The following is a 1153433-nucleotide window of genomic DNA, read 5'->3' as shown; positions in this document are numbered from 1 at the left end:
TTGGACTCTAATCTAGGTTTACAGTTTCATGCATCCATCCACATATCTCTCCACTCAGTGGCAAATGTTATATATGAACTACTTACTATGTGCTAAATGGTGTTTTAGGTCAATGGTTCTCAAACTGTGGGTGGTGACCAGTTTGGCAGAATTGAATGACCTTTCAAAGGGGTCACTTAAGACCACTGAAAAACATAGATATTTACGTTGCAATTCATAACAGTAGCAGAATTACAGTTATGAAGTAGCAATAAAACAATGTTAGGGTTGGGGATCACCACAATGTGAAGAACTGTATTAAAGGGTTGAAGTATTAGAAAGGTTGAGAACCACTGCTCTAGGTAGAGATAATTAGTCACCAACCAGGATGGGCACCCTTTCTGCCTCCACTAGGCTGCTAAACTTTACTTTCTTCTCCCTGCTAATAATTTGAAAGTGAAACAAAAGCTCACCATACTTAACATAATCATGTCCCCAAATGAAGTAAAATTTGAATTCAAACCTATTGAACACCTTGTTCACCCTTATGTAAATATTGTAAGCTCTTAGAGTCTTTCTTTTCTTTTTTTTTTTAGAATTAATTTTTTATTATGTATTTTCCTCATATACATTTCCAATGCTATCCAAAAAGTCCCAAATACACCCCCCCACTCCCCTACCCACCCACTCCCACTTTTTGGCCCTGGCGTTCCCCTGTACTGGGGCATATAAAGTTTGCAAGTCCAATGGGCCTCTCTTTCCAGTGATGGCCGACTAGGCCATCTTTTGATACATATGCAGCTAGAGTCAAGAGCTCTGGGGTACTGGTTAGTTCATAATGTTGTTCCACCTATAGGGTTTCAGATCCCTTTAGCTCCTTGGGTACTTTCCTTAGAGTCTTTCTTGATCTAGAAAAAAAAATGTGATCCAAAACTTCTTCATATGGGTATCATGAGATGTGTAGAGAGCCTGGCTTGTAGGAAGTGCTAAGCTACAGTAATAGTGACATCATTAGCATGAACAGTGAGACTTATTAATAAGGGAACTAAGATGTTCCCTTTAGACCACTGTCTTTAGTTCACAGATGATTTTTCGGCACAAAAGATGTCTATCTTAATTTGACCCAGACTTGCCTGATTTACCACCCTTGTACTGTTAGGACCCTCATAGGATATGATACCCAGTAAGCTATTCTGTGGTAGTTTTCTTTGGCTGCTATAACTAATTGTCACAAATCTAGTGGCTAAACATAGATAGTTTGTCTTCCTGTGCTGGAGGTACAAAGTCTAAGCTCTATTTCCCTGGGTGAAAAATCAAGGTGTTGGAAAGACTGTGTTCCTAATGCAAGCTCTAGAAGAGAATCCAATGCATGCCTCTGTCAGGTTCAAGAGGCCTCCTGCATCCCTTGGTTCATAGACACTTACTGCATCATTAAACTCGAGTATCCCACATCTTCATGTCTCTTCTGAACTCTTTTTTTTTTCTTTTCTTTCTCCACTTTGATGGACCCTTGTGGTTTCATTGGATCCCTTTGGATAATCTAGGTATTATCTCCTTGTTTCAAAGCCACCTTATTTATAATCATAACTCTTACCATAGCTCCAGGTTTCCCTTGTTATATAACCCAGCACACTCAGAGATTCTGGAAATTTGGCTCCGACAATTCACTTTAGGTCCCTCTCTTCATCTGTGCATTCTCGTTATCAACCCTAACTTTGACTCTGGTCCTCACCCTGGAACCAGCACCCATGCAAGAGGCATGAGGAAATTTTTCCCAAGGGACACACCAGGTTCCCAGAGCATGGACCAAAGGGCATGATCCCCAAGCAGTCTGCCCTGGTACCCTACCTCCCAGTGTTGTCATTTCCTATGCATGAGTATCCTATCATCTTTTCCTGTTTGCTCACCAGAACACGAACAGCTCATCATGGCCTGAAAGGACCTGCCTGTCTCCGGTTGGCCACTTGGGATCCTTGCCTTCAACACTTGTCAATATTGTAGCAATGGGCACAAATGGCTATTCTCCTTTTAAAAAAACAAAAACAAAAACAAAAACAAAAAAAAAAACTCCACCACAAAAGTCCTTAAAGGCAAGGTCTTAATGTCAACAACGTGAATCAAGGCTACTAATAATATGATCTCAGAAATGTTTCTGAGTCACAAATATCCATGTTTCATCTATAAAACCAGGTTAATATTTAGTCAAAGGACTGTCATGAAGATTAAATGGCTTAGTGTATAGCTCTAGTCTAATCATTAACGTAAGTGTTTAACTAATAAGATCTATATAGCAGGTATCAGCAAACTTTCTCTATTAAAAGCTAAATAGTGAAAATTTACTCTATACTCTGTACAGTGTGTGTTGTAGAGATTCCACTTTGCCTTGTGTTTGGAGACAGCAATGGCCATAAGTGATTTGTTTGACCAAGAAGTGGTAACACCCTTACAATTAGGAACTTCTAACACTAGGTCACAAAACTCTCCAGGCTTCTTAACAGCTTCCTGGAGTGGTCATTCTGTGTATGAGCAAACCAGCCTTCAGCCAGCATTAACTGATCCTGGCCCATCACATGAGAGAAGAAGCCAGCTGTAAAGGGGTCCTTCCAGCCCAGCTGCAATGCACAGTGCTATCTAGAGTGAAGATAAACTAGCCACTAAGGCTCTTCCTCACTCTGACCAAAATAAAATGTTTTTAATTCCATAAGTATTGAGACTAGCTGGCCACACAGCCATCCATAAACAAATCCCAAGAACTCTGAATTTAACTGTGAAAGCAGAGACATCATCTTCTGTGCTCATGAGTGTTTCTGGAACATTTCTCAACAATAAGAGATAATCGATAGATACTTGTTGAGTGAATGAATGGATGATACACTGGTAAATGAATACAAATGTCTAGACGTCTATCCCTTCTCCCTGTGCCTGGCCAATCTTCCTTGTAGATTTTAGTCCTCTGCTTAAATGTTGCTTTCTCCAAAAAAGATTGTATCTACCCACAAATTAGAAGAGATTCTTCAATTTTGACTTTTCTTTTCATTATACTAACTCCTTGCATAAATCATACAGTTATTACTCTAAACAACTGTTCTCCTCACTCCCCTTGAGAACATGAGCTTCCTAAGGGCAACATGTGCAAAGTGTTTGTGTGTGTGTGTGTGTGTGTGTGTGTGTGTGTGTTGGGGGTATGGATGTCATTGTTCACTGCAAGTACATCACTTAGGCCCTTGATAAATGACATTGGAGAAATAACAGAGGCTGCCTTTCAACAAAGAACACATCTAGAAATTTCAATGAATTTGTGCAAACCCAGACCAGAGATCATATGTCATCATTATTTATAATATGCAGGGCCTTTTTCCCTGTCTTTTTCCCCCTTTGTTGGACTGCTTGACAGAGCTTCCTGTTGGCTCATGCCCCAAATGTCCACACAGCTGCAGGCTAAGCAGTGACTTATTCTGAGAGGCAGCTTCCTGTCACGTGGGAAACTGGGAAATTGATTTTTTTTTCCACAGCAGAACAGTCTCAACGGATTTACCGCCCACTTTGCTCGTGGGGGTGGGCTCCATGGTCCTCACTCTTGAGTCTCTCCAGCTCTACAGCCCAGCTGGCCTCTTCCACTGTGGAAAAGACTCTGACTAGAAAGAGCTCATGCCTGCTCCAGGGGGTGTGACAAGGAAGAGAAACCTTGGTGGGGCTTTCGATTTGGGAGCCTTGGAAAAGACGCCCTGAATGCTAGTAAGGAGTCGGAAAAAAAACACTAACATGGTGCACCCCTGGGTTAAAATAAAGGAGCACTCTTATATTCATTTATATTTCTCTCTCCAGCAGCTAATTGCCTAGCTTCTGCCCTCCACCCAGGGATGGAGCTGCTGTATTGTTGGTATTAGGGAACTAATTTAATCACCTCGGGATGGAGGGCCCTAGATCTGCCACTTAATGCTTCTCATCTAGTCACTCAACATACCTGAGCCTACATTTCCTCACTGTGGGATGGCAGTAGTGTGTTCCTGTTAGTGCAGTTGTGGGATCCAGAAGACATCGGGGATGGTAACATATACCATGAGCATTCACTATGTGTACTGTCGCCCATTTCTTACCCACAGCGATAGATTTTAAGAGACCCAATAGTTGCTTGAAACAGAAAGTACTGGACCCTGAATAAGGTGTATTTTCCATATGTGTAACACTGTTCTACTGAGTTCCAGAGTTAACCTGTGCTGCATTCCATGCCCTGGTGTCTCTTATGACGAGGGGAAAGTGATTACTTCAACAAAAGCATTGCTATACCATACAGGCGAACCTAAAATCCAGCCACTCATTGACTGAAAGGCAGATGGCATGTACAGTTTGGATACACCAGACAAAGGAACAGTCAATTCCCTATGTCAGGCAGGACTAGATGCCCGACTCAGGACACTATAGGACATTAGTAGCTTTTTTGTTTAGTTTAGTTTTGGGTTTTGGTCACATTTCTCAAAGTGGTTCACAGTTTAAAGCTTGTGAATGTTTATATCTGAAATTTCAGAGTTAGTATTTCCAGACCTTGGTTGACCAGATGGCTAAAACCCCAACAAGCAAAGTAAAGGGTATAAGGAAACTGGTATGTTTAATTCTCACAACTTGTTTCTGAGACTTACTTATCTTTCCCATCTTATATCAGTGAGGAAACGAAGGATGCACACAGGCTGAGCCAGCATGGTCTCCCCTCACTGGTGTGAGGACAAAGTTCTTAGGATTGTCTTTTACCTTAGAGATTCAGGGCTCAGACTCAAGAGTCCAGCTTCTAGCCTTTCTCTGGACACTCACTTGTTAGCCTGACATGCAGCTTTGTGAATGTGAAAATCTTCCAGGAAGCATTTTAGTCATCAAAATAGTTGTCTTAGCTAGGAGGCCGGAGCCATGGAGCTATGGGACAGTACAGTACTCATAGAGCATTCACTACAAGAAGCTTAGTAGGCCCCACACAGCTGCCTGTTAGCCTGTCCCCCGAAGAGGACCAAGAAGTGGCTGGGTGGGCCTTGCTGCCACCCACAGATGGGTGTATCCCTGTGGTGGGAGGAGAATCAGAAAGTCTATGAAGTGAAATTGTCCCTAAACGTCAGAAGGAATCCTGACTACTTGTTCTCTAGATGAGTGGGTCGGGCCACATAAGAAAGCTGGCCACGTAGCCTATCTGAAAGTCACCAAACAGCATTCCTCTATGGTTTCTGCCTCAGGTTCTTCTTGAGTTCCTGTCCTGGTGTCCCTCAGTGGTAGACTGTAAGTTAAAACAGGCCCTTTCTGGTCCTAAGTTGCTTTTGTTAAGTTTTGTTACAGCAACAGAAAGGAAAATAGAACATAGGCTTTTCCTGTGTATCAAGATAGGTGAACAAACAGATATGCAGGTGAATATAGGTTTTTAAATTTTTCAATCATAATTGGTGTTGACAGCAGACTGTATAAATCACTTGCAACATTCTTTTTCTCAACAACTCAGTTTATTAGTCTCTATATTTTCCTTTTAACTGCTGCAAAGTATTCTGTCACATGCCATAATTTATTCAGCCATTCCCTTGTAATTAGACGCTTACATAATTCATATGTCTTCACTATTATAATGTTACAATGTGCTTGGTTTTGCACATTTGTTTCTTGCATGTTCTTTATCTATGAAAGACAATTGGTCAAACTAGAATGACTGAAGTGCTGAGTCAAAAAAAAAGTATTTTTATGTCAACTTTTAATTTAGAAAGAAAATCTGACCACCTACTGGTCATTTTTAAAAGGTAATTTTCTCTCAAACCAGCAGAATATGAAAAAAAAACCATAATCTTTAGCACCCCAGGTTCTCAAACCACATCATGAGAGTGACCTCCTGTGTCTGAGATAGTCCCTAGGCTTGGGCATCCCTGAGCATAACTCTTGTGCCTGGCTCCAGGGTGAGAAAGAGGCACCTGGCACGTGTTCCTTCCTCACTGCATCTGGAAGCCACAACAAGCTCACCAAAGGAGGTAGATCTGGGTTTCTGCCCTCAGTTAGGGCCTTCCCATTTGAGGATTCTGACTCCTAGGCCACATGGTCAGTCACCTCTGCAGTCCCATTTCCAGCTGTGTGTCTTGATGCTGACTTGTGCTTCTTGGCCATCTCTTGGATGACAGCAGGAGGGAAGGGGAGAGAGGGAAGAAGGGGAGTCGACTGGTTCATTCCAGGTGGGCAGCTTCTAGAAGGTTCCCAGGCCTGTCTTGCCCTAGAAAAAGAACCAGAAAGAGAATGTATTGGTTTGTAAGGATTTTCCACCCTCATACGTATGTATGCTGCATATGACTGCTCACTCCTAGGCCAAGATCAGACAGATAGAATGCAGGATTTAGAGACAGAAATTACCTCACTTGGAGTTTTGCAAACACATTTTATCCTTTTCTGTCCCCTCTGCCAGCTTAGATACTAGTAAAGGCTGTGTTTGGAAATACAAGAATCAGAAAGGTTTCTGGCATGTGTCCATCCTTAACTCCAGGCGGGTCTCTGTCTCATCTCTGTGGTTCTCAAAGACAGTCCACTACACTGTCTTCTCCCCCACTCTCCCACACATCAGGAGCACACAGAGCCCTGCCCATCCATCCTGTTGAAATGCCCCTCCCTATGCAAAGGACCCCTAAGCGGGAATCCTGGGCTCATTACTTGAACAGTTGGAGAACAGGAGGACACTTTTGTCTTTCCTCTGAAAGACATGCTACACAGGGTACTTACAGATGTGTTTTATCAGAGATTCTTGAGCTGGCTCAGACAATTTTCAGGAAATATATATATATTTTTTTTAATTTTTCTGAACCATAGTCACACTTGAGGAGTTGCCCAGAACTGCTTGGGCTGCAGTTCACTGATCTAACTAAAGCTACCAGCACTACCAATGTCAGTTCACTAGGAAGACTCTGCATTAGAGCCAGCATTACACACAGGGGAAAGGAAGAAGTGAGAGAGGAAGAGGATGGTGGGGGGAGGGGAAAGAACCTGAAAGGAAGGACACAGCCATTGCTGTTGAGGAACATGGTGGTTCCAGTGGGAACTGACAGATGGGTACAAGGTTCCAGCCTTCTCTGGAGGTCCCTCTAAAAAGCTGCTTTAAATAACCTAGGGCTGGGGAGATGGGTCAATGGATAAGAGAGCTTGCTGTGCAAACATGAGGACCAGAATTCGGATCCCCAGCCCCGTGTAAAAGCTGTATTATGGCTGCCAGTGCCAATGAGGCCTGCATGGTGGGAGGAGGAGTTGGAGACAGGTGGATCCTGGGAGTCCACTGGCCAGCCAGCCTAGTCAAATCAGTAAGCTTCAGGTCCAGTGAGGGACTCTGTGTGGAGGGAATAATGTTGAAAGCAATACAAGATATACAATATCCACTGGCCTCCACAGATACATATATGTATGAACATGAATACACCCTACACACGCACACACAAACACACACACACACACACACACATGCACACATACACATACATGCTCATGCAAACATACAGTCCCACTCACTTGCATATACACAGGCACAGACCCATGTGTCCATGACCTTGCATATTAAATATCCTACTGTCCCTCAAAATAACTAGCTGTCTGTGTGCATGGGACACTTGTTTTCCATTAATAATTGAATGTTAATTTCATTTACTTGCCCTACCTCCCTGCTCCAAGATTACTGTTACACAGCAGCATTGTCGGACAGAGCTCGGAAGGCTTGTCTTCTAGCATTTCTTATCCAATGTTCATAGAGACTTCCTGTGTTAACAATATACTCTCATGTTGTCCCTAAATTGATAGCTTTATGGTGAGAAGCCCTCTCTAATAGCTGCATATATTTTAGAGCTAATGAAAGCTTACCTAGAGTTTTTCTTTCCTGCCTTCTGTCTCCTTGGTGCCACCGCACAAGTATTACCATCCCCCAACCCATGGGCCTCCTCCTAAATGCCCTCACTTACTTCCTAGTAGTAGTATTTATCATGTTTTCTTTTCTTTTTTCTTTTCTATTTTTTTAAAGATTTATCTATTTTATTTATATGAGTACACTGCAGCTGTCTTCAGACATACTAGAAGAGGGCATCAGATCCTATCATAGATGGTTGTGAGCCACCATGGTTGCTGGGAATTGAACTCAGGACCTTTGGAAGAGCAGTCAGTGCTCTTAACTGCTGGGCCATCTCTCCAGCCCTTATCCCATTTTCAAAACCAGTAAAACTTATCACTCTTCTCCTCAGCTAGAGGCCCTTCCCCTGTCCATTGCACAGGATATACTGATGATAGGGAAGCAGAAGTATCATGGGTTCGACCGCAGAGTAGGTCAACTGCTAGTGTGGCAGTACAGAAGGGTCCCCATTCATGACACAAGCAGAAAAGATATGTGAAATACTATCAGTCCAGTATGACTCAGAGGTTGAGAATCTCTGCTCTAAACTACCAGCAGCAAGCAGACATGGATGGTGCATTATTTATGTCTCTTGTTGCAAGACCTGCTGAGCACGAAGCAGGTTCACCTCAGCCTGCCTCACCACCAGCTGTTCTCTCTGTGACATGCGAAGTCATTCCCCTCCTTCATCACTGTGGTTACCCTGTCCTTGGGGGTGTCGCCTAAAGAAAACTCAAGCCTGGCGTCCAATACCCGACTGTTCTCCAGATAATGTCACAGGGAGGTGTTATCAATATCTAAACATGTGATCAAATAAAATAACCCCAGTGAGTCAAAGAGTCATGTTTCCTATGTAAACCCCCATCCATGGACTCGATGCCATCTGCCCTGGCTCTGCTTTGGCTCAATGCGTTGATGCAATCCTGTTTCACAAAATATTAGAAAGATTTCCTTAGGGGCTAGAGAGATGCCTCAACAGTTAAGAGCACTCGATGCTATTGCAGAGGATGTGTGGTCAGTTCCCAGCACCCAGATCTGATAGCTCCAGCTCCAGCGGGGATGGTGCCATCTACTGGCTTCTACAGCACCTCCATGCACTCGGTGCAAATGAACTCAAAAAGGCACAGGCACGCATGCATATAAAATCAATAAGCCTTTTTTTCTTTTTAAAGTGTTGTTTAGAGTGAACAGACCATCTTTGTTATATGGAGAGAGAGCTTAGTGACTGGACATGATTGCAGGATGTATGTGATCTCTGACCATTTGTGTGGATGAGCAGACATGAAGCTGAGCTGCTGATTTTCTTCTCGGGCCCCTTGGGACAGATCCTTGGTGGAGATCTGTTTCTTTAGTCTGGGAATAACCTGTGGCCACGGAACAGAGTTTCAGTCAAAGAAAACTGGTTTGAACAAAGCTAAAGTGTGGAAGACATAAGCATTGGCAGATTACCACACAGACCTTCTAAATAAAAACCAGTACTCCACTGAAATATCAGAAGAGATTCCTGATGAAATCAGAATGGTTTTACCTCGTTGTCTTAGTTAGGGTTTCACTGCTGTGAACAGACACCATGACCAAGGCAAGTCTTATAAAGGACAACATTTAATTGGGCCTGGCTTACAGGTTCAGTCCATTATCATCAAGGTGGGGGCATGGCAGTATCCAGGCAGGCAAGGCACAGTCAGAGCTGAGAGTTCTACATCTTCATCCAAAGGCTGCTAGTGGAAGACTGACTTCCATGTAACTAGGGTGAGGATCTTATGCCTACACCCACAGTGACACACCCATTCTAACCAGGTCACACCTATTCCAACAAGGCCATACCTCCAGATGGTGCCACTCCCTGGTCCAAGGATATACAAACCATCATACTCTTCAAATGGCAAAACCCCAATACAGCCAGCTTGTCTGAGTTTTTCTGCTCCTCTCCTCATCGGCATCTGGTGGGATTTTAGGTGTGTACTTATTTAAATAACCCAGTCTGGAATCCACAAAAATATCAGATTTCTACCTTTTTCCTAGTGCTTGACTCTTTTAACCTACTGAGTGAACTTTTCATGGCTCTCTCTCTCTCTCTCTCTCTCTCTCTCTCTCTCTCTCTCTCTGTGTGTGTGTGTGTGTGTGTGTGTGTGTGTGTGTGTGTGTGTGTGTTTGTGTGTGTGCATGTGTATTAGGAGCCTTGTATGAGCAATAGCTATGTTGGGGACAAGTAAGAATCTAGCCCTCTACATACTAAATGTCCCAGTCAGTACAGTGACTAGGGAGAGAAATGCCTTCATTTCTGACCAGGAAATTAAAGATCTACTCAAGAGTTCCCTTCCTGCATCCTCACTGTTGGGTATTACTCAGAGTCCTGAGGCTTCTACATTTACATTGCTTCCAATTCCCCCAAACATACTGAAGATAATTCTTCAGCTATCTCCCTCTGGCTCACATAATCAGAACACGTCACTCTTGCTAGACCCCTCCCTGCAGCCAGCATGATACGCTGTTTCTTCTACCTTTAATAATGGCAGTGACAACATATGAATATCCCTCAGGCAGTCCACAGCCCATTTCCCTGTACGCAGAGACTCCTCCCATGCCCATCCCCAATGCCTTAAGTCCACTCTGGCCATGTTTCCTTCCTTCCAAAGGGCTCCCTCATTAATGTCACTGAACCCCACATGGCCTAGCCTAGTTTTTAGGTCTTGACTTCAACACCAACTTTTAGGACATCACTCTGTCCTGTGTCTATTCCTTCTCTTTCTATAAAATTGGAGCACAACAGGATGCCATTTTCACCTTTAGTTTCCCCTGTGATGACCTCATTGGGCCCCAGCTTTAATCTCATACTGACATCTCCAAGCAACGTATCTCCAGTCCAGAACTCTCTCTTGAGCCCTGGACTCATCAACGATGGAAAGTTTACTTCTCCGCTTAAATAATGTGACATCATGTAGATGCTTTCTTTTTGCTTTTTTTTTCTTTAATTAATTCATTAGGTCCAAACTGAATTCTTGCTTTCCCCACTACTTATTCTGTCTCTAGCTAACCTGGTAAACTCTTATGAATCCCTATTTCAGTCAACAGAATCCCACACATCTCTTATACTTCATTCTAACATTTGTATCAGCAAAAGGAGGGCCAGCGTGCAGCCTCTCCAGTACCACTTCCCTTCCCTAGGTCAGACTCTTCAGGATTGCTGGCTACCCTGCTTCCACACTTACTCTTGGTGAGATCTGTCCTTAGCACAACTGCCACATCAAGCCATATATAAATGCATATCAGATCCTGGAACTCCTATGATCCACAGTGAAAGCTGAGGTCCCATGTAAGTCAACTATCCCATCTGTTACTGCTCACCCCTGCACCGTGCTCTCCTTCCATCCCACAGCAAGCTTCTGGCCTTCTTGTTCTGCCTCAGTGACACTAGACACACTTCCACCTCAGATGCTTTGCAGTGGGTTTCTGAGGCCCGAGAGACACCATAAATATCCACAGGTATTTGCTTCTACAGATATTTGGGGCAAAGTGTAAACTATGGTGGACCTCATTTAAAACTGAAGTTCACTTTGGAGGTTCTCTATCTCATAATATTGGATCATGGTTTTTTGGTTTTTTAAAAATCATTGTTTCTTCTATCTGTGTGTGTGTGTGTAAACAGATATAGATATATACATATATATAAAATATATATAAACAGATATAGATATATACATACACACATATATAGATATACACACACATATATATAAACAGATATATACATATATAAACAGATATAGATATATACATACACACGTGTGTATATATATATATACACACACACACACACATATATATGTGTGTGTGTGTATCTCTCTCTCTCTCTCTCTCTCTCTCTCTCTCTCTCTGTGTGTGTGTGTGTGTGTGTGTGTGTGTTTACCCTATGGGTGCTTTGTGTATATTATGGTTTCCAGTTTAGTGTTTTTATGGGATTCCTAAGTGTGTGAAAGAGTGGGCCTTTGTGTCTATATCTGTTTCTTGTCCCTTTTCTTGGGCTCTTTTCCTTCTCTTTGTTTGTTTTGTCCTTTTCTGAAGTGTTAGTTTTTTATTCTGTTTTATTATAGCTTGTTTTATTATATCCCTTAGAAGCCTGTATTTCTAATGAGAAACAGAAAGGGGGTGGATCCGGGTGGGAGAGGAGGTGGGGAGAAACTGGGAGGGGTAAATGGAGGAAAAAGATAGCCAGGGTATATTATATGAGAAAAAAATCTATTTCCAATGAAAGCAGAAATGTTTTAATATTTAAAACATGAAACTCACTTTTACAAACACTCTTGATCACCCTTATCTTGTTATTCTTTATCCAAGTTTTCTGGATAAACCATACAAATATATATATATATAAATACAAATTTTCAGGATTTATTGGTGGTTTTCAGTCTCTCAGCAACCTAGAATATAAATCCCTATCAATTGTGCTTATTTCATATTCCACGTGCCCAGTTCAGTGCCCAGCTCCTCCAACGTGCCTAATAAATACTGATTTCTATTCTACCACCTATTCTACTACCTATCAACTATTCTCACTGTATATGTTGTAACCATCTTCTACCATTGATCATTTTAAATTCCAGTATGAGTACATCCTCCCTACGTGTCTGCACGACACATCAAATCCGCAATCACACCAGGGTCGTGGTGTCTCTGTGGATGCAGCCATGGCTGGGATGCTCTGTATGACTGAAAAGATCTGCACTTGGTTTCACAAGTTACCTTGATCATGGCATCTCTTCACAATGGTAGAAAAGTAACTCAGACAGGAGTCTTATAATGAGAAGGAGGCAGAGCTACGGGCATCTGCCCACAGCTTCTAGTTCTGGAGGTGAACGGGGCAGTAAACTGTGGGAGAAGGGAGGCCTCTGAAAGCTAAGAGCAGCCCTGATCAGAAAACTTGAAAGGGAGCACCCCGCAATGCTGGCAACTGAACTACACCAGCACCTGGAGGATGCTGGAAGAAGATTCTCTCCCAGACAAATACAATAACTTTATTTATTTATTTTAGACCTTATGCATGTTATAGCAGAGAAAGCTACCCTAGCCTGGGCTTCTGGTTAGCAGAGATGTGGGATAGGATGGTGTATTGATGACCAGAAGCGTGGAGAGCTACCATCTATCCAGATAGCATTCATACACGTGTGCCTGCTCATGATGCTGTTAGAAAGAAATTGTGTCATAAATTATAGAGATATCTTAATTTCATTTGAAGACTAGTTTCCGTGGGAATGTGTTGTTTTTATTATAAAATTTCAAAGATAAAGAATGGGCCAAAAAATTCATTTACCTTCCATCTAAACTTAACAAGTGTAGATGGCTTCCCATCTCCAATTCAAATCTTTTTTTAGAGTCGAGCAGACAAGAATGCCCCATAGCACTGCTACCATGCATGACTTCTCTCCTCTGCTCTTCCCCACAGGGAACCACCAACCAGCATGTGAGGAATCCTTTCTGTGAGCTCACTACATGTTGGCCCCACCAGGAGCAGGCATATACCATATAGTTCCTGCATCAATGTCATACTGTGTAATACAGTGTGCCTTTCATTTTATGATCTGTCCTTTTCCACTCCGTTTTCTAGTATTTATTCACATTGTTATATATAGACCTGACCTATCTCACTGGATAACTACATGCATACGCCATGGCCCATCTGCAGCAAGTGTGTTGATATGTAAGTTTGTGTGGTAGAAACATAAGGGCCAGCCAGAAAATAGTGCTAATAGTTGAGTCTCTGAAGAGGTGAGCAGGGTTATGAAAGCTCTGCCTAAGCCTAATCGAAGTGGATTAATGCCGCCATCACAGGGGTAGGTTCATAATTTGCTGTGTTATAAAAGTCAATTCAGCTCCCTCTCACTCTTTTGCCCACCCAGGTACTGATACTGAGTAAATGATGCAGGAAAAGATGCTTTGCAAACATGGGCCCATCACCTTGGACCTCCAGGCCTCCAGAACTGTGACAAAATTAGTCTTTTATTCATCTATGACCAGGTCCCAGGTATTACACTAGAGCAACACCAGTGATCAATGGCAGCATGTTTCTGAGGGTTTTGCTGTTACAAACACTGCTGTCTGGAGCTCTCTTACATATGTATTATGTCTAAGAAGAAAAAAGAATGTACATAATTATGCTCACAAATATTTATGTGTTTTATAATATATGCATGCACATTCAGGTATGCATTAGCATCTATCTACGAGAAAGCTTTTGTCATAAGGCTAAGCACTCCCATGTTCTCTTGCTGTAGCCGGCTGCTCTCAGGGTGTTCCCCTCCCACACCTAGCAGGGGTACAACAGAGCTCCCCACAAACAGGCGCCTATCTGCTGTGTCTGAAATTACTCTTGTAATTATAATTTCCTAATTCTTAATAAAATTGACCATCTTCCAATAACTGCACTGCGCCATCAAGTTCCCCTCCTCCAAAGACAGCTTTTGTAAGTTGTTCACGTTTTAAAGGGGGTGTGTAGTCCTTGTCTAGGGGTAGTCTTTGTCTAGGGGTAGTCTTTGTCTAGGGGTAGTCTTTGTCTAGGGGTAGTCTTTGTCTAGGGGTAGTCTTTGTCTAGGGGTAGTCCTTGTCTAGGGGTAGTCTTTGTCTAGGGGTAGTCTTTGTCTAGGGGGTAGTCTTTGTCTAGGTCGTTTGCAAGGAGTTGTTGAAACAGGTTATTTTCTTATTAGAAGGTTTCCAAATGTCTCCTCCCAGTGGATGGTTTGCTGGTTTGGTTTTATTCAGAAAATACAGAAGTGAACTTAATGGTCAATTCTATGAGTCTTCCTTCTTCATGGTTCCTGGATCTTGCCTAAGATCACAAAGGAAAACAGGAGCCATGTTTACAGACAAGCTGCTTCCCTGTACTCTACTCTGGTAAGAACCCTCTATAGCTATTTGTACAGTGAGTTTCTGTGTGGGCATTGCAGTCAATAAATTGGGGGGGGGGAATAAACAAAACCACTGGTAATGTAAATTCCAACTACTTTGATAATTCTCCAACTCTCCAATCAAAATAACTCTCATGGAGAAAGCAGAAGACAAGACATGCTGGCAAGGGTATGGGAAAGAGGAACCCAAAATCACCATTGGGAGGAGTTAGAAATGAGTGCAGCCACTTGGGAAATCCATATGGAGATTCCTCATATGACCCGAAAATAGAGCTACCATACCATCTAACTGTAATGACCTCGGTTATTTTCCTGATATACTCTAAATACACATACCACAGAGCTATTTCAACATGCACTGTTGAATGGATAGAACTGGCCTAGCTATCCACAAACATCTAGAGTGGATGAAGACCTAAGATACATATGCACTATAGAATCCTGTGCAGCTGTAAGGACACCATGATGTTTGAGAAAACTGAATAGACAGGTCCAAAAATCACCGCACCAAGTGAAATGAGCCAGTCCCAGAAAGAAGCATCATGTTTCTTCTCATATGCACAACTTAGGTTTGAAATGTCATTTTACATGTGTGCGTGTTTACATGTGTGTATTTGTAAGAAAGAAGGTGACAAAGTGGATCATGAGTGAGAAGAGATTTTACAGGTGAGGGGAAATCGAAGGGACACTGGGACTGCTGATGTGGAGACTGCAGAGGGACGAGAGGGACAAAAGCTGGAAGAAGGTCAAAGCTGGAGGAGGTTGAATGAGAACCAAGCCTAATGGCAGATATGCATGAAGATGTCATGATGAAACACACTTCTTTCCATGCTAATGAAAAAAAACCTAATTTTAAAATGTTTACCAGTTAAAACTGGAACTTAGTGAATGGTTATTGGTGCCTGGCATAACACAGTGATATTATATGAATGAATGGAATCTACTTTGAGGAGATGATTAAAAACACTAAATATTATTGCATTTTCTCAACATTCATATCCACCAAAGCAAAAAGAGAGGATAAATTGCATTAACGCCTAAGAGAAAACTCGAGAATAAGCATACTGTGGTACATGGCTTTTGTTTGCTGATGGAAGAGTGCCACCCAGGAGCGTGGACCGTACTACCCGCATTCCTAGGTAACATATGAAGTGCCCTCTCACAAGCAGGTAGAACAGCGGCTGCCGAGGCTGAGAATGGTGGGAAGAGAAGGGAGGAGAGAGGTTAGTCAGTGGGTCCTGAATTACAGTGGATAGCAGCAGAGTTCTGGTGTGCAGTGGGCTGACTCTCATCAGTGATAAGACACTGTATGTCTCTAGAAGATAGGAACCTGATGTCTGTTATTTACTATATACAGAGGCAGATATGTTTATCCCTATTTAAACAATATAAAATACCTATGTCTATCATAGCATTACCTGGTACACATTAGGATGCACAATTTTTTTTTCTATGAGTTGAAATATTTATTTTAAGAAAGAAATATTAGCAACCTGCTAGAAGGCACTTGTGATCGGCTGAAGGCACAAAGGACTCAGGGACAGGTCAGGGAGGGCTTGTCTTAGGAAGACTCTGGGGGCAAACACAGAAGTGGATGCTCACAGTCAGCTAATGGATGGATCATAGGGCTCCCAATGGAGGAGCTAGAGAAAGTAGCCAAGGAGCTAAAGGGATCTGCAACCCTATAGGTGGAACAACATTATGAACTAACCAGTACCCCGGAGCTCTTGACTCTAGCTGCATATATATCAAAAGATGGCCTAGTCGGCCATCACTGGAAAGAGAGGCCCATTGGACTTGCAAACTTTATACGCCCCAGTACAGGGGAACACCAGGGCCAAAAAGGGAGAGTGGGTGGGCAGGGGAGTGGGGGTGGGTGGATATGGGGGACTTTTGGTATAGCATTGGAAATGTAAATGAGCTAAATACCTAATTAAAAAAAAAAAAGGAAGACTCTGGGGTATCTACTGAAACAAAAGCAATGTTATCCTGGTCCTGTGTCAAGTCACAGACCCCTCAGCTGCGAGAGTGAGTGAGCAAGACCTCTGATTGGTGCTCCAGCATCTGCTGGGCCATGAGCTCTTCCTGTCCTTTCTCCTCAAAGTCAGCAGAGTCCCTGCCCTCTCTGTCCTTCACAGGAACAATAGACTGCTATTTGGCGACCTCAACTCGTGTTCTCTATACTTTGTCACATGTATTCACTCTCCTATGTAAAAGGGACATACACAACTGCCCCCAGCCTTTCCCGCCCTCAACCCTGTATCTGTGAACAGAGTTCTGTTCACACCAGGAAGGAAATTACCTTATTTGTCCCGAAGGCTAGATAGCCCAGATTCTCTGAGATGTTTTCTTTTGAAATGACATATCCTCAGAGATATGTTCCCATCTCTAGCAAAAGTACAAGAAAAGGGGGAATAAAACATCTCTTTATTAAGTCGACTTTCCCCCCAAGCTCCTCCTCCTCTCGGTGACATTTCCCTCCTTCCTGTATTACTTTTGCTTTTCGGTCAGTATTACAGTTCCCATCTCCATTGCCTCTGTAAGGGCTCCTTGGCTATGCCTCACTTCTTTTTTTTTTTTATTTTTTTATTTTATTTTATTTAACTTGCTCAAGTTTAAAACGATCCTGTTTCTTAAACAGTTTGCGTGCATGATAACATGTTTCCAGGCTCACTGCCACTGGCCATCACCCAGATTTCTGGACTTAAGGCATGTGCCTTCAAGAATGTGCAGAACTATTCTGAGCACAGACAAAGAATTCAAAACCTTCTCCCGAGAACAGCATGCGGAGTGCTTTTTCATACCTGCTCAGCTCAGAAGTCGAGGGAAGCGTTTCCTTTAAGCAGTAAGAACGTTAAAACTAAACATTCAGCCAGAGGTCACCAAGCCCCGCCCTGGAGTATGCATTGGCATAACTTCCACTGTGGGTCAATCGGTGGAAGTTTCCCCAGGAAGTCTTTGTTTCATGGGAAGTGAACTGTGTAAAAAGAACTCGCTGATCCCCACCACCCCCCACCCCCACCCCCTGATTATGAAAAGCCTCTAAGCTCAGCTCCAAAAAGCAAAGTGGCATTGTAGAGTTGAGAGCCTCCTCTCAGGGAAACAGACCTGCGCCTTTTACAGTCTGCTTTCAAGTAGAGAGGAAATAGATTAGCTACTCTCAAGGTCCACGCAGGCAGGCTGTAATGAAGGAGGAAGGATTTGTGAGACAGTAAGGGAGATTGAAGCTTAAGGACTGGCAGACACAGGAAGACAATTCCATCCCCAGTGTGGCAGAGAAAGGTGCTATGAGTGCTTTCCTATAAGAGCTGGAGCTTACAGCAGGACATGGAGACTGAGGGTGCTGGGAAGATAGAGGAAGCAGGCACAAAATCTCTAGCAGCTCCCCAGGTCTTCTGACCAAACCTAGCCAGCGGAGCTAGGAAGTCAGAGAGCCAGAGGGAGCAGCCCACGGGACCGCGAGTGGGGTCGACGGAAAGTAACTCGCGCTAGGCTGATAGTTTGAAATATGCTGTTCAGACTGTTTTCAAAGATGCTCTGGTCTGATTCAGCTCATCAGACTGTGGGTGTCAGTAGGGAGTGGCACATGGTTTGATGTACTGCGAAGAGGAATTTGGATTTCGGAAGGGTCTGGACCTGCTATGACATACAGCTGGGATCCATGAGCGAGAAAATGTCTGGCCTGACGGATGGAGACACATAAAGTGTTTGTGCTGGAGGAAATTGCCCCAGCTGTGTGGAGATAGGAAAAATGAGCCCAATGATGAATTTCTCCCCTGCCTTGTCTGTTTCTCCTCCCTCTGTCGTCCCTCCTTTCCTTTCACAACAAGATGCCATCTAATCAATTAAATGCAACAGCGAACATAGCAAACCCCACCCTCACCCCACCCCTCCCCACCTTGGAGCACCTATAGGCACCGAAAGGAATAAATAAATAAATCAAACACCACCAGCAATAACAACAGCAAAAACATGATCTGAGAAGGGAACACAAGTCATGAAGCAACAAACCCAAGGCAGGATAATGGGTGTGAGGTAAAGAAGGAAAAGGGATGGACTTAGCCTTTAACTAGAAACTTGGAAGACCTCTCTGATTGGCCCTGTTTGGTTTCAATATGAAGTGTCACAATCAAACACAGAGTCATTTGGGGAGGTTCTTGGACCTTTGGGAGAAGTTCTAGCTGGAAGAAACAGGTCCCTGAGTGGGTCCTCGGATGTATCTAGTCTTCCTCTTTCATACAGACCCATCTATCTCTACTTCCTATGTACCAAGAAGTGAAGAACAGCCTTGGCTGCACGCTACCACGTCCAGGATGCTCTGCCTAAGCATGCAGGCTAAGCAAGCATGGACAGAACCTCTGAAACCAGGAGTCAAAATAAATTCCCCTCCCTCCAAATTATCCTTTCCATATTTAGTCAGAGGGGTGGGAAAAGCAGTTACTAAAGGTGGCATGTGGCTTTGACATGAGGACTTAAGGACAGAGCACCTTTTAACAGTGGCTGTGGGCTGCCTGGCTGACCTTAAGGACCTCCAGGAAACGAGCCCTGGAGGAACAGGACGTGAAGGGCCCAGATGAGGTACCTGGGCAAGGCAGAGCTCAGGGACTGAGGGCTAGGTCTGCCAGAAGATAAGGTCAGTGGTCAACTTGGGCCAGGCAAGGAGACTTGTGGGTTTTGAGAAACTATGTGCTTTGTTCTCAGGGAGATGGGAAGCCTTTGGAGGCTGCCAGGCAGATCAGAGTTCTGATGCAACTTCAGTTTTCACAAGATCCTTTTGGCTCAGAGCGAGATTAAACCAAGAGAGGGGGTAGGTATTAGTCAAGCTTGTGCTTGTCATGGCCTAATACCCAAGGAGAAAACCTACCTGGCATAAGGATTTATTTGGGTTCACAATTTCAATCAGGACAGAAAAAGCATGAGAGAATAGAGCAGCTCCCGCCACAGTGGCCAGCAAACAGAGAAGGAAGGGCAGAACACAGAAAGGTCTAAGATATACCTCCAGACATGCAACCAACTAAACTACACTCCCTGCGTTTCACCATCCCAGAGCAATGCCATCACACAATGCAGCTTTGGAGAGATTGATTTATTCATCTTATTGGAGCCCTCATGATATAAGTATTTCTAGAAATACTGTTGCAGACACTCCCAGAGGTGAGCTTCACTGAGTTTGCAACTGTGTCTCAGGCTAATCAAGTCCTGGAGATTAACTACAACAGTAAGCAAGACCAGCAACAGGGAGAGCAGTGAGGAGGACTTTGAGCCATGAGGAGGACATGGTGATGGCTGGGGTGCAGGGGATGTGTGTCAGGATGAACGCTTGGATTGTGGACATTCTTGAGCCTAAAGGCAGGACCGGTGTGGAGGGAGGACAGAGGGCAGCAAGACAGGAGGGAGGACAGAGGGCAGCGAGACAGGATGGAGCCAAGGTTTTTAGCTTGAGTAGTATGGAAGACAAAACTGACAAACTGACATCCCTGAGCTAAAAAGGAAGCTTGGTGGAATAAGGGATTAACAGGTCTTAGATGATGAGCTTGTAGAGTTTTAAATGCCTATTAAATGCCTGTGTAAAATACAAATGCAAGTGTGTGTGTGTGTGTGTGTGTGTGTGTGTGTGTGTGTGTGTTGTATATGTGAGTATGAAATTCATAAGACAAAGACTTTGAGGTACAAGTATGGAGATGGCATTTAAGCCATGGGAGGAGGCAGAGCAACATTAAAAAATAAAAGACAAAAGAAAAAGAGAGGGGGAAAAATGGAACTTAGCACTAATCCCTATTTATTCATTTTATTGTTTGTTCTGTTTTTAGTTTCTGATTGTTTGTTTGTCTCTTTGTTTCTTTTACACAGATTCTTGCTATGCACCCTATTTGGAATTAAACTTAGGATTGTCCTGCCTCAGCCTGCAAGCTTGTGTCCACACACTCATGTCCCCTGTTGTGGCTAACATTTTTCAGTGTTAAAAACTTTACATACATTGTGGAACTCCGGAAGAAAGTTAGTACTTTCCCAGTTTTGTGCATAATAGAATCAAATTCAGAGGGAGGATTTTCTTTTTCCTGCTCAAGCTGTTCACTGATGAATGGCAAAACTGGAGGACATGCCCAGTGTTTTGACCCTAGAGGAAGAAGAAGAGCTGGACCCTCAGGATAGGCGGTTGCAGATTTGGCTATGCTGTTCTCCAGCCATGCTGCTTCTGCCATTGGAAGGCCTCCATTGCCATGCAGAAGCACCTAACATCACATGGGAACAAGGAGTGTCCAGGTGTTAAGCACCCAACTGGTTGCCAAATGTGATCTCATTTCTTCCTCTAACAGTGAGCTACTGGATCTAACTCAGCAGCCAGGCTTCTCTCTTTGTTAGTGCGTTATCTGATGCTTGGTATAACACCTACTAACAGTAGCTGTTCTTTGTGGGCTGCCTGACTAAAAGGCCACTGTAGCTTAAGGAGAATGTCTTGGTGTGGCAGAGAATGATAAGTGGGGCCAAATCCTTGTGGCAGAAATTGCAAATTAAGTTTCCTTCTTGGAAGACAACCAGGACAGACAGCTACCCTGTTATATCTGTGCCACAATTGTCTGGGGGGATTAATTACAAGTAAGAACATGAGCTAAGAGGTATCCCTTGTCTGTCCACCCTGGAGGTCATGCTCAGGGTTGAGCTCTCTCACAGCATGGCTTTCTCTTTCCCTGAAAAAAGCAGCATTTTGCTGTTAGTATTCCTATTCAGGCAACACACAGCATGGCTTTGGCTTTCTACCACCAGTCTTCAGAGATGCGGCAGAATCACAGACTGAATCCTTTCAAAGAGCTATCTGGATAAACAGACTATCCATGCTCTGTTATAAAAGAGGTGGCCATCAGCCATCTTATAGAGGTCAAAGGATAGCACTGTACCAAAATATGAAAGGACGCACACCTCAGAATGCCCAGCTCGCCAAGACCAGTTATATAATCTGTAATCTCCCAAGTTAATAGAATATGATGGATGGGAGGGTTCAGTCTATAGCCAGACAGGTTTGAGTCTGAATCCTACCTGTGGTGCTCCTTTTTGGGGTGTTTGGGCAAGATGTTAATGTCCTTGAAATGTCATCATCCATTTGTCTAAAGTGGTTCCCAGTTCTCAAGGCTTCTACAATAACAGAAACAGAATAGACATGGAATCAAGACAGGAACTAGGACTCAATGGTACCTGATAAATGATGCAGCTAGTGCTACTGCTGATAGTGATGGGTGATGATAATGAGGACAGTGATGATGATAATGAAGATGGTGGTGGTGGTGGTGGTGGTGATGATGATGATGTGATGGTGGTAATGATCCTGTATTCCAAGATTACTGCTGAGCCCAGGTCTCTGGAGGATATAAACTAGAAGTCTGAGAAAGAGTCCCTGTTTCAAAGAAAGTTCGGCAAGGCAAATATAAACTAAAATGTTTGAATAACAACTCAACTGTTGTTATATTAACAATGATAGTGTTTATTTTTCAATGTTTGTTATGTGCCAGGAATAATCACAATAGTTTGTATACAATTCATTTAACCCTCACAACATTTCTTTGAAGAACAGAGTATAATTAGCTTCGTGTCAGATTAGAAAGTCGAGGCTCAGAAAGTTTAAGTATCTAATGCAAGGTTATCCGGCTGGAAAAACGAATTCAGGGATCTGTACCCAGAGCCTTCCCACTGTGAGCCTAAGCTCAGCATCATTGTCCTGCATCTCTGGGCAGGATGTCCCTGATGTACGTAAGCAGCCATTCCAAGGAAGGCCAGGGTGTTCTGAGATAGGTGGCTACAGAAGGCTTGGGCTTACGGTTCTTGCGACAAATTCACACCAATTTCTTGAAGCAGATTTGTGATGTGAATGAGCGTGTGCACAAAACATTTAGTTCTTCACCTATCATCTTTCTGCATTTGAGATTAGGAGTTTGACTATAAAAAATTCTAAACAGCTTTGTAGAGACTTCAGTAGGGGAGTGCTCACCTAACATTAACAAGGTCCCAGATTCAACCCTTAGCACCACAAACAAATCCAGACTTATACTTTTTGAACAAGTTGATGCTCTACGAATACCGGATTGTGTGCCAGCTTTTTTCAATGGGCTGGAACAGCTGCTGTTTCTAGCTCAGGTGTGAGTTCTTAAGTTTTTCCAGTTTCCATAACTCCCCTTTCCCTGTAACACCATGTGTTTGCAAACATCTTGTTTGACTCCTATAAATACATGAAAAGTGACCTTCTGCTGAGGCTCAGATATAGGAGAAGGGTGCAATTCCAGTAGTACGTAACAAAACAGAATATGTTAGCCAACAAACACCACAGCAAAGGAAACAGTACCTAGACCTCCTATAGGCTAGGTATTCTTGATACATGGAGATCAGTCTGCTGCTATATATCAAGAGTCTGCTCTTCCATCATTTGCTACAGCCCCTACCACCAGCCATAACCTCCATATCAACCATAGCTTGAATCATCAGCCTAAGCTCTGCTATCAACACCACCTCTACCATCAACACAACCTCTGCCATCAACACAACCTCTGCCATCAACACAACCTCTACCATCAACACAACCTCTACCATCAACACAACCTCTGCCATCAACACAACCTCTGCCATCAACACAACCTTTACCATCAACACAACCTCTGCCATCAACACAACCTCTGCCATCAACACAACCTCTACCATTAACACAACCTGTGCCATCAACACAACCAACTTCTATCATCACCATCAGTCATGGACTCTACTACCAGTCATGGCTTCTGCCACCAGCCACAACCTTCTTCACTAGTCATGGGATCCACATCCAGCTACGGCTTCCATCATCCACAGCCTTTATCATGCACAGCCTCCATTATCAAAAATGGCCTCCATTATCAACCACAGCTGCCACCATCAAACATGGGCTTTACCATCCGCCATGGCCCCTGCCTACCTGCCTGTTCTCTTTCCTCCGCCTCACTTGCTATTGATCTTTAATTCCATTCTCTTTCTTTCCCAACAGTATCCTCCCCAACTCTCTTGACAGTTTTACTGTGGGCTTTCTCCTAGAATCTGTCTAGGATCGTTAGTTTTTTGTCCATCTTCTGAGGCTTCTTTCTTGCAACTACATGTGGCTCTTGAGGGTTAGCCAGCAAGTCACCCCTTAAGCCTTTTCTTGAAAAGATTAGGGCTGGATGAGTGGGCACAAAACAGAGAGAGGAAAGCATGTTGTCTAGGCTTTAGTTTCCAATTTCCAAGGCACAGTCAGACCTCCTGATTTCATCCTTGAAGCAGCTCAGTTAAGTGGGCAGGAGAAAAGTAAGACGTTCGTCTTCAGAGAGGGCTTCAGCTCAGGAGTGGACGTGTTTTTTCAAGGCTCAGGAGTCAGTGGTCAAGAGAATATGGGTTTGTGTCCAGCCTGATTCAAGATGAATCACCAAATCTCCCCATTGGCCCAAGACAGCTCTCATATAAGCCCAGGAGGCTTCTCTGTTTGTCATAGAATTCTGCTCTAGGAGAGCCCAAAACACGTTGTGGGTGCCAAGGGCCTTCTCATTAAATGGTCACACCTCACTGTTTTCCTTTCTTTTCTTCCACCAACAGCTGCTGAGGTAGCACTATGATAACTTGGCCACAGGATAGTGTCCAATGATAAGGACAGGGGAAGGTCACTCAAATGTTGTGACACCTCCTTATATTTATGTAACTCTTGACTTTCAGTGTCCCTTCCTTGGTAATCCTGTGTACTGAAATCATACCATTTTAGAGGTGGCATACAGCTGGGAAAAGGTGAGGCTAAGACTTAAAGCCAAGTCTGAACACATTGGGTAGGATGCTCACTTCACTCTGGTACTGCTAGTCCCTAGCAGCACCTTAGACATGGCCTGTGTTCGAGAAAGCTTACTGGACATAAAGTAGCACAACACTTGCCTCTCTAAATGACTAAAGCATCCATCAGTATTTCTCCATTGCAGACAGAAACATGGCTTCTTGGGATTCGCTCAGTGAAATCCAGGGGTACCTGGAATTAATCTCCATGTCTTCCCCCTAAAGGATCACATGAAGGTGGAGAGGAAGGAAGCACCTCTGAGAGGGGGACAACTGCAACGTTTTTAATTCTTAGATTTGATGACATTGTTCCTTGTCTAAGAAAAATCTAAGTGGAAAATGTTTTTCCCCCACCAACTTCAAACTGAATTCCAGGCCTGAAGTCCTGTAATAGACAGGTGATAGTGAAGAAAGTTATACAACCCACTTGGGTCCCTTTTCCTCAAGTAAGACAACAACTCTGCCCAACGAGTTCACAGCAAACTCCCTTCTGGTTTGTAATCTGTTGTGTCACAAAGGTGTGATCCATGGGGAGAAGTTTGATAGGAAAAATTTGACCTGGCGCGGTTCAATATCAATATAAAAGATAGTGTGAGTGCAGCCAAAGCCTGCTTCACAGTTTGGATGAGTCCTGTGGGCTGCCTGACAGCCCACATCTCTCACTTGGAGCAGTCCAAGAGGACCAGCTGCCTGCTACTGCTCTAGTCTGCTTGCTTTACCCTCCACAGCGCCAGGCCTGAGTCAGGTCTGGAAAGGGCCAGGTGGATGCTGGCAAGTTGCAGAGGGCTGTGAGGCCACTGGGCTCCTCTCCATTCTTGGCCTTCCAGCCTTTCCTTTGTGCAATCACATTTTCACCTCTGTCAGAAGTCAAAGACACATCATGGGGAAATGCTGATTGGAGTAACACAGAAAAGCATGCATGCAGAAGTCAGGAGTGTGTGTGTGTATATGTGTGTGTGTGTGTGTGTTATATGTGTGTGTTGCATGTGTAATGTATATTAATATATGTGTGTGTATTATATATATGTGTGTGAAATATATAGACATCCATCACATATATATTTTACTCTCAAGCCTACTGTCTCTGTTCTCCTCCCTTTCTTTCTTCTCCTCCCTCTCCCAACTCTCTGCTGTACATGTGTGGAGTCAGAAGTTAACCTCAGGTGTTGTTCATCAGTGGCCATTAACCTTGCTTTTGAGACAGGTTCTCTCACTGGAACCTGGGGATCACTAGGCTGACTGGCAAATAAACTCCACAGATCTCCCTGCCTCTGCTTCCCTAGGACTGGGATTCAAGTGCATGCCACTGGGATCTGCTTTGATGTGGGTTTGAATTCAAGACTCTCTCGTGCTTGGGAGGCAAGCGCTTTTTGGCTAAGCCATCTTCTCAACCCCATCCTCCCCACACCTGTTTCTTTTTCCTTCTTTGTGGTCCATGAGCAGCACCTACAGCTTTGTCAGAAATGCAGATTCTCAGGTCCCACCCCAGACCCACTGACTGTCTCTAGGTGAGATCCCACTCTGCAGGAAAGTCTGGTTCAGAAGAGTCTGAGCAGCTCTAGTTTTAGTACTGTCTTCTTCCCACTGAGTAGTGTTCTGACTCTCCTGAGCTCTCTGCCTTCCAATCACTACGTATATGGACAAAGATCCAACAATCACACCAATAAGCATAGCCCTCAAGGTATAACGTACAAAAACAGTCATAGTGGCTTATGTCTGTCATTCCAGCATCTTAGAGATGAAACATGATAAAAAATCATGACTTCAAGGCCAGCCTGCACTACATGAGAGCCAGCCTGTGTTACATGAGATCATGTCTCAAACAAACAAAAAAAAATTAAAATAAAATGAAAAATAAATAAAAATAAGTAGCACGTATTAAAACACAATAAATTATCATAAGAAATGACACCTTCTGAGGATTCAGCTTTAAATGGTCCATAAGCCACCCTCCAGGGAACGTGGACTCTGCTGTCAGATGGCTCTGAGTTCAGGTCAGGAGCTGCGCGAGCGCACAGCTTTGGGATACTCAGAAGCAGGAAGGAAAAGATCTGTTACAGGTGTGCCGTGAAGATGAGGTGACATAATGCATGTGAGGTCCTCTGAGGCACCCAGAAGACATCTGTGTCCCCCTCTCTTACCCACCCACGATAAATCACAACAAAAATGACACTCCTCCACTTCAATGCCCCCCTCTTTTTCTCTCCCAAGGCTTTGTCAAGGGGGATCTACTGAGATCCACCCAGCGCCAAGCTTTCTCTTGACCCGCAGTCTGGGCAAGATGGCCAGCCTCTAACCTCAGGTTTTCTACCTTACTTTGAGACTGGATCTCTCATCAGACCTTCGGTTCACCATTTCAGTTAGACTGGCTAGGCAAAGAGCCACCAGAATCTACATACCTCTGCCCACAGCGCTAGGGCTACAGAGATGTATTGCCATGCCAACCTTCTACATAGTTGCTGGAGGTACAAGCCGGTGTCCTCGTGCTCCCGGAGCAAGCGCTTTGCCCGCTGATTCGCATCCCCGGCACTTAAGAAGCATCTTTAACACTGCACAATCCTATATTCATATGTTGATTGGATATTTACAAGCTGAAGGAGGATGGTAGGAAGACATCAAAAGTCTTTTTCCACAATTAAGCTGTTGGGCTTGTATGAAAGCAGAAAACCTAGTATGTGACACAAAAGCACTGCAATCCCTAACATGCAATAGAGTCACACCTTATCTGAAGTACTTAAGAAGAAAGCCCAGCGACACACAGAGAGCATAGTGTTTGTGCTCTTACGTTCAGAACTCAGGCTGCAGTGACGTCACAGGCTATGCTGCCAGTCACACCTCAGATTCATGCGCATTATATATATATATGTGTGTGTGTGTGTGTGTGTGTGTGTGTGTGTGTGTGTTCAGAAACCTTTTATTGATGCTATTTTTACAATTCTCAAGTTAATTTGAGAAACTGAGGCCTCAGCAAAGCAATCTTTAAAGATGTACTGTTCCAGTGTATGGCAGGAATTTAAACATTTACTTACTTCCTAACAGGTCTTATCCCGGGCTAGTAAATGGTGTGTTTGCACACTGAGAGGAAATGACTACTCTCTTCGCTCTCAGTGTGAAGATGATGGTCTGAGGCTAAAATCCAATAGGCTGAACGCATGGAGACCTTGCTGCTGTGCTCATAGCCACCAAACCTCCAACCTATAATTGAGTCTCCCAAGAAGCCCTTTCCTAAGGAGAAAATCTCTGGAACAATAGAAAGCAGAGCATCTAAGCCTTGGCAGTTTTATCCCCTCAGCTGCACCATGAATCAGGTGATAATCGATTCCATCCAAGTCCTGATACAACTCAGAGGGGGAGAAAGATGTTTGTGTTGGGAAGAGTGATTTCTAGAAGCCCTGAGGATGTAGTGAAGACAAATACAGACAGAAACTCTGAGGGTTTATATGATAAATCTAACCAGTAAGAAGTAGTGAGTTTCTGGATTTCACAATAGAAAATGCTGCGATTGATTAGTCATGTCTGTCCCGTTCACAGACGATAGACATGGGATCCATGTGTCAAGCATCCATGATCTCTTCTCTATATAGTAGGATCCTGGGTAACATTGGCGATGCTATTAAATGTATTATCTAACTAAACTTGGGGAAATATTTACCAGTCATAAATTACATGAAATCACTGCAGTCTGAGAGGATTCCCCCAGTTCCTGTGCAAATGTCATTGGTTTTTCAGTTCTTCTGTCCCTGGAGATACGTTCCTTCCCTGACTTGATTTAAAAAAAAAAAAAAAAACTTTTAAAAAAGAAATCTTTCAGTATATGAAATAAGAGCATATATTTGGAAAGTAGATTTTCTTGTAAACAGAAATCGGTGTTGCTTGGGAAAACATAAGTCTTTTTAGCCAATATAATCACAAAAATGTTAAAAAGAATTTTTATTTAATTTTTGTAATGGAAGCATGTTTTTTTTCTTTCTGTCTGTCTGGTTTTTGTTGTTTTTGTTTTGTTTTGATTTGTGGTAGTGGTAGTAGTTGGTTGATTGCTTTTTGTGAGACACAGAGAAATCACACAAGCACGTGGCTAAATGAAACAATCCAACAACAGACACACACTAACTCACTATATGATCTGTACAATTCCACTTAGGGAAACACAAAATCTCAGTTTATTACAGTGAGTTGAACCATCCCATTACCTTTGGGTAGATTGGGCATTGATCTGGGTGACTGGGAACAGTTTCTAACTGATTTCCCTTAAAGTTTGGGCCTATGGGGCTGGTGAGATGGCTCAGCCATTAAGAGCACTGACTGCTTTTCCAAAGGTCCCGAGTTCAAATCCCAGCAACCACATGGTGGCTCACAACAATCTGTAATGAGGTCTGACGCCCTCTTCTGGTGTGTCTGAAGACAGCTATGGTGTACTTACATATAATAAATAAATCTTAAAAAAAAAAAAAAGCTTGGGCCTATATAGTGATGGCAGGCAGAGCCATGACTGGAAAGGCACAGGGCAGCTTCAAGGTGCTGCCTAAGTATAACACATAGACACAGACAAAGCACTTTACAAGAAACCTTTCTTTGACTTCTCATTTGTCCCATTAAAGTTGTTCTTGTTATAACCTCACTTTTTGTGTGACGTGTCTGAGGATCCCTCCAACAGTTAGGGAATAGAAAAGCTGGAATTCCAGACAGAGAGGAAGAGACTGAGACACAGAAAGAGACAGAGACAGAGGGAGAAGAGAGAGAGAGAGAGAGAGAGAGAGAGAGAGAGAGAGAGAGAGAGAGCTCTGGTACCTGGTCACACATAAACTCACAAGGTTCACTCAGGCTGGCACTCCTCTCAGGCCCTTGGAAGAATGCTGAGAACTGCTTATCCCTTCCCAGGCTGTCAATCTGCAGGGTTGAGAAGGCTGGCTTTGTTTGCCTTGGATCTCAGGGAATACTGTTGCTGGCACTCTCCAGATTCCCTGTAACTGGAACAGTGATGTAATGGTTTTCAACCAGGGTAGAAAACAGCACTGACCGAGAGCAGTGTATGAGATCTCCCTGTGTCACTCTGGCCTCAGACAGGCCCCTTGGTAGTTCTGCAATAGTCTCTCACACAGTCCTTCACACCTCCTCTCTTAGCTCCTGGAGACTGCACTATTCCAGAACCCCAGGACTGAAAAATACCAGTATTTGATTTTGCCTCTCATCAAAAACATGGGGTTGTTTACCACTCTCAGATGTTTCCTTGTTTGGGGCTGGAGATAGGTTGGGGTGATCCTCCAGATCTCTTCGGGGAGATCTGCCAGAGTTTCTAAGGCCCCTGCTGCTGAGTGACAGATTTCTATCATTTCATCAAGATTGTCCATGAGCCTGTGGAAACAGGAGCCAATCGGGTTTTGGAGACACGGAAGTATCACTATGTTCCCAATCAGAGGCCTCTTTCCACACAGGTAGAGAAGCAGGAACTGGGGTCAGGAACACCTTCAGAAAGGCGTAAGTTTGCAGGGAAACACAACCACTGAGAGCAGAGCTAGGGCTCCAGTTACTGACCTGGCTGGATGTATGTTTCCATACTTCCTCTGTGTTCAAGAATGAGACTGCTTACTGCTCTTCCGAGTAAAAATGCATCCAATTCCCAGTGAAAATCTTAATATTACCAGAAAACACCAAGATTCAAAGATTCAAAAAACATGGCTCACTGCATAAGGGAAGGAGTGGAAGGAGAGAATAGACTCTTGCAAATTTTCCTCTGACCTCCACAAATGTGTCATGGTGTGTACAGGCTCACACACACACACTAAATATGTAAATAATCAGTGTTCTTAAACTTTAAAAGAATAAGAAAATAAATGGTTCTCTGCATTTAGATTCTAAAGGGCCACACTCAACATTTCTCTGCTCACTAATTATCTGGGAATCAGCTGTGAGCAAGAAGCCTTCTTGCTTTTCGCAAGTCAGAGACTATAAGTGTTTGTACTTCAACTTCTATATATAATTATATATCTATCCTAGTTTCGTTTTCTGTTTCTGGGATGATTAAAAAAGGAACAAAAGCAACTTGGCAAGAAAAGTGTTTATTTGGCTTACATGTCCCAATCACAGTACATCATAATGAGAAGCCAAGGGAGGGACTCTAGGCAGGAACACAAAGGCAGGAACTGGAGCAGAGACCATTGAGGAAAGCTGCTTAATGACTCGCTCTCTCTGGCTCATTCACCTGGCTTTCTTATGCATCCTGGGATCACCTGCGCAGGAGTAGCACCACCCACAGTGGGCTGGGTCCTCTTTCATCAATCTTTAATCAAGAAGATGCCTACAGAACATTCTGATGGAAGCATTTTCTCAGTTGAGGTCCCCTCTTCCCAGGTGACCCTACCTTGTGACAAGTTGACGAAAACAAACCAACCAACAAACAAACCAATGAGCACAAAATCTAGCATCCATTGGGTCCTTGGGTCCCTATTATTTACTGAGCATATTCGAGCCATTTTACATATATTATCTTAACAATCTGCATACTTATCCAGGGAGATTTCTCTTTTTTCTAGGCAGGAAAACAAATCAAAAAGTAACTCCCCTTCAGCCCCACAATTAATAAGTGGAACAAGTAGAATAAAAATCAGAAAATATTATTCCATAACTTGTTCTTGGCTGATTAATATGTCTATGTAAAGCAATTTTAAAAGGCCAGAACCCAATATCAATAAAATTTTGTTATTCGAGTGGAAGAGAGTCAATTGCCTGGTAATATTTGGTAATATTTATTATTCACACTTGCTAGAAATTACTTTCTGCATCCCTCTCTCCCCCTCTCTGAATCTCTTGATTCTGTGTGACATGTATAGAAGATTCTGATCAAGTACCTGAAGCCTTTACAGAACAGGTGTGCTGGAGTGGGGCACCCCAGGGAGACTGTGGGATGAAATTCCATAGTCTCTGTCTCCCAGGACAACACAAGAGATAGAGGTGAATCCTCACTGCTGGGATTAGACAGCTCCTCAGGCAGGAAGGCCTTTCAGTGACATTGCCTGGTATTTATGAATAGGAAGGTGGTAAACCAGGGTTTGTAGTGATGGTGCTGGCCCTGTGAGAACAATGTGTGCTTAGGGAACAAATATGTTGCATAATCACCAGCCCTGTGAAGGTTAAATGCACAAAAATACCTGCTTCGAAGAAGGCTTGATGTCAGCTCAGATGCTCTGACAAGCTACCAGTCTCCTGGGCTGTAGAGTTTCTTGCCTCTGCTATTATCTTGCTGGGGACTAAGCAATCACATTTTTATTTCAATGGCTTCTTTTATTCCTTTGTCAGTAAACTCATCTCCAATCAAGAACGAAGGCTTAAAGGGAAGAAAGAATCAAATGTTCATTTGGGAGCAGGGAAATCATGTCACTTGAGTCAGATGGAGTAGGGAAAATAATAGCCATCCCCATTTTACAGACAAGAACACTAAAGCTGGAAGAAGTCAAAGAGTTTGTCAAGTTCAGTCTTCCAGGAAGTGGTCTGATAGTCAAAAGGAAACTGGTTTTAAAAAAATGGAGTGAACTTGCTGGTCCAAAGATAAATGCAGATAAAATAAGAAGAATGGACTGGGAAAGGCCTTCATTTTTTTGAATAATCCCCTTGCTTTTCATAAAATAGCTCTGATACCTTGTTTAGTCGCGTAATGTGTGCAAACCAAAGTAATACCTCCAATAGGTCAATGTGGTTAGGTCATGTTTGTTAGCTGTATTTTACTCTGCTTGCAACAGGAAGCCATTGAGAGGTTTTTTGGCAGAGACTGACCTGATGTGATGCGTGTGTGGCTAGCTCTGGGTACTGAGGGATAATGGGTTGAGTGTCTGTCTTCCCGATGGGACAGTAGGCACTGTTCTTATTTGCTATTTATTCACTTGTAACTGTCTGTGTCCATTCAAATTTCAGCTCCACGACACTAAAGACCTTTAGCTTTTCACAACTGTGTCACCAGTGGCTGGAACAGGATCTGGCCTGGAACAGGCTCCTAGTAAATATTGATTGAATGAATGTGTGATTGAGTTAATAAAAGAAGAAAGGAAGGAAGGAGACAAATGAACAGGAAGTAAAGTGAGTGCTTGTCAAAAAAAAAAAGAGTATGCCATGAAAATGTGCTGAGGGGGTCATTTGGAGAGAGAAGGCTATAGCTTAAAGGGACATGTCATTAGACTGGGAACACCTTTCTGACATAAAACTGTTGGGGCTTGCTGGTAGTGGGGCTGAAGGAATGAAGTATATCAGGTCCACAGGCTGACTTCATCCCTCAGCACTCCACTGTGAACAATCTGGTTCTCCAGGAGAAGTGTACCACTGTTTTCCCAATCCCTGGCTGGTTTTCAGCATAGAAAAGATGCAGATTCCCAGGCATGGTTTTCTAGACAACATTCTTGGTGGACTTGCTTGGCAGCAGGCAAGCAGGCCATAATGACTTCTTCAGCACTTCTCTCATTGTCTGATAGTTCTATCAGGTTTCCATGACACCCCAACAGTCAGTTTCATCAACTCTCACAAACATGACAGGTCAGGGGGAAGAGGAAAGTCTTTTCCTGCACATGAATGAATGTATTCCCTCTACATAGGTCCATACACATGCACACACACACATACACACACACATACATGTACATATACATGTGCACACACATATATGCATGCCCATGCACACACATATACACATGCATACACATATATGCATGCACATGTGCACATATACACACATGCACATACACATACACACATACACACAATATATGCATACACATGAACACATATACACATACACATGCACACATGCATACACACATATATGCATGCACACACATGCACATACATACATATGCACACACATGCACATTCACACACGTGCATACACAATAAACATGCATACACAATACACATGCACATATACATGAAAATACACATGCACATACAAAAGCACATACATATACATGCACACACACATGCAACATACACATGTTGCTTCAAGCATGGTGCACAGAGGTTCACAACCACAAACTGACTTGCCCACTTGCACTATAATCACTTTGCAAACATAGAGATTTTTGAGAACCATTTAATTAATATTTGTGAAGAATAATTTCTAATTTAAGTGTTTTGCTCTAGAGTCAAAACTTTTGTTCTCTTGAGACTAGTTGTTAAATAGGTAGAGCATCTTATTTACAAGTTATAAATTAAAGTTATTGTCCTCAAAGACTTGTTGTGTCAAAAGCTGTACCAGAAGAGACAGCATTCGCACATATGTATGATACATACACTTCCCTTTTTTCGATGTCCTTGTTCTGAATTTGTTGACAAACCAACCCCCTTGAACTTCCCCGGTGACAGGCTTTCTTCAGGATTTCCATGTTGTTGACATGAATATTTCAGCTGAGTTCACAGAGAATTCATGTATATATTTTGGGAAGTCTGCACTCTCTAGATTTAAGACATATTTTTCTGTGTTACAGTGAATTATTGGTTCCCTCCCATGGTACCTCAAGGATGTATGTCATTGTCAACATGTCCAAATCACAAAGTTATGCCTCATGGTCCCAGTCATGCCAGGCATCCTCCCCTGCCTGTGGCACACGGGCTTTCCTTGGGTGAGTGTGTCTCTAGATGGTGGATGACTCCTTCAAATCAACTTAGACGCTGTGATCTTCTCAGGCCAACAGCTTCCTAAAGGAAGTCATCGCCACATAAAAAATAAAAAATCTTACTCATCAAAATTATTTGTTATTCAAATAAAAGGATGAGCATGCAGTGGCATTTTTTTAAACCCAAAATGTTTTTGGGGGGGTGGGTGGGTCCATAGACAACCTCATGACTCACTGTACAGCACAGTAGCTTCTACTGAGTTTCTCATTTCTCTTCATAGGCATGAACTTCCTGTAGTTACAAAAGGGCAGAAAAATGCAAACAAAGCACATCTGGGATCTCAGAGGTCCAGCTGGGAATTTTGTATCTTCTTTCCAGTGCTGGCAGCGGTCATATGCACTCGAGTGTGTGGTCATATGCACGTGAGTGTGTCAGCTTCACAAAGAGCTCAGTGAAGGAACACTGTGACCTAACCCTCACAAGGGTGAGCCCCCTTGGAAATGGTACTGTTAGCAAAGTGCTTACTGTGCAAACCTGAAGACCTGATTTTGAGTCGAAGCACTGGTGTGAAAAAGCCAGATGTGATAGTGACCTTATAAACTAGAGCTAGTGAACTGGACGCAGGCCGGTCTGCAAGGTTCACAGACCAGCTAGCATGGCTTAATGGTGAGCCCCAGGCCAGTGAGAGACTCTGTCTCAAAAAAGAAGATGAGGGTTCATGACATGGCTCAGCAGGTAAGGGCGTTTGGGGACATACCTGAATACCTACCTCCAGTTCAGTCAACAAAACCCACATGACGGGAGGAGAAAATCAGCTAGAAGTTGTCTTCTGACCTTCACATGTACAGTGTCTCACACACACACACACACACACACACACACTCACACTCACACATACACACACACGCACACATACACACATGCCTGCACACACACAAGGAGCAGGGACATGAATGTGTCTTTTAATGTCTGTGTGTGATTAATGAGATAAAGAATATATCTGCTTATCCTTAGAATTCTTTACCCTGGTCCACTTCCGTGTATTTCTTATTGTGGGTTTCAGGGCCCTGAAGCCCAGTTCTCCTCTTTCCCACTTTCAGCTTCAATTCTTTGATCTTCTCTCTCTGCAGTCCAGCTGCCTGTCTTTTTTTTTTTTTTTCAATTCTTTGACATTTAATTCTCTCCCCCCATCCAGTGCTTGACAATTCACACATACACACATGTACACACACACACACACACACACACACACACACACATGCACACACATATACAAGAGTTCCAACTCCATAACCCATAACTTACCAGCACCCATAACTCATCTTCACACACCCACTCATTCCCAGCTAACCCCTAGACCCTCAAAGCCAGCCCTGACTATCACAGTTGCCTCTAACCTGCAGGTTAGGTCTGATCCTCTCCAATTTTGTCTGGAACACTCTCATGGAATGTACTCTTTTAATTCTTTTCTCTCTGAGCGTTTGACTTCGCTGGCAATCATATAGTCACTTGGGTAATTCCTTATTAAAGGTAGTCCCCACCCTACTTTTTGTAAGCCCTCTGAGAGCAGAGACTGGATATGGTTTTGTTCTCATTGTATTCTCAGCTTCACATAGGAGCCTGGACCATAATTGAAATAAATATTGGCTGGGTGGATGAATTAATGCATGCATGAGTGAATCACTTGACTGGCCAGATACGTCTGAGTGTATGTGTCCATACATTTTTCCATGTGTGGCTTTCAGGGAAATACCAATGTTACTTGCCAGCATGCACAGTAGGTTTTTATTACTATTATTTTTATTGTTGTTGTTTTGGATGTTTTTGTTTTTGTTTCTAATTCAGGCTGCCCTGAAAGCAGAGAGGAGAATAGCATTCTTCAGATGAATCAGTGTCTTTGCTAATTCTGCTTAAGGAATTCATTCAGTGACATAAACGTTATAAGTGATTCATGGGCCTCCGGTTAGCAGTCAAGGAGGAAAATTGTATTTATGTAATTTACAGATATCATATAAACACCGTGTCTTGTTATCTGCATGCCCGTGTTCCTTACATCTTAATCACAGAAGCAACAATTGCTCCTAATACCACTAACAAGTTTCCAACGTGCCAAAGATAAATTGCTCACTAAACAAATGTTTAAACACATTAGCGGTGACCCACTGAGTGTTACGATGCACACCCTGCCACCCAGCAGCCGCCTTCCTTCATGTTCACCTTGCTGTTCGTCTCCCGCAGTGAAACAGCCTGTGGTATTTGGGACTAATCCAAATAGATAGGAGGAAGCAGGAAAACACACACATGGAAACTTAAGGAGATGCAATACTGGAAGGTCCCATCACTCACTGCTGACTAGTACTACACAGCTGGGATTGCATTGTTGATCATGTACCAGATAATTCAAATAGCTGCAGAGTGGAGAAAGGTTGATAAAAAACATATGGGGAGTCTCAGATCTTAAAACAGTCAAGATCATACACCAAGACCAGATTGGAGTTCTAACAGTGCCCGGTATATGTCCACCCAGAAGCCAGCTTCAGGAGAGATGAGTACGGCATAATCCTGATGATAAAGTTATAATTCAATATAGAGACAAAGGCCTTTAAGAATTACTTTATCTTTTGGTATTACAAAATCTATGCTGTTCTTGCCTAGAGTGCCAAATTCATGGAACATATGTTTTGTGATTCCTGAGCAAGGATATCTTACTGAGATATATTCATGAGTTCTAGGGGAATTGGTATCAATCATACACACTATAGGCATTCATTCTAAGATGTCTGACTTAAAATAACTCATTTTCTAAAGCCTGAACTATTTTACATGGACTTTCTACCATAAGAATAATTCTCTACATTTATCTTTTTTTAAATGTCATATATCCTCTTTGGATTGTATATCTATATATCTGTATGTATATCTTTATGAATGAATCAATATAGAGGTCACTATATTATAGAAGGGATACTTACAGATCTTCTTCTCCTGTCTGTAAAATAAGCCTCTCTCTGGGGATGCACAGTGCTCAGAATTTAATGCACGTGCTTTTGTTTTGACATCAATAGGATCTTGCCATGTCTGCCCTTCTTCAGCCTGCTTCAGGTGTCCTTAAGGCATGTTATTAAATATGTCTTTATAGAAGGTGCATGAATTGTATACAGAAATTACCACACTCTTTTTCTCAGTCAAGTCAACCTACAAATACTTAAAATGCAATATTTTACAAACAATCAGTGGAAAATGTATCTCCAGAGTACCACTCGTGAATATCTATCCCATGATGGTGGGTATTTAATCCTTAGGGTACATGGGAATTCCTTTAACCCATCTCCTGTGCAGGGACATTTTATCTTTTTCTCTACTTTCTTATATTGCTAGAACTATATAGAAGAGAGCCTTCTACTTTGCCTCCAAATGGGATCTAGTGTGGCAGACTAAGATTCTCAGCAGCTTCTACCTCTGAAGTGTGAGGAGCGTACTTGAACTTTGCAATCTGGAGCAACTGTGTCAGGAAAGTTTTAGACAGAATCAGAATTGGAATCTTTTTGTAAGAAATTTTCCATCAGAAACTTACTAAAGGTCTGTGTCTGCTCCTGCTGAGTGGCCTCCTCTTTCCAGCCACACCCTCCCCAGGAGGAGGCAGATGGTTGACGGACTCTTCCTGTCTGTATGTTGTGATGAGTGCTCCAGAAGCTTTACATGGCTAGGCATCCCTCCACCTTGACACAGAAAATAACACCATATGCAAGTTCCCCAGAGAAGAAATGAGGATTCCCCTCCACGTTCGTCAAAAACAAAAGTGAAGAAATAATGAACTTCTAAAAATAACTTCTTAAAATCATGCAGTCGCCAAGCCTTCTTAGCTGGCATCTCTTCCCATTTGATGATCAGTGACAGGCTTGGTCAGAATTCAACGTCCTATCTCTAGGATGAAGCTGTGCTTGTCTAGAATATTAATATTTGTCATCTTACTTCATATACCCTTTATGTAATGCATTTATTAATGCTTGCAATATGATGGGCACTATGCCACCCATAAGTACTCAGATACCAAGACAAATATGACCTTTTATGCTCCCCCCCAAATATTCTGCATAGACCAATGATTTTTTAGCTTTTATTAATTACTTTTGTTACTGTTATAAAATATCTGACAAGGAACAACTAAAGTGGGAAAGGATGGTCTTTGGCTCACAGTTTAGAAAGATATACTTCAACGTGACAGGGAAGACATATTTGTGGCAATAGAATCATGTAGACGGGACTCTTCCTATGGAAAACGACCAGAAAACAGAGAACAGGCTATTCTGATGTTCTTTCCCTTCTTCATTTAGCTTGGTACCTTAGCCTATGCAACAGTATTGCCCTCACTCAGGTTAAGTCTTCCTTCCTCAGGTAAACCTTTCTAAATATGCCCTCATAGACAAGCCTAGAAGTGTGTCTCCTAGGTGATCCCAAATCCAGCCAAGTTGACAGTGAAACAGATCCTGTTAGAACATGAAAGCTAAAGAACTGAAGAAAGTGTACATGTACATAAAACATACACACAAATGTTAGTTAGCTTACCTGGTAACCAAAATTGGAACCCAAGCACTCATTTTCCTGGGTTTAAATTCCTGATAGTAAAAAATGATCAGTGGAAGAGTTAGATATTGCTAATGAAGACTAGTATCATACCTACACACTTATGGCCCTCTCCCCTTGTTTTATGAACTGGTTTGCATATAGACATCCTTCTATCTGCTGTGCCAGACAGGGCAATAGCATCAGAGGTATTGTGACATCCAAGGCCACTCAACTGGAAGCCCACACAACTTGGACAGGAATCAAGTCTAGGGCATGTGCCATATTTATCCAAAAGGGATGGATGACTAACATGAACTGCCATGGGCAATTTTCAAAATACTAATGTCAATCAAATAGCGATGAAAAAGTTTAGTCAAACTAAAAGTTTAGTCCAGATATTGTTATTTTAGACTCTCTCTCTCTCTCTCTCTCTCTCTCTCTCTCTCCCTCCCTCCCCCTCCCTCCCGCCCCTCCCCCCTGTCTCCATATTCTTCTTCAGTAAGTTCTCCCAATTAACCCACATACTGCCAGAAAATAGAGACTCCAGGAAGGACCCTAGTGCTGTACTTCCATTTTTATTTTCACTTGCTCAGTGCTTAGCAAATGGCCTGGCACACTGTCAGCATTTGTTGTCTGTTATGTGAATGAAGGTTCCCTGTACAAAGAGATTGGAGAGATTGGCTCCCACTAAGTGTGTTCCTCTGATCTTGTTGTGCCTTCAGTGGTGATTTTCAGGACAGAAAAAGTATCATTGGTTCATCAAAACATCACTCATTGCTTATCCTGTATGTGTTCTCCCTCCCCCTCCCCTTCTTAACTATGATACTTGATAAGTGGAACCAAGCTGGATTGAGTCTAGTTTAAACATCTAACACTAAGCAGTCTTTCACTTCTCGTAGTGAAAAAAAAATTTCCATCTTGTATGCCAAGCTAGAAGAAATCTTAAGCAATAATTTAATTATTTAAATTAGTTGCAGGTTTTTTTTTAAGCTGAAAATTTATTTGAAAAAAAAATAAGAAAAAGGCCAAACTGTAACTTACTGCCCACCCCAAGCCAAATAACAACTTTGGAAAGCAATGTGGTTGCTAAAGCAATAAATGAATGGTTTAGCCCCTCCTGGGTCTTGGAAACTGTACCCACCCTTGCCAGGAAGGAATAAAAAAATATATCTGTATTTCATTTAACTGTATTGAGCTCCCTAAGGGCAGAGTCTATTCCTGATCCATCTTTGTATTCTAGAAGGTTCTCTGGCATGTGATGAATGCTCAGTAAGTTATTATTGAATTAAATTGGGGTTTTCCAAATTTATACATATCTGTATGTTTATGCATGTACATATGATACGAATATTCCAAGCTATGCCTCATAACTTTTTACATACAAACTATAAAAAAACACAATACTATTAATTTGTGTGTGACCGCAGTTAGAACTGTGTAACAGAATTCTATCTAGAACATGTCTAAGTCGGGTAAAGTCACCCTGTGTAGGGTAATACCAGTTCTTTATAGTACTGTCTTTGAAATATTTTCCTAAATAAATTGGTAAAATTCTCTACTATGTTGTACAACTAATGTATACTTCATCCTTAACCCAGTACTGGAGACTGTTATTTAGACTTAGCCAGAAACTTCCACTATACTATATATTTCCTTCTCAGCCAAAGTGGGTATCTGATGCCTTATGTTGGGTAAGGTTCTACATTGTAAAAGTACCTGCTATGTATGACTTCCTCCTGCACTCCTGTTGGTTGGGTGGACAATTCACATCCACAGTGGCTGGCAAAGTAGAAATGGCTTACATAATGATGCTGAAGGAAGGTATAGTGGGACACTTGCAGTCAAGTCTTACAAAGTCGTTGTTTGTTTTCAAAGAAATGGTTGTGAAAGCCAAAGACAGAGGTCACCAGGTAGTTGGGGACTTATGAATATTATGTGGAAATATAGGAAATGTCCCTGTGGCCCGGCCCGAAAAGATGACTTGTAGTTGGTAGCCATGGCCTGAATTGAGGCTGGATGTAGGGGAATTAAGACACCAGCAGAACAATCGTGAAATCACATCTGAGGGTTAGACTTTACTGAGACAGCTCAGTTAAAATAGGATATTCAGGAATGTATTCACTACTCAACATGTAGGGTTATTACCCTTCCTAGAACTGGAAACATCTTGTCACGTCAGGAGAAACTAACAAGTTCGGAAGTTTCTTTCCCATCTTCTAATCTAAACTGCCTGTGCAACAAAGAAGGTTGAAGATGCAGGGGGAATATGGGCCATTTAATCCTCCACCCACAATGGCACCACTTTCTCCATGACCCCATCGCCCCATTTGGAAAGAGAATCCCACGGGCTCTCAGAAAGGAAGCCATGTCTCCTCCACATCTCTGTAGACCCACACTGGCTGCACTCAAGTGCAGTCCTTCTGTCCAGCAGCACCCAGTGTAGCGCACTGGCACTTAATAAATATGTAGCACTTTATCTAAGAAGGGCTTTTAAGGAAAAGCTTGGAAGTGGCTGCCTCGTCTTTGAGCAACTGCTTGAGGGACTTTCATTTTGCAAAACTTGAATGGACTTCCTAATAGACTATTCCAAGTGTTACGTGGTATTCTTTCAAGGTTAGTTTCAAAGGCATAGGCTCCAGAGTGCAGCTAGCTACCTTAAAAAGAGAGGCTAGGGGGCTGGAGAGATGGCTCCACAGTTAAGAGCCTTGGTTGCTCATGCAGAGAACTAGAGTTTAGTTCCCAGCACCTACATCTGGTAACTCCGAATCCCCAGGGACTCCAGGTCCAGAGGATTGGGTGTCCTCTTCTTCTGGTCTCTGCTGTCAACACATCACACACTCACACACACATAAAAATAAAACAAAATATTTTTTAAATAAGTGAACAACTCAATTTTAATTGAAAAAAATGAGAAAAGTTCACCTGTGTGTTCAACAAGTGTCTGAATTTATATCATGTACTCCATTTTATACAGAAACCAGGAGAACAGAGTTGAGAAGAGGTCAGCAAACTTCTATGGTGGCTACATTCTGGGAACTGAAAACATAAACAAAGTCATATGACATAGGAAATGTCATGAGTATACAGAAAGAGAAACTAAGACAGGAATATAATAATGAGCGATGCTACTCTACAAAGAGTAAGGTGATATCTCAGAAGAGATGACACTCAAGGAAATGCTCAAAACGAATGCTAGTACATGCCTAGAATCAGCAGTGGAGAGTGGCTGATGGCTGAAAAGGAAATGCAAAGGCCCCAAGACCTGAGCACAGACATGGACCAACAACAAGAAAGCCATTATGTTTGGATGAGCAGAGAGGAAAGTCTGAGATACTGAGGTCAGAAGTCAGTAGGAAGTCAGAGCTGCCAGGCTCTGCAGGCCATCTGATGGTGGAAAGTTACTGGAAGCCTCTGAGTAAGGCACGGCAAGGTGAAGCTTGGAATGAGACACCCCTAAACCACACAGAAACCTTTCAAGTAAAGAGTTCTGTTTTGAGTCAAAGTAGACTAGATATGTAGACTGTCTTGGCTTAGCACACCTAAAGATGCTGCGTGCACACACACATACACACACACACACACACACACACACACACACACACACACACCCATGCATGTTGAGCTGGCAGAAATATAAAGGAATTCCTTAAAGGCTAAAAATATAACTCCAGAGGGGTGAGTTTGCTAGAGTGGTGTTTATGAGAGGATTGTTGTGCCGACTGACCAAGATAGACTCCGGAGTTTAGAACTTCTTTCCCCTCACATACAGAAAGAAAACCCAAAGATCTAAGCAGGATATCACACAAGAGACACCTCGTAAAGTCACAGTGCTCATAGTTCATAGTTAACACCTCATTGGTAAGGAAGACAGAGAGGAAAAGCAGGACAAAGAAGGACACTCCTGAAGAAGGACAGTGGAAACAAAGGCCTGCTTTGGTCAGGTACTACATGAGAAAACAATAGTTAAGTCTAACAACCAGTTCATTAGAGTTACAGAAAGAGCAGAGCAAATGAAAGTGGAAATATTGGAAGAGCAAAATGTTTTAGAATTTTCCAAAGTTCATGAAAACATTAATAATATTCAAATCATAAAGCCCTGTGTAGAGAAAGCAAAGGCGAAGGAGAAGGAGATGGAGACAGAGACGGAGACGGAGAAGAAGGAAGAAGAAGAAGAAGAAGAAGGAGGAGGAGGAGGAGGAGGAGGAGGAGGCAAGAAAGAGAAAGAGAGAGAGAGAGAGAGAGAGAGAGAGAAAGAAAGAAAGAAAGAAAGAAAGAAAGAAAGAAAGAAAGAAAGAAAGAAAGAAAGAAAGAAAATAAGAACTGAACTGAACACATGGCTCAGTTGGCAAAGCACTTCCACTTAGCCTGACAACTTGAGTTGAGTCCCTAAGACATGGTGGAAGGAGAGTATTAACCTCTACAACACTGTCCTCTGACCCTCACCCACCAGGGCACACACATACACTAAAACAAAACAAATAAAATGGAAATAATTAAAAAACAAAAAGAAGGAACAAATTAAAAGAAATAAGCCCAACACAGGCATACCAAATAGCAGACCTCAAAGAGAAAAGGTCTAATTTCCGTCATTTCAAGCATCAAAAGACAGAGCTGAATTCTTTGATAGCGATCCATGCACTATTGCCGCTGATCAGAATGGAAATGTGACCCTTAAAAAACTAGGGAAAGCTCTGAATCATCCAGCTATACTTCTACTTCAGTGGCTAGAGAAATAAAGTAAAACTGAATGAAGATAGTAAACATTTAAGATTCCTCCACACACACTGCCCACTAACATTTGGGGAAGTTCTAACTACAACCACCAAGGATTCTAAGATGAACTATACCCCATCTCCTTACAAACAATACAGACCCTCCCTAGCACCACCCCTTCATCTCTAGAATCCCAGGGTGGGATGGAGGTGAATGGTTGATTTCTGGATTGCACTGCACTGGTTAAAACATTTATTTGCAACCAGCTTGTATACCACAGAGCAAGCAAGCTCATCTAGACATGCAGAAGGCAGTTCTAATAGTTCCCAGTGCTGTACCTCTGTCTACACTGTTAAAAAAGGAGTGATGCTCCACTCCAAGTTTTAAGGAAATGTGCAATAGCCAGAGGAGCACTGGTCATGCAGCGCTCAGAGAGTAAGTTTCCCAAACCTTCGGCACCTCGTATTGCTCATCTTCAAGGAGGAGATGGTCATGAAATCATGTCTCTCCTCTCAAAGAGAACGAGAAATAGTTTACTCTTGAGCCAAATATGAGTGACATAGTCCAGGAACACAGATTCCCAAGGGCAAGTTCCCATATGGGCACAGTTTCATGAAGCATTCTCAGTAATGGAGCAAAGAAAATAATAATTTAAGGTTCCTTTTAAACCATTCGTGGAAACATCAGATAGGCAAAGTATGGCAAAGCCGGGTAATATCTGCTACAGGTCTCAGAGGCTATCTGATGACACTCTTAGCCTTTAGCTTGCTACAAACCAGTGCTGTTTGTCCATTCAAAGAAGGATTTATTTATCTCACAGCCACAAGGGGTCACACACAGAGGTGGGTAGTAATTGACTGTTGGGGGGTGGGGTGGGTGGAGACTAAACAGAGCCCAAGTTAATATTTATCTGCAACATTCTAATTCTATACAGCTCTGGTCAATGAGCCTTGTAGAATATTTAAGATACATGTGGTTTACCGTTCCACTAGACTTCCCTTCATGTGATAATGGCATTCACCCTGTCTACCTCATTGGCTAGCCCTGAGGGGCGATAGCAAAAGGATTCTGCTCCAAGGTCATGTTTATTACTGAGTAACTACCACAAACTGGCTAAGCATGTCCATATTTCACGTGCTTGAACCATCTGAACATCTGTTTTTTTACTCAAAGAGAGCCAGCACTTGTAAGGCATACTGTCTTTGAGGATAGCACTGGTTTTAAAAGTACTAAGAATAATCCATCAATGAAATTTATCATCTTCCTTCATTATCTTTCAAAATTGCTCCAAAATCTACTTAAAAAAAGATAAAACTATAAACACAACCAGTGCCATTAAATTCAATAACTGCACCTGTCCTGGTTACAATTCTTGCTGGCAATGTTTTACATGAGCAAATTCCTCACTTTTGTCCATGGCATACCCAAGGCTCAACTATACTGAAGGAGCTTGTGGGACCTTGGCTCACGAAAGTTATCAACACTAAACACAAGTGTGAGGTAGGTGGTGTCTGTCCTCTACAATCTCTTCAACTTCCTGTCTACAGGAGATGGAAATGATCCCCCATGTCTCTGTGATAGTTTTCCATCATTCAGACTGTGAACTGAAGTAAAATTAAAATAAGGCTAAGGATGTGCGTTTACTAATGTGAAGAGATCCATTACATGGTTAGATAGATAGATAGATAGATAGATAGATAGATAGATAGATAGATAGATAGATAGATAGATGGATAGATAGATAGATAGATCAATCCTGTTATTAAGCAGTGGTGTGATGTGATCTCAGGCGTGGAACAACAGATGTGAGCTCCAATTATCACCCAGCTTTGTCGGAATGAAAGCAACCTAGGGCTGTGCTTAAGTCATAAATATTAGCATTAGAGTAACAAGGATTCAAACTCATTCTCTGCCTGTATGCATCACCTTGGAACCTTGGACAGATTGCTTAATTGTTTTGCCTCATTTCCATTTTTATTTATTTATTTATTTATTTATTTATTCATATAAATAATAGATGGTAGTATGACATTATCATACATGTCTACCATTGTACTTTATTCATATTCCCCCACAAGCTTCCCTCTCTTTTTTTTTGTTTGGTTTTTTTTTGTTGTTTGTTTTTTCGAGACAGGGTTTCTCTGTGTAGCCCTGGCTGTCCTGGAACTTACTTTGTAGACCAGGCTGGCTTCAAACTCAGAAATCCACCTGCCTCTGCCTCCCAAGTGCTGGGATTAAAGGCGTGTGCCACCACTCCCAGCAAGCTTCCCTCTCTTGTCTCCTTCTCCTGTCCTACCAGTCCCAGTCCTCTCCTTCCTCACGTTCTGCTTTAAGGATGTGTGTGTGTGTGTTTATGAGTGTATAGTGAGTGCATGTGTGTGCTTGTGTGTGTATTTAATCATAATCTTTATATGGAAGAAATATGTGCTATTTCTACTATGAATCTGGCTATCTTCACTTGACATGATAATCTCCAGTTTCACACACATACATATGTGAAAAATATATATGCTATATATACACATATATATGCATATATATGTATACACACACACACACACATGAGTGGGAAAGCTAAACCATAGTGTTTTAGAATCTTCTATATTGATTTCCATAGTGACTGGAATACTTTGTTTTTCCATCAGCAGCAATAAAGGCTACTTTTCCCCCAAAGTCTTGCCAGCTGGGAAACGGCTGATACAAGATGGAATTTCAATGTTGTTTTAATTTGAATTTCCCTGATGGGTAGAGCTGTTGAACATTTTAAATTTATTTACTAGCTAATTGTATTTCTCCTTTTGAGAACTATCTAATCCATTTGTCCACTTATTAATTGGATTGGGTGGGGGTGTTTGATTTTACTTGAGGTCTCTATTCTACATAATAACCCTATACTCAATGTATAGCTAGCAAATATTTGCTCCCATTTGGCAGGCTGTCTCTTCACTGTTGCACTGTCTTCTTATACTATTGTAATTCACTTCCTGAAGTCATGAAAGTTAAGTGAATAATGGAAATAAATGTTCTGAATATCTCCCGGCCCACAGAAAGTAATCCAGAATTGACAGGCAATTTTACTGTCCTATAGACACAAAATGTCAGAGGCCATCATCTCTGAGTAGAAAGAGAAAGAGAGAAACATGGATACTATTTTGCAATGTTTCCAAAATTATGTGAAACTCTCATATCTCATCACTGAACTTCCTTATGCTGGCTAATTTTATGTCAACTTGACACAAACTATAGTCATACGAGAGGAGAGAACCTTGAGAAAATGCTTTTGTAAGATCAAGCTGCAGCTAAGCCCCTAGGGCATTTTCTTAATTAGTGACTGATAGGGGAGGGGCCGGTGCATTGTGGGACCATCCCTGGGCTGGTGGTCCTGAGTGCTATAAGAAAGCACCTGAGCAAGCCATAAGGTGTGAGCCAGTAAGCTGCACTCCTCCATGGCCTCTACATCAGCTCCTGCCTCAATGTCCCTGTCCACTTCCTATCCTGACTTCCTCCAGTGATGTACTAGGCTGTGGAAGTGTAAACCAAATAAATCCTCTCCTCTCCATCTTGCTTTTGGACATAGGGTTTCATTCTAGAAACAGCAATCCTTACTAAGTCATTCTGTTTTTGCAGGAGGCACTAGTTTTTGAGGGCCACTGTAGCGGTGAATAGTCAAACCACTCTGAGCACCTGACACCCATCAGACTTCTCTGGATTCGTGAATCACTCTCTCTCTCTCTCTCTCTCTCTCTCTCTCTCTCTCTCTCTCTCTCATACACACACACACACACACACACACACACACACACACACACACACACACACGGCAGCTTAATTTCAACATGCCTAACTTGCTGGGCACCCCAAACTCCCCTAAGCTAGCATACCCCTCTGGAATTCCTGAGTCAATAGTTTGCTTCTAAGTCAATGTTTTATCTTTGCTGCCTTGTTATTTTCTGGGCACCCCCCCCCCATGGGGCTGCTTTCCCTTTACCCTACATGGCTGGATGATTTCTCTCCTGCAGCTCTTAAATCTGATCTCTCTGCTTCGTGGCAATTCTCCTGTTCACCTTCTTCCTCGGTCCCTTGCCCTCATGATCTAAAAGTCCCACCTCCATCTCCCTGCCCAGCCATTGGCTGTAAGGTAATCCTTTATTACCGATCAAAGCCAGCTGGGAGAAGTGACCCTCAGCATTTGGACATGCAGATTCCCATGTGACTTTGGGAACCGAATTAAGACAAACCTTTAAGATCCCATCCCCAACAGGTCACAATCTGCCCTATGTAGCTGGGTAAGAATCTGATTTGTTCTTTCTCACTGCTACTTCTACAACTCACACGTGGGTCCTGAACATTGCTGTTCCCTCTGGAATTGAAGCCATGTGTTGCTTCCAACACTCCACAACTCTAAGTAAAATTGCAATAAATATCGCCATGTAGTCTCCCTCAAAAGGCAAGCAAGAGGTTATCTAACATACACGTCTGTAGTAGAATTGCTGAGTTGTATATCAGACATATCTATTGTCTTCATTTCCCTAGGCAGTACCAGATGCTCTTCTTACATCTCCACCAGCATGTGAAAGAAGGACTTCCTCTCCCATCTCTCAAACATTTGCCAGCCTGGTGAGTGTAGTGGGCAAACTCATCGTTTTAACATACGCTTCTCAAAGTGCTTAGGACATAAGCATCTCTTCTCTTAGTGTAGTTGTAATTTCAGGTTCTTTTCAGTCCACTTTGTTTCCTTTTTCTTTTCCTCTATTAGGAGTTCTGCCTTTCTCTATTCATTTGAAGGGTTTTGTTTTGTTGTTGTTCCTGAAACTTCCGTGGATTTAAGGCAGTTATAGTTTTCCACACATTGTTGTCAGTGTAACGCACTTGTCTGTAGTGCCTTCCATGACAGGACAAGATAATGTTCATGAACTCTGTGCCATCAGCACCTTGCTTTATGACTTATGCTTTCTGAAACTGTTGGAAGAGCTTTTCCCTGACCTTAGGTCACCATTGCTGTCTTTACATCACCAAGTCATCATCCTACCTCATGTTCTGCTGAGTGTGCCGTTGTGCACACTTGGTCTTCAATCCACACGAAGTCCACAATCATCTGAGCAGCAACAATCCAATTTGGTGAATGGACAATGAGCCAGTTGTCCCAGTGTTGCTGCAGGATGATGGTGTGAGGCACACTCTTTGTCACACTTAAGCGTCCATCTATACAGAAAAGTGTGAGTTCTCTGTTCTGTCTTGTTCTTCCCAGTTGTCTTTAGTTTGTCTAGGTGGATGCTCTATTTTGGTGGATATGGTACTCCTGTTTGCCACTAATTTTGGTGTTACACCTTTGATAGATATATTCATATCTAATAAGGTAAGATTTCCTTCTAGTTGTGTTTATAACTCGTTCATAGACTATTTTTACTTCAATAAAAATTTAAGTATGTTTTTTTCTCCATTTTTTATTAGGTATTTAACTCATTTACATTTCCAATGCTATACCAAAAGTCCCCCATATCCACCCACCCCCACTCCCCTGCCCACCCACTCCCCCTTTTTGGCCCTGGTGTTCCCCTGTACTGGGGCATATAAAGTTTGCAAGTCCACTGGGCCTCTCTTTCCTGTGATGGCCGACTAGGCCATCTTTTGATATATATGCAGCTAGAGTCAAGAGCTCCGGGGTACTGGTTAGTTCATAATGTTGTTCCACCTATAGGGTTGCAGATCCCTTTAGCTCCTTGGCTACTTTCTCTAGCTCCTCCATTGGGAGCCCTATGATCCATCCATTAGCTGACTGTGAGCATCCACTTCTGTGTTTGCTAGGCCCCGGCATAGTCTCACAAGAGACAGCTACATCTGGGTCCTTTCAATAAAATCTTGCTAGTGTATGCAATGGTGTCAGCGTTTGGATGCTGATTATGGGGTGGATCCCTGGATATGGCAGTCTCTACATGGTCCATCCTTTCATCTCAGCTCCAAACTTTGTCTCTGTAACTCCTTCCATGGGTGTTTTGTTCCCAAATCTAAGGAGGGGCATAGTGTCCACACTTCAGTCTTCATTCTTCTTGAGTTTCATGTGTTTAGCAAATTATATCTTATATCTTGGGTATCCTAGGTTTGGGGCTAATATCCACTTATCAGTGAATACATATTGTGTGAGTTTCTTTGTGAATGTGTTACCTCACTCAGGATGATGCCCTCCAGGTCCATCCATTTGGCTAGGAATTTCATAAATTCATTCTTTTTAATAGCTGAGTAGTACTCCATTGTGTAGATGTACCACATTTTCTGTATCCATTCCTCTGTTGAGGGGCATCTAGGTTCTTTCCAGCTTCTGGCTATTATAAATAAGGCTGCTATGAACATAGTGGAGCATGTGTCCTTCTTACCTGTTGGGGCATCTTCTGGATATATGCCCAGGAGAGGTATTGCTGGATCCTCCGGTAGTACTATGTCCAGTTTTCTGAGGAACCACCAGACTGATTTCCAGAGTGGTTGTACAAGCCTGCACTCCCACCAACAATGGAGGAGTGTTCCTCTTTCTCCACATCCACGCCAGCATCTGCTGTCACCTGAATTTTTGATCTTAGCCATTCTGACTGGTGTGAGGTGGAATCTCAGGGTTGTTTTGATTTGCATTTCCCTGATGATTAAGGATGTTGAACATTTTTTCAGGTGCTTCTCTGCCATTCGGTATTCCTCAGGTGAGAATTCTTTGTTCAGTTCTGAGCCCCATTTTTTAATGGGGTTATTTGATTTTCTGAAGTCCACCTTCTTGAGTTCTTTATATATGTTGGATATTAGTCCCCTATCTGATTTAGGATAGGTAAAGATCCTTTCCCAATCTGTTGGTGGTCTTTTTGTCTTACTGACTGTGTCTTTTGCCTTGCAGAAACTTTGGAGTTTCATTAGGTCCCATTTGTCAATTCTCGATCTTACAGTACAAGCCATTGCTGTTCTGTTCAGGAATTTTTCCCCTGTGCCCATATCTTCAAGGCTTTTCCCCACTTTCTCCTCTATAAGTTTCAGTGTCTCTGGTTTTATGTGAAGTTCCTTGATCCACTTAGATTTGACCTTAGTACAAGGAGATAAGTATGGATCGATTCACATTCTTCTACACGATAACAACCAGTTGTGCCAGCACCAATTGTTGAAAATGCTGTCTTTCTTCCACTGGATGGTTTTAGCTCCCTTGTCGAAGATCAAGTGACCATAGGTGTGTGGGTTCATTTCTGGGTCTTCAATTCTATTCCATTGGTCTACTTGTCTGTCTCTATACCAGTACCATGCAGTTTTTATCACAATTGCTCTGTAGTAAAGCTTTAGGTCTGGCATGGTGATTCCGCCAGAAGTTCTTTTATCCTTGAGAAGACTTTTTGCTATCCTAGGTTTTTTGTTATTCCAGACAAATTTGCAAATTGCTCCTTCCAATTCGTTGAAGAATTGAGTTGGAATTTTGATGGGGATTGCATTGAATCTGTAGATTGCTTTTGGCAAGATAGCCATTTTTACAATGTTGATCCTGCCAATCCATGAGCATGGGAGATCTTTCCATCTTCTGAGATCTTCCTTAATTTCTTTCTTCAGAGATTTGAAGTTTTTATCATACAGATCTTTCACTTCCTTAGTTAGAGTCACGCCAAGATATTTTATATTATTTGTGACTATTGAGAAGGGTGTTGTTTCCCTAATTTCTTTCTCAGCCTGTTTATTCTTTGTATAGAGAAAGGCCATTGCCTTTTTTGAGTTATTTTTATATCCAGCTACTTCACCGAAGCTGTTTATCAGGTTTAGGAGTTCTCTGGTAGAATTTTTAGGGTCACTTATATATACTATCATATCATCTGCAAAAAGTGATATTTTGACTTCCTCTTTTCCAATTTGTATCCCCTTGATCTCCTTTTGTTGTCGAATTGCTCTGGCTAATACTTCAAGTACTATGTTGAAAAGGTAGGGAGAAAGTGGGCAGCCTTGTCTAGTCCCTGATTTTAGTGGGATTGCTTCCAGTTTCTCTCCATTTACTTTAATGTTGGCTACTGGTTTGCTGTAGATTGCTTTTATCATGTTTAGGTATGGGCCTTGAATTCCTCATCTTTCCAAAACTTTTATCATGAATGGGTGTTGGATCTTGTCAAATGCTTTTTCTGCATCTAACGAGATGATCATGTGGTTTTTGTCTTTGAGTTTGTTTATATAATGGATTACATTGATGGATTTTCGTATATTAAACCATCCCTGCATCCCTGGAATAAAACCTACTTGGTCAGGATGGATGATTGCTTTAATGTGTTCTTGGATTCGGTTAGCGAGAATTTTATTGAGGATTTTTGCATCGATATTCATAAGAGAAATTGGTCTGAAGTTCTCTATCTTTGTTGGATCTTTCTGTGGTTTAGGTATCAGAGTAATAGTGGCTTCATAAAATGAGTTGGGTAGAGTACCTTCTACTTCTATTTTGTGAAATAGTTTGTGCAGAATTGGAATTAGATCTTCTTTGAAGGTCTGATAGAACTCTGCACTAAACCCATCTGGTCCTGGGCTTTTTTTGGTTGGGAGACTATTAATAACTGCTTCTATTTCTTTAGGTGATATGGGACTCTTTAGATGGTCAACTTGATCCTGATTCAACTTTGGTACCTGGTATCTGTCCAGAAATTTGTCCATTTCGTCCAGGTTTTCCAGTTTTGTTGAGTATAGCCTTTTGTAGAAGGATCTGATGGTGTTTTGGATTTCTTCAGGATCTGTTGTTATGTCTCCCTTTTCATTTCTGATTTTGTTAATTAGGATTTTGTCCCTGTGCCCTTTAGTGAGTCTAGCTAAGGGTTTATCTATCTTGTTGATTTTCTCAAAGAACCAACTCCTCGTTTGGTTAATTCTTTGAATAGTTCTTCTTGTTTCCAGTTGGTTGATTTCACCCCTGAGTTTGATTATTTCCTGCAGTCTACTCCTCTTGGGTGAATTTGCTTCCTTTTTTTCTAGGGCTTTTAGATGTGTTGTCAAGCTGCTAGTATGTGCTGTCTCCCGTTTCTTCTTGGAGGCACTTAGAGCTATGAGTTTCCCTCTTAGAAATGCTTTCATTGTGTCCCATAGGTTTGGGTACGTTGTGGCTTCATTTTCATTAAACTCTAAAAAGTCTTTAATTTCCTTCTTTATTCCTTCCTTGACCAAGGTATCATTGAGAAGAGTGTTATTCAGTTTCCACGTGAATGTTGGCTTTCCATTATTTATGTTGTTATTGAAGATCAGTCTTAGGCCATGGTGGTCTGATAGGATACATGGGACAATTTCAATATTTTTGTATCTATTGAGGCCTGTTTTGTGACCAATTATATGGTCAATTTTGGAGAAGGTCCCGTGAGGTGCTGAGAAGAAGGTATATCCTTTTGTTTTAGGATAAAATGTTCTGTAGATATCTGTCAGGTCCATTTGTTTCATAACTTCTGTTAGTTTCACTGTGTCCCTGTTTAGTTTCTGTTTCCACGATCTGTCCTTTGAAGAAAGTGGTGTGTTGAAGTCTCCCACTATTATTGTGTGAGGTGCAATGTATGCTTTGAGCTTTACTAAAGTGTCTCTAATGAATGTGGCTGCCCTTGCATTTGGTGCGTAGATATTCAGAATTGAGAGTTCCTCTTGGAGGATTTTACCTTTGATGAGTATGAAGTGTCCCTCCTTGTCTTTTTTGATAACTTTGGGTTGGAAGTCGATTTTATCCGATATTAAAATGGCTACTCCAGCTTGTTTCTTCAGTCCATTTGCTTGGAAAATTGTTTTCCAGCCTTTCACTCTGAGGTAGTGTCTGTCTTTTTCCCTGAGATGGGTTTCCTGTAAGCAGCAGAATGTTGGGTCCTGTTTGTGTAGCCAGTCTGTTAGTCTATGTCTTTTTATTGGGGAATTGAGTCCATTGATATTAAGAGATATTAAGGAAAAGTAATTGTTGCTCCCTTTTATTTTTGTTGTTAGAGTTGGCGTTCTGTTCTTGTGGCTGTCTTCTTTTTGGTTTGTTGAATGATTACTTTCTTGGTTGTTCTAGGGCGTGATTTCCGTCCTTGTATTGCTTCTTTTCTGTTACTATCCTTTGAAGGGCTGGATTCGTGGAAAGATATTGTGTGAATTTGGTTTTGTCGTGGAATACTTTGGTTTCTCCATCTATGGTAATTGAGAGTTTGGCCGGGTATAGTAGCCTGGGCTGGCATTTGTGTTCTCTTAGTGTCTGTATAACATCTGTCCAGGCTCTTCTGGCTTTCATAGTCTCTGGTGAAAAGTCTGGTGTAATTCTGATAGGCCTTCCTTTATATGTTACTTGACCTTTCTCCCTTACTGCTTTTAATATTCTATCTTTATTTAGTGCATTTGTTGTTCTGATTATTATGTGTCGGGAGGAATTTCTTTTCTGGTCCAGTCTATTTGGAGTTCTGTAGGCTTCTTGTATGATCATGGGCATCTCTTTTTTTATGTTTGGGAAGTTTTCTTCTATTATTTTGTTGAAGATATTAGCTGGCCCTTTAAGTTGAAAATCTTCATTCTCATCAATTCCTATTATCCGTAGGTTTGGTCTTCTCATTGTGTCCTGGATTACCTGGATGTTTTGAGTTAGGATCCTTTTGCATTTTGTATTTTCTTTGACTGTTGTGTCGATGTTCTCTATGGAATCTTCTGCACCTGAGATTCTCTCTTCCATTTCTTGTATTCTGTTGCTGATGCTCGCATCTATGGTTCCAGATCTCTTTCCTAGGGTTTCTATCTCCAGCGTTGCCTCGCTTTGGGTTTTCTTTATTGTGTCTACTTCCCCTTTTAGTTCTAGTATGGTTTTGTTCATTTCCATCACCTGTTTGGATGTGTTTTCCTGTTTTTCTTTAATGATTTCTACCTGTTTGGCTGTGTTTTCCTGCTTTTCTTTAAGGGCCTGTAACTCTTTAGCAGTGCTCTCCTGTAATTCTTTAAGTGACTTATGAAAGTCCTTCTTGATGTCCTCTATCATCATCATGAGAAATGTTTTTAAATCTGGGTCTAGATTTTCGGTTGTGTTGGGTTGCCCAGGACTAGGTGGGGTGGGAGTGCTGAGTTCTGATGATGGTGAGTGGTCTTGATTTCTGTTAGTAGGATTCTTACGTTTGCCTTTCGCCATCTGGTAATCTCTGAAGCTAGCTGTTTTAGTTGTCACTGTTAAGAGCTTGTTCTTCAGGTGACTCTGTTAGCCTCTATAAGCAGACCTGGAGGGTAGCACTCTCCTTAGTTTCAGTGGGCAGAGTATTCTCTGCAGGCAAGCTCTCTTCTTGCAAGGCAGGTAACCAGATATCTGGTGTTCGAACCAGACTCCTGGCAGAAATTGTGTTCCACTCACTAGAGGTCTTAGGATCACGTGTGGAATCCTGTGTGGGCCCTTGCGGGTGTCAGGCGACTCAGCTGGCAAGGTAGCCCGGGGCTCGAGTCGAGCAGAAGGGACTTGTGCCCCAGATCAGGCCCGGGTAGCCTGCTTCCCTATGTACCGCAGTCTCAGGTTCCGCACGATTGGATTGGGGCAGGCGCTGTGTTCCACTCACCAGAGGTCTTAGGATCCCGTGGGGAGTCCCGTGTGGGCCCTTGCGGGTTGGGCAAGACTCTGCTGGCAAGGTAGCCCGGGGCTCGAGTCTCGAGTCGAGCGGAAGGGACTTGTGCCCCAGATCAGGCCCGGGTAGCCTGCTTCCCTATGTACCCCAGTCTCAAGTTCCGCGCGATTGGATTGGGGCAGGCGCTGTGTTCCACTCACCAGAGGTCTTAGGATCCCGTGGGGAGTCCCGTGTGGGCCCTTGCAGGTGTTGGGCAAGACTCTGCTGGCAAGGTAGCCTGGGGCTCGAGTCTTAAGTATGTTTTTATCATAGTCTTTTAAGACTATGAGCAAGGGGATTGGGAAACATCTTAGTCATAGAGTGTCCGCTGAGCATGGATAAGATCCTGGGTTTGTTCCTGTGGTGGTTTGGATAGGTATGGCCCCACTAGACTCCTGTGTTTGAATGCTTTACCCATGGGAAGTGACATTATTAGGAAATGTGGCCTTGTTGGAGGAAGTGTGGCCTTGTTGGAGGATGTATGTCACTGGAGGAGGGCTTTGAGGTCATATATGGTCAAGGTTTGTGGCACATAGATGCCTGCAGATAAAGATGCAGAATTCTCAGATCCTTCTCCAGCACCATATCTGCCTGCATGCCATGCTTCTTGCCATGATGATAATGAACCAAACTTCTGAAACTATAAGCCAGCCCCAATTAAATCTTGTCCCTTATAAGAGTTGCCATGATCCTGGTGTCTCTTCACAGCAATGAAATCCTAACCAAGACAGTTCCTAGCATTAAACATAAAAGAATCTGAATAGAAGTCTTTTTTATTGTATCCTAACTCATTTATAGATTAAATAGGATAATTTATTTTCCCTATATAACATTATCTCATCTAAAAGGAAATTGCTATGTTCTATTTTGGATATCTTTCATTATTATTTTAAAGGCTTTTTTCTTTGACTATACTGCTCACCTTTTTAGTAATATAATGTGTTCCTGTATATTTAATAGGTTTCATGCCAATAGGAATAGTGACTATTCTTTCTGATTGGCTACTGCTAATGCTTTTTAAAAAAAAAAACATTGACTTTGTATGTAATACTTTTTCTTAGTTTTTTTACTGCTTCTAATACAGGGACTTAGGTTTTCTGGGTTGCTGAACAAATGTATATAAGAAGATTCCCTCTGTCTATATTAGTTAGCTCACTCTAGCGTATGCTGAGATGACAAGGAGGTCCCTACACTTGGTGATGGACAACAGACCTCTCTCACTCACATAACGTATTGGATAGACACTGGCTGCAATTCTTCTCGTGTTCCTGTGTTTTTCCTCACCCTGGTATATAAGCTGAAGACACAGCCCCAGTCAAGAAGACATAGTTCCCATAGCAGGGGAAAGCCCTGAGAGCCTGTGAATCTACACTACAAGCTGCTGAGGCCGCCGCTGCTCAGAACTGGAACACTGCCACTTCTGTTCCAGCCCATTGCCCAAAACAACCCGGTGGTTAATCCTAGAGAAAACCAGGTAAAAAGTGTCCTCTTCCCATCGGACAGCTCTCCAAGACACAATACAATGGACAGACAAGTGGAAGCTTGCAGAGATGCTGGGTGACTCAGTGCCAGGAGAGCATGCCCCCCCCCCCTTAACCTTTAATTTATCAGTCATCCCTTCTGTTCTAAAAGACTTCTCATGGCAGCTGGAAATGACCTCTCATGACAGCTGGAAGCATGCCTTTTCTCTTAAAGGGAACTATACTAAAGGATTAAGCATAAACATTTGGTTGAAATAAACTCTATCAAGTAAAAGAACATAGCTTCAAATAGCCCAGTATTAAGTAAAAGAATTCTATCTCCCCAAGAGTATTGAATATGCTTTTTTGTTGAGACTAATGAAATTTTGGTCTTGGTTGATTAAAGTCCTATCATTTTTCTTTCCTTCAGGTAGTTAATGCACGGACACACTCATAAGTCTCTGTCATACTAGCCTATCTCTTCCAGTTGAAGTAGGTTTTTTTTTTATCACCCTACTATTTGATTTGTGGTTTTTGGATGCATAATGTTAAACAAATTGGCCTATTATTGTCCTTCACAAGTAATCCTTTATCTAATTTTAGGATTCATAAAATAACTCTTATTGCACATAAAATGTTTGTGTGGATTTTTGCCTTTTCATAATCTCCAAAGCAATTTAAATTAGGTAGAAATCAAAGGGGTTGAAATGATGGCTTCTAGGGAGGTTAAGAGTGCTTACCGCTCCTACACAGGACTCAGCTTAGGTTCCCAGCACCCACATAGCAGCACACAATGATCCATAGCTCCAGTTCCAGAGGATCCCACCACCCTCTTCTCACCTCCAGACACCAGGTGTGCTTGTGGTACACAGATATACATGCAGCAGAACACTCACACATAGAAAATAAAACTTTAGAACATACCAAAATAGAGTTAAGATAAAATTTAATAGCCCTGGGCAGTTAGGAAGTTTTAAGATCACTAGAGTTCTTGTAGAAAGGTACCAAGTCTTTGTGGTTTTAAGTTATTTAGTTTACACTGATGTAGTCACCTTATCTATGGAATTGTGCCGGTTTGGCATTTAATCTTTTGTCCTGTGAATTTATCCAATTTAACAATGTCTTTGAACTTACTTCTGTGACTTTCAGGGGCCTTCCAAGGGCAAATCATAAGAGCATAAGGTACATTGTACGTGGCCCTCAAGCTCCTTGTATACTGTCAATTTTTCATACACAGTAGTAATTAGCAGTAGCACCTGGCATTTATCCACTGCCAGTGGGGTTAAGGGCAGTCTCCGCACCTCCTATTGTCTCTGTCTTTTCTGTTTTATGACAATGTTAGATTGCACTGGCGGCGTAATCTAGAACAACTTAATTCTTGCTCTATACCAAAATGCACCTATAAAAGTTACCTGGTTTCCAATGCCGGTGCCCTGTTGAGATCTGGAGACACTTTAGCTTTCCTGACTGTGAAAGGCATTCGAAAACAAGCACAGACTTCCAGGTACACTAACCATCTGGACATGGCCCGGAAGCTCCCTGTGGGCTTTCAACGTTTTATAAATGATAACAATTAATAGGCACTCTCTGGCCGCTGGGATTTCTATCCATTTACTGTCTATCAAAGGGCATTTTAATCCAGCCCTCTCTGGTACATTGTTTTTATTTGCAACTGGACTCTTGGAACTTGAGCTGTTTGCTCTGCTGGCCATTCCGCTGCCTCCCCCCCCCCCCCCCCGCAAGCAAGCGTGGTTTCTGTTAAGTGTGTACATGTGGCTAAAGGCCTTGGAAATGTACTTTTTGAGAGAAAGGGTTTTTTTTTTTTCTTGGTATTTTGTCAGTGGTGCCTTATTCCTGCTCGGTGTCTAGTGCGTGTCGTGTGTGGGCCCCGAGGATTCGGTGGGGCTGTTTTCTTTTGAGAAAGCTGTCAGACCACACAAATTAAATCCAGTAATTGAATAGACACAGTCAAACAAGTTCAGCTAGTTCACATACATTTTCAAACAAATGAGAGGGGGACACGGGCAAGGGTGTGTTGGGCGAGGTTGGCAGGCTTCTCTCCTTTCTGATAAGTGTCTTTAGCTCTCCGGGGGAATGAATAGCAAACATGCTTCAGGTGGCTGTAAGATTCAATTTAGTTAGCGTATTAGTTGGAGGCACTCAACACAGACTCTGGAATGGTAAATAGAGACCATAAGCCAGCTTCATTTGAACACAGACACGGTCTTGACCAGCACTTCAAAGCATCCTGTTTCCCTAAGACCATCATTCCTCCAGGAAGAGAGATACGATACGGTGCCATTGACTCAAATCCCTGTCCATAGGCATTCTGGGGGTTCACTCTGGGGTTTCCAGTTTTTTACTACCCAAACACTACAGCAACATCCTCTGTGCCCCTTAAGAGCTTCAAAGCAGTCAGATCTGACCTTTCCTTTTACTCAGAAACTGCCTCTCCCAGCCCCCGAGACCAAGTCTTGGCCAGGGCTTGCTCTGCAGGCTGCTTCTGTATTCCCACTGTCTCCCTTAGCCTCCCCTGCCAGGCTGACCAAGCTGGAGCAGATGCCACCCAAGCCGTAAGAACTGGCTGCGATGCCAAAGGCAACGGCAGTGAGGCACCGTCATCCTGAAGGCACGCGGCCGGTCAGGACTCTCAGTTAAGGTGACTGAGGAAGTGTGCCAGGAAACTGTGGACTGTTCGGTGGAGACAGACAATGCCCAGTCCCTTGGTCCTCACTGTTTCAGCAATGGGCCACTAACAGGGAGGCCTTGATTAGCAGAGAGGCCTGTACATTCTCTCAAGCTTCACTTGGCTCTGTTACACTGTTGTGGGTTTTTCTGCTGAGCTCAATGACACTGTGGCCAGATCAGCTGAGCTATGATTTAGCCAGACTATTTGGATTAGCTAAATTCCTAAAACCAGCCATTTCTAGCCAGGTGTTTTACATTGTAAGGGCAGATTAAAATTTCCCCTTGACATTCGCTTGAGCTTGCCCAGTTCCCACTGGGTATAGGAATCAAAAGTAGCTAAGCCTACCCAAGCCTGAAACTGGGTGCCATGTAACACTTTATCACCCTGAAGCCTAAGAATTGTCATGCCCGTTTTACAGCTAGACCTACTGAGGCAAATTCCCTAAAGTCGCTTACCCAGTCAGAAACCACACTGAAATCCAACCCCAAGTTCATGGTAATACATAATGATGTCCTTTCTTCTTCAACCCTTGTCTACATCTACTCACCCAAGCCACTGAAGCTCAGAGCGCACCCACCCAGCCTGGTAGTCCTATCAAGCAAACATCTGAGCAAGCAGCTGGCCATAGACGTGAGTGTAAGGAATGGTGTTGAGGACAGTGACGAGAACAGCTGCCATTCACGGAGCAAGCACTCTGTGCCAAGTATTGTGCATTTTTGGGTGCTCCAGATGTGGCTCGGCTGGTAGAGTGCTCATCTACCGTGTACAAAGCCCTGGGTTCAATCCTCCGGACAGCATGAACCAGGTGTGGTGGCACAAGCCTGTAATCCCAGCATCCCATTCTTCAAGTGGAGACAAGGAGGGTCATAAGTTCAAAGTTATTCTTGTCATTTTGTGTGCTACACGGGACCTGGTCTCAAAAACTGAAAAAGAAAGAAAGGAAGGAAGGAGAGGAAGGGAAAGAGAGAAGGAAGGAGGGAGGGAGGGAAGAGAAAGGAGAGAGACAGAGACAGAGAGATCCCGACAATGCAATTGTGCACAGCTCCCCTAAGCTTTGGCCTCAGGGCTCTGACCACAAATTTTGTACTGCTAACACATAAAAGTCCTGCTCAACCATGGCCTCCTAAACAGCTTGCTTCATCTAATGGGGACCTGGTAAAAGAAACTGACATTGGGAATTCTCAGATACATAGATTCTGCCTGTGAGGCTTAGAAGTCCTCAGACACTTTAAGTTAATCATTACCTGCCATACTTCGTCTGGGCTGTTTCTTGTCAGCAAGCAGATGCAGATGCTGAGACACAATTCCTCTCTGCCTTACATCATATTATTTTATTATTATGAAGCCATAACTAATAAATGGGTTCTATTGCTAGGAGACAGCCATTTTTACTGAGTTGAAGATTATATAGATGCCTGACCTAAATCATCTGGAGAATTTCCTGTCTTGTCAATAATTTATCATCAGATTCCCATCCAGTTCGCTCAGATGTAAGTTATGGCACAGATGATTCTGTGTCCCCTGACGGATTGAAGAAGACCAAGGCAGAGCTGAACTCTGTACAAGGCTCACAGACTCCCCAAACCTGAATTTTTATCTTTACCTTCCTGACAGGAAGAGAGCTGCCTGCTTCTCTCTTCACTACCAAAGGTCAGTGTTACAGTGGTGTGGGCCTGCTGTGTGCCAGTCTACACGGGAGCCAAGCTGGCAGCAATAGCACATCCGAGTGCCACGGCATTTCTGCTTCAACTGACAGCAGGCTTTATGTAAGAGAGACAGCAGATTCTTGCTAGCAAAGACACAGTTCACCCCGACTCTTTTCTTTCTACAGTTGATGCAAGAACCTGTTATTGATCCAGTAAGTATCACTTTTCATTCAAGAAAACAGAACACACACACACACATACACACACACACACTATTGCAAAGAATTGATGGCTGACATTCTGGAAGTTGAGTAGTCTTAAAGTCTACTATTTACAATCTGAACACCCAGATAAGTAAATGGTATTGCTTTCCTCTAAATTCAAAGGCCCAAGCACAAGGAGAATAAATTGTGTCCATTCAAGTCCAAGTCTGAAGGCTTACAAAGTGAAAACCCAAAGGCATAAACTCTAGTCTAGTCTGAAAGAGCAGGAAGCTGGCACACCAGCCTAGTTGCCTAGGAAAGGAAAACTCTTCCTCCTTCTACCTTTTCTTTTTATACAGGTATTCAACTGAATTGGCTATGCTCCTCACAGTGGGTGGGGCAAGCTACTCTCCTCTGCCTATAATTAAAACCCTAGTGTCCTCCAGAAATTCTCACAGGCTCACCCAAACATTTAGTCAGCTACCTGGGCCCGCCATGGTCCTGTCAAGTCCACACATTAAAATCAACCTGCACAGTCATTTCAGCTCTCCATCTTCCTAGTGAGGCAGCATTTTCTAAGTCTGCCTTTTGCTGACCAGTCCCATATCTTCTTGCTGCTGCAGGCATGGATAAAGAGGAGGAGGAGAAAAGGTCAAGTTCACAGGGAACCCCACAACACATGCTTTCTACCTGTCAGGAAGTCACTGTGTGGGTTTGAATGTTGAAGGCTCAAAAGCACACTGTGTTAAGAGACATGTTGACTTTGCTTGGCCCAATCTTACCTGAACAGCCAACTCTTTTTGAGGACTGTTTGTTTCCATGAGTTACAGCATGCTCCTGCTGCATGCATTAAGAAGCTGGTCAGGGGAGACATCTGCCTGTTGTCTTGCTAGGTCTCTTCGCAACTTTTAAATAAATATATGAAATGTATGTAAACCAATTTTGGAAGCAGTCTTGAAAAGTTGCTTTCATAGTGAGCTTTGTCCATTTGTCTATTCCTTGTAAAAGTTTGGGTAAAGCTGTCTTGGGACTAAGATATTGTGCTAATGGAATCTTTTAGCATCCTCTTGGCCTCTGGCCACTACATTCATCAAGTCATTTACCCTTGAGACAATGACCACTTGAGGAAAGGTGGCTTTATAGAATAATGATAATCCCTCTACAGAAAGAGCCCGCGTGCCATAGAGTAAATTCCATCCGATTAACTATCCTATCTGTCACGTTCAGTTCAAAGTCCTCAGTGCCTACAACATCTGGCCCATATAGGTGATCTACAAATAATACTTTCAGAAGGAACACGTGGATGAACGGAAGTGTCTGTGGGGAAGAGACCATTCTGCTGACTCTCAATCTATGTAAAATTCCTCATGGCCCTCTTCTGACATATGAGCTTAGAAGCAGAACAATACTCCACAGACTACAAAGTAAAAGTGTTTACTACCTCTGTGGCCAGTTCCCCCTTCCATTGAGTCACTGTTGGGACAATACACTGACAAAAGAATAGGACTAATCATTTGACCGTGTCTAGCTAGGACCAAGCTGTGGGGTCAACTCTACCTGCCAGTTCATTTTACTTACTTGCGAAGGATGGTAGAATATTCCTTTACTCTCTCCCTGAAATTTGGGTTAAAATAGTACCAGATGCCCACTTAGACATTGGACACATGTTCTAACCTACATTTAGCAAACGAGGTTTAGCTAAGACTTAATTTTCTTTTAAGAGTTGGAAGTAGAAAACAAGACTCTGGGTGGGAAATATCAAGTCAAGTCTTGGTCATCAAACCCTAGGACTTGTGTAAGAAGAAGACTGAGAGGAAATGACTCTGATCACTTTCTGAGAAAGGCTGTTCACAGCCTGTGTTTTCTGTCTGCAAATCAAATGTCCTTTATGTGTGCCAATGTCTTTATTCCAACAATCCCTTGTTACTTTCAAACTTTCCTTTCCAGTTCTTATGCCTGCTCTACTTTTGCAGTCATAATTATGGGGGTGGGGGAGGTTTGTTCCAAGAACAATCAGAAAACAACACAACCTATCAAATAACCACAATCATCATCATAAATCACCACTACCATTATTATTACCCTTTAAGGTTTGGATGGATGGCAAAGATCATGGTGGTTTTAAAAGAAGGAATTCTAGCAAGTCTAAAGTCTTTGAGCAACACCAATGTTAAGTTGAAACTTAAAAAAAAAAATTACATTGTCTGTCTTTTACCAAATCTACTTCATAGCTCAAGCAAATAAGCTTGCAGGCACTTTTTTGGAACAACTTAAATGGCAAGTTTGAAATCAAATGCTTTTGACACAATAGCAATTTTGATGAGTGAACTGCCGATGAATATACCATATGGATGAATTCCTCTTAAAGAGCATGTGGGTGTATTTAAGGAGAAGACATCTGGGGCAAAACATGTTCAAACTCTTTCAAAAGCCCAGACTTTCACCTCCCCCCCCCAAAAAAAAATTCATTTGAGGTAAGTCCAGATACCCTGAACCTCTACAATATCCAAGTCTACAAGCATAGGGAAGACTAGAGAGAAGAAACCCTTAAAATTCAGTATCAGGGTAGGTGGCCATGTGAGGCCACCCTGCTCATTTCTAGCAGTCCACCATAGTTCTAGAACATTCTTCAGCCACACAACTTTACTCATGTATGTTGAGTTATGATCAGACCTTGTATCATGAGCTGCTATAGAGCCATGTTTCTCTGACTTCAAAATGTAGCCTACTGCTACAATTTGAGCTTAAACGTGAGACTGTATGAATAGTTCTTAACAGTCTTGCAGGTTTTGATTCAATGCCTTAGAGTGCTGAGTTGTTGTAGTTCATGTAAACCCTCTCTGTGTAGTATAACACTTGGAGGGTTCCAGTGTTTTCAAGGTTTAATTGGTTAGTAGTGGCATTCTAAGGAAGGCTCAGATCTGCTCTGATAGCACCATGCCTTCCCTACCATACCACAGCCAGACCTGCAACCATCCAGTCTGAACCAGTTTTTGAGATTGAGCCCATTAGAAGGTCTGTGCTTACTGTTCCTTCATCTCATTCACCAGTGGGCAGTCAAAATCATCACTTTTAGTGCCAATTTCTCTTGATTAAGGTCTACTCTGGAGCTCCTGCCTGATACCAAGCCTGTCTCTGTCATCTAAAAGCTGTCTTCCCAGACTCTAAGTAAGTGTCCTCTACCATTAGCCAGATCACTTTCCCCAAGGTCCCACCCACCCTCTCCTTAACCATCATCATAAGCTTGTTGCTCATAGGATAAATGGGAACAGACTGTGGCTCAACTGTGTTCTAGCTGAAAATAAAATCAAAACAAATCAAGAAAGGATCAAGCTTCACAGAAGAGTGGAAAAGTAATGAAGCATGAACTCTAGTTGCTATTGATGCCAGCTAGGTAGAAAATGCGGAACATGCTTCCTAGAGCAGATTACAGTAATCAACAGCAAAGGAACAGCTTCTTCCTCTGTGTATCCCAGCGGAGAGTCTCAGCCAGCCATGTGTTAGTGAGACCAGTGAGGTGGCTCTTCCTCTCTCCTGTCCCAGTACCAACCTGATTTTGTTTGACACTTCTAAGTATATCTACACACTCTCAATTTAGCAAAAGCTAGGCACATCCTAGACCATCCACACCCAGGTGCTGAGCATCCCTTCCATGCATGTGACCCTTAATTAGTACACGCTAAGTGAATCAATAGGAGATTGAAATCTTTCAGTATTTCCTACTGTTTCCTCCTTGGAAGTGTGAGGGAGCTCCCACCATAGATTTTTCACAAAAAGCCATTTTGTTAGCAAGTGAACAAGATGCTAGGCCTACAAAATGTCATTCTCTGAGGTTGGTCTTACTTTGAAAGCAAAACCAAAAGTTAATGATTTCTAGATTCCTGTATAAGATGTAAGCATGTATGTGTGTGTGTGTGTGTGTGTGTGTGTGTGTGTGTGTGTGCGCGCACGCGCACGCATGACTGCACACCCACACCCACATGAGGGGTGGTAGAAGAAGTTTATAGAGAAAATTATTTTGTTCAATAACAAGAATGGATTTGCATGCAGGGCTATTCATGTTGTTCCTTTAATGCTTCTCATAGAGTGGGGGTTTTTGTTTTTGTTTCTGTTTTTTCCTTTTTGAACCACATAACTTGTGTGGAGAAGACTTGTCAACTATCTATGGAATCAACGAGGAATAAAGTAACTCCCACCAAAAATTAAAACACCAGAATAATTCTGCTGTCAAGAAACCAGCAAAGCTCTATCTCCAACAAACAACTGCCTAACCTTCTTTTGTACATCCCAAAGAAATAGTATCTGGTTCCAAAAAGCAGGAGAGTAAACTGAAGGATTTCTCCCCCATTTGCCTTTCAAACAAAAGATATAATGCACGTAGGGCCAGTGAAATGGGTCAGTGAGTCAACGTTCTTGTTGCCATGCCTCACAACCTAGGTCAGTCTCTGGAACCCAGAAGTGGAAGGACAGAACCGATTGAGTAAGTCAATGTAATGAAGGATGTATTGCAAGGTCAAATGTAACGTGGGAAGCACAGTCTGGTAAGATCATTGTAAGTAAGTCACTTTGAACATCATATGTACTTTTTCATGTTCCTGGAGCTTTCAGTGGAGGAGACATTACAGTAACTAAAAACATACTTGAATCTCCTGGCTAAGAGCACAGCCTAGGAGTTAGGCAGACCTCAGTTTGACTTTGTTCTGTCTCTTCCTTCCTGTATTTCCTGAACTTTCTCCATGCCTCAACTTCTTTTGTGGCAAATAGGTTATTGACAACTTCTATTTCACAGGGTAGTGATAAAATTTATGGAATTGCTCAAGGGGAACACTCACACAGTGCCTAGCACAGAAAATAATAAAGTAAAAATGTACTGCTAGAGCCATGTTGCTTGCAGTGCATCATGCAATGAATCCAAGAGGAAATGATTTCCACAGAAATTAGTGCATTCGATAGAAACCATATCAAAGGGTCTTATCCATGAGAAGAACATAGCTATTCCATGGAAGTATTCAATGAGCAACTCCAGTAGCTAATTACAAGTCAGTTGGGATGAAATAAAGACAAATATGTAGGTGGCTATATTGGTGTACTGTCAGTGTGGTTTAGGAGGGTGGAATGAGGCAGAAAAGAGGCAAGACAAGTCTCTCTGTAGAGAGACTCCAGCTCCCTGCACACAAATAGCCTCTGGAAATTTTCATGGTTCCACCAAAAAGCTGGCTCAAAGTCCTGAGAAGGTAATGAATTGTATGATTCTGCATCTGCCCTTTGCCCTTTGGTAGCAGCCCTGAACTTGAGACTCTCCAAGGTGCTGAGACTGGCTCTCCAAAGTCAAGCTCTTCCCCTAATAATAATACAACGCCCTGGTGTTGGTGTCTTTCACTAGAGATCCTGCAGAACTCACAGGGCACATGTGCTGCTCATGTGGTCCCAGGCCTATTGAGGGAATAATGGCACAAAGTGCTGAGCACTCAGAAAGGTGTCTGGGTGGAGTATTGGTGGAGATCAAGAAAGCTGAAGCCAGTCCTGACAAGGGTCTTTGTAATGAAAATGTCTATGGCATAAGAATAAGGTTAGGAAGGCAGTAGGCTCCTGTTGGCTGAAATTCCAGTGGAGAGGAGAGCATGGGCGAATGGCCTGTGGGGATGGAGTGGGGCATAGCTGAGGGGTTCCAAGATGGTTTGTGGCACTGCAGCAGGCAGAACGCACTCTGTGCTGGGGCCTGGGACAAGAGGGCCGCTTAGGAGTATTAGCTCTTGAAATCTGAACCGCAATCACAGAAGCCAGGGCTATAGTTCACTTTGTTTCACTAGTGGGAAAGTTCAGAATTAGAGGCATTAGGATTCAGGATATGAAGTTCTGAGCCCACAGCCGCACAGCCTGTGTGTGAGTTGGGAGTCCCACTCAGCAGTCTGACTGCTAATGATGCAGATTCGACTTCCCAAAGGCTCAGTCTAGGCTCGCCTCCACAAACAGCTGACCATGAGCTCTAAGACACGGAACTGGAAAGAACGTTAGAGCAGAGATTTGTTTACGGTTTTCCTGAAGTAAGACTTATAACAGCAATAATAATTTTTTAAAAAGGGGGGATAGAGAGATGTCTTAGCAGTTAAGAACACGAATACTTCTCTTGCAGGGGACCCAACACTGTTTCTTAACAGCCACAGAGGGTAATTCACAATCACCTACAATTCCATCTCCTGGGGGACCTGGTACCTCTGGCCTCGGCAAGCATACATGCACACACATACACATACACAGAGAGACAGAGACAAAGACAGAGACAGAGAGACAGAGAGGAAGAGAGAGAGAGAGACAGTGACAGAGAGACAGAAAGAGACAGAGAGACACAGAGAGATGTATATACACATACATGTACACCTACATACACTTTCAAAAATAACTAAAACTAAATGTTCATTATTTATTTATTTATTTATTTATTTATTTATTTTGGTTTTTAGAGAGAAGGTTTCTCTGTTGTAGCCCTGGATGTCCTGGAACTCACCATGTAGACCATCCTAGCCACAGAGATCTGCCTGCCTCTGCTTCCCAGCTTCTGAGATTAAAGGTGCACAGCGCCACTGCCCGGAAAATCTAAATTTTTAAAAGGCAAGAAATCCACCCAACCATATCTCTGAGTTCTGAAAGACAATGACCACAGGTGTTTACAGCGTTTTCACAAAGGACTTTACATCCACTGTCTCCCATTTCTCACAAGACCTTAAGAATATTTTTTAAATTCTGCAGGTAGAAAAGTGTTCCACCTAAGAAGAGTGCTTATCTTGGATTTAGGCAAACTTTTTGGATTGTATCTAATGTCAGAATACTATCCAAACATCAAGAGAAGGAGTCTCTTGTTCTGTTGTTACTTTTGTCATTTGAGTGTTTTATACAATATAAATTTATCAGCCAGGCAGTGGTGGCACATGCCTTTAATCCCAGCACTTGGGAGGCAGAGGCAGGTGGATTTCTGAGTTTGAGGTCATCCTGGTTTACAAAGTGAGTTCCAGGACAACCAGGGCTGTACAGAGAAACCCTGTCTTGAAAAACCCAAACAAACAAACAAACAAACAAATACATTTATCTTTCTTTCCCAATCTCCAACTCCTCCCAGATCCTTCTCAATGCCTTACCCATACAACGTCATATTCTTTCTCTATACAGACAGACAGACAGACAGACAGACAGACAGACAGACAGATAGACAAAGGAAGAATACAAAAACTAAAAACCATGGAGTCTGATTTGTGGTGGCCAACTACTCCAGAGCATGGAGCCTCCCTGGTGTGTGTTAGTATACCCAGTGTCAGTTCCCTGAAGAAGTGGCTTTCCCGCTCTGAGAAGGTATCATTGGAGACAAGCCACCTGGCCGGAGTGGATCTTTGTGCCCACTTCCTCTACTCTGTTCTGGGATTTTGTCTAGCGTGAGCTTGCTGCCAGGACTTCATGAGATTATATGTGCATGTTACATCTGGAAAATGCTATTTCCTTACAATCTTTTGCCACCTTTGGCTGTTGCCAAGACGATTGGTTGCTTTCCACAAACAGACAGCAAGGTCTCTTTACTGAAGAGAACGCCCACATTACTCATTAAACATGGAGAAGCTGGGCTGGTGCCCACATAGAGACTTCACCCCTATGTTCTAGTGTCTTTTATACAGAAAGGTATTCTGCATTGCTACCAAAACAGAAATGTAAACAGCCAGTCAGCCATAAACCCTTTGATCTACCGTGGTCCTGCCTGCGAGATATGATAAGGCAACAGTAGCACAAACCAGTACAAGTAACCAAACCATAACTGTTTGACTTAAGGCCCACTACACAAGATAGAAACCCATATTCAAAACTACTTGGTTAACCAAAAACAAAACAAAACAACAACAACAACAAAAAACCAGAGACTAGATATCCCATGGACCTAGGGTAAAATCAAATAATACTAATCTTTAAAGGAAGGGAGAATGTAGTGATAAAATGACTCTTAATATTCTGCTAAGATCAGCCACTTTTTTGAATAATTAAGTGAATGATTCTGTCATGGTTTGTATCTTACATTTATCATCAAAATGAGAAAAGTCTCTGCCTCCAATAAGAAGCCATGAGAATTAATATTACACATCTATGACCAAAGAGTCTGATAACCTCAAAAAGCTACTCTCATCTGTGTTCCTTACAGCATTGTCTACACAGAAGAATCCATGTCCATGTTGAATAAATGTGTGAACAAAAATTAACTATTTGTTAATTTTGAGATGTGGCATATATACACAGAGTATATTATCCAACCTGGAAAGGAAAGAAAATTCTGACACATGCTCTAATATGAGTAGACCCTGGCAAATTGTATTTGATTCTAAAAAGCCAGTCAGGAGATTAACTACATGATTCCACATACAGAAGGTAGCTACGTAGACAAATTCAAACAGATAGACATGGGATGATGGTTGCTAAGAGATGGGGACAGCAAAGGATGGGGAGCTGTGTCTGATGTATTCAGAGTTGCGGATACAGAGAATAACATTCTGGAGATGGATTGCAGTGTCCATCACAGAACAACACATAGAACATGCTTAATATCACTGCACCTGTGCTAGAAACTGTTGACAGTAGAATGTCATGGGGTGTGTGTGCTTTACCATTGTTTAAAAGGAATTTTCAGAGTGCGTTCATTTAGTTTAGTAGCGGAGCATTCGCCTAGAATGTACAAGGTTCTAGCTTTGATTCCCAGCACCACAGAGAGATAACTTAATGCGAAAATTAAGACATTTCAGACAAAAAATAATTTGAATTACTACGGCATGATTATAACATTAATGAAATAAAAATGTTTTTAAAGTATTTTCCACATGTTAGTATTTTAAGGTAAGTAAGCAACATATAAGGACTATTCACATAAATTGTATTATGTATTTAGATAAATCTAACATCTAGTTACAAATCCCAAATAGTAATTACAATAATATATTAATAATATGAACATATAATATTATCATTATATTATATAAAATTATATACCATATATCCTAATATACAATAATAAATAACTTACTACCAGCATAACAAACACCTGATATAAACAAATTAAAAGGTAGAAATGTTAGTTTGGCTCATGTTTCATGTCAGGGTTACTTGGCCAAACAAAAGGCTCTCACTGTGTGGCTCAGGCTGGGCTCTAAGTCAGGTCCCACTTCTGCTCCCACTTCTGCCTCCCACGGTCTGGTACTACAGATATGTACAAGAACACCCAGATTTCCCCATCTTCCATGAAGACAGAGAGGTGGACCACTAGAACACTTTTACAGAAGGCCAGACAGCTGATAATCATCAATTTAAACATTGAACCTTAGAGGTCTATGTGCCTCCCAAGACTCTGCAAGGCTGTAGATGTTCATGTTGACCTTTGAAGAACTGACTGGCCCCTATAGAAATGGTGTCTTGCTACACCTGGCTTTACCTGTCTTATGCACAGTGAAGGCCATTGTCTCAGCCCCCTAGGGACATGTCTAACAGGACAGAGGCAGCCAGGGATCTAAGCAGATACTCACCAACTACCTGAACACATCCCAGCTGGAATCATTTCTTATCTAGGAAACTAGTCTAAAGCTGGATTAGGAGCCTGGGCTCCTAAAGAGTCTCAAACACAAAACATTTACTAGCAACCTTCATGCTGGCCCATCTTGACAGCCACTAGCCCAGTCTTCAGACAAAGAACTGTGGGAAAAGTGCAGGCAGATTGCTCTCATGGCTAAATCTGAAAAGCCAAAACCAGACAACGAAGACAACGGGGCTAAGATAAAGGATTTGTCTGAGTAATAGCAGCCATAACTAACATGTAGTGAGAGCTGCCACATGCCAGGCAGAGTACTAATGAATCTTGATATTTTATTTCACTCCACTCACTCAGCCCTACAAAGAAAATACTTCCATTTAATACATAGATACAAGGCCACCAATGTACAGAAAGAAGAAAGAGAAAGAGGAAGAGAGGGAGGGAGAGCGGAGGGAAGGAGAGAGGGAGAGAGAAGAGGAGAAGGAAGGGATGGGCTAAGGGACACATTGAGAAGACTAAGAAAGAATAAGTAAACACTAAACTCCTTCTGGAAGATTTCAACGTATGTTACATATATTCAGAAAAATGCCATGACGAAGCCCATTGTTTTATATTATTTATATATGATAATCATGTGTAAAGAGACCAGCAACAAGAAATCTCCTAAGGATCTAAAATACTATGGATGAGGAACTGACTGGTCAACTTCGTTTGAAATAATAGAAATAGTCTGGACACTAATTTGTTTCTTGTTCTGGAAACTCAGACTAAAATGGCTAAATTTTAGTCATCTCCAAATTCTACACATGCATACATGCACAGACATGCATGCACATGTGCACATGCACATACACACACACTGGGGAGAGGAGAGGGAGGGAGAGGGAAGGAGAGGGAGGGAGAGGGTGAGGGAGGGAAGGAGAGAGAGAGAGAGAGAAAGGAGAGAGAGAGAGTTTGTTTTTTTCATTTATAGCTTCTTGGGAGCGATGGAAAATTTGGCAATCCTATTAACCATAGTTTACAATAAAATGTCACTAAATGGGTGTTTTATATGCCCTTTGTTTCTCATTATCCTTGGAAGATTATCAAGAGTTGAATGAAACTAATACTTTGGGATTTCACCCTCTCACTACCAGAACCCGGAGCCTCTCCAAGGCTAACAGCTGGAAATGACTTGTTCATGCTGTGGGTGTGCTGGGGACTAAGCTTCGTGGAATGTCCTCTGGGCCACAGAAGCCCCTCAACAGCTCTCCAGCGCAGACACAACCCCGTGCTTCCATTTCAGAAGTAGCTGAGGCTCGCTGCGGTTATGTAACTTCCTCGAGCAGTGAAGCAGAGGAGTCAGACTTGGAAACCAGGCAGCTGTGCTCTGGCGTTCCCCTCATCGCTGCTAGCTAAGCACTGAGCTGAGTAAACTTAGAACACACAGGGAGAGAAATCTCAACTTTCAATCAGATGAACCAGTCCCTTGGTGTGAAAATCGAATAATGTGATTTGGCTAGTTGTTTTCAGTGGTATTACAGACAATCCCTCAGGAGGACAACATCCCTCACTTATCAGGGTGGTCTGACCTTCACCCAGAAAGCTCAGATGAGGAGCAGCTGAGATGCCAGGCTATTACCAAGTAGGCACTGCATCCACTTAATCATTCTACATTGGCAGGGCACACTGAACACACAGGCCACCTCATGGGTCAGGTCACATCCACACGGCTGATGCACTTAATCTCTCCAAAGACTCTGGCCAGCTAACTGACCTGTGATAGAACTGTAGGCTGTATCCTTCAGGACTATTATTTAATTCTCACAGAACCCTGTAAGGCAAGCACATTATTGCTTCTGCTCACAGAGCAGTAATCAGAGATTTGATTGGCTTAGTATAGCTGGGATTCATACCAGCTCTATTTGTTGACCCTGGAGGCTTCTCTCTCAAGCAATATGTGAGAGTCTGCAGAAAAATATAGACATGGTTACTGTCTTAGCCATCATCCCACTCCTGCATATAGACATACAGGATTCTAAGTCAACATAACACAGAGATGCATACGTCGTTGGTATTAGGCTATTAAAGCAACATTGCTCACAACGGCCACATTATGGAATCAGCTTAGGGGTCTGTCAACAAATGGATGGATGCAGACAATGCAGTTTGCAACCACCGTGGAATTTTATTCATGTGTGGTTTGAAGGCAATTGGATGCACCTGGAGAGCATCTCCCTAAGTCAGAAACAAGTCAGATTCAGAAAGATACGTGTAAAATGTTTTCTCTCACTTATGGATACTAGATCTTACATAAATTTATAAACTTTCAATGTGAGGCTTCACATCTTTAGAATGGCTCTTTTAAGAGCATAGACATTCATCGAGATGTATAGACATTGGGTATGGTTAATTTGGGTGCGTGATGTTTATTTTATTCACAAGGATTTTATCAGCAAGTTAATTTTTTTAAAAAAAGAACTGTTATAATTGTTATAACTCAATACAACACAAAATTTAAAAAAAAACAGTTCAACTTCAACAACTAAGCAAAGAATTTAGATAAACATTTCTTCAAATAAGGTATAGAAATATAAACACATGAACAGCTATTTAACATCACCTTGCAGTATGCACATTAAAATCAGAATCATGCCTTTAGGGTGGCTATAATGGATATGATAGTTTAAACTCGCTTACATCATGGAGGGTACATAATTAACATAGACAGCTATCAAAAATAGTTTGACAATTCTTCACAATGGCAAACACAGAAGTACCATGTGATTGAGTAGTTTCATTTCTCAGTATCTGCCTAACAGAAATAAATACATCACACACACACACACACACACACACACACACACACACACACACACGAGCATTTATTTAAAGAGCATCATGTTTGATAGGTAAGAGTGGAAGTGATCTAAATGCCACCAACTGATGGAGGGATATTACTCATAGATAAAAATAAATAAAGTACTGGTGCATCTGAAAACATTAATGAAGCTGAAAGCATTACACTAAGTCAAAGAGACCAGTCACAAGCCCATTTTGAATGACGCCAGTTGTGTGAGTGAATCCAGAACAAACTAACCCACAGTCAGATTAATGCTTATGTGAGTTGGAGCAAGAGGGAGGGTAGCTATGGCAAGTGGCCTCTTGTGGGCACGGAGTTACTTTAGGACAATGGAAATGTTATAACATAAATGGTGAGGGTTAACAATTCTGTGAGCATACTGTGAGCATTCAATTTAATTGCATGCTTTCAATGAGTAGATTTTTATAGTGTGTGGTAAATCAAGATAAGACTATAAAAATTTTATATGAACTAGAACTGACATTACAAGCTTTCAGTTTTCTGGAACTGCATTAATTGAGGACCTCCCATACTGGTTTTGCCTCCAGAAGAAGAGTTCTCATGGTGGAGGTTTTTCTAAACCTCGCCCCACAGAGAAAGGGCATAATGTGTATGTACACAATCAAGCAACAACACAACTCTGCATCCATAGTCCTCATAGACATAAGTCCTCCTAGTGATCTCTGAATCACTCAAAGATTAAAATCATTTCCTTCTATAGAACATTGCACACACAGACACACACATACACATGTATTCATGGCACATGCACACACAGAGGCAGAGGTGGGGGTTGAATCTGAGCCGAAAGCTTGAGGTAAATTTTCTTCTGAGTCCAAACTAAAGAGAACAACAAAAATGCAACAGTAAAGCTAACCCAAGAATTCTAGTTATGTGGCCTTCCCCAAAGTCACGGCACCATCATTTAGAGGATCTGGCTGCAGTGTGAGGAATTTATGTTACACAAAATCTTGGGAGCATTGCTGAACAATGGGCTATTGAAAAAAATATGTAAGCCCTCAATCTCTCTCTTCTCTCTCTCCCTCCCTCCCTCCCAACCTCCCTCCCTCCCCCTACAGATTTTTATCTGTGAATCCAAACTATGATAGACTGGGTCTTCTCATGAAGCAAGACAGCTAATGAGATTTTTTTTTAATTCCCTCCATTCCTATTACCTATAATATTTAATGATTTCTCTTCAATTCTGTTGACTCTGGCAATCCTTCCTCTGTTTTACTGTTGCTTATTTTTAGCTTAATAACCTCCTCATTCTATGCATCATCTCTCTGGAAATTTCGGGGAATAGCCATGTAAGAGAAATGCACTCTTTGAATGTAGAACAGTACATTCTGTGTAGACTTTTCTATTATGTCCCATTTGTTCTGCTTGGACATCACTGGCTGAACTCAATGGCAAACTGAAAGGACCACAATGTTTTCCATTTGCTGGGGACAGCTTATTTAGCAGATCTATAATAGTGTTTATTTTCTTTACCATTAGACATCACTTGGTGTGTTTGCACCCCAAACCAACTCAGAGTATCTGCCTACCAAATCTGAATTTCACATCACAGTAAAAAAAAAAAAAAAAGTGAACAGCTCAATATTCTGCTTTGTGTTTTAAGTCTTTTCTTAACCGTAAAGAGGAATTAAATTATTCACACATCTCTGGCCACCAAAATTTTCAGGATTATTATTTTTAGTACCAACTTTAAGTTGTCTCATAGAATAATAAGAGTAATAATAGTAGGTAATGATTAGAATAGACCAGACACTATTAAATAGTAGTAAGTAGCAAATAGAAAAAGATAGATGCTTGATTGATGAATGGATGATGAAAGATAGATAGATAGATAGACAGACAGATAGATAGATATAGGTAGGTAGATGATAGGTAGATAGATAGATAGATAGATAGATGATAGATATTATAGATAGATAGATAGATAGATAGATAGATAGATAGATAGATAGACAGATAGACAGATAGACAGACAGATAGATATAGGTAGGTAGATGATAGGTAGATAGATAGATAGATAGATAGATAGATAGATAGATAGATAGACAGATAGACAGACAGATAGATATAGGTAGGTAGATGATAGGTAGATAGATAGATAGATAGATAGACAGATAGACAGATAGACAGATAGATATAGGTAGGTAGGTAGGTAGGTAGATAGATAGATAGATAGATAGATGATAGACAGACAGATAAAATTAGTTTGTCTAACCCAAACAGTGACCCTAAGAAATAGGTATTATCATCCTCAACTTACAGATTAAGAAACTAAGGTACAAAGAGCTTAAGAAACTTATCCAAGAGCACACAACTTGTAAGTGACATGACCAGGAATTTAAATCAAGAATCTGGTTCCCAAGCCATAAACTAAGGTGCCATGTAGCTGGGGTTTAATGACCTCTTTCGTGATTAACTGGAGGACACAGGACAATGAATGAAACTGATGACAGAAAAATTCCATGCACTCATGCCTATACATCTTTCCCAGGCATGGGAACTTCAGAAAGCTTCCCAAGCCTCTGAGAATGAAAAGGCCATTGTTCCACCGTCCTTCCTCCCTGCTTCTCACCTACCTCCTCCTAGATGGAAAGGTAGAGAAGCTCATTGACACCAAGATGTTTATGGAGAGAAGCGTGCACTTGTAAAGCTAGCCTGTTCCCAGGAGCCCAGACATCAGTCTGTAACACATAAGATCAATGAATCTCTGATTCATCACAAGCATATGAGTAAAACACGATTCTGATGATTAAACAGATATGGGAGGCATATCTTCAGGAAATGGTAGTTTGGAACTCAGTTCTAATATTGCTTTTTAAATCTTATCTGCTCCTGGTTTTGGCTTAAGGTTGGGGAGTGTGATTAAAGTTGGGCTTCATTAATTACTTTAAAACTCTTTCTGTAGTTTCCTGATCATTAATCAGACAAATTAATCAGGCTGCCCTTCCTTGGCTTCTGAGTCAGACTCAATACTCACAGGTGCAAAACATTTACCCATTTGGAATGTGGAGACATGGCACTATTCTTTGTTCAGCGATCATGGCTTCCTGGGTTCTTAGAATTTCGGTCGGTAGCAACAGGTCCCCACAGAACAGTGCACTGACATGTCTAGAAAGTGAAGATGAGGTCAGCTGAGGTAACTGCCGTCAGGTGAGAGGAACAAACATCTAGCGAGCTTACTCACCGGTTGGGAAATACTAGCCTGGTTTTCAAGGGCCAAGGAAGCCAGTTTGTAGACATTTGCACATTAAATTGTCCCAACAGCACCCTGAGGGTGCCTAATAATCTTTAGTAAAGTGAGAGAAAGCAGAGCCAAGATTTGAGTCAAATTGTTAACCATCTCACCTGCCTGTTTAACCATTGCCACATACCCAATTAAACATACATTAAACAGAACCTTTTGTCTGGAAAATACCTTTCTAAAAGCAGTCTAATCCATTCCAGCATGCTCAATAGGCGTTTTATCAGTACAGATCCAAAAGTATTTCTCTCAGACCCAGATTCTCTCCTAGTTGAGTTTTAGGAATGGAGTTTCATTTGTCAAATAGCCCCCTCAAATGTAGATAAAGGATTATAGGCAACAATTCTAACAGAAGTGACCCTAAGTTAGCTTATGTTTGTGTTGATGTGTTTTGCTGAGACACCATTATGCTTGAGTCATACATGCTGATTGTGGATGTTGCATAGTGTATCTGATCTCCATCTCAGGGACGTCACCCCATTCAACCACCTGGGTGACCTGAGCTAGGCAGATGGAGAGAGACTATTGCTCCCAGCGTCACAGAATGAGAACTGAGGCTTTGGCTGCGAAGTACCCTAGTGAGTCTTGGAAGGCACTTGCTTGATATCTGTATCCATAGTGTTCTCCTTATTTCCTCTTTAATTAGAATTTTTATTCTAAGTATATAGTCACCACTAAAGAGCGAGTTTCGTTATGACATTTGGAACATAATGAATCCCTGTTCTTGTCCCGATTCTATGCAGCTTTCCATGCATCTGTAGTCTTATTTATGTGTGCAAGAGTTAGGTAGTTATCAATCTTTCATATAGATTTTGGAATCTCAAGACAGGCCATTTTGACAGATAAACAACGAGGATGGTCAGCGTATTGCATACTATAATCTCAAGTTTTAAAATCCTTTGCAGGTACAAGAACGTGTGTGGCATTTCAGAATGCAAATTTTAGAAAATGACTCACAAACAAGAAAGCAGACTGATAACCTGTTTCCAACCAATGAAATACTGCACATCGGTCAAGATAGCCTTGTGCTAACAGCATAACTGAAGCACAAGAAGAAAAGAAGCAGATTTTCAAGCCTGCCTTTTATATAAAAATTTGTGTAGATGCTTATACAAATTATAGAAATATATGAAACTGCTCTAGTATTGCAAAAAATACATTTTAAAAGTAGGAAAACAGTAGTAGCTAAATTCAGACCATAATAATCTCCCCTTATCCCTACAGAATATGTTCTAGGACCTTCACTGAATGCCTAAAGCTACAGATTTATTGAACTCTATATCTTCCAGGTGTTTTTTTTTTCCTAAGCACACATACTAAAGGTAAAGTTTAATTCATAAATTAGGCACAGTAATACCACAGTTTCAGATAACTCAGGAGCCTTTCCAGAAAACACGAAGCTTCACCAGGGACTGATGGCATACTGACAGCATCCAACATGCAGGTGCATGCAAATCAACACTGGTGCCTGAGCAGAGGAAGGTGAGAGCACACAGTAGGGCTGCACAGGAGAGAGACAGCAAACCACCACGCAGCATCTTTCACTCTTTGCTAATACCTTGGGCTGCCTGAGTACAGAATGTGGGGTGTGCTGCTGCAAACTAGAAAGGGCAAATCGAGGTTGACCAGGAGAGAAGGGAAGCGGAGGCCCCTGAGATGTTTCTGTGGAATCAAGGTTTGTCCCCCATGTTCTACCCTAACGCAGAAGCAATTTCAGGAGTTAGCCATGGGGACAGATTGAGTGTAGGCCAGCGAAGAAAGCTTCCCTCATCCTAGTCCTGCGAAGGAATTACTCGGGCAGCTTGCCACGCTGGAAGTATTTTATCATTTGTCATAGGTGAGTTACACAACTCAGTTAGTGATTATATGACCAGCATAGCTGCTCTGCACGCAGGGAAGGCTCAAGGTTGTTTCTTGTTCCTGCACTTTGGTTTAAATGGAATCGGATTCATTCGTTCCTCATCTTGGTGTTAAAAAAGAAAGAAAGCATAAATGCTGTCCTCTCTCCCATTTATGTAAAAAGCTGCCATCCGGCTCACTCAGCGTGTGCTGGGGCTCCTGTGTCTAACCTTGGTCCAGTGTTTAGATTTATAAAGTGTGAGATCATTGTCAGTTTCATTTATCTCTGTTATTAAATTTACTGGGCCTCCTCCAAATGACATTATATCTTCTTATCTAATTCAAATAAATGTCTTACTCATAGCTGGGATGGAGATGGTGAAATCTCATCGTTAACTCAATAATTGAGATAATCTCATTGTTTTGTTTTCCTAATGGAATCTTGATTTGATTCTTCGTGCCTGAAATTCTACTCGGTGTCTTCAAACTTCTCTTTAAACTGCTATTCTTGAGAGCCCTACGGTTTCTGAAAGAATGGGTTCATCCTGCTATGTCTTCAGCAAGCACCTATGGCTTGGATTTTAGAATGATGCTTTATGCTTATGGTTAAGACAAAGTGTTCTAAGGAAAACCTGTAACCTCCAATGGAATGATGCTGGTGTATATCAATCACCCCAGAGCAGGTCTCACATCCAGGAGAATTGACCAACAAACAATAAACTCCATAGTTGGTTCTTGATGTTGCTATCTACCCCTACCTGCCCCCTTTATTTCTTTTTGTTTCAGGGTGATATATTTTGTTTTTTAAGGTTTAGAGCATTTTGTTGTACTTTTTGTTGTTGTTGTTGTTGTTTGTTTGGTTTTGTTTTTGTTTTTGAGAAAGAACTTAATGTTGGGTGGGTAAGAATATGATCAAACTATATTTAAATTTAAAAATTGTTTTATTACTCAAAACAATTTTTAAATTAAAAATAAAAGAAAGAGGCCGGGCATGGTGGCGCACGCCTTTAATTCCAGCACTTGGGAAGCAGAGGCAGGCGGATTTCTGAATTTGAGGCTAGCCTGGTCTACAAAGTGAGTTCCAGGACAGCCAGGGCTATACAGAGAAACCCTGTCTCGAAAAACCAAAATAAATAAATAAATAAATAGATAAATAAATAAATGTAAGACTAATTTGGTTAATTAGAGCCACGGGATCATAGGGTTAACCTCTGTTACATGTTAAATTTCATAAAAGAAACTGGAGGTTTAAAAAAAAAAAAAAGAACTAACTCTCCTAATGATGTAGAGGATAAAGGGTTAGTAGGTTTGAGTCTAAGTCCCGTGGTGATTTGACCTCGGTTTTCACATCACTAAAATGGGCATCATTAACCATGGCTCTGTAAAGATACGAAATTTAGTTGAGATTTTCTTCACTCTCAATTTAGGCCAGGTGCTCTATAGTAACCATTCTGATCTTAACTAAGTAAAGGACTATCTATTTAACTTGATTGTACATAGCGATTTATCATTTAAAGATTCAGACCCAGGACATGGGGAAATAGTTCAATCCGACAGGTGCTTGCCAAGCAAGCCTGAAGATCTGAGTTCAAGCCCCAGAAGCCACATTAAAAAACAGAGCCTAGTGTAGTGGCATTCCCATAACTCCATCGCTGCAGAGGTGGAGAGTAGTGGTTCACTGGCCAGCCACCCTACCCTACTCAGTAAATCCCAGGCCAGTGAGAGATGCTGTCTCAAAATAACAGTAGGCAATAGCCAAGTTATCCTCTGACCTCCATAGGCACAGTTGTGCATATATGTACACCCACACTCATGTAAACACACACACACACACATACACACACAAAGACAGACAGACACAGACACACACATTTGAATCAAGTCTGTAAAAGATATTTTTCTTTCTGCTTTACTGCCATTCTGCACCTAGAATATTTGTGTCTGACTCATTAGCCTTTATCTATGTCTCTTATAGTACAAACCAATCTCTAAATTAATTTTGCTTGATTTGGTTCCATTTTCTTGGTGCCCTTTTTTTTTAGATCTCAGGGATGGGTTTCTGGATCTAGGTGAGGCAGTTGACTGTCCCCAGTAGTTGTTTCAAGTGAGCATACCAAAAGAGAGCATTTGACGTTCCCAACCAAAGCAGATAGCAGTCCTGGTAACCAAGAGCAACAGCCTGTGTGGCTAGACAAGACCAAGATGATGGAATGAAACAGCCATGGCAACTAACCCCAGCAACCTGAGCTCCGTTGGATTGGGAGCTTTAGAGAGTTTTCTCTCTGTCTGAAAAGATCTTCACCGTATTCTCTCTTCTCAAGATTAAACCCAATCCATCTCAGCTTGGATCACCTTCTCCAAGGGACCTCTGACCCTGCCAAGTAGCTCTGAATCTGCTATGCATTCCCTTAGCACTCTCAGCTAGTCCTTCTCAGATGGGTCAATCACTGCTCTGGCACGTGTGGACCTTGTCATTATTTGGTTAAAGAACACCAGCCTTCCAACAACACAGTAGAGACTTCAATTACTACCATATATGAACCATGGGCAATTGCATAAACTGCGAACTGCTTGCTTTGTGGTCCACGAGTTGTCTCATAAGAACAAAAACAAAAATACCAGAACAAAAACAAAAAAAAATTCATAGCATGATCAGTTAATTATCAATGACATCCCTTTTTCCAATGTCTGCTGATGACCTGTCATACACAGGGCACAATATAGAGATCATATTGCCCTCCTCTCAGAAATAAGCCCACATGATATTTTATAGATACAGAAAACTGAAAGAAAATAGCTATAAAAGATGAAAATACAGACAAGGAAGGAGAAATCAAATCAAACTGGAGTTGGAGAAGTGGCTAACAGAGTGTAGACCTCATTCACCGCTGGAAACAATTTGCCTGTGCAGTCAGACAAACTCAGTGAAGGCAAATTCAGGAGCAAGAATGTGCAACGTGAGTACGAGAAAATAGGTGGTGATGTCTTAGAAGGTGGGATGTATCTGAGTTTGGTTTCTATTGCTGTGACAAACATGACCAAAACAAAGTGGGGAAGAAAAGATATGTTTCAGAGTACAGTTATAGCCCACAGTGAAGGAAGTCAGGGCAGGAACCTGGGGTCAGGAACTGAAGTGGAGGCCACATGGAGGAACACTGCTTACTGACTTGTTCCTCGTGACTTGGTCAGATTGCTCTCTTATATACTCTAGGACCACATGCCAGGAGTGGCACTGCCCACAGTGGGCTGAGCCCTCCCACATCAGTCATTCATCACGAGAATGTGCCGCAAACTTGCCTATAGACCATCTTAATGGGAACATTTTTTCAGTTAAAATTCTCTCTTCTAAGAAGATCTTGCTTATGTCAAATTGACCTTAAAAATAAAATGTAAATAAATAAATAAATAAATAAATAAATAAATAAATAAATAAAAAGAGCAAACAGAAAACACTAGGGGCTGATCCTAGCTTAGAGGAGACCATTGCCAGTATGTAGAAATAATACTTGTTCCATGTTTTAAGTGACATGAATGTTCAAATGACTGTTCATAAGTGTTGTACACTAATACCCAGTATTTCTAATGTTCTAAGTTGCTGTGCACTAACTCAATGAGCCTTCCTATATCTTCATTTCCCCCTGCATTTACTGCTGACAATAAGAGATTTTTCCAAAGGTCGCAGAACAACTGTGGTTTTCCCAATTACAGTGGTCACTATAATGCTCACAGTTGTTTTTGTGGTCCTGAGCCACTGTGCAAAGTGAGAAATGCCTTATACTGACTATCAGGTAATTGCCTGGAACATAGTACCTAGCTACTACATGTTTTCATAAGAAATAATTTCATGTTTGAATGTGAGTGAGTGAGTGAGTGAGTGAGTGAGTGAGTGAGCGAGTAGATGGATAGATGGATGGATGGAGGGATGGAGGGATGGATGGATAAAATCTACATGGATTTTGCCTATGTTAAAATACTAGAGATGAATATTTTTATTTTTCCTGATCAATATAATTTGCCACAGCTCATCCATCATCTGAGGGCAAGGTACATATAGACCCACTCTGTGCCCAAATTAATCTAATAGCCATTATAACAGCCCGAAAGTCAAAGTCAGCTCCTTGGCCATCAAGTCAGTTCTGAACTTAACAACTGGATATTCCAGGCCAGCCCCAGATCCAGCTGGTCACACCCAGTACGAATGCTTTTGCAGTCTGGAACTAGGAGAGGAATTCAGATACTCCAAGTCTTCAACTATAGCTATTGAGCATAGGGGTTATCTTAAATAAATGAAATTTACTACATCTTTGCTCCAGCTTTTATACTGTTTCATCCACTCTAGATTTCTTAGAACTGTTAATAAATATACAGATTCTATGCTCATTTTCCACAATAAAGAATAGCAAAGTAGCCAAGAGGTCAACATTACCATGGCAATTTTTCAGACTCCATGAAGGGATTTTCAAAGTAGTTGAATACATTCCTCTTCTATTATTTACTACATACTTTTTATCACAATAATAGTTTTGGAAATGTTTTCAGGAAGACACAACACAAAGAGGCCAGTAGTCTCTGGCCATACTACCTTGAACATTCCTGATTTTGCTGAAGCTAAACAGGGTCATGCCTGGTGGACACTTAGATGAGAGACAAAGAGGACAGTATTCCCACAACTTGGAGGTATCAGATAGCCAATCTCATTAAGACATCCCCAGGAAATACCCAAAAAGCCAACTTATTTTTCTCTTTTTCCTGGACTACTTCTCTAAAGGAGTTTTAAAAAATTGAATAGCCTCTTTCCAAAGACCTTTAGTAACTGCTCCTTCCATGGGTGTATTGAAGTTTTTATTCAGATATGTTGTTCATGGAGATCCCTGATGGTCTGATAGGAAGTAGCAATGTTATCACTGAAATATCTCAATGTTTAGTTCTAATCATGTAGCCTAGAGTTTGGTTGGGAGTTCTCAATCTTCCTTTTTTTAAAAAAATGGCATTTATTCACTTAACCCTTACTGCATTCCTCAACCTTTTCTGGGAATCTAGATCAATTGTGAGAGTCGAATACATGTCTAGACTGACGGGAAATTCAGACAATGCACAGGGGAGCAAGGACATATCTAGCATTAAGCTCATACCATGTTCCATTAACATACCAGAGGAACAAAAGGAGATCTCAGAGAAACCGTTGCTCAAAAGAAGGGACCAAGAGAGAAGAGACATCCTCCCACTCAGCAAAAACATAATGGGGGAGACACTGGAAATGTGTGCTTGCATGTATGGACAGCTGCAACCCATTCCAGAGCAAAGTAGAAGATTGCCATGGTCAGCGTTAACTGTCAACTTGACACAAACCTAGAGTCACCTGGGGAGTGGGAACCTCAGCTGAAGAATTGCTCAGATTACATTGGCCTGTTTCCATGTCTGTGAGGCATTTTTTAAATTGCTAGTAGAAGTAAGAGGATGACACAGCCCATTGTGGGCTGAGTTGTCCCCAGGCAGATGGGTCTGCCCTGTGGAAAGAGATAGACACAGAGGGAGCCACTCAGTAGGCAGCAGTACTCCATGGTCTCTGCTTCAGTTCCTACCTCAAGGTTCCTGCATGAGTTTCTGCCCTGACTATCCATAGTCATGGACTTAGACAGAGAAATGTAAGCTACATAAACCCTCTCCACTTCCAAGGTCCTTTCTGGTCATGGTATTTATCACAGCACTAGAAAGCAAACTAGGACAGGAATAAATCTGACACTACAGCTGATGGTCTGTGGGAAAAGACACAGGAAGAATGCCACTAGGGAGACCAGGAAGGGTCCTCCAACCCCATCTGCCTCCTGCTTGCAACAGGCCTGGACCACAGTCCCGGTTTACATCCAAGTCTCTGTCTCTACACATCTCTGCCCTTGGTTCTTAGTTGCTGCTGAACCCCTCCTCCAGATGCTCTCTCTGAAAATGACTAGAATGGTGCAGTTTCCTCCCTCTTTGTCTACTGCTCTGCAGCAGGGGAGTGTCTACAAGCATGAGGCTCTACATGGAAAGGGGCTCCCTGGGGAAGTCTTGCTGAGTGGACTTGAATGAGGACAGGGTCCTTTCATTGGATCTATTTTCTCTTGCTGTTTCAGGCTTTCAAAAGCATCACACTATCATGCCTTTTTTTTTTTTTTTTTTTTTTTTTTTTTAGTTTGTTAAAGCACATAATTGAGAAAACATATGTCTTGGTTTCTGTTCTTTTGCTGTGAAAGAGACACCATGATCAAGGCAACTATTATAAAATACAGCATTTGATTTGGGGATTGCTTACAGTTTCATAGAGAAACCTCAAAGCCTACCCCTATTGACACACATCCTCCAGTAAGGCCACACCTCCTAACCCTTCTCAAACAGTACCACTCATTGGGGGCCAAACATTCAAATGTGTGAGCCCATGGGTGGGGAGGGGGGTGGACATTCTCATTAAAACCACCACAGCATACCATTTGAACTATACCAAGAAACCACTCCCCATATATCACCATGTTATACAATAAAGATCATAACAAAGCCATGGTGGATCATACTTGTAATCCTAACACTCTCGAGACTTAAGGCAGGAAGGTTGTTATGACTTTGAAGCCAGCCTGGGCTACCAACCTCCAAGCCAACCTAGACTACAGCAATCATAAGCAACAGAACCCCCTTAGCTATATATAGGAAAACTCCCTTTTTGCACGTGTATATGTGTAGCTACATTTATGTGGGCGGGTGCGTGTGCATAAATGTACAAGTGCATATGGAAGCCAGAGGTAATGCCGTGTGTTTTCTTTACCTCTCTACACTCCACATGTTTAACCAGAGTCTTTCATTTGAACCCATAGCTTGCCAAGTAGGCTAGACTTGATAGACTAAATTTTGTGCTTATTGCACGTTGTGATGCTCACTCAGAATTTATGTGGGTGCTGAGAATTCCAACTCCAGGCCTTGCACTTGCTCAGCAAGCATGCAGCCCACTGAACTATCCCCCCAGGCCCCTAGAATATTTTTAAATAATTAAGTATAAGACTTTTTTGACTATTGAGTCCAGCTGTTTGAATACATGGCCTTTCTAATATTTCTACTTTTTTTTTACCGCCAGGTTCAGAGACTAGGTTAAGATGGTATATCTAAATTATATTTCCTTCTGAACCTCAATTTTTTTTTATTAGTTAAAGAATCATGGCAGCATTATCCCTCATAGGACTACTAGGAGAACTAAGATTGTATAGCTGGATTTGCATACATTGCATCATTGTAGGTGCTCACATTTAGGGCATCACCTTATGAAGATAAAATGCTAACTCTCATATATACATCATATATATATATGTATATATATATATATACATATATATACATACACATATATCAGCATATTTTGTGTGTGTGTATGTGTGTGTGTGTGTGTATTCTATGACTCATGCTTTTTTTTTTTACCACTAGAACAAATTCTTCCATCAATTAGGACCCTTTAAGGATAGAGTCTTTGTGCTAGGGTAATTCTTTTCAGCTTAATGGCGAATTATGAATTATATATATTAGCGAACAATGTATATACTGCAGGTGGATCCTTCCTCCATGGACTGCATAGCTCCACTGACTGAGAAGCAAACGCAAAGTCAGGTGGAGCCCAGCAGTTTTACTATTAAAAAAAGATTCCACAGAAGTGGTGTTGGCTTTGATGGAACTCATGGCACATAGCTTTATTTATTTACTGTCTGGGCAGGAGACACTTTTATATTCATTACTCTAAATATTTATGATCTCAACATAAAGGACCTAATCCTAAACATTGCATGTTTGACACCAGTTTAAGATGTGTGTATATATGTTTTGGGCTTCTTAATGTACTTCTCAAGTGCTGGCACGGTCCAGCCTCTGTGCTCGAGGTTGGCTAGGGATGATCTCATCTAGCCCTCAGCCATACATTGCCTACTACTTCTACTTTACAACAACACATAGGATTGGAGCTGGGAAGATAGTTCCCAAGCTTTCCCATCTTCTGGGATGGTGGCAGAGCCAGGACACAGGACCAAATCTCTGTTGTCTTGACCACAGTCTCCACAGAAGAAGCTGCACCACCTTACCCTATTAGATGTAGTAGGCGAGAACACAGACCCCCCCAGGGAAGCCACATCACCTCTTGCTGCCTCTGTTTTTCACTGGTTAGATGAGGACAATATAATCTCTCCTACTCTGTGCAGCAGTGGGTGAATTAAATGAGATAATACATGGAAAGCAAGCACATAGAACCAGCAGAGATCCACGCACCCTCAAGGAAGCTGATCTAACCCCCCGCTCAAACATCATACCTAACTTTCTGGGAAAGAATTTTCCTGGCAGCTCTGGTCTGTTTGTAGCCAAGGTCATGTTCCCTAATCAGCTCCACCCCTTTGTCTTGGCTTTCTCACATGGAAAGGAGATTTTTCATTCTCATTACAGCTTCCTTTCTCAGTATCGTTTGATTCCTTGCCAAATAATAAATAAATAAATAAATAAATAAATAAATAAATAAATAAATAAATAAAATTCATATCTCCCTCCCTCAGGTTCTGTTAATCGGGGCTAAATAATGCAGCAGATCTCCAGAATCACATGATGCTCTGTTCCCAGCCTTCCTTTCATAGAAATGAACTCGTAAGGAAATCTCATCAGATGGGATCACATCACCACTGCGGCCACACCCTGTGAAGGCCACACACCATGCAACTACCACACTTCCTCTCCTGGAAGCCTATCTCTGCCTTTCCTACTCTGCCCATCCTACTGCCCTTCCAAACGTCTTCTCATTTAATCCATGCATCCCCTGGTGAAGATGTAGTTAGAAAATAAGCTGGATAAACACACTCCCTGGAGGGAAACCATGGCTCTGTCAATTACTGTTGGGATGACCATCTTCTTCCAGGAAAGTTCCTTTGTCTTAACACTACTTGAGTCTCAAACTTAAACCACCACTAACTTAGCATATACCTAGTTCAATAAAGCATTCCTACTGTTGCATTAAACTGGTAGTGAGTTCTGGTTCTGAAAGGTGAAGCAAGTCACCCAAGGTTCCACAGGCCAAGAGTTGCGGAGCTGGGGCTGGGACCACAGTCTTTCACATCATCTTGTCCATCACACACGTGCACCACGTGTTCAGTAGTCAACTGAGCATGATTAGGACATGGGGGGTCCCTCTAAATGGACCCCACCACCACCACCACCAAGAGCACTTTAAACAAATTTTCACTCTAGACCTGACCTCAACTGAACCTCCTCTGGAAAAGCATAGGGATAAGGATACTAACAGAACGAAGCATGGCTTGTGATGGCGCAAGGCCGAATGCAACAAAAGTGCCCATCCACTAAGGTCAAGGGCACCCGCACTGTGGTGTCTATGCAATAAACTAGTGAAATAGTGTGTGTGTGTGTTGAGATGCTACCCCCAAGCTAGAGAAAAAGGAAAGAACAGAAACCATAGTTCTGCACAGATCTGGAATCCAGCAGCAGCAGCATCGCTCTCCCCCTCCCCCCTCCCCATCCCCCAGCGTCATGGGCAGAAGGAATAAGATTGCTATACTTACCTGTTTTGATTGTTTAAATCTCTAACCTAGACGATTTCCAGTTTAAAAAAAATACAAAAAAAATGGTATATGCAGCCCTAAACAAATTAATGTTTTGTTTGTGTACCATTTTTCTACTTTTTTAATATTTTAGGAAGTCATCAAACTAGCAAATATTCACAGGTTAGTGGAGAGTAGTCAGGCTTATTCTAAAAGGTCTTCCCTAGTAAGCAGAATAGGCAACAACAAAGCAACTCTGAGTTCTGAGGAACTAGAGACCTAACCCAGGTCTCTCACCAGTCCCCAGCGTGGGCTTCCAGTCTGTCTCTTCATCCCTGAAGTGGAGTAACACTATCTAGCTCGAAGGTTGGAGTATTTATCAAATGAGATTTTAAAAAACAAACAGCACATAGTAAATGTTCAGTGACAGGGCTTTTGGAGTTGTTAGTGCCAAAGCCAAGGCCCTGGGAAGCAAACAATTAGAGAGCTAAATGATAGGGAAAAGTCGAGGAGGAAAGGAGGTGGATTCAGTGTGGGAAGAGATAAAAACAGGTTCGGGGGGACCTCCAAAGTTCATCATTGCAGTACTGGCCCAAGGCTTTGGTTTAAACAAGGGAAAGACTACAACCAAGCAGTCCTGGCCAAAGTGTGGTCCAGCCTATCATTGTCTAGACTCAAGCCTCGCCTGCAAGGTAGCCTGACAAGCTATCAGGACTCTATGAAACCTCTTTTAAGGAGACAAGTTTCTCCTATGGCTGGCACAGGGCTTCTTCAGCCTTTTATTTCTCCCAGCACTGGATTCCTGAGGACCGTTGTTTCAATTGTCTGGTAGCCAAAGGGAGGGGCACAAATTGTCTCTGTAGAGTATCTTCCCTCCTGGCAGGAGGGTGAGTGCAGCTATGTACACAAATAGGTGGGTGGGACAGAGAAATAAGATGCCACTGAAGGGTTAAGCCTGTCACTCTCCCTTTTCTCCCTCTCTCTTCCAAGGGAATAACCTCCATCTGTTGACAACACACCCTAGCAACAACAGTGCCACCAAGCTTTGCGCACACACACTTGGGCCCAGAGTCTGATCTGGTGACTTAAGGAAAGTTTAAACAATCTAGGTCTTTAAAAAAGAAAAAAAGAAACATCACAGAAGTGGAAGCAGAAAGACTATGAGCCAGAGGACCAGGAAAGCTACGGTGAGATTCTGTCTCCTAGAAACAGCAAGGATGCCCCAACAATATGGCTGCCCAAACAAGACCTGAACAAGTACTACACTTGGTAGTGATACTAATGTGGAAGGTAGAAATCTCATGTGGCCCCCCATCCCTAGTCAAAGAACTACAGACAACTCAGAAATGCAGAGAGCAGGAGAAATTGTTCTCCTCAGAGATGAGCTGCTGAATTTATTATCCAATACCAAGTGGTCAACCTTGAAACTATATACATACAAGTGACACAAAATGAATGCGGCAGGCAGTACTTATAGTTTTAGGTATATGAATTCAATTTATATAATTTAATATGTAAATAATTGATGTACACACACATACATACACACATATGGCTATAAACTTAAGAGAGACTGAGGGGGTATGTAGGAGGGATTAATGGATGGGAGGAAATGGAAAAACTGATATAATGATGTGATTATATTTTTAATACAAAATGGCTCTGATACCATAATACCCAGCATGGATTATGGGGGACTATAACAAACACCCACAGTCTCTGCCCCAAGAAGCACAGGAATGAACCTCCGTGTTCCTTGCCCAAAATTCCCTTGTCACTGAACGATACAGTTAACATGGCCTTTACTCTGCCTGCTCTCCTTCTTCATTCTCGCATCTCACTCACTCTTGCTTTCTCTTAATAATTATCTGATTCAAGCTATCATCCCTAGCAGGATCTTTCAACCCAAACTTCAACTCCGCTTCCACATGTCCAGCCCAGGGTTGGTGGGTAACTGAGGTGAAGTGGTTGGCACAGCCCTTTCTACCAAACAAAGCATTTCTCTAATTTCTCACCCTGATTTGGATCTACCACATGTAAAGCAAAGATCTGGAGAGTCAGGTAAAGTTTACGCTTTTTTTTTTCTTTTTAATTAAAAAAAAAAGTTGTTGTGCCACTTAAATTAACACAGACCTCTGTGAGCTTCCCTCTGCGTGTGGAGACACGACCCTTTTTAAAGCTGTATTAAAAAATAGAATTGGCAAAGGCATTGACTCCTGTTTGAGCTTGCCAGAAAGGTTGGAAATGAGCATGCTTCTTCCTGCCTCTCTTGGCTACGTTCCCTGTTAGAAGCTGGTAGAGACAGAATCCTTCTCTTCCTCAACTTTCCCTTGAGCTGTGTATATGTGGAGTAAGGGGTGGGGTGTCAGAAAAGCATACCCCCGCCTCCCAACCCCTCACTCCCCCACCTTTCACAATCAAGGAGATGATGATGTAGAAATATCATGCACTGGCAATAAACTCTGGGAGCTCCTGATCAGGTTCCCATGGTGTTGTCTAATCCTTAATCATCCCTCTTGGCATACTTCCCATTGCTACTGCTTGCATAAAGTTGGAAGTGGCTAATTGCTTCAATCTGTATTTCTGTATGGCCATGCTTAATGCAAACCCCACTGGGACCCCCTTTAAGACCAGTTTGACCTAATAGGCTATTTTCCTTGCTTCCAAGAAGTCTCTTCTATCTCTCCTTATAATTCTAAAATCTTCCTAGTCCCAAGTGGACAGTCAACAACAAGGGACATATTTAAATATGTCTGTGGATAAACTCCGTGTTAGTTACCATATCCCTTAATGGGCTCATCAGTGGGGTTATTGTCACAAGCGGGACTGTGGAATTCTATGGATCCTATGGAAACTGCCTTACCCATTGGTTCTCCTTGAACACTATTCTAACAACAGAGTGCAATGATTATTCTTCAAAGCTTTAATACCAAAAAAATAAAAAGTACCAGATCATTTTAGCTGATTTAAATTAAAGTGTGAGGGCTCTTGGAGTTGAAAACATGTCACTCAACTGTGGGCTCCAAGGTGCACTGTACTCTTCAAGAATTAAAGCAAACCATTTTCTCAAATTATTTTACTAAAGCAGAAACCCTGGAAAACACCAGATAAAGACACAGAGAAGAACTCTGAGGTATCCTCTGTTGCAAGAGAAGTCTTGCTTGGCCTGACATTTTTGACTCTAGTGTAGATGGTGAGACCATTCAAGAAAATAGCTCCCAAATCTCCAGGGTCTTCAGGAAGAAAAATGACATAATTCACAACATCCCAATAGTGTGCTGTATTGCTTGGCTCCTACAGGGCAGTGGTAAAAAATCATGACCAAAAGCAACTGGGGGAGGAAACAGGTTATAGTCCATTATCAAGGGAGACTGGGGCAGGAGTTCAAGCAGAAACCTGGAAGCAGGAACCTAGAGGCAGGAAGTGAAGCAAAAATCATAAGAGGGGCCGGGATTACTAGCTGTTCTCCACAACTCGCTCAGCCTGCTTTCTTATACATTTGCCCAAATAGTATACTACCACCTTCTTCGACTTGATTTTTTAAACATGAGTTTACGGTATTTGAGACTTATGTGTGTTCTGTCTAACCCCTTTGGTAAGCATTGCTTTGACTGTTTCAGCACAGTTCATTTACCAATTAATGAGCTCCTGGTTCAGTGAGAAATCCTGTTTCAAGACATAAGGTGGACAGGGACAGAGGAATTCCCCTGGTAGCAGTCCCTGGCCTACACACACATACACATACACACACACACACACACACACACACACACAGGAATACATGAATGCATAAATATACCACACACATGTGTTTTAAGATGCTGCAATGAGTCAGGGCAATATCCACTTTTGCACACCTGAAAGAATTTCTCTGAAGCATAAGCCCAGAGGTAAGACTTGCTTAGTCAAATGTCCTCCTGTGCTTTCTAATTTTACAAACCATTGCCAAATGGCTCTTCAAAATGGCTTGTCAGTTATCCACCTACCACACTGCTTTAGTGTTCCAGCCCTCCAGATCCCCGTCAATCTTTGGCACTGTCAGACATTTCGGTTTTGCCAGTCACCTCAGTGTGAAATGACACCTTTGTCACTTTAATTTGTGTGCCCTTAATGACTTATGAGATTGATGGAACACTGTCAGATGATTTTAGCTGTTTTTTCCCCTATTCATTCCCTGTTGATATTTTCTGCCATTTCGGGTGTATTTATTGCCTTTTCTCATCATTCATATCTATCTGTGTCCTATATTTTCTCCCAAACAGATTAAGCATGACTAATGAAGAGTGATAGATAGCCTGCTCATTCATTAAATTAATAGCTGCCTCTCATTCATTAAATTAGTATTCACCGACTTCCTTATATTTGCCAGACATTGTGGAAGCATTGGTCACACAAGGCAAGGGCTCTAGCAATGTCGTTACGATGTTTTTAATTTTTTTCACCACTTAAGTTAATAATTTTCTAATGATAAATTTTAATAATTTTAGCTGTCTATACTAAGCCTGTCTATACTCAAGAACAAAGAGTGAATATATATCACATAGGGGAAGCCATGCTCAAACATCATGAAGGCTTCCCCCATCATGAGACTTGTTCTAAGATGGAAAGGTGGATGTCTGATCCCTGGAGTACACAAAACTATAGCCATATTGACAGCCGGCAGCCTGTTGTGCCGAATCATGTCAAGAGTTGCCCTAGGTACATTCTCCCCTACTTCTCGAATATTAAACATGGAAGGTGTCTTTCTACGTACACTTTTTTAAAAATCCCTCATAATTATGTGTAAAATATGTGTGAAAATATGTGTAGAAGCTTCCCATCTCTCCGTCGGATGCTTTTGATATTAAATGCATCTATACTTGTTCATCAAATGTCACGCATAAGCTGGCTTTCCCATGCCTGCAGTCAGCTTCTTACTTCCTCCTCAGCGTTTACATTACGTAACCCTCCACACAGTGACAGAATGGACTCGGGCTTACTGCGTGCTGATGACTGAATGTGTTGCGCCATAACGCTCAGGGGTGAAAATGGAGAAATCTTTGTTTCCTGTCCCAACTCCTCTATATAGAACAATAGTGCTGTTCCAAAGTCAATCCCGCCAGTGTATGTGCATCAGAAGACTTGGAAGCCTAATGGTTAGAGTCGAGGCACTGACAGCCGAAAGAGACCTCCCCACTTGTCTAGATCAGAATCTTGATGTTAGGCAGTACTAAAGAGTCACAGAGAGCTCTCTTTTACTCTCTGAGTATCTGTCTGAGGTGTACACCCCAGTGATATTCCACGTATACCCCCATGGCACTGTGACACTGTGCTAAAGCTAGAGCCCTAGCACGCTGTGTGACAGTCTCAACCTCCCAGGACAAAGTGATTATTAGAAAGAAGGACCTTGTGTACAGAGACCTAAGACAGTATGGCACACATGTGTAAGAGCCAGAATCTGTAACAGAGGGGCCCAGAATAATGCTCTGAGCTCTGGTTTTCATGGCTCAGTGGATGGCAATGACCGAAAGATCCTGGGGATGAGATACAGGATCATAGAACGGGACAGATGCCTGTAGAGCAGAGAGCTGAGACGGTGATGCGCACATTCGTGAGTCACTTGAAAATAGGCTGGAAATGAGAAGAGAGTGCCTGGGGACATCTTTGCAGAAAGGCTAATATTTAGTGTAGAAAAGGATGCCCTAACAAGAATGTGGGAAAGAGCAGGTGGGGAGAAGGGACCGAAGCAGAGAAGAGGTAAAGGGGCTGGATTGGCAGCCAAAAGGACACACCAGCAGCTGTCACAGAGGGGAGGCTCTTGGCTTTCCTACAAGATAACTGGGGAGATTTAGAGAGAAGGGACTGAGGCTGTTCCCAGAGGAATGGGGGGGGGGGGGGTAGCTCCAACATTGAGAGGAGGCGACAGGCAGCTGGAAACGGATCAGCACTATCCAAAAACTAAAATTAAACAATGTCCCGGGGGTCAGAGGACGACATGTGTCAAAGCAGAGATTTCCTACACGGGTAACCTGCTGGAAGAGGACATGGGAGAGGAAGCTCCGGCCAGAAGGACCCTGAATGTTTGGCAAAGAACCTGGCTTTCCCTCTCCAACAGAAGAGTCATCTGTGGTTTCCAAGCCTAAGACTGGCTGTGTAAAGCCAAGAGAGAGGTTTAGTAGCTATGGGAGAGACCATCGTTCCCAGTAACTAGGTGGGGATGCTTCAGAAAGCATCCAAGCTGCTATTCAGCTGCAAGGGACAAAAACACACAGACCAGGCGGCTCTGTTGCACCATCCGTGCAAGTCCTGGGTGGGAAATCCTCTGAGACTGACGCTATGCAGAGCTGTTCCGGTCACAGGGAAAGCATCCGAGAAGAAGGGCTGGAAAGTAGAGCTGCTAAGCAGAAAGGAAGCGAGTGCGCTTTACTCCTGCGGTTTCCTCTTGGTCTGTTGCACAGACTGCGCCTTGCCAGGCAAGAGGAGAGAAGCTAAGCCACGTTCACTCTGTGTGCAAGGCCCAGGTTCATCGCGGGAGCATGAAGCTTGCTCTTACCCCAGAAGACATTGCCTTCTCTCTGCATCTGCCCCAGGGATTCACAGCTGTATCTTTTAGAAACCTGTGATCCTGACTCCTCTTTTCCCCCACCTTCTGACTCTGGCAGAGAAATAAAAGCAAGACAAGGAAGAGTGGGGGACCTTTCCTAAGATTTTGCTCAACAGGGGTGTCAGAGAGGACTGGAGACAAAGTCCCGAGCTGGTAGCAGACAAAAAGATGAGGAGCTTCCCAAGTGACAATAAAGGCAACGTTCCCTCTGTCATTTATCAGCCAATACAGTACTCCCCCAATGAATGACCCAGACCTGTTCCTACTCTCACAGATCGAGCTTTCGTTCGGTCTAGTGGTAAAGATAAGACATAGTGAGCAACCACTCAGGGTTTGTAATTTACACTGAGTTATCAGTATGAAGCACAGCACCAGGAATAAACACAGGCTTGCCCATACGGACAATCAGAGGGCATCGATCCTTAAAGAAATATAAACCTGTAGGACGACTTAAAAAGTCATCTAGGAAGGCAGGAGGCATCAGGGATGTCCTGGGGGTGGGGGAAAAACAACCCAGGAAAGCCATAGAAAAAGACTTGGGTCTTTGTTCTGAAATCAGTGGGCAGCCACAGAGCACTTCAAAGCAAGGAGTAGCTAGTGAGACCAGATGCTGTTTGAACAGCTAAACAAGCAGTATTGCAGTGAGTGTTGTCTACAAGTGAGAAGCACTTCCTCATCCTCCCATCCCTGGGGTTTGTCCATGACCTTGGCTCGGTACTTTTCCTCGGGTCAATGGATCACTTGGCTGCTGCCAAAGGAGGAGAAAGAGGCAGCCGGCAGATGTTCTCTGGAACAGTGGCCAACAGAATACTGCTCTCAGGCGGCTGGCATGCATTTAGAAACGTGGGAGTCAGATAAGGGCATCTTGGAACTGTTTGGAGGTTATTCCAGCCTACTTAAGAAAGATATGCATATCGGGGAGTGCCCAAGATACTCTGTGCAGTGGAAAAAGCCAGGGAGAAAAAGCAAGGGAGATGGGATCCACTGCCCTGGGATCTCTGTGTGTTTATATCTTGTAGGTCTATATGAATGCATGCATTTGCATGGACGAGAAGCCTGAAAATCAACAGTGAAACTGCTAACATCTATTTTTAAAATTATTTTATTTTACTTCTTGCCTTAGTGAGTTTGCGAAACGTTTCCAGTAAACTCATGGCAGTTGGCAAGTGGAAAAGAAGATGGCCTCTGTTGTGGTCCTAAATACCTGGCCTGGGACTAGTCTGCCCCGCAGTCTTTATACTATCAAACTCCCTTGTTCGGCATAGGCATGCATAGCCTCATGTGATCTAAGCAGGAAGATTCAATTCTTACGACCCTGTTTTCTCTTGGATAACAGCTGTGTTTCTTAGGGTCACAAACTCTAGCAGAAGAGAGACCTGAGAAAGGACCCATTTGATCATCTCATCAGTGCATTGGCAATTATTGAGTGGCTCTCTCTGACTAGTCTGGGACTCAGACAACCAGAGAGACAGGTTCTTGGACGCAGAATGAACCTTTGACGTCGTTTAAACCTAAGGCTTATATATTTTGTAATCGAATGAGAAAGCTAATCTTCTATGCATAGCTAATCTTCTAATGAGTTTATGTTGCCATAGTCCATTGGATCTGAAGGTCAGGGTGGAGCTTGAAGGCTAATCAAAGCAGTCATCCATGAACTATAACTCCCATAACCTTGTAGCCAGCACAGCTGCCTTGGCACTTGGGATTTCCTCTACCTGTGGCATAGGAAAATTCAGAATTATCTCTTGATATATTTGTGAGGACACTTCCATAAAGATATAGCTGGTAAAACTGATATGAGCCAAAAAAAAAAAGGTATTCACATAACAGAAAAATCTAGGGCAGAACTAGGCCTCACCAACCTGACCGAGTCACATGCCCACCCCTGAACAGTGACTACCCTGGAAAGGATAGAAGGCATAAATTAGCAAGGTCTAAGGCAGTTACAAGCCCGTGAAGTCTGCAGAAGGAAGTGACTTCCCCTGAATGCTCACATTAAAGGAAGACTAGGAATGGCTCCCCAAAAGGAAGGAAGATATTGTTACCATTAGATAAAGGGTGAGTGGCCACCTGACACAAAGAGCAGACACCTAGGAAGCCAAGGAATTACTTAGGGTCACTAATGCATCTACTTCTAGCTGTGTCATGGAGGCATCGCCGTATGAAACTGCAGACCTTTGGGAGCAAAAGGAACAGACTACTGTTCTCCTGGGCTCTATTCACAGATCTGTTCTCCACAGAGCTCCCAAAGCTCTCTAGCTAAAATGTAAATCAAGCCACCGCTCATATGAGGAGCCCATCACTACAGCCTGCTGCCTTTCCCACAGCCTGCCACCCCCATAGCCTGAAGGATCAAATGCAAGGCCCTAAGTGGCACACAAGGCCCTCTGTGTGCTTTTGCAACTCCCTCTCCCTGGCTTTGCATTCACCCTACCAACTCAAGAGTTCCCAAGCAAGATAGAGCTCCCACTCATGCATTCATCAGGGTGAGTCCACTCATTAGGTCTTTCCTCATGCTTTTCCCTAATACAGCCCTTGCTTTTGCTCATGCACTATTTTATTTATCTGTCTGTCTGTCTGTCTGTTTGGTTTTATACAAGGTTTCATTATGTAGCTCTGGCTTTCCTGGAACTCACTGCATAGACCAGGCTAGCCTATAATCACAGAAATCTACCTGTGTCTGGGATTAAGGGCATATGCCACCACTCTGGGATTCTTGCAGTATTTATGTTGTTACTTCCTTTACCACTCCCGGTCTGATATCATCTCCAAGAAATGCTCTCCTGAGCCATGACCTTCTCTGGGCACCATAATGCCATAAACACTTATCTGTATTTACCCTTAAAATATCCCAATTACTGTTGTGCAAGTACAATCCCAGAGAACAATCATAGTAAGAATTACTTCTTAATTACATGTGCTGCCACAGGTGCCAACACACCTTCTCATTGAATGATTATTGAACTAAACAATTTTGGATCCAGTGCTCTCGTATGTAGAACAGGGCCATTGAACTACAGATGCTAAGACACTCCTAGTTATGGAAGGCCGTGGAAAGAACCATCTTATCATCAGCCAGCGACATCAGAAGAGAAGGAGACATAAAGAAAGTCAATTATGACTTGGAGGGCAGAACATAAGTTCAGACTAGGTCCCAGAAAAAGGGATGATACACTGGCCAAAGGGATATACCATAAATGGCATGTTTAGAATGGTGTGAGGTTAGCAATGTGTCAAAACAAACAAGGTGACAAAAATAGGTTTATTTTATCTCTCAGGGTAAAATAATCACAAGGATGACCTGGGCCCTTGCAGATGCCATATCCAGTATGCACTGGCCACAGAGACGGAGAGCTCTACAGTGACGTCATATCCCTCCAGACCATGAATACCGTGAATATTAGCTAGGGGTCTTCACTCACATAAATGCTATCACCAGCTTGCTTGGATTCTTGTGCTGTTCTTCTCATATTTGGTAGAGAGGGGATGTGTGTGGCCAGTGGAAAACACACTCATAAAATAGCCCTTCACCATTGCTGGGCAGCCTGGCTTCTCCATTTTGGGGGAACAAAATTGTATGTCAGTTACTTAAGGAGGGAAGAATGTAAATTAATTTTTTATGAAAAATCACTTATTTTAGGACAAAGTCTAATTAAGAGCTTTCAAAAATCCATTTGTATTGAATAAAATTAATTCTCTCTGATCTATCTGGTTGACTTCCTAAGGCTTCGGAGAGAGCTTGTTTTCAAGGGCATTATGTCATCATTTGCGTTCCTGGTCTTTGTTTTTGTTTTTTTAAACTCTAAAGAGTTTGTGCCAAAAGACGTATTTTGTCTCATGAGTGGAGTTTGCTAATACAGATGTCCTTTGCTTCATTAAATGCATTCATTTCACTTCAGCCTAGATGATGGCTGCCTGTCGTCTCTTCTAACTCGGGCATCCTGACAATTTCTTGTCGAAAATTAAAGTAATAGTCTTTCTGCGCCTGAATTGATTCTGCCCAGGTCTTGTTTCAGAAATAATAACAAAGAGAAATAATAGCCAGGGAGGCCTTGGGCTTCACAGATCCCTGCGTCGCTGGCTGGCTGGGAGCCATGATGTGAAAGTAGAGCATTTTCTTCTCTCCTCTCCATCTCTCACATGGAAGAGCAGTCACTTGAGCTCTGTCACTGGCTCTTGCGATTTTGTTGTTGCTGTTGAAAATAAATCAGTTCAGGGACTGGTAATTAAATCACCTGCTTATTACCCACCCAGACCCTACCCCTGCCGTAAAATTCACTCCAAACCAGAAACCTTTTTACCCATGGGTCTGAGAGGCAGAGTCAAGGAAACCCTAGGGTCAGCTCTTAAGATCGAAGGGAACTCTTGGAGAAGGCAAATCAAGCAAAATGGAGGTGGTGCAAGGAGCACCCATCTGTAGCAACCGAGCCCCTGTCTTCACAAGTCAGTTCTATCTGGTCCCGTGTACCAACGTGTGAGCCCAGATGCTTTCATACTCTCCAAATAGCTTCCCAGTCCTCCTCTCTGTCTGTCTCTCTTCTCCATAATGTAGCACAAAGTAATTGGCCTAGCGTGCTGGACAGAATAAGCAAGCATATGTGAGGAACGAAGTCTACATCCATCTGTACCCTTAGCCCCTCAAACAAAACCCTGTCAGCCAGTTACTTGCTTGTTGGCTAGATGACATTAGGAAGATGGAGTCCCATCGGGATGATGTACAGGCCTCTACTCTAATTAGAGAGATTCAGCCCTAAAGTTGGGCATCTGGTCTTCCAAGGCTATGTCATTCCTTTTGTTTTTTAGCCTTGTTATCTTGGCCTGAAGCATCAGATTTAGGGTTAAGATTTGGGAGGACAACATTTTGTGAACCCAGACTGCCACTATCCAGTTCTATGGTTGAGAAAGTTCCTTAAATCTTGGGGGTCTCAGGCTTCAAGCATATACATTTTCCTTCAAAGTCTCTGTCAATTGCAACTTTCTGGACTCTTTGATCTCCCTTGAATGTCTTCTCATATCCCAGAACTCTGTGATTAGTCCTTTTAAATACTTCTCAAAAGAAAGCTAAAACTGCATTAAGTGGAGATTTCTTTTTCCCTCTTTGATGACACATGCTTCCATGACAGCATCCATAGGAAATACATGATGGTATTATCAGGCTCTGACAACTACAATGTTCCCACTTTGGAGAACACAGGGTTGCTGCCGCCCCATGGGCATGCTTTGGAAATACCAGCCTGAACATATCCTTTTTCTAGTCTCACCCTGACCCTGGGCAAATTTATATATAGGAGAGCAGGGCAGGGCTTTGCCACCCAAAGAAAAAATAATATTTCCAATCTCATCTCTCTAGCTACCCTAGAAACCTTAATTAAGGTAGACCCAAGCTGTTCACTAAAATAGCTACTATTTTATCATGTAGCTCTCACATAGTGGATATGTGGATAAGTGGATAATGCATACTAAAGAACAGCTTTCAAAGACAGCATGAAAAGAAAGCGTGGACTTCGTCTTGAAAGGGTAATGTCGTGGATACATTTGATTTATATAAAATACATCACTAAAGCTAATGTCATCATCCTATTCGAGTCTACTAGCAACTATAAAATGACGTACACAGTACACACTGAGACCAAAGACACAGAGGTTTCTCCCACTACCAGCTGGTGGCAGCAACTGGAGGCACTTTATCACCATAGCTGCGCTTGCCATGAGAACCTGGATCAATAAGAAGTAGGCCTGAGGAGTGAGTCCTCCTCTGGATTGACTTTAAATGGTGACATTTCCTTGCACTAGGCAGAGAAGGGAGGCCCAACACCCAAAAAGGATAAAAGTGTTTCTCAAAGCCAAGTTACATAATTTCTTTCTTCTTCTTCTTCTTCTTCTTCTTTTTTTTTTTTTTTTTTTTTTTTTTTTTTTTTGAGTTTGACAAATTCACACTGATTTCAGCACCAGGAACTCTGCCAGCTTGGCAGTTCTATTCTGAGTTTTCTCTCTGATCTGAGGTACAAAGTTCCTGGACTGTGTAAGTTTTCCTTCCTGCTACAGGACTTCTGACCTGCTTGGAAAGGTTACAGTCGAGAACTTAAAAAACCAATGCAGTGAGATTGCAGGATAATGTAGGAGAAAGTTTGTCCAAGAGAAAACAAAACAGACCCAAAACAGCCCAGCCAGCATTTACACAAACCGAATATAAATAAATAAATAAATAAATAAATAAATAAATAAATAAATGCAAGCTTCCTTCTGCAAACTTCCTCCTAGGGGGCAATGTTCCACTCAGACACAAATTCCAACACCCTCTCTGCTTTATCTTATCAGGTGACCCAGCTTCCACTTCGGCAGCCTCCTCCTGCCTCTCCTCCTACTGTTCACCCTTGTACACGGAGCCAATCTCCTTGGCTCAGCAGCAACCTGTTTCTCTTCCTGAGACCTACTTAAATGTCAGGCCCTTGAATAGGCTTCTGACACGGTAATATGTGAATGGCTTGCTATGCTTCCGGGTTACCTGCAACTGTCGGTGCTCCTGTTGGTGGAGCTTATAGAACCCCTGACCTGTCTTAGGTAGTGGGCGAGTGTGAGAATCACCAAGGGGATGAGCAAATAAGTGTTTTGCCACTACCATCTCTGTATACAAACTGCAATTATTTTTAACAACCAATTCAAACCACTTTTCATTCCCTAAGATGGAAAAAAAAGGTCTTTGGTTTTGAACTTTGAGCCTGTAGAGGGGAGTTAAGCCCTCTGAAGACAGAGATGAGATGTGTTTATCCATGTTTACTTTGTGCTTAGTTATATTTGCTAGCAAGTGCTCAGAAGACAAGATATGGGGTAATCTAATGGTGTCAGTGACCGATGAACCATCTTGGATTCTTGATCAATTAGTTTCTTGAACACATTACTTTTATATTCTGTTATGTAGACCCTTGTTATAAATAGCATGCAGTTTTAGTTTTGAGGGGTGATAAATGTATTTATATAACTGTGGTGGTTTGAATATGCTTGGCCCATGGAAAGTGACACTATTAGGAAGTATGGACCTGTTGAAGTAGGTGTGGCCTTGTTGGATAAAGTGTGTCACTTTGGGTATGGGCTTTGAGGCCCTCCTTCTAGCTGCCTGGAATCCAGACTTCCCCTGTTTGCCTTCATAACAAGGTGTAGAACACACAGTTCCTCTGGCACCATGCCTGCCCAGATGCTAGCATACTTTTCACCATGATGATAATGGACTGGACTTCTAAACAATTAAATGTTATCCTTTATAAGAGTTGCCTTGGTCATGATGTCTCTTTTCAGCAATGGAAACCCTAACAAAGACAATAACTAATGGAATAAAAGAGTAAAATCAACTAGCTCAGATGGAGATGGAAGCTATGTCAGAGAATTTCTGAATAACCTAGAACAACCTGCTAAGAGTAGATACTGGCCATAGTGGGCTATTAGGAGATATGGACCTACATTTCCCACATTAATAAATAATCAAGAAAATGTGTGCTAGACTTAACTACAGGCCAATCTAATGGAGGCAATTCCTTAGTTAATGTTCCCTCTTCTTACAACCCTAGCTTGTGTCAACTTGTCACAAAACTAACCAGTACAAGAAGTATGCCCTAAACATTTGGTGACAAGGAATAACACTTTGATGTGAAGTAGAAAATGGCACATTATCAAAATAGTCCCCTAATCAGACAGTGGAGAGGACAGTTCACTGTTGGTAAGGAGCGTACTCTCTTTAGCAAAGAAGGATTGGTGGGATAGATCATGACAACACTGCTTTCTGCCCACTCCATTCTTGAATATACAATTCAGAGACATACTTCATGTGAAAAACCTAAATGAATGATGGAAATAGTTTTCATTCCAGAAGCATCAAAAATCAAGCACAGAACTGCATGTTTCTGCAAAGAGACCACACTAGCAGATTCTCCAAAACGTTCATTCCTTAAGAACATACACAGGCAGGAGGGAAGAGCAATGCACAGGGGCCTGAGGTACAACCACTTTCCTGACTCTCCAGTGGGTCAGCAGGGTCCACAGAAGGTCATGACATGTTTATGGGCTTCTGAGCTATTTGGGTCCTTCTAGCATATTTTGAAACCTAAAAATTTGAAAGAAAAGCTGTTTCACAGAATGGAAATTTGTGCCCTTAAAGGGACTTGGAGCCAGAGTTATGATGACTTAAAATACTTGTTTTGCAAAGAACAGCATATTTTCCCTAAATTAACAAATCCTTGCCAGCATTGCTCTAAAGTTATCCTAGAAAGTAAGAAAAAAACGTGGGGGGAGGACCCATTCTTACCAAGTAGGCGTCACTAAACCTGAAGACATCTTCAGCTCATTAATATAGCATGAAAATTGGAGAGAACTTTTGAGTATTTTGCGTTTGTCCTTTTCCACAGAAAGCGCCTCATCACTATCATCACCATCAAAGCATATTTAGTAACAGTTAGGGATACTACAGAGTAAATAGTTAAAAGCACAACTGCTCTACCTCAGCATCCAACCGGACTTCTACTCATTAGCACCTTGACTGTGGGCAAGTTAGTTAAGCCCTCTGAGAATCAGCACAACAATGCTATCTCCCAGCTTCATAGAGTTCATGTGATACTTAGATAAGCTGTGATAGATAAATGGCCATAAACTAACTTGGGGAGAAAAGGTTTATTTCACCCTATAGCATATAGCTCATTATAAAGGAAAGTCAGGGCAAGAACTCAAAGCAGGAACCTACAGGCAGGAACTAAAGCAGAGATCGTTAAGGTTTCCTGCTTACTGACTTGCTCTTCATGGCTTACTCATTCTGCTTTCTTCTACAACCCAGGACCACCTACCTGCCCAAGAGTGGCACCACCTACAAAAGAATGGCCCCGACCATATTTACTGTTAATCAAGAAAATTGACTACAGGCCAATCTGATGGAGGCATTTTCTCAAGGGAAGTTCCCTCTTCTCAAATGATCCTGGCTCCTCTTACACTGACAACAAAGCAGACAGTGTGTGCAATGTAACTGTAAAGCTTGTATTTGACTTTTTATTGTCATTGTCACTGCCAGCATCATCATCACAGAAATAAATACTTTATAAAGTTGATCATTTGAGGTGGAGCCAACATGTTTATTTACTTTTCTTTTGAGGGGAAAACTCCATCCTGTTTAGGAGAATAAAGAACTAAATAAGCTAATGTAGGCGGAGGGGAGGAGAAGGAGGAGAGGAAGATGAAGGGGAAGGGGAGGGGAAAAGATAGAAGAAGGAGGAAGCAGAAGAGGAGGGGAGAAGAGGAAGAGGAAGAGGAAGAGGAGGAGGAGGAGGAGAGGGGGAGGGGGAGGGGGAGAGGGAGGGGGAGGGGGGGAGGGGGAGGGGGAGGGGGAGGCGGAGGCGGAGGCGGAGGCGGAGGCGGAGGCGGAGGCGGAGGAGAAAGAGGAGTCAGAAACAAGCAGATGCAATGGATTCACACCGGTAATGAGTTTGCTCTCCTCTAAGCCTTAAACTCGAAAGATCCCATCTTATCAACATTTCCTTTACTGTTTTCGGGGTTTTACTTGTAAAACTCTACTTGAATTCCTTCAATTATAATTCATTTTTACCAGGCTGTCTGATGCTTTTAATCTCAGCACTCAGGTAGCAAAAGCAGGCATCTCTGTGAGTTCAAGGCCAGCCTGGCTTTCATAGTGAAACTCTCTCAAAAACAATTACAGTTCTAAGAGTCAGGTTTAATGCTATTTAACCAGGAGACTTAGTTTAAAAAGTGAGTTTTCTGAGTATAGGAAGTAAGAGAAGGATGGAGGGATAGGGATTGAGAGAGGAAGGGAGGGAGAAAGGAAAGGACAGAGGAAGGGAAGAGGAAAAAAGGGAAAGAAGGAAGAGGGGAGTAGGGAAGGAAAGAGGAATAGATGGATGGAGGGAGCCACAGAGGGAGGAAAGAGGCAGGGGGAATTTCTTCCACAGATGTACTTCTAAAAAGATTGTTACTAGAAAACAGGCTTCCTGTGGGACAACCTTTGGCAGCAGAAGATGAACCAGGCCTCCCTGCTAAGCCAATCTGGAACAGGTGCAATGACTGACAGCCCAGGCCCTGTTAACTGAGTTCTTTGTTCCCTGGGATTTCTCAGAACCTCAACACAGTATGAGGGAGCTTCAAATAAACCCTGAGCACAGAAAGCAGACAGAAAGCCTAGTTATCCAACTCTAAAGTGTCGCTTTTAAGCTTGGTTTGGCCCAGTTTACCCTTGGAAAGAGTGCGTGGGGTTATAAAAGAGGTTCTTCTGCACTGCTCTCTCTCCACGGTTAAGTTTATGTATGTTTGTCTTAAACGCACATGATGGAATGAGACTGGAGTTCTAGTAGAACTTTTTTAATAGTTCAGCCACTCCAGATTAAATTGTCAAGACTTTTTTGTATAGAAATTATCAGTATGTAATTGCAGAATGCTACCTCAGCATCATTGACTCTTTACTCACAGAGAAAAGCTGTTAAATACAGAGCTTCAGCCCCAACCCAGACACCCTGAGCTCAGACTTCTAGAGTGGAGGTTGTAGGAAGAGTTCTATATACTCACAAGACCCCAGCTAACAGTAAAGCGCAGTCATGTTTTGACTCTTGCCTAGATGACTTTGATGAGACAGTGGTTCTGTCTCCCAGAACTCTAAACGGGAAGAGGCATGGTAGACATAGGAAGAGGTGAGGGATGCTACATGTATCCCCTTACTCATCACATTCCAAGACTGACATCTGCACATGTGCAAATGGGTCAGCAAACATTTGTTGAGTGCCTGGGAGGTGTGCTAGGTGGCTGGCACAAAGCAGAAGAGTCCTCAAGCCTGCCCAGCTGTAATGTGTGTTTTATGGTGTCATTAAGGAAGTACAGTGCGGGCACGAGGGGGTGGGGGGAAGGCACTGACTCTGCTGGGAGAAGAGTGGGGCAGCACAGAGGACTGTACATAGGATGGAACCCAGAACTACTTCTTGATACAGAAAGTTGAGGGAGGACTGTTCAAAGGTAGTGAGATTCTTGGAAATTTTTGATATCTTTCCAAAATGACTAAAAGCTCTTGGAATCTTGACATTCTCAAGTGTAAAATGGAAAGATTCTATTTCCAACTGAGAGGATATAGGCTTCATATTCTGGAATGAGAAACCACATTAGTGCATAAACCTTGGTTTCTCTTTTTTTAGTACTCATTTCCTTTTCATGTATGTGTGTATGTATGTCCACCACATATGCACAGGAATCTGTGGGGGCCAGAAGAGGGCAGTGGATGCCTCAGGACTGAACTTACAGGTGGTTGTTTAGTGACCTTGTGGGTGCTACAAATCGCATCCTCAAGAGCAGGAAGCATTCTTAACCATTACGACGTCGTCTTAGCTCCTAGGTCTTGGTTTCTAAAGAAAATTCTCCAATAAAAAGGCCAGGGCTCTCAGGAGAAACAGGTCATCCTAGGATTGAGATAATGATATGCAAGATGAATCTGCTAAAGACACACCAAAATCAAAGTTAATATTTTCCTATGACCAAAATTCTAATAGTTTCAATAAAGTAGTATAAAATATTCCAAGCTATGAAATATCTTTCACAACCCATGCATATCTAAATAATGAGATAGTAAACAAGTGAAGAAAGACAATGCTCCCATGCAGAACTGTAAATAGTTCATGCTATCAAAGAGATAAATCCACACTTCTAAGAATGGCTATACCTAGGGACTTTCAAAGACAAATAGGTCATGGTAGCTATAGGTAAGTCAACCAATGATCTTCACTAATATCACCAGTGAAGATCCATGTTGGAAGTACTGATGGCAGCTGTGTGGTAAAAGAACCCTCTCTGTCGTCTGCCTAAAATATATGACCTAATTATGAACACGAGGAAAGCAGTAGTCAAGTCCTGAGGGATGGTCTACAAAAGACCTCGCCAACTCTCAAAATTGTGAAAGAAGAAGATGTCTGAAAACTGTCACAGCCAAGCGATGTCCAAGTAGACATGACAACTAAATGCAATATGACTTTCAAGATCTACTTCTGGAATGGAGAAGGAACACTAGGTAAAGAAACAAGAAAAATGTATGAACTTCTGCCAATGTTAGTTGTGCATGTTGAATTATTAATATGTCAAATGTACCATATTAATGTAACTATTGATATTATATCAATATTGTTTGTATTTATTAATAATATTGATATATGATAATGATATTGTAACAGGGGAGACTAGGAATAGAGTGCTTGGAACTCTTACAGTAATGTTTAATGTAAACATTCTAGAACTACAAGTTTATTTTCTAAAATGATCATACCTGCTTCATTGCCTTTCATGGTTACCATTAGTGACATGTGTGTAAATGTACCTTCTAAACTATGATGTGTACCTCAAATGTAAGAGATTAAGGGCTGCCTTAATTTAGGGGGCTGGAGATATAGCTAGGTGGGTAGGTGCTTGTTTGCCTAGCATGCATGAAGTCCTTGGTTCACTTCCTAGCACTCTTCAAACGGAGTACCAAGGATACCACTTGTGATCCCAGCACTCAACACTCGGGAGGCAAGATTAGGAGGATCAGAAGTCAAGACTATCCTCAGCTATCTAAAGAGTTTGAGGCCAGCCTGGAATAAATGAGACTTTGGAAGAAAAAAAAACAGAAATAATTAATTTTATTCACTTGCTAAAGATTTATTATCTTTTTAATTGTGTGTATATGGGTGTGGGTATGGGTGAGGGCAGATGTCCCCAGAGTATGGAAGGCAGCATCATATCCCCTGGACTTAGAGGGGGTTATGAGCCACACAATGTGTATGTTCTGACCTGAACCCTTGACCGCTGCAGGAACAGTATGGGCTCCTCTCTGAACCTAAATATTTTTATTCAAATACTTTTTTTTGTTTCTAAGTTTTTAGTTTACTAAATTTTATTTAAATATTTGAATCATCCATCATATGAAATCAGTATATATCATCTATGACCTGACAATTGTGTGACCCCAAAACTTTCCTAGGGTTTTGGATTTGACTCTGAAGATAATGAGCAATTAAAATTGCTCAGCAGAAAATCAACCTGATTAGAGCTGAGATTTAGGCTGAAGGCTAGAATCATAGAAGCCAGGACTATCTGGGAAGAGATGCTAAGACAGGGCAGAGAGGAGAAGAAAGAATCAAAGGACAACCCTTGAGTCCCTGCTCACAAGGGTGAATTCTTTCCTTGTTATCCAAATCAGGAGCTTGCAACTTAGACTTTCTAATGATAATGTCAGCTTGATATCATTTTAATATTTTTGCAACTATTTATTTATTTGCTATAAGTCTAGGTAAATACACATGCATGTGCCACAGGGCATATATGGTCAGAAGACAACTCTCAATAGTTGGGTCCTGGCCATCAAATTGAGGTCATTAGGCGTGACAATCGCCTTTACATTCTGTGGTGTCTCCCTGGTTTTCATCTTACTGCTTTTAAGAACAATTCACTGATTGAATAAGCATTCATAATGCTTTTCAGCTTATTAAATCACTTACAAATACATAAACCACACAGATCCTCCTTGCTCATTCAATGTATCTGTTTGATTTTGAAGTTTTATCCATGTCATGGCAAGCTAGCACAAGTTAGTGAGTGATTGCTTGCCTCCGTATCCCTTTCTATATCACGGACATCTAGTGGGTCTCTTCAACATTCCTCAAGAAAGTTATCACACATAGTGAAATACATACATTTCTCCTTATATTCATCCTTATATTTATACTTCTTATCCCCATGAGAAGCACTAGATCATTACTAACCTGATCATTTGGGCATGTCTTTCTCCAGTAACCTCCCTCATGCATAAAGGCATCTCTTCTGGTCTCTGGGTATTTTATCCTAATACACAGTGCATATGCAGCAAGTATTAGACATTCTTAACATCACTGCCATGCCAGTTTCTCCAAATTGGCAGTCCGAATGAACTGGGTCTACTCAGTTTCAGCTGCCCTGGAAGACCACCATTTGGAATGCTCTCTAATGGTCTGCCAAAGTTAATTCTAGTGCTCTCCAGAAAGCCCACTTTTTATGTCACATTATCTCAAATATACCCTCTAACTTTCTTTCATCAAAGTCTTTTTAGCTGGCTCCTGTGTGGCATTGACAGACAAACTGACAGTAATTTGATGCTGGGAATATGACTCAAGGTTTTACTGGGCCCTGCTGTTACTTTCTTAGAGGTGACCTTAGTTACTTTTCCACTGCTGTGATAAAATGCCATTGCCACAACAGCCTATAAAAGGAAGCATCGGTGTAGGGTTTGTGATTCCAGAAGCATAAGAGTCCCTCATCATCATGGTGGGAAAATGTGGCAGCTAGTACCAGTCATGGCAGCAGGAACAGTTGAGAGCTAGAATCTTGATCCATAAGTAGGAAACACAGAGACACAGAAATCTGAGAGACAGAAAGACTGAGAGAACTAGAATTAATGTGAATCGTTTAAAACTTCAAAGTCCACCCCTAGTAACTCACTTCCTCCAGCAAGGACATACCTCCTAAGCTTCACCAAACAGCCACCAACTAGGGACCAACAATTTAAAGGTCCCAACTATGGGATACATTTCATTGAAACAATCACAGAAGCTGTGAGCAGCTGAAGGCAAAGCCCTATCCTAGACCTCCTCATGGGGCTTGGGCTCCAGCTGGACCCCACTGGAAGCTGATTGTGATGATGAGACGTCTGGAAAGCATTGCTTCTCCCTGGGGTCCACAGTTTCTGGTGGAGCTCATCTGGGTAAACCTGATGACATGAGCCACTCCTAACAACCTTGTGTGTTTTTACAACAGCTGAAGCTATTTTCTTCCCTACTCCACCATTCCAGGAATCTATCTGTAGACTTTTGAAGACAAGAACCATCTAATAATGAGTGATTTCACTGTTCTATTTTTGGCACCTAGGAAGATTTTTTTTTTTTTTAGGTCACTGCTACAGGGAAGTTCTCAAGTGCAAGTTTGGAAGTGCCAGCCTTTGACAATCATCATCTTGCCCTTCTAGAGCAAAGGGATTCACCAGCAGGAACCAGGCTGAAGGCAGGATGAAAGTTTCGCTACCTTTCCTATAAAATGGGCCCTAGGGTGTGTGCCCAAGATTCCTGTGATAAGAACTCAAGAAGTCAAATGCAAAAACTGATAAGTGATTGTCCGTCTCCACGTGTCCCCCTGCTCAGCCCACATACTCCTTCCCTTTCTTTGACTTGACTGTCCCCACATTAGTCCCTGAAACCCAGACTTCTCCCTCAGATCTGCCTGCCACCTCCTCCTCCTTCTTCTTCTCCTCCTCCTCCTCCTCCTTCTTCTTCATGCTCACGAGCTTCCTAGAAATCCTCTGGACTTTCATCTACCCAGGGCCGGCATTCCTACCCTGTTACTGCACTTCCTCCTACAGTCTAGAGTCAGCTCCTACTAACCCATGTTCAGTGACTGAGACTTACTGGGTTCTTCATTTACACTGCTCCTTCTGCTTGGCTATTCCTTCTCCTGATCTTCACCAAGATGCCTGCCAGTCCCCACCTAGGGTGGAGAGCCTTGAGTACACAGTGTATCCTATGCTGAATCATCCTGTATCGCCCTCCAATGTGGTTTTCTTATGTTTCCTAGAAGCTGCACCTAGCTATACTCTTAGCCAGGTACTGTCTTCAATCCACGATTAATCAGATGCAGTGTAACAGAGGCTAAGAGCACAGATTCTCAGAACCAGATTGCCTAGGGCTGTTTCTGGGATGGGGCACTTCCTATATTTGAAGTAGAGCAAGCTCCTTGCCTCTTCATCTCCTTATCTGTGAATTTCAGAGAATAAAACCTGAGATTTTCAAAACTTAAATATCTATCGCTAAGTGAGAGAAGCCTCTCTGAAAGATTATATACCATAAGATTTCAACCATATCCCATTCTGGAAAAAAAGCAACTGTTGAGAGATCCAAAAGATCATCACTTTCTAGAGACTAGAACAGGGCAGTAAAGATGCTCTGCTTGATACTGTAGAGGTATACATATCATTATACATACTTTCAAGAACATACAATGTGCCAAGAGTGCATCCTAGAGTAAATTGCAGACTCTGGGTAATTATGACATTTCAAGGTATGTAATTCACCACTCTGGCAACAGAAGTTGACAAAGGAAGATACTAGACCCAAGGATATATAAAATATAGCTGTACTTTCCTGCCAAATGTGCTGTGAAACTCAAACTACTTAAAAAAATGAATTGTAATAAATGAAACACTCTGTGTGATGATTTGAAAATTTGTATATAAGTACTTTGATGCCCTTTCCTTCAAAAATTACAGGCTAACTCTCTTCCCCTATGCTTGCTGACCTCCTTCTGAGCTCCTTCTGGTCAACAGACTGTCACAGAGGTGACACTGCAAATTCCTGCTTCCCATTTTCTTTTGAATCACTCACTTACCAGTGGCTATGTTTGAGAGAATAAGCAACACTATGCAGAGGCCCCTGTGACAAGAAAATAAGCCATTCAGGAGATAACTAATGCAGATTAAATGAGATATTTGTATGGAGTTCTAAGGTGGGTGAATAATAATAAAGTCATAGCTTTTGATGTTGTTTTGAAATATTTTAAACATACAGGAAAGCTGATGTTTAATATCCATAACCTTGATGCTTATCTCTATCAATAATAGATTAACATGTATGCCTCATATTGTAAAGTTTACAGTATTTATTTACTGGGTGTTTACATGCGTGCCTGTGCATGCGCATGAGTATAAGGGTGGGCATGGGCCAGCTTGCAGGAGTCAGTTCTCTCCTCCTACCATGTTGGTCCCCAGGATCAAACTCAGGTTTTAAGGTTTAGCAGCAAGCACGTTTGTGTTACCTGAAGCATCTCACCAACTCTACATTTTTTAGAGGTTTTAGAAACTAAATGTTACATACAGATAGAGCTAAAGCCCTATGTATCCTTCCCACATCCCATTTCTACTGTGTCTTCATAGCAGTCAATAAAATCCTAGATTTTAACCTACATTTTTAAATTTTTAGTTCATATTCTAAAATTTTATTTAAGTGGTATAATCCAGTCTTCAATCCTTTTTGAGTTGCATTTTTCCAACACTGGTATGTATTTAATATCTCTCAATGTTGGAATAGGTAATTTGAGCTAGCTCATATTCACCATTATGTCAGATTTGCATTATTAAATATTTATTAATTTTTTCATCCCACTCTCTGGAAGCATTTATATTGAGTTCAAGGTCAGAGACACGAGACAACTCAAAGATCTGTTCATAGAGGAAGTATATAGCAGAAGTATAAACAAACGGACATGATTAGGCTAAAGTCCCATAGAAGATACAGGGAAACAGGACTTCAAAAGAGATTAGAGTAGTCTCACTGGCCAGTTAGTGTGGGCTGCTGTGTTCTTTCCATTTGCTTTCTTCAGACTTATCTGTGCAAAGACATCTATTGCAGGAGTTTCTTCTGGGGATGTCTGCTCTTGCCTCACTGTCCAGTAAGGCAACCTACGACTAAGTTTTGACCAATCTCGGTACACTTCTTGGTGCACCATGATTAACTCAGGGAAGAGCATGTGACCAAAGCTCAGCCAATCAGAATCTAGCCATTTTCCCACAGGGAAAATAATGGAAGTTGAGAGTCTGCGGAAAAACACCTCTTCCGTCCTGTAGGGAGTGTAAGCGGGCTCAGAGGGAGCAGCAGTAACAAGCAGAAATTACAAAAGCAAAAGAAAGTGCAGAGAGAAGCATCCTTTGATCGCCTACCTCTCTCACTTAAGAAACTGCCATTTTCTTTTTTTTATAAGCTGATATAGCCATTTTATATAATTATTTATTTATTTTGTTTTTGATTTTTTTTATTAGATATTTTCTTTATTTACATTTCAAATGCTATCCCAAAAGTTCCCTATACCCTCCCCCTGCCCTGCTCCCCTACCCACACACTCCCACTTCTTGGCCCTGGCGTTCCCCGGTACTGGGGCATATAACGTTTGCAATACCAAGGGGCCTCTCTTCCCAATGATGGCCGACTAGGCCATCTTCTGCTACATATGCAGCTAGAGACACGAGTTCTGGGGGTACTGGTTAGTTCATATTGTTGTTCCTCCTATAGGGTTGCAGACCCCTTCAGCTCCTTGGGTACTGTCTCTAGCTCCTCCATTGGGGGCCATGTGTTCCATCTTATAGATGACTGGGAGCATAAGGAGTTACAGAGACAAAGTTTGGAGCTAAGACGAAAGGATGAACCATCCCGAGACTACCCCACCCGGGAATCCATCCCATAATCAGCCACCAAACCCAGACACTATTGCATATGCCAGCAAGATTTTGCTGAAGGGACCCTGATATAGCTGTCTCGTATGAGGCTATGCCAATGCCTGGCAAATACAGAAGTGGAAAACGCCATTTTCAATGCGTTTTCGTCTTAAGCCAGTCTGGCTTGTTTTTCTATAACTTGCAAAGGTCTTCCTCTAAGCTCATCCTCCTTCATAGTGGGCTACAGCTGCACGCCAGAGATCCCAAGTGAGTGTGTAATTGGAAATGATCATTTATCTCAGCAAAACCATAAAAATGCCTCTAACCTAAGCTTAATGAAGGGACTGAGGTTTGCTCTGCTCAAACCTTTAACGTGCTAACCTGCTTGAGGTTACCATACCATACCCTAACCTGTCATCCATGCTTCCAATAATTAGTCAGCATGGCTCTTATGTCAGGTAGATGCTATATTGCAACAAGAGTATCAAAGGCATGGTGGGAGTAGGAGTTTTCTAGGTATTTAGTATGAGATAGTATAATATTAATTCTCAATAGATGGCCACTAATAAACTATGCATTCTAGTTCCCAGAGGAAAGGCTGAAGAGTGAATAGGGGAGTTAAATGAATAATTTTAAAATATTTGATTAGGCCAATGGGAAACAGGAAAGAATAACTAGAGGAAGACAGAGAGAAAGACACAGGGAAAAAAGAATGACAAGATAATAGATGTACTCACAGTCTTCTCAACAATTACGCAAAAAACAAATAGGTGGGGCATTGAAAAGGCAGTGATTTTTTTTAAAGCAGCTATAAGTAAAACTGGTCTGCAAAACATATGCTTTACTCATAGGATAGTGTTAAAAGCACAACAGTTAGAAAAAAAACTACTGTGTAAGTCATGTACTTAAGGAAGTAAGTGTGGCTGAAGTCATGTCAGAGATGATTCAACAGGGTGTGCTATCAGGGAGAAGGTCAGGTATTTCAAAAAGACTAAAGGGCCTTCTCTCCAAGAGGACACAGCAAGTTTAAAATAAGTTTAAAATGAAGGAATCGAATGCTTCTAGAAGTAAAGAAAAATTGAGCAAATTTATAATTAAAGTTGGAAATCATCTAAGCTCCCTCTCAGTAATTGACAAAACATGTAGGCAAGCAGACAGCAATGGATAGAAGAAATCATTATATAGAATATTCAAACACAATTAATCACCTTGACCTATACAATACTTATAGACAAGATGAACCATTGCAGAAATATATTCTTTTCAGGTGTGTATGGTAGAGATGTTACACAGGGATATAACCTACACTGTTCAATATAATTGCAAAAGATTGAAACCATTCATAACATATTCCCTGTTACAATGGAATCAAATTAGAACTCAATGGCCAACAATAGCTAGAAGATCCTAAAGTATTTTAGAACTAAGCAGTGCTTTTTTAAGTAACACATGGAATAAGGAAGACATTATAGAGGAAATTAGGAACCATTCCAAAATAAAGATGGTGAAAATGTAACTAAAGCAGCAGAGAATAGAATTCATGAATTTAAATGTTTACATTAGCATTAAAAAGCTTAAAAATGAGCAATCTATTTCTACCTTAAGAAGCCATAATGAGGGTCTGGGGAGGAGGATCAGTGTTAACCCTGGGGTTCACAAGAGCAAAACCAGTCCCTCAATTTTGAGCCAAATTTGAAGGAAGCTTTAATTAAATACTTACCAGAAAAAACATGGGCTCTGGACAGGTCCACCCCTGGGTTTCCAGTGAGTGGTAATACATGTTGTAGGGGAATTTTAAGGACAGAAATATGAAGCCACCACATTTCCCATGTAACATTGTTATTTTCCAAGAACTACAACTCCCAGCATTCCAGGAAGTTACTTGTTTTGGGGGCAGGTGGGGCTTACTGATTAACTTTGGCTCTTACATCATGTGCGTGAAGCATGAAGGAACATGAAGAAGATTCTGAGGCATGAAAACCTGAATTCCATGCCCAGAGCCCACATAGAATTTAGTAGTGGTGGAGTGATTATAGTCCTTGTTTAGGGGAGGCAGGGATAGATGAATCAACAGAAATCATTGGGCAGCCAAAATAGCTTAGTTGGCAAGCTTCAAGCCAATGAGAGATACTGTCTCAAAAAATGAGGTGGGCAGCTTCTGATGATTGACACTGGAGTTTAACCTCTGGCCTCTACAAGCACATACTTCCTTGCATATGTGGACCCTATACTTCCAAATACCACTAGGTATGATGGCCTAAGCTTGTCATCCTAGTTTCAGGCCAGTGTGAGCTACACAGCAAGACTTTGTCTCAAAACGCAGAGCAAACTAGAAACAACAAAACCTTTTTAAAATCAGCAGCTGGAAGGTAAATAAATAGCTTTTAAAACACTCTGCCTATATTCTGAGTCCTCTGAAAACAGAGACAAGCTTAGGAGTTCAAGTCCAGTCTAGGCTTTAAAAGAAGAACACAAAGCTAGCCTGGGCTGCCCAACATCCTATCTCAAAGTTAAACAACAAGCAAGTTATGAAAGAAAACCAAAATGAGATGAGCAAAATTCAAAGATATGCATGATAGCACGCTAGTGCCCGTGTGAAGATCAGAGTACAACTTAAGGTAGTTGGTTCTCTACCTGTGGGGTCAGAAGTCAGGTTTTCGGGCTTGGTGGCAAATGCCTTTATCTTCTGAGCCATCCTCTGCCCTCTTTTTTTTTTTAATATTTTTTATTATTATGCATTTTCCTCAATTACATTTAGAATGCTATCCTAAAAATCCCCCATACCCTCCCCCCCACTTCCCTACCCACCCATTCCCATTTTTTGGCCCTGGCGTTCCCCTGTACTGGGGCATATAAAGTTTGCAAGTCCAATGGGCCTCTCTTTCCAGTGATGGCCGACTAAGCCATCTTCTGATACATATGCAGCTAGAGACACGAGCTCTGGGGGTACTGGTTAGTTCATAATGTTGTTGCACCTACAGGGTTGCAGATATCTTTAGCTCCTTGGATACTTTCTCTAGCTCCTCCATTGGGGGCCCTGTGCTCCATCCAATAGCTGACTGTGAGCATCTACTTATGTGTTTGCTAGGCCCCGGCCTAGTCTCACAAGAGACAGCTATATCAGGGTCCTTTCAGCACAATCTTGCTAGTGTATGCAATGGTGTCAGCATTTGGATGCTGATTATGGGGTGGATCCCTGGATATGGCAGTCTCTACATGGTCCATCCTTTCGTCTCAGCTCCAAACTTTGTCTCTGTAACTCCTTCCATGGGTGATTGTTTCCAATTCTAAAAAGGGACAAAGTGTCCACACTTTGGTCTTCATTCTTCTTCAGTTTCATGTGTTTTGCAAATTGTATCTTATACGTCTTCCAGACAGATGACAAACATGCAGCCATACAATCGTTGCCAACTACAACACAGAATAATTACTCTCAGGATTCCTGTAGAATTTTCTTGTAGCTCGCACAAGGAAATCGCATCTTTGTTAATGTGGTCCTGATGCTTTTGGGATTCATTCTCCTTTAGGGTTTGTTTGTTTGTTTGTTTGTTTGTTATTAAGTAAGATTCTGTTATATGGCATGCTAGTGTTTTTGTTGTTTGTTGATATTTTTCTTTCTGTCAACTTGATGCAAACTAGAGTCACCTGACAAGAAAGAGTATCGATTGAGGAGTTGTTTCTCTCAACTCTGTTCTCTCGGCCTAGGAACGCAGCCGAGGGATATTTTCTTAATTAATGATTGATATGGGTAGGCCCAGCCCATTGTCGGTGGTGCCAACCTTGTGCGAGAAGTTCCAGGCTGTATAAGAAAGCAATCTAATCAAATGATGGGAAGCAAGATAATAAAGTGGTATTCGTCTGTGGCCTTTGCCTCTGTGCCCGCCTCTGAGTTCCTACCTTTGGCTTCCCTCCATGACGGACTGGAATCTGTAAGTGAACTGAACCCTTTCCGCCTACTAATTGAATTAGGTCAGTATTTTAACACATTAGTAGAGGAGCAAACTAGGGCAATGGATGTCCAACAATTTGCTCATCCAGTCACAGGTGGTAAACATTAGTCTTGGGTTTAAGCCTTATGAATAATACGCTATGAACATTTTCATACAGGCTATCATTTCGGTAACTCGTTTGGTTTTATTGCCTTGTCTTGTCTAAAATGTCTTTAAAACCTTGAACAAAGTAACACTACTATTTCTCAATGTAATGGTCTATCAAAAATGTTGTCTTATATGGATACATATTTTATTATGTTAATGAAAATAACATATTTTTAAGTTATACATAGTTACATAAGGTCATTTTTTCACAAATATACCTTGAATATATTCCCCTACCCTTACCATGAAAAAACAGGCCATATTAGTTGGGGTTCTCTAAAGGAATAGAACCAATAGAATGTGTTATATACATACATACAGACATACATACATACATACAGACAGACAGACAGACATGAAATGTATTTATTGAAGTGACTTATAGCCTCTGGTCTGGTTAATCCAACAGTGGCTGTCTCTAGATGGAAAGGCCAAAATCTAGTAATTGTTCCATCCACAAGGCTGGGTATTTCAGCTGGTCTTCAGTCTACCTTACACTCCTGAAGAAGTAGGTCCAAATACCAGAAAAGCATGTCTCAGCTACAGGATAGATGAACTTGCCAGTGAGAGTGAGGAGAAGCAGGAAAAAGAAGTTTCCTTTTGCCGTGTCCTTTTCTATGGGTGGCCACCAGATAGGATGGCCCAGATTTAGGGTGAGTCTCCCACCTCAAATGATCCAGTCAAGAAATTCCTCATAAGCACGCCCAGCCATTTGGGTTTTAGTTGATTCCAGATGTAGTCAAGTTGACAATCAAGGCTGGCATCACACAGGCATTCATGTGGATCTGTGCCGATTTTCTGTTTGCTTAATTACCCAGGAGTGGTACTGTTAGATTGCATAGTAAGCTTTGTTAAGCTTTATAAGAAGTGAACACTCTTCCAAAATGGGGGTGTCAGTTTGCATTCCCATCAGTAATATCTCCCAGTCCAGATGAGCCTAGTCCTTGCTAATATTTGAGATTTTCAGCTCATAAAATTGTCATGCTAGTATGTAATTGCATCTTATTTTTTTGTGTGTTTCCTAATGAATAGTGATGGTGAGTTTTTCAAATTGCCATATTTATCAAAACAAAGGGCTTATTTTATAAAAATCTTAATAAAACTGATAAAATACTAGAAAGACTATTAAATAACAAAGAGAATATAAACCACCAATATCAAGGATGAAAGATAATATAGCATTATATTAAAATGAAGATGGGAAAATACACAACTCTATGCCAATAGTATTTGATGTCTTGTTTTAACTGGACAAATTCTCCATGTAGCTTATACAAACTGACATGGGCAAAATAGAAGATGAGAATGTTATCTAGGTACAGCAACTCAAGCCTGTGATCCCAGCATTTTGGAGGTAGAGGCAAGAGGAACAGCCATTCAGGGTCATCCTTGGCTACATAGTAAGTCTGGGTTCAACCTGTGTTGCCTGAGATACATCTACTGGAAAAAAAAATATGATTACAACTTCTAGAAAAGCCAGTCAAACTGGGTAAGAAAAATCATAAAGGTAGATTGCTGGGATGAAAAGGGCCTGTACTGGCAGTTGGAACCTTTGAATTGTCTCCGACAAGTGGCTAGCCATTTCTGGATCCGCAAGCAGGTAAATGGGAGTGTCTGTTTCCCAACAACCTTACCAGAGAATCAGTGATGGGGCACTTTTGTTCTTCCCAGGACGATATGAAGAAAGCAGCAACTCAGTGTAGCTCTTCCTCAGAGTGAAGCCGAGACTCTCACGTTTCGGTGTGATTGACAGCCCTCTCACGGCCACTTCTGCTGGGCTTTCGATGTTTTCTCCTCAGAGTCAGTCATCCTCACATACCAGAGACGTAAACACATTCTAACATGAATCAGTGACTAGGATGTTTTTCTGGAGTATTGTTTATACTTACCTCCACATGCACTCGTTACGGTGCAAAGCTGTTAGAAATGTTTAGATTTTATTAAGCCTTCATGAATTCTAGATTCTGAGGCATTTCAGTTTTATTGTTGTTTTTATTGCTTGTTTTTTGGTTTTGTTTTGAATTGGATACAAAATTGTAAGCTAGATCACATTTCAAAAAGATGGACGATTTCCATTTAATATCTGAACTTTTAGGAGTACTGAGAGACAGGTGTGGCGATTTGAATTGAGCCTGATTTAACTGACACATTTTGGATGCTTGGGAAAGCTCTGGGTCCTCTCCGGGGATCACCCTCTTCTCCTTGTACCATGGATGCTGGGGTCCTGAACTCAGGTCTGCAAGGTTGTGTGGCAAACTATGATGAATGAGTCATTTCCCTGCCCCCAAGGTTGTCTTATGCTTCTATCCCTTTTGTTTTCCAGTCAAAATAATATTTATAATCCGATAGTTGCCCAGAGCACTTGTTAGCCTTCTGTTATAATGCTGCCGCCACCCCCACCAGAACTGTTTAAGAAGTCCAAATGAGACTGTGCCTTATTTTAAGAAGCACAGACAGACAGACCCACCCACGGCCCTGCTCGGTGAAGATAGTGGGTAGACAGTATGGGGGAAGGAGAGTGTGACTCTCTTTAGCACTCAAAATAATTGACATGGAGCGAGACGTGAAGATGACAGACTTTCGTCCTTTCAGTGTAACTGGGGTAAATTATATATACCAGTCAGAAAACCCGGTGTGACATTACCATGTGACCCAAAGTTCCATCTTTTTTTCCATATGAAAGAGGGACAATAATGTGGCAATAGCCAGAAAACCTTCCAGAGAAATCAAGAATAGGGCATATTGTCTGGGGCTCCTGGATTCCATCCAGAAGAAATTTGACACTAACAGCAGAAAGAGAAATAACTTAAAAGTCATCCAAGCCTAGAGTGAAAGTTAACTGACATAATCTTCCCTCTCTTATAAGTGAGAAAGAGAAAAGAAGGCCAGCAGTAGCAGGAGACAAAAGGGTTCTGAGGTCTTGAAGTATGTTTAGCTGAAAGCAATGGGGGAGCTCCAGGATGCTCTGCGCTGTCCGGAGCACATGCTCCCTGGACCACTCATTGATCCTGCCCCTGGGTACACACGCTCCACACTGAAAGAAAGAACACTCCAACCTGCCTCACCCTCACCCACCGTTCTCTATCCCCATCTCACTGACACAGGACCTTGTCACAGTCCCCAGACTGTGCCCCCTCCGCCCCCCATCACATCCATCACATGCCTTCAACAGGCATCTGTGGGATTGTGAGTTGAGTCCCTTCCTCTGTGCAGGGCTATAAGCTCCACGAGGCAGAAATTGTCTCTCGAATTCCTCACTGCGCATGTTCCTGCCTGGTGACGCTTTAGGGAGCGATTCTGGGATGACTTCATCGGAGGAGCCTTGTCTCTGCTTAGAGAGAGCACGCTTGAAGAGAAGGCTGAAGCGAAGGCCTGGACACAGAAGGAATGAATTGTCTAATTGCCGTTGCCGAGTCTTAAGAGACACCATAAGTCTGCGAGCAGAAGTGAGGCGCGATTAAATCCAAAACTCGAAGCAGGAACACTTTTCTTCCCAGTGTGTCTTGGGATGCTTGGGAACAAAAATGGAGAATTGTCGGTTATCTATATGTGTCCCCACAACCCAGAGCAAAGAGAAAGAAGTGTGAATGACCGCGTCGTATGAGTAGAATTGTCTTAAAGCAAAATAATGCTCAAAGTCTTGGAAGGGAGCCTCTAAAGTAAAGGTTTACATTAACCTCGTTTCATATTTCTTACAGTTTACAGGAATTTGTTTCCATCTTGTCCATGCCCATCTGTTTGACGCTAACTTCACAGCCTGCAAAACATAGCTACACCATTCCAATTTGTTCTGAAAACAGAACCCTGGCTGATATTTTATTAACTGTGGTATAAAAATCATTTTTAAATACCCATTTTTTAAATTTCTGATGTTCTATAGTCTTTTTGGGAGTGAGAGAAGTGATTATTAGAGAATATCGTGTTCAAATAAATAAGTAAGGCCCGTCCCTTGCTTCAGTGACCCTACAACTTGTATATGTGGTTTAGAAATCTTGCCTGTTTCAAAGGTCTAATTCTTATATTTTTGTAGTATAAATATAAAATTATATATCATAAAATTATATATAAAAATATATGTACAGAAAGAAAGAATTTCCATATTATAATGACAGAATATAGCTTTAAAGCCACATTTCATGGACCAAGTAATTCTTTGTTGAGAACAATCCTGTTCGAGGGAGGATGTGAGCAACACACGCCCATTCCTCCCACCTCACCCCTGCCTCTACTCACCACAGCCAGTAGCAGCCACCTAGCCCGTTTATAACCACACAGAAAATGACTCCAGGCATTATCAAATATCCCTGATGGCCACGGGTTCAGAGGGAGGTAAAGGTAATAGCCGGTCTGTTTTCCTCACAACCTCCAGCAAAGGCATCCCTCAGCAAATTAAAGTTTGTTATCTTCTTGGTCGTTTACTGTTCCACTTACCAGTGTAGTATCATTACACCCTTTTGGATGGGTAGAGAGAAACCATGATGTACTGGTGGTAACATGGGACAGAAAATGGTCTCTCTGAAGTTCCCAGAGGATCCCTCCCCACCCGGAGGAGTGTACAATCACAAGGCTATCGGCAATCCTATCAGCAGACTGTCCCTCTTACTACTGTGACCAACCAGGGCTCCCAAGTTTCTCAATCACATAATAAGGATATAATACTTGCCTTTGAAGTTAATGATTAATTGGTAAAATAAATAAATAAATCAAAATTTTGTTTCTCATACATGACAGAATCAAACCACTTTTTGATGTGTTGCTTTTTCCTGACAAAATGGCTTTGTCCTTAAACAAGGGGAGACAAACATAATGAAGCATGTCTGAAGGGCTGGTCTTTAAATGCTAACCAGCCGAAGCTCAAAGCAATTATCTCCACTTACCAGCCATGAAGTGGATGGACAAAGGGGCACATAATCTCCATGTTCTAGGTTCTTCATCAATAAAATGAAAGAAGCCCTCTTATATAGAGAATTGTGAGAATTCAATTACAGAATATATGCAAGGCACTTTGTACAGAGCACAGCCTGGGCTAAGTACCCATAATCATCTGTTACTGCTGTTACCATTGTTACTGAATAGAGAAAACTCATGCAATGTAAGGTCATTGAAAGAGACCTCAGAAACAGGTTTGCCTTTAATGTCTCTAACCCTGTCTTAAGCAGAAACTTCTACTTCTATTGCTTTGTTCAGAGGCAATAGTACCATGGAGAGGTGTTTGAAAATATTGCCTTTTCATCCAAGGCTCCGGGACAAGAGCTCTGCTGTAGTCATGCCCATAGTCAAAGCACCCATCACACGGCATGGCTAACCAGGATGGTCTTTCTCATGCTTGATGGATGGAATGACTGAGAATCACAATGGAGCAGCTCCAGACTCTGCAGGAAGAAGCAGAGGCAATCTGAATCAGGCACAGTCATAGAGCTTAGGGGCTCCTCAAACCAGTGCCAAGATCCAAGCAAGACTCATGAAAAACAGGTCAGAAAACTCTACCCATCCTTTTGGTCCTCCATGATTTTTCCAGAGTTATAGGGTAATTAATTAACTCTCAACATTAAGAAAACCAACGTTGTAAGCATGATACTAAATGGCAGCTGACACAGCTTTAGTCTGGAAGAGCTGGAAGGAACCAGCAACACGTATGGAAATAGAGAGCATGGCACCATTGATCCACAACTACAATGATGCACATCTCGCAAAGCACCAACTGGGAGACTACCAGATCAGTCAGAGAAGAAATGGCTTCCTTCCTTTGTTTGGTTTTTCTGATGAGGTCTCATTATGAATCCCAGGCTGGCCTCAAACTCACTGCCCTCATGCCTCAGTCTCCCCAGTGATGGGACTGTAAGCATGTGCTTCCCTCCTTGGCTTGAGAACTCATTTCTGCCTGTGAGATGCTCATCAGCAATGGAGGCTGGTGAATGGTCCCAAGGGAAATGGACTGGGTAAAGAACAGTCCTGGGAGTCTCAGATATCAGATTGCCTGGGTCCCTGAGGACCTAAATCTCATTTAGGTATATGACAGTTTAGATGCCATCATACAAATAGGCAATGACCACCATGACTACTCTTGATAAAGAATGTTTAATGGGTTGAGGGGTGGTTCAGCCAGGGAAGTTCCTGCTTTGTAAGCACATGGACCTGATTTCTATCCCCAGAGCCCACATTAAAAAAAAAAAATGGAGCATGGGGAATGGCTTGTCATCCCATCTCTTTAGAAGCTGAGAAAGGTGGATCCCACTAGCCTATTTAGCAAGTTCTAGGCAGTGATGTGTGCTTGCTCATTCACTCATCTATCTATCTATCTATCTATCTATCTATCTATCTATCTATCCATCTATCTCTATGTGTGTGTCTGTTTCCCTCACATACACAAATACAATGTCTGTGTCTGTTTTTCTCTCTCACACACAGATATACTCTCTGCCTCTGTCTCTCTCTTTATGTGTGTCTCTCTCTCACACACACATTAACATACAGAAAGAGAGAGAGAAAGAGAGAGAGAGACTTTCTTTTTAAATCTCAACTGAAATCTTCAGATGAGAAAGCCCACATTTTATGTTCCTTCAGCTTTAGAAGACAGACAATTGCCCTCCCTGGTTATTCCAGGTGTTTGTTACTGCAAGAAGAAGCAAAGACACCAACATCACTCTGCATCACTCAAGGCCTAACTCTTCAGAGAGCATCTCTAAAGGACTTGCTAACTGGCTGGAAGTGCTTCTAGCCTCTGGGTACCTATCATTGGTCTGGCCTTTGGTGCCATTAATAGCAGCATCCCACGTGTGATCCAAGAGTGATCCAAATTACAGTACACCCAACTTCTCTTCCTTTAATTTACTGTTAGGGAGAGGCTGAAGAATCTGAAACATTCAGAGAAAGAGATGGAACAAACGTATGACTGAAGGGAAAGCCAAAGGGGCCAAAGGAAGATTGAGAAGGAAACCTTTAAAAATGGGGAGGATGTTGGCGTCATTAACAGTAAATATAAAATGAAATTCCAAAATGTGCATTATTTACTCCTCCAGTGGACAATAGCTGAGGAATTTTTAATAAAAGGTCTGGAACAGTTTACACACAGAGATATGCATGGCTTTGTGGCTTTTATCATATGGATTTCAGAGTTTTCTAGTTCCCTCTTGGCATACTCATAAAAACAAGTATAAATTGAACTCCCCTTTAATAATCCTCATGGTATGATATTTCACAATAGATTCAATTCTTTGTTTCCCACCCCATACTTATTTACCACAGAATACCATTGCCTTTATGTTAGTCTTCCCTCTGGAGGGAAAGCAGGTCTAAAATACAAAGCTAGCCCTCTCTACAGACATCCTGTAATTAGCTGGGCCTTTCATCTTTTTATGGTGTGATTCCCTCTGCAGAAGCAGTAAAGTTCTCTTTTCTCAGTGGTATTTTTGCCAAATGTTTCCACCAAAAAGAATCTGTGAAGTTTTTCCTGCACTTCTGGCAGAGATGAGTTCATCTGTAATGATGGGTAGACACCCCTCCCCTTTAATTAAGCTAATTAATTGCCTACCAGCTTCTTCATGAGGTGCACCTATTGTCTTTATGTCCCACTCAGCCATTTGTGGCTTCAAGAAGAGTCATGTTCTGTTTCTATTCACACTCACTACATATTTTCTACCCAATAAACTCCAAATAAATATTTCAGCAATTCAAGAAAACTCAATCACAGCCAGACTTGCATGGAACACTCTTGCTATGTCCCCAGTTTATTTGTCTTACACTTATGTGTGATTCAGGGATTATTCTGTGGCTAAGTGGTTTTCTGTAAGCCTGAGCAGACAAGCATTGTGCCTGTATTTTGTTTGCGAATCCCAGTATTTGAGATTTGCTGCAGAATGTTTTCATGTTTTAAATATATATATTTTCTTATGATCTTACATAACTTTGTCCACATAGATTTTGTATGCCTTAGAGGGTCTGATCCATCTCTTAGCTGAGAGTTAAAACGAAACAAAAACTGAGAGGAAAGAATTTACCTTAACCTTGTCTATAGCCAAACAACTTAGGACAACCCTACACTTAATATATATGTGTGTGTGTGTATATATATATATATATATATATATATATATATATATATATATATGCATGTGTGTGTATGTGTGTTTAAAAACACACTAATGCACACACATACACACATATCCATTCTGTCTTCTATATCTGTTGGTTACAGATGTAAAATTTGAGATAAAACCAGAACTTAGGTCAAGGAAGATAACTTAGCCAGTAAAGCAGAACTTATTAAAAACAAACAAACAAAAACTAGGTTTATCAGTGCAGATATGTATCTCTAGTGCTATGGGAGGGAGCTAAGACTGGCAGATCTTGTTGGCCATGCAGGATAGCCAAAATGGGAAGCTTCAGATAGAATGAGGGTTCCTGTCTCAAAACAGAGGTGGAGAAGCTGGGAAAACAGCTAAGAATGTGTTGTGGTTTGAATGAGAACAGCCCTCCATAGGCTCATATGTTTGAAGAGAGTGATCCAGCTGCTATTCGTCAAGTTGATCGCTGTGCACATGAGGGCTGAGAAGGCACAGTGGCAGGAGTGTGAAGCTACAGTTCACATGAAGTCCTCGCTCAGGGAGGAGTGAGCAGCAAAAGCCCTTGCTCAGCTTGCTTTCCCTTTTCACGAAGTCCTCCTGATGGCAGCCCGCTGAATGGTGCCTCTGCATTTAGAATGGCTCTCCGCAGTGCAGTTAACTTGATCTAGATGAGCTTCCACGGACATGCTCACAGCGTGTTTCTGTGGTGATCCTAGCTCCTGTCAAGTTGACGAGCAAATACCACAGCAGCCGCACGTAGCACGAAACTTGTTATATCTGGTGAAAACCGCCAGGTTTAGTGACCACCTGACTTGGGGGAAAATTAGGGCACAGGGAAGAGACAAGTCACAGATGAGTCTTCAAACTTACGTTACTAGACATGTCTACTGCTCTGCAGTATCCAACTGACCTCCTCTTCCTAAACACCAGAAATACTACATTTCCTACCCAACTTCAGAGAGATTGGCACTAAGGTGAAACTCAGGAGATCCTAAGGCAGAAGTATAAGAAGCCATGTGTTCTTAAAATGAATCACTCAGTGGTTGGGAATGTTGTTTAGTGCTAGAGTGCTTGCCTAGCATACACAAGTCCTGGGCTCAAACCCTACCATCAGGGGCCAAAGACATATCACTCCAGGGACAACCCTACAATCCTACGACACACAGGGCAAAAGCCTCATTGGATTTGATGCTCTGAGTATACACTTACTTTGAAAAGCTCACCCTGGTCTCAACCTCAAGTGAGGTCATGTGACAAGGCCTGGCTGGTGAGCTCTAGATATCAGGAATACAGCAGAGCCAGGACTCTATTCTCTGGGCTCTAGGTCTCTGCTATAGAAATCAAGGCAGCTGGATGGCAGGGATCAGTGGGTATCTCTGCAGTCTCCCTGGAGATATCACATGATTAAGACAGAAAAAGATGTTGTATGGAGACTGACAGCCTCTGAAAAATCACCTAATCTGCTCCCTCTTATCCTTGTTATTGCTGTTGCTATTGCTGTTATAGAATTATGCCCATCAAAATCAATCACTACCTCTCTGTTGACCCAGAAGGGTTTGCTGTACAATCTGAACAGCATCCTGGTTGATTATGAGTGGGAGCGGGCTCCCTGGGAAGTGTTGTGCTGACAGAGATTATCTTCCTGTCCCCAGAGCCTAGTCCATGGTCTGGATATACTATCGGTATTCAATGGATTTTGTGGATTAAGCAAGAGTATTTGGTCTACAAGTTATAAGAAAATTTCTGCCAAGTAAAAACTATAAGCCAGTGGAAAGCCAAAAAAAAAAAAAAAAAAAAAAAAAAAAAAAAAAAAAAAGCTCCTATTTTCTCCCGTGTCTCTCTGAATCTCTCAGTCTTTCGGTGCCTGCATCCGCTGGGTTGTCATGGTTACCTCTCATCATCTTTGGAATATTATTAGACGCTGACCCACATTGTATCAAAACTGTACATAGACCTTGATGTGTGTTTGCCTCCCCTACCATTCCAACTGTTGTTCTCTTTTCTGGCCTGCCTCCCTCGTTCTACTGTATTTAAATTTATAAAAGACTTTACAGCATGGCTATTCACCAGAATGAGAGCTCATTCTACATTGTACTAACTCAGTGAGATTTCAAAAGAGCTGGACTCAAACTGAGAATAAGTTAGAAACTTCTTTTCTTACCAATGCACATGAGATTATAAATTTTTTTTAAAAGACCAAGATCTCATTATATAGACTAAACTGGCCACAGATCTACAGAGATCATCCTGCCTACGCCTCCCGAGCTCTGGGTTTAAAGGTGTGTACCACCATGCCGGGCTACACTTCTTTCTAAGTATGTGGGTATGGGCAGTATGCAGGGTTGGACTCTGCATTCTGAAAACTTCTTTCACTTTGCTTAGCTTTCATTATCATTCTCATTGGTCCGCCTAGTGATTGATCTCTCCCTGTTAGGCTCTCTGCTACAAGATCCTCTTGAGAGAGGTGTTGTTACCAGACCTATTTTGCAGATAAGAGCAGAGAGGTTTGGTGGAGGGTGCAGAAGATATGCAAGAACACTAAGGTTAAATACCAAAGCTAAGATGCAGCCCTGTGTGCGTCCTTTCCCATGGTATCATGAGAGAGTGGTGGGGGTTATCTCAAAGGTAGCCCAACTTCTTCCGGTTTCAACGTAGACACTCAAATAAAAGCAGTATTACATTACCAGTGGTCTGAGCAGTTCAGGACTCGGGAGAAAAGAGGAAAATTGGTAAGCTAGTCTGATGAAATCTGGATTGCATAAAACCTTACTCTGAAAAATTACCTCCCCAGACAGACAGGAAGAATGAGGCCAAGTGTTCTACAGGATGAGATTGTGACTATAGGTTATAGAGGCCTGCTAATAAGCTAATTATCCTGATAAGGTTATTACAAAATACATTCAAGTATTGAGTGATCATGCCGAATGCTATAGATGAGTGTAATTATCAACTCTTGGTTTCCAAGAAAAAAAGTTTTAAAGCAACTCCCAATTTCTTTATAGCCTAGAAATTTAAGATGACTGAGATATGTTTTAGGATCACGTAATACATTATTTGGCAAAATGGCTTAGTGAGAGAAAATGTTTCTAAACTCACTTTTAAATGTGTGATAAGATTAAAAGTTAAGGAAAAGGATATGTAAATTTTCAGGCTAGTTTGAAGTATCATACTTTGCTAAAAATAATAAATTTTCTTTCAAAAATTACCTTTTGAGTCTTTTTTATCCCAAGTTCAAAGGCAGCCTGGACTACATTATAAGACCCTGTTTCATAAGGTGACTGGTGCAGGGAGCGAGAAGGAAGGAGGAAGAAGGGACGGCAGAGGAGAGGGGTCAGAGAAGGACCGTCTCCAGTGGGATCTCTTTCATTGTTGAGTTTGGGGTCTTTGTTGCCCGTTTCTCCCCTTTGTAGTGAATTACCTAAGCACGCTTTTGTGCATTCCCTACCAAAGTATATATGTATACATAAAGCATTTGTCATGGTTTTCTGCACTTATGGAATGTTGAGGTTTTAAATTTTTCATTGATTATCAACATTTTCCCAATTTAGAGAGACAGCTTTGATGCCCTAGGAATCAGGAAGGACTTTGTATGTCATAACTTGTTTCACAAATTCATTTCATGCAGTGAGAAGGCAAGGAACTCATGAGGCAACCTGCAGAAAACTTGTTGTTTGATTCTGGCCATCATTGAGTAATAGCCATGAGCTGATTTGGCTACTTTCCATACAAGGCCGAAAAGCACCTTATCAGCACTCGCATCAGGTTGCAATGCCTGGCTGGTCAGAATGGTGTTAATGTCAGCCCATAAAACCACTGCCTGTTGAAATGTCAAGTGACTTGCGCTGAGTGGAAGAACAGGAGAAGGTAGAAAGCTGGGAAGGAGATAGGAGAAGGGAGGAAGCAATGGGGTGCAGGGAGAGATTTATAAGGGTGGGCTAAGAAGGTGGCTGTGGTCAGGATGTAAAGTGACTAACAAAAATAAATTATTAGAAGAAAACTTATAATGAGAAAAGGAAAGAATAAAATTTTAAAAAGAGAAAAAGCCAAGAAGAAAGAGAAAGATGTGGGTAAATGTATGGTTAAAAAAAAAGGAGGGGGGAAAGGAGAAAAAAGATACAAGCAATGTAAAATATAATTTTTAAATAAATGAAGCCCATTAACGGATGAAGAGGTCACACATATACAATGGAGTGTTATTTAGCTATAACAAGAATGAAACTAAGACGTTACAGGAAAATGGTTAGAACCAGAGATCGTGTTACATGAGCAAGGCTATATTCAAAAGGTCAAATCCTTCATGATTTCTCTCATACGCAGAATCTGGATGTAAACACAAATATCCGTCATGACATGAAAGTATGAGGGGAATGATGTGCGCTAGCAAATACAACCGGAGAGCAATAGTAATTTATAACAGAAGACGTATCCCAAAGGAAGGTCGGGTAGCTCCAGCAAAGGCTGACAGCCTCGGCAGTTCTGATGCTGTTTCCTCGGTACTGTTTTCCTGGCCTGTCTGGACCTCAGAGTCAAACGAGATGGCAGGTCTTCATAGATGACCATGCCCATCACTGAGTGATGGAAGGACGAGCCTAGGAAGGAAAGCCGGTGGGAGTTATCTAAAGTCAAACGGGAAATCCTCCAGCCCTGGGAAGCACGATGCTTCTGCCAATGCCCTGAACACAGCAAAGGTCCACCTGGCATGGTTTAATGTGCTCCTTATTCTTTCAGCCAGGCGGGAGGACTGAGCCTGGCTGGGCTCAGATTTCTGTTCAGCACCTTGATTCCTTATTATCCTACAACAAGTAAAAAGCTCCTTTGCCCCGATTTACTGCTTATTGTCTTATTTTCTATTTTGCTTTGGCAGTGGGGGCCTGGCTTCATTCTGCTCCCTTATCCTGAATGACACTCAGCGTTATCAGCTCAGCTGTTTAGCATTAGTGCCAATGAGGCTGGAGCAAGTGGGCTCATCCATTCAGTCAACCACACTCATTGAGCTACCCACACAGCAGAACTGTTTTGGGTGTTGTACACACAACAACACAGATAAAAAAAAAAAGCCTGCCCTTGAGAGTTTGGGCTCTAGCAGGTGTGGAGGACAGAGGAGAGTAAGTAAAATAATGTTGACAAAGCATTAACCGTTCAGGTAAGGTCTATGGAGAGAAAACAGAGTAAGGAAACAGAGCAAGAGCTCACAGGGCTATAAGAGGAACCTCGTCAGTGGTGTGCACAGAACGTTATGTAGGACAATCTCTCTGATGACACAGGGCTTAAGCAAAGGCATGGGAGGTGATTGTAAGAGATAAAAAGATGGCTGAGAGATTGTGTGGACAAAGGAACTGGGGACAGTCTCAGGGACAGACACAGAGTGAGGGGAGGCTCAGAGGAGGAGGAGGGTGTCCAGACCTTGCAGGGCCAGGTGGGCAGACTTTTTTTATGAGGACTTTGGCTCTAAGTGAGAAGTGCAAAGCCTCCTTTTACCCCGGAATGAATTTTAGGTCATCTCACTGACCACAGAGTGGAGCAGAACACTTTCAAGGACGTGGGTAGGAGCATGGCTGACACTATATGTCTGTGGCCTAGGAAAGAGATAATGATTGGCCGTGGTAATAGTAATGAAGGGAACATGTCATAGTTCTGGGTGTTATCTTCAAGTCAGAGATGACAGGATTCACCAATGTGGGAGATAAGAACAGAGGAACAGGGCAATTCTAAGACCTTTAGTCTAAATGATTGGAAGGATGCAGGAGGGAAGTGAAACAGGCAGCATGAGAAACATGGTTATATGTTTGTTAGAAGTGGAGATGAGCAAGCGGGATATCCTGAGTTGCCCGCTGGGATCCAGAAAGTTAAAAGTGTCCAGTTGGGTAGGTGACTTTAAAGTTCAGAAGTGGCAGTCAGTTTAGTGATGCACATGTCAGATTTTGGTGTAGAAATTATATCTAAAACCTAAAGTTGTGGTGTTTATGGAAAAATGAAATGTCCCAAGGGGCTAAGGGGCTCCCACACTATGATTGGAAGAGATGAGGACCTAGAGGGGGACACCTACAAGCCGTAGCTTCTTTTATGATTCTGAACATGACAGTCCTGGACCACCATAGCAGCATCTCCAGGAGACTAAAAAAATGTAACGTATCTGGCCTCATTCCAGCCACACTGACGTGGAGGTCCAGGAACGAGCCCTGCAGGATGCTTTGGAACAAACTCTTCCTGTGATGCTGAAGCATGGTGAAGTCTGAGGTCCACTGGGCTCATGAGGCAGGAGACAGGCCAAAGTGCAAGAGAAGCCAGGGAAGCAACATTCCTAGGGGGCTAAATCAGCACTGTGACGAGCAGGCTGGGATGAGGCACATGCACCGCCCATTGGCTGAATCCCATGGTGTTAACCAATCCAATGGTTCTGCTAAAAACCAGTTTGGATGGAAGACAAAGAAGAGCCATTAGTGGGTGGGTTGGTTTGTTGGTTGGTTGGTTGGTTTTGAGGCAAGATCTTTCTATTTAGTTCTAGAAGGCCTGGAACTCTATATAGACCAGGTTGGCCTCAAACAGAAATCTACCTGCCTCTTCCTCTTCAGTGCTAGGATTAAAGATGTGCACCGCCATGTCTGGTCCCTAAGGCTAGTTTTTAATACATTCAAGGAAGAATTTAAGTTGAGCAATCAGAAACTATAAAAATAATAGGTCTTACCATAGGCTTGATTCTCAAGTAAGTCTGATCATCTTCATCCTGTCTTATATTTAAATGAACTACCAATGCTCATTACAAATTTCTCTACCTTCACCACCCCAGGTCAGCTGTATTTACAGGTCAACTTGTCAATCTAAGTTCTCTGCAGCTGGGACTCATGGAGTCCGTTCTGCCTTCTTGACAGGAGTGTGGGCATCCCAGACTGAGTTTAGGGCTGCAGTCACAGGTAGATTTCTGTTGCAATTATTTGATCATCCTTTACAATGGTTCCCAGGAGTTCACATAGCTTCCAACAGCGCATATGAAAGCCTGTTGTTACCTTTAAGCCTGTAGAGAACCGTAGATGAGGAGAAGGAATGATCAGACTGACAGATGAAATATGAGAAAGATAAATGTGGGCAGAGTCTAGAGCTGGGGAGGGGGCAATCAAGCGAGAGGGAGAATGAGAAAAGATATGAAATGGCCAAGCACTAAATAATTATTATGGGTTAGATAGTGAAAAATAAATGCAAGGACACAGTCACTGGACAGGGTAGAAGAACGTGATGAATCTGAGGAGATTAATCAGGCCTCCTTGAACTGTCAAGGAAAGATATTCATTGAGACGGAGGCTGTGGTGTTCATTCCCCTGACGATGATTAATAGAAGCTAAGGTCAGAGTTAGCATTCATTCTTTTTGAGAGAAAGAATGTCAACAAGAAAACACATAACGTAAAAAGCCTCCGAAGAAAACTCAAGTTCAATGGACACAGATTCAGGGAATAGTTAAGCTACTTTGGAGCATGGAGAGGGAGGACAGCTGTCTAAATGGATTGTTCTGCAGAGTGAGGAGAGACAAGTGCAGGACGATGCCTTTAGCTACTTATCGCTTTAAGACTTATGTAACTTGTATTTCTTCTCCGTCTGCTGCAGCTCTGAGGAACACATCTAACAGAAAGTGGAAAGTCAGGCAATTGAAAAGAACCAAAAGCAAAGAGGAAATAATGGCAAGAAAATAAAGCCCGAGGCAGAATTAATATACACCTTCCATATACTGCCCTGATAGGGGGAAAAAACAAACAAACAAACAAGGTCAAATAGACAGTCTGTAGTCACTGGAGAGAATCTGTTAACTGGCCTCTCATCTTTCTATCCAGCAAGCACAGAAAAACAAAAATGACTACTGCTAAAAGTCTACTTTCTAGAAACCAACACGGAACATTTTAGGATGTTAACATTAAAGTCTAAAAAAGTTCTGTTCAGCAGAGCCTCATGATATGGGCAAGGACTTTGCCAATAATCTGTCAGCAAACATAGCATCTGCTTTCTTAAAGTCACACTCTTCTGTTCTTCCTAACTTGCAAGTAATCTCCATTTCTCAAGCAACAATCCCCACTTGATCCTGATAACCTTTTATTTCATAGTAAACTCTTGAAAACAGTTGCACATGTACCAGAAAATGATGCTTGACACCATGGAAATGATTTGACACAGCAGTTACTTTGTCTCCACCAGTTACACCTTTCTATAGAGTTCCCATAGAGGCTTTATGTAAAGCACTGGGGTGTTTTTGTTTGTTTGTTTGTTTTAACAGCTCTACCATTTAATCAGCCTAGAGAATGATCTAGAAACCAGTCTATCTGAAGGATTCTACTGAGTTTAGAATTTAGTATAACAGGAGAGAGTGGGTGAGACCCTTCTGATGGGGCCCTGAAGCCAAGAGCATTGGCTCAGCTCTGAGTGCCCAAGCCATTGCACACTGCTGTGTTGGCATGGCGTTTCTGCAGGCCATTGGTACTCTTACTGTTTTGGCCATGTAATTCATCGCTCACTATTCAACTGTGACAGGTGTGCTTAAAATGACATACCTGTTCACAGCCTATATGGTGACCAGGACCCTGAACTAACTTGGACCTTATGTCAGAAGCAACAAAAGACATACTAATATTTTCTTGATTTTCAAATTGGTAAGTTAAATTGTCTACCCTTGCGTAGATTCTCTTCAGGCAAATGAGGAAGTGCCAGTTAAAGGTAGTGTGTAAAATCAAAACAAAAATTAAACTGGCACCTGCGTGATGAACAAAAATTATAATCAATGGTACAACTGTCTGAAGTCATTTTCATTTCCTTCCATGAAGTGGGCAGAGTTGTGGGGCTAACTCTCTTCTCTCCTCCCTTTCCCTCTCGGTCCTCCCCCCCCCAACCCCCATGTCTCTCTCTCTCTCTCTCTCTCTCTCTCTCTCTCTCTCTCTCTCTCTCTCTGTTTTGGTTCCTTCTTGCTCTTTTTAGGGCCTGCACAGACCCACGGGTAGCCACTGATCACTCTCACTTCTGCTGAGGAAATGACAGCATGCTTCTCTAAATGGTGGAACGAAAGAGAAAACAGATGTTCTGATACCAAATGGTCAGACTTTGGAGGGTTAGCAGTATTCTCAGGACCAGTAGGACCTAGAATATCTGAGTCTGAAGAGCACTGGGGAGTCACTGGGGGGTGGGTCAGAAGACTAAGACAAGAAAAAGGGAGGTGGGCGGATGTCTGTGTGTTATCTGCTCTGCTGATCCCTCTCGTGCATGATGCAACACCTGACTTTAACCCTCTTGCTATGGTTTCTATTTGGGTCTGACTTGGGGACTATCTGCTGAATCAGTATCTCTGAGCAGAACCAAGAAATTCACCCCCAAAGAGGAGTCACTGTATTAGTCAGGGTCTCTGAACAAAGTTAGACCCAAGAAACAGAATCCTCTGGTCTGAAATGGTCTCTTGTGTGAAATTCTCTGCTTTGTACGCAAAGGAAAGAACATGCCGGTAGGAGCCTGCTCGTCAAACGAGGTGTGAATCTAGCTTCTTCTAGAAAAAGCAGCCTGCGTCACATCGAAGCCAGATTTGGTTCTTTGCTCTGAGAGCGGTTAGGCTAGTGGAGGGCAGGCTTCCGTGACAACTGGTACAGGGACAGGTGCAGTGTGGGTCCCACAGATATGAACTCTGATAAATCGTGCATGAGCTACTCTGCGTAAGAATGGAGAAGAGAGCAGCCCAGCTCCCACCCTCCTGGGGTTCCCATCGCAGCCTGATCATCTGCAGCCTTCTCAGCCAGGAAGATGTTTCAGATCCTGCTTCGTTAGAGTGTCTGGGAGGAAGGTAAGTGGTACTTTGATTCCCATTCTGCAGCTGGGTAATGTGGATTCCAACAAAATTAGATGAGGGTCACACAGAGGTCAGAGCATCTGAAAAAAATTATCACAAGATTTTTGATGCGCACTGAACAGTTTAAACTGAGAAGTGAAGAAGACTTTTTTTTTGTCGGCTTATCTAAAAGGAAATGTGCCGCTCTGAATATCTCAGTTTCATTTATTCAGCAAGTATGTAGTGAGTGCTACCATAGGCAATAAAAACAGCAAACAAAATAAGGACTAATGAGGCATGTATACGTGTGTGTGTGTGTGTGTGTGTGTGTGTGTGTGTGTGTGTGTGTGTATGCCTGTGTATGTGTCTCTGTGTATGTCTGTGTGTGTCTATGTGTATTTATGTGTGTGTGTGTGTGTGATGTGACATGTTAGGTAAAAAGTACCTTGAACAAAACCAAAACACAGCAGAGAACTAGAAAGGAATAGAGGTGCCTTGTGTAGGTAGGCAACTATTGGGCAGAACTCTAAATAAAGGAGCAGACTGTGTAGTTGTCCAGGGACCCCAAAGAACATCAAGTGCCAGGCTGTGAGATGTGCAGGGGCAATGAAAGTTTGAAGAACAGCAACATAGGCACTAAAGCAGAGAAACAGGGCAGAGATGAGATACAGGGACAAAGAGTTAGCTGGGAGAGGGACAACCCTGGCTGTGGCAGCAGGAGAGCTGGGGTATCACTGATGGGTTTATGTCCAGGGCCACTTAGGATCTCCTGGGATCTCTCTGGCTGGAGGCAAGGCTCAGTGTATCCACATGAGCATGCCAACAAAAGAGCTATCTAGCTGAGGCTGGCATCTGAAGGAGAGATGGATGGGGGCTGTTTTGTTTTGTTTTAACTTGTTCTAAAGTTTGTTTCCATTATCCCTTTCTACCTTCATAGCATTGGAAAATGGTGAAAAAATTACTAGTCATATATAGTGAAATGTAATCACAGAGTAGTAGACTGTTTTGTTTTGGTTTGGTTTGTTTTTCATGTCAGTTCAAACCACCTTCCTGATATCTGAGATGGATCTTCCTAGTTATGAGCTAGTTAACGTGGATCTGAAAAACAGCAGGTAGTCAAATATGTGCATGTCCCAAAATGTGTTCCTGTAGTTGGATTAGCTCATAGAAATTACAGTTGACTGGATTTTATTGATCCTCCTTTCTGAACTTGTAGTAATTCATTCCTCTTCCTTAGGCCCATCGTGAATAAGAATTTCCCTCTCCAATGCCCCAAGTATTTTATTTAAAAATCATAATTATATGAGAGTCTACAAAGTATGCTTGGGCTGGTTTTGGTAAATCCCTTTGATACATAAACTTCTTTTTTTAAAAATCGTTTTTCCATGATTCTATGAATCTCATGGCATTCTCATGCATCTCTATCAAATGGCAGAGGTCCAGTGATGGAGAGAGTGAAGACAGATAGCCAAGAGACTGAGCGGGGGTTGAAGGGAGGCAAACAGAGTTCCCAATCAGACCATTTAGCTGATCTTTAAGTCCATGATTGGACATGTGTTATCCCAGAACAATTGTTATAGACAAAGGCCCTATCTTCCTCAGTCATGGCTTTACACACAAGATAAGATGACATCTATATTTGCTGCTGGTTCACCAGCTACTATCTAAGATCTGGGCCCACTAGGATTTCCCATCTTCCATGTGTCTGCTATGTCAGCAGTGATGGTTCCCCTCTGACTTCCTCCAAAAGATGTGTTGAATGAGACTATAAGCTTGAGGCCAAACGACTTGAGGCTTATTAATAATGGCCTGAGTCATTTGTGCTGCCTTTGACATATATTATTAACAGATTCCAGGAAGTTCCCTTGCCTCCCCTCAGTGGCCTTTCACAATTAGCCTTTCTACTAAAGCACAGTGAACCCAAGGCCTCCTCCTCCGACGGAAACTGAATCCAGCGACTGTCAGTCGCTCGTCATCTTTAGTGAATTTATGTACCACACATCTGCCGTTCTAGCTCACATGGGAGAAAGGGAAGACTAAATATGCATGAGAGGCCATAGTCGAGTGACGGCAGATGGAGAGGATCCCCAGAGCAGGCGCCTCCATACGTGGTAAACACTAGTTTGGGGTGTTTCTTGACTCTAAGAAAAAATGAAATCCTTGCAAGGCAGACCCTTGGAATCATTATAGCCAGTAGCCACAGAAGTGAAATTACTTAAAGAAAAGCATTGAGCCCATGAAGCATTATATGATTTTAATAACCTCTGGCCAGAGTTGTTTAAATAATCTCTTCCAAAACACCTCACACTTTACCAGTTATATGTGTCCCTGTGTCACCCCAGCCTTTAACAAATTCTTTTCCCTTAAGTATTTCTGGAAATGCCCAGGGGTGCTAAAGATGTGGCTGGAAATAATTCCAACGAGTGTCCTCAGCAAAGCAGGAATCCACGGGTCCAGGCTCATGTGCTTCCACTAAGACAGCACTCAGGACTAGAAGTCTGTCCCCATTTCTGTAGAGTCACTGCTACCAGGAAGTCCTGCAAGACTTGAGCTGATGAATTCAGAATGCCTGCCGAATGTCTGTGTTAGAGCCTCGCATCACCTCCTTGCAAGGCAGCATGAGACAGAGCCCATGGCGCTGCCCTTGAGAGGCAGGTGTGCTCGATCTCAGGTGCCTTGGTAGCTCACAGACCTCCCTCAAACGTTCCCATCTCTATCCATGGACTGTGGCCAGACTCCAGAGTCCTCCTCTGTTCTGTTCTTGCTGCTGTCATCCCCACCTCAGGGACAGCTAATCCAACTATTACTCAAAGCTAAGTGTCATTCCTGGAAGCCACTCTAAGCACCCCACTGAAAAGCTGTGTGAACCCCAGTGCCACTATCTCATATAACCTATCATCCTTACGAATCATACATACCCTATCTCAAGGCTGAGGAGTCAACCCTTTCTCAAGTGCTCCCAGGATAGCCGAGTCCAGACAAGCTCTAGTCTCAGCCTGGAGATGGTCACCCTGCTGTTGGATGATGTCAGCCTTTCTTACTGGAATTGCACTGCCCATTTGTATCTGCTCCATGGCATGCTCCTTTCCATCAGTCCTCCATTTGGGAGCACCCCGGTTTTTCCTACAATGATTTTCAATTTGCCAGTGAAGAGCATTTCAGTCTTTCTCTGGAGAGTCCTAAGCCCTACTGGACCGATTTCTCTTTGTTTCTCTCTGTCTGTCTGTCTGTCTGTCTCTCTCTCTCTCTCTCTCTCTCTCTCTCTCTCTCTCTCTCTCAAACACACAAATAAATAATAATATATAAATAAATATTTAAATTATGTCAAAAGTGGGGACATCTTGTTAGTAGTTGAATATAAAGGCTCAAACCCAACCTGAGCAGGCCCTTACTGTTGATGCAGACACCAACATATAGTATACCAACATCTTGCTCTAAAAGCATTTGTCTAAATCTGTGATGGCTGCCACTACACCACAGACCAGGCTCTCGAACAACATATTTCTCTGATACTGTCCTCTGGTCCCATTATGAGTTAGGGCTGCAACCTAGGGATGTAGAAGAAGCTGCAGATCCTTAGTCTATAGCAACATGCATCATGAAAGCTTTCTTCGTAGAGAGGTAACATACTCTTGAGAAGAGAAAGATTGCTTGAGTTTGGGATTTTAAAGTTAGTCAGAGTGACAAAGTGAGACCTTCTCAGAGGGGTGGGGGAGGAAAAAGAATGAAGAGGTTGAAGAAGGAAGGATGAAGATAAGAAGAAGGGAGAGCTAAGGTTATATTAGGAGAAGGTTTTTTTTTAAAAAAGTAAAAACAAATGTAGAGGAAAATAACAATCCACCATCATCCTCCCTTCTCTAGTTAAAATTTTGAGTTTTCTGTAAATTTATTTACTATAAATTAACACAGAGTAGGAAACAGAACATAATATAAAAGTGTAAAAATCACAGACATAACTAAAAGAAAGTTGGCTTCATCGTGTGTACATATGTAAGTACATATTCATACATATAAATATGCAGACTTATCATTTTTCTGTAAGGATAAGATAGACTTAACTGCCCTTTAGTGAGATAATGGTGAGTTTCTCTTCAATGTTTATTATTATTATTATTATTATTTTATTGCTATACTTCTTCTTTTTCCCTTTAATACATATTTCTCAGTAGAAAGTCTTTCTAAGAGAGCTTTTGTGTGTGATTGACAGATATGATACATGTGTATCATAGAACATCCATGATAGACAGTGTACTGTGATTTAACACTGAATCATGGATGCTCCATTACAAAGAAATTACCTATGGCTCCATTTCACCTCTGTTTTGCAATAGGAAGAGTGGAGAGAGACACAACCCCTGATAGTCTTCTGCCTCACAAATGTAACGTTTCCATAACACTGGCAAATTTCTTGACTTTTCATGCCTCAATTTACAAGTCTGGAAAATGAGGATTCTCTTGCCTATTTAATAAGCTGTAAACTTCCAACCAAGGATGAGGCATTAGCTTAACCATATGATGGAGATCCATTACTAAGGCAAATTAATCAGTGCTATGTTATCAGAACTACTGTTTAATCCTAGAACTATCCTCACTATTATGGCCATACATCTTGGACAAATGACATCACTTCTCTTTTCCTTAGTTTTCTCATCTATAATGTAGATGAGAAGTGCTTCCCTCCTCAGTGAGCATCAGATAGGACAGTGGGAGTGCCATGTGCAGGCTGCAGTCATTGCCATTCCTTATGATTAGGAAGTGGATTGGGTACATCGGATGGCTGAGAGTCATTGGCTTTCCATTGCATGTTCTCTAAGAACTGTGGTAGGAGAATGTCTGCAGCATGTAGGTGTAAGAGCCATCAAAGACACAGAAGTCACCTTAGCCAAAATGCCAAATCAAAGTAGTCAGGGTTTGACAAAATGTGTGCTCCAAAGTCACAAGCCCTTGGAACAAGGAGTGTGTTCCAAGCTACTTTGATGGTCATAGGAGTATGATCGTCAAAATGGTTAGGGAATTGAGGGTTTCAATGCACACACCCCTAAACACACACATATACATGCACACACACACATACATACATACATACATACATACATACATACATACATACACATAAACATACACACACCCTTACACACACATACCAACATCGCTTCTATTTTACAGCCAAAATTCTTAGCTGATGAACAAAGCCATTCCTTCTTGGACCCTCAACCAGACCTCATTTCCTGGGTTTCATTAAATGTTACCATGTGCTCACATTGTGGGCCATATGGTTTCTGTCTCTATGGCCTAGCTCTGCCATTTCAGTGTGAAAGCAGCCACCTGAGATGCATAAATGTATGAGTGTGCTGTGTCCTAATAAAGTTTTAAAAATCTTGGCTGTGGTTTGCCAACTCCTGGATGAGAGCATGGTAAGCCAAGGGTTGCACAATGAAGCTGAAAGACAGACAGACAGGAGCCAATCAGGAGGCATTGTGGGATCAGAGCACTACTTCAATTTTACCCCTAGAACCTGAAGAAGTCTGAGGAGCATTTTAGAAAGGAGTGTGACTCAGTGTCGAAAACTCAGCCTTGGAGATCCAACCTGCAGCTTTTGCACACTGCATGGCCATTTTTTGTCCCTTCCTGTGTGGAGTCCCCTCCTAAAGTTCATGAGATACAAGCCTGCAGGGGTGTCACAAGGTAACATTTGTCATTTTGGTGAGCTTGCCATGGCTGAGACTTTCATCCACAGCTTAGCAGACTAGGAACCCCAATCTGTGCATCCTTGTTCTCTGCCAGACTTATACTCCAAATCCAAGTGACTCCAAGTGCTGGGATTAAAGGCGTGCGCCACCACCATCCGGCTATACTCTCTTTCTTTAATTATGAACAGGACTTAGCTATAGTTTTGACTTAATAGTCTTACTAATTGACTTAATTACTAAGTCCAACTTACTAATTCTCTCTTTAATTTATTTTATAATTAGTGGGTGGAGCTTTATTATGACACTTCATAAATAGATAGATATAGATATATATTATTGTACTTTGCTCAAGTGATCCTTATGAAAAACACAGATGCCAAATGGGAGTAGTCTATTTTCTTATCTATAACATAAAGTCCTTAGAGAAGCACTAAAAGCAACTATGGTGGTTAGTGTTTATTATTATTTGTATTACCAAGCACAGTATAAATCTATCTATGCAATTACTTTGTTAAACCTTTAATTAATTAAGACTATTAAGTCAAAACTATAGCTAAGTCCTGTTCATAATTAAAGAAAGAGAGTATAGACGGACGGTGGTGGCACATGCCTTTAATCCCAGCACTTGGGAGGCAGAGGCAGGTAGATTTCTGAGTTCAAGGCCAGCCTGGTCTACAAAGTGAGTTCCAGGACAGCCAGGGCTACACAGAGAAACCCTGTCTTGAAAAAAGAAAGAAAGAGTGGGGGGGAGGGAGGGCAGGCAGGTGAGAGAGAGAGAGAGAGAGAGAGAGAGAGAGAGGGAGAGGGAGAGAGAGAGGGAGAGAAAGAAAGAAGAAAGAAGAAAGAAAGAAAGAAAGAAAGAAAGAAAGAAAGAAAGAAAGAAAGAAAGAAAGAAAGGAAAGAGAAAGAAAGAAAGAAAGAAAGAAAGAAAGAAAGAAAGAAAGAAAGAAAGAAAGAAAGAAAGAAAGAAAGAAAGAAAGAAAGAATATAACTTCATTTGGAACACAAAGCTACTGAGTGGTTGAAATAAGAGCTGAACTCTTACAGTATAAACCAGAGTCTAACACTTAACTAGTATAACATAGCATCTTATAAGAAAAAGTTAAAGCAGCAGGAGATGTAGGGAGAAGGCAGGTGAATCCCTTTCAAATATCTTGAGGACATAGTCTGATATATACATTTCTGCTATGAGTGGCATGCCTGCCGATCATTGGCTCATAATGTCCTTTAGTTACAATGCTTTCCACTGCCATATTGACCCTAACTTTCTCACTAACAAGAGGCATCCCAGACAGTTGGGTATGTAGCTCCATGGCAGAGGATATGCCTAGCCAGCATACACAAGACTCTGCATTCAAACCAAGCACTGCACAGGGACAAAAAGAGGAATTCCCAGATTCTATAACCTCCCATCTGGTGCTGGAAGGTAACTAGAATCATGCAGTATGTGGTCATTTATGTTTGGCTTTATCCACTTAGACCAGTGGTTCTCAACCTTCCTTGTGTTGTGGCCCTTTAATACAGATGTATGCTGACCCCTAACCATAAAATTATTTTTGTTGCTACCTCATAAATGTAATTTTGCTATGGTTATGGATTCTAGGGTAAATATGTGATATGCGGGACATCTGCTATGTGATGTATAAAAGGGTTGAGACCCACAGATTGAGAGCTGCCGACTTAGAACTTAAAGACAAGACGTCTCTGCATACCCTGGTTGGCACATCTTCCCTTTCTGTGGATCCACAGCATCTTGCTATGCAGACCACACTTGTTTTCTCCTGCATCACCTGACAGGCATTTACATTATAACCATTTGACTAATAGGGATAACATCATTGGAAACGTTCAAGTATAGCATTTTGTTTAGAAATGTAGAACTTCACTCAAGAGACTTCCTTTTTATATTTTTCTTTAATTGGTTTTTGAAATTTTTATATATGAGTACTGTATATATGCCATTTCCACACCTCCCTCCCTCTCCTTTCTGACATTTCCTATTCTCACTCAGATTCATGACTTCTTTAATTATTATTACATAGATATATAATCATACACACATATACACTATGCTGGCTGGTCTTATGTCAATTTGACATAAGCTAAAATTATCTGAAAGCAGGGAGACTCAATGGAGAAAATGCCTCCATAAGATCCAACTATAAGGCAATTTTTTAAAATTAGCAATTGATAAGGGAGGGGTCAGCCCATTGTGGGTGGTATCATCCCTGGGAAATCAGGCTAAGCAAGCCATGAAGAGCAAGGCAGTAAGCAGCACCCCTCCATGGCCTCGGCATCAGCTCCTGTCTCCAGCCTCCTGCCCTACTTGAGTTCCTGTCCTGACTTCCTTCAATGATGAACAATGATATGGAAGCCAAACAAACCCTTTCCTCCTCGATTTGCTTTTGGCCATGGCATTCCATCACAACAATAGAAACCCTAAGACACATACATATAAATTGCCGTCGAGTTCATTTGGTGTTGTGTGTATGCTTGTGTGTTTAGGGCTGATCACTTATGATTAGATAACCCAGCAGTGGCCTAGTTCCTGGAGGAGAATGATTCTTCCTCTCTCAGCAGCCACTGATTGCCTGTAGCTCTTCATCTAGACGTGAGGGCATTCAAGAGTTCTGCCATCTATGCTGACAGGTCAGTTAGTCTTTGTTATTGTGAAGATCTTGTTTGAGTAACCAAATTGTTGAGATTTTAAGGATGCAACTTTCCTGTCATGTATGAAAATTGATATCTCACAGCAGCTATCCTGATCCCCTTGGGTTTTATAATCTTTTAACCTCCCTCTTCCATAGTGTTCTCTGAGCCTTCAGTGTAGGGGCTTTGTTATAGATGTACCAATGGACTTTATTACAGATGTACCAATTGGGTTTGGAACCCAATGATCATTTGTCTTTGTAATTTGATTTAGGTTTAGATTTCTGTAATGCTCTCCATCTGCTTCAAAAGTAGGGTTTTTTGATGAGTGGTGAGTGCTACACTTATTTGTGGATATAAAAATATGTATTTGGAATGCAGTTAGAAATTACAGCGGCTTAAAAAAGAGGCAGTAGTATATCATCCTCTAGGGTTTATGACCTCACCAGCTATGGGTAGTTGGACAGGTTTATAATACCAGACATGAATTCCCTCCCATTGAGCAGGCATTGAGTCCAATTAGACAGTTGTTGGTTACCCCAACATATAAATGCCACTATTGTTCCCTTGGGTCATCGTTGTGGTTGGTAGGCTTTGCATCTAGGTAGGACTATTAATTGTTCTCATCTTGGAAGCTTGCATAGCACCTTATGATACTATGAGAGCTAGTCCTCAAGGAAGAAGCTTCCAGGTCAGGTCCAGCTCAATTCCTCCAAGTCTTGTTTATGAGGTCTATGTGTCTTCAGTAGTGGTGCTTTACCTTCGAGTTCTGGGAGGCAACAAAGGGCAACGGCACTAACCCACAGTGTTCTGGAGTTTCTCAAACTCTTCTAAAGATCATATACTAAGTCTATGCTTAACTCTTTAAGGGGATTGCAACATGTACTCCATAAGACTGAGCAATTTTGGAACTCAATTATCACTGTGGTAGGGTTATGTTTCTCCATATCCTCACCAATGCATTACATTCCTTTTCTAAAATTATGCCTAGCCTAGTAGAAATAGAATAATATCTCTTGTAGTCACAGCTAGTAAGGTTATACATTCTTTAACATGTTTAAATTCTTTTAAGTAATTTATTTCCTTTAGGGAACTCTATGCAAGCCATTTGTTGTCATTTTATTATTGAGTAGCAACAATTCTTTATATATAATAGATCTGTGCTGCATCAGATATATGATTTGCAATAGTTCCCTCAATCTGTTAGCCAACATTTTATTTTCTTCATGATATCTTTGGAAATAGAAAAGATTTTTAATTTTGATAAAATTTAGTTTGGCTATTCCTTTGATTGCCTATGCTTGATATCAGCTCTAACCATTATATGATCCAAGATCAAAGAGACTTGCCCATATGTTTTCTCATAAAGATTTTATAATTTCACCTGTTCAATTAAGTCTACAATCCACTTTGAATTTACTTTAGAGTATTTTATTTTCCATGTGTTTGTCCAATTATCCTAGCACTGTTTGTTGAGAAAGATTGTATGTCTTTGCATTTTGGTGAAAAATCAGTTGATCTAAGACTTATGTTTCAGGACTCTTTATTCTGTTTTTCATCTAAACATCTGTTCTTATGCCACACAATTTCGATCAGTGTAGCTTTGTAGTAATTTTTAAAGTTGGTAAGTATGAGTTCTCCAATTTTTCCTCTTCAAAAATTATTTTATTGTTTTGATTTAACAACACCGTAAGTCATTAAGTCAAGAAATGAAGCTGCAACTTAATAAAAGAAAGCCATGTTAAGAAGTCCCTGGGACCTCTGAGTGGTGTGTAGTGCTTTCTTTTGTGGAATTGATTGGTTTCCTCTCCCTTCCAGCTCTGAAAGCCAAACTAGCTTCTCTTTCAGAGTCATCTTACAAATGAGGATGGGACAAGAGACCGGTAAATACTTGGTCACATATCTAGTGAATGTCTTCTGCAGTTTGGTTTCTCAGATGTGTTCTTAGATAGTAAATCACACTACCTCGGATAAAGATTCCTGGACTCTGCCCTTAGGCTGGAGGTTGGAGGTGAGCTTGGATAGCTGCATTTTAAACAAACTCTCAGGTGATCTGAATGGAAATCAGTGTTTAAAGGATGGCCATGCAAAGTAGCATAAATGTTAAAGCAAAGCAGGGGAGAGGGAAGGCCTTGGGATCATGGCATGCTTTGGGAAAAATGATAGTGACATAAAGAGAAGACAGTACTGGTAAATGGGAAGGGAGGGGGAGAAAAATACACGGTATTGACTCCTAACAACGAGGCAGGGCTGACTAGCCATCAGTGACACTTCAGCTCCCTACTGTGGCCTTCCTGGCCTCACCTGCAATCATGTCACCTGCCCTGAAGGAACATGACCTTCTTCCTAGCTAATATCACTCCTACAGTTTAGAAGAAGATGAGAGTCCTATGGGGAAGTCAATGATCTCTCAAAGCAAACAAGCAAGACTCAAGAGTAACAGCTGACAGTGTTCTGTATCAGGACTGCTCGTACTAATCCCATCTTCCAACAACCCCAGGGATATAAAATATTTGTACAGGCCAAACATTTGTTGACATGAAATCATAAAGAAAATTTTAGTTCCCTGTATACACACACTTTTGGAATTTATTAAAGTAAGCATATTTGCATGTTAATGAGTATATTTGTTTTTACATAAATAATTCAACCTTAGATGAATATTTGATACTGTCACTATAGAGCATCTTCAATTTTCAGAGGTTATCAATATTTGGATTTTACAATCATCAGTGCTGGGAGCACCACTTGTATAAACATGTAACACAAACTATGTTTAGCACCACTTCAGAAATTGTTGGAAATCCTTTCCCGATCCCAAGCTGAAACTCACTGGATACTTTCTGTGAAGTTCAAACAAATAGTGCAAATAGCAAGCTTGAAATCTAAATATATAGAATATGACCCAAAATTAGACTGATTGGATCTTTACATGCTGAGACATTTTGGTAGGTAGGTAGACATTTTGGTAAAAGTCTTTGTTCTAATTAGATGATTATATTACTATAAGAGAAAACTTGGATAATAGAGACAAGCTGATGTATCATGCACCATAGTCTCCACTCTTTACCAGGATGTTTTAGGTAATACTGTTGGCCTCATGTGTGGTATGTTCAGAAGCAAGGCTGTGGTGAAGTCATGAGACGCAATGTGGCCAGCATGCTGCATGGATTCATTGGAAACTTGATATTGAGGTTTTGGTCTTCAAGCATTCAGAAATCTTCCACTGATGCTGAATTTTCAGGGCCACCCATTTAGTTATGGCCCTGAGTTAGAGCCCGGCATGGCTGCACGCTCCTGTAACCCAGCACTGTGGGTGACAGAGGCAAGAGGATCCTTGAGGCTTGCTAAACACTCTTTTAGCGCCAGATTCAGTATGTTACCATCTCAAAGGAGTGAAGTCAATAGTGACAGAGTAGGGAATGTGGCCCCTGCAGGTTTTGTACAGGTACCCATATTCATTCAAGGCACACACACTTACATCCATTCTTTTAACAAGACAAGACCATTTGAAAAACTGTACCAAAAACTCTAGAAAACTTTCTTTTCCAAAGGAGATGGTAAAGTGGGTAAAATGCCCAAAGGAAATACTTTTGCAGGTAAATGAAGACACACTCTTGATAGTTCTTGTTCCTTGATGATTGTTGGAAAATAAGCAGGGAACGGGTTATTTTCAGGGCAGGACTCAACCTCAGCACTGGCTGGCACTTGAATGGATAATTCTTGATTGTAATGGACCATCCTGTGCACAATGGGACACCTAGCAGCATCCCTGCTATATTAGTCACTTTTTTGTCTCCATAATAAAATTCCATGACAGACTATAAGCGACTTTGGAAAGGAAAGGGTTTACATTCAGGCCACACTTAGTAACTGAGAGAAGTCAGGGCAGGAACTCAAGGCAGGACCTTGGAGGCAAGAAGTGAAGCAGCGGCCACGAAGGAGTGCTACATACTGACTTGGTTCTCCTGTTTCCCTATGCTTTCTATACAACTCAAGGCCTCCTCCCAGGGTTGGTACCCCCCAATACTAGCTAAGAAAATGCCCCACCGGTTGGTCTATAGGCCAAACTTGTTTTCTCAGTTGTGGTTCCCTCTTCTCAAATAACTCTAGCTGTGTCAAATTGGAAGCTGGAGATGGGGGGTGGGGGTGGGGGGATGTGCACACAAGCAGCAAGCACTTTTCTGCTGAGTCACCTTCCACTTTTCTGCTGAGTCGTCTCACACTTTTCTGAGTCATCCATACTTTTCTGCTGAATCATTTTGCTAAGTCATTTTTTTTCTTTCTGTTTTCTTTTTAACTCATACTGCTTCAAGTCCTTTGGTGTTATTAGAAATATTTCTAGGAACTAATGAAATAGTTCCATCGTTAAGAGTTCTTGCAGAGGATTCAGATTCAGTTACCAGAATCCACATGGCCACTCTGAATTGCCAGTCACTTCAGTTTCAGGCAATCTAGCACTATCTTCTCTGTGAGTACTTGCACAAACAGAGATACAAGCAAGTACACACACACACACACACACCACAATCTCTAAATACAATGAAGTATGCTACCAAGGTATAAATATGTCCTTGTCCTTGAAAGAAAGAAAAAACGACAACAGGTCTGGTGAAAACAAACTGGTAATACTTCTATTGTTACTTTAACAAGTTATTGCTGAGTACCCTGCTAACATCATCATATATAATCTCATTGACTGGTCACAACAGCCTGAAAGAGAATCCGGACCTTCTGCCTGTTATAACTGATGAGGAAGCTGAGATAACTAGGTGAAGGTCATACCCAGAGAAATATGCTTCCTTCTAGTTGTGCTCTCATTCAAGCCAGCGCCGTGGGAAATAGTCTGCCTCTCTGTATGAGGTCCCTACCTTTAGCTTCAGACTGTGGTTGCTCCTCTCCATTCAGTGGGGAATGGTCATCTCCTCAATGTCTTCTGTCTTCCTCCTCCCACCCAAGGGTTTCTATCATAGCCGTCTTTATTACCTCCTCATCTCCTTGTTTCTCTGATCACTCTATTCTGAGATGGCCTCAAGAAGAGGAACGCACTTTACTTATCTTCATCTTCAGTGCCTTCATGGAGGCAAACAGTAGGAAGTCATGGGGTGCCAGCCAAAGCCTTGCAGCCAGTGGAAGGAAAGGGAGGCATCATTACAGTTGGTTCTTTGCATCAATGAGTTCTGAACCTGTGGACTCAACTAAACGTGCACCAAGGAAAATAATGGTGTCTAGGAGCACAGGTGACTGTTCAGTTGTAAAATGCTTGCTTGCTTGTGCTTAGGAAGCACCAGTTTAATCCCTTAGAACTCATGTCAAAGAGCTGCGCATAGAGCCTATAACCCCAGCATGAGAGAGGAAACAAGCCTAGCTGAATTGGCCAATTCCATGGTTAGTGGGAGACCCTTTCTCAAAAAATAAGGAAGACACTCACTGTTGACATCTAGATTCCACACACATGTGCACATGTACATATATACACAAACATACACATACACACATGTACATGTACACCTATACCTGTACAAACTTGTACACATATATACACACAAAGAAAAAAACAGTGCCAAACATACATATTGTTTTGTTGCTGTTCCCTAAGCAGTGTCTTATAACAATCATATAGTTTTCCCATTGAGTTTTATAGTAGTACTTTATAGAAAGGACTTAAACATTTTATACATTTGGGGATCCACAGAGAGCCCTGGGGCCCATGTCCAATGGATGCAGAAGGGTAACCATACCTCTAGACGGGTTAAGGGCAGTGAGGGGGGAAATACCACAGACCTAAGCACAAGAGAAAAGTCAACCAACACAAGGAAGAAGCATGACTTAGGATCATACAGCTGAGAGGAGAGGCAGAAGAAGCACAGAGCACTGACTTCACATCTAGTGCAGGGTCTGCTCCACTGTACAGACTTGGACATTGCAGTTAAAGCTTTTGAGTGCACTGATAAAAGTAAACAAGTAAATTTGAGGATGAAAATGTCACCGGCAATAAATTCATTCTAGGTAAACAGTGGTGTCTGAAGAGATATCCCTATGTATCATGTGTAAACCATTTGATGAGGAATTAGAAAGGTTTTTGTTGTTGTTGTTGTTCATTTTAGACCTTTAGCAAGTCAGTGAGACTCCAGACAAATCATTTCATCCTCTGTGCGTTTCCTTCTTTTAGCTGTAGCATTCTGTCCAACCTGTGCTTTTGAAATACCTGTCTTTATTTATTTATATCATGCTCAGGTGGATAGTGGAATCTATAGTCTTGGTAGGTTTCATAATGATCAAACTGCACAGAGATGTACCATGTATTGCTTGTAGAGTTACAGGACCCTATGGTTGTGATAGGCCTGGAAATCATATAGGGAAAATTAAAATACCCAGTCAGTGTCTAGTTTTCTTTTACAGAATCCTCAGCAGGTACTCAATAGCTTTGCTGCACAGCCCATGATATGAAGAGAGCAGCTTTAGTGTGAAGGATGTCATACACATGGGGACTTATCTAAGATATGTGGTGCTAGACATTGTACATCTTGTAGGAATAAGAGTGGCTTTGCTCTTCATTGCTCAGGGCCAGCATCTGCTAAAGGCTTTGAAAGGAATATCTTATTTATTCTGTTGCAAGTATCTTTTAAGACAAATATTCTTGCTATATTTCTCAGATAAGGAAACAAAAGACTCAAAGAAGTTAAACGATTTGTCAAGGATACATGTCTACTAGAATACATAGTCTGGAGTCTTCAGATCTAGTTGGAGCTGTTCATAAGCAAATAAATATTGAATGACTATAACTACCTTATCACCCATACCATATGCTTCTATTACAGATATAAGGAAATGTAAAGTTTATGTAAATAAAATATGAATGGTGTTTGCATAGAGATTGCAGATAGAATTAAACTGTGGAATTGATTTTCATATCAGAGAAGATTTCAGGCTTTGGTTTGAAGTAAACAAATGCTGCTATTTTATTATGTAATTCCAGTAGATCAAATCAACAGATAAACTGTAAGTTAATGTATTATCAAGTCTTCGGTAAACAAAGCAATAAACCATAAATTCGGGAATGACACATGCAAAAGAATAATAACTTAAGGGTTTTACACTGAAGTTAAAGAATCCATTAGCTTGGATTACCATGGTTCTGTTTCTCCTTTTGCATTTGAAACATGCCCCTAATGGAGGAGTGTTTCCCATATGATTTCTTGATAAAAGTGAAACTTTGAGGCAAATGTAGCCAGAATCAGAAAAGTAACTTCAGAATGAAAGCTCCCCATTTGTACACATTCTAAAAAAAAAAAAAAAAAAGGGAGTTTACCCAGCTCAGCCAATTAATCATTAAGAGGAAACTCTATACAACCTGAGGTCATCTTAGATGCCCAGTAACCTTGGCCCACCTCTCTGCTCCAGTGCGAGTGGAAGGCTTGTGTTCTACACCATTGGTTCTGCAAACAGCGCTTGGTTAGAGGTAAAAAGTCAGACCTAACTCCGATTGGCTGCAGCAAAACAAAAATTGCTTAAAGGAAGAAAAATAGAAGAAAAAGGAGGAAGGTAAATGGGAGAGAAAAAAAGGGGAAGCATATAATTGTTCCTAATTGAAGTATGTGACATTCACTGTCATCCAGAGATATCTAGCCCCAGTATTTATTTAAACTAGATGATAAAGATTCTATCTGTCTTCCAGATTTCCCTTTCTTCTCTCTCTTGTTCTATTTTATTTCAATGGTGTCTCTAAGTGGTAGACTCCAGCTATTCTAAGACTGCATTCTCTTTTGTTTTTATTTTTGTTTTACTTTTTTAAAAAGATAAGTTTCTAAGCACTCCCAGAAGGCCTAGAATAAAGGCACATTTGCCTCCTACCCTGTACCTATCTCTGCACTAATGTCCCGAGAAGCCAAGTCTGGCCTCCTCACATGGTGAGAGATGGTTATAGTACCTCAAACACATGGAGTTATGATGGAATGAAGTTATGCTGCTTTATTTTACAATGAAGAGTTTTGGATCAGATACCATATGTGGAAAGTTGACTCTTGGCACGAAAACAATGCCATCCCATCATGTGGCAATGGCACCATGGCAGGTTCAAGTTTGCTCAGGAGAACCATTACGCTGTTCTTAAAGAATCCCTTGTGGGTTTCCTCTCCAAACTCAATAAACTAATTTTCTGGAACTTATTTTTACTATAAGGATGGATTTAGCAAAGGCATGGCTGAAGCAGATATAAGGATATTCAGGTAGAACTTATTTCTTATAACCATTTATAGGTCTATTAACTGGAGTTTTGCAAGACTATCTATCCAAAGGAAGATTTGAGTAGCAACAACAACAACAAAAGCTGGGATAACCAGCTTTTCTGTAAGTGTGGCACACTGGGTATTTAGTCAGTGCATGAGCCACGTACTAGTTATTGACTACAAAAGTACTTACATAACGATGTAAATGTGTAAATACAAGGATATTCATCTGAGTATAGCTTGCAATACTGAAAGCTTGGAAATAATTTAAATATGCAGTAATGATGCATTGTAATGCACTATGCCACAATTACCTAAAAATATTGACATAAAACCCCAAGACATTTAATGAAGTTAAAAAAAATGCATGCAATAAAACTTCACTTTTCTTTCAAAGATAAACAGGTTAACCAGGCAAACATTCCTGCTAGGCAAACCTGGTGAACGGAGCTCAATATCCCTCATCTACCCATATAAATATGGGAAAGAACCACTTCACAGAGTTTCACACACACCCACACACCCATACACACACACACACACCTCTATCATGGCACATATGCCTACACTTACACATTTTACACACATATACACACAATAATATTTTGAATTACTACTAAACTGTGGGGGTAAATATGTATAAACTTGTGACCAGACAAAAGGCCCAAGGAAGTACTAACTACACCTTATGTCTGTAAATGGGACTAGAGGTAGGGGGGGGAAATTCATGTATCATCCTCTTCTGCATGTCTGGGCTCTTAGAATAAGTTTGTATCATTTACTAGTACATATTACTTTAAATTTTTTAAAGACAGAAATGGCATCTAAAGTGACAGTTCGTCCTTCTAATGCCACAAACATGAAGGGTACTACTTTGTTTAGGTGCCTATCATCTTCATTTTAGAACATCTTTTGACAGTTGTTACTTTCATAACTCACACCATCAACCCCACTCTCCATTTCCTCCACAGATCAACTCTAGCAAAAGCTTATGAGAGAAAAGATGTTGCATATCACTTGTAATAAAAAAATATCAATTTTATAAAGCAGATATGGATCTACTAATACAGCAGCCAGAACAGAAGAGCTATTCAGTCACCTATCTTATCTCCTCACACATATAATATATTCTCCTACCATTTCCAGAGAGTATTTGAGCCATTTCTTAATAAAGATAATTTATATAGGTAGATAAGTGATAGACAGAGAGAGAGACAGACAGACAGATTTACAGATACATGTTATATAAATAACCTTGTAGGAGGACTATAACTGAGTCTCTACCCACTAATCACAGGAGGCTCTTGGTCTGATGAACAGAAATACGTGTGATGAACTCACACTGAGAGGTAAAATAGAAAAGGAAAATTAGGGCCAAAGAAGGAAGAATAAAAATATGCTGGACATCATTCAATAACTATTTGCTGATGATAATTATAGGGATGGAAAACCCATCAAGCCTATGGAGCTAAAATTAATCAGCAAGTATTCACAGACTGCCTCCTGCTTCTATTACTGGTTCTGGCTTCCTGCCTGTCTACTACCAAGGCTGGAGACATTTGCATGACATTCAACTTATCAAGACAGAAAGAGCAGAATGGGCTGGCCGAGTCTCACAGTAGCCGTCTGCACCCCTCATGTTTGTTGAAACCATCTTCAATCAAGACACATTCTTTATGTAGAAGACTATAAAGCTAGTTTAAAACATCACTAGATGTCTTGAAGAAAGCCCAGTTAAATGGAAGCACTATTCTCTAAAAGTAATAGTTCATTTGTGTACTATCTGAAGTTTCAAAGTATAAATAACATCTGATTTCTACTAAAGTCAGGATGGAACTAGTAGCACTTGTAAGCACAACTTTACTTAATTTTTAGGGGTTTATTTCCATTGTGACAAACATTTTAGGTAAAATGTCAAGTGTGGTGTTTATGTCACTGTTACATTTTGATAAGTAACTGTCACTGCAAAGATGAACCTCTGGTGATTTCTGCATGTCCCGCATCCTTTTTACTCCAATTTTAATAGTCCCAGTCATTATCAGACGCCTCTGTTTGATTCCCTGTCTGTCTGTCTATCTGTCTGTCTGTTTGGGTCATGGGTCTTGGTTCATGGGGCCCAACAAAACAATAAAGTCTCTTTTCAGGAAGAGGACAAAGGAGATCATTGCCAGAGAGGAGAACTCGTCTCTGCTGGAGGACATATTCATATAGGTAGAGAATCCTTTCCCAAGAATAAAACTACAATAGGGAAATAAAGCTAAGAGATAGAATTCAAGCCCTTTTGACATGATGTAAGTTCTTGACTCACATCTAGCCATGCTTGAATACATATAACTCTTGCTTTAACAGTTGGGTATCATATTGTATATGTATATGTATATGTATATGATGTATATGTATATGTGTATGTGTATATGTATATGTATATGTATATGTATATGTATATGTATATGTATATGTATATGTATATGATGTATATGTGTATGTGTATGTGTATGTGTATGTGTATGTGTATGTGTATGTGTATGTATATGTATATGATGTATATGTATCATCGATTACTAGTGGCAATCTTCTATTATGAATGTTTCTCCTTGAGAAATGACCAAACCATTTGAATGAGATCCATCACTCAAATCAGTGACATCTTCAGGCAGCCCTACCTGGCCTCCATTTCTTTTTTGTTTGTTTTGGTTTTGGTTTTGGTTTTGGTTTTGGTTTTGGTTTTGGTTTTGGTTTTGGTTTTGGTTTTGGTTTTGGTTTTGGTTTTGGTTTTGGTTTTGGTTTTGGTTTTGGTTTTTTGAGACAGGGTTTCTCTGAATAGCCCTGGCTGTCCTGGAACTCACTCTGTAGACCAGGCTGGCCTCGAACTCAGAAATTTGCCTGCCTCTGCCTCCCAAGTGCTGGGATTAAAGGTGTGTGCCACCACGCCCGGCCACTCCCTCCATTTCTGTGTTCACACCAACTCTCCTACCTCTGACATTCAGGTGACTTCTTGCATATCATAGTGCCCATGTAACCACTGCAATGTTCCTCCAAGTTCATAATGCAGGATAACAACTTGTCAATCTCTCTACCTCCATTTCCTCAAAAATAGGGATTATATTACAATCTTTTAAATTGATGCGTATTTACATACTTGGGTTTTGTAGACATAATAATTGAAAAATTTGTTACTTTGTTGATGGAATGAATGCAAGCATGAATGGAAGAGAAAATTAGCTGAGAAAGCCCCTTCCATCTATAAGATTAGTTGGAAAGAAATTTAATTATGCATTGTTGAAGATGAAGCTTTGGTCTTAGATGTGATAGGAAAGTGCTCTCCCACTCCATTACTCCCATGCCCTGGCCTTCTTCCACTAATATTCTGTGAGTTAGTGAAGCCACCTATAAAGTATCTAATGATCAAAAAACTGAAGTGAACAAAGGAACATATCCAAAGGGAATCTTCAAGCTGTCAGCCCTTGCTGAAGCTCTTTCTTAGGAGTTCTTTTGTGGAACATTTATATGTCTTAAAATATCATAAAGTTAGCAAATATCTTTAAATATGCTAAAATGAAAACAAACAGCTCATAATATGGAATACGGTTTAGTTATAATGAATCAACCAGGGAGCATCATGACAGCCTGCCCTGTTTGCTGATAACCGTGAGGTACAATACCCAGGTGACTTATGGTAGGCTCTACTTATTTGCTCTGTGTCAGATAGTTAAGAAAAGCTTGGAATAACTACAAGCAGCTTAAAGATGTAGCACTATCTGTGGACTCCAGGGGGATTGAGACTTTACAGTTAAAGCGAGCCAATGCTAGACCATAGCTTTGAAACAGGATCAAGACATGGGGTGAATTAATAACTCCTCAATACATGCAGAAATCAATGAATTTCTAGATGAGAAAGAAAATACCTAAGTATGTGAACCCCAGTTTGGACACAATGAGCTTCCCTTTTCTACCCATATGTTATAACAATTTGACAACGAAGAAACAAACCCTTCTCTATGTGCTTCTGAAACCCCAGAACTTGCAATGTTTTTCCTATTGCTTGCCGCCCTTGGACTTCTTTTCTATGCCATCTACCACTGGCTCTTCTTAGACTTTGACAGACAGCACCTGTCCCATCCCCCAGCATAAACTGTTCCTCTGTTTTTTTTTTCTTTTATAAAAATAAATTTGTATACAGTATATTCTGATTATCGTTTCCTCTTGCCCAATTCCTCTGAGTCCCTCCCCAACTCCATTCCCAACCAGATGTTTGTGTTTATAGTGACTGGTCTGCCCTCTGTTCATCTTGCAAAGGTTTTCCTATCTTAGCCATTCCAGTCTGTTTTCACTTCCATTGCCATTTAGGTGAGAGGGGGAAATCTATTTTTATAAACTCATTGAAATAAATTTGCATCACACAATTTATAATACATAAGGTATAGAATAACCTTTAAGAGTAACTTCTGTATGGCCAACTGATTTTCAAAGAATGATTTCAATAATCTTTCCCCTGCTTGTTTTGACGGCCATCCTATGGTTCAATACAACATCTTTGGTAAAGTCAGTCTACAAATAAACATTTAGTTAATATTCAGCTCAGCAAAACAGGCAGATACTGTTAAACTTCTAACCTGATTTTTGGCTGATATTTTCTTGCTAGTGAAAAAAGTGCCAACAGTGAAGCAACAAAGCTTTAAGACTAAAACCCTCCATGAATATGAACCAGGGAATGGTTTTTAAGTACTGGAAAAATAATTATTCATAAAATTGCATATTTTGAAATTTCATCTTCATTATCAAAATCCCCATTAGCACTGACATCTGGATATCAATAAAAACAAAGAGCTGGTTTATGGTTTTTCCAATTTTTATGGTACAAAAAACTTGACCATGGTTGATTTCAAACTACCAAGATAACTTGAATAACTTTTGAATGCAGAGGCTAGGAGTTAATATGCTTCTTTTTTTTTTAACATATCAGAAGATTCCCATTATATAACAAACATATCAAATAATAGTGAAATAATCAGAAAGTAAACCTCTCCTGAGTATTTAACATTGCTGTTGAAATGTTTAGCTGTAAGTTTGTAAATTATTTGTAATAACGAGGATGATTAGTAACTAACAAAATCTTTGAAAAATTAACAGGCAGCTTTTGCAAGCTTGTATAGCTACCACTGATACAAGTTGACACCCCCTTGCCTAAAACTCCATTGCCCTGTGCACTGGATATCACATGACACAAATAAAGAGGGGTAAAGATAACTGGTACTTTTGTTGCAACTTACTGATGATGCAAAACGTATGTATGCCTCTCCTGTTTTCTGAATAATTCTCAAAGTTAGTAGTCTTCTTTTCAACCCTACTTCCTGTGAGATGCATGGGTAGATATTACCTCCTGCTACAAACTGAAAGATTAAAGGACCAACCGAAGTCCATTCAAGTGTATAAACTGTGTTGGGTTTCAAATGCAGACCTTAGGTTGAAAATTAAGCAATAGGATAGAAAAAAATCTAATATTGATGCTATTTTATGAAGTGTAGCAAAATATCCTTTGCACCACTTTAGAATGTGATGTGAAGAACTTACAGATTCGGCTGCCCCTTTAGAAGCCTGCATCTGCCTGTCCATGTGTTAAAGTGCCCCCTCACATGTGTCTCTTTTTAACACTCATGCTTAAATATAGTTTAAGACACTTTAGTAAAGCTCAGCTTTGCTTTTACAAGAAACAAAATGTGTATAAATATGACCTCCAATTTAGCTTCAAATAAAATGAATACATACATTAACTAAGTAAAGGAGGTGTAAGATCTAAAACGGAAGCAGTGCCTCTCAAAACTGAGCTGAGCAACGCCACCAACAAACGGGGCAGACTGAGACACCATCTACCAGAGGAGCATGGGAGAGAAGAGATTAAATCAGAAAAGGAAGAAAGCTAATGACATAATGGCCAGCCACAAATGCCACAAATGACAAACAGTGTACGTAATAATCGCTGCAATTATTCTGTGTGCTTGCTCCAGTGTCTCCAAACACTGAAAACATTAGATCTCTGCTTATGGCTACATGTATCTAATATGTCAGCTGGTGTTTTACCTCCTCTTTAATCCCTTATTGCTTCAAGCAAGTTCTTCTAATAGAGAGGATTTAACCAGGACAAACACCAATGGTTAATAGACAGAAAGAGAAGCTGGTATTTTAAGTTGTTTATGACGAAAGAAAAGAAAAGGGCAAAACAATAAAAAAAAAAAATACAGGGAAGGGAAGATGTAGCATCCTCATGCCACATTTTCAAATTTCCATGTTAACTCTAGAAAAAGAAACATATACCATAGCAGAGCTGATTCTAACAGCTTGAAATATTTGTGTGAATTTTTTATAACAAACATGTCTTCTGTAAATAGAAATATTAAAGCACACAGAAATGGGACATTCTAGTTTATCTGGGCTTCCTTTGAACCCCTTATGTGTTTCTCAAAGTCACAATGTTCAAGAGGCATTTACTAGCTATGATGGCTTCAGGTAGTTCGGACAGTGAACAAGAAAAGTTGTGTCGGATTACCATATAGCTAATATTTTCAAAACTATTCATTAACAAGAAAGCATATTTATATTTAACATCATAGAGTTAATGGAATGGGTACAAAACAAAAAAAAATGCAAGCTGAGCCATGAAAAATGATCATAGCTGGAGGAAAATAAATTTTAAAGAAGTGTCTCTTTGTAAGAGAACTCACATGATAACCAGTAGCACAGGTGGGCCTGGAATTGCTATGTAGAGTCTTTCCGTGAATAAGATCTTTTCCAACAAAAGTCACATCAATTCATCCCAATAAGTCCAAGTTCTGTAGTCTTGGTGAAAGACTAAGCACTGGTGGCCAGCAGTGGTGAACACAGAGCCAAGGTTCCTCCAGACATTTCTCTGGCTACCAGCTGAGCTCTCCAGGCTCTTGTGTTTTCCCTCATGTGTGTTTTCATATTAAGGATGAGACATGAGTATGAAAAGAAGCCATTCTTCTATACAACCTAAATGGAAAGATGCTACAAGTGATTTCAGTCAAGCAGTGTGCATGGAAGATGCTTCAAAAGATGAGAAAGAATCACAAACAAGAAGAAATCTAGTTTGTTCTGTAAGTGCTTTTGATATCTTTTTCTACTTTTTTGAAGAACCAGAGAAATTTGACATTAAAATGACTAATAATTATTAGGGGAATTTGAAATTAAATGACTAATAGTTCTTAATGATAATTGAGTATATAATATGCCTCATGAATTAATATACTTCATATATAGCAAACTTGATTAATCTTTGTAATTTAAGTTGCTATTATTTTATTCTCACTTTACAAGTGGTCATAACTAACGTATAGTGAGTTACAGAGCTTGTTCAACATTACCCTATATAGATACTGGCATTAGTCCCAATACACTGTGAGAATATACCACCCAGGAAAAATGAAATAGCACTCATAAAAATGTTAGACCTTTATTCTAAGGTGAGGCAACTAAACGTTCACTGATGGATTTTAGGTTTTAGAAAACAAAGTTTTCAAGTTATCCATCTTGATGGTTCTCTTGCTTTCAGTATTAAATAAATAACCTTATTAAGTTTAACAAAAGACTAATCACCACTTCTAGAAGGCTTTGCCTTCTATAAAGGGCAGACAGAAGATGATGGACTTAGCAGCAAAATTGGACTTGTTTCACTGCAATAGAGAGCCCCTGTATATGCTGGGTCAGGATCCTCATATGATTTGATTGATGGTTTTGAGGGGGATCACCTGACCCTTTTGTTATTGGGTTATTTCAATGAGAATGAAGATAATTAAACAGATGAGCAGAAATGAAAATATCAAAACATTAAGCGATATATAAATGCTTTCCTTATTCTTCACTCTTGTCTTTCTTCCTTTATTGCTGCTGCTTCTGCTTCTTCCTTCTCCTTCTTCTCTTCTTCTTGTTCTCCTCTCCTCTGTCTCTGTCTCTGTCATCTCTCTCTGTCTCTCTCTGTGTCTCTCTCTGTCTCTCTCTCTCTCTCTCTCTCTCTCTCTCTCTCTCTCTGTGTGTGTGTGTGTGTGTGTGTGTGTGTGTGAGGGGTGGGGGGTGCATGTATCTGTGGGATCACATGGAGACCAAAGGAGGATTTTGGGTGTCCTGCTCTATCACTATCTTATTCCCTTAACAGGGTCTCTCATTGTATCTTGAGCTTAGGTAGAGACCAGCAAGCCCCAGTGAGTTTTCCTGTCTCTGTGTAAGGGGGTGGGGTGGGGTGGGGAAAATTACAAGCACCTGATGCCATAACAGAATTTTTATGTGGGTTCTGTTTGAGCAGAAAGCATTTTACTTTCTGAGCAATCTTTGCAGTCCAAATGCTACAGAAATGTAAATTGTGATTTGGTTGCAGCTCAGGCTTATTAATATTTTGTTTGTCTTAGGACATAATAGTCAATACATATTCATCAATTCACTCAATTAACACCCACTGAGCATCAATTATACACTGCATAAGAAGTGTTGAATAGGAAGTCTCTGTCTTTCAGTCTTATATTCTAGTAGGGAGAAAGAATATAACAAAAGTTCACACAACAAATGGACTACCATTCTAACATGTTACCAAATTGTGCAGGATATTGTAAAATTATAATGTGTTCTAGTTGTTTACGGGTAAAGTTTGGAAATTAAAATCCACACGGATAAGCATAAAAAATCTTGAGTAGCATTCATAAACTTTGTGTTAAGTCATTTAGCCAATTCAACCTCAAGTAATATTATGCCCAGATGATTAATTGACTCAGCATTATTATCATAACTCTGTAAAATATTACCTTAAGGCTGGTATATATGGGCTTCTGTTCCAGGGACTTAACATAATGAAAAGGATAGATCAGGTTTTTGCTAGATAGAGTCTGAATATATCAGTTTTATTCCTATCTCCTCTTATGAGATAATAAAATACATTCTCTCTGAGGTAGGGATTTATACTGTCTCTTACCTTGTAATAATACTAACTTCCTAGAGTTATTGATGAGTAAGTACCATGTTAATGAGTTAAGAGTAATGTATAAAAATATTGAATAGTGTCTGGTGGACAGATGCTTAATAGTTATTAACTATAATAAGAATCGTGTTATCAAAATCTTAAACTTCATCTGTGTACAATGGACATTTCTCTGTTTTAAAAAAAAACTATTTAATTTCTTTGAAATTCAGTGCTTAAATTCCATGAGTGCTTAAGTCTTTCAAGAATTCATAATGCCCCTTCATGTAAATTATGGGATCCATGAGGAAAATCTCTCTTAACATTACTGGATTCCATCCTTAACCCTGAGGAGCTATGTGACATTGGATCAAGTTCTGTAAGTTCCAGTTCCTCATGCTGAAAAATCAAGTCGGACTAACATGTCGGACAGTTTTATGTCAACTTGATACAAGTTAAGGTAAGTTAAGTGAAAGAAACCTCAGTTAAGAAAAATGCCTCCAAGCCCATTGTGGATGGTGCTTTCCCTGAGCTGATGATCCTGGGGTCTATAAGAAAGAAGGCAGAGCAAACCAGTAAGCAATATTCCTTCATGGCTTCAGGATTAGCTCCTGCCTCCAAATTCCTGCTGTTTGAAGTCGTGTCCTTACTACTTTTAATAATGAACTGTTTATATGGAACTGTGAATGAAATAAACCCTTTCCTCCCCATGTTGCTCTTGGTTATGGTGTTTCATCACCTCAATAGTAACCTTGACTAAGACAACTAGCGACATAGTTCATTGGCCTAGTGAGTACTTTCCTAGAATATAGGATCCCCAGTACTTCCCAAGAAGTATAATAAAATATCTATTTTATTCAACACTTCCAGCAAACTGAGCAGAAGAGTCAATGAATGTTAAGCAAATTATTTTCATAATTATTTTTCTTACTGTGTAGATATGATTAGTTGTTGAGAGTTTAGGCTAATTTTTAAAGCAGTATGGATTAAAGCATGAGATGTTTTTCTGTTGAACTAATAGACTAAGGCATAGTTAGGCCACTAAAGAGAAAAAACTGGAAAAATTCCTATTTCTGTTCAATTTAAAATATTTGGAACTGAAATTTAAAACTTAAAATGAAGTATTCTTCTACATTAAGAATTACTAGGCATGCAAAAAAAAGGAAAAGGAAAAATATTAAGTAGGAATTCTTGTAAAATCATAAATTATTCAAAAATAAAAGAACACCTACCATTTACAACTCAAACATGCAAGAAAAAAATGAAGTAGATTCTTTTGATGAGTAATTCAGTTACTTAGGTCTGTGGTGTGAAAGTATACATAAAAATGATATATGTGCACAATTCTTAGTTCCTTTTAAAAAGTGATCATCTTCAAGGGTAAGTATGAGTTTTATTTAGAATTGAGTATCCCCCAACACGCACAAATACAAAAGAATCTCTTTGAAGTCTGGGGACCAAATTCAGAAGATATCTCATCCCAGTAGTTGAGAAATTAGCCAGCAAGGAAAGCCAAGTCATAGGTCTAAGTTCTCAATGTTCACTATGAACCTGGTTGACTTGGTTCTCTCTTCTTAAAAGGTTTATTGTTTGTTTGTTTGTTTGTTTGTTTCCTTTCTTTCTTTTTTGTTTTCAACACTAAGTGGTTCAAGGGCTCTTCATAACTCCTCTCCTGGAGAAGGAGGTCCGCACTGGGATGGGTTTTCCTTCTTGAGGTGTCAAGCTTCGGCTCCTTTGCCAAGATGGCGGCCCTGGCTCCCATGGAGGTAGCGATTGTGCAGCACCTCTGGCCCAGGGGCCGTCTTACAGCCACGGCCTACCCGCGCAAAGCGGAAGACACATTGGGCAGCCTTTACATTTTCCATCCAAGAAAGGGCGCCTCGGTTTTGAAGCTAAAGAGCACCTCTGCCAAAATGGTGACCGTGTGGCGTCACTGCTCTTTACCAAGATGGCGGCGAGAGACTTCCGGCACGCGCTTCCCCAATCAGAGATCTCCAAGAGGTCAGGCAGAGGAGACCGCCCTCGGAGTCCAAGTGCTGCGCGATCGGCTGGGGGAGAGAATGGGGTGGAGCCACGGCAGCCTCAGCTCCGATCAGAAGTGCCAAGCGCTGGCACCTGTGGGGGAGCAAAAGTTACTTCCTCGCACCCCAAAGCAACACCATAACACCTTACTCCCCAACCCCCAGGCCCCTAAACCGTAGCGTGCGGCGCGAGGTAGGGGGCACGGTCCCAGAGTCGCCCCAGTCTGCCCAAAGGGGCGGGCAGCTTAGGGGCAGGTCCCGCGCGGCGGCTGCACTGTCACCCCCACGCCCCTCTCCTGTCCTAGGGGGACCGGCCACGTGTTTCTCTTGGAGACCCGGGGCTCGCCCTGGGAACAGCTGGAGGGAGCTAAACGCTGACGTTGTAAAGATGCGTGTTTTGTTTTATTTGGAGGGGCAGAGGGGTCCCTGGAACTCAGAAAGAAGGCAGAGCGAGGCACTGAGCCTGGAGCAGCAAATGTCAAGATTTGGGGGAGGGGCCTCCGCGGGGAGCTTGGATGCTGGCCCCGAAGGGGGTGGAAGGAGAGGTCAGGAGTTTGGGGTAAGAGGAGGGCGGACTTCGCCAGCAACTTACTATTCCGTCTGCAACTTGCTTCTAGGCCTGCACACACCCCCTCCCGCCCCGCAAGGCTTCCTTAATCACAATTTTTTTCTTTTTTCTTTTTTTTTCTTTTTTTTTTTTAAGTGCAAAGAAACCCAGCTCGCTAAGAGGGTTTTGCATTCGCCGTGCAACTTCCTCCGAATGTGAGCGCGCTGGCAGGCAGGGAGGGAGCGGTGGGGGGGGGGGGGGGAGGTTTGAACTTGGCAGGCGGCGCCTCCTGCTGCCGCCGCCGCCGCTGCTGCCGCCTCCTCTCAGACTCGGGGAAGAGGGTGGGGGACGATCGGGGCGCGGGGGAGGGTGGGTTCTGCTTTGCAACTTCTCCCGGTGGCGAGCGAGCGCGCGCGCAGCGGCGGCGGCGGCAGCGGCGGCGGCTGCAGACGGGGCCGCCCAGACGATGCGGGGGTGGGGGACCTGGCAGCACGCGAGTCCCCCCCCGGGCTCACAGTATGTATGCGCTGACCCTCTGCTCTGCCCTCCCGTCCCCTCCCCAAGCCTCCCCCCACCCCGAGGGCGTGTCTGCCGTCCTGTCCCGAGAGCGGCCAGGGCTCTGCGGCACCGTTTCCGTGCCATCCCGTAGCCCCTCTGCTAGAGTGACACACTTCGCGCAACTCGGCAGTTGGCGGACGCGGACCACCCCTGCGGCTCTGCCGGCTGGCTGTCACCCCCTCGGGGGCTCTGGCGGCAGACCCACGGGGCGGGCTCCCGAGCGGTTCCAAGCCGCGGAGCTGGGCGGGGGCGGGAAGGAGCCAGGGAGAAGAGAAACTAAAGAAACTCGCTTTCCCTCCCAGGCCAGGTCGGCAGCCGCTGCCGCACTTTTTTTTTTTCTCGTCCCTCGGGTGGGGAAAAAAGGCCAAGAAGCCGCGCGCGCCCCGGCGGTGGCGATGCCCGGAGCCGCGCGGGCTTGCAGGCGCCGTCGGGGCCGGGGCTGGCGGGGCCCGCGCGCTGGGCGAGAAGAGGGCGAGGGCCGAGGGCGCCCTTGCAGTTGCCGACAGTCGCCAACAGGTTGCACCGTTCCCCGCGGCCGCCGCGCGGCCCCTCGGGCGGGGAGCGGCCGGGGGGTGGAGTGGGAGCGCGTGTGTGCGAGTGTGTGCGCGCCGTGGCGCCGCCTCCGCCCGCCCCTCGCTCGGTCCCGCTCGCCTGCCGCGGCCGGGCGGCCCTTTCGCGTGTCCGCGCTCCCCCCCCTTCCCCTCCGCCTCCTCCATTTTGCGAGCTCGGAGTCAGTGCCTGGAGCCCGAGTCGCCGCCCGCCCGTCGGGGACGGATTCTAAGTGGGTGGAACAAGACGCCGCAGCCGGGCGGCGCGGCGCCGGGACGGGAGAACGCGCGCGGGGAGACGGGAGCGGCGCGGGGGCCCGGCTTGTCAGCCGGGAACGGGTGACTTTCCGCGCTAGGGGCTCTCCCCTCCCCCATGGAAAAGAGGGGGCGACTGTTGACTTCCTTCTCCGTGACACGCGCGCCTCCCGCGTCCGCACGCCGACTTGTTTATCTGGCTGCGGTGGGAGCCGCAGGCGGGCGGGCGAGCGCGCCGGTGCTGAGGTGAGCGGGGGCTGGGCGAGCGGGCGCCCGCGCTGAGGTGAGCCGGACTGGGCGCGCTCCCCGAGGGGCTCGGCAGCCGGGGCGGCGGGACTTGGCAAACTTTTGCCAGCCCGGGCTTGGGGGCGGGGGAGGGGGGGTGGAGGCTGGCGAGGGCAGGGTGACGGTGACGAAAGGGCCTCGGCGGTGACAGCGCTGGCGCTTCCTCTCCCCGCACCGCCATCCCTGGCCCAGCGCGCTGCCCCGCCGCGGAGCCTCGAGCGCCCTGGCGGGAGTCTGGCGTCCTTTTCGGTTTTGCTTTTTTTTTTTTTTTTTTCCTTGTCGCAAGCCCTCCGGTCTCCGCTGTCCTCGGGGCCGCCAGGACAGCCAGCTTTTTCCCCCTGGGGGAAGGCAGAGGGGCGGCTGCGACCCGCGGTCTCAGGGCGCGCGGCTGCGGGCTGCGGGCTTGTGGGGTGGATTCGGGGCTCGCTGCCTGCAGCCCAGACTTCGCCCGCCCGGCCTTATCTGCTAGAAGTGGGCGTGCCGCAGAGAACTCAACAGGTCTGGACACATTTCTCCCTTCACCTCGCACCTTTCTCCCTCCTTCTCCCCCAACCCCACCCCCGGACAACTTGGGCACTAGCTTTGGGGCATGATTTCGAACCTGACTTTTCTGAGTGGTACCCTTTTAGAAAGAGACCCTCCCTAGCCACAGTTTTTTGATGCAGCGATTTTTTTTTTTTTTTTTTTTTAACAAGTGCTACTTTGACGTTTGAGGTTGCAGGCTCAGGAATTGCGGCCTTACCACTTAAGACCCTGGGCATGGTTCGTGTGACTAATGTCACAGGGTTATTTACAGTTTTAAATGGGGGATAAATGTCGCTTAAGGGAGCATCTTGTTTTATGAAGTGTTGTTATGGTTTCAGGCTGGAAGGGGCAGCTGTCAAAAAAGCGGGTGTGAAAATTCATTAAGGTCATTTGATAACTAATGTTTAGAGACCGTTCTCAGAGGCATAGGACCCCGGTTCTGAGAGACAAGTCCTGTACAGGGAAGAAGCCTATGGCAGGTCCCAGCCCTCTCTCCACCTTCCTCAAATTCCCCTTCCAGAGAAGAAGGTCATACTTAGTGTCTTGGTACAGGAAAAATTTACCATTTTATGGGAGGGGATTCCAAATATATTTGTCGTAGTCTTTGCTAGCCTCTCAAAACATTTTGATTATTAATAATATACTAGCAGTCTGGAGGAATAAATAAAGGTTTAAAACTGCAGAGAAAATTATTCTGAGCATTTTCTTGAATGGGTTTTATTTGACTTTATATGTGATTCTACAGTCCAGTTTTTCTGTTTTTCCTGGTATTTACATATTTGGAAAGAGAAATCTTCAACTTATAGATAAAATATTTTGTATTGAGCATATTAAACAAATTTTTAAAAAAGGAATATAACTCAGTAAATCTTCGTGTTAGGAATTTTGATAAGCTCTGTTCTATTAAACTATTTAAATACGTTAAAATTGTAGGGAAGAAGCCAGTACACACTCTACTCTGCTTTTAAGGATGCACATTTTAGTCTGTATATAATATATATTATTTCTTATATCCCAAGTTTGAAGGTAGGTGATACTAGACAGGCATATTTAGTTGAAAATGGAGTTTCAGAGTAAGAGCTTTTCCCTAGCCCTGCAAGACAAGCAGCCCAGCACTGCTTTTTTTTTTTTTCCAATAAAATGTGCATAATTCTTCAAGGTTGTACCTTGAAAGGTTTAGATGTGTGGGGATTGGCACAGGTGAAATTGTGAATCATGAGGTGTGTAAACAATTATAGTATAGCATTTATCAAACGGTTTATGTAGTGGTTTCCAGAGAGGAATCTCTCAATTGAAAGGGGTTGGAAATTTAAGGATCACGCCTTTAAAAAAAAAAAAAAAAGTTAAATACTTTGACGTAAATTTGAACCTTTGCAATAATCACAAATAACAAATTACAACCTCCATGCTTACCAAATGTGTACATTTAGCGAGTGGCAGGATAAACAGCCAAGTTTAAATCGGTCGACCGGGCAGATGAGCTGCTTTGTGGATGGGAGCAGGGAGGATATAGCTTTATTTTAGAAGATAGGAACTATTCTTCTGATAATGAAGACTTTGGTTTGGGAGTTACCTAAAGGGTTTATTTAATAGGCTGTCTCTTACTAATCGGATCAGAGATAATGTGGTTTTATAGCTTATTATGTCCTTTTTTTTTTTTTTTGTAGTTAATATTTGCCAATGGACTCCAAAGAATCCTTAGCTCCCCCTGGTAGAGACGAAGTCCCCAGCAGTTTGCTTGGCCGGGGGAGGGGAAGCGTGATGGACTTGTATAAAACCCTGAGGGGTGGAGCTACAGTCAAGGTTTCTGCGTCTTCACCCTCAGTGGCTGCTGCTTCTCAGGCAGATTCCAAGCAGCAGAGGATTCTCCTTGATTTTTCAAAAGGCTCAGCAAGCAATGCGCAGCAGCAGCAGCAGCAGCAGCAGCAGCAGCAGCAGCAGCAGCAGCAGCAGCCGCAGCCAGATTTATCCAAAGCCGTTTCACTGTCCATGGGACTGTATATGGGAGAGACCGAAACAAAAGTGATGGGGAATGACTTGGGCTACCCACAGCAGGGCCAGCTTGGCCTCTCCTCTGGGGAAACAGACTTTCGGCTTCTGGAAGAAAGCATTGCAAACCTCAATAGGTCGACCAGCCGTCCAGAGAACCCCAAGAGTTCAACACCTGCAGCTGGGTGTGCTACCCCGACAGAGAAGGAGTTTCCCCAGACTCACTCTGATCCATCTTCAGAACAGCAAAATAGAAAAAGCCAGCCTGGCACCAACGGTGGCAGTGTGAAATTGTATACCACAGACCAAAGCACCTTTGACATCTTGCAGGATTTGGAGTTTTCTGCCGGGTCCCCAGGTAAAGAGACAAACGAGAGTCCTTGGAGGTCAGACCTGTTGATAGATGAAAACTTGCTTTCTCCTTTGGCGGGAGAAGATGATCCATTCCTTCTGGAAGGGGACGTGAATGAGGATTGCAAGCCTCTTATTTTACCGGACACTAAACCTAAAATTCAGGATACTGGAGATACAATCTTATCAAGCCCCAGCAGTGTGGCACTGCCCCAAGTGAAAACAGAGAAAGATGATTTCATTGAGCTTTGCACCCCTGGGGTAATTAAGCAAGAGAAACTGGGCCCGGTTTATTGCCAGGCAAGCTTTTCTGGGACAAATATAATTGGGAATAAAATGTCTGCCATTTCTGTTCATGGCGTGAGTACCTCTGGAGGACAGATGTACCACTATGACATGAATACAGCATCCCTTTCTCAGCAGCAGGATCAGAAGCCTGTTTTTAATGTCATTCCACCAATTCCTGTTGGTTCTGAAAACTGGAATAGGTGCCAAGGGTCTGGAGAGGACAACCTGACTTCCTTGGGGGCTATGAACTTCGCAGGCCGCTCAGTGTTTTCTAATGGATATTCAAGGTAAGTCAGCACTTTGCTGTTTCTTAAGAATGATACATTTAAGATAGTTTGATAAACTTCATTCTTTTATCAGTGCGTACTTTTTTCTATACTATTTGTATACTTTTGCAAATAACTCAGTACAAATGGTCTTTTGAATGTATAGGCATGTTAGAAACTGGAAAGGACTCGTCACTGCAAAAGCCCTTTGGGTGTTTGGTTAAATAGTAATCGTTTCTCGTTGGTCAGTGTTAAAGATTTCATTTGACAACTAAATCAGAATTGCTCACTCACAAGTATCTGTTAAAGTAACATTTATCATCTACAAGTATCCAAAGTCAAACTAGTATGAAATCAAGAAAATAAGATGTCTAGTCATAGAATACATTTATTGCACATATTAATTTAGCTGTTTTAGAATATATTATTGCAAGAAAATGCTTGAAGTGTTACCTTTCAATGAGAGGGTTAAGAACTGGAAGTAGTAACACTGAGTATTCAATCTGAACGGTCTGTGTTTTGAAACTGTTAGAGCATTTCAGTGTGTAGGGACCTAGACCATAGTGTCAGAGTAGTCTACAGCAGACAGTTGGTGACTGCTCCTTTGCCTCTGTAAAGGAGCTGGTGCTCCATGCGTTCGAAAGCTCCTGCAGATGCTCTAGTAGGTAATTCATGATTAGAATTTTCAGGATTCAGTTAGCAAGTACCATATATGTCTCTCTTCATTTTTCTCAGTCAGTTATGAAGGATACTGATATTTCTGCCTGACCTCACAAAGGTCCGTTAGAATCGAGTTACTGGGAAAACAAAAAACAAAACAAACAAACAAACAAACAAACAAAAATGTGTAAGTTAAGATAAATGGGCTGGTCGGCTTAGGTTCTTCCTGTCCCCTCATGTTCATGTTATATAAATGTTGGCTTATATATCTATTTTAGGTGTGATAAAAAAGAAAACGTGGATTGTAGTGATATAAGACAGATTAATCACTAGGGTTTTTGTTTTGTTTTTGTAGAAAGCAGTCCTTTAAAGCCTTGTATGTAATCCCATCAACTGTTTCCTATTAGTGATGCTCACTGTTCCTATTAATCAGTCACTTGAGAAGACTGTACTTAAAATTCATAAGAAATGATTTCAATGCAGCCTATCACTGATCTATATCCTTATAACTCTTTAAAATTCCCTTTTTCTGAAGGCTTCCCAGACACTAACAAACAAAAAGGTATCTCTTTACTCCACACATAGAAAGCTTTTATTAGAAAAAATTAACTTTAGACTATGATCTATTTTTCTAAATAGTTTAATTGTATCTTATCAAGAGGAAGGAAAAATCACCTTTTCTTTTATGTATCCTAAGAGACGGGAAGTTAATATTTATATTGCCTATTAGTAGTGACTACTAATTTATTTATTACTCAATAATTAATTGCCCCTTATTTGGGAGAAAACGATTGCAACACTTTAACTTTCTGAATTAGGGATTTAAAATACTCCCAGTAAGGAAATTTAAATACTTTCTTATTGCATAAACTGTGTTTTAAAAATGTTAAGAAACAGGCTGTGCTTTAAAATTTCCAATCTTAAATTTTTGACAGTAGATTTCATGTGGTTGACTTTCATAAAGGAATAGTTAAAATTGACTTGATTATCTATAGGGAGCTGTTAAATTGATTTATAAACATGTGATTACACAAGGACAAATAATACATTTAGAAAATTTCTTGCCCTGAAAACCATCATAAAACTTCACTTTTTATTATAAGAAAAAAATAGTGGAACCCAAACTTAACTTGCATGCACTATGAATTTTCATTAAGACTTATAAAATCTGGGATATGAACAATAAGTCTTAGCCTTAGATCATTAAATAATGATAATGCTTTAACTTTTACACTTAATGACATATAAAATGTTCATGTTGGTGTTGGGCCTCTGCTCTTACAGAGATAGGCATGGCCATGTCAGTGTGGCACTGTCATGTCCAGGAAATGATTAATTTCATACTGACAGATGATTTGGATTTTAATCACTAGTGTCTCTTCACCAGGCAGAATACCTTAACGGGACTGTGGGCGGTGCTTGCAAGTTTTACACTTAGCACTGAGAACTTCTATTACCCAGAACAAAGCTTTACCCAAATAAATTGAGACAATGTTTCCTTTCTGAGCATTATTGAATTCTTCTATTGTTTCCAGGCAGCAGCCCTGGCAGAACTGAAATTGGTTGCTCTCTATATATGATGCACGGTAGTTGCCAAACATTAGCTATGATCAGTGACCCTGAGTCACCAGCCACTAAGTCAACATGCTGCATGAGGCCACAGCTTGACTGAATGCGCTCTGACTTCAGGCAGAGAACCAGGAACGCCACTAGGAACATCGCTTGGAAGTTTTAAAGAAGGCATACATTTTAATTTGAATTCTTAAATATTTTCTCCCTAGAATGTCAATAAAAACCACTTCATATTATATTCGAGGGAGAAGGCAATTTCTACAGATATGTCAGTATACCATGACATTAGGTTAGCATATTAAAGTTAGGAATATCATGACTAAGAATTTTGTTTTGTCTTGTTTTTAAGGTTTAAGTTCATTGGTGGTAAAACAAGGTAATAGTTATTGATTGTCAGGTCTAATCTTAGTAAAATGAACTTCCAAGTCTAATGGTGCAAATTAAAATTCAGTGAGCTTAACATAAGCATAATTGAAGCAGACACACTTCTGTGTAATTTGATTTCCTTCCACCGTGTTTCGCCTCTGCATTAGTAGTGTACATTGCAGAAGATAAGCAGGGAGAACTAAAGGGTTGTCAGTGGGATTAGAGCTTTTGGGTATGCTGTTGACATTTTGTTTGCAAGTTGACTCTTTCCTGAAATGTTGGGTGACTAGAGAAAAAATAATACTGCAAGATGGCCCTCTAAACCCAGTGTCCATGGAGGTAGGGCTTCGGTGAGTGGTATTTAATGAGGACACTAACACTTGAGTCACTTTGGACATCCCTCATTATTGGTCAGATCTGCATCAAGTTTTATAAAAGTAATGAGATTGAAAAATTATAGCAAACATGATTTTCCCCTCTCTCATTTTGCTTATCAATCACGGGCTAGATGTTTTCTGAGACAGGGTGTAAAGGAAAGAGTGAAACTAGCCTTTTCCTTTGAGAGGTACTTGTTTAATGAGTGACCCTGTTCCTTGCCCACTAAAAATTCCGACAGTGGGTGTTCAGTGGTGTTTTGAGTTTACTGTCTCTTGATATCCATTTAATGATTTCTGGATGTGATTAGCTTTTGAGCATACACTTATTTGCTTATATATTGTTACCTTTATGGTAGAATTGCTTCCTCTTTTAAAAGATCAGTATGATTGATTTTAACAGAAATGTAAGCTATTGTGTACTCAGGTGTGTCACATTAGTATTGGAATGACTAAAACAGAGATAGGGAGTAAGCCTTTAGTCAGCGCTTAATGAAATTCTTATAATGTTTCTTTGGCTAATCCTTGTATTTTTTTTTTGATTAACAATTTAACTTGTGTTCATAACGTTATTTTGTCTTTCGTCTATATGTGTCTGTAAATGAATTTGACCATTTTCCATGTATTACTGAATGTTTATGAATTTTGTGACCTGTTCTGAAATATACTTTGTACAAATGAGGATGCAACGCAGGTTGTAGGAGATGGACCAACAGGAAGAGAAAGCTCACATTAGAAGCCTCTAAGATTTGCTGAGGAGAGAGATTGCATTAAGTGGTATTTTTTCCATGGGTGTCAGTGTGAAAGGCTAAGTGTTAAATTCTTGGTGAGTTATGTAAGTCTCAGTGCACTCTAGCCTGGTTAGATTAGGAAGCCTTCATTTAGATTTCGGTTAGGTCTGCAGCATAATTCTTCAAATACATTTTTCTCTTTACTAGTTGTACATATTTAATTCTTACGAGGTTTTGGGCTCTATGGTGTGACGACTCAGGTCATGTTGAGTAGTGTTTACTGTTTTGAAGCCATCTTGGTAATATTTTGGTCAAAAGTAAGTTAATATAATAAGTATTTGTTTCTGTAGTTCTGAGGTGCGCAGAATATAACTTGGCTAATCCCATTGTATAAAGAATTTTTAAGGAATGTGTTGTTGGAGTAAGCTACAACCAGAAAAAAAAAATCACTCCTTGACTTTACAGAAGAGATTGATTATTTCTGTCTGTAGCTTCATTTAGCCAGCTGCTCTCATTTCTCCTACCTTGGTTTTATATTTGTCAAGTTCTCCTAAGGGGAACTTATATTTTAAAACAAATCTCTAAAGTGTTTCCGTACTCTCTTTTGAGTTATGTGATCACTTCTGTATTTGGGTGTAACCTTTAAAGATTAAATTTTTTTATACATTACAAGGTTAAATGAAGCCAGTGGAGTCAACCCCTCTCCAGTAGGGGAGGGACAAAGAGAGAAGCAACAGAGACCTGTAATAGAGGGAGAAAGAAAATTTCAAGGACAATTACAGAAACCCATTTGGATCAACTGTTGCTTTTCTAATGTTAAAAGCTATGTGCACTATCAGGAATGACAGCAACGGTGCTTTCTTGTGAGGGCTAAGAGTGACGGAAAAACGAACGCTTCTAGTTATCTTCTTTCTTGTGATGTTATCACCAAAATAAGGGCAAAATGCACAGTATACTTTGATGCCAAGATTAATTTCATATTTTTCCCATTTTAAGTGGTTATTAAAGAGAATGTGATGACTTGAACTTAACATAATCACTGTGCCTTATGTTGCTACAACCAACCATTTCACAGGCCATTGTGTATTTTTACATATAAACGTGCCTTAGGCTGCTACAGCGTCTTCCTATTTCATAGTGTACTTTTACTTTGAAATATCTCTTTATAAACTATCAACTGACTGTGGAGTATAACTCTTTCCTTGTGTTATAGGTTTTTCTTTTAGTATATTGAGTAAATTAGGCCAATGTCAACATAAATGATTGGATTCTGTAAGTACTAGATAGCCACTTAAACTATTTGTATTGCAGTAGAATCCTTAAAAACAGTTATTTTAAATGAAAGGGTGTCATCCTTTAACTTACTCTCTGAGCCAATTTAAATATTAATAGCCTATTTTGGTTGAGCTATGTGCTTAAACATACTTATTTAGAGTAACCCAGCTATTAATTTTAAGTACTTTAGAATACTTTTTTCATTTTAGCAAGCTTCAGCAAGATTTATAGTGTCTGCGAGGCAATGTGTTTAATAAGGAACTTCTTACTTTAGATGTTTTTTCCATTCATATATAGAGGCACAATATATATACATATTGTGTGTGTGTGTGTGCGCGTGTGTGTGTGTGTGTGTGTGTGTGTGAGTGTGTGTAAGGAGAGGAGAAAGGTTGAATTACATGACTTACATAGCTTACATTAATTATTATTTATATATTATTTTGCCTTGAATTTTTATTTTTTGTTAGTAATTTGAGTTTAATAAATGTGTAATATTTGAAACTTGCAAACTTAAAGCTTATTATGTTTACTTTTAAAATAATAAATTAGCCTTTATTCTAGTTTATTTCATAAGTTTCCAAAATAATATTTAGCCATGGCTATTATGAAAGTATATTTGATAGCCAAATTTTGAAAGCTATTGTGAAATGATATCCAGTTTAGTACATGATTTATTATTTTATGTTGGGGCAATGCAGCGACTTATGACCTTATGATTGTCACATGAACATTAATGCTTTACTGGTTTGCTATGGCCACTTTTATGTTGTCATATTTTTATGTTTTGTTTTATAATTGGGATTTCAACCTTCCTTCATTTTAATTCATAAAATGTGGTTCCTTTTCCCCTACATCTCTTCCAAATAATCTGATCTAGATAATCGTAACAGTAATTGTAGGAAAAACAAAAACAACCTGGGCTCTAAGGCTAAACTGAACCAATTTATGATTCTGGGTAACAGTGTGCTTTGAAATCAAAGATACTTTCTCTGTCAAAATTTATTGAAACACCATTGCGTCTGTGTGTCTGTATAAAAATTTGCAATTCTCTTATTAAACTGATAGGCCATGGTATATTAAAGACCATTTCTTGACATTTTCTTGTATAGTATCAAGTACAAAACAATGAACTTAGAGTTGAACTTTGATTAGATAGGGCTTAAAATCTTATTTTTGATAGCACATAATATGTAAATGTTATAGTTGGACCCAAGAAGTGGGCCCTTGAAATCTCAAAGCTTGTTTTATGTGTTAGGTAAGAAATCATCTATTCCCATTCCCACACTTTCCAATGAGAAATTGAGACCATGGCAGTACTTAGGAAAGAACACATACTTCATTAGCTGTGTAGCCAGCTGGAACCACCCTATTGGCAGCTATTTAAACCTTAGCATCTAGGGCTCTTCCAGGGTCTAAAAACAATCAGTAATTGACATAATACTGAATAATAATAATAATAATAAGCAGGTAGTTCATAAAAGTCACTGATCCTTTCTTCCTAGTGTTAGTAGGTTCTCTAGTGATTGAACACTAATTACATGGCAGCACTATGTTACATATGCTATGCTACATACACTATATAACATACACTATATTATATACACTATGCTACATATAATATACTCCATGCACTATGCTACATACACTATGCTACAGTTCATGTTATACACATCTCGTACTTTCATGTCATGTGATGTCTTAATTCTTTGACACGCTTTATTCTGCTTATCACATTAAGTGTCTGAGTCTGTCAGCTCCATGTAGGACAAAAGCAGCTGTTACCTGAGTTTTACAACTGAGAAGTTTAAGACATTTAAAGAAAAAAACAGGAAACCGTAATGCTGATCTGAAAGGAATTAATTACTATTTTTACTATTTGATGTTTTGAAATCCCTCAACAATCTTTAACACTAATTGTTCAACAGTGAGTGTGTGTGTGTGTGTGTGTGTGTGTGTGAATGAGAGAGATGACCAGGCCTCTGAGATATATAGATATAGATGTATAGATATATATATTCACTTAGTGATTGCTCTAAGTTTCATTTAGAATACCCAGCATTCCTAATGGATAGAATATGTAGGCGCCAGGCGCCAGGCTGTCAATGATTCAGCAGGCCGAGGGCTTCTGCGCAAGCCTGGTGACCTAGGTTTGGTGGCAGAAGCCACGTAACCGTGGAAAATGAGAATCTATTCCATAAAGTCTTCCCCTGACTTTCATAGGTATGCTGTGGCAAACCCCATAACATGTACATATACATACACAATAAAAATGATAATACTTAAAACATAAAAGAATTTGTAGATGCAAGTTTACTCTGAAAATTTAAAAAATAAATTACTAAGATGCAAGGTGGTAGTTTCAAAGCTCTGGCAGTTCTGTTCAGCCAAAAGCAGGACATCTCTCATTTGCTAATAATAGTTCAAGAGTCTGCATCTCTGGTGTAGGTATTGTCTACTAAAAAAACGTTACTGGAAACTTTTTTATGCCTACTATGTGCAGTTTTCCCAAATTGGGTCATGACTCCATTTCATTTACACTACTATCTTTTTAAAACTCAGATAATTATCTTAATATTAATTTTTTTCAAGATATTTTTTCTCTTTTTGTAGGGGAGTACCTCTATCAGTAACCCTATTCCATGGATTTTATTACACATTAGATATACTATCTAAATTTAGTAGCTATACTGATAATCCACATTGCTGATAAACATGAGACTATCCCCTCTCTATTTTTACTGTCTGATACTCTTAGGTAATCATGCATGCAAGGATAGTTTGTTAATTAAGAAGCTTCCAATTTTTAAGAATAATAAATACTAATACTTTTTCTAGGTGCATAAGTTTGGAAGGATTATGTAACTTGTTTAAAGACATTGACCAACTTTTTCTTTGATGGTGAAAAAGCTGCACTAAGGGCTGGAGAGAAGGCTTATTAGTTAAGGGTAGTTACTGCTCCTGCAGAGGGCCTGAGTTCTGTTCCCAGCACATACGTTATGCAGCTCACTACTGCCTGTAACTCCAGTTTCAGTGGGATCTGACACCTTTGGTATCTTTAGGCATCTTCACAGATGTGTACCTACCCAGGTATATGAATGTATGTATGTATGTATGTATGTATGTACATATACATAAACACAAATGTACATATATTCATGTATATGTGTGTTTTCATTGTGTGGTCAAGTATGGAAAATAATTAAATGGCAGTTTAAATAGATACATACGTTATTATAAACCTGATTTTGCAAATAGAAACATAGAAAATGTTTAATTAGAGCATTATATGAAACATGTCATCTGAATCCCAGCTGGGTTTATGAAGGACAAAATAGGAGAGTAGAATAGAGTTTTTAAAAATATTTCCCCCAAATAGAAAAACCCAGAATAAATGTTTGCTTTCTGAGCCCCCACCTTGAGAGGCTGTGTTGTTGCCACTCTTATTTTGAAGCCATCTTGAGACACCTTGTAAACCATAAGAAGAAGACAGACTTAGTGAACTGTAGTACTATACTAATATTCTTAACCAGAAAATGTTATTTCTCTGTTTGATTACTTATGTGTAAACTTTCAGAAATTTAACCAGCCTCAGGTTATAATATTTGTTTCTGTTGAGGATTATTTATGAGATCAGCTAGGGTGTTCCCTTCCCTCCTCTTCCTTGTCCCCCTCTCCCTTTTCCTCTATAAAACAGGCTATTGTGCAGCACAGGCTGCCCCCAAACCTTAACCTTCCACATGCCAGGCATACAGCCCTTCATAGCAGAGGCCGTTTGAATGTGCTTCCCTTCGACCCTCAAGCAGATGGTGCTCTGTGGTTAAGTCCCAGTGTGTGCTTTCTTTTAAGTTATAAAGGAATTTAAGTAAACAGCTTATATACTTCTTTTTTTAGTATCGTGCAGAAAAAGTAAAGATTACTTACTTCTAAGCCTGATTTTTTTCTCTCTCTCTCTCTCTCTCTCATGTTTATTTTATGTTCAAGAAAGAAGGCCTATCTTTGGCTTCAACTTGAAAGGAATTTGGTGACTGCAGATATGGAGTAAATACAGTGTGAATTCCTACAGTAATTTTCAAAGTATTCGAGGTCCTTATTCCAGCTTCTCCATGTCCTAGAGAATTACCCATTTGTCACTACAGCCAACAGTTCCAGTTCACTGAAGTTATTTATACTAGCAGTCTCAAGTCATAGGATCAATGGGAAATTCAAATAGTTACTACTTTTAGTCCTCAAAATGTAAAAAGGAAACTTAGCTTCTACTGACAGCCACTTAGGAACTGAACAGTCTTCATCCCGAGTCCCACGTGCATTTATTCTCCTGTCTGTTGTTGGCAGCAGGTTACGATGGGTAGAAGCTGGCCTTTGAGACCATGGCGCATGCTGCAGCAAACAGGTAGCGTGTCTTTTGTGGGATCATTGTGTTAGGACTGAAATTCTTTTGACTGAATTTCTTTATTGAGAATAGTCGAAGAACTGTTTTTATATCTATATTTAAAACCATCTAGTTTCTTAAATTCTTATTATTCTTCCCCAAACTGTCAGATTTCAGTGGCTGAGAAAGAGGGACAAAGAGCCACCATCATGATAGGGCAGTATTAAAGTCTCTGGGCACTAGAGCCTCATATAAGCTAAGGAGGAATGTTGTTAAAAAAGAGGGGAAAAATGCATAGTAATTCTTAGGATTAACTTACTGATGACAAATGACCACTTGAACAATAGCATCATTAGACAGAGAGCCATGGTACTCTAATAAGGAAGCCAAAAGGAAAAATTAGAAAGCCACGGGGCGGGGGGCGGGAGAAAGAAAATGAAAAATTTAAATTTCTGTCTGGTGACTGGCTGTGTTTCTTTTCTGTACGCTTCAGCTTCTGTATGGACATGGAGACATCCCTAAGAAGCCTAGTGATGTCATTATGTTTGTAAAAGGAAGAGCTACAAAGACATTCTAGGAAGCAGTTCTGGAGAAGGGTGGCTGGGAGGGCACTGGAGCATCACAGAGGTCTTCCAGCTGCAGCTGTAGTGTGGAAGGCCTGCTGAGCTGGGTGCTGGGCACGAGTGAGGTAGCGATCAGAGCCTGCTGGAGAGCAGAGAGGGCAACTTTCATACCTCTTCCTCCTTCCTTCCAATTTGCTTTTTAAGTGTTTGCCCGAAGAAGGCTTACACCCTTGCTGGAGATGGAGCATGTGGTGAAGGGTTTGTGGAGATGAATCAGGAATGAAGGTCCATTCAGTTACTGGGAGTAAGAAGAGAGTCAGAAGGCTTGCTAGAAAGAGGATGAAAACTCAAAACTGACCCATTTATTAAGAGTGAGCAAAGGACAGACTTAAATCATCGTTAGATAAAGGAGTATGACTGCACTTGCTACCCTAACTCTGTGCATGCAAGACCATGCTATGTTTCCTTGCCTAGGACTGATTTTTCTTATACCTATGTGGGGGTGTCTACGTATTTTCTGAGAGGAATATGGTTGTCAGTGTAGGTCCCCTGGCACATGGTCTACGCCTGGAGAACTTTTATCTGAAATACTTTCCCCAAATATCCACGTATTTCCCTGTCCTTCTTTATTTAGGTCACACTTCCATGTCACTTGCATAAGTGGGACCTCTGTCTCTATCTCAAATTGTACATCTTCCACACCTCATTTTGTCCGCTTTGGTGTATTTAGGAACCTTATGTCCTCTCCATTACAGGTTTGCTCCACTCCTAAATCCCACCATCGAAAGAGTAGGACAGAGATGCTGAGTGTGTGAAGGAGCAAACTTGGCTCAGAAATCAGGAAGAAGGCTCAGACTTTAGTCTAAGAAAACCAGTCTTAAGACAGTAGTTGATGCAAATAGACAGAACATACATATGGTTTTAATTGTTGTCTGCTTCTAAATTTACTCTAAAGCTTTAAATAGGATTGATCCTTGCAGTTTCTTAACAAGTTAGGGCAATAAAAGCTTGTAGATGATGTTTTTGAGGGCGTTTGGTTGTTTTGTTTGTTTGTTTCCTCCACTATATAATCTTCTGCTCTAGAACTTTACATTTATTATTCTTTTAAAATTTCATAAATGTATGCAATACATCTTAATCATATTTGACCCCATTCTGTCTCTCTACCACTTCCTGGCTCCTTTCCCCAATGCATCCCCCAGTTCTCTGCTTTATAAAAGCAGCCATGTCCAAGAAGAGATTCCCATATGCATATGGCTACCAGGATTTATTATTCTAGCAGATAAGCCAAAAAAAAGTACTCATTTATATCAACTTACCTAGAAAGGTAGGCAAGAAACAATGGTTTGTTTTGTTGTTTTAGATAGTTTATAACACTGAATATTCTAGAAGAGGAGGAGTGGCCCATTTTCTCTCAATTGCCAAATTGTCTTTCTTCAACTTATGGGTGTTTTGGGTTTGATTTATTATACAATAGTATCATCAACTTAAAAGGTTATTAGAAGGGTCTATCTTCTAAGTATTTCAGATAACTGTCTAATTTGGCAAAGACAGACAATGATGATGAGAATAATAATAATAATAATGCCAAGCCACATAGGGTTTAACTATTGAAAGAGAATTAGATGAGGTCTTTTAAGAGTGAACTTCTCTAGAGTTGAAGGAAAAGATGGGAATAGACCAAGGACAGGGCTTTAGAGGGCATCCAGAATGAAGCTACAAAAAACACTCAGTGAATATCTGGAGAATTAAGAGATAAAAATCTTAAAATGGGACGAGGAGAAAGTATTTCATGATATTGTATCAACTTGGGCTAAAGACATAACAGAGTTTGATAGTTAAATGTGTGATGGTGTCCTTAAAACATACAAATGTCCTCAAAAATTAAGTCCTAAATGCATCAGCAAAGCAAATGGTTAGTTTATTGTCTACAATACCTTTTAATTTGAAATATAGGTTAAAACATCTCATAGAAAATACCATTTGTCTGACACACGCCATGAGGCCGTGAAAAGTGAGATGCATTAGAAGTAAGGGCAAAAGCTAGGATCCCGAAGACAATAGATGGTGATGTGCATGTTGGTGCGTAAAGGTTCTTCATTATCAGTATGCCCAGAACACTCATCACTAAAGAGTGTTCCATCCCTATTGTGTAGAACATGGGGTAGAAACATGGGATTCCAGCTGGAGGAAACCTAGACCTGGCACAATTAGTATCATATTGCACATCAGACTTCCTTGGTTTGAATCTTTTAAGACCTATGTGACCTTGATCAAATTTACAATCTATAAACCTCAGTTCCTTCACTTTTGATATGGACACAAGGAGACACTGCTGTTGAATGGCACTTACACAGCACCCATGAGACATTAGCACTCATTCTTAGTGATGTTGCTTCAGACTGGAGAGCTTCTTACGGCTTAAATGCTACATGGAGGTCTGTTTGGCCACAGCACCAAGCGAGTCTGTCTTAAGATGGGTTCATTATGATTTTCAGAGTAATTATTATACTTAAGTAACGGTAGCCTTCACTTCTGGTAGTGTTATCAGATGTATGTTTTGACTTACATATGAAGGGGAACTAAAAAAAATGTATGTGTGATAGATGTTAAAAGGAGCACTTCCTGTCAGGCTCTGTTTAACCCCTTCCATCTTCCCACTCAGCCACATGAGCTGTAGAGAGTCACTCACAAGTACAAGCTTGTTTCTTTCTTCTCCATGTTACAATTTAAATAGCACTTTTACAAGTTTACAAATAAGGTTTGGCCATTCCCTCCCTCTCCCTTTCCTCCCTCATTCTACTTTAGTGAAGAGATTGAGATTAGATTTTAGGATAAACATTGTTGCGAAGTGCCTACTTGGTGGGCTAAACACTGCTGTAGAGCGCCCTTTGGTGGGAGGCGGGGAGGAAGGAAGGAGACGGATTCTGGAACTTTTGTCTCGCTGAATAAAACGTAGTGCGCCAGAAACTGTGCTTGGAACAGAATGAGAGCAGGCAGCTTTGGGATGGTAGCACACAACCACTTGTGTGTCAGTTTTAATGGATCCAGTTTCTACAACTAAAATTTATGAGAAAGGTTAGGGGTTTGTGTCAGATAAGCACACCAGTGACCAGACATGCTAAAACATAGGGAGCCCCTCCAAAGGATTCTACTAGTCCTAAATGAAAATAAAGGAACAGAAGTGGGGAAAGAGATGTACTCAGCAGGCTGGGTAAGGCAAATAGTGTTTGCTTTGGCAGCAATGGCAAAGGTAAATGCTAAGGTTTAAGTTGCAAGGACTTCCTGCCGTCTGTAGACCACTCACTGTTGAACCTTTCAGTGATAACTCTAAAAGGGTTCGTTACACTAGATCATGGAGAGAGGGGAGACAGGTGAATCATGTGGTTTCTGCTTCCCTACCAGCTTCTCTTCTACTTTTAGGGTAACTTTTTGAAGTGTCCTTAGATGATGAAAAAACACACTCGACTTTGTCTGTCTGTCAGTCTGCTTATTTTGATTAACCTCTGTTCTCTAGTTCTATCAGCTTTTCTGGAAATGACATGATCGTATTTTTCTTATACCTGAATAATGCTCCATTATGGAGATACACCTTATGCCATATCCATTCATCTGTTGATGGACACCTAAGCCAATCCCACAGCTCTGCTGTCCTGAATTGGACAACACTACACTGAAGTGGGAAAGCATCTCTTCTTCCATCCACAGTCGTGATGTTCATTGTATAAATACCCAGGAGTGTGGTTTGATCAAGTGTCATTTTACCTTGGGGAGATATGCATACTCTTTTACTGGTTTATACTCGCACCAATCTTACAGAAGGATGCCCCCTTTCCCACATCTTTTTGAGTTAACAGCCATTCTGAATTTCAGTATCGTTTTAATTTTGATTTTCCTGCTGGTTAAATACATTGAGCATTTTTTTTAAATGTTGAAACCATTCGTACTGTGGAGTGGTGACTGTTGATGTGGTTATTTCTGGCTATTACTTTGCTCTTTTGATATTAGGCTTTTCTGAGATCTTCATATAGCCTGAATTTTAATCCTTTGTCATACAAATGGTTGGCAAAGATTTTTCTCTCATGCTGTGAGCTCTCTCTACTTAGTTGATTGTTTCCTAGGCTGGGCATAGCCTTTTGAAGTTTTGTAATCGAATTCTTCAATTCCTTTGTTTCCTGTGCTACTGAGTCCTATTCAGGAATAGCCTCAGTTGAACTTTTGAAATATTGTCCCTATCTGTGCTTCTAGTAGTTTCAAATTTTGGAGGTTTACATTGAGGTATTTAATCTATTTTGAGTTGATTTTTTTTATATAGGGTGTGCAATAATGTGTAGTTGTAGTAGTCTTCCTGCCTGTGCCTATCCAGTGTCCCTAGCACCACTTGTTAGAGAATCTTTTCTCCTGACTCTGTTCCTGAGTCTGTTTTTAGCACTTTGATAGGAATCCATTGGCTGGAGCAAGTTGGATTTATTCCTGGGTCCTCTGTTGTATTCCTTTCATCTGTGGGGTTGTTTGTTTGTTTGTTTGTTGTTTTGTTTTGTTTTGTTTTGTAGCAGTGCTGTACTGTTCTTGTTACTGTGGCCTATATAATTTATTTTGAAATTAACTATGTGATATCTGTATCATTATATTTATTGATTAATGATCAATATTGCTTTAGTAGTCCTGTGTCTCTCTCTCTCACACACACACACACACCTGAAATTCCAACACTCAGAAGAAGCCCATTAAAACTTTGAAGCCAGCTTGATTGTAAAGGTACTATTTTTACCTTCTTAGTTGGGTTTATTCTGAATTTCATTCACTTATATTCTCTCTTCTCCTTCCTTCTTCCCCCTTCCTTCCTTCATTTCTTCCTGTGTCAGCTATTCCTTATTTTGTCCGCTAGATCAAATTTCTTCCTCAGCAAATTTATTATTGGTATATAGGAAAAATACTGGGTTTTGTTTCCTGTTGCTTTGATGAATTTGTGTATTGGCTGCAAGAGCCTCTTAGAGTCTCTAGAGTCTTCCAGGTATGTAAGCAGGGAAGCTTAACTCCCTTCTTATGTATACCCATGTCCTTTTTCTAGCTCAATGGGTATAGCTAAAATTCCAAGTACTTCACTGAATGAAAGTGATGAGACTGGCCACCCCCGTCTTGGTCCTAATTTTAGGGGAAAGTTTTTCTATATTTCTCCATTCAGCAAGATGTTGGCTATGGATTTGTCATGCATAGTCATTATTTCTGTCCTATGACTTTCCTGTGTCATATTTAGTTTTCTACTGTAAAGGGTGTTGATTTTATCAAAGGCCTTTCTGCATTTGTTAATGACTATATGCATTTTATTCTTGATTATATTTATGTTCTGTATTGTCTTTATTTGTGTGTGTTAAACAATTCTTATGTTCCTGGAATAAAACCAAGTTGACATGGTATTTGATCATTTTAATGTGCTGTTGAATTCACTTTGCAGTTATTTTATTAGAGGTTTTTGTAGGTGGTTCAGAAAGAGTAGTTTATAAAGTTTTGTTCTGTCTCAACAGGTTGGTTGCAGAGTAGCACTTGCTTCATAGTGTGAGGTTTGAGAAGGGTTAGTGGTCTCATTTCTGGACTCAGTCGATGAGCACTGACATTTGGTTCTTTGTAGGAGTCTGGTGTATCTTAGCAGAAACTCCAAGTAGGCGGGAGCTTTTCACTCTTAGGTGATTGTACTCTGTTCTCGTTGCTTATTGTTGTACTACTTATATCTTTATATCTTCTTGGCTCTATGTTATTAGGTCATATGTACCTAGAAAATCAACCATTTCTTTAAGATTTCCCAATCTATTCATGTATACTTTTCCAAAACATTTTCTAATAATGCTGGTATTTGTTGTTACATTTTTATTTTTGTCTCTACATTTTTAAGTGTCTTTCAGTGAGGTTGCCTCAAGGATTGTTAAGGGTTGTCTTTTGGGGGAGGTGGGGGCGCGTGGAGCTCTAAATCTTTTCTCTAGATTCATTTTATTGTTCTAAAAGGTGTGTGTCGGTGTGTGCACACATGTGCGTCTAGGTCTGCGCTCGTGAGTGCTAGGCATCAGATTCCTCTGGAGCTGGAGGTAACGGCGGCTTCGAGCTGCCCAGCACGGGCGCTGGGCATCACACTCAGGTCTTCTGCAAGAACGCTGTACGTCCTTAATCACCCACTGTGCCGCCAGCCCTGAGACTCAACCTTGTTTCAGGTTTGCTTTGGATTATTCTCTCGGGTTCTACCTCTTGTATTGATGCACTCATCTTATAATGTCTTTCCTTTTTATTGATTTTGAGTTGTTTGTCCATATTTTGGGAGACTTTGTGATGTGTTATCAAATTATTTTCATATCTGTATCCTTAATGTATGACATACGTAGCTATAAACTTTCCTCTGTGCCGTTCTTATAATGTCCCACATGGCATTCTGGAATGTTACATTTCTAGTATGCAAACATTTTCCTCTTGTCTCCAGTGCCCCTCTGATCAAACGTAGACTGTAGTCCCCCATGCTTGTCATTTGCCCTTCTCCTTTAGTGTCTGAGACAGGGTGTCTCAGCAAAGCTGAAGGAACTCACTGTTTCACCTGAGCTGGCTGGCCAGTGAGCTCACTCCTCTTCACCAGGGTTGTGAGGTTACAGTTACCCATGTGCTACCTGCCATGCTGAGTACCTCAGACAGTTCTGGGGGGTCGGACTCGGGTGTTCATGGTTGTATACCAGGCCTCTTACCAACTGAGTCATCTACCTGACTCTTTCCTGGTGTTCTTTATGTGAAATAATAATTCTCTTCTCTCATTTCAAATCGAAGGGATCTATTTAGTACTTGTTGGAGGGCAGATCTATAAATAATATATCTTGTAGTACCTGAATTAGAATATTTGAATCCCCTTTAGTTTTCAAGTGTAGCATTGCTGGGTACAGAGGTCTTTGACATTTCATTCTTTCCATACTTTATTTTTTTTCTGTTACATTACTCTTTCTTTCTTTCAAATAGTATTTATTGTTTTACCCCAGCTGTCTTCTCTGAGACTCTGCTGCTCAGAAATCATGTATGATGAATTAACTTCTCTTGCCTTCAGGATTCTCTGTCTGTAGATCTGATCGTTGAATTATGCTGTGCCTAAGTGCAGATCTTTTAAAATCTGACATATTTGGAGTTCTTTGGGTGTTTGAGCGTCTCTCATTCCATGTGGGGTTGTTCTGCTGATGTTGCATGTTAAGATATTTACATGTTCCCTCTCTTCATGACGTTATATTTATGTGTCTGCAGTCATAAGTGATGACATCCCACAGACCTCTCAAACTGTTGAGTGCTTTCCAGACCCTCTGGCAGCATACTGTCAAAGGAGCTATCCGCAGGCTCGCTGGTTCTCTCCTCTCCTGTTCTAGCTTTAACATTTCTATCCCATTCTATTTCATCTCTTCTAACTCTGTATTCATATTTTCAATATAGGGAGATATCAATTTTATATTTCAGTTCTTTAGACATGGTTTTCTTTATGCCAGTGTGTATATTTGAAATACTTAGCGCATAAGCTTTCCAAAGCAGTATTTCTCTGTTGATTTCTTGATGTCCTGTTCATTGTCTAGCCTTTGTTTTTCACATCTTTTATTTTTATTGTTATTGAAATGAGACATTTTAATATGGATTCATCCCTAAACTGAAATCCAAAATCTTAATATTTTTTTTTTGAGTGCTAACATGATAGTTTTGGATTCTGGAGTATTCAGATTTCATGTTTCTGTTTTAGAGGTTTTGAGCCAGCACAGCTCTATACGTGTTTCAAAGCTTAGAAAAGGAAACTCAGTAAGGGTCCCTCTGCTTGTAGTGTAGTAATGGCAGTCGGCAGTTGACATGCTTTCCTCCCTCTCCTGCACTAGTTCTTGATAAGCATTACAGACAGTGTTTAGTGTCTGTTCTCAGTTCCTCTATAAAGCTTATATTCGTGTACATTGTAAGTATCCTGACATCCCTCCCTTCGCCCTCCCTTCCCCCTCTCCCCTCCCTCCCCCTCTCTCTCTCCATATATGTGTGTGTGTATACATATACATACATACACATATACATACACATATACATATAAATACACACATATGCATGGATACATATATATATATACATACATACACATACATATTTTAAACTTTGTGCTCATCTAATAGTTGAACAGAAATTTCATTAAATGCATAGGAGCAAAGCAACAGCTTCCAGTGTGTCGAGAGGTCCTGTGTTGCAGAAAGCAACACTTTCTGCTTTGCCCTGCTTTGAGGGCTTTGGGTTCTCGCAGTCAATAGGGATCCATAGCTTAGGCCTATCCAGGCCTTGCTGGCTGTTTCCCACAGCTCTACTCATGCTTACGGCCTCCTAGATCTCTAGGAATATGCTCATCCTCTTTAAAGCCGGACTCTCCAGCTTTTTTCCGAGGGCATTATCTAGTTTATTTACTATTCCTTGCAGCTGCAACTGTCACCTCAGGGTGCACAAACTAAGACATGTCAATAAATGTCCTCAGTAGCTCTCCTGTCCAAGTATAGCAAGCTACATCAAGCCAGTTTTATGGTAAGCAAAATAAAGAGAATCCTTTTGAGGGGATCTAAACAAAGTATAGGAGGAATTCTGTGCCTCTGTGTTATACTGAAGACTTTGGGGAAAGGCGCATTCATTCCCTGCCAGTCACAAGCATTGTAAGCAGGTGCCATGTTTATAGGAGCAGGAAATTTCTTTGGGATTTAATCAAGATTCTTCCTTTTCTAGAAAATAACTTGGAGAAAGCTTCCAGAAATACATCTTTTATTCCATTTTCTTTTGTGACTCTTTTAAGATGTAAAGGTGTCTAGCCTGTGGTGTTGTCAGACTGTGGGTTTAACTGAAGCACATCTGAGTTTAAAGTACAATATTCTGTTCACTGCCCGGCAAAGTGTCCGTCCAGATTTGCCTTTCAACCTGGTCGTCGTACTTTACCCCTGTTCCGCGTGTAGGCCATGTTGCTTTAGACTGCTGGGTTTTGCTTTGTTTCTGGTTCACTAGAGTTCAGGATGAACGTTTTCAGGTCTCCTACAGCGGTGGCTTTCAGCCTGTGGTGGAGAGGAGTGGCCACAGGCCATGTGTTTCTGTTATCTCACTTGCAAATAGCTGTGAAGAGTCCCTGGGAGGCTCCAGAGAACCTTGGAACATGTATAGGTGGATTGCTCAGCTTTCACTAAGTATTCTAGGGAGCGTTCGGACATCTAGGTGATTAGAAATGCTTCTTATTGTCTTATTAAAAGTGTTATTCTATGTGGCAGCAAACATTTTGGGTTAAGCTTCATTTTAGTGAACTGGTCAACAAAGGAAGCTGAAAGTTTGAGACTTAAGTCTGGCCTTGTGGCTTCAAACAGAAAGCTCACAAATGTAAAACCTACCTGGGCTATAGAGAAAATTCAGGGACAGCCTGGGCTACTGCCTCTCAAAAAATTAAAGCATTAAGGGCTTAAGCAGTAGTAGAATGCTTACTTAGCATGGATAAGGCACTTACTTTAATCCTGAGAACCAAAGAAGAAATTGGAGACTATCATGTTTGTTCAAAAGAGGGTTTACTGTGTATATTTGAGGTTTATAACAGTGTTAGCAATACTCATAGAAAATAAAATGGTTACTATCTTCTATCATATATAACATTGTATGTCACAATGGCAATAAAATCTGCATTAAACAAAAATCTAATAAATAAAATCTTGATATAGACTTCATGTACACATTTCTTAACTTGTTTGTTCTTTTGTGTCCTTTGACCACCCCCTCCATTGCCCTTACTCCCTTGTATATCTTTGAAACCTCTTTCTTTTCATCATGTGATCCTGTAAAGTTTTAATTTTTGCATCTGCTTATTTTATTTAGCATACTGTCTTCTTGGCCCACCTGTGATGTATCCATTAACATCCTCTTTTGTGTGGCTAAATGGAGGTCTGGGAGTGTATAGTAGATTTTCTTTATCCATTTATCGTTGATGGGCATTGTGATGCTGCAGGGACATCTTTACAAAGGGTTAATTCCATCACCCAGAAATTATTGCTGGGTTTTACAGAAGCTGTGTGTGTAACATTAGAAACCTCCATACTGTTTTTCATGTACCTATGCCAATCTACACCCTGACCTGCTAAGAGGTCCTTTTCTATACATGGTCACCAATATTTGCCTATTTCTAGTCTGTTTTGTCCTGTTTTCCTTTCCTGTCTTTTCTCTTCTCTTCTCCATTCCACCCCAATTTTGAGATTAGATCTCATTCCATAGCCCAGGCTGATTTAAACTCTGCAATCCTTCTGCTTCTCAAGAGAATTATGTCCTTTGTGGGAGAGGGCTTTACTTAGTCTTTGCTCATTGTTGGAACTGGGTTGTTTGTTTTACTATTGAGTTGTCAAGATTTCTTTCTAAGATGACACATTTCTCCCTTCCCTTTCTTGCCTCCCAACCCCTCCCCACTGTCCTTCGAATCCATGCCTATTTTTCCTTTGTTATCGCATGTATACGTGCATATACATATTTTTTCCTAAATATCTGTTCAGCACCACTTTGTGTGCTTTTCTCCAGGAAGGCTATCTCTATCTACCATACCCAGATTTACTCAGTTGCAGATACTTTTTTTGTATGGTTGAGGCCTCATGGGCTTTTCTCTGTCCACTTTGGCATGTCCATTGGTACAGTTTTGGCTCAGCTCATGTTCAGGCAGTCTTCCTGGTGAAGCTTTGTGGGGGTAGTTTCTGACATTACTAGGAGACAGCCCCATAGCAAACCCTGTGACCCTCTGGCTCATACACAGTTCTGTAGCCCCCTCCTCCACAGCGTTCCCTGAGCCTTAGGTGTGGGAGTGTTTTGTAGATGAATCCACTGGGACTAGGCTCCATAACACTGCATTTTAATTGGTGGGGGTTTTCTGCAGTGGTTTCTGTCAGCTACAGAGAGAAGTGTCTTTGGGGCAAAGACAATACTTATCTGTGAGTAGAAGGACATATACTTAGTAGGGACTATGTTGATTTGGATTTTATAATTGGTATGTCTTCACCATATATGTGATTTGCAAATATTTTTTACTAGTCTGTGGGCTGCCTCTTGTTTTCCCCTGTATTTTATAAACTTAAGTTTAGTGGAGTTAAATTTATGTGCTTTTGCTTTTATAATATGAACATTTGATGATATATTCAAGGAATAACTACAAAGACCAATGTCAAAGACTTTTACCTCCATATTCTTTATTAGTTTATGGTTTCTGATCATAGGACTTTTGTCCTATTTTAACTTTACTTTTATCTATCATGTAAAGGTACATCTAAAATTCCTTTTCCCCCCACATGCATTCCCAGGTCTTGTTTATATCTCTTTATTGCCACTGTCAAAAGTCCATTTCCTTCTAGTCCATTGCCCTATTTTGTCAGTGAGCATCCGTTTTGTCTCAGTGCTATATTGTTTTAACTGTGTCTGTGCAGTGTAGTATTCAACCAGGAAGCTTCTAACTTAGTTTCTTAGTATTGATTTAGGTGTGCATTGTTTCTCCGTATGAAATTTGGGGTTATTGTCTTCTATATGTCTTTGGCTACCACAATAGGAATTTTGATCAACTGCCCTAAATCTTTATTGATTGCACCCCATCCATGAACATACTCAGTGTTCGCATTGTCTCTTTTATCTGTCCTCAATGATTTATAGTTTCCAGTGTGTACATTTTAATTTCATTGGTTAAATGTATTCCTATTTTTTTAACTATAAATATCATTTTGCTTTTTTTTTAATTGGGCTGATACTTTAGTTTAAAAAGTGGTATAGATTTTTTTATATGCTTAAAAAAAAGCAAGTTTCAGAACTTGCTTTATATAGTGTTATAGCACTCACCTCTATGATGTCTGTCTTCTTCTGATCTGTCTACTAATGGAACGATCAGGAGTTTCACTAGATACGATTAAGGGGGTGGGGGCAGGAATCTCTGGTAAAGAGAATTTGTATAGCACAAGTGTTTTTAAATGTCTATTAAAAGAGTCAGTAAGAGCTGGAGAGGTGGCTCTGTGGTTAAAAGCACTGCATGCTCTTCAAGAAGGTTCAATTTCCAACACTCGCATGGCAGCTCACAACCATCTGTAATTCTAGTTCCATCGGTTCTGACGTACTCTTCTGGCCTTTGTGGGTACCAGGCTCACAGACACAAACACACAAGCAAAACATCCATACACATAAACAAAATTTTTAAAAAGTTTTTAAATATCAGCAAAAAGTTTGAGAGGATTAATAAAAAGATAGGACAAAATGTAAATGTGTAAATATTTCTTCCCGTGAGGTGATGAGGTGGTGTTGCTAGCAAGAGGTACAGCTCCACCGCTCAGTATGGCGCATGAACACAAGCACCCTCAACAGGAGATGGCTCCGCTGTGTGCAGAGGACAGCACTGCTCATTTTGCTTGGTCAGATGTTTGGTCAACACAGCATCTGCTGGTTTCTGTTACAGGTCTTGAGGTTGTAGTCAGCCATTAACCAAGGTTTCAGAGTCAGTTTTGATTCTGAAAGTCTTAACTGTCAACAGAAGCTGGGGACCTGGAGAAGGTGAGAGAGAGGGCCTAAGAATGCCTTAGAGACTTGATCACTATACTACTTATAAGAGAGGGTTGCATTATGATGGAACTGTGAAAGTGTATATTCCTCCAGTGAAGTTAACTAAGATATCAGCCCAGCATTTTCTGCTCTGTTGAGTGTTAGGAATGCTATTTCCGAGGTGGCATTCTGCAAAACTATAAAAGGAAAAGTGTGGGTGGTGAGAGAAGAATGGGGGCACGACATCCCCGTTTGTAGTTTAGGAGATGGGGTTAAGTTGCCTTTCAATAATTCAGTTAAATCTGAGGATTATAGAACTTTTATAAAATTGTTTAGAATTTTGTACTTATTAAATAAAATACTTATCTTTCAAATTTATCCAATTTTAGCTTTTCATGCTGACATTCTCAATTTTATAGACAGTATATTCTTTTATTCAACTACCAAAGTGATTTTTTTTATTGTGTAAAACTGAAAAGTAGACACTAAAAGTGTATGTAAATAAATGGAATTACTGCTATAATTATTATATTTACTGAGTCAAATTTCAGTTTCCTTTGTGCAAATTCAAGTATAGCATTTGTGTCGACAAGCCACTTTGCTTTCCTGTCGCAAATACACTAATAACACATTATAGATAGAAAACTTCCATCTCAGGGGATGAATAATAGACGCTTCTGTAGCCCTTGGCTCTGAGGACGCACCTCTGCTGTTGTAGGAGGATTTTAATTTTATTATTTTATGTGTTTGGATATTTTGCCTGCATGTGTGCCTATGCACCACTTGCATGCTTAGTACCCAAGGAGACCAGAAGCGAACATTGGATCCTCTAGAACTAGAGTTAGAAACAGTTGTGAGCTCTTATATGGGTGCCGGGGCCCAAACCCAAGTCCTCTGGAAGGGTATCCAGTGCTCTTCACACTGAGCTACCTCTCCAGTCCTGCCGTGGAAGTATTTTTTTCCCATCTTGTTTATAAATTAAAGCTTTTTTCAGGGTAATAAATGTTGTACCTACCCAATTACTAACTCTTGGAAACTGATCAAAGTCTAATTTAAATTTTATAACATAGTGACAATTTAGAAATAACCCATGAGTTGTGGGTTACAATTAATCTCAGCAATTTAGGTGTGTATTTATTTTTAAGCTCTTAAAAGGAATGGGCTAGGAATCTATTTCAGTGGTGGCATGCAGGCTTGCCTAGTATGTACAGCATTGGAGTCCATCCTGGCTGGGGTCAGGAGTGGTAAAGGAAAGAGAAAATGAAGAAGAGGAATGGGGGAAAGGAAAGATGAAAGTTTAACCTAAATGTGATAATTAACTATAAGCTTTTTCAGAAAACAACTACCTAGAAAATAGTTTACTATAATTTAGTAATAAACAGACCACATTCGCATGTAATCTCTATTTGAAAGAAACAAATCAAAAGTAAAGGCAGAAAAAGAAACAGCAATCCAAGTACCGCAGAGCCTGAGCCATAAGACCACTGAAGAGAATTCACGAAGAAACATGCTCAGGGCAGGGCAGCCGAGATACCCACTAGCTCTGATGGGCTCAAAAACTAAAACTTAGCAGCCTCGGGTTGCTGATAGAGTAATTTGCTTTGCCAGTTGAACTTGGTTATTAAATATAACTGTTTATGTACGACAACAGAAATATCATGGTTTGTTTATAGTACAGTAAGAGGTGTATAAGTTCCTAAAATCTACTGGAAATTTGACTAGGAAAAAATAAATAAGGAAGAAGCTGGAAAAGTTAAATAGTACAGAGTAGTGCTTTCTGCCTGTCTTCATTAGGAGGCTGAGAGGGCTTCAGGTTTTAGAAGGATCTTCCTTTTTCTACAGAACACGACCATGACGTCTGTCATTTCTGTAGTTCCTCGCCTTTTCACTGCATACATGTGGCTTGAAATCATTTTCATTCCTAATATTTGTTGGTTTGCTCATAGGATTATAGGAGACAAGTTATAGTTTAAAGTTGTCCTATAGTATAATAGATAAAGAGTTTTTATTACCTGTTACCCCTGAATTAAACTAGACAATGAGGGATGGAAAAGGCTCTAAAGGGCTTAACACCAATCACCATAGCTCTTGGGCATAGACTCAAGGCACTGGTTGTTTTTCTTACCTACTTCTATTTTGATAATCAGAGCTTTTCTGTTTTCTACATACTCTGCTCTTTGGTTTTGTACTATTGTGTTTATGCTAAGTACTATTAAGAACAATTTCAATTAAATTATTTAAAGTTAAAATCTATTTTAAGGTAGATGTGTGGTCTTTAAAAAGTATAGTTAAAATTTACTTAAAATGCAGAAAAATAACCATTCTACTGTTGAGCACATCTTAGGATTGTTTATTAAAAATCACTTTAAAATGCTAGGTTATAAAAGGTGGATTCAAAGATTTTGGAGTTTTCAAAATAATACCTACAAAGTTTAATAAAGCTCCTTTTTCTGTTAGTCTATTTTGGAAAGCATTCAGACTGTGCCTGTAAGTACTGCTTCTCTGTGATGGTTGGAGGCAGGGAGTAAACAGCCTACTGTAAATGGGCCCCATGCCAGCTGGCTCCAGGCAGCCTCAAGCTTGTGACTTACAGTCAGGGTTAGGAAAATGCTTTTTAACTTGTTCATTTCCGTTTCTGTTAAATGTGGGAGGGAAGGCACATCATTTATTAAATACCATGCAAGATCTTGTAAAGCTTACATGTCTTAAAAGTTATCAGTAATATCACTGAATCTGAAACCCTTTAACAGGAAAATTTGGAGTTTTTAGAATCTATTTAACCTTCTCCTTGTTGAATGTACTTGGGGTCATATTTGGGACTTCTTTGACCTGTTGTCAATATATTCAGTTTACTGCCTAGTAGTATTTTGGGGTGAAATTGTATGGTATTTAAGAAATGAGGACTTTTTTCATTTTGTTTGTGTGATAAAAAGCTAATTTAAAATAATTATTTTCTTATTTAAAAGAGGAAAATGCTCAATTTGTTTTCAAAGACACATCACACCTACATCTTAGTTTAGAGCTGATAAACCACTTTAACTACCTAACTAGCTGAGTATCACTCCCATGATGGAAAAATGGAAGCGAAGATTCTGGATAGGTTTTTGTTCTTGTTGAAAAGCTAGTCAAAAAATAATTCTTTTCTTGAATATTCTGTCAATTATTTTGCAACTTGGGAAACATTTAAGTATCATGTAACCAAATTATTGACTCAATTTTCTAAGATTGCTGTAGATATTTATTTACAGGAATAGGAAGTAAGGGTTTGTGTGTGTGTGTGTGTGTGTGTGTGTGTGTGTTTACTTGAAAAATGGAGAGTGAAATTTTTCAACATTGAAATTTCCAAATATATGAAACTTGAAATCTAAGAAAGCACTTTGTTTTAACAATAAGATTTTAAACATGATGTAATATAGTAATTTCCATTATAGCTCTTTTACTTTTAAATACTTTATTCCATGCAGTAAAACTCTAAAAGACCAGGTTGGATTATTAGAAGCAATTAAAGCACCATGAGTTAGTGTACTTTTCAGTGACTCTAAACTAACACAGTTTCTAGATGTGCATGAAGTGTACCGGGTTTTAGATGGTTGGTTTTTTCTGCTTGGTTTAAAACTATGGAAACAATTTTTAGAGGACATGGTATCTTCTAGTAAGCTGTTTATTTCTGCTTTCTGAACTAATATTTGCAAGTTTTCTTGGGTGGTATAACTCCTATTTCCCCTTGGGAGGGCAGCAGAAATGTATGGAATATAGGTTAAAATTTGGATTATTGGTTGTCATTTCATATGCTAATGTATTATTTATTAAAATTAGAATCGGTGGTGATGTAAATGATTCTAAGAAACTAGTAGACAAAGTAAGGACATAAATGAAGGTATTGAGCATGAGTGACTTAAACTAATTAATTCTGACAGAGACACTAACTAGACATTATTTTGGTAGTCTGTGCCCAAGTACTTAGCATATAAAGTACATGTTTGTCACCCCTAAGTGTGCGAAAGACCATGGTGAGTGCAAAGTGGATTCTACAGCTAGTCACCAATTCAGTCTTCCTCACTAGCTACAGGACTTCCCAGGGCAGAGTTTGGGAGACTGGCTCCCAGAAAGCCCTCATAATGTTCTGAGACCAAGATCTGAAAAGAAGATCTATGACAACAGTGGTCTGTACTGTTTATTTTGTGGCTTTAAAGAACATTTTGATAAAAAACAAACATGAGAAGTTAAGATTTCTAAAATATGAATGAAAGTAACTTTTCCCTAATTGAGAACATGATAAATTGTAATTAGTAAAGAAAAAGTCTCTTGGCATTGTTTTATAAACCAATAAAATGCATCAGGGATAGCTAATTCTTGTTGTTTCATGAAGTTCTAGGTTCACTAGGGTAAAATTTCAAAGTATCAGTCTTAGCAAGATAGTTTGTTTCTTTATAGTTGTTACAAGTGATCCTAGGAGTCCTTTGCAACTGTCTGCCATAGAGAGTAATTCAGAACCAAGAAACAGTAGTGGGGACAGGAGCTTCTTAGCTAAGTGTACTCTGTCATCAGAGCTTGATAACAAGTTATGTAACATACACATGATTATGCAAAATACTGGAAAGCAGTAGTAAACTAACAACACTAAAGTCGTGGAATATGTTATATGACTACATAACATATCTTTCTTGGCCTGTGACCTTTATCACCTCTCAGATTTGCTAGAGGCCTCTAATCTGTCTGCTGTTAACCTGCCTTGAGTATGACAGTTGTGAAACTGGGAAGTCAAGGGACTGGCTAGTTCAGTGTAGTATGTTAGAATACTCTCTTCTAACTAGGAAGCACCACACACTTCCAAGATGGCTATTGCTTTAAAAGAAAAGGTATGTGTGCCTTTTTCCTCTTTCTTGTCATTGTACTTTGCTGAGAATTGAGAACCAGTGGTAATAGGGTGGAAATGTTTTCTGTAACAGATTATTATTATGAAATCCATTATTAAAGTCTTAAAACACCTCCCCCTTTGTTAGCCACATGTTTCACAGCACAACAAGGAATATATTTTTATGGCAGATTTTTCTCTTAGATGTTGTTGATATAGTACTAGACTAAATAAAGACCCAGATCGTAAGAAAATGGTTCTCATCTGAGTGCCCATAATTTACATCTTGGCTCTTTAAATGTGGTTAATTTTTTAAAGCCATTATTTCGAGGCAGACTTTTGAATTGCAGACCATATGAAGGACTTGAAGATTGAGATAAGTAATGAGGCAGGGGTTAAATATCAGGTAGAGGGGTTGGATTTTACCAACACTGTTAGACCTTAGGAGCCATATAAAATCATCTAACAGAACTGAGGGCACTGCTGTTAGTGTTACAAACAGCAGTGCTCTGGTCATACCTGTATGCATGGATAGCAAGGGTTCAGAATAAAGACCTCACTGAAGTTGAGAGGGATGGTATACATATTATAAAGGCAGCAAAGAATGATTATGCTTCTGAGCTAGGCTGTCTTGCTCCATACTGTACCTTATAAATACTACTCTGGCAGTTAGATATAGGATAAACTATGTTTGGAGGGAGGTGACTATACCACACTTTAGAGGTAAGAGTGACTGCCAGACTGCCTAAGATCTGATAAGAAACAAGGCGAGAATGAGCTAAAGTGGCCACAAAAGAAATGGGGAGCAGTTTCAGAAAGCTTTAGGAGGCAGTTGGTTAGAGCACCGTTGGTTTCTATCTTTACTCATTGACTGGCTTTTCAAAAATTACTACTCACCTGCTTGTCTCTAAATTCAGTGACACTCTCTGGTGACCTACTATGCAGAAGTTCCATGCTATATACCAGTGTCCTGTTTATAAAGATTTCTTTCTAAGGTTTTTGTGGTTCAAATCTCTCGGGCTCCTTTCTGTTAGTTCCTTTGTTCTTCCGTGTTTGCAGAGCTCTTTCCCAGACCCTCTTCTCATTCCATTCCTCCTCCTGATAAATACCATCAGTTGCTTTATCTAGTGTCTCAAATCTAGTCTCTAACCTCCTGACCTATATGTATAACTACCTACTGGTATCTTATCTTACTGACAGGCCTCTCAAACTCAATATGTCCAAAATGCATTTCCTACTTATGGTATATTCTAGTTCCTTTTGCTCCTTTATCCAGTACCTGAGAAGGTGCATTATGTCTTGTTAGTCCCCTGCCCGAGGCTGAAATCTAGACAATACTCAAGTTGCCTTTTCTCCTCCCTGCCTATAGTTTTTAAGATGTGAATAAATCCTTCATGAAGTGTGTGTGTGTGTGTGTGTGTGTGTGTGTGTGTGTGTGTGTGTGTGTGTGTGTGTGCATGCATGGGGTGGGGGTGGGGGTATCAAACCCAAGGCCTTACAAAGGAAAGGAAAACTTTCTACAACTGAGATACACTCCTTCATTCCCACTTTCTGTCTCAATTGGTCCTACGTTAAGGCAGGCTCCAATGATTTTTAAGTGGATTACTGAGACATCTTGACTGGCATCCTTCCCATCTTCAGTGTGCTCCCTATTCTGTACTATAGCTTTCAAGCATGCAGATGAGATCAGATCACTACTGCTCGTAAGGAACAATTCAACTGCCCTTACTGCCCCTAGGGTAGTTGGACACTTTTATGTGGCTTGTAAGATATTGCCTTAATTAGGTTTATCTTGCTGAGATAAAGACCTTGATCAAAAACAACATGGGGAGGAAAGGGTTTATTTGACCTTAAGGTTGTGCTCTATAAAGAAGGGAAGTCATGGCAGGAACTCAAGGCAGAAACTAAAGCAGAAGCCATGGAGGTGTGCTGCTGATGGGTTGTTCCCTCTGGCTTGCTCACATTGCCTTTTTAAATAACCCAAGACCACCTGCTCAGGGTGGCACCACTCATAGTGTGCTAGGTAGGCCCTTTCATATCAAATCCTACAGGCAGTCTGATGGAGGCATTTCCAATTGAGGTTCCTTCTTCCTAGGTATCTCTCTTTGTTGGGGAGGGGGAGACTATCCAAAAATCAAAACATGACAAGTGTCATGATTTGGTAAGATTTTTATTAGATATTTTTTTCATTCCTCCTCCTCCTTTTCTTCTTACTCCTCCTCACTCTTCTTTTTGTATTTGGTTTTACCATAGCTCTCTGGTTCTTAGTTACACAAGCAGCATCAGGTAAAGGTCGAATCAGACATAGGATAGTTACTGCCACAAGGTGTGTGCCATCATTGTCCTAGCATATTAGATACATAAGCTAAACTTCTTTTAATTCTTTCTTTCCTGCTGCAGTGCTTTTTCATAATACCAATCTTTAGACTTAGTACTTGGCCTCCAACCATCTTTCCTTTCCATTCCTTCTTCATTCTCCAAAACCTAACTAAACTATCCCATCTTCAAGCAAGACCATTTCTGATGCCCTTCTCTGTCCCATCACAACACTTGGCAGTCACCTGTCCTAGCCTTTATCTCACTGTTTTACAGCTAAAGAAAAACAGGGAGTGTAAGAGCCTGTGACCTCACAGCTCCAATTGCACAGTGACTGGGAATTTGCATAAAATGTCTCCAAGGATGGGATGCACGGGGAGGGAATGCTTGGGGTTCTGTTTTCTATCAACCATCCAGTGAGCAGTCAGGGAAAATACTTATTAATGCATAAAATTTTTCTGTATAATAAAACCATTTTAAATTGTCAGCAGAAGAAATTTGGTTTTTTCTTGTGTATTTGTTTGCAGCGTGAGAACTGGAACTGAGAGCCTTCTACACACTAGGCAAGTACTCTAACCACTCAGCTACAGCCTGAGCCCGTCAGAGGATTTCATATTTTATTTAAGCTATCGCTATTTTAACAAAAAGGACATGTTTACAAAATCTTTGTTGAGTGAAGAGCCAGTTAAATAAATAAATGAACACATGAAAATGTTCTTGGAAAGATGGAAGAAAACGTCTAGCAAAGTTTTCTTTTAGAGTTAAATGTACTACTTTCTTAAAAGTATTTTTAAAAAGAAATAAAATTTGATGTAAAACTCCCAAAGGAAGAGCAGGGGAGATGGCTCAAGGTAGGACTGTTGGTACAAACATGAGGACTTGAGTCTAGAGCCAGCTGGTTGTGGTCCTGCATGTGCATGTAACCGCAGTGCTGTGGTGGGCAGAGGTGGGAGATCACTAGGGTTTAATGGCTACTAACCTAACACAGGTTCAGTGAGAGACCCCGACTCAAGGAAATAAGGTGGAACATGATAGAACAGGACATTTGATATCTTCCTTTAGTCTCAGCACATGCATGGGCCTGCATGCCCCCTCCCCATATATACCATGCATACACACATTAAAAATAATAATATCAAAGTCAAACCCCTACTAAAAGCAACTTGGGAAGGAAGGTGTTTATTCCACCTTATACTTGCAGCCCACACTGAGGGAAGTCAGGGCAGGGCAGGGCAGGACCCTGGAGCTGATGCAGAGATCATGGCTTCTGCTTACTCCCTTGTCCCTCTTGGCTTACTCAGCCTGCATTCATATAGAACCCAGGACCACCAGAGGGGGCACCAACCACAGTGAGCAGGGCCCTCCCATAGCAGTCATCAGGGAAGCAGTGCTGCCCAGTGCCAGTCTTAACTGAGGTTTCCTTTCCCCAAAGGCAGAACTTGATTTGGGTTGATATAAAACTGGCCTCTCATTTCACTAATGCTCTCAGAGTTTTGTACAATCGCCCTAGATATTGTGTGTCTGCACTCGCACATTTATAAGATAGCTACCTGCAGATGAAGGACTCATTCTACCTACATGTTTTATTTATTACGCTCTCTAACTTCCGCCTATGTAGTATTTTTGTGGTGATTCCTCATGGAACTGCAACTAAGCTATATCCAGAGTTGGCAGGCTATAGTCTCAGATCCATCTGGCCCTTAAATTACCATGAACTAATGATTTTTTTAAGGTTTATAAAATACAACAAGGAAGGAATGGCATAAGGCTCCAGAACCTCCTGAGAAGTCTTTTGCTGACAGATGTGGATTGATTGAGCTCTATACCATCTTTATGTAGGTGTCTAACATTGCTTTCACGTTAGCTGTGTAGTTGATTTTCATTATCCATGGTAATTAGATTCTAAATGTGGGAGTAAGTATACAAGAAAGACATTTATAGTATGAGAGTCTGAATATAGGACGGCAGTACCTCTCTTTTCTCTTTGGAATGAACTTTTCAGTAAAGTTAAATTTTTATCACTGTGTGCTTATCTGCAGATAGTCAGGATGACACTGCATTTTGGGCATTACAAATAAATTTTAACAAATAAGAAAACTTAAAAATATAAAGTCAAGGTTTAATTAAAATAAGTTGTAATCACTGTGTTAGTATCTAAAAGTAAAATTGCCACACCTTAAGAACTTGTGGTCCTCTCTCCTTTTGTGTGTGTGTGTGTGTGTGTGTGTGTGTGAGACAGTCTCGTCTCATGTACCTCTTACACTAGCTTCAAACTCACTATGTAGCTGAGGTTGCACTTGTATTCCTGATGCTCTGGCAGGCACTTACCAACGACCTGGCTTCAACCTTATCCTGCTTTTTAATAATTGAGTGGTATAGTTTATACTTTCAGTGGGCACTTATCTTAAAATTATTAGAGCTCTAAAGTATGCTAGCAGAGAGGTTAGCTGATGCATGAGAAAAAGTCAACAGGTAATCTGGCAACCAGGCACTGTAATCCCAGGAATCAAGAGACACTTTGAGAGTTCAACGCTTGCCTGGGCTAGTGAGAGACTCTTGAAAACACCATTAAAGGAAAACGTTTTTAACTGGAATGGTTAAGAAACCTTGAAAGCCCAGACATGAAGTGAATAATAAAGAACCACATGTTTAATAACGCTCGTGTTACCCATGGTAGGGCATGAGGCTTCAGACACGCAGTCAGCAGTGGGGAAGTGTTTAAAAGGCCTCACCTGGGTGTGTGCTTAAAACAAGGCTCTTCTGAAAGGTAGACAGTGGAGCTGTACTGCTAACTGAAGGACTTTATTTTCTAAAACAAAAAAAGTTTGAGAAATTGCATACAAGCAACATGTTAGCTCTGTCAAATATACAGTTACCTACCTGAATTTATTAATGTCTTTTCACAGTAATGATTTGTCTTTGAGGTTTAGTCTAAATTTCTAAATGGAAATGTATTTAGGGAGAATAGCTTTTTGAAGCTGTTCCCTCAGTACCAAGTATGGAATGCCAGCAGCTGTTGGCTCTTGTTTGTTTGTATAATAAAATGAATTTCCAGAAGAGTCACTGTGTATCCTCTAATAGATATTAGAAATGACACTTAGCATAATGGTATTTAAAAGTAAAGAAAACTATTAGCCCTTTGTCACTGTGATACTCTTTAAAATAATTATCAGAGTTGGAACTTCAAACTTAGGGCACTGGTTTAAGGTGTGAGTTTGCAGGTGCAAATGTTAAGTGTTTTTAAAATAGAAGTAAGGGGGAGATGTGACATCACCTCTAGTTTCAGTTCTTCTAAATCTTCAGGGTAAGACTGTAGAGAGGGAGTCCTCTGCTCTTAGCTTCCCTTGCTCAAGATGGTAGCCACATGCAGCTGGCAGCTCATCATTTGATTGCCTTAGGATCAAGGGATGCTATAGGGCATCCTGCTTTGCTGACCAAAACTCATGTTAACTGTGGAGGAAAAAAGGGAATGCCATACAGTTGGGCAATTAATCACCAAATGCAAGGGTGAATGCACTGAGTAGAGAAATGTAATCAGAGATGCTAGGAATAATGAAGTGAAATAGCAGGTGGATTACTGAAAGGTGTCTGTGGACCTGATGCAGTCAATCCCTTCAAACCTCAGTGACTGTTCCCAGAACTAGGACAGAAGCAATTGCAGTCAACATGAAAGTACCACAGTCCCCCAAAAAGCCAAAGAAATCTTAAACGGAAAAGAAGATAGTACTGAGGTACAACAAAGTACCTCACTCCAAATTATATACAGGGCCAACGTAGCAAACTGTCACTATACTGGTATGAAAACAAAAACTGTGGACCAGTGAACCGGAGTATCAAGAAATAAACTGATAGTAGCATAGCTGTCTATAGTCTTCTGATGCACATGGGGCCAAAACATACACTGAAGAAAATAGCCTAACAAGTTAAAACTTTACATCTGCATGAAAAAAGGCTGAGGCTTGATTTTACCTCTCACCCTGTGCAAACTCAAAGTGGATCCAAAACTGGACAGAAACTTTGGACCTGCTATAAGAAAACACAGAGGGAGACATGGGAAGATAGATGCAGTGGCAAGGACTCGTTCAGCCTGCTTACCCAGGACCACTTGCCAATGAGGGACACTGCCCACAGTGAGCTAGAGAGCTAGAGCCATCCACATAATCAAAAAATACCCCATCGGCTTGCCCACAGGCCAATTTGGTGGAAGTATTTTTCTCAGTTGAAGTATCCTCTTCCCCAAATGATTGAGGCTTGTGTCAAATTGATATAAAACTAGCCGGCACATCCAAGAAGTAATAGCAAAAACTAGCCATTGCATGAAATTAGAATGCAGAATAGGAAAGAAATCAGTCTTCAGCATGAAGAGACAGCCTACAGAGTAGGAGGAGGTCTTCACCAGCTAGTCACCAGAGATTATAATCCAGAATATAGAAAGAATTAACCATCAGGAAACAATATCTGAAAAGTGAGTTACAGTGCAAGTGGCCAGTGGATCCATGAAAAGGAAATGTCCAACATCTGAAGACATACGAGGAAAAGACAACATACTTCAGCCAGGAGGACTACCATCAAAAAGACAAGCATTCCTTTATTTTTGTGGTGCCTGCTAGGGTTGGCTGTGACAAGATGAAGCTAAGTATCTCTCTCCCAGAACTGGCTGTCAGAAACTCATTGAAATGGATGATGAACGCAACAAGCTTCATACTTCCTCTGAGAAGCAAGCACATGGCCACAGAAGTAGATCCTTGGTGAAGAGGAAAGGGCTCTGAGGTCTGAATGGGTGGGATTGACAAAAAAGATTTTCCTGTGAATCAAGTCATCCTGACCAGAGCATAGCATGCCTGTTGTAACTAATTACTTACCCCATCCCTATCTCTCTCACAAACTTCCTCCTCCATCTCCCTCCCCTTCTCCCCTGAAAGGGTAGAGGCCCCTCTGTGTGTCCCCCCACCCTGTCAATATCAAGTTTCTGCAGGGCAAGGCGCATTCTCCTACTGAGGCCAGACAAGGCAGCCTAGTTAGGGTAGCAGATTCCACAGACAGGGACAGCCCCTGCTCCAGTTGTTGGGGGACCCACATGGAGACCAAGCTACACATCTGCTACATATGTGTGGGGAATCTAGGTCCAGCCCGTGCATGCTGAGTATGGAGCACTCTTGTTATAGGCTAAGAAGAACTGGAGAAAGGAAACACAAGTCTACTTACGAATGCACTCAGTGGCCCCAAAAGAACTAGCAGAACCTGAAAGATTTTCAGTCCCTCTAAAGAAAATGATCTTCCCTAGTTTGCAGTATTAGACCTGGAACTCCCAAGAGAAGCCCATAAGCAAAGATTAAGTCCAAGACCAAAGCACCCAAGAACTAGTGTCCTGTCACTCCACATGTCCTGTAACACAAGCATGGACAAATTGCTATGTAGAAACAATACAATAATAAAACTGAGGAAGAGGCTATAGAATATGTTAAACTTTTAGCCAAAAGAATGAAGAAAGCCAAAGAATACAGGAACATATATCCAAGAGGCATAGACTGTCCTCACAGCTTCTACTCCTTAGTCTGAGTCTAGCCAAAAATTAGTCTTTATTTTAAACAATTGAACCTTGAAAAAAGTAAAATCCAGCAACATGTCTACTGTGTTCCTTGTAGTCAAGAACAGAGTCCCTCCTTAGCATCCATGTGAAACAAAAGGCAAGCCTGTGCCTGTGATCTCAGGGCTACAGAGGTAGATACAGGACAGCTCTGGGACTGGCTGGTCATACAGCTTAGCCAACTGGTGAGTCCGAAATCCATTGAGAGACCTGTCTCAAAAATAAACTGAGAAGTGATTGAGGAAGACGCCCAACTCAGTGTATGTGTATCTGTTTGTATACAGTGTTCCCACAGCAAATAGTGGCAAGGATGGCAGGTAGTTATATTTTGGTGATTATTCTGAGGTGCAGTAATATTTATTTCTTTTAAAATGCTTTGCTAATTTTTTTAGAATTCCATATAGTGTGTTTTGATCACCCCACCCACTCCTCCCTCTAAGTCCTCTGAGATTCACCCCTCTCAGTTAGTTAACCACTAGAACAGCCCTCAGTGCACACTCACAGGAGTCAGTCAGTGTACAATAAAGATGCCTACAAGCCCATGTTTGTTTTGGCACTGCTCAAAATAGTCAAGTCATGAAATCACTCATTAGTGGAAGGAAAAAGAATATGAAGTATATATATTCTTTGACTATGCACAGCCACTAAAAAATAAAATTGTTAAGCAAAATAAACCATACTTGGAAAAGCAAATGTCATGATGAAACCCATTATTTTGTGTCATTAATACATATGAGTTACAATTTATATAAAAATATTTTAAAGTCTGCAACTTGAAAAATGTTACAAATTATTTCCCCTTTTATAACATGAGATTTTGAACTTTATACTATTTATCTTGGTAAAACAATTAAACCATAATTATTACAAAATATTTTTATATCTTTGAACATGTAAATATTTAAGTAATATCATCTGTTGAGAACGGAAACTGCTTGTTATAAAGAACTTCACTCTCTAGAAAGTTATAAATCATAGCCTATATTATAAATCATAGAAACCAATCACATTCAAAGGCACCCTCTTAATGCTCCTGTAGAAACACTAGAAATCCACTTTCAACAGCCAGGTAACATGTCCCTGGAAAGCAGTCTTACTTGATTATCTGAATCTAAATGTTTTCTGTTCATGAAGAAATATGTCATTCCAAATATTACTCTGAACACTGAATGACTGCAGGATTTATTTTCACAATAGTTTTCCTGTGAGTGTTGGAAATTTTACATCTCATCGTTTTGATTTTGGTAGTAAACTCTGTTTATTATTTATTATTATTTTTACTTATTCACTTTGCATCTTGCTCACTGCTCCCTCCTGGTCACCACCTCCCACAACCCTTCACCCAACACCTCCTCTCCTCTGTGTACCCTCCCCCAGGTATCCCCTCAACCCTGGTACCTCAAGTCTAGGCACATTCTCTCCCACTGGGGCCAGACAACAAATCCCACATATGGGCAACAGCTTTTGGGATAGCTCCTGTTCCAGTTTAGGACCCACATGAAGACCAAGCTGCACATCTACTAAATATGTGAGGGGACCTAGGTCCAGCTCATATATGTTTTTTGGTTGGTGGTTCAGTCTCTAAGAGCCCCAAGGGTCCAGGTTAGTTGGCTCTGTTGGTCTTCCTGTGAAGTTCCTATTGACTTCAGGGCCTGCAATCCTTTCTCTTATTCTTTCATAAGAGTCCCTGAGCTCCATCCAGTGTTTGGCTGTGGCTGTCTACATCTTTCTGCATTAGCTGCTGGGTGGAGCCTCTCAGGACAACGTGCTTCTATCTGCAAGCATAACAGAGCATCATTAATAGTGTCAGGGATTGTTGCTTGCACATGAGATGGGTTTTAAGTTGGGCTAATTATTGGTTAGCCATTCCCTCAGTCTCTGCTCCATCCCCTGTGCCTGCATTTCTTGCACACAGGATACATTTTGGGTCAAAAGTTTTGTGATTGGATTGGTGTCTCTATCATTCCACTGGGGTTCCTGTCTAGCTACAGAGGGTGGCCTCTTGAGGTTTCCTATCCCCAATGCTGTGAGTCACAGCTAAGGTGACCCTCACTGATTCTTGGGTACCTTCCTTACCCCAGGTCTCTGTCTAGTTCTGGATGTGTGTTCTACCTCCTCACCCCTACCAGTTGCAGATTTCCATTCATTCTGATGGCCATCTCTCCTGTCCCTCCCCATACCTGATTCTGACCCCATCCCCTCCCCACCCAGCCCCCTCACTCCATCTATCTCTTATGACTATTTTATTCCTCCTTCTAAGTGAAATCCAAGCATCCTTGTGTCTATAGAGTGCCGTATGGTTATCCTGTATTTTATGGCTGATATCCACTTATAAGTGAATACATACCATGCATGACCTTTTGAGACTGGCTTACCTCACTCAGAATTATGTTCTCAAGTTCCAAACATTTGCCTAAGATTCCATCTTACACCCATCAGAATGGCTAAGATTAAAAACCCAAGAGACAGTACATGCTGGCAAGGATGTGGAAAAGAGGAACATTCCTCCATTGATGGTGAGAGTAAAAACTCTTACAGCCATTCTGGAAATCAATTTGACACTTTCTCAGAAAACTGGGAATAGTTATACCTCAAGACCCAGATATACCACTCCTGGGCATATACCCAAAAGGCATTCTACCGTCCCATAAAGACACCTGCTCAACTCTGTTCATAGCAACTTTATTCATAATAGCCAGAAACTGGGAACCACCTAGATATCCTTCAACTGAAGAATGGATAAAGAAAATGTGGTACATCTATACTATTCAGCAGTTAAAAACAAAGACATGGATTTTGTAGGCAAATGGATGGAACTTGAAAAATACCATCCTGTTGACATATTTTAAGACTTCATTTTAGCCTGGTGTGATGGTATATGCCTTTAATCCCAGCACTTAGGAGGCAAAGGTAGTCAAATCTCTGTGAGTTAAAGGCCAGCCTTGTCTCCTGTAAGTAAGGAGAGTCTGTCACCCTCTCTCCCTTCCCCTTCCCTCCCATCCCCTCCCCTTCCCTTCTCCTCCCCCCTCCCTCACCCCCCCCTCTCTCTCTCTCTCTCTCTCTCTCTCTCTCTCTCACACACACACACACACACACACACACACACACACACACACACACAACTGGGATTGAACAGTTGGTTTTTTTCTCTCTTAATCCAAAGAATGTCCATATTTAGAAAAATTTTGATTGTCTACATTTATAGATTGTGCTAGTGTCTGATTATTAGTCCCCTTTCTTTCATAGTGTATATAACTTACCATTTCCTTATATCTTCTATAATGAACTGCAGGGGCTTCATAAAACCAGACTCTTGGTCTTCCTACTTATACTACAGTCCTAAGTCACAGCATGTTTCTTGGCTTCTGATTCAGAGCTTGATCTGTTTTCCTTGTATCTTTGCTCAGGATTTCTGATTCCGTCCTAAACAGTTTGAGGGATCTTTTCGTTGTTACTGTTTTGGTAATGTAATGTCATAAAACCTTTACTTGCTATTTCCAATTTCTCTTCGAATGTGATTATCAGATATACGTCCATGGTAACTTTTATACCCATATGACAGCAACATGGAGAATGCAGTAGAAGGCAACAAACCCCTGGGCCGTAGGTCTCTTGTCAGGAGCTACCAAGTTGTGCTTGGACCACTGCAACTTGGTTACTAATCTTTTCTTTGGCCCCAAAGTGGCGATATTAATATAACCCATTCTCAAAGATAATATCAGGGTACGATAATGAAGTCACTGATGCAGAGAGCATCTATACGCTGCTAGCACACCAGGTTAGAGCTGGCATCAATTAATTTTCAGGTCAGGTGAAATAACTAAAAGGAAAATACTTAAAGATTCTTAAGGCATAGTATATTTCTGCCTACCTGGTCTCTTTGTTGTCCCTGCTGTTTTGAGCGTGTCTGTACTTTTGAACATGGCATCAGTGAGAGCACTCATGACTCAACCATTGCACCATCCTAGACAAACATCAGTTGGATGTGTGCCAGGATACGTGATAAAATACAGTTCCCCTGCTTCTTCATTTTCTTTGCTATGAAACTCTGCTGAAGTTCAGCCCATAGCACTATATTTTATTTGACTTCATAGTGAACATTGAAGACATTTGCCCTATTTATTGTAAACTAAATAATTCTATATTCTTCAACAATTTGGTTTTGTCTTTCCTAACAATTCTACTTTTTGAATATTCAAGAATATTTAATAGCATGTTAGTATTGAATAATGCCATCATAATTTCAACTCTTTGGTTAGAAATATACAGTACAGGGTACATACTCTATTAGAACAGTCTGCAGTTGGAAGACTTACTCTTTTTTAAAAGAGATAAGATTTGTGGTATTTGTGAGTCTTGTATATAGATGTCTCTTAAAAAGACTAGTGGTGAATAGTTATTTTTATATTATTATTGACATTCATGTTAAAAAGTACTCAGTGTAAAGCTTTGCAAGTTAAAGAACATTTCTAATTATTGAGTTAACAGAGTCAGCCAAGTCTTAGGTAAAGCAAAGTTGAGAATAAGTCAGTTTACTTCCTTTAGCATTGCAGCATCCCCTTGCTCATTGAAGATGTAACTTGCTTAATACATCCTGAGTCTTTCCCTTCACCCAGGAGTACAACTTGAACTTCCTATGTCATGGGCCTCCACTGTTGCTGCTTGTATTTTCATAGAAAAAGCTCTTGAGTTTCCTGGCTGCACAGGGGGGTATGGATGGGTGAGTGACAAAAGGAGAACTTCCGGTTTTGCAACAGAGACTGAAGAAAAAGAAACACTCATCTGGGAGAATAGAAAACATGTAGGGAAAAGGAAACTTCCCTCAAACTATCACTTCTATGTTTAGACATAAAAACAGTATTCATCAAATAATAATAGTGTGTTGCTTTTTAGAGAAACCTTCAGAGACTGCAACTAAGACCTTGGAAATTGCAAGGCAGTGACACAATTGAAAATCTTAATAGAACAAGTGAAACAGAAAAATAAGATGACCCAGAAATAAAACAAATAGGAAAGAATATAGGAAAATAAGACCAGTCTGAGAATTCAAAAAAGAAAATGAAAAAAAAAGACTTAAAACAATAGAAGGAAGGAAGTCATAAAAACGAGGGTAGAAAGGATAATGAGGAGATTTTCTGCTTATTTATTTTGAATTTTTAAAATTAAGTGAAGTCCAATATGGTGGTGACATGCCTTTAATCTCAGTTCTTGGGAGGCAGGCAGGTGCAACATAATGGTACACTGTCTCAGATAAATAAATACCACAAACAAGACAAAAGGCTACTACTAATAAAGGATATTATGAACCAAAACATTTTTACATAAGAATATTTAAGAAGCTTGGAGTTTTGGGATTCCTAGCTAGAGCAAGAAACAGCACATTACCAATACACTGGAGGGTTCTAGAGTGACTATAAGACATCATCACACTCTGCTCTTTCTCTATAAAAATAACCACTACCCTGACAAATATGACAAATATACCCACACTATTTACATACTTAAACCTTTGTCCCTGGATTTCATATAAATAGTTGTATGTGAATCTTATGGATGCAATGTCATTTTTTGTTTTCTTTGTCTTAACACTGCATACTATGGTGGTTGATCCTGCAAGGATAGAACTTTATCCTCAGAGGTAGAACATGTAGATGCTTAGATATCTATTCCACAATTGTGAGCTTTGCCTAGTTTCCAGTTTTTGAGTCTACAGTGAAAAATGCTGCTGCCAGCATCCTTAAATGTTTTGTGATACATGGCTACTTGTCCATTGATGGAGGTGCTGAATAACCAGACTTAACAAGATAATGTCAGACTGTCTTCCAAACTGAATGGACTTCTTAACTTGCTTCCTCCTCATTGTTTCTTTTCTACCAAGGTTCTAGGTATACAAGAGACATTCAGTGTGGATTAAGTTTGAGACTTCATAATTACAAGTGAAGTTGAATAACTTTTTCCCTCTTGTTTATTAGCTATTTAGAGTCCCTGTGTTATAAGTTTATATATGTGTTGTGTTGTTTGCTTGGGTTTGTTTGGGATAGGAGAAAAAGTGTCCATTTTTCAAGTGAGTCTTCTATTCTTTTATTTGAAATCCACATTTGACTTAACCTAAAGATATTTCTATGTGGTTGGAGTGCTTTCTTTCCCTTAGACACAGCTTACTTATTTTTGTCTGCTCACAGGTCCCTTTTAGGGTAAATATATTTTACTGAACGTTTGAATTTTTCAGGTAAGACTTGGACCTTTTTTCAAAAAGAGTTGTAACCCAGCCTACCATTTCTCTAAATAGAAGCCTGTAAATGTTCTAGCTAAACTCTTGATCAACCTTTCTGATTTTGATAATTAGGTTTCCTCCTAGATATTCCTGCTATTTAAAAACATTCCAGAAGTCTGTTTTGTAGACTATTGCTTATATCTTCTCATCTTTGAAATCGTAAACCTCAAAAAATTAAAAATAAATGGCATAGCTTTTCCAAGAACCTAGGAAAATGAGAATAAAGTTAACACAGGGTGTCAATTTTAGTTAGAGCAATATCTAGCTGGTCATTTTATTTTAAAGAATCGTGCACTTCAATAATAATATAGCTAGCAAATACTAGTATCATGTGCTCAATATTGGTACTGAGAGCTCTAAGCATTAGATATTCATCATTAGATTTAAAATATTTTAAAATTTAAGATGAAACTTTATAGACATATCCTTAAAGGATTAAATTCTAAATAATCTAATTCTTTACAAGAGAAGGCAAGCACCACAAAATAAAAACAAGGCAATTTTTATCAACTAAACATTCAACAGACTCTTGTGAGAAGCAAATGTGTGCAAGGGCCTATATATGCTCATGCATTGCCTACTTTACTGGGATCACGTGATAGGCAGCTTAATAATACATGGCTGGTATATATATATATATATATATATGTATATATATATATATATATATACACACACACACACATACACATATATAGCAGAATGATATTGAATAAGTTCAAGGTGTACATACCACTGAACTACATAAAAGACCATGTATAAAAGAAACAAGAAAAAACACCATTATGGTACATATAGAAAATACCATTATGGTACATATAGAAAATCCTTAGCTGATTCATTGGATATCCTTACCTTCCTAGAAGTTTATCTTAAGCAAATTAAAATTAAAGTATGACCAGTAGCTGGAGAATGATTAAACTGTGTCTGAATCCCTTAACATCATGTGACCTGAGAGTGGGATGCTTGTCTTCAGCATTGATGAGGCCCTGAGTTTTACTCCCAGCAACACAGGAACCACAGATGGTTACTCTGTAACCCTAGCATGTGGGAGGTAGAGGCTGAACGACCAAAAGTTTGATCCTTGGCTCCCTAGGGAATTCAATGCCAGCTTGGGTTAGACACCCTGAAAAAAATAAGATTATCTATAGATAGAAGTTTTCTCAATTTGTTAACTAAGCAAATAAACAGTGCCCCCCCCAAAAAAAAGTGAGGTACACAGCAATTGCCTCTGGTTTTACATGAAACAAGTACATGGGAACTTGTGGGAAGAAGGAAATGATGTGTATAAGGAGGTCTGCTGGTGAACAGAGATAGCCTTATTTTCTAAATGTTTAAACTATAATTCTAATTCAGCTTAGGTCATTTCATTATTTCTCACTGTATATTTCTAAGTGGATCTGAAGCAATATTCTTGGAGTAGATTTTGGATTGGGTACAAAGAAACAAGGAAAAAGGTTTCAGGCCTTCTGTATTCAGTAATGAGGACAATAGTCATGTAGAATTTATTCCATATTTTTCTTCCTAACTGGATGAAGAAATGCAATTGCTTTAGCATGTACAGTTCTATAGTATATGATACTGTTCATTATTAGCAAGAAGAAAAGCAAATAGTCTCCTATTCAAGATGTAATCCTGTAGCCCACAAAGACAGTTACCCAGCTGACTCCAGCTTCCCACTGTAGTGGCTATGGAGCCCCTGCTTCCTCGCCTGAGAGCTTCCTCAAGGTACTGCTGTTCCCCATTCCTTTTGGCTTCAGAGTTTGGGTCCATTTCAGCAATTACAGTGACTTTTTCTTCCACTGGGTTCCATTCTTGAGCCCTCTGAGGAAAGCCAACATTTCAAGTAAGGATGATCCTCACCGGGGTTCCTGCCCTCTTCCCTGTTCATAGAACTGGCAGGTTCCTTCCCAATGCTAATTAAGGAGGGACCTTTCCTAACCACCCCACTGTAAGCATAAAATAGTTTCATTTCATGACTCTCAGAACTCTCAGTTGTAAAGGTTCAGATGTTGCAATATAAATAAAGTCCATGATTCTGCAACCAAGATTGGCCTCAAGTTCAGTTCAATCACCATCTCAGCCTTCCAAATACTGCTGTTACAGCCATATGCCACCAACTCTGATTGTGTCTGTGATTCTTATTGTAACAGACTGTTGCAAAAATGGTCTTGGTAAAGCCTAGCTCTTGCAGGAATGTTCACCTAACAGTTCCCAGTCCACTTGGTAATGTTTTCATGTTCTCAACAGTTGCCAGTTTTCAATATTAAAGATATGCTGGAGAATCACTTACCAACAATAAGACATTTAGTGTCAGGCTACTAAGGATTTAAGCTCTAAATTAATGGCTTGTCCTTCATACACCAACTTATGATCCGGGCTTTAGCAAGTGGTTTTGTATCCTGTCTTAAACTACGGATGACATTTTTGAAACAGCCATTGTTTTTTGGTGGTTCTTCCATAACCTCCACCCCCAAGAAAACCTCTGAAATGTTTTCTTTTCACCTTATTATAGCATAATGTAGTACTTTACACATGAACACATTTTATGTACAATTGCAGAGAAACAACTACGTAGTTTGACAAGAAAAAAAAAAGGGCTGTAATTCAAAAGTTCACTGAGTTATTTTGATAAACTCAAAAATACTTTCTCTGTAGAAAACAGTAAAAATGATAAAAATTTCCCAGTAATTTAAGCCAAAGTGAAGCTGAATTATACATAGATTGTTTTAACTTAAGAATCCCAAAGAAACCTGACCTTCATTGTTCAAAGAGCCATGTTTTACTTAAGTGGTATAAAGTGCACACAGCATGTCGTTTCATTAGCTTGCTACAGCATTAATGCCCAAGTAGTGAATTGGTTTTTGTTATTAAAGCATATTATTTCTAATTTCACATTGTGACATTAAGTGATGATTTAATTTAAAGTTTCAGTTTTAAACATTGCTTTGGATTTTTTTAAAATAGTAAAACATACTTTCAGAAAGTCCCAGGTTTGGGAGCTTCTGTTGACAAAAATGTTCTCTCTGCAGTGTAGTGTCCAGTAACTTTGTTTCCTGTGTACAGAACCAACCACTCACATAAGAACACAATCTGAGAAGGCATTCTCATGGCTAATATTTACATCCTTGCACTTTTCAGTGTAAGGATTTTTAAAATATTTTAATACTTCGATGAAGTAAAACTTTGAGCTTTATTTGTGTCAGACAGTATAGTATTGCACTTACATTTTAAAATTAGAGTATTTTGCCTGCCTGTATGTATGTAAGTATACTGTGTGCATACTTGGTGCCATGCAGGTCAGAAGAGGGTGTCAGATCACACTAGAACTGGAGTTACAGTTGGTTGTAAGCCACCATGTGTGTGAAAGGAACTGAACCTGGGTCCTCTGCAAGAGCATTCAGTGGTCTTAATCCCTGAGTCAACTCTCCAGTCCCTGGGTCTCCTCTTAAATATTTAAAATAGCTTAGAGAGGGGAAGACAAAGTTAAAAGCAAGTGCTGTTACTGTTACTTGGCTGTAAATGCTCATCACAGTTAAAGCTGCCAGACAGCACATTTCCATTGCATTACCAGGCACAGTGCCTTCTCAGAAAAGCTTCTGTGCCCCTGGAACTTTTACATTCAGAAAAACGTCTCTAAAACAAAAAGCACACACCTATTTTTAAGTTTTTCATCTTCCTATGTTGTTTCTAAAATGGTAGTAAATTCCTTTTTAGAAGAAACACAAGTTACTGTTTGAACTATAGTAATCTACACTTTATTTACTCTGAAACAAAAACAAAACTTGTTTTCTATTTTGAAATTTACAAAAGTAAAACTACATGGTAGCTTATATTGCTTATCTTCTGAATTGAGAATATATGTGGGTAAATCAGAGTTCATGTGTATAGCACACAACATGTATGTGCTGCAATATTAGCCTCTGTAAATTTTGATATTTACATACCTTACCACAAGGACTTTATTTTAGAGCCTGAAACAATTTCCTTGTCTGTCATTTCACCTTGGTTGTTGTGCAGTAGATTTCTACCCTACAGTTATTACTGCATTATACATATTCTACAACACCATAGCTAGCCAAAAGTGCATACATATTCCATATTACTCTGCTATAGTTAGCCAAAGGTTTGTCATTGGTATGTGCTAAAAGCGAAACAGCAATCAACTTGAAATCTTGAATTCAAATTCAGATATTCCCTCCTACTAGTGATTGATGTGTAGAACATTCTGGGACTGGTGATCTTTAAAAACATCCCTGTGTCTTAGTTGTCACACTATAAATGTGATATCTTCTCTCAGGTTGCTTCATGGATCACAGAATCTGTCTATCAAGTACATAGCACAAAATGTTTAAATAAATGCTATCCGTTTCCTTCTAATTGAGTTGACTATATAAATTATACTTTGATGCCCTTTAAACTGAATAATGAGAATTACTTGGTTGAACATCAGGTAACAAGTTAACATGCTCATACTGTTTCTCTAATAGTAGGTGTGTCTTCTATTTACAGATCTGACAGTGGGAATAGATACTTCCCCCTCCAGCTCAGGCTGGATAATATATACTACCTTCATTTTACTTAAATTAACTATTTAGTATCTGTTCTACTTTTAAAAATGACTTCTCTATAGCTGTTTATTTTATTTACGAATGGACTCTGAAATTCAAACTCCAGCATCCACCCAGTACATGAGTCCAACATAGAGTATACTTCAAGGCTCCCCTGAGATCAAGAATGGTGTTGAGCGCATAAGACATGTCTCTGCTTCTGAGCCTTTGATGTGTAGTCTCCATGATTATAGTGTTTTAATGACTCACATGAGTTTTAAAATAAAAATGTGAAAGCAAGTGTACCAGATTAATTCAATATAATAAGGATCTAAAGAAAATGTAAATACCATGAGATGCTTTTGTATCATTAAGTTACAAATATTAAATATTTAAAAAGTAATTTGTTCCTCTCTCTCCTTGTGTTCATGGCTGGCCTCTACTTCTCTATTCTCTCTCTCCCTCTCTCTGCCTCTACTACCTCTTGACTCCCTATCCCATGCCCTGAATAAACTCTATTCTATACTATTTTTAAAAAAGTAATTTCTTCTCTATTCACAGATAGGGGAGGATGTATTAGAACTGAATTTTCATATTTACTACAGTATATCTCTCTGGTGCCCATATAATCTTAAAAACTTCATGAACCTTAAAGGCTACTACCCTCCAGACCCCTACTAGGCAAATGTCAGGCATAGCTGAATTCAGATCCAGGTAGTGTTTTATGATACAACTTTGATTTTTAAAAAATAGCTTAATCTCTTTATTCTTGATCTATAAATTAAACTTAGAATTATTTATGTAAGTTCCTAGTTTTGAGGCTTGGCATATAGAATTACAGTCTGTAACTTGTAACATGGTTATTACTGTGATGGGACATTTTGTTTATAACCTATCAAAAACATCTTTTCAGCTGGGCAGTGGTGGCACACGCCTTTAATCCCAGCACTTGGGAGGCAGAGGCAGACGGATTTCTGAGTTCAAGGCCAGCCTGGTCTACAGAGTGAGTTCCAGGACAGCCAGGGATACACAGAGAAACCCTGTCTTGGAAACAAAAACAAAACAAAACAACATCTTTTCAGCCTTTTAGTAGCTTTTCCATCCTTCTAGAGGCTCCTTCTTTACTTCTCGATCTAGTAGTGGGAATAATGTGTCTCTCCTCTTTATCAAATATGTCTATTGTTTCTATAAATATCCAAGGGAGGAGTCAGAAGACTCATTGGCACAACAGAAACTAGCAGCTCGTGCTAACATGAGAATTAAACTTTAGCCTTTGATGAGGTAAAGAAAATGGTCTCAAACAAAACTGAAGCCTGTTCTGAGGGATTTTCCTTCATTTGTGTGAAATATAGATACACTGCTCTGTTGCTTTCTGTTCTTAGAGATACCTCTGGAAATTTGAAGCTATGCTAATTGTGCAGCCCGAGATATACATTAGTTTGTGGACTATTTGAAAATTTAACACAGTTATAAAATAATTCTTTGCCTTTAAAATGATAGAACTAAGCTCAAGGAGTTCCCTACTTTTACTTTGTGTTACTGAGACGTAAAGTAAAAAGCATTGCTTCTCAATTTCAAGATCGTGATTTTGTCACCGTGTAGTGGCAGTACTGGGTCAAAGGTTAATCTAATATAAGAAAGACCACACTGGTGTGTAGGAAGCAAGAAGGCATGATTGAACTTTACTAATTAATTGTCTAACTTAGGCAAAGCCAGTGTCTACACCTGTAATGTTAGTCCTTTTAATAAAGAATGCTGTGTAGTACTTAGCTTCAAGCTTACAGAGTTTCAGCTCTGTATTGGATATAATCTTATAAACACCTATCATATTAGGTGCTTCAAATTCTCTCCCAGGTCAGATAGGATATTTTATTTAGTATATTTATGCATTTTTATTTTTATTAGAACCACATATAAGAGGCCCATCATGTGAAGAGGGGCGCAAGCCATGGCCCTGGGCCTCTTCAAAGGAGTTACTAGTAGGAAGAATACACACATATCTAAAGGCACCAAGGCCACTGTGTAAAATATTACACAGTGATTGAGTCCCAAAATCTTATGGTTCAGAAATGCCACAGTAGATGCATCATGATAGGGGAACAGGTCTTAGCAAAGACTCCCAGGAAAAACATAGTGCATACTAGGCACTTCGTAAATATTTATACAACACAGGTTCTCTGAAATGACACACCAAATGGTTTATGTTTGTAGAAAGACACATGATTGGAAAAACGAAAGGGGCCAGACTGTGAGCCATATTGTGCTCATACTGTACACATTGGAAAAGCCCCTAGACTTTTAATTAGGACAGGACTGACTGTCGACAGTGATGGGATTGGTTGGAATGGAAAGAGAAAAAGCTAAGGATGGGACAACTTAGGATAAATCACTGCAGTGGTGAAAGATGAACATATTTAAGGTGGTCACAGAGAGGACAAGAAAGAGAAAATTGGCATCGTGTATAAGGATAAAAAATAGAACTTGGGCTATGTCTCCAAAACAAACAAACAAAATAGTAATAGGTAAGATATGAGAAATGACCAACATGGCAAAATCTCTTTTACATGTAGGCTACCAAGCACAGTAAATGATTCAGATCTCTCTTTAAGGGTGTGATGGTGTATACCAATGTGATGGTGTATACCTCTATTCCTATCATCCAGGAGGATTCTGGAGTAGGATTCAAAGTTCCACTGTCGCAGCTAACAAGTGTTAGTTGCAGGATGATAACTTTATTCTTGGTATGATTTTGCAGGTTCATGTGGACTGAACCAAGTCACCATCCTATTTCGAGTTGAAGTGCACTTCAAAGATGTGAGAGAGTAGTAACTGACCATTGCCTCCCTCATAGCCTTGCCTTCTGTGAAGATGGCACGCTTATGATTCTATATGACACCTTCTACAGTTCAGATACTAGCAAATCAGTTATCCTGTGTGTTCTTAATAGTGAAGAAGCATCAAATGTAGTAAAGGCACATCTTCATTCTAGAAATAGCCATGTAATAAAAACTTTGATTCATTGTCCTTACCAGTCTTCCTTCATCTTATACCATTGCTTCTCCTTAAAACTTGTGCTTCTTAACAAACACTCAAGCTAACAGAACCAAGAACACAGCATGAGAAAGAGAGTGCATGGAATTTACAAGATTTATAATATTTTCTCCTCTATAAAAGATGACACAGTTGTTAAGAGGTAAATTTCTTAGCATAAGATTCAGGCTCAGGATTGACTGTTCATGAGAAAGAAATACATTGTTTCTTCCTGTGAAGTAGATTAGACTTTAGGTGACCAATTTATTCTCAAATATAAATATATAGGACCCCAAAGCCATTTACAGGTCAGAGTTTACTCTTTCTTGCTGAAACCCACTTAGAAAAGGCGGCCTGCTTAGTTGGAGCATATGAGCAAAATACTTTGATTTTTATGGTCAAGCAAATGATGCCCAGAGAACCAGCAGGATTCTTTATGTACACCTAAAAGTGAAACCTTTCTCCATAAATGCAAAGCAGAGAGAATAATAACCAGACTGCTTTGTATTGCTAAGATCAGGTCAAATGTGTCCTACTGAAACCATAGAACAGAAATGCGGTGAAAGTCTTCCCCTTGAGTACTTCTGTGTTGGTCTGAAAGCTAATACATAGCGTATTATTAAACAAATCAGTAATCTTTTAGCTAAAGCAAAGATAAACAGAAAGTCAGAAAATATAGTCACCTGGTGTGTGCAGCTGAGTGTTTACATTTTTCCTAATGAACAGATAAGAAAAGTACAGGTTGATTTTAATGTGTAAAATTCAGCTTCTACTGCTAGCCCTAGAGGGGAAAATTAAATTACTGACTCAAGCTAATTCTATCGTTGATAACCAGGCCTGTAAAGTCTCTGGCTTCTACTCCATTTTGAACCTCTCTTTGGACTTGTCTGAACTCAAAACTACAGAGGCAACATCAATAGAACAATCATTTCTTTTAAAAAATTTTATTAGTTTGTGTGTGTGTGTGTGTGTGTGTGTGTGTGTGTGTGTGAATTTCACATATGACTGCTACATAATATTATCCTCCTCTCCAACTCCACCATGTCAGCCCCTGCCCCAATTCCTTCTCTAGTTCACAGCCTCTTTTTCTTCAGTTATTAGTGGTGTGTGTGTGTATAAGATATAGCCTGCTGAGCACATTACCGCTGCTCAGATGAATGTCTTTTAGGGATGACTACTTGGTATTTGATAACCAATTAGAGGGCATGTGCCATCACTGACAAAGACTGATTCTCTTTCAGCAGTAGCCTGTAGCCATGTTTAATCTAGAGATTAAACCCTATGAGATATCCTTCTTCCACATTGGCATGTCAGCTGCTCTTGTCATTACTTGGGTCTTATTTAGGCAACCATACCATTGAGATTTCATGAGTATAACTGTCCTATCCATATAGAAGATCCTATCTCAGAGCTGCTCCTGTCCTCTGTCTCTTATAAACTTCCTGCTCTCTCTGAATCTTAGCTGTAGGGATTGTGATCTAGCTTTATCACTCCAGAATGGGCACCACACACTTTAAAAACGTTTCTAGCTCTTGTCTGATTTTATTCATTCATCCATATTAGTTTATGTGCTAGAAACTTGGGCCAAGTTTCAAGGATCTCACCACTGCTGACACCTAAACTAGGCCATTCTAGTAGGCGGCTGTCTTGTGCACCAGAGGGTGTTTACCACGTCTTGGGCCTATTATCCCTTGCAAAACTAGCTTTTCCCCCATTTGTGAGGAATTAAAAACATCTTCAGACATTACCAGATGTCCCTAGGAACAAAATTTGCCCCTATTGAGAATTACAGTCCGATAGCATTTGCACAGAATGAGGAGCCAATGAGAATAAACCTCCTCCATTAGTGGTTGTTAAAATTAACCCAGTGATGGCAGCTGCATTTCCAGGGTTTCCCCATGGTAGTTAATACTTGTTTCTGAGGTGGGTTCTGGCACTGCACTGAAAAATTACTGATTTAAATTCACCTAAACTGAAGGCTTAACTCAATCACAACACTTGGGTTTATAAAAGGTTAACATCTCCTGTCCTGAACAAAAAAAAGCTTCAAGTTTAGTATACAATAACATTTCTTTTTACTCAGTTCATTACTATCCCATGTAGAAATAGGACAGTAGAGGATTTATAGATACTAAATGATTACCACACTCTTATATTATCACCACCCATGTTCTCCATGACAGCAGTTCTCACAGTGTATTCAAATGACCCCTGAGAATCTCCAAGACCATATCAGAATATTTTTGTGATGACACTTGCACTTGTGAACTTAACATTTTTTTTGTATTTTTTTATTTACTATCACCTCATTTAAAGGGTGTCAAGTCCACTGAGCATCCTTGAGAAAGCAAAAAGTTGTTCATTAAATATCAACCCACGTATCTTTAATATGTGACAAGATAGTAAGAGACAGGAGTACTTGCACTGTTACCAATTGATAGTGGTTATCAGAAATACTGGTGAAATACGCAGTTACTATAATATAACTTTAATTTCTGCCATAGCTTTTTATGAAAGATATTTGTTATTTTCCTTGGAACTAATCATTTTGTTGGACCCTACCCCTCCTTAGTCAAATTTAATTAATTTATTTATTTATTTTTAATTTTATTAGGTATTTTCTTCATTTACATTTCTAGTGCTATCCCAAAAGTCCCCCATGCCCTCTCCCCCACTCTCCTCCCACCCCCACTCACACTTATTGGCCCTGGCGTTCCCCTGTACTTAGGCATATAAAGTTTGCAAGACCAATGGACCTCTCTTTCCACTGATGGCCGACTAGGCCACCTTCTGATACATATGCAGCTAGAGACACGAGCTCTGGGGGTACTGGTTAGTTCATATTATTGTTCCACCTATAGGAGTGCAGATCCCTTTAGCTCCTTGGGTACTTTCTCTAGCTCCTCCATTGGGGGCCCTGTGATCCATCCACTAGCTGACTGTGAGCATCCACTTCTGTGTTTGCTAGGCCCCGGCATAGCCTCACAAGAGACAGCTATATCAGGGTTCTTTCAGCAAAATCTTGCTAGTGTATGCAATGGTGTCAGCGTTTAGAGGCTGATTATGGGATGGATCCCTGGGTATGGCAGTCTCTAGATGGTCCATCCTTTCGTCTCAGCTCCAAACTTTGTCTCTGTAACTCCTTCCATGGGTGTTTTGTTCCCAGTTCTAAGAAGAAGCAAAGGGTCCACACTTTGGTCTTCGTTCTTGAGTTTCATGTGTTTTACAAATTGTATCTTATATCTTGGGTATTCTAAGTTTCTGGGCTAATATCCACTTATCAGTGAGTACATATCATGTGAGTTCTTTTGTGATTGGGTTACCTTACTCAGGATGATGCCCTCCAGGTCCATCCATTTGCCTAGAAATTTCATAAATTCATTCTTTTTAATAGCTGAGTAGTATTCCATTGTGTAAAGTACCACATTTTCTGTATCCATTCCTCTGTTGAGGGGCATCTGGGCTCTTTCCAGCCTCTGGCTATTACAAATAAGGCTGCTATGAACATAGTGGAGCATGTGTCCTTCTTACCGGTTGGAACATCTTCGGGATATATACCCAGGAGAGGTATTGTGGGATCCTCCGGTAGTACTATGTCCAATTCTCTGCAGAACTGCCAGACTGATTTCCAGAGTGGTTGTACAAGCTTGCAATCCCACCAACAATGGAGGAGTGTTCCTCTTTCCCCACATCCTCACCAGCATCTGCTGGGACACTTCATACTCATCAAAGGTAAAATCTTCCAAGAGGAACTCTCAATTCTGAATATCTATGCTCCAAATGCAAGGGCAGCCACATTCATTAAAGAAACTTTAGTAAAGCTCAAAGCACACATTGCAGCTCACACAATAATAGTGGGAGACTTCAACACACCACTTTCATCAATGGACAGATCATGGAAACAAAAACTAAACAGGGACACAATGAAACTAACAAGTTATGAAAAAAATGGATCTAACAGATATCTACAGGACATTTTATCCTAAAACAAAAGGATATACCTTCTTCTCAGCACCTCATGGTACCTTCTCCAAAATTGACCATATAATTGGTCACAAAACAGGCCTCGACAGATACAAAAATATTGAAATTGTCCCATGCATCCTATCAGATCACCATGGACTAAGGCTGATCTTCAATAACAAAATAAATAATAGAAAGCCAACATTCACGTGGAAACTGAACAACACTCTTCTCAATGATACCTTGGTCAAGGAAGGAATAAAGAAAGAAATTAAGGACTTTTTGGAGTTTAATGAAAATGAAGCCACAACATACCCAAACTTATGGGACACAATGAAAGCATTTCTAAGAGGAAAACTCATAGCTCTGAGTGCCTCCAAAAAGAAACTAGAGAGAGCACACATTAGCAGCTTGACAACACACCTAAAAGCTCTAGAACAAAAGGAAGCAAATTCACCCAAGAGGAGTAGATGGCAGGAAATAATCAAACTCAGGGGCGAAATCAACCAAGTGGAAACAAGAAGAACTATTCAAAGAATCAACCATTTGAGGAGCTGGTCCTTTGAGAAAATCAACAAGATAGATAAACCCTTAGCCAGACTCACTAGAGGGCACAGGGAAAGCATCCTAATTAACAAAATCAGAAATGAAAAGGGAGACATAACAACAGATCCTGAAGAAATCCAAAACACTATCAGATCCTTCTACAAAAGGCTATACTCAACAAAACTGGAGAACCTGGATGAAATGGACAAGTTTCTAGACAGATACCAGGTACCAAAGTTAAATCAAGATCAGGTTAATGATCTAAACAGTCCTATATCCCCTAAAGAAATAGAAGCAGTCATTAATAGTCTCCCAACCAAAAAGAGCCCAGAACCAGATGGGTTTAGTGCAGAGTTCTATCAGACCTTCAAAGAAGACGTACCCCCTCCTTAGAAATATCATAGCAACAATATTTGCAGCTTTATTCATCTATTTCTTAGAAAAATGGTCAGTATAGCCCAATCAGTTCCATTCTGTGTGACAAAAGCTGGTTTTTCCCACTGATGTCTATGGCACACAGCCTTCCGTGCAGCCTCCCACATACTGAGTTCTTATCCGCTACATCTAGATGGCTTCCTGAAGCCTGACTTGGACTCCAGATTCTTGCCTTTTTTAGTTCTAACTCTGTTGCCATCTACATAGATCACACCTCAGTGACCTGAACATAAGTTTCCATATATCCTAATTTCTATGTGATCATTTGGGGTCTACTGTCCTAGATTTAAGACTTAAGATTTGTTTCCCTTAAGAAAATAGTGCTGGGCAGTGGTGGCTCACACCTTTAATCCCAGCACTTTGAAGGCAAAGGCAGGCGGATTTCTGAGTTTGAGCCCAGCCTGGTCTACAGAGTGAGTCTACAGAGAAGCCCTGTCTTGAAAAAAAAAAAAAGAAAAGAAAAAAAGAAAGAAAATAGTGAACTTGTATGTTTCAATTCTTTGCTGCAAGTACTAGACATCTAAACATGTTCACAGGTGACACTTCTCAGCTTCCTGATAAAAACTAGAGCTCATCAGAGCAGATGATTCCCAAAAGCTATAGGACTGTCAAGTGGGACTGCCCAGACCAAAACAAATCAGGATTCTCCCTGGTCAGCCACGTGCTACTGTTTACATGACCTCAACTAGGGATGGTCGCATCTTATCACAAGGTTGTTCAGAGGATAAATGAGATTCCCTTATGGAAGTGTTCTGAAACCATGATGTACCTAAATACTGTTTAAAAGTCAAATATATACATATATTTTATATATGTGAATATTATGTTTAAAACAGGCAAACGAAACAATATAGAATTGACCTTAAAAATCTTTAAACAATGTGCTTATTTTCCATAAACTAAATATACAAGCAACTTGCTGATCCCTAAAAATAGATGTCAGATGAGAAGAGATTGGCTGACCAGGAATCGGCGCGTCCTCAGAACAGAAGCTCTGGAGGCTTTGCTCCCCTAGAACATTGCTACTCTGTGTGCTCACCCCAGGACCATCGCACTTCAATGTGGAACTCTGCCCCAAAGCAGCAGCTTTGCCTTACAAGCCTGCATTAACCAGAGGCTGTGCCCGACCGAAGCAGTCATGTCTGGACAGTCTCTTCCATTAGAGGTTCACACTTTGCACTCAGTCCTCTTGCCCAAACCCAGCAAGGAATCAATACCTTGTGATATGGAAACAAGCAGACAGTCTATTGACAGTGCTCAAAGAACAATGTGAAACCTATTCCCAGAACTAGATGGTGGGAGTGCTGCACTATTGACTAAGCTACTGGATAAACAGACAGTTGGCAGCATGCAGGAAGATTCATTTGAGGATTAAATTTAGGGTGAACCTTGGGTTTAATGACTTACTTAATAGCATTCTAACACATTTTTGTTTGTTTCTGTCTTTCTTGAGACATGGTTTCACAGGGTTTCCCAGAACTGGCAGATCCCAGACCAGGCTCAATTTTATAGCAATCTTTCTGCTTCAGCCTCCTAAATGTTAGGATTAGAGGGATAAGTAACAACTCCCAGCTACAGTTACTATTTTTTAATTTTTGTTCCTAAAGAAGCAATTGAAAAACATTGTTATTTCTAACTAGAGAAAGAACAATTTTTAGTTGTGAATGTATTAATCTTTTTTTTTTTTTTTGCATTTGAGGCTTAGCGCTTCGCTAGGCTGAAATAAAAGCATGCATAAAGGATGAAGAGACAAGCAACATCCAGTCTAGCTTATTCCTAAGTACCATCTCTTAGCAAAGTTCATAGAAAGAGAGTGCTGATGTGTGTGAACTTTCCTATATAAGTGATAAACAACATGATTTACCATGAGGAGTTCCACACCCGACGAGTTGATACTATTCATAGTTTTTAAAGTCTGTTTGAGAGGCTAGAACAAGACGAGGAATTGGCAATATAATCAGAAGCAAAAGGCTAGATTATTTTTAGCAACACATATGCTTTTGTTCCAGAGTCAGCATGTATGGCAAAAGTTCCTTAGGACAATTCAATATTGAAAATCATTATCACTTAATATAAGATGTAATAGCTAATTTATCAATTTTTCATAAACCTTCGTTGATTCAGGTAAAGGATAAATATCCATTGTTCTTCCAAATTCTCTGAAAAATTAAAGACTTTGAATAAGAACTTTAAACTAATAATATATCTTGCTTATTCCCGTGCTGGTAAGAAGTTTGCAGAATGAAAGTGAGCCCTGGTCAGAGCAGCAGACTCGGTTTTTGTTGTTTTCTCAGGATATTCTGATTGAGAGAGAGCAGGACGGTTGTACTCAGAATAGAAAACTAGAGGGTTTCCAATATACATGGTAATGTTTCTAAACTAATCTTTCCCAAGTCACAAGAAACTATCGTTTCAGCTAGGATCAAACTCTAAGGTGCTATGTGGTTTTTTTTCCCTATATTAGAGAGCATGGATAGAATGATAATGAGATTAATGTAAGAACTTAAAAGGAAAAGAAGATTGATGTTTAAGGGTTAGAAGGAATTTAGGGGTGTGGTAGAGATATCATCCTTTCTTGGTTTTTATGGTAATTATGGGTCTAATCCATTTTTTTAATCTTGCCAATCACATACTTAGAAAATAATGCATTTTTAAAAAATAGTAATTATATGTTAAATGAACCACAACATCATTCTGTTTAGAAGCCAGAGAACTAATTGGCTCTTGCACTGTGTATTTTATTTACTGTTGTGTGTATGTTTCACATGCATGGGAATATGCAAATATGTAGAGACCAGAGCAGCACATAGGGCATCTTCTATAGCGCTCCGCCTTTCTGCCTTGAGACAGGCATGAATGGTAACCTCACTGTCTGTTTGTGAGCTCTTCATATCCACCTGACTCTCTTCCTCAATGCTGGGATTATAGGCATGCACAATTACGGCCTTCTTTTTAAGAAAGTGGTAAAGATTTGAACTTATATCCTCATGCCTGCTAGGCAAATGATCTTAACCACTGTACCATCTTGTCCATTTAATGCATTTCATATTTCATACAGAAAAATAGTATATTCCAATATATTGAAATCAGGTATTGGTGCTTGTTAGCACTTAAAAGACAGAATTCAGTGTGAACATGCTGACATGGAATGAGAAGGGGGAAGAAATATATTCTGACATTCCTTTCATAATCATGCCAAGCATAACCCTGTTTATGCTTCCTATAGCCCTGGAATGAGACCAGATGTGAGTTCTCCTCCGTCCAGCTCCTCCACAGCAACGGGACCACCTCCCAAACTCTGCCTGGTGTGCTCCGATGAAGCTTCGGGATGCCATTATGGGGTGCTGACGTGTGGAAGCTGTAAAGTCTTCTTTAAAAGAGCAGTGGAAGGTAGTGTGTGTTTTGAAGAGTTTAATTTTTGTTCCTATTTCTCACAGTAAATGTTTAACTGTTCATTGTATACAAAGTCCACTAATGATAGACATTAGTTCAGGTGCAAGCATGGTGGCTCTTAAATCCTCCATTGGGAAGGGACAGAAGTAAGGAGAAGAACTAGAATAAGTAATTAAGTTCAGCCTGAGAAAGAACTAAAGCAAGCATTGTAAGGAACGCTGCTGCACGGACTGGCAGTACGCTGAGTCTGGGCAGTCCGAGAATGGTGGCTTTTCATTCCCTGTAAGCAAGCTGGCTTCAAAGCTACCAGCTATACCAGACTGACAAAATCAGTGACCCTGGGGAGGAACAATAAGGGAGGGACAGCATTCTTTGCTTTACTTTTTTCCTGTTAAATAAATAAAGAGGTCATGTTAAGTACCACAATGGCTGAGGCCAAATTAACAAAGTACAGAGATTATCAGATAGGTGAAGTCTAGAAATATGGTGTTTGAAAGAAGATGACTGCAAGGTGATCATGTGTTGACGGGTTCACATTCCAGAGCAGCCGGTTAATATTAGAGATAGTTTATATACCCTACCCAAAAGTATCTTAATGGAATTAAACCAGAAAATAAAGCTACATTGATCTTTCAATATACTACAATTCACAGCCCATTGTTCTTATTTAAAATGAACTCATTCCCTTATTTTTATGTAAAAATAAGTATTAGCTATGCTATTTATAAAATGTTTACCATTTAGTTATTTCAGCAAAGCGTGGTGGCTAGATTACATTAGTAAGGAAGCCTTTAGCTGTGTACGGTGTTAATGAGTAAGCCTCTTGGCTCAGCTTCCTCCCTAACTTGAGTTTCAGTGTTCTCAAAGGCACTTTCCAGCTCTAACATTCTGTAAACCCTTGATACTCTAATTCAAGGAAAAAAATTTATCTAGACTTGTAAAATCCATAACATAGTTTGTAGCATTTCATTTTTAAAATTATTAAATTTTATTTGATATTACATACATTACATATATAACATAACATTTTAACACATACTAGAAATTATACTTAAACCCTGTATTGGCATTATAAATACCCAAACATAAATCAGAGTTAAGTTTTACACATTTGTTATTTATATAAGACAAATCTATTTTTTAATCCAAGATCCTATGAGTTCTCCATGTCCTTATGCCCAGCTGGTCCTTTTTACTTGTATTCATTTTACCTACAAGTATCTATAACTGTATTGGTAGACCATAAGTGGATAGTTACCAATGACTCTTCACTTGCCGTGTGTGAAGTACATGCATCCAAAATCAATTAGTGGCCCTGTGAACACTTAGATCCTGTTAGGATCTGTGTCTGCCAGACTAGCAAACAGGTTCAGAAAGTTGAAGTAGCCAAGCTGGGATTGCAACAAAGTGGTCTCCAAGTAAGGTCTTATTCTCAACAAAGATCCTCAAAGATGCATCTGACAAGCCCTTGATACCTGCTAGATTATAATTCAGGTAGATGCTGAAATAAAAGTAATCACAAGAGATTTAACTATTAGCTACTATATACTGAGTAGTTATGGTGTGTTGAGCACAGTATCGTCTGCATAATTACTTCCAAGCTTGGCAAATTTTCTAACAGTTCATAAGAGAACAAACTCCAAAAAGTTAATGTTTCCAAGATCAGTTTCTTGGCATGCCACTATACCACTGCTACTGAGAACTGCTATAGAAGCGTAAGCTGATAGTATTAGTTTATACTTAATCTCCAGGTACTCACAGTACAGTCTGTAGCCTGCATCTTTTACATGTGTTGTTTCCCATTTCCTATACCATGTTGTTCTATGCAACATTTTATTGGTCATAGGATCCAGCTTTGGTATGATTCTAGAAAGGATTACACTACACCTTATTAGGAGACAGATATCACTGGCTATCCTGTAAGCTGGCTGCTACACCAATCATAAATAGCAAGGCACTGTCAAGTGCTAAAAGTAGATTTAGCCAAAAGCACCAACAACCAACAGCATTAAAGAGGCTTTGGATGAGCTGAAGGCTCTTCCCTTGACATTAAGAAGTTAGAAAGGAAATTTATCAGGTGGCAGAAAACAAAGGAATTCCAGACGACTGTCTTAAAAAGACATGTAATTGGTAGTACATGGCCATTCTCATTCTTTGTGAAATAATGAACACTAGCTCAAATCCCCTGTTTTGTTACAAGGAATGAATAGACTAGTGGATCATTCTATTATACTAACCTGAGCCCTATAGCTAAGATTCTCAGTTATACTACACACTGGATAAAGAAATAAATATCAGCATAATACACAGTCAATCTTTTAGTTAGACATAAATAAACACTGAATTTTTTCTACTCTAGAAGTAATTTTTCCCCAGTTTTTCCAGCAACACTGATATAAGGATTCTCTGAAAGACAATGGATGTAGGGGTGTTTTTATGGGGTAAAATTTTAGTGCTTTAACTGTGGATACAATCTGTTGTTTCTCCTTTTGCTGCATGATGGAAGTTTTTAAAAAGAATTTATTTATCCTTATTTATATGTATAAATGTTTACCTGTATAAACACTGTGTGCCTGGTACCTGCAGAGCTAAAGGGCATCTGGTTCCCTAGAATTGGAGTTATAGACAGTTGTGACCTGCTGCCATGTGGGTGCTAGGAACTGAACCAAAGTCCTTTGCAAGAGCAGCAAGTGTTCTTAACTACTGAGCCATCTCTCCAATCCCATATAATAGGATTTTATTGAGTTAGTTCTTCTATTTTGTGTTTAAGAAAACAGGAGGCTTATAAAATACAGAAAGTATTTGAAAGAGCTAGCATAGATATTAGGCATGGGAAAGTAACCCTGAAATAAAGCCATTATATAACTTAACTATATAGCTAAGTGTATATATATATATATATATATATATATATATATATATATATATATATATATATATACACACACATACATACATATGACTATTAGTCAACTTCGTAACTGTATCTTCACAAAAGATTAGACTAATACAGTTAACTATGTACTCCAAACTCATATTTAAACAACATCATGATTTTACATATCAGGAAAAACTAAATGTTTTTTTTTTAATCCAAGTCTTAGATTGCCCTAATAAAGAAAAAAGTCTCTTCTTAGAAATCAGGTCTATATATGTTCCAACTGGTGAACTGACTGTTACAATTCTTTCTCATTTCTTTGAATATGATTTATTCTAATATAAGTAACACAGATTGTTAATTACTGGTGTATCTATATAGACAGTTAAATCTTGTGTAGGAAGCTTCTATACCCCACCCCAGTCAAATAGATCCTTCAGTTGTTTTCATCAACATTTAATACTCAGATTAAAGAAGACAGTGCATGTGGGAAACAGAAACACTTTTAGCCTTTTCCTTTTTAACAGTCTTAGAATTTTTTGCCAGGAGAGAACTGAAGTTCATAATATGTTCTTCAGTAGTGGATACCAGAAAATGGAGCCACTAGCTAGCATTAAGTCAGTATTTGAGGCCAAAGGTGACTCCATGCATCTTTGTATTCTAAAAGTATATTAAATAATGATCTTTGTTAGTTTGTTTAGTTTGCCACATTTGTGATTTACCTAACCAGTGGCTAGAAGTTGGTAACATTTTACTTCATTTAAAATTGGGAAGAACTTCTTTTACCTACACATGATAATGTTGAGTGATGAATTAAAGTCATCTTTTTCCTTAGGGATTCCAAAAGAAAATTTAAGCCTGCTTCCTTTTAGTCACTTCAACAATAGATCAGAATTCATAATAAAAGTAATAATTGCAAACCCCATTTATAACTGTTAAATAACTATAGAAAGCAGGTTTTAAAGTTTGATCTTAGAGTATTCTTATGATTTGAATACATATATATATGAAATACTGTAGTTGGGTTGTTTTCATTGATTTTAAATTCGTTAAGCAGAACAAGTCCTCTCAACATTGTAATTCATGCAGATAAACAGACTTAACATCCTTAGTCAGTGACTTTGTGTCTTGATGATAGTCTGCTCAAAACAAAAACAGAAAGGGGATAGGCTTTTTCTTTTAAAATATCCTTACAGATCTGTGGAATTTTAACAATGCCCTTTTAATCTCTTATAGGACAGCACAATTACCTTTGTGCTGGAAGAAATGATTGCATCATTGATAAAATTCGAAGAAAAAACTGTCCAGCATGCCGCTATCGAAAATGTCTTCAAGCTGGAATGAACCTGGAAGGTAATGGAAGCTTAAGGAACTGTCTGCCTGTCACATGAGAACTGATCCTTTACTTTATAAAAGCTAGCAAGTGAACCATGTAATGAACTCTATATATGCTTAATTAGCAAAATGTTATATTAAAATGGTTTTTTCCACGATCATATCATTTTGTGTGTTAATTCAACTACTTTTGTTATATACATTGAATTTGGGACAGCCATGGTGTATATTAAGTAAAGAGATTACATAATATTGAAAATTACATAACTTGGAGCAATTTTGTTTTCATCCTTCTTACTCCTTTTTTAAAACTCAAAACCATTTCCTAAGATTGGAAAAGTATTGTACATGAGATCTAGTTCATATTCCTCTCTTACTTTGCACTTCAAAAACCACCACACCTTTTACTTGAAAACATATGTTTTATTACAACTCTGCCAACAACATTGGATGGGTTGTTTTATGGTTTAAGTATAAAGGAAAAGTAAAAACTACTTGTAAGTTATAATTTGATATTCCTGCTTATATAAAAAGTTATATAATTAACACTTATTTAAAAACTTCCCTCTGGAAACGTCAGGGTTTTGCTGTAGTGGAAATAGCAAGCTCTGTGAAAGTAGCATTCTTCCTAACTCATGTTGTTAGTATTGACTGTTACTGTGGTACATCATAGCAAACGCTCAGCAAATATAAAGAGAATACAAATTTAGTACCTGAGTCTGAGCAGCTTACTTTCTGTTTATGCTACAGTGTCAATCACAAAATAGTATGGCACTCTACAAAGGCAATACTATTACAGGACCAAGACGGAAGGCCATCTGAGCCTGTCCTGAAAGTCAGACTCATCCTGGAAGAAGTAGCACTGAGCTGCAAATACAGACCTTGAGGAGGAATTAGATAGCCATGACAGAGACGTGCTCATAGTTGTACTTTATAAAGAGCAGTCTTTGGGATAGACAAATGGATCGGTGGCAGGGGATCCAACTTCACTTCTCAGCACCCTTATTTGCTGAGAACTCACAGCTGCCTCTAACTGGGAATTGAACTCAGCATCTCTAGAAGAGCGGTCAGTGCTCTTAACTGCTGAGCCATTTCTCCAGCCTGAGACTCAAAAGTTTAAGGTGAACAGTAAACTCTTGGTTCCCTGTTAGAGGAAACAAGTCCTGGGAGGGAATTCCTATAGAGAATCCTGGAATTGGGAGTTCCATGGGTAAAATCACTTGCTAGGCACGCATGAAAGACCCAAGTTAGGATCCCACTACCCACTTAAAAAGCCAGGTCTAGCTATGCTCTTGCCTATTAACCACAGAATTTTGAAGGATAAGGTGGAGACAGGAGTGTTTCTAGGGCTTACTGGCCTACCTCCAAGTCCAACGAGAGAGCCTGCCTCAAAAGAGTGATAGACTTGGATACCCAACTTCTTCCCCTGGCCTTGAGTCATGCACAGATGTGTGCATATGCACGTGTACATACACCACACTCACACATGTACACACAGATTCACATAGACATGCCAAAAGTTTTAAATAGTTTACTTCTTTCAATAATAGTGTCAGAAATTAAAGACCTCTTATAACTTGAAAGTATAGGCTACAAAGTTGATTTCGTATATTTTTTTCTTTTTTCAATATTCACAGCTCGAAAAACGAAGAAAAAAATTAAAGGAATTCAGCAAGCCACTGCAGGAGTCTCACAAGACACTTCTGAAAACGCTAACAAAACAATAGTTCCTGCCGCGCTGCCACAGCTTACCCCTACCCTGGTGTCACTGCTGGAGGTGATCGAGCCTGAGGTGTTATATGCAGGATATGACAGCTCTGTTCCAGACTCAGCATGGAGAATTATGACCACGCTCAACATGTTAGGTGGGCGCCAAGTGATTGCCGCAGTGAAATGGGCAAAGGCGATACCAGGTAAGGCATGAAGGATGAGCCACGGCATAAATCTTTGTGTTTTATTGAATAAATGCACTCTGAGTTGGGCTTGGTGAATAACTTCGTGACATGCCATCTGCTTATCATACACAATCCTTGGGGTCAGTCTGCAGCACCCTCGGAATAGAGCTGCTCTGAGACTCTAGGCGGTCTGTCCTCCTGACGGAGCTCACGGCAGAGCTGGTTTCTTTTACTCACAAGGACAAAAGAGAGATCCAAAGTATACTGGATACTGTTCCCTGACTTTCAGGTTACACATAGTGTCTCATTTTACATAAGATCTTATATTATCCGAACTAAAATTCCATTCACAGCGACACCTGGAAGACAGCATTTAGAAATTCCATTTATTTTCATTCAGATTGTTTTTGAAGTTGATAAACAGCAGGTTTTGTTGACTTTGTCAAAATTTACTAACACAAAGTTATTTTAATTTTTCATTAAATGAAATGGCATCTACTGACTATAAACTTTATTCTAGCTTTAAAGGTATTTTTAAACAAGTTTCATGTTGGAACTTCGGGTGCAGCAGAGGCCAAGGTTAAGCATCCGCCCTTACTTTACAGATAGCAAAGTGGTTGGCACGTTTATGGCTGCATACACCTAAGCTGCCATCACCCCACCTTTTTAGCAAAAGAAGATGGATGTCAGGAAATTTTAAAAATCTAAATCTGTTAAGAAATAGGAATCCTAAGCAAAGACTCTCGGCTTTCTCTTTTACTATATATTCTACTTTGTGTGCACTTAAATGGACAAAATTGGCCAAAAAATAGCTATTCATAAGTGTTTTTAAATCATTAAAGAGGGTTGAGTGCCCAGGCGTTGATCTGGTCAATGGCTGTCTACTAAAGATCACATCCAAACAAGGCCAACTTGTCAACTCGAGTGTTCCTTATACCTTTATTTCCCATCTAGGATTCAGAAACTTACACCTGGATGACCAAATGACCCTTCTACAGTACTCATGGATGTTTCTCATGGCATTTGCCCTGGGTTGGAGATCATACAGACAAGCAAGTGGAAACCTGCTATGCTTTGCTCCTGATCTGATTATTAATGAGTAAGTTACATGGCCTTAACCCTCCACAAAGAACTATAGCAACTAAGCAGTGCTGACAACAGGAGAAATGGTTTTCCCCAGAGACTAATACATCAGTTGGTTATCCAGTACCATTGGTCATCCCTAGAAGCATGCATACAAGTAACATCATGCATACTGAGCAGGTTTCACTTATGTATTTAGGAATATATATATGAATATACATGCATGAATGTAACAGCAATTCATGCACAAAGTGGCCATCAATTTGAAGGAGAGCAAAAAGAGGAATGTGAAAAGGTTTAGAGAGAGGAAAGGGAAGGGAAGGGGCAAATGACTTTGTAATCTGAGAAAAATGAAAGAATTTTAAAATAAATAAGCAGACTAAAAGACCTGTAAAAAATAACTAATCCCTAATGTTTCCATAAAAGTATGCTGTAAAGATTCCAGAATTAGATAGCTTATTGAGTTCTGAGTATATAAAGGATTCACAATTTTGTTGTTTCAAAACAGCAAAAACCTAGTGTCACATGTAAAGGGTTATTATTGAATAGTCTCTCCATGTTCTCCAACATTCTAGTTCTATAATAGGTTATTGGGAATAGCAGTAGGTATGTTTGCAGCCATGACTTCATAAATTTAAAAACCAACCCAAAATTCAGCTAATATTTTAGACTAGCACTATTTCTTTCTAACTCACATCTGTATTTGTGTCTCCCAGGCAGAGAATGACTCTACCCTGCATGTATGACCAATGTAAACACATGCTGTTTATCTCCACTGAATTACAAAGATTGCAGGTATCCTATGAAGAGTATCTCTGTATGAAAACCTTACTGCTTCTCTCCTCAGGTTGGTGGACCACCTACTCACTTTTAACTTTCATTCTAAATATGGCAAATGCATGTGAAAGTTGTATAACTATTGTGCATATATGTGTATATATATGTATGTGTGTGTGTATATATATATATATATATATATATATATATATATATATATGCCAATTTCATTGTGTTTTCCTAGTAAGATGATTTTTAGAAAGGCAAACTGTAAAAAGGGTATATATATATATTAAGTGTTATCAATATTAGTAAAATAAATAGGTATTGTAGATCTAGGTGTGGGATCTGCCCAGGGATCTCTGGTGATGAGGCTCCATATAGAGTCTTCCTTCCTGCTACCCATTCATCTATATCTATATAAGATGTGGAGAAAGAATGCCAACAGTAATGAGTCTGTCTCTCTACTGTACGAGTGTTTCTAGATAAACAGTGACAGCTACCATGAATGGGGAATAGCTGAGAAAATAATCACAGTTTGTTTTTCAGAACAACCAAATGTTTAAACTTTAGACTTTAGCAAGACTACTTTATATTAAAAGTAAAAAAGTTCAAAAAATTAAAGAATCTTGTCTATATTAGTTAAGTAATAAAAGGAAAGTCATACCTGATATTCTCTTAAAATATACAAAGATCTCTTCAAGTCAGCAATTGAAACAACCCAGTTTTTAAGGACTGGGAATATGCAAAGATGACTTATTAAATAAGATAGAATAAAGACAGTAAGTCTGTCACATTCCATAAGGACATGTCTAGAATGAGCCAATCCAGAGTAGTGAGTACACCAAATACTGGTTGAGGACACAGAGTACAGGAATTCTTTTTCACTGCTGAAAGAATAGCAAAGTGGAATGACCATTTCAGAAGACAGTTTGGTAGTTTCCTATAAAGGCGAACATAGTCTCACCATCTGGTGTAGCAATTGCTTGATCAGTATACAAAGGAAATGAAAACTTATGCAGCATGGATATTTATAGCCAAGCTGTTTGTATCTGGCTCAACTTAGGCGCAATGAGATATATCATCCAGTAGACAAATCAATAAACTGACATATGCAAATGATGGTATTACTCAACACTGAAAAGAAATGGGCTGTTGTGCCAATAAAAAAATATTATTGAATCTTAAATATATACTATTAAAAAAAGTAATTTCTTAAAAAGAATCTCATCAACTCTAAGAAACAGATGGAGGCAGATGAGATGACTTGTGTAAAATGGAAGCTCAACATGCCCAGCAAGCCAACTTTCCTCAGAAATTTTACAGGTGCTTGTGGTGAAGATAAGAGGAAAACTCTCCCGTTTTTATGTCAGTTAGAAAGGGGGATAAACTGTTGGAGGTACATGTAGTATTTCCAAAGCAAAAGCAAGGCCTGCCCTATAAGAGAACCTCATCAAGACCTTATCTGACATGGAGCAAAGGCAAATAAAGGATTCTAGACCCTTATAATAGCCCTCCTGACTTCACAGGGAAGAAAAGGGGAAAATGGGTTTCCAGGAAGCATTTGGGTGCAGTAAAAGTGAAATGTAATCTTAAGAGAAAACATTTCATTGGAGCCTTGCTTACAGTTCCCAGAGCTTAGCTTAGTTCATTATCGTGATGGCAGGCAAGCATGATTCTGGAAAAGTAGCTGAGTGCTACACTCTGATCGGCAAGCAGAGAGAGAAAGAGAGTAGCACTGGGCCTGTTGTGGACTTTTGAGACCTCAAAGCTTATCCTACAGTGTCACACAGTAACAGGGCCACACCTACTCAAATAAGAGCACACCTCCCAATCCTTCTAATCCTTTCATAGCTCCCCTCCCTGGTAACTAAGCCTATGGGACCATTCTTATTCAAACCACCACAGTGCAGATAACCAACATTAAACACAGTCCAGAGCCTAGCCAGATTACCATACTATCTTCCACCAAATGTCTTAATTCCATCAGTTCTGATACTCCTTGTCTAGCTTTCAATAAAAAACAAAGCCAGCATTAAATCTGCCCCAAACCACTGGCATTATCACATTGGAATTTAAAATAACTGCAATATTTTTGCTAAGGACACTACAGGAAAAATAAAGACCACATGAGAATTATGAATGAAGAGTCATAGAAGCTAAGGAGGTTCCTCTAAGGGAGCACTAGAGATAACAGATGCTGAAATGATAATGCACAGTGCTCCTAGCAGGCAGACCATCAGTTGTCATATAACCAAGAAAGAGTGAGCATAGGGCAACAAAAACCTCCTAGACTCAAATAAAAAGAGGGAAAAGAATAAAAAAAAGGTGTAGAGAGATCATAAAAAATATTTTAAGTAATAAAAGTTCAAAAATTTCTAAAATTAGTTATATGTACCAAAATGTGGATGCAGGATGCTCAAGGATAACCAAGCAAAGAAAAACAATAACAACAAAAAAATCTATATTTTGGCATATCCTCTTCAAATTATAAAAAAAAAAAAGATTTTTTACCCTGAGTTATGGTTTTAAAACAGCAATGACAACAACCAGACTTCTTATCAGAAATCATGCAAGTAAGAATGTGAAGTAAATAGTTAGAAATGAAAGCAAACAACCCACCAGTCCTGAGACAATAGATCCAACAGAATTACCTCTCAGAAGTGAGGAAGATGGTGCCATGCACAGTAGTAGACACCTAGAATTCTAGCACTCCAGAGACTAAGGACTGAAATTCAAGCCAGCCATGGCTACCTATCAAGACTGTCTCAAGAAATAAAGTAATGGGTAAAATAAAAACATTCTCAAACAAATGTGTCTTTTTAAAGGGATTTTGTGGTCATCTTTACATCTGTCCTACATGAGCTATTTTAAAAATTGTTCAGAAGAGAGGAAAATATGTCAGAATTATGTGCTGCATAAGAAAGAGATTATAGCTGGGCAGTGGTGGCGCACGCCTTTAATCCCGGCACTTGGGAGGCAGAGGCAGGTGGATTTCTGAGTTCGAGACCAGCCTGGTCTACAGAGTTCCAGGACAGCCAGGGCTACACAGAGAAACCCTGTCTCGGAAAAAGAAAGAAAGAAAAGGAAGGAAAGAAGGAAGGGAGGGAGGGAGGGAGGGATTTTAATAGAAAAGGGATGCCTGAGAGTAAAATGTCAATTTTCTTCTTAATGTTACATAACTGTTATAGTGATAATAATCAGGTATCAGGGGATCTGGAGAGGTGGCTCAGCAGTTCCCAGCACCCACATAACCACTCAGAACTGTCTAACTCAGGTCCCAGTGATCCATTGCCTACTTCTAACTTCTGGGGTACATACTTGTGGTGTACAAACATACATCAGGCAAAACACTCATGCACACAGATACACACACACACACACACACACACACACACTTTTATTTATCTTACAAATTAACAATCGCAGACTATGTGATTGAAATACAGGCATATGTACAATGAATGACAGAGGTATTGTAGTTAAGTTAGGAGGGAAATTTCAGATACACTCTGGCATTGACTTTGCCTGTTAGAGTAGTTCTAGTGTATTTCGGAAGGGAGAACAGGTTAGTTGTAAATGTGTACTGCAGATGACAGAGCAGTCACTAAGAGTTCAAACTGTCAAAGGGAACACGCAATCATGAGCATGTCTGGGACACTGAAGGCTGATGGGAGTCTCCAGAGTCTAGTGGTTGAAAGTGTGCACCACAGGCAGGGTCCCCAGCTTCCCCAAACCTGATGTGCTTGGTCAGAACAGAAGCACCTCTCGGGGCCAAGCTAAGGGGGAAGCTCCTTCCCCTCCTCGGGGCAAAGTTGGAAAAACTGCTAAGTGTGAGCAAAGGCAATCCCCAGAAACAAAAAAGCAAAATGGATTCTTGGTGCAAAACTAGTAGCAAGAGCACAGGTCTGCTTCAGTGAGCTCCTTGGGGCTGTTTCTAAAATGTGTTCATGGGAGGCACATCTGCTAAGGAATGAAAAACTGAAGACAACAAGAAAGAGGAATGGAAACCAGCATTTCCTCCTAGGGAGATTAAGTTCAGTATAATGGAGAAAGAAGGAAGGAGAAGAAAGCCTGGAAGGAGAATGACAGACTTAATTCCCTGGTGACACTGCAGACGCTGGGGAGATGTGCGGCAGCAATGATACAATCTAGGGAAAGCCTGCTGAACGGAAGAAGAAGGACAGCGAGAGTTGTGCCCACAGCGATAAGGGAGACAGGTTCAGTAAAAAGGACAGCTGTGAAGCTTTCAAATCAGAGGAAGATGATTAATAATGAAGTGGATCTCCTTCAGTGTGTTCTTGTCAATGAAGTATTTAAACAACTCCCTTCAAAGAAAAAGACTGAAATCAAAGGCTCTATAGAAGTGCTTCTAAACTCTCTAGCCGTTTGCTTTGTAATAGTTAACACACAGTACAGACACCCTTTCCTGGAGGTACTGACCTCACCTGGTACAGTATGAAGGTTGTAAAATGGAAGATTGTTTAAAGCGGGTTCTCACTGGTACACATCACAAATTAGCTATACACAGGATGACACGGTTTGCATCCTCGGGTGTCGTCACCGCTCCCGTTATAAGATGGGAGACATTTGGATCTCCCATGGTTATGAACCCCAATTCTCAGTTAGCCTATACTTTCACTTAGCTATAGTCCCACCATCCTTTGAGAATGCATGAATTTTAGAGTGTATTGAATGTACATTGTAACGATGAAATACGCATGAAATGTGCTACTTAGTACAAGACAAGTTAAAAAAAGGAAAATTTAACTGACTTCATCTTACCTTTTAGTTCCTAAGGAAGGTCTGAAGAGCCAAGAGTTATTTGATGAGATTCGAATGACTTATATCAAAGAGCTAGGAAAAGCCATTGTCAAAAGGGAAGGAAACTCCAGTCAGAATTGGCAGCGGTTTTATCAACTGACAAAACTTTTGGACTCCATGCATGATGTAAGTACCAAACATAAATCCAAAACAACAGCAAAAAAGAAAAAGTAGGTTGGGGTGGTGGCAGATGCCTTTAATCACAGCAGACACAGAGGTAGAGCAAGTAGATGTCTATGAGTCTGAGGCTGCTCTACATAGGGAATGCCAGGACAGTCAGAGATACGTAAGAGATCCTATCTCAAAAGCCCAAAGACAGAGACAGAGAGAGACAGAGACAGAAGAACATTGTAGGTCCTAGGTTATGGTTTAATTAGTGTATGTGTATAGTTATATACCAATCAGTCATTATAGTGATTATTCAAGATAAATAATTTTTTACACATTTCTCTTAAGTCTTACTAGTCTGGTCATTTGCGTAAAGATGACTCTGTTAGTACAGAGTTCAGTAGCTCCTGATTTTAAGTATCCCTGAAGTACATGAATGAGCTATCAGATTACACTAGTTTCACCTCCCTGTGTATCAGTACTGGTGCAGTCTCCTTTGAGCCTGCTGCCTCGTCTCCTGACTGCTGGGATCACAGGCATGCCAGGCTTCATTCTGCACACAGTTTAAGATGCCTTTTGTTCTTATGTGCTTATTTTATTTAAATTATTTTCTTATCTGAGGAATTCCAACAAAGATTGGTATATTTGTGATCAAATTGTTAAAATGGCCAGTAGGGCAGGAATGCAGGATCTATATACCAGGTCTTCTGTGTGTATATTACGACTTTCAGTTTAGTGTGTCTGGGATTCTGGAGTGTGGGAACCAGTAGGTCCCTGACTCTTGTTCCTGTTCTTGGGTTCTCCTTTTTCTCTTTGTCTTTTCCAACAATATGATGGTTTTTATTTTATTTTGCTATGTTTTATTTTATTATCACCTCTTAGAAGCACAATCTTTTTAATAAGAGGAGAAGTTGAGAGGAACTGGGAGGGTAAGCCACAATCAAGATACATTACATGAGAAAAGAATTTATTTTCAGTAAACAAAAAAATATGTCAAGACTTGGTGTGGGGAGCCGAGAGATATGAGCCATTCGCAGTTATGCTTTGAAGCCTCACCATTACCGTATCTTCTCTTGCAGGTGGTTGAAAATCTCCTTAGCTACTGCTTCCAAACATTTTTGGATAAGTCCATGAGTATTGAATTCCCAGAGATGTTAGCTGAAATCATCACTAATCAGATACCAAAATACTCAAATGGAAATATCAAAAAGCTTCTGTTTCATCAGAAATGACTGCCTTACTAAGAAAGGCTGCCTTAAAGAAAGTTGAATTTATAGCTTTTACTGTACAAACTTATCAACTTGTCTTGTAGATGTTTTGTCGTTCTTTTTGTTTGTCTTGTTTGTTTTCTATACGCACTACATGTGGTCTCTAGAGGGCCAAGACTTGGCAACAGAAGCAGATGAGCCATCACTTTTCAGTGACAGGAAAGCAGACAGTGATGTGCATTGGCTGGTGTATCACAGAAACTAGAACAGTTAGTGGAGACATGTCCACTATCAGAGAAGGACCGCACCTGAACCACCAGTGCCCAAAGTCCATGTGATCAACTTTCTGCTCAACTTTCAGTTGGCTGGATAACACTTTCTAGACTTTTCTGTTGGTGTATTTTTCCCATGTATAGTTAGGATAGCATTTTGATTTATGCATGGAAACCTGAAAAAAGTTTACACGTGTATATCAGAAAAGGGAAGTTGTGCCTTTTATAGCTATTACTGTCTGGTTTTAACAATTTCCTTTATATTCAGTGAACTATGCTTGCTCGTTTTTCTTAAATAATTTTTGTATTCTAGTTATTGTATAGCTGTTTAAGATGGGCAGCTGCCTCACAGCTCTCCTAGACGCTAACATTAATTTCCGTGTGAAAATGGGTCGGTGCTCCTACCCTGATGGCACTCAGCTATCAGAAGACCACAGAAATTGACTCAGATCTCCAGTATTCTTGTCAAAAGCTCTTACTCTGTATATATCTGCTTCCATGGGGAATTATATAGGTTGTGCAGATTAACCGTCCTAACTGGTATAGAGCACCTAGTCCAGTGACCTGCTGGGTAAACTGTGGATGATGGTTACAAAAGACTAATTGTAAAACAGTGCCCACCAACAGGCCCCGTTTGCACCCAATGCACCATCTCTTCAGTGGTGCGATAGCAACAAAGTTTGTAACTCAGCTCTTTCAGGACCTTCGGGAGTAGTTTGTGTAACATTTTAAAATGTATTATTCCAGATAACCAGCTGTGATAAAGCCGAGAGATTGTTTTAATCAGACCAAGTAACTTCTCTCATTAAACGTTACCCTCAACTAAGTCTCTAATATGGCAAGAATGGCTAGACACCCATTTTCACATCCCACCTGTCACCAATTGGTCTAGCTTTCCTGGTGGTACAGGAAAATCAGCTACTGATTTTTTGTTATTTAGAACTGAATGTCAGGCATCCATGTTTGTCCAACTATACATCCCTACATGTGCCATAGAATCTAACACAAGTCTTGTGAACTTCTTCACACTGAGAGTTATCATTTTAAACAAAACAGAAGCTGTAGTAGCCCTTTCTGTGTGCACCTTACCAACTTTCTGTGACTCAAAGCTTAACACACTTACTAAGCCACAAGAAATCTGATTTCTACTTAAGGTGGCCAAATTATTTGTGTAATAGAAAACTGAAAATCTAATATTAAAAATATGAAACTTCTAATATATTTTTATATTTAGTTCTAGTTTCAGATATATATCATATTGGTATTCACTAATCTGGGAAGGGAAGGGCTACTGCAGCTGTACATGCAATTTATTAACATGATTGTAAAATAGCTGTATAGTGTAAAATAAGAATGATTTTTAGATGAGATTGTTTTATCATGACATGTTATATATTTTTTGTAGGGGTCAAAGAAATGTTGATGGATATCCTATAAGATTTATAGTATATAAGAGCATCCATACAGGCCTCAGTGGTCTTGGAAATTAAAACAGGTTTGCTCTAAGCTAGGGAGAGGGAGCTGGGACTGGCCCTGTGTGCAGTGCAGGTCCTGAGGGTTTGACCCGATCAGATCACAGGGGAACTAATTCCCTCCCATCTAACCATCCTCATCCGACCATGGCCCTGTCAGTGCAGGCTGGCTTTATTAAATCCAGGACAGAAAGGTGGCGCTTATGTACTTAGAGGCACCGTCCAGTAACAGGGTTGTTCCCACATGCAGCCTCCGCACGGGTTAACAGAAACAGAGGCTTTAGAAGTTTGGCAATAATGTGCATAGAGGTTCCAGCAATATGTAAATACTAAAGAATCGCATAGGAAGCCAATAATACACTAATCCTCTCCATCCTACAAGAGTCCATTTCCAAGTAAGATGAGGACATGTTTATGTTTTCTTTGAATGCTTTTTGAATGTTGTTATTTTCAGTATTTTGCAGAAATTATTTAATAAAAAAAAGTATAATCATTTGCTTTTTGAATTCTCTCTAAAAGGGAATGTTCAGTTTGTAATGGTTTAAATTGGTCTCAAAGTACTTTAAAATAATTGTAACCCAGCTGGATGTGAAATTTATGGTGCCTAAGAAATACCACTTGAAGATTATCAATGACAGTGTTAAGTTTCAAAATGAGCTTCTCAAAAATAGATTATTGTACATTTATGGAATGTTATATGGTTAAACCCAAAAAGCACATCACACATAAATCTGCTTTCAGTTCCAACCAGCTTGGCTTTCAAAAATAGAGCTCCAAAAAAAAAAAAGGAAAAAAAAGATATATATGCTTTGTTATTAACAGAAGGCAGCAGACATTCATAAAACTACTATCGGAAGTTTTCCATTAGATGTATAAAGAGCTATCCTTTGGTATGTGGGAAAGAAGAAAGCTGTCATAATTCTGATTGAGTATAAGTGAGAGAGATACGGTACTGTTTGAGAGCAGCTCCTTTTCTGCGTGTGGCTTCATACCGTTCCAAACTATGTAGATTTTATAATAGCTTCAGTGAGAATTGGTAACATGCCTGTATGACTCACAACAGATCTTGAAAACTATCTTTAATTACTGGTAGGACAAAAAGGGACATTCTGGTTATTTTAGGCACTGGCTTGGAACACTGTATATGCAGAAGAAAGAAGACAGGCAATCTGGGGAAAGGAAGGGGACCTGGGAAGCACTGCCTTCTTTAAGGAAAGACACACCAATAGATGAGATCATCCCAAAGGCACAGGGACCACAGAGTGTGAGTCCTTAGTGACGAGTCAGGTGAGCTCTGGTGAGCTTGGAGAAGCCAGCCCCACCAGCAGAGCAGGCACGGCAGGGATGGGACAAGCAGGGACGACAATTCCAGCTGGACACTGGTCCCAGTATTTTGCTCCCTCTTATATACCGTGAGGCAGTATCACCGTGGGATGAACCATGGTAGCACGTTTTGATCTGTCAGCACTCAAGGATCATGGTAGCCTTCGGGAGCTTTAGGTTTTGGTTGGTCACCCCAACGATCAGCTGTAGTTGAATGTGTTTCTTATGTGCCTGGTTTCAGTGTTAGAAGGTGAAATAGAGTGTGCAAAGGACACTGCAAACCACTTCGGATGGAAGTTTTCTCATTTTCCAGACTATTTTCGGTCAGCCTGGTCTATCAAGATCGGTAACCAGGTCTTCAGGAAAGGGTTGGCTTCTATCTAGGACATGCCTGAAAGGATTTTATTTTCTGATAAATGGCTGTATGAAAATACCCTCCTAAATACCCTGCTTAACTACATATAGATTTCAGTGTGTCAATATTCTATTTTGTATATTAAACAAATGCTATATAATGGGGACAAATCTATATTATACTGTGTATGGCATTATTAAGAAGCTTTTTCATTATTTTTTATCACAGTAATTTTTAAATGTGTAAAAATTAAAAACCAGTGACTCCTGTTTAAAAATAAAAGTTGTAGTTTTTTATTCATGCTGAATAACCTGTAGTTTAAAAACCTGTCTTTCTACTACACAGTGAGATGTCAGACTGTAAAGTTTTGTGTGGAAATGTTTAACTTTTATTTTTCATTTCAATTTGCTGTTCTGGTATTACCAAACCACACATTTGTAATGAATTGGCAGTAAATGTTAGTCAGCCATTTACAGCAATGCCAAATATGGATAAACATCATAATAAAAGTATCTGCTTTTTCATTATGTGACTCCCAACATGTTTTCATAGAACTTGTGCAGTTACAACCATTCTTGGGTTTTGTTTTGTTTTTTTTTCTCTTCATTCCACTCACAGCAAAGTTGCCACTTGAAGGAACGTAAGATGCTGAGGTGGGCATGTCAGTGCCGGTTTGGCCGCTAGTGTGTGCGGAGAGATGACACTTATTCAAAAGCGTACCCTGATGCCGACAGCTCTAAAGGTCTTCTCACCTATCTGCAGAGGTCACATGGTTATGACTCCCCAGGGGAATCTGGGGAACACACAGAAGCACAGGAGAAACTGATGCCTGTAACTGCTTCAAAGATGCCATTCTTGGTAAACAAATGTTATCTCATAGCACAATTAATCTCTTAGTTTAAAATCCACCGTGCTCTTAGAAATACACATAAGTAAACACAGCAAATGTCTAACACAGAAGATAAAGGCGTGGTGGAGTCACCATTTATCTTTACACTTTACTCGGTAGCTTCTAAAACATTATGTTTTCTATATCTCCCACAGTATAGCACTATCGCTTATGAAAAAAGCCATTCTAATTTAAAGAGTAAAATTGCCTTATCTCATACACTCCATCTACTGGCTGCATGCCTACTATATAAATATAAGGAAATGACAACACTTAGATACTTAAGACCATGAGATTGGGATGTCCGGAACCACCTTTCTCAGTGTCTTAAAGTACAACAGATGCACCAGATACGGCTCAGTGGTCTACAGTTTGCATTTGCATATGCATCTACAGAGCCCAGAAGAGAATAGTGTCTTCCTCTTATTGCTCTCTGCCATATTCTCTTGAGACAAGGTCTCTCAGTAGTTCAGCTAGACCAACTAGCTAGTGAGCGCCCAGGATCTTCCCGTCTGCCCTGCAGTGCTGGGCTTACAGGCAGCTGTAGCCATGTCCAGTTTGTGGACTCTGGGTATTCAAATTCAGATGCCCACGCTTGCCGAGCAAGAGTTCTTACTGAGCCACACAGTTCACCCGTACCTATTCTTGTTGTACTATTTACTCTCAAGTATAAACCTGGTTTTGTAAAGTTCCTTTGCACACGCTATACTAGTTAGTCTTCACTCAATGAATAAAGTGAAGACATTGATGCTAGTAACTCAATTAGTAAAACTGCACTGGAAACCTGTGTGAGGAAGCCATTTGGTTACCAAGTCTCAGATAGCAAGTCTCAGGCAGCGTCTCAGACAACATATTTTCTGCTTTTCTCTACTGCTTCACTGAGCACTTACTATGTCTCAGACACCATGTTTTTTTTTAACATATTATTTAATCTTTGCAGCCCTTTAAAGCAATATTCTTATTCTCATACATATGAGGACAGAATAGTTTGAAAAAAAAATGGGTAGTCTTCCAAGACTTAACAAAGCTTGGGAATGGCTAAGTAAAACGTGACGACAGTGGGCATCTGGCTCAGGGGTTCGCGTTCTTAAGCACTTCCGGGGAGAGAGGGATGTGAAGCTTCTAAATGCAGCAGCTGAGCCTTGTGTCCCTGTCCTCCGACATGAGCTCAATCCCATTTGCTACTGCATCCATTTTTTAAATTCTTTATTTTGAGATTGTAGTTGTGTCATTCTCCCTTCCCTCTCCTCCCTCAAGCCCTTCTTTCTTTTCTTCAAACTCATGGCCTTTTTCTCATTAGCATTGTTGTGTGTGTGTGTGTGTGTGTGTGTGTGTGTTGGAGCAGATGCCATCTTTCTTAGATATATAAGCATAACCTACTCAATCATACGAATGACCTGTATGTATGTTTGGACCCCTAGAGGATGAGGGTGAAAAACTAACTCCAGAGAGATTACAGAAAACTCTTTGGTTTTTCAAATATACAAGGAATCTGCGTGTCACTTAACAGCGCTCACAGCAAATCAACTAACCTCCAGGCAGAAGAAGATAAAGAGCTTACAGTTACACTGAGGAGGAGGAAAGATGTTAGCAAGTGAAAGCTCTGATTCAAGCCAAATCTGACCCCACTGTAACAACAACAACTTCTAGCTAAACCTTGGATATAAAAAACAAAATCAAAAACACTTGAAAGGCTGAAAATGCAGCACTAGCTGAATAGTTTGTAGACTTTGTTCATCTTGAGAGTGGCTCCCAACAGCTTTTATAGAATCTTCTATTAAGACTCTTGTAAATTAATTCATTTGTTTTTTAAAAGTCTCTTGCCTGCAGGCTGCATCAAGCTCCCTGTTTCTTGGTTAAAATGAGATAGTGCAGGGCTAAAGGGAACACTTTACTCTGTTCGTTTCTAGAACTGAAGAAACTGAGCAGTTCATCTAGACCCTAGCAGATGCCTAGAGGCCCCGGCCACCGGAATAAGGGGGATTCGCAGTCTGTTCATCCCATGTGCCCTCCTCAGTGAGCTCTAGGCAATGAGGCAGTCCCGGCAGCTTTGAAATGGCAGTGTCAGAAATGGAACCATGCACAACTAACTACAAAGGGAATCAAAGATTCAAGTTTTAAGGCAATATGTCTCCTTCCCTTCGTTTATTGGGAAATGGTTCTCTTTCTCACTTTCTTTGATTCCTCCTTAGCTTTCTGTGTGTTCATAACAAATATACACACTCCATAAGTGACAGGAACAGTGACAGAAGATGAAAGCACACAGCCACTAGTGCTACCACTATGTCCTGCTGTCTGGCATTTATCACCCTAGATATGATTCTTATATTACATCATGTTTGGGGAGAGGTGGCTGGGCACATGCCACCGTGCACTTGTGGAGGTCTGGAGGACAGTTTGTGGGAGTTGATTCTCTGCTTCCACCATGTAGGTCCCAGAGATCAAACTCAGGTTGTCCAGCTTGGCAGCAAGTCAATTTACCTGTTGAGCCATCATACTGGCCCTCATTTTTGCTTTTAATTTGTTTCTGTTGCTCAGTCTGTCCCAGACACCTGCACCTAGATGTAAGTACAAAAGACCTACAGCTCGGGGCTTGAACAGTGTCCGGGCATACACATTCACAGCAGCGTTGCTAACAAGAGCCAGGGTCCATAAGGCTTTGCTTAGTAAGTACTCTCAAGATACCATGGGGTTCTGATGGAAATATGAATGTAGGACATGTAAAATCTCCAAGGCTGATAAGATTCCAAGGAATAAAGAAAGTTAGTGTGAAGGGGGAGGACAGTATTCATAAAAGCAGAGGCTCACATGAAATCATATCACAAGGAGCTCCTGATTAATTTAGTGGCCTCCCACTCAAAGGCCACCAAGGCATTACTAAAAATCCATGAATACAGTCCTGCCCTCAAGGAATTCAATATGAAGGCCTAATGACTTAGCATGTCCACATCTGTTTGTCTATTCCAATAAGAACACTTGACCATTCAATGACCTACATGTGAATGTGCATAGTAGCAAAACAGCCAAAATGTGAAAGCAATGTAATGACTTTCCATTGGTGAACAGGAAAACATACAATATAATTATTATCTATGGCCACTAAAAGTAAAATACAGATGCATCCCATAACTATACGTCATGCTATAGAACATGCTAAAAGAAGGCAGGCACATACATGATTTTTCTTAGATGCCCAGAAAAGGCAAATCCATACAGCCAGACAGCTCATCAATGGTTGCCTATGGCTAGAGATAGCATCAGGACCCAATGTACTGAGTTAGTGAAACTTCTAGGTGGTGGAGTGTTCTGAAACTTATTACAGTGATGACTGCATAGCTTGGTGAAGTCAATAGAATCCCAGAACTCTACTTCATCAGAAATTACACAAAACTATGGGCTAATATCCCTTATGAACACAGATGGCAAAAAGTCTAAACAAAGCCTTGGCAACGCACTCTAGTATTAAAGGAAGAGTGCACCGTAACCAATAGGTTAACCCACAAATGCAGTGCTGTGTTAACACTAAAGTCTAGCGGGACTGGCGAGATGGCTCAGGAGATAAAGGTGCTTGACACTAACCTTGGCCATCTGAGCTCCAGGCCTGGGACATACAGAGGAGGAGAGAGTCAATTCCAGCAAGCTCTTCTCTGACCTCCACACATGCTAACAATGGTGTACACACAATGGTGTACACATATGCACACACATAAAGGAAATAAATGTGGAAAAAAGTAATTCACAGTGGTATAAAATTAAAAGAGAAAACAATGTGGTGAAATACGTATCAAACATTTCCTGAAATGCCACATATCCCGATTTCTTTTAAAGACACTCAGTGATTATAAAGCCCTCAACCTTCTGAAAGGCGCCTACCATAAGGTATCTGTCAGCATCATGCTCAATGGAAAAAGAAAACCTTTCCTCTTAAGAGCAGTAACAAAATGTTTACATCTACTTTTACTACTTCCATCCAAATATCATATGAGGGCTGCAGACTCTATAATAAGAAAAAGAAATACGACATTTAATCACAAAGGAAAAAACAAAGTTATTTGTAGGTATAATCATGATATCTTAAATGGTTCTATTAAATTTCAAACGGTTGAAGAGATTTGCCATCTAGCCTACTATTCTATTCTTAGGTAGATATCCAAAAAAATCGAAAGCATCTGCCCAAGTAAGCATGGTTTTTCACCCTCAGTTTCCCCAGGAGTCCAAGGATCCTGCTTAGAGTGCAGGGTTTTACACTGGAGTGACGGGAGTGGCTTGAAATCAGACAGGAATGGCTGGTAGGTAACACTGGGTTACGGCACATTGTCTGGTTTTGAGCAGTTTCATTATGACTTTCAGCTCAATGAACATTATTTTTTTAAGTTACTAGGAGTAATGGCAGTTGAGGGCTGCAAGATACAGTGGGCCAACAAACCTATAAATACAAAAGCAAGGCATTCCAACAGACCATTTGTTCTGCAAATTAAAATTACCATCTGACTGACTCTTAGAACATCAGATCAATATAAAAAGTAATTTTACATCTATGCTATGATATTCAAGGTGGTACAGTACTGGCAATAACTAAGTAAAATTATTTTTTAACTGACAAGTTAATCCTTTAAACAGAATAGAGAGTTCAGAATTGAACCGACATAAATGCAGTCAAGCGATGTTTGACAAAGGAGCAAAAGCTAACACAGCAAAGAGAAACCATCCACAAATGATGCTAGGAAGAGTGGGCGTCACCTGCAAAAGGTATCTCTAGATGCAGACTTTCCATTCTGAACAAATATAAATTAAATTAAGTGGGAAACAGAAGTTACAAGTTTCTAAAAGACATAGAACAGTCCACATGATATGCTACCAAAGGCATTATTCATGAAAGAAAGAATAAGCTGGACTTGATTAACATTTCAAATTTCTCCTATGCAAGAGACAATATGAAAAGACAAGCCACATACTGAGGGAAAATACCTGGGCGAGACCTTTCCTCATGAGCACACAAAGGCTCCTGAGACCCAGAAGTACGCTAGATAAACAGTGTAAAAGCTGACCAAGGAGCCTGCCCTGAGAAGATAGAAAGGTGAAGGGCACATGAAAACTGTTCCCGTCACAGATTATCTGGGAAATTAAAAGTTGAAGCAAAATGAGATAACACTCCATATTTTTAGAATGGCTCAAATGCACAACAACTATACCTCCAAATGCTGGGGAGGGCGGGACAACATGAACTCTTGTTTGTTGCTAATCGAAATTATGTGTGGCGTGATGGAAGATGCAGTTCTTAGAAAAATCCAGCATACTCTTACCATTTTAGCAATGAATGGCTCTGTATTTAGACTTTAAGACATATACACACAAAAACATCTATTAGAGCAACTTTGTTCATAATCACCAACATGTGGGAGCATTGATATGGCTTGAGTAAAAACCAAACATCAAACTGTGGAATATGATTCAACACTAAAAACCAGGCTAAAGGCCCTGAAAAGGCATAGAGGAGCCTTAACTATACATTACAAAGGAGGGGAGCTGATCTGAAAGATGTGCATTCTGTATGATCCCCAGTGCAGGGCAGTCTGTAAAGGGCAAAACTATACAGAAAGATGTTTAGTGCTTTTAGAAGCAGAAGTTGGAAGTAGAGAGGAATGCAAAGAACAGAGGATAGACAGGGCAGCAAAAGTTTTCCACATCTCACGGTGGACATGCTCTAACTATCCAAATATACAGCACCAACATAGATCCTAACATAGCCTATAAACTAAGAGCAATGGTGGTGTCAACATGGGGGTCCTCTACTGTAATACGTGAATTTGTAAAAGGAGGGATATTGATTCTAGGAGTGCTATTCACGAGGGGGCTAAGGGAGAATAGAGAAGAGCTCTGTGAACAGTTCCTACAGTAACTTTCTCACAGTTTTATATCAATCTTAAGTTGTAACACTGGACTGACTTAGTAATAAATAGCTTTAATCCTAGCATTAGGGAGTCAGGGACAGGCAGACCTCTGTGAGTTCCAGGCCAGCCAGGACTATACACTAAGACCCTGCTTCAAACAAAACAAAAACAAAACAAAAACAAACAAACACAAAAAAAGCAACATCAAGATTGGGAAGATTGGTCACTCAGTCATCAAAAGTGCTCCCCACATGAGCGGAAGGACCTGAAACAAGTGAGATGAGATGTGGGGCGTAGGGTTGAAATCCTAATGCCAGAGAAGCAAAGACAAGGAAAACTGATGCTAACTGGCCACCCAGGCTGACCTCATCACTGAGCCCAAGGTCACAGAAAATGAGGTAGATGGTTACTTAAGAGAAGCAAGCAAGGTTGACCTCTGGCCTCCATATTCACACTTATTTACACACATGCACACATAGAGAGGGGGAGAAAGAGGGAGAGGGAGGGAGAGACAGAGAGACAGAGAACTCTTATCTTTTTTAACATGCAATGTAAAAAAAAAGAAAGAAATTTGTGAACAAATTCAACACATTTGTTGAAAAAGCTGCCCAACCCTATAGGTGGAACAACAATATGAACTAAGCAGTACCCCGGAGCTCTTGTCTCTAGCTGCATATGTATCAAAAGATGCCTAGTTGGCCATCACTGGAAAGAGAGGCCCATTGGACACGCAAACTTTATATGCCCCAGTACAGGGGAATGCCAGGGCCAAAAAGTGGGAGTGGGTGGGTAGGGGAGTGTGGGGGGGTATGGGGACTTTTGGTATAGCATTGGAAATGTAAATGAGCTAAATACCTAATAAAAATGGAAAATAAAATAAAATAAAATAAAAAATAAAGAAAAAGCTGCCCAAATATGTTGAAAAGAATAATCTTAGCACATGCCACCTTTATTTCATAGGCTTCCACCTATGTATATCCTGCACACCAGCCCAAGCCCACCTCCCACCAACTGGTTTCGTCCTGAGCGAAGCCTGCACTAACCTCTAGACCCAGCAAACCCTGTGCCTCTTGTGCCAGAGCCTTGCCTGGCACACCCAGGTCTCACTGCAAAAATACAAACAATAAGAAAGATCAAATCCCCCAGTTCACTGTCATTCTCATTCTCTCTCTGTGTCTCTGTCTCTGTCTCTGTCTGTCTCTCTCTTTCCTTCCCTCCCTCTCCCTCCCTCTCCCTCTCCCTCTCTCTCCATCTCTCCCTCTCCCCTCCTCCCTTTCTCTCTCCCTCCCCCCCCTCTCTCATACACACACACACACAAAATCTCTCCATTGAGAATTACCATGATGATCCCCAAAGGCACAAAGTTTAAAAGAACAAAACTTCCTCAAAGAATTCAAGTTTACAGAAAACCAGAAGAAACAACTCAGTGATCTTACAGAGACTACACCTGAGCAGGGCCCAGGAAAACCCTCTCATAAGGCTGAGTGAAATGGCAAAGACAATCACTCACTTAAAAACCAAATCCAATAAAGAGCTAAACTTAGAAAAGATGGAAGCTAAAATGAAGATGTAATTGAAAAACTCGACAACACAACTATAAAACTCAAAGGAAAGAAAAGCCTTACAAGTAAAATGGTCAAGTAGAAGACAGAATATCAGGACTTAAAGACGAAGTAGATGAATTAGGCCATATGATCAAGAATGAGAAAAAAAATGTAAAACCCACAAGAGGGGCTGGAGAGATGGCTCAGAGGCTAAGAGCACTGGCTTCCCCTGCAGAGGACTCAGGTTCCATTCCCACCACCCGTGTTGCTGCTTACAATCAGGAACCAGCAGTTCCAAAGCACCTGACAAACCTCTTCTGGCTTCCAAGGCCATCAAACTCATATCTCCTACACAGACACGCATGCAGGCAAACACTCATTCGCCTGATATAAAAATAAACACACACACCTTGGAAGAGGAGCACACATGCAGGAACTGTGGGACACCGTGAAGAGACCAAATCTTTTCATTAGAAGCACAGATAAAGGAGAATAACCCCAGGTCAATGTCATAGGCCAGATCGTCAACACTGTAGAATAAAACCTCTCCAAACCAAGGGAACACACACACATATAGGAAACACACAGAATCTTGGAATCCAACGGATGTCAACTGAAGCAATCCTGAACAAAACAAAACACAAAGCTGGAAGGATTTCCATTCCAGATTGAAAGACATACTACAGGGACATAGTAATAACACAGTATGACACAGGCACAAAAACAGGCATGTATACCAATGGAACAAAGCAGAAAACCCAAACATGAGTACATGTTAATTACAGCTATTTGATAACTGACAAAGATGTCAACATCCTACACTAGAGAAAAGACAGCATCTCTAACAAATGGTGTTAAGAGACCTAGATGTCCCGAGGTAGAAGATGGAAGTCAGATGCTCATCTAGCACCTTGCATAAAACGAATCCCAAACAGATCAGAGACCCCAATGCAAAAGCTCAAACTGCCACGAGGAAACAGGCAGAACCCTACAAAATAGAGGTATAAGCAAAGACTTTCTTAATAATACTCTATTGTTCTAGGAATTAAAGCCAAAAATTGATAAGTAGAATCTCAAACTAAAAAAAGCCTTTATACAGATAAGAAAACTCTCAACTGAGTGAAGAGGAAGCCCAAGGTGGGGCAGAATCTTTGCCAGCTTAACATCTTAAAGATCTTAAAGAAGATTAATACTCAGAATATTAAAGCTAAAAAAAAAAAAAAAAACAAGAGCCATGAAAACCTGCTCTGGTGCCTGGAGGGATGGCTCAGCAACTAAAAGCACTGCAGCTCTTCCTGATGACTTGAGTTCCATTCCCAGCACCTACATGGCTGCTCCCAACCTTCTGTATTTACATTTCAGCAGGACTAAGCGCCTCTTCTACCTTCCTCAGGCACTGTATGTACATGGTGTACATATATGCATATATACATACATAAATACACACACACACATCATAGCTAGGAAATAAAATAACTTTTATGGTTCCGAGCAAAAAGTTTTCAACAGAAGAAACAAAACCTGCTAAGAAAGAGCTCCAGTGCTGCTCGTTATCTTTCTGAAGCAGGGAAATGAAGATTAACACCACATTTTCTTTCCTCTTACCCCATGCAGAATACAAAAGTCAGCAAAACAACTGAGAGCATATGCTGGAGAGGATATGGGGAAAGGAATTCCTGCATGGCTTGTAGGACTGAAAGCTGGTCCAGATACTCTGGAAATCTTCGTGAAAACCCTCAAAAAAACTAAAAGGAAACCTACCATGTGAGCCAGCTGTCCCATGCCTCAGAATATGGCAACAGGACTCAGCATCCTTCTCCAGAGAGACTGGCTGTGCCAGGTTTATTGCCATTTTATTGACAGTAGCTAAGAAGTGGAAACTATGTGAATATCCTTCAATATGTTATCTATATTTATCTCTATACATACACAATGACTTATTCAGCTGTTAAAAAAAACCATGAAATCTACAGGTAAATGGATTTGAACTAGAAAATATTATACTGGGTGAGGTTACACAGATCCTGAAAGACAAAACCTTCATGTTCTCTCCTATCTGTGGTTCCCAGCTCCACATCTTCAGCTGTGTGGATAGAGCCTGGCATAACTGCAGAAGCCAGGAAAGTAAAAAGTATTGTGAGGGTGTGTCAGGGGAGGGCTAGAGAAGAGAATAGCAGAATACAGATGATGTGGAGGAGAAATCAAGAAAACTGGGGATGGGTTATTGATGAATAGGGAGGGAGGTCAATACAGAGGGAGACAGAGAGCGAAAGGGAAAATTAACATAGACGATGTCTGAAAATGCTATAAGGAATAATATTTTATTTACCTAAAATTACATATAATACATATATGTATATGAATGTGCATACCTATTTTAAAGTCATACTCCTTGGGATACAGACTATTTAACAAAAACCCCAGTATAAGGCATGAGAAACCCCCTTTCAAGATGTTAGTCAGGGCTGTCCAAGATTCACAGAACAATACAGGCTATTGCCGCAGCCTGTGACTGACTCCCAAAGGTTGAAGGTAAGCCCCTATTACTGGGCACCTTGTATTTTGGACACAGGACTCAGAGGATTCAAGCTGTGTCAGATGTGAATGCCTCCACCATGAGAACTGGCTTTCATGTTACTAGAAGGTGCCATTCAAGCTTCCAAGGGAGAGAATCAACCAATAGCTCTTCATATCTGTAACACCTAGGAACCACAACAAGTACCAGCATGGTGCATGCACCCTTAGGGTGCAATGGTGGCTCTTATATCTTGATGGTAACCAACAGCTGCCTAACTGGACTGAATGCTGCTCAACAGGAAGGAAACCATGCCTGGTACTAGAAACTTAGTCAACTATTACATGAATAAATCTCCAAACACGAGGCAACCATAAAAAGATGGCTATTGGTCACTAGAAAAATGTAGGCCACATTAAATAATAAACCATTTCCTATCTATTACAATTCTAAACTTAAAAGACTGACATACCAAGTATTAGCATGTACAGGACCGTGATTCACCATTGATAGGAATGCACAGTGAGAAACTTATGACAGGGTTTTATTTTTAATTGCTTTCTGGGTCTAAAATAATGGGTTTCTTTATGACATTGCTGTACTTTGCTCAAATTTGCCCTTTATGACAGCTGTTCTTAGTTGTCAATTTGACTACATCTCGAATTAACTTGAAAGGGATTTTTCTTAATAGAATCATTTGAGGTAGGCAGACCCACCCTAAACTAGGATCTTTTGAGGTGGGAAGATCCATCTTAAGTCTGGGTCTCACCTTCTGATAACAGCCTATAGAAAGGGGAATGAAGAAGGAACTCTCGCTCTCTGCCTCTTGTCCTCACTCTTGCTGGCAAGTCCATTCCTTCACTGGCATTAGAGCCTCCTTCTTCAAGATTCCAGTCCACACTAAAGATGAACTGAGACAACCAGCCTGATGCGCTCAACAACTACTAGATTCTTTGACTTTCCATTGGGAGACAGTCATTGTTCAAACAGTTAGACCATAACCTATAATCTACTCTAACAAATATCATATGCCTAATTGGACTGAAATATATATATATATACATATATATATATATATATACATATATATACATATATTCATTCTATCAGTTTGTTTCTCTAGAGAACCCTAACCAATAAACCCTCCACCAGAGTACACCTACCCCTCCTCCAACCTCCTGTTGCCTCCCTCCCTCTACTCAAATAGTCTTCTATATCATAAATATAAACATGTTTGTACATATATATGTATTTCAACACAGACTCCACATAAATGAGAAAACATGAGCTAATTTACCTTCCCCTATTATCCCCTTTTCCTCTCCTCCCTTTGAACTCCTTTCCTCCCCACACAAGGACCCTTCTACCTCTATGTAATGTGTGTGTGGTGGGGGGGAGGGGTATGTGTGTATACATGTCCATATGCACACACACATATATTTTCATATCTATATTACATATGTATACTATATATCAGTATGGATATATATATATATGTGTGTGTATATATACATATATATATTGTGTGTACATATATATATGTACACACACAATGTGATTTAGACTAACACAAAAGAAAACATATATCACGTTAGTTTGCATGTGAATACTCATTTTAGCATCATTGCTTAAAACAAAAACTACATAATTAACAACAGCAGCAGCAACCCACCAGCAAATGAAAGAATAAACTATGGTATATTCATGCAATGAGCTAAAGCTTAGAAATAAGAATAAACGTTGGGTTATAAGCTTAAACATGGGTGACTCTGGAAAGCTAAGCGACAGAAGTCAAACACAATTCATACAGGCCAGGCCTGTCCACAGTAACCGAAATTAGACCTGTGGTTGCCACAGGTGGAGGGCAAAAGGGGCCACTATATGAATATAATGAAATATACTATACAACTTCAATATATAGAATGTTGCCAATTACATCTCAGTAAGTTGGGAAGGGAGTAGATTTTGTCTTTCAGACCAAAACTATTTCAATTAGTATGTGATTAAAAACCACAACCTGACCTACATCCTGCTGCTGTAAAACTAGAATCCAGGAAACTGTTAGCAACCTACCATCTACACCTGGCTATGAGAGAGTATTTGGAGATTACGATTTCTCAAGCTTCGGTCTTAAGCACTAGGTATGGGACCAATAGTTGCCTGGGCTCCAGGGACTTGCATCTGTAAAACAGAACTGTTCACTGTAGATGTCTTTGGGGACCGTCACAAGGAAGAGATGGATTTATGTGTGTGATAAACACTCGGTGTACAATGAGGCAAGTCCCCCTTCCTGGGCTACCAACTCTTTGAGCATGCGCAGGATGCTCAAGGGCGGTCACCTGGTGATGTGGGTCTTGTCGCCAGGGCCCTGAGCAGCCACAAATGCTGGAAATCCCAACTCAGACTATACTTAAGAAAAAACCGAGACGCTGTACCTTAGGCTATGGCAGCAGCAGAAGGCTGGACTCCACGCCAGCAGGCCAAGGCTTCGAGCTGGTGCCTCCTCAGGCGGCAGAATGGCCACATCAAGATGGCACCGCGTGGGCAGGGTCTCCTTCCCAGAAGGCCCTGCGCGCCTTCTCATTGCCTAAACGTGTTTGCAGCCTCTGCTGCTGCTGCGCTCCCACAGCTAATCGGTAGCTAACTCTGCCAGACTTTTCTTCATCGGCTCAAATCACAGCCTCTTAGAGGTAGAAGGGAGGCTTTCCGCAGTGTCTGCCACAAAGCACTCAGTAAATATTTGCTGAGGGCGGGATGGAGCCGTGTGTGGCTGGGTCTATGATATACTGGAAACCGAGCCCATGTAGGAAGATTTTTTTTCTTTTTCTTTCTAAGGTAGGCAAGGGGCTGTTTTTTTGATGAGTTCTATATAATTAAGCACTGAATAGTCTGAGTGTACTCCCAAGTAACTTTTGGATAGCTTTCTGCAATTAACCATAGGCCGCTGTTAATACTGCCAGGTGAAAGGTGTGAGTCAGACTAGGTGGCTCGCAGGGAAGGCAGAGGAATTCCGAATGAAACACGCCTGGGCCCAAGAGCTTTCAAATGCTAGCTCTCCCGTTTACTAGTATGCAATCTTAGGCAGGTTGCCTAGCCACTCCAGGTGTCTGCCAAGTGGAGAAAACCCGTTCCTACTTTATAGTGTTCAGCACCTAGCGTGTTTAATAAATCTTAACCAATATTCTCGCTCATAATAAATCCATCCCGAATCAGCTTAGCTTCCTGTAAACTGTCCGTGACTTTTCTCTGACTCACAATACAATAGATGAGATGACAGCCATTCAAATAGTCTTTGTACAAGCTGAGAGGTTCTGGGTGGGCAGGCCACTCTCAGATAAAGGCTGCCATCTTGGGAGCTGGTCCATTTCTACAACAATACCACCATAAACTCCTTGAATTTGCCAACACTCTCCAACTTCTATACAGCAGGTCACCGCTAGATACCTGTTTAAAAGCTGTATATTTATCCAAGAGAAATGAAACCATTTGCCCCCACAGTGGCTTTTACACGAAATGTTCATAGAAGCTTTGCTCATAGTAATAAAAACATAGGAAACAACCAAATGTTCATAAGCATCACACTACAGTTTATACATAAAATAAAATACTGGGTGATTAAACAGAATGAATTCTAGTATGTGAGTCCCCAAAATGCATTTTGAAACAAGCAAGACACAAAGGGCACGTACTGTGTAATTCCGTTCATTTACCATGCCAGATAAGCCAAACTAATCTACATTTGCAGAAAGTAGATCTGTGGTTACTTGGGGCCAGGGCTTGGGGCAGGGATTGATGGGTAGAGAGCAGGAGACCGTTTCGAGGCATACTAGAAAGATGTGCATCCTGCCTGTGGATGTGATAAGCCCCAAGAGTGGAGCTTCGTCAAAACTCATTAAACTGTTTGAATGAAAATGAGTACAAGATAACACAGGTGAATGCTTCAGTGAAAATGTTTTAAAAATAATAATAAATATCTGTAACCAATATCTTTTAATGAAGAAAATTATTCCAGAAAGTCGCAGAAGTGTGTGTGAGGGGTGTCAATACTTTGGAAGGCCTGAAGATTAGAACATTGATATATTTGGGAAAGAAATCCCACCCCTGGGCTTCAGGGTCCCCTCCTGTCTGACTTCTAGTCTAACCTGTGTATTACAGATTTCCCTAGCCAGTGTCACAGGCCTTATCCACAAAAGATTGGTTTGCAGCAAAAAGGCAATCATTAACTAAACTGTGGTTGATATAAGATCATGCAACTAAAAGTATATTTACAAAGACCCTAGAATAATAGAAAATTTTCAAGTTTTTTTTTTTAATAAAAGAACAACTCTGGTTCATGATTTTGTTTGTTTTAAGTATTCATCTATAAAAACAGATGGAGACGTTAATGTATCTGTGGAATGACAAGTCAGGACAGTACACTGTGGTGGCACTGGCCTTCATTCCCAGTGCCTGAGAAGCTGGTGGATCTCTGTGAGTTTGAGCCCCGCCCCGTTTATATTACAAGCTCCAGGTTGGCCAGAATGACACTCTCTGTGACCCTGTTACAAAACAAGTAAACAAAAAACAACCAAGATGGCAGCTCTCTTCAGGGAGGTAAAATAACTGGAAGGATGTGGGAACTCCCAAGCCTTGACAATGTTTGACTTGTTTTGTTTTGTTTTGTTTTGTTTTGTTTTGTTTTGTTTTGAAAGCAGTGAGGTAAAGCAGTGTGCAGTGAGCAACAGTGACACAGGCTGTTCTAAAACAGAAACCCTGAGTGGTCTGGGAATTTCTGCCCTCACACCTTCTGCAGTCACCGAATCTGGGTTTAACAGTGGATTTTACCTCTCTCCGCTTCAGTGCCCGAGGATTTTGCCACATCAGTGCATGCCCAGTGACTGGTCTTTCATCTGTTGTAGCAGAGGCGCTAGCACATAGGCTGCGGCCTTTCCCAAACTCAGCTGGAAGAGTGGGCTCTTCAGCCAATGCTTGTTGGCGGAGCATAGGACCAGGCCTCCTGGAGGAGTTCTCTGATTGGGCAAAGCAGGGTGACACAAGGTCCCCTTGGAAATGACAGCTTCCACAGGCATTTTGAGACCTAAGACTCTAGACCAGCCTCTCCTTAGTCACTAATTTAGATGACTGGGAAAATAAAATGCCCACTGTCCCCAAATATTTTCCCCCTTCATCACCCTTGTCCTTGATTAGCTATAAAATAAACAAGACGAGCCTTGCTGTCTGCCATACCATCCACTCTGGTTGACAAACGAATAGGTTGCCCTGACGATGAAAGAAGGGATAAAGAGGGGAAGTGTGCAGGTGGCTCTGTTCTCTCCTGAACTGTGTAGCCTTAGATGCCACTTGGAGGCAAGGATCAGCTCAGTCAGTTACAGCTCTTTGCCCCTCCTGGCCTCAGCCGTCAGTTAGTAATGATCATATCACCCTCGTACAGCACCAGAATGGAATGAAGACCAGAGAGCTCCTGCCACCCTGCCCCCGCTACCACCAGCAGCAGCTCTTTTTCTTTAAGACAGGGTCTCTAAGTAACCCTGGATGGCTTTGAACTCAAGATCCTCCTCCTTCAGCCTTCAGGGCATCGGAATCAGCCCACTTGGGATGATTCTTTACCAAGTTCCCCTTACACGTCTCCTACTTGCTAGGTCTAGTCACACAGGCCAGTGTGCTCTTGCAGGGCCACAGACCCAGAGGAGGGGCCAGACATTATGGGCCCCAGATGTGCATTAATATCCTGAATGGCTCCAAGCTCCACTCTAGTGTATCAGGAACCTATCAGCTATTAATTGTGGTCAGTACAAAGAAGACTCTAAGGCAAGTTCCAGGCCAGGGAGAGACCTCATCTCCAGTAAAAGTGTCCTCTGGACTCTTCAAGTATTCACAAACAACAACAAAAACCCAACAGAGTATAAGAAATGTCAACCTGAAATCACAAAAATCCTCTTAATGGTCCTTTCTTTTTGTTTTTGTTTTTGTTTTTGTTTTTGTTTTGTCCTGGCTGGAGCAGAAGCCAGCAGAGCTCTCCAGCTGGCTGGGAGGAGCCAGTGGCTGTGTGTGAAGAGCTGCAGTCAACCTGTCTGCCTTTTGCTTTTTCTTTAAACAATGAAGGAGAGCAAAGGTATTTGGATCCCTCCCAGAGAGGAGCCAAAAAAGCTGATGCAAGCTGGGAACATTCCTTCACTCACCTGAAGTCTTCCAGTACTCCTCAAGTTCCTGGGTCAGACCTCTTGAGTGGGAGGCCGTCCCTCCCTTTCCTCAGAGGCCCTTTCTCCTTCCTGGTTAAGCTTGCAGTGGTGAGTCTGAGGAATGCCTTCTGTCCTACCTCCCTAGTGCCAACAGGGTAACCAGGGGAAAGGCCACCTCTGAAGTGGGGCTCTTTCTGGGGAGTAGGCTTCTGTGGGGCACAGCCTGATGTTGGGTGCTCTTTGGAGCAGCTTCTGGCTAACACAGCATCCCACAGGCGCCTCCTTCACAGCTCTCAAAGCTCTTATTATTCTTAAGTTCTTTATTTATGCATATGCAAATTATCCATAACTGGCTCATTTACAGGCTTGTGTGTGAGTGTGTTTGTGTGTGTGTGTGTGTGTTTTCAAAGGCCTGGGGTAGGGTCTGTTGGAATCATCACTCTTGGGCACAGTAGATGCTCATGTGTTCTGCAGATGAGTTTGTGCCCTGTCTCTGCTGGTCCTCAGCATGCACACCCAGGTCGATTCCCCACTCTGTGCCTTGGCTTCTCTAGTAACCAATGACTGGACTTTGGGTTATCCTGCCACAGATGCTCACATGTTGGGAATGGGTGAGAATAGAGCTGGAAAGAGTCAGAATCGAGAAGCAAGTTCCTGGTGACCCAACAGTTAGGCTCTAACCACAAGCAAGATCTGAGGGAGTTTGCCAGTCTTCACCTGGGGGTTGTCTTGAATGTGTCTTGCCCTCTGGCTGGCTGACTTCAGAGATGTTAGAGCCATCAGTAGCCTCAGCGTCCTTGTAAGCCAAACCAAAGCATTTGCCAAACTGAATGGGTATTCCCATAGGAGAAGAATCGAGAGAAGTCATAATGGCAATTGTGTCCACACTAGGCCTATGTCTGTGACTCTGTCCCATGTCCCTCTAGCCAGTGTTGTCCTGGCCCCCAGCCTCAGATATGAGGAAGGTCCTAGAGTCTCTACACCCTGATCCAGCATACCAATTTAGAGATGAGGACACAGTCTTCAGTCAACAAACTCAGAGAGGCTGTTCTGGGTGGCATAGACAAAGATCATTTCAAGAGAGTTTCATGAATATCTAAACCTAAACACTCTTACACAGACATGCACACAGGGGAGAAAGTCAAAGAAAAGCAAAAGTGGAGGTCAAGGTGATGTTTCTACAAGCCACCATCACCAAAGTCTGCCAGCAAAGTACAGAAGTGAGTGGAGAGACTGGAAGACAACCTTTGTCAAGGAACAAGCAAGTCTACTTAAGAAAGTATGCTGTGGAAGTTCTCCCTGGGAAGTTCACGGACATGCATGAAAACTATAGGGAAAGATGGAAAGGCCTTCACTGTCATCACTAGACACTATTTAATCGTGACACTCCATGGTGACCAGTTGCAGTTCAGTGCAGGCTTTAGAAAGGACTGGGCAGGCCTCTGAACTAATATGGGAGATGGCTAACATACAGGGGCAGCCTGGGTACCTATCAACAGAGGAGAGGGTAAAGATGGCTTGGGAGTGCACAGACACATACACACACAAACACTCAAAAACATGCAGGCACACACACAAACATGCATACATGACTCCAGACATACACATATGCAGTCACATTCACACATGCATACAGATGCACATGCACGTGCACACACACACACACACACACACACACACAATCTCACTCACAAAGGAACATAAAATCCTGTTACTTGGAGCAAAATGAAGAGAAGTAGAGAAAATGTGTGATTAGTAAAATAGGCCAGACATGAAAAGACCACACTTCCTCACTTCTGTGTGAGACGTAACAAGTCAGTGTGACCTTAGGACACCGATGACTAAGGATGGGGTACAGGACCCAGGAAGAGAGGGTGTCTGGGCATGATGCACATTGTAAGCATGGACAAAAACATTAGAGCAAACCCCACTGGAATGGATAACTAATTTGTGAGACGGAAAAAGGGCCTTACAGTGGAAGGCGGGAGGCCGAATAGAGTTGAGACAGGATAGTAAAACCTTGTAAACACACAACGCCTTGCATTTTATGGGTAGCATCGTGTCAACCCCAAACCCAAATGTCCAAGTGTCACCTGGAGACAGAGTGTTTATAGAGGGAATCGGGTCCAAATGTAGGTGTTACATTGGGCCCTAAAGTAGGACAGGTCCTTGCAAAAGAGGGGAATTTAGACACAGACATGGGGAGATAGTCAAAGAAAGGCAAAGGTGGAAGTCCAGGTGATGTTTCTACAAGCCACAGGCCACCATCAAACTCTGCCAGCAAAATACAGAAGCGAGTGGAGAGACTGGAAGAGGCCACCTGACAAGCCTCCAGCCTCCAGAGACAGGGGACAGTAACTTTCCATTATTTAAGCCGATTCTGATACCAAACCTAGAAAACTAATTTTCTTTCTAGCTCTTTCTTGCAAGTGAGAGAGCTGAGATGGGAAGGGTTTCTCACGTACTCTCGTTTATACTGTTTTATTCCCTGTAACTGTACTTCCTATCCCTCATGCTCCTGTCTGAGAATACAAACGTAGCCATCTTGAGACCACAGTCCTTAACCTGGAATCCGTTCTACTTCCCACTCGGACCTCAGCGTTTGACCTGCTGTTCATTTCGTGGGCCAAGTATGTGGCTAAGTTGTGAGGCTTCGTTGCTGCGGTGCTGCGGTGGGGTCTGCTCCGAACTCGTTATCCAACCAGGTTGTCTGCAAGTGCAGGAGGCTCTGCCGCCTCTCATCTCTGAATTGGCCGGGGGTGGGAATTTGGAGCTGACAGGGTGGAGGGGAGTAGACGAGTACCGTTCATCATCTCCGTAGCAGGATACCCCATGATTTCTGAGCTCCGACACTGTCTGAGTCGGCAGGTGGCTTGACTCATACATCGCAAGATGACTCATTGCGTGTGAAGAAGCCCTTTTTCCTTTCTGGAGTAAATGGGCAGATGGATAGCCACGGTGTGACTCACAGGGCCTGGGGCCCAAATGCCTGTGCAGATGGAGAAAAAATGAGATCCCGTGCAGGAGGTGCCTACCTTATCAGAATGAGGGACCTGCCCCCTGCGTGTGCCGCACCTGGCAGACACTAGAATTCCCAGAGTCACCAAAACCCCTGCAGCAAAAGAGGCCCGGGGACTTGACACGGTGATGGCTGCCACCAGGACCTTGGCCGCCTTTCAAAGTAGAAATGATCAGAAACTTGGAACGAAACTCAGCATGGAAGAAATTAGAACGAAGGCTGCTGAGTGCCAGGGTCAGTCTAACCCAGGCTCTAAATATCACGCAAAGATGACCAGGCATGGGAATGGCCACCTCCGGTATCAAAGGTATTGATGGCGTTCAGTGACTCCTCTCTCTGAGATATAAGACCTTCTGAAACCACCAGCAGTTAACCCTTACTCTTGCTTCCCCGGGCCTGCAAATTTAAAATATACTCTTTTTTTTTTTTCTAAGAATATAAGTAATCAGACGACACTAAGAAAAAAGATTCCACGTTCTGCTAAAGAGCAAGGTGCCTTGACTCCACCTACCACTGTATCAACCTTCTAGTTCTTAGGCAGACTGATAAAAGAATAGTTAGGGTCATGCCAAGTGTTTGTGCTGCGCCCCAGTACCACAGGCACTTGATACACAGGCCATGTGACCATCCTTACCAGAATCCATGCTCTGTTCTTTTGTGGGTTACAGGAGCCCTTGAGGAAAACTCCATGGTCTTGGAAAGCTACATGAGTTTCCAGTGTAAATTCATAAACAATAATCTGAAAACTAACGGGCATTTATAATAAACAATGCACTAACAGCCTGTGCGGAGAAGGTTGGAGATGAAGGCTTTCTGAAAATGCCGACCTTCAACTTAAATTTGAAGGTAAGAAGGACTCTTCCAGCTTAAACTTTGGGAAAACAAAGTCCATGCAAAGGGAAGACATTACTCAGAAGCTAGTGAGAAAGAAGCAAGAAGCCGTTAGGGTCCCAGGGAGAAGTCTGGATTGCTCGGAGGGATGGACGTTCAGGGCAAGAGGAAGCCAGGGAAATGGTTAAATGAACATGGCTATGTAAGTCTCTGCCCTCTGTTCCTGCATTACAAGAGAGCCAATGTATGTTCACCATGGTGGGAGATAGTTATAACATAGAGAAAGAGCCAACAGGCGTAAACTGGAGGAAGGAAGACTAGTTTGGAGCTCCTAGGAATTCAGTGAAGGATGCCAACACTCAACCTGTGAGGTCTGAAGAGGACGGTAGGACCTGCATCACTGTGGATGCTCAGTGGGTAAGACCTGCATCTCTGTGGATGCTTAGTGGGTAGGACCTACGAACTGAAGGGCCAGATGGTGTAGAGGGAGCAGGTTTCAGGGTTTCTGACTTGGCTGGCAAAGAAGATGGGAGGAGGGGTCAGCTATCACTGCGGACATGTTGTTTTGGTGACGAGATCATCAAGGGTCATCTAACTAGAGATGTCCGACAGGCTGGCAGAAATGCGGGCGTGGAACTTGAGAGAGAGGACTTGGAAGGCATATTTTTCCTCTGACACATTTTTGTTCGGCTTCCATTCCTGAGGTTTGGCTCAGGCCGCTGTGGACTGGTGGGGGAAGTGCCCGCTCTGAGATCCTGGGTGTGTTTACACCGCCCCAGCAGCAAAGCCACTGCCTTCCCAGTTCCCACATAGGAAGCAGGGTTTGTGTAGACTCGAGGGTCCCTGGCAAGATGTCAAACTGAGAACACAGGTCTGGGCTGGCACTGAAGGTCCGTCTCCAGCTGCATGTCCTCCAGGTGAGCTTCCCAGACAAGCTGGGTTTCTTTAGGATTGCAGAAGCTCGGGAGCTCCCAGGGATCAGCTAGCAAGGGGTAACCTAAGATGGGAGAGGAAGACAGGAGGCAGATCTCTTCCCTGGGGTCCCAGAAGGTCTTCGTGCTAGAGAAAAAATGGAACTCTCAAAGTAATTAGTGGTGTGTGTTGTGAGATGGCAGGCTGGCCAAGAGAGGGAAAGGAGGGTGCCAGGAGGGTCACCAAATAGCCTATGGAACTGTCCTGACTTGGGGTCATTTCAGGATGCAATCACAGTGGAGTCATTCAAGGATGCATGGCCTTAAAACCTGTCACTTGCAAGATCTTGTCAGCTGCACCATCTGTCTGAGCTGAATTCCATATAATAGTTCTTATCCCCATTTTGTAGATGAGAAAAGTAGAGGGCAGAGGGATCAAATGGCTCTCTCCAAATCACCTCTCCAGTCAGTAGCGATTCTGGGATTTGGGGGTAGTCTGGCTGATTCCGGAGCCTTCCTTCTTAACCACAAAGTGACAGACTCTCTACCACAAGGCACACAGCACATGGCTAATGTATTCATAGGGCACTCTGTGCAGCTAAAAGCACTCTCTTATGTTTCTGTCCTCAAATCAACAGAGACAGAGCCAAGATTAAACCCTTAGCCTCAAATGGCTTCTTACAGTCCTCTCTGGGGCTAGAAGCTAGACCAAGTGTCTGGTGCACTGCAAAACAACGTCAAAAGAGCTGAGCACACTGCACAGGGCCACACAGTCCATCCTGGACCACACTCCCAGAACCATGGGGGAGGAAGTACTCAGCATGAATGATGGTAGCTGATACGGACTTATACTTTGTGTTAGAAAACCTACAAGTTAACAAACATCTTCTAGTGAGTCCCCATATTGGCTTTGCAGCCATTTTTGTTTTGGCCTTTCGATAGTATATCTCTATACTCAGAATTAATTGATAGGATAATACATGTTACTACGTGCTGCATACCTCTCTAAGCATGATATTAGGTTTGCAAAATGGCAAAAAAAAAAAAAACAAAAACCAAAAACAGAATAAATCCTAGACCCAGATATGTCCAATGTTAGTATCTGATTACATTTGCTTAATGCACTACCTCTCTTAAATTTTTAAAAGATTTCTCTTCTTTTTAAGTATATGTGCCTGGGTGGGGGTGCGAGTACAGGAGTGCAGGTGCACCCTGAGAACAGAGGCATAGGATCCCCTGGTGTTGGAGTCACAGGCTGTTGTGAGCTGCAGGGCATGGGTGCTGGGAAGCAAACTCGAGTCCTCTGTAAGAGCCATGCAAGCTCTGAGCTGCTGAGCCAGACGCCTGGACGACTGTTTGGTTTGCCACTTAAGAAGACTAGTGGGTGGTTGTCTTTTACCACTACAAATACTCTCTAAGGGTCTGCCTAAAAGTCCTGCCCTCTCAAAGGAGAGCACAATTCTCTCCATCACACGACGAACACGTACACCATGAAGTCATCCGCTCTCTCCCCTTACGTAGGTTTTTTTTTTTTTTTGCCAGATGTCCTTTCTCACCACAGAAATCAGGCTTATGGATCACATCTCTTTCCATGTCCTGGGGCATTGGGATCCTTCTGAAATCAGACATCATTTTTTTTTTTTTAAGAAATGAACAACTCAGTTTAATTTGCTAAATATCTCTACACTGATTTATCTTCATTGGGTTCAGCTCAGATTAGACATTTTTGGAAGTTTTGTTTTGTTTTGTTTTTTTTCTAAGTCCCACTCAATGTCTCCTAGGAGGGACACACTACTGGTTTGTCCCATGAAAGTCTGCTTCAGGGTCAATGAGCAGCAGGTAGAGGCAGCTGTCATCATTCAGGACAACCTCAGTGGGAGCCCTGCGACCCACAGGGTGGATGGAGAAGGGACTCAAAAAAGCTGTCCTCTGATTCGCACTTGTACATACACAGAGGAAAAAACCTAAATGTATAAGTTAGGCTTAGCCCCAGTGTACAGTGTACAGACATAGCCCTAGGCAGGAGGACCTCTTGAACCCAGGAGTACAGGCCAGCCTGCAGATCAGAGTTTGCACAATAGGAAGCCAGTATCTGCTAGGTTCCACTACAAAATTACTGCTTTATCTATCGAGCTGAAAAGGTATTCTTCAAAGAGATGCTCTGAGATTATGCAAATATCTGGCGTGAATCATCCATTGAGGATTCGTAATTCACTCCAGCACTGCTAGTTCTATGGGCGGGAAGAGCGAGCAGTATCCTGTCTTCTGCACACACATCTGCCTTGCAACTGCTCTAGGAGAGGAGAAAAAAAATGCCCCTGCATATCGCCATTATTAAGACTCAGAGATTTTTATTTAGCTAGCTACAACTTTTTCTTACTATGTTTGATGATCACTGCTTCTGGAGACTTGCCAAGTATTTTAGGTAAATCACTTCATACTTCATTTAATTCTCGAAAAAAAAAATTCTGCTTTTCTAATCACAGCTCCCCTTGCTTTGCAGACAAAAGACAAGGAGCTCATCAAGATTAATGTTTACGAAAGTTAACTGGTAGTCTCCATACTTGTTATGTCACCTGCCTGACTGTGTGTGTCTGTGTGTGTGTGTGTGAGTGTGTGTCTGTGTGTGTGTGCATGTGTGTGTGTGTGTGTGTGTGTGTGTGTGAGTGTGTGTCTGTGTGTGTGTGGGCATGTGTGTGTGTGCATGTGCGTGTGCGTGTGTGTGAGTGTGTGTGTGTCTGTGTGTGTGTGTGTGTGTGAGTGTGTGTCTGTGTGTGTGGGGGGGCATGTGTGTGTGCATGTGCATGTGTGTGCGTGTGTATGTGTGTGTGTGTACCTGAGGATGCACATGTGTGGTTGTTCCTAGTCCTCTTGACCTCTCTATAATTAGGAAATCCCTTTCCTTCCCACCTCCATGACTTTAAATTGATGGTTCAGAGGTTAGCTGGGAAAGCTGTGGTGAGAACCTGAGGGGCTCACCACAACCTCCCATTATCTTTCACCCGCATAGCCCTTCCTCTTGCACATGCAGTATGTGAACATCTGAGCTTTGTTGCTTAGCTGAGTCCTCTTGGGACAGGAGAAATCAAAGTAGGCGACTTTGTTTTTGACAGCCTGTGTCTGTGATGGTTTCAGCTTTGACCAAAAGCTGCCTGGACTCCAGTCAGCTGCAAGGTGGGAGCTGGGGCCACGCAAGTCCTGCAGGAGCCCTTGCGGACATAGCCACTTTGTGGCAATTGAGTTACTGGAAAGTCAATTTCTTTCGCTGGGTAAATCCATTTCATCGTGCAGAGGAAACTCTGGGGAGGTCTTTCATCACATGGTTAACCTCTGATTTATCATCCAGGTAAATATGGACTTTTCCATGCTCTCCATCCTGTGTTAATCACTGTAAAGAAACATCTCACTCATACATCAGGGAACCACAGGAACTTTCTAATAATATTGTAAAACAAATTAGAAGATCTCAATATTTAATTGAAGGGAAACACATGTGTTAACACACCAGTCATTCCTGGCTTTGATACACACACAGACAAACATGCACACACAAACACACACACACACACACACACACACACACACACACTGCCTCCAAGAGACTTTAGAATTATTTTTGAGGAGTCTTATACTCAACTCAGAGACCTGCTGAAACCACAGGATCTGAACACCATCCTACACTCACCGAATCTAAGGCCTTTGGTTTTAAAGAGGGGCCTGAGCATGCCAATGCTTCCTACAGTGGCAGGGTGTGCTCGGGCCTCAGACAAGCCTAGCTCCCCTGGACACTGGACCATGCTGGCTTTACATGATCCTTCCTCCTACCCACAGCAGTCACCAAGGGAAGGAAGGGTTCCTCCACCCCGCAGAGAAGCCCTGAATGGTCACTGATAGTTGTGATGGCCTTAGGGAAGTTTCCATCTGGCTTGGCTCCTAAACGACTCCCTGCTGTGGAGAGGGAATCCATTCTGCTACATGTTCCAGTGCATAGGATCTGCACCAAGTTCCTTGTAATTCTAACTAAGTTCTAAGAAACTCCCTTGGGGGCGGGGGGAGGGGGGGAATAAATCCCTTATTCTGGGTCCTGTTAAGTTGGACGCAAATAAACGCAAGCCATCTGTTGATGCCTTGCTGGGAAGAAGACAATTCGTTATCTCTAATAACTCAGCTGTGGAGCTCTGCACTACTCTATATGAGGTCCTGTAGCTTCTTTCTAGTTCTATGAGTCGCCTTTATCCCTCCATCCCAACATCCCTCCGTTCCCCCTCCCCCCACCTCCTGTATTAAAATCATCTAGACTGTAGACTAAGCCAAGTTCAAGTACCACCGATCTGGTCAGCACTTGGCAGTTCAACAAGCAACTCCAAGATTCCTGCACATCTACCAACTGGTTGTAGAGAGCCAGGAGGAGCTGGCCCCTGTGGGTTCCAAGAATAAGTTTCATCAGCTTTGTTTGGGGCCTGAGCAGGGATGGGCAGAACTGGCTCTGCAGTTAGGATGGATGGCCAGCTAGGCTTCTGTGGGATGGCGTTCCCTGTCCCTCGTCTCCAGACATACCTTTCTGCCCAGGATCCTGGAACCATGAATACGGCAGTGGTGGGACTGAGATTGTCCAGGGTGCTCAAGTGCTCAGGTTTGTCTGTCTTAGGAAGCCATTCTAGGCATCCCCAAAGAAAAGATCTTAAGACTGCAGAGAGGGAAGACAGCAATGGTTCCTGCTTGTCCAATGCCAGTGTGTGTGTGTGTGTGTGTGTGTGTGTGTGTGTGTGTGTGTGTGTGCACATACAAGTATGCATGTGTTTAAAGAGCAGTCTGTAATGTTAACAATGAAAAGACAATAGTTGCTTGTGGGAGCTATGGGCTCAGCTCATGCACACTTCTAAGCCTACCCTCCCCACTGCTGCTTGGAAAACTGTTCCCTCATGTGGATGCCCCACCCTGGATATCTGAATTCAACCCAAAAAAAAAAAATCCAAAAGGCTTCACAGCCCCGTTTTGCCACATGATCTTGGGCCAATCATCCAGCTACCCAGAATCTCTCTGCCGCCAGTTGAGACCCATCCAGGTTCTACGGAGGACCCTTCTGGTCTTAAGAAACAAGTCATTCAAATTCACATGATATGTGGACAGGTTCATTTTCAATTCAGAATAATCATTTGGGATTCTAGCTCCTAAGCTTAATGCACAACTGGTCCCTCTAGGGGATTGCAAACGTTGGGACTTTTCTCTCTTCCGCAGTCTGTCTGTTGTCTTTGCAAAGCCTTCTGCTTAGCACACAAGGCTCCTTGTGTCTTCAGGTGTGATGACATGGCCATCAGCTCTGGCTCCACCCCATTTCAAAGGGCAGCTTCCATCTTCAAGAGCCAAAGTCTGGCTGGCCCCATGCCCTTTTGTTTAGGCTAGACCATGTAATTTCAGAACATGGGCATCTTGTCAGCCTTCAGCACAGATGTCTGTTGGCATCTAGTCCTTTGACCATGGCCAGGGAATCAGGTGGAGAAATACACAGAGGTGGATGCTAGCATGGTCTTTCAAGGAGCACTGGACAAGATTCACGTAGTCCAGATGCCTCCTAACCCAGGTTGGCCAAGCACAGTTGTAGCCATGGATAATATAACACTGATCTAGATAGTCCCAACTCTTTCAGACAATTTGATACTATAACACCCAAGTCTGAGGACACAGAACTTTATGCAACACTTTAGTGCTACCTCACTGATTCAACACAACCTCCTGTGGTAAACATTTTTATATCCACTTTAAAGATGAGGAAGCTGATATAGACACAGCTGACGACCTCATAGCTGGGAAACCGCCATGTTCCGTGCTAGCAAGAACAGTGTCCTGTCCTCGTCACAGGAGAGCCATGGACATCACCATAGAATTTACCTGAACATGTTGCCCAAGAGGAAGAAGCCACAGCAAAGCATGCTGAAGAACATGAGAATTTTCTGGCCGATATTCTGATAAGGCTGGGGAGCGTCTGGTCCAGGGATGATGAGTGCTCTTTTCGCTTCTCGCAGCTTCATGTACAGCCTGCCTGGTTTACGGGCAGGCTCCCCATCCAAAGGCCAAGATGACTGCCAAGCATCCTGCTGATTCAGATTGCCCAGACAGAGAAAGTGTCCTATTACTGCTGATTCTAAACCCCCATCTGATTCTCCAAAGGGCTTCATTAGCCTCGTGCCCAGTCCTAAATCCACCAGTGTGCTTTGACAAGGTAGGTCTGATGATCTCAGAGGCCCGAGCAGCCACATGGTAACTGACCTTGGATCCAGGGTTGGTCTCATGAAGGTATTCTTGGTTGTCAACATGATCTGGAATTAATTCAAATCCAAAAATGGAGAGCATTCCAAAGAGATTTATTTTTCTTAATTTGAAGCAGGAAGAATCACTTCTAATCTGGCTCTTGCGGTGGGCAGGCACGTGCCTTTAATCTGGGGCTTGAGGTGGGAAGACATACCTTTAAGGTATAGTGGATAGCTACAGCTTCTGCTGGCAGCCTATAAAAGGACATGGAAGTGGGGGGTTTTGCTTTTTGCGTACTTGCCCTGGGCTCGGTAGCAAGTCCACTCATCCGCTGGCATTAGCGCCTACCTCCTCGGGATTCCAGTGTCTACTGAAGACTAGCTGAGACATCCAGCCTCATGGACTGAGCAAGCACCAGGTTCTGGGACTTTCAGTATATAAAAAGCCATTGTCAGATTAGCTGCTTCATAGTCTGTAAGTCATTCTAATAACTCCCCACATATATGTATATGTGATATATATATATATATATAGAGAGAGAGAGAGAGAGAGAGAGACTCGTTGTATAATTCATTGTATAATTCTGTTACTCCAGAGAACTTTGACTAATATAGATGACAACCCATGTAACCCATTGGCCCCAAGGCCAGGAGGGGACTTCCCCGAAGGAAAACAGATACTTCAAGCAAAAGAAAGGTTAAGGAAAAAAAATAGGCGGGCAGTGGCCACTGATATTCCGTTGGCATGGAAGACATCAAGGGTACTCAGGCCTAGTTTAACCTCAAGAACACAAGTGGAAGACAGTACCTAGCCCTTGGACATGGACACCACAGACGTCCAATAAAAGCTATTGGCATGAAAGAATGTGTGCTAAAGAGTAGGGCAACCTTAAAAAAAATGTTGGGGCCAGTTTGGGAAGAAAGCTCAAATGCTACACCAAAGAGCTAGAATTTCTCCTTTCTCATTCCCCTTCCCTCCCACTAGGAGCTTCTGCAGCTTTCATCTCTTCCTTTCTCCTCTCTCTCATCTCCTCCTTCCAAGTCCCTTCCCTTCCCTTCCCTTCCCTTCCCTTCCCTTCCCTTCCCTTCCCTTCCCTTCCCTTCCCTTCCCTTCCCTTCCCTTCCTTTCCCTTCCCTCCCCTTCCCTTCCCTGAGCTTTTGAAGGCTGCTATCACCCATACACACACCACACACACAAACACACACACTCTCTCAAACACACATACTACAAACACACACATTCTCAAACACACATGCACACACAGAGATACCACACACACATACATTTGCGCACACTCTCAAACACAGATACACACACACACAGAGGAGAGAGAAGGATGTGGGGAGAGAGAGAAAGAGTGAGAGAGTGAGTGTATGGCTAAGTAGGCTCCTAGGTGGACCAGGAGTATCCTCCTAGCCTGTAGGCCTTCCTGTCAAGGATAGAATTTTTACTTTTATCTGGTAGCCTTGGTACTGTGAGCACATCACAGACACAGCATCACAGCAGGGGATACACCCACCCATGTCCCTCTAGAGGCCCAGCTAGCTATGCTACCCCACCCAAGGAAAGGTGAAAGTCTGAACTGGGCGTCTGGTGTTTCTCAGGCCTGTGTTTGTGGGACTGCTGAGCAGGTCTGGGTGCGGCTGCAGGGTGTGCTCAGCTCTGGGATGAGTGCTCCATGGACACCCAATTCCATTTCCCGGTTAGACACGATTTTCTGCCGTTCCTGCTTAGAGCTGCCCTGGGGATCCTTTGTGAGAGCTCTGGGGTGAAGCCAGCTCAACACTGAAGCATCACTGCAGGGCCAGTCAGCCCGTGACAGGGTGAATCAGCAGGGGCTGGGAGAGTCTCCTCTCAGAGGGCTCTGACAGACATAATTCTTTCCTGTCCTTAGAAGATGTAGTCAGTCATGGCTTCTCCTGGCTCAGAAAGGAGACCAAATGTCAGTATAGTAAAAATGAGCTTCGCTGGCTGTAAGGAGACAGGCGTTAGGCTTTTCTTTGTGTGAGCCAATTCCAGCATTGCAAAAACCAATACACTATATGTCCACTTTATAATCACAATACACACAGGTTTCTGGTTGCTCTCTGAGGCAACTTTTCTAACAGATGCACTCCTCAGGCTTAACAACCAGTCCACAGAAGGGAAGGGGCCTCAGCCTGGGCTTTAGATAAGAGATGGGTAGGAAGAAGTGACTCAGAGAACCTCCTGGATGGTGGAATACAGCACTCTCTCTTCTCTACAGGGTTTTCCTATCCTATGCTGGGGTCTGTGTACACTGCTCCAGGTCAACGCTGTGGCACAGTAGACCCCGCCTTTATTCCTGAAGCAATCAAACTCTTGATCTGACACCAGGCCAGAACACATGGTCACCACTGGAGGCAGGGTTGATGCCAGGCCATACAAACCCTTGGGAACTGGAGGGTAAGGGGCATGTGGTTTTCTGAAGCAAAAGTGAGGTATTCTTACCAGTAGAAAGGGTTGCTGGCTGTCAGCAGATAAGAACAACAGCTATTTTCTGCGGGTGGGGGACCGAAGGGCATGGGAGTGTGGAGCCTCTGGGCCTTGCCCAGTGTGACAGTTGTGGATGGTGTGAGTGTGAGCAGTGGGGTTAGCTGGGGTTAGCTCTGCCTTGTTACTTATTAACTCTGTGACTTTGAACCAAGTTGCCTAATCTGGTATTTAACTTCCTCATGGGCATAATGGAATAACAGCAGGTACCTGTTTCACAGGGTTGGTTTGAGAATTAAGTAAGGGGGTGCAGAGGGGAAGAGTCCATGTGAGGTCTAACATGTCCTAGTGGGCTCTGTAACACAGGCCTGCTCTGTCCTCGGCCATTTTCTTGAACAACTCAGGTCGGTGGGCCCCACACCTGAGGTAGGCCCCACACATCAGATGGGCCTCTCAAGAACTGGTGAGCTTTCTCTTTAGGAGAGGAGCCAGTACAAATCCAGTATTCTCTGGGCCCTGGGACCTCAGCTGTCATCTACTTGGGTTCCTGCCCCTCCACTAGTTCTGACTTTTAGGCACAAGAAGGAGTTTAAATGCCACGAAATGATCTTTTGTGGACCCATAGTGATTGGGCTGGAAATATTTCTTGTGGTTCTCACACAAGAAGACACAAGTCCGTGGGGTTTCCCTGGCCTAAAGTTATGCCATCAGCAGCTGGGGAAAAGAAATGTTTTCAGAATAAATTTTTAAAGAATTTTCACATGCCATATTTCCAGTCAGGCAAACATGGGTGGGCCTCTGCTGGGGCTGCCTCCACAGTGCAGGCTCAAAGGTGCTGGGCCTGCCAAAGCTCGCAGCTGGAGTCCGGGCACTGACCTGAAAACCAAGAATTTGTGCAAGAAAGCCCAACAACTGGGGAGCAGACAGCCCAAGATCAGTGAACAAGAGGTTTCAAGACGAAAGACAGTTGTAACTCAGACTGGCCCAGCTCGTTCTCTCTGTAGAACTACAGCTCAGCTTCCCCAGAGGCTGTGCTCTTGGAGAGACTCAGTGGTCAGAAGGCCAAGTGGAGGCTGTTGACATCATTCACAGGGATGGAGAAGACAGAAACGGGGGGCAGAGTGAGAGAGCCAAAACAAGAACAGGGAAGGATATCCCTTCCCCAAGCTTAGAAATGGTCCTGGGTGGGACGTGCATGCACTGAGACACGATAGTGTAGGAAGGAATTTCTAAAACAGTTTTCAGAGATTGTAGAACTAGATAGATTTATGATGGGGTTGTAGTTTCACCTTATCCTAGCTTGTGTGTATACCATAAACAGTTTCATTACCTATTAGGTGGGACGATGACACTGCTTTCTATAACTTGAAGATTTGGGGAGGGGATATAGCAATGTGTTGGATCCGCCCAGTACAGAATTTTGTCAACTGAGACTAAGAAACCTAAGCACTAAGGTGGGAACAGCTGAGGGTGAACCATTTGCAACTTCCAGAGAGCCCTGTCTCCCCATGGTCCAGTTATGCTGAGGTTACCCCAGTCCCTGATCCTTTACCTTCGTGCTTTGGTGTGCCCACCTCTCCACTTGGGTAGACTCGGGACTGCTCTCCATGGACCTAACCGGCTTGTGCTCTCCAGCTACCAAGGTCCACCTTGAAGGTCACCCCTTCCAGGCTTTGTCTGGTTCTTACTTCTAACTCTTGTAGCAAGGATCTATGTTAGTCTGTAAAGCCTGGGTGGGGGTGCCAAGCGGCTAGAGGCGGGTTCCTTTCCTGGCATGTGAACTGGTCAAGAGGAAACTTCTGAGTGGAAGCATAAAAACTGAAAGTTCTGAAAAAAAAAAAAAAAGGGTGGAAACCACTTAATTGTTCACCACACAAAAAGCCAGGATGGAAATGGATTACAGCTGCACCATGGGAAACTTCAGTCACACACAAAGAATTCCCATAGTGAGAGTGATAGATACCAGACCGGATCCCATGGGACAGCACGGAATTTCCGTGATGGGTCCTAAGGAAGAAGTACTTTTAGTGTTTAGGGTGATTCTGGGACTTGTCGAATGGGGCCTCCAGCTTAGCACGAGTCATCAGTAGCCCAGATGACAGTAAAGGGGCTTTTGGCCCTTAGTCATGGGCTTATAGCCAGAAGGGTTGTTGAGTCAAGAGCACCAGCCGGGGAAGCTGCATGCCTGAGTGAAGGGCAGAAAGTCTTGTTCCGATAGGCTTTATACTCTGAGCCTATGAGGTAATGGGGCCTTTTGTCAAGGGTCACTTAACCTGCAGATTCAAGTTAATGAATACAGAAGGGACATCTGGCCATAGTACTGGAGCACATCTGGACTTTAGGGTAGGTACAAGACCTGGTAGGATGTGTGTTGATGTCTCCAGAAAGAACCCTCTGAATTCAAATCTTCACTGGAGTTTTGGCTTAGCTCAGGAAGCAATATTATAGCCAGCGGGGCCTCACTAGCAGCGCCTGTGGCCAGACTCCTGGGGTCAATTCCATAAAAGATCAGGTAGCTATGTAGTATGACAACCAACCGCTGTGAGATGTTTTTGATCATTTCAGTGGAAAACCATCATGGGTCTTCAGCAAATGTCTAATGTTGGCTGATTATCCCAGGGTGGTTGGAACTCTGGTACCTTGGTATGTCCCTCCCTTCCCCTAGAACAGCTGTCCTGGGCCAGGAGCCTCACCTACCTGAGCAGTTACTGGCATGGTTAGAGCTACTTTTGGTTGCCGAGAAAGCCGGAGTCAGCCAGCTTAATTAGTTGGAGCTTAACCTAGTACTATTAAAAGCATTGACAGATGTGTGGTGTTTGAGTGAAGTCCTAGGAAGACCTGAGGAAAGAAGAAAGACGTGGCATAATTCTCAGAACCTGAGAAAGTATTTCTTGTTTATTTTGGACCTGAGAAAATATTTTTTCATACCTAGTACCAGTTACCTAATTTCAATTGTCAATCAAGTACGTTTCTACCCATGGTGCTCTTGCAACCAACCAACCAACCATGCTGCTGGAACCATCATGAGCACATCAGCAAAGCACTGGACAGGGCACCATTCAAGATCTGCTCCGGGTGGCTCATAAGTAAACTGAAGTTAAAACCATTCACATTCAAAGACAAAAAAGTCAGAACGACTGGGAGCCTATGGGAAAGGACAAGGCCAAGTAAGACAAGAACAGACTCACATAGTTCATTCTCTTGGCAATAGTGTCAGACACACGTGGGCTTTGGCTGGTTATCTCTTGTCAACTTGATACAAAGGAGAGTCACCTGGGAGGAAGAAAGTTTAGTCGAGGCATTGCCTTTGTCAGACCAACCTGTAGACATATCTATGAGCCATTTTCTTAATTTTTAATTAATGTAGAGGGTCTAGTCCACTGTGGGTGGTGCCATCCCTAGGCAGCTGGGCCTGAGCTGTATAAGCAGCCAAGAAATCTAAAGAGAGCTAGTAGCCTTCCTCCATGGTCTCCACTTCTGTACCTGGTTGAGTTCCTGCCCTGGCTTCATTCAATGGCACTGTGATGAGGGCCTTGTACACCAAATAAATTCATCGCCCCTCCCCCAAGTTGCCTTTGAACTCAGAAACCAAACATGTCATATGTGTAGTCTTCAAGGGCTCTTTCTAGAGGACCTGCAAGCTCAGTGAGGACAACAGGTGTGGGACATTTGTGCTGTTCCCAGAACTCAACCAAGGCCGAGCTTGGCAAAGAAGGATAATGTAGACTGGTCACCTGTGACCTACACATTCAAATAACTTCCTCCTTAAACCCAGGCTCCAAAGGAGCACCCCTGTCTCTCTGTTCTCCCTGCTCTGTCTGGGTCACCTTCCTGCAGAGGCATCCATGAGGCGTTGGAAACTGAGCAGGAACTAGAGGCTCACTGTAAACCCGGGTCCCAAGCTACAACTCGGGATATTCCTGGAAGGCTTGAAAAATCAAGAACTCTCAGTGGAACAGTCAGCCTGCTGTGTTCTGCATTGAGTTCTAGAAAAGGGCTAACTGATTAGAAAACTGAATTTTGGAAGACTCAAGCCTATTATGTGCTCTTGGAGATAAAATCATTAGTATTGTGTGGGATATGACTATTTGAGATTCAACTACGTGATAGGCCTGAATAGCCGATTCAAGTATATTAGCTTTTGACTTCTTGGTAAGTGGAACACAGAGCCACTCCCAGCTCATTAAAAAAATAAAATAAAAAAGCCCCATAGTCGACAATCATAACTGTAAGGGCCTAAACTTGTGACCTTTGATCAGTGTATAAATTAAAATAAGTTGAGTCAAAACTAACCAGAAACCCAAGAAACAAACACACCATCAAATGGGAAAGTCATTTAATTCAAAAATCATACTTCCACTCACTTTATAGGGATTGCCACAGACACGAACCAAACATAAAAAAAGCCAGGTTTCAGAGATGCCTGACAGAAATTGTATTTTCTTTATAGATACGAACAATGGCACAGAAACACTTTTTTTTTAAAAAGCCTGAACATGGCAAACTTTTTTTTTTTCTCTAATAACAAGAAAAATGTTCTATCCTAGCTGCAGGCTACTTTTTAATTACAGAGTTTGATTCTATGTACCAGTCAATATTCAATAGTGAAATTTACAACAGTGTTTTATGATTTCTCAAAAGAAAATATTAAAGTGCCATTTATAAGTACTTTACTGGCTTGATATCACACAGCACTTTACAGTATACTCAACAGCAGCCTAAAAGATGAATTAAACATGCAAATAGTTTCTTTCCCAAAATATGGACTAAATGTCTTTTAGAGTGCTTTTGAACACTAGCCTAGCATTAGCTACTGGAAATTTATGGGTTTGAGTTTTTAACCTGACTTTTAATAAGTCACCAAGGAACGCAGCTGTGGATAACTATGTGATAAACACGAACAGAGGCTTCAGATGACAGCTCGTTTGTAGCTTTGATCTTTTGCTAGGAAACTGACAGACTCTAGTTCCTCTGAAAACTCTTCCCTCCAAATCTTCAAGGCTGTAAGAGCTTTACAAATGCCAGCTTGTGTGTGTGTGTCTACACCCGAGGCGGCACCTTTATGCTTGTATGTGCTATGTACGAACACATACACACCAACACACGCACACACAAATTTTAGAATCCCCACATGTATGCTTTCACAGACACCAAGCTGACTCGGGCATCTTGAACCCCGGGGATGCTGTTTGTTGGTGTTTACTCAGAAGCCGCAAGAATGGTAGGTATGCATGTGTGAGTGCATGATGGCAGAGAGTATGCCAGCCTGCCTGAAGCTACTCCAGGTCACTCAGACACTGAGTTACCACAACCTTGCTCCCCACTGACTGCACTAATGTGAATTTTGACAGGATAGTTCTTGGCCCTCCCTCTGTGGGTTAGGACTATGCTTAGTTCTTGCTCTCAGGGTGGCTCACCTTTCCTTCCTGATCCGGGTGTTTTTATATCTATGCTTTCCTTCCATGAGTACAGGGCTGCCTCCGAGTGACGTCTGGAATCTCTGTCTACTTAGGGTGGCTCTTTAAGTTAGACACGTGCTGTGGGCGGCAAAGGGAAGAAGGCCCGTCATCGCCTGGTGGAGTCTTGTCTCAGCATGTTGGAGGCATGTCCAAGGTTCAGTCCCAGCTCTCTGCTGTTGTCATTTTGATACTACATTCACAGACAAACACTAGATCTGCATGGGTGCAGAAATATTTGAATGCAAAAGATATTTTTTCATGCACTACTATGGGGAGTGAGGGGCACCTGACTGATTAAAGGGCTGTTGGGACAGGGCTATCAACGTAAGTGATCACTGTCAAGTTTGACAGAATTGGCAGACAACTCCCTTCCTAGACAGCCAGAACATTCCTTTGAAAGACAGGTAGCTAAGCAGACGCTTGGTTCCCTTGTCTACTAAGAACAGTGGGTGCCAGGGCAAATGTGTGGTCACTGGTGCACCCCCAAGCTCGCTGGCTATGAAGCTAGGTAAACAGCCTTGTCACAGGAAGCAGATATAGCCGGCCAAGAACAGATGATCTCACCCTCTTTAGTCTACTTCCCCCTGCCTCAATAATGGATGCTTCTGGAAGTTCTATGACTGAAGCAGCTTTTGGTGTGATTGCTACTGTCCTGGGGGGGTTGGGGGGGAATGCAGTTAAGAAGGATTTCCCTTAAGATCCAGATGTGGCACACTCAGGTCTAGAGCGCCTGTAACTCCCAACCAGCCAGCATGGCTCTGGCTCACCAGTGCCCAGTTGGAAGTACTCTCTTCTCATTTCTTCTCTGATTTAAAAAAAAAATTAAAAAAAGCATCCACAAGACTTCACATAATGGCTTTAAAAATACTACAAACTGGCTCTAATACTAAAGACTGAGGCATCCACTGAATGGAGGTCAGTCACACACATTTATTTTAAAAAAAGAAAAAATAGAGAATTTCATCAGTGTTGAACAAGCTCATTTTCCTTGCTTGGGGGCAGAGATGTGAAAGCAGCTATCTTCTCATTTCATAGCACAGAATGGCACTGTTCAATTATGGAACTCTCTATCTCAGAGAGTAAGACCAACCATCTTGATGCTCCAAAATTCAAACCATAACCAACCCATCCCAGGGTCTTACAAGAGAAACTCAAAGCTCCTGGGAAATCTTTGGGACTCTGGTCAATGAACTTCCATTCTGATATCAACTCATTCCTCATGATCTACCCCAGTTTTCCTTATTTGTGGGGAGCTCAGGGGTGTTCAGAGAGCAGAAAGGGCACATAACACTTTTAATCTTCAAGTTCCTTCCTACTTGGCTCATATTAATCTCTCCAGTTCTTTTTCCTGAGGAGGACGAGGAGGAGGAATAGGAGGGAGGCCTAGCTGGACAAAGGGAAACAGAGCGACCATCTGTCATAGGCCACACATGGCCTCAGGGAAACTGGAAGGAGGTCAGCCTAAGAGAGCAGTTTCAAACCAGGGCCAGCTCAGGAGAGAAAGAATATGTATCCAAGCAGTCGTGCTGGGCCCTGACTACAAGCATAGTTCATTTATTATGGGGCAGGCGACAATTTAAACCATCAGATATATTAAAAGTATCATGCTGGGCTCTTTTAATTTGGAAGGAGCAATGCTACTTGAGTGTGCATGCCCTTCGGGCCCCATTGCCCAACCTTTTCTCAAGCTCACAGGGAATAGGTCTGGAACCTGAGTGTACTGCCTTTCTTCCTTCCGTTTGCAACCCTCCTCCAGCCTCACATCTGGCTGGCGTAAGTCTTCAGCAATCCTCTTGTCTCTGTCTTCCAAGTGCTAAGACCACACATGAGCCATCACACCCAGCATTGTCAGTTTGGAATCCTGTGTTTGCCTGACTGAAAGTTCAAGTCTCCCTTGCTCCTGGCTGGGTCCTTGGTTGGCAACAGTATAATCCTGAGCTGGTAAACTCAATACTGAATCCCGACAATGAACTATTAACATTACAGCACCTCTAAAAACTGTAACAGTGTCATCTTGGGGATTCTTTTTTACTTTGGGGCTGCCGGGACTTTGGAGGTGAAGGGGAAGTGCGGGAACACGTCTATAGGAAGAGAGTAAAGTTCACCAATGACCAAGAACCACAGCAGCTGGCTTTCTTGTTTAGTTCTTAGAGTTGATAGACACATTTATAAACTAGCTTGGAGATGTGGGGGAAAAAGGAGTGTTGGCTCATCTCCTTTTGTCTGGACATCCTGGGGTACCAAGAAATACACCTGAGAAGAACAAACACACAAACAAAAAACAAACATGTCGCCCTCACCCCACCTATTTAAATCCTGAGATCCTGAGTGTCACTTTACTGTTGGGTGGGAGTTCTTTGAAAATTCACTGCTTGAAGATGCTCTTTTGAACTCCAAAGCCCCAAATCACATGTAGATAAAGACAACTGAATGCAACCAACTTTCCAGGCTCACCAACAGGAACCATTGAGGACACATTCTTTCACTGGGCCAGAGAGGGGACATGACCTTGACTCTTTAGCCCGGCCTCTCTTGCAACCTTTTAAACACATCTGTTCAGCAATCAAAATACTAAATGTATGGAGCAAACTAGCTTAAAGAATATCAAATATAAAACTTTACCATATAATATTTCAAATCATTCTATTTACAAGTTTATCTTTAAAAAAAAAAAGCAGAAGATACAGTAATTCAACACAATTCAAGTTTTCTTCTCTTCATTAAAGAACCCTAAGGGAATTCCAGGAGCCTGAGACACTCTCTGGTGCAACGTTGCCATCAGAGAGGCTCCTGGAAAGTGTGACAGTTTGTCCAGAGTCCCTCTATCAAGGACATTCGAGTGCGAAGATACCATGATTGTGTTCTTTTGAGGTCATGTGATGCTTGTCCTTGTAATGAGAATTCCCTCTCTTTGAAGGTACCCAGCCTAGCCTCCAGGCCTCAACATTTGGCGTCCTACAGATTCTTAATGGCCTATCCTATTTAATGATTCCCTCTTTTTGTTCTGGGTGGCAGTGATATAGATGTCCTTTTAAAAATCAGGCTACAAAGTTTGGCCCAAGAATCATCTCTAAAATCCCAGGACCTCAGTAACAAAAAATTCTAAGGGCTATCTGCCCCAAATAGACTACTCTAATGGTCTAATCCTCTGCTTCAGATTGTTGGAAGACCATTAAAAAAAAAAAAAAAAAAAAAAACTCGCCAGAGCTGGGGGGGGGGGGGAGGTTGTTATACAAAGAGAAGTATTATTTTTGGCTTAGTTTTAGAGTAGGTTGGGTTGCTATGGTTACTAGGTGATGGCAGTGATGGAAGCCTTCAGCGGCAGAGAACGTGAGGGGCGTGTGTTTCTTTGCATGAGAGGACTGGACTGAAATCTGCTGATTATAGGCCAACAGCTGCTCAAGAGATGGTGAGAGATTGGACCATATATAAACAGTGCGGCAACCCCTTCATCCTGTGTGCTTGCAGACAGACCCAGCTGCCTGTAGCACTGTGTCTCTGGGAGAAGGAAGGAGAGAGAAAGAGCGCCTGCTATAAGCAACAGCAGTAGAGGCAGCCTGCACCTTGTGCCAGTTTCTTTGCCCTGCCTCTTCCAACTCAGCAGCGATGCACTTTCTTTAGCACTATTCTCATCCTGCTTCTTCTTCCCAGAAGGCTGGGGGTTTGGATGACTGCTGAAATGAAATCAGGGCTCTCTATTTAGGGCACTCGTGAGAAGACAGCTTTGCAAGCCTTCCTCTGGGTTATCAAAATCCAATGGCCTCCTCTGCTGATTGCTGTGCAGTTCTTGCAGCATTACTGTGCTGTAAGCTGAGATGATCATGGAGAATGGTGGCACACGTTCCCAGATGCATTTGTGTTGGCAGGAAGCAACAGTCGGGCTCCCTGCTTTCTCAGTGGCAATGAAAAGTGGCCCACAACACCAGAAGCAGCAGTTGTCATGGAGACCACGTGAAGCTCAGCAGCTCCACTGGGGCTCAAGGTTAGAGGAATTCCACGTAGTTCTCTGGGATGAGGCCAGTCTTTCCATTCAGAGTCCCCTCCAACCAGCCAGGCTCCTGAGATGGATGAACTGTATAGGAAGAGAGAGAAGAGATGAGGTCACAGGCAGCCCAGAAGGTGGCTGTGCTGTGCACTGGAAGATGTAGGAGGTAAGTCTGGGGAATGTGTACAATCGCTTATGTTATGCAATTCCAGGACTGGTTTGAAAGAGAGGTCCTTAACCTTTGGTGAGATGAAACCCTTCTGGTGAAAGTTGTTCTGAACTCTTTCTATAACAAAAAGGGGAAACATTTAGACATTCAAATTTTTACATGCAGTTTCAGGGGCACTGTGAATTTTCTGAACTTCCTGTTTTAAACTATATGCAATAGATTTATATTCCTTTAAGGTAGAGGTCAACAGTTGGGATGTTCTCCATCCATCTATCTACCAATCCACCCATCCATCCATCTACCAACCCATCCAACCATCTATCTACCCACCCACCCAACCATGTACCTACCTACCCATCCATCCATCCATCCATCCATCCATCCATCCATCCATCCACCCACCCACCCACTCACTCATCTACCTGCCCACCCATCTATCTATCCATCTACCTACCTTCCCACCCACCAATCCATCCATCCATCCATCCATCTATCCAGCCACCCATGCATGCATGCATGCATCCCTGCATACATACATGCATGTACATACCAACCTTGCCTTTTCACTATACACTATGTACCAAATGGCATGCCCTGGGAAGATTGTTAAGAACTCATCTTTACTAGTTATCTATTTTGTGTGTTGGTTCATTTTTGTTTTTATCTTTTTTTAAGACAGGGTCTCAATCAGATTTGAACGCACAGCAACCCTCTTGCTTCAGCATTACAAGCCCTGGAATTAGCAGCCCGAGCCACCATGCACAGCCTGACCTATCGGCTTTGTATCCTTAAGCCCACAGCCCTACTTCTCATGTTCTCACAGGTCCTTTCTTCATGCTGCAGACTCGGAATGCTTCCCTTCTGTTCCACCCACAGCCTTCCTTACTTTTCTATACTCTAGAGCTTTTCCTATAAACAAGTCAAAAAGCAGTCTGCTTCTTCTACTGAACTTTCAAAGGCTCCCATCCTTTTGTTTTTTTCCAACAACCACAGAATATAGATCCATTTCTGTTATGGGAAATACCAAGAGTGAAGAGATGAAGAGATGGGGAGATCTGGCTGAGTCTATAAAGAATAACATAGTGGGAAGGAATAGAGGTGGAACTGTGAACCTCAGTGATGACTATGTCTGGGGAGGTGGGGGTGTTACTACTTGTGAAACAGCTGTACAAGTACAGGTCATTTTGGGGTGGGGCAGGGTCCTCGCTCTAAATGGATTAGGAAAACTCCAATTATCCCAGATTGTGTGGAGAGAATGGATTCCCCCCCCCCCCCTGTTCCTTTCCTGGGCTAATTAAGCGACTTCCTGAGCTTGTTTTAGAAACGCACTTCCGCCCCAGCACTACTGTATGGTTCTAGTTTCACTTTGTAGGGAAAGAAGAACAGAAACCTATGGAAGGCAATGGGGAGGAAACCAAATCACAGGCTCCAAGGCTGCTAGAAGAGCTAAAGTATGTAGAAGCATTTCCACACTTCCTTAGGGGAAGACATGATCAGATACCTATTAGCTGGCCTTCAAAAACCTTGCTAAACTTCCTCCCATGAGTGAAGAACAAAACCTCAGACCTGCAGAGAGTACACAGAGAAGAGTCTGAAGCACTTAGGGGTGACTTGGCCTCTCCAGGTATGAAAGGGCTTTCTAGGCCACTTATAAGAAACACTGAGTAGGCTTGCCGTTTGCCTGGCTGCCAGCTGAGGCTGTCTAGACCCCTTCCAGTCTGTACCTCTACACCCACCGGTGGCAGGATCTTTGCTGTGGTTTCTGGTGTGGATTAAAGGACCCACCGCACCGTTAGTGTATTGTTAACTCCCAGTGCAGCTAAGAAGTAAGGCACTCTCTCCGTAAATCACAGCAAAGGGGCCGGGGCAATGGCACGGGTGGGGAAAGCCTTTGGTCTGTACATCTAAGGACTGAGTTCAAATCCATGTAAAAAGCCAGCTGGGGCAGGGTGCTTCTGCTACCCCAGCACTTGGAGCAAGAGCAAGAGACAGTAGGACCTCGGTACCTTTGACCTAAGTCTGGGCAAAGGGCTTGGTATCTACACCCACCAAAGCTTCAGGAAACCTTAGATGTTCAGAACCAAAAGTAAACATAATAAACTAATTCCCTTGGGGGTGGGGAGGAACTGATTTAGAAAGAAAAGATCTGAACAAAATAAAGGCAACCGAAACAGCTCTGCCCCTCGGCAGCATGGCTGCTTGGAGGGTGGATGCGTCCACCTCCTTCCACAGCTGTTCAAACAGCACAGGTACCTAGGTATCTATGAACCTGAGTAGAATTGTCGGACTACGGCTAGCCTCGGACAAAACCAGGACGGCCTAGATAGAGATGGCTCACCCGGGCTTCAGGGGGTGAAACAGTCTTTGCAAGGGTCTGCTGACTCGTGCTAGACAAGGCGCCAACTTTATCTATGTGCTCATGGAATCTGTGGGTTCCTTAGCTCGAGAGCACCTGCATTGCCACTGGTTTGCAGAAGTAAAAAGCTATGACTTTTGTGTGACAAATGCCTTGTAATAAAGGTGGTAGTTAAGAATCAAAGTCTGAGCTCTCGTCAGCTGAAGGAGGGAGCTCAGATGCCCCACTGTACTCTGTTCTCTGGCTTTATACAGGGTTCAGGTGAAGCCACAGCTTATTCATAAACAGTATTAAGGACTTGATTCTACCTGGTCCTCCTATATCCTGATTTCTGGAAAATTCATAGCATACCTCACATGGTGTTCATCGGTCCTATTGTACTGAAGTGACAAAGCTTTGTTTTGCTATCTGACTTCTTATCAACTATCTGGCTCAACAACCTTTAGCAACTGCTCCGTCCACTATGACACAGCCAAACTTTAAAGGGTGAGTATCATGGGGGGGGGCAGTGCACATGTTCACAATTTCAGACAAATTCATGTGGACATAGTCACATGGGTAAGACCAGAATCTGAACGGAGAGTAAAGCCTTCCTCTGCTCTAAGCTGCTTTCCTTCAGTTGGAGGAGGTGGCTCTTAATGGTAAGAAGAGGTTGAGTGCACAGTAAATAGCAGAAGCTTCACTCCCAGGCGCTCCACCTGTATTAGTTTCAGTGTGAAACTAAAGCCAATTCTGCTAGTATCCTCATTTACAGATGAAAACCCGAGGCTCCACAATGTTAAGCAGCAGGCTGAACCGTTCCAGGGCTGGGAGATAATGGAGGCACACCAGAGCCCCAGGACATCTGACCAGTCTCAACTGTACTTATGCCTGCTCAGGACTCTGACCGGTGAGACACTCGGTAAGCGGTGGGCAGACAAACCTGCCCCAGTGTCCAACGTGCTATACACACACGATGCAGTACTAGGAGCTGCCTGGGTGGCAATCTTGCCTAGTGAGCACATCATATAAGCTGCAACTGGCTTGGGCCTAACTTCGCTCTTTGCTATAGACTTGGGTACAATACAGGTTCCTGGCAGAACCTGGTACAACACAGGTGTCCTGTTTACTATGGACAATGGGCAAGTGTGTGACCAAGCTCTCTAATGGCTGGCTACTCCCAGAGGGAAGAAGCCTCCACTGGAGGAAGCTAACAGATGTAATGGGTTATTAGAAGGCATTTACTCATTACACAAATGTCTTATAAGCACCTATGAGGGGCCAGACACTGTGCTAGGTTCTCATATATGTCCCCTTAGGGTAGTGACAGATTATCAATAAACATAGTGAAGGGGGGAGGGAGAGAAAGAAAGAAGGGGAGGAGAGGAGGGGGAAAAATGGGGATTTGGGTAGAGGGAAGGAACTCAGAAAGTTACAACCCAAAGGCTCTCATGCTATTAGCCAGGAGTGCTTAGAGCAGATACAAGGCCCTAAGACACAGAAAAGCTAGATGTGATCTCAGAATAGTACTCTGTAAACTCCCTATAAAGGGCCACACAGTATGGAAAACATAAAAACAAAAAACTATGGGGAGGGGGTGTTCCAATAAAACTTTAATCACAAAAAGAGGCAGTTGACCATCAGTTTGTGGAAATGTGCTCTGAAGCTTCGATGTGTAAAGTAAGATGTGTGTGCACACGTGTTCATGTGTACGTAGAAGCCAGAGATCAGTATTGGTGTCTTCCTTGGTCACTCTCCACCTTATTTCTTGAGACAGGGTCTCCCATGGAATCTGGAACCCATGAACTTGATTAGAGAAGATAACTAGCAAGCAACCACCTGTCTCTGTCTTCCCAGCAACTGTGATTACAGACACTCTACCACATTTAGCTATTGAGAGGGTGCTAGGGCTGAGGACTCAGAGGACAAGCGCGTTACACCTACTGATGTTTCCCTGACTCCCCATCTCAAAACCTGAAAAGGGTATCCCAAGAACCCAATTTTGGCTATAGCCACATGAATTTTCTAGGTATCACTGATCACACTGCTTCCAGATGAATAATACTCCTGAGAACACAAATTACTTCTCTTTCCAGTTACTGTCTAAGGCGCTGGTAAAGCGGGCAGTTTCCTGGTAGATTGGCAAGAGCTGACACTGGAAATATTTCCCAGTATTGCACATCTATCCCCTGCTACATAGAGTCCAGGAGCTGACTAAGCACCACTTCAGAGTCAAAGTTTGGGCCCTGAAATCCCAAGGCAGAGAGATTAATGGTTACAAAACATCAGACTTTCACCTCAACACACCCTTCTCTTCCCTTCCTTATTCCACACATAAAGCACACACATGACGACAGTGGCCTACATGTCAGTAGGAAACGTTAATCTGACAGCTGCACAAAGCATCCAGGCTACTGACATAGGCTTTGCCTTATCCCTTCAGAGTCTATATAGGAGCAATAGGAAATGGCCACTTCACATAATGTCATTATTTCCTTCTGTCATGCCTGATTTCTCCCACAGAATGAAAGTAGATTTCTCCTCTAGAATAGGACCCAGTGAAATATTACCGGGCAAAGCAGCCTAGAAAGTGGATTAGCATCTCTGTCTGGGGCCAGGGATGTAGCTCAAAGGATAATAACACTTTTGGTGCAAACTTGATGGCCTGTGTCTGAACCCCAGAATCTCTATTAAAAGCCAAGGCAATGGTGTGCTTCCAAACTTCCAGAACTGCTAAGGTAAGATGGGAGGCAGGAAGAACTGGCTGGAAGCTAGCCTGGAGTCTGGAGCACACAGCAGAAACAAGGGAGATGCTGTGTCACAAAAAGGTGGAGGGAACTGACTCCAGACACTTCTCTGACCTCCATGTGTGTATCATGGCATGAGCATGCCCACAGTCACATGCATGCACACAATGTCAGCGTAAGAGAACTGGGCATGGCCCCCGGAGATTGCAGGAACCTGTGGGAAGGGAACCAAACTTGTCTTTTGCTACATGTGTCTTCAGAGGGTGTGTGATGGTTACCTCATGGTAGTGGGAGGAGTCCCAGAGCTGGCTGGGCAGAGCACTCCATTGGGAAGGGAAGGCCCTGGCAAGTAAAAATCATGGCGGTGCCTGCCTGACTTTGTGTTGTTGTTCAAAAAGGAAACTTAAAAATGAAGGGGGGTGGGGTATGCAAAGAGGTACATGCTCCTTGTAAAGATTGTCTGGCATTTCCTCAGACAGTAAATATGGAGTTACCACGTGATCCAGCAATCCCAGGAGAACTTATTTTTTAATAGTGAAAAATTGAGAACCAGTAAGATACCCCAGCAATTAACTGGTGGATGTTCAAGAAAAAGGTGGTATAGACACACAGTGAGATACTACTCGGCCATAAAGAGGAATAAAGTACAGATACATGTTACAACATGGATTAATGTGAAAAAACATCACATTTAAAAAAAAGGACATTCTGTTTCAAAGAACACATATTATATAATTCTATTTGTATGAAATGTCCAAAGTAGGCCAATATTTGGAGACAGAATATAGTTTTAGGGGTAAAACCAGCATGTTTGCTAAAGGATATGGGCACAGGTGTATGGGTGTGTATGCCCATGTGTGTGTGTGTGTGTGTGTGTGTGTGTGTGTGTGTGTGGCGTTATCCTGGAATTAAATCGTGGTGAGAGTTGTGTAACTCTGAACATACACTGCTCAGTCATGGCGGGGGTACAGCTGCTCCATCGGGGATGCCCACTCCGATGTGTCTGCACAGCTGGTCTGTGCAGGGCACACTGACCATGGCATGGTTTGGGGCAGTCTTCAGCTGACCTATTATACATGCCAGTCTGCTAGACTTGCGAGCATCAGCTGCTGGCAGGAGAGGTGGCTGTGCTGGCTATTTTATGTGCTCTGATTATTAAAGCTCCGAGAAGAAAGTCAACAGAGTCAAAGTTTCAGGACAGTACTTTGGACTTGGAGGAGCATCACGGTGGACCTTGGGCTTATCAGGACACAGACAGTTTGAAATTTGTCCCAACTGCTGCTGACCCAGGAAGCCCAGGTGGCCCAGGTGGCCCAGGCTGGAACTCTCCCTGCACTGTATGCTCTTTCCCACTCTGTCTACTCACGTCTGACTAATAAGTGGGCAGAATACAGGTTGTAGGATACACATGGTATCAGGAACTCTAGATTTGACGGCAGGCTCCAACAATATAAACAGTATGTATGGCTAGCTGATAAGTCAGGCTGGGACCATCTTAACCAAAAGGCAAAGCTGCCCTTGCTTACAGATGGGAGCGCCACAGTCTTTTTCTAAGATAGGCACAAGATCCTGACAATAAATAAGGTCATATGCATCAAGTGCCACTTTATACACACTGTATATTAGCTTGATGTCCTTCCACTGTGCCCTGTAAGGTAAGTGTGTTAGCTGCTGTGACAGAGAAGAGAACCAGGTCACTGGGAAGTGATGCCATTGCTTCAGGTCACATCAGAGCAAATGGTCGGGCTGGAACATGTACTGTGGCCTGGCTCTAGGGTTCAGGTTCCCCTGTGCTGTTTAGGCACCTCAACTGCCCTCCACCTCTGCTCATTTTCTGTCACATGGGGAGAGGCAGGTCTAGGGCCAGTCAGGGGTGCCCAGCCAGATTGGTGTGCCCTTTGCCTCCACCCCACATGAGGCCAGGAAAGAGCCAGAGCACATGTCCGGGTCCTGGAAGCAGGCAGCTGCCTTTTTGGCTTGTTTTGAAGCAATCAGAACTTAATCGCTTGTGACCCTGAAGGAGAACTTCACCCATGGAAAGCAACTGTCCCAGAAACTTGGTGTGTGCGCACAGGAATCCAGATGTTCCTCTTAGGTAAATTATTACGCCGAGCTATGGCTTCACTTCTTACTGTAAAGTATGCTTTTAGCGGGGAAGATGGAAAAGGAACGGGATAACGGTGCACCAAGCAGGTCCTGACTGCAGGTTTACAGAGTGCCGCGATACATACTTACACCAGGATGCCAGACAAGCCGCTGCTGCGGTGTAGGTGACTTCACGTTAGGAAGTCTGTTCTGTGTTCTCAAGGTTAAGGGAGGATGAACAGGAGGAGGCTTACTGCTTACACTGCTGTCTGGGCAGTGGGTCTTGCCTGCTGAAGACAATTCAGGCCCAGATCCCAAGGGGAACACAGGACAGAACAGGTGCACTTAGCCTCCTCTGGCATCTCTGCCCAACTGCCACCATCCTATACCCGGATCCCTTGTCTTTGACCCTGTCTAGCCCACAAATGCTAATTACCGAGGTCAGGTACAGTCTCACACAAAGTTTGAAACAACTCGGTGACTAGATGTCTATATAGGTCTACCCAATAGACCAATACTCCGGAAGTCTGATTTGGGGGAGAGATACCCATGCCCCCAGGTAGGAACTTCAGCCATCTGCTTCCCCTCCATTTCTGTGAGGTGACAGGAAACTCACCATTATCGAAGACGGTGCCCGCTGTGAAGGAGAGCTCCGAGTCGTGCTCAGCTTGGCAGGCGTACAAAGCCTTTGCCTTCCGGAATGGTGTGCTGTGTGTGGAAAGGCAGGTTTATTTAACACTGTTTTCAACCCCAGAAAGCCACAGAGAGTTCATGTTTCTTCTCTCCTTTCCCTGCAAGCCACCTAGTCCTCTCTCCTGGGAAGAGCAGGACAAGGCAGCCAGATGGCAAAACAGGAGGCAGGCAAGTCGGGAAGGCCCCAAGAGAAAAATGAGGAAGAATCAGGAAAAGGCCACACGCTCTAAGAAGCCACAATTCTCCAAGGTCACCTTGTGCCCCAGAGAACCTTTACCTGGGAATTACAACACCTGGGCCTGGGCAGAAGGACCTTTCCTGGACAGAGTGCTTGCAAGTAGGAAGAGACCAAGGGCTCGCAGATATGACGACCAACATGTGCTCTTGGAGGCTCAATGCCGGGGATCCAGGAGAAACTCCAGCAGAGCCAGGTTTCAGCCCAGGCAGGGGTGGCTATGAGTTCCCGCACATGTTCTCCATTGCCGGTGGAGCAACATTTTAGAGATGAAACTCTCCAGCCCCGAGGGGTAGCAAGGATGGAGGAGGTGTGTGAGGTGGTGTGTGTGCACACACGTGCACCAGTCTGGTAGTTTACAGAGGGCGGGGGGGGGGGGGGAGGGAGGGAGGGACAAGGCTGAGCTCACCTCCTGTTTTGGGATCTCTTTGTCAATGAGTATTGACAGCACTCTCTGCACGTTATCAGAATGCCCTTAAGAATTGTTACACGTCCTCTGGACTTGCAGATGGAACCACACATAATAGAATTGAAACTGAACTATCTGTGTGTCACTTTCCAAGCGATTCTTCCATGCAGCCCGAGTTGAGGCGGGCACATTTCTGTGGTGAAAGGGCCGATCTTTGAGCTCTGGAAGGCATGTGGTCTCTGCTGTAACTACTTCATGCTACACTGCTGTAACACAGCAGCTAGAGACAATATGTAAACAAATCGGTGGGGGATACGTTCCAGTAAAAAGTTATGCACCAGAAAACAGGGGCAAAAGTTTGACCATCACAGGCCGTCATGTGGTGTCATTTGTGAGGGTAAATTTACTCTTTCCTGTCAATTTTGACTTTGGCACTGACTACTCTTAGCAGTCTGCAGACTTTTCACAGGTCAGAATGACATCTAACTGTCAAAAGGCTACTCTTTATTTGCTACAAGTGACTTTCTCCAAGTCATCTGATGGAGTACACTCTGGAATTCAGAAGCACATTTAAAAAAAAAAAAAGCCAGAAGGAACACTAGCCTAAGAAATGAGTCAAAAGATGTATGCCATTTAATTTATCTTCACTTGACACTCTGAGAGGCTCGTGGGGCTGGAGATACCCCAGCTCCCAGTGTGCACTAGTGGCCGAGGAGGAGCCTGGTCTCAGGTGAGGCGGAGCATCCTGAATCTTCTGAACTGCTATTGCTCAGGTATCCCAAGTGCAGGCTCTCTTTGGCAAGGATGAGTATGGGTGATGGAAACCTAAAGTGGGGGCCATTCCTTCTAGTCTTGGGTCCTTGAAAATTGAAAAATGGACAATTGAGAGAGTCTGTTATACAGTAGGGTGGAGCAGAATTGGGGGTTATCCAGAATGTGTTGCCAGGGAAGGATCAGTTCCCTGCTGTTCTCTCTGGTTTCCTTATAGCCAAGGGTTGATGGTGGGAAGGGCAGACCTGGGAAAGGGGGAGAGAATAATGCAGGGACACCGGGAATGAGGAGGGAAGCCTTTGGTTCTCATTGGTTCCAGCTGGATGCAGCTCTTCTGGTCTCATTCCATTAAACAATGAGCTGCATGTTGGCTAGCAAGGGCCTAGCAGTCAGTGCGTAGCCACTCAGGTTGGACAAAAGTATATTCCTCTCCTGCCTTCTGCCCTGCCTACAGGGTGAAAACAGTCAGGAGACTGTGAAAGGCACTAACACAGCCGCACCTTACACTGTGGGTGACAAGCATGTGGAGCCTTGAATGGCATGCAGGGTACAAGGGGAATGCAGGCCATAGGAGCCAAGGTCGAGACCATGTTGAGGCAGGGCTGCCTCTGAGCACAGGGCGGCATAGGTGGACACAGGCTGAAGAGACCAGGGAAGGCAAAGTTTTTCTGGATAGGGTTCTCCTAGAGGCTACTTATTAAACTCATTAAGTAGAGTTCACAGAACAGAATGGGAGCCACCCAGGAAACAGGACTGTGTGGTAATTAGAGAACAGAGGCCATGGTCTCTAGCATCCATGATTATTATTTGAAGGGGTTCACAGTCCACCAATATTAAAAATTTGCAATTTAGTAATGAACTACTAAGAAAACAGTGTGTTAAGAGTAAAGATGAGGGTCAGGAGATAGTCTGTTTTTCTGTAACAGCTGACAATCTGTTAACAGTTGATTCTCTCCAACTACCTAATGATGCACAGAAAACAGAGAGGTACTTAGAGAGGGACGCAGAAGGGGTGTGCTGTGTATGCATGTGTGTACACACGCACACACACACACACACACACACACACACACACACACACACACACACACACTTTTGGAGTCCTGGAGATGAAGACCCCGGCACTGTGGATAGCCTAGGCAAGCACTAATCTGCATGTCTTGCCCTAGAGGACATGCTTTTAAAGGGAGTTGTCCCCATCCCCCAGAAGAACGGTCACCAGAGAAAGGACACCTAGTCAGATCTGAATTTCATGCAAATAATATTTTAAGTACATTTCCATAAGATATCCATATTCTAAGAAGTGCATTTTATTTATGTCCAATTCAAATCTGAGTAGGCTATATGCTTATTTGTTTTGCATATCTGGCAACTCTAACTGGGGAAGTTATGCCTTGATAAAAGTTGGCCATTGCTGTCAGTCTTGTACCCGATGGAGGATTGTGTTGGCTAGCGGTTTGGGTTTGGACTCTCTAGCTCTGACTGAAGGCAGCACCGTGGGTTGTTTGGTTCCTGCCCTCTGCAGCTGGATATAGTTCCCATCAGAGCATTCTTCAGCACTGGGCTGGGCCTTCAAGGGCATGAACAACTTTGGAGCCTTCTGCTGGTTCACTTTTAATTTTTGCCTCTGAGCATGGAATGAGGCCAGGAAAACACTCAGAGGAATTTCCCTCAAATGCCCTTGCAAGCTTGCAGAATGACAACCCACTCTACACTGCGTGCTGCTGCGGGGGGAGGGGCCAGCTCACAGTGGTTTGATCATTAAGGCAGTTCCCTGGGACCCAGGTACAAAATAGGGGGTCTGATGTGGAGGCTTTCTTGGGAAGTGGACAGGCAAGTAGAGAAAGAGGGCAAATGTTAAAGTGGGCCAAAGTGGGCCTCCTCCGCCCGAGTTCTTCTGTGCAGAAAAAGTACCTCTACCTCTGAGCTTGAAACAAGAAGCTCCGAAGTGGCTTGAATGGAGAGAGGAAGCCATTCCCACAGGTTGCCAGGACCCCTAATTAGGCCTCATTCAGAGTCTGCTGTTAAAAGCCTTGTCAAAGGAAGGTAATTTGAACTTTTGTGTTCTTTTAGTCAATTTGGGGAAAGGCAACACTAGACCTGAACAATGGGTCTACGCCCCCACCTCTTGGCTAGACACTGTAACAGCAATTAGGGACTGGAACCAGTCTCTGGTCTCCTAGTGGGCTGTCTTTTCCAGCAGGGTCCTGATCTGTGCTTATCTTAGCATAAGCAGTAACTCGATGACACCCAATTTCAAGCCCTACTGTGGCTTGCCTATTTCAAAATGACAGATTCCTAAAGGATTGTGTATTCCTAAAAGATAGCATCATATTGGTGTTCTTCTAACAGAGGCCAGAGGAGGCAGTACTGAGCAGCCATTTACTTGCCTCTAGGCCAGCCCCAGTCTCCTAATGTCCATTTAGGAGTGCTATTTAATAATTGAGTGAGCCATTGTAGGTGTTCTGCTCCAGGTCCTCACGGGTCAGTGACTGACCTAACTGGAATCGTGCACATGGTTTCTGGTGGCTAGAAAGGAAATGTCTCCTAAGTGCCTAGGAGTTACCTAAGGAATTCACAAATAGCTCAAGTGTTAGGAAAACAACACCTGATTTTTACTTTATCTAGGGGGTGAAGAGAAAAAGAACATACTGCAGAGCCATCTCTCCCATCGTCTAGGACCAAGCTAGGTGGAAAGTCACATCTTACCCAGCAGCAGAGCTGAGGGGTCGGATGGCACAGAACCATCACTGGGGCTGCCTAGGTCTTTAGAGTAAAAATGCTGGACAGACAGCAAGGACTCCTAACTCTGCCATGGCTCTCATCAAATGAAGCTACCATTTTCTTTTTCTGCAATATGATTCAGACCATTTGTCTTCTGGTTCTCACATGAGACAGAATGACACAATAGACATGAAGATGCCCACGGGAGAGTAATTCATGTGCTTGCATACACAGACAGTGTGGCTTTTCCAAACAGTGAGTATCAGCTTTATAAATTAGGTGAGCTTGGGTGATGGGCTCACTCCGAAGAAGACTGGGCGGGATGCAGAATTCTAACCAAGGCCAAGGATGCCTGTGGTGCTTCAACCTGGACTCTGCACTTGGCTTGTCTGTGAGATGCTGCCCAGAGAGGGCTCCAAACAGCAGAGGATGTCTGCAGGGCCCTTTCTCCTGTTTTCCCCTCAATTTCAAGGGCTTCTTTTCTACAAAGAGCTCAAGCAAACCTGCGTCACATGGCTGTGAAGCTCTGCAAGGCAGGACTGCAGCATGGCCCTCTGGGAGAACAACTAGGTCAAGTTGTTCAAGAAAGAGGCGGTGCCTATTCCCATGAGGACTCAGGGTTCATGACCTAGAGAGATACGAGTGGGCTGGGAGGCCAGAAGATCCCTGGAGTATGTGGGGCTAGGGAGGTGGTGCCCTGAGGAATTTGAAGAGAAAGTGCTTCGTGTCTCTGACTTTTATTCTGTGTTATATTCCTCTCTTGCTCAGTGGATCTGGTTTCAGTGGCTAGCTGTCTGTGCTCAGGGTTATTGGCCCAATCCATAAGCAAATGGTGCCAGATACTACCTGATAAAAATGTGACAAGGAAGGGCCAGTTTATACATTGACCCCTAGAATATTATCTTCCACCAAAACATGGAGAGCCCAATGATTCAGAAAACCATTCAAAACAGGTACTATTTTTGGAGACCCCTGTTCCGGGCAGCAGAGGTTAATTCAGAAATGTGGGTAAAGGTTGGAAAGGGTAGTTTAAAATGCCATGCAAGGCCATGCGTATTGTGCCTCTTGGTTTTTTTTCTTTCGCAGGAGAGCAGAGGAGACCCCCAATGTCCCTAACCAGCTCTGCATACACAGGGACAGGTCAGTCATCATCCGCAGTTTTACCTGGAGTCTTCACGGACCGCTTCTTCTGGCCTGTCAAAAAGCAAGTGCAGGTTTGGATGGCAGGGAACAAAGTTGACGAGGAGGCTGAACACTGCATGAAGAGAGGACCAAGCCAATGAGAGAACAACGGCAGCAACAGAAAACCAAACAAACCCTGCCACAGACCTGATGGGGGATGAGTCGCTGGACGTGGATGAGGTGGGCATAGGGCTGGATGGTGCCGAGAACATGGGCCATGATGGCGAGAGGGGTGAAGTTGGGCTTGGATTCGGGGGGCTGCAAGACATAACAACCAGAAAACTCATCAGCACATAGGGAAGCCACGATGGGAGCACAGGCGGTTCATGGGAGGCCAAATGGCAGGGCGCTAGAGCAGAACACAGGAGCATCAAAGACCAGAGGCATGCTGTCAAGTCTCTGTGCTCCAGGTCAGTCCTCTGCATTTGAGGTATTGATGCACAGACAAGCCTCCTTGGCCTGTCTTGCTAATGCTTTTTAGGTAACCTGAGGTTCTCCACGATCTCTTTACCACTGGCCACTGTGGACATGCAGTGGGCCTACCTACATGAATCAGTATCCATGTGTTTTGCTGCCTGCTTTGGAATACACTGACCTCGCTCTCGTCCAGCCTTTAGCTTTTCACTGTTGTGTGCTTTTAAAGTTATGTCTCAGCAGAAAAGAATATTTTTTTTCTGGGCCACAAAGGCCATTCAGCCAGAAAACAATTTCCTGTTTATATTTTTAACTACATGGGCTGTGTGCCATGTAGATCCAAGTGTGCATTAGGAACACACTAGGGGACAGGCAGGATGGATACACACCTTTCAGAGACAGCACTTATGGCTGTGAGCAGCTCCCTGGAGATGTGTGGCCCAGGTCTGTGCTTCCTCTTGTTCGCAGATGCTCAGAGAGTAACCCACAACCAATAGGCAATTTTTAAAACGGAACCAAAACCTCAAATTTGTCCATTTCATAATGTGATGAGCAGCTGATCAAAGGGTCGGAGAGGAGGGGTTGAAGTTACCATAATCTGCCTCATACATTTTAGTTAGTCATGTTGGCCATCTGAATTATTTCTGCAAATTATACAATCACCTTAGCACCTAGGTGTAAGTCACAGTATGTGACAGAAAGTGCAAACACAGAGGGCTGAGAAGATGGGGAGCGTAGCTAGTCATAGAACCGGCCACAGTCCCTGGAGATCTTCAGCTGGCTGCTAGTTGCAGATGGGAATTTAGCAAGAATACGTGTGCGTGTGCGTGTGCGTGCGTGCCTGCGTGCGTGCGTGCGTGCGTGCGTGTGTGTATAAAATGCTGCAATATGAACACTTGTGTCAGCATTCAAATAAAAAAACTCTGTGTGAAGTTCATATCCTTGAAACTGATGAAACATTTAATTAAATGTCAGCATTAGTATTGTTCCTATAGTCTATGAATCTCATGAGCAAGGAAGTATTGTTCTTTCGCTGTAGCAGGACTGTCTATGTGATCCCTGCAGGTATTAAGAGATAGCTAGTAACTACACGAGTGGCACTTGCTAAGATACTCAGCAAGCCCACAGACAGGCACTGCTGGAATTTCCACTTCACAGATGTGAAGCCCTGGGCTATGGTAGCTAGGCTTGACAGTCTCTACATGACAGGGCCAAGATTCACCCAATGCTCTGACCCAAAGCCTGGGTTCTCGTTGCCAGCGTTCCGCTAGGCCCCCAAAAAGCTGCTTAACCGACCCATGGCATTAGTGGTTCTCCTAACCACTGACTTAAGACTTTCCTTCAGATGTCTATCACATTTGTAAGGGAGAATGGAAACATAGTAGCTGGTTCAGTAAGACTCAACACATAGTAAATTCCAACAGGCTCCATGGTCCTGTCTCCAGGGTCCTGTCTGGTAGACTCATCTAGCAGATGGAATTCATACAAGGGAAGAAATAAAATTCAAGAATAGATCCTTTTATCAATTTCTTCAATCTGTCAATGACTCATTGATGAGCACCCATAATGAACAAGACGATAAGTACAATTTACTAAAGCTCCTGGCTCACAGAGCTTAAAGCATGTTTGATGAGATGCAACAGGTGAAAAAGAAAAGCAGCAAGCAAGACAGGAAGAATCACTATGGGAGGTCGGTGACTTGCTATGAGTTGAGCTGTCCCTCACCTATGCTGTGCAGCCTCCCTTAGTACTGAGCCAGCAGCTGAGGTCATGCTTTCTTAGGTCTCTCTCTGTCCCACTTCATAATGTGCCAGCCAGGAAGGCCTGAAAAGGACTCCTGGATCATGGCCAAAACCAGAAAACTAAGTGGTACCAGGGGAGGGTCAAAGGAACAACCTGGGCTCAGAGGCCTGGTCTAATCTGTTCCTGTGGTAACACCACCCAAACAATTCAAAAGGATTTGCGAAATAGTTTAAAATTACTTCTTTATTGAGGAAATGCCTGTAGCTTCCTATCTCATCTGTACGGGAAATACAGTCTGGGAATACAATATGGGGTTCTGAGTGCTGCTCTATATTCTCAGACATCTCAACAGTTCCCGGGCAGGAAAGCATGGCTGAAATGATCTGGGGGTGGGGGAGGGGGAGGGCCACTGTAACTTCTGTAAGAAGTGACTCTTCACATCTCTTGTCAACTGCTATAATATTAACTGCTCTTTTAAATGTCTAACAGTGTTTTATTTGTTTGCGTTAGTCATAGCAATAACATTTACTTGCTATGAAGTGACCAGAATTTAAAATCTATTACCTCTGCGCTGGCATTCATTTAATAACCACACGTACGCTCTTCGGTACTTTTTATGATGTGTTCCACTACTAAGGCAATTATGTTTTTCAGTTTATACTTCAGAGACGTGTCATAAATGTCCCTATCAATAGCACTAGCACCCATTTTGATATGCCGAAGAGAGCTTATAACAACAGAAGGGTTGTACGCATAGAAGTGATTCCCCTAAGAGACACAGACATTCTCCTTTAGTTTGGATGGAATTCATACGGCATATAGGAGGGACAGAGAACATGAACAGAGATGATGATGATGGTGATGGTGGCCTATATGTGTACAACCAACACTTTTCTCTTTACGACAGCAACAGCTGGTTATAGGTTCTTAATTAAAATGACAAGAATTAACAACCAACCAACCAACCAACCAACCAACAAAAACCTCTCACATCATTACAATCCCAAACAAATCAGACCAACAGAAAATGGTCAATTTCACCTTCGGCCCTAAAACCTCCAATAAGAAATTCTGGATTCTTTTCCCACTAATAAAGCCAAACATAACAAACAATAGAGGTTAGAATGGGAGGAAATAACTTTCTAACTAGAGTTTGAGCAGATGACCCCTATAAAGGCTTCTTACAAGCCTCAGCCCAGCTGGGTAGTTCCCAGTTGAATACCCCAGCACATTTTTCACCCTAAATATTCCTGGAGGCCTGCCAAGCCTTCATCAAGGCCCAACTGCAATAATGGCTTCAACTTTAGCGTGGAAGCAACATTTACTGAGCTGCTTTGCATCAAATTGGAAGGCTTGCATCAGCTGTAGTGTCCTAGCCCATGGTGCCCTCAAAGGGAGTTTTCTGCCTATGCAGTTCCTTTGACATCCTCCACAGTGAGAGAGTTACAGTTTAGGAAGAAGATAAGTGGGAGGCTTGGCAGCCTGTGAGGTTGTGGCTGATAGTTCAAGTACAGTGTGTAGCAATGTCATCAGCTCGACACCCTCTGTGGTGAGTCACTTGAATGATAGGACGTGTGCTGTCCCGGCCAGGGTATGCTTGCCATGCTATGAACAGTGCTCCCTGGGCAGGCTCCCAGACCCAACAGAAAGGCAGCAGACCCTTTCGGGTCTTTACACCATCATTATAGGGCTTGTATAAGAGGAAGGGTGCTCTTACTGCAGACGTAAGCTCACCAATATACATGAAGTTTATCTTGGGTGAGGGATGTACGACATAGTGTGTTTATCTACAAGACATAAGACCCTGGGTTCACTCCACAGCACAGGAGACAGAAAGGGAAGAGAGCTGATCTTTCCAAATTCTTATAACCAAGTTATGATTTTGTATAAAAATGGAAAAATACTTAAAAAAAAAAGAAAAGCAGTGAAGTTGTATATAATTTTACAGAACTGATAATCACTATACATCTTAGCCAATGCCTTCTGACTTTTGGGATCAGCATATTATATACACATGACTATCAGGTTGTTTTGTTGTTGATGATGTTACTCAATAGAAGGATTTCCAATGTCATTTAATAGGCTCTAGCACATTTTCAGTGGTTACAGGGCATTCTATTTATGGTGTGTTGTATGTAGTCACTCTGTGTGTAATCTAGATTGTTCTCCCCTTTTAGCTGGTATAAATAGCTCTGCCATCACATCCTTATAGAGGATCACTGCCTGTGTGTCACCAATTGTTTCCTTAGCATAAATTCCTGGAAGTAACATTAGTGGGTAAAAGGTTAGGGATCTTCTTTTAAGGGTCACAATATATCCTGCCAAATAGCTTTTCAAAAGAGATCTAGTGAATGCATTCCAACAACAGAGAGCATTATCATGTCCAAAAGACCAGACAGGTTGCTTTGGTTTTAAGATTAGCTTACACTGCCCCTGTCCCTTTCCTGGTATTTCCAATGATGTAAAAATGAGTGTAATATCCTCTCGGTGCTCTGTTTCTACATGGAAGCAATATTTATGTCTCTAAATTATATCAGCCTAATGCTAAGACGTGAGGAAAGCACACAGACAGATGAACAACCACACCAAGGAACAGTGAATACCTAGTTGAGGGTGGGGCGGAGTCAAGATAGTATTCAGCTAGTCCAGAACTCAGGAAGACTAAATAGAAGGAATGAGTAGAGGGTAAAGGCTCCCGAGCCAGCATCCCACTGTGGAGGAGACATAAACCTTGCATTTATTCCTCTGTCAGAAGTGACCCATGATCTGTAGCCTACATGCCTGTAGTTCAGGCCTGGGCCAGAGCTGGCCTTCAGATCTGGAATTAATACTGAAGCCATTAAAGCCAGTCTCGTCTGGCCTTATTTATATGTCTTTATCCTCTCCCTAATAAGGCGATGGAAAAGCCAAAAGCATCCTGGGTAATATAATTCCAAATCAGTGAGCAACGGTTTCCTGGAAAACATCCCTTTATGATTTTCCTTAGGATATCATGCAAAGAGCAAGGAAGTCAAGCCAGTTGGGCGAGCAGGGCTGCAAGGAGCGCTGGTCATCAGGACGACAAGAGTGGGTCTGAGCAAATGATACAGAAATAAACAACTGAAAATCACAGACTCCATCATGGTGTGTACTCATCACTTTACAGATGACACTGTGTATATGCCTTTAGGAACTTGCAAATTGTGATTTCAACTTAACAAGTAGAAAAAAAAAAAAGAAGAAGAAGAAGAAGAAGCTCATATGCCCCTGAACCTCTTTCTGTGTTCTTTTGTGACTTACAAGTATGTTTCTGTATTCATACAGATTCTTTCTCCTTACCCATTATATTTTATATACATTTAAATTCTGATAATTGCAGAATGATTCCTTGTTTTAATGATGCTGGCTGACAAAATTCCCTTCGGGTCTTAATAGTCAGGGGCAGTTGCATTCAAAAAATACTTTTCTGATAATTTGCATTAAAATACTCAGCTAATCCACAACAGCTTTTCTGCTTTCCAGCTTAAAAAATTCTGAAGGGTAAGTTTCAAATCAACTTTAAACTCAGATGCTGTTGGTAGAGAGGAGGAGTAAGCCCAGGCTTTACAGCAAACTAACAATCTTAGCAGAGGTGTCTACTGTCTACATCTCACTCAGTGAGCAGGGTGAATCTTCTCCAGAGATGAGTAAGACAGGGGAACTCTCAATTTTGAATGAGATGCCTGGACAAGAGTCCTAGCTCAACCACTCACTGCAAAGAAAGCCCTCAATGGAAGAAGACAGAGGCGCTAGGTCCAACACTTCAGTTGTGTATGCAGTACACAGCCCATGGGGAGCTCAGTCACTCCTGTATCTTAATTACACACTCAGGTATACCAAAACTGGTTCCTAAAATTAAATATATTTGTTCTCTTTTAACCAAAGAAAATTTACGAGTTATAATGCTATTTGTAGGATGCCTTGAGCATTTCTTTTTGGGAGGAAACAGTGTGAGAGTTTAGCATTAGCTATTATAAACTATCTGAATGTTTACTAAGAAATCCCAGTGCCTCCTTAATAGGCACATTGCTATCTTACTCTGAATATAGGAAAACTGGCATGGTCTATCTAATGAATATTTTTACCTACAAAATAAAATTCATGAAAAGAAAAGAAAAGAAAAGAAAAGAAAAGAAAAGAAAAGAAAAGGGGAGGGGAGGGGAGGGGAGGGGAGGGGAGGGGAGGGGAGGGGAGGGAAGGGAAGGGAAGGGACAAGACAAGACAGTGTCCCTGGACTGACTCTTCTGTTCTACAGTAAGGTACAGCAATTGTTCTGATGTTAGAGAGGTATAAACATGGCTCTTAAAAATGAAATTTGCAAGCATGGATAAGAATAATATAGCACTCATAGATTAGATTTTCTAAGATAAAAATGTAAGGTGTCCTTCTATAAATAGTACTAGAATAACTGGATACCTGGTAACACTGGACCTCCTATCTCACACCATACAAATCAAATGATTTCCAGGTAGACTATAGATCTAAATACCAAAGGCAAACAATAAAGGCCACAGATCCAGGGTGGGATTTATCCAATGGTGTACTGTGAGGGAAGATACAGGTAGGTCTGATTATATTAAAACATTAACTTTGAGCCAGGTATGGCACCATGTCCCGGCAATCCCAGGGCTTGGGGGGGGGGGGTGGCTCACAGAAGGATTGTGAGCAGAGGCCACCTTGCACTACGTAATGAGTTCAAGGTTAGTATGATCCTCTCTCAAAACAAGACTCAACACAATTAAATTCCCCAATAAAACCCAAACAAGTGTATTCATTAAAAGATAGCACTGAAAGAAAGGAGAAAGGTCTCTGACACATAAATAAACATGGAACTCATTGCTGGTTTCTTGAACTACTACTAACAAATAAGAGGTGCCCAGTAGACAAAGGGCAAAGAGTAGAGACTTTAAAAGGGAAAGCCAAAGAGAAAGTGCTGTGCTTTTCTGTAAGCCAGAAGAATCCACGAGAGCCACAGCAAGGCAATCCTACACGCCTATAAAAGGACTAGAAGGTGGGCTTCAAATACAGAGAAGAAGGCTGGTGTTTCTCTTGTAGAACACCAGAGACACTGAACTCTACTGAAGGAGAGGCAGAAACACGTAGCTACAGCCATTCTGAGCAACGTGTAGGTGGCTTCTAGAGCCCAGCAGCTGCATTTCCAGGGTGTCCCCTAGAGCACTGGGTGTGCACATCCAGATAGACAGACATGAGTACTATGCAGAGCAGGGCTGAGGAGATGGCTCAGGTGTGAAGTGCTTGCCCTGCCAGCACAAGGACCTCACAGGTTCCCTGCCCAGAAAACGCCAGTTGAGGCGTTCACTAGAACTGAAGGTGCTTGTGAGTAAAGTCCGGCTCCCTCCCGAGGAGCCCCACCTGAGGCTGTCCCCTGAACCACCTCTGCCCAGAGTGTGCAGTACTATTATTACTCTGGAAGAGCAAAATGTGGAACCCTCAAATTTCACGAAAAGAAAACCGGAAAATACTTTTAGTGTCTTGATACAACAGCACAATTGATCATAACAAGGGTGAATGAGTAGTGTGTGCTAGGTGGCCTTTAAAATTGTAGAGCACAAGAGACTCAACCTGAAAACATTGCAATAAAATACTGCTTTTATAGAAACATGCTATCTACATTATTCCCAGATTCCCAATTACCAAATTTACCTATTCTCTACACTTTACTTCTAACACTGAAAAAACAAACAAACAATTAGGTACTTTAAGGGCAGTCGAGTATCTGCCTAAGAGGAGTGAAAACTCTGAGTGACTTGTGACTATGCTCCAGCAAGGCAGGGCTGAGCCTTTATGCTGCAGCTTACACACTGTAAGTGAACTTTCCAGGTCTGTGTGCATACATCTTTATAGTTCTTAAACATCTTATTTATCCTTATTTTATATGTATGAGTGTTTTGGTTGCATGTATGTATGTATGTGTACCACATGTGTGCCTAGTATTGAGGGAGGTTAGAAGATGGGTTGGAGCCCCTGGAACTGGAGTGATGGATGGTTTGAGACACCATATGGGAGCTGGGAACTGAACCTGGGTCCTCTGCAAGAGCAGCAAATGCTCTTAACCCCTGAGCCATTGCTCCAACAGTCACAGTCACAGTCTCTCTCTCTCTCTCTCTCTCTCTCTCTCTCTCTCTCTCTCTCTCTGTTAAGCTTTATGGTTTAAGTAGTTTTAGGTTTATAATAGAATTGAACAGAAAGTCGTAAGTTCCCTTGTCCACAGACAAACACTGTCGCTGTATTTTTAAATAGTTTCCTGTACTGTCTACCACCCAAACTGCTCGCTGTACTTGTTAGGATGTTTGAGAAGGCCAATGGATAACTTAGATTTTGCGTCAACAATCTGTGTCATAGGTACATTTCCATTTGGCAGCTCCCAAATGACGCTGTTCTCCACCTTTTCAGTCAGGTGCCATTGTGACTCTTCTCACTGCACACCTTCTATGCACCCAAACTAACCTCCCTACCCGCCCACCTCACTGGGAGTTTATACAGACTATTTTAGGGACTTTTTTTTTTTTTTTTTTTTTTTTTTTGCTTTCTTTAGTGAAGTTAATACAACCATCCACAACCTCTTTTCTTTACTGGCCCACAGGGCAGTCAGGGAGGATGGCTCTGATGTCACATTCTGAGTAGGCTGGAAAATATGTTTTGGCCACAGCAAGGGGCCAGACCATCTGGCTCAATTTTCTATACAGTCTCCTCTCAGGGAAGGTTTCCTGTCTGCACTACTCAGAGGTGAGCAGGGTGAATTTTTAATAAGAGCCAAAATGTTGACTAGCAAAGAAAAACGTATCTAAAATTAGCAGTGGTGGTCTCAGATTTTTTAAGCTTTTCAGTAATCCTGTAAAGATAAAATAAGGAGTCTAAATTAATACACTGTTCAGAGCTTCAAGCAATAGAAAAAGGGTTTCTATAATGACATCAGCTAGAAGGGTTAAATACTTATAACCGTACCTCGGTCCGGATACCACAGAAGGCTTATGAGGCAGAGAAATAAGAAGAGGCGAGCTCTGATGCAAAGGCCAACACTCTCCAACTCTCCTTCCTTCCTTCCAAGTGAATAGCTGACTCCTCTTGAATTCTGCTGTTTACTCCGTAGTGTAAGCATGTGGAAAATTGTTGTGCTCCGATTCCAGGCTACTCGAATGTCTCCCCTATTCTAGCTTCAGTGCTGGTCCTGCTCCTTCAGTGTGCATAGCAGCAAAACTCCTGTCACCTCACTTTCCATGAGTTCTCCTGACACCAGGGGTGCAGGGTCAGTGGACTTTACTGTGATCTCTCAGCCCCCTATGTTTTTAGCTCTGAGGAATTCCTGACTTGACTGTAAAAAATTTTGAGTGATTTTCCAGCAAAGCCACCTTTCACTAGGGGAAATTAAAAAGAATTTTAACATCTATGAATAAAAACAAATGGAAGGAATAGGATTTTCATATTCTCTTCCAGTTCTTATACTTCAAACACAGTGTTGTCAATAGAAGTAGATGCACAAGACAGTATTAATTATGATGTCACAAATTAGCATTTCTGACTCTGCTAAATTTGAGGGGGATCCAAATGAACGCTGGAGAACCTATGTGTTACTAAGCAAAAATTAACACAGAACAAGACAAAAATTTTATTTTGTTTTTAACTGGTTCTTTCAGAAATTTGTGCAGTGTTTTAGTAATATTTACCCCCTCTCCAGACACTCCAACTCTGTGCAGCCCAGGACCCGTGAAGTATACTTGGTTGGCTATATCATTTTGGTGATGATTTTAAAATATAAATTTTGACCAGGCAGTGGTGGCACATGCCTGTAATCCCAGCACTTGGGAGGCAGAGGCAGGTGGATTTCTGAGTTCAAGGCCAGCCTGGTCTACAGAGTGAGTTCCAGGACAGACAGGACTACACAGAGAAACCCTGCCTCAAAAAACCAAATATATATTTTTTTCATGTAATTTTTCTGCTTGAAGTATTTCAATGTTTCCTCACTGATCACAGGATAATGACTAAGACCTTCTCAAAGGAATAGCCAGTCTTGTTTTTGACCCATCCAACAGCATACTATAGGGACACAGACCTCCTAAACACACTGCTTAATAAAGGTTGGAATGTCCCACGGTTTACTAAACGTAGCATAAATCCCTTCCCTGGCAGAGTGGCATGTAGAAGTTCATTTTATTACTGTACGGCAGCTTTCCCACCTGGAGAAGTTCTTACCCACCCCAGTGTCACTCACATCACTGCAGGGAGACTCGGAACCTCCTCCCCACCAGTGCAGTCGCTGCTCCACAGATAAGCAGAATCTGGTAGCCAGGTACTCACACGAGAAAAATGTCAACACCCACCCTTCTGGATCTAACACCTTAAGTGTATTGGAATAGGGGGAACAGAGATCTTGTTCCATAATTGCATAGCAAATATTTGCCAGAAAATGAAGTTTTAAAATGAGAGAGATGAGAAACAATCGTAAGATGTGATTCCCTGGATTCAATTGTACTTAAGGTTAGAGATGTCCTGAGACTTCTTCAAATGCACACTTAGAACCTTCACCCCAACTCTCCAACCTACCCAGGTTTCCCTCATTTGAAGGGCTCTCATAGTGAGGACCCAAAACTCCTTTCATTACTCCCCTCTTTGGGGCTTTTACCCTGCTACTGGGGATTGAATGCAGGGCCTCAGCATCCTGGGTGAGCACTCTTCAACTATACCCCCAATCCCTTCGACCACACTCATGCATGCGTGTGTGTGTGTGTGTGTGTGTGTGTGTGTGTGTGTGTGTGTGTTACAGAGTCTTGTTATATCTAGTTCAAATTGGCCTTATGGCTTTGAACTTAAGATAGTTTTGCACTCCTAAATGCTAGTATTACAGCTAGCCACCCCCCATTCTTCCTCCATCCCTTCTTACCTTCTCCGTTCCCCTTCTTTTGAGACATATCTCATGCAGCCTGGGTTGGCCTGGAACTTGATATACAACTAAAAATATGCACAAATTACTGACTCTTCTAACTGACCCCCACACATACATATACACTCATACACACACACACTCAAACACTGAGAGTTCTAGGTATGAACTACCATGCCAGCCTTCCCAAATCAGGGCCACTGAATAACTATAAAGTAAATAGTTTAGATCACAGGCCAATAAGCAAATTTGAGGATGTCATGTAGATATCCTGTATAGCCGTTTAAAATGTCAACTGCTTTTTTTTTCCTAATCTTACAAGCCACAAATAAAGTAAACAGGCAGGCACCATAGCCCTAACCCTGTCTGGATCTGGCCCAGGAACCTCAGATTGCTACCCTGTTGTCACAGCAGCTGTAGCTGACGTGTGCCTTGGGCATGCTTTAAGTTCCCCGCTTCTTGCTCCTGCTGGTACACATGCCTCTGCCTCTAACGTTCCTGTGCTTGTGCTAGCCATGGCCTATCCACTTATTCAAAGCATGCTTCAAATGCCTCCTCCTTCCTGATGCATCTTTGATATCACGAGGAGTCACAGAGTTGGATCTTTCTCCTCTTAAGTCCTGAGGACTATATTTCTCTCCTGGTCTTGACTCTACCTTGTACTGTCATTATTATATCCTCTTTGAACTCCTCCTTATGCACCATAATAAGTTTCTTTGAACTATAATGAGTTTTTTTCATATTCAAAAGCTATGTTAAAGTACAAAACTCCACAGCCTTAAAGCAAAACATTTTAGGAAAGCAAACACTGTGTCCACCAGAGACCAAGGGCCAGACTACTGGCAGCCAGCAACATGTGACATTCTGAAATCAGAATTATGTGAGGTCAAAGGGAACTGCTCTTTCTGGTTGGTCAAAACAGCTCTGCAGCCAGCCACTTGTTCACCAGCCTAGGACGATTATGCTTAAGAAAAAAGAGAGAGGCTGTCAGGGGAGTTTCCCACAGTCTTTTTTTTTTTTCCCCTGGTAGGAAAGAGGGGAGAAAGAGATGCTGGGTGAATTCCTAGGCTTTGGTATTCAGTCTCAGTCACAAGTGGCTTCCTTTTTTCAATTGGATAACATGTAGGGCTGTCCTGAGCCATGCACGCATACCCAGTTCCATGACTGGATGGCTGGTGTCACATGTATGCTTTAAATCCATAACATTTTTAAGTTCTTTAACTTGATCTCTCCAATAAAACATGCACCTCTACCCTAATCCTTTTTAAATCATAAAATCTCATTATTATTAAGGCAAAAAAAAGTTCATCCATGTTCCATTTAAAATTAGCTGGGCTCTCTCAGTGACATTCTGCTTACACTTGAGAAATTCCTTAGCCACCAAACCCACTTTTTAAAAAACTTTTGTAAAAGTGTAATATACATTTTTAGAAAGTCTAATGTTTCAGAGAACTAAATAATTAATGTATTAAAACACATTCATCCATTCACAGTCCTGTTTTTCTAAAATCTTCACTTTGTTATCGTTTGTTTTATTGTATACAGGAAAACAACTACCAACAGTTACAGACTGGATAGTGCACTCCCAGGAGAGCTCAAAACAGAACTTTTGTTGTGTGACTTAGATGCCTTGAAATCCTTCAGTCTTCCCTGCACATGCTTGAGAGCACAGAGGAGGTGTGCAAGTCTCTTCCTAGAAAGGTCCTGTCTGTCATTAACTGTCAGGCTCCTCCAAGCCATCTGCAGGCGCTGGGCAACATTTAGGCCCTACAGATTTGCCTTGCCTGGACATTTCACAAAACGAGTGTATCTTGCCTGGTCTTTTGTGAGCTGTTAACTTCATAGCATATTTATGAGTTTTGTGCATGTTGGAGCATGTATGCTAGTCAATTCATCTTTATTGTTGAATCATATTGCCTTGTACGGACACCTACTGTCTTCATATGAATTTGTAAGATTTCTGTACAGACTGTGGACACAAGTTATTTATCAGTAATGATATCTGCAAATATTATTTTATATTTGCATCTTGTCTTTTAATTTTTCTCAAGTGTCTTTTGAAAGGCCAAACTAATTTTTTTAAATTGACTTTTTATTGATTCTTTGTTTGACATCATGTACCCAAACCCACTCATCTCCCTGTCCCTTCCCATCCCCCTCTGCCCTAGCAACCAAGCTCCCCAAAAGAAAATAAACAAAAATTTAAAAGTAAACAAATGAACAAAACTGAAAACAAACAAACAAAAACCCTGCAAAGCACAGAAAATCTCTTGTCCTGGAAGCTGTAATATGTTATACAGTATAATCTTCTGCCCACGCATCTTTACTTGCAAATATTCATTGCAATGAGTTATTGTCTGGTTCAAGTCCTTCAGCTTCTGCTACACTATCCATACTGGATCCTCACCAGGACTCCTCTTGGTTATCCTGTTGTTGAAAAAGTCAAACACTGATGGTCTTATTATCTAGGTTTTCTTCCTGTAGATAGTGCATTGATTATCATATCTAAGAAATCTTTGCCTAAAGTATGCTTTTCCTCTTATATATATTTTTTTTTCTTCTAGAAGTTCCCTGGAAGTGTCTTAATTTTCCTCCATGTCTGAAGACCAGGGCACAGGGCCTCATCCTCCAGTGTTCCTGACACCAGGCACTGGATGCCTGGGCAAACTGGAAGCTCCTTCCCCTACAGCATTTTTCTACTGTGTATGTCACCCGCAATTTACCGAATGCTTCTTGTTTTATTTAGGAAGCATGTGTTGGAAGACTTAAAAATATATTTTGGGTTGTTTTGGAGGATATTTCCTCAAAAAACCTTGGAAGCAGGTCCATTGGGACCATCTGTTAAAAGGGGAAAAATAAAACCCGGGAAGGCAGTGTCTGCCTGCTGGAGCTGCGCTCACACCGTGAGGGTGCAACCACCTCCCTGGGGAAGGGTTTGAGCCTTACAGCAAATCCCTTACTCAGCACGGCTCAGCTCGTATTAGACTTTCTGGTCCCAAACCCAGGGTTTTCCTCCTGTACCCCAAAGGTACAGTAAAACCTCAGCCGCTAAGAGCACACTGAGTGAACTGTCCCTTAGCCCTGGTTACTTCCTATTACTTGATATTTACCCAGCATTCCTAGGTGATTTTTATAAGACAGGAAGTCTAGCAGGTCTCAGGAACCCAGTAGAGAAGATGCCTGGGACCCCTCGACCCTCGTGTTCAAGCACAGTAAACATAAAGGTAGGAGAGAGGAAGAACAAAGTTGCCAGTTTGTGCACTTTTTGTAACTATCCTTGTAGAATTTCTGTTTCATGTGTTTTCTGACTACAGTAGAAATAAACTTTATAAATAAGTTATCAGAAACAACACATGCATTATTAGAGATACTTGCTCCAAATAGTTTTGTCTGAGAATATTTTGATTATTATGATTTTAAAAGTTTAGCAATGATCACATGTGAAATGAATATTAAAATAATGGACTTTAAGCAAACAAAAGTAAAAAAGAATTCATTTTCGATGGTACTAAGAGCTAAGAAGAGAAATTACAGTCAGGGCAGTGTAGAAGCAGGTGCCTAGAGTCTGTGGACGGGACAGCTTCTTTGGTGGCAACACCTGAGCTGAAGTCTTAATAATCCCAGCCATGGAACACCCTTCAGTATCTGCTATCTGGGATTAAAACTAACCCAACCCCCACTTTCTCCACTTGTAATCTTTTTCAGGATAGTCTTGCTCCATGACACTGCATAAATTTAATGGGCAAGGTCTTATTTTGATAGAAAGTTCTATCAAGTGGAGATCGGTAGGAAAGGACCTGGCTCCAGCAGAGTTCTCCGAGGCAGCAGCTGGTAACAGCTTAACAGACTTATTCTGCAAGCACCTGCTTCTTGGCAAAGCTAAAACACCGTTCTGTCCGGAGGACAAATGCTTGCCCATTCAATGATGTTTCTGTATGTCCTTAAAGGGGGCTGTGATTCTTTCTTCCTAGGAAAAACAATTAGCTAAGACCCAAGCAGCCAGCCAAACAGCCTGGGGAGTCCTTCCTTTGCACAGACTGCTGCATCTCCAGTTCACGAGGGGATCCGGGATTCGATGTATGGTCAGACATCACCGGTAGCCCACTCCCTTATCTTAGACCACTGTTCTACACCAAGCACTTCTGACGTTCACTCACTTTCTGTCAGCAGGCAGGCTTATGGTAATCCATGCAGAAAGGTGCCTGTTCTGCTACCTTGTAGGTCGCCAGTCTGTATTTCCATCCATTTGAAACGTAGGTGACAATAATTTTTCCACAGTGCCAATCTCTCTATACATCTACAAGCCCTTTCTCCTTATGGTCCCCCCAAACCCCCTTCCCCAAATTTACCATGACAACATGGCACTCTGCTTGTGCTAGGGCTCCCTGACATCCCTGGGGCAGCTATGGAAATGGAAGGGGAATCGCTTGGAAGAATCCTTCCAAAGGAAGAATATTAGAAACTATAAACATCAGCAAATTATATAAATGAAAGGCAGAAAATGTCCCTAACTCTCAGGCTAGCAAGCAGCTGAATGGGGCCAGCGGGGTTGTGGCCCACAAATCTATACTGATCATGGTCTCCTTTTCTTGTATCATGGGTTCGGACGAGCAGCCAGAGACTGCTAGGCTTCTACTGTGTCCAAGTCAGCTTGAACCTGAGGACGCTCGGTACAATTTTACTCCTTTAAAAATTAACGTTTTTAATTTTCAATCTAACATCTCGATAAGGCTACTGTGGTTGTTACTCCTCTTTAAGCATCACTGTTGCTCAAGGATGCCCAGAAGAACAAGGACAGAAAGTTGGCCAATGAAGACAAAACGACCCAGTAAACAAGGCTCAGGGCAAGGCCAAGAAATGGTCCCCAGGTAACTATCGGAACAGGTTCCTCAACCTTGCTTTGTTAAACAATGCTAAACTCTCCAGACTCCATACAGGAACTCCCAACCATAGCTCATTACTCCAGTATCATGCCCCTCCCCTCAGGAACTGAAGATTTGAGGTTCCTTGACCAGGGCAGCCTTTATGGAGCTACTGAGTAGAGGACTTATCAAGCTGGTTTCAGATCACAAAGCCCTGGTAATTTACATGAAAAACACAAAGGGTGGAGATGCCACAGCTGCTGGCAAAGATGCACAAACAGGCTTGGAAAACAGAACCACATTAAAAAAATTTTTTTGTTCGAATAAACTTTTACTGCTTTTGGCTCTAAAACCACGTTAAGCTTCTTATCCACCGAATTAATCAACTTTCAATGCCAATCTGCCATTTAGGGAAAAGACTAAAGGAGTCTGGGTTGGGGCAGGTTGAGCCCCTGTCCTGTGAAATGCGGTACACTTCCACATTCCCTTGCAGGGTTTAAGGTTACGGAGGCTGCAGTCTCATGCAGTTGGAAAAGACAATCAGGGTCAAGAGCAAGCAGGCCTCTGCTGAGACAAGACACAACACGGACACAAAGCCCCACTTCTAAAACACTAGCCTGCTATCCCTGGCAAGAGAGCGTATTGCTCACATGCTAGGTCTGGGCTGGGCACAACTCCTTGCTGCTGCCTTGGCCCAGTCACCCTGTGACGGCTGCTTTGGTTCTCAGGTGGGGTAAGATGCGGGTTAGAGAGGCTGAACCTTTTCCTAAGGAGCATACAGTGGCAATGCCAGGTTTCTCCCTCTCTGCTGCTCTGGGAGGCACTTACAGGGTACACTAAGTTAACAAGTCTGGTGGACAAGAGGAACCTGCCCGACACAGGTACAGTAGACTTGACGGGAATCTGCTGAAGCGGTCACAATGCCAGTTTCCTGAGCTCATAAACACACATTACACAGAAAAGCGTTTGGAAACCTTTCAGTAGTTTGATGTGTTGTCTGTTTCCAGAGAATATCTGTCATACATGATAAACAGACTGCTAAATGAAAAGAGTATTTTAAGAATAGTGAATCAACAGTCGGTGTGAGGATTTAGGATCAGGAGGCCCTCAGAGTAGCTCTGAATACTGGTTCTACCACTTTGTTCCCATATCACCCGGGGAGATTTACTTAACTTCTGTGTGCCTCATTTTCTTCTCTTGCAAAACTGGGATCATTAATAATGCCCACACCCTGGGGACTGCTGAGAAATAAGTAGACTGTACACACAAATGTGCTTAATCCGTTAAGGCTTGGCGCATACTAAGTGTTTACTAGTCGGCAGCTGTTGTGAGTAGGAGATGCTTGGCTAATGCTATAAGAAGATGCTTCTCGGTTTCGGAATGAAAATTAGGCTAAAGGACACAGTGTTTGGTAGCTGCAGCAGCTATAACGCCTAAGGCACTGATATAAACAGAACACATGTATACCATGCCTTTAACTACATGGAGAAGGAGATCAGGTAATATGCATTTATAAATAGCTCCCTGATAGAGGACACTGAAAGTCCTGGATTCCATGGTGAGAGGGAGGCTCATTTGAAGGAAGCCCAGCCTCTTTTCCCACAGGCCAGGAGGTAGTGCCTGCTTTCTTTAGTACTGGTTCCTCCACTTCCTTTCAGTGTTGTCACCAGAAGCCTTGGTAAGCATCCTGAGAAACACCAGACCCTATTCCTATTGAGGAGCATGGGGACCAGGACCCCCCAGATACCAAAATTCACTGATGCTCAAGCCCCTCGCATTAAATAGTGAAGTGTGTGCAATTTTTTTGCGATCCCTAAAGTAATATGAATGCTATCCAAAAAGCCATTTTTCTTTCCTAAACAAAATAACAAGAGAAGTCTGCATGTGTTCAGTACAGATGCAATTTTATTTTAGGAATACATCTAGTTTTCAATTTACCATGGGTTAAGTAGATCCTACAAGTGTTCACCTGTTGAAACTTAATCCCTGCTGTGAGGGATTGAGAGGATGGAAACATAATCTGACTGGGGAGTGTAAAGGTAAGGTCTTTGGGAAAAGACAGGATTGGGCAAGGTCATCAGGTAGGACTCCCATGAATACCTAGAACCTAAAGGGAAAAGGGAGAAAGACTATGGGGCACACTCTCTGTCCCTTACTATACCACTTCAGGACCATCCAGCAAGAAAAATTACCACCAAGTGTGGCCTTTTTACCATATATACCATCTGAACTTCTTTTCTTTCTTTCATCCATTGATCCATCCATCAATCCATCCACCCACCCGCCTACACTGCCATCATCCATCCATATACCCATCCATGCACCCATGCATGCACCCATGCATGCACCTATGCATCATCCATCCATCCATCCATCCATCTATCCATCCATCCATCCATCCATCCGTCCATGCATCCCACCTGTCCATCCATTGTTGTGTGTCTGTCTTCACGAAAGCCTGAGTGCCAAGTGTGGAGGTCAGAGGACAGCTCTCTGGAGTCAGTTCTCTCCTTCTCCCTTTACCTGGGTCTTGGGGCTTGAACTTGGGTCACCAGGCTTTTACATTATGCTCCTCCTTGTTTTTGCCTCATGGTTGCCAATAGGCTAAATGCTAGTTCTTTAGTAGGGTCTCTCCTTTGAGGAAGGCAACCCTAGAGAACATTCAGTGAGAAGCTTGCCTCAGTGGGTTCAAAGTGGAAGGGGCAGGGCATGCTCGTTGAGACATGCAGTATGGCGTTACCTCTTTGTGTGCAGCTTTGTAACTCTGCTTCACTCCCTTCCCTTGCCTTGAAAACAATGTTGTGAACGAAAGAGCTGGGGACACTGCTTGGCCCACAGAAAGCATCTCTGACATAAAGGCAGGAACTGTTAATGAATTTGATAATGGAAGGCATTTAAGGATAGGAATTAATAACCTTAGTATCTATATAGTCCCACATAGTTTTCCAAAAGCCCAGATAAGTAGTAGGGAGGGCTCGGGGTTCTTTAGATTCAAACAGCCAAAGCCAGGTGACTTTATTTACTTTTCTGTCATTTTGGTTCTTTAAAAAGTGATGTTCATTATACCTTCTAAATACAGAAATGTAGAAGATGGCCTAGTCGGCCATCACTGGGAAGAGAGACCCTTTGGTCTTAAAAACTTTATATGTCCCAGTACAAAGGAACACCAGGGCCAAGAAGTGAGAGTGGGTGGGTAGGAGAGCAGGGTGAGGGGAGGGTATAGGGGACCTTCGGGATATCGTTTGAAATGTAAATGAAGAAAATATCTAATAAAAAAAAGAACAGAAAAAAATAAATATAGAAATGTGTGTGTGTGTGTATGCATGCAAGCACACACACATTTATCTGATATATAGAGAAAAAGTTAATTGTTGCTAATTCTAGCTACAAACAAAATCCAAGCGTAATGTACAAAATAAAGAAATAATAAGCACAATCTAAATCAAACTAGTCGTCAAAATGTTCATCTGCCAACACACTGGGGACTGTTTTAGATTACTTTTCTACACATACTCATCCATGTATGTTTTGCATGATATTGTATTTTCCCTATAGTACCAAGTTTACTTTAAAACATCTCGTGCCCATAAGCAGCCGTCAGCACTGTACTGTTTAATAGCTGTGTTGTAATTCTTGACCATGTGAAAACAACCAATCTATCATCACTGAGGGACACTTCTACTATTGCCCCTTGCTATTTCAAATAATGAAAACTATTTACCTTTGTGGAGATCTCTGATTATCTCCATATGACAGATAGCAGAAGACCCAGTGCTAAGTCAAAGCAAAGCCTGTGGCTTTCACTAATGCTGCCCCCACACTGCTCCCAACAAAGGTTTCGCTGATCTACAATCTTGCCCACACTGGGGCAACTCGGACCCATGCCTGCTGGCTCCTCCTCCCTCCTTTCTGTTTCTTGGGTATATGGATTCTGATGCTTTTATGAAAGAAACCCATCGAGACAGCTAAGATAAAAATTAGCAGATCTAATCCGGGGCTGCAGAAGTCCTCCAAAGTGAATCTGAGTTCTCAGATGGAACTCCTTTGGATTTCTGTAGTGTTGGATACAAGGCAAGTACTGAGTGGTAGTTGTACCAGCTCTCAACTGAGAGTGACAGGTTTCCTCCAGTGCCTAAGTCAGCAACCTGCACTTGGATGCTGGACCACTGAGGCGAGAGGCTGTATAAGCTTAGATACTGTCCGCTCACATGCTGAGCCTGCATGCACACGCTCCCTCTGCCTCTCCAGCAGCATGGCTGGGTTCACGTGGGAAGTAAAACATTCCCCACGGCACCACAGGACCAGTGAAGGAGTACCTTACTTGATTATTTTCTTTTAAAGGGGACACAAAGGAGAGAACAATGATTTGGGTTGGAGGCCTAGATCATTGCAATGGCTACCTCGGCTGGTTATAAAGAGGCAGTCTCTACCCACAGCAGACAGGAGAGGACAGCTGGCATCTTAGACTTGGCAAGTCTCTCCTGAATGGTCAATGTTATCTCTGTATGTGACAGATGGATCTGGTCCAAGGTATTTGCTGAAATGGATAATGTAATACTCACATTGCCAGCATAGACCCATGTACACTGCTTCGCTTTAACCCCTTCCCCTCTGGGAAACTTCCAGAATCTCAACACCTTACCATCTTACTAGAGAGTATTTCTCTAGCCACAGACAAGGAGAGTTTCAAACCATGTGGCAACCATGAACAAATAAGGGGAAATAGAAGGATCTATCTTTAAAACGTCACTGAGAGACCTGTGAGGTGGCTCGAGGGTAAAGGGCTGCCGAGCAAGCCTGAACACCTGAGTTGTATCCCCAAGGACACACATGGTGGAAGATAATAAAAAATTCAGGAAAGTTGTCCTCTGACCTCCACTTACACGTCATGGCCACATGTGTGCCCTGCCCCACACAAACATGCACACCCTGAATAATAAAAGTAAAGACATTTTAAAAATGTAATGGTCCTTCTATCTACTATCTGCCTACCTTCCATTCTACCTGCAACAATTGAGGGGCTAGTGGAACATTGTGAGGAGCAGGAATACTGCCATGGAGCCTCAAAACTCTCATTAGCATTTACAGACCGACCATGGACACTGAGGACTTAGTTCAGGAAGCCATTTCCCAGTACGCCTTCACCCAAACTAGAGACAGGGAGGAGTGGCCTCCGACGGGAGCCTGAGGGAATTTCCACTGGGGAGAACAGCAGCTGCCTTCTGGGTAACTCATGGTACATGTGGGCAGGGAAGAACTTGAGAAATGAGTTTCCTAGAGTTAACTCAGTCAACAAGCTGCTCCCAGCAGACCATGGGTTGTGAGAGAGTTTTGCTACTTCTCAAGACAGGGCAGAATCCTATGGAAAAGCTTGAAAACACGGGGCTTTGCATACTTCCAGAACAGGCACTGACATGCCTTAACAATGTAGCTCTCATTAGTAGTAAGGGTCCTTGTCAGGTGGACCATTCGGGCCATTTTGTCATCTTTCACACCCCCACAGCAGGCCCAGCAAGCAGGTGACTTCATAGTGAAGTGAGTCCATCATTTAGGAACCTGGTGTTATGCAGTCACAGAAAACCTTCTAGTATACTTTACACTGGGACTGTGCCAATCCACTACCACAACCACCACCTCCTCTTCCTCCTCCCTTCCTCCTCCTCCTCCTCCTCCTCCCCCTCCTCCTCCTCCTCTCTTCCTCCTCCTCTTCCTCCTCCCTTCCTCCTCCTTGCCTCTGTGAATAAAACAACCATGCATTTATGTGTCTTTTGAAAGGCTATTATTGCCTATTGCCACCAAGAAAAATCTTCAAATTCCCCCACAGGCCTTACCTAGGGAAGGCTTTTTGGGGGTCACTCTAAATTTCACAAATCATAAGAAGACAGCCAGTCGGTTACCAGAATTCTGGGTTCAAACAGTGAACAAAAACAGCCAATCATGGTACTGGAAAGACTCTGACCAACAGGTACCATTACCTTACAAAGAACCTATATAATGCAGCCTTTGGCGACAGGAACTCTAAAAGACAATTTATTTTGAAAGAAACAATCTAACCATGACTTATTTTTATTTTAAGAATAGAATGGATAACACAGTGACTACACAAGAGGAACACTGCCAAGCAACCCTGTACAGAACCAAATATTTGTCTTTTTATGTAGGAAAGGGCAGGAATTTTGCTATGAGTATATAAAACTCAACTGCTATGTGAATAATTTCCTAGGTCATTTGCATAAGATGAGTAAGACATGATCTTGAACATCCTCTGTGCATGACAGACTTTGGAATTCTTGGCTTAACAACAGATCCAATTTTATTATTTTTTTAATGGTTTTGTGTAACACTCTTCTGAAGTTCTTACCTTAGATGCCAGGACTCCTGTAATACTCAAGGCATGGCAGTTCTCTGATAAGCTCTCAATATGGTAAGGTGAGACAATGAACTGCCGGGCAGGAAGATGCTCTGAAGAAACCATGTGTCAGATGGTGATAGGTTGGGGTCAGAAAGTGCAGGGTGGGCTGAATAACATAGACTGGGAAGACCCTTTTGTAGCAACCATGGCATGGAGGCAAGAATGGGCTAGGTTTGTAGCTAGACACGTACCACAGGAGCCTGACAAGCAAAGGAGGCAGCCACGGGGGGTTAAGCAAGGTAAGCTGGACTGACTGACGGGACAGGCCTTGAGGAAGAATTAGATTTCAATCTACATGCAAGCAGATGGCAGTAGGGCCTGCTACCCAATTTCCTGAATCTAGGACATTGCTAGAAATGCTAAATGTTTAAGAACTTAAAAAAAAACAAAAACAAAAACCTTATACTTACAAACAGAGCCATCTCCTAAGTAGGGACTCAGAAACCCCCTCCTCACAGAACAGTCTAGAAATCGCTTCATGTCTTTTATGTTTAGTGACTCATGCCACAAAAATATTTTTATCGATATTTCCAGGTACTGTGATTAGCACTGAGAAAATACAAAATAGAAAATGTGATGCTCGCAGAGGCTTGGAGACAAATAGCTAGGCATCCCACTGTCAAACATGCTCTGCTGGGTAGACGAGCGCTCCCCATGTAGGAGAAAGCATCAGAGGAGAAGGTGAGAATGAGAGAGCTCGTGAAAGGCTTTCTGACAGAAGTGATGGTTCAGGACATTGTGTTCCCCGGTGGTGAGAGGAAGCAGGGCAAGGTGGAGGAAGTGAAACAAGGTAGTGGGGCCAAAGGAGAGTTTGAACAAAAGCAGCAGTGTCAGCCAGGAGCAGATCCCTAAGGCATCTTCAAGAATATAAGGTTCACTGAGTTTATAGGATCGCTAGAGGCCACTGGAGATGCCAATGCTGGAGAGTAATGTGTTCAAATGCACATGTTAGACCAACGTCACAGTGGCCACACAGGATGAGCACAGGTCAGGAAGACCACTCCAACGAGCCTGGGAAAGGCTGGCAGCAGCAGAGATGGTGTCGAGGTGACTGGTAAGACAGAGGCAAGGTTGACAGTTCTTGAACACTGACACTCAGTTAGTGAGGAGTACAGGAAGTTGGGCAGGTTTCTCGGCATCAGGTAGAGAGTCGGAATTCATGGAAACAGGGTGAAGAACATATGTGGGAGCAGAGGAGGAGGGAATGATGATAGTGGGTGGGAGGGGCTCAAAGGCCATTGGATATGGGTCTAGAGAGCAAGCAGAAGGTCTGGGTACAAACAGTAGGCATACTGCTGGCAAGTGGAACTACAGAAAATGATGAAATCAGTCCAGAGAAAAATTGAAACCAGACCCCTAAACAGGGTGTAGTAGCACACACTTGAAAGACCAGCACTAGTGAGGTGTGGAGGCAGGAGAATCGTGAGCCTGGGCTACATAGAGAGAGCCTGACTGAAACACATAGAAGAATAAACTACTATACTACAAGAAATAACATTTAAGGGCAAAGGAACCCTCAAAGGAGACAGAGAGGCAGCAAAGTAATAATAATAATAGAAGTAATAGTAATAGTAATAGTAATAGTAATAGTAATAGTAATAGAAGGTGAGCCAACAAGCAAGCAATGAGAGCATCAGAGAGTGAATGGTGCCCAGTGTTGGCAGAAATCAAGAAAAGGGCTGCAGTGGTCTTTGAGGTTTAACAGCGGGGTCATGGAGATCTCAGTGAAGAGAACGGCCACTGAATGAGTACGTAGAGACAAGTAGATTAAGCTGGAAGATAGAGAGACAGGGGAGATACCTGTATTTATTCTCAAGAAAGGGATCAAAAGTATTTAGCCCAGGACTTTCTTGTGATGATACATTAAGACTAGATCTACCAAACATTGGAAATGAGTCCAGATTTTTGAAAAATGGGAACTAAAAAAGGCCATTTTGAAGCAAATTAGCTCAAGTAAAAAATAAAAAATATGATGTCCAGAAAACCTCCTGTATTGGCTAAAGTGGTCACTCAACAGCTCTGAGTTGAAAACTCCAACTCCTCCCTGTGAGCTGAGCTACAGGTCTTAAAAGGTGATTCAGGGGTCCTAGGACAGCATTTGGGAGTAGCTGCCATGCTAGCTGACGAGAAGGCCACAGGCATGGAAAGCATATGGCCTAGGTGGCCCAGGGCAGCTCCTGAGAGCTGGCATGGCTACTGTTTTCACACAGACTTATAACCTCTCTTCTTCCACCTAGTCACTCACCTGTATAATCCTAACGTCAGGAAGGCACCACAGTCTGCTTTCTCAGAACATTGCATTGTTGTAAGGTCCTAGTCCCAGGGTAGCTTATAAGACAAGTGAGAATATGAGCTACCTAAACGGCTAACACTCATCCAGTTAGTCTTAGGAGGATTTCCAGCTCTGCCACTTACAAGCTGAGTGACATGTGCCAGATAGATAGCCCTCCTGAGCCTTTCCACCTAAGAGCCTTTTCACCAATAGAGTCCCTCCCATGGGTAATTCTGAGTGCACGTGAAGCCTCCTGCTCAGGATCTGAAGTAGAGGGAACATTTGGAATACAGGGGTAGCTGTTGTTTAGTGACCAAAAAAAAAAAAAAAATCAACCTGTCCATTGGGATGGAGCTGAAGAGAACATCAAATTCAACCAAGGGAAAGGAAATGGATGATTCACACACACACACACACACACACACACACACACACACACACACACAGACAGACACACACACACACACACACACACACACACACACACACAGACACACACACACACAGACACACACACACACCCGCCAGGTGCACTCCAGGGGTCTTTGAGGAATGAAGTAAGGCTAGGCTAGTACAGAGAGAAAAACCTCAGATGGGCCCATAGTTTCCTACATTTCCATCCTCACACAATAAAGACAAGGCTGCTTTTCTTGGTGCCAATTCAGCAGAAAGAACATTGAACCTGTAATTGGAAGGTCCAGGTTCAAGCAGAGAATTCCAGGCTATGACTGTGCACAAGATGTAACTGGCCATCAAAGGACATGAAATGTCCATGTGCTGTTCCAGTAACCAAAGAAGGGGACAGGCACGTGGAATACAGCACAGCCAGGGCTATGACTGAGGTTAATGGAAACATTAGGCGGAACACTCTCTACGAAGGAGTTACAGAAACCAGAAAGGTACCTTAATAGGTTTTTGTAGCATTAATACTGTTCTTGACAACAGAGTCAGTCAGATCCCAAGTCTTCTAGCAGTTTTCCCAAGTTTTAACCTGCTTCTTAATGGACTCTAACCTCCAAGGGAACTGTGGGCCAGTTGCATACAGTCTTTGAGGCATAGCCATACTACAGAATAGGCCATCTTAGAGGCATAGCCATGCTACAGATAGGCCATCCCATCCTCACTAGACTCTTTGTGGTCCGTAAAGGCATATCATGGCCTGCTAGCATTGGGGAGGGGATCCCATATACATTTCATGGATCTAAACCCTAAAGGTAGGTGATGTAGTCATGAACACATTCTCCATTCAACAAATAGTATAGAAAATGTGAGGCCTATAGTACAGAGACAGACAAAAATGGCTCCTGGTGTGAAGAAGATCAATTTAGGAAAAAAGATATCAGGGAGATTAATATGACAAGGAAACTTACACCAGGTCAACAGAACTAACAGGCCACCCAAATTATATGCCCCCTAGATGGAATGCAAATGGCAAATGATTTCTCAAATAATGACAGAGAAGTAATGGTACAACCAACATTGTGCCCACCTTAGAGGTCACTCGCTTCTTTGCTTTCCATGAAATTAGTTAATAGTTTCTTTCAATATGTAATTTTCTCTGCATGCTGGATCCTATAAGCATCTGTAGACTCTAAGTTTATGAGCTGGAAATTGCATAAGGATGATAACCAGCTGAGTCTTTTTATGGTGGCAGCTTGCACTACAGTGTTGGCACTTGAGTCCCATGCAAACTCTAGACCTCTGCCTAATACCATGCTACTTAGCTTATGTTGAACTCTAATATAAAGGATCCCTTCCCCGGGTTCCAAAATGAATTGTCTCTCCAATCACCTTGTAACATGAACACTTAAAGGCTTTCTCTAAGCTACCCTATGGCTAAGCTAAGCAACTTCTCATTTTTAGCCCAGCTCTTTATACCCAGTGGTGAAAGGACTTCTTAAAGATTCTGAATACGGGTATGTTATTCCCAGAAGACAAACCAGAGGAGGACACAAAATCCTTTCAGAGACATTCCTATCAGAGTGTTTGGGACTCACTCCTGGGCCTCGGGTGCTTGTTGGGTGGGGAGGAATCTCCCAGGTGAAGGCTAAGCACTGCTGGCAGGAGTCCTACTGTCTCCAAGATGGGTCTCTGATCACAAGGGTGAAGGCAGCGTGGCTGGGGAGACTGCACAGTCTAGGCAAAGATGGGTATTTTTCAGCAGATCTTTTACATTTTGGTGTTTATTATTCTTCAAGAGAAGAAATGTCTCATTTTTTTCCAGCCCTTTCTAGTAAACATTCAAAATCTGGCAAGAAAGAAAACTTTTTAATAAAACAATTCTGGAAGTATTGATGACCTGTAAAAGAAAAACTGAAGTGCTACACTGAGGTACAGTAGCACCCAGTCCACCACCATCCTCAGATGCCACATTCTGTAGTTGAAGGCAACCCTGCATTTGACTTATGCTTGCTAATCTTACCTGCTTAGAAATTTTGCCAACTGCAAGCATGAGCTTGGATTAATATCTATTTTTTTAGTGGTAAACACAGTGCTACAATTAGCCATTTGTAAGCCACCAAAAAATAAAACTGGGCCCTGAGGTCATCTCAGCTGTCTTGAAGAGAAGACTGAAAGGAATTTCTAGGCTCTTTCCCTACCTGGGGAAGGGGGCCTTTGGGGAGCTGGAGCAACCGATGCATTCTGAGCACATTGGGTTCTGTCTGGGATCCTTCCTGCCGCTCCCTACCAAATCTGAAATGTAGTTAAATCATGGGGTTGTACTTAAGCTTGCTTATCTCTGATAATGGATTTGGACACATATCAAAGAAGCTGCCCATGTGTACTTATCTGTCTCTGACAGGTACGAGGCAGAGGAATGCAATGTGGGACTTTACTGCTCACTTGTTTAGGAACTCAGAGGTTGTCTATCAGCAAATATTTGGACGAGAGCTCCAATTACTTCGGATCCTAGGTAATCCTATATTGCTACAGGGCTGCCTGGTGATAAACCACAGATTCAAGATACTCTTATGAAGGATAACCAACAACCATGAGACAGCGGTATATACCTGTAAATATAAAATAATACATTTCAACTTTTTAAAGGTAGTATGTAGTCTCATATTTAATTTTTATATTAATCTATTACTCTTGATGGCTATGATATCAGTCAATGAAATTTCCAAACAGTAGAAAAGCCTAGGTAGGAAAGACAACTCTCTTTTCCTATGTCTGATTCCACAGAAGGCAGAATTTTCTCTGTCCAATCAGTTTAAATATTAATACAAGAAGCCTGTGATTGGACAGGGAAAGGGGAGGCAGAGTGAAGAGTTTCAGAGATGGGGACAGAGGGAAGGACAGAAGAAAGGACGGTAGAAGGAGAGGAAGATGATCTGGAGTCCACGTGGCTTTAAATGGCCACAGGTAGATATGTATATCATAAGAGGATAGAATATTGGGATAACTTGTCTAACCTAGGTGGGCAGCCTGTATCATTATCAATTGGCTCTGAAATTATTGTGTGGGCATCTTGTGAATTGAGAATTTATTGATATATAAATCTGACTGATTAATTATAAGCTTCTAGAGTTTTGATTTACTGGGTTACTGGAGTTTGGGACCACCGACCACAGGGGGTTTATGGCTGAGAAGGTACAGGTGGCACTGAGGCAGGCAAACTGGAGAAGGGAAGACTGCTGACTGGGGAAGACTAGCTACAGGCTGCGAGAACATTGAGCAGAGAGTAGCTGGGCATAGCGTGGGAGCTAGCCATTCTTTTTAATATTTCCCACAACAACCTCAGAGGAAGACCAGCAGTATTTTGGTCATGTAGACACCAACTGTGACTTTAGTTACTAAAGCAGTGACTTTTGTAATGGCTCAGGGCAACAGTAACCATTATTAGTCCAGTCTGGTGGTGCACACTTGTATCTTAATTGATTTTTCTATCACTATGATAAGACATCATGACCAAGTTATACAGAAGTTAGAGAACTTTCGCGAGAACTTATTTGGGGCATACAGTTTGGGAGGGTGCATTCATGACCATCATGGTGGAGACACAGCTTCAGGCAAGCAGGCATGATGCTTGAGAAGTAGCTCAGAACTTATATCCTGAACCTATAAGCAAGAGGCCAATACTAACTGGGTGGGTGTGGAGTGGGCTACTAAGACTTCAAATCCTGCCCCCAGTGACACATCTCCTTCAGCAAGGCTACAGTCACTAATTCTTCTCAAATAGTTCTAGCAAGGTAACCAAACATAAGCATATGGACCCATTCTCATGAAGACCACTACAGGAAGCTAAGGGCAAAGGATTAAAACATCCTTTAAGTTCAAAGTCCATCCTAGGTACATATCAAATCCAACTTAGTGAAAATTTGTTGCAAAATTAAAAGCAAAATGGGTTGGAAGATGTAACTCATTAATAAAGCAACTGCCTAGTAATTTCAAGGTTCATTCTCTAGTGCTGAAAAAAAAGTTAACTATTATTAATAAAGCCAGCTTGGTGATGGGAGCAATTTGGTCTACCTATAGATACAACTACTATGAATTCTAGTCTGGGGCGATTGTCTAGTTTTCTGACTCTGCTCCTGTACTCCATGTTTTGGGAACACCTATTGGATGAAAGAGATCCCTGGTGCCCAATAATTCTGTCTCCTTGTCAATGTTTCTGCATTTCTATTCTGCTACAGCATCCCCCTTCATACAGGCACTATCCCTCTAAGATACAGCCATGTAGAAACTTAACATTCTTCCTCTGGAGCCTCTGCATCCTGAGCCCATCTCCCTGCAGAATTTTCTTGTTTCACCAGAGAAGTTTGGGTGCAAGTCTTCACAGGCACTGAATACTAAACTCTTATCATTATGGTGGCACTCTGTAGACAACTGGGAAGTGCTTGGTGAAGTGCTTCCCATGTAAACAAGAATTCTGGTTAGGCAAATTTCCTTGGTAATAGATGTATGCCTCTGGCATCCTATCTCAGCCAATAACATGATGCCTGCACTTTATCACTTCTTTGATACTCAGCTTAGAACCAGTGATTGCATAGCTCCTCTCAAAAGCAAGGCTGGGCAACTAGAGGGATGACACTTGTAAGAGGAATCTGCCCTCCACCTAGTACACACAACCAGGAAACAACATGCTCTATCTAGACACTATTTAACATCACACCCCACTTATAATCATGATCTATAGGAGAAACAAATATATATATATATATATATATATATATATATATATATATATATATTCAAGACTTTGACTGCTTTGTCATTCACAAGCATTCAGTGCCTGTAGAGACTTGCACCTATACTTCTTTGGGGAAACAAGAAAATTCTTCAGGGAGATGGACTCAGGATGCAAAGGGGTCCAGATGAAGGGTGGTCAGTTTCCCCCTGGCTGTATCTTAGATAGTTCTGTGTAAGGGGGATGCTGACCCTCTGATAACAAACTGATAAGTGAGTAGACTGTTCTGTTTCCTTTGAACAGATAATTGAATGGTACATCCCATCATATTCCCACCCCCACCCCCTTCTCTTCATGACAGCTAAGTGGCTCAGACAGATTTACACTGAATTTCTCTTCTCTCTCAGCCTGTTCATCTTCACTTTTAAAAAAAATTCTAAACTTACTGAGTTGTATATATCTTTAAAAAGAGTAACAGATCCCATGCTCCTGAACTTCGCTGTTGCTGCTGTTGTTGCTGTTATCAACAATTCTCAGAAAGTAGTTGTTAACAGATACCTGGCGCATGTTACCCCACTGCGCTGCAGTGACACGCACGCATATAGAACTTGTTAGCACACAAAGACTTGAAATAGCAAACAAATGCCCATACTTAGACTAGGTTTGCAAATCTTCAAAGTGCTGCCCCAGATTTTGCTGGCAAGAGAGGAGTGTGACTGTGATGGGCAGAATTTGAAATATATATGATGCCCATGCAGTAAGCCATCCCTTATCAAGCATGCTGAACTCAGTTCAGCCCCGAGGATGCAGGGACATTTGAATTCCAAGAACTAAAAGAAAGGAAAGGGAGCGAAATGAACTTCAATTCCCAATAAATATGATGACCAGCCTACCATAAAATGGGAATGTGGTGAGTGGGCCCCAGTATGGTTCCTACAGCAGAGAGAAGGCTGTGCCTTCTTAACGGGGAAGGAAGCAGTGGCAACCAGACAGATGGTCAGCTCTTCAGAGAAAGGTTTTACTTATTTTATGGAAGAGATGGAGAAATGGGAGAGAAGTCTCCTGCACATGAGGAACACAGTTTGTGGGCTGGGGAGGGAGCTCAGTCAGTAGAGCTCTTTCTGCACAAGTGTGGCTGTTTGAACTTGATGCCCAGCACACACATAAAGGCAAGAGCATGGAGACATGTGCTTATAATTCCAGCAGTGGGGATAAGTGGAAACAGGCAGATTCCAGGGGCTTACCAGCTGAACTTCTGGCCAGTGGGAGACCCTGTCTATAAAACAAGGTTGTTAGTGTCTTACCACATGACACCTGAGGGTGATCTTTGTGTCGTGCCCCCTCACCCCCCCCCCACATACACAAGCACGTGCACACACCTGTGTGCTCATTCATGACAGGTGGTGGGATGAAAACATGGTTTGTCTGAGAGCAGAGAATGCATTCTGCAGGGGAGGTGAGCAACCAAGTATGGACCCTGGGCTCTATTCACTGTCAAACTTTGGAAACAGATTGCTGTTCAGTGTGCTCCTCTCTCTCCCCTCCCTGGGATAGAGGAAGCCCTGGTAGCTCTGCACAGGCAGGGCTGGACTGATCTGTTGTCTACACCTGTCAAATCTCAGGATCTGGGGCCACACACCATGGCGAGGAGAGACATTTGCCCAAGACTCCACGAGACTTGGTAGGTAGGGATACACAGGCCTGGCTTCAAATTCTCTCTCTGCCACCCAGCTCTGTAGTCTTGGACAATGCATTTTGTCCCCCTTAAATGCAGTCTTCCCATCAGCAAAATGTGACTACTCATATAACAGGTGTGCACTTCGCAGGGCTAAGGAAGATGAAGTGGCTGGTGTACGTAAAACTTGTAGACTATTGCTTGGCAACAGGGGATGGTCAGTAAACATACAGCAAGCACACTCTCTTTCCTCCTTGGATGCCTCATTTCCTCCTTTATAGTCTTTGTCCTTTGTTGTTGCTTAGTCTGGCTATTTCCTGCCTCCCCCATCCTTTTCTCTTGAATTGTAGCTGGTTGGCTTGCTCTTAGGTACACTTCTGCTACTCACTATCCATCCTCCATGTTCTTGCTGGTTCTTGCTTCATTGTCTGAATCTGGCAGATACCAGAAAATGGAGGATTGAGGAAAGGGAGCAAATCTGGGCTGCTTTAGAGCCTTCCTTTACATGACCCAGTTCAGTCGTTGTCATTACCCAAACCATCTCATCATAGCAATCAAGGTGCTGGCTGAGGTATGCTGGGGTAAGGCAGTAGGATTTGAACCTAGAATGCCACCAAGACCTTCACTAACTGAAGGATAGGGATACTGGACTCAAACAGCCTGAACAGCCCGGGTTCTGATCCCAGTGTGTACTCTCATATATAATGTCTTGGTATTTATGTCCTTATAAGTAAAAGAGTATTAAAATAATACTTCATGGTTTATTATGATTAAGTAAGAACATGCAAAGTGCCTGACATACTGGTGCTTAGTGAACGTATATTTATAGTCTTCAGCATTCTCTCTATGGAGACTTGGTTTCAACTACAGAGAGAAAAGTCTGTTCTCAGAGGTATGAACCAGGCACCAACCACAAAGCTGGAATTTTCCAGCAGCTCAATGTGATCCTGGTAGGAGAGTCAGTTCTGATTCATGCTCAAAGGTTTTAGACAATGTCACCACGTGTTGTAGATGTCCATGTAGCTCATAAGCTGGCGTTTGGCTGTCCTGGTGTTTCTGGAAGAAATCCAGAAAACTCCGCTGCTGATCTGCCTGCCACTCAGTTCCCAGAACCACTCAGTCCAACAAGACACTGCTCCTACAAGCCCATGGCTCTTACTGAAGAGAAGGGTAGGTCCTTTGCAGCTTCTTTTCCTCTATTAATTCAATTCCAAGATGACAATACTATCATTAAGACTAATAGTGGCCTGACTAAGGACACCATGTTTTCCATGGGTTCTATCTAATCATCTGTGATAGGTACTGGTAATAAAAGCCTGCTCCCTGACACTTGTTCTTTAAATGATCAACTGATTCCAAGGCTAAAAAGGTGTCACTGCCTTAACTTATAAAACATATTCTTCAAGGATAAAACTTGAAATATATTATGAAACAACCATGTGGACTCAAAAAAGGGACATTTTCAAAGAATATGCAAGGGGCACTGAGGGGTTGTGGAAGGGAGCCACAGATTTTTACTAGGTTTATAAAAGCAACATGTCCTTCACCAGAGAGGTATAAGAAGAGCCCACTGTGGAATGGTGCACTTTCCTTCCCCATTCTCACAGCCCATAGGCCGGGCATGACATCCCTCTCCATCCTGCCTGGCCAAGGGCAAATGTGCAACTGAAATCTAGAACAAAAGAGCACCTTACTCCTGATGAGAGACTGGCTAAGAGATGTGTGTAAAATATTTGTCCATGTGTCTCTTCTCACTATAGGAATGAGAGCCTCCATCGTTTCTTTTGGACTTAGACTTAAGTGGAAGTTTAGCTGGAAACGATCATCTTGGAATCAAAGGGGAGAAAACTTATTTAAGAGGTAAGTAAACTAGAGGAGAGCTGAGCAAGATGGCAGGAGCTGGTTCCTAAACACAACACCCAAGTCCCCGCCTGTGCCATGCTGGAATACAGCCATTACTGTGCTCAGCACTTCTGCAAGGCAGTAAGTCCCATTTAAGTCTAAGTTATCGAATTAGGTGTGCTGTCAATTGCAACTAGAAATCCTAGTTAGTAAGTTTGCCCAGGCTAGAATAAAATGTCTTGATTATAATACCTGCCTGTACTTTAAAAATATGCCACATCAGGCAGGTTTAGACTACTGTACAGTCTTCAGAAACTCGTGGGGAAGAGCCATATCTTTAGGACTCAGGAAGGTCTTGGATATAGAGAGAAAGCAGGCATTCATAAAGCAGGGGACTAGGCTGTGACTTCATCCAGCACATGGCACTTTGTGACTGTGTTAGCTCTAGCTGACTGTCTGGAATACACTCTCTGTGGTTCACTTACAGTTTGAGAAAGAGAACGGGTGTTACCAACTGAAATGAAAATAAAGCCCGAGTGCACTTCTGCAGGTTTCTCCCAGTAACTGAAGGCTAAACATAGTCATTCTGTCTACAGAGTAAAAATAAGCAGGACTTTTCTGTAAGGCTATTTATACTCTCCCCTTGGTGATGCCATGAAGAACCCAGCTTGCTCCAGTTGCCTCAGAGCTGTGCTGGTCTGAGACAGCCTGATCCAAGGAAAGCAGTCCTTGGGGAAAGCTTCGGGTGTCAGACCCACTCTGATGTGCTTACAGAGTAACATGGAATAAAAGGGGGCAAGACAGCTTCTTTTCAAACATACTTACTTAGCTTTTTATAATATAAATCTCAGAGCAGAGTGGATTAAGGACTATGGTGTTTTGGATGAGAAATGTCTTCCATAGACTAGATATCTGAACACTTGGTTCCCAGTGTGTGGTGCTGTTTAGGGAGGAGGAACAGCCTAGATGGAGAAAGCCCACCTCTGGGGTGGGCTTTGAGATGATATAGGCTAGCCCTATTTCTAGTCCCTCCTCCTTTGTGCTTCTAGCAAAAGATGTGGTTTCTCAGCTCCCTGCCCCTGCTGCTGTGCCTGCTGTTTGCATGGTTCCCTGCCACGACAGACTCTTATCCTCTGGAATGTAAGCCACAATAAACGTCTGTATGTCACTTTTGGTCATGCTGTTATCACAGAAAAGTTAACTAATATAAGGAGTGTATCACAGGACCTTATGTGACACTTAGAAATAGAAACAGGCTTTTTGTGGGAGAAAATATGGGCTGAAAAAAATAAAACAGTTCCAGATGGTTAGACCTATTTGACTGTGAAGCAAAACTGTGATGAAAATAGGGAACATCTCCGGCAACTCAATTACATAAGATAAATTGAGAGAAGATGTTCTGTGAGGATCCAGCCTGCATGAAACCCGGAATGGGAAGACTGTATTACTAGGCTCTCCCAGACTTGGTGCCTAAGGAAGTAAAGATCATCTTGACAGGAGAAACAGAGCAACTATAACACTCCATAGGCATGACACATGCTCCAAGTCAGCTGGGAGCAGCTCCGTGTGCACGCCCATGTGTGCTTGCCTCCTAACCTCCCATTGCTGTCCTGTTTCTGAAGCTAATCCATCTTTCAAGATAGAAGTTCAAGTGCAAATTAGGTCATAAAGTCTTCCTTGACCATCTTAGCTCACAGTCCTGCCTGAATCTAGACCTTCCCATCTGTCTTGGTTTTAGTTATTTTATATTTCTGTTATCTTGCCCCTGTTACAGGCTCTCTCCCTATCAAACTTATCTTTAACAGACAAGCACACACAGAGGAGCCTGACGATTAGCATTAATTATAAACATGGCAAGATCTAGAGTCATCTAAGAAACAAACCTCTGAATATGTCTTTGAGGGATAGTCTAGATTACATTAACTGAGGTGGAAACTCCCACCCTAAATATGAGTGGCACCATTCCACCTGCTGGGTGGGGCTCAAGACTACATAAAAAGAAGAAAGCTGGCAGAATATCAGCATTCATCTCTCTCTCTTCTTTGTTCAGCTGATACAATGTGACCAGTTAGCTGCCTTGTGTTCCTGCCACCATGCAGACTGTTAAGCTGAAATAAACCCTTCTCCTGTAAGTTGCTTCTTGTTGGGCACCCTGTTACCATAGTGATGACAGTAACTAATAAGCTTTGTGTCTTATTCCAGACAACTGGAGTATGACAAGTTAATAAAAATTTTGGTTATCTAGTGCTTATAAAGTATTTGTTTATACTACATTGTAGCTTATTATACTTGTAACAGTATTATTACACACAAACAATTCTTGTATAAAACATAGCTTAGTTCAGAACTCTGTTGTGAAATAGAAAGCAAATGATCATATGAGCCACTGGACAACAGTGGTGGCTGATATAATTGTGAACAGGTTGACCATACACCCTGAATTTCTAAAAAACAAAACAAACCAAATAAAAAAGCAAATGCATTATCTGCAAGTCGAAGCACTGTAAAATAAAGTGTTCCTGAATGCACTTACATACTGAATGACTGAAAGAAAAAAGAATCAAGTCTGGGCTGGGCTGCCCTTAGTTGCAGTACTTACTGAACGTATGTGAGGCCCTGGGTTCAATATCTGGCATCATACACTGTTTTTAAAAAGCCCAACCTTTAATCCCAGCACTTAGGAGGCAGAGGCAGGCGGATTTCTGATTTCGAGGCCAGCCTGGTCTACAAAGTGAGTTCCAGGACAGCCAGAGCTATACAGGGAAACCCTGTGTGTGTGTGTGTGGGGGGGGGGTGATCTCAGGCTGAACAGAGGTCAACCTTGGTGTCACCTTAGGACCTGTTTCCATTTTGTTTCTTGAGAGAAAGGCTCTCACTGGGACCTGGAGCACTCTGAATAGGCTAGGCTGGCTGGCCAGCAAGCCCCATTGATTCTACTGAGTTGCCTTACCAGCAGTGGAGTTACAAGCTGCTGAAGTTGGGGATTTTATGTGGGTTCTGGGTATTGAATCAAGTCCTCCCCAGGCTTGTGTGGCAAGTACTGGATCAAGTAACTTCTCCTCCCAGCCTCAAGGAATCATTTTTTTTATTTTTTAAACTGTGTATTTTAAGTGATGACCCAGAAGAAGGGTCACCTCCCATACCACATATATGAAATCCCATAAAGCTTTCTTCTAGGTATTTGCTCCCCAAATTTCCTTGCTGACAAACAGCTGAGCACCCTTCCCATCTCTGGTCCACCATACCACCCAGTATCAGCTCATATGCTCTCTGAGGTTCTGGTTATAGCCCCAGCTTTGCACAGACCCTTTCAGGGTTGTGTGTGTTGGGTGGAGCCAGGCCAGCCCCATAGTGACACATACAGAGGAAAGCAATCTTCACAGAGAAGTGGCGCCGTCTCCTTAGGTGACAAAACACGGGGCAGCTTAACTGATCAAAGATTTGGTCTTTTTCTTATTTACTTCAAAATGTTGTGTTTCTTCTACATGACTCTGGAGCACAGTGAAACGTAAGACAACACACAAAGAGGAGTTGAGTCTGCATGAACTCGTGCACACTGCTCCCTTGCCTCCTGCCAATACATACATTACATATTCAGATCCTAGGTGAGGGTCTTAGGTTTCTCGGAATGTTTTTGCACATAGAGATCTAATCCTTCAGGAGGCGTGCCAAGTTTGGTGGTTTATACTATGAGCTTGCTTGTAGAGGCAAACCAAACAACAATAACAACAACAACAACAAACAAAAAACAAAAACAGGGACTAAGGTGGAAAGCTGGCTCAGGCCATTGCAACAGGGGCACTCAAGTCACAGCCAAGCAAGTCTCTGCTCAGGTTCAGTGCTGGCTGTGTTTGAAGGAGTGACTCAGGGCTGGTTTTATTAAGCCTCCCTTTGTGTTGCCCCTGGAACTGGTACAGAGCTGAAATTCCTAGAAGCGGAAGAAGAACCTGGAAAAGTCAAGAAGGTATGCAAAGAGAAACAGCAAGCAGTGTCAGCTTCACTGACCACAGTGCACACAGCTAGCTGCTCTGGGCACGGGATCTAGTGGATTGATGCTGAAACTCAGGATGGAACAGCAAAACTAGGTGTAAAGAAGAGGGATATTAATTGGGAATTTTCTTATGGACAAAAATGAGAGTAAGCCTGAAATAGTGACCTGAGCAACAGGGTCTGAGTAAGTGTCTAACCTCCTGGGAACTGACTGTGTGTCAGACCTGGCAGATTCTCGACTAGTGAGTGTTCTAGCATGTAGTAAGAAGACATCAGCAAACACCCTTGCTCCTTCTCCGGGGGGGGGGGGGCAAGATGAAAATAAGCATTCTAGGGAAATAACATGAAAGGAAAGCAAGTGCAACTTGGGGGTGGGGGTGGAGGTCAACAGGAGAGGTAGAAGGAGAGGAAGAGGAGGGAGGGAGGGAAGGGGGGAGAAAATAATGTAGACTTCCAGGGGACATAGGAAGTCTAACTACTGTCTATGATGATCATGTCAATCGCATCAGTTGCCAGCATGTGGACCCCACTGTTAACGGGTGTTGTCTTCAGGATTCCCACAGTTCTTCCTGGATTCCTGACAGTTTGTTTTCACTATGACAACTGAACACTGTGAGCACTGCCCTGAGATGACTAATTCTAATTCCACTTTCACACAAGGGGTCAAAGAAGACTGGAAAAGAGGATGTGTGCAAATGAGGGACTGCCTCTCCTCCAGAGGTAGAGTCACACTGGGCTCCTACTGCAGCAGAGTCTGCAGTGTGAGGCACAGCCTCTGAATGCTACACAGTACAGGCTTCCTCTGAGATGGTGGAACTCACTGGCTCCTCTGAAGAAGCCCTCTCCTGCCTCAGCGTTGGCTTTGGCAACTTTGAAGCAGGGTCCTTTGGGCCAAAGTAGAGGAGTTAGTGGGCCCTACTTATGCCTCCAGTGATTGGCGCGAGGATGGACTTATTCACCCTGCATTCTAGACTGCAAGTTCCACCCACACAGACCATCTCAGCTTGTGAATTCATTGCTGAACAACAAGACATCATGAACAGGACTTTCCAATTTGCTCAATACCTAGGCTGCTTTCCTCTGTATGGCAGTGCCTTAGTCATGAAGGAAGCAAAACAAAAATCATTTAGTGAGTAATCACAGGCAGCACCGCCTCTCTTCCTACAAGGGAAGCTGAAAGGCTGCAAACCTCACTGAAATATCCTCTTCCCATTAACACTAAGCAGGTGATCTCACGGCGCTGAAGGCGGCAGATGGTGATGAATGCAGGTTATGTGAGCAGAGTGTCTGAGGTTACCAGGGCAACCGCTGACTATTATTGAGTAACTCTAAGGTGTCTCCATAAAGGTCAGGAGTGAAGGCTCTTTCTCCATTATATATTCAACTTCAAAATGGAGTTTTTAGAGGAAATTGGGTAGATATAGATGAGGAAAGACAGATCGAGTGAAAGCGCTATATATAGCTCAAGATAATTGAACAACTTGCATCTGGCAGTGTCGGCTAGGCCTTGTGAGGGACTTCGTGAGTAGCTGCCACGGTGAAATATACCTTCTACTTTTCTAAGTTCCAGCTTCCCGGTTTGAGCGTGAACTCTGAAACAGCCTTGCAACAGGGGTAAAACTGAATCCACTCCACATAACTGCCTGAGAGGGCACTCACTCGGCTTTCCCCATAACAGAGTTCCTGTGCTGTTCCAAGCCACTGCTTACCAACCTAGAGCCCGAGAGCGAAGTCACATGGCCCCTGGGAGAATGACTCGATGGGCTGAACTTCATTTATGACACCCTGAGAACAATGCCTTTCTGGTACAAGACACAGTGTTCAAACTCCTTACTTGTCTCGTCGCTCACAGAGTTTAAAGGCTGAAACAGAGCTATTCCTTATAATGACATAGTACCAAGCTTCACAAGCATGAAAATATATTTGCTCACCATGTACAAGTGTTGAAATGAAAAGCTGTTCTTTCTACTGCATCATCTTCCTCCTGCGACAACCAGACAGATCCATTCCCCTGTATCTTCCCAGAAAAATTTCAGACGTGTACATATATCTGTGTGTGTCTGTACCCGTGGGCTCTTGCCTAAGTCCTATTACATAACGTTTGTAAATTGTTTTCAAATCTAGGTGTATGTCAAAATCACGTAAGACCCACCCACATCAGTTAATGGACCAACTAACTGTGGCATAGGACCAGACTGTCCATGTTGGTTACCCTTTCATCTAAGGATTCTAAGGTGATGCTGCTAGGAGGATGGCTTATAAGCCACAGCCATCTGGTTCTGTACCTCCTTCTCACTGAGTACCTCTGCAGGCTACACACAACAAGCACTGCCTCCCTGTCCTTCACTGGCTGCTTCTACCCCTTGGTGTACTGGCACCTTTCACTGCTAGCGCTCCTGCTGTTTGTACAACCATGCTGATGGTGTGAGTCACCACTCCAGATACCTTCTCCATTCTACAGTCTTCCCTGGGAGCAGCCAGCATGGATCTATCTCAGCAGTAGAGCTTAGGACCCTCTGGCTTCCTGTGTTTACCAGTAAGGCCCCCTGGAAGACTATCAGGAGAGGAAGTACAGTGCCCAGGCATGTATTCTGGTTCCTTGAAGTAATTTTCTTTTTGCTGTGTCCCTTGAAATAGGTCTCTGTCCCTTTTGAGGCTCTATCTAACTTTCTTCACTTCTGGGTTCTGATACTGTATTAGTTATCTGTTGCACTGAAGTAATAAAATACCCGACAAAAGAAATGAAAAGAAGGGAGAGAGGGAGAGAAAAAGAGAAGGAAGGAGGGAGGGGGAAGATGAGGAAGGAGGAAAATAGGGTAGTATGTAAGAGGAAGGAAGTTAGATAGAGAGGAAGGGAAGGAGGGAGGGTTTATTCTAGCTCACAATTTGATTATACAGTCTGTCTATTGTAGCGGGGGATTCAATTCTGTCTATTGAATCGTGGAGGCAGGAGCCTGAGGCAGCTGGTGTTATTACATCTGAGTTGGGAAGCAGAGAATGATTATACTAACACTCAATTAAGTTTCTCCTTCTCATCCAATGAGATCCCAGCCTATGCAATGACCTCTCCCACACCCTGGGTGGATCTTCCCATCTCAATTAACCTAAACTATATAACATCTTACAGACAGTACCTGGATGTGTGCCTTCTAGGCTTTTCTAGGTCTTGTCAGGTTGATCATCAGTACTAACCATCACAGGTACTGCTGTCCATCCTGTCCCCTCAGCCCCAGGGTGGTGACTGGTTGGTGATCACTATGCTCTGTACTATCTTATGTGACTCTTCCGCAGTAAGGCCATTACTGAGCCTGTCCCTGAATTGTGCTGCTTTAATTATATTGATATCTCTTCTTAGGACTGCAAACACTTCCTTGGACAGACACCTCTACCTTTCTCTCTCTGTGGATGATATAATCCGTTTTCCCTGAAGACACGATTTGTACAAAGGGCAAGTAGAAGCAATAGGGTCCTATTTAACGCAACCATTTTATCACTCTTTCAAGCATTTTTGACAATATCCATGGAGCCACCAGCTGCCTTCAATTTATAAAGAGAATTTGTGGTACCTTGGAGGCAATGTCTGTGGGAAGCACCCTGCTTCCTTGTGAAGGGAGCTGGGAGGCACTGGAAGAGAAACGAATGAGTTAATGACTAAGACCCTACAGTTTAGAATGCTTTTTCTTTACAAATTGTTTTGCTTTTTGCCATAATGGCAGTTAAATTAACACAGAGTCAGAAGCTGCAGAGGAATTCCTGAGGCTAAATTATTCCCTGGTGAAGACTTGAGACTGCAATTAGTTTCTAACCTAATTAGTGTAGTTCCAGTTGGCTCTACCCAGAGAAACAACATGGTAGGTGGCTTGACAAGGCTCCTCTGGGGAAACACATACATCTGTTGGCTGACTTTGTACAAATACCTTAAAGCTTATCTTGTAATGGCGTGTTTCTATGGATTCCATTGTACTTTATTATTTACATTTAATCTGGTATTAGCTATTTCATTTCACTTTTAAAGTTGTCTCAACATTTTTAGTCTGGGCTTCTTTGTGTCACATCAGAGTCAGAGCATGCACCTGTCACTACTGAGCAAATCAATGCTTGAAAACTGTTGGCAAAGGCAAAGGGCGAGGTTCAAAACGTCAGGCTGGCAGTGGTGGTGGACTCCTACCATCCCAGCACTTGGGAAACAGGAGGATAAAGATAATCACAGCTATGGAGATACAGAACTTAATGTCATCCTGGGCAGCAGCAGATCCTGCCTCAAAAAATCAAAACAACAAAATCAAGAACGCATGTGTTGCTTGTCATATTACTTGTCAACATGGACATGTTCTGAGAAATATACTGCTAAGTGATGCCACCTATGATGTACAATGTCACTAGGCAATATAATCTGGGACCATCACGCTGCCACAGATACTATCCCTTGTGGCTCACTGACTATGAATTATACCAGCAACTGATATGTAATGACTGCTTACTTTGAACCATGGAATTTATTGTTATGATAGACTTATCCCTTATCTTAATCTACCTTGAATATAGGCATTCTTTTTGTTTGTTTGAAACAGGGACTTTCTATACAGGTCAGGCTGACCTTGAACTCATTATATAGACCAGGCTGGCCTTGAACTCCCAGATCTCCATCTGCCTCTGCTTCTCCATTGACAGGAGTAAAGGTGTATGTCCCCAGGCCTGGCTGAAGGTAGGCATTATCCATTATCAGTTCACAGACAAAGTTTAGGTCAGAAACAGTAAATAATGTGCCCAACTTTGCAGTCAGAAAATGGCAGTGCAGAGGCTTGACCTCTGAGTAGACAGAAGCTACTCAGTTCCTTCATTCTCTACCCTTTCCTGCAATTTGGGAAACATTGGCTCTCAGATTTTCTGTCCATGATTACTGGGGGCTACCTTTTTTAGAATTGCATACTATGAGAACTGTTCTGTCAATACTAGAATGCCATGTCACACACAGTGAAGGATCAGTGAAGAGAACCGGATCTGTTTAGATTCATCCACCCTCTCTATGATCAAGAAGCAGTCATTTGAACCTGGATGGCTAGGTATCCTTAGGGAGACAGAAAATACTGCATTGATGACCAAATAAAGTTCCTCTGAAAGCAGTCCAGCCCTCCCTTTACCACTGACTTCAGAGTACCCTCCCTGTACTGACTTCAGCCAGGGTACAAGGTTTTACAAAGCCCATTACTGTCAACCCTGCACAGGCAATGTGCCAGTATAGGTATGATTCAGGCTTAGAACCAAGAGCTTTGCAATGAGCTAAACCATGATTTTATTTTCATGTAAGTCAGGTAACCGCATGCCCTCTGTTACTGCACATGGTGATTCTCAAGAGTCTAGCAAGGTCAGAGATACCTCTGAGACTTAGAAAAGCAGAGACTGCTGGGTACCTTTAGCAGAGAGGTCTGGGGTAGGTGCCTGTGTAGGTGGGCCTCTGCACAGAGCTAAGACTATTCCAGGAGACGTGTATGAGATCAAAGGAAGCCTCCGGAAGATCCTGCAGAGCTTAAGATCTCCTTAACACAGGGAAGGGGATGGAAACAAGATTCTGGGCTTGATACTCTGTCCAAGGAAGCATCTGCCTTGGAATTTCTTTTTAAAAAGAACTTTAATGTAATTTAGTTTATACAAGGTAGACTGAATCTACTTAAGACATCCCCATTATATATATGATGGGAAAAAATTATTCCAAATTAACCCTAAGTGAGAAAAAAAAGGCACAGCAGAATTCCTTCAAAGTTCCCCCAAGGGTACAAAAGTGCTGAGAGCCAGGACAATCCTTTTCTCCAGATTCTGAACACCCACATACCCACAAAGTAGAGTGCCAGAAGGCATCTGAGGACAGCTAACTCAGATAAAATCCATTCATTCAGACTCTTAATTATAAACCCTGAAGTTTGAAGCATGCACTGTACTGTCAAGGCAAATTTGGGAAATTATTTTAGATGACTGAATCAGATTAGTAAGTACAGAAAAGACTCAGATACTTTATATATTTTAGTTCGTAATGGAGAAAAGAAAAGAATATGTGTGAGGTGAAGCGTTTTTCCATTCTGATTCTCATATTCCTGGAAACCAGGGATGTGGTGGGCACCCTCCCAGTGCCCACTAGCCCCTCCCACACCCCTCTGCTGATAGGCTGTAGGGATCCAAATGTTCTGACTGCCCAGTGCATGGGAAAGAAATGCTGCGTCACCAAGTGTGATGGCTGCCTCGAGCCGTCTTTATATTATAGAAGTGATGACCAGCTAATAACCGAAGATATTTACCCATAAAATTCAGATGGGTCCAACCAGGCAGAGGGGTACACCCTAAACAAGGGAAGCTCAGCGGAATTTCCAATTAAGGGGCGATATCTTGTGTAGGAAAACAGAAAAAGGAGATAGGAGAAAAGATGATTTGTAAAAAGGCAATAGGCCACACCAGTAACCTTCTCTAGCCATACCAAGATAATCTGACTCAAGGGGTTATAGCCTTTGCAGCCGCAGGAGCTCACAGAAGCAGAGGAAAGTTTCAGATAGGTCCCAGATAGAGCAGGGCATAAGTGGGAGTCACCAGGAAAAGGCTGCTCTGTGTGCAAGGCATTGCCCATTTTTTGCAGGCAGAAGTCTGCAGAGACACTTCCTGCCCGCACATAGACAAGGGGTAGGATCTTCAATCTAACAGCGAGATCTTTCTCTACCAAAGGCCAATGCCTCCAGAGGAAAATTCCTCTCTCCAAAGCTCACAATCCAAAATGTAGATAACAACACCACTTTGGGAAAACCACAATTGTCCATTCCAGTGTAACTATCTTGGCATACAACAACATTGAGGATAAGAGTCTCTTTAAAAAAAAAAAAAAAGCACCATTGACAAACATTTGTCTAATGCCCGTGATTCATTTTGTGAATCATTTGGTTTCAACTAACAGCAGTTATGCACACGCTCACTGGGTAGCCCATGGGATTTGGAAGATTTTAATTTTTTTTTTTTCAGGAAAAAGAGTGTCTATCCAAGGCCTTAGGTTAAGGTGTTCGGCCCTCCCTACAGGATCAGATTCTGAACAGGGGGTTGCTGGGGGAAGGAGAGCAAAACAATGAGGGACAAAACTAAAGTGTGTATCAGGGCTGCAGGAACAGAGAGAACTGGCTGTGTGTGCAGAGGCTCCAGAGTAATATTAACACCAACATGCTCATATAGGAAGGTAGGAATTCAATATGAAGTTCAATCTCGCTAACATTCATACCACCTTTCCGTGAGGGTAAAATCACTTTATTTTTCAGATGTAGAAACTTAGAAAGAGAGAGAGACAAAGTCACTTTCCTCTTGTCCTTCAAACCTGTCTCCTTTACTCTCTGTGGGTTTTCTTCACAGAACTCATTTTTTTTCCTGTCTCTATTTATTTCCCATGGAATGTAAAGCCCACAGAACCAGAAATGGCTGTGCTTTTTATTTCAGGGGAGGGGTACACTGGTATTGAACCCAGCACCTGGTACAGGCTAAACACACTCTGCTGTTCTTGCTGTCTCTTCTTGACATTCCCTGCCCCTCTGTTTGTAAATGACTGTATCATCATTGATGTCACTGATGTTGGCTGAATGTATGGGTGGCCAACTGAACAGACGCTAAGTTCAAGTGTTAAGGTTTCTCCCCAGCAAGCCTCCTCCCACAGCGGAGCAGAAGGCAGGAAAGCCTGGAGTGCTTCTGAGAAGACAGTCTACCCAGAAGCAGGCTACAGGATCCTCTCCAGAGGTCCCTGGCCCATGGCTTGCTGGCCCTACTACATGAGGTCAGCTGACCCTGGCAGACGGACTCTGTTAAGTATTTAGAATGTGCACATCTTTTAGGCCAATGGAAATAATTAGGAAATGCGTATGTATACGTGTGTTACGAGGAAAGATGGAAAAAAAAAAGGAACTTACTTGTGAGGTTACTGGCCAGTGAGTTATTTTGGGGGACGGGAGTCAGGACCACTTAGATGGCCAAAATGCCTAGACCAGCCTGAAGGCCTTTTCAGTCTTACCCTTCTCCCTATGCCTGAGAAGCATGTGCCTAGGAGTTGCTAACTCAGGGCATTAATTTGTGTGTACTACTTTATTCAATATTTGCTCGCTTCCCTTTAAACACGTCACTGTCTTCTTACAGGCCCTGGGCAGATACCAGCTCTCTTGATCACTGTGGAAGGATGTGGCTTTCCTTTGGGAGTAACCTGCATTCTTGGATGTGTACTGGTGCCATTTCTCCACAAGGGCCTAGAATTAAGGGTAAGTATTATTCAGGGCTTTGGGCCTCTATGTTGGTGCCGGAGTGAAACCTAAGGCTTCTTATTTCCATTTCAGTGGCTGAATCATCCTCCTTATTGGCTTCAATTGTTAGCCCCAGATTTTATTTTGTTTCTTAATGTCTTAGAATCTCATTATGGGATATTTTCTTTAAAGGATTCTAAAATCTGAGACACAGGGCCCTGCTACAAGCTAGAATGTTTCCACGTGTTTCTATCTTGCCATGTGTCTCAGCTCCACACAGCACTAGGTGATAAAACCATACAGGCCTTGCATTAGCTAACTACTGCTGTTTATTAAATCACTCTTAAACATAATGGTTTAATACAACCATGACACATGAGTCATCACTAACCTACAGGCAGCTTTGCTGTAGGTCTTGCCTGGACTAATTCATGTGCCTGGATTCAAATGACTGGTGGCCAGGGATGGGGTTATATGAGACACTGGGCTTCTTTCTGAGATAGGCTGTCACGTCCAAGGTTAGACCCACTGGTGTGCACGCTAGCTGGCTCCCAGGAGCGTGACATAGAGAGCTACGAGACATCTTGGCCAGGGCCTGGAAATCATTCTGAGCCGATTTTATCACATCCTATGGGGCAGCTAGCATAGGCAGAGTCTAGACTCTGAGCTTTTAAGAAGGGTAGCAAAGATCCTGGCCCTCATTTATTCTATCAAAGGCTGACAGAGGGGTAAGGAGTGAAGCAGGCCATTTCCTGTCAGGTTTAATATGGGTTACATGTAGACAGTATTCCTTTTGAAAACAAGTTGAAAATTTGTACTTTTAAAATGTATACGTTAATGGATTTTTTTTAAGAGAGGTGTGGGGCTTACAGAAAAAAATCACAAGTAGACCTGTGTTTTCTTCTCTTCCTTACTCCCTAGGTTTCTCCAGTTTTTAACATCTTGGTATAGTGTCCTTGCTCTGATGGATGAAGCAACACTGATACAGTATTACTAATTAACACCCCTAGTTTCCTTTAGGATTCACCCTCTGTGTTCTACAGGTTTTACTGACTTGAACAAATACAAAGTATCTTGTGTCCATCACTAAGGTGCTGTATCAAATAGTGTCAGTGCCCTGAAACTAGAGCATCCCTCTCCCAGTATCTCTGGCAGGCACTAATCATTATTACTGACTCCATTGTTCTGTATTTTTCAGGAAGTCATATATTTGGTATCACACTTTTGAAGTCTTCCCAGACTAGTTTCTTTAGCAGCGTAATATGTGTTTAAGGTTCCTATGACTTTCTCATAAGGCTGTTTTTTACATTTATTTAATTATTCATTTTTATTTACTGTACTTTTGCACATATGCATGCTGGTAAGGACACCTTCCCAGAGTTGGCCCTCTCCTTTCTACTATGTGGGTTCCTAGCTCAGAACTCACATCATCAGACCTGGGAGTGAGCACCCTCACCCACTGAGCCATTTCTCAGGCTCCAGCTCACATCATTTGATTGTTGAATGATAGTTCACAGGGCAGAGATGCTACACAATTTATCCACTAACATCTACTGACAGAACTCCTCATTGCTTCCAAGCTCTGGCAATCGTGAATCAGGCTGTTAGAAATCCCTGTGGATGTTTGTCTCTGTAAGTTTTCATCTAGCTTGGTGAAACACCAAGAAGCCTAACTTTGGCCATATGGTAAAGGGTGCTTAATTTTGTAAGAGACACGAGGTTTCTTCCCAAGTGAACATGCTACCCTGTTCAGCAAGTGGAAGCTGCTGCCTCTGCCATCCTCACTTACAGTGTTTGTTCCAGGATGTTGGCTGTGTTGACAGCACAGTATCTTTGGCTTTCATCTCCCTGTAACATATGATGGAATCATTTTTCCATTTGCTTATTAGCTATCTGACTATTCGTCTTTGGGGAGGTATCTTTTCAGATTTCTTACCCATATTTTACCTCTGTTTGTTGTTTACTTACCCTTGAGTTTTATGAGATTTTTGTGTGTCTTGGATACCAGTTCTTTATCAGATACATGTTTTGCAAATTTTTCCTACTTTGTAATTTATTCCTTTGTTCTCTTAGCTTATATATGTGTGTGTGTGTGTGTGTGTGTGTGTGTGTGTGTGTGTGTGTGTGTGTTTTAGTTTAAAGGAAGTTGAAACAACAATGTTTTCCTTCACACAGCATGCCTTTGGGGCTGTATGAGAAAAGTCACCACCGCCAAGGTCATCTAGGCTACTCATAATTTAGCATTTTATATTCAGAACTATAATTTACCTGTAGTTAATATACATGAAAGTAGAAGATTGGTGTCTGGATAATGTTTTGTTTTTAATATCTATGCCCAGAATGGAATATAGATTTTTCTATATTCTATAAATATATAGAATTTCTTGGCTTTAAAGTTTGGCTAATTTCCTCCCCTAACCCAGCAATTTCCCTACAGCACACCTGTCAGTAGGCTGTGTCAGTCTATGTTGGATTAACTGGACTTCCTTGTCCCATCCACCTAGACCTTCCCTAGCACCTGCCTAGCTCGAACTTTCTCTACCTCTTTGTTTTCATTACTTCCATCTGATGGATGTGACCAGATACTCAGTTTATACTGATTCTGAAGACACGAGCTGCAAGTCTCATGCAACTCTGCCCATGCCCAGTCTACCCTTCTTATCCTGAGTGTAAATTCAGGAAGGGCAAGAATTCTGCTCTTCTGGTTTACCCTAAGTAGCTTTACAGAGGTCTGAGCACAAAATAGGCTCAACAAGATTTGTTGATACTTGCAGACGAGCTAGACTCTGGTGCTAGATTATCAACTGCCCTCTGGTCCTCGGGAGAAACCTGGCTACTGCAGGAAGCTAGGTGAGGAGTTGCCCAAGACTGACACATAGCAGCCATGTCCTAGCACGGGTGGACTGCTGGCAACGCTGACTTGGATGTTCAAAGTAGCTTTATGCTCACACCAACAAGAGGGCCTCCGTGTCCTGGGATACTAGAGGTGCCATCTGAGTAACAGATCATGAGCGATACACATGTTTCTTTCATTATGATTTCTACATGGTCATGATGACCAACCCGCATGTTATGAAAAAACGGGGGTGGGGAGAGGATGAGAAAACTAAAAAGAGCAGGTAGTTTCCTGGTGATGTGATCCTTACATTATACCTAATTAATAGGCAGAGGGATGGTAATCTTCCGCCCCCACTCTGGCCACATTTTGTTTCCATCTGTATCACATGTCTCTAAACAGCTCAGAAGGAACAAGGATGGAGAACTGAAGGGGGTTATGACCCAGCCCAAGCAGCACAGCACAGAGCGCCGACAGACATCTGAGAAACAATTTACTCAAGGAAAGCAGTGACTTCCATTTGTCAGAACTACTTAACTGCCACCTGTGGTCCACCCAGGCCAGTTCTAGGCTGAGAAGCTGTGAGGGCAGGAATCAAGGATACGCTTTGGGCTTAGCAAATGGCCAATGACCTGCTGCGGAGTTTCTAGGGATTCTGGCACAGCCTTCACATAGGGATGAGCAAGCCTGGTACCCTGGTGCCAGGTCCACTGTATCTGCCTTCCTAACCTCCAGATCAATAGGGATGAGCCAGGGACTCGCTCAGCCTGGGGACAGCAGTCTTGTGGGAGATAGAGCCAGAGTTGGACCCCAGTTTCTTCTAAACACAAACAGGTACAACTATTCCTGATGTCATTCTCCAATCACTGGAAAAACCCTGAATCTAGACTAGGAAATCAATCAGTCAATCAATAACTGTGTATTTCATGCTAAATGATCCCAATAAATGATAAAAAAAACAAATTACATACAGATGCCCTTAGGATATCCCAAGGCCCCTCCTCCAGCCCAGCTTATAAGACATATCCCCTTTGCATTTAGCTGCTAAACTATCTCTTGGTACATGCTGTACTCAGTGACTCAGGGGCCAAAGCTACCAGCTGCTAGAAACAAAGATTAAAGACCACTGGTTGGCGTTGGTTGGGAAAATCAGATAGAGTTTCAGCTTTGCTCATAGCACGCAAAGAATAGCTGTAACCATATGCTAGATCGCCAGTTTAAACAAGAAGGAGCTGAGAGGACCAAGGAAGGAGTGGTACCGTAGGGGTGGGTGGGTGGGTCTGAAAGAGGAGCTGAATGGCCGGAGAAGCAGGTGCACAAGCGCTCGAGAAGGCATACAGCAAGTCTATCTATGGGGAAGCAGAGGCAAAGGAGGCTGTGTACAAGCTGGAGAAAGTCAACTATACTATGCTCCGGAGACACTGGTGAACCTCTTGGTGAACACACGCACTATGCACGAGGCAGAACGCCAGCAATTAGACTCCTTGGATGTCCTGTCTTAAGCTGCTCACAACCAGGATGATCCTACCTTGCTTGGTTTTAGATCTCACCTCAGGCTGTAGCTACATGTTTATTATAAACACTTTAGAAGTCCAATTTGGAGTTGTTTTTTTCTTCTTAAGCATTTAATAACCCTTAGTTTATTCTACAACCAATATATCGGGCCCATTTTGTGGATGACACATATATCTGAAGTGGAGGGGGTGCTATCACAGAACACCACACTGAGGGTCAGGGAAAAGGTGCTGCTGTCCAGTGTCATCCTGTAGTTGGTGTCGAACCAAGAGAAACAACTGCCTGCAGATAGCCCGGGGCTGAGGCTCAATCTCTTTTCACTAGAGAAAAGCGAAGCCGACAGCTTCCCAAGTCTTCTACGGCTGGCGCTTGAGCATCCAGCTGCTCTGGTCAAATCTCGCATTCTTTCTGCAAAGACCCTAGCGGACAGGATTTACGGGGTGGTCTAAGAAGCATGCTGAGCAGTGTGCACTCAAGTCACAAGACAGAACCTTTTGGCCCTGGTTGAATAGTTTCTGCTGAGGATTGGACAACTATCCCCAATACTTTATCTTGGCTACAAACGCTCAAAGTCCCAGATGGAATAAAAAAGTTCCTTTTATTTTATATATCTAGCATAGGTTACAATTATACTAAGGTTTGAGAACGAGAAGACACACAGGCTGCTGCATACCAAGTGCTCTTCTGTATGGACGCAGACACAGAAGTAGCATCAAACCCTGCCAGCTTTGTCGGGGGGGATGGAAAACCGAGACAACACGAATGAGCAGAACGGACTCAGTTACTCATCTGCTAAATTCCTTGATGTTGTAACACTGAAGAAAATCGTAGCTAGCACAGGCAACAGCCATCAGCAAAGCCATCTCAGCAGAACAGCGCGTCACAGATCAAGGCTAAGAAGCGGTATGTTAAGACGCTCCTTTGTGCTGATGATGCTTAAGGAAAAAAAAACCACAACAAATCAGGCAAGTTCCAAGCTCAGGGGGGAGGTGGAAGTCAGGTTCATGGAACAGTAACCCAAAATCAGGTTAAGCCGGAGAAATTCTGGTAGGACAGATGCTGGAGGTCGGTGGGGAGGGGACGGGGGCAATCGTACTTACAGTGAACTGGGCCGACTAGGTTTGACCACATCCAGGTTTGAGTCGCTGGAATTCAGATTGGGCTGCAGGCTGCTGCTAGAGTTAAGGATGCTGTTTGCACTCGAGGAGACCGATTCCAAACTGGAGTTGATGATGCTGTTCCTCTGCTCCTCTGGGGAGGAAAACGACAAAAAGGGCCCATATGGATGCTGATAGGATAGGGAGAGGTTGCTCCCACACATACAACGATTTAGAAATATAGAGACCAACTTAAAATATCTGATGCTTTGAAAAAGTACGAAGGCACCAGGCACGGTAGCATGTGCCTGTGTTCTTAATATTCGGAAGGTAGAGGCAGGGGAATTAGGAGTTCAGTGCCAACTTGACAAAAACAGACAAGTCAACCACACAACAACAACAAAAAGTGGGATGTAGAAAAGGATACAATTTAAGAGTGGCAATGTACATGTGTGTGCTGGGGGGGGTGGGGTAGCTCAGCGAGGAAGAGCATTTGCCCTCAAGTTCCAGTCCTTGGAACCCACATGATGAATGGACAGATCACCCTGTGCTGAATTTACAGACACACAGTTATACCCTCCAGTTTTCTCTCTCCCTCCCTCCCTCCCTCCCTCCCTTCTTCTGTCTCTCTCTCCCTTCCTCTATCTCTCTCTCAAATAAATATAAAATGAAACAATCAAAGAGTGAGAAAAGAAAGGTAAAAAAGGAACAGGTCACATGGGTTTTAAAGCAAAGGTTTTCTCATGCTGAAGGGATGTCACCTCGCCTGTAGTATAAGCCCAGCTTTCTCCTCCTAAGACACTATCATCCCACTTCATCTTAACCTGTGACTTCTTTTGATTTACAGATCATAAGGATACAGAGAGGCCCTCATTGACTCCTTGCCATATTTTCTTCAAAAACCCCTTCCCCTAACATTGTCTGACAGCTTCGGCCATGATAGACTTCTAAATCTACAGTACATCAATACAGAATATCAATTTCCAGACTAACTTGATGGCCACACCCTAGAAACATCTGTTTACTCCTGGAGTCACACATCTGAGGTTTAACTTCAAGGTAATTCTTTAATAAGCAGAGATATAAGAGTTGTACAATTGTCTGCAAATACAATACGAAAAAAAATTGAACCCATGGTCCAAGCCACGCATTTATATTAGGAAATTACTAATTACTATCAGCTCAGAAAAGAGGAACCCGAAGTATCTCCAAAAGTTTGTCTCTGGCTGGCAATGCGCCCTCAGGGACATCCATATCATGGGACCTCAGATCCATATCTCATCCATATCATGGGACCTCAGATCCATATCTCATCCATATCATGGGACCTCAGATCCATATCTCATCCATATCATGGGACCTCAGATTCTTCTTCAGCTTAAGAGTTTTTTGTTTTTATTTTGTGTTTATGGTTGTTTTGCCTGTACATGAACCAGTGCCTCACACGCATGCCCTGACAGATTCCTCCGGCCCCGTGTGTGTGCTTGGAATTGAATCTCCGTGAGAGCAGCCCATGTTTGTAACCACTGAGGAGTTGCTGCAGCCTCAGGTGTGGATAAATCTGTGAAATGGGAAGAGTGAGGACTGCCCTGAACAGCTCACACGCTGTCCTGGGGATCAAGCCGGATCATATGCAGGAATGTGTTTTATAAACATCGGAATACTGCTCAAAGAGAAGAACTTTCTGTTTCTTCTCATCTTAAAAGCCTTGGACACAAGACTTGAAAGATGTGGGGATGATGCAGCTAAATGGCATGGGTACCATGGCAGAGCAGCATGTGACAGACCTGGAATGTCTGTCTCTCCCCTCATTCTCCACATACTGAAGTGCAATCAACTGATTTTGCTGGCAATTATTTCATTTGCCAAGAAGTAAGTGGATTAATTCTTCTGGAGCCTTCATATATGAGTTAGAGGCATGCTCTATCTCCAAGGGACAGACCAACACGCTCATTTACAGAGGAACATTTGAACTCGGATCTCCTTTAGTCAATTAAAGATTGAGAGCATTTAAATCCACTGTCCCTTGGGGGCTGGAGAGGTGGCTCAGTGGGGAAGGGAGGGGAGGGGAGAGGCAAAGGGAGGAGGGGAAGAGAAGTGAGGGAGGAGGGAAGGGAGGAGTGCAGGAGGAGGTGGACTAACAGGGCAAGTGAGCAGGGACTTACTACCAAGAAGAAAAAAGAACTCCTGTGTCGTCCCCTAGTGACCACCAAGGAAGTGGATTTGACACTGCAGCAGAAGTCTCAGAACCCCAAAATCATAAAGGAGAAACTTCTCAGAGAAACTTCTCAGGAGAAAGTTTTCTGATAGGCTGACAGTCTTGACAGTAGGTAGGAAAGTGGACAGGAAAGGAAAGATTGTCCCAGAGTAAAATCAAAAGCAAACTGTCTGTCTCAGTGGTTTAGCCAAACTACACCAAGACAAACTTGGGGGCATTTGGAATAAATTAAGGAATAAAGGGGAAATGACTCAGTGTCTCTTAGGACGGGAGGCCCCGCCTCCTGCGGGCAAATGGGTACCTGCTCCTGAGAGCAAAGCAGAAGGGTAGAGGACATTCTCCAGATGCAAAGGAACCACCCTTCCCATTGCATGACTCAGGCCAGCTCTGGAGCCCTGTCAGGAGCTAGAACTGGGCCATCTAGCTTGCTGGAGGAAAGGGGGTTACATGTCAGTGGACTTCGAAAGAGAGCAGCCAGCAGTTATGTGTGTCTCTCTCTGGCACTCCTCTGCTGCCTAGAGTTGGTGAGAATGCTCTCCTTTCTCAAATCTGTACTCAGGGAATGCCTCTCTGTATACCAGTCACCAAAAGCCAGAGCACAGGGAGGAGGGGATGGGGTAAGTTGCAAGTTTTAAATATGAATCAGGAATGTGCTGGATGCTTTTATGAAAAAAAATACACACACACACACATATATTAGTTTTTCGAGGCAGGTTTCTCTGTAGCCCAGGCTGGCCTCGAACTCAGAAATCTGCCTGCCTCTGCCTCCCAAGCGCTGGGATCAAAGGTGTGCGCCACCACTGCCTGGCATGAAAATATATTTTAAAGTACTGACAGTAGATATAGACTTGGTCCTTAAGGACACAAACTACTCACGTGTAAGCATAGGCTACCTGGCTACACAGTGTCTATTCAAATGGCCTGTGAGTTCAGAGCTCACCTACTTTTCTGATGAATAGCTCCTGCATTCTACATATCAAAAGCCCATGGAGAGTCACACATTAAGCAAGAGAATAATATGCAATCAGAATTTCTTCTGTTGGAATGGAGAGAGGTAGTTTTGTGAAACTGAGTTTTGCAGGTGCTGAGGCCGGGACCTTGAGACCAAAGCACTAGTGACTGTGGGCAGCATTGATGTTTTCTGTACAAATCAGAAGCAGAAAACACAAGTATGAGACCAAATCACTGCAACTAAAAATGGAAAGCCGCAGAGTAATTTTGGTGATGTTGTACTTGTTCTGGGGTTGCCATGGAAACGAGGAAGCTAAGCTCCCACACTCCTCATATTTACTAAGTGACTCCAATTCACTCTAATGGCAACTCCATCCAACAAAGGAGGTGGGGTCTGTTTATCACAGAGCCACGCCAAATGCACAGGTCTTGGCAGGCTTGAGTTTGTCTGGTCTTCTGAACACAGAGACTTGAAAAGTAAACATGAGACACAGATCCCTGTCGCTTCACAGGATGTCCCCACTCTGCAGCAGCCTGTCAAAATTTGGGCTAACATGTTATTTTTCCACAACATCAAAAAAAAAAAAAAAAAAGAAAAAAAAAACCCCAGAGGACCCATGACTCTGCACAGAGACAACTCTCGCAACCCCACCCTTCTCCACACTCAAACATGGAGGAGAAAAGGGAGTTACCAGACAGCAGCTTTGCAAAGACTCAGAGTTTTACACAGAGAACAGGGAGGCACAAGCAAAAGCCCCAGAGGCACTCTCGTGTCATAGCTGGGAGAGAGGAACACTCTCCTCTGCTTGTTAGAGTTTTGCAATGAAGTCTGTAATACATCATCTTGACAAGATAGGAGGATAATAGCATGGCAGCCTAATGAATTTTGCAATAAAAATGATGAATGCACAGCAGTTTCTGAATTTGCCATCTCTGGGAAACACCCAAGTACATGGGAAGCTCAGACCTAGACATCCTGACTGTGCAGTGCAGGCAGATCCTTTCATACACTGTAGCTTTCATTCCTGATAGCAGAGCAGACCACGCCAGAAGGAAAGACAAGGTGGTCTGATTTCCTGCTCATTCGGTCAGAGGCTCTATGATAAGAATATTGTTGTGAACAGTCTGTGCAATATGTTTAAATAAATAGTATCTTGCACAATGACTGATGGAGCGAGCAAGGGTTTAATGAGTGAGAAAGAAGTGTGGCCAGCGTATGTATGGCTTCCACACCTTCTGTGGTGCTCATAATGACTTCTGTCCTTGCAAAGGAAGGAGATGTCAGCAGAGGTAGATTTTGTGGAGAGTGGAGAAGGCACAGTGGCTGGCCTAGGGGTGAACTGACTCATAGAAATGAGGCAGGGAGGCACAATAGAGAAGCTCACTCCTGTGGAACTGCAGAGCTTCCACATAATGGCTATGCTGGGAACTGAAGGATTAGAGGTAAGTGGACTCTCCCCAGAGGCAACTTTGCTGCCTATCCTGCTGTGGAGTACTGGTAAGAAACTATGCAGTCCTCATTTTTATATCACGAATCATTATAAATTGGCTTGAGACAGTAAATAGATGATATAATTGGAGAACTTTATAGTAAGAAAACATCAATACATAGTAAATATGCATTCCTCTTTAATAAAGAAAATATATAAAAGCATACATATGTGTATATAAATATATACACACACACACATGTACATATACAGACACACATACACAGACACACACACAGAGGGAAAGAGAGAGAATAGTTGTCTTTTAACAGAAAGATCACCCCACACCTAATGCTTCATTATCTGCTTTGCTCTCGTAATGCTAGCACACAGATGTAACCCTATAATATCCTTTGCTCTGTTTAACGACGTATCTAAAACTTTCTTTATCGTCATTTGTCCTCTACACATCAGTTTTAATGGCAACATCAACTCTTTGGTTTTCAGCCACACACAGAAACCACACATAATTAAACAAAGAGCCACATTACACGTTCTGGAGCCTCTGCAACAACAGGAATCCATGTGGACAAACACGTCATCTGCCAAAGCAAACACGTGTGTCCAGAGCACTCAGGATCTCCAAAGGCAACCTGAGAAACGGCACAGGCTGCAGCCCTGACTGCTCAGAGGAAGGCATTACATAAGCCTCTCAACTGTGTGAATTCCCAGCCATTTTTCAACAAGGAAGACACGTATGAGAAGTATATAAGCTAAATTCTTAGTCTCTCACTGAGCCTGTCTGGGAGAGGGTCCAGCATGTATTAGCTGAACTAAAAGAATTAATCAGAGCTATAATCCCAGCAACTAGTTAACATGATCCATATGAAACAATGCCCAAGAATCCATTCCTGTCCCTAATCCACCCCTACCAACCCCAACAACATCTGCCAAGGTTTCTAATGTGTTTGTACTTGAGCATTAAGGGAGCTGTTTCTGAAAGCAGGGCAGCCACATTTCCCATGCTGGAGCCCTCTCCTTTGGAATCTGCAGGACCAGAGGGGAACTATGCTCCTATTCAACGGTATGGTGACACTATAGCCTGGTGACAATTATCATAATCACAGACAACAGTTATTAGGTGCTTACTGTGTTCTAGGCCTCATGTCAAGAACTTTACAGGCACTGGGCTCATTTAATTATGGTAATTAGCCTCCAGGACAGCTGTTATTAACGATCAGTTTTACAGATGAGAAAACAGAGGAACAGGACGCCAGAGTGCTGCCCTCCAGGTGTCAGAACTACTCTCTCTGACTACAGGGCCTCTCACCCCAGCCCCTTCACTCCCTTCCTGGTAATGACAAAGCATCAGCACTGTAGTTGGTCTACCTTGAGTTACTGTAGCAACCAGAGTCTGGATCTCCTGTCCCTAAGAGTGCTGGAGAAGATGGAGCATCTATATTGTCCCTAGGCTCCGTACAATGTAATGCACACCAATATCTCAGAGCCATTGTTCCAAGACGCTCATTTCAACATCTTTGTTTACATACTAAAAACTGGGGAGAAGATCACTCTTGGCTGTCAATCTGCAGCCTCCTGGAAAGGAATCACGGAGGTTCTCCAGGCTCACTCTGGTCCTTCTGGCTCTACCTTCTATAGCTGTCCTGAAAAGGTACAGCTTGGTGCTAGTGCCCTTCACTCAGATATACCAGTCCTCTTCTTTGGCTGTGCAGTGACCAGTGTGGAGACCTGGGGCTTAAACTGTAATCCCCTTTGCTATCCTCCGTCTGGTAGCACAGTTGACAAACTTCCTTCCATCTGTTCAGAGGCGATCACAAATGAGAGTGCCTTGGCCCAGTATGTTAAAACCATCACTGAATGCTCACTGCTTTTAGCAGTGCTGGTTGGTGCTGGGTCAGGAGGGAAGGCTGCCACCTGGCTATAGATTGTCAGTTTGCATATTAAAAAAAAACTCATTCAATATGGCTCAACTGCCCCTGAAGTATCCCTGGAAGCTGGCACAGATGGCTATTACTACTTCTGTAACTCAGCTAAGCAAGGTTTTCACTTCTATGGCTCACAAACTGATGAAGGTCCCCTTGCACGGACAAAATGGCTTAGAAAAGGGAGGACATCTGGGTGACAAACTCTAGCTCTCTACTTAAAGCCTCCAGCCTCGGTTTATCTGCCTAAGAATTGCAGCTCAGTGTCTACCTTATAGGATTACCAGTTAGGGGGATGAGAAGAAATAACAATGGGCTTAGAACATTATTTGAGCTATACTTGCTTTTTATCATTGTTACTGAGTGGAGCCTCTTATTGTATAGTACAGGGTAATATAATGTGTACATCAAAATTCATGTATTCAGACACTTCAAATACCAGAGTTGAGGCTGTGCAAACAAGTGAGCCGCTTTAAGATCAATTTAAAATGTGTTAAACAAGCAGTACATGCAAATAATGAGGTGGTGGCCCCAAAGTGTAAGAGGAGGTTGGTATAAATGGTTGAGATTTGGGAGGCGCTGAGCTCGGTTTGTGAAGAGACCTAATTTGAAGGATGTCATTCTGTGGAAATATACAAATTGCTTTCATGGATTGCCGGTATAATCCTTACCTGTGCTTCTGCTCCACATTTGTTGCTTTGACAAAGTGAAAACTTTATAGTGCACTGTCACCTACTGGTGACAGCGACGACAAATCACGACTACATCAAAGCTCCCCACCTCCTGGCCCACACCTCCTCACACCTCCTCACACCTTCCACTCCGAAGCCCCTGCTTAGCTCCCCATAGCAGCCTGGGAACCATCCCCACTTCTCAGAAGAAAGTAAGTGCCCACATGCTGTCTTCTTACTATAAAATACACATAGTTTATAGTAACATACACCATCCAAGCAATGCACACATAGACATAGGTACCCATACATACATGCACATGCAGATTTTTCTATTGAAATGCCTATGAAGCTAGACCCTTTGCTAAAATCCAATCAGCTGGAGGCTGCAATCCTATTTCCTGTCACTGGGAGGAAGCTGTATTGCTTCATAGTCTGCAGCCAGGACACGGCAGCCTGTTCTACAGCTTAGATAGGCCTACTTTCACACATCCTTAACTTTAGGCTTCTGCCTCCTGTGATAAACACTAATCTCAGGCAAAGATCTAATTGATTTCGCCTCATCTCCCTCTCCTCCCCTCAATGCTGCAAAGTGTGCTTCAGGACCAGGTCCCAGGCTGCAGCCGCTCTAGGCAGACCATAGCCGAGCATTATCTGAAGCCTGGAGAAATGACCGACACAGCCTGCCTTGTCCCCATCTGCACCGCATACTGCTTAGCAGGAAACCTTAGGTGACCGGGCGCTCCTGGAAACCTGAGCCGCGCACATTACCCTGTAGCCTGATGCCTTATTCCCTCAGCAGATGGGATGAGGTCAGTCCTGTTCCAAGTGTTCCCTGGTACATGCAGAGGAGCCCAAGTTCTGAGCAGACTACGGAGATAATGGCCCCCATGCTCTCCCCCACCCCCTACACCAGATGTTCAAGAACACGGGCTACGGTTAGCAGGGAAGCCAACGTCAGAGCAGAATCCAAAATGTCAACGGCCTAGGAACTCTTTTAGGAAATGATATGAAGGAAATGATCTGAGTAGACATAAACAGATTTAAATATAAGAATGGTAACACTAGCTTTACTTATGAAAGCAAAGTATTTGACGCAATCCAAACCATGCTAACTCCCAAGGCGTGGCCTTACTATAGGAAATCAAAACATCTTTAAATAAATGAGGTTCTGAGAGCAGAAATATTTTGATTTTATGAGTTATGACAAGGAAGAGACCCTTACTTTTCAGTATAAAAAGAGTGAAACCTTGAGAGAGAAAACAACAGGACACAATGTAGATATGAGCCCTTTCCTTCCCGAGGTCCTCTCTGTACCTCTCACACAGATCAGTCTTCACGGTCACAGGAGTCACCATCACCACCCAAGTGCTCACTGAGGACCGATCCTGCCGCTGGCGCCTGACACGTGTTAATAGCCTTAGGCCGTCCAGCAGAGTTTAAGGCCTCAGTTCCTGCCCTGCACACATTTCTGGTAAAAGACCAGGCCCATTCCCTGATCTCTGCAACAGTCTGAGATTGTGGGAAACCACTGTCCCTAACCTGCAAGAATACAGGACCAGAGGCTCACCAGAAGTCTTCTATGGAGGCAGACTTCCCTCTGGGGCAATCTGGAGCTTTCTGCCAGGACACGGTATGGCCTCCCTTGGTTCACACTTCTCTATGAACATTGCTGTTGGAAGCAGGGCACTAATTCTCTCACTCAAGCAAGAACAGGTTACAGACAAGGCCTTATTCTCATATCCCTAGACCGTGAAGGCACCATGGAAATGTCAGCTGCATGTTAGGACTGGTTTTGGTGTCTATGTGTAACAGCCTTATGTCAGATGCTGTAATGAATAATTTTGTTAATTCTCAGGTTTACCCTCTAGGGCGAGCACTATTATCCCTCCTACAGATAAGCAAACTGAGGATGAAGGGGGCAGAGCTCTCTACTATGGTAAAGCTGGAATAAAAGTCAATACTGGCTGACCTCCAATAGATCGTGAGGTCTTCACTCTCATGATAGATTAACTGATTCCTCTTTATTTTGAGGTAGATATGTGCTGTGAAGCTTTCGCTAGCCTGGTACATTCTATGTGGATCAGGCTAGCTTGAGACTTGCAGAAATCCTCCCCCGTTGCCTCTGCCTTCCAACTGCTAGGACACTTGTTTCTTGTCACAAAAACTGAAATATGACTGTATACTTTAGGGCCTTGTACTCAATTATTGCAGAGAACTCAGAAGTCTTGAGATAAAAAAGTTTGGCACATTTGTGGTGTCATTTCTCTTCTACTTGGAAGAGAGAAGAATTAATTCTTTAATTCAGTAATTGATTCTAAATATTTTAAGGTGTCAACACAGAGAAGAGTAAGAGTAATCAGAAGGCCCTGATTCCCATGGACAGGCACATACTAGCAGACATGTGACTCCTCTGATAGTAACTCCATACCAAATTAAGGGAGAAGGACTGTTTCTATGACCTGCCGACAACGGTGGGACCACAGGCAGCACCATAGCCAACATCCTGCTATGCAACAGGGAGAAGAGGCTCAGGTTGTTGCCCAGACACCTCTCTTAGCAATGGAATCAGGCAGAGTACAAGAAGACAGAGCCTTTAAGACACCAAAGGCCAACAGCACACAGTAAGTCTAATGATGTCCACAGCAAGCCATGGAGGCAACAAGGATAACAAGGATGTCTCCACACACCACCCTGTCCCTGGGCAGCAGAGACTCACGTTTTTCTGTGGATGGCACAGCATGGAAGAGCGTCAGGGGCCTCTTGCTGCAGGATGGGGGCTTGGAGTCACTGCTTTTCTTCCGGGACAGGTGTAGCTGGGCGTTGGTGAGGGGCACATCAGGCACCGTGTTGAATATCTGCACATCAGGGTGACAAGAAGTTACACAGTTCTATGAGCTAGGAAGAAAGCTAAGGCCTGCATCATTATGACCAGGAGCATAGTGGTAACATAGAACAGGGAAGAAAAGCTGGGAAAGGCCTCCACAGAGACACTTCTAGGAACCAGCTCTGAGCACTTTCTCCAGTAACTGATCCTAGAGTTCATGTCTCCTTTTAATCCCTTCTGATATACGCAAAGGACTGAAAAGAAACAGAGATAATCTAAACCACTGTCTGCTGACAGTGAAGGCATTTTACTGCTGTTGCCTAGAACCAATTTATCCAAACGCCTTTCCTTTATTCACTGGGTCTCATCCCCAGTTATTTACAACTGCTTCACAATTTTATTTCAGACCATAAAACATATTTAAATTATGATCCCAAACTGACACAGAACAGGAAACATTGTTCTTCTTCCCCAACTATCCTCAGTGAGGACAGCCTTAGTCCTTCATCAGCTCTGTGCTAAGTGGGAAGGTGAGCTTTATCTTATTTCAAAGGATGGAAGTGGGTGACTGATAAACACACACACACACACACATACACACACACACACACACACACACACACACACACACACACACGTGCATGTACATACATGTACCAACTTGGAAAATGTACAAAAGTCTAAAACAAAGGAAAAAGAAAATCCTTTTCAGTTCTATTATTTACAGATTATAATTTTTAAGGTTTTGTACCCTTATAAGTTTTTTAAAACTTCATTGTGTTGTTATTACTTAAGACCACATGTAGTAGCTACCTTTTTAATTATTGTGGCAAATACCAGGCAAGAACCGACTTAAAGGAGTTTGATTTATGATATAAGGGTACGGTTTATTGTAATACAGATGTGAGGTAAGGGTGTAGTCTATCACAGTGTGGATGAGAGGTGAGGTGCCATCTATCACAGTTTGGAAGTCATGTTGGTGGGAGCACCCACAGCTCTGGCAGCAAGAGCACAGGGCTGCTTGTTCACATCTCAATGGATCAGAAATTTGAGGCAGACTAGGGGAAATGGGCGTGTCGATAATCCCCAAAATCTGCTCTCAGTGATCCATCCAGATATGCTCCACACCTCGAAAGTCTCATGAACTCCCTAAGTAAGAGTTTCAAACGCAAGCCTTTGGGGAATATCACATACTGAATTCACACCCATGTAAGAGAAACTAAAACCTTACCAACTCTTACTTGCCTTACTATAATAGTTCTTTACCCTGTGGCCGGTACTTACATGTGCTTACCATCTGTAAGTAGCAGCCACTTACTGTGGCTCCTGGGATGCCAGGCACAGCAATCTGTGCTTTATAGGCAACTCATCCAGTTCTCAGCAATTCTGCATCGCTTCTAATGTCCCAGCATTTTTAGCAAAATGAGGCTGTTGAAGTTATAGATATAATTACACAAGACAACACAGGCTCCCCTTCTCTTAGATGCCTCTGTAAATGCATATGATAATAACACTCTTCAAACAATCACCAGAATTCTTTTGAACACCCACTTTGCAGAGGTACCGTAAGTGTCGTGGTGAATGAAGCAATTGTGTTCCCTGTGGTTAGAGGATTTACAGTCCAGTAGCTGTGATTTACTAAGTATTTGCCACACCAGGCATGGAGCTGAGTGCATTGTATGAGTTCTCATTAATGCTAAACACACTTTTCCACAGCTGAGATTATATCCTTTACATAGTTTTATACCCGACTTATCTTGTGTAACATTATATTGCAGCATTCAAAGATGATTCCAACGGGTTACATAAGCACCTCAAATTTACTAAGATACTAAAACTGACTGATCCTTTTGTTATAACCTCTTAACACTGTGACATTAGCCTCCTGGATGTCCTCTTTCTAGCAGTAAGAGTTATAGGAGGATGGTGGTGGCCCTCTCCATCCCTTTCATTTATGGCTGGCTCTAAGTATCCCACAATTATTCTTGTGGCCCTCTTCTCTGTGTATATATCTTAAAGCAATGTCCAAAGCTGAGATGCAGGAAGCTAAGTCACAAGAATTATGAGAGTTTCAGCTGGAACAGCTGTTCTCTCAGGGTTGGCAGATCCTTGGCTCGGATGATGCCAGCCAGTCATTTAAGGCAGTCTCACTCCCAAACACAGCTGTCGGGAAGGAAGGCCACACTGTTACATTTTCTCTATTAGACTCAAACTTGAAACAGGATAAACTGAGCACTGTATAGAGTTGAGATCAACTGGGGCAAGGGTTAGGCAGAGAATAAGAAACTTTCATCTCCAGAGCAGCCAGAGCCCCTAGTAATAAACCGACTGACTAGCATTCACTCCTGCAATCTCTTGGAGCCTTTGTAATGTAACGCAAAATGGAGGGGCTGTGGTTATGGTTGAGCCCAAGAGTTGTAACCTCCAAGCAGCTCTTCTTTCCTCTTCCCCTACCCATGCTGAGCCTCAGCCACTCTGCAGTTGACATCTCAATGAGCACTCTCATTAACAGTTAAGATGGCTTCTAGATATGTGTGCCTGTGCCAGCTAAGCTCTGAGCTGGGCATCTCACATGACTCCTCCCTAAGCTGAAGGTCAACTCAGCCTAGGGCACAGCATGACCATTTCACAAGAGCCATCTCTGATCCTGCCCTGTGGATCTAACAACCAGGAGTGAAGCCCTGGGGTTGCAGCAGCCATTCAGTCAATTCATCCTCTCCAGCCAAACTTCAAGGGAAGCAACTGCCCCAAGTCCCACGAGAATGGATTGTTAACAAGTAATGCATCTCTTAGCACTCTTTTGCCTCTGGCCCAGTACCTTCCGCAATCCCTTGCTGAGAGCATCTAGTGATGAATCCAGAGTTAGGGGCAGGCCAGGTTGGAGTAGCCTCCCATAACTCTGCCTCTGGCATCCAGATATTATCTTTCTTCCTAATGAAGAAAGATATATCCATTATCCACTATAGTGCAGTGGGAGAAGATGGCAGGTTGCATTTTAAATTCAATTGTCGATAACACAGAGAATATCTATTCTTTCTAAGAACTGTGGCAGATGTTCATTTAGACACAGACTAGGTTTTAAGTAAGGCACATATTTACACAGATGTATGAAAGACTGCCCCACAAAAACAGTAGGAAGTGACATGGGAACACAAAAAGGAGAATGTCTCTCTGCTCATTTGCTATTTTCTCGAAAAGTTATGTAAGCAGACCACAATCCTGTCTACAAGAGAATTTTTACCATGGGTGGGCACTTCAACACCAAAATCCAGTTCTATGGGTCTGTTTATGAGCCAGGTACAGGCGTCTAGAGAACTCTGTTAAGCTGTCCTTGGAATCAAATACAAATACAATATGCACAAGAGCACATTGCAAAATATAAAGTGCTAGGCACAGGGCCAACATGTTCTTCATACAAGTAAGTTTTCCTAAATGCAAGGGCACCTTTGTAAATGAAGCCACCTTGACACAAACATCCAGTAAGAAGCTGGGGTTGGCACGGTGGCATAGGACTAATCTGAATACTCAGGAGGTTAGAGCGGGAGGTTTGCTTTGCAAGTTCAAGTCGAGGCTGGACTACATACTGAGTTCAAAGCCTGGAATATATAGCAAGAATGTAGAAATTACTGTCCACATGGCTGCTGCTCATTTTGAACACTTCAGAACACCCCAGATGATTTTCCAGCTATCTTCTGGCCACGCCAAAGGTTTTGTCTGTGATACAAGTTAAAGCTGGAATTCTCATGAGCCTGAATTACACAGCTCTGTGGGTCACTCCAGCTCTATTGCACAAATGAAGTTTTCTTTGGGTCATGAAGAAAGCCGCTGTACAAAGGACTCTGTAATCTGCGAGCATGAACTCATACAATCTACAAAGTCTACCACGTGTTGGGGACAATGCACTCATTTCACAGAGACTTTCCAAATTAGCACAGAGAGGACAGCTTTAGTCTGTGCCCCAAGTGTCCTGCTCAGGCTCCTGGACTTACGAACTAATTCCAACTTAATCAGGAATGCCTTACACATAAAAGCCAGGAAGACTGTGGACCTGCCAGGAGCCACAAGAGAATAAAATTGTAAAATAAAAATACAACTGAGAGGAACTTTTCCAAGTAGCCCCGATTTCAAGTTCCCTGTGAGTGGAATTAACACATCCATAAACACCAGGCTACTTTTTCCCCTTAAGCCAGGCAGGATCAGGGTTGCAGTCAGCCAGCCTCGGGTGAACACCAGGTCTTGAGGCACACTCACACACCACCACCAGACCTCACTATCCGTGAGACCTGCCGTACTGTCCTATCACCATATCAAATATAAGAAGGGAATTTAAAGTACTGTGATGTGTAAAAGCAAGCAAGCTTCAAAGCCAGAGGGACCTGTGGTCGAATTCTGGCTTTGCCACCTCCTAGCTGTATTATCTCAGACAAGGTCTTTAACCCCTCTGAGCCTATGTCCCTTGTAAAGATGAACACATAACACCTGCTGTGTACATCTTTTGAAAAGACAAAGAATATAAAATGAATAATATTACACTGGTAAAGCACATAAAATTCACTGAGTGTTTCCATGATGTTACATTTACGCACCTTAAAGGCATGAATGATTCCCTACACAGTAACTCTACCAGGGAGATGCAGTTTCTGACATCCTGTAAAGAAGGAAACTGAGTCTCCCAAAAATCAACTCACTCGTCCAAGGTCACACAGCTAGACAAAGACCTAGATGTCCTGATTGACTGAGGCCTAGCTAGCTGGGTCTTCTGGAGTGTTCTGAGAGACAGATGATAGAACATAAAGATCACAAGCCTTGTGGGCTGGCAGATTAGATTTTAGGCTTTTGATAGGTCTGTGCCCTTGAGCAAATTATGTAAGTGTCTGACCTCCAAATGTCTCATCCACAAAAAGGCCCAGGACCACAGTGAGGGCTAAGGCACCTAGCAGTTTGGCCTTTGCTGTGCAAAAGACATTTTATTTTTATTTAAGAGAGAGACAGAGAGACAGAGACAGAGCGGCTGAAAGTCAGAGAGACAGAAACATAAAGTATAAAAATAAAGAAAAAAAAACAGATCTCAAAAATGAATTATTTGAGCTCAAAACATGAGAATTCAATCTTTAAGTGTAAATTTAACTACATTCCTTACAGACTATCAGCTTTACCTACCTGCAGCCATGTTAGTATTGATGGTCTTTTTCCCCGTGTGTGACCTACAGAGTATAGGGGTTTGGGGCTCTTTTCGGGCCCATTTGATACTGCGGAGCCTGACACTTGTGGAATTTGTTCTTAGCTACCTTGCTCCCCCAGTTTTACACCTTGGCTAATCCTGGCTGTCACATGCCCCTGCAATTTAAAAGGATTAGGAGTCTCTCTGTCAAGTGGGCCCTGTATACTTTATTATGTGCTGTGGTTTTTATGGGAGGAAAATGAGGTCACAATGAAGAGCTTCTGAGTCTATGGCTGGGATGACAAGAAATCACTCTCCAGTCTTGGGATCGCAACACAGAACAGCAGCAGGCTAGCTGACAACTGACTCTGGGGACTGTTCTTGAGACACAAATTCCTCAGGGTCTCAGGTAACACCTGAGTAGAAGATGAGGAACCCTGGCCTGGGGAAGGCAGGGCCACAGCTCCTCTGCTCACTGAAGGTGTTTCACTCACAGGGCAGGTGGAACCTGAAGCCCAGCCACTTCAAGCCTGTGACTCAGGCAAGCCACTGCAGGGCTTGTCATTTACCACGAAAAAGCCAAATCCAGAGGCTATAGCTACAGAGAGTTTTGTTTGTTTTGTTTTGTTTTGTTTTGTTTTTGGTTGTTGTTGTTTTTAAAGGACAGTTGAAAATCTTAAACCCTGCTGGTATCAGCACTTGGGGGTGGGGTAGAGATCAATAATTTGGAAAGTAGTTTGAAGAATTTTACTTAAAAATCCCTCAAAAGGAACCATTATATTTAGTAACTAAACACACACACATACAGGGGTGGTGGTGGTGGTGGTGTGTGTGTGCCCGAGTGTGAGTGGGTGTAGGTGTGGATGTGTGGGTGTGTGCACGAGCTGTGATTTTCCCTATCTCCAGAAAGAGCCTAATTTCCTACTACCTCTGCTAATAGAGAAGAATTATATAAAATACAACATCAAACTGTAGCCCCATTATAATATCTTGAGGGATATTAAAGAGCTTTGCAATATAAGTAATTGCTAGTTTACCTAGAGTTAAATAGGGGTAACTATGCACTCAATCTGACTAGCTCCCTACATTAATAGAGTACTGCACACAGCAGCTGCTGTTAAGAAGGAAAATGTTAGAGGACAGAGAAGAAGCACTGTGTTCTGGTGTACAGGCCCTTCTTTCTTGCTTCCTCAGGTTTACACAGACAGAATCCAAACGAACAGCAGGATGGTTGCAGTGAGTCTAGGCACATTTTATCATTACTAGTGTTAATTTTGCATACCAACAAATGTCAAATATTAAGAAAATGAAAAGCAAATGCCAAACACCTGCCAGTTGCAGATTGACCAAGTGCATATTAATTAATATGCAATTTGTGTGTAAAGTCAGAGAGTAAGTAGTGCAATAAATTCGGTGCCATCAACATTTTTTTTCCCAAGGGCAAATGAAGGCAGCTGAGTGGGCCCAAATTGCACTGACTACCTGGACGGTTGCTAGCTCATCTCTGGCACAGGAGGCCAAGAGTTAACATATATTAAAAAGAATACACTTCTGACCGTTGTTAGTAGTTAAAGATCTACTCTCTCATCTCTCCCAAAGCCCGCTGATAGATTTCAAGGGAACGCTCACATTTTACGGATGCTAATGGCAGCACCACACACTACTCATAGGCATGCGTGCATAGAGGCATCCTCCTATTTCTCTAGAAACCTTCTCCAGAGCCACATCCAAAAGAAATGCCATAAACTGTCCAGAACGCAAGGAATCAGTCTCCTATTGTGGTGGGACTGAGCAGTGCACTGTACCAAGCGCAACCTGCCTGAAGCATAGCTAGCAGGCAATGCGTTTCCTTGACATGTACCTGTTCTTCCTTAGCATCTAAAACTTTAAAAACCATTGACACATTAACCCTTAGAAAGCGATCGGGAGGAAAACTTTGTAAGGAACTGTTAAATTTCTGTAACTGGGGCATTTCAGATGATAGCTATAATATTTTATTTCTTTATTTCTAACTAGATACATGAATATTATCTCCACTATAATACCAAGCATTTGTCTACTTGATAGTTTAGGCCTTCAGGTTAAACTGTGAGTTGGGGAGGGGTCTAGTCATATAGAATTGGAAATTTTAAAGAAATAACCATTACTATAAAGCAAATGTGTTGAGAGCCAAGATCTTTGCTTTCTGGGCTTTCAATTCTGTTCTTCTCTAATGGCCACAGAATGCCAGTGGAGTTCTAGGTGTATATATAGTCCCTGGAGGAAAATTATTAGGCATTTGAGGAGACTACCTACTGATTTCCACACTGGTGCAACCAGTGTGTAAGTCTATAGGCAGTGTATAATGGTGTCTCTTCCCCACATCCGCCAGCATTTCTTGTCATTTGTTTTCTTGATGACAGCCATTCTGGCTTATTGAGATGCAATCTCAAACTAGTCTTAATTTGCATTTTCCTAATGGAAAAAGATGCAGAATTTTTTTCTTGAACACTGCTAGGAAAATTAAGTGAGGTGGTAGCTACGTGGCTGCTTAGACAGTATCTTGTGAATAAGTTGTGAGTAAAAATTATTTTTATCAAGTTATGTTTCTGGACCGTATTTATTAACACTATCCATCAGTTCAACTGAATAAAAAAAGAAATGAGTATGCATTACCAGCATGGACTAGGGAAGGTCAAGGATCTTATGGATTCTTTTGCTCTGTCTTTTCGTATTCAGGGACATTTGCTTCCTAATAACTTTGTAGAATACTGTCTCCCTCTCAGATCAGCTGGAACAAAGTCTCCAGACCTTTGAGACCCAGTACTTGTGTGGGCTCCAATGCTTTCCCTAGCCAGTATGAAGGTGTATCACAGACTCCTAAGAAGGGCAAAGGAAGGTTCTCAGTAAAAAGAGCTCAGAAAAAAGGAAGTTTCTGCCCTCACAGGCACCGTCTAGAATGTGTGTAGACTCAATTTATATAACTAGAGTAAAATACCTGAGGCTGGGTAACTTTTGGAAGAAAAGAAACTTAGTCGGGTTCATAGTTCTGTAAGTTTAAGGCCAAGGAACCATATCTGATGGCAGCCTTCTTGCACATTTAGGTGCAGGGCATTGTAATCGAAGAGACAGTGTGTGTGTGTGTGTGTGTGTGTTTGTGTGTGTGTGTGTGTGTAAGAGATAGAGGGAGGGAGAGAGGGATTGAGGGGGAGAGAGGGAGGGAGGGAGGGAGAGACTGTCGATCCTTTTGTGTTCTGATTGCTCTCTTACAAAGTGATATTTAGTCAGGGGCTCAGTCTAAATGCCAACATCTAAGTCTGATCAGTAAGTAAACACCTCAGCCTGGCAGAAAAGGTGAGTGCTATAGAAAAGGAAAGGAGGTGGACAAGGGAAAGGACTGGGCCTATGACATTCTATTTGCAGAAGTCTGGACAGTCCCCCTCTGAAGACACTTGAGAGTGCTGAAGAAAACATGCCGTGTAATCTTCAAGGTGGAAGAGTGTCCCATCCAAGTGATGGGAACAGCAGTAGCTAAGGAGTCAAAACAGAAGTGTACCTGCCATGTGCAAGGAACCATAGAGTAGTCAGAGCCAAGGAGGCAGCAAGAAACATGAGAGAGAAGATGACGACTGTGTGGGACTCACAGGCTCCTAGCAAGAATGGCCTTCAAACCCAGCCATGCGGGAGTCACTGAACAGCTTAGGCAGCACACAACTGATGTGAGCTCACTTGGCACGTCAGGAGAGTCATTGTGGTAGATGGTATCAGAATAAACAGGCCAAGTGGAAACAAGGAGGCAAATCAGGAGGTTCTTGCCAAAATTCAGACCAGGGGTGACAATGGTTTGCATTGTTCTTATCCATAATATTGTCGTGTGCAAGGACTGGTCAGAATCTAAATTTGTTTGCATGAATATTCTCATTCTAGGCAAAGGTTTTATTTAGGAAGGGGAACATGTATCATTATTATCTTTTTAAATCAAGTTCCAGAGTTATGTATGTGAAAAAGCCACCTGGGGTAATTGACACAGGCTCTGAGCAGCTTCTCAGGGATTTGCTACTAAGAGTAAAGAGGACTGAGCAGGACTTAAACGGTGCTAAAGAATTTCACAATGAATGGGGGTGAAGGGTGGTCTTGAGACACACTGTTGTATTCCGGAGCTCTTAGTAACTGTGTTCACTTGACAAGGTCAAGTTAGTCAGAATTCCAGCAAGGATGAGGGGCGGGGCCTCCCAGGCTACTGAGGAGCTGCTGGCATTGATGGCCTCTGGAGGCTTCACGTGCTCTAGTGGATGTAGTCACACGGCTATGCATGCAGGTAATGACTGACTGGACTAAACTGGATTTTAAGGGAGAAGGCCATGAAGGTGGTAGTGGGTATACTTGAGGAGTCCAGGGAGAGCTGGAAGGGAAGAGCACTTCATACCTTTATACAGCTCTCTAAGAAAAAAAAAAGCTTAACAAACAATAGACGAGATATTCCAGTGACTTAAAAGCAAAGGTCACAAGCATATATAAACACCTTCAAATGCACACGCATGAATACATGCATGAACATGTGTATGGAACTTGTACTATCTACATAATCAGAAACTAGACTACAGAAAAAATACTTGCAGCACAAATGGGAAAACTTCAGCATACCTAGTAGTAGCAAGCCCATACAGATAATCAAGTAAAAAGTAAAACGGTACCCCTTCACTGGACGTCGAAGAAAAACAGCAACAAAGAGTGCCCAGCGCAGTCCCTGATACAGAATAAGGACTCAATGAGATTGTACCCATCCCCACATCTCTAGAGCCACTAAGAGCTATGGTGGTCCCCTCCACCAGTCCTCTCACATTTATCAACACCAGGACCATGACTTCACCATCATCACTATTCAAGTGCCGTTAGCAATGCAAACCTAGCCTGAAGGTAAGTCCCAGTGTGTGGCCCCACCCGCAGGCTGAACTTGACCCTCTGCCGCCAGGGACACTTCTGCCTCACCTTCTCATGGTTCTCGATTAAGATCTCGATGACAATGTTCTGAAACTTGATGTCCATGATGGCCGCCACAGTTTCTTCCTGAGGCCGAAGCAAGGTGGGTCCAAACACCACGCCCAGGTTTGCCACAGTCATCAGATTCTGCTTGTGGTTGTTAGCAACACTGGAAAGGGGAAAGAACAAGTGAGAGATGTCGTGCACACACAGACAGCTCACCTTCTTGGGTGCCTCTGGCCTCCCTGCCTGCATCTAGAGCAGGCAAGACTCGGGACATCTCTGGATGCCATGAATCAAAGAGCAAGTTTTCTTTTGTATCTTCAACTACAGTGTTCACAGATCTCATTCAGCATTCACTTCAGGGTGTGATTTCCACTTGGCCTAAAACAGCCAGCCAACGAGCCAAGGCCATCTGCCAGGTGATGAAGTTTTGCTCACCCAAGTCATACTCTCTAAGTCCAGGTAACTCCCCATCCGTCTTGATTACAACTTCTGTACCTGTCAAGGGGTTTTCCCTCTGCATTGTCTCCAATGCAGATCAAGAAGCTCCTAGTTTTATTCATTTGCAAAGATAGACATAGCTTTCTTTCTAAAGGAAATAGCTGGTATTTAAACCATGTCAGGAAATTCGGTACTCTAAACCCTAAGTATTAAACACTCGTTTGATTAAACACAAGGCTTGCATTAAGTGAAACATGTGGCATCAACAGAAATAAAAAATGCACTACTGTTTATCTGTGTGTTTATACTGCATGTACACTCAACGTTTAAAGAAGGGATGAGGTCAGTAGTGGCTATGTCAGAGTAATCTGCTAAATATACATGCATATTTTTAGATAAAAAAAAACTATTCAAAATACATATATCTGAACTCCATGCCCAAGCTATAAAATTCAGTGGTTCATAAGCCCCTTGAATAAAAACGTAGGGATGGGTCACTGGCAATACACAAGTTAGTGCCATTCAGCACTGTTAGAGAATACTAGAAGATTCCTTAATCGCCTGCTGGAAGAGGGAAGCTATTCATTACTAACTCAAACCTAGAGAGAAGTCTGGGAAGAGACACTTCCCATAGACTGAGGTCGCCAGGGTTGAGGGCTGTTGACACTCAGTATCTTGCATGCAGGCCTAGCACTGCCTATGCTGTTTCTCCTGAAGACTTCCATTGTGTGGGAGAAAGGATTCACCCACTTTAAATGTCTGCTTCTAAACCCCGTCGTTACTGAAATTTTACTTCAACCAATTTTATCATTTGATGTACACTCTTGGATATGTGCAGTTTTTTAGATTTGGTGTACACTTGTGGATACTCATAGAAAAAGCATACCTTGCCCCAACTCCTCTCTACGTTTCTGCTACTTTCCATTGACAAATAGCATGTATGTACTTTGGCAAACATGAAGGTATTGGGTTCCTCCTCTCTTTAAAAGGAGTAGTGAGGGTGGATGGCATGTCCACTTCATTGCCTGTGGTTTGGGTGGGTTAATGTGATCATGGGTGGGAAGTGCACTGATGAGAATAATTTTCTACCGCCCTCCTCCTCTTCTCCCACCTTTCTGCCCTTGCCCGTGTCACTCTGTGGCCTAGAACGCCCTTGCTAGCTCTGTGCTTGACAAATCTTCTCTGTAAGGCTCAGCTCACATGGTCCCTTGCTTTGTGCACTGTCCTGGTCTCCATCCCGGACTCAGACAGATGCTCTCACTCAGTGACAGCGTCTCCACCATGAGAATGAACACAGACTAACGTATTGAACCTGACAGAGCCAGTGACAAGCAGGATGACACGTGATGAAACTTAAAGCATGGTGGGAACTTCTTGGTAGATGTAAGACTAATATTCTCAGCCCAACTGAGAAATGTCTAATGAGTATCAATAATGTGGGGATAATTGTACCTAAACTATCCCAACCTCCCTTTTCAAAGTCTCAGGCTGTGTTCCACTTCTTAGATTTAATTAATGAGTAATAATTACTCTGATTTGCTGGCCCTGAGGTCCAAAGGCATTTGGAAAAACAGTATAGAAATTCTGGGTTGGCAACTCTGAATATAAATAGGCTTGAGGCTACCCAACAAATTAATTTCCCATTTAATGATCCATTTTCTTCTGGAATTTAAAACACATTGATCTAAGTCTTGAGAAACTTTTTAGGGACAAGCTTGTACCTTCCCATTGCTGCTATTATATCTGGGCACTGCAGAAATAAATTGGTCTGTCACTTGATAACTTCGGCTCACAACTTGGTACAGCTTTGTTCATTACTCCGGAGTGAATTATTAACGACTTGAGATCTCTGTGTGTTCCAGAGAGGAAGGCCTAGACCTCAGCCTCTGCTGGCACCAGTCATGAATTATAGCTTGACGGATTTACAGATGTGTGGGTAGCAGGCTGGCAGGGTGCTGGGAAGCCGGTCCAGCAGAAGCCTCGGGACTCAGTCATTAGTGAGATCCATAAAACACTAGGCCTGCCTTCTGTTCTCTTAATTGTACTGCCTGGGCTCCTCCTCACACAGTTCAGAATGTCATGTTGAATCCTGTCTTAGCATCTACACACACATGCTTCTTATGTGTTAAATTCTTCATTGACACGTGCCTTTCAGTCCACTGTGTCCACATGGGCTACTCTGCTAAGGTGCCTTCCACAAACATTGCAAGCTCACCTTTGAGGGTGCAGGGGAGGAGTTCACCTGTCAGGGGAGGGAAGGAAGCCCTTGCTCCTTCTGTGACCCTCAGGGAAGTTGCTGGGAATCTTCACCCTATGCTCCATGCAACTGGACTACAGTTAGCAAGTGATGAACATGTTTCAGTGAAAATGCGCATGTTCGAGGGACTCCTGTCATCTTTGTTTCAAGGGAATTAGCTTGACAGTCTGGATCTCCCTCTGGGGGAGAGAGAAAGGGGGAAATCACTTCCAGATGAAGGGGGTTGTAATACAGAGAGCATCATGACGGGTAAGGCAGTAGCCCACCCTTTTAGAGGCACATTAAGAAAGGCCCTCATACTACATAGAGATCACGTCTGTTTTCCTTGAGTTGAAATGGGAGTTAGGGCCATGTAAGTGCTGTGTTCTTTACAACCACAGACTGCCACAAAGGCCTCAAATACCTGTAAGCCTAGAGCAAGGTTTGCAATCTGGCTGTCTCTGAGTCCTGGATGCCTGTGTATCCTGGACTTGATGTGGTAGTGGCAGGCAGGGTCTACACAGATCCTGTGGCTATAATAAGCCTCTAATAACAGCACAGAACCATTGTTGCCTTCCCCGCTCCAGCCTCCAGTACCAACTATACAGAACCTCAGACCCTAAGGATGTTGGAGGCTTTACAAAAAGACCTAGAATGTTTTATGCACATTTGGCTTTTATAATAACTCTAGATTAGTAGTTTGGATCTTTCTGACCATAAGAGATGTTTCATACAACACACATATACATGCACAGCATACATATACCCAACAGTTAGTGGGATGCATCTGATATTTTATATACTCTTTTAAATTTTACTAAATTGATTTTGCAACCCACTTTTGCACCAAGAACTACAATTTGCAAGGAGCATAGTGTGCAAATACCAATTCCTACATAGAAAAAAGAAAATAAGGCAGAGGGAGATGGTCACCCATTGGTTAGTCAGAGAAAGAGTGGCTGGATAAAACTCAGGTCACATGGCCTTCTCAGGCAGGAAACAGGAATGAAGACACCTACCATATAAACGGGAAGGCTGTTAAAGCACAGGTAACTTGTCACTCTCTTGGGATGGTTTATCAGCCTAACAGAGGACAGCTGCTTCTATCATGGTGCTAGGGCATGATTCACAGCAGGTACCAGTTTAAAGCCATACTGCAGTAATGTTTAATAGCTGCTTTGTTTGGGGGCAAGGATAAGTACTTATCCCATTGTGTTTTATAAAACAAACAAGCAAAAACAAACAAACAAACAAAACCATGACACATTTGAAATCTATAGAAATGTTCAGGAAACCACACACTCATTTTCCTTCACTTACTCATCAGCATCTTTGGCACAACAGGCTGAGAGGCTCAGAGCTACTTCATGACACCAACAGCTTCATGCCCTAATCTACCTAACAAGCAACCTAAGCTCACCACCCTGGAAAACCAACTCGGGGTAGTGCGAGTCTACTGCAGCTGCAGCAAGCTTGCTCCTTCAAACCAAGTTTCCCATTCCATCTTTCAGGGCGCCTCTACACGGACGGACGACTCCCTTTTCTCAAGCGTTATAAGACTAAAGCTGGATGACGGCCTTGAAGTGCCTCCTGCAGAGGATGCAGGCAGGCTTAGGGCTAACACTCCTGAAAGTGAGAGAGTGGGTGGGAGATCAAGCAACAGTAAATATCACCTTAGTTGCTAACACCTTCTTGGGGGAAGCCCCAAGGCTGGGCTTGAGGATGGCTGAGGATTCGCTAGAAACGAAGCTGCTATTTTGTGGTTAACCAGCTAAGTGTTAAGTTTCCAGGGTTTTTAATTTGGTTGCTTTCACCAATTTCGAATCCCTAAGTGTGTGTTGCCTAGATACCACTTGGACTTTCTGAGGTGGGACTAGTATGAGGGTGTTGGGGGATTCTGCCAAGAAAGTCCATCAGTGTCATAAATACAGCTTTTCTATGCTGTCCCCAAAGGAAAGAGTAACAGAAGTAGCTCTATATGGCCCACACGGTCACATTAATTCCTGGGAATGGTTATTTAGTGAATGGCCATACTCTGAGCTTTGAATAATTAATAAAGTACTATTTCTGAAGAGTACTTTTTATAGCCCCACTTGCCCTCCATGAGAGCACTCTCAGACAGGCCCTCTATTGGCCACAATTATACAGCTGCAGACCCTGAGACACTGAGAAGTGAAGACGCCACTTGTGCTCATACAGCCAAGATGGAACTAAGTCAGTAGAGCCTGTCCTCTTAGCCATGGCTCTCAGTTGTTTCCACATAACCAATGACAAGAGGTATCCTTATTCCTCAGAAACCCCATACAAATGAATATAGACATATCACAGAGTCACCCAGGGCTATGATAGAGGCATGAAAGAAGAAAGGTTGGTCCTTCATCCATGACATAGACTGTTGAGCTGAAACAGGAAGGACCCTGTGACTCCCTCTGAAAGCAATGTATCAGACTACACCGCTTCTTCCCCTTCCTACCACACATATGGCTGTCTACTTGGTAAAATGATGAATTGATCCTTGAATGTGACAGAATAGTATTTATGGCTGGCTGGCACAGCCAGAGAGCTGCTTTCTAGTGGTGTAAGAATAAAGCCATTAGGTAGATAAATTAAAAGGAAGGGGGCTGGCAAAATGCTTTTTATAGCCCCAGACTGATAAAATGATAGCTAAGGGGTGCCAACCCAGGCTATGCTCTTTCCTCCAAGATGTCTCAAGGCTCCCTGGGTATGAATAACTTGCCCCTGCTTCTGGTGGCATAAATGTCCATGTTTCTGGATGGACAAAGATGCCTGCTAAGATGTCCCTATTGACCAGAACAACTTATGTCAACTTTGGGCCCACTTGCAGAGACCCACTTGATCCTAGACATTCTTTAGAGAAATAGAGAGCTGTGGGGGAAACAGAGACGAGAGGCTCTGTGCACACAGTCTGCACTCTAAGCAGGGGTGTTCTGAGGACCAGGTACACAGCCAGTTCCATTTCTACTCAGCTCCCCTAGAAGTCAATACTACTCTCTTCAAAATCCACCAAAGGTCCTCTCGATATTTTAATCTTCAAGCTGAAAGCTGTTGGCAGGAAGTATGATGGGTTTTCAAAAATTGCACACAAAACTGTCATCTGGTCCAGTAATTCTAATTCCAGGCACATCCATAAAAGAACTACAAGCAGGGACTCAAGGTATCTGCACATCCACCTTCATGACCACTCTCTTCAACCACTGTTACAACACATTCAGGAGCCTGTGGGGAGATGGACGGTTCAGCAAGACATGATCTACACCTGCAGTGGAGTGCTGCACAGCCTTCAAAAGAGATGGGTTTCTGGCAAACACAACGGGGACAGAATCTGAGGACATTATATTAGGTGAAACAAACCAGCCAGAGGGGTGAGTACTGTCTGATTCACTTACAGAGATACTCCAATTCAGACTCAGGGACAGAACTGTGAGCAGCGCAGGATGGGGGAGGACAAGGGAGAGATTGTTCCATGGTGCAGACTTTAGGTTCTGCAAAAGGAAACACTTGCAGATGGCCAGGTTGACAGGTGTATGCCATATATGTATTTATACCACTCCGCTATAGTCTTTAAAATGTCTGATGTGATAAAAATGTTACATATATTGTATAATACTAAAAGTTGGCGATCCAATGGGAAGAGGAGAGAATGTGTGAGACACCTTTACTAAGTCCTATGCACCGGTGACACCAAGGTGATTCTCTGCCACTGCCCTTTGCTATTTCACCTCTGGGCCTTCTTTCTTCCTGATCCTCAATGCCTTGGGAATCCAACAGCCCTCTTTACCTGGCTCTCTTCTAGGCCATTCTCACTTCCTCAGAGGGGTTTTTCTGGCTACCCACAGTAGGTCAGGTCTTGCACTAAACTTGTAGCTCCTCCATTATCCTGTGTCAGCACTTGCTGCACAATAACGGCGTCACCATTCACTGAGGGGTCTATGGCTGTTCCTTCCACTTAGCAAAAGTTTCAAGAGTACACGGTGGTGGGAGCCTCCCTATGACTACCCCAGTATCAGGTACAGGGCGACATATAACTTGTGGAGTGTGAAGAAAGGAATAACATGCGGATGCTGTGGAGGCTGACATCTTGAAAATGCACAGAAGATCAGCAGTACTCAGTTCCTGCTTCAAACTTGCATGTAACCTATCAGGGTCTCAGATCTTCAGTTGTGCCAGGGGTAGTGGAGAGGCTACCAGGGCAGCTGCCCTGACAGCTGTAGTACATGACAAACCAGGTATCACTGTTGATTACACTAGCCTGCAAGGTATAAGGCCATCAGATATTTACAGGGTATAATAATCATTATTATATGAATTACCTAATGTGTATTGTATAATATAGTATAATGCACAAATTATTATATTGGTCTCCTTCCAAACATTTTTCATAGCTTCTAGGATAGAGTACCCTATATTAATTTTTTTCATTCTCAAATCCCTCTCTCTTCTGCCTGCCTTTAATTATTACAATGATTACCATCAATAACTAACAGCAGTATTAGTCACGTGTTTTCTGCAACGTGGGCATTAATTACTTCATCAATTACTTCGTTTGAAAATTGTCCCATGAATTAGGCTCTAATATTGTTCAGCACTACAAAGTTACAACTCTGACAAATTACATATCTAGTAAGTGGCAGACGTGGAATGTGAGGCCAGTCTGACAGCAGAGCTACTGATCCTCAGGGTTCTTCGAGGATGGTGTGGTCTGGGCATGGTGCAGTCCTCCCTGGCTATTCTTCCTTTCCACATGGCCTATGTTTAGGGAGCTCATGTGGCAAAGGGAAACTGGGTCGTGTAGTCCTGTCTGGAGGTTGTTTAAAGCAATCAAGGATATTAGTTCATCTATGGCCAATAACAGTCTTGAACATCCCTGAGTTTCTCTAATGGGAATACACTAAACTAGGCCATGGGAATTACTGTTTCCCATGGAATGGGTGTGGCTCAGTCAGGAAAAGAACTGTAACTCTCATTGTCACTAGTCAGCCGGACACAGCCTTTAGTGCACCCAAATTCATCAGCCTCGGTTTATTTCTCTTATTTCTTTCTTGTACAAAGAAAGTGCATTGTTTAGAACTAGAGAGCTGGATCTCAGAGGTTAAGATAGTCACCTTTCCTAAGTAGGCTTCAGCCAAAGTAGCTATGCTTGTAGGCGCTGTCTGCAGGCCCAGATAGGGACCAGCAAAAGGAAAATGGAGAGGAACTGACCCAGGACACTGCCTTTCTGGAAAACTACTTAACTATTCAAGTCATCTATCAGTTGATTTCTAATGTCCAATGTAACTAACGCTTGCAAAGCACTTTATAATTTATAAAATGCTTTCATACTCATTAAAACACCATTAAAAAGTTATTTCTCAGACTTAGAGAGATGTGCTAAATGGAAAACATGGTCAGGACACTGTCTGCATATGCATATATGTAAATGACAGCATCAAGGCCTGCTATGCACTGATTCCTGTCAGTATGACGCTTTCCTCAGTGATGGGCCCATTGCCTGTAAACCACCACTGTCTAAACTTGCAGGCTACGGACCGAGGTGGACTCTGACCCACCTGAGAAGTCTCAAGGTCTTACCTATTCTTCTCTTATCAAATGATTCCCAGTGTCTGCCGTGTGCTGGGGACTGCTTTAAGCCCTGGAGATGCTGCACTAAATAAAACGACCTCCCCCGCAACCCCTGGTTCTTTGCCTTAGATAAACTTTCACTTTGTATGGTAAGAAAGGGAATGAATAAAGTGTAAGGTCTTGTGGTCAAAGAGCACACTAGGAAGAGAGGTGGGGAATACTGGGGACATGGCGCACTTTTAAACGGTGATCTGGGAAGTATGGTAGAAGGAGACATGCAGTAACCATCTTGAGGAAGTAAAGATGTTGGCCTGGGGACGCCTGGGAAGTCTCATGCAGAGGAGCAGTAGGTGAGGAGAGCACAGAGAGCTGAGGGGAAAGGAACAAAAAGTCAGACAGGCACGGACCTGGGCCAGCAAAGCCTGGAGGGCTTGGCAGGGCACTGTGAGCGAGGTGTTCTTTACTGAGTGAGATGAAAAGCAATTAGAAAATTCCCACCCGAGGGGAAACCCAATATCAGCAGCGCCTCTCCAAATCTACCAGCAGGGCCTCTCTCAGTCTCTGAAAGGCCTCAGCTACTAACACCAAAATGCTCAAACTCCATGGGTCTCTCATCTTCCGGAGAGACAGACAGAGACAGAGAGATGCACAGAGAAGGGAGCAGGGAGGAAGCTACACAAACTGCCATCAAGTCCAGTAGAGAATCATGACATACAAAGCACAGTACAGCACTGTTCGTATTGCATCTGAGCAGTTTAATGTGCCAGACCCTGCTCCTCTGGCAGGTCTCTGCGCCTGCAGCCATTTGCCCTAGTCACTGTGTGGAGGAGCTCCGCTGCAGGAAGCCCACTGAGTTCTTTAACTGGCCTAAAATGCTGGTCTAGCCAAACAGGATGGGGAGGGAGGTATGGGGACAAGGAAGGTGTGTCTAGATGTTGGTCACCAGGAGCAGGACATATTAAATGTTTCCAAGGAACATTTGTAGGATCAATTGAACTTAATCAGTACACCTATCTTTATATACTTGGGGGGGGGGAACAGCCTCCTGAAGACAGCCCCTTATCACTAGTTCTATTTTACAGATAAGATACTAAATGCTAATCAAATACTAAATCAAAGAAGGCAGCCTGAAGTTCAGCCCTTGGAGCTTCTTATTTCCTACACACATTCCCACTTAAGGAAATGAAAACCACCCTTTTGAGGGATGACCAAGACTCCAAATCTATAAGTGGGATTATGTGTCTGAGACAGAGGCTAGCAGATTGCTATTGAGAAGGAAAAACACATTTACATAGGCACTCAGCCTGGGTGAATAGAATTCACTAAAGAAGACAACCCAATCTTTGCAGCCCATTGTAAAAGGTGGTGTATTATACCTCATAAGCCCTACACTGCCCAATTTCTGCATCAGCAACCCCCAGCCCCAGGTTCCCTCAGCTGTCAAGTTCACATTCAAGGGCAGCAACAGCTCCTCTTGTTTATTTAAATATGCAGTAAATAGCTGGAAACAACTTTTAAAGTTCACCATCAACAAGCAGGAAGTGAAGATCGAAGCTGAGAAAATGCACCTTTCTTTAGGCAAAGAAGAGCAGGCAGTGTCTGGTAACAGACACCAGGTGAGTCACAGAGGGAAGCTGAGATCTGGGACTGTGTTCCAATAGTCAGGCTCTCAGCAAGTGTCGTGGTTCGTGTTTGCAAAGCCCCAATCAAAAGGTTGCTTTCTAAAGGAACTCAGTGTTTAGTGACAAAATGCTAAAGTGTTACAATGTACAAGCATCAAAGCCAGACGCCCTAGCTGCTGTCATCCTGCCCTGAATGCTCAGTAGGCAAGGTTGCCTAATGATGTGCTGCGCTCAGATGGCAGCAGAGATGGGGAAGAGTGGTAGAATGTGGGCCACAGCATGGTAAGAACTATGCTCTGCACATTTTCTAGGAGAAAAATCTCCAGTTGCCTGCTTCAACAGACCTGTCTGGGTCTGGGTCAATCCACAGAGCTAATATATTGTGAATGCAGGTCCTCAGTAACCCCAGCTCTTCGCTATAGGCCCCAGAGCCTGACCCTGTCCAGCAATCTAACCTTAGGCCATGCCGCCAAGAAATAACACAGCACCGAGATTGCCGAGGAGGACCAACGTGGGTAGGGCAGGTGGACAGGTTTCTGGAGGCGGGGATGAGAGTACAAAAGGCACAGAGCTGAAACCCACAACTTGGAAAGGAACAAGGGATCAGTAATTTAGATTCCCAACCACAAGCATCAGCCAGGCCTTCCTTCGATTTCTCTACAATGAACTCAAACCTATATTCCAAACAAGTGCCATAGGGATTCAGAAGGCAGTCTCAGCAGCTGCTGGGGAGAGCAGGAAGCCCGGGAACCCTTGTCACTCTTGTGGTTTCCCACATGATGATGGGAACGCCCTGAGGCTTCCAGCGGGTCCCCGTTTCCCACATCTGTGGTCTCAACACATTTAGGAAGCGGCTCTTCCTAAAACATGTCACTGATGGATCCCACAGCTTCAGATACTTCTGTACCAGGAGAAAGCAACACTGGAAATCTATTATATGAAACCACATTCACTTGGGCTATGTTAAAAGCTAAGTTATCATTAAACACGGGTAGAAGACAAAGCCAACACAAAGAGGAAAACTGTACACAGATTCTTAGAGTTAATCCCTAACTTGAGGGGAGAGAAGATCAAGGCTCAGTGAGAGGCTAGCATCTGGGGAGAAAGTTCTGATGGAGTAGCTGTCAAACCTCATTTATCACCTACTCAGATTGTTCCCAGTACTGAATCACTGCAGCAAACTCCAGGTACATAAATACCAATACATATTTTTCTCCAGAATAAATTCATGGGATCAGAATTTATTATAAGGATTAAAAAGTTACTGCACACTGCCAGCATGTCACCCGGTAGACCTGTATCTAGTTATACTCCTTCATAGAATATTTTAGGGTACCTGTTTCTCATAAGTCCTTTATTTTTTTTTCTTGCATAAAATAAGGCATTATTAGTTTCAAATTTGTTATAAGCAGTGTATAATTTTGCACCTGTCTCATTTTAAGGTGCATTTATTTGATTAGTCACAACACTGAATCCTTTCCAAATGTCCCACGATACAAGACCTTTTCCCAAAGTATAGTGACTTCTTAAAGGCCATGCACATAACAATCTGCAAAGGTTACCAACAGCAGCAGGTAATTATTGTTATAAGATTTACTGGGTACAGCTGCATCTTAACTCTATATTATAAAAAACAAACCACTTTAAAACTATTACAGTGTTTCTGTCTTACAATCTACCTATCCTTTTTATCAATTAATACACACATTACAAACTGGTTGTGCCAATCCCTGCATCTGATGCTGGGAAGGGATTGCTCTCCCTGCTTTGGTGTACAGTACTGCAATAGTCTGAGATCTACTCACAACCATACACAAGGCTCAGACAGAAATAAAGATGATGCCAATTTCTTAACCGCCTTAGAAGCTCCATGCTATCAAGCACCACGCTAGTTTTGTTTGCTGCTGGGAACCTAGGATCTAGCACAGTGGGCTTGAAGAGGCATGAGCTTCAAGATTTTAGCTCAAACAGTCCCAGAGCATTCCAGCTTGCTCCAGTGTGTATCACAGAACTTGGGAAGTGCTGCACACTGGAGCAAGTTTGTTGCTGCTCCGCTCTGGAGGCCTGGGCTACCTCCATGGTATGTGGGCTCACTGAAAGGTCAAGGTGAAGGGAATTCAGGGAAGTATCAAGTGTTCTGCAAGATGGGACAGTGATGAGGAGGAAGATGATGCAGTGTTCTTGAGTTCAGTAGGAGAGGCCCTCAGAGACAAGAGGCTACTGGAGATAGGAGGCTCCCTGTGTTGGTACCCATAAGCTGTGCAATGTGAGTGCCTCCCTGGAGCCTGATGGGCAATGAAACAAGCACGGGGTATATAACCAGGGCACTGTTAGCTGTGGGGCCCAGCTGGGTACCAGAGAATCAGTAGTTAGCAGAAGGCAGGACTGTCACAGAAGCCTTGCTAAAACCACCATTCTGAACTGGGGCAAGAGAAAGATCTGTGGTGAGAACTCCTATAGAACACCCATTCCGTGCATGCTTGGGGCCAACCCTGAAGTTTTTGGGTGAAGGTAAACGTCTATAAGCAACTCAAATGACATTTCTAGGAAGTCCTCCTGGTGCCTGCAATTGCTAAGGAAGCCGACTGGAGTATTAGGAGGGAGCCCCACCCTGAGAGGCAAGGGATGGAGAAGACAGGTGGGATGGAGGTTCATCCACAGGGTAGGGCAGGGCAGGCTCCCTGATGTGCGGAGGGATGGAGTAGGCTTTAGGGCCATCTGCTCCCTTTACCCACTGTCTCGAGGCCAGAACCAGCAGGACCCACTGATCGATTTAGAACCTACTGCTTCAAGCAGGGACCACTGTGAGAGTGTGAGCATGAAGTTACTGCTGCTCTCAGCTTGTTCCATGATTTCCAGACCCTTGCCTCCATACACAACAACAACACACATACACAAACACACACATGAACCTCTTGACATGGCAGATGTGTTCCCCTTTGGGAAGGGAACACACCATACTACTATGAAAATAAAATGCTTTCATGTTGTGTGCCAGATCCTCTCCTCTCCTGCTTCTCCCTCCATTTTTTTTTCTTTTAAATTAAATTCTGCGAAGAAGACGTAACAAAAAACTGAAATGCTGGATTTTCCATTGTCTAAGCAATGACAAAGAACTTTATACTCTAGTTTTCAGACAAAAGAGTGTAGGAAACGGCCTTTCAAAGCAACACTGTGTATTATGAGCTGGGGAAGTATAAAGAGAAAACGGAAGAGATGGAAGAAACAAAGCCTATTCTCTGAAGAACGTGAGCTCTGACAGATGACAGAGCAATGTGTGCCCAGGTGCCAAGGGAAAGAGCGAGCAACCAGTGACACTGAAGAGAGACAGACCAGGGCCTCCCATGAGGGCACATCTCCTCCAGTCTCACTTGAAAGGTTTCAGGGCACTATCTGATAGCACATCATGGGGCTGAGAAATCTGCTTCTATATGGAAATGAAGGGCTGTCTGAAGACCCAGACAAGACTTGGTGCACAGCTCCCCAGAGGAGGGACAGGAAAGGCACACACAAAGTCACATAGCTACATCAAGAGACCGAAGGGGAAAACAGAGAAAAAGAGGAGCGGAGCAACTGTCTTCAGCGTCCTCCTCTGCAAGCCTGCACTCTTCCCTCCTATGCTCACTCTCTGTGCCCAGCTCTCCGTGCTCACAGTCCACAGTGAGAGAGCCTGGCATACACATCTCACTCCAAGGGATGGTTTCCAACCGAGGGGCTGCTTCTGATCTATGTTTACATCCTAGAGACAGAGAGATGAGTGTCCAGTCACAGACAGGGAATGAGCTTGGGAAAACCAAGTCCTGGCTCTTCATTTCCTGTCTACAAAGACAGAAAAATCCCAAGGGTATAGCCAAGCAGTGACTATTCTGGGTTTTATGACCAAGACCTAAAAAAGAAAGAAAGAAAGAAAGAAAGAAAGAAAGAAAGAAAGAAAGAAAGAAAGAAAGAAAGAATAGAGGAGGAGAGAGGGAGAAGGGGAGGGGGAGGGAGGGAGGGAATGGAAGGTAGGAAATGAGAGGGGGGGAGGGAGAAAGGGAAGAGGAAGGAGGGGAGGGGAGGAGAGGGCAAGGAGGAGGAGGAGGAGATCAGCTCATTGCATGTGATTAACCCTGAGATCAGAGACGGTAATGAGTGCAGGGAATAATGTCCAGCTGTAATGCTACACCCAAGGGGTCAGCAATCTAAAACTGCTTCTCAGCAAAGAAGTTGAAGGGGAAAAAATCACAACAAGCTGGCACCACCCAGGCAAGTGATAGAACACCCACTCACTTCTTACCAATACACTGCAGGCCACACTGTTTAGCTGTCATGAGCTACATTATTCTTTGTGAAATGTCCCTTTGTCTGTCATGTTCTATAACTTCTTTAGGGTACATGTCTGTGTGGACGTGGCCTTGTTCCTCTTTTTAGAAGTGCCTATGACTACTGTCTTTAGAGATCTATACCTCTCAACTCCAGAAAACCCTCACCCATTCTCTTAAAAAAAATTACTGCTGCTGTTTGAGTATGCTCTGTGCCTACCAGGAGTCCACTGTAGCTAGAGGCCTGGCCCCCATGATATACTATTAGAAAGTACTGTGAAGCCTTCCATGAGTGAGACAGAATGAAGGTCCTCAGGTTGCTGGTGATGTGCCCACAGGGCTCATCTAGGCTCTTCTGCTTTCCGAGCTACAACCATTTGCTACCAAGTGTATTCCTGCCATGATGCATCGTCTTCTACTGCCTCACCAACTGTGACCTTTGAATCTCCAAGACTGAAAGCTAAATGCACACCCTTTTCTTTAAAAGCATCCTGCTCCTGGTGTGAAACACTATTGAATACAACTAATTCCGTTCATACTCTGTCATCTCAGCTGTATAGGAGAGCACATTTGGATCATCTCATTCTGACTTTCTGTTTGTTTTCTGTGCGGTGATTGGAACCCAGGGGTTCGTGCATGCTGTACGAGTGCCATACTAAACTAAGTCCCCACCCCACTCTTCAAATATTTCCATTATTTCCTTGTACTGTACTGCGGTGATTTTCTAACACCAATCGTCCTGTCTTTCCCCAGATTTGTTTAGTGTAATACTGTATTTCTTTAAGGGAATTTTAAACTTCAATGATCATTTCTATTTCTGTGATCAGTACAAACTTCTTTCCAATCTGCCTGTTTTTTTGGTTTCAATCCCATCTTTATATTTTAAACAATTATATTTGGTCTCTATTAACTTTTTTCTCTTATTGTCTTATTATATGAAGTTCTACGGTCTTAATATCCCCACATGTTGGTTCTACTGAGTAGCCTATAGTAGATTATTTTGTTTATAATATTAAATTTATCTTCAGAGTCACTTTCATTTTGAAAATCCTAGGTTGATTGTCTAGTCTTCAACTTAGGAGATATTGCAGAGTAATACTGCCAGGATAAATTTGAATGTAATTATCAATTTCATTATTGATCTCAGGCTAAGATAAGAAAATATCTTATGTACTTAGCTAAGCTTTTTCTTAGTCTATGCTTAAATGTTAGGGAAGATTCCTTGAGTAGGCGGACAGAATCTCAGTTCAAACTCCTTCCATCCTCCAGTGCTCTCCTGGCCTCTCTCCCACTCCTGCTGGCCTGGGAGCCCACTGTAACAACCCTGGAGACTCTTGTTCCTCCAGTCACCGCCAGCTACATTATCAACTCATGTCCTTAGCATGAGTATCTAGCAATATGATCTTCTAGGGCCGTGCGGCTCCTTCTTCACTCACATTCTTAATACCAATGAGGTATATGCCCTCAAAGACAGATTTAAAGGTGAGTTAATTTTGGTAAGTTCGTAAGTTATTTATACTAGCAAAAATGTAATCTTCAAAGTTAAGGGTTAATTGCCCTGTAGAATGTGCCAGGTTTGAATATAAGATATCTATTTTATAGAATCCAAATGAGTCTCATCTTCTTTTGCATTTCTTCTTGAAGTCTCATAAAATACTGGCACATGCCCTTTCTACACTTTTCCTAAGCCATGTCTAAAAAGCATTTGGGGACCAGTGAGATGGATCAGCGTGCTTGCTGCCATGAATGAAAACCCGATTTTGATCCCAGAACTCACATAGTAGAAGAAAAGCAACTCTCTAAAGTTACCCTCCCTATGCATGACTCATGTGTGCAACACATGGGCATGTGCACAAAAGGTAACAGACAGTTGAGAGAAAGCGTTAGAAAGTTATACTTTATTACCAACCCCACTGTGTGCCTATCAAGCCGAAGACAATGAAGCCTTTTGTTCACTTCTGTGTATGAGATGGAAAACCAGTACTCATGCCCCGTTCTCTCCAAGTACAGTGGCTCACTCTTGTTTTGCTATCAGTACATGGTTGGTGCTAAGATCAAGGGGTTGTTGTTTCTCTTTTTAAATAAAATAATCCAAGAAAACAGGTTAAAACCACTCTATCTTTTGAAAGTAGGCAACTTGCAGGCAATAAATCTCCCCTATTAATTATTGGTATGGCTTGGTTTTAAGCCAAGTTTGAACTCATCGAGAGCAAAATAGTATGGATTGAGGAAGGGTTTCTAAAGCCCCACCCCTAGCCGAGGAGCTGTGGAAGGCTGATCTTACTGGGGGTAGCAGGGGAAAGTTACTTTTCTTTAGGAATGTGGCCCCTGATAGGCTCGCCATGCCCCAGTGGGTGACCCCCACACTCAGGCACACATGGATACTGTAACTGAACTCAGTCCACTAAATAGAATAAATAAATATAGGGCAGGAGTTGGGAGGGGATCCTTGAGAAGAGAGAGTGGGGAGCAATGGGCAGATATGATCAAGATACACTGTATGCATGCCTGGAATCTTCAAGAAGTAAATAAAATGCTTTTTGTAAAGCAAAATAATTGTGAAATAGTAACAATTCTAAAACTATTTATTGATATTCTTAAAACGACAGATTAGAAACTATATGTTTGAAAGCAATCAACATTAGACAAATACACAAGTTATTCTACCTAATGTAAGGAGAAAGTGCATGTCCTTATTCCTGACACTATAAATTATAACGGAGAGCATCAAGCTTAGCTCTTTAAAAGGAGAATTGAAAGGGGCCCCTGGAATGAGGATTCTAAGCTTTGAGCTCCACTTTATGTAGATTCCCAAGCAGGGCTAGTCTCAAAAGTAAAAGGAAACACTAGGGTTCTGAACTGGACCCTTCTGTTGAAAATCTTTTGTTTGGGAGACAGGGTCTCATATAGCATAGATGGTCTCAAACTCATATATAATTGAGGATAACCTTGAATTTCTGATTCACCTTCCTCTGCTACCCAAGTACTGGAATAAAAGAATCATATTGCCACACCTGGCTGAATGATAGTTTTTTAAGACTTGGAATTCTATATAAAAAATTTTTTAATTCATTCTAGTGAATGTTCAATCAAATCAAGCATATTAAAAAGATTGGAATCACAATGTTAGGGGTTTTGCTTAGGTTTGGTTTGGTTTTTTTTGTAGATGACATGGGAGGAACTTTCAAGTTATTTCTACTATGATCAAATCTCTCAAATTCTCAGGAATGGTTATAAATATTTCTGCAGAATCAAGTAAATATATTGTTAGCAGTCAACAGAGAACTTGTCTTTTGGGTTGAGTGATATCTTTTATGAGGTGAGCACCCTGTGGAGCTATTTGTGCTATCCTTCTTTTCTTCCTTACTCGCCGGGATAGCAGCTCTCAAGGTGCTGCTGGTCCCAGGGACAATACAAGAAAACACAGCTAAAGCTGATGGTGCCTTGGCATTAATTGAGATAGTCATGCGCTCCTAGCTTTAAAACTAAAATTACAGATACCTAGTTTGAGAGTTCCTTAAAAATCTGGCAAGTTACTAAACTTTATTAAGCCTTGATTTTAGCATGCTACTTAGCATGATAGTGAAAACTCATAACTAGTTCAGTCCTAAGACTCCCCACCTCACACTTTCAGACCACAGTTAACTGACCACTGAAAATGGAGTCTGGTGGCTGGGCTATGATATAGACTGAATGGGTTAAAAAAAAACATCAATTATTCAGTTCTCTCCTGCTAAGTCAGAGACTACGAATTTTTTTTAATAAAAATAATGTTGATGGATTCATAGATAACTCTTCAAACAGGTGTTCAGCTTTCATTTCTAACCCTGTAAATATTAATAAATGCCACTTAAGTAAACCAAGATGTTGATGACCTTAGGTACTGAGATGAAACTGCTTAGGAATCCTGGCTAAGGTTACAGTGCCACAGGCAAGGCTTCCACTGGGAGGCAAGGAAATGGCCTGGAATTAAATAAGGGTGGTTTGTGCAGCACTGCCAGTATGTTAAATGCCAACGGGCTGGACATTACAAAACAGGGTTCGTTCATCCTACCTCAGCTACCTCAGGCCCTGCCCACTTCTTTTTTCACATCGCAGTGTCTCGGTGTTTCCCTGAGTTCATCTACCTGCTGGTTTCGTCCATCTTCCATCTTGTTTCCCTTGGCTCTCCCTGAGTCTCTCTTTTTTTATACTCTTACTATTTCCCAAAACCATCTCTCTTCCTGCCAGTGTCCACTTCCAACTTCCTGCCTCAATTCATTGGCCATAGGCTTTTTTATTGACAGGTTATGCTGATAAGAGATGCTCTCTACAGCCTCCAGTCCCCTGAACTCTGCCAGACCTTAAAGTACATGATACCCAAGACCCTTGATAGCCAACACAGGTCCTGATGCCAGTGACCCTTTTGAATACCTTCTTTAGTGCTTGAGAAACTTACTGGAATATGACACAGCTTGTAAAATTCAGCAGACAGCACTCAAGAAGCTGTACTAAGTAGACAATGTCAATAAATATTGTTGAGAGAGGATGTGGAATCTAAACTCTAGTGTGGCTCTAGGCATTCACGGTTGTCTGAGCATAGGAAAAGCCATCCACCCTGGGCAACCCCTTACATAGAGACTAAGATGAGCTTTATGGTAAGAGGACTCCCCTCCCCCACTGAGAAGAAAGAATCACAATACAGGTTCAGGCTTAATAAGGGAATTTAAATTTAAAGTACCACAGCAGCAGTGGAGAGTGTTAGAAAGGGCAAAAAACATCCAGGGAGACTGGCTCAGTCTCTAGGCAATAGACCCCAGAACAGGCAAGCATTCACTCTTGAAATTAATATGAAAACATGAAGGGAATGCAGGACTATGGTACTTTGATTTATGGTACTTTGATTTTTTTTTCCCTCATAGCTTCAGGGATCTGCATACGTTAGCTGGTTTTTATATAATGCAGTGAAAATCAAAATGGAGGGCCAAGAGTTTTCTCCCATAGTCAAGACTCTGGATATATGATCAACACTGCATTTTTGTCACTTAAGGAAAACCAGAAGGGACTGGTACTTTTCTATTCCCATGGATGGTTACATCAATCTTTACAATTCGTTTTCCTGAAACTCTGGAGAGAGAAAACACTTTTCCACCAAGAACACAGTCAACATTTTGGTCCTTTACAAGTCTCACCCATCACAGAATCTTCTTTGAAGTATCTACAGAGAGCAAGATTGTTGGTGTAGGACACATGACGTAATCGACCCTGACTTATCATTAAGAAGCCTGTTCAGTAACAGAAAGAAAACAAATAAACCAATATCTCCAGGGCCACGGCCACAACGTGCAGAGTTCACAGGGATGGAGCCTTTATGATGGAGACACTGGCATAAGACAATGGCACAAGCAAAGTCAGGAGGGCACGGGTTAGGGGGACTGCATTCGGCTGGTGACTCCCAGAACTGCATGCCCAAGGGGTGGGACAGACAAACTGAGGCTGGGGAGGAAGCAATGGGCAGACAGGTCTTTTATCTTATGCTGGAGAGAATGGCCTTCAGCTCTGGTGAAGGCAACGCAGAGAGCAAGGCTCCCCTAAAATCATGCCTCCTTCCAAACCTGTGAAAACATACGCCGTGCGCCTTGCTCTGCTCTTGCCAAGTTTCCTGTAAACACTCCACGCACTCTGGAAAGAGTGAGCAGCTTTTTCATGCATTCCAAATGCATTTCCATGAGAGCCATCACGAATCAATCAGTACAGGGTGATGGGAATCCACCAGGCAGAGTGGAATCTGGTTCCCGCTCGCTTCTTTTCTCTTTTGACTTTAATGGCATAATAAAAGGGGAAAAAAATCTTTTAAAAGTTTTAGAGCTTCAATGATAAAGAATAATGAATGTGGTGACGTATGATCTTAAGTCTTCGTGAAAAGCAGCCCATCCCTGTCAGCTAGGTCATTAACAGCATCTTCTCTGGCTATGGAATTCCCACCTAACTAAAGTTCTCACTGTACTCTGAATATCTCCCAGTGGGCTAGACTGATAACATCACAGATAGAGACATCCATGAGACAGGCCACTGGACACTGCATAGCAACAGTTCAGTACATCTCTTACACGAGATGACTTAAAACTGGACTTTTGCATATAAAGTATCACAGGATCTTCTTATCAGAGAGAGACGGGGGCAAGGGGTGCCAAAATACAAGACAGGAAAGGGTTATGCTACATTTGAGCTAAGAAGAAAGAGAATGTATTTCCCACACCCCATGTATTTGGCCAACAGAGTTCCTGCCAGGGATAGACAGAAAAGCAAGATCTAGTCACCTATGTCAGGGTTTTAGTACTATTCCTAAATGGTTATGTAGCTCCCAAAGGAATATTGACTATGGCTCAGATCACTAAGAATATGAACCTATCATATTTAGAAAACAATATATCTTCTAAGGGGGGTTAAAAAAAAAGAAAGAAAACTTTAGCTCTTGCTTCCCCAAGAACATCAAGCCTGCCATTAACTACTGAATATACTCTGCTAAGACTCCTAGGAACTGCATCTGACCAATACAATGCACATTCCACAATGAAGAACTTTTTTGAAAAGAATATGGTAAAATACTTAGTTGTTAATGTCCAAATGTGATAAGTAACCTTTCACCTACATCTTTATGCTTAAGAACTTGCGAAGTATCCTGTATCCTGCCTGACGAACTCCTGCCTGCACCTGCCTTCCAGCACCCCTAATAAGCATGCCTTCCTCAAGAGGCCCAACTTCTACAGCTAACTCTCCAACTCCCTGAAGGCCCTTGCTTCTTAGCCAACCCCCTAGCAGTAGGCATGAAACCTAACTCCTACTACAACTCTGACCAACCCAACCATCTCTATCCATTCCCCCTGTGTATGCTTGCTCCTTTCTCTAGTCAGATGCCAACTCCACCTACCTGCATGACCAAGAAGGATCACTAGACTAACATTAGCAACCAGCGCCATGCACTTGCCTGAGGACCACATGATGTGCACCTGTCTTCCACCTTCTGCCCAAATCTTCAAGTAGGGTTCCTAGACTCACATCCCCTAGTAATCCATCACCTGAAGATCAGTTGTAACAATCTAGAAACTTTACTTAGCTGGAGTTGAGCCAGGACTACTTCTCATACTCCATTTGAACATCAACACTAAATTGTCTAGAGACTGAACCCTATGCCCCGTAGAGCTGTCAGTCACATGACAAACTGGATTAACAGGAAACAGAGCTTCAAGCCAGAGTTCCTACATGGTCTTTTCTTCCCCTATTTTGTTTTGCTTTGTTTTGTGTTTTACAGATTTGACATTTTCTTTCACTTCGACCTTGTCTTCAAGACTTGATATTTGTCTTAGTTAGGGTTTTACTACTATGAATAGACACTGTAACCAAGGCAACTCTTATAAGAATAACATTTAGTTGGGACTGGCTTACAAGTTCATAAGCTCAGTTCATTATCATCAAAGTGGGAACAGGGCAGCACTCGGGCAAATGTGGGTCTAGAAGAACTGAGAATTCCATCTTTTGTTCAGAAGGCAGCTTGGACAAGACTGACTTCCAAGCAGCTAGGTTGAGGGTGTTAAAGTCCATGCCCACAGTGACACGCCTACTCCAACAAGGTCATATCCCTAATAGTGCCACTCCCTAAGCTAAGCATATACAAACCATCACATTACACTCCCTGGCCACCATAGTCTTATTTAAACACATGAGTCTATGGGAGCCATACCTAGCCAGAGCATAGTAACATATTTTGTCCAACTTCCAAAGTCCTCATAGTCTATAGCAGTCTCAACAATGTTAAAAGTCCAAGGTTCAAAGTCTCTTCTGAGATTTGTCTAATCACTTAACTGGAATCTCCAAAGCAAGACAGGAAACCAGCTGGGCAAACTCCAAACTCTGCATGTCCATGTCTGACATCAAAGCAGTCTTCAAATCTCCAATTCCTTTTTCATCTTGGTTAACTACAACGAACTTCTTCCTACTAGGCTGGTTCCACTCCCCATTAGCAGCTTTTCTAAGTAGCTAGCCCACTGCTTTGGCATCTACAACATCTTGAGGTCTCCAAGGCAACTTCAACACTACAGCTTTTTGTTCCAATGTCTGGGATCCACACATGATCTCCTGGGATCCTCTAAAGGGCTTGGGTCTCATCTCCAGCTCTGCCCTCTGTTGAACTCTAGGCTCTGGTTGACTTTATTCCACTGCTGCTGCTGTTCTTAGTGACCATCCCATGGTAGTGGCATCTCCAATACTCTGGAGTCTTCTGCTGCAACTAGGATTCCCCAATAGCCTCTTATAGGCTCTCTTTATGGTCCCAAGCCTCAACTTCTTTGCATGATACCCACTGGGCCATCAACTGCAACTGAGGCTATACCTTTATCAAGGGCCTTCCCTGGCCTTTTACAATGCTAAGCTTCAGTTTCTCTCATGACCCCTTCATACCTTCAAAACCAGTACTACCTGGATAACTCTTAAACATTATCAAATATAGCTGCAACATGGATACAAACTTGGTTATCTCTGGAACACAGTTTCTTTGTTATCTCAGAAGACACTTCCCAGAAAATTTCACCTCAGTGATGCTGGTCTCTTCTTAATCACCACTAACTTCTCAGCTCTAGCTAACTAACATCAATTGTCCCAGTAGTCCCTTCTATTATTGACTCTAAAGCCAGAGCCACATGGTGAAACTGATGAGTTCTGCTGCTAGCTAGGGCCCTCTTGTTCTATTACCAGCTTTGGGTTTCCAACTCCCTTACTGCCTAAACTTGGCTGTTCTGGAACTTGTCCTATAGATTGACCTTGAACTCAGAGATCTGCATGGCTCTGTCTTCTGTAATGCTGGGATTAAAGGTGTATACCCCCATGCCTGGACCTAAGCTTTTCATGGCCACTGTTCCTAAAGAACCAGATAAAAAACCTGTGTTTTCTTGCCTCAAGATCTGGATCACAAGTGTACCCCATATTTCTGGATTGTAGTTCATTCCAGACTAAAAGTAGAAATGAAAACACTATCCAGGTCATAATAATGCTCAGATAATATTATCCCTTCTTCAACTGCAAATGCATAAGTTTAGTTGGGTGGGATCTTGCCTCAAGATTACCACTCCCTTATTTTGTTAACTCCTGGAACATAGGATTCAGCTCCATTCTACTTCTTGATGCCCCTTTAATACTTGAGCCATATATTTTGTATTTTTCCTTTCTCAGCTTACTCCTTTTTATTAAAACATTCCTCATAAGAGTGAACTTGAATAAACACACAAAATTTATACCAGACTGTTTTGAGGCTTTCTTTTTCAAAGCAATTAATATGAATCTCTTCATCTTAGCCTCAAGCAGAGTCTTCAGACAATGGCAAAAAGCAGTCACATTCTTCATCAAAATACCACAAAAACCAGTCTCTACACCACATACTGAAATTTTCCATTGAAACCTCTTTGGACTAGGTCCACCCAGTTCAAACCACTCTTACCAACAAAGTCTTCCATATTCCTACTAAGATAGCCCATTGAGCCCCACCTAAAGGATTCCACTGTTTTCCATGTCCAAAGTCCCAAAATCCACATTCTTCCAAACAAAAGCATGGTCAAGCCTATCACATTAATGCCCCACTCCTTGTAACAACTTCTGTCTTAGTTAGGGTTTTACTGCTGTGAACAGACACCAGGGCCAAGGCAACTCTTATAAGGACAATATTTAATTGGGGCTGGTTTACAGGTTCAGAGATTCAGTTCACTATTATCAAAGCAGGAGCATGGCAGGTTCCAGGCAGATGTGGGACTGGAAGAGCTAAGAGTTCCATCTCTTATTCTGAAGACAGCTAGGACAAGACTAACATCCAAGCAGCTAGTTTAAGGGTATTGAAAAGCTAACTGGCCTTTCATTCCTTCAAATGCCTTGTAAAGAAGCCAACATTATTTATCCTCTTCCACATTAACAGGCACCTGGAGTTGCTTCCTCCTTGTACGCTCTAAACAGCCCTGCAGTGACCAACACTGTACACACCCTTTCACACCTGTGTGGTTTGGGAAGATGCCCAATAATGACCTGCAAAAGTGTGCAGAGCTTATGCAGTTCTCAATATTGACAATTTATTCCCCACAATGAGAGTGGGTAAGAGAGGAAAAAAGCAATCAGGGCTTAAAGGCAGAAACAAGTGCTGGATGGGGAAAAGTGAATAGAGGAGCCAAGAAAACAAGAGCCTAATCAATGAGAGCAGGCGCTTCCACTCAATCCCAGGCTTGGCCCCAGTCTGCTAGGTGATCTAGACAGTTACACACTCCCAGAATCTGGAAGAGACTTCTCTATTTTGTTTCCTTCCTTGCTAGTATTAGACTAGGTCTTGTTATATAATCCAAGTTGGCCTGGAATTTAGGATTCTCTTCTTCTGCCTACTTGGGGCTGGGTTGAGATTTCTCTCTGACTATACAGTTTACTTCACCAAATTCCTCATACCACTCAGAAAGATCAGACCTGTCCTCTAAAAAAATGCTGGCCAGAAATAGTGACACTATAGAGGGGGTGACCTGTGCATCTAGGAGCACTGAGCCCTTTCTAACTGTTGTGTTTGCTATTGCTCAGCCCCAGGGGAGCTAATATCTGTGAGAGGCTTCCCAGTCTATACTCTGCGATAAAAAGGATCTGCCAGAGCCCTACCTGGAATCATGTAGCAAAGGGGCATGGTGCTTCTGTGTCATCTCTCTCTAGGTGGCTTAACATCAGCCCTATGAATCCTGTGAAGAGACTCACCCCTTTGATGCCTTGGTTTCTTGGTTCTTCATTTCCGTAGGCTTTAAGCTAGGCTGTTCCAATTCTCATCCTGGAATACATTCCACCAACCTCCACCCTAGCCCCTATAGCCTGGTTAATCATCTTACAGGTTGGCTGATAATCACCCACTCTCTTAAACTTAACACTCTTTACAAAGACACTAAAGCAAGATGGAGAGAAAGATAATTTGAAACACACACGTTTGCTAAAACTTCTCAAGTACATTTCATATATAAATGATTCCCTCTGACTTCCAGGGGAAAACATTAACATGAATATTAGTGTAGTACTTTGAATAAGATGCCCCCCTCCCCAACATAGACTTGGGTATTTGAATGTCTCTGGTCTCTAGTTGGTGGTGCTGCCTCAGATGGTATGGTTTTATTGGAGACAGTATGTGTCACTGCATACAGGCTATGGAGTTCCAGAGACATGTGTCATTCCCAGTGAACTCTCTCTGCCTCCTGCTTGTGGCTCAAGACATGAGCTCTCTGCTGTCCCTGCCACCATGCTTGCTACCACAATTTCCCGCCACGATAGGCTCTTATGCCACTCCTTCAGGAACCTGAGACCATAGATCCTTTCCTCTGTAAAGTTACCTTGTCCATATGTTTTATAAAGGCAACAGTACAATCAATGTTTATGATTTTGAATTATCTTTTGATATTTTAAAACTGATTTCTATGTGTGTGTCCAATTAGAGACATCTGATATGACAAAGAGACTAGAGAGAAAGACAGAGACAGAGACAGAGAGAACTTCCAAAAATGTTATCTAAGTGATATGCCTTTTTAGCCTATGTTTTTCATTTCATTTTATCTTCTAAGATAAGTGCTATTCATTCCTTCAAATGCCTTGTAAAGAGGCCAACATTATTTATCCCCTTCCACATTAACAGGCACCTGGAGTTGTTTCCTCCTTGTATGCTCTAAACAGCCCTGCAGTGACCAACACTGTACACACCCTCTCACACCTGTGTGGTTTGGGAAGATGCCCAATAAAGAATTGAAAAAGTATGCAGAGTTTATGCCTTTCTCAATACTGACAATTTACTCCCCACAGTGAATCAGTCATTGATTGCAGTGGTGGCTGGACAGAACAGGGGGAAAGCTGAGAATCCGGAAGAATTCCTACCCATGATGTTGAGAAACATTAGACCGTTCTGAGTATTTCAAGGACAGATAGACAACTACAGAAAAGAGAAAACGGTTAAAAGGTAAATCCAGTAAAGGTTCAAAGTGTGTGTTTGGTCACTATTGTCCTTAGCAGCAGCACTCAGACATCAGTGTAAATGGAATCAAATGGGAGCTCTTTAAAATTAGAAAGCTCAGCTTGCCACATTGTGACTGGGGATCTCTAATGGGCCTAGTGAACTCCTTTTTACACACACACACACACACACACACACACACACACACACACCCTAGTAGTATGGTCAAAGTTAAATGAGCCAAATTATATTTTATAGCCCTAGTCAACACTATGCTTATTTATACAGTGATGTAAACTGTTGACCCTCTAACAGAACAGTGATTGTTATGCACATATGACTATCTCTAGTGGTATGGCAAATGGTAAACTAACCAAGATACATTTTTAAAAACCATCAAAACAAATTCAAGCGGTAAATTTCAAGCTAACAGTCTATTGTCTCATCTCTTAAGTAGATAACCAGTAAGGACTCTTAAAAAAAAAAAAAAACTTCATATTTTGATGATCACGAATTCTAATCAGTACATACAATGCTTATTTACGTAGCTCTGTAAAATGCTGGCCCTCTTAACAGAAAAGTAATTGTTATACACATTTGAAATGTTAAAGGAATTCTTGCTAAGATTATGACAACTCTTGTTCTAGGTGATAATTAGAGCAATGCTAATGTTATAATTAAAAGTAACCAAGAGGAAAACTATAGCCTTAGCTGCCACTATGTGGTCTTTGCTTCTTGCCTTCTCAAGTAGAGTTGGGTTCCCTACCTGAGCTCTTACACCATGTACCTCACACCTAAGCCCTGGTAGCTATCACAGCAATGCAGTTTATCTGTGGACAGACTCTGGTTCCCCTCTGAGCTAATATCTTGTCTCTGATGCTAATCTTTGGGGACCTGTATAGCATAGTATGTCTGGAAGCAGTAAGTCAATCAGTCAATCAAAGAGCTGATAAGCAAGTCAACCTTTCTGGATGGGTGTTAGCAACAAGGATGAGGGTTAGCAACAAGGCATTCAATGAAAAATGAACCTGTAGCATACATATTTTTTTTCCTGCTGGTTGGAACTAGTTGGAAAATAGGTTTGTCTTTCCAGGCTATATGTCTTCTATTACAGTATTCTAACCCCTTGCTGTAGTTTAAAGGATGCCACAGACAATATAATATGGAAGCCAATGAGCAAGGCTGTGCTCTAGTAAAATTTTATAAACACTAAAATTTGAATTTCCTATAATTTTCATGTATCATAAAATGCTGTTCTCCTATAGTTTTTAAAATTATTATAAAATAAAGAAAACTATTCTTAGCTTATAGGTCATACCAACACAAGCAGCAGGGGTTCCAATCCCTGCTCTAGCTGACCTGACAGAGAAGTAGATAGGAAGAAAAGCAAAGGACTCATTAGCCAGGACAAGAAGCAGAGTCTAGGATGGATAAAAAGCAAGTAGACCTGTTAGGACCTATCAGCAGGACCAAAAGAAACGGAACTAAGGAGGAGTACAGCTTCATTGTTATTTTACTTTAATTTGAAACTCGTTATTCAAAACTCATATAAACTAATGGCTAAAGAAGTCAGAAAAATAAGCTGGCATAATTAATAGTCATGGTAACACTAATTGAGATAAATCAAGCAGGCAAACAGAGGGCAAATCTTCCTAAGTTACAAGGTTTTCCCATTTCTAACACTGCTTAGCTCTCAGCCCACTCCCTAGCCAAGGTACAGACAAAGGACAAGGACAAGAAGACAAAGGGATTCTGTCTCACCCAGTCCTACTACATGAAGCTATAGATATCTCCCAAGTTAAAAGGGGTCGGAGTCAGAGTCTGCTCCTCTCATTAAAAATAATTACAACTGTTTAAATAGCACACATGATTATTATATAAAAAATTCCAAAATAAAGAAGCCAAGAGAAGAAAACCCAAGTTAGAATAACGTGGCTACCTGTACTCAAGTAGTGCAGTGTGTGTGTGTGTGTGTGTGTGTGTGTGTGTGTGTGTGTGTGTGTGTACAAGAGAGAGAAAGAGAAAGAGAAAGAGAGAGAGAAAGAGAGAGACACAGAGAGAGAGATACACACTTTTTTAAGTTAAAAAAAAAGCCTTCTAATTTTCTTGCTGAAGAAACTGAAGGATTGGTAAACTATCTCAAAACTGTGCATACAATGAGTTTGAAAAGAAACAGGAGGAGAAAGCCAGTCAGGACAAGCTTTCCTCTATTACCAGAAAGAAAGAAATACTTAGCAATGTGCCTTAGCCTCAGCAAATGCTACAATAGACAACTACAAGTGAAGCAGAAAGCCAAGCGTTCCTCTCCATTTAACTCTGCCCATGCCTCCTTCATCAGAGATTATCTTAGTTATCCGTCATCCTGGACAACACAGTTGCCAATGGGTTGGCAAATCCCAGAGAAGACAGAGAAGAAAGGTGGTTGGAGATAAGACATTGCAAAGTCAGCTTTCCAACAGGTGACCCCTGATACTTCCCCTGGATACCTCTCTCTCTCTCCTCTCTCTCCCTCTCTCTCTCTCTCTCTCTCTCTCTCTCTCTCTCTCTCTCTCTCTCTCTCTCTCTCTCTCTCTCTCCCCCCCCAACAAATGATCACCAAGTATATGGGCAAAGCATTGTCTAGATGCCAAGGACACAGAGCAGACAGACACTGCCAACTCAGGAAGCTCATGGTTCAGGAGAAGATGGCAATAATAAATAACCAAGTAAGACCCATACAAAGCGTATTTAATGGTGACACAGGCTGTGGGGGAAAAAATTAAGTAAGGCAGGTGGGTGAGGGTTGCTGGGACAGAAGGATGCAATTCTCTAACCAACTGAGGAAGTCCTTTGGAGACAGGGACAGAAGCAAGGGGAGGGGGAGCTGAAGGGCTATGTCCTGGACACTGCAACCAAGCCTGAGAAACAGCAGCTGAGAAAAGCATGAGACGGATGTTCTTGAAGCTTCCTTGGGGAGGTGGAGGGGCAGAGCCTTGAATTCAGAGCAGAAAGAGTAAGAAAGAAGGAAAGTCTGATGAGGCTGATTCCGCTGCACAGAGTCATGGCAACATTGTACACGGTGCTTCCCTGGAGGCCTGGGTAGGAAAGCACGCACAAGAAGAACGAACAGCAAGGTGGGACTTGTGAGCAGTGAGCACAGACAACTACCTGGGAGCTCTAAGGGCACGGAGAAGTGGGACGCTGTCTACAGGGGGCACGGGGCTGGGGAGGCAATTTTAAGTTCTGGTTTTCTTAGTTTTTGAAGACCTGAGGGAATCTCATGCAAGTGTGTCAATGTGAAAGCTTCAAGGACAGGAGGGAGAGAGTGTTAGAGAGGAGTCTGAATGAACGCAGTCCCAAGTGGCTGGCTCTACAGTCACAGAGGGAGAGTGACAGACCACCTTTAGGTGGGGACGAAAGGGTGGCTGGCACAAATGCAGGCATAGGTGCTAATCTGGTGGCAGAACCCTGGAGAGGTTCTGAGTGAATCTACTTCTTCTGACAAATAAGAATTAAAGTCTAAGATAATCCTCTGGAAAAGAAGAGGCAGTGGCTGAGGAAAACACAGAGTGATGCCAGCTCGCACAGGAACTACGAGAGCGCTTTGTAATACCTGGAGGTTCAACTCTGCTTCAATTCTGCTGCTGCCCTAGAAACCTCCCAATAGCCTTCCTTCTTTAACACAGTTTAAATTACCTAAAGCTAAACTTTCTTGCTTACAACAAAAAACAAACTAACTAACTAACTAACTAACATGCCACCTCTAGGTTGAGGCCTAGGATGTTCTATTTTTTTTTTATTGGATATTTTCTTTATTTACATTTCAAATGTTATCCTCCGTTCCTGGTTTCCCCTCTGAAAAACACCCTCCTTCTATCCCCTCCCCCCTATATCCACTCCCGCTTCCTGGCCCTGGCATTCCCCCACACTGGGGCATAGAACCTTCACAGGACCAAGGGCCTCTCCTCCCATTGATGACCAACTAGGCCATCCTCTGCTACATATACAGCTAGAGCCACATGCACCACCATGTTTACTCTTTGGTTGGTGGTTTAGTCCCAGGGAGCTCTGGAGGTACTGGTTGGTTCATATTGTTGTTCCTCCCAGGGGGCTGCAAACCCCTTCAGCTCCTTAGGTCCTTTCTCTAGCTCCTTCATTGGGGACCCTAAGGATGTTCTATTTTCTCACTGAGCCTGACTTTAACAATGTTGGACCCAATTGTGTGTATCTTCAAGGATACAGGAAGACCTTGCAGTATACTGGCAAGACCAATTATTTTTGGGTTCCTTTCCCACCCATTGAGTAGGATGAAGAAAAACAGGCTTATATTTATATTCCAGGTTTGGATACACAAGATCAGGATGCGGCACTGCTCAAAAAAAAAAAAAAAAAAAAAAATGTCCTGTGCAAAGCAGAGAGGGTTCACGGGGCCGTTCACAATATCTTAGCCTTTCTCCTCACCTTGTATGAGTTATACTGGGAAAAGGACAAAGCATCTACTAAGGGAGAATGAAGCTGCACAGATGTGTGCACATATACAGCTTCCTTGCAAATACATGGAAATTTCAATGACTTAAAAAGATTGTGCTTGGTGGCAGGCTGGGCAGCAGAGAGGATGCACTGTACACCCGGCAGCAATGTTTAGTACAGGGTTATATCCGACAGGGCAGTGATAGAGAATCATGCAGAAAGACAGTCAGTCCCCCACCAACAGGGACATTTCAAATACCACAGAGAAGGGTGGAAATTTCCAGATTCTGCCGACTAAGATGAGTCTTCGTGATATAATGTGTCCCCCTTCAGGAAATTAAGAATTATTAAACTTCAGTAAACACAGCTGCTTCTGAGATGAAATCAGCCTTGTGACACCAACAAGCACGAGGCGGGAGGGGTGAGAGAGCGAGAGCCACCATGGAAATCAGCTCTGCTAGCTCTGATGAACAGGTGCTTGGCTCCCTGGCACTGAAGCCTGGAGGCCCTGAATCTTCACAGAGAAGTGTGAGGTCTGGGGCAAGGTGGGACCTGAAACCAGATATAACAGCTCTTTCTCCCAGCTGGCACTGGGCTAGCTCATCTTTCGATAGGAAGAGTGAGACGCTTAGCCCTCTGGCCTAAATACACACCAGGATCCAAATAAAAAGAAGCAAAACAGTACATACACACACACACACACACACACACACACACACACACACACAGAGAGAGAGAGAGAGGGGGGGGAGAGACAGAGAGAGACAGAGACAGAGAGAGACAGAAAGACAGATGCTCTCTCGGGCAGAAGAGGCCATGTGTGATATTGTCAGCATCAAGCCCCAAAGCCTTCCCTTACAATGTGACTGTGAAGAAAGCTCCGTCCAGTCGATAACAGTAACCCAACTGGCTTGGGTTTAACGGCTTCAGTAACTGTCCCGTCTTCCTGCCGTCTCCGCACTTCTCAGACCAAAGGAGCTGATATCTGCAGCAGATGTTCCATATGCTCAACACAGCTTTCTGTACACTTAATTTAACTCTCACAACTTCAGGACAGCAGGTACTATTATCGCCTTACTTTGGATTTCCCATTAAGAAAAAATGGATTTACTAGTAGTTATCAGGCAGAATAGAGACAGTAGGAGTTGAGCATACAGGTTCTGTAGTCAACGTCTGCCCAAGCTCTTGGACCTTTTAATATGTGGCTGCATACTGACTGAACCTTGGGCTCGCTCCCCCGACCCATGTACCACCTCCCATTGCCTGCAGGCTTTCCCAGTGAAGTGCTTTAACCTGATTTCAGTGCTGTGTGTATGTTGACAACATTTTGGCTTATGCTTCTCTGTGTTGGCTGTTAGAGTTTATGAAGGTCTAGGACTATGATCAGGAAACTATGTTATCAGGCTACAGCTGCACAACTTGAGTTAGAAGATGTTCTAACTTAAGTGTTGAACATACAATGAAAGGCCATATGGAGCCAGAGAAATAGCTTAGGGGTTCCATCCCTAGCACGGCCATATATTCATTCATACACAGAGAGAGGTTGGGGGTAGCCACTGATTCCTGCAAGGTTATAGGAGAGAACAGAGCCCAATCAGGCAGTCTGGCTCCAGTATGTTCTCTCTTAATCCCTGTGCTCTCAATGCCCACAGATGAACTTCAAATTCCTACAAGTCTGCCTTACCACATATGAACCACAACTACTTGAAGAATTGGTGAGAAACCACTCAGTGTAAAAGAAAAAAAAAAGCATTTTATGTGGTAGGGATATAGCTCAGTTGATAGCATGCTTACTTACCACTCATAAAACCCTGGGTTTGATCATCAGTAAACCAAATATAATGACACACACCAATAATCTCAGTACCCAGGAGGTGGAAACCCAGGAGGATTGGGAGTTCAAGGTCATCTCTGGTTGTATAGAAAGTTTGAGGCTAGCCTGGGTTCCATAAGACACTGTCTCAATGTACCCTTACTGACCCCCACAAAGAGTTCAAGGTCACTCTTAGGTACTCAGGGAACTTAAGGCCAGGCTGGGCAGACAAACCTAGCTAAGCAAACAAGCAAACAAAGCTCACAAAAAATGCAATGTAGTGTGCTGGTGCTGGGTAAGAGAGGCCTTCAGTTCCTCTAAGGACAGTTCATCACTGTTCCCAGGGTCAGTGCAGAAGTCCAGGCTCTGCTATGCTTGGCAAAGAAGGAACTAAGGCAGCAGGTTGTTGTTATTCTTGCTTTTACAAGACCACTAGCAGAAAACCAAGAAGGAAAAAGAGAGGGGATCCTTTCTAAAATGTGAGAGGGAATTCCAAGGCTGACTCCTTGAATTTAGAAAAGATAAACTATAAGACAAGAAAGTCACTGAAAAATCAGTCCAAATGTGAGCGGAAGACCAATGAGGAAGGTGAATTCTGAAAAGTTTGCTGATTTTTCTTTTTCAGACTAGATAGATAGATAGATAGATAGATAGATAGATAGATAGATAGATACATACATACATACATACATACATACATACATACATACATAGACTTAACTTATGTCTCTCTTTTACCCTACTCCTGAAGGCCACAGACCATGAAACTCTTAGGCTGCCGGTTTGGCAAGTAGGCTAAATAAGGATTGACCTATGATTACTCCTGCATTTCCATTGATTTAAAGTGACAGGGGTCTGTTTGCTTTAAATTATGTGGCTGTTCTCTCTGCTGTGTCCCTTTAAACAGGTTTTCCTTTGACTCTACCAAAAATAGCTGAGAGGCTCTTTTGAGATCCATTAGTCTTAAAACAAACAAAACAGAATAGAACAATGTCTCCCTGCCTTGTAAACTGGAAAAAAAAGAAACCTATTGGAAACAGTATCATTAGGTTCTTGCAGGGACCTCTGACCTATCATAAATAGCAGGAAAAGAATAAAGGACGCAATCAGGGCAGCAATTCTCCTCGCCCATCCCCAAACTCTATCTTTACAGATAAGCAGACTGGCAGAAAACCCTAACACCTGCATTATGACCAGGCAGTGCTAGGCATAAGAACTGGGCCAGGCACGAGAGACAACAGGGCCGTGGAGGACCATGGGAAACTGGAGACACACACCCTGGTGGATAGTGTGGCTTCTCCTCAGCTCTAGCCAGCGATGTTGGATTTTTTTTTCCAAGTAAAATTACCCCCTTTAAAAGTGTCTAAACTGTTCGAACTTTTAAACCAGCAATGTACCACAGGACAGAACACATGTGGGATGCTCCAGCTAGAGGCTGGTTTGCAATATCTGGGTAAGAAAGAATGTCAAGAGAGCTGGACTGCACATCCCCTGGAAGCTTCTGATCTCACAGAAATGAAAGAGACGTTCAGCAAACTGTGCCACGGGCAGAGAGTGACACACCTAACAGGGGAAACAGAGAAGATAACGGGAGCTCAGGAAAGTGAGAGGAGCCTGAGGCAGGATGGAATCTTGTAGATTGGAGAATGTGATCTCTGCCAAAGCTGAATGAGGTAGCTTCGAGCAGGCAGAGGCTATGAAGCAGCTATTCCAGAAGCGAGGAAATGACTGCCAAAGGGGAAAGATGGAATAGGGAAGATGTTTGAGAAATGACCAACAGGCTACACATGCTTCAGTGCAACTGTTACCCCACAGTGCTGTCTACAGTGCAGTCCATAATATAGAGGCAACGGTGATTAGAAGAAACACAGACAGGGTGGCAAAGTCCAAAGGGGATGAAGATGATATAGTGGGTTTTATTATAATGACAATGGAGAAACTGCTTTTGGTGTTTTTATCATTTTGTATTTTATGCAGATGAATCATATGCTGGAACAGAAAGTGTTTTAAGTTCTCTACCTACAGGGGCTATGTACTCTGTAGACTAGAAGGGAACCAGCCAGTACAAATCAGGGAAGGGGCTTTGTAAGAAGCCTGGAAAAGACAGGCAGTTTGGGGAGTTAGTGATGAAAATAGAAAGAATTATGTGGATTTAAATATAAAGTGGTTCAATCAGAACTAGCTGGGCCAGGTGACACATGCTTATATGCTAGCCCTTTTGAGGCTGAGGCAGGAGGATGGCAAGTGTGAGGTCAGCTTGGGACTAGATGCCATAATATGGCTCTTCGGGATATCAAGCCACAACCAGCAGTAGCCCAGCAGCCATGCAATCCTACAAATGGCAGCAGTAGAGTGTCTAACAGCTACTAGAGAGAACATAGGTTTGGGAGGTGGGGGACATGGCTGATGGACAGCAGCCTGAGAAACCACAGGAGCATCCGTCTCCAGCAGCAACTGCATCAGAAACATTAAGTGCAGTGAATATGAGTGCAAATTCTCACAGCTGTTTGTTTCAGAGTACCATCGGTGGCAAAGAAAACATTAGCAATTCCCATGTAGTTAACAGCTCATTCTGAATTTTATCTTTGAAGCCTGGGAGAGATGGAGAGAGCACAGGAGAGTTCTATGGGAGATAGGTACCAGTGTTGTGTAATAGTACTCCTCTCCTTTATTTCTGACCCTTAAAGAATATCATTGAATGCTATTTAACCATTAAGTGCTACCCTTTTTGGAGCCAAGGCCTACCTTGGCTTGTAACAATGATATTTCTATGTGAACTCAACCCACTGCTTCTAGATCCTAAAAGAAACTTGGATATTCCCTTCTTGGTTTGGAGGATGCAAGTTCTCAGGCTTCAGTCATAGGATCCTTAGAAATGTCTGCCAAAAAGAAAATGCCCCACATTTTTCTTTCATTATCCCTGTAATTGTTAGACTGTTGCCCTTTTAGAAAGTTACAACATGACAGATGATCAAAAAATAAACATCAGATAATAATGGGACTGAAAATAACCAGGGATTGGGGGAGGGACATAAGCACAGAGCTGTATTTCCCTTCTTTCTTAGTCTTTTACCCCCAAATCTCATAATTTGGTATACATGAGCCAAAACCACAGAAATTGGCCATTTGGTCCCACGTGTCCCGATGAGTCATCACACCACAGGAAGATCTCTAGTGAACCTAACATCTGCTCACTGTTATTTCACTAAGGCTCCTTGGAGCAGACATGACGAGCTGCCTACATGCGGCTGCCTACAGAAAACTCCTGTTCTGTTTTCATTCTAGAGACTGTGCTTCCCTTAGCAACTGCTAAATCCTGTCTGTTGTAACCTACTCATGTTGCTTTGGACCAAGGGGGCCGAGGAATGTGTGGTCAAGTCTGTGGAGATCTTGGGGATCATCATTATAACTCCTAAAGAGGCTCAAGAAGAAACACTTTCTTCTGCCTCTGCGGAGCACTGATGTGCACGGATACAATATAACCTCTCATGACCTCAAGAGGAGGCTGGCTGAGCCGGAAATGACCTGGATCTTTCAGAAACCACAAATTAACCAGCTCTCAGGATCGAGTCTTTGTAAGGACATAATAGACCCCTTTTTATTAAGCCATTTTGAATTAGGTGTTCTCTTAATTGAATCTTAAAACATCCTAAACACAAGAGCTTCTTGTAACAAGATCTGTAGGCACAACCACACTAGTGGAACTGTATCAAAAATGAAAGAGTAAGATTTATTTCTTAGGAAGTGTTTTGGGAAAACCAGCCCTGAAAGGGTTTTTTAAATAGTGGCCCCTGATATATAGAGAATGCTTTGAAATCCTCCTACAGAGCACAGACACTGTAATAAAGTTAAGGATGAGCCACGGTGAATGATAAGTGTGGGGATCGCCAACATACTTGGAGTCATCAAATATGTAAACATTAGGAAACTACCATGAAGTCTGTGCTTATTACTCATCCACTGTTTTTTTTTTTATTCCACAATTATAACATTATAAGATCAGGAATTTTCTTTCTTGTTTCTGTTTAGAGCCATACCTGCTCCCACGCCTACCTGGTGAAAACACAGAAAATCTCTCTCTCTCTCTCTCTCTCTCTCTCTCTCTCTCTCTCACACACACACACACACACACACACAAATCAGAAAACTGAGACACTTAAGGAAGGAGAACTGCAGAGATCCAAAGCTAGCGGGACATGACTTCCTTCATAGTGAAAATGTTTTGAGTACTATTTTAAAATAAGTCCATGTGCTTAGAGATCAATTTAATACCATATCTGGATAATCAAGTTAAGATTTTTTAAAAGACCGATTTATTGACAACAATGGCACCTTTTATATTTGAAGAGTCAATTTGATTCTTCATCATTAATGTACTCCAAAATTCCAACTCATATTCCTTTCAATACCATCTCCCTTTCCTCAGAACTCTTTCTGTATGGCCTCCCTTGCAGGCCAGTGGGTCTCAAAGGTCTGTTTGTGCCTTAGCTATCTGGAAAACAACCCAGAAATGTAGAGGCTACTAGAAGGGTCTCAGTATGGCCCAGCAGTGCCAGCATGAACAAGCATCTGCAGTGCTTCCAAGTACACATGCAGGCAAGTGACTCCAGACTGCACACTGGATCCCAAGGCACAGGTAGAAAACATCTAATTATCATAGTAGATTTAAGATGGATCAACACAAACATGCTGTCTGTAATTTTGATGTTCCCCCTGAGGTCTGGAATAGACCCAACCTCTTCCCTGACTTGGATACATCTTAGTAATAATTTTGCTTTAGAGGTCAGGAGTTTTAGCTTTTCCTTAAAAACCTCTGCCAATTCCCCAAATGTATTTTTTCTTGATATTAAATATAAAATTCCTAGAAATTTTATATGAATATAAAACTTTATAAAATATAAAATAAACAGCTATAACACATATTGTCCGAGTTTGAACCACAGGCTGAGATCTCCAGGCAGGGAATAGGTAAGAAGAGAAGTAAACACTGGGCTTTCCAGCAGTCAGACCCTGAAACCAAAACTTAGGAAGGAAGCTGATCGTTAAGAGAGTGGAGAGGGAACAATGGCCCAGGCCAGCCCTAGGCTAAGTCTGAACCTGAGAACAGTGGAATTAAACAAAGCTCCTGCCCCAAGTTCAGTTTCCCTTACAGCTGGGCTCTAAAATAAGGCCGGTAGTGTAAGCAGAGCACAGCTCAAATATGGTCTGAGAACTCCCCTGAGCACTAACGAAAACTCAGGGCCAGTTTACATCTGGAAGCAAGCTCTGTGGACCGAGGGCACTGCTTTACCTCAGCAGTTCTAACCCACAGTAAGGTGCAGGAGCTGGGTGACTGGTAGACATCTTGATGCTTAAAGGAACAAGGTAATAATGTCAGAAGGCCAAGGAAATCATCACCACGTGACACAAAAGGTTCCAGACATGGAATAAATAACCCCCAGGCAGGGGTCAGGGAAAACAAGGCACGAAGTCAACACCACAGGCACAACTTGCATAGTCTCTAGTTGTATTAAGAATATAGACTGTTCTGTTTTATTGCTTTAGTTGTTTTCTTCTTTAAGGAATATTAATTCTTGGGGCAATTTATAAATGGAAAATTTTCAATTTTGGTTCTGATGGATCACCACTAACTTTTTTCTTTCCAACTAAGCTCATTGTGAACTGATTGCAATGAAAAGCAGCAGCCTTCAGCTAGTGTCCAGCCCTTCTCTCCCCTACCTGCTCTCAGCAGGCTTCACGGCCACTTGAAGATGCAGAGTCACAAGCACCCCTCACACCCTTAGCAGAGAGTGCGCCTGGAACCTCGTATTTCCATGTCTACCTCAAGTATGCAGAGTTCTGTTTGTAATGACAGAAACCAACTTTCTAGGTTAGCAAATGCTCAACTCTGGGTTGTATGGAGCAAGCACCAAGTTCGTCTGAGAACATCAGGAGCTGCTTTCTGAGCCTGTGCTCCCATTACTGTAAGCAAACATCACAGTGTTCTTTTGACATTCTGGAGGCATTCTCCCCGCAAACTTGCATGTCCTGGACCATGCTTCCTAAATACTTCTGAATATGCAGTCCAGATATGGCATCACACACACACACACACACACACACACACACACACACACACACACACACAAAAGTGATCAATAATGGACAAGTCCTTGATTCTGTTCACTTGTTCCTCACCAATGCACAAAACATTCTTGGTTCTTTTTAACAGCCTTGTAAACCTTTATGGTATATATATGTGTGCCCACAATGGAAGGTAATACCAAGTGCTTAACAGATGAAGGAAAACTAACCATAACAATCATCTATAAATGTGCATCGGCTTACCCAAAAGGTCTGGCTTAATGGCACAAGCAAACCACTGGCTAAGAGCGGATTTGCAGCACGTCGGTTCAGAAAGTATGGGACTTAATGAGTTGAGTAAACTCGACATATTGACACCATGCCACCACCATCTTTCTATAATAAAGAATATTCCATTTAAGAAAGGTCAGAACAAGCCGGGCGTGATGGCGCATGCCTTTAGTCCCAGCACTTGGGAGGCAGAGGCAGGCGGATTTCTGAGTTCGAGGCCAGCCTGGTCTACAGAGTGAATTCCAGGATAGTCAGGGCTATACAGAGAAACCCTGTTTCGAAAAACCAAAAGAAGAAAAAAGAAAGGTCAGAATATAGCATACAAATAATGACTAACACAAACCAACTCAACAAGATTATTCAGAAGCAGGTGAGGCAACAATAAACACTAAAATTCAAAAGTGTCGCAACGCTGTTAAAACTTCTAGCACAAAAACTGGGCTACTCAACACTTTGGTGATGTTGCAGGGCAGGAGGACATTTGCCAGAAATAAGTCCCCTGTTCTCTAATAAGGTAAGTTTGAGAATCAATGGCCTTATAGATGAAGACAGTCTATTATCCACACTTGATGAATGTGGAACTGAAGAAGTGGGTAAACCCGTGTTTTGACTGTGGTTTAAAACAGACACCTCTGTAATCAGGGCACTCTTGCTCCAAATCCAAGTTCTGTAACCACACAACATATTGCTTTTCCTCAGACATCCAAAGAACATATGAACCCTGAAAACTTCACGGTAACCAGGAATAATGGCTGACATACTCTGGATTGGAGAGTCCCCCTGCAAGCTCTGGTGAGCTGCGCTGTGGCCCTCTGCGGGCTCCTTGGCAAGGGAGACCTGGCACTAAATGTGTTCTCTACAGCTACCACTGCACATACTTCTTTCCTGGGCCTCCAGCCTACCTGCTGTAACAGTGGGAGAGACATGCAGTGACTTCCTGCGGAGGCCAGAACTCTCCTGGGTAAGGAAAGAGCAATAGTGGGGGAGGAACCTACTTGGCCAGGTGGTTCATGAGCAGCTGCAACATCTGCCGATTCTTCTCCGGGAGCCGATGGACAAGACTGTGGATCTCAGACACTCGAGTCTCTTGGTTTTCCAGCTCTGGGAAGAAAAGGGGTAATGTTGTATTGGAGTCACAGCTAAGTTACTGGACAAGACCAGGGGAACTAAAGGCCTGGCACTAACACAGGGGAGATGTTCTTGAGGATTTACCACCCTGTCTTGCGTGCGTGCCCAGGACCAGTGTGGCAGGCTCTAAAGGCCTTTCAGTGTGCTCTCTGTATCAGAGTTCATCCAACTAATGACTGTGATGAAACGGAGCTGGTCAACTGCACACCCAGGGAAGGAACAAACACGGGAGCAGCTGGCTCCCTCGAGGGCCAACTTCATTTCAAGGAAAGAAGGAACTTTATGCACTTGTGAAGTGGTAAACAGATCTTATGTGAACATCACCAAGGTCTCGTGTTTCAAAATGATGCATCCAGATGCGCGCACGCACACAAACACACACAAACACACACACCACAATATGTGTAACACACCTTCGGAGTATGAAGAATGCAGTGGCAGACAGAACATTTAAATCTTTCTGTCACTCTATAGCCTGCTACCTTTTGATTCAAATTGGGGAAGTGGCTTTGTTTTCTCTGGGAAATAAATTGCTAATACTCACCATATCTATTTATAGAACTGATGTGAAGTTTAATTAGAGAATGGTTGACATGGGCTTGGAATTTCTCTTGAGAAAGAACTCACATACACACCATCTTCATTCCTAGCTTTCTCCCATGCCTTTCTATTCCTTGCTGGTGAGGACAAGATCAAGCATAAGGCTAGCGGAACATTAGGTACTATAAAACTAGGCCAGTAGGAGTTACCAGGGTAAACAAACCCTAAAGGCTAAAAGTATCCAAGGAGAGGCACAAGCTATGGGCATCGCAATACCAAGAGCGGTCCTGCCAGGTTTAAATCTGATAGAGAATCTAACTGCCACATTACTGCTGGTCTGCCCCACGTAGACAGATTCCAATATACTTAGGGTAGCTTGAACCTAATCCCTATGTACTTCAATAACAGTAATATGAACTAAGAACCTAGATGATATAGCCAAGGGATGATCAGAAGCCTTTCGATGGAAGACATGGTGGAAAAAGGATTGTGAAGTCACATAAAGGGTGCCAAGCTCAAGGAAACACTTCCACTGCTCAATTTAGGAGATGTCCAATGTCCAATTCATTTTGCAGAATGTTACTTTAAGGATGGGAAGAAAAACCAATTGTCAAAACTAGAAAGGCAAAATTGCTTTTCTGTCTCATCTCTTTTTCCTTCTCCTCCCCTCCCTTCTAGCCAAGAAAACTGGCTCTTAAGTTTTTCTCTTCTCTTTCTAACACGGTAGTGTTAGTAAGGCCCTTGGCAGTCTTGAGTCCATTTCATCGTTTAGTCTGTGACAGGGTCTCATAAGCTTGGTAGGCAGACACTTCGCATGAGGCTAGCAGTGTTTATATTGGGATTCTGAGTATTCCTCGAAATAGAAGAATCTATTCTTTTCTCCTTGAAACTTCAGCTAAAAGATGCTTACTTGCTGCTTTGATGAAACTTCTTTGAAACTGGTACATCATGAGGGGTCCTGGGAGCATTCTAGAATAAAAATGTATAGACACGTCAGTTCCACAGTGCGATGATCTCTCTTGCTAAGCAGTACCCTGAATACTGCAAAACAGCATGGCACCTTTCAAATACTCAGGACGCAGAGACACAACAGCAGCTGGGTGTAGCAGCAGGACTGGAGGCACACGGCACTGCACCTGAGACCCTCAGTTTCAGAGATTCCTCACCACCACATCTTGTTATGTGCCCAAGGCTAAACTGGAACTCACTGTCTTCCGCCTCCCAGGGGCTGGGGTTACTGGCGTGTGCAAGGCTCTGCCCTCCTCTCTTTTTGAAGTGGATAGCTCTAGCTACATACACATCAGTCACAGGGCACCAAGAGCTAATGGGCATCGAGAGCTAATGCAGAAGTGCGGGCCAAACCCACAGACCTCCTTTCACTCTGTTAGTCATCCATGAACAAGAGCGCTTTGGGACATGTTGAGAAACAAGTATGCATATCTGCATTAGCTGCCTTTAGCCCTCATCTCTCTAGAAGCTTGTTGTTGAAATCAGAGCTTCTAGAAACTCCATAAAAGATGTTTATTGGCAATTTGCTTCCAAGAAGGTTATTACTTCCAAGTATCAGTGGGCTATAGGACATTGTACCAGTGGAGTGTGAACCTGACAAACTACAAATGAGCTTTTTCTGATACTCCAGGTAAGAATCAAGCAGACTCTTCATCATTTGTGCTTCAATTTCATTCTATCAGCTACCCTAGCTTCCCTAGCTCAACTCTTAGCCACCCCTTGCACTGCACCTCACTTGTTACAATGTCCCAAATAAAGTTTGCACTACCAACTCCTTTCTGTGAGCTCCTGTGCTACCCAGGCCTCATTAAGGCTGTATAGAGGCTCAGTCCATGTGATTCCACTTCTCCTCTGTGTGAGACTTCTCCTCCCTGTAACCACAACACAGAATTACAGTGTTCCTACTAAGTGTAGGTTTCAGGGTCTCGTGTGTGTCTGTGTGTCTGTGTGGGTGTGGTGGGGGTAGTGGTAAGCAGAAAGCCAACAGTCCAAGTGAGGGACAGAGGGGACCAATGATACTGTATATAATAGTACAAGGTAATTATTTCCTTTCTCCTCCCCCAAATAGCAGTTTTCAAATAGCAATTTTTCCACATCTACCCTCTCATTTTTAAGAACCAATATAAGCAATATTTGTGTGTGTGTGTGTGTGTGTGTGTGTGTGTGTGTGTGTAAAGCTCCAAACCGTTGTAATAAACTGGGTAAATGATCAAGTCTGCTCAATCCAGTGACATATCAGTTCTTGTTTTTATAAGAGATCATTCAGGGAAGGCCACCGTTTAGGGTATGACTAAGGCTAGTCATCTTAATACATCTCATGAAGAGCAGGGCTTTCTAAATCACTCATGGCACCATAGCATAGTGACAGCCCATCAACCCTGGCCGATTTACGATCGGCCTGACCCACTGAACTTAATGCTCCCACACAGAGGCAGTTTCCACATCTCAAACACCCGCCCAGCAGCTCTCTGGAGGCTGCAAATAAGACTGCTTTCTTCCTGACCACATGCTAGCTAGATGGCTTGCTGCTTACAAGTGGAAATCCCTACCTCAGGTAGGTCTTCAGAGCACTGGTGACGGTCTTTATCTCCCATTCGGCACAGATATCAGTTTCTGTCTCAGAAGCTGCTTTGGGGTCTAAAATGGAGAAAAGGCAATGAACAAAACCAAGCATGAAAAATATGATAGTAAGCACTCAACCTCATCACTAACTAGAAAAGTGAAATATTCAAGTTAAAAAATAAGATATTTATTTTGCCTATTGCATAAGAGAAACATTTAAACATGCAAATATCTGTTGTTAGAAGAATAGGGAAAAGGCACTCGGCTTATAAATTCCGAGAGGCAGCTGATATCAACGCGACAGATTGAAAGGGAATTTGACAATATGGACCATCAAGAGTCCGGAAACACTTGGATCCTGCTAACTAGCAATTCCACTTCTCACCATTTTGCCTGAGAGAATAAAACAAAGCATGCATCAAGGTGCAGACCAGGCATGTACAACACACACTCTTCAGTGGGGAAAAGGAAAGCAAGAGGCAGCCTACATGTTTAATCAGAGGAGAGTGGCTAAGTGAATTACGGTATACCTCCCTGATGGAATATTACATGGCCATTTTATAAACTTAACATTACATTCATACTGATGACTTATGACGTGGAAATTGCTTGTATTTTATAATGGTAAGTAAAAAAAAAACAAAATTCAAACATTTTTGAGACATAAAAAATAGCTGATAGCAAACAGTTTCAAATTATAATAATGATTGTATTAAAGTGGTAAGAACTATGGTTTTTGTATTTTCTGAATTGTGTATGGTTTGATTCCATCATTTTTATAGTATTTTTTTCTCAGTTGACTTAAGTACAATGAGTACCACCATAATCCCACTGGCTCCGGATAACTTCTTCTTCGGCCTCTTCTTGCATGTAACTTTAGGCAAATGAATTTTAAGTAAACTCATTACTGACAGAGAAAATTCACATAGCTGTTCAGAGCAGCTCGCAGACCCCTGAGAATAAAAGGCAGAGAACCGCAAGATGAACAGCCTCATGGGCCATCAGGGACCACTGTCATGGGCAAGATAGGCCAGGCCACATACAAACAGGACATGGAGATAGTAGAGCCTTTAGGTGTGTGGAGGCAAAGTCCACCCTTGCACAAGCAGCCTTGAGACGGAGCTGTGCCCAGCCAGCCCAGCTCACATTCCCTTCCTGCTCTGCACAGCACCTCATTCTTCACTGGGACTCCCTCTCTTATTATTCCATCTACAGTTGGGAAGTGAAGTCAGGACACACAACTCAAAGGCACAACTCAGGGTACCATGAACCAACTCAGGGATGGTTCAGGACTGGCCTTACTCAAGTTGTCACCAAGCTCATGACTTTTTTGGAGACAAGGTGTCATTTGGTGTGCTTGATTCGAGAAGGTTATGTAAGTGCCAAGTGCTACCATTAAGAACCTCACAGAAAGCCTCCAAAACAAAGCCAGAAAAGAAAGAGAGAGTGGTTCTTTATGACAGGCTCTGCACGTGAACCTAGGCATGCCTTTTTAGTCAAACGAGCCAGCCCCATACCTCTCATCTCTTGGAAAAATCCTTAAGTTCATAGTGGCTGGACTGGCTCGGATCTGAACCAGTGGCAAGGACTACAGAGAAGTGATGTGCCTTTATTTGGTTGTCCCTAGTTCATATTCCCCACCTTTTGAAAGAGTAAGAAAAGATACATGGTGACTTAGATCTGGTTTTCCAGTTTGATATTTAAATGACATGTCAGGTAAATAGAGACTGAAACCGGACTAGCTCTTTCTCAATAGTTCCGAAGACTGAAAGCCAAGCAAGGGTTTCTGCCTACAGGGCTAAGTGCATCTCCACTGGGAAAGGAGATGAGTCACCAGGCATACTGTTCTGTCTGATGAGAAAGAACCCACGTTCATGCTAGTGAGATGAGGTCAAATACTTGTGAATGGCTTAAGGATTTAACCTATAATTCTTAAGAAAGAACACACAATTGCAGCTGGCCCCTCCTGCTCAGGCTCTTCCATTGACATATATTTACAGATGAAGCAGAGATGGGCTTTAGCTCACAAACTTTGTAGCTCATAAAGGCAGGATGCTTGTGCATTGTTCACAGGTGACCAAGGGCGATATGACTTTCTTGACGCAAAAAAACAAACAAGGAAGAAGCATATTCATAGAATAGTAAATCCCACCCAGTTCTCTTATGGCAAATGTCCTTAAAGGTTTAAAAATGTTGTTTTCTTAGTGCCCCAGCCTCTGAGACATTAATTCTTTTCCTTCTCTGTCATCTGAGGCTTCCTGTTTTCGTCCTGCAGATAGACACGGACACAAACTGCTGAAGCCCGAGGCATCCAGGCGCTGTGACCTTCCCCCACTCTGTTCCCAAGGCTCATGAGCACTGCTGCCCTCCTTGGTTTCTGGATTCAAGACAAGCATTACTGTACATTTTTCTGAGGAACGATCCAACTTCCATCCCAGAAAGGGGAACATGCAAGGACATCAGCGGCCGTTGGCAGGTCTGGGAGTTGTGAACTGTTCCATGAACCGCATTTAGCAAACTAATCATTAGCTTCCACTTTTTTTGGGCTCTGTAACCATAGGAATATTGCATAACATTACAGGGAGGAGAGTCAAATTACAGTCCGGCTGGAAGGCTTTTTATAGCGCTGATGAGGCAAGGCTCATAACTTGAACGTGTCCATTTTAATTCGTTTAATGTCCGAACTAAATTGAATACAACCACCCAAGTTACCCCAGTTCCATAAAGACTGGCCTGTTTCTATCCTTCCTTCCTTCCTTCCTTCCTTCCTTCCTTCCTTCCTTCCTTCCTTCCTCCCTCCCTCCCTCCCTCCCTCCCTCCCTCCCTCCCTCCCTCCCTCCCTCCTTTGCTCCCTCCCTCCTTCGCTCCCTCCCTCCTGTCCCTTGCTTAAGGAGATGTCCTGGTGGCATCTGGGCATGTCCATAGGACCCGGACCTTCCTCCCCACCCTGCCCCCGACCACTGCAGAACTTAGTGAGATAAACATGCACTGAGAGAGTAGCGCAGTGTTGAAGAGGGCATGTGAGTGACAAGCACTGACTAGGGACTCTCTCCCACCAGCCACCACAGGAATCCAGAGAATCAGGGCACACCGAGCCAAAGGAAGCTGTGATCCTAACAGGAAGCTGACTTAGGTCATCTAGTTTCTGAGCACCACCTGGTACTCCAAAAGTAAAAGAAGCTCAAAGTCACTACCCAAGCTTATATTTTTCCAAAAATGACCCACTGTACCATTGTGTCAGTTAAACATTTTCTGGTTGGGCTAGGTTCATTTATACACTTAATTTAAAAAAAAAATCAATGAAGGACTAGGAGGTGGATTAATGGTTAGGGTGCTTGAAATGTGAGCATAAAGACTTGAGTTCGTATCTCCAGCACCTGCATATAAAGCTAGGCATGAAGGTGTGAGCCTATCTATAGTCTACTGGGGAAGCAGGGACGAGAGGATCCTTAGAGTTTGCTGAAAAGGCGGACTATTATGAGCTGCAAGCTCAGTAGAGAGACCCTGCCTCAAAAATAAGGTGTGAAGTGATAGAGGTAGACACCAAGCACCAGCTTCTGGTCTACCCACACCCATACAAGGCATACACACACTCATACACACACACACAGACACTCACAGCTTGAAGACAGACACACACATGCACACACACCAACAAAAGAGAAGAAACTGAAAACATGTATACAGTGAACAGTAAATCTTTTTTACCATATAGACAACTTCTAATATCACTAAAATATGTATATGTGTATGTGTGTATACATATATTCTAGTACACACACACACACACATTTTAGAAAACAAATGGTCCTGGGTTGGATCCTCAGTATCACAAAACAGAAGTGGAAGCACACAACACAAGCCATTTTCATAGAGCCTTCATTTGACAATTCCCTATAAAAACTATCCCACATCTACACACGAATATATGGACTTCTGAGTACTTCACTTTACATATACACTGCATCATTCTTGACTTCATGTCCTCTTGTAAAGAAAATTTTAGCTGTACCCTTGTTACTACTGATAGACACGGACATAAACTCGATGTTTCTTTGCAGAGCTTCCTTGCAGAAATAATTCCTGAAAGTGGACTTTCTGTATCAAAAATCTGTGAGTTTTAAGTTTCTGAAAATACTACTAAAGCTGCTCTCAGAGGTTTAAGGCTGAGTGAGTAATTCTCACACCCTTGAAACAGCATGCACTCAGACTATGAGCCTCTCCAGTCAAAGAGGTTTGTTGGTTTGCTTGTTGTGTAGGTTATGCCAATGTTTTAATTTTCATTTTTGACAGGGAGAACAAATGCAGAGCCTTCTTCCGAATGTAAGTGTTGAGTGATTATCCCTGAGGTACCCTTTACTCCTCAGCACCTGTACAGTCCCACACTTTCTGAATGGTGTAAACATTCAAGGAGCTCCCACCACGAGCCAGGTGCTCCCACACCCCAGAACTCTGGATACTCTGTCACTCGGCCCTCTTCCACCACAGGCACCTCTGGCAACAGCTGCCCATAGCATCGCACTTCTGAAATCTAGCCAATTGTTACAAGTACAGTAGTTTAATCCTTTTATTGTGGAGCCGTATTCAGAGTTCTGGGTGTGCCATAATTTGTTTATCCATTCTTTGGATGATGGACATCTGGGAGCTTTCCAGTTGTAGCTGCTATGACTAAATCTACTGCAAACATTTGCGCAGAGGCTTTCCACAGGCTACATTTTTATCTCTTTGGTAAATGCTGCATCCACAAGCAGGCTAGGTCAAAAGCTACAAGAACAGACCAATAATGAGAATGTTTTCCTTGAGATGAAATGGTCAATTGCCTTCCAAAAATCTCAGGGCCATTTGCATTCCCACCAACAGAATATGAGAGTAAGGGCCACCTCGGGCCTCTCATCACAGGACATATCAGTCAGTCACTTCAACTTTAGCTGTCCTACAAGTCACTGTCCTTTCACACACACAATGGTATGAGCCATCTTCACATGTGGTTTTTTTTTCTTTGTTTATTTGCTTTAATCAACCATTCTTCTCAATATTTTTTGTCTATTTTAAAAACTGGGGTATTGTCTTAAGAATCAAGAGTTTTAAAGTAAGTATAGCTACAAATCACTGATGATAAATACATTTGTATAAATAGTTTCTTCAGATCTATAACTTACCTTTGCTTTTTGAAAAAAGATTTTTTTTTCCTCTACAGTACCATGGATTGACTTTCAGCCCTCATGCATGTCAGGCAAATGTATACCACTGAGTTACATCTCCTGTCTTTCTTGTATTTTTGTAATCTTAAAACACAGTCATACCAAGTAGCCCAAGCTAGCCTTGAATTTGTCATTTTCCTCCTTCAGCCTTCCAAATAGCTGGGGTTAAGAGGCTGTACCAGTAGGTCCACCATGAGTAATACCTTTTTTAGACAGAAAATTTTATTTAAAGGCAGCTCAACTTAACATACTCTCCTAATAGTTCTTTCTTGTGCTCTAGTTAAGAAAGCTCTTTAAAAACAAGGTCCCAGAGATACTTCTTCTGTGCTTGCCATTCAGAGGGTCTACAGTGTCTGCTCTTAGGATACATTTCAAGATACTTTTCACATAGGGAGTCAGAAGAGAGCCCATTTCATCCTTCCTCATATGGATGCTAAATTGTACCACAGTACTTGCTTAAAAGACTCCATTCTCCATTCAGTTATCCAGACTCCTTCATCCAAGATCCAAGCGTGTACTGGTTCTGTTTCTGGGACCTTGTGCCTGTTGCACTGATAGACATCTGCCCTTCCAAAATACCACCCCGCCTTACGCTAGACGTGCCTCCTGCTTTGTCGGCTATAAACTGTGAAGTATCAACTCTTCCTGAGCGTGTCATGGTCTCCATCTCCATAACAACTTAAAGGAAAACAGTTGCTACCTGTACAACTCCCTCCTTGTGTATCCGACGTCATTTACCCCACAGGTCATTCCCCTGAGGCTAGATTTAATATCTGGCAACTTGAGAAGCAAAGTTGCTTACTCTCTTTTCTGACTATAAAAGTCACAAAACTTAAAAAACCTAGCAATTTCCTATATGTCACGTCTAAGAATCCAAAACACCCACAACCACTTGTGTTTTGGGACTGGAAAGCTCTGACTGTCTGGGGTTCTTACTGGTTCTTGCAGTGTCCTTATAGGCAGGGTGGTGACAGGTGCCAGAGCAGGGGGAGGGGGAGGGAACCCTCCATCTGTGATCTCCCTTCTCTGGGAACTCAGGATCATGGCACACCACCCTCTGCCTGGCTCACAGTCTTCGGTCTGGGTTGTTTCCACTCGTTATGGTGTAAGCTTCAGGTCCCAGAAGGCATCGTGAAGAATCGCCTGGTCCTTGTGGTACTCTTCATAAAGAAGTCCTTGATTGCTTTTATGTAGGACACTGCGTGAAAGTGTGTGGGAAATGAGGGTGCAGAGGAAAGGAATGCAGACCTTCAAGGTTCCAGAGGGACAGGGTAGGCTAACTCATGGCTGGAGACAGGAGGGGAAGAATAGTGTCTGTGATCTGGTGACTTAAAGCAACGCCCTTTACCACCTCCTTTGTGCTCACTGTAATTCTAACTTAGAGGGACCTGGACAGCATGGGAGGAGAAAACCACCGGCAATGCTGAACTTGCATTTCTTTGCTATCATAGTTAAACATTAATAAAAACACACAGAAGAAAGGGACATGAGGCTTCAACAGCACAGCAAAGAAGCCTTTTAGTTAATGTTGCCAGAGCTGGGGGTCAGAGAAGGCCCAGAGAACGCCTTTGAGAGCACCATGTGGTAGGTGCCGGCCTCCAGCATAGCATGCCATCCTAGGAGAAAAGTCAGGCCCTATTCCTTCCCTGCACAGCTGGAAGGGAGGCTGCTTTCCATAGGCCTATCACAGCCCTGAGAAGAGAACCTAGACACTGAGGTAGGGCTGGGCAGCAGTGATGCAAGAACAATTTTATAGCATGAGGAGTGAATTCCGAAGGGGAAAATCAGCAGATGTGGTAGTGATACCTCTAATCCCAACATTCCAGAGGTGGCCAAGGGATCAGGGCTTCAAGGTCATCTTTAGCTTGGCAAACTATATACCCATACTGTTTCTCTCTCCCTCCCTCCCTCCCTTTCTCTCTCTCTCTCTCTCTCTCTCTCTCTCTCTCTCTCTCTCTCTCTCCCTCCCTCCCTCCCTCCCTCCCTCCCTCCCTCCCTCCCTCTCTCTCTCTCTCTCTCTCTGTGTGTGTGTGTGTGTACAAGTGCATGTGTCTGATATCAACCTAGCTACATGAGAGACCCAAAAACAAAACAGAACAAACACAAAAAAAGAGGCAGGAGGTAATCTTCAAAGAATCAGCAAAGAAACAAGAAACGAACCGCAGGCTTTGGGTTCACAGTTACATACTCCAGTTCTTCCAAGATCTTAGGCAGAGTGGGGCCAGGAGGAATTATTCAGGCCTACAGAGCCATACAAGATACAAGATTTATGACTGACTAGGATTTGGCTGGCATCGCGTACAACAGCCCTGCAACGCCATAGAAGAGAGCAACTCTGAAACGGGATTCGGGGAAGTGATGCAGACCAAGGAGAATCTATTCAGAGTGAAGTCAGCAGCAAAGAGACTTAAGCTTCCTGTGGAAGCCCATGCGAGTCTGTTGGTACAGAATACAGAGAGCCAAGCCCTGAAAGCATTTACTCCGCAATGTAAAAGGAATTCATTAAAGAAAGGGTGGGCACCACGAAACGAGCTGCCGGAGCGAGAGGATGAATGTGAGAGAAAAGGCGACGGCTGGCAGGGCAAACCGAAGCCCAGTGCGCCATTAGAGATCCTGAAGATTCAAACTACGCTGCTCATGACAAGGCTACAACAGGAGTTAACCAAAGCCTAGGTGAGTGACCTGGACTCCAGGGGCAAGCCTGATAACTTTCTGAGGACACCAAGAATAAGAGGAACAGAAAAAACCCAAGGAAAGGACTCATGTCAGGTTTACAGAACAACAAAGTGAAACGGGATTTGTTCTTTAGAAAATCCACCTCTAAAAGCTCCCTCAAGGACCCAGTCACTGCTGAAAGTGTTCAGAGGTGATTTTTAAAGTAGTTGAGAGTGGGAAGGCTTCTCTTGCTGCAGGTATCAGTCAACAGTATACATTTCTGAGGGAAAGGAGAGTTTACACTTTGTGTGAATATAATCCAAAGGACTTTAAACCTGGTTTACATTCACTCATAAATTCAGTCATTTCTTTTGGGAAGTGTGTGTGTGTGTGTGTGTGTGCACGCACGTGTTGTTGAACATGTATAGAGTTCAGAAGACACCTTGTGGGAGCTGATCCTTTCTTCCCACCATGCATGCTCAGGGGATCAATTTCAGGTCTTCAGACTTGGCCGCGAATACCTTTATTTGCTGAGCTGTAATGCCAGGCCACAGATGGGCTTTAAGAAAGGCAAAACGTTTTTATCATCTTGGAATGAGGAGAGGGTCTCTTAACATATAATTCTCATCAAGAATAAGGAATGAGAGATTGGCTTCATATAAATTTACAATGGGACAAAAAGAAAAAGGGAAACCAAAAGCTTAGGACGTGAAAGCTTAGATGCAAACGGTGCTAATACAGCTTCCGAGTGTAAAACTTCCATCAAACAATTAAAACAGAAAAATAATGCTAAGAATAAAATCAGGCAGAAAAAAAGAAAGAAAAAAAGAAGAAAAGACCCTACTTCTATCAGCAACAATGGACATGTTCAAAATATCCAAAATATCCAACTTAATCCAAAACCAAAGAATGCAAGGCTAACTAAGAGGAAAATACATCTTTCACATGTACCATTCACATAAAACAAGTACCACAGAGCACGGCTGTTTCGGCTTGCTGACAGTGAGTGTGGCAACAGTGGGTGGAGAGGCTGAAGGCAGACACAGAGCCTAACCCAGCAACTCAATATTGTAAGTCAAACTGCAAGGACATGGGACCTACGAGCATTTCTTAGCATGTGCAGGCTCTGACTCAGCAACTTCATGAATCTTCTCATCTCATGCTCCCGCCTCTATGTGGGCCAGGCTATTAGATGGAGCAGGAGACGGGAGAATGAACCATTGAAACCATTTGTCTACAGTGAAAAGAATCAGCAGTGTGTCTACTTCCAAAGCGCACGCAGTCCTCTGCTCCTTTGCCTCTCAGGACTCCCATCTGAACTACACAAGGGCAGGAGGCTGATTCAGGGGCACTAATGCATCTACAAGGAATATACCTGCAAGAACAATGCCACAGGAGGACTTACCATGGGAAAAGACGCTGCAGTGTTATGTGAATACAGCCTGTTGGAAAGCCTAGAGTGTGCGTGCCCTGTGTTGTAGCCATATTACACAGAACGCTATGCTTATTCACTTACTACATGCTAGTATATATGGTTTAAAGGGGGCTACAATTCGAAGGTTTCATATACAATAAAGCAGTCAATAAAGGTTGTCTTTGCTCTAAGGGACTCTTATTTTCTTCTTTATGATTTTTGTGTTTTTGTGAAATTTCACCAATGATTACTCATAATTTTTAAACAAAGAAGGGAAATTACTTAAAATAATTAGAAGGGGATAGAGGTCAGCAAGATGACTCAGTATATTGTACTTGCCTCTCAGCCTGACAACCTGAGTTCCTACCTGGACAAACAGAACAGAAGAAAACGCAAACCCACATGTTGTCCCCTTTCCTCCCTATACACATATACATGCATGTGTGCACACGCGCATGCACATACACACAATGTAGCTTCATTTAAAAAATATACAGATATGGAAAGAAGAGAAACAGACATGTAACAAGTAAGAATGTAGCTGGGGTATGTATAAGGGGAGAATGTGAGAATGTTTGTATATGTGGTGTTTGGAAAAAAATTTGTAAACATTTATCTTCACTTAATAGTATGGGGGGCCGGGATAGTACATATATTCTGTTTCAGAAAGTCTGAAAGTCTTTCTGAGTCTTTTTTACTACTCAAAGACTATTAACCTCTGTTGCTAGGAAGTAAACAGGGTGGTTCTTGGCAGGACACCAGTATGAAGTGCAAGGGACCCTGCAGAGGCTATGAGGAATTCTAATAAGTTTTCTTAAGGAACTCTGATCAGTAAAACAAAGATATTCTCAACACATTGGCTCTCATCCCCCATCCCTCCTACAGTCCGCAGTGAAGCAAGAATACAAGAAATGAACGAGTGATTGAAGTTAGCATCTGATTTTAATCCCAGGCCATGTTTGCACACAATAGCAGAGCACACAAATCCAGTTAGGAGCGCACTGGAACAAGTGAAAGCAATGTTGAATCTGCACGTAGCTCGGTACGAAAAGGGTGAGGACAGATGGGAGTGAGTATGGGCTTCACTCTGCACCCTGGAGGGTTTGTGGTCTACAGCAGATTATATTCTACACCATTGGCTAGGCCAGAACAGCAGTGGTACCAAGGATTGACAAGGATGCTATAACAACATACTCAGAAGAGGGAAGGGAGGCAGACCTAGTGCACTGGCCTGACAACTTCGAGAGTACTAGAGTCCCTTGACTGATTGAGAGACTCACAGGTCGAATTCTTGGCATTAGGTTCGACCTTACACTGTAGTCAGCTCTACCCCAGAGGATCATTTATATTCCAGTCTATCTGGAATGCCCTCCTGGCAGAGGAGCTGGCCTTGTGACTGTCAGCCGCTAGCTGTTACTCTTTCATGACATTCTTCAGACAGTCGTGACTACTTTCCTCTCTATCTAGGGTGACTAAGGAAGAGAGCAAGTGCAGTTCCTTCTTGGGAGGCTACGGAGAACAGTTATTAGAACCGCTGCCTTTCAGAACATCTCGTTTGTCCGAAGTGGAGCGCCTCAGACACTTAGTCTTTTCTGCATTTCTTTTCAATAGCTTCACATTGTCATCTTTGAATTCTATTGGAAGCTTCATCTTGGTGCTCTCTCTACACAAAATACTGGCTACTAAGCCACAGCCCTTTGGTCTAGCCCTACATGAGGTATTCTCTGACTCACCTTTTGCCTTCTTCCAGGACCCACCCTTGACCACATACGTGTGCCACATTCTGTTACTCTGCTCCCCTAATGCTTGAATCTAATCTTGCTACTGCTGTGCTGGGCACACTTCATTAGCACAACATTCATTACTTCGGGAAAGTATTCCTCCCTTTTCTTATCAATAATCCTGCTCCATCCATAAACTTATTCCTACTCTCAGGCCCAGTCACAGGCATGAGCTCCAGGCCACACGCATCCATCTGTTGAGGATAATGTGATTGGCTCCAAATTGAAAAGTTCATCATGTGACTGGCCCACACTGGCCAATCAAAGTCCTCCCTGTGGCCTACTGCCAAAACTGTCACCCAAAAGACACTCTTCTGAGTGATGCAAGCTCCAAAGACTGCAGAGACTGATCTATCTGGGACACTCCCAGAGAGAACAAAGCCAAAGCTGAGGACAGCAAAGGACACGGATGATGGGAAACTAGAAGGAAGAAGGGAAGGGAAAGGGCTCAGAGTAAGGATGGCAGAGAGTCTCTAGACCCTGCATGCAGCTGTTTCTTAGGATGAACCAGCCACATAAGCAAGTGCCTTTTACTGTGTGAACTAGTCTAAATCCTATTCCTGACTATCTCTACCACTTAGAACTTTTAAGAGTGCATTATTTCCTTTGTGAAGAAAAAAGGGCTCCTAAGCTTTTTAGCACAGTGCTTGGGTTTGTCAGCAGAAAAGGCCACCTTAGCCTCTCAGTACTAACTGTCCTCTTCCAGCCTCAAGCCGCTCTCTTAGATATTAAAGAAAAGGCCCACAGCATCAACAGCCTCTGCCTTTAACCTGCACCTGCCTCTGCCCATGCTACTGCTCATACTTGCTCAATCTGACTTCTTCTTTCTCCTTTGCTATTCCAGCCCCAGATTCAGGTCATATTAAGTGCTAACAACACATTAAGATAACAGCTTTAAGGTGCATGCATATCTCACCCCTACCAGGATTCTGCAGAATGGCGAGAGAGCTCTTTCTAAAATTTAATATCACTATCATCTAGCAATCCATTCCAGATCCTAAGCAGAAATGAAAGACTGAAGGCTGACATCTGCTAAGTTCTTACTTCTTTCTTATGTTAAAATTTCTCAAAATTAAGTCACATTAACATATGGCCCAACAATAGAACCCTTGGGTACTTATTCTATGAGAATAAAAATATGCTCATATAAAAATTCTCTCTAAATATCTATAGCCTGAAAATGGAAATAACCCAAAATCCTGTAGCAGGTGAATGGCTAAACTGTGGTATGCCCATATAATAGAATACTTCTTAGCAGGTAAAAAGAAATTAATGAGCAATGATACATACAAGTTAATCAAATCTAGAAATAATTAAGTGCACTAAAAAAAGATACTCAACACTCAAATCTTACACAATGTATTATTCCATTTATATAACAAATGATTTCAAAGTGACAAAATTAAAAGAAAAAAAAAGAATAAACTCCTGGTCACCAGGGTTAGGGATTGTGTGTGAGGAGGTAAGGCAGGGAGTAGACATAAAAAGGAACCCAAGGCCATTATGAGAGTTGAAACTCTCTCATTTGGGCTGTATTAATACCAGTATCTTCTTGTGGTATTGAAACACATCCTGTTAAGAAGGATTAATTGGAGGAATCGGAGTAAAGGGTACAATGCATTTGTCTCTCACAATTATTTCAAAAATTTAAAAATAATAAAACTGCATCCCGCATTGGAACTGAAGAGCGGGAAGTGAGTGTAGACTGAGCCTCCCGTGCACCATGCCTCCCAACAGCGGCTCTGAGTGTAACTCACGACACCGAGGAGTCCGAACTGCAGAGTGAGTAGCACATTCTGGCCCATATAAAGGAATAGACTTCTGCACATGCAAAAGCTATTTTCAGAAACTGGAGTGACAAAGAAGTGACAAACACAGGAGAGAGGCCCTCGCCTGAAACGCCACGTTAGAGCCGGACTGAGAGTTAATCTTCCCAAGTACCAGGCTACGGCTTTTGTGGACATGGACAACAGCCACTGATCTATGAAACTTGATCTGTTTGCCATTTAGATCCATGTGACTCACTGAAGCTGGCTGCATGGCTAAAAATACAGGATATCTGCAGCCTAGGCAACTTTGGCTCATGGATTTTGATTCAAACACTGCACATTTGGAGGCAGTGGCTTTCTATTTATACATCAGCCGGGAGACAGAGGAGGCTCTCCTGATCAAGTGACGGCTTGAAATCCAGAAGCAAGAGGGATCTTGAGTTTGATCTGCATATATACATTTTATCTGAACGTTACATGATACTCTAGGGATCAGGAATGTGAGACCCTGAGGTCCTCACAGGCTAGAAAGACGCCCTTTTTGGGGCATGAGGTATGTCCTACTGAATACCTGCCTCAGAAGAAGACAGTGTCATGAGCTACTAACAACAGAGCAGGGCGTGGCTGTGATTTGAGTGGGCAAGCAGCACTTGGACTGGAGTGCTGAGTTTGAAGACTGTGAGATGCTTGGTCCCGCCATTTCATTTCAATGTTACAAAGGCCCACTCCTAGCCTCTCCTGTTCCTGCCTATAGCCACAACTAGCTAGCAGGGCAGGTTGCTGGGCATGGGCATCCCCATACCTTAATTTCTAACCCAGAGACCACCTAGAAACCAGGAAGGCACAGAGGAAGCTACCCAAGGGACATGCCTGACAAAGCCACTGCGGAACTCACCCATCAGGACGCTCAGCAACTTCTGCACCCTGGAGTTGACCCCCACGATTCGGTAGAGCCCCTGCTCATTGATCCCTGAGAAGAGGAAAGAGGATGGTTTAATTAGATGAGCATCAGAACACAATCAGGCCAACCAGGCCAAATGCTCTTCTGTTTTCCCTTCATTTTCTCTCTCCTCCTAAAAGCTGCTGTAATTAAAGTTCCCTGTCACTCAACTCAGCTCTTAGCAAACGAGTGGGATTTGGCACTGCTGCCCAGGGATTCACGGATGTGCCCCACACTCCAGCCCTCGCCTTAGCCGGGTCGCTGGCAGGAAAGAAACTTTCCCTCCTCTCTTGCCAAAGGCAGCAGATGAAGATTTTTAAAGATGCAAAATACATTATTTTAAAGATGTAGTATTTAACCAACTCTTACATTCAAAAATCCAAAGTGGCATGACTCTTAAAAAAATCAATCACAGGAGAAGATAAATCACTTTCCATCTATTTTTACACACAGCATAAAAAATCCTGAAGGGGAAGGACCTTTTCCATCTTAGGAAATGTTTGTCAAGACTGAGAAATCAGAAAATCCATCACAGTGAGAGCAAAGGTGTTTACTGTGAACTACTTACACAAAGAAGTCAAACTACAGAACTTCCATTTACTGAAAAGCGCGGATTAGAGCGTCACTGTGCCTCTTACAAAAGGAGGCAATCCGGATGCATGTATGTGATATGTGAATGTATGTGATCTATGCCTGTTCACACGTGTGGGCCCACATGTGTGTACATGCATGTGGTGGCTAGAGCACAATCTCTATTCGTCAGAATGCCATCTACCTCCTCTGACACAGGGTCTCTCCTTGGTCTAGGGTTCATCAATATGGTTTCACTGGGTGGCCAGTGAGCCCACGGATCGTGTTTCTGCTTCTCCAGTACTGAGATCACAAGTGTGTGCCACCATGCCCAGCATTTGGACCAAGACCTCATGCTCAACTCCAACAGGGAACAATTAAGACCGAGTGATTAGAAATGGTTTCTTCATGTTGGTCCACGTCCATCACATCTCATACCTCTCAGGAACTGCTAAGCTTCCTCTCCAAATCCCCTGTGGACTTTTTTTTTTTGGTTTTTCAAGACAGGCCCTTTCTGGGTATATTTTATGTACAGTTGTTGAGAACCTGTCTTCATTTTTTGATGGAGGAAATCAAGGAAGGAAAACTAAACAAACAGAAACATATACAAACCTGCTTCTATACAGTAAAGTATCTCCTTTGGAAGAAGCCTTATAGGATCCATAGGCACAGGACCTCAAGATGTTCTATTACCCCCAGCCAGCCTCTGTGTGTGTGTGTGTGTGTGTGTGTGTGTGTGTATGCCCCTTTCCCTTTCTGTTTTACCACTAGTAGGTTATCTGCTTTAAAAGTCAGAATTTCTCTCAAACAAATAAAAAGTACAAGTAGTTAGATCACTGGAGAATAAATAGACTCAGTCCCTTGGTTTTGATCAATCTCCGTGGAGAGAGAGTAGCTTTTCTCAAAGCCACAACAGATCCAGGGTACTTAGAACCCTACAAAGCCAGCAATAAAGACTCTGGTTTGTGACAGTAACCCAGCCTCCCCTATCTCATGGCCTGCTCCAATAGATGCGGGAAACCTCAGTGTGGAGGAGGCAGCTAACCCCTTCCTTCTCTGTCCTTGATGGTTCTCAGGTCCAGGTCTGCAGAGCAGAGGTCTTTACTGGGGTTGACAGACTCTAAGATGATCCCTGGAGAGATCTCCGGGGTCTATGAACTAGATGGGAAAAGAGCCTTTATTTTCACTGTTACTAACATTGTTGTGTTTCTCTCCCTCCTTAAACCACAGTGGTATTAGCAATACCTGCAGCATGGTCAAAAATCAGAGATATTTTCTTTCTTTTTTTTTTTTTTTTTTAAAGATTTATTTATTTATTATATGTAAGTACACTGTAGTTGTCTGCAGACACGCCAGAAGAGGGAGTCAGATCTTGTTACAGATGGTTGTGAGCCACCATGTGGTTGCTGGGATTTGAACTCCGGACCTTCGGAAGAGCAGTCGGGTGCTCTTACCCACTGAGCCATCTCACCAGCCCCAGAGATATTTTCATAACTCCTTACACTGTTACAGGATGATTACAATGTTGTGCTTCCCAGATTATACCTGCTATGAGAGCTACCACTATCAGCTGTGAATGAAGTTGTTAACATAGAAGCATATCTACCACTCTGCTGCGGCTATATTTTCAATTATTCTAATAATAACCAGGTTTCAAGAACTGGTTTCCATAAACCTAGGAATTCTATCAGTATATATGTAAGACATCCTTGTGATCAGCCAGAGACCTGGGTGACATGAAACGGGTGGAGAACCCCTGCTTCAGACCAACATGACCTGTAGAAACATGGACAGTGGCACCAGGGGACTTAATGAGTTACTTAAAATCAGAAGCAGCAGGTAGCAGGTTCTCTGCCTCACAGACCCATGACCTTCCATGAGAACAATGCCATCTGTCTGTCTGGTAGGCTACTTTACCTCTGGTCTCCACCGCATGGATGCATTTCCTTATTATGCTGAAGCCGATACTGTCCAATTGTGCGGCTGAAAGAACAAGAGAAGTGTGGTCAGGCCACGCGTGTGCAAACCAGCATGCTGAAAGCAAGCTACATGGTGTGGTCACAGCATACATGTGTGCAAAATACAGATGATTTAGAGATAGTGATACTGACAAAGAGCCTACTGTAGGACAGATACATGCTAAGTGTTCTGCATGTGTTATCTTCGTTCTTACAGTAACTTTTGCATTAAGTTTCTAACAAGAATTGGCAGTACAGAGTATCAGACTCCTTCCAGTTGGAGTCACAGGAGTAACTGCTTGTAGTCAGTTACATAAAGCAAATGTAAAGTGCTTTGAAAACAATGGATAAGTGCTTTACCTAGATTATGTCTTGTAATGCCAGCAAATTCTCTTGAATGATAGTATTATTAGCCCCACATCACAGATGAAAAAACTGTGCCTTGAATAAGCTACATATGAGCAAAGTTGCCAAGTTAACATGTAGAGACTTGCTCCAGGGGCCAGTTCACCAAACTGCTTTAACTATAACTTTGAATTAAAAAAATAATTCTGTTCTGCTGATTAGAAAAAGCAGAAAATGAGGGGGAAATGAAGGAAAGAAAAGTGACCCAGCTTTGAACATTGAAACAGCTGAGAACAAAGCTACCTAAACCAGACCCAGAAGCAGGAGAGCCTCTCTCCATAGCACATCAGTGGGGTCAATGGGTTCGCCATCTGTTCCAGTACCTTCCACTGCCACTCGGGAAATGAGATAACCCACAGGAACAATTTTTTTCCAGGGGTAAACAAGTTTCTAAGTAGCAATAAAGAGGCCAGACATCCATAAAAACTCCACCCCAAGCTTTAGTTATCCACGGATACTAGACATGTAGCTTGCAGAGGTGAGTCAGTTGAGCACCTGAGCCATCCTGCAGATAGCAGTTATTGTCTCTTTTCCTTACAGCCATCTGGGTGGGGTCAGAGCTTTCCTGCAGTGCTTTTGCTTTGTATCAGGTGACTAAGGACACTGGGCATCCTTTCGCACGCATGGATGATTCTCCCTCTTCGATGAAGGGCTCAGAAGCTACTGGGAAAGTATGTATCAGACAGGAAACTATCTTCTTGTGCTTGAGAAACTTTCCAAAACATTTATGACTGTCACTCTGGAGTCCATGGAACCCTTCACTTCGTTTTTAGAGAAGTGTTTCAGAGTATCTTTTAAAGGCATGGTGGTCAGAAGTCTGGGGGAAAGACCCGCCATTGTGCACTGAATTCTGGGAGCTGTTGAGACAGACTCTGAACTTGGATGGTTTAAGCAGCAGGCTTGTGAACACGGATTCCTTCCCAGCACAGACGAACTTTGTCTGGGACAGAGACCACTTCCTTACCCCAGAAACACCAACAAAAGTTTGGGAAAATTGGAAAGAACTTGGCAACTGAGAGAGAAAGTCCCGGTGCTTGGATGACCTACCAGGTCAGCTAGGAAATAAGGGCAGTTCCTAGGCAAGTGGGACATGGAAGGGAAAACTGCAAAGGAACTTTCCAGATAGCTGAGAGGTAAACAAATTCTACCGATTTTTATATTAACTGTAATTTTTTTTAATGGCAAAGACCCCACTGAATATTCAGATTGGTTTTCTCTATGCTGGTGCAATTTCTCTAATTTGTTAAAAGCAAGCAAACACCCTTCATACTGATATTAAACTAAAAAGCCTTACAGTTCACACACACACACACACACACACACACACACACGTTCTATTTATCAGTGTATCTTAACTGTCAAATCTACACAGCATTTATATGCTGCAGAGCCAAACAGGAGTTCGGGGATAACTCTGCTAAGCCTAGTTTATTAGACTTGTACATTGAGTTGACTACCTAGTTTTATAAACAGATAAAATTATGTTAAGAAATGGAACCCACATCAAACAAGAGTCCCAAGAACTCGTAAAATACAGTTTAACACTGATGTTCGGAATCTGTAAACCAGAATTGAGACACTGCCACATCCTGAACTTTTCCATCTGCCTTTTGTCCTCAGTCTCTTTCCCTTATACACATGTGCGTGTGCGCACGTGCACACACACACACACTCACACACACATCAACACATGCACATGCAGTTTGACTTCTACTCTCATCAACTTGAATTTCCGGCTGACATCATGACTGAGTTACTAATAATTAACAACTGCATATTATTTAACTTGGCCTAAGTGTCATTGATCTGACAGGGACTCCGCTGCTGTATATATAAGCAGAACATTAGTTCCGACTTTGGCCCGACAGGGTTCATAATCTTAGTAATTAAGATCTAGTCTGCAAAGTGAATTCCCACTAAAAGGTCTGGAACACTATCACCATGGAGCAGAGTTTGCAAATGACTGAGAAAGTAGCCTGCCAGATGGATGCGGCTGTCCTTAATCCCCTTGAGCAGGTGATTCAGCCCATTCACTGAGCCAAGGCTCAGAAAAGGTCAGGGATTTATTTGCAATTTCTGTATCCTTATAATCTCCAGAAATAATCTCTCATTAAATATCTACTAGGTTTGTATTATTCCCTTAATTTGACTTGCAATGAGCTGATGTAGGGAGCTGTGGCTCGCAGGCTCTGCATTCTGTGATGCGGTTAAAGCTTGGCTTCTCATCCTCCCACAACCTCCAGTTCCCTGCGCCCAGGTTTACATCAGCAGCCCACGCTGATTCCTTATAATTAGTGCTGGCAGAGTACACACAGACGACACAAGCTGACCTCCCAAGTTAGAAAGGTGCTACCATCCAACCTTCCATCTCCACCTCTGGAGCCTTGTATCTATCTCTCCTTTTCAGAGAAAAGAAAGGGCCAGAATCACAGAACTCCATTCTGCAGATGCACTGAAAGAATATGGGAAAACAGAAGGGTTGGGTACATGCTGGGCCAACTTGGTGCATCTTAGGGCAAACCCTGATCAGTACCTAACAGTGGTGTGGGTTTGGGTTCCTATGCCAAGATGAACTCCAGGAAGAGAAGCTAGGTGACTCAGAATTGTTCTACCTCCATGCAATTATAAAAACAACACCAGATAAGGCACAATCAATTCTCTTTCTTGCCTAAAAGGTCCAGACAGAAAGGTAGGGTTCTACCATAACTAACACTGTTATACTGTGAATAAAAAACAAACAAAACAAAACAAAACCCACTGATGGAAGCTTCTGGTACCCCCTGAGATAACTTCCACTCATCTTTTAAAAAGCTGTGGGGCTGGAGAGATGGCTCAGCTGTTACGAGCACTGACTGCTTTTCCAGAGGTCCAATTTCCGGCAACCACACGGTGGTTCACAACCATCGATGATGGAATCTGATGCCCTCTTCTGGCAAGCAGTGGCAAAAACAAACAGAGCACTCACATACATAAAATAAATCTTTAAAAAAATTTAAGAAAAAAATAAATAAATAAAAACCTGTGTAGGTGCTGGTGGTGGTGGAGGAGGTGGTGGTAGTGTGTGAATGTATCTGACTGTATGTGACAACTCGAAAAAAATCATGAGCCTCTCTCCCCCTTTGCACCTTTTATATGCATCCAAACTATCACCGACTAATCCCAGCACTTGGGAGGCAGAGGCAGGCGGATTTCTGAGTTCGAGGCCAGCCTGGTCTACAAAGTGAGTTCCAGGACAGCCAGGGCTACACAGAGAAACCTGATCTCGGGGAAAAAAAAAAAAAAAAAAAAAAAAAACACACAACAACAAAAAAACCAAAACCACCACTTCATAAATAAGAGAGCTTGCCAAGGAGTATAAGATACCCAAGCTGACCTGATTAGAGGGAGAACAAAGTCTCCTTCGGCTCCTATCTCCCCTAAAGGAACCCTGAGGAGCATGTGCAAGGCACTGTTGCCCTTCCTCCTGGTAAAGTTCTCAACTTTGAGTAGTTGCATCTTTGCATATACTCTAACATCTAATACAACTAACAGAATGAACTGTGGGAAAGAACAAATTCAAAGAAAACCTTTGCCTATTAGAAGACCATACCAGCACATACCATACCAGGGGTGGCTGAGACAAGAGGAAATGAGAGACCAAAATTTCTTAGTTCAGACACAAGAGGCAGCCCTTTGAGGCTGCTATATAGATTGACAGAGTGTTCTCCACTCTGGAGGAAGTTTCCCAATTCTGCCTTCTTAGGGGCAGAAATAAAACTTGACTGCTGATTTACTGTGCCTGTGTCATGATGTGAATTCTACTTTGGAAGCCAAAGAATGGAAACTACTGATGTGTTTGATGCAGAGAGAGCATCCAAGAGGAAGTAGCACCTCTTCTCTTCCATAGCAATCTTAATTCTGTTATCTGTGTGCCAGCGTGCTTCCAGTGACTTCCAAGCTAGTCTCTTCATATTTCTTCTCACTTCCTCCTATATTTCCACTACTACCTTGTTGTCCCTATATGTAAAAACAAAAACAATTCCACTAAAATCAGGGACAAGACAAGACTGCCCACTCTCTCCCAATCTATTCAATATAGTACTTGAAGTTCTAGCCAGAGCAATAAGACATCTAAAGGAGATCATGGGAATAGAAAATGGAAAGGAAGAAGTCAAAGTATCACTATTTGCAGATGACATGCTAGTATACTCAAGTGACCCAAAATAAGTTCTACCAGAGAACTCCTACAGCTGTTAAGCATGTTAAGCAAAGTGGCTGGATACAAAATTAACTCAAGGAAATCAGTAGTTCTCTTTTATACAAATGATAAACAGGATGAGAAAGAAATTAGGGAAACAAGACCCTTTACAATAGCCACGAATAATATAAAATATCTTGGCTTAACTCTAACCAAGCAAGTGAAAGACCTGTATGTCAAGAACTTCGAGTCTCTGAAGAAAGAAATTGAGGAAGACATCAGAGATGGAAAGATCTCCCATGCTTATGGACCAGTAGGATTAACATAAATCAATCTACAGAGTCAATGCAATACCACCAAAATTCTAACACAACTCTTTACAGACCTTGAAAGAACAATTCTCAATTTCATATGGAAAAACAAAAAACCCAGGATAGCAAAAACAATCCTGTACAATACAAGAACTTCCAGAGGTATCACCATCCCTGACCTCAGCTGTACTACACAGCAATAGTAATGAAAACTGTATGGCACTGGTACAGAGTCAGACAGGTTGACCAATGGAATAGAAGTGAAGACCCTGAAATAAACCCACACACCTATGGACAGGTGGTTTTTGAAGAAGGAAAATATGATATAATGGAAAAAAGAAAGCATCTTCAACAAATGGTGTTGGTCTAACTAGATGACTGCAGGTAGAAGAATGCAAATAGACCCATATCTATCACCCTGCATTAAAACTTAACCAAGTGGATCAAAGGCATCAACATAAAGCTGGATATACTAAATCAAATAAAACAGAAAGTGGGTATAGGAAACAACTTCCTAAACAGAACACCAACGGCTCAGGCTCTAAGTTCAACAACTAATAAATGGGACCTCATGAAACTGAAAAGCTTCTGTAGGGCAAAGGACACTGTCAATAGGACAAAATGGCAGCCTACAGATTGGAAAAGGATCTTTACCAACCTTACATCCAACAGAGAGAGAGTTTATATTCAATAAGTGTGTGTGTGTGTGTGTGTGTGTGTGTGTGTGTGTGTGTGTGTGTAAATAAACTCAGGGCTGGAGAGATGGCTCAGTGGTTAAGAGCACCAACTTTTTCCAGTGGTCCTGAGTTTAATTCTCAGCAACCACATGGTGGCTTACAACCATCAGTAAATGGGATTTGAAGCCCTCTTCTGGTATGTCTGAAGGCAGCTCCAGTATACTTATAGAAATAAAATAAATAAATAAATCTTAAAAACAAAAAAACTCAAGAAATTAGACACCAACAATCCAAACAACCCAATTTAAAAAAAAAAAAAAAAGATACAGAGCTAAACAGAGAATTCTCAACAGAGGACTCTCAAATGGCCAAGAAGCACTTTAAAGCAATGATCAAAGTCCTTACTCAACTGGGAAATGCAAATCAAAATGACCCTGAGGTTCCATCTTACACCCATCAGAATAGTCTGGCTAAGATTAAATTCAAGGAACAACACACACTGGTGAAGAAGTGGACCAAGGGAACTCTCAACCATTGCTAGCGGGAGTGCAAACTGGTACAACCACTTTGGAAATCAAGTTGGCAGTTTCTCAGAAAACTGGAAATAGTTCTACCTCGAGACCCAGCTATACCACTGCTGGGCATATACCCAAAAGATGACCCACTATACCAAAGGAATACTTGCTCAAATTATTTATAGCAGCTTTATTTGAAACTGAAAACAACCTAGATATTCCTCAACTGAATAAAAGGTAAAGAAAATGTGGTACATCTACACAATGGAATACTACTATTCAACTTAAAAAAAAAAACAAAAACATGAATTTTGCAGGCAAATGGATGGACCTTGAAAATATCGTCCTGAGTGAAGTAAGCCAGATCCAAAAGGACATGCATTGTATGCACTCACTAATAAGCAGATATTAGCCATAAAGTACAGGCTATCCATGCTATAATCCACAGACCCAAAGAAGCTAAGGAAGAAGGAAGGCCCAAGCATGGATGCTTGAATGCAACTTAGAAGAGGGAATAAAATAGTCACAGGAGACAGATGGAGGGAGGGAACTGGGTAGGAGAGGGGATGGGGAGGAAAATGGGAAGGTGTTGAGAATCAGGTGTGAGGAGAGACAAGAGAGAGGGCCAGAGGGCCAGGAGAATGCATGGAAATCTGCAGCTCAAAGGGACCTGGGGATATGGAACCTGAGGAGGCCATTTCCTATAGCCAGGCTGAAACCCCAGTGGAGAGATAGGGACACTAACCCACCCATAAAACTTTCAACCCAAAATTTATCCTGTCTATAAGAAATGTAGGGGCAAAGATGGATCTGAGAATGATGGAATGGCCAAGCAATAACCAGCCCAGCTAGAGACCTATTCCATGGCAAAGCACCAATCCCTGACACTATTAATGATACTCTGTTATTTTTGTAGATGGAGCCTAGTGTAACTGTCCACTGAGAGGCTCCACTCAGCAAACTGAAATAGATGCAGAGACCCACAGCTGAACACTGGCCAGAGCTCGGGGACTCTTTGGAAGACCTATTCCTGGCCCTACACCCACTCCCTACCCCCATCCATATATATGTAGCAGATGTGCAGCTCCATTGTTACATGGGTTCTCCAACAACTGGAACAGGGGCTGTCCCTAAAGCTGTTGCCTGTCTGTAGAATCCATTCCCCTAGCTAGGCTGCTTCATCTGGCCTCATTGGGAAAGGATGAGCCTAGCTCTGCAGAGACTTGAGTACAGGGATCCTCAGGGGGGGGCTCCGCCCTCTCAGAAGGGGGGGGGGAAGTAATGGGAAGAGGGATTGTGGGAGGGTAGGGACTGGAAAGGGCAACAGTAATAGGGATGTAGAGTGAATTAAAAAAAAAAAAAACTAGAACAACAACAACAAAATCCAAGTTGCTTCCCTACTTACCATCCATCAATGGCACACTCCATCAACCTAGCTTTCTCTTTCCTACCTTGGCTTGTCCAATTGATTAAACAAAAATGATATTCATTCCTTCTCTAAAAGGAAGCACATGATCTCTTACTATATTTATAGGTATTGAGCCAACCCACCCACTGGGTTTGATGCCACAAACTTTACCCTGACAACTCAACTCCCTATATAGGTATGGCCCTGTGAGACAGACCCATTTGGTTTAAGCTTTTCAACAACAACAACAACAACAACAACAACAACAACAACAACAAAAGAGTGTCTGGCCTATTTCTTACTTTAAGGAACTGCATTCACTCTTATTCTTATGTTTCCAAGATATTGAAACTATCAGCTTATTTATTCAACCTGCAGTGTCAACATTGTCCAGGAGGTAACACATATCCTGAACATGAACCAAGGGAACCTTGGGGCCCAGCCCTAGCTTGCTCAGACCCAGCCTCCTAAGATGCCACTCTCCTAGCTCTCAGCACCTCACCACACTGGCTTTCTTTGAACATCTAATTAACCACATTCTCCAACCTTTGCATAAGCAATGAGTTGTACCTTATCCACTTGGCCTGTTTAATACAGAACTCTCCTTAGGTATAAATTTCTCAAAAAGTCTCTTTAGTCTTCTCTCCTAGCTTAATACCCCATGAGTCTTATCAACCTCTTCCAGAATAGGCAGTATGAGCTGTCAAGTTTATATTTATTTGTATGACTCTGTGAAAAATAATGACAAGTACCAAATTAAAATAAGCAATCATGAAGACAATGCTTCATAAATATCTCTCCTTACTCATTTCATTCACTCTGCTATTATCTCTTTCTCTTCTCCTCCTAGCAGTGTCAATTCCAGGAGTCAAGAGAAGCAGGGTACGTACACTTGTAACACAAATTCTGAGCCCTCTCCTATACATTGTGCTTTGGTAAGTGGGAGAACCCGTTGAAAAGCAGCCAGCACCTTAAACTATCATGGCCAGAGACAAAAACTTGATCGCTAACTCAACCAATTGCCAGCATCTGCACTACTACCTTCCCTGCAGGGTATGAAGGATCTAACGACTCTGGGCCTTAATATGTAAAATGAGCTTCTGCTGATGTGGTATATGGAATGATTCCAAGAAGTTCACATATATTTCTTAGATCTATGTACCTACGTATTGAGTATTAGGAATCTGTTTGACATAAAATGTACTGCATGATATATTTATACCTTAAGTAAACATTAAAAAAGAAATTTATTTAAAGAAAAGCAATAATAATGAAGATGATACGTGTGTACATAAACATAAGCAGTAAAGGTGAGACATAAGGAACACATCTGAGCTCATGTCTCACAGTGCCCCAAGCTTATGCTGCATTCAAGCTAGCTAAAAGGACGAGCCACCTATATCCAACCCAGCTCCTTCTTTGTAGACTTACAGCTAATACCAGGACCCAAGTCTGTTGAGACTTTTTCCTGGACTGCTGCAATCATCTCTGACATGCTTCTCCTTTTATCCCCTAGGTCTATTCTTTACCGACCTCCAGGGCCATCCTTTCAAATGACAGCAGCACAGACAACCCACCTTATCTTATCACAATACTCTAGGAGTTTCTCCAATGCTAAGACCACAATCTTACCTTGTGAGTGCATGAGTCTAACTCTAGCCTACCTGGCTGCTCTCCTCTGGGCCTACTCCCATCTATCCCAATGGTCCTTTTGAGCATCTCTAGAGCTCCATTCATTCCCCTTCTTAGGGGGGGTTGTGTGTGGCTGGCCCTTTGGTTGACAGTACTCACTTGTCAACTTCTCACATGCATCCTGTCAACTTCTCATATGCATCCTGCCCTCTCTCACTTCTTAGGAGGCTCTGATCATCTGACCAAGTGCCTTCCCCTGATTTTCCTCCTCCTTCATATTTCTTCATGGGATTTGCCTCTACCACAAAGTATACCCTAGTCTACTTGTTTATAGTTTGTTGTCAATCTCTCTAGAGTATATAGCCTCCATATTACCCAATGTATACAAATATCGACACTTTGTGGTAGTCTATTTGATGTGCACACTTTGTAGTTTTTTACACATCAGTTAAATTTTTCAATTAAAGTTTTTAAAATGGCGCCAGCTTTACAAGGGTGGAGGATCAATCAGCCCACTTGTGCCTTTATCTTCATAAATGTTTCCTGAATGAGGAAACAAATAAACTTATAGTTTTCCAGCCAAAAGACCAAGAACCAATAGAAAAAATGTTCTCAGCACTCCAAAGACTCTTTAGGAGAGCGTAGCTGACTTAACACACTGGAATCTGTGCATATGAGGAAGTCAGGGAGCACCCACAGGGCGTCTCCATCATGGCCTGGCCTCTAGGCAACACCTGACAATCCAAACGCCCCCTCCCTGCCTGACAGACACACAGCCACTACCCCGCTTCCCAAAGTTTCTGGGGACAAACAGAAAAACTGAGATGGAAGAGAGATACAGTCATGGAAGGAACATAAATAGAAGAGACATCACTGCTTGCCTGTAATAAACCTCTCAGCTCTCTGCCTAAATCAAGGAGGCCCAAGGACAGCTGTCAAAAGAGGCTCATCTCAACAGGAGTCAAGAGGCCCACATGGCACCATGTCAGCTGCTGCAGAGCACAGCTAACTAAGGGCTGCACATCTGCCATGGAAAAGAGTGTTTCTCAGGACAGAGACACTGAAAAAACAGGTCTCAGCCAATGCCCCAGCATCACCTGCATCATTATCTCCTGCTAGCAGACTGGGCATCCTGAGCGTATCTTAGTCCACTGGTCTCGAATCCTTTTATTTAGGCCTCAGGTGCTTTGCGATGACTTCTGAACCAACAACAACAACAAAAAATCATGAAGACAGAGTATTTCAAACTTTCAGATCCAAATGCCTCTGCCTACCAAGACCCTTTCTCCTGCCATTTATTTTTCAAACCTACCTGCTAGCTCCAGATGCCCCAGGTACAATGCCCCCCCCCTTTTTGTCAAAATATATTGTGAGAAAGCAAAGGTGAAGAAGGAGATGATATTCAGACCCAAAACACACTTTGATGGACAGACTTCATCTACCTACCTTCAGACACTCTAGGGAACTTGAGAGGCAGGCAATAATCTTAGGATACTAAGGATGCTACTGATAATAGAGCAAGCAGTGATGATTAATAACAGCATCCAGCACCAGCCACCACTGAGCAAAAGGTATCTGTCGCAATTTTATTCTATTTACCTGGAAAGTCAAGATGTATGTAGTGAAGCCAGTCTCTCATATAAATAACTGAGGCCTGGAGTTTCCCAAGGTCAGATATTATTACAGCAATGGCAATGGGATTGCAATCTATGTAGACTGTCAGAGTTAAAACTCCTATATGTGACTCTACCCTACCCCAAATGAAACCTTATAGCCTCTGCCAACCCTTACACACACACACACCATAAACACACACACCCACACACACATACCACAACACACACACACACACACACACACACATACACACACACACACACACACACACACACACACACACACACACACACACACAGAGTAAGAAGTACAATCTGCAATCTTTGTTCAGTTTACTGAGTGACCATACTTGAAGAAATTACTTGAGTTTGAACCTAGATAGAAGCCTCAGGCATCTGTAAACGAGGTCAATGATACCACTTCCCTTATAATAATTATCAAGTGACATAGTGTGTGTCAAACACTTAGCACAATGTACCATGTGTAGTGTGAACTCAATAGGTATTAAGTATAATCATTAGAAGCCTGGACTTGGTGACAGTATGGACAATCTTTCAACCTCTGTCTTAGCTGCCACTTGATAGGGGTTAGAGAGGTATCCAGAGTCCTGCATCACTGCCTTGAAGCCCAGCCTGGGCTGTCAGGAGGTAGCTTTACCAGTCTGTTAGTACAGATTCCACAGCACGAGGGAAAGGCAAACATTAGGCCACGGCAAAATTACATGCTGGCTGCCTCTGTAAGTCTGAAGCTAAGAATGGATTTCTGAAATGTCTCCCAGGATAAGCAAAAAGGCTTCTGACTGCCTGGGCAAGTTCAAGGAGCCCCATTGCCAATGCTGTCCTTGGAAGATGGTCTCATCACACACAACAGCTGGGAACTGAAAGTATCTGAGAACCATTCCCCCCCCCCCCCCCAGACTCTGCCTGTAGCTAAGGCATGTAGTTGAGACATCACTGCTTCACTAAACGTAATTGTAGCTCAGTGCAGCCGCAAGCAGCAACCATGTCGCAGGCAGGATTCCTAGCAAAAGGCAAAGTGCAGAAAGCCGGCGCCTGCACAGCCTCTCCTCTGACTCTAACTGAGCCTCAGAAGACAAAAGGGATTGCCACAGAAACCTGCATGGACCAGCAGGGAGAAGAAAGGCCAAGAGGGCACAGGGGAGCAGGCAGTGTGGAGAAGAATCTGCCGTGGGCCATCCCTGGCAGGCAGGATGGAAAGCTGGAGGGGAAGGTACACTCAGCTGATGGCCTCGTGGACCAGTGCACAGGAGGCCAGGCGTTGCGCCCATTAATGCTTCCACTCTGCCCAGGTTTAAAAGGGGAAATGTTCTATTTATAAAGCTACCCAACAGGGGAGACCTGGCAGCTTTTGGATGGCTCTGATCCCAAAGGGATCCTTGTTACCAATGGCTGCCTCTTCCTGCCTCTCTACTGTGGGTGTTCTAACAGCAAAGGGCCAAAGGTGACTGGAAGCAAGGGGGACAGGGAAGCCCTTTTTCCTGCCCTTTACTGCTTTCATGAGAATGTGGACCTTTGATCATGAAGGCTGACAGCTTTAGAACCTTCTTAAAAATAGTAGCCATGCTAACCCACTGAGGTTTCCACGGTGATCTTCAAGGCTGAATCTCTTTTCTGTCTGGCAGATGAAGGGAAGCCAATGCACAGAGATGAAGAGAATTGAGGATCAGAGGGACAGAACTAGGTAAACACAGAGAGATGGAAATGCATCCCTGCCCATCTCCTCTCCTGATCTTCAGTCTTGGCTCATAAATCCAGACAAGCCTTGATAAAGCACCGCCGTGAGCTTGGATTTGAGTGACAACCTTAAGAATGAGAATATAAACAACAGAGACCACAGGGAGTGGCTCCATTTGTTCCAGAATCTCTGTGGGATGCCACGGTACCACTGTAAAGACCCAACCCTGAGTCTTTAAAGCCACCAAAGCCTGTGGCCCTGGCTCACCCAGAACTGAGCACAGGTATTTGAGGAAAGACTGATTCTAATGGTTCTAATACGGAGATTCATGTGGTGTGTCCACACAGCGGCAAAAAAAATAATCTGACGGGTTACAGTCAGTGGTGGTTCTCAACCTTCCCGATGCTGTGACACTTTGGTACAGTTCCTCACATTGTGGTGAACATTGCTGCTTCATAACTATAATTTTGCTACTGTTATGAATCACAATGTAATTATCTGTGTTTTCCAATGGTCTCTGGCAACCCCTGTGAAAGAGTTGTGTGTCATGACCCACAGGTTGAGAACCACTGGGTCAGATGCTAAAAGACTGCTGATAGAATTGCTCTAGGTTGCTTCTAGTCTCCCAAGTCTGGCTGCATATGACTGCATAAAGAAACAAAGCAAAGATTCCATGCATGTCAAGAGCAGAAGCAAAGGACCCTGGCCATTGGTTTTCCTACTTCTCGGCTATATCTCTTGAATTCCATTGGCTCAGTTAAAATCTAGATACACTGAACTCCGTTTCTGTAAGTGATGGCCATTCGCATTCACTTACCATCAGCCCCCTCTGCCAAATCCCATGCCATTCTAAACAGACTGGTTTTTAAAAAGTTCCCTGTGTGTTAAGTGACGAGCTAACCAACTATCCTCCATGGCTAAAAGTCACCACTGCCTGATCTACAGATAAAGCTTTACTGGCCAGTACTCCTCCATTCACCCCCATAGCATCAGTGGCTGCTCTCACACTAGGGCCATAGAGGAAATCAACAATTCCGCAAACTAAAAGTATTTCCCCTCTGCCCCTTTACTGAAAAGCAAGATCTCTGTGGTAAATGATGGCATTTACAAAATCAACAAATTTATGGTGTTTGTGCCTCCCACTCATACCACACTAAGTACATATCAGAAACAGCTACTTAGAACGCTCCAGAGGTACTAGCGTTGAGACATGCAGCCACCAGAATTGAATGAACTGCCCTCAGGGGGCTTCAAGATAGAGAAAATGGCTACCTCCCTCTTTCTCCTCATTGTTCCCTGCAAGAGCAGATCTGTCAGTCCAATGGCTTTTCTCAACGCTGGGTTTTCCTTGTTCTGTGCGAGTTGTTGTTCTTTTGGTTTTGTAGCAAGGTCTCACTATGTTACCCAGGCTAGCCTGGAACTCTCTATCCTCATTTGGCCAGGTGATGGGAAGAACTAAACCCGGGAGTGATTAGGTATTAACATTTCAGATACTGTGCTCAACTTTAATTCTCACATTGAGTTTGTAAGACAGGAATGTTGATATCTCCATTCCTATAGGAAAGATAATGAAAATTCCTATAGGAAAGATAATGAAAGTATAGAGGGCCCGGTCATCTCTCTCCAAGAGTCAAGGGCCAACATGCTAATCTATATCAGCTCCACAGCACCCTATATGAAAGCACTAATCAACACCGCCAAATTTACCCTAAACAAAGCACTTCAGGGTCCTGAAGAGGTGATTCAGCAGTTAACAGCACTGGCTGCTCTTCCAGAGGACTTGGGTTCAATTCCCAGCAACTACACAGTGGTTCACAACTGTCTGTAACTCTAGTCTCAGGGTATCTGATGCCCTCTTCTAACCAACATGGGTAATAGGCACACATGTGATATACAGAGAGATGTGCAGCCAAAACACCCGTACACATAAAAGAGAGAGAGAGAGAGAGAGAGAGAGAGGAGGGAGAGAAGAGAGAGAAGAGAGAGAAGAGAGAGGTATAGGCCTCAAAATATCCATCAACTGGAAAGGACCATTAGAGCAATTAGGATAGAATCCTATTATGGAATATTAAATAAACACCACAAATTTTATCAAGATGTAACTTATATGGCACAGATAATTCTTGGACATTCTTAAAAACAAAATGGGAATAAGTTTATTCGCCATAATGCCAATTAAGCCAAGATCCATAGCAATAGTGGAAAATACTTATAAGACATCATTTTAAAAATTCAAGAATGAAATAGCTGTGGGCTTACAAATTAGTTTTACTGTTTTTGAAAAATCGGTTTGCTGTAGTTCCTTAATATTCTACTGTAACTTCATACTATTTAATAGCCAGAAAGAATATATATTTTTAAACTGCTTCAGAGTTCAGTTTGGAGATTCCGTGTCCACATCCTACAAACAAGAGACCACACCTCTAGCTCCCAGACAGAGCATTCCCCTGCTAATCATTGCTCTCCCCCCCTCCTCCGACTGTGAATAACCACCTTAGAGAGCACAGTGGGTCCCTCAGCATGTGCTGTTCTGCTGATTGCAGGGACAGCCTTGCGCATGCTATATGAACGAGCCCTCTACTAATGAGCCATGGCCCTGCCTGGAGGTTAGCATTTTCTAAATCTGTTCGGTCTAGATGAAATCCCATCTGAGGCTCATTTTTCAAATCCATCAGTTTGGGGCATTTTCCACAAAAGGTATACTTGTTGATGACATGCATATTATACACGCCTCCTAACCCCCAACAGAACTGGGCCATCTGTCTATTGCTCATGGTGCTCCCAGCCCTGCTGCACATCTGCACATCATAACTGCTTCAATGTAGAGCTATCTATTCCAGCTGAAGGTGTTCTCCCCTTGTGCTCACGGCTGTCAGTAGCATCTGCCCTTGTGGACTCAGATGGGGATTTGCTAGATGAGGACCTTCAGGAAGCCTGAACTCCTAAGGTTCCATCCAGTAATTAGTCCAAATAGGAGTGAAAGGGACGTGCTAACCAAGAGTGGGAGGCAGAGTGAACTGCTGCCATGATATTCTGAAAAGCCAAGTGCTCGGCATTTGGCTATGCTCTGATGATGTCTATGAGGAGGCAAGCCTGCCGCAATAAGGACTCGTGATATTAAATAAACCTAGTTAGGCTATTGATTTGGGTTGAGTCTCACATAGAGGGAGGCAGAACTATGAGTAACCAGATTAAGAAACTGGACCCTCTCTACTCCAATCCATCAGCTTTCAGCCTTTAAACTGCTGGAGAAGCAGAGGGGACCTGCAGTTCTGTTTTTTGGTTTTTTTTTTGTTTTGTTTTGTTTTGTTTTTGTTGCTAGTTTTATTTTTTAAGCTAACCTTTGAGGAGGTGAACAGTTAGTGACATTTATTACTTAAAACTTACATCCTAAAAGTCCTAGAGTCTCTCACTTCTGACCTGATTTCAATTCTCTGAATTTTTGAAGAACAAATCTCATAACTGTAGCCAAAGTTCTGGTGTAGAACAAGACTAACCAAGCATCAAAGTGGCAGAGAAGCCGGCAGAGTGGCGAGGAGAACAGACCTGGCCTAGTGCAGAGCCCTCCCTGCCTCTTGTAAGAGTGGAGCGGGGATCTGGAGACTGGACGGTGGCACTGGGGGTGGTTGCCCTGTCACTGAGAAGCTCAGGGAGCAGGAAAGAGCAGGAAATCAAGTTCTTCTTCACCAGCTGTAATTCCACTCTCCCCTTTTCCTTTTCTGTGCAGTCAGAATTGACCTTCTGGAGAGCTCCGAGCTTCTGACATTGTGCGAACAACCAAAGGAAAATTCTCTGTTCCCGGGACTACTGATTACTCGATGAGCAGCTAAAAGAGAAGGTTGTCTTCTGTCTTTAATATTTTAGGAAGACTTCAACCAAGAACATACAAGACCTCTAGACAGAAAACTCAAAACAAAATAAAAGGATGTTCGTCTGAATAAACAGAAAGACATTCAAAGTTCTTAGAGCAGAGGATGGGATTACAGATAAAAGTGTTGGTTTTCCTCAAAATCGATCTATTTAATTAACATAATCCTAAATGCAGATGAAGGTCTCATGTTTGAGGAACTTACTAAATCTATTCTCAAAGAATAAATGTCTACAAGTAGCAATGTCAACCCTAAAATGGCATTAATAGGAGGGAGGGAAGGATGGATGGAAGGACAGAAGGATGGAAGAAGGGACAGAAGAGGGAAGAGAGTAGAAAGTAAAGACTCGGGTGCATCGTCAGCCCTTGGGTTAAAAGGGCCTTCTTCAAATAAGATTTGAAAACTAGGAACCAGAAAAGAAATCAGAGACAAAATTTAAAAGATGCAATGACTGTATAAAGAATACAGCTCTGTAATGTGCACAAGGCCCTAGGTTCAATCCCAGCACCAAAGAACGACAGCACAAATAACATCAATAGGTAAGAAGACGGGAAAGTGTACTTCAAATATCTAATTGCAGGCTGGATACTCACTTCAGTGGCTTGCCTAGCATGTGCAAGGCTCTGGTTCAATCCCTATCACCACAAAAATAAGATAAAATGTCTACAATTAATAAAGATTAATATCTAAATAGAAATAACTTTGCAAGTACATGGGGAAAAGATGGCAAGCTGTCACGGGAAAATGGACAAAGGACATGAGCAAGACATTAAGAGACTAGGATGCCCAGAGGACTGGCAGGCAATGTGAGCAGAAGCTCAAAACTCTACTTACTAGAGAAAGGAACGTGCTAGCACGTAAAGATATTCGGCTAGTAAGGAATCACAGGGCTGAGGAACAGAGTTGGCAGGAATGGGAAAATGGGCACGTAAGGCTACTGGAAAGGTAGACAGACCACTATGGAGAGCAAACTAAGCCTATCATGGACCAGAGAGTTTAACCCCAGGACAGCATCACACAAGGTCACATCATAGAGATGTGCTGTGGTGATGAGAACTTCAGAGCGGAATACAGCTGAGGAGGTGGGAGCACGTCTCTTCAAAACCAGATGATCCACCTTCCAGTGGGTGGCAGACCACAAAGAATGATGTAGATGGCTTCCAACGCATGCTGAGGGGGACAAAGACAGATCAGAGCAAGACACAGGGCTGTTTTTTATCATTTAAGGGCAGGGCTAGATAGAAGATGCATTTTTACAAGAAATGTGCTTTAAAAGTACAAACTAGATTAGTGGTCTAAAGTGTAAACTAAAGTACAAATGGAGGGGAAAGAGAAGAGTACAAATTAATACAGAAAATGGAAGATTCACTATGATAATGTACAGGGAAGGAAGATGCAGGCTTTCTACCTGTGATGTAAACAGAACATGCAGAAGAGAAAACAAAAAGAGCCGGGAAGAGATGTGCCAGTATTGTCTGTAGCCGTCTTCTCTTTAGCAAGTGAGCAATGCGAAAATATAGCGGCCAACAGATGTCATTATGAATCGGTATAATGCCCTCAGGCACTGTATGCCCTGAGAGAAACTTCACATCATTGCAACAAATTCTGACAAGTCCACAAAAGAATTCCCCTCCGAACACCGCTGGCTCTATAACAAGAGGTTTGCATTCAAACTCCCACCAAAACATTTGAGGAAACAAAATACTTACATAGTTTTTATTTGCATACTGACATTTGGAATTTGGTCAGAAAAGCAATAATCAATCCTCAAATCCCTATCAGACTGACTTCTTACCTTTAAAAGAGCTTAAACTGGGGCATTAAAAAATGGTAGAAAGACCAAGATCCCAAGCAATAGTGAGCGCTATGTGTGGCAGATGAGCCCAGTAAAGATGGAGAGAGACAACAGTGTCAAGGTGTGCGCTGGAGCCAAGTGGGAGAGAATCTACCCTGCATGCCCAAGGCCCTGGGTGCAATTCCTAAATAGAAGACAGGGAAAGAATGATACAGCAGAGGATATTAATACCAAGAAAGGAAGGCAACACCAACCCAGACCACTAATCCCTCACTGGCCTGGAAGTCAGTGAAGAGCCAAACAAAATGAAGCAGCCTTGAAAAGGTGGCTGCTACTTTTCATTCCATCACAACCTCTCCTTCTTCCTACATAAGGTGAGCTCCACGACGGACACAGGCGAATCCCCCCAGGCTGTGAGTAACCGGAGGCAGAAACAGATGCTCCGGCAGAGTCTGCATCCCTCATGGAGGACTCTGCACTACCCTTTGTTCAGGCAAAGTCGAGTAAATTTGTCTTGTGGTCAAAAATACAACCACTGGGGTTGGGTACAAATTTGACTAACTTGTATCCTGGGAGCTTATTAGCCTCAATTTCCTCATCTACAAATCAAGCCAAAGGTCCCCGACAAACTTAGTCTAAGAAACCTTTAGTACCTGACGCACACATATCAAGTGGTTACTTCACAGCCATGGCTGTAAACGACTCTAACAGTAGACAATGTAGCTTACACGGAAACACACTAGAATCTGAACATTCCCAGCAAGCCACTTGCCATCCTGATAGTATCTGATGATCAATGTAGCTTAAGACACTTTCCTATCAAACACCCAGATCAATCCCATGACTTTGCCCTATATTTGTTCCACTGCCCTTATTTTGAAAATTCAATAAATGTGCTGCAGGCATCAAACATTAAGGTCTTCCTTGTTCAATATTTTCTTTCTCCTTTTCACATATTGGTGTGTGTGTGGTATGTTTGCGTGTGTGCTCATTTGCATGTGTGTGTGGGGGGGGGGGTGCATAAGAAGCCCAAGGTTGTGGCTGGCAATGTTCCTGGTTCGTTCTTCTACCTTATCCTTTGAGGAAGGATCTATTAATCAAATCCAGAGCTTTCCAACTAACCTAGTTTCACTAGCCAGATTGCTCAGAGATCCTTTGCTTCTGCCTTCAAGGGCTGGGATAACACACGGCTGCCATGCCCACATTGACATGTCTGTGGGCTCCACAGATCTAAACCCTGGTCCTCTTGCTTTGTACAAGTGCCTTGACTGCTGAGCCATTGCCACAGTCCTCCTGCCTCAGTTTCTCCCTCTGTTGCTCTGATAAAATACTCTGAAATAAAAATAACTTAAGAAACTAAATTTAGGGCTGAATATCTCAGAGGTTAGGAGTGCTGGCTGCTCTTCCAGAGGTCCTGAGTTCAATTCCCAGCAACCACATCGTGGTTTATAACCATCCATAATGAAATCTGACACCCTTTTCTGGCTCTCAGGCATGCATGCAGGCGGAACCATGTATACATAATAAAACATAATAAACAAATCTTTAAAAAACAAAGTTTATTTGGCACATAATTTTGGGTTATAGTTTAACACTGTGGGAAAGTCAAGGTACCATAACTTGAAGTAGCTAGTCACATCACATTCACAGTCAAGGGCAGAGAGCTGGGAATGAAAAAATTCATGGTACTCTGACCCTTCTCTTTTCATCCATTCCAGGGCCTAGCGCACAAAACAGTGCTGCCACTTCAGAGGGGATCTCCCCAGCTTCAATTAACTAACCCAATTAATTCATTAATTAATTCATCCAATTAAACTCTCTCATAGGCATACCCACAGGCTAACCAAACCTACATATTTCTTTACAGAGGCTCCCTCCCTAGCTGATTCTACAGACTCTGATTATGGAAAGACACCACTTGCATCCTTCATCTTGTTAAAGGCTGCGTACTACTCTAAAATTTACTCCATTTAATAGATTCCCTAACTGCTCTCTTGCATTTTAAATAAACAGTTTGTATTTTAGAAATGATCACTGAGTCAAAGGCTAGCCACTTCCGGAAAACTTCCAATCATACTCCTGAAACAGTTGTGGACCAGCCGGACCTATTAGCATACCCATCAATAAAATCATTTCAACTAGAATGTTTTCCACCTCTTGACACTTACACAAAGAAGCAGGTTCATAAAGTCAACAGGTGCAGGTTAGCATGCAGCAGAGAACTCTGTATGCACTCATCCACAGCTCCTGGGGTCTCTAGGAGTCTTTACTAAGAAGCACAATGACCTGCCTGAGGCCAGGAGTGGGAAGACATGCTTTCAGCCTGTGGGGTATCCATGCAGGCCTCCTATCCCAGTGGCCTCCCTAATTTCCCCTGAGAAGCCTTCCAGCTCCCATTTCATACAATATGCTAGACACCATCCATCATAGTATATTGTTTTTCCTTGGAGAGGCACACACTATACTCACTGGCTGGTATCTTTCCTGGGAATCTCACTCTTCACTTTGTATCCTGCCGACAGCATCCAGAAGGCCCCTTATTGTTGGCTCCTGCATCCCCAGAGCTGGTCTGTCTGCCAGCCTGTGTCTTCATTTGCTCCACCACCAAGGCCCACTACAGCCTTCTATTGCTTCTTTGCTGTTAAATCTCTGAGTCCTGCTCCCTACCCCTTAGCCAAAGTTAACCCCAGACACTTTAAACAATCTACTTAAATTGGGGTCGGGGGAGAGCTACTTCTTTGTTTCCTTGAACATTTGCTTAAAATGTTTTCCTTACTCCATTTTTTGAAGAGAAAACAAAACCAAACCTGGCTTTTCCTCGCATAACGAAGAGTACAATCTTGTCAGTTGTAGTCATTACAAATCACTTAATATTTTATCTGGATGTTCTGGCAATGGCTGATATAGCCAGGTTGGTACAATGCTTATTTTATCCATGAGGTACTGGGTTCAAGCCCCAGCACTGCATAAACTGGGTTTCCCAGTTACACTATCTCAGCACTCAGTAGGGAGGCAGAAGGGTCAGAAGTTCATCCCTGGATGGGTATTTGAGGCCAGCCTTGGCTAAAGAGTCTTTGTTTAATTTTTGTTGTTATTTTAAACTTTTGGCAAAGTATTTCAGAAAGAAACATCTGTTTCACAATGGCTAATGGCCTTCACAAAAGAAGAGGAAGAGGAGGAAGAAAAAGATCATCAGCAGCAGCAACAACATCAGTGAAAGGCTCACACTTCTGTCTACTGAGAGAGATGGGCTGCTCTGCTCCCAATCTCCCGGCACTACCACAGTTCAGGGCAGGGCTTTTGTAGAGCAAAGCTGAGGCGGGAGTCAGTTTCCTCTGTGCCCCTGGGGTACCCCAGAAGGAATTTGCTTCTTGTCTTATGAACCAAGGAAATAATCAGGTTGCTGGGCTTGCCCAGCAGGCATCTCCTCTAATACTTTTGCCTTTGCAGTCACAGGTGCCCTCCAGGGTGCTGAAGCGGGGAACTGGCCTGCTGCAGGAAAGTGCTGTGTTCTAAGAGGCTGCTGCTCACCTCTATCAAAGAACAGTATCTCCTCCCCTCACTGCTCTCTGCTCTTTCCTCTCAAAGAGCCATATAGGAAACAGAATTAGTAAGCAGTCCACCTTGGCTACTGCCCTTGCTGGGATGGCAGACTGTGCCAGCGGCTTTGGCTCTCCGTTGCTGGTTATTAAGCCGTTTATAAGTGGTGACTGCAGCTACCATCTTAATAAGGCCTGGGACCACCACGTGAGATAATGCTTATAAGAGCATCACAGAAAGCACGAAGGGTTGTTTAAATCCAAGAGGTCACTACACTCTTAATCTTGCTCTGGAATAACCCTCTGAAATGTGGCTGACCCAAAATGCCCATGGCACCTCCTGGTGGCTCAGCCTTGGTGTGGCGACTTCTCCAGGCCTCCCCTCCCACCCCCAACTCTGACTGCAGACTATTACCCACGGGCCATACTTACTCCCTTCGCTCTGGCTGTCTCTGTTGGAGTTGTACACCTGAAAAATAGAAATAAAAATTTACTCTATGTGCATTTTATACTGGTCTACAGACTCACTGCAGAAAACCCAAAGATGGAAGGAGATTTCTGCACCCTGGCCCCAGTAAAAACCCCCTCAAGAAATGACTTACTTCCCAGCATGCACTTAGCTGTTCTCAAATAAGCATGGATCAGAACCACCTGTGAAACACTAGTGTGTGGGGGGGGGTGGTGTGGTGGTAGTGGGTTATCTCATCTTTTTTTAAATGGCAAATAAACTGATTTGTGTATATACATCAGAAGAAGAGAATTCAAAGTGAGTTATAGATCATTAAGCATTAACTGCACACAAGACAATGTCCTCAGCATTTCACAGAAATGATCTCCATCTACACCACTGCATGCTTGGCAAGAGCACTTGCTCCACTGTTGTACAGCTGGAAAATGTGAGAGGACTTGAGGTTTCACAGCTGGTTAATGGCAAAGGGACATTATAAACTGTTGAGTCCTGACCCTGGGGGTGAGACCAGTCCCTTTTATTCTGTATGTAGATTAGAATTTTGTAGAGAGAAGCTATCACATTTTCAACACACCTTCTTAAATGGTTGCTAGAAATCATCTTAAGAGACACTGGTCCGATGGTAAGAAGGGAAATTTCTTACTATAGAGGAGACAGTGGCTACTGCAAAAGGCAGCTAGCTGCTCTATGAAGGTCAAGATAGAAAACAGTAAACAGTAAAAAGTGCCAAGAGGTACTTAAATATCAGGAAAGAAAACAAGTTATTACAAAATTTAAAAAATGTAACTTATTGCAAAAAAAATGTCTAATTAGCAGAACCAATATTCTTTGCCTATGCTGCAAAGGGAGGCTGGCATTCTGCCTCTTTGGGATGCAGTGTCAGGGCTCTATCACTTGTCAATTGCAAAAATTATTCTGTAAATATCACATGTGGCCTAGGGTCCACACAAAAGCAAAGGGTGGGCTGGGCTGGGCTGCTGGCCACGTCTATTCCTGAGGTGCTGTTGCTATGAAAAGAAGTATGGTGAAGCCTCTACTTAGGAAAACAATCCCAGGGCCAGATCTGCCCGTGTAGGTATGGAAAGGCCTGGGAGGAAGCTGGCATCATAACTTAAATATCTACTTATCTATTCAACCATCCCTCGGGATGCTGACGGTCACTCACAGCTGAGAAATATTTAATCCCTAAAAGAACTAAGCCAAGGATTTCTGAAATCTATGCACTGAACCCCCGAAGGTGAGTTTTCTACTAAGAATGCAGAGGAATGGCTAGTCAAGGGTGGGGCAACGGGCTCAAGTAGGCCATAGCTGGCCTTACTTTCTCTGGGTCTTCATGGCTCTGTCTAGGAATTGCCCCATGTCAAACCCCAAATCCAAGAGATCATCCTGCTTTATTATATATCAGGTGTATTATACTTATTCTCTATAGAAGACTGAAGCTATACAGCCACTTAAAGATCAGAGGACAAACATAAGAGTCTGAGAAACAAGGCATCACAAGAATGGCTTTGGCCTGGACTTCCCCACCAGTCAGCTCATTTGGCCGGATCCTATTAGTTCATCTCCGAGATGGGGGTGATAATAGTTGCTTGGCATATGCCTCCCCTGCCTGCCGTGAACATTCAGTGAGATTATGTCAAGAGGAATAGCCTGCAACAGCTCAAGACAAATGAGGGAGCTCTGGCCTGTGTTTCTGCCAAAAAGAATAGCTCAAACTTCATAGACTTTGCAAAAGACAAAACCCCACAAAGTCTAGGTGAAGGCCTCCACGGAGGTTGTGCTGATTCCCAACTGAAACAAAGTTTCAGGTGGCTCTATGAGCAGCATCCATCACTGGGATAAATGAAGTGTCTGGACTTGATTGGTCTTTGATAATGGATGTCCATGGCATTACACAAAGGTGACAGAGAGACTTGGAGAACAGCAGGGACTCTAGGTAGCCAAATGCCATGGCTTCCTTTGGCTTCGATGAGAAGAGTTTTATTCAAGTGGTTATCAAATAAGGGATACTGGTTTGAAAATTTTCCAGTCCTCTGCAATTCTTTTGCTTGTGTTAACAAATGCAACAGCCGGGCAGTGATTTGAGTGCCACGGATAAAGACGGGCAGACTCTAGGTGCTCACGTGAAACTTTGCTACCAGTGAAGAAAACAAATTTACAAATATGATTCCTTCAAATATTGACAAGTACAATGGAGGTCCGAAAAGGAGGCAATGTGGGTCTGGTATGGGGTAAAGCTCCCCTGGAGAGAAACTATCCCCATGAGTTTAAATAATAAAAGAGGAAGGGCTAGGTACTTGTGCCCAGTAAGTGCCATCTTACTGGGGAGAAGGTCAGTGTAGTTGACAACCACCGAATGCCATACAACCACGAGGACTAAGGACAAGGCTGGGAGGTACAGCCAGGTCCCACCAGGGCCTTGCTCAGGGATTGATTGGCAGCGACCCATCACGACTACACTCAATAACCTCGGAAAGCCGAGTAAGGGCAACACGGGAGGAGACAGCCTTTGGCCAATTTATTTGTTTTTCCTTCCAGCCCTCCTTGATCACTGCATTTCTCCAATTCAATCCGAACAGTCTATCCAAGAGAAATGTGTTCACATTGTAAAGGCAAAATCCAAAAAGAGCTTTCGGCTCTCCTTAATTAAGAGGCAAAACCATGCCAAGTTACTTTCCTTCCAGGTTTCCTGAGTCTCGGGAGACCCCTGCCTAGAACACCCAGGCATGCTGAGTTGGAGAGGTCTGATCAGCGAGCCAAAGACACCAAAAGTATGTGCTACCCCTATCCTCCAAGGCTGTGCCATTCATCTCTGTCTCGTCTGGGTAAATGAGCCAAAGACAATGGGTTCTGAAATAAGGCTAACGACCAATCCTGCCAGGACTATGTGATCACATGACCCAGCAAGGTAGACCAGGGCAGGCAGCAACTTCACAATAGAGAATGGCTTCGGAACAGCACTAGAGAATGGACTTTTACAAAGTCCCCATCCAATGCTTGAAAGGCCAAATGGATTCGTTTTAGTGTCACTATCACTGTGCATATGCGTAACCTGACAGCGGTGAAGACGACATCGGCGACAATAATAAAGTTAAAGTGATATCAAGGGCAGTCAGAACAAGTGAGTCATAGGACAATAACTTACTGTTGAGTCAGCAATAACTTACTGTTGAGTCAGAGAGAAGATGGAACTGGGAATGCTCTTGAGATCCAGCCTGACAAAACCACCGCCCGTCCATGCATCCCACTGGTGGCTAACGTGGAAGTGACACTGCATGAACCCTCAGAACCAGAGAACTCCCATCTGTGATAATCACCATGCTGGCAAGGCAGGACTTTCACAGACACAGGGCCCTGCAGGTGCCCGAGTCCTTACCCAGAAACTACAATGGGGGAACAATGTAATAAATCACAGGATGCAGAAAACCTTCATCTGCTTTCTCTGCGACCAATGTGATTTGGCAATAGATTTTCTGAACTGCTGGGCCAATTCAATCTACATGTCCCCAGAGAATTTTTATAAAATGCACACAGTCATTTGGATTCTCAGAATTTTTCTGTGGGTAACCCTTTGGTACCATTATCTTATCTAAGCCATATTGAGAAAGCACAGACAGGTACTTCTTTAAAAATATATAAATGAAGGCATGTGTAAAATAGTAATTTGATGAACCAATCTGACTTTGGCTGCATAGCTGCATTAGCACTTGGCCATACACTTCAGAACAAACTCTATACAAATGAAGTCATTAGAGAAGTAGGCTCATAGGCAAACTTATTTAAAACTATTGTTTTAACCAAGGAGGTCAACTAGTCTGGCCCCCTGGGGGCTATCAGAGACTGAGCCAGCAACTGAAGAGCACGCATGGGCTGGACCAAGGATTCTAGCACATATATGGCAGATGTGCAGCTTAGTCTCCATGTGGGTACATCAACAACAGGAGCAGAGGATGTTTCTAAAGCTGTTTCCTGTCTGTAAAAGCCATTCCCCAAATGGGCTACCTTGTCTGGCCTCAGTGGGAGAGGATGCACCTAATACTGCAGAGAGTCGATGTACTAGGGTAGGGGGATATCCAGGAGAAGGGGATGCAGTCTGTGAGGGGGAACTGGATGGGGGGGGACAGCAATCAGGATGTTAAATGAATAAATAAATAATGAAAAAGCAGTTAAAATGTGTATTTTATTATGGAAAAACCCTGTTGTTTCTACATGAACTAAACTGTTTTACCTAAACTCAGCCCCAAACTCTGATTCCTTGAGGCCTCTTCCAAGTAACCGAAGATATGTGCGCTCACCCCACCTGACTGTCTGTCCCCTGGTATCCATTGTGGGGACATAACATAAACACGGTATGAGTTAACATCTTTGAACAGTGCTCAGGAGGGTTCTGTATTACTGGACATTGTGTGTGGCTGAGACAGGCTCCCCCTGTGCTATGCTGGAACTGTAGACCCTTCTGCTTCACGTCCTGAATACTATGGCTACAGGTATGCACTCCCACATACATCTGCCCTTGCTTGAACTTGCACTTTGGGGTATTTGCCCCTCAGTGTTAACAAGGTCACAGTAATCTGCCATAGTTCAAACTGTAGATTTACCATTTGCACACACATCACTATATATTCCTAGGCCTCAGTCTTTTAAAACAACCAGACAACCAGATAATGGTTCAGCCATTAAAAGCACATGATAATCTTGAAGAGGGCCTATGTTCAATTCCAATTCAGCCAGCCACAATATCTATGCTCGGTCCAGCTTGGCAAATAGCCTGGAGATTAATAAAGGGGTGGGGGCTAGTCAGTAGTTAGAATGACAGCAGAGTAACCATTATGTAAGCACACACTTTCCACCTATTTAAACATAACAGTAATTTTACAAACTTCCAATTAGTACAAAGTATGGCAGTAAATAATGAAAACCACAACCAACCTGAGGACATCTAGGATACCAAGGGAAATCCTTCCTAAAAATGATGAGCACACAAAGAAAGCTGGCCAGCAATGGCAAGAGGAAGACACGGAAGGATTCTCAGCAGAGCGAGCGACTGGACACAGACCATTTTAGAGACTTGTAATGTCACCCTTGAGAAGTGACCAGTCAGACTCCATCCATTTGTGGGCCACCACCCATGAAATCCCATAGAGACAGGAATTGTTTGAGCTAGGGAGACCTCTCTATACAGGGATGGCCACGTGGAGAAATGTGTAAGGAATAGCCATGTCTGAAGCAGAGGTATATAAAAACCTGTTTGAGCAACTTAGAATAAAGAAGGATGACTCGCTACTAGAAAAGACAGAGCTCAGAAATGGGAAGTACTCGTGCCTCACTCCCATCACAAATATGCCTCTCATTGCTTCAGGCTGAGTGACAGGCCTGCTCAAGAAGCAGAAAGAACTGGCTCTTGCTTCTCTTCCATTCCTCAGTGGGCAACCTACCCTTGACATCCCCACTCCAGAGCTACAGCTTGCTGTCTCAGGGAGGCTCTCTCAAAGGAGAGCCAATAAAAACATATTTGACAGTACTTTGCAAGAATCTGACCCTGAACAAACATCAAATCCCAGCTCTTGTCCAGCAGAAGTACACATAAATAGGGTTCAGTAGCTAGCATGTAGCAGGCTGCTTAAAGAGCACTGATTAGGAAGGTAGGTTTTAAGTGCAAGAAGTCAAAAAAAAAAAATGATGTGTCCCCTAATCCCTGTGTTAGAGTTGATAAGGACAGAGTTTTATCTAGACCTAAAAAGTAAGCCAGGTCTACTATTTCCTGGGGACTGTGTCTCGTTCTTCTGGAAAATTCTCTAGGAATCTTTACTTGACAGGGGAATGTAAATATATATAGAACTCCGTACTTATAACAAGAAAATAAAAGGCAGGCTTTTCTTGTTTGGCTTAACTCAAAGTTATCAAACTCCCTTCCAAAGCTATTTACTCTCTCTCTATGGCTCTTTGCTTCACACTTGCTCTGCATCCTGCAGGTGACAAAGGCAGCAGAGGGTTGTGGAGTCCAGTGTGTCACTAGGAAGCTCTAGGATGAGGGCTGAGAAAGGGGCTGTCTGCAGGACAGGGTTAAGTTCCCTTTCCAATGCAATCATAAGCAACTCGGGACTCAGGCAGTCTCATGAAAGGAGCGCAGCAAAAGGTGAACCAGATGACTGGACTCCTACAGCCATGGAAAGTCTGTCAATAATCCCTGAAGCCTTTTTATACACCAACACAACACCATGTGATGCGTAAAGCTTGCTGCTTGCTGTTCATCCTGATTAGGACACGGATGATGGGTAGAAAATAAGCTTGGTTTCCTCCGAATTCAAGCATTACCAGCTAGTTAATGCTTGTTAATTCAAGCATTTACAGCTAGGAAATAATTATTCCTCAGCTACATTAGAGAAAAACTAAGAGCACCTGCAGCTCCCACCACTGCTCAGTATCCACACTCCTCTTTTGCTTGGCTTCATCTTTGCATCCCAAGAGAAACCACAGCCCCGAAGTCTGTATGTTTCACCTGGGGCAGACCCTAATTGCATCTTCAGGTCCATCCATGTGACCCAGACTCTAAAATCTACTGCATGGGATTCATGCCAAGTGAAACCCAGTCAGTAGCATTTGATCTTACTATTTAAATAACAACAACAACAACATCCACCACTACCACCACCATTGGAAAGGAAGGCATACACATTGCTAAAGGAGTGAGATACTTATCTAAAGCTTTATGGACAAGCCTACCAATCATGGAAGTGAGTGAAAGGAACCAGGCAAACATAAGGACATAAGGAAAGCCACACTATGAAGGGACACTGGATTCCAGTATCATGTAAGCCTATTCATCTAAACATGTCCAGGGGTCATTCTTGATCTTTCCACAGTGAGCCAGGAACATCTTAGTTCTTTTTATAATTGTGACCCAGTGGCTTACAGCCAAGAGTTGTGGAATAAAACCAAAGCAACAGCAAAACCCTCAGGAGAAAAAAAAAAGTTCCAATGCTATCACTTATCTGGAGCTAATTTCTTACCCCATTCCTTTCTCTATTGCCCTAAGTCAGATTTTCTTTGACTTCTCACTTGGACTTGGATATTGACCTTCCCTCGGGACTTACTGACTCCATTGTCTCTGTCACTGTTCTAGTCTGAGGCATATATCACTCTTATAAGATGCTTCCCTAAGCCTCAGCTTTGGATGAAGAAAAAAGAGAAGAGTCTTTAAGATGTCACAGTATCAGTGTTCAAATTTTCAAGGGCTGTTGTGTGGAAGACAGAGAATACGCACTTCCTCAAATGAAGTGAAGGTGAAGGGAAGGTGCGATACAAGCAAGCACCCATACTGCACTGGTGCTGCAGAGCTCTTCATGGCCACTATGGCACTGGGACTAACGTGGAGTCACTCTTACAGGACTGAGCTTGTCTTCATTTAAGGGTAACCCTTGATATTCCCGGGTTTGACACATTTGGGGGACTTAATCACAATATAGGCCTTGGACAAACTCCAGAACAGGGGGAAATTAGTGTAAGTGGGGCAGTTAGGCGGTAGAGGTGAACTGTTGGCTTAAGAGACTTCACAGTAATGCCTGGCTCTACCACTTTCAAGTTCTGTGCCCTCAAATGATATCTGACATTTCTGAATCTGTTTTCTCATTGTAAAGTAGAGCTAAGAAACAACACTTTATGAGAGCATTGTGAGAAGTAAAAATAGCTCTCCTGGAGCCCAATGAGCTCAAATATTATTTGCCTTTGTCTACGCTTTCCACAAGGCTTCCTAACTCCCCTGAGGCTCACAGACCACCTGAATGGCTCCTTCCTTTGACCTCCCACTGCACTTACAAGTCAGTTCTGCAGAACTTAACACTTCCAAGTACAGCCTTTCCTTCTTCGTTATTTCCATTCTCCTCTGAGGAAAAGATCCTTCTACTGTGTGTATGGAGAGCAGGGTAGGAGGAAATGGCACCAAATACAGTGCCAAGCATAGAATCAGTGTCCAAGAAATTATTCATCACTAGAGGACAGGATGGGCTTAAGACAGAAGGTGCCGTTCCTTCCTGGGTCCTTCTCTTTGCCCCAGAAGCAAGACTTAAGGAGCTGGGTGAGTGGATTTTCTATATGTTAAAGCCTTCCCTTCCTGTCTTGAGTGCAGCTGGCACCTGGGCTTCTCAGTGTGAGACATCACCATTGAAGGTGACATAATTCCCAAAGGAGAGGTGGCACACAGGTAGCAAGTGATCACCAGAGCCTAGGGATAAGGTAGGCCTTTCTTTCTGCTAGTTTCTAGTCCTGGTGATTTAGGCATGAGGAGAAGGTCTCTGTGGTTATTTACTCTGAATGTTGTGGGTACACCTTCCCCCCACCCCCACTTTGATTCGTGTGTTGCATAAACACTGTTGCCATAGTTATAATTCAGGAAGCTTTGTTGTTTGACCTCAGGAAAAACTTGATCTCAAATCAGGATAACACCACAGCAGACCATCAGGGGGTAGGAGCTGCCAAATTCCTTCAAGCTTCTAGAAGGAACTACTGTATTTTGGGCAACAAGCAGAGGAAACAGTGTGTTGCAGTGTTATGCAATTTCCTTGCATTTCATATTCAGAAATCCTAAAAACCCCTGAACAAGCAACTTCCCTAGCTTTCAACGGAAGATCAGTATCTCCGCCAATATAAATAAAAACTGGTTGCAAAGGAGGAAAAAAGAAATCTGTGTTCAAGTTAAGAAAGGATTTCAGGGACAGTTTAAAGGCAGCAGAAAAAGCACACGCTGAGTTCTTCTTTGCCTCCATGTGATATGGAAAGAGCCAAATCACCCCAGGACGTCCACACATCTGGGTCTAAACCACCCAGCCTTGGAAACAGATCCAGTTCACTGGCCAACCAGCCTCATGCATACTTCTTTCAGTGACTACACTCTGTTCTCCCTCCATAAACCAACCTCCTCCAATACAAGCTAAGAATGTACAGTCAGTGTGGCCAGTAAGGGACACCATTAGATCCCAACAGTTTACTAAGGACATTCTCAAACACACAGGAAAGTCTAGAGAGGGGTGAGCACATGCATAACCAACCCTTGCCACCACTGAGAGTCTACTGCATGGTCTTCCGCCCACCATCATCACACAGCTGTAGACTCTTTGATAAGCACTGAGATCAGGAATTGGCATTAAAACACTCCAGTGTGCATATTATTTACTAAAGTTTGGGTATCATAAATAAGGCCACTTCAAATATTTTTCTCCAAGTATTTGTGAGAGCACACATGTTCATTTCTCTTGAATACCCAAAGGTAGAACTGATGAACTACAGGTTATAATACTGTTTGTTATTATCAAATAGGAAACTTTCTTCAGTGTGATTGTACCAATATCTACCACTTGAGCATCGGTGGCAATTTTAGCCTTTTCGGGTATGTGAGGGAATAAACCCACCATGGTTTTCTGTGCACTTCCCTATTGTTCGTAGCAAGCACTTTTTCATGTGTTTATTCGGTATTCTTAGCTTTCCTCTATGGTGTGTCTTCAAAACTTCTGTCTGTCTTCGAATTGGGTTGTTCTATTAATGCAGAGTTTTACAAACTCTCTATATACTCTAGACTTGGCATTTGTGTAGTATATGTCTACCAACATGAAGGTTAGCCTATGAATCTCATAATGTTGCCTTCTGATAGACACAAGTTTTTAATTTTAAGAAAGCCAAGGTTTGGCAGGGTCCCTGCCTTCTGTGTCTTATGAAGAAACTTTTGCTGATCTAAGATTGCTAAAATCTCCCTGTATTTCCTTCTGATGACTTTTTAGTTTTGGTCTTTATGCTTATGGTTCGTCTTGAATTAATTCCCCCTTAGTTACTGAAGTTTGTAAACATAGCTCAAAAATAACTCACGTTTGAAATTCACTGGCTTAAAAATAAAACTTCGGATTGAGCATAGTGATGCACACCTTTAATCCTAGCAGCTACAGGGCAGAGGCAGGCAGATCAATGCAAATTAGATGCCATAAATCTATACAGTGAGTTCCAGGCCAGCCAGGGCTCCATAGTGAGACCCTACCTCAAAAAACTACAAATAAATAATAAAACTTTAGGGATATGAAAAACTAGCCTGTTTAGCTTCTCTTTTTCCTTTCTCTCCCGCCTCCCCTTCTATCGCTTCCAGAAAGTTATGTAACTCTGGAATACATTCATAGAAGCTTTTAGCAACTCCCACAGCACAAACAATTCCTAAAGCTACTTACTCCCTATTGCCTCAGCTTACAGAACAAATGTGACACACTAAGGTGCACATGTGCTTGAGGCTAATTTTCAGGATGCCCTTTTGACTACATGGCTAGCTGTAGTTGCAGTCTGGAGGGAGTTGTGAAAGCTGACATGTTTGGTGGTCTTGATTAGTGAGTCACTGACTGACTAGGTTCCCTGGTGAAGCCTCCCTTTCTCTGAAGCTTATTTTACTAATGTATCAAAAGGAGCCTTACAATGGGCGAACTCTGATATTCTAAACAATCATGTCCTGTCATATTTAACATCCCATCATCTGGAATGGACCACTTTAAGTCTTGGAGAGCTTTCCGTGAAGTTGAGAGTTTTTTATTGCACTAGGAGGGCAAACCTTCAATGCCACCAGCAAACAGCTAAGTTGAGATTTGCTAGCAACTGGTTAGGAACAAAGAGGAACAAGGAAGAAGGAAGGGAGGCTGGGTGGAGACTGTTGACCGAAGACCACTCAACTTACCAAGCCATGTGAATCAAACAGATCAGGGGTGGGACTGCAAGGCTGTACAACCACTATTTTAATCAGTGTAGCAGTTCCTCTGGATGATGGGAATCAATCTGTATCAAAATCCAGCTATACAACTCTTGAGCATATATCCAAAGGAGGGACACTTCATCCTACCACAACGGTGCTTGCTCAACCCTGTTACTGCTGCTCTATTCATAATAACCAAAAAACTGAAAACAATCTAGATTTCCACCAACAATACAATAGAACTCAGTCGTTAAAAATGGAATTATGAAATTTTCAGGTAAATGGAAGGAACAAGACTATCATCCTGACTGAGGTAATCCAGACCTAGAAAGACAACTATGGTATATACTCACTTATATAGGGATATTGGCTGCTAAGTCACAAGCAAGCTACAACCCATAGAAGCATAGATCTCCCTTGGAAGGGGAAACAGAATAGATAGCTATGGATGGATAGAGTCAGGCACTGGAATAGAGGATCAAGAAGGGATGGACAGAGAAGAGGAAATGAAAGAGGGAATATGGGGAGAGACAGCTAAAATCAGGAGCCATTTCAGTGGTAGTGTGAAAACCTGATATAATAGAAGCTTCTTGAAATATATACACATATGAAGGCAATCTAAATGAAATAGCCAACTAACAGAGGAGGCAGAGCTCCAACTAGACATATGTCACCAATCAAAGCTTCCAGTATTGGGAATGAGTTACAGCGAATTGAGTCATTGGCCAAAGGCGTCCCATGGGAACCTCCAAACAACCTAGGTATTTGTTGAGGTTGCTCTCTACAAACGACAGCAAATCCCTGTTGCTGCAGACAACTCCATAAAACTCACAGAACATGGAGAAGTCGAGCTGTCGCCTAAATAAGGCCTTCACTCCCATGGCTAGTGTTCTTGGTACTGGAAGGTATTCTGCATGCTACCAAAGGAGAAATATAAACAACAAACCAGCTAAAACTCTTCCAACCTACAATGGTGTCCTGCCTGCAAGACAGGCTACTGCAATTACAGCACAAAGCTTGTGGGAGGTAACCATCCAAAATCTGATTTGATTTAAATCCTACTCCGTGTTTTTCATACCTGATGCTGCTTAGGTGACCAAGAACCTAAGACTAGATAGATAGCCCAGGAATCTAGGGTAAAATCAAATATTACTGATCAAAGAAAGAGAGTGAGAGAGAGAAAGAGAAAGAGAGAGAGAACATCCTTATAAAATGACTCCCAATGACATTCTGCTATACTCATAGATCAGTGCCTTGCTCAGCCATCTTCAAAGAGGCTTCCTTCTGCAGCAGATTGGAATAAGTATAGAGACCCAAAGACAGACTTTATGTAGAGGGTGTGAAACTAAGAACACTCAGCTCTAATGTGATTTCTCCATCAAATCCCCACCCCCAAGCTAGAGAACCACCCTGACCCAAAGGAAGAGGAGGTGGAAAGAGGATAAGAGCTAGAGTGGATGAACGAGACCAAGGAAACAAGGCTTTCTAAGGACAGTAGGACTGACGCAGATGTAAATTCACAGAGACTGTGTCCACATGCACAGGGCCTACTAGGGTCTGCACCAGATGAGATCCTAGTGCTAAAGGGAGAACTTGACATGTTCTCTCATCCCTAACCCAGAAACTATCTCCAATCAATCACTAGTTGCAAATGAAAATTTAGTTTTCTCCAAGGGAGTCTCACTGGGGAAACAAACTACTTTTAAAGGTAGGCCATATGCCCACCAGCAGATGGCCAACAGAAAAAGAACTCAATGACATCATGGGAGGTTCTTTGTCTCATAATTTCATGTCAGGACTTCTTATCATTCTTTTAACTTTATATTTAGATGATAATGCTGATGATTACTATTAGTATTAATTTACCCTACAGGTCCTTTGTTGTACTGGCTGGTTTTGTGTCAACTTGACACAGCTGGAGTTATCACAGAGAAAGGAGCTTCAGGTGAGGAAATGCCTCCATGAGATCCAACTGTAAGGCATTTTCTCAATTAGTGATCAAGGGGGAAAGGCCCCTTGTAGGTGGGACCATCTCTGGGCTGGTAGTCTTGGTTCTATAAGAGAGCCGGCTGAGCAAGCCAGGGGAAGCAAGCCAGTAAAGAACATCCCTCCATAGCCTCTGCATCAGCTCCTGCTTTCTGACCTGCTTGAGTTCCAGTCCTGACTTCCTTTGGTGATGAACAGCAGTATGGAAGTGTAAGCTGAATAAATCCTTTCCTCCCCAACTTGCTTCTTGGTCATGATGTTTGTGCAGGAATAGAAACCCTGACTAAGACATTTGTGTATATATTATAGATTCTGGTTTTGCATCTTACAGGATTCCTGAGTATGTGAATAAGTGTGTTTCTATGTCTATATCTGTTTCTTGTGCCTTTCCTTGGGCCCTTTTCCTTGTTTTGTACTATTCTGATTTGTCTTTGTTTCTTTGTCTTATCTTATTTTATCTTATCATTATCCCTTACTTGCCTCTTTATTTTCTAAAAAGAGAAAGTGGATGGATCTGGATGGTAGGGAAAATAGGAGAAACTGACAGGAGTACAGAGAGGGGAAACTATAGTTAAAATATATTATACGAAAAAAATTCAATAATAGGAAAAATATCAGACATTTATAGAAGAGGCCTTTACAAAGTTCACATTGAAAGTACAAAGTAGGGACCCCCCCAGATAGCTCAACATGTTAAAGCATTTACCATATAGCCCTGGCAACCTGAGTTCACTCCTTGGAACTCCTTGGAAGGAGTGACTCAAACCCACAAAGTTGTCTTCCAACCTCCACATGTGCACCCACATGCATGTAGTAGATCGTTGTTCCTAAGTCTCTGGTTATAATGTTTTCATTAACCAATCAATATGGAACCTTGTTTTCTATATGTTTCTGTTTAAAGACAGCTACTTAATACATGCTTTTTGCTCATTAATGTCAAACTCACAGCCAGCAGCATACTAATTCCCAAGCAAAGCTCATCCAAGGTGTACTTGTGTACGATGTCAAAAGCCTCAAAACAGCCTTCTTCCACTTAAGGACCATAAGAGCACTTGAACACTATGCATAAGAGACCAACTAAAATCAAAACAACACTAAGAGAAAACATGGACATTTTTTAAATGCCACTAAATGGACCAGGAAAAGGACAATTATCTCCAGGTGGAGAGCCAAGAGCAGAAAGTGAAGTATCATCTTATACAAGAAGGGGACACACCCATTGGGGAAATCACATCTTATCAGTCTACTCATGCCTACCCATGAGATAGCAAAAATGAACTCACTTCACAGTCATGAATAATGAGGAACAACTGTACATGTGTGGATATAAGTATGAAACAGACACATGGCATTATATATGTTCATATATATACACATGTAAGCCTATGCTTATGAAGGTTTTGACAAGACAGCTACCTTCATACACTCAAACACTACTTTGTATCTGTTTTGTGAGACCACAGCAGAGCCAAGTTGCGCCAACAGACTGCTTGCTGTAAGATGACATGTCTAATCCACTTCACTGTTTTCTAGATGGTTGTACCAATTTATGCTCCAAAGAGAGAAGTATTATGAGTTATACTGATCACTCCTTAAAAATTCCCAAAGCTGCTTCTTCAGACCTCTTCTCTCTCACTCCTGGAGAGATCTGGACATTTCACAGATTCTCGAAGCTCCCGCCATGGGTGCCTGTACACAGACGGTGCCTCACTTCTAGGCCTGCGACTCCAAACTCCCCGTGCTCACCTCAGCAGACTGGAAATTTCCCTAAGTCTCCAACCCAGCCTCCACTCCTAAGAGTATCACATTCCATCTCGTATGTCAGCCCCTCATCATCCTACCCATTAGACGCAGATGGTATCACCTAAGCAAAGGAATTAGACAGTGGCAGCGGAGTAGCCTACCACTCCGATGCCTGGTACTTTCGAAATGCTGCAGAAAGAAACTCACAGCATTGCTTTTACCCCAGTAACCTAAGCCTACAACTTCAAAAGCCTGCATCTTGATTTCCACCGCAGACTGGATGACCATAACTTGATTTTGCCTTTAACATGATGGTCAAAGGCACTTAATCTGAAATCCCACGTCTCCCACTTGGAAAAGGAACATCAGGGGCTTAACATACCATAATAATCGTTTCCTTTCTACCCCCTCCTGGTCTTCATTCTCCCCATGTGATTACAATACAGTTGTCCAAAACCTTTCCTGGTCTTATCCCTCCGTACAGCATAATGTCCTTTTCTGTGAGGCCTCTGACAAGTTGACCTCACTATCTCTCAGCTGGCTTTTCAATTTCACCATATAAGCAGCACTGTGCAATCACTGGCTATTTTTTTCAGGCTTGCTCCATGATCTCCTACATGTCTTCATTCCCACCATCTTGCGGAGAAAGCCCTTGCATCCTCTGCTGCCTGAGCACACCCCCTTCAGCACCCTGCTTGTGTGTGCTTCTTCTGGAATGCAGCCTTTGGCTCCCCAGTCTCAGACCACCTTTTCATTTTAGTACACTGCGTGCATGACTGACAGTGATCTTCCACGCTGAAGTAATACCAAAGCAGTAGGTTATCCTCACAGACCCCCAAAGGCTTTGCATATAGTAGGGTTTTCTCAGACATTAGAGGGATGACGCAAGGAACCAAGGACCCAGAAAGTGCTAAATATGCACAGCCCAGGATCTACTTAACATTAACGTCTAAAAGTGGCAATCCAATCACCCTGAGCAGTTCTGTAATTTAAAATGAACTTAGGACTTAAAGGAGCACTTCAAATCTGGGAAGAGCAAACTGCCATCTGCCTTCCAGCATTTTAAACACTAAACTGCTCATTTACAGCTGTGTTCACACCGAGTAGGTTAAGCATTCGGCAGCAGGGCTTAGCACAGAATTCCAACAGTGCCCGCCTCCTGTCAGGCATGAGCAGAGCAGGGCTTTTCATATTATGACCACTCATGGGCCTCTGCAATTCAAAGGCTGTCACATGTCCCAGGAGTGTGGCAATCCCAATCAGAGTTCATTTCAAGTTGCAGGGAATAATGAATTATTCAATAAACAGGGTTGTGACATCAACAATCATTTGGGAGAAGAGAAAGGGTGAGTCCTGCCTTATTTTATACTCTGATACCAAAATAGAAACCAGGTGCACATTAACTTTAGAGTAGGGATTCATTCAAGGAAAGACAGAAAAAAAAAATGAAGTCACTCCCCACTTTACATAAAGTGCCCTTATAATAAATATGAGAAAGGAAAATGGACCCAAACAGAAAATGTGAACAAATGACAAACTGCTTACAGAGAAATATTCATTCATCATTAAAATATCCAAAGTCAACAAAGAAATCTAATTCTAACACTGGTGATAGTTTTCCTTTTTGGGAATAAATTATTTTAAAAATTAGCAGTATCTGATATCGATGTAGGCTTAGAGTAGGCAGTTCTTTATGAGGTTCTCTATGAATGGGTATATGTGCTCAGCATGCAAATTAATTCTACGAACTCATGCTAGATGAAGGAGCACGAAGGGAGTTCACTGAGAGATGGTGCTAGCTGTGAAATTCCCCTGCATAGGTACGTGGTCCTCTGAGATATGGCACTGGATGCATAAATCCCCTGCGTAGGAGACGTTAGAGGTTGCCTTCAGTTTTTCCCAGTAGTTAACAAAGGAATCAGCCTCAGAGCCCTTCAGAGACTAGTTGGAGATTAGTACCCAGCTTCAGAGACTAGTTGGAGACTAGTGCCCAGCTCCCTCCCTGTTTTATAGGTATGAAAACAGGAACAAAGAACATCTTGGAGGCTAATTCACCTTAGAGAGCACAGGGAGATTGGCCTCCAACCTCGAGACATACTCATAATTTTTACTTCAGGTGAGTCACCATAGCAGGTCATTCTACTCCATCAACCACCAACCTCTCTGACACTGCTCTGGGAGAACGGACCCAGAAATTATAGACAGCTCTCTGGTGAACTGGTCAAATCATTCACCAGTGTTCCATGGATGTGTCACTAATGCATAGCAGAAGTACTCCTTGGTGCCATCTGGACAACACATAGAGGAAATCAGAGCCTGACATGGCCACCCTGTGAGCCACACTATGATAGCCCAGACAGGTTCCAGAGCATCCCTAAGAATGCAAGTGCATCTTCCTCCTACTGTAGAAGTGGTGGGTTTAACAACCCAAGCCTGTGGTTTGGAGATAGACCCCCTAACTGTAGACAGGCAGGGCCTCAAAGCTGAGGAAATGAAACCATTCCAAAATCTCTGGATAACAAACAGGACAGCAAAGAGTCAGGTGGACCACAGAGCAGACAGTCAGGTGGACACACAGTGCAGACAGAAGAGGACGGCAGTGTGTCTGGTTCGTGCTCTGATCCTTTCTCTCCAGAGCCCTTCCCGTCCTCCACGTGGGCTGCAATAGTGTCATTCCTGCTCTGCAGCCCTGCCCACACTTGCCTGGTCAGTAACATTCAAACTGAAAAGACAGACGTCCTCCCACCTCTGCACACTCCCCATCCAGCCTGAACGAAGCCAGCAGCCATGTGTAGGGATCCCAGCCCTGATCTCACGCCACTCTTCTGAGTTACAGGGATAAGCAAAATGATTGTCCTCATTAAGAAAGAGCCCACACTTGACTGCCAGTGCAGGCATTCCCGAGAGCTCCAGAGCTGAGCAGGCCTGGGCAGCTGGCCAGCCCTCTGCTCCAGCAACTTATGTAACTTGCTGGGGTTTCCACCTCCGCCTTAAGGGAAGAGAAGGGAAGTCCAAGGCAGAAAACATACTTATACCTAGCCATCACTCCACCATGCCTGAACAGCCTAAGCATTTGATCTTGAGTCTTTTCCGTTTCCAAGACAGGAACAGGCTGCTTACATGCAGCAGCTTCGGAAAAGGTGGCTCGCAGTCAAAGGGATTGGAGAAAAGATCACTGAATGGCTAAGAGTTCCTTGCCTGTAAGCAAACGACACTGTAACATCAGCCCAGGGCAGAAAGTGGGAGCTGCCTTCACAGTAAGGGACCCCTGAGGGTAAAGGGGGAGTGGGAAGGGCCAGGCTGGATGTGCTGGTGCCATGGGTGATGATATATACCTTCTACCCAGCCAGGGACAAGACATCTCAATAGTGATTGGGGATGGTTCTAGTCAAGAGGCAAGGAAGCAGAAAGGAAGAAGCAATGGCCCTTTTAAGTGGAAAGACTATGGAAAGTTCACTTGGTTGAGGATAGTTCTGCCCTTGAAGGAAGAAACCTGCAATCGTTTGCATGGGCCTGCTCAGGCCTTCAAAACACTCAGCAATCATTTACTTACATGTCAAGCCTGCTGGATTCAGGGGGTCTAGCGTCAAGTGTAACCCTTGCTTCACCACTTATGTGCAGGCACTGTTGGAGGAAGACTACATTTGACTGCATCTGTGCTGCTGAAGTTTTGTCAACCTGGCCAAGCAGCCAATCACATGAGAAGAGTAGATTTGTACCCAAGTTCAAATGAGGCACCTATCAAAATCAATGATAATTCCTGAACATCCTCTGGGAGAAAACCCACACTGGAATTTCCAAAACTACCATCAAGGTGTCTTTTGTAGCTGGATTGTTCAGTTCTAGTCCCAACCCGGGGTACACATGACATTTATTTCCCGGTCACCGTGTCTCCCTTCCTCCACCTCCCTTTACACAGCACCATTTTATCAAAAGACAGGAATATGTCACACTTTCATTCCTCCATAAACAATCGAGGGCAGTGTGGTAGAGTGGTGAAATCTGACGGTGTAGAATGGGGAGACCTGGCTGGTCTTTCTGTCACTCAGTTTCTTTGCAGTGCCCTCCCCGGTGTTCTGCCTAGAAAACTTTCAAAGGTTACAATAACAGCAAACTTCCTTGGCGGTCCAAGGTTCCGGGAGTACCACTGCAATGGTTAGCTTTTGTTGACTGCCCAGGGTGTGACAATCCCTGCATCAGGTGACTTCACAGGTTGCCTCAGGGAACTATTCTGAGAATGCCATGAAGTCAGTGTCAAAGCCATCCCATGCAACAGATAAAGCGTCCAGGTCAGGCGCTCGCTCGAATTCTCGGGCGGGGCTGAGGCCTGAGCTTAAAGCAGATAGTCTGACATTAGGTTACAGTTCTTGGCCACCACTCCACACAGGTGCTTCTGTGCCTGGTTTAAAGTAGATTAACAGCAGGAAGGGATACTGGATAACCCTTGCTGTGTGTTTTATAGATGGGGACACAAGCAGAAATGCACAGTGCCTCTTTCTCCACAGGGAGCCATAATTCTTTATCAATGGAGAAGAAGGCGCAACAATGGAAAGGCAAATTTGGGGCTACACAAAAGGACACCCTCTCATCAAGACATACCACAGGTGAGCTTGGCAAGACAAAAGCTAACCCCATCCCAATTCCTGCAGATAATAAAAACTCATGCTCCATTATGGGAAACGCTGCTAGAACTCAGGACAAGAAGGAAAATACTCCCAAGATTTGGGGGAATCACTGAAGATAAGTCCATGAGGTCAGGAGGCAGGAGGCTGTCCACCTGGCCACCTATGGGCTGAGGCCAGCTTTCAAGGTACTGTCTCCTCCTTCATGCTTGTGCACACAGCAGAATACCTGGCACCAGGGGACTGGCTGAAAGGCACTGGTGACTACACCCTGGAACAGCTGACTTGCTGACTTCCGCAGTGAAGTTCTGTGGTCAAGGGGGCTGAGAGAGAGCATCTGCCTTCAGACAGGCAGAGTGCAGAATGCCTTTGCTTCCTCTCCCTACTACCTTCTCTTTTATGTCCTAACTCAAGATAGCTGAGGCCATCTGGAGACACAGCTTTAGAGGGAACTGAGAAGGCAAAGGGTGGTTATTAACCAGGAACTTCTGGGCTCAGCAGAGAAACCTGAGACAAACATCAGAAGAGTCACATCCTGCTGTGCTGACACTAGGACCTCCAGCCAATATGATCCAGCACACCAAGAAACCAAAACAAGACATTTTCTCTGCCTTCCTTCGTTTCAAATTAAGGTTAAAGCATGATGCCCTGTGTATGGATAAGGCCCGGTGCTTAGTAGGTGTCTGAAGTTACTGATTCAGTAACTTCAGAAAACAAAGGACAACTGTGAAATAAAAGAAATGAAAATTTCAAGGAAAACCAGAACTGATCTATAATTTTACACAATTTTCTTTACCCACCACCACCAGGGACCCCCTCTGAAAGTTGTCTGTATGGTTCTTTTTGATGGCCACGTATGAGACAACCTCGTTTCTGTCTGCCAAGAATCTAGTCCCTTCCCTTTCTACTACTAGTCCTCAACCTCCCTTTGAATGTGACCCATGATCTCATCTCTCCTATGTGGGCTGCAGCCACCCCTAGGGCCAGCACATGACTCCAGTGTGACCTCAGGCACAGTGGCTGCAGCAGGGATGAACACAGGACCTGAAGCCATTTTTTTCTAAGCTGTGTCGTTCAGTGGTGATGCCGTAACCAGGAGAACCCTGACTCAGTCTGCACTGTTTCTATTACAGAACTGCCTCCCCATCTACCCATCACCCATGGTGTCGGATGTGCTCGTTCAAAACGATGTGGAAAGAGCTAACTGAGACTTGATCCGATCAGAGCTAGGTTTACAAAGACAAGAAGACTTCTGGAATGACCTCACAGGAAAGTCAAGTGTGGCACAGATCAGTGGAAATGGCTGCTTTCGGATCTTCGGAGGAAGCAGGAATGTGAGAACTGGAGGTAAGTGTGGGTAGAAAGGGGGCAAGCAGGGCTCAGTAGAAGGCCTTGAAATAGAGATGGAAAAGAGGAGGAAACACCATAAAAGCTACATAGCCAAGCAGAAGTGAGCGTCATCTTCCCAGATGAAAGCCTGCCACATACTCCCTCTCCTTGCAAATGTATGGTGATGGAGCAAGCACTCCAAGCTGGAGTCCAGCTTCCTTGTCCTCTAGTGACAAAAATGGCTATAGCCAAGGTATTGTGACTTAAGTTCTGGGAAAAGCATACTCATTAAAAACAAACAAACAAACAAACAAACAAACTTAATCAGTATGTAAAGATTTTAACCTTTGAAAGACAAACCATTGCATATGTGGTGTTTTCACAGCATCCTTAAGCCTCTATTAAGGTATCTTTAATAAAATCTCAACTTCACTCTAAAACTTAAGGCATTAGGCAGTAGCTACATAGGACTTCATCTGCTCCCATGAAAAGCCCACAGGAGCAGAGGGCTCTTGCCTGGGCATTTCAGACCTGAGTAGGAGGCTTATAGACATCATCCTTTCAGGCTGAAGATGGAGAGGTCAGAACAGACAACTCTTTCAATGGTTCTTGATTATACCACCTCAGATACTATAAACAGAACAGTTAAGAAAAGCTCCATTCACTACATTGGTCAAAGACACCCAATTACCTTGATATCTGAAAAGCAACCTCTATAATACACAGAATAAGAGGTATGGCTAGGACAGGAGAAAACAGGCAAGAACACGATCAGCATGTGCACCAGTCTACACCAGCAGCCACCAGGAAGAGGGCCAATGTGATACTAGACATTGCAACAAACCAAACAAAAAATGGAAAAATGAATGGACTCTAAATGCATGCTGGAAAACATGATAAATCCTTCTAGATATATGTAAAAAAAAAGGGGGGGGGGAAGGGTGACTAGGAGCCAGGATCAAACATAATGGGCAAAGAGAGGCAAGGAGGTAAAGCTACACACACACACACACACACACACACACACACACACACACTGCCCTCAACTAACAGAGGGGTGCCTCATTGGTTTGCTTCTGACCTACATTTTGAAAATCAATGGAATAACTACCTGTAGTTTCAGAAAGCTCAGAAGAGGAGAGGGAGAAGAAAGGGCATCGTCTATGGCTTAAAAGCACATAAGGACTTCCTAGACACACAGGCATGGCTTTACTTTAATTAAGGACTGGTGTTCTCTTTCCCCAGTGGCTGTAGTTGCTTTGGGTATCATCCCCAGAAATCATTTATATACTAGAAAGAGCATTTGCACAGACCTCGTAAACATCCTCTTATTTACCCAAATTACTCATGCCTCTCACAGGTTTTTGGCTGTCTCCAGTGACCCGGTCCTTTTCTTACGGAAACTCACAGTTTTGCGAATTGTGGTCAATGACCATCTGCTGTACATACCTGATGAGAGGTGGCACTAGTTCCAATAACCAGAAGAGCACTACTCAAAATACCTTTTAATCTGTCTACTCATGATCCACCTTTGCATGAACAAAGCAATGTGCATAGAAGAAATACAAATGGCTTAGGAATATTTCATAGAGTGCTCACAATCCTTAGCAATTAGAAAAATACAAAGAAAACAAGTCTGAGATTTCATCTCACCCTGGTCAGAATAGCTTAAATCAACAAAGCAACTCAGAAGTAAATACTGGTGATGATGTGGGAAAAGGGGATCCTAGATTCATTGTTGGTGGGACTGCAAACCAGTGCAGCCATTTCTCCTAAGAGACTGTGAACACTTAGGATCTGCAGTTAGTGACCTCTGGACTGGAAGGGCTGGGATACACCTCGTTAAACCCATGCCAAATCAGGAAATGCTATCAGTTGAAACTTACTATAATGTGACATAATAAAAGGAAAATTTACTTGGAAAAGTTTATGTCTAATACACAGAAATACTTACTTTGTAAGTAACTACACAAAGGTTTTAGAGCATGCCTTCACAGCCCGAAGGACTAATCATCTTTTAAAGCAACCCCTCACTATTGTCCTTCCAGTTCCCTCCTAGGCTGAGCTTTCTTTGCCTCTAAATGAGAAGGAAACTAATGGGAGCTGGAGAGGTGGGCCAGCAATTAAGAGCACCTGCAGGTTTGGTTTTGGTTCCCAGCAGTTACACAATGGCTCACTGGCACTTGTAACTCCAGTTCTAGGTGATTAGATGGCCTCTTCCGGCATTGCTGGGCACTTTATTGTATGTGGCATCCATATACGCACATATGAAGTAAAATATAGAATAAAAAATTACAAGCAAGTTAACGAATGGACAGTGACTGCTTTGGGCAACTGCTGATGTGAAACACAGCCTACTTTGGAGTCCTTACTGTGGACCACTCCTCAGCCCAGAATACATCACATGCTGCATGATTCAAAGAGGGAAGTGCAAGTGTTGTTCCAACTTCGCAGTTGTGACCACTCAAAACCCAACGAGATAATATCCTGAAGCCAGAAGCCACATAAACTGAAGTCTTTTGTTGCTACAGCAGGAGGAAAGCAGGTCTTTTCGATAGGAGTGCTGGCAGTACAGGTGGTAGTAAGCATGCAGCCACCACCGATGGCGTGTCTGGCTGTGGCTCATACACCAGGAAAAAGGTACATCCTCCTGAGAACGGGGTGAACACACACGGAAGCAGAAGGATTCAGCCTGTCTCTGCAGTGTTCGGATACATGAGCCCTCAATTTCCAGTTTTAACTTGACTAGGTTCTGGCATTTGGGAGCAAATGATACTAATAAAGTTTTGCTTGCAGAGCTGTGGGGATGGCTCAGTGGTACAAGTGCTTGCTGCACAAACATGAGGACCCGAGTTCAAGTCCCCAGCATCCATGTAAAAGGCCAGGCATGGCTACGTGCACCTGTAACCCAGTGCTATGGGAGCAGGGGGGTGGCTGAAGCTTGCTGGGCACTAGCCTACCAGATTCAGTGAGAGGCCGTTTCCAAATATTACAGTCTCCCCTGGCCTTGGCCGCAATCATTATTAACTAGGAAATCCTCCAGTTTTACTATCTGACCCCATAATCTAGCAGAGACCTGATTCAAAAGTGGGCAATACACCGCAGCACCAGGCGTGGAGGAATTTACCTCTAACCAACTTTCCTCTTTATCGAGTGCTTCCTGTGGTCTCTCCTTCAACTTAATGTCACTAATGGTCCTTTTACAAGTGCCTATGTGGTGGCTGTACACACTGCTGAAAAACACAATGGCACATTCTCCTCTCTGTCCACAATGACTCACAGATAACTCTGTGAATACCCATGGCATCATGCACTTCAAGAAAAGCAATACAAAGCCACCAAGGTTTTCAAAGTAAGGTCAAGAAAACATCATCACATGTGGAGCAAAGCTAGCCTGGCAGGAGAACAGGAGCGAGAGAGTCCTGGGCAGCAAGTCTAACCTTAGGCCCCTTCCTCTCCTAAGACTCAGTGTGCAGGCCTGAGGAAAGTTGAGTGGGGTATTGCTCCCCAGGGTACACCTCACATCCCCAGCATCCCCCTGGTCTCCCCTGCTAACTTAGAAAAGTGAACATTACTCAAAGAAAGGACAAGACTTTATTTAACTGGAGTCTGTTGACCTACAACAGAGTCCCCAAAGAAGAAGGCAACAGAAACCCAAGCTTTGTCATGCTGCTGCTGCTGCTGAAATGAAGCCTTTAAGAAGGGAATCATTTCTCCAGTGACTGACTGTCTCCACTGTTACAGTAAGCAGAGAAGTGGTCAGCATCTACCCTCTCCATGGTTACAAAGCTTCCTCTTCACCCTGCTAGGAGCTCGCCAGCACACCAAGGCTCATCATAAATGCCAAGCATAGGCTGGGTGCAGGTACACACACCTGCAGCCCAAGGACTTTGGAGGCTAAAGCAAACAGATAAAAGTTGGAGGCCAGCCTGGAATAATGAGACCGCCTTAAAAAGAAATAAACGGCCAAATGAAACAAGGAATTGGTGTTGTTTATAACAGTGTGGATCAGAGCAAAGAGAGTCTGTATTGAAAAGTCAGAAATTTAAGGATCACACCTCAAGATGAGGGATTCAGCATGACTCGGGGAACATAAGCAGCTATCGTATGCAGGGGCCTTGACAGAAAGCAGAGGCCCAAAAGCAAATGGCAGGGCTGCAGGGGTGCATGCATCTCAGACTCACTGCCGTGGGAGGACCTCTCTGACAGCGATGCATAAAGGACTGGAGCAAAGCCGTATGTGGAACAGTCTCTTAGCATGTGCACACAGATATACAGACACACATCCATGGCATGCACACACGTGTACATATGCATACACATGCATGCACATGCATGCAAATACACCTACATAAACTACATCTGTGTGCCATCTCTGTAAAAGCAATATAGACAAGAAACAAGTACCAAATGATGAAGGTATGGAATCCTGTTAACACAGAGAGAGTTAACACACACACACACACACACACACACAAAGAGAGAGAGACAGAGAGACAGAGAGCATGCGCATGACCTGTTCCCTGTGCTCATCACTGGCAGTAAGAATTTCAGTAGCAAGGCTGGAGAGATGGCTCAGAGGTTAAGAGCACCAACTGTTCTTCCCAAGGTTCTGAGTTCAAATTTTAGCATCCACATGGTTGCTCACAACCATCTGTAATGAGATCTGATACCCTCATCTGGTGCTACAGTGTACTTACATATAATAAATAAATAAATCTTTTTTTAAAAAGTTTCAGTAGCCAGCCTTATAGCATTGAGTACTGTTGAGTATATATTCCTATGTTAAGCATTTTTTGAAACATATACATACCCTAGAACTCCAATGTGATTTTTTTTAAGAGGGGGAAGAAGCTGTTGGTCTTTATTTTCAATTTGGAACTATGGTTGTGATTATATGGCTTTTTAAGAGCCCTGGCTCTCATACTACATAGTCTGGATTCAAATTTTGCCTCTGCCCTGTAATCTTTGTGCCTTTAGGAAAAGTACACAGTCCCCATGAGCCTCAGTTTCCAAAACCACAACCTGGAGAAAATAAGGCCTGCCTCAGAGTCACGATGATTAAACAAGCTGGTAATAAAGAAGATGGTGGGAAGAGAAAAAAAGGGAGGCTCCCGGGACCGTACATAACACACTATCCACAGACAAGGACCCTCATCCGAAAACACCCACGTTCATGCTTGGCTTAAACTCTTCTGGCCATTGTTTGAATCCATTCCTCTCAGAGCAGCAGCTCCGCCTCTCCAGACAGCAGAAGTTTTCATCAAACTCCAATTCATCCCCAGTCCCAGCAGTCTGTCCACCTCGCAGCCACTGCAACCCACCCATGCTGCAGTCTGTCCACCTCGCAGCCACTGCAACCCACCCATGCTGCAGTCTGTCCACCTCGAAGCCACTGTAACCCACCCATGCTGCAGTCTGTCCACCTCGCAGCCACTGCAACCCACCCATGCTGCAGTCTGTCCACCTCGCAGCCACTGCAACCCACCCATGCTGCAGTCTGTCCACCTCGAAGCCACTGTAACCCACCCATGCTGCAGTCTGTCCACCTCGCAGCCACTGCAACCCACCCATGCTGCAGTCTGTCCACCTCGCAGCCACTGTAACCCACCCATGCTGCAGTCTGTCCACCTCGCAGCCACTGCAACCCACCCATGCTGCAGTCTGTCCACCTCGCAGCCACTGCAACCCACCCATGCTGCAGTCTGTCCACCTCGCAGCCACTGTAACCCACCCATGCTGCAGTCTGTCCACCTCGCAGCCACTGCAACCCACCCATGCTGCAGTCTGTCCACCTCGAAGCCACTGTAACCCACCCATGCTGCAGTCTGTCCACCTCCCGGCCACTGTAACCCACCCATGCTGCAGTCTGTCCACCTCGCAGCCACTGTAACCCACCCATGCTGCAGTCTGTCCACCTCGCAGCCACTGCAACCCACCCATGCTGCAGTCTGTCCACCTCGCAGCCACTGCAACCCACCCATGCTGCAGTCTGTCCACCTCGCAGCCACTGCAACCCACCCATGCTGCAGTCTGTCCACCTCCCGGCCACTGTAACCCACCCATGCTGCAGTCTGTCCACCTCGCAGCCACTGTAACCCACCCATGCTGCAGTCTGTCCACCTCGCAGCCACTGCAACCCACCCATGCTGCAGTCTGTCCACCTCGCAGCCACTGCAACCCATCCATGCTCCATATTCCACACCTCCATATGATGCTACATCCCTATCCATGACATATACTGAGACTCTACCTATAGATTTGTGTTTGTAGAAAGCTGTTTGCGTCCATCCTAACTACACATCATTTACCCTTAAGAAAATGATGAGAAGCCAGGCATTGTGTAGGAGGCTGGCCAGGCAGGTGTGTATCTGTGGTCAGAACATTATCAGTAGAAACCACACTTGCCTTCCAGAGCCTTGAACTTCACCAGCTTTGTTTAGAGTCATAATTTGATTCCTCTGGACAACTGGAGTTTATTTTATTTTGTTAGCATTTGTTTCCATACAGAGTTGGTTCTTAGGTTTCTTTTTTTTCTTCTTCTATATCTGTATTTTGTTTCTGATAACATATTTTCCAAATACTTACTAACTACACCAATAATAAGATTTAAAAAAAATTCACAACCCTGACAGCAGCTGTTTTATTGTCTTGTAAGTAGGTGGATGACATTAAATACATACAATTCAATTGTATCACATTTATACAAACACAGATTTGTAATCATAGTATGCATACATTCTCATATTACTTCTTCCATATACAGAGTAAACATTTTTAACTCAGTATTTTTGTTGTAATGTCAAGAAAGACATTCAGAGCAGTAGCTCACCATACTTGTCCCACTGGTAAAAGCACACATTATTTCCAGTTTAAAATACAGCTCATTAATGAATGGCCTTCCAAACTTTTATCATTTTACTTAGAGATTTTAAATAATTTTGAGCAATGAGACAAGCCAATGCTATGAAAAAATAGGATTTTAAGTCAGATGACTATTATAAAAGTTTCAAGAAAGAAATACAAATAACCAAAGGGGATAACATTTGAAATGTAAATAAAGAAAATATCTAATAAAAAAAAGAAATGCAAATGACCAACATTTCATTACTCACACTGTGGAAAGAAAGCAGATCAAAGCCAAGCCTAGTTATCTCTCTGCAACTGGGAGGCTAATACCGACTCTTTCCACAAACTTTTAAGGAATATTTCTCTTCTTTGCTAAAGTTCTCACACCAACAGAAGGCAGGTGAACAGACAGCAATGAGGCCCAGCAGCTCACGGGGTAAGGTTATGCACTGCTCCTGTAGAGCACCCAGATTCAGTTTCCAGAACCCAAGCAGGTGGCTCACAGGCACCTGTAACTTCAGCTCCAAGGGATTTCCTTTTTTTCATGTGCACAGACAGACAGACAGGCAGACACATACACACACACACACACACACACACACACACACACACACACACACACACTTCAAAATAGAATAAATCTCTTAAAGTATTCTTAAACAAGAAAAACGAACCCTTCTCAGGAACAAGTTAGAGCTACAGAGGCCTAAGGGTCATTCCCACAAAGATTCTGAGAGTTTTCTGCACATATACCCATGCCTGCAACTACCTTATAGGCAGCATTACAACAATTTTTCTATTTGTGACTCCACTGGAAGCCGAGTCCTTGCAAAGAAAGAGAAAGCACATACATGCCAGTGTTTGGCTTTCTTGTGTGCTCTTCCCTCCACCATCCCAATCTTAGAGAGTAATTGGTATTCTCGGTGAGGGGTGGGGCATGGGGCAAGGCAGAAATCACACTGTCCCTAAATACAAGGAGAAATGAGGAGAGAGAAAAGAAAAGGCTTCTACTAGAAATATGTAAGAACAGAGCCGAGATGGCAGGCCTATGACGAAGTGCTTGCAAAGTATGCACGAGGCCCCAGTTCAGTACCTAGTAGGGCATCAGAAAATATGAACACTAAGGGTTAAACCACACATGTTTTACCAGCCTGTTTGGAAAGCTAGAAAGTTGGAGAGGTGAGATGAGAAGACTGTTCAAGGCCAGCCAGCCTTGCCAAGACAATGGGTTCCAAGTTCACTAAGAGCCTATTTCAAAAATAAGGTGAAAAGCAAATAATGAAGAACCCCAGGCCACGCCCTGGCCTCCACGTGCATGCTCACACACAAGATACAGTTTAGTTGAAATTACTAAACAATGCTCTACTTATTTATACTACATAGCTTTCAAAGATGTGGCTGTATTGCTAGTATCTAAGACAAAAAAATAAATAAATAAATAAATTAAGAATTAAGGATTTCAGCATCATTCTGCTAAGGCAGCATCCCACAATGCCATGCAAGAGTGACTGGGGTGTACCTTGGATTCAGTGTCACAGCCTGAGAAAAATATCCTAGCCAACATTCTGTGATATCATCTGTTAGCAGTCGCACTTGCTATTAGCATGTTGTCTAACACCTGACAACTGCTAGCATTTGGGGCTCAGATAAGAACAGCGAGAGGAGAGTGTGTGGGGAGCAGAGAACCAAAGGGTGAGCTTTCCCTGAAGATCTCCTACCCACAGAGGCCAAGGCTTTGACTAGAGGAGCCAGCCCTCCTAATGCTGCGGCCCTGGATACATGCACTTCCTCATGCTGGGGCGACCCCCCAACCAGAAATTTATTTTGTTCCTACCTCATAACTGTAATTTTTGCTGCTGTTAGGAATCATAATGTGAATATTTTGGGAGATAGAGGTTTGTCGAAGGGGTTGAACCTGAGCTGGAGAAACTAACTGCCTTTAAATCTGCCTGCTAAAATTCCATTAACCAAAGGAATGAAACTCACATCACAGAGGAAGAGACTAACTCTCAACACCTCACCCAAAGCCCAAAGGAATACTGACCCAGACTAAGGTCTGGTTTTTCAAGACCTCTCTTCTCTAAGACTTACTTACACCCACCCTCTCCTCTAAGACTTATACCACACACATACACGCGCACGCGCACACACACACACACACACACACACACACACACACACCCTACAGCCTCCACTTCCCTCTCCCCTAAGAGAAGACTCATTCAAAGTCTCAACCACAACTGTCTGGCCCTTATGTGAGTTTCATATTTTGCACACACATGCCTGGTAATAAATTTGTAGCCTTTTCTCCAGTCACTGTCAACTGTCAGGGTATTTCAGCAGACCCACTTACATAACCCTCAGAACAAATGTTTAAGCTTCTGTACACTAATACAGACAAAAGCAGGACAGGGAGAGATGGCTCAGCGGTTAAGAGCACCGACCACTCTTCCAGAGACATTGAGTTCAATTCCCAGCAACCACATGGTGGCTCACAACCACCTGTAATGGGGTCTGATGCACTCTTGTGTGTGTCTGAAGACAGTTACAGTGTACTCATATAAATAAAGTAAATCTTAAGAAAAAGAGAAGGAGAGGAGGAGAAGGAGGAAGAAGAGGAGGAGGAGGAACAGGAAGAAGAAGAAGAACAAAAGCTGAAGAAGCAGGACAGCCCCAACTGTGCCTACAAGCTGTGGTGGGCTCCTCAAGAGTTGTGCTAACTGCTGAAAGAAAGAGAAAGAAAGAAAGAAAGAAAGAAAGAAAGAAAGAAAGAAAGAAAGAAAGAAAGAAAGAAAGGAAGAAAGAAAGAGGAGGGGAGGGGAGGGGAAGGGGGAGGGGAGGGGGAGAGGGGAGGGGGAGAGGGGAGGGAGGGGAGGGGAGAGGGGAGGGGGAGAGGACGGGAAGGGAGGGGGGAGGGAGGGGAGGGGGGAGGGGAGAGGGGAGAGGGAAGGGGAGGGGATGGAGGGGAGGGGGAGGGGAGGGGAAGGGAGGGGGAGGGGAGGGGAGAGGGGAGGAGAGAGGGGAGGGGAGAGGAGAAAGCAAGCATAACTTCAAAGACTTTAGTAAGCAAAGGCATCAAGTTGCAACTTAGAAATATAGTCTTAGAAATATAGGTGGAAGAGATGGCTCAGATAGTAAAGCATCAGGATCAGCATTCAGATGCCCCCACGCCCACTGAAAGGCTGGGCATAGAGGCACTGTGATCCCAGAGCCGAGGAGGTGGAGACAGGCTCTCTGCCCTGGCAGACTAGCCATATCAATGAGCTCCAGGCTCCCTAAGACCATACCTCAAAAAGCAATGTGAAGGGCAATTAAGGAAGACAACCCATGTCAACCTTTGGCCTCGGTGTGCAAGTTCACACATGCACATGTGCACACATACAAAATGTAGTTTTATTTTGTTTGATATTAGGGATTAATTACATAGGAAGTAAAACTGACTTATGTGGTAGAATATGCACTTATTTTTAAAGTAATGTTTTTCAGTAAAATGAATCAATGAAAATACTGAGCAAACACTTGTGATAGGAAAATAATCAAAATTTAAAATCTGGAGCTTTTTTACATTCATCCTGGTTATGTTTTAACAGTCTTGATTTCCTCAGCCTGACTGATGCATCCTTACTCTTACAGGAAAAGGGTAAATATTTTAATAAATTTTATTTTATTTGCCATGTATCCTATATAAAGCAAACAGTCTAACTCTTCAGATTTCTACCCATTAAATAAAACATTTAGATACATTAAATCATCAAGATAGAATTTCATATTTGCTTTATCTTGATTGTCCTCATTGATCCGGGCATCCACTTGAAAGTCATTATGACTTAACTTTGTCTTTACTTCCAATTGCCTCTTAATCCTTAATGATTCAGAATGGGTGGAGCCTTCAGCTCCTACCTGTTAAGTCTTGGATGGTCTGTGAAGCATGCTGCAGATTTTAAATACTAGAACAATAGCAATCCCTTTATAATCCAGGGATAAGGACACTCATTCTGACATGGATTATACTACCCTCCTAAACAAACTGCTATTCGGAGGCAAATACTCAGAGCAAGTACCCTGCCTGAGGACACAGAGGAGTCCCTCCCTGCTTGGGTTTCATCTGGCTGTTTTAGGCTCTGTTAATTCTTCCAAGTGAAGGGAAAGCAATTGTACATTGAATTTTATCACCAGAGACTTTAAAACCAACCAACAAAACAAACAAACAACAAAGAAGGTCACCATTTACAGCTGCCTGTCAAACAAGGAAAATCTGTGAGCTTCAGGCTAGCTGGGCCAGAGCTGGAAAAGGCTGACATCCAGTGTAAGCATAGCTCACTGTGATGAGGCAGGTGACATAAATACTTGGTTGGCAAAGGGAAGGGAGCACTGCCTCACTGGGTCTTTTTCTTTAATTCTTTTCTTTTTTTTTACTTTATCCTTTGTTGTTCTGCATCAAGTAATAAAAGCCATAAGCAACTGCAGCCATACGGTACATCAGGATTCCTGCATCAAGACAACTCAAGATTGAGACTGAAGGGATGTTAAGATGTAGGAAACACAAAAGTCAACAATAATATGCAGGGCTTCTTGCAATTGGTCACAGTAAGATTCACATGCATCTTGCCCAATGAAGCAAGCCTCCCTTGAACTTCAGTAAAGAATGAGGCATCTGTTTCCATCTATAGCAGACAAGCCCAGAGCAAGTGGCCTTCTGGGATCATTTCCTAAGCCTTGCCTTCCTTCACTTTACTCAAGTCTGAAGCTTGGCTGGAACCTTTGGAGCTTCTCGTAATTCAATCTTGATATTACCCATGTCAGGACCTTCAAAGTCAATGGTCTTTTTTGTAAGCATACACTGTATGCATGTGACATGTGCCCACACGTGTGCATAAGGGCAAAAATTGACACAGGGTGTCTTCCCCCATCACTCTCCACCATTTTTTTAGAAGGGTCTCTCACTACACCTGATGCTCACGATTTTGGAAGATAGTAGGCTAGGTTAAAGATGCATGCTACCATGTCCAGATTTTAGTTGGTTGCTGGGGTCTCAAATTCAGATCTCATGTTTGCAATGGCCACCACTTTACCCAGTGAGCTGTCTTCCCATCCCATTTATATCTGAACAAAAACAAACACCAGAGTTCAGACCACTCTTTGGAATTCAAGCAATATACAATTTATAGCAGGAGATGAGTCTGCCATCAATTTTGACACTGAAAAATTAAAATATTGCAATAGAATCTACATGTAAAGAAATATGAAGTATAAAGACTAGACTGGAAATAGTTAAAATTGGAAGAATATTGTTTATTTAATTTTCTTTTTAAAAGCAGAGAACACTAAAAGTTGAGTACAACAGAGACCAAGTCCTTATGAGACAATGGCTAAAATTATCCAGCACTGAGGGAGCTAATCTTATTTCTTAATGAGATTAACCATGTGACCTTGAGCTGGTCATCAAGCCACTCTTAACCGGACTGCTGAGCTGGCAATTAGGAGAACCAATCGCTCAAAGGGTAGGTAGGCTACAGTTTACTAAAACTTAGTAGGACTTCCTGTGATGATATGGTTGCCCTTTATGACAACAGAACATTCAACTTATCTGGACCTCTTTTTAAACATCCAAGAGTCTACATGTGCCCTGCCCTGCTCTTCCTAGATACTGTAACTCAGAGGTGAGTCTACAGATAGTTTTGTTCAAACAGAGACAACATAGAGGAGGAAAACAAACAAGGTCAACTGTAGAGAAGACCAGAAGCCGATCTGGAAGTATCCATCAGAAGTTAGGTGGGGATAATATGTACAACCGGGAGAAGGCTGAGAATCGGATGTTTAGGCTGAGATGCGTGAAAAACTGAACAGTGTGGGGACTAAAACTTAAGAAACAGCAGCATCTCAGACTGACTGGTAAATGCTAAGTGGAAAGTGCCTGGCATGCTGGGGAAGAGAAGAGGGTGATAAGGCTGCCCTTTCTAGCCATTCTATTTATGTGATGAGACAACACTGGACTATCACATATCACAGACTCCCTCTTCTGAAACTGAGTACATAGAATGTTTATCTAATTAAAATATAATTACACCATTTATCCCCTCCCTCATGCCCCTCCCATGTCACTCCCCTGACCCTTCTTCTCTCCCAAATTCAAGGCCTCCATTTCTTTAACCACTGTTGTTACACTTACATATAAACACAACTTGGTTCAGTGTTACCTGTAGGTATTTGTTTTTAGGTCTGACACCTTGGTATTGGATAACCAATCAGGGGGCTGATTCTTACTCTCTCAGTAACTGTTAATTGTAGCTCTTCGTCTAAAAAAAACCATCTGTTTCTTTTCATCCTTCTATCAACAATTCCTCTCTTATTACATCCTGTGGTCCTGGCTGCCAAACTTCAGGACTTTGCCTTTCTACAATCAAGTGTAAGCATTCTATAACAGATGTTACTGTACAAAAGCAATTTCCCTCATGAAGTCATTAGAAACCAAAAGAAGACCAGCCCTACAGACCAAGAGTCAGTAAACAGGGGTTGTTTTAAACTGGTATTATGTCTGTAATTATAGCACTTGGGAGGTACAAGCAAAGAAGATGGCAAGTTCAAGGTCTACTGGTTGGGTTTTGTCAACTTGACACAAACCTAGACATATCTGGGAAGAGCAATCTCAATTGAGAAGATGGCTCCATCAGATTGTCTGTAGGTGAGACCTTGGGGCCTTTTCTTGACTGGTGACGAAGTATAAGGTCCCAGACCGCTGTCACTAGTGACACTCTTGAGGTCCTGGGAGATGTAAGAAAGTAGGCTGAGGAAGCTAGGAAGAGCAAGCTAGGAAGTGATCCTCCTTCAGCTCCTCCTTCAGGTCTCTGTCCTGCACGAGTTCTTAGTTTGTCTTCCCTCAATGATGGACTGTGATCAGAAAGCATGAGTCAAACAATCTCCCCCCACCCCACCCCCAAAAAACTACATCCTGTCATGGTTTTTATCACAGAGACCGAAACCTAAGACACTGGGTTACAGGGTGAAAAGCTACCTGTTAGGGTGACAGTTGGTTGCCCAGGTAGAAAACTCATGTGCAAGCTGAGACAGGCATCTAGTAAGGCTGCCAGGTGTCAGCAAACACACAGATGAGCATTTACTGCATCATTGCGTCCATGTCCACACAATACCATGCCTTCAAGAGAGAAACAAAGCATGACATTGGGAGTAAAGGTTCTGGTCTTGGCTGTGTCACCACCAGCTACCTGTGTGCCTTAGGGAATTCGTTTTCCTCCTGTGACCTTATTCCTATGAATCAGAGAAATGTTCATGGTTGCCAAACCTTCTTCTAGCCCTTCCTATATGTGGATTTAAGCAGTTCTATATACTCAAAAAGGAAACTAAAAGCAGGCATGCATAGTCTTTTCTCTATGTATCATTTTCCAATGACACTCGCTCTGCCCTGCACATGAGCACACCTGTGCCTCAAGGCCATGATATTTAAGGGTAGCTTCTGAAAAAAATAAATTGCTGATCTTACTTATTTTAAATATATTCAGTATGTGGTTGGTGCATTTATTTTTAATTCTAGTTATAACCACGTCCCAGAGACTTTCAATCTTGTAGTTAACCATTTAGGCCTTTTAGAATTTATCACAGCGTAGTCAGGCATAAGAGTGCACACCTTTAAAACCAGCACTTGGGAGGCAGAGGCAGGAGGACCTCTGTCAGCTCACATCCAGCCTGGTCTACAGAGCAAGTTCCAGAACAGTCAGCACTACACAGAGAAACCCTGTCTCAAAAAACCCAGGGGGGAAAAGGAATTTATGACTACACAAAAGCTAAGTTAACATGATCTTAAAATTTATTTAAGACATAACCTGAAGGCCAAATCATGGACCGAGGAGATATGTCTCAAAACACCTTCAGCCCTAAAGAGTTCTTTAACTACACATATTTGAAGTCTTTTGAAAATTGCATACCTATTCTTTGAATCTTTCACTACTGATTTACAGTTTAAAATAAACAGAAGAAAAGAGCCTTATACAATTTCCCTTGATATTTCAAATGTATATGAGCTTCACTCAGGTTTCCCATCATTCCTAACTGAAACCTGATTGGATTCAAGGCCCCTCTAGAAAAGGGGCTGGCAGTATATTCCAAAGGCTCTGGCTACCCAGTACCTCTGTGGGTGGAAAACTCAAGCTTGTATAAATGACAGAGTGATCTTGGAGGGGGCTGGCATGCAGGAGGAGGTGAGAGAGAGGAGAGGGAGCCATGGAAGAGAATGGCATGGGCAGAGAAAGAGGGGGTAGGGAGAAAAGAAAGAAGAGAAAGGAAAAGGAATTGGGAGCAAATGGCTTGCGGTGTTTTGACATGCACAAGTCTGTTCAACTGTTCAACTCTCTGTACTTAGTTTGAACTCTGAGTCACAGCACAGAGTGCTGAGCAAGACAATAAAAAGCGGTGCATAGAACGACGTGAGAGGGGGCAGCAGGAAACAAGAGTGGTGCACATAGATAGAGATTAAAACTCAAGAGAGACTTCACAGGGAGGAGATCTAGAAATCTATATTAAACTACCTGCCTTATGTGCCTTCTCCATACACAGCTCAGGCAAAGGTCAAACTCCACATCCTCCTGCCGCTACCTCTGGAGTGCTAACACACAGCCACCTAATTGAATCCCTTACTGTAACAGTCACCATTTTGTGGTTAGATACTAGTCTTGGAAAAAGGCTGAAGCACTGAACGGGATAAAAAGAAGTAATGAAAAATGAAAAATCAAGCCTTCCGGCTTCTGTCTGTGCCCAGAGCTGATCCTGTGCCACAGCGCTCCATACCAAAATACCACTGGGAGAGAGCTGGCTTCCCAGGAGTGTGGACACACCCGTGAGCACAGGTAAGACCACCACTTCTGCTCAAATTCTTGTCCCAAGAGGGACAAGCCCAGAACCATCAGGACACAGGAGCAAAGAACAGTTGAAAACAGGATCCTTCTGGTTTCCATCTGCACCTATGTCACAGCTCTCCATACCCAAATCCTGGAAAGAACTGGTCTCCCAGAAATACTGATGCATGGGCTTGCAGGAGAGACAAGCCACAGTTAGAGACAGAAAGACCAGTTAACACCAGAGATAACCAGCTGGTGAGAGGCAAGACAATAAGCAACAGAAACCAAGGCATCATCATCTCCCAACACAGCAAGTCCTGGATACCCCACCACACCAGAAATGCAAGTCTCTGATTTAAAAAATCACATCTTATGATGATGATAGAGGACTTTTTAAAGGACATAAATAACTCCCTTAAATACATACAGGAGAACACAGGAAAACAACTAAAAGCCCTTAAAGAGGAAACACAAAAATCACTTAAAGAATTACAGGAAAACACAACCAAACAGGTGAAGGAATTGAACAAAACCATCCAGGATTAAAAAATGAAATAGGAACAATAAAGAAATCACAAATGGAGACAACCCTGGAGATAGAAAATATAGAAAAGAGATCAGGAGTCATAGATGCAAGCATTACCAACAGAATACAAGAGATAGAAGATAGAATCTCAGGTGCAAAAGATACCATAGAAAACATTAACATAACAGTCAAAGAAAATGCAAAATGCAAAAAGCTCCTAACCCAAAACATCCAGGAAATCCAGGACACAGTGAGAAGACCAAACCTAAAGATCATAGGTATAAAAGAGAGCAAAGATTCCCAACTTAAAGGGCCAATAAATATCGTCAACAAAATTATAGAAGAAAACTTCTCTAACCTAAAGAAAGAGATACCTATAAACATACAAGAAGCCCACTGAACTCCAAATAGATTGAACCAGAAAAGAAATTCCTTCTGTCACGGAATAGTCAAAACTCCAAATGCACAAAAGAAAGAAAGAATATTAAAAGCAGTAAGGGAAAATGGTCAAGTAACATATAAATGCAGGCCTATCAGAATTACACCAGACTTCTCACCAGAGACTATGAAAACTAGAAGATCCTGGGTAGATGTTATACAGTCCCTAAGAGAACATAAATGCCAGCCCAAGTTACTATACCCAATAAAACTCTCAATTACCATAGATGGAGAAACCAAGATATCCCATGACAAAAACAAATTTACACAATATCTCTCCACAAATACAGCCCTACAAAGGATAATAGATGGCAAACTCCAACACAGGAGGGAAAATATACCCTAGAAAAAGCAAGAAAGTAATCTTCTTTCAACAAACCTAAAAGAAGAGAGCCACACAAACATAAAAATAACATCAAAAGTAACAAGAAGTGCCGGGCATGGTGGCGCACGCCTTTAATCCCAGCACTTGGGAGGCAGAGGCAGGCAGATTTCTGAGTTCAAGGCCAGCCTGGTCTACAAAGTGAGTTCCAGGACAGCCTGGAATATACAGAGAAACCTTGCCTCAGGAAAAAAAAAAGGAAGCAATAATCACAATTCCTTAATATCTCTTAATATCAATGAATTCAATTTCCCAATAAAAAGACATAGAATAATGGACTGGATACTTAAACAGGACCCAGCATTTTGCTGCATACAGGAAATGCACAAACATTACCTCAGAGTAAAGAGCTAGAAAACAATTTTCCAAGCAAATGGTCCCATGAAAGAAGCTGGGGTAGCCATTCTAATATCGAATAAAATCAACTTCCAAAAGTTATCAAAAAGGATAATGAAGGACACTTCATACTCATCAAAGGAAAGATCTACCAAGAACAACTCTCAATTCTGAACATGCTCTAAATACAAGGCTCCCACATTCATAAAAGAAACTTTACTAAAGCTCAAAGCACGCATTGCACCTCACATACAACAATAGTGGGAGACTTCAAAACCCCACTCTCATCAATGGACAGATCATGGAAACACAAACTAAACAAAGTGAAACTAACAGAAGTTATGAACCAAATGGATTTAACAGATATATATAGAACATTTCATCCTAAAACAAAAGAATATATTTTCTTCTCAGTACCTCATGGCACCTTCTCTAAAATTGAACATAAAATGACCATATAAGGTCACAAATCCCAAGAGGAGTAGATGGCAGGAAATAATTAAACTCAAGGCTGAAATCAACCAAGTAGAAACAAAAAGAACTATACAAAGAATCAACCAAACCAGGAGCTGGTTCTTTGAGACAATCAACAAGATAGATAAATCCTTAGCCAGACTAACCAGAGGGCAGAGAGACAGTATCCAAATTTACAAAATCAGAAATGAAAAGGGAGATATAACAACAGAAACTGAGGAAATTCAAAATACCATCAGATCCTACTACAAAAGCCTATACTCAACACAACTGGAAAATCTGGATAAAATAGACAATTTTCTAGAAAGATACCAAATACCATTAGATAAACCATCCAAACAGTCCCTAAAGAAATAAACCATCTAAACAGTCCCTAAAGAAATAGAAGTCATTAAAAGTCTCCCAACCAAAAAAAAAAAAAAAGCCCAGGACCAGATGTGTTTAATGCAGAATTCTATCAGACCATCAAAGAAAACCTAATACTAATACTTTTCAAACTATTCCACAAAATAGGAACAGAAGGAACACTCCCCAATCCATTCTATGGTATCACAGTTACACTGCATATTCTCCCTTGGATATCGGACAGTTTCTGTCTAGTCAGGAACTTGTCACAATTTCCTTCATAGATGACTTCATAACAGATTTTTTTTCTACTTCTATAGTGTTTAATGTTCCAAAGAGATTTTAAAAACTGGTTGAGTGCATATTACTTTTAGCTTTAGAAGGTATCATGTATATTTAAGAAGCAATTAACTATTATAAATTATTTTTGATGACTTAAAAATTTCAATATTGAGTGATATATTTTAAAATAAATTTTATTAGTTTAATAAAAAATGAAAAATCAAAATAAGTCTATGTAAAATTTGTTATTTCAACAAACTTCACTGCAGAATGTAACAGTAATGCTATAAAGATAATCTTTAGATTTAATTTTCAGACTATTATTTGGTGGGAGGACGGGGCTATGATGGTAACTTTTGGGAAACTAGCAGAGAGCCAGTTCTGCATTCCCAGAGTCCTCCCAAAGCCAGCTATCCACATCATACCCCTTCCCCTGCTTCTGAGTTCTGGGCCTTAGTCTCTCCTGGCAACTATGGGATACTCGCTGTACTCTGAGACCAGCATCAGCATCCCTAACGCCACTCTAATACCACTGATCCTCACATCCCGCGTCATCTGCAAGATTACTTGTGCTGCTCCTTGCCCTGCCCTGGAGCCTCGGCTTGCCACTTAAAGACAGATGAGCACAAAAGGAGCTAACCCCAGGATAGCAGGACAAAGTATTGACCGAGGGGACTACGGCTGGAGTTGGGATTATGTTAACCAGACTGCAGTTCAGCAGAATGTGAGTGCAAAAATTCAGGAGTTCACTTAATGGCAGCAAAGATTAATGAAGGCCCCTTCCCCATATCTGTGCTGACCGCCAAGTGTGACATCATTACACAATGTGGGCTTAAGCCTTCTCAACTAAACTTCTGTTGACTTCAAAAATCCTAAGTGAAAGCAACTTCCAGAGACTGTTCTAAAAAAGAAATCAAGCTGGCTGGACTCCACTCCTCGCTGTAGCCAGAACTCAGGCATTCCAAGGGAGCAAAGGCAAGCAGGCAATGAGCGTAGCGAAGATTCTCTGGTGGTGTTTAATGCTGCAGGCGACAACACGAAATGTGTCCTTTCTGGGAATAGGTAACAAGGGGACTAACATCTATGATTTGTCATTGTCTCTTCCCATTTTCCCTACTAAAGACCTAAAGAATGTCTTGTTGAAAATAATCTAAACAAGGCCCTTGATATATAATATTACAAAACTGCACTCTCAGTCATTTGGAGAGGCTCCCTGACAGGGTCAAACAAGGACATGCAATTCAATGATGCTTGTTGCCAGAGATTTGCAGGCTAGGGAGGTTTCATGAATCCTTAAGTTCCTACCAATGCTAAACTAAAGTTCATTTGGTAGATACATTCATTTTTTTCCCTAGTTCTTTGGCTTTTAAAGGAGTCTGATGATATTTCTACCAAAGAACTTTCTGTGCATGTAATTTCCCTACAGACTAATCTGTCACATCACTGAGAACTCACAGGGACCCTGTTTTCCAGGATTCTAAAACATTGGGTTTTCCCCCCTGAAAAATTGGGGTACATCTTGTAATCTTTGCCCATATTTAATAAAATTTTACCTTCTTCCATTCTGAAAATGACTATTAAATTGATGATGTGCCTTTAAATTGAGGCCATTTAAACAATGCAAGAATTGGTCCTGTATCAAATGTCTCATTTACAAGGTATACTGTAATTTTCTGAACAACTGCCACAGAGAGAGAGAGAGAGAGAGAGAGAGAGAGAGAGAGAGAGAGAGAGAGATAGAGAGAGATAGATCAGTGTCTTTGTGAGAACACAGGACTACGTCTAGTTAGTTAGCCATCAAAACACCTGAAATACATTTAAGAAGACGTCACATCTCCACTGGACACTAGCCAACATTTACCAAATGTGAGTAAGCCAGATACATACCATGGGAAAGGTTATGGCTCTAGACAGGGAACTAGCATGTTCCCAAAGCAGGAGTGTGGTGCAATTCTGGGTGAAATTTGGAAAGCTGCGACTGACAAAGAAACTGAACAGGAGAGAAAATGAGGACTCCAGAAGGGTTGGTGTTGACACGAGACAGTGAGCTGTCAACTTGTTAGTATCTATACTTATACAAAGAGAAGAAGTAGCCTTGGAAATTTCCAACGGCAAAGGGACACTGCCAGGAACACAGGCAGGCTCAACTAAAAACTCCAACCACAGGAGCCAAGCACACAAGTACGGCCTCAGGTGGGCTCTTCATGGGTAAATGGTCTAATAAAGTCATGGAAACAACTCCCATGGGACCTTTCCTCTTCTTCTCAGAAGGAGTGAGCTGAGCGCTGTGATGGCTGTCCACAGACTTTAGCAGCAGCCCACAGTCATGTCAGTACTCTCAGAGGTGGCCTTCAGGGATAGAACATGGACTATTTCCAAAGCCTTTGCCAAAAGACCCTCAGGTTCACAGCACACTTCCCTAGCTCATATCTATACAGAACACAGGAACATGTTGCTTGGAGCTCTCAAGGTGACAGTTCAGACCAGATGCTAACAGAGACCTAGGTCTGAAGTGTGTAACTAGCACTGGTACATCCCACCTGAAATGGAGAAGATCAACAGGGGTGATGCTGAAAGTCAGAATGACATCACCACCACAATTCGCCTGTACTCCTTCGGCCTCTACCTCAGTTCTCCAACAAGTCTCTCCACTCTTTAACTCATCTGAGATGGAAATCTATTGTATTCCTGGGTGTGGTGGCTTGAATAAAAATGGTCCCCAAAGGCCCACAGGGAGTGGCACTTGTTGGAGTAGGTATGCTTTTGTTGGAAGAAGTGCACTGGGGGTGGAGACAGCTTTGAAGTCACAGAAGCTCAAGCCAAGCTTAGTGGCCTATTGTCTCCTGCTGCTACTGCCTGTACATCCAGATATAAAACTCTCAGCTCCTTCTCCAGCACCATGTCTGCTTGCATGCTGCCATGCTTCCTACCCTGATGCTAATGATCGAAACCTTTGAACTGTAAACCAGCCCCAGTTAAATTTTTTTTTCTTAAGAGTTGTCATAGTCATGGTGTCTCTATATAATATAAACTCTAACTAAAACACTAAATAACAAAGTAAGACACTGGGCAAGCTCAAACAGGAAGCAGACAGTAGACAAATATACGCATCTAAAACTTCCAAAGTCTCCTCAAATTCACAAATGTCCCAGAAGGAAAAATATGCTATTACTTTACTGATTTTAAGAACAGTAAATATTTATATTACTCCAAATATTTATTTTAATAATATTTATTAACCCTACCCTGTCTATCCATAAATACCAAAGTGAGGTGCCATGTTTCTCCAAATCCATAAGATTCACTTCTGGTCCAGCTAACTTCCTTTCCCTTCACCTCTGAACTTGTTGTCCATATCCACTTCCTCTGCTTTTGCCAATTCTATTTTGAGTCTGATGATAATAGGCCAGCCCAGCAACATAGTAGCTGAATTTAAGACACTATAATCAGTAGTCTTGAACCCAAGTAAGATTTGCAATTGATAAATCTACCCCAACATAGCTCGCATTGTTGCTACAGTTGATCTTTGTTTGTTTGTTTGTTTGTTTGTTTGTTTGGTTGGTTGGTTGGTTGGTTGGTTGGTTTTCGAGACAGGATTTCTCTGTGTATCCCTGGCTGTCCTGGAACTTACTCTGTAGACCAGGCTGGCCTCAACTCAGAAATCTGCCTGCCTCTGCCTCCCGAGTGCTGGGATTAAAGGCATGCGGCCACCACTGCCCTGCTCAAGCTACACAGTTGATCTTGACCTACAAAAACTGGTCCACATTGAGAAATATTGACATAAAAGCAGAACAGCAGAAACGCAATCGTCTTCGTGATTAGGTTTAGGAAGCAATAGGTGAGACAGCTTTGAGGTCACAGGTTACTACTGGAACTAGTAAGGACTAGGACTTGGGCATTCTCCGAGAACTATGCTCACTCCTTGCCTTCCTGAACAAAGAACGACAAGCATTACACCAAAGCACCTCTCTCTGGAAATTAAATAAATCCTGATGGAATGTTTCTCTGCTTACTGTTCTCATGTGAAAATAAAGTTATCCAGGAGCCTCACAGTTTCAGAATCATATGTCCCTAAGAAATATCCTGAGACTTTTACGTATGGGCACCATTATTATTACCTTCTTGCTTCGTGTGCCCCACTTCGAAGTTTCAAAGAAACAGAGACATACCATTTTATGTCTTTAATAAATCATAGTTCGACTAACACCAGTCCAAAAGCAGACAGCAGACTCTGCAGCCATCGTTACTCTCTAAACAACAATCAGTCTGTATGCAAGATGTGTAAAACCTAGAGACAATAGGACTTACTGTCAATTGAGAAATTAACATTACTCAAATTAGGTAAAGCAATGTGTAAGTGCTTTAAATCTCACCAGAACTATCACTCCCTACCATTTTATACTTGAGTAACCTGAGGCACAGAAAAATTAGGTAAATCACCCAATCAAGATTTAATCTGGGGATAGCACACGTGGAGGCCATGCCTCGTGAGTGTGTGTGTGTGTGTGTGTGTGTGTGTGTGTGTGTGTGTGAATATTCATATGATTGTGCACACATCTCCTGTATTGGTTAGTATTCAATAAACCTAAACTCAAGTCATTTGAGAAAAAGAAACCTTAATTGAGAGAATGTCTCCTTTAGACTTGCCTGTGGTGCACTTTCTTGATGAAGGCTAGATATGGAAGGGCCCAGCTTACTGTAGATGGTGCCACTCTAGGCAGGTGGTCCTGGGAGGTGTAAGAAAGGCAGCTGAACATGAGCCTGAAAGCCAGTAAGCAGCACTCTTCCATGGCCTCTGCTTGAGCTCCGGCTTCCAGGCTAACCTGCTTTAGTACCTGCGCCAGCTTCTCTTCGTGACAGACTGTAAGCTGTAAGGTGAGATAAAGCCTTTCTTCTCGAAGCTCCATTTGGTCGTGGCTATTTATCACAGCCATAGAAAGCAAACGAGAATACTTCTTGATTTCATGTTTACCAGTGGGAAGATTTTAACCAATTCCTGACCCTTACTTAGTCTTCATACACCTTCTGACCTGAGACTTCCCTGGGGCAGCACACTGGGCTATCATATACCACCAATCCTGAGAAACGAGGCAGAAGTCCTGAGCAGTGTGGAGATCTGGTGAAGAGCAAGCTGGTAAAAAAAAAAAGAACCCTTGCCTTGGAGGGTTTGTATTTAGAACAGTCCAATAGTGGCCAGAACCCAAGACAGGCAATGGAAGAACTTTACCTGGGACTGACTAGCAGAAGCCTTCTCACTTTGTGCCCCAAGTTCATTCAGGGTACAGAGAGAACTGTGGACACCTCACAGTGCTCTGGCTGCTAAGCCCCACAAACATGGAATTCATAAGACACACAGGACAAGACCAGTCCCTGCCCTCAGCAACTTGACATCCTCCCAGGATATCAACAAGAAGAGAGAAAAACTAAGTAGAGAAAAAGTCTCTTAATTCCCCTTAATGTCTAGCCTGACCAGCACCTACAGGAGAAAGACAGTCTTTATCTCATCAAAGAATTTCCAAGAAACAAAGCTAAAAATGTCTCCTACGCCAGGGGCCTGCCCACGCTTATAACCCAGACACTCAGGAGGTAGAACAGGAGGATTCCCAGAAACTTGATGTAGTAAATGAATTTGAGGCCAGCCTGTGCTATACATACTGAGGCTCTGTCTCAAATATATATTTCAAATGCTAGGCACTACTACCATACTACCTCCCCCAAGAAAATGGTATTGATTCTCCCAAACAATGTGTATTTCTACATTCTAACTGAGCTTGTAAGATTTATGGCTGTGGTGTTTGTATATGCTCTGCCCAGGGATTGGCACTATTAGAAGGTGTGGCCCTGTTGGAGTAGGTATGTCACTGGGTGTGGGCTTTAAGACCCTCATCCTAGCTACCTAGAAGTCAGTGTTCTGCTAGCAGCCCTCAGATGAAGATGCAGAACTCTCAGCTCCTCCCACATCATGCCTGCCTGGATGTTGCCTTGATGATAACGGACTGAACCTCTGAATGTGTAAGCCAGCCCCAATTAAATGTTAGCCTTATAAGAGCAGCCTTGGTCTGGTGTCTGTTCACAGCAGTAAAACCCTAAGACAATGAAGAAAATAAAATTCTAATAAAATCACTAATTAGTAATAGCTGTGAAAGGGTGTGTTCTGCCCAGAGGGGTTTCTACTCAGTTTCTGGTCCACTCCCTTCCTTGTCCTACTTTGCTTTTAAAAATAAAGAGGTAATGAGTGGGGGAAGCTCGAGTTCCTGGGCAACGGATCAAGACCACACAGTGCGTGGGAGCTACGGTGGTTGGCTGAGAGCTGAGGGCTCAAGTCCTGCCCCTCTGTTAGCTGTGAACACTGAAGCACCGTTATCAGCACTGTTTTCTGGATAAGCACAAAGATGAACTCCCTTTTATCTCTTTAAAAATACTTTAATAGTTTTATTTTTATTAAAATGTAATTACACAATTGCCCCTCTCAATCCTGTCGCCCTTCCACAGCCTTTTGTTAAATATCGTCACATATATTTGCAAGTATACTGTGTGTAGATATGTGTGTGAGAGAGAGAGGGAAGAGGGAGAGAGAGAATCAATGTGTAAATGCAACCTGTTGAGTCCATTTTGTATTTCTTGTATGTATAATTGTATAACATTTTAGGGCTGACCACTTGGTATTACACAACCATGAAGGGTGCTCATCTCTGGGGAAAATTAACTCTCCCTATCTCCATAGTTTGAAGCTCTTCATCCAGGGATGGAGCCCCATGTGCCATTCTCTATCCACGGTAGCATGTCAACCACTGTTGTCATTGTTCAGGTCTTGTTTAAGCATCTACTGTTGACATTTCACATGGTCTTTTTTTAAAGCGCTTAAGAAAGAGCTTTTAAAATCATCCTAGGAAATGACTCTGTTCGGGCTATGTTTCTTGTTCTGGTGTTTTCTTCTAGGGTTGTGGAGCATGATTTCTGGAATGAAACTAAAAGGCGTGTGATAACTGTGCTGGGAGCCTTCTGACTGGGCTGTACTTGAAGCTGGTTCAGCAATCCAAATCAGAGTTTTGGTTGGTTGGTTGGTTTGCTGTTTGTTTGTTTGTTTGTCTAATGCTTATCTTGCTCCACACCTGGACCCAAAGCAAACAACCCCATTTACATTCTAAAATTCAGAATGGTTCCAAGTCTTCTGTCAACACACTGCTTTAAGTATCACCTTTAATTAGATTCACTAGCTCATATGACCACACTTGAGTGTACAGAGTGTAGGAGAAAAAGACAGAAGATCTACACTGATCATTCATTTAAGTGAACACAGTCGCTCTATCATCACTGGCCTTTCACACAGAGGGGAAACAACCAAAATACTCCCTATCCATGAACTACTCCTGTGGCATCTGCAAGGATGCCGACAGACAGTGCTACCACAACTATTGAGCTGAGGGTTACACATAGAATGTCTAGTATCTATGGATTCGGGTGTCTAAGAGAATGACTATAATACACACACTAAACTTAGCAAACTGCACAAGGCTAAACATAGGATATGGGCAGACAGGGTAAAAGACAAATGCTCTAAATGAACAGCTGTATCCAGAAGAACTGCTATATCCAGGAGAACCGCTGTATCCAGAAGAACCGCTGTACCCAGAAGAACGGCTGTATCCAGGAGAACGGCTGTAGAGCAGGAAAGGCTTCTGTTGTTCTATCTCACAGCCATTAGCTGAATATTTCAAAAGAGCTAGCAGAGAGAACTCTGGATGTTGCTAACACAGGGATAATAATGATAAATGTCTGCGGCGACGGGGGCATCAATCACTCTGATGTGACCATCTGGAAGCGCTATGCATGTTTCAAAATGTTACACTGTTGCCCCAAAATATGCAAGATTGTTAGACAAAAATTAAGATGTGTTTTAAAAAGAGGTAAATATACTATACGGGAAGAAGATGGACTGTAAGGCGATTTAAGAACCTGAGACAGAATACACAACAGGGAACTTCTGGAAGACAGAGAAACCTGACTGGTCTACCTGTGGAATACAGTCTGAATACTCAACTCTGTGCATATCGGCTAGTGGAAATGTCCCTTCCAAAGGCTGGTCGGCTAGCCGCTCTAAGCATTACTGCGCTGCTATTTCCTCAGAACTGACACACACCCTTCTGGGGGTTGGGGCTAAGAGAAGAGCTCATAAGACTTGGAAAGCTAATGGAATTTCTGAGACTCAGGAAGTTCAGAAAGTTTTTAAAGCCCCTCACCATTGTCACTGTGCAAGCAGGAAACCCTTTCTGGGGAGAGGAAACACTTCTTCAGCAAGGCTAGCTGCAGAACCATGAGAGCATGCGCTTTAGTGATGCACTTCTCACTGAGTTACCAAGACCTTAAGTAACACCTTTGTGCTGGAGAGTGTTTGTCAGAGTCAATTGGGAAGAGGAAAATGCAATTGACTAATTGCCTTAATCAGATTGGCCTATGAGCATGTCTGATGGTGTTTTCTTAATTGCCAATTGATATATAAGGGACCAGCCCACTGTAGGTGGCACCCTTCCCGGGGGTCTGGGCCATTTAAGAAGAGTATCTTAGCAGGCCAAAGGAAGCAAGCCAGTAAACAGCACTCCTCCATAGTCTCTGCCTTGAGTCCCTGCCTTGGCTTTGCTCAACACAAGCTGTTGCCAACACAAACCCTTTCCTCCCCAAGTTGCTTTTTGGACGTGCAACCAAACGTTTATCACAGTGACCAAATGTAAACTAGGTAGCCCTCAACCACACTTCTGTAAGCAAACCCAATAAAGTAACAGGATCAGTAAGATAGACTTGGGTTAAATTTTTTTCTTTGATCAGTAGTGTATGCTCTATCTGTCATGAACAGGTGTTCATTCACATGTCCCCAAGGAAAGTCACACAATAATGGTCAAATAACATTGAAGTGATATGATAACTAAAATCAATGTGTTATCCTAGACTGAACAGCAGTCTAGAAGGTAAAGACATGAATTAATAAGTAAGCAAAGATTTTTGAAATATATAATATTGTGTTAATATTAATTTCCTTGGTATATAACTATGATTATAAGATTGTATAAAACATTAATATTTAGGCTATCTAGGTAAAGAATGTTCTGGAATTCTTTGTAATACTTAAGTCTCAAAAGATTTTAAGATTTAAAAAAAAAATTAACACTTTAATACATACACAGCCAGAAGCTCCAATAAATTCTTGATTTGCCAACATGCCATAGTCCAGATGTAGGAAGCAAATCAGGGGATTGTTATATGAGCCTAAATCCTAATTCAAATGAAGAACTGATGACAGAAACCCTTGGAGTTACAGCCTCGTTCATGTTGGCCCCTCTAAAAAGTCTGGGCAATAGCCTAAGCCACAAACCTGAAGGAAGGAATTATGGAGCAAACAAACTGGGTATATAGTTAACAAAACAGCAGTGGACAGAACAACAGCTGTCCTACAGAGGAGATGCAAATACTGATGGCATCTTCCATGTCTTCTATTGGATGAAGCTCCAGGTAGAAATGCTGACTGATCACATGTCATGGGTTATTAGGGACTGAGAGTTCTAGTCATGAGGCCCCACAGCAATGGAAGCTCCCTAAGGAGGAACCACTTTCTCTCTCTCCTGGAAGGTTTGAAGGACTCTGGCAGACCTTGGGACACCCCAGCAGAATGTTGACTGCTGCCAGAGCACACGGGAGCAGGTGGTCCACAGGTCCCATTTCAGATCCCGTAGCCAAGGCTAGGAGAAGCACAGCTCAGGTACAAGATGTGCCCATCTGGCTGCAAAAACTCTCTGTTCCAAACCTGAGCAGCAGGAGGGGATACTAGGAGATGAGAGAAAGCTGCAAAAATGAATAGAAAAGCTTGGTCAGCCAAGGAGAGACCAGTGGAAAAGCTAGGACCATGTCCTGGGCTTTGAAGGCAGAGCTGAGAAAACTGATGAGTGCCATCTCTAGGTCAGAGGAAAAGGAATCACACTACTGCATACAGCATGAATCACACTTTATGTTTACATAGCATTAAAGTATGAATCATGCTATAGTAAGGGACCAACTTGGCAATAATATGAGAAATAAGCTGCTGATACCTATTAAAATAAATATGTATAATGCAGCCTAGCAATTCCACTTGATGTGTATCCTACCAAAAAGTGGTGAAATGTCCATAAGGGAGTCATTACATTGTTGTTTATAATAATAAAAAATCTGAAAAAGACAAGCTTGAATATCAAAAACAGCTAAAGGTTTACTAAAGTAATTGATAAGAGCTTTGTGGAGAAAAAAAAACAAACCTATACAACAGAGCACAAGTTATATGACCAGGAAAAGGGATATGATGGAGAAGGAGGTTTAGGTGGGAAGAAGGGTGAGAGGGTAGGAGAGTGAGGGAGAGTAGGAGGGAAGAAGGAGATGCCAGAGGGTAAGTAAAGGAGAAAATGGGGGAGAGGGATAACTGACACTAAGGAAGATGCAAAAATAATACATAAATCTACTGTCTTATAACGTACATATGTGTGTGGGAGGGGTATACACATATATACACACATATATACATATATATGTGTATATATACATACATATATACAGATATACAAATACACGCGTATTTAATTGGATTTACCCACACACAGAAGATTATGCCCATCCTAGAAGTTATAGGTTGCCAAACACAAAGCCTCAGTGCCAGGAGTGTGATAACTCCCTTACAGTTGCTGGTCTGAGATGCCCTGAGACAGCCAAATAATACAGAGTACTGCCACCACTCCCAGTTGTCCATTAGCACTTGGTGGTAGGACCGTATTTGTGAACACACCATGAACACTGACCACAGGACATAGAAAAATCAAGTTACTCCTGACCAGAAAGCTCCCTCCCTGCTGACTAATTTTCATAGTGCTAAGTACTGAATTTCCATACACAGTACTGAAAGGTGCTGTGTAGCCTGCCGGGGGTGGAGGAAGAGACATCAGTAGTCTTACTCACCTGTGAGCCTAGTAAACTGCAATAGTGGCTGGCGTGGCCAGATATGTCCATGTGTGTGATAATGTCACGGACCCCACATGCCTTTAAGCACAGCACTTTTGTCTATAGCCTAATTGGGTGTTTAACTGTTTTAAGAGTCCTTTTTAGATTTTTAGAAGCAGGTCCTTTCACAGAAAAATTCCTGGCAAATATTTTCATCCATTCTAGAGATTCTCTTTCCTTCTTTTCAACAGGATCGTGTGTGTACAAAAGCAAAAGTTTTAAATTTGCTGAAGAAAGACTTTTTCTTTTTTTTTTCCTCCTAAATTTTAGGGACCACATTTTTAGTGTCATGTTTAAAAATCCACATAGTCCTAAACATTTTTACCTTAGTCTTATAGTTTTATATTTTATCTATGACTCACTTTGAATTAATTCATATGTAAAATATAAAATTTAAGTTGAGGTCCCAGGTTTTTGCCTATGGTATCTATTACTTTGAAAAGTACCATTTGTGTGGTTTCTGTTGACTCAAAAAAAAAAAAAAGAAAAGAAAAAGAAAAAGAAAGAGAGAAAGCTTTTTTTCTTTATTGAATTGCTTTTGCACTTCTGTCTAAAATCAATTGCGCATGTCTGTGGAAGTCTATTTCTGGGTTCTTTATTCTGTTCCATTGATCTAGGTGTCTATCCTCTGTCAATACAATGTCTTGATTATTGTCACTATAAAGGAAGTCTTAAAATAGAGTAGAATAAATCATCTCACTTCATTCCCTTTTCTTAAATTGCTTTAGCTTCACTGCTTTCTGCAGCTTTATATATAAATTTTAGAGAGAATTCGCCACAGTCTTGATAGGAATTGCATTACACCTACAGATCTGTTTGGAGAGCCGACTCCTTTACAAACCGATTCCCCTGATCTGTGGGTGCAGTACACTCTCCATTTTTTTTTTTTTTTGGCTCTGCTTTTATGACACTTTCCAGTGCTTACTTAGATCTGTGCCTAGGCACTATTGGGGGGGGGGGTGTGAATACAATGTGTTTGTAAGTTTGGATACCATTTATTTATTGCTAGGTTATAAAACTATAATGATGGAATAGGGAAAGAATCTAACACCCTCTCGGAGACCTTACCATCTAATTCCTAGTGCTTATTGGCGGGTGTTTGTTTGTTTATTTGTTTTTGACAAACATTTCCTAAATAGATAATCATGCTATATGAAAATACGGCAATTTTACATCTTTCTTTCCAACATATCAGTCCTTTGTACTGTTTTCCTGCTCTCATGCACCAGCTGGGACTCCTGGGACTCAGCTGAATGAGAGGTGAACCTATGTCCGTCCCAGTCTTGGTGGACAGCACCTCGTCTTTTATGCTAAGTGTGACACTAGTGATGCATGTGTGATCAAGTATCAAAGAGTAGGCTCTCTGAAGAGAAGGGTTATTAGAAGATGGGTCTCAGAGTAAAGAAACCACTTCTTTTCCCAATCTCATGCCCGCTCTCCTCTGCCATGCTGCAATAATTTTTCTCCAGAGGATGTCAACATTCATCATTAGTGATGATGACAACGGTTTCAGTGAGCATGTCAAGTCTGGTCACTTCATCTACTACATCCTCTGGACAAAGCACTTACTTCACTAAAACTCAAATATGGAATTCCTTTGAAGTTATTTTGCAAAGAATCTCTTACCAATGTTTGTATAGACCAAAAAGCTTAGCCCAGACGCAACTTCTTTGTTTTGTAAGCAAAATCTCACTGAAAGACGACTGTACTCATTCACTGGTATCCTGCCTTTGACGACTTTTGAACAAATTTGGGAAACTTCAAAAACTACAGCAGCCACTATGTTGGCCCACGGAGTCTGAAATACTGTCTGTTCAGTTTCACAAATTTTACTGTCACAAATTCCTAATAATAAGATGTAGTGAATAGAAATACCAGTACACCAGTAGTAGAACACTTACATAGCATGCTGAAGGCCGTGGGTTCAAACTCCAATATCATGTGCACGCACATGCGCATGCATACACACGCATGCATACACACCACACACACACACAAATGCAAATTGGAAGCAAACCTGAACTACACAGTGAGAACATCTCAGAAAATAAAGATGACAAAGAATATGATGGTATGATTATGATTGATTATGATATATGTCTAGATATCCACCTAGAATAGTTAAGAACCCTCTTGCTGTATGTGGAAAGAATACATCAGAAAATAAAGCTAGCAGAAAAGCAGCCAACTCTGAACATTATGTAACTGATTCAAATGGGCCGAAATATACTACACTGTGGTGTTTTCAGTTACACCATCAGTTTTTTCTCAAGCAAGTTTGAACAGGGGCCCCTTCATTTGAGTTGAAAGATCTCATTGATATGTGGATAAAATCCATAATGTTTAATGTTAAAATACAGCTTCAGCTTCTTCCTCTCTCACATACCCACCAATACCATGAAAATGGTCAACATGTCTTTAAGACAGACTGTGACTATAGGCCAAAATCTGTGGTTTATGTAATAATTAACATGCTACAAAATCAACTAAACTGCGGTTTATTTAGACACCCCCACCAGTCATCCTAAAGTATTACTGAACAATGAAAGAACAAAAAGAAAAGAAACTAAAATTCCCCTGCACCACCTCTAAGAACATCATAATACTGAGTAATATTCTAAGCCAGCAGGTGCCCAACTTTATATCTCCCTGACATGAGAAAGCCTCTCAATATTCGGGAATTACTCTAAGATCAGCTTGTGGAAAAGCCAACCAGACAAAGCCAAAACTCCCAAGGGGACATATTTAACTAATTAGGGAGGAGGTGATTAAAATGGAGCTGCTAATTGTCTACTGTGCTCTCAGCAGTGGGAGACAAAATTACACCTCATGTTACTGTCAATTACATAGCCCTCGTTTGTCTGTATTTATCTGTCCCTTTAGGATGCTGAAAAGCACACAGAGGTGTAGTTTCCAGCACGAGGTATACATTCCTCTGTGAGAACAGGTTATGGAATGTTTAGAGGTTTTTGTTGGTTTATTATGGTTCTGTTTCGTTTTGTTTAGAGACAGAACTATCTCTTGTTTAGACTTATTATTAATGTGTACATTCTAGAGCAAAAAGCTGCTTCTCTTCAAGAGTACTTTCATCTGCAGAGGCCAGGTGTTAGCCTATGGGAAGACTGAAGTGGTTAGTAAGAGGCCAACCATACACAGGGCAGAACAAATATCACGTGGCAGGGAGGAGTGGAAGGAAGAGGAAGCCTGAAACGGTGGAAAGGCAGTATCGGAAGCTGAGCTGGGGGCAGTGAGGAGCGAGGTGTTTGTTGTTTTATTATGGTTCTGTTTCATTTTGTTTTTTTTGAACTCATACCAATAATATCATGCAATGACAGGAGTCCTTATTCTATGCGTTTGGGGAGTCATTCAAGAGAGCCAGAAAAAGTAAGTAATGCAGAAGCCACTGAGCATGAATCCCGAGGAGACAGTCTGAAAATATATCTCTGTGAGATGAAACCTAAATACATCTAGAAATAGACCTCAGCTGTGTCACTGGAGCGGCCCTGCCAGCCATTCACAGCACCATCTCTCCTCTTCTTCCCTGGAGGGTGCTAGGCACTGACTGGAAGGGCCAACGGCTGCCTACCTGCATCTGGATTTCCTCATGGTCAACTGAGGACAGACATGGCCACGTCATGTCTACTAATGGAAGTAGCACGTGACCTCTAAGTTCTTCACAATGTTTTCCCAGGATGATTCCAATTCCATTTCCATGCTGGAGCAGGGGAATGACCGAATCCAGGACACCATGGGTTAGGGAACAGAGCAGTCATGCTGGGTAAGGGCTCAAATAAGAGCTCTGCCAGCCACACCCACTTCTCTCCACATGTGCTACTGTGTCTCTTCACTGGATAGCATCTTGGCATGTTCTATATAAAGATAGCCTGTAAGGCTCCACATGTGCTACTGTGTCTCTTCACTGGATAGCATCTTGGCATGTTCTATATAAAGATAGCCTGTAAGGCTTGCAGTGAATTATTTAACATTCATAAACCTGTTTTCTCATCTGTAAAATGAATCACAACACATATTTCCTAAAACAGTAGGAAATAAGTAGGTTTTAAGATGCTAAATCTGTAAAACATACACATACACACACATACATACACACACACGCGCGCACACAGTTCTCAATTGGGCTTGCTTCTATGGATAACAATGTATATAAGGAAAATTGAGGTTATCTTATCTTTTGGCCCAAGAAAGGAATTCAGATTAAACAGCTATTTCTTTATACTTTAACCAATTTGGCCCAACTTTAAGTAGTTGCTGGAATGTGAATCTATATTACTAAAGGTTATATACATACTGGCTTGTGTTTTTTGTTTGTCGACTAGATTGTGTCCTGTATTAGTCTAACATACAGATGGGTAGAACAGCACATTCGTCTATTCAGCCGTACCATCCCACCAGCATGGGCTAGGAAAGAGCCACAAAGGAGCTGAGATCATCTGCAAGAGGCAATGGCTTGATTCATTGTGTTCTCTAAGCAGCAGACGCCATGATCTGCCTTTGCAAACATACATCTCCCCCTTTGGATCATGCTTTTATCCATGTAGAGTCTTTCTATCTTCTAGGATGGGACTTAGCTATACTCAGGATTTTTGTGACCTTTTAATACTGTAAAACTGTAGTTGAGATTCTCAGCATCAAGATAAAAAGCCCTGCTCTGGGACTTACCCCAGAGCTCTCAGATGGCTTTTACATGCCACATGTTGCATAACAACCATAAGATCACAGAACCCTGCTGAGGCCAGCATCTCTGAAATGGGAACAGAGATCACGTCGCCAGGCTTAACTGCTTCCATCTACCATGATAATGTCCCACTGCTTACCATGAGGCATGAATCACCATCGCAGTGGGAAACCTAACTAGATGACAGTGATAAAGATGCTCTACCTCCTATGTAGACTTTTATAACTGTCTATCCCATGAAAATCAACCAGAGCCTTGCGCTTTGCATTATACTTCATGAAAGCAACATATGACCAACAGCCATCCAGTGCTGCCTCTCTAAGAGGCCCAGAAACAATATGCCTGAGTCTGCTGTACCATACAGAACTTCTATCTTAGGAGCCAAGGCCAAAACCCGGGAGCTACATCTACACAGAAGAAACTGCAGTAAGAACAAACATCAATCTATGAATTAAAAATGCCTCTGGGACATTGGTTTCAAAGACGAAAGGCTTTAGAGTAACAGCAAACCCTCTCAGTAGGAAAGCAGAGCACTACTCAGGGTCTTTATTGTTCTACTTCCCTGAATTGTTACTTACAGGTTCCCGGCCATCCATGGCTTCCATCCAGAGCCTACGGTCCTCTTCCGACAACGCCTGCATGGTGATAACCCCTGGCCTACAGAGAAAGGAGAGACATAGGCATGACCACCGTGTCACACAGAGACAGTGGCAATATTCTTAAATGTTTTCTTAAGAATATTTAAGACATATCCAGTTATCAGTGGGAGAGAATGCTGAAACTAACGACATGAAGAGAGGCACAGCCCTCTACTCCTGTTAGCCACCCTCCTATCTCAGAAAGCAAAACCACCTCCTCACATCCTTTTCATATGCCTCTCTCTCTCTAAAGAGCTAGAGGTAAAGGACAAGAATTCTGAACTACCTGGTTCCCTTCCAGCTTAATTGTTCCATGAACAGGAACCCATTTGCTTAACAGGGTGCTTTGTATAAGGAGGGAATGCAGTATTTTCTAAAGTGAATTGCTTGACTGTGCATAAAGAGAGACATACCCATATTGAATACTTTGTATTTCTTAGCATCAAATCCAGTGCCTTCTAAACCGCTTTTGTCCCCAAATCCATGTAGTGAGTTGGCTTTGTAATTACAATTAGATTAAATGTATGTAAATTGTTTTAATGACTACCCACAGGCCAGAAGCCCAGTGCTGCTCCCTTTGCAAGCTCTCCTAGAAATCTACTTGCTATTCACAATGAGCACAACCTCTCCAGACAGTTCACACAGCATCAAACCCTGCTTCCTTTACAAATAGCACTCCTCACAGAAAAGGCCGGGCAATAAAATGACGTGAGAAGATGTCACACACTCCTCGAGGTAGTTTCTTTACTCAGTGTTGGTCCCATGTTGCCCACAAACAATTTCCCCTCCAGACATATGTACATTCTTATGAAACAATTTAATGTCTATCAAATTGATAAAGAGCACAGCAACCCTCAAAAGTCCCAGCACTGGTTGATCCCACCTTTAGCTAAGGAGTTATTGGCAGCTGATGGCTGCTGGAAGAGGGAGTTGTCCCCTCTCCCCACAGGGATGTGGCCCCTGATAGCCTGTCCATGTTCTAGTGGTCAACCACTAGACTCAGAGGGCTTAGACTGTGTCCATGAAGTTGTCAGAGAGAAGTCGTGGGGGGATATGAACCGGCCCAGAGGAGAGGGACGGTTCCGAGGGTGAATGGATAAAAACATTTTGTATATGTACAAAATCCTCAAACAATAAATTATATATATATGTGTGTTTGTGTGTGTGTGTGTACATACATACATATACATATATATAATATGTATATATATATACATGTGTATATACATAAATATGTATGTATATACATACATGTATATATACGTATATATAATATATATAGTTTAAGAATAACTCTTTTAAACCCTCATCTTCAAAGTCTGAGAAATCCTGGAGGAGACAAAAAGAGATCAACTAATCAAGAACTAAAGTTCAGTTGCCTTTGTGACCACATGCCCTCAGTGTGATACTAAAAGCCTAGGACCAAGACAGCAAGCATCTTGCCAATCTCTACCATCTCTGCTCACCCATTGTTTCCATGGTTCAGTCAGTAGGACAGATGTCCCATATATGCTTAAACACACAGCTGTGTCTTTTTCACCACTGTCCCTCAGTGCCTTCCATCTACACTTTCAAAGATATCACAATCAAAAGCAAGGGTCAGGGATGCGAGGAGCATGGGGTGAAGGAGAAAAAGGAGAGAGGGGAGGAGAGGAGATGTCCGCACGCGTCTTCCTCCACCGAGGCAGACAGAAGGGGGGGAAATGTAAGATTTAGAGTAGGCAGGTGTGTTGAGGACTGACTCCTGAGAAGGAGGTCATTCCTTGAAGCCACACTGGGCATTAGCACCATAGGAGAAAGGTGAGTCCAGGACAGACTCACTTTCTTTCCACAGCATCTGCCAGGGCCCTCCCCCTCTCCTCAGACTCAAATGACCATTTCTCCCCAGCAGCCCCTGTGACATGCCAGAGTCCCCATATACCTGCAGACTGCTCACAACTGTGCTTCCATAGAACCGAGCCTGTGGCCTGGAGAAAGAGCAGATTTCATGTTCCCTTCCCACCTTTCAAAACCAAGCACAAGGTGCTTTGAAATCAAAAGCCCAAGAAGCTAGAGCCTGCTGCAAAGTCCGCAAGCCCCAGCTCCTCTTCTCCAGTGCTACCCTACTTTTCCTTATTGGCTTGTTGTGCTTTCTTTGCTGGCACCACCTATTTGAGTCAAGCAAACCATCTTTAAAAAAAAAATGTAGATTCCCAACCCAACTCCACCCTACTGAGATGGAACTTCTGGGCTGGACCTCAGAAATCAGATGGGGTAGGCGCCCAGGACTCAAACTGGGTGACCTTAGCCAAAATGCCCATCAGTGGGGAAATGGATCCTGAAGAAACTAGTTAAACAGGGCCCCTAGTGGAGGTATGGGAATACCAACCCACCTTTAAATTTACCGAATGGCAGAGAAGCACCTGAAAAAATGTTCAACATCCTTAATCATCAGGGAAATGCAAATCAAAACAACCCTGAGATTCCACCTCACACCAGTCAGAATGGCTAAGATCAAAAATTCAGGTGACAGCAGATGCTGGTGAGGATGTGGAGAAAGAGGAACACTCCTCCATTCTTGGTGGGATTGCAAGCTTGTACAACCACTCTGGAAATCAGTCTGGCGGTTCCTTAGAAAATTGGACATAGTACTACCAGAGGATCCAGCAATTACCGGAGGATCCAGCAATACCTCTCCTGGGCATATATCCAGAAGATGTCCCAACCGGTAAGAAGGACACATGCTCCACTATGTTCATAGCAGCCTTATTTATAATAGCCAGAAGCTGAAAAGAACCCAGATGTCCCTCAACAGAGTAATGGATACAGAAAATGTGGTACATTTACACAATGGAGTACTACTCAGCTATTACAAAGAATGAATTTATGAAATTCCTAGCCAAATGGATGGACCTGGAGGGCATCATCCTGAGTGAGGTAACACAATCACAAAGGAACTCACACAATATGTACTCACTGATAAGTGGATATTAGCCCAAAACTTAGGATACCCAAGATATAAGATACAATTTGCTAAACGCATGAAACTCAAGAAGAATGAAGACCAAAGTATGGACACTGTGCCCCTTCTTAGAATTGAGAACAAAACACCCATGGAAGGAATTACAGAGACAAAGTTTAGAGCTGTGACGAAAGGATGGACCATCTAGAGACTGTCATATCCAGGGATCCACCCCATAATCAGCTTCCAAATGCTAACACCATTGCATACACTAGCAAGATTTTGCTGAAAGGACCCAGATATAGCTGTGTCTTGTGAGACTATGCCGGGGCCTAGCAAACACAGAAGTGGATGCTCACAGTCAGCTATTGGATGGATCACAGGGCTCCCAATGGAGGAGCTAGAGAAAGTACCCAAGGAGCTAAAGGGATCTGCAACCCTATAGGTGGAACAACATTATGAACTAACCAGTACCCCGGAGCTCTGGACTCTAGCTGCATATGTATCAAAAGATGGCCTAGTCGGCCATCACTGGAAAGAGAGGCCCATTGGACACGCAAACTTTATATGCCCCAGTACAGGGGAACGCTAGGGCCAAAAAAATGGGAATGGGTGGGTAGGGAACTGGTGGGGAGGGTATGGGGGACTTTTGGGATAGCATTGGAAATGTAATTGAGGAAAATACATAATAAAAAAATATTTTTAAAAAAAAGTGGACCAAAAAAAAAATTTCTGACCCAAAATTGTTCCTGTCTTAAAGAATGCAGGGACAAAAATGAAGCAGAGACTGAAGGAATGGTCAACCAGTGACCTGCCCAACTTGGGATCCATCACATGGGCAGGTACCAAATCCTGACACTATTACTGATACCATGTTGTACTTGCACACATAGCATGGCTGTCCTCTGAGAGACTCAACCAGCATTTGACTAAAACAGATGCAGATACTTATAGCCAAGCATTGGACTGAGGTCGGGGACCCCTATGGAAGAGTTAGGAGAAGGATTGAAGGAACTGAAGGGGATGGCAACCCCACAGGGAAGACCAACATTATCAGCTAACCTGGACTCCAGGGAGCTCCCAGAGACCAAGCTACCAACCAAAGAGTATATACGGGCTCCCCTGGCATATATGTAGTAGGGAACTTGTCTGGCCTCAGTGGGAAAGGATGTGCCTAATCCTGTAGAGACTTGATGCCCCAGGGAAAAAGTTAGGGGGACACCCTCTCAGAAGCAAAGGGGGTGGAGAGAGGGAAGAACTCTGGGAGGGAGGACTAAGAGGGAGGATAACATTTGGGATTTAAATAAATAAAATAATTAATTAAAAATTTTAAAAATGTAGATTCCCCATCTAACCCAACCCTACTGAAACTAAACTTCTGGGCTGGGCCTAGAAAATCAGAGCTAAAGCCCACAGAGAGGAGAGATGATGTTCTATGTTTGTATGGTTATGCCTAAGGCTCATGCCCTGAACCAGCTCCACCCCCTCGCCTTTCCTTCTGGGTTCTCTGCACTAGCAGTGTTATCACCCTCCTCTCTATGCTGGGAGTCAAGCAGCCAACATAACTCCAGTCCCCTTCCTGCAAGAAAACAATTGTAAACACAAGAGTTGCCCAAACACCGAGAGTGCAGAGGTATCACAGATGGCACATCAACTTCATGGCCTATGGCATAATAGTTCCACCCAAAGCCACCAAGAGGAAGTTCAAAAAACTCAAGAGGCAGTAAGGGCGTGGGCATGTTATTTGGTACTAGTAACTAGGGAAGCCAATATGACTGTTTTTACTTCAAATAGAAATAAAAAATACAAATTATAGCCAGGCGGTGGTGGTGCATGCCTTTAATCCCAGCACTTGGCAGGCAGAGGCAGGCGGATTTCTGAGTTCAAGGCCAGCCTGGTCTACAAAGTGAGTTCCAGGACAGCCAGGACTATACAGAGAAACCCTGTCTCGAAAAAAAAAATGCAAATTATTTTTCATGTGTGTGGGGGGTGACACTCTGGATGATGGATAGTAATTAAAGTAGATATAACACATTTAGTTATAATTGTATTCCCCAAGCTCAGAGAACTTTCTCAGCTTCATATATGTACATCTGGATACAGCACTGTACTTTTTAGGTAGAAATATCCATTTTTTTCATTTATTAAATTAAAAATACTAATATAAATCTTACTTAGGACTTTCCTAAGAGGCCAAGATAAAAGGGTTGGCTTTATTTTAGAATCAAACAATAATTTATTCTCATAATTACCTTCTCAAAGTCTCCTAGATTGGTAGCATAGCCCCAAACAAAATAAAACAAGAAAAAAATTTGTGTGACATGAAACTCTGCATATCAGCAAACTTCCAGGCTTTCTCTTATAGCATATCTATTTAGCTCCTGACTGGAATGCGTGTCGGTTCTTCATAGCAAAAGTGAAGGAGTAAGGGAGAAAGGAGAGGATGCGTGGGACATGGACAGGAAATATAAACCAATGAAAGAGAAGTGGGGTGCAGGGCTGGAGATGTTCCTGGTTCTATACACCCCTGTGCTCCAGCAGCGTTGTAACAAGAGAACAACAGTTTAGTCCAGCAGAGCACACTACTGGCTGTGCTGAGCACTCAATAAATTAGTCTTGGTGCCTAGACAGGAGGTAAATGCATTCTTCCTACTCCTATTTAAAAGACAAGAAAACAAAGACTCAGAGGGGTAAAAACTCTGATTTGATTGCAGCAGCAAGCTACAGGGCCAGGATGCGACCAAGATCCAACTCCTAACCCTGGTATGAGATATACCATCCCGGTGTGGGGGCACCAGAGCCCCTGGGGAATTTGTGTGTACTACCCAATTCCCTGGCATCAAAACGGACCAAGGATCCCAAGAGCCCCAGCGTGGAATCAAATGTGACAGTGATGAGTGTCGCTGTAAACCGGAGTGCTTCCTAAATACTCTTCTTCCTCCAGAACACAGTCATACCGCTCGGGATTCGGATGACTTTCAGCAGCAGTGGCTCTTCACATTTTACCTCAAGACAACAAAGTGAAAGAGAGGCCCTGATTTTTTTTTAATAGAACAAAACAAGTGCTGTTGGCAGAAAGATTCTAAGAGCCATTGAGACTTTATCCCCTAAAACTTTCAGGGAAACATCACCCATGAAATCTCACCAGCATGGCTGCCTAAACAAGACCTGAACAAGGACAACAACAAACACGCTAACAAAGAAGAGGTAAGTCTCACGGGGACCAGCCGTAGACAAAGAACTAACCGCTAGTAAGGAATGCTGAGGAACACGGCCCCAGTCGGTTATCTAATACCAGTGCTCTGCCCTGGAATCATCATATGCATGCAAGTAACATTATATGGACTGTATTTATATACTTAAGAAATATATACATGTGTGTAACAACATGAAAAAGAGGACAGAGTCCATGAACTGGGATAGGGGAGAACATACATGAAGGGCTGGAGGAAAGGAAAAGAAGGAAATGTGTGTGTGTGTGTGTGTGTGTGTGTGTTATAATTATATTTTAATTTAAAATTAAAGGTGCTATCATAAAGAAAATAAACACTGGTAGGTTAGACCTTACAAAAAAAAAAAGATGCATTTATTAGAAGATAATATTAAGAGAATGAAAACAGAGGCTGGGAGTGTAGTTAAGTCACTAGAGTGTTTATCTCAATGCATGAGGTTCTGAGTTGAGATCCCAGCACCACATAAGCCAGGCATAATGGAACACAGCTACAGTTCTACCGCAAGGGAGGTAGAGGCAGAAGGGCCAGAAGTTCAAAGTCATCTTCAGTGATTTCAAAGCCAGCTACATGAGTCCCTGTCCCCAAAACATAAATCTCAAATCAAAAAAAAATTGAGAATGAAAGTGAGAGCTAATGTTTTTAATATGTATCTCCAACAAGATCCATATTCCAGATATGTGAAGAATGCTAACAAACGGAGAAAATTAACAACAAAATTCAATTAAAATCTTAATAGACACTTCATAAGAGAGGATATCTAAGGGCTGGAGAGTTGGCTCAGCAGTTAAGACTTCTTCAGAAGGCTCCAGCTCACTTCATGGTGCCTATTGTCAGGCAGCACATAACTGCCTTTATGAGAGAGGGGGAGAGAGAGAGAGAGGAATAAAAAATGAAAAGGGGAGATCCAACTGGCCAGTGGATATAAGAAGCAGACATCAAATGGCTCCTCATTGAGGGGATGTAATGTAGAAGCTGAATGAGCCCCACCTAGCACCTCCTGAATGAAGAACATTAAAAGGTCACTTAGTAATTTAGTGTTGCGATTCTCAGGCTTTGCTGGTGAGAAATTAAATGAATAAGGACATTTTCAGTATCTCCTAGAACTAAACACCACACGTTAGACATACTACTCCCATATATAACACCAGGAAAGATGTGTGCCTATGTCCACCACGCACAGTCAAGGTCACCTGTCATCATATTCATAATAACCACAACTTCAGCAACAAAAATGTCTAACGAAAGAGGACACACAAATTGTTGTGTGTCTAAACGCTAGGAAACCAGGCAACAACTGCAAACGGCAACCAGTGCTGCACGGAATGGTTAGGTATGAACCTCACAGACAGTGAGGCAAAGTCTACAGACTGAATGACTGGAGTTTCATAGTGTTCAAACCCTTAAAAACCTCACACAAGACAGAAGAGTTATTTTACCTCCAAGAAGGGGTACGGCATGAGGATGGTGATGAGGATGAAGAAAACTTCAAGGCTATAAATGTTCATCTTGATCAGGGCCTTTGGAAGTATGTACATGTATGTATGTATGTATGTATGTATGTATGTATGTATGTATGTAAGGCTATGTATACTCAGACTTGACTTATGCATAGTCATAAACATAGAGTTGAGATATGTAGATTTTACAGTGGAACCTCAATTAAGAACTTGTTTTAACTGTACAAGAATTACAACCTCTTGATAACACTTTGGATGTGAGACTACATGTTCTGGAAGCCAGATAGAGAGGTCCAGTTGCTTTTCCCGGGGGGGTTGGCAGAGTTACATGTTTGACTATATTGCAAACTCAAAGAAATGCATCATACATTTCCAAGTGGAAGGCAAAAAAAGTAAATACTCCAGAAACTTAGTCAATCCCAATGGGCAAATGAAGGATGATACCAAGTATGGGAGAGCATCATAGCAATGCCTGGAGAAGGGCAGGAGAATTATTTAAACAGGAAAGGAACCACGTGCTGGCACTGTGGTCCACCTAACGACCCACACCCTCAGACTGAAAATCACGCCCCTACCGCAAACACCAGCCCTGACATCATGGCTATTTCCTTTCCCTCCCCAGTAACAGCTTCAAAGTAGACTGCGACTCCAGTCTAAAACTAATGCCTGATAACTGAGAGGGGCAAAGAAGTCTCCGGCAAATACGAGAACCTCCACTAGAGACGTTCCCTCCAGCCACCAGATGAGAGAGGGTGCAAGTGATTTAAAGATCCTTCCTGGAGCCCACCCCTAAACTTCTCCTCAGAAGCCACATTTCTTCACCAGGAACACATTGTTAGTGCTGGAGCTGGGGCAGCCTGGGGAGCACGAACAAGGATCTGCGAGTTTCTCAACGCTGTATACTCTCGTCTCGTCATAAGAATGATGCAGGTGTGTGTGTGTGTGTGTGTGTGTGTGTGTGTGTGTGTGTGTGTGTACATGTGCACCTGTGAGTGCATGTGAAATCCTTAAACATGGTAAGGATAATAAAGGAAAGACAGTCCTCACTTATCTCAAGGCAAGCTGCTACCAACTGCCATGTCTCTTCTGGGGCTGGCTTCCAAAAAGAGCCCCCAGAGAAGCAGCATACATAGCATTTGCGTGTTCTGGTTAGGCTCTGTCGGTGAGGAGGAGAGCATGAGGAAGGAGAGCTCAGGGGAGGAACTCAGGGCAGAAGCATGGTGACAGGAAAGGAAGCACAGGCTGTGAAGGGAAGATGCTTAGCGGCTTGTTCCTCCTGGCTAGTTCAGCCTGCTGCACCACACACAGTGAGCTGGGCCCTCCCACATCAATCACTCATCTGGAAAATGCCCTGTGGACTTGCCTGCAGGCCAATCTGATGGAGGCAATTTCTCAACTGAGGTTACCCTCCCCAGAAAACACTAGCCAATGTCAAGCTGACAAAAGAAAGTTAAAAAAAAAAAAAGAGATCAAAAACTATCCAAGAGAGGATTATATCCAGAAGGCTAGGACCACCAGGGTCCATCAAAGCCCTCTGTCCATCAGCCAAGAACACAAAAAGCACACCCATGGCTGATTCTGGGGTTCCTCGAGAGCTTTCTAGTTCTAATCTCACTCATGAATCAGAGTCAACAACAGTGATCTCAGTGGTTTGGCAATGTACCCACTTCCTATTGGACAAGGAAACGCGAGGACTAACTCCACCCCACTGAAACAAACACAACCAGAACCTCACAGTACTGTTCTCTCTAAATCAACCTCCAAAGATCTAGGGCTTACTCATTCGTAATAGTAAATCTCCAGGTGGCATGAGCTCTCTCCTAACTCCCATCCACACCACTTAGGGTCAAACTGACAGGAAAGGAAGGACTATGGGACCCACAGAACTTACTATAGCCTGTGTGTAAAATGTGTCCCACTGTGCTCTTAGAAGTTGGGAAAGCGAAGCCTTGGGGATTGGACTCTCTAATCCTGGGTGAAAGGGGCTCATCAGATGACAGAAAGAGGGAGCCCTGCCTCGAAAACTGCTTCTTGATACTTCCTCCACAGTGGAAAGTCTGCACAGATACGACCAACCCCACATCTGTTTATAGAAAGCAGGCAAGCAGCCAGGTAAAGGGAGCCAGGCAAGAAGCTCTTTACTCCCCCAAGGAAACAGAGCTGGGTTCCTTTCTCTAAAACCTGTAGCCTTGCATCTCTTCTGCATTTTTACTTGTGAACAGAGGCGTGTGAATTAAGAAAGAGCGGAGCAAGTACAGGTTGCAGAGGCAGCTGCCACCCATCAAGGTACCCAGGTGGATCACAGGCGAGAGAAACTAGAGGTCACAGGTTGGTGACTCCCCAGGTGGATCACAGGCGAGAGAAACTAGAGGTCATAGATTGGTGACTCCCACATGTGCCAAACACTATGCTAAAGATTATTACATGTCAAACACTGTGCTAAGGATGTTATCAACTATCACTTCTTTCTCACAATAAATATATGAATTAAATGTGAAAATAATTGGGCCCCCTTTATCTTATTCAGTTGCTTATTTACTCTGTGTGTGTGTGTGTGTGTGTGTGTGTGTGTGTGTGTGTGTGTGTGTGTGTATTTGTGTTGCTGGTGAATGAACTTGGGGCTCAGACTTGCTAGGCAAGTCTTCTACCACTGAGCCACATCTTCAGCCCTTTGGGACTCTTTCTAAAAGTGAAAGATACCACGTTGCTATGAAGGGCTAACTCTGACATTGTATCCAGGTGGGCCAGAAACTAAAACAAGGCCTACACTAAGTCTCAACCAATGCTGCAGTGACCTTATCTGTAAGGAGTGTATGTGCCTAGAGTCCAAGAAGGCTATCAGCTTAGACAGAGGAAGGAAGGGAGTAACCTCCTTCCACACACTCCCTAAGAGGTTTTCCGAAGCAGCGTCTAATCAATGATCTGGAAAGAATCTGATTCTAATGAATGAATGGATCATCACCAACAACAGCATACAGCACTCACCTTCTGAGAGCAAAGGTTGGAGAATGAGGAGGGCCCTGGCAGTAGAAAGAGTCCAGAGAATAAACACTGCCAACCCCATCGGACAGTTTCACGCAGAGTTATTTTAAAAGATTTTCAAGTCCTAGAGCAACAGATGAATTTCTAGCATACTAAACTTTGTGGGCCATGAATGTAACTGCTACTGACTTCTAAGTGAGTACCGTGTGCCAGGCACAGCAACAGGCACAGGCTACCACAATGCACCAGGAGAAAGCATTACTAACTAATGGGATGGGTGCAACGCAAGGTCAATGTGAATCCTTGCTACTGCTACTGACAGCAAGCTAAGCAAATCTCTCCCTAGGTTCATCGGCCACCCTCTGCACCATTTGGGCTCTTCAGTCTTTTTTTTCCCCCCCCAAGTTTAACATATACATGAATTTCAAAAGGTATAAAAAAACTCATATATATAAAAAGTTCACCAATATATATGCATATTTATGCCATAGTGAATTGACTTGATAGAGACTGCTCAATGGGGTATTTTTATATTTCGTATTAACAAGGTATATGTTGCTGATTGAGAGTCTTTTAATGTTTCCATTGTAAAGAATTATAATGTTATCTATCATAGATTCTACTCTATAACCTCTCATAACCCACTTTTATTTTTTAAAAGTATATAAAATGTTACATCATTTTAAAATTCACATATCACATAATTTTCTAGCAATTACCAATTACACATGATAAACATGGGGTGTTTTCTTTGTAGTCAATTTGGAAATAGCATCGGTTGCTGCCAGATTGCCAAAGTATTAATTTGGACAATTTCTAATTGTCCTTTCCTTTTGTTTTGTTCGTTTGTTTGTTTGTTTGGGGGGGGGGGGTTTCAGTCTTATGATGAACAGAACAGGTGGAATTTGCGGCTTCCTTGCTTTCTTTCTTGGGATTTCTGTAATAGCAAGTTTTTGGTGTTGAGTTTAAGTCCTGTATTGAGAAACTACCAGATAAATGTGTGCACTCCCAACAAATTTCACTGCACTGATTAGAGACTAGAAGTCAGGTTGCCTAGGTCGTCCTCTCATGCACTCCACTAACCGCCAAAGCCCGTCCTACTTAAGACAGGTGCAAACAGCCAGCGCTTCCACTTAATTAGAAGGCAAAACAAAGCCCCCAAAACTCGAGTAAGTTCTGACTTTGTGAACTTGAGAGTCCAAGAACTTCTCAGACGGCTTGCTATCTATCCCTAAGAGCCAGGAAGCAATTCAGAAAGAATGATGCCCATCCCCCACTGGCCACCCCACCCCTGGCCATGAAGTCAGAGCAGCATAACACCCTCTGAGGAAGGAAAAGCCATTTCCTGCCTGAAAGGTCAATGGCATAGAGACCAGCACTCCAACCCAATGGGCAGGAAGGCAAAGTCAAGTAGCATTTCAAACAGGCAAACGAGAAGGGGAGGGGCGGAAAGCCCCAAACCAGGAAAAACAGTTCATCCGCTCTGTGGCTCTGTGAGATAAAGGCTGCAACTGGATGGAGAAGCCTGGTTCTCAGCACAGGCTGGACAGAAGGACAAGTCTGCTGTCCTCGCATGCATTATCCCGAAGCAAAGAACCTAGCACCTTGGTTCACCCAGCTAAACTGCAATATTCAGAGGCCTGACGAACTGGGCAGGCCAGCTAGCTGCCACCAGAATGTGGGTATGGATGATCTGTGAAAAGGGCGAGAGCAAGGAGCTTCGAGAGAAAACCTGAGTCACTGAAAGTACTCTCTGCCTTAAGTAGTAATACTCATATATATAACTGCCGCTTCTACAGAAACCACACACGCAGCTGTCTTCGGATCACCAGTCTCTAAATGACAGTACCATTCAACTGGACCCAAGAGCAACCAATGCACATACAAAACTGCCATCTAGAGGCTGAACAGTCAAACTGTCCGTTACGTAAGAGGATCGATTCTCTTTGGAAAACAATCTCAAGAGTCACACAGTTTCCCAAAGACACACAAAACGACCCACTCACACACTCGTACCAAGCCAGACCATAAACTGCCTTCCTTTAAAATTAGAATGGTTTCCTGGGGAGATCATAAACTGAATGTGGACATAAAACTTTCTCTTTTGTGGCAATCAAGTTATGAAGCACAGCACTGCACCCACAATCTCCCCCTGGTGGGCCTTCTTCACGGGGGCCCTTCCTGTGCCTAAATTCACTCTCATATTGCAGAGGAATCGACAAGGCGAGGGGAAAAGAAGCAAGCTTGCAGCAAGTAGGTGTGGGAAGAACTTCTGGCAAAGATAAGGTTTAACATAAGAAAACATAAGTCCCATGGTTTGGAGCATACAAAAACAACATTTGCACTCACGGGACACCATCAAAAAGGCATACTGCTATATTCCCATCTTCAAAACAATCCTGACAGTCACAATCAACTCCATCTTAATACTACTGTCCCTATGGCTAGTAAGAGTCAAGTCCTCCATTCAAACCTAGGGCTCCCTCTCTCTTTTATTTAGCCTACAATTTGCAAACTTCTATGAAAATACAACTTGGAAAGATGCTTGCTGGCTGACTGGAGGGTACTGATGGTTTGTTTGTTTGTTTGTTTTTTAATTCAGATCTTCCATAAATGTCTAGCTTCTGCTATTCTGGCTTCAACTACCCTACCATATCGCTACACAAAAGCAAATCATGTGTGTACCTGCTTGAGCTTTAATTTAATTAACAGCTAACTAATGTTCTCTAGATTCATCACCAAACTCCCAAAGGGAAAAAAAATAAATAATGCACTTTCAAAACTGTCTTCACCATAAAAAGTTTAAATTGGGCAATCACATACACATAGTACTATATTCAAGGCTACAAGAAATTATGGTTTTTTTTTTCTGCCTCTAAAAGCAAATCATCTGAGATAAACAGAATTAAAACAGAAGTACCCAAGACATTCCAAACTGAACAGGTAGCCAACCAATACAAAGAAACTTTGTTGCCCGGCTACTGCAGGGTACTTGTGGGGAAGGCAGGGACAGAACTGGCAGGGTGTGCGTTAGGGAACGCTGAGAAAGGCTCAGGAAAGCTAGCTCCCTACTGCTACTGCAGCATTTGCAGGAGAACTTCAGAATTACCCAAAGAACCAGGTGAGGCTTTTACAGAAGAAAAGCCAACAGACTGGTAAAGCTTCCTACGTGTGACATCTGTCAGAAGAGTCTAGGCTGCGCCTGGGGTGCAGGCCTGTAGTCTCATGTACTTGGGAGGCTGAGACAGAAGTTCAAGGGTATAGGTGTCTCTGTGCCACCTGTGGTCCCCAGTTCCCTGTCCCCAATGTCATTCCCTACCACCGCCATCTAGCGATCTGTCTTTGCCACACTTGTGCATTTGGCAGTGCTGGAAAGAAGCTTTTAACAGAGTTTCTGTTGGAGTCAGCTAGTCTTAAAAAAATAAATAAATAAAATAAAGCATTCTAATTGTTTCCTTTCCCCAAGTATAAACATTACCCCCCACCCCACTACTCTGACTCAGTGAATCAAAAGAACCCTTTAGTTTCTATTTCTATTATTTCCCATATGGTCTAGTGGCCGCTCCTGGAGAACATTAGGGAGAAAATCTATGTGTCACTTACATCTGTGAGACATTTCTTTAAAACAAACTAATCCAAAGGACGCTGGCAAGTGACTCCCCCGTGATTCTTCAGCGTAAGTAAACATTTTCCCTACATTTGCTCACTAATTTCCATAAGATAGTTCATGATGGAGCTAATTATTCAAGTGACTGAACACAGACGCTGGTTAGTATTCACGATCCACATCTGACTACCAAGAAAGGCTGCTCTTCCATGACGCCCACTTTTAACCCAAGCATCGCACGGAAGAGCTGACCCACTTCAAGGGGGGAAAGAAAGTTAAAGCCAGTCAATTAACCCATGTAAAATATAAACTTTCAAAAGCTAGGGCTGTAGCATGATGATACAAAAACCACAAATAGGTAATGTTCGCTTTTTTTTAAGCTACGGAACTGAAGCTACTAATGAAGAAAGGGGGGCGGGAGAGGAGAAGGAGGGATGGGAAAAGGAGAAGGAAGGGTTGGGTGGAAGGAAACAGCAGAAAAGATTAGGCAGCTGATGCAAATGGTCTATTTCATGAAGTAGGGACTCAGGGGGTGCGTAATGGCCACCATTTAAAAGGCCTTGGTGGGATGTCCTTCCACCTCGCTGGCAGGTCCTCCCTGCTCAATACTACGCCAGCTCCCTGCACCTCAATGATGAAGCACCACACAGGAGGAAGGCAGGGTGTTGGGGAAGTTGACTCCTCCTGAAGTCCACGAAATCTACTCCATGCCTTCCTCCCTGCCTGGTGGATTGCTAGCAGCCGGGTGTTTCTTTACTTGAGTCCCATTCTCTCCCTGTCCTCTGTCTTCGGGTTCATGGGCATTTCTCTACGCGTGTGCCTGCTTATGGATCTGTAACTCCCTGCTACCTAGCATACCAGCTATGGTGAATCAGGGCCTGTCTTCATTTCTTCTCCTGTAATTGTGAAAAAAAAAATGCCCTGAACAGAACCAACTTAGGGGAGACAGGGTTTGGTTTAACTTATAGCTCCAGGTTACATCCCATAGTCGTGGGGAAGTCATGGCTCTAGCTGCTCAAGGCAAACTTATCACACTGCATGCAGGGTGTACAAGCCAAGAGCACTGTGCACATGCATGCTTAGCTCAGCTCACTGTGTCTGTTCCTTATACAGTCAAGGATCCAAATCCACTTTTAGGCTTTGTCTTCTCACATCAATTAACATCATCAAGACAGCCCCCCCCCCCAGACATGTTCATAAACCAACCTAATCTAGACCATACCCCTCCATGACACTTTCTTTCAGATGATTCAAAAATGTGCCAAGTTGATACTAACAACTAACCATTAATACCACATATTACAGAGTTGGGATATTTCACACCATATTTTCATAGTCTAAATAATATAAATCACACTTGCATCTTGATAAATTACCACATTAGCAGCTCCTATATAACTTATTATATAGTAGTGTATCTAATCTTCCTATAACGCACTCTGGGAACATTTCAGCCCTTCTGTCAGTTCCTCTTTTGCATTCATTTCCTAGGTGCCTCCGAGACACAGCAAGCAAGACAGAGCACTCTGGGGAGGCACAGTCTAGAAAATTAGACTCTAGCACCGGCAGCCCCTCCCTGCTGATGGGCACTGGTGAAAAGCATGGGGTGGGAACCCTCAGAAAAAGGATTACAGTAAAGCTCTCCAGGCAGGTGTCACTTAGCACACAGAAAGACCTTTTACTTCTTATCCAATGTCAGGTCTCAGGCTGTCCAAATATCCAGAAAGGAGCTCAGCCAGGACTATAGGAGGATTTCTGGCAGTTAGATAAGAGCCAGCATTCCTCGGGAACTTGTAAAACCAGTTCCCATGTGCCAAGAGGCTTCATTTCACCTTACCTCTAGCAGAAAGGACAAATCAAAGGACACAGCCTATGGCTGGGTATCAAAGCCCATCCAGTACGGGGTGGGGGGTAGGGTCCCTTAGTATCACAGTACCTGTTACACATTTTAAAGCTCCTATCCCAGTCTCCTTCCTGCTATTCCTGCTACTCACCCTCCTTAGAAACCACTATTCTCTCTCTGTGCGTCTATCTGTCTGTCTGTCTGTCTGTCTCCCCCAACCCTCACTGCTCTCACTATGCACTATTCTCTATGTCTTCCTATCTTATTAGCCACATTATTTTCTCCACTTCCCTAGCCCTGGCCATGTCCAACCTGCTGGCTATGCTCAGTCTACTTTTTCTCTCTGCTCTGGACTCTTCTAGAAGCCTCTGGCCATTCTCTCTATAGGCATACAATAAAAATCTTCCTTAATAATGGAGGGGTCATGTTGACAGTTGCTTTACTGCCCCACCTCACACTCTGTGGGTATGTGAGCAGTCTATAACACACCAGAGTCAAACAAAAGGGGCGACAAGCAATGCTGAGCTGTGGCCTAATCCATGAGGTCCCCTGGGAACACAAAGGAAAGGCTGAGTCACCCTCCTACCAATCCACCTGCTCCTCCGTGGAGACTCTACAGTCTCCTTCTGGATCCTCCCCACGCCATCTGTATCAAGCCGCTGAGGAGTGTGACAGAAGAAAAGGACTGCCCCGGGTCTATTCTGCATGCTGAGTATGAAACACTTACTCTTGGCTCAGAATGGCCTGCAAAGCCTCCCCCCTCCCTTTTCTATTTTGGAAGCATGGTCTTACTAACAACACAGTCTGGTCTTGAGTTCCTGAGCTCAAGAGAGCCTCCTGGCTTCATCTTCTGAAGAGGTGGTATTATAGGTGGGCACCCCCATGCTTGGCTTGCCAAGGGTTTTTATGAGCATGATGAACGAGGGTTCTTGGATGTGTTATCATCAAGAGTTGACATCTGAGAGGATTTTAACTGTCCCTAAGGTAACACCCAGGCAGTCTTCTGAAGACATGGAAAACACAGGCGGTCTGGTAAGCAGCATAGAGCTTTTTTATTTGGTTGGTTTGGTTTGGTTTGGTTTTAGTTTTGGTTTTTGGGTTTTTTGTTTTGTTTGTTTTGTTTTTTAATTAGGAAAGAGACTTCCTGGCATTGTGTGGGCCTTGCAGTGAGGTTTAAGGGCCCCGATGCCAAGCCTGCTGACATGGAATAGGCAGCTCAGATAAGCTCCACATACGGATTCCACTGAAAGAATCCACTGCCATGGAAAGTGTCTCAAAGAACTGCAATCGTGTTGAACAAGCCTAGTACCATGTGTGCATTTGAGTGAGAGGTTGAACCATAGATGTGAAAGAAGACACATAAGCTCACTGTCTGTCTGTCTATTTCTCTATCTATTGGCTGATTAAGGAAGTGACTTGGTGTATTTTCTGGGTATAAACGAAAATTAATTATAAGCCTTAAAAAGTTATTTGAGTAAAACTTCTATTCCCAATTCTTATTTGTTATATTAATTTTTTAAAGGAAAAAAACAACCAAACACCTGATATCATCATGTTGTACAGACTATTTTCTTTAAATATCTATCCCACCTCCCGGAGACATAGCACACATTCCTGAGCATGGAAGACTAGCATTAAAGTAAAACCAAACAAACCTGGTGATTCAGACGTGAACTAAACAACGGGAGGCTGAACTGACCTTCCGCAATGACCTAGCATCCAGTTCCAACTGGACACAGAAGAGTGGGATGGGGGCAGGGGTACAAACAGTGAACCTTAAGGGAAAGGAAAGAAATCCAAATATACTAATAATCTGCTCCTGAAAAGATTGCCTAAGCCTCTTACCTGTCTACTGCTTCCACGTCAAAGCAGAATCGCTTCTCGATGGAGTCTGTCTTTCGCCGTGTGCAGGATTTGAGGGTAACGGACTCGTCTTCTCCCTGGTGGGAACACACAGACTGTCAAGGTGAGGCCAGCAGGCAGGTCTGCGGGACTCTGGGACGAGCATGGCATATCGACAGAATGACACTTCCACTTCTCCAATCTGTGGGGTCACAACCTACAGAGAGGGAATGCTGACCATTGAGCGTCTCAAGCATGCATCTCTACAGCTAAGACCTGAAGCCCTAGGACGTAGTCACACAGGTAGAGGATGGGTGCTGCTGCATTACACAGTGCACATCTAGTACTACTATTTCAACCAGGTTTGATTTGCAGAGGTGACAAGAGATGAAGACCACAGTCCCCTCCTAACTGACTGACTGTGATCCTTGGTTAGTCATCATTTCTTCAAGAAACAGGTCAAGATCCCTAAGAAGTGCTCAGGTGGCGCCAACTACCTCTCCGTCCCACTGGTACCAACCATAGCAAAAGCATTCTGCTACGGAAGACACAGAATAAAACAACGTCTTCCCATCAAGTCTGATGGGAGGTTCACAAGGCAGCAAGCGCCCTAAGGACAGAGGCTTGTGGTCTTTACTTACTACTCTTGTATCTTCTGAGTCCTCCTAGGTCCTGGATAGAAGAGTTGTTCAACCTATATCGGCCTTGTTGATGAATAAGATGTGATAAACTGCATATGTTTAATGTGTACAACTTGTTACTGTGACATCTGTAGATAGGCATCAAGCTATTGATGAATCTGAGATAAACTTTTTCAACACTCCCACCCCTGCCTGCCAAACACACCCTCTGGTGACCCACCCACCTTCTAGATCACCTCCAAGAAACCATTGGGTCTGCTTTCCGCTCTTATGGGTTTGTGTGCATTCTATAACCTTATACAAATGCAGACACAGAGTAAGTATCTGGGTCGTTCATTAAGCATGAGTATTCTGTGGCTTGTCCATGCTGTGCATATCAAGAGTTGGGTTTTTTACTACTAGGTAGTGTGTGGAATATGACAATCTCACAGAACTCACTGACTGTCCAGAAACACAGCAAGAGCTCACTGCAACTTCTTCCTGTCACTAAAAATCTATTAATGCTTCTGTTTCTCCCATGTTTTTCTAAAAGGGTAAAATTAACAAATTCACCTGCCTTGCCAACATAAGATGAAGTGTAACTTCAGAGGGTGGATGTAACCACCCACTAAAATCAGCAAAGCAGACAAACACAGCCCTAGGAAGAAAGCATTTTGTTCATATGCCTTACGTCTATACCGACTTACTAGAGAGCAAAGATTAGTTTCACAGATTGAGACTTGATCTTTACCCACTCTGTAAGATGCAAAAGTGTGTTAAATAAAAGCTGCACGAGGTTGTCTAGCAATCCCAGCTATTTGTGAAGCTGAGACAGGAGTCTCCTCAGCTCATGGCCAGTCTGGGCTACATGAGTTCAAGGTCAGTCTGGACAACTTAGCAAAATCTACCTCAGAAGACAAGGGCTGAAGATCTATCTCTGCAATAAAGTCTTTACCTGGTATATGGGAGACCTTAGATTAGAGACCCAGCGTCGCACAGGGGACACTGTTTTAGACTAAGGTCCTACATTGGACCTGAAAAGAAAAATAGACTAAAATTCAACCTGGAGTCACCCAAGCAAATATTCTCCATCATGAAACTAAGCTGTTTATCTCCCAGGAAACCAGAAATGAGAGAGAACAGTCCAATTGCTCAAACAGGTTTACTTCAATTAGCAAGGAAAACGGAAGTTTTCTCTGCCTCGATTATTCCACAGATGCACACACATGGAGTAACCTAAATTGCCTGATATTAATCAACTGGATATTTCCCACTGAATAGTCTCCTGTACCCACTTTATAAAATAAATAAGTTTCATATTATCATTGTTTGCAGTTTGGGGGATCAAACTTGCAGCTTCCTACATTCTAGGCAAGAGTTCTTCACTGAGTTGCACTCCCAAACCAGAGAAATCACTTTGAAATCACCAATTATTCTGTGCTGTTTCTGAATTCTTAAGCCTTCCTCTGCCTTAAAACTAAAGTCTGCTGCTTGCCTTACCCGACACTTGTTTAGTTCTATGAAATAGTGATGCCTAATTCTAGAACTGAAAATACAGTCATTAACCTCTTTCAACTCCGTGCTTCTAGCTCTGTCCTTTGATGAGTGTACTCACCCAAATGTAAGAAATTTGACCTTGGTGATGTTCAACTACAGTTCAAATTCAATAGCTATGGGCCGGCTTCTATTATGAAGGCTTAGATTAAGGACCATGAAAAAAGAGTAAGTAACGGAGATCTATTAAGTCCCATCAGGCATTAGCACAAAGGGCAGACAGAGGGAAGGAAGTATAGCCAGAAGCCCATGGTAAGAGGCAAAAAAAGAAAGGAGGAGGCTGAGGAGAGCCAGCGAGGCTGGGATTATAGTCTCATCCCGTAAGGGTCAGGAGAGTAATAAAGGGTAGCCAGGGACAAGGACCAAGCCTGGTCTGGCTACTGCAGGCTTCAGGGGCTGCCTCTCTTGGAGGGTGGGATTCAAAGACATTCTTAACCATACACGAGGTCTGGTCTCAAGAGGATGGAGCAAATCTGCTCAGAAAATCAAGCCTGAGGCTGGGGTAGAAAGGAGTGTAGGCACTTTGAAAGGAAAACAGTCTAAATGAAAGATGACGTGCCCAAACTGCTAGCACTTCACCTCCAGACCCCTAGACAGTTGTGCTCCCATTTCCTCTACTGGACAACTTAGGTCACAGTGGCATCAGAAGAAGATGTGGCTTGGGAAGCAGGAGTTGCTAACTCCAGACTGGGAGGTTAGTCTACTCACTCTGGAACTCAACAGGTTTACATTTGGAAGTAAGCTGATCTCTCCGATCCCCAGTTTCTCCCTTTGTGAGAAGGGGAAAGCTCAACCAAAGAGCAGCACAACCCAAGACGATCAAGAATACAGGCCACTATGAAATGGAGCATAAATACAGCCAGTTAGGGCTAGGAGGATGACTTGTTACAGTAGCAAGTTCCTAAGCGGACCTTCTCAGGCCCTGCCCCACACTGACAACCCACTGGGCTACTCTGTGGGATCTCACAGAAGTCCTTAGATACCCAAACACTGACCACTGTATATAGCCTCACCCTTCACTGAGATAGGAACTGTGAGATGCAACTGAGTTCTTTAAACTCTTGGAAACACGTAAGATGTGAGTCCTGGAGCCAACCCTGTGGACAAGAATGAGCCAGTCAGCTGGTTTCCGGAAGGAGTGACAGGTAGGAAAGGACCAAGACCATGACCGAACAAAGCAGGCTTGCTTCTATGAAAACCAGGGGACTCCTAGTGACTTAGGTATAATTTGTAATACTCTCTTCTATCTCTGTCTGCTAACATGTGTGTTTTCCTGAGATAATTTGTAAGCCACTACCACCTCTGCCAAAATAATAATAATAATAATAATAATAATAATAATAATAATAATAATAGAAAAATAAAGAGCTGTCTTACTGCCTGGATATAAGGAATGAACAGAGATGTTGATAAAACTCTTTATTGTCACTGAAGTAAAAGAAGAGATCCTGGAAGAAAAGCTGGGAGCTGAAGAGAGCAAAAGGCACACAGCACAGCACGGCACAGCATAGCACACAACACAGCACAGCACACAGCACACAGCACAGCACAGCACAGCACAGCACAGCACAGCACAGCACAGCACAGCACAGCGCTGTCCAGCGCTAGCCCAGGCATGTCTAGTCTCCAAATCTGTGCTCTTTCCACTTCTTCACTTGAATGCCCTCCAAACAATAACTCAACCTGGTACACAAAAATGTCCATAGAAGGCCAGGCGAGGAGGGCTAGCAAAGTGCTAACTTACCAATATATTAGACACAACTGAAACAAAAAACAACTTAAACCAAAGATAGAACCAGATAAATTATTCAAAATGTATTCCAGATATTCAAAAAGATTAAAAATATACAGGCTGAGAACAGAGGCAGAACCACTGTGGTTGGAGACCAGCCTGACTACAAATGAGCTTGAAGCCAGCCTAGGCTACAAAGTGAGACTGTCTTACAAAAATGGATGGGCAGAAGAGGAAAAACAAAAATATTCTTATTAAAACAGTTAAGTATATCCACAAGGAAATAATAGCAAAAATTAGGGAGAGGTAAAATTCAAAGTTAGTAACTAAAGACATTTTTCCAGTTCTGAATTCAAGTAAAACCATAAATCCAAGGTGAACAAAAACTTCCAAGCAATCAGCTTTAAAAAAAAAACAAAAAACAAACAAACAAACAAACAAACAAACAAAAAAACCCTCCATCCTAGGACATGACGAAATATAGAGTACGAAGGAGAAGCTGGGTAGGAAGACAGCCCAGAGGAGACACAGATCATCTCTATACTGAGAACCCAGCAGAGACAACTGTCCGAGGTAGACAAGAGGCAGTAGAGTTCTATAAAGGGAAGCACCCTGGAGAATACAAGGAGCCACCAACAGCAGTGCCAGGGAGCCTGCTCTAACCTGGCAGTCTCTTCAAAAACACAGTCACTGAGTATCTTCCATCCCACAAAGTCCATGACCACAGAAAGAAGAGGGGCAGGTGGAGGAATAGAGAGAAGGTTAGAGGAGGAAGGAGCCATGTCTGGCCAGCCTTAAGCTCTCAAGTCCACAGATTCCATCCACACTGCTGTTAGACTGAACTAAGCTTCAGCCTCCTACCCATCAGATGGTCCCCGAGTTCCTGATCCACAAAGGCTATGCAGAATTATTAAGGTAGCTGCTATGATTTTGAAAGCTGCAAAGTATAGGGGTAATTTGATAACACAGAAATAACTTAATTTATCTAAACTGTCCACTGGCAACTCCAGGGACCCAGCAGAAGAGGCATAAATCAGTCCCACAGAAGGTCGTCAATCAGCCACGACTTTCTAGTAAGTCATTGCTGTGCAACACATTTAATAATGTGTACATGGAAAATAAAAGACTCTTAATTACAGCTACATAAGTAAGCTAACAATGATTATTCTAGCCATTTTCAGGGCAAGAGGCCTCCTGGAATTACTGCACAGAATTTAAGAGTCTTACAGTGAAACGCTGGACTCTTAGCCATGTACCACGATTGTTATCTGCTCACTGAGCAAACCGAGCAAGGCATTTTCACGGAGCACTCACCCCCTTTCCTCCTGACTTTTGGTCGAATGGAACCATGGTGATTTGTTTGGAATCCCGTTGGTAGGTACAGTAGTGCTTCACCCAGGAAGTTCCAAAGTGACCTGCAAGGGAACATTGCCTATTAGCCATCTATACACATCCACACACATCCACACACATCATTAACGGCCATATCACAGATGTGGGCTGCAATGCTCAGCCATAACGCTTTCGTCCACCCTGATGCATTTTGGGGGAGAGGGGCCTGGGGGGTGGTAATGATACACAGCTATACTGAAATAGAGAAATCTGATCCCAAGGCCGAAAGTGAAACCAAAATAATGCTTTCCCCACACAGATAGACAGGACCCCAAACTCCCAATAACGCTATATCCAGTGGGTCTTCAAATATAGGCGAAGTATGGGTTCCCCGGGAAAATGGAGTCACATTCCTACCATTAGTCTCCATTTGAAGTTTCCATTCTCTTCCCTGACTGAGGTGACTGAGGAAAGAGCACAGACATGCTCTTCCAAGTGTCAATCACCATTTTCGTCATATCTCCCACACAGCTGCCCAGTGCCTAACCTCAGGGGTTCTGACCTATATCCAAACCCCTAATTTTTACTTCAGCAGAACTCAAAAAGATCTGAAAAGCAGACATGGAAACCTCAGAAACACCAGAGATGCAGACTGGAAGTGACTAAACAGCAGCTGAATGCAATCTGTCTCGGGAAAGAGGACAACATCAGAGTACCAAGGCCCACCAAAGTCTCTGACTATACCCAGTGCCTGGCCAGTTCCTTTATTTTCAAGAGCAAGGTGCTATTAGAAGATGAACACATCTTTGACCTACCAGGACTTCAATCAATACTGGTTTTAGATGTTCACAGAGATCACACAACAGAAATGATCAAAACTCTCTTTGTTGAATATCAACAGTTGAAAATATTAAAATCATGTTCAACAAACATCGTGGAAATATTATTGATAATTTTCTTCACTGTGCTTGAAATTAGCATTTTCTTAATGTTTAACTTCAATGAGTTTTTGCTATTTTAAAATTTTTAAAATATACTTACTGATAAAATAATTTCTCTCCTAGAAACACTGATAATCTTTTTTAAGTAAACTGATTGTTAGACAATGTATACAGATATATAATATGTTTTAAATAGTCTCTCTATGTCAGGTGATATCATATAGGGGCTTTTGAATATATATTTTTTCGGGGTGGTGGTTTCAAGACAGGGTTTCTCTGTCCTGGAACTCACTCTGTAGACCAGGCTGGCCTCAAACTCAGAAATCTGCCTGCCTCTGCCTCCCAGGTGCTGGGATTAAAGGCGTGCGCCACCACCACCCAGCTGAATATATTTCTTAATGATTCATTTTAAATATTTTTTGCTCTTTTACTATGCTTAACTCCCAAAGAATATTTTATATGTTTTGAAACAATTTAGGACTCAACACTAGATATAGGATCCTCAGTTATGGATAGTACTAAATATTCATTAATGATATTTTTAAGATATGAAAGAATATAAATATGAAAGTTGAACAAAATTTTTATTTATTATTTGCTCCTCAAAATATTCAAATTATTAATATGTTTGATGTATAAAGCGAATTTAAATAATAAAAAATTTAAGAAAAGAGGCAAACTCTCCTAGAGTTTTTAAGAAAATTTAAAAAATGATCAAAATTAACAACATCATTGTAAATAGAGCGAGCAGTCACTTAACAGTTACTAATGGTTTCACGTGACTGCCAAATTCCAAGTATTGGATACATTTAATAACCTGGAAAAGCAACACAGGGGCCAAAGGGACAGCGGAGATAATAAAGCACTTGTCTTGCAAGCCTGCAGACCTGAGTCAGATCCCAGAAACCTACATTAAAAAGTAATTCATTAAAAATTCATTAAAAAAAAAAAAGCCAAGTTTAGTGGGGCACAGTTGGAAAGGTAGAGACAGGCAGATCCCTGGGGCTTGTTAGCCAGTCTGCTGAGCCTACTCAGTGAACTTCAGGCCAACAAGAAAATCTCCAAAGAACTACAAGGTGAATGCGTTATGGATAGCCTTGGTGTTGTTCCTATTCTGATGCTAATTCCACTTCCCCATAAGAGCTGCCTGAGACTGGGAGTGACTCAGGTGACTTCCTGTGAACCTTCCCTAAGAATAAAGATTTCAAGGAACCAATCACTGGACGAGTAAGTAGGACTTCCGGATTGGAGAAAGGGATGGAGGAGAGAAGAGACTTGGCTGGTGGACAGGAGCAGATGGAGGCCCCTGGTTCAGGTGGCGGGTCCTCCAGGATCCACTATCAGAGGATTTGTAACTTAAAATAGCTTACAACATTAGGATGTTAGCTGCTGTGCCCAACAATTGCGTTGCCTTTCGATTCTAAACCAAGATTGTGTGGTGTTTTCCTTCACGAAGCAACTCAACTGAGTTCCAGAGAAAAGGTATGGTGGTGGGGCACCCTAGCCAGCCACAAGAGTTTGGAAGTGTGGGGGCTAATGTGGCAACAGCCCTCCACAGGAACTTAGCGAGCTGGGTGGAAAAACTTTGAAACTCTGAGACAGAAGGTCTGCTGGGCTGAGAACAGGCCAGCCAGTCTGCCAGTGCCTTGCTGACAGTAATGTGGTGCATTTTTAATATTTCACGCTACAGAATGTCACCTAAGGACCACCACCTGAGGTTAATATTTGGCCACCACATGTATAGGCACACATAAATACTCATGAGATCATATATGCATATATACATACCCTGCCCCCCCCACACACACACATACACACACACACACACACACAGAAAGCAATACATTAGCGTTTACATTGGGTCATTAAAGGCAATTTTAAAAATACCACAAGGCAGGCGGATTTCTGAGTTTGAGGCCAGCCTGGCCTTCAAGTGAGTTCTAGGACAGCCAGGACTACACAGAGAAACCCTGTCTCAAAAAACCAAAAGAAAGAAAGAAAGAAAGAAAGAAAGAAAGAAAGAAAGAAAGAAAGAAAGAAAGAAAGAAAGGAAGGAAGGAAGGAAGGAAGGAAGGAAGGAGGAAGGAAAGAAAGAAAGAAAGAAAGAAAGAAAGAAAGAAAGAAAGAAAGAAAGAAAGAAAGAAAGAAAACAAACAAACCAAACATTCTCAGACTTGGGAAGTACTTTGACTTAGACAGTGTGAATGTCAAGGTAAAGTAATGTGACAGATTACAGCCTGTGACTGAAATGTGAATCTTACAATTTTATTGGCAGTGGAAAGATGGGGATGGACGGATGGACCGACATATGTGCAGATGAACAGATAAGAAGGATGGGGTAGGGGAGAAATAATAAATGTGGCAACACGGGCTAAAATAGGAAAGTCCCATCACAACATAGATCAGTCGAGGCAAGGATCAATAGACCACAACTCTGAGGAGAGACATGGGGCAAGGAGAACCATTTTTACATTATTGTAAGGTGACTCCCATAGAATGCTAGTTAGTTACAAAGGGAAAACAGTGGCCACACAGTGGAGAGACTACACAATGTCTAGACTGGATGGTGGGGAAAACCACCATCAGGGAGTAATGCGTGCCATGGTGGAGCATTAGAGCGGAAGAGCTCAGGAAAGCCTTAGTGTTTGGGAGAGTGTTGTACACTCCACACCCACACACAGGAAGGAGGAGAGATGATTGCAGCAGCAAAGTGCCGGGGAGTTATATCGGTGGATCCATGCTTTCTTTACACCATTCTTGCAAGTTTTCTGTAAGCTGGAAATGATCATAAATAGTAAGTTCCAGAACTATACTGTATCCTAATGAAATGCCTGAAAATGTGTAGGAAACCAAAAGACAGTTCTAAGGAAAAGCAGCACATTAGTGTCAAAGGGAATGTTTGAACAGAGTCGTGCAAAAGTGATTCCACATGCATGAGTGAAGAAGAGTAACAGCCTTTGTATTCCAGGGGCACAGTGAGAGTTTGCCTTTCTAAGGTACCTCCGAAAATGGGCAGTGGGAATGGAGTGAGGGAGTCCACCACAGGGCAAGGAGGGAATGAAATATACAAATGAAGCGACTTCTGCTTCCTATAAACTGCCTCAAGCTCACTGCTGAAAGAATAAAGAACAAAAAACCCTTATGGTAGCCAGTACTTCCACCCCCACTTCAGTCTCCATGGTCAGAAGGGAACAATGTTGAGCCTAAGCAATTATGTGTGAACATTAGCACTAAGTAGATGATCACTAAAACAAAGTGTTTCTAGCCTACTCTACCTAGAGCTTTCAGGAGTGAATCCACTGCCTAAGAGGACCACAGAGAAAAACACAAAACCAGCACAGATCAGAAGTAATATATCCTGCTAAGATCATGTTGGGGAAAAGCTATGCATGGTGGCATGCAGGTAGATGTGTGACTATAGAACTCAGAAGGAGAACTCCGGATGATCCTGAGTTCAAGGTCAGCCCGGGCTACTTAGCAAGATCCTGTTAAGAAGGAGAGGTGTAGGCTACCATTAAAGAAAAAAAAAATTTCAATACGTCATTCCTGACACCTGGAGGTGCTACCCTGGTTAGCATCCCTCTAAGCCTTCCCGAAGGCCTAAGGTATGAATTGTGAGTCCTTACTAAAACCTGCATTCGAGTAGCAGCCCCAGCACTTCTTCCCTTCACTATATAACGAGAAGATGGGTCTTCCTGCCTCTCACTTCTGCTTTGACTTTGCACAAAACCAAAGTATTGGAGTGAGAGGAATTAAGAAGAAAAGAGCCCAAACCATGATTACTCTCGATGGAAAGCAGAATCACCAAATAGGAAGGCACTCGAGAAGGTGTGGTGTGTAAGACAGAGCTCTGCACTGCCCATGCGGTGGGGTGGGGTGCACAAGCACACTGAGGCACAGAGGTTCACAAGGAGAGTGACACTAGGAAGAAACCCTGGCACAGAGGAAACAGAGCTTATCACTTGGAGGTGTCAAAGATTGTGGACGCAGATCTGCAGGCACCTCCAGAAGCAACGCCTGCCCACGGCTGCGAGTACAGCCCACCGTGCCAGTCGGTCGGCACACACTTACGCTTCTCCTGCACGTACAGGTACCCTTCCATGGTGTACGGGCTGATGGTCTTGTGCTCCAGGGGGTTTTCCTTCATCTTCTTCATCAGCGATTCCACCTCAGACCTGGTTCCTTCAAAGCGGTTTCTTGTCTGCCATGAAAGGAATTTTACTCAAATGATCAAATGAAGGAAAGCTGAAATCTCTTAATAATTCAGAAGATCAGCCTTAGATCGAAAATAAGGGGCACTGAATGGTCCAGGAAGTGGGCAAATAGTCAGTTGCAAAAGTATACCTTTGGGGCCGGGCATGGTGGCGCACGCCTTTAATCCCAGCACTCGGGAGGCAGAAGCAGGCGGATTTCTGAGTTCAAGGCCAGCCTGGTCTACAAAGTGAGTTCCAGGACAGCCAGGGCTGTACAGAGAAACCCTGTCTCAAAAAACCAAAAAAATGAAAAATAGAAAGTATACCTTTGGTTCCATACCCGAATGACTCAAACTCTAGCCATCACCAAGATCACTGAGGAAATTTAAAAAGAATGCAAACACCCAGCCTATCTCCTGAGAGCAAGTGGTGGCTCTTGGACCAGGAGCGGGCATTTTAAACAAGCATTCCAGAACAGGTGGCCCACTCATTACACATCTTTAGGATTCTGGTCCTCACCGTTCCAGTTGCAGGGAATGTAGCTGGTTGATGGTCCACAGATCCACCCGCATGAAAGGGGTGCTGCTGGCTTTCTAGGTCTTTCCCCCAGGAAGAGCAGTCTGAAACCTCTGGCTTCTCCCCAGGCCCACTCAGAACCCCAGAGGCACAGCCTAAAGCCTTCAGGTGCATCTGCATCATGGACCGATGGACCGATGGCCCACGACACTCCATGCTCAGCCACTGAGGCACTGAGTTCCTTACTGCCTGGGGGTCTCTGTTTCAAAGCCTGCCCTCAGAAGACCCCTAGGACTGGCGTGCAGCTTACCTAGCACGTATGGGAACTTGTGTTCATCCCCTGAATAAAAGGGGTGGGATTATGCTTCATAAAACCATTTCAACCATACTTCAACTTTTCTCTAAGTCCACAAAGAAACACATGAGCTCCAGACATCTAAAGGCCACGAAGTAGAAGCCATGCAGAAATATCTGGACCTAATTCCTACACTGGAGTACCTTGAGACCTGTGATCAATTGCAAAGTTTGAGAAGAGAGCTTGCCTCATGACTTAGGGCCCAAACACCCTCATCAACTCTGCACCCAAAATTCCCATGTTCAAGCCAGAGAGGCAACTGCGTTTGTGGGCACTGACTTAGACACCTTATCGGTCTTGCTAAGAACGAGGAGATAAAGAACACATTATTTGAGCTTAAGGTGAACTCCCTTTCCTACTCCTGGACACTCACGTAAGGCCTAGGGTGGCCAGGCAGCTGCTTGCACAGAAAGCAGCTAGGCAGGGCTGGGCTGAACTGGGATTTCCACTCCCAAAGGAAATCCTGACAGTTCTATGAAAAACACACATAACCAGCAGCGACGCTTCCGGGAACAGAACTGCTGCTTGAACCTGGGCTAGCTTGCATTCTGGAAACGCCAGATCCTCACTGTCCTCTGAACCCAGCCGGGACCTCACCGCACACACCTCGTGCCAATGCCAACAGAGGAAGCTCTGCGGCAAACACACCCTCTCCTGCTTCCCGCTTCTGCCCCTGCCCCCACTCACATTTTGTATGCTGATGGTCAACTGTGTCTTAAAGTCACCAAAATCCTTGGCCAGCTCATAACCATGGTGATAGAAAGTGAAGAGTCCTTGCAGGAAGGCCAGCAGCTGCAGAGAGGGGGAAAAAGGTAGAGGTCACAGAGGCCAGACGAGAGGAGAAGGATCTGGGTTTCCAAGGCTGTCTGGGAGGCCCAGAACAGGCAATATTAATAACACACACACACCGCGCAGCTCTGTGGGAAGGATACTGCCCTCCCTTGCTGCGTCACTGAGTGCTCACACCACTTTAGGCACTAACAGGACCCACCTTAATAGCGAGGAGGCACCTCAGAGACTAGTAACTTCCTCCCTAACTCACAGTGAGTGTCAACAGGGATTGGAACTCTGTTCTCCTTGGCACCAAATGCTTACCACTGCCTAAGAGCATCACCTCTTAGGAACTAAAGGCTGGAACTGTACCTTGGCTGCCTTCTAGAACATGGATAACATCAGGTTATCACATGCCGTCAGAACGTGATAAGGAAGCTGGTGTGCTCTGAGCCTGTAACCTAATGAGCAAAGTCAAATCACAGAAAATCGCCCAGGACAGGCTTTGGCCAAGGGGCAGTTCTGTGCACTTTCTTCAACTTCCCCACAGTAAACAGTAAGAACCCCTCTATGACATGACTATACACCTCCCTGGCTTATGCCATCCTGGGTGCCTTGACTCTCATTTAAACCCCCTGTACTGGCTAGTTTTGTGTCAACTTGACACGGCTGGAGTTATCACAGAGAAAGGAGCTTCAGTTGAGGAAATGCCTCCATGAGATCCAACTGTAAGGCATTGTCTCAATTAGTGATCAAGGGGGAAAGGCCCCTTGTAGGTGGGACCATCTCTGGGCTGGTAGTCTTGGTTCTATAAGAGAGCCGGCTGAGCAAGCCAGGGGAAGCAAGCCAGTAAAGAACATCCCTCCATGGCCTCTGCATCAGCTCCTGCTTTCTGACCTGCTTGAGTTCCAGTCCTGACTTCCTTGGTGACGAACAGCAGTATGGAAGTGTAAGCTGAATAAATCCTTTCCTCCCCAACTTGCTTCTTGGTCATGATGTTTGTGCAGGAATAGAGACCCTGACTAAGACACCCCCTAAGGTTAATAACGGGTAAGCATGCTCACGATCTCGTCTCCCTCATGCTGAGCGGTGGAAACACATGCTCACCAAAGTTCTCACACGATTTTTCATATTCTCAACAACCTTCCAAGGTACAGCAACCACAAGTGTGTACTTCTTCACAAAGCTGACACATGACCCTCCAGGCTCTTACCAAGTCCTCGCCAGACTGCCTGCTTTCAGAGTTTTGACATGGAGAAGGGTAGAACAGGGCTGGGAAGGACCTGCATTCTTTGCGATCACAGCTGTTTGGGCTGCTGAGGGCACACCTGGGTGTGTTGACCTCCAGAGCCCCCGCCACACCCGTTGGTCAGAAATGCGTCTGTTGTCGTCTGTGCTGTTCTAGGTACACAGCTGTACGTATTTTCCCCCACTCCACTTTTCGGAGAGGCGGTTCTCTGGAGGCCTGGGAAGGGACTGCATTCACCCTGTGCTCTGTGCACCTGCTCCTGGCAGGAGCGATTCGCACTGGAGGGGGAGTGTTAGCTTCAGGATGAACCGCATGCCCAGCCCAGCCAATGAAAGAACTTTATGCCAGTGTGGCCACAATGGCAGGAGTACATTCTAGGAATTGTCGCTTGCACCCCTGCCTTTGGCTACCAGACAACTGGAACAGATTTCCCCAGGATCTCAAGCCAGGAGAAGGAAAGCATATCTCTGAAACCTGGGGCTGGACAGAGGACAAACCTGTTTCACACAGTCCTGACAACCCATCCAATCGCAGGACAGACTGGAGCTGAGGCAGTTATGGGCAGGATTGCACCTCGACCGGAAATATTTAGTTATGCATACCTCTTACCTTCTATTTAAACCTAAACCTTGTCTCAGGGCCTCAAAGACGGACATGAGGAGGCAGGTTCACTGGAACTGTTATTTGTTCCTTTCCCAATGACCTCTGCTTTAACTGGCATCCTAAGGATGGGTGAGCAAACCTACATGTTATGGACAATAAGATCTAGGCTCTGTGACCTCAAGCTGTACTACAGAGCAATTGTGATAAAAACTGCATGGTACTGGTACAGCAACAGACAGGTAGACCAATGGAATAGAATTGAAGACCCAGAAATGAACCCACACACCTATGGTCACTTGATCTTTGACAAGGGAGCTAAAACCATCCAGTGGAAAAAAGACAGCATTTTCAACAAATGGTGCTGGCACAACTGGTGGTTATCATGTAGAAGAATGAGAATTGATCCATCCTTATCTCTCTATACAAAGCTCAAGTCTAAGTGGATCAAATAATTCCACATAAAAGCAGAGACACTGGATTCGTGGAAAGATATTGAAGAGAGGCCCCTTGGTCTTGCAAACTTTATATGCCTCAGTATAGAGGAACGCCAGGGACCAAGAAGTGGGAGTGGGGGGGGGAGAGTGGGGGGGAGGGTATGGGGGACAGTTGGGGTAGCATTTGAAATGTAAATGAAGAAAATACCTAATAAACAAAAAAAAACAGAGAAATGAAGTTTAATAAAAATAATTCATTTCACATTAAAAAAAAAAAAAGCAGAGACCCTGAAATTTATAGAGGAGAAAGTGGGGAAAAGCCTCGAAGATATGGGCACAGGGGAAAAATTCCTAAACAGAACAGCAATGGCTTGTGCTGTAAGATCAAGAATTGACAAATGGGACCTCATAAAATTGCAAAGCTTCTGTAAGGCAAAAGACACTGTCAATAAGACAAAAAGGCCACCAACAGATTGGGAAAGGATTTTGACCAATCCTAAATCTGATAGGGAACTAATATCCAATATATACAAAGAGCTCAAGAAGCTGGACTCCAGAAATTCAAATAACATCATTAAAAAATGGGGTACAGAGCTAAACAAAGAATTCTCAACTGAGGAATATTGAAGGGCTAAGAAGCACCTGAAAAAATGTCCAACATCCTTAATCATCAGGGAAATGCAAATCAACACAACCCTGAGATTCCACCTCACACCAGTCAGAATGGCTAAGATCAAAAATTCAGGTAACAGCTGATGCTGGCGAGGATGTGGAGAAAGAGGAACACTCCTCCATTCTTGGTGGGATTGCAAGCTTGTACAACCACTCTGGAAATCAGTCTGGTGGTTCCTCAGATAATTGGACATTGTTCTACCGGAAGATCCAGCAATACCTCTCCTGGGCATATACCCAGAAGATGTTCCAACTGGTAATAAGGACATATGCTCCATTATGTTCATAGTAGCCTTATTTATAGTAGCCAGAAGCTGGAAAGAACCCAAATGTCCCTCAACAGAGGAATGGATACAGAAAATGTGGTACATTTACACAATGGAGTACTACTCAGCTATTAAAAACAATCAATTTATGAAATTCTTGGGCAAATGAATGTATCTGGAGGATATCGTCCTTAGTGAGGTAACCCAATCACACAAAAGAAGTTACTTGATATGCACTCACTGATAAGTGGATATTAGCCCAGAAACTTAGAATACCCAAGATACAATTTGCAAAACACAAGAAAATCAAGAAGAAGGAAGACCAACGTGTGGATACTTCATTCCTCCTTAGAATAGGGAACAAAATACCTGTGGAAGGAGTTACAGAGACAAAGTTTGGAGCTAAGTCGAAAGGATGGACCATCCAGAGACTACCCCACCCGGGGATCCATCCATAATCAGCCACCAAACCCAGACACTATTGCATGCTCACAGTCATCCGTTGGATGGATCACAGGGCCCCCAATGAAGGAGTTAGAGAAAGTACCCAAGGAGCTGAAGGGGTCTGCAACCCTATAGGCGGAACAACAATATGAACTAACCAGTACCCCCAGAGCTTGTGTCTCTAGCTGCATATGTAGCAGAAGATGGCTTAGTCGGCCATCATTAGGAAGAGAGGCCCCTTGGTCTTGCAAACTTTACATGCCCCAGTACAGGGGAGCACCAGGGTCAAGAAGCTGGAGTGGGTGGGTTGGGGAGCAGGGCAGGGGGAAGGTATAGAGAACTTTCAGGATAGCATTTGAAATGTAAATAAAGAAAATAAACAAAAACAAACAAACAAACAAACCTAGGCCCTGTCCCTAACAACTCCAGAAGTCATATTAAAATGGTAGTGTGACTTCTCACTGTTTTGTCCCTTTGTATTCTAATGGGAGGTCAAGGAGGAGGCATTGTTGGGCTCTCTGTCTGTAAAATATCTAGTGATAACTTAAGTCAGTAACTAAGCATTAATGCCCTAGAGTACCAAAGGCCAGTACTGAACTCTTTCCTTCAGAGATAACGAGAGCTTCAAGGAGAAGAAGGCACATATCCCTTTCCTTCCACACAACTTCAGAAATAGAGAAGATGGGCTCTGCTGATGTCTGGGTATCCACAGTGAAGGCCGCTCCTCCCTCTCCTTCCTCCCTGCAAGTACAGCTGAAAGGCTGGGCCCCACACTGCTCCCAAGCCCTAAGAGCCTGCTTTCTGTTTACATTTTTCATTGTTTTATTGTTTTATGTGTATAGATGTTTTGCCTGCATGAATGTCTACTCATCGTGTACACACAGTGCCTAGAGAGGCTAGAAGAGGTCATCAGATCTCCTGAAACCAGAATTACAGATGGCTGTGAACCACTGCATAGGTGCTGGAAGTGGAGCCTGGGTCCTCTAAAAGAGCAGCCAGTGCTCCCAGCACAGAGCCATCTCTCCAGCCCTTAGGCTCTGTAAGACTGATGCCCAAGATAAGCTACAGTCACTGCTGTGAGCTGAGCCTTCCCTTCACTGAAAGTAAACAGGACCAGTCTTACTGAGTGTCTACACTGTCTCAAATAGCAGAACCTAGGCACAACCAAGTCCTGTTGAAGCAGAAGAGGGGTGGATGGCTAAGATTTATATTGGTTTTCACTTCCATTGGTCTTATTTTTATAGGAAATATTAACTAACTTATATAAAAATATAAAATAATAAATACAATATAAAAGTAATCTTCCTTGTGTGCTGTCATTTGGGCCCTCTCTTCTCCCCTCACAGCATTTCCCCCTGCCATCTCTCTATATCCCTCTCCACAGGAGGCACAAGGACCAGATATACCACCAAAAAATGCTTCCACCCTAACACAGGGAGGCATTTCTAAATCATGGAATGCCAAGGGTTGCGGGCAAGTCACTCCAGTTAGGAGAGGAAGAGAAAGACACATTCCCCACAGACTTCCACAGAAGCATGGCCATGCCAACACCTCACTCAGCCTTCCTTCATCCAGAACTTCTACGGAAAGGAAGCCCATTGGGAGTACTTTGTTACAGCAGCCCCAGCAAACCAGCATAGTTACCAAGGATAGAGAACAGCGAGCTGCCGAGGGAGGCAAAGCTGGTTTGGGTAAGTCACACAACTCCTTTCACCCATCTTCAGCAGGAAGGATAATGGTATGTATTATTTCACAGGGATGTCGGAAGTCAATCAGAGATGGGAAGGGCTTGCCATACAGTGTAAAGAAGCTGTTCCATAAAGAGACAGTCAGAATGTGTTAGAGGACACACTGCTATGAGCGGGGACAGGCTGGGCGGGGAAGCCCCCTATAGGAAGCAAGCGACGAGGGAAGAATGAAGCCTTACAATGGGATAAATAATGGGAAAGGAGAAGAAGACAGTGGTGCAAGTACTTGTGACACAACTCTGAGGTGGAGAGACCAGTGGGACAACTTCTCGAGCGCTCTAACCAACCTTCAGGTGTGGAATCTCAGGGCACAGACAGAACACGGCTTCAGCTTCATGACATCAGGTGTCTGCAACGTACACCTCTAGAACATGGGATGTCTCAACAAGAAGGTACAGGCTTCATTCAGGCACACATACCAGATGGGCGGACGGAAGGAAGGACAAACGGGAGAGTGGGGAGGAGAAAGCCGGGGAGAAATGGACAAACGGACAGATGAATTAGATCTCAGTAGTGCCACTTTCCTTCCTTGGAACTCACTGTGTAACTGGGGGTGACTGTGAACTTCAGATCCTCTTGCCTCGAACTCCCTCCCAAGTGCTAGAACTGCAGATGTGTGCCACCACATCTGCCTTCTGCAGTGTTAGGGATCAAGTCCAGGCCCTCATGGCAATCACTTTTATCAACTGAGCTACAGCCCCACGCCCTATGTTTGTTTTTTCTATCTAAGGCCAATCATATACATATACATATACCGGGACTTTGAATTATTTTCTAAGAAACAAGCTAACATGGTCAATATGTCTATAGGTTAGCCCTCCAGGGAACCTAAATGCTCAGTGACTGACACCTGTGTACTCAGCAATCACATTCAATGGATTCTTGTAGTGTCTTTCCTGCTGGTAATCAGTCATATGCCATTTCACAGTGAGGAACCAAGCCATCCCAGCTCACAAAGTGGCTTTCAACGTGTTAGAAATGCAACTGTCCTCTTCTATCCCAGTCTGAACCCTGAAGGGCTGGGCCTGTAATCTGCATTTTAGTGAGCCCCCAAGGCAGGGTGCTGTGCAATGCTATTGAAAATACATTGTACAAAAGGACAACATGAAGTAAGTCTATGATTTTACTTTTCTTCCTTCATTATATGACTCCATCCTAAATACACCTGTGAGGATATGTACTGGTTTTATCCCTCTTTTCAAAGGGAGACACATAGACACACTTAGATGTAATCCTGTGCAAGGTCTCGCCTAGTAAGCAGCAGAGCTGGAACTGCCTCTGCAAATGTTTTTGTTTTGTTTTGTTTTGTTTTTAACAAAAATGTAAGGATGGATGGTGATGAAGAGGAGGAGGGAGCAAAAGAGGAAGAAGAGAAGTTCAGCCGAATGAAGCAGGCCAAGCCTATGCAGCAGGCAACAAACGTGTGAGAAGTCAACACCTATTGTATGTGAGGGTTTGTGGGTGCCAATCAACCCAAACTAATAGGCATGATACATAATTGGCTCAATGTGCCTACTGAAAAGATCAAATCAAAAGTCATATGGGCTGGCTGGAATTAATAGTCACCAAAAATAAGCATATTTTGCTTAAGAATACTATTTCTTACCTTTAGAAAGGTCTTTTTACAGCTAATTTTTAAAAACTCTTCATACATGAATGCATTTTGACAAGGTTCAGTCTTCACCCTTCCCAACCTCTCTCTCCTGTCCCTTTCCCTATCATTCTCCCAACTCCTCATGTCCGTCTGTCTATCTGTTTCTGTCTCTCTCTCACATACACACAGTCTCTGTCTCTGACTCTCTCTCTCTCTCTCTCTCTCTCTCTCTCTCTCTCTCACACACACACACACACACACTCCCTACTGAGTCAGTCAGAGGTGTCCAGCATGGGCAATCTACCAGAGGCCTGACAAAGGCTGGCATGCTCTCCCCTGATAACTGCTGACTGACTACCTGTGGTTTCCCACCTAGGAGTGTGCCCTGGGAGGCCCCATGCAGGGACACTGACAAGCTTGACCGTCTATGGGTTTTTGGTGGACAACCTGGAAAAGTAAAACCTTTAATGTATACAGACACCCTAAGCTTGAGTCTAAATCAGAGGCTGTATTGCGGCAGACAGCAGCAAAGACCTGATGATTTTTAAGTGGCGGCTCTTGTTGGCCTGGAGTCTCCATGAAGTTTTCCTTATGTGGAACCCATGCTCAGGGCCCACTGTAGGCAAAGTGGCACCACAGCTGAATGAAACCATAATGATGACGGGACAACCTAAAGGTCACACTCTTTCCACATGGCACTCTTTCATGCCCAGTGGGATGGTGGCCAAGTCTGAATTCCATCATGGTCCCTGACGCGAATCTGTGCTGTTCTATTTGCTTATAACAAATCTACTGTGAAAAATCACCTTATATCCAACTTGACTGGGTTAGAGGGGCTCTGGAGTCAGGGGCAGGATGAGGTCACTACAGTGTCCATTCCACTGCTTCCTGCAGTTACCCCTACATCTGGATTAGTGATGGAAGAGTGGGACGGAGCAGAAAGGTTAGACAGCGATTATTTTCCAGCAGTGTGGTAGGCATTCCCTGGACTCCCATTTGCACTTTCCCTCTGCAGAGTAAATAGTCTGACAGTAGGTAGCCAGAGGCAAGGCAGATGCTGACTATACCATCTCCATCACTGAGCTGGGAAGAGTCCAGGGAGCCAAAGTGACAGGGCTCTGGCCCTGAAAGGAAGGCACAGCCCTGGGCTGGGCTGCTCAACCTCCTCCTGTAGGGTGCACAGCATCATTACCTGCTGGCTAGTTCAGATGAACAAAACAGCTACTCACAGGCTCTACAAACTCAAACATCTTTCTCTCTTGCACTTCCTGCACCTTAAAGACATACTCCAGGGATACTTCGTAGAAATGTTGCCGAACCAGGTCCACTTGGCTGTCTGCCTGCAAACGACAGAATTTAACAGGAAACCAAATCATTACCTAAGGAGTTCACAATGCCAGGGGAAAAAATATATACAAAGGTGAAATTTTAAAATAAATCAAACAGCATGATACTGAAGACAAATGGTAAGCTACTGAACATACTGAACACTATGCCATATGAGAGAGAGAGAGAGAGAGAGAGAGAGAGAGAGAGAGAGAGAGAGTGTGTAAATATTAGTTGAAGAACAGATACTTTTTTGAGTGCAAACTTCCTAGTCATTGAAGAACACACTGCTTTTTAACATATCATCATTGTCCACTAGATGGCAGCATCATTCCACACTGCTGCCCGTTAACTACCCCCACCCCACCCCCCACCCCCACCATGGACTTAATGGACTCAAACAGGGAAAACGGAGGCAGCTCTGTGGATGCCAAGCTGAGTTTTCTTTCCAAATTAACTACTTTTTAAAAGAATTTTCAATGGTGTTCTTTTAAATTCAAATCCAAGGAACCCAGGAGCAAGCCAGAGAATGTTTTTTTTTTTTTTTCCTTCTTTTTTATGGTGCATGGAGAGCTACCTATGGTCTTAATGTTCTGTAAGCTTACACTCCTAACCCTTTGTTTTTTGAGACAGGGTCCCTTCCTACATAGCCCAGGATGGCCTTGAACTCATAATCCTCCTCCCTTGGCCTAGCAAGTACTGGTATTACAGGTTTCTGCCACCATGCTCAATCAAAGAAGATTTTCTTTAAAAAAAAAGATTAACAATGCTTAAAATACAGATATGAGGCTAAAATAGTGTAAAAACTAAAAAAGAGGAAAAGGTAAGTATCAAATACTGTATTGAAACAATAAAATGTGATTATTAAGGAAACGTAACCAGCGTGTTTCAGATGCCAGTCTTGTAAGTCACTGATACGAGGCAGGAGATCAAGATTGCCCTAGATGGGTGACAGTGCAGCCTTGAGTCCAAGGGCAAGAAAAGAGCAAGACAGATCCCAGCCTGAAAGGGAGAGGCACTCAGAAACAGGCACAGCCACTCGGGAGACAGGGGGCAGCACTGAGCTCCTCTGCCACTGGCAGGTTAGAGAGCACAGAAGAGGGTGGGGCAAGGAGGGCGTGGCCCCGGAGGAGGCTTGGGCTAGCTTCTCAGATCTCCAATCCAGGTACTGGCTCACAAATAACAATTAGCATGTACCCCAGGACCATGCGTAGCTGATACCACGCAGGAGCTCTGTGCTCCCTTACCTCCTGTAGCTGGGATTCCTTCTTTTTGGAAGACAAATTCAAATGTTTTTCTAAGGTGCCGCAGTACTTCTCGGTCTCTTTGTCATACTTCTTTTTGGCTTCCTGGGGATGGGGAGAAGGGGAGGAGAAAGAATAAGAGGTTACTGGGGTGAGGTGGCTGGATCCCTCAGGACCTCTGTGTGCTCCCTCTACCCACAGTGATGAGTGCTCCTCAGATGGACACTGAGGCAGGCAACTCCCAGACCAAAAGCAGAAGCACCCCTGCTGCCCACTGATGGGGCCTGTGATGACAACCGTGGGGGACGGACACCCAGGGAGTGTAACTGGGTGGGCATAGGACAGACTGGAGAGCAGGGACAGCATGGGACAAACCTGTTGTGGCTCACATAACTATGAGTCAAGGAAATGGGACATGGAAACTCTCTCCTTCCATTGAGAAGTTTTTATTGGCTTAAATTATTGTCTAAAGATGAAAAATAATTTAATAATATACATGTCAACCTGTGTTCTCCCACCAAGCTCTTGAGTCACCAACGTTCTATTTTTACTCCCTATTTTATAGGTAAGGAAACTCAGAAGGAAGCCAATTTACAAAATGTCCCAGAGAATGACAGAGCTGACGACAAGCTAACACTATCTGCCCACGCTCTGCCCACTTGAGACACAGTCACAGGCTGACTCCTTGCTCTCCACACTTCAGTGGGCAGGGCAAGCTAGAGGATAAGAAGCCACTCTGGTCCTACACCAATGCTCAGTTATCCTAACTCAGTGTCAGTCCTGCTTTTGACTCAGGGAGATGTTTTGTGCAACTCTAAAGCCTGTAAGAAAAAGGTGTTTCCAGCCAAATAAAGAAGCCATCTCACTATCCATGTAACAAATTCATGATGAGCAGTCACTCCGTCCTAGGCTCTGCTTTAGGCAGTGACTTCTCCTCTCCCATGATGGGAGCATTCTAGTAGGAAGAGAAACACAGCTACCAGGAAACAAATAAGCAATATAATGACAGACACTGCAAGAGCTTAAGGGGGGTGGGGGGGGGGGAGTGATAAAGGGTAAGGCCTCAGTGGGAAGAGGAGATGTAAGCTGAGACCTGCTCAACACCTGAGGAGGCAGGAGGTTGGCTTCCAGGAAAGAGGGCCACAAACAGTGCTAATGCCTTAGGGTAGAACACTCTGAGCCAAGTTCTCCTAAGCACCCTTATTTACCTGGTCAACAGCAAGATCCTAAGCATCCCAGAGAGCAGAAAATGGTCACATACCTACTTAGCAGGCATGAATCCATTTCTATAGATCTGAGGTTGGTTTAAGAGCCTACTCATACGCAAACCATGAAGCGAGCAAATACGAATGAAGAGAAGACTTATAGAAACACTTTCCCCTCCAAGTCTGAGAAAGGTCCCAGCAAGCAACTCTCGTCCATTAACCCACAAGCCTGGGGCTGGATTCCAATTCCACTCAGTGCTCATATCACACATATCCACTCTCACCGGCCCAGTGGCCAGCAACCCCACAGAGCATCCTAGGGCCAGGCAGTGTCACTGGCCAGAGCTTAGAAAAGGCCAGGAAACTCGAGTCACTGTCATTCTGTAACTTTCAGGGGACTGGAGCCTCCACGGTCCATGGTCAATGGAGAGCCATAATTAGAGAAGACAGCAGAGAGACAGGAGGAAAGAAAAAGCAGTCGTCCCCATATATGAGACAGTGGACTTGCAGGGAAAGTCCTAAAACATAGTATGGCAGCAGCCTGTCTCACTGCTATCACACACTCGACGAGAGCAAACGCAGAAAGCACAGCTTTATCCTGGCTTACTTCCAGTGCAGCAAGTACATAAGCCGTGGTGCTAGGGGTCTGAGGCAGTTGGGCACGCTGCATCCAGAGTTAGTGATGCAGAGGGAGCGAGTGCTGGAGCTCAGCTAGCTTTCTCTTTTCCTTCTTGAGGAAATATTATTTTGATTATGTGCACTTCTGTGCGTCTATCTAGGGCTACGTGCATATAAGCACAGGTGCCTTTGGAAGCTAGGAGATAGAAACTGAATGCCCTAAAATCGGAGTTGCAGGTTGTTAAGAGCCGTCTGATGTGGATGCTGGAAACTGAACTTAGGCCCTCTGGAAGGATGATGTGTGTCCCCCTTAACTACTAAGATAGAGCACCACCCCTTTTACGTTTCAATATTTATTTTATTTTTTATTTTGTATGTATACATCATATGAATGGGCACCTGAGTTCCAGGTGCCCAAAGAGACCAGAATAGGGAGTAGGATCCGTAACTTTTAATTTTTTTCTTAAACCTATTCTTAATGATGGTTCTTAAATGCTTTAACCTCCCTTGTAGCCCACCACCCACCACAGGTAGTGAAAAAGAAAGCACACAGGACACAGGGAAGGGAGCCTGTTTAGAAATGGTTCTTTGGAGCAACTCCTGTCTGTGTTGTCAGGAACTGGCAGTTCTGTTCACAGATCAGCAGCGGCAGCTCAATCCACTCGCAAACATTTCACAGATCCTCCAGCAGTCCGGTCTCGTAGAGTCAGGATAGCAAACACGGATCAGCAGGAGTGGCACTCTCTACCTAGCCTAGGCACCAGTCAGCAGGAGGGACCAGGAGGAACAGGAGGCGCTCTTGGCTGTGCCTCTCTCAGGGAAGTGAAAATCAGCAGAGACTAAAGACCCACAAGCATTGCACAGCCAGCTGTACCAGCATGCCTAGCTCGGCCTCCGTCACTGTCCATCAAGTCCTTTTTATACGCCTTCTAAACATCACGTGTTCTCCACGGGTCTTGCCCCAGCACGGGTTTTCTTTCAGCATGGGCATCTATCTCAAGCAACATCACTCTGCCAATCAGCCTGAGTCCGAGGAGGCATGAAACTGCAGCACACCAGAAGTTTCTTGGTGCAATTTTCTCTATGGAGTCCCAACAAATGCATCTCAACTATGCAATGTGAGGTGGACCAATACATGTGTGTTGTTAGCCAAGAACCCTTCATCGCATGTCCTTTCTCATGCTTGCATTAGCAGAACATCCTGTCTCCTGTAACTGCTTCAGGGAAACACTCCTTCACAAGGCTGCCTTAGTCTTGCACCTGGGCCCACCTCAACTAAATGTTCTTCCACATGTTTGTCCCAGCAAAATACCATCCAACTACTTTCCAAAGAACCCGTAAGTTTCCTTCAAGGATCCCCTGCAGCTGAAGTTACAGATGGTAAGCTGCCCAACATGGGTACCAGTAACCAAACCTCGGTACTCTGCGAGAGCAGTACAGCCTAAACCATCTATCCAGACCCTGGCGTTCTCATTTTTCTGTAGCCCAGGTTCCTAGCTCAGGAGATACCACTGCCTACATGTAGGTGGTCCCAGAGGACCACCTCTTTGGAAGTTTCAGACCCTGTCAGGTTAGCAGTCAATATTAACCGTCACATTAAGGTAATAGTCCCCAGGTGGGTGCATTATTTAGGCACTTAGGACTTAAGGAAGTCTCTACCTTCCAGAGAGTGACACCACTGAGGGACAGATACAGAACAGGGTCTGGATCCTGGAATATATATAATTTCTACTCTAGCGTGGCAAATTCTAAGCATCTCTTTCTAGGGTTCTTCTCTCTATACAGTGTGACTAGACAAGACCATCACTCAAGTTTAATCTTCCAGATCACAACTCTGCAATAAAATAACATTCTGCCTTCACAGAGTCACTTGGATTCAGTGAAGTAAACTACATCCACGGCATGGTGATGATGGTGAGGAGGTAATTACTGAGGTGCCAATAGCAACTATGTCGTGATAATGGAGGTCACAGAGGCCACTTATAGTACTGGTGGTGATACCAGTGGTGTTGCTGCTGGTAGTAACTGTCATAGTAATGATGATGGCACTTGTTATGATGGTGGTAGTATTGGTAGTCATGATTGGTGGAGGTGATAATGGTTGAACTGGCAAATTTTAGGTCAACTTGATATAAGCTGGAGCCATTTGTGAAGAAAGAAGAAAGAACCTCTACTGAGAAAATGCCACCACCATATTGACCTACATTACAGTTCCTTGACTGATGTGGATGGTGGGGCTGCTCCTGGGCTGGTGGTCCTAGGTGCTACAAGAAAGCAAGGCTGAGCAAGCCAGGAGGAACAAGGCCGTAAGCAGTGCGCTTCTGTGGCTTTTTCTTCAGTTCCTGCCTCTAGGTTCCTGCCTTGAGTTCCTTCCCTGACTTCCTTTGGTGATACCCTTTCTTCTTCAAGTTGGCTTTGATCATGGTGCTTTACCCCAGCCACTGAAATGCTAACTGAGACAACGGTGGTAATGGTGATAATGCTAGTGGTAGTGGGTGCTGCTGCTGCTGCTGCTGCAGCTATTGCTGCTGCTGCTGCTATTCTCACCAGAGATGGTAATCGCAACGGTGATATTGGTAGTTGGCAATGGTAGTGCTGATGATGGTAAGATCCTTGTCATCCACAACCACTTCCCTTTCATCAAATGCAACATTTGACTTGCACATATCAACGTGATGAAAGAAACCCTCCTTGACCACATACCACAATTTGGAACTAGAGATTTGTCTATAGCTTTGTATCTAATGCCTTTCTCTTTTGCAGGAAGAACCATATCTGCTTGTTAGCCACCAACCCTAACTCTCACATATATTATTTTGTGTTGGTTTTATTTTTAAAAGTGTGCATGGGGGCAGGGTTTACAGGCCATCAGATACCCTGGAGCTGGAATTACCGGCAGTTGTGAGCAAACCAATGGGTCCTCTGGGAAAGAAAATGCACTAGTCCACTGAACCACCTCTTCAGCTTTTCTCGTCTACTCTCAGTGTGTAGCTCGCGTCATAACGACGAGTGAATGGCTGAATGGCGAACACTGTCCTTCCGTTCAAATAGCCATGGATACATAATACTTTAAGTACCTTATATGAATTCGCTCATTTATTCTTAAGAACTCCACAGGGTAAGGTTTTATGATCTCCCTTTTAAGATGAGGAAATAGGAATGTGGGGGGTTAGAAACCTTACCAAGTTCACAGGCAAGTTGAAGAAGTGAAATTTAGAACACACAGCCTAGTTCTAGGTCAACTCTTAACCACCACGCTCAAGTGTCCGTTCTACTTTGAATACAAAGCACAGCATTACAACTCTATCTCATGTGCAGAAAAAGCCAACCTGCTCTATCTAGAAACATAAGCTTAGGGCCACTATTATGTCAAGATCTGGGGTCACACTTTATTCCTGAACAGCCTCTAGCACAAGTAGTTCTAAGGCCTTGTTATGGTTAGTGCTAACTGTGGACTTGACAAAAATCTAGAATCACCTAGAAGACAGGCTTCAACATACCTATGGGGGGATTATCTTGATTACGTGAACTGATCAGGGAAGACCCTTCCACTGTGGGAGTCACCTGTCAGAGTAGGACCCTGCACAGTACTGGGAGGTCCGAGGAGAAGAAGCAGGGTACACTGCTCTCTGTGTCTTGGCTGTGAATGTGACCTGCCCAGTTTTCTCAAGCACGTACCCATGTGACTCATGATGCACTGTATCCTGGAACTGTGAGCTGAAATGAACCCTTTCTCCCTAAAGGGTTCATTTCTCTCCTTTGTCAGGGTATTTGATCACAACAACAACAACAAAAAAAAAAGGAAGACAAATTCCCCTTCTTGGGAGCTTTCACAAGGACCCCTGTGCAACAGGTTGTTATAGCAACAAAAGCTGCAGCAGAGAACAGGCAGTGAGTAAAGTAATTTTAGCATCAAATAGGTGGAGGTCCGGAACAAGCCACTGACTGAAACAGGCAAAGAGCCCTGGTGGCTACTTGGGTGTCTCTGAGGCTGCTTCTTGAGTTATCTTTAAGCTTTGTTTGTTTTCTCTTAAACTTACATGAATCTATGATGTAAATGTATGTGTCGAGGGAAAATACTGGAAAAGAAAATAAGAAATAACAAAGGAAGAGGGATGAGAAATCACCCCAAATATCAAAGTTAATTATCAATGATTTGTGACTAGGAGACTCAGTTGCCTTGGGGGAACCTTAGAGTAGTGACACACATCCCATCTGTTGGCAAAGGTGCATGTTCCTGACATAGGATCACTGTGACATCAACCCCAGAGGGAAATGTGCTTCTCCTCCCTGGTAACTGTGGTAACCCTGCAAACATTACAAAGAAGGGCCAGCGTGTGTGGGGGTCTGTGCTCAGAAGCAGCTAAAGACGACAGTCTGTACTATCAACAGACACATACACCACCCCTGTAAATACTCACTCACCCCACCCCCTGCCACAGCTCCTTAGAAACTTCTGCCATGTGTGTCTGGACACTACAACACAGGCCCAGGCCACTCAAGAGACAGTTGCTCCCTGGACCACTGAGAGAGTACACTGGCCATACATTCTCAAAAAGCACAGAGAGATTCAGTCTTGAACAAGCTTAGCAGAAGACTAAGTACCACTAAGTGTTCTTTCATTTCTCAAACAAAGCCAATGTGTACTTCTTTCTTTCTTTCCTAAATGTACACTTATACTGATACAAATCTGTTGTAAGCCAGGAGAAAAATCCTTTCTTGGTCTTTTCCTTCATATCCCTTGAAAGCCTTGACTAAATATCATCCCTTTCAGTAATCATGTCTATTTCTAGAAAGCAGCTGGAAGGCAGAGGGGGATACAGGGAGAGGAAGAACCAAGCTCTTAATGAGTTCTCCAGGTTAGTTTTCAAAGTAAAACCTATGGTGTGTGGTGAGGCCTCGACCCCACTGCAGATGGTACAAGGGGCTGTGTTTGAATTCATTCATAACTCTAGAATATAGGAAAATATGAGACAGTCTTTTGCTACCATTAATTACAATAAAAAAATCTCCCCTGCAGGTGGCCTCATAACACTCTGCTGAATGTCAGCCAGCTAGTTTAGTTGGTAACTTAAGGAGAGGAACAGGCTTCCCTTTGCCCTCTTGTAGTAACAGTACAAGAATTGGTTTTCTCCAACAGTGTCTCACTGGGAAACAAACCACACTTAAGAGGAGGCCCCATGCCTAGCACTAGATAGCCAACACAAAAGAAGTTCAATCCTACTTTTGGAGGATTTTTTTTTTTGATTGGTTGGTTTTGTTTTATTTTGGATTTTTGTCTCATAATGATTTGTCTGGACATTTTTTCAACCTTAGAGGTTGTTTATGTAATTTGGTTTCTGCTTTTGAGTTTTTATGGGATTTCTGAGTGTGCAAGTGTGTGTGTGTGACCTGCCTGTGTTTCATGTGCATTTTCTTCTGCATTATCTTTGGCTCTTTGTTTGTTTTGTCCTATTCTAGTTTGTTTGTTTGGGGGTTTAAGGAGGTTGTTTTATCTTTTAATTGCCTGTTTGTTTTTTAGTGAGAGAGAGAGTAAGAAAGAGTATAGATTTGGGTGGATGGGGATGTGGGAGGAATCCAGGAAGAATTAGGGAAAGGAAACCCATGATCAGAATATGATGATAAAAAAGTATTTTCAATAAAAATTAAAATTACAAAGAAAGAAACATTTGGCTGTTTGGTGTCTGTGTCTCTAGGTTTGTGGTAACAAATGGTGACCTCTGAGCTAAAGCAGACCTACAGTCATGAGCCCCACCTAGACTAAGGATATGTATTCTCTTAAAATATCTGCCCACTGGGAATGTCCCAAAAGACTCTGGTTTTCTTTTTTGTTGTTGTTGGGATTTTTTGTTTGTTTGGTTTTTTTTGTTGTTGTTGGTTTTTTTTTTCAGTTTCTCTTGAAGAATTGAAAAAGAGAGCAAAGATATGCTCATTTCTATACATAACAAGAAATGAGCTGAGGGCTGGCAAGATAGTTCAACTGTTCAAAGCCACTGGCCACTAACCTTGATAGCTTGAATTTGTTTTCCAGCTCCCATATGGTGACAGTTGTTCTCAGACTTCTACATGAGCACTATGCCATATGTCTGCATGCATGCACAAGCACACATACAATTAAATAAATGTGCTTTGCTTAATGAGGCTTACGAGGAGTCCCTGTGTCCCCAAAGCCCTGTTCATAACTCTGCTTAAATGCAATTTTGATCCTACTCCATAGTTACACAAAAGTGAGTAGGCTGACTAGTCAGTCAACAGTCCGGGCATACAGCCACCAAGCACGGAGGTGATACCGTTACCTTATGTGGTTTGTGAACCAATTAATCAGGTAACAGACACTAACATGGTGGTTGATGGTGGCCACAGACAGCTGCACCTCAACCACTTGCAAAGTGCAGAGGAACCAGGCTCTCTTGTCTTCGGAGGGTGTGGTGCCCTTAGATTTCCTAAGGGGAGCACTGTCTTTTTCAGGCATGAACAAAGTTTACAAAATCCTCACCCTGGCGGCCCCAATCTGCTCCTTTCGAAACTTCTCCAAGGGTGTGATGAGCACCTCGCTGGCATTCTCGATCTGACAAGGAAAAGCAGAGGGCAAGGGGCAGAGGCAAGTTCAGTAATGACTTATAGCAGCTCTTTCACCAATGCCCCCACACCTCCCCATGCTTCACTGTCTAATAGAGAATCCGTGTCTAATAGAGAAGCTCCAGATGCAACCATCTTCCTGTGAAACATTTACTATTGTTGAAGGCACTCACTGTGGAGCCCAGCACAATCATCTCAACCCAGCCTTCCAAGGTTTCAAAGAAGTGAATCCAGATGGCAGGCAAAACATTTACTAGTTGGAGGGACCTGGTAACAGAGGCAGTCTAAGTTTCCAGTTTCAAGCGATGTAAGTTCACATTCACCCAAGCTTCAGGCAAAGTATATCAGTAGTGAGTCCCTGTTGAAAACGAAACACCTTTGGACATCTCCTATGGAAAGGACCCTTCAAGCATCATGAGTTGCCTAGGGAATTAACTGGGGCCTGAGACCTCTGCCTCCTGACCGCTGGCTGCCTCCCAATTGCATTTTACAGTGCTCAGCCATTGGTTCCCACACTCTGAGTCACTGTTACGGCAATGGACCTCAAATGTACCAAATCTGGCTACCTCAGGACCTTTGCCTCCGTCTCTTCCTGCTGATGTTTTTGTACAGATTATAATCAAGGTTTCAGCTTAAAGGTTGCTTCTCTGTAGAGGCCTTCCCTGACCTCCAAAACCGCAATTCAGAGATGCTCTCTCTAAATCCAACCCTTCAGAACACATACACCACATACTGGTTCAGTACTATCTACTGACACATGTACATCACCCTGTAAATACTCGCTCATTCCCCAGTGTTCCCAAAGTGTTGAAGAAATCAGAAACAAAGGAGCACTCAAACACTTTCTGAATGACCTAGAGAGTGAATGAATGACTTCTTGACAAGCTGCCAACTGTGTGACCATGAACACAACATTGAAATTCTCTGGGCTCTAATTTCCTAATCCGAAGGATGAGGGGGCTAAACTGTTCTGGCTCTAAGATTCTACAGTCTTCTCTAAAGAGGCACAATATTTTACAATCTTTACTCATTGCTCACATGCCTCTCAACTAATTATTTCAGGAATCTCACTTCAACAAAGCATTATTTTCTCTAAATCATATGCATGCCCTTCACAACCGCAACACAGTAAATGCCAGAGGCTCTTGACAGACACAGTGAAGAACGGACCGGACAGTGGGAGGGACAGAAAAGGGCTGGTTTCCCTATTTATCCCCATCTGCCTGTTTCTTAATTTTGAAAGCACTTCCCTTGGCAGAGTGCACGTCAGCGCTGCAGTGTAGCAACAGAATTGAACTTCTCTGGTTTTTATTGCTAGCTGGGACTGTTTAATGCTTTTATGGAAGTCTTTCCTACAAACCATTTGCAAGTTTCTGAAGCTTGAAAAGGTGTGCTGAGCCCGTGGATAAGTGGTTTCCCACTTCAGCTGCACGTGAGAATCCCCGAGAGATCATTTACGCATCTCAGGAGCCAGGCCAGCTTTAGACCAACAACACAACCTCTGGTCCTGGTCCCAGACCTCAGTGTTAGTGAAGTACTTCCCCACCCCCAGGTTATTTCAGCAGGCACCCATGCTGAGCTTCTAGTCCTAGGGAGACTCAGAATATGCCAGCACTCAGTTGCTCATGTGGAAAGCAAGGCAAATCCTCATCTGGGACTATAAGCACTATCTTATCTGTGTTCTCATCTATCGAATGAGAGACTGAAGACAGTAAGGAGTAACGGGACTGATGGTGGAGCACAGAGAAAGCCATTCTCTGCCCACAAGGAACTCATGCTTACTAGCCACGCAGTGCCCCGTAGTAATTGTCCAGGAACGTGGTAAGTGCAGAATCTGAGGAATGATAACACAATGGATGGCCAAATATCTCACCGAACCATGGCTCCCCCGAAAGGGTGGAGCTTTGCTGGGCCTAGCTGAGCTGAGCTGAGCTGAACTGATGGTAAAGCTCTCCCAGGGTGGGAAGAGGCTTCTGATGAAGACAGCACAGAGCAATGATAAATTTGCAGAGGTAGAATCCAAGCATTGTTCTCCCATTACAAGCCACAGCAATTTGCTTACTATACCCTGGCCCCAAATATTGGCAGGGCCAAGAATCAGACTCAGCAGGTCCATTCCCCTTTCTTCGGCATTAGCAGGTGCACACTCAAGTCTTCACCCCCAACTACCCACCACCACACCTGCCACTGCCACTGCCACTGCCAGACCAATCTGAGTTCAAGCAAACCACAGGAAGCAGTCACAAAAGGGAGGGCCTCTGCCGGCCTTAAAGAAATCCCTCCATCTTTTGGTATAATGTGTGAATATCCCCAGGTATACAGTGAGTTTTTAGGACAATGATACTCATCCAAAGTTATGCACTAGTAATTCTTTAACAGTCACAGAGAGCTTCAAATTCTGCAAAGGCTCACAGCCTGCAAGTTCACAGAGGCAGAGTCTTCTGACAGCAAATTCCTTGTTCTCTCAGTGTACCCAGACTGTCTGGGAGCAAGAGCAGCCCAGCGGTCAGCCCAGGACACTCACCATTCGACTCCGCTCGTCTTCAAGATTCCTGAGAACAGCAGCAAATTCTTGCAAAGATCTCGCTGGAAAAAGAAAGAGGCCATTAGGTGAAGTAGCATGATGGGTGTGCAAGAGCACACTTAGGAATTTCAATCATGATGGGTGTGTAAGAGCAACTTAGGGATTTCAGTCATGAGTGTGTAAGAGCAACTTATGGATTTCAGTCATGATGGGTGTGCAAGAGCAACTTACAGATTTCAGTCATGATGGGTGTGTAAGAGCAACTTAGGAATTTCAATCATGATGGGTGTGTAAGAGCAACTTAATGATTTCAATCATGATGGTTGCACAAGAGCAACTTAGGGATTTCAATCCCTTTATACAGAGACACCCAACGTCAACTGCTGTCCTCAGACTCCCTCATCTTTAATCATTAACCACTAAAGGCAGGATGACCCAGAAATGTGGGTTAATTGCACCTGGAACACCAGCCAGAAGGATTTCTCCAAGGAAAAGCCCCGCCCTTTCCTGAGAGTTCCCAGGACCAAGGAGGTGCTGGCAGGCTCCCAGCCCTGAGGCTGGAAAGGGCAGAGTTCCACTAAGGAATTGAAAGATTTCCTGTCCAGGATTTAACCTTCAATCTTTTGCATCAGAATCCAACCTTTTTTAGGGGAGTGGGGGGAACATGACAACTAAACAAATAGTTCTGTAGGCAACAGAAGCCACATCTCTGGCATCTCCTTTGGTTCCTTCACCTTGAGTTCTGAAGCCACTCATTGATAGGATACAGCCTGCAGCACAGCAGTCAAACACAGACAGTCTTTGCCAGAATCCTTCTTTCATGAAGGCAACAGGCACTCAATGACAGAGCCCAAATCATCAGGATACTTGGGCAACGCTGACTTACAACAAGGATACATTTGCACAGCACTCAGCTACTCCCCAGCTGCCTTTGCTCAGACCCAAATCCTGCTGTTCTGCTTGGCAACAGACTCAAAAACAAAACCTAATGGGCTAATGAACAACCTTAGGTTTCTCAATTTTCAGTTCTTTGGTACTAGAAATTGAACCCAGAGCCTACACTAAGCCCATGCTCTACCCTTGGGCTACAATCCCAGCTCTATTTTCTTCTTAATTCTTCTTCCCTTTATGGCATCAATTAAGATGCCCAATGTAAGGGAAAAGAATAGACATTGAGACCTAGCAAAGTGGTGAGTCTTGACCATGCCAACACTGTGCAAAACTGCCTCCGGAAGAAAGCAAGGAACAGGGGAGAGGGGAGCAGGGCAGCACGGTGATACACAGAAGCTCACCTCAGCCTCTCAGTAAGGAAACTACAAAGAGGTGGAGACACATGGAGCTAGCCACTTAGCCCTGCTTCTACTCTGCAGGTAGTGACAGTTACATGGCTCCAGCCTCCTGTTACCAGGCCAGAATGGAAAGCCACTAGATCAAAGTTGTGAAAATTTAAAAGCTAAAGAAACAAAAACAAAAAACCAAAAGAACTTGAGATAAGTTCACTGACATGCTAATTAGGTTTGAAATTGTAAAAAGTCAACTAAAACATCGTGCCAGTCTTATCTCAGCCCATTAGCTTACATTGTATAACCTTGATCCACTCTCCACCACTGCATTCACTCTTGCCCCAGGTCCTTAGTGCCATGGTTGGATTAAGGGGTTGTGGGATGTCAAGATCAAAGAGCCCTGAAGGAAGGTGGATGGGAGCATCCCCTATAAACTCTAGCTTCCTCCTGCACTGGACAGTGAGTGAGGCCAGTGCAGGGAGGAGCCCGTCCCGTTCCGCACATCTGTGCTCTTCATGATCTGCAGAATTTCTGCTCTTACTAATTTTATGGGCTTCCTAGCCCAGGAAAAGGCTTGCTGGAGTGAATGGCAAATGTTCTCATCTTCAGTAAGGTTGTGACTTACCTATACACATCTCATCATCTGTTTCGGCATCTCCTATACACTGAAATTTAAATTCATTTAAGGAATCTGCAAACTTCCGCTTTGCCGAAGACAAATCTAATAAGAAAAAAAAAAAAAAAAGAGGAAAACACAAATTACTGACATTAAATTGGCCTTCCTACTCATTGCCCTTTCTAGGACCTCCTGTGTATACTTAGCAAGGTTTGTTCCTTAGACCATTTCACAGGACAAATGTTAACTCAAAATAGTAAATGCCTGTTTACAGAACAATACTTTATACAAATAGTTAATGTTTTATGTATAAAGTATTAACTTGCTCTAGAAGTTAACATTTTTATTGCAGTTGCTTTAACAATTAAAATCTTATGGGATGGAGATACAGTCCAGTCATCAAGTGCAAGCCTAGCATGCACAAGGCTGTAGGTTTGATTCCCTACACCACAATGTATGTATGTATGCATGTATGTATGCATTAATGCATGTATGTTTTAATCCTATGTCTGCTTTCTATAACCACACACTGAGACATATCATCTCCATTTGACACCTGGGAATATCACCACTTCAGGAGACCAGGGAGGAAGCCTGGCTCAGAAGCGACATTAGCAACAGCATCATTCCCTGTAACCTATAGGTCCATGCCGCCAAACGCTCCATGTGGTCAGCATAGCTGCCCCCAAGTGTGACTCTGGAACCCATCCTGTAGATCCAAGAGAACTCAGGAAGAGCCTGTGCTGCCCTGTCTCAAAGTATACACGTGCCTGGCTTCCTCCTCCAACTAAAGACAGACAGGCCCATATTCTCTGACCCTCCCAGACCCATTCTCATTAGACCACAGCTTGACAAATTTCCAGTCAGTTTCCATAGCCACCGGGAGAACGAAGCCCTACCAATGTTTTCTATTGGGATTTTCCTAAGAAGCCAACCCCACACATGGTATCTATAATGAAGACTCTCTGGGGCCCTTGTCAAATTTAAAAACTAAACTTTCCTTTAAGACAGTAATAAAAGCTAACGATCCTTCCTGAACCCTCAGCTTCTGTTCAGGGCAGAAAATCACCAAGGTACATTTAAGTGGCCTGACAGACAGGACTGCTTAACTTAATTCCACATGCAGCCTTCCTGCAGATTAGGTTAATCATCCAAATTACCATCTATCCAGGCTTCCCACATTGAAGGGGAAATGGCATTAAGTTCAAACTCCCAGTGGAGGGGAAGAGGAGGCACAAGTGGTAACGAGGCCTGGATCTAATAAGATGGGAGGGTCTGGCTCTCCGGATCAACGTGACTTGCTAAACAGAAGCTTCCCTTCCCTCAGTTGAAGGTCATTTAGGTTGTTTCCATTCCCTAGCTATTATGGAACAGAGCAGCAATGAACTCGGTTGAGAAAGTATCTGTGGAGTGTATATAGGACGCCAGGGCCTTCGGGCATATGCCCAAGGACTGGGATAGCTAGGTCATACCGTAGATTTATTTGTAGCTTTTTTTTTTTCAGAGATGGACACACCCCATACACACACACACACACACACACACACACACACACACACACACACACACCCGGCTTCCTCCTCCAACTAAAGACAGACAAGGCCCAAGTTCTCCAACCCTCCCAGACTCCCACACATCTGTGTGTGTGTGTGTGTGTGTGTGTGTATCTCTATCTCTATCTCTCTCTATCTCTATCTCTATCTCTATCTCTATATCTGGATAAAATTAAAGAAAAGGAGGTCATAAATTTGTGAGAAAACAAGGAGGGGCACATGGGAGAGAATGGAGGAAGGGCAAAGAGGGAAGGGGAAAATGAAATAATTACATTGTAATTTTGAAACAACTGTTTTTCTTTTTCTTTTATTTTTTATTTTTGGTTTTTTTGAGACAGGGTTTCTCTGTGTAGCCCTGGCTGTCCTGGAACTCACTTTGTAGACCAGGCTGGCCTCGAACTCAGAAATCCGCCTGCCTCTGCCTCCCAAGTGCTGGGATTAAAGGCGTGCGCCACCACGCCCGGCTCCCACAACTGTTTTTCTTAAAGTATCCTAGACCCTCAGCCCTTCCCTCTTTTGTTCCCCCTTTCTCCCTTAAGGTTAAGACTGGCGGCTCCCATCGTTTGACTGGCTTGTCTCTTTTCCTGCTATGTGCAGCGCTATCGGCCTGGAGTATGCTAAACAAATGATGAAGGGGCATGATATACAAACCCAGCCCCTAGGGTCCCTTCCAAGTCAGAGCTGTTAGTAAAGGGTCACAGGGCTCAGAGGGTGCTGCTGTTCTCAGTTTGGGGCTCGTGCTACTGAAGAGATCCCAGACCATCTTCCCACAGCTCAGATGACATGGGTCCTAGGCAAAGCACTGTGTTCTACTCCACAATAGGAGGCACTTAGGGTGGAAAGGAACACAGGATCAGTTTCAAATCACTCCCTGGTACAGACACGTTCATGGAAGACTCCTTCATAAAGGGTCCAACCATGACAGCAGCCGGGAACCAGGCTTCTCTCAGAACCGGCCTCTTGGACAGAGGGTCTCCTTCAGAGCACAGTTCACTCCTGGCAAGCCTCAAAGTCAGAACACTACGGGGAGGAAGGAAACTCAAGACTCTGGACAGGCAAGAGAGGAAACACAAAGGAAGTTATTTCAAAGTGGAAGAGAAAGACCCCGGGAGCCCCAAAGCACAGCGTAACAATTTTGAGTGTGGCTGCACACACAGTTTAGTCCAAACGGGCCCTCGACCAGGACTCACGAAATAAGGCCTGAGCAGAGAGTGTGTGAGTAAGATTTCTTCACTTTCTGCATGGCACTCCTCTGCCTCCCCAGTGGGACAAGAAAGAGTTATGCTGACAATCACCCCAACAAAGTAGAGAGTGAAAGGCAGCCTGGGTTTGGAAAGCTTCCAGGGTGCACCTGAAAGGCTATGCTGCCAGCAGCTGACATCAAGGATGAGGGATCAGCTTGTGCCGAACAACGGGGCCTCTGTGGGCCTTCTGAAGGCGTGCTGCCTTGCCAGGTTACAGGCACAGGGTAACCTGATTTCACTGTCTGGTGGCCCTCAGCAGATGAGAGGCTTAGATCTGGGCCTGGTGGAAGATGAGGTAATGAGATGCACTGAAGTCAATACAGGGCTCTAGGCCAGAGCGGAAAGCTGAACGCCATGAGAATTCCAGAGCCTGGAACCTGGAAATGAGCTACCTTGGACCTAGTGGAGACACCTGCTGTTTGGCTTGCTTGGAATCTGTGCCTGGCCTGAAGCGCAGCACCTTTAGTTTATTCTAGGGAACTACCCTTCTCCGCTTGCATGCTTTGAGATGCATGGTACAGAATGATCAGTCCTAAACTCTTGCTTCTACTCCAACCACCTCTGGATCCTGGGTTCAAATCCAGATTACCTATGTTAACTGACCCCAGATGAGACATAAAATGTCAGTCATTGGGTGGAGCCTGGGAATGTCCCACAGGTGAGGGAGACCTACTATACAAGCATTTTTGCATACTTGTGACTCATCAGATCCTCTGGACTGAGGTCCCTGCAGTATGTGGGGACTCTATACTGCTCAGTCCCCTGATTTAGCCCCTCTGTGGCATTTAGAACAATGCTGAAAATAGAAAGTAAGAATACTCAAATTCACTGCTTCTTAGTAGCTATCCTGGTGTCACTCAACACTCTGGGTACACAGCTCTCTAAAGGTAGATTGCTGGCGCTCTCACTTCCATGTAAACAGGACTCAAGCATGCACAGTCCAGTAAGAAGGGCTAAAGGGCTGGGGCTGGGGCTGGGTGCTCAGTCCCTGCTCATATAACCTTGCTGGTTCATGTTCGGGCAGCACAAGACGCAGCGCAGAGCCAGAGTCGGTAACGTTTACTTTGCATACGCTGGTAATGTTCACTTTGCATAACTGCTGTTCCAGGAGAGCAGGATGCTGGCAGGGCAGCACAAAATGAGTACTGCCTACATCCAAGCAATACAAGACCTTCAAGGAGATGAGGAAAATAAGGGCAGGAAAGCAGCTTCAAGCCTGGACGTTTGAGAAACTGCTCCCAAAACCTTCTGCTCAGTGAGGCCAGAGGACGGTGCCCTTCCCTTCGGAGGGTGCCAAGCTCTGCCTTAGCAAATACTCCTGTGCAAAGCAATCAAGAGGCTTGAATACAAGCACGGTGCTGCCTTAGCACAGAAAATGTGTCGTTATTTTCCAAACACTGTAGAAAACCACCTTAATTTCACTTTATCAGTGATATCACAGTCAATCCAATCTCTCTCCTTGGGTAAAACTTAACATAACTGTGCACACATGTACACACCTACATAATAAGGAACTCAAAGTAACCTTATAATTCCACTTCATTTTAGTAGATATGCTGTATTTCTGTGCCCTCAAAGTCACTCAAATTGCATCTAACTATGTTAGGAATTTCCATTAGTCACATCTTTCTCTCCAGAAAGTAGAAAGTGATTGTAGTTCCTAAAAGCAGACTCCTAATATAAGATCTTGCTAGGATTTGCCCTCTTGGCTACAGAAAGCTCAACACCAAAGTCCTTAGGTCTTGCTTGCTAAGGTTCCCCTCCTCCACCCCATCACCCTACATTTGGGATGATTCCGAAGCCATTCCCTCAGTGATTTCATCTCATAACATACAAAGGATGCCTCGGGTCCCTAGGCAGTCACCTCCAAACTACTATGCTGTGCTGCCTTGTTTGGACGCAGCAGCACAAGGCAGCATGCAGGTACCTGAGAGTCACCAGAGAAGACCCACCATGAGCAGAGAGAGAGAGAGAGAGAGAGAGAGAGAAAGAGAGAGAGAGAAAGAGAGAGAGAGAGAGAGATCCTGAAGGACTACTCTTTACTCTTCCTCTTCACCCATAAGTGAAGTTCTAAGCAGTCAACTTCAAACTCTACACCCATATACCCTTTTCTAAGAAGATCAGCCAAAGGTGAGGAAGGGCCTCCCTGTCTTGCCACACATGTTGACCCCAGTTTGTCAACCCCATGCACAGTGCCTGTCTCCAAGCCTGTCTAATCTGTGCTGAATGGCTCTTAATTTTGCCAGTTCTTCCCATTGCCTTCAATGCCCTGCGTCCCAAATAAATATTACTATTGGCCTACATGCTTGCCCCAGCCTCCTCGCTGCTCTCCCTACATCTACTTCCATGGCAAGTTCTCCACCCAACTCTGTCAGCCTTGTGAGAGCTAGAGAGGAGACTAGAAGCCCTCTCAAAGGCTTGAAAAACACTGAAGATGTGAGCTGCCACCGGCTAATCTCAGTTCCCGTGACGGGACAGTTCCTGCCACTCTGCCCTCCAGATCAGAGGTTTCTTCAAGAAGCCTTCGTTGGCTTTTCTAACCAACCCAAATCTGACCCTATTTTTGACTTCATGAATACTATGCAAATCCTCCTTCATAGAAACTTGGTGTTAGTTCCTGTAACTCTGTGATATGCCTTAAAGAAGTGAGTTCTACACAAACAGAATAGTGTCCCTTGACGCCTCTCCCTTAGCGCTCTAAAATTCAGCTCAAGCCTGGCGGTGAACAAGAGTCACAGAAGGAACAGTGACAGATAGACGTAGGGATTCTTTCACTGAAGGTAAACTTCCCAACTCCACGTTGGATGGAGGCGGGGGACGATAGGAGATTTAGTAGGTCAGTAAAAGCTTTCTGACTAATGGGAACCTAGGTGGAGGGTGATGTATACGGAATGTGCTTACCACTAATATGGGACCACCTCCTCTCATACTGTCAATGCGGACAACTTTCACAAGGCTGAAGGGAGAGCTACCTTCAGCAGGAGCATTAAACAAAACTTTCCACCAAGGGCCAAGGGAGATAAACTAGAAGCAAACTAAGATGCAACCACAGCCACATGCCAGCCCCAACACGTCCCCAAGCCTCAAGTCAACAGTCTAAGAGTTCTCAGAGCGTGAGTCCTTCTTACAGAAACCACACTGAAGACAAGCTTTCCCAGGCTCAGAACACAGTGTTTTACAGACACTCTAGTGTACTTAGCTGTGGAGAGGAAAGGTGATAGTGTTTTTGCTAAATGCCATTTTACATCCTGAACCCCTCTATGAATCAGCATGGAAGACTATGTTGTATCTCAGAACCAGACATAAAGAATTAATTCATCTAGAGTCTGTGTTGCAAGGTGCTACTTGTGCCCACTAGGTGGCGATCAACCACACTGGACAATACCTAAGAAAGATCCTGGCCCTTTTAATGAAGACTTGTTAACTTGAAAGGAAGTATCCTGAGGATGCTTGATTCCAATTATAGAAGGATCCTAGCCTCCAGTGGAAAGAGATGCGCTGATATTCAGAGGATGTGTGTTATCTGGAATATTCTGGAGGGGATATATTTTATGAAGTCACTGCCAAAAATGAATGGCGTAATATTCTTCCAGATCTAGTTGGGATCAACTCAAAACACCTCTTATCTAAAGTAGATGATACACCAAGAAGATCAGCCAACCGCATTAAATGACATGTACTCTGATTATCCATCTGTGTGATTTTCCTAAAGCCATTCCCTAAATCTTTATTTCCTAAATGAAGCAAGAGTCAGCACTAACCCAGAAGAATTTGGTTTGGGACTCTAGTATCAAAGCTAATAAAATGTCCAGGGTTGATTATAGAAATGAAATCAAGTGGGACAAGGAAGGGTGTGACTCCTTCCAAGATAAGGGAACTAAATTAAATTCTACTTACATCAATTTTCCCTTAAAGAAAAGGAAGACGTCTCAAGCCCACATTAATACACATCAAAATAGCAATGATTATGTATTAGTTGATTGATTTCTAGCTGTGATACGGTTTTTAAATTATGATGAAATCTTGCCACCTATAAAATAGGTTGGTTTTTTTATTCCTTACATTTTATAGTTAGGGAGATTGATGCTCAGAAAGGCTTAGCCCTTCTGAGAGCCACAGAGTTAATAAATCTGGTAGTATAAGCAACCGGGTCCTCCTATGCTCTGATGCCTCGTGTGCTCAAATGCTTGGGGCTCTAATGTCAATATATTAGTAGAAGAATGGCTTATACATGTCCCATATCCTTGAAGAGAATTCAAGGTAGAAGGGTCTAATCTGTACATACAAAACTATAAATTAAGTTAGCACATGCCAAGGCCATCAGAGAGGGGGGCAGCTACAGAAGTACATGTGGGGTACTACTGCAGCTGGGCCACAGGAGATAGCAACAACACAAAGGGAAAAGAGAAGAACGGAGAAGGACGTTTATGCTGAGCCTTGTTTGGATATACAGAAAGCAAGAGATGTGGGCAGAAGGCAGGCTCGGGAAGGTACTCTGAAGTAAAAAAAAATGGAGCAAAAACGTACACAAACAAGCAAACTGAAACTGTCAGAAACTGACAGCCAGGTAAATAGACAGAAAGGAATGCAAAGAAAGGTCCGAATCACCCACCAGAAGGGCTTCCATGTTAACTGACAGAACCTAGACGTTCTCCCGTGTAGAAACTGGGACCAGGCCGTCGTCACATAAGAGTAACAAGATCATGGTCAACACTGGTGTAGTCTTTAATAAGGAGCCACTCTGGCTTACTTTACTTTTCTGAGAGATCATGAAATCAAGGCAAGGGATAGCCATTGACAGAGGACACCTCTCCAACTGGACCTGTGTACAAAGAGCACTGGACAGACAATAAAGAGAGTATGCAATGAGTAAGAAACTGCTTCCTCCTGAAAACCTAAAGTCCTCTTAGGAATGATCAATAGTCCTTAGATTCACTGAATTATGTATGTAGATATGACAGATATAAACATACCTGCATTTCCCCAGTATTATTAGCTTTTATATGCTTTAATACGTTGAGCTATCATAGTTACACAAATACATCTATATTTATACACTATTTATGTGCTTTATATGTTATAAATATTAGCTTATCCCCATAAGAACTCTTGAGGTTAAATGCTAATGACTGATCTTTTAACTTTCTGTAGTTTATTTTTTTATGTATTTTATATACATAAGGGCTTTATCTACATACACACCAGAAGAGGGGCTCCTATCCCATCACAGAAGGTTGTGAGCCACCATGTGGAAGTTAGGACCTCTGGAAGTGCAGCCAGTGTTCTTACTCACTGAGCCATGGGTGAAAGTTTAGGGGTTTATTTTTGTGTAGGGCCACACACATGATAGGCACAGGCTTTGTCTCTTTATTATACCCACCACCCAGAACATATTAAAAGACAGTGTGTTGCATGAAGTGCTTAGCAAACATCTGCCTATGCTGGGACCAAGGCATCAACTGTTTTCATCAGTATCAGGTCAATGACACAAGAGCCCAGCCATGAAGCAGAAGTGGACCTGAGAAGTGGGTACTGTATTCAGAAAGCTATCCTAAGGGACAATGAGACAGAAAGCTGGTGCAAGGAAAAGTCCCTCAAGGAAAGCTGGCACTTGGTTAGTTAGAAACAAAGAAACGCATTCTGAAAACTAACCCAGTAAGGGCGCAAAAAACCAGAGGGTATTTCCAGGATGCTCAAGTACAGGTCAATTAATCAGTCTGTCTCTATCTCTTCAGTCTCTGTCTCTATCTCTGTCTCTTTTTCTTCCCTTCTTCCCTCTCATAGACACATATGCTAATATTCTATCTCTCCCCTCCCTCGCTCACTTGAATTCGTGAGCACGCGCACACACACAAACACACACACACACAATTCAAGAGTTTGCCTTGCTTGGGTTCCACAAACACAGATGCAAACCCCAGGTCTCCCGTTTCTTAGCTCTGTGCCTTCAGCCAAACTACTCCACCTTTCCAAGTATCTATAAAAGTATAAGGACAACATGTACTTCCCAGAGGTGTCCTGGGAATTAAAAGTGGAGAAAGCCTAGCACAAGACAGCTGTTGATCTACCTTCCTACCCAGGAGCAGAGATGGGGCAAAACTCCATTAGCCAGTTAGAGGGAACCTTAAGTGTCATGATAATGAAACATGTTTGCCTTGCTAGCTCACAGCTTAACCAAATAACCATACTCCAGTGCACTACTACAAATTTGTTCGAAGTTTTTCTTCAGTTGCTTAGAGAATTTTAAACATGTACAAATTTACAATTTCCTCCCAGATGAAAAATGAGGCAGAATTTATTTGGAGGCTGGGAATTTAGCACAGTTTGTCCACTACTTACCTGATATGTCACATAGTCCTCCAAGTAATATGATTTTTAAAAACAGTATTATTTAAAAAACAAGCAAACAGACAAGTGTAGTTTGTGGGCCTTTAAATGCAAGAGAGGTGGAGTGCTGGTATCATCAGACCACTTTTGTCTATTACCTGGAAGGGGACAATCACAGTCCCAGATTGCACAGGTAAAAGGACCAGGCCAACATACAAAGACTAGGCTTCTTGGAAAGGCCAGGCTTTTCTGCAAACTGCCCTTCCCTAAGTATGTTTTAGAAAGGAGAAGATGAGTTAAGAACTGGGGCGGGGGGATCACAAGTTCTAGGATAGCCAGGACTATTGTCTCAAATGGGGAAAACGAGAGCATCCAGGTGAGACCAGTGGTCTACAGGTAAGCAAGACTAAGGCTGAGAATTCTAGAAGGGCCAGGAAAAACCAGAGGGTGAAGAATTTTTCTCTCTCAGTGCCCCAGAACTGCCTGAGAAGCCCAGCAAGCAGGGAAGTGGCAAGCATGGGGCCCTGCCTGGAGTCTCCAGCCTCAGCTTCGACTGTGGAAAGCCATTCCCTCCAGGGCAGCGTATCTTGTAATGCATATTCTATGATGCTGAGATCACATCAGGATCTTCTCAAGGCACATTCTGATGCGAAGTCCTGCAAGCCAGGATCTACAGGCCTGCGTGAGGTCCCAGGTGATGCTCAGGTGGTGTTCCAGGCACCATATGCTCTGAATTAGGATTTGAACTCCCACCTAAGACCTGCAAGCAAAGACCAAAGCCGCCTGCCCTTGTAGCACAATAGTGACATGCAAGATCTCAAAAGACTCTGGAAGGATGGTTGCATGAGAAAACTTCTGCAAATATAATGGGACCTGTATCAGAAGCAGAAACAGCAGGCACCTCCCGAGGCCACCACATACACCGAACCCAGTGCGAGCCGCTGCTTGACACACACAACTGAAAAGAACTCATCTGAAAACCAAGGGCTGGACCAGAGCTCAGAGATCTCACTGAAGACCCTTTTCTGCTTTTTCTTCTTTGCTTGATGGTGAGAATATACTTGGCATATTTCTACAGCAAGGTGCACCCCTTTGTTCTGAGAGAACAGCTTTCAAAAAGCTGATTGAGGGAACGCAGACTCTGTTAGTCTCAGCAAATAACCATAGCAACTAATACCACCCAAATAAAATGATGTCTTCTCGGTGATGTGCTGGCTCAATTAGATTAAGAGGGTGACGTGTACTAGCTGAAAAATTACAGTGATAAACTTCCAGCAAAATCCAGACCTTCTTGGAAAGGGTTATAAGCGAAAGAAAAGCCTTGCCAATAAATTAACGACAGGACACAGAGCCAGAAAAAATCCAGGAGGTGAAAGACTGGAGCAGCTCTGCTCTGCTTACCACGGCTCACAGAGACAGAGCCACGGCTCACAGAGACAGAGCCCATGCGCGAACTCAGCAAACATCTTCATGCTGAAGGATACCACCTCTATCAGACACCTATCAAGAAAGTCACATCTTGTCTCTTTCTGTGCCTTCCTTCATGAACAATGTAAAGGGAGAACAAATACTGCTAGCTCAGAGGAGTCACCAGGGAGGTTTACCTAAATAACTGTAAAGCTTTTAAACGTCAGAGGAAGACTGCAGAATAGTAGGGTCTGGCTAGTAAAGGGTTTCCAGCACTTAGGAAGGTCCTCTCGGGACACTAACCGTTCTGTATCAAGGTCTTTAGATTGGAGTTATGCTTGTGAATGAAGACTTCAGCATCTAGTCTTTCCCCGCCCCCCAGACCAGACCTGCCTCTCCCAGTTCTCTGCAGTCACACCTGCTCTGAACAAATCCAGACAAGCAAGAACCTCACTTGGGAAAACAGGAGCAGCTACACCGAGGCCAATAACCTCCCTGTCACCCCTGAAGCCTTTCCAGCAAAGGACAAAGAAGGGGGGGGGGGGACAAACCCTGCCCATAGAATCGAAGTCTACCTGAAACTCTGCGATTACTTGGGAACAGCAAAGCCAGCCTTATTCAGGTAGCAGACACCCGTCCTGCAGGTCACACCAGCAGTGCACACAAACTTGCAAGTAATCAAGAGAAAGCGCAGGAAGAAAATGAAGATCTTCTACCTGCCTGTCTGTTCCATGTCTGTGCTGGGGCTTTGTAACAGGCTCCCAGGAGGCCAAGTCCCATCTCCACCACTCACAGGGCCACCGTACTGCTTCCACCTGTGCGAGACAGAGCTAAAGGGAGAGCTACACCTCCAAAGTTCCTCTGAGAAGAGGAGCTTAGCACGGGGCCTGGCCTGTAATAAGCGCTCAGTAAACCAGAGCTATCAGTATTAGACATCTTTGTATACTGATGGCATAAATAAAGCACCAGGCAGTGTATGTCCAAAGTGAGGCCCAGCCAGCCACCCTGCTGCCTCCTCGCCATGTGAATGGTCCCACCACACTGATTCCTGGCCTTCCTCCACTCAGGCTCCCTGCAGCAGGATTAGGGGCTAGACTTCATCAACCTAATTCCAGGCACCGCTCAACAAGTGCTTCTCAACATACAACACAGGGCACCAGGCGACAGCTCCCCAGCACCAGAAGGAGTTCAATTACAAAGAAAACTCCATTGTCTCCCCCACTGGATTCAATAAACACTTCCTGAAATTTAAAAAAAAAAAAAAGAGCTTTCAGCAATTCTGAAAGGAGCCACACCTAATAATGTTCTCAGAAATCATTTCGCTTCCTTCTATCCCCTGTTTAATGTTGACGTCCCTGCTGCTGCTGCTGCTGCTGCTCCGCAAGGGAGCTTGTGCTCTGGTGACAAAACAGGGTGGCCCAGTTGAGCCAACACCCACTTTCCTCAGAGGATCCCTTCTTGGGAACCTCCTCTTATACCCAGTCCCCATTCATGCCCCAGTGCTTCTCAGAGCACCCCTTACTCCTGCCTACCACACAGTGAGAGAAGCCAATTAGTACTTCTCAAACTACAGTACCACTGCGCTGTGCTCAGCCACCTCAATCATGAGGCCCTCTAAGGGCTGGGATCTCTAGATCACAGTCTGGGCTTCCCAAGTAAAGGATTTGTTTGTTTGTTTGTTTGTTTGTTTGATACTATTATATCATCTCCCCCTTTTCCCTTCCAACTCCCACAAGGAATCCACACACACCTGGCTCTATTTAAAATTCAAAGCTTCTTTTTCTTTGTTACTATTCGCATGTACATATGTTTGTGTGTTTTCCTAAACACACAAATATAGCCTGTTGCGCCTGTGCAATGCTACTTGTATGTGTCTGTATGTACACAATCTTCAGAGCTAAGCATTTGATATCGGATAACTGACTGGTGTGCTCTTCCCTGGAGAAGGCTCTTTGTCCCACTCTCCACATTCCTTGGTTGCCTGTAGTTCTCTGTGTAGGGCTGAGGACACTCAGGGTTTCCCCCATGCTCGTTAGCATGTCCACTGGTGTCATTCTTGTTCACGTCATGTTGATGAGTCATCGTAGTTCTAGCTTCTGACATTTCTATGTTACAAACATCTCACAGCAAGTCCCCTATGATCCCTGAGCCTTAGGCAAAGGAGTGGTGTTGTAGATCTAACAACTGGGCCTGGGCTACATGATCTGCATTTGATAGGTTATGGTTTTGTTATGGTCTCTATCTATTACAAAGAGAAATTACCTGATGAAGTATGTGAGCTACCTTTATCTATAAGGATAAATACTCAGAATGTAGTTAGGGATTATGCTGGTATATTAAAGTGGTGGTTTATTTCACTATCCCTGGGTAGCTGGCTAGGTCTCCAGGGCCATGCATGATCTCCCTCTTGCTGAGCAGGTCTCAAGTCCAGTGAGAAAGCTGTCAGCCATTGCCAGTGCCTGTGTACTGCTACTGTAACCTTGGGTTATCAAGCCATAGTGGTGCCAATCAGTTTTATACCTGCTAAAGTTCAAGAAGTGCCACAAACTTCAGAACATCTAGTACCAGGTACCCACAATGACAGCTGATGGCAAAGCCTGAGGCCAAGTTCACCTTGGACTATCTGACCGTAGGTCTGCAAGTGTTCTAAGAGTTGGCAACTTATGCTCAAGACAAAAGAAACCATAGTAACAGCTCAGGACCAGAGGAGGGAATGTAATTCAAGCGAAAACTCAAAAATTCCAAAACTAGAATCTAAAACAAATAAACAGACAAAATAAACAAACAAACAAACAAATAAACCTTCCCAAGAGCTGGCCAGATAACTGAGCCAGTAAAGGATCTTTTCACCAAGGCTGACTACCTGAATGTCATCACAGGAACGCATGGTGGGAAGAGGGACTGACTGCCATAAATTGTCCTCTGACCTCCATATACGTACTATGGCACATGTGGGAACAGGCAAACATGCCAAACAAATGTAATCAATCATCAGTCAACCAATCAATCAGCCATGCACTTCATTGTTTCATTCAAAAAGCCAGCAGAACCACACCCCTGTTTGGTCCCCATTTTCTAAAGCTCAGCTCTTGGCACCTGAAGCTGATGAACGGCTCAGTGCTAGCTGCACAGAAACCCGCCAGGAAACCAAGCTTCCCACAGAGGCACAGCTGTCTTCAGCTTCTGGGAAGCTTAAATCGCAGGCCTGGCTGGGGCTCTCAGTACAGGCTCTGTCCCGGGCACTTTTCTGTGACACAGAGACCCAAGTAAATCTCAAGAGGAAAGCCCAAGGCACCGGCATGTAGTGTTCATAGCTGTGCAGGACCCTATGCTCAGAAATGGGCTGTTTAGTGCACTGCTCTGTGGAAGCTGTCTTAAACCTTTAAATGTTTTTACTTCTGAACTTCTATTTGGGTAACTGAAGTCCCATAGGATGTGGAGCACACGAGCAAGCATAGATGATGATATTCCTGGGTATGCAGTGCTTTGTGCCCTCAATTCTAGGGAACCCATAGTATATGGGGGGTCTTAGCAAGCATCAGAATGAATCCTAATGGAGCTTGTTAGGTCTACAGCTGTGGAGGTGGGACAGTGACAATCATGAAAGGCCACACTTTCTGTTCTAAGAAGGCAAGAACATTTGAAGGGCTTCAGATAAGCCTGTGATATTAGTGGAGCCTTTCTTACTCCTGCTTTTTCTGACTAAGCCAGGCACTGCTGCAGACCGTGACAATAGGGAACTGGAAAGCCCGGGCATGCTGCCTTCCTTTCAGTCCCCCCTTACTCATCAGCAAGCCGAGAGCAAGCAGACTGGGGATGCGCAGGCATCAAGATGTGCAGTGCTTCCACTGTTAATGGGACTGAGCACATGTGAGGCACAGAGCATGAGCTGTATAAATTTGGATGATGCTGCAGATGAGTCATTTAAACTTACATTCGAGATGGGCACTGTAGATATAAAGATGAACAGGAAATGCATACCGATAACTCAAGTATTTCTTTTTAGAACATTAAATTACAAATTAAAACACCACAAGTCAACAGGAAAGAAGCTTTCTATTTTAATATCTTTTATAGCTTTGATGTCTGCAGTTTAAAAAAAAAAAAACCCAAGGAGCCACAAAGATTATGCAGCACACCCCTGGAATTGCTTTGATATATAAACTAAAACTCCCCTTCTTTCCAGGTGGTACCTGAAGGTGTTCCACCCCTGTAACACCACCATCTCTGGCTAACTCATATCTGTCCAGCCATCTTTCTCCCCTCCAGACAACTTCTCACTCCAGTACACAGTCTGGGCTTTGAAAGGCACATCTGATTTCATTGCTGCTCACCACCACCACCACCCTTCCCGACTGTAACTGTCCCTACTCCCTTCAAGACGAATCTGAACAAAGTTTTATCTTTGCCTACAAGGTCTGTCTCCATAAGCCACTGGTCATGTCCTCTGTCTATGGCATAGGCCCAGGTCAGCATTCATATTGATCCTTAAGTATGCCAGGAAACCTCCACCTACAGGCCTGGCCTGTTCCCTCTTACTTGGAGTTCTCCTCACCTCCATCCAGGTCCTGCAGCTCGGCCCACAGACATCACTTTTTTAGGAAAACCTGTCCCATCCACGGCATCCTCAATCCTTACACACCCCTGCTCCACTCTCGTCTGTAAATACATCTAATATACGCATCTTGGGGATACAACTCAGTGCCTTGGCCTACTGAGCTACCTCTCCGGTTGCCCAGCAATATCTTTAAATGTCTAAACAGATACAAGGTAAGAACGTTGACTTTTAAAGGGTTCACTCAAAAAAAAAATGATAAGCCCTGTATTTCTCTTTTTACAGAAAGAGAAAGTTGAGTTACAGAAATAGAGGCAAAATGGTCATGATGTTATCCATTCCTTCATGATGCAAAAACAACCTGAACCCATTTCCTGGGTTTAGTCTTTAAAACCACAAAGCATGTGCCCTCTGACTTGTTCTTCTGCAGCAAGATGGTTCTGATGTTTTCAGGAGGCCACTAGTGCTACTTGCAAACCACTCAGGCTACAGCTAATGCTAGGAGCAAATCTGCACTCGAGTAAATGGAGTAGACGAGGCTGGAATTTTAAATGCCTAATATAGTGGAAACTGTGCCAATTAACCTCAGGTAAATGCAGAAGCCATCATTCCTATGCGTTGCGTATCGTTTGAAGGGAAGCATCCGCAAGCGTGCCCTCCGGGCGAGCATTTCGTGGTTTGTCTTTTGCAGTTCACCTGAAATCAGGTCATCCCAACTCAACGAATAAGAAAGTCAGAGAATCGTATCTACACTCTGCCTTTGTAATCAGCTCCCCGGGTGATTCTTCAGCACACTGAACTGAAGGACTTCTGTTACAGGAAGACACTGCACGCAAGGTCTGAATCCTAGAGAACTGGAAGACGCTAACAACGGCGAACCTGAGAAAGGAGGGAAATAAGAAAAGGAAAGCAATGGCCTCCTGTGGACCTGGAAAGTCCCTGGCAGCAGGCCTCCAAGACAGCAGCAGGAAGCGGTTCCCACAGAAAAGAAGGACCATGGAAAAACCCGGGGCCATTGTTTGCTGGGTCATTAGTTATTTTGGCCATGTTACTCTCCTGGGCATTTCCTCCTATCTCAAGGTGCACTTGGAAAGGTTAAAAAATCTTGACATGGTCCCCTTGCTGCAGGAAGGCCAAGGTGACTATGACAGGGCCACTTCTCATATCCTCATGGCTGCTTTGGGTATGAGAGAAGCAGTCTGTGCCCACGTGCCCTGATCACAGTCAGGAATTCCTGCTGCTGATGCATCTGCCCTCTGTCCTTCCAGCCCTTGGCCAGCATCCCTATGCCCACCCAACAGAAACTAAAAAAATGGAAAGATCACATCCTACCCTGAGGTGATAGGGCCATGCTATGCAGGGCCAAATTGCTGCCATCTTCAGTCAGGATGGGCATGTTTGCCAAACGTCATCATGGCTGGGCTTATTGGCTATAGATGGCTCATCTTGAAATGAGGGGATAGGGGGGTCATGGGATCTTCACTGAGAGACCATCCATCCATCCCAATCAGTTGTATGCAATTCTGCACTAATTGCGCATGGTCTCTGAGACTCTGGGAGGGGCCAAAGGATGTAGATAGGGAGGATGAGAAGAGAAGCCCTCTCATCCTGCCATGGAGTAGCCATCATCCCTGCTAGGGGCAAACCTTCCAGTGTGGCTGCTTGTAAGGTCACCTAAGCTCCATAACCCCTCACACAGTTCTGAATGTGAGCCTAGTAATCTGATTGGTTCCCCGGGTGACTTTGGTGGATTCATACCTTTGGTTTTTTATCCCCATAACCTTAGGAGGATAGGTGGATGCTACTGATGTCTCTCCTGGGGAAGGAGTTTTAGCAATAATTCCTCAAATGTGTGTTTACCCAAAACCTGCCAGGTGGCCTTATGTGGAAGAGTCTTTGATGATATCATCAATTAAAATTCAGCCATACTGAGTGGAGATGGGTCTTAAATCCAGTGACTAGTGTCCCTGTAGAAGAAGGAAAAAAAAAAATACAAGGAGAATGTGCCCTGTGAGAACAGGGGTAGAAACTAGGGTGAGCCAGCTAGAAGTCAAGGGACACTGGGACCTGTCAAAGTCACTGCAATCTAGGACAGTAAAGGGAACAATCTTTTCTAGAGTGTTCAGGGTACAGGTGTCCGAGCTGACACCCTGATTTCAGATTTCTGTCCTTAGAATGGTAAGGAAATGAATTTGTGGTAATTTTTTCTGGCAGCTCTAAGATACTAACAGACCTTCCTTCCTTATAAGCTCAAGCTTAAAGTCATATTGTTTCTGAACCCAACAGCTTGCAATAAAAGGAAAGGAATCGTTCTTCTCACAGAAGGTGTACCAGTCTCATCTGGAGCCCCTCACCTTGGCTCTCCATTTGCCTGCCTAACTTCTCCCTCATACCAGTGCCTTCACAAGCTCTGCCTAGATATGAAAGTCCTCTCCCCAGCCCAGATACTACTGAAACCTAGCTTCCTCCAGAAAACCCTATAAGGTGTGGTTTCACCAAAATGGCCCTGACACCCTTCTACGGGCTCATGCTAGCCTCTGAGGCAGCTGGACTTCTCCCTGAACTTTCCCAACTTCCTCAGTGTGGGAAGCTCTAAGAGAGCTCAGACAGAGAAGTCCCATACAGAGTCACAGCTGGCTGTCCCCACAGCTCAGCCCATGGGAGTAAATGTATATTTAACTAAACAGGCCAATGCAAATGTCCTTCATTCTTCATGACTAGGCCAGAAATACAGCCTGTCTTCCATATGTCTTCTCACATCTGTGAGAATACTGCTATAAAAGAAGTGAACTAACACAAAGATAACTCATTTACTCAGGGACTCATTCACAAAAATGTATTATTTATCTATGTATGCACCATCATGCAAGTAAATCACTGGAGAGACAAAGCCAGGTAAGAGACAGACACAGCCTGTGACTCTGTAGCACTACAAGGTGAAGTCCAGGATATAAGTCCCTCAGTAACCTCACATCACAGCTCAAAAGGAACCCAGGGTTTTGTTCAAACGCCGGTTACCTGCTAACTCCTACCTAGTGCTCAGTTCCAGTGTCTAGACAACGCACAGTATAGAGAGAGGCTCTTGATAATGGAGATGAAGAAAGAAGTACAGACTAGACGGCTGGATGCATGGATGGGCAGGTGGGTGGGCAGATGGACTAGTGCCTCAGAGGTAACAGGCAATTGCTAGTGATACAGAGATGGACAGAAAGATGGATGGGTATCTAGATATCAAAGCACCAGGAATGAAATGTCTATAAAATACAGCTTAGAAGTGCAAAAAAGATACCAAAGTGCACAATCCACCTCGTGTCTCAGAGTAACCAGCTGCTGCCGGCATCTGAAAGAAGCAGAAACTCTAAATGGGCTAGGTATTCTGCCTCACCTATAAACCACTGGGCAGAAAAGGACTCAGCAACAGAGAGAGAGAGAGAGAGAGAGAGAGAGAGAGAGAGAGAGAGAGAGAGAGAGAGACCCCCTATAGTGCTTCCTACCCCTCCCTGTTCTCTCTATAGTGCTTTGGAAAGCCTATTTTGCCAGCCCTCCACCACAGCGAGTATTTACTATTCTAAAGTGTTGACTTTACTCTTGCCCAAAAGGCACAGCATACAGCCCTGCAGGGCTGTGTTGTTTTACATTATTATTTTTATGATTCTTCCTTTATCTGCTGCCTTCAGAAGGACTTCTTGCCGGGATCTAACGCTAACGCTGGCTATTCCATTGTCACATGTTTGGACGGGGGCGGAGAAAACCGCAAGCTGAAGGGAAGGAGGATCTGGGTACTTTCTAACAACATACCCAATTAAGTCCCCTCCATGGCAGCCGAATAGAGAAATAGTTTGCAATTAAAAAAAAGAAAAACCCCAAACATAAACACTTAACCCTGTACAGCTGCACCCCAGAATGGCAGAAGAGATTCCCATATGCCTATCCTTGGCTCTGGCTTGTGTCCTGTTAGAGTCCTCCTATTTCCTGGATCCACTTCATCTCACACATCAGCAAAGAAGTTTAAATAATTCAGATCCCACGGGGCCTTTTGTGTTAGCCTCTTTGGGTCATTAAAACTGAATAACACATACTGAATAATTTATCAAGAATAAAAGTTAGCAGGGCGCGGTGGTGCACGCCTTTAATTGGGACACAGGCAGGCAGATCTCTGTGAATCCTTGGCCAGACAGGGCTATAAGACCTGGTAGTAAGACCCCCATCTCAAAAACATCTACCAATAAACTTGGTTTATTCCAAGTTCTGGAGGCTGGGAAGCTCAAGGGCATTGAACCAACATCTGAGTCACAACGTAACAACAAGGTAGAGGGCATGGTGTTAGAAAACGGTCAGGTTTGCTTTCTGGTCTCTTTTTTCCTCTTCTTACAAAGTCAGCAACAATTCAGAGAAACAGGGCCTAAGCTTCATGCCCTTGTTAAACTCTAACTTCCACCTAAAAGCCCACCTTTAAATAGCAGAAATCTGAAGACTAACACTTGAACCCTGGGGGCCCTCATTCAAACCACAGCACTTTTCAAAAGCACTTTGAGTCCCTCTGCTGAACACAAGAATAATTTATACTAAGAACAACCCACCAGGCCTCACCATGGTGAACAATCTATTTATTCTGTAAATACATTCATTCATTCATCATCATTCATTATTAAGCTCCTCCTACATGTCAGAAAATGTGACCGGCAACAAGAATATAACAATGAATAAAACTGCCTCGCCCCTGAGTTCCCCAAACCCGAAACCTAATACAGAAGTATCAGTGACAAGAATGTTAGCATATGAGCCAAGTACGGTGTCATGTGCCTATAATCCCAGCATTCCCTTGTGGGACAGTGAACCATGCCACCAGACAGAAAAACTGGTAAGGTTGTAGCAAGTTCAGAACCCCAATAAATCTCATAATTGAGAACAGCGGGAGTTTCAACTAGCTCCCAACAAGATTGCTGTCCTGGAGCACATGACCACAGCATCCCACTAAAAGGACCATGACGGGTCACATAGCATAAAACCTAGAGTTCTCCATGCTAGTGAGGTATCTAGAGGGGCCCCAGTCAATGAGCTTCCTTTCTTGGGCATCCCTTCCTGCAGACAGTATTTAATCCCTGATCCACCCTGCATCCACCACGCATCCTCATGTCTCCTTCATCAAGGGGTGTCATATAGAGCCACACCTAATTTCCTGTAGAGGTCCTCTCTTCCAGCCCCTCTGTACTTCACAGACTCCTGTTCCCAACTCCTTGGAGTTCCCAGCAGTCTCTGGGTGCGCCCAAGTTTGAGAACCACAGCACCTGTCCCAGTCCCCGCTGTCTCTCACCCAGAAACAGACTGAGACCCCCTATCCTAGACTTCGTTCTACCTTCCTTGAGCGACATTTCGGCAGCGCTCTGGCTCCCAGCGGCAGGGCAGACTTGCAGCCTGTTACCCCTGTGTTTTGCCTCCCAGAGCAGTGTGTCAGTAGCTCAGCATCCCACAAGCCTGACATCTCAGAGGTGAGGCAGAAACACAGAACGACAAGAGGGAGAAGTGGGAGGACAGAAGTCAACGCCATCCTGGATAGCATGGTGAGCTCCTGTCTCAAAAGGAAAAAAAATCAAACAAACAGAAAGATAATGAAGGCTATGAGTGAATGATACGAAAAACCACATCCAAGGCCAAATTAGAAGTGGTGTGTCAGCTCCAGAGAAACTAAATATGTTAAAGACAGGCATTGAGTCTCCCCTCATATTGCAGGACGGGCTTCAGAGTTTACAGGTAGAGGTGAAAACTGAGCAGATTATGCCCTTGTGTGAGGGGTATGTGGTGGACAATTGAGCTCACCTGCTATCTTGCTACCTACATGGATAATCTTCTGAGTGATAAAGGTTCCTGAGGTCACAGAATAACAAAGTTCACCAAACACACCACCCTACAATTCCATAACAATTCCATACTCAGGAAGAATGCATTACCTACAATGGGCCATCCATGTTCCTCATCACACCACATAGATGCATACTCCCAACCCAGTTCTCCTTGAGCTTAGAGCTTCCTACAAAGATGGACCCAGATTGAAATAAAAAAGAAAGAAAGAAAGAAAGAAAGAAAGAAAGAAAGAAAGAAAGAAGAGCTGAAGACTATAGCATGTCAGAATGTGGAGTTAGGATATTTCAATGCTGTGATAAACAAGCTTTATTGGAAATCTGGTGTGTGCCCAGGCACTGAGGATTTTAAATATATTAATCACTTAATTCTCTCCAGCTCCCTCAGAGGTAGGCACTATTTATTGTTTAAAGCCACTCTACAAATGGGAAAAGTGCCAGTGACAAGATCTGACTATGTTAAGTTACAGTTTTTTAAATCCCAGCTACAATGCCATCAGTTGTCCCAGAAGATCTGTAACAGCCTAAGTGACTCTTCTCAAAAGCACTGGTCTTGACTGGCCAGACTCCCTGAGCCTCCCCTCAGGGTACCTTTTGCAGCTCTGAGGTTTGGCAAAGTGATGGAAATAAGTTTCAGTGCTGCAGCATTCTGTAACTCACTGACTCTGACACCTACTTGTGAAGAAGGAAGGCTTCAGAGGTATCCAACAGACAAGAAGAGACAACAGCTCAAATCTCCGAATCCCCACTTCCACGCGAAACAGTACACAACACTCTGATGGGGACATTTTTCTCTGCTGTTGGGGACATTTTTCTCTGCTGTTCGTCTTTTATTGTTTTGTTTTGTTTTGTGTTTTGTTTTTTGTTTCTGAGACAGGGTTTCTCTGTATAGCCCTGGCTGTCCTGGAACTCACTCTGTAGACCAACGCTGGCCTTGAACTCAGAAATCTGCCTACCTCTGCCTCCCAAATGCTAGGATCCACCACCACGGCCTGGCTGTTACAAACATCCCGAGAAAGATCATGGCTGTAACGGACACAGGGGACCAGAGGAAGGCATACCTCTGGGTAGAGGAAACCTCCCACTGCCCTGTCCAGGACACTTAGCCAAGTCATATAAAAGCAATCTTCTGCTGGCAGTCCACAGGCAGCAAGCAGTCTAAATGCAGATCCATGAAAATGCATGTGAGGTGGGTAAAGCTCTCTGTTGTTACAAGACATGGGCTCTGCGATTAACAGGAGCACCGCTCTAATTAGTCATTTAAGGAAAAATAAACAAAGTGCACGTGCTCCAAGAAAGCCCCTCTGAAGAACTCAAGCGCTCAAGTATCCTGAAAGCTACAAAAGACTTATTTAAATAAACCTAGGTCCTGCCATGCTGACTCCCTCTCTCAAGAATGCCTTTGGAGAAAGGCAGTGGCCAGCGGGTGCACTTGGCAGTGGATGGGACGAGAGCCAGTTCTTATCCCAGGAGGACAAGTATCCTCAGCAACAATATTGACTTGTGTGACCACACCAGAAAAGCTTCACAAGCTAAAAGATTCCCACCTGAGACTTGCTGTTTAGAAGCTATGTCTGGCTGCTCCAAGCCCATCCCCCCGGGCGGTGCCCCCACTGCCTCTTCATCAGACCTTTCCTTGGCTGAATGTTTCCCTGCACAGCATTACCTGCCTCTTCACTAAAACACTGAGAGCCCTCCTGCAGCAATCTAGCATCTATCTGTCTACCTATCTAGCATCTATAGATAGCAAACATCTATCATCTATCACCAAAAGAGCAAGAAGGTGGACAAGCCCAAACAAACTATTGGTAGAAAACATTTTCGTGTCTATTTCTGGCCAAAGTGAATCCAAGGTGGGGTGTGTGTATGGAACAGACGCTGGAATTAGAGACTGTCTGACCAACCAGGCAAGTCTCGACTCTCTCTGCACCTCTCAAGAAGTACAGGGAGATGGGAGGGCTCCCCGTGCATAAGGGTATCTGGAGGGAAGCTGGGTCAGAGGCTGCAAACAGCCACTACAGCTAGCAGCACACTAAAGAAATCACAGGGGAGAGGCCAGCATAGGATAAGGAGGGGGGCCTTACACAGGGCCTTCAGAGCTACAATCAATTCTCCACAGCTACCAAGAAGCACAGTGCCACGAGCAATCCACTGACAGCGGTAGTCACCTTTTGGTTACTGCAGGAAAACCTCAGCTTTTTTCCATGTGCCGAAGTGAGATGCCAAATCACCGACCATAAAACAACTAAACTAAGCTACCGGAACTGCAATCTCAACCTGCACATAGTTGAGTAATTTCTAATTACAACCTAATAGCTGATGATATCTTAACTAACATCAAAATGTATTTTCTGTGTCAACGAAAATACAAAAACTGCCCATGTGTGAAACAGTTAAGTTATCTCATCATCAAATGTGCCTTGACTAATCTCTACTTTAACTTACTCAGATCTCTGATGTGATGCAGAAATCTAGGTGTGGCTTATGCTGTGCACTAAGCTCACCCTCTTTTCTGATGCTGGGAATTTGCATTAAAGGAACAGTTATAATAAACACTCTTGAAGGGTCCTTAAAATCCATTGCATATTCATCTAATAGCTGCTCTTTATGTGAGGTGTCTGCACGACTCAAAAACAAGAGGATCCAAGCAGTCCTAATCGGAGTAGGTAAGGAAGAACCCAACAGAGACAGTCTCTCACCTGACATCAGCTTGCACTGTCTCCTTTAACCCTGCCAACAGCTGGATCACATAGATACCATTCACTCAATTTTGTGGAGAAGCAAAGGTTCAAGATACCAAGATCCCCAGCACAGAACCTAATAACTTCAAAACTGTGTCTTCAAGGACAGGTCTGACTCTCAGATTTTACCCTTAAATACTATTATCAGGCTAGAAGAATAAAGGTAGTCATCTGTCAAGCTAGAGACACCAGACATACAGATAAGACTCCGATGGATGGCAAGAGAGAACTGAAGGACAGTCTGGGTGCCATGCCCACATGCTTGCAGAAGGCAGGGACTGGACAGATGAGTGACCAAAAGAGACAAACCTGGTGTGGCAAGAGAGACAAAAGGAAAAGTCTTGGGAAGACCCATAGAACCAAGATGTAAGTGTCTTAGTTGGGCTTCTATTGCTGTGGGAAGAAAAAAAATAAAAATAAAAATAAAACAAAAAAAACAACCACCATAGCCAACTGCAATTTGAGAAGGATTGGGTTTATTTGACTTACGGGTTCAGTCCATTGTCAGGGGAAACTGAGACCACACAGGAGCGCTCCTTACTGGCTTGCTCCTGATGGCTTGCTCAACCCTTCTTTTTCATACCATCTAGGACCACTTGTCCAGGGATGTGCACTGCCCACAGTGGTTTGGGCCCTCCTCCACCTCAATTAGCAACCAAGAAAATGGCCCCAATAGCCTTGTCTACAAGTAGAAGGATGTTCTTAATCAGGGTTCCTCTTCCCAGACAATTCTTGTTTGTGTCAAGTTGATAGAGAACCCCACCAGGACAGCAAGTACGGGTGTTCAGAAGAGAAGAAGGAAGCCTGGATCCTCCCTTCAGTCAATGAGAAAGAAAGCTCCCAGAAAGACAAGTGTGTTGGTGTCATTAGCAAGATGGTTCCTTGAGCCTTTGAGATAGCAACTGCAGAAGAGAACCTAGGATTGGAGGCACAACAGATGACAACAACAAAAAAAAATTTTTTTGAAGGTAAAACAGAAGAGGCAGTTAGGTTGAGATACTCTGCAAATCAATCTACTCTTAAGAAAGCTGTGGCACAGATGGTACCTCAGCGGGAGAAGTACAAAGGGAACTTTTGTTGGATTTGGCTTACTTTTTCTGTTTTAAAGATAAATTATGTATTGTCATATTTACAAGCACAAGAAAGTTTGTCACAGAGAGGAGGAGCTGCTGTTCAGGGGCACTAAGTTGGGGCAAGTGTCCAGAGAGGCAGAAAGAATTCAAATCCTGAAGGGGCAGAAGGTCAGCTCTGGAGGTAAGTGGCTATTCTAGCTACTTACTAGCCGGAGCAGGAAACAGCCCCCTCTCCTCCTGGCCGTATGGATGGCGCCCCCTCTCCTCCTGGCCGTATGGATGGCACGTAATATTTAAAAGCCACCTGTCAGGCAACTGTTTGAAAAACACAGACCTTCTCAAGCACCATTCACCTCTCTAGAAGACAAGAAGGACACAGTGACGCTTTGAAGGAGAGAGGCGTGAGGCACAGTGGCCTCGCCTGATCTGAGGTCCAGTGTTTCCTTTGTATTTATGTTTCTGGAGTTTCTGCTTTCTCAAATGAGAACCTGTCTCACCCAAAGGTAGGAAACAAAGTCCACACCTACCTCTCAATGGCAACCAATCTTAATTGCTTTGGTTAGTAAGAAAATTCTCCTGAATTCTTAATAGTTTTGATATTGAAATCATCTTTCGAAACCACAACCCATGGATGCTAGAGACTGGACTCAGAGTCATGCCTCCATGGCAAGTATTTTACCAACCGAGGCATCTCTGTGCCTCTTTAAAGCACTGTTAGAGACTCAAGGAAGACTGATGAAACCCCTTTTTTCATGCATTTGGAGTTGGGAATGGAATTACCATGAAACCAATGAACAGCATGATGGAGACATCACAGCCCATGTCTTGGGTCATCATCACCCCCAAGACAAAAGCAACGCAGTGCAAAAATAACAGACTGCTCCCGGGATGGATAACTCAGCCACATCTGCAAAGAGGAAGAAAGGAGTTGCTGCCTGTCCCGTAGATCCGATTGATTCCACTGGTTGATTGCCACAAACCACAGCTGAACCATACACAGCTAGGAAGCAGGTCCCTGTTGTAAGGCGCTTCAGTCCTGAGACCTGGTTTGGTTTGGTTTTGCTTTTGCCTCTTTGTCAAGTATCAAGTAGCTCTGGCTGTTAGACTCATGTTTGAGTGTCCTACTTTATTACATCAGTCTACATGTCAGCTTTTGTGCCAGCACCAAATTGTTTTTGCTGCAATAGCTCTACTCTATCCTGAAATCTGAAACAGCAATCCCTCCTTGCTCGGGTTTGCTTTTGTTATCTGGAGTCTTCTGGTTCCATATGAATTTTGGTATTAGGTCTAGAATGTTGTAGTGATTCTAATTAGGATGGCACTGGATCTGCAAATTGCTTTTAATGGGATAGTCATTTTCACAGTACTAATTCTACCAATCCATGAATGTGGGATATCTTTCCATTTTCTAGTCTTTCCCTATTTCTTTCTTTGGAGAGATGAAGTTTCGATTATAGAAATCTTTCACATCTTTGGTTAGGTTTATTCCTAGATAGTTTATTGTCTTTGATTCTATTATAAATGGCAGCGTGTCCACATTTGCTGTTGATGTGTAGAAAGATTACTGGATTTTCTAAGTGGATTTTGCATTGTAGCACTTTTCTGATTTTTTTTTTATTGTTTCTGGAAGTTTTCTGGTGGTTTGGGGGAATTCTTATGACTAACATCATATTGTCTGCAAATTTTCTTTTCCCATTTATATCCTTTAATGTCCTTCTTTTGCCCCACTGCTCCAGCTAGTGCTTCTGGCGCTATATTGAAAAGGACATGGGATAGAAAGTGGCCCTGTCTCGTTTCTGATTTAATGGATTGACTCAAGCTTTTCTCCATTTAGGATAACACTGGCTGTGAGTTTGTCATATATATTCTTTATTTTGACGAGATATGTTCTCTCCAGTTTTCTGTCTAGGAATTTTACTATGAAAGCATGTTTAATTTTGTGAAAGCCTTTATCTACATCTACTGAGATAATAGTAGATTTATCATATTTATTGGTTTATGTATAAAGAACCAACCCTGCATTTCAGAGATAAAGCCAACTTGATTGTGGTGGATGGTCTTCTTGATATGTGCTCATATTCAGATTGTTAGGATTTTACTAAGGATTAATATCCAGAATATACAAAGAACTCTAAAAACAAAGTGCCAAGGAAGCAAATGACCCAATTTAAAAAAAAATAAACAAACAAAGTGCTAGGATTCAAAACACGGAGTTCTCAATTGAAGAAACAAATATGGTTAAGAAATATGTCAAAAGTGTTCAACATCCTTAGCAATTTAAGAGGTGAAAATTAAAACAGCTTTGAGATTTCATCTCATCTCAGTCAGTATATAAGATCAACAAAACAACTAAAAACTATGGTGAGGTTGTGGGCAAAAGAAACCCTCATTCACTATTGATGGGATTGTAAATTGGTACAGCCGCTCTGGAAAGCAACATGGAGATTCCTCAAAAAAAAAAAAACCTAAAATAGGAGCCAGCTGATACCACTCCTTGGCATAGCCCAAAGGACTCACCGTCCTTCTCTAAAAATTCTTGTTCAACAATGTTCACTGCTGCCTTCTTCACAATAGCCAGGAAAGAGCCTTCATGGTCATCAACAGATGAATGGCTAATGGAAACACAGTGCACATACACATGGACTAATGCTCCGCTGTAAAGAAAAGCCATCATGGAAACTGCAGGGAAATGGATGGACCTAGAAAAGATTCTACTAAGTGAAGTAACCCAGGCCGGTCAAAACAAACACGTACGTTCTCTCTAGTTCCTAGCTGCGAATCTGCAGATGTAAGTATGGCAACCACGCATCATCAAAGAAGCATCTCCCTGCAGCAGACGGCCGCCATCACAGAAAACCACACTGGACACAATGCAGAGATCAACAGATTGGGTCTCGGGGAAGCCCAGCCCCAAATGGATACATCTACATCATAGTTCCTACATCGATGGGTCAGGGAACACGGCAGAAGAGAAAGTAGATTGTAAAAGCCAGAATACCAGGATGTCTACTGTGAAAGAGTCTCTCCAAGAAACGGTTACACAAACAAGACCAGAACAATGGACATACTAATACAGAAGGGGGATAATTTCATGGGGTCCCACATATATAAAAAGAATTCTAGTCAACTAATAGCTGCTGGGAGAGGGAGAATTAGCCTATTCCGGGGGTGAACCCCATTATTGGTTATCTAATACAAAGTGATCAGCCCTGAAATCATATATATGCAACAACAACAAAAAAAGAACTCAGCAGGTTGAATGTACATATTTCTGCATATTTATAATAGTAATAATGAAAGAAAAAGGCTTTCAATTTGAGGGTACAGGGGAGGGACTTAGGAAACATATGGGGGGTTGCAGGTACGGTACCTAGGAGGGTTGGATAAAAGGAAGAGGGGAGGTGGTGTGATTCTATTTTAATTTAAAAAAATTTTTTTAAGAAGAGAAATGTTTACATTTACTTTAAACAAGCACTTGTTTCTGTGGTCTCACGTTTAAGTGGCCCTAGGGGTAGAGCTCAAACAGTCCAGGTAAAAACCAAAACTAATATCTGGAGCTACTTAGTTTAGTACCCGATAGGTAAGACTTGGTACTGGTACTTTGGCATAGGGACACATGGTCCCAGGTCCTGCTCTGAACCCTTTTCCAACTGCAGTTCAAATTTCCTTTCTTCCCCGGGACTCTTCTTTAACAACCAAAGCTGTGCCCACAATCCATAGCGACAGAGTCGAGGAATCTTTGTGGAGCCCCTCCCCGTTGGGGGGTACGCAGGGATGTCAGAAGCTACCCAGCAGTGCCCACTCTCTGCCCACTGCTGCTGGCTATGCTACGGTTACTGTTCACTGCTCCAGCAATGCTGAGCTTCCTGGTCTCCAGTTTTCCCAGCAGGACAGGTCTCAGGCTCCTGGAGGAGTTGTCCCAGTGCCACCCTGAAGCCACCTGCCTCCACCCACACAGAGCAGGTACTGTCTTCAGTAACCTCTCCAGAATACCTTCCACCCAATGCCGATGAATCCACCAGCATTCGCTGTAGTGTTTGCTGGGTGACCAGGCTTGGGTTCTGCATTATGAAAGGATGGAGATAACACCAATAAGAAAAGAAAAATAAGCCACTTTGCATGGAGATCTTACTACATACCAGAAGTGCTGCAAACTTCATGAATAATATTTTATTGGGCCTGCAAAATCCTATGGGATAGGCACTGTTTCAGAGAGGAACAAACAGAATTAGACGATCTGTAATTTGACCAAGATTCAGCCAAGCATCAAAGCTGAGGTTCTCGATCTGGTGGCAAACACCACTTCCTCCCTTCATCTCCATTTGCTACAGTCCCAACCCTCCCTTCGGCTCTCTCCCCACCCTGGGTTATGCAGAGACAAACAGCACACTGGCTCCTCTGGCCTTATTGTTCCACACTAACCTCCTGTAAGGGAGGAGTATTCACACGCACGTGTGCTTTAAGCATACTACACAACAGGTATCAAGTGAACAAGGAAGGAAATAAAGAATAAAGGACATCTGACACTACCAAAGTTAGGTCAGGATGTGTCTTACAGATGGCCACTCAACAGCCTATAGAAAGCACCGCACAGACCAGCACGGTCTTTTTCTCCCAGGTGTCTCTGAGGTACTGCTTTCTTTCCAGGGATCAGAGAGAAGATGGAGGCAAACAGCCCAGGGAGGAAGGATGACACAGCATAATACAGAAGCAGCACACCCGGTTTCTGCAGCCCTCACTAAGACAAAAATCTCTTCCAAATCCTCTTTGTCATGGAGGGAGGGCAGTCAGAGTCACTAATACTCAAAAGGGCTTGAAATTCAGTCTCTCTTATACTGAGCCTACAATGGGAGCAGAAGGGAGGTGAAATCGCTGGCCTGCCCCACCCTCCTCCCTGCTGTAGTGACTCCAGCTCTGGGCACAAGAGCCTCAGCTTTCCTTAAACACAATGACCTTGGGTAGTTCCCAGGCCCATTAGACAATGACAGAACAGAATGGTGTTCACAGTGCTACTGAAAGGACTCAACAGTTGATACATGCAGCCAGAGTCTGGCAGAGTGCAAGCACTTGATAAGAGTCGGTCACAAATGCAGCCAGGCAACAACAATTCAGAGATGCTGTGCAAGAAGACAGCAGAGACCTAAACACTGCAGTCCCTCCCTTCTGTGCACAGCAGCCTGGCCCCATGAATTAATTCCTAACCACCGGCACAGGGACACTTCCGGTTGTTAGCTGAAGCACAGTGAACAGAACATGAAAACTCAAAATGCTGTTGATCTGAAAGGAGTTGGGGTGAGGAGGGAGGAAGACAGGAAAGAAATCATAACATAAAGAAGAACAACACAAGCAGAGAAATGTTGGGGTGGCCTGCCCAGCTTGCTGATATAGAAGGAGCTGTCTGGTTGCGGCAAGTTCAGGCCTGGGGGCAAGTAGAAGCACACTGTTATGGGGTCTCCATGAGCTTGGCTTTACCAATTAAGACTCTTGTCCCTGAAGTCAGCATAGCAAATACCAGCTGGGCAGAAGACGCCTGCTTACAGGCACTAAGCAGGCTGACACACAATGGTTTTAGCTGACTCTAATATTCAGGAGCCAAGATATCCCTGTGCATGAACAGTGCACACGGTCACTTCCTTTCCTGAAAACACAGGAGGCTGCAGTCTGGCGTGGAGGCCATCTAGAGCACACAACAAAGACAGTAGCTGCGGCTGTCTGACCATCAGGAGGAAAGGCATTTCCTTTACTAACGGCAAAGAGTGTGCAGTTATTCCCTCTCCCCAGAGCTCTGACTCTACCTTGGGAAACAGAATGGCAACACAAGCATTTCAATCTGAGACTCACTCAAACTGGTGCCCATCTTGATGCCTGCTATTATCCCTGAAATTCCCTGGCTCTGGGTTTGCTCGTCTGTAAAATGGGGAAAACAGAAGTCACCTTATCTTGAAGAGATAAGAAGGCATGAGTGCAAAGCACCTTGGTCATTCCTAAAATCCTGGCCTCCGCTGCTCCCTCCCTCTCAACAGAAACCACTCCATTTGAAGAAAAAGCCTTGCTCTCCTGGTTCCTCCTGTAGCCTCCTTCAAGAACTGCAGCTCCTACAGGACCTCCTCCTCGTGCTTGCTCAGGGCAGCAGTGCCTCACAGAGTGGCCAGGAGGAAGACGAAAAGGAAGCACATCCCAACAGGCCTCTCGGAGGGTTCATCCACACGGCCTGTCATCACTAAGGGCCAGCATGCTCATCAGACAGAGCGTTACCCTGGAGGAAGGGAGCACTAATTAGCTGACTGGCATGTACTTTCTCGGGAAAGTATCTAGAATTTTCACAGGGTATTCAGCAGAGTCACCAGGAAGGGGGCGGGAGTGGCTTCATAAAGTCATTCAGGGAAAACCATCATGTCTGAGAAGAGAAAATATAAAATCTCAATGTCTCTGCCATGTGCTGTCCCATAAAAATCGCTGTACCCACAGCAGTGGAGGGAAAGCATCCCCAGGGAAGGAAACTGAGGCTCAGGGGCAAATGCTAGTGAATGGCTAGTGAATGGCAGAGCCAACACCCAAACCCATGAAGATGAGGCCAAAGTTTAGGCTTAGTTCAACCCCATTTCTACCGTACACAGTTTGAGCAAGTCCTCACACAACTCAGGCTGAGAAAAGTTGTAACCATTAGGAAAAAAGGAGTTAACAGGTACAATGTGTTTCAATTTTTTTTTTTTTTTTGCTACAAAAATGGAGATTTTTTAAAAAGTCATATCCCATGGGTACATTACTAAAATCAAATGATATAAGACAAAAACATGTAAAGGAACTGGGTTTGTCTGCCATGGAGTACAAACTCAATGAATAGTAGGCATGATTGTAATCAGAGGTTGGTGAAACATCAAAAGTATATGACTCCACACTAACCGCACTGATAGGCTCAGTTCCCGCTCCCAGAACTCTGCTCCAACACCAGAAGGGTGAGGTTGCTCTGGCTCCCAAGAACGAGCGTGCTCTTCCTCTCAGCTGCATGCGTGTAAAGCCAGCAGCAGCAGCAGCTGCCAGCGAGACTTGGGTGCATGCCTGGGTTCCGGAGCCAAGTCTCCAATATCACCCGAGGTGCTGAGAGGTCTTGGAACCCTCCAAGGTGATTACAGGGAGTATGGAACATTCATAGCGAGCATCTCCAGAGTGAGAAAGACACCACAGGGAGGAAAAAAAAAAATGATACAAGGAGTTGTCAAAGTGAGGTGGGTCCACCCCTGAACCAGACAGGCCAACAGATGAAAGTGTGGTTGGTCAGGCCAGGCTCTGGGGAAAGCAGAGGTTTGGGGGAAACTCCGATGAACAGCCCCTTCCTCCCTGTAAGAAATCCATCTAACAAATGAGATTATTTGACGGGGGTAATTTTTCTGAGTTTGTCCTATTCATAGCCAGAAATTTGAATTTCTAGGAAAATCCATGAAGGCTACACAGACACCAATCACGAGCAATACTAGATGCCAACTATTTATTTAACATCTATCCTGTGTACCAAGCTTCTTACCCTCACTTTCCATGTAGTACTCAAAATCAAGTCTTGAGGCCATTTCCATGGCCATTTTGTAGATGGGAACTGGCCATCTAACAGAAATGTTAGACAGCTGGCCTGAGGCGGCAGAGCTAAGAGGAGACGCAGATTAATAAATCTTGTGCTCTATTAGTTTTAGAAGGTCAGTGAATTCTGGCCACAAAATCTCTAGTCAACCATTTCTCCTAGTCCTTTCAGAAGCAAGAGGACTAATTTATTCCAGTCTACCTGTATTTTTTTCTTCTCTTTTTAAGATAGAAGCTCACGTAACACAGTCTGGCCTCAAATTCCCTATATACAAGGATGACCTTGAACTTTGAGCTACCTGCCTCTACCTACTGAGTGTTGGAATTACAGCATGTACAAACCAGGACTTCATGCTTACTAGCCAATACATACACTGAATTACATCCACAGCCTCTCCAGTATATCTTAATCCAAAAGATTTCTTATGCTGAGTGCAGAATCCAAGATAAGCTGCACTAACCTAAGGGCCACCTACACTTAGAACATGCAAGACAGAAGCATACATGAGACAAAATAGGCACATGTTAACAGAAACGGAAAATGGGGGTAATATTCATACACTTTCTTTTCACAGACTTGCATACCTAGAACTCTCTACAACACCCTCATCCCACTTTTTTCTCAACAACGGTTTGAATAGAAGACATCAAAATTCTGTAAATGGTACTGGAATACCTAAAGAATGATATTCTATAAAGGTGACCAGCAAAGAGCTAAGAACTATCTCTTAAAAACACACATCCTCCAAGTGTTCTTCATTAGATTTCCCTCAGCCAGTCATGGCTTTGGAACCCACCCATTAATACAAATCAAAATAGATGTGAACCAAATGTTCTCATTTAAAGGCTCCTTCCTCCTCCAAGAGCTGTACAAGAGGAAATACATTATTATACACCAGGCCACCTTGATCTAGAAATTAGTGCCAGACCTCAAAATAATCATAGCACTTACAAAACCAGTAAGTCTAAGAACCCCAAATCCTGAGCAGAAATCAGAATCGAGGTGGAAAGAGGTAAGTACAAACAAGGAAAATTCCGTGCTAGGACTTCCCTCTGAAATGAAACTGTTGAGTTCTTATTCCTAGAAGTCATCACTCAAGACGCCCAATGCACTAGTCGGCTTGCCTCCACCCTTCTCATCAGCTACCTTGGCTCTAGCCAGAGAGATCTGTTGCTTAGCAACTACCATCCAACAAAAATAGGAGCCAAGATGAAGTCAGGCTTGTGATATCTCTTGCTCTTCAGTGGTCATAGGACGTGTTTCAAACAGAGCCAAGAGAGTTTTCAGTTTCAGCATGCCGAGGGTTCAGAGGCTGCAGAACTTTGCAGAACTGCCCTCAATGCCAACAACCAACCAGGACAATTAAGCAGACTAAAGAGTTTTGCTAAACTTTAAGGCACCACCCCCACGCCCAGTTCATATCCAATCTCTCAATTAGAATATGATTGCCGTGGCAATAGCATTCCCAGTATGGTCCTAGGCACCTCTCAGCACAGTTATCTAACTTAGCACCATGTTATCTGGCAGCTGTGGTCATCTCCTCAGAATCTACCCTTAAAACCACATTTGAAGTCAGTCCGAGAAGGGTACTGTGGAACATGCCAGGAATCCTAGCACTTAAGATGTATTTAAGCAAGAACATCAAGAGTTCAAGGCCAGCTTCAACTACATAGTGAGTTTGATTCCAACCTGAGCTCAAAATTAAATTAAATTAATGTAAATAAATTGTGGGAAGCCGCAAACACCATTACAAGATGGCGCTGGCTACCACTGGCCACCGCCCATGATTATGGGTAAACAACCAATGTGCGCATGGGCATAAGAGTTTTTTTTGCCGAGTCACTGCCTGGCCGGACACATATTAATGAGGTACTGGTAGCATAACCAATCAGGTATGGACACGTCACTCCTAGGCCTATATAAGCAGCGCCATTTCTGGGCTCGGGGTCTTTCGCCTAAGTAATCAAGCCCTCCCAATAAACGTGTGCAGAAGGATCCTTTTGTGGCGTCATTCTTGCTGGCAAGCCAGGGCACGCACATGAATAAATACATACGTAAATTAATCCTGTTACCCAGAATTTCTTTCCTGGCCATTTTAGAACTTACAGATTAGCCATATTGGTTTTTGTGTGTGTGTCTACATGGAAGTAGGGACCCTGGTAGTTACTTTATTTTATTTCACAACCCCATATGCTGATCTACAAAAAAAAAAAAACAACCAAACAAAAAAACAGTGTTTTTACTGTGTGGATAAGGTCTTGATAGCAGTGGAAAATCATAGAGAATGACCTGAGGCAATTTCAAACAATGACAAACTCTGACATTACCAAACTGTCCCCCAAATAACCTGTTTCAAATTTTTTGTTTTTAATGAATTCATATAATTTTGTTTTTACATCCATTTACACTTTAGTTTTGAGAAAAATAACTTCCTCGTGTTTACTACCCACCATATAAGTAAAAGCAATAGTCATTTCTATTTCCCCACATTGCCTCTTTGTTTAGAAGGACTAATGGTGAGAACTCTGAGATTTTGAGAAGGACTCTACCTTCCCCTGACAATGTTGTCTCGGGTCATAAACAGCACCCAGGAGGGCTAAGTGGAAGTGCTCACCTGCCTTCCCCGATGACTCCGTATAGAGACTCATATAGCATCATAGAGACTGCCATAAACCATGGGCCCTCCCCATTCTTTGATGCAAGAACTCTATGGCTACCTGACACTCTCATCTACATTTTTAGACATTTTCTTACTCAAGGTCCGTCTTTTCAAAGTTTCATATAAATAAGACCTTGCTTATCTTATTCTCAAATGTCAAGAATATTTTCAACCTCAGAAAACAATGGTCAATAAACGATGAAAAATAAACAAAAAACCCTTGCATGATCGTGCACTTCAGTGACGCCAACTAAGTTTCCAGACAAAGCCTAAGGATTTACTCCTTCCCAAACAAAGATTAATCCATGTATTGTTCTTCAATCGTGAGTTATGGTTTTACCAGCCACTCCCCCTCACATATTTACATGGTTCTGAGGAAAGACAGTTCAGATTCCACCCAAAATTGTTTAAATTTATCCTTTCTAACATCTGAAAATTTATAAATCATACAGAATATGAATAAAGCAACTCAATAAGATACTAGGTCCTGAATAAGCCTATTTAGGGATAGTAGAATCAACACATGTAGAAGATTTCATTTTCCAAACAGCCCCACTAGTGTTAATCTTACCAAACACATTCTTCATCTACTAAATGAAATATATAGACACTCTTCCACCAAGCAGAGTGTCGCTGGTCCCTCCCCTGGAACCTGGAATTACCACAGCAAGCATGGTAAAAGTGACACTGCTTTAGGTCATATTCATGAGAGACAACATGGCAGCTACATTTCTTTCCCATATCCATGACTTTGAAGGCAGAGTTATCTGTATGTAAGGATGCCATGCTGGAAGGATGGTACTTGTTGCCTTTCTCAGGTGTTCAGTCTTTTCAACCCAGAGGCCAGCTAAGAGCAGACAGGCTGGAGAGGATTCCAACCCTTTGGGAATCCCAACTGAGACCAACGAAGCAGAAATGGATGTCCAGGATCATGCACAGACTGCACACTGATGAGGACAAAGTAAATATTTCTGTTTTTTAAAACCACCAAGTCTTAGGTGGTTTGTCACTCAGCCCAGTGACTAGAACAGTGAGTGCATAGCCACTGTGGTAAAAGTTGTCATCTCTTCAATCCTATGAGCAATAGTCAGGCTCAGTATATATTGCCTGCCTCCAACTTTCAGGTCCAGAAACACCATAAAACAAGCAGTAAAAATAGCAGAAAACAACACATCACACAAGACTGGCCAAGGTTCCAAGTGTCTACATTGGTTAGACCTAAGGAAACACCAGCATCTAGCTTTTGACAGCTGTCACTTTTACCATTCGTCTTAGTTAGGATGACCAAGGCAAGTCTTCTAAGAGAACATTTCATTGGGGCTGGCTTACAGGATTAGAGGTTCAGATCGTTATCAACAAGGTAGGAACATGGCAGCATCCAGGCAGGCATGGTGCAAGAGGACCTAAGAGCTTCATCTGAAGGCTGCTAGCAGAATATTGACTTCCAGGCAGTTAGGGTGAGGGTCTTACAGCTCACACCCACAGTGACACACTTCCTCCTACAAGGCCATACCTACTCTAGCAATGCCACACACCTCCAAATAGTGCCACTCCTTTGGACAAGCATATTCAGACCACCACATCCTCTGTTATCTATTTCATCTGTACACCTAATGTGGAAAGTGAGGCCACTAACCTCTTAAACTCCTTTTGTTGGCTTCTTCGTGGCAAGAAAAGCCCCACTCCAGAACATTCTGGTTTTGAATAAACTAGAATAAGTATTTGGTTGTGTGAGGTTTCTCTTACATCTATATCAACAGATTGTATCGACCAAACTTTTGATTATTCATCTAATGGGGAAATCCCCTAGTTTTTAGTATTTATTGAATAAATATTTCACATGCAATGCCTACTATACACGGGGATTTTAATATCAAACATATATGAGTTCAAGTACCAATTCTGCCACTTACTGGCTAGGTGGTACTGGGCAAGTCATTTGACTTCTCTGTAAATTAGCTCACTAAGTCAATTAAAGAGCCAATAATAACATTCAAAGGACTGCTGTGCCCATTAAGTAGGGTTATTAAAACACTTAGGAAGAGTTTTAATAACTCTTATGTGAATAAGGCACATTTCAAATGCCAGCTCACACCTGGCACATAGTAGGCATGCCACAGCTGGTAACTACCCCCAGCAGCATCATTACTAACATCACCAGATTAGGATTGGTTCCTATGATTGAGGCCCTGATACCTCTGGGTTCATGCTATGAGGATCAACTCCTCAGCATAGCAAAAGAGAAAAGAGGCTCAAATTCACAGTCAACTCACTGCTCATCTCAAATGCTAGTAAACATAAATTCATAAGATATATACAAATCGTCTGTGGTGTTTGTTAATATGCAGACCCAGACCAGATACAGCGGCACATGCTTTTAATCCCAGTGCTTAAGAGTCAGAAGCAAGAGGATTTCTGTGAGTTCAAGCCCATCCTGATCTATCTAGAGAATTTCAGGCCAGCTAGGACAACAAATTGAAATTCTACTCCCACAAAGAAAGGAAGAGAGCGACACACACAGTGGGGAGGGGAGACGAAAATATAAATCCCTGCCCATACCTCCACGATTTGATTCATTAATCCACTGAAAGAGTCCAGGAATTTACTTTTCTAACCAAAGCCCCACTTCCCTTCCTCCCCAGTTGATTCCAGGAAACCTTACCCTAGAGATGCTGGTATGAATTTGTAGACCAAATCAGTCATAATGCAATAGAAGGATCATGAATTAAAAGCCACAGCTGATCCCACAACACACCTATTGGACATAAATGTCTCAGGCTGCCTTGTTTTGTGTATTTATAGCAAACAAAATAGGAGCTATCATTTACTACAACTGTACCATGTGGAAGACACTTTGGGGTGTTTGATTCACTTAACTCTAATGTCCCACAACAAAGTGCAAGCATGATTACAGGAAATAACAAAACCAAGCCAGAAAGGTTAAACACAGCTAGTAAAGAGCAGAGATTGGATTCTATCCCAGGTTTACCTGGCTCAACCCTTGTGCCCTTAAGATCACTATGCCTCTGGCCATCATAGCAGAAATGCACATCTTTGTTCTCATTCAGTCAAAAGGTGGGACAGTGAATGCTTGGCTGAAAGTAGCTCCCACTGATATGAAGCAAACACAAAACTTATTTTTGTCTCCATCTTAGCACCACAGGCAAAGCTACAGAAGTTACTGATAGACTGTGAAATTTTAAATTCAGATTGCTATATGCCAATATTGCTTTATGTAAAAAAAAAATAGAAATTCTGATTATTAGCATAAAATTGCATACATGATGAATTATTCTTGGGTTGAAGATTTAATTCAAGGTTGAAAGTGCTTGCCTATCATTCTCATGGTCCCAGAGTTTGATCTTCAGCATTCAAAAGTATTTATATTCTTTAAACCTGATTTCATCTCAAATGATTAGAATGCTTTGTATTGTCTGTTAATCTCAAAAAAAGGAAATTAATTGGAGTATAAATAAACTTTAGTAAAACTTCCAATCCAAAACTTCCCATAATTCATAGCGTCCAAAAAGGAACAGCAGGAGCCAGGGACCTGACAAAATACTTAGTGGTGTTCTCCCATGCAAGATCAACTTGTACTGCAGAGCAAAGACATGACCTCCACCTGGTGCCAAAGGGACACAGGACAGAGAAGGAGACCCAGGCACTGGAGCCTGAATAGCAAGCTTTCCTACCATCTCAACGCCAAGGCCAAGTGAGAACTGAGAGCAACAAGACAGCCCATAAAAACGATAGGCTTAGAGTGAGAGGTATTGTACGTAGTGGAAAATGCGAGCAGAAAATGGAGCAGAGCTTTGGGGCTGCTCTGTAGGAGAGGGTGAAGAAACAGGATTTTGCCAAGCTCTCTCTTCCCTTTCTTAATTCCTCTCATGGGAAAAACAGAACTTTCCATATCCTCCACTGAGCTGAGACACCCAATGGCAGACTTTCTCATGACGTATCCCTTTTTGTTTTCTCTTGCCAAGTAATTTAAAGGGAACCTAATCCCAGACCTTCTTGCCTCCAAACTTCATTACTTCACTGGGAGCTCAGAGAACAAACAGAAAGAGAAAGGTGAGGGCAAGAAGAGGGGGACAGAGCACTCATTATGGCAAGCTCCCAAAATGCTTTGTAAGACAAAATCCTCTTTAGCCTCAAATTTTGTTTTATGAGACATTTAAAGCTTTTATCAGACATTGAAGGCTGTGTCACATGCAGATGCGCAGAGGTCACACAGGAAAAAAAAAAAAAGATGTCTCTGAGCCCTGACAGCAGCCCACCTGATCTGCTTCCCGAATCCCCACCTCAGGATGGGCTAGCAAATCCTCCTCTGGTTTCCACATTTATGGAAGACCGACAGTAGAACCATTCAGAGGCAACTCTTCTGTAGGGTGAACAAAATAGTGGATATGAACTGCCTACCATGGCATCTGACCAGAAGTTTTTCTCAACTGGCAAAAAAGGTATGCAAAAACTGAACCACAAAGTCTCGTTTATGTTTGTATAGTTTCATACACCTTTTGGCTGTCCTGTGGGGAAATTAAATGGGGGACACCCACAGTTCTATTCTGATCTTAATTCTTCCACGTAGCCCATGGCCAACTTCTCCTGTAACAACAAAAGCCTCCAAGAAGTGTAGAAACTATCCCCACTGCCAAGGAAAACCATGGCAACTCCTTTAGACAGTGTCTGAGACAGAGAGGACAGGTGACCTAATTAACAGTGAAGGCCAGGGCATGGGGCTCCTGCCTTCCAGAGTCCACTGAATTCTACTAGGAGAAAAGAACACCCCCCGCCCCCTTCAGAATAGGCTGTAAATCATTTACTTGACTGCTTTACCGTGGGACAGGGGGAGCTGCTGGGCTTTAAGGAGGCCAGCTCCTCTCTTGGGGGTGTGGGGGGGTAAGAATGAACCTCTGCTTAAGGGCTGGAGAAGCCAAAGCCCCAGAGAGATCATTAGCCAAGGGAAACATTGACTTCGAAAAGCCAGCTCATAGCCCCTACCTGGGGCTAACAGAGAAGGACGCTGAACTCTGGGACAGGGTCAGATACCCTGCCTTTGGGCTCCAACGGCCCAGACACCATGATTCCTCAGAATCAAGAAAGGGCACAAAGGCCTGGACTCAAAAGGCTTGACCTGAGTCTAAATCCTGACTCTGCCACTTACTAGCTCAGAACTATGTTTAACTCCCTGTGCCTGATCTATAAAATGGGTGTGATGCTAGAACCAAGCTTATAGGGTTTTGTGAAGATTGTGGGATTTATTATAAATATAGAGTTTGATCCCATGAGGTTATTGAATCAGTGAAAGCTATTATTATCTGCTGTTTACTGCTGCTGGCTAAACATTTTTCTGCTTTTATTATGTACCTCAAATATGCTAACCACATCACTGTACATAATAGCCGTATGTGTTTCCCTAAACCTTATGAGACAATGTATATAAAAACTAAGCCCAGTGCCTTCTCCACACATAGAAAATTTTCAACACAGGGGACTTACTCCTTGCTATTACTACTATCAAATTGCATGCCAAATCCAAAACACCTTTTTCCTCAGTTTTGAAAAGTTACCTGGGTAAAAGATAAATCAAAGAAAATAAAGTTTAGTTGTCCTGTAGGCATCTAATGGGCATCTGTCAATCATGTATTCCTGATGACTCTCTTCTAGACTTCTTGTGCCAAACACCCTTGACGTTAACTCGATTACTTCCATTTGACACAGATAGCAGAAGTCAGACAAATAAGGCCAGACTGACCTCCCACACTGGAGTCCATGACTAGAAGAAATGACAAGAGGCCTCCATACCATAACTCCTCTGTCTGCTGTTCTAGAAACTACATGCTTGGAAGAGAATTCATTACAGCCCTAGAACGTCTTCAAGTTGGTAAAGAGAGATTTTTAGATGAACAATTATAAAAAGGAAGAAAATAATGTAGTAAAGAAAGAAAAGACTCCTGAGCCAGCCCTCCTGTGTGCACTCACACACACAGACACAAGCAAGCATTCATAGGTGCACGCCTGTGTGTGAGAGGCCATGATCTGTAATTACACACTGGAGAGCAGAGGTCAATTCCCTTGTCTCTCTTGATGACTCTCCCCCTAACTTTTTGAGGCCTCTCACTGAACCTTGCCAATTCAGCAAGGATGACTGGTTTGAAAACCCTAGGGATGAGCTTGTCTCCATCTACCTTGGATCTGGGTTACAGGCATATGCCACCATGCCTGGCTTTTTTATATGGGTGTTGAACATAGTTCCTCCCAACTAAGCCCCTCTCATACATATAAACACAAAAACACCCAATACCTACCCCAGAGTACTAGGCTCTCACTGTTTAAATTTGAACCAGGTGGGACAGAACCCCATTGTTGAACAGTTCTATGCAGGCAGGAACCATGCTCTCTGCACAGGAGTAACTATTGCACAGTAGAATATCTTCAACGCACTCTCTTTTTCGATGTGACTTGGCTATTCCTCCTGTCAGAAGGTAGACCTGGCTTCTCTACTCCTTTACATCTTGGCTGACCTTGTGACTTGATTGGTTCACAGAATGTGGCAGAAATGGCCCTCGGCAGATTCCACACACAGCAGATTCCATCAGGCAGTTCCACTGTTACCTTTTGGAATGCTATCCTGAAACTACAACAGCATGGAGAATCCCAGGCTGAGACCACAAAGTGAGGAGGCCCTGCTGCTCAGCCCCAATGCAGCTTTATGAGTGAGCTGGAGAGAGGCCAGGAGCAGCACCCAGCAGGCCCACTGAGACAGGAGAAATAAGTGCTATTGTCCTCTGTCTTAGAGGCCAGAAAGAACCATGATAAAGGATGCAGGCAAACTGTGTTCGGCTTAACCTCTTCAATGTAGTTATAAAAGTTGGGGTGTTCTCTTAAACTCCACACCAGGCAAAAATCTAGGTTAAGTGTGGTTACCAGAAGAAGAAAGGGATGGGGAAGAAGGGAGTTTACTGGGATAATAATTTCTATTTCTTGGCCTAGGAAGTAATTACATGGGTGTATTACTTTGTTATAACTTGTCAGGCTATATACTTTTGAACCACACACTTTTATAGATATAGGCTAAACTTTTATTTTTTTAAATCTTAAATAAGCCATCCTTAGCAAATGTCTTTGATAAATGGACATATGGCTAAAGGAAGTAAGCAATCATTCTTGTCGTGTTTGTCCACTAACCAAAATTTCCTCAGAAAAACACTGTACAGAACACACAAAACGAGTTTATGAACTGAACATGGCTTGTTAAGTACGCGTACCTGTCCTCCTTGCCAAATGCAGGACTCTCTCAGCTATGAAGGCTATGCACATAAGCGTGGCCCAACGCCCCTGGAAACTGTGGACACCAAAGTCACATGAGTGTCAAGTGCTGTTTGAAATAGCCATGTTGTTTCAGGAAAAAAAAACTATGTAAATTACTCACAAGGCGAAGGGTCTTCTAGAATTCTATGCTCATGGATTCATGTTCCTTTCTACATCACAAACACTCTGTAAGGTGGCTTGCCCTCTCCGATTCCAGTGCCAAAGTCAAAAAAGAATGTTCACGGACAAAAGGAGTCAATAAGTGTGTGTGTGTGTGTGTGTGTGTGTGTGTGTGTGTGTGTGTGTGTGTGTGGTGTATGTCTGTGTGTGAGTGTGTGCGTGCATGTGTGTGGTGTTTGTATTTCCATCCCTCACTGAACCTAGAGCTCACCAATTCTAACTTGTCTAGCCAGCCAGCTTGCCCCAGCGATTTCCTGTCTCCACCTCCCAGAAACTAAGGCTACAGTGGCTCCCAGGCCTGCCTAATTTTTCACATGGGGGATCTGAACTCTGGTCCCCGTGCTTACACAGAGTGCCCCATCCACAGGAATGGATCCCTGGAGTTTTTACATAGGTGCTGGGGACCCAAACTCAGGCTCTTGGGTGTGTTCAGTAAGCACTTCAAAATCTAAGTCATCGCCAGCCCTTCCTTGATATGATTTTTTTTTAAAGCAATGTGTGGGTAGAAGGAGCCAGATACAGTGGCACATATCTGTAACGCCTATAATCTCAGCACTTGGGACACTGAGGAAGGCGAATGGAGAGTTTGAGGCCATCCTGGAATACAAACTGAAAGCCATTTAAAGAGAATATACATTCTCTCTTTGGTAGGTTTCATCCTACTGCTCCATAATTTTCAATGCTTCCAGAATTTTTCACAAGGTGCAGATATTTTTCACTTTTTGTTTTTATAACTAGAAAGAAAAAAGTAAAAACCTGGAAAAATGTTAAAGTGAAGGTAATAAACACAAATCTTTTTTTTTATATTCCTAACTTCATCCATTACTTAAAAGTCCTTGCTAAAAAATCATTTTAGCTAAATATAGGTTTGTCATTCCCAGTGTGAATATCTAAAATCCAAAAAAAAATTTGAACAATGATATGATCCTTCAAACAGAAAGTTCTAGACCATGAAACTTTGTTTCACATATAAAAATGTTATATAAAATTCTATTTAAGCTATACAGGGTATATAGGGATAATAAATAAAACTTCATGTTTCCACCTGATTCTTATCACCAAGATATTTCATTACCTGCATGCAAATGCTCCAGAACTGAAACACTTACCAACTGAAACCTCCAAGCATTTAGCATAAGGATCACTCAACCTGTTATTAATCCATTTCTGTTTATTTCCCTACATCCTGAGCTTTTTACCCTTGCAGGCTCAATGTCTGTCTTCATCTTACATTCTGACTGTAAGTTGTTGGATCAGGATGAGGATTAAATGGCTTACTTAACCACAGTACTATGGGTGCTGTCCCACTACACGTCCCAAGTCTAGTACACAAAAGACGGAAACTAAGTATCTGTTATTTGTGTTAGTTGAGCTGAGAAGCCATGACAAAATGCCACAGACTGAAAAGCTTAAACAAGAGAGCTCACCTTCTCACCATACTGAAGGCTGGGAGTCTGATAAGACAGTACCTCACTCTTCCTAGCTTGAGGGGGTATCTTTCAATCATATACTCAAAGGATCTCTTTGCACATTGGAGGGGAAAATGGAGCTCTTGTGTATCTCTCCTTAAAAGGACACTGGCCCTAACTTGTCATATGATCTCATTCAACTTCACTTACCTTTCCATAGACTCTAGTCACAGAAAGGCTTCCTGCTTTTGGATGTGGAGAAAGACTATGATCGCCTTAATTGTGGATCACCAAGTAATTAGACTATTATCAGTGGCCATCAGAGCAATGACATCCAGTAATGTACTCAAGGACAGGTATGAAGTCTGAGGCTATCTTCCTATATTTATGAAGAACACAAAGCCAAGAAATGATTTGGGGGATGGCTATGATTTAACCAGACCTATATTTTGGTAAGATGAATGAGGAAGCAGCGAATGGGGATCTAGACAGAGAAAACTAGGAGGTAAGAACTACTGTTAGAAGCCACTGACAAGCCGGGCGTAGTGGTACATGCTTTTAATCCCAGCACTCGGGAGGCAGAGGCAGGCAGATTTCTGAGTTCTAGGCCAGCCTGGTCTACAAAGTGAGTTCCAGGACAGCCAGGGCTATACAGAGAATCCCTGTCTTGAAAAAAAAAAAAAAAAAAAAAGGAAGCCACTGACAGAGTCAGCAAATTGTTGTATAGGTGCTGGAAGTTGGAAGTTGGAACAGCTCCAATGCTGATTGAAGAGAGAAAAAGAAAGAACAGAACAGATACACATGGCATCCACATGGTCTGATCCACCGGAAACTGCTGCAGCCTGGATGATGGAAGCAGGAAGGAGAGGCAAAGACATCGTTGAGGTTAAAACCAGGGATGGAGTTGAAGAAGAAGAACAGCACCGTCTAAAGACCTAGAGATGTGAGAGCAAGGGAAGCGTGGTTGGTATTTGTGGTGAGCCCAAGCTACCAGGAGGCATCCAGGCAGAGGCAGTACACAGGTACCTGGAAAACTATGCGTGGAATCCCAGGAAGGAAATTTGGCAAATTATCGCCAATGTAAATAGTAAGCTAGCAGAGAAAATGTAAGTGGTGGTAGAAAGGGAGATAGCCTTCTATGGCTGGGGTGGGGCAGAGGACAGCAAAAGCAAAAGGCAAGACAGCTTGGAGGAACATCAGGAGAACACAGTGCCCAGACAGAAACGCTTCCAGGACAGTGTTCAGTTGAGTCAGGAGGTACAGTGACATCACACAGTTCAACATTCGCTCTGGGCACCTATACGGCCAACAGGATCTGCAGGAAAACTACTTCAGCAAGGTGGAAGTGCCAAAGCAAGAAATAACAAAGTACCAGAGGGACAGACACTAACTGGTGAGTGCCTGTGTGTGCCCAGCATCATGACAGGAACTGCTTCTGGGTCATCAGCTTTCCCCCTCAGGAACACCCACCATGGTAGGAGTTAACAGAACACATACTCAGGACAGTCTCTGAAAAAAAAAAAGCTAGCAATGAAAGGAACACACCTACAAGGTCATATCTGCCTGGGAGTGGGGGGACAAAACAAGCCTCTCATGGATATTTTGATGTAGCTATGGAGAAGTGAAAGCAGACATGTAGGTGGGATCAGATAGCAAGAAAAAGGATACACACTGGGAGAGGCAGAGTGTGGGAAAGTCTGCATGGGTGACCAGCCATAGTGGCCAAAGTATTCATGACAGCAGACAGATTTGACTCCCAGGAGACACACCATTTACTCATTCATTCATTCATTCTCTCTGTCTATCCTATACACACTATTTCTAGAAACCTACCCTCCTTTTCTTTTTCTTTTTCTCCTACAAAAACTGATTAGCAGAAAAACACAAAACCAGGTTAATCTCACCAGATGCCCCAGTGCAAATGAATTACTTTTTTGAAGGCTGATCTTTTTTTTTTTTTTTTTTTTTTTTTTTTACCTCTGCAGATACAGTGGCTAGAGAATCTGAGCTTACCACATCATTAAACACTCAAGTCTTCACCAAGATGACATCACAAGTCGTCTAACAGAATGCAGTGTACTCCCAGTGATAGCCCAAAGCTGAGATAGTAACATGAAGAAAAAGACTTGAGCATCAGCAATCCTTCACTCACTTTTCCCACACTCTACCACAACTCATTATCACACAAATCCATTTTTAATCATTGCCACTGTCACTTATATTGCCCTGACCAAGACACATATAAAGTCACCTCATTTTTCTCAGCCAGCTATTTAAATCATATTTGATAGTAATGAGCTATTTTATTAGAAATGATCAGGAAAAAAATGTTAGCAATCCTGAGCTTGTGACAAACCCTAATAACAACAGTTCCTTTGGCTTTTACAAACCCATAAATCTGTGAATACTGTTTGACATTTATTGAACATGAGTAACATCCCCACGTGCTGTGTTCCTGAGGCTTAGCCAACGTTCTAGGGAAATGACTTAACTCACACAGACTTGGAAAGATTCACCCTGGACCAGTATTTATTTCCTCATACCAGTTGCCCTTCCTCCCATTCTAACCAGATCGAAAACACGCACTTTCTAACCATCCCCAAGGTAACAAATGTATACCTCCTCAAGCCTAAGCCACGCCTCTGCTCTTCCTGGCTGATGAGGTTAGAACAATGAATCATGCTCTGGCTCAGCCTGTTCCCTAGCTGATGGGAGTAAAAGCACTGTAGAGTCAAGAACTGAAAACACTAGGCCACCACCTCCCTGAACAGGTGACACTGAGGAAGTCCTCCATCACTTCGTTTAGGTTGTGCTCTTTTCCTAATCATCACATCTGAAGTTGGCCAATTAACCTTGAAGGTTTGTTGCACTGTTTTTCTAATCCTTGGTGGCAAGCCAGTGTATACCAATTAAATCAGATGGTTCCTGTATTAACAGGGGTGGGAGCCGTCTCAAGTGCCCTGTGCTCTGCAGGCCTGTGGTGTTTTCAGATGAATGAGGTGGCAATGTGACAGCTCCACAGAGCCCTGTTTTCCTCTGACTTAGAAGTGGTGGAGGAGGCAGCCTCACACAGGACAGTGCAGCCATTCCATTAACCATGGCACCAAAGAAACTTGTGTTAGCTATATATGGAGTGGCCTTATCAAACCAGGCTTACTTGGGATTAACAGCCATATTAAAGACAACATATGAATGCATATATATATATATATATATATATATATATATATATACACACACACACACATATGTACTTGTTGCTTTTCTTTTCAATAATTTCCCTTTTTATTTCATTATTTAAAACCATTTCAGAATTGACCAGAAAGGATCCTATTCCGTTATCTGCTTATTGGATGTAAAATAAACAGAGGGAGAATAAAATTGTCAATTCATAACTCATTTCATGGTAATCATGGTGAAAAAAAAATAAGTGTGTACACGTAGAAGACGCCAAAGGGCAGGAATAAACCCCAAAATATATTTTTTCCTTAAAAAAGAATGGTGATCCACGTGCAGCGCTTTTGATTTTCTTCATTCAATGTATTCTAATTACTGTTCCCCTCCCTCTCCTCCCAGCAGCTCCTTTGATTTTTAACAAGCATGGGAGTTCTAGAGAGGTCCAGGCTAAGCACCAGGTAAGGAAGCTATTTCACATCCTAGGAAGAATACTGGCAACCTCACAAAGCAAAGAACTCAGTCCCTTGCAACAGAGTGTGTAGCTCTTTCCAGAGTAAACCATTTACTAGTCCTACTTCTGGCTTTGATAAACTAAGAAAGAGAACAAAAACAAAGACTAGGAAAAGTGACCACGAAATCCCATATGCTCAGACAAGGCCAACTACAGCATGAACTAAATGATAGCATTTAAAGAATAAATACCCATATCTCTTACTGGATAGTAAAGGCGTCATTGGCTAGGAAGAGCTGCTGTGTGTGATCATTTACATATGCCAGGTAAGGCTAGAATTCTTCTGTACATTTGCTGATGTAGCCTTCACCTGGTCCTAGTGTCATCCCTGACTTGGAGAGTAGAAAACTGAAGTATCTTGTAAATATATGCTTCCCAGAGTCAGGCATGGCCAAAAATGAGCCTCAGCACTAAACCCAGTGCCCATGATATTTATTCTATATTAAATTTGTCCTCTTCTTATTAGTTACCCAGCTGATGAATGAGGTGGTATAGGTCTTGGACCCCATATAGCCTGACCTCCACTCCAACACCACAAAATGTGCACAGGCACTGGGCTTCAAGCAGATCCTCACACTGCCACTGGCAATGATTAAGAAGAGTGTGTACAGAAGGCTCCTGTACCAAAGTAAGACAGCTTTTGGTCAAAGATGTAAAGTTAACTCAGATCCCAAACTGATAAGTAGTCCACACAGGACTGAATCTATGTATACTAGATGCTAGCACCTGAGCTTGAAGTCCCTCAGCAGAAGTGAGGGTTTGTTGTCATCAGACCATGACCATAGGATATAGGACTTACCACATAACCAACAATAGAAGCCAGCTACATCAGGGGCTGGAACAAATCCACAGATCTCACCCAGCAACTTCCTGCTTTTCATAAAACAGAAACAGTACAACCCACCCCACCTCCAGAATCTCTGTTTTCTTGCTCTTGGCAGATGAAAGCAAAGTGGGACAGTTAGCAAGAAGCCCAGTGACCACAGACAAGGTGACAACCGATATTCAGAGGAAGCATACGAAACACTAAACTGCACAGACTCAGTTGTACAGTACAGCGATGAGGCACATAAGGAGAGGCCCGAGTCATGGACAAGAGCAGGCCCCTGTTTTAAAAAGCAGGTGCATGCCCAACACTTACCCCAGGTTTTTATCAAGTACTTTAAATTTCTTCAAGTCTTGGAAATTGCAATCACATGGGACAGAGGTGCTAGTGAGAGAAGAGAGGACTAGGGACGATCTGAGCTTTAGCCTAAGAGTTATATCATACCCAGTGATGTGGCCAGAGACCCAAAGCAATCGCCAGTCAGCAGGCTCCTCCAGGAAGCCCTGTCCTTCCCACCACTAATGTTCTGTAAGAATGAAGGTGGTGTGAAGTCAGACTATCCTGAGGAGTTCTGAAGGGATACACACGACCTGTCTGGTTTGCTCACTGGGACAGCCCTGGCACCAAGCACAGTGAACACTCAGGAAACCGTTACTCAACACATGAGTGCCGCTGTACTGTTTTAACTGATTGAAGAGAACAGCTGTTCTCAACTCTTTCTCTTTATTACTCTTATATAGTGCAACAGTAGTAAAAAGTAAATGAATGAATGCTGTAAGCCTCATCTAGAACCTTACAACCTCAAGACAATCAAACGGCCAACATTCAGTTTTCTAGAAATCTGGCTTAGAATGCAGCAACCCGTTCTCCAACAACAGAAAAAACAAAAACAAAAACAAAAACCAATAGTTTATTGGTCTGTCAATTGTGTGGAATACAAATTCAATGAATATCACACTCCCTTTCTCTCTAAACGATCCCTAAATTTGATACAGTCTGGCTGTCTTCAATACCCTGTGAGCGTGCTGTTCTGGTTTTATAAGTAAACCGGAAGTAGCTCTCTAGGCTAACAATTCCATAATAAACCTAGATCTTCTGGCTGTTTTCTCGATCTCTCTCCATAACCATGGGATATAACTGTATGCAGAATTCTTCAAGGCCTGGGGGAAGCAACACTGTCACCAAGGGACTTATGACCCCGTCTGAGCACTGGCCCTACCAAGGACACAGATAACATAACAATTCCTGGCTCAGAGAGGTTCCTCCTCTCCGCTCTGGAATCTCATCTGGACAGAAGGCCCTTTCAGAGTATCTCCCAGAATACAGGCCCCTCCCTACTGCCTACCTTATCTTTTAGACTTACTCATTTAGTCTCCATGGCCAATTTAGCTTTGTTTTAGAAAAAAAAAAATTTTAAGTCCTTAATGTTCTGGAAGGAAATATCATCCCACTAAGGAAGCACAATAGAGAAATAATAATGACCCTTTGTACTTTAGGTGGCCTGTGGACAGGGAAGAAATTAAATCAAAGGAGCCAATTCTCCTTTTATAAAGGCCAGGCAGTCTCCAGGGAAAAGATACTGATTATAGGCCCCGTCCTGGGCAATGAGAAATAACCTGCCCTGGGAATCTCTATGACTACCACCATACCATGCCCACTTCCATCAGAAGGGGCAGTGAGTAGCCTCTCCCTGAAAGAGCAAAAGCCCTCTTTAGTAAGTAGCATGATGGAAAAGTAGTAATACCATGTCCTGTGTACTGCTAGAAGTACTTAAATGTGTTAACTGGTTTCAATCCTTAGGAGGCAGGGCTGTAACTCCCAAAGTCAACGGACCATGATGTTCATTCAGACTTTACTTGGCTGAGCCCACTTCCCAAGCTTGCTGAAGAGTAGAGGTGCATCTGTTCTTATAGGAAGTGGAACACAGACTTCACTTACAGGAAACATTGACTTATAAAGGAAGACAGAAGCCCATTTTCACTGTTTATCAGTAAGAGTATCTGCCGATGTCTTTGTCTGCACTTGCAGACATTATAAACTGTCAGTAAATATTTAACATATGCCAGATTCACCCCAACTCTTAAAATATAGTTCCCATGGGCTGGGAAGTAGCTCAGAAAAAAAAAAATCAGTGCTTGCCTAGCACACAGAAAGCCTGAGTTTGATATCAAGAACCAAGCGTGGCAGCGAACACCTGCAATCTCCGTAGTCAGGAAGTGGAGACAGGAGGTTCAAGAGTTCAAAGTCATCCTTGGCTTCATATAGAGTTTGAAGCCAGTCTGGGATACATGAGATATTGTCTCAAATTTTAATTAATCAATTCATTAGTTAATCACTGTTATGAGGACCACTTGCCATGGTGTCTCAACAGGGAAGCAATGGTAGCCAGTAGCCTCCCTCTGCTGACTATGTGACCAGCCCCCTCCTTTGCTGACTGTGTAACTGGCCTCTCCTCCTAATCCTACCCTTCTCTGCACTTCCTATCACCAGAGGCCAGAGGCTGTACGTGGGTGATAATTTAAGGACTCACCTGTCCGGCTCTCCTCCTAGGACGCCCACTCTGGAACTTTTCACAGCTGCTGATGTGAGGGCTACATCCCTGTAGGGTGTTGCCTTTATCAGCGGGTACTAGGACCACTGTTCCCCCACACTTCCCACCCTGGCCTGCCACCAAGTATAGATGCCTAATAGGAGGCAGCCTTGGAAGCCTACTATCCCAGGCTCAGCAACCTGAGGATTTTCCTAAATTCCCATTTTGGCAAATATTAAAGACCAATCAGTCAACAGAGCTCTGCTTAGCAAACAATAACATACTCCAGAAACCGGGCTTCCAAACATCCCAAACACAGCTATGAAAGACCCCAAGAGAAGGCAAACTGAAGACCACACACACACACACACAAACTACTTGAAGTGTTATGCAGTATTCCACAAACAAAAAAATATGACGTGAAAATAATCATGGTGTTTGTCCCAAAATGTGTGTGAGTCATACTAGCACAAGATGACAGGAAATTATGTGAAATACTCCCTGACTATTTACAATACAAAAAAGAAAAGAAAAAAGAAAAGTCTTTTCATGGTTACAAAGAAGTTGCCCACTTTTAGACAGATACTGGCAAGGTAGGCTTTAAGAAAGAACAAAACGTTTTGCGGAAAGCAGTGGAGAGATGAAACCTAAGTCAGGCTTGCCTTAAAATAACCACCAGCAAGCTCCAAGCTGTCACAAGCAATTACTACTGTCAAGTGCATACTAGCATACACACCGTGACACTGATTACAAGAAGACAGCAGAGTACCATTTTTTAAGATAAATCTAGAATAATGTTTCAAATAAGACTCTCAGTTCTGGGTCTTATGGAGAGAAATAGGGTTTCCCACACCACCACCCACCCCCTACACACACACAAATACACAAAATGCACTTATATTTATGACAAATGCTTTGAAATCATTTTGCTAATACTGATTATGAAGAGGTGACTCGGTTTGTTTCCAAACAAAGAGAGCAGTTCTAAGGCCACCGAGTCCCTGCAGCCAGACCTTAGGGTAGACAATGGAAGAACTGGGAGTCTACCCAACCAGTGACTTTTTTTCTGCAGAGAAGAAGAGACACGCCCAGAAGGGAGAGGCTTATGCATGGCCCCAAGATCCCATACTTCCTGAAGGTCCGTGCCCTGGACTAAGGAGAAGGAAATGCTTGTGTGTTTAGCACAAGCACTAAGATCATCTCAGCAAGAATTAAATGCTTAGCTCCACCTTCACCAGCTGAATGGCACTAGTCACGTTACTTTATAAGTTTGCTCATCTGTAAAATGAGAAGGCTGACATCACCTGCTTCATAAGGTCAGTGAGAGAGTTAAACAGCAGAACACCAAGTGCTAAGCATAGTATCTCTCTTAAGACAGCACTCAGAAAATGACAGCTGCCACTGTCAGCAGCATCAACACGTCAATATAATGAGAGCTCACTGGTGAGCCAGTTCCCTTGCTTTTCCTGCAGGTGCTGAGCACCATTCTGGAGGTTAGGTGTGCAACAGGCCCCAATTTGGTAGCAACATATTCATGTAACCAATAGAGTCCCTAAGGATGTGGGTCAAAACTAAGAGTATATAACAAAATGGTTCAAACACCTAAACTGTAATTCAGAATGGACTTAAAGTGTGGTGTGGGTCAAATAAGTCTCTCTCTCTCTCTCTCTCTCTCTCTCTCTCTCTCTGTGTGTGTGTGTATGTACTCATGTGTGTGCATGTGTGTCTGTGTGTGTCTCTGTGAAGTGCTACATTGTATCTTCTTCCTTCATAAGTCTTACACTGAAATTCGTCCTACACTTTTCACTCACAGAGAGTTAATGTTCAACAATGGGTTAAAGTTCAGCACTATCTGAAGGAGCTGTCAGATAAATAGACACCAAAATGAAAGCAGCCTACCCCTGCAGAGATGAACAGAGTCAGTGTGTAAGTAGCCAGAAAACACACAATCACAAAGACTAAAGTCCACGAACACCCAGCTGACTGCACTTGTTAACTGAGAGGATTCGTCATCTGTATCTCTAGGTAAATGTAAGACTAAAGGGCCCTACTGTTGACAATTCATCAAAAAGCAATGAAGCATGGACCAACTCCGGCCAAAATACAAGAAGTGGGAGATGAAAGATTGCCAAAGACCTCTCTAAGATAACCACAACAAACTGAGAAGTCACGGCCATCATTTACATCAAATGAAACTCTAAAGGGAATGCTATACTGGGCAAGAGGGAGTAGGGTGTGTTTGACAGATAATATTTTATCACCTCCAACTCTGTATTTCCCTCAAAGGGTTAGGTCAGCTGCCAGTGTATGGTTAACCTAAATAGCTAACTAGTGTAGGTCAAAATGCCTTTATCTAGGTATGACTCAATTTATGATCAGCTGAGAACCAATATATAGAAGACAAAAACATGAAATATTATACTTAGAAGCATCCTATTTTCTAAATGGGGCTAAGAGGAAATATAGAGTTTCTTTAAAATTCTTCTTAGCACAGTGATGCTTCGGAAACTGACTCTCCAGATGGGGTGAGTTAATCAGACCAAGTGTGTCTCAGATTTTAATGTTCAGGCAAATCACCTGGGTATCTTGGGAACTCTCCAATTCTATGGGGACCAGATGGAGCCCATGACTACATTTCTAACAAATCCCCCAGGTGGTGATGATGCTGCTCCATGAGCCATACTTCAGAAAGCAATGAAACCCTGACCATCCAGACATAGTCTAGTGATGGAACATTCCCTTCCCATGAGGCAACTGTTCAGGATTATAGATGGTTCCAAGAATATAATGGAAACCAAGAGATAAATTACCAAAAAAGAAAAAAAAAGGAGAAAAATGCATTTTCAGACGCATGAAATCTCCACCTCTGTTACAGACCATTGAAGGGTACCAGGGGGAAGCATAAGTTCCACACTGGTGAGCTCTACCTTAGCAAGTCTGTCATGTGCTATTGTCAACCCCATAGAATGGAAGAGGGACAAAGTGGAAGGATACATGCCTTTGACTGCTCTGACAAATATGTAGACCATTCACCCTCTCTTACTTTTGGTCCATAGTAACATAGTGGACCCCTTGAAGATGGAGAGGGGCTAAATAGTAAGAGACCAACACAACTCTGGAAGTTCTGGATCTGGCTCCAATAACATCTCTTTTTTGGCTTGAACTCCATCACAAGGAATCGTCCTTTCTATTAATAGCATCCTGTCTGTCCTAAGCAGACAGGCCTGCTCAAACCTACCATGTCCTGAAACAGCCTTCCAGGGAAGCATGAAGTCTAGCCTGGACCTAAGGACAGAAGACTAGCCCTGTCAGCTCTCATGTTAGTTACACTTGAGGGTTCTGTTAGGGGCAGACTGTTTCATAGTACCTGGGAAGATAATAAAAATGCATAGCTGGCACTTTTGAAAGTGGCCTCAAAATGTGTAGTTATCAGTATGCTTTTATCGTTATATCTTTATGAATGTGAAGCAACCAAGAAGCATTCAGAAGAAAAGGTGTCTTTCATTTCTGAATTGAAGGGTCAACCATAAATTCGGCCTGTCCTCCTGCCATGCAACTATGTCTGTTGTCGGAGAACCATACTGGTGGTCTCGCCTCTGCCCACAAATGTCTCTGGCTGCCATTTTTAAAAAGATATTTATTTTTCTGTGTATAGGTGTTGTTCCCCTGCATATGTGTCTATGCACCACGTGTATGTGGTTCCTGCAGAGGGCAGAAGAGCGTGTCAGATATGTAGGCGTTGAACATGGAACCCAGCTCCGCTCTAAGAGCAGCCAGTGCTCTTAACCACCATTCTCTACCTCCCTCTGATTGCCTTTTAACAGCCACTGCGGCCAAGAGTGCTTTCCTCTAACACCACATTTAAGATCACCCCAGCCTTCACCGTCCAATTCTGTCATTTTTCTTTTTTACCATGTTAGACGCAAACCCTAACACGACACAGCTGTTCAGAGAAAAGAGAACCACCTTAATAAGAATCCCTTAATAATTTGTAATCCAAATTTATCTGGCAACATTTTGTCCAAGAATTTCAGAAGCTCTTGACAAAAAAACATCTTATCAGGATCCAAAAATATCCTAAGAATGTTGGAACAGGTCAGAATTGGATTCTCAACACTCAGGTCTTTGAACTAAGTAATGCTCCTCAACATGAGGTTCCAGAATGTCCTGGCTGTCACCTAAATGCTTCTGAAATGCACACTCATGGCTGTCATTCCAAATGCCAAATCAAAATTGCCCGAGAGGACAACTGTAATTTTTAATCAAGTTCTCCCAGAAAGTTCCAATGAATATTAAAATGCTAAAGCAAAGACCTAGCTACCTAACCCAGGAAAAAGGAGGGAAAGGCAAAAAGTAAATACATGTAAGACGTTACCCACAGTTTAAGGCCTCACAGACAGGAAGCCCCCCCCCCACATTAGCTCTCTGAAACCCACTGGGCTAATTACTTCCCAAGGTCAATCCCCCACACCTTACCTTTTCTTTTACATCAAGTCCATTCTGTTTAACTTTTTTTAATAAACTCATTTCCTCATATATATTATGAAAGCAAATTTTATATTACGTAGATATGAAACTGAGTTTGATCCTTAAGTTATGTTCCCTAAATAAAAATTGTAATTATCAATTCAAAATACTATCACCACGCTACCTCCCATATCACCTATATCAGAGTACTCCCTCTCTTAGAGACACAGTATGTCACCAAGATATCTGGATAGCACTTATGGCATGGGATAGAGAGGTGACTACTCTGAAGAACTCCATTAGAGCCAACTTGTAGCTTCCATCTGTATACACCTGGTAGAGCAGGCTACAGAAAAGACAAGACCTGTGCCCCAGATAGAGATGGCAACCTGTCCCGACATCTGGATCTGTCTGTTCCACAAGCATGCTCACCCAGCCCCCAGCCCAGTCTTCTTACTACATGGACCTGAGTGGACAGCAGTCCTAGATAACCCTATCTGCTTCTCTTCAAAGAAAATTTGTAATTGGGGCCCAAAGGAGCTTGTTGATTGATGCTGATCACACAAACTGAGGGATTTCTGGGTCTATTCCTGCCTTATGACTATACTGAAGCAGAAGAGGCTAGTCACTATAAGCCCTTGAACAGATAGCACCAGGAAGAAAGTGCCAACAATCTGAGTCCCTGACTGTCTAACTCCTGGTTCTAGACTCCCTACATGAGGGACTCCTTTGTGATGCATGAGACAGTCCTGTAATTCCATTCCCTGCCCCTAGCTTTGGGCAGTTGGAGCACATAACTGCTCCTTGCAACTGAATCACCTCTAACTACAACTCAATGTGATGTTCAGTTCTGGACCACGGGTGGCCAAGTAAAGCTAAAGGACATTTAGGACCAGGAAAGGGGTCCTTCCTAGAACATACCCTGAGGAGGATGGAGCTTGACTAGGACAGGGAGAGGGGAGTCTAATCAAGGTTCCTCCACATCAGTCCAAGTGAGAGCTCCCAGGGAGAGCAGCTGACTCAAGGTTATCATCTCAAGTTCCTCCCTCCTGAGGACGGGCAGAGTCAAAATGATGGCAAATGGGCCCCATGTTAATAATGATCACATTTCATTTTCCTGAAAGCTCAAGTGTAGTTGTGTCATTTTCCTTATTGCATACATGAGGATACTAAGACCCAAAAAAACTGTTTGGTGACTGCTGTGGAGGCACAGCTAAGAAACAGATAATCTAAACCCCAGAGTGTGAGCTCTTAAGCTTGCCTTGCTAATCCAAAACAAAGACAATAGCAACAAAGGAGACTCCAGGAAACCTGGTGTCTGTGTGACGGCCTAAGATGTAGCCACTGAGCCCAGCATGGTCATTCTCATCTTCAATCCCAACACTCAAGAGGCTGAGAACGGAGCATCACCTCAAGCTGAAGGCCAACCTGTATTATATAATTCCAGAGCAGCCTAAGCCATACACTGAAACCCGAACAAGCAGACAAAAGTACAATCACCAAAGGAGCATTCTACCACAGCAAGGACCAACCTGCCTCCTGCGATAGTTCATAACCTCAGCCAGCACCACCACACCTATGGGCAGGGCACCAAGAAAGAAAGCTGTGCAGGGACAAAGGCTGAGACACTGTGCCACCTTGACACGGCATGGCGTGGCTGAATAGAACAAGAATCCGTGGAGCTGGCATGGCACCAGACCACAGACAAGAGACTAAATTAGAGCGACTGTTTTTTAAGCAGTAATTGGTGTATGACATCCTCCTCTGTGGTCCCACATGGGGTAGAAGAGAAGACTCACTCCCAGGCCAGACAGAACTAAGTAAGTCTGCCAAGAGTTGAGCTGTCAGAAGTCCTAACAAATGCTGGAAAAGAAACCACATTTTAGGGGTTGGGGCTATTTGACGTATTAAGAAAGAGAAAGCAAACCTTAACTATAGCCTCGGAGCTCATTTTGATATCCCTGGGATCCCGTTGCTAAACCTGAGCCTAGAGCAGACAACTAACCTGTCAAAGTTCACAGGAAACTGTAACCCGCTGGCTGACCTCTGAAGTTCCAAAGGCCCCTGAGCCTTTCAGTGTTGGTAGAGGGAGCTGACCCTGCGAGAATGGCGAATGGCGGTCATACATCCACCGGCCGCTGTCTCTGCTATGGCAGCGACCAATGCACTCTGACAGGCATGAGTAAAATGGCTCTCTTGGCCAGCCCTGAGGCAAACACTCACTGCCTTAATCTGTCCACACCACCTCTTGGGAGGCAGCATTAGCGGGAGCTACCTGGACTGAGGAAGGAGTCAGAGTCAGGAAACAGGAGTAACAAAGATGCCAGGCTGACGGGGAGGTCCGGCCCAAGATCCAAGGCCATCCAGGGGTACTTCCAAGACTCAAGACTCTCATCTCACAACACTGCTCCCCACCCTCAACTTCCCACTTCACTTGGCTCCTTTACCATCATCCAATCTCAACGGAAGTCATCCCCACCGCCACCCACCTTGTTCTTCCCACGCTCTTTCCAGTTCCTTGTTCCAGCAATGACTCTAGGAAGGTGACGTTCACCACTTTCCCTTGGCAACTCCTGTTCTTCCAGCCACCTGAGGAGCCACAGCACCTGAATGCTCCATCCTAATCCCTCCCCACCCACCTGAGCTCCTTGTTTCTGGCACAGAGCAGAGAACTGACATTCTGTGAGCTTCCACACTTGTCAAGCACCATGCTGGGCCCTTTCGCTTTCTTGAATGCCAGAGATGCAAAATGCCACTGTCTCCCTCTAAGCCCCAATAATGTTTTCTCCACTCTTACTATCCAGCCCCTCCTAGGACCCCACTCAGCCCCCCTCCTCTTGCCATACTCCCTGCTCTGTCTTCATGCAAATGACAACAGATAGAATCCTTGGGAGCACAGGGCAAGATTCCCATCATGGGCTGCTGGAGACAAACAACCTATGCCCTCCTGTTCCTACAAGCTGACCCAAGTACCTTGTCTGATGCTGGACTGCTGCCACCACCTGGCTCTGACGTACATTCTAACTTCCTACTCACCGCATCCCTGCCAGCCTGCTGGGCCCCAGCCAAGTCACGTGATTCCCCTTCCCTGGCAGCTCCCTGAACTTTCCAAGCCCTTGCTCAGAGAGTTCCTTCCAGCCTGCATGCCTTTTCCTCTCATGTCTTCAAACCTGACACACACTCTCCTGTCTCAGGAGATACAGAGAAGGCATTGCCTATTAGATGCTGATGCTTCCCCCACAATAGCGAAGAACTCTACCTGCATGTAAGCTTCAGCTTCCTTCCTTCACTATTTTAACTGTGTTCTATTATCCCCAGGGTGAGGACTGAAAGCTTTACTGCTGCACTCTCCTGTTACTGGACACACTATTTACCTAGACAATACCCATATACTCAGCACACATGCAAACCCAGCATCTATTGTATACTATTATGCTGCAACAAGGAGCTCAGCATAAGTTGGGGAACCACAAATAAATAAATAAATAAATAAATAAATAAATAAACAGATAAACCACCATAGGTCCTACCTTCCTGAGTTTGGTGATTAGTTCTAATTAACAGCTTGAAATAATCTAATCTCAACAGGAAAGAAAGTCTCAACAAGGTATTTACATTGAGTTGGCCTATGGGCATATCTGTAAAGGATTGTTTTAAATTAATTGATGCAAAAGACCTAGCCTACTGTGGGTGACCCTATTCCCTAGGCAAGAGATCCTGAACTGAATGAATAGAGAAATTAAGCTGAGCACAAGCAAGCATACAGTTGAATGCATGTATCCATTTCTCTCTTCTTGAGACTGTGGCTCTCATGTGATTGGCTGTGTGGAGTTCCTGCCTTAACTTCTCCACAGTGATGAACTATAATCTGGAATTGTTAGCCGAAATAAACCCCTTTTTTCTCTTAAGGTTGTTTTGTTTGTTTGTTTGTTTTTTGTTTTGTGGGTTTTTTTGGGGGGGGTAGGATACTTTATCACAGAAACAGAAATGAAACTGAAACACCGGGCTTCTTATCTACAGACAGATAAACGTCAACCAAACCTTACCAAGTAAGTGTATATCTGATGACACCTAGCTCTGTGCTATTCAGGGAAAAGAGTAAGGGTCCTAAGGAAAACTGGATAAAAGGACCAGGAAGACGAGCTTGAGGTAACATAGCTAGAATGACCAGCAGTGAAAAGAAGTGGTGAAAGTATTCCAGGTCCTGGAAACAGCCAGGGCAAAGACCCTGAGGGCAAAAGCTGAGAGGGCCAGTGTGACCAAAGACTGTAAAGAAAGCTAGGGAATGAGGCAAGAGAGCAAAAGGGGCATCTCAAGTAAGAGCATGAGTATGAACGGATATGACCCTTGCCAACTAGGAGGCCTCATCCCTCCAACTAGCCAACCTTATACCTACAAACAAAACAAAACAAAACAAAACAAAACAAAACAAAACACACCACCTAGAATTCAAAATATACTCCTTTCTCATTTGAAACCATTTGCTCTTTAGGTGTAAATGTTCTTCTCTTAAAAAGAAGAAGGAGGAGGAGGAAAAGAAGAAGGAGGAGGAGGAGGAGGAAGAGAAGAAGAAGAAGAAGAAGAAGAAGAAGAAGAAGAAGAAGAAGAAGAAGAAGAAGAAGAAGAAGAAGAAGAAGAAGAAGAAGAAGAAGAAGCAGCAGCAGCAGCAGCAGCAGCAGCAGCAGCAGCAGCAGCAGCAGCAGCAGCAGCATCTCCTAGCTAGCATTAGAAAAGCAAATGAGGTTGGAACCTGACCTTGAACTAGAAGCTAGCAACTGACTGGGAAATGGCCTATCAATTTAATTATCCAGCCCTGATAATAAGGGCAGAGTCTACCAATCACTGAACATTGATGAAGGCTATTACAACCACTTCTTCGCTGGCTCTTCATGACATCCCAATACAACTTTGATTCCATTTTTTTTTAATTGAAACACAGATCCAGAAGTATGGCTTAGTAAAGTTGTTTCTCACCAAACCTGGCAACTTGAGTTGAACCCCCAGGATACACGATAGAAGGAGAAAACTGATTCCTGTGTCATGCACTGACCTCTTGGTGTATACACTTATGTGTATGTGTACACAGACACACAATAAATAAACAAACATAAATTTCTTTTGAGGCGAGGTCTCACTTTGTAGCCCTGGCTGGCCTAGAACTCACTATGTAGACCAAGCTCACAGAGAGCTACCTGCCTCTGCCTTAGAATGCTTGGATTAAAAGAATGCAACATCATGCCTGGTAACAAAATGTAATTTTATTTTTTTGAGACAGGGTTTCTCTGAGTAGCCCTGGATGCCCTGGAACTCACTCTGTAGACCAGGCTAGATCTGCTGGCCTCTGCCTTCTGAACGCTGGAACTAAAGGTATGCACTACCACCAAAAAAAAAAAAAAAACAACCCTGAGCTCATATGTATAATAACTGGTGCAATTTTACCCATGTAAGGGGAAACAAGCCAGATTCTAGTGAGGTCACTGGGACACTATGGCCTATAACCTTGACCATCATCCTTCAGTACACCACAAAGAGCTGCCCTGTCAATACTTCAGGAGTCCTGCCCACTAGCTTACCTAGCCCAGCTGCACCATGGCTCCAGGCCCCTGTGTACCTACCTAGCCACTGTGCAAGCCAGAGATCCTCTCAGGAGGAATGCAATGGAACTCCTGCTGTCTGCTCCCTTCCTTCCCTACTCCCTCACAACAGCTACAACTCTTCCTCCGATTTGAATAAAGATCAGTCTTCCAGGTCATCGCAATACTCAGTGTCCTGAGAGAACAGGAACTGGAAACCGATGAATCTCCTTAAATCATACCGCAGCCAAAGTCAACAGACTCCAAACCCCTCTTGCCGTACACTGAACCGGAAAAGGGGGGCATGGGTTACTGGGAAGCTCTAGCTGTGGCTTTTCCATCCCTTGACACATTTCTGAGTTTGTGTGGAGGGCAGTGTCACCCTTTCAGGGCTAACAAATCCTCTAACAACTATTCCCCTCTTACCTCAAGCCCTGCCTGGAAGTAGCCAGGGCATAGGCACAAATGGAGCTTGCATGCTGGCCATGTGTAAAACTGTCCACCTACCTTCAGCCTAGCCAACCCTCCTGAAGGCCAGTCAACTGCCCTGAATCACCAACAAGATCCACACACAAGTTCAAAGCCAGTCAAATCCTCCCTTTTGTCATTGAAGATTGGCTTGAGCAACTCAAGGTCCTAGAGTAAAGCCAGTGATTTACAGTGGCCTTCTTGAACCATGCTATTATAGGCTCAATTATGTCACCTAAAATTCATACATCCTAACTCTTAGTACCTCACAAAATAAATGTATCTGGAAACAAAGCCCTTAAGGAAGGAATGAAGACAAACTGCGGTTAGATAGGCAGACTTTAATCTAACAAGACCGGTCACTTCATAAGGAAATTAAGACAGAAATATGCACAAAGGAAAGACAGCATGAAGCTTCGGGGAGGAGGTGGCCTCTCACAAGGCAGAGATAGACACTTGTAAATAAATGTCCCTGCCAACACCTTGACCTTCCTTTCAGCCTCCAGAATAGACTGGTGTGTGGACATGTGCACGCGCTGGAGTTACAGGCAACATTTCTTTTAAAGTGTGAATGGAGTTAAAACACAGTTAACCTTCTCCATAAACAAGCACTCAAGCTTTACTTAGAAACCCGTTTTAGACCACAGTTGTGGTGGGCTTTTCCTGTAAAGAACTATGTTAAACAAATGCTTGTAGTAACTGTCATGTGACGATGTGTGGCCCCAACAACCCTCACAGCAAGGGCAGGAAGGCGGAAACACTGGGGGAAGGTATGGGACAAGGGACCCTTACCACAAAAGCATCATTCTAAGAAGCGTCACTCAGGAGATGAGAGTGTCAACTGCACTGGGCAGCTGAGTCATGAGTGAGCATATCTCAGCGGTGAGCAGGAGTGTGGAGAATTTCATGGTCAGATGAGAAGGCTGCAAGCTGTGAGAGAGTCCAAGAGACTGGGAGGCATCTAGAATAACTAACAGCCAAGAGACACAAAGAGGAGGTTTCAGTGAGTTGCTTCTCAAGCTAGAGCAGGATTGAAAAGATCAGAGTGAGTCCCGTTCATTCGGGGAGCAATGCTAGATACACAGGCACCCTAAGTAAACAGGCAGCAGGCATTAAGCCGTGGCTGTGAGTCAGGCACTGTGCTAAGCGCGCTCTGTATGCACCGGCTCATTTACACCTCTCAAGGACCACAGTCTGTTTCTATTCCACTTAAGCATAAATACAAGGTCTACTTAGGCATGATATACTCCCAACTTCCCACTTCCTATTTTCCTCTCTAGACTGTCTCTAGAGCCTACAAGCTGGTTGACTCTTAAGCACACACTCATGAGATAAATGAAAAAAAGAGGTACCAGTCCAAAAGGAAACAGGCCCAGGACTGAAGTCCAGGTAGACGATCTGTCTGGAGAACCCTCTCGGCTTCTGCTTTCTACCCTACAGAGCAGAGACAGCTTGCTAGAGAACTGGGAGCAAAATATCCTGTTTGGAGATAGCTGTATCCACAACACACTGAACAGTAAGCTTCTTCGCCGTACTGATTCAGGGTCTGATGCTTGCAGAGGATAAGAAAGGGGCCCCCAGAGAAGCACAGCCAAGAATACTCCCTCCCCTGTCCTGTAACACTCCCTGGAGCATCTAGCCTTTCAGCCTGGGATATAGGCATGAATTTGCCTTACTGATAGTAAGAGAGAAGGACAAAGGATTAGAAGGGGCAGGTGCAACCTCCTGACACTCCTGCACTCTGCTGAATCAAGATGCTATGGTCGACAATTCAGCTTCTCCCTAAGTATCACACCTAAACAGCTCGGTGGGGGCTGGAGGCACCAGCAGTAAGTAACTCACAGACAATGGAATTTACGGAACAAATTTTTACTTAACTTTCTATTTGGGCAAGTCAGACTGGCTCTTTAGGAAACCAAGCATATCCTTTGAAAAAAAAAAAGATCAAAGATTCCCAACTTTAAAAAATATTAGGTAGACAATAGGTGTTACATCCAAGTGGCAGAAAAATATGGACATGATTAAAGTTGGGAAAGTACTGCTTTCCTGGAACTTTCTTGGTTTTCTGTATCAAATGTCCCCAGCCTTGCAACTCACAAACCCACCCAGGTGTGTCATAGTTCAAAAGGAAGGGAGTTTCCAGACACTGCGTTTTCCAAATTTTCCGCCAAAATTTCTTACTAAACGACTATACACTGGAGGGAAAGATGAAGAGCCAGGAGGAAGGGCAGACATACAAACACAAAAGGCATTCACAAAAATGCTGTGTTGTTGACACCAGGGCTTGGCCTGAAGCTCAAGTCCTACCCTCTGCCTGGCGAGGGCTGGGACACAGAGCTCCCTTTGACACTGCCCGAAGTCCCACTCCATTCTTCTGAGATGGCAGCTCAGCTCAGCCCTGTCAAAAGAACTGCACTGTGGTCTCTGGAACTTGCTCCAACAATAACAAACAATGAGGCCTTCTCTCTCTGATAAAGCCCCTCCCGATCAGAAGTAAAGACGCACTCTGAGAGCTCTCTCAGCTACGCATAGCCTCCTCCTGAACTTCCCTGCTAGAAATGACTGAGTTGCAGGTAGCCTGTGGATGTGAGGGTAAGCTAGTTCTAGGAGAGGACAAAGTAGGAGAGATAAACACTTTCACTCACAGATTCACAGCATCTTACACAAGGATGCAAAGGGAGGAAAGATGGGAAAGGAAGCCATGGAGCCGGGGAGCTATCGGTTGGCAGAGCACATCCAGGGAGCCATAGGTTAGATCCCAGGGCTACACAAAAGTGGTGTGGTGGTTCACGCCTGTAAGCACTTGGCCATGAAGACAGGAATCAGAAGTTGAAGTTCATCCTCAGCTTTACAGTGAAAGCCAGCCTGAGATGCTTGATATCTTCTCTTACGAGCAGAGGAAGTGTGTAGGCATGGAAGTCCAACCTTCACACTAGTCTGATACTTTGTATATTAATTTAAAATAAAATAAATGCTATCCTAACACTCACCCCCCCCCCCAAGAAAAGGAAAGGGAAAGGGAAAGGGAATGGGAAAGGGAAAGAAGAAGGACAGAGGAAGGGAAGGGAGGGGAGGGGAGGGGAGGGGAGGGGAGGGGAGGGGAGTCACAGCCCACACTGGCCTAGGGTGAGTTCTATGAGAGCAGAGACTTGTCTCATTTACACAGTATTCCCAAAGTCAAACACAATCTGGTGCGCAGTAGAGACACAACAAACTAAGTAGAATGGACACAGGGATACATGCGGATGGCTGGATAGACAGTTCTGGAGTTGGGGTAGTTGGGGGATGACTGAGAGGTCTCTTTCCTCTTTCTGCATAGGGACTAGCAACCATATGAAGAAAGAGACCTTATCCTAGGGACTACTTCGCCCATTTCAGACCTTCCTTTATGGGTGGCAGATTGACTTTTAAACTCAACACCACCAGGGCTCATAGGCCAGCACACTCTATGCTTCCCATTCGTGTGGGCTTGCTTACACACACCAGCTTCTGGCCTCTGAAACAAAGAGGAGCGGAGTGAGTCTGGCAATACTGGCCTGCACCCACTGGTTGAAGGGCTCCCTCCTGCTAAGTTCAAAGTCCTTCACATCTTGGCTTCTCTCTCAAGGGACTTTTATTTGGAGCTTATTTTTCTTGTTTCCTTCCCCCTCCCCCTTCTCTTTGCTTATCTGCATTTTCTAATCCTTCTATAATGAAGATAGATTACAGGAATAATAAAAATGCCCAACAGACTGATAAAATACATATACGATCATTCAAAAAAGACACTAAAAAGGCATATTTTATAGTTAGATTTTAACATTTGTACATTACAAAACTTAACACAGCCATTTCATGCAACTGCAGTCAACCATATCCTTTGAAAAACAAACAGTAAATCTGTGATAAAAGTCTACCCTCTGGAGTTAAAATCACAACACTGGCCACCAGGCACTTATCTCATAAAAGGGGACAGTTATCTGATGGGTGAGGTGGCAGTATTAGAAAAGCACAAGGTCTATGAGCTTAATAAGCCACTGGCCCTAAACTGTCAGTACATATGCTCTGGTTCATCCATAAGAAGAAAGGCTGCATCTCTTGCAGAGCAGATGGAAGGCCTGGTGAAGAGCTAAGCTCTTCATAAGTTGGAAGGAGAGCTAGCTGGTCTACCCTAGAGCACTACTCCCAAACATATGAGCCACATTCCAGTTGGCTTACCCATCATGCACAAGCACCGATTCTGTCCAGATTCAGGCCTCGTTATCAAAGACCAGTGTGCTTTATATACAATGATCGCAAACAAAGCAGCTGGGCTAGTAAGCAAAAGACCCAAAGTTCAGAGCCCATTTAGACCTTTCAGCTCTCGGAACCATTTCGTGCCTTGGTGACTTCTTTCTCCTAAAGCAAGGGACACCAGCTATAGCCCATAGACAGATAAGAATAAACTGAGGCAAGGTGCGTAAGAGGGACAAAAGGGAGAGAGGATAGTAAAGGTAGCCAAGAAGACACATTGCAGTCATGTGCCACAGAATAGCAGTTTGGCCATGGATGGGCCACAAACACAAGGATATATGCCAGATCATCCAGGGCTCTGTAAGGACGTGTTACAATTTCCCCACAATGACAAAATAGCCGATTGGTGCATTTCTCAGAGCACACCACCTCTCATCATTTAGCCAAATGATTGTATTGAACTATCCCTAGTCCAAACTTGATACCAGTTAGATGGATAGCATTTCACTTTCTGAAAGTTGGACAGAGTTTAACAAGCAAAAAAAAAAAAAAAAAAAAAAAAGAGGTTCAAAACCTCATTTAGTGCAATGGTCTCCTAAAACATCGAGGAACTTAAAAGAAAAACAGAGAAAGGCTCCCAACTCCTCTTTTTCTATTCCTCATCCTCACTGGGCTATGACACAGCATTTCCAACAGCCTGTGAGAACTGCTGAAGGTATCAGGTGAAAAGTCCCCTGTTCTTCCCCAAGGGCGGGGCAGGAGGAAGCCACAGCAGGCGCTCCACACAACCCTCTATCCTCAGTTCTACTGACATCCACAAGCACCAAGGCAGGGGCATTCACTCACACCAGGCTCAAGAGCCAAGGTTGTAATGCAATATAAACTTGAACATTCCCAGGATGTATCAACAGAAGGGGTGTGGAGGGCAGCCAAGGCAAAGACTTCCCAAAGCTAAATCAATAGAGCCAGCTGTAGACAGAGGGCAGCAAATAGAGTGTGTAAGACACAGCCAGTCTAGCCTTGCCAGCTGCCCCAGGGACATTATTCAACAAGGTCTGTGAAATCTGTCCCCAATTCCCTTCTCATATACCAAGCATCTGCTTCCCTGCTGAACTGTTCAGCTGGGCCTCTAACCTAAGATCTGGGCTAGAAACTGCCAATGTGGCATGCCCAGCCTGGTTGATAGAATAGACTGAGTTTAGCTCTTCACTGGCAGTGGGTTCTGCACCTCTCATTCAATGACAAGTTCGGTAAACAAGCTGTTACACACTCGTGACCCAAAGCTGCCTCACACGAAAATGGAACAACCAAACCTAGCAAACACAGCTGGTTCTAGAGTCAAATAGCATCAGCCTGAAAAGCCTGCCCAGTGTTAGCTCACTGAATCTCAGGCTTAGCAATTTTGAGCATTATCACTACTGCTACCATTATTATTAAGTAGAGAAAACTGCAAAGCCTACCTCGGGATCATGTTAGAGAAAAATCCCGCTTGTTTGTACAACCTAGAGAACGTGCGTATCTATAGCAAGACTCCTCCAGACTCTTCCCATTTAGGACTCGGTGCTCCTGCCCATCCCCAAACTCTCCCCTCACAGACATTTCTTCACCATTGCCATTTCTCCATTGCCTCCAACTGCAGCCAGTAGCCACCCAAAGAAAACAATCGCTTACCCTCAGCAGATCCAACTGCTGGTTAATCTGCAAGAAGGACAAGAAATCCAGCCTGAGCCTGCTTCTGGTGCCCTGGGCTTCCCAAAGGGGCTAAAGATGACATGTGGCTATAAAATGCATGTGTTTATAGAGGATCAGCTGTCCAGGAAATGGAGCAACGACCTTGTAACTGTGCTTTCTTAATTCCAACATTTTTTGACTTAACTTTCACCCATGCATCTCCCTGGTGTCCCCTTTCTGCAGTGCATAAGACAATAAGAACAGAGACAAAGGCCAAGGATCCAACTGAGGCCCACCCCAAACCTCTGGAGCAGTGCTCTTTGATTACAGGGAACTTCAGTAACAACTTAAACACACATGTACGCACACAGGCAACATATATAATTTGGGCACCAATAATTTATTATGTCATGTACAACCATAAAATGTACATGACTGTCACTTAATTTTTGTTATCAGTTATTTATTTGTATGTGTTTGTGTGTGTGCATGCATGCCATGGTGGACATGGGAAGATCAGAGGACAACCCCACAGTCAGTTCCTGGGATCACAATCAGGTCACCAGAGGCTAAGCCACAAGAGCCCTTCACCACTGAGGTGTCCCACTTAAGTTTTTAAAAGCAGTCTTTGCAGGGTAGGGACTGGTAAAGCAAGCATGTGGATCTGAGCTCAAACCACATAATCCATATAAAACGTAGGACATGGGGTCATGTGCCTGTGAAACCAACTTTAGGGGTCCAATGATCCCTGAAGCTCATTGGCCAGCTTGTTATGGGTTGCTTCTAATGCTATTTGTGTTCATTTGGCTCCCCCAAATCACACAGGAATCTGCACATCTAAGCACTGAGGGTCTCTGCCCCTAGTTGTCTCTAACTGGTAAATAAAGTGGCCAATGGCTAGGCAGGGAGACAGAGGCGGGACTTTAGATTGCCCAGGCATGGGACCATGGGAAGAAGGTTTTAGAAGTGCCATGCCAGGAAAGGAATAGGATGCAAGCATCAGAGTTATGAAAGAGAGAGAACCAGCCATGTAGGAATCAAGGAAAGTGGGCCCTGGGGCCACTCCCCCACTGGGTCTAGGGTAGTGTTAGCCATGGGGAAATTTGGGAGTGGCCCAGCCATTGAGCTGCTTGGGGCATATTAAAAATAAGGTTTCGTGTGTGTGTGTGTGTGTGTGTGTGTGTGTGTGTGTGTGTTTGTGTGTGTGTGTGTGTGTTTCATTCATGAATCCAAAACAATTGGGTGGGTGTAGAGGAGGTACACACCCGCAGGGGAGTTTAGAATGGATTAACAACAATTCACTGCTTTACCAGCCAATCTAGCCAAATCAATGAACTTCAGGTTCAGAGAGAGGAGAGATTCTGGCTCAAAATCTAAAGGCAGAGCACAGGCAAAGCTCAGTCCTGCTTCAAATAACCAATTGTTCACTCTCTTGTCTAGAAAATCTGCTCTTTAATTAATTACTATATGTGATGGTTTGAATCTGAGATGTTCCCCACCTTGTGCTTTTATATGCCCTCATGCACACATGTACATACCATATACACCACACACATACAGAACACACACACACACACACTTAAAAAGTTTTAAAAAGTTTTTAAAAAAATGGTCATGCAGTCTTATCTACTTCAAAATATGCAACATCAGAATAAGACACAGACAGACTTCTGTGGTTGCAAATAAGCTTAGCTTTACAAAAAGCTCATTATGTATCAGTCTGTATTTTTCCCAAAGAGAACTGGAAGACTCCCGGTGTGGAGAGGGGATCTGCTACCTTGCTAACTGGATTATCATCCCTGGATAGTTCTACAGTGTCATTTCAACTCTTGTGCCCAGAGACAGCCAGAGAAAGAGAAGCTTTCTGCCTCACCTGATGAATGTGCTGAGTCAAATATGGAGCAGCAACAACCTGCCAGGAAAGGCTGGACACCAGGATAGCCTGGGCTAGCTCCAGCTGCTCTGCTAAGATCTTAGTCTCAGATCTGCCTAACTCATCTTCCTGGGTCTGGGACACCTCCCTGGGTGACACCTGCATTGCTGGCTGATGCCATCTTCAGACAAACCCACTAGTCACACTCTCTCTTAGAAAACCTGCTCAAACTAAACATAAGCTTACCATATGCTGTGGTTTGGATGGGAGACGCCCCCCACAGGCTCATGTTTACAGTGCTTGCTCTCCAGCTGGGGGATTTGGGGTGGGGGGATGTGGAGCTTTAGAGGGAGGGCATAGCAGATCACTGGGGAGGGAGACTTTGGAGTTTATGCCCAACCCGTTCCAGTACACTCTCTGCTTTCTGGTTGGCTAAAACGCTAAGAGCTCTACCACATACACTGCCATAACTGTCTTTTCTGCCTTGCTGGACTGAGGTCTTGATAAACTATGGGCCAAAATAAGTCTTTCTTCCCTTAATTTGTTTCTGTTAGGAATTTTGGTTGCAAATACACAAAGGTAACTAATATACTATACAGCTCAGGAATTCTACTTCCATTCACCTACCTGAGAGAAATAATCATACTTTCATACAGAAACTTGCATGAAACACTCTAATGAATACGAAAGGGTCAACGAGATGGCTCAGTGTGGAAAGACACTTGCTACCAAGCCTAACGACCTGAGTTTGATATCTGGAACCCACGTGGTGGAAGAAGAAAACTGAGTACAATAAGTTGTCCTCTGATGGCTACATATGTGCCATGTATGGCATGTGCTTGAGTGTGTGTGCACACATACCATCAATAAATCTATATATGTGAAAAATTAATAGAAATTATCTAAATCATGATAAAGAAAAATAGAAGACAAAATATGGTATGAATCACAAAGAAACACTAATCAGTGATAAAGAGGAATGGATTAGTAACATAAGATACAACATTTAAACCTGAAAAAGATGTTGAGCTATGTGAAAGAAGCCAGACACTAAATACCATATAATATGATTCCATTTATGTGAAATCTCCAAACATGGCCAACATGCAATATACAGACCATGGATAGCTTTTGGGGGTCGGGGGAGAACAAGACAAATGGGTAGAAAAGAAATTTTTAATAATAAAAGTTTTCTTTAATCTGTTCAAAACCATGCTTTATAAGATGTTGGCAGAATATAGTAGATTTCTGTTTAGTAGCTAAGCCCATGAAGAAGTGGATGAGTGAGTTTCCCAGAAGCCTCTCTGGATGGCCTCAACGAGGTCCATGAGTAACAGTCAGCCTCAGAAGGTTATGCATAGTCATTACATATGCATTGGGTGTAATACTCTGATTAGGTTAGAACTGCATGAAATGATGTTGTTATAGGTAGAAATAATTAAATAATGACCATTTCAAATGACTCAACCTAGAGCAGATACTTTCAAGTCTGGCAGGCCTTAAGTAGTACGATGCTCTAGCACAAAGTCAAGTTCCAGGTCCACCATATGGGAAATGGGGGTGATTACAGGATCTTGCTAAAGGCTGTTGTGGTCGTACAATGATACTGTATGGAGAGCACCTACTATGGCTAACACAAAGTCACAGAGGACGTATTCTGTAAATTATAACAATAATTAACACACACAGGTCCTATCTATCAATGGAATTCCAAGCCATCAAGGCCCCATGTCTTTACATCTTTTGTGCCTATGTGTCTGCTCAGCATAAAGTCCTGTAGTGTCCATAGGCGAGGCTCCGCATTGACTGCTAAGACCAGGAACTGCTTCCTCGGAGGCTGGCAGAGAATCCTACCCACAGACCACTTCTCCTCTGAGAAGTATCGATAGTGTTGCAGGAGGCTTCGTATAATTCCATTTCCAACATCCTCCTCTCCACGGGTGGGCACATAACAGCAATCCAATGAAGAGGGAAGTGTCATCAGAGGAAGTTCTTTCTGGCTTATTTCTCAACACAAATGTTTGGCTGCTATGTAACCAGTGTTTTGATGGATGGATGGGTTATCTATGAAACTCCAGGTTTCTTCTTATAACAACAAACAACAGGAGCTATGAGCAGATGTAAAGAAAATGATATCCCTACATTCTGTGCGAAATTCCTCATTCCTTTGTAGAGATCAGAAACGTAGCCAAAAGACTGTAGACTGAAAACATTAAAGATGCCATGTTCCACAAATAAAAACACAGAACAGTCACATAATTGTGAAGTAAACAATGAATATCTGAAGATAGACTAAAAACTGCCCATTGTGTATCCTAAAGTTCAAATTAAGTGGGCGTCCTACATTTTATCTAGCAACCCTAGACTTAATCTGTTCCACAGATCACTTTTTATTTCCTAAATATTATACATATATTTTCATTTCAAATAGCTATTCTTAAGTCACAAAGGAAAACCTATGATAGCCAGAGAAACAGGACGTCCAGAGTCTGTGAGCACTTGTATGGGCCACTGTAGACTGAGGATCCTGTTGGGTGGGCTCTACAACATACAGCCTCTGCTCCCTTGGCTTTACCCAGGGTAGTAAACCTAAATATTACTATTCTCTGTCTTACATGCAAAGAAATGGAGACCTAGAGAAGATAAGCCCAAGGTCTCTCAATCTGAATAAAAAAATTAGGCTGCAGGCCTCACATCAGAGTCCCCAGATGTAAGTCTACTGTCCACTCTAATGGCTAATTCCAACGTTGTGTTCACATTATCTCAAGAAAGCCATTAAGTTTTTCTCTCCAGTGACTCTACATCAATGAAACAGAAACCTTAATCTCCAATGCCGTGCTGGCTGGCCAGCTGTTCTCTTCCATTACTGCCTCATCTCATCAAATTCATAACTCATTGACATCTCCACTAAAATCAAAAACCAAAGATAGCCAAATTTTGAACAAGCCATTATTCTGCCAACTACATGCAGCTCTATAAAAGGGTGGCTAGGACCTAAGACTAGAATCAAGTTTAAATCGGAACAATGCCGACTTCCACACATACATCCATTTATAGCCTGCATCACCAACGGTAACCAGGCTGTGCTAAAATTGACAAAATTGTAGTCATTCCTGCAAAAACAAAACTCCCTGGACATATGTTGTAAACAAATAGTCCATTCATATAGAAAATACTACACAACAGCTTTTCTCCTTTCATCTCAGCCTCTGGAGCAGCCTGGCTTTGGCAGGGGGAACAGGACTCTCTTTGATGTCCTTTACTGGTTCAGGTTTATCCCTCACTCCACAAGAGTACTAAATCTGGCCCATACGCTCACCAGTCTCTGCAAAACACAGGGACGGTGTGTCCTGCCACACACACAATGGGTGGTACTGAAGACAAACACGAACAGCCTCTACTTAAATCAATATGCTAGAGACATAGAGTTCCCCAGGGGTGTGGGCTTCTGCAGCCATGGGGGCCCAGGGCCAGCATTTTCATCCTCAGACTGCCTGAAGAAAACAGCTGGGTAAGGCCACATTTATCAAACACAAGAGGAGCCAAAGGCAGGGGGCGAGGTATTCTTTATCATATTTGCCTTTGGAAAGCAATCCATCTCCTTGGTAACAGGTCTTAAAAAAGAAAAAGAGAAAAGGGAGTGACTAAATCTTATACCTTAGCAGGCAGCCTAGAAAATGCTCTCACCATTTGGGTAAGGTAACCAACCATTTCTTGTTCTTATAGGATGCTTGCAGTTAGAGTGAGGGGTGGCTTTTGTTTGGGGGTATTTTTTTTATTTCTATTGGGGGTCTTCTTACCCCAAGCTCTCCCACATACCCTTCCTTTCTCTTTTTCAAGTGTGTGGTCTCTTTTTTCATTGTTTACACACACACACCCTAAATATGTAAATATAACCTGCTCACCCTGTAAGGTGTTACTTGTATGTAAATTTTCAGGGCTGACCATTGGAGAACCAGTTGGTGTGCTCTTCCCTGGGAAGACTGTTTCTCCCACTCTCCGAATTCCTTGGTTGCCTGTAGCTCTGTGTAGGGATGAGACCTCCTGTGCTTTCCCTGTCTTGTGTCTACTGTCATATGTGTGACACAATTGCTTAGGCAATCGTGGCGGTGAGACTTAGTGGGTATTGTTTGTTTTGTTCATTTCTGCCTGAAAGGGGGGATCTAGTCTTTCATATGAGCTTCATGGCTATAAGATATGGTGACAATGGTGATATTATCAGACTTGGTTTTGATTGGCTAGGTTTAGATTTTGGTGGTTTGGTTTGGTTTGACTAAATTAGGTTTAGTTACTTGGAGGGAAGGATTAGGAGTGGGGTGGTTGTTTTGATTTGCGTTTGTCTTTTGGTGGTGGTGGTGTTTCTGAGACAGGGTTTCTCTATGTAGCCCTGACTACCCTAGAACTAATTATGTAGACCAGGCTAGCCTGGAAGTTATGAAGATCTGCCTGCCTCTAGTGCTGGGATTAAAGGTTTGTGGCACCATGTTCAGCTTTGAGACACACTCTCATGGATTACGTGCTGACCTTGAATACCTGGCCTTCCTGTGTTCCCTTCCAAGTGCTGGGATTACAGGTGTACACCACCATGCCCAGCTGTCTGGGGCTGCTCTGAGGACTGAATGAGAATGTGCACCTAAGATCTGGTACACAGGGCATCACCAACACCAGCAGCATGCTCTCTCACTGCTCCTCAGGGTAGCACTAGAGAAGAGAAATTAACTGGGAGATGATAGGAGACTGCAATGAAACACCATGATTAAAAAGCAAGTTTGGGGGCTGGTGAGATGGCTTAGTGGGTAAGAGCACCGACTGCTCTTCTGAAGGTCTTGAGTTCAAATCCCAGCAACCACATGGTGGCTCACAGCCATCCGTAATGAGATCTGACTCCCTCTTCTGGAGTGTCTGAAGACAGCTACAACTCACATATAATAAATAAATTAAAAAAAAAAAAAAAGCAAGTTTGGGGAGGAAGGGTTTATTTGGCTTACACTTCCATACTGCTGTTCATCAATGAAGTCAGGACAGGACTCTAGCAGGACAAGAACCCGGAGGCAGGAGCTGATGCGGAGGCCATGGAGGGGTGCTGCTTAACAATCTTGCTTCCCTTGGCTTGCTCAGTCTGTTTTCTTATAGAAGCCAGGACCACCAGCTCAGGGACAGCACCACCCACCATGGGCTGGGCTCTCCCACGCTGATCACTAATTAAGAAAATGCCTTACGGCTGGATCTCATGGACGCCCTCCTTCAACTGAGGCTTCTTCCTCTCTGATGACTCTAGCTTGTGTTAAGTTGACACAAAACCAGCCGGCACAGAGGTAGAACTGGATGATATATTAACTGAAATGCAAGCGCAAAAGTCACCTATAAAAATATCACGGCTTTACTCCCAAAGAGCATATGCCAGAAAAAAAAAAGTCTAAAAAGAAACACAAAGCAATGAGCTTAGTGCCCTTGATAAACTAAACCACACACACAGCAACCAACATTATGCAATCCTAGATGCCTTAGGAACAAGCAGCAGCCCCTGACTGAGCTGGTGACACACACAAGACATGTGCTGCTGTCCTGAGGCCCTGCTGGGACCCGCTGATCCCCACCAGGTAGGATGGCCATCCCATGTAGAGGTCTGGACAGTTCCTTAGACTGAAACCAGAAGTGAAGCTGGTATCACTTCGGCCACTCTGTGCCACAGCCCCAGCTCTCCTCCACCCTTATGCTAAGGCCTTCCAGTTCACACCCTGGCGTTCACACTGCACCTGAAGACCGTGCGGCTGGGCTCACGGTAAGAGAGTTAGGAAATCCCACAAGCAGGTCTACACCAAAGCTCGAGTGACAGAAACAGACAAGGAGCTTGGCCTTCTCTAGGCAGTTTAATAGAACGGGGCGGGGGGGGGGGGGGACCTTCAGCTCCAACTCATCACTGAAGAAAGAAACTCTAATAGGCTGCACATTTCTAGCCCACCCTAGCGCCACACTCTGATATTTAAATTAAGACAAACATATTCAGCATCCAGCTTCTTAGTCTGGATATATTATAGTTACTTAGTGCAGTTGGCACTTTCTGGATCATCATCAGACAAAGGAAGATAATTATGGCTCTCCCAGAACTTAAATTCAAGCATGAGAAGGAAACAAATGTATCACTTTCAAATCTTTCTCTATGGATGGATCAAGGCTGTTCACTTATCACAGAATCCATGGCGTGAAACCAATGAATCAGGCAAGTAATCAAGCAGCAAAGAAGTCCAGGCCAGTCATTCCCCTGTCGCTTAAGGAATAAATCCTGCTGAGGAATGCACAGGTACAAAGAACCTTGGCCTCAAAACATCCACAGTCAGGACTGCTGATAGGAGGGAAAAGTGCTAGCATAAGATAAATTAAGGCAGTTCTCAGGGTAAGTCTTTGTGGAGAGGCTATTAGATACCGTGTAGACCACTCAAGCTACAACACTGAGCATCTAAGAGCATCTTATCTCTTTTAGCATCTAAGAGAATCTTATCATTTACACTATAGTAAGTTTTAAAATTTCAAAAAATACAAACAATAAATTCATAAAGAAGAAGAAGACATTCCAAAGCACGTCTAAAAAGCCAGAGCTGGCGCTGGGGAAGAAAGCTAAGTAGCACAGCACTTGACTGGCATGTGTGAGGCTCTGGGTTCAAGCCCATCTGCAAAAATGATGAGTCGGGCTTTTAAGTCAGATGTGGTGGTGCCCAGATTTAATCCCAGCTCTCAGGAAGCAGAGGTAGATGGATCTCTGAGTTCAAGGCCAGTCTGGTCTACAGAATGAGTCCTAGAGCATCTAGGCCTACACAAATAAACCCTGTTTTGTTTTATTTAAAAAAAAAAAAAAAGCTAGAGCAGGCATGCTCAGCTGTAAAGATGTCTGCCTCAAAGTCTGATAAACTGAGTTCAATCCCAAAGATCACGTGATGGAAGAAAGAAGCAATAAAGTTGTCATGTAACCTGTACATATTGGTGTGCGTGCAGACACAGAGACACAAAAATGTAATAGAAATATTTTTAAAACACTAACTGTGCTTCACTGCTGTGAAAGTACTTAAGCACCACACATTTCTCTTAAGTAGAAGCATGAACAGGTAGTCTGATGCGTGGCGTTTGTTAGATGAGAGGCACAACACAGTCAAGGTATTCCTTCTCGTCTGGTTGGGACTGGTGTTACCTAAACTGACCTGTTCTTACATCTAGGAGTTGTTAAACATTGGGCAGGCCTTGAAGGAGACCACTCAACTGCCAGTCAGGCATCATATGGTAGGAGAAGGGGGCTACCAATTACCATTAGTTCAGTCGTATATTCTACAGTTCTCACCTAGGCAATTCTCTCCCCTGGGGTATAGTTTCTGCATTTAGAAAACTACAATAGAAAAAGGAGAAGTGTGTACATCAGATGAGGAACATGGACTGTTCACTGCATACATGAATACAGACGAGGAGCAACCTCGGAAGCCAGCGTTAAGTGAGATACCACGGGCACCGGCAGAAGCGCTTCACTCTTCCTCTTCCTCCCACTCACTTTCACCACCACCACCCTTCCAGAAAGTGTGGCTTTATGTCAGCTCTTGGGCAACCTACTACTTCCTAAAATGCTCCAGTGTTGACCAGGGAGGGGGGAGCACAGAGCCCAATATCTAACAATGCCCCGTGCCCCCCACCTCCATGCCTCCAAAGTCCAGCAATACGAGACGTCTGGCCAGCAGAGAAAGTCTCCAGACTGAGAGCCCACCGGCCCCCAGAGTCACTCCAGGAGAGACTTAAATAAGAGGAGTTAGGTGAAACCACAGAGCAAGTGCAGTGGCAGGACTCTGGTGGAGGCAGAAAAGGGCCACGTGGCGGGGCTATGCAAAGGTGATGCGAGATGAAGCTGAAGGAGGCTGAGTCAAGGCAGTCAGGGCCTGACTGAGAAGTTCTAACAGCAGTGCAAGGCCACCAACTGGCTTTGAGAGATAAAGTAACATGGCAAAGTTCTCAAGTGTAAAGGCCACTCCAGCTACAGACATAAACCAATCAGTGAGTTCTGATGTCAAACACTAGCAGTTACTAAAATGAGAAGAACTCTCTGAAGGGAACTCCGGGTGCAAGTGACTATGGGGAATCCTGGGATAGACAGAGAAAGCCTAGAACAGAAAAGACATTTTAAAATGATGGGTTGGGGAGTGGAATGAGATGAGAAAGCCTGGTATAGCACACAAACTCAGAGGCAGCGACATCAACCAGAGCCTAAAGGAAAAACAGGTTTGAGGGCTTGGGGGGCTTGGAGGATTGTTGTTGTTTGCTTCGTTTTTGTGGCAGTTCTGGAGTTAGAACCCAAGGCTTTATGCATGCCAGGGAAACAGGTGTCCTACTACTGAGCTATACTCCAGTCCCAGAGCCTGCACCAGAAAAAGATCCCCCCAGGTAATAGAGAAGCATTCAGAATGACTAACCCCCTGGCTCAACGGGAACTGGCTGGTCCTCTGAGATCATCAGTCATACCACAAGACTTTATAGTGCCTGTAATGGAGCTGCAAAACTAAGTATTTGCCTCCAAGTTTAAGTATGGTAGCCTCATAGGTGAGGCTGACCACGAAAATAAACGTTCTTCCTACAGTAGCCCAGAAGGGAAATGACAGCCCTGGATCTGGCCCATACTGCCTCTGTATAATCAAACATGCAACGAGAGCCTAAGACAGCCAAAGCTTCCAGAAGCATTTGTGATTCAGGCAACTTTAATAATCAGTCTCACAGAGCTCAACACAATTGTTCAGCTTGCTACCCGCTTAAAAAATGCAACATTCATCAAACCTGCAGATCACAATCCCATCTAATTATGAAAACACCATTAGCTCAAAGCACAGCTTTGTGTGACGCCAAAAAATAAATCCTTTAATCCATACGTGCCCCAGCCTTGCCACATCTACAGAACAGAAGTCCCAACATTTACTCCCCAACAATGCTTTGGGGATTAGGAAAATGCTGCTTTCTCTAAGGTGTATGTTCATAATACATCACATAAAGGTTTAATTATATTACTACACTACTCAAAAACATTGATACGGGGGCTAGAGAGATGGCTCAGTCTACTGATCTTGCAAAGGCCCAAAACAAGTCCCAGAATCCATGCTAGGCACCTCACAACCACTATCTGCAACTCCAGCTCCAGAGAAATCCAATTCTTTCAACGTCCATGGGCACTCACATTCATGTGCAAGACCCACATACATACTCATAACTTTAAAACAATAATAAATATTTTTTAATTTTCTAGTAGCTTCTTAGTATCCAGCATATAAGAGCGACTCATCATTGTGGTCCCCAGATCTTCCATCATCTCATCCCAGCAACCTTTGCATCTTTATGTGCCAGCCAAACCAGGCCAGTCACAGTTCCTATTAACAACTGATCAAGAAAGTGAGAGAGAGGGCAATGGAGGAAGGGAAGACAGGACTGACTCAGGGAACTGAAGGTAGGAAACCCACTACCTACTAGAGATACCAAACATATTCCAAAGCACAGTATCAACACATTTACAGTAAAGAGGCAAGAGGAGGCAGCAGGGTTCATCGTTCATGTGTTTCAGACACCTGATCAAGATGTCTAGACTTTATCCTAAAAGGGGTAGTGAAGATGTTCCTTAGAACAACCTTGTTAAGAACTGTTTTGATCAATGAAGAGGGTACCTATAGTCTTTTTTTTTTTTCTATAAGTTCTCTTTCAGGCCACGCTGCCCATCAATGAAATTCAAACTAGTTTGTAGGAAACATCTGTGGAAATTTTAATAGCAGTGCATGATCTCTTTTAACCAGAGATTATAATCACAAAACTACCAGGAACTTTTGCAATCATGTACTCTAACCCCTTATTTTAAAAATAAGAGGACTACATTCTTGAGAGATTAAATGATTTGCTCAAGACTAAGGCAATCTGTGGCAGAGTCAATACTCAAACCCAAATCTCATGTCTGCTAGGCAAGAGAAAAATTGGATGTAGTAAACCTTCTGAAGAATTAAAGAACCCATGCATTCATCCATCAAATATTTACCTGAGTACCAGATGCCATTCTAAATTGGGCATAAACAAGGATCAAAAACCTTTGCCTTTATAGAATTTACAGTCTAATAAGGACAGACAGTTGCCCTCCCCTCGCCCCACACAAAAACATAACAAATAAATTATATGGTGTGCCAGGACAATGTAAGTACTAAAGAAGAATAAATCAGAGAAATGGCTTGGTGGAGGGCTATCAGGGTAGACTTCACTGAGGAAGTAACATGAGAAGAATTTGAGGCAAGTGCATGCAAGATGCTGAGAGAGACCGAGCTTTGGCAACACCACATGATTTCTGCCTACTCCATCATCGTTTACCTGTATAACTCAGTAGGCATTAATGCCAACCTGCTTCCAAATATCCTGGCATCTACTCACCAGACAAGATCAATGAACAAAAACCCACACTGTAACACTTTTTCTGATAAAGGGCTTGGGAGGTGAGAGGTCTTCGGGTTCTGACAAACACAGCCAATAAACATATTAGATAGCAATAAAAGTGGGAGAGGAAGAAAGTTTTGGCTAGAGGCAAGACAAGTACATAGTCTACACTCTGAAAATGGAGCAAGCCAATTAATTTGAGTTGCTGCCAAATACAGATTAAAATGTGAGTCATTTCCTGAAAACACCAGAAATGAAACTAAGACCAACGTACCCAAACCTGGTGAAGAATTGCCCAGGAGAGACAAAAGGGGAGTATCAAAAGAGAAAGAAGAATCATAATGCAAAAATTCTTAGAGCATGGCTTCACTGTTCTTCCCCAGAGAATGTGCAGGCACAGGGTCAATGTCCTAACTCCATAGATAAACACTGAGCATCCTCACAGTAACTGACCCTCTGTGCTGACAACAGGTGCTTCCAGAACACTCTTCGCAGAGGAGAAAATGGAAAGTCTTTTTTTTTCCTAGCCCAGCTTTATATGATTTTTCTTTATTCTTTCATTTTTCTTTAACTTTATGTACTTTGGTGTTTTGCCTGCATGCATGTCTGTGTGAAGATGTGAAATCCCCTGAAACTGGAGTTACAGACAGTTGTGAGCTGCCATGTGGGTGCTGAAAATTGAACCCAGGTCCTCTGGAAGAGCAGCCAGTGCTCTTAACCACTGAGCCATCTCAGCTATCTCTCCAGGCCCCAAAATGGAAAGTCTTAAAATATAAAACTTCTACATGGTTTGCAACAACACAGCAAGTACTAGAGTCCAGTTCTATCTGCTTCCAAACTCACTCTGGGACTAAGTAAATCTCAGCTCCTGGCCTATTTTCTAATGACTTGTGACCTAAAAAAAAAAAAAAAATTATTATTATTAAAGGGTTACAGATCATTTATTTTCTCAAGCAAAAAAGTACACAGATCTAAACCACGTGGTTAGCACACATGACACCCTAGGCTCAATCACTGGCACCAATGTTTACAAAATAAAATAAACTCACAGCAGAGACCCTAAAACCCTAAAATGCTTATTTACCACTTGTCACCTTACAGGGAGGTTGCCAGAGCCCAGAGTCAAATCTACTGCCGTAGCCACAAGCAGACCCCAAGAACATTTCACTGGATGCATTTTGGTTTCCCCGACTGTAAATATCATCCTTAGGAAACACGAGCTCTATGGAGAAGCGGCTCCCATGCCAGCTGCTGAGAACACAGTCAACAGCTGGCTGGGCTTAGGCAACTCTGCTACACTCTTCCCAACCCTTAAGCATTGTGTTTTCATGGTCTACAATGTGTCTAACAAGAGCATCACAACACACACACACACACACACACAAACACACACACACACATACACACATACACTACAATCTTCCTGACAGATCCCTACCCTATTCTCTAGGCACCAGGCTCTTAGACATCTTTTAGACTACCTGGTCTATCCAGATGTAATGGTGTCCAATATTTCAAAACTATCTCATTGCTCCTCCTCAAAATCTAAGTGTCCAAGATTACTTTTAAAACCACAAAGTTGACAGCCCAAATTATTTTCTCCAAAAGTGGATAAGAGCCGTGATCTGTCTGGGAGGGAAAGCTCTTTCCCTTCCCTGGATGACCTTGCTCACTTACTTGGGCCCAGTGTGGAGAATTGTGGTTGCCTTGGCTACTATCCCCACTTCCCCTGTATTTATAGCACCCTAATATTCCTCTGGGGACACCATCCATCGCTGGCTTCCAGAACATTTATTTCACATGCAGTTACTCTACTCTGGGTTCAGGCCAGCTTCAAAGGTTATCTCAAGGATGAACACATAATTCAAGAACAAGCCAACAAAACCCAAGCTTAGACTTATGAACTTATCCGTAAGTTCTGAACTTACACGGGCCATAAGTCATCTTGCAAAGATGAGGGAAGAGGCACCTGAGAATGGAACGACCCAAGAAGAATAAGGAGTTCAATGGCAGAGAGAAACCAGAGCTGAAGGTACCCTTTGGGGCTAAGGGATCCTGTGAAATGCAAAATTGGAATAGCCCTGGGCTTTCTAGCTACACACCATAGCAAATGCGTTTTGTTTAAGCGTCTTGCTCGGTTTTCACTCCTTCAGGTTGTTTAAGTAATCTGGCTATTGCAGCCAGAACGGAAGCATCACTTCTACAAACGTGCCTTACTGGCACTGACAAGATGATGGTGACAACAGCGGCTACTTTATTGTAGGTCATTAATACTACACATCCCACTGAGACCAAAAAGGAATTCACTGCTCTTCCCTCCACCGATTCCAGGAACACAGAGCTCTTGGATACGTCAGGGGCTTCTAATTTAATAGCACATTATCTGATTTGAGCTGGAACCATTAGACGGTGTTTTAAATCAGAGTCCCTCGTCCATACCTACCCACAACTGCTACCCCTCAAACCTCTAAAGAAACAGAAGACAGACAGAGGGCAAAAGGCTCAGAGCAAATACCCTGCTTCTATTGTTTCCATGGTTTCATAGAAACCAATCTGGACCTGACCATGCCAGTGGCCAGGGGACTGGATGTTAGACCTCAGGGTCACATAACAGACCCCACTGTTAGAGGGCAGAGCTGGCTCCCTCTACAATGCTGAAAGAACACAGCAGATAGAGAATCTGAAGGCTCCAGATTGTTCATAGGTTTCCTTCATTCTCACCTAGCCAAAGTCCTTGTAACTTTTATGTCTCCCATGAGCACCAGCTATGGATGGTCCCCAATCAGATGAAGGCTTTGCAAAACAGCTGGTGGGGGAAAAAAAAGTAGAGAAAACACCTTTAATTTTATTCTTTACTAGGGTACTAGAAATCAGCAGGGGAGGGCAAATGTACCTCGGCATAGCAGGACACCTGTGTTTCAGGTCCAGGGCTTCTGCGTGCTCTGCTGCTGCTACTCAGTTCTACAGCCGTGTTCCGGCTCCAAAGCACAGCCACAGAGCTGTTCTAGGTCAGAAGCTCATTTCCAGCCCTGAGAAGTCAATGGAGGGAGCTGTGTGGTCACACCCTATTGAAGTTCTGTAGTATTAGATCTCTGTACACTATGTAGGTCAGTGAGTCTCCAGCGCTTAGATCTCATTAAACAGGGTACTATGTTCGCAGATTGAAAGAGGCGATGCTGTCCCTTCCTCCTCCTTTCAATATCTAGGAATGGTGGTGTTCCATCCACACACAGAGCCCAAGTGGGGCTGGAGACACTGGCTCTTATTCCTAAATCCTGCTTATCAGGACTCAGTTCCTAAAAATGTCAAGGCTGTGTGTGAAAAGCACAAGCCTGTCTGTTCAACTCCTGCTACCAAACATGCCAGCAAAGGGAGCTCTCCAAAAGAACTGATATTAAATCCTGTTGAAAGTCACCACAGAGTTCTCAAAGAAAAACCTGTGTCTTCATAAGTGTCTACAGGAAGAATGGGGGATGCAGTTCCAGCTTAGAAAGGTCAGCAGGTGACATGCAGGGAACAAAACAAAAGGAACAATGAAAAAAATGACTCCTTCCCATTCTACAGATACTTGCTCAGGACGTTCACTGCTCTCTATTCATAATAGCCAAGAAATGGGAAGGAAGAATGAAAACGTGGGATACTATTACACGTGGGATACTATTCAGCTATAAGAGAAAGTAAAATCTGCAGGTAAATGGAGGGAGCTAGAGAAGATCATATTGCATGCAGTAACCCAAGAAGATATAGCACATTTTCATTGACATGTGACTTCTAACTCCAAATCTTCAGAGGTGAGTACACAACACAGAGTAACCACAGAAACCAGGAAAGTCAAAACAGATGATGGCAGTACAGTGGGGATGTTAGGATACAAGTGATTGAATGGGGAAATAGGGTAAATGGGAAGGCTATAATTATAGGGGGACTTATACTTTAAACCCTTTTTGCATTAAGTACCACAGCAGGCACCTATGATGAATCCAGGGAACAGCTGATGAAGAGTGCCAGTTCCCACTAAGGGTGTCTGTCTCTGGCCAGTAGACAAGGGTAGGCCACAGCAGACACCTTACATGTGCTATGTGAATCCTGTAACTGGACTCTAACTATGCATTAGGTACTTCTGATTTTTGAGAAGTCGGTATCTCAGACCTCTTGAGAATGTTATAGAATCTTTGTGACCAGCCATGTTTAACACAAAAACACCTAGATTAACTTCAGTATAATACAGGCAAAGCATAAGGTCCAGTCTAATTCCCAGAGGTAACTCTTCACACAAGGATTCATCTTCAGTGAGGAGGCCAAAGATCTGGACATAAGGATGGAACAAAGATAGTATTTTAAATTCCCGAGTTACAGAAGTGGATGCTCACAGTCAGCTATTGGATGGATCACAGGGCTCCCAATGGAGGAGCTAGAGAAAGTACCCAAGGAGCTAAAGGGATCTGCAACCCTATAGGTAGAACAACATTATGAACTAACCAGTACACCGGAGCTCTGGACTCTAGCTGCATATGTATCAAAAGATGGCCTAGTCGGCCATCACTGGAAAGAGAGGCCCATTGGACACACAAACTTTATATGGCCCAGTACAGGGGAATGCCAGGGCCAAAAAAATGGGAATGGGTGGGTAGGGAAGTGGGGGGGAGGGTATGGGGGACTTTTGGGATAGCATTGGAAATGTAATTGAGGAAAATATGTAATAAAAAATATTTAAAAAATAAATAAATAAATTCCCGTGTTATTACCATGTTAAAAAAGACAAAAAAAATTAGTCATTAGAATAGAGATATCCACTATGATTTAATACCAGGTACCTTTTTGCATATAGCTCCTGTTAATCTTTAAAATGCTCTTAATATTACTGTACCCCCTCCCCCTTTTTTTTAAGGAGAAAACAGTATAAGAAGCTGGGCAGATGTCAGCAGTGTAAGACTGGCCAAGGGCAAAAGGGCTAGCATTGGATGACATTCAAATCCTGATGCTAACAAAGTCGTCCCCCCCCTCCCCGTTAGCAATTTTCTAGGGGTATAGCTGGTCATATCTCATAGACTATCATGAAGATTCAGTGAGATAAAAGTAAGGGTTAGAAAGGATATGGCTCTATGGTAGAGCATTTGTGTAGTTTGTGCACACCACTGGACTTGATCCTCACACTGAAAACATTTTTAAGTCTATAAAACACTCAAGAGATGCATACCTGACACACTGCAAGCATTTAAGTGATGGCATATATTCCATTAGCATTACTACAGTTCAAGTCAATCTAACATCATGTTTTCAACATGTGGGTCTCTGGAGGGGAAAAAAATCGCTTTGCCTCCAAAATTCTGCTTAACCAGAAGCACAAAGCAGAGGAATAAAAAGATCAGGCAAGAGGCTGAAAATGGAAGGAAGGCAAGTGCAGCCTGTGTGGGTTCATCCAAAGGAGACCTGTGGCCCATTTACATTAAGAACTGTGTAATTCTCAGGAGAGGAGAGAATCACGAGACCTACCCGTGCAAAAAGTGTGCACTGGTCCAAGAAGTCTTGACACAGCACAGCTGGAGAGCGGCAGTCATACACAAATGGTCATGAGCCACTGAGTGGAAAGATGATAACACCTAAATGGCCGCCTCTAATTGGCACTACTAATATCTTTTGCATTTTCTACATCTTTAATTTCTAAATACTCTCCATATAATAATGTGTTATTTGTGTCATCAGAAGAAAACGCTTATCTGAACTTTTAAACAACTAACACGTGTGAAGAGCAAGACGCAACATAAGCCCCCGGGGAAGGCAGGAAGGGCAGGCTGTTATTTTGCTGTTGGTGGCTCTATGAGCTGTGGCACTGGCAGCTCCAGGGAGACGTCAGCCTTCCATCTAATCCAGGACTTGTCTATATATGTCCAAAGTGTGTCACTCCTGGAATTTCTAAATGCAGTGCTCACACCCAGTCTCCTGACGTGTCCCAAATAGGTTTCTATGTTCTCTGGGTGGCATTATAAATACTTAATTATATCTGGAGCTGTTCAACTAACCCAAATAATGCTCTCATTCCTTGTCCCCATTTTTTTTTTATTCCTTGAAATATAAGTAGTGGCCTCCTTGATTCGAGATGATTTTCACAGCACTGCTCCAGCCTGATGATAAAAATGGGAAACAAAAAGCTTGCCTAAGGTCCCCTTGGAGAAGCAAAAATAAGAACCTAGATGCTTTGGTCATAGCAGCCAACCAGGGAGAGGGAGCAGAACATTGTGTACCCACCCTGGCTCTGAGAGGTCCACTCACCTCTGGAACATAACACAGGAACTTGAACAGGAAAGAGGCCCTACATGGTGTTGTTTACAGTCGTGAAGACTGCTGGCAGAGTCTTCTGGGTTCTACAGTCCTTTCCCTACAATTGTTACTCCAGAATCTGCCTGGGTCATTCCCTTTTAAAGAGGGCTTTGTCTTTCTCTCCATCATCATCATCAGGATATCAAGGGCTCACATCTTTGGCCTTTCAGCAAGACATTCTGTGCAGCAGTCACAGTGAAAGAAAGTGGGGTGTGGGGAAGGGACACAAAGAAGGGTGAGCACGGGGGGCAAGAGCCAAGGCAGAGAGGGCAGCAAGCATTCTCTACTCCTCGGGCTGGAAAAAAATGTCAAGGGAGAAAAGAGGACTTGCTTACACATCTTCCCAACCACCCCATATCAGTGAATTGAGCCATTTGTTTATCCGGCTTCCAAAATATTTAAAGCTGATGACCTCCAAATATGACTCTCCAAATCAGAATACCACTGGAAATGTTCTCTGCCGTGAAGACAAAAGTTCCTCAGGATGGGGGTATAGCTCATTTGCCTACAATTCGCAAACCCTTGGCTTCATTTCCTCGCACCAGCAGGAAGCAAAAACTAAAACCTTTGAAAGTTCCTCTCTTGATCCCCCCATGATGCTAGCTAACCTAGATCCTGAACTCTTCCTTCCCACTCTCGGCCAGGAAGTTACTCAATAAAGCAGACTCATCTCCCAGGCAGACACAGGATAAAACGGGAGGCTGAGAGAAGGCCTCCAGGTACTCTCAGGGTCGAGTGAGATTCGCAGAACCAGCAAATCGTTCAGGGTGAGAAGATGTATCAGTGCCAGGTCCCTACGCCTAGGCAAAGGCATTGCCGCATCCCCAGTAGCTGCACAAGGCTGAAAGTCCCAACGAAGAACGTGCCTATGGCTGGGGAAGTAGAAAAGACAGGAAGGTATATGTAAGCACTGTACACATGACAAAGATATTCTCCCAAATGACTATAGAAGCATACAAAATCTACAATTAGCCATAGGTACATATGCTATAAATGAAAGGGATCCTGTGGTACGTGAATTACAGTGTAATAAAGCCACTTTCTAAATCCTAAAGAAGAACTCCCAAGGTCTCTGCTCATCACTGCCTCCCACCTCGGTGCCCCCCACACCAGGAACTCAGCACCAGTCTGACTGAGATGGCACATACAGAAATGACTCATCCTTTTCTAGCTGACATTTGCTGAGTTTCTCATGTAAAATAACCATCAAAAAAAAAAAACTAACACTTTTTTTCTTAAAGGGATGCAGGTTTAAGGGTTATGGAAGGAAACCCAACATTTAGAACAGAGACTTGTAAAAAATGAGCCTGCTTTTATGACCCCTTTACCCACTATCACCTTCCTGCACGAACTGAGGCTGCCTCAAGCACAAACCCCTAAGCCTTGTGTTGCTGTGATGGCATGAAGGGATGCTGCCCAGACGAAGTGGGGGAGCGGAGAAACAAGCCAAAGTCATCTCCCAAAAGACACCGAGGCCAAAAGCGATCAGTTCCACCCCGATGTCCTCTGCAACGGAGCAGAGCGTCCCTGCTGGGGAACTTATTACCAGTGTGCTGGCTTCATAAAAAAGAAGAAGGATTCCTTTCCAAAGAGAACTATGTTGCTGCTCTAATGAGACTGGCCACGTGGTAACTCGCTGACCTTGCACACCACTCCGGCAGCTTTGGTCAGAGAGCCAGCACACAGCCTCATGGCCTGGCTGGCAGATGTAAATCCTGGGCAAACGGCTGGAAGCTGAGGCCTGAGGGAGCCAAGGGAGCATCCCCAGAGCCTGCCTGGCCTCCAGCTCCCACAAAGCCATACTGTCCACCGCGGGATTCAGGCAGCTGATGAGCTGCTGGATAAGCTGCCCAGGGTAGGGTCTGTCTCAGGCATCTTTTGTGAGTCCCAGACACCACAGCAGGAAGGCCCTGTCGCTGGACGAACAGCATGCAGATAGATTCTCCTAAGCAGACAGCAAAGCAAAAACACAGCAGCACTGATGCCCTCACAGGGGCATCTTGGGATTTCATACCCAGCAGCTGTAGCCTTCTCCACCCAGCCCTGCAGAGATCAGAACAGAGACAGGCACCCAAGGAGGGTGGAGCCTTTGGCAGAAATTGAGTGGCAGGAGGGGCAATCCGCTCTCACTGGGTTTGGGATATCTCATGCTCCAATCAACAGACAGTCCCTCCTCAGACACCCAGCCTCTGCTGCAGCTCAGCCAGTGTTGCTGTGCTTCCTGGATGTTTTAAAGGGGAGTGGGGAGGGGGGGTTTAAGAACATAATTACAGTCTCTGACCCCAACTGCCTTTAACCCTGAGGAAATCAACCAGGACTCACTGTGGCAGGGAGGTGGGGGACTGACTGCCCTACTTTTGCTGAGGAATATAAAGTTTCCTTTCTCTTACTCTCCACCCCCACCCCATTCCCACTGCTCAGAGGGTCCCAGCAGCCTCCCAGGCAGAGCTTAAGGAACAACTGGATCCCAGGCATGAGGCCCCACTGGCTGAGACAGCATGTTTCCTGAAACACGTACAGTTTTGGAACACTCCATCACCCTTTGACCTGTGTTAGTGCTGCCTGACACCCTGCAGATACCTGAGCTGTCCCAAGGGAAGGCTGGGCAGTTTAGCAGGCACATTGAAAGGATGCTCTGAGGACAAAGTTTACACAGAAGCTCTTCTGGCCTATTTTGACTTCCTGTGTGGTCTGACACACCCATACACATAAGTGCCCACACATTCACACCCCACACACATGCAAATCGCTAGGGAGAAAGGAGAGTAAGCTATGGGTCACACAGATTTGCAGGCCTACCCTGAGCTCTGAAATCAGAATCTCCTTGGGTTAAAAGCCTAAGAATTTACAGTCTGAGAACATCTTACAGACAGCATTCTCTCTTCTAACAATGCACGCAACAGGCTAGGCCTGGTGGTTCACACCTTTAATCCCAGTACTTGGGAAGTAGAGGCAGAAGCATCACTGGGAGCTTAAGGCCACCCTGGTCTCCACAGAAAGTTCTAAGACAGTCAGAGCTACATAGGAAGACCATGTCTAAAACAAAACAACAGCAGCAGCAGCAACAACAACAACAAAAATGTAGGCAGAAAAAAACAAAACAAAATCACTAAGGTTGCTCTGGGGAAAATATGGAAGGCTTAAGATGGCTGCAGTCATGGCAACCTGAATGGGTACAACCATCACCTGGACAATCAGGTAGTGAAGAAAGAAACCAATTTCAATGTATAATTGACTTGTGCTGTGCTTATGCTACTAAACTCACCATCTATAATTCTCATCTGTGTTTCACAGTAATAGCCTTACACAGATAGTAATTACTGCCTTACACTTACGCTGCTTTCTTCAGTTTGTCCTCCAAAGGTCAAATCCAAAGGCTTCTGGGAATGTTCTCATCCAAAATGTCCAGGACAAAATCCCCAGTCCTCCATTCAGATGAGCTCCAAGCCTCCTCTACCTGCCTGCTATGTGTTGATGTAGCTTCAGCCTCCACTCTCTTCTCTTAGGGTCTCTACCATCCATTAGAATCACCTGGGAAGTTTTATAATTCCCAGCCTAGACATACTGCATCAAAACCTTGGGAGGAGAGGGGGAAGTACTTCCCAGACTCCAATGGACACCAAAGGCTGAGAACCACTGCACAGGTCACATCATTATGCATTCACTGCAGGGCCTCAAATAGCACCTGGGGTGAGCCAAAGCCCCCAAGTTCCTTCCAGAGCTCCAACCCTATTTCACCTGCATGCCCCACAAGAACAACTTTATAGAAACAAGCATCACCCAACAGCATGTCTCTACCACACACCACAAATCTACAGTGATGCAATGGAGTCTAGTCGACACCTAGGACCTGAGAGACACTTCGGAGGTGCCCAGCTCCTCCTTCCCCTGGGCCCTCATCTCTTCCATTTCTCAATCCTGACACAGTTGAGTGTGCATTCTCCTTTTTATTTGTATCATCTCATTTCCTCTGAAAAATTCCATAGAACCCTGTATTCCATTCCATAACTCTGAATGTTTAAGTAGTGATCCCACTAAGCCAAGCAAAAATACACAAGAGTGGACTACTTCCTGTCACTCTCTCTGTACTCCTTAGCACAGAGCCCTGCCCTCCCACCTCAGGGACTACTGTATCCTAGTCTGTGAAACCAACTACTCCCCTACCTATCTGTAAGACAGATATCTCCAATGCATCTACCTTAGGACAGTGCAAAGCATACAGTGGATCTTACATTACTTCTGAAACATGCAGCTATTTTAAGTAATGCAATGGCAACTACTTTTTAACTTAATGATTATGGTTCAATGATTCTTTTTATAACACAAAGTAGCTAAACACATCAAACCTGTGAATTCTTATTGCTGTAAACTTCCCTTCTAAAATAAATGAAATTCTGAATAGACTGTCTCAAAGTTAATAAAGAATCCTGAAGGTGAGGCAAAATTAGCAGAGGTGACCTACAAATGGCAGATAAGTCACACGGGCCTCTTTGGACTTGATAAGCCTTCACTAGCCTTTCCCAAAGGTCTCAGCTCCCTCTCCCAAATACCCCTCCAAGCTGCCAGTACTCACTCCTGAGCCATGGACTGGCAGTGATCTTCTGCCTCCTTTTTAGATGCTTAACACCCAGGAGAGGGGCAAGTGCCTGGTCCATGCTGACAGAGTCTACCAGTGTATATTCTATGCCAGCAGTTCTCAATCTCCCTAATGCTATGACCCTGGAATATAGTTCCTCATGTGACCGCCATCCATAAAACTGTTTTTGTTGCTATTTCAGACATTAACTGTAATTTTGCTACTGTCACGAACTGTAATATAAATATCTGTGTTTTCTAATGGTCTTAAAGAGTCATGACCCACAGGTTGAAAAACACTGTCCTAGACCTATAGGAGCTGTTCTAAGTACCTAAGCATAAACCAAAGAGTACATGTATGGTGGTCTGAAGATGCCTGGTGCAGGGAGTGGCACTATTTGGAAGTGTATGGCATTGTTAGAGGTGTGGCCTTGTTGGAGGAAGTGTGTCACTGTGGGTGTGGGCTTTAAGACCCTCATTCTGGCTGCCTAGAAGCCAGTCTTCTCCTAACGGCCTTCAGATGAAGATGCAGAACTCTCAGCTCTGCATGCACCATGTCTGCCTGTACACTGCCATGCTCATACCTTGATGACAATGAACTTCACATCTGAACCTGTAAGCCAGCCCCAACTAAATGTTATCTTTATAAGAGCTGCCTTGGTCATGGTGTCTGTTCACAGCAGTAAAACTCTAAGTAAGACAACATGTGACATAATCCTGTCCTCCATCCAAAAGACATCTGCAGGAAAAGCCACCATGGGGAGATGGCACACAAAACATCCCCATCTTTTGCCTGCCAGGAATTCCAGTGCCCACAGGCAAGCTTCCACCATAGAGCAGACATGCCCACTAGCTCAAAGTCACTATATCCAATCACCAAAGCTCTGCAGAAGATCTAGCACCCACTGACCCTCCTGAATAGAGCACACACTATTCCAAATGAAACACAACAATACCACACTAGAACATAAGAGTAAGCGATGTGTTTGGGTAAAGCTAAGATACAGCTGTGCCACATTCTAGGGAATAATGCTCACTATAGCTTTTAATCCTAAGAATCCTAAGATGAACAAAACATAAAAGTCAGAAGAATATTCCAAGTTTTATATTATAGAAGTTATTCTAAATAGGAAAAAAAAAAAACCCTGATTTCCTACTCTAAAAGTCATGGCTGAGGAAATTCAGCTCACTCCAAACATTTTTAGACAATTTTCCAGAGAATATCACAGTATATATATATATACATTTAGCTGAGAAGATCTGGAGTAGAAATTTATCCTACAGCTATGATCATTTCTGTGTCCCATGCCAGAGGTATATACATCAAAGCATATGTGTGCACATATATGTATGTTCATAAATATATGTATTACGTGCATATACATGTTTAAATACATGTGTGTACACATATGTTTATATGGCATCTGTATATGTTGTATGAGCATGTTTATATACATGTGTATATGTATACATATACATGTTTATATGCATGCATATTGTATACATATGTTTATATACATATCCCTGTGTACATATACTGAGATAGATATAAATAAAGTCTCAGGAAATCTAAGGGCCAGCCAGCTTGGAACTCTATGTAGCTAAGAATAACTTTGAACTCTGGTCATCCTACCTGTACCCGCCCAATGCTGTGATCATAGACAAATGCCGTGATATACATGTGCATTAAGTGTATTGCTTAAGTGTATATAAGTGTACCAATGAATACACACACATATACTTGCTGACACATTCATATATTTCACTTAAAAAAATAACTCAGATGGCAAAATGTTGCTTTCCATAGAATTTGGGATCAAGACACAGGGGATGGAGGAAAACTCACAGTCTTTTTTTGGTTTTTGAACTGTGTGCCATTTGTAGATATTAACTATTTACTGATAAAGAAACAGATGTGAAAAAAGTAAATATGCCACTGTAGTTGCATCTTTGCCTTTGCCCACAGCTGATCCACAAGCTAAGGACGAGATAAGCAACCAGAACTGTTGCAGTGCTGGGCCTGTCTGCTCAACAGTGACCTTGGCCCAGAAGCAGCCAAAGTTCAATTCGGCTGCCCGGAAATCTTGCTGAAGCCACTCGAGATATGCTAGTTCATATTTTCAAAGTGTTCCTGTGAGCCTGCAGTAAACGTTAATATGATAGGGAGATCAAGTGAGCTTTGAAACCTACCTGTGGTATCTTTACAAACCATACAAAACAGAGTTTATTTTGGCTTCTCCTGTGTGGCAGCAGCAGGAGTCAAAGCACAGCTACTGAGTTGGCCCTGAGAAGCTGGCTGGCTAATAAGCCTTGATCCAGAATTCGCAAGCCCCAAACCTTTGTCCACCTGGCAAAGAAAACACACACACATGCACATGAACACCCAACCCGACCCCAGGAATCTCCTCTTTCTAAATATAGCAGGCAACTGCCCAGCTTCCAAACGCACCCTCTGAAGCATTCTGTGCCTTCCAACCAAGGTGAAATGAGCCAGACATAAACACGCTGTGACAGCTTCTGGCCCCACTGCCAAGCTCGTTTCCTTACTATTTCCTCTCTTCCTCTACGCTGGGTTTCTACAAAATGTGGAAACCCCAGTGACACCAATTTATAAAAAATCCCTCTAGCTACTTATGTTGTTTGCTCTCATCCTAACAAACATGCTCTTCCCGCCAGGCCCCACAGTTTGAGTTTAGAAGAGTCTCTTCAATGTGGGCAAAGTATGGCTCATCTCCATTGTACTTGTAAGAATCTGCAGTCCAGAAAAGATATTAGACAGGTCCAAGACTAGTACGGAAGCCTGCACTTCTTGCCCTACCATAACACTTCATTCTTTCAGAATCAACAGCCACACCTCAAAAGGCAGCCTATTCCAAATGCTTCCTATTAAACTAAAAAGTTAAGCTTCAAAAACATAATCTAGCACACATTCACCAAACCAATTAGCTACAAGGAAGTAAAATACTTAGTGGCTATAATGGACTCTGAGGCAGACCCAAAGTGTTTCAAATGTTGGGACCCACACACAAAGGCAGACATGGGAATGATCACTGCAGCCCTTTCTCTAACTGAGAAACTGAGATAATCCAATAATCCAACCCTCCGAGGTAATCAAAAGGAATGCAGGGTATACATGGACTGACCTAGATAAAGTACCATAGGGGAGTCATGGGGAAAGTAAAACAAAAATTTATGTAGCTAAAAATCCCATTTTTAAAACATAATGCAGAGAGAATGGATAAGGAAAAGAGCATCCCAAAGTGAAGGAGAAGAAAGTCCTGGCCTGTGGGAGTAATGCAGACGGAGGGCACCTAGTCCATCATGGGGAACATTGAGTTTGATCTCCAGAACTGAGAACAACGAGAATGAAAAAGAGAAAGGGGGAAGGACAAAGAGAAGGATGTGGGGAGAGTGAACGGGAGGGAGGGAAAGCCTAAGCTCTGTATACGTCTCTGGTATGCGTGCATACTTGTGAATTATGTATGTCAGCATCATTTCGATTTGCCTTTGAACTAGGCCATCCATACACGCTGTTAATTTTCTCTGCTAACCTAATCTTCCTCAAATTCTCTGTACTTACAGTAGCAGCATTCACATAAAAGCTCAGGTCAAACATCTCGAATCATTCCTGATTTCTCTCTTTTCTCTGATAGTCCATATTCAACTAAACATCAAATTATGCCAGCTCTACTTATAAAGCACCCAGCCTCTGATGTTACCATCCTGGTCCAAGGTGTCATAGCTCTTATTTCTAATTAAGAGGCCAACAGCCTCCTAATTGGCTCCTTGTTCCAGATGGTCCCACTATCTTGTCTCACATAACCCTGCTGACCTTGAATTCCCTATGCAGCTAAAAATGATTTCAAACTTATCCTCCTGCTTGCCTCTACCTTTTAAGTGTTTAGATTAAAGGAATGCACCATAATACCAGATCCCCATGATCTTTTTAAAGTACACACTGGATTGTATAACAACATCCCATGGCCATCCATCACAGAGAGGATGAGACAGACCAAAGTCCTTTCAAACACTCAAGAGTTCTCTGGCCTGGGTTCTAGATTCCAGGTCCATTTCCCACCGTTGTGCTCCCGTCTCACAGGTGCCATCTTCCCCTAGGCTTCTGCACCTGTCACTTCGCCACAAAATCCATATCATAGTCCCGGGCTTTAAAGTGCATGGCAAGGACAAAGCATAAGCTCTCAGTTTGTGCATGAAATCTTTCTTTATTAGAAAAAAAGGTCTCAATTGAAATATACTGAGTTGTCATTTTTGAAATTAAAAGCAAAGCCACATTTCACTGGAGTAAATCTCAAACAATCACTTTGACATTTAGGTTTATAATGGCATCCCCCTTTTAGGCTAACTTTTCGATAGGCCAGGGCCTTGACAAGATAATACAATCACCTTCAGAAGTTGTTTTCTCCTAATATCCTCCAAACTTTGTCAGTGCTGGAGGTTTTGGTCACTGTCTAAAGACTAGAATACCTACCTGTAAGATCCACTATGAGAGACATTGTCGGGCTTAGGTAGGACAGTTGAATGAACCACTGTTCCCCTAAAACCAATCTCTTCAGGTCCTGAAATACACGACAGACTATGCAAATTGTAGCAAAGAAGACCCCAAAAGAAACAAATGGACAAAATGAACTAAGTACTGTACACTTCGTTGTCAAAAGTTTTATGGGACAAAGCAGAGGCTGTGTATGTGAATACACATCTCGGCAAATAAGTGAACCAGTAGCCAATACATGCAGGACAGATGCTCAACACCATCAGTCATCAGTGAGATTAGAGCCAAAGGAGATGCATGACCCAGGTAGTGTGCTACAATCAAAAAGAGAAACTAAGTGTTGGTGAGGCTCATACACTGGGGCCCTGTAATATGGTGCTTCTGCCCTGGAAAATGGTTTGTTGAGCTTTTAAAAGTTAGACCTAAGTTTCCTTCAAGCCTGGGTCTAAATCAAAATTTTACTTAAGTTTCCCATATAGCTCAGCAATTCCACTCCTAGGTAAGACACGAAGTTGGAAGTGAAAACACAGTCATGCAAAGGCAGGCACGTCAACACTCTGAGCAGCATCATTCACAAAAGCTAACAGCTGAAACTCTACTTGAAGTTTACAAAACAGAATCCTCCCCAGCAATAAAAAGGAACAAACTACTAATAAAAGCTAAAGCACAGATGAGCCTCAAATCAACATTCTAAGTGAAAGAGCCTGGATATAAAAGATCACATAATGTATGACTCTACTCAGCTCCAGTTCCCAGAAAAAAAGACAACTCTAAAGACGGGGGAGGGGGATTAGCTGCTGTGTGTGGCTTGAGAATGAAGGGCACTTGCAGGCAAACATGAGGAAGCTTTGGGGGTGACAACAATTTTTCATCATCTGGACTCCAGTAATTGTTCCACAAGTCCACTTAAAACAGCTGAATTCTATGTCAACTAAATTATTAACAGTGGAGGGGGGGCACCTACTCCCCCAAAGCACACTGACCTGAAACAAATGGCTACTCTGAAAAGAAACATGAGGGAATGTTCTTGGGAGACACTTGATAAATTGGCATGTCAAATGTAAGTGTTCGTGGTCATTCTGTAGGGAAAGAAAAAAGAGGAGAGGAAAAATCATTTCCATGATTTCACGGGAGAAAGAATAGTGCCTCACTGTAGTAGTTGCTAGTAATTAAAATTTAACAATAAGACACTCAGCCATAAAAATAAATCAAACTCTAGTATCAGACATAAAATAAGTGGACCCTGAAAACATCATGCTATGTAAAATAATCTACACACCAATGATAACTTTTGTTTGATACTAGAGATGCTTAGAACAAATAAAAGAATCTCATCAGGGTCTAGGGTGGGACAGGGGTGAGGAGTCGTTATTTTACGGATATAATTTCACATTGGGATGCAGCAAGAGCTGTAAAACTAGAGAGCATGGTCAATTACATAACACCGTGAATGTACTCAATGCCACTGAAGTGGATAGAATTATTTAAAAGCTCTTAAAGTAGTAAATTCTGTGCTGGATATATCTTACCATAATAATTTTAAAAGACTGTTTTGAAAAATGAGCAAAAAAAAATCTGAACAGACATCCCAATTCAGAGGATACACAAATGGTAAATAAGCATGTGAAAAAAATATTTAATAGCATATGTCATCGGAAAAATGAAGGGGAGAGTTGGGGTGGGGGTGAGTGTGAATTCTGCCATCTATTAGATGGTCAAAATGCCAAACACTGACACCGTCACATACAGAGCAACAGAATCCCCCCCACACCTGTCTGTCTGTCTGTCTGTCTGTCTGCTGGAGGGAATGCAAAATGGTACAGTAATCTTGGAAAAGAGTTTGGTTATTTCTTAAAAAACAATGCATGCTCTTACCATGTGATCCAACAATCACATTCCTAGTCTTTACCCAAATGATCTGAAGCCTCTTGTCTATGCCCAAAATGACTGTTGGCTTCACTCATAATTGTCCAGACTTGAAAGCAATCAAGACGTCCTTCCACAGGTCAAAGAAGAAACACATTTTGGTACTCGGCAATGAGACCCAATAGTAGACATGGAGGAACCGTAAATGCACACTGCTAAGTGACACAAGGCAATGGGAAAGGGCTACACACTGGTTCTAGCTACCCGACAGTGTGAAAGAGGGCAAACAGGAAGATAATGAGAAAGATCTGCAGTGGGCAGCAGATAAAGAAAAGGGTGTGTGACAGGCCATAGAGGGCTTTTAAGACAGTGGAACCATAACGACAGTACAATGGGTACACGCCACTGTACAGTCACTGTCCATCACCACCAAGAAACTCACATTAATAATAGTCTGCCAAGGACCAGGGGTGTGGAGTGTGTGCTCTCCTGTGCAAGGCCTTAGCTTCAACCTCCAGTGCCAATAAGATAAAATAAAATCAATATTAATCAGCAGTAATAGATGTATCAGGACTTTGAAAGACTTGAAAGAGAAGGAGGAGGAGGAAGAGGAGGAAAAGGAGGGAGAAACGAGAAGTAACAGACACTCTAAGCTATAATGGAAACCTTGTATATATTCTACTCAAATGTGTCCTAAACCTCAAGCCAATCTAAAGAGTAAAGTCTAGTCCTTATTTAGCAATGAGAAGATGGTTCTAAGCCACAGGGAGTGGCTTGGAGACTAGCGATTAAATGCAATTTATTCAGTGCAACTTTGAATAGAGAAACATGCAGAGATGCAGAGATGTTTTTAGAGCCAGGGTTATATAAAAACAAAAAAAAATCTTGTTTGGATTTAATTAGCTGTTGTTTATATTTGTATGAGTAATACTCCAAATGTCAGTATTGCAAATTACCACTACTTACAAATAATTAGGAAAGTCATTTTTCCCCTTTTCTTCACAAAAGAATTGGAAACAACTTTTTGCTACCTGGCTCCATATTTGCTTGTTCCATTAAGGTTTTTCATGACTAACACAATTACTGCTAAGCACCTTGAACTGGCATTGGACATCACCTGAGAGCTTACGCCGTTCAAGAACAACTCGTTCTTAGGGCAAAGGGAGTGGATTCATCAGGAAAGAGTTCTTGCTATACAATCATGAAGACCTGAATTTAGATCCCCAGAACCCACACAAAAAAGCCAGGGTGGCCACATTTATAACCTCGAGTTCTAGAGAGAAGAGACAAAAAGGTCTGAGATTAGTAAGCAAGCCTACCCAAAAACATCTCTGCATCTCTGCATGTTTCTCTATTCAAAGTTGCACTGAATAAATTGCATTTAATCGCTAGTCTCCAAGCCACTCCCTGTGGCTTAGAACCATCTTCTCATTGCTAAATAAGGACTAGACTTTCCTAATTATTTGTAAGTGTTCAATGAAAGACCCTGAATAAGTCAAAGGTGATAGAACAGAACACCTGATATGCATCACATATGTACACAGGTATACACACAACTGCTCACACATGTGCATACCCCACACGCAGCGTTCGAGTGCACACACCCACCCACCCCCATACACACACACACACACACACACACACACACACACCTCCTACTCACTGTGGAAGAAAACTGTATTAAATTCTAAAAATGTACAAAGGTGAACAGGTTTTAAAGTACACACATTTGGTAATTATTTTACTGTTGTTTTAATGAATAAAGACAACGAATTGTTCACTTTAGAAATTCAGACCAAGAACAAGTTTTTGGCCTCCTTATTCAAGGCTCTATTACTCAATTAGAAATGAATCACTGATAATCACTTGGTAGTTCCCAAAAAGAAAGTGATGCTTTACAAAGTCAGAAGAAAACAAAAACAAAAACAAAACCACCCCCTAATCTACCCTGCTAGCCTTCAAGGCTCTTTCAGTCTACGAGGGCGAGAGAATCTGAGTACAACACAGAATATTAGCTAGCCTCGGCTACTCTTGGCTGGAAATCTATAAAGCAGGAGTCACTTCTCAGGTGACCTGGTACCTGCTGCACCTTTTCTCTTCTAGGATCCATGAAAAGTCTGCGTCTTCACGACCAGTGCTTTTCTTGAGAGAACCACGGGGTGATGCTCGGAAGAGGACCAGCAGATCACCGCCAGGCTCAAAGCATGCTTACATAATTTCCTATCCCTGTGAATTTTGACAAGTTATCCCAGAAATGCAGAAGCAGGAGGACAGTGCAGCTGGCTCTCACCCTACCTACAGATCTGGGTCTTAGGTTTCCACCGACTAGTATGGAAAATATTTGCCAGAAGGGGGGTGGCTGGGGAGCTGTGCCTGTGCTCAACACGTGCAAACATTTTTCTGTCATTACTGAATAAACAATGCAGTATGTAACAATTATGTCCCTAGCATTTGCGTTATGGCATGTATTAGCAGCAATCTAGAGCTGCCTAAAGTATTCAGGAGGATGTGTATAAGTGACTTGTCAACAATAAAAGCACCTCAGGATCTGGGTATCCAAGATGGATCTTTGAACCAACCTCCCCTGTAGATACGGAGGGACAACGACATTCATCTTGCAGAATGGTAACATGGCACAATATTTGGCCCTTGACATAGGAACTGGCACTTACTAAATGCTCAATAAAATGAAATGTGCTATTGTGCTATTTAGTTGTCTAAAATGACCTTGACAACATGATGGGAGAGAAAGAACGGAGACAGTACCATCTGAGAATGCAATGAAAAAGGCACATTGTCCTCAAACGTGCCCATAAAAAGTCCAGGATCAGCTAATATAACATAAAAGCATTCACTTCACTTAGTAAAAGTATAACATTCTGAGAAGAGCAACCTGTAGTACAGCTTCATTCACTATCACATACCCAACCTAACTTGACTGGAGGGGCTGGAGTCCTAGTTTTGCCTTTGTTATTAACTCTGCATCCATCAAACTAGGTAGACTCCGTATCCATACCCCTCCCATAGACTGAAAACACTAGAACACATTTTCCAGGCCCTTGGAGATAAATCAATGTACCCTCGCCTCTCCTTAAACCCCTACCTTGTGAAGAGTGAATGTCTTGTTGACTCAGCATCTCCCATCTGAAATTCAGTCATGAACTAGGTGCCTAAAGGTGATTGCTGCCACCTGGATGGCTGCAGTTGTACCTCTAATGCCCAGACTAGCCAATCTATGGAGGCAGAAGACTCAGTGGTTGGCCAGGGCTGCAGAGGTCGGGAGGAAATAACGATGACTCTTTAGAGATGACTGATGATGATGGATCCGTGAATACACTAAACCACTGAATCCGATGCTTTGGATGGATAATCTACAGGAGATACTGTGACTTACATCTCAGTAGTACCACTATCTTTAAGACTCACATTTCTGTCCCACCCACTTACTCTGTCAGAATAAGGATTCTCTATATTTCAGAAAGCAGAAGTCAAATTCAGAGGGATATTCCCCAGAAACAAATCTACAAATCGACTGTCAGTGTGTAAAGAGGCATGGTTCCCCAAAGCCCAAACCCTTCTGACTAACAGCCTTTCATGTCTGTGAAACCACAGTTGACATCAAGTCCACAAAAGAGTCACACAGAAAGGCCAATGAATTCTGCAAGCCTGTTATGTAGACAGAGAGGCAGACAGCCTCTTCCTCTGAGGGGGAAACCTCACCTAACAATAAGTTAATAGGAACAGAAGAGACACTGGGAGGCTTACATGTTTTGTCCCTTCCAACCTCTGGCACTTTGTTTTGCATAACCATGACTTGATACAAGCACTATTACCAGAATCCTACAGTGTGCCCATCGGTGGCTAACACCCACAACTGCTGGAGTTCCCAAGATCTGACCACACGTATTTCTGCTCCTTTTCTTTTTCAGGGGCATCAAGTCCCGAGAACCTTGAATGCTGGCATACTAGAGTATTGCTGAACATGAACCAAGAGGTACCAAGGGTCTCCAAGGGGTGGTGGTGGAGGGTTGGGCTGGGTTCGGTTTGATTGTTTTAACATTCACTTTGTCTTTCAGCCTCTGAGAGATCTGGGTGAGTATTTCCACTTTACAGAGGGGGAGCTCAGACTTAGTAAGGTGCCCAGAGTCACTGGGGTCTAGATTCGAACCCAAGAAACTCCAAAGCTCACTCATCCTCCATCACTTCTACAGAATGAAAGAGAAGACGAGACCTAAACACACAAAATCATCTTGGCTGAGAGGGTGATCAGCCAGCGAGAAGAAGGGGGCCCTGGGTGACTGAGTACCACGCAGAAAATGTCAGAGCAAGTCACTATCAGCAATGACTGAAGCAATAAGAACTCTCACTTTTTAATGTGTGTCCCGAAATATTTTGTTGCTTATGCTCTGTGCCCATACCAAGGATGGAGAAGCCATATAGAGTTTAAGAGGTTTGTTTTTATGAAGTCATTTTATGGAAATGTTGGCATATTTGAGAGAAAAACACAAGAGGAGCTATGGTTTAGGCTAACCTAGATGACAGTGTTGCTTCAAGTTAAGTACAATGTCTTTGGAATTTGCCAACTTGTATTTGAATGCCTTGAAGCCACCTTGAGCAGGTTACTGACTCCTGGGCTGTTTGGCGTCATCATTCACAAAGTAGAAGAAATATTAAAATGATGTAGCTAAACTCTGCCAACTGCTGAAGGCCTTTTTTATCACCTCTGACTCACAGATAAAGGAAATCTGAACCCAGAGACCTGTAAAAGTACTAGCTACAACACAAATGCATATACTACATACCTACATATACTCCTATATAGCTATGTATTTATTTGTAAGCTACAGTGGACAATCACTGGCTTTTCATTAGCAGTAGTGATCAAGATGGTCTGATTGAAGAAAATTACTATAGAGGAATTAATATGATGTGCAATGCAGCAAGCACTTCACAATAACACAGTACAAACACTGAAAACAAGTGGTAAGAAGTCACGTCGATCACATGTTCTGTTAAAGCAGAAGTTACAAGTAGTGGGGTGGGGGGTAGTTCGTCATAAAGTGGAAAGACAGGCATATTTATGCCACTATCAGTCTTTCCACAGTCTCAGAGCTGACCCACCTGTCTGGTTAACCTTTGAACCCCAATATTGCAATGAGTCTTCCCATCTAAAGAATTCATGCTCCTCAAAAATAGTGGAAGGCAAATTGCCAGTCACCCAAAATGCCTTCCTCAGATTCAATGCTCAGATACAAAAATGCAAGTCCAAATTCTAGTAGGTTTGGTCCTATAGGCTCCATTCTGGGCACAAAGGGACCACGCAAAATCCACAACCACAGGCCAGTGGATGAAGCTATGGGACTCTGGGCTAGTGATTCCCCAAGTGTGAGGTTAACACACAAATAATGCCATGCCTGCCACAGAGTACTGTGCCTCCACACCCACAGGGGCAGCCAAATGTCATTGCTACATCCTAGCATCTAGTGCAATGCCCAGGAAGTGCAGGCACTTCATATGTTTGCTGAGTGAGGCAGAAGATCAATTAAGGCTAGCCTGGGGTCAGCCATGCCCGGATGGTGCATGCCTTCAATCATAGCACTCTTAGGAGGCTGAGGCAGGAAGGGCACTGCTCCAGGCAAGCATAGGGAAACCCTGTTTCAATGAAGAGGAGGTGGAGAGAGGGGAAAGGGGTGGGAGAGGGAAAGGAGAGAGGAAGGGAGAGCAGAAGGAGAGGAAGAGAGAGAGAAGAAACCAATCAAGCAAGCATAAGGGTCAACCAAAATTTCCAGACCCAGCTTCTATGTGGGTTCCAAACTTTCCTCAAACTAGAGGTAACTTGTCCCCTGAAACAAGGCAGGCCCTGATCTTTGGCCCTGGAAAGCCTTCTGATAGCTGCCCTGAGCTTTTATTTCACCCAGGAAAGACTGGCACTTGCTGCCCTGACATTCCATCCCCTCACTCTTCAGTTTTAAAAGCAACAGGCTTACTAAGCGACATCTTGGCACTTAGGTCTTTCTCGAATGAAGCCTGGGGACCATTCAAACAGCTAGAATCCTACTCTGTTGAAGCAACCATTCTTAGCTGAATGATACCATCTATTAGGAAACCCATCACAGAGACAGGAAGAGTAAAGAGTCAAAGACAATTCCACTATCTGCCTTCCCTTCCTGAGTATCAAAATGGAAAAAAAAAATGGCTTGAACTATTTTTAAATGAACCCAATGAAAAAAGGTACCCTTCTTGCCCTGCAAGGTGCTCAATCTTAGAATGTTCTAATTTGGCCACAAGGGAAAACTCTGGGCTTCCTCTTCAAAAGTTAGGCGGCATGCACATTTTAACACACACATACACCTTGTACCGAGAAGGGGGCAGGGCAGCAAAAAATGGCTCCACAGCAGCTCAGGGAACCTTTTAAATGAGCTTAAAACTTCTCTTTTTCTGAGCAAGGGCTGAGGATTCCCTCTCAGCCTTTTGAATTTTAAAAGATGTGAGGGAGAGGACGGGTATGGAGCAAGGGAGCGGGAGACGGAGAAAGACGGATGTGTTCGGTCTATTTTTAAACCTTCGCCTACAGTTTAGAGTAAAGGAACACTCTGGTCCTATACTCCCACCCCTGTCACCTTCTGCTAAGCACAAGAATCAAAACCTGCACACGTACACCGCACTGATCTATGTCTAGGGATTAATGTCAGTGCTCCCAGGAATGCAGCTAACCAATCACCCCAACGCAGAGAACCCGGTAGTCAGGACTAGGCGAGAGCTGCGTGCAGGGCTCCTGCAGGGCTCGAAGCAGTCACCACCCTCCTCTTCCCAGGGATGGGCAGCGCCCCCTCCGCACGCTCCATTCCCAAGGCTGGGCACCGAGGTGAGCAACTCGCCCCCCTTAAGGATACCAAGCCATGGGAAGCGTGGAAGTGGTTTTCCCCAACAGGCTGCGGCAGGCTCACTCCAGAAACACCTGTGTCGCACACACCCACCCAATCCAGAGTACCACCCTGATGGCCACCTTCCGGCCGTCCCCGAATGCCGAGGGCTGAGCGACCAGATTCCTACGAGGCAACTGACTCGCTCTTTTTACATATCCTTCTTGCCTCGCAGGAGCATAGACACCGGTCACTCTGCGCCCGAGGAGGGATGAAAGCCGGTAGCGCGCGGGCGACCGGGAGCGGAGCGCCGCCGCCGGGTGCCCTCCTGCGCTGCTCCGGACACTCACTCTTGAGCGCGCTGATGAGCGACTTCCCGTCCTTGATGAGCTCCTTGATGAATTTGTTGGTCTTGTCCAGCTCCGCTTCGTGTGACTTGAGCGTCTCTCGGAAGTGAGGGCTGTCGAGGCAGCAGTCGCTGAACTCGAGCGCCGGGAGCCCCATTTCTGCCCGCGGAGCCAGCCGGGCTGAGGGGACGCGCCTCGCACGCTGGTCGGCGGACACCCGCGACGACGGCCGATCCACAGGTGTGGGTGGCGCCGGCTACCCCGCGCGCGGGGTCAGCGGGAGCAGGAGACTCAGGACCGCAGCGGGGACCCGGACGGACGGCGGCTGCTCCTGCGGAGAGCCACCGAACTGCACACCGGCAGAAAGCGCGGCGGCGGACCCTTGGCGGAGCCTGGAAGCGAACCAGCCGGGCCACCGCCTCCCCGCCTCCTCTGCGGGCTTGCTCCTCAGCAGCCTCAAGCAGCCTCGAGCGCCCTCTCACAGAAGCCTCAGCCGCCCCTCCGGCGTCCGGGCCGCCCGAACCTGCTAGCGATGACCTAATCCCCTGCAGGGCCAATCAATAAGCTTGCCTCGGCCCGACCCACGGGGCCGCCAGGGGACGCCCTGCCCTTCCGCGACTCTAACCCAATCAGATATTTCTGAAGGCGGAGCCTGGGGAGAGGGGCGGAGTCCGTGCCACCCCCTGGGTCCGCAGAGCAAGCCCCGCCCCCTCCTGCTCAGCGAAGGTTGCAGAGCTAGGAGAGAGAGCCTGGTGCTGCATTCTGTAGTGGGTGCGCCCCCCTGCCACCCTGAACCCGGCCCGCCTCGTGTGACTCTAATCCGAGCCTGAAATGAGACGTCTGCTGATCTAGGGAACCGAAGAGCCTAGGTGTGCGGAGCAGAAAAAATCCAGAATGAGAACTGCCTTTCGCCGCAGCCCACCGGACACCTCTGAGCCTTTGAGCTTGCACTCAAAATACAGCCCCTTGCCCAGAAGAACACTGAGCGCTCGGAGCTCGCAATCCCTTGCTTCCAGTCAAGCAGAACGTATTTGCTTCTTTGAAATCACTAACTCCCCTTCCCTGCAGTCCTCTCCCCCCCTACTGTCCGTCCCACTAGTGGCCACTCCTGCTCAAAACCCGCCCACGGCTGCAACCCACAGAAGGTTCTCACGTCCTTAGCAAGAATTCAGCCTTTCCTACTGGATTCTTAACACCGTTTTTACACAATTCTGTCCAATGTCTGCTACTCTTCGCTGCTGCCCAGCTCCACGAGGGCACGTGCCTCCGCAGTTCTCTGGTGGGGTGTTGCAATCCTATCCACTAGAACAGCGACTAGTGTTTAAGAACAGATAATATGCGCTGTCTAACATGTGTGTAGAAAACTATGCATCATTCTCCGACTTCCAGAGTGACCATCATCCCTCTGATCAATCACAGGAGTCAAGGTTAACCGCTCCCTCAGAGCATTTGGTAGGTTGGTTCCCAGTGTCTAGAACTGAATGATGAACTCCTAGAGAACAGAGACTGCCCTTGGCTAAATTATTTCTATACTAATTAACAACACACCTTTGGGGGTGGAGGACATGGGGAAGGTGCTTCTTTGTGTTTTCAATTGGTCTGCTATTATAAACACAGCACTAGACTCGGGATGGAACCACAAACCCAGAAAGACCTTGAAACTTGACTGCTTCTGTTCTGGAGAGGAGCATCAACCAAGGAATAGCTTTGCTGTCTGATGGAAGGATCCTTGGGAACAATGAAAACGAGTTTCAGACTCCAAAGTGTCAGAAAAAGGAGTCCTTGCATGGGAAATTAATTGATGTACTTATCGAATGAATGAATGTGGTCGATTTCTTAATTTGTATCTACAAAGCCAGGCTTGGGAGCAGGCAGAGACAGCAGATAGATGATAGCTAATTAAATCCTGGAAACAGTCATTCCCGCCCTTGCTATGGAGAAGAAAAAAAAATCTGGAATGGAAATTCCATGAACGTAAATCTGTTTATTAGGCTTATCTTGAGTAACTAAAGGTAGGCACTCTGATTATCTATTGTTACTTAATGGATCACACAAAGCTTTCGTGCTATAAGACATTGACTACCTATGTGAAGACTTGGGGTTAGGAGAGAAGCAGGGATGTAGCCTATTGTGTGGGTCCCTACTGTGATCAGCATTGGTGGCAGATACTGGAGCGGTGAGTTCTCAGCTGGATCCATCTGTCTCCTCAGAAAGACTGGAGGCTTCTCCATGTGACTCTCTGTAGCCTAATTTCCTCAGAACATGTAGCCAACAAGGAGAAGCCATCACTTTCCATGACCTAACCGTTTATGTCACGCTTCTACCTTTGTTGGCTGCTAGCAAGTTAGTCACAAGTTCACTCCAATGCAAATGGAGGGGGACTCAACTTTACCACTAGTTAGGAGAATGACGTGAAGAGGCAATATTGTGCTAGGCCATTTCTGACGTACATATTCTGCCATGGTAGGCTTGGCATATCATGTAGCATTCAATAAATGTTAAATGAATGAAACAAAATGAGACCCACTATTAGCTGTTTAATCTTGTTAAGGAATATTTGGTAAATATGCACACAGCAGTACATGTATATATAGCAAATAATACATTCACTGTTATTTATTCAGTTTCTGCTAACTGTTTTACTTTTTGATATGTAATTAATGTCTACAATGTACTATGTAACTTGAACCAGGTTATGTGTTTAATCAATATGTGTGGGACAAATATATTCACAACCATGTAAATTAATATGAACTGTTACTAGTGTCCTAGGCTATAGGGCTAATGCAGGTTCTAATAAACCAGTTTCAACCACTTGCCGTTCTCCCTACCCCCTCCCCCAAAATAGAGAAAATGATGATAGAAAAGCAAAGGGGGGAGATTTTAATCAGTGTGGCTATACCCAGAGGAAAGAAAAACCAACCCTTCAGAGGTACTGACATGAATTCCCAGATGACATAGAAAAGAGCCAGAGGCAGAAGACAGGGAGCATACATAGTTAAACAAACAGCCTTGGGTGAACTGTGATCTACTCGATCATTATCTCACGCATTAAGTAAATTGCTGTTGCCTGGGAGGTATCTACAGCTCCTGCCAGGAAATGACTAGCCTGTTGATTCTAGCTAGTAACCAGCAGCTAGGGAGCTGGGAGCAAGATGGGAGCAGAGATAACTTGTTACCATGTTTACATTTACCTGCTGGACAACTTCCGGCATCTGCATGCCCAGGTGAAGAGTTGCTACTTGCAGCAAAAGCAGCCCCTAAGTCCTTGTTATAGCCATTCACAAATATGTAAGTGTGTAGATAAGGGAGAAGAGTCCTGTAAATTCACTCTGGAGTCCTGGCAAGTAAATTCCCACTCTTTTGGCAGTATTATGAGAAAGAGGGACTTAGAATACAGCAATGCTGAATAAAAAATTCTGCATGTAGAGGGTGTGCCTGTGCTCTTCTTAGAAAGCAGACCCCACAAGGAAGGGGACTTCAGAGATGCAGGCTTGTCAATGGGATAGGGGGGTGTGCGTGGGTAATAAAGACATGAAACTAGATGGAAGATGACGAAGTCAGCAATGACTTTCATCTGAAAAGGAGACACCAGCACCAGTGTGTCTCTGGCCCTAGAGCTGAACTTCTCTTGCTGTGGGGTTTATTCGCTTGGTTCATTTGCTTATGTTTTGGTGGTGTGGTGGTGGTTCTGGTGGTGGTGAAAGGAACTTTGGCCACCTTGAGCATAGCAAGCATGGTTCTCCCAGGCCTGGCCCTTTTCATTAGATTACATCCTAAAATTCACTACTAAGGTCTATTCACTTATTTGGCCATTTCCTCCTCTTGAGGCTATCAAAGTACTGAAGTTCAGCAATCAAAGTCCCCCTTTGGTTCACCTCATGAACTCGCCAAATCAAAACATATCACCATAGCACTCTATCCTAGCCCATTGTAGCACAGACCTCCTCTTTTTCTCTTCTTAAAGGTTATACCTGCAAGGTCATTTGCTGCTGTTTTTCTGAGTCAGAAAGCAGCCACTTTTAACTTTTCTTCCCAGCTTAATAAAGGATGGCTCTGTTAAAACAGGTGTTTGGGTATAGTCTTGGCCTAATGTGAGGTCCAGGAGGGGACTCCGCTGAGCAGAAGTCTCCTTCATTGACGCAGTGAGTAGATAGACCAGTGACCCACCGATCATTTTCACACATTCCAGTTCCTCTGGAGCCCATCCCTCATCCATCAGCTGCTGATTGGTAAGTCCCCCAACCTGGGTAACCTATATAGCCCCCCGGTTATCAAGTGACAAGCTTCAAGTGTCTGGTGCCCCTGTTCTGTCCTGTGGGATTGGGGAGACTGCACCCCACCATGACCTACACTGGTTAGGGTAGACACCACAGACTGGCTGCTAGTTGTGCATATTCCATCTAGTCTGGTCACTCTTGGTGGTCTCACTGTTCGAATCCAGAGTCCTTTGGCCCTCTGAATAAGCCTCAGACCCACTGGGATCCCTCTCTTTGATATGGAGCCTGGGTGACCACCCACTCCCTCCCAGAGACCTCTCCTTGGCCTCTCGTAAGACACAGGGATTCTTGATCTCTGTTCCATGCCCTTCATTTTGATTGACTCGCCCTTGGGATGCCACTTCCAGAATCTCAACCGGCTAAAACTCCTAGACATTAAATTCCCTAAGCTCGTTCACCATAGTGTCCAGGTTTGGCCCCTCTATCCACTTGATAATCAATCTAAATGGCTGCCTAACAGCTCTCTGGATTCTAACATTAGTCAGGATCTTTTGTGAGCAATAGAAAGAGATCCTTTATGCCTCTGTTTTCTCTTCTATCTGCTCCAAGCCCTCTGTGTAACGCCTACAATGAACTTTTCCAAACTCCATTGTAAACCTTTGCACCACTTTGTGTCCTATTTAGCCCTCTGCTAGCTGCTGCATGCAGCCCATGCAGGTGTGCCCCCCCACACACACACTCTCTCTCTCTCCCACACCCCACCCCACCCCAATCCTCCCATCTCTGGCCATATGGCCCAAGAGCCTGCAGCTTTGCAGGCTGTCCCAGCAGGCCTGAGCTGCTATACTTACTGCTACAGTCCCCACTGCCCACAGGTATGGAAGTCCCCCACTTTCTTTCAGATGGTGGTGGTGGTGGTCATGGTCGTGGTGGTGGTGGTATTGAGCTGATGCTGGGCAGGAAACAAAGACTCTCCATCACCCTAAGCAAGCACTTTCCACTGAGTTCTCCCAGCCACTGTGATCTCTAGGGTCTCTCCGGAGGGAGGATGCAGAAGTGGCCTAAAATCTCAGCTACTCAGTAGGTTGAAGGAGGATGATCTAGGGTTCAAGGACAGCTTTAATTACTGAAACACTGTCTCTCTCTCTCTCTTTTTTTTTTTAAAGGAGGATGGAGGGTTTGGGTGCCTAAGCTCCATGGTAGAGTCTTACATATTTTAAGGCCCTGGGTTCATCTGTCCTTAGTACAAAGAGAATTAGCCACAAGAGTTTTCTTCCTAAGGTTGCAGCAGACATGACAAGATTGAAGCCAAGGGTAGAAGAGATTCCCCCACAAACACACAGAGCACTGGGGAACACACACACACACACACACACACACACACACACCCATCAAAGCTAAGCAAGGTGCTGAGGGGATTGACACTGGACAGGCACAGCAGTGTGCAGTGCACAGAACCCTTCATCAACCTGCTCCCAATCAGTTCCCCTGATGTTCTATTCCCATGGTTTCATTTCCTATGGCTTCCCACAGTTTCTGTAGCTTACACTTACTCACTGTTCTATGGCCCAAAACTATACACTGCTTCACACAGTGACTTCTCTTGGTGAGTGTGAAATAAGACACTAGTGTTCTGACTTTTAAGATAATGATTATTGGTTGATGTAAGTGTCACGTACCTCTATTGTGATGATGGTCCCATGAACATAGGATTTGTTAAAATTTATGGGGGCATTTTATTACACTTAAATTACACCTCCTTGAAGAATATTTTAAACAATGACAGTGATTTGATGGCCTTTATTAAGTATTTACTGTGCAGTAGAAGCAATGTCAAATACTTCACTACATTTCCATTAGCAACCCTGCAAAGTGGATATTGTTATTATCACTATTTTACAGATAAGAGAAACTGAAATGGCCCTGTTGCCATTTTAGGAAGCTTAGAGAAGTGACAAATCTAAGTGTTCATAGCTTACTAATAAAGCTAGGCTTTGACTGTATCTCTAAAAAATAAAAATAGAAAATAAACCTATCTCCATACATATAGCTGTAACAAACGTTCCAAACCTTGACATGGGTGTTGGAAAACAGTTTCCTCACAAACTGAAACATTCTATCCTTCAGGGCGGCTCTTTAAGCAGAGAGGAAAACAATTCAAAATAGCTTCAGGAAGTCCCTGAAACTGACCAGATGCTCTAGGCTCTTTCCTCTCTGAATAATCAAAAAAGCTGGGGAGTGTCACTCTCAGACAAGCCAAGAAGACTTTGAGACCAGAGCAGCTGCCTGGAAGAAGCACAAACCCACTGATCTGCCTGCAAAGGTTTAGACCAACTGAGTATCTTAGGAGTGTCTCTCTCAAACCTATTGAGCTGCCTACAGCAGCTGGGAAAGCAGCGTGGCTATGCAGCACACGCAATGTTCTCTGCTTCTGTGAGCTGTCACCCATGCTGGAGTGGGCTTTGGTGGGGCACCTAGCTTTGAGTCACTTCTGCTCCTGTAAGCAACCCCAATGAAACTCATTGTTCACCAGGCTGAATTTTGGAGGTCTATTCATACTTTGGTCTGTCATGGGCTCCCTATCTGGGGTGAGTAGAACATGTATGGCATCTCCCCAGGAAAACTTTTGTCACACATCAGGAGTTTCCAGAATTTGTTTTGTTATCCCAGACATATCAAAAATTACATGTTCTTAGCTGGGCAGTGGTGGCACATGCCTTTAATCCCAGCACTTGGGAGGCAGAGGCAGGTGGATTTCTGAGTTTGAGGTCAGCTTGGTCTACAGAGTGAGTTCCAGGATAGCCAGGGCTATATAGAGAAACCCTGTCTCTAAAAAAAACAAAAAACAAAACAAACAAACAAACAAAAAAGACAGAAAGGAAGGAAGGAAGGAAGGAAGGAAGGAAGGAAGGAAGGAAGGAAGGAAGGAAGGAAGGAAGGAAGGAAATTACATGGTTTTGCTTAGTCTTTAAACCAAGGCCTTACACTTTGTGTTAAAGCAACTGGTTAAAGTAAACATGAAACCTTCATTTTCTTGGAAAGAAAAACATTAAGTCCATCTTGATGATGATATTGGCTCATAGTTCTTTATGTGAAGCAACAGTGTTTGTATAATTTTTTTCCTCGTGTAATTAATGATTCACACAATGTGTAGCAAGCCTGCTACTTTTTCTATCTAATATCCATTAGTCATTGATTGAGAAAGCACTCATGTATTTCAACTATGAATGAGGTACAGTTCTAGACACAATAAATATTAACCCAGTCTCTTACCATCACTCTTACCATCATATCTTCCTTTTATAGAAGGAACTGAACCGAACCACCGAGAGTCATCTGAGTGACATTGAACTGAGACAGCTGAGTAGCAAAACCAACACAGATTCTCACTTGGAGTCTAGCTTACACTGCCTGTGTTAATCACAGAACTCCAATGTGTGCAGCTAAAGAATGCATTTGCTCAGGCCTTTGAGTAATAGTAGTTTTATGTCTCTTCCCCAACCATTCTCTCATAAGTAACCCCAATAAACTTTCTGTTTCATTACGTTGGACTTAATATAGTCATTTTTTGGTATGTTGTGACCCTCTCTAGAGTGAAATAGACATTTATTTTTCACATTCATCAGGAAAAGCCAAGCAACAAGGGATTTACCCAGATTTATTGAAAATCCCTGGTTGGGAGAAACTAGGGCAATACTTCAAGAGATAAAGTATTCTTTGATCCTCTTTGCCTACGGAGATGTAAAACCACAAAAAGAACTGGAGTGAAATACCTGTGTCTACACACCCAGCAACTGGGCTACGCTGGCCAGGGAAGAGTGACTATGATAGACTTCGTAGATTTGTGGCCTTACTTCTCTTTGAATCTCTTTTCCAGAATGTCCCATGGTTCTATTTCTTTTTGTCTTGTTGATTTTCTTTTCCTCTTTCTTTTTTTTTTTTTTTTTTTTGTGATAGAGTCTTGCTATGTAGCCCTGGCTGTCCTTGAACCATTTTTGTCAGAGATTCTCAACCTGTGGGTCGTGAGTCATTTGGCAAACCTCTATCTCCAAAAATATTTACACTGCAATTCATCACACCAGCAAAATTACAATTATGAAGTAGCAATGAAAATAATTTTATGGTTGAAGGTCACCACAACATAAGGAAGTGTATTAAAGGGTCGCAGCATTAGGAAGGTTGAGAACCACTGATCCATGCAACCCAGACTGGCCTCAAACTCATGATGATGCCCCTACCTCAGCCTTTCAAGTGCTGATATTCCAGATATGCACTGTCAGACCCAGGCATCATCATTATATTTCGATTACCCAATGCTCATTTTTAGAGAAATTTGACTTTAAAATAACTGGCGTTTTTTATAATTTCAGGCTAAAGTATTCTGTTACCAACATAGTTTTTTTCCTCCAACTTATATTAATTTTAAAAACATTTTTGGCCTCTTTGGTTTTTTTGTTTTGTATTTTGTTTTTGCTTGATCATTCATTTCTTTGTTTTGTTTCCTCTCCACCTTTGTTCTGTGCTTTATTCAGTTTTCCCAGAGTTGCACTGAGGAGCTAAGCTACTCAAGAAAAGAGTTGGCTTTGATTGGAGCAAAAGGAGACAAACAATGAGGACGATGACTTTTGGGGGTTTTGTTTTATTTGGGGATTATATAATGTACATGTGTTTGGTGTTAGTGAACACACCCATTTTTAAATGATATGATAGATGAAAACAGTAGCTAGTTTTTTTTTTTTTTTTTAGGAACTAAGGAGATATTAATCCATTAAGAGTGCTTCCAGCTCTTTTATGGGGCCCAAGTTCAGTTTCCAGTACCCATGTCAAGCAGCTCACACCAACCCATAACCCCAGCTTCCTCAAGAGATCCAAAATCCTCTTCTGACGTCAGCCAGCACCCACACACATATGGCATACACACACACACACACACAAATAAAAATAAATCTTCTTTTAAAAAAATCTTAAGAAAAATCAGTGTCAAGATCAACATTAATATGATATGTCATTCCAACTTCATTTGTTCTTTGTTTTACTTCTGATGCAAAAGTGTAAGCAGAGCTCAGGCTGCCTCTGCCCTGTGATCTGCATCAGAAAGAGCAAGAAACCAGGCCAGCTTCTCAGGCTAGGCCAGTGGCCAGCAAACTTCTCCCATCAAGACATAGAAGGTCCAACTTTCCTACTAAACTTACTCAACTCTGCCACTAAGGCCTGCCTGAAGCCAGGCACAGATGATATGTAAATGAATTAGCATAGTGGCTGTGTTCCAATAAACTTGGGGACACTGAAATTTTAATTTCACACAATTTTTATGTGTCATAAAATAGTCTTCTTGGGTTTTGGTGTTTTTTTTTTTTTGGTTGTTTTTATTTTTAACATGCAATAACCACACTTAGTTCGCAGAGGATATGAACAAAAGCAGGGACAGACTGGAATTAGTCCACAGCCATCCTTTGTCCATCTCTGCTTTAGCCAAACAAAAGAAAGATGGACCAAGGAAATAGCAAAGTATTGTGAGTGACTGTTCTCTGAGCCAATAAATGCCTATCTTGGGAAGTTCAATTGGCCCCCTTTCAAAAGGATTCTCTCAGCTGCAATTGTTGATTGGAGGTGGGGAGGGTCATGAGACCCTCAGCAGAGTATCTAGCTGCTTCCCACCACTTGCTGCATGCAATGCTCCTTAACTGCTTTTGGCCTGGGAAGAAGTTAGGATTGCAGTTTTCAACCTTCCTAACATTGTGGCCCTTTAACACAGTTCCTCAAGTTGTGATGACCCCCAGCCATAAAACTATTTGTGTTGCTACTTCACAACTGTAATGTCACTACTGTTATGAACTCTAATGTAAATATTTTGGGACACAGAGGTTTGTCACAGGGGGTGAGACCCATAGGCTGTGAATCACTGGGATTAGGTAAGCTTGCATGGAGAAGGGGCTCCATCCACACAACTACAGGGAAGGCCTCATCCCTGCTGAGTAAAGGCTTCCTAGGTGTGATCTGGAAAATTAAGTGGGGGGGGGAACCCATGGAGGTAACCCCTCACCTCCATAAAGAGGCCAATAAAATTCATTTCTTTCCTTGGAATGAACTTTGGCAGAACTGTGCCTCAGTTTGTGGTTGGGACCATAGGAGGGAAGGTAGACGATGTGGCTTATGTTTTCTCCTGGGAAGGAATTTTAGCAATACAAGGCCAGTTACAGGTTCCAGACTGTGCGTGCCAATGAGGAAAGCCTATTTCAGATGGAACCGTAGCTTGTTTTTCTAGTTATAAATTAGAAGAGCATTTAACATCTAGTCTTTCCAGTTAATTTTTAACCTAATATTTTTATTGAATCTTTGGAAGTTTTACATAATATACCCTGATCACCCTTCCTCCCTACTCCTCCCAGGTCTTCCCTCCCCCACCCCCAGACTCTTGTGGCCTCCCCTCCAATATATATATAAAGATTTTTTTTAAAGTTCAATTTGAGCCGGACGTGGTGGCACACGCCTTTAATCCCAGCATTTGGGAGGCAGAGACAGGCGAATTTCTGAGTTCGAGGACAGCCAGGACTATACAGAGAAACCCTATCTCGAAAAACAAACAAACAAAAAAGTTCAATTTGTGTTTTCCATATACTCACTGTAGCATGCTCTAACTCCCAGTGTCCATCCACTTAAAGGAGTCCTTCCCCACCCTCATTCCTGCCAGTAGCTGTTTATTGTAGAGGGCTATACTTCAGCATCCTTATGACAATTTTTAAGAGTTCTCGTCAATGGCCTCCTGTCTAGGTTGTTTCTCTTTAGGGTTATTAGATGTTGGGCTTGGGGTTGTCACAGAAGCCTTCTATGTCTCTCGCTCCCAACTGTGAGTCTGCAGTCATTGATACCACTGTAGGAGAGGCTTTCTTGTCCTTTACAGTCTGCAGGAACATGGTTCATGGTATCTGGTGACAGCACAGGCCACAGACACAGACATCTGGCCTCTGGTATCAGCATGTACCACGGACTTCAGCTTGGTCTCTTGTGGCAGTACTGGCCATGGAGATCACCATGGCTTCAGGCAGCAGCACAGATCAGGGACATTCACATGGATTTCGGTGGTAACATAGGCCACTGATTGTGGGAAGCCACATGTGCCGTTGCTGAGTGGCACTGACTACTGCTGGCCACCACGCATAAGATTGGACAAACAACCAATGTGTACACATGCAGTAAAGTTTTTTGCAAAGACACTGCCTGGCCCAGGCATGATAATGAGGTTCTGTAAGGTACTGAGAGTATAACCAATCAGATGTGAGGCATGCAAATGAGGTATGATAATGAGGTTCTGTAAGGTACTGAGAGAGAGTAACCAATCGGATGTGAGACATGCAAATGAGGTATGATAATGAGGCTCTGTGAGGTACTGAGAGAGAGTAGCCAATCAGATGAAGAACATGCAAATGAGGCGTAGTGCATAACCAATCCAGGTGTGAGACACGCCTCTCCTAGGCCTATAAAAGCAGCACCAGTTCTGGGCTCGGGGTCTTTTCGCCTCTGCAATCAAGCTCTCCCAATAAACGTGTGCAGAAGGATCCTGTTGCAGCGTAGTTCTTGCTGGTCGAGTCCGGTGCACGCAAGAACTGATATTAATTTGACCCCACAGCAGACCAGAGATCCAGACACAGCCCCTGGCTATAGCATGGACCACAGATATCAGTTTGGTCTCAATATGCAGCACAGGTTACTCAAATCTGCAGTAACTTCCAGATTACTAGTTTTCTACTTACAAATTACAAGAGCAGTCAACATCTAGTCCTTCCAGCTATTTTTTATCACAATGTTTTTTTATTGAATATTTGGCAATTTCACATGATGTAACCTGATCCCCCTTACTCCCCACTCCTCCCAGGTCTTCCCTCCCTCACCCCTCCAGCTACAGCAGAACCATTGATCCAAACATGCCTGGAACATTGCCCATGGCAGCAGTACAGACTAGAGGAGTCAGCCTGGACCCCAGCAGTAGCTCAACCCCAGATGTGGTTCAGCCTCCCTCCACAGCATACTCACACTGTTCTTCTCCAGCCTTCCCACCATTCCATCCCAAAACCATTCATCACAGTGGCACTGGGAACTCAGTACATATATTGCCCCCACACAGCTCTACATATAAATACTCAACGCCGCAATTCACTGGTCTAGCTCAAGGGCTCTGGTCTCTGAAGCACTGTAAATACAGGTCCATTGCCAAGATCTCTCCAATCACAGTCTTGTTTCAGGTTTTCATCTTCCTTGGCAACAACGTGCTCCTGTATCTTGCGGTGCAGCACCAGCTTCTCCTTGTGGTCCAGCAGCTCGTAGATGGAATAGGAGTTGGGGTTGACCAACTTGAAGCACCAGATCTGAGCTCAATGGCAGCCACATTGGCCAGGCTGGCCACACCAAATGATTGGGAGGCTCTTCCAGCCAGCTGCTCCATAAAATGGCAATGAGAAACTGTTTTACAACCCAAAAGGAATAGATCCTATATATGTATATAAGAGGGGAAGGTTTTTTAAAAAAAAGTGTCTACTGGGGTCATTTTAAAGACCCAGTTTCCTACTTTTTTTACCCCCAAAACAATCACAGATCAGAAAAGTGGGTCCACTGAATATGAAAAGATGTGGTACCCACACATGTGCAGGTACATAGAGGCCAGAGGACAAGCTCAGATGTCATCTTCCCTTGAGATAAACTCCTTCCTTAGCCTAGAGCTAATCAACTAAGAAAGACTAGCTAACCAGTGAGTCCTCCCCCCAGTGCTGGAATCCCGAGTGCCTGCCCATGCCCTACACTCTCATGTGAGTTCTGAGGCTCCAACTCAGATCCTCCTGACTGTAAGGCAAGCTCTTGCTAACTGAGCTGTCCCCCATCCCTATCCCGCCCCCTGAAAGATTATTTTTAAGCTAAGCTCAAGGGCTCACAGAACCAGAGCCATGGCTCTGAAGAAACAATAGAGCACCCCGTCAATCACAATGTTTTTAAAGCAAAGTCATAGAATGAAGAGTCTTAATGAAAAGTGTTTTAGAACATTACATTTGAATTCTGCCTTTGGTACTCACAGGCTTTCATTGACGGTAAGTTGCTAAAGTTTCTGAGTCTATATGTCTTGATCATCAAGTGTAATAATCAACTGAGAGTTCATACAGTTATAATCAAGAAGAAGTAAAATACTATGCAGAATGCCCTGCCAGGTATATCATAAATGCTATGGTGGTTTGAATAAAAATGTCCCCATAAGTTCATAGGGACTCGCCCAATTACGAGGTGTGGCCCTGTAAGAGGAAGTGTGTCACTGGGGGAGGGCTTTGAGGTTTCAAATGTTTAAGTCAGGCTCAGTCTCACTCTCTCTGTCTGCTGCCTGCCAATCCAGATGTAGAACTTTCAGCTCCTTCTCCAGCACCATGTCTGCCTGCTTATCACCATGCTTTCTGCCATCAAAATAATGGACTAAGCAGTAAGCCAGCCCCAATTAAATGTTTTCCTTATTAAGAGTTGCCATGGTCACTGTGTCCCTTCACAGCAATAGAAACCCTAACTAAGATAGATGAGCAGTGAAAGCTGGGTTTGGTGACACATGTCTGTAATCCTTGTACTCAGAAGACTTAGGTAGAAGGATGGCCACAAGTTTGAAGCTTGCCTAAGCTACAAAGTTAGTCCCAAGACAGCCTAGGCTACAGTGTAAAATCCTATCTCAAAAGAAAAAAATCCTCAAATTACCAGTGAATAATTGCACTATTATTGTATATGCTTCTAAAATCCATTTACTATAGCTTTTAAAAAATCTAGAAATCACAGTTTTTAAATTGAATTAAATAATGAAACGAAAATATTTCACTCATACAAAAGCAGTTTTATCATTACTGTCTGAAATAATTTGCTTAAATATCTATTTATAGCATTCTTAGAAAAGGACACATATTTTTCCCTGTGGAGGACACAATTAAAACAGATTTGTCATTGAAATGTCCCAAAGATTATTCTTCTATACAGACAGCCTAGAGTCTATTTCTTTTCTGTAAATAATTTGGTAAAGATTAATAATATAGTCTTTATTCATTTGTATGTGTATTGTGGGAGGTGTTGGGGGCCAGGCAGGGTTTCATATAATCCAGGCAGATCTTGAGCTCCCTTTGTAGCCAAGACTACCTTGAACTTGAACTCACCCTTTATAGTTCAAGACTACCCTTGAACTCATCCATCTGCCTCCATGTTACAGTGCTGAGATTAGGGGACACCACACCTGACAGAACCTAGTATTTCAAGACTGTAGTTATAATATCGTTATCTTGTCTCTTGTAGAGTAATACTAAAAGCACAATATTAAGTGTAGAACAGAATTGAGCTTGCTTTAATCAATATTTCATGTCTATGTAACCTAGGGCAATTAATCTCTCTAAGCCCTTTATTTTTTAAGTGAAAACTGGGAGCAGTAACCTAGCCTTTCTCAGACAGTTGCAATGATAGATGCTCATAAATTATTACTTGGATCAGTATTTTTAAGTGTTATATTTGAAACAAAAAGTTAGTACAATAAAATGGCGCATTATTGAAAGGCGGATTTTAATGAATTTCAGTTCTCTTTTGCTTCCTCAAGTAGAATTAGGTACATTTTAAGAGAATTGATTTTCAGAATAATATTGTGGATGATAGAGATTGGAGCTCAGATAAAAAAGTAGAATTGCAGGTAAATGTATTTGATGATTTTAGTAAGCCATGAGCTATAAGAGCACAGAACAAGTGCCACTTAGGATGCTAAAGAGATTTGCATTTTACATTTACATTTACACTTACACTTAACTTGGGGCATAACTCCTCAGAGATATTCTTCTACCTTCTCAATTGAAAATTGTTGGACCTCTTAACCTAATAAAACCAAGGCCCCAGTTCTTAAAGGCAAAGCCCAGTCTATGTGGATGTATCATCAGCACCTAGAACAGCGCCCATGACTTGTCAACTCCAGGGTAGCCAGCTACCCAGTGAATAAAGAATGAAGGATTTCACGAATGGGCAACTTGGCATACACTAAGCGCCCCAAGCTCTGCTTAGAAGTGTGGATGGAAGATGAACTGGTCTCACAGCTACCTAAGAGGAAAAAATAAAGAGTAAACTTCATGCCCTGAAGGCCTAGCTGTGAAGACTTGGCCCTCAGGGACTTGGATTTCTGGGGAAAAGAACAAAGGGAACTTGCACAAGCTGAATAATTCCATGCCACTAAGGGTAAAGAAGTAAAAACCTGAGACAGTCTCGGGCTGACCTTGAACTTACATGATGAAATATTTCAATCAAAGAGGAAACTGTTATACAACAAAATCCCTGTTAGCTCCTATAGTATATTAGAGGACACCCTTTCCATTCTGTGGAAAGTACCAAGAGCAAGAGGAAGTTCACAGCTAACCTGACCTGTGGTTATAACATAGGCTCTAAGAGGAAACACAGACTTTAACTGATAACTCCCTCTGTGGATGTTTCTTAAAAGCTTCCTATGTTTTCATGTAAGACTAGGCACCAAATGTCAGGGATGAACACGCAGTTTTTATCCCTACAAGGAGGCTACATAGCATACCAAACACCTGATCTTTTTAGTGCAATCATGTGTGTGTGTGTGTGTGTGTGTGTGTGTGTGTGTGTGAGAGAGAGAGAGAGAGAGAGAGAGAGAGAGAGAGAGAGAGAGAGGAGGGAAGAGAGAAAGACATAGAAATGGAGCCAGCTATGGGGAATCCAGATCACTTGAAGAATCTACAAGGTTTTCTAGAAGACTGGTACCTCAGCTGAAGCTTATGTCATGCAGAATTAGAGGTATAAGATGTGTCATCTGCTACACTGGGTATAAAATAATTAAAGCAGATTTGTCATTGAAATGTCCCAAAGATTATTCTTCTATACAGACAGCCTAGAGTCTATTTCTTTTCTGTAAATAATTTGGTAAAGATTAATTTATTCATTTGTATGTATATTGTGGGAGGTGTTAGGGGCCGGGCAGGGTTTCATATAATCCAGGCAGATCTTGAGCTCCCCTTTGTAGCCAAGAAAATCACACACATACACAGATACACACATACACACACACACATACACACACACACACACACACACACACACACACACTCACACCACACACACAACAGCTCACTCAGAGGTGCTGCTGAAAGAGGACACAGAGCAGGACACTGAAGCCTTATTTAGCAGGCCAAAGAGTATGGCTGAGGTCAATGATGATGGAAAGCCAAAGAATCTGTGAAATGTGACGCCATATGCACACACACAGAGGCAAGGAGAATGATATGGAAATTGTAACAAATGGCCAAAGGTGATGTCACTCTGGAGCAGGAAAAGGAATGGGTCAAAGTCAGTAAGACTTAAAGTAAGGATGGCTAGAAAGAGGAATCAGGGAAACCCTGAAGTCTCTGTCTTACAAGTATTTCAAGCATAAGTAAAATAGGATGAGATTTTAGCCATTATCTTAATTATAGCCTCTTTATTGTAATAATAAAAACAAACAAAACATCAACAAAAGCAGATTGAAAGAGAGGGGATTTATTTTGGTTCAAAGTTCTAGTTGATAGTACATCATGGGGATTGGGGGGGAAGCATGGTGGTAGGAGCTTGAAGTACTGGTCACAAGACATCCACAGCCAGGAAGCAGGAAGCAGGAAGCAGGAAGCAGGAAGCAGGAAGCAGGAAGCAGGAAGCAGGAAGCAGGAGGAGACAAGTGAATGTTCTCAGCTAGCTCCTCCCTTTTTTTTTTTTTAGATTTATTTATTTATTTATTATATGTAAGTACACTGTAGCTGTCCTCAGTCACTCCAGAAGAGGGCGTCAGATTTCATTACGGATGGTTGTGAGCCACCATGTGGTTGCCGGGATTTGAACTCGGGACCTTATGAAGAGCAGTCGACACTCTTAACCACTGAGCCATCTTGCCAGCCCCAGCTCCTCCCTTTTTATATAGTCTGAGACCCAAGCACAAATGACACTCCTACTTTTATGGTCACAGGTGTGCCTGGAGGCTTGTCTCCTAGGTAACTCTAGATCCTGTCAAATTGCTGATACTGTCACAGGTATTTTGACTTAAAAACAGTAAGGGAAAAACATTCATTTAAATTCACCCATCCATTAAAACTCTGTTGAGAAGTCCCTCTATAGGACTTCCCAAGTGTGAATTTGAAGGGAGAATTAGGAGTCACTGAGAATGGCTGGCACTGTCACAGCAAGGAAGCTCTTGGAAAGAACCTGATCCATGCGTGAAGTCACAGTGCTGGAACACACAAAGGCACAAAGGTAACCCCCTGGAGCACACAGAAAGGGTAAAGGAAGCAGAAACAGAGCAGCCAGAAATGCAAAGTCAGAAAAACCCCAAGAGCATGACTAGTACCAAGGCCTTTGGAGCCTTTGCCCATTGTAAGGCTTCTTCATGAATTATCCTTCAACAGAAAGTTAGGAAAGCCATGGGATCTTCAATGCTATGAGAAAGTACCTAACAAGATACTTCTGATACTGTAAGGAACAGAGACTCACACTCCATCATGGTGAGCAAGTCTCCATTCAGGAACATGAAACAGCAGTCACAGGGCGTCTCCAATCAGGAAGCAGGGAGTGGCGGGTGCTGGTGCTCAGCTCTGTTTTCCTTCTGTCTCGGCCCCCAGCCCATGAGAAAGGCCCATCACTATCCATGGTGGGTCTTCCCACCTCTGTTCAATCTCTCTGAAAACACCCTCCCCTAGGTGATTCTCAATCCCATCAAGTTGGCAATAAAGATTTACCATCCCACAGAACGGTTGCTTTTTCTAGAGCTTTCTTACTGACTGAAGGGGGTGTATTGCATTCTTTGTTACAAAATTTAAATGTAAAGTTAATGTGTGCTTTATCATTAAACAATTTGTTGTTACCTTTTCCTCACTTACGATTAGATTTTTGTTGTTGTTTTGTTTTTATGGTTGTTTTGTTTCATCTCATCTTGTCTTGTTTTTCAAGGCAGGATTTCTTTGTGTAGCCCTGGCTATTCCGGGACTCACTCTGTAGACCAGGCTGGCATCAACCTCACAGACTCCTACCTGCCTCTGTTTCCCGAGTGCTGGGATGTGTGCCACCACTTACAGTATGATTAGTATTCTTTACTCCCGATGTTAACCGCCTACTGTTCACTTAAACCAGATGATGCAGTGTGGCCAACATACACAGAACCAAGTAGTCTGATTGTAACATTTATTTAGCATTACATATTGAATGTAATGAGTACCAATGAAAGATCTGGCTTCTGGTCATTTCCATATAAGCATGGTAATTGCTGGTTGAAGTGGGAATTTCTGGTTTCATTTTGTCATCTGATGTTTCTCTGGCACTCTCATAACTATCTTATGAGAGGATGTTTTGCTGAAGCAGACACGTGAGAGGGAGTTTTTGCCGAGAATGGACATGTGGTGTTTCTCGGAAGGCTGCCTGGTAAAAGGGCATGCAATGTTTTGCTGGAGGGAAACCTTGACAGGACATGTGATGTTTGGAAAGAATGCAAGTATAACCCAGCTCACAGTGGACAATGCTCTGGCATTGGTTCACCCTGCTTTCTTTGCTGATCTTTGCTTGTTGTGACTTCATAGAAAGAAACACACCAAAGAACTTCTGGGGGTGTTCTCGATGCTTCTTGCTGCTTTAGCAGACTCATGCTGATCGGCGGAGCCTCGGGGTTTCTTCTGGATAGAGCTGATTGCTGATTCGCGTTCAGTGTTTTGCTAGTGGACTGAACTGCTGACAACAAAAACTGGAATTGACCCAAAGAACTACTTCTAAACAGGTCCACATCCCCCTTGTTCTATTAGCCATCTTCCTCCCCTCCCTTTGGTCAGTGGACTATAAGGGAGGTTGAAGCATTTAAGAAACCTTACTAAAATAGGTTTTGAAAAAGTGTAAGCTGACAACTAGTTGGATAGATCTGGTTTATGTTTGTCTTTTTCTTTGCCTATTGGGGGTCTGTATTCCTCTCTTATGGTAGCGGCATCGAAGTTTTTCTTAGAGAAAATCCTTTTCTCATTCCTTGTTCAAGTGGTTTAGAAGGAGCTGACTTTACCAAGATTCCCAGAAAAACCAAAGGGCTCACAGTTGATCAGGAAGGCATTGTAGCTTATGTTTGGATGGGGAAAGAACGTATGACCCAGTCAGAAGCAATGAGGTAAAACACTTGGGCCTGATGGAGCAACCAGACCACAGCACGCTTTGCTGAACCCGAAGCTGGTTGGATGTGCACCTGGACTCGCTGTGGTCAAACACTGTGGGTTGAGACTGTTGGAGAAGGAAGCTAATGCCGATGGAAATCAGAGACCAAGTGCTCTAGATGCTGATTAACACCTGGCCTCTCAACATCCGGAAGCCAGCATACTGATACACTCATCAGCATGAGTCGAGGCAGTCTCTATTTGAACTTGGTCAGATCTTTATGAGTTTCTCATTGCTTGTAACCACAAAGTCCAGGTGAAAAACTTAATTTCATCTTGGTATTCCCTGCTTCATCCTCCGGCAGGGAAGCAACTATCCAATGCCACGGTTGTTCCCAGCCGGCCCATCATGCACACATTTGCAGTGTAGCCTCCCATGCTATCTCCACCCTGTACTCCTTCTAGCTCAGAGATCTGTTCCTCCCCTGAATAACTTGAACTCCCAGCCTCAGCAACTGGCCTCACTCCTTCTCAGGGACTCTCCCTGTTTATTCTAATCACCTACAGCAGGCTCTTTCTACCCAGCCAGTTTGTTTGTTTGAATAAGAAGAGGCAGCACTGGCTGCGGGCCACTTCAGTCCCCAGACTTGGAAAGCCCAGTGCCAAATTATCAGATTCTGGCCCCCACCCAGCACTAGCAGCAGGTACGCTCTGTTCCAGCTCCAGCCTCCTGGTCCCGAGGATCTAGCCTGCTGCTTTTTCCTTCTTCCCTCCTGAGGGCAGGTTCTGCCCAGTGTTATTTCCGGTTCCATCATCTCTGTTGTTGATGTGTCACCTCTGACTTTTGCCATTTCCCTTTCAGTGATCTTGGGAAATTTTTTAAAACCATAACTCAGTGATCTAGAGCAATATGTCATCCTTTCATAACCTCATGGTAGCATTCACCCTCCTTCATAAAAAGCTGCTTCTTCTTCTCCCACCTCCAGTCGAGGTAAGAAAAGCCCTTCATAGCTGCCAGGGGAGAACAGCCACCTTCAGAATCATAGATAGAGTTTCCCTTCAGTTTTCCCAGAAACATTGGGGGATAACAAAGGGACAAAAAGCTCTCCTGAGTATACACACAATGACTTGGCCTCCCTTCTCCATTATTATTATCTTTCTCTTGTCTAATAAATATAAATTGAGTTGTCTTTTATGGGCTCTTCAAGCTCTGGAGAACTGAGCTGTAATCACTATACATTCAACAAATCTTTAATTGTCCATTACACACCAGGCGCTGTGCTAAGTCACAGTGAATGAGACAGGCAAAATCTTCTCTTCATTCAGATGGAGACCCCCATGGGGGCAGAGGAGAGGCCTCATCCCATACATAAACAAATGGGCGAGTGAAATGTCAGCCAGGGAGAAGTGCTGCATGACAATACCAACTGTAATGTGTCTCAGAGGCTGGGGAACTACTGTGACAGAGTGATCAGGGAAGGTAGACTTGAGGCAGTGTCCCAGAAGGCCAGCATGGGCAAAGGTCCTGAGCATAAAGCAAGCTTGCTGTGACATAGTACAGGTTAGCAAGCTGCAATCCAGAGACCAAACCCAAATTTATTGCCTCCTCCTCTCCTCCTTCTCTTCCTCTTTCTCCTCTCCCTCTTCCTCCTCATCACTCTAGAGGTGAAGAGTAGAGGGAGAGTAGAGGGGTAGTAGAGGGTTAGTAGTGGTGGTATATGGAATATTTATGCGTATGTGTGCATGAACTTGTTGGCATAGGTATGTGCACACATGTGTGCAGGAGTGCATGCTGATATGTGCATGTGAGTGTGGGGGCCAGAGAGAAAGGTCAGGTTCTTTGATCACTATCTACCTTCAACTTTTGAGCCAGGGTCTGTCACTGATGCTGAAGATCATCAATTTAACTAGGCTGGCTGACCAATGAAATTCAATCAATTTAACGAGGTTGGCTGACCAATGAAATGCAAAGATCTGCCTGTCCCCCTCCCCTCCCCCATGCCTTCCCTGACCCCTCACCCCAGTACTAAGATTACAAGCACAGGGTTTCTTACATGACTTGGGGGCGGGGGTGTCCAAACTCAAGTCCACCAAAGTGACAAGCACTTTGCTGGCTAAACTGTTCCCCACCCACCCACCCTCAGAACCCAGCCTATTTTCTTTATTTGGTTATGCCATTAGCTAAGAATGGATTTTACATTTTTTAAGTGACTAAACAACAAAACAATAAGTGACATTTCGTGATGCATGGGAATTATGTGAAGTTCGAGTTTCAGTAACCGTAAATAAGTTTTACTGGACCACAGCCATGTTCACTCATTAATGTATTTTCCATGGCTGGTGATGTTTTCAAGCCTTTGGCTGGGCTGAACAGCTGTATCTGTATGTTCTTGTGGCAGAAAGCTTACAGACTCCTGCATTGAAGGAACAGGAGCACATCTTTCTCGGCTTGAGGAAACACTGAATTTATTTCAATTATGCGCATTCCCTTTGCCTTTAAATAACAGAAACCCCGTGTCTCGCTTGACTTAAATAATGTGCACAGAAAGGAGCCATTTTGAACCATAAAGACCAGTCCATTAGCCCACGAACACCGATTAGTGACCTCAGCCAATGTGACATTTAACAGAAGAATCTTCTAGCTAAGCTCTGTTTGGCTTCCTGGCTCACAGAATTGTGAAATACAGTACAGAAAATGTTGTTTTAAGTTATGGCATTTTGTGACAACTGTTTTACTAAGTTATTCAAACAGGACAAATGATGCCCCTCCCCCAAATGCTTTTCTGGTTAATTGACTATAAGGACACTTGACAAATGACTATATTAATTCCAAAAACACATTCAAATCTGACAATGTAGAAAACAATGTAAGTTACATGGACCCATCCACCTTCCAAATCAATGGAGAAGGGAAGTCCGCTGGTCATAACTGCGAGCCATCTTAGGTTTCCTTTGCTAGAATAAAACACCATGACCAAAAGCAACTTGGGAAGGAAAGGGTTTATTTCATTTTAAAACTCTCTGGTCATCCTCCATCTCTGAGGGAAGTCAGGTGAGGAAACTGGAGGCAGGGACTAGAGCAGAGACCACCAAGGAGTGCTGCTTCCCTGCTTGCTCTTTCTGACTTGCTCAGCCTGTTTTCTCAGCTCTTCCTTTCCTAGTGCCCTAAACTACAAAGACTCTCCCCTCCCCTTTGCTATGATGTTTCTTGAGCATTTTGTTGTATTGTTAAAAACATCAACTGGGACTGGTTACTCCTTAATCAATTGTTCTCTGCATTTTTAGCAGTTGTAGTTTTCTTTAATGGTCTTGATCTGTTGCAAAGAGAAGTTTCTTTGTATGAGGGGTGAGTATAAGAATTAAATATTTAGAATGCAGTCAGGAATCATGTTGGTTTAGTAAAGTAGCAGTTGTAGTTTCTCCTTCAGCAACCATGATCTTACTAGCCCCGAGTGAGTAGTTGGCTAAGTTCTCAGTACCATGCATAATCTCCCCTGGCCCTTTGAGCAGTTCTTAAGTCCAATTAGAGAGCTGTTGGTTACCACCAGGATATGTGTGCCACTACTGCGCCCTTAGGGTTATCATGCCATGCTGGTTATTGTTGTGGTTCGTTGGTGCCATAGCTAGGTAGGACTATTAATGGCTTCCCTTCCTTGGCAGCTTGTATAGTTCCTGCAGGTAATATGAAAGCTGGTCTTCAAGGTTACATATAGCTTGGTCTCTTGAGTGCTGTGCCTGAAGTGCATGGCATCTTCAACAATAGGGATTTACCTTCAACTTCTGGAAAGCAAACAGAGACAAGAGACATAGCCTATTTGGGGGGGGGGGAAGGGTGTCTCTTGGACCCCTATGACCAACCATTGGAAATAGGATTTTGCATGCCTGGCACTGGGACTTTTTGTTAGATATTCCATGACTCTTGGGGAGTAACTTTCTTAGTTTAACAACTGTCATAGATAATCCTAATCTTACAGATCTCTGAACCATTGCTTTGGCAAGCTGGAAATAAAATTGTTTTTAAGTCTCCCATGTGGCTGTAACAGAAGGTTTTGTTTCTGGGCTAGAGATGTAGTTCAGAGGTAGAGTGTTTGCCCAACATAAACAACCCTAGATCCAATTTGCAACAAGGAAAGCCATGCAGAAAAGACAAAGAGATTTCATTTCTGCCACCAACTGGCACTGGGACAAAGCACTTTTATTCAGACCTCAGTGGCCCCTGCATTAGCTCACTGACCCAGAAGCTCTCTGGAGATTCTTCCCACTCTCTCATCCTACTGGGGGCCACACCTCAGGTGTAGGACTGTCAATCAAAAGGCTCTGTTGCGTCCAGTTTAGCCAATCAGATTCTCTCACTCACAGGAAATTAAATTTGAGAGTCTCTTCATTTCTGCCCCGTGCCTTCTGAAATCTAGGTTTATTGTTTTGTTTTGTTTCATTCTCTCTCTTTCCCTCACCCCAGCTTTCCCTAGGGATCCATAAGTAACCCACAGCCTTATAGTGAATCCTTTGTGTTGCTGAAGTGAGCCGGTCTGTTCAACTTTACAGCGAACCCGGAGTCTCTGCAAATCAAGATCTTTGATAGAGTGTTCTATATGATAATGATACCATAGTTTCCATTCTTATAAAGCCACTAAGAATGATCCTTTTGTGATGATAGAGACCATGCCATGGGAGATCAAGAGCATATTTGAATAATTACATCTTTGTTCCAGTAATCCTAGGAAGCAAAAAAAAAAAAAAAAAAAAAAAATCTTCAGTAAGATAAATGGTTATTCACTGTCTCGCTGAAATATCTCAAATTGAAACAGAATTTCAGTTTTGGCTAAGTCTTTTCCTAAACAAGGATTATTGTTCTGGACCTTGAGAAAAGAAAGGATGAGGGGAAAAAGAGGAGTTTGGGGCTCAGTTTAAAACAACCCCCTCAACTTCACTTACCCTATACACATGAATTCAAGGAAAGTTCAAGTCTTAAAGTATTTTGACGAGGGATGGAAATTGCATTCAGGATATACAAAGGAAATAGCTTTAATAGGTTATACCTTCTCTTAGCAGCCACTGTTCTGTTCCTCCCTTGTCTCTTAGTGGCAGTTACCACTGCTGACACCCTCCTGACTCTATCAGGCAGTGACTGAGCAGCTCCGGTGAACGGGGCACCACAAGTGACTTTTGCCTACATCACCTCATTTAACCCCTACCATATGCCCTTGAATGCCAATGCCATTGCCCCCATTTTACAGAAAGGAAGGAGAGAATCTCAGTGAGGTTAAACCTGAGGGCTGGTTAGCCATGAGATCACTCAATCTGTGTCCTCACTGTTAGGTCTAGAGCACAGGACAAAAGGCTAGCTGAAGTGTCTATTTAACATATCAAAGTGGCTGCCAGGCTCTCCCAGCATCTCTCAGTCCCTACCTGTTATAGGGTATGGCTGGCATACCCTGCCCTCTGTCCTAAACTTTCCCAGTCCATGGGCTGGATTGTCTTTCCCCAAGATGTCCTTTCCCTATAAAAATCTGGCCTTTTTGGTTCCCTGGCCCTTCACTCTCTTGGCTCTCCCCTCTCCCATCTCTCTTCCCATGGCTTGGCTCACGTTCACTCTGGACTCTCCCAGATGTCTTGGCCTCTGCGAATGCTCTCCCTTTTATCTACAATAAACCTTCTCCGCCACCATACCAGAAGCAGTCATGTCCTTCCTTTTTCATTCTTATTTTTCATTTACTCATCTTTCCCCAGCTCTTTCTTCTACAATGCTTCTTTGCCTTAGATTGGAAGCATGCCCAGTCCAAGGCAACACTGTAGAGTGTTAAGTGAGACATCCCATCTCAAAGAAAACAGGAATTCATCTTACCGACCCATATCTTGCTTTGTATTCCCGGACCAGACTATAGTAAGTTTTTCCATAGGATTGCCAGGATATACCCAGCACAGGGAAAGTACTCAAAACATACTTAGATAATCAGTGAATATCCTGTAAGGCCCTCAGACTGACAAGTCATCACAGAGTGAAGAGAATGTAAAAGGAATACCTTCCTGAGGCTGGGGAATAGCTGGAAATAGAGTGTGCCCAGCAGGCATGAGGCTAGACTCCAACACCAAAGAGAAAAAGGAAGGGGAAGGGAAAGGAAGGGGAGGAGAGAGGAGAAAAGGGTAGGGAAAGAGAGGGGAGGGAAGTGGAAGAGAAGGAAAATCAAGAGAAGGGAATCTCTTCTTGGGGGATGAAAACTCCTTGATAGCCTATTAAAGCCGCCAACTTTGAAGTGTAGCTAAGCCATCAAACGACACTGGGTGATTCTAAACCAAGCAGCTCAGAAGCTGGGCTCTGTCTTCTGGATACAGCCAGGCTTTGGCTTGAATTAATGAAGAGCAGAAGCTTCCAACATTCTCCTGTGATCAGTATAAGATAAAAGTCTGGCGTAGCAGCAATGCCTTCCCCAGGGCAAGTTAACTTTCAAAGAGCTCAATTCCAGAGAGCATACTCTCTCCCAGGACGGGGAGCATCATGTAGCTCTATCATCTTCAGAGCCGGAACTAAGCCTTGGCTGATGGTAGAGGTACTTTGTTCTTCAACTCCTCACATGGAAAGATGCAAACAGACACTTAGCCACCTGCTGAGCTTCCCTACGAGCTCCAGAAGGCTCCCTTGGTAGTTAGTCTCCTTCACTCACTACTGTTTAGCTATGAGTTTGACCTTGAGGTTTCAGGCTAGGCTTTGGCTGTGCCACAGTCCAGACTGTGAGCTTAGGCAGAACACAGTCGTTCTTAATGCCAGAGGGGGCCTTGTTGGGTTATGATCATGTATATGGCATGCCTAGAGCCATGTCAGGTATGTGACTAGGAGTCAGAAAATGGTGACTTCCTTGCAGTAACAGCACTGCTGGCTTTGTTCACACAGTTTATGCTTAACAGTAAGAAGTCTGGTGTCTTCTTGTTCTAACTGGCAAGTGTGAGCTGGAGGTATCCTTCAGTTAGCTAACTTTCTCAACTTAGAAACTGGAATGACTGCTACATGAGTGACTTTCTGTTCTGATCACCCTTGGGTAAGGATTCATATACTCTAACTCTATGATCATTTATTACGCATGCATTTGGTATGTGTGCATATATATTGACATGTTGGAATGTGCACAGGTGCATGTGTATACTGATGTGTGTGTACAAATATCCAAGTATATGTAGGTGTGTGAATACAAGCATTTGTGTGTGTATGTGTGTGTGTGTGTGTGTGTGTACAAGTATCTGTATGAAAACAGATGTTGGTGTAGGGGTGCATTCTAGTTTCATTTTTATTGCCATGATAAAAACTCCCTGACTAAAAACAACATGGGGGAAGTTCATGTGGCCTACAGTCCACTATGGAAAGGAAGCCAGTGTAGAAACTTGGAGCAGATCACATTACATCCACAGCCAAGAGCAGAGAGACCAGGAACTAAGGCCAGCAATTGACATGTAGGACTTCATAAACTATAAAGCTTCTTTAAACAAAACGCAAAGAGGAGAGAGACTACCTATGTTGCCTGATTGCTTTCACATAACTTTCTCCTTCTTTATAGTTCAGGAGCCCCTGCCTATGGGATGGTGCCACCCACAGTGGTCTGGGTCTTCCTACAACAATTAACAATCAAGACCTTCCCCAACAGACACACCCACAGCCAACTTGACCTAGGCAATCCCCTCAGTGGATTCTCTGCTCTCAGATGATTCTAAGCATCATAGATGTCTTCCTCAATCACTCTCCACTTCTTATTTTAACCAAGGCTGGTCCTCTCATTGAACCTAGGGCTTGCATTGTCTAATGAGCTAGATTACCCCAGAAATCCCATCTCTGCCTCTCTGCTGGTATTATAGGCCAAGCTACCCCACTCACCTGGATTTTTAAAACATCAGGGCTAACATTCCAAATTACAGTTCTCACACTGGTATAGCAATCATTTTGTCCCCTGAGCTCTCTCCCCACCCCGCTGAATCGCCTATTCTTACAAAGACTACTCTGATCATTTATCAAAGAACACCAGCATTGACTGTGCGATTGCCCAAACTCTCTGCATCTATTTTAAGATTCGATAGAAGGCAAGAGACAGGTTTGATGTTGAACAAAGTGAGAAGATGAAACACTATGCTGTCCTTTTTCTGGGCTGGAGGTCAAACCTCATGTGGCACACACACTAGGCAACTGCTATACCACAGAGACCCATCCCTGGTCCTATTCTCCTGAAAACTACTCTCAGTAAGCTATTCTAATGCCTTTCTGTGTCTTTTCACATCACTAGTCACCTGTCTGCAGGTTCAATCAGATCATTTCAAAGACTCAAAATACACTGATTATAGGCAGGCCACTTTGAATTGGAGAAAGAAGGAAAAAAAAAACCTTGGTCTTCTTTTTCTTTTTTTAGACAAGGCCTTGCAGTGTTACCCAAGCCAGCCTCAAACTCCAGCTCCTGCCGCTCAGCCTCTAGAGTAGCTGTGGTCACAGACACCCTCCATCTTAGCTGAGCTGGACTGGAAAATTTTAACACTAATATGTGTTGGTCAGCTTTGTATCACAATAACAAAATGCCTGAGACACTAACTTACTAAAGAAATGGTTTATTCTAGCTCTTTTGGTTTTACGTATTCTGGTACATGAGTGATTGGATTCATTGCTTTTTATATCTCTCTGGTGAGGCTACCAGATAGCACCATGGGGAACCATGGCAGAGCAAATAGTTTACTTTATGGCCAAGAAGCAAAACAAAACAAAACATGAGGATTTATGTCCTTTGTTGGCATATACCCATGACTTGAGTATCTCCTACAAGACCCCACCTCCTAACACCATCTCCTTAGTGGCCAATTCTTAACACACAGGCATTGTGGGATCACATTCCAGATTTTTAGTTACTTTGCTTGCTTCTATGACCAAATGCCCAATATGAATCGACTTAAAAGAGGAAGGATTCATCTTGGTTCATGGCTTGGGATACTGACGATCATGGTGGGAAAGGCATGGCAGTGTCAACACTCAAGGATATGACAAGAGGGGCATGAGGCTGCTTGCTCGTATCTCAGTAGACCAGGAAGTAGAGATCAATGCTGCTGTTCACATGGTTTTCTTCTTTATCAGCCCCAACCCCCTTAACTAAGTCTTGGTCCCCAGTGTATTGGACAGTGCCACCCACTTCAGGGTGGATTTTCCCTTCCAGGTAAGTCTTTTCTAGAAACATCCTCTTGGACACACCCAGAGGTATATTTCCCAAAGACTTCAGTAGTTTTTAATTCAATCAAGTTGACAATCAAAATTTACCATCACCCCAGCTATAGAAAGTGACGAGAGAATTTTTCTAAGGCTGGCTGGCTACAGGACCTGTTTGAGCTATGAAAATGCAGACAGAGCTTTATATGAATTAGAATACACGTGTGCTCGTTGTCCTTCTCTCTACCAGTGACAGGTGACATTGATCTGCTCACGCAGTGTGAAAAGAACAACTCTTTGCTGTATGAAGCCAATGATATTTTAGGGTTACTCATTTCTGCATACAGGTAGTCTACCCTGTCCTAACCCATATGGCAGAATATTTAAGTGCAGTTTGCAGGTCTTCACTCTCCCTGCTCTGTGCCCAAGACTCCTCTTACCTGAGCTACCTTCCAGAAGGTTCAGTGGGAGTGTGAGCAAAGTTCTCAATTACAGTGAATGACAAAATAGCTCTAATTGACCAGCAGAAGGATTTAAAAAGGCGTCTACTCTGTGTAGTGAGAGAGAGAAGCAAGCCTCCTAACTCTGTGTCCTCCATAGGCTTTCCTCATCTGTCAATAGACTACTCCAGTGACAGCTGAAGAGACTCCACAATAGTCCCTCATCCCCAGGCACTCCCAGGTAAGATGGAAAGTGGGGACCACTCTCAAACTGAGTACACTTGGAAATATCATTTATCCAAAGCTGCCTCCCTCACAAGGGTGTAGTATCTATTTCTCGAGAATCCACAGAGAAAGGGTTCAAAGTCAATGCCAACCATTATCCCTGTATCCGTGCCAAGGAATGGGTGCTCTTCTAAGTATTTTTCCCATAGCTAAAATGGAAACTATTATGTATTATTTTAATTAAAAATCACATTGGAAATAGAAATGAGGATCATTGATCAAGAACCTACTCTTTGGCATTATGAGTCAGAAGCTTACATATGTCGTATTTCATCCTCAGCATAAATAAATGGCATAATGTATTGGGGCTCTCACAGGAAACAGAACTGATAGGATGGATGAGTAGATACATATAAACATAGGAAGAGATACTGGAAAATGGCACACGTGGTTAGGAAGATGGCAAATCCTACAGTGTGCAGTCTGTAAGTGTCAGAAACAGCAATGCCAGTGATGTAATTCAGTCTGAGTTCAGAAGTATGAAGACTAGAGTAGCTGGTAGTGTGCCTCCCAGCCAAGGTCTAAAGGCAGGAGAGACTGGAGGCCCTAGATCCAGCAGACAGCCAATACATCCTTCCTTCTTCTTTATGGTCTATTTGTAGTCTCAGCGACACCCACTGTAATAACTAACATTGATTGTCAGCATGACAGGGTTTCGAGTCACACATGAGATGAGCCTCTGGACATGCCTGAGAGAGAGAGATGCACTTAACCTCTGGGCATGCGTGCCAGGGATGTTCATGATTGTGTCCATTGAACTGAGAAGTGGGCGGCACCTTCTGAGGGGCTCCAGATCTCAGGAGGTCCAAGGGGAAAGCTTTAGGTACTTTGGCCTTCTAACAGGGACTGAAGGCCAGGAGCTCTCCAGAAATGCCCCGGGCCTTCAGTGTTGAGGGGTCTAGCTTTGCGGACTAAGTAGCTACTGGCTTCTCAGCCTCTCCACTACAAAGACAGTAGCTGTTGGACTGCGAGGCTATCTCATGCAGGGCCCCTTTCAATATGTATAGTACATTAGTACTGTTCCTCTCGAGAGCCCCAACTAGCACACCCACCCACAGAGGGAAGGGAAGAGCTTCCTTATTCTTTATACCCTTTACAGCTAATTTCTTCTGGAAATATCCTTCTATGTACACCAAATAATAATAATAATAATAATAATAATAGTAATAGTAATAATAATAATAACAACAACAACATTTTGCCAGCAATGTGGGCATCTCTTATCCTATTTGAATCAACACATACATTAACAATTACAGGATTATCTATTATTACCTTTTTATAGATTTTATTTTTAAGTAGCTGAATAGGGTTAAATAAATGCCCAAAGTTTAGTAAGCTTAGAAGGTGAAGCTGGAAGAATTATGTAAACTCAGACCATTTCCCCTTACTCCCCCTTCTGGCCACAGCATCATATCTCCATCCCACTCCCAGGACTCTTTAAAGAGTTCCCTTTTCTTCATTTTACTGCCAGAGACCTGATGACATCATTTCTGGTCTGACACCAATTCTACTCCAGTATGTTCCCCAGGAGAGTCAGGCCCCCCCAACACCTGCTATTTCTTCCTGTTTCTGCAGAGAAGATCCTGGGAAACAAACCTAAGAAAAACAGCAAAAGAAAAGTGATCCAAGAAGAAAACTGCCCTTGGGAGAGAGGAGACATTTTTTTGTCTTAGATAATTGTGAGTGATTAATTAGGATCTGTGGGAGAAAAAAAGCTGACCTAGGCCTGTCGTAGAAATCAACACTGTGAGACCAAGGAAGGGCCCTATCAAAGGCTACAGTCAGGAAACAAAGAACGGGAAGCAGCAGTTCTTTTTTTTTTTTCAATGTCCAGAACAAAGCGGACGAGAAGCTTGGCAGGATAAAGGGTTACCATTTCATAGTTCCAGTGGAAAAAGCACTTCGTGCTCGACACTGAAGATATGTGGGAAGAGGTGAGTCATGGGGAAGGTACTACATAATATTCTCTTTCTGAGAATTATTCTTTGACTATAGCCCTCCTGTGCTACTCGAGAGACAGCCAGGAAGGGGAGAATAGGCTAATGCTGCTTATTATGGGATGCTGAGGCACTGCACTTCCACGAATCTCTCCCTCCTTTACATATTGTGTTCTTTCTTCCTAAATTCCTCTTCCACTCTTCTTGGTTTTTGTTGTTTTGCTTTTCTTTGGAGAACAGGGTCTTACCATGTAACCTAAACTGGCCTCAAACTATGTAGCCTATTCTGGTCTTGAACTCATAATCTCTCTCCCTTAGTTTCCCGAGGACAGGAATTACGCATGTGCACCACCACACTCATTATTTTTAAATGTTTATTTTTTCTCTTTCCACTTCTCCTGGCATAGGTTATCCTCTATGCTTAGCCTAGAAATCACTTCCACAAAGGAACTTTCTTCAACTCCATCCTGTGGCAGACTTCATCTCTCTGGTATCTATCCTCTTTTCTTTATTACTAATATTATTCTGATTAAAGTAGAACTGGGGAAGATTCCAGAACATACAACATTTCCTGGCCTCTCCTACAGTGGTAGGTAGCCACAAAACATACTTCTGATGGGAACAGAAGTTGTTAGATTTTATTTCTGGAAATTTTCCCTAAGAAAGATACCAACTCAACATGCAAGCTAGTTCTGCCCTCACTCGGCTCTTTTTTTCTTGGCCATATCAGAATAGATGGAGCTCTTGAAAGTTTATAACCAAGGTCATATTCTAGCTATGGCAGATTAGAAGTGAGAGGTAACATGTGGCCCTGACGAGATAATCAGCTTTGCCTCCTCATGTGGAAAAAACAAACTCCAAATTTCAGCAAAATCTGATAATCCTGACCTCAGCTAATAGGCTCGAGCCTTCTTGATTTCTCTCTCGACAACACAACATTCTCCTCCATGTACAATACTTTACAGTGATCTAATAAATGGCTTAACCCTCTTACTTGTATCTGAGCCCTATGTTCTCTGGGACTTGACCTCCTCTGCTCGCTGCACCCAGAAAGCTAAGCAAAATAGATTCTGTGACAACCAATGGATTCCATTGATAATGACCCTGGATATCTGGGGGAAACCCTTGGGAGGAGACAGTCATCTTGAAATATCCAAAGAAACAAAGTAGAGAGACCATGATATGCCTGCCTTTTCAACTCATCTCATTTCTACTGTCTCCTGGGCTGAGGTTTTATTCAGTTCATTTTCATTTTGATTGTAGTACTGAGGTAGAACTTGTCACTATGTCATCCTGGCTGGCCTGGAACTCACTGTGCTGTTGTGGATGGCCCTGGTGCTGTTTGTATTTTGATGTTAATTCCACTTTCCTGGGAGGGTTGTCTGGAATGAGGAATGAGTCAAGTACTCAGGTGACTTCCTGTGAACTTTCCCCTAATGAATAAAGGAACCAATTACTGGGAGAGTGGGCGGGACTTCCAGGTTGGGGAAGGAGAGGGGAGGGAGAGAGGAGGCAGGAGGGAGGTAGGGCTTTCTGACAGGGACAGGGAGAAGACAAGATGTCGCTACTAGTGTCTCCCAGTTTAGATGGCAAATCCACCAGGATTCGCCATTAGAGGATTTAGATTTAATACGGCTTACAAGATTAGGATTCTAGTTGTTGCACCCAGCAATTGAGTTACCATTGTTTCTGAACTAAGTTTGTGTGGTGTTTTCCTTCACGCAGTGGCTCGACTGGCTTCCAGAGAGAAAAGTACAGCGGCAAAGCGTGGGTTTGCCTAATGTGTACCCCGAAAAGGAAATGGGAGTTTTAAAGCATCAGACTGGTGTGGAAGTGGCCCGCCAGTGGGAACTTAGTGAGCTGGGTGGAGAGATTTCAGAACTCTGAGTCAGAGATGAGAATAGGTTGGCCATTGACTGCCGGTGCCTCACCAGCAATAGCGTGAATTCATTTTTAATATGTCCCGCAACACTGTGAAGATTGGCTGGTCTTGAATTCATAGAGATCCTCCTGCCTCTGCCTCTGCCTCCCCTGTGCTGAGAGTAAAGGTATATGCCACCACACACAGACCTAGTATGACTTTTTGCAGGAGACCTCTGTACCCTGTGATAGGTTATTTCTCTGCCACCAGTGAAATGAGGCCATTTAAACCAGATTAGGTTATATTAAAGGCAGGCTTATTGGGAAGCTGCACTGGGGTGAGCTCACTGGCTCCCAGGACCAAGGCCAGGAAGTCGCCATGAGGAAGAGGAGGAGTAGGGAAGGGAGAAAGAAAGAGAAAGGGGCACACAGAGAAAAAAGAGGAGGAGGAGGAGGGAAAGAAGGAGGAGGAAAAGGAAGAAGAAGAAAGAGAGAGACCAAAACGTCTGGATTATATGGGGAGGAGCCTTTGGGAGGAGTGCAGGGGGAAGGTAGCTCAGCCCCTGGGCTATAAAGTTCAGAGTTGGGGGAAGGGTATGTCAGGTAGGGACTAAAGGATTCTGGGAGAACCTAGAAGCCAGGTCTGCTTTGTTATGTAAAATATGTACCTCAGTCCCTTGTCCCAGGTCTGAAATCAAGCACCCTGACTTGGTGTAGACTCCCCCAGAAGCAGGTCTGGTAACAAGCATTTGAGGACACCAAGAAAAGACTAGGGCAGCAAGAGAAGATAAGAAGGCAGCTGGCTATAAATGTGCTATCAAGCAGTGACTATAGCAAGTGCCTGGAGCCTACCTCCTCACAGAGCAACTCCAGGAAGCAGAGAGCCCCCTCCTATGCAGGGGGAGGGTACTGGGACTCACATGCCAGCATCCATTACTGACTGGTAGAGGTCATTCTCTCTTGTTGAGGCTTGGTCTGTGGCTGTGCATTGCAATGCTGAGTTCTGTACCCAAAGGTCTAGGCCTACAAGCGAATTCTCATGTTTACCAGCCTTTGTTGGGCAAACCTCGCTCCTTAATTTAAAACCTGTTGAGATTTGGTCTGTTGCTGTGTAGTGTCACACTAAATACTGGCCCTGGTTACCTCAGGGATGAGGAGACACTCGCAGACACCAAGTGCAGCTATGTAACCTTGTCCGCTAAGTTATTCCTGATTGATGAATAAAGACGCCTACAGCCTACAGTTGTGCAGGAGAGATAGGTGAGGTTTTGCTTCTTCGGCTTAGGGTCGGAGGCAGGAGACCATGGAGGGTCAGAAGAGAAGATACTGTGGAGGAAGTGAATGCCGAAACCTGGCCATGAGGACTGGTCAACTGGAGTAAGAGTGGCCCAGGTGGAACATGGTAAATTATAACTCAGGGTTATTGATAGGGAAGTAAACATAGTAGCTTAGAGGATAGCTATCTGCCCAGCTCTAGTGCTTTAAAGGCTTATTATAAATACAAAGGTCTTGTGGCTTTTATCTGGGAACTGAATGATCTAAGGTGGCTAAATATTTTCACTCTCTGGCTTGCTAATAGTTTAGGGAAGAAGGGAACTGTCATTTCTGGAAACCCCCCCCACCCAAGCACAGAAGGGTAGGTTCTGACCATCAGAGCTAGTCAGAGCTCCCCAAATAGGGTTGTCTGAAGGACATGACAGGCCCTCCTGCAACCCTTTGAATCAAAGTCTGCCAGCAGAGTCATAGTCCACAAGTGTCAGGGGACCTAGATGGCTTATTGACATTTATCTTGTATTTAAACTTATTTGAAACATACATGTATGTGCACTCATGCCATAGTGTGCATATGGAGGTCCAAGGACAACCTTGGATGCGAGACCTCCTCTTCCACCTTGGTTGAGACACACTCTACTGTTGTTGGTCGCTGTGTACACACAAGATCCTGTCTCTGTCCTCTCCAACTCTTACAGAAGAATTACACTGTAATAACAGATACATGCTACTGGGCCCGAGTTTAACTGGAGATCAAACTCGCTTGAATGACACATTGACTCGCTACTGAACTGCACCACTCACCATGGTATTTAATATCTACTAATACCCAACACTTTGCACAAGAGAACAAACAGTAAGAGGCAGAGAAGCTAGAAGTCCCACATGTGGGAATCTTACCACCAGCAGGGTAGTGGTAGCTTCAGGTTTTAAGCACTTGAGCTTAGCATAGCCTTGCCTGCCCTCCTTGAAAAGCTCCACGAACCTTCAGAAATGCATGTGTAACAGCAGACAATTGTGGGTGAGGGGGCAGGCCAAGATGTCATGACATCTTTCAGGAAGTTTTAAAAGAAAGGAAAGCATTCCTTGAGCTTTAGGGAAGACAGGAAAGAGACTTGAGAAGGATCCTGGCCTGTCAGCAGTCACCTTGGGTGACCACTCCCTTACTCCTGTCCTTTCCCCCACGTCAACCTCAGAGCTGGACTGGCCATCTGGAAGCAGGAAGGATGGAGAGGAAGTGAGCTGCTCCTGAATGCTGCCAAGCTGTCCCCAAAATATGCCGTCTTGAGTGGCTGCCTTATTGTGTAAGAAGACATAAAATCCAGATGGTGAGTTTCTGGATTTTAAGTTCCTATAGAGAAGTCACATTTTCCGGCACATCCTAACTCCATTTGGTGTGTGTATGTGTGATGGCTGAATGTCATTAGCAAAGGCTAGGGATGAAAATAAAGACCCAAGACATCACCTTTGATTGGCTCAACTCTACGTTCTTAGATTGACTGTGTTGTAGCCATCACTGGGCTGCATCCGGTGTTGTGAATTCCTAAAGGGGGATTCACATATGTCAGCACAAGTCTGGGCTGACAGAAACATCAAAGTTAATCAAAGGATAGTCTTATCCAAGGAGCCACAGACTAAGGACAGAAAAGAATACCCAAATGATTGACTCAGAAAACAAATAGATCCTTAGTTGCATCTGATTTAAGTTTGCATGTTAATTACTTTTCTTGGGGCAAAAAAGACAACTGTAGTCTCTGCTCACATAACACCCCATCCTTCTGCTTTCAAACTGTGTCCACCAAGCCTGCAAACGCTGAGCCACCATGCCCTTGCACATGGTCCTGGATCCTGGACATGCACACACATGCATGGGTCCCAGAACCCTGACTAGGGGCATGGAAGGAGTGAGAAAATGGCAGACACAGATACAGAGAAACAGAAAAGGTGGGGTCCGGTGGGTCGGGCTTTCAGATGGAGAAGTCACAGCACACCCAGAAGCCCAGCATGTTATTATATAGACTTGAATGGGGAGATGGGGTTTTTACATATGGCTGAACAAGGAGGTGGGGTTATTAAATACAGATAAACAAGGAGGCAGGGTTATTACACAAGGTAACAGGTTTAGCTAATCTCAGCAGGAGGAGTCTTCTCTGTAGAAGATCCGTCTTTGGGTCATAAATAAACGAATGGGGAGAGAGTTACTGTGGGCATTTATTGCACGCATTCAACATTCACTCTCAGTCCAGACGAAGGTTTTGCCATCCCTCTGAGCCTCACCTGGGGTGGGGAAAGGCTTTGCCAACTGCCCATAGGTATTTTAGGAAGAGATCTTTGTGACTCTGAGGCAGGAAAACAACCTTCACATCAGCCAATCAGGGACCAAGAAAGGAATAAAAATAGGCAGTCTCTGTGGGAGCCTCCAGCCCAGTGCAGTGGGAGCCTCCAGCCCAGTGCAATGGGAGCCTCCAGCGCAGTACAGTGGTTCTCAACCTTCCCAGTGCTGTGGCCCTTCACTACAGTTCCTTGTGTTACGGTGACACCCACCACCCCACACACACACCATAAAATTATTTTGTTGCTACTCTATAACTTTAATTTTGCTACAGTTATGAATTGTAATGTAAATACCTCATATTCGACCCACAGGATGAGAAGCACTGCAGTCTGGCACATGCCGGCGAAAGCAGAGGGCACGATGTGACCTTGTAGGGATAAAAAACATCCCAGAACCAAACTAGAGAAGGAGAATCCTTCCTTATTAGGTTTAAAACAGGGACAAAGAGTTGCGGTACTTACCTAACATATCAAAGCAGACCTGACCACTGGGTTCTTCCTGCATCCCTCAGTCCCTACCTGTTCCATGGTCCTCCAGACTGGCGTACCCTATCCACTACCCTCAACCTCTCCAGCCCCTCCTGCAGCTAGCCTTCCCTATATAATCCAACCATTTTGGTTACCTGGTCCTTTTTCCCTACTCTCTCTGGGCCTCCTAGCTGCTACACCTGGTTCCCCTCTCTCCTGTTTCCCTTCTCCCCCAACCCCATCCTCACATAGCCCTGGTCAGGGTCATGTCCACTCTGGACTCTCCCAGATGTCCCTGCCTCTGGCTATGCTCTCCCACGTGTCTATAGTAAACCCTCTCCACCATACACCGGAGCAATTGTGTCCTTTCTTTTATTTCTTGTTCATTCAGTTCTCTCAGCTGTAATGTTGCAGAGCAGCACACCTTCCTCCTGGATGCAGGGCCGCTGTGTTTGCTTTTTTCCACCAAGAGGCAGACAGCCCTGCTCACATCTAGCTGCAGGACAAGCTAATGATGACAGACAAGTCTGAGGGCTTGCCTTTGATTGTGGGTTCCTCAACAACCTCACAAGAAGGACGTGTAAGAGCAGAGATGCTGGTCTCAAGAGGATCGGTCTTCAAAGTGGAGTCTACTCTTCGGGGTAAAGACCATATGCACCCCACACTCTGCCACTTAAGCCTGCAGAGATGCGGAGCTAGTTGCCAAGGCTTTTGGTGACTTTGCCTTCTAAATCAGATAGACAGACAAGCAGGCAGACAGAACATCTCACGTGGTATTGTTCTGAGACTCCTGGGGAGAGATACAGGAAAGTGCATATGCCAGGACAGGTATGCTAAGGTTAAAGGAGAGCTGTCATTGAGTGTGGCTTCTGCCATGGGTGTCAGGACAGCAGCTGTCTATGAACTGACCCACCTGTCACTTCATTATCTTAAAGTAAATCAAACAAAATCCAACTGCAAGCCCCATTTGATCAGGCTCCCAGGAGACTCAGCCTCAGTTACTATTGCAGCTCCCTTACTCGCCAGGATTCTGAGTACCCGGCATTAGGGAGATGCTGTAACTGACAGCCTCAGGAGCCTCCTCCAGGTGCCCATGGGTACCAGACACCTAAACTCTGCACTTGTACAGTCCCAAGGTACAGGATTCTCACCCTTGGGACCTGTCTTCCACAGTTCCCATAAAGCTCTTTTCTTCATTCATCTGAAGTCCCACAGACACGTGAGAACGCCTAAGGAGCTATCACTCAACAGTCAGGTACCAACCACATGGAAAAACGCATGTGACATCACCTGCTCCTTCCTGGGAGGAACAGCAATAATTTCAGCTGATCATTACGTCAAGGGTCTCTTCACCTACCAGAGCTCTTCACCCTCGCCACTCCTGCATTCTTGGCGGCCCCAGGGTTTACTCCTGAGCTTAAGGAAATGACTCAGAAATGAATTCACCTGGAAGTATTTCCTCTTTAATCAGCTCATCCTTGGCAAGTAGAGGAAAGCTGGAGGAGACAGGAAGAGAATGGGGTTGGAAAAGACCCAGAAGGTCTGGGAAGATGGCTCACTAGTCTTCATAAGCCAAGGTTTGATTTCCCAGAACCTACATAAAAAAGCCTGACCTGGTGGCCTACCTGTGAGCCCAGCCCTGCGGAGGTGGAGACTGGAGGATCCCTGGAGTTTGTTAGCCAGGCGGTCTAGCTGAAACAGCGAGTTCTGAGTTCACTACGAGACCCTGACTCAGTTAATAAGGTAGAAAATGATTGAAGAAGATGCTGCCAATGTGATGTGAAGGAAACCTCTGGTCTCCACACTTAACACACACCTATGTGCACTTGCATATATATGTGCAACACAAATGTGCTCGCGCAAGCGCGCACACACATACACACACACACAAAGCTAATATAAAAGGTCTGCCAAAGACTGGAATCTAGGCAAAGAGACGGTTCCAATGGCGGAAGTTAAAGCCATAAATGCTGAACGAGACCAGAGCTACAATCCTCTCTGTGTATGCTTGAGAGAGTTGAGTGGCTGTTGACAGAGCTTTAGTGTTCCAGGCTTTCTGCGCTGGGCCAGGAACTCCTACTGGGACCCTTAGAAGATGCCACCTGTGCCCATACTCTGCATCATCCTTCAAAGGTTCCATATGCCACACCCCTGGTTTCCATTTTAGATACCACCAAGCCTGCACCAGGGACAGGTGCAGGCAGTAGAAGGGTGGCCTCACAGTGTTATTTGGCTGGGCTCTTCTGGTGGCCTGGATGTACCTTCTAAGAACTATTCTGGTACTCTTACCAAGCAATTCCCTCTCCACCCTCTTAAACAGGCATCAGACCCGCACTACAGGGAGTGTCTCACTCCAGGTCCTGCTGCCTCCATTTTCTGAGATTTCTTCTCAGAAAGCACACACCAGCTATGGAACTCTCAGTGACAACAGGCTGAGAGATGGGGCCCGGGAACTGCCTCATTCAGCATCAGAAATTCAGAGAGGATCCCTCAGTAGATTGTGGTGTCGAGGAAAGTTCTTGCAGAAGTTCCACAGTGATGTGAACACTTAGGGGAGGATTTTAGCAAAAGAAAACAGCCTTGCTGATGTGATGAAACAGGCATCTGAAAGATGCTGAGATGAAGCATCTCCCACTAAAGTAAGTGTGTGTGTGTGTGTGTGTGTGTGTGTGTGTGTGTGTGTGTGTGTGTGTGTGTGTGTTGACACAGCATGCCTATGAAAGAAAACCTCAAGTTTTGGTCCTTGGGCACTTAGCATCTTTTGTTTGGCAGGGTCTCTCACTGGCTTGGAACTTCACCAGATAGGCTAGGCTGGCTGGCCAGCAAACTTCCAAAGGATCCACTGCCTCTACCCCTATCATGCCATCATTTGGATGGCAAACACATACCACTTCACCCAGCTTTTGACATGGGCTTTATCTAAATTCAACTCCTTTATTGTCTGAGGCACACCCTCAGCTTACTAAACTGTTTTGAAGCCCTGCAGAAGGAGAAGAAACTAAGCCTTCAACTGGAAGGTTAGTGGCCTACAGAGGGCCCTTCCTTCATTTAGAGGAAGAGCTAACATGGCTGAGGAACCTGGTAGACCAGTTAGCCATGCAGTTAGTTCCAAGCACTCTCAAATGTTCAGCCTAGATCCTGACTGAAAAACCTGGGCTCTAAAGTATGGATATAAACATCTGTGTGGATATGTTAAGCTTTTCCTGAGGAAATGACTCTGCATTCCTCACAGGTGTTTCTGTACCTCAGAGAAGACTCACCCCTTCTTCCTAGGAAGAGTTAGCATTTCTCCTCACTGGGTGATGCTGCTCCACAAGGAACAGGTATCCTGGCCTCTTTGGCTGCCTTCACCTCCTAGAGCCTTGAATGTGTACAGCAGGGTTTAGAAGAATTAGCTAGCCGGTATGAATGGCGCCAAGGTCGGCCCTTGGCAATTAGGATAAGTCACATACAGCACAGTCCTGAATAAAGAAGCCATGGCTTTGAAGCACGTCCTTGGAACATCCTATGAATGTGGGTACAGACGGGAAACTAAAAAAGGGATGAGAGGGGAGGAGAGAGGTGTTGAGGAAGGGCGACCTGAAAACAGACAAGGAAGGGGTTAGAGGCTAGAAAAGGAGGCAAGGGGCTGGTGGAGAAGAGGAGAAGAGACTCAACAACACCAAAACAGATCATATTTGAAAACTACAGTGAGACCTACTACTTTGCATGTTAATTAAAAATTAAGACCAGGTGTGGTGGCACAAACCTTTAATCCCAGCACTTGGGAGGCAGAGACAGGTAGATCTTTGTGAGTTCAAGGCCAGCCTGGTCTATGAAGTGAGTTCCAGGACAGCCAGGAAACAAAAAAAAAACCCAAAAAACTCAAAAAAACAAACCAACAAAAGTACTTAAAATAAATAAAATTTGAAAATATACTAAAATGAAAGCAAAACCAACAGAAAACTACTTTGTCAAGAGCTCCTGAAGTTGGAGTAAACTTGGGAGGCAGAGGCAGGAGGATTTCTGAGTTCAAGGCCAGCCTGGTCTACAAAGTGAGTTCCAGAACAGCCAGGTTATATAGAGAAACCTTGTCTCAAAAAACCAAAATAAACAAACAAATAAATAAACAAACAAACAAACTTGTTCTTACGGCAGTTGTAATGACAGCCTCCAAGATGGCTACTGGTGACCGCCTCGTGAAGTCTCTCTCCACTGAGCATGGGCTAGCCATCTAGTAACTACGATACTGCAGAGGTGAGAAAATGCTACTTCCATGACTACACTGGTTTAATCTTGGTCTATCTGACTCATTCTGTCTTGGCCCAGGAAATCCAGAGAAGCTCACTGGAACCACTGTGTGAAAAAATGGACTTGAAAGACCTTCCAGAGGCCCAAGACAAGTCAAGACAGCCAGCATAACCACCAGCCATCAAGTGAGCCTTCTGACAATCTGACCCCACGGAGAGTCCCTGAGCAGAGTCATCTTGCTAAAGAGTTCCTAGCTTGACCCAAGGAAACTGAGACAGGGCTAGTCTCTCAAGCCACTAGGTTACAGAGAATTTGTTCCCCTGCAATCAACAGAAAAGCCAACAGTTCTTGGGAAACTGAAGAGATTGATAATTCATACTGAACAAAGTGAAAATTGATGCACTTGGAATCAGTTTTCTTCCGTGAAGAGACACTGGGCAGACCAAGCATACACCAGATGTCTTACTTTTCTTATCCTATGCGAAGACACCATGACCATAGCAACATCTCTTATAAAAGAAAATGCTATTGGGCTCACAGCTCCAGAGGGTTTGAGTCAGTGATCATCATGGCAGGGAGCACTGCAGCTCAAAGGCTGGCTTGGTCCTGAAGCAGGAGCTAAGATCTTACGTACTCATCCACAGGCAAGAGGCAAGGGTAAGGAGGAAAGAGAAAGCTGTAACCGGGAATGGCATGAGCTCAAACCCAAAACCCCATGGTAGAGAAAGGGGAAACAAAACCAATGGAAGTGAACCCAGAGGATTGTGTCTCATGAGATATATCATTAGCCACAGCCACCAGGGTTTCCAGCATCACCGAGGACCTCAGCAGGGGCTCTCCTCTGAAGGCTACACACACACACACACACACACACACACACACACACACACACACACACACACCTGATGCAAGAGAGAAAATTCAGGAGTCTGAGTTAAATTACCCAAGTAAGAAGTCGTCATCCCTCACTCAGATCTGGACCAGAGTTGATGTTCAGATTCAGAACCTGTTGACTGAAGAGGGAGATGGGTTTTGAGAAGAAGAACCCAGCAGCAGGATAACAAGTATATCTGAGAACATATGTCATCATACACTGAAAAGATGGGGTACCCAATGTTCAAAGTACTCCTGGATAGATCTGAGGTAATACAGATGCTCAGACACACAAGGTATTATGCTGGTCCTCTACTAAAGAGGAGACTTTAAAAGGTCGGCTAATATCTCTGGGAAACCATGCAGGAAGCATTCCCTTAGTCTTTGAGTGTATCAACTTAGTCTTTAAGTTGACCTACTTAGCAGTTGGGATAGTACCTACAATGAATACTTGGCCTGAAGGATAAGAGACCATTAAAGCTATTAGCTCCTCTTGATCAAGACAGTAAACAAAGGTATATGTTGTATGTGGAATGGAGATAATATCACAATTAAAAATCTAAGAGGGTGCTGGGGATGTAGCTCAGCAGAGTGCCTTCCTAGCCTGCAGGAAGCCCTGGGTTTGATCCCCAGCACCATCTAAGTATGAGGGTGCATGCCTGTCATCACTCGGAAGATGGAAGCCGGCCGATCAGAAGGTCAATGAATTCTTCAGCTACATAGAATTTGACTCTAGGCTGGGCTATGTGAGACCCTTGTCTAAAACAGCAACAAAACAAAAGCCAACTCAACAACAAAACTCTAAACTACCTGAGCATGGTGGCTTGTTTGCAATTCCAACATTTAAGAGGGTGAGTTAGGAGGAACATCTCAAGTTCAATGTCATTGACTTCACTGTGAGTTCCAGGCCAGCCTAGGCTACTACCATAAGTCTTGCCTCAAAAGACCCTAAGGGATGCAAGGCTGACATCTTCATTGAGTCTGTCAAGGACCACTATTGGAGAATAACTGCAGTTACAAGCTCCTTTGAAGGGTGTGGCCTTGAGCTCAGTGACAGTGTTGAATGTGGCACTTCAGTCAGAGCAGGTTAATAAGGCCTCCCACACACAGGAAGTGTGTGGACACTGCCTTGATTCATATGCGCTTTCCTATTCTAGTTAGAAAGGAGACTCTGTACCATTTTACTCTATCATAAAACTGGTAACGCTGATTTGTTTTTGACACTAGGCTATTTTAAGGATCCCGTTCTCATGGTAAGACAGCCTCAAGAGAGCACTGTGCTCTTCACAGAACAATCACAGGGCCACATCTTGTTGATGACATCATGCTGTTCTGACAGGATGCACCAGGAGTGACTAAGCCTGGGAAAGCTTGGTGAGACAAGGGTACCTCACAGAGGGGACAGGACTGCTATAAAGACTCAGGGGCCGCCACTTGCCATGAACGTGGCAGAACTGTCTCCTTTAAGGTAAAAGACATTGCTGCAGGTCCCAGTGGAAGAATAACAGTGTAGCCCTGGGATTTCAGAACAGGACCATGCTGTCTGTAGCACACAAGCAAAGCCACTCCCAATGGGCACAGGACCCTGGTGGTCATAGTTTGCTTGACCACGGAGAACAAATTGACCATGAATCTAAAACTAACTTCTCTGAGCTGGGACCTGTGAATCTTCCAACTCAGTAATCTAGACAAGCTTAGAGGGCTATATTGTCTGGAATCACCTTGGGGGGTGGGGCTACTGTGTATGTAACTTTGGCTATCCTGTACAACAGGCTAGCCTCAACTCAGAGATCCATCTGCTTCTGCCTCCTTGAGTGCTGGGACTAAAGGTATGCACCACCAACACCCAGCTACAGAATCAATTTTTATCAACAGACAGCCAAGGTCCTCAGGCCTGCCTGGCATGCCTTCCCCAACAAGGGCCTATATTATGCTAGGGGTCCTTATGTCAGGATGAAGGAAGAAGAAGCCCTAGTGTGGATTGTGATTGACTGGTTTGGTGGCTGCTTGCATAGTGTCATTATAGCATTGCTGCTATACTCAGGAATGGCCTTGAAACAGTGGGTGGAGACAGAAATCCACCCAGTAGGTGGAGCTAACTGTGATGCATGTGTACCCCTATCTCCTGTTCAGGGGTGAGAACACAGAGACATATGGGTAGAGGAACACAGGTGGGTAACCAGAATAGGAATCTGGATTGTCAGAGACAAGATCTGGGGCCCAGACATGTGGGTGGACAGATGAGAGTAGGCCCAAAATGAAAATGTTCGTATCACATTTTGATACCCACCAGAAAGCACCCTTCATGGAAGAGGCACAGAACAACCAAATAGACAAAATGCCTCAGCTAAAAGAGCCAGATGCACGATGGGTAACAGAGAAAGGGACCCACTGAAGATGCCAACAACATGATCCCTACTTGCCATCATACCATGGCTGATCCATCAACACGCTCTACTGGGTGATAACAACAGCCATTCCCAAGCTCAGATGATGATCTAAACTGTGTCCTCCTGCTTACCTGCCATTGCTTAAGTGAAGTCATTAGTAAAGGCTCTAATCCAGTGTGATTGGCATCCTTGACAGAAGAGATCTGGGGCCAGACACAGTCAGAGAGAAGAGGATTCAACAAGTCAGAAAGAAGACATCATCTCCAAGACCTTGAAAGAAGCCTGGATGAGCTCTTCCTTCGAGGCCCTCATCGGGAACCAGCACTGCTGACACCTTTGCTCTTGGGCTTCTTGCCTGAAGAAATGGGAGCTAGCTTGTTCCTGTTAAGTAGATCATCTCCTCTAGTAATCCATTACCATAGCCCCAGCAAGCTCACAGAGCCTCTGACATGGCTATTCCTCAAGGCTACTGGGTGACACTTTCTGTCTTGGAAGGCTGTGCTGGCTAGTTTTATGTCAACTTGACACTAGCTAGAGTCATCACAGAAGAGGGAGCCTCAATTGAGAAAATGCGTCCATAAGATCCAGCTGTAAGGCATTTTCTCAATTAGTGACATCGTTGGAGGGCCCAGCTCATGGTGGGTGGTGCCATCCCTGGTTTGATAGTCCCGGTTCTATAAAAAAGCAGGCTGAGCAAATCCTAGGGAGCAAGCCAGTAAGCAGCACCCCTCCATGGCCTCTGCATCAGCTCCTGTCTCCAGGTTTCTGCCCTGTCCTGACTTCTTTCCATGAGGAACTGCAATATGGAGCTGGGAGTGAAATAAACCGGTTCCTCCCCAGGATGCTTTTGGCAGTGGTACTTCATCACAGGCACACCACAAAGATTTGCAGAAGTGATAACTAAAGGTGAAAGGAATTATAAGTGGGTAGAGAATAAGGAGATACGAGCTGATCGATGTCTAGTGTTGCCCTAATGGATGTAATTGGTCTCTGCTCTCTCTCTCTCTCTCTCTCTCTCTCTCTCTCTCTCTCTCTCTCTCTCTCTCTCCCTCTCTCTCTCTCTCTCCCTCTGTGTGTGTGTGTAAGCATGTGAACACCAGAGATGCACCCTGAGTACTGTCTCTCAGACAGGACCTCTCCCTGAATTTTCTGTGAGGGTCCTAGGGATTCTCTAGGGTTCTCTGTTAGCATGCCAGGCACTTTACTAGCTGAGCTGTGTCCCCAGCTTGCAATAGGCTCCGACTTCCTTCTAATGTTCACCCCCCCAACAGAAAACAATGAGGCTGTAGAGGAGTTGAGTCTATATGAAGGAGTCCAGTTGTCAGCATGAAGTTGGGCCATTGAAGGCATGGGGATCCACCACTCAGTATCCTTCCACGAGACAAGCTGCTGTGAGAACTGCAATTTGCCAACAGCGTCCGACTATAGCATCTTCATACTCGACCTCAGTGTTCATGCTAAGACCACTCACTCCCCAAACATCTCCCAGCCAAAGACTGATAATGTCAGAAATTATAAAGCTAGGTCATTTTCTAGCCAGTATGGACCACTTCTGGGGCAAGCCCCTGAAGGAGGTGTCAGTAGGTTCTCAGATCTGCACTGCAGTCTAAAATTCTTCCTGCAATCCTCTTTTCTTCTCCCTCTTCCTTCCATGAAGTCTCACGCATCTATTTAACCAGCTCCTGCCTCTTGACCTCTTCATCTTTCCCAGAAGTCACAGCCAATAAATCTCTGGCACCTTCTTGGCATCTGCTTCCCAGGGGTCTGACTCAACAGGCCAGCTGTCCACACCAGAATGAACAAGGACCCTAGAGCTTGCACGGCCTCAAAGGAGAGAGAATTAAAACAGAGAGTCAGAGGTATACTTCCCGAAAAACAAACAAACAGGGACTGTGATCTTTCTGTAGGTATGCTGGAAAGAGATGAGTACCCTAAAACAGAAGAGAGGAAGAGGTCGCAGACCAGGCTCCTTTGTCGCCATGTCGCCATCTCACCATCTCGAGACCCCTAAATAATGATCAGTCTTGGGCTTAGCTCTTAGATAATTCAATTCCTTCTTTAAAAAGACCCTGGGTTAAAGAGCCTTGTAAAGTCTTGTGACTTAAAATAATGTGGAGATCCTTAAGACTCTCAAGTTTATATGGTGAGTCATCAAAACTGAAAGCTCTATGCTATACCAGATACAATCAAGAAAGAAAAGACAACCCACAGAACAGGAAGAAATGTTTGAGACTCCAGTATCAGCTAAGGACTTCCATCAAGAGTACATGAGAAACCTTTGCTACTCAATCCTAAACAGATACGCAACCCAACGGAGAAAAATGGGCAAGTAATTTAAATAGCTATTTCCTCCGAAGTAGAGATACATGTGACCATCAAGAAAAATGAGAAATGTCCAAAGTCCTTACTCACTGGGGAAAAGCAACCAAAACCACAATAAGATTTCCACTTCCCTCTCATTAGCTGGAATGTATGGTACAACATGTTGGTCCCCAGAAGAAACTGGAACGCTCATGTGTTGATGAGAAATATGTCATGACACAGCTATTAAGTGGCTGGCTCTTCCTGAGAGTGTCACAGTACCTATGACCCGACATCCCTCTCCTAAGAGAACAAAACACGCACCATTGCACAGAAACTTATTCTCAAGCGTTCACAGCAGCTCAGACTGCAAACAACCTGAAGGGCCACTGGGTAGTGAACAGAAGAACCAGATGCAGTGGGAGCCTATTCAGCCACAGGAAGGGGTACGTTACTGATGGTCATCAGTGGGCTTTAAGAACACTGTGCACTGGGATGACAGGCTGACCAATGTACCTGCCTGGCAATTATGTGGGTCCTCACACTCATACAGAAAATTCCCTATCCACTGAGCCAGCTCCCTGGCCCCTACCATTGCCTTCTTATGGGTCAAACTTTATTCCCCAAAACTTAATGCATTTAATTTCTAATCTAAAGTGCCTCTGATTAAGACTGAACGTGACTTCAGGAGACCATCAGGGCAGTCTCTAAAGCTATCTGAATAGTGCCTTTAGGAGATACCAAGGGACACAAAGAAGACATACGATGTGCACATGGGGGAAAAATAATGTAAGGCCATGTAAGAAGGCTGTCGTTAAAAATCAAGGACAGGGCTGGGAACTAGCTCAGGAGGTAAAAGCACTTGATGCCAAACCAGATGACCTGAGTTGGATTCCTGGTCCCCATATGGAAGAATGAGAGAACCAAGCTGTATTCTGACCCTCATAAGCACATGTGCCCATGCATAGACACATCAATGGATGTAAAAGAAAAACAAAAAGGAGGTGGGATATGTCTCAGTGATAGAATGCTTGTCTAGCATGCTCACAGCCCCAGGCTCTCTCCCCCCCACCCCCCACCCCGCACTACCAGAAAAACAACAAACTTGAGAGGCGGAAAAGCCAAAGATAAAGAAGACCTGCATCTGGCCATCTGGCCACTGCTGTGCCAGCCACCCAGTTTGTGCTGGTTACTACAGCAGCCTGAACTAGCACTCCTACCCACACCCTATTCCCCCTGAGCCTTTCTTCTAATTCCCTACGTATCCAAAGCTGTCCTTGAACGCCTCATCCTCCTGCCTCAGCTCCCAAGCACTGGGACTCCACAGGTGCACTCCACGGTGCCCAGCCTCAGCAATGCCATTGCTCTCTGCCAACCATCCGTTGCCCCTGTTCTCTGACCTCACCCCATCCAGTGCAGGATGCTACACAACTCCAGGGGGCAGCCAAGCTTCTTTATCCCTTCCTCCCAGTCCAGGTCCCTCTGCTGGGGCCACTCTGGAGGTTCCTGGCATGCTGTATGGCTTTGTCCCCACTTCTCTCCCACACATCCGGTGGTTCACTTGCAGCTTGGTGTTCAAAAGTTGTCCCTTCCTGAGGGGACATGCCCCAGGGACTCTATTTAAAATGATCAGGGCCATTCCCTGTGCCAGGGGATGCCAGGGAGTCATCTTGCTTTCAAGCACTTCTCACCCCCCACATAGAGTTGTTAAGGATTTCATTGCTTGTATATTGTTTCTGTCCCAATCCTCCCTCACCCCCATACCCTATACCCTCACCCCTACACCCTTACCTCCCCTCCCCACATCCCTCCCCACCCCCTGCTAGAGAGTCTGCCCCATGAAGACAGATACTTAACATCCTCTTGGCTATCTAGCTCCTTGTGCCCAGGGCAGAGCCCAGCCTTTGGCTGAAGCTCAATAAGCTGACCTTTCATCAGTACAGGGAAGGGTAAAGGAGCTGAGCGTCATCCAGGTTGTCTTTAATACTGAGCACCTCTGTTTCTTGAAAACAAAAAATCTCAGAACTAAATCTGTTTGCTGCCTTTGGTAGGCATATTAGGGAATCTATGCACAAATATTCTGTTTATTCTGTTAGTTTCACTTCCTTTGTTTCTATTCCTTTTCCTGGGATGGTCTACATCTCTGTTAGCTTTCTTAAATGTTATTAAACAAGGTGAAAATTATGGGGGGGGGGGTGGTTCTGGTCTTCCGTGGCTGTTTGCAGGGGGGGGGGGTAAGAGAAAGACACTGTACAAATCCACAGCCCCGTCTTGTTAAGTGAACACAGATTTCTCTTGTCTCAGGGAGTCTCCAGGGGAATTCTGAAGCTCTACGAATTGTCCCAGGGATCACTAGCTGAGGAGGAGGCCCTCATGGTCACAGGGCATGGAGAAGCAGTGGAGAAGCAGCTGTGTCCTCTTAGCCTGTAAAACATTGGGCCAAAGTTGAAGGGAGTGCTTTAAAATTTGCCTGCCCTGAAGGGCACAGGGAAGGTTTCTGGGTTAACTGCCTGGGTGCCAGGAACCACAGGAACAGAGCCGGCATTGTCCCCGCAGGCTGGGTCCCTAGAGAACAACACTGTTCTTCCCTCCACACGGAAGGTTCCAGAGGACTAAAAGCAAAGCCACACTGAGCTACCTCACAGACATACCGTCTGCTCCCTCAGAGCTCGGAAGCTGGGGGGTCAAGCCAGGAATCCTTAGGGATTGCAGCTTCCTACAGCATAGGCACAGGTCCAGACTGCCACGGGAAGTGGGAAGCCAAGCTGGCAGAGGAATAAAGGCTTAGCTGCTTTGCTGCTAGGACGAGGGCACTAACTCCAACCAGCCTCTCCATGAAGAACTTTGCTAGTCTTCTCACACGCTCAGTTCAGCCTCAAGGCTGGGTGAGCACCCAGGTGAGGAACTCTGTGTTTTTCCACCACCGTTTCTTGGCCTCGGACTCAAGATGGCCTCACATAACATCATGTTCCTGCTTTCTTTGCTTCTTTGTCTTACGTTGGCTGACACTTAGCTTGGCTCCTAAAGGGCAGTGGTTGAGTCTGGGAAAAAAAAAGATCGAGGGTCTACGAGGGAGAAATCTGAGCTTCGAGCCACAGCTCTCCACGTGTCAGAGTGCATCAGGATCAGATCTGTAGTGGTGGCCAAGCGGCACCTCTGCTGAAGGTCGGCTGTTTAGAATGCAGCAGCTGGGGTGGCAGGGTGGAGCTCTGCTGTAGAGCACTTCTTGATTTTGCATCCTTCATCCCTCCCCTTGGTTTCTATTCCTTTTCTCCTGGATGTCTACATCTCTGTGGGCTGCTGCCATTTTTGAAATGTTATGACGCAATGTTAAAAAAGCATGTCTAGGTGTTCTGCCTGTTTACGGCTATTTGTTCTCTGGCTTCCGTGCATGCAGAAAGCTCTGTGCATGGTATCCATACCTATAATCCTATCACGTGGGAGGTTAGATTGGAAGAAAGATTGGAGCTACCCTGGGATAGAGACCATTGTCTCAAAAAAAAAAATTAAGTAAGGCTATCTAACCTCTAGAGCTCTTTGTTTAGTAGCCCTAGGGTGTAGTCAAGGACCCTGCACCTCTAACAACTACTATAGGTGCCTGGATAAGACCATACTATGTGAAATTGGTCTATAGACCTGGCTAACAGTATTGATAGGTAGTAAAACACAGTGTGTTACTCCTGTGATGTTGGGCAGCAGAAGCGAGCCCTGACTCTGGGGGAGGGGGGAGTTACTTGAGGCAAATAACCACTACTACCTGTGATGTGTTGTCAAGCCAGGGGTGTCAGTAGCTTAGGTACAAATACATTTTTGACTAATAATCTTCAACTTACAGTGAGATTATAAGGTTATGCCCTATTGTAAATTAAGGTGCCGTGGCTCAAGCACCACATGCTTGCCGATCCAGAGTGCGCTGCCCTGGGTGTGCTCTATTTCCCAGGGAAATCTGACACACAGATAACTGCTGGAGACTTTATTTCCTTGAGATAAAAAAGCATTCAGGTCAACTTTTGCTTTTGATGGTCTTCTTCTTGGATTCTTATCATCGCTGCCTGGACACCCACACACATACCTAGCATGGAAACCTTTGAGGAACCCTCCTTATATACGGCTGAGGAAAAGGTTCATCGGACAGAGCACTGACTGTACATTATCTAGCTCAGTTGATGAGCTCTAGGATCAGTAAATACAGCGGAGCATGATTAAGAAAGACACTGGACATCAATTTCCAACCTGGCATCTATCTATCCACACATGTGCTCACTCACATGTGAATACATACATGTATACCCAACACACACAAACACTCTCCCAAAACAAACCCCCTTGTGTTGATCCAGCAAGGAAGAAAGGCTTGCAGCAATGGAGAGTGCACTCTTCATCACTCTATAGAGCCCTCTCCTTCCCTGCACAGGGAGGAATCCCAAGTGAAAGTAGCCAACCTCTTCCCCTGCCCCCTGCCCTGCCCTCACCCCCCCCCCCGGGGTGGGTGAGTGGGTGGGTGGTCTGCTCTTAGTTAATCATGAAGAAATAATGCATTTGGCATTTGGTGGCAGCTGTATCTTCGAGCCACCCAGTAGCCACTGTACAGCCATGCATCCTGTGCAGCGACATCCTGCCAACCAGATGGGCTCCCCCTTGGCAGGTGCCACATTACTGCAGCAGCCTAGGCTAGAACACACTCTGCCAGAGGAGCTGTCTGCACCAGGAGCTGTGATATAAGCAAGCCGCAGGTACAAGCACAAGATAAGACGGCTTGCAAACAAGCCCGCAGGCAAATTACGGCCCATCCAAGTGCAGGATCTGTGGTCACACTTGCCTGTGGCTCATTCCACAACTAACAAGAGTCAGAGTGGCCTGCCAGACAACCTCGCCTCTAAGCGCCATGCTCCAGCTGAAATGAGCCTTCTCCCCCAGGGCATCCATTCCTCCCACAGACAGCAAACACTCCCCATGCAGGGCCTTCCCATAGCCTGTCTAGATGCTCCAGAGATTTCTCTCCCACTTCCAGGCACCCTTAGCACCATCCCCGTTTCCCCCTCCTCACTGGCAGTCTCAAGCAGGTTCTACCCTTCTTATACCCTGGCTCCTAGTAACACCTGCTCACAGCCCTGCTCAGACAGCTGCTTCCATAGTGCCTTGGAGCCCATGAAAGGACCGCTGAGTACTTGCTGTTTTGCCTCAGCCCCTGGTCCAGCACAGAGCCTTGAAATTCATGTGTGCAGAACAACTGACTTCACACCCTTAGGTGTCTTCAGGCGAATGACTCTAAGATGTTAGCATAGACAATGAGGGCTTGCTCTCCTATTTCACCTCCTGGCAAAAGTGTGAACAGATCAAATACCAACATGGCGTTATCAGCAGTAAACATACAGGAAGGTATCCTTGACTAGGGAGCAGAGGTTCTAGACCTTGCGTCTACTATAACCTTCATGGGGATGGGGAACAGCCATGGAAACAGAGATTGCATGCTCACTCTCAAAACTCCAGAGCCTGAGGCAGGAGGATTGTTGTGAGTTCAAGGCCAGCCTGGATTATGCAGCAAAATCTTATTTTTTTTAATGAAATAAATAAATTATTTTGGCTGAAATTGGTGACACAGGCTTATGATCCCAACACTTAGGAGGCAGAGGCAGGGGCATCACTGCCAGTTCCAGGTGAGCCTGAGCTATAGAACAACACCCTGTCTCAAATATATAAAAATGGTATGTGTCCATGGTGGGGTCAGGGTGGAATACACCTATAGATTCAACTGTTAGAAAGCTGGACCGAAGGATACATTCAAGGACAGTTTGAGCTATGTATGGAGACCCTGGCTTCTAGAAAGTAACAAAATCCAAACACTAGACAACAGAACCAGAGATCACTGAACCCAGGACAAAGATCCCAGAATGCCGCGGGGTCTGAGAATTGGATCCTTTAAGCTACCGGTGGCTGAACGCTAATACTGCTGCTCTCGGGACCACACTTCGAGCGACTTGACTCTACACTGCAAGGGTGAGGTCTACTTAAACCCTCAAAGTCTATCACTTGGGGATCTACGAAGACAAGTGGCTGTCTCCTCACACTCCCCTCCCTATTCAAACCCTTGGCTGTATGTGGCACATAGATACTCATGGCTGAGTTGAGGGTGCCCTCTTGTGGTCACTATGTAAACAACCTGCTCTTTAATGCGCTTGCCTTTCCCCTTAACAAACAAGGTAAACCAACCTTGAAATTGTATCTGCCTGACAAAAGAACCAGGAAACTGGAGATGCTCACCACCGACAAGGATCTGGTCCGTATGCAGAAGACGAGCTAGGTGCCCATTTGATGTGCATTGCGTGGAATAAATGACATATTAATGACACTACGGCTTTGGTATTCTTGCCCAATGTGAAGTCTTTAAGACTAACTATCACTCAATTTTACGGGTATTAAAACTGAGACAGGGCTGGTAAGATGGCTCAGTGGGCAACGGCACTTGCCACCAAGCTTGGCAACCTGAGTGTAATCCTTGGAGGAGAGAACTGAATCCCACCAGTTGTCCTCTGACCTCCACACATGGGCTATGGCGTGTAGATGCTGCCTGCCTCCAACAAAAATAAATAAATGTAATTTTAAAAATCAAGATGGATTCTATGGTCAACTTAAGAAAGAGCTGTAATGAACGTGAATCTTTACAAGACGCTCCCTGTGAGCTGTGCCCTGTGCTCGGCATTGGACATGCACTACATCTTTTCGTAGGCCCGTCAGGGAGGCATGCAGCAATCGCCCTGCTAGAGTCCAGGTTAAAGAGACCCAAGTTTAAGAAGTTTGCCTACGATTTATCAGATAACAACTGGAAGAGATGTGAGAGGGAGGGTAAGAGAGGGACTGGAGGAAGGGGGAGGAGTGGAAATGTGCATTTGTTGCAATTTATTGTTCATTATTATTTATTACAAATTATTATCCCTTGTTCATAATTATTCATTACAATCATCAGGTAGATGGAATCTACTCAGCCTTTAGAAGGAGGAAATTCTGCCATGTGCTGCCACACGGGTGAACTTTGAGGACATCATGTTAAGAGAAATAAGCCAGACATAGAAGGATAAATACCGCCCCAGTCCACTTTGCTGACCACCCAGAGGGATCAAAGGAGAACGTGGCTGCCTGGAGCTAAGGGGCTAGGAGGACTGGGCGGTCACTGTCTGCAGGGAGGGAGCTTTCGACACTGGTGAAAGATTTCTGGAAATGGGTGACAGCAATGGTTGCACAATCGTGTGAACATATGCTTAAAAACAGTTAAACTGTAAACTCTGTCACGTATATTTCATCATAACTAAACTCACCCACCTACCAGCGGACTCCCAACTGAGTCATGTGGGGTTCTCCCAGATCCTTCCGCCTCACTCTAGTGTGCAAACTGAAGCCCCTGCCCACACTGAGAGTGGGTCTTTAATGCAGTGGTTCTCAACCATCCCAAAACTGCGACCCTTTAATACAGTTCCCCATCTTGTGGTGACCCCACAACCATAAGATTTTTTTGTTGCTTCATAACTGTAATTTTGCTACCGTTATGAATTATAATGTAAATATACTGACAGGCAAATCCCAAAGGGGTCACAACCCACAGGTTGAGTTGAAAACTGCTGCTTTAAAGGAGCCAGTACCCCCCTGAAGGACTACAGGCTGTACAACCTGACTTCCTAAATTTCAAGGACGCTTGGCCATACAGGTAGACCCAGTGGGGGGAGAAAAGGACACCCTGTCATTGGCTAACTGCCCCCACCCCATGAGACATCACCACATCCTGTTTCTGTTGAAAATATTATCTCCTAGATCCCCACTGGCTCATTCGTTGGCATGGGAGGCCCTGGCATTGCACCCTGGCAGGAAAGGGGGCAGAGGAATTGGAGAACCAGCCCTCAGTATATGCCTCCCTTGCCTGGAAACTTCCTCTATCAGTCCTTGGGAGAAGAAGCCATTGTGACCACAGAAGACAACATTTGAAATATCTATAATTAAGAAGAGAGACAGGATGGGTCTTCTAGGATGAGAACACGCAAGGAAGAAATAAATTACATTTTCATGTTCCTCCAGCTTGACTCCCAAGCTGAACAGACGTTATTTTTATCAAATACTTTGTATGCTGTGATACGCTTTGCCAAGTTTCTATTATTAGATATGTCAGGGAAAAACCGAGCTTGGTTTTTCTTGGAGTCACCCTTCCCTCCCCATTTTGCCTGGCTGGGGGAGGGTGTGGTGATTTGGGAGGGGACCTTGACCTATCAATAAAAAGCGCGGGGATGGGGGGCAGAACGCCAAAACTTCCTAGAAATGGATTTTCCCTCCTATGAAATTATATCAATCATGATACCACCCCAGATGCCATAGCTGTGGGACAGGAAAAAAGCAGGCATTCTAGAGTATTTACAACAGTGTCCCCAACCCCATTTCCTGCGAGGGAGGGCTTAGTCTCCTGCAGCTAAATTCCGGTACATTTCTCCTACAGAATAGGGAAACTTGGGAAGGGATCTTTGAAAGATGCCATTCTGTGGGTGGGATGGCTTGAGGGTGGGCCACCTAAAAAGAGGCTCTCTTCTGAAGGAAGAAGTCGAGGTCAGGAGGCCAGGGGGAGGATAAGGGAGACAGAGCCGGGGTGCTGAATTAACGGGTGGGAATTTCAGAGACAGATTCAGGAGGCGGGATAGATGCTAGGCTATCATTAGGCGGGCTTGGGAGAGAGACAAGAGAAGAGGATTTTTCAGAAATGCTGCTGGTGTTATGAATGGAATCCACCCCCTGGCCCTTTGGCATTTTAAAGAGATTTCAGTAAAGACATAAATTAACTTTAAAACTATGCTTTGCATGGGGGCGCGGGTGGGGGGGACGACTGGTGTTTACTCAAGACATCCCCAACTACCAGGGGGTCTAGAATTTAATAGAAAGACGTCTTACTTGCCCACAGTTCTCCCTGCAACTTATAGTTTACATGTTTTATTTATTTATTTGATTTTTTTTTAATTTGAGACATGTTTTTTCCAGTGTAGCCCCCGCTGTCCTAGAACTTGTTTTGAAGACCAGACTGGTCTCAAGCTCACATAGATCCCCCTGCCTCTGCCTCCCGAGTACTGGGACTAAAGGCCCAGATGGTTCTCATATTTTAAGTTGGAGTCTTGGGGTGGGTATGGGCCCAAGTGTTTTTCTGGTTCCTTTTGGTTGTGTGATATTTTGTTGTTGTTTAATTTTTGGTTGGAGAGAGAGTCTTTCTATGTAACCCAGGTTGGCTCTGAACACAGTATCCTCTTTCTGTCTGCTAAGTGCTGGCTCTATAGGTGTGGACCATCGTACCTGACCTGAGAGGGGCTTTTTGTTGTTGTCTTCATTTTCACCAGCATTGATTTGGAGATGTTGCCTTTTAAAAGCCTGTGTGTCCTTTTCTGTTTCTTGTACTTCCAAGCTGACAGTACAAGGCCCTCACGCCCACCAGGTCCACTCCTAACCTGGGCAGCCACAGCTGCCACAGGTACACCCGCGTGTGCCTATGGCTGCATCTATATTTATGTCACCTGCGATCTGGTTATAGCAGACTGAAGACTTCAGACCTGTATTCCTACATGCCGGCAGCAATGAGAAAAGCAGAAGAAGAAAAATGAAAATGAAATCTTCCCGAAAGCAGAGAGGTGACAAAGAGTCACCAAAAAGTCTAGGATCTGGGGAGTTCTAGCATCCAGGGAGGCAAACTCAGCCGATGGGACGTCCACCCCTTCTGGAACAAACAAATTGGAAGTGATAGGTCAGGCAGCAACTCAGCAGCTCGTCAGCTTGGCATGCCTCCACGGAGCAAAGCAGGAAGACAGTGTCCACCAAACGATGGAAGGCCTGTAACCCCCAGTCTTGGGCCAGGACCATCAAAGGACTGTACCTCAGGGCTAGATGGATTGGAAGCAGATGGGCTTTGCAGAGCCTCAGCCAACATCCAATTAACTTAATTTGTCAAATTAGAATGAGGTGATCCCAGCCCTCTAGGGCTCCCAGGTGCCTTGCAGAAGCAACGTAAATACTCCCCGGAGAACACAATCACATCCTATAACATCCTCTCATTACTTCTACTAACAATTCTCACGTACAATTTCAGCACACATAAAAATAACCGAGGACACATGGAAATAAAACAGCACTGTTCAGCAGAAACAGCTTAAATAGGAAAAAGTCCCAGAGAACTGCAGGGTTTTGGAGTTAGCAGAAAAGATTTTAAAAGTAACTATGCATGGGTTAGTGAGATGGTTCAGTGAGTAAGGATGCTTACCGCCATAACTATGCATGGGTTAGTGAGATGGTTCAGTGAGTAAGGATGCTTACCGCCATAACTATGCATGGGTTAGTGAGATGGTTCAGTGAGTAAGGATGCTTACCGCCATAACTATGCATGGGTTAGTGAGATGGTTCAGTGAGTAAGGATGCTTACCGCCATAACTATGCATGGGTTAGTGAGATGGTTCAGTGAGTAAGGATGCTTACCGCCATAACTATGCATGGGTTAGTGAGATGGTTCAGTGAGTAAGGATGCTTACCACCATAACTATGCATGGGCTAGTGAGATGGTTCAGTGAGTAAGGATGCTTAACACCATAACTATGCATGGGTTAGTGAGATGGTTCAGTGAGTAAGGATGCTTACCGCCATAACTATGCATGGGTTAGTGAGATGGTTCAGTGAGTAAGGATGCTTACCGCCATAACTATGCATGGGTTAGTGAGATGGTTCAGTGAGTAAGGATGCTTACCGCCATAACTATGCATGGGCTAGTGAGATGGTTCAGTGAGTAAGGATGCTTACCGCCATAACTATGAATGAGCTAGTGAGATGGTTCAGTGAGTAAGGATGCTTACCGCCATGCTCTGATGCCTTGAGTTCGATTCCTGGAACCCACATGGTGGAAGGACCTAACTGACCTCCTCAAGTTATCCTCCGACTTCCAATACAGGCTTAGTGGCATGCATGTTCCCACACAGATACATAGACATAAACACTCACACAATAAAGAAATGTAAAGAACTTCATATTATGTTTACTAAATGAGACAAAATACAAGATAAGAAATAGAGAACTGAAAACCTATAAAAAGATAGTTTGTTAGGCTAACCACATGGAAATTTAGAACTGAAAAATATACCCGCAAAACTTTAGCTGGGTGTGATGGCAGAGGAAGATGGGTCTCTGATTTTGAGGTCAGCATGTTCCATGCCAGCCAGGGCTACATAGAGAAGCCCTATCTTAAAAACCAACAACAACAAAACAGAGAAACTGAACACAGGTGATTAACAGATGAAACCCAGCTGAAGGGAGACTTGGTAAACTAAGAAGGAGGTGTAGGTCAAAAGAAAACGTCGTGAGAAAACACGGACTAATAACGTGACATAAAACTGCTAAAGGAAAGAAAAGACGTATGAACGATGAAAACTGAGATTTTTAAAAGGAAGTGAGGGAGAACAAGGAAGCAGCAACAGGTGGAGAGAAAATGGCAGAAATGCTTCCAAAAATGACCAAAGCATCTAGTGACACACTCTGGAAGCCCAGGGCGCCAGAGGCAGGACACATTTTTTTAAAAGCCACATCCAAGTACATTACAGTCAAGTAGATAAAACAAATGGGAAACAGAAAAAGGGAGTTAGAGCAAGCTACCCTTGCTAAACCAGATAGAAACCAGGAAAGTAGATATTAGTGACATTTAAACAACTCAGGTGACAAAAGAAACTAGCTATCACCTAGAATTCTAACCCCCAGTGAGAATAGCTCTAATAATTTAAAAGAAGTTAAGTTTCAGGAACTTTCACTAGCACAAAACCTAAAGGGTGTTCTTTGTGGAAAAGCCAAATGGCTGAAGATGACAGAATTAAAGAAATGAAGTACAGAGATACAATTTAACAATGTCTGCTGGGGTCTAAGAAACGTCGAAATATCATCTAAAACTAGGAGAGCAGAGGCAGGAGGATTGCCTTATACATCAAAACCCTGTCAAAAACAAAAAATAAAAAATAAATAAATAATAAGATGGGGATTTAAAAACGGGAGTCTTATGCTTATGCCTGTGATCTAGAGTATGCTACTCCAGAAACTGAGGCAGGATGACCTTAAGTTTGACTCCAGCTTGAACACCTTAGAAAGACTTTATCGCAAAGTAAATTCAATCGGCTAAGGATGTAGCTCAGTGGTAGAGCACTTGCTTAGCATGCGTGAAGCTCTCGGTGGAGTTCTCAGTACCAAGGGGAGCACATTAGGTTTAAGTCTAGGAAGGTTGGCTATTACATTCAATATAAATGAATGAATTGCTTTAATTAAAAGCCAATTATAGATCTGGCTAAAACTCTATGCACTGTTCATAAAAAAAATCTGAAACTTTGTATTAAAATGAAATGATAGAGTGGTGATATAAATGCTAATAAAAATTATAATAAAGTTAATAGGACTTAAAGTACTGTGGATAAAGCAGACTTTTAGGGTAAAAGCAATATGTTGATAATGGAGAACACACGATGATAAAAGATTTTAATCCCCACTGGTTATAAAATTTGCACACACCATATAACACAGCTTCAAATACATACAGATGACACTATCAAAGACCACATGAAGTGAGCAGATAAACGAGTGGGGAAATAGGCATTATTTGAACACGCTTTATTCTGTGGGACAAACAATTACAGAACTCAGGTTCCTCAAATGTTTATGGCATTGCCACCCTGCAAGAAAACAATAGCCCTGAAATCGCTTACCTTGCTTTCTGTACAGTAGTGCCACGTAGGTGACTTTCTTTGTCCACAGAAATGTGAAAAGTAACTTCCAGTGTGTTGGCAAGCATCTTTCCCCTCCAAGGCAAGCAGCCTTGGAGCTGCTTCGGACCACATACCTGAGTGAGGATGGTGTAGAGGTGGTCTTCCCAGCCAACTGCAAAAGGATGGGTACTGGTGAATGTATCAGGCAGAGACAGTTATCTAGAGGAACACAATCATTAGAATGGATGCACATGTGTGTGCATGTGTGCATGTGGGTGGGTGTGTGTATGCGGAATAAAATGGGAGTTAATTAGATTTGGTTTATACAATAGGCCTGGGTAGTCCAGCAATGGCCATCTGCCTGCTGGAGTACTGGAGAGGCAGGGACCCCATAGCTGTACCCACGAAGCCGACTCTGCAGTCACAATCTGACAGTTGAAGGCATGGGCAGTCCCTGGAGAGTGGCTGATGTTAAATCTGCACTAGAAGGCTAGAGAAGCTGGAGTCTGTCAGCAGAGGACTGCACAGCATCCCTAGATGCACTTTCTCAGGAAGCAGTAAAGGTGGCACCTGACCCCAATTCTGCCTTCCACTTCTTCACATCTGGGCTGCCAGGAGTTTGTATTACCCCCACTGAGGGAAGGTCTTCCGGTTCTGAGTGGTTGCTCTCTGGAAACACACCGACAGACTAGTCTGTCGGTGTGTTTCCATCCTGCTTCCAAGTCTCTCAAGTTAGCAATCAAGATTTCCCAGCCTTCGTTACTTCAAGTCACTGGGAGATTATTTATAACTGTAGCATATCCTAGTCTTTCCTGAGTTAGAACTGGGGGCATCAGGATGTCAGTGGGGTAGGGTGTTCCTGGGTAAGGACGTAGGCTGGTTTTCAGGAAATGGGGCTAGGACAGGGAAAGCAGAGGAGCTTATGATGTGTGGTTGCAGGTGAATTTGAAGGACCTTGCATTTAACAATAAGTGGTGGATATTGTCTTTGAAGTTGAAGGCTGTAGTTTGGAAAGTGCTTGAATGTTAACAGTGATGGAGAGAGCACACTGTGAGAATCTAGCCTCGGAGTTGGAGGATGGGGTGGGATTAGGTGGAAAGCCTTCACGGGTGACCTAGCTGGATTTGCTTGATTCTCATGCCCTCTAGAGGTAGCCATAATAAGGAATTTGGTGAGAATTTTCTCCAAAGTCAGATGCCCATGCAAAAGCTTTTGGTTGATTGGTGTTTTATCACAGAACAAGAAACCAAATAGGACAGTCCCTTTTTCTTACCTGTCTGGAAGCCCTTTCTAGACAGCGCTTTCTCCACCATTTGGTCCAGATTCTTGGAGCATTATTCTTGCTTTAGAGTTCATGTCTCTAAAGCCACTTTCTCTCGTTTTACCAAGGATGAGCCTGGCTCCTGGGGCCAATGCCTATTGTGCATTCTTACCTCACTAAATGTCCTTTTTGCTAGTACTTAACCAACCTGAATTTTTGTGGCTTATTTAAGTAATTACTAATCTGCTTCCTTCACTCAATACCCTATAGGAAGCCACGACAAAGGTTTCAGCATGTAACCATTGGGATTTTACTCAGTGTTTTTGTATTCGGTATCTAAAGGCCTGACAAATGGTAGATACTCAGTGCATGGATCATGACCTGCTTTCAGGCAGCAATAGACAGCACTGGCGAGCAGCAATCTTCATGAATTTTTGCTGTTTCTGAAACAATTCTAAAAACACCATCTGTACATTAAAATTGGTATGTTAAGGGTCATCTCTACAACCCCTTCAAGGCTCGGAGAATGTGGCAGAAGAGGCTGTAAGAATGTCAGTCAGAGCCAGAGGACAGGGAGGAGGAGGAGTGCTATAGAATGAATTCTTTCCACTCTGACGTGTACATCACACCCATTGGCCAGAAGCAGCTGGAGTTACCGTATTGGACACACACAAGACTGGGCCTGACAACATTCTGACATGCATGGGGAGGAGCCCATGAACCCTCACCCTTCCCTGAGGAACCATTAGTGGTTAATGGCTACTGGAGGAAGGGGGGTTTCTTTCGTGGTATGGCTAATGGTAAATTGTCAGTATTCTCATAATCCCTCACCCATGTCCAGATAAGCAACTTTCTCTGGAAAGAGAAAGTTATCTCATTGGGCATAAAAGGGGTTCAACAAGAGGAGGGAAGGATCAAAAAAGGTAATGGAGGTGACCTTGATCAAAATACATTATACTCATAGACAGAATTATCAAAAAAAAATTAGTAAAAGGGTTTTAAACTCCAGAGCAAGTTCAAGGTCTAAGTAGGCTACAGAGCAAGTTTAAGTCTAGCCTGGGCAACAAAGCAAGACCCAGGCTCAAAATAAAAAGTTTTAAAAAATAAAAAAAGCAATAGTTTGGGCTAGACTTCAGGGGTGGAATGCTTGCCCAGGGTGGATAAAACTCCAGGGTCAATTCCCAGGACAGCTCCAAACAAAACTCTAAGAGTCACTAAGAAAAGTTAAACCTCTCAGGTTTTAAAATGTTATGTTAAGTACATAGGGTTTGAAGATAATAACTTCCAGCAAGTCAGAAATACTGGAATTTTAAACTTACATCAGGGCAGGATTCTTTGAGTATGTCTCTTCCTCTAGGACTCGGGAGAGATGGCTCAGGGTGTCACTTGCTGCGGGGGCTGCGGGATCTGAGTTTGCACACTAAGCACGGTGGGAGAAAGCTTGACACACTGGAGCATGCCTGCTTTCTGCTTGTCATCCTCACACTGGAGAGAGGTAGAGCCAGAAGTGTCCTGGGGGTTTGTTTGCTGGCCAGACAGCCTAACTGATTCCACAAGCTCAAGGTTCAGCAAGAATCTAGTCACAAAAAATAAGGTAGACACCTGACAAGCCCATAAAGTTGGTGTATACGCACACACGCGTGCGCGCGCACACACACACGGGGACAGGGAGGGAACATAAATTTTCTAATTTTCTTGAACTGCTTCTAGAATTCTAGCACTCGATAGTCAACTTCTGGGGGCGGGAGATGTTCAATGAGGAAATGCTTAATTTGTCAAGTTGATTTAAATTACCAAAAGAGGCTTCTGGAACTTTTGGGAACTTGAATTTTTTAATTTACATTTTGGACAAAGACACCTTACTCAAATCTGTTAGAATGATGGGAATTCTCGACTTTTATACGAGCACTGACATGTTCCCAGGTAAACCAGTTTTTTTGTTTTTTTGTTTTGTTTTGTTTTGTTTGTTTGTTTGTTTGTTTTTGGAGAACCTGGAAAAAGACAACTCATTCTTGCAGTACCTAAAGACACCATCCTTGTGTAATGGGGCACAGACGCCTGCAGAGGGCAGTGTTGGACAAGCGGTTGACTGCTACCTCTGGCTCAAAGAGTCAGGACACTTGGGCTCAGAAGGATTGGGAGCCCAGTCTGGGCAGCTCAGGCCTGCCAGCTTTCTCTAGTGTTTGCACAGTGAATTACTCATAGGGAAATGTCTCCAAGGACAAGGGACACCAGAGATTCCATCCTGTACCTAGACTCAGCCTGGGACAGTTAACACACACAAGCTATGCTCTCTCCCTTCAAAAAATGAACTTGGGAATGAAACTGAAGGTTGAATTAAAGGGTGGGATTCATCCCCAAAGCTTTTTTGTTGGTGCCCCTCCCCCCTTTTTTTCTTTTTTTTCATTCTGAAAAGGGCACTGGAATCTCAACTAGTTCTCGTTGAGAAGGCAGCAGAGCTAAGTGGCCAAGAACACCAGCTCTGGAGTCAGACAGTCTGGAGCCCGCACCTCAACCTTCCTGAAGGTATGGTTCGGACTTTCCGAATCGCAGCTTTCCTGGCTGTCCCACAGAGGCAGGGGTTGGCTGCCTTGAGGATTAAAGAAGCTGGGACATGCTGGAGATGGCACTCAGCAGGAGCCCATGACAGTGGGCATGCCAGCAGGTCAAGTACTACTGTTTCAACTCTCCTTCACGGTCAGTGAAGAAAAAATGGGAGGTGAGAAATCGACTCACTTCAATGCTATCTATGTCCCACAAACCTAGGAAGCAGGAACTGCCAGCAGACCAGGGCAGAACTGTGCACTTAGTACCTGAGTCCAGCTTCTCCACACTGTTTATGCAATGCCTTCTAGTTTCAGGGTCTGCCCTGTGTTGAATAGAGGGTCTCCTTGTTTGACAGGACCACCAGCCTCAGCAACTACCTGCCTCATGGAAGTGAAGACAGCTTCCGTCACATCCATGTTCAGTGAAGCCCCACAGGGAAGCGATTAATCAGCTGAAATGCGCAGGGAGCTGCAAAAGTCACTCCGAGTAAGACCCCTACCCCCCTCTCTGCGTCATAGGGAAGAAGGAACAAGGATGAGTTCAGAGTAGGGCACAGACACAGCTTGGCCAACATATTTGTCCTTTCACCTGGCAGCTGTCCAGCCCCCAAATAGCCTGCGTGTCTAATCCAAAAATAAATCACACGAGAGGGGAAATGAGCATAGGCTCTTGTCCTTGTCCTTTAGTGCCAGCTAGCCTTACAGGGGTGCAAGGGGGTGGCCTTAAGACCTCTTTCTGCTGCCTCCTCCCAGGGTCCCAAAGCCAAGAAGCCACCTGTTAAGTGGCCAGTGGGGTGTGTGGTTTTGCTCAGCCTTTCTCTTGGGGGTCTCCTTGGCCCTGTTCACACCAGAGGGAGAAGAATAAAGGAATGTAACTCAATAGGCTCTAGGGGTAAGGGCATTGCCTGACGACTTTTCTGGATGGACACTCCCTCCTAATGGTGAATGGAAACTCCCTTTCTCAGTAGCCTCCTTGTAGTTCATCCCGGTAGCCCAGTGTGATTGCAGCCGCTGCCACCACCCAGACAGGAAGCCTCCCAGAGCAGACAGAGGTGAGTGCCGGCTCCCCACACTGCCCACTTGTTCCTTCCTCACTTGCTCGCTCGCTCCCCCACTTCCAGACCTGGATCTGGGTGGAAGACAGGCTGGAGTCTGCAAAGATTCCAGCCTCTAGTTCAGATGCGAATTCGACCCCCAGAAAGAACTACGTAGGACCAGTTCCTAGCCGGGGGAAGCAGGAAATGAGTCTTACCCTGTGAATTCTCTGTGATTAGATCCAAGAAGAGGTTACAGGAAATTGTAGACTGGCCAAATCCCATCACCACAAAGTTAATGCTTTCTAAAAAGCACAGCGCAGAACAGGAAATAAAAGAAACCCAGCTGATTCGCCCTTAATGGGCCAAAAAGTGGGGGGCGGGGAAGGGGGAGGAAAACAAACAACAAAAAACCCCTAAGATCTGCAAATCTTCTCTGCTTCTTGCCCCTCTGATGTTTCAGAGTCCTGCAAGATAGACTTAATAGACTCAGTAACTCCTTGTGTAAGAAGAGGAAGAACGAAATAAAGAGTCTTGGATGGTCGGTCGCTGGGCAAGCAGGGCAGAGAAAGAGGAGTACAGTTTGTATCTTGGTCTAACCTTCTGCACCCCTGATCATTTGGGGATGTGCACAGGGCCCACTCTCGCCAGCACATGGGGTCTGTTACTGCAGACGCTGCGTTATGGCTTGCATATATCCAAGCCAATAAGATATAAATAAAATCCTGACAGGGTCATGTACTTGCATGAATCGGGGATTTTTTTTTTCAATGATTATAAACCAAGATTGAAGAGACTTAGGCAAAAGGATGGTATTTTCCCCCTCAGCTTGAAAGTGAAGACTTGGGTATGGTGGCTCTAGGTGGGTAGGTGTGGTGGTTTGGATAGGTATGGCCCCCATAGACTTGTGTTTGAATGCTTGGCCCATGGGGAGTGGCACTATTAGAAAATGTGGCCTTGTTAGAGGATGTGTGGCACTGTGGGGCAGGATTTGAAGTTTCCTATGCTCAGACTCCCTGCAGTATGGAATCCAGTCTCTTTCAGGCTGCCTGCAGAACACAGTCCCCTTATGCCTTCAGATCAAGTTGTAGAACCCTTGGCTCCTGCAGCACCATGTCTGCCTGCATGCTGCCATGCTTCCTGCCATGATGATAATGCACTGAACCTCTGAAGCTATAAGCCAGCCCCAATTAAATGTTTTCCTTTTAAGAGTTGCCTTGGTCATGGTATCTCTTGGTAGCAATGAAACCCTAAGATAACAGATAATGGCACACTGATCCTTCTCTCACCATCTTTCTTCTTTGGCTCCCTGTAATGTTCTGTTCCCAGAAAGGGTTGCCATGATGGTGGCCGTGTGGCTGCCAGCAGCTCAGTTGACATTCTGCTGACATCCTGTTCCAGCTGGTTTTAGGCTTGCTTCTCATAGAACCATTGTGGAAGGGACGGCATCCATCGCTACCGTGGGGGCAGGGGGATAGTCATCTTCTCCAATGCCACTTGGGTTGAGAGCAATGGGGCTGGCTCCCCAGAGGCAAAGTGTCCATCTCAAGAGAATGGGGCTGGTTGCAGGACTCAGGGCCAGCAGTTGCTCCTTCTGTGACAGTGACTTTGGTTCCCTTCCTCTTTCACTCATCAGTGTTATTGATAAGAGGTTTCAGAGGCAGAACAGTTATTGGTAGGTCACTAAAAAACGTCACAGCTTGTCATATCCAGAGACTCCTGGTCAGGAGGAAGATGCTACATCCTGACCAGGGTTCTACATCTTGATCTGAAGGCATAAGGGGACTGGGAAGTCACCCCAGAAGGCTGACTCTGGCTCAGGTCTAGGCCAGCCCCATGGCCTGACTCCTCTAGGGGATCCCTTCCTGCCTCACACATGCTCTTCTCTCCACACCCCTTGCCCCCAACCCCTCTACTTCATTGACTGAACTTGCCTTGCCTTGCACCTGCCAGCCTCTAAGTCCTATTTCCCTTGTGGTCCTGGAGTGGTTCACGTCCTTAACCCCAGCACTGCAAAGGCAGGCAGATCTCTGTGAGATCAAACCCAGGGTAGTCCACATAGCTAGTTCCTGGCCAGCCAGGGCTACACAGTGAGACCCTGTCTTAGAACAAACAACAAACAAACAAACAAACAAACTTCATAATTCTTAAGTTTCTTTCCTACCTGAATTTTGCACCCTTGGGGGAACGATTAAGTTCATTCTCGGCCCTCTGACCCATAACTGCTGTCCAATTAAGTAAGTTAAATTAATTGGCCAATAGAAAATTAGCCTGCTTGTGGGCCTCAATTCTGACTTTAACGGTGATATAACTCCAGCAAGCATTGGTGGAGCTCAGAATGCATGTGGAGACCCGATAGCACAATTCCAGGAAGTCTTCCCCTCCACTCTCCAGGCATGTTCTGCTACTGTGCCACGTCTGGTGGGGGAAGTACATGCCCTGGAGCATACTGCAGTAAATGGTGACACTGGAGTATACCCCAGGCATGCCTGCCACTGTCTTTCCAGTTTAACATATGGCTCCCTGTCAGTGGCATGTCCTGGTGCCTAATTTTAAAGCTCAAGAGACCCCAAGGGGTTGGCAGACTCTATAGTATCACCATTAGATATTTTAGACACCTCCCCGTCACCTGACATCTCAGTGCAATGAATACAGGAAGTCTTATTTGATCTGACCCCTCTCCAGAGGATCAGGGTTCAGTTCCCAGCGTCTACATCAGGTGGCTAACAACCACCTGTAACTATAGCTCAAGGTTACCAGATGTGCTCTTCTAGCTTCCAAGGGCACCTGCCTACATGTGGTATAGGTACACACACTCAGGCACACAAATACACACGAAACATGTAAGTATATAAAGAACACGGCATAGCACTATAAAAAAACATTCACAGCAGCATTGTTTATAATACAGATCCCTACCTACTTATCGGCTGGTGGATAGAGCAAAATGAGGTGTATCCGTACAATGAAAAATTCTGCAGTAAGGTTTATACATAAATTCTGATGCATGTTACAGTGTGATTGAAACCTGCAGATATGCTAAGGGGAAAAGCCAACACTGGGTGGTTATACTGGAACAAAACAGCTAGGACAGGGACTCCTCAAAGATAGAAAGTAGAGCTGTGGTTGTCTGAGCCTGGCAGGAGGGGGGAATGGCAGCTGACGACTAAGGGGCACAGAGCTTCTTTAAAAGTGACCGTGCTTGTGGCTGCATAGGTCTGTGAATATACCGAGACCTTTGTTGGACACTTGTGATGCATAGGTCATGTGTGTTATAACTGAACAAAATCCTTAAGACATTGTCTTAGTCGGGGTTTCTATTTCTATGAAAAGACACCATGTCCAACAGCAACTTGGGGAGGAAAAGGTTTATTTCAGCTTACAGGTCCACATAGCCATCCACTGAGGGAATCAGGGTGGGAACTGGGGCAGAAGCCACCGTGGGATAAGCTGCTCATTGGTTTTCTCTCTGTGGCTTGCCCAAACAACTCAGGTCAACCTGCTCCGAAGTAGCTCCACCCACATCAATCACTGACAAAAATAAATGCAGTCTGAGTGAACACAATTTCTCAGCGGAGTTTTTTCCTCCCAGAGAACTCTAGCCTGTGTCAAGTTGACAAAAAACTAGCCAGCGCGGACATCAAGTAGGATCTTAACCCATGACAAGGATTGGCTGAAGGTGTGGTCTACTGCACCCTGGTCAGCTCGAGTCCCTCCCACAGAACATGGACACAGATAGGAAGACCGTAGATGGGAAACAGATGGGTCCAGGGGCCTGTCCCCTTTCCCACACAGATCCCTTAAAGCCTGTGTTACTTGCATGGCTTTCTTTCTGCCTGGTTTCAAACCATCCTTCTGTAAATATCTACTGTCTGTCTCACTAATGTTTTGTGGTAATGCTTACCTGGAATGTTCCCTTAAGGTCTCTGTCTGTCTGTCTGTCTCTCACATTTAAGACTCTGGTTTATTTAAATCGTAGACTAGGGATCCAAATCTGCTCATTTCACTGAATAGCAAGGCAGTTACCAAACCAGGAGTTCTTTGCTTGGGACTAACCTGAGCTTGGGACATCTTGTTGTGTACACATGTGTATGTGAGCAAACACACTTACTTTTCTGGAGAATGAGGCCGTATACATTTTGTGGGATTTTCAAGGGGCAAAGACTCTCCTGGTTTCATAGCCTGCTGTGGAACAGGGCTCTGAGCACCACAGGCTGATTCTGAAACAGCAGCATAGTTAGGCTGCTCCAGCCATACTTACCACACCCAGGGACACACAGCTAGGCCAGGTTTGGGGCTGACAACGTACTGAGAACAGCAGTGGCTCTCACGGGTCCTCCCTCAGGCCTCTAAACTGGGAGAGTTCTCATCCCTGGGCATCTGGTCGATGGGGATGATAAACTGTGCTAGCTGGTAAAACTTGGATTCTTTCTGGTACAAAAACTTTAAGAAGGTTTTAGTCTAGCCCAGAAAAGACCAAATGTAAACAGAACCACAGTGCTGGGTCCATCTGGGCAGGCTCTGCACCACGTGGCAAGCAGTACGCAAGTAACACAATGAATAAAGAGAGCTACATGGGGTGAACTAAGAGACACAGAAGTAAGTGGGCGTGGCTTGGCTCTTAGTGCCAAGGAAGGGTACCAGGCAGTTCTGAACAAAGAGAGCTGCAATCTAACTTACCGTTCAGCAAGATTCTTCTTCATGGGCCTGAAGGAAGAAATGTGAGGACAGATGAAAGGGAAATGACTGAAATCAATAATCCCAGAAAGCAATGAATGCTTGAATAAATTAGCCAATATCTCAAAAAACAACAACAACAACAAAAAAAACCCTCTCATTATGTAGCCCAGGCTAGCCCTGAACTCCCTATCTTCTGCTTCTACCCCCAGACTGCTAAGATCATAAACCTGTACTATATCACACAGCCTAACCCAGGCTAGCCCTGAACTCCCTATATTCTGCTTCTACCCCCAGACTGCTAAGATCACAGGCCTATACTACATTACACGGCCTAGAGGTCTATTAGTAAGAAAAAAATAAAACAAATCAAAACAAAACAAAAATAAAATCAAATCAAACGGCAGCTCTGTAGAAGCACAGTAAGCTGTCATCTTTCCCTGAGAGAGCCTAATTCCACACATCTGGCCATCTTCAGGGAGGCCAGAGTTAGTGAGGAGTGTTTAATAGTTCGGGGTACTGTATGTTCTTATCACAACAAGAGCGTCTGCACATCAGTGTAACCAGGCAGGCAGGATCTGGCAGCACAGGCAGGCCTGTAATCTCAGCAACTGGGAGGGCTGAAACACAGTCGATCTGGACTATGTTGTGAGTTCAAAGCCAGCCCTGGCAAATGAGTAGGGCTCTTGTCTCAAAGCAGTGAAAGGCCCCAGGCTGGATTTCCCAGCACCATATACACTGGACATGGTAGCTTCTTGTGCTTTTGTAGTCCTGGCACTTGGAAGGTATAGGCAGGAGGGTCAGGACTTCAAGGCCATCCTTAGCTTACATTCGAGTTTGAGGCCAGCCTGGGATACAAGAGACCTTGTCTCCAAATCAAAAAAAGGAGAAACCAGAAGAGGCCCTGGGGGATCCGTGTCAGAACTGAAGCAACCCACTTGTGGGAGGGACCCTTTCCAAGTGATCCCCCTGCAGCAGCTGGGAAATTTGCTAGTGTACTTGGGTAATGATGAGGCATGGCCAGGTACCCCCTCTTGTGAGCCGCTGTATCCAACATCTGTCCTCCAGCTCTGCTGATGCATTTGGCTGTGAGGTCACCTTGGCTAACTAATAGCAATTTCTTAAGAGGTGCTTCCCAGTCCAATTGGCAGCCAGCCCCCTAGGTGGCCAGGATGCCCTTGTTTAACGGCTGACTGGGCATGAACAGGAGGAAATGCTCAGCTAGAGACTGCCACTCAGCTGCTGATTTTTGCCTGTCAGCTGACTAAGATTGGCTGGGCCAGAACAAGGTCAAAAGGTCAAGTGAGATTAGGAAGGGTCTCTCTCTTCTCTTAGTCAAGCAAAATGAATGAGGAAGGAAGGCTGAAGCAAACGTCAAACGTCAGCCTCAGGGGTCAAGGACGAGATGCCAGGGTGGCAATTCTGCCTGAGAGGGAGAAAGTGTACTTTCTTGCAGCCTTCAAAATCTTGCCAATCTTTTATGCACTGGCGCTTCTTTTAAGTCAGCTAAGTTAAAGAGTAGGGGGTTCCATGTCGGCTATAAAAGATCACCGAACATGAAAGCAGCAAACAACCAAAACAGACATGCTGTCCCCACCTTTGTGGGCCTTCCTAAGGTCTATCCTAAGAGGTTTGGAGTCACATTCGGCCAGGCATAGAGTCTGGCTCTTTGGGAAGGAATATGTCACCTCTGTTAACTGCCCCAGCTGGCACTTTAGCCTCAGACAGCTCTGGGCAAGCCCACATCTTTGTGGATAACCATACCAGGATTTGGTCTGTTTTCAAAGAGCTATTGTTTTCTGTCTTCCTCAGGTCATGCCTCTGCAGTGGTATGTGGTTTCTGTAAAAGGTCTTATTGTGACAGAGGAGGCATTTAAAGTGGCCTAAGAACGTCCAGAGAAGATATGATTTCACACATACACACACACACACACACACACACACACACACACACACACACACACTGTAGAGAACCTAAAGTACTGTGGGTGCTTAATAAGTGGCTATGACAGCTATTTTTTTCCACAGACTATTTCCTGGTTTCAGGACTCAAGTCTATTCTGGGGCCAGACTTTCCTACTACATAATCTCACCGTCTCTTCCCACTCCAAACAACAGTGGGCCCCAGAGCCTCTCATTGTTGTTGCTCAAAATTTTAAAAACTCTGCACGTGTTGTGTCAAAGATAGGTATAGACCCTTTAAACATGTTGAAATAAATAAATTGAGGAATGTTAGAATAAAAAAAAAATGAAATGCCAACAATCGGAGAACCATACTATAAATGTACCTTAAAGAACTAAGGATTCATTTCCCAGGACTTGGATCATAATAATGCCAGACACTCGCAATAGTACAGAAATTAACACAGGTCAGTAATTAGAGATTGTATTTACCTAAGCGGTAGGGGTGGGGTATAGGAGTGTGTGATAGTGCTCTCTGATGGAGACAATGGAGAAGTGAGACAAAGGTGTTTCCCCTTGCACCCAAGAGCACGCTAGCACATGCTTAGGCACATCAGATTGCCGCAATGCTCCCGATTTCACAGGGATGCCGTAAATTGGAATTCTTATTGAGCACCTCGAGAAAGACGGAATCTGGAGTCTGGAAGAGCTGAGTTACACAGGAGTGATCAAGGACACAGCGTCCTCAGGTTAATGAGTATTAGGCTGAAATAGGGAGGGGGAGGTTTAGTCACACAGTGACTTTACATGGGGGATGTGACTCTGGACGAGACTTTGGTTCTGTGTCTTTGGTTCAGAAAGGGTCTTTCAGCACATCATTAAAATATTACAAAGATTTGCTAACTGGGTGGTTTTGTTTCCATAGCTGGACAGGTCTTCGGTCAGATCCACCAGCGTGCTGACCTGTTCCTTTTCAAACACATAATGCCACGTTGGCGCTGTATTGTTTCTATTGCTGTGATAAAGCATCGTGATAAAATCAACTTATAGAAGAAAGGGTGTCAGGCTTCAGAGGGATAAGAGCCATCACCACCACAGCTGGAAGGCATGGTAGTAGCTGGAGGAGCAGGCTGAGAGCTCACATCGAAAACCCCATATAGGGCTGGAGAGATGGCTCAGCGGTTAAGAGCACTGACTGCTCTTCTGAAGGTCCTGAGTTCAAGTCCCAGCAACCACATGGTGGCTCACAACCATCTGTACAGCTACAGTGTACTCGTATACATAAAATAAATAAATCTTTTAAAAATAAAATAAAACTCACGCAGGAAGCAGAGTCAGTTGGGAGTTGGGAGTGGCTTTTGAAACCTGAAAGCCCGCCCTCATCTCATGGACAGCCTTCAGCCTCCAGCAAGGTCACACCCCCTAAGCCTATCCAAACAGAGCCACCAACTGTGAACCAAATATCCAAATGCCAGGGGCTACAGGGGACCTCTCATGCAAACCACCACAAATACCTTCTGATTTGCACTCCTGTGGCTTGCGGAATGAAAGCTGCCACATCCGAAATGGGCACACTGCTCCAAGAATGAACTCCTCTTCCTCAGCTTAGAGACCCTGAACAAGAAACACCTTATATTTTTGGTTGTGAGCCTAGCCTTTAACAACTGAGCCATCTCTCAAGCCAGGCAGTGGTGGCACACACCTTTAATCCCAGCACTTGGGAGGCAGAGGCAGGTGGATTTCTGAGTTCGAGGCCAGCCTGGTCTACAAAGTGACAAAGTGAGTTCCAGGACAGCCAGGGATATACAGAGAAACCCTGTCTTAAAAAAAAGGAAAGAAAGAAAGAAAGAAAGAAAGAAAGAAAGAAAGAAAGGAAGGAAGGAAGGAAGGAAGGAAGGAAGGAAGGAAGGAAGGAAGGAAGGAAACACCTGCTCCCATCTGAATGAACAACAAGGGTGTATTTTTCACACCCAAAACTTTGGGTTTTGACATGATCACCCACTCTCCTGTATAAGGACACTGATGGGGACAGACTCCCACATGGCACTGTGCTTGAGGGTAGCTCCACAAGGCACTTGTAGTCTTGTTCTGTGTGTGACGCATATGCAGAGGGCAGAATCTGGTCCTATCTATCTGGGGACCTGGCCAGCCTGTACTTCTGTTCTTTCCGGGGAGACTAGGTTCGGTACTGATGATGGAGTCTCTCTGTAGGGTTTCCCTGAGAACCAGCCCCCTTTTGAGAGACCCGAGTCAGAGCCACGTGATGTCAGTTTGGGACCTAGCTCTAAGAGCTGAACTCCTCAGGACTCCTTACGCTGAAGGTCCAGCCAGGAATGGCTCTGGATGCTCTCTCAGCCAACAGATCTCACTGTCACTTTTATGTAACTATAACACAATGCCTGGCAGGAACAAGTGAAGGGAGGGAAAAAAGGTTCTCTGTGGCTCAGGGTTTCAGAGACATTTCAGTCCATCAGCGTAGGGAAGGCACGGTGACAGGAATGGTGGCTGTTCACATGATAGGGACCAGGAAGTGGAAAGAGCTAAACTAGAGGCAGGGGTATGTACAACCCTCCAAGACCTGCTCCTACTGACCTCCTTCTATCAAATATGCCCCGCCTCTAGACTTGATAGTCTTCAAAACAGTGCCTCAAGCTAGAGCCCAAGTAAGTGTTCAAAGCATGAGGAACCTTTCAAATTCAGACCTTGCTTTCTCCTGACCCTCACTCTACTCACTGCACCAGAGCGACTTCACTGGCTGAGGAGAGAGACCTCAGAGTACACTCCCAGTTCCCCTAGGTCCACGTGCCTCTCTCTATCTGAACTATCAGGTGGGCAGGCTGGGACACACACGAACACGCACACGCACACGCACACGCACACACACACACACACACACACACACACACGCATGCTCGCTCGCTCGCTCACTCATGCCTCCCAGGCTGAAACGCCTGTGGAAGGGAGCCTCTCTTCACCAACGATCGGAAACAACTAATCATGGTTTCAGTTGCTTGCTTTGATCCATATCGCCTGAGTCCACTTCATTCCCTACCGTCAAGCCAGACTTATTTGTTCAGATGGCAACCTTCCTTCCCTTTCTATGGTAAGAAGATGGCATGCAGGGCCCACTGAGGAGGTCCCAGGCTCACCTGCGGACTCTCCTAGTCTAGCAGGGATGGGTGGCCTATGGTGCAGAATGCTGGGGACCTCCCTCTGCCGCCCCTCCCTAGCTCTAACCAGGTGGTCACTACCTTGCCTAGCTCTGTAGAACACACTTGGTAGGGCTTGGCTCTGGGAATGGTGTAGATGCATAGACAGACACTGCCACACACAGACACCTACACCCTGCATGGGGACAGATGACAGAACAGAGAAGGGCTCCCTTTTACCAGCAGTGTGATTTTAGAGGAGTGTCTTTCAACACAACCAGTTGTTTCCCTGGTGACAGAGAGGCCTCAAAATAAACAGGACTCTGCTCAGACATTAGTCCACTGGGCTCGGACTTCTGCCCCAAGACAAACCGTGCTAAAATAACACCCAAGGTAGTTGCTGCCCCTGTCTGCCTCTCTGCAGTCCCAGGTCTGCTGCAGACTGTGAAGAGCTAGAGGCACTTAAGAGTTTGTTGTGCACTGATGTGGTAGGGTGGGGCTGTGGGGTGGTCTGCAGGCAGGGGAGGGGAGCCCCCTCTGCTGATGAGCAAGGGCCAAGGGCAGACCTGGAGGCCAGCGCTCTCGGCTCCCTCACCCGCCTCCCTGCTTCCCACACAGCCCTCTGGGACTGGCATGGTGTCTGGAGGCGGGCCAGCAACCTGATGTGCATGCCACAGCCCGTCCCTCTCCCCACACAGAGCTGCAGAAATCCTGAGGCTCAGAGAGCCGGCTGGAGAGGCAGCTTCAGTCCAGGCACCCTGTGACAGCGCAAAGGCTGCCCAGCGGACTTCATTCCCGTCTTGTGATAAAGTGGAGTGAAGAGAGCCCCCCAGCCTGCCAGTTCTTCAGGTAAGAATTAGGGGTGTGTTCATTCTATCCCGAGCTGGATTTGGCTGTTTGTACAAAGCTAGTAGGAAGGGAAGAGAAGAGGAACCTGTAAGGGTAGAGAAGTGTTTTAAACAGTTAGCAGGGAGCCGTCGTGCCTGCCAGTGTGTTGGAAGGGCTTCCCTCTGACCACTTTGAAAGGAGGTGCAGCAGCCCTGGAGGAAGGGCCTGCTGAGAGCACAGACATGGATAAAGAACACTTACAGGTTAGAGACTGCACAAGTAATCCTACCCCGGGCTGCCCTATCATCATCTCCTACCAGTGCCAGCCTGAGAAGAGTGGAGGGGGTGGGGATCATCTGATTGACAGCAGCCCTGGATGCAGCCATTGAGATCTAGGGAAGCTTGAAAGCTATGGCCACAGTGGGTCTGGCTGGCAGTATCTTGCTGTGTCACTATCACTCTATCCAACAGCCTAGCAACTCAGCTGCCTCAGGAGAAGCTGTGAGAAGCTTGGGTTTTTATCGGCTGCCTCACAGAGAAGCTGAAGGACTTGATAGGATGGACTCTGAGGCTCCCCGCCCTGATACCTGGGTTACTCATCACCTTCTGATCCTCTCTCATAGTCACAGGCTCATCTGAGGACAGGTCTCTTAAGCTTCTGAACATACCAATAGTGTGCAAGGCTCCTGGACAAGAGGCCTTGAGACTCAGACCTCTGGGTGCCCATGTGGGAATTTCAGGCATTTAATCAAGGGTCATTGTGCATAAACTTTGCCGCCCATCTCAGTCCCAAGAGTTCTGTGTCTCAGCTTAAGCCTCCATGCCTTCTTTTTTAATTGTTTGTTTGTTTGTTGTTTTGTTTTGTTTTGATTTGTTTTTTTGGGGGGGGAAACAGGGTTTCTCTGTATATCCCTGGCTGTCCTGGAACTCACTCTGTAGACCAGGCTGGCCTCAAACTCAGAAATCCGCCTGCCTCTGCCTCCCGAGTGCTGGGATTAAAGGCATGCGCCACCACCACCAGGCACCTCCATGCCTTCTTATACCCATTTAGCATCCACCGTTGTGTCTCTTCCTGCCTGTCTCCTTTGGTGACCAGCACCTTCACTTTCCCTCTCCTTGGGGATGTCGGGGCACAGGGGTGGGGGGGTGTCGTTCCCCATGCTGTAGTGGGGAGAGACAGGTATCCCAAGAGAGGCTGCCCTGTGCCCTTCACCTCCAACTGCTGCCACAGCTTGGCACCTGGCAAAATGTTGAAAAGATAGCTCAGCTGGTAAAATGCTTGTCATACAGGCTTGAAGGCCTGAGTTGGATCTCAGTAAGCCACTATTTTTGTCGTTCTTGTTGTTGGTTGGTTGGTTGGTTGGTTTTTGAGATAGGTCCAGTGGTGAATGATTGAAAGCCCAGTACAAGAGAGGTAGAAACAGATAAACTGCTAGGGATCGCCAGCCAGCCAGTCTCCAGACTATACTCACTGAGCTCCTGGTTCGTGAAGGACCCAAATTCAAAAACAACAGAATAAAAGAGGGAACCAGAAAACAAGCAAAACCTAAGGTAGACAGCTCCCAAGGGGTGACATCTAAGGTTGTCCTCTGGCAACCTCTGCATGCACATGTATGTGTACATGTGTGTGTGTGTATATATATACATATCTGAGTACACACACACACACAACTGAGAACAAACGGCCTTCCATTGGGGATAGTATGATCTGTGAACAGTTGCCTGCTGGCTGTGTAAATAAGTGTGGCTTGGTGGAGACTCTGATTCACAGCCACCAACTCCCTCTGCCTTTCCTCAGTGTTGATCACTCTGGGTTTCCCAGGAAAGTCCCCTCTTAAAATTGTATCTTGGAAAGCAAGCTGAAGAGTTTGAGGACAGCTGGCTGAGGATGTGGGAACACTTTCTTCTTGAGGTCGCTGTCTTTGAAAGTCGGTGGATTAGCTAGCGAGATGCTTCGTTTAAAGCAAAAGCGGAATGTGACAAGTCAGGCAGGAAAGCAACGCTGTCTGCGTGGCCTTACCTGGTTCTTAAGAGGGCACGGTCAAGTGGTGTGAGCCACAGGTGAGGGCACCAACCATGCAGATGCTCTTTTCAGGGGTGATGGCAGGTGGACACTTGATCTACACTAGCAAAGGGATGTTCAATCCAGGGAGAGATGCTGAAGCCAGACTTTTTGCAGACATGCATTCTCTGGGCTCTGAGAAACTTAATAATCAAGGCCCTGCCATCCTGTGTACCAGGAGCACAGAGAGCACACATACTTCCGCCCATTATCAAGGCATTGCTTAGCTGACACAGTACCCTTGATTTAAGTTGCTGAGACAGGATTCATGCTATGGGCATACCCTGCTTTAAGTAAAAGTAACATCTATTCACTGTACACAGATGGCAAGTGGGTGAATATTTTTTACAGACAAGCAGTTTTCCATTAGCTACCAACAAGATGTCCCATATCAGAGGTGACTGGCTCCAGCCCAATCAGACAGAGAAAGGAAGGGAGCTACTGAGTATATAGGTAATAGCATAGGTTTGGGATGAAAGGTTAACAAAGGAGCCCAAAGCAGAAGACCGGAGCCAGCTCTAGGGCAATGGACTACAGGGACTTTGGCAGCGAGGCAGAGGATGGAATAGCAGTGATTTCCTAAGTCACACTGAAAAGCATTGTAGGGACTAGGGAAATAGCTCAGTGGACACAGCCACTTCTACACACACACATAAGGACCAAAATTGGGACCCCTAGCACCCATGCAAAGGCATGGCAGCACACATCTGTAATCTCAGGGGTCCTGTGTAAGATGGGAACCACAAACAGGAGAATCACTGGAAGCTTGTAGGTCAGAGAGTCTGCGTACATACCAAGGAACAACCAAAGGGAGACCCTAATCTCAAACTAAGTGGAAGGCAAGGGCTAAGATGCCTATACTCAAACATGAATGCATATATACATAAATATGTATACACACACATATAATACACAAACAGACACTCACAGTGGAGAGCAACTTAAGACACATAAAGCGAATCTATGACCTCCATATACATAAATACATATATCACCATACCTGCATATACATGTGCATGTATAGAAACATGTACATAGCACACACATGCATGTGCTCAAGAAACACAAAGTGACCCAGCGACAAAACGCACAGATTCTGCAGTGAGGCAGCCGAGGCCCACATTCTGATGCTCTTACTAATTAGTGTGGTGACTTGCCCGTCAGTTTTCTCATTTGTAAAAAGGGTGATAAAGTGCTAACCTAATAAGGCCAGGATCAAATGAGTGACGGCCTAGGTCTACAGCCTGGCTTTCTGTGTTACTGAGAGCTGAGGAGGCTGTGGTGCCCCAAGCACCACCCTGGTACTTATGCTTGTTAGGCTTGGGGCTTGGTTTGCATTTGTGAAGATCTGGAGACAGAACTGTCATTGTCCTAGTCACCAGTGTTCTGGTCCTTTCTGGATCCTGGCACTGGGCTCAGCTTTAAGTCTGCCAACACCTCAGAGAATCAGAGGCTGGCACGGATGCAGGACTCAAGCTCAGTAGAGGGGCCACTTACTTGCCGGCCCACAGCTACCAAAGAGCAGTGGAGTCAGACTGTCCAATAGGTCTGCGCTTCTAACTGGGGAGGCATCCTAAGAGACAGGTGGAATTTGGTGACAGGAATTCAGCAACAGATGACATCTGAAGACCTCAAAGAATAGGCTAGAGTTTGTAGCCACTGTTTATAGATGGCAGGGCTCTAGCTTCGGTCATGAGCAGAGTCTCAACTTTCAAGACTTACATTTAGGCATGTCTGTCCAGTCTGCAGCTGGTGGGCCACAGTCAATCCAGGATAACCATGAATGCATCCCAACATAAAATTATAAACTTACTTAAAACAGTATGAGGAGGGCTGTGTTTGTTTGTTTGTTTGTTTGTTTTAAAGTCTTTTCTTCTTTCTTTTTTCTTCTTTCTTTTTCTTTTTCCTTCTTTCTTTTTTTTCTTTCTTTCTTTTTTTTTTTGTAACTTAATTCATGGTTCTTGACTGAACTTTGTAGATGAGAATATCTGTCTCAATATCCAGAGGTTGGACACCACGGACAACCTTGAGTGACAGGGCCTTTGGAAACAAGATGAGCTACACAGGTGCTGTAGCCTCCAGTTTCCTGAACCAGGCAGTGGGTGGGGCTCCAGAGTACAGGAAATGAGGCTAAGAACAAATTCAGGCATGGAGAGAAGGCTAAATCAGGGCTCTCTGAGGGTAACACTGGGTCACCTTGGTTGTAGAGATAGGAGGAATAAATAGTCCAAAAACTAATTGTCTTAACCGGGCAAGTTTCTAGTGAAGGCAAAGACTGGACCTTTTAAATACATCCAGTGTAACCTGCAAAGATTGGGTGTCTGCGTGACCACTCAAGACCAACTCTCTAATCTTGTTCAAAGAAGGCTGATGATGTCAGCAGAGGGGAAAGGGCATGCCTACCTTGCAGGTGGCTGGGTTGGTGTGGAGGGTTACTCTGAGGCAGGACTCAACCCTGCCCCTCCAGGAACTGTGCTCTGGTCCAGGGGTTTTAAACCTTTAAGGTCCATAAAGAACCTGACTCCTGTTGGGCTCAGTGGTGCAGGCCTGTAAGCCCAACTGCTCAGGAGGCTTGCCCGGGCATTTAAAGAGACTTTATCTGAAAATGAAAACCAGAAAGAAGGGTGGGGAGATAGTTGAGCATCTAGCATTCCCAAGGTCCTACATTTAATCCTTAGCCTTATAAAAGGGAGCAGGGCGAGTCAGACTCCTAAGTCCTATGCACATAAGTGATATTCAGTGGGTTCACAATGGGACCCAGGATTCGGCATTTCCTTGGCAATGTCCAGGTGGTCCTGGAAATACATGAGACACACTTAGCAAAGCTTAGATCTGGCTTCCCACTATGGGTCCTTCCTTTTTATTATTATAAGGGGAACACAGAGTTGTGTGGCCTGACTAGCAGTTCGCTACTCAGTCATATTGACTTGACTGACAGAGGACCTATTTATTATAACAACACTAGTGTGTCCATTTCCCATGATGCTCTTCACCCACGAGTCCTTCCCAACAATGCCACAAGGTAGATGTTACCTTCTCACAAGACATCCACACATCTCACTAACAGAAGAAACGGGTCCACCACCTGAAAGCAGTGGAGCTGGGATTTGAACTCATGACTAGGAGATTAGCAGAGCCCAAATGCACAACGGAGGGTCTGTTCCATGAGAAGAGGATCAGTCTTTCTTTCTAATTCATAGGTGGGGTGTCCATCTCTAGTTCCCACTCTTGTCTTGCCCAGCTTTCCCAGGCTCACATAGGGGTGTGGAAACAGGAGTAATAGGTCAGATTCATATGTTGAAACCACCCTAATCCCTAGAACCCTAAAACATGATCTTATCTAGAAATAGAATCTTTTCAAAGATACCCAAGTTAAGATGAGGTTGTTAGCGTCCTTATAAAGAAGGGAACTCTGCATACAGAAACACATACAGAGGCAGAAGGATTTGAGGAGACACAGCCACAAAGGAGAGGAGCCTTGAACAGGGTCTCCCTCACATCCCTCAGAAGGAGCCAACCTGACAATACCCTTCTGATGTTTTCCCCACCCAACAGCCACAGCCAGGTCTTATAGTAGGAAACCAAGTTCCCAGTGCTCCCTGTAGGTTCTGACCTTGGGATGATCTAGCTGAAGGTCAGGTTGGCACAACATTTTAGAATTTCAACTCTGAGAGCTTTTCTCTTGTCTTAAGTGTTGCTCTTGAGAGCACCCAAAAGGCCCAATGCTCAGGAGGAGAGAGACGACTGAAGAAAGGGATTGAGGAAGGAAGAGAAAAGAAAGCAGGAGAAAGAATCAAAACGGGGACTGTGGGATCATTTATGAGTGCATGTAAAGACCAGGTCCAGTTTCTGCAGCTCCTGGGAGCCTCCTGTGGCCAGGGAGTATGCCAAACACGGCTGCAGCAGAGCTGGGACCCACAGTTCTGACAAGAGAGGCCACAAATGAGAGTATAGCAGTCTCTTCTGGGTGGCTGGCATGGCTGAGGCGACGCTTGCTGGGCCGAGATCTGAAATACTGTCAAGTGGAGGTGGAGGACGACAGAGGACTCCAGAAGGTTGCAGGGCATGAGGAAGTGTGGCTACCAAGGAGTCAAAAGGAGGCCAGTGTGGCTGGGGGACAGGGAGAGTGGCTACAAGGAAGGTCTTGTTCTCATTGGCTTCTCTGTGGCTGGATAAACGCTAAAAACAATTTGGGATGACAGGTTACAGCCTGTTCTTGAGAGAGGCCAAAGCAGGAACTTTGAGGTGAGGTGTCCTTCTCTAGCTCTCAAGACAGGAACACGGAGAGAGAAACTGAAGCAGAGACCATGGCAGAGTGCTGCTAACTGGCTTGCTCCCCACTTCTGTTCAGCTAGCTTCCTTATGCAACTCAGGACCACCGGTTCCAGGGCCGCACTGCCCACAGTGGGGTGGGCCCTCCTCCATCACTTGGCAGTCAAGAAAATATTTCTACAGACATGCCCATAGGCCAATGGGATGGCAGCAATTCTTCATTTGAAGTTCCTTCTTTCCACATGTGGCAAGTCGCCAATCAAGGATAGCCAGGACAGGCATTTAAGCTGCTAAGCCACAGAAAGCTGTGACCTTTTAATACAGTTCCTTATGTTGTGGTGACCCCACCACCACCACCATAAGATTATTTTGTTACTACTTCCTGACTGTAATTTTGCTACTGTTTTTAATTGTAACAAATATCTGATAAGCAGGACTGCTGATATGAGACCCCCAAAGGGTCCGTCATGACCCACCATTTGAGAACCCACAGTTTAGAAGGTGTGACTCTATATAAGGAAACCCTCACAGGGTGGGGGAAGCAGCAGGCAGCCCAGGAGCTGCTTGCTAGTTCCTCTGTTTTACAATGTTGCAGGATCCTAAGGGAAGAGAATCGTGTTCCAGCCACCATGCTCGCACTGCAGTGGATGCCAAAGGGTCCAAATACGTACAGTGTATTATTACCTTTCTTACTGTGACTGCATGGTAAAAAACAAGGTCTGCAGGTTTATTTTGGCTTACAGTTTAAGAAAGAATACAGCCCTTCAAGGCAGGGAAAGCATAGCTAAAAGCAGGGTACTTGATCCTCTAGACAAGGAGCCAAGAAAGACAGGAAGTAGGGGTGGGCACTTCCTTCATCAAGGCTCCACCTCTTAAAGGTTCCACAGCCTTCCAAGCAGAACTCCAAGCTGAGGACCAAGGGTTCAAATGTGAGCCTACATGAGACATTTCACATTCAAATCATAGCAAACCATTATTTGTGGTCTCTAGACCCCAGCAGTAAGCTAGGCAGTGTCATACTTCAGGTGACGGGACCTCACTGGAAGGGCACAAAGGTCCCAGGGACAACATAGCCTCTTCTTTCTGCTTATGCTCTACCTGCAGTAGCAACAGCTGGTACACACTTGGGGATCTAATTGTTCAGCAAGGGCTGGGGATAGTGGACAAAGCTGGGGAAAGGAGGAGACAGAGGAGAAGTGGCAGTAAACAGAAGAGAAGGCTTGTAGAGACAGGTATGAAAAGGGACCGAAGTTGCTGGGTGAGTAAATGCAAAGGCCACGAAGCTACAAGTGTCTTAGTCATGACTTCATGTAAGAGGCTGAGAACAACAGTGATGGAGCACACTGGTAATCTCAGCACTGGGGAGGATGAGGCAGGAGGATCAGAGTTTAAGGACAACATGGGCTACATAGATGGAGCCTGTTAAGGAAGAAAGGAAGAGAGGAAAGGAAGGGAGGGGAGGGGAGGGGAGGAGTGAGCTAGGCCTAGAGGTGGATTCTGGCTTGGATTTGCTGTCCTACTAGGTGTCTGACTGCCTCTGCTACCTGCTACCACATTCCCTTCCCCTGGAAAACCTATCAGTAACGACTGTCAAGGAGATAAGTCACCTATCCCAAAAGTCCTGCTGGAGAAAACGGAATGCATTTCACTTCCTTGCTCCTTCTCATCCACAGAAGGAATCCCTGCTTCCTTCAGATTTAAACAGAGACCCTGAAGATTGCTAAGCAGGGGTGAATTAACGGAGTAACTGGGGAGGAGAGAAGGCAGCCTAACCCTTGTGACCAGCACTTGAGCCCGGCTTCCGTTCTTCTCTTTTGCTGGCTTGTTCCTGCCCCTGGGGCTTTGCCACTGTGCCCTCAGTGTGGAATGCTCTCCTCTGAGTTCTTCACATAGCAAGGTATCTTGTTTTGTTTATTCTCAGCCTCAGGCCTTACCTCAAAGAGGCTTCCTATTACTCTAGTCTTAGCCTGTCTTTCCTACGTGGCCTTACCCCAATCGGTAGCCTTTGTACCAATTTTAAAAACATTTGCCTATTCTATTAGAACACAAACCTAACAGTGCGGGAGTCGGCGCTTGTCTGTCTTGTTCCAGCTCCCTCCCCAGGACAGAGGCTAGCCACAGCTCAGTAGTAGCCACAGAGAACAGTGAATGAGCAAGTCACTTCATCTTGGTAATTAGAGAGCCAAGGCCTGGGGCAGCAATGAGAGGTCCGTCCAGCTCACCCTCTTCTGTCCGTCCTTACAACTCCTTTGCATCTGAGAGCAGAGCTCTGAAACCAGGGTTCAGGACCTGTCAGTCCTCAGCTGACAGGTTTAGCTGGCTTGACATCACCTCTGCAGAGGCACGTAGGGCAGTGGTTCTCAACCTGTGGGTCTCGACCCTCTCACAAGAGTTGCCTAAGACCATCGGAAATACCAGATACTTGCACTTTGATTCCTAACAGGAGCAAAATTACAGTTATGAGCTAGCAACAAAGGTAATTTTATGGGTGTGGGGTCACCACATCACGGGGAACTGCACTAAAGGGTCACAGTGTTAAGAAGGTTGAGAACCTCTGCTTTAGGCAGACGGAAGCCTATCCCAAGTGTGTAATTCGTATAGAGATGAATAATCTCATGGATGAGGGGCACCTAAAGCAGGTGAGTGACGTCAAGCACCCGGGAAAGACACAGGGCTTTCCCCATTGATGGGGATAACAGAGTGGCTCACAGTCATCACCCAGCGTGTACAAAGTGCCCTCTGCAGCCTCAAGAAAGAAAGTGCTTCTAGAGGATGCTCCTGTCCTCCTGCCTCATCAGAATCCTTGTCAAGAATACCCAGCAAGGGTGGGAGTTGGGAACCAATGTTCCAGAGCCTTGTCCCTATCTCAGAGGCTGGGTGGCCTGACTCTTGGAGTAAGTCGCATGGCACAGTATTCTTCCTTCAGTGCAGTTATTATGTCTGGTACATAGATGTTTCAAAATGGTTGATGTAGGTTAGATTCAAAATGGCATCTGAGTAGGTCAGGACGTTTTCTGACAACTCCTATTCTTACCCATCCTCCGCCAGCCTGTGGTGCTCAAGTGTGTAGCATAGTGGTCAAGGATAGAGGCTAGGGGGTAGGATGGTCTGAGTTTAAGTCCAGAATCGAGCACTCCATAGCTGTGTGCTCCCAAGTGAGTTAGATAATGTGTACGGCTCTATTAAGTAAACATCTTGACAGCACCTGTCTCTTAGGGCTCTTGCCAGGCACTTGTGAGTTAACACGGGTGAAATTCACAGTGCCTGCCAGCGCAGACAGTGCGCCCCGGGGTCGGCTGTTCCCATCTCAGAGGGTTAGACATTTGAGACAGCACCCACCATATTTTAGTTCACAGTGCATCAATAACAGCTAATATTTCCTCAATGAAATTTGAACGATTATCATTACTGACTCAAGGTTTCTGGAAATTTCCACATGACCATTTTTAAAAAAAAAAAAGAAAGAAAGAGAGAGAGGGGGAAAGAAAGAAAGAAAGAAAGAAAGAAAGAAAGAAAGAAAGAAAGGAAGGAAGGAAGGAAGGAAGGAAGGAAGGAAGGAAGGAAGGAAGGAAGGAAGGAAGAAAAGATAGTTCAGGACCATGAAGGCTCCCTCTTGCCCTGCTGATTCTGGTGGCCCTGCCCTGAGACCCCCATCCTCAAAAAGAAGATTATCATTCTGAATTTTTCTTCAGAACCTGGAGCCAGCCCGCTAAGAGCTCTCTAAGTGCTGAAGGCTCAAGGCTGGAGTAGATGCAGGTTACCTTTGTGTCACACTGAGCAGTAGATGTCCCCAACAATGACTAAAGACATGTAGGCCTTTGTTCCTTTTGCCCTTTGCACACAAAGGCTTTGGGCTTCCTACCCCAGGAACCATGGTTCTTCAATGCAGGGCCTCCCCCCCAAATCCTGTTCAGTGACCCCGAAACTGGTGTTGGTTTCAGATCACTTGGAAAAGAGTGGCAAGGGTGGCAGTGGCTGCTGACAGTGGCAGATTGCACAGCCATTGCCTGCCTGATGCTCTGCCCTCCCTCCTGCTGACTTTAGCCGAAGAACTCCCCTTTCTGCTTCTCCCTCTGTGAGAAAACCTTGACAGGGGGAGGGCTACAGTCAGACTAGAGGTGATACATGGCAGAGTGCAGCTGTCTCTATTGATGCCTTTAATTCCCTGCCCTGCCCTGCCCTGTGATAGCTCAGAGTTGTGGCTATGGAAACAGCCAGTGGGATCAATGTCTCAGTGATGTGCGAATCGCTTGCCTTGCACCAGGTGACCATGAGCACATCACTTGGCTTCCGAAGCAGCACAGAGAGATGAAGTCTGGGAAGGGGTCCAGGCTGAGGTCTGGAGGAGAAGATGTCGGCTGCACCCACACCCAACTCAGCTAATCTTTTACCTCTGAGGCCTAGGAAGTAATATGGATTTAAACTTGGCTGTTCTCCAGGGTCTTTAGGCAGCTGCTCACTGAAGATTGATACTCCCCCCGCTCCAAAGAAAGCTGGAACCTCTCCAGTCCCCCTTTAGCCCTTCCTGATACTCCCCTGCCTCCCACTAAGGCCTGAGGGTTTAGTACACAGCTGGATCAGGGTGGACCAGAGGTCTGCAGTGCAAGCAAGGAGGGAGGGCGTTTCTAAGGCAAAGCCCCAGTTGTTTCTGGCGACCCATTGACCTGACCCTCCCTGCCTTACGCAGTCCTAGACTGAGCCAAGCCTTCGGAGGGCGGCTTCACCTTGGGGTAGCTGGCCTGAGCCTACTGTGCTGGGTGGGAGGTTTAGATCCCACGCTGGATAGGCCCTGGGGAGGTCAGGGGAAGGACGGGCCAAGGAGGGCCTCATCTCCTCTCTCCTTCTCACTCTTCAACAGTCAGCTGAGGGCTTTGAGGATCTCTGTTCTAGGAACTGTCTTGAAAGTCTTTTAGCACGTCTTGGCTGTAAGAGGGAAATCGAACACACTCACACACACACATAACAATAAAATAAAATAAAGTTTTTTTCCTTAATTTAAAAAAAAAAAAAAAAAAAGAGGGAAATCGATCTTGAATTGGTGACATGATGTCTTTTCATCAGCAGAGTGGCATTTATATGTAACCTTAGCACTTGGGAGACTGAGACGGAAGTTGGAGGTTTGAGGTCTACCTGGCTACATAAAGAGACTGTTCTGTTTGTTTCAATTATTGAAAAAAGCCTTATGGGCTGCAGAGATGACGCTGTTAATAAAATGCCTGCCTTTATTTGATTCCCCTGCATCAACATAAAAAGCTGGGTACCATAGAACACATGTATAACCTTGACATGATGGAGGAAGTGGGATGGGGTGCGGGGATGTGGGTGGAGGCAGGAGGATTCCTGGCACTCACTGGCTAGCTAGGCTTGACCAGTCGGTGAGCTCCAAGGTGAGTGAAAGACTTTGTCTCAAAGAAAAAAAATCAGGTGGAGGGTGATGGAGGAAGCCATTGCTGGCGGCTGGCCTCCTCTTGTGTCTGCACACTCATGCATATGTATGCACCTCCCTGAACACAAACAAACTTGTATACATGCATGCAGTACAGACACACAGAGAAACGGAAGGAGGGATTTCAGAAAACATCTCCTCTACTGCAGCTGGAGGGAGGGCCTTCTGGTAAAGGGCAAGGAGCTGTCCATTTGTCAGCGGAGGCGGCCCTGTCAGTGTTTTCCTGTATCCAGAGCCTTTTCTTCCTGGCCAGCCTCACATCCTGCTAGGCTGTGCCGGCCAGCTTATGTTGCTCATTATCTCTCCCCATCTTCTCTCTCACTCCACCCGGGGCGGGGTGGGGGGGAAGGGTATTTTTAACCTGCACTGTAATGCCAGGCCTGAGCAAGACTCACTGCCTCCATCCACAGCAAACAGGGCTGCCTGGAAAGACAACCCTCTTCCTGTGCAGGCTGATTCCTCTCCTTTCACCTTGATTTAGCAGGTACTTCCATACACAGACTTCCTGCACAGACTACAAAGGCAGGGTAGCCACGGTCCCTGCCCTCAAGGAATTTACATTCTAAAGTGGCAGAAGGGGGAGGGGGCGGGGGGGGGGGGGCCCGGGAGGTGTCAAAGAAAGCATGCGCATGCCAAAGAAGAAATTAGAGACATTAGCAGAGGCTGTGGCAGGTCTGTGTTGGAAAACACTACAAGGGAAGACTTGGCTGGGGAGATTTTGATAAACAAAATCTCTTAGTGGTTCCTAAGAGAAGCAAATCTCTGAGAGATGATAGAGGCAGAGGCCAAGAATAGGCAGAGTTTCTCCTCTTCCTGAGGTGGGAGAAGCTTGGTGTGTTCTACAACATTGCAGGAAGCCCAGGGATGGAGGGGGAAGTGGTCTGGGTAAGGCTGGGAGACATGCAATGAGCAGATGATATAGGACCTTGGAGCCATGCAGACTTGAGGCTTTATTTTGACTGCTGTGGAAAGCCACCGGGTAGTGGGTGATGATGGTGGTAGTTAAACTGTCACTTGGCTCCTGGCAGAACAGACTCAACAGTGAAGGAAAACTGAAGAGATGTTCGAGAGACAGGCCAGAAGGGCCATCCTAGGAATAGGCTGTTGGCTCGAACTTGCCAATCACTGAACATTCTCCCTCCAAAAGCTGGCAGAACTGTATCATACAATCATAAGATAGGACAAAGGAAAATTAAGCCCCCATGTCACAGGTGCTTAGTAGAATCTGTGTACTCGGAATAACCTATTTATTGCTTACAACTGCTATCTTTACTAGCTTTCTAAGCACGGTAAGCTTTTTTGCCCAATACTGGCCCCCTTCGAATCTTCTGGAAGGTGTGTAAATATTGTTTGCATCGTGGTACTGCCTCTGTCCTTTACATGCTTGGAAAGGCTGCGGAGCCAAATGTGGCAAATGCACTTGAGTGTATGTGTGAGTGTGCGTGCACACGTGCACATGTATGCATGCATGCATGTATGTGCTAGTGCGGCTTAAACCTAAAGTCTTTTGCTCCTTAGGAAATTGCTTTACCACTGATGTACATACCTAGTTCTTTTTCCTCTTTTTATTTTGGGATGAGGGACTAACTAAAGTGCCCAGATAGGTCTTGAACTTGTGATTCTTCTGCTTAGGCCTCCTGAATAACTGCAATTAAAGGATTACGTCATCAAGCATGGCTCAAATCTGCCAATCTTTTTTTTTTTTTTTTTTTTTTTGGGGGGGGGGGTTTGATTTTTCGAGACAGGGTTTCTCTGTATAGCCCTGGCTGTCCTGGAGCTCACTTTGTAGACCAGGCTGGCCTCGAACTCAGAAATCCGCCTGCCTCTGCCTCCTGAGTGCTGGGATTAAAGGCGTGCGCCACCACGCCCGGCTGAAATCTGCCAATCTTAAAGAGGCAATAGATTGTTGTGTATACTTTTTCAACATGTGTGATTTCAAATATAGTATCTTCACGGGGAATAACCGAATTTTTTCTTGTTGAATTAAATTCTTGAATTAATGAGAAGATGTCACTCAAAATTATTTTGGGATAATTAAAGGAGCCGATTTTATTATCAGAAGTGTAAAATAAGGCTTAGGAAATTTTAGAAAAAGTAAAGATATACTTGTTATTGTTAAAATATTAGTACTGTTGACTTATACCATGGCAGCTTTGTCCTTGGGCTTATGTCTGTCTATTTATTTACCTGCCTACCTATTACACGCATGAGTAACAAACACAGTATCAAACTGCATTGATAGCCTTTTCCCTCAATAAAGCACATATACTCTCCATCCTATTTAATATTCTCCTGAAACAGAATTTTGAGTTGTGGCAGCATATTCCTCTATAATTTTTAGTGAGTCTCTTACTATTGGATATTCACTTGGTCAATGGTTCTGCACTGAATGTGATCCTTCAAAAACAAGTATGCATTGCTACCATTATGATTGGGTCCTAGAGCAATTCCTAGACGCTGAGTGGTTCCTAAGTGAAGGCGGTTTATTTCTTATGGTTCTGAATGGTGGGAAGTCCAAAACTCAGGAGCCATCAGACCTAGTGTCTGATGTGGGCTGACTTCTTTTCCTGTGAATTTGAAGGGTGATGGATCTCTGTGGCCCAGCAATCGCCTGCATGTGGGCTCCACCCCTGAGCTCTACTCATTTGCAAAAGCAGTTACCTCCTACTACTATCTTGAATAAGGGGACTCAGCATGGGACATACAAACTGTTCAGATGGTAGCAGTCAAGGAAACCCACTCAAGTACAAAAGGGGGGCATGTCCCGCTGGCCTTTTGTGGTGGGCCAGCTGGCCTGTTTTTTGCCATTGTCCTTCAGAACAATTAGAACCTAGGTGTGTTTGAAATCCTTCCATTTCCTCAGCACTGCTCCTTGCTTTCCTTTCCAGAATGTTCTTGGTGCAATCCCACCACAATGGGGTAAGTTAGGAAAAAAATCCCAATTGCGACTAAAATGTGAATCCTGAAGTCAGGCAGTCTGACCCCTCAACATCTGGGTGACCACAGAAGACCCTTCCTTGGAACTTCTGGTCCCTGTGTATCAATGAAAAGGACACTGGGTAATGTATGACAGTTAAGGGGACTTTATCCTCAGATTTGGAAAACAATTTCCTATCCCCCCCCCCCCCCCCCCCGTGGAAACCCAGGAGAAAGAATCTTAAAAGCAGTCAAAATCTCTGCTATCTTTATTGCTCCTTTTCCTCCTTTGGGATTGGGAGAGATGCCAAACCCTAACATGTTAAAGACAGGGGTTCTTTTGTCCTCTTTACCAAGAACTAGGTTAGTTGGATTAGAGCTAAATTTAAATAATTCCGTGGGTCCCAGCTGCATAAAGAATGTAGGCCCTCTTCTCCTGAAGCCAGCTGTGTTTTATAACTGTCTATCCTCACTCTAAACAAATAGAGTGGAAAAAAAAAAAAAAACCCCAGGGCTGTCTAGAGCCATCCTAACTTGCTCCCAGTTTTATAGAACAATCCAGAAATAACTGACTATGCTGTGCAGACCACAGAGCTAACCTTACTAAGGCACTGTGTCTCGTCTAAACACACTGATGTTAACAAGCACATAGTAGGTGCTCAGTGAGCTGCGCTGGAGGCACAGCATGGGCAGACACTTTTCTTACCAACAGCAAACCATAAAGGAGTAAACCAGAGTACCTGTTTAATCGAAACACTGGCCGACCCTGTAGAAAGGGCTGGAGACCAACCGACCGACCGATGATTAAATAAATGAACAGGTGCGATTTGAGTTTGTCAGTTGAACGTAGAGTACTTTTTTCTTCTACATCAGAGCTCTTGGACCATATCATGGTAGAACTGTGGAAGGATTTCTTTAAACCACCACCACAGGTATCGTGTGTAATAAAACACTGCTGATGGCCAAGCTAAGCGTTCCCATTTCCGTCTTAGGATGTGCAGCCGTGTCTGTTCGATATCAAGATCACCGGTAGCACATCTGACTGTCCAGCAACACACACACTATGCACTTGGCTGGTGTTGCCTGTGTGCCTGCTGTGTGTTAAGAAACCACACTGCTAAACAATCAATGATAAAATGGCTTTTCTTGGGAGTAGGGAGATGGCTTGGTGGCTACAGTGCCTGCTGTACAAACATGAGAACTTGAATTTGATCTCCCAAACCCACATTTAAAAGCCAGGCATGGTTGCTTGCTTTTGTAAGTCTAGCAGTGTCAGCGGGGCAGAGACCAGTGGATCTTAGCGAGTGCAGCATTCACTGGCAGAGTCCGCCTTATCCTTTGAGGTAAGGTAGCCAGTGCTAGTGGAGGATAACAACCAGTCACTCAAAATACATGAGTGGATACAAAACTGCACGTGTGTGAGTGCACACACACACACATGCACATCTGCTTGCACGTGCACATACACTAACACAAAATAAACACCACATAATGGGCTTCTTTTCTTAGGCTACTACAAGTCTTAGAGGGAAAAGACAAGCCATAAACAAAAGTAGGCAGGAGAGAGTCTAAGCTCATTGAAATGACATCATTTGAGGTCCTCTATGATCTAGTGTCAAACTAACACTAACCCTGGACATCCCCGTTATACCTTCTGTTCAACAGCCTAAGGCTAGGGAGATGCCCTCTGTTTTCCCATGGGCCTTTGTTCAAGTGATTCCTTTATTCTGATCCCACACATGCAAAGCCTGCTTGTCCTTCTGGCAGAGATGCCTCCTTTTCCACCAATGCTCCCTACCCCACATCCTCAGCTCCTGGTACTGGGCTCTCATAGCACTTAGCAGAGCCTGATACGGTACTTGTGATTTAACTGCGCATCCACTCTCAAAGACAGTGAGACTATCTTATTCATCCTGAATCATCCTAACAACAAACATAGAGGCTGTAAGATGAGATTCTGCCATGTATGTTTTACTGTGGGCCAGGGGCTGGCACGAATGCTTCTCTCACATCTGGGTAACCAGCACGAAGGGTAGCAGCTGTGGTTGCTTACAGGTGTGGTCAGAATGGTCACCTGACTTTGTGGATGTAAATCCAGAAAGCCTCACATTGAAGCCTATGTCTCTAACCATGATTCTGACCTTATCCTCTTGTTCTGTCTAGCCAGGTTTCTTGTTCATAATAGCTTTCATGGGGCGACTCCCCGACAGGACAGGGAAGCCCAGGGCAGTCTCTCCAATATCATGCAGTAAGTCACAGCTACCAAGACTTGGCAAATGCCATAGTTAGTGTTCACATCTTCTCTTGTACTTATCTAAGATGGTGGTTCCCAACTGTGGTGGTTTGTATATGCTTGGCCTGGGGACTGGCACTATTAGGAGGTGTGGCCTTGTTGGAAGAAGTGTGTAATTGTGGGTGTGGGCAATGAGACCCTCCTTCTAACCAGGTGGGAGCTAGTCTTCTAGCAGCCTTCAGGTGAAGGTGTAGAACTCTTAGCTCCTTCTGCGCCATGCCTGCCTGGATGCTGCCATGCCTTGATGATAATGGAACCTGTAAGCCAGCCCCAATTAAATGTTGTCCTTATTAGAGTTGCCTTGGCCATGGTGCCTATTCACAGCAGTAAAATCCTAGCTAAGATACCAGCCTTCCAAATGCTTGCACTCTTTAATACAATCCCTCATGTTGTGGTTACCCCCAACCATAAAATTATTTTCATTGCTACTTCCTAACTGTAATTTTGCTACTGTTATGAGTTGTAATGTAAATATCCATGTTTTCTGAGGGTCTTGGGTAATCCCTATGAAAGGCTTATTCAACCTCCAAAGGGGTCGAGACCCACAGATTGAAAATGGCTGACTGAGGGCATAAGGGCGATGGTTACCAATGGAAAAGTAAACATTTTGAACTGGTTTACCACAAAAGATTAGATGGCGGCTTAGTTCAGACTCTTTGGGTCAGCGGCACAAACCCGTCATGCAGCCCTGCTTGAACCCAGGCTTTTAGTAGCTGCCTCTGTCTGGGCTGAGAGGGTCGGCCTCCCTCCTGACAGGCCCTGCCAGCTTCCTCAGAGGAGAGTGGTGTGGCTCCCCAGCCTGTCCCCATGTGTTACCGTACTCAGATCCAGACAGGCCTACTTTTGTGAGCACAAGTGGGTGGGTAGCCCTCTGTGGCGTCCCAAGTCGGTGGAAGCAGGGCCAGATGGGCAGTCGGGTTGGAAAAGTTAGGAAAGGGAGAGAGTGGGAGAGCTTTCTGCAGACAGCCACCAGCAGGCCAGCCAGAGTGCTCCCTCCATTCTCTCTGGGTCATGAATAAGGTGAAATCCTAGACCCTGAGTTCTCCCTCTTCTTTGCCCCTCTGTCTGTGAGGGACTAAGGGCTTGGTAGCAGCAGCAGCAGCAGCAGTCTGAGTGTCTTCACCAACTCTTGAGCTGAAAGCCATCCTCATTGTAGGATATTCAGAGTTGAGACCAGGAAGGCCCTAGGAGAGGTGACTGGGTCATGAGGGCTTTGAACAGCCTCATGGAGTAATGAGCTACTCTGTTATCTCCAAGGTAGGTCTTTAAATTTGTTTGTTAAATTTGAGATAGTCTCTAATGCAGATTGTTCTCAAACTCACTATGTAGCCAAGGAAGATGACTTTGAATTTCTGATCCCCCTGACTGGGGTGACAAGCATATGCCACTTCAGTGTGGAGGGTTGAACCCTGAACCTCATATATGCCTGGAACACACCCTACCAACTGAGCTATGTACCTTCCCTTCAGGATAGGTTTTTTTTTTTTTCATTTTCAGTTTTTACATTTATTTCCTTATTCATACATGTGTCCATGTCCATATGTACATACTAACACATGTGTAGAGCTCAGAGAGCAACTTGCAATAGTTAATTCTTTCTTGTACCATGTAGGTCCTGGGTACTGAACTCAGGTCATAGGCTGGGGAGCAAGAACTTTTAATGGTCTGAACCAACTCACCAACTCAGGTTGGGTCTTTCCAAGCCGCCAGTCAGCTCTGACTCTGTCATGTGTCTCTCTTGCCATCTGATGCCTTGTGCTGCCAGTAACTCTGAGAAGAGAATACAGCCCCCACTAAATATGACCCCTTGACCTTGGACTTCCTGTCCTCCAGAACCATGACTTAAATAAATCTTCATTCTTTCAAAGTTACTCGGGCAGGCAGGAGAGATGGCTCAGTGGTTAAGAGCACTGACTGCTCTTCTGAAGGTCCTGAGTTCAAATCCCAGCAACCACATGGTGGCTCACAACCATCTGTAATGAGATCTGATGCCCTCTTCTGGTGTGTCTGAAGACAGCTACAGTGTACTTATTTATAATAATAAATAAGTCTTTGGGCTGGAGTGAGTGGGGCTGACCAAACTGATCAGAAGTCTTAAATTCAATTCCCAACAACCACATGAAGGCTCACAACCATCTATCTGTACAGCTACAGTGTACTCATATACATAAAATAAATAAATACATCTTTAAAAATAAATAAATAAATAAATAAATAAATAAATAAATATTACCCATAAATATTGGGTGAGTCTATTTAGCAACAGAATATAGATTTACTCTTTCTTTCCTTGGCTTGAGCTTGGCTTACCAGCCACATACTCATCTTTATATGCTACTCCATATGCCATAGCTCAACTTAGCTGCCATGTTTTTTGGGAAGATACACCAGAGGATATAAAGACAGACAGACAGACAGACAGATAAATGAGTGATTGATGCTGGAGGATCTAATGTAGTACACCATGATTTCCTGATTCACTGATGCCATTCTGCTGGGATTATCCATGAAAGCTATAACGTGCACAAGGCATCATGAGATTCTCTAAGGGTCAGAAAGAGGTACTGGGAAGATGGAGCGTCTCTGATATTCCCCCTCTGACCATCAGCTACATTCCAGTTCCATGGCCTCCTGGGGGACATCTGCAAGTGTCACTAGAAAAGCCGGTCCTCTACATCAGGTCTATGGGATTGACATTCCAGCTGCGCTTCACTCAACGACATCAGACTTGAATTATATCCCACGCAGCGTGGCTCTCCACTGACAATGCTGCTAATTCAGGACTGACTTTCCTGACCTTGGCTTCCAGAATATGAAACCGGACAATTAGAAAATAAATTGCAGGAGGGAGCCTCATCCCCAAAGAGAAGGGTTTGCAGACAGCCAGTCTGGCTAGAGGTCAGTAGCTCTGTCCTCAGTGGCATGAAGCAGACAGGCAGACTAGTGATCAAGAAAAGAGGCGGCAATGTTTGTCTACCCATGGACCTTTCCACCAAGACCACCGAAGAGAAGCTTATATGTGTCTGGGGAAAAGCAAAAATCCCTGTGCCCAGGGTACTGTGGATAGGAAGAACCTGAATGTCTGCAGGTATAGAGAGGCCCTGGATCAGCCACTGCTACTGAAGACATAAGGCTTGAAATGAGACTTCGTAGGTAGGGGGAAAGGCTTAAAGGAGAAGAGGAAAAACGGGGGTCAGAGAGCTGACATCACCTAGCCCAGTTCTCACAGAAAGTTGTAATGATCCCAACACCTTAGGGCCTTGGCTCCTACCCACCAGGTAAAGGGCTTAACCAGTCCAGAGAATAGAGAGCTATTGACACATCTACAGCATCATGCAGCAGTTGGCTACCTAGCATCACAATTCCTGCTTCCTAGATGCTGTTTCCACATATGACCAGACCTTGAGTACTGTAAGTTGTAAATCAATTTGTGCACCACTGAGGAAAGATGTCCCCTATCCTGACTCCAGAGATGCCAACCTACTTACAATGTGTGCATCTGAGGTTAGGAAAGATTAGGCACCCCCGTGGGCCAGGAGTCCAGTTTCTACTTCCATGCCATCTCAGCCATATCTCCTCTTTCTCCCCTGGCTATAGAGGAGAGGACACAAGGCTTAGAGCAGTGGTGTCTGCACCCGTGGCAGGTGACACAGCTAGGGAGCCACAGAGCCTGGATCTATCCTCTGCCCAAACTCCCTGCCCTAACGATTAAGCCACACTGGCGCTTGTTCTTCCTCCTAGGCTCAGCAAATAGAAACCACAAAGAAACCACCAAACTGTAGGGAAAAGGGAATCTTGTTGCATCACGTCCTTACCCATCTGGGTTCACTTGTGCCTAGGCTCATTTTTATCTCAGGCTCCCTGGGATTTGCACATCTGCCCTTGGGTTGTGGAGTCAGGCAACTTCTGCAAGAGGGCTCAGAGCTCTGGCTATTCGCTTCCTGGTTCATAAGCCTGCTTGGGATGGGTCTTTCTTTTTCTGACCCATCTCTTCATTTCCCAAGCCTCCATTGGTGATTTGTGCCAGATTTTATAGCATCATCTTTGACCTTGAACCTCATCCTTCCCACATCTTCCTCGCCTCCTCCCACCGCCCTCATCATCTTAACCCTTCAGCACCTCCCTGCCTTCTTCCAAAGCCTTATTCATGTCTTAATCACTTCCTGGCCCATTCACATCTCCATCTCATGAAAGTTTCCTAGAATTCCTGCCTCTTAAGATGAAATATGGGATGAGATAAGAGATGTCTGTGTGGGAGAAAGACAACTGGACGTGTCTTCTTGCTCGCTTTGTGGCCCCTTGACCTTCCCCGTTAACTATGGATCACACAGGCAAGCAGCTCTTGGCTCCCAACTCCTGTATCACATCACCTTCTGCCTTGACCTTTGGCTCTCCTTCCCCAGCTTTCCATGGTGGTAAAGGTAAATATTCCCACTCAAGTCTTCCCCATCGCTTTCAGACGCTCTTATTCTCTCCCTTCCCGGCCACTGAGTCACCCTTTCCTACCACACCTCTCTCAAAGCCTTCCCCAAGATGAAGAATAGGAATTGGTACTCCCCCCTGACTCCCCGCCTCTCTTTCTCTCTCTCTCACCTGATTTTACTCCCTGCTTCAGAGAGACAATAAAGCCATGGCCTGGGACCACTTCCTAACTGGCCAGGCCTCTCTAGTGGAAATGCCTGTTCCCTCCTTCCCTGACCTTCCCCTCATTCAGCCATTGGAACCCATCCTCGCCACACTGGCTCCCTGACATGATCCCACCAGGAGGAACCCTGAGACACTTGCCATGCCAGCACGCCTTCAGTCCTGACTGGCATGGTTCACTCGCAGCATTCAAGGGCACACCCGGCTCAGCATAGGTCTCCTCAGTTGGAAGTTCCCAGAGAGCACAGAGATGCCTGCTGCATTCACCCTTCCTCCAGGCCCAGGAAGCCTCTGAATGCATGCATGTGCTGAGGACTGAGGTGTAGCTCAGTGGTACAGCACTTGTCTAATGTATGCAAAGCTCTTTGGGGGATACCCAGAACCCCCCCCCCCAGCACCAACTCTGAAAACGAAGAAATGCAAAGAATTCCCAGTCACCAGTGAGACTGTGTGTCCATTTAAGACGGGAGCGCCTCAAAGGCTCCTTTCATTTGATGAACATTTACAGATCCTACAGTGAACTAAGTCTTGTGTTAAACATGGTAAATATAACAAAAAAGAAATAAACAAAACAAAAATCTCCCACTTCTTGAAGCTTGCCTTCTAGCAGAAAATGCCATTTTTTAAGTGATTATATCATTACCCTCTGAATATTGGACTATTGTAAGTGTATTAGAAAGAACTTTTGGAAAAAATGCACTGTGCCAGCCCAGCTACATTCTCAGCCCCCAAGTACTGAAATAGCAGAAAGTATTTCAAAAGCAGCTTTCTCGAGATATAATTCACACATTACAATTCACCATTATAAAGTACACAACTCAGTGGCTTTTAGGACATTTATAGAATCATACAAGTGTGGCCACTACCTAGTTGGGGATATAACTATTAGCAGCTATTTCCTATTTTTTTCATTCCTTTGCTCCTTGGAAATAACTAACCTACTTTCTGTTTCCATGGATTTGTCTATTCTGGACATTTCATATATGTAGAATTCTCCGAAATGTGACTGGTATCGTTCACAGCCCAGTTCACCATGCCGAAGCTCGTAGCAGAATTTAAATCCATTTTATGGCTGACTAATCCATCCCATGAAGGTACTTCTCGGATGAGTAATTCCTCCGACATTAGAAGACTCATCTTATGTGGACATATGCCTTCCCTGCTCTTAGGTATATACTTAGGCGTGAGATTGTTGAGTTATATGCTAACCCGTGCTTCACTATTTAAGGAACTGCCAGCCCTTTCCAAAGTGGCCACACAATTCTGTGCTCCAAGCAGCACCACACAAGAGCCGCATTTCCTCCATCCTGGTCAACACTTGTTGCTGTCTACCTTTTCCCTTGAGGTCCTCTTGGTAGGTGTGACATGGTGCAGGGCTCTGGACCTTGAACTTTCTCATTGGCTAAAGATGTGAGCATCTTGGCATGTGGAGACAAGAAAGTCTGGATTACTTGAAAGTTTGTGAGGCAGGTCCTGACTGGGGTTCGGCAGCACAGTACCTGCAGGGTATCAGCTCCTCCATTAGCTACAGTTCCTGAGAGGGACGTCTTACAGAGATGAAGCAACGCACCTTTATCGTCTCTCCCTACCCCACTGCTCATAACCGGTGCCCCAACCCTCTCAGAGGCTAAGATGGCAAGCCTGTCATTGGCATCCAGAGAAAGACCAGAGTCACAGAACAAAGACAGCTGACTCAACTGCCCAGACCTGTGGGCATTGCTCTCAGCTCAGGTGATCTGAGAAATGGCTTCCGATCTCTTATCACATGACAAGGGTGAGGATGAGGCCAGACAGACACAAGTTGGAGTTCCCGCCACTCTGGGAGCAGTGAGGAGGAAAGACATTTACCTGTCTGCTTCTGAAGTTTAGAACCAAAGATGAGATTGTAGAAGAGATCTGACTGGGGTCATCTTCAGCTCTGCAGGCATCATGATGAGTTAGGGGCACACCAAACACTCAGCCCTCACAAACTGTGGGTCACAGGGAGTGCTAGGTTGAACGGGTACATCAGCTTGTGAGTGGGTGTACTCTGATACTGTTCCCACATGATATGAGCCAGAGGCCGCTGTGGAGTGACCCTACAGTGGGGTCAGGGGCAGACCTCCTGGGTGGGGAGGCAAAGGCCCACAGCCAGAAAGAGCTGGTCAGCCAAGGAGCCGCCCTTAGCCCCAACACAGCCAAGAGAGACCAACAGCTCCAGTTTGAGTCATAAAGGCAAAGGAATGGGCAGACTAAGACAGGCTGAGGCCCGGAGCAAGAGCCTTGGAAGACAAGTTCTTCTCTTTTGGAGAGGCAGAGGAACCCTGACTCCTCTCTCCCATCACCACTGAGGGCCAGGGAGGGTGAAGCTGGAGAAGTCTGAGGGACAACACGTGGCCTAAGAAGATGTGTAATTGGCAAGGTGTTTTTAGCCACCAAAAAGCCTCAATATAAGAAACTACAGTCATGAAGCTGGGTGTGGTGGCACACGCCTTTAATCTCAGCACTTGGGAGGCAGAGGCAGGCAAATTTCTGAGTTCGAGGCCAGCCTGGTCTACAGAGTGAGTTCCAGGACAGCCAGGGCAACACAGAGAAACCCTGTCTAGAAAGAAAGAAAGAAAGAAAGAGAGAGAGAGAGAGAGAGAGAGAGAGAGAGAGAGAGAGAGAGAGGAGGGAGGGAGGGAGGGAGAGAGAGAGAAAGAAAGAAAGAAAGAAAGAAAGAAAGAAAGAAAGAAAGAAAGAAAGAAAGAAAGAAGGGAGGGAGGGAGGGAGGGATGGAGGGAGGGAAGGGAGGGAAGGAGGGAGGAAGAGAGAGAGAAAGAGAGAAAGGAAGGAAGGAAGGAAGGAAGGAAGGAAGGAAGGAAGGAAGGACAGTCATGTTATACAGAGGGCCCAAGGATCTGACTTTCACCAGCTGGCTCAGTATCAAGTCCCCTGTACTCTGCTGATGAGATGACACGTCTAATTAGTGAAAATGCCCTCAGTCATTTTCAGGGACAGCTGGAGTCAAAGGAGACTATAACTTTCCCAGCCCCTCCAAAAGAGAGAGAGGGAGGGAGAGAGAGAGAGAGAGAGAGAGAGAGAGAGAGAGAGAGAGAGAAAGAGAGAGCGAGCAAGCCTCTCTTCTTTGTCTCTGGTGGCCAATCTTTCAGAAAGCCACTTGGAAGAGCCATGCTTAAAGGCGTCTAAGACTTTACCTTGTCCCAAATGCGAGGCCAGCTCACCCCACATGCCCTAAGTCCTCCCAGAAAACCACTGCAAGCAGATAGAGCCACGCATGCTTCGTGGACACAGAAACTGAAGCCTTGATGAGGCTTCCCAGGATCTGGGTAAAAGGCTGGGCCAGCATTTGATTTAACTGCAGAGGCTGAGCCCTGAGCTGCCCTGTTCTGCCCCTCTCTGTTCTGCTAAGGGAAAAAAAAAGTTACCCATAAGGCTCTAAGTAAGGGCTGTTTCTTGAAGACAAATATCAAAATACTTCCATTTGTAAAATACATGCTCATTTCACATGTGTATTAAAACACACAAAGGTGGTTAACCAAAGTGGTAGAGAGCCTGAGAGCTTATTTCAGCCATCTTCAAAACACACAAGTAAATTCTGTCTGCCTCAAGGCTTCGGCACTGTCGGCTTTGTGACTGTTCCTAAAAGACACCATACTGAGCTCAACCCACATATGTCTACCCAGGCATGCGTGTGTCTATCCATCCACACATCCATCCATTTTCTCATCTCACAGGTTTTTAACTTACTCTGTGCCAGGCACTGAAAACTCAAATATCCAGGAGATTCCCCCTGAGGAGCACAGTCAAAAACATCTCCCACCCCGCAGGAACCAGTACATACAAATACTACTTACAGACACCAGGAATATGGTCCTCTGCATCCTGTATCCTACCCCTGGTCTAGGCGTGCAAGGCATGCACATCACTCTTCAAAGAATCTTGCCTGTCCATCTTACTTTTTATTCCTATTTGGTCCCTTGATAGTAAACAGAATATCTTTCATATGCAATCTACTGTTTTTCTTTTTATGTCCTTTGATGATGATGATGGCAATGATGAAGTAAGTGTGTGTGTGTGTGTGTGTGTGTGTGTGTGTGTGTGTAGCCTTGCTATAGTGTGCCCCCCCCCTCCCAGTACACAGACCAAAGCTAATCACACAGGGTTTCTATCTCTAAGGCCTGACTCACCTCCAGGAACTAGTCTGTTGCTTGAATAAATAAAGGTTGCTGTATTCATTCCAGTCGAGCTGTAAAATTCAGGCTTAGCTTCTAGACAATAAAAAATAAAAGTGAAAATTTGATTGTCTTAGTCAGGGTTTCTATTCCTGCACAAACATCATGACCAAGAAGCAAGTTGGGGAGGAAAGGGTTTATTCAGTTTACATTTTCCACATTGCTGTTCATCACCCAAAGGATGTCAGGACTGGAACTCAAGCAGGCCAGAAAGCAGGAGCTGATGCAGAGGCCATGGAGGGATGTTCATTACTGGCTCGCTTCTCCTCGCTTGCTCAGCCTGCTCTTCTTATAGAACCCAAGATTGCCAGCCCAGAGATGGTCCCACCCACAAGGGGCCTTTCCCCCTTGATTGCTAATTGAGAAAATGCCTTACAGTTGGATCTCATGCCTCAATGGAGGCATTTCCTCAACTGAAGCTCCTTTCTCTGTGATAACTCCAGCTGTGTCAAGTTGACACAAAACTAGCCAGTACATTGATCAAAGGTAAGGTATGATCAAATCTGTGGTGTAAAAGGAAAGGCTGGCAAGGCTGTGGACAAAATAAGGTAGAAGAAAAAGGAGGAGGAAGAGGAGGAGGAGGGGGAGGAGTATAGAAGCAACTTCTGCTGGTAAGCTGAGAATTCACTGTTATGACAATAATGGCAGAGAGGGAAATTTTGATAGGTCAGATCCTGACAAAATGCCTACGAACAGTCAGAGACAGGAAGTGTGGCCACAGCTGCACTGGGGGGGGGGGGGGGGCTTTGCAAGCCCTGCACTGCCATCAATCAGGAGAGTGAGACAAGAAGTGGGGGACAGTGGGTGTTTTCTGGTTGGGTGGGGCTCCCCCTTCAGGAATAGGTCCTCGGTGGTCACAGTATTATCTTAAGACTGTACATTGCCTAAGGATGCTCTTGGAGAGGGTGGGGGCTATGACTCTGGGGGATTAGGGTGGGATCAGGACAGACTCTAGGAGACACAGTTGTCTCTGGAGTTGCCAAGAGCACTCAGAGAAAACATATTGATAAAGACTCCCTAGGTAGGTGCTTGAGGCTGCCATACTTCCAAGAGTGGCTAAAGAAACAGGTGCCAGGCATGGGCATTCAGGTAAAGAGCCAGAAGCCTAAGTTACTGGAGAGACCAGAGAAGGGAGAATCCTCTGGGTTGGCATTCAAGTTCTGGGCCCATTCTGCTGACTTTTTTTTGGGGAAGCTTGGATGGGAAGATGAAGGGAGGGAAGCAAGAGCGCTGGAGGATTCATCGGGTGGCGGGGACCTTCCATAGGGGCAAAGGTGATGTGATAGAGCTGCAGGGAGAATCAGGACAGTCTCAGTGAACTCCTCGTGGCTGCAGATGATTTGGAGAGGGCCCAGATGTGGAGAGCAACCAGATTACAGTTAAGTTCTGTTTCCTCGAGGAATTCATTTCTTCAGAGTTCTCTCCATGGTGATTTCGAAAGCAGCCATGAGACAATTCTGCACTCAAGATTCCCATTTTCTCTGTGCTTTAAACCTCATAGGTGTCTATCAGGTGCTGGGCTAAATAACTTGGTTTCTCAGGCCATTACTGATGCTGCATGGCTCCTCTATTATTTTTCCTCCTGCACACAGCTTTGTGGGGGCGGTTTTTACACTGCATCTTAGAGTGTTTGTGTGAATTGTTCTGTAGAAGACTGGCCTTGCCTGTCATAGTTCTATACCTAAGTGTGCTGTTTCCCAAAAGGGCTGCTCGAATTCATCCCCTCTCCTGTGAAGGACAGAGACTGAGAAGTGCAGGGAAGAAAAAACATGGAAGCTTGTATACATTGGCTGAAAACAGGGATGTAAAAGTATTCCAACTTAATGGCTGCACTGTTTTCTTTTTAATTGAAATGTAAGCTATAGGCAATATATTTATGCAAAAGCAACCCTGATGTGATATGCGCCACATGGAAACACCTCTCAAGGACAGAACATGACAGTCTACCTTCTCCGTCTATCTTCTATGCCCAGGCAATATGTGAAGGGGTCACTGCCTCCTCCTGGCATTTTTAGACTGTTAAGAGTGTGGCATGTTAGTAGTTCCCAGATTTCAGGGTTCAAGTCTATTAAAATGTTTTGTGAACATGACTATATCCCTGGAACTTGGTATTTAACCCATGAGTTAAATTGTGTTTTCACAAGATTATCTTTGGCACACAGTGGGGAAGCCCTCTCAGCTCCCCACAGAGAACACAAAAGCCTTCAGAGAAAGAAGGAAGACCAGGTGCAAAGGATCGCCTGCAGGTTCGCCCTGCAGGAGGCAACACGCTTGTCTCAGAGCGCCCTCTTCTGGCCCTAGGCCCCATTGCACCAACCCCAGTTCAACCCAGTCAAGGGCAGGAGGAGCCTGAGTTGCATCATTTGGAAGTCAGCTCTACCTCTCCAACCAACACTAACATCAATGAGCCTTTGATTTTCTTACGCCGAAGCCACTGAAACCCCAAGGTGTTCTCTTTCGATATTTGTGCTAGATTTTCAGTTTGGGCAGAGCTCTGCCTCTTCTCCAGGGCTGAGTCCTTGGTGACTACATTTTTTGGATACCCTCCCTAGATGTGAGTTGAGACTTTGGATATACAGGAAGTAGATCTAGAAAGGAAAGCAGAAAGGTACAATGCTACTCATTACATGTCATGTGTGCCGAGGACTCAGGCTTTCTGACCACTTTGAAAAGGTGGCCTCCTTGACTTTCCTGTCTTCATCTAGTAATATTTTCCTGAGTACCTACTATGTGACAGGAAATGTGCTAGAGCCCATATTTGCAGCCAGCAAGCTGTGAAAAGCATCACTCTCCACTCTGTTACTGTTAATTGGGCAGGAGTTTTATTGTGAAATACTTGAAAACCTAGATACATCCTAACTGCTTACTGGAGCCCAGGTGTTAATCTGTCCTATCCTGTGACTATTCATTTTAGCTAGGTTAATTCTTGCAGTTCCAAAGTGGTTTCTTTATAGCATCTTTAAAGGAGGCTATTGAATCCTCCAAGGACCAGGCTCCTGGTCTGTTGTGATGGGAGGGAGGAGCTAGCATGACAAAAAAGCAACTTTTCCAAATAACTGTTTTCCATGGAGCTCCAAGAACAGACTGAGGCCAGGACCTGCTTGGATGCAGGAGTCTGTGGTTACCTGGCACTAACTCTGTAAAGCCTGCTGGTGAGCCACAGGTCTGTAACCCTCTGGTTCTGCCTAGTTACCTTGCCCGTTTCTCCTGTTCTTCCTCCAGGCAGAAGTGGAGCCTCCTCCTCCTCCTTTCTTTCTCATGCAAAGGCCTATCTGCTTAACAGAGGGAATGACCCAGGCTACCCTAGCCAGGCCTCAGTATGCATGGAATAGAAGACAGGAAATCAGTAGACAACAGTGCTGGCAGGTGAGCTAGAAATTGCCATGTAAGAGAGATATGCAAAGTAGCCGACACAAGACCAAGGGCTGTGAGGAACCAAATCCCAATACAGTGTCCAGCAAGTGCTTGTCAGCTACTTCGGCCTGGACTTACTCTAGACTCCAGCTGGACCTCAGAGGGTCAGAGGTGCTCACAGATTTACAGCCATAGTACCGATGCTTCTTGGAGAAAACTGTGTGTCCTAGTCTACTGCCCATGGCTCAGCAAGCTCTCTCTCTCTCTTCACTGTCAGTAAACCTGGCTTTTGAAGAAAGCTACCATTCTCTCTAAAACTATTCTACTTTCCAAGCTATCTGGAGGAGGGCTCCATTTTATAGGGCTGTTCCATCAAAAGTTCCAATATTTCCGGCGCCCATCTAAAGCCACATTGTTCAATCAATCCCAGCTCATGCAGCCCAGCTCCTCAAATATTTATTGAGCTGAGTACCGTGTGTTAGGAAAAGGCCTGGACCCACCCTCAGGAAACGCAAGGACCTAGAATGAGACATGGCAAACAACATTTCGGTACCGCATGGGTAGGTGCAAGGAGAGGCTGCCACATCAGGGAGCACTGTGGAGTTGCTGTCTGGAGGGACTGGCCAGATGTTAATTGGAAAATTACTCAAATAAGAGGAGAATCTGGAGTCTGAGCAGCACTGTGGAGGAGAGGCAGGTGGTGCTGTGCAGCTTTGATGCCAAATCTGGCTGGGGTGGAGGAGCGTTAGGCAAGTTGGCTGCAAGAGTGTTCCAGGCACAGGAAGAATGGAAAGGTGGCAGGGGGCCACAGGGTAGAGCTGTATTAGTAACTTATCACTGTGACAAGAAGCCACTTCAGGGAGAAGGGGTTGACTCTGCCCTGGGGATTAAAAAGGGACACAGTCCATCGCTGTGACAGGAGTATGAGGCAGATGGCCATATTCCAGCAGTCAGGAAGCAAAGAGCTGCCAGGAGGTGGAGCATGGCTAGCAAATCACAAGGCCCGCCCTCAAAGGACCCACTTCCTCTTGCAAGGCTTCACCTAAAGATTCATTATTACCTTTCAAAACAGAGCCATCCCCCCGGGGACCAAATGTTTAGGCAAATAAGCCTAAGGGAGACATTTCATATTCAAACTGCAGCAGCAGCAGCTGAGAAGTCAGAAGAAGGTAGATATGCCTGAAACACAAGGCCAGCAAAGTCAGCCAATCAGACGCCCCCCCAATGGGTGTGGCTGACAGTGGTCTTCACTTCCCCGAGCCCACTTCTTCCTCTGTAGATACACCGTGTGGAATGGGTGAGCCTTACTGCCCCCTCGGTGTCCCTATTCACCAGGCTCAGCCTGCAGGAAAGGTCCTTGCGGACTAGTCTAGTGCTCCTGTTCGATAGTTCACATGAATCTGAGGGCGCCAGGCCAGGAGGTCTCCGAAGCCATGGAAATTAGCGTAAATGTCTGTAAAGGTAACCACTGGTTTTTCTGGAGACATTCTGAATGAATGACTGGTTGGCCAGCTGACCACAAGATTTAAAAAAAAAAAAAAAGCCAAAGAGTTTATCCTGAATACCCCAAGGTTGGGGGTGGGGTGGAAGCAATGGGGGAGGCAGAGCCTTTCAAGAGAAGACCAGCTATAAATGGAAAATTACACTGAAGGGAAACAAGTTTGATGTGAGCCCATTTTTGACTCTGTCTGGAAATTCAGGGCATAAGGAAGTGGAGGGGACAGGGAGTGAGCAGATGTAGTCAGGCTGAACCACCTGCCTCTGGAGTTGGGGATGATGTGTGTGTGTGTGTGTGTGTGTGTGTGTGTGTGTGTGTGTGTGTGTGTGTGTGTGTGTGTGTGCTGAGTGAGAGCACGCAATAGTAAAGGCAATACCCACCTGGCTTCCATCCAGACAAACTCAGGCTCCTAGGGTTGCACATACTGGCTCATGTGGGGATCAGGGCATGCAATATGGGGAGGAGCATGGGGGAGCACTATGAGGCTCGAGGGGCACGTCCGCTTTAAGAGGGTCATGATGCCCATGGATAAAAAACGATCCACTAGGCGAGTGATTGGTAGCCGATTGCTGCTTTCTCGGAGTAGGGCTGAACATTTGTACTGAAGGCCGACAGCTCCAGTTCCACAGCTCACTGGAGAAGCACTGGTTATTTCTGAGCATCGTGGTGCTCTGGATTTCTCATCAGAAAAGAAATTATAACCCCAATAGTCCTACACCAAAATATTGACATTAGTAAGAGGCAACGTTTGGTGACGGTAGAAGGACACTGTTTACCTTCTTGGGTGGGACACGTCAAATGCAGTCATGAGCTCCACAGGGTTGATCTTGGGCTGCGGAACAGGGTGGTCCCAGAAGATGACAAAGTCTAGGGATGTTGTAACTGTCTTAAGTTTGTCTAAGTAGTGCCTATGTTGTTTGTATGACAGAGCAACCTTGTGACACATTTCTTGGAGCATGGCCCTATTGTGAAATGTACATCTATCTGCCTAAAGACCTGAGGTCAAAGTCTCTGGGTTGTGGTCCCATGAAGACCCCCTTCCTGGACATGTGGCCTTGAACAATAACATAACCTCCTGGGCTTTAGTCCTCATCTGTAAAGTAAGACGGTTGAAAGCACCTACATGACGGGCTTAGAAAGAACGATGTGCTGAAGGCTACTCCAGAGAATGCCTGGTGTAAAGCATTCAATAAATATCCATAATGGCTATTACTGTGAAGTCTTTCAGCTAGTGCTTCCGATTACCTTGCTAGCCAGTCCCGGAAATGGAGTTATAAAAGATACTAGAGGTCCACATGGCAGAATAGTACTTAGCACTAAAAAGTCAGGAGCTATATCAAGTTACAAGAAAGTGTGGAGGCATTTTAAAGACAAACGACGGAGAGATGCCAACCGGAAAGGCTGCAGGCTGTCTGATTCCTACCATATGGTTATCTGAGAAAGTTAGAACATGGAGGCAGAAAGATGTCCATGGCCACCTGTAGTTAGATAAATCTGTGGACATGGATGACTGTTTTCAGGCAGGGAAGCTAGCTGTGTGATACTGTGAGGAGAGACAGCTGTCGTTATGTTTGTTATAACCTTTAGAAGGTACAACCCCAGGAGAAAACCCATTATAAACTCCGGACCCGGAGCAGCAATGTGCTGTCAGTGTAGGTTCATGTGTCACTCTAGTAGAACATGGTCACTATGACAGAAGCTTTGGGCGGGTGTGGGGGTATGTGAGACTTGTTGTACTCTCTGCTAGGTTTTGTTGTGACCTTGAAACTTTTTTAAAAAATCAAATCTATTAACTAAGAACAGTTATAGGATACCAGGTGTGTTGAGCATGCCTGTAATCACTTGGGAGGTGGGAAAGGGTAGAAAGTTCAAAGCCAGCCTGAGTTGTCACAAACAAGCAGTTATTGGTATCTGTCCACCATTATCATTTATTGGCTGTGTAAAAGTTACAGGTTAAATGTGAGAGAGAGAGAATCAAGAGGTGTGTGAACATTCAAAGGAGGCAAAAACAGTTGATGGGTCTGAAGACAGAGCTGTGCCATAAACAGCTCCACGTGGAGAAAGTACAAAGGAGAAGGCCATGAGGAGGTATGAAGAGGATCACAGAAAACAACTGGAAGACTTTGCAGGAGCAGTACCTACCTGTCTGCTGGATAGAGAAGGACGGAGCCAAAGTCCTTCCTCCAGACATGAAGCAAAACCAAGAGACGGCAGGAAAATGGGAAGCCCCTCTGCCCAGAGTTTGTGCAAAGGAGAAAACAGAAATATTGGGTTTCAGATAGGGAAGAGAATAAAGAAGCCAAGGAAGACCGTGGTTCCTGAAGTCTGCTTGGCTGGTGATCGCTGTACTAAGAAACCATCTAAGTGGGCCAATGTTCCAAGAGGGCCCAGGAAAGCCAATGGCAATGGCTGAAGTAATTTGTGTGAGCCAGGTGCTGTGCCATCAGGAGACAATCATGTCCAAGTTATCAACAGTCCAGGGAAGGATGGGCCCACAGAAGGCCTTGCTGGTTTGACAGTTGTTTTCATCAAGAGTGTCACAATGAAGATGTTCACTGCCTCTTGACTGCTCTGTGGCCTCAGAACCACATTCCTCAGTCCAAGGGATACTCTTCCTCTGTCCTACAGACAGAGCGAGCACAGCCTGCCAACTTCATAGCATTTATCCCTCGGGAACTTTGCTTTCTACTAGACCAGGGCTTCTGAAATTGAATATGTTTATGAGTCACCTGTGAGTCACCTGAGGCATCTTGGGAACTTGAGTATCAAGGAGGACTCTTCAGTAGTAGTGGCATCAGAACTGACACCTGAGTAGTGAGTAGGTCAACAATCACAGAGCTAAGAGCTAAGCATACCTGGGGTTCAGGGACTGGTGTTTGGGGCAAAGGGAATGGCGACTATCTGTTGTTAGGAAAGCAAAGAAAGTTCCAGCATGGCTGGAGCTCTGCTAGCAAGCAGAGAAAGTAGAATGACAGGGCCAGGGAGAGCCCAGAGGCTGCTCAGCCCACAAAGCACACATCCCATCACCGAGCTACGCCCTCAGCTTCGGTGGGAGCATTTTGAGCAAACAAAGAAACATCAACTATCTCAAGAAAATTGATCCAGGAGCACAGTGATTGGAAGCAGGCAGTCTGGGACATGGTGGCAGTCGTGGAGAAAGCAGATGTCAGAATGACGACACACTTCAGAAACAGAACTTGATGATGAGTTAGATGAGAAGAGGTGAAATGCTCTTTGTATCTGAGGCTGAGGCATTGAGAACATTTACAAAAATTTGAAATACTGGGCAAAGAAGAGCTTGGAGGAGCCAACAGTTCCATTACATAAAGATAATTAGTGCATTTCCAAGCTAAGGTGCCAAGCAGGTAATGGGATGTAAAGTCTGGCTATATATAATCTCCATCCCCCACTCTCCGTGTTCCCCCTTACCACATCCCGATAGACTCCTAAATGCCTCAAAGTGGACAGTTTCCTTTCTCTTTCTTCCCAGGTGATTTGCCTTACTACATAGTGACCTTTGCCCAATGTACCTGCCACTCTTAGCTTCTTGAAACACTAATCATGTATACCTACCAGATCAAGCTACCTTACTCCTCATCAAAGCATTCTTGGGGACTCCTATTAAAAGTAGAGAGCATGGATATACCTTAGTCCATAAAGTGTTCGTCTATCATTCATGAATCTCTGAGTTCAGTCCCCAGCACTACATTAAACAAGGTATGGTGGAACACATCTCTAATCTTGGCACTCAGGAGGTAAAGGCAGGAGGATCAGGAGTTCAAGGCCAGCTTCAATTACACAGCAAGTTCGAGGCCAGCCTGTATTATGAGACCCTCAGCAAACAGACAAGCAACAAAATAAAACCTGGATGCCAGCTAGAGTGTGGTAGCAGATGCTTCTAATACAAGCACTGAGGAGGCTAAGATGGGAAGGCTGAGAGTTTCATGCCACTGTAGGCTTTACTGGGAGACCCTGTCTCAAGACACAAACAAAACATCTAGGTCATTAGTTACCTGCCATATTTTCTTTTTGAGAATTATTTATGCATGTCAATCTCCCATGGTAGTCAAAATCCTAAAATGTGGGGCTTAGAACCACTTCCTTAATTTATTTTGACACTACATTCCATGCTATACAGAAGTGTGCTCAGCACAGAGAGAACTCCACATTCAGTGTGCTGAGAAAGTGAGCCACGAGTGAGGGGGCTTTGTCTCAAGGTGACTGTCACCTTTATATAGTCATTGGTGGTCAAAGGGGAGATCTCTGAATCCTTAGAAGACTTCAAGATAGCTGTGTTCCTGGTTCAGTGTCTACAGCTATGCCATGCAAAGAGTCTCAACACATGTGTCTCCAATGATTATTGTGTGCTGTAGGCAAATGACACCTTTCTTGAGAAAAATATGAATCTAATTAAAGAACCCACTGATGGCACTGTTATCAGAAAAACACGTTATTTCCTGATAAAAATATTACATTTCTATCTTAAGCCCTCTGTCCATTCTGTCCATGAGCCCTCAGGAAAACCAGATTTGTCCATTCTCATGCATTTTATTACATGCTGGGCTGGGTCACAGATTCTGAAAATGGAAAGAAATGGCGAGAAGTCAGATATCAGGTAGTGGGGTCTTGATATGCAAGCTGACAGACTCCTACAAAATGAGAGAGTACCTGAGAACGAAGAGGGACACTGCAGAGGGAGACTGGGCTGTGGTCTGAGCTCAGGAGGACGGTAGAGGTAGAAGCTGAGGTCTGCAGGCCATGTAGCATGGATGAAGGAGTGAAAGCGTGGATGTATACAGAGAAAGGGAGGAGAGCATACAGACGGAGAAGCAGAGGAGAGCGTATAGATAGAGAAGCTGAGAAGAGCATGCAGAATAGAGAGATGGAGGAGAGTGTGTAGACAAAGAAACAGAGAGGATGTGGGAAGAGGACGGCAAGAGGACATAGCCAACAATGGCGGCCACCACCAATGGAATGTCAACCACACACCAGACACCGCAGTAGACATTTTCTATTGGTTTTCATTATTACCTTATTGCAACGACCATGGAGGAGGTATGGCTATTTTACTCATTTCACATATGAGGAGCCTGGGGGTGCAGGGCGGGGAGGGCTTGGGGCTGGTACATTACTCAGGGTCACTGTGTCAGGGACTTCAAGAGCGGAGATTCAGATCCAGCTCTAGGCTCCCACCTTCTGATCTTGATTCAGGGACATTGCTCCCATTGAGCCTGCCATCGCCAAGGAACGAGATGTCTCCTGGCACCTCAGAGAGCAAGGTGCTGAGTGATGAGCTAATTTGGAAGTGTAACTCAAAACCCTTCTGTGACTGAACTGTCTCAGAGCCGATGCACTCATCCATCACTGGGAGTACCCACACCATTGTGTCTGGCCCGACCTAAAGGGTTTTTTTATTGTCTGCCCTTCGTCATGAGTAATGCCACTTTCCATTTTAAGCAGGGAGCTTCAGGAGATGACCACAGTGTAAGCCATGATTTAAAGCTAAGCACTGCCTGGGTAGTTACTCACCCCCTTCAAGAGGTCGCTGGCACACACCCTCCTACCTAGGGCACTGCAGGAAGACCTGCTTGCTTGCTGAAGCTTGAAGGCAATCTGGATGCCCCAGAGGCAGACTGGGCGAGGTGCCAGGGTGTGTGGAGGTTGGTGGCTTAGCCGGCTCTCCACCTGAAATGCTGGCTTCCTCTGAGCCCCCTGCGTATACTATGGTGGTGTTACTTGCCTGTGTGGCATCTCCTGAGGACCTACTATGTGCCAGGCACTCTGATTCTTTGCTAGAGATTCTGCCAGCAGCTACACAGCTACCAGTCTAGGGAAGATAAACAGGCAAGTGTGGTAAAATGTCACAAGCAATAGATAAAATATGTAATCCGGCAGTCCAGGGAGGTTTTGGGGACCAGCAGCCACAGCACTGGTAGACAGGAAGGACAAAGAAAATGTTGGCTGGTTTTCAGAATTGTAGGCAAACAAAATAAGCTGAAGAGAGAAGTTTGAGGTTATTCCAAGGGTCACTGGGAAAGCATAGTAGCCTAGAGTTACAATGTAGGCATCTTTCACCCAGACAAGACCTGTGTGTCTGTGTGTGTGTGTGTGTGTGTGTGTGTGAGAGAGAGAGAGAGAGAGAGAGAGAGAGAGAGAGAGGGAGAGAGAGAGAGAGAGAGAGAGAAAGAGAGAGAGCGGCACACAGGCAGAGACAGAGACAGAGAGACAGAGACAGAGGTATGTGCAGGGAGATAACAATGAAGACGGGCGGGGCTCCAGATGTTGAGCAGTCAAGGATGACAAATGTCCAGAGAAGCAGGTAGAAAGTGGGGAAGGTAGGGAGGAGAAGGCTGGCTCTGGATGACCTAAGACTGTCTGAGTCAGAGAAGCCAGGAGGCCCAGCTTAAAGAGAGCCCAGGCTTCTTGAGGGAAGCAGGCACCAGGCACAGCCAGGTTCTTAGAGGATCCCTGGCCAGAGACATCTTCTAATCTCTGAAGGCTCTACCACCTCTTCAGAAAGCCTGCCACGTGCCAGCAGGTAAGGAGCAACTATGTTTTAAGCCTTTTTTGTATTTATGTACTCCTCGGGCCAATCTGGAGGGCACGGTTCTTGCTGTATGACTCTGGGCTTATAGAGCAAGTTAACTCAGCAATGTTCCTTGTGGTAGGTGGAAAAGGTGAGGAGAAGAAAAAGGACACGAGAGCAGCCAGCCTTGCAGGGCTGTGTCAACACAGGCTGACAAACATTATCTACGGTCCCCTTCTCAGTACACCTGCTACTATGCAGGTGAGAGACTGGTGCACAAAGGCTGATCATATGGCTCAGATTCTGTGGGGGGCATTGTGGAACAGGGTACAAGTGCAGATGTGGCTGACCACGCTGTATGTTGACAGGAGCATGAGGAATTGAGGGTTAGAAGAAGTCAGGTGACCACCTGAGAAGCAGACTCTCTTCACCTATGCTAAGTGCATAGCAATCACCCCTCTGATTTGAACCTTAAGATCAGCTACTGAGAAAGTTCAAGATCCATCTGAGTGGGGGATCTCCACCTTCCTAGAGGGAGCCTTAAGAGAGAAACTTTCAACACAAACTCAAGGCATTAAGTTCTAGACTAGCAAGGGGGGAATATTCAGCATTTTAAAAATTAATTATTAAATTTCCTTGGTTATATAAAAATGGTTCCTTATAAACTGTACAAAAATAGTAAAACACAAAAAAAATAAAACCATTGATATTAAACAATAAACTGCTAAAGGTATCTTAGCTATAATCTTAACACTCAGTGCTGGCTATGATCATATTTTGAGAGGTGTATGTATTCTATAGTGAGAATGTGTGTGCAAATGTATGTATGTAACTTGTAGTCTTCCCTCCCTGTCATATTCATTGGTGTTGCCTTTTGAAATCATAGTTCTTAATATCTGAAATGGTTATTGCCTGATTTAATCTTCATCCTTAAGGGAGACGTGCGTGCTAATATACGAGTTTGGAAGTCCACTAAAGTGAGTATCCGCAGAACATGGCAGTGACTACCACTTTGTTCAAGCGAGTGGACACCAACCAGACACAGTTTATGGGAAGGGATGTGACTAGGAAGTGCTTGCATTTTCCTTACTAACTAAAGTCTGCTGCTTTGTTCTTCATCCTTCTAAGATAGGGTCTCATGTGGCTGAGAGTGACTTGGGGCTCACAATCCTCCTCCTTCCACTTCCCAAGGGCTAGGCTGACAGGTGTGTGCCACAACATTGGTTTTATCTGATACTGGGAACTGAATCCAGGAGCACTGAGCTACACCCTTAGCCCCAAGAACTCACTATTATTAACTAATGATACCATACTACAAACAGAGCTCCACAACTTACTCATCCTGACTAACTAGACCCATGGGCTAATACCTCTCATTTCCATTTCCTTTCTGCAGGTACCACTTCCTTCTGTTGCTTTGAAATTGACTTGTTTTAGATTCAATATATGCGCAAGATCTGTGATCTTTGTCTTTCTGTACCTGGCTTATCTGCTTAGTTAATACCTCTGGGTTCATCCATCTTGATGCGAATGGCAGTGTTTTCTCTTTTGATTAGGGCTAAAGAGTATTCCATCTGTTGATGGACATCTAGGCTGATTCCTAACCTTGGTTGCAGTAGATCCAAGGATAAAAATATCTTGGTTACAATAGATGTGGGGGTAAAGATGCTTATTTAATACAGTGATTTCAATATATTCGATAGTGGAATCACTTACCATCTCTTCAGGCCCAAGGATTACTTTATTTTTATTTTATGTGTATGAGTATTTGCCTGCATGTATGTCTGTATATCATATAAATTCCTGGTACCCATGTAGACCAGAAGAGGACATTGAATTGTCTGGGACTGAGGTTCTGGGTGGTTGTAAGCTACTGTGTGGGTGCTGAGAACTGGTCCCTGGTACTCTGCAAGGGTAGGCAATGCTTTTAACCACTGAGCCATGTTTCTACCCCCAAACCCACCCCAGATCATTTTTAGGAAGTTTTTTTTTTATCATGTAATTTACTTCTAGTAGTTTATAGTTTTGGCTTTATACATAAGATGTCCACCCATGTTGAGTTGATCTTTTTATATTATATGACCCAACATACTTATTAAACATGTGTTCCATGCCAGACCTATGCGAGAAACTGGGAGTGAAAAGCTAAGCAAGACAGATAGGGGTTCCATCCCTAATGCAAACAGCCAGACAGCAAGCATGAGGCTTGCTCTGAGTCTGTGGGAAAGCAGAAGTGTTCTGTCTTTCCAAGGCAGGTTGGGGTGGAGACAGGGCTGGTAGAGAGGGCTCTAGGCCAACAGGAAAGCAAGATCAAAGGTGAACGCAATGTTGGCATATTTTGGAACTGGAAGTTCACTCTTGTTGGAAGCCACTGATGGATGTGATGCCAGGGAACTCTTGGGCCATCTGTCTCCTCTCAATACAAAGACCAGGAAACAGCTCAAATATACACTCTGTGGGTGTGCTCACCAGCAGAGAATGGGACTGGAACACAGTAGATTCTCCATGGCCATTTGTAGAATAAATGAAAGATGTCAGGCAGGTGGTCTCAGCCATCTCTCTGGCATCACCAAGTGCTAGAGAAAACAGAAGTGGCTAGGGATTTGGAGCACAGGTTGTCTTCCCTGTCCATACCCCTCCTAGAAATGACAGCAGTTGTCAGAATGGTCAGGACCATGTGGCTGGAAGGCAGGTCTGGACATCACATTCATCTGCTGAAGGCCATCTGTCTAGGCTCCCATAAGTGGAAAACAGACAAAAGAGGAGTGGACTGCCTGGCACAAGAGGGTGAGCTGCCTCCTCTGTTAGGTGTCATTGCCTGAGCTATAATTATGTCTCATCTCAGACAGCTGCTTCACATCTGAGTCCCACATTCCCAAGACATGCTGCCACCTTCTCAGAGAAGGTGCCTGGACTGACATCCCCAAAATATTCAGGTCAGGCAGCTGTGAAGACTGACTTTGCCCTTGGCAAACACACCCACACATGGGAGGCTCCCTTACCTATTATGTGGCCTTCCGCATGCACACCCCGGCTCTACCTGTCCACCACGTCACTTAGCAGCCAAAGTGACCTTTTAAAAATTGCGAATCTGATGATGTCACTGCCCAGCCTACCTTGTCTGGTCTTTTCCCGTAGTCCTGCCAATAAAGGCCCACAAAGCTCCAAGCAATTCGCCAGCTGCTCTAACCACAACCTTTTCTCCTCCTCCCTGATGCAGTCTTTAGTTTCTCAGCTGAAATACTCTCTTTCTGGATGCAGTGCTTTTGCATCTGCCTTTCTCTACTGACTTCCAATAGGAGCAACCCTTCCTCTAGAATACCTTGCCATCTCTCAGGCTCTGGAGAGCGCTTGTCATGTGCCTCCCTGAAAGCCTTCCACTTCTCTGTTCTAACGTCTAGACCATCCAGAATCCCTTGGAATTTGAACTTGAAGGGTGCCTCGCCGCGTGTGCCTTACTCTCTACTACTTTCCTTATGCCTGGCCCTACTAGGTGCTCGTCAATGCGTTTTACGCGAAGGCATACACATTCACACTCCTGAACCCATGGAAGCAACCTCTCCAAATAAAATGAGGGCAGAAGGAGGCTAAAACATAATGCTATTGTCTGGTTTCAGTACTATCGTTTTATCTGGGATGGGCTTGCCAGCTTCTGTGCTGTGGGTAAGCCTGAGTTAATTCTTCAGAACCGCTTGCGGGCTGAGCTCAGAACAGTCTGGGCCTTTGTAGAAGGCCATGCCAAGGCAAAGCCTTGGAAAAACCCACAAACACCAAACCATGTGCAGGTGCTTTTGCATGGCCCCGGCCTCCTGCTGCACAGAGCAAGAGCAGGGAGCCTGCCCTCCCCTTGCCCCGTGCTCTGTTTTGCTTCCTCCTCCACCCCCCAGTAGCAACAACAATTATTCAGTAAAGAAAATACGAGTAATGGAAAGAAAGAGAAAAAAAATAAACATTGGAATGGGCAGTGTCCCTTACCTACTGCTTAAACACACACACACACACACACACACACACACACAGTAGATTTGGAGACATTTCAGTGACTTTGCTAAAGGAAGAAAAATAATCAAGTTTGATCCCCTTAGGTGGCACCACTTTTCTTTATGTTAATACAAAACAAAAGTTCCTGAGGCCCATGTTTCACACAGTAAGGTATTCGTCAGAGTCCCCTGGGGTAACCTGCTAGATGAGGGGTTCCCAGGGTTACTTGGCCCAAGTGCATTAGAACTAAGAAGAGGGACTTGGTCATAATTCCCAGAGAGATGGGCCACGCCCAGAAGAAAGCTAAGGATGTGAGCAGCATGGTGGGTCCTGTGCTGGTAACAGGAGAGGCAGCCAACCGAGGAACCTCTACTCTCCTGGGAATTCCAAAGGCAAGTGCCAAAGATGCTGAACCAAGAAAAATGCCACACATCAGACTCTGACACGCAGAAAGATGGAATCTGCTGGTCCCTCTTCTAGTGCAAGTGGAAAAGAAGGGGCAGATTCCACTCATTCACTAAGTTAACACTGCCTGGACTAAACCTAGCAACAGGGACCCGTGACAGACTAGGAAGACAATGGTGGCAATGGAATTGGCCAGAAGCTGGTAGTAGCTCATCATGTCGATCAAGACCTTGAGCGTATGTGGAGCGTGTTACATGCATTAGGTCTATTACTCTACCTAGCCACCTCACACAAGATTATTACCATCATCAGTCTATGAGAGAGAATGTTGAGATTCAGGGGACCTGGAAAACTTTCCCAGAGTGAGCTGGTACCAAGCTAGATGGGAGGCCAGGTCCCCAACTTTAGAGTTACTGATGTAAACCATTATAGTGCATCTCCCTGATTTCTTCATACTTATAATCAAATGGAGAAGGCCTCATAAGATAAGCCTTCTCCTCTTCCAAACACTTTCTAGAAAGACCCATTAAGCTCTGCTTAAAGCGTGCTAGCATTCCTAGCCCCAAGTTCTGAACTCTTCCACATTCCTCCCACAGGCCAGCTCCAAAGGCTTACAAACCACACGCTCAGGTTTATCAGAGTGACAACCCCACGCCCTATACCAACTTTCTGCACTAGTTAATTTCTATGCTACTGTGGTAAAACATGTTGACAAAAACAGCCTAAGGAAGGAAGGGTTTATTTTGGTTTAAAGTCTGAGGATTAAGTCCACTATTAAGGGAAGGTATGCTGGCAGGAGCATGAGGCTGCTGGTCGCACTGTGTCCTCACTCCGGAAGCACACAGTGACCAATGCTCACTCTCAGCTCACGTCACCTACATGATGCCATAGTTTAGGTCTTCCCAATTCATTCAACCTAATCAAGAAAATCCCTCACAGATATGCCCAGAGACCTGTCTCTTCAGACATTCTAGATCCTGTTGACAATCAATAGTAACCATTATAATATGTTTATATAAGTGTATGTTTATATAATTCTAAGCATCATGGTGCACAACTTATGAACCCAGCACTCAGGAGATAGGGGAAAGAGGATCAGGAGATCAAGACAAACCTCTAGGACACAGAAAGTTCGAGGCCATCTTGAACAACATGAGACTGTCAAAAAGAAAAGAAAATGTAGTGAGAATTAATTCTGACAAAAATAATCATATAACTTAAAAATATTTTCATCATTACTTATATATAGTCTAATTTTCCTATCTTTGCCTACCTATATGAATTTGTCTACCTCCTGCTTTATTAAAATTTTTTGCTACCACAGATGTAAAAATTATCCCTGTTCCCCAGGTATAGGGCACCATGGCCCTGTGGTACAGGAGAAGACATGTGTCTTAGAGATGCTGTGTTAGCAAATGAAAGCCCCTTTCAAGTCTCCGCCATAGGTTTTTTCGTTGTACAAGGAGAACATTCTCGTTTGGGATCTTTGTGTTCCCAACTCCCTGGAAGCACTGCTATTCTGTGATAACCTAAAGCACTCTGTAGGCAGGATGCAACCAAAGACGGGATGGACGAGTCGGTAACACTCTTCTAGGAATTTACAGCTGACTTGGACTTAGGCAATTACCCCACAGAGTCAGCTTCCTTTAATAAGGAGAATTAAGTTCAAGTTGACAAGGTGCAAATAAGGGACCGTGTATGAGGACAGAGAAGGGAAGCCTCACACCTGGGCTGAAGGCAGACATGAGCTTGGGGGGGGGGGGCGGGGGAGTGTGGAATGAGCCTCCTCTCCTGGAGGATCAGCCTGGCAGCTTGATTTCCTCCCATCTTCTCATGTTAATGCACAAACAACAGCATCAAAATAATAAATGAGCAATTGACTAAAGGAATGGTCCAGCCAGCATGGGGGTAATTTCAGAGCGGATATCTGAGTCTGGCCAGATAGAGTCTGCTGAGAGAATGATTGAAGAGAGACTCTCCTAGATGCAGATAAAATTTCCTTGTAATGTTTGCCCTGAGGAAAGGCATCCTTTCACAGGAAGAAGGCCAAATCCGGTCTATTTTTGTAGGAGCATTTCAAGTGGTCAGTCGACTTATTTCCTGTGGTTCCCAGAAATTCTGCAGCAGACTCTGAAGAGGATGTTGGTGATAGGGAACAGGGACTTGATGAGTGAGAATCAGTAATTATCTCTATATTTGCCTCTTTTTTTGTTTCCTATAAAAATAGTCTAGGGGAAAGCCACCTGTTTAAAAAGTGCAAGAAGGTTCATTACAAAAGAGCTTAGAGAGGCACATGAAAGTCCCTCGGTGTGGCAGGGTCCTTGGGTCAAGAATCCACAACCCAAAATTTCATTTATCTGCTCATTCCCTCTCCCCATTTCTTCCTCATCACCCAAGAAGCATTTGGGCCAACCCTTGAGGGCTAAGAAGAAGGTGAAGAAAAATGGACTCTACCCTAGAGGCTCACTGTGTAAGAAAGGAGACACAGCAAAAAGGAGCTCACGGTGAGGGCTAAAGAATGAATTAAAAATGGTGGGAAGGAAGAAAAGAACAGGAGGTTACACAGCCTGGAGAGATGGCTCAGTGGTTGAGTACTTACTACTCTTACAGGGACCCCATGTTTGATTCCCAGTACCTATGTGGTGGCTTACAACTGTCCGTAACTCAAATTTCAGGGTACCCCACACCATCTTCTAACTTCTGTGGATACGAGGCATGGACATGATGCACATACACATATGCAGGCAAAATATTCATACACAGAAAGTTTTCAAAAGTTGATATATTTTTGAGAGAAAGTAAGAGAACATAGGGGAAGAGGGGGCACTAAACTTGGGTGGGGAGGTCAAGAAACATCTCTGAGGAGGTGGCCCCTCAGCCACCATCAAAAGGGTGAGTAGAAGCCAGACAACAGCTACTGCTGGGAAGGACACTGCTGGAAAGGGAACTGTTTGTTGGGAGGCTGGCTGTATGGTGAAGACCACAATGAACTTAGGATCCAAGAGTAGATGAGGAGGAGGCTGGACTGTGGGAACTAAGTCATGTGGGGATGGCCTGGGCCACACAGCATCATAAGGGCCATACCAGATTTTGCTTCATAGAAATGCAAAATTATAGAAAAATTTAAGCCAGGGAATGATCAACCTGAAACTGGTTTTTAGAGCTCTTTGTGACTCTGTGAATTAAGTAACATAACGAATCATATAAGAAACATGGGCTCAGATGGGCGTGGTGGCACACACCTTTAATCCTAGCACTTGGGAGGCAGAGGCAGGTGGAACTGTGTAAGTTCGAGGCCAGCCTGGTCCAAATAGTGAGTTCCAGGACAGCCAGGCTAAACAGTGAGACCCTACCTTCAAAAACAAGAACAAAACAAAGAAAGAAAAGGCAAGGAAAGAAAAGAAGAGGAGACGGAACTGAAGGTGTGGTAACCAGTTCAGGAACTGGCAAAGGAGCCGGTAATGAGGTGTACGTGTGGTGGCCTTCACTGGAGTCAGAGTCTGATCGGTATACCTCAGGGACGTCAGACAGTTAATAAGGCTGGGACTCGGGTAGCATGAAGGAGGCCATTGTTGTAGCCTTACTTAGCAATCATGCAACATTTTATTTAAAAATTCAACGCAATGGGGAAAATATATTAGAAATAATAACAATAATAATGAGGAAGAAGAGGATGCAAAGACAGTTTGAGTAAGAACGGTAAAAATATGTGAGCAAAACAAACATGACATGAAACCTAATAGTTTTGTGTGTGTGTGTGTGCATGTACACATGGACAGGCATGTGTGTACAGTAGTGAGACAGATGGTAGTAATAACCATAAGTTACCACGACAATTTTAGGTCTGAGATGAAGCAGGGCAGTGAGGGGGACTTCTTCAGATGAAGGTGATACAACAGAATTTGATGCTAAGGAGGCAAAAGCCCTGCCTCAAAAGGCTGTGTGCTAATAAGGGTTTTCTGTCAATCAAATTCTCCACTCTGTGAAATGCTACAGTCTAAGGACTATCCCTGTGGAAGGTCACGTTGAGCAGCAACACTCACGTATGCATGTACTTCCTAGAAGATCGGATCTATGGGAACGTCACACCACTGTGGGGGTTTACTGCAGTAGGGCCTTCTCTGTGTCCCGCTCTGAGCCTATCCAAAGGCAGCTTGACAGAACTCTAGAACTCGACAAGACCAGGGAGGATCTGGGAATGTAGACCCTTGGCTGTCCAGGGTAATTATTCACATAAATACGGCAGTAGAGAGAAGACAGGAGACGCTTTGAAGCCTCTCCTTCATCCTCGTTGCCCAATCTCTTTTCAAAGGCCAATAACTTAAGTGTCTCCCTTTTTTTTTTTTTCTTTCTCAAACGGCTACACCCAACACAGTGATTTTTTTGATCCCTAAATCATGAGAGGGGTAGTGGATGCTGAAGAAGACAAATGGCTTTGGAAGGTCAGATAGAAAACACACTCAAAGGAGGAGGCCATGAGTGCTGAAGGGCTGCGAGCACGGTGTGCTTTGAGCTACCAGCCAAGCTTGGAGGCCTCCTCTGACAGAGGGGTGGGCAGTCGCGGCTAGCGGTACCTACCTGCCCTCAACCTTTTCTAAAAAATGGCATCTTGACCGTAACATGTACCTTCCTGGAAACAGGAGATACCAGGGCAGATTTATCGCTTAAGTTAGCTCTTAAAAGGGCATGAGATTTCAGCTCACTTCCAAGTGATTTCATCCCTTATCCAAGGCTGCCCATTCCTTTGGGACCTGCAGTGATATTGTTCCATATCCCTTCCATAATGTGCACTTGGGTGCTCTACTGTGTATGGAAAGCTCTGTCACAGGATCCTGAGAGCTGCAGGGAGCATTGAAATGCAGAGCAAATGGAAAAAAAAACAGCCTTTTGGGGGTTATTCATATGGGATCAGAGAGAGTTGGTAAATACAAGGAAATCTAAAAATAACCAGAGTCCTTAAAAAGAAGAATACCAAAGAGAGCAAGTGTGCCCCTGCTCCACTGCCATTCCTGTGAAACCAGCCCTGGAATGCTTGCGCCTGAGCTCCTGGCTCTTTCATTCCTGCTCTTTTGCCTGTGATACCCACAGGGTCCCTCTGCAAACCCTGGGCCTGGCTTGCCACTGGTTCCCAGCCTGGAATTCTCAGGGCCCAGTGGGAGCCTCCATAGCTTTCTTTCAAAGTCTAGGACTGATAAGGAAGCTCTATGGCTTTTCATTTCTCCCGTGGTACCCAAGCATCTTAAACATCAGTCACACCCCGGCCCTTCCACCTACTCTTCCGGAGACACTTGGATAGCATCTGTCTGGCCAAAACATGAATTTCATCCTTTGTTTTCATACAGTTTTAAGTGAGCCAGGGCTACAGAAAATGAGGCTGCCCAATAGCAAGGCAATGTTATAAACAAATGTTGAGGGGTTTATGTCTTGGCTAAAACAAAGGTTTACTTTGCTGAAATGTGCAGTCCCTTCACAGCACAGTTGTCTAGGGCTGAGAAAAATGTACTACTTAAATGGCTCACAGAAGGAATAGAAAGCATTCCCCAAATGAGCCTCTGAGAGAAGCTCGTTTGCTCAAAATGCTCCATGAAACTCCGGTAGTTTAATTAAGAATCGACCCACCAAAGCACAGGGGCAATGAGTAATGCAATAATAGCATCTACCAATACTTGTCATGTGACAGGTTCCTGCCCAGGCCTTGTTCTGTTTCCTTATGATACTCTCACAAGATTGGCACTCCTGGTTTTCTTTATTATGATCTGCTGTATATGTAACCTTGGGCTACCTGCTAACCCTGACCTTTGCCAGTGTGCTATATCCCCAGTCCCAGATAACCCAGAGGAACAGAGAGGTCAAGTAACTTGCCAGTCATACAGGGGTCAACGACACCACAGAAACCAAACTTCAAGTCTCAAAAAGTGTGAGAGCACTCCTTTTGTGCTCACCTTGAGGCATGAGAGGGACAAGCCAGAGGTGGCCACTGCAGCACACGAGAAGGGACAGCTATCTCGGGCAACTTGCACAAGAGTAAGCATCCCTTTTCTGATGCTGTCTGTGGGGCTACACAAGTCACAAAAGCTGGTAGGGTACAAAGAACAGAGAAGGTGAAGGGTCACCGGTACAAAGAGCATTTGTTCTCCTGGTCACATTCAATCCATGATTCCAGGAACCTTTCGTTCAGATCGTAAGCTTTCAACACTAAAATGGGACAGGATACATTTCAGGATTGAAAATATCACTCTATCCATTTACCACCTTTGTTAAAAGGGGGTGGGACAGTGCTTCTCTAAGACAGTTTCTTTGAAAATTAATTAATGTATTCAGCATGTTTAGGACCATGCCTGGTACCCTGCGCATGTTTAAGAACTTTTACTGGGTATGGTGATAGCCAAGGCAGGTTGTTGAGTAATGCTTTGGTAGGGCAAAGCTTAGACTGGTCCAAATAGATAACAAGCACACTCGTCAAAAGACTGAGTTTGAAGATGTTAAGATTTCTAGATCAGGAGCAGGTCCGGGGGAGTCGGGGGAGAGCAGGCAGGAGAAAAGACTTTGCAGGCTCCATCTTCCAAAGGGCAGAGAAGTCAGCTGACTTGAAGAAAGGAATGTCCTTGCTGGGCCCATCCTAGAGACTGTAAAATTGCACAACAGATTAAAAAGATTTTTGGAGACACATCAGTAAGAGGAGGTTGAAGGAAGAAGATTGAGGGCTGCAGGAACCCCTGCAGAATCACTTAACATTTGGCTCTGAGCCCAGGCTTTAATGCATCAGTCTACAGGAAGGATCTTTCTGTTTAAGATGAGCACAGGTCTTCAGGACACTCTGGACCAGGGTGTGCCATTAAAATTCAGACAGAACTGGGGCCAGCAGAGCACAGCACTGCCCAGGGAGCCTCTGCTTTTCCTCTCCGTGTGCATCTGCTCTCTGAAGGCACTTAAAAGAATGCCTGACCTCCGGTTGGATGCTGATCTCGTGGTGGGGAGGAGGTTGGAGGGTGAACAAACCAGACTGCAGAGGATAAAAGGTCTCATATGGAGGGAGAAATAAAGGATGTCGGAGAGGGATGACCCTCATGGGGAGGGAGTGCATCCGTCTCTCTTTGTCTCTGTGGAGCCATATAAGGTCTGAGCTGCCGGGTGAGGCACCTGGATGAGATGAGTCTCACTTCTTGCCAGCTGCCCTTGGTCTAGACAACAGTGACCTTCTCTGGAGCCTGGCTGAGCCTGTCAGGGCTGATTAAGTCACCTTGAGGGTAGAAAGCACAGTGGTACATACCTTTCATCCCAGTACTCAGGCAGCAGAGGCAAACAGATTTCTGTGAGTTCAAGGCCAGCCTGGCAGATATAGCAAGTTCCAGGTTAGCCACAGCTATAGAGAGAGACCCTATCTTGAAAGATTGTTTTAAATGGGGTTGGGATAGTTCATCTGTCACACATCACAGAACAACCCCAGTGGGATCTAGCACACTCGCCTAATCAAACATAATAGCCATTCTACAGGCAATCAGATGGAAGTTAACAATGGAGAAACAAGGACTTGGATAAGGCTGTAGAGCACTTGGCCAATGAGTTATGAAAGTACTTCTAGTTTTTTAAGATTTTGGGTTGGGAACTAGGGACTCAGGGGCTCTCTTTTCCTTTCTTTCTCTAAATTACTGGGTCCTCTACAGCACTCTCTCCACAGCATGTGACCAATAGAAGTTATTGACACATGAAATATGTCATCTTGATGTCCCCCAAGTATTTGGTTCTGGAAGCCCAGAAACAGTATGTCTAGTAACTTGTGAGCTCCATGGGATTAGAGGACTCCTAGAGAACTGGAGAGGGGGGTGGTAATGTGGATCAGTAGTAGAGAACTTGGCTAGCATGCAGGAGAGACTGAATTCCATCCCCAGTGCTAAAAAGAATGGAGAAGAAATCTAATAAAACCACTTAAGCTACCTGTCCTCATGGACAACATAAACTTCAAACACACAAATACACAGAGGGCCCCTGTCTGTGTTTTGTAGCCTGTGGGTTGTGACCTCTTTGGGGTCAAATGACCCTGTCACAGGGGTTGCATATCAGATATTCTGTGTATCAGATATTTACATTATGATTTATAACAGTAGCAAAATTACAGCTATGAAGTAGCAATGAAAATGCCTTTATGGTTGGGGGTCATTACAAAAGAGGAACTGTATTAAAGGGTGTCGTCATTGGAAAGGTTGAGAGCCACTGATCTAAGCAACTGAGAAAACAACACCGTTGCATGTACATGATGATGGAACATTCCAGTCTAGCAGAATGACTCTTTCCAAGCACTGCTAAAGTACCTTTAAATGTTAAGACTCAAGTTCCTCTCATTCTACATCAATGGCATAAGGGTGTGCACAGTGACGGTCAAATTAGCAACAACCAAATGCTTGCACGTTCTCTACGGTCAGGCTATGCAGTGTGGATGCATCATAGGCTAAGACTCACAGTGACTCAGCACAGCAGCTGTGGTTATGGGGGAAATAAGCATCTGCAAGAAAGGATAATTGCTAATGAATGTTCATCAAGTTCTGAACTCAAGTCAGATGGTACGTTGGTAAATCAGGTAGGGGATATATTGAAATAGAATTCATCACTTCCCACCTTTCCCCCTTTTCTCCCTCCAGCCCCTCCCAGGTACCTTCCCTCAACCCCTTCCTTCTTCCCACCACTCAAGTGGATAGTCTCTTTTTCTTTATTATTGTTACATATACATAACTGTATATTTATGTACATATATAAATATAATTTGTTGGGTCAGGTTTTGTCGTTTGTATATACAGCTTAAAGGCTACTCTACAATGGACAGCCAGTAAGGAGGCTCATCCCTGGGAGAGGGTATTTCTCTCCCAGTAGTCATTAGTTGACTGTAGTTCTTGGTCTAGGGTAGGACCCTCTGCAATTTCCCGCCTTCCACATTAACACACCCATTGATACTGCCATTGATCCAGTCTTGTTTATGCAGCCATCTCTACTGTATAAATACTCTCTAGAGCTTATTTCAAGCTATTAATGATGGTTTAATAGAAGGTAGTATGGTTTCTGCCTGGGCTACGATCTTTCAGGAACTTGAAGGGTTTAACTCCTGAATACTCTGGTCAAAGTTCATCTCAAAGTTGAGTACACAGTTTATTGTCAATGATGGAAAAAAAGGATTTCAGCTCGTGAAAGAGAACTGGCTTGGGACAGCAGGTTGATATGCCAACTCAGGCCAGCCAGCCAGCCAGCCAGCCAGCCAGCCAGGTCACACTCAGATCCATACAGAGTACCTAGGACACAGCAGGAGAAATGAAGAGAGCTGGGAACACACTGTCTCCCTGACTGCAGCCAACTTTCCTTCACAGAGGGTGTGCCTGCCTCAGGACCCTGTGTGGCAGAAAGAAGGAGCCCTGAAATCCTTCTTCCAGGCACCGTCAACACATTTTTTGGTCAGATAAAGTGGCTAGACCTCCAGATAAGGGTTTTGACCCTTGCCCTTCTGGACTTAGTAATTTTAATAGTATTTGTTCTGAAAAAGTAAGGAAATAATAATTCCAAGTGGGAACAAAGTTTGGGGTCTGCTTCTGTGGAAGGGGTTTCCTGTCTAATATGATTGCAATTAAAATCATGTAAGACTCTTGGCTCAGCCTCTCTTTCAATAGCTGCAGGACAGCACCTGCTAATTAGGCCTCCTGAGAACATGTTTCCATTGGGGCAAACAGGGAAAGATATCTGTCAAGTGTTGGAGTCGGTGGCTTCCATCTCCGAGCTCCAGAGACTAAGGAAGCAGGCAGTCAAGAGCTGGTTAAACTGTATTTACCTACTCAATCTACAAATATTTGTCAAGGGCCCGTTAGGTGCCAGGCATCTTGCCAGCCTCTAGAATGCCACGGTAAGCAAGACAGACCAGTTTGTGCCTCTGTGGAGTTGGCAGCCTAATCACGAAGGGAAATATTAATTGAATAATCACGAGCATGAAGGAGTAATTGAAAATGGATGCAGGATTTCCAAAGGTATGGGAGATGGTCCTGTGAGGACAGGAGGAGCCCTGCTAAGTTCTGAGAAGTCAGGAAAGGCTTTCTGAAAGAACTGGTGGTTGAACTATGATCTGAAGACAAACGAGCAGTTAACCAGGTAGGTGGGGCAGAGGGACGGGGAAAATATTCCAGATGAAGGGAAGGGCAGGGACAAGCGGCCGAGGGTGGGGGGAAGGGCAGGAATCTCTAGGAAGTAGAAGGCAGGTTTGCAGAGGACACCGATAGGAGATGAGGCGTGGGAGAAGCAAGGCCTGGGCTTCCAGCGCGCTGTAGCAAGGTGTTGGTGCTTCCCACAGCAGTAGGAATGCATTGGAGGGGTGTGACAATGGAACTCAGGTGACACTGCTGATGAAGGAGCCCAAAGAACCAATATCTGACCTGGTGTGTGTGGTGTAGACGGGTGTTGGGAGGTCAGAGTTGGGGAAGTGTGTGTACACAGAGCTTTCTGGAGGAGGAATTGTGAGAGATGAATTTTTGAAGGGTGGATATGATTGGTTGGGCTACCATGGAGGAGAGAAAGAACCTGCTGCTGTCAGGTTTGGGATAAAGCCTGGAAAAGTATGAAGGGGGAAGAAATGTATTAAAAGATCAGTAACAAAGCAACATAGTTAGGCAGAGACCAGATCATAAAAGCCACAGAGGCTATGACAGGAATCTGCACTTATTCCTACAGGCAGCAGAAGTCTGCCAAGCCAAACATCTCCTGGAGGGAGCAATCCTCAGGTTTCTAAGGTGGGGAGGTCCTGAAAAGCAGGGCTGAAGTGAGTGTTGTTAGAGACCAGAGTGCTGTGCGGGCCACAGCTGTGCAGGTGGGAGCTGGGCAAGGTCTGCCAAGGAAAGGGGAGGACCCAGGAAGCTGCTAGGGACTTTAAAAGGTGAGAGTCTTGCCACCTTCTGATGGGCAGGAGTGGTTTCTACTCAAACAATAGTCTGAGAAAACAAATGCTACTCTCTGGGTTGATTGAGTCTTGCTTTTTCGATCTTGGTAAATATCCCACGGATCCCTGAGAGTAATGGTGGTCACTTCATTGATAAGTGAAGATTTTCTCAGACAGTTATTCAGTTAAACGGTGGTCATGCCGTTCCATCATCTGCATCCTTGTTTGAGGTTTATCTGTTGGTACCATCGTCCAAGACAAAGGCCGGCCAAAGATTCTCACCATCATTGTAAGGTTATCAACTTCTTGATTTTTTTTTCTTAACCTTGAATATACTGAAGCTATATCATCAGGTATACATGAACTTGGATATTTCAAGTCTACCTGTTGAATTTTTCCATTTTTCACTGCTTGGTGATTCCTTTATGTTTTTAATCATTCTTTTTTACTTTGGAATTATTTTGTCTCATATCAATGTAGCCAGGGCAACTTTTAACCTTTTATTATTATTTGCCTATCATGTTTAAATTTTTAAAATACTTACTTGAGAGAAAGAGAGAATGTGTGTGTGTGTGGGGGGGGTTATGGGTACATGTACATGTGCGTGGGTGTGTATAGACTAGAAGTCAGCACTGGGCGTCTTCCTCCATCATTCTGCACTCTGTTTTCTGAGGCAGTATCTCTCATTGAACCTGAAGCTCACTGAATGCCTGGCTGGCCATTGAGCCTTAGGGACCTGTCTGTCTTTGCCTTGCCAGCCCTAGAATTATAGATTACATCACATGGTGTTTTCATAGATGCTGGGGATCAGAATGTACGGCCTCATCCTTAAGTGCCAGGCACTTTATTGACAGTCCTCTCCCCTCTTCATGGCTCTGTCTTGCATGCCTATCTTGGACTGGCCTGACCTGATCCTCCCCCTAATACCTGGTCAACCTTCCCACCCCCATAACCCTCCTTCCACTCCCACATTACATATGTTCTGCCACCTTCCCTCTCCCCTAAAGCCTGTTTGTCCCCTCCCATGGCCCTCTTTCTAGTTGTTTAGTCTCTAAGCACACTCACATAAAAAAAAAAAACATAATACAAAAATCAAAAGATAGCCGGGCGTGGTAGCACACGTCTTTAATCCCAGCACTCGGGAGGCAGAGGCAGGCAGATTTCTGAGTTCAAGGCCAGCCTGGTCTACAGAGTGAGTTCCAGATCAGCCAGGGCTATACAGAGAAACTCTGTCTCAAAAAACCAATAATAATAATAATAATCAGAAGATAGTATCTCCATATCAGAGTGAATACAATCTTTTTGAACCCCAGTTACCTCACTTAATGTGATATTTTCAAGTTCCGTCCATTTTTTCTGTAAACTTTATATTTCTCCTTTCTTTATGGGTACACAAAATCCCCCTTGGTGTATGATCATTTTCTATATCCATTCATCAGCTGATTAACATCTAGATTGACCTCATCTCGTGGCCATTGTGAATACAGCAGCAATGAGCTTGGCTGTGCAAGAGACTCTGCCCTAGGACACAAGGGTACTTTGGTTATATGCTCGGGAATGGTGTAGCTGAGTTGTATGGGAGTTGTAGTCTCACCTTTTTGAGAAGTGTCCACACAGATATCCACAATCCTGCATCGGTTTACACTGTCATCAGCTGCATTTCCCAGTCCTATCAAGTTCCCCTTCCCCTACATCCTCACCAGCACATTCCGTTTGCTTTCTTGATGGCAGCCATTCTGCCTGGGGTGAGATGGATCTCAAAGCATTTCCCCTTCCATCTCCCTAGTGGCTATGAGTGGTTCCTTTCATCTCCCTAATGGCTATGAATGGCGATTCCTTCTTAAAACTTATTGCTCATCTGTATTTTTGCTTTTAAGAACTCTCGGTCTAGTTTCTTAGTCCATATTTTGAGTGAGTTGTTTTTCTCTTGTTTAACTTTTTTGAGTTCCTTATATACCCCAGATATTAATCTTCTGTCAGCTGACCAGGCATTTGTCAACTCATAAAGATTTTCTCCCACATATAAACTGCCTCTTCATTCCACTTGTTTTGTTGTTGTTGTTTGTTTGTTTGTTTGTTTGTTTGTTTTTTAACATTGAGTCTTGCTGACTTGGCCATAGTGTGCATGACACTGAAGCTGGTTGGTTTGTTTTTTTTTTTTTTTTACCTTTTTGCTTTAACCATTCTGTCTGCTTATATTTTAAAAGTTCCTCTTGTAATCAAAATATATATGCCTATATTTATTTTAAAGAGCTCCTAAGCTAAACAGTTTAGTCCATTTATATTTGTTGTGGTTATAAATATGTTTGGATTGATTTTATTCATCTATTTTTGAATACTTATTTTAAACCTTTCTAATTTTTTTCTGGATAATTTATACAAATGCAGTGTTCCCTACTCTGTTTCATCCCTCTAGCCCCTACTAGCTATCAGCTGAAAATGCATTTTATTTATTTTTAACATCTAACATACACATCTGACTTAAAATCTAAAGTGAGCTAACATCTCTAGAGGTACTATCAAGGCTTCTGGGTGGTTTCATTTATAGAGACATGAACAGTATATAGAACTGAAGCTAGGTCCTGTTTTATACGTGCTAGGTTTGAGGACAACCGTAATAGAAACTCACTATTTTTAATGCCCTTATGCAGTTTGCAAAATGCTTTTGTACATGGATAGACTCTGCTACATAACCAGCAACAGGGGTTAAAACAGACATACAGGTGTCAATGTCTGTCTGTCTTTGGTTCTCAGAACTATAAACCTTTCTCCAATCCCCAAGAGTCACTTCCATAACCGTCCAGATGCCCGTATCTGACTCTGCAACAATGACTTGAATTCTCCCTTACACAACAGTTCATCTTTGCTTCCTTCATCTTCTTTGTGATTTAACAAAAGGAAAAGCTTAGCTAATTCATGCCACATATGGAAGAGAATAAAAAAACTATCTTAAATAAAGCTGACCCAGGTCACATCAGGCTTCAACCAGTTTAATAAAACCAGTGCTCTTATGTCTAACAGGTTGGGTCACATTTTTACTCTTTTCCAAGTGCTTTTTGAATGTTGTGTTTGTTTAACCCTTTAGAGGAGTCTGTGCAGCAGGTAGCATGGGAATCATAGAGGAAACATCTCCTGACAGGGTACAGCCACATTCTCAATGGTGCATTTGTGCATGCCGAGGGCTGTGCAGTAGATACTCGGAATCCCACGTGGAGAAATGACATGAGTTCCCAGGCAAGGCTATAAACTTCCCCATTTCATGTGTCTGGTCCAGAGGCCACAGCCAACAGACTCTGTCAGCTTTAACATGGACATTCCAATTGGTCTAGTGTTCCTCTTACTTCTCTGTTGCTGGCAAATCAAGAAGATCATCTGGCTTTCCTAAAATCTCAGCAGTGTCCCAAATCCAGAAGCCAGCTTGGTGGAAAGGATGAAAGGGCATCCATTGGACTCAATCTTCCCCATCTCCCACACAAAAAATCCCCTCTCCAGATAGCCACTAAACCAGACAATAGTAATGAAAAGCAGGGCTTGCAAATCCACACTATACTTAACGCCTGATTTCACTCAGTTGATGGATTCATTTATGGAAGCAATTTGTGTAAATTCCCAGGGACCTGTAAATGTTGCTGCCTTATGGTTTTTGCCATGCCATAGATTTCCTTTATTCATATCCATTAGCAAACAATGGATTGGCCAAAGAATTCTGGACTGTCCAATTCTCAAAATGTAGATAAATTGCAAATAAAATTAAGAACAGGAGGTTCTCCATGCCCCACCCTCTGGCTTCAGATGATTCATAAATCCACCTGCCACAGCTAGCAGCTCCACAGTGACACCAGGCTTATTTTAAAGAGGCAGCATGTGACTTTCAGCATCCGTGTACACATGTAAGCTTCTGGGTCAGTAGAGGGAACCATCTGAACTGTATAGCCACCCCTTGACTGCCCCGCTTACAGGAGGAGCAGGCAGAAATAAAGAACTGTAGATACTGTAGTTCTCACTGCATTCCAGAAGGACCAGAAGGACCTGGTGGGTGCTGGCCAATGTCACTAAATTGTTGAAGGTTCTGGGAGATAGCTTTCAGACTGCACAGCTTATACACACATGTAAATGAGGACATTAATATAATCCTTAGCCAGAGTTGGTACCTCCAACCCCATCCAGCCTTCTGATGTATCTAACTGTTCATCTTTGTCCCAATTGATTGAGGCAAGGATACAGGCAGGGAGAGCCAAATCCATGCCCAGTACTTTAAAAACAATCTAACAGCCACTTCTGGCTGGGACTGAAGAAGGAAGGCCATCCTTAACATGTTGTTGGCACACATCAGAGGAAATACAAACAGAAGCTTTGATTGGAGGAGACCCTGGGATAAAAGGAAAGTTCTACTCTCCTAAGATTGACAATACCAGTGGTAGCCATTAGAGTGCGGTTATTGTTTCCTGTATAGCAAATTAAGTACACAGCTTAGGAGGTATAGGAAATGCAATCAGAAACCACCATTGGAGGAAACCCTGAGACAACAAAAAAGTTCTACCCTACTAAAATTAATACCCGTGTGGCTACTGTTTCCTGTACAGCAAACTAAGTGTACAACTTAAGAAGTATTGGGGATAAAAATAAATGGAAAAATATATATATAATCTCTTAGTGACGTGGTAAGGAAGGGGAATCTACGAGCTAATGAAGAGACATGTGACCTCAGTCCCACTCGAAAGAGCTATATTGCTTTACATCAGAGGGGATAGAGGGAGCTGGGGTATAGCTCAGTGGCACAGTGCATGTTAAATTAATATGCAGAGCTGGGCAGTGGTGGCACATGCCTTTAACCCCAGCACTGAGGAGTTAGGCAGGTCTCTGTGAGTTCAAGGCCAGCCTGGTCTACAAAGTGAAGTTGTAGCCAAGGCTACACAGAGAAACCCTATCTCAAAAAAGCAACAAGTTAGTATGCTGGAGACTCTATCCCCAGCACTTTTCAGGGGGGGGGAAATAAAGTGATTCAGAAAGAAGCATAGTAAGGAATGAGAGTGGGGTAAAAGTTGAGAGAGGAGGGGAGGTGGGCGAAGAGAGCAGAAGCTTGACATGAAAGGGCACTGATTGGAAAATATTAAGAAGGAATAATATTTGGAAGCAAAACACAATGTACCATGCTAGGCAAACCCTCCCTCTGCAGCTGATGCAAATAACATGCCCTGCCTCTTACTGTATTATATTGCAAGAACAATGTTGCACCATTTTGTTGAAGAGCCATTTGTGAACATCTGTCTTTGAAAGTATATGTATATTTAAATTGGGGGTGGGGGCTGGGGGAAAATGGTGTTTGCAAGGGCACCCCAAACAGTAACTGAAACTGAAGTCCATAACTGGCCTGTGGGACTGCAGAGTCAGAGGATGTGCCAAGAGCAGAGGAAAAAAGTAGACATTTCCAATTCAGGCTCTAATTCTGGTCATAAAGATAAGTTATCCAGATTGATGCTTTGGTTTACGATGGAATAGTTTCCCATGAGTGCTTGTGCGGGACTTGATAGCGCATGGGATGCGGGGTTGTGGTTGGCCACTGGCATGAGTTTCCTCTGGACTTAGCAGCTGTGTGGAATCCTGCTACAGAGAGAGCAGGGAACAGATGCAAAGGAGGTTGCTGGAGATAACTAGCATTTAGATCATAATGGTAAATGTAGATTTGATGCAATGGGTAAAAACCCCACTTCTGGTCCCAATTCTTTCATATCAATGAAATCATGTAACCTTCTCAGCAATTAAGGGCAAACTGAGGCTCTGTGTTCACTGACTCATCTTGAGACTTATCTTCTTGTTGTTGACCTTACATAAGCAATTTAACACTCCCAACCTTTGTTTTAATTTTTAAATGTTTTTTTTAACATTTTTATTTTTTATGTATGTGAGTACACTGTTGCTGTCTTTAGACATACCAGAAGAGGGCATCAGATTCTATTATAGGTGGTTGTGAGCCACCACGTAGTTGCTGGGAATTGAACTCAGGACCTCTGGAAGAGCAGTCAGTGCTTTTAACCACTGACCCATCTCTCCAGCCCCTGCTTTAATTTTTTTATAATGGAAGTATTAGCATCCACATTAAAGGATCATGGTTAAATTAATAAATACTATCTTTTCAGCATAAAATATGTTGTTGATGATGATCATTGTTAATCATTGTTATTATAAGACTACCATAATACATATAATACATGTGTGTGTATGTATATATGTATGTAAATAGCTTCCTGCTCTTCTTTAAACAAACTAAAACAAAAAACTTTCACTGCTTTGTAGTTATCAGAACTTTTTTCTCGTAAATGGTTGGGCAAATACATGTCTTAAAATTCTCTCTCTTACTGATTTTCTTTTCAAGTTCCCTGTGTCAACAATTGATATATTTTACACCAATATGAATCTATATATAGTAGATATATAAATATAAAGTGTTGGAAGTTTATAAGATGTTCTGTGTTAGACTCTGTAATATTATATTAGTGTATATCTGTATATTATAGTGTAGTGCATATTATATTAGTTATATCTGTGTATGGCCTATACTAGAAAACAATTAAGGTGAAGACAGTCTGGTCACAGGGACAGACCTGAGTTTGCCATGTGATAAGAGGGTCTGTGGAAGACAATGACAAAGCAGTGGCCAAGCACAGCCTTCAGATGTGCTGTCTCAGACAGTGTCCCAGGTACAATGCTTGCTTTTTTAAAATGCCCCAAGCCCTCTCTCTGCCTCCTTCCCTTCCTCCAGCAAACTTAGATGGTCTTGATTCATATTAACCCCTTGTTGGCCCTGCACCACCCTTGGTTCACAGGTGCCCAAAAGTCTAGGCCATCTGTGCCCTCTGTGCCACTCTGGCTTGGCAGCACCTAGTCAAAACAGTGCGAGGGTGGAGAGCAAACTGTCAGCCTCGGCCTCTTGGCTTCTGTGGGTTTCAGCTAGACCCCAGGTGTTATTTTAGTGCAACTTGAGTATTTAATTTGAAGATGTGTGTAGACCAGAAGGAGGGACCAAGACATAATGCTTTTCCTCTTGACCAAATGATTAAATTTGAAGTTCTTTTAAAAAAAAAATCAAGTTTGTTGCAAAGTTGTGTCCAATTGAGAAGAGAGAATTGGTTGGAAACCCTCTCCCAGGGCAGGAACTGTCCCCTCTTCTGCCATCTGCCACCCCATAGGCCTAGTCACTTTGGGTATCACCTGAGCAGCCTGTGGCTTTGAGTGACCCTTCCCTTCCTGAATATGTCCATCCATTTACTGGAAGAACGGTCTACAGGTGTGTTTAATTTCTTTCAGTGCTGAGCCTACCACCGCTGCTTGCTGCCGAGCCATGGCTGAAGGGGAGATCACAACCTTCGCAGCCCTGACCGAGAGGTTCAACCTGCCTCTAGGAAACTACAAAAAGCCCAAACTGCTCTACTGCAGCAACGGGGGCCACTTCTTGAGGATCCTTCCTGATGGCACCGTGGATGGGACAAGGGACAGGAGCGACCAGCACAGTAAGCAGCCACATGAATTACACTCGTGCCTTTGTGCCTTCCCTAGTCCAGCACGGGAGGAGGGCAGCAGCTGGGTACAGGAACCCTTTTTCCCAGGCTCTATTTAGGCAGAATGCGCTGAGAAGTAAGGTGACACATATATACCAAGTTTATATGGTAAGAATACACATATATCTGGCTTTGGAAAATGAGGAACTGTGGGCTACCCTTAGCTAACTACATCTCTCTGCAAGCTTTTGGAAGGATTCTCTGCTGACCTGATGTAACTTTTGCCGGAGTTTAATCACTGCACCCCACCCCCCAGGTCTATAACATAAGATCATTCCCCACCCCCAATCTGACTGTTCACCCCACAATGGGAAGAACCTGACGAGCAGGGATGGGAAATCCTGAATAAAGGTATGGGTTCAATTTCAAGTTAACAGACTCTCCAGGTGATGTCTCCACTGGGCTTGATTTGAGAATCCTGGTCTCCAACCACAGACTAACACGTTATAAATTATGCAGCTTTTCCTGCACGCAGCACATTGTGCAGATGTGGCTGTGGTATGCAGAAGGGGTAAAGTCATTCTCCAGACACTAATGGAGCCAGAGATGGGAGCCACAGAGCCAGAGGCTGACCATTCTGGGCTTTCCCAGCAGCCTGGCTTTCAAACCATTTTTGATAAATGGAGGTATGACTTAGGAGAAAGAATCTACCTGGCCAGTACTTCTAGGGCTGGTTTGTGTATGTGTGTGTGTGTGTGTGTGTGTGTGTGTGTGTGTGTGTGTGTGTGTGTATGTGTGTGTGATATTAGGTGTCTGCTTTCTACTAAGAGTCAGAGATTCCCTGAGTACCACTAGGGTATTAGATGTTGTAGGGAAGCCAAATGTCAGATTTGATCCCTGCTTAGAGAAGCAGCAATTGCAAGAGCCAGACGTGCTGCAGGCCAAGAGCAGAACCAAGGAGTAGAGTCAGGAGTCAGGAGTCAGGAGACGAGGGAGAACACAGGTGGAAGCGAGGTTCTATGGTACTGGCTTGGAAATGGGATGCAGATTGCTTGTGTGTTAAACATTTAATTATACCTGATGTATGTACCACACTTCACAGACTCAGTACAATGGCTTCAGGGGAACCCTCAGATGCACATGTAACTGGGACGGGTGACGGCTTTGTCCCCTCCTTCCCCCAAAAGGCAGGTGCTCGGGCTTGCATCTGGCACAGGCTTATGATTATGATTCAGGGGTTTTGTTTTGATAGCTTGTCTTCAAGAGGGCCTCCTACATGTTTTCCACTCTATGAAGAATAGGTACCAGGACAAGCCAAAGATAGAGACTCTAGAACATTCAAAATCGCCAAGTTTGGGCTGCGGCTATACCTAGCCCAGTTGACAGGGTGCTTGCCTAGCATGGGAGGCCCACCAATAGAGAAACTGAACATGATGCCCCCCATCTAGAATCTCAACACTCGGGAGGTGCAGGGGAGCAAAGTCCGAAGCAAAGGTCGTATTGCTGTAGTATTGTCATGTGACTCTCCCAAGAAACCTGTGCCTGAAAGTTTATGTCCAAGCTCATAAGACAAATACCCCATTATACTGCTAATGGGATGGCTTGTGTGTTAGATGTTTAATTGTACCTGGTGTAGGTACCATACCTCACAGACTCAGCACAGTGGTGGCTTCAGAGATACGCCGCCGAGCAGTCTCAGATTCACGTGTAACTGGGATGGGTGACAGCTTTGTCCCATCCATCCCCAGAAAGCAATATAGTATAATATAGTAACACAACTCGGGGGATCAAGCTTTAATTCCTCTGACTTTAAATGTTTCGACTTAGTTTTACCGATTTTCTGAACCAATGAGCGACCACAGCGACAAGCTTCTTAAGGTCTGCCTAGTTCTTAGAAACCTTAAACTCTGGAGTAACAAGAACCTACAATCACTGGGTTTCTGGACAAATATCAGGTGCCTTCACTATGATCATTCTATCATTAGCAGCATAGGGTGTTTCCGGATGCATCACATTGGGACAGCTTTGTCATGGGATTTGGCTATAGGGCTTAAGCGGTCAGAAGCCTGGGGAACCCAGCACTGCTGGGGGGGGGGGGGGTGTGGTTGTCGTGTGAACTTAGACACAAATTTTCAAGCCTTGTCTTCCTGAGTAAAACAGTGAGAATACTGATGGGAGCTTTCCTGGGAGAGTTAAGTGAAATAATATAGTCACTGTTTTGGGTACAGCGTCTCCCTGGCCCAAGCACTTTTGCTGTTACCACCCACAGCCTACAGACCCCCTGCAGGGTATGGATGCACAACGTGAGAGAAAGGGCTGGAATCTGGATTGAGGCTTAAATCTCTGCCAACATTCAAAGCAGTTATATAAGCTTATTGTTTGCTTACTCCGAAACGAAGAACAAGGGCCAAGGGGGCAGAAGTGAGTCCTGCAGTAAGTAGGCAGCAGTCTGCCCTGGACCAATTGAAACCACAATGGACAATCTGCCCACCCTCTGCAGTCAGGGCCCTGGAATGCTGGCGTTCGCGCCCTAGCCTGCCACTCTCTAACCAGACAATTACTATTCTCTCTGTTTTGCATGAAGTGCTCGGGAAGAGAAGCTTCAGGCTGTCTAGCAGATGAGTCTTCTTATTCCCAGTGTCCCCAGAGGCCTAATTTGGGGCAGTCTCTTAATCTCATGGAGACTCAACTCCCTTCCCTGTGGAGTTCACAGGTTAACCTCACTCTCCGGGCCCTCACACTACCAATCAACCTGCCAGAGGGCATTCTGGGCACGGGTGCTCTCCCTTAGTGTGGTTCTGTCGCCCTCTTCTGCCTAGCGTTGGCACTGCTGAGGCTCAGGCCTCCAAGAACCAGAGTCAGCTTCAGGCTGTTTGGAGTGGAAGCTTCCTGAAGAGAGCCCCTAAAGGCCAGTCAGATACTTATGTAAATTATAAACCCCACAAAATACAACTTGCTTCGGAGCTCTGAAAGACAAAAAACTAACTCCTTTCACAGTGTCTATTTGTCCTCAGTGAGTTGACACGCTTCAAGCACGGTAAGGAGATTATTCAAATTTGTCTGTCTTACCCTTGGGAGAGACAGTTCCCAGGTACCTTATCCGTGGCATCAACCTCGGGAGGATGTTATGTATTGATTATCCTAAAATAGATTCAAGCAAAATGTCTCAACCAGATACCTGCAGAGAGGGGTGGGTCTGAGCTTGTGGCTTCACCGAGGCTTGGGACAGAGCCACAAGCAATTATCCACAAACGATATCACGCTAGGTACACTGTCATGGCAGAGATGATAGAGATGAGCAGACGTCGGGGGCTGCCGACTCTGGAATCCATGGGGATGCAGTTTGTGGAGAGGGTGCTTTTGACAGCAAAATGCTAGTCCTGAGAGACAAGCAGCTAAGCGTCCCTTTAGGACACGGGGTATGTGAGGGATGCCACAGTCCAGTGAGCCTCTCCTCGCAGCTACACTTCTGCATTTACTTGTTTGGTTTTTTTACTGGACTTCTCTCTTGCAGGGCCCCCTGAGTACAAGGACTCTGGCTCTCTATGTTCCGCACTGCAGCTTTTGTGTCCAGCGTACTGATCGTTCTTTGGTTCAGTGCCCAGTGAGCATTTAATCTGATGAGCCACCGACTTGTATTGTTGGCAGAGAAATTTAAATCTAACGATATGTCAAGAAATGCCAGTCAAGCACTGACATGCTAGCCCTGCACAGGGAACAGCATTCCCAGCTAACAACAGCCCTCCGAGATCGCTAGTCACCGTTGTGCTGAAAACCCAAAAGCTAACACGATGTGACCAGCCCCTCACAGGGACAGCATGTGGAGCCTATCTCTCTGTCCTAATACTAACCTGCTTCCCCTGAGGATCCCACCACCCTGATCCTAACATTTTCACCCCACAAACTAATTACATTGGCTTGCTTATCCTATCATGTGGTACAGATAGGCAAGGACAGACTGAAGCCTTCTTATTGTATTTACCAGATCTGTGCCACCTTGTGGCAGTTACTTTCCCTCTCTGTGCCTCAGTTTCCTTGTTTTGAAAACAAGCATGCTAACAGTGTCACTGGAAAGTAGGGATGTGAGATGTGATGTTTCTAAGGGTGTCCTAGCACACGGTCAGGCACTGTTCAAAAAGGTGACATCCTCCATGGTTGTCATTGCCTTCCTCCCTAGGACTGATAGCTGGCCATTAAACAAATGTTAAACGTGCTCACAGAACTTCCAGTGACTTTACACCCCAGCTTCTCCGGGGTGGGGGGGGGGAGGGGGAGCTGTCTCAATTGGAACTCCTGAGACCTGGCAGAGAGACACGGCCTGCCCAAGCCGTAGCCCACCAGGTTCTTCCCATTTTACTTCCCTGGCACAGAGGCCATCAAGGCAAAAGTTCTAAGCTTGTCTGCTTCTCCTGCCTGCCAGAGTTTCCTTTCTGGAGAAGGCGTGCCAGGACTTACTCTTCCATGAGATCAGCAGCTGGAACAGCAGTTGTAGAGACAGGAATGGCATACTCCTGAGCATCCCTAAGCCCCAGCCTCCCCCCCCCCGCCTCCCCCAGCACGTAGGAAGGAGAATAGGGATAGGAGAGGGGGGATCCTCGGCCCCACTCGCCACACAGATGGAAATGTTCTTCAGCAGAGTGTGTGCCAATCAAATATTTATAAATCTAGCCACATCCTAAAGGCACCAGGGGAGTTTGCCGGTCCAAAGGATCTCACTGCATTGCCCTGGATCCAAGCAGACCACACTCTAGTGAAATCCCTCCCTGCATACTGTTTGGGAGGAGTCCAGACTTCCGTTGTCTGGTCTGATGGGAATCCACATTTAATGGCAAAGGCATTCTATTCCCCACCAGCTTGGACTCCAAGTCAGAACAGCTTTCCAAATAACCACACTGGGGAGGTCTGGGCCCTGCTGCTGTAGCCAGAGAGAGGGGCAGGCCTACAGGAAGGAATGTCCCCCCCAACAGGATGTGCCAGCCTGCCATATGCAGTACATCAGCCTCCCGGGTCCCTGAGTCTAACCCAAGACCCCTTATTTGATTATAGGGGAATTCTTTTAGAGAACCTACATTATACATATGAATACACACACACACACAAATGTGCCAGTCAATCTCTGGACTAAATAAAAAAATTCCCTGACTTTTTTCCAGATGTTAAAAGACAAGCCACCTTCGTAAATGTTAGCAAAAACTCTTTTCCATATGTACACACATACATACACACACATACACACACACACACACACACACACACACACACACACACACTGAAAACCACTGGAATTTTCCCCCCTCCAGTCCATTTTTCCTCTTCTCTGTCTTTAATGTTTTGCAAAGCCTGGTTTGCGGTTACATTTTAATTATAAACCCCACTGACATAAAACAACCTGGCTGAGTTCTGAATGAGGCTGACCTCACTCTACGTAAACACAACCAAGGACGGGAAGTCTCCAACCCAGAATAAACTGGGCACGTAATCTCTGTGGCCTCTCCCCGGGCAGCAGGCATAAAGGGCAGCCATGCCACACAGGAGCAAGGCCCTCCTCTCTAGTCTCCCAGCCCAAGATACCAGCTGTTGCCTTAGCAGTAAAGAGCCCTAGCGCAGGACAGGAGTGGACATGGGGTGTGGCCCCAGAGCTCACTGCTCCTGCCTCTAGCTACCTTGGATTCTTTTTTTTTTTTTAATTAGGTATTTTCCTCCTTTACATTTCCAATGCTATCCCAAAAGTCCCCCATACCCAACCCCCCAATCCCCTACCCACCCACTTCCCCTTTTTGGCCCTGACGTTCCCCTGTACTGGGGCATATAAAGTTTGCAAGTCCAATGGGCCTCTCTTTGCAGTGATGGCCGACTAGGCCATCTTTTGATACATATGCAGCTAGAGACAAGAGCTCTGAGGTACTGGTTAGTTCATATTGTTGTTCTAACTATAGGGTTGCAGTTCCCTTTAGCTCCTTGGGTAATTTCTCTAGCTCCTCCATTGGGGGCCGTGTGACCCATCCAATAGCTGACTGTGATCATCTACTTCTGTGTTTGCTAGGCCCCGGCATAGTCTCACAAGAGACAGCTATATCTGGGTCCTTTCAGCAAAATCTTGCTAGTGTATGCAATGGTGTCAGCGTTTGCTACCTTGGATTCTTTTCCCTTCTTTCTGCTCTTAGACAGTAAGAAATCATGTACCTCTCCATGAATAAGCTTTGGTTACGACCACATGGAAGCTTATGGATACAGATAGGAAAACAGACGCCAGCTATTCCTTAGGCACAAGGGACTGGTACCCAGGTAGAGGCTGGTGGAACCTCTGGAAAGCACTGGGCTTCTCTTGAGGAAGGAGGTGTAAGAACCCAGAGACCACAGGGTGATGGACAGTAAGCATGGAGCATTGGAGCGTGAGCCTCCAAGGTGATCTTATACATTTCAAGCTGACATTTATGTTTTATATTCTCAAACCAACACCCTTCAATATCTATGCTGAGCACCAAAAACCAAAACTAGGAACAAAACACTTAAGGTACAAGCTTGAGTCCCCCTCAGCAAACTTAGGGCCACAGATCCACCAAACAACGTGGAGACGGCACTTCATGCTTGCCATAACAGTTCTTGGGAGCCTGGGGCAGGAGAATCACTGCAACTGCCAGGTCAGTTTGGGCTACAGAGGAACAACAGATTGTCAGTTTAAAAAAAATAAGCCTTTTCTAACCCTCTTCAAGTCAATTTTTAAAAGGCTATGAATTTCTAAGAGAATGTCCTATCGACCACTAGATTGCCTTTAGAAAGCTGTTTCCTGTTCTGCCGTCTCCACTTCAGAACTGAGCTAGAGGAAGTACTCAGCTAGAGGAAGTACTCAGCTAGAGGAAGTACTCAGCTAGAGGAAGAACTCAGCTAGAGGAAGAACTCAGCTAGAGGAAGTACTCAGCTAGAGGAAGAACTCAGCTAGAGGAAGTACTCAGCTAGAGGAAGAACTCAGCTAGAGGAAGAACTCAGCTAGAGGAAGTACTCAGCTAGAGGAAGTACTCAGCTAGAGGAAGTACTCAGCTAGAGGAAGAACTCAGCTAGAGGAAGAACTCAGCTAGCTGCAGACTTTGTTTTTCAATAATAAGCGATTTGAAATGCCCAGGGCTGCTGTCCTTCCTGTGCACAGACACCAGGGTCTCTCTCCCAGCGAGGACACCATTCACCTGGTGGTGGGTGTTGAATACAGAGAATGCAGGGCTCCTGTGACCCTTCATGCCATCCTGCACCCTATCCTGGTACTTCTAGGTCCTAAGGACACTCATATCTTATGGGTTCCCTGTACTCAAACCTGAGATGGGTCACAGAACACTTCACAGATCACCAGGAGCAAGAAAAGAATCTTTGGGCCAGTAAGGTAGCTTGGTAGGTAAAGTCTAAAACCTGAATGTGGTTTGGTTTGGTTTGGTTTGGTTTGGTTTGGTTTGGTTTGGTTTGGTTTGGTTTGGTTTGGTTTGGTTTGGTTTTGAATAGAATTCCTGTAAAGGTTTTGGAAAGAGAGAACTGACTCCATAAAGTTGTCTTCTGACTTCCACACTTTATGTCATAGCATACACACCTCCTTCCATACACACTTCATACACAAATAATGAAAAAGAGACAAAGAGGAGGCTGGAGAGATGGCTCAGCAGTTAAGAGCACTGACTGTTCTTCCAGAGGTCCTGAGTTCAATTCCCAGCAACCACATGGTAGCTCACAACCATGTCCCCTTCTGGTGTGTCTGAAGACAGAGACAGCGACAGTATACAGTGTACTCACCTAAAATAAATAAATCTTTAAAAAAAAAGGGGGGGGACAACAAAAGGAGGAAGTAAGGAATGAAGGAAGGAAAGAAGAAAGGAAGGAAGGAAGGAAAGGACGAGAGTCTTGGATAGCTCTGAGGGCCTGTCCATTGACTAGGAGCGGACCTTTAAAACATTTCCACCCCTGGACGGCAGGAAGAATTGTGGGAGATGGTCAATCTTTGATAAAAACTTCATAATAGCTCGTGTGTGTGTATAGTTATAACACAAAAACATGCACTAGGCACAGACCAAAGATCAGCAAGTGCCATCAACCCAGGACCCAGAGATGGTTGCAGAACTGATTTTATAGAACATGGGGATGAATCAGACCCCCTGAACCCCCTCACTAAGGGTCCCCAGTCCCCTACCCACCTTTTCAGCCTATACTTTGCATACATCAGCCCGTGAGCTATACACACTAGCTCATGCTTCATAGGAAGTTTCCATCAGGGATTTCTTATTTCCCTCTCTTCACTGTATGTTATCTCCAGCTTTTCTCTACAACAACAAAGGTGGGAGAGATGACAGAAAGAGGGACAGAGTAACGGGGTTGGGGAGGTGTGGTGACATCAATTGTCCTTTTTACTCTTGTATCTGCTTTTGTTATTGAGCTGCTGAGTCACAGGTCTGTGTGACGTGTGTAAGGCCTGGACCATGTCTGGCACTGTGCATAAACTTTAGTGAACTCATCTGTGTGCATGTGAGGGCACAGAATGGCTTTTGATCCTTGCCCCTATTCTGCTGCTACCGGAGGAAGCAGACGTGCTGTGTGGCCAGACTCTTCATCTTTCTAAGGTCACACCTCCTCCTCCCTTGATGGTTCCCTGCAGCCAGCAGCTGGGAGGGTATAGGTCTGCAGTACTAGAATGGAGTTCCCACTAAAGGGTTTGGATGTCCAATCTCTGACCTGAGCATTGTAAGCTGGGTCTTGTGCCTTCCTGCCCCGCCCCGCTCACGGAAATATACGTATAGGAAACTCAGCCAGAAAGAAACCCAGTGAAAATGAGCTATGAAACTTGGACATCCTGGAAAAAATACGATTTCTAGAGGAAACGTTTGAGCCGACTCTCACCAGCAGACCATCCCGGGCTGAGGGCCGAGGTCATGAGCTAGGTAGGCCCCCAGCTCTTGTTTACCTCTGTGAGACCTTTCCAAGGCCATGACAGGATTTCACAGAAGGAAAGAACCTGCCCTCACCTAGCCCTGCAGCAAGAGACAGAACTGGGAAATGAAATGCTGTAAAAACAAGCAAACAAACAAACAAACAAACAAACCCTTCCTCACTGAGTATGGAGACACAGGTCTGTGATTCTAGTACTTGGGCAATAGAGGGGAGACCGTTGACAGCTCAAGGTCATCCTTGGCTATGTAGCAAGTTTGAGGCCATCCTGGGCTGCATAAGCCCTATCTCAAAAATCAAACAAACAAACAAATAAAAAACCCTAATAAATAAAAAACCCTAATAAAAAAACCTGGGGTCCAGGTCACTAGGTCTGTTTAGCAGTGGCTTTTATCCACGGAGCCATCTTCCTGGCCCTTACAATTTTTCTTCCCAGAGTTATAGAACCATGTCTACTATTTTTGATTTTCAAAAAAAAGGATCTCCAAGGCTCTTAACCTCTTCTACCTCCATCCCATCCCCTGTCGGAGTCTTGGGCTCCACTAATCTATTCACTATACTTACAGATTTTCCCATTCTGGGCTAGTCGGGGGCAGGGGCCAGCCTCCTGCCTTATGCCTTTCATCCATCTTGACCCCATTAACTCCAGAGAATGTGTTGGAAATGCAATTCAAAGACCACAGCTTGTTGAGGATAGCTTGGCAGAACTATCTCTGTCAACATTAACCTGGTGACATTCACTCAACAGATACCAACTGGACACTGTGTGATAGGAAATCACACTGTACCATACACACAGGGACCCAAGGAGTCAAGCCAGACAGACGAAATTCCTTCCCTTCCTTTCTTTCTGCTTCCCAGATAAACGCTCTAAGTAATGAAACAATTGCATGTTGCGTGTGCGCTAGGGAAACATGGGGACCACAGGACCCACTAGCAGAGAGTCACAGCCACCTGAGTAGCTTCTCTGTGAAGATATTTAGATAGAGGCCTGAAGGAAAAAGAAAGCTAGCCTTGTAAACAACTGGAGGAAGAAGGTGCCAGACAGAGGCATAGGATGTACAAGGATTCTTGGGTACAAAAGAGTTTGGTGTGGGCTGGGGAGATAGCTCAGTCAGGAAGATACTTGCCATGCCAGGATGAGGACACAGGATCAGCTGCCAGAAGGCATGTGGAAAAGCTGAGTATCCTGATATATGCTTGCAATCCCAGTGCTAGGGAAGACAGCAGCAGGCAGGTCCCTGAGCTTGGCGGCCACTGCCCCACCTAATCAGAGAGCTCCAGACCTAATGAGAGACTCTATCTCAAAAAACAAAGTGGATAGATCCTAGAGGACAGCACACACACACACACACACACACACACACACACACACACACACACACACGAACTTAAAAGTTACATAGGTAGAGTAGAGGGAACAAGTATGTGATTTGAGACTGGAGAAGGCAACTGCTGGGTGGGTGCCCTTTGGCCTATGGTCTCATGACCATATATTCTCAGGGATGACCAAAGCTAGAGAGACCAGTAGGAATGAAAGTTAGCGGCTCCCAGTTCCCTTCCTATAATTTCAGCAAACTCTACTCACCACAGGAAGTTGGAGGAAGTCTTGAGTCTCTAAAGCAGACTTCTGAGGACAGAGAGGTACATCTTCTAGGGGTGACATAATTATTTGTCACTTGTATGTGAATTGGAGGATGAGGAGAACAAAGGGGGAGGGGAAAACATCGGCTCATCCATCGAGCCATGGCCAACGGTTGGGATACAGATAGCTACGGAATAGAGAATGAGCGAGCTAGCAAAAGAGCAAGCTAGAGGCTGGAGAGATGGCTCAGCAGTCAAGAGCACTGTCTATGCGGCCAGAGGACCTGGATTCAATTCTCAGCACCGTCTCCTGAGCACTTCCTCTCTGCCAGGCCTCATTTGGGAGGTTGAGGGGTTCACCAAACCTCATTATGAGTAAGTCCCTCCTAGGAAGCAGTGAGTCCTGACTCCCGAGAACTCTCTCCTCTCTAGGAAACGAACCATGTGTGGGTTTAAAACATCACCAATCTGCCATCATGTCCCTGTCCGTATCCAGCAGGGTGACAGCTAAAGCAGCTGCCACTGCCTGTTCTACAAGGACTGCTGTACTCCAAGAACTCTGGGCTGGCAGAACCAGGGAAACCAGTATCACTTCTCCTGTAATTATTTTCCCTCAGGTGACAGAGGCAGAAGAGAGGAAGTGAGCAGGTACTCACAGGGTAGATGGGCTGGCAAGCCAGCCCTTGTCTCTCTTTTTCTCAGGAATGTAATTCCCTTGGACAGCTCTCCCTGGAGCAGAAAGGAAAGGAAACTACTGTTTTGATTCCCCGAGGGCTGGCTCATCCTTGGAGCGCTACAAAAAACGGAGAAGCAGAATTTTCCATGGCCGGCCGGCCGGGCTGTAGGGCTATTGGCAAAAGTGGTGTGTTTGTTGACTTTTCCTTGTGTTATTTTTTTATTCCAGTTCAGCTGCAGCTCAGTGCGGAAAGTGCGGGCGAAGTGTATATAAAGGGTACGGAGACCGGCCAGTACTTGGCCATGGACACCGAAGGGCTTTTATACGGCTCGGTAAGTGTGAGGCTGACGCCTCCAGACTCAGCCAAGGCCTGAGGTTTCCAGAAGGCTTGTTACACGGAGCGGTGCAAATGAGACACCGTCAATTAGTCTCTGTTTGTTGTTTTTTCCAGTACGATTCCCACCCTCTACCTTGCCTTATTTTAAGCACAGGCATAAAAGAGTTTCTTGTGGTAGCCTCTCAAAATACTCAGTTTATCATACGGACACAGGGGAAAGGAAGGGTGACTGGTACTTTAGTGACTTTTCAGGCACTCACTTTAGAATACCCAGTCCTACCTCATCCATTCAATCCAAAAATGTTTCTTGAGTTGAGTGAGGGCTATGTGTGTCTCTTAATGTTCTGCCTGAGAGCCGGGGGTTAAACCTACTTGCACATGAGCACCTGAGGGCCAGAGAACAACCTTGGCTATCAGTCCTCAGGTGATGTCAACTTTTAAAAGAAAAGAAAAGAAAAAAAAAAAGTCAGGATCCCTCATTAGCCTAGAACTTGCCAAGCAGACTAGGCTAGCTAGCCAGAAAACCCCAGGGTCCACCTGTCTTCCGGTACCCATTGCTGTGCTGGGACAAACACACCATTGTGCCTGACCTTTTTTTTTTTTTTTTAATGTAGGCACTGGGTACTGAAGTTAGGTGTACTGTGTATATTATTTCCCAAGCTTCTTAATTCTTTTTTTTAAATAAAAATCAAAATTACAGTCCTTTAAAGTTTTTTTTAAAAAATTCAATTGTATTAAAATTTGAAGATAAAGTTTTCCATTCCAGGATCACCTAAAATGTTAAGCAAATTTTAGGAATTCAATTCAACATTCATCTGTGGGGGCTGGACAGGCCGTAAGGATGAATGAGCCACGTGGGAAAACGGCATCTAATTGTTTCTTAGTAGCTAAGGCTCTCTATCTGTTCCTTCCTTCTTGGAGTCAAAGCTCGATGCTGGTCTGACTGAGCAAACCTTGCCGTAGTGGAAAGGGGCAGAAATAGATGCAATGTGACTGACCCCTTTGGGTATCTCTGCTCCAAGAATTATGCTGAGAGAGGTCAAATCAACTTTTAAAGTTTTGGGATTCAGTGTTCCCGTCTCTGCATCCGAGCACTTATAAGAATCTTGCCTATAATTTGAGACCCAATTCTTCCCTTTCAGGAAGACTATGCTTACAAAAAGGCAGGCTGTAGGGCAGGTTTAGTCTGGTCGCGCCTTCAGAGGTATCAAATTGCCAAATCCACATAGGCACAAGAAGCCTGTGAGTGTGGACACGGTGCAGTTCTCCCATGGCCCGCTAGAGGGCAGAAGATGGAATCCTGTCACGGGAGAAGATGATGTCAGGTGGTTATTGTTGGTCAGTGATTGCTGCCACACAGGAAATAGACTTTAAGGCAGTTTTTCCAATAGGTTATCAAATCAGTCAACTGATCAAACCATTCCCTCTTAGACTCACTTGTTTGTCCACTGTGAAACTTGTCTATAGCCACAACAGTACCAACCTCACTCTCATAGATGTTCAAGGAGAACTTGCTCACTAGCTTCTTGACACTGCACTGGCGACACCTCTAAGGCAAACAAGCAGCTTGTGTGCCCCACATTCTCACTATGTCTTAAAGATCATGGCACGACTTTTGGCTCTTTTTTTTAATTGAAATTAATTTTGACATTTATTCTAATATTTTTACACTTGAATACTAATGTTGAGGGAGAACTACGTGAAACTAGTGTCCTGCAGACTCCCATGGCGGGGGGGGGGGGGTGTCTTCTCCTACATCAACCAGGTCATCATTGTAAGTCACCCAAACATGATCTTAGCATCATACCTACGAGTCTTCTTATATACCAAATTGACAAAGAAACATTCTATCACAGCTCAAGGCGCTACCTCATGCCCTGAACAAGTTTTAGGCATGCATCCATTCTGGTCTGTGTATAAGGGGTATTTTTATTTTGAAAACTTTAGTTTGAAACACTGTATAACAGAATATTAATACAGTTATCTACAGGGGTGTAAGTGGGTGGGTTTATCATACACTAATAGCTTCCTGTAGTTTCCAAATTTTCTACAATGAGTGTATGTCACCTAAGTAACTAGGGGAAAGTGTGCTAAATATAAAAATAGAAACAACCACAACAATAGGCATGAATCAAGAGCTGAGGAACACGTCGCCAGTACTGTGCCAAGGGTAGAATAAGACAGAAAGCCTGACTGAAGGACACAGTACCTCTGAGATGGCTGGCCAGCTCAGCCGTGACTCAGCCACTCTGCTTGTCGGCTGCACCAGTGTGACAGAGAAAAACAGGTGCAGAACGTGACCATCCCCACCTTCATCAGTGAACACAGGCCTGACACCCAACTAGGGCCACCACAGGGTGATGCTATTATGGGGTCATGACAACCCACACAGTCTACTACCCCCTCCTTCCTTCTGTCTCAACAATGTGCCCAGTACTAGTGTCTGGCCCAAGTTCCTCCAGAGGCAGAGTCATTCAATTAAATACTATATTTATATCCTATTTTGTTCCAGAAGGGTCCACAATGTCTCACCCAGGTGTCATTTCCCTAGACTATAAATGAATAAGAAGCTGAACACTTCCTGTTGCATAGTTCCTTGCTAATAAAAGCTAACTCTGGGGCTGGGATGTTCTCAGTAGTAAGCTGTTTGCTTAGCAGGAATCTGGCTCCTACCCAAGCAGGAAGAAAGGAAGAATTCCGTTAACCTACTCCTAGGTAGTGGGGAGACATCACCTCCCTTTACATCTGTGTATAAAGGGAGATACAAGACCATAAAGGCTAATGAGGTTCCACCTTTCTGCTCAGCAAACCCTAATAAAATAAGCACGCCCACACGTAAAGAACAATGAATGACCTGATCATGAACCAGGAGGAAGGGAGTCACAGATCAACTGTGGGTAAGGAGTCCATGAGGACCATGAGTCTTGAAGAACGCACAGTCAGAGATGGCAGGTCCTCAAGAAGACAGTGTCCAACCTAAGAGTTCCCACATCATTGCCTTAAATCCAAATTGAGAGTGTTCATTCCAAAATCTGGTACAATCAAATAATTGAAACATTAGTTTTTCTCCCTCTTAATAGATAGATTATAGATAAACTGTCAGCTGACAGATATTTTTCAAGTAGCCATATTATTAATATGCTTGGGCTGTTTCAGTAAGCCTACAGTTGCACCAGATTCCATTGCGAGGAGGGAACTATATCCCCTCTACTGATCACCTTGCCATAGACATTTAGTGCCAGTACAATAGCCGGTACTTCAAAACCCACCTCAAAAATAGACCTTTACATGCTGTAGTGGCTATTCCTGGTTGTCAACTTGACAATATTTGGAATGAACTACAATCCGGAATTGGAAGGCTCACCAGTGACCCTTATCTGGAGGCTTGGAGATCCTTATCTGGATCTTGGTATGGGGATCTTGAGCCATAGTGGCTATGGATTCCAGAAGATTGAATCTCCGAGTTTAAGGAACACACCTTTAATCTGGGCTACGCCTTTCATCTGGGATTAAAGGTGTGGTGGAACACACCTTTAATCTGGGCTCCACCTTCTGCTGGAGACAATATAAGGACATTGGAAGAAGGGAGTCTAGCTCTTGCTCTTGCTCCTTCGCCTGCTTGCCGTGTGAGACTGAGTAACTGCTAGATCCTTGGACTTCCATTCACAGCTGCGACTGAACAATTGTAAGGAATTGGGCTGCCGACTGTAAGTCATCAATAAATTCCTTTACTATCTAGAGACTATCAATAAGTTCTGTGACTCTAGAGAACCCTGACTAATACACATGCATTCAACTGCCTCGTAATGATAAAGTCTTAGAAGTGAAATTGTTGGATCAACGATAATGCAAGTTATAGGGTTTGGAATATAGCTTGGTGTAGGGTACTTGCCCAGCATATGGGGAGACTTAAGTTCAATTTGCAGTACTGGAAAAGAGAGGAAGAGACGAACAGTGGGGTACAGAGACAGGGAGAGGTGTTTCAGATTTTGATACCTATCTTCTAGCCATACTCAGAAAGATACCATAACTAACAAATGATTAATTTTTTTGTTTATTTTTCATTTGTTTTGTTCTTCTTAGAGATAGGGTTTCTCTGTGTAATAGCCCTGGCTGTCCTGGAACCTGATCAGCCCTGGCTGCCCTGAAACTTGATCTGTAGACCAAGATGGCTTCAAACTCACAGAGATTCCCCTGCCTCTTCCTCCTGTATGCTGGGTTTAAAGGTGTACACCACCACACTTGGTCATTAATATTTTAACTTCACTTTTCTTGGTAGGAATATTGAATACATTTTCATAAGTTTATTTCCCAGTATTAATACAGTAACTAAGGATGGGTATGGGGGTGCATGTGTTTAATCCCAGCACTCAAGAGGCAGATGAATTTCTGTGAGTCCAACCTGGTCTACAAAGTGAGTTCCAGATAAACCCTTGAAAAAAATAAAACAAGAAAACAAAGATAACAATAGAAAAATACAGCAGATAAGTAGAATATGATCACAATAGATTATGAATTTATATCCATAGGTCCTTATATATTCTATGTGTTTGATGAAATAAGGGACAGTACTCATGAACTGTTAACAGTTGTCTAAATCTGGGAACAGATCTGTGGTAGAGCACTTGCCTGGTTCTATAGGTCCCTGCAAGGCAGATGGAAGAGAATCAGGAGTTCAAGGCATGTCTCAAAACTACAACAAAAAGGCAATGAAGTTCCAGTATATGTTTTTATGCTCAGGACAATTTTTATATAAGTATTCATGTTCATAATGATTCTGAGACAAAAACCCCAGCCTGAATTTCAGTGAAAAATCGCCAGTACAAAAGAAATGTTCAGATTTTCATACAGCTGGCGAACAGCACTCACTAACTGTGCTTCCCCCCACCCCCACCCCCACTCTGGTTTCTATCATTTTAGCAGACACCAAATGAGGAATGTCTGTTCCTGGAAAGGCTGGAAGAAAACCATTATAACACTTACACCTCCAAGAAGCATGCGGAGAAGAACTGGTTTGTGGGCCTCAAGAAGAACGGGAGCTGTAAGCGCGGTCCTCGGACTCACTATGGCCAGAAAGCCATCTTGTTTCTGCCCCTCCCGGTGTCTTCTGACTAGAGGAGTCTGTTCTGAGTGTTCTCTATTTTGGTTGACCCTACCATGTTCCCTTGACCATTGGCTGCGCTAACCCTCAGGCCACAGAGCCTGAATTTGTAAGCAGTGCTTCTAAAATAGCCAGTTCACTTTTCTGCTGAGCCCTTCCCCACCACCCCAGCACAATTTGGAACACAGGGACCAAATTGCTTCAAGAGGACAACTGGCTGGCCAGTCTAGGTCTGGGTTTGGATATCCGGATGCCTCAGGGCACCTGCTACAAGCTGGACCTGGTGATGCAAAGTTGGGGGCCATACGAAGCATTCAAAGGGGTCTAAGAAGTGGGTTCTTAGAAAGATACCCACTGCATGCTCTTTCCCCTTCTGAGCAATCCCTGGTTTTAAGCACCCCAGGCAATTAGCATGACTACCCTTCCCCCTACCAGAACCGCACAAATATCAGTAAAGCAACCGGTAGTGAGGCTGAAGGAATTTCATGGTAGAGAGAACCCCCCCCCCCCAGCCCCCACATATGGACAAGACTTAAAACCAAAAGGGAGTGTGGCGTTTCCGGGACAGCCTAGAAGCATGGGATCTCGGAACAGAGTAAGAAGGCAAGAGTCAGCCACAGGGAGTCAGGATGAGCCCACAGCCCAGCAGTTATCACCAAGTTACCAAGGAAACGTCCACAGTCAGGGAAAGAGCCCCGGAAATGGTTTCTTAGTAATGGCAAGCACAGAGATCTGGGGTCTGAAGAGTGGGCGTAGGAGCAAGGAGACAGGATGTCTTCAGCCGTGGATGTTAGCCTCTAAAAAGGAAGATGTTAGACGGGAGGAGGAGGAGAGAAAAAGTAATATCACGTCACTGTGTGCTTGGCCACCACGAAACTGGGGTTGTGGGGGTCCCAGTACGATGGCCCCAAATAGCCCATACATTCAGATCATCTGTATTCAGATTCATTTGTATGACTGTGAAACCTGATTTGGTGGGGCTGGTGTGGGGGAGGTCTGTGTCTTGAAAGGCCCGCAAGTCCCATAGATGCTGCTGGCTTCCCCACCATGCTTTCAAGAGCAGCCCCAGAGAATGCTGTTCAAATGAAGGTTGCTCAGACTTCACCCTCTTTTACCTCCAGTGCCCGGGTTTTCCTGAGTATCCATCCAGGCAGTGTCCATAGTTAGTGAAGCATGGTTTCAAGGCACCTTGGCCCAGTGCCTATAAAATGCCCACTCAGAAATCACTGAAACCGTACTTCAAAAAAAAATGTTGAACCTCACCAAAAGCTTTCTCCCAAGAGACCATTTCTGTTACCATTAATTCTTCAAACTGGCTTCCTCCTTAAAGTAAACCTGGCCCAAGTGCCCAGCAAATTAGAAACACTATTCATCTCTGACATAGGACACAAACGCCATGAGAAGGCCTTTCATACGCCAATTTAATATACTGTGAGACTTATCTTCTCGTTGCTTCTTATATAGCTTGAAGGCATTAAATAGATTCACAATCAGCCACAGAGGATAATAACAGCCTAGAATGTAAAAGCTACTTAGTTATCTAACATGCTACATTCATTCATGAGGCCTTTCCTCTTTGTCTTCCACTGTGCTTTAAGAATGGGTATCTAGGGGCTGGTGAGATGGGACAGGAGTTCAGTTCCTAGCATTCACAGTGTGATGCTCAGACCCAATTCTAACTCCAACTCCAGGGGTACTGCATACACATGTACAAACCCACACTTTTTCAGAAATATAAACCAATAATATGGTTGTGGATTAAAACTGATGACTGTGTTCATTTGTTTGACAGGGATCTAAAGTCATTATTTGCTGGAAAAAAATCCTTATAGCAACACTGTCATATCTTAGCACAGAAGTCAGATGACACTCTTGAGAGTTCAGAGTGCTAATGGGGGAACTAAACCGAGCTATTTCAATACATGATTAATAATAATGTTCTTTCAGATGTGGGGATGAACACCTTTAATCCCAGCACTCAGGAGGCAGAGGCAGGTAGATCTATGTAAGACTGAGGCTAACCTGGTCTCCACAGTGAGTTCCTGGGCAGCCAGGGGTATATAGAAAGGCCCCGTATCTTTTTTTTTTTTAATCATAATAATGTTTTGCTTTTTTACAAAAAGATGATTCATGGCTTTTTAAAGTCTATAACTTAAATATGTTTCTGTTTTGTTTCAGTAAATCGTAGGCACACTGGAGATAATACAGTATGGTTTCCCATGTCTTTATATAAAGATTTGGCCCAGAAAAGTGTACAGAGATGAAATCTAGGATATTTAGAATAGTGGGTAGTTTTTTATCAAATGAACCCAAACACAAGTATAACCCTGATCAAGACAAATTAAAAACCACTGCACAAGGATGAAATGAAGTCTGAGACCCCAGAGACTCAAAGCACTGATGATGGTCATTGTAGCCTTAACCGTCAACCTAGTCACCATCCGGGTATTTGCTCAACATATACTGCAGACCCAATGTGTGTCAGGCACTGGATATGGCCCCTGGGGACAATGTCTGTCAGCTGTCCTCTCTCTGGGCATATATTTGTCAAGAGAGATGCTATGGATTCATTTCCTTCAGTCACGTCAAAACATGGACTTCATAGTTTCCTACTGAATCAACAGTATGTTCTAGAAACCCTCAACGGTCAGTCACACCACCCCACCCCCAACAAAGTGACAGAGACAGGCTTTGCCAAGTAAACCCAGGGCTTTCAATGTTAGTCCTCTCAGAGGAGTGGAGTAGTTTCAAATCAGGAAGGAAAAAACAAACAAAAAAGCTGTCGGATCTTGCAGAAAGGGAGCAGAGAGACTGTCCCTGTGCTGGTGGGAGCACTGATCATAGGAACATTCGGTTGTGTACGAAGTCCCAAGACCATCTGCTTGTCACATGCCTCCTGTATGCACTCAATTCCAAGCTGACTGCAACCTGGTGTCTAACACTCACTACGAACTGTGAGGAGCATATGGGCTTTTGACAATTAGTGACACAGTAGATATGGAGCTGGGTGTATCCCCTGATGGCCAGCAGTGTGCCCCTACAGAAATCCTAACTGGTACATCAGCTGCCATTGAAGACGAGGCCCCTGCTTTGTGTTGAAGGCAGTGGAGCCCGAGTCCTCAGCTCTGCAGAGAACACCGCCTAAAAGCAATCACGGTCGCTGGCTGCAAAGCAGGCTCTGATGGAGACGACGCCTGACATTCACTCTGCACCCATACTGTATTACACTCTGCACCTTATCAATATTAATAAATGTTGTATTAATGGCTGACTTGTCTCCAGGTTTCTAAGCATCTCTCTGTGGAAGGACACTGGGTGTCCCTGAGGTGACATGCAGGCGAACCAGCTGCCTCCTGTTCTACTATCATCTTCCTAATAGATAGGAGACACTAAAGTCGAGTAAGGTGAGAAAAGCCAAGAGACAAACACTCTCACGTTGTCGATTTGGAAACAAGACAATGGAGGGAGTTTCTAGGTCTCAGGAAGGTGAATAATCTGGAAACTTGCAGGTACTCTTCATGACTTGGGCTTTTTCTCCCTTGTATGAGATATGTGAGATCACACTGATGTTATCAAGCTAATGTGCTTCTGCTTAGGAAAAGATATTATGAACAGGAAAAATTAAGGACTTATTCAAAATTTTAGATCCAATGTCAAAAAAACTACATACCTTTAAGACCTCTGATGTGAACAAGTACTCTGTTCCCTAGCATATGGCAGAGTTATGCGTTCTCACTCGCTCACTCTCTCACTCTCTTTCTCTCTCTCTCTCTCTCTCTCTCTCTCTCTCTCTCTCTCTCTCTCACTCACTCACACACACACACACACACACACACACACACACAGAGTTATTCATGCACAAAACAAACAGATGCAACATGCACTCTGTCTTAGTTAGAGTTCTACTGCTGTGAACAGACACCATGACCAAGGCACCTCTTATAAAGGACAACATTTAATTGGGGCTGGCTTACAGGTTCAGAGGTTCAGTCCATTATCATCAAGGCGGGAAACATGGCAGCATCCAGGCAGGCATGGTGCAGGAGGAACTGAGAGTTCTACATCTTCATCTGAAGGCTGCTAGGAGAAGACTGGCTTCCAGTCCGCTAGGATGAGAGTTTTAAAGCCCAGGCCCACAATGACACACCTACTCCAACAGGGCCACATCTGCTAATGGTGCCATGCCCTAGGACAAGCATACACAAACAATCACACGCTCACTCGGTAATTACAATCGGTCGCTCCTTCTCCTCCTAACATTGAATTAAGTGCTGGAGAGAGGACTCTGAAGTTCACGGTGCTTGCAGCATGAGCCTGGCAACCCAAGGTTGATCCCTAGAGCCCAGGTAAAGATGAAAGGAGAGAATCCACTTCACAAGGCTGTCCTCATGTGTATCATGATGGGTATGCTTGCTAATAGTAGTAAGAGGAAGAAAGGAGGAGGGGGAGGAAGAGGAGGAGGAGGAGGAGGAGGGGGAGGAGGAGGAGGAGGAGGAGGAAAAAGAAGAACAAGAAAAAGATTGTAAGTTGCCTTAAGTGGTACTTTAGAGTTTTTGAAGCTCTCCCACCCCCTGCCAGAGCTCAGAGTATGGAAACCTTTACACATACACACAGCTGAAACACAATTTTACAAAATGTATGGGGTACACTGTGTTCTTTCTGTGAACTCAAAGGTGCTGGTCAAGCATAGCTCAGTTCCAAAGTACAACTTTTAATGGGTCACAACCACAGTTTGAAAAAAAAAATGCTAGCTTAAAGCAACCACTCTCCTTTCCAAAGATGAAGAGGCCCAATTATGATTCTGTGCTGTGACTGTAGTGTTTACAAAGATGTGGCTTTCTCGAGTAAATAGGACAAGGGGACTTCCTGTGATACAGGCACCATCTGTTCTAAAGCTCCATGTGTCCTCTGAGTCCTGAGTGACGCATAGTGAGCAAAATCATGAGCTGCCCAAGCATTTGGTGGCCTCCAAGACAGGCCTGCACATTTCTGCTGTGGGAATCCTGGAGACCCAAGGCCACTTCCTTTTTCTTGAGAATTCTCACACGTTGGAGCTTAAGGTTACCCCTCACTGGCTCCCACAGTCTATATCTCTCTAATCTTTCTTGGTCCCCAGAGGAGTCCCATTTCATCATAGTTTCTATGAAATTAGTGAATGGGCTGTACCAGGAAAAGGCTATAAACCTGAGGCCTTTGAGTATCCATTTCTGGAAATAACCTACTTACTACTTATCTGCCTAAAACACACACACACACACACACACACACACACACACACACACACACACACACACACACACACAATTACCAACATGCCTCAGTCATGGGGCAAACATCATTTCTGCTACAATGTAACCTGGATGTGGAGTTTGGAATTTCCACTTTTGATGAGGCAACTTTTAGAAGGTAACTCTGTGCCTTTTAAATGTTTGAGGGGATAGGACAGCTGAGACTCTGCCTCTTAGGGGTGCACTTGACTACAAAGAGCAAAAGGGAAAGGAAATAATCACTTCTGATGCTTCTATGGAAGAATCCCTGGTTGCTGGAGCTGGAGAGAGGAGCCCCAGGTCCAAAGCACAGGGAGATTCTTGTCACATTGGCTACCATAGCAAAAAGGTGTCTTCAACTGCACTTCTCATAAACTAACAATTTTTTCTTTTTCCATTTTTAAACATGTATAAGTGGTGTGCATGTGTGGATGCATGTTTTGGATGTGTGTGGACATACTTGGGGGGTATGCACTCATATGTGTGTGGACACACTTGGGAGGCTATGCAGTCACATGTGTGTGGACATATGTGGAGGGGGGATGCATTCACATGTGTGTGGGCATGGATATAAAGGTCCAAGGTTGTCGTTACAAACCATCCTCTATCACTGTTCCATGTTAGTCATTGAGACAAGGTCTCTCAATCAATCCAGAGTTCACCGATACAGCTGGTCTTCCCAGCAGGCTTATCTGGGGACTCTTTGTCTCTCTACCTTCTAAAGCTGGAATTATTACAAGCACACCATCCCACTCATCTGGCATCTATGTATGTTCTGGGGGCTTCAAATTCCATCCTCACATGTGCACTGTGAACATTTTAACCACTGAGTCATCTCCGCCAGCCCACAAAAGTTGTCAGGAGCAATTATGACACTGTAGGAAGATTGAAGGCCAAATGAACTGTGAAACCTATATATTCTCCATTTCAAAGGCAGCAGTGGTCATTTCTTTCACGATCATTAGAATAACATAATCCTCCTCCCAAACACATCCTCTACTCTCTCCTTAAGGGGAACCTCCTTTTGCTATTGCACATAAGACTTACTCTGAATTCTGGCTAGAGCTCAAGGCTTGGGGATGTCAAATCAGGCAGGCACACCATCCCTACTAACACTCCCTCAAGCTTTAGGGAGCCGTGCTAGAGGACATCTGGAATCTCCCTGAAACATTAGTACCACTTCGCAACTGACATAGTGGCCACAGCATATTACACTGTTAGCTTTACACCATAGTTATTAAAACAAGAAATGAGGTCACACACTACCCAAAGCAGAGAAGGGTTTTTTACTTCATCCAATCACATGCTGGAGGATGTGATCACATAATTTGGGGGTCTTCTGATTACAAATGTTTGTGATGTGGGGAAGAGGTATTTCCCAAATTGCTTCCACCTCCTACCCCATCACGCCACACAGGCTAAATTTACACACACAGCAGCTAAACACTGGTATCCATCTTATTACATAAACAAGGAAAACCTCACCCAGCCTTAGCTGTGCTTTTCTTTCAGCCTTAATGAAGGGTTGGGTCCTCCCTGCTGGGAACTCTGTTCCGTTTAAGAAACTGATCTGCTTGGGCCAAGTGTTTGAGGATGTGAATGTAGAAAGGCAATTTACACAGAAATAGACTTCGCTGCGATTTTCACATCTCATGGTTTCCTATCATGGGAAAAACGATGTGTAGAGTCTGGCCCAGCGATACATAAGTATAAGATGTTAGATTCTCTTACCCATGTACCTTAGCCAAAAATACCCGCTTTCTTCTCTGAAGTAGGTGAGAGTAATGTTCTTGTAAACCAATTTCTTCTGTGTGAGATGGGAAGTCAGGACTTTTGGAGCCTGGGAGTGACCAACTGTGTCAAGCATCCCGCTTAGCATTTCCTGTGAAAATGAAAAGGAAAACCTATGACTCTCTCGGGATAGAATGCCTGCGTTAAACCCGGACAATGGTACAGGCTTTGGGCAGGCCAGGCTTTCTCTGACACTGTGGAGGCCCTGGAAGGCTGGGAAGAAAGAATGCATGCAATGGACATGTGGTGCTACCAGACTGTCACTCAATATTTAACCGAGTGAAAAAGAGAGATGAAGTTTAAGATTGCTTGAAAATATGTATGACAGCTGGACCTCTGGGGCAAATCTGAGAGGCCAGGGGGCACCCAGTACTGTCCTCCAAAGCAGAAGCAGGCAGTAGAAGCATCTAACCTTGACGGTACATGAACTCATCCACTTATTAGTCATTTACCCTCTACCCTCAAAGGAGTTGGCTTGCAAGCAGGAGATGCTATCCGTATCAATAATATGAACAGGGAGATTGTAAAGGCTAAGGGAGGTGAAGAGGAAGGGACTCAAGGAAAGAAAGAACTTGAAACTGTGTCCTTTTACAGGAGAGGTATGGACTGTGCTGGTGCAGCCTGTGCCCTCGACCGCCCACTGCCCGACCCGATTTGCCTTTGGGGGTTGAAAGTGAGGTGGCTTGAAATCAATGGCACAAAGCAAGTGAGAAACCCTACAGCAAGTTTGTCTGAACACTGCTGCAAGCTCCTTTAATACCACCCATACCCCATTGGTTGCAAGAAAGCATCTCTTCTAAACAGCAGCTCCCGATTGGCTGGCATGGTCTGCATCAGCAATCCTTGGTCTTTCAGGCAGTCCTCAATTAGGTCCTCCTGCAGGAGATGTCTTTGAGGCTGTTTGGCCCCCAGTATTTATGCATAGGCAGTCTCACTATTCCCCCTACATACTGGAAGGCGTGTCTCTACCCAACTAGATGGTGCTTTAGGAAGCTTCCCATGGGAGTCCTGGAGAAACTCTCTAGGTGCACCTTTCTGGAGGGTGATGACTTACCAGAGGCTGTGCATCACCAGGTCTCCATGGAACTGCCCCTAGCAAGAAGGGAAGCCCTGAACCCAACAGAAAAGCCCTTCTCTTAACATGTCTTACAGTGTCCCTCCAGCGCCCCCTACTGGCAAACTTTACAACACTAGTGGAGGAGAAATGTTTGCAGAGTCCTGCGTCAGCGTCACAAAGCAATGAAAAAGTCTGGCTTAGGGGCAGACAGGTAATAAATGGACAAGGCATAACATAGCTTAAACTCCAGTGGTTTTCAACCTGTGGCTCTCAACCATCACAGGGGTCGAATACCAGGCATCCTGCATATCAGATATTTACATTGCTATTCATTAACAGAGGCAAAATCACAGTTATGAAGTAGCAACAAAATAATTTTATGGCTGGGGGTCACAACATGAGAAACCGTATTAAAGGCCACAGCATTAAGAAGATTGAGAACTACCGTTATACACTGTGTTAGACTGACTGTTGGTTGTTCAAGCTCAGCTTCCTCTGCTGGAAGAAGCATGATCAGCCTGTAGTCACAACTGGTGGATCCTGAGTGAGGAAGCAAGGCGGGAGGGATGGATGGGGGAATGGAGACCTCAGGTGACCAATGAGCAGGACAAGAACAGACTCTCAGGAGACAGGATTCAGTGAGACAGCTCATTTAATTGGGAGAACAAGGGCTGTTTAAACCTTTGGGGAGTGGGCAGGAGTCTTTGGAGAAAGTATACATCATTAGTGGAGGCCAGGGTGCTGGGAATTCCTCATATGCATACAGAGGAATTTCAGATATTGCTGGACATAACCTCATGAGGAGAGGGAGTCCATCCTAGTTGCCAGGTGTCTTAGTTAGGGTTTTACTGCTGTGAACAGACACCATGACCAAGGCAACTCTTATAAGACAACATTTAATTGGGGCAGGCCTATAGGTTCAGAGGTTCAGTCCATTTTCATGAAGGCAGGAGCATGGCAGCATCCAGGCAGGTGTGGTACAGGCAGAGCTGAGAGTTCTACTTGTTTATCTGAAGGCCGCTAGCAAAAGACTGGCTCTCATGTGGTTAGGAGGAAGGTCTCATTGCCCACCCCCACAGTGACACACATCCTCCAACAAGGCCACACCCACTTCAACAAGGCCACACCTTCTAATAGTGCCACTCCCTGGGCCAAGCATATTCAAACCACCACACCAGACCATGTGACCTCCTCTGAAAGACAAAGGGGAGAGCACAGGACTGTGAAGGAGGCCTGGGATGCAGGCCTGGGGTAGGGAGGCAGGGAGTGGTCCAACTCCTGCTGATCTCGGGACAAGACTTCTGATTTCCTGGGTTTGGACAGGGCTAGACCCAACTCTTCTTCCAGGCCAGCTTCCCACAATTCCACAGCTCCCATCCCCAGAAGTGTCTGAAGATTAAATATATATATATGGTCCTTCCTCTTAGAAAACATATAGTGCTGAAGGGGAAAAAAAAATCTCTAGATCAGTGGTTCTCAACCTTTGGGTCTCAATCCTTTGGGTTGTATATTAAATATCCTACATATCAGATGTTTCATTATGACTCATACCAGTAGCAAAAGTACAGTTATGAGGTAGCAACATAATAATTTTATGGTTGGGAGGGGGTCACCACAACATAAAGAACTGTACTAAAGGGTCACAGCACTAGGAAGGTTGAGAACCACTGCTCTAGATGAAAGTGTTGGCATTTTGGATTTCTTCAAATTAAAGAATGTCTCTGGGAAGTGGGTATTGTGGTGCACACCAGTGGTCCCAACACTTGGTGGGGCTGAGACAAGAGGAACTCAAGACTACGTAGTGAGATCATGATTTTAAAAAAATCAAAATAAAAAAAGTTTCTATCTGTCTAATTCCTCTGATCATCTTAGAAGAGCTGATGGTATCTTCTGTCTTCAGAGGGTTAGTCATCTCCTAATTCAAACATGTCTAGGAGCTGGAGAGATGGCTCAGCTGTTAAGGATACTTGTTACTTCTGCAGAGGTCCCAGGTTTGATTCCCAGGACCCACACTGTAGCTCATAACCGCCTATAACTCTAGTTCCAGCAAATCCTATGTCTTCTTCTGAAATATACTGTGGTGGTTTGTCCCGAGCTATTGTTCTCGCCGGCAAGAACACACTCGGACAACCGGATTCTTCTGCAGCAAAAGCTTTATTGCTTCTTCAGGAGGGAAGACCCAGAAAATGGTGCTGCTTATATAGCCTTCAGCGTGGCATGTCAGCACCTGATTTGTTGCTTGCCCATCACCTCATTACTACGCCCCGAGATGGGCAGTGACTTGGCGTGAATTCACTCTCGCACCTGCGCACAATGCTTTTTTACTAGTTAGGCACAGCGGGAGCCAGTGCCATCTTGTAATGGTGATTACTTACAGCTCTCCACAGTGGTTTGAAATAGAAGGACCTCCATAAGCTCCTGTGTTTGAGATATGTGGTCCTAAGTTAGTGGAACCGTTTGGGAACAATTAGGAGGTGTGGTCTTGTTGAAGTAAGTGTGTCACTGGGGGAGGGCTTTAAGGTTTCAAAAACTGTGAGCCATTCCCAGGGAACTTTATCTGCCTCTTGTTTGTGGACCAAGACGGGAGCTCTCAGTTGCTGCCTCATGCCTGCCTGCCTGCTGCCATGCTCCCCCGCATGATGGTCATGGACTCCTATTCCTCTGGAGGAAGCCATAAGCCCCAAATAAACTTTCCTTCTGTAAGTTGCTTTAGCCATGGTGTCTTATCACAGTGATGGTAAAGTACATATACACGCAAACAAAACACTCATCACACAGAAAAATAAATAACTTGAAATTTTTTAAATCAACCACGATCAACATATGTTGAAGAAGATTTTTTTTTTTCCGAAACCAGATTTCCAGATGTGAAACCTTGGCTCCTCCACTTACTGACTTGGTGACCTTGGGAAAGTCACTTGTATGTATTCAAAGTATGTATGTATTCATAGTGCACTCAGTCTGAGGGAAGCTCTTAACCCGTGGGTGTTCCCATTGCCTTCTCAGTAAAAGGGAAATGAAAATCTATCAACCTCATGAGGTGAGGGGAGGATTAAATGGGACGGAGGCATGCAGGCATTTTTAAACAGTGTACCTAGCACACTACCAGGAATGAACAGACGTCAGATATTTTACCATTTTCAGAATAAATATGGCTCTAAATGACGTGTGATAAAATAGGCTAAAAGGGACCATTCAGACTCTTTGTCTAGAGATCTTGTGGACAAATTTCATGAGTCCTTGCTTTAAAATGTTGGGCAAACAGTGTGGAAAAAAGATAAGGGAATCTTAGTTGATCTCAAGCTTGAGAAAGGCTGAGCTCTGCTGTCCCCCATTGGAGGCCATGTGCAGGTGGTCCATCTCATGCTAGATGCTGTAGAGTAAATGGAGTTTTTCAACTTAAAACACAGGTATGTGTGTGTGTGTGGGGGGGGGGTTGTCAGGTGATAGAGTTTGACTGTCACACTCCAGGTCCTACACTGGATCTTTAGTATTACAAAATGAGATGATATGAAATCATGAAATGAAATACTACCAGAGAGTGGAGAAACTTACTTTTAAAATAAAATCTAATGAAGTATAACAGATGACTAGAAAATGACCAGAAAAACATAAAAACAGACAAATAAATTTGGTGTGTTTAGCCAAGAAAGGCTATAAACGGAAATACAGCTATCTTCAGATAGTTCAAGTGCCCTTTGGTTTCTCTGATCTGGTACTTTAAATGAGAATTAGCAAGGAAATGGCTTTGATTTAATATAAAATATGCTTTATAAAAAAAACAAATGGGGGGGGGGACGGGGACTGGGGAGATTGCTCAGTGGTTAAGAGCACTGACGGCTCTTCCAGAGGTCCTGAGTTCAATTCCCAGCAACCACATGGTGGCTCACAACCATTCGTAATGGGATCCAGTTCCTTCTTCTGGTGTGTCTGAAGACAGCTACAGTGTACTCACGTACATTAAATAAAAATAAATAAATTTCTAAAACCTAATGGTAATAAAATAAATCAACAGGGGCTGGAGAGATGGTTCAATGGTTAAGAGCACTGACTGCTCTTCCAGAAGACCTGGGTTCAATTCCTAGCATCCATATAGCAGCTTACAACTGTCTGTAACTCGAGTTTCAGGAGATCCAACATCCTCATACAAACACATGCAGGCAAAACAGCAACACACATAAAATAAATAAATAAGTATATAATTTACAACACAGTTGTTTTGAGACAGGGTCTTACTGTATAGCCCAGGCTGCCCTTTTAGCCCCCACGATATACAGCTCAGACTGGCTTTGAACTTGCAGCGATGCTCTTGCTTCAGCTTCCCAAGTGTTGGCATCACTGGAATGTGCTGCCCTGTCTGGTTTGACTTGGCTCTTATTTATGAATATGAAGAAAAAAAAAACTTTGAAAACAGTAAGGACATTCTAAGCCCATTAAAGACATACCAACAGAGAGGGATGGACACCTGACATTAAAGACATACCAACAGAGAAGGATGGACATCTGCCACTCTAGGAGTCTCTCTCACAAGCACAGGCACATGCATTCCCATCCCTGTCAGGAGCCACCCTCTGGCTGTCGTAAGCAACACACACAGGCAGCCGGGGATGGATCTTATTAGAAGGTTTATCCCCAAGGTCATACTTTTACCAATAACTCTAAAAGATCATTTTGGTTTCAGAACTTCCCATAAGGTCAGAGGTGGACTCTGTTGAGATGGCCTCAACTTCCTCTCCACCCTACCTGTTACTTTCCTTTCTTTGGGAGGACCAGGGGACTCTCTAACCCCATACACACTTACCATCTCAGGGTAGGTCCCTCTGGGCTGTGTAGCAATACCTGTCCAAAACCAGATAAGGCCAGAAGTAGCTACAACCCAGTAACTCTCTGAGACTTTGGGTATCTGAACCTTCAGGCCCTAAGTTTACAAGGTTCCACCCTGCCTTCTCTGTATGTATTCCAGGTGGATGATCTGCAAGAAGAATCTCACCCTTCTGACTCTCTGGCCTGTCACTGGGTTGATATCATTCCAGGAAGGACATTTGTTACGTTGGTCATTCGATCACATACAGTCTTTCAACTTTTTTTTTTTTTTTTTTTTTTTTTTTTTTTTTTTTGGAGGCAGGCTCTTGCTATGTACTCTAGACTAGTCTTTATGCTCCCTCCTTCTTTAACTTCTCAAGTGCTGGGAATACAGACATACAATACCTTACTTCTTAACAACTATTAATTATATATCAAGCCTGAATATGACAGTGGTGCACAGTGAAGTTCTTTGCTAGGGCTTATTGGAGGGTGCAGCATTCCCTTATTCTCAGCCATTTCCATACAGCTCCTGAAAGGCTCGTTTGCCACATCAGTCCATTACCTGATGACGGTACTTCTAACTCAGGCAACTTATTTAATTATTTATTATAAATTTATTATTTAAGATAGACTGGGTTATATCTACTGCCGGCCCAGAGTTAAGATGCTCTGCAATGTTCACAAAGGATTGTTAAATGCCAGTGGACTATGTGCATTTTTAAAGCATTCATTAAGAGACCCACAGCACATAAGCTCTCTTTGTGAATAAGCCATCTTTACGGGATAAGCGTAAGTACCAAACCTCATCAAACGATGACCGTTACAGAAAACCACAACTGAACATGATGCATGTCTCAACAGATGATGGGGAGTCTATCCTCAATAGACACATCTACATCACAGCTCTGCATTGAAGGCTCAGGGAACATTGAAAAAGAAGGACAAAAAGACTGTAAGAGCCAGAGGACCTAGAAATGACTGTAAAAACAAGGCTGTAACAATATCAATACACATGCTAACACAGATGGGGGTAATTTCCACAGGGTCCCACCCTAGACTAGAACTGTAGGCAACTAAGAACTGCTGGCAGAAGAAAAATTGGCCTCTCTCAGGGTGAGTCCCCTTATTGGTTGTTCATTACAGAGTGGTCAGCCTTGAAGCCCACAAAAACTAATTCATCAAGTATACTTATATACCTGTGAGTGCATGTGCATGTGTGACTGTGTGTATGCGCGCTCGCGCGCGCGCTCGTCCACAAAGGTATTTGCAAATCAAAGAATGAGAAGCTATTGAATTGAGTGGGGATGGGAAGGGTTAAAGGGAGGATATCAGGGAGTGGTGGGAGAATGGAACGGACAGCGGCAAAGTGACAAATTCTATTTCAGTTAAAATATATTTTATATATTATAAAATTATAATATAAAAGTATACATTAAAATAAATATATAGCTCATAATAAAATGAACATCTGTGCATCATGTGTCCCACATAGACACTCTGCTTCAGGATGTACTTTATATAAAGACTCACACAGAGAAATAGATCCGGCATCCTCAGGCCATAAAAACAGGGGATTTTTAACTTACTCAAGAGATGTCTTAAGGAAGTAAGCTGACATTGAAGGCAGAACAGGAATTAACCAGATGAAGAGGTATGAGCGAGGCCTGACAAGAACATTCCAGACAGAGGTAGCAGCCAGACCAAGTCCCTGCAGCTAGAGAGAACACGCCAGCAGTAAGACTCAAGTATAAAAACTAAGGGTAGGAAGCATGAAATGAACTAGACAGTCCAGGGAGACGGAGACCTGTAGTAGAAAGAAGAAAGTTGGGGGCACTCCACTAGCAACATCTGCAAATAGCTATGCACACAGCTGAATTATAACACATCTCTCGACTTCCTGCCAAAGAACACAAATAATCAGGATCCGAATGCGTGTATCTGGCCTGGGTTCAAATCCATAAGCCTGTGAAATATATTCCAGGCTTGACGGTTTGGAGGCCGAGATTACATTTGTTAAACATTTAGCTTTTCTGCCGTGGCTTTTGTTCCTCGTAGGCAGCAGGTGGAGGACAGGAAAACGCTTTCTGTTCATAACAAATCCCTTTACATGCAAAAGCAAGGCAAGGTTTGCCCCACTCTCCGTGGGTGAGGGTTGGAACAGGGACGATGCGCGTAAGTGAAGACATGACGTGGTTGGCTTATTCCTGCTACACCTCCATGGGAATCTGCATTTGATGTTTTTGTCTAAGTATGGGGGGGGGGGATTCATCGGTCAAAAAAAAAAAAGAATGAAACTGTGTAAAAAGAATCACACGTGGAAATCCACATTCTTTGTAAGACAGAAGCAGAGAGGCAGCCGGGAAACCCTTCCGGGATGATGTCAGCTCCGGGGTTTTGGAAGGAACTGGTTGGATGGGACATCTTCATCCGGGTATTAACACAGAATTGCAAGGTTATTGTCAGATGTAAGGAGGAAGCCCACCGGCCTGGAACACACTGAATAAACCATCTCCTTACAGTCTCTGGATCTCAATGTGAGCCCCAGGGAGAACAAAGGAACCTGGTAGGAAGTGACTGAAGAATGCCTTTGATTCTCTGGTTTCCGTGAGATCACCACCACTTTGAATTGATCTTGTTGCTTTTAGTATGGGGTGGCGATCATCCCGCTTCACTATCAAACAAGATAGTCCTTGCCAAGGGAGGGTGGGTATTAACAGACCCTGAAGAATTAAGCAGAAAATGCCACTGGGACATTTACGCTACTGGAGGGCATGATATAAACCACGTCACTGGAAGGTAGCATGAGAAGGCTGAAAGAGATATGTGCTAGATGCTACAGGAACATGGGTGGGAGGAAAAACCCTGTCCAGGGGAGCCAGAGAAAACTTCCCAGGGGAGCAACTTGGGACTGTGTCTGAAGAGATGAACAGATGCAATGGTTGGACCCTCCAAAATGTCCTGGGCTGATGCCTCCTCACCAGTGTTACAGTGTTTCGAGCTGACTGGGCTATGAGGGCACTGACCTCATCAACGGGACTGGTGACAGAGAACCCAACACCAGCCTTTCTCCTGTCCTCATGGAATGGCATGACAAAAGCTTACAGAGCTACCCTGTCTGCAGTCAGTGATGGGAAAGGCCAGAGAAATGATCGACCAGCCCAGAGACTAGGCATCCCTGCATCAGGAAGAAGCGCTCTCTCCTAAGGATTATAATCACCAGCCTGTCCTCAAGAAGGCTTGGGACACATGGCTTCTCCCTGCCTGATCCAGGAACTCTTAGCCTTAGAGACGAACATAGAAGTTCGAAGTTCGTCTGTGGTATTCATAGAACACCAAGCAAAGGCAGACAGAAAACTCCCTGCAGACTCCAATCAGGGCTCCATGCTTACTGCACGTCTAATCAGAAGTTCACAATCTAAAAACTACTTAGGAGAGATAAATAATTGAGACAAATGGCACCCACTGAACGCCCAAGAGCTCCAGGAGCTGAAATGGATAGATCCACACAAGTCTTGTCCAGTGTGCTGTCTCTTCCTCCCTCTCCTCATCCCTTCTGTCCTTCCTCCCTTCCCTACCCCTTCCCTCCTTTATTTTTCCTTTGATGTAGAGTGCCATATTATATTCCAAGCTGACCCCAAACCAACTATGCAGCCAACACTGCCTTTGAACCCCTGAGTCTTCTCCCTCAGCCACCCAAGTGCTAAGTTACAAGCTCGAGCCATCTCCCCACACTCAACAGAACCACCTTTACAGGGACCTAATGCATGCTTCAAGAAAGACTTAATTTTGAAGGACACAAAGGCTACCATAAACACAAGACAGATTTAACTCAGAAAGCAACTAAACCAAGCTTCAAAGAAGAAATAGAAACTGTAGAATTGGGAGCCTAGGGAGCAGACAACTCAAGTGGCCATGAAAGACGTAACAATAAAATACAGGCTAACTGAAAATTAAATATAACAATAACAATGAAGATTACTAAGACTCTGAAGGGAATCTAATGTCAAGCAGAAGCATGAGAGAAAAAAAAAATAATCTTAAAAAAAAAGAGAGAGAGAGTAAGGAGTAAGACTTTCTGGTTGCTGTCTTCCCAGCCGGCCAGCAACGCCCAATCCTCAGACATAGCTGCAGAAAAAGAGGGAAGGAAGCCTTAGAGGCTGGCGGTGCCAGGTAGCAGAGTTCAGGGCTGAAAACATAGATGGAATCTGCCGGAAAAAAAAAACACTGTCAGAACCAAAACCATGGAAAAATTCTAAAACTGTGAGCATAAATTGCCCAGATGCCTCACCAGAAACTAAAGCATGCTGATGTGACAGACCCTGAAGGACCTAAGGGGAAGATGGACAGACCTGCATAGTAGACACTGTCCATTCTAAACCCAGTACAGATCCCATCTATGATCAAGTCAGGTGGGGAGAAAATGGAACCTTTAAAAACTTTCTTTGTATTAATGTTAATTTATGGGTATATGTGTATGCTCATGTGTGCACATGCCTGTGGAGGTCAAAGTTTGACCCTGGATGTCTTCTTCTAGCACTCTCAACCTTTAAATTCTTTACATGTATTTATTTAAGTGTGTGGGTGGGTGGGTGGGTGTGGGTGTGGGTGTGGGTGTGTGTAGGTGAAGAGATAACTTGTAGGAGTCCCAGGGGTTGATCTCAAGGTAATAGAGTTGGCAGCAAGCCCCTTTACACACTGAACCATCTCACTGGCCCTCCACATTATCTTTCGAGACAAGGGCACACACCGAGCCTGTCACTCACTGATTGGATACACTGGCTGACCAATGAGATCTGGATAACCTGATGTCTCCGCCCACCACCGTGCCCAGCCGATCCAAATTCACATGTGCCCAGTAGATCTTTACCAACTGAGCTGCCTCCCCAGCTCTGGAAAAAAAAAAATTAAATCTTTTAGGTTTAAAAATACCAAAGATAGAGCTCAAAACTGTTTAAAAAGCCGGGGCTGGGTAGGCACCTTAAAAGGAAGATATTAGAGAGTGAATTCTCTCACCGCTGACCTCCTTGGCTAACCATCAAATGACTTAGAAACAGGGGAACCCCCAAGAAGGAAATGTGGAAATATGAAGCCAGAGAAGAGAGCTGTGGGCTCTTGTACACCACACAGGAGATTTCCTGTTGAACCAAAAATGCAACGATCCTCAGAAGAATACGGCAGACTCTAGAGTTGCCATCGAGTATTATCTACAAGGCCCAATTTTCAACCAGAAATTACTACGTATTCCATGACACACGAAGCTGCACTCAGCGCTCAGGGCTAAGCAGCCCAGAGAAACGGACGGTCTTCGAGTAGTTCCAGATGTTGGATTAACAGGCAAAAAAAAAAAAAAAAAAAAAAAAAAAAAAAAAAAAATCTTTAAAGCGGCTATTAAAACCATACTCCAAAAAATTAAAGGAAAATATGATATACTTAATGGACTTTTCAGAACTCTAAACACAGAGGTGGAAACTAAAAAACAAAGAAAAAACCCTCCAAAAACAGTAAGGCTAATACAGAAAGCTGGGATCAAAAGAGAAGAAAACTGAAATGTTAAAGTTCACTACAAGAGCTCAACCAAAAAACTGGGGAGAGCAGAAAACATACCAGAGAACATAAAGAGACTAACAGAGATGCCAAATCCAAACGGCAGAAAGGACATCTGGAATCCCAGCATTGGGAGGTGAGACAGGAGGATTGCTAGGAATCTAGGGCCGAGCAGGGCTACGTCCTAAGACCCTGTCTCTAAAAGATAAGAATAAAACTAAAGAATAAAGTTGAAAAAGAAGTTAAGTAAGCCTCAGAGACCTGGGGGAACAATATCTAAATGTTCGACACAGGTAATTCAGATTCGGGGGGGGGGTACCTCACAAGATGGCTCAGTGGGTAAAGACAATTGCCACCCCATTGTAGCAACCTGAATTCCCTCCTTAAAGTCTAAATAAAGGTGAAAAGAGAGAACAGACATCTCACATTGTCTTCTGAGCTCCATACATTCACAGATGCACAAACACACATCATGAGCAAGTACGTAATAATACTAAAATTAATTTTAATTTTCTTTTTAAAAAACAGAGAGATTTCCTGAAAACTTCCCAAAGGGACATAAGGAAACTGAGATAAAAATGTGTGTCTTGTGTAGAGTGGTGGTTTATGCTCTCATTAAAACTCCCCGTAACTGCTCAGTATAATGTGTGTATAAACTGTATCATATACCTTATTTTAAAAGGGAAGTTGGGGCTGGAGAAATGGGACTCCGAAGTCAAGAGCACTTCCTACCCTTCCAGAAGATGATCCCCAGTAGGTCCATTGATGGCTCACAACCTCCTGGAACTCCAGCTCCAGGGAGACCCGATGTCTCCTGCTTCTGTGGGCGCTGCCGCTCACAAGCACATATCCACTCACAGGCACACACAAAATGAAGGGTGAAAAACAAACCTACTACAAGGGAAGTGAACTATAGCATTGCATGTTACTTAAAAAAACCTAACTAGGTAATATGTAAAGAGAATTAGGAGTGACCACAACATAGCTCTGAAGGAAGTATCCAATATAACATGCTCAGACAATGGTGGGTACCGAGCCAGGAAGACAAGAAGGGGGGCACAGAGGTACAAGACAAAGAACCAACAGAACATGGAGAGATGGGAGGCAAAAGCCCACACACTGGTTTTGATGAGAGATAAGAAGAACCCGAAGCTCCCAGTAGCTTAAGATGCCCTGCACAGGACCAAGAACCTTAAAGAAGTGCACCAGAGAAACCACCCTACCTGTAGCTGTAGGGAAGAGTGGTCACCCATCACGTGGTGGTTAGAGTAGCAGCTGACTTTTCAACACAACCCTAGTAGCAAGGAAAGAAGAGTCCAGTCTTCAGAGAGCTGAGAGAACACACCGGTTAGCCTGTCTGTCGTGGGGACCTTGTCACAGCAGGCCATTTCTGCTCCCAGCCCATCAAAATATGTGCTGTGTTAAGCTGTGAAGGGATTTTTATTTAAAGTAAACAGTGTTAATGTGCTTGAGGTGTTAATGGTAGAACACTGTGGAGTGCCAGCGTTGAGCCAAGCCATTTGAAATATTACTAAAATATGCAGATACGTAAAACTAGGTATAAACTTCTTTTGTGTATATTATTTACAATTATTAAAACTAGACAACTGTATGATATGTAAAAGGCTTTTTATGAATTAAAAAAAATTACAATACCAATAAAATCCAAAATATATGAATACATAGGCAGCAGAGCCTGCTCTCTACCCACCTGCGGATGGTCAGGTGGGCTGTTCCCAGATTCTTAGGCACTGGGGACTGTACCCCAGTCATACTCATTATTTTGAAAAGCTAACCAACTTTATGAAGCATCCCCAAAAAACTTCCATCTGTAGAAAAACTCTCAGTGAAGCGAGGATGCACAGAACGGCTCTACGTAGCAAATATCTAAGTGTCAGTTGTAATATAAGGCCACTGGTCACACCATTCTACACCGGTACATTCCATTTACTTTGCAATGGGAAGACCACCCTTTCCTTGGTCTTTGTGGAAGCACACACTTGGGACCTACAGGAATATGGCCAGAGTGAAGCAGTGGGAATTCAGAGTAAGTTAATAATGCTTCCAGAAAGACCAACACCACAGAGAGAGAGAGAGAGAGAGAGAGAGAGAGAGAGAGAGAGAGAGAGAGAGAGAGAGAGGGAGAGAGAGAGAGAGAGAGAGAGAGAGAGAGAGAGAGAGAGAGAGAGAGAGAGGGAGAGAGAGAGAGAGAGAGAGAGAGAGAGAGATGCACACACACCATCAGCATCCTGGAAATGAAAGAATTTAAGCCAACTGAATCACTTGGCCTGAATTAAACCTGGCTTCACGGTGCATACCTATAGTCCCAGAACTTTGGAGGTAGAGGCAAGAGAATCAGGGGTTTAAGGTCATCCTCAATTACATATGGAGTTCCAAAGGCAATGGGATGATGTAAGGAAAGGGGGTGTGTGTGCTAACACAGGTTACAACGTGCAGTGAAACTTGAAATCATTACTCTAACTCTACACCAGACCCACAAGATCAAACATTGCCACATCCATATATTCTGGGTATCTAGAATGAGCAAATTCATAGAGCAAGAAAGACTAGAGCCTGCCACGGGCTGGAGGGAATAGGGGCTACTGCCTAATGTTTAGCAGTTTCATTTAGGTGAAGAAAAAGTCAGAAATCAAACAGCAATGGCTGCACAACACTGTAAATACAATTAATGCCACCAAATGATACACTTAAAATGGCTAAAGGAACAAATTTATGTTTTATCTGTGACATTATAAAATGTGTGTACATGCATATTAGAAGATATGTGTGTGCGGACAGATATACCACACATTTTTTCAAAAAAGCAGAAACCCAAATAATTGGGTTATCAATCCCAATATCCTTCAACAGGTAAAAGAATGCAAAAACGGGTACACCCATATGTTGGAATAAAATGGGATAAATTATTAATGCATAAGGAAAAGGTGCATTAAACTCAAGGGCATTAGGCCCAGTGAGTCATGCTCTCAAAGTGGGACAGAGACCACATTGGTGCTGCCAGTGTAGTGGGGGGCAGGGATAATGACAAAAGAAAATGCTTTGTGACAATGGGACCTGATTGCAATACTGTGGATTTATACAGACGTGAAAATGCATAGGAATTAGTCACCAAGATTTCTAAAGTCAAGTTCAAAAAAATACGTGGTAGACAAAATGACAGTGATTGCTATGGTTGCCGTCATAACTGCCCATAAGTGCTTCCTCTCCCAAGCCACTCTGGGTTTCCCATGGATTTCTCTCTCTTAAGATTGGCTAAAGATCATTATCTGGGAAGCATGCCTTGTAAAGCTGTAACAAAGGATCCATATTTCTATTCTGAGAAGAGACCCCGTTCCCTGCACCTGTCCATTTTGTGGACTCACAGTTTGTTTTTTTATCTGTGATGTTTTTCCTGGACAAAACTTTTCCACTTGGGAACAAGAAATGTGGCCATATCCCAGTGTAACGCCCATAGAGAGTCCTGGGAAACATCAGGATACTTATCCCTCACGGCAGAAGCAGGCGCTCCTTCCTTCTGAGGCAAGACTTGGAAGATGTGTGTTCTCACAGCTCAACTATCCTACGTGTTTGATGACAGCAGCCCTGAAATCCTGGTTTGTGACAGTGAGGACCTGGAAATAGACTCTTCCTCAAGTCCCCAAATAGACCCTATCAAACACAAAAGACTTCAGGGAACTCTAGATCCAAACCTGTGGTCTCAAGAGAAGAGCAGCCAGTGGAGGCTCCCAGCTATCTTGAAGTAACTCATGCTGCAGTGGCTTCTCTGGCCTCTGGAAGCCTCTGGAAGACCTGTGAGACATTATTTATGAACTGAATAAACTGGAGAGAAAGCAAAGCAAGAGCCGTTTTATCTCCCCCTTGTACTTCCTCACCTCCCTTGCTGTGGTGGGATGTCACCAGTGAATGAGTATCTTGGAAGCAAGCCATTTATCAAAGCTCTCAATTAGGAAGGTGGAAGGTGGCTTCGGCCATCTTCTAACACCTCATTAACCTCCTCACGGGCCTTCCGCTGAGGCGGGAAGCTCAGGAACAACTTTGAGGGGTGGCTCCTTAGGCTCACACAGAAGAGGAAATGGCAGCACTTTGCTCTAAAAACGACCCACACCCCTTTTGACCATAAGAGTTGTGCCAGATCACGAACCAAACAGGAAGGACGTGACAAGGAGAGGAAGATGTGCTAGGCTTTCCTCAATTTAGGAGCATACACCTTTACCCAAAGGAAAAGAGAGAAAGCAGAACCAGTCATCCATTTTTCACTGGTTTTTTAGTAAGGATGACTTCCTAACTCCTCTCTGCACAGACATCTACAAATAAATAGCCAGGGACTAAAGCTATTCCATCAGCCAAACGCTGCATGCTTTGTGAATCTTGAACTAAGCCCAAGTACTACATTTTTTTTTTCTTTTAAACCCAAGTGAAAACTGTGTGTGTGTGTGTGTGTGTGTGTGTGTATGTGTAAAACTTGTGTTTTATATACACAAATAAACCTTAGAGATACAGTTCAACTGAAGCCAGGTCCGTTTATCCCATGACTGGTGAGCCCAAACATGAAATTATTCCCCTAACCAGCAACACACATACACACACAGTATTCTAAAAATGGAGGAAGAAATGAGATTCTGATGAAGCAAGGAATCTAGCTTCTGGTGAGAACTGCAGGAAATGGGCCCAGAGGATCTTGCAAAGCTTTGGATAACATTCAAAACTAGATTTTATCTGAATCTATGACAGGCTCAGTTGCCCAAAGGGAACATTGTCCCTTCCTTCATTGATTACCTGCTAAAAGAACGGTAGAGAGTGGGCTGGAAAGATAGGTCCGTGGGTAAAGGCACCTGCTGCTAAGCCAAGAACTGAGATCTGTGGCTGGATGAGATGCAGCACAAAGGGTCTCTTGTCAGAATAGAAATATGGACCTTTAATGGTAATTATGAAACATGATTCCCAGCTAAAGATCTTTGGCCAATTTTAAGATATAGAGAAATCCATGGGAAATGGAGAAGGGCGTGGGAGAGTGGCGTGAGGGAAGAAGCATTTATGGGGTGTTACAAAAGCAACAATAGCAACTGCTGTCATTTCTTCTACCTGACATTCAAAAAAAAAAAAAAAGGTAGAATGAAAGAGTCAAGTCCTCCCAGTTATTCTCTGATCTCTGTGCGCACTCACTAAATAAGCAAACAACACGCAACAGAAATAGTTTTTACAGAAAGATATGGAGCTTATTTTTAAAGTCAAATGGTCCACCAAGAAGCTAAAAGATGGCTTCTCAACCCTACCTGTTTTATTTGGTCTAAAGCAAAGTTAGCAGAGCTATGGGATTTCTGTTTCTGGATCTCTCCAGAAGGTTCTAATAGACATTTCTGTGGTCTAATTGACTGGAAAAGATTCCAAACGCGACAGAAATACAAGAGAAGACATGTCATTTCATTTTCTTAAAAATTCATGGTACACATGGGCAGACTGCTAGACAAGCAAGAACTTTAATGTATAGTGAAAATATTAACACTGGAGATGAAAAAAAAAAAGATGAAAGCAGAGATCTGTGGAACAGGCATAGAGCACGTATACAGACAAGTTGCTCCACTGGAGAACTAAGGAATGGTGCAGGCCTGGCCTGTGCCTTCCCCATCTCCCACTCTCTTCCAGTTAGCCTTTCTCCTCAGGGTCCCTCTGATCCTCTTCCGGTCACCATAGGTAGCTGTAGCTGCTCTCATGCCTTTAAGGAGACTTTGAGATTGATTCCCAGTCTTCATATAATCTTCTGCAGAGAGATGTGGGCCAGTTGGTTCACCTGACCACTGGGCACCGACTGGTAGGTAATCTGTAAGTATCCTGTAAACCATCCATGTTCCCTTCAGTCCCTAATCTGTTTCCCTTCCCCTGTTCATCATGAAGATTCTGAACACCAAAGTACAGATCACTACAAAATGGTTCCTGTGGTGTTTCCTCAGTCTTAGAAGGCCAAAGGGTCAACATATCACATAGACATCCCTCTCATCCCTGAGCTGGGAGAACAGGCATGGGGAAGGGGACTTGCTCATGATGAGGGTGATAGGGAGTTTTCAAAAGACAGGAATGGGTTGTCTGGGGTTGGAGTGACTGGTCACGGGATCCTCTAAGGATTCCAGGGCCTCTTAGTTCTTAAGCTCCTTGTAACTATCTGTAAGACCTACTCTGAGTTTATAAGATGGAGTTGCAAAACATACATAAACTGTGGTTAATAATTCATAATATCAGCTAGGCTTGTTGGCAGGGGTTTACAATCCAGCTATTTAGGAGGTTGAGGCAGAAGAATCAAAAGGTAAAAGGCCTACCTCTTACTCAGAGTGAGTTCAAAACCATCCTGGGTAACTTAAAGAGTCCCTGGCTCAATGACAAAAAGTAAAAAGAGAGCCAAGACTCTCGACCTGACAACAGCAGATGGTGCCCAGAGAAGACCATCACAAGATCAAGCCAGTCGTGTTCTAGCAAGAAGGGGAGAGAAACTCACAAGCCACGAACAGTTGATAGCTTCTGGAGGAAGGAGAGTCAGTTTCCTTTAAGGGTGAGACCTTTGGTAGATAGACCATGATCCAATGGATGGCCCCACACACTGTGAATAGGTAGAAAGGGGGTAGAAAGCAGGGACAGGTCTTGGAGAAATTGAGGCAAGGGGTAAGGGTGAATATAACCAAATTACATTGTATAATATTCTCAAGTTAATAAAGCACTGCATTAGAACATACCCAGTTACCTAGTGTAGTAGAGCACACCTTTAATCCTAAAACACGACGGGCACAGGCAGATGGATCTCTGTGAGTTCAAGCCCAGCCTGGTCTACATAGTAAGTTTCAAGTCAGCCAGAGCTATATAGTGAGACCCTGTAACAATCTTTAGACTCTTGTAGAAAATGGAACAACAGTCTTCTAGAAGGATGGAATATTCAGCCATCTTTGAGTCTTGCCCTGGATCTTCTTTGTGTCTAAGCACCACCCCCAGCTGAAGCCAAGGCAAACCCCTTTCTCTGTTCTCCTTCATAATGGCTCAGACATCCTGCCGATTTTACAGAGGACTGTTAAACAAGCAAACAAAATAAGGAACAACCATTTCCTCACGCTCAAATTCAAGACCTAGTGTGTAGACATAAGGTGACTGTCGGCCTCCTTAACTTTTCTCTTACAAATGAGGAAACTCATCTACAGTTTCCTGGTTTCCTCCTCCTTCCATAAAACCTAAGCATGCAAGCCAAGCTCCTTGCCAATGAGCCACACCTCTGGCCCCTTATCTATAATTTTCAGAGAGAAAAACATCCAAAAAGAGTAGGAGCATTATCACAAAATGACTGATCCTGCCTGAAAGTGTGTTCCTCCTTGGGTCTGTACTGTTGGGTCTCCCAGTACCATCTTGGTTCTGGCAGCCACTTTATTCAAGTCTTGTGATTCAAGTCCAATTCCTACTCTGCTAACAAATGAAACACTGTGTCTCATAACCTCCCTCCTGGTTTGGGTTTCCTGTCTATGCTATGTGGCTGGTTTATAGAAAAGTTACCAGATGTGTAGGGCTAACATTCTTAGACTTACACAAATGGCCATGCTTCTGCTAACCTGTTCCAGCTTCAATTGTGAAGATCTCAAAAGGTGCATTACACAGTCAGTCTGCTAATGCCTTCATCATGCAACCATTCTACGGGTACATGAATACACACACTTACTTGCTTAACACAGTAAGAATTAGACCACATTTACTGATGGTGATGGTGATTCTTCTTATAATGGTTAGCCCCAAATACCAACAACCTGTGGATGTAGCTTCATTCCAAATCTGAAAACCATCATAATGTGTTCTTTGTCCTGACTCGGCTAATTCAGACCTCCAAGATCATGATCTGCATGCCAACTCAGGAGAGCAGAGAATCAGCCTTGATCCACAGGAATGCTATTTCCCTGAAGGCCCCCAAACCTCATAAAACAGTGGTTTTCAAATATCTTGGCTATCTCTATGGGATGGGGATGAGAGACAGTCTTTATATTTGTAAATGGTTGAGGGGGGCACATTATATGATGTGTAAGATTCCTTTTCTTGAAATTTGTATATGAATCTAAATTTTCTTTGGTTTGCTTTACTAGCCAACTTTAATGAGAAATTCACCTTTTTCTTGCCCCCGCCCCTTTCAGGGACTTACTGGGGAGAAATGGAAGTGTCTCCCTTCCCCCACCCCACTCTGCAGAGCCGAATTTGTTTTCCGGAGGTCTTAGCACCTCCTCTCACCACTCATTCCCCGTCCCAATCTCTGCTTTTAGAAACAAGCTGCATTTTTGGTTGCTGGATCATCCGGAGTTGGAGGCTGAGGCCACTGCTTTGTGCTGAAGAAGCAGAAGCAGCCAGACTCAATAGGGCGGCTGAAATTCTTTACAAGGTCAAGGCTTAGGAGTTTCCGTGTATAGTGTTTGAACATCTGTGCCCTGTTGGCACACCATGTGCTGAACAGGAATGGAGAATAACTGTGAAGCCACAAAACTTTAAGAGTAATGCCAGGGGCTTCTACACCGTCCCTGGGCTTGTAGAAAAGCTCTGGGGAAAGACGTCACTGGTCCCCTGAGGCAGTAATGCCCAACAGGCAGCCAAGAAAAACCACCCACAAGTCGCAATAAATACCCCCAACACTTCTCCATTCCACTCATGTGGCCTGTAGTGTTCTGGTACCCAACAGAGGAAAAGCATTGTGAGAAATGAAACCTGGGGGCTGAAGAGGTGGCTCAGCAGTTAAGAGGCACTTGCTGCTCCTAAGGAGGATCTGAGTTCAATTCCATCCTCCATATCAGACAGCGCACAACCATCCAGTCCCAAGGAACCTGAGGCCCTCTTCTGGCCTTTGAAGATACTTGTCCACAGGCACATACAAAGACACATTAAAGAGAAAGAAAGAAAGAAAGAAAGAAAGAAGGGAGGGAGGGAGGGAGGGAGGGAGGGAGGGAGGGAGGGAGGGAGGGAGGGAGGGAAACAAACTACTCAGCAATAACAAACTACCAATATCCCATAACAGCATACACAAGACACAAAAAGCATTACTACTCCTCTGAGCCCAAGAGACAGGATTAAAACATTTATGTGCAAAACTAGAGATGAGCAGCTCTATTTGTGTGCAGCCCTGGAGAAGACAGAGCAAGTGACAGAGCAGATCAGCAGAACCCGAGATGGGAAGAGGAATGAGGGGGCCAGGGTGACCTGGACCATGAGCGGAAAGTATGCACTGACCATGGAAGCGCGTAGAGGGATGAGCCCTCTTCAAAGCTCATCAAAACGGAACTAGGCTTGGATGCTATTGGTTATGTGTAAACTGGCTAAAAATGTATTTTTAAAAACCTCTTAAATTAGGGGCCAGGTTTGTAGCATAGTGTTAGGGCATATGCCTAGCATACATATGAGGTGCTGGGCTTGCTCTCTAGAACCACCAAAAAGAAAAACCTTTGAAACCAAGCTTGTGTAATGGGACCTGGTATTTAAAAATGTTACAATATCCAATGCAATTGGCCTGAGGAGGTCTGATCACTAAAGTAAAACTTTCTTCCATCACCAAGGATTTTGTGATGTAGCCACATGGGAGGCTTAAGAGAGGTATGAACAGCATAAAATAAACCCTGACAAGTTTTATATGTCCAATAACTACCAGGAAGGGAGATTGTATCAAAATCCACAAAAATGATACTGGGGAGATAGCATAATGGGTAGAGGGGCCTGTCCTGAAATATGAAGACCTCAGTATCTCCAGGACCTAGATAAAAATCTAGGTACCTTTGTGTGTACCTGTAAGCCTCGCCGGGGTCAGTTGAGAGAAAGGAGCTCGAGGTTCCTTAGGGCTTGCTGGACAACCAGCCTCGCTGAAGAACTGGTGAGGTCCTGGTTCAGAGACACACCTTGTCTTACTGGAGGTCAGGAGACAGCTGATATCAACATCTGGTCTCTATCTATCTATCTATCTATCTATCTATCTATCTATCTATCTATCTATCTATCCTCACACACACATATATATATATGCATAAATGTACATGCATATCTGTACATACATGCGCACCCACAGACAACTTGGTCACACACACTACACACACACACACTACATACACGTACACACTACACACACACTACACACACATTCCACAAGCATAATGTCCTTTGATGGTCCCTAAAAACTTGGATTTCAAGGCTTCCAGGGGTTAAGAGCCCTTTTTCAAGCTGACTAAAATTTTCTTTTCTTTTTCTTGGCAAGTCTAGCTCATTGGAAGCTTCTAGAAACTAAGTGAAGTTCTCAGATGACTGCAAGAAATGGGGACTTCAGACTTCAGTCCTATAACCACTTAGGCCTGGATTCTGCCAGAAACCTGAATGAGGTTGTGAGAAGTTCCTTTCCCCAAGGCTCCAAAGTTTGGTCCACCAGGCACCTGAGATGGCTCTGGGAGACAGGTCAGGGCAGCTGCCCATCTTCCTTCAACCAAGAGGAGTCCATCCTTGCCAAAGTGGAAAAAGAGATGGATGTTAGTAATTTGGAGATATTGGAGTTTTATTCACTTTGCAACCTCACTTGATAGAGATTTGTCGCATGAAAGGACAGGAGAGTACTGCCTTCCAGTTGGCCCACTACATCAGTTTAAAATAAACCACTTTGTTGTTAGACTTGCATGGAACGTTTATGTTTGCAAGCCAATAGGCCCAAAGAGTTAGTGTGTTTCTTTAATTCTTTGCCTCTTCCCAGACAACGCCTTAGGCAGGGAACAGACAGCACTGTAAAGAGCTGTTTAAAAAAAAAAAAAAAAGAGTTGTGAATGAGCGTAGGCTCCCAGCAGAAGTTTGCTCTAATGTTCTACAATCCAAGGGGAGACCAACTGGGAAGCACGATTTTAAAAAGACGCTGCCCATCCAAACAGTGAGAAGTAGATACGTTTTCATGTGTTTTCTTTGGAACATTTCTGTTGGCAGCCATACTCATTTGGTTAATGGAATATTCTTGACTCATTAAACAGGCTCATTTAGGGGAAGGAACCACGGCAATGGGGAAGGAAGTAGAGCCAGCAGTTCTCCCTTGGCACAGACTCCAAGAGTGGTGCCTTTTCAACAGCCCTCACAGATAGCACGTTGACACGAGGGGTGGTTGAATCTCGATGAAAGACGCAAGAAAAGGCAGCCGGGGAGGAAGACTGCCAGCCTCCTGGGAAGGAAGTTGAAAGGTGGGGCCTCTGTTAGGGGCCATCTTGGCACCTTGGGCTGAGGGGTGAGGAATACTGGTCAATGCCAGGCTCTACCTCCAGGCTGATCGTGTTTGCACTTGGCCCTGGCATTAGCTCTGCATCTCATCTGCCAAGTCTGCTCACTCGGAGACCCAGCCCAGCCCATCTCCCAGGACACGTGGCAGCATGGCTTTACAAGACAGCTCTCGATCCCTGTCCTTCACCTCAGAAACGTGAGCTGGGCAATTTTCATTATTCTCCCTAATTACTTTAAGCATGAGTTCAAATATTGGATAGATATGCATGGAAGTAGAAGCAGCTTGCATCCCAGTGTGAAGTGGGGCCAGACTACAAATGCCAAAGCCTTGTCCCTAACAACCACTTCTTCCAGCAACCTCTCCAGACAGCGCCTCCAGCTGGAGATCAAGTGTCAAATATATGAGCCTTTGGGGCACATTTTAAAGCATTCAGATCCACTTCCTATCACTACACATAAAATACGCAAGAAACAGTGTTAGAGTCTTCAGCACCACCGACCGACGTTCTTTGCAAGACTGATTCATGGGCAATAAAATTGGGTTCTCAGCTTGGAATAGAAAGAATAAAGTTTACAACAAAATGTTAAGGTGGAAGTTAGGTTTTCCAAAACTAATCAACTTCCAGAAATACAAACCATTCAGTTAAAGAATGGTCCCCCCACCCCTCCACCCTACCCCCACTTCCTACACTGAGTTTCACTCAACAATATTATAAATAGTGGCAAGGCATCCAGAGGAAGGCAGGAAAACTCTACATGGGCTTTGCCATTTCCCCGTTTTATTTATTCTACTCCAGAAAGCGGGGCATGAAGTCACATAAACTCCTGCAATCTAGAGGCTAAACTGTATTTTATAAATTGCACTTTATGTTAAATAAACAAACTTTCTAAAGTACTGTGATTTGTTAAGGAAGAATGCACGTCTGGATTTAATGAGCCTCAGATGTCCTTTGCTCTGAGGCTGCCTGAACTTGACCATGAATGGAAAAGTCTAAAGCCCTGGAAGGTATTCACATGTGTGGCTATGGATCTGTCTTCCCAGAGACTTCCTTCTTCATTCAGAGATGAATTCCCTGCCCTGGCCCTTGTAGGGCTACCCAATAGGGACCAAGAGGCCCATCCAGGTGAAGGTTGATGGGGAGAGCTTGCAATGGCCTCTAAACATGAGACGCAAAAGCTCCCTTGCTGACTCCATACAAGTTTCTCCTAAGACTGCCCATTCTCAGCTCATACCCTTATTCTAACCTCCACTGACAGATTTCATCTGCAAACAGGTTCATGTGAGAGGCTCTTCCCCCCTCAGAGGGGAAGGCGCCTGCCTTCTCATGGCCACACACTATTGCTTCTGGCATACGCATGCAGCTGGCACACACCACAGAGCTGCAGAGGAGGTTCAACATTCATTGCTGCTGGCTTTGTTAGTTTTCAGGGTCAGAAGTCTCCAAGACAGAAAGCTCTAGACTATGGAACCCAGATTCTCTACATCCTCTGCAGATTCCAGAGCTTGCCATGCTAAGGTCATAAAAAACAAAGGGAGACTGGCCTACTCTCAGCCCAGAGCAGTCAGGGAGAGTAGAAAGGCAAGCTGGCTCTCTGGATGAGATTCTTGAGTCTGTTTCTCAGTTTCTAACATCTTATGAATATGCCACAATAATATAAGATGGTATCCACAGAGTTTGGACAGAAGGATACAAAGCCCCTTTGTAAGCAATGGAGATGTGGCCCCACATGGTACAGCCCATGCTTCGCATGCAAGAAACCTGAATTCAAACCCTAGCACCACACAAACAAGGTGTCGTGGTGTATGCCTGTTTTCCTAGCACTCAGGAGGCAGAAGCAAAAAGATCAGAAGTTCTAGGCTTCCCTCAGCTACTTAAATGTTTTCAAGGCCAGTCTGAGATACTTGAAACACTGTGTCAAAATCGACAACAGCAATTTCCCCCTGTAACATTTTTTTTTGCAACTTTTCTTTAATCCTAAAATTAGGCAAATGTGAAAGTTTTAGAAACTTGTGACTCTGAAAGAATTGGAGCCCAGTGTGATACCCAGCAGAATAAAATCCAGCACCAGCCACAGAAGACACTGTGCACCCTGGCATTTCTCACATACTGCACTTAGAGCCAAGTGCCGGCCGCCAGGAGGACTGAAGTCTCATGACAAATGTGTTCCCTGACTACCAGTTTCTGCCAGCTTCTCTTGGATGAGGGAACAGAAGCATAAGGAGGCGAGACAACTGTCCCCAAGTCACACAGCTGGTAAGAGCAGAAGGATTCGGGCTTAAAAAGAATGCATTCAAACATTGTTCCTTATCTGCCGTGCAGTAGCACCTGCCCCCTCTTCCAGACCCCTTTTCAAAGCCATTTCTCCCCTTTGCAAGATGGAAACAGTTTCCTTGAAAAGTAGCCTAAATAAAACAGCATCTGATGAAGGAGTGCTCTGTTAGGGCTCTTGTTTAGGAGACAGAGAGATGGGTGCTTTTCTTATATTCTTTCATGGTTTTAAATGATAAAAGTCATCCATGAACATGAAGAAGCAACAGACAAAAGCCAACGCTGCTGGTACACCCTAGATATAAACTAGGTGTGCCTTGGTGTGCTCCAGTTTACTTGGAGGAAAAACAAAACAAAACCGTTTCGCTCATCAGATCTTCCATGGGGGAAACTGTGGCTGCCTTCGGGAGTTTGTGAAATGATTCCAGGGAAAAATTAAGAGCTGAATGCTGAGCTCCACATAACAAGCACCTGAAGTTACCCCCAAGACGGTCAAAAGTACTCAGAAGGATTTTAGATGCAGTCTGGGTTCACCATCCCTATAGGTTATAGAGGCAGGAAAGGTTTCCATGGCTTCCTAAGTGTCTTTAATTCTTTATTTTAAATTTGTGTGTGTGTGTGTGTGTGTGTGTGTGTGTGTAGAGGCATAGATTTCCCTGAAGCTAGAACTCCAGGCATCTGTGAGCCACCCTAGGTGGGTGTTAGGAAGCAGAATCTCTACAGGAGCAGACCATGCTCTTAAGTGCTAAACCATCCTTACCCACAGCGTCTGTGGATTCACGGGAGTCCAGCTCAGTAAGAAGAGCACTTCCCTGGCATGCGACTGCTTGAGGTGTACTCTCCCGCACCAAATAAGCACATGCCTGCAAACCCAGTTCTCAAGAGGTATAATTCATGCCTCAGAAAGAAAGAAAAATTAATAGGAGCCAGACCATTCAGGTTCTCTCTGAGAGTGAGTAGAGCTCAGTGAAGAAATACTCTCAACTACAAGTAATAACCAAAAACTAGTATAAACACTCTCATAACTACTATGAAAGATGGTATCAAAAATATAAAGACAGGTATCCCTTCTCAGGCGTGTGTGTGCGCATGTGTGTTGCTGGATATCCAATCCAAGGTCTCACATATTTGAGGCAAGTTTTCCACCACTGAGCTACAGCCTCAGCCCAAAACATTTATTCTTTTAAAATATTTATCTGTGTATACACACATGTGCACCATGGCACATGTGTCATATTGACCATGTGTGGAAGTCAGAGGGTGACACATGGAGCCTCCTATTACCATGTGGGTCCCAGGGACTGAACTCAGGTCACCTTAATTGCTAAGCCATCTCACCAGCTCAAGATATTTACTTGTTTTTATTTATTTTATGTGTCTGAATGTTCTGCCTGCATTTATGTCTGCATATATACCATGTGTGTGCTTGGTGTCCCAGGAGGCCACAATAGGACATGGGATCCCCCTGGAACCAGAGTTAAAGACAGTTGTGAGCCACCATGTGGTTGCTGGGAATTGAACCTGTGTCCTCTGGAAGAACAGCCAGTGCTCTTAACTGCTGAGCCATCTCTCCCACCCCAAGACAGTAGTCTTTATAAGAAGTCTGAAATCAGAGGGTGTTGGGATTTGTTCAACTGCTCATTCTTATTTTTGAGGGCTGTAGGTGCAGTCACGCTTGCTGTCAAGGCTTCTTCTCCTGACACAGACTTACTTCAGATCACATGATAACTAGGGCAGCCTGGGCAGCAGCCTTCCTGGAGGCCGAAAGGCAGCCATGATGACAAAAAGCTCTTTCTTCACAAGCCAGGCTGATCTGAGAAGGATGTCCAGCTCAGGTCTCAGGGTCTAAGCCAGGCTGGAGCTCAGCTCGGCCCTAGCTCACTTTTCCTCACAGATTCCTTAAGGCTCTAACCTCCAAGACCAGAGAGTGTGGCTGTAATTGGTTACAGAGCCCTTAAAAGGTTCAAATGAGGTTGTGAGGCTAGGCCTGTCCTGGTTTGTTTCTCTGTTGCTGTGATAAAACACTGACCAAAACCAACTTGGGGAGGAAAGAGTCTATTTCCTCTTCTAGGTCACATTATCCAGGGAAACTAAGTTAGGAGGAGCAGAAGCCATGAGGGGTGCTGCTTACTGCCTTGCTCCCCCTGGCTTGCTCAGCCTGCTTTCTTACACATCCCCACATCTCCCTCCACCCTCCCACACTGATCATTTTAATCTAGGAAATGCCCCACAGATATCCCCACAGGCTAACTGATGGTGGCAGTTCCTTGGTTGAAGGTCCCTCTTTCTAGGTGACTGTAGTTTGGGTCAAGTTGACTGACCAGCACAGGCCCTAATCCAACATATCTGTTGTCTTTTTGTGTAGAGGATAGCTAAGAAAAATACTAGGGATGTGAACGTGTGTGTGTGTGTGTGTGTGTGTGTGTGTGTGTGTGTGTGTGCGCGCGCGCGCACACGCGACACACACAAAATGAATGAGCTACCAATTCTCTATGAAACTGTGTTTTCAGAGGACAAATTTTTAGGTAGCTTTTTCTGTGACTCTAGAGGCTCCCAGATGTAACATGAGCTAAATGAATGAATGAATGAATGAATGAATGAATGAATGAATGAATAAATGTGAATGAAAAGCATGGCCTCTAGGAGCCCACCTTATGATCCCTTCATTTTACAAATATTCAAACACTACCAACTAACTAGTTCTTTCTGGAACACGAGTCTTAGCATCTGTAAGTCAGTTAAGGATTAGATTCTTTTCTGTCTAGAAGGCCTCACATTAGTGAAGCTATACTTACGAACTAGTAAGACATTTTATTTCTAGAAGTACTTAGAATGCATGATAGTTAATGAATACTATACAAACTACTGCTTAGAAACACAGGACAAAAATTTTTTACTTTCACTGTGTGATTTACTTCTCCTTAATTTTTTAAAAATTTATTTCCAAATGTGGTGGCCCATGCCTTTAACCCCAGCACTCAGGATATGGAGACAGGTGGATCTCTGTGAGTTCAAGGCTACTCTGGTCAACACAGCAAGTTTCAGGCCAGTCAAAATTACACAGGGACTCTGGCTTACCAAATAATAATGGTAACAATAATTATAATTACTTTAGAACTTTAGACACAGGGTCTCACTGTGCAGCCCAGCCTGGCCTGAAGCTCACTATGCAGGATGGGCTGGCTTCAAATTCATAATCTTCTTGCATGTCCCTCTCAAATGCTGGGATTACAGATGTGTGCCACCAAGCCCAGACAGATTCAGGATTTAAACATTAAAAAAAAAAAAAAAAAAAAAAAAAAAAAAAAAGGCTTTTTAGCTGGGCAGTGGTGGTGCACACCTTTAATCCCAGCACTTGGGAGGCAAAGGCAGGCGGATTTCTGAGTTCAAGGCCAGACTGGTCTACAGAGTGAGTTCCAGGACAGCCAGAGCTACACAGAGAAACCCTGTCTCAAAAAACCCAAAAACAAACAAACAAAAAAGTTTTTTTAGTGGATGATTGAAAAGAAAAACTTGGCTTATAGAAGGAACTGTAAGCAAACCTGAACGTGGAAAGTGGGGGTGAGGGGTGTGTGGAGGGGGGAGTGTGGTGCAGGGATAGAGCACTTGACCGGCATTCATGGGGCTCTGAGTTTGATCTTCCAAGCATCAGAAAAACCAATTAAATATTTAAATAGAAAGTTCATATTTGTTTGTTTGTTTGTTTGTTTTAGAGGTGCTGGGGATCATACCCCGAGCCTTACACGTGTTAGTGAAATACTCTATTAACCAAAGCTATATCCCTACTCTCAATTTTTAAATTGTTATGGGGAGAGAAATTCATAAAAGCCAATGACAATGGATTAAGGTCAGAAGTGGTGACAGAACCTAAGACACAGAGGGATTATTTTTCTTTATGGGAACAGATTTTTCAAGTCAAGACGATGTGGACAAAATAATAATTTAAAAAATTACAATGTGCAGGAAATTCTTAGGGAAAAAAAGGCATTATTATTTAGGAAGGCTGGACCCCCCCCCCCAAGGCAGCTGGAATTCTAGTTACCACCCAGCCTGTTGCCCCTCTGCCCACCTTAAGGAAATATTGATTTAATTATTACAGCTGTTGTAAGGCTGGCAGATGTAAAGGTTTGGTGGTGCTTTCGTCTGTGATGGGGCCAGCAGTCAGGTGCTCCTACACATCACTACTGGAGTTTGAAGTGGAATCACCTTTGTGCCACAATCTGTTATCTCTCAAAATTTATCATTATCCAGGTGCTTTAATTTTAGAAGGGAAGTGATCATAAAAATACTTGTCAGGTGGTGTCCCAGCACTCAGGAGGCAGAGGCAGGATGATCTTTGTGAATGTGAGGCCAACCTGATCTACAGGGCTAGTTCCAGGACAGCCAAGGCTACACAGAGAAACCCTGTCTCAAAAAAAAAAAAAGAAAGAAAAAGAAAAAGAAAGAAGAAAAAAAGAAAAAAAGAAAAAAAGAAAAGAAAGGAAAAGGAAAGGAAAGGAAAGGAAAGGAAAGAAAAGAAAAGAAAAGAAAAGAAAAGAAAAGAAAAGAAAAGAAAAGAAAAGAAAAGAAAAGAAGCCAGGAATGAGAACAAAGAAACAAAATGAGGCTTTAAATATAAACTTCAGACACTCTTGGTAATGTCATGTTGCAATAAAGCAAACATGAAATTTTTATTAATAAGGGGTTGATTTAAATATATTAGTATGTTCACACAATAAAATACTAAAGACCAAATTTTACATAAATCTAAGTTGGTGTGATGGTACAGGTCTTTAAACGGCACTTGGGAAGTGGAGGAAGGCGGATCTCTGTGAACTGGAGCCTTGTCTCTATATTGAGATCCAGTCTTTTAAATAAAAAGAAGAAGATGCTACAGCGGTATGCTGGTCTGCTCACAGGAACTTCCTGGAATAATACACAAAATTCTGTTACTGTGGTTTCCATCTGGAAACGATCTTGTTTGAAATTTTTACTGTGATTGTGAATTTCTTTAGTAATAAAAAAGTATAGTTAAAGTATAAAAAGCCACACGCTGCTTCCTCGGAAATTCCTCAAATGGGTAAAATTAAACTCAAAACGTTAGAATTTAGCACTTCCTCCTGAGACTCGGCTTTTGAAGGCGTAAAGGGAGGGAGACAGGGAGAGGGAGAGACAGGGAGACAGCAGAGCTTGGACCCAAGTTCCAATCTCTTCCTGGCTTTAGGTGCAACAGCGGCAGAGGAGGGAGGAGGGGGGAAGCCTGGAATGGGGGAGGAGGCATCAAACAGATGCTGGGACCTGGGGGTCAGGATGTTGGCAGCCGGAGCCCACCCGGGGTGCTGGAAGCCAATTGCGAGTGATTTAAGAAATCGCCGGCCTGGGGCTGCGGGCAGGAAAGCCGTGATTAAGGGCGAGGAGAAGGGAGGAGCACATTTGGGACGCAGGCCGGAAGGGGGCAGGAAGCTGCGCTCATAAAACAATCTGACAATTACGTGTCAGTGGAGGAGAAGGGCTCTGGAAATTAGGGGCTGCCTCAGGCAGCAATGAGCTGCGAGAGGAAATTCTATTTGGTGCCAGGTGTTTGTCCCTCCACATTTGGGTTCAGCTTGGGACTACGGATTTCATGCTCACATGCTGCAGGAAGCGATTCCCTGGCGCCTTCATAAACACCCCTGCAGCCGTGGTCCAGCTGGACCCTGTGGTTGGTGGTGCTATTCACCATAGGTGCCCCCAACCCATCTCCCCCTACCCCGTCCTCACCTCCACCCCCACTAGCATCGCCCGACCCAGCCAGGTGCTCCCCTGCCCAGGCCCAGACAAGTGAGTAGCCAAGCAAGAGTTAGAAGCAAGATTAGTTAGAAGCAGCAGTTTCCAATGCCTCACACTCCCTGTGCCCCTTTCTTTGGGGTTGGAAGGGAAAGGGTTCCCAAGCAGCCTGCTATACCAAATCAACAGCTCCTTTCTCTTGTATGTGAACCCTACAAGTCCCACCCCCACTCCTGAAGATCACTGTGGGATTTATGATACGGGCTTATGTCCCACATCCACTTGCACGTCACTCCTGGACCTTGGCCTGACTGCTTTTGGGGTTGCCTCAGGCAGTCTCCCTCAGACCTTTAGGACTAGGAATGTTCCCAGCCTATACCTTTGCCAGAGTCCTAGTGAGATCCTACCCTTCCTCTTGAGCCTTTTAGAGGCCCATAGCATCTGAAGGTCCTGGGGGTACCTGAGGGACCACAGGGGTGCTTCACTAACCAGATACTGTCAAGCACTAGTGGTGAGGCCTTTGACAAGTAACTTCACCATTCTGAGGCAACTCTGTAAGGAAGGACAGATAGGATTTACTGACAACACTATGGACCAGACTCTGGGTATTGGGTATAAGCAGACTCACGCCCTGCTTAGCTCTCAGGAGTCATTCCTGGTTTCCAGTCCTCTTCCTTAATGGAGTGTTCCCAAGTCACGGAGAACACGGGCCGCTACCCATCATGTCTGAAGTGCCTCCGGCTCACTTGGCTCTCCTTTAAGGAACTATACCTGCTAATGATGCTCTCTGTTAGAATTGTATATAGGTAGGAGATCTCCCTTAGTCGTTCAATTGCCGTGCATGTCGTGACCAAGACGAGACATATACACAAGGCCTCCAGAGCTACAAGTCCAAGCTCACATCCCACCCTTGTAATGTTGGTGTGTTACCTGGTACCTTTGAAACTTAGAACAACAAAGATAGTTTTTGTTGTTCTTGTTCAGGTATCTATCAGAACAATGTATAATTACTATGTGTCTGATTTCAGGTAAAGATCGAGTGACACCTGGTATCATTTTTAAATGCAGTACTAGGATGCCTGCAACCAAAAACGGATACAATTATTCACTGACAGATGAGCAAGTGCCCACTGTCCTTAGCAACAGACAGGGTTAGATAAAGCTGGTGTTTGTGTGCCCGTCACAGGAAATGTTTTTGATGAAACAGAAACTGGAGTATCGAGGAGGAGACATTGAGTCTTCCTTTCTGTAAGCATCATTAAGGAACAAACGCCTGGGAGGTGAGAAGAAGAACCGGGGAGGTGGTTGGAGGTCTTGCTCTGTAGTTTCTGCTAACAGGCTCCTTACAAGAACCTTCTAGTATCTTCCTTTTCACAGACTCCTCGGGGGTGAGTACACACTTGTATTCCTTAAGCAACTCCTTTCCAAAGTCTGCCACTGCATGAGAAGACACCTAGGTGATGAGCCTCTGTGCCCTGGGATCTGTGCCAAATCCAGATTCCCCACAGCTCCTGCATCGACAATCGCTGTTTAAAACAGTGTTTCGTGTACAAATCTTCATGTTTCCTACTATACTGATCACATGATTTTATTTTATTTTTTTTAATAATTGCAGCCCTGCCCTGTGTCTTAAACACAGTATTCAAATAAGTTCTTGATTCCATATAGACCTTCCTTAAAGTCTCCTGTGTTGGGTTTACCAAAAGCCCAGTAAGGCATCAAATAAAACATAGAAGGGGCCAGAAGGGGGCAGTGACGGGGCAGGCTTGCTGGAGAAAGACAAATGCAGCTTATCCTAGATGGCTTCAGGACACAGAAAACATTTGGATTGAGCCCAGGAGAGGGTGCTACCTACTTCCAAGACAGATGCTCCAGGAGAGCCTGGCAGGACCTGTCACCTGAGTGAGGCTGGAGCCAGGGCTCCTAGACGGCCCTTGCCCCACTGAGGACAACATGCCACTTGCCTGAGCCGCCTCTGATTCAAAGGGCTCCTCTTCTGATCTAATGGGCAGCAGTCAGGAGTCTAGGGAGCAGGAGCAGATGCAAAGAGGACAACAAAGACAGACTTCAGACAGGGATTCTTGTTTCTTTCCACACACTGACCAGCAGCTGCGGGCCTTAGCAATGGTATGGGAAACCCGTCCACCACCTACACTGCTCCCCAGGCCTGGTCTTTAGCCTCGTTTTCAAGGATGCAGAGCTAAGAGGGTAGAAAGCACAGGTTTGGAGTAAGTCTTTACTTTTTTACTTTCTCCAAGTCTGGCGCTCTCCCTGGACTCTGGTGTGTCTAGAAGAATGGTCTGTACTCTCTTGTGACATTCCTGTTGCTTCACTCCTCCAAAGAGCCTCAGCTGCAACTCCCTCACTTTTCAAGATACTTTTCCCTTCTGTCCCATACCTTAGCTGGCAATAATCATGCCAGGCTATGCAACAAGAAGACACACGTTTTGCCCAAAAGTCACAGATAACATGAAGCCACTGAAGCTGGCCACCTACCTCCTCATTTGTCTCTGGAAAGGTGACAGTGTCCCCTTCTTCCAGAACAGAAACTCAAATAACCAAAGATATGTGAGGGCGAAACAAAGGTAATGTCTTGCTGTGGTCCACACAGGAAGTCTGAGCTAAAAGCAGCCTTGGCTGTACTGCCTGAGGGGTTACGCAGAAGGGACTGCTTGCATGCTTAGATGCTTATACACTAACAAACACAACTCTGTGAGTGCCTCCGTCAGGCACCCTGGCAGCCGCCCAAGTGCATGAAGCATCTGCTGTGGTATGTCTATAACAAAACTGCAAGGAAAAGTCTACCGACAGGAAGCTGGTTAAACACATTTAGGTACATCTATCAGACAATGGAATACTACGCACTCAGATAACACAGCCAGCACATTTACACCATTTTACAAAGATAGTTCCAAACATAATTAAAATTTAAAAACCAACGGAGTGTGGTGATATTCACCCATAATCCCAGAACTAGAGATTGAAGAAGGGTCATTGCAACTTCAGAGCCTGCCTGGTCTATATAGTGAGTCCCAGGTCTATACCAAGACCTTGTCTCAAAGACAATATAAAATATACCTTTGTGGTGCTAGATATCAAACCCATGGTCTTGTACATGCTAGGCAAATGCTCTATCACTGAGCCATACACAATACAACAAAATATATATTGTAATATATAACATATTCTCATATATATAATATGGGTGAGATTTTCTACAGATGATAAATGTTATATGAATGGAATACATTTTGAAGTAGGGCTCTATACACATGAAGATCTTCCAGCAGACATCCTGAAAGCTGGACCCTGCACTGTTGAAATCTTCTACCTGTTTCACTTCTGTAATAATAGCATGAAGCCTTGAGGAGCGGAAGGCACCTCCTCATCTGCCATTCAGAGACTGTCGCATCTATTCATCTTTGTCTAGCCTCCAAGAGACAGAATCACATGTGTGGAGGACATTGGTGTGTGTGCGGGGACGAGTCCCTGGGGTGGAGGGAACTTGTGGGTTCAGGTCACACTAGCAATTTAAAGACTCTTCACTTGACATGGACAACAATAGGCCTCCTTGAAGAAGCTGCAGGATCTTGGGACAACTTAAAAGTCCTGGGGCTCGTGGGCAGGGATGGGGGCAATGCTCGTAGCAGCCAAGAATGACGCTGTAGGATATAGCAAAATGAGTAAATGTTCCTTTCCTTCTTGTATGAAAGGCCCAGGTAACAGTTAATATGATGACTTCATGCAATCGCTGGGTGCTCCACCATTGATGAACTCAACTAAAAGGGTGTGTCTATATTTCAGACATCAGGGCAGCAGAGGTGTGAAGCACACCCTGAAGGTCTCTTGGGGGGGGGGGCTGCTGTTAGGCTCACTGTTCACATCGGTCAGAAGCCAGTCTTAGCCTACCCATCAGCTAGAGAAACTGGAAAGGGTCGTCTTAATGCCAGGTGGCTACAGGACCAGATTAGCATGGGAGCCCTGTTATTAAGCCAGAACTGAAGGACAGATTCTATGGGGGTGAGGGAGAGGCAAGACGTGACTACTGGTTCTCTATAACACACAGATCTCACAGCCTCCTTCTTCTTCCCCACCGACCAACTTTCTAAAGATTAGCTTGTCATTCCACCCTCTGCGGACAGCACAGGTTGGAAGAGCATCCTGCTTTGTCACAGATGTCAAGGAGCCCAGGAATTATTTAGACACTGAAGATAGTACGACATCCTGGAAATTTCCCCCCTGCTCTTCCCACGCTGACACAGGCTCTAGAATCCTGAACATAATAGGTAGTAGGATATACTAACTATGTGGGACAGGAACCATGCCATTCCCACGATGGGTCCGTAATAAATGTCAATGGGGTAGAGTAGAACTGGCTTGTGATGTCATTCACACACTATTTCCTGTGAATGAGACAATGTGCACCAGAATAGCATGCTATTTATGCTATGGGAAAAGCCCGTGGAGCTTTAGGTTTAGGTCCTTTTCGAAAGGAATTTGCCAACTGATTATCCTGGGTCCCTGGGGACGACTACAGAAAAGACAGACTCTGCTCCCAAGCAGCCAGTGGCTAGCTGTCCCAGGTCCAGCCCGCAGCTAGCCTTGAGAGCCACCCCACCAGGCACTTATAATGCCTCAGCAAAGAGCACTTGGGCCTGCACTGCCCAGGCTGTTTCTAGCATTTTCTGACAGACGTCCTAGACATTGAGAGCTCTCTCCTAGGAATATATGCAGGATGGGATCTTTTATGTCTCTTTGCCTACATGCCCGCCAGTCAGCAGTAAAAAGCCAAATATTTAAACTCTGAAGTTAAACCTCCCGTGTTGTTGTCTCCTGTCTTGTTTGAAAAAGAAAAAAAAGTGGGTTTTATATTTCTTGTTTGTTTGTTTGTTTGTTTGTTTGTTTGTTTGTTTTTTGAGACAGGATTTCTCTGTATAGCCCTGGCTGTCCTGGCACTCACTTTGTAGACCAGGTTGGCCTTGAACTCAGAAACCCGCCTGCCTCTGCCTCCAAAGTGCTGGGATTAAAGGTGAGTGCCACCATGCCCGGCTGGTTTTTATACTTCTTTGATCAATAAATAGGAGAGGGTACAGAAATAAAGAAAAAAGACATTAGCAGGAAAGCAATAGACTAAACAAGGCCCCCACCGAAGACTCAGAGGTAGGATCTCCAAGCCCGCTGGCAGACTTCCCTGAGAACTACACAGCTAGCGGGTCCAATGGTCACCCAGGCTCAGCATCTGTATCACTTGACCCCACCTGGCCCTATCCTCTTGGGCCTTGGCTAGCGCTTCCTTACCAGTGAAGGTCACAAGCTGGCCCTTCCTCCTCACCTATATACTGGCCTAAGTGGTCTCGTCTCTACAGCCCTGACACAGTTCCGACACACCACAACACCCACTCTTCTTACCTTCCCCACAAGGCTCTCTCACCACTCTCTCTACCTCACTAACGGGCTAGGTATCTGTGAAATGCTCACCCTGACAGCCTTCTGCCCTCACAGCACATCCTCCTGGCCCCGACTACACAGCACTTCTAGAATCTGCCATTAGCCCTGAATTACTACACACTTTTTTTTTTTTTAAACTCTCCCCAGGGGCTGGAGAGATGGCTCGGCAGCTAAGAGTACTGGCTGTTCTTCCAGAGGACCTGGGTTCAATTCCCAGCACCCACCTGGCAGCTCATAACTGTTTCTAAGTCCAGTTCCAGGGGATCTGACACTCTCATACAGATTATTTATGCAGGCAAAACACTGATGCATATAAAATAAAGATAATAATTAAGATGGTCCTCACCAGGGACCTTGGCTCTGAACACCTGGAGGACCTCCTCATGTCACAAGGAGCAATAGTCCTTGCTTCACGTGACTCACCTCTCTGACCAGTCCTACCACATCCTCCCTACCCCCCCCCACCCCCCCACCCCCGCTCGCTGGCTTCACCTCTGCTTCCATACCAGGGCCAATTAGGCAGTGTGCGTGGGCTGTGCACTGAGTTATGCCAAGCCTTGCAAGGACAGCCCCCGACTGAGGTTCTCTCCAGATTGCCTTTAGCAGAACCGTCCCTGTACCCTTCACCCTGGTTTCCTTCCTAGTACTTTACTCCACTTGACAGAGAGCACATTTCCTTTTTCCAGTCTGCCCCTTTCCACTGGAATGCGAGATCCGTGGATACAGCATTTTTTCACTGAGAACTGCGCCTGGTACGGAGCAGACAAATATTTTTAAAATGAATAATGTTGCACATGGCCCAGTTAATGTGCAGCTTCAGTCCGAAGAATAAGCAACAATGGAAAACCTAGTCACCTACAAGAATATGTGCAATGTCTTTTTTTTTTTCCATAAGTGACCTTTTAAAAAACAGCTGTGGGGCTGGCAAGGTAGCTCAGGGGGTAGAGGCACTTGCCACCTGAGGTTGATCCCCGAACCCAAAGGGTGGCAAGAGAGAACAGACCCCGACAGGTTTTTTTCTAGTCTCCATGATGGCAAACATGCCTAAATAAATAAATAAATAAATAAATTTCTAAAAAATAATTAAAGAAAAGAATGGCAGGTGAGAGGGAGTAGGGTGTGCACAGGATGGTCATGAGTTCGAGTCCAGTCTGGCCTACACAGTTGATAAATACTAGCCTAAGCTATACTTAGAGACCTTGTCTCAAAAGCCTAAGGGTTGGAGATATAACTTAGTGGCAGAATGCTTGCTTAACATGCATATAGCCCTAGCTCTGATCCCCAGCACTGAGGGTTAGGGGTACAGGCAAGAAGGAAAAAAAGGGAAAGAGAACAAATCCCTTACTTGTTGGATGAATGCAGAGAGGACGCCATTAATAGAGTATCTGCCACTTCTAGGACACTATTCCAGTTCTGGAGGTACAGAAGCAAGAAAAAGAATTACCAAGAGGAGAGGGGGAAGGGGGGGGAGTTAAAGGAAGAAGCAGGAAGTTCTATAAGTAAATAGAACAAGATCATTTCAAAGAGTTACCAAGAACATGTATTTTCAAGATGCTTAATGGAAATTGCCAACGAAAATCTACCTGTTTTATGCATAGGGACTTCTGCGTCTCCATCCCTGCCCCACCCCACCTGTTAAATCTTGCATTCTCTATCAAGTATATGTACTTACATTTCCACATATTAATACAAGCTGTGTATCTTAGAGCAGCTCTCTTACATCACAGTAAACGATAGGTCATACTTTCTTGTGCGTGCATGTATCTACATTGGTACCTGTGTGTCTGTGTATGTGGAGGACAGAGCCGATGTCCAGTGTCTTCCTCTACTCTTCTCCACCTTATTCTCTGAGACAGATTCTCTCATTAGACTTGGAATTCACAGACCCTGCTAGACTGGCTGGCCAGGAAGCCCCAGGGACCCACTGTGTCTGCCTTCCCAGCCCTGGGATTATAAAGGCACACAGGTATGCCCAGCCCTTCCCATGGGTACTGGGGACTAAATGCAGATCTTCACGCTTGTGTGGCAAGCACTTTGCCAAATGAGCCTCCTGTCCAGGCCTAAATGATGAGCTATACTTTATCAACGACCATATCTGGGAGTGAGGGTGCAGCTCAATTGTAGAGGCCTTGGTTAACATACAGGAAGCCCTGTGCTTACTCTCCAGCACAGGGTGTGGGGATACTGGGCTGGGGAGGGACTGTGTCGAACGGCGATTTAGTGATTGATAATGTCCTCTGTTGTGTGCTAGGAGGCACCCCTCAGAAATGAGCCGATGAATTCTCACAGGTCTTCAAATTCCAATGTCTGTGGTTCTTCCTGACCCACCCATGAACCTGAGGCTATTTCAGTATACCACTGTGAAAGTGGCATGCTTTCTGTATATCAGGGTTGGTGAGTGTTCCGTGTGGGTTCCTTGGTTCACAAAAGCTGAATGAAAACACAGAGCTTCTTAAAATAAAAATAGATGGGAGTCACGGGGCACTCGGCTTCTGCTCTCCCTCGCGGTGGGAACACACACTGACTGTCACTGCAGTTTCCTATACACTTGGCAGGACTCTGTGTCCATTTGGAATAGTAATTCCCCAGATTTCAGCTTGGGAAGGAAAGAAGGAGTCACTGAATTCCACCAGACTGGCTCAGCAGAATCTCAGAAAAGCAGAGCTTAAATGTCCGTCATCTCCCAAAGGGAAACGGCTCCTGATGATTTTACCTGGTGAAGAATCAGCCAGGGCAGGCTCTCCTGTTCACTGGACCACATTCTGGTTCCTGCATTAGGTGCCCTCCCTGCTCCCATACACATCATTTTTTTCTTTTTAAGTCCAGACCTTTTAGCCTAGAACTTCCAAGAAGTGCACATCCCGTTCCGTCCCTCCTCCGCTTCTGCGCGCTTCCTGATTGAGAACCCGGAAACTGCGAGGCTGGCCACCAGCTTGTCCTCAGAGGCACTAATCTGCTGTTACAGAAGGGTAGGGTTCTGTTATGGTAGAAACATAGGTGGGAGGCGGGAGCTGCCCATGGAGGGTTTGGAAGGGACCCTGTCATCAGGGTTTGTGGCACGTCATCAGGGAATGACACAATCCTAGGGTTGCTGAAGGCTGACAAATCGGTGAATCTGTGGACTCTACTTCCCTCGCATCCATTTTTGGTTGGAACAAAGGGAATTTCGTGCACACAGTTGCATTCCACAAGCAACTCATTTCCTCTTCCTGTGGGAAGGCTCCAGGAGGAGAGGAAGAGACACCACAGAAATTCAGGCCTGTGGTGAGACCACCATATCCTCCCCCCCTCCCAGGGCTCCCGGCTCTTCTCCACTTGACGCCAACATTTTACAAAGCCTCATATCCCTTGTAAAGACATTCTACTTTCTCCAACAAAATTATGGAAGGATTTTAATTGTAATTGTAATGTGGGGTGCTGAAGATAGGACCCAGGTTCTCACAAATTCTAGGAAGCACTCAACCACTGAGCCAGGAAGAATTTTTAAATTTCCCTTCCAAATTTATTTGGCTCCAAGGAACTGATGTCTAAGAAATCCTTAGGAAATGAGAAAATCTAAGGTACAGATTGTTTTCAAATGCAATAAAGCCTTAATGAACAATAAACTTAAGAACCATTTGAGTAAAAACAATGCTAGTCTTTGTCGTCATCTAAACATTCACTAATTTAAATGCTGTGGGGTTTATTTTCATACACTAGAAAACATATTAATATTTTATAAATACATTGTATTTATAAATACATCGTAGGTTTTATATATATATATATATATATATATATATATATATATATATTTTTTTTTTTTTTTTAACAAGATGAAATATGTCCAGAAGTGCTCTGAACCATGGAACCTCACAGAGACAGCAGACTGGGAAGTAACTAGTTCTATTTAAAGCTAGACCAGTAACCATAACATAACCTTAAAAAGTTGCTGCAAACCCCAACTAGTGAATGGAACCTCAACAGAAAGTTGGCTCCACAGGGCCACCCGCACCAGCCAAAAGGCTCTGGGACCAGCTGGTTTTGCCTGCACCCTTCCGCCTCCCTGCTATAGGAAGCAGCCATCCTAGCACAGCGGGTTATATTTCAGACCCACTCAGTCCCTGGGGACTCTCCCCGAGGCTGTGTCCTTCCTTAAACCACTTGAATCTCATTTCTTCTGCAGCTGATTTTTTTTTTCCCAAGATGTTAACAATTTCTGTGGAACCATCTGGATGTTATTAAGAAAGTGTCCCGAGTCCTCTGAGGCAGCTGGCTGTGGCCTCTTGCCTTGTTTCCTGTGTCCTGGATGTCTTAAGTTGACTTTCATAAGAAATCTGGAATATTAACTTAAAAAAAGAAACAGTCGGTATTTTTCAGCCCCGAGCTCTTGCCATTTCATTTCCCCAGTTGGGACTTCTCATTCTGCGTTCCCATCTTTGGCCCCTGCTCTGGGGAGGATGAAGCTTGTCTATTTTAAAAACAGGAGGCACCCGTGGTCAGGGGTAAACCAGAAATCCAATCGTCTCTGCTTTTTCCACTTAGCTTCACAGAACCCCATTATGTTCTTGCTGCTTTACTGTCTCCAACACCCACAACCTCTGCTCCATGCTGAGACCCCTGGATTCCTGTCTGAAAAGTAAACTCCAGTTGGTTGAGCCCTAGAAGGCTTTTTCTGAACATATTAGGGAAAAATCATGCCAAGAAAGGAGGAAGAGGAGGAAGAGGAGGAAGAAGGAAGGAAGGAAGGAAGGAAGGAAGGAAGGAAGGAAGGAAGGAAGAAAGGAAGGAAGAAGCAAGCCAGGCAGGTGACAAGTTTCAGGAGTGTAGGGTTAATGTGAGGAAGTAAGTTGGAGATGGGGAAGTTGGAGGCAGGTCACGTCTTTTTTGCCTACTAGCTAAGAGCACCTGGATAAAAGATGCCTCGTGGTCCCTGCTTGCTATTTAGTCTGAAATGGGATTAGGGCATTGGCTTGCTTCATTCTTGTGGATGTATTCATCTGTTAAATCTTGAGTTTCAAACATGGACCATTTGACTTCCTTCATCCCTATAAGGCACTCATGCCCGTACGTCGACCCTATATCATCAACCCCAACCAACTCATCAGCCTTTGAGTCTCCAACAAAGTCAGTATTAGCACTCTGTGAAGTTTCACTGGTTGGTTGGTTGGTGGTAAGGGTGCTGCAGATTAACCAAGGCCTCATGCATGCTAGGCAAGCACTGTACTCCTGGGAAATTTTAAGTGTCACCCAGTCAATGCTATGGAGTCACCAATAAGCATGGAGCATCCACTTGATGTTGAAGCATAAGCACAAAATGACCTTCTCAGAGCTTGACTCTCTCTCTCTGATGCTGGTGGACCAAGTGAGTTTAAGATGGGAAACAAACAAGTCACTCTCCACTGTAAGTCCACAGAAGGGGGACAGCTTCGACTTTGCAAGTTTCTTTGTGACAACAGACAAGAATTTGTCATCTCCTATATGCTTTGTAATAGGTATTTATTAAGTGGTCTTACACCCTTATCTTAAGATAATTCAAGGTATAAAAGGAACGAAAAGAATAATATAATGAGTCAGTTGTCAAAATATTGTCAAGTTTAACTTCTCCCTATACATGTTTTTCCGATCCACTTGAAATTAACATAAATATGATACTTCCTCCCTAAATATTTCCTCAAATAATTTCCTAGATACCTCAATAGCATCATTATGAAACCCAAGGCATTTAATATTGAAAAAAATACTTAATACACAATTCAAATTTCCTCAAAAGTCATACTTAATTTGTATCTTTTACAGTGATTTGTGTATTCAAATGTGTATGATATACACATGTGTGCACATGTGTGTGCAACATTGTTCGACCTGAATGCCCATATGCAGGCCAGAGATCAACTTCAAGTATCTTCCTCGATCACCCTCTACTTTATAAATTTTAATTTTGATTTGTGTGTGTGTGTGTGCACGCGCATGTGCACATAAGACAAGAGTGCACACATGTGCCTGTGAAGGCCAGAAGTTGACGTGGGCCTCCATCACTCTCTACCTTATTTTTTTTTAAATAGGGCCTCTCACTAAACAACACTCACTGGTTGGCTAGAATGACTGGTCAATCAGCTCTGGAAATCCAACCGTCTCCATTCCCACTTCACTGGTTGTGGGTGGTTGTGGGTGCTGGGAGCTAAACTCAGGGTCTCATGCTTTCAAGGAAGGCACTTTGCTGACTGAGCCATGATTCTAGCTTCTACCTTACCTTCTGAGACGAGGTCTCTCACTGAACCTGAGGCTCACCATTTCCACTAGCGCCCCCCCCCCCAGGACTCACCCTGCTTCTACCCTCCTAGTGCTGGGCTGCAAATGCATGCCACTGTGCCTGGCTTTTATGTGGATGCTAAAACCCTGAACCTCATGTTTACACTAGTAAGCACTTTACACACTGAACCAACCCCCTCCCCTCCCCCCTCTCCCCTGCCTCCTTCCCCTGGGCCTACAGTGCCAAAACCAAACCAAACCATATAGTTCAGGTATAAAACTTTCCCTTTTCAAATGTATAATTCATGCTTCTAGTATATTCACAAGGTATACTACCAAGACATTTCATAACTCCAGGAAGAAATTCTGCACCGGACTCTCTTCTTCCTGGCACTTGGCACCAACAAATCTCCTCTCAATCCTTGTGGACTTGATTGTTCTGGACATTGCATAATCATGAGTCACACGTTCAGGGCTCCTGGCATGGTTTCAGGGCTCAGCATGCTTTAGGCAGTGTCTGTTATTCATCATTACTCCTGCCTCTGCTTTTTTTCTTCTTGAGAGAAAGAAGATCTCAAGCTCTGAATTGCTAATAGCCAATGATGACCTTGACCTCTCTTCCACCTGCCTCCACCTGCCAAGTGCTGGCATAACAGGTACACACTACCACGCCTGGTTTTATCTGGGACAGAGATGGACCCCATGGCTTTATACCTACTAAGCAAGCTCTCTACTAACTGAGCTAGATCCCCTACCCTTCATTCCTACTTCTCATTAATTAGTATCTGATGGATATACCACATATCATCAGTTCATCACTGATAGACACTTGGATAGCTCTATCACTCACATGTGGTCGGTTGGTTGCTTGGTTGGTTGAAGCAGGAACTAATGAAAGGCTCTACACTACATTTAGCTGTCAGGGCACTGATTTCTTTTAATCCTGATTCTATGTCATCAATTCTAGAATATGAATGCAAACCCTGTAACATTTTCCTACCTGTTTTCCTCTTCAGTAATTCTAGAAGAGCACAAGCCGATTGCTTTGGAGAGCATCCTCATAAACTTGTCTGCTTTTCTGTCACGTGACTCAAGTTGCTGATTCTGGCAATAGCAGTATATGGGTAAGGCATGTACCTCCTACTGAACCACAACAGCACACACCTGACGCCCAATCAGCGGTTGTAAGCTCAGTCCCTGGTTAGGCAGTTAGCCAGATCTCCCACTGGGAGGACACGAGGGACGGAGGAAGATGAGGACTAAGCCCTCTCTCTCTCTCTCTCTCTCTCTCTCTCTCTCTCTCTCTCTCTCTCTCTCTCTCTCAGCACTGCTTGCTTTTATCAGCAACTGCAGTGATCATGAAGCTAAAAGCAATGTTCTCTCATTACTCTGCTGCAGACAACATTTCTGACAGATGGTCATGATAGTGGTGTTTGCCTGAGTTGTTTTTTTGTTTTTTTGTTTTTTTCAGGAATTTGGTAACTCAAAGCAGCTGAAACCCTTCTCTCGGGCCTCTGAAAGTGTCCAATGGGTGACCTGCTGGTATGAAAGGATAAACACCTACCCTCAGAACACTCATGCCATATTTCTGAATATGACCCAGGAAGAGCCATCAAGTTTAACAACTCCACTCTTCTCACCTTCCATCACCTTTCCTTATACCTTAGATTGCCCATAACCCAAAGCCCTGTTCTTGGGAAGGTGGAGTTGAGAACTGGGTTTCCTATTCCCTTCTCTGTGGCCTCCTTGTGAAATAAACACACTTTTATGGTGATTGGCATGCTATGTGGTAGACAAAATGGGCTTGGTTCAGCAATACACACTTTCCTTTTGCATAATAATAAGCTCAGCCATACTGTATGGATTCCATTTTCTCAATGGTTTTAATCATCATCATCACTACCAACACCGCCGCATCACCATCATCACTATCATCAACAACATCATTATGACGACCTCCACCACCACCATCATTTCACAGTACTCAGATGGTACCTAGTCTTGGATGGTCTCACTCATGCTAGATAAGTATTCTACACTGAGCTAGATCTCCAAGCCTCCAGGATTGGTTCCAGCATGCAGTGATGAGCACTTTCTGAATCCATTACCTTCACAGGATTCTTTTAAAATGGGGAGGCATTCATTGTGCCAACATTATGGAGTACACTTTGACAAATCAAGGCAAGTATGATGTGTCTAGGTATTCATTCTATGTCCGTCCCTCCTTCCTTCCCCTTTCTCCCTCTCTCTTCCCCTCTCCCTCTCCCCCCTCTCTCTTCCACTCTCCCCCCTCTTAAAAGATCTTGTTATATAACTCAGTCTAACCTTGAACTGGTGGTCCTTATGCCTCAGCCTCCTGAATTCTGGATTACTGGTATACCTGTTATGTCCAGTTTCTTAGGCAATCTAATTAAATGGAACCTCACTGCCTATGTGGGCCTGCTATCAACAAAACTTCATGATGCAGCCTCTATCTGTACTATAAAAGCTCTAAAAACAGTAATCTGACTTTTCTGATTCTGTAATTTCTCCCATATATAGACTCTGAAGCCCTGCCTCAAAAAACAAACAAAAGATCAGCAAAAAAAAAAAAAGAAGAAGAAGAAGACGAAGAAGAAGAAGAAGAAAGAGAGAGAGAGAGAGAGAGAGAGAGAGAGAGAGAAAGAAAGAAAGAAAGAAAGAAAGAAAGAAAGAAAGAAAGAAGAAAAGGAAAGAAAGAAGAAAAGGAAAGAAAGAAGAAAGGGAGTTTTCCCTAATCCATTCCATCTTTTTAACCACTCTGACTCAAAAGAATTTTTTTTTTTTTAATTGAGACTGGGTCTCACTGTAAAACTCTCGCTGGCCTAGACTCACTTACTATGAAGACTGGGCTGGCCTAGAATTCATAACTGATCTGGCCAACTCAAAAGATTCTAGGCACTCAAATGCAAGCCAGATGTGGCTGTGTATACCCATAAGTCTATCATTTCCATTCCATTCCATTCCTTTCCTTCCTTCCTTCCTTCCTTCCTTCCTTCCTTCCTTCCTGCCTGCCTGCCTGCCTGCCTGCCTGCCTGCCTCCCTCCCTCCCTCCTTCCCTCCCTCCCTCCCCCACCCTGCCCATGCCAGGACTCATCCACGTTCAGTTGTACCACCAAGCTACACTCGGGTTTTTCTCCCCATCTTTTCACCTGTTCTGTCTTTAGCTCCTACCCCAATCAATGTCCTTTTGCCAGGTTTACCTATATTAAGGCCAGAACACAGCCAGCCCCTCCCATGAGCTGTTCCCATCTTATCCTGTGATTCTCCACAGAGCACAGTAACCCGACAATTATGCAACTCTGGTTGGTAATTAGATGCTTCGTGCGAATCTCCCCTGGTGGAACAGAAGCATCCAGGGCAGTAGCCAGGGCTTTTTACCACATGCCTGGTGCCAGCACAGTGTCTGCACATAGTGGGCAATCAAGAAATGTCTGTTCCTCAAATGCACAAATGAAAGAATTAAAAGGAATAGCTAACTTTATTACCGAACAAGAGTGAACAGAACGCAGAATCCATACAGAAATGAATACCGAATCAAGTTCATTACTGACATGAATAATTGGAAACCCCATTTCCTGTTCTCATCATCTTTCCTGGGGTCCTTGAAAAGATAGTTTGCATAGAGGAAATTGCACTTTTAATGACAAATTTGGGGACAATCTGCTCAGAATAGGCAGGAATTCATAATGAAATTAAGCCTGCTTAGGCCGGTCTCCTCCCACTTCCTTCCCTCCTGGCTTCAGCTGGCATCTCTCACAGCAGCAACAGCAGCAACAGCAGCAGTAGCAGGGGCGGAGGCAGCAGCAGCAGCAGCAGGAGTCTCTCTGTGCTGTCTCTTGCCAAGTTCATCAAACTGGCATGGACCAGGAGAGCACCTGGCTGGAAAAGAGAGTGCTTGCCTTGGGTCATCATTAAAGACAAGTGTCCCTAAGTTATGGGCATTTATTGTCATCCTAAATGGGTCCTTAAGCTTCCTTCACATTCTAACCTCAGGCATCTAAGTTCCTGACCAGTGCCTGTGCCAGGACTGCACAATGACTCTGAATTTGAGGGCACATGACAGAGCTGAGTGTGGGACCTGAGAATTTGATGCGCTCAACCATTTGCCCTGAGGACATCACTTTAGGGTAAAGAACACACACATCGACTCTTCAGTTTTAGCCAGACAAAAGGACATCCTAGCATCTGAAACATCTATGAGTCTTCAAAATCAACAAAGATAGTTATGGTAACTCGAAAAATCAGGTCAATCTTACTTTCTTATGAACTTTAGTTTTGACATCAGTATAAATTCGGAACTTTGACAGGACAATGACAGTGTCTGTCTGACCTGGCTCCAAATTCAGTTTTCAGTCCCCTTGCTGGGTATAGAAGGGTGTTATAGCTCACTGGATTCAAGTCCCTACTCCATCACTTACTAGTTGAGACATGGAGGATACACACCCTCCCTTCTATGACTCAGTTTGCTTAACTAGAATATGGGTATATGGAAGTAGCCTGGAGATAATATTTGATACTTCATGATTGTGCCAGAGGTTTGGAATGGGTGTGACATTCCTACTTTTAATAATGAAATAACAATAGTAATAAAAACTGATAAAAGTGGGAGTAGCAACTATTAACAGTTATTGGGTACTTAATGTGTACCAGATAATAAGCTAAGCCCATTACATGAATTATCTGTAACCTCAAAATAGCCTTTTAAGGTAGGTTACTATGGGTGCTTCCATTTTATATATGAAGAGATGGAGGTACAAATTAATTAATTGGCCAAGGTACCAAGTAAGTAAATGGTAAGTGTAGGATTTGGATTATGAGGGCAGGGGTGTGTCAGCACACACAGGGATCTGATTTCTGAGCTCTGGGTGTCTAATGGTTCCTTCTAGGAAGTTCTCAGTCATTTGAGAGTAGGGGAGAGAATGGGGAAAAACAAGCAAGAGAAGAAAATAAGAAAACTCTGACTGCAGAGTTCCCCCACAAAATTATAATATGGAGTTACACTGTGAAAGGAGACAAGCTTTGAGTTATCGGTAGGAGCTCACTGGGAATTCCCAATCTAGGTCAGGAATGGAGAAAGAAAGGAAGGAAACGAGAGCATGCAAAACTTCACACGCAAAGAAGCACAAGGGAGAGCAGACATATTAGGACGTGCCAGGCTGCAGCAAATGCACAGAACAGGGTCAGAACAGGGAGCATGGAGCCTATACCTGGCTTTGGCTACTTCGTGGGTTCTTATTTCTTCTACTGTTCTCCATCCTTTCAACCTCCTAACAGTAGACAGGGGAGAAAAAAAGGATAGAGAAGAAAGGGGACAACATTATCATTCAACTACTTCCTGCTGATTAGGAGCATCGAGTTCCTTGGGAGCAAGTTTGATCTTCACTGTCAGGATATCTAATTATTTCTTCTTTTCTTCTTTCTTCTTTCTTCTTTCTTCTTTCTTCTTTCTTCTTTCTTCTTTCTTCTTTCTTTCTTCTTCCTTCTCCTTCTCCTTCTTCAGATTTATTTATTTATTTATTTATTTAATGTAAGTACACTGTAGCTGTCTTCAGACACACCAGAAGAGGGTGTCAGGCCTCATTACTGGATGGTTGTGAGCCACCAACAGCTCCTGACCCCTGGGCCCTAGCATTTATATACCCTCTGAAGAGGTAGGTGAGATCTGAATGTCCATGAGCCCAAAAAGCACACTAAGAACAATGTACTCTATCCACTGAGGGTTTAGGACCTTCGGGGTCACATGTGCAAGGAGAAGGTGTGAAGGAGAAACAAAAACACCAACCCAAGTATGCTACTCAGACTGATGAGACCCGAGGGAAGAAGACAGTCAGAGGCTTCTAGAATTGTCCAGACAAGAGGTGAGGGACACCAAAATGGAAAGACCATCAGAGAATGGAGAGAGAAACTGAGGCTGGAAGGCTTAGTGGTTAAGCCGGGACTGGTTTAGATGCCCATTATATGGATCCGTCCCCCAAAGACCTCTAAGTTAGTTACCACCATCACGGCTGCTTCATAGAATGGCAAGTGGAAACTTTATCTGAAAGATAAAGGAGATCTTAAGGACCAGGGCGAGGAGGAAGAGGAGCTTGTCTCCGTTCAAAGGACCTGCTCTGCTTTTGAGGGAGGAAGAGGAGCAGGAGGTGAGACTTGAAGCTCACGTTTCATGCTCAGGAGACCAGAGAGGTGGTAAAGCCACTGACTGAGATACATATGAGTAGACAGATGGGGAAAGAAAGGTAGGACGCTCTGAATCAGGACTCTTGACCAGGACATCCTGCCGGCATCACTGAGTACATACTGTGGCGGTGGAGAAGCTAAGCTGGGACTGTTAAAGGGAGAAATGAAATGGGAAAGACGGAGTATGAAAAGAGCAGAGCCCAGAATCCCAGGAAACACTGACTGCTAAGGGCTCACAAAGGGACAGGAGGCTGAGACAGACCTCGGAAACACTTGGGCAGAAGGTCACGTGGAACAAGTTTCAAGAAAGGCAAACTGGTCAGCTGAGTTTGATGCAGCATAGAAGACAGAAAGGATACTCGTGATGCTCCCTGAGGTCTGCAACTAGGATGTCACCAGTGAGATGCCCTGGTGAGAACTCAATGAACTCTGCCCTCTAGCTGAGGCCACCTCTGCCAAGGATGGCAGATGGAGGAAATCAACAGCCCCGAGAGACTTCTGCTGGTTTATTTAATATGTGGAGCACAAACGTGTTTATAGGTAGGGAGGAAGAAGCCCACAGAGATGGAAGGATTTAATCAACAGGAAGGACCAGAGATTCCGGGGAGAGGATGAGAGGAGGAGGGGGGACAAAAAGACACTAAGGTCAGCAACTAAAATGTATTCAGTAGTTAAAATGAACCAAGTCACCATGATCTTGCACCTAATGGTCATGTAGATGAAGAGAACAGAGATAAAATCCTAGAGACTCTGTGTGTGCATATGCAGGCATACTTGAGTGCACAATATATGTGTGCTGAAGAACTCGTTAAATAGAACAAGAATGGCTTATTTAATGATTTCGCTGTGGCTGACAAATCATCTAGGGGGAAGCTTAGGTTCTTATTGTCTTTAATCCTTGAACTGGAGCCCAGGATTCTTGCACATACTGGGCAAGCTCTCCACCACCCTATGCCCCCATCCATAGAGTCTTACAATATACTGAGACACATTGCAGATGGGTCAAAGTTTGAAATCTGTGATGTGAATCTATACTCACAAAAAAGACATAAGAAAACAGTGGTATGCTTTTGGATGGGGACAGTTGCTCTAAACATCTGAGTGTGTGTGAATGGAGTCTGAACTAGAATTCTTAGAGGTTGGCTCAGTCTGAAAAGTGGGTAAGCTATCATGGCTGATGTGGTGGTGGTGGGGGGGGGGCAAGAGCAGAAGTATGCTGGGCGATCTGACTTGCTTTGGAGTAGACAGACCTTCAGGAGAAGTTACAAAGTTGCATCACTCAGAATAAGGTGACAGGGGGGATTAAGGGAAAAACGTGAATAGAAATAGACACAGCAGCCATGAGGCATAAAACTTCCTGTCCCCCAAAGATTTAAGGGCAGAACACGAAGCAGTAGCAACCATGGCTGTCACATGATGGATGCTTCTCACTTAGATGAGGCTGGTTTCACAAATCATGATTTAGTTAAGAATGACTCAGAGGGAAGATTTTGTAATACAGTGGTAGCAGCCATAGTCTTTGGATCTCCCCAGATCGCCACATATGAACATTTCTATTGTAAAATGAAAGAACAGGAGGATAACATGTATGTATGTGTGTGTGTGTGTATATATACATATGTGTGTGTGTGTGTGTGTGTGTATGTGTGTGTATGTGTATGTGTATGTAGATGTAGATGTAGATGTAGATGTAGATGTAGATGTAGATGTAGATGTAGATGTAGATGTAGATGTAGATGTAGATGTAGATGTAGCCAAATCAGGACTGAAATCCAACAATGAAGATACTGAATCATATGGCTCTGTGCATAGCACAGGGGCAGATGGTGTCATAACAGGAGCCTGGGTAGCCCTGCTGCCACGCATTGTTCTTAAGCCTGCTCTGCCTGGTGCCTGTGGCTTGCTTCAGCAGATGATTTGTGTTCTGGGCATCTCTAACTTCCTGGGGTCTCTGATGCATTTTAGGATTTGCCCTACAAGCTTTCTGCATGGACTATTCAGGGGCGGGCTCCCCACAGGACTCTGTTGCTGTCATCTGTCATCTGAACTCAGAGGCTTTTCCCTAGAATCTCAGTGAAACCTTTCCTGACCTCGACCACATCACCTTTCCATTCCGAGGTCTGCAATTCCAGCAGCACCAGGGTGAGGCTGTGTTCCTTACCTTTCTATCGCTGTGATAAAACACCACGGCCAAGGCAACTTATGGAAGAAAGCATTTCATTTGGCTTATGGTTTCAGACTGCTGATGCCTGTGTATATGCCCCCCCCCCCGCCGCCAAAAAAAAAAAAAAAGTAACATGAAAGACCTTTGGAAACGTCATATGGAAAGCCGCTGCTGTAGAAATTTCTTCAAATATTTATTCGTGAATATATAAAAGGAGTTTAGCCTATAACCAGGAGAACAATGCTTCTCACAGTCACCATAGTGTAGAGACTGGGTGAAGTTCTGAATGAATGTGTATTCATTGTGAGCATGGCCAGCCAAGGGCCCTAATGCCTCAGACCCACAGAACAGGCTCTGCAGACTGGCAAAGCCTTTCCCTGGCCTGAAGGTGTTAATGACCATTGATGTTTAGCTACAACTAGTGTGTGGAGAAAGTGTTAAGGGAAGCTTCCTCTTCTGAGAGGATAGCAATCTGAGACTGCTCCCTACAGAGACCTCCCACCAGGGTTAGTTTAACCCACCTGGTTCAATGTAAACGAGCTGGTGGTGCATCTCCAGCAGAGCCTGCAGCCCACTTGATCTCAGACTTTTCTATGTGTTTCTATGTGTTCCTGTCATTTCTTCATTCTCCATTTAGGACAGTCCCTAAGTCATGAAGGTTGTGGCACCATATACCATCAAATAAAAATCTCAGTGACAGGTATGAGTTACTTCTCTCTGGGTTATTAGTCAGTGGAGTTCCCCAAACATTACAGGCTATTGTGCTTAGTTACTCTCCACAACTGGATGGTAAGACCCAATTGCTGAAGATATCACAAACTTTAGTTATAGGATATGGATAAATTGAGCTAGTACCAACATGAAAGCGTCATGCCTTTTATCGTCTTAGAAGATTCCAAGTATGCGCACAGGAAAAAAGTCATCAATAGTCTAGCCCACCTGTGACCCTTGCTATACTAATGACTGGCCTAGAAAGAGATGAATAGGGGCATGCATGTTATGGGATCAACCATTTTAGATTTAGATTTAAAGCCTGCTCCACGAGGTAGAATTCATGGCTGGTACTGTTAACTTGAGCCAAAATCTCATAATGGGCTAGGTCATAGACTCCAGCTGAGAAACTAATACTACTCCTCCTCCACATGGACATAGTATTAAATCTCCATGATCCTATCTTCACACCCATAGATTAGTACATTAGTACATTTCTTATCCTTGTTTTTCCTTCTTTTTCCAGTAGATGGCAATTAATTCAAAGACCCAGAACTCATCAGTAAGCAGAGAATGAAAGAAGGGAGTGTTCACGCATCAATGGGACATGAACATCACACCCCCTTCTCCCAGGGCTCACAACCACTACAGGAGCTGGGCTAGAAAGACTGTAAGATCCAGAGGCAGGGAAACTTTTCCAGGCACAAACAGGTGCACAAGTGAACTCACAGTGGTTGTAAAAGCATGTACAAGATCTGCGCAAGCTCAAGCCAGACCACATCCCAGGATGGTGTGGAGAGGTGGCCACAGAGCCCCACCTCTACATGAGGAACTACTGGTAAGTGATAGCTGCCAAAAGGTGGAGAGTCCACTTTCTTCCAGAGTGGAGGCTTCTGGTAGACTTACCATGACCTGGTAGAAACCCACACATCCAAGAATATGTGGGCAACAAAAAAATAGGACTTGATGAATTTACAAAAAGAAAAACACAAAATTTGGTGGACGAAGAAAATGGGGTTGATCTTGGAGAAGGTAGGAGGGAGATAAGCAAAATCAGTTCCCCTGTACAGAATTTTCTAGAAAGGAAATAAGCAGGAAGAAAGTAGTAATCAGTACAAAGTAAAGTATATGCATATTTTTTAAGTATTGCTAAACTAAATCAATTACTTTCCATCAGGTGAACTCCATCTTCTAGGTGTATCTCTCTCCGTGTTTATCTCTGTCTCTCTGTCTCTCTGCCTGTGCCTGTGCCTCTTTCTTGCCCTTACTTCTGCCTCTGCCTCTCCCCTCTGCCTCTCCCTCTCTCTATGGAAGCATACATTATTGAGTATACTGCATAGTAGCAGGCTGGGCAATGAGGTGGTTGGAACATGTTTGGCACTGTTAGAAGGTGTGACCTTGTTAGAGGAAGTGTGTCACTGTGGGCGTGAGATTAAAGACTCTCCCCCTCACTGCCTGGAAGATAACAGTTTGCTCCTGGCTTCCTTTTGGACGAAGGTGTAGAACTCTCAGCTCCTCTTGCACCCATGCCTGCCTGGTTGCTGCCATGTTCCCACCTTGATGATAATGGACTGAACCTCTGAACCTATAAGGCAGCCCCAGCTAAATGTTGTCCCAATGTAAGAGTTGCCTTGGTCATGGTGTCTTTTCACAGCAACAAAACCCTAACTAAGACAGGCAGTAACCCCAGTTTTCCTAATGCTTCCTTAGTCTTTAAAGAACATAGTTTAATAGACTGGTCTTGGAGCAGTCCTGGATCCCCAGGCCCCAAATTCCATGGTTGAGCCATTAGGGTCATCCACCACCCTTTTCCCCTGACTCAGGCAGACCCCCTACTCCACAGAAGATTGGTAGGTCGCTACTTAATGTTTTTCAGGGTGGGAAAACAAGGACACATGGCTGCCCCTGTGTGTCTGATATGTGCAGAGGGAAACCTCTGAAATCCGAGAGAAGCATGAATGAAGGCACTTACCAATTTATCATTTAACCCCTCCAGCCTTTTTCCCTCTGAGCATTAGAACAACTCCAGTGCCAGGAGAATACAAAACAATGCCCTCAGTGGCCTCCATGGGTACTGCATACATGTGGTAAACAGACAAACGTGCAGACAAAACATCCGTGTATATATAAAATAAAGTATTTATTGTACAAAAAGTACAGCATTTCACATAAATGTAGCAACCTTACACCTGCCAAAGCCCGCCCTCTATTTTCATTCAGCATGCAACTGTTTTGGTAAAGAGTAAACAATGCTAAATTACAACATTCAGTGCCCTCATTTAAAGGAAGAGGAAGGGGAAACTGGTCTGTCTGTTCAAATATTCACGTTTAAAACTCTTCAGCCCTCTCTGAGGAGTTAGATCTTTTTAATCTCGTCCTTAGCAATTTTGTAGTGTTATAACATGTCTTGTAGCGTTGAAAGCTGACCACTAAGGCTCTTCCCTTCACTGACCTAAAAATGTCCCTCTCCAACACCTCCTCTTTTTCCATTTGTTTGTTTGTTTGCTTGCTTTTCTGTCTTTTTTTTTTTTTCTTCTAATGCTATATCCCAAACTCAGGGCCTTGGAGGGCATATCCTGCTAGCTATTAACCACTGAGCCACATTGCCAGCCTCTTGTTTGCACTATTGGGGGGCGGGGCACATGATTCTGGGCTGAAGGTGGATATTTTTAAATGTCTGTACTTGAAGTTCTGGTTTCCCACTGTCACGTGTCTGGAGACAAGGATGTCCGCGGCCATGCTGACTGACTTCATTCTTCTTTCCTTTTCCTCTTCTGCAGATGGCGGTGCTGCTTGGGTACAGTTTTCTTCGTACTTAGTCTCAGTGGAGGTCGCTGGCTTTCACAAATGATTCAGTGCACAGACTTAGTGAGTATAAGCCATCATTCCTTCAGATGGTTTTCCTAGTTCTAACTCTGTGATTCTTCACTTGCGCCCTAGAGAATGAGACTGAAGGCTCTAATATTTCTCCATGCTGTATACGCCATTATCTTATTATTTTAAAATCTCGATTTGAATGACTTTAAATCCCTACTTCTATGTCCCCCGAGGAGGTGACAGCTGCTGGTTTTGTTGAGCTCTGTACACCACACTCTGACCTGCATGGAGACCATACATGTACAACTCAGAGAGCTGCCATCATTCTGTATAGCGTTACGGAGTGTTCTGAACACTTCCACTTTGATATATCCAGCTTTGTAAATACAGACTCCCTTCCAATCATGTCTGTCAACTCTTGTTGATCTACCTCCGCTGACCCGGAGTTGTTATCTGTGTGAGTTGATGTGAGCAGAATTAGTTTAATATTATTGGAAGTGATTCATCCTTTATTTTTAGTGGAGAGATTGACAAGCACTTACATAGTTCTTCTAGAGATTATTTTGGCCGTGGGGCTAATAAATGTTATCAGTGGTCAATGGCTGCAGCAAGGAAATCAATCACGAAGCTGAAATATGTGCCAAGAAAGAGTTGGCCACATGGCTCGTACAAAGGGAGGAGAGATAGAGAGAGATAAACAGGGATTAGACTTGAGTGTGAAGGTCAAATAAACAGGACTTACTAAAGGACTAGATGTTATGAGTGACTTTAAGACATTCCTGGGGTGGGGGTGGGGTGCAAACTTTGTCTTTTAATGAACTCAAAAGATTCAGATGAACCAAAAGATTCAGACAACTGGAGTGAGCTAATCTCTTAAGTTTGAGACTCCAGTTAGCTACTAAAGAAAAATCATCAAGAATGTGGCCAGATTCATGCCCAGAACTCTGGAGTTAAGGGCTTTGGAGATAAAGTCACAGATCTAGAGTCTTGGTATACAGTATAGAACAGGGTGATGTTTTAAAGCATAATTGATGAGATTAGTCAATGGTAGACAATAACATCGCCGGCATAGCAGGTAATCATTGTTATTACCATTATTGTTGTTGTTATTGTTAAAGGAAAGGAAGAGAAAAGGAAAGAGTTCCACTGAAGAAAGCGAAGATGGAGACAGGAGAGAACACTGGGAACAGCCTTAGACTGGCCAAACTCTTTGAGCGGAGAACAGCTCAACAAAAGAAAAGGCCAGAGATGATCCAGTGAACCAGGAAGAGAAGCCCAATCAGGAGGAGCGGTGTTAGGTGCTGTTGTGAGTTAAGGGTAATGAGAGAGGACCAACTATTGGCCTACACTGGGAGGTATGCATATGAATGATGGTCAGAGTCCTGCATTGCGGTGGAGGGTGGAGGTGATAAAGGGGAGGGGGGTCCAGACAGCAGGAAGGACAAAGGTTTGAAGTTTTACCGTGAATGGGGGATGACAAGGACAGTGGCAGGACGGGGGATGGGGACCAAGAGAGAGGAAGTGCCTCTGGTTTACTCTCAGAGCTACCAGGGCACATCTGGACACTAACTGGAGACCCGTCACCAAGCCTGTGGCCACAGCTGTCGTACAGAGCTGCCTATTCTTGCCTCGTTTTGTTTGTTTGTTTGTTTGTTGTTTTTTGTTCTTTGTTTTCCTTACTGTCTATGTCCCTAAAGAGGAGAAAAGGAAACAACGAACTAGCCTAGCTTGTTAATGATGCAATGATCAGTGAGAGCCAATCCCATTGTTATCTGATTCTAAAAAGGCTCCTCCTGAGTCTACATTTAACACCTGTGTAAAATGTTATTAACTGCAGAAGCCCTACCTAACGAGGCCATTTCCTCTGGGTGAGAGGATAGTCAATCCCTTCCGTGATAAATTACAAATGACTTTCCTATCACTCAAAGGTGTCACTCGTAAACTCAAGTCGCCTCTGCTTCTAAAAACACTGAATAGACTCTAGAGATAATAAATACAGAACTTAGCCAAAGACACTTCCATCTTCCTGGCTTCGTTAATATCATTGGTGTTATCTGGCTTTCCATTTGTGTACTCAAGGACGCCTCTGGATACCTCACTCTAGCTAATATGACCACGACCACTTTAAGATCTATCTCAGCACTGGAAAACCATAAGCACCACTGACCCGAAGTGGCCTCAGGATCTATGTTACAGATGTGAAGGTAGTCCACACCTCCGGCAGCTTCCGGCTACCAGGGATAGTTAGATTGCATAAGCAGGTGTCCGAGCAAAGTCCAAGAGGTTAATGACGAACGACTCTACTTTATCTGTGGCCAGGGAGGTGGACTCGGCACTGTCAGCACCAGGCAAACACACAGCAAAGCATTTCCCAAGAGAGATAAGTCAGAGAGAGGTGTGCCTGCTAGAAAGCTGGCCCTTTTCCTGGGGCTGTCTGCTGCTTTCCCAGGAATTGGCCTTATCTGGGCACAGTAATCACCCTCTGCGCCCCTGGCTTGCTTAGGTGAGCTAACAGTACTCTAAACAAAAGAAACACCCAGACATTTACATTTCTTCTGAAATCTGGTAAAAGGTCAGGCAATTCTCCCAAATCATGAACTAAGCCTGACATGTAAGTTAGAGGGGCTTAGCATGCAAGACCTTGGGTTCAAACCCTAGAACCATCAGAAAAGGATCACATTTCCCATCTGAAGTCAAAGCTTTGAAAGCTGTGACACTGGTTTCCAGACATGACATAGAGAAGCATTTATTTAAAGGTCATACTCCCATTATTCTCACTTTTGGGTCTAGAATTTTCCCAGTGATAAAACATCTGCAGAAATAGATACTTCCTAGTGTGTTACATGGTTTGGGATGCCGTCCCAACAGACAGACACATCATAGTGTTATCCCAGTAAGACTCTTCAAAATGAACAGGAGAAGAGAGCACTGTGCTTAAAAGTTAAGAAGAAATAAACCAGGGCACCCTTTGTATGTTCCTGTATATGTTGCCATCCTACCCCCAGGGAAGCAGAGTTTGTGTTCTCTTGCATAAAGTAATGTTCCTTTTCTGGTTTTCTGGTTCCTCTGTACGTGTGTGCATGAGGGCATGTGTGTGTGTGTGTATGTGTGTGCGTGCGTGTGTGTGTGTGTGTGTGTGTGTGCATGCGTGTGAGGGCATGTCTGTGTGTGTGTGTGCATGCGTATGAGGGCGTGTGTGTGTGTGTGTGTGTGTGTGTGTGTGTGTGTGTGTAGGGGTGATTCTGGATTCTTTCCTCAGTTGCTCTCAATCTTACTTTTTGAGATGGGGTCTCACTAAACTTGGCTGGCAGCAAGCCCCAGTGGTCCTGGCTTCATTTCTCCAGAGCTGGCATTGCTGTGACATTACTGTGACTAGTGACAGCTGCTTCTTCTTCTTCTTCTTCTTCTTCTTCTTCTTCTTCTTCTTCTTCTTCTTCTTCTTCTTCTTCTTCTTCTTAAACTTCTTCTTCTTCTCCTTCTCCTTCTCCTCCTTCTCCTCCTTCTCTCCTTCTCTCCTCCTCTTCTTCTTCTCCTCCTCCTCCTCCTCTTCTTCCTCCTCCTTCTCCTCCTTCTCCCTCTCCTTCTTCAGGAAGCTCTTTACTAACTGAGCCATCTGCTCAGGCTCTTCTCTGCCATCTTAAGCACTGGAAATGGCAACTCCTCCACACTGACCTTTCCACACAAGTATGAGAAAACCTCACTTCCAGTATCTAAAACCTAAATGGCTGCCTGGGCCAAAGTTGCAGAGGAGTGGGAATACAGAAGTGTCTAGGAGAAGGCCTGATGCACAGACTACAAGTCCTCCCTGGGAAAGCACTGGCAAACAACAACCAGAAACAAGATCTGGGCAAGAGCTAGGCCTTTCTTTCCCCACGTAGGAATATAAAAACTAAGTCCTACCATACCCTACCAAAAATATCTTTTTCATTCTCTATGACTGAAAATTTTACCTGTGAAAATTCAACCATCCATTTCTTATAGAAGAAAAAAAAAGGAAAATATTAATAAGGATCAAATAAAGAATCTTCTAAACAAACAACATGAAACACAATGGAAGACAGGCCTGGAGGTATGGGACCTACAGTTCCAGCTACTCAGGAGGCTGATATGGGATCAAAAGTTCAAGGCCAGCTTGAATAGCTTAATGAGGCCTTGACTCAAAATTTAATTTTAAAAAATGTTTAAGAAAGGGGTGTAGAGGGGTGCAACTCGGCAGTAGAGTGCTTACCTGGTGTACAAGAGGCCCTAGCATCAATTCCTAAAGCCAGTACCAGGAAACAAAACAAAAAAGCCAGGTGTGGTGGCATATACCTTTAATCCCTGTATAAGTAGGCATGGGGACATCTGGTCTACCTAGTGCTTTCCAAGTCACCCCAAGTTACACATTAAAACCCTGCCTCAAACAGAAAACAAACAAAACAAAAAGGGAAAATATATAAAGGAACAGTATATTAATTTGGCAACACAAAAATTTTTAATCTCTTTATGATATGACTTGAAATAAAGAAGACATGCAACCTAGTAAGGTGCATGGAAACTGTTATATTGCTGTCAATGGCTCCTTTAGAATTGCAGACCAGCAGGAAATATACAACCGAACACAGACACAGGAGAACCACATCTACTAGCAACTTACTAAAACCACCAAAATGTTCTATGTGCAAATGAAAAGAAGCTTAATTTTATTAAAAACCTAGCAAATGCAAGCATTTTAAAAATGATATTTATCAATTATATTTTTTAAATATTTTAAGTACAATAATATTAAGTGCTCATAGAAGCATGAAAAAAAAAAAAAAACCAACCCAGTTCTGTGTTGCTACTGGTAATGTTTGTTCATTTAATTGTTTAGAGAACATTGTCTTAATCTCTGGTCTGCTGAATCCACACAGCTAAATCTTTAGAGCATAAAGTCAGAGCATGTTTCAAAGATATACACAGGGCTGGGGTGGAGCTCACTGCGCAGAGTAATTGGCTAGCGTGCAGGATGCCCTGGGGTTAACCCCTACCATTTCAGGAAGGGGTCATGGTAGTACATGCTTCTAATCTCGGCACTCGGGAAGTAGACACAGGAGGATCAGATGTTCAAGGTCATCTTCTGATACTTAGCAAGTTCAAGGGTAACCTTGCTAGAAACCCTGTTTAGGAGGGAGGAAGAGAAGAAAGAATGGGAGAGACAATGCATGTATACAGTAATGCCATCTAATAAATTGTTAAAATAAAAGTATTATATACTGTTATGGACCAATAGGGTTTATCAAAATGCATTCACACAATGTCACCTAGTAACTAATTCCTTATGGAAAAAAGGGAAGGGCCCCAACTATAACAACACTTCATGTCTAAGGCTCAGAAGTGACCATGACAAGACTTTCATCTGAATAGTGAGGAAAAACCATTTCTCATAGGTGGAAACAATTTTACAATTGGAAACTATTGAGCACAATGTTTCTGGGTCTGGTGAGTCTGATATAACCTAATCACTGTACTGTGCACAGGGCCGTGCTCTGAGTAAACTTGGACTGGTCGCATCTGTCTCATTTGTACTTTCACAATAGCTGTACGAAATGCTGGGAAGGTACCAGCCTGTGATAAGGAGCTGGCTGGTACAGCCCGGGCCCTGTTCCAACCTAGAAACAAGATGTCCTCTAATGCCTTCTCCCAGGGACTCAAATAGACCTGAGGTATAAAGCCCATGCCAAGCTGCTTTCTGGGTCTCTTGACACTATGTAAAACAGACACATGCAGGTAAGATTCCATTACCCCCAGGCGGCTTTTCTGTGCCTTAATGGACTAGTTCATAATGAACTAGACGTCTATGGACCCCCTACACTTATCATGGGTAATCAATCCACGGTATGCATGGGTGCTCTATCTCACTGCACACAGACAAGTTGGAATATGGTATCTGTGAACATACTTTACACTGAGATGCTCAGGAAGAATGGGGGAAGTTAGCATTTCAAGGAAAGACAACACAGAAGAGAAATAAGACTTAACAAGGGCTAACTTCTGAAGGATTGGCCTAAGTAAAATATGAGAAAGAGCATTTAGTCATGAAGCAGCCTTGGGTACTGTCAACAAAATAGTAAAGCCTATTTGCAACTAAATGCTTTTAGCAGATAGGAGATGTGATTACATTTTTTTTTCTTCCTATCTAAATATGGCAAGAACAGAGTGGTGGTGGTGTACACCTTTAATCCCAGCACTTGGAAGGCAGAGGCAGGTGGATCTCTGTGAATTCGAGGCCAGCTTGATCTACAGAGGTAGTTCCAGGACAGCCAGGGCTACACAGTGAAACTCTGTCATGAAAAACTAAGATGATGAGAATCATCATTATCATCATCATCATCATAAAAATAATAAATGTGTCAAGAAAACAGCATCAAAGAAACTGAAGAGTTGACAACAGTAACAAACATGAAACACTAGGTATTCTTCCTAATACCTTGCTTAGAACACCACATTTGGCCGGACAGTAGTGGCACATACCCTTAGATCCAGCATTTGGAGGTAGAAAGGCAGGTGAATCTCTGTGATTTTTGAAGTCAGTCTGGTCTACAAAGTAAGTTTCTGATCAGTCAGGACTACACATTGAAACCCCATCTCAAAGAACTGAGAGAGAGAGAAAGAGAGACAGAGACACAAAGAGAACAGAGAGAGAAAAAGATGGAGACAGAGAGACACAAAGAGAATAGAGAAAGAAAAAGACAGAGACAGAGAAACAGAGACACACACAGAGAAAAGAGAGGGGGAGGGGGAGGGGAGGGGGAGGGAGAGGGAGAGGGAGAGGGAGAGGGAGAGGGAGAGGGAGAGGGAGAGGGAGAGGGAGAGGGAGAGGGAGAGGGAGAGGGAGAGGGAGAGGGAGAGGGAGAGGGAGAGGGAGAGGGAGAGGGAGAGGGAGAGGGAGAGGGAGAATGAGAATGTTCCAGCATGCACAGGTCATCAGGTCATATGCTGTCAAGACTGGAATACAAACAAACAAATCCTATTGAGAGCCAGGTGCTCTTGGGTATGTGTATACCCGTGTATGCCCCTAACAAAAAGCTTCCTGCATTGGTTGTTTTCTTTTTTCTTGTTTTGTCTTGAGGTTTCATTTTGTCAACTTGACACATGCTAGAGTTATCTAGGAAAATGGAACCTCAACTAAGAAAATGTCTTCATCAGATTAGCCCATGGGCAAGTCTGTGGGGGTACTTTCTTGATTAATGATTGACATAAGAAGACTCAGCTCAGATTAGAAAGATGGCTCAGTGGTTAAGAGCACTGACTGCTCTTCCAGAGGTCTTGAGTTCAATTCCCAGCAACCTCATAGTGGCTCATGACCATCTGTAATGGGATCAAATGTCCTCTTCAGGTGTGTCTGAAGACAGCTACAGTGTACTCATATAAATAAAAGAAATAAATCTAAAAGAAAAAGAACTCTTAAGTTCTCACCTTTCTTACTCTCTAGTCCTCCTTCTCTCTTTCCCTTCCCCCATCTCTCCATATGGCCATGGCTGGTCTCTCTCTCTCTCTTTCTACCTTCTCTCCTTTCTCCCTGCCTTTCTACAATAAAGCTCTAAAACCATTAAATAAACAAACAAATAAATAAACAAATAAATAAATGAGGAAGGAAGGAAGGAAGGAAGGAAAGGGAAAGGAAAGGAAGGAAGGAAAGAAGGAAGGAAAGAAGGAAGGAAGGAAGGAAGGAAGGAAGGAAAGAAAGAAAGAAAGAAAGAAAGAAAGAAAGAAAGAAAGAAAGAAAGAAAGGAAGAAAGGAAGGAAGAAGGGAAGAAGGGAAGAAGGGAAGAAGGGAAGAAGGGAAGAAGGGAAGAAGGGAAGAAGGGAAGAAGGGAAGAAGGGAAGAAGGGAAGAAGGGAAGAAGGGAAGAAGGGAAGAAGGGAAGAAGGGAAGAAGGGAAGAAGGGAAGAAGGGAAGGGAAGGAAGGAAAGGAAAGGAAAGGAAAGGAAAGGAAAGGAAAGGAAAGGAAAGGAAAGGAAAGGAAAGGAAAGGAAAGGAAAGGAAAAAAGAAGACCCAGCCATTCATTGTCCATGGTGCCTACCCTAGGCAAATGGTCCATGAGGAGGCCAGGGATGGTAGCGCACACCTTTAATCCTAGCACTTGAGAGCCAGAGGTAGGTGGATCTCTGTGAGTTCAAGACTGGCCCTGTTTACATAATGGACTCCAGGACAGCCAGGGTTACATAAAGAGACCCTGTCCAAAGAGCAGCAGCAACAACAACAATAACAACAAACCCAAACAAAAAAAGAACATGGGGCTTCCTCTTCTTTGGGAAAACACCAAATGGCAGATGACAGCCAGTGCAGCGAGGGCCCAGAGGACCAGGGACCCAGGATTAGGAGGCCATGACAGCTTCCAAGGCAGTTGTCTTAGGGGCTGCAGTCCTGCTCAAGGCCATGGCTGTGGCTGTGGTCAAGGCCACAGGCTAGTGGAGGTAAAGGAGTGGATCGCTGGGCCGCCTGGTTAAGGACATGAAGATCAAGTCCTTGGAGGAGATCTACCTGTTCTCCCTGCCCATTAAGGAGTCTGAGATTACTGACATTTCCTGGGTGCATCCCTAAAGGATGAGGTTCTGAAAATCATGCCAGTGCAGAAGCAGACTCGGGCTGGCCAGCGGACCAGGTTCAAAGCTTTTGTCCCTATTGGGGACTACAATGGTCTTGTTGGTCTTGGTATTAAGAACTCCAAGAAGGTTAACACTGCTATCCGAGGGGACATCATCTTGGCCAAGCTTTCCATCGTTCCTGTGTGGAGAGGCTACTGGGGGAACAAGATTGGCAAGCCCCACACTGTTCCATGAAAGGTGACAGGCCACTGTGACTCTGTGCTGATGCATCTCATCTCTGCTCCCCAGAGGCACTGTCATTGTCTCTGCTCCTTCTTGTGCCCAAGAAGCTCCTGATGATGGCCGGTATAGATGACTGCCACACTTCAGCCAGAGGCTGCGCTGCCACCCTGGGCAACTTTGCCAAGGCCACCTTTGATGCCATCTCCAAGACTTACCTGATTCCCGACCTCTGGAAAGAGACTGTGTTCACCAAGTCTCCTTATCAGGAACTCACTGATCATCTTGTGAAAACCCACACCAGAGTCTCTCTTCAGAGGACCCAGACTCCAGCTGTGGCTACCACATAAGCGGTTTTAATACAAGAAAAATAAATGAATTAAGTCTGGGGGTGGGGGAGAAAGAAAGAACGAACCTGGGGAACAAGCCAGGAAGCAGCAATCTTCTGTGGCCCCTGCTTGACTTCCTCGATGATGGACTATGGCTGGGTTACATAAGCCAAATCAAGCCTTTCCTCTCCAGGTTGCCTCAGGTCAATGTTTTAGCACAACAACAAAAATCAAAGACAGAAGTTGGTCCAGGAATGGTGCACTGCAGTGACAGACCTGACCATATTGTTTTGGAAAGGGCTATGGGAGTGTTTAAAACTTTGAGCTTGGAGAAGCCACTGAGCACTCAAAACTTAATGGAATTATCTGTGAAATCTTGGAAGATAATGCTGAGAGAGGAATGTAGATGCTGGGAGCCTGGCTTTTGAAATTTCAGAGAAAAGCACAAACCTCTTTCAGAGCCATTCATGTGATACCTTGTTTGGGGGGGTTTTGTTTTGGTGTATGTGTGTGTGTGTGTGTGAGAGAGAGAGAGAGAGAGAGAGACCCTATTTTAAGACTCTGTAGTTTCTGTTCAGCTAGGGCTGAAGAATCAGCTGTGATTAACAAGAGAGCAGCATCACTAGGGTGAAATCCTCGGGGAAGTGTTTCCTCAGAGTCAGCATGGAGAAGCTGTGACCATGTGGATTCAAGGCTACGATGTCTCAGGTCAACAGCTGAGCCTGATGAAGTAGAAGAGTCTCCCACATGATACTGGTTTTGGCCTTATGAACACTGTAGAACTGAACAAGTTATAAGTCCCTGAGAAGCCCGGAGAGATGCAAGCCCAGCTGGAGTGAAGACACCAGGATAGTGGAGATGCCAGAGCTGTAAAGTGACTGACTGCCAAGGCCAGCATCAGGTAAGGAAGAGAGCATACTGGACATGCTGTGTGTGCTGTCAATGGCAGAACCATAGAAGTGGAATGGCTCAAGCTCTTTGAAGGCCAGAAGATCATGAGCCCCAGCCTAGGGACACAGATTTTTACATAGTTGGATTTTGGTTTTGCTTTGATCTGATTGTAACTGTGCCCTGGGGCTCTTCCCTCTTGGAAGTAGAAAGAGTAGAAAGTATGTAACTTACTTTGGATTTTACAGGAGCCCACAGTTGAAAGACTTTGGATATTTTAAAGAGACAGAGCTTTTAAAGTGTTGTTGGAAATTTTCAAGAGCATGGGGCATTTACAAGTTGGAACAAGTTGTGATTTTTGAAATTAGCATGAGACCTTGGGAATGAACAAGAGAGGAAAGGTTATGATTTAATAGTTATGTGTTTGTGCGGCAAGTTGGCAAGAGGTCACTTTCCTTGAAATTGAGGAGGAAAAGCAGTTAGGTTAACGTGAGCGTCTCTTTTTCTGGAAATCTTAGGTATACTCCACCCCAGCAATGGCGATCACCAGATTCCATCAAGTGAGCTACTAGCTGAGCCTGTTCTCTGAAGACAGGGTCAGGAGGCTAAGGGAAGGTTACTCCTTAGAGATTTTCAATCTCTTTCCCAAGAAAGCCCTCCCTCTTGGTGAGTACTTATGCATCAATGAACAAGAATGACCAGCTCAATCCAGGGATGGTGGTGCACGCCTCAGATCCCAATACTTGGGAGGTGGAAACAGGAAGACCAGGAGTTGGAGATGATCCTTGGATATACAGTGAATTTGAGGCTAGCATGGAATATGTGTCTAAAATAATAAGAGGAGGGCAGGAGATGTGGCTCATCTGGTAGAATGCTCACCTAGTGCTTAGGAAGTTCTAGGTTCCCCTAGTACCATATGAACTGGGCATGCAGGCACATATGTACAGCCCAAGAACTCTAAAGGCAAAATGAAGATCAAGAGTTCAAGGACAGCTTCAACTACATACTGAGCTTGAGGTCAACCTGGACTATATGAGACCCTGTCACAAAATTAGCGAACTTGTTAATTAAATATTAATATTTGTTATTAATTATTTAATGAATTATTAATTAAAATAAATAAGAAGGAAAAAAGACAGACCTAGAGCTCCAGTGAATCTGATGACTTCCAACAGCGGCAAGTGACCTGAAGCAGCGAAGCAGAGAGCATGATCAGCAGTGACCAGTGGGATGGACATTCTGGACACCATGGTGGCATAGGTCTAACCTGAGAAAGGATCCTATGAATGCAAATCAGAGCAACAGTCAGCATCTGAGACCTGGGGACAGAGTTTCTGAAGCAAGTAAAGGATTCTGTGTGGAGACCTAGGGAGGAGTGAGCAGGAGGAACCTGATCAGAAAAAGCGCATGATGTAACTGGAACAGGAGAAAGGTGGGTATCGGCAGATGGGGACAGAGAAGTCAGCAGGGACCAGTTGAGGCAGGATTCAACTGACTTCAGCATTGTACAGCGTCAATCTAGATGCAAAGGAAAGCCATCGACCTGGTTTTCAGCAAGGGTACCACACAGCCTTTGGTCCAAGTCTGGAGACAGATTTGCAGGCTGCCTCTGTTTAAACACAAAGATAATGCCTAGCTCTTTTGCAGCAGGGAAGAGCTCTAAGTAGAGAATCAGAGTGCCTGAAGATGCTGAGTGGAAAAATCAAAAGGAAGCAACCGCAATACTTAGACTGTCTATTTGGTCCTATCCCCATGCAAGTCCTGTGGAGGCTCACTCATCTCCATACAGGACACATATGCAATCTGACATATTAAACAGTGCAAAGGTGGGCAGGGGGGAAGCACATACACATATAACTCCACTTCTTGGAGACCATTGTCTTGTTTGAGGCCCCACAGAAAGCAGCAAAACTTTCTTTTCAAAAAGAAAGAAAGAAAGTAGGTCAGGGCTCTTCTGTCCGGTAGCTGGGGGGCGCACTGGGCAGCCTCCAAAAGCAACTGCCCCATTTGGAGGTCTCGATTGAGCAATTCCAGTGATGTCAGCGGTGAGGGGCCCCAGGAGCAGAAGACTTTCCGAACCTGCCCTCGGTCGTGGTTTTCCTGGTAACTTTTTCAGACCATTCCTTCCTGTCCTGTGCTTTATTTATTTATCCCATGTGTTTACTTTCTCGACAGTCTTTTCCCAAACAAGGCTTTGAGTTTCCAGGTCACCGTGTCCCACCAGGACATGCACAGATGTGGGATGCACTTGAAGATAAAACGAGCCATTCCTGCCATGGCTGAACACTGGCTGCCACCCACAACAGGGTCCCTCACTCAGCCTGCAGCCTTGAAAAATCTTCCATCTGTAGGAGCCAATCTTCCTTCTGTGAAGGTCATGCCACGGGAAGAGCAGGTCCTCCCAACCTTTACCACCAAGATGTCCCTTGCTGACACAGACAACAGGACAAAGGGGTCAACATGACGTCCACAGACCCCGAGAAACTTGCTTCAGTTTCTTGTTTTTCTTCTGAGGGCACCAGCAATTTCCTTTCCACTCAATTCATTCTCGGGTCTCTCGCAACAGTCTGCTGCTGCCATGGTAATAGGGATCAGCAATGCTGCTCTGAGGTTAGTGCTTGCCATGGCCCACTGCCCAAGGGTTCTGGGCCTCAGCCCCAGTAGCTCTGCTTGATCTGGGCCAACAGCCTGGACACCACCAGAAACACAAGGACTGACTGAAGTTCCAGGCAAGATTGATGTCCCTCGTTCCTCTACCAGATCCCAACAAATTAGAAAAGCAAAAAGCTCCCTAGAAAACCAAACCACAAACCTTTGAACTCGCCTTTTCTGAAACTAAAATTGATCTTTTTATGCTTCTGAAACCACAAGCAAAAAACTTGGTCTCAGCTCTGGGCTGATCTCTGTTGTCTCTTCCATCCTTCAGGGTCATGTTGGGGCATTCCAGTACTCCAAGGCTGGTACCCAGAGGGCTGGCTACAGTGATGTTGCAAAAGATACTGTTCGTAAAATGCTGGAGCATATGCATGGTCAAAGGGAAAGATGCTCTCTGTCTCTTACTCATTTTTTAGTATGGATTAATTATTGTAATGCACTTAGGCATACAGTAGGCCTTCAACACTGATTTGCTAAGTTAACCAACGACTGAATTTTCTGAACTCTTACCAGGTGTGCTCTAGGCACCGTTCAGTGTTACACGTGTATCTCAAATTTTATAATGGGATTTCTGTTACACACAGGAAAACACTTAATTCCCCTTTACTACCTGCAAGGCCTTATCACAAACGTTTGACTCGACTGATTCTCATGATAGTCCTACAGGAGGACCTAAAATGATCCGGGCACAGCTTAACTTCCGGGACCTATGAATGACAGCTTATTTAGAAAGGGGGTCTTTGCAGATATAATTAAGTTACGGGTCTTGAGCTGACATTATCCATAATCCTATCTTAAACCCAATGACAAGTATTTTATAGGATAGAAAAAGGCTGTGTGAAGATCAAGATAGAGAACAGAGAGGAGCTTCCACAAGCTGATGGCCACCTAGAGCCACAACTCCACGAAGCAAGAGAATTTCCCCTGGATCCTCCAGAGGGGATATGACTGTGCAGCACCCTGAGTTTAAAGAGTAAGTCTACTGCAAAAACTATAGCTGTGTGGCAGCCTAGAAATCCCATGTCCCTCCCTGCAAGACACTGGACACAAAAGGTGAAGTGACTGGCTGGAGCACACATCCTTGCTCTCAACAACTACAGTCATTCCTGGAATATATTTATTTTTGAACACCTTAAATGCTGGGAATATGGCTCTAAACAAGAGTTTAGGTTTCACGTGAAGCTTAAAGAGAGCTGATGTCCCAAGAGGGTGAAGAACTTGTCTAAACAAGTTCGAAAATGTTTGACTTGACTGATTCTCATGATAACCCTACAGGAGGCTGTGTTTCACAGTTGACAGAGCTAGGATTTGAAGTCAGATACCTGCTTCCACGGAACTCAGTAGAGCCAAGTGTGAGCCAGAGCCCTTGTAAATCATAACCATAACAAGAACATTAACAACAAAAGAGAGAGCACAGTGGACGCCAGTCATGGTCCTGTGCTGGCCAGTGGGACCCATCTTGTAATAGTATAGGGAATGGTACATGCAGGGGCACCGATTGGCCTCCTATGAGGCAGAGGCGGAGTCCCTCCTCTACCCACGATGCCAAGAGGGTTCAACATCTGGGAACAGCACCAAGGAATGGGTGGACACTGATACCGCCCTTCCAGATGGAGAACAGGCTCAGACATTTGACCTAACCCTGCCAGCAGCAAGGGCAGGTCTGCTCCTAAGTTTGTCCAAGAATAATCTATATTCCACCTGAAAAACAAAATGACTTATTAAGTGAAAACAGACGTCACTTTCCCGCTCTGGGGGCTACAATTTTGAGTGGTGTATCTGTATTTTCAATGAAGCAGAGATGTTGGGTCCTGGGACTTCCGACACCTAAAGACAAACACATTTGAGAGGAGGAAGGTGCCAGAATGAACCAGAAATGTGTGTTTTTAATTTAGTTTGCTTCCTTGGAGAGAGAGGGGGAAAAAAATAGTTACATGAAAAAAGGAAAAGAAAGAGAAAAGGGTAGCTTAACCTTAACAAATGTATAATTTCCTTTTCTGAATTGAATTTTAACTAGGTCAGTTGCAAAAGCAAAGGAAAGGGGGGAGGGCAAAAAGGAGGCAAACAAAAGGGAGGAAAAAAAATAGTGACAAGGGACTATAGCTCGAGATGCGGGGACACAGCAGAGAGAAGCTAAAGACTCCACAAGCAGGCAGAGGAGTCACTGAAGGGCACATAGTGTTTTTCTGTGTGTGCTTTCCGAATGACTCTCCCTCCACCTGGGTTCTAGCACCCTGCCCTGAGGCCTCTGCTCAGGGGACTGGCTCTGTCAGTCTGCTGAAGGGGCAGGAGGCTATCAGTTTACAAGAGAGGAAGCAGAGGAAGGGGAAAGAAAGCAGACAAATTACTAAATGAGAAAGCCAATTACCCAGGGCACTATACTTCAAGCTGTCAGCAGGCCACCTTTGGGCAGAGCAGATCAGAGACTTCTAGACTCTGTTGCCATCTGGACTGTCCAACGAGATGACCTGGCAGATACTTCCTGGCACATTCGCATCAGCTCGCTGCCTTAGCATCCAGAGCAGCATCTTCACACAGGAGACTAGCCCCATACCACCACCAGGTTCCAACAGCCGAGGGGCCCTCCAAAAAGAGCTGCCCAAGAGTCACATGGACTTCTGATCTGAACAACTACAGGCTGATCTGCAGCCATGTCTGACTTCTCTAACAGCATGCAATGTCAAAGGCCAAGAACAACAGACATTTGGGCCAGTCAGGAAGCTGAGAAGGATGCAGACTCCATAAAGGACTTTCTCTGGTTGCCAAGGACTAGTACATGCAAGCAATCACACTCAGAATCATTTTTAAATTTTATTTCTTTTATTTTATAAATTATATTTCATTTTTACTTTATTTTTAATACTTCAATTCATTAATTATGTCTGAGCATATCTATATGCAGGAAACATATAAAGTCAGAAGAGGACATTGGAACTCAAGTTGCAGGTGGTTGAAAGCCACCATGTAGATGCTGAGACTAAACCTGGGTGAGTGGCTTAGAGCCCTTGCTGCAAAAGCATGAGGGGCTGAGTTCAAATCCCCAGCGTTTATGTAATAATATGGATATGGTCATGTGCATGCGTTTGTTACCCCAGCACTATGGGATTGGGGGATGTGGGAGACAAGATCAGATCAGACCTGTCCAGCTCTGAGTTCAGTGAGAGACAAGGGAATAAGGCAGAAAGTGACTGATCAGGACATCTTGACATCCCGTGGCCTCTGCATGCACATGTGCGGATGTGCACATGCAGCTACAGTGTGCCTATGCACTACAAACACATACACACAGACCTAGACATGCACACTCACACAACAGAATTCACACATGAGCTTAGAGAAACGGCTGAGTCTATAAAATTCTTCCCATGAAAGCTTGAACTGAGATCAGAGCCCCAGCATATTAGTCAGCGTAAGCACTCCTGGAACTTCTTGTGATGAAACGTAGACCAGCGATTGCAAGCAAGACTCAGTCTCTCTGCTAGGCAATCTGGGGGAGGAACTGTGTGAGCATGGCACATTTATTATTTTCACACATCATTCTTTGCTTCAAATATTACCCTTACTGAGTGTGGTGGTCTGGATGGGAATGCCCCATAAGCTCTCATATATGTGAATACTTGGTCCCTAGTTGGTGGAGCTTTTGAAAAATTAGAGAGGTGTCACTGGGGTAGGCTTTGAAGTTTTAAAAACTTATGCCATTCCTAGTCTCTGTCTCTGTCTGTCTCTGTCTCCCTCCTTCCCTCCCTCCCTCCCTCCCTCCCTCCCTCCCTCCTTTCTTCCCTCCTACTTGCAGATAAGATGTGAGCTCTCAGCTACTGCTTCAGCTCCATCCTGCCTGACTGCTGCTATGCTCCCCACCAAGACAGCCATGGACCCTAACCCTCTGGAACTGTAAGCAAGGCCCCAGTAAGTCCTTTCTGCTATAAGCTGCCTTGTGTCTCTGCACAGCAATAGAACAGTAACTATGACAGAGTTATGTGATCGATGACCAACTTCGCTCCATGTGAGTAACCAGTCAGCTTGAATCTGTGCCCTGTGTGTAAGTACCTGATTGCTGTGAGTGTACTATTGGTAAGACAGACCTGCCATGCAGGCTAGTGGCTTCTCATACCTGCTCAAGGGGTTCCTCTTGAGCCTGCCACGATTCATTCAGAAGGACCAGGATGAGTGGGGCATGGCTGTCACAGTACTTGTTCACTGTCATTTTACATTATACCATCACGACCCATTAGGAAAAAATATAGTAGTTCTGGACTTACCAACCCCCATATCTCACTGCAGGCAAGGCAGACTCAAAGATCCACTGTGTTTGGCACAGAACTCATGGACAGAGGGGCAGCTTCCTTCTCTCATTCCAAACATAGCCCAGCTGATTTCCACTTTCCCATGGCACCCCAGGAAGTCTCCAGTCACCTGCCACCTTTTCTTCTTCAGCTCTTCATGGTTTCTAGACTCCCTTACGGCTCTTTCCTAATAATCCATGTTCCATTACACAGCAGTGCTTGGACCTCGATCACTCTCCTCCCCACAGCTATTCAAGGATCAAAAGCTTGCATGAAAGAAGGATGCCAACTCCCGTTCAAGATTTGCACGTATTGTATAGCTCCACAGCGGAATTTGGGAAATAACCGGAATCAAACCACATCGATCCTCGAACATTCTCCCAAGGAATTCTAGTTTCTTCCTAGACAACATTGAGGCAAACACAAAGGCACCACTATATAATTCAGTTCCTGCTCTGTGGATCCAACTTAACCAAGAATGGAATGGCCAGGAGGAAATCCTGTCTGATGGCTATTAACAGATTCTACTGTGCGTTAAGAAACAACTGACTTCCTAGAAGGTAGAAGTCTATGTGCAGCATCGATCATGTTGAATGGAAAGCCAGCTGTGGGAAAGCATCCACTGGCCCTACAGACAGATGTTATATTTTTCATTTGCGTATGGGGGAAAGCTACCCTTGATCCTGGCTCCCCTGTCCACCTACCAGTTTTCAACTGTGCTCAGCATGTGTCTGTCCTAATAACACCTCCAGACCCTTTCTGTAGATTGGGATTTCAGATCATGAAGAATAAGTATCACTGGGTGTGGTCTGTGGTGCACATCTATCCGGCACTTGGGAGGCTGGGGTATTAGAAACTGACATGAGCTTGAGAACAGCCTGGACTACAAAATGAGACCATGTCTCAGAAAAGGAGAGCTTCCCCTTCTGGCTCGGGAAATGACTCAGGTCAAGCAAGCATAAGGGACAGAGTTTGGATTCCAAGCATCCGCACATATGAACAGAACGGCACATGCCTGTAATCCCAGGACTCTAAAGGCTAAGGTGGGATGCAAAGACTGTAAGGTCAGCCTGGGCTTATGGATAGGCTCTCTTTATGGTTTCATTTTGAGATTAAAAGCCTCGCTAAATCGCTCAGCCTGTCCTTGAACTCACAATCCTTCTGCCTCAGTCTCACAAGTACCTGGAATTATGAGCCTGAGCCACACAGTCCTCTTTCATCCCTACTTTGGCTCTGCCTTTTAATAAAGAGAAGAGAAACACAGTGAGATTGGGTGGTTCCACAGGTAAAGGATGCACACGGAGGAAGGAGAAGACCAACTTCTCAAAGTTGTTCTCTGACCTCCACACATAAGCTATGATGTGTGCCCGCCACACGCCGAAATAAATAATAAAAAATATATAAATAAATAAATATGTTTTTTAAGGAAAAGAAACAAATAAAGGGGGGAGGAGAGAGAAACAATAAAAGCCTCCAAAAATTTCACAACCACTAGGACGGCCATCATAGTTTTCTGGGTTTTCAAATACTTAGATGGAGGCAGAATGAAAAAGGAAAGAGAGGAAATCACTCAGCCTGGCTGTGGCTGACTGTGGACCACAGCAAGTTGGCTTGAAACCTCCTGACAGCTAATGTGGTCTCTGGCAGTACTAGGGCCAGGGTGAGCTGGGCTGGACAACCACCTTGGCGGGGAGACATTTTCAACCTCTCTCTGTTCTCTTGATTTATAGAACACGATTTCTTAGAATAGCCCCAGCAGCTGATACCAACAGGAAGAAAATCCTCCAAAGTCTGAGAGCCCTGTCATCCACTCAGGCTACAGCAGAGACTTCGCAGGTCTTAAGTCCTGTGACTATTTTTAACCACCTCCGCTGGTCATCTCTGTCACTTGTTTTGTCATAGTCAGCAGGCTTTCTCACTTCAGTGAGAGAATAAGGAACATGTGGATTCTTCCAGCTGTTCTACTGAAACGGAAGACCCAGGGACTTCCTATACAAATACAATACAAGGGTGGGATGGGAGTTCTGCCTGTAAGAGATGAAGCCAGGCTTTAAGTCAACATCTTTAACTCTGGAATCAGCAGCGGGAGAAGCCTCAGCCCTATTTATCAAAGGTGGCCCAAAGAAGGACAAAGAAAAGCACAGGAAGATGTGAAAATCTGACCTCCATAGAAAACTAAGGCAAGCCAAACCTAATGGTGTGGAGCTGTGCATAAAGGTATCAGACACTGTGATGTAGGTAGGGTCTAAGTGTGTGTGGTCCCCACCATAGAACTCTCAGTGCTAGAACTTTAAGAGCCAGTCTGTGCTGGGGCTGCAGAAGGCTTGCCTATCGCTGGGCATGGTGGCACACGCCTTTAATCCCAGCATTCGGGAGGCAGAGGCAGGCGGAATTCTGAGTTCGAGGCCAGCCTGGTCTACAAAGTGAGTTCCAGGACAGCCAGGTCTATATGGAGAAACCCTGTCAAATAAACAACCAAACAAACAAATAAATAAATTGAGAAACTCTGTCAAATAAATAAATAAATAAATAAAGGCTCGCCTATCATGAACGAGGCCCTGAGTTCCAATCCCAGCAGTGTGTATACCAGGTGTGGGGATGGACGTCTATAATTTCAGCACTGAAGAAGTAGAGGCAGGAAGCCCAGAAGTTCAAGGTCATCTTTGGCTACACAGTGAAGATGAGAAAAGACTGGGCTATATGAAACCATACTTCAAAAAACTATAAGTAAACAATAGATAAAAGAGGCGGAGGATCAGGGAGGATACGGCCGCCTTCATTCAGAAGGAATGAACGTCTCATCTTGTCATTTCACAGTAAGCTACTTCAGGAGAGAACATTGTTATGAAGTCATGGAAAGAGCAGATGGCAGTCCTTTGTTCATCCTAGCTCGACGCCTGGCTTGATGGCCAAAGTTGTCTTATGCCTAGGACTCATGAAAATAAAACGAAATGAGATGAAATCAAGTCAAATCCAGGCAGCATCGTGCAGGAGAAGGAAGACAGACAGAGCTGTGGACCACCAGGCCACACACAGGCCTGCTCCACCCCCGACCCCAGCCAGCGCACGGCCCAGGCAGGCCACAGAGATCCACTTGCTGTCATACCGTGCAGCATGGATGGAAGTCATGCCCCAGGGGGCCTGCCAGCCACATGGCCAGCCTGCAATGGGAACCACCACAATGTGCAAGTATTTGGTGGTCAAATGGGAGAGAAAGAGACGTGGAGCAGCGTGAGCCTTATGAAGAGAGATGGAACTGGAGACTCGAGGGTGGAGAGGAGTAGCCTGCTGTGAGTGGCCAGCCCTGCCACCCAGGGCCATGGTGAAGTCCTAGCCTGAGCTGCCACTGAGGACCATGGCTGAGTCCACGGCTACGAAGCAGTGGCAAGGGTTGGTGTTGGATGTCTATGGTTCATATTACCATTAGAGAACATGGTGCTGTCCCTGGTCAGGGCAGCTGCTAGGAACCACATGGATGTCCAGGAACTGTGCACAGCCAGCCCCACCCCTCACTGGACTCAGGGTTCAGGAGAGCTGACCCCATCTCTCACCAGGGGCAGCACTCCAGAGATCTGACCCTGTGCCTTGCCCAGGCAGCACACTAAAGCTAATTCCTGGCATAGTAGGGGTAGGGGAATGGGGGTATGAGTGAAGCAGCGTGCGCGCACACACACAGAGTAGTTGCAGGGGTGATGCCCTCCCCTTCCCTTGTTACCTACAGTAGCCAGGAGAGCTGACCCTAGGATGGGAGAGCTAGCCCTGCCCCAATCCTGGCTGTAGAACTTGGGAGAGAGAGCCCTGAACCTCACCTGGATAATACAGTGGAGCTGGCCCTGATACTGAAGGCAAAAGTGAGCCAGCCCAAGAGTGTGAGAGCTGGCGCAGCCCCTCAAAGGCTGCAACACTTGGGAGAGTAGGCCCAGAACCTTGACTGGGCAGTACAGTGGAGCCGGCTTTTGAGGCACAGGTTCAGGTGAGCCAGCCTCAAGGGCATGAAAGCAAAAGATCTGACCCTGCCCTGCCGAGGACAGCATTGGGTGTCCTACCAGAGCAATGCTGGAGACCTCACCCTGGTGGTGCAGAAAAAGGAGAGCTGACAGGCTGAACAGCTCAGCTACCACCCAGGCCCAGACCTAGGGCTCTGAACTGGTCCACTCCCAAATCTATATAAGCCAGAGACCTTGAACCACTCCAATGACTCATTGCAATGAAGATGTGTGAACAGTGGGATATACTGTGGGGATACACTGTGACACAGTACAGCTTACACAATGAGGTATTTTCTATGCTTTGGGTTTGTTTTTTTTTGTTTGTTTGTTTGTTTTGTTTTTGTTTTGCTGCTGTTTGTTTGTTTGTGTTTTATTTGGGTGAACTTTGCAAGGATAATGGTTGGGTATAAGGGACAGGGAAATGAGGGGGACTGGGCTACATGATGTCAGACTCACAAAGAATTAAGTTTTCTAAAGAATTAAGTTTTTTAAAAAGTCAGCTGGCAGCCAGGCATGGTAGCGCCCGCCTTTGATCCCAGCACTTGGAAGGCAGAGGCAGATGGATTTCTGAGTTCAAGGCCAACCTGGTCTACAGAGTGAGTTCCAGGACAGCCAGGGCTATACAGAGAAACCCTGTCTCGAAAAACAAAAAACTCAGCTGGCCAACCCCAGGTGTTTTGTTACAGCAACAGAAGCAAGGTCCTGACCAGCTCCCCTGAAACTTAAAGGCTTATTACTGTAAACTTAGTTGCCTCAGAGAAGTCTGTCAAAGGCTACCAAAGATGGGAAAACCAGTTAGCATGTCCTTTGATGCCATGTTTGAGGATCTGTAAACAAAGTCCGGAAAGTGGTGGTGCACACCTTTAATCCCATCACTCAGGAGGCAGAAGCAGGGAAGAAAGGGAGGGAGGGAGCGAGGCTCTATAAATGCTATAGCTAGAAGTGATTCTAGGAGAACTGTTCCCAACAGTACAATAATTGAATCTGTTTCTCCTCGTCTTTTCTAAGACCCTGCCATTGCCAGTGGCCTCTTAGCCTCCAGCACCAATCTCACTGTATCAGGGCCGCAGGTCTACACCATATCCATTTACCATGCATCCACAAGGGTAACATGCATTGTGGGATGTTGTGAAGAAGGTGAGGACGGTTGAGGTGGAATTAGCAACTGGGGCAGCAAATGCTCTACTGCTGCCTAGGGGCTCCAGCCGATGATATGAGAAACGACATGCTCTGGCTGGACCAGAGATCAGCAAAGAGGCTTTCTAAGTCTGAGAACAGAACCACATCAAGTGGCATGAGAGTGGGTTGGGTCTCACTGATGACGGCTCCCACTGGAATGGAAAACTGAACCCTCATCATGCAGAGGAGTCTTCAGAAACATGCCCCGGAACACTGAGTGACGACGGACAAGGAGATAACGGGTTTTCGGGATAAGATAGCATCTTACTCTCATTGTGTTGCTGCAACAAAACACCGCAGAGAGGCTCATTTATAAACAACAGAAATTTGTTTCTCATAGTTCTGGGGAACAGGACATCCATGGTAAAGGTGCCAGCAGGTTGGGTGTCTGGCAAGTTGTCAAGGGTTGATGTCTCTCTGTTTCCAAGGTGACGACATCCTCTTGCTAAAAGGAAGTGCAGGCTACATCCTCATTGGGCAGAGGGGTGGAAGGAGAAAACTCGTTCAGGTAAGCTTTTTCATCTCCTGAAGGCCTTCAAACACTGTTGCCCCGAGGAAGCAATTTCAACACGTGAATTCAAGGGAACACGGTTCAAGCTACAGGACACTAACTCTCTCTCTCTCTCTCTCTCTCTCTCTCTCTCTCTCTCTCTCTCTCTCTCTCTCCCTGCCACATACAGACACACATAAGCACACACCTCTCTCTTGCTCTCTGCCCCTGCCACATACAGACACACATAAGCACACACCAGCCTCCTCTGCATCACATATATCAGCCAAAGATCACCCTCAGGGCAGCCTGAGGCTAGATGGAAGCCAAGCAGAATAGAAGCAGGAACAGGAATATAGCCTGCTAATGCAGACAGTCTCCTGTGGACTGCCCCCCAGTGACCCATGCTCCCAACCTGTCAAATGCATGATAAAAGACGCATGCTGTCCCAGCTCTGTGCCATCAGCAAACACTACCATGGGTAAGTCATTTTCCTCTGAAGATCTGAGCCTGGAAGGAGCTATTCATCTTCTTATAAGGTACCTATTTTCCTCCATCCTTGTATGATTGCCAAAGTATAAAACTTCTGTGCTAAGGAAGGCCAAACATCTCAGGATGCCAGCCTGGCTCCAGATGGGTAATTAATGGAATTAAATTCACATGCTTCCCAAGGAGGCACATGCAGGGGTATTCTTCACTGCACTGGGGACAGGCTAAATGCCCATCATACAGAGGTGATTCAGCAAACAGCGGACCAGAAAACCCAAAAGTACTGCGCAGCAGTTAGAGAAAATAAGGTACGTTTGGACAGAATAGCAGAGAGGTCTCCAGGTCACTTTGCTGAGTGACAAAAACAACTGGCCGCATAAAGCCATGCCATTTACATGTCAACATTCCTCACCCATAAGCAAAATGATGTGCCATGTGTCTAAGTGCTCTTGTGCATCAAAACTTGTCAGGTGACACATCAGACAACGAAGCTAAGATCTGAGTTCGACGAAGCATCCTGGAATTCAGGCTAGTCACGGAATACCTCCGTCTTACTTGAAGTTTTCTGCTATTGCTTATAAGAAAAATGTGTGGACCTGGGGAGAGTGCTCTGTGGTTAAAAGTACTTAGGACCAAAGTTCTGATCCCTCATGTTGTGATTATAAAAAGATAATAAAATATAGGGATATGTTCTATAGGGGTGTGGTGAGGTGTCAGGGAAGAGGGTGCCTCAGCAGGCCCATGCCAAGGCACCCCTTCACCCTGAGGGATCAGCCACATGACAGTATAGTATAGAAGAGAGTTTATTCAGAAAATGGAGAGGAGAGTTAAGAGGGTAGTAGAGGCAGAGAAAGGCAGAGAGAGAAGGAGAAAGAGTAGAGAAGTGGAGGCTGGCCAAGACCAAGAGGGGGGTGGGGATGGGAGTAGGAGAGGGGAACAAAGGAGTAAGAGGCAAGGGAGAAAAGCAGTTGTAAGAGAAAGAGGAGGGGGCAAGCAGCCCCTTTTATAGGGGGCTAGGCCTACCTGGCTGTTGCCAGGTAACCGTGGAGAGGAGCACACCTGGCCGGCCAGCCTAGCTGGATTAGCAAGCTTCCTACTTCCTGGGAGATCCTGTTTTGAGGCAACACTGAAGACAGTGATGGAGAAAGAAACCTGCTGTCTGTTATCTTCCATTGGCCTCTGTGTGCACAAGTATGGGCATTTGTACCCACACACTCACATGTATACAAAACACACACACACACACACACACACAAACAAATGTATGCAAATACAGTTTATAAAAGTCAAATAATTTTAATGTGTTAAGACATTTAAAGAAATAGGGCTGCTGGTTTGTTCACAAAATGGACTGCATCTCTCCCCAACATACACAAAGGTAACGTTAAAAACAAACAAATAAACAAACAAACAAACAAACAAACCACCCTCACTAGCCTCAGGAGAGCTTTAACTTTTCTACTAACAAAAGTTCTCTATTCATCTCATCTTACTCATTTATTCAGTCAGTCGGTCATTCATTCATTCATTCAGTCAGTCAGTCAGTCAGTCAACAAATATTTCCCAAGGGTCTCTATGTACCAGCCAGCCCTGTTCTACAAACTCTGGCCTGAACTCCCTGGTAGTTTCTTCGTCCTCTGAGCCTTCCCGCAACCTGTCCCTTAACCCCAGATTCTCTGCTACCAGGGTCATTTAAGCTCATGGACTCGGGTTTCCACACCTGTGGAGCCCCAGCCCTCTCAGGTGTACTCTTCTTCAACCACCACAGCCTTGAGCCTCTGTAGCACTTCCCAGAGGCGCTCTTAGAGCACCCATGGTCTGACAGAAGCATCCCAGGCCACAGGGCTAGAAATGGGAAGGACCATGCCCCACAACCACCACCAGGGTCCCACTGTAGAAATCCACACAGTAAAATGGAAATCGTCATATGAAAAACACCCCCGAGCCCGTAAGACACAGACAGGATTAGGTGTTGTGGTCAGAGCTGCCAACTGCCCCCAGCTCACTCCAACCCTTGAGTCTGCTCTGGCTATAGGTAGGGAGGTTATAATAGTCTGGCTCTTGTCTCCGCTTTACAATGCTCTCCTGGCCCAGGCTCTGATGCACACTGGTTTTTCTTTTCATAAAGGTTTACAGACCTTGTATGGAATGTTCACTTTCTTCTTTGTCTATTTTTCTTTCTAAACAAGGCCTCGTGTAACCTAAGCTGGCCCTTGCACTAAGAATGATCTTGAACACTGGATCCTCCCAAGTGCTAGGATTCCTGGCAAGAGCCACTGGGGCAGTTTTATGCTTATGTGGCACTGGGGGTTGAAGTCAGGGCTAGTCTAAGTACTATACCAACTAATCCACACCCCCAGCTCCTGGGAAGCTCCGTTCCTATCAACTTCTTTCTACAGTTGTCTCCCAAACTAAAAAAATATTGAAAAGCAAAAAGCAAAACCCCAAACTGCCCAGGGGTGGTTTGGCTAGCTGCTATTTCCTCCCAGGAAGAGGAAGAGTATCGGGAGAAAGGGTTAACTATTAACACACTTCCCTGGAAGGTCCTTTCCAGCTTGTTAATGGAGCCCAAGCCAAACCTTGGCAAGGATCAAACATTAGCTCATGACAGGTGTAGGCTTCACGCTGGCCATCGCTGCATCACAAGCAAAAAAAAGTTCGGGATGTGGGGACCACTCCATGACACAGCAGGCTGGAATGGATTGCTATGCAGAGAGCTCTTCCAGCTGAAATAACTCTGTGTAACAACTTCCTTGACGTGTTGTCAGATGGCCTGCTTCCAAGGTGATGGCCGAAGCCTGGGGACATAATAGACATCATCTGTGGTCTTCCGGAGATTCGGTCCCCAGATCAAGCCTGCTGCATTCTTCTGGCACTCGCCAAGCCGTCTCTATGGAACAGGGGCTCTGTGACTGGCTCCCCAGCAAACTCTTAGTTGTATTCTCACCAGAATACTGCACACTTTGCCTGCAGTATTGGATCGCAGGCTCAAATGTCTTTGGGAGCCAGCCAGACAAAATAAATGACTGAAGGACTCTAAGCGACAACTGGAGCACACCTGCTTGTCCAGGGAGAGGCCACTTGTGGCTGTGATTCATGGTTTCAACTTCAGGATGTTCTCGAACTGAGTTCCTTTGCAGAAGAACTCTTCTGGTTGAAATAATTCCATAAACAATGTCCTGAGGAGCTGTCAGGATGGTTTGTGTGCTGGGTCCAATCCTATATCCCCCAGGAACCTTGGAATACAATCTTATTGGGGGAAAGAGTCATTACAGATGTAATGAGTTTAATCAAGATGAGGTCATCCTAGTCTGGGGTGGGCCCTAATCCAGTGACTAAGGGACAAGCAGGAGGTAGGAACACAGAGAGAGAAAACGGCCACATGAAGACAGAGGCAGCAAGTGGAATTTTATTAGCTACAAGTCAAGGAATGCCAAGGACTGTCACGGAAGCTGTGCAGAACAAAATCTTTCACTAATGTAAACAAAAGAAAACATGCTTAGGAGCTTTGTATAGCAAGATCTCTCATTGGCATAGTCAAAAGCACCCTGAATCTTCTGCATTGGACTCTTTCAAATCAGTGTAGCCAGAGGATTATTTTGAAATTTAGAATCCAGTAATAATGACACTCACTCCCTTATGGATGCCCTACTACTTTTTTAATAAAGCCATCATCAACCCAGCACACCGGGTCCTCCAGACTCTGGCTCCTGGTTCCAGACCTTACTCTTACTGGATCCTCTGCAATTTCCCGTGTTCTCTTCACCCTCAGGACCTTTGGATATACTGGTCTCTAGTCATCAATTATCTGCCTTCTTCTCCACACACATGCACGCACATACACACACACACACACACACACACACACACACACACACACACACACATTTCCTCAAAAGCACTTGTCCTGATTCCTCCTGCAAACTTAGCCAATTCCCTTTTAGATTCTTCCATAGTACCATCTCCCATTGAAACTGAGCAGCCCCTACCAAAAATGTGTGACCCCTTGATTCATCCCCCTCCGGACTGTAGGTGCCTTCCCTCGGGCTCTGCACAATGCCTCCTGTACAATCAGGTCCCACAGAAGCAGGAGGCAGTGTGGTATTGTCCTTCCTTGCAAGCCTGCATGTTCTCAGCAGCCTTCGCTCTAGGCTGTTGGTTTGTACTTTTCTCATGACGCCATTTCACGTTATGTGATGTTCTCTGATACATCTATTTTTTTTCTTTTTCTTTTTTTGGTTTTTCGAGACAGGGTTTCTCTGTGTAGCCCTGGCTGTCCTGGCACTCACTTTGTAGACCAGGCTGGCCTCGAACTCAGAAATCCGCCTGTCTCTGCCTCCCGAGTGCTGAGATTAAAGGCGTGCGCCACTATTAAGTGAGCATCTGTTAAGTTTTCTTATTGGGAAGTCAGAGGACTGTTGGCCACAAGGCAGAGCTCACCTTTGCATCATCCAACCGCTAGTTCAGGGCCTTTCCATACTTGATAAGCATCTATTGAGGGCTTAAAGAAATACTAAGCTCCTCTTTTTAAAAATAGGTTTTAAAAAAAAATTTTTTTTTATTCACTGTAGGGACAGAGCATGGCACATCAGAGGGGGATCCTGAAGCCATGGTTGAGCCCAGTTTATGCCAGGCATGAGTCAGGAGCAGGCAGCTTTGGACAAGAGGCCCATCTCTCTGCAATAATAGTCCTTCAGTTTCTTACACTACAGATACCAATCTCCCAACACTGGCTAAAAACCTTCCACAGGATAAGTCGAAATTCAAAATTATCTCAGTTGTCCTCAAACAGGGACAATTCCTAGCCCACCTTCCCAAGATATTTGGTAGTATTTGGGGATAGTTTTTACTATTGGCACCTGTGATTTGGTGGCAGGTATGGACAGCTACTGGACTCTAATTACTAGACTGGGGATATTAAGAAATGTCCTACAGTGCATTGATGACACAGCCTCTTTGCCCAGCAATCAATTCTCCAGCTCACACAAGTAGCATACTAGGAAGCGGTATGCCCCTGCCATTCACCATATCAAGGGACTGCTCTCCCACACACAGATGACATGCCACGGGCCTTGGTCAGTTCCAACCCTAGGGCGTTCCACTTTGCTCTCCTTTCCAAGAAGAGCCTATACCATAATTAGTGTACTTTTAAACTTAGTAGGACCATGAAACAGTTTGCTCTGATGTCGACTATCTCCTCTGTGTAAACCCTAAAATTCCCTGTCCTGACCATTGTCCTTAAGAAGGAACTGCATAGCCTCAAGGAACTCTTAAAACTCAAAGAACACAGGAAAGGAAACGTGTGGTTAATCACTTCGACCTGCTTTAACAGCGACTCTCTGAGGCCTGTTTATTGTTCCACTGTTCAGCTGCCCTGGAGTTATCCAAAACCAAAGTCTTACATTTATTTGTAGAGTAGAAGAAGGTATATTTTTACTCTCACGTCCCTTCCAAGTCCATGAATTAAATTAGTGTGAACTTTCCAGAATAAATTCACCTTTGAGCAGAAACGAAGCATGGAAAGTTCCAGCCCAAAGGACACCTTATTGGAAAGTCAGAAGGATGGCTGCCGTTCCTAACTTCAGCACTTACAGTCGCAAAGCAAAGAGCACTTGCTAATACAAAAGAGCCTCTTAGAGGATGAATGTTGGCAACCCAGGACGGGCTTCCAGAGTCTGCTTCTGCAGACTGTACACACACACACACACACACACACACACACACACACACACACACACACACACACACACGGAGGAGAAGAGAGTGGAAAGAGTAACACGTGGATCTAATCTGCACCATGTCACTGCCTAGGACACAAGGGAAGAGTGTTTATCAGAATGGATATGAGGAGCAGCTCATATCACAAGGAAGACCTCCGGGTATTTTCCTGCATAGACATCTTGATGGTCTACAACTGTGGCCGTGTGTCACCAACTCAACCTTCACATGTTCTGTGGATGGCCTCCTTGGGTTTTCCTACAGAGAACTTCTGAGAACTGGCTTGGCCATTTGTAGTGTAAGAAGGGAGGGCACTTGGAGTGTGTTTCCTCCCTTAATACTCAACATGGAAAAATATTTTCCAATCACTTCCAACCCCTGTGAGGCTCCAAATCTGGGCAATTTTGAGACATGTGCCTTTTCACAAAAATCCACCCATCATCTTAACTGTGCTTTGCCTGCCTTAGCCTTAAACAATGTTAACTAAAACAGTATTAAAACCAGTGTGGGCTGGGCGTATCTGGGATGCACTGGCCTTGGTCAAAGATGCACCACAGCTTGGGCTCCATCCAGTATATCTGGGTGGAGGATACATTTAAAAACTATTGCAGAACAAATAAACAAACAAAAAATGCTTATAGAACACTTTGCTATTAAGTAACAAACAACTCTACTCGAGTATGGTAGTTCACACCCTTTTATTCTAATTCTTGAGACTGTTGAGTGAGAGCTATCCTGAGCTACATTGTGAAGGCTATCCTGAGCTACATTGTGAAGGCTATCCTGAGCTACATTGTGAAGGCTATCCTGAGCTACATTGTGAAGGCTATCCTGAGCTACATTGTGAAGGCTATCCTGAGCTACATTGTGAAGGCTATCCTGAGCTACATTGTGAAGGCTATCCTGAGCTACATAGTGAAGGCATGTCTGAAAACAGCACAGAAGAGATGGGCATAGTGGTGCATGCCTCTAATCTCAGCACTTGGGAGGCAGAGGAGAGGATTCCCACAAATTTAGGCCAACCTGGTCTACAGAGCAAGTTCTAAGCCAGGGACACACAGTGAGACCCTGTCTCAAGGGAATACCCTGTTCAAACATGAACTCGCCTCTAAACTGTCACTGTCAAAGGCTTTAGCAGCACAAGGATGCTTTCCCCTTCCTGGCACACACAGTCTTGGGCAGAAAGGCAGAGATAAGACTGCTCCAGTATTGCCCGAGTCCCAGAAACCAACTTATTCTATGCCATCCTACCCTGTTCCTAACACTCTTCTATGTTTCCCATGAGTATCTGGAAAAACTGGTTTCAGAATGAGTATCTTCATGACATAGCATTTTTGTGAGCATGTCACCACTGAATCTGACTATGTAAGTACCCCTATACTGACTGTAATGACTCACAAATAATAATTGCCAAGGTCAAATGTGGGCCAAATGTGCTCAAATGACTTTCTCTTTGACTTTCCATGATTCTGTGTTATTTGCTCTCTAAAAGGTTTTACATAAATGCACACACACACACATTTTTTATATATATATACATATATATACATTTTACATATACACATTATACATAATGTGCGCATGTGTGTATGTATATATGTATGTATATATGTGCACATATACGTATGTGTGTGTGTATATATATATTCCTTAAAAAATACTCCAGTTTCTTTCTCCTTCACTTGACTTTGCTGTGACAGCACATGAGTATGGAGCCAGTCTGACAGATACACACTATGGTGCTATTGGCCTCACGCATCACCTACTGGTTTTCACTGATGTCCTCTCCAAGAATGGAGACGCTGACCTGTGATGTCTGTCATCCATTCAGAGTCCAGGCTTGGCCCTTACCGAGAATGGCCAGGCAGACATCCTAGCTCCCACCATGTCCCTAGACATGTAGCTACCACCTCATACCAAGGAAACCCACAGGCAGTTTTGCAGAGGGCAAACATGGGCTAATACAATGCTAACGTCATAACCTAAATACTACGAGTACATTGAATAATTTAAACTTGTTTGAAAAAAAAAAGCATTTGGTTACATTCACAGAGTCTTTCATTTAATTTATACTTGCAATGGGAAGGCATCTTTAAACGGGCGTTTTCATCAGAGAACAGTCTCCTGAGCACCAAAGCAATGACCCCCAACTCTAATCTGTTACCCTGGCAAGGAAGCCCATGTGGCCGGAGTCATTTGATAGCAAGGCTTCTGGAAGCCTGCATTCCCTAAAATACCTTTAGTATTCGCTTTTAAAAGCACAAGGGCAATCGGAGCAGTTGAAAATGTGGCTTTTTCCTGGCAAGCACTGAAAAATAATATTCCAGAGGCCATGCATCTTATCTCCCAGTCCACATTTCCAACGGCCAAATACAGAAAGCACATTTGGATTGGCACATAGGTTGAACTATTCTACTTTAGAGAAAGAAAAATTGAGCAATCTTGGAAGAACTCCATATTCTTTTTTGAAAAAAGGATTTTTTTTTTTAAAGTTCCTCTTGAAAACTAGTTAGGACTTCGAGCAGGAAGGAAAGGTTTAGAACAGCTGTCCCTGAGTGGGTTGGGAGAATGTTAATAATCACTGTCCATTCTTGAGACTAGCTCACATCCCAGGCCCCAGCAAAAGGAAACAGCACAGAGTCTTTTGAGATAGTAGAAACCTATCAGCCAGATCAGAAACACACTCCAGCCCAGAAACTTACCGCCAGACCTCAAGAACCCAGAGGGCCAACAATGGGCTGACTAGACATTTGAGAAAATCATTCTTTTTTCTTTAACTAAGGCTCCCCAGGAAGAGGACAACATAACAAAACAGAGCAAAATGAAAATTCCCTATACACAGGCACCTGCAACTTTAGCCAAGCAGAGTCTTTAGCAAAGTGGAGCTACACATACTGTGTTGGGTTGAACATAAATGAAATACAATGACCTCTGACTGTAGCCAAGGAAGAAGAGCAAGATATGGAGAAACAGACAATTTGCAGATCTATTTTAATAAGAAAAAAATGATTCCCTGGGATGGCTGTTCTTGGTTGTCAACCTGACTACATCTGGAATTAGCTAAAACCCAAGAGCTCTTTGCCTGTGATTTCCCTCTCTCGCTCGCTCGCCACTCCCCCCAAGTCCATTCCTTCACTGGCACTAAAGCGTACTTCTTCAGGATTCTATCATATACCTGAAGACTAGCTAAGACATCCAGCCTTGTGGATTGGATAGCTACTGGATTCTTGAACCTTCTGTTGGTAGACAACCATTGTTAGACTAGCTTGTAAGCCATTCTAATACATCCCCTTTCTAAATACATGTATCGATTCTGTCTATCAGTTCTAGACTACCCCCTAGAAAACCTTGACTAATGCAGATTCTGGTACCAGAAGTGTTTCTAGAGCAACAGAAGTATAAGGATGGATTTTTAAGTATCTGTAAAAGGCTTTGCATTAGCTAACACCTACAATTACTAAAGCTTCTCCAGGAACTGAACCCTCTCTAGAATCTCAGCGAGTGCTGAAAGCCCAGGGTATGAACTATTTTTACAAACGTGGGGAGACAAATATATTTGATTATCCTGAATCACCAATTGTGAGAGACAACGAATTTGGTGACTCTGGATATAAAACTTCTGACAGTTTGTGGGAAGTTAAGAAAAATCCTGCTGGACAGCTGCTCCTAGCACTTCGGAATGAACTGACAAGGGAAAAGAATGAGCTCTGTGATAAAATTAGCCAACTTCTATCATATCACGACACAGGAAAGGACAATGAAGTCAGTGATAGAACTTCCTGGCTTCAGATGTGCATAAACAGTCTAAAACAGTGGTTCTCAACCTTCCCAATGGTGTGACCCTTGAATACAGTTCTTCATGCGGTGGTGACCACCAACCATAAAATTATTTTTCTTTATACTTTATAACTATAATTCAGCTACTGTTATGAAATGAATGTAATATAAATATATGTACTTTCTGATGGCCCTAGGGAACCCCTTTGAAAGGGTCACAGACCCCTCAAGTGGGTTGTGACCCACAGGTTGAGAAGCACTGGCCTATAGGTTTCTAAGTGTGCCCTGGGATAGAATCTTCTCTCCTACACTCACAGAGCTCAACTTGTAGAAAATCAGGCCAAAGCCCTTATTACAAAATTGACTGAATTACCTTGAAAATTCAAGCCCCAGCTTCAGAGGGTAAAGTGAGGGCATTAACTGGTAGAATGGGATCCAGTAACTTGGGAAGGAGATGTGTGGCAGAAACCTATTGAAGCTGAGAACTTTGAACCCTCAGATTCTCAGGAGTTTAGCTCACCTGAGAAAGGAGTCTCTCCATCCTCGTCAGAAGATGTACTCCTACCCTCCCCCTCCTGAAATATTTCTTCTTTCTCCTTTAGCTGAGGAAATGACTCCTTCCTTGTCTGCAGTTGTCAAAAGATGGCTGACTGAAATAAAGTCAGTAGATGACGAGATCCCTGAGACCTCTTGGGTTAGCATTGATGAAAGGATTTTAAGGCTCAGGGAAATTATAATACTAACACAGGTATGCTGTGTAAAATCTAATCCAATACAATGGGAAGGCCCAGAAGACATGCCCTCACTAATCTTATAAGATGCAAAATGGTGAGAGGGGCACCAGCACACTCAAAGAGTTTTGTTGTTGCCCCTTTCCTTGTGCCAGACCATAGGGTCAGAGATGCTGCTGCTCAGCTGGACGAACTAAATACAATGGGTTTAACTGGGCACAGGGGCCAGGTGGTAGCCCTAAATCTCCAAAGGCCACATGACTGTACTTCTTGTAATGGGCAGCATAGACAAAGCAATGTCCATAACAGCCTGACCTGTAATAGGCTGCACAGGCAAAGTGACTTTTATGATAGTATGACTCATGACTCATAAAGATCTTTGGTACTGGTTAATCAATCATGGTGTTTCCAGGATATAAAATAGATATAAGGCCTACTGGATTTTTGTTTGATCTGTATAAACAGAAAAACTCTCAAACAAATGAAAGAAAGGCTATGTTGGAGAGTGGCAAACGGGAACCTCAGCCCATGAGTCACCATGAGTCAGTTTCTAGACCTGAGTCAGTTTGCAACCCCGGAATCACTTGGATGGACAGCCAGGTTCCCCTGAGGAAGAGCCATGATAAGATATCTAAGAGTTTTCCTGTTAGCCTTTCTCCAGTCCTTCCCCAGAGGAACCTATGGCCCTTTACAAGGTAACTGTGCACTGGGGAAAGGAAACAATCAGACTTTCCAGGGGTCTATTGGATACTGGTTCTGAATTTATGCTGATTTCAGAAGACCCCAAGAAGCATTGTGGCCTTCCAGTTAAAGTAGGGCCTAATGAAGGCCTGTGATCAATGGAGTTTTGGCTAGTGTCCAACTTATAGTAGGTCCAGTGGGTCCCAAAACTCATGTCATGGTTATTTCCTAAGTCCCAGGAATTACAGAAACTAGTACCATCAAAGACATGAAAGATGCAGAGAGAATGGTACTTTAACTCTCCTATCTGACCAGTAGGAGAGAATGACAGTTGACTATCAAAACCTCAATCAGGCAGTGACTCCAATTGTAGCTGTTGTACCAAATGTGATGTCCGTACATGAGCAGATGAACACACCTCCTGATATATGGCATGCATCTACTGATCTAGCCAATATCTTTTCCTCAGCACCTGTCCAAAAGAACCACCAGAAACAATTTGCTCTCAGTTGGCAATGCCACAAGTCTGCCATTACAGTTTTATCCCAAGGATATATTAACCCTCTACCCCTGTGTCGTAACGTAGCTCAAAAGGTTCTTGATTCTTTCTCTTCTACAAAGTATCACATCACTTCACTATATTAATGACATTACACTGATTGGACCAAGTGAACAGGAGGTAGCAACCACGTTGAACTTGTTAGTAACAAATGCATGCATCAGAGAATGGGAAATAAATTCAACCAAAATTCAAGGTCCTTATACCTCAATGAAATTCTTAGAAGTCCACTGATGCGGAACATTTACATATTTCCTCTAAGGTGAAAGATAAGCACCTGGCCATGCCCATGGCCAAGAAAGAAATACAATGATTAGTAGGAGATTTGGGGATTTTAAAGACAAAACATTCCTCACCCCAGTGTGTTACTCTGGCCCATATACCAAGTGACATTGAAGGTTGCTTGCTTTGTGTGAGACCTGGAACAGAAGAAGGCTCTTCAACAGGCTGTGAAGGCTGCTTTACCACTTGGACCATATGATCCAGCAGACCCAATGATACTTGAGGTGGCAGTGGCAGACAGAGGTGTTGTTTCAAGGCTTTGACAGGCCCCTATAGGCAAATCACACAGGAGACCTTTGGGATTTTGGAGCAAGGCTCTACCATCATCTGCAGTGAACTATTCTCTTTATGACAGCTCTTGATTCACTATTCGGCCTTACTGGAAACTGAACATTGGACAATGGGTCACCAAGTTACCATGTGTTAACTGAGCTGTCCATTATGGATTGGGTGTTATCTGATCCACCAAATCATAAACCAGTATCCACTAACAAACAAAAGTGGTATATATGTGACTGGGCCCAACCAGGTCCTGAGAGCACAAGAGAGGTTCATGAAGAAGTTGCCCAAATGCCTATGGTTTCTACTCCCTTTACAATGCTGTCTGCTGTCAAGCATGTACCTGTAGCCTCATGGGGGGGGGGGTCGTCTGTGATTGGTTGACTGAGGAAGAGAAGACTAGAGCCTGGTTTACTGATGGTTCTACATGCTATGCAGGCACCACCCAGAAGCAGACAGCTGCAGGATTATAACCTCTTTCTGGGACAACCATGAAAGACACTGGAAAAGTATAATCTTCATAATGGGCAGAACTTCAGGCAGCATACATCATCATACATTCTGTTTGGAAGAAATGGTCAGACGTGCGATTGTTCATTGATCTGTGGGTTATAGTCAATGGACTGGCTGGATGATCAGGGACTCAGAAAGAACCTGATTGGAAAACTGGTGAGAAAGACATCTGGGGAAGAAGTATAGTGACAGATCTCTTCAAATGATCAAAGAATATCAAGATACTTGTGCCCCATGTAAATGCTCATCAAGAGGTGTCTTCAGCAGAGGAGAAGTCCAGTGATAAGACCAGATAGGATGAGCAAGTCTGTGGATATTCAGCCTCTTTCCCCAGCCATCCCTGTCATTGCCCAATGGGCCCATAAACAAAGTGGCCATGGTGGCAGAGATGCAGGTTATGCATGGGTTTCACTACATGGGCCACCTAATACATCTCAGTCCTATTGCTCTAGAGAACCCTGACTAAAACATCCCCCAACCCAAGGTTAATTTTTCCACATTACTGTTTGGGCATGGTGCAAGATGTAGAAGAATATACCGTGAGTTGTTACTATTTACAACAGGGAAATGGTCAAAAGAAGAAGGGGAGAGAGGAAGAGAGGGAGGGAAGAAAGGAGGGAGAGGAGGAGGGAGGGATCAAGAGAGAGGTGGGGAGAGAGAGTTGTTAGATAAGAAATTTTGTTTTGGGGCTGGTGAAATGGCTCAGTGGGTAAGATCACCCGACTGCTCTTCCGAAGGTCCGGAGTTCAAATCCCAGCAACCACATGGTGGCTCACAACCATCTGTAACAAGATCTGACGCCCTCTTCTGGAGTGTCTGAAGACAGCTACAGTGTACTTACATATAATAAATAAATAAATCTTTAAAAAAAAAAAAGAGTTGGAAGGACTGTTTTTTAAAAAAAAGAAATTTTGTTTTGTGTAGTATAGGCATACACTGTGAAAAATTAAAAATAAACCTTTTTTTTTTTTAAAGAATACATTTTAAGTCAGGCAGAGGTGGTGCATGCCTTTAATCCCAGCTCTTGGGAGGCAGAGGCAAGCAGATCTCTGTAAGTTCAAGTCCAGCCTGGTCTACAGAATGAGTTCCAGGACAGTCAATGTTACATAGAAAAACCCTGTCTCAAAAAAAAACAAAAACAAACAAAAAGTGTTTCATGTTTAAATATATGTATATATATATGATATATGTGCAGCAGTGTGTAGATATCTGTACATCCATGCAGGTATCTTCCTAGAATAAAGGTATCCCTTAGAGCTAGAGTTGTGGGTGGTTATGAACTGCCTGGCACGGGTGCTGGGAACCAGGCTCGGGAAGTCTGCAAGAGCAGCATGTACTCTTAACCTCAGAGCCACCTCTCCAACCTCTCTACCTATTTTACCTGTTATATCACAACTTTGCAAAAACTGAACATGTGGGTAATCACAAACGAGCAAATGGCTTGCCTTGGGGACCAAACTCTTGATAATTTTGTTAAAGCGACTGCCATGAGGTATCTTAGAAACGCGGGGTATGATAGACTCCCTCTCTCCGCCTGCCATCAGCATCCTTAAAATACCCCTCAGCTACGGAACAGCCAGTCGGGGATGAGACCCATTTATCCAGCGGGTTGGGATACCCTGCAAACGGGCAGTGTTCTGTGGGATCTGAATGCATCACGCCGGGCCCGGGAAGCTCCAGCCATGCATACAGACAGGATAAGCACGGGAACCATTTCCCTGGAAGATGGACTTCCTCGGGCATCTGCTTGTGTGAAGCCTGTGACCTCAGACTCCACAGACTACCACCCCAGAGCTACAGGGGACCAAAGCAAAGAGCTCTGTCTGAATTGACCAGGTGCCTCCACTCAACACTACAGCAATGAGATGCATTCTTTAAATGGTGGGTAGGAAACTGATCAGAATAATAATAATAATAATAATAATAATAATGAAAAAGGAAAAGAACATTAGGAAATAAAATATTAAAAAATGTAAATGTGACAGAAATTGTAAACAGCCCAAAGCTCCTCTCCCTCCGGGAACAGCTGTGTCTGCTAATCCCTAGAGAAGTGTCCCTGCCATCTCCCTTCCTCCCTTCCTTCCTTCCTTCCTCCGTCCCTCTCTAATAGCTCCCTTGTTCCTGCTGGACAAAACTAGCCCTTTGTGGCTGCTCTCGGAACAACATTAAAAACAGGAATAGGGAAATTGTAAACAGGAGGCTTCTGGCCTACAGGCGAAGACACACACAGGCCTCTGAGGCCTACTTCATGCTAAGCAAAGAAACAGATCTTTGTTGCTAAAGGGATTAGGACCCTGGGCCTCTGGAAGCACCGCTGAGGCATTCAGCTGGCCTGAAGCAGGGGCTTTGTAAAGAGACACCTCCGTTAGAGGTCTGGGAGCCAGCGGAAACCATTCATGCTCTTTACACAATCTGGGTAATGTGAGAGTGTTGGACTGCTAAACGCCTCTGTTGAGGCGGGTCCTATCTCCTTGAATGGTAAATTCTTTAGCAGTTAAATAGAGGGTGGTATAATTACCTTCACTGGCTGCTTTTTTTTGGGGGGTGGGGGTCGGGGTTGTCTTTCTACCTTTAACCCTTGCTGGGAGGAATATTCAAGAATCATGGAACACCAACTCCAAGAGAAACTTTGTCTTGACGGAGCTAGCATAACGCTACCCAAGACATTATATTCTCTGGGCACCTTTTTTTTTTTTTAAAAATTTATTTATTATATGTAAGTACACTGTAGCTGTCTTCAGACACTCCAGAAGAGGGTGTCAGATCTCATTACAGATGGTTGTAAGACACCATGTGATTGCTAGGATTTGAACTCAGGACATTTGGAAGAGTAGTCAGTGCTCTTAACCGCTGAGCCATCTCTCCAGCCCTTCTCTGAGCATCTTAATGTCTGATCAATGACCCACTAGAACCCCATACTGTCCAGGATGATGCACATTTCTGTAATCACCTCTTCTGTGTCTCTGGTTTAGAAGGTCCCCCAGGTTGCCTACCTGATTTCTAGCTATTCTGAGTTCAAGTTCATCTTCAAGAGAGACAGAATCTTCCCCTGAGGTCTACAACCTCCTACTTCTCTCTTGAAACTGCACTCTGGCCTATGTGCCTGTCTGCCTTCAGGGGTGGCTGGAGGGTACAGGTTATTTACTTTGTATCCACACTTTATGGCCCTTTACAGGAGTCCAGAGTGGTCTGTGCCCAGCAGGAAAGGAAAATGGTGTGTGTTGGGTTGGGGGGAGGGGGTTGGTTTAAAGATCAGCCTTATGCTGGCTAAGAAACTAGACCCATTTTGTGCTTCGATGACTTTAAAGGATTTTTTTTCAAAGTTCACCAGTGAATACTCCCAGACTGGCCTATAGGCAAGTCTTCATCATTGAGGGAAGGCCCAGCTCACTGTGGGCAGTGCTGTCCTTGGGCAGGTAGGTCTGGGTTCTATAAGAAAGCAAGCTGAGCAAGCCAGTAAGCAGGATTTCCCATGATCTTGCATCAGTTCCTGCCTCCAGGTTTCTGCCCTGAGTTCCCTCAATAATAGACTATAACATGTAAGTATAAGCCAAATAAACCCTTCCCTAGCTGAGTTTCTTTTGGTCATTGTCTTAGACACTGTTCTATAACTGTGAAGAGACAACATGACTAAGGCAACTCTTACAAGAGGAAGCACCTAACTTGGGGCTTGCTTACAGTTTCAGAGGTTTAAACCACTTTCATCATGGCGGGGAACATAGCAGCATGCAGGCAGGTGCTAAAACAGTATCTGAAAGCTATGTTCTGATCAGAAGGCAAAGAGAGACAGAGAGAGACTGGGCCTGGCACTCACTTTTGAAACCTCAAATCCCACTCTCAGGTTCATACTTCTGCTAATAAGATTACACCTCCTCCAACAAGGCCACACCCACTTCAACAAGGCCACACCTCCTAATCCTTCTCAAATAGTACCACTCCCAGATACTAAGCATTCAACTATGCAAGCTTATAAGGGATTTTCTAATTAAAAAAAAATCACAGTCATAATGTTTTATGATAGCAATATAATCAAAACTAGGACTTAAATAAATAAATAAATAAATAAAGCTAAGGGCACAACTCTAGACTAGAAAAAAAGAAAAGAAAGGTGGGTGTGGGTCAGCTAAGGACTGAGGGAAATGTGCTCTAGGGAGAATGGAGGGCTGGTATAGGGAGTTTGCAGGTAGCAGCTAGAGAAATCCATGAAAGTGGGGATCTTTCTGTAACCTGTAAGGTGGACTGCTCCTGGCACACAGGAAAGGGTTAAACACTCCAGATGTATCATTTATATAGAGAACAGAAGCCAATCATACCATAAGGGCCATAATGTTTGCATTAAGGAGTGAGAATCAATTCAGGTGTCAATGCAGGAGACATGGTCAGGGAGAGTGTTATATATTCTACCAAGGCCCTGGGATTTTATCTTCTGAGAACTGAAAGTCACAAACAGGAGACAATGCAGGTGGTTAGTGTCAAGAAGGAGGCAACTGGTAAAGTGACCAGTCAGAGGTACTTCTGGGTTTCTCTCTCTCTCTCTCTCTCTCTCTCTCTCTCTCTCTTTCTTTCTTTCTTTCTATTTTTGTTTTTTATTTATTTGTTCTTTATTAAAGGATTAAAGGTATGTTCCACTGTCCCTACCCAGAAATTCTGGGTTTCTTAAACATAAAACACTGACAACCACTGGCTGAATTTCTCAGGACACAGCATGTCTGTATAGGCATTTGGAGACTGGGTCCCTGCAATGACAATGCCAATCCAAATGTAGGTGGTGCCACGCCATGGAGTCAGGTACTGCACTGGACAGCAATGAAATAAATACCCAATAATAAAAAAAAAAAGGAGGAAAAACAAACAAACAAACAAAAACCTCACTACATGGAAAAGAAAAAAAAGAAAAAAAAAAGAAAATGGGCAGAGCAACAACGTTCATCTCTCTCTTCTTCCTGTGACATGTGACATGTGTCACATGACCAGTTGCCTCACCCTTCTGCTACCAGATCTTGTGACCATGATGGGCTGTGACTCCTTCCAACTGTAAGCTAAAATCAGCTCTTCTTCCTTTAAGTTGCTTCTCGGGCATCTAAACACAGCAACCAGGAGAAGGAGCAGTACAGTGTCAGAGAGAAGGAAAGAGAAGTGTGTGAGGACACCCTCCTACTCATGTCTGGCTTGGAAGAATGGATACCAGGGGAAGCTGACTGGGGCAAGCTCAGTTAAAGGGGCCAACCTTAGGACAAAGATATCAGGCAGTTAGCAAGCATCTATCTACATGAGTGCAACTCCAGAGAGCTGCTTCACGGTCAGAGTCTATAAAAGTCTCTGGCTCTTGTAGAAACATTTGTTAATCTTTAAGAGGCTCAAAAGTGGAAAAATTAGCAACATTGTTTCTGATTTCCTATCTGCAACAATTGGCTGGAGCCCAACAATGACCTGTCCAACCTTCCCCCAGTTCCCCCTGCAGGCATTTTCATCTGACACTCCAAATCAGAACCTTGAGAAGAGGTAAGGAGATGGAGATACCCATTAAAGACTCACCAGCATCTACGAGGTGGCCCAATCCCCTGATGTGGAGCCATCCCTAGGGAAAAAGTGCAACAGAACAAGATGGCATTAAGGAGGAATCAGAGAGGTGTCCTCACCCCTGGTGGGGAGGAAAATTCTTGCTGGTAACAGAAATAAAGAGAACAGGTGGGGAGGAAAGAGAGAGCTTGAAATTACAAGTGCTCTCCCCATGTCTAATTCAGCAGAAGTCTAAAGACAGAGAGAATGCACTGGGGAGTTGGGCTGTGATGCTTCATGGTGTCCTGTTTCATGGCAGGGTTAAGGAATGAGCCAGAGGGCAGTGGGCTGAATACAGGATGACAGGTAAGTGAACACAGCATGCATAAACCATCAGGGTCAGAGAGAAAAGAAGGGCCCCACAAAGGGATAGTGACAGCACGCTATCCTGGAAAAAGAAGCCAGCAGTGGAAGGAGCCTGGAGAAACGGAACAGAGATGAAGAGAAGGAAGTCCAAGAGAAGATGGGAAAGGAGGCACAGATGGGTGGATACACTGTGTATACAAGCAAGAAGTATTCAGACCTGCAAGGCTGTCAGAGGGGAAGGGACAAAGAAGTTGTGTGCAAAGAAGCCTGTTTAGGGGTCTGCTGGCTATCAATGGACCCATGACTGTTGGGGGAGGGTGGAGGCAAAAGGAGTGACTCAGGGTTCCTCTCCTTTCCCTTTTTTTTTTTTTTTTTTTGGTTTTTCAAGACAGGGTTTCTCTGTATAGCCCTGGCTGTCCTGGAATTCACTTTGTAGACCAGGCTGGCCTCGAACTCAGAAATCCGCCTGCCTCTGCCTCCCAAGTGCTGGGATTAAAGGCGTGCACCACCACACCCGGCCCCTCCTTTCCCTTTTGATACCAAGACTGAAGTGAGAGAGGGAGTGTGGGCAGGTCAGCACAGGACCTAGCTTATAAGAAGCAAGGGTGATGGGCAAAGCAAGCCCTGGAGGCCAACAATGGGGCAGAAAGAGTTGCATCTCCGAGCTCAACCCTGCCCCCTGCCCAACCCCAGCACGGTTGTGAGCGGGGAAGGGGAAGTGGGCACTGACTCCCATAAAAGCTGGAAAGAGTCAGGCACCTGGCCCTAGGCCTTCTCCAGAGCACACCCAAGTTCGAATGCCTACTCTGCATGTCTCCTATGCACAACACACTCCAGACAGATCTGCCATAACCAAGAAGGCCATCAGCACAATGCAATCTTGCAGGGCAACTCACAAGTACAAGCTTTCACACAGCTGTAGGGGAGTTTGGGGGGGGGGGGCGGGTATTACTCTGGCACCTATTCCTGATGACGTAATGAGTGGGCTCTGCTATTCATCCTGACCATAGCTGCTACAGAGCCTCCTCTACCCAAGGCGTTAGGCTTCCTTTGGGGACATGCTTAGCAAAGCCATTTTTTTAAATTGCATTTGTTTGTTTGTTTAGTGTATATTTGAGTGTGTGGCCTTCCCCATTTTCTTTCCACAGACATTTTAATGAACTTTCTGACCCAATAATTACCTGATTCTCTCTCTTCTATGTCTTATTTATTTTACGATAAAGTTATCTGTGAGGCAAAAGAAACAGAAGAAAATTTTAGCATGGGGAAACCCTACAGAAGGAACTCTCAACATGAAGTGCTGCTGCAATAAAGAAAATCTCCATGTCTCAAAAGTTCCTCCAGATCTTGAAAATGATGAATAAATAAATAAATAAATAAATAATCTGGGTGTAGTCCTTGCACCAAAAAAAAAAAAAAAGCAGTATGCTTTAATTTCTTCCAAAACCTAGGGGCGGCAGAGGTAGGCAAGCTGGCATTCTTTCACCTGGTTTGAATTACATGCTTCAATCCAGCAGACATCTCCCCAGAGGGGATGTGGGATCTTCTTTAGAGAAAATGCTAAACATCCATCTGTCAGAAACAATTTTGGGGGACTGAGGTGTGGAGATGGAGAACGGAGCAGACCCTCCCTTGAGGCTGCCGCCTGTGAGGACCTGTCCTGTCTCTGCAAGCTGCATGTTCTCATTACCCTTGATCAAGGGCACACTGCACAGCAGGCAAAGCTGCCCGCACAGGGGACACAGCAGTCCATGTCCCCACCGCTCACCACTCTCCTGGCAGAGCTGGTCTGGAGAGTAAGAGGTGGGGGAGGGAGGATTTAAGCAGAGGCTGCAGCAGGGGCACAGGACTATCAAGCGCCAGTTTAGGAACAAACCTTCCAGTGTCCCCACCTCGCATCTGTTCTCTTACCCTGCCTCACTGCCCTTCAGCCACATTTCACTATTTGAAATCACATCTGTGAGTTTGTCTGTGTATTGTTCACATCTGTTGCTAGACCATAAGCTCTCCGAAGACAAAGATGGACTGTCCTAGTCATGACTGATCCTCGCCATCTAGAAAAATGCCTGGAATATGAAGAAAATGTCCTTCACGGTCACTTAAAAGTATGTCATACGTGCTCGGCACTTCCATGTTTTATCTAGGCAAACATGTACTATGTTCAACCACTGAACTTAATAACACCCTTCTTTCAAGCCTCACAGAAACTCTTATGGTGGGTAGTGCGACGGTTAATTTGGATTGTCAGTTTGAAAAAATAAGAAACACTTAGGTCAAATGAAGGCATTTTGTACACTGTATAAAAGTAAGAATGAGAATAACAATAGGGGGCGGGGCAAATAAAAAGAAACATGTCTTCAAAAACCCAGTATAATTCCATAAAAGAAACATGTATACATTGAGATGGTGACAATAAAGGCCAGAAGAGTGGGAAAGAAACAAACAAACATTTATGTTGGGGCTGTAGCTCATTTGGCTGAGTGCTTACCTGCCATGTTTGTAGCATAGGGTTCCATCCCAACGCTACATACCCTAAACATGAAGACGGGGCTGGTGAGATGGCTCAGTGGTTAAGAACACTGACTGCTCTTTCGGAGGTCATGAGTTCAAATCAACCACTGGCTCACAACCACCTATAATGAGAAACAAATAAAAAAAACCTATGGGCCTGAGTGGGGGTGGGGCAGAGTTCAAAACAAAACAAAACAGTATTTGAGCCTTTAAACACGAAGACACCGCAGTGCCATCCCAACACTTGGGAGGTGGAGGCAGGGGACTCAAGTTCAAGCTCACCCTTGGGAAGGGAATGGAAGAGAAGAGGAGGGGAAGGGAGAGGAAGGGAGAGAACAGGGAAAGGGTAAGAAGAAGGAAGGGGCTTGGGGAGGGAAGGTGATAAGAGGGAAGAAGGAAGGAAGATAGGAGAGGGAGGGAGAGTAGGGGGCAAAAGAGAGAAGAACAGGGAGGAAAGGTGAGAGAGGAGGGATGGAAGACCTAGGAGACCGGTGCAGCACATATCTAGCTGTATCTATGACGGTACTTCTGGGGCAATTAGATCATCACGGCTCTGCTCTATTCAATGGATTAGCTCCCTTGTCTTAAATACATACTACTAGGAGGTAGTAAGAGGTGAGGCTTGCTGGAGGAAGTTGACCACTGTGGTATAGATCTAGGGGATAATTATCAGTTCCCTCTGCTCTTCTCAGGGAATTAAGAACGTGGTGATTTATCCAGAGCCCACATTTCCCTCCCAGACTCCTTTGCAGTGAAGTTGCCCAAAAAAATCAAAAGAAATGACTTTCCAAAAATGGCCTCTTTTCTTACACCCATGTTTGTGAGTGGCCAAGAAGGTATGACATGTGTCAGCTCTGACCACACAGATGAGCAAAAAACCCGAGGGAAGGTGAACAACCAGATGGGTGGAAACTTCAGTCTCCAGTCGCAGGATGACTCTGCAGAACAGAGGTGCTTCCCAGGCCGGGCTCACTCTAGCTGCCATGGGGAAGACAGAATCAGGAGGAACTAGGTTAGCAGCAGAAAGACAACTGGGTCATCTCTCAAGGAAACCAACAAGGGCAGCTTTAATGAAGGTGGCAGTCTCCAAAGCATGAGGTGTGATTAACTTCTAGATGGAGTATCAATGGACTTCTTGATAAATTCTACTTAGGGTATCAAGAAAAGAAAGAAAGAAAAAAAGAAAAAAAAAGACTCCAAGGATGCCACAATCATTTTTAGCCTGAGTGCTTAACAGAATGGAGTGGCCATGAATTGAGGTAAAGAGAAACCTTCAGGCTGAGTCTATCTCTGGAGAAAGATCAGAAGTCAAATTTTGGAAATGAAGCCAGACACAGTAGTCCATCCCTATTGTCCTAGCAGAGAATCATCAGTTGTTAATCATCCTGGTTTTGGTAGCAAGGTCTAGAACATGGAGCGCTTCACAGTGAGATTGTCTCAACAAGCGAAAAACAGGTCTAGGGAAATGGCCCAGTTCATGCATGATGGCTTGAGTTCCATCCTTATGAGCACTCATTTTAAAAGGCCAAGCATGGTGGCTTGCCTCTATAATCCCATTACCGGAGGAGGCAGACACAGGAAGGTGCCTAGGGCCTGCTGAGCACCCAGCCTAGCCTACTTGGCATAGTCCTAGACACTACAAGACTCTCTGTCATTAAATACTGTACACCCAAGCCTTCATATGTACGTGAGTGGCCATGTGTGCACATATACACATATGTGCACCCACATGAACACATCTCCATACACACACACAAACATCCCAACAAACAAATAAGAACAGAGGTTAAGGTTAAAGCTGTCTAGGTTTGGATTGTTTGCTGGTTGACTGGTTTGTTTCTTTGTTTGCTTGTTTTGAGACAGAGTCTCACTATGTAGTTCCAATTAGACTGGTCTCATTTTTCAGCCCTGTACTATATAGATTAAGTTATCCTAAAATCTGTACCAATCTTCCTATATCTGCTCCCCAAGTGATGGGATTATGGGCATTTAGCACCCAACAATAGATCCTAGATCTAAATCCTGACCCTGGCACTCCCCCAAGACTCTGCTCGAATGGCTTGGGTCTTCAGCGAGTTAATGTTCTCACCTACAAAGCCAGGGCTAACTCCCAGAGTAGAGGATCAGATGAGGCCCATGTAGCCAGACGCTTGTGCTGTTTGATCTCTCAAAAAGGTTCAGCAAATTTAAGGCCAGGAAGAGCTCTTGCTCCATCACCGTATCTGTTATCATTCCCATCTCGAGTCTCTCTGGACCAACAAGATTTTCAAAGTAGAGACATGACTGTCAGCTGCAGCTTCAGCCCTTTGGGAAGCCAGGCATTTGGGGGGACCATGCTCAGAGTTCCACAATACCTTACACATTTCACATTACTATATAATTAAGGGGAAAATTAAGAACTGTGAGAAACAGACCCCAAACTCTTTCTCCTCTACTACATTTGGTATCAATACCGTAGGCAGGCTGTAATGGCTACAGTAATGGCTACTTCACTGTATCTCGAATGAACTACAATCCAGAACTGAAGGGCAAAGCTGCAATCTGGATCTTGCGACAGGAAGATAATACACCTTTTGATCTTGAGGCACAGGCTTTTGATCTGCATCTTGAAGAAGGATGACACATTCCTTTAATCCAGATCTTGAGCCTGAAAGGCTCACCTTTAGTCTGGGCCATGCCTTCTGCTGGAAGCCTAGATAAAGACAATGGAAGAGGGTTTGTTGGTTCCTCACCTGTTTGCCCATGCCTTGCTGGCACATCCGTTGGAGCCTGCTTCCTTGGGATTGCTCCAAACTAGTGTAGTCAGTTCCTAGATTATAAACTGTTCCTTGAGTTTATAATACTGACAAATACAAGAAAGGTAAGCCGATAATATTCAGACTCATAACATAGGAATCAGAGTCCTAGCTCTCAAAATGGGGTTGGGGGGGCACTTAAGGAAGAAAAACAAAAAGGAACAGTACCAAGCAATGTTTTGGGTATCATTTATGTAAGCCACATGCCAACATGCTTTCCAGTTTCAGCTTGTCCCTTTTAAGAAGTGGATATAAGCCACAGAGAAAAGAGAGTCAATGAGACAAGAGAGATGAAAGGGATATATGTAGGAAGAAATCAAATTCCTATTTGTGAACAGTGTGCTCATGTTCTTAGAAGAATCAGGAAGATGCCATTGAAATGCCTTAGGCCTGCCAGGCAGTGATGGCACATGCCTTTAATCCCAGCCTTTAAAAGGCAGAGATAGGTGGATCTCTGAGTTTGAGGCCAGCCTGGTCCACAGAGGGAGTTCCAGGACAGCCAGGACTTTCAGGACTGTACTAAGAAACCCTGTCTTGAAAAATAAAAAGAAAGTAAAAGGAAAGAAACAAAGAAACCAAGGAAAGATTTCTTAAACCCAGTAAGTGCTTTCAGCAAAGGACCAGGCTACAAAGTCAACACACAAAAATCAGTAGCCTTTACAGGAATAAGGAAGCTGCCAAGAACAAATTAAGGTGGATCGGGGAGAGATTCCCAGTCACAATAGCGTCATAAAGATAAACCTAAGAATATAACTAACCAAGGAGATCAAAGACCTTTGCAGTGAGGCCTGTAAGACATCAATGAAAGAAATTAAAGGCAACACTGGAAGACAGAAAGACCCCCGTCCTCATGAAGTGGCCAAATTAATACTGTAAAAATGGCCCGTTTCGCCACAAGTGACCTTCCAGCTTCAAATGTAATCCCTAGCCAAAACCCAATGACGTTCTTCACAGAAGTTTAAAAAAAAAGAATCTAAAGTCCATATGGAGGCACAAAAGATCCTAAATATCTAAAGTAATGATAGATGGAAAGATCTGCAAAAGGCATCCCAGGGTCTGAGCTCAGATGACAGCACGGAGCCACAGTGGCTGAAACTGCATGGGGCTGACACAGAAAGCCTGCAGAGCAATGGAGCAAAATGGAGGATCCAGAAATAATGCACAGGGTTCCAGTTGCCTAATTTTTGACCAAAAAATTAAATTTTATTTGTCTCTGTGTGTGTGTGTGTGTGTGTGTATCACATATCACACTAGAAAAGAAACAACCTCTTCAGCGAATAACCTATATTCACATGTGGAATGAAACTACATTCACAGCTCTCATCCTGGGTCAATCTTTCTTTTTCTTTTTAAGTTTATGTAGCTGGGTGTGGTGGCCCACACCTTTAGTCTTAGCATTTGGGAGGCAGAGGCAGGAGGAAGTCAATGATTTCGAGACAATCTGAGGACAGACATGAATATATAGAGTCTCAGCCTGACTGCCTCTCTGTCTCTCTGTCTCTGTCTCTGTCTCTGTCTCTGTCTCTGTCTCTCTGTGTGTGTGTGTGTGTGTGTGTGTGTGTGTGAGAGACTGCAAAATTTTTTGCACATCATATACATACACAAGCCTCAGAAGCTAGCAGAGGGTGTTGGATCCCCTGAGACTAGAGTTACAGGGATTGTGAGCTACCACGTGCATCCCGGAACCAAACCCTGATCCTCTGAATGAGCGGCAAGTGGTCTTCACTGTTGAGCCATCGTTCCAGCATCAGGTCAAAGATCTTAATGTGACACCTGAAACTCTGAAAGTGTTAGGGGGCCTTTTAAGAAATAGCTCGGGAATAGAACTTTCTGGAAAGGCCCCCAAGGGCCCAGGAACCGACAAATGGGGTTCCGAGAGGATACAAAGCTTCTATGCAGCAAAGGGAATAATCAACGGAAGGACAAAGCTTCTATGCAGCAAAGGGAATAATCAACGGAAGGACAGACTGCTTGCAGCAGTGGGAAAGCTTCACCACCAGGCAGAATGATACAAACGCAGCTCTCACCTCAAAGGGAAGAAGGGATGGTTTATTCCAAAGCCAAATCTGAGGGGCCACAGCCAAGGAACACTGATTCAGGCTACACCGAATACCGTGTTCCAATCTGGTAACGGTCTCGTGGAGTTGTTATAGGAATAAAACAAAGAAGATCACAAACCAGAGCACTTTTCAAATACATCGGTGGAAACACAGAGAGGTGAGGAATGATAAGATGGAGACGCCTCCGTTCCAGGCCTCAGGTGCTGTCTGATGACACTCTTAGCCTTTGGGTGGCTGGATGCTAAGGCTGTATTTGTACATCCCAGAAGGATTTACCTCACAGTCACAAGACGCTGAGTCACACGCAGAGGTGTGCAGTAAATGGCAATTTAGGGGGCTAAACATAGCCCAAGATAATTTGGCTTCCAACGTGTACCGTCTAACCCTCTCAAATCAACGAAGGTTTCAGTCTATCAATAGCAGTGTAGAGTTTGGCACCAGCTTTTCTCCCCTCTGGAGATTTCAACTCCCAACAGGTAATTAACATTTAGAATATATCAAGAGCTGGAAAAATTAAGTAACAAAAACAAAATTTAAAACAAAACAAAACAAAAAACTCAAAGCATCCAATCAGAAATGATGTGATGAACTCAGTAGATAGTTCTCAGAAGAAGAAACACAAATGGCCAATAGACCTTTGAAAAGTGTTTTCACCAACTTCAGCCACCAGGGTCATGCCAACTGAAACTACTCTGAGATTCCCTCTTACCCTTGTTATAGTGGCTATTATCAGGAACACAAAGGACAGCTGCTAGATGTAGTTAGTCAGGCCCCTAATTTCTGGAGGCAGAGGCAGAAGGATCACAGAAGAGCCAGCCTGAGCTATGTAGAGATTTTCAGGTCAGTCAGGGCTGCATAGAGACACCCTGTTACAAAAAACACAGCATCAGGACAAGTTTCAATGAGGAACGAGGAGCTCTTACACACGAATGGGCAGGCAGGACTAGTCAGGATGTGAACTGGTCCAGCCATGACAGAAGTCAGTATGGAGGTGCCACACCCACACACAACCACACACACTCGGCACCACAGAACGAACTGAAAAAAATCCCAACATTATCTGACCTACAGCAATCCTCAAAAGAACCTTAGCCAGCCCATCACTTGCACATCCGTGTGTACTGCTGCGTGCCTTGATTCACAATAGCTAAGATATGGAACCAGCCCAGACATTCGTCAGTGGATGAATGGATAGAGAAAATCCAGTACACAGACACAGTGGAATTTTATTCAGTTGTAAAGAAGAAATGAAATCACGACATGTGAAGGAAAGTGAAGAGTGAAATAAACCAGACTCAGAAACACAGGTAAAACACCACCTGTTTTCTCTCATACGCTAAATCTAGATCTGCGCATGCACGTGTACGTACACATGCACTTCGGTGTGTGTTGAAAGGAGAAAGGGGACCAGGAAAAAGGGAGAACTAAGGACGGGAAAGGGGAAAAGCAAGAGGGATGGACAGATGTGCCTTGAAAGCAGACAGGGGGACTATGGTGGGAGAGGGGCAGGAAACGAGCAGGAAGGGGCGGGGGGGTGGGGGGGAAGGGCAGTACCAGGTGTGTGTGAGCATGTGTGTAATGAACACAATTAAAATGTAATGGTATATATGTATGAAAATGCCATAATGAAACCCGTTACCTAGTATGCTTTCAAAATTAATTAAAAGGGAAAGAAAAGGTGCCAGGACTTAATTAAACTATAGCTTTATGAAGCTGTGTGCAGCTGAGAAGCCCAAATCAAACTCCCATACTCCTATAAAACCTTTTTGTTTTTTTAACCTGGGTGCACATTTCTCGAGTTATAAAGCTTGGAGGCGGCAATGCTATTGTGTTGTAAAGTCAAAGGGTTGGACACACTTGCATCCAGAGGTTGGTGGAGACTTGTAGACACTCATTCTAACTCCATCCACTTTGTCCTGGGCTCATTTCCCATCCTTCCTACAAACATCTATGGCCAGAGACTGGTTCAGCCAGAGGAAAACAGGCTGAGATATGACTATCACTGCATGCCTGGGCCATACAACTCCTCAAGCAATGGGCACCAGGCTCTTCTATGTAGCCGGCCTTGGAGTTGACAGTGGCAGAACCACAGTAGAGAAGGAACCTGGGCGTGGGAATCACTGCTCAGGAGAGAACTGTGTGCTCGCTCATAAGGAACAGTCCTCGAAAGCCAGCATAGACTAAGCCACAGGAACATTAGTGTTTGCTGTAGACAGCACAAGCTCAAATCTTACCTCATCTTTCCTCTGCAGCCTCACTTTGACATCTGCAAACACTAAGTTTCCACAAGTCCAAGGAAAAGGCTGTAAGTCAGTGAGCAGAGTAATCACAATCAACAGATTATACCCGGGTTAGTCCTCCAAGTATCACCCTCATGACTGACATAACTAAAAACTATCACTCTTGGTAGAAATACATTACTTTATGAAGCAGACTATACAAAGAATATGCTGGCATCTTCTGAAAAGGGCAGGTTTTATCTACCAAGACAAACGTACCTAAGGAAATCAGTCCCAAATTAAATAATCTGATAGCCTGACAAAATAGCTTCACGAGACGATGGACATGTTTCTTTCAGGCACAGGGTCTTTGCACACGCTGGCTCCTTTGGCGAAATGCTAAAGCCCTCGTTAGTCATGGTCTCCTGTAACAGTCCATGACCCACAGACTATTCTCAAATAATGGCCAAATGAACCAAGTGTATCAGGCTTCGCTGCTCTCATTTATTTATCTGTTTATCCATTCAGACCAACCATGGCATTGACTTTATTCATATTGTGTATGTGTGGTATCCACATGTGTGTACATGTGTGAACAGGTGTGCACACATAGACATGAGAGGGGGCAGCAGGTGTCCTCTTCCATCACGCTGCCTTATTTTCTTGTGACACGTTCCCCCACCTGAAGCTGGAGCCTGTGGATTTGGGGCTAGGTGGCAGGCAGCAATCCCCAGGAGGGCTCCAAGCTTCCCTGAGCACTGAAGTTGCAGGTGCACACACCTGCACGGGACATTTTTCTAAGAGATCTGAATTCAGGTCCCCAAGCTTTCACAACCAATGCACTGAGCCATTTCTCCAGCCCTTCTATTTAGAGTATACTATCCCATATAGACAGTTAGATGTCTCTTAATACTGGTGAGATGTGAAACTGGATAAGAGGTTAAGAATCCACATAATTAATAGACGGGCATCCAGGGCCTTTTCTGTATAACATATTATTTCAGTGACCTGGGGAGGCTCTAGGGTGAAGTTTATAGGGGCCCCTGTCTTCAAGCAATTCATGAATCATATACAGGGAGATGCTGTCTCTGGGTTTCCTTGTAGGAATGACCCTTGTCCTGAAAATGACCCTTGTCCTGCCCTCAGTGAGACTAGCCTGTGCTTCTTGTTTCAGGGAAGGGATGAAAAAACAGGGAGAAATTTTTCCTTAGCGCTTCAAAGTTTACACCCTGATCTCTGGTAAGTAACACCCTGGGTAAATACACCAAGGGGAGCACAAATCCCCATACCACATGAGATCAAAGTTATCTCTACCACCACCACCACCACTGCATACCCCACCACCCCTCTACATGCCCTATACCCCCAAGGCTTTGAACAGGATGAATTCCAGAGAAGGAGGAGGAGGAAGAGGGGGAGGAGGAGGAAAAAGGAGGAGGAGGAGGAAGGAGGAGGAAGAGGAGGAAGAGGAAGAAGAAGAAGAAAAAGAAGGAAGAAGAAGAAGAACAAGAAGAAGAAGAAAAGAGGTAGGTTTGGAGAGTACCTTGGGTAGAACAGGAAAACCCAGGATTCTAAGAGAGAAACAGAGCTATAGGAAAATGCTGGCCAAGGCACCTCCTGCCTACAGGTCCTGTAGACAGAGACTGGACTGGGTGGTTTCCTCTCTGGCAGATGCCATCTGACAAACACCCTCTGGGAATACAATATACTGCACTAGATGTTTTGACCCCAGTCTAGGGTCTAGATGCTGCCCTGGGGTTGAAATGAATGGGGTGGGGGGCAGACAAGTCTACAGATTGGCTGACTTAATGACATACGTGGTGATTTGAAAGAGAATGACCCCATGGGCTCAAATATTTGAATGCTTGGTCAATAGGGAGTGGCATTACCTGATGGAGATTAGGGGTATGGCCTTGCTAGAAGTGTGTCACTGGGCATGAGCCTTGAAGGACCCAGGACAGGCCCAGTGCCTCTCCTTCTCTTCTTGCTGCTTAGTGATCCAGGCATAGAACTCCAGCGCCATGTCTGCCAGAACTTAACCAATGCTCCCTGCCACAATGAAAATGGACTAAACCTCTGAACCTGTAAGCTAATCCCAACTAAATGCTGTCCTTTGTAAGAGTTGCCATGGCCATGGTGTCTCATCACAGCAACAGAACATTGACTAAGATACACGTTAACTTAATTGCTTTCAACTTTACAATGGTACAAAAGTAGCTGCACATGTGCCCTCTCAATGCCGCCTCTGCTGCTGACTTTTTCTTTCCTCATAGAGCCCAGCAATGTCCTTGCCAGTAGTACAGGAGTTCCAATTCACCTCAATGCTGTTTTATAAATCTGGTATGTGCATACCCATTTCCAAGAGGGCAAACTGAGGCTTACCAGAACTGCACAGTCTGAACTCTGGGTTCAAGGCCACCTGCTCCAGCTTCTCACTGGGAAACCACTACTAATGCACAAACTTCGCTCCAAGACTGGTTAACTTTCCACCACTTTCCAAACGCATCTCCAACCACCAGCCCCAGCCCCTCACTCTGCTCTCAGTCTGGTGGACATATGCTACAGTTTAAACCAATTCAGGGTTTAACTGTAATCTTGGTGTCCATTGGTGGCAGATAGCTGCCGTGTAATCCTAAGAGGTGAACCATACCTCTAGCAGGTGTAGATGAGCCACAAAGAAACACATTCCCCATAATGGCCTTCTGGAATGGTTCATCCCTCAATCATGCACCAAACTGCACGTAGAATACCCCAGAGGCTCCTTAAGACCAATCTTTGTTTCAGACGCTACAGCCGGGAAGATTCTATAAATAAACGTAGCAGCTACTCACTTGTTTTGTTGGGTTTTTTTTCTAACCTAGATTTGTTCATACGGCATTTCGACCAACGCCTAAAATACTGTTATTTTGCAAGGAGCGCATTCTAGAAACAAGGAATTACGTGTCAGACAAATAACACTCCAGTTTCCAGCCTCCATCCCCTTTAATTTATGTTAAACATGGTATTTTAAAGCCGGTGCTACTTTTATCTTTCACTAGAAGCCAGATTCTCTGGCCTCACTTTCTTGTCAATTCCTACAGCTCTCTCCTCCTCCACTTCCTGGTTTCCTGGGTAATTTCTATGCATGCTTTTGCCTCTCTCTCTCTCTCTCTCTCTCTCTCTCTCTCTCTCTCTCTCTCTCTCTGTAAAACAGAACAGGAGAGTGAGATTTTCCTATCTCCTCCAATGGAGACTCCAGGCCTACTCCCTGAACGAAGTCTGCCCATCTCCCATAAGGCAGCAGTCCAAAGAAGAGTTGCCCAGCACTGACCAGGGACTGGTGGGATATAGAAAAATCTCAAGCTCTGCAGTACTTTAGCCACCCCTCTCCAGGAGATCCCTAAAAGGCAGATACAGAAAGCACAGCAATGCAAATGCTCAACTTTGAGCGGAACTCCACCCCCAGTGTTGGGCTGGGACTTCCCCACGGGAGTCAGTGAGCTACTGTACCCCAAGGGTCCCTGAAGGTCCACTCCCAGGTCCAATCAGAGCCTCCAGCGAGGGCCAGCCACCCTAACAAAACATCAGAAGAGAGTAAGCAAGAGAAAACAAACTGACAAAAACCCCAGGGTACCTCCCTCAGACCACTTCCAATCAAGGACCAGAAGAGGGCCACATGAATGAATGAATGAATGAATGATTCTCAAATAAATGCAGTCAGGCAGGCATTCACTTAGCACACCCAGGTCTAAGCTCAAATGACACCACCTCTTGCTCTGACACAGCAAGAGTGACTTCTTCACGTAACTCGCAGAGCAAAGAGTTTGGGGAGAACAGGAGAAAAGGTTCCCCCGAGACAACAGGGATCCTGGTTCTGGCCCCATAGTAGGAGACTGAGAGAGGCCCTTGCAAGGCTGTGAGGACCTTACAGTGGTTTGAAATCTGCACCCGTCTTCACTCATCATTCCGCACACAGCATATCCTGACACCTCCTCAGGGTGATAGCCTGGGAGTGTCAGGTTGACATGGTGACAGGGAAGCCACACTCCTTACTTCCATACCTAGAAGGGCCCAAGGGGGAGGCAAAGGAGCTGAGCCTTCCCAACTCAGTCCCTCAGCCAGCACCAGCACACAACCCCACCCCAACCCCAGTGCCACTAAACCTTACACTGTTCTGTTCTGCTTGTTCTTTTACAGCCTTGCTGGGAGTTTATTGGAAAACATAATGTGTATATTTACAGAGACCAGAGTGAGGATTTGATGCATATACGCACTGTGAAATGAGGACCACAATGGGCGTAACAAACCCACCCATCACCACCTATGATCCATTCACTCAGCCAACCTTATCATAAGGATACCGTTAACTGCAGTCACATCACACTGCACTGCACATGTGAACTTACTCAACCAAGCTCAGTACACACTCTTTGGCCAACATCTCCCCATCTTTCCCCCCAACTCTGTGGCCCCAACGAGCACTCATTCTATTGTTTCTAGGCTCTTTTTTTTTTCTCCTCTGATAAGGTCTTATGTAGCCCAGGCTGACCTCAAACTTGATATACAGCCAAGGATTATCTTGAACTCCTGATCCCCCTGTCTCTACCTCCCTACGACCCAGACTGCAAGCTTAGGCCACCATGCCTGGTTTAAATGCTGGGAATGGAACTGAGTGATATCCATAGCCCTTAGAATTTTTCCTAAGCCTTTTTTTCCCTAAATTTTGAGACCAACTTTACCCAAAGGACTGATGGAACAACTCAAACCTGAAGAGACTCAGCCTTCCTCTGTCTTTCCCCTCCCAGGATATTTCAGTCAAATAAAACCAGGTGGCTTAGTGCTACAATCTGTCTTAGCTCCTGAGAGCTACCATGAGTCCCCCTCCCGGCTTCCCCCACAGCTACTCACCCTTGTCTATCAAAATAAATTCTAAATCCTTTGTCACATCGAGACAGACTCCCAGAACAGCAGCACATGCCAGTTGAGGCTTAAGGATCGACAGCAAGGGCATAGCCACCTCAAAGGCAACAGACTACTGAGGTAACCAGGGGCTGTTTTCATGGAAGGACATGACCGCAGAGTCCCTGACGTGTCACTCAAACCCGACCTCCATGTCACCTCCCTCCTTCCCTGCCCAGCCCACTACGCTCTATGCTCTTTCCCTCAGGGATACAAGCATGTCCTAAGCTACCTTCTACTTCACTTCTTCACCTTCCTGCCTCCAAAGAACGCTATGCTAGTTGCTACAGCATTTGAAGAAATGCTTCATTCAATTAAAAAAAAAAAGTAACCAAACAGAAATGTATACCTTGAACAAACCTTTCCAGCAGATGGAACTTAAGGCATTTATTATCCTTCTCCGGTCTGGGACTTTTCAAGTACTCTGCTTGCAGTAGGCCAAGCTGGGAACTGTTTGATGGTACCTCTCTGACCAATTACATCCTAATTAAAAGACCACGGTGCGCTGGAGGTAGCAGCTTTGCATATGGACTTTAATTACTGGGTCCTAGTTTTGCCAAGAAAACACAAAAGGCGTTTTCTGGCTGGGTGCTGAGGTGTAGAGGGGACATGGCTTGCATGGGAGGGGAGGGCAGCTAGTGTCATCCAGAGCAGGAAGCCCAGCAGACATCCTCCTCCAGCCACCCCCCCCCCGAACCCCCCACACTCCCCCTCCCCCCCCACCCCCGCGAGATCTCCTGCAAGGCCTGTGGATCAGCCTTATCCTAAGTCCTACATTCAGTGCCTCCGGCACAAAGGGCACTCTCGGGAGACTTGGCACAGCTCTCCTGGTGTCTACATATCTCTAGGCCTTCTCTGGATTTCTCTGGATTGGCTTTTTTTTTTTTTTTTTTTTTTTTCAGTCCCATGGCCTTCTCTTGATTTGGGCCCAAAATCTTTGTCCCTCCCTTACCTATAGGTCTCATGGAGCCTGGGGTGAGGGTGGGCTCCCAGAATTAGTTTTTGGCTACCCAGAACCCATTCCTCTGTCTTTCCTAGTTAAGCCAGTGCGCAAAGCTGAGGCTGGACTCCAAAGCAGGAGCACGTGGCCTGGGCACAGTCAATGTGCACACACAACCCCTTCTTGCCCTACCGTTTGTTTCCAGAATGGGTACTTGAGCCAAGGCACTATCCTCTGAACACTTAGGGGGGAGACATGTTATCTATTCAAGTCGGGGTTAGAAGTACTGTACACAGTTGTCCTAAGGAAGAGCAGATTTGAGAGAAAGAGGCCTCCCTGGGAAGACAGAACTGAGAAAAGAAAGAAGAAAGCTACAACTGGGTAGTTGCCATGATGGATCAAGCCACTCCTGAAGGAATCCACTCAGGACTTTTTAAAGAACTGTACATTAATTACTTGTTTTTGTATTTGCACTGGCTCCAGTGGGCTTTCTATGTACAAATAAAATCATCCCATCTGGCAAGAATAAGACCAAAGGCAAGGAGCATGCAACCCTACACAGAACACAATGAGACAACCTCGGAAGGGCCCTAGAGATCTTGGCCATAGCCAAAGATTCCAGAGCCGAGAGAACTGTTGGCGGCAAAGACCCAGGTCAGCTGTCTCTGCCAATTGTTTCTTCACAGGTGTGCACATGAAGGCCGGTAAAGGGAAGAGGTCCCACAGCAGCCAGGTGACAAATTCTTCCCTTTGCTGTCTCCCAGTCTCACGTGCAGCTGGGGTTCCCTAAAACCTGAAGTGAACACTGCAGAGCTCCCTCTCAGCTAACAAAAGCATCTTCCGCTTTTCCTTTTATACAGCAGAGGCATCTTCCGATGCCTTCCTGCATGGACCACCTCCACATCCTACATCACTCCTCCGCGATCTTTGATACTAGCCGCATCCTGGTTAATCCTGCTCATGAGTCTGCACTTTCAGTTGTTCAAAGCCCTTTCTTCTTGAGTCTAAGCTGCCTCCAGACATTGAAGTACCCTACACCACTCACCTCTACATCCTTTAACTTCATGCCGTCAATTACCTGCCCAGCCTTCTCCAGCCTTTCTCTATTCTCACAAGGAGTTAAAGTGCATTAAAGACAGCTACAGTGTTTTTACACTGTGCTCACAAGTAAACACATACACACACACACACATAGCCCTCTGAAATCAATTGTTCATTACTTACTAATGTTTCCCTGGTAAAACATGTATTTCTTCCTATGGTTAGATCTCAGTTGCCTGAAATATCTTTACATACTTTTCAGAGACGGGGGTCTACGTGCTGGCTTCCAACTCCTAGGTACAAGCAATCTTGCTTTGGCCTCCCAAATGGCTGGAAAGCACCCCCAAACTTAAGGTACCTGACACTTTTTCAAAAGGCTCGGGGTGGTTGTACAAAGTATGTCTAATTGCCTATTTCCTGCAGACTCCTTAAATGACATGATCAGTTATTTTTGGTCCCTGTGACTAAATTCCCCTATTTCTATGACAGATTCATGGCATGTGCCAGCATTTAGGGTTAGCCGAGATCTGTCAATGCACAGATGGAAACCTTCATACAAACATGAAATAAGGGTACTACTCTCTGGAACACAGCACACAGTTGGAAGCCCTCAAGAAGGGCAATTCTTATTTTTATATGCCTGTCAGAGTGTCTTGTGAATTTACAGTTGTCAGAGAAAGAGCCATGAGAGTCTGGATGAGATTCACGAGCTCATTTGTTTTCTGATCCAGGTGAGAGCGTTTATTAGAATACGGGGCTGGGGAGTGGGGGTTGGAGAGAGAATTCAGATACAGACACGTGATACCGTCATCCTCTGAAGCCTCACTTTTGCAGAAATTTGCACCTTCTTATGGATGTCATCGGATTTGCAGTGTCTTCTATTATCAGAAATTTTTCCGGGGTAAGAAATAGGAATTTTAAAAAGCTAATAGGTATTTATGATCGGTACAAATTCTAGACCTCTTCTCTTAGCATCATGATTAACATAACTAATTAGGTTGTTTTCTCTATAAGTCTTTCCTCTGAATATTCAGAACAATTTACTATGGACCAATCAATGTATCTTTCTCAGCCTTACTTCTCTACTGTACTGGGGACCAACTTGTAGACCCTTTCACACTCCTCCATTGCTTCCTTCTTTTTCTCTCTGGCTGGCATTGCACCTACCCTGATGACCCTTTCCTGCCAAAGGTCTAAAGTCTACCATCCAGAGAGGATCCCTGACTAAGCCTGGAAAGTGTGGCTGTTTGCTCACAGGGTGAATACATCATTGCCGTGAAACAGGAGTAAAGAAAAAATAGAGGGAAGCCCAGATTCTCACTGCCTTCTGTCTGACTAAGCTGAGATGTTTGCTCCCTGAACATGCCTGGAGTCGAATATCAGAAGACTGTGTGACCTTCACGGCTCATTCAGAAATGGTAGCAACCTGTCAAGCCCGTGTGTTCCACTGTACGGTTCTGTCACTCGGGCCATTTTGTAATTCCATCTTTCAAACAATAACTGTTGCCATAGCTTTGACCTCTGGACCCACTTTCTGAATGCCCAAAACTAAGACGTAGGTTTTCTCTAGCACAGAAAATTTCAATCTGTTATCTGTGGCCCACCTGCAGCAGACCTTCTGGGGTGCCTATTAGAAAGGAAAGTTCCTGGACCGGCCCCTGAGAGACAGAGGCAGTAAGACTAGAGTGTACAGTGTCATCTCATTGGCTGTTAAAGACACAAAACATAAGGGACATTGATCCAAATTTTGTCTGAGTGACCCAAAGAAAGGGGGGGGGGGTGTCTTCCTCTTTATGCCTCATCTATGATGTGACAATCTCAGTGCCCCCATGGGGCTGTTTTTCTTTTACTTCTGAGTTTTCCAGACACCCCCCCCCTTTGCTTTTTTCCTGAAATAAGACTAGGAACCCAGCTGCACGGTCAGAGGTGGTGCAATACAATACACAAAGCGCACATTCAAATTCTACCAGAGAGCAGATCCAGTGAGCCTTCGAGGACACAGAACCAGCCTGTGCCTGACTCTGAGCCCTCTCAAGGTTGTTCCGCTTAATTCTTATACTAAGGCTACAGCCACATCAAGACAACACACCCAGTACGTTCCACAAGAGTGGAGCTGGATCCCTACCTCCATGCGAACCCGTACTGAGACACATGGTACAGGCATGTGCAATTCACTCCCATTCATTTTCTCCCTTTCAGCCACCCCCACCCCTGAGCTGCTCAACTGAAGTCCCTGACTTGATAAACACTCCTACTACTATTCGAGAACTTTCTATTCTCTCTTCCGTGTGACTTTAGCCAACATCCATTTGATCGCACTTGGTTAGTTTCTCTTTTGTGTCTTTATTCTTCCTGACTAAAGAAGCAGAAAACGTTCTCCCCGATCGTAAGAGCACAGTATGTTTTGCTGAGACATGGCAGTCAGAACTGAACTTACAAGCACTTGTCATAAACAAATTTATCGCTTTCCTGATATTTCTCCCATTCAGTCCCCTTTGCTGTGGTGGTGGTAGTGGCTCATTTTATTTATTTTTATGCATGTGAGTATTTAGTCTGCATGTATGTCTGTGCTTCATGATCATGCCAGCATCTGTGGAGTTCAGAAAAAGGTGTCAGACCCCCTGAGACTGGAATTACAGAAAGCTGTAAGCTACATGTGCATGCTGGGAATTGAACATGGGTCCTCTGAAACAGGAGTCAGTATTCTTAACTACTAAGCCATCTCTTCAGCCCCTCAGTCAGGACCCTTGAAGGGGATTGGTCCCAGGAACCCCAAGGGATATCCCAGCCCTCAGGTGATTATATTCCTGATATAAAATAAGTGATATTTGCACGTAACCTCCAACCTCTTGTGCCCTAAATTTCTCACAATACCTAATATGAAATAAACACTATTAAATTACTATTCTGTCTTGTTTAAGGAATGGCAAGCAAAACGTTGGTGTATTTTCAGTTTAGATTTCATTATTTTTTTCTGAATATTTTCCATCCACAGTTGGTTGAATCTATGATTATGGGAGCCATGGATACAAAGGACTGACTACACTATATTTTTTTATCACCTACAGAAGTGCTGCCTAATCACAAAGTCTAAAATCAAACCTAGTACTGCTGCCCCTTCTCTACTGCCAAAAGTGATTTTCCCTATGGTGACTATCTGGTACCACAAAAGTTAATTGTCCCTACGTGCACACTCACAGATGACCTGAGTCAACCCACCAGGAGAATGGATGGTCAGCTTACCACCCTAGCCTCTTGTCCCCTCAACCAACCCTCTGCCTTCTGCAGGCTCAGCCTGGTGGGCCCTCTGCCGTACCATTCTCCATATACAGCCAGCACTCCATTTCAGGATAATGCACGCTGTCTTCATGTCTAGCTTTCTTACGAGCATTCCCGCCACATCAAGCTGGGAGCTCATTTCCGCCAATATTGCCTCCACAAACATCATCAGCACCATCTACCCTAAAGCCCCGCTTCCCATGCTTTCATCCTGGCATCTGAAACGTGTCTGGGAGCATCCCGGGAGACTCACAGTCCCCACCACAGAATCTCCATGTGGGCCTTTCCCAGTTGCTCCTCTGAAGCCTTCAAATCCCCCAATGCACAGCTGTCTCTTCCGCGTAAGTCTGTGTGGACTCTATTCCCTTCGGTCTTTGTCCTGTGCCTTTCAGGCCAACGGAGATCTGAGCCGAGGGACGAGGTCCCTAAATTGGCTTTGGCAGGCCACTTGTTTCATGCCGACATGCGTCAAGCTCCCCGTTTTATCGGGCTTCAGGCATCCCGTCATGGTTCTCTCCCCAGCCTAGATCCTTAGGTGCTGGTAACTGGCCCCCACCCCAAGCTTAGCATAGCTTTTAATGTTAAGTTGCCTTTCCAGCTATCTTACTCTCCAGGCCTCACATCTGGAACCATTCACAATGTGGTGGTTGAAATTTCCACTAATTCAAATGGAATGCTAGGGATGGAGGCCTTTGGGAGGCCCTCAGCTTCCCTCCGTCCAGGCAAGTCATCCCACTGTGAGAAGTGCATGTGTCAAATGAGCATCCTAGAAAGGGCTCACTAGGGCATAACCCTGAACTCAGGACACCAGAGAAGTTCAGAGCTACATGTGGTGGCCCCGAGGTAAGGCTGTGGGCAAGGCTAGGGAATAAATGGCGTCCTTTCAAACTTCCCCCCTTAAAAAGAGGACTATGTGGCTGGAGAGGAGGCTCTGCAGTTTAGAGCACTTGCTCTTCCAGAGAATCAGAATTCGGTCCACATGATGTATGTCAGGCAGCTCACAACTGCTTTTAACTCCAGCTCCTGGGGATCTGATACTTCTGGCTCCATGGGCATCTGTGCTCACATGTACACACCTATCCACATGCAAACACACACACCACACACACACACACCTACACATAATTAAAAATAATGAAAAGAACTACATAATTTTTTAAATGTTAGAAGGTTTAGCAAAAGTGTGCTTCTTTCCCTTCTGCTGGCTGCCAGCTGATTGCAGTCCAAATGGGCAAGCTTATGAAACCCAGGAAAGTGGCGCTGGTCCTGGCTAGATGCTACTCCAGATGCAAAGCTGTCATCGTGAAGAACATTGATGATGGCACCTCAGACAGCCCTTAAAGCTATGCCCTGGTGGCTGGAATTGACCACTATCCCTGAAAAGTGACAGCTGCCGGAGGCAAGAAGGAAATCACCAAGCGATCTGAGATCCAGTCCTTTGTGAAAGTTTATAACTACAACCACCTCATGCCCATAAGGGACTCTATTTTGTTTTCCTTTTTGTTTGTTTGTTTTTTGTTTTGGTTTTTCAAAACAGGGTTTCTCTGTACAGCCCTGGCTGTCCTGGAACTCACTCTATAGACCAGGCTGTCCTCGAACTCAGAAACCTGCCTGCCTCTGCCTCCCAAGTGCTGGGATTAAAGGCATGTGCCACTACCGCCCGGCAAGGGGCTCTGTTGACATCCCCTTTGGACATCTCTGTTGTCAACAAGGATGTGATAGAGATCCAGCTTTGAAAAGCAAGGCCAGGCGGGAGGCCAAGGTCAAGTTTGAGGATCGAAACAAGACAGGGAAGAACAAATAGTTTTTCCAGAAGCCTCAATTTTAGGTATATTCTTGTTTTCATCATTAAAATTTTTTAAATAAAAATAAATAAATGATAGAAGGCATTTCCTCCTTCCCTCTTCACTCTACCCCCCCCCCCACCCCTTATCCCTGCATTATGAAGGCGCCATGAGAAGGTAGCTGTTGTCTACTAGCAGGGAAGAGGATCCAGACCAAACCCTAACCATGCTGGCATCACAACCTTGGTTATCTCAGCCCCCAGCTGTAGGAACCAAAACCTCTGCAGTTGACACCTGGCCCGTGTTGTCTCAGAGCCCAAGCTTAAAACACAGACAACAGACACCAACATCCTTGCCTATTTTACCTAGCTCATAGGTACAAACTGGAATCCAGGCGCACGACCTTCTTTGCTCAGTCACTGTGCCTAGGAAGGATACAGACATCAGGGAAGCAGCAAGAAAACTCAGGAAGAAGTCCATAGAAAAGTCCACCCTCCCAACTCCCCACCCACTGGAAAACACAGACCGACGACATTAAATAGTCACAAATATCTTCCAAACAACATCTTCACTTTCGAGTAAGTACATGGACTAAAAACCTGTGAAGGTACACACAGAACAGGCAGTCATGGTCATCTCTAGAGTAGACTGGGAGAGAGGAGGGGAAAGAGGCAAGGATGTTGATAAAGGGGGACTTTGGCTGATGTCAATGACTTCAATGTGTTTGTCTATAAAAGGAAAGCCACACAGTCTTGTGTTTATCTGCCGAACAAAGGAAGGACAGAGGCTGGGGGGGGGGGGGGGGGGACGACGCACGATGGGCCTGGCTTTCCTGTTCCATGTGGCACCCTCCTCTCTCGGCCTTTTCTCTGGGACAGGAGAATGGAAGGTTTGAAGGTTCATGACTGTTTGTCCCATGGATGTCTTATCTCTAGTTGTCAGTGTCATACTCATCCCGTGGCGAACGTGACTTAAGACACACGTGTCCTGGTTAGGTTTTGCATGTTTGTTTGTATTTATTTATCTTATTAATTTATTGGATCAACTTGATATAAGCATTTGAGAAGGGAGCTCCTCCTCAACTTTGAAAACACCCCCACACACATACCAGGATGGTTTATGGGAAAGCCTATGGTGTGTTTTTCTTGATTTAGTGATTGACGTGGGAGAGCCCAGCTCACAGGGGCAGACCCCACCCCTGGACATGGGATCCCAAATTGTATGGAGACAAAGTCAGGAAGCCACATCCCTCATGGCCCTTGCTTCAGTTCCTGCCTCCAGGTTCCTGCCTTGACATCTTGTTCTTGTCTTCATTGATGCTTTGTCTGTCGTGCCAACAGAAACCTAACCACCACAGTGTGCAGGTGTTCATGAGTAAAGGAGATGGGGAGGAGCAGAGCTCATCACGAAGGTTTTGTGAGAACCTGGCCAAGGGATACAGTGAAGCCTCGGGACAGGAACCTGGCAAGTCTGGATATGTACCGATGTGGCACAAGTGGCAAAGGAGTCTGTTTGGTTCCAAACATAGATGGCTCACGGGATTCTGTTGTTGTTGTTGTTAAAATTATTTATTTATTCCCTTTACAACCCAATATCAGCCCTTTCTCTCCTCCCAGTACCCCATCATGTAAGTCCTTCCCCCAATTTCTTTTTTCCCCTTCTCTTTAAGGAGAAGCCCCCTCTGGGTGTCAAACTCCACTCCCTCCCGACTCCCACCCCCTGCGCACATCAAGTCACTGCAGGCCTAGGCACATCCCCTACCCACTGAGGCCAGGTGATGAGGTCCTTTTAGAGGCACAGGGTCCACAGGCAGGTAGGCAGGCAGGCAATGGGCTCAGGGACAGCCCTTGCTCTAGCTGTTTGAGGAAGACCAAGCCTGTTACACATGTACAGGGTGCCTAGGTTTAGTCCCTGCTTACTCTTTGGTTGGTTGTCTTAGTCAGGGTTTCTATTCCTGCACAAACATCATGACCAAGAAGCAGTTGGGGAGGAAAGGGTTTATTTGGCTTACACTTCCATACTGCTGTTCATCACCAAGGAAGTCAGGACTGGAACTCAAGCAGGTCAGAAAGCAGGAGCTGATGCAGAGGCCATGGAGGGATGTTCATTACTGGCTTGCCTCCCCTGGCTTGCTCAGCCTGTTTTCTTATAGAACCCAAGACTGCCAGCCCAGAGATGGTCCCACCCACAAGGGGCCTTTTCCCCTTGATCACTAACTGAGAAAATGCCTTACAGTTGGATCTCATGGAGGCATTTCCTCAACTGAAACTCCTTTCTCTGTGATAACTCCAGCTGTGTCAAGTTGACACAAAACTAGCCAGTACATTGGTGATTCAATCTCTGAGAGCCCCCAAGGGTCCAGGTTAGTTGATTTTGTTGGTCTTCCTGTGGAGTCCCTGTCCTCTTCAGGTTCTTCAATCTTTCTCCCACATCTTTCCATAAAACTCCCCCAGTTCCACCTAAAGTTTGGGTGTGAGTCCTTGCATCTCTTTCCATTGGCCGTTGGGTGGAGTCTCTCAGAGGACAGATATGCTAGGTTCCAGTCTGCAAGCATAACGAAGTATCATTAATAGTGTCAGGGATTGCTTCTTGCCCATGGGATGGGTCTCGGTTTGGGGCAGTCACTGGTTGGCCTTTCTCTTAGTCCGTACTCTATCTTTGTCCCTGCACATCTTGTAGACAGGACACGTGGCTCACAGGACTCTTGATGACACCCGAGGAGCACACTCGAGGCAGAAACTATACCTGCAACACTGAGGGAGATGACATCCCTGACAGTATGTGGCCCTGTGCTTTCTTTTTTTAATATATATTTGTATTGGGGGGAGGGAGTAGAAAAGAAAGCAGCCCCTATACTGGGCCTTATTCAGCGGCAGCTTCTTGCTCCATAGGGTTAAGGAAGACTTTGAGGAAATAAAAGTTGTTTGGAAAAATCCAGGTGTAGTTGCTTTGTATGCTGTGATGGGTAGGAGAGATGAAGTGAAGTGTGAAGGCCCTCACACCCTCCATCTTGCCTCAGACTATGTCCTGGAACCCTGGGGCGGAGAAAGTGCCACTTTCATTCCTGCTTCTTGGGGTTGTTTACTGCCACGTAGTGATAGAGGACCACAAGCAAGAAAAGCGACATGCCCAGCATGTGGGCGAAGATGGCGAGCTGCACGTCCGTGATCATCCTGACCAGCTCCAGCTGACTCCGACACTACAGCCGCACAAACTCGATGTAGGCGCCCTGAGCCGGAACTTCGTAGTTGGCCCTGTGCTTTCTGACCAACCAAGGTTTACAGGATTCCCATGGAGACCCTGTCCTCCTACAACATGCAGGAGCGTTTAAGGGGCAAGCACGCCCCAGTGCCACACTGAGCCTAGGCCTGCTCCCATCACTTGATAGAGTAACTCACTTTTCTCATCCAATCTTTCCGCCTGTAAAATAAAGACGGCCCCATGATCCTCCACTCAGCATCCTGAGAAAAAAGTTAAACAAAAGTCACCTGCATAGGAAGATAGCCAGGGACAATCATGCGACCTCGCCCACACAGAAGGTTATCATTCTAACTCCTAGAAACAAAATACCTCCACAAACGTCCACAGACTGGGCTTCTACACAACAGTCTAAAGGGAGCAGGCGGCCACTGTCCACCACACCCCTCCCCCTCCGGTTCTGCAATGAAGCCCTAATTGCCGTGTTGTTGGGGAGAAGTTTTATAGGTTTCATTAAAGGCCTAATTAGTCGACTTTAACTAAACAGGTTACCCTTAGTGGGTTCAACTCAATTAGGCAGAGGGACTGAGATTTTCCTGGCAAGTAAACAAGGAAGGAGGGGTGGGGAGGACAGGCCACAGATGGACCCACAGATAGACTGACAAACTCCATCAGCTGGTGGAGCCCCAGTGGCTTTTCCCTTTCTTTCCAGTGCACCCTCTTGCCACAGAGACCTGAGAGCATCGCAATCATTCACTTCCCCATCCCCCCCCCACAGTCGCCCAAGCCTCTGTGTAAGCCAGCTCTTCACACATGCAGTCTCCCCTGGCTTCACCTCTCCAGCTGAGTCCTGACTGAGATACACTTCCTACCAGGGTTAACTTGTAAGCCAAGGAAAGCCACTTCCTCTTTTCTACGTTAACCACTATTAAGTATTTAAGAGCTGATACAACCAGAATAGGGCTGTCTGTCACTATTTGTAATAGTTCTAACCTACAAAGTCACCGTAAACCCTGAATGACTGACTCCAGCATCACTGCTTCTGAGGAGAACTGTATTCATTCATTCATTCATTCATTCATTCACGCATGCACTCACACTAGGCAAATACTCTAGCACTGATCTACATTCCAGTGTGCTAGGAGAAACATGAGTTAGGTCCTGTTTACCCCTGGATGGAATAAGCCTCTGGAATGGTGGATGGGCCCCGCCATGTAAGGTAGGAGTGATAGTCTAGTACTTAGTAGCCAAAGCAGCGAATATTTGTAGTAATATAATCAGAAGGCTTGGAATAGGGTCAGAGTGCTTCCCTCTCTGAAGCACTTACAATGTTGTCAGGCCCAATTACAAGTACTCTGAGTGCTTTGCCGTTTTTTATACCAAGTACATGACAAGCCTGTAGAAGAAAGCCAAAGGAAATGGCATTCTCCTAGGGTGCCAACAGCCTCAGTCTGTCCTGTCACCCGACATATAGTGTTAACCTCAGGATATCAGAGTAGCCAGTGGGTTGTCCCAGGCTGGTCACACCAACTTGGGGCCAAATTCTAGTTGGTCCATTTGGGAAGAGTGACAGCATCTTTGAACTTTAGTTTTCCCATTTAACAATATGTCTAGCAGCAGCAGAACCTCCCTCTAAGAGCATGGGGGCAGGGCAGAAACATAAAGCCCTTGACACATCCCAGCTAGGCATCAAGATAGCAAAAAATGTCAGAAATGTATTCCCCCCCAGAAAACCTGAGTATGCCCACATCATAGCAAATGGTATAATGGAGAGTTCAGATCAGAATTGGCTAGCTCTAGACTAATGTGAAGTCCTTAAGCATTCACTCTGTGTCCACCCAGAGGACGCAGAAGCAACGACACAGAGTTCAGTAAACTCGGCAAGGCACTTGGGAGGTAAAGAGAGACGGGTCAGGAGTTCAAGGCCAGCCTCAGCTAATGATGAATGTAAAGTCAGAGTAGGCTGCATGGCACTCTGTCTCAAACAATGACAAAAGTCATATCAGCCTCCAGCCACAAAAGACAACACAACATTTATAAAACAAATGGTTTCGGACACTAGGTAAGTTTTTAGACCAAGTACAAGACAAGGGATTCCCTGAGGGAAAAAATAAAGGTAAATCCAGGAGCACCCAGCAAAGTGCCTAGGGGCAGGGTCCTGGGCCACTGCAGGGAAGAACGAAGGTCAATTTAGGAGCTTGCTGGGGAAGGAATGGTTCGTATTCCACCCAACCAGATTAGAATGACTTCCGAACACAGACAGCTTTGGGTACGGTCCTTCAGAGCAGGCCTTTCCCTACTGAGCCCAAATTAGCTCAGGCGAGATATTGGCAAAGTGCTCCTTTAATACTAAGTATTTCCGGCTGTGGGTCACAGGGTCACTGCTGCAATGCCCTAGAGCTCTATTGCCAGAGCATTAAAGCAGCCACAGACAAGATGTCAACAGACAGCCATGGTGTGTCCCAATAAAACTTTATTTCCCAATACAGGCAGCTGGACTGTGGGGCATAGTGCAGCAACCTCTGGTTTAGATAAACACTATTCTACACTCACCCTAGCTGTGCTGAAAAGCAGACTCACAGGGATCAAGCTAGTTCTCCAAGGAATTCTACATCTCAGACCAACCAAGTTCAGACAGGAACTAGAGAGATGCAAGAACCCAGCATGCTACAATACAGAGCTCATAGCATCCAAATCCAGAGTTGTCAGATCTGCAAAGAAGCAGGAAAATACAGCCCATAATGAGGGAAAAAGCAGTCAAGAGGAGCAGACCCAGAAAGGCCACAGATGATAGAATGAGCACACGGACACCAAAGAGGAATTATAATGGTGTGCTCCACAGAGAAACAGGAGAGCAATGCATCATGGGGAGAGAATGTGGTGTAGGAAAGGTCACATCTGCAAAGAAAAATAAAACAAATGGGGTAAGCCACAGAGCCAATTAGAAGAAGAGTTCAGAGAACTGAAAATCACAGCTGTGGAATTAGCAAGATGGCTTAGCAGGTAAAGGCACTTGCTGCCAAGTCCAAAGACCTGAGTTCAGTCTCTAGGACCTACATGATCATTCTGGCTTACACACACACACACACACACACACACACACACACAGAAATGCACACACAAATAACAAATACAGACAACAGAAACCATCAACAATGAAATGTTGATGGTAGAGAGCAATGTCAGAGGAAGCAGCGCATCATCGAAGTGGAGACGTCCGTACACAAGCAGATGTACTTCCAACAAGAACTTGGGGGGAAAGGAAGGCAGGAAGTGACGGGAGAAAATATATACAAAGAGACAACAGCCAAAATTTTCCAAATTTGGGGAAAAGGAAAGCCCATAGAGGCAATAGGCTAGACAAATCTCAAGCAGAAGAAATGTAAAGAAGGGCCAGGGAGATGGCTCAAGGGGAAAGGCACTTCTGCCGAGCCTGATGGCCTGAGTTCAGTCCCGGGGAACCAAATGATGGAAGACAAAAAGAAATTTCTGAGATTTATTCCCCCCCACACACACACACAGGATTTTTGCATTTAATTTTTAGATTTTTTTTTATTCTATAAATGCAAGCTTTATTATTAATGTACCTTCTCCCATAGACAGACGCCTGCCCCAACAAAGAAGTTGAAAAGTCAGAAATCTTGTGACATGCTTTGGTACCCAGAAGAGAGCTTGAGCCTCTTCATGGCTTCCAACGCTTCGGAGAGTCCATGGTCATTCTGAGAGCACTCCTTGGCGTTCTTCTGCCTGGCGATCCTTCTTGTTGTAGAGTACTCACAGCACGTTATCCAATCCCTGTATCCCATCAAAAACCGTCTGTGCCTCATCTCTCTTTGACGCTGAGTGAAGAACCAGGGTCTGATGACTTCTTTCCACAGTTTGAGTTCCTCAGCCAAGGCCTGCAGTTTCCTCCTTAGGGTAATGGTCTGTCTCCAAGTGCTTTCTTAGCTTCTGCAACTGCTCATAGGTCAACTTAAAGGTTCTTCTATCCTTTAAGTACAGATAATGAATTGTCTTCATCTCAATTTCTTCCATCATGACGGCTGCTCACTTGAGTTCCCTCCTTCAGTTTCAGATTTTTTTTTAGAGACAGGATCTTTCTGTGTATCCTTGACTTTCCTGTTCTGCAACTCACTATGTAGACCAGGCTGGGATTTTGTTGTTGTTGTTGTTGTTTTCTTTTCCTTTTTTTTTTTTTTTTTTTTTTTTGGCTTTCTGAGACAGGGTTTCTCTGTGTAGCCCTGGCTGTCCTGGAACTCACTCTGTAGACCAGGCTGGCCTTGAACTCAGAAATTCGCCTGCCTCTGCCTCCCGAGTGCTGGGATTAAAGGCGTGCGCCACCACACCCGGCTCCTTTTTTCAAAACAAGGCTGTGGAGATGGCTCGCTGTTTGCTCTTACAGAGGACCCAGGTTCAACTCCCAACACTGACTTGGCAGCTCCCAAGTGTCTCTTTCACTCCACTTCTGCCTTCCCCCTGTACACATATACATGACGCACACACAGACATTCACATAGGCAAGCACCCACATACATAAAACAAAACAAAAAAGAAGCCTCTCAGGGTTCAGGCTTTGTCCAAAAAATTCCAGCCATAGAACTGTGAGGACTGATGTTATGTTTTAAGTTTAAATTACTGTGCTTAACAGATCTATAAAACATAAAATGCCTCTCGCCTGGAAGCCCCACTTGCCTAAGGAGAGTTGACTTCCTGGAATGTTGGGGGCTGCTCATGTAAGGTAACAAGGCACGTGTTTTCAAACTTCTGTAAACAAGCTTGGGTGCCTCAACTGCGCAAGATGTGCTTGATCGCACACAGGGAGGAGCTACATCAGGATGTATGCTTGCTCCCACTGGAGGAAGGCAGGAAGTATGGAGCCTTGTGAGTTCTGCCTTTCTAAGTCTCTGACTAATACAAGTTGCTTCCAGACTCTGGGGACCTGGAAATGGACCTGGACATTGTCTTGGCCAGAATTTAATAAAGTTTGCTTTAAATTTGGCTCAAAAATTGTGGTAGTGGTCTTATTCTCTCCTGGTGGGATTAACAGTACCACCATGTCTGGCCGAGGAGAAAAAAACAGTTGAAGGCATATCTTTGATAAAAGATATGTCTACACAGTACACTTGATAGAACAGAGATCCCACCATCTGACATAGCATGGATAAAGCTGGAGGCCATTATGTTAAATGAAGTAAAAGCAGATACACAGGGGTGAATAATGCATTGATCTTACCTATATTTAAAGATCTAGGCAACAGGGCTGGAGAGATGGCTCAGTGGTTAGGAGCACTGACTGCTCTTCTGAAGGTCCTGAGTTCAAATCCCAGCAACCACATGGTGGCTCACAACCATCCATAATGAGATCTGATGTCCTCTTCTGGTGTATCTGAAGACAGCTTCAGTGTACTTAGATATAATAATAATAAATAAATCTTTTTTTAAAAAGAAAAAAAAATCTAGGCAACAAAGAAGCCAATCATCACAGGCAGAGACTCAAACATGAGGGAGAGAAAGAAGAAAGAAGAAAGAAGAAAGAAGAAAGAAGAAAGAAGAAAGAAGAAAGAAGAAAGAAGAAAGAAGAAAGAAGAGGAGGAGGAGGAGGAGGAGGAGGAGGAGAAGGAGAAGGAGAAGGAGAAGGAGAAGGAGAAGGAGAAGGAGAAGGAGAAGGAGAAGAAGAAGAAGAAGAAGAAGAAGAAGAAGAAGAAGAAGAAGAAGAAGAAGAAGAAGAAGAAGAAGAAGAAGAAGGTTAGAAAAAGCCAAGTGACAAGCACCAGGTCTAGGGACCTAAAGTATATTCTGAGATTACAAATAACAAGACTGTACTACATTTAGAATCCTGCTGAGTAGATTACAGTTTATCTTAACTTTAAAACAGACTTGGAAAACTAGCTATGATGAGTGTGTTTTTAGCTATTTTATCAATTGTGCTGTTAGTTTCTTATTCTTATTATCTTAAGATAATATTATCATAGTAGCTTTATACTAGACCAGGTTGACCTTGAACTCACAGAGTTCTGCCTGCCTCTGTGCCTGGGGTGCTGGGACCAAAGGCGTAGACTACCAAGCCCAGATAAAGGTCTGTTTGCTATGACCTAAAAAGAAAACTTCCATTTGGGAATTTCCCAGATCAGATGGAGATGATGTGGGATTGTCCTGGTCATTAATGGATGGAAGGTCTCACCTGCTGTGATCTTAAACTGTGTAAGAACGCTACAGGAAGACAGGCATACTGTAAGACAGCTAACGAGCATCCTCCCCCGTGGTCCTTGATGCACTTACTGCGTTAGCTATGAAGTGAGTTCCTTAGTTGGAGGCCATGTGAGTGAAATAGTGACAGGGCTGCCTTCAAGCTCCTAACTGACTTCCCTCAATGATGGACTGTAACAACCTGGAAATAGAAGAAGAAAGAAACCCTTCCTTTCCCTAAATTGCTTTTGGTCATGATGTTTTATCACAGCATCAAAAATGAAACTAGGGCCAGGTGGTGGTGATGCACGCCTTTAATCCCAGCACTCAGGAGGCAGAGACAGGCAGATCTCTGTGGGACCCAGGTCAGCCTGATTTACATAGTGAGTTCCAGGGCAGCTTGGTTTATACAGTGAGACCCTGTCTCAGAAAATTAAAAACAAACAAACAAACAAAACCACCAAAATTTAAAAAGGTATATGCAAAATAATAACTCTTAGAACTCAACTATAGAAAGAAATTGAAGACATAAAAGTGGATAAAAGAAATGTCTCGTCGGCCGGGCATGGTGGTGCACACCATTAGTCCCACCTCTTAGACGGGTTCTTAGGAGGTTGCTACTCTGAGTTCAAGACTCTCTAGTCTACAAAGTAAGTTCTAGGATAACGAGAAGACTACATAGAAAAATCCTGTCGCAAAAAAAGAGAGAGAGAGAGAGAGAAAGGAAGGGAGGGACGGAGGGAGGGAAGAAAGAGAGAGAGAGAGGAAGAAGAGGTGGAGGAGGGAGGAAGAGGAGGAAGTAGCAGCAGGAGCAGCAGCAGCCACCACTGCTAACACCAAGCATGATCACTATGTCTGAATCCCACTGCTTGGGACACTAAGGCAGGATGGTCACCATTAATGCAACGTCAGCCTTGTAGACAAGTTCCAGGCCAGATAGGACGGTATGATGAGACCTCAAAAATAAGGTGTTGCAACAAATTAACTACACATACAGCAGCATGGATGAGTACTAAGTAGCAGCAAGCACTCAAACCCAAAGGCAACAGTCAGGGAAAAATAATAAAGATCAGAGCAAAAATTAATAAAACCAAAACAACAACAGCATAAAGACTCAAGGAAACATTTTCTTTGAAAAAAAAAAAAAAAAAAGAACAAGATTGACAGATTTTTGGCCAAGTTTAGCCAAACAACATGTTAAGTGAAAGAAGCCAAGCATACCTCAGAAATACCTACTGTGTGGTTTAATTTACATGGAATTCTTTAAAAGGCTATACTAGTGATAATGATTTTAAAAATCAAAAAACAACATAGTTGCTAGGTAGTAGGAGCAGAGGTGACAGGTGTTTGGAGGGGCGGGGGTGTAGAAAGTGCTATGTTATGACAGGTAAAAGTTTAAAGGCTTCATGTAAGTCAGGTATGGTGACATACCAATGTACTCTCAGAACTCCAGAAATAAAAGCATGAATGTTGTCAGATCAAGGTCAGCCTAGGACACAACAGAGCCTGTCCCAAAGCAAAGACTATCCTTTTGTTTAAACCCCATGGAACTGTACACTTAAAACTGACTGTAGGGCTGGTGAGATGGCTCAGTGGGTAAGAGACTGCTCTTCCGAAGGTCCGAAGTTCAAATCCCAGCAACCACATGGTGGCTCACAACCATGCGTAACGAGATCTGACGCCCTCTTCTGGAGTGTCTGAAGACAGCTACAGTGTACTTACATATAATAAATAAATAAATCTTTAAAAAAAAAAACTGACTGTAGCTGGGTAGTGGTGGCACATTGCTTTAATCCCAACACTCAGGATACAGAGGCAGATTTCTGTTAGTTCAAGGAAAGTCTGGTCTACACAGTGAAACCCTGTCTTGAAAAACCACACACACAAACACACACACACATGCATGCATGCACACACACAGATTGTAATGCTTTAAGTGAGTATCACCAATACAATTGACCAAACATTAAAAAAAAAAAAGTATATACTAGGGCTGCTAGAGAGATAGCTCAGTAGTCAAAAATGTACTGCTCGTGGACCCACATGTGGTTCCTAGCACCCACACCAGGCAGCTCACAATGGCCTGTTAACTCCAGGTCCAGGGATCTAACACCTCAGCCCCGGGATTACAGACATTGTAACATGGGTTCGGGTATATGCATAGAGGTCCGAATGCTTGTGCAGCAAACACTTTATTGGCTAAGCCATCCCTCCAGCTCATGTTTCCTCTTTTGAGACAGAATGTCTGTTTTAGTTTCATATTTTTACATTTACATGAGCATGTGTGGTGTGTGTATGTTTGTGTGTGTGTATGTGTGTGTGTGTGTATGCATGTAGATGCACGTGCATGCATATATATTTTTAGGCCCAAGGTTGGCATCAGATGTCTTCCTCAAATCACTTTCAACCTCTTGTGGACATCTGCTGTCACACACATATACCCCCACACACATACATATATACCCACACACACATACATATATACCCACACACACATACATATATACCCACACACACATACATATATACCCACACACATATAAATATATACCCACACACATATACCTATATACCCACACACACATACATATATACCCACACACACATACATATATACCCACACACATATACATAATTTTAAAAAACAAACTAGAATAGACTGAAATCAGTGATGAGGTCAGAAAAGAATGCAGGAGACTCCCCTAGGGAAAGACATCCAACTTCTATATTTAACTCACCTCCTAAAATATTTATTTTGGTCTACATTTTCTAGTGTGTACCTTATGCTCATACATTAGCATATGTATATTATTTATAAGTGAGTGCTCAGACACTAAGATCTGTACTCATTTTTTCCCTGCTGATAGAGACCCATTTAAAGCCCTTGGAGACTTCAAACTTTCCAGGGTAAGCCTTTGGTGGCGAAGAAGCTGGAGGGGCGGGGGGTGGGGGGTGGGGGATACCAAGATGTGACTGACGGCAGGTTCCTTCAAGATGGAGAAGGGAGAAAGAACTTGGGGGCTCTGGGCAAGAGGAAGGCTCTGGGCAAGGGCTCCTCAGGGGTGAGGCAAAGGAAGGTGACTCTTTCTAGGGTGGGTGAACTTAGTTAAGATGAAAAGGAGAAGACTTGGAAACAAGAATTGAGAGAGAATAGTGTATTCTCAGCAGGAGATGGTCTGGGAGCCACAGTGAAGAGCTAAGACAGAGGCAGAGTTACAAAGCTGTCACTGAGGTGTGTGTGTGTGTGTGTCCAACACATGGAGGCCAGTTTGATGTGGGATGACTTTCTCTACCACTCTTGGGCTTATTTTAAAGACAAGTCTCTCTCTCACTGAACCGGAGGTCAGGGCTCAGCTAGATGGCAAGCCTGGAGGGCCCCCTGGTCTCTGCTCCCTAAGCACTGGGGCTATGCATAAGCTATCAGCTCTGATCTTGCATGGGTGGCAGAAAACTGCATTTGGGGCTTTATACTTGCATGGAAAGTACTTTGCCTGCAAAGCCATCCCTCCTGTCTGCTCCCCACTTTTGAGATAGGATGTGTGCTTCTGTTGTAGACTTTTTCATTTGCACACACACACACACACACACACACACACACACACACGGTGTTTGGTATGTGTTTATAAGGTTATGTGTACGTGCACTTGTGTGCTTGTGCATGTGGAGGTTCAAAGTTGATGTGAGGTGTCTTCCTCAATTTAGTGACCACCTCTGTGGTCATCTGGTCTCATATGCACACACACACACACACACACACACACACACAATTTTTTAAAAGTTTATCAAAATTAGCAATGCTACCAGGCAATTGTGGTTCACACCTTTAATCCCAGCACTTGGGAGGCAGAAGCAGACAGATCTCTGTGAATTTGAGGCTAGCCTGGTCTACAGAGTGAGTTTCAGCATATCCAGGGGTACACAAAGGAACTCTGTCTCAAAAACTAAAAGCAATCAAACAAATAATTTAAAAAAATGAGCAAAGCCCCCACCTCCTTAGCACTGGAATCACGGGCGGCCCGCACACCTACCCAGCCTTCACATAGGTTCTAATCTCATCTTTGCTCCCCACATGTATGCAGCAAATGCTTTACCCACTGAGTCACCTCTCTGTCCCCAAGACTAAGTTCTGCACTGTAGCCCAAGTTGGTCTACAATTCACAATCTTCTTGCCTCAACCTGCAGAGTGTTGGGATGACAGACATTCGCCATCACATGTAGATGATGGTCTCATTTTTCAATGCCAACGTCATCAAAGCAGGGAAAGAATCATGCGTTATAGTAGGGTAGGGTAACACGTGGTCTTTGGGACAACCAATATGGCAAAGAGCATTTGGAACGACTTGACTCTTCCACATTAATGAGAGAGTAGCTAAACCTGTTGTCTTTGCAGCAGCAGAACCTGGCACAATGGCATTCCTGACCTGCTTCAGATGCTTTGCGACAGCTAGCACTGAAGGAAATGTCCCCTAATGCTAACTCCGGCATCAAAAACGGAGCAAGAGGAAGGCGGTGAGAATTAAGTGGAAACCAGGAAACTAGTATCAGGCCCCTCGGTTACAGACTAAAACTTCCATATTGTCTCTGAAGCTAATTTTGGCCCCAGTGGTCAGCACCAACCTGGGTGTGGTAACTGTGTGGGTAGGACCACCAGCAAGTCCGGAAGTGAGTCTGGTGAATCAGGTTGAGGCCTGACTCATCCAGAATCATGGGAATAGTGACTCTGGATCCAGTGGCCTCATCACCCAAGCAAGGCCTTCAGGGACATCATTAGTGGTTGTGAATGCCTGCCCAGAATTCCTCACAGGATGGCTGCCAGGCCTGCCCACAGGCCACTTGGGTAATTAAGTCCCCCGACTTACCCTCCTGCAGATTCAGAGAGCTAGCAGGAGACTTCCGGACTTAATCTCTCTGAGCAAGGCAATAGCCTTCAAGATGCGCTTCCTCCTAAGTAGTTCAACCCCTTTCCCTCATTGCTACTTTGTGCAGGACTTGTGAGATTGAGAGGAGGATCAGCTGCAGACCCCTTTCTCAGTCCCTCGCTGTAAAGCAACTTCATCTGGGGAAATTCAGGCAGCCTCCCTGGCAACTCTCTGCTCTCCCCCTAATTAACAGCAACTTTACCTGTCCTTCAGAGGGTGTGAGCGGGGCACAGAACCATCTGGTTCACAGAGCTCTGCGATATCTCAGCCAACACGGCAGTGTCAACAATGCTGTGTGACCTAAAGAGTAAAGACCCAATATCGAGAGCTCGGTGGAACCAGAGAAAGACACTCACCCATCTCTGCTCATGTCATCGAGAGCACAGAATTCAGGCCAAAAGTTGCTAGCATGTTTCCCCTCTAAGATGAAAACTAAATGACCCATTTGCTAAAACTGCCTTGGGTTCTGAGGAACATCACCTAATTCCCACACCAGCCCTGCATGTTATAAGTTCTCTTATATGGAACAAGATGATATATTTCAAAGGGTAGTAGTAACACAAACCATGCTGCCTGGTTAGTATTTAGGCCTTCTGGGGCCCCAGTTTCTTTAACTATAAAATGGAGGCCAAATGCAGGGTCCAGCTCACACATCACCCAGCAGGTTAGTGAACTGAATATGGAAATAACAGAGAAGAACATAAACTTTAGCCCTGGCGATCATTGTCATCATTTGTTAAAGACAAAAAAGGAAACTGGGAGGAGGGAGGAGGCTAGGTGGGGTTGCATGTGCTTAGTATTATCTAAAACCTTGCCTTCCACAACACAACACACTTAATTAATGAACTAATTAAGACAAGAAAACCAAGCCATAGAAATTCCTCGTCTGGGGTGGTACAACGGATAGGTGATGGTGGAAGGCTTAGACTCGTGGCTGTTTCTAGCTCCAAAGACTTTGTTCTTGACCACCAAACACAACATCCTCCATATTTAACACCCTAGGGGACATTCTGTATGGAAAGAAGAAAGCTTGGGCTGGAGAGGTGGCTCAGCGGTTAAGAGCACTGACTGCTCTCCCAGAGGTCCTGAGTTCAATTCCCATCAACCATGTGGTAGCTCACAACCATCTGTAATGGGATCCGATGCCCTCTTCTGGTGTTTCTAAACACAGCTACATTGTATATATATGAAAGCTGAAAAAATAGGCAAGCTCAAGAATGGGGAGAGTAGAACAGCCCTAAAGAACTGCGTACACACCTCTCACCCCTCCCCCAGCTAAGCCAACGTCAAATCTACTGCTGGTTTTCAATATTTAATCAAGAAAATCCCTTCCATCTAAGGCAGTTTGGATCAGGGTGAGTCCTCTTATAATTAAAATCTTCTGCAGACCAGACCAGGGTAGTAATCTAACTCTCCTCCCCCAAACTTAGTTCTTGGGCCTGACTAAGCCAAGAAGAGCCATGAGACTCAACTCCAAGATTCTGCAAAGAAAGCTATTTCTCAGATCATTTGTCCTCACCCCTCAAGCCCCTTCTAACATGCCAGACACTGTGTTAACATACTCTGAGCGGGCTGAGCACAAGACTGCAGGGAAGTAACCAGAGGGTTGCCCCTGGCACACCAGTGAGGGACACCTGCAGTCCACAGCAGGACCCTGGTTCTCCAGGTCACCAAAACAGAAGTCTCTGGCATCCAGGCCAGGTCTTTCCCAAACTGTGCATTCATTGCTGCAGCTGGACTCTAGCTTGTCTTCAAATGGAAGAGGTAATGGGAATTTCTGCGCAGACTAAATTATTCATGGCCATCGAACTACATAAGCAGCATTCGATCTTTGTCTCTGGACACAGTCTTTGCCCAGATCAAAATATTCGATCGAGGTCCAAACAGGAAATGCAGCTATAAAATGCGTGACTTAATATACCCGGGTGAAGCCCTGGCCTGCAAGGTGGCTTCTTTCCAATTTTGCATCTAATCCGCTCATGGGGGGAGGGGGCGCGGGGGGTGGAGGTGATGGTGCTGGGGTACTTTTGATTTTTTTTTTTTTACATCACAAGTATCGTAGAAAATATACAATGAAAACCCCAATGACTCCTCGGAGAATTCGCTCCCCTCCTCATCTTCTTTGATTCCCCTGCCTCCTCTCCACATCCTTTGAACTTCTAAAGAGACACTTTGAAGGCATGACAGAAAGCAGTTTTTCATTCATGCTCCTCTTTGATGCTCTCGCTATTCATCGGAACTGTAGAGTCCACAGGATGTCGGCTGGGAGGGCTGAAAGTCAATACTGCCGACGAAAGGGCAAGGAAGAGCCCGGACCGCTTTGGTCAATGGAATAGATGGCTGAAGGAGGATGCTAGGATGACCTGAGGGATGCAGGCAGAATTTCTGGCCACTCTTGCATGTCTCATCTTCATAGTAGCAATTGATAAGACAGGCTGAGGATGCATAAGTCCAGGGGCAGTGCACGGTCTGCAGAGGCTTTGATGAGATACTTCCTCCAGCTCTGACCTTCAACCCCAGAGCTCTTTGTCCATCCTCAGATTTCAGCCATAACCCAGCTCCTACCTGGAGGAAAGCACTAGGGGTTTTGACGTTTCCACCTTCCTCTAGGTTCCCCGTGACTGATTCATTCAGTTCTGTATTAACAGGATACTGGGGGAAGGGGGGCTGGGTGTGCTGAGGAGTGAGTGAGGCTGGCACTGAATAAATTATTGGAAACAAAGGCTTTTATAGATGGCTCTCAGGAAGCCTAAAGCCTTCAAAGCAGCAACCCTTGTCCCCTGGCCTAGGATTTGGGGGTGCAGAGAGAGCCAACTGAACTATGCAAACCCAGCAGGAAAATGCATTAGTTTGTTGGAGATGCTGTGGGTACTGAGCCAGGGTTGTGAGCATTGGGGATAGAAAGAAACAACTTCATCCAACCCCACGTATTAAATGCAGAAGATGCTACTACTCTGGAGATTCTGATGTCAGCAGGGGGGTAATGCTCAGAAATATTTACTGAGCCCTAGTCCTAAGCCCTGGGGAGGGGGAGAAGGGAGAAGAGTAAAAAATAAATGAACTATCTGCCCCTGTGCCAAGAATTAAGAGGTCAAATGTAAAGCAGTCCTACTTGCTATGTATAACTATAAATTGAGACATATGTCTTGAAGGAAATTATGAAAACATATGACCCAAGCACACCTCCATTTGCATATGGACAACGAGGGGGCGTGTTTAAGCTCAGACCTAAAGCAGAGCTAAAAGGCACAGTAGGAATCACATGATATGTATGGGGGTGGGGTTGGGGGGGTGCAGATAGCTTTTTATACAAAAGAAACAGCACAGAAAATGGTACAGTTTAAGGTGAGGCAGGTCTACGGGGTCAGTATTCTAAGCAGAGAGCCTATTAGACACAAAGACTCAACAAATATGTCCTGAGCTCCCATGACACCCAGATACAGTTCTGAGAACATGACGGTGACCCTAGCACACAAAACCCCAGGCCTCCTGGAGCTTATGCTCCAGACAGTAACCTAGCTGGGAACCAGATACTGGCCTGCCGAACCACCAAAAGCTCAAACTACAAAGGTACATCGAGCACACGAATGGTCCCACTTCATACACTCACTGGACAATCCGGAGCACACGCTTGCAAAGTTAAAGGGAAGAACAACTGTCATCCCCTCTCTTCCCAGATGTATGCTAGATAGATACCACCCATGGAAATAGAGCAGATGACGGGTAAACTGAGTCAGTCTAGAAGCTCCACCCCTGATGCCTGGAATCCCGCCTCACCAGGGCAAGTGGAAGCTCCGAAGGTCACTATAGCATATGGTTTAGGGTATGGGGTTTTTAAGTCAAGCAACTTGGCTTTCTCCTCCCAACCCTGCTCCTCATCCATTGGACCCAGAACACAGCCTTTGTGCTCCCCACTCCTTGGCCAACACAGCATGGTGACTAGAACCTCCCTGTGAGGGCTAAAAGGTGAGGGCATGTGGGATGCCTGGTGTGGTGAGGGCACACAGGGAATACTGAGTTAGCCTCCGCTGCTATGACTGATATAGTCTATCCCGACTGGAGGCGCCTGCTTTAATGTAATTTTCATAAATCACACAATTACGAGTCGGACAATTGAGTACCATTTGCAACCCTCTCCCCTTTATTCATCCATTGCCAGGGAAGCCAAGGCATAGCTCAGCATCCACCCGGCATAACCCCAGCACTTCAAAGTCCTGGATGCTCATTTCTGAGAACAGTGTAGCAACCACAGGAAGCATGCTGCAGCAGGGAACAACGGGCTGGATGAGTCCCACAGGACTCGCGCGGAAATATCTTCCATTCAGAAAGACTTTGTGAATTTTCCATTGCAAATATTTAATATCGAACTGGGTTCTCTCTTCCGCCTCTGCCAGCGGAGTGCTCAAAATAATTTTAATATTAGTCTAAGCCAAGGAAAATTAGGAAAATAAATCTGAAACTTTTCCTCCCCCACCCCACCCCTCCCCCTTCTACTCTCTCTCACTCCCTGTAACATATCCCAACGCCAAAATTCAATGACAACGTGAAATCAAACAGCTGGAGAGGTCGCTTAGAAAACCAGATAATGTGGCTCCGAGGCTGGCTCTGCAATTTTCACCTCAGGGTTCGAGGCTACCCCACGAGTCTTTGAGATTCAGCTTCCTGATCCTTAAGATGGGAAGTTGTGGCCAGGTGGCCCATGCCTTTAATCCCAGCACAGTTCAGAGAGAGGCAGGCCAATCTCTGAAGTCCGGTCAGCCTGGTCTACAGAGCAAGTTCCAGGATAGCCAGGGCTATAAAGAGAAACCCTGTCTTTAAAAATAGGGTGGAGGGGAACACAAACATTTACCCCACTGGCTGACTGTGGAAATAAAATGACATAGGATTTACTGGAAGGCCCACAGCAGAACACCGAGTACTTTTACTTCTGCCTGGCCTGTTCCTGCTAACGATATAGGTCATCAAGAAAAAGTCTTCGAACAGCCCAAGCCTAAGGCCAAGAAGAAAATCAGTCTTTGCCAGAGGTGGAATGAGTAGACTCCTCACTTTCATCTTCCTCAGAAAGCCAAGATGGAAGGAAAGATGTGTATAACATTGAATCTACCAGAGACCAAACTGAAGAGCAACTAAATGGCATGTCCTTGCTTCTGTCTGTTTGTTTGGAGGGTTGTATGTGCAAGTCAGAGGATAGCTCGCAGAAATGAGTTCTCTCCTACCCTGTGAGGCCCTGGGATCAAACTCAGGTCTTCTGACTTGGCAGCAAGCACCTCCACCCACTTAGCCATCTCACCAGCCCTTTGAACTGCACTTAGAACTGCCTTCCTTAGTTCCTGGGGAGTCCAATCCAGTCAGAGTCAATGGCAGATCACAATCCTAGACATTACTAGTAATTTGACAGCCTCACTAGAGTTTGCTCTCTTCCTCTTTTCCTCTATGGACTGAGCAAGATTCCTGAAGCTTGCAGCCTGGGAAGAAGATTAAAGCACAATGTCATGGAGAGCAGTGATTCCATGAAAGAAACAGAGTTGGTGGTGAGACAGGGAGTGTGGTTGGAGATATACCTCAGAGCGTGCGCAGAGCGTGTGCTCTCTCTCTCTCTCTCTCTCTCTCTCTCTCTCTCTCTCTCTCTCTCTCTCTCGCATGCATACAGGTTCTTTACCCACAGAGTGAACACCAGACCAAGCGAGGAAAGGATAACCTTGGATTTTCCCATCTAAGCCATCTCTAGTCCATATACAGCCCCAGAGATGGCCTTAGCACATTACCAGAATCACGTGGGTTTTGCTGGAACCACCGCAAACTAAAAAACAATCATGGGAGCAATCCCGGTTTCCTGAGTACACAGTCCACACCAGGCCTGGGATGAGTGCCTCTCTGGGGCCTTCACACAAAATCTCTTCTACAACAAGATGAAGGTGTTATTTATCACGGCTGCTTTTCACTGACAGGGAAGCCGGGAGCTCAGAGAGGGCAAGCCCAGCCCTGCCTGGCTCATCACGGGGGAGACAAATCTACGCTTGCCATCTGCCCCCACCACACACTGCTTCCCTGCAGCTCTAGCGGGGACATAAAGCTTTCCCTCACTCATGCCGGGGTGTTAGGTTGTCATCTGAAGAAAGGAAGACATTCAGATGGCCCACCTAAGGACTGTTGAACTCAAGACAACTTTGTTTGCCATAAGATAACTTTAAGAGCTGGGCGTGGTGGCACATGCCTTTAATCCCAGCACTCGGGAGGCATAGGCAGGTGGATTTCTGAGTTCGAGGCCAGCCTGGTCTACAAAGTGAGTTCCAGGACAGCCAGGGCTATACAGAGAAACCCTGTCTCGAAAAACCAAAAAAAAAAAAAAAAATAATAATAATAATAATAATTTTAAAATGACTTATTTATTTTTATTTCATGTGCATTGTGTATTGTCTGTATGTCTGTCTGTGTGAGGGGGTTGAATCCCCTATAGCTAGAGGTAGAGAAAGTTGTGAGTTATCATGTGGGTGCTGGGAATTGAACCTGGGTCCTTTGAAAGAGCAGCCAGTGCTCTTAACCGCTGAGTCATCTCTCCAGGCCTAGCACAAGACAATTTTTAAACAAGGATTTAGTGCCGACATTTAAAAATTCCAAGAGTTTACAGGCGAGAGTATAGTCCAGTGGCTGCATATTTGCCTAGCTTAATTAAGCAAGACCCTAGGTTCAATCCTAGCACTAAACAAAGAGAACATACTCGTGATTTAATATACAAATCTGAACACCTGATTTCTTTTTTTTAAAGTATTGCAGGAGCCAATGAGATGGTTCCACGGGTAAGGACACTTGCTGTCAAAATGATGGCCTGAGTTCAATCCCCAGGACCCACATGGGAGAAGGAGAAAACAGACTCCTGCTAGCTGTCCTCTGACTTTTACTCACACACACCACTATGCCTCTGAAATAAAGAAATAAATAAATGAAACAAAAGTTAAATATCATCAATTACAGGGCTGAGGATGCAGCTCAGTTAGTACAATGCTTGCCCAGCATGCACAAAGACCTGGACTCAATCCCCAGCACTGCATAAAACTGGGACTGGTGGTGCACGCTTCTAATCCTAGAACTCAAGACAGAAGATGCAGTTCAGGTTTCCTCCGTTACATGGCTGGTTCAAGGCCATGTGGGCTATTTGAACCACATCTCATAAAAAGGGAGTGGAGGAGGGAGAGAAGGTGACCATCCTAGCTGTGACAATCTATGCCCATACTCCCAGCCGTTCAAGGAAGCTAAGGCTAGGAAAAATCATTAGCCCAAGAGTTCAACGTCACCCTGGGCACCATAGAAAGACCTGATCTCAAAATATACATATATGTGGCAGGGGTTAGGGGACAGGAGAGGAGGAAATGGGAGGGAGGGGAGAATAGAGAGAAAAAGAAAGAGATTTGAGAGATGGGTTTGCAGATGAAGGCACATGCCACCGGGCATGACAAGTTCAATCCCTAGATCCAGGGTAGAAGGAGAGAGCTGACAACTGCACCTTGTCCTTACTTTAATGTATATACATGTGTGTGAACACACACATACATGTGCAATCTTAGTTACTGTTCTATTGCTGTGAAGAGACACCGTGACCAAGGAAAGCCTTATAAAAGAAAGCATTATTTTATTAGGGGCTTGCTTTATACTTTCAGAGGATTCTTAGTCATCATGGCAAGGAGCAGCCAGGTCCGCTGCTAGAGCAGTAGCTGAAAGCTTTAAATCCTGATCCGTAGGCAGCAGGCAGAGAGAACGACCAGTCCTGTCATGGGTTTTTGAAACTTCCAAAGTCCACCCTTAGTGACATTCTGCCTCTAAGAAGGTCACACCTCCAAATCCTTCACAAACAGTTCCATTCACATGGGACCCAGCATCCAAACATATGAGTCTATGAAGGCCATTCACGTTCAAACCAGCAAACATGAACACTGAATGAATAAATGTAAACTAAACCATCAATGCTTTGAGTTGAGACTCTGCCTCAGGAGCAAGGTGGAAGGCAAGGACAACCGGGGGCTGTCTTCTGACCTCCACAGGCACAGCCCGGCATTCTCACATCCTCACAGACAAACATGAGTACAAACCCTACACACATAAAAATAAATAGTTTAAAAAACTAAATTTCGTCACACTGACGTTCATGCCTGCTTGTTTGTCCATCACGGAGACATACCCTCTGTGAGGACAGAAACCGGGTGGTCAGGGCTGAGCCCACTCCGAGCTCACAGAGGACGAAGACAATCAGCTACACTGACTTTGAAATTTGTTGCAATAGCCATCCTAACCAATCTCACTTTTGTCCAACGCCCCTCACACACTCTGGTACTCTGTGGATCTGTGTAAGAGTCCTCAGCCCCAAGTCCCAAATCTTGAATGACTGATTCCTAGGAGACAGGAATCTCTAATGTCAAAAAAAAAAAAAAAAGTGTCTCTAGTAAAACTCATCTTCTGCCTTTGACAGAGGAAGTGTCCTGTGGCTGCTTTCCCATCTTGTTCTGGTATCAAAGGCTTGACCAGGGAGTCTCTGAGCAAAGACCAGGGACCCCAGACCCAGCTACGACCACCTGCTCAAACACTGCTTGGCTTTGCTGCCAAGAGAGACACAGAACACCCTTATGAAACAGTAACAGGACACACACTGGGCACTCCACCCAGCCTGCAGCTCAGGGGAGTCTCACCAGGGAGGGACAAGAACAATGGGCCTTGTAGGCAAGAGGAGGAGGTTTTTCAGGCTCCGAATTCTTTGGATAGGGGATCTGACTGTGCAGTTTGTTTCCCCTCCAGTACTGGGGGTTGAACCCAGGACTTCGCTCATGCTACATAAGGAGGTTTTGCCAATATCCCAGCCCTTCCTAAGAATTAAACATCTCCTATTGGTATCCAGGCTGGAAATGGCAATTTCACATGATAAGGGGGGGAAAATGTCATTTTTCAGTCAGAAAATACAGGATGGATTTCCAGCTTCTTTCCCACACCAGCCAGATGAGGTATTTTAACTTCTGAGAACCGTCACGCCATCTGGCTTGGGTGGTGGACCCTCATTATTCACAAAGGACAGTGCCCAAGACTCTCAGTGGATGCTTGAAACCATGAATGAGCTCTAATTACACACAAACACACACACACATACACACACATACACACACACACACATACAATGGCTTCCCCCATCTACACACCTATAATGATTTATAAACTACACAAAATAACAGATAAACAATAACTAATAATGAAAGTAGAACTCTATCAACGCCCTATGATAAAAGTAACTGAAAGCATAGTCTGCTCATTTCTAGAATTTTCCATCTCTTACTGTTGAATTGAAGCTCAGAGTAGTTTACTAAATCCTGGAAAGCAAATTGTGAACAGAGGGAAACACTGTACTTTCAGACGGGAACCATCAAGCACATCACAAATGACACTCATCACACAAACTCTTGTTCTAACTTCAGGCATCAAGCACTGTGGCACAGTAACAGGCAGCAGAGACCACGCCCACAGAACGAGGGAGGGGCAGGAAGGGCCTCGGGTCCTCTGAGGAGTACTCTTGCCAAGGGATTGCAGTCTCCACTGATCAACTAGCACACAGACACACACCAGGGTATAGAACACACCTAGGAGAGAATACCAAGCTAGGTAGAGAAGGCTAGACCCAGTGTAGGGTCAGCTGCTGCATATCTTTTGTTTGTCACACATGGGTCCCAGATTTTCCAGAGTCAAATTATTGATGTGGTGGTGTTCATCCCTTGAGTTCTGCAAACAGCAGAGTGTTTGTTTCTGTGTCACAACCCAGAACTTAGCACCAGTCTCCATCATTTTTTTCTAAACTGACATATTATTTTATTTTGTGTGTATGAGTGCTTTGCTCATATGTATATCTGTGCACTGTGTTTGTCCAATGCCTGTGGAGGTCAGAGGCGGATGCTGAACTCCCACAACTGGAGTTATTGACAGTTGTGAGGCACTATATAGGTGCTTGGAATTGAATCTGGGTCCTTTGCAAGAACAAATGCTCTTTACCACTGATCTATCTCTTCAGCCCCCAAATCCCATCTGTTTTTTGGTTTTGGTTTTGGTTGTTGTTGTTGTTTAGTCAGGCTCTCACAATGTAACTCAGACTGGCTACAAATACTCTATATAACCTAGGCTAACGTCCAAATCATGGCAATCCTTCTGCCTCAGTCTCTCAAGCGCAGGGAATATGATCACAAGCCAACACACCTGGTGTCTTATTAGGATTCCGATTGCTGAAATAAGACCTGAGAGCAAGTCGGCTGAAAAGCATTTACTCAGCTAATGTTTCTACATCACATCAAAGGAAGTCAGGACAGGAACTCACACAGGGCAGGAACCTGGAGGCAGGAGCAGCTGCAGAGGCCATGAAGGGATGCTGCTCACTGTCTTGCTTCCCCTTGCTTGCTCAGCCTGCTTTCTTATAGAACCTGGGGCTACCAGACCAGGGATGGCCTCAAGCACAGTGGGTTGCGCCCTCTCCCGTCAATCACTAACTACTAAAACCCCTACAGCTGGGTACTACAGAGGCCTTTTCGGGAGGCTGCCTCTTCTCAGATGACTTCAGCTTGTGTCAAGTTAACATAAAACTATCCAGCACACCTGCTTCCACACATTTTGTTGATGGAACTGTTTGCCAAGTTCACTCTGTCATGGAATGTGTACATTTCCTGACACTGTGCAGGCAACTTGCAAACCAGCTTTCTCCAGTGTCTTGGCTCCTTCTTATACTCTATACTGAACCCAAATGTCACCGTCTCAGGTTGACCTTGCCTAATGATTCACTGGAGGCCTCTCCTTGCTTCACATTATAGCAGCGCCATCATTTGGCACTGAGCAGAGCTCAGAGGGCTTCACTTCTGAATTCTTTGTCTCTGTGTCTCTCTGTGTCTTTTTCTCTGTCTCTGTGTCTCTCTGTGTCTTTTTCTCTATCTCTGTGTCTGTGTCTTTTTCTCTGTTTTTGTGTCTCTCTGTGTCTCTCTTTTTAAAAGATTTATTTATTTATTTTATGTATGAGTGCTCTGTCTTCAGACACACCAGAAGAAGACAACAGATCACATAAGAGATGGTTGTAAGCCACCATGTGGATGCTGGGAAATGAACTCAGGACCTCGGCAAGAGCAGCCAGTGCTCTTAACCATCTCTCCAGCCAGCCCCCTGAATTCCCTATCTCTTCACCATCAACACCACAAGGCACAGGTCTCGTCTGTTGTGTGTGTCTGGCACCCAGAAACAAAGCACTCAACACTTAGGACTGAGCAACAACACGCAGATGAATGACTGACCTGACAGACTGAAGCCTGGGAAGAAATCATGCCTAAGGCCTCTAATCTCTAGAAGACACACATTCATCAAGAGGGCAGGTTCGCCGGGCAGTGGTGGTTTATGCCTTTAATCCCAACACTCAGGAGGCAGAGGCAGGCAGATCTCTGAGTTCGAGGCCAGCCTGGTCCACAGAGTGCGTTCCAGGAAAGCTAGGGCTACATAGAGAAACCCTGTCTTGAAAAACCAAAAAAAAAAAAAAAAAGACAGAGAGAGCGAGCGAGCAGGTTCTGGTGGGGAAATATGAGACTAATCTTCACAATTATATATCCAAGCTTTTAACCGTTTTAGGAAAAGTGACAGAGGATTCTCACCAATTCATGTGTTCTGGTGGTTCCTACAGACTTGGCCTTTGCCTTCAGAAAGGCAGTCCTCGGAGGGGATCTTGGAACGGATCAGGCCTCTAGGATGGCCCTATGTGGCCCCAGGCTAGCGTCCCCATAGCCCTTGGAAATCTTTAGCCTAACTCTACCAGAGAAAGAGGGGCCACTCCCCAGGGAAAGAGGGCACTGAGTTACTGTGCCCAATTCCCAGAGCCAAAGCTCTGGGCACACACCATCTCACCTCAGGACTCCTGGCCACCGAGCAGAATGGCAGCCACAGAGCAAGAACTGGATGCCCTTGTGAGGCAGAGAAATTAGGTCCCAAACACAGCTACACTTTGTGAGATTTAACAAACCCAGCCTGAAGAAAAGGTATACCGAGAGACTCATGGAACCGGGGGAGGGGGATATTGTGGAGTAAGAGCCAGGGCCATAAGGCTAGGAACCTGTCCACTCTCATCCCTGCAGGTCATTAGTATGGAGGAGATGGGATATGGCTTTAACATCCAGACTAAAGAAATGGAGAGGGGAGCAAAGCTGTTCTGTGGGGAGTCACCTCACTGCAGGGTGTTGTCTCTCTGTTTGAGAAAACCCTTTTTTCTTGTGCATGTTTTTGTTTTCCCCTTTGACAATTGGTTTGGGTCTCCTCAGCTTCTCTTTCTCTCTTGTGGTCTCTCACAGGCCTCCCACACCTTCTGGCTTCCAAGAGTACCCTGAGGGTATCTGCCAGTAGGAAGCCAAACAGGGAGGGAACTGACACAATCACTCGATGACATAAGCCTCCTGACCAGCTGCCAACTCTGCCTATTGAACATGGGACTGAAAAGCCAGCATTTCATTCAAAGTAGGTCACCTCCAAGCCTCGTAGATGTCAGCTGGCAGGTCACCGCAGACCTCGAATGCGGAGCCAAGTGGTTAGTGGTTTTCCTTGGGGACAAGCTGAGGTCACACAAAAAAGATGAAAACTAAGAAGGGCACTTGTACGGAATGGGTAAAGTGGAATGGAGTAGGCAGGGGACACTCATGGGCAAGCTAGGACAGTGTGCCTGCGAAGGTCTATGGAGCTGGAGGGTGCACATCCAGTGCCACCGCCACGCCTGCTACAGTTGACACTCGAAACCCTCACATTTACTTCTTGTGGTTCAGAGTAGTAAAGTCTCCAACTGAGGTCACGTGCTCCCTCAAATTGCAAGCCATCTATGTTGCAGATGTCCTCGTTTTAACCAAGGATTGTGTTAGACCCAAAGCTGACATGGAAAAAAAATGTCTGAGGCCTACACAGGTGTGGGAAAAATCAGAAGGGTGAATGTGTTGAGTGCACAGCTCCGGGGTGGAACACCAGACACTGAGCTGGGTACTGGCTTTATTTCCTGCTCACTGTGCCCCTTACGGAGAGCTTTTCTAAGTTCTGCAATGCTGAACTTCTTTAAGATAGGTGTTGTCCAGCCTCAGGGTACAAGAGAGATAGCACAATATATGACAGATGAGGGATCTCGAACCAACCTCAATAACTGGGCTATTCCATCACTCCGATTCCTACTACCACAGTGAGCAGCCATAGGCCAGCAGTAGTAGACTTCTCCCAGCCTTGAGGCTTCTCCCAGCCTGGGAGTTTAAATATATACCTAGTTTTGTTCGTAACATAATACCTAAAAAAATACCAGGATACCCCCAAGTCATGGGCTGACTTAAGAATTTCCTTTCTAAACAAGGAACAGACTGGCAAGACACACTGTTTTTAAGCAAGGAGTTTGTATCACCTGTCATTTTCCCCTTCTGCCCGACAAGAGAGGAATCTGAGCCACAGAATAACAGCACTCCATAGGCTATCATGAGCTGAATGTCCATGCAAGCTCATCTCAAATTCTGCTTTCTAGAATGCCAATCTATAGTCATACTCACCATGGCTGAGTGGTATGTGCTGGGGAAGGAGAGAAGACTCCTTATGGTCAAATGTGTTCTGAAAACTAAACCTGACATTGTCTTTTTCTCTAACTTTTAATGTGCACTGATAATCACCACCGTGAGTCTTGGACAAGGGGTAGCGGTACGGAACGTTCTCTCTGCGCCTTTGATCTTGGCTCTACCTCTGAGGAGCACCCTGAGGATGCTACAGAGCACAGGCTTTGAGAAATGTTCATCCCTGTTCAAAGGGGTTGCAGCATCCGTCTCTAGGGGCATGCTGTTGGTTCTGTCCTTGACCCTGAATGTTCGACCTCGTTATTTTGTTGTCATGCTGATCAGACATGAAGATGATGCTAAGCCCCGTGCGGGACCTGAGAGAGGAGGTGGTGCCATCGGGGCTGTGGTCTAATTATAGGCATACTCTATGAGAACAAAGAGCAGGCCTTGTACATACCACCTGAAAAGCAACACAAAGCGCTCAGGATGGAAGAAGATGAGGCAAAAGCCAGCACCTGGAAAAACAATGTCAGGCCTGTAATCTCAGCCATGCAGGAGGCTGAGACAGGAGCAACAGAAGTTCAAGGCCCGCCTGGGCTATAAAGTGAATGGTAGACAAGCCAGAACCATTTAGTAAGACCCTATCTCGAAATAAACCTATGTTTAAAGAACTAGCAGTACAGCTTAGCTGTAGAGCACTTGTTGAGAATGCACGAGGCCCTGTGTTCCATCCCCTAGCATCACAAAAAAATAAATTTTAAAAAAGGAAGAGAAAATAAAAGACGGTGCTACGAGTGGCAGCTTTGTGCCTGTGATCCTAGCATTTGCATGCACACCTGAGTGTCAGGGCTACACAGTGATAACCTATCTAATAAAACAAAACAAAACCATCACCAACAAACCTGGGACCTCAGTGCTCACAAAAAGAGAAGAAAAACCTGGTTCATGGTCATAATACCTGAACCTTTGGATTATGGCTTGATCAAAGCTGCTACTAGCCCTTTGTCCCAGTCTAGTAACCAGATAGTGAATAGTAGTCCTCTAAGGCCAACTTGCTAAGGGTTTGATCCCCAGAGGAATGACTATTGAAAGATGCTATGAACCTAAGGGGAAAGGGCTTCTGGGAGATGGTTATGTCACTGCCCTTAGGAAAATTGGATTATAGGGCCCCAGGCTCTTTTGTTGTTGTTTGCTTGCTTGCTTCTTGGCCAGGAGGTAAGCATCCTCCCCATCCTTGTGGGCTAACACTGTCCCCAGAGGCTGAAAACAAATGGTTACACTCAACCACGGACAGGAACCCTAGTCAAGCCAAGCATACCGATATACACCTATAACCCCAGCAAGTGGGAGGCTGAGACAGGAGGATCACGCACTGGAAGCCACTCTGACTGTATAACAAATTTAAGCCCAGCCTAAGCTACATAGGTAGAGTCTGACTCAAAGAGGGGTTGAGGGAAGTACAAAGAACCAAAATACGGGTTTTCTTTGAAGGTCCAACATTTCATGTATTTTGTTACAGTAACAGTAAGTTAATACAGAAAGCAACAGATTTTGTGTGCTTCTTAAAACATACGTTAAAAAAAAAAAAAAAAAAAAAAAAGCCTGGTCTACAGAGTGAGTTCCAGGACAGCCAGAGCTATACAGAGAAACCCTGTCTGGAAAACACACACACACATACACTTTTTCTCTAGTGGACCTTAGTAGCTGGCACCTACAACAGCAGCACTTGAGAAGATAAGGTAAGAGAATCACAGTTGAAGGGCCAGCCTTGGCTACACAGTAAGACCTGCCTTAAGAGAAAAATCAAGTGGGGAAAGAGAGGGAGTGAGTGACAGTGCTTGCTGCCAAACCTGATAACTGAGTTCAATTCTCAGGACCCACATGATGGGAAAAGAGAATCAACTCCCACAAGTTGTGTCCTGACCTCTACATGGATGCAGTGCTGCACCCACACCTACCCCAGCCCATACACAGACCAAATGAATGCAGTAAGAAAATTAATCTATAGCACTAACATTCCAAACTGGTAACATTATCAAATAGACAAAGGTTTCTAAAGATGTGGCACTTTATCTAATGATAAGAAGGGGGGGGGGAGGGGAGGGGAGGGGAGGGGAGGGGAGGGGAGGGGAGGGGAAAGGAGCGAAGCCTCTGATCAAATCCAGAAGCTATTTGTCACCTTTCCTGCGGGGAGATGACTCCAGAGGGGAACCTGTACATGGCCTGGGGTACCAAGTTTAGAGATACACAGATACCTAAGAAAAACAGTTAAGAAGATAAAGCATATTCCACAGAGATTACAGAAGAGAAAGAAATAGATGAGATGTACAGCAACCAAGGAGAGTCTAGGCTTCTGTTGGCACAACTCCTTCCCTGGGAGAGACGTAAACAATCTCTAAAGGTCCCAATCAATGACAAAACAGGATAACATCCCCCCATTGTTCACTCTGGAAAACCAATGAGTTTATTAACTTTACAGGCAGAAACATAGATGACTTGAAAGCAGCCACACTGGAAGGTCTGCACCCAACAGACATAAAATCCCCAGGATGGTTGTGGAGGAGTCTTCCCCGGCAGTGTAAGCTGGTCCCTTTCCAAACCCAAGGCCTCATGCAATGACAGCAGAAATGCACATGACTGACTGGGAGGAGTACCTGGCTACCCACGACCCTCCCCAACATTCCTTCTATGATGGAAGGTCAACAGTCAGCAAGCCCAGCTGTGATGATCTTTTGCAAGTGGGCACAGCTGTTCTAATAAAGATTGCGGCAGTTTGGCTAGGAGGGTAGTTATATATACCTTCCAAAGGGACATGTGAGGGAATACAGCATGCTGTGAAGATCCAAGGAGAATTCACTGCTTCTCCAGCCCCGTGTAGGTGTCTCCAACCTTTGGACACCACACACAACATCGTTCACGTGGGGAACTATGCAACTGAATCAAAAAGGTTTTAGTAAGTATGTGGTTTTTTTCTGTCAGGCCATATTCAGGGCTATTCTGGGTGAATGCCTTTGAGGAAACAGAATCCCCAGGAAACACTGCTGCTACAGGAACTTTCCAGACAAGGACACAGGCAAAGAAAATCCTGTGAATGTTTCCAGGGATTGCTGACCCTTCACGGCCACTGGCCATGGCTATCTCCCACTAAATGCAAATGCCGACTATAAGCCAAAGTAATCAAGTAGAATCATTGGGAAGATGCTCCAGGCAACAAGTCAATGAAAGGAATCCACACACCTCTCATCTGGAAACCAAGGTTACCTAGCAGGTGAGGCGCTTTCCATCCAAAAACTAGCTGAGTGTTTTCCAGGAAGTGAAGAAGTCTAAGGCTCAGGTGTGCTACTGTGCCAAGGGACTCAAGGCCTTTTCGGACTTTTAGAGATAAAACGTGATCTCAGAAGGAGGAGCAGAAGCATCACTTGGGAGCTTGCTAGAGATGCAGACTCCTGGTCAACTCACAGCTTCCCATCTTGGAAGAAGTATTTCTGAGATAGTCAAGGTTGGCTAAGAGTGAAATCGAATTATGATTCCTCTGTGGCAAGTCTCCCACTTCAACTTCAGAAAACTGTCCTTTGAGTTTGTGAGTCTGATTTGTTTGTTTGTTTTTGTTTTTCGAAACAGGGTTTCTCTGTGTAGCCCTGGCTGTCCTGGAACTCACTCTGTAGACCAGGCTGGCCTCAAACTCAGAAATCTGCCTGCCTCTGCCTCCCAAGTACTGGGATTAAAGGCATTCGCCATTACTGCCCAGCTTGTGAGTCTGAATTTTAAGGCTGTGGTCACGAGAGCCTCGTTCTAAAACTTCAACCCACCTCTATCCAACAGCGTGAGTCCATTCTATATTTTGAGGTGGGGAATGAAATAGAAGCCACACCAGGAGAGCATAGAGGGAGAAATGAAAACATGGTTATCATCATACTGTAATGGCAGTGGTGATTGACAGGGACCCAGAATCACCAAGGAGACCAGTTCCTGGCAGTTTCTGAGCATGTATGAGGGAGTAGCTAGAGTGTATAAATGGAGGGGAGGAGAGCCATGGGCAGCATCATTTCACAGTCCAGAGTCCCAGACTGAATGAAAAGGAAAACCCAAGTTTAGCATTTGTACTCATGTCTCTGTTTCCTCACTGTGATCAGCTACCTCACATCCTGCTGTCAATGAACATATCGCAAACTGTGAGCCAAAATGGACCCTTCCTGAGGTTGCATCTTCCAGTAATCTGTCACAGCAACAAAGCACTTAACGAATACAGTGATCACCAACCCTTTTTTCAATTTTGTTATTATATTTGTGTGTGTGTGTGTACATACATGCATATGTGCAATGTGGTGCCCATGTAGTCAGAGGACAACTTTCTGGGTTCATTTTTCTCCTTCAACTATGTGGGTCTCAGAGTCTGAACTTAGGTTGCCAGGCTGGGCAGCAAGCACCTTTACCCACCCAGTCATTTGAGCCATATCCCCCCCTGCCCCAACCCTCTCCCGGTGCTGGTGAACAAACATGGGGCCTCATTACCACTGGACACGCCCCCCAGCCCCATGACCATATTCTTTAATAACTGGATATATTTATCAAGTACTCAATTGTAGTGCCATATACACTGTAAAGTGCTTTTTAAATCCCTTGTCTTACTCAATCCTCATAACAACCCGGTAGGATAAGTGCTATACTTTCCTTCCCCCACTTTACAGATAAACCTAAGACTCAGCATAAATGGGCTCAAGTCCGCATAGTTAATAAACGGAACACGAGGTCTCTAAGCCAAGTTCAAGTTCTTGACCGCTGAGCCCCATGCCTGTCTCCCAAAGAAGAAATTACTTGCTTCCTGCTCTGTCCAGTGCACAGACAAGGCAGTTTGAAGGCCACCGGGTTCCCACCGGGCTCACCACGTTATTGAGGGATATAACCAAGCTGCTGGCTGGCTCGCTCAGACACAGGTGCACCGGGGCTCAGATCTCAGCCCTCCATTATGCTGTGTTCATTACACAGGAAGACTCCGAGGTCAGGCTTTCAAATCCTGGCCCTTTCCTCACTATCTGTCCGAGAATCAGCGTTCCTCCAAGCCCTGTATTGACTCGCTTTGCTCCTGGCTGCCGGCCCATCTCCATTAGATCCCAGGCATTTGAGCAAAGTACACAGCTATCCAGTTCTGACTGAACGGAATGGACTCACCATCCCTCCTCTGTAATTTTGGGCAGAGTCTGAGAGGATTTAGAAGGTGTCATTGACTTGGAATTACAGTTCATTGTTGCAGAATGAATTTCCGGACTATGCTGAAGAGAGTTTAGTACACACACACACACACACACACACACACTTACACAAGCAGCTTTGTTCCTATCACAGTCTCCCTCTAATTGCACTGTGCGCATTCGCTCAGGACTGCACTGATTCTCAAGACAGAGCCCTAGCAAAGAGAACTCAGCTTCCTATGGCGCTTGGCATCTGCAGCCTTCACGTGGGCATCAGTCTCGGCCTGAGTAATCACTCCTACCTACTGTCACGAACTTTTATAGTTCCTCGCCATCAAACTCTTTGCCTGCCTTTGTCTGATAGACTGTGGTGCAGCCAAGTCTCTTTAGGCCAGGCTACTTTTGCACAGCAGTGTCCTGGGCTCTTTGCTCTGCCTAGGTGATAGAAATGACTGCAGACGGAGTTGGTAGCCAGTGGACTGGTTGGTGTTTTCCATTCTGGACATCTGTCACTTGTCCAGAGTGAATTCAGACCTCCAGATATGGATACCTTCTTGGGAAGAGGGACTTGGGGGAATGCTCTAAGCCTCGGAAGACCCTGAAGCAGATGGTGCTGAATTTAAAAAAAAAAAAAAAAAAAAAAAAACCTTAACAGTATGGTCTGCCTACTTTGCTAACCCTCCCTTCCCCACACAGCTGGAAACACAAAAGTGCCTAAGAGTTCAGGGACCCCGACTCACCTGGGGGACCATAAGCAGGACAAAGCCCCCTTTCTCAGCTGCCCTTATTGCCCCTCCTTCCATCTCCTGAGTCACTTAAGAAGAACTCTAGGGGGGCTGGTGAGATGGCTCAGTGGGTAAGAGCACCCGACTGCTCTTCCGAAGGTCCAGAGTTCAAATCCCAGCAACCACATGGTGGCTCACAACCATCCGTAACAAGATCTGACTCCCTCTTCTGGAGTGTTTGAAGACAGCTACAGTGTACTTACATATAATAAATAAATAAATCTTAAAAAAAAAAAAAAAAAAAAAGAAGAACTCTAGGGATGTTCAGATAAATGTGCCTGAAAAATTGGATAAACCTCTACAATTATCTTACAATGACCATAACAATGAAAAGAAGGATGTTAAAAACAAAACAAAACAAAACACACACACAGTTAAGCAGTTAAGCAGTTTACAAAAATTGTTAAAATTTTTAATTTTTAAAATTTACATTATTCTCTCTTTATCTGTGTGTGTGTGTGTGTGTGTGTGTGTGTGTGTGTTTGTGTGCGCGTGCGCGCGCACGCGTGTGTTCATGCAGGGAACAACATGAGAAAGCCTGTTTACTCCTTCCACCATGAGGGTACCAGGGATCAAACTCAGGCTAAGCTATCTCGATAGCTCATAAAATGTTTTTTTTTTTAAATTTCTGTAGTTGCTAATACAGTTTTAAATTTGTTCTCAATTTTTTAATTTCATCACTCAGGAGGCAGAGGCAGGTGGATTTCTATGAGTTCCAGGCTATCCTGGAGTACATTGTTAGTTCCAGGGCAGTCAGAGATACATAGTGAGACCCTGACTCAAAACAATATATATTTTTTTTGAACCAGAGCGGAGTGTGATGGTACCCACCTATAAACCCAACCCACAGGAAACAGAAGCGCCAGGATGGATTGTTTGAGGCCAACCTGGACTACATAGTAAGACAAAAGGCAGCCTCTTTGGCCAGAGCCTTCTCCAAAAGCATACTATAGTTATAGTTTGGCTTTTTAGCACTTTCTCCTTTAGCTGGATGTGCTCTGCACCGCTGGCTAATTTGACCACCACAGCCTCTAACCTGGCTTCTAGCAGCATCTTCCCAAACCAAATAATGGGAAATAACACAAAGAGCAAAGTACAGCCCAGAGGCATGGCAAAGTTCAGAAGTGCCTCCAGCCTGATTCAGACCCCCTTCCTTCATTCTGAAGTCACAGTGAGAAATGAGCAAGACACTCTGGTGTGTCATGGTTCAGTAGGGGAACAGTAATGCACTGGACATTTTTAAAGAGCTAGAGGAGGGGCTGAAGGGACTGGAGAGATGACTCAGTAGTTAAGTACATTTGTTGCTCTAACAGAGGTTTCAAGTTCGATTCCCAGTACTCACATAGCGGTTCACTAGGTTCCAGAAGATCTTACACTCTCTCCTGACCTCTGCAGGCACCAAGCACACACACAGGACACATATATACATGCAAGCAAAACACTCATATGTAAAATGAATAAATCTAGCTGGGTATAATGGTACACACCTTGGATCCTGGTACTTGGGAGGTACCAATTCTGGTACTTGCAGAGGGATTTCTGTGAGTTTGAAAGCAGCCTAGCCTATAGAGCAACTTCCAGGACAGCCAGGACTATTATTACACATAGAAACCTTGTCTCAAAAAATTGAAAAAAGAAAAAAAAAGAAATGATGAAAGGAGTAAGTCTAATAAAAAATTTAAATATAAATTAATCAATTTTAAAAATGTAGGGGAAAGGATTTTGAATGCTTTCAATATATACAATGATAAATATTTAAGAAGATATGCTTAACCTGATTTAAACAGTAGACAAGGTATATAAGTATTGAAATCTCTCGCTACCACGTAAATATATACTTTCCCTTGCTGGCAGTGATAGAGATCAAACATGGCTTTGAGCTTGCTGGGCCACCACTGAACTACAATCCCCAACCCAGTGTGTACAATTTTTCTTGATATAAGCATCAGTTAAAAGGTAAATGTAATTTTAAAAATAGAAAATAAATGAATGGATAAATTTTGAAGAAAATAAAGAATGCCAAGCATGGTGAAGCACGCCTTTAACCCCAGCACCCAGGAGGCAGAAACAGACAGATCTCTGTGAGTTCGAGGCCAGCCTGGTCTACAGAGTAAAGTTCTAGCACAGTCAAGGCTACAAAGAAAGACCCTGTCTCAATAAAATAAAATAAAATAAAATAAAATAAAATAAAATAAGAAGGAAAAGCCACAATCTACAACGTGGACAATGCAACAAAGAGAATTGATCAGGGGCGGGGTGGGGTGGAGATGAGGGAGATGGGGGAAAGAATGGTTGGAAAAGCAGAGAGGGATCTGGTACTGGAATGTGGGCAGCTCTGACAGGTGATACCTGAGGCTCCAAGTTCAAACAAACACTGAATGCAAATGGGTTACTGAATAAAGTGGGAGGGACTTGATCAGGAATGAGGGGACTCTGAGGTACAATGTTCCATTCAGGGGCTAGCATGCCGGGTGTCATGGTTTGTATATTCTTAGACCAGGGAGTGGCATCATTCGTAGGTGTGGCCTTTTTGGAATAGGTGTGACCTGGTGGGAGTAGGTGTGTCACTGTGGGTGTGGGCATAAGATCTTCACCCTAATTGCCTGGAAGTCAGTCTTCTACTAGCAGCCTTTGGATGAAGACGTAGAACTCTCTGCCTGCGCTGTGCCTGCCTGGATACTGCCATGCTCCCATCTTGATGATAATGGACTGAACCTCTGAACCTGTAAGCCAGCCCCAAGTAAATGTTGTTTTTTATAAGACTTGCCTTGGTCATGGTGTCTGTTCACAGCAGTAAAACCCTAACTAAGACATGTCCTACGTGACATAGGAATGTCCTCATATCCTCTGGTGAATGACCAAGAGAAGCCAGCTCTCTCATAGCCTAACATACCTCCCACTTTTACCTGTAGGCTCAAAAGTTTGAGTGGCAATAATGACATGGGAGAGTGAGCAGTGGGGACCCCAAGTCCAGCCAGCTCACTCACCGCAGGCTTCTGTCGGTTTTACAAGTGACTTTGGATACCTTACCCTTTTCATGTCTCCATTTTCTTAACTGGAAAAACAAGATATTTCACCACTAGAACTACTGTGAGGAATAAAAAAAGTGTGTGTGTGTGTGTGTGTGTGTGTGTGTGTGTGCATGTGTCCCTGTGTGTGTGCATATGTATGTATGTGCATAATGTGTGTGTATGTGTACCTGTGTGTGCATATTTGTGTATATGTGTGTATTTCTGTATGTGTGTGCGTGCGTGTGTCCATGTCCGTGTGTGTGTGTGTGTGTGTGTGTGTGTGTGTGTGTGTGCGCACACATGTGCATTTATCTAACAGTGGCTAGCACATGAAAACACTATATAAAAAAGTTTTTACCTATTACCATCTGTGGTGATTTGAGTAAGAATGGCTCCCACAGTTTTATATATTTGAATGTTTGGTCATTAGGGAGTCACACTACTTGACAGGAATTAGGAGCAATAGACTTGTTGAAATAGATGTGGCCTTATTGGAGAAAGTGTGTCACTGGTTTTGAGGTTTCAAACACCCAAGACAGGCCCACTGTCTCTGCCTTCCTGCTGCCTCCAGATCCTGACGCAGAACTCTCAGCTTCTCCAGGTTCATGTCTGCCTGCATGCCAGCATGCGTCCCACCACGGTGACAATGCTCTGAAACTGTAGCACCAATTATATGCTTTCCTCTATAAGGGTTGCAGAGGTCATGGTGTCTCTTCACAGCGGAACACTGACTGACACACCATTATTTGTCAAGCCCCATGCAAAACAGTGGTTCACATATCACATATCCTGAATATCAGACATCTATTTACATTACAATTCCTAACAGTAGCAAAATTACATATATGAAGCAGTAATGTAATAATTTTATGGTTGTGGGGAGGTCGCCACAACACTAGGAACTGTATTAAAGAGTTGCAGCATAAGGATGGTATAGAACAAAAAAATGATTCTTATAGGGTCCATATGGGACACCCCTGAAACTACACCAGCCTGGATACAGTCATAGAACCATACATCTCAATCCCCATGACTGTGAAGACAGACTGGGAAACCTCTGTGCAGACCTGCATGGGATGCCAGGTAGGACTCCTCTCAAACCTCTTTTTGGTTTCTGACCCCACACCACCCCCAACAAGGGACATTTTACATATCAAAGCAGACCTGGCCTCCTAGCTCTCCCAGCATTCCTCAGTCTCTACCTGGCATATCCTGCCCCATCCCTGAACTTTCCAGCCCAAGGGCTAGGCTTCCCCAGAGGCTCCTCCCTAACTAATCCAGACTTACTGGCCTCTTCTCTTCTCTTGTCTGCGCATGCCCTTTCTCCACCCTCAACCTCCTACCCCACCCCCACCCCCACCCCCACCCCATGGCAATGCCTCTGGCCTCAGTCCTTGGAGCCAGGGGACTTGCCCTGGAGTCCCTGCCCTTAATCTAATCTAAACTGGTTTGAATTTCACCAGCAGAGAAATAATTTACTAATACCTATCACCTCTTGCCTCTCTCTCCCTCCCTCTTCCCCTCCCCCTAGCGCCCCCACCCCCACCCCCCAAGGCTAGGGATTCTCAGCTCGGCAGAAGGAAAATCGCAGGATGCCTTCTTAGTTGGCACAGACCTCAAGAAAATCCGACCCTACTTGGAAATACAGAGTTCTTGGCCTAGGGGCTACTGTAATAGCCCTATCTACACCAGGCTATGGCTCCTTAGGCTGGGTGTTTTCATGACTAGTAAGCCTCTCTCAGAGCTGAGAGGCCCTGGCTTCCCGAGTTGATGCAGTTCTGCCGAGAACAACCTGGTCCCTTGTTTGTGGATGTTTCTCACCAGCCCATGCAAGCCCCCTATCCTTCCACAGACTGCAAAGTACTGCCTCAGGCCCTTCCTACAATTCCTACTGAGCTACCACTTACGCATCTGCTAGCACTTAGCAACAGGAGGCTTAATTAAAAGGAAAAAAGAGAGGGGGGAGGAGGGAGACAGTGACTAGGAAATGGAATCGTATCTCCAACTCTTCCTTTCCTCTTTTGACTTCCTTTAATCTATCCTAATTTCTTTCAGGTGCTGAGCAGTCCTTCCCCCGCAGCAGCAACAACAAAAACGAACAGTTATGAAGCACCGTTTGGGTCCTTCATCTCTCAACAATCCTGTAATATGAATGTGAGGAGAACATTTCTGATTATGAGGAGGAGCCCACAGTCAGAAAGGGAGGTGAAGAAACTTCCCATCAGGAGGCGGAGGCAGAAGCAAGCTCGGACTATATAGCGAGTTCTAAGACAGTCAAGGGCTTCATCGAGAATGACACTGTCTCAAGAAACAAAACAAAAAAAAATTTTTTTTTTTAAATCTTGCCCACTTAACCAAGATCTCACATAGCCTGTAGCTGGTAAAGGCAGGAGTTAAAAAGACGACTATGTGCCTTAAAACCCACGGTTGGTTACCTTTCCCATCTGCCTGTAATTGGGGTTTCCTATCCTAGCATGTATCCTGGGCTAGATCCATGTGAACAAAATCCCAGTGTACAGTCTCTGACTCTGGGTAGACACTGCATCCTCCCTCCCTGGACTTGGGTTTCTGTGTACTCTAAAAAGACCCTTGAAAGCAAAAACAAGACCGGAAAGGTGAACGTGATATATTTCTGGAAGATGCTGCAAAAATCCACAAAAGTCTAATCAACTTAAGAAGCAATTTTTCCCCCTTCAAGACAGGGTTTCCCTGTGTAGTTCTGACTGTCGTGGAACTCTAGACTGATCTGGACTCTAACTCAGAGATCCACCTGTCTCTGCCTCCAGAGCACTGGGACTAAAGGCGTGTGCCACCACCACCCAGCTAAGAATCAATTTTTGAGACATATGGAATTCTTAATACGGTAATAACTCTTTCCAGTCAGGTGTTGTTTTCTTAATTTCTATGGTTCTTTTTACATTCTAGAAGCAAAAGTAAGGTCATAACGAACCGCAGCAAAGTCTACGAATAAGAATGAAACAAAGTTTCTACTGCATGTCCCAGTCATTCTGAGTCTTAGGGATTTTTTTCCCCCTCTTTTTTCCTCCCCCCTTGTGGTGCTAAGGAATCAAAAGCCAGGGCGTCATACATAAAGAAAAGCACTCTACCACTGAGCTCCATCCACAGCACTAGGGTCTTCTAAAATCATATCAATATTGTGTGTGTGCGTGTGCGTGTACGTGTGTGTGTGTGTGTGCGTATGTGTGTGTGCGCGTGTGCATGTGTGTGTGTGCGCGTGTGCATGTGTGTGTGTGTGTTCGAGAGCGCACGCGCAGGGGAATGCACACCAGGTGTGGAGTTCCCACTTGTAATCCCTGTACATAAGAGTCAGAGGCTAGAAGCCTGAAAGCAGTTCAAGGACAGCCTGGACTTCATAGCAACGCTCTTTTTCAAACATAAAACAAACACTAACTCACAGTATGATTGATAGATTTATAGATTTATAACTTTTTGTTTCTTGAAATCAGGATCTTATTCTGTGGAATTTTGTTTTGGCTTTGGGATTTTCCAAACTTGGGGGACCAAATCCAGAGCCTCACTCATGCTAGGCAAACACCCCACAGCCTTGCCATATCTGTAGTTTTAAAACTTCTTATTTTGGGCTAGAGAGATGGCTCAGTGGTTAAGAGCACTGGCTGCTCTTCCAGAGGACCTGGGTTCAAGTCCCAACATGCACATAGCAGTTCACACACTGCCTGTAATTCCAGTTCCAAAGGATCTGATGTCCTCACACAGACATGCATGCAGGCGAAACACCAATGCACATAAAAATAAATAAATCTTTTAAAAAAAAAAAAACTTCTCATTTTGCTCAACATTACATTTATTTATATATCTCCACATCAATCTGCCCAGAACCATATGTCTTTTAAACTAACATGAGCAATTGTGTTATATGCATGGATTGAGATCTACTTACCCAGTTTCCTGTGAAGAACATTTGGCTCATGCCTCTTTTTGATGTTGTAATGGCCGTGGACAATGTTAAGGATCGCTAAAGGCAGTCTCTGCAGCAAAAAAAGAAAAAAAAAAAAAAAAAAAAAAAAGAATAGAAAAGAAAATATTTCTCACTTGTATCTGGTCAGGGGTTAATTTCCAAAACATGTAAGGAACTTCTACAATACAACAGGACCAACAAGAAGGGAGTAAAAACCCAATTTAAAAGCAGACATTTCATTAACGGAGACACACCAATAGCCAACAACTACATGAGAAAAAAAAATGCCAGGTGGGTGTTGTGGCACAAACCTTTGACCCCAGCACATGGGAGGTGGAGGAAAGAGGGTCCCAAGTTTGAGACCAGCTTGGGCTACACATAAAGACTGTCAGGATGAAGAGAGGGAGGGGAAGGGGAGGAAGGCAAGGAGTGGAAGCAGCAGCTGCTGCCTTACCAGAACCTATTAACACAGTTATTATAAAGCAATAAAAACAACAAGTTGGCAACTTATTGGTGAGCATCCAGAGAGGTGGGAAACTGCACTGCTGGTGAGAATGGTGGCAGCCATCATGGAAAATGGCGGGAGCGCCAAAACTTTAAGGCTAGAACTACCCTTCCATCCAACAACCCCACTCCTGGGTATAAAGCCAACTGAAAGTGGGATCTTGGCCTGGCAAGATGGCTCAATAGGAAAAAGCACTTGCTTTGGAAATCTGACCTGAGTTTGATCCTTGGAACTCATGGAAATAAAGATGGAAGGGGAGACCCAACTCCACAAATGTGTACTCTGACCTCCATATATGAACTGGAGCATGCACACATGTGAGCGCGCACACACACACCACATACAGTCACACAAGAAAGAAAGAGAGAGGGGAAGAATCTCTAAGATCTTATTTTCAGCCTATTCATCATAGTAAAAATGTGGAGAAGCACACGCCTATAGCTATAATCTCCGCACTCGGGAGTAAGGGAGAGGCAGGGGAATCAGGAGTTTGAGGTCAGCTGCATGAGAGTTGCCTCAAAAAATCAAAATGAAAGAGATCTGGGGACAACCTAAATATTTATTTAGAAATGAATGGCCAGGCATGGTGGCGCACGCCTTTAAACCCAGCACTCGGGAGGCAGAGGCAGGCAGATTTCTGAGTTCGAGGCCAGCCTGGTCTACAAAGTGAGCTCCAGGACATCCAGGGCTACACAGAGAAAACCCTGTCTCGAAAAACCAAAAAAAAAAAAAAAAAAAAAAAACGAATTTGAAAAGAACCAATGATCATGTTCTCGTAGTAGGAGTGACAAGAAGAGGACTTACTCTGACAGAGAGCCCCTGAGAGAAACACATGAGCCCAGCCTGAGAAGGAATGGGCCAGAATAAGAGACAGCAATGAAGGAAGGAAGGGGCAGCCTTGGCACAGTATTGAAATCCATGAAGCCTCATCTCATAAACACATCCAGGATGCTCCAGGAATTCAGAGACAGCTTAGTGAATTATGCCAGTTGCTACCAAGCCTGATGACGTCAGTTCAATCCCCAGGACTCATGAGGAAAAGAGAGGCCAATTTTTTTTTTTTTTTTTTTGGACCTCTGCTCTGCTCGCTTGCTCCAGCCCAAAGATTTATTTATTATTATACATAAGTACACTGTAGCTGACTTCAAACGCACCAGAAGAAGGCGTCAGATCTCATTATGGATGGTTGTGAACCACCATGTAGTTGCTGGGATGTGAACTCAGGACCTTCAGAAGAACAGTCAGTGCTCTTTAGCAAGTTGACCTCTGACTTCCACATGCATGCATGTAGTGGGGGGGGGGTGGAGGAGAGAGAGAGAAAGGAGGAGGAAGGGAGAGGAAGAGAGAAACCAACAGGAATGTATCCAGAAAGAGTGATAGAAAAAGAGGCTGGAATGTGTCTCCTAAACATCCTGCCTTGAAGATGAAGTGCAGACTGAGACCATGAGTTCTCCAAGAAAGCGCCTTAGCTGTCCCGCATGTTCCATCTAGCCATCTGTAAATGGCCGCCATCTGTAAATGGCCACTTGTGTTGTCTCTGGGTCTCTGATTTAAAAACATATCTGCTCTGTATGAACATTCACACAGCCTGCTTCCTCACTCTTTCCCTCTGGGTACATATTTAGGAGTGGGATAGCTACAGCATGTAAGACATGGATGCTAAGTCCTTATAGAAACTGTTTTCCAACATGATAGTACCAACAGGAAGTGGCGGGAAAGAAATGAAAACAGAGAAGAAGAAGAACATGAGAAAATAGCTGATATACATTTGTGAAAACATCATAATGAAACTCTAGGTTTTTTTTTTAAGATTTATTGTATGTATGTATGTATGTATGTATGCATGTGAGTACACTGTTGTGGATGCTGGGAATTGAACTCAGGACCTCTGGAAGAGCAGTCAGTGCTCTTAACCACTGAGCCATCTCTCCAGCCCCCTTGGCAACTCTCTTAATGATGATTTTTGAACGGTGAAAAATTATCCAGGCATGGTGGTGTATCCTTTAATCTCAGCACTTGGGAGGCAAAAGCAACTGGGTCTCTGTGAGTTAGAGGCCAGCTTGGTCTAGTATTCTAGGACAGCAGGGCTACATAAAGAGAACTTGTATTATCATTTTTTTATTTTATGTGTATGGATGTTTGTATGAATTTATCTGTGTAGACCACACTTATACAGTGCCCATGGAAATCATAAGAGGGTATCAGATCTCCTGGAAACAGAGTTACAGATGGTTGTCAGTTGTCATACAGGTATTGGTAATACAACCAGGGTCTTCTATAAGAGCAGCCAATGTTTTTTGCTCTTAACCTCAAAGCTATCTTTCCTGTTACTACTTATAAAAAATAAATATGAAACTCTTTACATAGAACGAAAAGGGCTAGCCATTTCAGCTAGGCAGGGTCTGCTATCTTTGCTCCTCCCAAGCTTGTCACAAGCACACACATGTCTGCCTTTTATATGGATACTGGTGACTCAAACTCAGGTACCCAGACTTGCAGAGCACTCACAGCAAGTGTCTGCATATGGCATACACACTGAAACCCACGATAAGAGAAATTAATTAAGATCTGTATAAGTGGAGAAGTGTACTTGCTGTGTGTGTTATTGTGTACTTGTGTATTACTGTACATGTGGATTATATATTTGTGTGTTATTGTGTGTTATATACATGTGTTATTGTATATGTGTTACTATATATACATGCATGCGTGTGTGTGTGTGTGTGTGTGTGTTCATTAGGGCTTCATTGTGTATGATGTTCTAGCTTTAATCTCCAGCAACTCCAAAAAAAAGATGTGTTTTAGCATTTCCTGTTTGATAGGTACTACTTTAAGATGTTTGACATGTCTGAGTGTTTTTCTTACACGTGTATGTCCATGTGCTATTTGTGTGCACTGCTTCAGAAACCAGAAAAGGGCTTCAGAGCCCCTGGAACTGGATTTTTTTGTTTGTTTGTTTGTTTTTTCAAGACAGGGTTTCTCTGTATAGCCCTGGCTGCCCTGGAACTCACTTTGTAGGCCAGGCTGGCCTCAAACTCAGAAATCTGCCTGCCTCTGCCTCCCGAGTGCTGGGATTAAAGGTGTGCGCCACCACACCCGGCGGGTTTTTTAATTATTTTATTTTATTTTATTTTATTTTATTTTATTGTGTGAGTGTGCTGCCCAGCGTATATATGTCTCTGTACCTCTGTGCTCAGTGCTCATGGAGATCAGACAAAGGCATTGGATCTCCTGGAACTAGTTACAGATGGTTATGAACACTGGGAATTGAACACGGGTCCTCTATAAGAACAAGCACTCATAACCGCTGAGCCATCTCTCTAGTCCTGGGAGCTACTTTAAATACCAGGAATTTAGCAGTAAATAGAGAAACAGTCCCAGGTGTGGTGGTGTGTGATGGCACACACCTCCATTCCAGCCTTGGGAGACAGAGTCTGGGAGATCACCATCACCACGTGTTGGATGGAATGAAGCCTGGGCTACCTTGGGAAATCTTTTTTGTTGTTGTTGTTGTTTTGTTTTGTTTTTGTTTTTCGAGACAGGGTTTTCTCTGTATAGCCCTGGCTGTCCTGGAACTCACTTTGTAGACCAGGCTGGCCTCAAACTCAGAAATCTGCCTGCCACTGCCTCCCAAGTGCTGGGATTAAAGGCGTGCGCCATCACACCTGGCTTGGGAAATCTTATCTCAAAGAAAAAGGTGTTAGTGAAGTGGCTCAGTAAGCAAGAATCTTTATATTGCAAGCCTGAAAACCAGAGTTCAAATCTTCATTCCCTTGCAAAAGTTAGGCCTGGCTGCCTATGCTTGTCACCCCAGCATCTCAGTTGGGCAGAGACAGGTGGATGCTGGGAGCTCCCTGGCAGGCTAGCCAAGATGGCATGCTACAGGTTCAGAGAGAAACCCAGTCTCAAGTTTATTAATAAGGTACAAAACAATGACACTGCACACACACATATCACACACGGAAGGAAGAGGAAGAAGGAGAATTCCTGTTCTCCCAAAACTCACCTTTTAACTGAGAAAGATAAACAAGCCAAACATTAGTGTGTTCCATGGCTGTAAGTACAGGAGAAATAGGGAAAAAATGTAGGGAAGAACATCAGATGGCCTGAGGAAACGAAGTAAAATACGGGTGGAGATACTCCAGCAAGACCTGATATGGAAGGAGTGTTGCTCTCCAGGTAGGGGTGGGCAGGGCCCAGGCAGAGGGACTAACAAAGTGTTTAAGGTCTGACTGAAGGGAATATCTCCAGGAAAGCCTGACTAGATCCAAAGTCATCAAGTTTTTTAAAGTAGCAGGCCCAGAACCGGTCTAGTAAAAGGGTAGGCAGGAATGCGAAGGACCGTGGGGGCTCATTGGTAGTGTGCTTTGTGTGAGGACTTGGAAGCCCTGGGTTCTGATGAAACTGAGAACATCAGAAAAGGAAGGAAGGAAGGAAGGAAGGAAGGAAGGAAGGAAGGAAGGAAGGAAGGAAGGAAGGCAGGCCATCTAGGCCTTGAGGCTACTATAAAGACTGGCTTTGACTCTGAGCATGCAGCCACTTGAATCAGCAAGTGCTGTGGCAGCTGAGCCAGCCACCACTACTGAAACACTGAGCAGAGGGACATAACCTGGTGACATTCCAGAAGGTCTCTTTGGTTGGTTCAGTTGTAAAGGGCAGGGTCAGTCATAGAAGCTGTCAGACTGGCCAACACAGGATAGGCAAGAACTGATGGTGACCGAGACCAGGGAGAGGGGGTGAGAATGCTAAAAGACGCCACATGGACGGACAGGTGCTGGTGACACGGAACGTGAGGACCTGGGGGACAAGGGTCAAGGAAGACTCCAAGGTCTGAGCCCTAAGTATCTGGTAGGATAGTCTGAGAAAGAGCGAATTGGACCTTACAAAGTTTGAGATGTCTAGCTGAAATGGGGAAGCGAGGCTAGGCACAGTGAGGAGACATGGAAGCTGGGGATGTGGAGCTGGGGAGACGGCATTTCACACTGTAAGATGGAGATCCTCAAGGGAATGAGAGCTGACAGAAGAGACTCTCCAACAGGAGAGGTCAGAAGGATGACAAAAGGGAAACAGAGAAAGCAGCGGCGGTGGGGGAGGTGGGGGAGACAACAGGAGACCCAGGAGGCAGTAAAGCCTTGGAAGCCAAGTGAAGAAGAAAATGGCCAATTGTGCCAAATGCTGCTGCTGCTGCTGCTGACAGGTCAAAGAAAGTGAGCCTGAGCGGTGGCTGTTGGGTTTGGCAAGGGCAGGCTGCAGGGCTGGCAGCAGCTGGGCTATTTACTTAGGGAGGTGTGAGGGGAAGAGTACAGGGTCCTCTCACCTCTCTCTGGGGGTTTCTGCCCTTTTGCTCAAGACTTGTTTTGTTCACATGGGGATTCCTCCACCAAGCAAACACCTTCCAGCCCTCTTTACCGATTGCCACACATTCTGAATCCTGCCTGATCTTAGGTAACCTGCCCGTCCTGGCCACTGCAGACTCATACTTCCAGGGGCCTGTTTCCTCCGCAGTATAGATAGGCTCAAGGATGACTTCCTAACCATGAATCTGAAGGATGATACTGACAGCATCTTTGTCTATCTGTGAACCTTGGGGTGGAGTGGAAATGGGGGGGGGGGTCCTTTTAGTTGTGAGTGTATCATGCAGCATGTGGCCTGGTGTGAAACAGGCACACAGCAAACAAGAAAGAGATTGGGAAAGGTCACACTTGGGTACGGATGTGATGGGACCTGAGTCTGAGGACCAGGGATGACATTCCCAAGAGGAGATAGAAGACACTGCAAAGCGGAAGGAAGTTCTCACTGCAGGGAGGGAGAGAGGGAGGGAGGGAAGGGAGAGAAAGACAACTCAGAACACCTGATGACAGGGCTCGGAGGACCAGTCCACAGGCTCTGAAATCCCACTTGTCTATTTAGACTGTCACTTCCAGCTGGAAGCACGGGTGGACTACGTGATCAGAGATTGAGAAAGCCACAGGGCGAGGGCTACAGAACGGCAAATGTTTGGCTCTCATGCTTGTTTGGAGGAAGAGAGGGAGGGTATGTCATTTTAAAAGTGATAGGGTTGTGGATAAAATGTCGGTCCTCAAAGGAAGACTAGCATGCCAATTTGCAGTAGCTGTTGTCTTGGGCTATCTCATTCCTGTCTCAGGCTCCCTTATCTCAGGCCACTCCCTCCACCATTGTTTATCCCCTTCAAAGCATTGATTATCAAAGTTGGCTGTTTGTAAATTTCTTTTCTGCTTATCGGTCAGTACTCCCCATAGTAATTTGAGTCCCCTGAGGACAGGAACTTTGTCCTGTGTCACACCCCTCACTGGCAGAGCCCCAAAATGCTTATCAAAAGAGTGTCCGGATACCTGCCACTTCGCAGAATGCAATCCCCACTCAACCTCGGCTTCATCTGCCATAGCATTTAAACCTTAAAGCACTGCGAGTTGTTATTTCAGTTTCTGAGATGCTAGGATTCAAACCCAGGTGAAGGGCTTGATCACTGAGCGACAGCCACAGCCTGGAACACAGCCTAGAATGCACGGTTTGAACTCCAAGTGTGAGTCAGTGTGTGTGTGTGTGTGTGTGTGTGTGTGTGTGTGTGAGTGAGTGTGTCCACATCACCTCAAAAGATCTGGGAGACACTCTGTTCCAAGTTTCTCACTTCTAGTATTTGCTGAAAATCCTCCAACCTCAGCCACCTTCACACAATATACATATGCCTTGTCATCTCATCTTCATATATAGACACCTATCCTGTGTGTCCTTATATGTCACACCGGGCTGGAGACTCAGTGAGAGAGCAATGAGAACATTCTTTACCTGGTGATGTGGGTCTTGGGCAGAATGACAAGGCGGGCAGTATAGTTTGGATTCTACATTTCGAGCATGTTCCAGGGGCTGCAGCTGGTGCTAGGCCAAGAACCATCCTTCAGGGTAAGAACAACGCCAATGACACCTTTGTGTCACACAGACTGGAATGAAGCCCCTCCACAAGAAACTGCAAAGACTTAATTTTAAAAACAAGCCCAGGTCAATTGAAAAGAAAAAGACCATAGCTGGCCAATGTTGGCAAATGCCTTTAATCCCAGCACTCTGGAGGCAGAGGCAGGAGGATCTTTGTGAGTTCAAAGGCAGCCTGGTCTACAGAGCAAGCTCTGGGACAGCCAGGGCTATAACAAAGAAGCCCTATCTGAGATGGGAGAGGGGGGTAAGGGGTGGGGCAAAGAGATACTGGACGATGACAAAGAAAAAGAACAACAACAAAAACCAGTATAACTGAACTATCCATATTTTCTTCCTTTGATAAAAGACCCTCTGTCAAGTCTGCCTATCACGCTTAGCTGAAAACTCCCTATCTATGCCCACCTGTTTGCTTAGGGAGGGGAGCTGCTCACTCCCTGCATACCACAGGTTTCAGCTCTGCAGAGTTAAGGAAAGATAGGCAGGCCTAAGGAGGATGTGGGTTAATCCTCTTTCCTTCCTCTCCTGCTGGCCCAGGGAGCTTCCAAAGGAAACGAATTCTCTCTGCATGCCTCAAGGGCAGCAGGGGACAGGGACCTGCACTTAATGAGGTTGGAGGTAGGGATGCCATTTTAGCAACCTTGGCTTCCGGTGGTACTCCTTCTAATTAATCATCTCCAAGTCTTGACCATCGCAGGCCCAGCCCCAGACCCTGATGTTGATGTCAGCTCTCCACCAAAGGCAAGCATAAGGTTGAGGGACTGAATGCCTGACTCTCACTGCTCTGGAGGCCCATGCGAGCAAGTCAAAAGATGCTAGCACATACCTAAGCACATTCACGGGGTCTTCGAAGAATGACATGGTATTTCTGAAGTGGGTACAGGAGGGTGGAACACCACAGCCCTACATTCCCATCCAGTCTGCATGGAAACCTGGGCACAGCCACTTCAGAGACCCTGGTTTCTTAAAGAAATAGGAATATTGGAGTGGGGGGATATGCTCTGTCATAAGGTGACTTCATAACACACTTAAGGGCCTGAGTTCAATATCCAATACCACACACACACACACACACACACACACACACACACACACCTGCTTTGTTCCAGCTGTTGTATGCCAATGTTGACAGCCATAGTCAGTTTTCTACAAGGAGAGACTAGGATAATAGTTACAGCTATGAAAGGAAGTTGGGGGGAAGGCAATAAGAAAGACAGAGCTGGCCAGGAAGAGACAAAAATGGCGGAATGGAAGAAACACACTTTTCCACTGAGAACATTGGAGAAATTGTATCTTCTAGATCTTCCCTACATAAAGGACTTTTCCTCTTGGCCTTGGCAACCTGCCACAAGGCACAAGCATTGGGAAGATGAGACAAGTTCCAGAGGCCGATGAGGATGAAGTCAAAGGGACTGAAGCTAAGCTTACCCCTGCCCTGCTGTGCACAGGCACACGAGGGACATGAGCGAATGCAGAGCCAAGTGGCTGGAAGCTTCACCAAGAGGCAACCATGGAAGAGAGTTGGGAAGAGACAACCAAGAAGATGAGGCAGAGGATTTATGGGAGCACATGGCCCAGATCCACCCTGGGGGCGGGGTGCAGGCTGGCCCAACACAGGACAGAGCAGATGGCCTCTGAGCTGACCTAATTCTCCTCTTCTGAATGAAGACTTGGGCTCAATGCCCAGCCCCTGAGGTCTGACTCCTGCAGGCTCCAGAGATGGAAGCCTAGAGGAGGGGAACATTTATGCACAGTCTGTGCAAACACTAGTTCCTACAAACACACATCTGCATTCAGATCCTCAACCCAGAAGAGGAGTAAGGGGGTCACGGAGGTGGTCTTAGGAACACAGGAGTGCCAGCTGGAAAGCTTACAGTAGCTGTGTGCATTCAGCAAATAACTGTTTCTTTTTCTTCCCTGCTGGCTGGGGATAGAAGCCCAGGTTAGGCCAAGTAGGAGAGTGCCACTGCTGCTGAGCTGAGCTACAGCTCTGAGCAAATGACTTAGCCTCTGAAGACCACACCCTTTCCCTGATGAAACGTGTTAAGGGAACCTAGGGCACCATTTCCACTTACAGGCTCCTGGACATAAAAAGCCAAAACAAAACAAAGAAACTTACATTTATAAGTGTGATATATTTGAAATGTTTAGTTAGAGCATTTCTAACACATGCCTTCAACCCCAGCACTTAAGAGGCAAATGCAAGCAGATCTCTGTGAACTCTGAGCTAACCTGGTCTTATTGCAAGTTCCAGAACAGCCAGGGCTATATAGTGGAAATCCCTCTCAAAACAAAACAGAGCCAAAAAGGGTTAACAATGTGACTCTGTAGTAGAGCACCTGCCTATCATGTGCAAAGCCCTGGGTTTGTGCTAGACTCATGTACGTCTACACAAAAACATAGTCTCTAAACAATATCTGGAGGAAAAAAAGAGAAAAAATCTACTACTGCTATAGTAAAATAGTAAACCCAAGTGCCTACCCTCATCTAGGAGAGATGTTGTAAGTTCTGCTCATGTCTTAAAGCAACTAGCTGCTGCCTCCCTGCAATGTATAACTCTCCAAAACATTACATAATGCACCCACACAGGTCACTAATGTACAGATGCATATTCTTAAAACCATGTACATAAGTCCATGTTCAAGAATACTTCATATACAGATGCACATATTATCAAAGAGAATATAAGTGCAGGTAAAAAAAAAAAAAAAATCAAGTAATGGAGGGTGTCCCGTCCAGGACAGCACAGGCCACCAAGACCTTCCTGTGGGTTTCCCACATCAAGGTTCCTATGCATGATCGATAGCACGGACTGGTGCCTCCCTCCCCAGCATGGCTGCCTTCCCACTGCTGCCCGCCCCCTCCTTTGTTGGCTCTGGCTGTAAAGCACCTTAGGGTTAAGTATCTAACAAGCTGAACAAGCTTAGAGAGGAGGCCAGAAATCCTGGTCCTCCCTCACTTTCCTCCCCGCTTACCCAGCAGTCACCAGGGCCATGCTGCCGTACATGGCTCAAGGCAATCCCCTCATTCCATGGGCAAGGCCCCAGTCAGGCTTCTGCTGGAGAACTGTGCCTGCTCCTTGGGCCCTGTTACATGGAAATGAAACAACACCAGCCTGTTCAGGGACTGCCCAGCACATTACGAGGGGGAAGCTATAAAAGTTGCTAACATGGGCTACTTTAAGCATTTCCCCCCTCAGACACTCAGGGAATGAGGTGCTGGCTTCCATTTTATTTTTTTCAGAAAAGGTTCTCTGTATTCCACCTGTGTTTATTGACATCCCAGACTCTTGGCTGTCCTAACTTCCCCAAAGTAATTCTCCCTCTTCACTCTTCAAAGTGGCCCCTGTTCCAACCCACCACCGATAACATGCCCCCAGAGCAGACCGCCTGCCCTGCTGTCTTCTCCAAGTCTGGCTGGGAAACCAAATAAAACACTTTTCATTGATGCTCAAGTTTATGTGCAGCAACTCAAAAGCCTTATTTTCATGAATCACACAGCTCCCATTGGAATATATTCGTTCTAAGTGCCACTTTTTACACTTCACGTAGAACGGGAATCTGGGAGGAGGTCTGAGGGATAGGCTCTCTGACTCCGTGGGACACCACAGGGCAGGCAGAGATGCAAGGGGACCCTAAGAGAGGGAGAGACCTGGAGAATACCCAAGAGCTTCTGCAGCAAACGACACTGCGGAGCCTCCACCCAGCAGTGGGAGGCAGCTGGGGGCCACAGAGCCACAGCTTTATCTTGGTTGAAAGCAAGACCCTTAACTTCCTGGCTCAGCAAGTCCCTATCCGTGTGTTATCCTAGAAGTACCAGACAGGCTGAAAACCTGTTTCTTCTTCTGTAAAACAGGGGGAAGAACTGAGAGGGGGTGGCTACTGGAATAAGCCAATGAGATGTTTCCTACTATAACAAATATATTCAGATAAGAAAGGAACAAGACAGGATCTGAACCGCAGTTTATTCCATGTCCGAGACCATGTGTTTATTACCTACCCCAACCCTGTTCATAAAAACTCACTCCTATCTCTGCCTCCTTGCTCACCCAGCATACAGAGCAGAGCAGAAAGCATGGGCTCTGGGACCAGACAAGCCTGGACCCCAGTCCTTACCTTGCCTGCTCTCATATGCTTAAACAGACGCTTCTACTCTTGGAGCTGTGACTCCATTTGCCCAGCAGGACAAAGGTTGCTACCTCAGAGGCAGGAAAAGATGCAAGACCCCTGCATGCCAGGCACCTCAAATGCTGCACAGTCCAAACATGGCATTTCTGGACCAGCCCAGCCCAGTTGTCCTGGCATTCCACCCGCTGACAACTAGGCTCTAGCTTCCATCTCTGATTCACAGGACATCTGCCTTCAGAAGAGTGAATACAGACCAGCATGGCCCCATAGATAGAGTGCCAACACAGACTAGTGTCTTAGGATTTTAGATCTTGAAAGAAGTCTGACTAGGCTCAAACCCATGGCAGAACTCTAATTCTTACACACACACACACAGACACACACACACAGACACACACACACAAATGGGTCAGGTAGAAGAGAAGGGAAAGAGATATCTAGATATGTTGGTATACACCTTAAACCTTAGCCTCGATAGGCAGAGGCAGGGAGATCTTTGTGAGTTCGAGGCTAGCCTGGTCTACATAGCAAGCTCTAGGCCAACCCAGGGTAATACAGTGATACCCTGTCTCTGAGAGAATGGGGCAGGGAGAGGATGCTGAGAACTGACAGCTGTGCCTGGCTCACAAGAAGTAACTCACAAACACTAGCAAAGGCCCTCAGCCAATGTCATGGCCAAGGGAACAGATAACCAGAGAGACCAACTGCCCACCTACCCAGAACCTCAAGCTGGAGGTGGTGCTGTGGGCATGGAAGCCAGACTGCCTGACACCAGCCCATGGTGACATTTCCATGCCCTTCAATTCACCGACCTGTGCTGAGCATCAGACCCGGGAATCTGATATAATAAGCAACCATAGCATACTCTTGTGCTTTCCAAATTCCAGTTCTATTCACTGTTCTGTGAGTTATTTTTCACCTACTGATCAATTACATTTCACTTTTGTGTGTATATTTTTACACAGGGGTGTGCGTGTGTGCAGAAGCACAAACGTGTCAACACCAGGTCTTCATCTATTATCATTCATTGTATTGTTTAAAGGCAGGGTCTCTCTCCAGACCTGGAGCTCACATACTATCTAGACTAGGCAGGCATTAAGCCCCCACAATCCTTGGCTTCCACTCTCTCAGTGCTGGGATGACAGACACACCACGGTGCTGAGCCTGCCGATTTCCCTTAGTGCTGTGTGCTTAGTGCTTAGCCTCAGCCTCACATAGCAAGCACTTCAACCCACTGTGTCACCTCCCTACCTATCTCTAAGTCAGACAGGTCGAGAGCGAGGCTGCTGTTGTGCACTTTCTCTCCTTCCCCGCTCGCTCTGGCCCAAAGATTTATTAATTATATGTAAGTACACATAATACTTCTTGTACTTACAGATGGTTGGGAGCCACCATGTATGTGGTTGCTGGGATTTGAACTCAGGACCTTTGGAAGAGCAGTCAATGCTCTTAACCACTGAGCCATCTCTCCATCCCCCTTGTGCACTTTCAATTACATTCTTAGCAATATAGGACAACGTTCTAGTTTCCAAGATCTCTCCCACCCTCCTGCCAAGGTGTTTCTGGGAACTAACAGCACACCACCCAGATACTTATCAAAACGGTTCTGGTAAGACCTTTAGATCTGATGATCCAGGAGGCCAAAGCTGGACAACTTGATATAAACAAGAAAGGACTTAGCACAGCAGGCTGTGAAGCACTACTATTAGCCTCATGTGACTGTATCTACCATGTAAGTAACTTAGGGAAGGAAAAGGGTTATCCAACGATTTGGGAAGTTCCCCTCCAGAACTCCATGCTAGAGGCCTCTGAGAAGAGCCCTTGTGGTGCTGACCACAAGCCAATTCAGGTGCCTTTAAGGAACAGACTCCATTTATTGGGATAGAGGCACAGCCTCCCTAAGAAACTGTTAAGGAACCTTCAGAGAACCAGCCAAGGTCACAGCGTCAAAGGACAGCTTGTGGGAGCTACATCCCTCTTTCTACCCTGTGGGTCCCAAGGACTAAAGTGGGCGGGCTTGGCAGCAGGTGGCTTTACATGCTTGGGGCATTCTGCCAGCTCTCATATCTCCAATGTTTACTTAAACGTGTCATTTACAACTTTAAAACTGAACACCTCTAAGACTCCCCAATGCACTAGAACATGTCACTTCCCTAGAACCTTCTGCCATTTCGATCACCAAGATGTCTCCCCTATTTTGTTCCAAAACATTAGAGGAATGCACAGTGGAGCAAACCACTCAACCTTGCGAATCAGGAAGCAGAGATAAGAGACAGACTGCCCTAATCCTCTTCAAGGACAAATCCCAGTGACCTAAAGACAACTCCCCAGGATCTGTCTCCCAAAGGTCCTATCACCTTCCAACTGTGCCAAATTATGAAAACAGCATTCCTTTCCACTTGAAATAAGTGAGATACCTTTTCCTTTGTATCAGTTAGCAAGGTCCTGAAAATCCATTAACGCCCAGCAGTACCTCACACACGCACCTTCACACGTCATTAGCAGGAGAGCAAATCAGAACAACCTCTCAGCTGGGTTTGGTGGCACACTCCTGCAATCCCAACACTCCAGACTCAGAGTACAGAAGATCACTGCAAGTTCAACGCCACCTTGGTCTGCACAGAGAGCACAAAGCCATTCAGAGACACACAACAAGACCCTATTTCAATCAATGAATCCCCAAATAGAAAAGGGACTACTTCTTTATACTCCTCTAGGGCCAATGTTGCCATACGAATACAAAAACTTTGAAGTGGGCCTCCCAATAATGGGGGTGTAGCTCCATGGACGAGCCCTCGCTAGCATGGTCAAAGTCAAACTCCAGCAGCACCACCATTTTAAAACAAACAAATGGGCATCCCATTTCACCCCGTAATTCTACATCTGAAGATAGTCAAGGATGTGGATAAAAATATATCTTTAAAGATTTAACCATGGTGCTTTATAAGCCCCCAAATCTGGAAAGGTAGCTGGGCATGGTGGCTTTAATCCCAGCACTCTGGAGGGAGAGGCAGTTGAATCTCTACATTCAAAGCCACCCTTGTCTGCAAATCAAGTTCTAGGACAGCCAAGGCTCCACAAAGAAACCCTGCTTCAAACGTCAAAAGAAGAAGAAGAAGAAGAAGAAGAAGGAGGGGGAGGGGGAGGGGGAGGGGGAGGGGGAGGGGGAGAAGGAGAAAAAAATCTGGAAAGGAGAGTTATTCAGGAAAAGTGAGACACTGTAAATGGTGAACTGGTTTAAACTGTTAGGTAACAGTGAGGAATGAGAGCATACAAAAAGGAAGACAAGGGTTTATATTATGTATTAAGTACAGACAGAATCAAACAGCCTGATAGTGCTGGTGTGCAATCCCAGCAGTTGGGAAGGAGCAGCAGACTGATCAGAAGTTCAAAGTCATCCTTGACTATGCAGCAAGGGGGAGCCTAGCAGCAAGAGATTCTGTCCAAAAGGAAAAGGGAAAGGGAAAGGGAAAGGGAAAGGGAAAGGGAAAGGGAAAGGGAAAGGGAAAGGGAAAGGGAAAGGGAAAGGGAAAGGGAAAGGGAAAGGGAAAGGGAAAGGGAAAGGGAAAGGGAAAGGGAAAGGGAAAGGAAAAGGAAAAGGAAAAAGAAAAAGAAAAAGAAGAAGAAAAAGAAAAAGAAAAAAGAAAAAGAAAGAAAGGAAAGGAAAGGAAGGAAGGAATAGAAAAAGTCTGAACCAAACAAAAAAGTCAAATTTTCTGAGAAGTCATCTGATAAGAGTGTGTGTGTGTGTGTGTGTGTGTGTGTGTGTGTGTGTGTGTGTGAGAGAGAGAGAGAGAGAGAGAGAGAGATGCTGAAGTAAATATTGGAAAGAAATATTTAAAAAAAAAAACCAAAAAACTCACTAGTGTTTTCTTTCCAAGTTGAATAGTCCTTAAGTGACTTACCTTTCCAATCACAAGTTTTTATATATATATTTTCAAACTTCTTAACAAGTATGTGGCACTTTTACAATAAAAATAATTCTCCAATCCTTTTTCAAAGGAAGACACCCTGGCTTCCTGTCCTTCCCGTGAGTCCGCAGCAGGTACTGAACTGAGCGCTCAGTCAGAGGCTGCGCTGCCCAGCCTCAGGAGGCTTCCTTCCATCCTCGCCCACCACTGTGTGGGTACTCAGAGCCCCAGAACCACACCTATGAGCCTTCCTCATGCCTGCTTTGACTCCAGATCTCTAATTGCAGCACAGGAAAAGAGCGGCAGACCATGGCTTAAGTCCCACAGGACACCTGAGCTTCTTTCTAGCCCATGTCATCTAGAACAACCTACAAGTAAATGAAAGAGACCAGCGTCCATACAGAAGTACGCTCTGAAGGAGTCCATAGCCAAGTTCACCATGGACATGTAGCATCTAGGTTTGATCGAAAGGAAAATGAGGCCCAAGAAGTCACATATAGACACGTGGCTGGCTTGCAGTGGGGAACTCTCTCCAGTCCGGATTCCTGTTGGTTCCTTGGCCATCACCAGAGACCCCCTTGCAGGGACAGGATGGAGCCTTGGCATTCCCCCGTGTTGGGCCAAGGCCATGCCATTCCTCCCAGCCTTCAGTTTTCCAAATTCTTCTCCGTCACAACCCTCTGCTACTTCTCCAGGGCCCATAATAAAAAGAGCCCCCCAAACCCTGAGCGGCTTCTCCTGAGAGTCATTGATTGAGCTATCTGTTCTACCACACCATCATCTGCTAGGACAAGAAGCTTTAGTTTTTCAGTCAAAATTGTATAGCTCAGAAGGTACACCACTGCAAAAACATCTGTAAGTGGTTGAAGACCGAGTCAATCTGGCTTAAGTGGGAAAAGGGCAGAAATCATCAGCTCATGTCCCTGGAGAGTTCTGGGTACAAAGCCAGATCAGACATGGCTGGCTCTCAAGGTTGACACATCAAAAACCGGCTCTAAAGGTCTTAACTCTGCATGATGAGTAGATTCTTCATCAGAGCCTCACGCTCTAATCCAACCAAATACAGGAAATAAATAAATAAATAACCATCTGCCTCAAGAACTCTGGTTTACAAAAAAAGAACCATGAATGGTGGTGGTGGTTCACTGCCTTTAATCCCAGGTTTGGGAAGGAAGAGGCAAGCCTAGGCTACAGAGCAAGTTCCATGACTGCCAGGGCTATATACAGAAAAACCATGTCTCAGGAGGGACAAGGGACAAGGGACAAGGGACAAGGGAAGGGAAGGGAAGGGAAGGGAAGGGAAGGGAAGGGAAGGGAAGGGAAGGGAAGGGAAGGGAAGGGAAGGGAAGGAAAAGTATCCCAAGGAATTCATGAGCATTCTCTCTCTCTCTCTCTCTCTCTCTCTCTCTCTCTCTCTCTCTCCTCAGAGGAGGAGGAGACAGAGCCATTAAGATTGGTAGGGCTATATAGAAAGACCAGTCAGAAGAAAGAAAAAAAGAGAGAGAAAAGAGAAAAAAGAAAAGAAAAAGAAGCAAGCTGGGTGTAGTGGCTTGTGGGAGGTAGATTCATGTCCATCAGCAATTCAAGGTCACCCTAGGTTATATAGAATTTAAGGCCAGCCTGGGCTACAAGACTCTGTCTCAAAACAAAAACAAAAACAAATCAAAACAAAAAACTCATATTTTGGGTACACTCCTCCCTGGCAATATTAAACGTGACACAACAGGCTTTAGCACTTTGTCACTCAGGGAAAGCGATTTGTTATCAGTTTTCTCAAGAAATGCCCAAATAGCCGGGCATGGTGGCGTACGCCTTTAATCCCAACACTCGGGAGGCAGAAGCAGGTGGATTTCTGAGTTCGAGGCCAGCCTGGTCTACAAAGTGAGTTCCAGGACAGCCAGGGCTACACAGAGAAAACCCTGTCTCAAAAAAAAAAGAGAGAGAGAGAGAGAGAGAAAAGAAGAGAAGAGAGGAGAGGAGGGGAGGGGAGGGGAGGGGAGGGGAGGGGAGGGGAGGGGAGGGGAGAGGAGAGGAGAGGAGAGGAGAGGAGAGGAGAGGAGAGAAGAGAAGAGAAGAGAAGAGAAGAGAAGAGAAGAGAAGAGAAGAGAAGAGAAGAGAAGAGAAGAGAAGAGAAGAGCCCAAATATGTTGGGCATGCTAGCACACATCTTTAATCTCGAAACTAGGGAGGCAGAAGTAGGCAGATTTCTGTGAATCAGGACAGCCTTGTCACAGAGAGTTCCAGGCAGGGCAGGGCTACATAGTGAGACTGTGTCTCAAAAACTACATCAGACAAACAAGAAAGGTCAAAGTATGACTCCAGCTACCTAATAGGATAAGGAATTTTTTGTTAAGCTTATTGTGGTAAGATTTATATACAATAAAATTCATGCTTTTTAGTAAAGTGTCCTAAGAATTTTAATAACTACTTACTAAACCACAGCCATGGTAGAGAATATTTTCATAGTATCAAAAACTTCCTTTGGGGCCTGCAAGATTACTCAGTGGTATAGATGGTTAGAAAGCACAACTAACAAACACACGCAAACGTTCATACACACATACATACACGCATACATATACATACATACACATGCACAAGTACACACATACACACATACATATACACACATGCACAAGTACACACATACATATCCCCCATACACACACACACACACACACACACACACACACACACACACACACACACACTAATGTAAAACAAAAGTTTAAAGCTGGACAGTGGTGGTATACACTTTTAATCCCAGCACTTGGGAGGCAAAGGCAGGCAGATCTGTGAGTCTGAGGGCAGCCTGATCTACAAAATGAGCTCCAGGGCAGGCAGGACTACATAGAGAAACCCTGTCTCAAAAACAAAACAAAACAAAACAAAACAAAAACAATCACAACAACAAAAAAGTTTAAAAAAAAATTCCTTCAAGTAGGCAGAGACAGGAAAGTCAGGAGTTAGGCTACAGATCAAATTCAAGGCTAGCCCGGGCTAGAAAGTATGAGTTTGTCTCAAAGTTTTTTTTTTGTTTTTTGTTTTGTTTTGTTTTGTTTTGTTTTGTTTTTGCTTTGGTTTTTTTCATCTTTTCCCCCTTTATAGTCAACCCTTCTTCAATTCCCAATCTCTAGAAAGCACTGGCATGCTCCCTCTGCAGAACATGGCAGAGTCATTGATTTCAGGAGGAGGAAGGAGAAGCCGCCAACGGGTTAGGTCGGGTAAAGAAAGCATGGCCCTGAGAGCTGGCCATTGGAGGTAAGAGCAGCCCAGATGAAACGTAGTAATAACTCTGGATATTCCTAGCAAAACTGGCTGATTACAGCCTCGGGGCCAACTTCATGCAGGGATCTGGTGACACGGCTCCAGGAAGGACAGTGCTGCAGTCATTTGAGGACTTTATGACCCCTTCATACCACTGCCTTGGTGTCTTAGTTAGGGTTTTACTGCTGTGTACAGACACCATGACCAAAGGAACTCTTATAAGGACAACATTTAATTGGGGCTGGCTTACAGGTTCAGATGTTCAGTCCATTATCATCATGGCAGGAGCAGACAAGGTGCAGGAGGAGTTGAGAATTCTACAACCTAATCTGAAGATAGCTAGAAGATTATAGCTTGCTTCTAGGCAGCTAGGATGAGAGTCTTAAAGCCCATACCCAATGACACACTTCCTCTAACAAGGCCACAGCTACTCCAACAAGGCCACACCTCCAAAAATAGTGCTAATCCCTGGGCCAAGCATATTCAAACCACCACACTTGGTTTTTTGTTTTCTCTCTCTCTCTCTTTTGTTTTGTTTTGTTTGTTTTTCAAGACAGGGTTTCTCTGTATAACCCTGGCTGTCCTGGAACTCACTTTGTAGACCAGGCTGGCCTCAAACTCAGAAATCCACCTGCCTCTGCTTCCTGAGTGCTGGGATTAAAGGTGTGTGCCACCACTGCCCGGCTTCAACTTGATTTTTGGTCATGGTGTTTTGTCAGAGCAATAAGACAGTCTGGGATATGATGAGCCTGTCAAAAAGAGAAACAAAACAAAACAAACAAACAAACAAAAAGCCAGGCACTCGGGAAGCAGAGGCCGGCGAATTTCTGAGTTCAAGGCCAGCCTGGTCTACAGAGTGAGTTCCAGGACAGCTCTATCTTGGAAAAAAAAAAAAATCAAGTTGAGGAGGAAAGGGGTTTATTTGGCTTATGCTTCCAGATCATAGTCCATCACTGGGGGAAGTCACGACATGAACTCAAGCATGACTAGAACCTGGAGGCAGAGCTGATGCAGAGGCCATGGAGAACTGTTGCTTACTGGCTTGCTTCCCATGGCTTGCTCAGTCTACTTTCTTATAGAACCCAGGGCCACCAGCCCAGGGATGGCACCACCCACAATATGCTGGGCCTTCCCCCACTATCACTAATTGAGAAAATGCCTTACAGCTGGATCTCATGAAGGCATTTTTCTCAACTGAGGCTCCTTCCTCTCTTATGACTCTAACTTGTGTAAAGCAGACACACAAAACCAGTCAGTACACAGGCTGACCTCTAAAACTCCATTCTTCTGCCTCAGTCTCCTGAGTGCTGAGGTCATAGGTGTGCTGTGGCAGACCTGGCTTCTATACCATACTTTGAGAGCCTTCCGTTGTTTACCCAAACTGGGGTCCAAGCCCACATCCTTGAACTGAGATAGCACACAGTTTTTCTTCCACACATGGTGCTTGGAAGGTTTCAGAACACCCTCACTTTGTGCCAGACAGCCTCTTTCCCACCTGACTGGGGTCCTTCCTCTTCCCTTCCTAATACAGATAACACAGAGAAGTCTGTTGTAGACATTTTTAATCCCAATCCAAGGTTTCTACCTGGTCTTGATCACTCAGTTCCTAGATAAAAAAACACACAACCTTTATATTTACAATAAGCTTAAAACAGCATAAGAGCTGGGCAGATCTCTACCCTTTTATGCTATTAAAATCTACTTTCCTATCAATAACCCGAGTTATTACTGTTTCATCTGGGCTGCTCTAAACTCCTACTGGCCAGCCCTCAGGGCCATGTTTTCTTGACCTGACCTAACTCATGACAGCTTCTCCTTCCTCCTTCTGAAATCACAAATTAAATCCATTTTCAAGTTTGTTTTCTATCTCTGGTCCCAGAGGAATGCTTTACAATAAAAACTCGACTTGATCTTTTTTTCCTCTCTTTGTTGCCGGGTCTCACTAATGTAGCTCTGGCTACTTGATGTCTTGGAACTCCTTATGAAGGCCAGGTTGGCACTGAACTCAAATAAATCTGCCTGACTCTGCCTCCGGAACAGTGAGATTGATGAGAAGTGTGTGCCTTCACAGCTGGTGGAATTCTTGTTTAAATCTTTTTGGCAGGGAGTCTCTGCAGTATGCACATGTACATGTCTGTAAATGGGGGAAGCAGAGAGGCATGTCTGTACACATGCACAAGGAGAGGATGCTGCAGTGTGCCTTTCTCTAGCTCTCTACCCTATTTTTTTTTTTTTTTTTGGTTTGGTTTTTCGAGACAGGATTTCTCTATGTAGCCCTGGCTGTCCGGGAACTCACTCTGTAGAACAGGCTGGCCTGGAACTCAGAAATCCGCCTGCCTCTGCCGAGTGCTGGGATTAAAGGCATGCGCCACCGCGCAGGCTCTCTACCCTATTTCTGAAGACATCACTTCACTAAAACTGGAGCTCACTGAATCTGCCAGATGAGCAGGCCAGCAAGCCCTGGAGAGCCTCCTGTCTCAGCCTCCCTTGCACTGGAATTATGGGCTAACACTGCCATGGACCTGATGTCACGTTTACGTGAATCCTCGGGACCTGAACTTAGGTCCTCATGCCTGAGCTGCAAGCACTTTACCAGCCGAGCCACATAGTTCACCCACAACATCTTTTTAGTCCCTTTTCTTTCTTAACTTCCCCCAAAGGGACAGGGGAGGCATTTCTGGCCCTAGGACAGGGGAAAATTGTGGTGAAACAAGCAAATCCGACGAAGCTCCCCTGGTCCCCATCTGTTCTAAATCTTCCCCTCACAGGATGTCATGTCTAAGAAGCAAGAAAAATATTCCTTCCTCTTCCAACTTTCAGCAGGAGCTTGCATGCGAGGAAGAATGTCTGGTTACTCTGTGGGTTTTCATCGGCCGTTTAACTCACATGTTGCCGAATTATCCTAGCTCCTCCATCCATTTCCCACTCTTCCCCTCGAGACTACAGTGGCAGCATGGCTCACCACCAACAGAGGACCATGCCTTTTCTGGCTGGGGAGCTGACCTCCCTCTGTTTCAACAGCCCCTGCACAAAGACCTAGTTCTCTTAAGGCAGGCCAATGACTTTTACAGATTTCTCTGCTGAGGACCCGCCAGAGAACTGTCTGGGCCCCCAGAGGAAGTGAAGGCATCCCATGGGGCAAGGGGTGTGGTCTCAGAATAACCACCTTCTGGGGCCGTGCCTACCCAGCTTGCTTCTAGGCACTTGCGTGTAGATGTGTGCAGACAGTCAACTCCTGAACACTGGACCAGGAAGGATGTTCCCCAATAGCTTCCAGCATCCCTGACCGCTGTGTTTCCAGGCCTGGGAGGCTGATATTTATAGGAAGGGCAACCAGCCAAGCAAGGCCTGCTCCAAGTTTATCTGAGCTAACTCTGTCTTCCTGTCTTCTGTAATTCCTCAAGTTAAACGGTGAGGCATTCTTCCCTTTATGGCTTGATTTTTACACAGGGGTGAAGGCTTTGAGAATTCCTGCCTGAAAAGATAGAGAAGGACCTGTGTGTCCCATTCCACCCTCTCTGGCAAGAGCCACTCTCTGCCCAACTAGCCTGCTTTCCTGCTACTTGCTTCCTCCTGACTCAAGCCCCTTAGTACACACTTCTTGCAACCCCTGAGACACAGAGACTCTGATGTCCTCCAGATGGGCAAAGATCTCTCTGTCCAATTGTCCTTCCTCCCTGCCCACACAGCTCCTCCTCATAGCATCCTACAAGGCCTTGCAAGCTCTAGATCCATCCTCCAGCTACATAGAGCATCCTCTACAAGCTACCTCCTCCTTACAGTTGTTTTAACATGCCCTTAGCTGCTGTGCACAGGCACCTCAAACATCTACCTCCTGTGGGTATCTGAAAGTCTAGTTCTCTCACATCACTGGGTTTCTACCCTTCAAAGACCTTGCTAACACTCTCTATCAAAATCCATCGCTGGGGCCAGGGATAGGGCTCAGCAGATGAAGACAACTGCTGGTGAGCCTGACCATCTTGAGTTCCATACCCAGGACTCAGATGGTGAAAGAAGAAAACCCACTCCTATGGGTTGTCCTCTGACCTCCACATGCACTGCACAAGTATCCATGTGCTCATGCGCACACATGCACAAAAGCACACATCACACATGGAACAAAGTAAATAAATAGGTTTGCTTATTTTTGGTTTTGTTTTTTAAAGAAAAGCCTCTCCTGTTGGATGTGTTATGCCTGTAACCCCGGTACTTGGGAGGCTGAAACAGGGTGGACACAAGTTCTAGTCCAACCAGAGCTTCTATACACATAGTTTCTTGTCAGTTTGGGTTACAGAGTAAACCCAATCTCAAAAATAAACAAAACAATTGCTCTGCTAGCCATAATATATACTTCTTTGTTTGTTTATTTGTTTGTTTGTTGTTTTGTTTCCCAAGACAGGGTTTCTCTGTGTAGCTCTTACTATCCTAGAACTCACGCTGTAGACTAGGCTGGTGTCAAACTCAGAGACTTGCCTGTCTCTGCCTTCTGAGTGCTGGGATTACAGGTGTGCACTCCCACCACAGGGCAGTAAATTCTCTTAATCCCAATATGTGGAAGGCTGAAGATCTCAAGCACAAGGCTATCCTGGGCTACACGGTAAGATTCTGTCCAAAGCCCTGTCCCAATGAGGAACTAAAGATGTAGCTCAGGATATTTTGCCTAGAATGTATAGGTTTGTTTGTTTGTTTGTTTGTTTGTTTGTTTGTTTGTTTTTCAAGACAGGGTTTCTCTTATAACTCTGGCTGTCCTGGAACTCACTCTGTAGACCAGGCTGGCCTTGAACTCAGACATCTGCCTGCTTCTGCCTCCCAAGTGCTGGGATTAAAGGCATGAGCCACCACTGCCCGGTGCATGTATAGGTCTTATTTCAATACCAGTGCCACAAAAGGAGCACCCCTATTGTTCTGTGTGTCCAATAGCCCAGATTATTTTTTTCTTCATAGAACCCACAAACTTATTATGAGAGAGAGAGAGAGAGAGAGAGAGAGAGAGAGATGGGAGGGTGTTACAGATCTTAGGCAAGTGTTCCACTACTGAGCTCTACCCTCTAACTCCATAACCCTTTTGTTTCTTTTTTCCCTCCATTGGACTGAAGTTCTACAAGTTCTACCTTATATTCTATTAAATGCCCAACTTCTTTTTTGAGACACAGTCAGTTCAGGCTGGCCTCAAACTCACTATGTAGGTAAGAATAACCTTGAACTTCTGATCCTCCTGCCCCCAGCCACAAAATGCTGGAATCACAGCTGTGCACGACCATATCTAGCTTTACAAGATGCTGAACCCAAGATCATATGCATGTTACACTATCACTCTACCAGATTAACTACATCTCGAGCCCAGCAAATATTTGTTGAATGAATAAATCTAGCCTCTACTTAGCTGTGGATCTCAGGCTTACCCATTGTCACTTCTGGGAATTCAATCTTGAATCTTCTACTGTGTGACACTGCACTTCACCTAGCCATGATCACCTAATCTTAGGGGTGATTTTATGGTTTCATATGTAATCTGAAGTATAGAATATAGAATATGTAGCTGGGTATGGTGGTTCACACCTTGAATTCCAGAACCTGAGATCCAAAGACAGGAAGATCTCTGTGAGTTCAAGGCTTGCCTGATCTACAAAGAGAGTTTTAGGATAGCCAGCAACACAACAAAAAGAGAGCAGACAAAATAAGTAATAATAGAATACACTTATAAGCAGAATCTAGCATAGACCATCTGCCCTCTTCCCTTCTTTATCTCTGCAATGCCCATCCAGCCTTTTGCTGTGACTACACATCCATTCATACATGACCATCTTCATATATGACATCTTCATACATGACCACCACATGCATACATCGCCTAGATCCCTCTAGAGCTTAATTTTAAAGGGAGAGGAAGAACCACTGCAGGGACCTTGAGCTGCTCAGGGGTAAATGGGGATCTGCTTAGCATTTGAGGCCCTGGGTTCCTAGTAGCAAGTCCAGCTTTGCCTGTACAAGAGACAGGCACAGTGTCCATCCAATCCAGCATGCATCAGCGAATCCCTAGCCTTCAAAGAGTGCTTTTGGACAGCAGAAGTGTCCACTGAACCCTCAGAGCCACTAAAGGCCAATGGCTCGAAAACAAAAACTCAAACCACCCAAACCCTGGGGGGGGGGGGGGGTGGCAGTAGGTTGGGGGAGGGGTGACTGGCTATAGGAACAGCCCAAGGAGTTCCAAATGAAAGAAAAGTAAACAGATGTGGGCTCTTCCTCAGCCTTTGAGCCTCTCAGAGGAATGCAAAGCTACAAGTGTTTTTTGGAACACTAATCCGATTTTCCAAAATGCTTTGACATAGGGGAGGCACTACCAGCTACCCCCTGGGCTGCAGGTTAAGTATAGTCTCTATCTGGCACTGGCTCCACCCCACATGAGATATTAAACACACGAGACCCAGAGGTCAGGAAGGTACCTAGGGGAAGAGGAAGGAACCAATCTTTTCCCCAAGGACTATTGAGCAAGTTGGCCTGAACAGGCGGAGTTGTCTGCACTGAACATCGTGCGATGCCGCTGGCACTTTACACCCCAGGAATCCGTAACGTGCAAAGACCTCCTTGCCCTTACCCTGGAGGCCACTTTACTAACTCCTAACCAGCCCACCCAGGTACATCAGCATCTTACAGTGATCTGCTCCCTGAAAAGACAGGTAAGAAGGGCTGGAGAGGTGGCTCAACGGTTAAGAGCACTGACTGCTCTTCCGAAGGTCCTGAGTTCAAATCCCAGCAACCACACAGTGGCTCACAACCATCTGTAATGAGAACCTTCTTCTTGAAGGTAGCTACAGCATACTTACTTAAATAAATAAATCTTAAAAAAAAAAAAAAAGCAGGTAAGAAGAAGAATGTCTGCCAAACAATGAAAGGAAAAACAAGCCCTTCACTAGCAAGGGTCCCTTCACTGTCTTGGAGCTTTCCCAGGATCCCATTACACACTGTCACCATGCTAGAGGTGACTGAACACTCAGGTATGTCCATGGGGCAGTGGTGGCACACTTTAATCCAGCACTTGGGAGGCAGAGGCAGGCAGAGCTCTGTGAGTTCAAGTCCAGCCTGGTCCACGGAGTGAGTTCTAGGACAGCCAGGGCTACACAGAATAACTCTGTCTCAAAAAAATAAAAGGAGAGGAGAGAGACAGGGACAAAGAGAAAGACAGAGGCAGAGAGACACAGAGAGAAACAGAGAAAGAGAGACAGAGAAAGAACACCATGCTCTAGTATGGGGTGGAGATGCTGTAGACTTATCCTCAGGTTTGGGGGTGATCTTGTCTTTTTAGAAAGGTAACTCAACTCTCAGAGACGTTTGTTTCCCATTGTATGGCTTGCTCCCCCATACTGGCTTAAGAGGAATATAGTTCCCTCCAAAGTTCAATTGGTTTCTTTGAAACAGAAGCTTTAAAAAAAAAAATACTGATAAGCATACAAACATCTATGTGGGGTGTGGTGGTGCCTACCTGTAATCCTGAAGTAGGAGTTCAAGGCCACCCTCTGCTACACAAGACACTCCATAAAAACAAAAACTACATATGGCCCATACCCCACGGTTCTCAACCTTTGCAGAGTGGAACAACCCTTTCACAGGGGTCATCTAAGACCATCTGCATATCAGATGTTTATAACTCATAGCTAGAAAAATTATAGCCATGAAGTAGTAATGAAGATAACTTTATGGTTGGGGGTTAGAATAGTATGAGGAACGGTATTAAAGGGTCTCAACATTAGGAAGATTAAAACCCACTGTACTTAGCTTTTTCTTTCTTTTTTCTATTCTTTTTTTTTTTTTTTTTTTTTTTTTTGAGACAGGGTCTCTCTATCCTGGAACTCTATAGACCAGGCTGGCCTTAAACTCACAGAGATTCACCTGAGCCTCCCAAGTGCTAGGGTTAAAGGCACGTGCCACAACTCATGGCCACACTTAGCATTTCCTCTGCCACATATAAAATAGCTTGGGGCTGAACTGTACTTCAGGGTACAACATTTAGAGGCCAGGTCTCCTGCTCTTGGCACTTAAAAGAACAACAGCAACAAAACCCTGAAGTTTCAAAAGGATAACCGGGGCTGCCTAGTACCCCGCTGGTAAGGAGAACGATTTGCCAGAGCCCAGGCTATGTTCTAACCAAGCATCAGGCACTGTGCCCACATACGGACGGCAGCTTGTTTGACTTAGTAAGACTACTGGCTGCTGTTACCTAGGACTTTCTACACTTTCAAATTTGTCTGAAGGCTTTTACATCATCGGTTTTTGTTTGTGCAAGGTCTCACTCTATAACTCGGGCTGACCTTAAACTGTATAGCCCATATTGGTCTCAAACTCATAAAAAAAAATCCTCCTGCCTCAGCCTTGTACCAACCAGCACACCCAGCTTCCCTTCTTCTGAAACTGGGTCTCCAGGGTTACCAGGACAGTCTCCACCTCCTGTACTCAAAGCACTGCTCCTGCCCCAGCCCAGCTTTGAGCCCCACCACCCTCCCTCCACCACCTCCTCCAAGGATGTTGAATGAGGAAACAATAAACAAGGAGAAGGCTTGGAAGATGCTCCCTCCTCTCCGATGCAAAGCCCTCCAGTTTGGCACCCTGTGCCCCTCCGACTTCATTCCCCACCCCCTCCTTTCCCATGGTTGTTAAGGCACTAAGCAAACTTATTAGGTGACATGACCACATCTACTTTGGGGGGGCGGGGGGGACACACCACCTCTCCCTGGGAGAGGATTTCAGCTGACAGTGGGGGAGGCAGACAGAGGGATATAAAGAGGGCGACCATACCCTAAGGCTATACCTTGCTGACCCCAGCAAGATGAACAGGGCCTGGCAAACAGGTCCTAAATGTCCCCTAGGGGCTGGGGAGGGCGGGCACCAGCATTCAACAAAAGCTGCAGTGGGAAAACCTAGAGCCAAAAGCTGGGCATCCTCCCCATCCTAGGACTTCTGGTAGCCTCTCCTGGGGCAAGAAAAGGTGATAACTGGGATGGGGTGTGGGGGGACACTGAGGCAGGAAGGGTAAAAGTGTTTAACAAGCAGCCAGCCTTTCTCCAGTGGTGATGGGAGAGTCTTCCCTAGTGAAGGGAGAAAGGCACTTGAGAAAACAAACTGTAGAGGGCTAACTTGGCTGCCACCTAAAGTAGCAGCACCAATGTGAAGGGTTGTAGCAAAGCCTCTCCAACTCCATTTCCCAGCCCGTGTACCACCGTATGCAGGGGTGAGACCTTGTCTCAGAACACACAGTGATGCAGGGGTGAGACCCCTCATTAGAACACACACAGTGGTGCACATGGCAGCCGTTTGATTACAACTCACATTAGTGCAGCTCTCTTGAGGCTGGGCAGGGCGTCACACACCCGTTTTGCCAGCACTTAGGAGGCAGAGAGAGGCAGAGGATTCAAAGCTCAAGGTCACTCTTTACATAGGGAGTTCTGAGCTGGCATGGGACACAAAAGACAAGGTCTCATCAAGAAAATAAATAAATAAAACTGGGGAAAAAAAAAAAGAAAAGAAAAAGCCCACAGCTCTTTTAGAAGGCAGTTTGAGCTGACAAACACAGAACATCAGCGTGAGTGATGGATGCTCTTGGATCTATTCAACCCATGTCTAGGACTCTCTCCCAAGGACACCGCTCTCCTGAAATACCATGTGATCACTTAAAACGACAGCAAGAAACACCAAGAAGGATGCTCACCAGGATGACAGTGATGATGTAAGAGAAAGAATCAAAATAGGCTCTAAGCATTATTACACTTGCTCTGTGATGGCCAATTTGGATTTCCGGGTTTGTTTCTAAGGAAATAAAGCGGAACTGCTGACAGTATGTTAGAGAGGTGCATTTTTGCAACCTCCCCCTGGTTTTTGTTGTTTCTATTTTTTCCTCCATGAAAAGGCTCAACACTTGAACTCTGTAGACAGGGACAGACACACAGGCCTGAGAAAGATCCATCTCCTACTTCTCCATGATACACTGAGGATCTTTCACACGGCCTTAGCTTCCTTACAGAAATAATAGATGGCCCTTAAATTAAAAAAAAAAAAGCCAATAATAATAATAAGGATTCCCTAAACTCACCTTGAGAATGAAAAGAAAGAAAGCGCAGAAACACGGTGCTTTCTGATCTGACACAACAGGTAGGCCTGTTACTGTCTTTTTTTTTTTTTTTAATGTCTTTTCCCACTTTTCCCACATGTATGTCTGCGCACTACATGTGAAGGGCAATGGATTCCCGGACTGGAGTTACAGATGGTTATAAGCCACTGGGTGGGTGCCGGGAACTGGACTTGATCTTTTACAAAAACAGTAACTGCTCTTAACTGCCTCACTTTCTCTCCAGCTCCTACAGTGTTGTTGTTGTTGTTTTGCTTTGTTTGGTTCGGTTTGGTTTTTCAAGACAGGGTTTTGATGTGTAGCCCTGACTATCTTAGAACTTGCTCTGTGGACCTGGCTGGCCTCCAACTCACAGAGATCCACCTACCTCTGCCTCCCCGGTACTGTTTTGTTTTGTTTTTGTTGTTTTTTTGGTTTTTGTTTTTTTAATATTCTCTGTGATATGATACCTCAGAAATCAGTATCTGAACACAGGAGCAGTGGCTTTTAGCAGCAAAGGATTGAAGGGAAGAGGCACTGAGGTACAGGCAGCGCTGCTGAGGTACAGGCAGCACAGTCGGGGAGCTCTTGCAAGCATGCTCTGGACCCTGGCTCCATCCCCAGCACTACAAAAGTGGGGTGGGGAGACTTAGCAATTTTAGTAGACTTCATGTTCCTCATCTAAATTTCTCCTAAGCCCATGCATAGCTTAACTCTCAAAGAGAGGTTGTACAAGGTGCATTAGAGGGTCAGGTCCCAAACCCAGTTAATTGAAGTAATGACTAGGAATCAGATTTGTAAATTGTAAAGAAACCTTGAACGGAATGCCCAAGGAACCCATTTTTGCAGAGTGACCCTGAAGGAGAAGAAGGGGTTTACACAAAGACCAGGTACTTGGATTATTTACACAATATCCAACAGTATTAAGTGATCAAACCGAACACTGGGGATGGGGCTGATGAGGGAGTGTGCAAGGGGTAACATCAGGAAAATGACCAGAGACAAAGCTTCCTTCCCAGAGGAGGCACGACTTTGAAGGACAAGGTCAGCAATCATTAGCGCATGCACCTTTAGCCAGCCAGAAGAGAGGATCTCTCTGCTCCCTTCAGGTGATCTATAACCCCACTAAGCACAGTGCCACATTTTGTATCCCAGAAGAGAATCACTCCTAGCCCAAGATTACAGCAAGTCTCCTCATTCTAATGGGCTATTTAGAAAGGGAAACTAAGTTATTTTTATTTTGGAGGCTCACACTGTGTGAGTGGAGGGGCTGGGGGTGGGGTGCTTGCCCATCTGGATATGTGAGTGCATGTGGAGACCTGAGGTTCAACGCTCTCCACCATATTTGTTTTTGAGACAGGGTCTCTCACTGAACCGGAAGTTCTGCTAGGTTGGTTGGCCAATGAGATTCAGGGATCTTTCTCTCTCTCTCTGCTTCCCCAACACTCGATCTACAGATTTTTATGTGATTTCTGGGGGATCCAGACTCAGGTCCCCACACTGGCAGGCAATCACTGACTGAGCCATCTCCCCAGCCCTAAGTTGTTGCGGGTTTGTTCTTATTATTAGTGTACTGGTAGGTGGTTGGGGTGTGTGTGTGTGTGTGTGTGTGTGTGTGTGTGTGTGTGTGTGTGTATCAACCCTACAGAAGGTAGAATTACCTGGGAAGAGGAACCTATATTGAGAAAATACCTCCAAAAATCAATCTGCTGGCATCTTCTTGATTAATGATTGATGAAGGGGTTCCCAGCCTACTGTAAGCAGTGCCACCTCTGGGCAGGTGGTCCTAGATGGTATAAGAAAGTAGACTAAGCAAGCCATGAAGAGCAAGCTAGTAAGCAGCACCCCTCCATGGCTTCTGCTTCAGTTCTTGCCTTGAGTTCTTGCTTTGGCTTCCTTCAATAGACTGTGATCTGGGATATATAAGGTAAAAATAAACCCTTTCCTCTCCAAGCTGCTTTTAGTCATAATCTTTATCACAAGAGAGAACAAACAAAGACAGTATTACTTTGGTTATTTGAGTTTATTTGTATGTTTGTTTCTTCTTTAAAAAAGACTTGTTCAAGAGAGCTGGAGGCATAAACGTATATATGAAATGTTGCATAACAGTTTTCTCCAAAATTGAAACTTTCCATTTTAAAGGGAGGCTCCTTACGAAGGAAAGGAAAACAACTCGAATACTTTCAGGAAGTTCCCGAAACTGAACAGATTCAATAGGTTCCTTCCTGGCAGAATAATCAATAAAAGCTGAGAGTCACCCTTAGATCCAACAAAGCCAAGCAACAAAGGGCAAAGAAGACAGACCAGAGCAGCTGCCTGCAGAGGTTTAGACAAACACAGGCACCTCGGCAGGACACTCCCTCAAGCCTTTGAGCTGCCAGCAGGCTGTGCTGTGAGTTCCAGGTTCCCAGTTTTGTGAGCTGTCACCTATACTTCAGGGGGCTTTGGTGATGTAGCTGTCTTGAGTCATTTCTGCTCCTGTAAGTAACCCCTAGCTCACATTCATGTAAGTTACCCCAATAAAACTCACTGGGTTCACAAACTGGATTTAATGGTACCGTTCTGTCCTGGAATTCTTATCAGGGGTGAGACCTGTGTGTTGCATCTCCCCAGAGAACTTTTGTTACACAACAACCATGCATGAGGCCCTGGACTTAATTCCATACACTTGTAAAGTCTGTGTGTGTGTATTTTTGGGGGGAGGGGGGCTATGACTGCAAAAGTATAAATGTCTAGCTAAAAAACAAAAAAACAAAAAAAGCAACTTCTTAAAATAGCTTACTTTGCTTTCCTTTCTACAAAGAATAGTTAAACCAATGTATATGTTCTTCCAGACTGCTCCTTTTTCCAGATAAACATACATGTCTACGGTTTCATTTTTACATATATAAGATCATGCCCTATATTTCTGCTGCCTGCATCTTTCACTTCACGGTAAATCAAAAGTATGTCTGTACAGGCATTGTATGGTGGTCAGTGTCTCTGAGGCAGAGAGTTTGAGCCGAGTTCTGTACTCAGCAGTGATGGAGCCTTAGCCAAGTTACATAACAACCCTTTCCCCATAAGACAAAAAAAAAAAAGTTCTAATAACAGAAACCAAAGTACTATTGTGAAGGCTCAGTTAATATTATAAGTGAGCTAATACCCTAAATGATAGCCCTGGGAATAGGAGGGTCACCAAGTACCATCTGTATATTGTTCATTGTTTTTACTTTTTTTTCCTTTAATTCCTATACAATGCTTGGATAAACCATAACCTATTGAACCTGTCTCTAATAGACTCAAGTGAATATTTTCTTTTCCAATATAATATTTTTATTGATTCTTTGAGGATGATTATTTATTTATTTATTTATTTATTTTTACTTCAATGAGTACTATTTTTCCAGTACTAAGGCTTGAACCCAAGGCCTTGAACTTGCAAAGCAAGCAAGCACCCTACCACTGACCTACAGCTCCAGCCTTGCAGTGAGAACTTCTGAACACAGGTCCTTGCATATATGTGTAGCTATTGCAGTAAGACTGTCTCCAGTGTGTGAATTACTGCATCTAAGGTCACACTCATTTGTTACGAAACACGTTGCCAACATTTCCCCCAAAAGGCTACACTAATTCATATCCCTGCCAGCACCTCATTGTGTCCCGGTTTCTTAACATCTCCACAACACTGGCAGCCCAGATCTTTGGCATCCTTTCTGCACTTGCCTTCCCTAAACGAAACCTAAATCAAAACCACCACCAATGCTCTGGTTAAAGTCCCAGGGACACCTAATCCCTTTGTCTCTTCTAAACAGAATTAGGCTTTTCGGCTCTTTGACAGACCTTCAGTTGCCTGGACACGGTTCTGGGATGACTTTGAAAAATATAAATAAAGCACACTTGCTGTTTCCTAACACCCTCGAGAGAAGCCCGAGTAGGCCCGCAGGAAGCCCGGCTGTCCTGCTTTCTATCAGAAGCAAAAAGATTTCCAATAGCAGCTGGTGTTTTCCTGGGTGGAAATCAAAGCCAGAATTTGTATATAAACATTATCCCAGGGCTGGTGGGGTGGGGGCATGAGGTGGAGTGGAGCGGTGGTGCTGAAGGCAGAGGCTGGCACACCCTACTTATGTCTTTAAAGGACAGGGCAGACTCGAACACCTGCAGCCGGTCCCACTAGAGGCCTCATGAAAAAAGGGAGGCATTGCAGACCCAAGCCGGCCTGTACAGGCACAGTCAACACAAAATGAGCCACCGTGGATGCTGGTGCAGAGCTCATCTGCCAGGCAAAGGAGAACCAGGACAGAGGCGTGGGAAACCACACTGCAATCTCTTCCCTGCTTTGCAAGTTACACCTGCTCAGGCCCTGGGATCACAGCCTATCATATAGGGACAAGGCTCACTCTGGCTTCATCTCCAGGGTCCTGAGACACAGGGTGACCATCCCATAATCTGTGGTCCCCTTGGAATAGAGGGGAGATATGGGGGAAGGCCTCTGAGTGGTGCAGGCCTCTAGAACTCCCAAGCAGGAATGTCAATAATTCTCAGAAGTGCCCAGCTAAGCCCCACAGACTCAAAGTCATTCATCTCCCAAACTTGTTTTCCAGGCTACTTTATGGCGCAAAAATCATTCACCTTTGATCTTTCCGCTGACTCCTAACCTCACAGCAGCTCAGGGACTCAGGCTGGGGAGGTGGGGAAAGGTACAGACTCTCTGGAAGGGATGATCAGAACCAATTCCAGAAGCAATACCCAGGAACCTCTCTCCATAACCCTGGCCAAAGGATAACTCAGCCAGTGCTGGTTAAACTCCCCTTGACAGGAGAGACAGATGGGCCATCTTCACCTTTGGCTCTGAATAGAATACAGGCAGTCCCCAGTGTGCTCTGGGTCAAGACAGACCTTTTCTCTATGACCTTGGCGCTATCTTGCTGACACATCCAAAGTCACACAATGGAGTTGGGATTTCCACCTTAGACATTAAGCAGTCAATTAATTAAACAGTCAACCGGGGCGTATAGTCTCAGTTACGGACATACTGTTTCTGTGTCCTGATTAACATAACTGAGTAACCCACATGCCAAAAGTGCCATGCCACCCTATGGGCACAGCACTGGACAGGTATGGCAGTCTGCACCTGTCATCTCAGCACTCCAGAGGCTGGGGCAGCAACAGGGCATCTTAAAGCCCGGCTTGGGCTACACAGAGACCTTGACTCAAAAAAGCAAAACAATGCAAAAGTCCCATCTGTTTGTTTGTTTGATACAAGGTCTCACTATGTAGCCCTGGCTGACCTGGAACTCAATACATAGACCAGGCTGGCCTCCAACTCACAAGAGATTTGTCTGTCTCTGCCTCTGAAATACTAAGATTGGCTCTCCAACAGATCGCCGCCATCATGGACACGAGTTGTGCGTGTGCAGACCATCAAGCTGGCTAGGGTAACCAAAGTGCTGGGCAGGACCGGTTCGCAAGGACAGTGCGCGCAGGTGGGAGTGGAATCTATGAATGACACCAGCCGTTCTTTCATCTGAAATGTCAAAGGACCCGTTCGAAAGGGTGATGTGCTCAACCTATTGGAATCAGAAAGAGAAGAGGTTGCGCTGACCTTTCTGCTGGGTTTTGGATATCCACTACTTAGCCCACGGAATGACCTGCAAATGTTAAATAAAGTATTTGTATTTAAAAAATAAAAATAATTAAAAAAAAAAAGAAATACTAGGATTAAAGTTGAGAGTCACCATACCTGGAAAGAAACTCCTCATAACCATGATGGGTTTTTTGTTTGTTTTGTTCTGTTTTTAAAGATTTATTTATTTTATGTATGTGAGTATATTGTAGCTGTACAGATGGTTGTGAGTCTTCCTATGATTGCTGGGATTTGAACTCAGGACCTTTGGAAGAGCAGTCGGTGCTCTTACTCTCTGAGCCATCCCTCCAGCCCAACCACAATGTTAAGAATTGCTAATCAGATCCACTTCACAGCCATGACATGGAGCCTAGGACCCATTTTTGCATTAGCCTTTTCCACAGCCCTGGGAAGAACCTGGGGGGGGGGGGGGGGAATGTGTGCCCACAGTCAGATTCTCTACCATTTGCCAATAATCTTTTTTTTTTTTTTTCGGTTGCAACAAAGTAAACACCACTGTCTCTCTCCCTTGTGTTTTGCCATCTGTTACTCCTCCCTCACTGCTGTTTAGCAGTTAGAGCAGCCACATGCATTCTGGGAGTGGATGCACATGGGAACTGCCCCAGAATACAGAGTTTAGCAGGATATATCTGTGTGGTTCACTCTCACCTCCACAGAAAACAGACGTCACCAATCACCATCAGGTGTAGGTACACCTCCCAGGAATGAGTATCTGGTGGTCCTGACACCATCTCAGCTCTTGTCTTTTTGTTTGTTTTTGTTTTTCGAGACAGGGTTTCTCTGTATAGCCCTGGCTGTCCTGGAACTCACTTTATAGACCAGGCTGGCCTCGAACTCAGAAATCTGCCTGCCTCTGCCTCCTGAGTGCTGGGATTAAAGGTGTGCGCCACCACGCGCCCCCCCCCCCCCAGCTCTTGTCTTATTATGTATAGTGATTTGAATGAAAATGCCTCCCCCCATAGGCTCATAAAGAGTGGTATTATTGGAGGTGTGGTCTTGTTGGAAAAGCTGTGGCTTTATTGGGGGAAGTGTGTCTCTAGGGGATGGGCTTTGAGGTCTCAGATGCTAAAGCCAAGCCAATGGCTCATTGTCTCTTCCTGCTGCCTGCTGATCCAGCCCTTGAACTCTCAGTTACTTCTCCAGCACCATGTCTGCCTGTGTACCACCAGGCTTACCTACCACTATGATAATGAACTCAACCTCTGAACTGTAAGCCTAACTAAATGTCTTCCTTTATAAAGGTTGCTGTGTTCACTGTGTCTCTTCACAGCAATAGAAACCCTAAGACACTATGTGAGCATGCATGTGGTGAGGGAGAGGGAGGGGGTGAAAAACACAGATGTTTCCACTCAACAGTCCTGCAGAATTGTATGTGAGAGGACTGACATTCCCTAGTCAAAAGAGAAAACCTCATCTGTCAGAAATGCGTCCGGTAGCATTATACAGACATCCCTTACACAGCGCCATGGTGGCTTCTTCCACTTTCATTGGAAAGGGCACAGAAAGAGAACTGACCAAATTTCTCAAAGACACAAACATAGTTAACACTACCCATAAAGCTTGGCTCTGGGTGTAAGTCTGCCTGTTTTATTGATCTAAACTGTGTTAGTTAGGTTTCTATTACAGTAATTAGGTTTACATTGCTGTGATAAAAAACTATAACCAAAAGAAACTCGAGAAGGAAAAGTTTTATTTTCAACTTAACAGCTCTAAGGTCACACTATCACCAAGGGACGTCACGCAGGAACTGAAGCAGAGGCCACGAGGGAATGCTGCTTAATGGCTTGCCCAGCCTCGTTTTTATACAACCGAAAATCACCTGCCCTTGGATGGCACCACCTACCACAGGCTGGGCCATTCCGCATAATCATTAAGATGTTCCACAGGGTAGCCCATAGACCAATCTGGTGGGGGCATTTTCTCAAGTGAGCTTCCTTCTCAAATCTGGGTCAAGTTTACAAAAAAATAAACATAAGACATCGTGACAACTGACCCACTGTCAACTTGGCATACCAATCCACTACTAATAAACCATAACCTTTCCTTTCTTTTTTATCCCCCAAGATTTCATATTAGTATCAATTATCTCTACATAAAACACATTCCAAGTTTTAGAAGTCCCACAGTCTTTAAAAATTCAAGCACTTTAAAAATTTAATCTCTTTCAAAAAAAAATCCAAAGTCTCTCTAAAATAGCCATTGTCTCTCTAAAACTTCAAAGCCTCTTTACTATGGGATCCTGTAAATTATAGATGAAGTTATATACTTCTTATTTAGGAATAGCCAGGGCACAGTTACAATCAGATCAAATCAGAACCAAAGTTCAACAATGTACCTGGGATTCATCATGACCTGCTGGGCTCCAAAGGGCCTAAGCACTTCTGCTTCTCTGATTCTACCACAAAGAGCAAGTGAAGATTGTCTCCTAGGCTCTGGTTGGCTCCACTCCACAGCTGCTGCTGTCCTTGGTTGGTCCTTCATAGTACAGCATCGCCAAAATACCAGGAACCCTGATGTCACTGAGCTGCACTTTCACCAACAGCTTCTCTCGGGCTGTCTTCAGTGACTCTGATCTGGCCATGATCCCTTCAATGTGGGGGTTTCTACCGCAGCTGAGGCTGTACCTTCACCAATGGCCTCTCTAGTGCCAAGCCATAACCATTACCATCTGAGAAACTCTTAGACGTTACTGGGTTCAGCTGCCAGCCCAAGGAAGGTTAACCTTGAAGAAATACTAACAAGATTTCACCACAATAACGCTGTGCCACCGACCCCACCCCCACCCCCTGCCCCGTGGAGGGGTGTGCAATCTTTTAGACAAGGTCTCATTTGTTCGGATGTTCTGGAACTATGTAGACTAGGCTGGCCTCCAACTCATATAGATCCTCCTGCCTCTGACTCCTAAGTGCTAGGATGAAACAGGAGCCACTGTGCCTCTACACTGATTTCTTCCTCAGGACAGCTGACTCTTCAGCCCAACTCACCTACCTAGCATCAATTGTCCCAGCAAAGCAAAGGTTTGCTTTACTGGTTCTGGCCTCTTGTTAATCACACTCAGTTCTTCAGCACTAGCTGACCAGAACCACCGAATCTTAATTCAAGATGACACATGAAGAGGCCCTGCTTCCCTCAGAAACCTCACAAGCCAGGCCGCCAGCATCTTCACCTGCTCTCAACATTCTCCCCTTCCAAGCTCTCACAGAACAGCTCATGGAGATGAACCTTCAATAGCTTTTCCAGTCAAATGCCACCACAACCTCCCCCAAAACACATGATTATGTCTGTCGCAGCAATATCCCACTACTTGGTACCAATTTCTGCCTTAGTTGGGTTTCTATTGCTATGAGGAAACATGACCAAAAGCAACTTGGAAAGGATTTATTTCAGCCTACAATCCTTAGGTCACACTCAGTCACTCAGAGACAGACATCAAGATAGAAACTTAAAACAGGACCCGGGAAGCTGGAACTGAAGCAGAAACCATGGAAGAGAACTGCTTACTGGCTTGCTCTCCACGGCATCCTCAGCCACCTTTCCTATAAAAATTCAAGACCACCTGCCATGGGGGGATGGTGGCATCACGAACAATGGGCTGGAACCTCAGGAATTAATCATTTATTAAGAAAACACCCCCACAGGCTTACTGACCGGCCATTCGGGTGGGGGCATTTTCTTAACTGAAGTTTCCTCTTCCAAAAGAAGAAGAATTTTTACCCTAGATTGGGTCAGATTGTCAGTAAACTGACCAGGACATAAGCCATTAACAATAAAAAGCAAATTTTAGAATCAACTCCTGAAAATTGTCCTCTGACATATTCTTTTTTTTGGTTGTCCCAGGAAGGGTCTCAGGGGCCTTCATTTTTTTTTCATTGCATATATAGACATGGTTGCATTAGCAAACCCCTTTTCCTAAAAATGGCCTGCTTATCTTTCATCTGTATTATTATCTGTTCAACGATATTTGCCACATAAAACACGGCAGGCCAGCAATCCCAGCAAGTGGGAGACAGAGGTAGGAAGACTCGTTGATAGTCTGTGGCGAGAATCTTGGAATTTTGGTTTCTTTAAACACACACACACACACACACACACACACACACACACAAATACTGTAAGAAAGTATTTTCATTTTAATCCCAGGAGTGGGATATACCGCTGCTTTGAACTGTCCGCAGCAGCTGACTGGTTTACTTCATGCTTTAGGCCTGGTTTTGCCAGCTGCAGATAGTTTCTGGAGTAGTGTCACATTCGGAATTCCGGGAATTTTTCCTAGGGTATATAAACGCTAGAGCCCCAATAGGTGGGGTTGGTGGGGGGGGGTTGTCTTGTTCAAAGTCATGCTCAAAGAAACAGGAAGAAATTAGATTTAGAGATCTCACTGTCTCTCTCCCCTCTATCCTTTTCTCCTATCTATAGACAGGGGGTGAAACTGGGGGCTAGGGGATAAAGGGTTAGAAAAGAATTCACAAAGTAGCAAATTCAACTGCACTACTTCAAGGCCAGCTTAGTCTATGTATCAAGCCCTAGACCACCCAAGGCTACACGGGGAAAAGCTATCTCAAAAAATAATTCATTAATTCAGAAATAAGCAAACAAGGCCAGGTGTGGTGGAGCACGCATGCCTTTAATCCCAGCACTGGGAAGGCAGAGTGGCAGGCGGATGTCTGAGTTTGAAGCCAGCCTGGTCTACAAAGGGATCTTGGATAGCCAGGGCTACTGCACAGAGAAACTCTGACTCAAGAAACTAAACCGGAAGGGGAAGAAGGGGAAGAAAAGGAAAGGAGAAAGAAAGAGGGGGAGGGGGAGGAAGGAAGGAAGAAGGAAGAAAGGAAGGAAAAGAGCAAGCAGACAAAAAATTCAGTAGAAGTGACTAAGCCTGACATTTTTGGTTTTGTTTTAATTGCACACCCTCAGGGAAGTAGAGGACTCTCACCTAGCGTGTGTCTGTCACCCTGGAGCATCTTGTTTTCATTGTGAGTGCATATACAGCCTGTGCTGAATTGCACGATTGCAGGCCTGGGCCACTCTATTCCTGGCATACTCAGTGAGGCTTCTGATCAGCCCCAGGCATTGTGTATGCCTGGCCAGCATCCTTCTAAGTGAACTACATCCCCAGCCCCTCCATCCCACACTCTTCTCTTCCTGTCTTTATTGCTTCTCCCCTGTATGCGTAATGAGCCCCTCCCCTTTACCCCCGAGCAGGTCCAAAAGCTTTGAGGGGAATCATGGTCCTCTTGGGAAGCAGGAGAGTGCTGGACCCTGCATGTGGAGAGGTCCTGCTTCTGATATCCCTGGGGAACAGGAAACCTCCCTGTGCTGCCCACCTGCAATCAATCCAAGCCTCCAGCATTCTGATTTCTCATCCCTGACTGCTGGTGGCTGCCGGCAGGAGACCTCCTCAGGAGAGTGGAGGTGACCTTGACAGGGAACTCTTACATCCGGTGCCCGTTGTTTTCCTGTTTGTCAGCCTCTCCCGGGACTTGCTGTGGACTATTCGGATAAACACAAAGCGTGTGGAAAAGAATATTGAAGAATGAATTCAAACACTTAACGGTTCTCTACTCCATCCAGTAGCTCACATCCCAAACCAGCGTCTGAATCCACTCCCATCTGAACTCTACATGAGAATCCCGCGCACTCCCGCTGCCTTCCTGGCATATGGTCAAACCAAGAATATGGAGAAAAGGGCAGGCAACAGGAACCATAACTCTTTCCACCTGCCATCATCCTTCAGGCCCTCCGTCATCCCGTTATTAACACTTACTAAGTGTAAGAGGTCCTGATTAGGTATGTGCTTTATATATTTCTTTTTCATTTTATTCCTTTATGAGGAAAGTAAAGATCAGAATAGTAAATTACCAAAACGTTAAGAGTCACATGACCAGGAGATGTCAGATTCAAGGTCAGATGTCAGTCTGGACCACACTAAGCTTTTTATAACAGGCTTGTAAAAGCTGCTTTTGCTGAGCAACACGGGCTCTGTCCTTGGGTCCACATTCAACTAAAAGCTGGATGAGAGTGCTTCTCTTTTCTTCCTCTTGTATCTGTCTCCTTTACTTTGGGTCAGTCACCTGCTCAGTGCGCAGGTAGGTGTTTTGAGTCACTCCGGAGTGTCTATTTAAAACACAAAGGTTATCTAACCCTCTCAGCCCCCTCCAGTGCTGCAGGCAGAAACACAGGCAGTCGCGAGGTATCTGTCGGTGTTTTCAAAACAAACCCCAAAGGCGCCAGTGGTCTCTAGTCATTGTCTTTAGTAACCTTGAATTCCCGGAACAGTACACTTCAAGGCCATCACCTGGTGATGAGATGAGATCAGCCCTGGGAAGGAATGATTGTCTTCTGGGGTCCAGATTGCTCCCCTCAAGCAATAAAGACTTCCGACGACGTTCTTGCTTTAACAAGACTACTCTGTAGAACCAGAACTCAAGACTACACTCTGGCCAACGCTATTTAAACCATGCATACCTCTTCTGCTCTTTATAACAAAGACTGCCGGTCAAGTCCTCCCTTACCCAAGCAGAGACAGAAACCCTCAAGGTGTATGTAAGTAACCACAACTCCACTTCTCCAATGCGTGGACACTGAGAACATCTGGGCGGTGGTAGCGCACGCCTTTAATCCCAGCACTTGGGAGGCAGAGGCAAGCGAATTTCTGAGTTTGAGGCCAGCCTGGTCTACAAAGTGAGTTCCAGGACAGCCAGGGCTACAGAGAGAAACCCTGACTTGAAAACAAAACAAACAAAAAGAACATCTGTCCTATAATAAGCGCTCAATAGCTATCTTGGACCCCAAACAAACTAGTTTGGTCAAAAATTTCTCATCTGCCATTTCCAACTATTCCTTGTTCTAGGGTCTAGAACAAGTTCTAGGATCTAGACTGTAAATCGGGTACCATTTTTCCCCCGTTTCTGTTGCCTTATTCCTCGATGTCATAGTTGAAAACAATGCTTTGAATGCAGTACAGTGTGATAGCATCAGATCTGGGAAGGTGCTCTGGGGTGGTCTGCTTTTGGAAGAGTCGACTCCCATTGCCCTTTCCCATAGCAACCGTGTGGATAGCTGTCTAGAGAGGCTGGGAGAGGCTTGGCATCTGCTCACCCTGGCCCTGAGTTCTGCTCCTGGCTGCCCCTGCTCTCTGCCACTCATGTGCAGCCTGCTGGATTCTGACTCACTTTTCCCTGGGCTATTGGGATAGGGGAGTACTGGTCTACAGTCCTCACAAACTGGGTTAAATCAGCAGACTGAGCAGGAATGTGGAAACAGGGAGGGAGGCAGGGTATCTAAGCAGAGGAGGCGATGGTCAGGAAGAAAATGCAAGCATGTGGTAATCTGGATTCCTGCCTGTGAATAAGAGAGGCTCCTGTTTGCCCTATAAACCTCAGTCCACTAATTCAAGCATTTTAATTACCGCTGCATAATACAGCACACTTGTGTTGAGCATATCCTAGGAAAATTAAAACGAAGGTGGGGGCCTGAGGGATCCAGGCAACCCCAATACTCCCGTTTCTCTTATTTACAATGTAATCCAAGGTGTTTCTCTCCCTTCTGCCATAACACAACACGGGGCTTTCCTGAGTCAAAGGTACTACTTCCATCCCATTCACAGAAAGGAACTGAGCTGGTATCGATCATACTTCTCCTGGGCTAGCAATCTCCTTGGTCCATGTGATGCTTAACCCTCTAGAAACCAGAAGAACCAGATCATGAACTAAACACCAGCTTGTCTGTGAAAGCATCCCCAGCGTGAAGAAGCTTGCCAGTTCAGAACGGCATCCGAGAGAGCCAGCAGCATAACTGTAACCCCAGGACTCGGAAGGTGAAGGTAAGACTGCTAAATATCACCTCCTCTACACGCTGTACTAGCTGCACGGCCATGGGCTAATCACATAACCTCTCTGAGCTTCCTTCTTCACAAAGCTGTTGGTGGGCCAGACTTCTGCAGAGCAGGTACAGCACAGCACAGCACAGCCCCACCCCAGCCTTTCCCATTGCCATCTCAACTCCTAGAATCTGTGTCCCGCGCGCACGCACACACACACACCTCCAGCTGATCATTGAGGCTTCCTGACCACACCAGAAGGAACTAACTCCCCCTCCCGTACACACACACTGAAGCTCCCATTCACTCTCCATTTTTATCATAACCCAAAGTCCGGGCTGCTCTTTCCCTAATGTACATATACAGAGACACGTGCACATATTGGTATACATGGTAGCTAGATGCATAATTTTGGGGATCTTGTTAACCTCCAAGCAGGCTTGTGTTCTGTTGACTGCTGTTATCTCTAGAGATCTGTGACGGTGGCGTCTGGCATTTAATGAGTGTTTAATAACTATTAACTCAGGCTTTTGCAGAGGACTCGGGCGTGAGCCCCAGCACCCACATCGTGCAACTCACAGATGCCTGGAACTCCAGTTCCACAGGGTCTGAAGCCATCTGACCCACATACATGTGATGCACAGGAACTCATGCAGGTGTGTGTACAAGTACACACAAAATATGTATTAAAATTAAGTTATTAAAAATTGAAAACAGTTAACTCTGTGAGTATACAGGATTCAAATTTCTTATAATGTCCGGAAGGGTCATCTAAGACCAGTTATTCATAAGCCAGGAAACTGATACTAGAAGCCATCAGATAACCTGCCTTCTGGCTCCCAGTTCCTTAGACCTGAGTAATGGAGGGTGGAAACCCACATCTCTTGGTAGCTTTGCTCCGGTTTTGGGCTTACCTACTCAGTGCCCAGAGAGTACTGGTGGCACTGGCCAGTACCCTCTCATGCTATATCTGGGAAGGCAATACTCTGGTGGCTGTCCATGGGCACTCAGAACTCCCTCCATGACTGGCATTCTATAAAAGGACAGGTGGAAACACTGAGATCCACTCCGGAGGTCCAGCAACAAATGTGCTTGAAGCTGAAGAATGACAGACAGCTGCAGCACACAGGAGCCAAGGCGGCTGCAAAAAGTCTCTCCAACTCCACCAGCACCAAGGACCCTCTTGTCTTTTCCACAGTGATTGAAGGCAAGCAACTGCAGTCTGAGATCCAGAGAGCCTGGGTGACCTCCTTATGTATAGACCCAGGGGATCTCGGGGTACAAGTCTCACGGCAGCTTCAGCACTGTTAGGCATATAACCTCACCTAGTACCCCGAGTCAACTGTTCATCTCTTAGGGTCAAATGAGAAAAATTAAACAGCGGTCCACACAAAGCAAGGCACGGGGCAAATAGCTAACAATAACTGATTTATGTGATTTACCCAAAGTCACATCCCCATCCACTCAGCAACTCTAGCCATTGCCCCTAGAGCTGGGAATCAAACATTGTCTGCTGAGTTCAGGGCCTATTTAACCTTCGAAGACTAGCACCAGGTGACTTCATTTTTCCATTCAAGTACAGTGGAAGGCTAGATGTAGAGTTGCAGAGCACTGGCTTAGCATGTGGGACCAGGGTTCAATTCCCAACATCAACAATCAACACACACACAGAGGGGGAGGGGGAGAAAGAATGAATATATTGCTCAGGTCCCACACCATGTCCCAAGCCACTCAAGTCGGCTCTATGGCCACTCAGGGGACTTCATGAAAATAGTAGTTCCAGCCTGTGGACCTGAACCACTCACATCAGCTCGGAGAGAGAGGCACAAGGACTTACCAAGGTCGCCCTGGAGATTGAGGAGACAAAAGACCTAACAAATACTTCCCCTGTGTAGAGTTCAGCAGCTACCTTAACACATTCAAATGTATTAAAGAGAGGGCCCAGCAGTTATCAGAATGCAGTGCGAAAAATGACTGGGCTGAAAGGCTGCTTCAGTTCAACTTAGAACCTTCCTCACTAGCTCAGACCAATAGCAACATCTACCTCTTGCTTTTAATTCCAGGTATCTTAAACTGAAGGCAACAAGAACCACGTGACTGGCGGGGTTGAAGTGGCAGACAGGCAAGGGCGCAATGAAACCCAAGTGGATCCTAAAGAGATCGCCAGCTGCAGGCAGGTGTGATCCCCATGAAGTAACTCAGATTATGTATCCCTACTTTGACTTGACAACTGAGATTGCCATCATGGCTTGGGACCATATTCTATAATACCCCCCCGCGCGCGCACGTAAGCTCTGGATGACCTAAACCAATTGTGCGGAGAAAGAATCTGGTGACTCAAGTCATCTATGTGTGCCTCGGTTTCCCTAGATAATAAAACCCCTGGTTAGTCTTCGGAGGAGTGGCGCTTCCTGGGCAGGGCACCCAGCAACAGAAGCAACAATGCGTGATCGACCAGCCGTGAGCGCCCACGCAGACTGCGGACCATCCTTGGCTGCAGCTGCTGGGGGAAAAAAAGCATGCCTGATGCTTCTCAGCAAGCAGCTGGACCCAGGGCTGGGATGCTCCCACAAGCACAGAGGATTGCTCCCTCCTGGGCTAGCAGGAGCCTGGAGCCCCGGCCGGAGAGCCGGAGGAGTCGAAGCGGCCACAGGAGCGCAGAGGCCCCGCTGCGCTGGGCCCGGCGGGGGCGGCGGAGGCGGAAGCGGGGGCGGCCGGAGCGCGGTGGGGATGTTTAAAGGAAATTTACAATCATTTCCTCTCTGTGGTTTGGTGACAAATCAACAACATCCTGTTCTTTTGTGAGACTCCGGGCGCCTGCGAGGCGGGGGCAGCACTCGGCTCTTAAAGAGACATGCACAGGCCCCTCCCTCCCCAGCCTGTCCCCGTAGGTTCCCCCAGCTCACCCCAAATCTCTACATCCAGCCTCCCCTAGGCGCCGCCTCAGAACAAGAATGGCCAAGCTCTTGCTCCTGGGGCTCCTGGGCACGACCTAGATTGCACCCCTTTCTCTGCGGCCTGCCCCCCTCCAAGGTCGGAGGAGAGGGAACAGTGGCCAACCCCTCTTATGGTTGTTGCATCTTCCACAGAGGAGCATCCAGGGTCACCCCTCCCAAATCGGACAGCTGTGCCTGACGGATCTTGGACCTCTGCATACTTTTTTTTTAATCCCCTTCTACCAATCCCCTTTCCTCAAATTTTCCAGCCCCCGACCTGTAGATTTATGTTTTAAATGTCGATGTGTGCACACAAGATTTATAAAACGCCAAGGCAGAGAGAGAAATTTCCGAGCTGTAGGAACAATGAGAATCAGATGCTTAAGACTAGGGGAAAATACACAAAAATACAAAACACTCAACTGCTCTCCTGAGATTTCGTTCATTCGGTCACTTAATGATTATTATTTTACTAAGTGCTGGTCATCTCTCTGCTCCGCTGCACCACAGTAATATCTCCGATAGGGTCCTTGACCCCAGAATGCCTACATCTTTTAAGGATGAGTGATGGGTAGGTGGACTATTTCACACCTGTAGACTAAGTTCAGAACAGCGGTTCTGTGTAAGAACTCGGAAGGGGTGCCCAGCTCACTGGAGACTAAAGGCCCTAGCCCTAAAGAAGGGTCCAAACAGAGCATTAGGAAAGAGCCGGAAGTAGAGACAGTATGTCGAACCCATCACCACCTGAAGGACATTTCCGGGGTTCCGGGGCCTCTGAGCATCCTCTCTGGATGCAAATTAGAACTCTCAAAAGAATGTCCAAAACTTTGGTCTCCTTGGCTGGGGTTGGACCCTGGACTTAAGCGAACTTGCTTTACATAAGTGATCTCTAGCGCTGATTTGATTCTTGGGATACATACTATGAACAAGGAAGAACACTGGATCCTTTTGCTTCTTCCCCAATATGGCCACAATGAATAAATCTTTTTTTAAAAAATAATATTAGCCGGGCGTGGTGGCGCACGCCTTTAATCCCAGCACTCGGGAGGCAGAGGCAGGCGGATTTCTGAGTTCGAGGCCAGCCTGGTCTACAAAGTGAGCTCCAGGGCTATACAGAGAAACCCTGTCTCGAAAAACCAAAAAAAAAAAAAAAAAATATTAATTTGACAATTTTAAGGACAACTAGCCGAACTTGACTTATTGAGGGTACAGACTTGTGACCCCAAATTAGTTCAACAGTACCTCAAAAAACAAAACCACTAACCCACCTGAGATTTAAGGAATCACAGTTCCTGGTAAGGAAGCCTAGGCACTGCATGAAGGCTCAGGGGGCACGTGAACAGCCAAGATCCAGAATAGTGATGTCCTAGATCCAGCACCCAGGAGGCAGAGGCAGGTGGATCCCTGAGTTCAAGGCTGGTTTGCTCTACATAGCAAATTCCTGCTTTGCCAGGGCTATGAAGTAAAAGACACAATCTCTCAAAGGAGGGTAGGGAGGGTGTGAGCTCAGAACCAGGTACCTAGAAATCTGAAGAGTGGGTTTCAAGGCAACCAGGACATATACAGTTCATCTAATTTAACTTAGAAGAAAAATTGGCCAGTAAGATAGGTATAACGATTATTCCCACTTTTCAGATAAGGAACCGGGTACAAGGAGAAAGTGGAACTTGGTCAGGGGCACGTAGCCAGGAAGACCTTGAAGAGGTGGATTTCAGGTGAAGTAGTTTGTTGGGTTTCTGACCCCTGGGCTGAAAGGACTGAGGGGCTTATTTTACACATCAAAGCAGATCTGGCCTCTAGGTCCTCCCAGGATCCCCCTAAGTCCCCACTTGGCCTACCCTGCCCCCAACCCTGAACTTTCCAGGCCAGGCACTGAGCTCCCACCCCCAGAGGCTCTTCCCTATATAATCCAGACTTTGTGTGTGTGTGTGTGTGTGTGTGTGTGTGTGTGTGGTGCATTCTCTCCCTCCTTTTTCCTCTCCCTCCCTCCTTCTCTTTTCCCTACCTCCCTCCATCTCTCTGGCTCTCTCCCTTTCTCTCTCTCTCAAAGTAGGGCCCTTTGTCTTTTTCTCTTCCCCCTCCCCTTATCCCCATGGTGACTTCCCTGGCCTCAGTCCTTGGGGCCAGTGAACCGATTCCCAATAAACCTGCCTTTAATATAATCTTATCTGGCTTGAATTGGTTTATTTCACCAGTGGAGAAATAACCTATCTGGGCTGAGTCTTGGCCATTGCTATGATATAATATATGATATAATGGAGGTCAGGGGCTGTGGCCTGGATGCCCAGGGTAGTGGTCCAAAGTGACAGAGCACAGCCCTAAGATAACAGTCTTTTTTGTCTCCTGCTGATTCTCTGGGTTCTTCAGAGACAATTCTCACAGACCCTGAGGTTCTGCTTTGGTCAGAGAAACCATTTGGCAGAACACAGAGAAGAAACTGCCTGGATGTTCCTACAATAGAACTCTCCCAGGGGCCTTTACATCACCCACCTGAGGCTACTGAAGACCGGGTCACCACCTTCCCATTTGTTCAGTTGCCCGAGGCAGGATCCAGAGGAGGGTGTGGTGAAAGCTCAAACTAGGGGAAGTTCCCTAGGGAAGGAAATGTCCCATTAAGGCAGAGATTGAAAGAAAAGGAAGCCGTCTGAATTTACGGTAGAATAGGGTGGTGCTGGTAAAAGCTGAAGACAGATTGGTATGCTGTCCACCTTTGATCCCAGCACTTCAGAGTCTGGGTCCAGCCTGGTCACTTAGGTGAGTTCCAGCCTAACCAGATATAAGATGTGAGATCCTGTGTAAAAACAAAAATATCCCGAAAGAGTCCTAGTGACCAGAAGGAACCTAGGAAGGCTGAGACAGGAAGATCACGAGGTTGCAACCGGCTTGAGCTACCTATGAGAAGAGAGAAACGAAACCCAAGATGTACAAGTGCAGAACAGGATCTTCCTCCAGTGTTTAGGAAGCACTGCAGTGCACAAGATAGGTGAGCATAAACTGCAAACATCATAATCCCCTGGAAGAACAGATTCTACAGTGCTGGCTTCAAACTCACAGAGAGCCACGCCCAGACCACTGTATACTTCTACTCTCTGCTTTAATCTCCATATTATTTTAAGTGTAGTAATAGTTGTCCATACAACTACCATTAGTTATTTAAGGACAATGCTGGGCCAGAATGATGTTTGTTTGTTTTTAATAAAAAGCTCTTAATTACCAGACTGATCACCTGAGCTCCAACCCAGGAACCCAGAAGAGACTGGATGTGGTAGCATTCCTCTGTAGTCCCAGCACTCTTACAGGGGCCATGGGAAGCAGGAGGCAGAGGCCTGAGAAGCTGGCAGGCCTGGAGCAGGCAGAGCTGAGGAAGCAGGAGACCCTGCCTCAACAAGGTGAAAAGAGAGAATGGATTCCTGAAAGTTGTCCTTTGACCTCTGCACTCTTGGCAAGGCAGGTAGGTATGCACGCAGGCACACACATGCATAAATACACTTTTTTTTAAATGCTTGTTTTTGTTTTGTTTGAAACTCATCTTGTGTAGCCGTTTGAACACCAGTGTAAGAGTCCTCCTGCCTCTACATAGTGCTGAGATTACCGTGCACCACCACCCCATGTAGCAACAGTGCCACTTCCTATCCACACCTGTAAGACATCCTCTAGACCTCGGTGCCCTAGCTAGAAAGTGTGAACAAAATCTACTCATTCTCAAATCTGCATGCAAACTATACTCACAAGGAACAGTATCCAAAAATCACTGGGGATCAAACCCAGAGCTTTGTGTGTGCTAAATAAGCACCCCACTGTGATGAAATAAATCTTTTCAAAAACTTTTTAGAATTTTAATTTTCTGTGTAAGAGTTTTGTCTGCTCCATGTCTGGTGCTTCTGGAGACCAGAGAGGGCATCAGATCTGGTCATCTGGAGTTTCAGAGGGGCTGCTGCCATATGGGCTGGGAATTGAACCCAGGTACTGAAGGAAAGTCCTTTTAACCACGAAGGCATCTCTCCAGCCATATGTACTATGATGAAATAAATCTTAAAAGGGGACATATCAAAACTAAGGCTGGACCCTGGAACAATCGTGTGGAGTTGATGCTTTGAGACCATTTCTCAAAGTCTAAGCATAATGGCACCACCAACCGTGTCTGCCACGGTCATCGTTCCTGTAGACAATATCTTACCTAATAGGCTAACCTTCATGCCTCAAGAAGTGTTCTGGATTACAGAAGGCAGTTAGGAGCTGCAGGCGCCAACAGATGAAAGATGACAGTGTTCATGGGAGAGGAAGAGGTAGGGCCCAGATGGTCAAAACCTAAGTCCAGAAATACAAAAAGCAAGAGAGAGAGAGACTGGGGGGTATGGGGTGGGAACTGCTTATAACATCCCATGGAGAGCAGTCTCCTCTGATAAGGAGCAAGTAATTCAGCAAGTGCATGATCTGGGCCAACAGCAAAGCTGCCACATTGGATTCTAAGGGGGTGATCAAGCCACTCTGTGATTTCTCCTACTTATGGTTTTTTGGTTTTAGTCTCTTCCATTTAGAAACAGCAAAATATCCTGCTTTCAGGCAGAAGCCAAGGAGATGGGAAACTCAGTGCTCTCAAAGACCAGTTCTCCCACCCTCTCTAAGCCTTCCTTCCGCTTCCTGAAAACGGAGTTGACAGTAAGAATGAAATGCACCAATAAAGCCAAGTCCTCAGCCATGTATCTGGCATGTGAAGGACTCAGTAATGGCCAGCTTCAGAACTGCAAGTACAAGACCCCAGGCAGTGATTAACCTCGGCCTTAGCTGAGGAAGCGAAGTGAACTGAGCTAACCAGCTCATCACACTGACTTGGTCATCCAGGGGCCTGGGCTCCCTCAAATCCAATAGTGATGGGGCTATTAGTTATTCAAAAATTATCACCTTTGGCCTGGAAGTATGGTTCATTGTTGGAGCACTTGCCAGCCTCCAGGAGGCTTGCTAATACCACACACACAGACACACACACACACACACACACACACACACACACACACACACACACGAAGGGTTTGGTGTTGTGCACACCTTTAATCCAGCACCCAGAGACAGGCAGATGGATCTCTGAATTTGACACCAGCCTGGTCTATGTAGTAAGTTTCAAGACAGCCAGGGCTACAAAGTGTATCCCTACTACATGGTAGCATATATGCTGAGTGCTAGCTGTTACAGACTGACATAGATGGATAAACTCCCTTCCCTGCTTCTAAAGGGGCCTAATCAGCTTTGATTCCTCCCTCCCCAAATACTCTCCTTCAGATAGTAATTGCTTTGCTTTCTTTCCTTTTCTTCCTTCCTTCCTCCTCCTCCCCTTTTTTTCCTTAAAAGCAAATGAACAAACAACAAACAAACAAACAAAAAACCTACAACCTCCTTTCCAATTTAGTTTGGAGAAGGTTTCTGAGGATGGAAGGTTGAAACTGATGGGCCATTAGCAGCATAACAAAGCAAAAGCAATTTTCCAGGTCACCAGCCAACTCTGGAGCGCTGCTATTTAAAACTCTGCTCTGGGGCAAGGACTAGGAGGGTTTGCTCCTGGCTGGTGGGGAATTGGAGAGAACGCCCATTTTTATGGCCAGCAAAACCAGTAAACATTATCACACACCACAGCCTGGCGTGTGTACAGACATTTTAAATAGTTTTGTGTGAAATGCAGGTTTGGAGGAAGAAAGTTCCTGTTGGCCGAGATCAGAGCTGAACGGTTCTCTTTTGGCTTCAGATTGAGGGAACCGGGATCCCTGCTCAGGCTTCAGTGGGAGATCTGCTGAGATATAACTCTTAAATATTGTCTAAAGCCACTGAGCATGCACGTGATTGCGCACACACACGCACACGGGGGCGGGGACAGACAGACAGACAGAGCTCCTTTTCTCAGCCATGGCATACAGCTTTACTGATTCTCACCATCCCCGGTGATCACAAGTGCAGAGCTGAGGAAAAGCACCTTGAAGGAGGCCTTTCTAGTACAGTGCTCTCAGGGATCACCTTTGCTGTGAGGGGGCCTGGGACAATGAAGTATTGCTGAACTCTTGTAGGTAGAGAGGTCTTCTCATCTCTCCACCTTGCTGCTACCACTATCACCACCACCACCACCCTCTTCTTCCTCTTTCTCCTCCTCCTCCTCATCATCAATGCCATCATCAATCAGCAACATCATCATCAATCATTATTATTATTGATAGGGTGTTTCTACATAGCCCTGGAAGTCTGTCCTGGATCACTGTTGTTGTTGTTATGTTATTAGCAGAGACAGGGTATCGCTACATAGACCTGGATGTCCTGGATCACTTCAGACCAAGCCTCAGAGATCTGCCTGCCTCTGCCTCCTGAGTGCTGAAATTATTGTATCCACCACCAGGCCAGGTGTCCCTCATTCTCCAGTACACTGCTCCTGGGCTCCCACATCCCATAGTTACTGGGCACAGCCTCAAAAATCCCAATAAAGCCTTTGCTTTTATTTGGGCTTTCTTCCTTTCTTTCTGTTTTGTTTTTTAAACAGGATCTTACTATGAAGCTCTGACACTTGATGTAGCTGGCGGGGGGGGGGGGGGGGGGTAAGGCTGTTAACTTACAATAATCCTCCTGCTTCTGCTTCTGCTTCTCCAAGGTTGGGATTTAGACCTGCAGCAGCAGGGCGGGCGTATTTCTGGTTTGCCTGTTTGATTTATTTGCTCCTATGCCCAGACCGGTCTTGAGATCAAAGTAATCTTCCTGCCTCTGCTTCTTACATACTGAGATTTCAGGTACCAGCTACCCCAAGTCCTGTAAATTTCCTTTGTCCTCCTGACTCTGCATCTCCCAGGGCCCTGCCAGACTACACAAAGCTGCTCAAAGAACACAGATGGCTCAGCTTCTGATGGTTCAAGCTGCAAGAGGGTCTACAGCAATATAATATTTCTACCAAACAAAGTAGACAACATATTCCCTCTTTTCTAATGTAAATCTTTCCTGGGCTATCAATGTGCAGACAGATCCTCTCATGGCACTGGGAAGCTACCAGCAAGCTAGGGAGATGGTGCTACTATGCTGTTCACTGAGGTCTACTCCATGAGCTTTCAATGTCCAGTGGGTTTATGGGAATGGAAACCCCACCATAAACTGGGTGGGAGTCTACATATCTTTTTAGTTTTTTCCAAGTAACACTGATTTCTAGAATTAAAAAATAAAAACAGTAAAATGTTTTTCAAAGTAATAAAACATAAAAAAATTAAAAGTATAGTTTCTGGGTTTTTTGTTTTTGTTTTTTCTTTCAAGACAGGGTTTTTCTGTGTGGCCCTGGCTGTCCTGGAATTCCCTCTGTAGACCAGGCTGGCCTTGAACTTGGAGGTCTGCCTACCTCTGTCTCCCTAGTAGTGGGATCAAATGGATGGGCCACTATCTCCAGGCAAGAGAAATTAAAAACATAAATTAGCCAGGTGGTGGTGACTCATACCTTTAATCCCAGCACGTCAGAAGCTGAAGCAGGCAGATCTCTATGAGTCCAAGGCTATCCTGGTCTACACAGTGAGTTCCAAGACAGCCAAAACTACATAGAGAAAATCCCTGTCTTGTCTCAGAAAAATAAACAATAACAAAAAATTTTCTCTAAGAGAAAAAGAATGAAAAAGGCTCATGAATTCAATATGAAGGAGGAAAAAAAATGCTAGTTTAGAGCACCAATCTATTATTTTTCTAAGAAGCGATCCTGACTTCCAGGTGGGAATGGAGCTCAACAGAACTTGCCTTGTATGTCAAGGCCCAGGTCTGATCTTCATCACCCCAAGAAAGAAAGGAGAAAAGACACCCCAATGAAGTCCCCACCAGACCCCTTGCCATGGCAGCTTCTGCTGGGTCCTGCCTGCCTGGCTCTTGCTGCCAGTCCCTTGGCATCCAATCATTTTCCTAATTTCCTTGGGCTACATCCTCCAGTAGGTTCCTACAAAGAGAAATCCAGGTGGTAAATTTCTCAGACCTTCACATCTGAAAATAACTTTCATTTTATTCCTTAATTTTTGCTTTCATTTACTTAATCTCTTTTTATTCCTTTTTTTTCCCCCTGAGGCAGACTCAATCTGCCCACCTTAGCCCACAGTAGATAGGACACTAGGCCTGTACTCCTGCATCTGGAATTCTTCATATTTTGATTGATTCACAACAATCTGATTGATTACAGAATTCTAAATCTTATTTTCCTGGCTTGACTGCCGCTGTTCCCAAGAAGTATGAGGGTATCCAGTGTCCAGGTCTTTGAGTCACAGGTATCTTTTTTGAGCCGCCATGTGAGGGCTGGGAACGGAACTAGAGTGCTCTGCAAGAGCGAAAAGCACTCTTAGCCGCTCAGCTATCTCTTGAGTCCCTCTTTTTGTACAGAACAAATACCCCCATTTATACTATGTCTTAAATACCTGTAAAAAACAACTGGGTCATTATTCTGGGTCATCGGGGAGACTTCCCTGCCAGCCACTTATCCCTGCATACACACTGAGGGTGAGTGAGTGGCTTTGTCTCTTAGGAGCACAACACCTGGTATGAAATGCATGCCTTTACCCCACATTATCACTATTTGTTTATACCGTTGGCTCTTCTGATAGAGTCTGAAGCAATTCATAGCCATACTTAGTGCCACTCCAAAAGTATGTGTAGAAAAATAAGAATGATGAATGAATGAATGAATGAATGGTCATTGAGATTTTTTTTAAGTGTATATATACCTTAATAAGGGTTACTACGGCTGTGATGAAACACCATGATCAGAAGCACCTTGGGGAGAAATTTTTTTTTTCACTCATACTTCCATTTAACAGTTTATCATCGAAAGTAGTCAGGACAGGAACTCAAGCAGGGCAAGAACCCGGAGACAGGAGCTGATGCAGAGGCCATGGAGGAGTGCTGCTTACTAGCTTGCTCCTCGTGGCTTGCTTAGCCTGCTCCTTTATAGAACCTAAAAGCACCAGCCCAGGGATGGCACCACTCACATTGAACTGAACTCTCCCCCGTCAATCACTAATTGAGAAATCTTCTACAGCCAGGCGTGGTGGCGCATGCCTTTAATCCCAGCACTTGGGAGGCAGAGGCAGGCGGATTTCTGAGTTCGAGTCCAGCCTGGTCTACAAAGTGAGTTCCAGGACAGCCAGGGCTATACAGAGAAACCCTGTCTCGAAAAACAAAAACAAAAAACAAAACTTCTACAGACTTGCCTATAGCCCAGTCTTACGGAGACATTGTCTCAGTTGAGGCTCCCTCCCTTCAGATGAGTATAGCTTGTGTCAAGTTGACCTAAAATTAGCCAACACAGTGTGTCATGTGCATCCATGTGTGCATGAGTGTTTGCATGTATGGCTACATGTATGTATAAGCCTGAGATTATCATCTGGATTCTTAATAGCGATCCATCTTCTTGAGGAAGGTATCTCAGGTGAGGCCAGAGCTCTCTGATATAGCTTGTCTGGCTAACCAGTTTGCTCTGGGGGATCCTGTTTTCACCTTTCAGGAGCTGGGATTACAGGCAGGCCACCATGCCCACCCAGTATCAATGTGGGTTCGGCCTAGGAGATCACCTGGTCTTCACCCATGTCACCTCAAGTGCTGTAACCACAGAGCTACTTCTCTAGCATGCACATATGAGCATGAACTTTGTACATACAATGCTTTGCCTGCATGTATGTCTGTGCACCACATATCTAACTAGTGCCCTCAGAGCTCAAAGATGGTATTGGATTCCCCTGGAACTGGAGTTACAGACAGTTGTGAACTGCCATGCAGCTGCTGGAAACAAACCACGTCCTTAATAAAACAACCAGCGCTGTGAACCTCTGGATCCCACCCCACTCCACCCCACCCCACCCCACCCTGGTTATTTTTTATTGGCATATATTCATCATATATTGATGGTTTCATAAAGTTGTTTTCACGAAGTATATCATGTACTGTGAAGTGGGTTTTTTTTTTTTTCCAATTAAGTGATATAATTGAGTGCCAGGCAAGATAGCACGTGCTGGAAGATTGATGCAAAAACACAGAGTTTAAACACAGCCTGGGCTATACCTCTCAGTGAAAAAAAAAAATTGAAGATATAATCTATGGTAAAGTGTTTGATAAATGCCATTACCAGTTGGCACGTGGTCCTTCCAAATTCAGTGAGAGAAAAAAAGGACTGCTCTAGAAGACAGAAATGCCACCTCAAGAGCCAAAGCACACAAGAAGCGCTTGCTGTTTCTTCTTCAGTATCTGTCTTCTGTGAGGACAGGGACCAATTCTGCTCTATTCACTGCTGTTCTCACAGTGAGGAAAGAAGAGGCAAAAAAAAGCCTGTCTGGTCTATATAGAGGGTTCTAGGCTAGTGCTACATAGTGAGACCCAGTATCAAAAAAAGAAGAAAGGGAGGGAGGGAGGGAGGGAGGGAGGGAGGCAAGGAGGAGGCAGGCAGGCAGGCAGGCAGGCAGGTAGGTTGGTTAATAAGTTAGTGAAGAAGTGTATATCTCAATGGTGGAGCATTTGCCTAGCTTCAGTGGTACTGGGTTGGATTCATAGACCCACCCTCTTGCCCCTAATTAAGAAAGCTGAACGGATACCTAATGCAAACACATCTTATGTATTACAGTACCAGAAAAACTAGCAGCTGGGTTGAGGAGATAGCTTAATATAAAAGCATAGGACCTAAGTTATGTTCTCCAGCCACCATGGAAAAGTCAGGTATGGCCAAGATGTACCTGTAATCCCAGTGCTGAGAAGGCAGAGGTGAGCCAGGCCCTGGAGTCAACCAGCCTACCTGAGTCAAGAAACTTAGATTCAGGGAGACCTGTCTCAAAAGATACAGTGTGGAGTGATCAAGGAAGATACCTCATGTCAAACTCTAGCCTCTGCATAGGAGCACACATGCATGTGCATGCACTGGCATGTATAGGAACATACATACAGCAAACTGCACACACACACACACACACACACACACACACACACAGTGAGAGAGAGAGAGAGAGAGAGAGAGAGAGAGAGAGAGAGACTGACTCTAGCCATCCCTACAGTGCTTGGCCATCCTGAGAAGGGGGGATTCAAAATGAAAACCTAGGTCATCATATCTTCCCTCCCAACCCCACCCCCACTCAGGCAGTGTCCTTTGGATACCTGCACTTTATTCCCCGAGCTAGTGCTTGGCTTGGCCACTCCACTGAGTGGACAGCCCTCGGTGTGTCTCTCAGTCACCTGGTCCTCCTGCTTCCACTCTCTCTGCAGATGTCACACTGGCCTTCTTCCTCCTGCTGGCCCTCCACTGGACCTTTGTGACCACTGCTTTATGTAACACTCTCTCCTTTACTCCAAGTCACCTCGATCCCTGACTGAGGTATCACTTTTATAACTCCCTTCGATACCCCAAAACACCTTCTAAGGCTCCTCATTTTTATTCATCTTAAATTATAGCTCCTCTGTCCACTTTTAGTTCTAGAATTACTGTTATAAACCATTTTGCAGTGCTGCCGATCAAACCCAATGCCTTTTGCTATATCCCAGGATTGGTTTTGTGAGGCAGGATATCGCTACGTAAGTCTGGGCTGACCTAAAAGTTGCCACGCAGTCCAGGCTGCTGCTGCCTCTCCATTGCTGAGATTCTAGGTTCAGCCAACCACTCCAGGTAAGAATTACATTGGTGCTGTCTAGGTTCCCTTGCAGACAAATCTGCTCACTTACAACTCTCACTCTGCTGAAGCAAGCTGCTTCAGTGTCTCAATACAATGGAGCTAGTTAGCTATACTAGCTAGTTAGCTAGTTAGTATATCAAATGCCAAATAATCCTGCTTAGCCAGTCCCCCACTCCAGAACCAGTTAGTCTACATTTATTTATTTTCTGACTTTGGTTTGTTTTATGAGACGGAGTCTTCTTGCCTCTTACTCCCTAGTGCTAGGATAGTAAGGGTGTAGCACCATACAGGGCCCAGATCTAGTTTCAATCTTTCCTCCTCTGGACTGCCTTCATTAGCAGCATCAAGACTTGCTAATCTGCCGGGCAGTGGTGGCGCACGCCTTTAATCCCAGCACTGGGGAGGCAGAGGCAGGTGGATTTCTGAGTTCGAGGCCGGCCTGGTCTACAAAGTGAGTTCCAGGACAGCCATGGCTATACAGAGAAACCCTGTCTCAAAAAACAAACAAACAAACAAACAAACAAAAAGACTTGCTAATCCAGGGCTACACAGAGAAACCCTGTCTCGAAAAAACAAAAAAAGAAAAGAAAAGAAAAAGAAAGACTTGCTGATCTTCCTAACTTTTAAAAAGTAGTACGTACTGCACCAATTCAACCATGATGAGCGCCTTATTCAAGTCACCAAGCTGACTTAGTTTGATGTAATCATCTTCCAACTAACCTTGGTATTTCTCGATATGAAGGGGCCCAAGAGGTTCTCTCATTTTATACATTGACTTACTTATGGGATAAGGTCTTGATAAGTGGACCCTGAGAGTCTAGAACTCATATTTGCCCCTAGTTATCCTTAAACGCATGGTCCTTCTTCCTGGGCCTCAAGTTAAGTTCTTGCACTACAAGTATGTGCTACCACCAGACCTGATCTTTATTTACTGATTGAGTGACACTTACTGCATAGCCCAGGTTAGCCTTTAAGTAGTGGCCACTCTCCTGCCTCAGTTTTCTAAGTAATATAATTAGAGGCACAAAGAGTTAAAATGTCCTATTCTGGCCATGTTAAAATTCAAATATGACAGAGAGCAATGAGAGCTGCCTCCAGGAACAGACAGTTGGGAGAGACATGCTCTACTCCCTGATCTTTGATTTGAACTCTGGCCTTGATGCTGTTTTACTCTCGGTTTTATGAATAGAGACTTCCCACCAGGCCCTGCCCTGTATCCACTTTTGAGTACTCAAAACACACTTCTACAGGCAAGAGCTGGAGACTAGCTCTGCCATTCTGGAACATCTCAGGTCCCACTCAGTTGTACTCCATCCTCAGCACTTCTGGATTCAATCCCCTGAGGTCTGACATGTTTGCTCTATGACCCTCCTGAGTCTTCATTTATTGTCGCTATGATAGTGCCGATGCAGCGCATGGTCACTGTTCTTAAGAAGCGCTGAAGTACAGAGTGTAGAATACAGAACGAACGATGTCTTACTCCCCATCCAAATCACTACTCGTATGCTTTAGAAGCAGCCAGTTAGCAGGTTTTCCTGTGCATTTCCAGAATATATCTATGGGTTTAGAAGCACATACATATGCATATGTGCAAGAATGCACACACACTCGCACACATGCACACACAAATATTCCCAAACCTCTACATGTACCAATCAATGCCTTGTTTTAAGTTTCTTTCTCTCTCTCTCTCTCTCTCTCTCTCTCTCTCTCTCTCTGTGTGTGTGTGTCTGTGTATCATGTAGTCCATGCTGACTTTGAACTCACAATGATCCTAGGATTACAAATGTGTACCATCGCACCTCAAGGATAACTCTACACAGTTATCCTTGAGCACTTTTCAACGCCCACATCTCACAGGTCCTCCACCCACTGCTTAATGGCCACAGATTTCATCAACCCCCTCCCTCCACGTGGGGCTCTATTAGTAGGTTGCTAATACTAGAACATTCTAATGAACATCCTTATATACATAGCTCTGTGGACTCTTTAAGTTTTCATTGTTACTGAATGCTACATTAGACTAGATAGAAAGTGAAGCTTCTCTTTCGGTTCTATTTCAGGTTCTGCCACCTAGATACAGAGTTCCATAATGCATCCACTGACTTACTCACCGTTCAGCATCGGGCCCACCTCCCTCCTCACCTCAAAATAGAAGAGAAGGGTCCCTGGGCTGTCTCTTCCTGAACCTGTTCTGTATGCTGTCCCAGAGGCAGGCGTCTCCCTTTCCCTGAAGCACAGAGGAAATCCTGGACATGGAGAAGAATACTCCAGAAACCAGCTGTGTTCTCAGGTGACCCTGAGAAGGCCCTGAGAAGGAAGGAAACACAGTTTTGGTTCATGAGACACAATCCCAGCTGCTTTGTTTCCAATGGGGCTAGAGGGATAAAAATGTGACAAGGGGACAGGCACTGTGACGAGCCTCAGACAGGGACTGATGTGAACGTACACTCAGCAGTGATGTGGCACCATTGTTCCAGCCCACATCTGTCCACTACACCGTGTCCTTTTGCAGGACAAGGACAGGATGGACTACAGGAAGCAGGACTGTGATACTTTGCGCAGGCTGACTCACCATACCCACTACAACCCAGCCCGCAGTTCTGACCGTACCCAGAGATGCTGCATATGAGCCTGGGGCGAAGCTATAGTAGAAACAAAGGCTGGGTCTTAGGAGCTCACTGCCCACCCAGGGCCCTTCAGCGAGTCATCAAACTATCCTGTCAATAAAAAGCCACGGCAGCAGTTCTTGAGAGCAGGATGCACACTAAGTGCCCGGCACAGGACACAGCATTGCATGAGCAATCAATAAATCCTTGATATTTGCTTTAGTGCTGCTTCCTTCTGCCCTCTCACACTGTACTAACTCAGAGGAGGGGCTCAGCAGACACTCATTGTTAATTTACCCATTCGCTGTTAGTCCTGGGGCTTGAACCAGGGCTTTGTGCATGGTAGCTATGTGCCGCTCTACCATGGAGCTATAACCCATAGGAACCCGTAAGAGCTCTCCTCTTCTTTTCATTTTGAGATGGGGTCTTGCTAAGTTGCCTCAGCTGGCCTTAAACTCCTGCTATCAAGCAATCCTCTCTCCTCAGCTTCCTGTGGCTGCTGTAACTTCAGGGTCCCACTACCAAGTTTTGGCTTAGCCTTTGTTTTATTTGTTTGAGATAGGGTCTCACTGTGCATCCCTTGCTAGATTGGAAAACTATGTAGACCAGGCTGGTCTTGAACCCACAGAGATCTTCCTCCTCCTCCTGCCTCCCAAGTGCTGGGATTAAAGGTATGTACTACAATACCAGAAGCCTGAAGGGTTTGGGGGGGGGGGGTAGGGGTGCATATATGTGAGAAACAGTCACACACAGACAAAATGGACCTTGAACTCGGTATATAATTGAGAATGACCTTGAACTTCCTGCCTCCACTTACCAAGTGTTAGGATTACAGGTGCCACCATACCTAGTTTATACAGTGCTGGGGAGCAAACCCAAAGCTTCATATATGACAAGCAAGTACACTACCGAGTGGACTACAGTCACAGCTCAGCTCATACTTCTTGCCCTTGCTCTTCCTCCTCTGTCTCCTCCTTCCTCTCCTTCCTCCCAGAAGTAAGGATATTCTAAGCAACAAAAAGAATAGTCTAGACATTCTTCTTACCCTGGTTTATTCCCAGCCCGGAATCGCCTAGGCAAGTTTGGAGTCAGGGTACCTAGAACACAGACCTTTCCTCAGAATTTCTAAAAAGAAACCTAAGGCCTTGGAATATCAGAGGAATGGGTAAAAAGAAATGTCTTCCTTCAGTGATATAGAGAAAGAATCCACTGTGCAGAAGGGGAAAGCAAAAGCTGCATCCCATCCTTCCCTCCACTCCTCACTCACTGGCTTATGCGCAGCCCCCCCAGAGCATCCTGCCAGCTCTGCTGAGGTGGCCTCGACACCACTGAACAGTCAGGGTCCACCTGCATCCGACACTCCGTACCAAACACTTCTGATCCCGATCGCTCTCTAGGCACCCGTCTCCTTTGGCTGTCCTGGATTTTGGTACTCTTCTGCTAGTGTCTTCTCTCCCATCTGTCCTTAGGGCTTTAATTTCATCTTCAAAACCCACATGTTGGGGGGATGGAGAGTTGTGGCAGGGGTTCAAAGTACTGCTCTTCTGGAGGACCCAGGTTCAATTTTCAGCACCTTCACGGCAGCACACAACCATCTGTAACTCCAGTTCCAGGGCATCGGACACTCTATTCTGGCCTCTATGGACACCAGGCACACATACATAACACATACAGAGACATTTGTGTAAAGATTCATACACACAACATAAGATAAGAATAGATTTTTAATAATCCTTACATTCATAGGTAGAAGTCCTAGTCACTTGTAACTCAGACTGTGACCATATTTATAAGGACTTTCATGACATAACTGTTAAAATGAGGACACCAGGGTGGGGTCCTCAACCAATATAGTTAGTACCTTTACAACAAGGATTAATCAGAACACAGGGAAGGCCATGTGAGGATATAAGAGAAGACAGCCATCTAAAACTCAAGGAAGAGTCTCAGAAGAAAGCAATCTGGCCACTACTCTGACCTCAGACTTATAGTCTCCAGAAATGTGAATTGGTAAGTTTCTGAGTTTTGAGCTTCTCAGTCTGCAATCAATGTCTTGTTATGGCAATCCTGGAAAACTCAGTCATCCCTAGAATACAGCCAGTGCTCTCAAGAGTCACTCACATCCACTAACCCCCAAAGCTATAGCTACATTCCTCTCTCCAACTCCTGCCTCAGGTCAATGTGTCCACACAGAGACCTGGGCCCACCATTCACACTCCAGTTCCAGATAACCTGACAATCAGACAATGTGTCTGCTACCCCCCAACACTGAATTGCTTTGCCAATTGTTAAACCCGAGGAGGTCCAGAACCACAAAGCCATGGAAAGTCAGGCCAGTCCCCCTGTTTTGCATACAAGGCCGAGCTGGTGTTTTTACCAAAGAGTAAACCAAGGAAAATCTCAGCCTCCTCCTGAATCCTTGCCCCTTAGCAATCGGTAGCATCTGTGTGGCCACTCTCAAGACTGTGGTCATTGTCTGTGGTTGCTTTCAGACAGGGGTCTCTCTATGCAGCCAGCTGGCCTCAAACTTGTAAGCCTTCTGCCTCAGTTTACCAAGTGCTACATATTAAACACTAGCACAACCAATTTGACCCTATCTTTTCTTCAGCCCTCTCTCCTCCCTCAGAGGAGCCAGTGAAGGGATGTGAGCATTTTCCAAAGTCACCCTTTCTGTTGCCCAGTCATTTACTTGTATTTTGGTTTTTCTTTTCTCCCCCCCCCCCCCCTTTGACAGATATTGACAAATACTTTGACAGATTTAACTTTCTTCCTTTCTTTCTTTAGATAGGTTTTCACTATTTTATCTCTGGCTGTCCTGGAGCTCATTATGTAGATCAGGCTGGCCTCAAACTCACAGAGATCCACCTGCCTCTGCCTCCTGAGTGCTGGGACTGTAAAGAGGAAGTAAGCCTTGAACGCGCATGACTAGGGCTGTGCAGCTGTAGCTCCACGGATCACTTGCCTACCACATATGAAGCCCTGGGTTCAATCCCAGGGACCACATAAACCTGCCACGGTGGCACATGCCTGTGATCCCACCACTGGGGAAATAGAGGCAGGAGCAGAAGTTCAAGGCCATCTTCAACTACACATATGGAGTTCAAGGTCAGCCTGGGTCACATGAGATCCTGTGTAATAAAAAGAAGAAGTAAAATTAGATAAACCCCTAGCTGTAAGCCTGCCTTACTTTACCATAAGCTTAAACCCGAGTCATTCCAGCTGCTGTAACCCACTTAAGTCAAAAATCCTCAAGCAGAAAGAAATGTTATTTTAGTTCTATGTTTGAATGTATTCTAGATTGCCTTTAGACTCAAGACCTGCCTGCCTCAGCCTTCGGAATGTGAGGTTTACAGACAACACTCTGCCAGAAACAGAGATTTGAAGAGGTCCTCCAAGAGGAAAACTTCACTAACTTGTAAAAGTTAATATACACCTCTGCATCGCTATAATTCCAACCCAAGCATCAGAGAATACCCGTGAAGTTCCCAGAAACAAACTACACATTAAAAACCATTGAGCTGGGCTTGGTGGTACAGGTTTGTAGTCTCAGCAACACAGGAGTGGGCAGAAGCAGAAAGACTGAAAGTTCAAGTCCTGCCTAGGCTACAAAACAAGTTCAAAGCCAGCTGGGCAAGTCACTAAGACTGAAAAGTAAAGTGAACTTGGGACTAGAGGGATGGCTCAGAGGTTAAGAGCTCTTGTTGCTTTTCCAGAGGACAGGAGTTCAGTTTCCAGCACCCAGGTCAGGCAGCTCACTACCTTCTGTGACTCCAGGGGAACCAACCTCAACAGGCACTCTCCAGTCACAGTATTTATAATATAAGCAAACTGAAGAGTACTACTAGGTACTGAGACACTAAGGTTTAGCAGACTTTCAGGAGGCAAATCCAGTATTAAAGAGGCTGAACTTCCCTCTCACTATGTCCACCTGTGATCTCTCCTGGGGGAGGCTGCTATTTGCAGAGAGGTGGGCAGAAGATTCAGACAGGACAGTGGCTGGGCGGGTACAGTGCTTGCCTAGTGTGTGACTAGAAGCAGAAGTGTTTGCCTATAATCCCAGAGGTGAAGAAGGCAGGAGGATCAGAGAATCAAGGTCATCTTTGGCCACACAGTGGGTTTGGGGCTAGCCTGGGCTACATGAGCCCCTATCTAGAAGCAGAAGAAAAGAAGGATGGAAGGAGCAGGGAATGGGAGGAGAGGGGATGGGAGGAAAGAGAAGAGGTGAATGCAGCCAGCTTGAACTAGGAAACCAGCTCCATTGTCACCCCAGGAACCCAAGGGTGGGCGGGTAGATCCCCAAGTTACCAAAACCCCTCTTGGCCCCTTCCAGTCTACACCTTACACTGGTCCAGGTAAACTTTTATTTTCAAGATAGGGTTTCACCATGCAACCCTGGCTGGTCTAGAACTCACTAGGTAGACCAAGCTGGTCTTGAGCTCACAGGGAGCAAAGGCATACAATGGTTCTACCTGGGGAGAATAAGGCTCTTAGCTGCTGCCTCACCCCCCCCCATCCCTCCCTCTCTCCCTCCTCCTCCCCTCCTCTTCCTCCAGAGGAGGAGGCTCTTCATGGATATCAGGAATAATAATCATTGTGGTATTTAGGATACTTTATGCTCCCCCTCCCCCCCTAAAAACAAACAAACAAACAAGAAACACAAAACCAAAACACCTTTCCACAGATCTTAAAAAGAATTGCAAACTACCACAGCCTTCAAGGTCCTGCGTGACCAGGCCTCTGTCTGTTCTTTGCTTTCTCTCAGAAAGTCAGCCTCCAAAGTCAGGGAGTCCCTTTCCATTTCTTGCATAGGCTAAGCTCAGCCTCCCTCTGCCCCAAGTGCTCCTCCTTCAGGAGCACCCATTGCTATCATTTGGGTGTCAGCTGAATCATCACCCCCACCACACCCCCACCCCCAAGCCCTACCTGAGTTCAGTGTTTTACAGCCTGAACAGCATGTGTCACGCAGAACAAATCTTGTCTGTGGCCAACAACTGCATCCCGAGCACCAGAGCAAAGCTAAGGCTGGCCCGGTCTTGGTCTTGATCGTCCCACCTCCACCGCCCAACTGCTAGGCGTTTGTTGCCACACTGAGTCTTCTCATATCTGTTTTTTGTATGGGACCTCACTCAGACTTCTCAGTCCTAGAATGGAGTCCATAGGCATCATGGCACTGCTCTAACACCTGTGTGGGTAGCAGAACCTACGAGTTAGGAGTTGTTACACCCACGTGTGGTATTATTGGCTAACTTGTCAATACGGAGTAGGGTATGGAGGGCAGTCAAGTCCAAACTCTGCCCTAGCTAGCTCAGAAGTCAGCTTGCCTCACACACGCTACGCTAGCCCTGTGTTGCAGAGCCCAGGTCTCAGTTTTTGAGGCAGGATCTCATGACATGTTGCACAGTATCTCAAGATAGGTTGCACAGGCTAGGCCTCCCCATTGTGCCTGTCAGCCTAGATTTAGGTTCCTAATTCTAACGCATACCACTCCCTGTCAGGGACCTCCTCACACTCCCTCTGCATTCCTTGTTTAGTTGCTATTTTGTTTATCTTTTTACTAGGTAGGCCTACACTCAGCAAGTAGTCCTCCCCTCCCTACCCCAGGGAGAAAACAGAGGGGAGAGGGGGAGGGGGAGGGGGAGGGAGAGGGAGAGAGAAAGAGAGAGAGAGAGAGAGGGGGAGAGAGAGAGAGAGACTGAGCAAGAGAGCAAGAGTGAGGGAGCAAGCAGGAGTGCTCTGGAGTTAGCTTAGCTTTTTTTTATGTTGGTATCAGGATTCAAACTCAGGTCTTCATGATTTCTTAGCAAGAGCTCTTAACTTGAGCTATCTCTCCAGATCTTTGGTTTTTATTGTTGTTTGAGTTGCAATCTCATGTAGCTCAGGCTGGCTCAAACTTGGTATATAGATAAGGCTGGCTTTGAACATCTGGTCCTCCTACTTCTACCTTCCAATTGCTAGGACGACAGACCGAACCTTCTCATATCCTTTCTTTGTAATGGAACCCAGGAATCAAACCCAGGGCTTTATGATTGACAAGTGCTTTACCACTGAGCCATTTCTTGGTACAGATGCGGTAGGGTGTTTTGTTTTTTGAAAAAAAAACTTAATTATTTTATGTGTATGAGTGATTTGCCTGCATGCAGGCATGGCTGGTACCCACAAGGTCAGAAGGTGGCACTGGACCCCCTGAACTGGAGTTGTAGATGGTTGTGAGCCACCCTATGGGTGGCAGGAATTGAACGTAGGTCTTCCAGAAGAATAACTAATGTTCTTAACCACTGAGCCATCTCTCCAGCCCTTCTCTTCTCTTTCCTTTTTAACCAATGGCTCGAGGGTTGAAGGGGTTTTGCTCATTTTGGGTCTGAGAACAGGAACTCATGTTACCCAGGCTGGCCTCGAACTGACTGTGCAGCTGTACACATCACCGTTATCTGTTTTTCTGTGACTCTGGAGCAAACCCAGGGTTTCCTGCACGCTGGCCAAGCTCTGTACTCACTGAGCCACACCCCCCAGCCAGGGGAAAGCTGTTTCTTAATTGGAACTGGTTATACAGCTTGCTCATTTAGTGAACGTTCCCAGGGCTGTACACTTCTGAGCGGGGGCCCGTTCTGAATGTGCTTATGTTAAATCACACGAAATTGGCATTTTTATACATGAAAAGTGGGTGGATACTGGCAGTCACATATGGTCCAACTTACACTTTATACTTCAATAAAAAGATTACTTATGAAAAGAAAAAATCCTGCCCAGTTGAAGTGCTTTCAATAAGGTTCTTTAAAAAAAAAAAAAAAACAACAACAACAAAAAAAACCTGATTTTGAGTAAGTCAGGTTTGGTCTCCCTGGGGCTCCTTGGCAGGTGGCCGGCCATCAGGCTAAGGGTCAGTGTAAAATCTTCCCTGGAGCCCAAGGCTTCTGAGTTTACTAAAGGCCCCCCCCCCCCCCAACAAGGCCCAAGTCCACTGTATCCTAAATGTATAACCTGAATCTCAAATCAACATGTCCAGGGGTCCAGAACATATAGTGTGACTTCCTGGGGTCATTAGACTTAACCAACTCCTTGTTTGGCATAGTGAGGCTCCTGGTCTCCAGAACAATATCCCAGGGCCTTGAGAAAAGATCATCTCCTTCCACTAAGTCTGTGACTTCTTTTTCCTTCCTCCAGGGTTTAATCCCTTCTGGCAGTCAGCACCAGGATGCCCACTCGACTCTTCTCACCAGACTAAGCCAGGGGAAAGCGAGGTGTTCCTTTATGGCGTTGTGCTGGCTGCAGCATTCTCAGGACCTGGCATGGTGGCTGGCTAACTGATGTGGCATGGATGGGAGCCAGGTAAAATGAGGGTCCCAAGCACCACCGAGCAGTCAAACGGAAGCTGGCCCCCTTTCTCCCATGGAAAGCCTAGTCTAGGCCTGCTGAGAGTTGCTGAATCCTGGGTTCAGATGGGCAGTTCAGCCCTTTCCTGACTCTTGGGCTTCTCCTAAGGGTCCCATTCCACTATGAGAGGCACCTCTTAGGAAGGGAGATACTGACAGTAGCCTGTGCGGCTGGGATCATCAAGAGCACCACATGCATTACAATGGGGTCACTGTGAACAGCTCACTTAAGACCACGCAGCTCACTTAAGACCACGCAACAATCCCGGGAGGAGAAAGGAGCTCAGACTTTAGTCCCAGCACTCGGGAGGCAGAGGCAGGCCAGTTTCTGAGTTCGAGGCCAGCCTGGTCTACAGAGTGAGTTCCAGGACAGCCAGCGCTACACAGAGAAACCCTGTCTGGGAAAAAAAAGAAAGAGAGAGAGAGAGGGAGAGAGAGAGAGAGAGAGAGAGAGAGAGAGAGAGAGAGAGAGAGAGAGAGAGAGAGAAGGAGAGAGAAACACAGACACTGGAACAACTAAGAAACATAGCCACCCAGGCTAGCTCATTCAGTCATTACCTTATCTTAGAGTCTGAAGTTACTGAACCCATGATTTGCAAGCAAGGACAAGGCTATTCTTAGCTGAGTTTTTGTTAATTTTACTGTTTACTGTTGTGCATGTGTACATAGCATGTGTTGGGGGTGTGCATGTGCTACCACACACATGTAGGGAGCAGCTTCAGGGAGCTCTTTCTCTCCTTCTAGGCAGTAGAATCCTAGCACCCAGGAAGCTGAGGCGGGACAATGGGCAGTTTGCAGCCCAGGCAAGCCTTGGACTGGGAAATCCTCCTGCCTCAGCCTCCACAGTAGGTATGATTCCAGGTCTGTAGCACAAGCATGAGCTAAAAAAAGAATGCTTCTTTTATACAATAGGCCACTGCCCAGTTTGGCCAAGTAAAAATAAAAGTTCTTATCAGATTCTGGGAAAAAATTAAAATGGAAACTGTACTTCACAAACTTCTGCAGCAGAGGCCCCACCCATAAAGTCACTCAGCAAGAGTATGCACATGGGACTGGAGAGATGGCTCAGTTGTTAAGAGCACTGGCTGCTCATCCAGAGGTCCTAAGTTCAATTCCCAGCAACCATCCGTAATGAGATCTGATGCCTTCTTCTGTCATGCAGGCATACATGCAAATAGAACACTCACATACATGAATAAATTCTTAAAAAAAAAAAGGATTTTGGGCCTTGAGAGACTGTTCAGCATTTAAGAGTAGATAGTATGAGCAGCTCACAACCACCTGTAACTCCAATTCCAGGGTATATCCAATGCCACCTGGCCTCCTCAGGTACCAGGCATGAACTCAGAACACCCACGAACACACACACAAAGATAAGAACAATCTTTTTGCTTAAGTTCTTAGAGAAAGGGCAAGAAAGGGGATGCTAATCAACTATGCTGTCATAACCAAGCTCAGCATCTTCAAACTCTCCCTGTTACACAGACCAATTAGAAAAGCACAGAGAAGCTGTGCAGCTGGCGCTAAGTATCAGGCCATTTAACACTCACACAGCACCAAACAAGAGATGGTGGGAGCCACAGGGGCTAACAACTTGGGGGCATGGTGACACATGATAAAATACCCATACTGAGGAGGAGATGGAGGCAGGAAAATTTCTAGTTTGAGACTAGCCAAGGCTACATAACAAGATCTTTTTCAAGAATAGCTCCCCACCACCGTCCCCAAAGAATGCAAAGGTAAGATTGCAGAGAACTAGCCTGCTGTGTGCAGCACTAGGTTCCATTGGGGAGAGGGTATGAAAAGTCACTCGCCCTGGTCTTGAACTCCAACCTGTCCTACCACTATCCAACCAGGCTATTTACTCTCAGTCCACCTGCCGCCTTGACATCCCAAGATTTGGGAATATAGATGATGTACCACCAAGCCTAATTAATATCACACCATCATACCAGGCCTGCTAATGTATCCCAGCCTAGCATGCACTGTGGTGGTCTAGGCATCAAGGACACTTTCCCAGAGCTCCAGGCTGTGCCCCCTCATTTGCATTCTGTCCTTTGTATACACTGCTGATACTAACTTATTTAATGTCTCTCTCCTCTACTTAACATCTATGTAGATGCAGCCACAGTCGCTGGGGGATGGAGAAATATCCATCTAACACACAAATGTGGGTCATGGAGATTACTGTGTATTTATTCCCCCTGTTCCTCTCTGTAGCTTCGCCACTAGTGTCTGTCTCTTCTATTCTGTGACTTTAGCACCTGGTAGTGTATTTGACCTAAAGGAAACATCTAATAATTTTTTGTTTTGTTTTTTGTTGTTTTTGTTTGTTTGTTTTGTTTTTCAAGACAGGGTTTCTTTGTATAGCCCTGGCTGTCCTGGAACTTACTTTGTAGACCAGGCTGGCCTTGAACTCAGAAATCTGCCTGCCTCTGCCTCCCAAGTGCTGGGATTAAAGGCATGCACCACCACTGGTAATACCTTGGCTCGCTTGCTTGCTTTCTCTCTCTCTCTCTCTTTCTTTCTCTCTCTCTTTCTTTTTCTTTCTTTCTTTCTTCTGAGACAGGGTTTCTCTGTGTAGCCCTAGCTGTCCTGGAACTTGCTCCATAGACCAGGCTGGTCTCGAATTCAAAGATCTCTCCCTACCTCTGCCTACCCAGTGCTGTAATTAAAGGTGTGTGTCACCACTCAGCTTATACCCTGGGCTTCTTAGCTGTAAAAGAAAGACCGAGTAGGATGGTTTATATATGTTTGGCCCAGGAAGTGGCACTATTAGGTGTGGCCCTGTTAGAATAGGTGTGTCACTGTGGGTGTGGGCTGTAAGATCCTCATCCTAGCTACCTGGAAGTCAGTATTCTGCTAGCAAACTTCAGATGAAGATGTAGCTCTCTCAGCTCCTCCTACACCATGCCTGCGTGGACGCCGCCATGTTACTGCCTTAATGATAATGAACTGAAACTCTTTTTTTTTTTTTTTTTTTTTTAGATTTATTTATTTATTATATTTAAGTACACTGTAGCTGTCCTCAGACACTCCAGAAGAGGGAGTCAGATCTCGTTACGGATGGTTGTGAGCCACCATGTGGTTGCTGGGATTTGAACTCCTGACCTTCAGAAGAGCAGTCGGGTGCTCTTACCATAACGAGATCTGACTCCCTCTTCTGGAGTGTCTGAAGATAGCTACAGTGTGCTTACATATAATAAATAAATAAATCTTAAAAAAAAAAAAAAGTTGTCCTTAAAAGAGTTGCCTTGGTCATGGTGTCTGTTCACAGCAGTAAAACCCTAACTAAGATACCAAGATAAGGCTTTTCCTTCGTTCTCTTTCTCCTTTTTTAGATAGGCTCTTATTATAGCCCAAGCTACCTTCTACTTCACAATATAGCTATGTTGCTCAGGCTATCCTTGAATACACAGTCATTCTCTTGCTTCAGCCTAGTCAGGCTTAAAATTTACAGATGATCTATAAACCATCAAGATTCTGTGTGTGTGTGTGTGTGTGTGTGTGTGTGTGTGTGTCTCTCTTCTTCTCTCTCTCAGAAGAGTCTCATTGTGTGGCCTTAGTTGGCCTGGAAATTATTATGTATGCTTGCTAAGCAAATTTTTTATCATTAAACTATATCTCAGTCCTGTTTCAATTTTTATCTGGAGACAATATTCTCTAAGTTTCCCAAGGTGGCTTTGAATTCACCCCATAGCTCAAGCAGGACTTGAATTTGCAATCTTTTTCTTTTAACCTCCTTCCTAGTTGTAACCTTGGCCAGGATACAGTTTTCCAAAGAAACATGACAGGGCTGGGGATGTAGATCAGTGGTAGAGATCTTGCTGATTATGTACCAACTCAGAATTCCTCAGCACCAATACACACACACACACGTCTTAAAGAAATATAGCTGAAGCCAAGCAGTGGTGGAACATGATTTTCATCCCAGCACTTGAGAGGCAGAGGCACATAGGTCTCTGAGTTCATTCAAGTCTGGCTCTGTATAGAAGTATTTTCCAGGACAGCTAGTGTAGAGAAACCAAGTCTCAAAAATGAGTGAATGAATGAATGAATGAATGAATGTAGCTGAGCATGGTAATGCATGGAGATTGCTTGGGCTGAGGTAGGACTGTCCCGAGTCAGAGACTAACACGGGCTACATAATAATAGACTCCCCAAACAAAAGCCAAAATAACAAAATAAAGAAAGAAAAGAAAAAAAGAAAAAAGAAAGAAAGCTAGGGGGTGAAAAATACACCGAGCACAGGATTGACAAACAGTAGGCGCTCTATAAATGTCTGACATTGAATTGGAACTTCAGCCTCTCTTCAAACATGTCTCCTGGATCCTTGGTAAAAGGGCAAAAGCCTAGAACTGCAACCACTCCACCTGCAGGGGATGAACTGAATTTATACTGGTGCTTAGTAAAAAGACAGTCATCAAACAGCACAGGTGAGCTGAATGGTTGTTAGAGTCTGCTGCTAGAAAAGCGCTCTCTCTCTCTCTCTCTCTCTCTCTTACACACACACACACACACACACACACACAGACAAAAAACAAAAAACCCACGTTATTCCAGGGCCGACCACTGGCAGTTTGGAAGGCACGAACATAGCCTACCAGCTGCCCACATGACAACAGTTAATGTGAGGTTCTTCACCTGCTGCAGAACAAATGTTTTGATCCCCCACTATCTTTCTGTCTTCTCACTCCCTGGAAACCTCAGCCTCAGGGTTAATTTTGAGTTACATTTGGGTGTTGCACCTGCTTAGAATTCCTCAACCTTACTCATTACGTTGTGGCCAAAGACTTTCTGTGCTGGCTTTTGTCCATGTGTGGTGGAGCCTCCAAGCCTGACACCTCTGCCTAAGGAGTGCTTTAACGTTCCTTGGACTCACATCTCAGCCCCTAGTTGCGATTCAAAACCACAGGCTCCTTTGGGGCATGCTTCCTGTTACCGACATTGAAATCTGCCACCCGCGGTGCTAGGAAGATGGCTCAGTTGTCAAGTGCTTGCTTTGTGTGCTAGCAAGTTTTATGTCAGCTTGACACAGGCTAGAGTCATTTGATAGGCAGGAACCTCAATTGAGAAAAAGCCTCCAGAAGATCAAGCCTGTAGGTTATTTTCTTAACTAATTAAAAAAAAAAATCTGCTAGGGAGGGCCCAGCCCCCATTGTGAGGGATGCCACACCTGGGCTGGCGGTTCTGCAGTCTACAAGGAAGCAGGATGAGCAAGCCTTGAAGAGCAAGCCATTAAGTAGCACCCTTCCTGGCCTCAGCGTCAGCTCCTACCTCCAGGTTCCTGCTCCGTTTGAGTTCCTGACTTGGCTTCTTTCAATGGACTGTGACTCATGACTTGAAAGCCAAACAAACCCTTTCCTTCCCAAGTTGCTTCTGTCATAGTGTTTCGTCATAACATTAACCCTAACTAAGACACTCTGCAGGCATGAGGACCTACATCTGGATACCCAGAATCCACATTAAAAACACACACACAAGCCGGGCGTGGTGGCGCACGCCTTTAATCCCAGCACTCGGGAGGCAGAGGCAGGCGGATTTCTGAGTTCGAGGCCAGCCTGGTCTACAAAGTGAGTTCCAGGACAGCCAGGGCTATACAGAGAAACCCTGTCTTGAAAAACCAAAAAAAAAAAAAAAAAAAAAAAAAACACACACACACACACCCCTATGCCTGTAACACCAGAGCCTAGGAGGGAGAAACGGGAGAATCCTGAGGCTTGCTATTCACCCATTTTAGCTAAGTCATGAGTTCCAGGTGCATTTCAGTGAGAGAGCCTGAGGTTGGAGAGATGAGATGGCTCAGTGGTTAAGAACACTCCTTGCTCTTGTTAGAGGACCCAGATTTGATTTTCATCTTCCACCTGACAATTCACAACCACCTGTAAATCCACTTCCAGGAATCCAGCATCCTACTGCGATCTCCAACGGCACCAGGCACCTCTACAGTTTACATACATACATACATACATACATACATACATACATACATACAGGCAAAACACACTCAAGCACATAAAAAAAAATCTAATTCTTTTAAGGATCGACTTCTGTTCTCCACACACAAGTGCACACCCTTCCACAGACACACAGGCAAACACTCTCCCCTTTCACATGCCTCACTTCCATGACCTCAGAGAGGGCTAACTTCAATGTTCAAATTGCATTCACAGCCGGGCGTGGTGGAGCACGCCTTTGATCCCAGCACTCGGGAGGCAGAGGCAGGCGGATTTCTGAGTTTGAGGCCAGCCTGGTCTACAAAGTGAGCTCCAGGACAGCCAGGGCTATACAGAGAAACCCTGTCTCGAAAAAACTAAAAAAAAAAAACAAAAAAACAAAAAACCAAATTGCATTCACTTTGTCTCTTAAAAGACTGAGCTTCACAAGGGCAAGGAGGGTTATCTGTGGGGCCACCAATCACCACAGACAGCAGCAATGACGAGCAAATGGATTCCTCAGAAGCTGCTGCCCGCCAGTGTCTCTCAGGCACTCTGATCACACTGCAGGAGTGGTGGGGCTTGAAGCTTCTCCCACTCCTCCCTTGGGCTGGGCATTTTCCTCCCTCAGCACAGATTCACAAAGTGGAACCCTGTCTGTCTTTTGGCTACTTTTTAAATGAATGGATCAGGAAGCATCCCTTTCTCCTTCCTCCACAGTTTACAAAAGGAGTTATTCATTCTCATCCTTGAAACTGAACAAGGGCCATGGGTGAAACCAGCTGGAAAAAATGTCATTGTTTAACTGCTTAAAAGACAAGAAATAGGTTTCTCGGACCCTGATGGTGGGGCGGGGTTAGACTCAATAGGGAGAGAGACTTGGGCTGCAAGCCCTGAAATGCAGCATATTTACTTGTCCTTCTGGTCACCAGATGAGGGACTTTTGGCCTCCACTTCTAGATCTGACAAATGGGAACAGTGATAAGTACAGAAGGAAGTCCGAAAGGCAACCCCCCCCCCCCCGCCCCCTTTCTGGATGGAAGTTCTGTCCCAGGAAGGAAGCTGAAGCTCGTGGGAGTCTGTTCTGGTCCCAGGAACTGAGTAAGTAATCACTGAGACTAAGTCTGAGGGTTGCGTCCGCATTTTACGCTAGGACACGGTGACCTTGGGTTCTTGTCTGAACAGCCTGAGATGGAGCCGGAGCCCCAGCCCCAGGCCAGACCTCACCGGTGGGCTGTCTTTCAATAGGTTCCTCTGACAACAGCCGAGCGAGCACAGTCTTATGATGGCATAGGAAGAAAAAGTCTTACAACCTATGAAGGCCAAACACCAGCAAGATAGATCTATCTTGTTGAGGATTCAGACAGAGAACCAGTTCTTATATTGCATCAAAGCCATCTCTATCCCAGGCTTTCCGGTTGCTGGACGGAGCTGGGCCTGATGCTGGAGCGCCTGACTACAGGAGTCAGGCGGAATGGAGGGGCTTCTCTTTTCACCGGTTTGGGTTGCTACCCCCTAGCAAAGAAAGGCTCTCCGGCCATTTCCATTCTCTCTGTGGCTCAAGAGCCCTGTTATTTAATACCGTGGCCACCCTGGCAGCATCCTGCCGTGGCCTGCTCCACCCATCCACCTGGCTCATTCTCCCTATTCCTTTAGGGGAGTGAGGTGGGGGGAGCATTAGAGAAAACTGCCTTCTATAACAAAGGGGAGAGGGCCACAAGAATACAAAGGCCTGGAAGGACTGGAAGACAAGGACGCGAGTGGTGAAGGGGGCACCTAGCCAGGGCAGCAGAGGGCGGGCGGAAGCTCCAGGCACTGCGGACATTACACTGGGGCGGGGGAGAGGCGGGGCGCTGAGAGGTGAGGGCCAGGCCTCTGGCTGAGTGGACAGAATCGCCCCGGGGGGTACTAGAGCCGGAAGAGGCCTCGGCCCAGATACTGTCCACACCCAAGAAATGGGAGGAGTGGTCTGCACTTAGAAAGGGAGCCAGATTCACTCAATAACCCCCACCCTGCCCTTCTTTGAAATAGACAAAGGACATTTTCTTAATTTTTGGCAAACGTGGCTGGAAGGTCCCTGCCCCCGACGTCCCCAGGCGCCACAGATCTTGAAAAAGAGAAGGTCCCCAGTAGGGGTCCTCTCGCTCCCCCTCCCCATCGCCTGCGGTGACAAGAGATACGCAAATCGAGGTGTGTCCTCCCCCACCCTGCGCAGAGCCCAGGATCCGGAGGCCGCAGCGCCCCCCACCCTCTAGTCACACTGATGGTTCCTGCCCAAGCCCGCAGTGGCGTGAAGGTGGCCTTTACCTCCTCTCGCAGGCTGGGAGGAGGGTACAACCCACGCAGCTAAGCCAGCTGCTGCAGTCGCCGCCGCCCTCCATTCATTACAAAGAAAAAGGAAAAAAAAAAAAAAAAAGGAACAACAACCTCCACCCCTCTTTGTAAAAGAACGACGGCCCCAGGAGGAGCAACAGCCGGCCCCAGCAATCACGGGTTAAGCTCTTTTCCGGCCCCCCATTCATAAAAAACGGAGCCTAGCGCATGCGCGCACGGGGTCACTTGTGCCCACCCATTCATAGAATCGTGAGCGGCGCGCGTGCGCACTGGAGCTCTCTGCCCTCCCATTCATAAAAAAGCCATTTTCCCAGGCAAGGGTTGCAACATCGCCGCTGAGGCAGCGAACAGAGCTGACAGCGCGGAGCTGGCGCTGCAGGGCTCAGGGAGCTTTGCCGGCTCCTCCGACTGACGTCTGCGACTTCAACGGCGACTGACCCACTCGGGTTCGGGGATTTACACAGACGTGGAGCGATGCTTGTGACTCTGCAGCTCCTCAAAGTAAGTCTACAGCCGGTTTGGGGAACCAAAAGTACCCCCTCGATACCGTGACGCGGCTCCCCTCGGGCTGGGGCCAATGGTGCACTATTTCGATCCGCTTTAGTGTCCCTTCCCTCGGTCTGCGCCTCCTCGGGTCCCTTGCGGTACGCCACAGCTACCAGGCGCGCCCGGCCGGCACGGCGCTGGGGGTGTTCACAGCATGGCACTGCCGTTTTCGACCCCAGGCATTGCCAAGCCGGGCTTCCGCGCCCTGTGCGACTCTGGAAGCCCTTTGAGTGTCAGGGGAGTTTGCCTCTGGCCTGGCCTTTTCTCCTGCCACCACTCTCCTTGAGCGCTGGAACCCGCAGCCCCGGCTCGCTCTGGAGCGACCGCTTGGGACTGGGGGGGGGCGCCCTAGGTTTAGGCAGCTCTCCCACCCCCGGGCTTCGTGCCCACGGTGCCAGCTCTGCCGTGGGTCTTCCCAGCTCGCCTTAGCGGCCTATGCTCGACGTAGCGTTTTCTTTCTTGGTTCCGACCCGTGGCGGACAAGGTTTTCTACCCTTCTGCTTCTCTACTGGATGGTCAGCGTGGGGCCAGTCAAGGACTGAGCTTTTCTGCTCCCTCTCCTTGGCTATGAGGTTCCAGGCCGTCTGACCTTTGCTCGGCTGCCTCATTTTATGCTGTACAACTGCCTTGCTTCGCTTCTTCTGGGCCTGAGGCTCCTTAGCCACCCGGTGCCCCCCTATCCTCAGACATCGATCTTTGCCAAGCCCCAGGGCCCCTGGGCCTCTCACTAAGGCTGTGGTGGGGGCTGAAGGTGCGTTTACATAACGCCGGGCTTGTGGGAGCTGGAGGAAGAGGTTGCGTGCGTAGGAGAGATAAGGTGCCCACTTTCCCTCCTTGTTGGTACCAGACTTGACAACACGGAGAATAGAGGATAAAGACGGTATGTTCTGAAAAACTCGGAGTCGCCAGGGCCACGGGGGCATTGAGAAGGGTAAGGGGGAGGATGGGCTTGGCCAACCCGGGCAGCTGGAGCTTGGCTCCATCACTGGGGCCACGGCTGTGCCCCAATTCCCTCTCCAAGCAGACGATCAAAAAGCATTTACAGTAGCTGCTCTTGGGCAAGAAGACGGTTTCTCAATTCTTTTGATTGGGGGCTGGGGGTTGTGAGCAAAGGAGGCGAGAGGCAGAAAGATGATTGTATGACTTGAAGGAATGGAGTTCTAGGCGGCGTGAGCTGGAGGGGATTGCATGCTGAGTCGAGGGGGAGAGCTAATGGCTGGGCATCCATATTGTCAGGCCTGGCTCGGGGCAGAAGGCCTCCCACTGCGCAGGGAGGCTTCCCAGAACCCTGCGATGCTACAAGGAAAAGATAGATTCTTTGGGGGGTCCTCAGACTCTGGCAATCTCCTTCCTCTTCAATGTCTCCAAGCCAGGGGCGTGATTTCCCCATTTTCAGGAGAGGCAAAAGGAACCTGGGGCGTGCAGGAGTCTTGCACATCTCTGTAGCTGACCAGCGCTGCAACCTTCCTGACAGGCCTCTACGTGGTACAGAGCTGGAAGGTGAGACCTAGAGTGGTTGGGAAATAGGGGTTTATCAATCTCTTAATGAGTTCCGTCTGGCCTAAGGCCCTACCCAATATTGCAGTGCTGTATTTCACAATGTTTAGAGTTCTCCGGATCTTCACACAAACGGAGCGTAAACATCTGAAATTTTCTGCTTCTAACTCTGCTTTAGTGGCCTGTGCATATGAATGGGTCCAGGAGGAAAGGACTGCAGTCGCACAGGTCCTTTCTCTGAAAGAAAGAAGTTGTAGGGTTGACACGCCTGCCAGAGTTTGAATTTCCTCTGTTGCTACTTCTTTGAGAAGAGGGTCCCATGATTCCAGGAAAGTCCTCGCCAGGCTAGAGCAGATTGCAGAACTCTTAGATGGTCAACTAGGTGGCGGGAGCTTTAGTGACATCCCTTGGTTATATTCCATCTGAAATTTTTAGACCAGAGTTCAAGAGTCACTTCCCTTCTCCTGGGATGTCCCAGCCCTCTCCTTGGGTCTCACGACCTTTCCCACATTTCCTTCTAAAATGGTAGCCTCAACCACAGCTTTGGTTCAGTCTGGTGGGAGGAGACAGACAGCACATAGACTGGATCCATTCAGGGAAGGTGGGAGGCTGGGCATCTGTGGTCCTTTTTTTTTTTTTTTTTTTTTTTTTTGCCTGTATCTCATTCCAGAATTTGGAAATTACCCTTTGCCCAGTTCATACCTCTTTTTCACTATCTTGCAAACTTAGCGAGCGCTCTATGCCCAGGGGGTTGGCTGACTTTCTAAAACAACAGAAAACAAATGAAGGCAAATCAGTGATCCAACGTTAAGGGAGACACAAAACCCATTAAAATGTTCTTAAGTGCTAACATCTTTGGATCATACATAAGGGCTTTAGATCCCACTCTCTGCCGTCAAGTGTCCCTTAATGCGGTATCTTTCAGCCCTGTTTTGGATTCATATAGCATTTTAAAATTAATTTATTTCTGAGACATGGACTCATGATCTAGTCCTGGTTGCCTTCAAACCCACACAGAGATCCTCCTGCCTTTGCCTCCCAAGTGCTCGAATTAAAGTCTTGTGTAGCTGGATCCAGCTAACATTTTTCTTCAATTCATGCCTGTTAGATATGGCCTGGGTGTTTAAGGTGGCCTAAGGGGGAAAAAAAGAAACAGCCCTCATTTGAATTTAATTTGGTTCTTAATCTCAGGTGTCTGCCCTGTGGTGCAACCAAGGAGGGAGTTCCATGTGCCTAGCTGAGGGAGAATAACTGCCATTTGACTTAAGTTTACTACAATGTTTGGCACTTGGAGAGTAGACTGAACAGGGTTTCTTGTTTGCTAGCTGGCTTGCTTGTTTTCAAACAGGGTCTTGTCCTGTAGGTACAGACTAGTCCTGAACTCTTACAGGGTTTGTTGTTGTTGTTGTTGTTGTTGTTAGTTACATATGTGGGTACTACCATGTGAATGCCTTCGCCCACAGAAGCCAAAGCTGTTGGATCCCCTGCAGCTGGAGTTACTGGCACTTGTAAGCTGCTTGATGGGATGGTGGTGCTGGAAACCAAACTCAGGTCCTCCTGAAAACCAGTATGTGCTGCTCTTAACCACTAAGGCATCTCTCCAGCCCCATAGCCTTGAGTTTCTAATTCTCCTGCCTCCTCTTTAATCCTGAGTGCCGGTTTTATAGATGTGCTATCTCGATGAGTTGTGCCTTGTTTTGATTTTGTTTAATTTTTTGAAACAAGGTCTTGGCTGGCCTGGTACTTCCCATGTAGACATGCTCACCTTCAACTTGGAGCAATCCTCCTGCCTCTGCCTCCTGAGTGTTGGTATCATGAGCAGGCTCCACAGATCCCCTTTTACAACAGGATTTTGTTTTGTTTTGTTTTGTTTTTAAATAAGGATGGTAAAAGGAGAATACAGTGACTAGGTTTTTGAGAAGAGACAATGACTAACACAGGGAAATTTTGTGTGTTGTTGGTCCTTTCAGACCAGGCTAGGGGTTGGTAAGCAGTGGACTTAATGAAGAACAAACTCTCCAAGGGCCTGAGGGAGGGACCAGGGGCAGCCAATAGGGCTGCTAATGAGTAGCTAGAACTAGGCTTCACTGTTAATCCTGCACTCCTAGGAGAAGCCTCAAGTTTTAAAGACATTTAGAATAAAAAGCACAGCAAGTACCTATAATGTAAAAGGTGGGGTATTACTGGCTCTTAGGGAGCTGGGGCTACCCTGCAGATCCGGGACAGCTGACTAGGTTGGAGAATGTACCCGCGACATGTGGTCAGGCTTAAGAGGCCCCGCTCGCTGTTCAGCTGTGGTTGGGTTGTTCTTAGGAGAAAGGGCTTCCAGTCTGTGAAGGAAGAGAGAGGAAGCAAGGCATTGTAGAGAGTGTAGAGAGAGCACAGATGTTCTAGGTCTAGCAGAGGAGGGGAAGGGGCCCCCCGGGGCAGGTGGCCACTTGGAGAAGAGCGGTTTCCCTTGTCAGTCTGTTTCTGGCTGGGAAAAGGGGAAGTCATTTCCTGTTCAATCCCAAGAGAGAGCTAAAATCTATTGTCAGTTCTGTTTCTTGGCGGAGCTAAGGGAGACAATGAGATGATGACTTCTAAAAAGAAGCCTTCCAAGGTGCAGGAGTCTGCAGGCTACACTTTGGCTTGGACCAGTAGTTCATGAATGGTGCTACTGGTTAGCAGGCTCCATCTAGTCCCCTTCCTTTGTGACATGGCTTCTGATCCCTCTGAAATGGGGTACTGGGCAGACAGCAAGTACAGGGGTATGAATACGCCAACACTGAAACTTGAAACTGGTCAGAATTGCTCGAAATACAACAAGGGAAGGGAAAAGGACTGGAAACTGGTGATGGGACACCACTGCTTTCTTTTGGGATACCCTAACATGGCCAGCTGTGAGAGCTCTTTAGTGCTAGTAAAGTAGGGAGCTGGTGAGGGTGTGTCCTCAGACAAATTCAGCTGCCTGCCTTCCTTCCGCTGGGCCAATTCGGCTTCCCCCATAAGGCCCAGGGAGGGAAGTCCGGGGCTTTTCCCTAGCCCCTCTCTTAAGCGTCTTTCTAAAAGCACTAAGTCATCCTCTGGCTGTGGCTTAATGAACTAAACTGGGACAGTGTCACAAAGGACCAGGCATCCGTGTTGCAGAGGGGCGGGTGGGATCTTGCAGCCAGACTCCTTTATTCTGTGTTGTTGAAAGGGTTAAACAAGCCCTCTGTGCAAGCACCCGCTAAGACTGAATGGGCAGCAGAGAAACTGCACATTCATTCAGAGCTTCTTGCCAGTTTGTCATTAGCTGACTTGTAGATTTTCGTGTACAACCAGTAGGTTGGTTGGTTTGCCCAGCTTTCCCCAGCTCCCCTACTTAAGGTAGGATGACCAACTTGTGAGAACAGTTGACATGCCTCTTGACTCTTGCAGCCTGTGTCTAGTTCCCTCCCCAAAGGTACCTACCTACCTTTGGCAGTGATAGTCAAGACAGGCAGCTCTGAGCTGCCAGACCAAGCTGCAGATCAAGGGACTGTGATAGGAAAAGGGGTGAGGGGTGGAGAGTTTACTGATTCAACAGCTCTGGCCTCTTCTAGTTTCCTTGAATGTCTTTCCTTTTCCCTCACCCACCTCCTCTCCCCTACACACCTGCACTGGAAACTCTTATCATCCAAGATGCCTCGGATGCCCCAAAGCTTAGCTTGATGGGTGAGGAGGGGGAGGGAGTCCCCTTTCACCCCAGTATTTCCTTTCCTTTAAGGGCTGTTTTATAGTGAAACCCCGTGAGGTTATCTGCGTAGAGAGTAGAGATGCAAAGACTTCCACAAAGAAAAGGGTGAAGTGTCAGAAAAAGTAGCCCAAAAGACTAAATTGAAATTTTTAGCTAGCGATCAGAGACAAATGCCCTATCTGGCATCATTGATCTGCCGATTGGGTTACTGAATCTCTCTCTCCACCTCCACTCACACCCTCAGGGCTGGTAGCTTAATAGCTGGGGTGATTCCTGAAGGGTCCATGGCTAGGAAAATGATTGGTGCTTGTACAATTTTCATGGATCACCTAAGGTAAGGAAAACTTCCACAAGTTCTTGTCAGCTAGGGCTCTGAGACTTCAGCCCCAGGGTCACATGACTGTATAGAAATGAATCCCACCCTGATCACTTGCTCTATCTACCCTGTGACCCTTTGCGCTTTAGAGTGCCTTCTCCCTCTCTCATGCGTGTGCATGTATGTGTTGTCTTCCCCAAATGTCTCTCTATCTTATTTATATGTATGTGTGTTAGTATGCATGTATGTATACCACCACATGCATACCTGATGTCCTTGGAGGCCAGAAGAGGGTGTCAGATTTCCCTAGAATGAGAAATAATACATGATTGAGAGCCACCATTCGAGTGCTGGAGACGAAACCCAGGTCCTCTCCAAGAACAGCAAGCACTCTTAGCTTGCTCAAGTCCTCAAGTCCCTCTGCCTTATCATTGGAGATAGGGATGGGGTCTTTGATGGAACTCGATGATGATCTAGCAATGTGACTGGCCAGGAAGCTCTGGGGCTTCTCCTGTCTTCATTACACTAGGGTTACAGATCTGAAAAAACTACGCTTTAGGGATAGAACTTAGCCACAACCGCCACCACCCTTGCATGACTAACACTCCGCTGACCAGGCATCGCCCTAGCCCTTTGCTTTGCTTTTCTAACTCCAGAATGGGTGCCGTCCCCTAAAGTAAAGGTGAAGAGTAAATGAGAGAATGCATGACCAGGTGCAGCCGAAAGCCAGGCACCAGGAAGGGTTCCATAAATATTAGACCCTCCTAATAATTAGCAATTATTATTAATATTAATTGGTTGAGGGGGAGGTGACTGGGAAAGTTCCTTCTTATGCTAATCATATAGCCTTGAGGCACTTCCTCCTGCTAAGTGCAGGGCTGGGGCTGGCATTATTTCCATCCGGAATCTTCCAAATTGACCATCAAGCTCTTCCCAACAACTTACTGAGGCAAAGCCTCCTGTCCCATTTATCTTACATAATTCTCTTCCTTGGAGGAGAAGCAGAGGTGCCTGTGGAAGTGTACTTAACACCTGCAAAGATGCACAGACTGAGGGGTGGCAGTGTCCCAGGGTGGAGACTGATCTTGGAAATAGAGCTCAGATGGGAGAGGGGGTTGCCAGGCCAGGGAGAAGACCTAGGGTTGTGCTGAGGGGTTGTCAAGACAGGCTGTCTAGGAAATTGTGTTTCTCAGTCAGCCACATCAGTTCAGCAGAGGCTCTCAGAGGCTGGCTGGGGCAGGCCTAAGCAAGTGTGAGCTTTGGCTCTCTGAGCCAGCCGTCGAGGGTTTGCTAAGATACTAGCTGGAAGAGTTGAGGGTTATGGAAGGGAGATGCCGTTTTGAACATGCCTTCTGGAACCAAATGTCAGATAGATGCTGTGTGTCCTGAGAGACCATACTTTCTTGAGGCTGGCCTAGACTGTTGGCCCAGATGTTGACAGCTGCCTCTGGAGCATGAGGGGAGCCCGTGGATGGCAGGGCAGTACCTTGCTGCCTCCAGTGGCTGCTCCAAACTGGTTTCATGGCTTGGAGAATCTGTCTGCTCGATTCCAGGGCCTGTGAAACATCTTTCAGAGTTGCCTGTGCTTTTTGCTTCATCTGCAAGAAATGCAGCTGGGTTGTTTGTTTGTTTGTTTAAGTCTTGGTATCCTGCTTGGGAAATCAGTCTGCCTCTGTGGCTTAGGAGAATATCTCTTCTTTCTCCTGGCTCAGCTACTCGCTGGGTCCTGAGATAAAATCCCTAGCTACAAGGGCCAATATAGAGGCATTTTGTTGGCAGGTGTTCCCAACCTGGGCTTTCTGGAATCAGAGGCTCATGTTAACGTAGTCCAAGGAGGAAGTTTCTGGCTGAGGCACTACTTGACTGACACCTGGGAGTCTTACCTATAACAATTATATTATGCAAAAGTTACATTTTTTCCCCCTTTAACCAAAGCCCTGGAATGAGAACCTGGGGCTTCTAACTAGCTGATCATTTGACCCCAATCTTAACATTTTCTAGAGGAAAGAAAGGCCTTGGGAACCTTCTTAGAACAAGTGTACTATCTGAAAGGTAGCCTTCCTTAGAGATGCCCTCTGCGAATGGATGCCTCTTCCCAACACTGACCACAGCGGTTCACTTGAAGCTGCCTTGACAAGAGAATGTTCTTCAGTGGCGGGCCTTGCCAGGTGGTGAAGGCAAAAACTGACTCAAAGGTGATGCTCTGGGCTCTGAATGATGGCTCACACTTGTCATCATAGCAGTTGGAAGGCTGAGGGAAGAGAGCCTCTGTGAGTTCAAGACCAACCTACGCTATTACATAGTAAGTTTCAGACTAACCTACCATGTAATGTGAGACCTTGTCTCAATAAAGATCTCTTACATTGAGAACTTTCGGGGCCCTGTACCTGGTAGTTTTTATCCAAGACAGACAGGGAAGTAGTGTATGAAGAAATACCTGCAGAGCCAGTAGTCAGTGAATGATCTGTGAGTGAATGGGAGCTGTCTGAAGACTGAGCATCGAAGCTGGTAGAGAAGGACTGGATGTCTTTGCATTTAGTGGCATAGATGATGCGTACACTGATGGCTGTTGATAGCCCTTGTTTCATGCAGACTAGAAGCATCCAAGGAAACACTTCAGTTAATGTGTAACCAAGAGCAGGGGCAATCATAGTAGTGAGTTTCAGCCCCTCCCTCCTTCACTATGACACTTTACCATAGTTTGATTCCCAGGGAGACAAGTGTCACTCTCCTGTAATACTGAGATGGTCCCAGCAAGTGGGGTAAACGGAACTAGGAACTAGAAACCTACCTCACACCCCCCTTGACAACACCTTTGATAGTTAACATCTTTTGAAAGGGCATTTACAGCAACACCACCCTTGACACAGCCCAGAGCGTGTTGTCTTTCTGAGACCCTTCTTCCTCTTCTCCATCCTCCCTCCCCCAGTCCCTTGAAGTTCTTTGTGGAATCTTCCCACAGTGTAATCTTTCCTTTGGATTCCAAATTGTGTCTCCCTTGAGCAGAGGTCCCGGCCTTCTGCTGCTATTTCTTTAAATTGATCTCCATCCGAATTCCAAATGTAAAGGTCAGCAGGCAGGGAAATGGCACTTCTAATAGAAAACAATGTGCACTTTCTAAATTTGAACCAAGCCGTTTCCGCTCTTTGATTTAAGTGACTTCCTGGGGTTCCGTGTCAGGCGCTGCAGTTGAATCTCTGGCCAGATGCCAACTTAAAATTGCACTCTCTCAGTGAAATTAGAAACTGATCCAGGGCTGGCTTAGCTATTCTAGTAAATAGCATTTAGTCTGAATGTTCAGCTCAGCACTTGAAAATGGGTGATGTGAGTGCCCCTTGAGAGGATTTCCCATGCAGGTTGCTGGGAGCTCACCTACCCAGGGGTTATTGGCTGCTGGCGGTGGCTGCTCTTGGAAGTGGGAGTAATGGGATGCGCAGGCATCAGATGCATCCCTTCCTTCTCAGGAGCCAAAATGAAGGCTTTTGTTTCTCCTGCTCATGAGCTCTGGGCAGCACACAGGAGCTCCTATATTGACCCCATACATGGTCCTCAGTGCCCAGAGCGGAGCGCTCCCTGCAGGACTTGGGAGTGCTTCCTTAGGAAAACAAAATGGTTTTCTTTTGAGGCAGTGATGAACTGTTTAGTACTTTCTATGTACCCAGCTGTGTGCTAGGTACCGGGTGTACATTTATTTTCTCATTTCATCCTTGCAAGAACTCCTTTAAAGAGAAAAAAACTCAGGGTCCCAGCACTTACCACAAAGAGGCAGGTGGATTTCTGTGAATTCAAGGCCAGCCCAGGTCTACACACAGAGACCTTTCCCCTGCTGTCCCCTCTCCCCAAAAAGGTACTAGGAGGAGTGAGAGGGCTCAGTTGGTACAGGTGCTTGCTCACAAGTCTGAGGACCTGAGTTCAATCATTATCATCATACATAAAGGTGGAAGGAAGACAGAGGGAAGGGTTTGTCCCCTGGCCCAAACATACATTAAAAATCATTTCAAGCTGGGTGGCAGTCGCACACGTCTTTAATCCCAGCAGTTGGGAGGCAGAGGCAGGCGGATTTCTGAGTTCGAGGCCAGCCTGATCTACAAAGTGAGTTCCAGGACAGCCAGGGCTATACAGAAAAAACCCGTCTCAAAAACAAACAAACAAATTTCAGCCAAGTAGTGGTGGCGCACGCCATTAATCCCAGCACTAAGGAGGTAGAGGCATCAGGATCTGAGTTCGAGGATAGCCAGGGCTACACATAGAAAACCTGTCTCAACCACACACCCCCCCCCCAAATTATTAAAAGGGAGTTGTAACTTGTTCACAGCAATGCTGTTAGGATTAAAGCTGTTTTTTAAGGCAGTCTTACTGTTTGAGCCCAGGCTAGTCCCTCCTTGCTTCCACCTTCCAAGTTCTGGGATTATGGGCATTTACCACTATGCCTGGCCCCCTCCCCTACCCCACGTGGTAGTGCTTATGACCAAAGCCAGAACCTGTGAGGAAAGCCCTCTACCACCAAGCTGCACTTCAGCCCAATAGATGTCATTTCTTCTAGTATTGTTATCTTTTGAGACAGGGTTTCTCTGTGTAACCCTGGCTGTTCTGGAACTAACCCCGTGGACCAGGCTGACCTTGAATTTAGAAATGCCTGCCTCTCAAGTGCTGGGATTACGGACATGTGCCACCCTGCCCAGCTTACATGTTTTGACCATTAAAGCCTTGGGAATTTCTAGGATGTTCAGTGAAGGAATTAAGCTCTCGTTTTATTTAGGCTCCCACGACTTCATCTTAAGACCGAGAGGAGTGTAGTAACAGGCCATGTATTGATGCTTGGAATCCATCTTCTCCTTTTCCTTCCTCTCCTTCAGGACCCCTAGAAGCCTGTCCCTTGGTGCAGTTCAGGACCTCCAGCCTCATGGAGCCCCCGGTTCCACAGAGCAGCGTCCCTGTGAATCCCAGCTCAGTCATGGTGCAGCCCCTCCTTGACAGCAGAGCGCCCCACAGCCGGCTCCAGCACCCACTCACCATCTTACCCATTGACCAGATGAAGACCAGCCACGTGGAGAATGACTACATAGACAACCCTAGCCTGGCCCCTGCCACGGGTCCCAAGCGGCCCCGGGGCGGGCCACCAGAGCTGGCTCCTACACCTGCCCGCTGTGACCAGGATATTACTCACCACTGGATCTCCTTCAGCGGTCGGCCCAGCTCTGTAAGCAGCAGTAGCAGCACTTCCTCCGACCAGAGGCTCCTAGATCACATGGCTCCACCGCCCGTGGCTGAGCAGGCCTCACCCAGGGCTGTGCGCCTCCAGCCCAAGGTGGTTCACTGTAAGCCGCTGGACCTCAAAGGCCCGACAGCTCCGCCAGAGCTAGACAAGCACTTCTTGCTGTGTGAGGCCTGTGGAAAGTGTAAGTGCAAAGAGTGTGCGTCCCCTCGGACGTTACCTTCCTGCTGGGTCTGCAACCAGGAGTGCCTGTGCTCGGCTCAGACGCTGGTCAACTATGGCACATGCATGTGTCTGGTGCAAGGTATCTTCTATCACTGTACTAATGAGGATGATGAGGGCTCTTGCGCCGACCACCCCTGCTCCTGTTCCGGCTCCAACTGCTGCGCCCGCTGGTCCTTCATGGGCGCCCTCTCTGTGGTGCTGCCCTGTCTGCTGTGCTACCTGCCGGCCACAGGCTGCGTCAAGCTGGCCCAGCGAGGCTACGACCGCCTGAGACGCCCCGGTTGCCGCTGCAAGCACACGAACAGCGTCATCTGCAAGGCAGCCAGTGGGGACACCAAGACCAGCAGGTCTGACAAGCCTTTCTGACACTTTGGATGAAAAAAACATGGTCCCTCCTGCCAGTCTCCTGAGACTGACCTTGCTCATCTGTCCTCTCCTAAAACCCTAGATTGGGAAGAAACCGGCAGAGAACACTACTGCCTAGCCTTGAGTCCCCAAAAGGATGAAGATGTACTTTGGGGATTTTCACAGTCTTGAAACTTTGTTAAACAGCAGTGACAGTGTTAGGGTATGGTGGTAGGGGGCCCAGTTTTCCTATTTCAGAAGACGGAAGACAGATGCGGACACAGGGTCTGCAAGTTCAGCCACTCAATGGCCTTCCCAGCCCCTCTGCTTCCTCTCATTTTGCCATTCTCTCTGGCTCCTGCTGGAGCCTTCTACCTGGGAGGAACAGCTAATGGGAGGCAAGATACCTCGAGGAAGACCCTCCGAGCCTTGACTTCTATCTTTGCCGCCTCCGTCCATGCCTGTTGGCCTTGGCCTCTTGGGAAGGTGCACCGTAGCCATTCCTGCTGTATGCACTTGATGTCCGAGAACAAAATCGCCGGTAAGCTGCTGCCTCCCGTGAGTAGCAGGATGGAGAAGGAACCACCTGGCAGTGTGTTCCTCCTAGCTTTCAATCACTAACTTGGGGGTTGTCCGCTCATCACGCCATCCTCCAGTTCACAGACTGGCCTGCCTGCTATGCGTCCTGAGCACTCTTTCTACTCGGATTCTTTGTAGAAACTCGCTGGGTTAAGAAGGCCAGGATGACACAAGCAAGACCAAATATCATTTTGCCAATGAGTCTGAGGCTGTGGTCTCTGGATCCAGCCATGATGTTTTTATATGTTTAATTAAACTAGATGCTATTGGTGTTTAAACAATAATAATACAACAACCTTGCTTCCTTTTGGGCCACCCCCAGGAAGGGCTGATTTCAAAATCTGGGGGTAAGCAACCTCAAGGAGCGTTTCCCCTGCACATCGAGAATGGCAAAGAAGAGGCCGTACCTCCCATTGGCAGGATGACAGTTGAGCCGAACTGGGGTTGGGTTTTCTTGTGATTCTGCTGCTTGCTGTCTCTAGCCTTTTGTGTATAGTGATGCGTCTGTCTTTATGTAAATAGAGATGACAGAGTCTATTTTAGTGTTAAGAAGCCCTGGTGGGGAAGTCGGAAGATGCCAGAGAAGGTGGGGAACGATCCTCCAGGGGCTGCTGGGTTTGAGCCCCACTTTTTGTGTGCACACACACAGACACCCCTCCCAACAGCCCCCAAAGACGTAGCAACTCTTTCTCTCACGGTGCTAAAGGACTCAGAACGCGCAGCCCGTCCAGTGGGTAGGTACTTGTTGCATGCAAAAAGCTATCGTGTCTCTGGTCCTTGCCCCCAGCTGTTGTGTGGGTGGGTTTTTTTTGTTTTTTTTGTTTTTTTTTTTGTTGTTGTTTTTGGTTTTGGTTTTTTCTTTGTGTGGTATTTTGTCCCCATCCCTGCCTCTGATTCAAGAAATAGCCTGGGTCAGAAGAGGTACCCCAGGTAAAATTGAGAGAGCATTAGGCAAAAATCATGTGGAGCATTTCTGGTTCTTTTGTGTGAGCAGCCCCTAGGGAGGAGGCAAGGAGTCAGGTAGCTGTAAGTGGAGTGTACCTATTGCTCTTTTCTCAAGGATTCACCCCCACCCCCACCTTGGAAGCTACTAGTAGTAATAGTAACACCTTATGATTTAGAATAAGTTAATTGTAACCATAGGTATTTATTGATTGGAGGAAGGGAGGGTTTTATTTTCAGCTTTATTTATGCAACATTTACTGGCTTGTAAAAGGCAAGTATAAAATCCTGCATCTTCATCGTCTATAACTAATCCATACATATACCTGCCCTTGCCACATTGCAGTGTTCTTGCACAGAACGGAAGGAAAGATAGAAGACAAACCCCTGCGATCAGCAAACCACTTACACTAATTGAATGTATTAGAAGCTTTCTGAAGGGGCTGGAGATGTTTTCCTCGAATGAGGGGTGTGGAGGGACCCCCCCCCCAAAAAAAAACCCTGATAGCGCACACGTGCACTCTTTCTAAGAAGCCTGGGAGCTTCACCCAGGGTCCCTCCCTCAATTTGTATCCACAGGACAGCTGACCCAGTGGCAGGTTGCACTTTGGTGATCTTGGTCTGCATACGTCTGTGGACAGTTGAGCTATATAAGCCGTGTATGCGCACATGCACACGTGACACTTACATACACAGACCCTCTACCACACAGACCCTGTTTCCTGGCAACCCTTCCCAAACCCTGACTTTGTGTACATAGCTGTAAACACGGATTTGGGGGGTTTTGGTTTGCTTCCCCACCTCACCAACCCCTTGTTCTGGTTTGGAAATGATGTCTACAGAATTCTTCCTCCCCACAGAAGTTGACCTTGGGACTCACTTGCTCAGTGGTAAGGGAAGGGGAGAAGGAAGGAAGGAAGCATCCTTTTTCCTCTGCTCTGTTGTTTTTTCTCTGACTTCTTGGCAAACACACATAGGGGATGCAAACACAGAAAAGGGGTAGTTTGTTTATAGGGCCCCCTCCCCTTCCCAGGTTAGTCAACAGGCATTGGGAACACAGGCTCTCACAAACAGAACATTTCTGTAGCTGTTTCTGACTTCTTGGCTAGCATTTGCAGCTTTTGCTTGGCTTGAGTTAACATCACTTCCAAAGTGCCAGCTGGTTCCCACTTCTAGACCTGGGGTGGCTGTCAGTTGTGCCTGGAGCCAAGGATGGCTTCCGGGATCTTTCTTAAGGTGCCTGGGCTACTTGGTACCATTGTAGGGAAAGGCTGGTTCTCCTGTAAGCACTCTGGGGGCTGAGTTTAGGCTAGCAACATCTTCCAAGGTACCATCAATGCTCCTCAAGCCAACTGGAAGAGAGCAACGAGCGGCCTTTCTCAGCGATGGGAGGCATCCTTACGACTGATAGGTTCTTTGAGCTAGTGTAGTTCTGCATCAATGGGGCCCAGCTGGATCACAGCCTCAAGGGAACAACACATACCAAGTTGGTCAGGGGCAGAACCAGGCAGGTACCCATCATTCTAGAGCAGCTTGGTCTCCAGTGCTGCTCCAAGAAATAGTGGAGGCGTGTGGGCAGCACACATTTGCACTGTACAATTGAACATCCGGGGCTTCCCCGGCTTCCCAATTTATGCATTTGGTGAGTAGCTCCGTGCCCTTCCCCGCTCTGTAATGGTGGATGTCGATCCTGTGTTTCCATTTTGATTGTGGGTGACTGTGCTGTTTCTTAGCTTGCTTTTCTCTTGTGTCCTGTGGTTGATTTCCTGTTAGCAGCACTAGAGCTGTGCCCAGCACCCCACTCCACCACATTCCTGTGTCTCTGTAGCTCCCCCTCCCCGCCCCTGTTCATCCCACCACAAAAGTTACCACAGAAGGTTTCCTTTGTAAAAAATATTTATTTTGAAGCTCTATTTTAATAGTATTTATTTTAGAAAGTCTACTATTGTAAGAGTTCTTCTGTTTGTGAAGAAAAAAAAACAAGTTAAAAACTGAATGTACTGATCTAGAAGATATCTATAAATATATATTGTTAAATATACACATGGCTGCCATTCTCTTCCTGTGTCGTGTTCAGTTGCCTGACATCCCACAAATCCCACACTCTAGGCTGCATGGGCATGGGCACACAGTGGGCTGGGCGTCTAGACTGAGGAGACCCTCACCCTGCCTCTGGGAAGCTACTGAAGAACTTTGTACTTCATAGTGAAGCCAGCTGTTGCCATGGGATGCAAAAGCCTGGGTGCCCTGTCCTCTTACACAGGGTATCTGGGCTTTGGAGTTTTCTTCTTCTTTTTGAGATCTAGCCTTGCTAGCCCAAGATAATGCTAGCCCAGGATAGCTCTAAAAGTGTGTGTTACATGGTTGGCCTGGCCTGGCTGTTGGGTGTTCTAGTCATAGTTGGGTTAAAAAGTTTCTAAAGGTTGGGAAAAAGAAGGGCCCAATTTTGGTCCTGATGCTGTAAAATCTACAGGCTTCAAGGGGCCGTAGAGTCTTAGCAGAGTTCCAACAGGTTTTTACTGGACTAATGAGACCTCAAACCAAGGTCTTAACTTCTTAAGGCCTCCTGTCCGCTGAATGGCTTCCCAGACTCAATACCTGCCTACCTCTGTGTTGTGCATGTTGGGGTGAAAGGCAGACACTACCATGCCTGGCTCTGTTGCCTTCTCTTGGTCACTTAGTGGAATCCTTAGGCTCCTTAGGATCCAATCTTGTTCCACTCTTGAGGTTTTAGAACACAAGTAAAGGTTTAGGATCCCCTAGTCCCACTCTTTGAATTTTTTGAGACAGGGTTTTCTAGCTTTGCCTGTCCTGAAACTCTAGACCAGGCTGGCCTTGAACTCACAAAGATCTGCCTGCCCCTGCTTCCGAGTGCTGGGATTAAAACCTTTGTTACCACCACATGACCCATTCTACAATGAGTCTTCAGCCCCTGCAGTTTTCTTGTCTGTGTGACCTTTACCAGCCCTGCAGAAGTAACACTTTGGTCCCAAATCGTGTCTACCATGCATTGACTCATCAGGGTCACTCGTAGCTCGGTTGGTCAGGTTTACATTTTGATTCTGGGGGTTTTAGAGGTTAATAACAAAACCCCCTCTTGAGTTGCATGTGTGACCAACCACCCAAATGGCCTTAGGGAAAAGGAGGAAGCCAAGAATATCCACAAGGGAAACCTGTAACTGCTACCCTTGTCTTTCTTGTATGGCCTTGTACCTTCTTAGTTCCCCTGTACAGGTGGCTTTAGGGTGACCCCAAAGGTCGGCATTTTTTTTTTTTTTTTTTTTTTTTTTTTTTTTGCCTGAAGCTGCTTGCTTTAGAGATGCAGAGATGGAAGTTAGGGGGAAAGACTGCACATACCGAATGTAGAAAAGTAAACGGAGGGTTCAGTAGCTAGACTTGGGGAAGTCCACCATGAAGAAGCTTGAAAGTGTCCCAGTGACCAAATATAAAAGTAAAAGAGAAGCTATATCCACCTTCTTCCTGTCTGTAACCACATGGTGCTCTTCAAAGAAGGAATGGGCTGGGCCTCAGGCAGAGAAGCTCAGCGCTGAGTACTTTGCCAGCATGTGCAAGGGCCTGAGTTCCAGCTCCAGCACTGCCCCACCCCCACCCCAAAGGCCTTGGCTTGGTGGGACCCTCCCACCAAGAACTTACCCTGCACCTCTACAGCCTTGTCCCCTGGTTTAGAGTCCCCAGTGCACTCTGGGCTCTACCCAGCCTAGGTTAACTAATAGCTTGAAGTGAATCTAGCTTTCCAAAGCATGAACCCCCAAGAAAGACCCAGGCGGCCTGCCCCACACTGGAGGTGCTGCCAGATGAAAGCCGGGAGGACATTTTTAAGAGACCTGAAGTTTATTCATCGGAACTTTAATAAAACAATATGTCCATGGCCCGAGGCAGGTATAATTTTCATAATTTATGGGTCTCTGAGACAGGAAGAGAGCTCAGGGTTTTATTGTGTTTCGCACGATAAATGGCATTCCAATTGTCTGCCCGGTGTTCTTTAAGGCCTCTCGTCTGGCGGCAGTGTGGGCCTTCTGGAGCCCACCTGGGCCCGGAGGCCAGAGGCAAGGGCTAATTATGGATGCATCTGGACGCATTAAGCAGGAGATGACTGAGAAACTCCCTGGGCTGTGCTTCCTATGCCCACACGTGTGCTAACAGTAACTGCAGCAAGCTGAAAGCCCCTCCTCGCCCCTCCCACCCGCGCTCTCCCCATCCTCTCCGCTGGACCTGGAAAATCTCAGGAGGTAACTTAGGGCTCTGCATTAAAGAGCCAGCCCTCCACACCGCAAAGAGCTCCAGGTGAGGTTCAGATCGGAACGACTATCGGGAAAGTCTGGAGCCGGCTACGGAGCAGAGCATCGGGGTAACCGGCCAAGTGGAACACTTGCAGAGAGCGTCACTTGGGAGCACGGATGGGACATTACTGTTTACAATCTTGAACATGCCTTTAGTCCCAGCACTCCAGAGGCAGATCTCTGGGAGTTTGACACCAGCCTGGTTCTCAGAGCTGGTTCCAGGATAGCCATGGCTACACAAAGAAACCCTGTCTCAAAAAGCCAGAAGAATTTAAAAAAAAAAAAAGAAAAGAAAAGAAAAGAAAAGATGGGCGTGGTGGCACGCATCTTTAATCCCAGCACTCAGGAGGCAGAGGCAGGCGGATTTCTGAGTTCGAGGCCAGCCTGGTCTACAAAGTGAGTGCCAGGACAGCCAGGGCTACACAGAGAAACCCTGTCTCGAAAAAACCCTGTCTTGAAAAACCAAAAAAAAAAAAAAAAGAAGGAAAAGAAAAGAAAAAAGAACAAGAAAGTGTCAGACACGTGTAATTGGCTAGGTAGCTGCTTTTTGAGTATTTTTGAGCCAGCTTCACTGCAGATGCCATCATCTCTGTCACCTTCTGCCACCTACCCTTCAAAGCGTTGCTCCAGGGCAAAGATGGCCGTATGAATGCCAGTCTCAAGTTCCTGAGTTCATATTTTTCCTCGGGGGGGTGGGGGTCCCATTGCCTCAGCCTCCCAGGCAAAGTAGTTAAAATAAAAGCAGCCGTCCCTCATTCCAACCACAGATAGTAAAGAGACTTCCGGTGGGCAACTGCCACCTGATTGGATGTCTTCTTATGTCCCAGCTGCTGAGTGGTGTGTGGGAAAGGGCTCTTAGTGAACGTGATGATATTGCTGAACACGTTTTGACCTTGCATAAGCAGTTTGTGGTGATGGTGGGGGCGCACAGGACACTCCTCACCAAATCCATATTCGTGGTCATTGGTCCTGCTTCTCCTTCGCACCTAATGCATGTCTGTTTCACTTGAGTTGCTCCCGCCACACCATCTGCAGCTTCAGTTCCCTCTGAAGGGACCCCTCTAGTTATATGAGGGCTATTAGAACAACCAAAGCACGTCTCCCGGCAAGCTTACCAACCTGATGGACTAAATGTAGTCGGAGGAAGCCCGTGACCATGCTTGGTGCACAGTTGTTCGCTTGTTTTTGTTTTCTAACATTTTATTAAGAATCAAATTATCTTGGTTGGGTTTTGAGAAAGGGCCTCCTATAGCCCAGGCGCCTGACTCTTCCTCTCAAGTGCTGAAACGACAGGCGTGCACCTCCATACCTAGCTTCAGATGATCTCTTTTATAAGAATGGAACTGTTGCAAAAAAGGAAAACCACCAGCGAAATGAAGCTGCCAGGGCCAGGGGAGGCTCAGTAGGTAAAGGCGCCGGCTGTGTGCAAGTCTTGACAACCTGGGTTCAATTCCTGGGACCCATATAAGATGGTAGAGAGAACTCACCCCACAAAACTGTCCTCTGACCTCTACATATGGGCCATGGCTTGCACATCTCCCAAGGCACACATTAATAATAAAAGCTCAGCCTGGTACCGTGTCTCATGCCTTTAAACCCAGCATCCAGGAGGCAGAGACAGGTGGATCTCTGAGTTGGAGGTCAGCCTGGTCTACAAAGTGAGAAGCCAGGGCTGCAAAGAGAAACTCTGCGCCCCCCCCCCCCCAACCCCTGCCACACACACAAAAACCCCTAACTAACTAGTTAAGTTTTTTGTTTTGTTTTGTTTTAGACAGGGTTTCTCTGTGTAGCCCTGGCTGTCCTGGAACTCACTCTGTAGACCAGGTTGGCCTCGAACTCAGAAATCCACCTGCCTCTGCCTCCCAAGTGATGGGATTAAAGGCGTGCGCCACCACGCCTGGCACTAGTTAAGAATTTTAACTGGGGCTGGTGAGGTGGTTCAATGGGTAAGAGCACTGACTGCTCTTCCAAAGGTCCTGAGTTCAAATCCCAGCAACCACATGGTGGCTCACAACCATCTGTAATGAGATCTGATGCCTTCTTCTGGGATGTCTGAAGACAGCTACAGTGTACTTACAAATAATAAATAAATAAATAAATCTTTAAAAAAAAAAAAAGAATTTCAAAATGAAGCTGCCCACCATACCCTCTCTATACTTTCAAAGGGTCAAGTGTGTCAGCACACACCTTTAATCCCTCCTTTCATCTTAGGAGGCAAAGAGGCAGGGAGATCTCAGTGCAAAAGTTTGAGGCTAGCCTGGTTTAGTGATTTTCAGGACAGGCAGGGTTCCCTAGAAAGACTCCTTCTCAAACCAAACCAAAAATGACTGCTGAACAGATGGCTCAGTGGTTAGGAGCAGTGGCTGCTGTTCAGGAGAACCTGGGTTCAATTCCCAGCGCCCACACAATGACTCACAACCATCTATACCTCCAGCTCCAAGAGATCTAACGGACCTCTTTGGCTTCCACAGGTACCAAGCGTGCATGCGGTGCACAGACATGCATGTAAGCAAAATACCTAAATATTCTACTAGAACATTCGAATCTTTGAAAGCAGCAAAGGAAGCTAAGCAGGGACATTCTCCTACAAAATACTTGCCCATTGCTAGTCAAGGTTCTGAAAACCAAGACCGAAGTCAGAGAGTGGAGGAGACAAGACAGTGGTGTCCTGACCAGACCCCGGAACTGAGGGGAGCCATTGATGGGAAGATGCGCTAAAGTGGAAAGAGGTGAGTAAAGGCAAATGAAGCCTGTCCTGTAGTTAGTTTCTGGTTTTGATAACTGTGCTTTGGTCGAAGACTGGAGAAGAAGGTAAAGAAAATAGAGGGCATTTCTTTTCTACCTTTTTTTTTTTTTTTTTTTTTTTTTTTTGCAAATTTTTTTAAATCTAAAATTATTTCAAAATAGAGGCTGCGGAGGTGGCTCATCTGTTAAGAGCACTGGCTGCCCTTCCAAAGAACCTGAGTTCGAGTCTCAGCACCCACACACATCAGCTCACAACAGGGTGTTTAACTCCAGTTCCAGGGGATCCTGCGCCATCTTCTGGCCTCTGCAGGCACTGCACCCACACGGTGTATAGACATGTATGCAGGCAAAACACCCATCACACAAGATAAAAATTTAAAAAATAATAGCTTAAGCCTTAATTTTTTTTTTAAATAAAAAGGGGGTTAGAATAAACCAACAACCCTTTTGAGATTCACTGAACTTAATGTGGAAGACAGGCTCCTTGTCAATGTTCGAAAGACACTATACTGGGTTGTCGTCCAGCTTTTGCAGCGTGGCTGTGCACTTCCAACCTGCTGGGGTGCGCCCTGCCTCTGCCCGACACCAGCTCTTGCTCCCCCTCTTCTCCCAACCTCCCACACATCTCTGGCTTGACTCGGCTCGTCTATCTCACAGCTTTCACCCGGAAGGCGCCCTCACCAAAGCTCCGGCATGGTGCGTATCCAATTCACACACATACATGTTCAGTATTTACTGTCTACCTCTCTCCAAGGGAGGTTTCATCCACTACCTTCTCTGCAGTTGTATATATTTCCTGTCTCCTTGGTTACCTCCATTAAGCTGAACAGCTTCTTACATCCATGTAATGAACTAAAGTCGGTTTGACACCCCTCCCATTCCCGCTTCTCATCCTCCTTCTTCTCCGGCTAGAGCCCTGCTTTTTAACAAGTCCGTCTCCTATTTCCATGTCTTCCTTTTGTGTGTGACCCAGAGTTTAATTAGAGTTTCTTGCCCAACCATGGGTGGTTATCGTGGCTATACCACTGAGGAAGATGAACCTCACCCCCACCCTACCCCACCAACCACGAATCACCAATAATTCCTCAGGCATGAGTGGGGCTTCCACATTTTCCCTCTCATAACTGTCTTGGCAAACAACTTAGCTGGCACCCATCCCCAGAATGTGTTTGTTACCCAAGATTGTTCCATTATCAACCACCAGCCTGGCGGGAAAGTGATCCGCAATTCGCTGGTCTAGAGCGGAGACTAGGAGAGTCTAACCAAAGCCTAGAGGACCTCTGTATCTTACTAGTGATTGGCTCACAAATGGACATGTGACATCGTGCTGGCCAATGGGGTGGGAGAGGAAATCTACAGGCTAACTTGGGGCAAGAGTTCTCCCGCTGAGTCCAAAGATTCTTCATCTTGAGACCCAGGAGAAGAAAACAAGTAAACGCTGTGGTTTTGTAACAATAAGACTGTAGCCTTCTTAGTGCAATGAACAAGCTCATGTGACGATAGAGGCTGACCTGGGTAACAATAACAACAACAACAAAAACGGAAGGAAAGAAAAAAAAAACACAAAAATGTTAGCTAGTTCATTAGTCATTAAACCTAGAGACACCTAGGTTTAAGGGAATAAATCTTTTGGGTAAATTAAGCTGATTTTTGTCATTTGGAACCAAAGTCATTCTCACTGATAAAACATTCTCTTATTTTCAAATTTGGGGGCTGGGGGCGCCGGGTATGGTGGTACATGCCTCCATCCCAGCATTTGAGATGCAGTGATAGGCGACTCTTTATAGAGTTTGAAGTCAGCCTGGTCTGTATAGCAAGTGTGAGTGTGTGAGCATGCTAAGGCGCATGTGTGCTCAGAGAACAACTGTAGGAACCTGTTCTCTTCTTCCACCATGAGGGTGTCCGAGGATCAGCAGGCTTGGCCACAGCGCCTCTCTCTGCAGAGCCATCTCACCCACGATCTCTATTTTTTTTTTACAAAGCCAGTGTTTAGCAATAACCTAGGGATGGGAAGAGCCTTTTAAAATTTACCTATAATCCCAGCATTTTGAAGGTTAAGATAGGAGGACCAGGAGTTCAAGGTCAACCTTTACCACATATTGAGTTCAAGGCCAGGCAGGGTTAAATAATGCCCTGTCTCAAAAACTAACAACAACAAAAGAGCAATTATTGTATTTCATCCAACACTATCTATTAAATGTGCACAGCTTTGTTATATATGTCAACCATACTAGAATACAGTTATGGGAAAAGTCACCCGACTATCTTCTCAACTGAGTAAGGAATCGGTCGTCATTTCCAGCTCTTTCTGAGTGGCTCCCTGCAAGTGTGTCGTAAGTGGGTCAGTGATTGTGCACAGAGCCATGTCCGCCTCTAGACAGCTGTCGCAAAGTGTTCAGAACTTGGCTACTAGGCTGTTCTCATTGGTAGTGGTTATTTCCGCCTTCGAGTCTGAAGAATTAAAGAGGGATGTTTGGGCTTTTCAGACTATATGCTATTCTTTCTTTAACATAACCCCATTTCCCTCAACGACAGAGTGGAAAGGACAAAGAGCTACGCTTCCCAAACCTTCCAAAGTTGATCACAGGGAATGCTGTCTCTAAAATCAAATTTTTATTTTCTTTGTAATTCCAGGAAGAAGTGGGAGGGGAGTCGGATCTTAAATAGATCCCAAATTAGAAACAGTCCCCGCCCCTCAAAGCTACACAGTCCAACGAGTCTTTCTCTTGTGGACTTTCAGACTGGAATCCTGCCAAAAAATGTGAACAAGAATTCAACCCATTGTTACTTTAAATATCCTGTGTCACAGGCCATCTAGGAATGGCTAAGTACGGGAATTTTCCCTCTGAGGTCTGGGATAGAGATATAAATAACTCATTTGTTAGATCCAGTCTCCATCCTGCCTCCCCCTAACTTCAGTGGCTTCAATAAGATTGTCTTGTAAATAATGGCCACCTTCAACATGGCAGTGAGGCCAGCAGCATCTTTTCATGGGGAGCATCCCCTGCTCTCTAAGATAGCTTCTTGCAAGGCCAACTGGCAGTTGCTACTCCTCCCAAGGTCACCCAAACTGCTCTTGCAAGTTAAGCCTATGAGCTTATTTATTGTAGGACAAGTTGACTCTCTCTCTCTCTCTCTCTCTCTCTCTCTCTCTCTCTCTCTCTTCCTTCCTTCCTTCCTTCTTTCTCTCCTTCCTTCCTTCTTTCCTTTAAAATTTTTTCTTGTTTATTTAAGGTCTCATGTAGGGACCAGCAATGGCTAGCCTTTAACTCCTGATCTTACTGCCTCTAGCCTATGGGTGCTGGGATTCCGGGCATCCATTAGCTTTGTGAGCCTGTACATCTGTGGGTTGGCTAAGAAGAGAGAGCTGAATGACTGTCATCCTAAGAAGGGCCAACTGGAGCCGCCTACTGAGACACTTTGCTGTGGTTCCCCAGGTGTCTCCGAGGTTCCCTGGCCAGAGCGCACAGCACAGCCTGGACAGAAACCTAGGAACTCTGCAGCCATATGGGAAACTCCTTAGGGTAAAGGACCATATGGCTTATTCTCCCAGCACAGGATTGCCAAAGATCTATCACTTCTATCTTGTACTAGAATTGGGCTGAAGGGTCAACCCAGAGTCCTCACTACCTGCTGATAAAGGATGACAGGAATCCCACAATCTACAAAAGGCACACAGGAAGCACAAGCTCAGATCAAAGATAGAACAAAGGACTTGGGCAGGGACTGAGTATTCCCCAGACTCTGCAGCTCACAGCTCGTCACTCAGTGTTAACTAAGGGCCTAGAAATTACTAGTCAGAGTCCGGGCTCTGGAGGCCATGCAGTGGGAGAGACCACTTCAGATAGGCCTTACGGTATAGAGGGAAGGAAGCAGATGAGAACTAGATAAGAGATGCATAGAGGCTGGAAAGATGGCTCTGCCCTTAACAACTCGCATTGCTTCTGCAGAGGACCCAAGTTCTATTCCTGCTGAGGGTCTCAGTCCCCTGTAACTACAGCTCTAAGGGATCAGATATCATCTTCTGGCCTTCAAGGGTATCCACACAAATGTGTACATCTATACACATGATTAAGAATTTTAAAATATTGGGCTGGTGAGATGGCTCAGTGGGTAAGAGCACCCGACTGCTCTTCCGAAGGTCCGGAGTTCAAATCCCAGCAACCACATGGTGGTTCACAACCATCTGTAATGAGATCTGACTCCCTCTTCTGGAGTGTCTGAAGACAGCTACAGTGTCCTTACATATAATAAATAAATAAATCTTTAAAAAAGAAAGAATTTTAAAATATCATCTTTAAAAAAGAAATTAAGAAATAGATGTTCGGGGCAAGTTTTAGAGTGGAAGCTGGTACAAAACAATTAGATTAGGCTACTGGATAGAGAGACTGGCCTTAAGTGGAGGTCAGACAGGGTGTCTCCGAGAACTGAAATCCTGAAGGAAATGTGAAGTCCCGGGTGCTTTGCATAGCATCTGGGAATCCCTGGTTAGTTCCCCAGTGCTATGAGAGGGAGGATGGAAAACTGGGAAGGAGAAAGGGAGGGAGGAAAGGAAGGGGGAGAGAGAGAAGGAAAGAAAATTTGAGATCTGAACCTTCTCATGAAAAAATGGTCTTCTCCAACAGGCCTCCTGTGACTCAGTCCTACCATACAGGAAGACACACACACACACACACACACCATAAAAGGTGTTCAATGATAAAAACTATACAAATGGCCCACCAAACACACATGGCTGAAGCGACAAGCTCAGGGTTTCTCAGAACTGGAAAAAAAAAAAAAAATCTTCCCTCCAGGGCAGAAGCCAAGACAGGAAGGGACTGCGGAGCTCCTGGGAAGCACCAGACAAATGGCCCAGATAGAGATCTTTAGGTGTTGTTCTCCTCCTAATGACAGGGCTTCAGCTCCCGGCTTTAGCCGGGCCTCTGACAGGAGGGGAGAGAGGCTTCACACCCCCAGCCCCCCTTCTCCCCAGGGATCACCAGGATGGTGATCTACACACAAAGAAATGCCCGAGGTGGGGAGGGGTCAAGGGGAGCTGGACTGAAAGGTCAAGGCAGGAAGCTTCCCCTTGACCCAGAGCACTAGGGGAATTGAAACTGCTGTCTTTTGGTCAAAGCTGCCAAAACAAGGTTTAAAGTGTAAACACAACGTGAGAAGGTCACACAGCAAAGGGCCTCTCTCTCTCTCTCTCTCTCTCTCTCTCTCTCTCTCTCTCTCTCTCTCTCTCTCACCTAGGGTTAGATAGAGAGCAGGGAGGATTCCCAATTCAAGGCTACTGAGGGCTGCTAAGTGAAAGACCCTGGCCCAAGAATGTGGAATGTATGTGGGACAGATAAATAACATTCTCCAGCCCGTTCATTTATTCTTGAAATGTGTTTTGTTCTGCTTCGGTTTGTTTGTTGCTTTTTAAACAATCCAGTCTGGGGCTAGAGAGATGGCTCCAGTTAAGAGCACTAGTTCCTCTCTCAGAGGACCTGGGTTTGATTCCCATTACCTATATGATGTCTCATAACCGCCTATAATATCAGGTCCTGGAGATACGACGCCCCCTCTGGCCTCTATAGGTACTGCATGCGTGTAGTACGCTGACATACTCGGTTGTTTCAGGCCCTAGGACAAGGGACTGAGGAACATATTTTACATATCAAAATAGACCTGACCCCCAGGTTCTCCCAGCATTCCTTAGTCAGTCCCTACCTGGCATACCTTGTCTCCAACCCTGAATTTACCAGCCCAGGGACTGCCCTTCCCCCAGAGGCTCCTCCCTACATAATCCAGACACATTATCCAGACATTCTCTGTGTGTATGTGTGTGTCTCTCTGTCTCTGTCTCTCTCCCTTTTCTCTGTAGCCCTGGCTGGCCTGGAACTCACCGATATCCACCTGCCTCTGCCTCTCCTGTGCTGGAGTTAAAGGTGTGTGTCACCATGCCCTGCTCAAGAATCTTTTGTAAAGCCAGTCCTGGTGGCAGATGCCCTTAATCCCAGCACTTGGAAAGCAGGTGGGTCCCTGTGAGTTCCAGGCCAGCCAGAGCAACATGGTGAAACTCTGTCTCAAAATATAAATGAGAACCTCCTGCTTACTCATTCTTGGCTTCTCTATTTCCCAGAGTACGCCTGATTTTGCAGCAAAATTATACCGAAGAATTATATGGTATATATTCAAATATGTCCAGAGTATGACCTACTCAAACCACCTCTGTTAAAACAGGTCAGAATCTCACATGTTAGCAATCCGGGAGCCATCCTTTCTCACCTACATCATTGCTGATGGTCTCCTGGTCCTCGGCCTCCTTCTCCCCTCACAGGTGCCCTCTAGTTAAGAGAAAGGGAACAAAGGCCATCTGCAGCCGGGTAGCCACATGGAGGTGGCTTGTCCCTCTGTAGTAGGGTCTATGCATCCGTGGAGCTCTTTCCTCATCAAGCATAGAGTGCATGGAGCAGACCTGGCTTCCCCGGGTCCCTGGGACCCCCCGTGCAGAGGCTCGGCACTAGGACTTGCCTGTGTCATTCACCATGCTTGCTATAACTGATGGTTAACGTCCCCTTCCAGAATTCATGCTGAAACTTAATCTCCAGCACAGTAGATGGGGCCTTTAGGACATGGCTGGGTCCTGAGGGCTCCTTCCTCAAAAGTAGGAGTAAACCTCCCATAAACGAGGCTTCTTACAGCATTTACCTCTGGTTCCTTCTGCTCGTGAGATTACAGATTCTGCACAGTGCGCTTCCGCTACTCCCACCCTCCTCCGAGCACATCGCTCAAGGTACTATCTTGGAAGCTGATTGGGTTTGAGCCTCCTCTCCAGAGCCACGAATACATTTCTGTCGCGTACAAATCACCTTCACGTTTTGTTTTTGTTTGTGTTTTGTTTTGTTTTTTTTTTCACAGCGGCTCACGTGGACGAGGTTCTCCTGCCTGGTCGCCGGTACTATATCTGACACCTGGCACAGCGGTGCTCTGCCGAGCCAGCAGTGGGTACAGCGATAGCTTATATCTAAGGCATTCCCTGTATGTGTCAGGCCAGGTACCAAACACTCACAAAGGCAGACACATTAAGTATTGGGGGTTTTGCTCGTTTATAGATAAACAGAGGCTTTTGAAGTATGGACAAACTGCCACCCAATTAGTAAGGGCTGAGGCTAGAGTTCAAGCAAACCTAACCGGAAGGAAGGAATCCAACAATCAGTTTGACCTTACTATTGGCTTAGCCAACGCCGGGCGCAAGGGGATTAGTGTACATTTGTGTGGAAAAGAGCAGGAGGGGGCTAATAAACTTGCAAATCGCCCACCCAATCCTCACCTCCCCCTGGCTCTAGCCTAAGTAATACAATGGCAGTTAATTGTTTCCTGCTGGGACACTATCTCTGTGGCAATCAGGCACCCGGCCTGGGGTAGAAAAGCAAATCTCATTTTTCTCCCTGAGGTTGCCATTGTTCGCTTCGGGGTAAAGTTGGGGGGTGGGAGATAAGAGCCCACGGGTTTCCTCGAGTCTCCACTTCCGACTACAACAAATTCCTGCAGTGCACATTCAGCAGCAAGAAGCCACCTGTTGAATAAATCATGAAGCCCCGAGGAGCTCCGCCTCACTCGGCCGCCACCCTGCTGCTATTTCAAAATTAGAAGGGAAAGAGGAAAAAAATTCCATCTCTGAACGCCACGCAGGGGGAAGTTTCCACTTGCCCTGAGTTTCAACCTCCTTCAGGGACAGGACCTGGTGCTGGCAGCACCCAGCCCAAAGTGGTTTGGAAACAAATCCTGAGCCTGCCTGGCCCTTCCACCGGGGTCCTGCTGGCCAAAAAGCAGGCGCTGAAAATAAGTTTAACAGATCCTTGGAAAGGCACAGGGGACGACCCAGCCAATGCAGTAAGCATGGGTGGTCCAAAGACCATACACTTGCAAGGTAGCCTTGGGTTCAAATCCCACTTATGCTAAGACCCATCACTTGGCACTGTTTCCTCATCTGCAGAAGAAGCCCTGTCCTCACCTTTCGTGACTGGCACTGACACGGACAGGATGGTAGCCACGGGATGCCAAAGCTAAGGTCCTGGTAGACACCCTGTAATACGTTCCATTCCTAGAGGGGGAGCTACCATAGTAACGCACCCCCTCCTCTGATATGAACCTGTTCTTGAGTCCCTGTGCCCTGGGCCATAGGACTGTGGCTTCTCTATCCATCACTGTTATGCACTCTGGGGAGCAAGAGTTACTTCCAAGTCCTTTTAGATTCATAGAATCGTATCACACTTGTCCCCACACTAAGCACACACAGTGCTGGAAGCTTCTTTTCAATGTCATCTCCATTCAAGACATACACACATCAGGCCCCAAATCTGGGAATGTGGACTTTTAGCTCTGGAGACAAGGCAAAGGCACAGTGGTTAGATGGACATTTGGTTTCTGACTCCTCCGGGACAAGGGACTGAGGTACGTATTTTACATATCAAAGCAGACCTGACCTCCAGGTTCTCCCAGCATCCTGCAGTCTCTTTCTGGCATATCCTGTCCCCAACCCTGAACTTTCCTGCCCAGGAGCTGGGCTGCCCATCCCCCAGAGGCTCTTCCCTATACCATCCAGACATTTTGGCCTCCCTCCTTCTTTCTCTCTCCTCTATGCCCTCTTTCCCCAAGGCGACTTCCCTGGCCTTGGCCTTTGGGGTCAGTGAACTTGCCCACCTAAGAGCAGTTTCCCAATAAACCTACCTTTAATATAGTATAATCTGGCTTGAATCTATAGCTTGAATTGGCTCACTTCACCATTGGCGGAGAAATAACGGATCTGGTCACGTACGCCCCTTGCTAATGGGTTCCAGGAATCCCTCGAATAGAGATGGCGGGAATTATTTGTGGAAGTGAGACAAGCACTTGTGATACCTTCCAAAAAGGCAGGGCGTGTCATGGTATCAGCCACTCAGAACACTGACAGAGTAGCGGTAGAGACTACCTACTTCTGGGAATCTGAGATTCAGTGTGGGAGCCAGGCTTCAAGCACCAGCTTTCCTGACTCTACCAAAGTGACAGTCATTTTTTTCCCTCACATTCCTTTTTGTGTGTATGTATGTGTGCCAATACACACATATGTCTCCATGTACCACGGAGTGTTTATTGAGGCGAGAGGACAACATGTAGGAGCCAGTTCTCTTCTTCCATGGTGTGGGTTGCAGGACTCAAACCCAGGTTGTCAGTGCCGTTACCAGCTGAGCCATCTCGCCATTTAATTTCAAGCCAGGCAAAGGACAGACTAGAAGCTGTGATTAAGAAAAAGAAGCAAGCCGGGCGTGGTGGCACACATCTTTAATCCCAGCACTCCGGAGGCAGAGGCAGACGGATTTCTGAGTTCGAGGCCAGCCTGGTCTACAAAGTGAGTTCCAGGACAGCCAGGGCTATACAGAGAAACCCTGTCTCGAAAAGAGAGAGAGAGAGAGAGAGAGAGAGAGAGAGAGAGAGAGAGAGAGAGAGAGAGAGAGAGAGAGAGAGGGAGAGAGGGAGAGAGGGAGAGAGGGAGAGAGAGAGAGAAGAAGAAGAAGAAGAAGAAGAAGAAGAAGAAGAAGTAGAAGTAGTAGTGTAGGGCAGAAGAGATGGCTCAGCAGTTAAGAGCACTGACTACTCTTCCAGAGGTCCAGGGTTCAAATCTCAGCAAGCACATGGTGGCTCACAACCATCTATATATAATGAGATTTGACACCCTCTTCTGGTGTATCTGAAGACAGCTATAGCGTACTTATAATAAATAAATAAATAAATAAATAAATAAATAAATAAATAAATCAATCTCTGAGAGGGGGGCGTGGACTAGAGCTTCCATCATTAAAATATCAGCTGTAATAGCTGAAGCCTGTGCCCCACCCCAGTCCACTGGTCTCAGACTCCATGGCCAGGAAGGAGATTTGGATTTGAAGCGTGCTTCTGGGCAAAAGGCAATGAACTAGACAAAAGGTGTAGGTAGGACAGGAGAGAGCCGTTGGGTGATGGGCAAGGAGCCTGGAAGTCCTTTGTGTCACTTGGGCCTCCCATCTTTGCTACAGGCCTTTCTCATAGGCCTATATGGCTATCCTATTATGCTTTGCATGAGGCTAGACCATCCATTTGGTTGAAAACCGAGGCAGCCTGCTCAGTTTCCCTCGAGTTCCCCTCCAGTTCCCAGATGCACTGTGCTGGGACATGTCACTCAGGATAAAAGCAGAAAGAGTCAGAGTGGTCCAAGCGCCAGGTTCCCACCTGACCTGCCCCGCTCGCTCGCTGCCCACCACCCCCTTCCAGAGTCTGGGGAGGCCTCTGGCTTCCAAGGTAGCTGAATCCACATGTCTTAAGCAATAAGGAGATCATAAAATGCAAAGAGGAAATGAAGCATCCCGCCATTGTAGGAACCGGCCATCAAGGAAAGTAATGTGTCTGTAGGTCTGTCTGCCTTTGGGGGGAAATGGGCCATAAATCGCTCCCTTAAGGGCTGGTGAAAGGGTACAAGTTATTTCTAAAAAGAAGGCCTTGGGCTTTTGAACTCTTTAAAGAGGCAATAGCCTTTTACTTAGGTGATCGGGTTGTTAACAGGAGCCCGGAGTGCAAACAGCCCCCACCCCACCCCCACCCCCACCCCGGGCAACCCAGCAGGGAGAGTGAGCCCTGCAGCCGGGCCTGGCTACTGGGCGGGAAGTTCCTGTGGCGCGTTCCCAGGCTCCCTTAAAAGGGTGTGCACTGTCCTGCCCCACCCATTCCACAGCCACTGAGCATGCTCAGATCACTTCCACCCTGAGGATTGCGTGACTTTAAAGAGTAGGTAGGATACAGAGGCATGATCCCTGGTTAGGATTCCTTGAGGCCAGTGGGAAAGCTTTGCCTTTTCTGTTCCTTCCACCGTGGACAGTCCCTCTCAGGTTCTGTCACTTCGTTCCATGAGAATCCCCTGGCCACCCTGGGATCTCAACACACATTACTCAAATTTACTTGCTTATATTTGATGCTGGGGACTGGGCCCAGTGCCTTACTTGCTCTAAGCACTGGGGCATGTACCGGCTCTCAATTTTATTTTCTTTAAGGGACTTCCAGCTGTGTGAGATCTGTCTTTCTAGTCCCCACAGAGCCCTTAGCTCCAGAACCCATGCTAGTCTGTGGAAGGTAGATGGGCACCCACCTCAGAGAGATGGACCGGCCTAGCTAGAGCTTCACTTCCAGGATGGAAGAGACCAGCCCAGGTCTCAGGCCAGCTCTATCAGTCTGGCTAGGAAAGACTCCTACACAGATCGTTTTGACTGGGAAACTGTATCTCACCAGGAATGGAAGTTGGGGAGGAAAGAGGGTGAGCTGGCCAGGTACAGCTCAGAAAAAAAAAAAAAAAAAAAATTCATTTTTCTTTTTCCTTTTTGTTTTGTTTTTTTTAAGACAGGATTTCTCTGTATAGCCCTGGCCATCCTGAAACTCACTCTGTAGACCAGGCTGGCCTTGAACTCAGAAAGATCCCCCTGCCTCTGCCCACCTCCTCCCCACCCTCGAGTGTTGGGAATAAAGGCATCACCACCATCACCCGGCTGAGAAATTTTTAAAATTGATTTGTATTTTATATGTGCCTACATGCATGATGCATGTGTTTGTGTCGTGTGGGTGTAGACTGCTCAGAGAAGATGGGAGTGGGCTAGATTCTTCAGAAGGGGGTTGTAGGTGTTTGTATGGTGCCAAGTAGAAGCTGGGAATCAAAGCTGGGTCCTTTGCAAGAACATGAAGTGCTCCTAACTGTTGGGCCATCTCTCCATCTCTCAGAGGATTTTTAGGACAGTGAAGCTTTTCTTTGTTATTTAGTGTGGCTTCCAAGTTCATTGTCTCACACGCACCACTCAGGAGGTCGAGGCAGGGGGATCTCTGGGTTCGAGGCCAGTCTGGTCTACAGAGCGAGTTCCAGGATAGCCAAGGCTATACAAAGAAATCCTGTCTCAAAAAAGAAGATAGATAAATAAATAAATATAGACAAGGCGTGAATGAAATGAGAGGAGCTGTTTATTAAGGGAAAGTGAGAAATGTTGCTTATTCAAAACTGTTTTACCGCTGGGATTGCTTGATTGGTGGAGTGAGTGCCTGCTTAGCACACACAAAGCCTTGGGCCGGTAGCACTTGGGAAGTGAACGTCGGTAGGATCGGGACCGTGGGCAGAATCATGGATCCATAGGCTAGGATGCTTGCCACCAAGCCTCATGACCTGAGCTCAGTTCCCAGAACCCACAAGGGAGAGGGAGAGAGGTTATCTCCTGCAGGGTGTACGTAGGTTCTGGAAACTGAACGCAGGTCCGGACGCTGCTGGTACAGCGAGGACTTTCCCCACTGAGCCATCATCTCCCCAGCCCCTGGAGTGCTGTTATTTAAAGGGCCAACAAGTATAACTCACCGGAAATGAGCAGACAGCCTCCCTGTGCAGGTCCTCTGGGCTCCCCAGCAAGCACTGACAATTGCTTCGAGCAGGATTTCTCTCTCCCTCCCTGGCCATTCCTCAAGCATTCCCACTCACCCAGCAGGCACAGCACATGTGGAATCCCATTGCTGACCAGGGAAGGAAAGATACTCCTCGGGTCTCAGGGATTCGGAGCTTTGGTGAAGCAGGTGTTCACGTACAGCTCTGTCTCAGCCCCAAACCACCCCACCCAACCCCACACACCCACACCCCTGCCAGACAGCGTGCTAAACCCTCAACCTGTATGGTCTCATCTGAGGTGAGGTCCTTATCTTAAGACAGTATCAACTGATTTGTCCTTCTGCTTCAGGCTCCTATCCAGCCACGTGGCTTCTTTTTATTTAAAAGTTTTGCTCATTATGAGGTGTGGGGGCTTTGTTTTGTTGTTTTTTTCCCTTTCTTTTCTTTCTTTTTTTTAAAAGATGTATCTATTTATTTTATGCATATGAGTACACTGTAGCTGTACAGATGGTTGTGAGCCTTCATGTGGTTGTTGGGAGTTGAAATTTTAGGACCTCTGCTTGCTCCAGTCAGCCCTGCTCGCTCTGGTCAACTCTGCTCACTCCGGCCCAAAGATTTATTTATTATTATATATAAGTACACTGTAGCTGACTTCAGATGCACTCATTACAGGTGGTTTTGAGCCACCATATGGTTGCTGGGATTTGAACTCAGGACCTTTGGAAGAATAGTTAGTACTCTTACCGGCTGAGCCATCTCGTCAGCCCAGTTTTGTTGGTTTTCTGAGACAAAGTTTCTCTGTGTAATTGCCCTGGCTGTCCTGGACTCCCTTTGCAGACCAGACTGGCCTGGAACTCACAGAGATACAACTTCCTCTGTCTCTCAAGTGCTGGGATTAAAAGGCATGTGCCATCAGCTTTGTTTGTTTGTTTGTTTTTTTGTTTAGGTTTCTCTGTGTAATTGCCCTGGCTGTCCTGGAACTCACTTTGTAGACCAGGCTGGCCTTGAACTCAGAAATCCGCCTGCCTCTGCCTCCCGAGTGCTGGGATTAAAGGCGTGTGCCACCACGCCCGGCTTTTTTTAATTAATTTTTTTTTAATGTAATCACCATTGTTCTCTTCAGACACACCAGAAGAGGGCATCAGACCCCATTGCAGATGGTTGTGAGCCACCATGTTGTCGCTGGGAATTGAACTCAGGACCTCTGGAAGAGCAATCAGTGCTCTTAACCACTGAGCCATCTCCCCATCTGAGCTCTGATTTTCTAAACATATTCCATTGAAATTATATTAATCATTAAAAAATATTTTTTTTCTTTTTAGTACTAGATGTAGAACCTAGGTCAGTAGGTTGAACATGCTAGGCCAGTGTTCTACCATTGAGCTACATTGCCCGCCCCAAGAACCACTTTTTATGTTTTGTTTGTTTGGAAACAGGGCCTCACTCTGTAGTCAGAATTCACTGGGTGATACCAAACTCACAGAGATCTTTCCACCTCTGCCTCCCACACCAGTGTACCACACTACCCAGCTCAAGCCTACCCTTAAAGACTGTACGCTGTTCTGCTACATTGATGAATCACGGTCAGGGACTTTCAACCTCCGTCCTGCCTTTCTCCCCTTTATTCTACAAGCTCTGGAACTCTGATCCATGCTTTTTGTTCTCTCTCTGCCTTCCTCCTGTCAGGATCCTGGCACCAAGCCTGTCTTTTCTGTGAAACCACCCCTCAGCTATTCCCTGTCCTGGGATATCTCCTACCTGAGTCTCCCAAGGCAGATGTGAATTCTCACTCTTTCTTCCGGTGTTGCCCATGGCATGTGGCCTGCCCTTGCCTGCAGTCGTGATTTCTGGACTTGTCTTACTCAGTCTTCCTTCCTAGGTGACCCTTGCTGAGGCTGGGACTGCTGGAGAGATTCTTCTGGTTCAAATGCCCTCCTGCCTGGCCTGTGTGCTCTCTTCCTGGTCAGGGTTCAGAAAGACTGAGTTCCGGGTCCAGTTAATGATAACCGTGCACTCTCAGTACCCAGGCTGGCTGTGTTAGAATCCTGCCACTCATCAGATTTATGACTTTGGGCAAATTCCTCAACTTGTTTCCTCGAGTGCAGCATAGAGGTAGTGCCGGAAACCTTAATGGAATTTTGTAGGACATTTGAGTCATAGAACCTGTTCACTGAATGCCAACCGTGATCATTAAGTCCTTAGTGAAGGTAGTAATTGTTGTTAGGAAAATTAATGTACCAGGCATTTATGGGATATGTTAGAGAGGTAGGTACAGGTCATAGCCAACTAGGCTCAGAGCTGAGGTGGCCACAGAGGACAGAAGATGCAGGGGGTAGCATGACAGGAGATGAGTAGACATGGAGAAGTCAGGGAGTCAGGGTGAGGTGAAGGCACTGCTCTGAGTGTGTGTGTGTGTCCTGGAATCCGTTGACACCATTTCGGCTTTATGGAAACCACTGGCAAACCAGAGAAAAGCAAAAGGGAAGTCAGGAAGCGGTAGTTGACTAGCCTCCGAGAGAACACCAAAGCTCGTTCCCAGGGGTGGCAAATCAGGGCTTTCCTGACTCTTTAGACACTGCTACTGGGACGCATGACCGGTCCTCCAGGTCTTAGACCAGGTGCTATATGCTAAGTCTCTTCCTAAGGAGTCTTGAGCAAACACCGGGTGGCTGAGCACATCCTCCCTGCCAGGAGGGCATTTGGTCTATGAGAAGGTCATCCTGACCAATTCCTCTGGAATGGACAAAGACCCAGGACCCTGTAAAACAGCAGCCTTTCTGTGGCATCAAGGCAGTGAGGCGGGTTCTCTGTGGATTGCCTTTTTGCCTCTTGTCACTATCCACCATCCTGAGCCTCAGCCTCATTCTTCTCCACAACCTTGGAAAATACAGACCTCCCCACCCTGAAATAAAAAGAGTCACCTCCCAGGGTGATGGGGTGACTGGAGGAGCCAAAAGGTGCCTCCATTTGGTCCCTGCTGTTCTCACCCTAAGGGACCACCTGGGCTCTAGCCCTGGGAGTTGCCCTCATCACCTATTGGCCTCTGGAGTAAGTGACTAGTTTTAATGTTTGGGAAGAGGCCGTTTGGAAGCTGGGCTTGCAAAGATTGAGGCCCCTGGCCTGGCTGGGATGAGGCTTCAGACCGGTCACCTGGGGTGTGGTGAGACAGGAAGGTCTTAGACAAAAGGGACATTCACAGATTCCCAAACACTTCCTGTCTCCATAAGAGCGAGGCAGGGTGCTTCCCGATCCTTCTGTGCCTTGGCTTTGGGACCAAGAGGGGCCCAGCCAAAAGATGGCAGTCACTGTCCCATGATAAGCCAGCTGCCTACCTTAGCTCCAATTTTGTTTTGGGACAGAACAAACCTAGAGAGTGTTTCTCTAGCCCTCCAGGGAAGAGGGGTCACCATGAGCTCCAAGCCATCTGCAACTTTCATTTTTATTTTAAGAACAGGGTCTCCTGTAGTGGAGGGCCTTGAACTTCTGATACTTCCTGTCTCCTTCCTCCCAAGTGCTGGCACTACAGGTGTGTACCAAACAGTCTGATTGCAGTATCTGAATGCCAGGTGTCTACACCATGCCAAACTGGTTCAGGACCTGGAGAGCCTCAGACTGCCCCCAGTGCTGACTGCTCCTCTTAGGGACACTTTGCAAATGGCCTGTGGAAACTTTCCAAGGCTGACTGGGTACCCTGCTGCAGGTGCCAGCCATATTGGGCCACACCGGCTTTTGATTTTGCTTTGCTTAGTAATGCTAATTGATTTCCTTGATTATTTTGAGTCTCAGTGTTGCAGTAAATCTCCAACCCAAATATGCCCGGACAATGAAAACACAACTCAGTTAATATGAATACATGCTATGCACCTAGACTGGGCAGATCTACCGCTACACTATCACCTTCAACAGCTATGAGACCCCTTAGAACTTGTGGTTTCTCCAGGCCGTGTGCTTCTGCTCTGCTTTTCTTCCTCCTCCTCCTCCTCCTCCTCTACCTCTTCCATTTTCTCCTTCTCTCTACCTTCTGCTCCACCTTCCCTTTTATCTGCCCAATCATCAGCTCTCCTTTATTTTACAAATTAAGGTGGGAAGCAGTTTTACAGGATATCACCTGAGTGCTGACTCATTCCTTGTTCACAGCCACTCACAGGAGAATAGAATTAACATCAAATATAATTAGCCTCAGGGCTAGCCACAACACCTCAGTTTTCTCTGCTGACCAATGAGATAAGCAGCTTCCTGAGAGATCAAAATGCCCAACTTACCCTGGAAGCCCAATGTGCCACTCACAGCCCCCTTGCTTGGGCCTCCAGTCATTTCTTCTTGCTTTGAGTGCCTCCTCTTTCTAAATCTTTTTGTACGTGTGTGTTGCATGAGAAAGTGTGCTCGTGCATTAGTATGTGTGTGTTCTTGAGAGTTCGAGTGCATGTACCAGGGCACATTTGTGGAAGGCAGGAGACAACTTTGGGCATTGGTCCTTACCTTGTGTGAGATGGAGTCCTTTGCAATTCACTGCTGCGCACACCTTCCAGCTCCTGGGGATTCTCCGCCTCCCATCTTTTTTGAGGAGTACTGGCATTGTAGACTTCTGCTATTGAGTGGTTTCCAGGAATCCACACTCAAGTCTACTGAGCCATCTTCCCAGTCTTGCTCCCACTATTCTGCGATATTCTGCTCAGTACGCAGGGGACCAGCTTCCTGAAAACAGCTTCCCCTCACATCATAATTCCTGCCTTGATTTTTGCCCCATCCAAACCAAGCTCCAGGCTCATCCTGACTGCATCCTCCTTCTCCTTCACAGCACTGAACAGCACCCACAGTGAGGCTTCAGCTTGTTCAGAGGCCAAGCCTATCTCCCCAGAAGCTTCTAGAAGACAGAGGCTCCTTTGTGGCTTTAGTGTCTAGCCCACAGCAGGTATTCTGGAAATCATGGCCAAGCAGGAAAGAGATGATGAGAAGACTCAAGTTAGATGCCGGGCACAGCTCCGTGCATTCGCAGCAGCTGGTGCTTTGGTGGCTGGTCTGAAGCTGCTGATCTAAGACCCTTCCAGGGAGAAAATGAAACAGACAGGCTGCTCACTCCCTTCAAGTTAAATAAGGAGAAGTCAGGAAGACAAGATACATCAACAGGGAAAAGTGAGGGACAGTATTAAATTGAATATTGCACTACAGGTGCAATTGCTTCAAGCCTTCAAAGGCTTGGAGAAAAAGGAGCTAATACGTCCAAAGGAAAAGAAAGAAAGGAAGGAAGGAAGGAAGGAAGGAAGGGAGGAAGGAAGGGAGGAAGGAAGGAAGAAAATAGAAGCGACATTGAAGGGAAGCTGGCACCAGATTAGCCAAGTAGAAAAGGTGGCACTTTAGGTAGGTGGAAATGTTCTAGCTACTATTTTCCTTTGCTACTATTAACCATTATCATCATTTTCATCTGGTCAAGTCAATATTCATTTCAGCACTTATAATGGAGCCTTTTCATTTTCTCTTTTTCCTTCCTTCCTTCCTTCCTTCTTCACCCTCCTTCCTTCTCCACCCTCCTTCCCTCTCTCCCTCCCTCCCTCCCTCCCTCCCTCCCTTCCTTCCTTCCTTCCTTCCTTCCTTCCTTCCTTCCCTCCCTCCCTCCCTCTTTCTTTCCTTCCTTCCTTCCCTGCCGCCCCTTTCCTTTCTTCCTTTCCTCCTTTGGTTGGTTTGGTTTGTAGCCTGGGCCATCCTGGAACTGTAGACCAGGCTGGTCTCTGCCTCCCGTGTGCTGGAATTAAAGGCTTGCACCTCCACACCTGGCCTCTCTTTTTCTTTCTTTTTTTTTTTTTTTTTTTTTTTAAGGGTTTTGAGTGCTCATTGCACTGACTGCTCTTTTAGGACTCAGGTTCAATTCCCAGCACACACATAGCAGCTCATAAACTGTTTGTAACTTCAGTTACTGGGGAGCTGACACCCTCACACAGACGTACATGCAGGTAGAACACCAATGCATAAACATTGCACCCAGCAATTGAGTTACCATTGTTTCTGAGCTAAGTTTGTGTTGCCTTTTCCTTCACATGGTGGCTCTTCTGGGTTCAAGAGAGAAAGGTATGGCAGCAAAGTGTGGGTTTGCCTGGGGTGCACTACAAAGGCCGCAGGGGATTTGAAGCACAGGGTTGGTGTAGTAGCAACCTGCCAGTAGGAACCTAGTGAGCTGGGTGGAAGAGATTTTGGAGCCCTGAGTCAGAGAGTCTCCACATGATAAGAACAGGCTGGCCATTGCCCACCAGTGCATGACCAGTCAGGCCACAAGGCAGAGAGTTGTTGCAGAAGTGCGGGAATGTGCAGGCTCATGTCTTTAATATTTCCGGCAACAATTTTATTATTGTTGTTATTATTTTGAGAGCCTCTGCACACTGGAAGTTGGGAAGGAGAAGGGAAAGAGTGGCTCCTAAGATGATGTACTGGAACCCATGTGGTTTACAAAGGTCTTAAATTAGTTAATTATTTATTTTATGTTTAGGGGGCTTTTGTCTGAACACATGTCTATCACATGAATGCAGTACTGAAGTAGGCTAGACTTGAAGAGGGGATCAGAACCCCTGGGACTGGGATCATACACGGTTGTGAGCTACCATGTGGGTGCTGGGGACTGAATCTAGGTCCTCTGGAAGAGCAGCCAGTGCTCGTCACCTGTGAGCCATCTCTTCCAACCCTGGAATCTCTATCTTTTTCTGCCTCAAGTCTGAAATTTGTGAGACCTACAGGAGAATCTGCACCTGTCCACCACGGAAACCCTGCACTGGGCAGAGCAGAGCCTAGAGCTGCTGGAGTAGCTGAAGCAAATGGAGCAGCTGGTGTAGCTGGAGCAGCAACAGCTGCAGAGCTCATGGGGTTGGGAGTCCAGTGCTGCCCACAAAAGCCAAGTGAGCCTACAAGTGGCCGCTGCTTGATGTCCTCCTTTCAAAGCTGACACAAATGTCTTGTGGCCAACCTTGGCCTGACACTGTAGAGAGAAGGGAATACTGGGGAATGTAACTCAGGCTTCCAAGGCGACAAGTTCAAAGCCCCCATAAGGGGAAGGAAATACAATCTGTGGAGCACTTCTGTATCGCTAGCACTTGGGAGAAAAGTTGGGAGTTCACGGTTGTCTTCTGCTTCAGTGTGAACTTAAGTTCAACCTGGGCTACCTGAGACCCTGTCAAGAGATCCTGTTGAGAGCAGGGTGGTGAGGTGGGAGTGGCGAGATGAGAAAGGAGAGAGAAGAGAGGAAGAGGGAGGGAAAGATTCAGTTGAGATATTAAGCTTGAACAGAAAGGGAGATGAAAAGGGTTCATTTGTGGTGCTGGGATCAGAACTTAAGAGTCCCAAGCACACCAGGCAGGATATCTCTGCCTGAGCTATCCTCAATCCGAAAGACATCGTTTTCCTTTCCAATTTAATGTGTGTCTGTGCTTGAGTTTTGCATGTGTGTGGGCTCACATACGTGTATGTGGAGGCCTGAGGCTGATGTTGTGGTTCTTCCTCAACTCATTTACCTTATTCATTGAAGCAGAGTCTCTCAAGCAGACTCGAAGATATGGCTAGTCAGCTTGCTCTGGGGACCCAGGGTCTCTGACTTCCACAGAGGTTGACATTACAGGCAGGCTGACATACCCACCAGACATTTACATGGTTTCTATTGCTGCAACAAAATACCATGAAGTAAGCTGGGAGGAAAGAGTTTATTTGACTTACACTTCCACAGAACTGTTTGTCATCGAAGGAAGTTGGGACAGGAACTCAAGGCAGGAACTGATACAGAAGCCATGGAGGGATGATGCTTACTTGCTTGCTCCCCAGGGCTTGCTCAACATTCTTCCTTATAGCATATAGGACCACCAACCCAGGGATGGCACCACCCACAATGGGCTGGGCCATCACCTGTCAATCACTAAGAAAATGTTCTACAGGTTTGCCTAAAGTCTCTTATAAAGCCATTTCTTTCTTTCCTCCTCTCCTCTCCTCTCCTCTCCTCTCCTCTCCTCTCCTCTCCTCTCCTCTCCTCTCCTCTCCTCTCCTCTCTTCCTCTCCCCTCCCCCTCCCTCCTCTCCTCCCCCTCCCCCCTCCCTTCTCCCCTCCCCTCTCCCCTCTCCCCCTCTTTTTGAGCCAGGGTTTCTCAGTGTAGCCTTGGTTGTTCTGGAACTCACTCTGAACATTAGGCTGGCCTTGAACTCAGAGATCTGCCTGCCTCTGCCTCCTAAATGCTAGGATTACAGGTATGCAACTATCACCACTAGCTCTAGATGCATTTTCTTAATCAAGGCTTCCTCCTCTCAGATGATTTTAGCATGAGTCAGGCTGACATAAAACTATCCAGTGCACGTGGGTATTGAGAACTTGAAATCTGATCCTCTCACCCTTGCCCAGCAAGTTCATCAGATTGTTTTTAACAAGAGGGATCCACAGAATATTCTGAACGATGCATGAAAACAGGCTCCCATCATAGTGCATCGCTGAGAAATTCCAGAAAACTGGGGACAAGAAGAAAATAAGCTTAAGACAGAAAAATTAAAGGGGAGTGGGGTGAGGTTCAGATAAACTTATAACATCAGAACTTTCAACAGCAGCTCTGGACATTTGAAGAAAGCAAAGCTGGGGCTTCAAAGCTCTGTGGAAAAAAGTTTTCCCACTCAGATCTCACTGACAGACAGTAAGGAGCAAATGAGGCATCTCAGTATACTAGATGGAGGAACCACCACATGTGGCCCACCCAGCAGTGGAAAATCTAACAGCACAGGGAGGGGTCGGGATCCTGGCACAAAGCCAGCAGATGGCTGGAGGCACTGCTGGTGCCTGTAGACTTCCGTGCCCTAGGTTGACTTTCTAAAGAATGTTGAGGAATACTCAACAAAGCAACAACAGGTAGGATAGCAGCCTCCAGAGAAAACACAAGCTACTTAGGGAAGAATGACATCCTAGAATACCTCATGGCTCAGCTGAGAATAGCCTTCCAGAGACATAACCATCTAAATGCTGCCTTCGGAGCTCATGAGTACCAGACCAAACCACACTGATAGGTTAGAGGGGGAGGGGGAGAAGGAACAGAGAGGCCAAAGGAGCCTGGATCCCACTCAAGATTCCTGAGATGGCCACTTGCCTTTTGATGTATTCCATGTAAAAGATGTAGGGCTAGGGTTGTAGTGTAGAGGGAGAGGTCTATCTAGCATGTGCACAGGCCTGGGTTAGCAATGCAAGAGGGAAACACGTGTTGTCTAATGGAAAGAAAATGCATGTGATATTCATAATGATAGATATGGTCATATCCCAGTGAAGAAATACAAAGATAATGTTAAAAATGTAAAAATAAATAAATAAATAAATACCCCAAAACAGGAAGCAGCAATCAGCCCTGACATACAGACCTAATTAAGAAGAGAGAGCTTGGGGCTGGAGAGTTGTCTCAGTGAGTTAGAGCACTTCTTGTTCTTGCAAAGGCCCAGGGTTCGATTCCCAGCACCCATATGGAGGCTCACCGTCTTCTCAAAAACTAGGCACACATGTGGTACACAGACAAATATACATGCAGGCAAAACACTCATATACACTAAATAATAAACTTAAGCCAGGAATGGTGGTGGCAAACCCCTTTAATCCTAACACTTGGGCTAGCCTGGTCTAGAGAGTGAGTTCCTGGATAGCCAGAGCTACAGAGAGATACCCTGTCTCAGGAAAAAAAAATTAAAATTAAAAAACAAAAGAAGAGATAACTCAAAAACTTCCAGGTAGTTGCAGCAGGGAAGGAAAAACATGGGGTTTGTGGGAGGCTAGAAAGGAACCTGGCGCTTTACAGCACTTTTCATAGGATTATTGTGGCCCTTTGATTCAAGCCAAATGTAAAACATAAAGATGAAAAAATGAGAGGGTAGGAAGGCGAGAGGGCGAAGGGGAAAAGAAACAAAGAAAGGGAAGTTTTCTCACTTAGTTTCTCATTTAAGGGTGGGCTTGCGTGATCAGCACAGGGAGGCAGAATTGTAAAGGTTGAAGGTCTTGGAATGCGGCTCCTGGATTCACATGCTGGCTCCGACACCCATTACCTGTGAAGTTTTGAGTAAGTCACCCTGTGCCTCAGTTTCCTCATCTGAAAATGGGGGAGAATAATAGCACCTCCACACGAAGCAACTCTCTCTTCAGAGCCTGGCACTTTGCTTGGTACTAACAGGTAAGTTGTTGTTACCACAGCTTGCCTGGTTGTTGTTGCCTGCGTTTGGGGGTTTCTCAGGGGACTGTTTAACTTAAAAAAACAAAACAAGGCACACACCTTTAATCCCAGCACTCAGGGGGCAGAGGCAGGAGGATTTCAATGAGTGTGAAGCCAGCGTGGTCTGCACAGAGAATTTTAGCACAGCCAGGGGTATACTAAGACCCTGTGTTTAAAACAAGCAAGCCAGCAAACAGACAGCATCTGTTCTTGGGTGGATACATAAGAAATTCTTTTTTTTTTTTTTTTTTAGTTCCTGGGAGAAAGGCTGACAGGCATGGGAGGAAGGCTGAGTCAGTCAGGGTCTATACAGAAGACAGGAGACAGGAACCATGCCTGTCTTGTCAACAGAGAGAGCTGGATCCAAAGACCTGATGTGATGTGACCAAGCAACTGTGTAACTGACGGGGTAAAAGAAGCCCTAATTTTCCACACAGGCAGTGACTTCAGGAAGTAGTAGACTATCCCTAGGTCCAGGGAGACGAAGAGAAGACTTGGAATGAAATTATTAAAACTTGAGGATGTGTGTATGTGTGTGTGTGTGATGCTGGAGAGATGGTTGAAAGCACGGACTGCTCTTCCAGAGGTCCTGAGTTCAATTCCCAGCAACCACATGGTGACTCACAGCCATCTGTAATGGGGATCTGATGCCCTCTTCTGGTGTATCTGAACACAGCGACAGTGCACTCACATACATGAAATAAATAAATCTAAAAAGAAAAAAAAAATCACTGGGTAGTGGTGGCACACACCTTTAATCCCAGCACTTGGGAGGCAGAGGCAGGCAGATTTCTGAGTTCGAGGCCAGCCTGGACTACAGAGTGAGTTCCAGGACAGCCAGGGCTACACAGAGAAACCCTGTCTAGAAAAACCAAAACCAACCAACTAAACAAAAAAACCAAAAAAACAAAAAACAAAAAAAAGAAAGAAAAAAAGAAACTTGAGGTTGGTGTTGGTTTTTGTCGGCATCTTTGAAGAGGTATGATGAAGCATGGGCCAGAGCGGCCACACACCACACTCACTGTCTCAAGAGTGTGCTGCTGTCCTTGGAGGAAGATGTGTGTTGGGTGCTGCTCATTTGTAGGTGGCAAATGGGGGTCCCTAGGAATAACTGTGTCCCTCACTGCTCCTCACCTCTCTGGCCTTACTTCCTACCCTGGCCATGGGAAGAATCTAACTGCTCGTGGAAGCTGAAAGAAAATAGAATAATAAACAGCCGCTGACTTCCACCCAATATCTACCTCACCTGTTGGATTTCACTCCATTCAAAGAATTACCTGATTTTTTTGTTTGTTTGTTTTTGTTTTTGTTTTTGTTTTTCGAGACAGGGTTTCTCTGTATAGCCCTGGCTGTCCTGGAACTCACTCTGTAAACCAGGCTGGCTTTGAACTCAGAAATCCACCTGCCTCTGCCTCCCGAGTGCTGGGATTAAAGGCGTGCGCCACCATGTCCGGCCTGATTTTTTAAAAATACATACAAAAAAAGGTGGTGGTGGTGGGGGTAGACCTGACTTCGGTTGCTGCACTTGACACTTGACCTGTGACAGTTGCTTGGAGCATGCTCAGTGTTTCATCTGGCTGTTGAGAGGATGGAAGGAAGAGCTCACACACGGATGTGAACTAAAACCTAACGGATGAGATGACAGAGGGCACATCTCACGAGATCCCCAGGAAGAGTGTCTCACACACAGGAATCAGATACTGCAAAGACCTGAGGCATGAGAGAGCTCCGTGTGTTCTGATAAAGCATCTGCACCCGTGAGATGTGGGCAGGGCTCCCCAGGCGGTCGAAAAGGGTTCTGGCTTATTCTGAATGTGAAGGGACCAGTGAAGTTCTGTTAGCGAAAGTGACAGTCAGTGTGATAACCTTTGAGATATCCTCCAGACTTCAGGGAGAGAGGTACTGAGTGACATCACAGGCCAAGTGGGAGAGAGGCAGCGAGCCATCCTTTAGGGTCTCCATGACAAACTACCCCAAACATGGAGTTTACAAACACCATGACCCTGTCCCTCTCTCAGCTCTGGAGGGCAGAAGTCTGGCATCTTGGTGTGTGCAGTGTCACTCTCCCAGTGGTCCTGGGTCCTCCTGGGTTTATAAGGCAGCAACATCTGGCCTTCTCCCATGGATGCTGTGTTTCTTGACTCTATATGGGCTTTAGGCCTGTCCATGTATGTGTGGGACATAATCCCATCTCCTGAATTTTTGCCTTAATTATGTCTCTAAAGACAAGCTTTGCACAGAAGGTGACATTTGCAGTTATTGGGGGTGGTAAGCAGTAGGACAGCTCCTCTGAGGAAGTGCATAATTCAACTCACTGGAGAGATCAGTATACTCACACAGTATATGAATGATAGGATCCACTGGGCTGGAGCAGGCGTGACTGCAGAAATGGAGGGTTTTGGACAGGATCAGTAGATGGTATGCTGCTCAGGGTTCGCCACAGAAACACACATGCACATACATGCATATGTGCATATATTTATTCTGTTCTATTCTACATGTTTGTATATATATGCACATATACACATGTCTTCATTGCTGTTCTATTGCTATGAGAAGACACCATGACCAAGGCAACTCTTATAGAAAAAAAGCATTTAGTTGGAGGCTTGCTTACAGTTGGGAGGATTAGTCCATTATCACCATGACAGGGTATAGACAGGCATAGCGTTGGAGCAGTAGCTGAGAGCTTTACATCCTGACCCACAGGCAGCAGCTAGAGAGACACTGAATCTGGCAGGGGCCTTTGAAACCTCAAAATCCATCCCCAGTGACACACTTCCTCCAACAAGACCACACCTCTTAATCATTACCTGACAGCTCACTCACTGGGGACTAAGAGGCAAACATACGAGCCTATGGGGGGTAATCTCATTGAAACCGTCATAACACATCTAAGAAATTGTCTCACATGATTATGGAAGCTGAGAATCCCCAGAGCTGCAGTTGGCAAGCTAGGAGGGCCACCATAGTGTGTCAAGATGGGTCTGAAAGGTTGAGGACCAGGAGTGCCAAAGACCAGTAAACCCCAGTCCCCAGAAGAATTCATGTTTTAGCAAAAGTCTGAAGGCCAGAAAAGACCAGTGTCCCAGCTCAGCGTAGTCACGCAGAGTCCCTTCTTATCCAGCTTGGTAAGCCTTTGAGTGACTGGACAAGACTCAACACTGGTGAGGTTGTCAACTTGGTTGACAATTAAATGACACACCTCTGGGTGGGCCTGTGAGAATATTTCCTAGAAAGAGTAACTGAGAAGGGACGACTCCCCTAGTAAGAGAAGCACTTTCGAACAGCAACCCAGATATAGGGTGTGAGGGGAAAGCTGTTACCTTTTGCCTGCTTGCCTTAACCACCTACTGATAACTACATCTATTCTATTGCTGCTACTGCTGCTACTACCATTCATTGCCAGCAGTGAATCCAGCTTCTTTAGTTTTCTATCGTAAAGACTAGTGGTTTTCCAGGACAATCCAGGCCTTCAACAGTAGGTTGGGACTGTTGGGGCATCCAGCCTCATCGTCTCAGAAGCTGCTGGGTTCTTAGCACCTCCAGCGTGTGGACAACCAGTAAGCCAGCTCAATAAATCCCCTTTGCGTATTCATTCTGCTGGTTCTGTGTCTCTAGAGAACCCAGTCTAACACAGGAGGGCGATCTACTTACCCCACAGATTCAAATGTTGGTGCCAACCACAAACACCCTTGCAGACACAGCTGGAATATGTTTGGCAGCCTGCGATCCCCTCAAGAGTGACCCCTAAGATTAACCAAACAGAGCATACGAGGAGGACAAGGGGGACTGAAGAGCCCCATGATCCAGGAAGAGAGACGAACTGAGTGGCCTGATTTAGGGCCAAATGGTGGGGGGAACAGAGGGAACATGGGGAGGTGAGAGGCCAGAGACACTGGAGAACAGCCAGGAAAGCTCAGCTCTTGCAGTTTTTCCTCCCAGCCCTTGGAAGTGACTCTTGCCAGATGCAGAGAGTAACCTTCTGCTGGGGACAGTACTATCCCCAACCAAATACATGGGTGTTGTCTTAGTCAGGGTTTCTATTCCTGCACAAACATCATGACCAAGAAGCAAGTTGGGGAGGAAAGGGTTTATTCAGCTTACACTTCCATACTGCTGTTCATCACCAAGGAAGTCAGGACTGGAACTCAAGCAGGTCAGAAAGCAGGAGCTGATGCAGAGGCCATGGAGGGATGTTCTTTACTAGCCTGCCTCCCCTGGCTTGCTCAGCCTGCTCTCTTATAGAACCCAAGACTACCAATCCAGAGATGGCACCACCCACAAGGGGCCTTTCCTCCTTGATCACTAATTGAGAAAATGCCTTACAGTTGGATCTCATGGAGACATTTCCTCAACTGAAGCTCCTTTCTCTGTGATAACTCCAGCTGTGTCAAGTTGACACAAAACTAGCCAGTACAGGTGTCCTCTGTTGGATCAGCACCGTTCCCAAGCAAATAAACCAGGACAAAGCTGGGTCCAGGACATTATCCTGCCCAGGGAGTGGAGTCTTGGGTCTCCCTTTCACTCTCTTCCGACGGAGACGCTGACAGTGAATGTCTACCTGGCCCTGGTTAGCCTATCACTCTGGATGAGTGATTTCTACTTTGGGTAGAGTCTCTGCTTTGGTTGCGGTCTAGATGCAGGCAGGGGCTGCAGTCATTTGGAAGCCTCCAAGATGGCTCACTGTCAAGGTAGTTACTAAGAGAGCTTTGTCTCTTGCTGGCTATTGGGTAGGCAGCTAGATTCTTTACCATTGAGCGTCTTCACAGGGCTCCTTGAATGTCTTCACACTGTAACAGCTGGTTTCCCCTAAAGAAAGTGACCCTGCACCTCAAGAGCCAGAATGAGGAAGAAATGGCAAAATGTCTTAGGTTCTGCCTTTGATGTCACACTCCACCTGCCAACATCAACTGTATGGTATCAGAGTAAGTCAGTCCAGCCCACACTCTGAGGGACTCAACACAATCCTAAGGGAAGTAGGACCGGAAAACCTTTGTGCACGTATGTCCAGGTGCTCTGGAAGTGAGTCTCAGGCTAAGCAAACTCTTGGAACTGTAATCACACCACAAGGATGAACGCTGTGATCACACCACAAGGATGAATGAACGCTTCAGGCCACGTTTGCCTAGCAAACTTAGGAGTCACGGGTTAAGCTTGTATACATCTCTGTGCCTCCTCATGACTTGAGGGGTAGGAACATTTGTAGCACAGCACCAACAAGGACATAGCACTGCCTGATATTTGCTAAACACACTGGAGAATGGGAGCATGTTAAGCAGGGGCATGAGAAACCAGACCGACTCTGATTAGTCATAGAGAGATGGACAAACAGCTCATCCTTGTGGGACTAACCAACCATGAGTTGCTTTGCCCTCACCTAAGAGAAGCAGAATGCAGCATGAGTTGAAACCAGGATAATCCAAAACCCATTTTCACTTGGTTCAGGAAATGCTGCCAGAGATGTGCCCCTAAGTGGCAGCTACACTCAGACCGTGTGCACTTGGCCACAATCTTTACTCAAGGCTGACACTCCCTGGAAAGAATCCTCAAAAGATCCAGCCCCTGCATTCTGAGCATGTCCCTGAGCAAATTCATCTGGTCCACCTGTTTTTCTTCTCGCAGTCACACAAATCTTGGTTTGCAAACAGCGTATTTCTTCCTGTTATGTCCCGAGGACAACATTTTTTCATTCATCAAAACAACCTATGATTCACAATGGGGTGATTCCATGCATAGCATGAAGAGCTGAGCTGAAAGCTGTCACATGGCAGGATGGGTTCCCCATCACATATTCTGACTTAGACCCGGCACTGCCTGGCTTCTTCCTATTCTTCTTTAAAAAGGTTCTATTTATTATTACTACTACTACCTGTACTATTATTATACATAAGTACACTGTAGCTGTCTTTAGACATGCCAGAAGAGGATGTCAGGTATCATTACGAGTGATGTTTGTGAGCCACCATGTGGCTGCTGGGATTTGAACTCAGGACCTTCAGAAGAGCAGTCAGTGCTCTTACATGCTGAACCATCTCACCAGTCCACACTTCTGGCTTCTTATTAGCACCACCCTCTAATCAACTGAGCTTACCAGCCAGCTAACTTCTGGCTTCTTAAAAGTGGCTCTTGCCCACGCTACAACTGCAGACAGATGCCCCTGTGGAGCAGTGTGAGTGTGTGTGTGTGTGTGTGTGTGTGTGTGTGTAGAGCAGTGTTGGCTAGGTCAGCTTCAGCTTTTGCTACACAGCTTAGCTCCATCCTCACAGGCTGCAGCTCTGTTCTTGTCCTTCCGCCGGATGCCTGCTGGATTCAGTTTCCACTGCAAGAGCTCAGAGATCCACACATGGTTCTTTGCTGAAGAGCTAACCAGACCCAAGCAGGCTCAGTCTGGTGTTATCACAGCTCAAAGGACAAACTGGCCCTCAGAGTCCTGTGAGTTGAATCTGATTTGTCAAATTTTATTACCTATATGCTATATAGTGTGTGTGCACACACATGCATGTATGTGTGGTACATGTGCCAGTGCATGTATATATATGTATGTAAGCCAGAGATCGACATCTATCCTTTTCTTTTCTTTTCTTTTCTTTTCTTTTTTCTTTTCTTTTCTTTTCTTTTTCCAGATGGTTTCTCTGTGTTGCCCTGGCTGTCTTGGAACTCACTCTTTAGACCACGCTGGCCTCGAACTCAGAAATCCACCTGCTTCTGCCTCCCAAGTGCTGGGATTAAAGGCATGCACTACCACTGCCCAGCGACATCTATCATTTCCTACATTATTATTTACTTATATTTTTTGAAACACAGACTCTACATGGCCCTGGATGTCTTGGTACTCACTATATAGAACAGACTGGCCTTAAACTCAGAGATCCACTTATCTCTGCCTCCCTGGTGATGGGGCTAAAGGTGTGTATTAACACACCTGCCATAGATTTTATTTATTTTTAGTTATGCATTATTTATTTACTTATCTATGTGTTAGTGTTAGCCTGATTGTATATTTGTATACTACATGCATGCAGTACCTGTGGAGGTCAGAAGAGGGCATCAGATCCTTTGAAACTGGAGTCATAGATGGTTCTGAGCTGCCATGTGGGTTCTAGGAATTGAACCTGGGTCCTCTGGAAGAGTTACCAATACTCTTAATCCCTGAGTCAGGTCTCTTTACTAAAACTGGGCTCACTGACTGTCTAGTCTGACTGGTGAATAAGCCTCAGAGACCCACCCGTCTCTTTCCCAAACCCGAATTATATTGGGATTACGGGTGCACACTGGTGTGTGCAGCCTTTACTTGGCTCACAGTGATTCCAGACTCAGTAAGCACTTCACCCATGCTGCCATCTCCTCGATTCTATGGATGTTAATTTAAACTAATGTTTTCCCCAACAAATTAAAATCACCAATCTTAAAAGGGGGAGAAAGGATATTTTACATCTTGAAAAGTTTAGATAAGTAAGAACTAGAAAAGCTGACATCAGCTGGTCAGATCCCTAATAGAGTAAGTAAGGAACAAGAGCTGAGTCTAGCCAGCACTTTGGCACATAACTTTAATGCTAGCAGAGGCAAAGATAAGAGGATCGATCTCTGTGAAGTCAAAGCTAGCCTGGTCTACAGAGTGAGTTCCAGGACAACCAGGGTGACACAAAGAAACATTGTCTTGAAAAATCAGTAAATAAAAACGTAGGCATAGATTTTTCTCAACTTACTTTAATAATGGTTCAATCTCCCCTCTAGCCCACCACCCACCAGACGTAGTAGAAAAGAAAGGCTTTAGGATACAAGGGAAATGAAATGGACCTGTTTGAAATAGTTCTTTGGAGTAATTCCGATCTTTTTTGTTCTTAGTCCAGTCCATTAGCAAACATCAAACATGAATCTGCAGCTACAGTCCAATCCACTGGGCAGACACCATACATGGACCAGCAGCTGCAATCCAGCTCACTCCACAGACATCACACACAAATCAGCCAGAAGAAACCTCAAGGCTTGCCAACTGGCCCCAATCCAAAGAAGTGGCAAGAAGCCTCAGGAATCTCACGAGAAATTCTTTGATGAGTTTCTCATTATGAAGTCACCATAAATGAAGGTCAGCAACACAGTGTAAGATGAACCAATGTAATTGTGTCATCAATGATCACTAGTGAGGTAGAGCAAGGCAAACCAGTGCTGGGGCACCCACTGTCTGTGGGGCCACATTTACACTCCTTCCAAACGTCATATGTCCTTTCACGTGTCTGCTATAGCAAAACATCCTTTCACCAGTGTCTGCTTTAGTGAAACATCATCTGACATAACTGACTTCCCAAAGAGACCAGAGTTTCCACTTCATAAAAACAATCTGAGGCTAGGTTGTCCCTTACCATACTCAGATGAGGCAGGATTTCACCAGACTGCCACAGTTTCCATGTTCCGCACAGACTCTTTGTTTTGACCATTTGTTCCGGTGCACTATTTTGAAAACCAGGGAGCTGCGGGGATCGTGGGTGTGTGGGAAGGGGGTTGGGGGGGAGAAAGTCTGTGTCTGGCCAGAGTTCCGGTGCTCTGGGCGGGTGGATGAGGCCCCGGTGGGTATCTGGCTGTGTGAAGCCACTGACCCCACACATGGGGGGTGGGGGGGTGGACAAGGGGCACCCCCGGATCCAGGTTCTCAGTCTCTGGCATCTCACTCTGGAGACAGCGGAGGAGCTGAGAATAGAATAGGGGCCACCGGGATAACACTTGGCCCCGGAGGGGAAAAGAAGAGTGGTCAGGGGGAAAGGGGATGCTGGGTAGTTCCCACGCAGGTGAGTGTCTTTAGTCTGGTCCGTGGCTAGAGCACAGGAAGGCCTTCTGACGGGAGGTTAGAAGCAGGTCCTTAGAAGAAAGCCTAGCCCATCGTCCAAGCACAGCAGGCCTGGATGAACAGAAACAGTCTATGGTTTTAGAGCTTTATTGTAGAAAGGCAGGGGGAAAGAGAGAAGATGAGAGAGAGAGAGAGAGAGAGAGAGAGAGAGAGAGAGAGAGAGAGAGAGAGAGAGAGACTGGCCATGGCCAAGAGGAGAGAAGGGGGATGGGAAAGAGAGTTTGAGAGAAAGAAAGGTAAAGGTTTAGAGAGAGAGAGAGGTAAACGCTTAGAGAGAGTAAGGAAAGTAAAAGCTTAAGAGAGCGAGGAGGGGCCAAGCAGCCCCTCATATAGGTGGGCTGTGTTATCTTGCTGTTGCTAGGTAACTGTGAGGAGTCAGCTAGCCAGAAGGCCAGAAGCTTGGGACATTGTCTACATGACTGTTAGCCACATGCTTCTCATGAGGGGGCTATGGGGGTGGTAACTTCGACAGGAGACATGAGGGAATGCCTTCTGTCCCATGTAGGTGAAAATTACTACCACCAGGTCCTACCAGGGTTCAAGACCTCAGCTTGACTGGAGATCAGGCTATCTGTGCATAGCCCATTGTCCCACAGGGAGCCTTTAAGCAGTGGGGTGTGGATGGCTAAAAATAGGTTAATGGAGGTGAGTTCCTCTCTGCTTTCTGGTCTGCCGCCACATGGGAGGTTCCACATCAAGTGTTTGCCACCCTGGACTCCAGCGAGCCTCCTCAACACAAATGGACTAAAACCCTCTGAAACCATGAGCCAAAGTAAATCTCTCCTCCTTTAAGCTGTTTCTTTCAGGTGCTTGTTACAGTGACTAAAAAAAAAAATGTGGATCTTCATAATATGAAAACCCCTTCTGTATTCTGAAGTTTCCTTCCAATTTTCCTTTTATGGCAAAAAAAAATGTTTTCCTTATTTGTGTGTGTGTGTTTGTATGTATGCAGCTGTGTATTCTTTCAGGGGTCAGTTCCCTCCTTCCACCATGGTTCCCAAGATCAAACCCAGGTTGCCAGAGTTGCTCACAAGCACTTTTACCACAGAGCCATCTCACTCCCTTTCTTTCTTCCTGTTTGTTTGTTTGTTTGTTTGTTTGTTTTTTCAAGACAGGGTTTCTCTGTATAGCCCTGGCTGTCCTGGAACTCACTTTGTAGACTAGGCTGGCCTCGAACTCAGAAATCTGCCTGCCTCTGCCTCCGGAGTGCTGGGATTAAAGGTGTGCGCCACCACGCCCGGCACTCCCTTTCTTTTCTATAAAATGCTGCTTGCTTATCTAACATGAGTTTGGAAGATGCCCCCAGCCTTTCAATACCTTGCTGTGCTAATCTGCTGGCTGAACCATCCTGACACCTATAGACTTTGGATTTGGATTCTTCCAGGATTCAGAGGTAGCTTAGTTAGCCTAAGATGGACTTTATGAGAGCAGAGAGTAAGTAGCTAAGGGAATATGTGATCCATGGCGTATACATTCTTATCATTAAGAGCCCCAGCCAGACAACAGCTAGGCTGAACTTAAGATCTGGATGGGATTTAGAGTCTCCTGTTGATGTATTTGTTTTATTATTTTATTGGGTTCTTATACTTCGACCACCTTTGCCACCCTTATTCAACTCTAATCCCTTCCAACCGTTCCCCCCCCCCCCCAATACTAGGTAGGAGAGAAAGAAGATTAGAATGGAAGAGAGATGCAGGTCTCTATAGGTTTACTGTATAGGAGATGCAGGCCTCTATAGGTTTACTGTATAGTTAGTTACTGTAGGTCAGTTGAGGTTTTATTGCTGTGAACAGACACCATGACCAAGGCAACTCTTATAAGAACTTTTTTTTTTTTTTTTTTTGGTTTTTCGAGCCAGGGTTTCTCTGTGTAGTAGCCGTGGCTGTCCTGGAACTCACTCTGTAGACCAGGCTGGCCTCAAACTCAGAAATCTGCCTGCCTCTGCCTCCCAAGTGCTAGATGAAAGGCGTGCACGACCACTGCCCGGCAATAAGGCAACTCTTATAAGGACAACATTTGATTGGATCTGGCTTACAGGTTCAGAGGTTCAGTCCATTATCATCAAGGTGGGAGCATGGCAGCATCTAGGTAGACATGGTGCAGGAGGAGCCGAGAACTCTACATCTTGTTCCGAAGGCAAACAGAAGTCTGACTCTTCTACACTGAGCAAAGCATCAAAGCCTAGTTCCACCATGACACACTTCCTCCAACAAGGCCACACCTCCTAATAGTGCCACTCCATGAGCTGCGCATATTTAAACCACCACAGTTACTTTATGCTGATTAGAGCTGTAGGGTTCCTTAGGGCAAATCCAATCTTTGTTTTCAGAATCTCTGTAAGTCCAGCAGGCCACCAGCACAAATGCAGCAGCTGCCACCACAGGCCCTATCGGGACTCTGACATTTATACCTTCTCCATTGCCCCCCCAAATTAAACTATCTGCAGCTGGCAAGAATCAACCCCCACCCTTACCCCACCCCCAGCATGAGACAATCATAGTTAACTGCTGTGGACAATCTGAAGCAGCCCCATATCACACACCTGGGATTAAAACAAAAACACATTCCTATAACATAACTGGGGTTTTAAAGAAACCAAATTATCATTATAGCCTCCTCATGGGTCTATGCACTAAAAATTGTAGTCTTAACATGGAAGTTGGTAAATCTTGGATGGAAAGACTCACTTGTTTGGGGTGTAGAGGGTAACTGTTACAAAGTTGTACTGATGTCTCTGTCTTGGTTCCTTGTCTCCTGAGAAAGAAGGCTTCCCTGAGTAGTTTCAGGAGAGACCACAGGGCTGGCAAGTCTAAACTATTTACAATCTGCCCTTTACGGAAAAGGTTCCTGTGCTGGTTAGTTTTATGTCAACTTGACACAGGCTAGAGTCATTTGGGAAGAGAGAAAGCTTCAACTGAGAAAAAACAAAAAACAAAAACAAAAAACAAGGGCTGGTGAGATGGCTCAGTGGGTAAGAGCACCTGACTGCTCTTCCGAAGGTCCAGAGTTCAAATCCCAGCAACCACATGGTGGCTCACAACCATCCGTAATGAGATCTGACTCCCTCTTCTGGAGTGTCTGAAGACAGCTACAGTGTACTTACATATAATCAATAAATAAATCTTTAAAAAAAAACAAAACAAAAAACTCCCAAAACAAAAAACAAAACAAACAAACAAAAAAAAACAAAACCAAACAATCCCACCAGATTAGCCTTTGGGCAAGAATGTGAAACATTTTTCTTGATTGGTGATTGATGTGGGAGGGCCCAGTTCACTGGGCAAGACAGTAAGCAGCACTTCTCTCTATGGCCTCTGCATAATTCCTACTTCCAGGTTCCTACCTAGAATTTCTGCCCTGACTTCCCTAGATAATAAACTACCAGGTATGAGACAAGATAAGCTTTCTTCTTCTCCAACTTGCTTTCGATAGTGCGATTTTATCACAGCAACAGAAACCCTAAAACAGATGCCAAGGACAAGAAGCTCAAGGAGTCAGGCATCAGGACAGAACAAGACGTAGGGGAGGAGACAAGACATGGGGGAGGGGGAGAGCGTTACCTGGGATTCCTGCTTCTCTCTGTCAGTGTCTTCCTTGGGATGACCTAGACCCAGTCTATGTTATGAAATCCCAACCAACCACTCACCATCGACGATGCTGTTGTTTCTCATTGTTAATGATCTTCACCTCTGACTTTCCCAGTTCTAAAATGGCAGGGGAGGAATCTGACGGAACTTGGATCATTTTTTTTTTTCCAAGCTGGTGGATCGTAGAGATTCCAAGCCAGACTGAAGCTGCTCATCTGCCCCTTCATCAGGAGCTCATCTCTCTGGATCAATCCCTGGGGTCAAGTGACATTGTCAGTTGGATCAGAGTGTATGGCTGCTCAGCAGAAGCGATATGGAGCCCTGGCTTAGAGGGGGACAAGGTAGCAGGGCCAGAGCCTGGCTACTACAGCTTGTCAGGGATTTGGACTTGTCTTACAGTGGAGGACAACAGTCACGTGATTCACAAATGACCAGAAAGCCTTGATCTGGGTGCTCAGCGTGCCTTTTCTGAGGGGGACTAGAGCCCAGGCACTGCAGGAGGGCAAGGGGACAAGAGAGCCATATTAAGAGTGGCACCTGGTAGGACGCAAAGATCACGGTCCTCTGAACTAGAAGAAAAGGCAGTAACCGGCTTGACAGAACATGTCCGTGTCTGAGTTCTAACAACTGGCCATGAGTTACTTTCCCTACCTCCCCAGTGAGTGATTTCCCCTTCGGCTGGGCTACACTTCTTAGAGTGGTCAGCAAGCCATGGCTTTCTTAAGGACCTACTGCTGGGCTGCAACCTAGAGCTGCTGATTCCACAGGTCTGCCTTAAGGCCTAAGAATATGTATTTGTATTCGGAACCAGCTCCCAAGAGCTGCTGATGCTGGATGGCTGGACCACACTTTGAAAGCCTTGAGTCCATCAACAGCAAGACTCTTTCCAGGCAGCGCAGGACGAGCCTAGTGATTCCTGGAACTAACTTCCCTGTCAGTGAGGAGAACTTGGGGTATGGGCCAGGGGAAGCTCCTCCCTGGTTTATTCAGCCTCCTCTAAGCCTTATAAAGATCCAACAGTGTCCCTACCACTGCCCCCCCCCCCCTTTTATGCCTCATCCCCACAAGGACCGCTCTTCCAGAATCCCGAGCTCCAGAAATACTCAGCCACCTTCCCAGCCTGCTGGAAAATGTTAACTTTCTATTTTTCCCCTTGGCCAAATTTTGTGGGCAGCGTGGCTCCCCGACACGTAGGCCACACAATTGGCTCTCTCAACTCACTTCCTTAAAGGTGATCCCATGTCGGCCTGCTGTCCATGATAAACAGCTCAGACTGGGCAGCCCAAACCCAAGGGAAGCCAGCCTGCTATGGATCTGGAAAGTTCCCTTCGTGCAGATAGAAGGCAGCTGCTTGGCTGGCTCAGGCTGAGGCCAAGCCACAAGCCTGGGGGTGGGGGTGGGGGGGTGGAAGGTGGGGGGTGGGGTAGAAGTAACTTAGAGCTCTGCTCTCCACTAATGCTGCAAATTGCTTCTGCCTGCAGGGCCCTGCCAGCCCGGAAGGAGCCCAAGGAGCTGGAACCCTGAGTGACAGCTGAGTGGAGAGACAGGCTTCATCATCCCACTAAGTCAGTAAGAGGTTTCTGAAACAGGTGGCTCAAATTTCCTTGAAAACCCAGAATAATCCCCCATCTGAAGTGTGTGCGAATCTTGTTGTCACCACCTAGTATTAATGGGCAGGCACCACCAAAGGGAAAAAGGGCTTTTCGGCTGCATTTTTGCACAGTGGCTTGACAAGCTCAATAAAAGCTTAAACAAATATTAAAACACACACACACACACACACACACACACACACACACACATATACACACACACACACACACGAAGAGGCAGGGTGGTTTAAATGAACTTCCCAAGCACTTTACCTACTGTAGGAAGAAATTATAATAAAACGTCAGGGCAAAAATAAACCTCATGTGGAAATAAAAATAGAACATAAAATGCCCTCTTACAAGTAACTGCTCAGCACGGTTTATTTCATAACAACGTATCATTGTGCGTGAAGTTTTCATAGTTCTAAAGTGGACTTGGGCATTAGGAGTGTTGACTTTGAAAATTTCATATTTTATACGTTGGGAGTCTGTGTTTTTCCCAGAAATCTTATAGACCACTATAAACCCCCCCCCCAAAAAGGGAAAAAGACTTTCTAAACTTTGACATTCTTCCAAATAGAATGTGTGACTTATTATGTGACCCCGAGTTCCATTTCTCAAGGCATTGCAGCCCTAGCCCATTGCCTGGGTCCAGCCCTGGTGAAGGATCGATGTAGGGCTAGGGCTGAGATAGAGCACGGTGCCCCCCCGCCCCCCCCCCCCGCTGTTCTGAGAACTCAGAGGAAGAGTTGGCAACGGAGAGACTGTGGTCCTTGGGCCGAGGCTTGTCAAGTCCTCCCACCTCAGGCTTAGTTGAACCACCGGATATACTGAGATTATCAGGGGAGTGCTAGAAGATTGCTTTCATGCACATTTAAAACAAAGAGAAGGAAGGCAGGGGGGAGAGAGAGAAAGAGAGAGAGAGAAAGGATGGGCGAGATGCTTCCTGTTCAGATCATCTTGAAGAGATGTCCCCCACTTGCTTTGTTGAGCCACCCTAATAGATCCTGGCTTGCTAAGCAGAGTTGAGGGAGAAACCAAAAAATAACATCACGGACCTACAGTTCCCTCCTTCCGTGCAAGATTTGTGTCACACCTCAAAGGTGATTTGCTGGCGGGGGTCGGGAGGGGGCGGGGGGCGGAGCTTTCCTGGCAGGGCCTGAGCGAAGCAGTGGAGCAGCCTGGTACAGCCTCCTGTCTGGCTCAGAGCAAGGCTTCCATGGGAACCTAAGCTGGCCTCAGAAAAGCCAGCCTCCCACTTCTTCCCAGGTCATGCTGAGGACTCGTAAGAAACACTGTGGCACCGTCGACAGGAACCCCAGGCTGGCAACAGGAAGGAGGGCGGCCACCAGTTCACACAAGGACAGACACACACATGTAAATGTATAGGTAGGCCGTTCCATATGTAGACGCATGTAGGATGCATGTATGTCTTTCTTGGCCAGTTAATTATGACCTCCTGAGTCGACTGAGAGGTGACTCATTGGTTGGCAAGACCTGGACAGACATGGCAGAGACTCAGGCCCAGTCATCTCTCCAGGGTGGAACAGAGGCTGTGATAGAACCCCACAGACCAAGAGCGAGGAGATCCTGTCCAGAGGGCAAGCCCAGACTGAAAAATGCAGCTCATTTCATTTCTCTAATCTTCGTGTGCTAATTGTGCGAGAAGCAAATACCAGCAGACATGGAAAAAAAAATTGTTTCTGTTCCTTTGACTCAGCTTGGAGCCACCCGCTCCAAAGTGGAAGGAGAAAGAAAGGGGAAAGATTTTAAAGCTATTTTGTCTGGCCTCCTTAGCCTCTGGGAAAGGGGTGGGGTTATCTGGGCGCCCCGCCCCCTCCACTGAGGACCTAAAACACTCCTTTCAATTTCCCACCAAAAAAAAAAAAAAAAAGTTCCAAAATCGGAAACTGGCCTTGGTTCCCCAGGGCAGAAATTGAGAGCTCAACTCTAAACCACTTCCTTTGCTCAGTAACAACGCACGAAGGAATTTCCACAAATCCCCTTAGCTGTCATGGCTTCCGCTCCTGGACTTGGGCAAAGCCAGCCTGGGACATTCCAGCCCCGCGCCGGGGCGGCAGCGCACACCGTTTGATCTGTTTGGCTCCTGGACCAGCCTTGGAGAACTTCAGTACTCCGTTCCCTTCTCCTGCATTTCCTCCAGGAGTGAGACACAACCAGGGCAGACCGAGTGTGGGAAGAGGCCCAGCCCAGCCTTTGCAAAGAGCTCTGGAGAATAGAGGAGCCACAAGGAAGGGATCAGGCAGGACTGGGTGAACTTATCAAGGCTGGAAGGGAAACAGACCCGGCTTACAACCGGGCTGCACCACACTTGTGGTGGTCCTGGGCTGGTGTCTGAAAGCTCTGATTGTCATCAACCTGTAACCCTAAGAGCCAGAGGCAGAACGATTATGAGGTCAAAACCTCAGGGTCCTCACTCCTCCAGAACTTCCCCAAGCTTGTATGTGCAGACCACACTTTCCAAGTGGACTGTGTTCAAGTTCATTCCCTCCAGCCCAGTGGAAAATCACACTGCCAATGTCTGTGAACTCCCCAGGGTGCTCCGGGAGATCGCTGCCAATTCCCAGAGCCCCAGAGCCTGGAGCTCTGGATCTGAGCAGAGGTCAGGGGAAGGAGGCCTCGGACCTCAGCGACTAGCTGAGTGTGAGCTCAGAAGTGCACAGTCTGTTTGGTCTAGACTTAACCCCAGACTTCTGAAGTGGGCTAGGAAGAATCATCTAACTTTTTTGAAGCCTCGATTTCTCTATGTGGAAAATGGGCATGCATATGAACTAAATCATGTTCCCTCAAAATTTGTTGAAATTCTGACCTCCACTTGCAATCTTGCAATTCTTAAAAAAAAAAAAAAAAACAACAACTTTGTTTGTTTTGTAAGGTTGTGCTTCACAGTGTGCTCCTGAGGGCAGAGGACAACTTTGTGAAGTTGATTCTTACCTTCTACCTATACTTTGTTTGGTCCAGGAGATCAAATGCCTGTTGTCAAAAGTACTTAGCAAGAGCTTTTACCCACTGAGCCATCTCCTCGGACTTGGTATGGCTATGCTAGGAAACAATGTGTCAGGAGTTAAATTATGTCTCAGGCAAGGGAATCAATAAGAATCCTTGAGAAGGCACTTCAGGAAAACACAAGCAAAAAGGCTACCATCTACAAGGCAGGAGAGAGGTCTCCTAGGAAACCAACCCTGCCAACATCGTGATCTTGGACTTCTAGCTGCCAGAACCATAATGAAATTTTTTTTTTTTATTTTGCTGTTTAACCAATCCAGTCTAGTGGATTTTGTTACAGTCATTCCAGCAAATTCATACTAAGGGGATAGATGGAGTTAGTCAGTGCTCTATGATATATGCAGTGTGCTGTGTGCTTCAGGGACTAGGCACTCCAGGATGCTGGGGATAGGCTGCTGGTCCCTTGGTCCTACATAGTGGTACCAGCACCTGCTTTGGCTGTTTTTTATACTAGAGCTTAAGTGTAGCCTCCCCCAGCCTGAAGTGGGCTGGTGCAGACCTTGTCGCCACTGAGGTGGGGCCACCTGCGATGCAGCTTTCTGACTTGGCTGGCTTCTTTTGATGTGTCAACTGCAGCTGCTCTTCTCCAAGATCCTGCTGCTTGCTGAGACACCTTTGAGACAATCCATGTCGTGTGTCTTCCGGCTGGCTTCAGGCACCAAGAATGGATTGGCGGGGGATAGGCCTTCCCCTCTTTATAAGCACAGACTCTAAACTTTGGGGCCTTGATCAGAGAAAATTTTGTCTTGGCCTCATTCTTTTCTCGCTGTCAAGTCTCTTTTTCAGCCCCAGCCTGCCTTTCAGGAGTACCCGGCTCATGTAGGCCACAGGCGGCTTGCAACTACACTTAAGGGCATTAAAAAAAAAATTAAAAGATGTTTCCTCAATGAGCAAGGCCTGCCATGCTAACAGTATTATATTGGTGTCCTGAAGGAATGGAGTCACAAGATTCAAGCTCCTGCCCAGCTGTAAGGATCTGTGACTTGGGAGAGGTCTTCAGTGTCAAAAGGAAAGTTGCATTTAACAACTTCCAAGGTGCCTTGCTCCCTGTCCAAGACACAGTCCACCCCTGAGCCCCACAAAAGTGGGCTTCTTATTTCCTTTATGTTACTGTGGCTTTCTCAGAAGCATTTGAGTCTAAACTCAATGAATCTCAGGGGGAAAAAAAAAAGGAGAAAAGGCTGTCATGTCAGTACCTCTCCAAGCTCAGCCAGAGATTTGTAACGAAGTCACCTCTACCATCTGGAACTGGGTCAACCGGGTCAATTGAACCTTCCTCAGGATTCTATACATGGAATATATATATATATATATATATATATATATATATATATATATATATACATACATACACAGACACACATACATACACACACAAAAAACATATATTCTATACATGGAATATACACACACACACATGCACATCCATACCTATATATCCTATACATGGAACATATATATATATTCTATACATGGAATATATATATATATATATATATATATATATATATATATATATATATAATTTTCAAATGGAACTCAGACTTGTCTTACCTTATTTTTGTGTCTTATGTATATATTTAGATTATGATCACTTAAACAACAAAGTGAATTTATATAAAATGGATGCACAGTTATTTTGAACTCAGTATTACATACTGCTTTTCTTCTTGGACCTACAGGGCTAACACTGTCTCATTGCACACCCCAGATCTTCCAGACACGAGAGGAGGAAGAAGGGCTCTGTCCAGATGGATGAGGAGCTGGGCAGGGACCCCAGACAATGTGCACATCGAGCATCTGGAGTCATAAGAGATCAATACAACTGACTGATGCTTGAAATAATCAGCTTTTCTACAGAATTTCCATTCTATAGAATTTCTGTGCACTAGCAATAAACAGCCAGTTAGGAAATAGAATTTGCTTATAAAGATATTCATATCTGTTTTGTTTCTATGTATTTGTTTGTGAGACAGGATAGCTTTATGTAGCTTAGACTATGTGCCACCGTGCCTGACTTAAAAATGTTTTGTTTCTTTTTTATTATTACTTAATTTTTTTCATGCAAGATATTTTAATCATATTCTCTCACCCCCTCCAACTCATTCCAGATCATTCCTCTCTCTCTACCTACCTAACTTCAATCTCTCTCTCTCTTCCTAACTTTGATATCTCTCTATCTCTCTCTCTCAAAAACAAAACAAAAAAAAGGTGGGGGGAACAAAGAAAAGATAAAAAGGCAAGAAAAGAAACAACAAAGAGCCTTTAAGACAAAATAATACTCAAACAAAAGAGCGCACAAACTCCTCCTGGGCAGGGGCCTCACCTGTGGTAGATAGATCTAGTGTCTCTCTCCATTGAAAAAAGCATATCTCCCCTTTTCTAGCAGGTAACAATTGCAAATAGCTCCTTGGTTAGGGTTGGGACTCTCTGCTCACTTCCCCTCCTTTGTGCTGGGATTCTGTCTGGTTGAACCCGTGCAGAACTTGTGTAAGCTGTCAGAGTCTCTGTAAGTTCATAGTGCAGCTATCCTGTTGGGTCTGGATGATTCTGTTACCTCGGAGTCATCCACCACCTCTGGCTCTTATAATCTCTCTGGCTCCTCTTCCACACTGATCCCAGGGTTTCTCTGTGTAGCCCTCTCTGTCCTGGAGACCAGGCTGGCCTCAAACTCACATCCTGTTGCCTCCGCCTCCTGAGAGTGCTGGGGTTAAGGGGAGGATTTTGATGATTCTCTTTCTCTTCTAGGAGTGCACACAACAAGGTACTTGCCAGCACCATTAACCCTTGACAGGAAGGGTGAAGCTTCTCATTGGACGCCAGCTCAATTTCTCCATGTTTGCTAACATAAGCAAGGGAATCCGTGTCGTCAGCAGCAGGGTCTCACCACCAGGTTGTGGAGCGTAAATAGCCTAGACGATCACCTTTGATATTTGAAGGCATCTTTGGGATCTTTTGGTCCTACAGCTCAACACAATTGTAGCCCATTCCTGGTACTGAGGGCTTTCCTTGAGGTCATGAGGCTTCTAAGTGGGGTGTTGTTTCTTCCATTAGATGGTGACACCACGTAAATTCCTTTCATATAGCCACATGTTTCCGGAGCTTCTCCAGTAGTAGGCTTCCATATGGTTTTGTATACGGCTGTTTCTGGTAGTTGTCCTTCCCTGTGTTCCCTATTTAACTCTTCTCTCCCATCCCTCTCCTTAATAGCCCTCCTATCTGTGTCCCCTTTATCTTTATCTCTATAACACTATATTTTAATTCACCTTCCTTGGAAGATTCCCTCCTCCCCCCTGGTCTCTTGCCAGCTATGTAACCTTCATGGTTATTCTCATTGAAACACGTGTATCTAAAGCTTCAAAAGCTAGCACCCACAGATAGGAAAAGCATGCAGTATTTGTCTTTCTGGGTCTGGGTTTCCTCACTCGGGATGATCGTTTCTAGCTCTACTCGTTCACCTGCAAATTCCATAATTTTATTTTTCTTTACGGCCATTTTGTAAATGGACCCCATTTTCATTCCCCATTACCCTGGGTCATCAGGCTGCTTCCAATTCTGGCTCTTAGGAACAGAGCAGTAATGAACATGGGTGAGCGAATGTTTCTGTGGTAATAAGATGTGGGGTCCCTTGGGTATATATATGCTCAAGAAGATCTTTTTTTTTTTTTTTTTTAAAGATTTATTTGTTTATTATATGTAAGTACACTGTAGCTGTCTTCAGACACTCCAGAAGAGGGAGTCAGATCTTGTTACAGATGGCTGTGAGCCACCATGTGGTTGCTGGGATTTGAACTCTGGACCTTCGGAAGAACAGTCGGGTGCTCTTACCCACTGAGCCATCTCACCAGCCCGCTCAAGAAGATCTTAATGGTAAATTTATTTCCAGATGCCTGAGGATCTGCCACACTGATCTCTGTAGTGGCGGTACTCCCACCAGCAATGAATGAGTGCTCCCCTTTCCCTGAATCCTTGTCAATTTTACAGTTTCCCAGGAGAGAAAGAACATCCCTGCCTAATAAAAACTGCTGTGGGTATCTCTAGCCCTGATTTCAAGTTGTATCACAGAACTATAATCTTGGCCGTTCTGACAAGAGTGAGAGAAAAATCTCAAAGTGATTTTAATTTGTGTTTCCTTGAGGGCTGAGGATGTTGAACATTTTTTTAAAGGTGTTTTGTAGCCGTTTGAGTTTCATCTTTTGAGAACTCAGGGGTTTGTTTTGTACTCCATTATTAAATTGGGTTATTTTTCCTCGAGTTATTCAGTTTCTTAGTTCTTTGTATATTCAATATATTAACCTTCTGTCATATGTAAAATTGATAAAGATCCCTCCCCCTTTTTGTAGACTACCACTTTGCTTAAATGATGGTGTGCTTTGCTATGGGGAAGCTTTTCAGTTTCATGAAGCCCCATTAATTATTATTTTGTTTTGTTTTTGAGACAAGGTCTTCTCTGTGTTGCCCTGGCTGTCCTGAAATTCACTCTGTAGACCAGGCTGGCTTTTAACTCAGATATCTTCCGGCCTCTGCCTCTTTTTTTGTTTTGTTTTGTTTTTTAAATGTATTTATTTTATTTATGTGAGTACATTGTAGCTGTCTTCAGACACACCAGAAGAGGGCATCGGATCCCACTACGAATGGTTGTGAGCCACCATGTGGTTGCTGGGATTTGAACTCAGGACCTCTGGAAGAGCAGTCAGTCAGTGCTCTTAACCACTGAGCCATCTCTCTAGCTTTTTTTTTTTTTTTCCAAGACAGGGTTTCTCTGTGTAGCCCTGGCTGTCCTGGAGACCAGGCTGGCCTCGAATTCAGAGATCCGCCTGCCTCTGCCTCCCAAGTGCTGGAATCAAAGGCGTGCGCCACCATGCCAGGCAAAATCCCATGTGTTAAATGTTGTTCTTAGAGCTTAGGTTGTCAGTGTTCAGAAAGTCCTGTGCCAAGGAGTTCGAACCTATTCCCCACTTTCTGTTTCTTCAGATTCAGGGCACCTGACCTTATGTTGAGATTCTTGGTCTATTTGGAGCTGAATTTTGTGCAGGGTGATATATGTTTGCATTGTTCTATATGCAATGATCCAATTTGTTGAAGATACTGCTTTTGTATCCAGTATGTAATTTTTAAAAAATCAATTATCTACAGGACTTATGTCTGGTTCTCAATTCTATTGCATTGATCAACCTATGCATGTATGGTTTTTGTTTTTGCTTGTTTGATTATTACCAATACAGTGCTGTTATTATTATTATTTTATTGTGATACAACTTGAAATTGGGGATAGTCATACCCCAGCAGTTCTTTTATTATGCAAGAATGTTTTTTCTCTCCTGAGGTTTTTGCAATTTTATATGAAGTTTTAGACTTTATCATTCCCCTTCAATTTCTGTAAAGAATTGTGTTGGCTTTTTGTTTTTGTTTTTTTTTTTTTGTTTGTTTGTTTGTTTTCCAAGACAGGGTTTCTCTCTGTATCTCTGACTGTCCTTAAAATTGTGGACCAGACTGGCCTTGAACTCACAGAGATCTGCCTGCTTCTGCCTCCCTGGTGCTAGGATTAAAGGTGTGAGCACTGAGTTGGAATTTTGATGGCTGGTTTTGTGTGTCAACTTGACACAAGCTGGAGTTATCTCAGAGAAAGGAGCCTCCCTTGAGGAAATGCTTCCATGAGATTCAGCTGTAAGGCATTTTCTCAATTAGTGATCAAGTGGGGAGAGCCAATTGTGGGTGGTGCCATCCCAGGGCTGGTAGTTCTGGGTTCTATAAGAAAGCAAGCTGAGCAAGCCAGGGGAAGCAAGCCAGTAAGTAACATCCCTCCATGGCCTCTGCATCAGCTCCTGCTTCCTGACCTGCTTGAGTTCCAGTCCTGACTTCCTTTAGTGATAAACAGCAATGTGGAAGTGTAAGCTGAATAAACCCTTTCCTTCCCAACTTCCTTTTTGGTCATGATGTTTGTGCAGGAATAGAAACCCTACTAAGACAATGGGTATTGAACTGAACCTATAGATTGCTTTTGGTAGGAGGGCCTTTTGACAATATGAACCCCATTAATCTATGAGCATGAGAGATCTTTCCATGGTTTGATGCCTTCAATTTATTTCTTTAAAAAATATGGCTTTTGTGCCAGGTAGTGGTGGCACCTGACTTTAATACCAGAATTTGGGGTGGGTGTGTGCGTGTGTGGGGTAGAGGCAAACAGATCTCTGAGCTCAATGTCAGCCTAGTCTATAGAGCGAGTTTGTGCTGGAGAAGTGGCTCAGCAGGTTAGGAGCAAGTGCCTGACCTGAAGTAGGTCCCATGGAAGAGAGAACCCTGCCCTGACTTCTGTGAGCTGTAGCAAGTGTACACACAGCCCCCAAAATACATAAAATAACAAAATAAGTAAATGTAAAAAAAAAGAGTTTAAAAGTGTAAAAGGGGCTGGTGAGATGGCTCAGTGCGCAAGAGCACCCGACTGCTCTTCCGAAGGTCTGGAGTTCAAATCCCAGCAACCACATGGTGGCTCACAACCATCCTTAACGAGATCTGACTCCCTCTTCTGGAGTGTCTGAAGACAGCTACAGTGTACTTACATATAATAAATAAATAAATAAATAAATAAATAAATCTTTTTTTTTAAAAAGTGTAAAAGAACAGCCTCTGCAAAAAGAAATGCTTTGTGGAAAACCAATCAAATTTTAGTTTGTTTTTATCGAGACAGGGTCCTTTGTTGTTAAGGCCTGGGTAACTGCTGCCTGTTTAGCTAGTCACTTTAATATTACAAGGAAATTTTTCATGTGCTGTTACTAGGAAACTTTCTCATGCCTGATTGCATAATCTGTATGTTCTATGTTTTGGTGTTCCTAGAAGCCAATCACAATAGAGGTCAGTTAGAACTGCTTTGTATACTTAGCCACAATAAGCTTGGACCCGGACCAAGTACCTGGCAGCACTTCCTGCATCTATAAGCTGCTACTGAGATGGACCCCAACATAAGAGAGACACCTGCACCAATATAAGAAGCCATTTGGAATAAGACTTCCATTTTGAGAAGGAGTCCAGTAAAGTTTTAAGTTCCCAAGGCCTCCCTGAGAATTGACAACCTACGTGGCAGAAAGAGTCATGTACATGGGTAACTGGCATCTGGCTGGCAAGTTAAGATCTGAGTGTTAGGCAGCAAGGCGAGTCTCCCACCACAGTTAAATACCCCAACAATAGGACAGGATAAACATACAACAAACACGTGTTCCTAAGGAAGTCTTCTATCCCTAAATCCTGACTGGTGAAATAACTTGACACAGATAGTTGTGAATTTCAGGCTTAAAAGCTCTGAAAGAGTCTGACTCATAGTTGTAGTCAGCTCCTGAGTTTGGTCTGCAGTCTGGGGGGGTGAATGCTCAATAAATAATCCCCACCTGACGAGACTGGTATTCCTATGGTCTAGGAGGTGACTCGTGGACCACAACACTGTATAGCAAGGCTGATTTCAAATCTGTCTTCCTGCATCCTCCACCTATGTGCTGGAGTTATAGGCAGTGCTTCTGTAACCAGCTAAAATGCGCTAACAACTATTTTATTTATGTACCTATGCTGCCGGAGTGATCAAACACAGGCCCTCACACATGCTAAGCAAATATTCTTCCATACCCCAGCTCTAAAGTGGCCAGATTTAAATGATATTTTTAACTTAGATAATGCACAGGGGTTCAGTGTTCTTAGATGGGGCAACTCAGCATAGTAATGGACAAAAAGACAAAAAACAATGCTCACTAAGAGCCTCAACCAGCATGCTTTTCTCTTTCTTTCTTTCTTTCTTTCTTTCTTTCTTTCTTTCTTTCTTTCTTCCTCTCTTTCTTTGAGACAGGATCTCACACATGGGACAGTTCTTTTGACTCAGTTCCCCAAACTTTGGGATTATAGACATGCTACATTCAGCTTCTAGACAAATATTTTTATATTCTCAAAAAGTGAAGGGTTTCTAAACAAATCAAAAAGCCTAAATGATAAAGGAAACAATTGCTAAGTCCAACTACACTTTCAATAACCCGAGAGAAGATATCTGGAACATGTTTAACTAACAAAGGAATAGAATAGAGAATATATTAAATATGCCTAGAAATCAAAAAAGAAAAAAAAAGATATGCTAAACATGAGTAAATGCCTTGAAATGCACAGAAGAGGAGACACAGTGGCCATTGTATGACCTGTGGAATAGCCACATGTGTGAAAATGTGCCCAACCTCTTCCATTGTGTGACGTGTGGCACAGCCACATGTGTGAAAATGTGCCCAGCCTCTTCAGTTGTTAGGGAGAGACAAAGCTTAGCACGGTTGCTCAAGCCTGCTGGCCCAGCACTTGCCAGACTGAGGCAGGAGGATTGCTATAAATTCAAGCTAGCCTGAGTTATCTAAGGTTAGATGGGGTTGGGGAGAGGGAGAGAGAGAGAGAGATTCAGTTGAAGTTGATTGAATGCATACATTTAGCATTCAAAACCCCACTTCAATAAGACAAAGAGATTAAAAAACAAACAAACAAAAAACAACAAAAGAAAAGCGGAGACTTGGACAAAATGTACAGCAGAAGAGACAGAAGCTAGAAGTAGAAGGGACCAAACCAAACCAACTTAAACCAACAAAAGCACCTACCACAACAAGAAAAAGAAACCTGGGAGCAGATGCACAAGTTGGTACCAACTCAGCAGGCCAGGGTGTGCCAGCACAGCAAGGTTAAGCAGCTAAGGAGTTTGCACTGAAGATCTTTTCAAAGGTTCACAGGACCAAGGGTCTCTGAAGTGGGGGTGGAGTGGAGCCGAAGGCTGAAGATACAGACAGCCTCCATCCATCCACAGTTCCCCTCTGAGCGCAATCTGTTGTTACATTAGTCACACCCCTTGATGTTCTATTCCTCCCCAGCCCCCAATTCTAATGCTGCTTTTCAGTTTTGTGTTTGTTTGTTTGTTGTTTTGTCCTTGTTTGACACCAGGTCTCATATAGCCCTGGCTGTCATGGAACTTACTATGTAGACCAGGCTAGACTTCATTTCATAGAGGTCCACCTGCTTCTGCCTCTTGAGTACTGGGATTAACTCCAATTCTAGTAAATATTATTCGATTGAATTACCTCACATCTTCTCAGACACGGTCAGGGCCCAGCTACCTTTCCCAAGTGAGTTCAAACTTCCCAGACCAGATTATTCCCGGTGTCCACAGTGAGACCATAGAGGAAGGAAAATGTGGGGAGATGTGGGGAGTCTCCAAGGGGCCTTGGGCTGTAGTGAGGGATATTGTCAGGAGCAGGAGCAGTGTCTTTTTCTTACCTTTTTTTTTTCTTTAAAGATTTATTTCATTTTTAATTCTGGGGATGAAGGGTCTACATAGCAAATTCAGGCTGATCAGTGAGACTCCATCAAACAAGCATGAGAAAAATGACAACACGAAGCCCCAGAAGCCCCCGTGCCTTGAACTAAACTCTACATAACATCCAGCTGCCAAGGACAGTGCTCTGAGGCTGAGCAGCCCTGTCCAAGCTGGGAAGCAGCCCTGTGGGTAGCAGGCTCAACTAAACCATCTCCGAGGGCTACTCTGGGCCTCTGGGTTCCACCACAATTCACAAATCCACCAGAATAGTCTCCCTCCAGAAGTCAGCAAAAGGACCAAGTGACATAGCAGTGACTTAGCCAAACTTAGTGCCTTGAGACAAAAATACTCATTAAAAAGTCAAGAGAAATTCTGAAAAGATCCAGCCCTCCTCCCTGCTCCAAGCCTATTGTCAGCAGCTCTAACCGCAAAGCCTACTGCCCCTAGGGAACCTCCAGTGTCTTCCTTCTTTGTGGGGTACCACACAGCCTGTACAAGAAAGCATTCCTTTGGGTGGGGCGGGGCGTGGGAAGTAGGACTCAGCACTGGCTGGCGGAAGGCGAAGGGTGCACTCTGTCAGACTCCCAGGCTTTGGAGAGGTGGAGAAGCTTGAGAAAGGAGGCTGGAGTGTGTGCAGCTGGTGGAGGAGTTGTCTTCCTCTCCCTGTGTGGTTTTTTTGAATCCCCCACTTCTTATTACACACGCACACGCACGCATGCACGCATGCAAACACATTTACTCTGCACAAGTGTGTGTTATATGTGTGATATAACCATTGGGGTTACACTTGTAATCCTGGGTGTACGCACCTGTGCGCTCACGTGCAAAGACCAAGAAAGGGCATCCAATGTTTCCCTGGCTCTCCACATTTTTCCTTTGAGAAGGAATCTCTCGTTTTTGTTTTTTTGTTTTGTTTTTGTTTTGTTTTTCGAGACAGGGTTTCTCTGTGTAGCCCTGGCTGTCCTGGAACTCACTTTGTAGACCAGGCTGGCCTCAAACTCAGAAATCCACCTGCCTCTGCCTCCCAAGTGCTGGGATTAAAGGCGTGCGCCACCACACCCGGCTTGAGAAGGAATCTCTCATGGAACTCAAAGCTTACTATTTTGCCCAGGCTAAGATGACTGGTTTTGGAGATCCACCTGTTTCCACCTCTCCATCTTGGGGTTGCAGGCAAGTGCCATCATGCCTAGCTTGACTTTCATGTGGATGCTAGGATTTGAACTCCAGTCCTTATGGCAAGCGCCTCCATCCACAAGCCACTTTTTCAGGACTGAGGATTCCCAGGCCCAAAGCTTTTAATTTATAGCCATTGACCGGGTAGTTTGTTGATCAAAACTGTTATTTTCCCTTTTGGTCAGCAACCCGATAATTAAAGGCCAAGAACTATGACAGCAGTGGTTGAAGTCAGGCAACAAATGCCCATTAATAACTTGTCTTTTCTTTGTCTTTTTGAGTCAGGGTCTCAGGTAAGAGGTTAAGATGGCTTTGAGCTTCTCCGTCCCCAAGACAGGGCTTCTCCGTATAGCCCTGGCTGTCCTGGAACTCACTCTGTTGACTAGGCAGAGATCTGCTTGCCTCTACCTTCCAAGTGCCAAGTGCTGGGACTAAAGGGGTATGCCACCACTGCCCCTGGCCTGAAACTCTATGTAATTGAGACATGCTTTGAACTCCCAAATCCTGGGAGTCTAAGATGGGTCACCATGGCTGGCTATAATTTGTTCTTTGGTCCTAACTATGCCAGGCATATGTTTAGGCACCACAGTATTTGCAAAGTTTTGTCCCAGCAAGCAGCAACTTCCTTAGTTCTCTCTTCTCGACTGTGCTCCAACTATGAGGCAATAAGACACATCTTTGTCTTTGTGGGCCAGGGGGGCAGCAGCAGGGTGTTTCTCAGACCTGAGCTCCATGTGCTAACTCTATGGAATTTTTTTTCCTTCAAGGTTTATCCTGTAAGGTGGGATTTTACAGCTGAAATAAACCCTAATGCTAATGATAATGTAGGCCTACGCTGCAAGAGTTACCCCATTTAGTGAGACAGAGCCCCAAGGCTTGTCCCAGGGCCAGGAGGTTATAAGTAAACCCTCATTTGGGCCTAGGGAAATGGCTCCATTAGAGAAATGGCTCTGTGGTTAAGAATCTGCTCCTGCCGATGTCCACAGATCAGTTCCCAGCACCCACAACAGTTGGCTAACAACTGCCTGTAACTCCAGCTCTGGGGACTTGATCTACCTCTTGTGGACACTAGCCCCTCCTGGCCACCTTAATTTTCTTGTTTTTTTTGAGACAGGATCTCACTATGTAGCCCTGGCTGGCCTGAATTCTGGGAGGGTGGGGGTGGGGGTGGGGGATGGGGCTTGAATTCAGAGATCTGCCTGCCTCTGCCTTTTCTGGACTCTGTGTGCTCTCACAAGTGTATACACGTGTGCATGTGCACACACACACACACAGAGATCTTTAAAAATGAATTAAAACAGTTCTTACTAAATATTAAGTATCTCTGCCCCAGTGCTCCCTCTGTGCACCATTGTATTGGAGCAAGTTCCCAAGCTATTGTGTGGTTTCTTTCGGTTGTTCCTTTGTTCCCCGTGAGTGTAGAGAGGCATCTGGAGCAGTTCCTACTGAGGAACTGGAATTGCGTCCTCAAAGCCAACGCCAACGTGTGGCGCCAAGGGATGGGACCCAAGTGCAAACAATCTCTCCAGATGGTTCCCATCGTTGGGACCCTTGGGAAACACAACCCAGGAAGGCTTTTTAAATTATGCCATTGGACTACGTAAGAGCAAGCAATGCTATCTGAAAGGATCGGCCATGAGGTACCAGACCAAAGGCTGACTCAAGGTTCGTTCATTTGTTTCCCTAGTGTTGGCATGAGAAGAGCAGGTCCTACCATGGGCACCCTTTCCCCAACGGGAGAACACAGAATGCTTGAAATCTCTCAGCACAAGCTTGGTGGGACTACAGTGGGAACTGTTTATCCTTATTATGCCTACAGTGGATGTTCAAGTCTTCATGTTTCCAGTGGGCGTGAGAAAACCATTTTTAGAGTAAACATAGAACAAGGCTCTATGTTTACGAGCCCCAGTTTCCCCAAAGGCCCTTACCCATTTGGGCAACTGTTTAGATATTTAAAGACTGTTTAAAGAAATAGCAGAGTAGACCATGATCTAATCCCTCTGTCACAGAGACCTGTTTTCTGAGCTCTTCCCAGAACCAACTTGATGTCTCAGGCTGCACGGGGCATATTCTACATATGAGCACATCTGTGTACTTGTTGTCGGGGTGCTTGAGGCACCTGAAGAGCTTGCATTAAACTCTCACACCCTTAGACGTGCAGAGCAGAGAGAACGGGAGTCCTGCCAACGCGTCTGTCTGTTGGATCTGAAGGTATGGGGTTTCTTCATTTGTGTTGGGTGAAGAGCGAAACAGGTGCTGGCTTGCTCCTCCACACACAGAATAGTCCTACAGTGTCAGGTTCTCTGTGTCAGGGGAAGCCTCAAAGGGACAAATTGGGTCTAGACTCAGCTTTATAAGGGACTATGTGTGTCCTTCTAAAAGTGTGACACTTACTAGGGCCTGGCAAGATGGTAGGCATAACATATATCATGTTCCAGCCAGAGTTCCTGTGGGCCCTACGTAGCTCAACACACTGTTCCATAATGGTTCTATTTGTAAACCTTTAAAAGGAAAAGCACAAGGCATAGTACAGCGTCCCAGGAGAGCCTTTATATCCACAGGCACAAAGGGACAGGAAGAAGGACTGGCTACCCACTGGCTACCCATCAGCAGACAGGGAGCTGTCTGCTCTCCACCTCCCTCTAGAGTCTTGCTCTGTGCTTCTTATTGGCCTAGTCCAACAGGAAACCAGAGGGACCAGGATTGAACACGATCCTGTGGTCAGCCTCCGCAGTCACAAGGCAGTATATAGGGGCAAAGATTGGGTCTAGAAGCAAACAAAAGAGTCCAGCTCTGCCCTCGAGGGCAATTTGCTGATTGGTGGAGAAGCTTCCATCAGGGTGTGAGTCGAATAGAGCAGTCATGTGGTATTTCTGTGGGTCACTGTGAATATCCACCCACTGTATATACTTGTGCTTCATGTCTCATTACATTACAGAATTGGTCTCCTAAATCTCCAGAACAAGGTGAGCACCTACAGGGTGAGCATTGTTATCATCTTCCTATTGCATAGATAAGAACATTTAGTCAAGCTGAGCAGTGGCTTTAATTCCACACTTTAATTCCACACTTGGGAGGCAGGAGCAGGCAGGGGCAGGCAGGGACAGAGGCAGGCAGAGGCAGGCAGGTCTCTGTCAGTTTGAGGCCAGCCTGGTCTACAAAGTGAGTCCAGGACAGCCAGGGCTACACAGAGAAATTCTGTCTTCAAACACCAAAAAAGGCAAGAACAGAAAAGAAAAGCCAGTCATCAAATATTTATGCAAGCCAGGCATGTCTACTCACGCCCCCAGTCCCAGAAACAGGAGGATTGCTATGACTTTCGAGGAGGGCCTACACAAGTGGTTCTCAACCTGTGGGTTGAGACCCCTTTGGCAAATCTCTATCTCTGAAAATATTTGCATTACAGTTCCTATAACAATGACAAAATTATAGTTATGAAATGGCAATGGAAATAATTGTATGGTTGGGGGTTACCACAACACGAGGAACTGTATTCAAGGATCACAGCATTAGGCAGGTTGAGAATCTCTGGAACAGGCTGGAGAGTAAAGCCCATGTCTCAGAAATAAAAAACAGAAAGGGGGGTTGGAGAGATGGCTCATCGAGTAAGAGCGCTGAGTGCTCCTCTGAAGGTCCTGAGTTCAAATCCCAGCAACTACATGGTGGCTCACAACCACCCATAATAAGACCTGACGTCCTCTTCTGGTGTGTCAGAAGTCAGCTACAGTGTACTTATGTATAATAAATGAATCTTTGGGCCGGAACAAGCAGGGGCTGAGTGAGCGGGGCCAACCAGAGCAAGCAGAGGTCCTAAAAATTCAATTCCCAACAACCACATGAAGGCTCACAGCCATCTGTACAGCTACAGTGTACTCACATACATAAAATAAATAAATAAATCTTTAAAAAAAAAAAGACGGAAAAGAAAAAAATGTAACTGCCTTACAACCTATACTTAACAATGGAGATGGGAATTCAAGTCTCATTTAATTGTTCTCCAATTTTCATTATAAAAAATATAAATATATAGAAATTCTGAAACAAAAAAAATGAACTTAAATTCAACAACAGTAAATATATTTCTTTAGCTATCTATGTATCGGTTTCTATGTATATATGTATGTATGTTTGTATCTATCATCCATCCATCCATCCATCCATCCATCTATCTATCTATCTATCTATCTATCTATCTATCTATCTATCTGCCAGAGACTGTTACCTCCCTAGTTGCTGTTGATAGGGGAGGTCCCAGAGACCCCCAAACAATACAGCTTATTGCCACTTCTCTTGGTTGTTCAGCAGAGCTAGGTGGTTAGACCACATTGCTGAAGACCGCTTACTCTTTAGTTGCGAGACAGAGAACTCAGGCTGGAATGGGAGTTCAAACTACTTCCCTACTGGCTAGCTTTCACAGTGCATCAGAGCCAGCTGGAGAGATGGCTCAGGGCTTCAGAGTACTTGCTGCTCTTGAATAACTGGGTTCAGTTCCCTGTACCCACATGGTGGCTCACAACCTTGCTTATCTCCAGTTCCAGGAGTTCTGACAGCCTCTTCTGAACTTCATGGGTACCAGGCACACACATGCTACACATTCATATATGCAGGCAAAAATGCTTATATAAGATAAATAAATCCAAAACATTTAAGTAACAATAAAAAGGACAATGCTAGGGTCCTAACGCCCCTTGTTTTTTAGGATGCCCTTCTGAGAGTGTTAACTATACAGCAACAATTAAATCCCTCCTCTCAGGAATTTGAAATTGGATTATTATTTACTTATTATATATATATATATATATATATGTATGTATGTATGTATATATATATATAGCGACAAGGTCTCACTGTGTAACTTTGAATGACTTGATATTTATTATGTAGACTAAAAGATGGCTTTGAACTCAAAGGGATCTAACTGCCTCATCCCCCTAAATGCTTGGATTAAAGGTGTGCACCACCTTGCCCTACAGATTCTTTTTTCCCCCAGTGCTGGGCTGGAATACAGGACCCTGTGCATTCTAAGCAAGTGCTCTCTCCCGAGCTACACACTGGAATTGGAACTAAGAGATGCAGGGTGATCTCTGCTGCCTACTTACTGGAGGGAATAAGGTTAAACAAAGCAGTGTGCAAAGGCTGAGAGAAGACAGCTCTGTCCTCGGTGCTCTGGGGGAAAGCGCAACACCCTCCAGAAGTTTCTTTCCTGAAGGACCTCAGGGCCCAGGAATACACTTTTCCTTTGCACCTAAGCCAGCTTGTCATGAGCCTCTGCCAGCCTGGCATTCCCAGGCAGGGCTCAGGAGCAGCCAGCCAGGAGAAAGGAATATCTTATCGTGGGCATTGTTCAAGTTGCTGGATAACCGCCCTTCACATCTGTCCTATTCCTGCCTTTGCCTCATGCACACTGCACTTCCCATATTTCTCACACTAAGGGGAAGGGTCCTATTAATCTTCCTGTAGTCCAGAAAGCTGAACATTTGGGAAACTGCTCTCTCCAGCCTTTGCTTATCTCTGCTTCCCTGCCCTTTCCCAAGGTAAAGAGCATTAACTGCCTTGCTGCCTGACAGGGGCAAGAGCCAAGGGCACTATGTTCTCAGATATCTCTTGCCCATGCAAAGAAGTCTTGAACATATGCTGGGCCAAAGCCGGACCTGAGGCATGCTGGCTGCTCCAACAAAGCGTTCCCTAGACTCCATCAAAGATCATGTTGTTGTTTTTCTTTTTTGTTTTTGTTTTTTTTGTTTTCACAGCAGAAAGGTGGCTGGTGTCTTTCTTCTCCTCTTCCGGTTTGCACTGGCCCTTATGATAAGTACTCTTCACTCTAAACTTAGCTGATCTTAAAATTACCCAAGCACACCTCTCTGAGTGTTTGAGCCTTTATCTCAAGTCTCTAACCCATGGCTTTGAAGTGGATAGGGAAATTTGCCATCAGGGCCAGCTGCAGGGCAGAAGGGAAGATGGTGCCATGCTAGGGATATACTATGCTATGGGCATGGGAGAGGGGCTATTTCATAAGTGCATCAGATAAGACACTATGGGGAAGGACAGCCACTGAGCAAGCTTTAAAGAGTGTCCTCTGCAGGGCACAGGGTTAAGTCCATGACAATATACTAAGTCTAGCTTAAGGTGTGACATGCGACACAGCCTCATAGATAATTCTCTTTATCTTCTTTTAGGAGGCAAGAATGAATGACAGGGGATATTTTTTAACCTATTGTTTTGGTTTTGTTCCTGGGAAAAGTTGAGAGACCTTCTAAAGTAACCAAGCTAACAGCTAGGTCCACCATCAGACACTTCCCTCTTATCTGCCCATGACAAAAACTGGGAGCAGGCGGTGAGAATCTTCTTGCTACTCCTCAGTCCCTTCCTCCCACCCCAGAGTTGTCCAGGACACTTGTCATCTTCTGATAAATGATGCGTCCTCTGCTCTGGCTGTGACTCTGGCCAGGCCTCTCTCTGAACGTGACAAAAAGTGATGTGTGTGTGTGTGTGTGTGTGTGTGTGTGTGTGTGTGTGTCTGTGTGTGTAGTGGCGGCACATCAGAGAACTAGGAGGCTCATTTGTATCTATGTAGTTCTGACTCTCCGGCTCTCTATCTGCCTGGCTCCCCTTTCCCTGTTTAGCTTACAAAAGTAGAGGCACAGGAAGTGACAAAGGACCCCAACATGTGGTCCAGGAAAACCAACAGCCCTTTGTACTAGGCAAGAACACCAAGAGGAATCCAGTTCAGCTACATTTACCTCTCACATTTGCCCTCAAGGTCAAAGCCCAGCATCCTCCAGGATCTGCACCCGCCCCTCCCCCCATCATCATCCTGATCTGGCTGGGGTGAAGGAAGAGGAGCGGGAACACTTCCTACCCTGGAGGGGAATCTCAGAATCAGCCCAGCACACTGACTACTCAACAACAAACCAACTGCACGTTTAAAGAAACTGATGGAATGTACGCAATTAATTAAAGGGCAAGACTCAAGTCAGACTAAATACTGGAAACTAGGTACTGGAGTCCAAGTCTTTGCATGATCGGAAGGAAGAACTTCCCAATTTGATTGCAGAAAGCAATTTACTTCAATTAGCAGTGACATAAACAAGGTGATTGCATAATAGAAGTACTGCATCCCTAAAACATAAACAGCCTGCCTCACATCCCTCGCCACTCCATCAGCAGCTCTGCTTGCTTTTCCTGAGACAGGTTTGATTAACCCTGTAGGAGCCACTCCCAAGCAGATCACTTCACATCCTAGCAAGGGTTTACAGGCCTCCTAACATTTGTGCTGCGTATTCGGTTTGCTCCGGCAAGTGTGTGTCAGAGTCTGAGTCTGAGTCCGTGTGTGTGTGTGTGTGTGTGTGTGTGTGTGTGTCCCTGGCCTTTTTGTATGTTTGTTTTTAAGACAGGGTTTGTCTGTATAGCCTTGGCTGTCCTGGAACTTGCTCTGTAGACTAGGCTGGAACTCAGAGATCTACCTATCTCTGCCTCCTGAGTGTTAGAATTTTAGGTGTATACCAACCACATGTGTCCCTGTCCCCGTTTTGTTTTAATTAAAAAAAAATGTTTAAACTATATTGAGGCTGGAGAGACGGTTTAGCAGTTACGAACACTGGCTTCTCTTCCAGGGGACCCAGGTTCAGTCCCCAGCACCCACATGGTAGCTCACAACAAGCTGCAGATACAGGGAGTCTGACATCCTCTTTATGTCACTATAGGCACCAGGCACACATGGGGTGTACATACATACCTGCAGCTAAAGTACCCATCTACACAACATAAATCAAATTACATTTAAAAATAGACCTTAGGTCTGGTTAACTTTGGTTGCAATGTTTTTCTTTTTTAATAGCAGAGTTGGTTTTTTTTTTTAATTTTTTAAAGTTAAGTTTTATTTTTGTATGTATACATGAGGATGTGCATGTGCCCTGCACACGTGTGACAGTGAGATAAGTGACAGAGATATGTATCACCTTCCACTATGTGAGTCCCAAGGATTGCCCTCGGGCTGCCAAGCTTGGTGGCAAGCTCCTTTACCTAGTGAGCCATTTCACTGGCCTTTCATTTTATTTTATCTTATTGTATTGCCTTTTGAGGCAGGTCTTACTATGTACCCTTGGGTGTCCTAAAATTCAATATAAAGACTGAACTGGTTTAAAACTCCTAGAGATCCACCTGCCTCTGCTCCACAACTGCTGGGGTTAGGGGTGTGTGCCACCATGCATGGCCCTCTTATTTGTTTGCTCAGGACAGGGTCTTAAATAGCTCAGGTTGGTCTCTGACTCCCTGTTGTAGCCAAAAGTGACCTCGTAGCCCCAGTCCCCTGCTTTCACCTTCCAAGTGCCAGGATCACAGGCTTAGGCCATGATAATCACTCTCAAGTGTTGCTGGGCAGGCATTCTCCCAAACGAGTGACAACCTTCCGTGTCGCGGCAGCATCTTCTACCGTTTTTAAAATTACATTTATTTACTAGGTGTGTTTGGGGGCGGGGGTGCACACACATGCTCTGGCGTGCGTTTAGAGCTCAGGGGAACAACTCGCAGGAGTCAGTTTTCTCCTTCTACCATCGGGTCACGGGGGCTGAACTCAGGGTTGTCCGGCTCAGCTTTACCCACTGAGCCCCCTCCACAGCTCCCAGGACTTTTTGCGACCCTCTCTCCTTTGCACTTACCTTTTCTCCCTTTTCCTTGTGGAATTAACGTCTTGCCATGCCCTAGGGCTCCAGTCAAATTCCCCCTCCTCAGTGGGGGACCCCCCCCCCAAGTTCCAGCTCCTTTCTGCCTCCGGCCTAACCTTTGGCATTATCCACATCACGTGTTCATAGCTGATCTGCCCCCACCCCTTGAAAAATCTTCTCTTCTGGCTTAAACTCCCTCCAGAGGCCCCTTGCTTTTTCCCGGTTGGCCACCCTTCTCCCCACCCCAAGAATGCAAAGTCCAGAGGCAAAAAAGACAGATGGAAATCCCAGTGCTCCCCACCTGGGAGGCTTTAGGAGAGGATCTGGCCTCCTCACAGAAAGGCATTCCCTGCCCCGACTGTGGGGAACAGCTAAAGTTGTTTACAGAACTTTGAGCTGCATCCTGCCCGCCTCCTGCAGCCAAACCCCACCCCAGTTCAGGCCCCCCACACTGCCCGGAGGGTGGGTGATGGTCACAGGTCAAGGAAGATTTGACAATCTTAAGGTCACTAGGGGAAGTTCCTCGGCTCAAGGAGAGATTTGTGAGAAGTTTGTGTGTGAGCACCCCAACTTTGGGCTGTAGGCGATCCACATCCCTCAATTATTTCCAGACAGCTCCAATGGGGGCTGATCAGGTTGCCCTTTCGCACACTGGCTGACCTGGATCCTCAGTTTCTACACTACGCTCTCTCATGTCACCTTCCGGGCAAGGTCAAGTGCGGCCGCCTTCACAATCCCGGTTTTGCTGTCTGTTCCTGTGTGACTGGAATCTGGTTGATAAAGAAGCCCAAAGTCCCCCCTGCAAGCTTGCAACATCTTTAAGAATGGGGACATGATCCGGAAGTGTAAAATATAGGGCACACTAAGGAGAGGCGGGTGAAGTGATTTTAGCATTCATCTGCCGGAGGCGGGGCTTCCCGGGCCCAGGAGACAGATAAGGAAACTGAGGCTTTCAGAGTAACTTGCCTCCAGCTACTAAACAAGGAAATGGAAATTGTTTTCATTGTTTATGTTTAATGCATCCTGCCAGGATGTGGCAACGTGAGCATAGGCCTCATCCAAAGAGATAAAAATCCTGGAGGATGGAGAGCGGTAGGGGAGGGACCTCAGGCTGCAAGGTGAAGATGGAGGGGGCCAGAGATTAGGTCATGGGAAAAGGGTATGGAGAGTGGGTTTTATGATTGGGTTTTGAGTTGTTAAAAAGAACGCATGAGGAGGGCAGCCTCTTCACACGCAGCTCTGGAAGCCTACAAAGGTGTCTTGGAGAGGGAAGTTTGGCCCATAGTGAGGCTGGGACTGGGACGGGAGAAGGCTGGGCACGGGAGAGACAGTGGCTTGAGGGTGAAAGGACGGCAAGGACTGTTGAGTGTGGATGATGGTGACTGAAGCTTGAAGCTGTTTTGCAGATGGGTAAGGAAAACTCCAGAGCTGCCCAGATCTGCAACAACCCCAAGGAATGAAGAAGAAAGGCCAGCATAGCCTGATGGAGAGTCACATAGATGGAGAACTCCACTCCTGCACCTAATGGGCCCTGCTGCCCCACATATAACAGAACACCTGGGGAGGCCCAGCTGGGTCACATGGATAGATGTGACTGGCTGTCCCCAAGACTGATCTATGCCCTCAAGGAACTAGGAGGGAGATGGTTTTTAACTTGGTCGCTGTAGCCAGTCTTTTATCAGTCTCCAGGTTAGATGATTATTCCCCATCCTGGGGGGGCCGGGGCATGGCCTTGAGTTTCCAGCCTTAATAGTTACCTTCTTCATAAATGCCTTAATGTAAGCCAGGTTCTGTGGCACAAGCTGGTCATCCTAACTCCCTGGGAGGTAGAGGCAGGAGAATCTCAAGTTCAAGGCCTGCCTGGGCTACCAAGTGAGTTCAAGACCCGCCTGGGGAAATTAGTAAGACTTCCATCTCAAAAGAAACAAAAATGTAAGGACTGGGGATATATGGGCCAGGCTAGGCTCAGAGATTCAAATTCTCCCTAGTGATGATTGGGATTGAACATGGAGCCCCTTTTGAGGCCATTCAGTGTTTTCCTGGGAGCTAAAGCATGGCTCTCTCCATCAGGCTTTCCCTGCCTTTTATAAAATAGAAATTCTGCTTCTATGTGGCTGTCCATCTGGCTACACAAGGCTCTTTCCATCCACAGCCGTCATGATAAACCTAAAACCACCCACTCATCAGTGACTCTCACTCACTTCTGCTGTCCCCAGGCCCATTACAGGCCATAATAATTCTCTATTTCCCCATTAGACTTACAGCACCCTGCCAGGCCTTGGGAATTCCGGCCAGTCTTCCCCGCTTTCTGCATCTCTTTAGAGTCTGGAGAGCTGTGATCCTGTTCCCTAGGAAACGTAGAGCTTCCATTTTTGCCACCCAAATCACTGAGGTCAAAGGCAAGGATGCCAAGCTTATCTTGCTAAAATGATAACACCCAAAGGACTGCTACAGGGCTGTCTGTCCAGTAAAGAACTGTGAATCCCAGACACTGGTCAGAGCTGTCAAGACTGTTGCTGCTCACAATCTAGCGGGGCCTGTTAGAGTCTTTTTCCAGAACCACCACTCCTTATCCCACCCCTGAATGGATCTCTGTCCAGCAGGAAATCCGGCTTCCCCAGCCCTGCGCCTGGCAGTTTTGAGTTTCCCACGGAAGGAACACACCCAGCCAACCCACCTCCTCCAAGTTCAAGCCAAAGGAAACTAGGAATTGGATTTTTTTCCTTTCCTCTTTCTTTCCTTCTTCCTTTTTTTTTTTTTTTTTTATTTAGTGACTCAGACAGAATCCCATGTAACTCACGTTGGCTTGGAATTCATTGTAGAGCTAAGCATGGCCTTGACCCAATCTCCTGTCTCCATTTCTCAGTGCCAAGATTACAGGTGTGCACGACCACATCTGGTTTAGGCTTTGTGCGTGTTAGGCAAGCACTCTACCAACTGAGTGAGCTACATCCCTAGTCCAGAAGGAACATTTTCATATTTCAATGCAGTGCCTCATTTCTCAAAAGCTTAATTTCTTTACCTACACAAGGGCACTCTAGAGCCCTCAGCCCACAGGACTGTCATCGGATCAAGTTCAACAAGGATCGTAATTATTTCGAACGTCATGTGAGCCACTTACCAGAGTAGAAGCTTTGTTGAGATCATCACATCTAATCTCCCTGAGGACCCTGTGAGAAAGGCTGTTAACACCCTTATTTTAGAGGCGAGACAAGCAGCTCACGTCATGGCCCAGTGCCACGTGGGGCTGGGATGCAGACCCCACCACTCTGCATCCCAGTCTATACTATGATCCCTTGACTTACACAGCTCTCCATGAATGTGGCTTGAAGCCTGGGAGGCAAAAGTACCCTACGGTCCTGGCAGAAACAGATATTCTAGAAATACACCTCTCTCTCTCTTCCACTGTTAGATTACTGAGACAAGGCTGGGACCCTAGTATCAGCCAGAGGTAACGCGGTTCTGATATCATGTCAGATCACCTTACAGGAGAGACGTGCCAGATGGGTGGAGCTTAAATATACATACCTCTTGTCCTCTGTTTAAATGTAAACATCCCAGGACACTGAAAATTGACTTGAGGGGGATTACTGGACCCCTTTGTTCCTCTTCTCATTGTGGAGGTGGAGTAGATCTCCTTCTTCTGCTGTTCATGGTCACTGTTTACTTTGTTAGCCTATTAAGGACAAGTGGCTGAGCCCAACTGGTTAGGGGCTACCAGGGCTCAGCCTTGGTCCTGACCAATTCCAGTAACAATATGGCTTATCGAATAGCTGGGGACATTTACTATGAGGCTCCCTTAGCCCTAACTATTCTCCAGAATGGGCCTGGGAATCACCCAACAGTCAGACCTTCTGAACCTGCTCCCGCTCCAAGTCTCACATCTGCGTTCTTGCAAAAGTGCAGATTAGAACAGACCATGACTGGAAAGCCCGCCTTTTTCATGCTTTTCCTCCGCAGGCCAGTCAGTCCCAGCGGTCAGCCAGAGCTCAGGCCCCCGGTGAAGATTCAGAGCCTCTGTGGAGAAGTTGAATAGCTGATTACCACAGTGCCTAATTTTGTTTTTCCTGTTTCTTTTACCTGACCTGTCAGATACCAGCCTGAATCAATACATCAGGAACTGAGAGGTAGCTCCAGGTACCATCGGGACGTGGAGAACTGGATTCCAAAGAAAATGATAGTATGAGATCATTCATTATAATAGTTAGCTCCCAGAAGAAACCACTGTGAGCCCCATCCAAACCACAGACAGCTTTGGCAGCCACGCTATCCTCTGACAGTTACATAAGCTTTGCAGGGAAATAAATACCAACTCATCTCGGAGGAATTTTAAGGGGTAATAAACCTTAACCGGTCTGTGCAGAGAAGGTTCCCTTCCGAGGGCGGGACTGCGGTTTGAGAGAGGAAAGAACTGAGCCCTAAGGGCTCTGGGGCAGGCTTGGGAGGCAGATCTTGTGGACCAGGCTGCATGTTCCTCAGAGATGCTAATTCCGCAGACTCAGAGTCCCCCCTGCCCAGCCTCTCCTCACACTTAGTGCTAAGTACCTGAATCCCCCTTCCCAACTCATACACTGTCAGGATCTGTTCTCTGCTCCGATAGAGACTGAGTTTCCCATCACTGGAGATGTTCAAGCATGCTTAAGTGTAGAGCCCTGGCTTTAAGGATGGGCTACTTCTAAGGTTTCACTGTTACCACACAGGCACCAAGGCAGAGGACTCTGCCCCTATCAACAAACAAAAGGCAGGATAGTAGATGGGAGACCTTGCATCCAGAGCCTGTTACTAGCTGTGGGCCAGTGCTTTGACTCTTTGTGCAAATGACAGCCACTTCTGCCTGCTTCCCCTGATGGAGGGGATAAGCAGATGAACTGCAGGTGTGTGAAAATGGCCTTGCAAATTGCAAAATTGCCACGGAAAAGCCAGGTGCTAAGCAGGGATGGTGGCTCTCTGCCTGCCCCGTTAGGAGAGGTAGTCAGCTCAACCTGTGGTCCCTGGATGCTCTCTTCCACAGCCTCTGTTCTAGGGGATCTGAATCGAGTGTGTCATGAGTAGGGCTCTAGAGCCCAGAGCCAGGCTGCTGAATCCTTGATATTCGGAGCAGCATTTTCTTTACTTTTTAAATTTTGTTTAGTTTTGGAGACAGAGTCTCAAACAGAGATAGTGTAGCCCAGGCTGTCCTGGAACTCACTCTGTAGTCTAGGCTTTGTTTCAAATTCACAGAAATCTGCCAGCCTCTGCCTCCTGAGTGCTGGGATTAAAGGTTTCTGCTATATACCTAGATTTTTTTTTTTAAATTACATTTAGTGTGTGCTCATGCCTGGATGTGTGTGTGTGTGTATGTGTATGTGCTCATGAGGTGGGGGGAGGAGAGAGTATGCACGTGTCATAGTACACATATAGAGCTCATAGGGTGACCTGCAGGAATTAGTTCTGTCTTTCCACTATGTGAGTCCCAGGAATTGAACAGGGATGGTCAAGCTTAGAAGTAGGAGCCTTCACTGGCTGAGTCATCTTTTCTCCACGTTACCTACTGCGCCTCACTCTCTTCACTTGATATTTGCAAAATAACAGTGCCTGCCTTGGTTCTTAGGAGAACATTGTCTGGCACAAAGCGAGTGCTTTATAATGTGCTATATAATGTGCTGCCGGTTAGTAATGCAGTAGCTAGCCAATCACCTTGCTTTCTTCTAGTCACTGACCCAAGTTAAGGAATACAATACAAGATGAGTAGATTTCCTTTCTTTCCAAGATTTATGTTTAGTTTATTTATATGTATGTGTACCATGTGTGTTGAGGAGCCCCTGGAGGCCAGAAGAGGGTGCAAAATCCCCTGGAACTGAACAAACTTACAGGCGGTTTTGAGCTGCCTGATGTGGGTGCTAACAGTATAACCCAGCTCCTCTGCAAGAACAATAAACGCTAACCACTAAGTCATCTCCCCAGACCCAAGATAGGTAGATTATGTAGAGGACAATAAAGGCATGGAGGTCCATTTAATGAGCACGTACTATGTCCTGGGCACTGTCTTGTCCATATTAGTATTCCATCTCATCGGGTCACAGTGCCTTTGAGGAGTCAGACTCAGCGGTCCCATGCTATAGGAGAGGAGCCTGAACCTCGGTAAGACTCATCCAAGAAGGAAGAACAGATCCTAATGACATCAGCGTTTAGACACAGGCAGTCTGGCACAGACCTGGTTTTCTTAACCTTACTTGAGACTTGAGGCGTTATCTACAACTCTGGAAGTTGCAGCAGAGTTAGACACTGGTGACCTGAGACCACAGAAGGCAAAAGGACAGCTGATGTCATGAGCCCAGGGAGTGACCCTGGAGCTACAGTTCAGAGTTTGGCCATTGCCGCTATGAGGCCTGTGCTTTTTGAGGGGGAGGTAAAGGCAGGCTGAGGTGGTACATGTCTATAATCCCAGCACTGCAGAGGCTGAAGCAGGGGATAATTAGCTCAAGTATAGCCCGGGATACATAGTAAGATGGTTTAAAAAACATAGCCCAGAAGAAGGGCTGCTTTTAAGTCCAAAGTATTTGGAAACAAAAGTCTGAGGGGACTGTCAAGTTCAAGGGAGACTGAGTCTTCTTACTCCTGCTGTGTGGGCAGTGAAGATTATATTCCCAGAGATGGGGGTCTTGGGGTAGCGGTGGGCAAAAGGAACAACCCCCCCCCCACACACACACACAAACCAAACCAAACCAAAAAAACCTCACAACCATCACCAACAAAAAACACTAGGAGACAAAGCTGCCTGCTCTGCTCAGGCGAAGCCCAGCACAGAGATAATGAGTAACTGGACTCTCTGAGCAACAAGCTGGGTAACCATAGCAACTTCAGGGTTAAGTCATTCAGAGACCCCTTAGGCTGCAAAAGGAGTGCCAAGAGCCCAGCAGCCACATTCTCAGAGTGCTGAGCCCTGGGCACCCGGATTCCCCTAGCCTAGTGAGAGCTCTCAGAGTTCTTACTGGCCGACTCCATCTATGGGACAAAAGCTCTACTCTTTCTCTAGACCTTCACTTGTTCCCCTAAACACACCCAGGCTGATAATGCCCTAGAAAGGCAGGGGACTCCCATCACCATGCCCAGTGGTAAACTCTAGCACACTTGGAGATCTGAGATGAGGGAGCTGAAGGCCACAGCTGAGGGGAGGGTACAGCCAAAATGAAACTCAGCAGAGAATGGACACCTCTGGAAAATCCTGCAAGGATGCAGTGTGAAGTCTAGCATGTCTGCTACCGATTGGCCAGCAGGTTCCGAGTTAGCTCCAAGGAAGGGCTCTAGGTCAGCAACCAGGAGGCTCCTGGTCCAAGTGTGTTGGGACCTGTTAGCCCACCCACCCAAGCAAGGCACTTGTCCCTCAGCCTCCCCCATGCTGCAGACAGGCAGCTGGCAGCTTGTTTTATGAACATCCCAAATCCATAAGGAACCACAAAACCACACTGCACTGCAGACAGTCAATGGCAAAGGATGCCAAGGCTGAGGGTACTGCCTGATCCTTCTCCTGTGGTGAGGCCCACCAGGAAGTCTACCCTCTGGGAAGCAGGGCCGGGCATCTGCTTCCTCTCTGTCAGGCTTTGCTGGTTTCCCATCTCTGTGGGCTGTGAACAGCTGCTTTCTCCCAGGGTAGATTTGAAGATAGGGAAAGAGAAGTAGTTGGTGACCTAGCTCCAAAAGTCAGTAAGTAATGGAGACTGTGTGGGACCTTCTCAAATATCCTTTCCACTGTCTGTCACAAACTTCTGACAAGGGGAAGAAATCAGAAACTTGGGGGAACCCAGAAGCTGGAAAGATGGTACCAGAGAAAGTGGCCTCTCTTTCTCTTTCTCTTTCTCTTTCTTTCTCTTTCTCTTTCTCTCTGTCTCTCTCTCTCTTCTTTCTTTCCTTTTTTTTTTCTTTTTAGACAGGTTTTTTCTGTGTAGCCTTGGCTGTCCTAGAACTCGCTTTGTAGACCAGACTAGCCTCCACCTCATCGATCTACCTGTCTCTGCCTCCCAAGCTGGGATTAAAGGCACCACCAGCTCCTCAGTACCATGTAAACCAATCATGGTTGTGCATGCCTATAATCCCTGCACTCAGGAAGTACAATGTCTTCATTTCTTTTTCTATTGCTACAATGACAATACTCTGACAAGCCAGGCACCTTTGGCAAACACCTTTAATGAAGGTACCTGGGAGGTGTAGTCAAGTTGATTTTTGTAAGTTCAAGACCAACCAGGCCTACATAGTGATTTCTAAGACATCCAGGCCTACATAGTGAGATATCTATCTATCTATCTATCTCTCCATCCATCCATATTTGTATACATATAGATATAGATACATATATGTATCTTTCTATATTTAGATACATAGATAGATACAGATGTGTTGATGATAGGTAAGTAGGTAGGTAGGTAGGTAGGTAGGTAGATAGATAGACAGACAGACAGACAGACAGATAGATAGATAGGGGTTATTAGGCTGGCTCACAGGCTGTGGTCCAGGTGGTCCAACAACAGCTGTTGGATAATGGAAAGATTGACACTCTCTAGTAGTTGTTGGGTCCATGAGGGTGGCTCTCGCAGCTGTCCCAATCTAGCACTAGAATCCTAGAGGATTCCCAGAGAGTCTTCAGTCTACATCAGAATTCCAAACAAGTTAATCTTTTGCTTCTTTGGTTTTTGTTTTTGTTTTTGCAGACAGGGTTTCTCTGTGTAGCCCTGGCTGTCCTGGAACTCACTCTGTAGACCAGGCTGGACTCGAACTCAGAAATCTGCCTGCCTCTTCTTCCCAAGTGCTGGGATTAAAGGCATGTGCCACCACTGCCGGGCAGAAACCCTGTCTTGAAAAACCAAAAACTAAATAAACGAATGAATGAAGCAAAATTCCAAGCACAGTTTCCATTGGATGTTTAGTTTCACATCTTAAACTGGGGGGCCATCTGTCCTACTAGTAAAGAAACGCTAGGTGAACCTATGACAGAGCCCTGAAATACCTGCTTCCTTGCTTATTCTGGGACGATGAAAACTGAGGGCCCTCACCCAGAGGGAAAGCAGTGCGGACGTGGGAAGAGACTAACAGAGAAGGGCATTTTCTTTCCTTTCTTTTTAATGTTTACTTTCAATTGTTATTAAATATAGATAAGCTCACGGTCTCCTTGGCCCCTTTCTCTGGCTTCCATCACTTTCCAGAAGTGACCATAGGTGGTGTTTATCTCTCCAAGCTCGTCTCTGCAAGCACGTTCCCATGTGTATACAGATGGAACTGATTTTTATAGAAGCGTGTTTCCTACCCCTCCCTCCTGCTCCCTCCTCAGTATGTCCTGGAAACCATCAGCACTGCTGGCTTTGCAAGGCATCAGTTTAGGAAGTACTGAGTCCCATCTCCAGATGTCTCTTGCCTCTGTGGAGCCAGCTGGAGTGAGCCAAGAGATGGCTGTGCAGCAAGCCGCCCTGCTTATCGCTGCTGCTGTTCCGCTGCCTGCAATCTCCTGCCTTCCACCTGGCTGGGTATGGAGGAAGCTCGGTAATGAAGGCTGTGCCTGCCAGGCACACATCCCAACTAGATGCAGCTGAGAAGGGCAGGCTCGGACTGCAAGTGCCCCAGCTGGTTCTTGCTTGTTCTTACTTTATACCCCCCTTCCTCTGCTTGGCTCGTGGGCCCCAAGCTCAAGCATCAGGTGAGAAGACAATGGTGTTACTGGAGAAACTGGAGTTCCCACTTGCGTCTTTGTAACAGAGGAACCTAAAACTGCTCTCAAAAGGAAGACTGAAGACCATTTTATTTATTAGAGTTTGGATGAAAAATAGAAGGGTGGCTGGTGAGGAGGGTGATGGGAAGGAGGAAAGAGGTCAAGCCTTTTGAGTTAGGGTCAAAGGAGACCAGCATGTTTAGCAATAGAAATTGGCAAGCTGCTGCATGCTGGACACGGGGGGGGGGGTGAGAAGGACTTCAGAGAAAGAATAAGAAAGCCCAGAGTGTCAGAGAAAGAACTTTAGCTTATGCTTGGGGCAGGTATCAGAAAGGAAAGGATAGAAAGAAAAATGGAAAGGGCTCAGGAAAGTGGATGGGCTCAGCACTGACATATGCCAGACACTCTGTAGGCACAACGTCAAGAGACGGGCTTCTGAGAAGTATAGCATCTCATGAAAGGCACAGTTATCCCAACCATCTCCTTAGTATAACCTCGGATGAATTAGCCTTCCTGAAGAGTGGTTTCCTGCCTGATGATCGGTGAGCCCAGATGGAGGGAAACAGTATCCTGTTCTAATCTTTTCAGCTGATCAGGATGGCAGGCCTCCACCAGGGCCACTGGTAGAACTGATTCCACTCTTGGAGGGGCAGGGGAGGGGAGGGGAGGGCAGAAGAAAGCCATGAGCCCTCCACCCTGTCATAAACGATGCAAGCAATAGACCTTGCTAGTTTTTTTGTGCCAATTTGACACAAGCTGTGGTCAAGTAGGAAAAAGGGATCTTAATCGAGAAGATGCTTCATAGGGTTGGCCTATAGGTGAAGTCCATAGGGGATCTTCCCAAGTGGTGATCAACCAAGGTGGTGCCACCCCTGAGTTCAGGTATTAGAAAGCAGACGGAGAAAAGCGTGAGTGGGCAAGCCAGTAAGCAGCACTCCTCCATGGCCCGCCTTGAGTCCCTGCCTTGTCTTCCCTGGATGATGGACTTAGAAGCTGTAAGGTCAAATACTCTTTCTTCCCTAAGTGGCTTTTGGTCATGGTATATATCACAGGGGTAGAAATCCTGACTGAGGCAGTACTCTTGTTCGTATCTGTTATATACGAGATATATAACTGTGATTATTTTTTTCCAGGAGAGAAAAAACAAAGCTGAATGCACAAGGTTTGCCAATGTTACCTTTCAGTGGGAAGGTCCACCTTCCAGGTGGTAACCTTTGCCTAGAGCCACTATCAGTAGGGATCACCTGCACAAACTTTTAAGTCTTCTCCAGCTACGAGAGCAGTGAGGAACAGCAATGAGCTTTGGGGTAAGCAGGCACCTTCCTGAGGTTCACCAGTGTGGTCCGTACAAACACATATTCAGTATGAGAATTCCTAGGCTGCGCTGTGTACCGAAAATACCATAAGGCTTGGTACGGCGGCACAGGTCTGTCATGTCAACACTTGGGTACCAGATGTCAGCCAGGACTACATAACAGGACCTGCATGTCTAGCATGGTTCTGGATATTGACCCGACTGGGGCAGCAGAGGACTGAAGGAATGATAGACACATGGACACAGAAAAGCTGGGATCTGGTGGACTGGGCTCTCTGAGGAAGCAGAAGTAGCATTGGGAAACCTTGCTACTTAAGGTCGAAGTCTACCATGTCGGGAGAGCTCCCCGGAGCTCCGCACAACATGGAGGACTCCCTTTCCCAGTGGGGCTTCCTCTTATCTACCTTATCTGGGGAGCCTGACCCTCCACCCCCCCACACACACACACACACACTGCCTGAGGAATGTCACGGAATTCTTGGCGAAATTACAGGTTCAACTTCTAGAATGCCTCTCCATGCAAACGAGGTATCTCCAGAACTTCAAGTCTCAGCCAATGAAATTTCACCTTAAGAACCCCTTCCTTCCCACTTTCCAAGGTTTATAGAGTCCTTGTTCATCCCAATAAAGTGTATAAGCTGTTTTGTCGACTATCATCTAAGAGAGCTGTTTTTTTTTTTTAAAGAGCTGTAACACTGAAATCTTCTGAGACCTCCTCCCTCCCCCTCCTGACATTCAAGACTGAACCAGGATCCTGATCACCTACCAGATCTAGATTTCACTTCATCCTTTCCCACTCAGTGTATGCGTCAAAGTCCGGACACGCCTAGGGAAGACATGGACCTCGGAACTCGGCTCTGCTCCAGCCTTCCCTGCTTGATGTACAGCAGCGCCTGGAGACTCCAAGGGAAGAAGTGAAAAGTGGAACCACACCATAGTCCCCAGAAGCTGTTCATGGGTATTACATACAGCTGAACAAAGAGGCCGGGTTATTACAGACAGATAAGCAAAGGGACAGGGTTATTACAGACAGATAAGCAAAGGGACAGGGTTATTACAGACAGATAAGCAAGGAGTCAGAATTATTATTTACAAATAACCAAAGAGGTGGGGTTATTATACTACACAGTTAAACAAGGAGATAGGGTTATTATACTTTTTGGTTGTGAGCCTAGCTTTTAACTGCTGAGTCATCTCTCCAGCCTTGGGGTTATTATATACAGCTGGACAAGGAGGCAGGGTTATTACACACATAAACAAGGAGCAGAGTTATTATACCCAGCTGAACATTGGGGCAGGTTTAGCTAATCTCTGCAGGAGCTAACAAAGTAGGAGAGCAGTCTTCAGGCCTGGGGGAGAAATCTTTGATGAACGTTTTCTGCACACACTGTCAACATTCACACTTGGAACAGGAGGGAAGGCTTTGCCATTTCCTGTCTAAGGCACTGAAGTTCTTGACATGGCTGTGGCCAGGCCATCAGTACACACTCCCTACAAAGACCTTATTTAAAAAAAAAGAGAGAGAGAGAGAGAGAATAAAGAAAGTAAAAGAAACCAAAGGAAGGAAGGAAGAAATATATAGGACACAGAAAGTACGGCCGATCACACTTCTGATCTCATGTCTTCCCTGCCTGATTGTAACACGATTATATTTCCCATCTTCTGGGTTTGATATTGACCTGCATTAACTAATTAGAATTCCCAGCTGTGAAGAGACCTGGGCTCAAGACACAACTAAGTAGTTAAAGTTGTTCTGCTTCTTTTTTTTTTCCCTCCATGAAAACAATATGCCCGAGCCACTTGCTGATCCAGCAGCGATGAGAGATAGCACAGACCTGGACTAAACCTACAGTCTGCAGCCAAGATCTAAGAGGCCAGCCTAGCTCCTTGGAGCCCAGTTGGCCAGACAGTTCAGCATCATATGCTACATACATTTAGTCATCGTCTTTCTTTATTTTCCTTTCATTTCAAACGTGGTCTGTAGCCTGCAAGAGTCTGGCTCTCTTCAACGTGTAAGGTCGGCAGGTCCACAGAATGTCTTTCTGTTTGGCTCTCTGATTAGATTCTGGCTGTGCATCATTCAAAAGCATCTCAGGAAAGCGGTGCTGTTTTTCACGGCATCTGATCATTGGCGTGTGCTTCTATTTGCCCCTTTGCGATTGAGGTTCACTCTGATCACCTGGTTAGTGTCAGGTCCCTCACAGTCCACTGTAAAGTTACTCATTTACTCTTGACATTTATTGGGCATATGGGGAGAGGAACAGGAACTTGAAACCATATAAATATTTATTTATATTAGCGCAGTTATGATTTTTTATACAAAATGTACTATTATACACAAACTGATTATATGTGTATGTGTGTACATCTGAGAACACGTATGTGCAATCGCATATATACAATGAGAGTTCTGCAGAGGCCAAAGGGGCATCAGATCCCCTAATTGCAGATGGTTGTCTGCTGCCTAGTGTGGGTCCTGGGAATTGAACCTCTATTCAAGCAACAGGTTATAGACCATTAGGTTGAAGGCATGGCTCTGTGGTAGAGAATTTGCCTGCTTTGTGTGAAATAAGCTGAGTTCGATCCCCAGCTTTGCGAAGCCAAAGGAAGGTATTAATGGCATTGCTTATTTTGATACTCAAATTGTCACAGCTTTGGCCAGTGGACAGTCTTTTGGTGGCTTCAATGTTGGCATTAACCTGTTTCCTTTATTTATTTATTTATTTATTTTTATCACATCCGTGTTCTCTGACACAATACAATTTCCCCTGGTCCTTTTGTACGTCATATGTCATATTACAGCAACTGGCCATTTCTCCTGGGCATTATGGTTTCTGAGATTGTAAAACAAGAAGCTAGGATCTGGGAGGTATGCCAAGTGCTAGTAGAAGTGTCTCTATGTCCAGGCCATCTGTGTAAAGAGCTAGCAAGCATTTATAGTTTGTCTATGTGTCTCTCTGTTTTTCTGTACGTATGTGGGGCTTAAAAGCCAGGAACTCTGGTAAATATTTTCCATTCTAACCCCGTTGCTACCTCTCTCCACAACTGTAACTTCCTCCCCTGGTGATGAAGTGTGGCTTTCATTGGTTCCCACATAGTCATTTGTTTGATCCCTTTCCCCATCATCATCAGTGTGACCTCTCTCACTACCTCTGACTTCCCATCCAAGCCCATTCCCCTATGTGCTCAGATTCCGACTTGTCAAGGCAGGCTCTCCCCGTGTAGATATACCATCCTTACTTTAGTCCCTGAAAGTCAAGCCGAGGTCTCTGATTCCAATGGACTCTTTCCTGCCCGTATGACAGTGCTACCCCACATCAATGGAACATTTCATGTACCCTTTAAGGTTCTGCATCCCTGCTCCTTGCATGATGTCTTGCCTTTGCATTCTCTTCCTCACAACGAGCATCTTTTCTGTGTTGACACTCTCCTAACTCCACCTATCCAATGCCTGCCTCTGGACTCTGGAAGTTCTCCTCAAGGACAGCAGGTACCCTACCTGTCTCTATGCTTCTGATTTGGGGACCCGATTAGTTCAAAAAGGGATGAGAAATCAGTGGGGACAGGGCCACAACTATGGTTGCAGATGGAGACGAAGCTGCAGGGTGGCATGGGTAGAAAAGAGACCAGCAGAGGGGGCTACTGAAACTGTTTAATGAAGACTTGGTAGCAGTGGTTTATGGAAGTGAAAAGGTGTTTCATTCTAGATGTGTCCTAAAAATAGAGTTGATGCCATATGCTCATGAAATACATGGGAATCCAATACAAGGATCATTTATTGTTCTTGCTTAGTTAGGGTCTGTGTTTGCAAGTAGAAACCCACCCAGATGGACAGAAATAAAAAAGATGAACCAATAAAGATTCAAGTTCTCTCTCAGAATCTGCAGGAAGACCTCATGAAGGGCAGAAACCAGGATCTGGGGCCTGGATAGGCTGCCTCATCCTCTTCCTTATTCCTCCACCCCTACTGTACTAGGCCACTCAGACAATCATGAATACTATCTCCTGCACATGCTCCATGTTTTCTTTCAGAAGATCTTCTGTGCCCCAAGTAGAAGATGGCAATGAGGAGTAACAACTCCTGTTCAAAAGACTGGTAGAAACTGAGAGTCTGACCAGTTTTAAATGTCTAAAAGAACATATCTGAAATATCTAGTATCTTAGAGTTTTATTACTGTGGAGAGACCCAATGACTACAGCAACTCCTATAAAGGAAGACATTAAATTGGAGCTGGCTTACAGTCTCAGAGGTTCAGTCCATTATCATGGCAGGAAGCATGGCAGCATGCAGGCAGACATGGTGCTGGAGGAGCCAAGAGTTCTACCTCTTGATCTGCAGGCAGCAGAAGGAGACTGTGTGTCACACTGGGAATAGCTTGAGTATATGTGAGACTCCAGAGACCTCACCCACAGTGACACACTTCCTCCAACAAGGCCATACCTACTCCAACAAGTGCCACTCCCTATAGACCAAGCAGTCAAACCCATGAGTCTATGGGGGCCATTCCTATTCAAACCACCACACCTAGTGTGACCTTTTGTAACACCTTTTGTAATCAAGAGGGATGGAGACATAACCTGAACTTGGTTCTTGGACCCTTTCTTAAGGGGAGTGAGTAACTTGATGGATACCGCACCACTGATTTATGATCTGTGCAGTCAGAAAGTTGGACCTTTGTGGCTTTGTTTTTATAATTCCATCAAACTGACTTTATGCCTCCCTCATATAAGTCCGCTGGAGAGGTGGTAAATGGCTCAAGAGGTCTTTTCCAGGTAAGCAAGATTTTGTTGTCTTCTACAAATTATTTTGTAATCCTCCCAACACAGGCTCTCCTTTCTGCACTGACGTTGACCTTATTACCTTGGAAAAGTCAACACAAATCTATGCTCTAGTGCATTTCAGACACAGGAGTCTGGTTTTGTTCTGAAGGTACCACCCTACCCCGCCCCAATTGCCTACAAGGTTTAGCTTTTGGTCACTGTTTTATTATTTTCACATTTCTTTAGTTTGGTCTGGGTTTTGTTTTTTTCAAAACAGGGTTCTTCTGTGTAGCCCTAGCTGTCCTGAAACTTACTTTGTAGATCAGGCTGACCTCAAACTCAGAAATCTGCCTGCCTCTTCTTCCTGAGTGCCGGGATTAAAGGTGTGTATGTCACCATGTCCAGCCAGTCACTGTTCTATTGATGTGAGGAGACACCATGACTAAGGCAACATATAAAAGAAAGCATGTAATGGGGGCTTGCTTACAGAGTTAGTCCATGACCGTCATGGTAGGTGGTAAGTGATTTCTCCACGAGTGAAATGAGCCAATCCAAACCAGATTAGAATATATACATAAAGGTAGATTTATTGGGAAACTGCTCTTGAGAAAGTTTGCTGGTCCCAAGGAACCAGGCTAGGGATATGGCCATAGGAAGGGAGACAAAGGGGAGGGGAGGGGGGAAAGAAAGAGAAAAAGCAGAGAGAGAGAGAGAGAGAGAGAGAGGGAAAGGGGAGAGAGGGAGAGGGAGGAAGGGAGAGACCAAAATGTCTGTAAAATATGCACTTCAGCTGTTTGTCAGAGTCTGAATCCCAACAGTAGGAAAAGCAGAGGCAGGCAGGCAGGCAGACATAGCGCTGGAGCATAAGCTGAAATTCACGTCTGATTGGAAAGTGGCAGGTAGAAAAAGATTGACACTAGGCCTGGTGAGGGCTTTGAAACCTCAAAGGCCACCCCTCCCACACATCCCAGTGACACAAGACCTCTAGCAAGGTCATACTTCCTCCTAATCCTTCTTAAACAGTTTAACCAGGAAACAGGCAGTCAAACATATGAGCCTATGGTAGGCCCTTGCTAAGATCCACTTCCTCTTGTTAGTTCAACCATCTTTATGACCTTGGCCAAATGGGTTCATAAGGAACGAAACAGGCAGAATTCCATCACAACTAATTTTGCTTGTCACTTAAAAGTCTTACAGGATAAGTATCATATCTGCAGGCTACAGTAAAATGCAGCCAGAACAAAGAAGGCAATGCATGCACATTCGAATTCTATTCCTTCCCCCATGTCTTAGTTTGGGGTTTCTATTGCTATAAAGAGACACCATGACCGTGTCAAGTCTTATAAAGGAAAACGTTTCACTGACTGGCTTACCGTTCAGAGGTTCAGTCCATCATCACCATAGAGATGTGCAGGCAGACATGGGGCTGGGCAGGGAGCTGAGAGTTCTACATCTGGGTCATCACAGGCAGCTGGAAGAGCACCGGAGCCACTGGGCCTGGCTTGAGCACCTGAAACCTCAAAGCCCACCCCCAAGGATACACTTCCTCCAACAAGGCCACACCCACTCCAATAAGGCCACACCTCTTAATAGTGCCGCCCCCCCTCTGGGCCTGTAGGAGCCATGCTTATTGAAACTACCACAGCTTCTCTTCTGTGGTTGCTTAGGTTGGAGGAAAGCTTGAGCTTTGGATCTAGGGAACGGGACAGTTAAGACGGAGCAGGTCCCAGCTCTCAGCCAGAGAGCACATTCCCCATAGCAAACTTCGGGAGCAATGAACTTCCTTCCTTCAGAGGCTCACGGAGGGGGTTGGGAGATGGGACAAGTTCTGGGACCCTGGGATTCTCTGCTGAAGGTGGGATTCGTCTGATTTGCTGGCTCCTCCTTTGATTCAGGGGCGGTGGATGTTCACAAGGACGTAGCAAGCCATTTAAAAAGTGTTTTCTCCTGCACAGTTGACTCTAAGGCAGTACTTCCTGGCACGCTTCATGCACTGTCGGACTATTGAATGGCTCGCTGGGAACCAAGGCTGGGCTTTGGAGAGGTTGCTCAGTGGTTCAGTTTCCCCAGTGCACACGAGGCCTTGTGCTCAGTGTTTGCATCGCAAGCACTCGGAAAAAAGGAATAGAACATAACGCTTGGGGCTGGTTACCGTGGTACACGCCTATAATCCTAGTACTTGGAGGCTGAAGGAGGAGCGTGAGTTTGAAGCCTGGGCAATATAGCAACCTCAGAACCATTTAGAGATGTATAAGGAGAACATGTGCACAGAGAGGTGGTAAGTCAGAGAGAAAGAGGAGAAGGAAGAGGAGAAAGAGATGAGGAAACCTTTCCCAAGCTAGTAGACTGGGGAGCACAAGCCTCCCCCCACACCTTTTCCCTGGCTACACCATGCACCCCCCAGACCTCACCCCCGAATCAGGACCGAAAGGAACAGTCACAAGGAAAGTGTTACCCTTGACTGTTCTATCGGGAGTGAGAATTTGGGGTCACCAGATATTGACATATTTGGTCCACAAAATGGCACACTGAAAAAGTTATGGTTGTCTGTATGAGTGTGGCCTCTGTATCTAAAAGAAAAAAATAAGAGAACATACTGTTTTAAGAAATTAAATGACAAGGTTTCTCTATGAGACAAGGATTCTCTGTGTAGCCCTAGCTATCCTGGTAACTCTGTAGACCAGGCTGGCCTTGAACTCACAGACCTTATATGACTGGAATGCTGAGATAAAAGGCATTCACCAGCACAGCCTGGCCTTAAAATTTTTATAATTAATTTAATCTTCCTATCTAAAGTGAAATTTGACTCTGATAAACCAAAAAAAAAAAAAAAATCAAACAAAAGTATGATAAGCCTATAGAAGGGGAAAAAGGCATAATTAAATGAATTACCTTAAATTCAACAGTGTCTACTACAAACTCCTTTTATTGGTCCAACTAGTCGATGGTATTTATATATTTAGGTTTGCGAGACAAGGTTTCACTCTGTAGACCAAGCAAGGCTTGAACTCAGAGATCCACCTATCTCTGCCTCCCAAGTGCTAGGATTAAAGGATTGCACCACCACCGCCCGGCAATGATGTTTATTCCTCAAGGCTGAGTTTTCCTGCCTGTGGGTTAAATATGTCACCCAGAAATTCTCAGGATGTACGTATGCACATACTCAAGCCCATATGTGTGCACCTGCATGCACTCACTGCAAACGCTAGAGACCCCAGATGTTAAAAATGGGTGTTTCTTTCTTAATTTTCAGTGAGTTTCCATTGACCCAATCCAAGATTTTGTTGTCAGTCCTACATGTGAAAAGTAAGACACTACTAGCCTTACTCTCAGGGTGAGCTCTGAAGAGGAAGCTGTGAGGAATGATTTTGGAACCCTTTGCAAACATTGACCCAAGGGCATAAAAGGAAGAGACTGAGTTAGAGATTACCAGCCGCTCCTCTGGAGAAAAACAATTGAGTTTGACATTCCTCACTGCTGTTCACAATTCAGACTTAGCTAGAAAGTTGATTGTAGAGGAAGGAAAGGAGGAACCCACCCTTTCCTGCCCAAAGGATTATGGGAGGAGAGCAAGTGTCAGCAGAATCTAGACTAGAGGTAAGGACAGATTCTCAGGACAACAGGGCAGCAGGGCAGCAGGGCAGCAGGTAGGCCAGGAGAGGAAAACACGGCAAAGAGGATTTGTAGCTTAGCAAGATGTCAGTCCAGCAGACAGCCAAGGCACGAGGTCTCAGGAGAGGGCCTCCACCAGTGCCTTCTTGTCATTGAGTTAAAAGCTAATGGCGACTGCACTCCTACCCACTGTGGGAGGGAAGCTGCAGGGGACAGGGGTGGGCTGAGCTGATAGGAATGGACTCCATTCATAGCTGCAGAAGATGCAGCAGACACAGGGGTAGACCATGGATAGATTCCTGATACCAGCCATCTCTCACCCAAGGTAGAAAGACCATGAATTGTTGGGGTTTGGTCTGTTGCTATGTCCACAAATGCTGAATTCTCAGCCCCAAGATCTGGTTGCTGTCCAGACAGATGACTGTGTTTTCACAGACACTGGCCTGTGTTGTGTAAACCTTGTGCCCCAATGTAAAGCCGACTGGTTAATAAAAGACTAGCGGCTGTGACTGGGCAGTAGACAGAGAAAGGTGGGGCTCGAGGATGGAGTGAAGGGGGCTCAGGAGAGACCAGGGGGAGAAGGAAGAAGATGGAAGGCCATCATGAGAGGAGATGGACCGTGAGCATGTGGCCAGGACAGGCAGATGGGACAGAGGCAGCCCAGGCGAGACTCCAACAGCAAGTACCAAGGGGCACATGGTTTGGATACAGGTTAGAACAGCATAGAACCCGCCCGCCTAGGCTAAGAACTTGTAAACAAAATACCAGGTTTCTGTGTCTGTTATACCGGCTAGCTAGAGTAAGTGATTCCTTTACACTCCCCTAGATGCTGTGAGTTCTCACAGGTGCCTCCCCTGCACACTGTTCAGATAAGCTGAGTCTAGTCTGAAGGGTGATCTCTTGGGGTGTTGCAGTTGCTGGCTGTGTTTGCTCTTCCTGTTTCTCAGCAAGTAGAAGTAGGGTGGGGTTTCAACCCTGACAGGATGGACCCTACAAGAAAGTCTGAACAAAATCCCATGGTTCTGTTACCAACTAGTGTGATACTGCTTTCTATGAAATCATGCTACCTCGGGACAGAATGCAGTGAGCTAACCCGTCTACCAGAATGAAACAGAGTAGCCTAGGAATAAGACATTGTTTCTATACATAGGGAATTGCTTATTTTAATAGGATGTTTTTATTCTGGAACAAATTGTCAAGGGATAGGTCAGTGGCTTCCCAGTGCCAGGTGGGTGAGTGTCTTAGGGTTACTGTTGCTATGAAGAAACACGATGATCAAAAGCAAGTTGGGGAGCTTACACTGACACATAGTAGTCCATCACTGAAGGAAGTCAGGACAAGGACACAAGCAGGTCTGGAGCCTGAGGACAGGAGTTGACGCAGAGGCCATGGAGGAGTGCTGCTTACTGGCTTGCTCCCCGTGGCTTGCTCAGCCTGCTTCCTTATAGAACCTAGGACCACAGCCCAGGGGTGGTCCCACCCACAATGGGCTGTCTTCTGTCCTCAATCACTAAGTAAAGAAATGCCTTATAGGCAGATCTTACGGGACATTTTCTCAATTGAGGCTCCCTCCTTTCAGATAACTCCAGCTTGTGTCATAAAACAAAACAAGACAGAACAGAACAAAACAAACAAAAACAACCCAGCACAGTAGGCCTTGGCTTTCCTCAGAGCCTGGGCACAGAAATCAGGAGCTCCTGGGTATGAATGCATGTTGTCTACTACATCGCACCTTGTGACCTTGAGCTTGCTATCTCTGAGCATGTGCTATAGGACAGGGCTTCGTGCTACTGACAGGGCTCTTGGGAGAGCAGAGTACAGCTAAGGAAGCAGGCGGGTATAAACCCCTGGCTCCTGAACACAACAGTGATCAGCCTGCTTGCTAGTATGGAAGGATTGTTACAATGTACACCCCCATTCCCTTCTTTTTACTGTACTATAGGACGTGTGACTGCCGAGTGCATTAAAAACAAAACAAAACAAAAAAACCCAAAGTAGACTGTCTATGCTCAAGGTCACCTTCATAGTGTAAGCCCCACACTGTTCCGACTGACAGCCCTAGGCTGGCACCAGTGTTCCTTGGGGACTGTGCTAAGCCCTTGCACTGCCAACCCTGTATCCCCAGAGGCCAGCTTGAAGCCTGGAATACAGCAGGCTCCATGAGTTCCTCCCCTGAGCTCTGCAAGCCTCCCTAGTGACACCTCGCTTTTGTTCACAGGGTTTCCTGGCCTCTTCTTTCAGGGGCATCTTCAGAGTCAGAGCAGTGAGCCAACCGTGATGGTTACGAGGCTTCAACTTTATTTTTAGAAACTGTTGGACATTTGGAGCCCAGATAGGAAAAAAGGAGAAAGAAAAAAAAAAAAAAAGCGGTCAAAGGGAACGTGTCAGATAATGCTGAGTAAGACCATTTTTGGTCACAAGAAGGAGCATCGGAGGCCCTGTGAACGGAGGACTCTGGCAGGAATGAACACCAAGTGTGTCTAACTCACTGGAACTGGTGGTCACTCATCTGCAGTCACCACACCAGCTGCCAGAGGTGCTTCCCTAATGAGGGGGCCCGTC

General features: G+C 44.2%; 6 protein-coding genes, 5 long non-coding RNA genes and 2 pseudogenes across 55 annotated transcripts in view; 7 read left to right on the top strand and 6 right to left on the bottom strand.

Moving 5' to 3' along the window:
• Positions 1-17664, bottom strand: part of Gm30961 — a 19913-nt gene extending 2249 nt beyond the window's left edge. Inside the window, exons 1-3 of one of the 2 annotated variants that reach the window (XR_386182.2) lie at positions 17553-17660; positions 17051-17136; positions 5962-6205 (exon numbers count right to left, since the gene is read on the bottom strand). This is a non-coding gene — a long non-coding RNA (predicted gene, 30961). Of the gene's footprint in view, positions 1-5437; positions 6206-17050; positions 17137-17552 lie in introns of those variants that run through there. The other variant, XR_877345.2, reaches the window with a different exon arrangement.
• Positions 17665-97865: 80201 nt separating this feature from the next.
• On the bottom strand, positions 97866-114600 carry Gm30909. The gene is made up of 2 exons (XR_386181.2): positions 114564-114600; positions 97866-98810 (listed from the first exon to the last, which is right to left on the bottom strand). It is a non-coding gene; the product is annotated as a predicted gene, 30909 (long non-coding RNA).
• Positions 114601-134547: 19947 nt separating this feature from the next.
• On the top strand, positions 134548-243424 carry Nr3c1 (nuclear receptor subfamily 3, group C, member 1). 15 transcript variants are annotated; one of them, NM_001361212.1, is made up of 9 exons: positions 134548-134806; positions 166724-167971; positions 225189-225352; positions 229470-229586; positions 231206-231481; positions 232418-232562; positions 233263-233393; positions 238116-238273; positions 239335-243424. In NM_001361212.1, the coding sequence occupies exons 2-9, from the start codon at positions 166737-166739 to the stop codon at positions 239485-239487; spliced, it is 2379 nt and encodes a 792-aa protein (NP_001348141.1). In that variant the 5' UTR covers positions 134548-134806; positions 166724-166736; the 3' UTR covers positions 239488-243424. The 15 variants fall into 15 exon arrangements, with proteins under 15 accessions (NP_001348141.1, XP_006525725.1, XP_030106199.1 ...); XM_006525662.2 differs by having other exon boundaries at positions 134553-134806; positions 225189-225355; positions 239335-241982; XM_030250339.1 differs by lacking the exon at positions 134548-134806 and adding an exon at positions 162052-162897 and having other exon boundaries at positions 239335-242416.
• Positions 243425-277683: 34259 nt separating this feature from the next.
• On the bottom strand, positions 277684-1052352 carry Arhgap26 (Rho GTPase activating protein 26). 12 transcript variants are annotated; one of them, XM_030250607.1, is made up of 27 exons: positions 1052272-1052352; positions 1036195-1036359; positions 977164-977251; positions 856558-856625; positions 819027-819177; positions 556244-556339; positions 554336-554397; positions 551729-551800; positions 543413-543514; positions 542069-542179; positions 533746-533850; positions 532066-532195; positions 527036-527136; positions 521819-521913; positions 503851-503929; positions 448649-448685; positions 426536-426601; positions 424004-424078; positions 410276-410363; positions 408628-408686; positions 407045-407150; positions 367283-367442; positions 357046-357184; positions 347117-347267; positions 296141-296416; positions 290761-290852; positions 277684-282895 (listed from the first exon to the last, which is right to left on the bottom strand). In XM_030250607.1, the coding sequence occupies exons 5-27, from the start codon at positions 819172-819174 to the stop codon at positions 282807-282809; spliced, it is 2439 nt and encodes an 812-aa protein (XP_030106467.1). In that variant the 5' UTR covers positions 819175-819177; positions 856558-856625; positions 977164-977251; positions 1036195-1036359; positions 1052272-1052352; the 3' UTR covers positions 277684-282806. The 12 variants fall into 12 exon arrangements, with proteins under 12 accessions (XP_030106467.1, XP_017173475.1, XP_017173473.1 ...); XM_017317986.1 differs by lacking the exons at positions 856558-856625; positions 977164-977251; positions 1036195-1036359; positions 1052272-1052352 and adding an exon at positions 834204-834329 and having other exon boundaries at positions 296141-296170; positions 296306-296416; XM_017317984.1 differs by lacking the exons at positions 856558-856625; positions 977164-977251; positions 1036195-1036359; positions 1052272-1052352 and adding an exon at positions 834204-834329.
• Positions 282885-296206, top strand: Gm15337. Of its 4 annotated transcripts, none has more exons than XR_386176.4 (4): positions 282885-282974; positions 283653-284601; positions 285588-290154; positions 296063-296206. It is a non-coding gene; the product is annotated as a predicted gene 15337 (long non-coding RNA). The 4 variants fall into 4 exon arrangements; XR_877339.3 differs by having other exon boundaries at positions 283653-285819; positions 286088-290154; XR_877340.3 differs by having other exon boundaries at positions 283653-286234.
• Gm30572 lies at positions 417675-419749 on the top strand. The gene is made up of 2 exons (XR_386178.4): positions 417675-418162; positions 419450-419749. It is a non-coding gene; the product is annotated as a predicted gene, 30572 (long non-coding RNA).
• Positions 624071-657813, top strand: Gm52330. The gene is made up of 4 exons (XR_003952563.1): positions 624071-629126; positions 657056-657120; positions 657203-657218; positions 657338-657813. It is a non-coding gene; the product is annotated as a predicted gene, 52330 (long non-coding RNA).
• Positions 672346-761513, bottom strand: Gm5820 (predicted gene 5820). Of its 3 annotated transcripts, NM_001033789.2 has the most exons (5): positions 761399-761513; positions 761204-761284; positions 754070-754160; positions 720005-720176; positions 682695-684422 (listed from the first exon to the last, which is right to left on the bottom strand). In NM_001033789.2, the coding sequence occupies exons 2-5, from the start codon at positions 761250-761252 to the stop codon at positions 684381-684383; spliced, it is 354 nt and encodes a 117-aa protein (NP_001028961.1). In that variant the 5' UTR covers positions 761253-761284; positions 761399-761513; the 3' UTR covers positions 682695-684380. The 3 variants fall into 3 exon arrangements, with proteins under 3 accessions (XP_017173442.1, XP_017173441.1, NP_001028961.1); XM_017317953.2 differs by lacking the exons at positions 761204-761284; positions 761399-761513 and having other exon boundaries at positions 672346-684422; positions 754070-754320; XM_017317952.2 differs by lacking the exons at positions 682695-684422; positions 761204-761284; positions 761399-761513 and adding an exon at positions 672346-672987 and having other exon boundaries at positions 754070-754320.
• On the top strand, positions 724499-815297 carry Fgf1 (fibroblast growth factor 1). Of its 14 annotated transcripts, none has more exons than XM_017317831.2 (5): positions 724499-724863; positions 735272-735422; positions 795221-795423; positions 806819-806922; positions 811851-815297. In XM_017317831.2, exons 3-5 carry the CDS (start codon positions 795255-795257, stop codon positions 812040-812042), a joined length of 465 nt encoding a protein of 154 aa, XP_017173320.1. In that variant the 5' UTR covers positions 724499-724863; positions 735272-735422; positions 795221-795254; the 3' UTR covers positions 812043-815297. The 14 variants fall into 14 exon arrangements, with proteins under 14 accessions (XP_017173320.1, XP_006525707.1, XP_006525710.1 ...); XM_006525644.4 differs by having other exon boundaries at positions 811848-815297; XM_011246843.3 differs by lacking the exon at positions 724499-724863 and adding an exon at positions 734949-734966 and having other exon boundaries at positions 811848-815297.
• Positions 881596-882511, top strand: Gm8302 (predicted gene 8302; annotated as a pseudogene).
• Positions 939204-939646, bottom strand: Gm19774 (predicted gene, 19774). The gene has a single exon (NM_001370889.1). It carries the CDS (start codon positions 939567-939569, stop codon positions 939456-939458), a length of 114 nt encoding a protein of 37 aa, NP_001357818.1. The 5' UTR covers positions 939570-939646; the 3' UTR covers positions 939204-939455.
• A 269-nt stretch (positions 1052353-1052621) lies between the features above and the next one.
• Spry4 (sprouty RTK signaling antagonist 4) lies at positions 1052622-1067722 on the top strand. Its single transcript, NM_011898.3, has 2 exons — positions 1052622-1052799; positions 1063214-1067722. Exon 2 carries the CDS (start codon positions 1063261-1063263, stop codon positions 1064161-1064163), a length of 903 nt encoding a protein of 300 aa, NP_036028.2. The 5' UTR covers positions 1052622-1052799; positions 1063214-1063260; the 3' UTR covers positions 1064164-1067722.
• Positions 1070514-1071111, bottom strand: Gm19100 (predicted gene, 19100; annotated as a pseudogene).

This window comes from Mus musculus, chromosome 18, assembly GCF_000001635.26.
Source record: "Mus musculus strain C57BL/6J chromosome 18, GRCm38.p6 C57BL/6J".
Lineage (NCBI taxonomy): Eukaryota > Metazoa > Chordata > Mammalia > Rodentia > Muridae > Mus > Mus musculus.
Note: the sequence above shows the minus strand (reverse complement) of the source record. Positions and strands in the feature narration are given on the sequence as shown.

Bases quoted from the DNA above. Each gene is read 5' to 3' on its own strand.
- Nr3c1 (XM_006525658.2), top strand. From the start codon at position 166,737: ATGGACTCCAAAGAATCCTTAGCTCCCCCTGGTAGAGACGAAGTCCCC. The intron at 231,482-232,417 runs GTAAGGCATGAA...TTTCCCATCTAG, and splicing joins ATGGGCAAAGGCGATACCAG to GATTCAGAAACTTACACCTG. The intron at 238,274-239,334 runs GTAAGTACCAAA...CTTCTCTTGCAG, and splicing joins TTTTGGACTCCATGCATGAT to GTGGTTGAAAATCTCCTTAG.
- Gm5820 (XM_017317952.2), bottom strand. From the start codon at position 754,248: ATGAAGATTTATTTAAGTCATGGTTCTGGAGGACAGGAAGTCCAAGGT. The intron at 720,177-754,069 runs GTGAGTTGGTTC...ATCCTTTTGCAG, and splicing joins GAAAGACCCAACCTGAGTTG to TTGGCTGGGAAGACCACCTC. The intron at 672,988-720,004 runs GTAAGCGATTTC...TTTATGGAGCAG, and splicing joins ACTACTGTACAGAAAGCAAG to CTGGCTGGAAGAGCCTCCCA.
- Fgf1 (XM_006525641.4), top strand. From the start codon at position 787,342: ATGCATTGGAGGGGTGTGACAATGGAACTCAG. The intron at 787,374-795,220 runs GTGACACTGCTG...AATTTCTTTCAG, and splicing joins GGTGTGACAATGGAACTCAG to TGCTGAGCCTACCACCGCTG. The intron at 806,923-811,847 runs GTAAGTGTGAGG...CTATCATTTTAG, and splicing joins AAGGGCTTTTATACGGCTCG to CAGACACCAAATGAGGAATG.
- Arhgap26 (XM_017317984.1), bottom strand. From the start codon at position 834,314: ATGTCTCACAGGTCTTCCAGAGGCTTCCAGAGGCCAGAGAAGCCACTG. The intron at 533,851-542,068 runs GTGAGTAGCTGT...CCCTCTCTGCAG, and splicing joins TGTTTGAGTTTGTAGAGCCT to CTGCTGGCCTTCCTGCAAGG. The intron at 448,686-503,850 runs GTAAGTAACAAT...TCTATTTTTCAG, and splicing joins CCATGGATGGCCGGGAACCT to GTGTACAACTCCAACAGAGA.
- Gm19774 (NM_001370889.1), bottom strand. From the start codon at position 939,569: ATGATCACGGACGTGCAGCTCGCCATCTTCGCCCACATGCTGGGCATG.
- Spry4 (NM_011898.3), top strand. From the start codon at position 1,063,261: ATGGAGCCCCCGGTTCCACAGAGCAGCGTCCCTGTGAATCCCAGCTCA.